The sequence below is a fragment of the Ceratotherium simum genome, chromosome 9 (genome assembly GCF_057802395.1).
Source record: "Ceratotherium simum simum isolate JZ-2026a chromosome 9, ASM5780239v1, whole genome shotgun sequence".
In the NCBI taxonomy this organism is placed as follows: Eukaryota; Metazoa; Chordata; class Mammalia; order Perissodactyla; family Rhinocerotidae; genus Ceratotherium; species Ceratotherium simum.
In genome coordinates, this window is record NC_141908.1 from 5,758,356 (window position 1) to 6,864,771 (window position 1,106,416).

The 1,106,416-nt window shown below is 38.3% G+C and overlaps 1 protein-coding gene across 3 annotated transcripts; it reads right to left on the reverse strand.

Annotated features, from left to right (window-relative positions):
- Window positions 1-145,032: 145,032 nt before the first annotated feature.
- Window positions 145,033-905,067, reverse strand: CNTNAP5 (contactin associated protein family member 5). Of its 3 annotated transcripts, XM_087435029.1 has the most exons (25): window positions 904,921-904,996; window positions 747,157-747,240; window positions 733,248-733,352; window positions 715,651-715,844; window positions 572,668-572,815; window positions 551,669-551,872; window positions 539,423-539,607; window positions 518,855-518,998; window positions 494,840-495,104; window positions 478,250-478,399; window positions 475,444-475,615; window positions 444,225-444,331; window positions 409,003-409,122; window positions 382,430-382,630; window positions 294,023-294,179; window positions 278,018-278,145; window positions 277,665-277,835; window positions 268,112-268,330; window positions 250,974-251,213; window positions 241,085-241,309; window positions 198,208-198,338; window positions 190,694-190,781; window positions 156,419-156,637; window positions 154,853-154,924; window positions 145,033-152,249 (listed from the first exon to the last, which is right to left on the reverse strand). In XM_087435029.1, exons 3-25 carry the CDS (start codon window positions 733,312-733,314, stop codon window positions 152,053-152,055), a joined length of 3,804 nt encoding a protein of 1,267 aa, XP_087291155.1. In that variant the 5' UTR covers window positions 733,315-733,352; window positions 747,157-747,240; window positions 904,921-904,996; the 3' UTR covers window positions 145,033-152,052. The 3 variants fall into 3 exon arrangements, with proteins under 3 accessions (XP_087291155.1, XP_014637982.2, XP_087291156.1); XM_014782496.2 differs by lacking the exon at window positions 747,157-747,240 and having other exon boundaries at window positions 904,921-905,067; XM_087435030.1 differs by lacking the exons at window positions 733,248-733,352; window positions 747,157-747,240; window positions 904,921-904,996 and adding an exon at window positions 705,665-705,748 and having other exon boundaries at window positions 715,651-715,742.
- Between the last annotated feature and the right edge of the window lie 201,349 nt (window positions 905,068-1,106,416).

Here is a 1,106,416-nt window from a genome sequence, read left to right on the forward strand (position 1 = left end):
CAGAACTGAAAACTGGATAAGAGGAACTCCTGCAACAAAGGACAATCCTAATTGAGGTGGAAGAGGCAGAAACTCCCTTCTGGAGAGAAAAAATGCTGCCTTCACAAGCCGCCAGCTTCACGGCCACCCGGGAGTAGCCCAAAGGTATGCAGCCCTCCCTGGAGGAGCAGGACTCTGAGCCAGGGAGCGCCTCTGCTGTAGGCATTTTGTGGACCCAGCACAATCGAGACCAGTGGCATAATATCTACTTTGCCTGCTCCTAAAACACTGGGGAGTACTCCCAGAAAACCTGGTTCACAAAGAAATTAAAACCGGCTCTTAAAGGGCCTGCGCGCAAACACATCCATTTCAGAAAGCATCCTAAAATCACCAGAAAGAAAGGTGCGTAGTGCTTTGGTGAAAAGAGACTCATCTGATAGGCTCTGAATGCATCTCGGTGAGAGGTGAGACCTCTCCAGGGACTGGGACATTGGCGGCGGCCATTGTTGTGGCCTGGTGGGGTGTGCTGACACAGAGACCACTGGAGTTCTCCCTGAGGCCTGCTAGCCCAGGTCTGCGCCCCCAGTAGAGCAGAGATTTAATCCAGCTCAGCCAGTGCGGGCAGCCCACCCTAGAGGTTGGCCCCACCCAACAACAAGCGCTCAGGCAACTTATGGGCCTGCATAGATTGGTGACTGGATTCTCTGCAACCTGGCAACTGAGCTGACTTCAGTGGGGCAGGGCGTGCACAAGCAGCAGGTGGAGAGTATGGGGCGGTGGTGGAGTGTGTGGGGCTCCCACTGTGGAGAGACTGGGTCCGCTTCGGGAGGTTGGGGCGCGCACACGGGGCAGGACTGTGTTGACTGTGTGTGTGGACCTGTGGGCTGCAGGGCTTGTCAGCTGCAGAAGACTTGTGCTTCTCAAAGACCCACATAGGGGGTTTGCCCCACCTTCCAAAGTCTGAAACAATTGGGTGCTCCTGTGCCTGAGGCCAGCCCCACCCAGCTGCAATCCTCAGAGAGCTGACAAGAGACCTAAAAGCTGGAGGCTTATAGCAATTGTAAGGCCCTGAGCCTAAGAACCTGCCATGCTGGGGGCCAACTCACTTAAAAGAAATACTGCAACATAAATGTGGTATTAGAACTTGCAGCCAACTGTGCTGGGGCTCGCCACACCTGATAAAGAGACTGAAGGGCCCACAACAACTACAAACAGCTGAGCATTACAACAGCTGACCAGGAGCATAACTCGGCCTACCTGGGCGCATACAGGGAGAACAAACAGGCCACAACAGAAGGACACACGTAACCAACATAGGGGTCACCCCTGGAACATTGAGAACTGAAAGAAGCACACTGCAGGACTCCTAAGGCATCAGTTGTATAAGGTCACCTATCCAAGAGCAGAAGACGTAGCTGACCTACCTAATACGTAGACACAAGCACAGGGAAAGAGGCAAAATGAGGAGGCAAAGGAATATATTCCAAGTAAGGGAACAGGACAAAACCCCAGAAAAGGAACTAAGTGAAACAGAAATGAGCAACCTACCCGACAGAGAGTTCAAACAAAGAGTGTTAAGGATGCTTACTGATGTGGGGAGAAGAATAGATGAACTCAGTGAGAATGTCAACAAAGAAATGGAAGATATAAAAAAGAACCAATGGGAAATGAAGAATACGATACTGGAAATGAAAAATTTGCTAGAGGAACTCAAAAGCAGAGTAGAGGATACAGAAGAATGGATCTGCGAGCTGGATGAAAGACTAGAAGAAATGACCCAAGCTGAATAGGTAAAAGAGAAAAGAATTAAAAAGTGTGAGGACAGTTTAAGGGACCTCTGGGACAACATCAAGCTCACTAACATCTGTGTTATAGGTGTCCCGGAAGGAGAAGAGCGAGACAAAGGGGCAGAGAATCTATTTCAAGAAATAATAGATGAAAACTTCCCTAACCTAAGGAAGGAAGCAGACATCCAGGTACAGGAAGCACAGAGAGCCTCAAACAAGATAAACCCAACGAGGCCCACATCAAGACACATCATAATCAAAATGTCTAGAATTAAAAATAAAGAGAGAATCCTAAAAGCCGCCAGAGAAAGACAAGTTACATACAAAGGAAACCCCATAAGGCTATCAGCTGACTTCTCAGCAGAAACCTTACAGGCTAGAAGAGAGTGGCACGATATATTTAAAGCGCTAAAAGGAAAAAACTTACAGCCAAGAATACTCTACCCAGCAAGGTTATCATTCAAAATGGAAGGAGAGATCAAAAATTTCCCAGACAAGCAAAAATTAAAGGAGTTTGTCACCAAGAAACCAGTGCTACAAGAAATGTTAAAGGGACTGATTTAAGGGGAAAAGACAAGACCACCAACAGGAAAAATTATCTATTTCCATGATAAGAGGGCAATAGATACAAATGCACAAAAAAAGAGGTTAGATGTGATATCAAAAACATAAAATGAGGGAGGAGGGGAGTTAAAGAGTACAGCTTTCAGACAGAGGTCAAACTAAAGAGAGCATCAATTCTGTATAGAAGGAGAAAGGAACAGAGAAGGACTACTAAAACACTGAGAAAAAAAGTTAAAAAATGGCAGTAAGTACATACTTATCAATAGCTACTTTAAAAGTCAATGGACTGGGCCAGCCCTGTGGCTTGGTGGTTAAGTGCGTGCGCTGCGATGCTAGTGGCCCGGGTTCGGATCCCGGGTGCGCATCGAGGCACCACTTCTCCGTTCATCCTGAGGCCGAGTCCCACATACAGCAACTAGAAGGATGTGCAGCTACGACACACAACTATCCACTGGGAGTTTGGGGGGAAAAAATTAAAATAAACAAAAATCTTTAAAAAAATAAATAAATAAAAATAAATAAATAAATAAATTATAAAAAAAAAATAAATAAAATAAAAGTCAATGGACTAAATGCCCCAATTAGAAGGCATAGGGTGGCTGATTGGATAAAAAAACAAGACCCATATATATGCTGCATACAAGAGACACACTTCAGACCTAAAGACACTCACAAACTGAAAGTGAAGGGATGGAAAAAGATACTCCATGCACATGGCAATGAAAAGAAAGCTGGGGTAGCGGTACTCATATCAGACAAAATAGACTTGAAAACAAAAACTGTAAAAAGAGACAAAGAAGGGCATTACCTAAGGATCAAGGGAACAATCCAACAAGAGGATATAACACTTGTAAATATCTACACACAACATGTAGGTGCACCTAAATATATAAAGCAATTATTAACAGACATAAAAACAGAAATAGATAGTAACACAAAAATAGTAGGGGACTTTAACACTCCACTTACACCAACAGATAGATCATCCAAACAGAAGATCAATAAGGAAACATTGGCCTTAAATGACACAATAGAACAGATGGACCTAGTAGATATATGCAGAGCATTACATCCAAAAACCGAAGAATACACGCTCTTTTCAAATGCACATGGAACATTCTCCAGGATTGATCACATATTAGGCCACAAAACAAGTCTCCATAAATTTAAGAAGATTGAAATAATACCAAGCACCTTTCTGACCACACCAGTATGAAACTAGAAATCAACTATAGGAAGAAAATCAGAAAAGCCACAAATATGTGGAGATTAAACAAAATACTACTGAACAACGACTGGGTTAACGAAGAAATCAAAGAAGAAATCAAAAAATACCTGGAGACAAATGAAAATGAAAATACAACATGCCAGAATGTATGGGATACAGCAAAAGCGGTTCTAAGAGGCAAGTTTATAGCAATACAGGCCTATCTCAACAAACAAGAAAAATCTCAAATAAACAATCTAACAATGCACCTAAAGGAACTGGAAAAAGAAGAACAAACCAAACCCAAAATCAATAGTAGAAGGGAAACAATAAAAATCAGAGAAGAAATAAATGAAATAGCGACTAAAAACCAATAGAAAAAATTAATAAAACCAAGAGCTGGTTCTTTGAAAAGATCAACAAAATAGACAAACCTTTAGCTAGACTCACCAAGAAGAAAGAGAGAAGGCACAAATAAGTAAAATCAGAAATGAAAGAGGAGAAATTACAACAGACACCTCAGAAATACAAAAGATTATAAGAGAATACTATGAAAGCTATATGACAACGAATTCGAAAATCTGGAAGAAATGGATAAATTCTTAGAATCATAAAACCTTCCAAAACTGGATCAAGAAGAAGTAGAGAATTTGAATAGACCAATCACCAGTAAGGAGATCGAAACAGTAATCACAAACCTCCCCAAAAATAAAAGTCCAGGACCAGACGGCTTCCCTGGTGAATTCTACCAAACATTCAAAGAAGACATAATACCTATCCTTCTCAAACTCTTCCAAAAAATTGAGGAGGAGCGGAAGCTCCCTAACTCATTCTACGAAGCCGACATTACCCTGATACTAAAACCAGACAAGGACAACACAAAAAAAGAAAATTGCAGACCAATATCACTGATGAACATCGATGCAAAAATCCTCAACAAAATACTAGCAAATCGCATAGAACAATACATTAAAAAGATTATACGACATGATCAAGTGGGATTTATTCCAGGTATACAGGGATGGTTCAACATTTGCAAATCAATCAACGTAATACACCACATTAATAAAATGAAGAATAAAAATCACATGATCATCTCAGTAGATGTAGAGAAAGCATTTGACAAGATACAGCATCCATTTATGATAAAAACTCTGAATAAAATGGGGATAGAAGGAAAGTACCTCAACATAATAAAGGCCATATATGACAAACCCACAGCTAATATCATCCTCAATGGTGAAAAACTGAAAGCTATCCCTCTAAGAACAGAAACCAGACAAGGATGCCCACTATCACCACTCCTATTGAACAAGTACTAGAAGTCCTAGCCAGAGCAATCAGGCAAGAAAAAGAAATAAAAGGGATCCAAATTGGAAAGGAAGAAGTGAAACTGTCACTATTTGCAGATGACATGATTTTATATATAGAAAACCCTAAAGAATCCACTAGAAAACTTTTAGAAGTAATAAACGAATATGGGAAAGTTGCAGGATACAAAATCAACATACAAAAATCAGTTGCATTTCTGTACACTAACAACGAAGTAGCAGAAAGAGAAATTAAGAATACCATCCCATTTACAATTGCAACAAAAAGAATAAAATACCTAGGAATAAACTTAACCAAAGAGGTGAAAGATCTGTACACCGAAAACTATAAAACATTGCTGAAAGAAATTGAAGAAGACACAAAGAAATGGAAAGATATTCCGTGCCCTTGGATTGGAAGAATTAACATAGTTAAGATATCTATACTTCCTAAAGCCATCTATAGATTCAATGCAATCCCTATCAAAGTTTCAACAACATTTTTCACAGAAATAGAACAAAGAATCCTAAAATTTATATGGAACAACAGAAGACCCCAAATAGCTAAAGGAATCCTCAGAAAAAAGAACAAAGCTAGAGATATCACACTCCCTGATTTCAAAATATACTACAAAGCTATAGTAACCAAAACAGCATGGTACTGGCACAAAAACAGACACACAGATCAATGGAATAGAATCGAAAGCCCAGAAATAAACCCATACATCTATGGACAGCTAATCTTCGATAAAGGAGCCAAGAACATACAATTGAGAAAAGAAAGTCTCTTCAACAAATGATGTTGGGAAAACTGGACAGCCACATGCAAAAAATGAAAGTAGACCCTTACCTTACACCATACACAAAAATTAACTCCAAATGGATTAAAGACTTGAATGTAAGACCTGAAACTGTGAAAGTTCTAGAAGAAAACATAGGCAGTACGCTCTTCGACATCGGTCTTAGCAACATCTTTTCAAGCACCATGTCTGACCAGGCAAGAGAAACAATAGAAAAAATAAACAAATGGGACTACATCAAACTAAAAAGCTTCTGCACAGCAAAGGAAACCATCAACAAAACAAAAAGACAACCTAACAATTGGGAGAAGATATTTGCAAACCATACATCTGATAAGGGCTTAATCTCCAAAATATATAAAGACCTCGTGCATCTCAACAACAAAAAAACTAACAACCTGATTAAAAAGTGGGCAAAAGACCTGAACAGACATTTCTCCAAAGAAGATATACAGATGGCCAACAGATACATGAAAAGGTGTTCAAAATCATTAACTATCAGGGAAATGCAAATCAAAACTACAATGAGATATCACCTCACGCCCGTCAGAATGGCTATAATTAAGAGGACAGGAAACAACATTTGTTGTAGAGGATGTGGAGAGAAGGGAACTCTCATACACTGCGGGTGGGAGTGCAAACTGGTGCAGCCACTATGGAAAACAGTATGGAGATTCCTCAAAAAATCAAGGATAGAACTACCATATGATCCAGCTATTCCACTGCTGGGTATTTATCCAAAGAACTTGAAAACACCAATTTGCAAAGGTACATGCACCCCTGTGTTCATTGCAGCCTTATTCACAATAGCCAAGACGTGGAAGCAACCTAAGTGCCCATCAAGGGACGAATGGATAAAGAAGCTGTGGTATATATACACAATGGAATACTACTCAGCCATAAGAAACGATGAAATCCAGCCATTTGTGACAACATGGATGGACATTGAGGGTATAATGCAAAGTGAAATAAGTCAGAGGGAGAAGGCCAAATACCGTATGATTCCCTTCATTAAGTAGTAGATAATAACAACAATAAACAAACACATAGGGACAGAGATTGGATTGGTGGTTACCAGAGGGAAGGGGGAGGTGGAGGGTGAAAGGGCTAATTCGGTACATGTGTGTGGTGATGGGTTGGAATTAGTATTTTGGTGGTGAACATGATGTAGTCCATGCAGAAATAGAAGTACAATGATGTACACCTGAAATTTTTGCAATGTTATAAACCAATGTTACTGCAATAAAAAAAAAAAAAAAAAAAAAAAACAGGTATTTGAGGGAAAAGAAGAAAACTTAAAAAAAATAAATAGGAGAGAAAAAATATTGTACCCATTTATTAATTAATTTATTAATAAAAAATAAATATTTTCCAGCACGCTGCTATGAGCCAGACACTGTTGTAGCAGAGAGGATACATTGTAGTAAGAAAGTAGATAATGTCTCTTCCTTCATAGCTTTCACATTTTTGTTGAAAATTAGACACTAAAGAAATTAGCAAATAAAATAAAATTTCAGGTAGTAGTTAAGTACTAAAAAGATAATTAAGCAGCTTGAAAAACTAAAGAGCTGCAAGCAACAAAATTGTTGTCTGGCTGCAACAGAGAAAAATTTTATCTAGGATTTCAAGGAGGGCTGGAGAATCAGGTTTTTATGGGTCCAGAGACAAGGACAGTGATCAAAATCAAGCCACAAAACTGGTGCAGTGCAGAAACCAGTGCTCTCACCCCTGGGTACTGTACACATTACCATGCACCTTCATCATGGATACCCCAGAAATCACTGTAACTGTAGCTTTGGGAAAGTCAAGGGAGTTGCTTCCTCTGTCAGGAAATCTAGGGAACCTCACTAGCTTCCAAGATAAAGTCCAAGGTGGGTACATACGATGGCATAGCCTTGGCCTTCCTAATGCCAGGAAGACTCTGGCGTTTTCAGTTCTAGAGTATGAGGCAAACTCTGACTCCTAAATGGGGGATTTCTGAAACATAGGAAAGGGTTTCAGGTAGTGAGCCACCAAAACAAATGACAAACATCCACCACAGGGGATAAAAGAATCAGGCTGCAATTCTAGGACATGTTTCCATCTTCTTCTGCCTGCAATCCCTTCATTTCTTTATCTCAAAAATGAAAAAGCAAGGTTCAATTATTGCTGAAGTTACTCCCATCTTTTACATTTTAAAATTTCCTGGTTCCGAGAGAAATAACAAGATGAGAACAATTCAAACATGATATTCAAAAAGTAGACGGAGCAAAATGAGAAAAGAGTTTTTTGAGTCAAACAACAAATTCGGTGCAGTCTTGTCATTGCAGAATGATGACAGAATGTAGACTTAAGAAACAGAGAGAGAGATTCAGAAAAAGTAGTGTGCAGAGAAGCTGACTCATGCATTTATGAGACAGTTGAATTCTGCTTGGAAACTTAATCAGCCAGAACTGTCTGATATAAGAAGATAACTACAAATATTTTTTAGCCTCACATTCATAGTAGAGTGCACTAGACAAATCTTATAACGCAATGCCTTTCCGGAGTGGGGAAATGTCTAAGAATATAAGAAAGGAATATCACTCATTCATTCAGCAAACATTTTGTTCCACCTTCTACATTTTTAAGAATAAAGCATATGCTCCCAGCTGGCAAGGACTCACATCCTAGAAATTAATGATTGCAATAGTATGGCAAGTGTCAAAAATCAGTAATACATTATGACATCAGAGAATAGCGAAAGGACACTTGACAGCCTGGATGGCACAAAAAATGTTTCCAAGAGGAGATTCAGCTGCATGTTGAAGGAAGAGTAGGAGCTCACCAAGAAGATAAGGAAAGGATAACTGCTTCAGAAAAAAAAGAGAATGTATGATCTGAGAAAAAATAAAAAACTGAAAAAAAGAAGTGTTCAACTTAATTTGGGAATTCAAGGTCAATACAGTTGAGATGGTAGTTACATACAGAGAAAACAGCCTGGAGACCTAGGACATGAGATACATCGCACAAAGCCACTGGGCTTTGTGTTTCTTGCTAAGTATTTGGAGCTAAATTCTGGAAACAGCAAAGTGGCACAAAGGATTTAGGGCAAGGAATTAACGAGGCCAGAGTTGAGGAGGAGTTTAGAGTTTGGAAGCAACAGGACAAATTAGAAGATGATTTTATCATACAGAAAGAAGAAATGATGGTTAGATCCAATGCAGATGGATGGAGATGAAAAAATCATGTGATGGATTCAAGAGAAAATATGGAAGATCAGTTAAGAGGATGCAGGAAACATAGTCCTGAGTGTGGTTTCCTCAAGCCCTAACCTCGAACTACTGTCAATCTAAAAAAAACCAGGAGAAGCGGGCCGGCCCAGGGGCGTAGTGGTTTAATTCGCGCACTCTGCTTTGGCAGACTGGGGTTCGCAGATTTGGATCCTGGGCGCGGACCTAGGCACCACTTATCAAGCCGTGCTGTGGAAGGCATCTCACATATAAAGTAGAGGAAGACAGGCATGGACGTTAGCCCAGGGCCAATCTTCCTCAGCAAAAAGAAGAGGATTGGCAGCAGATGTTAGCTCAGGGCTAATCTTTCTCACCAAAAAAACTAAATAAATAAAATTAAAAAGTAAAAAATAAATAAATAAACAGGAAAAGAAACAATGCGTATGTGTATGTATACACACGTATGTATACATATACAATATATACATGCAAAAATATGGAAAAATCTAAGAAAGTATATTATCACATCAGCGTTATTTTATAATCAATACTCTGCCACGTTTCCTAAATGTTAGCATTTTTTACAAGGCTAATGTATTCAAGAAACACTTGTTTTTTGGAAAAAGTGGAATTTTTCTTGCATCTTTAAAAATAAGTAATATTTGGCTCTCCAGAAAGGAGAAAGGTGGGTTTTCAGCTGTGGGAAACAAATTGATCAGTGTAATGAGGTTGGAAAGAATCTGATTTGGGCTAGGGATGGTAAGATGATGCCAACTAAATAAACCAACTGCACGAACAGGGAACAATGTAGAATGCTAAGGAGGTAAAAATAATCAGCTCCCTCTGGAAAGGAGGGATTTTAGTTTATGGGTGGTAGTAGTAAAAGCAATTGAGAGAAGGTTGGTTTAAGAAGTAATTTGAAGGAAGAATGGGGTTAAGTTAGAGAAGTGGAGAGCTGTGTATGAGAGGAGGCTGGCTGTGAGTGGCTGGAAGGAAATAGAGGGAGAGTCGGGAACTGGGAGGGTTGGGAGGGCTTCTAAGAGTAGGAGAGATGGAACAGATAAATTTTGATAGTTGAGCTGAAGTCCAACAGAGAGACAAAATAGAAAAGGTCATTTCAGACTGTAGGATTACACTGTGTGAAGATAAGTGAGCACACAATGGCAGGGCATGTTTACAGTACAAGTAATTGGCCATGTTGGAATGATGGGGCACAAGTGTATGTGTGTGTGTGTGTGCACAATGTACATTTGAGCTAGGGATGCTAAGAAGATGATATCACTCATGTGTGGGGGAATTGAATGAGTAGAGAGATCATGAAGTTAGAGAAATACAGGAGCCAAACTTAAATGATCTTATATAGAACACCACAGAGTCTGGGCTTTATCTGACAATGTGGTGTCATTAAGAAGATCTATGATTAGATTTGAAGTTTTGAAAGATTTCTCCTTACTGTAGACAACAAAGGGATGTAGGAGAGAGACAGAATCGAGCCATTCTATTTATCTCAGTGGTTCTCAACTTCTTGTGTATACGAATCACCTGAGGAACTTGTTAAAACAGAGATTCTGATTCAGTGGGTCTGTGTGGAGCCTGAGTTTCTGCATTTGTAGCATTCCTAGCAGTCAGAAAATACCAGGCTGCTGGTCCATGGGCAGTACTTTGAGTAGTGAGTGTTACAAGATCATTTTTCTGGCCCTGGTGAAGTGATGAGGGCCTGAACTATAAGACTGTAGCTGTTGCTATACCCCTATTTAGTGTCTTAACTAGGTGATTTCCTGCGTGGTTGTGTTCCTGATGTGTAGCACACGTGAATTTCAATTACCACCTGCTATAGCCACCTAAGAATGTGTGCACAGGCCTGTGACCTTTAGGTTTTCTCTTCTGTATGAATCAAGGGCATGTTCTGTTGACATGCTTCTCTTCCTCATATAAATACCTATTCCATGAAGCTATAGGTCCAACTGATTTTCTCTAATAGAAATATAAAAACAGGTAACAAAATTGTAATGCATTTTTTCCAATACTCACAGGACTAAGTTTTTACTCCAATATGAGAAGTTGTGTAAATTAAACATGTTCCTTTCCAACATATGCCTAACCACTGATGTAAAGAGGCTTCTGTTTCCTCTCCTGTCCAAACTAATTTGAGACTCCCTACTTGTCAGTCAGAGGCGTTTTCTTACATTTCCATCTTCTTCCAGTGACGTGTGCACGTTTTTGAATTTGGTCGTTGGTTTCAGTGTTACTGAGTATTCATTTCCTAAACACAGGAACAAAAGAAAAAAGAAAACCTCTGCAAAACTTTTATTTTTATCAGTTGAGTCAAGCCGTTCCCTAAAATCACCACCATTCCTTCGTTATCTGACACAAATTTTGTATGATTTGCAAGAATAATGGATGTATAGAAGTTTGATTTAGTTGTGAAATATTTTCTTAGATTCACTTGTGGCTTTTATTTCTTCCTACCTCATGTTTATTCTTTCTTATCTTCTGGACCCAATTTCAGTCTTACCTGGGGAATTTGCTTATTCAAAATACCCTGTAAGTTTCCCTTAAAAAATTAGATGCCTATCAAATAAAAGGAATGAAATATTTCTTTACAAATGAAAAACACATAGTAGATTTCTTGTCAAAAACTATGAATTTAGAGGTTTTACTCTATTTGTAATTTAACAAGTTTGCCTGCCGCAGTTTCAGTGTCATGAGAGAAGATACAAGACTCCTAGGTCAGGAACAAAGGACATTTACTCATGGAACAGGAGACAGAGTGAGCTTCATGTTCCGGTTCGTTTTCCTTGTTGCCCCCACCCTAGTTCACAGGGTTGAAACAGAGAGCACCAATGGCCGCTGCCCACGCAGTGAGTTTGTGTCACATCTGAGGAATACTGAGCCTAGGGAATCTGAATCCTTTTTAATGGGCTCCAGCACACCTGCTCAACATTTACCGCAGACGTGATCTTTGTTATACTGGGTAATAAACAAATCTGCCCTCTGCTCTGGAGGGAGACACTATCCCTATCTTAAGATATTCACTATAGAAACATTCTTGAAAAGGCAGTCAAACAGAAAAGCTGTCAGCGCCGCTAGCCGAAAAAGGTGCAGGTATGTGAGAGACCCTTGGACAATTGCTTCCCAACACTTATAAACTGACTTCTATAAGATGTGAAGCATCTGTACCAACTTGACAAACATAAAAGGTTATTTTTAATTTTATTTTAAACAGTTGCCACGATGAAAATCACCATTATATTTCTCAAAGAAGGCAGCTTTGGAGTTTGAAAATCAGGAATTTAATTGTAGCTCAGCTTCACCTAAATGAGTAACTTTGCATAATACAACTTACCTGTCTAAACCTCAGGAGGGTATAATGACATTTCTGTAGTACTAATCTCTTAGCACAATGCCTGGGATATTGAAGGCAATCATTAAGTGTGTTGGCCTCTCACATCCTTTTTTCCTTCTCTCACTCTAAGTTTACTCCTATAAATAAAAGCAGACTAGCCTTCTGACTCAATTCTAAATATTCATGAGAAGAGCTAACCTGTCTGCTATTTACTTTCAATTTATTCTCTGACTAATCAAAGCAGGAAAAGAAAAGGAGATATAATCTGAACAAGTATTTTTAGAGGCACAAAAAGTAGAATGCTGGACTGGAAGCCTTATTGCAAAATAATTTTAAGAAAGCAATTGTTACAATGATGCAACTGGATTGGAGTTATCTTTAGGCACCTTGCATAGCAGCAGTTGGAAAAGAACACAGACTTCAGAGTCATACTCACCTTAAACCCAACTCTGTTGATGAGTTTGTAAACTAGTAAAGTTATCAGAACTGAATGGTTTCAGGTTTCTGTATATAAAATGGAATTTAAAATATGCATCTACCCTGTTGTTGGGCTTAAAGGAGGTAACGTGTGTGAAACACTTAACACACAATATTGTAGGTGCACAAAAAACTTTGTTTCCTTCATCCAAAAATCTTTGTTGCTTTTTCCCTCTAAATTTATATTACAAAGTGTTTTTTTAAAGTAAATATTTGAGGACTTCTTGATCATGTTTGAGAAACATCTCACTTGATCTTGCTCTTCTTGCCAACTATCCTATTTCTTTCTTCCTCTAACTATCAGAATTCTCAAATGAGTGACCAATGTCTGTTGCTTTTTAATGAATTTTCTTAAGCATGAGCCTTCTACCCACCATAATCCTGAAATAAATCCAAATCCAGTGCCAAATCACCCACTTTGGCCATTCTTTTGAACGTATTTCATCCTATACTTTGTGGCAGATTATATTTTCCAAAAATAGCCATAGCAATATTGCTAGTCCTCCATATACTTTGAGAACCATTTCACTCCCCATCAAGATGTAGCCTATTTCCCTTCCCTTTGGGCAGGCCTAGGACTACTCTGACCAATAGAATATGACAGAAACCACGCATCGTGACTTCCAAAACTGGGTCATAAAAAGAATATAGCTTCTTCTCGGCTGTCTCTTGGCATAATTGCCCTTTGAGCCTATGCTGTGAAGAAGCCAGATCATAAAGCAAGGCTGTATGTGGTGTTCCAGCCTAAAAGCCCAGCTAAGGCCACAGCTGACAGCCACATTCAGCTGCCAGAAGTGAGTAAATAGTCTTCAGGTGATTCCAGCTTTTAGCTGTGGAATCCCTCCAGGCTTTGCTTCTTCCCTGTGGAGGCCCCAAACAATGTGACGCAGAGAAAATCTGTCCCGACTGAGCCTTGTCTGAATTCCTGATCCATGAATTCTATAATCTTAATAAATGTCCTACATCACTAAGTTTTGAAGTAGTTCGTTAATCAGACCTGGTAACTGGAACACACTCTTTACCAACTATTCCTTCTGGAAATTGTCTCCTATTCGAGTGCTGAAACACTTTCAGTGCTCTAGACTTGTACCCTAATCCTTTTAGCATTCCAGCTCCCTCTGTTCTGGCTCTTTTTTCTGCCTTGTGTTGATCCCAAGATTTTCTCCCTAGATCTTTCCTCTCTGCCTTAGATTGTCCATTTTGTAGAGCATAAGTCCACGTTAAATGTCTTTAAATCTCTGTGTCAGTACCACAACTTTTTGGGAGCAAGTCTTCTAAGTATCGAAGTTTAAGAAGATGCTTACTCTCAGGATCCTGTAAATGTCTCCTTAAATTTGGGCCATAGGCAACTCACTTGCTTCATCTGAGTCCTGGCCCTTAATCTCTCTCTAGACATATTTTTCTGCTAAAATCCTAGCCCTGTATCTGTAATTCAGTGATAAAATGAGCAGGCTCATGAGTTTGACTCGCATGGGTTTGAATCTCACGTTTGCCACTAACAAGATATTTTATGGTGGGGGACTATTTTAACTCTTAGTACTTAAGTTTTGTCATCTATTAAATGAGGATAGTGGTATTACATACTTCTTAGGGCTAATAGAAAGATTAAATGAATTAATGAAAATAAGGACCTTAAAACAGGACTTGTAATATGAACAATTAATGTTGGCTATTATTATTCTATGTAATTGCTTTCATATTGTTATGTGCCTCCTCATTATAACAATTTCCACATATGGGAAATTGGACTTATGGTTGAAACTTAAAATAACACTTCTTCTGAGTCTATCTGCTCCTGATGATGGTACTAACATTATTTAACTCATTTAGGCCCAAATTTAAAATAATCTTTGAACTACTGTCTTCCTTCAGCCAATTTTGGTGATTTTTTTTTTACCAGTATCCTTTGTACCCTTCTCTCTTTTTTCATCTGGTGTATTGGCCTTCAGACAGTTGATGAAATCCTGATAGTATGAGAATTAGCACCTATGTGTATTTCACCAAAGTCTCAGTGGGATCATCATCGCCACCCAAAAAGTAAAAATAAAAATATGTTCCAAGTAGCATCTCTATGGCCATTTGTGGCCACCCAGGCTGTCATGCATGACTTACACCCAAATTCTTCCAAGCTGACTTATTGTTCTAAACTCGTTTTTCTCCAAGTTTCTCTTATTAAAAATCAGCCTGGGTTCCCTATTTCCTAGCACAACAGTCTACACATCTCAACCTTATCGTCAAGGCTATCCCAAAAGTAAACTTGATGAACTTATCTGACCTCATTTTCCACTAACACACAAAATACATTTTCCCAAGTAGATAGTCTCCTGAATGTACCATACAATGAAATTACTAATTTAAACATGTGCCTTTGTACATTGTAGTTCATTGTAGTTTTTTGTGATATGCATGAAGCTTTTCCAGCTTTGACCTTTCAAATTGGCTATATTTAGTATATAAATATTATTATTGACCAGGGCTTAATATTACATAGTATCGAAGAAAATTTTCTCAGCAAGTCAGTGAATATTTTAAAAGATGTTAGAAAGGGAAAAATCTGTCATGGAAGACTATCATCTTGAGTGATCAAAGAAGAGAAAATAAATAATAAGTTTGCAGGGAGATAGCTCAAAAAGACTACCTCTTGCAAGAGAACCTTTTTTTCTTGTAAGTATTGGACAGTTTATAAATAATTAAGACTCTGTGACTAAATATTGATAAATTTCAGGTAAACTTTCCCTAGTGAGTCGCACAAGAAACAGACAACTGAGTTTCTTGAAAGGCTGTGACTGATGCATTCCTGAAGACACTGTTATTTGCGTCTGGAATGTCTCTAATTTGAAAATGAATAAAAATATGGCATGGAAAGTCTCCTGGCATACCTATTTTCAAGTTGTAGAAATAACATCTGATCCTCACCCTCATCACCTATAATAAAATATCAACCATTAGACCTGTTAACAAAAAATATAAAACCAAATGTATTTTCTTCAAGAAAATTTGCATTTATAATAAAGAAAATACAATTGCTGCAGATCAAACTGCCTCATCCCTGATTTCTTATGGTTAACATTAGGATGAACAAAAAGATCCAAAATGTTTGAATTCTATTACATAATTAGAAACCATGAATTCAGTCTGGCTTATATTTGAAGCGCTGTCTAATGGACTGAAGAATGGCCAACAGGCTAGACTTCAAATTGGATGATAAATAGAAGCTTATTCAGCCAGGAGGCTTTCCTGCATGGTGCTATCTGGATGCGAGTCTGTTGCATTTAATTTGTCAGTGTTATTAATGATATAGAACAGAGAATAAACAGCGGATAAATTAAATGAGCAGGCAATAGAAGATTGGAAAGAGTTGCATGCCAGTGCAATACAATGATGGACCCCAAAGCAAGTTGGAAATCCATAATGCACCCAAGAGATGACAAAGCATTATTTAAACTAGAAAATAACAAAATTCACATAAAAACAAATAAAATAGTTAAATTCAGGGAACGTGAGAAAAAAAAGAACGCATCAAGTTAAAATAGTTAAGACTTGAATGACCCAGAGTAAAGCGTATATATGGTTTTAGTATATTCATGCAGCCAGGAGTCTCTTAACACTATATTTACTTCTCCTTTGTTGTACTTCATTACGATTGTCATGTAGAGTTAGTCTATTGATGCTTATTGTAAATGTTTACTTAAATGGAAATATATAGATTATTAGTGTACCTTCTTCTGGAAATATATAAACCAAAGTAAAAAAGATAGTCACTTAGCAAATATTCAGCTTTTTTATTACTTTTTTTCAGGACGCTACCAGTATAGAAAGTGTGGTAGTGTTGTGCCTCTTGTGGACATGAGTGGCAAGTAAAATGCCTACTGAAATATGCTACATCCACTTTTTCTCTGTAGAGCTTCACTTCCACTTGTTCTATAGTCTTGACTAAATATTGTACATGTGTGTGTGGTCATTTGCCATGAATTCAAAACCTTAAAATGTTGTAGCCCCATTTTGGAATTGCCTTCTACGTGATCTTAATTATCCTTCAACTCTTTGGTCTATACAACAATTTTCATGATTTCACAAAATGTGAGTAGTAAGGGAGAAATAGAAAAAAAAGTCAGAATATGTGCAGAAAAAAAGATTCTTCAAAATAGTGATTGGCCCTCACCTCTATACACCTTATTACTGATTACTCTCTCTTTCTCTCTCTGTGGGAAGAAGGAGGTAAGCTGAGACTAGAACCACCAATCAACATAATAGAGCTGATTTATTGACCCCAATAGCAGTAGACTTCAAAAAGGTATATAACAAATAACAAAATACTAAAAAAAATCAAGAGGCTGCTGAGTTGGTCATAGATCCACCAAATTTTGTTGGCTCAGGCTATAGTAATCACATTAAAACATTCTTGAAACAGAAACAGACAAGTATCGTAGGCTCTTAGAATGGGAAGTGAGATTAGGTCATCTATATTAACCCTCTAACTAAATGCATAAATTCCAAATAAGTGGTCACGTAGCCTCATATTGCACACTTCCAGTGATGGGGAATTCATTGCCTCACCAGGCAGTTCATTCCATTTCAGGACAACTTTAATTATTTGGAAGTCCTTTCTTCCATTAGGCCCAAATTTAGCTCCTAATAATTACGACTTATAGATCTTAGTTCTTCTTTCTGTGGCCACAAAATAAAAAGAGCCCAACAATTCCTCCTTAATACAGGCCACTAAATATTTGAAGATAGCAATCGTGTCAACCTAAGTCTTTGTCACAGGCTAAATACCATCCTTTTGTTCAACCCTTCTCTTGATATGTCCTAAATTGAATACTCACTTCTTTCTTGTCCTCTCTCTATTTCTTCATCTCCAGTTTATCTTGATCATTTAAAAGAATTTTATCCAGGATTTAATATGCCACTACTTTAAATCGTGATGCTATTAGCCTGAGGCAGAGGGGTACCGTCACCATCTGGTGCTGAACACTGAGTTTATTCTACTGCCTAAGGCGACACCAGCTTTTCTAGAACCTCTATTGGCTCACGATGGTTGGGTTGCTGCATGAGATAATTTGTGATCCCTTCTCCTCTCACATCTTCTTTTCTTATTGAGAGATCATTGGTGCCTCAATAATCCTTAAGCAAAATGAATTTTTCATCTCACAATCCCTTGATGGAGGGCATACAATGTTTTAATACAAATTATTTGAATGCACAGATACTTATTATTAGATTATTGGTGAGTGAATGAGGAACCTAACAAAGTAAAGGATAAGTTTGTATAAATAAGGAAAGGGGGCTAGGAGAATGTACATCTGTAACAAAAAATAAATTTTATATGTTCCTCTTAAAATCATTCTTAAAAAATATGTGATGAGATAAAAATGATATCTTTGAAGACAAGTAGACCTGGCCATGAATCTATGTTCATCCACCTATGTGCTATCTGAACTTAAAGAAATTGCAAAATTTCTCTAATACTTTATAATCTTGAGATAATTCTAGTATCTACTTCAAAGGTTTAAAATAAAAATTAAATAAAATAATGTACAAATTTAATGAGCACAATTTACAAGTATGAAGCTCTGCGTTTATGCACAGTAACTTCTACTTCCTTCCTAATACCTAAGATATGACACATGAAAATTTTTAAGTCTACAGATAACTCTAATCACAGTTGTTAAACTGTGATTACTACTCTTAATTCAAACCCCAGCCTAGGAGTAGATGGAAGCCTATGAATCGTGATCTGAGTGGAATTAAAAGTAACATTTGCCTGCAAGCATCTCCTCCACTTAATTGCCATTGTGTCTTGATCCCTTCTGTAATTTCTCAAATTTCTTTTCTCTGTTAGAGCTGAATGACCAGGAAGTGAAGGGAAACGAAAGAAGGTAGATAGGGCTAAGATGAGTGTATGAATCCCTGATCACCAAGAGAAGATCAGCTCAAGAAGGATCCTTCTGCATGCTTGGGAAATGAGAGCGCTACAGATCAAGTGACATGGATAATAACGGGGAAAGGGAACTATTTGGTCCTCTTTTGAAAGTGCCCAGATAACCCTGGAATATTTATGTCATATTCTAGCATGGACTAGACATATACCCAATTGGCATGGGAGGGGCATTCCAAAGCCAGTAGAAGATAGTTGACTCAAAGGGCAAGTAAGACTCATTTTTGAGAAAAACTTCTTTTTTAATTTTACCAGAAGAACAATAACAAGAGTCAAGACATAAGACTCACCGCAGGGCATTGTCTACAATAAGGCAATTAGCCGAGAGCCATTGGATGAGCCAGGAAGCAGAAGTTCATATGAGATGAAGGATTTGGGATACCACATGGGAGAGTAGGGGTGTTAGACTTGTATTGCCAGTGGACGATGGTCTCCCAGGATGGGAATTGGGATTCTCCCAGGGTCCAGAGAGATAGAAAGCAACAAAACAAATGCCCTTTTTAACTCTACCCTGTGTTGTCCATGACTAAAGCAATATACTAGTTCAATTTCTTATATATTTTCTTTGAGACACTTTTTTTTCTATGACCTAGAAACACTGGGAATGTAATAATATGCACGGCTAGGCTAAAAGCCACAACCATAATTATTACAGGCATGTTAACCATAAATAATGAAGTTGTTGGTTAGATCTGAGCCCATAAAACAGAAGGGTAGTGATTAGTGCCTCAGCGCCTGAAGCAGCCACAACTGTGTGTGGCCTTTGTTTTGTTTTGTTTTAATTTTCACTATAAATATTGGTGGTCCCTGTTTACTTGTCTTGCTTTAGAGAAACTCAGTTTTTTGTTGTTACTGTTGTTTCATTGGGGATTTTTTTTTTTTTTTTTTACTTACAAATAGATGTGATTACTGTATTCTTGGCTGATGAATTCTGGTTCATATTCCCTACAAATGAAATAGGTAAGAAAAATATCCTTTTCTTAAATGAGAAGAATTTAAAAAATAATTTTTTTAAAAGAGAAAATCAAATCCATCACTTTAATCATGGTTTGAATAAATCAGATTTAGTTTTTAAGAACTCTTTTTGCTCTAAATAGTGTGTAATTTTAGTTAGGTCTTTAAACACTGTCTTGAAAAGATCAGCTGTGAGTTATGAGTCTTTTGTCAAGACCTCTTATTTCAGATCTATAGGGCAGCATGGAACAAGTGCTTTCATGTGTTCATGCATGCACACACATACACAAACACACGCACGCTGTGTAGCAGAGTGGAATAAGATCATGCTGCAGTATCAGCCTAATCCAGATTCAGTTTGAAGCCACTGAAGGTCACAAGGTGTGTGACCTTGGATGATGCATTTAATGGCTCTGAACCTCAGTTTCCTTGCTTGCAAAACTTTTACGCATTTATTGCACCAATTTGAATAATGCTGGCACCATGTCTAGCAAATAGAAGATAGTTATCATATAGTGGCCAATATTATCTTCATTTATATGTATATATCATATAGTGGCCAATATTATCATCATCCATATGTATAAAGAATTTAGCATAGTACCACATAGATAGATCCTCTTTAATAAATAGTGCCTAGTATTTTAGTTACTACTATTTATCTTCATATTAGGTATAGAACATCAGAGAGAATACTGACACAGAATAAATGATAGCTGCATAGTGTGATATGGATAAACTAAAGACTATTCTTACACAAATAGAGCAGGTGAGTGGCATCTAGGTCAGGATCACATGTGTAGGAGGCTCTTGATAAATGGTACCGATAACAGGGATGATTCATATCACAAATAAAACTCCAAGTGCGAAGCTAAACCCACAGTAGTTGCTTAAAAAATGGTAGCTATTATGTTCTCCATAATCAATATCAGACCTAATAACTTTATCCATTGCCTCAATTGATTCCCATATCAATACTGAATATTTATGCTTCTTAAGTGGATTAACTTTACTTTAGGAGGCCAGCTTTCATTTGCAGTAAGCCCCTTGGTATTTTGTTTTGTTTTCTTTTCCCAAAGTGTTTAGGCGCTTATTGATATAAGGCTTATGTAAAACAAACAACATGGATCTCTACAAAGGAAAGAGTCAAGTGAAAGGAAAGAGATGTCTGTCCCAAAATCACAGCAAATGCGGGCAGATTGGATGTTTGCTGCAGATGCTCCTCTGCTGACGTGGAAAGTCCATACATCATTGTGACAGTGCATGCCGTTTCGGGCTGACGGTCACTAAACAAGTTCACTGCAAAGTGCAGACTGTGGGAGATAAATGTGAAGGGATATTTATGTTAAGGAATTTCCTCCTGACAATTCCCAGAACTAGGACCACAATCTTTTTAATCTAAGAAAGTGGATCTGCCTTGGCCAGCTTTCAATATATACTTCTGAGAAAAATAATTTTAATAAGCCAATAAAGAAAAAAACAATCTAGTTTAAAAGTGTCTTGTTATTGTTGTTTTGCTTGTTTGTTTTTGTAATTGGTCACTGCTCATGCCCACCTAAGCCTAGTATTAGGTTGAGATTCTGATAATCGTACAAATTCACCCAAGATTCACTCTGAAAACACAGATATACACTCCAAACAGAAGAACAAATAAAATTTTTCAAGTACTATTTGACACAAGCTTAAGAATAAATCATATTCCATACACCGTAGATTTAGAAGTCCTCAAGCTGTGTGCCTACTGGAAATCAAGCATAAAGTCTCAAATAAATGAAGTACTTCTGTGTTTCTCTTCTGAATGTTTTTGTTGATTTCGGCTTGTCAGCTCTATGCAGGAGAGCTCTAATATGTTTAATGTTTACAGATATCCTTAGATTTGGAAGAAGGGTGTAGGTCGTGATTATGATTAAGCAGAAAAAACCATGGTCCTCGTAACGGAATTTCAGAGGCATTGTCCCTCTACTTTTTCCTCCATTTCTTTGAAGAAGGCTGAGAGTCTTTTTAAGAGGCAACTACAAACTACAATTCCCTTGAGGAATGTGCACAATGACTTAAGTTTGTTCAATGTATGTGACTATCAACCAACTTTCTTGAAAAAGGATTCAGGTCAAAGGAAAAAGAGAAGAGAGAACAAGATGATGGAGGATAAAGAAAGTATGCCATTGAGAGTCAAAGTGATGATGAGAATTGAAGAAAAACTTCACTACCATCTGTCAGCAAGAAACGTTCCCTAGCTAGAAGTTAGCGGCCAATGTATGTGTGCAAAAACACCAAGAAATGCAGGCATAACTATCGTAAATTTGGGGGTGAAGATCTTTTTCTGGAATATTTAAAAAAAAAAAGGGAAATCTCCAGGCTGATTTCACTTTATTAAAAGGATGGTGGCACTAAAAAAACACCTCATACTTTGCCCATAGGAGATAAGTCAGACTCAGAATGTGGAAACAGAGTCACTTGAGGCATATTCTTTTCAGTAAAAGTTTCTGTTTTACTTTTATGCTTAGTTTTCTTTGATGCTACTGGTTGGGCTTCAGAGTGTGGAATGTAGGGCTTAATGAAAAAACATGGTAAAAGAGAAGGCAAATCCAGCAAATTCAGGAACTATGCTTGAAGACTCAAGGGTCACAAAGGCAGAGCTTGTTTCTGTACTTACCCTTATCCATCTGAAAAACACTTTATAACTTACTCCAGATATCTATGAGGATCTTGAAATTTCTCAAGCATACAGGAACACAATCAGAAGTTTTTTAAGATAAATTAAGTAGAATATTCCTAGACCTGCTTAAAGGAGTAGGCTGAAGATCAAGTCCTTACTACAATTGTGTTTTTCAAGTGAATTCTAAGTCCTTTATACATGCCAGTGGTCTCCAACTGTCCTTCGGCAGAACACACTCTTAACTCAGTAAGGCATTTTGTGGAAATATGAAAAAGTGCTGGCAGTCAATATTCAGTAAGTCCCTGATATTCAAGCCAGCCTGAATATGGTTAAAGATATCTTCAGTATCTCTATCACAGGACTATAGTGACAAGGATCGTAGCTTGGTCCTTCTGCTCAGATGCAGCTGACCTTGGCAGTGGAGGAGTGATTGAGCAACAGTTCTGTAAAGCACAAGCATGGTTGTTGAGTTGTGTTCATATTTGTAGTATCTGAGGTGTAGCAGTGAGGCACTCAGCACCCTCCTTCCGGCAGCTGTACCCCCAAACGCAATCCAAATGTCAAAGCTTTGGATGAGAAAATAATCAGGTGTTAGGTCATCGCCTAATTCTTGTGTATATGAAAATTAAAATTAAAAAATTAGAATACATTACTCCTAATTTGTGTGGCCCTTCTGTGACCTTCTGGAGCCAATCACACCTCTTCACAACACTTAGTGGTTGTGAGCAGAGTTATCCTATTTCTCCTGACTTCTGAACCAACACTCTTTTCATTGTGCATAATCTCTGAAGAAACTGGGTCTAAAATTTTATGGTGTTAAAACCATGATTTGCAATCCAGCTTCGGCATTTTAAGCATCCCTCCACTTTCTTCTCTTCTTTTCCTGAATTTTTCTTCTCCATTACCTTTTGTCCTCCTCCCTTCTAATTCAACCAAATCTATTAGATTACATACATATGCCTTTGTAATGTTATATATTTTTGGACTTTAACTACCAGAGTTGTCAAGAGAAAACTAGAAATCAGGAAATTTTTTTCTTAGACCAGGAGACATTTGAAGATTGTAATGTTGAAAGGTATTCATGAACTTAAAGCACTTACACATGATAAATGGAACAAGTGGCTGATGACACTCTGATATAAAATTTACTGTGGAAATCTTATCTTACCTCCAGAAAAAATTGAGATGCTAAACACCTTAGGTTTCCTGACTTCTTTCTTCCCTAATATTCCTAAAATTATCTCTTCAACTCAGTGTACCCATAGAAGTCTCAAATGCCCATCAACTAATCCTCACTAAACTCTTAATTGGCAGAGCTTTATGGAACTGTCTTGGTTGAAGGTATCACTGATGCCTACTTTATCCCTATAGTATGCCTACTTAATACCTCTTCTTATTTCTAGGGAATCAGAAATGTATAACGATCTTTCCCCTCAAGAAGTTTGTAATCTACCATGGTAGAAACAGGTTAAAATAAAGAATATATTAAATAGGTTGATTTAAAAAAACAAAAATGTGCATAAAAATAAGAGAGGGCATGTTTTCACTTCTCTTGGATATATGTCTAGGAGTGGAATCACTGGGTCATATGGTGATTACATTATTTAACCTTTTGAGGAACTGCCAGACAGCTTTCCAAAGTGACTATACCATTTATATTCCCATCAGTAATGTGTAAGGATACCAGTTTCTTCACCTACTGTTCAACACTTGTTGTTATTTGTGTTCTTGATTATAGCCATTTGAGTAGCTATGAAGTGATATCTCATAGTTTTTTTTTTTTTTAATTTTTTGTTTATTGCAGTAACATTGGTTTATAACATTGTAAAAATTTCAGGTGTACATCATTGTACTTCTATTTCTGCATGGACTACATCATGTTCACCACCAAAATACTAATTACAACCCATCACCACACACATGTACCGAATTATCCCTTTCACCCTCCTCCCTCCCCCCTTCCCCTCTGGTAACCACCAATCCAATCTCTGTCCCTATGTGTTTGTTTATTGTTGTTATTATCTACTACTTAATGAAGGAAATCATACGGTATTTGGCCTTCTCCCTCTGACTTATTTCACTTTGCATTATACCCTCAATGTCCATCCATGTTGTCACAAATGGCTGGATTTCGTCCTTTCTTATGGCTGAGTAGTATTCCATTGTGTATATATACCACAGCTTCTTTATCCATTCGTCCCTTGATGGGCACTTAGGTTGCTTCCAAGTCTTGGCTATCGTGAATAAGGCTGCAATGAACACAGGGGTGCATGTACCTTTGCAAATTGGTGTTTTCAAGTTCTTTGGGTAAATACCCAACAGTGGAATAGCTGGATCATATGGTAGTTCTATCGTTGATTTTTTGAGGAATCTCCATACTGTTTTCCATAGTGGCTGCACCAGTTTGCACTCCCACCAGCAGTGTATGAGAGTTCCCTTCTCTCCACATCCTCTCCAACACATGTTGTTTCCTGTCTTGTTAATTATAGCCATTCTGACGGGCGTGAGGTGATATCTCATTGTAGTTTTGATTTGCATTTCCCTGATAGTTAGTGATTTTGTCTCATAGTTTTGATTTGAATCTTCCTAATGGCTAATGATGGTGAATATCTTTTCATGTGCTTATTGGCCATTTTCATACCTTGATTGCAAAAGTATCTATTCAAATTCTTTGCACATTTTTAGTTGGGTTATCTTTTTATTTTTGCTTTAAAGAGTTCTTTTTTGTTCTAGATACTAGTTCCGTGTCACATACAAGACTGTCATATCTTTTCTCCCATTCTGGTGGCTGTCATTTCACATTCTTGATGATATCACTTACAAAACAAATGTTTAATTTTGAGGTAATCCAAATTATCTATTTCTTTTCTTTTGTTGCTTGTGCTTTTGGTGTCATATCTAAGAAACCAGTGCTCAATCCAAGATCATGACGATTCACTCATATGTTTTCTTCTAAGAGTTGTGTAGTTTTAGGTCTTAAATTTAGATCTATAATCCTTTGTTAATTAATTTTTGTGTAAGATGTGATATCAGGATCCAACTTCTTTCTTTTTCATGTGAATATCTAGTTAACACCAGGCTCATTTGTTGAAAAGACTCTTCTTTCCTCATTTAATTGTCTTGGCACTCTTGTTGAAAATCAGTTGACTATATATGTAAGGGTTTATTTCTGAACTTTTAATTATATTTCATTGAAATATATATACTATCCTTATCCCAGTAACACATTGTTTTGACTATTGCAGCTGTATATGTTTTCAAATCAAAAACAGTAGACGGTGACTACTAAGAGCTACAGGGTTTCTTTTGAGGGTGATGGAAATTTTCTTGAATTATATAGTAGTGATGAGGGCACAACTCTGTAAATATACTAAAACCATTGAATTCTAACTTTAAATATGTGTATTTTATGGTGTGTAAATTATATTTCAATGAAGATGTTTAAAAACTCAGGAAACACTTTCCAGAGAAGCTGAGGTTTGTTATAGGTTTGATATAAGAATCTGGCAGGTGGAGAAGAAAATAAGATTTCAGGCAGATGATCTAGGGGTGCAAATGCAGAGTAATATGAGACTGCATCAAGTGTTCAGGAAACTCAAAACTGTTTTGTATCACTTAAGTGCAAAGTATAATAAAATATGGGTGATGGTATGCAGAAAGAGGAAAGAGTCCATTGAGAATACCTTTCTATGCAACAGAAGGAGTTCAGATTTTGTTTTGTTGACTGAAGAAAATATTTTGACCACGTACCATCTATATATGTACTTATATAGTTACTAATTATAAAATATGTACATATGCTACTGAATTACCAGTTTAGTAGCATATGTATATATTTTGAATCTTTCAAAATTATTTAAATTTTATAACATACAAGAAAAATTATAAAAAATAATTAAAAGTAAAAACAAACATAAACAGAGCTCTAACAACCACTTCTACCATCCAGAGCAATAAAGTTCACCCTTTTTGTAAGACCAAATAAATATGGAACGCTTTGTTGTAACAAAAAAAAAGTGTATTTTAATATAATTTGCCCAGAAAACATTTCCAATTCCAAAGGGGACCCATTTTTAATAATAGAGTTTAGTCAACCTGAGATGTCAATAGAGAAAAACTTAGGGCCCGTTTGGTACACTTTAAATAAAAGTGATTTGATAGCCACACATTTCTTAATCTTAATCCACATGCTTTAATCCTGATATTGCATTAGTCTTCTCCTTTTTTTTTAAGGGCAAAGCTATGGGGAAATAGAAGAACAGGACATGACAAGTCCCCAAAATTATATACATGGCTACTTCTCTGTCTTTAGTAGAAAATAATTTTTATCAACATATTACTTGAAATTGGTCCTTTATGATTGCCTAGTATGAAGAATAATAATAAGATAAAGTTCCATTTTTCCTTGATTGTTAGAAGAAAGGACAGATTCATAAAGGACTGGAAGATGACTCTACCCAGTCTTCTTTTACACTTCATATGTGGGGGAAAAAAGCCTTATACTTCATGAACTAGTATCTTTCATTATTTTATTTGATCATAGCTTCAATTTGTATTATGGTAGAGGGAAAGAGTTAACTTCCATTTTATAACTGAAGAAATTAAAGATAAATAAAAACTAACATTTGTTAGTTACTCTGCACTAGACACACACCTACTTAACATTAACAGTCCTTTTTAATTCCTACAAAAACTGTGGGAATTAAGTATTGTCTCTCCATTTTACAGCTGAAAAAACAAAGTTAAAAAGAAAGTTCACAAAATGGAAAGCAACCAACCAAGATTAAGACCCAAGTTTTTCTTTCCTAGATCAGTGTTTATTTATTCATTAAATAAATGCCTACTGAGCACTATGTGCCATGCACTATTTTAGATATCAGAGATATTGACATGAGGGGGAAATGATATCAGGAAAAGGGCAGAATAGGAGTTTTTGACTGTCTTGCCCCCAAAACACTGATTTTGATAATCACCCATGGATGAGAATGCCTTTGTGGAAGTCAGGGAGTCCAGCACACTGTTGAAGAACAAGAATCCCAAACTGGACACGTTGAAGAGGATGAGAGACACAGTTTCACTTTACCTGTTGTCACCCCTCCCTCAAGATGGCACAGCTTAGTGCCAAGACAGTGCCTGTGATTTCTGCCATGGGTGAAAGCGAGAGTGTGTGAGTGAGCATCCAGCTCCCTCAGCTGTGATTCCAAAGGGACCTACTTCTTTCTTGTCCCATCCAGAATACTGAGGTGTGCTGCATGACTGAGGAGTGGGGAAGGGCAGGAGAACAGCAGCTGGGGCTCTTGGAAGGCATCGGATGGACACAGATCCTACTAACTACTTTGTAGACTCCACCAGGAAGCCTGCCCATGAGTCCCTGGGGATTTCTCAGCTGTGGATCTCCCAAATGGTCCCCATGCTCCACATGCCTCAACCATACACAGCCACTCCGTAGCTGACTTCCTGTGCCATGTCCCCAAGGGTCGTGAGAGTGATCCTTTGCAGACAACTAGAAATCTGGCCTAACTCAGAGGAATTGGGAGAAAGCACCCCAACATGAGAATTCAGCACTGCCCTAGGGAAAGCCAACAGGAAGCTGTCAGCAGGCTGACTTTTTAGCATCAAGAGAAGATATACAATCTTAATAATTATCCCCAACAGGGAGCAAGAAGTGTGGAGAAGGTATACCATAGAAAAAGTCTGAGAAAGGCTCATAAACCCTAGCAGGGCTGACAAACGGTACTTTTCTCCCAGCACCAGTCAAAAAAGACTGAAGGAGGTAAATATTTATTTAAATGCAAAGACAGCAATGTAAGACTTTAAGGAACATGGAAAATCTAGAAAACATGACACTATCAAAGAAACAGTAATTTTCTGGTAACCAATCTCAAAGAAATGGAGATCTGAGATTTGTATGATAAAGAATTTAAAATAGTTGTTTAAGGAAGCTCAGTAAGCTACAAGAAAACATAGACAATTCAATGAAATCAAGAAAACAATAAACAAACAAAACTGGAATTTTAACAAAAAGATAGAATTCCTAACAAAGAGCCAAACAGATATTCTGGATCTGAAGAATACAACGAATAAAATAAAAAATTCAATAGAACATCAAGAGAAGACTTGATCATGCAGGAAAAAAAAAATTGTAAAGTCAAAGACAAGTCATATGAAATTATCCAGTCAGAAGAGAACAAAGAAAAAGAGACTGAAAAAGAGTGAAGAAAGTCTATGTAAATTATGAGATATCACTAAAAGAAACAGCCTATATATTAAAAGAGTTTTAGAAAGAGAAGAAGGGGGAAAAAAAGAAAGAAAGCTTGTTTAAAGAAATGATGGCTGAAAACTTCCTACATCTGGGGAGAGATTTGGAGAAACAAATTCATGAATCTCATAGGTTCCCAAAAAGATTTAACTCAAAAAGATTTTCTCCAAGATATAATAAAACTGTCTAAAATTGAAGACAAAGAGAATTTTAAAAGCAGACAGAGCAAAAGAATTTCTCACATACAAGGGAACTCCCATAAGACTTTAACAAGATTTCTCAGCAGAAACCTTGTAGGCCATGAAGAAGTGGAATAATATATTAAAAAACAAACAAACAAACAAACAAAGGCAACCAAGAATATATACCTGCAATAGCTGTCTCTCAGAAATGAAGGAAAATACGACACTTTCACAGATAAACAAAAGCTGAGGGAGTTCATCATCACTAAACCTGGTTTACAAAATAATGTGAGAGGAGTTCTACAAGTAGAAATAAAAGGATGCTAATTAGTATCATAGAAACATATGAAAACATAAACCACACAGGTAAAGTTAAGTATATAGTCAAAATTAGAATACTATAATACTTTAATATGGTAGTGTGTTAAACACTTTACTCTAGTACAAAGATTAAGGGACAAAAGTATTAAAAATAACTATAGCTACAATAATTTGTTAATGGACACATAATATAAAATGACATAAATTTTTTTGTAACATCAAAAACATAAAATGTGAGGGGCGAATAAAAGGGTAGAATTTTTCTATATGATTGAAGATAAGTTTTTATAAGCCTAAAATAGACTATTATGACTAAAGATGATTTATGTAAGCCTCATGGTAACCACAAAGTAAAAACTTACAGTACATACACAAGATAAAAAGAAGGCAAACAAAACGTACTACTATGGAATATCATCAATTCACAAAAGAAGACAGCAAGAGAAGAAGAAAGCAACAAAAAGACTACAAAACAACCAAAAAAGAATTAATAATATAGCATTAGTAAGTTGATACATATCAATTACTTTAAAAGTGAATGGACTAAAAATCAAAATACATAGAGTGGCTAAATGGATTAAAAACAAACAAACAAACAAATCTGATATCCAACTATATGCTCCCTATGACAGACTCACTTCAGCTTAAAGGACACACATACACTGAAAGTGAAGGGATAGAAAAAGATATTCCATGCAAATAGAAACTTAAAGGAAGCAAGGGTAGTTATACTTATATCAGAGAAATGGTTTTAAGTCAAAAATTGTAACAAGAGACAAAGAAGGTCATTATATAATGATGAAGGGGTCAATTCGTCAAGAGGATATAACAATTGTAAATGTATATGAATCCAATATCAGAGCACCTAAATATGTTAAGAAAATACTAACAGATCTGAAGGGACAAATAGTCAACAATATAATAATCATAAGGGACTTCAATATCCCATTTTCAATAATGGATAGATCATTAATACAGAAAATCAATAAGGAAATAATGGACTGGAATGATGTGTTAGACAAAATAAAGCTAAAAGACATATACAGAACATTCCATTCAACAGCAATAGAATAAACATTCTTCTCAAATGCAGATGGGATATTTTAAGGATAGATGATACATTAGATCACAAAGGAGATCTTAAGAAGCTAAAAAATAATTGAAATCATACCAAGTATCTTTACCAACCACAGTGATATGCAACTAGAAATCAATAGCAGAAGAATTGGAAAACTCACAAATATGTGAAGATTAAACACCATACTAGTAAACAAACAATGGATCGAAGAAGAAATCAAAAGATAAAATAAAAAAATCTTGAAACTAATTCATATAAAAACACAACATAGCAAAACTTATGGAGTGCAGCAAAAGCAGTTCTAAGAGAGACATTCATAGTGATAAAGACCTACCTTAAGAAAAAAGAAAGACTTAAATAAACAACCTAACTTTACACCTCAAGGAAGTAGGAGAAGAAGAGCAAACTTAGGCTCAAAGTTAACAGAGAGAAGGAAATAACAAAGATCAGAGCAGAAATAAATAAAAGAGATCAGCAAAGCAATAGACAAGATCAAAGAAACTAAGAACTAGGTTTATGAAAAGATAAACAAAATTGACAAACTTTTAGCTAGACTAACTAAAAATAAAAAGAGAAAGACACAAATAAAATCATAACTGAAAGAGGAGACATTACAGCTGATAGTCAGAAATACAAAGAATCATAAGAAACTACTATGAATCATTATACAGCAACAAATTGGATAAATTAGAAGAAATAGATAAACTTCTAGAAACATACAACCTGCCAAGACTGAATCAAGAAGAAAAAGAAAATTTGAACTACTAGCAATGGGTAAGGAGTTTAAATCAGTAATCAAAAACATCCCAACTAAGAAAAAGCTAGGAATTGATTGTTTTACTGATGAATTATACAAAACATTGAACAAATAATTAATATCAATCTTCCTCAAACCCTTCCAAAAAACTGAAGAGGATAGAACCTTTCCAAACTCATTTGATGGGGCCAGCATTACCCTGAAACTAAAGCCAGGCAAAAACACAAAAAAAGAAAATTATAGGCCAATATCCTTGATGAATATAGATGCAAAATCCTCAACAGAATACTACAAACTGAACTCCAAAGCACATTAAAAGATCATGCGCCATGATCAAGGTGGATTTCTCCCTGGAATGTAAGGATGGTTCAACATATGTAAATTGATAAATGTGATATACCATATTAACATAATGAAGATAAAAATCATGTGATTATTTCAATAGATGCAGAAAATGCATTTGACAAAATTTAATGTCCTTCCATGATAAAAAGTTTCAATAAATTGGGTGTAGAAACAATGTATCTTTATGTAATAAAGACCAGATATGATAAGCCCACAAATAACTTCACATTCAATGGTGAGAAGGTGAAAGCTTTTCCTCTCAGATCAGGAACAAGACAAAGTGCTCACTCCTCCTACTTCTATTTAACATGGTACTGGAATTCTTAGCCAGAGTAATTGGACAGGAAAAAGAAATAAAATGTATTCAAATTAGAAAGGAAGAAGTAAAGTTGTCTCCTCAGGTAACATGATCTTATATATGGAAAATCTGTTAGAACTAATAAACAAATTCCATAAAGTTTCTGGTTAGAAAATCAATATACAAAAAATCACCTGCTTGTCTATGCAATACAAGGAACTATCAGAAAGAAAAATTAAGAAAACAATCCCATTTATAATAGCATCAAAAAGAATTAGGTACTTAGGAATAAATTCAACCAAGGGGATGAAAGACTTGTATAGCAAAAACTTTAAGACATTGATGAAAGAAATTGAAGAAGACACAAATAAATGACAAGATATCCCAAGTTCATGAATTGAAAGAATTAATATTGTTAAAATGTCCGTACTACCCAAGGCAATCTAAAGATTCAATGCAATCCCTATCAAAATTCTGTTGACATTTTTCACAGAAATAGAAAAAACTATCTTAAAATTTATATGTAACCACTAAAGACACGGAATAGTCAAAGCAATTCTGAAAAGAATAAAGCTGGAGACATCACACTTTCAGATTTGAAACTATATTATAAAGCTATAATAATCAAAACAATATGGTACAGACATCTAGACCAATGTAACAGAAGAGAGAACGTAGATATAAACTCCTACATATTGACATGTATGGTCAACCAACAATGGTGCCAAGAACACACAATGGGGAAAGGATAGTCTCTTCAATAAATGGCATTGGGGAAACTGGGTATACTCATGCAAAAGAATAAAACTGAACCCTTATCTTACACCACTCACATAAATGAACTTGAACTGGATTAAAGAATTAAATTTAAGACTTGTAACCATAAAACTCCTAGAAGAAAACAGGAAAAAGTTCCTTGACATTGGTCTTGGCAAAGATTTTTTGGATATGACACTGAAAGCACAAGCAACAGAAGCAAAAATAAATGAGCAGGACTACATCAAAATAAAAAAAGCTTCTTCACAGCAAGGAAACAATCCACAAAATGAAAAGCCATTTGTGAAAACATGGATAGAACTTGAGGGTATTATGCTAAGCAAAATAAGTTCAGACAGAGAAAAACAAATACCATCTGATTTCACTCATGTGTGGAAGACAAACAAACACATAGATAAGAAGAACAGATAAGTGGTTACCAGAGGAGAAGGGAGTGTGGGGGAGGGCAAAAGGGGTGTAGGTGTACATATGTGTGGTGACGGATAAAAACTAGACTTTTGATGGTGAATACAATGTGGTCTATACTGAAACTGAAATATAATAATGTACACCCAATTACACAATGTCATAAGCCAATATGACACAGAATAATACAAAATAAAATAAATACTGACATTTCCGTCACACACAATAAAAGTCAACCTACGAAATGGGAGAAAATATTTGCAAATCATATATCTGGTAAATGGTTAATATAAAAAAAAATAAAGAACTTACACAACTCAATAGCAAAAAAACAAGCAACCTCATTAAAAATAATTCAAACGACCTGAATAAGCATTATTCCAAAGAAAACATACAAATGGCCAACAGGTACGTGAAAAATTGCTCAACACCACTAAACATCAGGGAAATGCAAATAAAACCCATGGGACATCACTTCATACCTTTTAAGATGGCTTTTATCAGAAAACAAAGAATAACAATGTTAGAGAAGATGTGGAGAAAAGAGAACCATTTTGCACTGTTGGTGGGAATGTAAATTGATATAGCCATTATGGAAAACAGTGTAGAGGTCTGTAATCCCACTTCTAGGTATATATCCAAAGTAAGTGAAATCACTATCTTGAAGAGATATCTGTACTCCCATGTTCATTGCAGCCTTATTCACAATGGCCAAAACATGGAAACAACCTGTGTTTGTTAACAGATGAATTGATAAAGAAGATGTGGTATATATATTCAATAAATATTATTCAGCCATGAGAAAGAAGGAAATCCTGCCATTTGCAACAGCATGGATGAAACTAGAGCACATTATGCTAAGTGAACTTAAATAAACAGAGAAAAACAAATGCACTATGATCTCCTTTATATGTGGATCTAAAATTTAAAAAGAATTTCACTCATAGAAACAGAGAGTAGAATGATAGTGATCAAGGTGGAGAGATGGGAGAGATGGTGAGATGATGATCAAAGGTTACAAAGCCTTCAGTTATAAAATAAATAAGCTCTAACTACCTAATGTGTACAGCATGATGACTACAGTTAATAATACTGTGTTGTGTACTTGAAATTTGCTAAGAGAGTAGATCTTAAGCATTATCAACATGAAGAAAAAAGTAACAATGTGAGATGATGGACGTGTTAATTAACCTGATATGGTAAACATTTCACAAAGTATGTGTGTGTCGTATCATCACATTGTACACTTCATATATATAAATTTTTTCTTATCAATTTTACCTCAATAAAGCTGGGGAAAATATTTAAAAAATAAATAAAAATAGAGATCTGGGTATGAGTAAGACCCTCCAAATCCTTGACTTCATTTTGGCAGCTTACATTCTTGGAGGATAATAAATAAAAGCAGAAATATGTAATAAAATCTTGAGTGAAAATAAGTATTATGCTAGAAGATAAAGCTGGGAAATAAGTCAGAAACTGACTGGAAGATGAGAGCAGTATTTTATGTAATGTGGTCAATAAAAACTTCTCTGATTGAGGGGACAGTTATGCAGAAATTTTAATAAATGTAAAGAGAGCCTTGCCTAAGTGATGTTTTAATAGAGGTAGCAGTAAGTGCAAAGGTCCTAAAGCCTGAAGAAGCAGTTAGCCTGTCATATTTGAACAAGAGCAACAAAGTTGCTGTAACTTTGGTGGAACAGGAAGTGAGATGGGGAGATTGGCTGGTCTAGACCATGTGGGGTTTTGAAGGTCAAGGTAAGGTCTTAAGTTTTAATTAAAAGAGTGGAGTAAACCATTAGAGGGTTGTGAACTGTGGAGGGATATGATCTTACTTAAGATTAAAAAATATCATTCAGGAGTAGAAACAGGGAGAGCCATTGGGAAGCACACTAGGTAACAAATGATGCTGTTGAAAAGAGGGCATCAGAGGACAGGAGGGGGAAGTACACACTGAGATATTTAATGAAGGAAGAACTTACAAGATCTATTGATCGATTCAATTTGTGGTGTGAAAGATAGGAGGAAACCAAAAATACCTCATGCCTACTTAGTTTTTGTTTGTTTGTTTATTTCACCTGAGCACCTGGGTAAATGATATTCCTATTAAGTGATTTAGGGAAAACAGGAAAAGGAGTAGATTTGGCTAGTTAATGAGTTGAGAATTCTGTTTGGAGCATGGTAAGTTTGAGTTGTCTTTTAGTCGTGCAAGTAGGATGTAGAATAGGTAGAGGAATATGCAATATTTCATCAATTCCAAGGCTCTTTTTTTTTCTTTTTTTACATTTTAACATCTTTTTAAAATAGAAATGTCTTACACAGTTGATGTTCTCTTTAATCAATGGTAGTCAGGTGATGGTCATGATGTAGTTGTCTTTGTATGATCTGTGGCAAACTTAGTCACAGCTGTTCATGCTGTTAAGACTGCAATTAAGTGCTATGTAATGTTAGTCCTTTGCTATGTAAATGCCTTGCTGGTTGTTATCAAAACTATCTGAGCCTCTTCAGCATATACACCGCATTTTCAGCCATAAGATTGGATGAGATGTCCCATGGCATCAATATAGATAGAAAGACAATAAGTCTAAACATTAGCCCTGCGGCATGCCAACATTAGAAGTCATAAAGATAGAGTGAAATCATCAAAAGACACCAAAAAGGGTCACCAATAGATAGGAAGAAAAATGGAAGAAGGTGGTATCTTAGAAGCCAGAGAATGTGTTTACAGAAGGATGAAATAACCAACTGGGTTAAATCTCGCTGAAAGCTCAAATAAGGTAAAAGCTGAAGACTGACCATTGAACTTGGCAAAATGTAAACTATTAGTGACCCTGACAAGAGCAGAGACAGTTCCATGGGAGAGGCAGAGACAAAAACCTAAATGGAGTGACTTGGAGAAAATAAGAGATGAGGAAGTAAAGTCACACAGATGAGGGGTGTGTCAAGAGAAAAATTTTGTTTGAAGATAGGCGACCTTACAGCCTATCTATAAGCTGATTACCATAATGTCATAAGAAAAGAGAAAAGCACAGCATATGAAAGAAAGGAGGTACTTATGGGAATAAAGTCCTTAATTAGATGAGAGGGGATGAGTTTCAGCACAGTAGGTTTTGGCTTAAAAAGAAACAGGAACACTATTGCTTTTCCTGCATCAAAGAAATTTATTCACATTGAGTAGAGGGGAGATCATCTGCCTGTGCTCAGAGTAGGCAGAGTAATCTAGAAGACAATGGCTTGGACTAACCACTAAGTACTCCAGGCTCCCAACTGTCAAATGCATGCCATATCATGTGCCTTTGTATAATGTTCATGATACTACAGGGACCCAAGGAAAGTGAGATGCCAAGGTAGTTGGAACATTTCAAAAGAATCTACCCAATGCAAGATGCTACGATTGTTTTCCATTGGACTACTGTCAGCAAAATTTTTTCATTCTTGTGCCAATGTGTCTCTGTACACTGCCCCCACCAGCATCCTAATTTATTTTATTGGCAACATAAGAAGGCTTGCTGGAGGAGAAACCATGTGCTTCACTCCACATGGCTTGCTACATGCCAATAGCTCATATGGCAGGGGAATTTGGAACACAGTTGGTGCCTTGGGTCTCCTGATGTGACTTTCTTCAGAATGTGAAGTCTGTCCCAGTTCCCCTGGCACCCCTGGAAGCCACTAACTCTTGTGCTTTGAAGGAATCCATGAAGACCTGGGACTCAGGAGAAGATGTCAATACCATACTTCCACAAAAAATTAAAAAATGTGAAAGATTACTGGGGTTTGCTAGAACAAAGGATTTGGGATTTCTTTTCTTTCTTGAGTAACGTCAGATGTGTGTTGTATGTGTGTTTCTGTTGATTGCTACTCATTCAGTCCTATAGATACCTATGAAATGCCAATATCTCAGGCATAGCGTCAGCCTTGAGGGGCTTACAACCTAGTGACAACATTGATAAACAAAAACAACTAATTATCTCAGTAGAACAAATTTAGGAGAAAGCTCAAGTTTCAGAGTTCCATAGTGGAATGAATCAACAACTATCTCAAAATCAAGCAGGTGTCCTGGGACCCTGGATTCTATATTTGGTTTTTATCTTTGTATGTTTGTTTGTTTGGTTTGGTTTTGAGGAATATTGGCCCTGAGCTAACATCTGTTGCCAACCCTCCTCTTTTTTTCCTTTTTTCTGCCCAAAACCCCAGTAGATAGTTGCATGTCACAGTTGTACATCCTTCTAGTTGCTCTATGTGGGACTCTGCCTCAGCATGGCTTGATGAGCAGTGAGTAGGTCTGCACCCAGGATCTGAATAAGGGAACTCTAGGCCGCCAAAGTGGAGTGTGCAAACCCAACCACTACACCACCGGGCCGGCCCTATATTTGGTTTTGAAGAAGATGGGAGATGGGCATTTAAAAAATTCCACACAGAATGAACAAAAATTCTAAAAACTCAGAGATATAAAACGACAACATTTTGGAGAATTGTAAACTTTTAAATTCATCACTTATCTGAAGATGATTGGATCCTAAAGTACTGAATTTTCATTTTTATGTAATTGAATCAAGGAAATTGTCAATAAAAGAGGTGTGTGAGGTGTGGTCAACATGAAGATACATTACCTGATCCCCATTCAAGGAAGAGTTTTTGCCCAGCTTCAGAGGTGCCATCAGCAGACAACATCCAGTTGTCAGCCATTCTAAGTGTGCTTCAATTGCAAAGAGTAGCCTCAACTGAAGATATGTTCTTTCTGGCATAGCCCACACATGGTCATTGAGCAAGGTGGGGATATCAAGGCCCAGTACTTTGACCTAACATGAGATAACTCCATCAGCCAATATTCACACCAGAGCTCCTCACTAGTTTGGCTGAGCCTTTGTGAGCCTGCACTACAATTTGACTTGTCCTTTCACAGATGTTAATCCTTATGAACACCTTACATTTCAAACTCTGTGTCAATGCGTACTTCTGGAAAGAATGTGATGTCTTGTAGAAAAAATCTGTTGTTATGTGGTATTGTTTATATTTTCAGTTTTATTCAATTTTCCTTAGAGAATAAAAACTCCTCTCATAATGACTTAAACTGTCTTTTACAATATTTTTTCATTAGCATATCAGGTGATTTTTTATGTGAGAGGCAGCTGTGGGTATTGACGGGCTGGGACAAGAGGGAGATGTTGTTTGAGGAATTAGAAAGCTGTGAAACCAAGGAGGCCTGAAAGGAGTAGAAAGGTCAGAAATCTGGCCACTCTTGAGTGGAGTAAGTGCAGGGTGCCAGAATGAGAGAGATCGGGGGGGAATAGAGTATGCTGCCTTCCGGGAAGAATGGAGCTAATATCATAATATCATAAGAAAGTGCAATGCATACAGTAAAAACTCAATAGATGTGGCTATTTATTGTTCTATTGTTTTCATTATGGTCATTATCTGAAATAGAAGAAAGAGAGAGAGAGTGATAAAGACAAACTTCACCTACTCTGTGAATTTGCCTAGGGCCAGTCTTCTTGCTCATAAAAACTAACAAAGAAATTGCCTAGCATCAGTAGTTAAACAAAAATAAATGAATAAATTGACTATAATTTTCTGCATAGTCTTTACACAAATGCAAAAACAGATAAATAATAAAAATAAATTAAAAATGATAATAAAAATTGAGATAATGAGCATTTGGGAATAAGTGATGATTCATTCTTTTAATTGCAGTACAAATCAGAATTGATTCAGACCATCTGCAGAGGAGGCATGTGAAGAAAAGGAGAAGAGGGGCATGAATATCAAAGTGACTTCAAAGGCATCAAGATAAACTTAGTTAAAAGGCTGATGAAATATTAAATTTAAAATAAATATTCAAAGGATTAAGAAGCCATGGAAAAACTCCTCTTACCTGCGTAGATAACTAGATCTGCTTGAAAAAAAAGTGCTTGCATCAATATAGGCCAATATCTGTTCTCGTAAGAGAAATTAACCAGATTTTTTTCTATTAAATAATTTTGCATGTGTTGTCAGGAAAATAGGCTCCAGAATATATTTCTTCTAAGCCTAAAGCCATAATAAAGAGAACTGGAAGCTTCTAGGACACCATTTAGTCCAATCCCTTCATTTTAAAGCTGATTATACAGAGTCCAAGGAAATAAAGTGGCTTATATTAGGTGACAGAGATAGCAGAACCAGGATAGGAACTCAAGTCCTGAGTCCCAGGCTAGGACAATGTATAATATTCTAAGACGAAAAGTATTATTTGATTGTAACTAAGAAGTACCTCTATTTCTTTATTATAGATAACAAAATTCTCTTTGTCCCAAATAGTGGTATAAAATAATTCAAGAATATGATAAACTGGAGGGTAGGAGAGACAATAGATTTGTAGCTTTGTTGATTTCCATGATGTAAATATACACAAATGTGTTCACCATAAATAATTTCAAGCTACCAAAATGACACCACTGGGCAATGAGTTGAGAAGAGATGTACATAAACAGCTATAGTCAAAATCATCCTGACTATTTAACTTGGACTGTGGCAGTCACCTACATCTCCTCTTGTGTTCTCAGATTCCTTACATGTTAAAAGGAAGCATTCCTCGTTGGATACAAATAAAGTTAACTGGAGAAGAAACAAAGGTCAGCTACTGTAAAGATTCTGTAGAACTGAGCCTGCAATGTGAATTACCTGCTTTTAAGGTCCTTAGTAAACAGGTGAGAAGGACACAATTGTTCCACACTTTCAGGAATTAAGATACAAGGTAATACACTAGAGAATGATGCCTCAACTTGTACTTTAGAGTAGTGGATTTGTGAAAGATGGATCATTTGTTTTCTTAAGCTAAAGGCAATTTTCATCACATAATAAAGCCTTCCTATTCTTCCCCTTAACAGATGAGAACCAGAAGTCTGTGTACAAAGCATATTGGCAAGATGAGAACTAGAATCCCACCTCCTGACTTCCAAACACTCTCAAATCCAATCCTCTTTACTGAACGAAGTAGACTTTTGTTTCTAGGAATAGTACCAATATTCTATGAAACCATTTTTATCTCCCAGAAATCAGAGGTCCTAAAGTTATTTTGCCCAGATCCATAGTGCATGCCTCTATCTCCATCATCTCCCTGTTGAATTCTATCCTCTCAGTGTGGCATTCTTTCCTTCATGTCTCCATCCCTTGACTCACTTATGAAAGTTGTATCATTAAATAACAGAACCTCAAAACTAGCAGTCAGAGTCCTCATATTCTAAAATGGAAGGCAGATAAGTCAAAACAATACCACCCACAACAAAAATAATGCCAGTATAAAAGACTAAATATAACAGTAGATGTAAGCACACATGGGGGAGCATGAAGGAAGTAATCTAATCTTCTGTGGTAAGCAATAAAAGTTTCACATGGTTTTGGATTTTATAGGATGATTAGGAGTTTGCCAAAAAGGTAAGGAAAGTAATTCAAGAAGAGGAAGTTACAGCATGTACGCATGTCCAGATGATTTTTTGAAGATTTAACCAATGGTCATACTCACTCTTGACATATACTCCCTCTGTACGTTTTCCTCTCCCAAACCAGGCTGCTCAGTCCAAGGAGTATCATCACTAAGGAATCAGGGAACAGAGACGTCAAATATTTAGCTTTTACATTAAAAAAAAAAAAATTAAAAGTTTTCCATATATTGGGAAGAAAAGCAAGTGATAGATGGCCTGTGAGAGCAACCAGATATTGAGTTTAACAGAAAAATATTTCAAAGTAGTCATAGTAAATATGTTAACAGCACTAAAAATATCATGATTAAAGAAGAAAAAATCACATCCAATAGAGACTATGGATAAAGAATAGACATTATAAAAAAGAACCAAATAGAAAATTTGGAGTTAAAAAGTGTAATAATTGAAATTTAAAAAAAAATCACTAGATGGCTGGCCCAGTGGTGTAGTGGTTAAGTTCACTCACTCTGCTTCGGCAGCCCAGGGTTCACAAGTTCAGATCCTGGGTGTGGACTTATGCACCACTTATCAAGCCATACTGTAGCAGGTGTCCCACATTTAAAATAGAGAAAGATAGGCACAAATGTTACCCAGGGCCAATCTTCCTCAGCATAAAGAGGAAGATTGGCAACAGATGTTAGCTCAGGGCTTATCTTCCTCACCAAAAAAAGAAAAAATCACTAGAGACTCAACAGTACATTCAAAATGACAAAGATCTTGAACATAGATCTTGAACCACTTGAAAATAGATCAATAGAGATTATGCAAGATGGAAAACTGAGAGAGACAAGGTTGGAGAAAAATGAGCCGAGCTACAGAGAAATGTGAGATACCATTAAGTGCACCAATATAAGCATCATAAGAGTACTAGAAAGAGAGAAGAGAAGGAAGAGAAAAATATTTTTAAAAATAATAACTGAAAACTTCTCAAATTTAAAGAAAAATAGCAACCTACATTCAGGAAGCTTAACACAGCCCAAGTAGAATAAACACAAAGAGATCCACAAACTAACACATCATAGTAAAAGTGTTGAAAATCAAAAGAAATAAAGAAAATCTTGGAAGCAGCAAAAGAAAACTAATGTATCACTTACAAGAGAATCCAATAAAATTAACAGATGGCTTCTCAATGGAAACAATGTAGGCCAGGAAGCAATAGGATAGCATACTCAAAGTACTAAATGGAAAAAACAAAAAAAAAACAAAAAAAAAAACAAAAAACGCTGTCAGCCAAGAATCCAGCAAAGCTATAGTTTAAAAATAAAAGGGGCTCTCTGGTGTCAAGATGGTGGCACAGGCAGACTGTGAACAAACCTCCTCCCCTGGAAACAACATACTTACAACTGCTCTTGGAATAATTACCACTGAGAGAGAACTGAAAACTGGATAAAAAGAACACTTACAAACAAGGGACAGTGTTTACTGAGGTGGAAGAGGCAGAAATTCCTTTCTGGAGAGAAAAAAAGCCACCTTCGAAAACCACGGCACATCATGGCCAGCCAGGAGCAATCCCAAGGTACACAGCCTCCCCTGGAGGAGTAGAGGTTCTGAGCAGGGGAGTGTTACCACTATAAGCAGCTTTTCAACTCAGCACAAGCTAGATGAGTGCCATACTATCTGGCTTTGCTGGCTACTTACAACAACGGGGAATAATCCCAGAAACTATCAGACATAAGGGTGAAAAAGCCTACTCTTAAAGGGATCACAAGCAAATTCACCCACTTCAGAAAGCAACCTAAAATCACAAGAAAGAAAGGTACACAGTCTTTTGGTGAAAAGAGACTCACCTGATAGGCTCTGGGTACATCTTGGTGAGAGGTGAGACCTCTCCAGGGACTAAGACATTGGCAGCAGCCATCATTGTGACCTAGTATAGGCGTGCTGACACAGACGCTGGCAGACGACATTGGAGTTCTTCCCCTGGCCTATTAGACCAGGAACTGTCCCACCCACTAGAGCACCAATTTAATCCAACTCAGCCAGAACTGGCTCCACCCAACAGCAAGCCCTTGGGCAACTTGTGGGTCTGCAGGGCACCTGGATCCACTGTAGCTGGGCAAGTGGGTCCACCTCTGTGGGGAAGTGCATGCACAAGGAGTGGGTGGAGTGTGTGGGACCTCTGCAGTGGGGTGACTGAGTTCATTTCAGGGGATCAGGGTGTGTGCACAGGGCAGGACTGTGCTGATGGTGGCTGTGGCCCTGTGTGTTGTGGGGCTCAGCTGCAGAAGACTTGCACTTCTCAAACAGCCACATAGGGCATCAGTCCCCACCTTTCAAAGCCTGAAAAAATTGGGTACTCCCCTACTTGGGGCAAGCTCCAATCACCTGCAATCCTCAGAAAGCTGACAAGAGTCTTGCAAGCCAGAGGCATATGGCAATTGTAAGCCCCTGAGCCTAGCAACCAGCCATGCTGTGGGCCTACTCACTTAACAGAAAACTTGCAATAAGAACGTGATATTAGACCTTGTAGCCAACTGTGCTGGGGCTCCCCCTGCCCAATAAAGTGACTGAAGAGTCCATAGCGGCCACACGCAGCTGAGCATTACAACCAGCTGGCCAGGGGGATAGCCTAGTCTCCCCAGGCACTGTTGTAAGAGCAGCTGTACCATAACAGAAGGACACACATAGCCCACACAGGGGTCACTCCTGGAACCTTTGGCATGGGTGATGAGAGGGAAGCACATGGCTGGACCCTGTAAGGCATCTCTTACATAAGGCCACCTCTCCAAGATCAGGAAATGTAGCTGACCTACCTAATACATAGAGATAAGCACGGAGAAAGAGGCAAAATGAGGAAGCAAAGGAATATGTTCCAAGTAAGGGAACAGGACAAAACCACAGAAAAAGAACTAAACAAAACAGAAATAAACAAGCTATTTAACAAAGAGTTCAAACAAATAGTCATAAGGATGCTCACTGATTTGGGGAGAAGAATGGATGAACCCAGTGGGAACTTCAACAAAAAAATTGGAAAATATAAAAAAGAACAAATCAGAAATGAAGAATGCAATACTGGAAATGAAAAATTCACTAGAGGCATTCTATAGCAGAGTAGATGATACAGAAGAACAGATCAGCGAGTTGGATGAAAGACTAGAGGAAATCAGCCAGGCTGAACAGATAAAAGAAAAAAAAATTAAAAAGAGTGAGGACAGTGTAAAGGACCTCTGGGACAACATCAAGCACATAACATCTGTGTTATAGGTGTGCCTGAAGGAGAAGAGAGAGACAAAGGGGTAGAGAATCTATCTGAAGAAATAATAGTTGAAAACTTTCCTAACCTATGGAAGGAAACAGATATCCAGGTATAGGAAGCACAGAAAGCACCAAACAAGATAAACCCAAAGAGGGCCACACCAACACACATTATAATGAAAATGTCAAGAATTAAAGAGAGAATCCTAAAAGCTGCAAGAGAAAGGCAACAAGTTACATACAAAGGGAACCCCATAAGGCTATCAGCAGACTTCTCAGTAGAAAGCTTACAGGGTATAAGGAACTGGCAAGATATATCTAAAGTGCTGAAAGGAAAAAATCTACAGTCAAGAATACTCTACCTGGCAAGGTTATCATTCAGAATGGAAGGGGAGATAAAGAGTTTCCCAGACAAGCAAAAATAAAAGGAGTTTATCACCAAGAAACCAGTCTTACAAGAAATACTAAAGGAACTTATTTAAGTAAGAAAAAGAACACAATAAATAGGAATAAGAAAATTATCAAAAAAAAAAAAAAGTAAAAGCAATAAAATCACTGGCAAAGGCAAAAATACTGTAAAGTTAGCAGATCAACCATGTATGAAGATAATATGAAGGTCAAAAGACAAAAGTACTAAAATTACTTATTTCCATGATAAGAGGATAATGGATTAACAAGCAAAAAAAAAGAGTTTAGACATGATATCAAAAACATAAAATGTGAGAGGAGGGGAGTAAGGAGGAAAGCTTTAAGAAAGATGTCAAACTAAACAGACCATCAACTTAATATAGATTGCTATATACATAGATTATTATATATGAACCTCATGGTAATCACAAACCAGAAACCTATAATAAATATACAAAAAATTAAGAGAAAAGAACCCAAACGTAATATTAAAGAAAGCCAACAAACCACAAGGTAAGAGAGCAAGAGAAGAAGAAAGGAACAGAGAAGAAATAATAAAACACCCAGAAAAAAAAATAACAAAATGGCAATAAGTATGTACTTATCAATAGCTACTTTAAATGTCAATGGACTAAATGCTCCAACCAAAAGGCATAGGGTGGCAAATTAGATTAAAAAAAAAAACAAACTGTATATATGCTGCATACAAGAGACACACTTCACGCCTAAAGACACTCACAAACTGAAAGTGAAGGGAGGGGAAAAGATACTCCATGCAAATGGCAATGAAAAGAAAACTGGGGTAGCAATACTTATATCACACAAAATAGAATTTAAAACGAAAACTGGGACAAGAGACAAAGAAAGGCACTACATATGGATCAAAGGAACAATACAACAAGAGGATATAACACTTGTAAATATCTATGCACCCAACATAGGGGCACCTAAATATATAAAGCAATTATTAACTGACATAAAAGGAGAAATAGACAGTAACACAATAATAGTAGGGGACTTTAACAGTCCACTTACACCAATGGATAGATCATCTAAACAGAAGATCAATAAGGAAAAAAATAAAATAAAATAAGGAAACATTGACCTTAAATGACACATTAGACAAGATGGACTTAGTAGATATATACAGAACATTTCATCCAAAAACCACAGAATACATTCTTTTCAAATGCACATTGAACATTCTTTAAGATTGGTCACATATTAGGCCACAAAACATGTGTCAATAAATTTAAGAAGATTGAAATAATACCAAGCATCTTTTCTGACCACAACGGTATGAAACTAGAAATCAACTACAGGAAGAAAATCAGAAAAGCCACAAATATATGGAGATTAAACAAAATATTACTGAACAACTATTGGGTCAATGAAGAAATCAAACGGAGAAATCAAAAAATACCAGGAGACAAATGAAAATGAAAATACAACATGCCAAAATTTACAGGGTACAGCAAATGCGGTTTTAAGAGGGAAGTTTATAGTAATACGGGCCTACCTCAACAAACAAGAAAAATCTCAAATAAACAATCTAACAGTGCACCTAAAGGAATTGGAGAAAGAAGAAGAAAGCTCCAAATCAGAAGGACGGAATTAATAAAAATCAGAGCAGGAATAAATGAAATAGACTAAAAAAATTTTTTTTTAAATCAATGAAACCAAGAGCTGGTTTTTTGAAAAGATAAGCAAAATTGACAAGCCTTTAGCTAGACTCAAGGGAAAAAAAGACAGAAGGCTCAAATAAACAAAATCAGAAATGAAAGAGGAGAAATTACAATGGACACCTCATAAATACAAAAGATTACAAAAGAATACTAAGCAAAGGTATACTCTAAAAAATTGGATAATCTAGAAGAAATGGATAAATTCTTAGAATCATACAACCTTCCAAAATGGAATCAAGAAGAAATAGAAAATTTGAGTAGACCAATCACCAGTAAGGAGGTGGAAACAGTAATCAAAAATCTCCCAAAAAATAAAAGTCCAGGACTAGATGGCTTCCCTGGTGAATTCCCCCAAATATTCAAAGAAGACTTAATACCTATCCTTCTCAAAGTTTTCCAAAAAATTGAAGAGGAGGAGAAGCTTCCTAACTCATTCTATGAAGCCAACATTACCCTGATACCAAAACCAGACAAGGACAACATAAAAAAAGAAAATTAAAGGCCAATATCACCAATAAACATCGATGCAAAAATCCTCAACAAAATACTAGCAAATCGAATACGGCAATATATTGAAAAGATCATGCACCATGATCAAATGGGATTTATTCCAGGGATGCAGTGATGGTTCAACATCAGCAAAGCAATCAACTTGATACACCACATTAACAAAATAAAGAATAAAAATCACATGATCATCTCAATAGAGCAGAGAAAGTATTTGACAAGGTACAGCATCCATTTATGATAAAAACTGAATGAAATGAGTATAGAAGGAAAAAGTGCTCCAACATAATAAAGGCCATGTATGACAAAATAACAGTTTGTCATATGTGACAAAAGGCCATATATGACAAACCACAATATCATTCTCAATGGAGAAAAACTGAAAGCTATCCCTCTAAGAACAGGAACCAGACAAGGATGTCCACTTTCACCACTATTATTTAACATAGTATTGGAAAGCCTAGCCAGAGCAATCAGGCAAGAAAATGAAATAAAGGGGATCCAAACTGGAAAGGAAGAAGTGAAACTGTCACTATTTGCAGATGACATGATTTTATATATAGAAAACCCTAAACAATATACGAAAAAACTTTTAGAAATAATAAATGAATATTATAAAGTTTCAGGATACAAAGTCAATATACAAATATCAGTTGTATTTCTATACACTAGCAACGAAGTAGCAGAAAGAGAAATTAAGAATACAATCCCATTTACAATTGCAACAAAAAGAATAAAATACCTAGAAGTAAACTTAACCAAAGAGGTGAAAGATATGTACACTGAATACTACAAAACATTGTTGAAAGAAATGGAAGAAGACACAAAGAAATGGAAAAATATTCTGTGCACTTGGATTGGAAGAATTAGCATAGTTAAGATGTCCATACTTCCTAAAGCAATCTATAGATTCAATGCAATATTTATGAAAGTTCCAACAACACTTTTCACAGACTAGAGCAAAGAATCCTAAAATTTATATGGAACAACAAAAGACCCTGAATACCCAAAGGAATCCTGAGGAAAAAAAAACAAAGCTGGAGGTATCACACTCCCTGATTTCAAAATATACTACAAAGCTATAGTAACCCAAATAGCATGATATTTGCACAAAAACAGACACAGAGGTCAATGGAACAGTATTAAGAGTCCAGAAATAAACCCACACACCTAGGGATAGGTAATTTTTGACAAGTGAGGCAAGAAAATACAATGGAGAAAGGAAATTCTCTTCAATACATGGTGTTGGGAAAACAGGACAACCACATGCAAAAGAATGAAAGTAGACCTTTATCTTACGCCATACACAAAAATTAACTCAAAATGGATTGAAGACTTAAATGTAAGACCTGAAACTGTAAAAATTCTAGAAGAAAACATAGGCAGTACACTCCTCAACATCGGTCGTAGCAACATAATTTCAAGTACCATGTCTTATCGGACAAGGCAAACAATAGAAAAAATAAACAAAGGGGACAACATCAAACTCAAAAGCTTCTGCATAGCAAATGAAACCATCAATAAAATGAAAAAACCTAATAATTCAGAGAAGATATTTGCAAACCATATATCTGATAAGGTGTTAATCTCCAAAATATAAAAAGAACACTTACATCTCAACAACAAAAAAACTAACAACCCAATTAAAAAATTGGCAAAAGATCTGAACAGACACTTCTCCAACGAAGATATACGAATGGTCGACAGGCATATGAAAAGATGTTCAACATCATTCACTACCAGGGAAATGCAAATCAAAACTACAATGAGATATCACCTCACTCCCATAAGAATGGCTATAATTAACAAGTCAGGAAACAACCAGAGTTGGAGAGGATGTGGAGAGAAGGGAACTCTCATACACTGCTGACAGGAGTGCAAACTGGTGCATCCACTATGGAAAACAGTATGGAGATTCCTCAAAAAATTAAGAGTAGAATTACCATACAATCCAGCTATTCCAATGCTGGGTATTTATCCAAAGAACATGAAACCACAAATGTGTAAAGATACTTGCACCCCTATGTTCATTGCAGCATTATTCACAATAGCCAAGACTTGGAAGTAACTTAGGTGCCAATCAAGTAACAAATGGAAAAGAAGGTGTGTTATATACACACAATGGAATACTACTCAGCCATAAAAAATGATGAAATCCAGCCATTTTTGACAACATGGATGGACCTTGAGGGTATTATGCTAAGAGAAATCAGTTAGAGGGATAAAGCCAAACACCATGTGATCTCACTCGTAAGTAGAAGATAAAAACAACAAGAAACAATCACATAGAGACAGAGATTGGATTGGTGGTTACCAGAGGGAAAGTGGGAGGGTGGAGGGCGAAAGGAGTGATTAGGTGCATGTGTGTGATGATGAATTGTAATTAGTCTTTGAGTGGTAAGCGTGAGGAAATCTACATAGAAATCAAAATATAATGATGTACACCTGAAATTTATATATTGTTATAAACCAATGTTATGGCAATAAAAAGTAAAAAATAAAAGCAATTAAAGACTTCCTCAGATAAACAAAAATTTAGAAAATTTGCTGCTAGCAGCACCAACTTACAAGAAATACTCAAAAGAACTTCAGGCTGATATCAAGTGAACTCAGACGGTAATTTGAAACTATATAAACCAAAACACTGCCTCAATAAAAAGGTAGTTATTAGCTATAAAGATACTGTAAATAATCATTTACCTATTTCCTCTCTTAACTGATTTAAAAATCAATTGTATATAATAATATGTATATAATATATTGTTGTTACTGTAGCATATAGAAATATAACCAGTATAATACATTTGCCAATAATAGCACAAAGTATGTAGGTGACAGCAAAGCTATAATGTGCAAAGTAAATGATGACAGATGCTAAAGTAATAATTATAACAATTTATTGTTAGGTTCATAACATTAATGGATGCAATGTGTATAACAATAATACTATGAAAAGGGGGAAAAGGGAACACAACTACATAGGAACAATGTTTCTATATGTTACTGGAATCAAGCTAGTATATATTCAAAGCTGATTCTGATAAGTTAAGATGCATACAGTAAAACCTACAGCAATTAGTAAAAAAAAAAACTCAAAAAATATAGTGAAACAATTATTAATAAAATTAAAATGCTACAATAAAACATGTTCACTTAATACAAAAGAAAGCATTAAGGTGGAAGAAAGAAACAAAAAAGATATGAGAGATATAGAAAACAAAAATTTAAATGTCACACTTAAATTCAAGTATATCATTAATGTTAAAAGTAAATGTAATGTTAAAAGTAAATGTTAAAAAATTTAATTGAAAAACAGAGATTAGGGGCTGGCCCCATGGCATAGTGGTTAAGTGCGCATGCTCCACTGCTGGTGGCGTGGGTTTAGATCCCAGGCCCGCACCGATGCACCACTTGTAAAGCCATGCTGTGGCAGCATCCCATATAAAGTAGAGGAAGATGAGCACAGATGTTAGCCCAGGGCCAGTCTTCCTCAGCAAAAAGAGGAGGATTGGCATGGATCTTAGTTCAGGGCTGATCTTCCTCACAAAAAAAAAAACAAAAAAAAACAGAGATTGTAAGACTGGGTAAAAACACAGGATCCAACTATATGTTGTCTAAAGAAGACATACTACAGATTGAAAGACACAGGGCTTGAGAATAAAATGATGGAAAAGCACATATCATACAAGCAGCAACAACAGGAAAGCTGGAGTGCCAATGCTGATATTAGCCATAACAGAGTTTAAAACAAAAAATAGTGTTAAAAATATTATTTAAAGTAGAATTTAAAGTAGTTTTTGTTTTAAAACATTGTAAAGAGGGACCTCATAATGATAAAAAGACCAATCCATCAGGAAGATGCAATTATAAACATACATACACCTAAAAAGAGCACTAAGATACACAAAGTGAAAAATAGCATCAATGAAGGGAGAAATAGACAATGCAACAGTAATAATTGGAGTACTCAATACCCCACTTTCAATAATGATGGAACAACTAGACAGAAGATCAACAAGAGAACAGAAGACTTGAACAAGACTATAAAACACCTAGTCCTAATAGACACATATAGAACATTCCACCCAACAGAAAATACATATTTCTCAAGTGCTCATGGAACATTCTCAAGGATAAATAATGTCTTAGGCCATAAAACAAACCTCCATAAATTTAAAAGTATAGAAATAATATAAAATATGTTCTTTAACCACAATGGTATAAAATTAGAAAATTCATCATTTCTTTATGCTGAAAGAAAAGAGGATTAGAGGAGATATTTTAAGTGGTCATATATTCTGCCATAATTAGGAGAATAGATCAGAACAGATTAGATAAGCAATAGGGAGACCAATTAGATGACTTCCTGTTCTTAAAAAGGTTCAGCACTTTTTCTTGAACAAACACTTCTCATATTGTTGCAAGCCTTTGACTAATTTCCAAAGTTTTAAATAACTTGATTTTGACAATTTTTTGTTGCTTTTATGGAGGAGGTCCCCACTTCCTGTTATGGACTAAGTATTTGTGCCCGCCCCCCAATTCATATGTTGAATCCCTAACCCCCAATGTGATGATATTTTGAGGTGGAGTCTTTGGGAGGCAAGTAGGTCGTGAGAGTGGAGCCCTCCTAATGGGATTAGTGTCCTTTTAGAAGAGACACAAGAGAGATCTCTCTTTTTCTCTCTCAGCCACGTGAGGACATGGCAAGAAGATGACCACCTGCAACCCAGGAAGAGGGACTTCACCAGGAACCAAACCAGCTGGCACCTTGATCTTGTACTTCCCAGCCTCCAAAACTGTGAGAAACAAACTTCTGTTGTTTAAGCCATATCCAAGATATGGTATTTTGTTATAGCAGCCCACACTAAGACACACCCCTATTCCAGATTTTATATACAATGTTTAATTTGATCTTCATCTTCTAGTCAGATAGACTAGGTACAATGATCCCCACACTTGATTTTTTAAATAGAAGGATAAGAAAAAGGAAGAGGTAGAAGAGGAGGAAGTGAAGAGGAAGAAAGGGAGGTAAGGAGAAGAGAAGGGAAGAGAAGAGAGAAGAGGAGCAATCAACTGATGCTTAAGTGTTTGACTCGCCTAGAACCAAACATCTAGTCATTGAGCAGCGCTCACATGTGGACTCGCATCCTCTAACTAATAGAACTCTGTCAGTATATTCGAAGAGGAAAAATGCAATTACAAAATTTCTGTTTAAAATTGGAATAATTTAGTTGGAAAGATTTAGAGAATAGGAATAATTGTCAGTTGTCCATAATGGTTAAGATTTGACTTGGCCCAAACAAAGAATCTAATAAAATGATAGGAACAGTGAGTAGATCTCAGAATCAGGAACGTCTCTCTGGGTCCAGATGATCCTTCAATGGGGCATGGTGACCAAAGTTGCACACTTGCCATCTGCCTTAATACTATAAACATGAAGGGTCTTTGAGAAGTGCCATAATCTCTTCCTCTCCTTCACCTTATTGTATATAAAATATAAGATCACTATGATAATGTTTTGTTTTTTCTCTGGACTCACTCCTGATTGTTGGAAAGATCTGGGTTCATGCAGGGGCATTCCTTCCCCATAATTTTTTTCCTAAATTGCCTCAGAGAGAAACCCAAGGACTTCATTTTAGTGATGAGAAGGAGAGGTTAAGTGATTTCTACAAAAACCATATTTCAGTATTCATAAAGACATAGATATGACCCAAGTGTCCAATTCCCAGGCCCAGTGCCCTGTATATTATTCTATCCTTTTAAGAAAACTCTGCTTTTCCAGGATATCACTAGGTCAAGAGGTAAACACCAAAATTTCCCTGGGTAAAGATAGCTCTGATTCAAATTCCAGCTGATCTAGAGCAGCCAAAGCAGCAGTAATAAGATTACGTTGGTTATGTTGGTTAACTATGATACGGGGCAACAATGTTTCAGTGGTCTTTGCCTGCTTCAAACCCTGAAAGTGAAAGTGTCTACATCAGATACCTTCTGAACTGTTTAAAAAGCACAAACTCAGAGAATTAAAATATCACTGAGAAGGTGTGACTTAAGGCCACAAATTTCTTGTGAAACTTACTTGTCCTACCCTCCAATACTTGTTATTAACCTTCTCAGTCAATCAGGTCAGAATAAAATGATAGTTTAGTCAAACAGGATCATTTTAGTCTATGTAGTTTTCCTGCTGGAAGGAAAATCAGGCCTTTGTTTTCTAACCCTGCAAAACCACAGTGAGGCGACAGTCCTGGTCCCTGAAGGCAAATATTCAGAGTGCAATTGAAAGTCCTTTAATCATCTGGAAAGAGGTTTTGAAACCAAACTGAAAATAATCTTTCTTTATGCAGTTATTGTGCATATTAACCTGGAATAGTGTGTGTGGATGTAGTTATTCATTTTTCCCCTGATTATTTTCATTTTAATTTAACAAGGCACTCTGCTAGGACTGGGAACACAAAAATAAATTATGTATATTTTCTGCCCACAAAGAACATATAGATTCATTTACTAAAGGATTCCTTTTCCTATGTCACTGCCATACTAACAGTCATTAAGTCTTACTGTTATGTGCTCTTCAAATTCCTGAGTTTGGTCTGAAGGAGAAAGGGAACAATGCTTCCTTAACAGCTAGTATCTGTTTAGTACCTATTAAATATCAGACACTAAGCTAAGTTGATAGTTGGTTGGTTTGTTCATTTTTTATGTGTTATATTTTGGAATCCCCAAAGAAATCTTTGCGATTAGAATCAGACCACAGTATAGAGGGAAATGCGTGCACTTGGAGGTCAGGTGGTGTGGATTCAAATCCTAGCTCTACTGCTTGATATTTCTGTGATCATGGGAAACCTAGTAAAACTTTCTGAGCCTGTTTCCTTAACAGTAAGAGGGTTGAGAAGATTATAGCAGATAATATATTTAAAGTCTTTAACAAAGTCACAGACTATAAAAAGCATTAAAAAAAGAGTAGTTATTTTCTCTTAGTCTTATTGTATCCATTTTATGCTTAGAAAACTGAGGCTTAGCAATTTGTCAGTAGATACATAGCCAGTAAGTGGAGGGCTAAATTAAAACTCACTTGGTCCAGTCCAAAGTCCTGCTTTTTCCAGGACTCCATATTTCTTCCACATGTAGCCTCCAATTCCTTTTCCAGTTTGTTTTGTCTACCATCCCATTAAAGCAGACTTCCCTAACCTCACTGCATATCAACTTGGCTCCTTAACATCCCTTGGGTTCTAAAGCATCTGCTGTTATAAGATTGCTCAAACTACAGTAATTACTGTATTATAGTAACTTGTGTGCCTGTCTGTCTTCCTGCTAGACTTATTTCCTAGAGGGAAGAATCAAATACTCATGTTTGTATCTCCATTGCTGGATAGGATTCTTAATAGCAGTTTATTGAAGAAATTGTATTTCTATTGCAAAAGAAAACTGAATTGAAAATATAATTGAAGAAAAGATTGATAAATTCTGTAATAAACTTCCCCATCTTCCTTTTAACTTCTTCCTTGCAGATAAAGAATCCTGCATTGTGGTTGAATCCATGGTCTTCCTTTATCTGAATGTACCTTAGGCAAGTTATTTAATCTCTCTCTATTTAATTTTTCTTTTTTCTTGGTTAGACATAGTAATTTCTAATTCATAAGGTTGTTTGAAGATTGAGATATGAAGGCATTTAGCACAATGTCTGGCACAGATTTTTTATTGACATTCTCCTCATCCTTTCTCCTAAAATTCCAACAGCATTTACTCACTAACCCAGAGCTTGTGACTGATAGACAACCTTTAAAATATTTTTATTTTCTCAAATCTCCTTTCATCTTATTTTTTATAGTATCTATAAAAAACAAAACAGAGATAGTCTAGATATTGTATGTTTCCTATAGGTGCTTCAGTATAAACCAGAGACAACATCAGAGTATTTGTTACCTTCTTAACCACAACACTATGATGATTCTCCAAACTAGTATATGATTTTATGTTCCTACATTTTTTGTGGTTGCCCAGAGCATGGGATGGAGCCACATCTGAACTCTCAGAAAGGGTTTCATGGCTGATTATTGAGAACTGTTGTGGCAGGAGGAAGATAGAATAGCAGCATATATACTTGGTACTGTTCATCCCTGGACAGGTTGTGGACCAAATATCTTATGGACATTTTGGACAGGACCAAATGTCCTGCAAGGCATCTGAGACTTAACAGTTATAAATAGAAAGTTTAAAAACATGGAGTGGACACATGAATTCTGAAATGTCTTAACCTCAGTTTCCCTGAAGGCAGAGCTTGAAACAAAGATTTCCATGTAGATAGTTTATTTGAAAATGTAATCACAGGTAGCAAGTGTGAGGGACAAGGAAGGAGGAAAAAAAGCCAAATAATGCATCAGTGAGTTGTCCATTACCACAGCTCCTTCTGAAGAGCCTATGGAATGTTTCACAGAACGAGCTGCCTGGAAGACAAAGGCAGAATCCTTTATCCATTCACTTCTCCTACCAGTTGGTCAAGGTGACCACATGAGTGTTAACTTTGACTTATTGCTGAATTACACAATATGAGTGACAAGCAGGTTCTTTTGGCCATATCATGTTAGAGAGTCAGAGACACTACAGAATGGGAAATGAAAGGTCTATGGAGTAAGTCCCAAGATAAAGCATTAGCACTTGTGTGAATTGGTTAATATCTATGCAGAGCTAGTCACAGTAGTCCTGGTTAGAATAAGAGATGGGTTTAGAAAATACGAAGAGGTGCCCAAGGGGAGCAAGATTGTCCGTTCCTGGTCTTACGTTAAATCCACTCTGTCACAGAGTCTCTTTCAAGTTGGTGGCCAACAACATCTCTGCAAAGGCTTAATACAAAAGGTAAATGGATCCCTATTGCTGCAGCTAGACCTGAGGCAATAATTGATTTTTATCATCCTCCTCTTCTACCCCAAATTCTAGAATACTTTTACTTCAGCTAGACTAGTTTGCTTGCCTGGTGGAGTGACCCAGGCTTTTATCCCCAAGTGTCGTGTTCTCTGGTGCCCTGCCTTTGTTGGTCTGAGGTTAACATAGCCCCTTCACTCTTACTACCTGCACGGAAGCATCAAGAGTGACCCAATTGAATCTCCAGGATTGTAATGCTTCACTGCTCACATTATGAAGCAGCAACTCTACACAATGATAATCAGGGTCAATTATCTTTACTAGTAAGGTAACTCACCCTTTGCTTTCTGGTCCCCTGGAGTAAGGAGCCCAAAGCGACCACATGATAATTGTAGCTTCGATTTCTGTGGAATGTTTTATCTCTGCCCCATGATTATTAGTATTTCCCTATCTCTGACCCAGAAATAAGACTCTTTACTATAGCAGAGCCTAAGTTCAGGGGGAAAAGGAAAAAAAGTTTAATAAACACATCATTGTGAGTGATGGTGAGAGGGGAATCTTACTTCTACCTTCTGTTCCACAGACACTGAAGTCTAGCTTTTGGGGACACAACACCATATGTTGGCCATTTTTTCAGCACAAATACTTGGAAAATAGCTTCCCAGTACTACATAATATTGTCCTTGAGCTGGAACCTCATCTGAGACTTTAATATATCATCCCTTATCCAAGACTTCAATACCTCTAGTTACACAGTTACTAGATGTCTCATTGTCAAGAGCTCAGTCTCTAGTAGGGCCCATAGTATGACAAGAGTTCTTTTCAAACATCACGTAGTTTTCTGCCACCATAGGTATGGACTTGTTCTAGAAATATAAAGGTGTGTCCTGCAAATATTCTGTTGGCGCTTGCCAACTTCACACTACATCTTTATCTATTCTATATACTTGTAGCTCCATTAGATCTGCCAGGTCATATGACTCTAATGACATGATAATTTGCACCATACCTAGACCTACTTTAGACCCCCTTGTTCTAGACCTTACTCAAAACTGCCAACCTTCCAAGTCACTAGATAAGCAAGTTAGAGCAGTATTCCCAAGTACAGTATATGCTGACTGTAAAATCCAATGAGGACCACCAAGTACTATGCCTCTTTCTTGGTGATAGGAGATATGAGAAGCAACAACTTGTCTTTTAACTTTGACACAATGTCCCAGTATGCCCCAAACCACAGGTTTCAAAAAATTCATTCATGTAGCAGAACCTCAAATCCTTGATGAGTTTATCTCCTTCATTCTGGCACATTAGTGTCTTACTAGAGTATTCAGAGTACTTGCTACTCTACTCATCAAATCCTATTAACATTATGTCATCAGTATAGTGGATTAGCAAGATGTTCTAGAGATTGTCAAGATGATTAAAGTCCCTTAGGAATATATTATGAAAGAGAGTAGAAGTAACCATGTCCAGAGACAGTTAACATAGATGGTCTTTTCACATAAATTAAAGCTTCTTTTTGTCAAGATTATCTTTTCAAAAAACCAACTCTTAGTTTTGTTTATCTTTTTTATTGTTTCTCTATTCTTTATTGTATTTATTTCTGCTGTGATCTTTGTTATCTCCTTCCTTCTACTCACTTTGGACTTAGTTTGCTCTTCCTTTCCTATTTCCTTGAGGTGGAAAGTTAGGTTGTTTGAGACCTTTCTTTTTTTCAATGTAGGCATTTATCACTATAAACTTCTCTCTTAGCACCACTTTTGCTGCATCCCATAAGATTTAGTATGTTGTGTTTCCATTTTTGTTTGTTTTGAGATTTTTTTTGTTATTCTTTTGATTTCATCTTTGACCCATTGGTTGTTCAGAAGTGTGTTGTTTAGTTTCCACTTATTTTTGAATTTCCCAGTTTCCCTCCTGTTATCGATTTCTAGTTTTATATCTGTGTGGTCAAAAAAGATATTTGGCATGATTTTAATCTTCTTTAATTTCCTAGACTTGTTTTGTTAACTAACATATGATCTGGAGAATGTTCCATGTACACTTGAGAAGAATCTGTATTTACTGCTGTTAGATGGAATGTACTGTATGTGTTTGTGAGATACATTTGGTCTAAAGTATAGTTCAAGTCCAAAATTTTCTTATTGATTATCTGTCTGGATGATCTATCCATTGTTGAATGTAAGGTATTGATGTCCTCTACTATTATCGTACCACTGTCTATTACTCCCTCCAGATCTGTTAGTATTTGCTTAATCAAGAAAAGAGAGGACTCAAATAAGTAAAATTATAAATGAAAGAAGATATATTACAACTGATATGACACAAATACAAAAGATGACAAGAGACTACTATGAACCATTATATGCCAACAAATTGATCAACCTAGAAAAAATTAAATTCCCAGAAACATACAACCTACCGAGTCTGAATTATGAAGAAATAGAAATCCAAACAAACCAATAACAGGTAAAAATCCCAAGGAGTCTCCTAATTGAATCACTAATCAAAAACCTCCCAAGGAAAGAAAAGCCCAGGACCAGATGGCTTCAGAGGTGAATTCTACAAACATTTAAAGAAGAATTAATACCAATACATCACAAACTCTTTCAAAAAATCAGGGGATGGAACACTCTCAAACTTATTTTATGAGGTCAGCGTTACCCTGATTCTAAAACCAGATAAAGACACAACATAAAAGAAAACTACAGACCAATATCCCTGATGAACATAGATGTAAAAAATCCTCAACAGAATAGTAACAAACAGAATTCAACAGCACATTAAAAGGATCATACACCATGATTAAGAGGAATTTATCCCTGGCATGCAGGAATAATTCAACATTCACAAATCAATCAATGTGATACACCACATGAATAGAATGAAAGACAAAATCATATTATCCTCTCAATAGATGCATAAAAAACATTTTACCCAATTCAACATTCTTTCATGATAATAACTCTCAACAAAGTGGGTATAGAGGAAACATACTTCAGCACAATAAAGGCGATATATAGCAAAGCCACAGCTAACATCATACTCAATAGTGAAAGGTTGAAAGCTTTCCCTCGAAGATCAGGAACAAGACAAGCGTGCTCACTCTCACCACACCTATTCAACATAGCACTGGAATTCCTACCCGGAGAAATTAGACAAGAAAAAGAAATCAAAGGCATAAATATAAAAAAGGAAGAAGTAAAATTATCTCTGTTTTTTGATGACATGATCTTGTATACAAAGAAATCATGAAGATTCTCTCAAAAACTTGTCAGAGCTAATAAATTCCATAAAGTTGCCACATAAAAAGTCTATATAAAAATATTAGTTGAGTTTCTATACAATAACAATGAACTACCTGAAATAGAAATAAAGAAGGAAATCTCATTTGCAATGGTATCAAGCCAATAAAGTAATTAAAAGTAAACTTAACCAAGGAATTGAAAGATCTATACACCAAAAACTATAAGATATTGATGAAAGAAATTGAAGAAGACAGAAATAAATGGAAAGATATCCTCTGTTTGTGGATTGTAAGAATTAATATTGTTAAAATGTCCATATTATCCAAATTATCCATAGATTCAATGAAATCCCTATCAAAATTCCAATGGTATTTTCCCCCAAAATAGAAAAAGCAATGTGAAAATTCGTAAGGAAACACAAAAAACCCCAAATAGCCCTTGTCTTACACCACTCACAAAATTAACTTGAAATGGATTAAGGACTTAAACATAAGATCTGAATCCATAAATATCCTAGAAGAAATGCTCCTTGACATTGGTCTTGGCAATGATTTTTTGGATATGACACCAAAAGCACAAGAAACAAAAGGGAAATTCAACATGTGAGACCATATCAAACTAAAAAGCTTCTGCACAGCAGAAGAAACAATCAACAAAATGAAAAGGCAACCTATGGAATAGCAGAAAATACTTGCAAACAAGATATTTGATGATGGGTTAATTTCCAAAATATATAAGAAACTCATACAATTCAATAGCAAAAAAACAATCTCAGTTAAAAATGGGCAGAGAAACAAAATAGACATTTTTCCAAAGAGGATATACAAATGGCCAAAAAGCACATGAAAATGTGCTCAGCATCATTAATCATCAGGTAAATGCAAATCAACACCACGAGATATCACCTTATACTGTTAGAATGGCTATAATCAAAGAGACAAGAGATAATAAATGCTGGTGAAGATATGGAGAAAAGGGAACCCTGGTGCACTGTTTGTGAGAATATGAACTAGTACAGCCACTATGGAAAACAGTATGGAGGTTTTTCAAAAAACAGAACTACCATATGATCCAGTAATTCTGCTTCCAGGTATATATCTAAAGAAAATGAAATCATGATCTTGAAAGTATATCTACACTCCTATGTTAATTGCAGCATTTCACAATATCCAAGACATGGAAACAACCTAGCTGTCCATTGACTAAGAAATGGATAAAGAAATTGTGCTACATATACATAACGGACTATTATTCAGGCATAAAAAAGAAGAAAATCCTGCCATTTGTGACAACTTGGATGGACCTTGAGGGCATTATGCTAAGTCAGACAGAGAAAGGCAAATATTGTATATTCTCACTTATATATGGAATATAAAAACACCAAACTCATAGAAACAGAGAGTAGCACGGTAGTTGCCAGAAGCTGAGGGGTGAGGGAAAGGGGGAGATGTTTGTCAAAGGGTGCAAATTTTCAGTTATAAAATGAACAAGTTCCGGGGATTTAAGATACAGCATGGTCACTACAGTTAACAATACTGTACTGTGTACTCAAAAGTTGCTATGAGAGTAGAGCTTTAATATTCTCACAGTAACAACAACGAGATGTGAAGTGAAGTACGTGTTAACTAATCTTATTGTGGTAAACCTTCCACAATATATGTGTGTTTCAAATCATCACATTGTACACCTTAAATTTACACAACGTTGTATGTCAATTATATCTCAACAAAACTAGAGGGAGCTTCTTTTTTTCCTCCTACTGACATGTTATGAGAAGAGTTGTTCACTAGATTAATAGCCATTTAGTAAGTGTCAGATGCTGTGTTAATCTGTTCCAGTAGAAATATCACATGTTACATGTAGCTGCAATGTGGCTATCGTTTGGCTAAGTTTTCAGTAGACTACTGTCATTTTCCAAGAGTGATCTTTGTTTGCAGGGGCCATACAAACTAATTAAATATTATTACAATGAGCAGCACCTCTGCAGCATCCTTTAAAGCTTTACATCTTTAAAGATGGCTTTAATCTCTGCAATTCCTATAGGATACATTATTACTTCTGATTTACTACCATTGCTGAGAGGGGAGAGTGTTGCAGAGGGCCATCTCATTGACTTCACTGTGTCCTTACCGTCGTCATGGCACTTATTCCATAGATCAGGGAACCAAGATGAGGTTCTAACAGCTACTAAATATATTTATCCCAATTAAACACCTGGAGACTATGGAAATAATAATGGGGAGGTTCTGCAAAAGCATTGAATCCATTGGGAGACGACTTGGCCTAGAATTCCACTTAATAATTGGCCTCAATATGGCCCTTAGTAGCTGGAGGATTCTGATGGCATCTTGGTGTCTCTGGTATCATTGACATATCAGAACTCACAGCCAACAATTCTTGAAAAGTCTGGGTATTCTTTTTTCTCCAGTCCAATTTTAGTCAGATATATTACAATAGGTTTCTTTCAGAAAGGATCTGGGCAATATTTAGCATAAGTACTTGTGATAGCAGTGCAAAATCCTTCCTTCTTGTGTCCCCTTTGGAGGATGAGTTCTGGTCCTATGAACTGTCTTATATCGGGGGCCACAGTTTTCCATGCAGTGCTGTTTTCGGGGCAGTAGTTTTCTCTCTCTCTCAATAGACTATTGACATATCCTGCCTCATTGAATGCCATGATCTGTTAGCCATCACTACAAGTCCCAGGGGATAAGACATTCTCATTGTCACTCTAGCTTTCCTGTATATTTCAGTAATTACATCTTGCCTCTGACAGTTAAATACCATCAAGTCGCCTCTGCCATTCTAGAATCCCCTCTTTGATAGTATCTGCCCATCATCTGTATTGTTACTAGGGAGCCTGGGTCCATGGTGGCATCTCCTGCTATCAGCTCCAGCCTACTGAGGAGAGCCAGTGCCAATGTTGTTAAGATGCTCTGTCTCTCTCTCTCTCTAATACATACCTTCTTATCTTAGTTAAATGAATGCCTTATTAGCCTACCTAGAAAACATAGTGAAGTGGTGATTTCTCTGGTTTTATGTAATAAATCTATTCCCACTTTCCTACCTTCTGGCCCTTACCTCAATACTCTGGCACTGGAGTCCCACCATCTCTATGGCATTTACTGCTAACTGTCATTGGGTCAGAGTTTCAAGAAGCCATTCGCACAGCACATTGAGGCTACTTCCAGTTGGCCTTCCCAGAATGCTAAACCGCAGGGGCAGGTTACTACTCCCAAGTCAATAAATTCTTGCCTATCCAAATGTATAGTACAGATTCCCACCCCACCTCCTGCTCCAGCTCCTCAAGATCCATTCCCACTCATCTTCCCCTGATTCCTGCTGGTGTCTCATTATGTGGATGTTGATTTTTTTCTCTTTGGAGTTATTTTCTCCTGGATATTAGACGGCATGTCCCTATTTGCACTGTGCTGAGACCCGATCCTGCTAACTAGCCTAAAGATGATAAGGTATGGTGGAGAAGAAACTTTAGGACAAGCATCATCTTGCAAGGCATCTGCTTCAGGTGAGACCCTTAAGGGCCTCACCAAGAAAATGACACTTGAACAAATACATGAAAAAGGTGAGTAAACAAGCCATAATGAAATCCAGAGTAAGAGTGATTCCGGTAAAGACAACTTGAAGAGCAAAACATCAGAACAGAAGAGTGTCCAACAGAACTGGAAGGGAGTAGGGGTCAGGGCAGTGTGCACAGAGAAGTCTGTGAGAAAAAGAGTGCTAGGAAGTGAGATCAGAGAACTCACCAATCTTCCCAAGCACCCTATGAGGCATGATTTATCGTTTTCTTCAACTTACAGCTTAAGGAAATTTACAGCAAGTGTAGATAGTTTGCCTAAGGGGACTCCCCTAAAATAGTCTTCAAACCAAGGAGGGTTATTTCTAAAACATGTGTTCTTAACAACCAAGATGTTGTAGTGAGTGGCGGAAGTAAGAAAGCAGCCTGGTTCTGTGAAGGCCCACCAGTCTGACACTCCTTGTGTGCCACCTCTCACACTCTTCTCCCCAGCTCTTATTCCAATCCCTGCAGCAATGGTGGGTGTCAACTAGATTTACGTAAGTATAAGCTGACACTGCTTCATCCAGGGTGCTGAACTTAATTCCCCTCACTTTAACAGGGAATCCCTCCATCCTATTTTAAATGACACCCCCTCCAGCCCTCTGTTCCCCTCCTCTGATGTACTGCTCTCCATAGCATTTAAATGCTCTAATATCATGCCATAAAATGTAGTCATTTGTTTACTGTCCCTCCAGCTAGAACATGAGCTCTATGAGGGTACCATATTTTGCATCCTACTGTACCCCTAGGGCTTAGAAGAGTGCCTGGTGCATAGCAGGCATGCTATAATATTTATTCAATAAATGAATGATGAATAATACATAAAATCCACTTAAAACAGTATCTGACGTGTCAAAAGCTCAAAAAATAACAGTCATCGTTACTATTACTTGCTATGTGGACTTGTTTAATCACTTCATCTCTCTAATTTTCTACTTCGGCATCTGTAAAATGAAATAATTATCTGTCTCATATGATTGTTGTAAGAGACAAGTGAGATAATATGTGGGAGGTGGCAAATACAAGACTCTGCTCATAGAAGGAAATCAATATATAGTAGCTTTTATTTTTTTATTATTACTTTGCCAATTTGATAAGTACTATATTCTGTATGGTGAGTTTACTTAAATTGAGAGAGACTTGCTCCATTTAATGTAATTGGGCCTGTGTGAATTCACAGATCCTCTCCTTTCGACGTTTTCCTCCTCTATTTATTATTCATTACTCACTAAATGCAAACATCATGGCTTAGCCTCAAGGTCCTGTTTACAAATGGCACCACATGAAAACCAAACACATTTCCTCACACATACATGCAAGCTTTTCAACACAAATAAAGATCATTAAAAAATGTATGAGGAGTTCCAGAATCCTTAAAGAAAGTAAATTATTCTGGGACAACACTCAAGCCAACAATCCTTGCGGCTAAAGAATGAGTGAAGCCACTGCTCCTGTGGGCTATAGGGCACACACTTGGTCTCACTGTCATTATTAGGACCTGATCAAAGTGCTGACGGATTTACGTATCACTTCCATTGGTCGTATCATGTTTAAGTGAAAGAAGTACTTGATTAGACTTGTTTAATTTAAAGAAATGTTTTCCCAACAAGGGTTAAGAGTTTCATTTCTTTTATTATTGAAAATAGAATTTTCTAGAATTATTCCAGTTGGTGTTCAAAATAAAGTACAAACTCTATGTCAGTAAACTCAAAGTAAATTCTGTCTCAGCCACTGCATGTTATGTAACTGAACTCCATTGTGCTTCAGTCTCAGTTTTGTCATGGTAAAATGAATACTAATACTCCACAAGGTCATTGTAAAAATAAAATTAAAGGAAGATAACCAATGTAAAGAGTATGGCTTATACTAGTAATTCAAGAAGTACATTACAAGTGTACCTCTGAGATATTGCAGGTTTGGTTCCAGACCACCACAGTAAAGCAAATATTGTAATAAAGTGAGTCAAATGAACTTTTTTTTGGTTCTCCAGTGCATATAAAAGTTATCTTTTATATATCCTATATATACAACAGTGTATACATACACTATACTAGTCTATTAAATGTGCAATAACATTGCATCTAAAAAACAACATACACACCTATTTAAAAAACACTTTATTTCTGAAAAATGCTGACCATCATCTGAGCCGTCAGTGAGTCATAATCTTTTTGCTGGTGGAGGGTCTTGCTTCGAGTTGGTGGCTGCTGACTGATCAGGATGGTGGATACTGAAAGTTGGAGTGGCTGTGGTAGTTTCTTAAAGTAATACAACAATGAAGTTTTCCACGTCAATTGACTCTTCCTTTCACTAATGATTTCTATGCAGCATGCAATGCTGTTTGATACCATTTTACCAAGAGTAGAACTTCTTTCAAAATTGGAGTCGATCTTCCTAAACCCTGCTGCTGCTTTATCAACTGAGTTTATGCAATATTCTAAATGCTGTGTTGTCATTTCTACAATATTCATAGCATGTTCACCAGGAGTAGGTTCCATCTCAAGAAGCCACTTTCTTTACTTATCCATAAGAAGCCACTCCTCCTCATTCATTAAAGTTTCATCATGATATTGCAGCAATTCAGTCACATCTTTAGCGTCCATTTCTAATTTTAGTTCTTTTGCTATTTCCACCACATCTACAGTCACTTCCTCCACTGAGGTCTTGAATCCCTCAAAGTCATCCATGAGGGTTGAAATCAAACTCCTCCAAACTTCTGTTAATGTTGATATTTTGATCTCTTCCCATGAATCACAAATGTCCTTAATGGCATCTAGAATAGTGAATCCTTTCCAGAAGGTTTTAAATTTACTTTTCCCGGATCCATTAGAGGAATCACTATCTATGACAGTTATAGCCTTACAAAATGTATTTCTTAAATGATAAGACTTGAAAGTCAAAATTACTCCTTGATCCATGGGCTGCATAATGGCTGTTGTGCTGGCAGGCATGAAAAACAATATTAATCTCATTGTACATCTCCATCAGAGCTCTTGGGTAACCAGGTGCATTGTCAATGTGCAGTAATATTTTGAGATGAATCTTTTTTTCTGAGCAGGTGGTCTCAACAGTGGACATAGAATATTCAGTAAACTATGTTGTAAATAGATGTGCTGTCATCGAGGCTTTGTTTTTCCATTTATAGAGCAGAGGCAGAGTTGATTTAGCAAAATTCTTAGGGGCCATAGGATTTTTAGAATGGTAAATGAGCATTGACTTCAACTTAAGGTCACCAGCTGCATTAGCTCCTAACAAGGGAGTCAGCCTGTCCTTTGAAGCTTGGAAGCCAGGCATTGACTTCTCCTCTCCAGCTATGAAAGTCCTAGACAAGATAATGCTGTTTTGTCTGCATTGAAAATCGGTTGTTTAGTGGAGCCATATTAATTAATTATTTTACATAGATGTTCTGGATAACTTGCTGCAGCTTCTCCATCAGCACTTGCTGCTTTCCCTTGCATTTTTATGTTATGGAGACGGCTTCTTTCCTTAAGCCTCATGGACCTCTGCTGGCTTCAAACTTTTCTCCTGCAGCTTCCTCACCTCTCTCAGGCTTCATAGAATTGAAGAGAGTTAGGATCTTGTTTTGGATTAGGCTTTGGCTTAAGGGGATAATGTGGCTTGTTTGATCTTTTTTCCAGACCACTAAAACTTTTTCCGTATCAGCAATAAGGCTGTTTTACTTTCTTATCATTCTTGTGCTCACTGGAGGAGGACTTTTAATTTCCTTCAAGAACTTTTCCTTTCCATTCACGACTTGGCTAACTGTTGGGTACAAGAGGCCTAGCTTTTGTCCCATCTCAGCTTTCAACATACTTTCCTCACTAAGCCATTAGGCTTAGTGCCTAATTTTTAGCTTTTGATTTAAAGTGAGAGATGTGTGACTGTTCCTTTCACTTGAACACTTAGAGGCCATTGTGGGGTTATTAATTGTCCTAATTTCAATAATGTTGTGTCTCAGGGAATAGGGAGGCCCAAGGAAAGGGAGGGATATGGGGGAACAGCCGGTCAGTGGAGCAGTCAGAACATCACAACATTTATCAAATTGTTTGCCATCTTATATGGGAACAGTTCCTCGGGGCCCAAAATAATTACAATGGTAACATCAAAGATCACTGAACGCAGACCACCATAACAAACATAATAATAATGAAAAAATTTGCAACATTGCTGAGAATTATCAAAATGTGATACAGAGACATGTAGTGAGCAAATGCCGTTGGAAAACTGGTGCTGACAGACTTGCTCCATGCAGGATTGCCAGAAAATCTTCAATTTGTAAAGAACACAATATCTGTAAAGTGTGATAAAACAAGGTATGCCTATAGTCCTCCTTTATCCTCAGGAAATATGTTTGAAGACTCCCAGTGGATCCCTGAAACTGTGAATAGTACCAAATCCTGTATATACTAGGTTTTTCCCTATACCTACGTACCTATGATAAAGTTTGATTTACAGGCACAGTAAGGGATTAACAACAATGAGTAATAATAAGATAGAACAGTTATAACAACGTACTGTAATAAAAGTTACCGTGGATCTTGGCAACCTCAGCATACAATTTTTTTCTTTCCTGATTAAGTCAAGAACTTTTACTTTTGGCATATCTGAATTGCCAGCATCACTACTTGTGCTCTTTGGGACCATTACCAAGTAAAATCAGGGTTATTTGAACACAAGTGATGCTGCAACAGTCATCTGATAACCGAGAAGGCTACTAAATAACTAATTGGTGGGTAGTGTATACAGTGTGGATATGCTGGACTAAAGGATGATTCATGTCGCAGGCAGGAGGGTACGAGATTTCATCATGCTACTCAGAACAGCATGAAATTTAAAAATTATGAATTGCTTATTTCTGGACTTTTTCATTTAATATTTTTGGTGCATGGTTAACCATGGGTAACTGAAATCGTGGAAAGTGAAAGTACGGATAAGGGAAGACTACTGTATAATAAATGTGATAATCTAACATTCATTTTGTTTCTAAAAAATATTTATCTAATGCCTGTGATATACTACATATTAACCTAAGTTCTTTGTATATATTAACTTTTTCAATTTCCACAATTCTTTCAAATAAGTGCTATTATTATCTTCATTTTATAGCTATTGGCCTACACACAGAGCTGACAAAACTTGCCCAAAGCCCACAGGTCATTGGCCAGGCACTGTTCTCAGTATTGACCTTATATCATTCAATCTTCATTGCATCCTATGTGGGAGGTACATTTTGGCTAGCATTTCACAGAAAAAGAGATGGTGTTTCAGAGAAGCCAGGTAACATACACACAGTCCCGCAGTTCACCATGACGAAGCATCTGAGTCTGGGAACAGATTTAACCACTGTACTTGGCTGCCCTGTTTGATCTGTGAGCCTAAATAACTAAAGGAAGCAAAGGAAAATGACTCACTCTTGGAAATCACTTTCTGATGTAACACAATTGTTTTCCAGCATAATGCAGTTCATTGACTCCTGGGACCATTGGCAACTCTGGTGAGGACAGGTAATGAGACTGATGCTGTCAGCCTCCTCAACACAAGTAGGGTACCCCCCTCCCCACCACACACACCACCATTCTCAGCATCCTGTTGAGAAGAGAAGTCAGTACCCAGTTGAAAAGCAAAGATAAATAGGGACCTAGCTGGTCTTCTACATCTCAATTGAGATATTTATTCATGTGAAAAAAAAATTCACTGTGTTAAAAGTAATTTGATTTAGAAATATTTTTCCTTGAAAGGGTTCTGCATAATGCCCCCATATTCTATTTAATAAAGGCAGCAGGGAAGATGTTTCCAATTAAACACTTGAAAACATCTTACCCATAAATTATTTTGCTGAATTTCTGGCAATAAATTCCATAGAAGCTAATTTGTGGATTGGGAATAAAGTGTTCGTTTCCAGTGAAACAGTGACAAAGAAAACATATAAAAGTAATCTTAATCTCTTTGTGAGACAATGTCTGAGGATAGGTGGTCTTCACTGTTCTGTGTTTGCTGAAGTAACTGTCCTGCTGAGTATTTGTAAAGGTATTTTATCAGCTTTTTATTTTTCTGATTAACTCAAATATGAGTTGAGTGTTCCTATACCCTTCCACAACACCCTATGATTGAATCTTACTACATCATGTTTCAACAGTCTATCCAACTGTCTTCTCCACTAGAGTGTGTGCATCTTGAGGCCAGAGGCTTTGCATTAGTTATCTTTGTGTCCTCAAATCTTGCCTAAAGCCTGAGAATGAAGCAATTGGGGAAGCTCACGTGTAATAAGTCACAACTACAGAGAGTTTCCTGTACAGGGACAATGAGCCTGTTAGATACCGTGAAGGAAAACGAGGGAGGAGAGATAAAAATAACCAGGAGATATGTGTTCCGCATGCAAGAAACTCACAGTCTATTTCAGTGCTTCTCAACTATTCTTATCCTTGGTTTCTCCAGTCAAGATTTTGAGGGGCTTAATTTCCAAGTTTTTATTATGAAAACAATTCATACTTATTTTCAAAATATGAGGTCATAGAATATATTATTTAACATTCTCTAAGTGCTGTATCACCCCTGGAATGCTGATCTCCTCTGGGGAGGGGTATTTCCTCTTTACTGTTGACAAAAATTGGTGTCAGATAAGTAATATCATACATCCCTATAAACATTTATGCTTAGGCGTATTATACCGTTGTTAAAAGAATGGATTACTAATTCTGCATTGTTTAGCGTGTACTTTATCTGAATATGTATGTTTTAGAGATCCAGGTGATAGTCAAATTTGAAGCAAACATCTTATTTGTATTATTGTCACAGACTAAAATTAACATGTTTACCTATCAAAGCAGAATTTTGTGATATTGAAGAGGCTGGGACAAAGTTGGCCCGTCTCCTCTTTCTCTTTTTGCTGCTGTGACTTTTAGCCTCTAGGAGGGTGACTCCACTTGAAAGTAAGGATGAGAGGATGTTATCTCTATTCCCTGTTTTTGAATGCTTCTACTGCAGCTGCTCCACCTACCAACAATCTGAAACCAATGTGAATGCCTTTAGCTTTATGCCAGTTTCATTTTGCTCTTAAAAAATAAAAAGACAAGTAGACTCCTCCCTAATTTCATAAGTCTCATTTGTACCATTTCTCCCCTTACGCCCTTCTAAGAATCATACCTCTACCCCAAATATCTCCCTCATTCTCCCTTGGAAGTCTATTTTCCCACTGGTCTTTTAAAGACAATTCTTGGTTATCAACTTTTTTTTTTAAAAGTGGAGATTTCCTAATGTAGAGCTAATTTATTTTTGCCTTTCCAACTACAAAAGTTTCCCATCTGTTGGTTGATTCACAGTAACAGCAGTTTTCACCCACTGGTTGGTTGTATCAGGCATGCAATTTTAGTAGAAGTTGTGGAATTTGGAAATTATCCCTTAAATAGCTGGAAAACCAAATAAAATATTCCAGGAAATGTAGTAGCTTCCGGTAAGTGTATTAATGCATAATGTGCTCACTTCCTGAGCATGTGTGCCAGACATTGAGCTAGGCTCTGTGGGTGAGGAAGCAAAGTCCAAGATTGGACTCTGCCTTCCAGAAGGTTACAGCTGATTGAAGAGAGACCTGCACATTGATTCCTGCAGTTCATAGTATGGTAAGTAACCGATTCAGAGTCCAGGCAATAAATACTGCAGTGGTTTAGAAATGGGAAAGATTAATAAAGTCTGAATTGAAAAGATAATTGTATCACCTGCAGCCTCAGTGCCCAGAACTTAATGGACACCAGTCAACTGGCTCCAAACACTCCCTGTTTATCCCGATAGTACTACTCCAACATTGATTGCTCATGGGAAAAGTGCTCTCTTTCTTTTCTTGGAATGCATCTGGGAAAACTAGTTTTAATCTTTCTTTAGTCCTTTCAGCACATCCTCACAAGAAAAGACAGTTTATAGAGCACTAACAAAATCCAAAATAAATAAAAAGGAATCAATGCCTCTGCTATGAGGGCTGGGAATTGTCTCATGACTACCAGATATGGATGGATTTCCAGTTGCAGAGATTTTTCCAGGGTTCCCTTAATGTGGGATAGGCTTTATGCTTGGCACTCTGATCACATTTCCCCATAGAAACAATATATAAATCAGGGTTAGTTCTTAGAACAGGCTAACAAAACTCATATAGTAACTTATATAGTACCAGAAACCTAGCATCACACTATTTTAAAAGCAAAATTCACTACAAAGTAATGTATCCAAAGAAAAATGCAGATGAAGCTCTAATTTGAAATACCAGAAAGTTTGGTATGGAATTCAGGGGAAAAGGTATAATAAAGAATCAAGGATTAGCCATGACTGTCCAACAATGTATCTTCTCCTCCTCCTCACCATTCCCAGGGTCTATTTTCTGTCTTAGAAATGTCTGGTCATCTACACGCTTACTTCTCAAAGCACAGTGGATAGGCCTATTGCTTTATCCTTTCAACCTGTGTTGTCTTTACTTAAACTGTGGATTCCTATAGTCTCAAAGTTTCTCTCTCACCCTCCAGAAGGTAGCCTAATTGAAAAACCTTTCAGGGCTAGAAAAAATATAAAATAGACAAGGGTCTTGATAGCTATCTCTGACATTCCCCATTCCCTTCTCTTTATTCCTGACTATAAACCTTTGATGAGTGTTGGCTCCTGTGAATATTTGAATCACCATGGGTTCCCAAGGGATTTAGGAGAGAGGAGGTGCTTGGTACAATTCCTAGAACATGGTAGGTGCCCTACAAATATTTCTTAAATTGAATAGTTTCCCGAGATTAAAAACAATGTCAATAGTCTTTAGAAAACAATGAGCATACAATTTAGTTTTATAATATTAACTTTTCCTTCTTGAGGTGGATACCTACCATAATGTTGGAAAATTTTCCTTTGTAATAGACATACGATAGAACATGTTAAACACACATACCCTTGTGTTGAATTCACAAGAATAGAAACTCTTTCTCCATCTCTTGGTTAGATTGAGGAGCACCTGGCAGCCATCGTTTTCTGATATAATCCTGCCCACTCTGGTTACAGTTGATTGGTTAATGGGTCAACATCTCCCTGAGGCTGGGCCATTCAGGCGGCCAGGAGGCTTGGTCTGGGAACCTTCATCTTCATTTCCTGTCCACAAGACAAAAATTGTGGTGAACTACCATTATTGAACTTCTATGTTCCTGGTCTGACCTATTTCTTGATCCCAATTTTTACCTCTTGAGAAGAGACCTTGTAGAACATCTGGGTAAAGGAACTGATCACTCCTGTAATTAGAATCTCTTCAGAGTTTAATAATAGAACATTTTGAAAAAAGTGGAATTTTTTTGAGAGACAAAGCATTAGAGTTTTCTTCCCCTTGCTTAAGAAGCTAGGTGAAATCTGGTGATACAAGTTCTACCCAAGGACCAAATCATGGTAATAAATTTTGTCAAATATAGAGAACTAAATAATCTTTCATATGACAGGTTCAATAAAAGCATCTTCTTAGTGGAGACTGAGTAGTTCAAATTCAAGAGTCAGCAGCCAGAGGATCTCAAGTATGAATAGGATCAGAGGAATGGAACCATAATTCATAGCATCAAAGAGTGATCTGGCTTTGCAATGTTCTGATAGCTAAGTCTGGGGTTTGCTGGCATTTATGGTTGGGAACCTCAAGATCAAGATAGCAGAGGGACTAAATCTATTAGTTTATACTGTATTTTCCATGTGAAAACACATAACTTTCAGAACTTTCTGTTACTTTTAGAAAAATGTAGGTGATGGGTTAATCATTCATATCGCACACATTGTGGTGGAATTAAATTAATGTATATTGAAAAACATAATGTGAAGTGCACCACTGAAACATTAGTCAACATGATAATCATCAGTGGCCTCTTGACCTTACCTGCATCTCACCTGAAGCTTTCAGAGGCCATATCTAAAGGCAGAGCTACATTCTTGCACAAGGGATGACTCTTAATCACTATCTGCAGATTCAAATATGAACATCTACAGATCATTTGCACCTGTATGATACGTAAGCTTTTTGAGTTAAAATGACCTCAAAAGAATTCTTATTGTCTTCCATAAAAATCTCATCCTTTTCTGATGTTGTGATTGGCACTGCCAGTAGCTAAACCAGAAAAAAAGAAGCCATCCTTGTCCTGAACAACTAATATACTTGATTTTTCTTATTAGCGTTATATCTGTCTCCTTGCTAGTACCACTGTTATTGTCATTTTCCAAGCCCCTAGGTTGGTGCACTGACCTTTTAATTTGTTTCCCAATTCTTTTCTCACTTGTCTTACACATTCTCTGACATCTATGACAAATTTTTTCATCATTAATAATATTTTATTTTAATTCACAGGGTTCTTCATAATCTCACACTATATGCTGTCAGCAGACTCATCTCCTACACCCTCACCCCCAGCCCACCATTGGTCCCCACCAAAGCCTGAGCTCAAGTCCCCACCATTTCTCAATATCACACAGCAAGTAAGGGGTAAAGCCAGGACATAAACCCAGTTCTGATGACACCAAGACTTCTTATAGCTTCATTCATTTGTTTATGAATTATTGGGAATTTTGTGGTTGCAGTTGTCTTATTCCCCAGGAATTATACTCCAGGACCTTCTCTTTGCCTCTCTCGTCTGTGTCCCATACCATTTTCTCTCAGAAGGTGACTGGATGTGTCTATCGTAAGTCGCACCCTCAGGATAAGTCCATTCTATCTTGTTCACTGAAATGGAAATTGCTACTCCCCACCATTCACCCCATGTCATCTCCTAGTGAGAGCTCTTGTCGTTACAATCACCTTAACATCATTTAAAACCAATCAGGCTATTATATTCTTTAAAGGAGTAAAATTTATGCTATAGCTAAAATAAAATTTAAAAAGTCAATTATCTTAATGACAGGTGGGGAAAAAAAGACATTTGAAAGAGCATACCAAGGTAGTGTGAATGATGGAAACCAGAAAAGTACTGCTTAACTCATACACCAGAGAGAGCAACTGTGTCTGAATTTCTGGAGTGGAACAAACAGCTGTCCTACTAGGTACTGACTGAGTTCTCAGTGAAAGGTTTATGGGGACAGGGGGATAATATATTGGGAAATTGAACACAGTATTGAAAGCTGCATCATGAGAAGATGAGGAACTATTTGAGGGAGAAAAGAGTAGTAGAGCAAAAGATATAGATATAATGAAGAACGTGGTGATCACACACCTCCTGGTCATGTCAGTCTTCGTTCAACAGCTATGGATGCATCCTTTACGTAAAAAAGAGACTTAGAAGGCATCTTAGCCACACTTCTATCCAGTGCTGAATCTCTCTCTCTCAGAGCTGCAATCAGCTTCTGCTTAAACGTATCTAGGCACAGGAAGTCCAGTCCTTTAATTTTTAAGGAGAGCCATTAGTTAGTTTGGTTACTTTTAATCCTTATCCTGACCCTAAATCTTCCTACAGATATTACAAACCAACTGACAAACCCTGTTCTGTACTTTGGGGAAAAACATAAAAAGCCAGAAATTAGAAGAAAGGATATATACACTCTTCTATATGTCACTTCTAAAATGTGGAATTTAAAGGTGATCATGTTCCTCAAAGAGGGACGTGTGTGCCTACACCAGGGGCACATCTGGATATGGAAAAGGGCACACAATGCCACAGGGTAAACATGGTAAGCTTCCTGCACTAATACTTTCATTTGAATAAGACATTGAATGAAACTTCTTTAACTTTGAATTCTAAAATGTTTGTGCTACACATGCACCACCTAATTTAATAGAATTTTCATGTTGGATAATCCCATGGATTTTGTGAAGGCTGGGAGAGTAGGAAATGTATTTGTGCAATAAATGACTGAAAAACGTAGTCTGCGGCATTTTTTGTTGTAATTATTTTCCTGAAGGTAAGTAATTTAATTTTTATTAAAAGAAACATCAATACGTTATTGAATAAAATATTTCATTCTTATATTTATAATAGCATAAAAATCTTAATACAGTATTTTAAGTGTTTTTCAAACCACATTAGGTTATACTCTGAGACCCCTTGAGTAATATACAGAAAAGTTGGAGAAGCATGAAAACGGTCCATCCCTGGTTCTCTAAGCTCAGTATAACTCTCCAATGCCAAATCTCCTACCGTAATAAAATTTATTTATTTTATTACAAAAATAGGCATTCTAGTTACTTGCAATTTAGAAAATGTGGTAAAGTAAAAATCAGAGTTAAGATCATATTGTAAATAAAATTTGCACCTGCTTTTTCTATTTACCAGTATCTCATGGGCATTTTCACATGTATATAAAAATTCTTAATAAACAGTATTAATAATGGCTGCATATTATTCTGTTAGAATCTTACACCATAATTTAATCTTTCCTGTTTGTTGGGAATTTAAATTGTCTCAAGATATTCTCGTTAATAATTCTTTGATAACTACTTTTTATAAATGTATGCTATTTCAAATTATATATTTAGGATAGATTCCTAGAGCAGAAAACAAAAGCAAAAAAGGAAACAGATACAAACTGTTAAGAGTAAATAAATTATTTCCATGGGTTTCCATTGTTTCCTTTGATACAAATGGGCATTTCTATGTAAACAACTCTTGTAGATCAATCAGGTTAATTATGAGTTCCCCATGGTGGGTAATATTCAGACAACTCTTAGCATCATGTTGCCTGGGAGAGCAGTTGTCAGTCTTCTGGAGGGCTCTGTCCCATCTAAGCCTGATACTTGGCAATTCTGAAGACCAAAACCACCTTCAGGTTTGATAATTCACTAGAAGGACTAACAGAACACAATGAAAGCTATTATATTCACAGTTACAGTTTAGTGCAGTGAAAAGATACAGACTAAATCAGCCAGAGGAAGAGACACATAGGGCAGAGTCTGGGTTAATGCTTTGATTCTGACCAATGGAGATAAGTCAGTGTTAATTCTGTGACCAGAAGAGTCCAATGGGCTGCTTTGCATAGGCTCAAAATAATTAGGGTATGCTGTTTTCACCCACAAAGACCTTCTAGAGACAGAGGAAAGTGTTTGAGAAGGAAAACATTTCAAGAAAAGGAGATAAATACAGTAAAAATTACTAACCCTGAAGATACTCATGGGCAGTAATAGACACAGGTGCAGGACAACTAACTCAGTTAGAGGGTGAAGAGACTGGAAGGCTTTGAGTAGGAAGTGGACAGGCATAAGGAATTAATCAGGATTGGAGAGGTCAAAGTTGAAACAAAATATTCTGAAAAAGCACATCTCATCCCTACACACATACACACAACCACAAACAAAAGAACATAAATAAAATAATCACAGATGGGGGCCGGGCCCGTGGCGTAGCGGTTAAGTGTGCGCGCTTCACTGCTGGCTGCCTGGGGTTCGGATCCCGGGCGCGCACGGATGCGCCACTTCTCAGGCCACGCTGTGGCGGCGTACCATATAAAGTGGAGGAAAATAGGCACAGATGTTAGCCCAGGGCCAGTCTTCCTCAGCAAAAAGAAAAGGATTGGCATGGATATTCAGGGCTGATCTTCCACACACAAAAAAATAATAATCACAGATAACAATAGCCAACATTTACTGAACATATAATTATGTGTCAGGTGCTGTCATAAGCTTATTGTGTTTATTAGCTTAGTGTTTCTCAGACAATCAGTCACAAAGAACCATTTTTTTTTTCCTTATTTTTAACTGATCTCAATTTCTCACCCTGCTACTGGAGAGCTACGTGATTTGCACAAATCACTTTGAACTTCAGCTTCCCTATATGTAAAAAGGAATGCTGTTTTGGTAGTTCTGTTTGCCTTGTGCCCCTACTAGGTGTGACTAATGCAAAGTTCATACCACAAGCAATTCACCACATCCAAACCAGTCTCTACCCTACTCAATAAGACATAGCCACTGATCACACACTTAGATATCATGACAATGTCAAATTACCATAAAATTTTTAAATGTCTTCTTTTAATTTCTGCACTTTTTCTGTGCAGTTGCATAGGACATGCTTCAAAGGATCTCACTCTTAGTGTAATGCTCTGTTGTCACCATCTTGAAATTCTTAATAATTATTGAACAAGGGGCCCCTCATTTTCTTTTTTCTTCTTCTTTTTTTTTTTTTTTGGTGAGGAAAATTGGCCCCGAGCTAACATCTGTTGCCAATCTTCCTCTTTTTGCTTGAGGAAGACTGTTGCTGAGCTAACATCTGTGCCAATCTTTCTCTATTTTGTATGTGGGATTCTGACACAGCATGGCTTGATGAGGGATGTGTAGGTCCGCTCTGGGGATCCAAACCCATGAATCCTGGGCATCCAAAGCAGACTGTGCGAACTTAACCACTACACCACTGGGCCAGCCCCTCATTTTCGTTTTGCACTGGGCCCTGCAAACAATGTAGCTGGTGCTATCCACAGAGGACACTCTGAGTAACACTGTATTAACACACTGAATTCTCGTAAACACTCTATGAGATAAGTACTATCATTATCTTCATTTTCAGGAAAAGTATGTGAGGCACAAGATGGTTAAGGTAAATACAACTGGTGAGGGGAGAGACAGATCTGAAGCCAGGCAGTCTTGTTCTAAAGCCCAGATTCTTACCACACGCAAAGTAAGGAAAATTTGGGGAAATTATTAAGTATCCAGTGTTGCCAAAACAGAGGAGAAAAAACGAAAAAAACAATCCCTTAGAGAAAAGGAATTTGCCCTTCACAACCAGAAGGAAGGGCACTGTTAATTTTGAGACACTGCATTGTAGGCAACGGGGCTGCATTATGCTACAACTTGATCAAAACGGCAAGGAAGGAGACTCTACTGGGCATTTGTTATCTTTTGGAGTTCTAACAACTGGAATTCCTGTCTATTTGGAATGAAAACCTGCCAGAGATCTGAGTGGTCCAGAGCTTTCCTTTCAGCCTCCCTTGCATCAAAGCATGAACACATGACTGAGGCTCAATGAGATAGACGGACATGCCACTGCACCAGACCAGGAGCTAGTGACACACAGGAACAACTACAGTAGAGGGTTCTCTCTGCTGGCTGAGGATAGTGGCAGCATATCCAGTCTCTGGGGTCAGCCGCAGGGGCTGGGCCCATGTCCAGTGCAGAAATCTTGTCAGTGCCTTAGGTGGTGGCCTGAATTCAGTGAAGAAGGCAGTGGTGTCCCTCACTCAAACAGTGCTGGGACATGAATGGGGGCCTGGCTGGTGGCCTCTGTTGGCTCCTGTCCATTTACAAACCCAGTTTTCCACCTTTCACTAATCTGTCACTGGCTGACATCTGCTCAATAATTTCTACTTTTGCTCATATCAGCCATAATCTGTGTCTGTGACTTGCTAATAGGAACCCTCACTAAGAAAAGACAAAACGCAAAGGTGACATAAATCTTGACATTTCAAAGCAAATGACAGCCCCAGAAAAGTGAAGTGCTCTGGGTCGGACACAAAATAAAGTAAGAGTTCCAGAAACACCATAAAAAGGTGGAATTAGAATGAGGTTAATTATTCATTTTAAAATTAAATATTAATAATCAAGATTAATAACAATCTTACATTTATGGAATTCCTTTCCCACTTGAAGAACCTCTAAGAACTCATTTGAATTTATAAGCCAAGGTAATACATAGAACATAAAATCATTAATTAAAACATGAAATTCATGAAATATATACATCCTTAACCAGCAAGAAGAAAAGATTGGTGGAAGCCTAATTAGTATCCATCATTAACAGACTTTTAGGGGAGGCACCGGTCATTGGGTTACTTAGTTCTATCTACTGATGACTTTGTGGTGTGCAGTCCATTGCTTCTTTGTCCCAGGTCCCCAGAAACGTCTGTCAAGCCATTTTCCTCCTCTGACATTTGTTCATAGCCCAATATGAGCCCTGCTAGCTACTGTCTCTATAATTATAAAGGCGAGGGGTTTAGAGCTGTGTTTATTTAAGGCAGTGTTTAGAGCTCAGAAAGAGAGTACTTCTCTGGTTCTATAATGATGACCCACAAATCTCGAGGTAAAGATGCTCAAGTAAGGAAAAACTCAAAGAAAATGTACGTGCTGTCACTCATGTGATGTTCCTGAGCAGGGCTGTGGGTAGGGAGCAGCCATTTAGTGTTCCACGTCTCTAGGAACAATGTGGACATTCTAACACATGTGATGTCTAGCACAGGATCTCCTTGTAACTTGTCCCTTACCCAGAAGTAAACAAAGAATATAACAATAGCTACCACCTCATCAGTGCTTATTATATATACACAGCATTGCATGTGTATCCATAACTTCAACAATCTAGCACTTTTAGGTATTAATATCGTATTAGCCAGGATGAAGGAAGAAAGTAATAGCTAGTCAGTACATGTGAAACCAAGAAGAGCTGTATGATGGACAATGTGCAGATGGTGTGGGCAAGGTCAAGGGAGCCCATAAGTGAAGGTGAAGCAACCAGGCTCTGGGACTAGCTGCAGGGAAAAATCTTTAAATCTGGCATGAAGGGAAACATGAAAGAATGTTTCCAGAACCCAGCAAGGATTACAACTGGGAAGGGGACTCTCCAGGAGGAGCTAAGTCCATAGAGATATGCAGCCACTGCCAAGACTCCACAGGCAGGCAGGAGGGAGTGAGTGACATCTTGCAATGTCACTCTTCTCATACCTTGAGCTGCTCTGTTATGGCCTCTCCGGGCATGCAGTCAGCCTTCCAGAACCCAGAGTGCGGCAGAGGTGTGAACATGGATGGAGGCTAGGGGGTGAAGCAAGCAGAACAACCAGCACTGCATTCCTGTCCACATGTAGGAAAGCCAAAGTTCAAAGCGATTTGTGCAAATCATGTAGCTCTTTGGTAGCAGAGTTGGAATTTGAACTAAGATGAAACATTTTCTTTCCCTGCCCACTGGGCCTCTGCCTCTGCCTCTATTCACCTTCCCCAAGGCCTCTCAGACTTTCCCACTTGAACACCCTTAAAGTCAGAGGCAATTGAATATGAACTCAGGTTGGGTGTAGGGTCTTAATCATAAACAACCCACTCCAAGTGTGAAATATATCTGAAGTCTCATATTTTATCTTAAATGTCAATGAAATTCTGTGTGTGTATTTGTGCGTGGGGGGGGGGGAACTATGTAGGTGTGCCAGTGTCAGTTTATTTTAAAGATGAATAACACTGCTAATTTCTCATTAAACTTTGGGTATGTGAAAGCAGGCCACATCTGCCTTTTGCTTTATACCTTTCAAGGCACATGGACACAAACTCCAGGAGAAGTTGTCCTCAGTTTATGAAGCACGGTGGCCTCTTCCCCCCTTCCTCAGCACGCAGGACTTTGAGGAATCAAAATGGCAGCTACAGAGCTCCTGCGTTGAAGCTCCACTCTTGACCCTGGGTGTGAATCTCTTGCAGTGTTTATTCTGGAGTGATTACTCTTTAGTAACAATTCTCACATACTTGATAAACCTGTTTTTAACAGCAAGTTAGCAAGCTGCGAAGGTGGCACAAATGGAGGGAGCAGGGAGAAGCAGGTCAGAAGCAGCCACCACGGCAAGGGTGAGAAATGGCGCGGAGTTGGGCTGGACGCACTGACTGGAGCAAGGGCTATGGGTCTAGTCCTCTCTTTGGGCCGGGACTGAGGTTTGTACATGTCATTCCAGTCCAATGGGAGGCAAGGCCCCAGCACCAGGCAAGCAGGGCAGAATTCTGTGTCTGGAGTGTCCTGTGTAGGTGGTATCTCAGAAATGCAAACCATCTACTCCCCCATCCACCACCATCTATTAGGAATATGTTATGTATTTGCATTTTAATAGACATTTTATATGCTTTCTCCTGTAGTCCTCATTAACAATACTTTAAAAAAAAAATCTCATTGTATAGATGAGCACTAAAGCTTGAAGAGATAAAGAAGAAACTCATTCAAGGTCACACAGTCTAAGTTCGGAGGACTCTGATTCCCAAACCCACACTACTTTATGCTAAGCCCTGCTCTGCCTGGATTCAATCTTTAGCCCCAAAGACATGATCCAGCTGGGATGAGTGACCATGATGGAGAACTACAGGCCTCCCCAGAGTTGGTGTCAGAAGTTTTTGTTGAGTTGGGACTCGAACCTCAACATCAAGAGAAAAACAATGAACAGCTATGGCTGTTACCTTATCCTATGATGTTGCCCTATGGCCATGTCAGACTGTAGTTAAGGCCGTGGTCTTTAATCACACAGACCTGGGCTCATGCCCAGTCTTTGTCACAGACACGCCAAATGAACTTTGCCAAATTACCTAACTTTTCTAAGCTTCTATTTTCCCATCTGTAAAAAAGGAATTTACAGTTTTCTACTTCATAGAATGGTTGTGAGGATTCAGTGAAACCATGCAGGGAAAGCATTTTGTACAGCACCTGGAATCAGGTTTCTGGATCCTAAAGCCTAGTAGCACATGTACACTTGTTAACCTGCCATCATCAGTTACTGTTTGTCATCCATGTCTGTATAATTAAAAGAGTTGATGTGCTTGTATTTAGGAGAACCAAAGAAAGAAAGCAGAAGAGAAAAGGAAGTCCCAAGTTAGAGTAAGTAGAGGCGCTTCCAGGAGGAGAGGAAATCTGGCCAAATCCCTGAGGCTTGGGACAAGAAGGGAGGAAACCAGGCTGAGTGGGGCTCATCCATGGCCTACAACTCTTGAGTGTACATGTTCTCAGCCTTGGCTGCACGTGGGAATCACCTGGGAATACTGAGCACACCTGGGCTGAAGCCCGGAGATTCTGGTTTAATTGGTCTGGGTGCAGCTTGGGTGTCAGGAGTTGTAAAAGTTGCCTGATGACGATTCTACTGTGCAGCAAATTGTCTGCTTTGGTGTCATATTAGCATGTCAGCCTCGTCCTTCTCAGCCATTCCAGGCAACTGTTTTAAAGTCCACTGAACATGCCCTCTTTACTTCCAGTCTTGCACTTCCACTCACATTTTCCAGGGTAAGCACAATATCAGATCTTTCTCACTCTCATCCTCTTGAGTTTGTGACAGAATGTGACTGTCCCAGCTTAGACACGTGTATGGGTCACAGTTGCTTTGACTTCTGTATTCCATCCACTCTGGGCAGGTCAGTGACAATCAAGCAGGAGCAGATCACATGCCCTGTACCCTGCCCAGACCTGTCCTTTTTGTTAATGAAGACTGTGAGTCCCTAGAGACAGAAATGGAGTCCAGGTTATCTTTGCACTCTCAGCACTGAACTAAGGCAGTGGGTGTAATCTGAAGGCAAGTGTGAACTGAAGATGTTTTAGTGACACTTGGAAACGTTTAATTGATCGATTGTGTACACTTAAAATGCCAAAAAATTTGAAAAAACCATGAGCAGGGGCCAGCATGGTGGCGCAGTGGTTAAGTTCACATACTCCACTTCCACGGCCTGGGGTCCATGAGTCTGGATCTCAGGCACGGACCTACACACCACACATCAAGCCATGCTCTGGCAACATCTCACATACAAAATAGAGGAAGATTGGTACAGATGTTAGCTCAGGGACAATCTTTCTCACCAAAAAAAAAAAAAAAAAATGATGGTGAACATGTGCATTGAAAAATTTTTTGTGATTCCCTCCCCCAACCTCCACCATCTCGGCTGGATTCTTCTTTGCCTTGGAGATGCTGTTCTTCAGTATAAACCACTTGAGATACTAACTTCACTCTCGTCTATCCATGTATTACCTCAGATCCTAACAGCACACAATATTAGGGTAAGGGTGACTGTTCCTCAAGATACATAGTACGTTTTATATAGTGAGTGTTCAGTTAATGTGTCAGTGTCACTGACATTCCCCAGTCCTATGAGTGGCTGGCTGGTGGGGCATTTCTAATATTATTGTGCACACAGGATATTATATGCATGGCCTTCTGAAAATAGAAAATGTGTTAAACCAAAAACGAAAACCAAACACCACTGTCACTGCAACACCATAAACTCTCCCTTAGGACGCTATCAGATTTTTCAGACCTGAGAAGTATGACAGCCCCAGGGGTAAACGTTACCTGAAATACTCTGAGTTCTGTTGCCCTCAACATCATCATATATTTTTTAGCCATCTCTCTCCTGCAAAGGCAGGAATGGTAGAGATTAAGGGAAAGGGAAGGAGCCGATCACTTCATGGGAATTGGAAGATAACGTGTATGCTTTCTGTTTAACCTGCTTTACCAGACCCTGTGTTTTACCAGGGAGCAAGACCTCAGGTAGTTTTGCATTCATCTCCCTTACTATCATCAACTGCACTGACTTGACTGGAGCAGTAGCAGAAAAGGTGATCATTTTCCTAAAATAAATTCCCAACCACCGTAAGCCATCCAAATGCAAAGAGAGTTTTGAATGTGACCTTACGGGAAATAAAGAAAAGTCAGCTTAACGGCAGCTGAAATGCCTTGTTCTTTTCCTCCAGCTCTTTTGTTTATTTTTTTCTCCTCTTTGGAACTTTCTGCAAGTAGTTGTGGCAATTCCTTGTTCAACTTCATGATTTTTTCTTAGAATCTATGCAGCAATGAAAGGCCACTTTAGTATTTAAAAACAAAACTAAATTACTTTGTGGGTTTTACAGATTCCCCGGGGAGAGAGGGCCTGAACTGGTCTGGGCATGCAGGACTGACCTTTGCCCAGCAGAGAGCAGGCAGCCACCCTCCAGGAGTGATTAATGGCACTGTGCCTCCAGACGGAATTTGCGTCCTTCTGCTGGTCCAGGACACTAGCCTCGTTTCTGGACTAAGCAACAACAGCCCTCGTTAGTGACAAGTGGACAAGAAAGGAAAGCTCTCCACAGTCCAGAAAATACCTTCTATCTGTACCTTGAACATGCCAGCTTAATCCTGCATCAGGACCTCTGTATTTACTCTTCCTCTCCCTAGAACACAGTCCTCCACATTATATTATGTATGCTTCCTTCTAGCACATAGGCCTTCTTTTAAATGCCTTCTCTTCAACCCAATCTAAATTGCACACCCCAATTACTCTAATACCCATCCTGAACTTATATTCTTCATAACAAAGTTATCTTTCATTATCTATTAATTTCCTTGTTTATTGTCAATCACTCCCCACTCAAGTATCAGGTCAGTGAGAGCAGGGCCTTGGGCTTGTTCCCAGCTCTATTTCTAGCACCTAGAACATAGAGTAAACACCTTGCAAAACTGAACCAGAGTAGGAGGACAGGAAGAGCAGACAGTGTTGTTAAACTGGAGTCTGAAAACCTCAGTTGGAGTCCAGGATCACAGTCAAGCTGTTTGATCCTGAGTAAAATATTTAAATTCTCTAGAGTTCAGTGTTTCCATCTGGGAAAAGAACTCCTACCCTGGAGGGCTAAAGCCTCCATGGGTGGGAGGAGAGTCACAAAAGCAATGTTTGTGACTGTTTTCCTCTTCTGGTGTCTGTCTATCTACAGACATATAGGTGGAGGTTGCATTCAAAAGATGTGTTATCACAAAGCCAGTTGGTGCCTTTGGTGCTGCAAATTAGGTGAGATTATATATGGAAAGATTATAACAGAATACTTGATGAGTTGACACCCAATTAGTATTATTTTCTTTATCCCATAAGTCACTACATAAGATCTACTATTTTCCTGCCTTTTTCTTGGGCCCAAAAAAGAAAATATGATTCTGGCTAGACTTTCTTATAGTTGTCTGTCTGATTCTTCAAATTTAGGTAAATGGGGAAATGGCAAGGGATTCACGCAGAAATGGCTGGAGACCACCTAGACTGGGATATATCATCATGCTTGTGACAGTAAGAATATCTTGTCTAAACATTGAAGACAGAAGTTTACCCCTGCCCTGTGCAATCAGAGCACTCTATGAACAGTGACACATCCAAGTGAAGGATGTTTAATATTGAGAGAAAAAGACAGTGAGGTGGAGGGTGTTTCTGCACAATATATCACCATATGATTAAATTCCCTTCTGTCAGAGAAAATTTAATGCAGTTTCTTAGATGACTCTAGACTATAGTTTCACATTTTCCTATCCTCTGAGAAGATCACCTCAGGTCTATCTCATTTTTGTGATCTTTGATATCCAGGATCTAGTAATTCTATATTGTATTCTTGGCTACAAGAAGGAACTAACCACTATTTTTTCTTCATCCTCAAATGACTTTCTCTCCAACTTATTACAGTGATGTGAATGAATATGCCTTGAATTCACTTAATTCTTCAATGTGGGCACCCTGTGTGAGGGTCCCTTACAACAGAATGTTGCCCAGATTCAAAGAAGAATAACTTCACTGACTATATATCACTATACTGTGGAATAGTGTCGCCCCCCCCAAATTCAACTTCACCAGGAATCTCAGAATGTAACCATATTTGTAAATAGAGTCTTTGCAGATGTAATTAGTTAAGTTAAAATGAAGTCATACTGGATTAGGGTGGGTCCCAATACAACGACTTTTAACATGAAAAATAGAGACACACAGAAACTTAGAGGAGAACATCATGTGAAATTGGAGACAGAGACTGGAGTAATGTGTCTACAAGTTAAGGAATGCCAAGTATGCAGCAACCACCAGAAGCCAGAAGAAGCAATGAAGAATTCTTTCCCAGAGCCTACAGAGGGAGCATGGCTCTGCCAACACTATGATTTTGTACTTCTAGGCTTTAGAATTGTGAAAGAATATATTTCTGAGGTTGTAAGCCACTAAGTGTGTGGTACGTTGTTATGGCAACCACAGAAAACTAACAGTCATCTGTAGGATGAGAGAGAGCAGTCCATAGACAATTAAGCAGTGAAGGATGACGCTTTTATCAATGCTTTTTAATTGCAGACAACAGAATGCCACTGAAACATAGAGAGAGATGGATAAAAAGCAACAATACATAATCTTATGTATACTTATACTAACATAATAAATGAAACATCATATAATGGAAACTCAGAGACCTAGATGTACCCCCCCATCATTCACAGGGGTATATTGCACTGTGTGTCTGCTTCTCTTTGCACAGTGATTTCACTCAATCACTTTTCTCTATAGACCAGCTTTCTCTCCTTACATATATTTTGTCTGCTCCCAGTGACTTCAGTGGGTTTTGCCTTTTGCTTTTCATGGTCTCTGATTCTGGCAAAAAAGAAAAAAAATATGCTTGATTATCATTATCTCACCAATTATATATCATTCTCTGTCCCAATTTCAAATTCCTAGAAATGTAGCCTGATTAGTTCCCCTAGGGTCAGCTCATCATCTAAGTCCATTAAGCTGTGATGATGACATGTCTTTAGGGAGACTGTGTGAGGAAGAGTCACTAAAAAATTGTGAGCAAGGAGGCAATAATTGACATGCCTACCATTGACAAAACTGGCAATACTTATTCTGACATCTGAAGAGAAAGAGATAAACCAGCAGGAATAAGCAACTTAGACCTTACAAGACAGTTTCTTTCAGAGAAGTCAGCACTGGATTACTGAGTCTCACCATCTCTTAAATGGAAGTTCTTAGAACATTTTCTCCCTTTCTATGGTATAATTTTGTATTTAACAAGCCCTAGCGTAGGAGACATAAACACCCTTGTCAATAGAAAGGGCCATTGAGACACTAACAATATATCAATAAACCGACATATCAGTTCTATTTTCTCTGGGTACACATGAAGTCCAGTTTCCAGTCTAGCAAGGGAAAGGACACGATTGTAAATTGTGCATAATTTAACAAGGCACTAGATCCTGTCAAGGCAGGGATTTCCTCTTATTCTAAATAGCGTAAGCACTTTTTTAAATGTTATGAGTTCAATTTCTTCAGCAAATTTTCCATGTCGCCTCACAATATATCCACCTGTAATGCAAATGCCTGAAACTCCTTAACATAATATTTCTTAAATTTGCCTTCACAATGGAATCACCTAGGGAGTTTTAAAAATATTTATACCTGGATTTCATCCTTAGAGATGCTGAAGTGATTGCTGGGCACTGGAATTTTTAAAAGCTCCAGTGTGTGGGGATGGCAGACAAAAAGGAGAGAGAACTGCTGTGACTTCAGAATTCTACCAGAGGTAGGACCTTCATCTGCCCGTGCAGAATTATTGCTCAAACTAAAATTTGGTTTCCGCCTAGATGAATACCTGAATGAGAGATTGCTCACCTTTCAGTCAAGTTTGTTTTCATCAGTAGAGCCAGCCTGCCTCAAAATCCAGTACTGAGTCCATATATATTCTAGAACTTTCTCCTCCCTGCCATACCCCAGGTCTTTCAGCTTGTGAATATTCCTTTGGAGGTAGATAGAGTGGAGCTGACCGAAAGAATCCAAAATGGTACAAGGAGACTCACACACATGATTCACATGAAAGGAGTTTCTACAGGGAGAGAAGAAGAGAGCAAATTAGTACCTCATTTTACCCAAAAGCTGAGCTGAGCTGCAGCTGGCAAGCTGAGAATAGACTGGCTTTGTTCATGTCCAATCTCATTCAATAAGGATAGTCCCATACAGCCGAAATCAGACGGTAATGACAGCATTTGTGGTCTCCTTCTGGGTTTCTGGAATTCTACGGGGCATGTAAAGCTTGCCTTATGTAGTACAAAAAAAGCAAGACTCATCCCATCCCCCAGGAATGCCTGTGGATCACTCCTTCAAACAATAAGATACAATTTTCCACAGACCAAGTACTAAAAAGAAATGAAGAGTTTTATCTCCTGCCTAAGCTGAGTGTAGGTAGGAGGGCAGAGTGTTCTGTGGGGAAGGTAGGCATATAAATAGGATTGGATAGTAATTACCTGAAGTATATTATTTAGGATCTGTCTCCATAGAATGCCAGCTTTTTGGCAATTCAGGTCTAGGGAGAACGGACATTCCTAAAGATTTCTGTAAAATAAAATGAAGATTTCTTAAGATAAAGGAAGGAAAAACAAAAGCACTGCAATCCTATTTTCCCTGCAGCGTCTTAAGTCTTTACACCGTTTTGCCCTTATATGTTTAATTCTTATTTCCACAGGGAGCCTGAGAATGATAGCAGCCCTTCTCTCTCAGAAGGGTTAACAGCTACTGCATTCTGAAACCACGCACAAAAAATGTCGGTTTCCTACAATTGAAGACTTTGTTCTGTGTCTTAGGATATCTGAAGTGACTGGCTAAACATGTGCACATTTGGGGCTTGGAAGGAAGAGAGAAAGAGTCTGGGAGGAGATGGCATTTCTCATTTGTTGTGCATGAAGCACTCAATACATATTTTGGGAGAGGCAGGAGGGAAGAAAGCAAGAAGGGAAAGAAAGGAGAAAGTGAAGGAAAGCAAGGAAGGAGGAAAGCAAGCAAGGATCTTGGGCAACCTGACATTATAAATAGGAAATCTGAGTTAGAACACAGTCAAAAGTTAAGGCAATGAGTACTGCGTATGAGTCACTGAAGGGGCAGCCTTTTCCCACCCTAGAGGCCTCCAGGTACTCCTTCTTCTGGTAGAAGTGGATTTCCAAGCATGGAACAAACAACAGGAATTCAGTGAGGAACCCTCTCTGGAGTGGGGAGTGAGGAAGAAATCTGATGTGTACATCTTCTAACAGAAAGTCCACAATACTCTGTATCTGATGGAATAAGGGGAACATGAAATTCCAAAGGAAAAATTAAGTTGACACTCTCCTCCTCCTTCTTTCTCTTATCAGTTCCAATTGGATAGGTAACCAAGCTTCTTCAAGTTCATCAACATGAAAACCTAAGTCAAGTTAGAATATGATATATGATTTATATACTCATAACTTATCATGTCCCCAGAGAATTTGAAAATTTGAAATCGTTTATTAAAGTCCGTATAAAGTTCATATATTTGATAATAAAATCATGGAACACTGTTAAGAGAAAAGAAGACATGTACTTCTATTTTCATACATACATATAGTTCATCTTATTGCACGTGTGTAAATGATTGCATTTATATATGATTAAAATAAATAGTGTTTCAATCCTGAAATAGGAGGGAAGCTGAAATTCTACTCTTGAGACACTGTTTTATCAGAAGATAAAAAGTAAAGTCTGAAAACCCTACTTATTGGTAACAAGGATTCAAGCTGGGAAGCCAAGCACCTTAATTGAGTTAGTAATCTATATCACATGCTTGGATTTCATTATAAAAGAAAATAAGGACTGTAAGCAGATAATTAACTCTAAGGGGATTTAAGAGAAAAAAAGTGGAAATATTTTCAGCTCCCAAGAGAAACCATATATCTATAAATGGGCACATGGAAAATAGATATTTTCCTCAAAACACATCTGTTTTATGCAAAGAAAATTGCTTGCACACTTATATTTCCATAAATAAAATGTAAACTGCAATATATTACACTCAGGATGACACAAAAAAAATATCTTAAATTACTCTGTGGATGAGGGATAAATTGCTAGTTTTTTAGGCTTATTTCTCCCCAGTTCCAAAGCAATTATAAGTCTGATTCAGTGAGATTACAATAGACAGAGGCAGAAATGAATTATAGAGACTTATACACTACATTTCATAAAAATCTTGTCATCATAATGGAGAACACAGTTCTGCCACCCAACATTCCTCTTCTCATTGACTGAGAGTCATTATCAAACCCTTCTTCCCATGAGAGTGACTCTCTCTCTCTCACACACACACACACACACACACACACACGATGATACAACCCCCACTTATTGAAGCAGTAATTCTGCTCTGTTTCAGCTCGATAAGTCAATCCTGAGGCCCTCTCCTCTTTCATTCCAGAAGAACTAAAGGTAAAGCTGTTATGCACTGTTCTAAATACTTATTTAGCATAGTTTAATCATTTAATATATTATACTTCAAACCATAAAAAAAAATTTGAGGGCCTATATTTCTTGCTTGGAATTATAGTTTAAACTGCTTGTGATGCTTATCTTGAAACAGGAGTGTCCCCAGTCAGTTGCTGTCAAAAGCATGGGGCTGCAGGTACGTGTGACGCTAACACATGAGAACAAAGGAAATGCTGTGGTCTCCATATATCTTTTCATATGGGAATTTGTTTTCAAAATTGACCTAAGGAGGAAGTGCTTACATGAAATAGTGTAAAAATATTTCTTTTGCTACAAGCAGCCAGAAAAGACCTCACACAAAATGCATGCCCACATTAGGGTAAACCAAAGCCACAGAAAATCTTATTGGCAGAAACAGCTTTCCTTAAAAGTTCACATAAAAATCAAGAATGGTGACTAATCGAATAGAAAGAATAAACCTCTTATTAAGAGGTTTAATACAAGAGAGTGAAATATTTATTGCTAACCACTGTGAGACTAAAGTGAAATAAATTGAATATAAGAAAAGGCTTAAGAAAGACCAAAACACAGAATATTTAAGTGGGATTACATGCCGTATCTATTTCTTAGGGAGGAGGCACTAGAAGTTTGTATTAGAACTATGTTTCTTATAGTTTAATGATGATATCTGTGCATAATTTATTCTGAAATGTGAGTTCAGACACTCCCAATAAAACCTTGCTGTCTTTATAAGGTCCTGAGTTTTCTGATATTGTTAGAGATGGATGTTTGGACTTGTAGGGTCACCTCTAACTACCAGAGTAAATGTTCTGCTGCCCAAAGTGGATAAACCAAATAATCCATCCTGTTTGCACAATTATGCTTTAGCAAGTTGTATTTCTATTATGGTATATGAAATGCTTCCATACTCTCTGTAATGAATTTTCTAATCCCTATGTTATCCCTACATTTGTTTCAAAAATTTATCTCCTGGTTGTTTAATGTCCTTAGACCAAGATAATTAATTCTCCAAAGTGTTCTAGAAGTGTGGTGATAGATTTGTATTGTGATATGAATGCAACTTCTCACTTAATGATTGTGGGAAAGTTGTTTAACCTGTAAGCCTCCTTTTCTCTGCATATATAGAAGTATTATTACAGACCTTGTGGAGTTGATAGAAGGATTAAACAAATCACAATATCATCTACCTCTCTATTGGTTTTGTCTTGTCACTACTCTCAGTGAATCATAGTATCTCTGAAACAAAAAGGAAACTCCAACGCTAAAAAAGCCAGAGTCTTGAGTTTGAAGTTTTTCATCTATTTCTGAATACCTATTACCTGGAAATCTGATTTACCACGCAAAATGATTTACCTGTTGGGTATTGGTTTGTCCACCAATGATTCTATTGAAAGTATAACTCCTACCTGCACAGCACTCTTATAACACCTGGAGCTGTGCTCCCTTCATCAGCCTCACCTCTTCTGCTGACCAATGTGGGACTTTGAAGACCTCACATCTTCTCTGGCTGGAATCTCCTTACATGCCATAGAAAGAGATTTTAGAGTGCATATCTCTTTGTCAGAATTGAGCATAAAGCATTATAAAATGATATGCAGGTTTAGGGGAAAATGTTCTATGCAGATTAATGTTATTCATAAGAACTGTAATGTGGTTGCTTCCTTTTTATCCAATGAAAGATGAGAAAATATCCTCTTATTCTAATGTTATTAAAGTGTAGTTCCAGTTTTTAACCCTGACGATGGCTTTTGATGACTGTCAGCTAATAATTATATTATAATTATTTGTTGCAACATATATTTATAATAATTTTAATTAATAAACTAGAATGAGTCAGTGCCTTATCTAATATTATCTGCACAATATCCTGAGCACATGATTACTTATTCTAATTGTTGAAATAAACCTCAAAGGATTGGCGCTATGACCTTGGTATTAACATTTACTCTATCTATCTCCAAGTTATGCAAACTGCTGATTGTTAAAAAAAAATTGAAGGACAGATATCATTTTAAAAACGTGGGAAGAATAAGTAGAAATCAAAATAGAGATTTTCAAAATTGACTATTTTTTCTTTACTTTTAAAAAATAGACAACTGAAAATGAGTCATAATTAACCTTAGGGTGACAATACAAACGAAATAAAAAAATTTGCAAGGAAATGAGGAAGATCCTGTTGATGGAAATCTGAGTACATAGGATTTTTAAAAAATGCTAAGCAGCAAATGTGAATTTTCAAGATCATTAGGCATAAATCAGTTCCCATCAGATAAAAAATGATATTAAAGATGTTGCAATGGATATTCCCTATAATATTTGTGTTAAAGTTGAGGCAAAAAACCTGATTGACAGGTGAGAATGTTTTATTCAGAAGTCTCTCATATTTTATTAACTAATATCCTTGGATGGGAGTCAAGGCTCACCCTTCTTTTATTGCATCCCACATCAACTACAAATTGAAGGCTTTCAGTCCTGACATAGTTTTGAGGTGACTGAGTTTTATAATACACTATGCTGATGCTGTTGTAGCTAGGAATGATATCCAATGAGGATATGGGCTTTATTAGTCAGAGGATGGGCTGTAATATCAACTTTGGGCAAGAGACATGACCTGTATGAAGAAGAGGTTAGAATTAAAGACTCTGCATAAAGGAAACTCTAGGATAGCTAGCTGCCTTTTTGCTGAAAAAGGGACTACTAACACCTCATCTAAAGTCCTATGCAAACGTTGAGTAAAAAGTAACACATCTTGTGAGGTAGTGAAACCCAAATATATGGCACCCATGAATGCAGTGAATACAGAGGCAAGATTAACATGCTATATATTCAATATAAATCTCCAAACTAAGAATTTGATGCAAAAACTGTTCTGTGAGCAATACACCTAGCTTACTAAAAACACCCCCATAAACCTACAATAAAGTAATATTTCAGAAAAAGTAACTCTCAAGTTTTTTGGGCCCACAAAGAAAACTTGCAAATCACACAGATCGTGATACAAAAACAAGCAACCAAACAAACAAAAGAGTCAGAAGGATTAACAATCCCAAGAACCTGTGATGATAAGACAATTTGAAAGCCACTTACAAATGTGTAAAATTATTAAAGGGATAAAAGTAGAAATAGAAATAAAAATAAAAATCAAAGAAAAAGATATTATGAAAATAAAGTGGGACAGCTTTAAAATATACTAACTAGAACTTTTAAGAAGGGAAAATGTTATCATTTCAATTAAAAACTTAATAGGTAAGTTTAACAGTAGATTAGACACGGCTGATAGATGTGATAAAACTTTGAAATGCAGTACTGAGAGATGAAGATGAAAAAGGTAAATAAATAAGCAGTAAGGAAACAAGAATAATAAAATAATAGGATCCATCAAATACCCAGAAGAAGATATACAAGTGAATTGAGAGGATGAAGAGAATGATAGAATGCAATATAAAAGAGAGAATAGTTGAGCATTCTCCAGGTTCAATGAAAGACATGAATCCTTGGATTATAGAAGCATGTCAAGTCCTGAGCAAGATAAATATAATTAAACCTATACTCAGAAATTCTTGATGAAATAATAGAACACCAAATGCTGGGGATAAGAGTAAAAAGAAAAAAAAAACTAGAAAAATGGAATAATATTATTCTCATTGTGCTGATGGAAAATAACTGTCAACCTAGAATTCTCTGCACATCAAACTGTCATTCAAGACTGAGAGTGAATTCAAAGTATTTTCAGTAAAAAAAAAAAAAGTTTACAGTTCACAGATCCTCATGGAAACTTATTCAGGAAAAAGGGATATTGAAACAAGGAGATGCAATCATGACCAAATAAATATATAAACATAAATGAAAAACCTAATTAGGCTTCTACAAGAAAATAAAAAAAAAAAAATGACTAATTTTGGATTTTAAAACAAGGCAGAACTAAAATTCTAGAACACAGTACACAAAACATTATATATTTCCTCTATTTTTAGTGAGGAGGGTGGAATTTTAACTCCAAACATTTTGTGGGTGCATGTTATATTTTAAGGGAAACCATAAGAATAATGCAAATAAAAGAAAAGCTCCAAAGCTGGGGGAAAAGAGAGAAAATGAACAAATAATAAAACTTGATAAGTTTAATGGGAAAATGGAAAGAATGATTTTTTTTAAATAAAGTAACAGTAACAGAGAATAAAACAATTAGATAAGATGTCATCATCATGGCAGCATGAGAGGATTCCTTTTACTCGTGTCTCTCCTATTCAATCTACATAACCTATAACTCAAAAAAAGACTACATTGCCCAACATATCAGGAAACCAGAAAGACCCACATATCAGTACATACAAAGGTGGGTTGATTGGAGCACGTAGAGGAGGCCAACTGGGGGAACAATGAAGACAGTGCCCAGGATCTTGGCATCCCAGCCATGGCTGCTAAGCCAGCCAAACCAAGACCCAGAGAATCCAGTGGGCACAAGCAGAGGTGCACATGCGACTCTAGCCTCCCAGCTATGGCAGCACCTGCAGCCACAAGGAATTAGGCAGCAATGGAGGTGGAGCCCCATGATCCCAGGCCCCTGGTTGTGGCTCAGAGTCTGCTAGCAATAGTGGAGGCATGCATAGTACTCCAATCTTCCAACCACAGCAGCTCTTGGGGCCACAAGAAAATGAGCAATAGTAGAGGCAGAGCCTTGCAAACTCAGCTCGCACTTCACACTCTCCCTTCCCTGCCATGGTGGAGAAGCTTCTGACCCAGGTGATCTCAGACGCAGCAGAGGCATCAGCCATCCCTGTACTCCCAGGGATGAAGTCAATGACCACAGTGATACCAGCAACAGCAAGGCATCAGTGACCCCCAGACATGCAGGTTGCAGTGATGAGAGTATCAGTGACACCCATAATAGCATAGGTGGAGGGTGGAACTTCCAATCTTCAAATATAGCCAGAGGCAGCTCAAGCAAAGAAATCAAAAAACTTGTGCTATATCACCACCTACTGAAAAACAAAAGAGAAGCCTCTTATCTCCAAACACTTGAATAGCTGGAATCAAAACAAACAAGTCTATACATAAATGAGGAAAATGCTCCCTACAACAAATGAACCAGCAAAGGACTAACTCAGCAAACACTACAAAAACCCATGATAACATGGCATCACAAAAAGGAAATAACAATTTTTCATAAACCAAACATGAAGCCGCAGAAGAGTGCGATCTAACTGATAAGTAATTCAGAATAGCTGTTGTGAAGAAACTCAATGAGCTACAAGATAATTCAGAAAGGCGGTTCAGTGAGCTCAGGAATAAAATCAATAAACAGAAAGATTACATTACCAAAAAGGTTGAAACAATAAGGACCAAACAGAAATTCTGGAGCTAAAGAACTCAATAAATGAGATGAAGAATGCATTAGAAAACATTGGAAACAGAACAGACCATATGAGAGAGGGAATTAGTGAGCTCAAAGATAGAAACCTAGAAATGATGTAGGTAAAAAATGTAGAAATTTGAGAATTATCCAACTCTATTAGAAAGGGCAACATAAAGATTATGAGTATCTCAGAAGGAGAAGAGAAAGAGAAGGGAGCAGAGAGTTTATTTTAAGAAATAATAACTTAAAACTTTCCAAACCCGGGGAACAAACGGGATACAAATACTCAATTATCTCAATGCAAAAAGACCTTCTCCAAGACACGATAATAAAACTGTCAAAAGTCAACGACAAAAAAAAAAATTAAGGCAGCCAAGGGGAAAAAAAAAAAACCCAGTAATCTACAAGAGTACCCCCATTATGCTGTCAGCAGATTTCTTAGGAGAAACTCTACAGGCCAGGACAGAGTGGAATGGTATATTAAAAATATTGAAAGATAAAAATGGTCAGCTAATAATACTCTATCCACCAAACTTATCCTTCAGATATGAGGGACAAATAAAGGCTTTCCAAGACAAATAAAAGCTGAAGGCATTCATCACCACTAGACCTTCCTTACAAGAAATAATGAAAGGAGATCTTGTACCTGAAATGAAAAGACAAAGTTATACAAAACTTTGAGCATGGTGATAGACAGGTAGAATCAGAAAAATTACAACTCAGTAGCAGAATAGATTAGTAAACAATTATAAAATTACAGTTAATGGAAAGAAAACATTAAAAATAACTATAATCACTTCAATTTGGTAACAAACTCATAATATAAAAAAGGGATAATTTGTGACAACAAAAGTATAGGAGGAGAAGAGGAAAAGGGTAGAACATGTATGGGCAAATGAAGATAAGAAGCTATCAGCAGAAAAAAGTCTGTTATCTGAGATCGTTTATAGAAACCCCATAGTAACCACAAACAAAAATTCAGGGCAAAAATATGAAATATAAAAAAGAAGAAACTGGGAAAAACATCACAGAAAACCACCAAACTGAAATGGCAGACAGAAATGAAAGTAAAAAGAAACAATGGAAATATAGAACAACCAGAATACAAAATATATAATGGGAGTATTAAATACTCACTTATCAATAATCATCCTAAATACAAATGAATTGAATTTATCAATCAAAACACTCAGAGTGGAGCCCCTATGTGATCACATTCTCACATCTGGTGGGAGAGTCTACAATCCCACCACAGTCCCAGGGAGTGGCTCTGGTTCAGTGTCAGAGGGGAGGTCCCACCCCCTAAGCACAATGGCTGGTGCAACCTACGAGCAGACAGTGGCTAAGCTCTGAGTCCAGGCAAACCAAATGAGCTCCCAGCTGCCATGCATGCCCATAACACCACTGAAGCCCGTAAGTGGGGAGCACTTCTAGTGGGATTGTGGGAGTAGGCGGCAGCAGCCCTAAGCCCCTGCATGACTGCTTTCCCATTCAGTGGGAGACACCACAGGGCCACTGTGATCCCCAGGAGTGGCCCAGGCTCAGACAGGCACAGCTGACAGGGATCACAGCAGAGGCTCAAATTACACATCTCCTGCCTCCCCCTCAGTGGCAGCAGGTGGAAGCTGTGACCAGATACTATCACTATGTGCTGGCACAAATCCACTCCATCAAATGGTATAATTAAATATATTAATACTTCAGACAAGAAGGAAAAAGACAAACACCCAGAAATCAATACTCAAGACAGAGAAATCTACATTCTAAATGACAGAGAATTCAAAATAGCCATCGGAAAAAAAAATTAATGAATTACCAGATAATTCTGAAAGACAGTTCAATGAAATCAAGAACCAAATTACTGAAAAGAGGGAATTCTTCACAAAAGAGATCAAAACTATAAAGAAAAAACAATCAGAATTGTTGGAGATGAAAAACACAATGGATGAGATAAAGAAAAATCTGGAGTCCTTAAATAATAGAGCTGACAAGGTGGAGGATAAAATTAGCAATCTAGAGGATAGGAACACAGAAATGCTTCAGAGAGATGAGAGAGAACTTTCACTAAAAAGAAATGAAGAAATTCTCTGAGAAATATCCGACTCAATAAGGTAATGCAACATGAGGAAGAAGGGAGGGAGAAAGGAGCAGAGAGCTTGTTCAAAGAAATAATAACTGAGAACTTCCCAAGCTTGGAGAAGGAGCTAGAATTACATGTAAAATAAGCTAACAGTACTCGTAATTATATCAATGTAAAAAAACCTTCTCCAAACCATACATTGGTAAAGCTGGCAAAAATTAATGACAAAGAAAAAAATATATATTAAGGGCAGCAAGGCAGAAGAAAATAACCTACAAAGGGACCCCTATCATGCTTTCAGTAGATTTCTGAGCCAAAACCTTACAGGCTAGGCAAGAGTAGAATGATATATTCAACATTCTGAAAGACAAAAACTTTCAGCCAAGAATACTATATCCAGGGAAAATACCCTTCAGATATGATGGACAAATAAAAACTTTCTCAGATAAAAGCTGAGTTCATTGCCACAAGACCCCCCCACACACACAAGATTTGATCAACAAGGCCATCATACTTGAAAAAAAAAGAAGAAAGTGGTTACAAATCCTTCAGCAGGGAGATAAATAGGCAGACAAAGTCAGAAAATTGCAACATTCTATCAAAAACAGATTAGCAAACAATTATAACTCTAAAGATAAAGGAAAATAAAACATCAAAAATAAATATTATCACTTCATTTTAACCACATATTCAGAACATATAATGGAATAAGTTGTGACAACAACTTAGAAAGGAAAGAGGAAAGAGATGAAACCTGCTTAGAGTATGGGAATAAGAGGCTATCACAGAATAGACTATCTCATCAATGACATCTTTTATACAAACCTCACAGTAACCACTACAGAATCTGAACAAAGACTCAAATGATAAATAAATAGATAACTGGGAAAAACATCATATAAGGCCACCACACTGAGTTGGCAGTCCGAAATACACATGACTAGAAATAAGGGAAATACATAACAACTGGAAAACAAGTGATAAAATGGCAATATTAAGCCTTCATATATCAATAATCACTCTAATTGTAAATGAGTTGAATTCCCAATCAAAAGACACAGAGTGGCTGGGTGGATTAAAACACAAAACCCAATAATTTGCTGCCTCCAGGAAACACATCTCAGGTCTAAAGACAAACAGAGGCTTATAGTGAAGGGATGAAAGACAATACTCCAAGCTAATGGCAAACAAAAAAACAAGGTGTTGCCATACTTATATCAGACAAAGTAGACTTCAGGATAAAAAATACAACAAGAGACAAAGAGGGGCAGTATATAATGATAAAAAGGACACTCCACCAAGAGGACATAACACTTATATATGTACCTAACACAGGAGCAACAAAGCACAAAGAGCAACTATAAATTGATCTAAAAGGAGACATTAATAGCAACACAATAATAGTACGGGACCTTAACACCTTACTGTCATCAATGGTTAGATAAATCAGACAGAAAGTCAAGAAGGAAATAGTGGAACTAAATGAAAAACTAGACCAGATGGACTTAAGAGATATATGCAGAACACTTCATTCAAAATCAGCAGAATAAAGATTCTTCTTAAGTGTACATGGAACATTCTCAAAGATAAACCATATGTTGGGAAACAAGGCAAGCCTTTATGAACTTACAAAGATTGAAACCATAACAAGCATCTTTTCTGACCCTAATGCTATGAAACCAGAAATCAACTACAAGAAAAAAACTAGGAAAGTGACAAATGTGGCGATTAAACAGCATGATACTGAACAACGAATGGATCATGGAAGGAATTAAAGGAGAAATCAAAAAATATCTGGAGACAAATGAAAATGAAAATACACCATACCAACTCATATGGGATGCAGCAAAAGTGGTCCTAAGAGGGAAATTCATAGCGATACAAGCCCTGCTTAACAAACAATAAAAATCTCAAAGAAGCAATCTTAAACTTCATCTAACAGAACTAGAGAAAGAAGATCAAACAAAGCCCAAAGTCAGCAGAAGGAGGGAAATAATAAAAATTAGAGTGGAAATAAATGAAATTTAAACAGAAGAAGCAGTAGAAATGATCAATGAAGCTAAGAGCTTGTTCTTTGAGAAGATAAACAAAGTTGACAAAGCCTCAGCCAGACACACTAAAAAGAGAGAAGGCTAAAATAAATAAAATTAGAAATGAAAGAGGAGAAATTACAATGGATACCATAGAAACACAAAGGATTATCAGAGAATACTATGAAAAACTGAATGCCAACAAATTGGACAATCCAGAAGAAATGGATAAGTTCTGGGGCCAGCCCGGTGGCACAAGCAGTTAAGTGCGCACGCTCCACTGCGGTGGCCCGGAGTACACTTGTTCAGATCCCAGGCGCGCACTGATGCACTGCTTGGCAAGCCATGCTGTGGCAGCGTCGCATATAAAGTGGAGGAAGATGGGCATGGATGTTAGCCCAGGGCCAGTCTTCCTCAGCAAAAAACGAGGAGGATCGGTAGATATTAGCACAGGACTGATCTCCTCATGCACACACAAAAAAGAAATGGATAAGGTCTTAGAATCATACAACCTCCCAAAACTGAGCAAAGAAGAAATAGAGAATCTGAATAGACCAATCACAAGTAAAGAGATTGAAAGAGTAATCAAAAACCTCCTAAAAATTAAAAGTTCAGGACCAGATGACTTCTCTGGAGAAGTCTACCAAACATTCAAATAAGATTTAGTACCTATCCACCTCAAACTATTCCAAAAAATTGAAGAAGACAGAATACTTCCTAACATATTTTACAAGGCCAACATCACCCTGGTCCTAAAGCCAGACAAAGACACCACAATGAAGGAAAAGCACAAGCCAACATCACTGATGAACATGGATGCAAATATCCTCAACAAAATGTTGGCAGACTGAATACAGCCATATATCAAAAGGATCATAGAGCATGATCAAGTGGGACTTATAAGGACACAGGGAATGGTTCAACATCCACAAATCAATCAATGTGATACACCACATTAACAAAATGAGGAATAAAAACCCCATGATCATCTCAATAGACGCAGAGAAAGCATTTGACAAGAATAAACATACATTTATGATAAAAAAAAACTCTAATAAAATGGGTATAGAAGTAAAGTACCTCAACATAATAAAGGCCATATATGACAAACCAACAGCCAACTTTATACTCAACACAGAAAAACTGAAAGCCATCCATCTGAGTCCAGAAACAAGACAAGTGTGCCCATTTTCACCTCTCTTATTCAACGTAGCACTGGAGGATTTGACTAGAGCAATTAGGCAGTAAAAATAAATAAAAAGTATCCAAATAGGCAAGGAGGAAGTGAAACTCTCACTGTTTGCAGTCTCACCTCTCTTATTCAACATAGCACTGGAGGTTTTGACTAGAGCAATTAGGCAGGAAAAATAAGTAAAAAGTATCCAAATAGGCAAGGAGGAAGTGAAACTCTCATTGTTTGCATATAATATGATTTTATATACAGAAAACTCTAAAGAATCCACCAGAAAAATATTAGAAATAATCAACAGTTATAGTAAAGCTCCAGGGTACAAAATCAACTAACAAAAATAAGTTGCATTTGTATGTTTGAATACCAAACTAACAGAAAGAGAACTGAGGAATACAAACCCATTTACAATCACAACAAAAAGAATAAAATACCTGGGAACAAATTTAATCAAGGAGGTGAAAGACCTATACAATGAAAGCTATAAGACATTATTGAAAGCAAATGATGATAACATAAAGAAATGGTTAGATGCTACATGTACATGGATGGGAAGAATAAACATACTTAAAATATCCATACTACCTAAAGCAATCTACAGATTCGATGCAATCCCAATCAGACTCCCAATAACATTCTTCATGGAAATAAAACAAAGAATCCTAAAATTCATATGGGACAACAAGAGACCCCAAATAGCTAAAGCAATCCTGAGAAAAATGAACAAAGCTGGAGGCATCACAATCACTGACCTCAAAATATACTACAAAGATATAGTAATCAAAAGAGCATGGTACTGTTACAAAACAGACACACAGAGCAATGGAACAGAACTGAAACCCCAGAAATAAATCCACTCATATATTGACAACTCATTTTTAACAAAGGAGGTAAGAACATCCAATGGAGAAAGGAAAGTCTCTTCAATAAATTATGTTAGGAAACTGGACAGCCACATGCAAAAGAATGAAGGTAGACCATCATTTTTCACCATACACAAAAATTAACTCAAAATGGATTAAAGACTTGAAGGTAAGATGTGAAACCATAAAAATCCTAGAAGAAAATATAGGCGGTACACTCTTTGACATTGGTCTTAGAAGGATCTTTTTAAATACCATATCTACTCTGGCAAAGGAAACAAAAAAAAAAAAAATAAGCAAATGGGACTACATCAGACTAAAGAGCTTCTGCAAGGCAAAGGAAACTATGAACAAAATGAAAAGACAGCCCACCAACTGGGAGAATATATTTGCAAATCATCTAACCAACAAGAGTTAAATCTCCAAAATATATAAATAACTCATACAACTCAACAACAAAAAAAGAAACAACCCGATCAAAAAATGGGCAGAGGATATGAACAAAGTCTTTTCTAAAGAAGATATATGGATGGACAACAGGCACATGAAAAGATGTTCAACCGCATTAATCATCAGGAAAATGCAAATCAAAACTACAGTGAGATATCACCTTACACCTATTAGAATGGCTTTAATTAACAGGACACAAAACAACAATGTTGGAGTGGATGTTGAGAAAAAGGAACCCTCATATACTGTTGGTGGGAGTGCAAACTGGCACAGCCACTGTGAAAAACAGTATGGAGATTTCTCAAAAAACTAAAAATCAAAATACCATATGACCCAGCTGTACCACTACGAGGTATTTATCCAAAGAACTTGAAATCAACAATTCAAAGAGATTTATGCACCTCTATGTTCATTGCAGCATTATTCAGAGTAGACAAGAAGTGGAAGCAACCCAAGTGTCCATCCACTGATGAATGGATAAAGAAGATGTGGTGTATATATACAATGGAATACTACCCAGCCATAAAAAAAGACAAATTCTTACCGTTCACAACAGCATGGATGGAACTTGAGGGTATTATGTTAAGTGAGATAAGCTAGACAGAGAAAGACAAACACTGTATAATTTCACTCATATGTAGAGGATAAACAAATACATGGACAAAGAGAACAGCTTAGTGGTTACCAGATGGCATGGGGGTTGGGGCATGGGCATAAGGGGTAAAGGGGCACATATATATGGTGACTGACAAACAATACTGTTCAGCTGAAATTTCACAATGTTATAAACTGTTATGACACCAATTAAAAAAAGAGATACTACTTATAAAAAAAAAGACTGAGAGTGGCTGGATGGGTTAAAAAACAGGACCCAACAATACACTGCCTCCAGGAGACCCATTGCATATCTAAAGACCAACTTAGGCTCAAAGTGAATAGATGGAAGATGATAATCTAAGCAAATGGCCACCAAAAGAAAATGGGCACAGCTATATTTATAACACACAAAAAAGACTCCAGGCCAAGAAATATAGTAAGAGACGATGATTGACATTATATAATGATAACGGGGACAGTCCATCAAGAAGACATAATATTTGTCAATATATGTGCACCAAACATAGGAGCATCAAAATACATAAAACAATTATTAACAGACCTAAAGGGAGAAATTTACAGCAACGCAAAATGAGTGCAGAATTTTAATAACCCACTTACATCAATGCATAGAACATCCTGACAGAAATTCAACAAGAAAACATCAGTCTTAAGTGAAACATTAGAGCAGATGGACTGAATAGATATGTATATAGAACATTCCAACCAAAAGCAGCAAAATGCATCTTCTTCTCAAGTGCACACGGAACATTCTCAAGGATAGACCATATGCTGGGAAACAAAACAAGTCTCAATAAATTTAAGATTGAAATCATATCAAGCATCTTTTCCAAACACAATAGCATGAAACTAGAAATCAACTACAAACAGAAAACTGGAAATGTCACAAATATGTGGATATTAAACAACAGGGTACTGAATAGCTAATGGATCAACAAAGAAATCAAGAGAAATCAAAAAAATACCTGGAGACAAATAAAAATGAAAACAAGCTATACCAAAGTCTGTGGAATGTAGCAAAAGCAGTACTAGGAGAGAAGTTTATAGCAATACAGGCCTACTGAAAAACAGAAGAAAAATCTCAAATACACAATCTAACATTACACCTAAAGAAACTAGAAAAAGAAGAACAAAGCCCACAGTCAGTAGAAGGAAGGAAATAATAAAAATCAGAGTGCAAATACATGAAATAGAGACAAAAAGACAATAGAAAAGATCAATGAAGCTAACAACTGGTTCTTTGAAAAGATAAAAAAAAAATTGACAAACCTTAAGCTAGACTCACTAAGAAAAAAAAGAAAAAAACTCAAATAAAATCAGAAACAGAAAAGAGAAATTATGACAGAATTGTGAGAATACTATGCAAAGCTATACATAAACAAATTGCATTATCTAGGATAAATGGATAAATTCTTAGAATTATACAACCTTCCAAAATTTAATCAAGAAGAAATAGAGAATCTGAATAAAGCAATCGCTAGTAAGGAGATTGAAACTGTAGTCAAAAACCTCAGAAAAAACAAAAGTCTAGAACCAAATGGCTTCTCTGGCGAATTCTACCAAACCTTCAAAAAGATTGAAAACCTATCTTTCTCAAATTCTTCCAAAAAATTGAAGGCAATCTTCCTAACTCATTTTAGGAGGCCAACATTACCCTGATAACAAAACCAGACAAGGACAACACAAAAATAGAGAATTACAGGCCAATATCACTGATGAACATAGATGCAAAAGTCCTCAACAAAACATTAGCAAACTGAATACAATACATTAAAGGGATCCTGCACCACGGTCAAGTGGGATTTTTTCCGAGGATGCAAGCATGGTTCAACATCCACAAATCAATCAATATAATACATCACAGTAACAAAATGAAAAATAAAAATTTTATGATCATCTCAATAGATGCAGAGAAAGCATTTGACAAGATTCAGCATTCATTTATAATAAAAACTGTTGATAAAATGGGTAAAGAAGGAAAATATCTCAACATAGTAAAGGTTGTATGTGACAAACCCACAGCTAACAAACTCAACAATGAAAAACTGAAAGCTATCTCCCTAAGAACAGGAATGAGACAAGGATGCCAACTCTTATTCGATATGGTATTAGCAGTCTTAGCCAGAGCAATTAGTCAAGAAAAGAAATAGAAATACCCAAATTGGAAAGGAAGAAATAAAACAGTCATTTATTGCAGATGACATGATTTTATATATAGAAAACCCTAAAGAATCTACAAAAAAAAATTAGAAGTAATAAATGAATACAATAAAGTTGCAGGGGGGCCGGCCCCATGGCTTAGCGGTTAAGTGCACGCGCTCTGCTGCTGGCGGCCCGGGTTTGGATCCTGGGCGTGCACCGACGCACCACTTCTCTGGCCATGCTGAGGCCGCGTCCCACGTGCAGCAACTGGAAGGATGTGCAGCTATGACGTACAGCTATCTACTGGGGCTTTGGGGGGGGGGAATAAATAAATAAATAAACATTATAAAAAAAAGAATTTAAAAAAAAATAATAAAGTTGCAGGGTATAAAATCAACATACAAAAATCAGTTGCATTTCTATACACTAAGAATAAACTAGCAGAAAAAGAAATCAAGAAAACATTCACATTTATGATAAAAACGAAAAGAATAAAATATCTATGAATAAATTTAACCAAGGAAGTGAAAGACATGCAGAATGAAAACTATAAGACATTGTTGAAAAAAATTGAAGAAGACACAAAGAAATGGAAAGATATTCCATGCTCATGGATTCAAGAACTGATATCAGTTCTTGAATATAGTTAAAATGTCCCTATTACCTAAAACAATCTACAGATTTAATGCAATCTCTATCAAAATCCTAACAACATTTTTCATGGAAATAGAACAAAGAATCCTAAAATGTATATGGAACAAAAAAAGGACCCTGAATAGCCATAGCTCTCCTGAGAAAAAAGAACAAACCTAGAGGGTATCACACTCCCTGATTTCAAAGTATACTACATAGCTACAGTAATCAACAAAGCATGATATTTGCAAACAAACAAACAAACAAAATCCAGACATACATATAGGTGTAACAGAATTGAGAGCCCACAAATAAGCCCACTCATACACGGACAGCTAATTTTCAATGAAGGAGCCAAGAACATACAACAGAGAAAGCAAAGTCTCTTCCAACAAATGATGTTCAGAAAACTGGACAGCCACATGTGAAGAATGAAAGTAGACCGCTATCTTATACCATATACAAAAATTAACTCAAAAGGGATTAAAGACTTGAATGTAAGACCAGAAATCATACTATTCCTTGAAGAAAACATAGACAGTAAGGTCCTTGACATCAGTCTTAATGATGCTTTTGTGGCCATGACTTCAAAGACAAAGGAAACAAAAGCAAAAGCAAATGGTAATACTTCAAGCGAAAAAACTTCTGTACAGCAAAGGAAACCATCAAAAAAATTCCAAAAAAACAACATACTGACTGGGAGAAGATATTTGCAAATCATACATTTGATAAGAGGTTAATACCCAAAATATATAAAGAACTCATACAACTTAACAAAAACTGAACTAATGACCCAGTTAAAGAAAGGGGCAGAGGATCCAAACAGGCATATTTCCAAAGAAGATGCATAGATGGGCAACAGGGACGTAAAAAGATGTTCGATATCACTAATTATTAGGGAAATGCAAATCAAAACCAAAACGAGATATCACCTCATGCCAGTCAGAATGGCTATTTTTAAAAAGACAGGAGATAACAAGTGTTGGAAAGGATGTGGAGAAAATGGAATGCTTATACACTGCTGGTGAGAATGTAAATTGGTGTAGCCACTGTGGAAAACAGTATGGAGATTCCTTAAAAAATTAAAAATAGAAATACCATATGATCCAGCACTTCCAGTTCTGGGTATTAATCATAATAATACAAAAACACTAATTCAGAAAGATATATGTACCCCTATGTTCATTGCAGCATTATTCACTATAGCCAAGACATGGAAAAAACATAAATGCCCATCAAAGGATGAATGGATAAAAAAGGTGGGTGTATATATACAATGAAATACTACTCAGCCATAAAAAAAGGTAAAATCTTGCCATTTGTGACAACATGGATGAACCTTGAAGGTATTGTGCTGAGTGAAATAAGTTAAACAGAGTAAGATAATTACCAGAAAATTTCACTTATATGTGGAAGACAGAAAAAGCAAAAACCAAAACAACAAGAAACAAACACATAGGTACAGAGAACAGATAGGTGGTTACCAGAGAGGGAGAGCGGTGAGCAGAGTGCCAAAGGGGGCAAAAAGAGACATTTGTACAATGATGGATAGAAACTAGACTTTTGGTGTTGAACAGGATGTAGTGTATGCAAAAGTTGAAATATAATGATGTACACCTGAAATTTATATGTTATAAACCAATATTATCTAAATTAATTAATTAATAAAAGTTAAATGAGGGACAAATCCAATTTATCAATATTTACAATAAATTATAAATAGAGTATATTTGCCTTTTAAGTGATAGAAATTCACAATCTGAGTAAAACATACTATTTTCTTTAATTTAGCCATAAAATTTGTTAGTTGTCTACCCAATAAACATCTAAAACATAATGACCCACAATGTTAAATGGGTTTGATGCTCACCATCACTCCCTTTATTATAACTTCTACAGTTTTGAGATCTTCATTTTGATATATTTATTTTCTCTTTATGACCTGGTTTTATCATCAACTGTTCATAAATGTGGTACTCCTTTATTTTTAAACTTTTTTTTAGATAACTGAAGATCTGCAGACAGTTGTAAGATATAATACAGAGAGATTTTATGTATCCTTTACCCAGTTTCCCCAATAGTACCATCAAACTATAGTACAATATCACACCCAAGATATTGACATTGACATAGTCACCACAGTGAACTGTTCCATCACCAAGAAGATTCACCATACTGCCCTTTTAAAGCTTAAGTCACATTCCTCTCACTTCACTCTTCCATAACCCTCGACAACTGCTAATCTGTTCTCCATTTCCAAAATTTTGATATTTGAAGAATGTTACAACAATGTGCTCAAACAGCATGTAATCTTGAATTGGCTTCTTTCACTCGACATAATCCTCTGGAGATACACCCAAGATGCTATTCTTATCAATAGTTCATTCTTCTTTATTTCTGAGTAGTATTCCCTATATGGATATGTCACAGTATGTTTAACCACTCACTCATTGAAGGACATCTGGATTTTTCCAGCTTTTCGACATTCAAGAAAGGCTGCTATAAACATTTATGTAAAGTTTTTTTGGTTTGTTTTTTTGCTGAGGAAAATTTTCTCTGAGCTAACATTTGTTGCCAATCTTCCTCCTTTTGCTGAGGAAGATTCACTTTGAGCTAACAACTGTTGCCAATCTTCCTCTTCTTGTATGTGAGCCACTGCCACAGCATGGCCACTGACAGACGAATGATGTAGGTCTGTGCCAGGGAACTGAACCCGGGTCACCAAAGTGGAGTGTGCTGAACTTAAGCACTAGGCCACCAGGGCTGGCCCTATGACAGGTTTTTGTGTGCAAATAAATCTATTTCTCTGAGATCAAAGGCAAGAAATGCAATTTCTGGGTCATATAATAGTTGCATGTTTCATTGTTTTTTATTTTTTGGGGGGGTTTTGTTTTGTCATTAAGAAACTCTAAATTTTTTTTCCATAGTGTTTTCACATTTCACTATCCCACCACAATGTATGAGAGATTCAGTTTCTCATCATACTGTACAGCATTGTTCTCCCTATTTTGCAGTTCAGCCATTTTGATACATGTGCAGTGATAGCTCATTGTGGTTTTAGTTTGCAATTATCTAATAGCTAACAATGTACAACATCTTATCATGTATTTATTTGCATTTATACATCTACCATGTCTTTTGCCCATTTTTTAATTGGATTACTTGTTCTTTAACTCTTAAATTTTGAGAATTCTTTATGTAGTCTAGATTCTAGTCATTTGTCAGATATGTGATTTACAAATATTTTCTCCCACTCAGTAACTTATCTTTTTGTTCTCTAACAGAGTCTTCCACAAAGCAAGTTTTAAAAATTTTTTATGAAGTCAGTTTGTAAAATTTTCCTTCCATGGTTGTGCAAAGGGCTCTTTGCCTAGCCCTGAAATCAGAAGGTTTCTTTCTATTTTTTGTTTTATAGCTCTAACTTTTACATTTAAGTCTTTGATTCAAGTTAATTTTTTATGAGATGTAAGACAAGATTCATTGTCTTGCCTATTGATGTCTTAAGGCTTCAGAACCATTTGTTTAAAATTTGTTTACTTAGTTGCTTTTGTACCCTTGTCAAAAACAATTGGGGAATATTTATGAGGGTCTCCCAGATTCTCTATTTGGTTTCATTGATCTATGCATCTATCCCTTTGCCAAAATCACATGGTGTTGATTACTATAGCTCTATGATAAGTCTTGAAACCAAGTAGACCTTACATTTCATTTTATTCTCTTTATTCAAAATTATTTTAGCTCTTCTAGTTCCCTAGTATTTGTGTATAAATTTTTGAATAATTTTGTTTATATCCACAAAAAGATATTATTTGGATTTTGAAAGAAATTGTGTTAAGCCTATCTGTTAATTTGGGGAGAATTAACGTCTTTATCATGATGAGTCTTCCAATCCATGGACATGATAAATCTTTCCATTAATTTAGATCATCTTTGATATATTTTACAGTGTTGTGTAGTTTTCAGTATATAATTCTGTGCATGTTTTGTAAGATTTACACTTACGAATTTTATTTTTTTGAATCATTTTAAATCATAATGAATTTTTAATTTAAATGTCCATGTGTTCAGTGCTGATATGTAGAAATACAATTGGCTTTTTTATGTTGATCTTGTATTCTGCAACCTTAATGAATTTACCTATTAGCTCTAGGAGGATTTTTTGTAAACTCCTTGGTATTCTCTCCATATACAGTTATGTAAACTGCAACTGGGAAAAGCTTTATTTTTTTCTTGCCAATATGTATGTCTTTCATTTCCTTTTCTTCCTTATTACACTGTCTACAACTTTCTGCTCTATGCTGAATAGGAGTAGTGAGAGTAGACATTCTTGCATTTTCCCCTTTCTTAGGGTGAAAACATTTAGTCCTATGTTCAGCTTTTTGAGGAACTGCCAAAATGTTTTCCATAACAGCTATATTATTTTACATTTCCACCAGCTTTCTATGAGAGTTACAATTTTTACGAATCTTCACCAACACTTTTTATTTTCCTTTATATAACTATATTAGTGATCCAAGTAGGTGTGAAGTGGTATCTCATTGTGGTTTTAATTTTCATTTCTCTAATGGTTAATGATGTCGATCATCTTTTCATGAACTTATTGGCCATTTGTATATCCGTATATCTTCTTTGAAGAAATATCTATACAAACCGTAAGCCCATTTTTGACTAAGTTATATGCATTATTGTTGTAGAGTTGTAGGAGTTTCTTTATATATTCTGGATCTTAAAACTTTAGAATGTATATAATTTGCAAATATTTTCTATCAAACTTTAGATTGTCTTTTAACTTTCCTGATAACATCATTTGATGCACAAAAGATTTTAATTTGGGTGAAGTCCAATTTATCTATTTTTTTCTGTTTTTGTTCATGTTTATCATGTCATATCTAAGAATCCATTGCCAAGATCATGAATATTTACCCATATATTTTATTCTAGCAATTCATAATTTTATCATTTTAGAGTTTTGATATATTTTGAGTTAATTTTTGTATGCGGTGTAGGTTGTCTAACTTCATTTCTTTGTATGTGGAAATCCAGTTGTCCCAGTATCGTTTTTTGAAGAAATTGTTTTTGACCACATGGAATATATTTGGCAACCTTCTCAAAAATCAATTGGCCAAAATAAAAAAAAGTTGATGAGCACGCGGAGAAATTGGAAAATTTGTGCACTGCTAGTGGAAATGCCAAATGGTGCAGCAACTATGGAAAACAGTATTGGAGTTTCTCAAAAAATTTGAAATAGAATTACCATATGATCGAGCAATTCCACTTTTGGATATGCACTCCAAAGACTGAAAGCAGGGACTTGAACATTTATTTGTACACCCATATACATTACAGCATTATTCACAATAGTGAAAAAGCTACCCAAGTGTTAATTGATATATAAATGAATAAATAAAATGTGATATACACATACAGTGGAATATTACTGAGCCTTAAAAAGGAAGAACTTTTGACACATGCTACAACATGGGTGAACCTTGAAGACATGCTAAGTAAATAAGACAACGCATTTGTCACACAAGGACAAATACATCATGATTCCACTTACTGAGGTAACTAGAGTAGCCCATTGCATGAATGTACCACAGTGTATTTATTTATTCCCCTACTGAAGGTCATCTTATTTGCTTCTAAGTTTTACGAATTATGAATAAAGCTACTGTAAATATCCATGTGCCAGTTTTTTTAAGGATATAAGTTTTCAAACCGTTTGGGTAAATACCAAGGAATACGATTGCTGTATAGCATGCTGAGTATATTTAGTTTTGTAAGAAACTGTCAAAGTGTCTTTCAAAGTGGCTATACCATTTTGCATTCCCACCGCCAGAAATGAATGAGATTTTCTATTGCTCCTCATCCTCACCAGAATTTGGTAATGTCAATGTTTGGGATTTTTGCCATTCCAATATGTGTGTAGTGGTATCTCATTGTTGTTTTCATTTGCAGTTCTGTAATGACATATGTGAAGCATCTTTTCACACGTTTTTTTCTCATCTATTTATCTTCTTTCGTGCAGAATGTGTTCAGATCTTTTGCCCAGTTTTCATTCTGGTCATTCTTTTTCTTATTGTTGAGTTTTAAAACTTCTTTGTATATTTTGGATATAAGTACTTTACTAAATATGTCTTTTGAAAATATTTTCTCCCAGATTGTGGTATGTCTTTTCATTCCTTTGAAAGTATCTTTAGCATAGCAGAAGCTTTTAATTTTAATGAGGTCCAAATTACCAATAATTTCTTTCATGAATCATGCCTTTGATGTTGTATCTAAAAAGTCATCACCAAACCAAAGTTCATTTAGATTTTCTGCTATGTTATCTACTAGAAGTTTTACAGTTTTGTGTTTTACATTTAGATCTATGTCCCATTTTGAGTTAATTTTTGTGAAGGGTGCAAGGTCTATGTCTAAATTCATTTTTTTCTTGTGGGTGCCCAGTTGTTCCAGAACAATTTGCTGAAAAGACTATCTTTTCTCCATTGTATTACTATTGCTTTTTTGTCAGAGATCAGTTGACTATATTTGTGTGGATCTATTTCTGAGTTCTCTATTCTGTTCCATTGATCTATTTTTTTTTTTTGTCCCTTCTTCAATACCACACTGTCTAGATTACTGTAGCTTTACAATAAGTCTTAAAGTCACGTAGTGCCAGTCTTCCAATTTTCTCCTTCAATATTGTGTTGGCTATTCTGAGTCTTTTGTATCTCCACATAAACTTTAGAATCAGTTTGTCCATAGCCACAAAATAACTTGCTAGGATTTTTTTGGGATTGCATTGAATCTACATATTCTGTTGGGAAGAACTGACATTTTGACAATATTCGGTTTTCCCATTCATGAATGTGGAATTTCTCTCCAGTACTTTAATTATCTTTGATGTGTTTCATGAGAGGTTTGAGATTTTCCTCATATAGATCTTTTACATATTTTGTTAGATTTATATCTAAGTATTTCATTTTAGGGGATGTTAATATAAATGGTATCTTGTTTTAAATGTCAAATTCCAATTTTTCATTGTTTGTATACAGAAAAAATTGACTTTTGTATATAAACCTTATGTCTGTCTCTTTGCTCTAATCACTTATTACGGGAGTTTTTCTTGTTGGTGTTGATTCTTTCTGATTTTATACATAGACAAAAATGTCACCTACAAATGAAGACACTTTTATTTCTTCAACCTGTAAAATCATTATTTCCCTTGTTCATTTTGTTGCTTTAGCTAAGACTTCCAGTATGATGTTGAAAAGGAGTGGTGAGAGGGGACATCATTGCTTTGTTCCTGAACTTAATGGGAAAGCTTCTAGTTTTTCATTATTAAGTATACAGTTATCTGTAGGTTTTTTGTTGATGTTCTTAATCTTAATATTCTTTAATGTCTTTGAGGAAGTTCCCCTCTATTCCTAGTTTCCTGTCAGTTTTTATCTTGAATAGGGATTGAATTTTGTGAAATGATTTTTCTACATCTATTGATGTGATCATATGATGTTTATTCTTTAGCCTGTTTATGTGATAGATTACAGTAATTGATTTTTGAATGTTGAAGCAACCTTGCATACCTGGAATAAATCTCACTTGATTATAATGCATAATTGTTTTTATACATTGTTGAACTTGATTTGCTAGTATTTTGTTGAGGATTTTTGCATCTATGTTCATTATTGGTCTGTAGTTTTTTTTCTTATAATGTCTTCGGTGTTAGAGTAATGCTGGCCTCAGCATGAATTAGAAGTATCCCCTCTGCTTCTATCTTCTGAGCTTGTAGAGAATTAGTACAATTTCTGCCTTAAGTGTTTGGTAGAATTCATCAGTGAACCCATCTGGGCCTGGTGCTTTCTGTTTTGGAAGGTTATTAATTATTGATTCAATTTCTTTAATACATATAAGTTTATTCAGGTCATCTATTTCTTCTTGTGTGAATTTTGCCAGATTGTGTATTATACTTTTAATATACTGTTGGATTTAGTTTGTTAGTATTGTGTTAAAAATTTTCATCTATATTCATAAGAGGTATTGGTCTGTAAGTTTCTTTTCTTGTAATGTGTCTGTCTGGCTTTGGTGCTAGGGTGATGATGGCCTCGTAGAATGCATTAGAAATTGTTTCCTCCTCTGTTTTTTGGAGGAGTTTTAAAAGGATCAGTCTCAATCTTCTTTAAATGTTTGGTAGAATTCTACATTGAAACCATTTGGTTCTGGGTTTTTCTTTGTTAGGGGGTTTTTGATCACTGATTCAATCTCTTTACTTATAGGTCTGTTGAGATTTTCTATTTCATTTTGAGTCAGTTTAAACAATTTGCATGTTTAAAGCAATTTTTCCTGTTCATCTAGGTTATCTAATTTATTGGTTACAATTGTTCAAAATATTCTTTTATAATTTTTTTTGTTTCTGTAGGATGGGTAGAAATGTCTCCATTTTTATTTCGAATTAAATTGGGTCTTCTCTCTACTTTTCTTTGTAAAAGTCTAGCTAAAAGTTTGTCAATTTTGCTGATCTTTTTTCAAAGAACTATCTTTTGGTTTTATTGATTCTATTGTTCTTCTATTCTCTATTTTATTTATCTCTACTCTAATCTTTATTATTTCCTCATTTCTGTTGCCTCTGGGCTTAACTTGGTCTTCTTTTTCTAGTTTCTCAATGTATAAAGTTAGGTTATTAGTTTGACATCTCTTCTCTTTTATATGTTAAGCATTTACAGCTATAAATTTCCCTTTGAGCCTGCCTTCCCTTCATCTCATAAGTTTTGAAATATTATAGTTTTGTTTTCATTTGTCTCCAAGTATTTTTAATTTCCGTTGTGATTTCTTCTTTGACCATTAGTTGTTCATGAATGGATTGTTTAATTTTCACATATTTATGAATTTCCTAGTTTTCCTTCTGTTATTGAATCCTAGTCTCATTCTATTGTGGTGGAAAAAGATATTTTGTCTAATTTTAATATTTTTAAAATTGATTGATAATGGTTTTGTGGTCTAACTTATGGTCTATCCTGTGGAATATTTTATGTGCACTTGAGAAAAATGTGTATTCTGCTTTTGTTGGATGGAATGTTTTATATATTTCTGTTAGGTCTAGATTTCTGTGGGTTTTTGTTTGTTTGTGTGTTTGTTTTATAGTGTTGAATCCCTCAATTTCCTTATTGATTATCTGTCTTAGTGTTGTTAATGTAATAGTAATAAATTATTTTGGATATGAAACACAAATGAATATTTTACTTCTGTCTCTTGGATTTTGTTTGTTTGTTTGGTGAGGAAGATTTGCCTTGAGCTAACATCTGTGCCAATCTTCTTCCACTTTGTATATGGGACACCACCACAACATGGCTTGATGAGCACTGTGTAGGTTAGTACCTGGGATCCAAATTCATGAACCCTAGGCCGTGAACTTAAACCTTACACCACTGGGCTGGCCCTGATTTTGTTTTATTATTAATGGAGGTTTTTGGCTCTGCAGGCTATAATTTCCGCCTTTTTTTATGGTGTCTTTTCTATTTGTCTATTTGACATGTCTTGTGATTTCCCTTCCTTTTGTCTTATTAAATTTATCATGAGCAGCTTTGTTTTGACTCTATTTACTTTGAGAGATTCTAAGGGAATTCTTCTAATTCCCTTTTCTTTTATCTCACACTTGTCTGTTTACCCCTCTCAAAAAGAGTTGAAGACAGTTGTGTTTGATGCACTGTGTTATAACTGAAGAAAGAGAAGACAAATTCAGCTGTAGCTGTGTTTAGAACTTTATTGAAAGAACTAGACTCTACTCTTCATTTACTCTACTAGTAGGGAGGGTGTCCTATTTTATTGGAAAGATACTCATGTGACTGCCTTGTTTTCTCTAGTTAGTTTGGAGCCCATCTTTCTAAGTGAGAAAGATCACCCTCGTTTTTATTTCCTCCACGGCTCTAACTCTGTAGCTTTTTTTTCTATTCTCCATCTCTGCCCCATTCTCCCTCCAGTCAAAAGAGGGAAAATACTCCTTCATCTGATTCTCTCCAAAAGTGGGGAATTGGTGAGAATTCTGGGGACATTAGGAATCACCAATATCATTCCTGTGATTGGGAAGGTCTAGAAATCATTTTCTTCAGCGAGACTTCCTGCTCTGAAGTCATATTGATCTTTGTCTTTTTATTATCTCAGGACACCTAAGGACCACGTGGACTGAAGAGAAGAATCTGGCAAATTAACCTTGACATCTAGTAAAATCCATATCCCAGATCAAACATAATGTTGCCAGACCCCCAAACCCATGCTTTGGTCTCTTGTGCTATGCTTACATTATAAAGTGTAGTTTCCTGACCATAGCGTTTCCTCTTTGGTGTTCATGAATGAATGTTCCATTAAAGTTTGGCCATAGATGCACTGGAACTCTGACAGGTATACACTATGTGCAGTGACACAGAGGAATGAGAAACAGCAAGCCTGGAAGGGAGCAAGTAATTCAGTATGGTTAGAGGATAGAGAATGTGGGTGAGGTAGGAAGACATAAGGCTGAGATATACAAAGAAATCAGAAAATAAAGATTATAGTTGTTAAAGACTTTAGACTTTGTTTTGGAAAAGTGGGTAGCCACTGAAGGAAAGACTTAAAGACTAAGGAGCAACATAATCATATTAGATTTTCAGAAGTCTCTCCCTGGTGGCAATGTGGAAGCTGGATTTAATACTGGAAAAATTGGAAACAAAGGACCTGCTGAGAACATTATTATGTTCTAATCAAGATGTGGATTCTGTTGTGCTCCAGCCAGCCATAGGACCAAGGGAAGATACTGACTACCAAACGAAAGTGGAAGGGGGCCTTCCACTGCCAGTTATAATGCACCTATATTCACATTCTAGGAAAGAGATGTCAAGCTCAAATCTGTCCTTGAGCACCTCAGATCAGATTGTTAAATAGTGCCCATAACTTCTCAAGTGGACTGAAGTCAATGAGTGTTTTCCCAGGTTCTAATATAGGATTTCTCTGACTTTGAACATTTATGTTTCTGCTCATGTTCAGGATTCACCATCAATCTTTTTCTTCTGAAGGTCCACAAGTGCTGAGGCTGCCATGTGTAAAAAGGAAATGACAATGCACACGTATAAGGTAAGTGGTGTTTTTATGAGATATATTAAAATAGAAATAAACACATGGTGGGGAAAAAAAGGCAAGTGAAGGAAGGAGTTCATATACATGACAAATCAAAATTACCCAAATTGTCAGAATGCCAGAGAACCTCTGGTAGATACATTAAATCAAAACAACTGTCACATAACCTTGACACAATGGCAACTGAACTCTTGAGATGATTTGAAGGAATAAGGAGTTAAGGTTTGCAGAGGTTGCTTGGAAAAGCAGACTGGCACCAAATTAGTTTTTGTTTGTTTCTTTGCTTTATTTTTATTTTAATCAATATTTTAATGCCATAAAGATTCAAAGTTATTCTCTATGATTTGTTGTCAAAAAGTGGCATTCCACTGTCCTTGTATCGCCTTCTTCTCCCACCGAAGTAAATTCACTGTCCTTTTTGATCTCTTTTCCTATTTGTCTCAATATCTCCAATAACATACTATTACTGTTACCTCATTTTCACTTTTAAGGGGTAGTTATTGATTTCCTACAGTGGAAGAATACCAGTTTTTGATTCACCTTTCCTCCATTCCCACACCATTTCTACCCTTTACATCCTTCTCTTCCCTCTCCTCCCACCTAGACAACAAAATATTATTGTAACATTGGTTAATTTAATAGACAGTGTCCATATTATTTCTAAAATTTAAATGCTATTCACCACTAAGCCATGTGGTAAACTGATTATTTTTATTTTCCACCACAACTTTTTCTGGAATGAATAATTATTATGTTATTGTGTTGTTTTATTTGTTAGATTTTTCTGTAGACTTATTACTAAGTTTATTCCAAAATATTTTAGGACACTTGACATACTACATATTGTGTCAATGTCATCTTCTTGGAGAAATTGCTCCTGAACCCTCTGGCTAGTTTTAAAATGGACTGAATGCCTCTGATTTTGGTACAAAGCTGTCATACAGGCATTTTCTTTCACCATCACACTGATGGTTTCATTAGGATCTCCTGGTCACCGGACCCTCGCTCTCCTCGTCATTAGTCTACTCTCCCCTTTGGGTGTGGCATATGCTGCCATAGCTTCTTGATAAAAACCTAGCATGCTAGGTAGACTTTTGCAGGTATTGTATCTTATAAAATGTCTTTATCATACCTTGCCATTTGATTACTAATTTAGATTGGAATAGAATTCTAGATCAAAAATAATTTTTCCTTAAAAAATTTAAATCTATTCCTTATTTTGTTTGTTTGGTGTAGAGAAGTCTCAAGCCATTCTGATTGACTCCTGATTTTTTTAAAAGTGTCCTTTGTGTTTTCTTTTTCTCTTCTAGGCTTTTTTTTCTTTGTTCTCAAAATTCAGATTTTTCTAATGATATAACTTGTTATGAATCTATTATCATAGCTCTTTTATTCTCGACACTTTCATCCTGCATATCTGAGGATTTTAATAATTTTGTTGACGATTCTTTTCTCAATCACTATGAAATACATTTTAGGCACATATTATAGCTTCTGGATTTTTTTTTAATTTTGAGTTTATTTTCCTGTTATTCATTTCCTTTTTATTCTGCCTTACTTTCTGAAAGATTTCTGCATCCAGTGGGCATCTAAATATATCTTTCAAACTTCTATTGAGTTTTTTCATGAGTAATTCGTAAATGTTCTTTTGTCTTATGAATATTTCTTTTCCTTCTAAGTTCCTTTCATTGCTTCATATTGCAAAGTTTTTTTTAATTTCTCTAAGGATATTTATTGACAATTATTTATTTGAAGTCTTGTTCTTCTTGAAAAAGCTGTTCTAAGCTACTTGTTTATGATTATTGTATATGAATTCTCTCCCTCATGCTAAAGGCTTTCTTCAGATACCTAATGATCTTAGGCTGTCTATTCATATTTAAATGCGGAAAATTAAAACTTCTGTGTAAACTCAGAGAATGTGAAGTATGTACTTTTCTGATAGGAATTGGATTGATTCATTTGGTTGGGCTGGTCAGAGTCTCCAGAGAAATCATTTCCATGCTCCAGACAAGAGGATTAGGGCTGACTACCAGCATTCAAGAAGCTGAGTGGATATAGTTCAGGCTTCTATCCTCCAGGAGGCATGCATTCACTTAGTGGCTGTGGTTTCAGTGTGATATCCCTGCTCTCAAACATCTTGGCCTCTCCTTGTCTAGAGATATTTTTTTTACCCTCCTCAAAGAATAACATTGAGTATTCTTCTGAAATCAGGAAGGGCACTAGTCCAGGGAAGCAAAAAAAGAGGCAAGGATCTGGGGATCTAAGTGATTCTCAACAACTTCTAACCAATCATCTTTTATTTTACTCATCCAGCCATCCCATTACTTCTATTTCAAGGGATACATTTTACACCAGCCCCTGAGCCTATTGAAGATACTGCATCATAAAACACATTGCTTTTCAGTTCACATCCTTCACACCCACCCACACACCCATCCACCCATATGATTCACGATTCAGCTTTCTCAAGACTACTAAGTGAGTAACTTCTCATTGCTAGTGATATCCAGCTCCCAAAATATTGTCCCTGTGTCTCTCTACCATTATCTCTCTCTTTGTAGGTTTATTAATGACAACAAAAATAGTACTGTACTACTGTTTAATGGGCTTTCAGGAGGGAGTAAAGTTAGATGTATGTGGTCAATCAGCCATATTTACCCATAAGCTACAGCATTAGTTTTTGTTTAAGCATTTATTTTCAATTCTCCTTAGTTCAAGTCATAGTTAATAGCCTAAATATGTCACTTGGGCAAATGCATTCTGTTCATTTTCAGAGAGGCATCTGAATATGCAAATGATCAGGTTTCCTCATATACATAAGAGGATCAGCACACACACACACAGGCACACACACGTATGTATATATTAGTCAGAAACATAGAGAGTGAGAGAGAGAGAGGCAGAGACAGAGTCAGAGGCAGAGACAGAGAAAAAGAGAAAGAGAGAGAGAGCACTTTATTTTAAGGAATTGGCTCATGCAACTGGGGACCCTGGCAAGCCCAAAATCTGTAGGGAGGGCCAGCAGGCTGGAGACCCAGGGAAGAGCTGATGTTGCAGTTCAAGTCCAAAAACCATCTGCTGGCAGAATTCCTTCTAGCTCAGAGGAGGTCAGTTTTTTGTTCTATTAAGGCCTTCAACTAATTGGAAGAGGCCCACCCACATTATTGTGGATAGTCTGCTTTACTCAAAGTCTACCATTTTTAAATGTTAATCTCATCCAAAAACATCCTCACAGAAACATCTGGAGTAATGTTTGACCAAATATCTGGGCATTGTGGCCCAGCCAAATCAATCCATAAAATTAACCAACACACACACACACACAATTTTTATTATATTTATAACTTTTATTATAACATTTATTATATATATAATTTATATTATAACTATATATAATTTTTGTTATTAGAAATTAGTCTCTCCATGAAACATAGTGATAAGGTCTCAGGCCATAGACTCCAGTAGACCAAGATTCAACTTATTTCACCTTAAAACTCACTTTTTCTCCTCCTACTCCTCCTTCTCCTTTTTTCTTCATTTTCTTTTACTGAGGAGGATGACACTATTACACACTTCTAAGGAGAGTGAGTATTTTATAAAGTAGTGTGAAGAATGAATTGATAATGCATGTGGCTCATAGTGAATTCTCCAAAATGTGCTGCATCACTTTTGTTATTACTATAGTGTTTATCTAAATATTAATTCATCAGAGAAACATTTCCTTATCAGATCTACACAGCATTCTTCAAGATCATTAACCCCTTCTTTGCCTTATTTGTCTCCCTCCTGGTACTCTAGGAAGACAGAGATATTTTGGTGTTTTTCATTGCTGTATTCCTACAGAGGACCTGCTATATGAATGTAACTAAAAAAAAAAGAAAAAAAAGTGAATATGTGGATTATCAATATTGTAGAAAGCAGACATCTATGCCAACCACTTTAACTCCTTGTCCTTATATCTGACTATGTCTCAAAAGCGAGTAAGGTAGTTTTCATGACTAAATGCAATATAAGCGTCTATTAAAAATAAAAACAAGAAAAATAGAAAAACATTGGAAACTTTTATCGTTAAATACATCATTAAGAAAATTAATGGCTAAGCCAAACAGTGAGAATATATTTAAAAAAAGAAAACCTATATTTGGCAAAGGACAGGTATTCAGGATTTATAAAGAACTCCTACGTTTCAATAATGAAAAGAAAACCAATGAAAAATGAGAAAATATTTTAACAGACACATCACAAACGAAAATATAAAATGGCCAATAAACACATGAAAAAATTGCTCAAAATTATTAGACAACATAGAAAAAACTATGAAAACTGAAGTGAGATAACTATCCTTCACTAGGATGGCCAAAATTAAAGACTGATAACAACCAATGTTAACAGGTATATGGAATAGAAATGCTGTTACAGTGTTGGTATGAATATAAAATGGTACTAAACACACACCTCCCCAGCAATTCTAAAACTATGTGTTTACCCAAGAGAAAGGAAAATATTTATCCAAAAAAGTACTTAAACTATCTGTTCATAAAAGTTTTCGGCAAGATAGCCAAAATATGCAAACAGCCCAATATACAGGAATAGATAAATAAACTGTGGTATATTCAGACCAAAAAATTATTATTCAGCAATAAAGAGGAAAGAACTATGTACAACATTGGTGAATCTCAAAAATATTATGCTGAGTAAAAAAAACTTTACATGCAAGATTCCATACTGTATGAATTCATTTACTTGAATTTCTAAAATACATGATAAATCTTACCTACAGTTGAAAATAAAATCAGAGTTGTGATTGCCTGGGGTGGTGGTGGAAGGAAATGACTGGGAGAGATCATGAAGAAACGTTCTGGGGTGATGGTAAAGTTTATTATATTGATAGGAGTTTGGTTATATGGTGTATATGTCAAAACTTAGCAAAAAAAAAAAAAAAGATGTATGCAGTTCATCATTTGTAAATGTTACCTCAACAGAGGGAAACACTATTAACAAAACTGAGCTCTAGTTAATGACATATATGGTATTTAGCATGCACGTTTATTTAATTTACTTTGAAATGCATCAAAAAGGATGGATTAATGGATGGAGATAGGTGTGGATAGAAAGATAGACTTGTGATAAAGCAAATATAGTGAAATGGCAGTGATAGACTCTAGAGGGTGTTAACTGTAAAATTCATTCAATTTTGTTGTACATTTGAAAATTTTCGTAATAAAATTTTGGAAATAATAAAATGGGAATAAAAGATAAGTAAAAGAGAGGCTGGCTGGCAGCCTGGTGGTTGGGTTCGCTTGCTCTGCTTTGGTGGCCCGGAGTTCATGGGTTTGGATCATGGGCATGGACCTACACACAGCTTGTCAAGCCATGCTGTGCCAGGCATCCCATATAAAGTGGAGGAAGATGGGCACAGATGTTAGCCCAGGGCCAGTCTTCCTCAGCAAAAAGAGGAGGATTGGCAACAGATGTTAGCTCAGGGCTAATCTTCCTCACAAAAATAAATATAAATAAATAAATAAATATAAATAAATAAATAAAAGACTCAAAGAGATTCTAGGTTTTCGGGCACCTGAGATGTGTTTGTTGCTCTATTTGCACTTCCAAGCTTTAGGCTTTCAAGAAGCCAAGGCAAAAGGACAGATGTGTGGGACTATTGACTCGTGTCCTGGACTTGGATGGCTCCTGGCCACAGCATAGTCTGTGTAGACGCTATATAGGCCTACCTTTCTCTCAAAATATCACTTTAGTTCAGAGACAATTTGACCAAAAAACAAGCACATCACTCTTTCCCTTGTCTTTGAGAGCTACAAAGAAATATATGTTTTTCAAGAAAATTCCATTAAATGTCAAAGATATGAACCTCATTACAACACTATAGGGCACGTGCTGGTGACCTCCAGTGAAGTTGGTACAATTCCTGCCTTGTGAAATTGTTCAGCAACAATCATACTTCCTGTTGTTAAATCAATACCTTCAACTCGATACCTGGAGTTTTGGTGTTTTATCACTACCAGGGATTTCCGAGCATGTTGTTTCACTGAAGTTAGTTCAAACACTATTGTTCTTGAGAGGGCTTGAGAAGGAAAATACAGCTATAACTCTCCTCAAAAATTAATACTCCATGATGCAAATATTGCAAAGTAGAGAGTAAGGATTACATAATGGGCATGCTTTAAGTCTCGTTTTAGGCAGTTTTTTCCATCTGAAGCCTTCCTCGTTTTGCAAAACAGATCTAAATGCTCCAGGTCTAAGTAACATTTGTCTTAACATTTTTTATTTTTTTATATTATAACATTTATCACACTGTATTATAAACCATTTGCATAGAGAACTTCCTACTAGACTATGAACCCTTTGAAGTAAGGTCAATAAACTTTTCATCTCTATATTTCAGCTAGGTGCTAGATATAGTTACAAAGTAGAAGTAAAATTAACTATTTGATAAATAACTGATGAATGAAAGACTGGATATTGTTGGTTAATTGGATTGTGTTTAGAGTTTGATTCTATGTATTATCTGATGCCACATCTTGAGATGATATATTACTTAGGAATCTTTGAGTTGCAAATATACAAGAAAAAACAACCCACGTTGGCTGAAGCAAAAGGACTCATAGGGGCCAGCCCATGGCATAGTGGTTAAATTTGTGCACTCCACTTCAGTGGCCCAAGGTTCGCAGGTTCAGATCCTGGAAGCGGACCTATGCATTGCTTATCAAGCCATGCTGTGGCAGGCGTCCCGCATATAAAGTACAGGAAGATGGGCATGGATGTTATCCCAAAGACAATCTATCTTCCTCAGCAAAAATAGGACGATTGGCAATGGATGTTAGCTCAGGGCTAATCTTCCTCACCAAAAAGAAAAAAAAAAGGACTCATATAATGAAAAGTTCAGGGATAAGACTGGCTTTAGATGTTCATATTCTGAGACTAATGTGGATGTGTTTTCTCTTAATCTCTCTACTCTTCTCTATCCTGCAATCCTCCACATTTCTGTCTTATTCACTGTCAGACTCTCCCTTGAGATCCCAAGGTGGCTACCTGTAGCTCCCAGGGAACATCCTGAGATTCTGATCAAGTGGAGGAAGAGAAAGACTCCTTTTCCTGTATTCACAGCCATAGTTCTGAGAGTTACACTGATGGGTGTAGCTTGTATGTTTCCCCTTCTTGCATGTCAAGTTTTTGTTTCACATGAACTATCAAATTCCATTCAATACACAATGAATAACGTCAAAAATCCATAAAAAATCAAGAATCTACAAACTCTTATTTGAATGACACATATAATAAATTTTTGTCAAGCATTCTTCATACACAATACAGATAAATTGTTTTTATTACATTTTTCTTCATTTTATCTTTCAGCCAGATGATATAGTATATAGAAAATCACTTCCTTAGTGTTTTTCTCTGTCTTGCCGTAAAAACTTAAAAACTGTTCCTGTTGCTAAAGCCATTTCCTTTACCCGTTCGTTGTTTATCTGAATCCCACCTCATCATCTTTCAAGGGCCGGCTCAAACTCTCTCTTTCCTCCAAGTACTTTCTAACTACCTTAAAGGTGAAGATCATGCTTTCCGGAAAATCTCTGAACTGAGACGACATTTGAGGTCCTCACAAATTATTGTGTTTCACTCATAATATACATACTGGCAGTGAATGTGGTCTTTAGTTTATTACAAGAGCTAAAAGCATTCTGTATGGATTTAGTTAGTGAAAATGTCTCTCACCCTCATTTTTTCTTAGCTGAGAAATGACTAGAAAATGTGCACATCATAAGTCTAACCAGGAACAAAGAGATGTCATAAGCAGTGTGTCTAGAACTTGCCTGGCATACAGTAAACATTCCAGAAGTTGTGGCTGCAATTGTCATTACTTATTATCATTGGTTATTTTTAAGCATATATTGTCACTTTAGAAAACTGTGAACTTTTCGAGGACAGATAATACGTACCAAAGTTTTTTTTGTATCCTTAGCATCTATCACAATGCCTTGAAAATCAAAGACATTCAATAAATTTTGATCTAATATCCCAAGTTGCTATTATCTGCTATGGGAGATTTGTACAGTAGAAACTTTCAAGCATAACATACCATATGCTGGTAGAGAGGTATATTTTTAGTAAAATATTTATCACTTTTTTGATGGATTTCTTGTCTTTTCTGAAATTGTTTTGTCCCCAATACATTTTTCAAGGGCCCTTGTCCACAGAAGTCTATCCATGCAGACCGTAGCAGTCTGTATAACATTGAGCTTTTCTTTTTCCTTTTTTATCCTATTGAGATGAAACTCTCATAGTACAACGATTGATCAGGGAAAACAAGTTGCTCTTCATAAGTCATTATTTTAGGGTGGACAAGCTCTCTTTGTTAAGGACATTCCTAGAAAAGGATTTTCAATAAGATTATTTGCCTTTATTTTACATACTTCTGGTAGATCCTCTGAGCTTGATTTTTAGGTATTTCCAAAATGAGTAGCTTGAGTAGGAATGGGGTTTAATTTGAACTGTGATTATGATTTGCTAATATAGTGGTTTTAAAAAATATTTTCAAATCATTTGACACTTTTGCCACCAAAATACAGAGTCGACGTTCCCTCTCCATGAACCTGGATGGCTCTTTGTGACTGCCTCAATGAATAGAAAGTGGCCAAAATTATATGGCATGACTTCCACAGCTAATTTTAAAAAGGACATGCAGCTTATGCTGGTTTCTCTTGGGATACTTGCTCTGGGGCCCTGAGCCAGCACGTAAGCTATCTCACTACCTTGAGACTGCTGTATGGAGAGACAAAGTGGAAAGACCTCACAGAGACAGAGAGGCTCAGGGAGCCCCAGCTCTTCCAGCCTCCAGCTGGTTGAGTCTCCCCAGCCCAGGATCCAGGCATGTGAGAGAAGAGCCTCCAAGATTGCTCCAGCCTCAGTCATCATCTGACTGCACCGGCATGAGAAACCCCAAGTAAGAAGTACTTAGCTGAGCCAGTCCACCTGTAAGTCCGTGAGCAAAATAGATAATTGCTAATGTTTTAAACTGCTGTTTTGGAGTGGTTTCTTATGCAGCAATAGACAGCTGGAACAATTGTGTATCCTTTAGAAAAAACTGTTCTTCAAAGTTAATCTAAGGTTATAATACCAAAGCACTGAGATCATTCAAAGTTACAATATAATATTTTTTGCATCTATATGAGTGGTTTTGCCTGATATGGAAGCAATTGATTAGGTAGGGAAAACTCTCTCTCAATTGTTTTGGGTAGAAGATAACAAGTGGTATATCTGATTGTTTTTCTTTCCCCTATTTTTTTTTTTTTTTTTTGGCTAAGGAAGATTCACCCTGAGCTATCATCTGCTGCCAATCCTCCTCCTCTTGCTTGAAGAAGATTCACCCTGAGCTAACATCTGTGCCAAGGTTTCTCTATTTTGTATGTGGGACACTGCCACAGCACAGCCGCTGACAAGTAGCTTGGGTCGGCACCCGGGAACCAAGCCTAGGCCGTCAAAGTGAAGCACACAAAACTTAACCACTAGGCCAAGAGGCCAGCCCCTCTTTCCCCTAATTTTGAGTAGTATGTTTCACATTTTGTGAATATAATAGGTAGGTAATGTACTTCTGAGGTCTTATATACTTACTAATTTTCTTATGTATTCTTGATATTCTTTATTGTCTTTGTCCCCTGCCCCCACCACATATCCGCTCCGTAGGAACAGACATCTTTCTCTAATTTGTTCACTGAGGAATCCCAGGAGGTAAGAACGGTGATGGATACGGAGCAGGTGGTCAATGCAATGAATTAACTTTACCAGTAACTAGGAAAAAAAAAGCAAATTAAAATATTAAGACTTCATTTCACACCAATCAAGTCACAGGTGTTTCAAAGACCACAAATTCGAAGAGTTGACAAAAATGTAGAGAACAGACATTCTTGTGCTTTGAAGATGTAATAGATTGGTTTGAAGAGTTCCATCATTAGACAAAGAGATAAGTTGTGGCATATACAATAGAATGTTTTATACAACACATTTCAGTAATAAATCTGATCCAAATGGGTTAAATCCGGAAACTTAATGGTGAGTCGAAATAAACAAGTAGTAGAAAGATATGAGCATTATGTTACCACTTATTTTAATTAAAAAAAGAAAAAAGAGATTTAACAATGTATATAAATGCTATCTAATATGTACATATTTATGTAAATTAATATGTACATATAGATGATATATTTTGATGGCCACACACACATATGGAAAATGTATAGTTCATTCAGAAGGATATGTATCAGCTTCAGAATATTGGTTACCTTTACCAATGGATGGATGGGAATGAAAAGAAAAATGGCCTTCAATGGTATATATATTATTTTATGTCCTTAACAATATTAAATATTAATAATAATTAAAAGCTCTAAACCAAAAATGGCAAATTATTACCATTTGTTAAATCTGATTGGTTGGTGCATGAGAATTTGTTATTTTCTCTATACTTTTATCTATATTTGAAATATTCTACAAAAAAAGAGGATATAATTATTAGTCAGGATATATTTGAAATATTGCGTTAAAAATGAGCAAATTATATAAGTGTCAGTAGAGAAGTATTTATGGAGTTCAGTGGGGCTCAATATTCAATGGACTGAACAATATTTCTGGAGCAGTGGCAAGAAAGATTTCATGAAGAAGATAAAAAACTACCTCTGTTCTTTAATGCCTTATGAGGATTTACAAGGGATGCACTTTGGAAATAGAAATTCCAGTTAGAAGAAATTGCGCGACTGGTGGTGTGGAGGTGTGAGGGGAGCTGCTGTGGAAATGCCATGGCTAAAATAAGCTGCTGGCAGAGAGTACAGCAGAGGAGGGGCAAGGCTGGTCCTCGAAGGGGACCGAGGGCAGGATGCTTTCATGAGCTCCTCTGGGGTAGACATCACTGGGTCCTGATGCTAAGTCAGAGACAATGCTATACTTTCCCCCAGTGGCACAACTAGCTTACATTATAGCCACAGCAAGTCATTTCTTTTTTATCAATTCCTTATTTTTTAGGCAAAATTATTTTCAGTATTAATAATTCAATAAAAATAATAATATCAATGGCAAAAAATGGAAATATGGACAGTTCTTTTAATGAACTTTGTCTATATAATCATGTAAATAAAGAAATAAAAAATATGATTTGCAAATATTTTCTCCCAGTTGGTGGGTTCTCTTCGTTTTGTTCATTGTTTCCTTTGTCTTGCAGAAGCTTTTTAGTCTGATTTGTTAATTATTTCTTTTTGTTTCCCATGGCTGAGTAGGTATGGCATTCAAGAAGATACTGCTAAGACCGACGTCAAAGAACGTACTGCCTATAATTTCTTCTAGAGTTTTATGGTTTCAGGTCTTACATTCAAGTCTTCAATCCATTTTGCATTAATTTTTGTGTGTGGTGTAAGATAATGGTCTCGTTTCATTCTGTTGTATGTGGCTGTCCAGTTTCCCCAACACCATTTATTGAAGAGACTCTCCTTTCTTCATTGTATGTTCTTGGCTCCTTTGTTGAAGATTGGCTGTCCATAGACGTGTGGTTTTAGATCTGGGCTTTCATTTCTGTTCCATTGATCTGTGTGTATGTTTTTGTGACAGCAGTGTGCTGATTTGATTACTATAGATTTGTAGCATATTTTGAAGTCAGGAATTGTGATGTCTCCAGCTTTGTTCTTTTTCACAGGATAGCTATGACTATTTGGGGTCTGTTGTTGTTCCATATACTTTAGGATTCTTTGTTTTATTTCCGTGAAATATGTCATTAGGATTCTGATTGGGATTGCATTGAACCTGTAGATTGCTTTAGGTAATATGGACATTTTAACTGTGTTTATTTTTCCAATCTATGTGCATGGAATAACTTTCCATTTCTTTATGTCTTCTTCAATTTCTTTCAATAATATCTTATACTTTTCAGTGTATAGGTCTTTCACTTCCTTGGTTAAATTTACTTCTAGATATTTTACTCTTTTTGTTGCAGCTGTAAATGAGACTGTATTCTTGAGTTTTCTTTCTGCTAGTTCGTTATTAATGTATAGAATTGCAACCAATTTTTGTAAGTTGATTTTGTACCCTGCAACTTTGCTGTAGCTGTTGATTATTTCTAATAGTTTTCTGGTGGATTCTCTAGGGTTTTCTATATATAGAATCATGTCATCTGAAAACAGCGAGAGTTTTGCTTCTTCCTTTCTAATTTGGATAACTTTTATTTCTTTTTCTTGCCTAATTGTTCTGGCCAAAACCTCTAGTAGTATGTTGAGTAGGAGTGGTGAGAGTGGGAATCCTGTCTTGTTCCTGTTCTCAGAGGCATGGCTTTCAGTTTTTCATCATTAAGTATGATGGTAGCAGTGGGTTTGTCATATATGGCCTTTATTGTATAGAGGTATTTTCCTTCCTTACCCATTTTATTGAGAGTTTTAATCATAAGTGGATGTTGGATCTTGTCAAATGCTTTCTCTGCATCTATTGAGATGATCATGTGATTTTTTATTCCATTTTGTTAATGTGATGTATCACATTGATTGATTTGTGGATGTTGTACCATCCCTGTGTCCCTGGTGTAAACTCCCCTTGATCATGGTGTATGATTCTTTTAATGTATTTCCGTATGCTATTTGCCAATATTTTGTTGAAGGTTTTTGCATCTATGTTCATCAGCAATATAGGCCTATAATTTTCCTTCTTTGTGTTATCATTTTCTGGTTTTGGTATCAGGGTAATGTTGGCCTGCTAGAATGACTTAGGAAGTGTTCCACCTTCTTCAATTTTTTGGAATAGTTTGAGAAGGATAGATATTAAATTTTCTTTGAATGATTGGGAGAAAATATTTGCAAATCATATATCCAACAAGGGGTTAATTTCAAAAACATATAAAGAACTCATACAACTCAAAAACAAAAAAACAAACATCCCAACCAAAAAATGGGCAGAGGATATGAACAGACATTTTTCCAAAGATACACAGATGGCCAACAGGCACATGAAAAGATGTTCAACATCACTAATCATCAAGGAAATGCAAACCAAAACTACAATGAGATGTCATCTTACACTTGTCAGAACGGCTATAATTAACAAAACAAAAATTAACAAATGTTGGAGAGGATGTGGAGAAAAGGGAAACCTCATACACTGCTGGTGGGAATGCAGACTGGCACAGCCACTATGGAAAACAGTATGGAGCTTTCTCAAAAAATTAAAAATAGAAATACCATATGATCCAGCTATCCCACTGCTGGGTATTTATCCAAAGAACTTGAAATCAACAATTCAAAGAGATTTATGCACCCCATGTTCATTGCAGCATTATTCACAATAGGCAAGATGTGGAAGCAACCCAACTGCCCATCAACTGATGAGTGGATAAAGAAGATGTGGTGTATACATACAATGGAAATGCTGCTCAGCCGTAAAAAAAGACAAATGTCTCATTACAACAACATGGATGGAGCTTGAGGATACGATGTTAAGCAAAATTAGCTAGCCAGAAAAGGAGAAGCACCACAGAATTTCCCTCATATGTGGAAGATAAACAAACACATGGATAAAAAGAACTGATTAGTGGTTACCAGAGGAGAAGGGGGTTGGGGGTCGAGAAAAGGGGTAACGGGGTACACATATATGGTGATGGATAAAAATTAGGCTATTGGCGCTGATCACAAAGCAGTCTATACAGAAACTGATAAATTATAATGTACACCTGAAATTACACAATGTTATAAACCATTATGACCTCAGTAAAATAATTGAAGACATAAATAAATAAAAAATAAACAAAAGGTAAAATAAAGTAAACATTACAGTACAAAAAAGGCAAATCAATTACAGGAATAAATTTTAATTTCAAAGATATTATTCATGTAGAATTAAATTTTGTACTTAAGAAACAAAAATATTATACCTCACAGTTCTCATTTTTTGATGGATGTGTTAATTAATTTGATTGTGGTAATAATTTCACAATGTATAAATATATTAAATCATCATGTTGTATACCCTAAGTGTATACAATTTTTGTCAATTATGTCTCAATAAACCTGGAAAAAAAATGTTGAACTGAATAAGAATTCTAATTAGTCACATTGAAGTAACTGAGGTTCTATTTCTTCATGTTTTCATCACTATGTGATCATTCTTTTTTTTCCCCCCGGGAATCTGTGGAGTACCACAGGCATTGGAGACACAGTGCCAGAAACAGGCTTGAAGAATTCAAACCAATTGCTAACTTACTCTTCAAGTGAATGTGTGTAGTGAGTCCAGCAGTGCTTTTCGGTCCCTTATCTCTTCTGCCTTCCCCTAGTGGAATCGGAAATGTCAGCTTGTGAGTGCTGCTCACAAATACCTCACAAGGGTGAGGTATTTGACCAAGAAAAAATTTACTTTCCCTACTCCCTCACTGTAAACAGCCCTCTAGCCAGCAGCAGCAGCCCCTGCTTGGGAAGGAGACGAGATTTAAGTTTAAATCTAGTAAAATTTTGATTAATAACTGATTCTGGAGATTTTAAATTACTAAAATGAGACTCTGTTTGAAATCTAAAGTACCTCTAGAATTTGTTATCTAAGATCACCAGAAAGTCATAGAGACAAAGTTTTACACCAAGAGTAGAGATAATTCCTAGAAATTGGTGGTTGGATTCACCCCATCAGACCTAGTATAGAATAGTCATAAAGTAGTTTGTCAAAGTTTTATTTGAGTATTAGATAACTGTATTAGTTGGCTAGTGTTGCCATAACAAAATACCATAGACTGAGTGTCTTAAACAACAGACATTTATTTCTCACAGTTCTGGAGGCTGGATGTCCAAGACCAAGGTGCTGTCAGGGCTGGTGTCTGATGAGAGCTCTCTTCCTGGTCTGCAGTTGGCCACCACCTCCTCCCTGTGTCTTCACATCACCTCTCCTGTGTGCTCACATGAGGAGAGAAAGAGAGAGAGAGCTCTCTGGTGTCTCTTCCTCTTCTTATAAGGACACCACTCCTATTGGATTGAGGACCTACCTTATGACCTCATTTAACCATGACTACTTCTCCCTATCTCCAGATACAATCACATTGAAGGATAGGGCTTCAACACAGGAATTGGGGGGATGGGCACAATTCAGTCCATAAAATAATCCTGGCAGAGAAAAGACTCACTGGCAAGGATTCTTGATGCTGCATTTATTTCAATGGTATGTGACAACAAAACATCAGCTGATGAGACAGGATGAAGTGTAGACAACAGCTCTTTGGGAGGATAAGGCAGTGGAATAGGCCCAGGAAGGGAAGAGAGTTGGTTAGTCCACCTGACCACAGTCCTATTGTTCCCTTATAAATACCCCTGGGGAGGAGCATTTCCTCACACCTCTATCACATATGCATGTTTCAGCAAATCTAGTTTAAACAAAACAATCTGAAAGCAAGTTTCACTCATGAGTTTTTCTCAAAGCTATACTGCAGTTTGAATTTGAGAAAAACTATTAGATTTCCTCAAACTTGTAATGTAGATTTGCTCAAACTCATTTTTTGTAATGTAGTTAATTTTGATAACAAAAGATAGAAAATGAAGAAAAAAAGAACAGGATGCTATAATAAAGGAAACATTAAGATACTATAAAAAGGGCTCTTGAAAAGCAGAATTATGATAGCAGAAATTCAAAGCTCACATAGTAAAAAATAGAGGAAGATTGGCATGGATGTTAGCCCAGGGCAAATCTTCCTCAGCAAAAAAAAACCCAGAGTTGGTAAAATTAAGGAAAATGCTCAGGGAGAAGAGAGAAATGATGGAGGAATAGATAAAAAAAAAAAAAAAGAGAGAGAGAGAGAATTAGACCCAGATGTCCAAAGTCCTTTTGTTCCACGAAGACAGAGAAATCAGAAAGAGGAATTTGTCAAAGAATGCTTGAGCTTTTAAAACTACATACAGCCTAGAGGGGCTTGCTGTGCACGAAGCACAATGAAAGGAAAAGCACTCACACCAAGCGGTATCATCGTGGAATTTAAGAACAGCAACAAAGGGAAAATCCAGAAAGGCTGTAGAAAGTGTAAATAAGCTGTCAGCCTGTAATGAGTGAGGAACTGATATGGTATAAGACTTCTCGGTCCCTGTCTCAGAAGCTAAAATTGCAGTGGAGCAGTGCCTTCAAAACTCTAAGGGAAAATATTTTCAAGCTAAAAATTCTGTACCTAGCTAGTAATCAAGTATGAGAGAAGAGTTAGGACTTGACATAAAAGCAAGGTCTATTTTTTTTTTTTTTTAATTTTCCTATGTGTTTCTCAGGATACACTCTCTCAAAATGAGGGAGAGAACCAAAGAGCAGTGAGTCATGGTCCCCAGGCAAAGGGAATAGGATGCAAAATAAAGCACGTGTATTGTATTTCCTGCATGATGGTGGAGGGAAACCTCAGGAGAATAGCTCAGCAGCAGGCCTGGAGAGCAAAGTCTTGACTGGAGCAGGCAGATCAAAAGCTTCAGGAGGGAAGGAGGAAGTGAAACCGCATACCTGATGTGTTTTAGCATATTGAAAGGGGATTCACACTTCAGACAGTTTAATGATGAACTTGTGATAGGCATATCAAGAAAGTGAAAACATAAGGAAATAAAGATTTATAAGAGAATAAATGCAATTATTGTACAGTAATGCACTTGGGTTGGCTAATATTTATGTACTCATGATGATACAAGCACTGAATATTAATATAACCAATAATCGTGTATTAATTCTTCTAGGTAGAAGGTAGAGGGTGTATAAGAAAGCTAAGTCCTTATTTTCCACAGAAGAAAAATCATAGCGATATCTAAAATTGAAAAGTCAAAGGTTAGCAACATAAGCATGTTATTTAGAAAAATAGAGGATGGTACCAAAAAATCCAACTGAAATATATTAAAGTCTTTTGAGGAGGAGGAATTAAAATCAGTGGAAGAAGTAGGTGGGATGGAGAATTGTTATTTTAATTATAAGACTTATCAAACAATTTTACTTTTCAAAATAGGTGTGAGTTTTAAGTTGATTAAATAATTTTAAAAGTTAACCACTCAATTGAAAGCTAGCTGTGGATACCTACTATGACCTAGGAATTGAAGATGGCACTGTGGGGGCTATGGGAAATACTGGAGAAACTTCAGTATGTATTTGCAGAGAACCTGGAATTGAGAGCCAGTCTTGTACATAAATAAACTACTTAACAGATTGATAATTAAGTGACAAGTTTTCTGGAGTAATAACCAAAGAAGGCAATCCCATGTGGGCTTAAGTAGTCCTGGGACCCTTCACAGAGGAGGTGAGACTTCAAGAGACCTTAGAGGAGAGATTTGATGTGAACTGAGATTTGCCAACACTTACTGAACCCTGTGCCAGGTGCTGTCCTTCATGATTTCTCATCATTCTTTCATTTAATTCTTGATTCAACTCCATGCAGTAGGCTTTATTAGTATTATCCTCCTTTGCAGACGAAACACTTGAGGATCTAGACCAGCTGAGTGTCTTCTCCGAACCCACATAAATTTTAAGTAACAAGTTGGGGGTGAATGAGCAAGTTGCATGATAGCTCGTAATTTTCTCATCTGAAAAATAAATATATTACACTAATTGGACTCCAAGATTTCTTCTGTGGTCTATTCTTCAACCCTATAATACCCAAATTGTGACTTTCTTTGGGTTTTGATTGAGGAGGGGGTGGGGGAAGCAGCAGGCACCCAGCATATTTATATATGTATATTTTTTTTTACAATTTGAATAATGGGTAATTGTACCCATTACTTCCAGGTTAAAAAAAAGAAAGAAAAAGAAAAGTGGATGGTGGTTAGTTCCCCGATGTTCAAAAATTCAATAATGTACCAGTTAGTTTGCTCTTGTGACCACAGGTCCTCTCCACTACTGTTGAAAGGTGGCTACTGCTTAGCTTCTAGATCAGTGACTTCTAGTTTTGGAACAAAGCCCAGTTCACAGGTCCAAGCATCTTCAACCAGCACTCTAATTGAGTTGCGTATTTTGGCTGGATGCTTGACCCAGAGCAAAGCATATAATCTCTTCATGAATTGCCAGACTCACACGTATGCACCTCATACACTGAGGGCACTGGAGTCTGCATGTGCTCACCTGAGTTAAGAGCTAAACCTGATATCACCAGACCTTAGCCCAAGCTTTCTCACTGCATGTATTTTCCTATTGGCTGCTGCAAAGAAATAGAACAGAGTGGTTGAGATCATGGGATTTGGATTCAAATGTCCTCGAGTCCTTGTTCCAAGACCTTGCTGCTTAAACTCTGACTTTGCTTCCTTGTCTGAAAAACTAGGAAAGAAAGAAAAAAAGAACGCATATTCCACAAGGCTGTTGTATTAAAGGAGATAATAGACATAAAGCTTTTAGCACAATATCTATCATTTTCATATTTCAACAAATGTCAAGTGTTGTTTTTTATTTGCTTTGGTCTTAATTTTCTTTCTTTTTTTTTTTTTTACTTTTTCAGGGGATTTATCAGTGTGGGTTTCCATCCTAACCCCCAAAAATTCACTGTTTATTTTAGGACCACTCCTGAGTGTGCTAACTGCAGAATCAACCACCAAATACACATTAACCAGCCACTTTGGACCAACTCACAAACTTACATCTCTGGATTTTGTCCTTTTCTACTCTGGAGACACTCCTTTTAAGACTACACAAGGAGATGATTATAGTTGTGTTGATCACGCTGAAGAACAAGGCATTTGGAATAAAGCCAGCCTGCATCCGATTTCTCCGTCTTCCAAGAATGACTAGAAGAGCAGTAATTGGAGCGGTTATGTGATCTTTTGGAGACTAAATTTCCTCATCAGCAGACTTACTGGAAATGTCAGGACTTACTTTGTAGAGGTATTGTGAGAACGAGAGATCATGCATAACATGCAGTGCATAGAACACAAGCGCCATAGAAGTTATCATCACTGTTAAGGCTGCTAGCTGATCACTATTTTCACTTCAGAATTTGATCACGATAGATGCTAAGATGCCTTTTCATGTTTTTTTTTTTTTATTGGGGAAATGATTACATTTTTATCCTGTAATTTTCCCCAAAGCTTCTGAAAATGTTTCTGAACTCTCAGTGGACTTTTATTTTTCTCAGAATAGAATCATAAAATCATAAAATCAGTGGAGAGGATCTCCAGAACATGTCTTGTCTATTGCCTTTCTTTTAGGGAGAAAAAACTGAGGCCCAGAATGGCAAAAGTTTGGCCTAGACCCACACAGCTCATTAGGCGAAGAATTCTGCCCAGTCAGAGGGATTACACATCTTTATGGCTCAGTGTTCATTGTCTGTTCCTGGCTGAGGTTTAATATCATATTCAGCTTTCAGAAGTCTCTTCAACAATTGAGATTATTGAAATGTGTAAACACTGAAAATTAAATCACAACACTGCCATCCTTCTTGCCCCTTGCTTCTCTCTTCAACCTTAACACAGCATCTGGGCTATCTTCTCTGTGCAGGAATGCCCCCTGATCTTTCGAGTTAATATCTCTAACCTGTTTAAAACCAAGCTTTAGGGACAGATCTTATCAGGTTGTTCCAGTTTCCACGGAGCTATTCAGAAAAGTGTTCCTTAAAACTAACAGTCTAGCTCTCATCAGATTGACACTTTCATATTCAAATTTCTGAAACTGGAAAACAGCACTATATTTATTAAGCCCTTCTCAAACTTTCATCTGAATAATACTAATTCTCCTAACTTCTCCTTGCGATCTACTTTGCCATTCCATTATCTCTTCAGTCTCCCCTTTTTTCGCACCCCCAGAGAGAGGTTCCCAAAGTGTAAGGGCATTTCATTTATTTGAATGGACTCAGTTGGGAACTTCTTCATGACAAAAGAATATGAGAACAGGCTAAGACAATTAGGTATCTTTAGAGTATATTTGTGAGGATGGAAAGAGACAAAAAATCAAGGCAAGAGAGATAATGTAATACCATGATTTGTACAGACATTTTGTAACTAAGAGGATTCCTTGCCTCAAGGTGTGACAAAGAAGGAAGGCAACACTTGAAGAAGGCGTAGTGATGTGCCTGAGCCTTCATTCTCCTCCCTAAGTCACTGTTGTATTTTTCTGCTCATCCCTTCAGACTCACCTGGGTTCAAATTCTGACCCTTTAACAGTGTGACTAAACTTTTGTCTTCATCTCATTTATCTTCAGTTTCTGTATGTGGAAAATGAGGATGAGATCGTCTCAAATTCATTCAGTAAAAATCTGAAATAGTCACTCAACATATGGTAGGGAAGATGCTGCTGCTGCTGTTAATGGGGAATCATGGCAAACAGATAGTGTTCATCCCAAAATACTGAGGAAAATGATGCTTCCTGAATTCTTCAAACTATTGGCTTAGTAAAACAAACAAAAGTATTTTGTTGTGCCATGGAACTCAAACCTATGGAATTAACTACTCAGACAAGTTTTAGTAACTAAATAAAGATATGGGTTGAAGGATAGATTGATTCACAGATAATAGATTCCCGGGAGATTATCAATAGTGATATGGTGGTAAATCGGGATGGGTAGGGGTGTATTTCAGCTTGTGGATGATGTCATGGTAATTAATTAAACCTTTTTACACAAAGTATTTCTTGGTGTCTTCTGCCAAAATGTTATAATCCTGAGCTTGATTTGCCTGAGACTTACATTCCCCTCAATAAGTCATGGTCCTGTTTCCCTGTTAACCTCTTCAGACTCACCTGGGTTAAATTCTTGATCAATTTTAAGATTCTTAATTTTTTTTGCCTATGCTATTTTTTTCAAAGAGGTAGCTAATTTTGTCAGTCCTCACTCTCATCCTCCATTTATATTATTATTATGGGGGCCGGCGCGGTAGCTTAGCAATAAAGTGTGCGCGTTCAGCTTTGGTGGCCCGGGGTTCGGTAAAGTGTGCGCGCTCAGCTTTGGTTGCCCCGGGGTTTGCAGGTTTGGATCCTGGGCACACACCGACTCATCGCTTGTCAAGCCATGCTGTGGCGGAATCTCATATACCGTAAAGGAAGATGGGCACGGGTGTTAGCCAAGGGCCGATCATCCTCAGCAACAGGAGGAAGATTGGCCTCAGATGTTAGCTTAGGGCTGATCTTCCTCACAAAAAAAAATAATAATTATTATTATGTGTTTTTAGGGTTGACCTAGACTCGTGGTGAAAAGTAAATACGGAAGCAACAGTGTCTTCTTTGCTGAGAACTTTGTGAGTATCATCAAGCTTGAGAGCTGTACAGGCTCTGAGATATACATCTGGACCAGCTCTCTCATTTTACGTTAGAGGAAACTGCATTGCTGCGAGTTGAAGTGTCTTCTTCAAGGTCAAACAATGTGTCAGGAATAGATTTGAGGCTAGAATCCAGCCAGGCTCTTCACTCTTGGGACAGTATTCTGTCTACTTTCGTTAACAGAAATGAATTAATGGGGTTTGGGAGAAAATATCCCATGTTCTAAAACACTGGTATGTGTGGGATAAACAAAGTTCCTGTTTCTTTACTGCGGAGATTCTTACAACTTGTCCACATACACCATAAGTGCCAGATTTGGAGAATATGCTTTATGCCTCAAATCTTGTTGACTCATGTAATCTTTTTTATTGTTATAATAATTTAATATTCCATAGAATATATATGCACTTTTTTGGAAGTGCATATATGCACTTTTTGAACTCTTTCGTAGACCACAATTTAAACAGTGTTGCATTAACTAACCATGATCTTAACTCAGCTTAATCTTCATATCCTCACTTGCAGGACCAGCATCAGTCATCTCATATCTCTGACACCATTGTAGACCTGGCATGTAGTGGGTATCATGGGAGTTTTGAATATTATTGTTTATTTTTATTTTCCTCATAATAAAAATGATGCCGATGAGCAGTTAGCCCAATAACTAAAACTAAATGGAAATGGATGTTTCTTGGTAGCCTACCATGCTATAATTGGGATGTATTTTAATAAATTGGTGGAAATCTTGTCTCTCTATTAGCTAGAAATAATAAACTAAAACTTTTTAAATATCTTCCTTAACATGAGGTTTAATATCATGGACATTTATGAAACTCAACATAAGGAAATCCAATAAGTGTTTAATGAGAAGAAACTATGGATAATAGCTAAGTTTTCTGGGATAAACAGATTATTCACTTTCTTCAAGGTTTTCAGGGATTTATGCTTGTCTTCATTTTTGTCTTCATCAAATCTCAAATATTTTGTGGGATATACTTTTAAATACATTATATTATTTTCTGAACACTCATCACAGGCCTTTCTGTCCCACGTTTCTCACTACGGTTATCACAGTATTTTAGTCTGATATTTAACCATTGATCCATTCAACAATACTAACGGAGAGGCCCCAAAGGCTTCTGTGTTTTCAGGAGTGTATAAGTGAGGGTACTAGGCTTGGTCACTGCCATCGAGAAGCTCAGAGACAGACAGGCAAGTATGGAAACAGGTAATTGGCAAGCAAAGTCCTAATAACAGAGGCATACATATGTTGCAATAGGAGAAAATTTGAGGGGAAGGTGTTTATGACGTAATGAATAATACACAATGGAGAGAGTCCTTCATTGTGACCCATTTATATTAAAAGTGTGGTCTTCTTTGACCTCAGTTTATTTTCCCATGTACAAATTCTTCCTCTGTCTGAATATAAGTAAGTGTGTTTACTCTGTTGCCTCATGTTCATCAAATTTTGTCACCTTTTCTTTTTTCAATAAGTATACTTTGGCCGGTGTATAATATCATCTTGAAATATGTTTGTTTCTTTTATATTAATAGTTCTATCCAATGAGGTTTATCTATATATTTGATAAGCATACTCTCAATTTCTCAAGAAGAGTTAACATAAGTTGCAAAATATAACATATTCTAGGACTAATTATTATTAAATAATATTTATGGCCTTAGTTGAGATTAAGTCATAAATAATCACTCTTAAAGTTAGTTATTTTTGTACCAAAATATTATACTCAAGTCTGCACTGTTGTCGCTTATTGAGAAGAATGTCTTTTGAGATAAAATTGATCAAAGCCTTCTTGAAAAGAAGATAGATGACTGTTATTGTTTTCATCTTGTTCCTACATTCTTGTACCTTTTTGTTGAAAGAAATTAAATTGGTCTAGAAAGATTGGTTCTATTCAGAATCTTGTGTTCTAATACCATTACATCTCGTGCCATTTTAGATTACCCCGGATGGTTTGCTAGGATCTTTCTCTTTTTTTTGACTGCCCTGTAACTTCTCAGAATGTTGCCTTTTCTCTCTTAAGGACAGGTACCTGAGGTCAATGCCAGGGATCATGGCCAACCCCATTGAAAGCCTGAAAGGCATAGCATTCAATTCTTCTGATTTAAATATGACACTACTCCTGGTTCTTCTTTCTTTATCTTTCAACATTTAGATTTGACCTTGCAACAATGCTGACAGTTATTCAACTCAAAAATTCACATCTAACTTTGTTAAAAGTGAGAAGTGAAGTCATACAAACCTGCTGAATTTCTGTGGTTTTCTATTAAGAGCTCTGTTTTTCTAGGAAAGCACAAAACTTTTTTGACCAATTGTCTTACATAAATTTTCAATTTTTTAAAAAAAATTTCTTTGGCATTGTCTTGCTAGCGTAGTCTTCTGAAGTTTAGTCTTTAAATAGCCTTTCTTGGGCCGGCCCTGTGGCTTAGCGGTTAAGTGCGCACTCTCCGCTGCTGGCTGCCCGGGTTCGGATCCTGGGCGGGCGCCGATGCACCACTTCTCCGGCCATGCTAAGGCCGCGTCCCACATACAGCAACTAGAAGGATGTGCAGCTATGACATACGGCTATCTACTGGGGCTTTAGGGGGAAAATAAAATAAATTTAAAAAAAAATTATAAAAAAAAATTAGCCTTTCTTTATGCTTTCTGCTTAGCTATTTAGTTTGTATTGTCTATCCCAACATTAAAATCAGGGAGATCTGGGATTACAGAATTTGATCCACTATCCCTGCAATGCCCATTCTAAACACACCATAATTTCAGGAGCCTCAGACAAGGTCACCAGCTTGAGGGTTACACCCAAAGTCTTGCCATTCCTTACTAATGGCTTAGGGAATCAACATCTTACTACCTACCCATTACCCATGCATGGCACACAGGTTTGGAAGCTTAGAATTGTCCTATTGATCTTCCTGTACATTAATGTCACCTATGCTGAGCAAACAAAACTCCCTTTCTCCACAATAATTTTTTTTAAGTGACTCAACCTAATTAACTTAATCATACAATTAAGTGTATAATCCAGTCATGTCCTGTGGCTTCTGCAAAAGTTTCCAACTTACTTTGGGTTTCCAAAACCAACCAAGCAAGATTACAACAAGAAGAGAGTTTATCTCTATCATAACTCACATATATATGTGCTTTATGGATAACAAGTATTTTCAAATTCGCAGCCTCTTCTGTTTTTTATTTCCATGGCAATTCTCTGAGGTAAGCAGGAAACTGAGGTTATTGAGCACATGCCTGTCAAAGCTGTGGCCCAAGGGGCCCCTCTGCTTTACATCCTTCCCCATTCAACCAACTCAAGAGCAGTCTTGATCTCTTTTGAATTCCACACCCCTCAGAGAGCTTTCAGCACTTTTAGCCTTATTCTCTACATTTGTGCACACATTTTAATGGTATTTGTTTCCAAAAGAAAAAAAGCATATATTTTATATCTCTACTTCTCACATTAAGAGAAGTTAGACTTCAAATTCAATGAATATTGTCTAAATAAGGGGTTAGCCTGTGATTTAAATCTGGCCAACTGTCTGTTTTTGTATAGCCTGAGAACTAAGCATGTTTTTTTTGCATTTTTAAAATGTTGAAAAAGGACAAAAGAAGACTTCTTTATTTCATTACATGAAAATTATATGAAATTTAAATTTTAGTTTCCATACATAAAGTTCTGTTGGAACACAGCCATGTTCATTCATTCACATAGTGTCCATGGCTGCTTTCACACGACAAAGGTAGAGTTGAGTAACTGCAACAGAGACTGGCCCTCAAAGCCTAGAATGTTTATCTTGCTCTACTGCAATTGATGAATATTTTCTCCCACTTTAGGCTTACAGGTGTAATAATAACTAATATTTATATTGCTCTGTATAGTTAAAAAATACCTTCTCATTTCTTATTTTATTAATTACTCATAACAACTCAGTAGAGTAAATATTTTCACATTTATACTACAAATTAGACACTGAAACCTCAAAATAGTGATTCAACTGTCCTTGGTCTACATAGCCAGGGAGGAGACAGTTAGGGCAGGATGGAAATCTTCCGACATCAAATCTAATGCTTGCTTGGACATGATGTAACCTAAATGTAATTCCATTTCACTTTGTGCATTTCTCCTATTTGTCATCTTTGCTTTCTGTATCCCAGTGTGGAAACTTTGATGTAAAAAGGTCATTCTCACATCTTTGCTGTGTTGCCTGTCATTTTTGAAAAACAACTTTCTAACCCTATTCCAAGCTGCATTGAGCTATGTACAATTTTCCTGAATTGGCACATTCACTCTTGTCTCTGTGCATTCTTTCAAATGTTTCCTTTCTCTTAAGTCCATTTTCAACCTAACTTCTAATCATCCCTTAGACTTTTGAGACACAACAGAAACAACACCTCCTTTATTGAAGCGCCCGCTCCCTGCTCCAATGTGCCAATTAGAACCCTGGGACAGGGCCGACCCCATGGCTTAGCGGTTAAGTGCGCGCGCTCCGCTACTGGCGGCCCGGGTTCGAATCCCGGGCATGCACCGACGCACCACTTCTCTGGCCATGCTGAGGCCGCGTCCCACATACAGCAACTAGAATGATGTGCAACTATGACATACAACTATCTATTGGGGCTTTGGGGGATAAAAGGAGGAGGATTGGCAATAGATGTTAGCGCAGAGCCGGTCTTCCTCAACACAAAGAGGAGGATTAGCAAGGATGTTAGCTCAGGGCTGATCTTCCTCACAAAAAAAAAAGAACCCTGGGACATTCTCTATAGCGTCTGTTGTACGAGCTAGTTGTTTACCTGCTGGCCTCCCCAACTAGACCGTAGGCCCTTTGCCAGCAGGTGCCACGTCTTACTGTGTGATTATTCCCATCATCTCACTCAAATCCACATCAAAAGGACTGACCAATATATGTTGAATAAATGAATTAGGGAAGAAATTAATGATTACTCTTAGATAATATACAATAAAAGTGGCATTATATACTATAATATTAATACTATAATGTCGTCTTACAAATCCTTAAGAATGACAAATTGAAGAGATTATCTTTCATACAAGATAAAATGCTAAAGAATCTATATACACACACACATTAAGTTGATCCTTGTCTATTTGACTTCTGGCAGCTTGATTTGTAAGTGTGCCTGCCTTTTAAAATTTAACTAGAGAAGGCATAAATGGGAAGGTCAACATCTAGCATACTGCAGGCTCTCAGTTAATGTCACACCATACAGTTTCTTTAATAAGTTTACCAGCTCCTTCATAGAAACCCAAAGGTAAGATTCACAGGAATTGGAATATATTACTATATGAGTGCACCACCAATTTTCCAAGATGGTGCCATAGTGGTGAAAGATCTCTACCTGTTTATTGGAAGGGAGCATTTGACTTTTATTTGGTTGTAAATTTATGTGCTAAAACATGTTTCTTATTGGTCCCAGTTTTAAGTGAGCATTGACTAATTTAAGTGAGCTCTTCTCTTCCAGAAGAGATTCTGCTTCTTTAGACATCCACTAAGAAAACACCAGCTACACTCCCCATTCACAAAGCATTGGCCCTGAGAATAGGTACATGACAGAGGGATTCGTGCAGACACAAAATGATTCTTATAATCCAAAGTCATACTCCATTGGTATCTCAGTTTCAATGTTAGTTCAATGTAACTGCTTATAGCGTAAGGAAGCCTCATTTTGGTATTCATAGCCTTTAACATCGCTCTTTAGCACCTGTTTATCTTTTTACGTGAAGGTTTTCCTCTAGTTTCATTGAGCAGTAGAAGTCAAGGACAAAAAGCTGTTGCATCAGGGCCAAAATACATTATATGAATTAGTCCTAGCAGCAGCTAGGTGTAATTTAAGGCCAAAATGGGTTAAATCTTCACTCCTCCACTAACTAGCTATATGATTCTGGGAAATAGGTGTTAATAATCCTATTTTCCAAGTGGGAAACTGAGTCTCAGATAGGGTAAGAGCCTTGACTAAAGCTACATAGACAACAGAGTGGACATTGAATCCAAGTGTATGTGACATCAAAGACTATGCAGTTCTTTTAGCAAATTAATTTTCTCATGCTAGATATCTTTATCTGCAAAATGCGGAAAAACAATACCTCTAATAGTTTTATTGTGACCACAAGAGGTAACATGTATAAAGCAGTTGACATGCAATAAGTCCACAACAATTGGTAATTATTTTTTATTACATACATTACTTTTGTCTGAGAATATTTGACTCATGCCAATTCTCCTCTTAAAGCCAGTATCTCTTAAATGAGAGCTTCAGAGACAGCAAAGGGCCCTGGGAGACAAGGACAAGTTGTCACACTCTGCAAACCAAAGTGTCAGGGAAGTGAGAGCTGCCGTGCCTGCCCTTTCAGGGGAGCATCCTTCTGCACTCTCAGTTGATGGCATTTCTCCTCCATTCAGTGAAATATATGCTCTAAGACAGGCTTTAATTCTCCAAGGACCGTTTGAACACTTAGAGCTCCTCAGAGGACACAGCTGAACTGGATTTGCCTTTTCAACTAGTCAGCGCTGTCATTAGCATTTGTGCTTCCTTCCCACGGATGGATTTCACATTCCAGACTCCGCTTTCAGCCGCCTGGGTGTGTTGGTGTCGGAACCATGTTCAGCCATAGATCACATGCATTCAAAGTGCTTTTCAGCCTGGTTGAGAGGTGCGGACGCTATGAGATCACTTACCAGATCAAATTTAGTCCCTTGGAAATTTGTTCTTTTTCAACCATCAGGAAAGATAAAATCAATTCATATATAGCTTAAAAATTGTATTATTAAAAATACCAGGAGAGTTTTTTTATACCCCCCCCATATATTATGTGTCTATTTGGACTAAGAGCCATCTCTTTCTCCTCTTTCATTTCATAGGCTTAAGCCAAATACAGACGTGAAAAAAAGGGTAAGATTAAAATAGTCCTTCACTAACTTTTCATTTTACTCTCTGATCATATTATGTAACTAGAAACCAGGTCATGAAAAAGAGGGAGAGTAGACAAATTAATATTTTTTTAGTACGCGAATATTGTTTTAAAATGTATTGAGTGATGTGGCACTGAACCTCAGAGATGAAAAATAACTTATTTATTTATTCTCCTTCAGCTACTAACCAGAATTGTTGAAATTTGAAGCTATGACTGTCTGGCTACAAGCCTGTGAGGTCAAATCTGATATCACAAATCATTCCAAAATTTTCTTTTAGGATAATTGATTTGTTTCATTATTTAGAACTACGTACTCTCTTTTGGGGGTAGGGAGGGCATCTCAAAATTTCTTTTATGGCAGAGTCAGAACTAGAACTCAAGACCTCTTCCTAGTCCAACGTACTTACAAACAACTACTGATCCCCTTGACAAACAAAGCATGACTCTCTTTTCTATGTCACAATTTGTTAAATTCTGTATGATATGTGTCACTTGTTTTCTGTACCTTAGGAAATGATAAAAAAATAAATGAAAGCATTTATGGAGGGCTCCACTGAACACGTACTTGGCTAATTGGTTTGCATGTAGTTTTTAATTTAATAGTCATGATAGCTGAAGTTTTTTTGTTTCTGTTTTTATTTTCCACTTTACATCTGCACAAACTAAAGATCATGGTGATTAATTTATTTCAAGTCATAAAACTAGAGAATGAGATTTTATGGGATTTGAGCCCCGGTTTGCTTGGCTCCAAAGTCCATGTGTCTCTACCATATAATACTGCTTTGAGCTGTATTCCATGTTGCTGCCAAGCTTCACACCCCTTTAGCTGACTCCCAATGGCACGTCCTCCCTACTTCTTCATTAAGTGCCTCTAAAAAGGGTCATTGGTGCCTTACTCTTGAAAAAGCCAATGGTGTTTATCTATTCTCATCTGACTTAGATCCTCAGTAGCACTTAAGGACTGTCAACTTCCTCCTGATTAAGCACTTTGTTTTCTGGGCTCCAACTTACCTAGTTTTCCTTCTTCCTCCTCGGTGTCTGGCTCCTCCTCCTCTAACAGACCACTGTTCTAGGCTCTATTTTCTAGTTACACTCAGGCTCTGGATGATCTCAACCAGTCTCTCTCTTAATATCTCTCTCTCATACACATGTATGTACATACCTATATGTGTACATATATATATGTATCTCCGAAGTGTCTCTCCAGACAAGACCACACTCCTGAGCCGCAGACATATACCCAGATACCTGCTCAACATCTGCACTTGCTTAGTTAGAATCTCAAATTTAACAAAATCCCAAATTGAACTCACTATCCGCTCATCTCACTTCACATAAACCATTCCCTAAAACAAAACTATTTGCTCCCATCCATTCAGTTGCTTAAGCCAAAAATTCTAATCTTTCTTGATCCTTTTCTCCCTGTCGTGCTTTCCTTTCAATTCATCAACAAGTCCTCTTGGTCTGTCTGGACTCAGCTATTATTACAATCTGCTACAACAGCCCTAGTCCAAGCCACCATCAGCCTTTCTCAGGCTTCTGAAATGTCCTAACTTTTCTCTCCTCCCTCTTGTTTCCCTATGGTCCATTTTCCATTCAGCAGTTAGATGATTTTTAAAAGGTAAATCTGATAGTGGCACTCTCCTGTTTAAAGCCTGTGTCAGTTTCTAATTTCTGTATGTTTACCAACTACCTCATATATGGAAGTCTTAATAAATACCATGTGAAGTGAGTCCTATTTCATGATAATGCATATTTAATATCTCAAACACATAGAGTACAGTTGAGGTTAAGACCCTTTGTAAGAAGAAGGGGAAGGCAAGGTAGATCAGAAATGTAACTGCTGTGAGTGAGCACAGATGAAGGTTTAAGAGAGGCCTGGGTTTCATGTGGGCGACTGAAGCCAGGATGGCTCCAGAGCCCTGAAAGTGACTTTTGATCGAGTGCATGAGCTTGCTCTTGTATACGTTCAAGCCAAGTGTGCAGGCCAGTACAATTCAACTGAGCAATGAGAGAGCCCATGACAGCACTTTTAGGCCTGTTGAAATCAATAAACCCAGAGAGTGGGAGTTTCATGTTTCTCCAGAAACCCCATAGGTCATGTTGTATGGGAGTTAATGGTCTAAGGAATGAGAATGGGAGCTAAGGGATTAATTGTTTGATCCTTCATTAACCCAAGAAAACACAGCAAGACACATTTGTCTTCCACACAAAATCATACAAAATGCTCTCTTTATTAAATATACATTATTTACAGTTTAAGTCTTTCTTCTGTACAACAGTAACCATAGAAAACAAAGAAATCTAAGGCTAACTTTTATTTTTCCCCATACAGTGTATTAAGACATGTTACGTGGTCTACAAAACTGATTTGGAACGAGGCAACATCACTTGGGATTCTGTTTTGGGAACAAAAGTGAGAAGGTCAAAGGGAAAAGGTAGACTCTGGCAGATCTACAAAGAGAGGCGACCTGTTTTGTGCTTTTGCCATTATAAAGAGTCTGAAATACATATTTTTTTGGGGGGTAGGTTATTTTGCATTCTATTGTTTAATTGTTAAGAATCTCCCTGCTCTTTCTCATTCCTCAAAAAAAGAGGATCACTACCTGCCAGAGTGAGACTGATTTCCCATCTGAAATGGACACTGTTGTTAATACTTTGTCATAGGGGTCAGCAATCTATAGCCCATGGACGAAATCTCACCTTCTGTTTTTGAAAGCAAAGTTTTACTGAAACACAGCCATGCCTATTCGTCTACGTATGGCTGCCTTCCTGCTGCAACAGCAGAGGTTGCAACAGAAACTATCTGGCTTTCAGAAAAAGTTTGCTGACGCCTTACCTGTCATATCCTGGAGGCAGACCTTTTGTTCCCCCTCAGCCTGAACTCCTATTCCCAATGAAAACTCTGCTCTCCTTTTACCTCTTCCAGTTGACTGAGGGAAGTGACAGCCTAGGACAGCACAGGATATCAGGAGGCTGGTCTACTACCAGATTCAGAAGGAGAAAATTCTTGGTGTTGGACCTCACTAAATAGAAAGTCCCTCTCACAATATATCTATGCTGCTTTAAGCAAGATTTGGTATTTTTTGCATGAGTATTTAAGGCAGGACAAGGTAACACAGATTGACGCTGCCATTCACAGAGAAGAGACTATGAATATTTCATGTAAAAATGGGGTGGAGTTGACTATAATGGAAAAATATGACTAGTCATATGCCCATTAATATTATCCCCTAAATATTAAATATGGGGAGGTCTTCCAAGGAGTCTGCAGGGATACTATGCTCCTGTTGCACACCCTGCACCTTTTTCATGTCCTCTGAGGCTACTACTGGCATCCAAGGTATATGAAGCTAATAAAAATAAGACCGGAATTTAATCACCAAAACAATTAGCTTCACCTTTGGTCATGGCCTAAGACTACTTTCTTGATTTTGTTCTGCTATTTTGTAAAGGTTTCTCTGCGTCACTTGGAAGGACTGAGGAAAACGGTGTTCCCAGATAGTGTTAGATAGTGGGTCCCTGACCGTATTCACCGTCAGGAATGGAGAGTATCAAACCTTCTTATCATTATGGCATGCCTATGGATAGCAGGACCAATGAAGGGGAAAGAAAGATCACTAGACTGATTTCAGGACCTCAGGACTTCCACCCACAGTGGTTCTGATTCAAAACAGTGGACCAGGAGAGCTTTCTGACAGTGTCTTTCCTTAAAGTTGTATCTGGTTGCTCAATCTGAGCAGGTTAAATAATTGTGGTGATAGCTCTAAAGCATCTGGGAAAATCCTGATGAAATAAAAGATTTGAAAAAATATATATGATTCAAGTAGGGCTGTAAAGGCTCAAAAATGTCATGCAAAGGTGAATAAAGAATTCCTCATGCAAAGCCCATGATATTGCCTCTTTCCCTAATGTGTAAGATGGTGATCCAAATGCACTAAAGAGACTCCTGAGTTAGGAGCCAGGAAAGTGGGAAGAGCTGCTGCCACTGATCCTGGTGGAAGCAGTGACCCTCCTCAATGACCTGGGACAGCCACCAGCTGTTGCTATGCATTCCCTCTTCCTCCCCAACATGTTCCCAGCAGGCGTGGTCAAAACACCAAAACCAACTTTTGCCGTAATCCTTTCTTATGTTTGCTCAGCCACTTTGTAGACTACAACATTACAAAAGACAGACAACTAGCTTACAAAGTACAATATTTCACTAAAAAATGTGCTTTCTATTCTTCCTCAAAGTACCTAAGTGCAAAATAAGAAAAAAAAATCACTGAAAAATATCAAAAGAGTTAAATATTAAAACCTTATATGAAGGTTTCAAATACCTGTCAACTCAAAAGGAAATGTATCTCTCCCTACTAAACATATACATATGAAGAATGTCCTGAAGAAAGCTTGAATAACAGCCCTGTTTTTACAAATTGGTCGTGTATGTGTGTGTTTACTCTTTTCTTTTTCTTTTAGGAGGTTCAACTATTTGGAATTTGCAAAAGTAGAAACGAAAACTAGGGACAATCATAATTGCAAACTAGATGGCTTAACAAACAAGAGTGTGGTTGAGGGGCTAGGAGGAGAGGTTAAGACAGACTCAAGAACAGGGTGTGGAAGTAAGTCAATTACACTATATGTCTTTTAAAGAAAGCATTTTCAAACTGCATGAGAGACATGAAATAGCACTCAGTTATCTTCCAAGTATTCTGAAAGATTTGAGTTTGCCTGTACCTTCTTTCATTAACCACTTTTGCATTTGCAGGAACAAGGGAGTCTATTTATTTGGTCTACTTGTGACCTACAGGACAATTGAAGACTAGGTATGTTCAAGCATGTAGGTTAATGAAAATGAGTTTCAAATTCCCCTTGGCAGGCAAGGTGTTACAATATAGTTTTGATGGATTGTAGTGATGGGGGAATTCAAAGGAAGCCAGGGTGTTGGTGGACAAACTGTCAAGTCTTTTTATAAGAAAGAATTCAACAGCCTAATTCCTATCTCCCTGTATATCTTGGAGAAGATGCTCTGCTTGTGGCCTGCCGGTGAGGTGCTGCTAACTGAATGAGATTCCTGCAGAGAAGAGACGTGTGACTCTCAGGATTGGAAAAATTCACACAGGGCACAGAGGTGAGACCTCACTTAGATGGATGACACCTGTTAGTCAATTATTTACTCAAAATATACTTCATCTAGTTCTCAGAGATCTTCCTAAATTGAGTTGAAATTATTCATCAGGACACAGGAGGGTTTTAGGAGGAGCTGGAGTACAAAAGTGACCTTAAGGAATGTCCGGAAGAAAAATGGCATGCGATAGGTCAACAGCAGATGACAAACAAATAACAGAGAAAAGAGGAGGAACAGCAGTGGAGATTGTTGTTTCCTGCCCCAAGAGGGTCCCCAAGTTGTCACTTAGGTTTGACTGATGGGAAGGAGGATTTTCAGAATCCTCTAACCAGAACTGAAGCAAGAATGGAGAGAATTCAGCCTTTCAAAAAGTACTTTAGAAATGGAGACATTTATTCTTGCTGTCCCCAAAGAGTCAATTCATCTCTCTTTACAGAATATATCTGCATAGACAGATATTTGCTTTGATAAGGAGAAATAAAGTAGCCTATTGAAGGTAGGAGTAATGAACAAAACAAAAATTAAAAACAGTTTCCAGAGATTTATCTGTTTCTTTTCTCTTATTTTATCTTGTCTCTAACAAGGGCCTTACAAAAATAATTGAGAAGGACCTTTGCTCTATATTCTATAGCATGTTATGCATACCCCTATTAAACAATATATCCCCTGCTTGCTAGACTTTGAGCTCCCTAAGGGTAAGAACAAAGTGTAATTTATATTTGTAGACCCAATGTCTAGCACAACCCTTGGAGTACTGGGCTTTCGATAAATACTTCATGAATGAATAAAGAAGAAAACAATCTATTCCATTTGTTCTGATCCTGCTCCTGTTACCTTGTGCTAGGCATGGGTCTGACAAAAGGTGGAGGTCAGCTTAGTACCATTTATGTTATTACTAAAGAGAACAAAAACTGTTTTAAAAAATCAGCCCTAGGATCCTTAAAATGAATCTCCCATATGCAGTTGAGAGTGAATAGAAGAGGCTAAGCTATCTATAAAAATATAGAGAGAGAAGTGACAAATGTCTAATTCTTTAGATTAATTCTCAAAAAAAACATGGGAATCTACCCTATTCACACAATGAATGATGCAGTGGGTGTTAAATATATATTAGGGTAAGCAAATATACTGTTGCTTGCATAAATAGATTATCTGCTGGAAATGATATGAAACAGCCCCCTTAGAATGTGAAATTGTACAGAATTTTTTGGTTTTACTGTAAAGTGACCACATTCCATAGAGTCTTTTTGTAAACAGCAGTTATCAAAGACTGCGGGTTAAAGTGGAGGATTATGGTGATCCCATTGGCCAGAGCATGCAGTCAGAAAACCTGATTACTGAAGCAGAAAACGATGATTAAGGAGGGAATAGAATGCTCTCAAAGACTATTTGTTTTAGATTATAATTGTTCAAGGATTGAAACACGCACGTAATTGAACAATTGCACAAAACTACCTGGGTTTTGGTACCACTGAGGAAAGAAAGGCAGAGTTAACACTTATTTCTAACTTAAAATTGTGTTTTCCTTTGGAGGGAGCAGCTTGCTTGCTTTTCATATACATCTAGTGAAAGTCAGAGTGTTCTCTGGGGTTATGAAATAATCTAACCCTGTAAAACTAATTCTGATTTAGCCCTGAGACTCTACTTATAGGAATGACGTGCAGATTGCACTGTCTCAGCACTCATCTTTGGGTCTATGATACCTAGTGTGCATGTATGTATAGTCTACATATGCAGGGAGGTATGCTCGTAGATTCTGTAGTGCAGATGTGGCAAGGATGTAGCTTCACAAATTCTTCACCCTACAGAACTACCTATAAGCGTACATAAGTAGATGAGGAAAGCAAATACTCTCAGTTGGCCTTTGCTAGTCCTCCATTTCTTCCGTCAGCACTATGTCAGCAAAGAATAGTCCTCGCTTCTCAGAGACTTGAATAATGAGCAGATCCAGCTTTATTACTCACACCTTCCTTTTCCTTTCCATTTCTTTATTGGAGATGCTTCAGGCTAAACCCACTACACTTCATAGTGACTTTCATTTCAGGGGACAAAGGTCTATGTAGCCAAGCAAAAGGAGGATTTATACAGCCTTTTTATGGAAATAGAAAACTCAAAAGTGAAAATTGGAGATAGGGGAGGACAGGGCAGGAGAAAATAGTATTTAAAGATCTTTACTCTTATTAATGGATCATTCATCTTATTAGAGCGAGAAGAAGAAAAAAAAGTGACCTTGTAAGAATCACTTTAAAATAAATTTACTAGCAAAATGATATAATGGAAATGATGAAGTGATTAACTAAGAATCCACAGAAAATTTTAAGGAGAGAATGTATATTGAGAACAACATCTTAAAGTAGAGAAATATGATTACAAATGAAATCCTTGCCCCGTGTGCTCTGACACTGAAAGAAAAGCTGAAATACGATGAAGGTAACACGCTCCTTATTGTGAGCCTCCGCATTCAGGAAAGTGTTAATCAGAGGCGATAGGCACACTACAAACAAGATGGAATGTCTGCTAGCTGTCAAGGTTGGCGAACAGCAATGTGGTAATTGTTTTCCGAATCAAATCTGTGCTGTAAAGAGAATCAGTAAGTATTTTCCACATCTGTGAATCATTATATTGGCATTCCCAAAATACTGGAGCATTTACATGGTTTCCTCCTTATCATTTTCTCCAAGATGGCCCAGAGGCAAAGAGTGAGTCATATTGCTATAGCAAAATCATCAGGATTCTTACCCCCTCCTCGTGGATGAGCTCAAAATGACTTCTTGATGGAATGATTGTGTTTCTTTGATGCTTTGTTATCAAAAGGGGCAAAGACCCTGAAATTTGTCATGACCTCATCTGGCAGTTTATGCCTACAAAAAAAAATGCATGTGTGTGTTGGTCTTCATGTACACAGGATGTAGCAGATGTGAAAATGTGTTGTGCCATGGAACCTAAGGCCTCCTCTGAAAATAAGCAGTGGGGGTTCGCTGGAGCTAATCACAATGCCTCATATGTCAGCACATCTTCAACCTCTTAGAGAAACAGCTCGATGCACGGAGACAGAGGTGGATCATTATGTCTGTTCTAAAATGTGAAATCTGCATTCACTTTCTTCACCAGATCTTTAGTGAGTGGACAGAGGGAAGAATTCTGTTTGGTATTTCTCTTCTTTCATGCAGTTTTGTTTTTTGTTTTTTAAAGCTGAGTTAAGATGGTTTCAGCTCTTTCACAGAATCAGGTATTATATTAGACTGTTATTTGAATTTTTTTATGCTGCAGCAACTCATATATATATATTTATATATATATACCTCAGTATAATAATTCCAGGAATAACCTAGCTAACATTTCTTATAAAATTGAAAGAGGCATTTTTGAAGTTATAGAACATCTACTTTCTAGCATCTTTCTTTTCACCACCTAATTTCAAGCTACTATTTTCCATGCTTCCTCTAGGTTTATGCTATTGTGTGCTGTTCTAAAATGTCGGCCCCAGGAGAGAGTGGTAAGAAAGGAGCAAAGTAATAGCTCACTACTCTCAGGAATCCTATATTTTAAAATACTCAGGGGATAAGAGTCATAGTGAAAAAGGGTGATGAGTTAGGCCAATGGACTTCCTATGGTAAGGAAAATTCACACAAAACAAACCTCTCTTGTTCCTTTTAAAGTGCTATAGCAAACCATGCCTCTAGCATCTTTGTTCTCTACCCTGAGTTCCCTTGTAGGAATGGACTTGAGATGGGGGAGGATATCAGAGCTGACCGTATATGCCTAAGTCACAGAGCTCAGGTTCAAAGTAAGCCTGCAAGACTAAAGGGCTGCAGAACTGAAGAGTGCGTCTTAGAAACTGGAAACACAGAATTGAATATGCACATGTGCACACATGGGTTTCTTCCTTGTCAGTCTCTTGAGTGATCATTATCACCACAATAGATTTGTCAAAGAGGAAGGCAGTGGCCATAGCTGCCTGGTCTTCTGGTCTGGGTCAAGGGAATAGATGCTGTGGCGGATGCAAGTGTGTTCCAAAAATAAATGGCAAATAAATAAGAGAAAGAGAATGACCAAAATTAAAAGACAGGAGAAGGACAAAAAATTTAACAACAGAAAAAGTATAGTAGGTGACCCTGCAGTTTTTTAGATGAAATATTCCCGTTTACACTCGCTCACTGTGTTTTGCAAGTCAATGTCATTTCTAAAGGAACTATCCAAATTTTCTGGATATTCCTTCTCCTTCATCTGATTAGTACGATGTGACTGCTTATGGTGGTAAAGGAACCGGGTCATGATGCCGATGACAGAGAAGATGATGAATATCACCACCGCTATTACTCCTGCAGAGAAAGAGGAAAAAAAGAGAGAAGGAAATTATCACAGATCATCTGCTTCACAGAGATGATTCAGTCTAGACAAGAAGGCACTTAGGAGAAACAAAATGAAACAAAACAAACAAACCCTGCCACATACCCAGAAATAAAGCCCAGCTGAAATGCCTTCAGTCTTCAATTATAAAAAAAACATGCTCTTTCAAACTAGCTAAGGAGAAAGCCAATTTACATCAGAGAAGTTTTATTTAATGGACTAAGAATGCCAACAAATAAACATGGAATCAGACTAGCAAAGGATTTCATAGTAAATTTCTTCAAAACCTGCTTTAAAGAATGTGTCAGAATCATTTGTAATTAGCACACTTCTTTGTCACCTTGCAAATAAGTATTTTAGAACTATTTTAGCATCCTAGAAAATTAATATTTAAATATCTCGCATCCCAATACATGCTCTCCTGATGTAAATTTGTTTATGGTATATGTTTGCTTTGCTAAAAATGTTTTATCAATAATGAAATGCTTACCAAACATTTAGGGCATTCCTCTGTACGCTGCTAGACACAGGCTCAGAAGTGGTATGCCTCTGTCCACCCAAAACTCAGAATCAACTAAAATGGCAAACTTCTGCCCAGTTGTGTGTGATCCCCCCCTACTGTGATTGTATGTGATTTTACTGGACCTGCCTGGGAAGTTATCCCCACTAACCCTAAGATAGGTCTAGTCCCTACCTTTGCCAGGAAGGCTCTTGGGATGTGAAGAGCAACATCAGAAAAGGGATGGTGAAAATGTGGATACTGCTGACTTTTGAAAGTGAGAATGAATCTATACATGAAAGTAAATTTTCAACATTAAAATATTTGAAATGTATTTATGATGTTCGAAGATAAGGTTATTCCTAGTAAAGTATATGTTCTGCTGTTTTGTTTTTCTATCTAAGTAGAATGGATATTGAGAAAAATATTTTTCTTATAAAGTTATTTTTGGACACCCTGCATTATGATTTATATAAGCATGGAAATTTAAGAGTTAAATATATTGAATACATATTTTCCACCAATTTGTGTCAGAGTCGAGGCCATTTTTAAGACTGCTTACTTTTTAAAATATTCCTCAACCATTATGTGGCATTTTCCCTAACAATTTCAGAAAAAGGCAGAGTAAACCACCTGAGTTAACAAACCTATGAATAAACTGGGTGATAGTGAGTGACTCCCCAGACAGGGCTGCAGCTTTAAGAGATGAAATACAGAACTAGTTTCTACTTCTCCAGTACATGGAGTATTCAGAGTTGGAGGCTGTATAAATCTCCAAGAATTTTCCCCTGGGGTTAGAATGACTTTCCTGCTCTTAAAGAGACTCACAGAAGCATGTACATGAGTGGGGAAAATGTCAATAGTCACAAAGGTCTTTTCTCCACTTGTCAAATGAGAAATTATAGGAAGAGAAATAGGCACCAAATTCTTTCCTACATTTCTTGACGGCAAACAAAAATCAAATTGGGCTCTGTTCCTGAAGGAGAAATTCAGGTCAGATGTTTTAAGAACTTCCTTAGGGAAAAGTCATGGTTTTCTTTCCTTACAATCATATTGTAATGGTGCACCTCTGTGCTCCCATGGCAACTTGTACTTCCTCCCTCAAACACTACTCACTGGTTCAATTGTTATCTGTTTACCCATCCCCTCCCCCGCCAGGCTGTGAGTTCTTTGAGGGCAGTGTCCTTATCTTTCATCCTCGTATTCCTATACTTAGCACAGGCCCTGACCCATAGCTGGGGCTCATTAAATAGAAGTTAAATGAATGGATACTGCCAACTTTTAAAAGGAGAACTCCATCTGGTGTGCGTCAATTCATCTAGCCTGCCAGAAGGCAGGGATGGGGGCACCTGCTAGGACTATGGTCCTCAGATGGGAATGAATTTAGTCTCTCACAGGCGTCTTACATTAAACAAGCTTTGTGTTGCAAGGCCCAGATGGAAAAATCAAGCTACTGGAGGCAGCAGACAAGCTGAGGTAGAATAAAAAGGAGTGAGGCTGACAGGCAGTGAGAAAATGGAAAAGCAAGAGAGGCAAGAGGGAGAGCTGAGCTCACAGCAGAACAGACAAGATCTGTATCTCTAACCATATGTGCTGCTAGAGTTGAAACTATAGTCTTGTGGGCTTCACCCTGCTCATTAGATCCAGCCCAAATCACTTGGTGGAGAAAACCCAACAGAATGGCAGCTTTGCCCATCTGTCTGCCCCAACATGGCTTCTTCCCCATATGTGGTTGTATTGGTTTTCTTTGTTAGTGCTTTAGGAAAACTGACAACTGGATGAGATGAACAGGATGCACACTGCCTGTCTCTAAGTAAATTATCCGGCTGTTGACTCAGTGTTCAGCTGCCTGATGGATCAGGGGTGAGATGCACACATGGAGCTGCTGGTGCTGGGGAAGAGGGTGCCTTTGATCACACAGCACACATGACTACTCATGAAAAAGCTCACGGTCTTGCAGGTCATGCAGGATTCTGGGTGTTGGGTGGACATAATCAAAGAAGGATTCAGACAAATTTTCTCAAAGTACAAAATCACTTATGTGCTTTCTGCTTTCGGCAACAAAGAATGGTTTACCTCCAATGATGGCTGAGTCACTTCGAACTGCATTGGTGAGTGGTTCCCGCTCATCTGTCTTCCCAAAGGGATCTGAAAGGAGTAAAAGACATGAAACATCACTCCTCACTCAAAGATCTGGAGAGAGGTCTACAATATGGAGTTGAGATGACACATCTATGGATTAGACCAGGTGCTCTCAAATAGTTGTGAGTTGGGACTTTGGAAGGAACCCAAACATACACAAAAAAAGCATTTGAAATACACTACTTATACCCCGTAGTTCCATGACCCTTTTAGCTTCTATATAAGTTGTAAGATAAGGGGTTGAAACAGATGATGGTGGTACCCTGCCCATATCTGCTTTGGCCTACGACTTACCTCTCAGCCTACCCTTCAAGTCCTTCTCTGCTTTGCTGGACAGTTCCAATGCATGACAATGGCTTCTTACCTCAAGCACACATGCTTCCCTGCTTCAGAGGTTTCTTTAGCTGCAAGAGGATTCTGAGTCCATTGACAGGGAAGAACAAAAGTGCTGGAGAATTAACACCCCCAAGAAACTCTCACTGATGAGAGAGGGATTTTACCATATATACATTAACATATATGGTATCAGAAAAAGAGCACAAAGTTTGAAGGTGCATAGATCTGAGTTTGAATCCTTATTCTACCACTTGTTGGCCTGGTGACACTGAACTAGACACCTTTTTAAATAGCAATCTGCAAATACATTAAAAGGGGGTAATGATACCTGTATGTATGCATATAGTGCACATAATATTTTCAGGATCTATAGCACCTATCATTATTATCGTCACTTAATTCTTAGGAAATGACTACAATATGAGTATTATTTTTCCTATTTCACAGATAAGGAAATTATATCAAAGCCATTAAAAAACTTGTCCACATTTCTATAGTTAATTTATGGCAGATTCACGAATTCAAATCGAGGATAGCCAACTGTCACATTCAGCTTGTTTCTATTATACCTCACTACTGCCAGCAAAACACCAAGAGCTGAAACAAGCGGGCAGCAGCAAAATTCCATTCCCTTTCTTTGCTCATAATTAATAACTTATTTCACAATTGATTACCACAACTGATAAAAACAAATCCCAAGAACACTTCAAGACACCCAGGATGATGATGACTAAGAAAAGATAAAAAAGGTATTTTAAGGAGTGGTAAAACAAGAGAAGATATATGGGTGATAGTGCTGTGGGACTTCCTTATTATTAAGGAAGGCTAATTTTAATCACATGAATTATATTAGTTCAGCAACCAGCCTACCTCCTTGACCCGTAAATTCTTCAATCCTCAGACTACAACAATGACTATACATATATTATATATAACATGTACTATATGCAAATATGCATTTACCTCTAACTACTCATTATATTAAAAGTAGGATTGTATTAAATATATGTAGAAATCACCCATGAGAAACCAGTCACAATTCTTAATCACCTGTAATCATACAAGGTGAGAATCGAGTAATATTAGCCTTTAACCTGGAAGCTTCTTGAAGACATCAAAAGTAGTGCTACCGAAGGAAGTTCCATTAAGTATTCTCTTGTGTACCTGATGAAGTATGCACCGTGGTCACTGCATTCATGTCCACATCCATCATGGAGCCACAGCTGGATTCTGTCAAGGTCCCTTGGATAGTCACAGGTGCAATGGTGGCATGACGCAGGGCTGCCTTCAGTGGTGCTATGTGGTTGTACTGGACTGAAGACAAGCATCCAATAAAACCCAGGGTATTTGCTTTAGCAACTTCAGAATCCAATCCAAGATTCTCTGCAACATGAAAGACAGTTTTTTTTTCACTATACTCTACATCCTCTTTAAATAATGTCTAAAATTACAGAAATTACTTTGTTATTCTTTGAATAAGAGAAATTGCCCCCTATCTTTCTTCATTTCCTATTCCCAAACTCTGCCCCCATTACAAGTATCAATATATCAACCACACATCATAGAAAACTGATAAGGCTATCTCTGCTTTGAGATAATGTTTCAAACTTCTAAATTTTCATTTACGTATTTTATGAACTGTAACAGAGACTTAATAAATCTGTTCTAAACCCTAGATGTTTTTTAGAATTTATATCATTATCTCCATCATCATTTATCTGTGGACGCTGGTGATTAGTTCAAGCATACTACAGTGCCCATTACAACATTTCACTCAAAAATGTAGCAAGAAAAAAATGAAAAGAGGAAGACAGAGAGATCAGAAGTCAGAGTAGTCCACCCAGAGGTTTACGATATTCATTGTCATAAGCAGCCTGTATAGACTCATCATCTAGTCAAGATTTTCACCCACTTAGTTCTGTCCATGGCACTGATTGGTGACCATAGATTTTTCTATGACAGCACTCAACCTCCCTAAGTATCTTTGAGTCTTTATAAAAGAAGAAGAGGCAATGATTTATGATTCACAGCAAGATCAAATGTCTCATTTTCCTCAAGATTTGTAGTAAGAGTACTCAGTAGCCCATTTCTTTCTTTTAACAGGGATTATTTGAACAAATTGCTACGATGCAATTACATAAGACTGCAATACGTAATGAATCGTTTTTTTTCTTAAGGTGTAATAATATCAACATACGTAGATGGTTCAAATAGTTATTTTATTATGATTATTTGTTTATTTTCTGGAAGATGGCAGGGGCATTCCTCTATATCAGTGTAGGCTATAATTTATTTTGATTCATAAATGGTCAAAAAATGTCTCCATGTATCTCAAAGCAAGCATTTTGTTGGCAGCATTTAGGAAAATATGCAATGAGAATATGAAAGAAAATGAAAAATCAACATCTTTTAAAAATGCCTTCTCTAGTTTTGCCCTCATTATATTCTCCCCCTTCAACAGCCATGTAAACCTCACTAATTTATTATCCCTCTCTTCTTACAGGAAAAGGAAAGAAAGCATGTGTATTAATACTATGTGGTCATTGCAACAAATTACCACAAACTTAAACAACTTAAATAAACAGCATAAAACAACATCAATTTATTGTCTTACAGTTCTGTAGAAGTCTAACACTAAAATCAAGGGCTAAAATCAAGGAGTTGGCAAGGCTGCATTTCTTCCAGAAGTTCTAAAGGATAATCCATTTATCTGTCTTTTCTTGCTCCTACAAGCCACCCACATTCTTGGCTTACAGCCCCCGTCCTAAGCCAGCAATGTTGCATTCCTTTGTGCCTTTCTTCTACAATCACATCTATTTCTAATTCTCTTATTTTACCTCCTTCTTTCACTTTTAAGGACCCTTGTGATTACACTAGGCTTACCCAAATGTTCCAAGATAATCTCTCTATTTTTAAGGCTAGCTGATTAGCAAGATTAATTTTATCTGCAACTTAACTCTTCTCTGCCACTTAGCCTAACGCATTCACAAGTTCTGAGGATGAGGACTCAGATATCTTTGTCATTATTCTTCCTACCACTCCATGTCTGAAATTTTGTGAGAATTTTCCAAGTAATGGTAATGAAAATCCAATAGATATGTGAAGTAACACTCTCTTTTAAGTGTGAAAGAACATTGGGTTGGGGGAGGAAACTGCTGTCTTCCAAATGTTTCAAAAAATATCCTAAAGTGGCAGTACATATTGCTAATTACTCATGAAAGGATCACATATGTTTATTTCTTATTATAATCTTGAAAAGACTGTGTCTCATAAGAGACTTCTCAAATATTGTTATGCAAAAGTCTTCCAGACCAAAAAGCTTTAATTAAGACTGGGTGCTATTTGCTGAGTGGCACCAGAACTCAATGTTCCCAGCTATAATTGAGAATACATGTTAGCTACTAATTGGTAGTTATCAAGTGGGTAAAGTTAGAGATCAGAAGTATTTAGAGGAAGAGGCAGAAGCAAAGAGAAGGGAAGCATAAACTGGCATGAAGTTTTTGCATTGTAGAATTTCAAAGTAGTGAAAAGTGACATGTCATTGTAGCTATGCCTTAAGGGTCTAAGTCAAAAGTGCCAGATCTCATTCCCAGAACCCAGTTAGAAAGAAGCTTATATTAGTGCCAAGGTCTTTGGAGGACATCACTATATTGATTGCCACGAATATGAGCTCCGGGTACACAAATAGGCACATGGATAAATCAGAGAAATGCTGGAAAAAGACATTTTCTTCTTAAAGGAGGAAAGGTTTTGAATAAAGTATTTTCTGTAGGGAAGCATGTTTATTCTAAATATAATAATAAGGATGGAAACCTTGAGATATTTCTGAAAAGAAATGAAGGGAACAAGAATCCCTGATAGGAGAAAAGACTCTCAGTATGTGACCTAATATAATTGTTTCTCAGATTCTTGCATATATGGAGAGGCAAAAAAAAAAAAAAACTTAGGATGGTGCCAAATTATTTTTCCTTCTTATAACTTTGTTAACTCATATGTGCTAGAAATAATTGTTTGCTAAAAAAATTAAAAGCTGCAAATACTCAATATTTACCACTTATCGAGTGCCTACTATTTGACGACCCAATACTTGTTTCTAAAGTATTATTTCTAGTCCAATCAAAAGTTCTTCCAGGTGTATGCTATTATCATCTAACATTTACAGAGGACGAAACTGGCACTCAGAAAAGTTAAAAAATGTGCAAGAGATCACTTGGCAAAGTTGAGATTTAAACCAAAGTCTTTATGACTTGAAATGCCAACTCTTAATCAAAGCTATGCTGCCTCCCTAAAAAATTCCCCAAAATATCCTAGGTAGAGTAAGATATTTTACATAAATTAGCTAAGAGGAAATAAGTTGCAAAAACTAAAGAAAGCACAAGTCATTTTGGTCGAAGCTTCACAGGATTCGCTGAACTATGTATTATATTAAAGACATGATGCATTTCCTAATTCATTTTATTCAATTTTTCGGTTACAATTGCATTATCTTCATAAGGAACTAGGTGAGGAGACTATTGTACATGCTTAGCTATGCAATGAACATGGAAGACAAACTTCACCATGAACGTGGCTACACAGAACTGGTAGAAGGAGGATGCAAACAAAGGCCTCACCTCTGGAAAATGCTCCTTTTCTCTTCTCACTCTTCCCAAGATTCTCTGCTAACATATGCAAGTCCCTTCCAATCAAGGAGAATTACAAGATTTCTCCTCATAATATATACCACCACCTTGAGAAACCACAGGTATGCTAAAAGAAAAACCTATAAAAACTTCTTATTTGAAATTAACTTGATTTCTCCCTCTTAAAACATTTTAAATATCATTGAAACATAGTTTCTGATTTTTATTAGAGTCTATCCCCCTGCCCTCAAATACCGATGTAGAAGCAGCAGCAGGGTGTGCTGAAAAAGCACAGGTTGGAGGTTAGAGAGACCTGAGTTGATGAGTCATGCCCTTGCACATAAGACTATGTTTTCTCATTTCTAGGCTTCAGTTTTGTCCACTGTAAAATAGTGAGAAATAGTACCAGCCACATGAATTGTAGTGAAAATAAATATAATAATATAAGTATGATTCTTAGTTTAGTGCCCATAAATGCATTTATTATTATTATCTTTACTCTTCCTACTACTCATCAGTTCCAAACTCCTTTGCCTAGATTCGATGGCCTCCAACATGCCTTTATATGAGACAACTAAGATGTAAGTGCTGAAGTGCTTGCTGCAAAGTCTTTCTTCTAAATTTCTACTTCATACTGACTCACAACTGAATAAACATAGTACTAAAACATAGTGTAAAACATGGAACTAAACATAGTACTAAAACTTTGAATGGCTCTATTGGTTAAGCTATTATCAACCAACTTCTTCAAGCATTTTAGAACTTGACTTTCTACATTAATTTGCAAACACTCAATTCTTCAAAGAAAGTTATGCCTCTCCATTAAGCCAAGTGGACTCTGTGATGCCAAGGAAAATAGCTTCAGAACCAATTTTAGCCCCAGAATGTGCACTACACAGTCACAATTGTTTGGCACTAAGAGAGGGATAGACCCAATCCAGGCTAATTTTATGCAGGCAGTTTTTCTGGATATTAAAAAAAAAGGTTAGCAATTTGCTAAAAAGAAACAATGCTCTAGGATATAACATGACATTTGCTATATGTCAAAAGCCATTTATGACATTTGAATCCTGAAGTGTCAAAATACAAGCCATGCAGACCCACACAACCTGGGCTGTTAAGAGTAAAACATTGTACCAACATAAAATATAAATAAATGAAATGGAAGGTATGAGCAGTATATACAAGTAAAGAGTTTTTCCCTCAAAAGTCCATTGTGGCTTTCAGGCAAGAGAGAAACAATCTGAAAATTTAACTACCAGGAGTATCCAAAGTCCAAGAACCATGTCCCTCAGATAAAGATTTTAATCTGAAAGGGGACTGTCAAACTGTATTAAAAAAAATACTTGGCATTTACTTAATGCCTTTATGCTTTTCATTGTATGTTCATTTGTACATCTTATGTAAATATTCATCCTTGTGAAATGAGAAAGGATGAGATAATTATACCCAACGACCACTTAGAAAAACTAAGACTTACAGGTCAATCCAGGTCTGGAACCTAGGTTTCTTGAACCCTATCCTCATTTATTTTTATTATGTCATGCTTAATACCTTTCTTGTAGGTATTGATCATTGATAAGGTGAAAAGAAACCTCACCTCTGTAGCATGACTTACAGCCATTCACTAACTAGCTCCTGCCCACCTCTGTGCTACACACGACTGAACTGTTCACTCTTCCCTGAACAAAAATACTCTTCTCTTTGCCTGGAAGGCCTTTCTTTCCCTTAATTACCTGGAAAACATCTGCCTCCCCTCTGTAAACCTATGACAACCACACTCTGTGTGAGACAGTGGACTCACAATCACCAGCAAGCAGACATTGCCCATCTGTATGAGCTTTCAGTCACTTTGGAGGATTAATTTAACAGACCAGCAATGATTTCATGTGATAAGTCTTATGGTAAGAGGTGATCATTGTGGCTGTGGGAGCACAGAAGAGACCCCTGATACAGTCTAGGACGGTGGTGATCAAGTTGAATATGCAAATGAATTTCCAGGGAAATGTAAGAAAACACATATTTCTAGATCTCTACCCATTCAGTAGGTCTGGTGTGTAGGTACTCAAGAATTTGCATTTTAGAGCACATTCTTAAACACTTATGATATGGATGGTTCATGGATCACACTTTGAGAAACACTGATTTAGGAATGATGGCTTAGCATAAATGTATTTAAAATAAGTGCTTAAGTGATGAATAGACAATAATCACGTACGAGAGGGTGGGCAGAATATTCCAGACAGAAATCAAAGCCCTACAAGGCCTAGAGTGAGAAAGTCTATCATATTTAAAACACTGAAAAATCAAGTTAACTCTGCCTGAAAATAAGGCAAAAGATGACGTTGAAAATACAAACAGGAGCCAGGTAGAGTTAGTAACCTACTTCTCCATATTCTCAGGACACTTTGCTCTATTCTAGTACACTTCATTTAAATCATGATAATGTTTACTAGTTTATTCCCCCCACTACATTGGAAGCTTCTTGCTTTCAGGAAACCTGTCCTGTTCAGATTTCCAACCTTATTAACCAGGAGACAGTGCCTAACACATAGAGTGTAAAAAGTAAAAGGATTTAATGAATGAAAAAATAAATGTCTCCTAATATCAACAGTAATGCAGCCTAATCAGGGATATTTATGTATAGTTCAGACTTCTGCATTCAAGCCATTTATAAGCATATAGTTTACTTATACATTCACACTCACAACATGTTATGCTCTCTTTGATGAGGCAGGCCAAGTTCTGACGAGAACTTCATTAGTGTTTCTTACATCTCTGCCAAGAGGGCACATGGAATATTTCTCTTCATTGTTATCAACATTTTGTTACCTAAAGATAAATGAACTGTTCATATGGAGTCTGAGTGACCATGTAAGTCTGGTTGCTATGCTAAGTGTCTGTTCTGTTCACAATGGCCCTGCAGGCTTTAATAGCTGGGCGTCTGCATTTGCTCTTCACACTGCCAAGGAAGCACCCTCAAATACTGCATGACAGTCTCCTTTCCTTCGGGTCTCAGGCTGAAAGTCCCTTCCTCAGTGAGGGCTTTTTTGGACATCTTACCAATGAGCACATCCTCTCTCCTCCCACTCTAATTTTCTAGCACTGAAACTACTGATTTCCTTTCTAATGCATTTCCTCAAACTTTGTAACTGTGTGTGTGTGTAATTATTCGTCTACCTTTTATGTACCACTCCAGAGCATAAGTTTTATGAAGAAAGTATGTTTATTTGCTTACCACTTCCTATCTATTTCCTAATATAGAATCTTGGACATAAAAATTGCTCAACAAATATTTTTGATAATTGAATGAGTCTGTATTGCACGGGGTCTGGCACATAGTCGGTCTTCCATGACTTTCCTTTAAGTAAAAATATATACATATAGAGAGATAGATGGATAGATGCTGATACAAGAAGTCTAAAAAACAGTCAAGTCAATACAGTAAACAAAAGCTCTACCATTTGCGAATGTAATTCCAACTGAGCTATATTTTTCATTTTTTAATTGGGTTATTTATTTACATGCATTATGTAAAGGCACCTCTCTGAATATAGGACAGTGACTACTGAATCAGTAAAACCCTAGCAACATATCCAAATTAAAAAATTCTAGATATTGTACTCTCAGTGCCAATTCTGCTCATTTTCCATAGAAACATCACTTTTACGACTTTAAGACTGGGATTTGCAAGTTGATGTCTAAACTCAGTCTTTTGGAATTGAAAGAAATAAAAAGAATCCCTCCTAGAGTGCTGATTATTTACCTGATATGGGGTTAGAACCAGACAACTCATGTGTATTGATTTATACCTATGTTGTTTACTCTGTTAAAGGAAATGTGCAAAACTAGGATCCTGCATGTCCCAACAGAGAATCTTTTAATAGAGTCCAAAAATAACCTATAGAAATATATTCTACTCTGATATGGAATTGCTAGTTGTGGAGTTAAAAGCACCAAGAAGAGTAAAAGCCATACTGAGTACCTTCGGTGATTTAATGTTATTTAATTTTTGTGTACAGAGGTAGGTATAATGCAAATTTTGTTAGGAGGCTTTCTACTGCAGCTAACAGAAAATCCAAGTTGCAGAGTTTTAAATGATACAAGGATTAATTATCTCAAATAACAAGGTGTTTAGAGGCAAGGAGAGCGCTGGACATGGAATGTCGGGGCTCCTCCTCTGTGGCTGCCTCATCATCAGGTTGGAGCAAAGTGGTCCTGCAGTCCCAGGCATCACTTCCGGATGTAACAATGTCAGAAGAAAAAGAAAAAAAAGAAAAGGCTGCCTCATCCTGTGTTTCTTTTTAAGAACAGAAAATCCTTTCTCAGAACCACATACAGTCAGCTACCCTTCAGACTTCCTCTGACTGGCCAGGTTGTGTCACATGTTTATGCTCACTCCAATCACTGGCAGTGGAAATGGACCATAGTCATTTGCTTGGACTAGCAGGTCTCAAGACCATTTCCACTCTTAAAAATCCTAAAGAGATTTTTGGGGCCGGCCCCATGGCCTAGTGGTTTAGTTCAGCGTGCTCCGCTTCAGCAGCCTGGGTTTGATTCCCTGATGTGGACCGACACCACTTGTCAGTGGCCATGTGTGGTGGCAATCCACAAACAAAATAGAGGAGGATTGGCACAGATGTTAGCTCAGGGCAACTCTTTCTCAGAAAAAAAAAAAAAATCCTAAGGAGATTTTGGATATTTAAATCTGTTTTGTATCTATCAATATGCACTGTATTAGAAGTTAAAACTGAGAAAATTTTTAAACAAGAACCCACAGCACAGATTCCATTAGCTGTCTGAGTGGTGATATCATCACACATCTTATAGCCTCTGAAAAATTCCATTCTACATGGATAACGAAACATGACAAAGATAAATAATGTCTATTATGAACATGAAGATAGTTTTGACCTTATGGATTCCCAAAAAGGGCCCCCAGATACCCCTCTCCTAATGACCTCTAGACCAAACTTTGAGAACCACTGGCTCAGACCAATTAGGCGGAATCCTCAAGGATTGCAGATGCGAAAAAAACTTCCCATAAGCACATGACTTCATGAAGGAGCAAGAATGCTTGATAAAATTGGAATTTTGTTAGGAAGGGAGAAAGAAGCCAAAATGGATGTTGGGTAGGCACCCAACACTGTGAATTGCATACATGCAAGCCAATCTCTGGAAGTCAAGCAAGAGGTGTAGATAGATATAGACACATCATCAAACATAACTGCCCTTTAAACTGAATGTGTGTGTATGTGTGTGTGTGTGTGTGTGTCCCTCCACATACACAAATACACACACATTCAGTTTAAAAGGCAGTTATTTTTGTTGAATCATATATTGACCTTTTACAAAGACTCAGATATCTAGGTTGAATGACCTAAATTTGGCTGCTCTAAATAAGGATAAATAGAGCTATTCTCTAGGGACTGAATGCAGATGAGCCACAGGCAAAATTACCCCATTGGTGATGATTATATTCAGTGTTGCTTTTTTCTTTTCTTTTCATTTTCTGGCGCCAATGATCCTCTCCTTTGGTGCTAACCTGTATCACATGCCTCACACTACTAGACAATGATAGGTCACTCAGGACGCCCTTTGAAGGACTGCTCCATAATAATACTAGGGGACACTGATTACTGAGCAACTATCAGATTAAGTGGTGAAGAATATAACAACAAATGACACACACTGGCTCTAAGACCTGGAAAAGAGAGTGGCATTCTACCCACTGTGCAGATGAGGAAAAGAAATTCATAGGGATTCAAAGTCACTGTAGCTGGAATACCTAGCTCTCCCACTCCAGTTTCTCCTTATGCATCATACCATGCCATGAACCCAGAGACCAGAGTTTAACAACCAAGCCCCCAGTGCAGTTTGTCTAGCTTTAAAAAATAGCTCATCTTGCAATTTTAGACAGACAACTAGTACAATATAGAAAGATTGTGGTATGGTGGGACTACAGAAAACGTCCTTAAGGAAGAGTGATTCTCAAGTGTCCTGAACAAGGCCTAGGTTTGAAGCTAGAGAGAGCAGCACCTTCGGTATAGGAGTCAGGGCAGGCCTGAACTCTGTCCTAGTAGCCAGGAGTCCATGGGAGTGACCAGATCAGAATAGCCCAATGGCCTGGCAGCTAACATTTGGAGAAACTAATACCATTCATGCTGCTCTCAGGACACTGGGGAGGGAGGGAGGACATACTTGTCTTCGTATCTCTAGACTATCACCCAACATGTACTTGGTGATTTTTGTATTAAATGAACAGAACTAATTAAAATAACAGCTGTAACATGGTAACCATGAAGACAATTCTTCTCTCTAAGCCTGTTTCCTCATAGGTAAAATTGAGCTGATCATAGTATGTACCTTGAGGATTGGTTTTCAAGACACAGGGTGTGGCAGAGAATAATGACCCACCCCCAAAGATGTCCACACCTTAATCCCTAAAACATGTGAATATGTTATTTTACATGGCAAAAGGGACTTTTCTGATATGATTAAGTTAAGGGTCTGGGGATGCAAACAGGATTATCCGGGTAAACTCAGTGTAATCACAAGGGTCCATGTAAGTGGGAGGCAAGAAAGTTAAAGGTAGAAGTAGGAGATGTGATGACAGAAGCAAGAGGTTCTAGTCACATGAGAACAGAGCTACAAGCAAGCCAAAGAATGCAAGTGGTGGCCACTGAAAGTTGGAAAAGGAAAGGAAACAGATTCTCTCCCAAAGCCTCCAGAAGTAACGCACCTCTGCTGACACCTTAATTTTAGCCTCATTTGACTCACTTAATACTTCTAACCTCCAGAACTGTAAGATAATAAATTTATGTTGTTTTAAGCCACCAAGTTTGTGGTAATTTGTCACAGCAGTAACGGGAAAACAATACAGATAGGAACACTGTGAAGGCTAAAGCAGTTCTATGTTTCTACTTTTAAAATGTGCAGATGTTAATATTTTAGTGGCTATAACACAATTATAATTTTTTTGTTTAGATATTTCTATTCAATAAAGTTGGTAATTTACAACAGTATCCGCTTTGCACTTTTACAATATGCATGAATTTCAGTTACCACAATTTCAATAACACTAGTCTCCCAACAACATGGTTCAGGTTTTAGTGACCATGGTGTATTAACTGGGAGAAATTGCATAAAGTACAAACTCTGCTGCTAGTTCTTTTTTTTTTTTTTTTTTTAAAGATTTTATTTATTTTATTTTTTTCCCCCCAAAGCCCCAGTGGATAGTTGTATGTCGTAGCTGCACATCCTTCTAGTTGCTGTATGCGGGACTCGGCCTCAGGATGAACGGAGAAGTGGTGCCTCAATGCGCACCCGGGATCCGAACCCGGGCCACCAGCATCGCAGCGCGCGCACTTAACCACCAAGCCACAGGGCCGGCCCTGCTGCTAGTTCTTTAGTCCACAAATTAATATGTGCATAACTTATGTACAGTATAATTAGTAACCAATCACATCATTTGTTTCAAAGCCTATGGGTGATTGGTCACTGGGCCATCATTTATTCGGTTCACACACAGACAGCAAAGCATATAGTTGTGCTGTTTCTTTGATGTTCAGTAATAAACCCATGTGACATTTTACAAAAATAGATAATCAAAATAGGGAATTGGTCAACAAAAATGAAAATGCAGCAAAGAATCAAAAAATGATAACACTGGGAGTGAAATTCTAATGTAAATGGATTTATAGAAGAAATAGCTGACCATGGAAATGCTGACACTGACACTGTTTGAGAGACGCGAGATCTGCAGCCACAGGAAATTAGTGAAGGTGATATGAATTGACATAAATGAGGTAAGTGGTTCATGATAAAAAGAGTGACAGCATCCTAGAAGAAGTGATGCCAGCAAAAACCTTCCCATTAAAGGAACTTTCTAAGACATTTCACGACATTGAAAGCACAAAGGATAAAATGTTAGAACCTGATCCAAACTTGGAAAAGAGTAAGACAGTTCACCAAGGGATAGAAAAGATGCTCCCTCCCTATTTTATCATCCAATGAGAAGACAAGCACTGCTAAATCTACTCTGTAAGTGTCTCACAAACAAATAAAACACTCTAATTCTCAATGTTTCTAACATTAGATTACAGTGAACTAAAATATTAGTGTTATTATGTTTTTCATTTTCCTTAGAGAGTTTTTAATGTTTTGACAAAAAATTTTTAAAGGTCATAGAACACTCATAATTTTTCTCATGAATGATTAAGATCTCTTTTCCCGGTTTCAGCTTGTGCAGTTGCTTTCCCTGTTCTGCAGTACTGTGTAAAGCAAGGACGGCCTGCATTGTCTCCATCACAAAAGGATTGCTTAATATGTGCCAAATGCTGCTTTAAGTGCCTTATGACACTTAAACATCTTCGGTGTTACTATGTTCATTTTAAAGGTAAGAAAATGGAGACAAAAGAGGTTCAATAATATGCTCAAAGTAACAGCCAGTAAGTGAAAGTGCTGGGATTTGAACCCAGCCTGTGTAAGCTCAGTCCCAGACCGCAGGACACCACACTGGCTTGCTCTCCTAATTGCTGCCCATCAATTATGTTCCAGGCTTTGTGCTACTCAAGTTAAACGAGCAGTTGTGTTGTGACGACCACATCTCAAGAACCTTATAAAATAGGAGCTATGTTAATTTCCATGTCACTGGTGAAAGAAATTAAGGTTTAGAGAAGTGAAGTAACTTGTCCAAAGTCTCACGGTAAATGGGAGCCTGATTCCAGAAAAAGAGCTCAGATATGGCAAATGCAGAGGGATGATATATTTTGTTGAATAAATGTGTTCAGTGATTGGACATTTAAATTCTATTCCATACGTTTTTTCTCAGAATTTGGTAAATATTTTTGCATGACTTAACCTTCTTTAGCAAAGTGTGCTCATCCCAGAGAGCCAAACTCTCTTCCTTTCTTGTTAAAGGAGACATTAACTGACTGGCAACCTAGTGAGATAATAACGTTTGATGATTGCTTACTGAGAATATTCTTTGAGATAGCATATTCATATTTTAAAATGAATCTGGAAAGCTTTCATGAAAAGAAGAAGCATATTTCTGGGATTTCACTACAAGAGGTATTTTGGGACTATTGTGTTTTGTAGCATGCTTCAAATCACACCAAAAATTTAATTCAGTAAATACTAACTGAAGACAAACCGGGCACAAAGCATTGGTTATGTTGTTTGCATAAAGGCTGAGTCTGCTTAGCTTTTAAGAGCAGGTATGTCAGAGTTTCAGTACAGGACCCACCAGCGGGGGGTTGGCCACTGTCCAGGAACCTCCTCCTGCAGGCAGTCTCCCCCTCATGCAGTTTCGAAAGCGTTCCCTCCTCAGCAGCCTACAGAACTCCTCATCTACGGCTCTTGCTTAAGACTTAACCTTACGCTTTCTTGTTTTATCTCTTGAATTGTTTTCTTTGATACACAACAAGGAAGCCTCCAGCATAATGGAGAGATTAAACTGGTTTAATGAGCCAGATGTGAGCAAACCTGTTCATCCACTGACTTCTCTGTGGGGCAAGGAACCCAGGAGGGGCTGCACCAGCCCTCAGTCATCAGTTCTCGGTAATTTGTATCATTGTTCTTCTATTATAGCTTTTAGATTTGGCTAAAATGGTAGCATTTCCTTCCCTCTTTATCCATCCAATTCAGAGCCCAAAATCACAAATCATCCCTGTTAGTTATAATTTATACTTGACTGCATTATCAAAAAAAAAAAAAAGTAAATAACAGTAGCTCAAATAAAGTAATAGTTTATTTTAGTCCCAGTTAGTGAGAAGTCTGATGTTAACCAGTCTAGGGTTGGTATTTTGTCTTCAGATATCATCAGGGATCCAGAATTTTTTCTGGATTTTCACTTCCGTCTCTATAGACTATAGCCTTCGTCTTCTTCCTCATAAGGCAACTTCAGGAGCTCTGTTCACCACCTCCATGTTCCAGGCAGAAGAAAGTAGGGGGAGTAAAGGGCAAAAGGATACATATTTGCTAAGTCAGGCTTTTTGAAAAACTTTAGTGACTTCTACTTGGAGCCCGCTGCCCAGGACAACATTGTTTACACTCACGAAGAAGGCTGGGAATGTACTAAACAATGGGGAACGTTGCTTCCTCAAAGAAAAACAAAAACAAATACAGAAAACACCACTGTGTTCATTAAGAAGAGGATAATGAATATTGAATATCAGATAGGCTGTTAGTCTCTGGTTCAATGCACTTCTGACAAGTAAATTCTTTTCTCTATACCCTCCGTCAATTAAACAGTTAGGCAACTTCACCTCTAGATGTAGGCTTCATCACCACTGAATCAGATTCTCTGGGTTCAACGTTCAACTCTTCCACTTATTAACACTGTATCATATTACAGATAAAGTAAAACAAACAAACAATCCTGACTTTTCAGGATCTGGACCTGCCTGTTTGTCCCATCCTACCCCAACTGCTTCAGTTCCTGGCTGTGCAGAACTACACCTTTACAAAGGGCTCCCCCGCCAGGGAGTAAAGATATGGTAAAAGAGAGAAAGCAAGGAGGCATGGAGTCTCTCATCTGCCAAGTTTTCCTTTTGGCCTGAATTTCACAGGAATTCATTCTACCATTTCCACTTTCATATTCCTCTTCAGTAACTGTGCCTCCATATAGTATCTACATACTAGGCAGTCACTGTGTATGTACAAATATATAATACATACATACTCTTTCCCACACACATACATACACACACTATTATTTAGTTATCAAAACAATCCTGATAGGTAGTAATGATTATTCCTGTTATACAGATAAGAAAACTGAGGCCCAGATAAAAAGAGGAAATTGCCAAATAACCAGCGGCTGAGCCAAGCTTCAGCCTCAGTCTGCTTAATGCCAGAGCTCATGCTCCCGCACTGTACTTTCCTGCCTCTGTAACCTCAGCAACTTTCACTGCACTCAGCTACCCAGATGAGTCCCTAGCTGATGATTAATAAATAAGCGCCTATCTCCCGAATGAGAGGTATAGCTTTGGACACAACAGGTGGGAAGGTGGGACTGCTAACTAAGATATAAAAGTAAGTTAAAGCCATCCCTCATTGTCTAGGGAAGCCCTGGTTAGAAACTGTTCTTACATTCCTTATGACCGCTGAAGATATTTGTCCATGAGCTGAAGGACAACAGTTGAAAATTTGAATTCAGTGCTTTTCAATGTTACTGACGTGTTGAAATGCAAACTGCAATTGCTAATGACCTAGATGTGACTCATAGAATTCTAGACCTTCCAGGAGCAGAGCCCAAGGAAAGATGCATGTTTCATATCTCATTTATATATGAGGGAGACAATTTTTCTGCTTGACATCCAGATGACTAGGGGCAGTTTCAAAACTGGAAACCCCACTGTATTAGTCCTGGTTCTCCAGGGTAACAGAACCAATAGGAAATGTATACAGCAAAAGAGATTTATTATGAGGAATTGGCTCTTGCGATTACAGTGGCTAAGTCCCAAGATCTGCAGTCAGCAAGAATGAGGCCCAGGAGAATCAACGGTGTAGTTCCAGGCCAAAAGTCAGCCTGCTCCACACCCGAGAAGAGCTGACGTTTCAGTGCAAGTTTGAAGACCAGAAAGGATCTACATCTCAGCTCTGCAGTCAGCCATGGGGAGCTCCCTTCTACTCCACATTTTTTATTTATTTATTATTTATTTATTTATTTATTTATTTAGCTGAGGAAGACTTGCCCTGAACTAACATCTGTGCCAATCTTCCTCTATTTTGTATGTGGGTCACTGCCACAGCATGGCTGCCGACGAATGGTGTAGCTCCTCGCCCAGGAACTGAACCTGTGCTGTCAAAGCAAAGTGCACCAAACTTAACCACTAGGCCACGGGGCCAGCCCCCTACTCCCCCTTTTTATTCTATTCAGGCCTTCAACTGATTGTATGAGGCCTACTCACATTAGGGAGGGGGATTTGCTTATACTCAGTCTACCAATTCAAATATTATCTCATCCAAAAACACCCTCACAGACACACTCAGAAAAATGTTTGACAAAATGTGTAGGGATTCTGTGGACCAGTCAAGCTGACACATACAATTAACCATCACACTTTGTACATAGATCAACACCTCTTCCAGCCTCTCTTGATTAAAATTTTCTTTTCCCAACCTCACACAAGGGAATTATTCTCTTATCAAGTATCAAAGTTTCACAATGAGTCAATTACAAGGATACAAGATGGGTATAAATTGCACATGAGAAAGTTCTTGGCCATAGAAAAGATATGTGTGACTCTCTGATAGAATCAGATAGGATGAAGTCCTGAGCAATCTTGAAACACAGAATTTACCATATAGCACAGGGGAGACTGAGAAGCTCTGATTTGAGGTCCTGAGTTTTATTCATTACCTCAGCTCTTTGGATATCCTTCTTCTTACCCTTTTTAAACCTCTTGGCATGTCCAACACTTTGAATCCAAATTCCTTCAATCTGCCACCCCTAAAGTGAAACTAAGGGCTTTATACTTGTAGCTAAAGTACCCGGAATTAGGAATTTTTATCCAAAAGCTTTAAAGATTCCCAAAGCAATTACATTGAAGAATCCAGACGACAGTGGAAGTGGGTGGCATGTGACTCCAAATCCTGTATTCTTTCCACTTTGCCAAGAAAAAGGAAAAAGCTGAAGACTAGACAGATGGCCATATGCAGAAGTAAGGATATACTGAAAATGAGAACGAGAGCCCATGGAAAGTCCAGTGGCCAGGCTCAGGTTGGCAGCGGACAGAGTGAATGAAAGGAGAAATAGCACGGGAAACCCAGATGTACACTCAGAACACACACGGGTACAAGATGTAAAGGTGAGGAGTCATGCTGCCCCGTGAGGGAGGGAGGGAGAGCTTATAATTCCATGGGCTAAAAATGTAAAATACCAGAAAATATCTAAACTTCTGCTTTAATGTAATTATTGAATGTATGTCAGTACTTTAACTCAGAATATCATGAAGCTGAGTTTCCCTTTTTTCAGATATTGAAGAGTATTTTTACTTACAGCCCAGTAGTTCATCAATTTGGGTCAGCAAAATTGGCTTTCGGTCTCCCTTGTTTTGTTTGTTTTGTTTTGGTAGCATGAAAAATGACTTTGGGACCTGCTTTGGATTAGGATTTTCAAAGGCAAAGTTTATAAAATTTCCACATATCACGAAATCATATAATGTTCAAGATTAGAATAAACTCCAAAGATCATCTGGCAGACCCTGACCTTTCAAAGAGGAAGAAGTTGCAGCCAAGAGATTTTAAGCAGCTGCTCTGTCACACAGCCCTTACGAGCACAGACACTCGCCTGCCTCCAATCCTACTACTTGTTCCAGCTCTGGTCGCTACCAAAATCTCCTGGAACCCCATATTACAGAAAGACCAGGAACGTTACCTGGTGACTGCTCTTATTCTAGCTGTTTGGTATATGAGGCTTAGGAATGTTGGAAATGTTTGAAAATGTTTGACACATTTTCCCACACTTTGTGTGAAGACACACAAGTAGTGTCTTCAAAAGAATAAACACAACCGGGAGTCCTCTGTAACGACCTCTTTGTATTGACAGGTAGCGGGGAGGGAGTATGGGGAACACAAGTTACAACGCAGGATTTCCTTAATTGCCACCTCTTGGCTAACCCTTGGATCTGATGGCTTTCCAAAGGCAGAAATTCCGCTCCTATATGTCTAAACTTAGGTAGAATTAAGAATAGGTATTCAAGTAAATACATGTACACACATGTTCATAGCAACACTATTCACAATAGCCAAAAGGTGGAATCAACCCAAATGTGCATCAGCAGATAAATGGATAAACAAAATATGGTATATCTATATAATAGAATATTATTCAATCATAAAAAGGAATGAAGTACTGATACATGCTGCAATATTGCTGGGCCTCAAAACTATGCTAAGTGAAAAAAGCCAGACACAAAAGGTCACAAATTATAGGATTTCATTTATATGAAATATCCTAAATAGGTAAATCAATAGAGACAGAAAGCAGATTGATGGTTGCCAAGAGCTGGGAGGAAGGGGTAACAGAGAGTGACTTCTTTTTGGGTACAGGGTCTCCTTTGTGGGTGAGGTTTCAGAACTAGATAGAAGTAATGGTTGCACAACATTGTGAATGTACTAAATACCACTGAACTGTAGACAGTAAAATGATTAATTTTATGTTCTGTGAATTCTACTTCAATATAAAAATAAAGAGAGGATGGTATGATGGTCTATTAATGTGTCAACTTGACTAGGCTACAAGCCCCTCTTGTTCAAACACTAGTCCAGGTGTTCTGTGAAGGTATGTTCTGGATGTGAATAAAATCCAGTATCAGGTGACTGATTATCCTAGATAATCTGTTGGGTCTGATTCAATCAGTTGCAAAGATTCAAGAGCAGAGTGGCTCTTCAGGCTTCCCTGAAGAAGCAATTCCACCTGTGGACAGCCTATGCATGAGAGTTTCCGCCTGCACTGCTTGATGGCCTGCCCTATGGATTTCAGACACCATACCCGGCCTCCCATAATCACATAAACCAATTCTTTGCAATAAATCTTAACATATTATCTCCTGTTGGTCAGATTCACTGGTTGAATCCTGACTGATATGAATTGGTTCTAAATTTGGAAGATTAGACATCCAAAAGCCTTTTGTTCTCTCTCAGCCAACTCAGCATAATCCCTTCACAAAGATAGAAATCTTAGGAAAGAGAAAATAGTTCCAAACAGTGTTCTTTAGAATCTCAGTTACCCATACTTCTTCAAGAAATGAATAAATAAGTGTTGTGATACTGTGGGATTATGACAGGTAGGTGAGAGAAGTGCCCACAGCTAAGAGCAAGGACGCTCACCGAAATAAAAAGAAAATAAAAGGATTTTTCCCCAGCAGGTAATAAGACCCACCAGCTCTCTTTCCCAGCATGACTTTTAGAACCTCTCACCCTTCAAGCAGGAGATTGGAAAAGTCTTTCCTAGAAAATACACCTATCTCAAGAAGAATGACCTAAAAATAAAGTTCGAGCTTCTCTAATTAAAGGTCCAGCCATATCCTTCAGTGTAGCTCTCAGTCAATGCATTCTAGTCACGCGGTTCTTAAATATGAGCAGATAGCCCAGGATCACTAGAAATCTGACAAAATCTTCTAATAGGAATGAGAAAGATCAAATAATATAACAGAGAAAAAATAATCTGAGAAAAGAAACTATGCAGAAATAAGCAAAACACAGGGACACATACACACAGACCATTAATGTACTCAAAATGATGAGAAAAGATAATTCAAAGATAATTGAAACCCCATATTAAGAGCTAAGCTTGGTTCCCATACATAAGACTTTCCATTCTCCAGCCAGCCCTGATGGTCTCATGGTTAAAGTCTAGCACTCACCACTTTAGCAGCCTGGGGTTCACTTCTGGGTTGCGGAACCATACCACCTGTCTGTAAGTTGCCATGCTGTGGCGGCGGCTCACATAGAAAAAGTAGAGTGGCTTACAACTAGGATATACAACCATGCACTGGGTTTGGGGGAAGAAGATTGGCAACAGGTGTTAACTTAGGGAAACACTTTCCCTGAAAAAAAAAACAAAAAACTTTCATTCTTTAGGGAGAATCACTCTACCAGCACACATAACCAAGCCCCCCCCACCGCCCCCCAACATGGCAAAGTAAGCTGCGCAGGTCCCAAGATAACGTGAGCTCTTGCTGGGATGGAAGATACACATGAGATTTCCTGTTCCGAGATCTGGAGCAGCTGATGCGATGTGCATTTGACACCTATGTATTTGCACTGTGCCTCTCTGATGGAAAGACACCACCACTCAGCATAGCTAGAAATGATGTGTTTGTAAACAAGAGCCTGGCCCTCCAGCCAGGATCAGGGGGAGAACAGTACCCTGATCACAGATGGTTTTCCTTTTGATTTCTCCGTTCTCTGGGCTCTCAATGCCCTTAGAATCCAATTTCCATGAGTTAGAGATCAACTGTTCTGTAATTACAGCTCGTGTGCAGTTTTATATCCCCACTCAGCCCACAAGATTTTTAAGGACAGAAACAACCTCACACTCCAGTCATCTTAGTGTACCTTGCTGTCCTGACTTGCACCCCAGCAGAGGCTCGGTAAGAGTTATTTGATAGGTGGATTGGTTCATTCTCAATCCTTCCCCAGCCTCACCTGGGTCAACCTAGATCACACTTGCTGGGATGGTGGCAGCTGGGCTCAGCTGTGACTGTGAAAAACATGAGACCCAATTGCTCATCTCACATTCAAACCCCTGAGTCTACTTCCATTAAGCTACTCAAAACCCCTAAATTATGTATGGCTTAGAGTGACTGACTGACTGCCCAGTTTTGCCCAGGACTGTTTCAGTTTTAGCACCAATGATCCCATGTCCCTGGAAATCCCTCAGTTTTTGGAAGACCAGAATAGTTGTTCATCCAGGATCATAAAACCAGAAATATAGAACACAGGCATTTTCCTTCTGAATGAAAACAGGCACTTCTCTGTAATACACTAATCAAAAGAACTGCATTGTAAAATACATATGGAGAACAGACACACAAAGCCTTGTGCTGCGAGATGGGAGAGATAAAAAGATGCATAACAAAAAGTCCTTGAAATCCTGAGAAAAAAGAACAAAGCTGGAGGTATCACACTCCCTGATTTCAAAATATACTACAAAGCTATAGTAACCAAAACAGCATGGTACTGGCACAAAAACAGACACACAGATCAATGGAATAGAATCGAAAGCCCAGAAATAAACCCACACATCTATGGACAGCTAATCTTTGACAAAGGAGCCAAGAACATACAATGGGGAAAAGAAAGTCTCTTCAACAAATGGTGTTGGGAAAACTGGATAGCCACATGCAAAAAAATGAAAGTAGACCCTTACCTTACACCATACACAAAAATTAACTCCAAATGGATTAAAGGCTTGAATGTAAGACCTGAAACTGTGAAACTTCCAGAAGAAAACATAGGCAGTACGCTCTTCGACATTGGTCTTAGCAACATCTTTTCAAACACCACGTCTGACCGGGCAAGAGAAACAATAGAAAAAATAAACAAATGGGACTACATCAAACTAAAAAGCTTCTGCATAGCAAAGGAAACCATCAACAAAACGAAAAGACAACTTAACAATTGGGAGAAGATATTTGCAAACCATACTTCTGATAAGGGCTTAATCTCCAAAATAGATAAGAACTCCTGCATCTCACCAACAAAAAAACTACCAACCCAATTAAAAAATGGGCAAAAGACCTGAACAGACATTTCTCCAAAGAAGATGTACAGATGGCCAACAGACACATGAAAAGATGTTCAAAATCACTAACTATCAGGGAAATGCAAATCAAAACTACAATGAGATATCACCTCACGCCCGTCAGAATGGCTATAATTAAGAAGACAGGAAACAACATGTGTTGGAGAGGATGTGGAGAGAAGGGAACTCTCATACACTGCTGGTGGGAGTGCAAACTGGTGCAGCCACTATGGAAAACAGTATGGAGATTCCTCAAAAAATCAAGGATAGAACTACCATATGATCCAGCTACTCCACTGTTGGGTATTTATCCAAAGAACTTGAAAACACCAATTTGTAAAGGTACACGCACCCCTGTGTTCATTGCAGCGTTATTCACAGTAGCCAAGACTTGGAAGCAACCTAAGTGCCCATCAAGGGACGAATGGATAAAGAAGCTGTGGTATATATACACAATGGAATACTACTCAGCCATAAGAAACGATGAAATCCAGCCATTTGTGACAACATGGATGGACATTGAGGGTATTATGCAAAGTGAAATAAGTCAGAGGGAGAAGGTCAAATACCATATGATTTCCTTCATTAAGTAGTAGATAATAACAACAATAAACAAACACATAGAGACAGAGATTGGATTGGTGGTTACCAGAGGGGAAGGGGGGAGGGAGGAGGGTGAAAGGGATAATTTGGTACATGTGTGTGGTGATGGGTTGTAATTAGTATTTTGGTGGTGAACATGATGTAATCTATGCAGAAATAGAAGTACAATGATGTACACCTGAAATTTTTTCAATGTTATAAACAAATGTTACTGCAATAAACAAAAAATTAAAAAAAAAAAAAAACCAGAAATATAGAACACAGGCATTTTCCTTCTGAATGAAAACAGGCACTTCTCTGTAATACACTAATCAAAAGAACTGCATTGTAAAATACACATGGAGAACAGACACACAAAGCCTTGTGCTGCGAGATGGGAGAGATAAGAAGATGCATAACAAAAAGTCCTTGCCTTCAAAGATCACAGTCTTTCCCAGGGAAACAGCTACATACACAGATAAGAAATACAAGTCAGGAAATTGTGAGCAAATTTGGGATAGGGAAAGATATACCCCAGGCAGTGGTGGACTAATGTGGAAATTGCCACCATGAAGGTTCCAGACTGGACTCTCTCCAGTATGGTCTGTGGCTCTTCTCCCTGTCCTTGATGGCAGGGCTTTCACAAACGCGGAAGCAGCTGAGCAGGCCTGGAGTGCTGGCTTAAAGGAGTGGAGTAAGGTATCAGCTTTATAATCCATTGTGATGTGTGCCCCAAGTGTGTAAACATGGGCTCAGGCCTGACCAGAATTGTTTGATTTCCTTCTGCAACGACTGGCCAAAGCTACAACTCTTTTTCTCTTCTCTTGTGCTCCTCTTTCCCGTCCTCCTTACACTTCTACCACCTACCCCGTGAATTGCCCAAATCTTCCAATTCCTATTTCGTAACCTTCACCTGCACCTGCTCCCAAGTCCCATTGCTATCCCCCTGGTCCAGACTCTTTCCTTTCATACCTGAAGGATAAAAATTAGCATAACCTCCACATCAGTTCTCTCTTCCCCGTCCTTTCTGTTCCCCACGAAAGAGACTTACAACAGCAGCTCTGACTATGAGCGTCCTCTTCAGTGGCTTCTCCCATCTACTTAACGAAGACTGGACCTCTTTGCAGAGCACTGGAGGCCCTCTGTAATATGCTCCCAACGGAATGTTCTTGCTTTGCTTACTCCTCTCTACTCCCCTGCATGGATGAGACCAACTGAGGATGCCTGTTTGCTGTTCCTAGCACACTGTCTTTGCCCTCTCACTGGCTTATTTGATTCACACCATTCCTCCTTCCCAGAATGCACTCCATCTCTTGAGACCACACCTGTGCTTCAAGATATCAGAGTGATCTCCCCCATGACACTGTACTGGATCATCTCAGCTGGAAATAGTCTCTCCCTCTTCTGAATCCTAAGCACACTCCATCTGCATAAATAACACTTATCACAATTACTCATATTGTAATTATTAATCGTCTTATCTCCACAGATATGTGTTTTATCACTTTGGGAATAAGGATCCCTAGGCTACACCTCTAAAATTTTCTGAGTTTCATTTAATATCTTGTCTTGTACATAATAGGTACTCAAAAGTTATGCAGTGAATGAATTATCTATGAATAATGCTAAGGAGTAATTTTCCTAATTCCAAACATTTATATAATATTAATCTTTTAAGAGAGACTTGACCTATGAAAAGTTTATATTCTATAGACATATTTTGGAAAAGGTGAGGAAATAAACAGGAAAGATAAAGCACATATCCAAGTTCTGGGGTAGATTAGAATAGGCAGCAATTCTGTCTAAGGGATGAATTCAAACCAGACATTTTCCAGGTATGACAATTTACTTATTCATCCTCCCTACTGGAAAGCAGGAAACATGACTCTTTATCAAGCATAAGGTGGAGAACATTAGTATATTAGCCACAGGTCTCAAGTCCTCACATTGATCACTGGCAATAATCCTCATGGAAATTAAATGGAAAAATCCAGGAATTCAGATCAAATCTCTCCTGGAAGTGGATGTCTTATAATCACTCCTAAGTGGAAATGAGCTTCATGCTGCCTTACCCTGTTTTAATACCCAATTTATTATACTTAATGGCATCTTCCAAAAATAAAATCCCAGTAGACTAAATGAGTAACCAGTGGCCACAGCACCCTCTTTGTGCTTTGATTTCCTCTCCTTCTCTATAGGAAAATATCTAGAGTTCTAATCTGTGCTTGTTCCACCTGTTCCTTTCAGTTTCTGACCAATTAGGTGCTTCTGTTTGCACCAAGCTTGGGAGAGGTACCTAAAAGGCTGCTGCAGAGAGTTCATTACTCTTAGCTCGGATCCTCTTCACTTCATTACCTTGTCAACATTGACATTTTTAACAGTGGCCCAGATTCCCCAGGCAAAGGGTAAACAAATCAATAGCAGTGCCATCGGCAAGGAAAAGGGATATCAGCCAAAGAAATCAATAGGCAGCATGTCTGTATGATCTTATTAACAATAGCTGCTGTTTTCAAATACTACTATGTGCCAGACACTTTACACGCTTTATCTCTCATCTTCATAACAAATCAATAAAGCAACTATTACCATTACCTTACAGATAAGGAAACCAAGGCTCAGAGAGGTGAAGTTAGTAGTATCATAGCTAGTAAAGGTGATCATTATAGGATTTGAGCTCCAACTTGTCTGATTCCAAACCCACTCATTTTCCACTTCACTGCCAGGCACTATCATAAGAAAAACACACAGGGTTCAGGGAACCTGCAGATCCTCATCCACCACGATCTAGCCGCAGCTAATTGCATGACATTGAGCCCATTAACATAATAGGATGAATTTTCAGTTCCTGCAGTTCTAATGTTTATACATTACACTTATTTTTTTATTCAAGAAACATTATGGAGCACTTACTAACTGCCTACCAATATGGTAGCAAGGAGGTAAAACCATAAACAAGACTCAAGTTCTGTCTTTGGAACCTCATGATTACCCCCTGCTGAAAATGGGCGAGGGATGGAAGTGGTGGTCGACATCTTTAAAAATCAGATTAGATCCCATGCTTTTAATCTTGGTTGATCACAAGTATCACATGGTTACAACCCATCGGAGGCAGCTTTACACTTGAGAACATAAATTTAAATAATGTCAGGTAGGTTTGGCCTGGTTTAACTCTTTTAGGATGACTTCATCAGAAACTAAGAATTGGCCACATCTGCACCTTCACTATTTACCAAGCATCAGTGAGATTCAAGATTACATAATGCCTTATTCATTCATCCCACAGAGAAGGAAGGAAGAGTGGAATGTAAGCTTTGCTATGCAAGGAGTGGGCAGCCATCTTCTCTCTTCCCTGCAAACTCCTCTTTTAGGTCTGGAAGGCAGTTAGAATCCAATGTCATTCTCAAAAGAAAAAGAGCTGGGTCAGATGGGATAACTTCTTATATTATTATTATTATTGTTGTTATTGTAAACATTTATTGAGCATTTATTATATGTCAGGCATCATGCTAGCCACTTTATCTTCATTATCACCTACTCTTCCAAATAATAACAAGCATTATAATAATATATGCTTACATTCCAATTGAGAAAAGTGAAACCCAGAGAATTAAGTAACTTGTCCAGGTCAATTAGTCAGTGCTAGCGTTATGATTTGAACCCAGGGTCAATTCCAAAGTCTGACTTATAATAAATATGCTATTCCCCGTCCATAATTAAAGCCTGGTCCTGCATTCTACTTTTAAGCCCACCACATCTGAGGACACAAGGCTTTAATTCAGGAGCCCTCAACAGAAAAAAGAGGGTGTACATTGTCTGCAATATCTCATGTTATTCCTTAAAAATCAAAATATGGAAGGACTGTTGAATCCAGACTCACAGTACCTGACTTCAAATGGCAAGTCTACCACTTGCTAGTTTTGTGATATTGGACAAGTCAATTTAACCTCTGTGACTTAGTTTCCTCATCTATAAAATAGGAATAATAATAGTACTCACTTTCTTGGGTTGTTGAGACAAAAAATGAGTTAACATAAGAGCTTAGATCTAGCACAGAGCAGTATATTATTAAATAATAATGCTAATAATAACTACCAGTTATTATTATACTGTTAACATTAATACCCTATAAATATTATACTATTATTAGTATTACTATTTGATTAGTAAGGAAAATCTAGTATTTAGCATACTCTAAAAGATATACTACAAAATCTTGAAAAATAATACTCCAACCCTCACTTTGATAACTTTCCCTTGAAAGAGGAAGAATTTTACAGTAAACAGAATCTTTAGAAGAGGGACGGTTTGGTTTTGGTATCTATATGGCCTAACACACTGCAAATTCCATAGTAATACTCAATAATTTTTGTGTGAATAGAACTAACGTGAACTTTTTATCAATAACAGTCACGTCTTGTGGCTTCTAGTAGACCACACAAAATATCCTTTCCTGACACAGCCAGGCAAAGATATATCAAGTCTGGCAGCCCCTTGGAAGGCCAGCCCTCTCTGAAATGGTTTAGTAACAGCTCCTCTCAGGTGAAGACGGTCTGTATTTGGAAACAACATAATCATAGCTACCTTTGCTTCATTTATTTATTACCCACTAGTATACACAGAGCAGGCAAGTGACTATATTAATGAGGAACTCAGAGGCATGCTGTTCAAAGGGTGCTTCTGATTTTGCGAAAAACAGACTTGACTTTCACAGAGCAGCCCAGAGCATGGAGTAGGTCTGGGCTCCTGTCGTGAAGTGATTCATTTAAAATACAAAATAAAATTGCATTTTAAATCAGAAAATAACACACATTCCTGTTGCATGAGGTAAAACTAAATCATCTGTTGAATTTCTCCATGGGGAATAATGCAGTTCATTATTTTTAAAAGAAACAGTAACAAATCCCATATAACCCAGTTGCAATTCAACGTCGGTTATCTTCCAAGTAGAAAGTAAAAGACGTGTATTTAGGAATTCGGGATGATGTTTCAGAATGCTGTAAACACATCATTCACTTCATGAGGAGGTCAGATTAGATTAATGAATCTGAAATATTTTATTCCTCAGAGAAACAGTATCATTAAGAAATTTCTGGACACAATATGAGACACACACATTATTAGAATTTGAGTCAGGAAGGGGCTGTGGTTTGGAGATCTCTGTATTTATTAAAAAGCTAGGAATGACCATAAACAAAGTGAGACATTAGTTAAGGAATCTATGCATTCAAAATGAAACAATTCCTCAGAGGAGTTTCTTGGTAAGGTATAAACTTGTTCCAAAGAAGAACATGTGCTTCTTAAAAGAGGGTTCTCAATTATTGACTTTTCCGTTGCAACACACGTGGACTGCTGAGGTACACAAGCACAGCGCAGGTCTAAAATTATGCACAATTCCCAGCCTACCCCCTGTAACTACATCCCCATCTCTCCAGCTCAACAGAGATAGCAGAATGCAAATGAGAGCAAGCAGTGGTATTACTGGATTATCGTTGATTTTTCCTCCTTGCAGCCCATCTCACTCTCTCGTAAGAACACCTCAGCTTCCTTCTGAGAAATAACAATTCCCTATTCTCAGCAGATGTTGTTAATATTGAGCTGACCCTTCCACCCCCTCCAGAGCCACAGCTGGGTGCATAATCCAGGCATGAGCATTCAATGTATTCCCATCATTTGGACATTAAAATTGTCTGGGATTGTCACTTGACACAAATTGGTCCTTTGAGACTCAATCTAGGACTTTTTCTGGAAATTTTAGAAACAAGAAGCTTTCCTTCCACCAGCGTTGCTGAAATGGTAGTATTTAAACATGGAGTTGCTGATTCCACCTTCATTACCTTTGAAATCCTGGCTGGAAATGCATCCCCACAGAGAGGTACAACGAGTCAAAAGGGGAGCAAGAAACAGACGGATTGACCAGGATTGAATCGTGCTCCTATTTGAGCTTCTGAACCCAGCTGTCCCTGAAGCAAAGCCTACATTTTAAACCTTCAATTTCCACAAGCTATTATATTCTCTTTTGTCCTTGCTGTTTAGGCTGCTCTAAGCTTGATACACCCTTGAAACAGCCCTACCTGACAGTGACTCACACTCATGTCTCTAAGACTCACCACATTCGGAACTGCTCCCGTAGAACACATCTGAGTGCCTCTTTGGAAGTTACCTTTACAGTCACCCTTCTAGACTCATTAAAAAAATATACATATGAGGCTGGCCCCATGGCTTAGCGGTTAGGTGCACGCACTCCGCTACTGGCGGCCTGGGTTTGGATCCCGGGCGCGCACCAACACAGTGCTTATCTGGCCATGCTGAGGCGGCGTCCCACATACAGCAACTAGCAGGATGTGCAACTATGACACACAACTATCTACCGGGGCTTTGGGGAGAAAAAAGGTAAAAAAAGGAGGAGGATTGTCAATAAACGTTAGCTCAGGGCTGGTCTTCCTCAGCAAAAAGAGGAGGATTGGCATGGATGTTAGCTCAGGGCTGATCTTCTTCACACACACACGCACAAATATACATACACATATATATTCTTTATGATGTTCCCACACCCTTTAAAAATCAAAAACTGTTTAACATTTATTGAGTGTATGCTAAATACCAAATACTTTACATATAAAGTCCCATGGAATCCTTACACAGCCCTATGAATTAAGTGTTATCATCCTCATTTTACTGATGAGGAACTACAGACAGATTAGAAAACTTCACTATGGCCACACAACAGTAATTACAGGAGAAAGAGCCAAATGTGAGTCCCTTTGTCTCTAAAAGGCTGAGCATCTTTCACTCTATGATTTTGCTTCCCAGTTTAATATCAACTGTACCAGATTTGAATCAAAGGAGGTCCCAACTGTGTACAAAATGAAAAATAGAGTAACAGTCTTCCAAAATGAGTACTTTGAAGTACACACCTTTCATTTATATGCCTAAATTATGCTGTGCTTTTTAAAAATGTCAGCCATAACTCATCATCTACAAGATGCTTGGGAAATGATTTAACATAAAAATAACCAGGGTATTCACTCAACAATGCTCTGATCTACAGAAGACACAGTAGGCCTGAAGTGCAAAACTGAGGGATTGGGGAGAATTAAAGAATTCTGTTCTATAGATGCAGTCAGAACTCGCTTCATCTTAACAGGCCAAAAGAATATGCAAGTGCTCACAGCTAGCCCTGAAATTTCCAGATTAGCTGGGCTTTATGCAGGTTGAGAAAGAATTCTTCCAAGTTCTATATGGCTTTTTGGGGCCAAGTGAACTTTGAAGCTATGCTGGCAAATAGCCATCAGAGCAGAATAATGTCTCTGCCAGGTGTGAGCTTTGGCCTATCAAACTGGCAAGTAGGTAGGGAATTAACAAAGGCTGGCTGCATAAACAAATAATCCTGTAAGCCTGCCCTGAGTACAAATCTCATTTTAATGTCTATACAGAATCTGGTAGCTACAGTTTAAAAGCTATACTACAATTCCTCTCCACCTAAACTTTAACATGTTTCCATATTTTAAAAAGTAATTACTTCCTAAATCTGCAGTATAGTAAGAAGTCTCCTCTCAGGAAAAAAATAATAATAATATTTTAATTCTTAGTTCCACCAAAAAAATAGATTTTTACTTCACAATAAAATTTAATGATATATTCAGGCACAGTAAATTAGGGGAAACAAGGACCAGAAAAAATAAATTAAAACAAAAACACAAAAGGCACAGTTTCTTTTAGAAGTTTCAAGTTTTTTAAATTTCTAAATTTATCTGAATATCCATGCTCTTGTACCAAGGCCAAGTTAGACAGAGAGAGACTTACAAACACACAGATAAGTCACAGTATTTGAATCTAAGGAACATACTTCTATATTTTGTAAAGAATTAAGTAATTTTCCAGAAACAGATTATCTTGTCTAAAAGGGTGTCTTCTCTATATATGCACTTTCTCTCTCCCCATTTTTTTTTTTTTTTTTGCTGAGGACGATTCACCCCAAACTAATATCCCCTGCTAACTCTCCTCGTTTTTTTTTTGCTTGAGGAAGATTAGCGCTGAGCCAACATCTGTGCCAATCTTCCTCTATTATTTTGTATATGGGACACCACCACAGTATGGCTGGTGAGTGGAGTAGGTCTGCACCTGGGATCTGAACCCGTGAACCCAGGCCACCGAAGTGGAGCACTTGGAACTTTAACCACTCAGCCACGGGACCCAGCTCTCTCTCTTTTCCTTTTAATGTTAGTTTCTCTTAAATCCATTGATGCAATACACCAGAACTAAGAAATTTCCCTTAAAAGTCAAGGAATATCAGTAAACCAAGGAATAAAACTAGCAATATCTCACTACTTACCATAGTGAGCACCCACAATGCAATTTTAATGTCAGTGATTGTATCTGCTACTTTCACGGACTAGTCTCTACATCATAGGAATTCTCAGGAAAGAGACTATTTTATTCATCATGGTATGTATGTAACACATACCATGTAGCACCATCATTGGTACTAAATCACTATCTTTAGAATGATGAATTGACTCTTTCTCTTACAGAAAGAAAATGAATAAACTTGTTCTTGCTTTGCAATGGAATGCTATTAGTGGTATTGAAGAAAACTGGGACAACACCTACACTTGTTTGCCTTTGGTATCTACTATGAAAAACACTTACAAATCCTCACTTTAGAGTTGAAAATGCCCAACAGAGTACTAGACTTCTCTAAAATTGTGGAGTAGGGTTGCATTTGTCCATTTCTTATCCATTTCTGCACCATTCTTTCCTGTATCCCCTATCCCTACTCCACATTCTTTCTGATGCATGAGGATTAATTCCAAAGGGTCCCCAGCATTAATCCCTCCTTAATAATCAATCTGACGTTTATATCATCTTTCCTTACCTCTAGCTAGAGACCTTTCACAGGCCAAAAGTGTTGAAGTTAATTGTGATTCCAAATCCTCCTGACTGTTTAACAGCAGTTTGGATGGGAAGGAAGGCCAGTAGGCAGGAGTCCCCCACCCTTAGCACAATGAAATCATTTTATTGGGTACTCTTTCTCAATCTTAACCAAGTTCTTTCCTATCTTTCCTCACAAAGAAGCCAAGACAAAACGACAAGGTATCCCTCAATAATTTAGTACCTTGATTTAAAGTTTTATCCTTTCAGTCTGATGTATTATGGGTTTAATTCAAAAGACAGAAAGACCACAGGAATGCCATACACAGTGGCAAGATTAATGGAGGGAAGTTTTTTAAACAAGAGGATGTTTCTAGAGCTTCCATTGCACAAGGCAGGTGCCATGAAAAAAGCCTGGGCATTGTGGTCATACAGCCCTAACTATCTCTCCTCCCAAGATTCTTCTGATTTTGTTGAAGTAGTGATTAAACGACTCAAGATATACTGAAGTAGCAGAGGACATATAATAGATTAGATACTCTAAAAAGTAATTCTGCTTCATTAAGACCAACAAACATCTTTTTAGTGTGTTGCCAAGATTCAGGAAACAAAGAGGAATCCTAAATTTTGGGGGGATTATTTTGGGAGAGAGCATGAAACCAAGACAGTGAGCAATAAACCAACATTAGGGTTGTATCAAGGGAAAATGCCTGAACCATCTGGAAGAGTAGAAATCCAAGACTTCAGCCTCTGCCAAGTTAAAATGTTGAACCTGAGACTCTCACATTAAGCTTCAGTGAAAGGTGGACTAGAAAAAAAATCACCTAACAGCAAAGAGAATAAACATAAAACCTGTCAACCTCTGATGTGGTTCTGAATTAGAAAAAAAAAAATGTAACAAAAATAATAATAAAATGACATATTATGATATTAATAGTAACAACATTTTCGCTGAGACTTCAACCAGAGGCTTGCTCTCATTCAGGCCTGGAGCTCAAATTCGTATTCAATCTCTGTTCAGAAAAAACCCAAAGTGAGAAACTGAAATAGTCCTAAATTGGTAGCACCTCCTGGCACCTGGCAGAAGTAACACAAATCTTGCCTGGAAGAAAGCTTCACAATTTCTGATCATCAAGTTTCCTATACATTAATTTCAACCAAATATGAGCCCACAGACACACACAGCATAAGAGAACAAGCTGACAGGAAAGAGTTAGAAAACAGAAAATAACAGATTTAGACCCTTACAGACTTCCAACATTGGGATTATCAGAAACAAAATGTTCAATAACTATTAATGAAACGCTTTAAGACATAAAAAGATAAGAACAAAAAACTAAGTGGGAACAACAGACTATCTTAATTAACAGGCATGTTTGAAAAAGAACAAAATATTACTTTTAGAAATAAAAAAATATAATCAATGAAAAATGACTCATTGAATGGGTTTAATGGGATAGTTGGCATAGATGAAGAGAGAATTAGTGAATTTGAAGATAAAACTCAATAAATTGCCCAGAATGCAACATAGTGAGACAAACAATAAAATTTATTATAAAAAATGGTAAGAGACATGAGGATAGAGTTAGAAAGTCTAAGATTTATTTAGAGCAGATCTAAAATAATTGTGTAGAGAGAATAAGAAAGAAGCATTATTTGATATGCTGAGAATTTTAGAGAACTAATGAACAGATACATGTGAATGATACATATGAACTAGATACACAGGAACTAATGAATAGATATAGGAAACAAAAATATCAAATAGGACACTTAAAAAGAAATCTACAAGCAGACATATGGTAACAAAATGCAAAACACCAAATTAAAAGAGATGACCTTACAAGTAGCTTGTGAGGGTGGAGTGTGGGTGTGGTCAGAGCATTTTCAAAGGGAGGACTGATTGACAGCCAGCTTTTCAACAGCAACAGCAGAAGACAGAAGAGAAGAGCCCAGTCATGTGCTGGTGAGGGTTCAAAACTGGCTCTCCAGCAGCAGGGGAGCCCTTGACTTGTAGCATTTCTGATTTCCATAGAGTAAATACTCCTAGTATGGCTGATTTCAAACTACTATTGTGAGACGACTGAATGCAGAATTGGGCAGAGATGTGTACAACAGGTTCTTAGGATCCAGGTGAGCTGGCTCCGTCACACACCTGAATAATTCTTTTAAGATCTGAGGAAAATTTCCTTCAATATTGAATCATGCCTAGCAAAATTATCTTCCAAGAATAAAGTGAAATAAAGAGCTTTTTCAGATAAATGTCCCCTTACACAGAAGAAATTCAAAAGAAGGAAATTAAACCTGGTAGAAAGTAAAAAATACTGAAATATAGGGAGGAATGTGAAATAATTAATTAGACACTGCATTGGTAAATCAAAAATAGCAGTGACTGCATAAAACAATTATTATTAACAGGAAGGGGGAATGGAATAAGAAATAAACATAAAATTAAATCTATAAGAAATAAACAACATAAAATTAAATCTAGAAGTTGGTCACTGTAGATTGGCCATTCAAATGCCATTTTGGAAACTAAAATTGACATTTTCCGGACCTGACTGTGGCTAGGTTTCTGGATGCACATTATGTTCTAGAAGTTAGGTACTTTAGAAATTAGATACGAATCTGGAAGCCTGCAGTGAGACAGGAGTCATTTTCCTGCCTTTCAGCTGTTTCTACTGGCAAGCAAAGTCATGGTAACATGAAATGTTCTCTGTTGCCATTTTGGAGACACCCTCTGCCTCTCGGGAATTGACATGTAGTACTGGAGCCACAGTGATCTCCGGGCTCCAGCCTAGCATTAGTGATGGCCTCAGAGGTAAGCGCTCTCTGTTAGTCAGCTCAGAACTGCTTGGGGGGCCGGCCCCGTGGCTTAGCGGTTAAGTGTGCGCGCTCCGCTGCTGGCAGCCCGGGTTTGGATCCCAGGTGCGCACCGACGCACCGCTTCTCCGGCCATGCTGAGGCCGCGTCCCACATACAGCAACTAGAAGGATGTGCAGCCATGACACACAACTATCTACTGGCGCTTTGGGGGAAAAAAATAAATAAATAAAATTAAAAAAAAAAACAGAACTGCTTGGGGAGTCATTCTGCAAGATTCTAACAAGAATCCACACCCTAAGTGCTGCCACAATAGTATTTTCTGTGTTAAATCTATCCCTGCTGGAAATGCCTCCAGTTATTGTTTTCTGCACTGTACTGGGACTGAGAGAGGAAGAAAGAAGAAGATAGAGTCACAGGAAAAGTTGAACAGATAGAAAATAAGGAGGCAGAAACAAATCCAACGATACAAGTAACCCAAAAATGTAAACGGGCTTACATTCGCCAATTTATAAAATAGAGACGGCCAGATTGGATAAAGCACAAAATTCAGCTGTATGCTTTTCACAAGATCATATACAAGTCTTAATGAAAAAGAAATATTAAAAAGAAAAATATACAGAAAGATAGAGCAAACCGATAATAACTATAACAATACTGAATTAGCTATATTAATAACAGACAAAATAGTTTTGAGCACAGAGACGTTAAAGTTAAAAAAATCACTTTAGTAAAAAATAAAAGTTCAATTCATCAAGAAGATGTAAAAAATTCAATCTTGCCTGGCCCTAATAAATACCTTCATCATATAAAATCCACAGCACTTCTGGCAGAAAAAAAAAGAAAATATATTATTATAGTAGGAGATTTTAATCCTCTTTCAATTGTTGACGAATTAGTAAAGGAATTAAAGATTTGAGCAATCCAATAATTAAGTTTTTCAAATTTTTAATGTTTTTAAGTAAAAATTAAGTAAATTTAAGGGAAAAATTAAGTAAACCTTTTAAATTAATTAATTAGAAGTTTAGTAAAAAATTACTTTACTTAATTTCTTTGTTAATTTACCTTACTCAAGCTTCTATAATGTAGATATAAATGCCAGTTTCCAACTCCGCCACACATACACTTTAGCGTCTCCTACACCAGAAATCTTGGTTCTAGATCTTGGATATTATGGGAGCAAAGGACTCCAGATTTGAATTACTGAACACCCTGATGAAAATTAATTATTCATTTAATTTAACAGAGCCCATTGCATAGGTACGGACTAGAACAACAAACCTGTGACTTTGCCCAAGGTGAGTGACCTTATCGCCCTGAACTCGACTTCTGGGGAGAAGTTGTAACTGAGTTGGAGTTGCTGATCCATCTGCAGGAAAACAGAAAACAAAGCTGCCTCAGCAGAGTTCTGCAGTAAAGGGCATGAAGCGCTCCCACCAGGAAACAGCCAGAGAACACACAGAGCAGACCCGTCTCTGGGATTTTCTCTCCAGAGAGATAAGAAATGTCTCGCTAATTCTCCCACAATGCCGATAAAATACCCCTTTTTTTCCCTCTTGGTGAAATAAAGGCTTTCACACAAGTCTTCTCCCTGGGAAACTCTGTACAGCTTTTGATAGGTATTTATGTCCCTACTGAGATTTTGTCACCAAATTCTTTGCTGCAAACAAGCAAACAAATGAAGCCTTCTCAGACTCATGTTGTGCAGGATTAAACGGAAAGTTGGCACTTGTTCCCCATTTCTCCTCCTTCTCCCCACTTTATCCTTAGAGCCATCACTGTTCCCTTTGCTCCAATAATTCTGACCTGGTCTCATTCAGGTGTGGACACTGTGGGATTTTCCTGAGCAAATATTTCAATTGGACACAAAGTTTGACCCTGGGGAGGAGAGGGTCAGAGTTCAGCAACTAAGTGAACAGTTGGCATCAACATGAACAGCTGATAATCCTACCTCTTAGGGGTGAGCAAAAGCTACCACTGTGATTCTTTAGGACTTTATTTCTAGAATCTTCCTTTAGGAAACCTTCCTTGCCTCATCCATTGCTAATTCCAGTTCCATCTCTTTGTTCCCCTCCTCCCCATTCCAAGGCAGTATTCCCCATCCATCCCCACTTTTTTCAGCCTAGTCAAATGCTACCAGTTTCTTCCAGGCTCTACTCTGAATATTCCTATGGTGTTATCTCTGAAAAGGATCCTCATTATCTTCTAGTTCACCTGTAAGAAGAGGAGACAGACTCCTGCAGCTGTGTGCCTGACCCTGGCTCCCCTCGGGGAGCAGCAGATCCCGGACTAACACCCAGTTCTCCCAGCTCCCACTGCCACGACTTTCCTTCCGCTCAGACTGACCCTCCTCCAAGAACCTCTTGGTCCTGCCGGGGTTTCTGCTGTGAGAGAAGTCACTGGCTATGACTTGTGGTATGTGATCATATGCTTTATTCCTTTTTCATTTATGAAATTAGACTGTAATAATATTTATTATTTATTGAACACTTGGTATATATGAGACACCATACTAGAGCATCTTTCAAAATGTACTCCTCCCCAGAATGCTACAAAATAGGCATTACTATCCCTGTGTTACAGACCTGGGAGCTGATGTCACAGAGATCAACAACTTGGCCAAGGCCACACAGTGTCACAAAGCAGTGTCCCATTATCATGTAGCCCATCCACCATGCAGTACGGTGTTTGCTTTACTTGTCCATACCTCTCTAGATATTTGAGCAAATTGTAGACAATCTCAGTGTGTTTTTATTTCTGAATTTCTGCAAAATTCATTCAACAAACATTTGAGCATCTACTGTGTGCCAGACACTGTTCTAAGTGCTCCCAGAGTCCACTGCCTCCAGGAAGCTTTCCTTGATGCTTTGGTTAGATCTGTTGACCACCCTCTCTGCTCTCATGGCACCTTTTTTCTACTTCTAACCTTGCATCTCAAATGCTGTATTATAATGATCTGCTTTAATTTCTCTCTCTCTCTCTTTTTTTTCCCCACTAAACTATTGGCTTTTTGAGAATAGGGACCACATCTTATCAATATGTGTTTTCTGAAGGGCCTACTACAGAAACTGGCCAAGTACTCCTAACACAGGTTTGCTGAGTGAATAAATAAACACCCTGTACTGATTCCCTTTCTACTTGGTAGGCTATGAAGACAGAGTCCATCACACCACCAGAATGCCTCTGGTTGCCCTGGTGGCCCCCACACCTCTAGGGACAACATAGGGTTTTTGATTCCCATGGTCCCCATTCTATCCACACTTTGTTTAATGCTCATGGGTTCAGATTCAGTCCTCACCCTGAAGGAGTTTTCCTCCTGCCCTACCTCAGAGCTCTCACCTGCCTCTTCTACTCTCTGGAACTGTTCCTCTAGCAGCGGGCAGAGTGCCTCCCCACATGTTTGTTGCCCCAGTTGGAGAGCAGGCTAAAGTGAGTGGAATTTCCTGCTTAGTGTAGAGCAGTGGAAGGATTCTTAGAACTGAAGGTTAAGCTGAAATTGCCCTAGCTTCTGCCCCCACCTCCTCCCCAGGCTCCATAGGGTCAGCTTCCTAAGCAGGTGATCCCCTGAGCCGTGACAGGCCCACGCTCAAATGTCACACACGGAAGAACTAAGTGTTCAAGTACACAAGTCAGACCTGCCCTACTGTCTGCTTTGTGGGAACTGACCTGCTCCTTAGAACTTTAACTAGATGACTAATGAAGGACAGAAGGAGGTAAAGGACATTTAATTAAAGATTTTTATTTTTTAAATGAGTATTTGTAAAAGTTTGGAGAGGAAGGTAGGATGATTTAAAGGAGACTTGAGGCTATTGGTGGACTATGGAAAGTTGAGGGTTGGGTTCCAGCCCTGACATGGAGGGAGGGCACCTGAGCACTAGTACTGGTTCAGGTGCTGGGTTACTAATTGGCAAAACTTTGCAAATGCATAGAGGAAAAGCAAAAAAAAAAAAACAAAAGTGGGGGTGGAGTATCACAAATATTAACTTTTATGACTTCAATATTTGTGATATGTGCTAGGCAATCATTCAAGTATTCAGTGGGAAATACGTTATTTTGTTAGACTTCCATATGCTTGTTTTAGTATTGTTTTTATTTTTAGTTATAATTGGTGAGGTATCAGGGGTGAAGCACCATAGTCCTTTAAACCTTCTGGATGTCTAAAGTTTGTAATCTGGTCTCAAGAATCTGTGTTGATCTCAGAATTTAGGATACTCAGTGGTCTTGTCTAGTCATTAAATGAGATGGAAAAGGGAGGAAAATAGAAGAAAACTTTTTTGAGTAAGCCCATATGCCAGGCTTCCTGCTTGGCCCTTCAGCTATGCTCTTTCATAACCTTTACAAGAACTGACTGAGCTTAGTTGCTTTCACCACCCCCACTTTTATAGATAAGTAGACTGAGCTCAGGAAGGTGAGTAACTGGTCTCAGATCACATAGCTTAAGTGATGGAGCAGGGATTTCACCCAAGTCTGACTTGCCCTAGGGACGCCTCTCTTGGCCTCGGGATCTTCATCTCTCAAAGGAAGTAATTAACTACTTGGTTTAAAAAATGTCTGGCTTCTCCTCCTTTACAGCTGATTGTGCTGGCATTTGGGCAAACTGGCTTAGTGTGTTTAATGTCATTAATGCATTTTAAATAGGGGCACTGAAGTTCACCTCCACCACCAAGGCATTTCTGGGGACACCTAATCCTTAAAAAATACTAGCCAGGGGCCAGCCCCATGGCATAGTGGTTTAGTTCAGGATACTCTGCTTCAGTGGCCCAGGTTCATGGGTTTGAAACCCAGGTGCAGACCTACACCACTTGTCAGCCATGCTGTGGTGGCGACCCACATACAAAATAGAGGAAGAGTGGCACAAATGGTTAGCTCAGGGTGAATCTTTCTCAGCAAAAAAAAAAAATACTAGCCAAATTATAGTTCTCAAATCATCACCAGGAGTTCTTGCTCCTGGCTGCAGGCCTAGGTCCCAAGGTCTCCTTCCCAGGGTCACAAAGAACAGAGAGAAGGAGAAATAGCAACTCAAGGCCTGGGGGTTGTGGGGATCTGTCACTGGTACTCAATGCCTCTGGCGGGCTGAGCATAGTGATAACTGCCTGCTCTCTCTCTCTAACAGGTTCTGGGTGATACCTAAGACCATGCTCCATAGGGCTTTGGGGTGGGGCTGGGCATATAGTAGGAGCCTATTCTTTTCCATTTTCACTGAACAGCTTGTTCAAAGCAGGGCGGAAGGAGAAGAGATCTAGAGAGGGCAAGGGGGTGGGAGTGTCAGAGAGGCAAGTGTGTTGTGTTACTGTGTCAATAAACTGATTTAAAGTTAAAAAACAAAGTCTCTGCCTCCATGTCTTTCTGCTCCCTTCAGTGCTTTGGAAATAGTATGTTCTCAACCAATAGATGCTTATCGGTGACTATTAATTGATTGGTGGAAATCCTTTAGTGGGAGAAGAGAAGGAAATACCTCTTATTGTTCTCTCACTGCCCTGTTTGTGTCTTTCATTTGTGAAAAAGAAGACAGGAAATATAAAGAAGGAGGAAAAATGAGTCATACATAAAAATGCACAGCAGAATGCACCCCAGATATCCCACTGGTACCCCAGGCAAAACATTTTCAAATGAAAAGTCATCATTCCCATCCCTTTCATCCTCCAGTCTGGCTCCAACCCAAACTCACTGCAAAGATTTTCCTCCCTTATTTCAAGAGTAAATTTTAGAGATAAGCCTATTAAATTATAATCTCTCATTGATTGTTAGTTGTATCATGTATTTGACAATTATTTCTGAACTTTCACCCAAACAAGAAAATTAATATTCAATCTTGACTTCTCTCATAGCTCATGTCTAAAAGGTCACCCAATACTATTGACGTTACTTCTATGACATTTCTCAAATCCTCCTCTCCATGGCTCCCCCACTGCCCTAGATGAGGCTCTCACCATCTCTTCCTGACTGGTCTCTGTCTCATCACTCCCAAACGTGTATTTCCATGCAGTGGTCACAATGAGCCCCTGAAAATGAAAATCTACCCATGCTACTTCCCCTGCCTAAAATTCAAAGGTTTCGCTTCACCTGTCCACAAAGCCAATTTAATCTTCTCCACATAGTACATTAAGCACTGTGGAATTAATTCATTTAATTCACAAGTATTTATTGAGTACCTGCTGTATGTTAGGCACTGCTTGACAAAGTAGGGGGTTCCACAGTAATGAAAACAGACAAAAATCCCTGACCTCATGAAGCTTACATTCTAGAGGAGGGTGACAAGACAACAAATTAGATAAATAAATAAATTGTATCAAACGTTAGATAGTGTTTAAGTGCTGTAGGGGTGAAGTCAAGGAGCTACGCTGCTGTATTAAAAAAGTGATGGCCTCATTGAAAATAACTTTTTGAGTGAAGTTCTGAAGGAAGTACAAGTTCAACTAGGAATGCGGATAAATGGACAATAGCATTCTAGGCAAAGCAAAGTCAAGTGTGTTCAAGGGCTCTGGAAATAGCAAGGAGGCCAGAGTGGCATGAGTGGAGTTATAGAGGGAATAATAATAGATGAGATCAGAGAAGTAACAGCAGGAAAGAAGCAGAGGGTGTCGGATCATGGAGATCCTCTTAAGCCACTGCAAGGTCTTTGGCTTTTAGTGCATATGCGAAAGGAAATCATTGATGGGGTTTGGACAGAAGAGTACTATGATCTGACTAATGTTTTAACAGGATCACTCTGGCCGCTGTGTTGAGAATAAGTCAGAGCGAAACAAAAAGAGAAGCGGGGAGATGTCAGTTAAGAGGCAACTGTAAACTGAAATAATCCAAGGAAAGGATGAGCTTGGCTTGGGACAGAGTAGAATCTGTTGATCATCAGAATGTTTCTTGTGAGAGAAAGAGAATTATCAGAGATAACACCACAATTCTAAGATTGAGAAACGGTAAGAATGCAGCTGCCATTAACTGAGAGATGGAAGTTTATCGAGGGGGAGGGTGTTAGGGGGAAGATTCTCAGTAACTCAGGGTTAAATATGTTATATTCAAGATGCCTAATAGGTATCCAAGATGGCACTGTAGACACGTCGAGTAAGCAGTTGATATATAGGTCTGGAATTCAGGGAAAGGACTAGATTTGGATATACATTTTGGATTGATTCACCAGCATATACATGGCATTTAAAGGTGTGAGAGTGAATGAGATTAGCCATGGGATGAGTGTAGATACAAAAGAGAAGGAATCTGAAGATGGAGTTCTGGGATGTTCCAATGGTTAGAGTTTGGAAGATGAGGGGGGACCAACAAAAGAGACAAGAACGAGCAACCAACAGATGCAGAAGGAACAACAGGCGAATGTTGTGTCCTGCAAGCCAAATAAGCATATATTTCAAAAGCAGAGGGCAACCACTGTGTCAAATGACAATGAGAAGACAAATAAGGAAAAACCTATTGGAGTCTGCAAGATAAGGCCGTTAGTGTCTTGAGAAGTATAATTTTGCTGCAGCACAGGGACAAACCTTCATTCATGTGGGTTTAAGAAAATGGAAGGAAAAATTTGGAGACCAAGTTTATAAACAACATTTCCAAGGACTGGGGCAGTAAATTGAAAGAGAAAATGGAGTAGTACACGAAGTCAGATAAGAGAGAGGTCTTCTTCCCTAACCCAGAGAGTTTTTTATTTTTATTTTTTTAATGCTTGTAATATTTGCATGTTTTATGCTTTGGGGAGCCATCTAATAGAGCTGGGAAAATGTTGAAAGGGGAGGGAAGATGATAAGGCTGGAATGATGTTCTTGAGTAGGGTATGAGACCTGGTCCACAAGTGGTGGGTTTAGCCTGAACTAGAATCATTAATTGTTCATATTCAGCAACAGGAGGGAGAGAGAGTGCACAGACACAGATGCAGGTAGGTGTAAATGTGGTGGTGAGAGTGTGTGGATATTCTCTTACGAATGCTATATTTTTCACAAGAAAAAAGAAACCAAAGTCATCTGCCAAGACCGAAGATGGGGTTACAGTTGGTGGTGGTATAAGGAGGGAGGAGGAAGTTTAAAATTGTCATCTAAGAGATCAAGAGAGTGGATGAATTAAAAAAAATAAGAGGTGATTGTTGGGAAGATTTAAGGGCTCACTTGAGGTCACAATTCTAAAAGGCATGATCCGAACTCTGTCACTTCTCCATTGTGATCTGCCATTGCCTGCTCTTTATACCAAGACTGCCGGAATTTCATGGAGTGCCTGCCACACGCTATGCTCTTTCAGACAGCTTTGCTGATGTTCACTTGGACTCTCTGCCTGAGCACTTTCCTCTCTCTTCTTCACCTAGCCAACTCCTATCCACCTTCAAGATTCAGTTTCCTCCTAACTTCCTCTGGAAAGTAGGTACTGATGCCCAGATGAGATCAGTGCCCTCCATGCTCCCATATCACCTGTGCATGCTTCTACCTTAGCCTTTGACAGTCCCTCGTGATGTCTTCTTCTCCTGTGTGTCTTCCTCATTATACTGCAGTTCAGGGGTTATCCAACTGAGCAGGCATCAGAATCACCTGCTAACTTCCCCACAGAAAAGTTTCTGATTAAGTAGATCTGATGTGGGGCCCTAGAATTTGCATTTCTAATAAGGTTGCAGGTGATGGTGATGCTAGTGGGAACGGGGAGCACACACCGAGAACCACTATTCTAGTTCTTCAAAGGCTGGAGCCAAGTGTGGTTCATATCAATCTCCAGAATTTGACTCCACACTTGGTTCATGGTGGAAGCTCAGAAAAGTTTTATTGAGCAGCCAAGGCACATTTGACTGAACGAGTAGAAGGGAAGTAAGGTACCTGAATGGTAAGTTCTCTTCCCTCTCGGCTAATCTTCAAGTGGTGCAGCCTTCTGTTGGCAAAGTTCTCTACATCAATCATAAATACATGGATTTCTTCCTTGCTCAGCTGATAACGAACTTGTAAGCTTCCTTGAAAGAAAAATATTAGAAATTAGAATTAAAAATAGGACCCCAAAAATGCAAAAATATGATCTGTTGTCTTTTAATTGAGCATTACTGTTTTCTAGGGACTCATGTCTCAATCCTTTCATCATTCAAATTTTTAAAAGATATTACAGATGCTGTTTCTATAGCATCTGGGTCTATATAGAAAATCCTGAGTATAGCTGCAAAATTAGTGTGTGTGTGTGTGTGTGTGTGTGTTATCAGAAACAAAAATACCAGCTTGGATAATAAAACAACCACAAGTTTGTTTTGTACTTGGATTGTGAAAATATAAGACAGAATTAAGTCCTTTTACAATTTCTTCAATTTCTACACTTCCTATAACTCCCTTTCTTCCTAATTGCCTTCATGAGATTTCAGAATACATAACGTAAAATAAGATTATAAAATAATCTAAGGCAGGATAGGAGAAAATAGTTTGGGGCTATAAGGCCATTCCCCAATAGAAGAAGCTCTCTCCAGCTAATCTTGGTTCTCCTGATTAATTCTCTCCTTTTGGTTCTGACCATTGCAGATTTCCAAATATTATTGTTTTGGTTATTTTCTCACTTACAGAATGAATATCTCCCTAGCAGTAGCATTTGGTGCTGAGAGGAGTTGGGCAGGGGTGGTGGTGTGGATATGCAGACATGGGGCAAGGGGACCCTGCGCTGCCTGTGGTAGGAAAAGACCCATCTCGTGCATTAGTGGGCTTTTGGGAGGCATGCTCTTCCAGCCTTCTTCTAATTCTAAGAATCTGGGTGTTTTAATACTTAATTCAACCCAATAAATTAAATCAGTGTGTGATAATTATGTGTCAGGCATGGTGGTAAGTACCACATTCCTTGAGGGCATTTGGACCCTTTTACCATCCCACTGTTTGGGTAATTCATATACACATACATTCCATATACATATTCTGTATGTATCCGTCCATTTTAGAAACCACTTCTATTTTATACATCTTTACTAACACCTGCCTCGCAACCATCCATCTTAGATGTCAATAATCTCAACAGGAACTCTGTCTGTTAAAGTATTTTGAAGCTTCCCCAACATTCCAGTTTATGTCTAAAACACTTCAACTAGTTCTTCTAGAGCCACACAAATATTGATCTCACCTTCTTAGGAGTTTTGATGCAATCAATGCCTCCCAAAGTACCCCAACATGATATCCTGAAACCGCTCACTAACTCATTTTCACATAACTCATAGGAGAAAACTCAATCCACGACTTTTCAAAATAAGTCTGACATCTCTAATGGCTAACTTCTAGTCTTCCATGAGGCACTGGGGTGAGATGGAGAAGAGTGCGGGGTCAGGGCCAGATGCTCATGAATCACCTTGTGCCCCAGCATCTTCTTCAGCTGCTTGGTCAGTGAGCTGAGAGGCATTTCTCTCCTTCCAGTGTGTCCTCTGGTGATTCAGCAGATTGCCATCAGCTTCTTGGAGGGCACTGCTGTTCTGCGTGTCTCTGTAGAACCCTAGGCCCTAGAACTGTTCCCTGCCCTCAGGCCCTTTTCTACCACCTCTATGTGCTTCATCTGAATGCTTCCATTTCCTCCCTAGAGTTTCTTATCTGCACCTTCCCTTCCATTAGTGTTTCATATAAGGGTAAACGTAGCAAGTTCATAGTCCCGTAGTCATGAACTGACTGATGGAAGGTGCTGTCTATAAACCTAATAAATGAAAAAATGTATCATCCTAGCTAGGAGTTCACTATGATTTATCTAAGGCAATATAATATACTCTTTCTTATTTGGTATCAATTCTTTTCTGTTAGTATATATCAATATTGCTACATTATAAAGACCACACATCTTTGTGATGTGCATAAGGACTGAGATAAGATGTTCACAAGGTGGAAATTAGAAATGAAATTGATTTGAGACCCAGGTAGGCCCTCTTTTCCAAATATGCTTCTGGAATAAACGTATTTATAATGGAATGATCTTTTGTCATCAGAGAGTACCTGTAAAAGTTCTAACAGATCCTATTAATGTTGGAGCACTCTAGCCTCATTTTTTTTTTTTTAAGTCTTCAGGCAAAATCCATGTCATTATTTTTAGAATTAAACAGCAGGTATTATCAATGTCACTTAAAAAAGAAGGAGGGGAATGTAGGATTACAAAAAAAGTATTTAAACACAATGATAAGGAATCTTCTTCAAATCAAAGAAGAGGTAGTCACATCCTGTTAAACCTCCTTTCTGCCTTCTGGACAAAGTTACAACCACACGGCTTACATCATGCCTGAGTTCCCGCTTATGAGACCACTTGCAACTGAAATACTTCTTTTCCTCCATTTTACGGGTGAAGAAACAGAGGTGCTGAGAGGTGAATAACTTTTAATCATTCATGGTAAGTGATGGACTCAGATTTAGAAACTAAGTCTAGCTACCTCCAAAGAGCATGGTTTCCCCATGGACCACAAAGACCCCATGTGATCATATCAGCCCAGAATGCTCGTCCACTCCAACCTTTCTCATTAAGCTTATTCCTACCCATCCTCCAAAATTCAGCATAAGGTTTCCTCTCCCAGGAAGGCTTCCCTGGCATCTCTAGGGTGTCCTTTTCTGCTCTTATGGGTCCTATGCTCACTTGTATCCTAACATGCACTGGGTTGTGTTCTCTATTTACTTGCCTGTCTCTCACACAAATCTGTAAACTCTTTGGGGATTTGGGCATATCTTATTCATCCTTAGATTCTCAGTGCCTGGCCCATGGTAAATACTCAGTAAATTTGAAAGGAAGGGAGGGAAAAAGGCAAGAGAGGAGGGAGGAAGGAAGGAATGAAGAAAGGAAGGAGGAAAGGAAGGAACAAAAAAATTCAGTGAGGCCTAAAAATTTTTCACATTTAAAGCAACAACTTCTCTGAAACAGTATAAATCTAGATGGTACTTATTCTCAATAAGTCCAGAGACCAATTAGTTGTTCTTAGATACTGCCTCACCCTGGTGTTTATTGACCTGGAGCTGGAAGAACATCTGTCTAGAAAATCCCAAGAATGACATGCCAAAGGAACTGGATAATTCCTGGAAGCCCCATCTGGAATTGAGTAACATACATACTTGTTTACCTTCCTTCTTACTTGCATCTGAGGCCATGATGTTTCAAGAAGTTCATTCAGGTTTGGACTCCCACTAACAGTCTTGAATCTTCTGCCTTTTGTTCGTGTTTAGGGTTCTATCTCCTCTATGCATCTGGATTTGTCTCATATGCCTTGTCCAGTGGTTTTCAAATTGGTTTCAAATTGGTTTCAAATTAGATCACTTTATTCAAATGAAACCTACAGTGAAGGTTCTTATAGAAAACAAAAGAATGTGGAGCTGCTTGAGTTGAAGCAGGAGCGGGAGGCTCTCTCTAGGCTGCCACTGTCACTGCCGTCACCCCCCACCCACAACCTCATGTTGGCCAACAGAACTTCTTGGTTTCCCAGGAGCATAGTGGAAAACCCTTGCTCCTTCAAAGAAACAACTTGGCCTACCAGAATTTGGTCACATCTCCCCTGGACTGTTTCTTGTATCTATGGCCACAGTCCGTAAAGCAGCCCCTTCCTGCAGCTCTGACCCTTGGGACTCCACACTCCAAATGTCTGGAGGTCACATCTGACCAGCTTACCATTGGATTTGGCTAGGGTTTAAATTGATCAATGCTAGACTCTGTGCACACATCTACGTAGATATAACTGGCTCAGGAAAGGGAACTCAAGCACCACGCTCACCTTGGAAGATGTTGGACATATTTTCTTTTCCTTTTTGTTTTTAAAAAAGAGAAATTTATTGTTTTAAGTTCTGGAGGCCAGAAGTCCGAAAAGTTCTCTCAAAGGCTCTAGGCTAGGATCTTTCCTTGCCTCTTAACTTCTAGTGGATGCCTGCAGTCCTTGGCGTTGCTCAGCTTGTAGACACATCATTCCATCTCCTCCTTTGTCTTCACGTGGCCTTCTCCCTGTGTGTCTCTGATGGATCTATATTTAAAGCTACTCTAATACTCAACAAAGGACAACCATGCATGTTTCAGCAAGACATTTTACTATTTATATCCTGCTCGACAATCAACTACTCATGAGAATGTGAAAATTATGGACTAGAAACTCCAGAATTGAAAAGTCCAAATAATATCTAGTACAGCATTTTGAGTTAGGCCTCAGTTGTTCAAGAACATCATTTTGTTTTGTTTTAACTTTTCCCACTTTTCCAGTCTTCCTACTCTAATCTGTCGTCCACACTGCCATTAGTGGAGTATTTTAACACATACGTGGACACATGACTCTAGTTCTTAAAAAATTCCAAGGCTCCCTAATTTTACATGATACATCCCCACTTCTTAGCCTGACACGCAAGGACCTTTTCTTACCTTTCCAACTTTATCACATATATATGTTTTGTATCTTAATCACACATGAACACTCAGTACTCCCCCAAATAATGCACCTTCTTGCCTTTGTGCATTTTTCCCTCTGCTGGAAACACCCCTCTGCCTCCTCCTCTGCCTGGCAGGCTCCTCCTCATTCATTAAGACCCAGCTCATGTGACTCCGGTCTCCACTTGCCCCTAAGACTGATGTAATCTTTCCTCTTACTGTATTTTCACTGTGCTCACTTTTAGTAACAATCTCAAGTTATCAAGATTCTTTTGTCTTTCTCCTTGAATTTAAGCTTCCCTAGGACAAATAGTTGCTTATTCATCTTTTTGTCTACAGAGAATAACATAGGGTCTGTTATCTTAAGTGTCCAGAAGACATTTGTTGAATAAAATAGTCACTCTGGAGAATTTTATTACCACTTCACTAAAATTATAAACTAACAATTATTCAATGCTTACTGTGTGTCAGACCCTACATAAGCAAATAGTTATATTATCATAGTTCTATCTTTAAGGAGTTTATAATCTAGTTGAAGGAGGCAAAAGCAAAGTCATACTTACTGCTATTAAATGCCTACCATGTATTAGTCTTTTAAACTTGTACTAAAGATATTTTTTTCATCAAATTCTCAGATTAGGAAATAGGATTTCAGAGAGGTAAAAAGCTCTACAAGTAAAAAGAAATAATAATAACATTCTTAATGAAATGGGATTCAAACGCAGGAATACAGAACTTTAAAGTATGTGCTCCTTCCACTATACCAGGCTGTCTCCAAAGAGAGGTGTCGTCAGGTAGATGGATGAGTGGATGGATAGAGAAGGGGACGGCTGGGCAAAGGGAAAGGTGGATGATTTGTTAGACAATACAGAATACACGTTTTGGGGATTCAAAGTAATAAGCAGTTACAAGAGTTGAGGCAATAAGAAAGAGTGTTTCAGAGAAAGAGCTTTACTGAAGAAAGGAAGAGCTTAGTTAGGCAAAAGAAATATGTTATGCTCATGTAGCTGTAGAGATGTAAGTAGAGCAACGTGGTTGAGTTTTACCATGCTTGAAGCGGTAGAACTGTAGGCCGGTAGAGCTGATGAGAATTTTAGCAGACATTCACCCAACCAACCTCCTCATTTTGAAAGATGGAAAAACTAAGACTCTGAAACATCCATGTGAACTCGGAAGAGAGTGGTAAAGAGAGAGGCCACGTGGAGAAGGCTTGTTTCAGAATGACAAAGAATTTTGACTTGTTCTTGTAAAAAGGGATCCTATAAAGGGCTTTAAACATATGTGCGACTGGACTGATCCATACAAAGTTATATTTTAAGAAAATTAGCCTGGGTACCCAGGGTGCATGTCAGATCTAAAGGGGAAGACATGAAGCACTACTGGCTCTCACAAACATCAAAGGGAAAACCCACGACAGCACTGGCCCACCACTGTGGAACAGTGCATTCTCATACTTCTATTAAGAGAGCGTTGTCAGTTTCTTGCTTTATCATTTCACTTTGAAAGAAGCTCTTCTACACATTGATTCCTGTCCATTCCGTATCAGTCCATTTCAATCCCAGACTTATACACTTCCTGTGTACCCTTTAATTTCTACTAACCAGATCATCCTCACCAACTTTTCTATGTTTACTGCCTCACTGACCTCTTAATGCTCAAGGTTCGGTCTAGGGACTTCTCTTTTCTATGAACACTCACTGCCTTGACAGTCGCATACTGCACTATGATTCTATATACCATCTCTTTGATTTCCTAGGGCTGCTGTAACACGTAGTTCTGGAGGCTATAACACATATCTGGAGGCTAGAAGTTTGAAATCAAAGGATCAGCACGTCCACATTTCCTCTAAATGCTTAGGGGAAAATATTTTCTTGTCTCTTCCTAGTTTCTTATATCTCCTGGCAATCCATGATATTCCTTGGCTTGTAGCTGCATTCCGATCTCCACCTCTACTGTCATGTCACATAGCCTTCTTCCCTCTGTGTGTCTCTGAATCTCTGTATCTATATCTTCCTCTTCTTATAAGGACACCAGTGATTGGATTTAGAGCCCACTCTAATCGCGGCATGACTATCTCAACTAATTATATCTATTATGACCCTATTTCCAAATAAGGTCACTTTCTGAGGTTCTGAGTAGACATGAGTTTTGGAGAGACACTGCTAAACCCAACGTACTATCTAAATTCAGACCAATTTCCAAAGTTATGTCTCCAGCCTGGTTTTCTCCCCTCAACTCCAGACTCCTCTATTCAATTACCTTCTCTACCTCTCTACTTGGATGCCTAATAGGCACCTCAAACCTAATATGCCCAAGACTCAACTCATTATCTCTTCTAAACCTATTCCTTCTATGACTTTTTCCATCTCAAGCATTGGTAATCCTATACTTCCAGGTGCTCAGACAAAAAAATCTTGGAATCATCCCTGATGTGTTTTCCTCGTACCCTATGTCCAATAGGGTATCATGTAGTTTTATGCCCCCCCCACCCTGCTTCAAAATATAGCCTAGGTCTAACCACTTCTTTCACTTCCCACCAATTCCATTATTACCACCCTCATCCAATCAACCAATATTTCTCATCCAGGCTATATGAATGGTTTCCTAAAAACTCTTCTTCTGCCCTTAACCCCTGATAGAATACTCTTGCCAGAACATCTAGAGCAATTCTGTTGAAGTATAAATCAGATCAATCTCTCCACTGCTCAAAGCCCTTCAATGGGTTCCCATCTCACCCAGAGTAGAAGATAATATCTTTGTTGTTATTATAAGGCCCTAAGGCCTTCATTACCCTTCTCTTCTCATCACCTACTATATTCCTCCTACTCTCTGGGGCCCAAACACAATGCTTTCCTTACCAGTTCTCCAAGAACCAGCAGACATCTGTCTTGGGACTTTGCATTTCCTGTCTTCTCTGTCTGGAATGATCTTCTCTGGATATTCACATGACTCCTCCACCCCATGCCCAACTCCTTCAAGTCTTTGCTTAAATATCACCGCATTTTAGAGTTTGTCTCTGATGATCATGCTAAAAACTGCAAGATCCCCACCCCACTCATACATTCCTAACTCCTTAGAGCTTGTCATCTTGTAACATTTTGCTTATTGTTATATTTATTACTTATTGCCTATTTTCCTCCAGTAGAATATAAGTTCCATAAGATAGCTTCTATCTTAGGCAAGGTGAGGACAGATTAGAACCGAAAAGAATCAGCTACCCTAGAGAAAATCTTCTCAGCTATTGAGAATTTCTCCTGAGTCAGTAACTGCAATGTGCTGAGCATTCCCAGATCCACTCAGCTATGATGGTTTTCTAGGGCTCAATTCATTTCTTATTTGAAAACAACCCTGAAAACTCTCAGAGGAAGGAATAAACAGGTACCAAATCCTCCAGCTTATTCCGTGATGGGTTCTGGTTTACTTCACTCGGTCTTAGTCTAAGCACCTTAATAAGCATCAATTATCTTCTATTTCAGCGCCTCTGTTTACGTTTGCACAAAATCTTCCACAATCTGTCCTACCTTTAACTCAAAATTCATTTGCATAGAAAAAGAGACCCATTACTGGGACTGAATAAATGCAGACAACTGGCCCTCTTCCATGGCACTCTGTCCAGACCTCTTATTTCCCTAGTGCTGTATCATGTAATGGCAGCCTTTCACAACAACAAAAAATACATTAAATTATGAAATTAGGAGTTTCTTTAATTTTTACTTTTCAGTTGAGATGTATGAATGAAACCAAACAGGTTCCTCTGGCTTAGGCTTGTCCTCTGAATTCAGTCTGTACAGTATGTGTAAAAGACACAGTCCACAAACTCCATGGGAGAGGCTGGCTGATGCTTTACTTGCTTAGAGATTTCATTGAGCTACTATAGATCTGTTTTCCTTTCTTCTGAGACCCGATTAGAGTTCACTTACATTTAAAAACTCTCTCCTCTTATTTGTATATGATTTATGGGGTTTGAAGGCAATAGTCATTAGAACTCAACATTGTAATTAGTCTTTAAAGTATTCAAGATGAGGTGGCTTTGTAAATTTTATGTTCACTTTTTATGATCCAATTGCTTTTGAATATAGATGCTTTTGATCATGGCACTTAAAACTTTACAATATTTGGAACTAATGTTAGTTCTGTGTCTGTTTTTGCACATTTTTTTAAAGTTTTGATGACCACAGATACTGACAGTATAAAGCAATGCAAATTCACAGAAATATTGAGTCATGATTTGTGATTTGATACCTGGTTGGCAAAAATGCCACTGAGAGCCACTACTTTTCTCTAGCAAGGAGCTCCTGCTCATTTCCTTATATCTCTCTTGGCGCCCAGTGCAGAGCTCGGCCAGAGCAAGCACACCATCGACACACAGCAGCAGAAGGTCCACACCCGTGATGTGCCAGGAATGGTGTTATGAACACTGGCTTAGAGAAGCAAGACACAGCCTTTCTCCTAAGAAATGCACAGCTTAGTGAGCAACCCAGCGCAATAAGAAACTATTAGAATACCGTGAAGAGAAATGCTGGACAAGGATATGCACAAGGAAGAAAACTGGAAAATCAGGGATGGCTTGCTGGGAGTAATAAACCCCGAATTGGGGTCGTGAAGAACACGTAAAAGTTAGCCATATGGACAAGAGGAAAAAAGAGGAAATAGAGTGTCAAAGGGAGGGAGAAGGAGAAGAGGATGGATTGCATGCCTGTGGTTGGATGGAAGGTAGGTATACAATAAGTAGAAGACAATACTTGATAGAAATTTGGGATGTGAAATAAAACTGTGTTCCTTAAGGAAGCCATCACCTCTATCAAGCCTTGACTTTTTCAACTCATCATTTTGCTTTCTCTAAATATTATTCATGAAGAGAATTTCAAAAGTACTGATCTGGCTGACAGCTCTGATACATTTTCTAATGATGTCATTCCAGGCAGTGGGATGGGTGGTGACTTGACCTACAGTACAAATATATCCGTATAACTAGCTGAGCCATGCTGCATTTGATAATCAGTCAAAGTTATCCTCAGCATCTAATACTGTGTGCACCACCTAACAGAAATGATGAAGAAGTATTATTCAAGAAAATGTTAGTTGAGCATAGAATGATGTTTTTTTTTAAAGTTTAAACATGTGAAAGTTTTAGCATGGTCAGAACAGTGCCCCTACTCCTGGGCCTATGTGTTTTCCTGATGTCTATCAGTCCCATACAGCCTGCCAAGTACAGAGATTGAAAGCAATTAGTGCTGGTTTCAGGCACTTCCATAAATGAAAATATAAATGATGGTCAATTAGAGATGATTTCCTAACAATTTTCTAAAAACATTAACAAATAGTATAACTAGCTCATGAATAACTTCGGGCTCTTTTTACAACGCAAAGTCATCAAGACACAACCATAGGATCCGGTTTAATGGCACAAAGATGATGGGATGGAGATCTTTCCTGAGGGGTGGGGCTCCTCCAGATTCTCTGGTGGAGTCCCACCTCTTCAGAAGTTTAGGGCCCTGTCCAGGACGTTGTTCCTACTGGATCCCTTTTTCTTTCTTATTCCAACATTGGCCTTAAAAGTGGAAATGTTGATTTGCATCTGAAAGATGTACTCAAAGAAGGGGATGGAAGTGAGAGGTGGCTGAGGAGTCAGTGAAGGTTCTAAATGGAGAGAGTTTTGTAAGATATATTTTAGAAAAATTAAAAAGAAAAACTCCAGCCCTCAGTGAAGGGAACGTCCTAGGGTGGCCATGCATGGGAGGCAGGCAAACTATCCAAAGGCCTTTAGGTATAAGTCAGGCAAGATTGGATAAGATAAGAGACAAGATAATTTTGAGAGAGAAACAGACAACAGAATCCAGGGGATTTTGTGGCAGGTTGGATGTATTAAGGCAAAGAGGAGAATAACCCTGGGATTCCAGGTCTCGGGGTAACCTGAGCCCAGCTTACTCTCTAACCTCCTCACATTACTCACCCCCATCTCTGTGGCCAGCTAAACCACCTTTCATTTCCTCCACACACCGTCCTCCCTCCTAAGAGAGCTTCTGCACACACACCATCCTATCTACTAAATTAACGCCGCCTGATTCATTCAGCCCTGCCCACCCTTCTCATCTCAGCACAAATGTCTCTCCCTCAGGGAAGTTCCTGTGTGCTCCCTCCCCCCAGTTTTGATATGAGCTCTCATAGTGCCCTATGTTTTCTCACATGAAACTTTTCACAGTTTGTAATTATATTTCTATTAGCGTGGTTGTTTTATTAATATGTGACTCTTCCAACGGAATGCAAGCTCCAAGAGGACAGGGTCCTGTCTATTTCCCCCACCTCTGTATCTTCAGTACTTATCAAAGGTATCTGGTGTACAGTAGTTAGTAAATAGTCATCTAATGAAGGAAGGAAGGAATTAATTAATAGCTTTAAATAAGACAAGCAATAGAGAAAGGAAAATAAAGCTTTAAAATAGGGGGAAATAGGTTTTAACCACTAAATTTTGTGTGGGATATTAGTTAAGGATGGCAAACAAACAGCAAGAAATGTAGGGACTGGAACTTTGGAAAGAAGTGGAAGCTAGGAATGGAGATCTAAGAGCCACTGACGGGGAGGTTGTGTAGACCGAAGCCCTATTAAATTCACATGCAGCCATGGGTAATAAGACATAGCTGTATAGTAAGTTAGAAGCGTTGCCTTCAGGTTAGTTCTTCTCAGCTCCTCAACTCAAAGACTGGTTATAAGTTATGGGGATAAAAACTATGTTCTTTCATAAGATGCTCCATACCTTTTCCAATGACAGAATCATTGTAAAGTTCCATGACATGGTGGCCCAATTCAAATCTTGAGTCTGTGCACCTATCAACAGTCTCCTGAGAGGTGGGGCAGAGTAGTAGTTATGATTAACCAGTCTGCCTGAGTCAGATTCCAATGTCTCTATGACACCAATGAGGCCTGGGGCAAATCAAATGGACTCTCAGTGCCTCCCCTCCCTTCTGTTCAAAATGGGTATAATCACAATATGTACTTGATAAAATTGTGAGGACTGAAGCCATATTAAGTACTACAAGGGTATCTGGCATATGACATTCATAAATGTTAACTAGTATTATAATTACTATTTTGATTATTATTTAATCTCTCTGAGCTACATTTGCAGGAATCCCATAAGGAATACGGATAAAGAAAGCATCAACATCATCATCATCATCACCACTAGTTGGCTTGGGCTTGATCCTCTGTGTCATCATTTTTGTTGTCGTTAAAATGATTCTGAAAAGAGCTCTATTAATGTAGCACCATATTTAAGAGCTCCATTTACACAACAGGGAATTGGGAAGAAGCAAGAGTGGTGTTGAACACTGAAGCAGCCTCCTGGAGAGCTAGTCTCATTACCAATTGATATCAATTGAATGTGTACAATTTGCTAGGTAGGCAGCAGCCTAGAAGAATTTTGAGACCTAATCCTCATCTCAAGTTCAAATTTCTGCCTAGTGAAAGGGAAATTTTGGAACAGATGATTTCCTGAGCAAAGCAGGTTTATATAGAAAGGAACCAGTGGTTCTTATTTATTTACTGTTTTGTAAACAAAACTGTGCCTAAAATATCACATTTGCTAGATACTAATTCAATTGCAGTTGAATTCTGTGCTAGACCAAAAAAATGGCCTAAATAATTCTCCCAGTGCTTTCCCTGAGTGAGGGACTAAAAATAGAGCAAGCTGTGAAACAAATAGGTCCATATTATCTGCATACATTTCATCTAGATGACTCCCTTCAGTAGGAAAAGAAGCGAGTTATTTTAGCCAAAGAAGAAATTTAGTCACTAAGGCGCTTCGAAGCCAATAATTAACTCGGGATCGTAAAATTGTAGCCCATACTTGTACATTCCCTCTTTCTTCATCATTATTGTTGATTAATGAAAATTTCTGATGGGCCAAAGTTAATGTAAAGCCATGGTTTTCCTTCTAAAGCCACTTAATGTCACCTACCTCGTTTTTAAAACCCAGTTACAAAGTCTTTCTCTCACATATTTAGGTTCCACTTTGGTAAAATCATGTCAGTTAATAGTCCGCAATTCTTTCTTACAGGACAAGATGGGAGGGGGTTATTGTCGCCCTTGGGTTGTGAGGGCTTTGCTCCTGTTAGAATGCTGAGAGAAGCATAAACTTAAATCCTTAGAGCTAGGTGTCTTAGAAATCAGAGGCATTATTTATTGTTTGCAATTCATATTTGCAAAGTGCTTTGAGCTCCCCGGGGAAAAATGGAATACAAACACTAGATGTGTGTATAATTAATAACTCTTCAGTAGGGATTATGGCCTCTTCCAGTAAGAGTGTATTTATACATTGACACTCACAAAATATAGTAAAACAATTTCAAAACTATTCCCCCAGGATGTAGAGAGAATTCTTTTGTAGAATGCTCAAGCACATGGATGGAAGCTATCACACACACAGCACATTTCAATCAGCTCTCATCCCAGGAGACCACGGAACACGTTCTCGTGGGAGATGACTCCACTGGCCTTACTTGAGGACTGGCAGGAAGGAGCAGAGACAGTCATTAAGACCAAATGTGTCCAGTATCCTCTCCCGAAGACTCATAAACCAAAACAGAAAACTGATCACTAGTCCCAATTCTTCCCTCTGTAAACAGTCCACAAAATTGTCATATGTGTTTGACCTGAACATATAGATACAATGAAAACTTGCCAAGAGGGTGAACTGTCTGTGGCAGAAACAATTTCATTTTAGAGGCCACTTTCATTTTTAGATGACATTACAATTTAAATATCTGCCCTAACATATTAACAATATACGCCTGTATTTGTGTGGAGTTCTGCACTTTACACAGCCCTCTGCTAACTGTCCACTGACTCCACAATCTTGCATAAGAGGTCTGAGTTGAATAACTTTCTTAAATCTGCTTCTAGCCATTTTTTTCCCTATAGTCATCCTTTGGAAAATGCTATTTTTTTCCCAATGTCTCTTCATTTTCCTTTCTACCCTCCTTGTCTTTAAATCTTTCTCTGGCTCACCAGGCAATAAAGTTGAAGTGTCTTATCATGGGTTACTAACCTCAGTTCCAACTCCTCTTTCTTCCCTCTGATTTGCTCTCAATCTAGTTCAGAGGAAGGCAAGAAGGTGTCACTTTTCTAACTGGGAGAATGGAAGGGGCAATCTCTTTGCCATGGCATTAATGTCCTCCTTCTCGATGACAATATGTGTGATGTGGGACAACAGACAGCTCACAGTGCATCTGTGCTAGGTCAGTCAGAATAGAAAGAGTTAGGTGGCCTTTCTGCACTGTGTGAGATTTGACAAGTCACTTAACTTCTCTGCTCCCTAGAGCAAAACAAGAATATTAATATCTACCTCACAGATGTTTTGTTAAATTTTGAAAAAAAAATAAGGTATGTTCCAGCCTTGCACAGAACATAACATTCAACAAATACAACTTGTCCAGAAGCCAGACACCTAGCACCACACCTGGGGTCAGGGTAGTGCCAACTGCGGTACCAGGGTTTGACTTTATGACTCAGACCTCATTAGTTCCACGCCACATTCTGGAGTGGACCTGGATGTGGCCACCCCAGAAGGTGCTTACCTCCAGGCAAGCCCTTTGGCATCCTAGGATCTTGGCCAGAGGCACCACGTGGGACCTTCGCCAAGTTCTGCCACAACCCTGGCAATTTGGCAGTGTATATCTAAGGCCTTAAAAAACATGCAAACGTGTAGATCTAGCAATTCCACATCTAGGAATTTACCCAGGGTGACAACTGAGGCCCCAAAGATGCAGCAATAAGTAATTCATCATAACATTAAAAAAAAAAAGCAAAACATTAAAAATCAACCTAACTGTCCAACCATAGGGAAATGTGAACAAACTACATAATACAGTTTATCTGCTGGTATATAACAATATGGAAAGATTCTGCAACATAATATTATATGAAAATAGTTCTAAAACAGTATGCACAATCTGATTACATTTGTATTTAAATAGCAACAGGTAGATACATAAAAGTCACCATTAATTATGCTCACTGGGCACTCCCTAAGGCACTGAGTTAAGTGCTTTTCCTATGTTGCCTTATTTAATCCTCACAATAACCCTTCAGGGTAGATATTAGTTGTGAGTCATTTTAAAGATATCTTGAAAGCAAATACAATAGAGTGAGGCGTTGAGGAGGCACCTGCTGGATATCTAAGTTGCACCTTCAACGCCATGGCACACTTGAAGCCAGGGTTATGGTTTTGCCCAGAGCTTCCTTGACGTGATTTAGGGGAGCCGCTGTCCTGTTACTTACAGATCACGCCGTGCAAGTCCCTGCTTCCAATGCCATTCAACGAGAAATATCTCCTGGCAGTTGCAGAGGCCTTCTGCTGCAACACCTCCCCTTTATAGCCTGGATATTTAAACATGAACTACCTCTCACTGCGTGAAACAGCTGGCTAGGAAGCCTGCGTCTTAATTAGCCGTTTCTCCCTGGGGATTTGTGCTCAATAAATTCACTTTTCAGAGAAAGTACAGCTGGTGAGATGAAACAACGGAGTCAATTGTCTAAAAATTCGTTTTTAAGGGAAACATCATTTGTGAATGTGTGTGTGTGGCGGGGGGAGCCTTTGTTTGTATAAAAACACTAGACCTCAGGCTCTGGACCAAGAGCCACTCAAAGCTAAAATCTGGGCCATCGTGGTCAAGAACACAGATTTCAGAGCAGAACGTCTGGTGCAAATCTTGGATCTGCCACTTTATCAGCAGTTTATTTCAACAGGCTCTGTCTCAGTTTCCTTATTTGTGATTTGTGGTGACACTACAGTATCTACTTCACAGGACTGCACTCAGTGCAGGGCCTGCAATGTGGTAAGTGTTGCACAAGTTTGTCCCCTTTAGATCTTCTTTTATCTCTTGGGTTTGTGTGTAAGGCACATAGTGGGTCTTTGGAAGCATCTGTTAAGCAAATACTTACATTATACTTAACAGAAAGCCATTTCTCAGGCAAATCAATTATATGATCACAGCTGAGAAATGACTGAGAGGAGAACGGAGCTAGCAGTTTTTGAAAACCTACTATGTGGCAGATATAGTTTTAGATCTTCTACATATTTTTCCTTTTTAATAACAAAATTTTTTTAAAACTGAGAAGTAGACCTCATTATCAAATGTTATGGCATGGAAATGGTCTCTGAGAGATTACATCGCTCGTGTAAGGTTATAGCTGTGGTGGCATCAGGACGCCACATGTGATTTGTCAAACCACACCATTCCCCCTGTCACTAAAGCCTGTCCCTACAGCCCACTGTCAGTGCAGCTCAGAGGAAGAGCCACTGGGAGACTGCTTTCCTCAACTTTACATGCACTCCTGATACACAGGGGACACTCCACCCAGACCACAGACAACGGAGACAGCAGGTTGAAGAGCTTCCTGTGCACTAAGACCCTTGATCTGAGACAGCTGACAGCAAGGACGGCAGGAGAAAAACTACCGCACACAGACAAGAGAACGCAGCTGCCTTAAGGATTACACGATTACAGCATACAGTAAGCATTAGTGTCCATTATCCTGACATAGAACTACTTACAAAAGGATACATCACATTTGGTTGATAATTGCAATAAAGAAACAATGTATTACACAAAACAAATGCTGAAATAATGGTGTTTTATTTAAAAATCACAGAAGGATATAAGTGGGCTGTGGTCTCCCTGACTTCCTCCCTTGTCCTCAGATACTGCCCACCTGTGGGAGGCCCAGGGTCCCCACTGAGGCGCTACTGTCCCAGTGGCTTGAGTCGCCCAGGAACCTTATGGGAAAAGGTCTTGGTTACTGTAGGTTATCCTGGGGGATGAAGGGCCTGGTCTGCAAGGCGTCACGACGTCCTCATCGCAGTATCTGTAGAGACCTTGCAGTGCACCAAGTAGGCTGCTCAGAGGTGACCAGTCCAGGGATGTCAGCTGCCCTAGGCCTGTCTGGACACTGTGAGGGTTGAGGGGACTCGTTGCTGAAAACTCCTGTGGCCCGTCAACAGCACACAGTGTGCCATGGAACCTGATGGGGAAGCTTGCCCAGCAGTGCCAGTTTCCTGATGATAAGAATCCTCTTAGAGGGGCCAGCCCCATGCATGGGTTAATTTAGGTGCGTTCTGCCTCCTAGGGCTTGAGGGTTTGGATCCCAGGTGTGCACCTACACCACTTGTCGGCTGTGCTGTGGCAGCGACCCACATATAAAGTAGAGGAAGATTGGCTCAGGGCTAATCTTCCTCAAGAAAAAAACAAGGAAGATTGGCAACAGATGTTAGCTCAGGGCTAATCTTCCTTAACCAAAAAGAAAAAGAATCCTCTTAAATACTCATTAACAATCAACATTTCTGGAGCCTCATCACAGACCCACTTAATCAATTTCTTCAGGAGGAGACCTGGGAAGGTGTACGTTTAACCAACTGCCCAGGTGAGTCATGTTGCAGAGAAGTTTGGGACTTACTGTCTGGTTAAGGTAGCAGTTCTCAGCTGGAGCGTGTATTAGAATCACCTGGACGATGTTAAAGCCCAGATTACTGGGCCCCACCCCAAAGTTTCCAGTTCAGTAGGTCTAGCATGGGGCATCAGAATGTGCATTTCTAACAAATTCCCAAGTGATGCTGATGCTGTGGGTCCAGAGACCACACTTTGAGAACCTCTGGGTTATGATAACATATCTGGTCCCGGGTTGATAGAGGAGGGGAGAAGAGGAAAGCCTGAGTTTTGATCCAGAGTAAAGTGGTCAGATTCTCGAGAGGGGCTGGGAATTTGGCCTGAAAGGTCCATACACCATTTAAGCTCCCCACCTTCTCTCTTTACCTCCTACCACACACATTTCTTGTTTGTTTAACATCCATCAACAAGCCAGTTCCAAGCCTACTCCATCAACAAACTGGAACATCCACGGGGCCCAAACTGACCCTGAGAAAAGGTCGTGCAGCTAACTTAGGATATTTAACTCCACTAGTAACTCAGGAAATGAAATCAAACAAAATTGAATACCTTGGAAAGGTTTTAAACATGGTAGGAATATGGTCATAAAGTTTCTTAAACTAAGTTACCTCTTTCAGGATTTAGTATTTAATGCAGTCATAAATCTCTGGGTAAGGTCTCAAAATCCAAATGATTCAGATTTTTAAAAATACCATTTGAAAATTTTATGTTAACTAAATTAATATAATATACAAGTATTTTTGCTATATTAAAATAGCAAAGTATACTAAAATACAGAACACCCAAAATAGAGGTTTATATCTCTAAGTTCACTATCTTTTATTAAATAAGCCAATGTGATTTAGAAAGACCCCTGAGCCTCCTTACTTTTCTACAAAGACAAGTTTGAGGTTCTAATAAAAGCTATGCATCTTGTCCGCAGGAAAAATCTCACACACATGGATCTAATACTAGAGGTTCCTGGGTGTACTGGAGCGGTTGCCATCATAGCCCGGTTCCAAGAATGCCTAGTGTAGAGACTACAGCAGGTCTTCTGCAGAAAGCATATTTCCTCTCCTCCTCCCCAGATTCCAGAATAAAAGCAGACCTCTGATCAGCAGCCACCCCAGGCCCTAAATTATAACTCTGTCGAGCGTTTCCATCTCAAAAGCTGTTCTGCTTGGGGAGGGGTTCGTATTAGAACAAAAAAGAGCCTGTAGGATACACTCATTTCTCCTCTGAAGGTTCTGCTGCAGTCATGTGACATCCTTACTCTCTCCGCTCTACCCGCAGAGCAGGGGACTGTTCTACGCTCAATATCAACGATCTGTAGTGGCTTCACAGCTTTGTCCTGCTACCTGTAAGAGCTCTTCCTGAGGGAGAGGTGGCTTCAGTGGGATTTTAGATCAGCAATTATATGGAAACATTCCCAATGCTGACATACCTGTCTCCAGACGCAAACACGTATTTGTTGAAGACGAGAAAAATATAGTAAATAACTCCTATTGAAGGCAAATAAATTACTATTTTCCAATTATTTTACATATATAAATTTGCTATCCTGACTATGATTAAGGAGAAGAGATCATACATATCCTCTGCTCTGTGTGAGAGAAAATAGATGATAGATAGACCTTAGCAGAATATAGTATTTTTACTGAGAAATCTAAATATACTTGTTTTAAATAATTATCTTTTTAATTATTTAAATTCTCAGCTTTTGCAATTGTTTTCTTTATCAGCCATTCTCCTATTTTTACAATGGTTAAGAATATTTGAGTAGCTGTAATATTTGCATGAAGTCTAGTTTTCAAGAAAAAAATGGCGTGAGTGGGGAAGAACAACATGAATTTAAATTAATCTGTGTTTCATCTCTGAAATCTTGTAAAAGTAAGCTAAATTCAGGAATACAAGAAGTATTGGAAAATGGATAAATTAATAAATGAAGTGTAAGATCTTTTGCTTGCATGACAGTCCTGTGGGCAGGCAATTAATTCAAGGACTAGGAGGGGTACAGCCATGAGTGAGCCTATCAATACTGGCCCCTCCCATCCCAGGCAGACACCACTAATCACGCCCTCCTTCCAGCCAGGGCCAAGTAGCTTCCCAGCTGCTCCCAGGGCGGCCATTATTAATCAATGGAAGTTGCCATCTCTGGACAAGACAGTATTTAAATAATTGACGAGACACAGGTTTTCTCATGCCAGTGTTCACCAGGTGCCAATACTGAGTGACGCCTTTCCTGACTCTTCTACCTTGGGCACCCTTCAGAGGGAGCTTCCAGCTAATAAGCCCCCTTCCACTGCACACAACGGATAAGACATTCTAGCAAACTGTGTCATCACAGCTTTTTGTTTATTCCTTTCAGTCAAACAGCAAACACCTGCCAGCAAGCATGCTACTTCCTGTTTGGGAATGCAGCAGGGGAATGAGCAGCAAACTGTTTCTGGCATTTTAGCAAGAAAATTGAAAATAACACGCAAAGATGGAAAAAAGGAATGATGACTCCCAGATGGTTCTGGGAAAGGGTATGGTCACTTGCCTAAAAGAACATCAGAATTGTTGCTCATTGCCAGCCCCATGGTGCATCAGCAACCACATCAGTAAAAAGAATGACAGCAACTCATTACCATATTACTGAATACTTACTTCAAGGTAGCCACTCAGCTAGGCACTTCACATACTGTACTCATCATTGCTGTCAGTCCACATAACTGCCCTCTGTGGTTCTATTGTTATTACAAGTGAAAATCTATGGTTCATACGTGCTTATGGACTTATCCAAGGTCACCCAGCTAGTAAGCATCAGAGCTGGGATTTATCCCTAGTCTACCTGTTTCCATCTACTATACCTGATGGGGGCATCAAAGAATAACATGAGCAGGGACATGTTTTCCTTCTTGAGATTGGAGAAGTTCACTGATTTGCAAAGTTGCATGGCTAGTTTGCAATAAAGTCAGAGTTAAAACCCAGATGCTTGTAAACCTTATTCTGTAACTCTTTCTGCATTTAATCTAGAGGGCATGGGGTTAGCGCTGTGAAGGTCTTTGCCCAGGTGAAATGTGTGAAGGCACTGAGGGGAGTTATAGGGATGGGGACTGCTGGTGACTCAGGGAAACTAATCATTTGGTAAGAGATCAGCTTTAGAAGGTGATCCCGACATCCAACCCAATAGCTCACAAATGTGTAATGAGTGGCCTCTAAAGATCAATATGGCAATGAAGCATGCTAGTTCCTTTAGCACTTGATCTGATGTCTTAGGTAGCTTTCCCAGAATCATCCTCTAAGAAGAGCTTGGTTCTAAGCCTACTCCATACCTGTGCTTATCGATCATAGCTAGGGTGACTACATAGCTGGCATGGCAGAAACTGCCAAACTGCCCCAGTTATGAGGGTGAAATTATAATTAGCACGCCCTTTTACTGTCAGAAGTTTCCCTGCTTGGTGATAAATTATTGGTTACACTAATCATAGCATTTATGACAAAGTATTGAATTTTCTTTTTCTATGTTATTTTTTTTCCCCAAAAGCCCCAGTAGATAGTTGTATGTCATAGCTGCACATCCTTCTAGTTGTTGTATGTGGGATGCGGCCATGAGGCCGGAGAAGCCGTGCATCGGTGCGCGCCCGGGATCCGAACCCCGGGCCGCCAGTAGCAGAGCATGCGCACTTAATCCCTAAGCCACAGGGCCGGCCCTTCTATGTTATTTTTATCCTGCAAGACCATGAGCTCCTTGAGGACAGGAAGTGTGCTTTATGCACCTATATATCCCCACATTTCAGCGTGATGCTGAGCACATAGGCACAGCTGAGGCTCAGTAAATATTGACTTATTACTAAATATCATCTTCCTGAAGTTTTTATCTAAGATGCACCCACCTCAATTTCTGCCAAAGATCGATTGATTTATTTATTTAATTTTATTTTATTATTATTATTATTTTTTGTGAGGAAGATCAGCCCTGAGCTAACATCCATGCCAATCCTCCTCTTTTTGCTGATGAAGACCGGCCCTGAGCTAACATCTTATGCCAATTCTCCTCCTTTTTTTTCCCCCTTTTTCTCCCCAAAGCCCCCGTAGATAGTTGTATGTCAAGGTTGCACATCCTTCTAGTTGCTGTATGTGGGATACCTCCTCAGCATGGCCAGACAAGCAGTGCATCAGTGCGCGCCTGGGATCCAAACCCAGACCGCCAGTAGCGGAGCACACACACTTAACCGCTAAGCCACAGGGCTGGTCCCTCTATTTATTTTCATTGAAAATTTTTCTTAGCAGGCAAAACATGCACATTCTAACGTAATATCCCACAAAAGTTTCCCATATAAGCCAAGCCTTTTAGCAAATGCTCTAGAAGTGAGTAAACATAATATCTGCATTTGCTGTATAAACATCACAGTTTTGGAGTGAAATGACTCAGAGCATGCCTAGTAACCATTTCAGATGTTGATCTGTTTCTCTGATTTCACTGTCTGAAGACTTCTTTTTTTTTTTTTAATTTAAAGAAAATACTAAATACCTTGTGGATACAGAAATGCTTTTCAAAAACAGCAATAACACACGTACTTGGAAAGGGCTGCTAATTGCATAATGTTTTTCCATGAACAATTCATTCAAAGGCAGCCACATTGGTTCTTTAGATGATTTGTGTTGCACAAATACACAATAATATGACTATAATTATTTGTTAAATGGATTGGTTAAAACTGCCCATAATGCTTGTCTCAAAGGATGAGAAGAAGAGTTAAATAGGATAATGTTGTAGTGAAGGAAAGGGAAGAATCTTAATGGGAAAATACAGGTAAAGAGACTCAGAGGCTCTCAGTCCAGGACACTCCCCACACCAACCTAGCAGAGAAGAGGGCTGGCAAGCTACACCTGGGCTAAGGTTCTGAGAACCCATATTAGCCAGGAAGATGGGAAGTGATGAGCCCTGAGGCTACAGAACATAGAACCAAGGATCATCCGGGGGTAAAATCATAACTGAAAGTCAAGTAAATAGTCAATGGTAACAGACTAAATGGCTAGATAATAAGATAGAAGCCAGGCCCTCTACAAGGAGGAAAAAAAACCAGGACATGAGATGGAGTCAGTAGGTCTAGGGTGAAGCCTGAGAGCCTGAATTTCTCACAAGGTTCCTGGTGATAAAGATACTGCTGGTCTGTGGAGCACACTTTGAGTAGCAGGAGCACAGTGAACAAGCCCTGAACACCTTCTGCAGGGTGCCGCAGTATAGCCACAGGGGTCTCTGTAGGACCAAACCATGGTTCTCAACATGTAGTGTACATCAAAATCACCTGGATCACTGGTTAAAACACAGAAAGCTCAGCATCCCTAGAAACTGGGAGTTGGTAGGTTTGGGGAAGAGCCAATATTTTGCATTTCCAAGTTCCCAGGCAATGCTAACACTGCTGGTCCAGGGACCACACTTTGAGGACTACTGTTGAAAGGACCCTTCAGCCTCTCCTAAGTTTCAGGGGGGAACTGTTAAAGTTATAGGACCAATTCACCTAATTCACTGTTCACTTTTTCTAAATAAAGCACAAAAAGAAAAGCTAACTTAGGAGTTGTACATTGCACCGTGCTCTGAAGATGGTGTCTTAAGGCAGCGCTTTTCAAACTGTGGTCCCTGGACGAATACCCTCAGCTTCATCTGGGAATTTGTTAAAAATACAATTTTTTAGGCTCTACTCTAGACATAACAAATCAGAAATTCTCAGAGTGGGGCTCACTGATCTGTGTTTCAAGGAGCCCTGCAGGTGATTCTGATGCCCACTAAAGTTTGAGAAGCAGTAGCTTAGGGTGAAAGAAAATGCAGGCGGGAGAAAGAGATGTCGGTGGATGTAAAGGCCAAATCAATGGGCTAGAAATGAGATAACCCAAGATCTAGGCCAACTTCTGTTTCTCCTCAGTTTGATGAGTCTAGGCACACCACTTCAGGTTTCTCTCCCTCAGTTTTTGTGTCTATAAGTGGAGTAGACCCACAAGCCCTATATACTTACTCAGGTGTTAAGGTAGGGGGTATCATTGTCTCCAAGTACATATTTGCATGTCCTGTAAAGGGATTCCTCACTCCTGCTTCTGGCCATGAGATTGGCAGTGCTCTGGGTGGGGTTGGGCTTGATCTGTCTTGCTTTGGCCAAGGGCCTATGAGCAGAAGCTTTAAAGCCCTGTGTGTTTCTGCAGGCGTGTTTTCTCTTTTCCTCTCTCACAAGAATAAAAAGTCCCAAGGAGAACTATTGCTTCAACCTGGGACTCTGAATGAGATGACACTGGGAGCAAAATCATGGAAGCTGACCCCCAGCCAGAGGGATAGAACATGAATATTTGTGGTTGTGAGCCACTGAGATTAGGCTTTGTTAGTTGTGACAGCAAGTCAGACTAACACAGGCACCATATATAGATTAAAAGACATAATGCACATAAAAATTTGTTGAATAAATATGAGGGGCCACCATATTTAAGGAAGGATTACAAAGACTGAAAACTAGAAGCCAGTCAACTTAAGGACTCCACTGATAGGATTTTCCTAATTGTACCTATTCAATAATTTTGTTTCTCTTTAGCTTCCTTTCTTCCTCCTTTCTCCCTTGTGCATTACCCCTTTCCTCCTTCTATCTCTCATTCCTTCTTGGCATTTTTACTTTTCTTCCCTTCCTTCCCCACCTGATATGAGGGGTGGGGCTGGGGATGCAACTGGAGAGGGAGGGCAGACGCTCCCATCATGATTACTAATCAGATCTTGATTTAGATATCATTCCAGAGTAGAAAACCATCATTCTCCTGATCTATGATAAAATGGGCCAAAAGCACTGGAAACTTTATTCTCAATGGATACAATCCCCAATTATTATAATGATGAGACCTCCTAATATTCTGAGACTTTAAAAATGCCTCAACATTTGAAATCGCATCCACCTCCCGGATAAGGAAACAAATGGACTAAAAGCTTAATATAAGTCCCAGTAGACAACAGCTTGACTGTGGGTGTGTAAAAGACAGAGGTAAGGGAAGAAGGTGCAATGCACACCCATGGGGTTCTATGACATTGTCCAGATCTGGCCCATTTCTACAAGGCAGGAAACTTCTCCCTTCCAGGTAGTTCTATCAGTTGTAACACTGTTACAAATCAAACAGTGTTGTTACTCTAAGGCCTTAAGGTAATGTGCAATTGCACCTGCCAGGCTAAAATCCCTACATAGAGAAGCCTAGTAAGTGAGGCAGAGCCTTTATGGGAAAAGCATGGAAACCAGGAAAAGAAGTTTCAAGAGAAAGGACACATGGTAAGTGTGCAGCTGTGTGGGGTGAGTTGGTACTGATAGCATGGTGCTGCAGATGGATATTTCCCTTTGCTTTTCCTCTTCCTCTCTGACTCTCTCTGTTCCTCAATTGCTATTTTTTTCTTACAGTTTTGCTGTGCTGGCTTCCTGTGCTTCCTTTCACTTCTGCTCTTATTTCTTTCCCTTAATTCTGTATTGTCTAATCTGGTTCTTAAATTTAGCCCTGAAGCTAGAGACTTGTATGATTCAAACAACTCTCAGTTCATCAGGTCCCATTGACCAACTGCTACTTTGAGGATAATTTTAATTCCATAATGGGCTGAATGCTGACCTCACTAGGTGCTCCATTAACAGAGTCGCTAATTGTTTACTGATTTTTTAAGAAGAAAATTATGATGAAACTCTGCTGACAGATGATTAAAATTTCCAACAAACCTCTGGTAGGGTCTAACAAACTCATATTGCCATTTTCTTAGCTAGGAAAATTTACCAGTAGGAAACAGGAGCCCCTAGTGGTGATGGTGGGGATTTAATATGACTAAGTGAAAAGATAAACTGAACTATCAACCCACTCAGTCAACTGATATTCAGTGAATGTCTACAATGTGTTGAGCTTCCAATACTAGAGATACAGAAGACAAAATGTGTGACCTCCAGAACTTACATTCTAGTTTCAATGACAGGCAACAAGGAAATAAATGTAAACTATAATGTCAGGGACTTCTTAGCTGATGAAGAAACATGGAGTAGAGTAGAAGGCAGAGAGAGAGGGTAGGGCCTGACTCAGAGATGGTGTTGTCTTTATAAACCCTACTCCTTGGGGTCCTCATACTGTAGCCTGTGGTTGGGGAAGGACTGTCAGACAAGATGACATTTACAGGGGCCTGAGTGAATGGAGCCATGAGGCATCTGACGAAAGAGGGTTGCAGTTAGAGAGGTTAGTGCTAAGCTTAATCTTTGGCCTATTAGCATATTCTAGGAATGGTGAGGAGGCAGGTGAGCCAGGCCTAGGAGAAAAAGTGGGAAAGGTTGAGGATGAAGACAAGGGCCAGATCATATATGGCAGGTTTGGTCCAGGAAGAATCCTGGATTTCCTTCTGAGTGACAAGAAAAATCATTGCACAGTTTTGAGCAGAGGAGTAACATGATCAGCCTCATTTTATGAAAGAATACCTCTGGGTGCTGTGTGGAGAATGAACGGCTACAGGGCAAGAGCAGAGGGAGGGAGACCAGTTAGGAGGTCATAGCAGCTGAGGGGCAAGAGATGGTAGAAGTGAGGATGAGCCTGAAGCAATGGAGGTTGTTAGTGGTGCTTGGATTCAGAACCTCTTCTGAAACTACAGGTGAAGGGATTATTGGAGAATTATTAAACTGAAGATTTATTTCATGAGTTCACTGCCAATTTTAATTTAGGCAAGCATCTCTGGGAGCTAGTTACCTAATAGTTCCAAAGTTCATGGTTGGGCAGTGGGGTTTGGAGGAGGAGACTGAGGGACAAATGAGTCTACAACACATTAAGTGTCCTGCCTTGTTTGAAAATCCAGACCCTGCTTTGAAGGGGGTCTTTGGAGTAGACATTAGTTTTAGCTGTGTGCACATCTGTCTCCTCAGCTTCTTTGTCACATTTTCCAGCATAGAGACTCATATCTTAGCTATTTCTGCAGCCCAGCACTTAGCAGTTTCTGGCAGTGGCATACCAAGTTAGGAACAGTGGTGGAGCCATTGAGGTGGGTGAGTGTTGCATTTCTGGCACCACCTAGAACGGGAGGTTCACGGTGATAATACAAGGCAGACCTATTTTGATTAGGTTTGATCATTGTATTTAAATTCTCTACAATGCACTCCCTCTTTGCCAGCCCCCAGATTAGACCCCTCCCATTGCCTACTCTCCACCCTTGCTACGCCTGCTGGTGCCTGGTCTGAAGAAATTTCCAAATCAATGGGACACAAAGATTTTCTGAGTTGAAAGAGATGTCAAGAAAACATAAGTTTATTGAGATTAATTTGATTTCCCAAGGCCAATACTTCGTAAGTGGAAATATGTGTAGACTGAATGGTGTTCTCCTTCAGTGAGAATCGTATTTGAGACAATACGAATTCTGGGCATTCCACAGTCACCCAATGAGTTTCATAGCCCCTCAATATTACATACAACTCCAACTACATTGTGTTAGAAGGGCCTTAAAAATCATCAAAGCCAACTTCATGGTAACTATTAGAAAACTGAGGCCCATAGAAACTAAGTGACTAGTCTAAGGTTACCCAGGGTTTTTGTTTTAATTTTTATTGAAGTATAATGTATAATTATACTCATGTAGAAAAGTGCACATATCATAAGTACGATGCTCCACACTCTTTAACAAATGGAAAGCATCTAGTTCAGGAGACAATGCTCCAGCACCCCAGAGGCCCACTCACATCCCCTTATTTTCAGCCACCAAGGTGCACCACTATTATGATTTCTAATAGCATAGATTAATTTAACATGTTTTTGAAATTTATAAAAATTGGAATCAAAGAATGTACTTTTTTACGACTTGTTTCTTTCAACATTGTCAGATTTATCAATTTTATTTTATGTATATATAAATCATTCAAGCTTATTACTTTGAGTGAATATATAAGATTACCAAATTTTTAATGACCAAGAAGCATGAGAAATGTAGGTAAGTAGACTCTAGTGTGGGACCCATGTTCATGCCCCATATAAACCCCAACCCTTGTGTGGAGGTGAGACCTGGGACTTGCTTTTAACAAATAGAATATGGCACAGGTGATGGGATGCCACTCCTGTGATTAAATTGCAAGATTCATCCATTTATACATATGCTGGTGCTCCTGCTGGCTTGAAGAAGAAGTGAGGGCCTATGGAGAGTATCATGTGGCCAGGAGCTGTGCGCTGCCTTCAGGACCTAAGAGCAATGCCTGGTTGACAGCCAGCAAAAAACCGGGATCTCAATCCTAAAACCACAAGGAATTGAATTCCGCCAACAACCCAAGGAAGCTTAGAAGCAGATCTTTCCTTCAGCTCTCTGGCTTTCTAGCATAGTGATTTCTTTTCATTTAAGCTGCTAAAGGGGAAACAAATGCCCTGTAAACACCTCAGCATTCTTTCTCTTTGTAATCTATTCTCAACAATAACCAATTTGGCAAACGTAGATTATGAAGTACGTTGGTCCTGGTTTAACAACTTTATAGCGGTCCCTTACCTTTAAAAAGTCATTTATTAATGGGTCAGACAAAAATGAGGAAACAAGTGGAAAAAACTAAAGTTGGGCATCTCAGGACAATTTCCTGGGAAGAATGATTTTAGAGGAGGAAAAGAAAAAAAGAAAAGAAGAAAACTAGAGTTGTATATTTTCATGATGCTATTTTCAGCATGTACTTCCCATAGATGCATCTTAAGCACTTTGGAGTAATGCCAACTGGGGTGCAATGTAGATATAAGTCAACATCATTACAACACAGGCACTTAACAGGGAGACATGACTGATGCAATACACCTGCTCGCAGGAGAGGAAAGCTGGCCTGCTCTGGGGAAATAAGTTTCCGATAGCCCATTTCTATTCCTTTTTCCTTCGTCCTTGATTTATTGCCTTTATCCGGCTTCAGCATGACAAAGGCTTCAGCTTTCAGCACAAAATGATATTCCAGACTCCACTAAATATATTTGTAAGACAAGGGCAGCCAACAAAATTAAACTGCCGGCACAAAGACCGGCTGTTATTTAAAGCTGGAGAGAGATTACAGGGGATTATTACTTTATCAAAAAATATTTCAGCTACAAAACCAGTGCTTATTTCTCCAGTACCTTTGGCTGTGCTAATTTATCTCCCACCTTGCACGGATTTAGTCTTTCATTGGCAATTTATTGAAAAGCCTGACAAATGTCAGTGGCCTATGTTACAGGACACCCAGGCTTACTTAGTTATTGCTACAGGGAGCTGGAAATCAGGACCTTCAAAGAGGATTTACGTGCACTGTTGCTTTGATTTTTATTGTTGTGCTTTCATTTGAACCATCAACCATTTCATCTTGAATCTCGTTTGTCTTTTCAGGGGTCCCACCTAAGGATGGCAACACAAACAACTAAAACTCAACAGTATTACCATTATGGAGCTGAAGGCTTGGTCACATTTTTTTCCCCTATAAAATGCAGTATTTTATCTGTTTTAAGTTGTCTCTCTTTTAAGATATTTTTCTTCAGACCCTCAACATACTTGGAGAGGAAAAATACCTATCAAAATTGAAAATAAGAGGATAAGAGTAATTCATTTTTATTATCTGCTACTTCTTAAAGTTTTTCTTTCATTTTAGCTTCATGCTTTTGAGTAAAGTTGTTATCCAATTTAATTTATTCTCCTTGATTCTTAGCTGTGCTTTAGCACACCACAAAGATATGCCAGTGAACTCTTTTAAAGATGAACCATTAGAATATGCTTCTAAAAAGGCTCTTTTGCTTGAAAAAAAAATGTGTCCTGTTGTCATTAAAAGCTCTTAAGCAATTTCACTAGAAAATGTTGTCTATAATGGTGGAGTATTTATCGTGTGCACTCTGGGCCCTGAATGATGCTAGACCAGTACTGAGTCCTTGAGTTAGTGTCATAGTGGTGGATCCAACAAGTTAACAGAGATTGTGTCAATTTTCATAATAGGTTGCTGCAGAAGCCCTTTAGGACAGCACTTAACACAGCCTTTGGGAGGGAAACAGAAGTGACACTAATCTTAGACTTGAAGAAATAAGAGTTTGCCAGCAAAGAAGGAATGAAGATGGAAAAGGAAAGAATGTTTCAAGAAAAGATAACAATATGTGCAAAGTCCCAGAGGCAAAACAGAGCATGATGCATTCAATGATTGGAACGTAATTCAACATGGGTAGAGGGTATCGCGGGGTGTGAGAGTAATGAGAACTGAAACTTCATAGAAAAGCAAGAAACTAGGATTGGGGAGTTTGGAAATTAGCCTGAGGGCAATGGAAAGCTATTGGAAAATGAGTGACATGAATATATTTGAATTTTAAAAGGATCCCCCTAGTCAGAATAAAGAATGAATTAAAAGGACACAGGCCTAGAGGTTGGGAGACGTTATCTGGACACTGTAGTAACAATGTGATTCTGAGATTAGGGTGGCCAGCACAAAGATAACCACAGTGCAAGCATAAAAAATTGGATAGATGTATAAGAGACTAAGGAAGTTGATACAATGCAATACAAGCAGATTCAATAAAACTTAGTGATTGATGGACTCTGGAGGAGTGAGAAAGAGGAAGACACGAGAGAGAGGTATGTTTCTGTCAGGCATTTGGGTGAACATCAAGCATTTCTGTGAGAAAGGGAAAACTCGAGCAAGAGAAGATCTAACAGGGCCGGCCCAGTGGCGCAGCAGTTAAGTGCAGGCACACTGCTTTGGTGACCCGGGGTTCACAGGTTCGGATCCCAGGCGTGGACCGAAGCACTGCTTATCAAGCCATGCTGTTGTGGCATCCCATATAAAGTAGAGGAAGATGGGCACAGATGTTAGCCCAGGGCCAACCTTCCTCAGTGAAAAAGAGGAGGATTGGCATCAGATGTTAGCTCAGGGCTGGTCTTCCTCACAAAAAAAAAAGAGGAGGATTGGCAACAGATGTTCGCTCAGGGCTAATCTGCCTCACACACACACACAAAAAAAAGATCTAGCTGTATGTGTGTGAGTGAGTGTGTGTGTGTGTGTGTATGTGTGTGTGTGTTAGGAGGCAGGGCTAAGCTTGAGGTCAATCTGGGACACGTGGAGTTTGAGGAGTCTATGAAACAGCCAAGTGAAGTTGTCCCCTCAAGCAGTTGGGACAATTCTCTTAAAGCCACAAAGATCTATATAATCGCCAACTGAATCCATGGGAATGGATGATATATCTCAGTGAGGGTGTATCCTTCCTCCCAAAACAACTGGAACTGCCATAAGAAAGCCAACATTTAAAAGGGCAGGCTGAGGATGCGGTATCCATACAGAAGGCTGAGAAGAACAGTTTAACAACCTCTCTAGCAAGTTCTTGGAAGTTAAGGCCTGAAATCGATCTGGCAGTGGGGAGTTTTTTAGTGGTCTTGGGATGGACTACTCAAATAAAGTGTGCTTAACTGTTAAGGAAGTAGAATCATTTGTTATATTGAATGTTTCAGTTAAATTATGTCATTAATTTACTCTTTCATTCATTCATTGAAGGACTCAATCCACTAACTGAAAACATGGAAATGCGGTGTGCGTGCAACTGTGCAGATAATTACCTAATGTGCCTTCAACCAATATCCTTTATGTATTTAAATGCATTCATCGATGGGGAGAAGAACTAATTTTCTATTAACAAAACTGTACACCTCTTTCTTTATATTCAAACAATGGATTTATTTCATGCATTTTTTAATGAAAATAATACATTTAAAAAGGTCAAATAGTACAGAAAGACTTAACATGAGAAAGCAACTCCTGCCCCACTCCTCCCTACTCCCAATCCCTCCTCCTCACATGCAGATACTTTTAGTTCTATTAGTTTTCTTATTTTTCTTCAACTTTACTTTATTAAATATATTGCTTCTTCTTGATTTATCAATTTTAGATATTATATTTTGCCGTTCCACAATGGTAGAAGAGGAATTTGGACCCAGTCACATATGAGCCCATCCTCCCCATGCCTCCAATACAGATATATCATAATTTTGATTAGGTTGATTTTCAAAGTCCATGTTGTTGTGTCTGATGTAAATTTCACCCTTTATTGCTATCTATCACTTGCATATTTTCTCTTAGAGCATCCCTCCAAAAGTCTTCTGTCAATATGCCTCATTCTAGACCAGGTTTTCTCAACCTCAAAGCTGTTGACATTCTGGGCTAGATAATTCTTTGTGTGGGAGAGTGGTGGGGGGGGGTGTTGTTCTGGGTTTTTAGGATGTTTAGCAGCATCCCTAGCTTCTATCCACTACATACCAGTAGCACTTCTCATCTTGGCAATTGAAAATGTCTCCAGATATTACCAAATGTCCCCTGAGGGGCAACATCATGCCCAGTTGAAAACCATCAGCCTAGACAGGTTGCTCACTAGGATTTCTGAATAGCTGTTATCCTGAAACTACCTTGCCTGTTCTGTGGTGGGTAACCTGTCTCCTGGATCCGAAATCTTTTTTATACACTTTTTCTCTGGGTGAAGCACATTGTGGCAGGCAGCCTCTAAGAGGGCCCCCAGTGGTCCCTGCCTCCTAGCATTCATACCCTTGTGTAATCTCCTTTCGTATCACATTATACTAAGTGTCACTGCTGAGTTGAGGTCCTAAAAGATTCAATTTCTTTTTTAGGTACTTTCTCTTCTGTATTTTCTCTGTCTGTCTGTCTGTCTTTCTCTGTCTCTCCTTCTCTCTCTTCTTTCCTCCTTCCCTCACCACGTTCTCTGGGGGAAGCCGACTGACATGTCTGAGCAGCTCTATTGAAAAGCCAACATGTCACAGAACTGAAAGCTCCTGTCCACAGCCACAGGATGGAGCTTGGAAGCAGATTATCCAGTCCCTTCACATTACTGCAGCCCCGGCCAAGAGTTTTACCTCATGAGAGACGATGAGCCAGAATCATCCAGCTAAACCACTCCCAGATTCCTGACCTCTCTCAGAACTGTGTAAGGTGATAAATGTTTGTTGTTTTAAGGCACTAAGTTTTGGGGTAAGTTTTTACACTGCATTAGGTAACTAATACATGCACATTAAGTAGTGTCTCAGTAAAGGTGCTTAGGAAGTCTTAAACAATGACGTGAGATACCTGTGCCTGTTTATGTATGAAATTGTTTTTATTCCTCCATCACACATGAATGATAATTTGACTAAGCATAGAATTCTAGTTTGCAAACCATTTTCCCCTAGAATTGTGAGATGTTTTTCCATTATCTTCAAACTTCCAGTGTTTCTGTTAAGAAGTTCTGTGCTAGTCTGAGTCCTGATCCTGTTTTAGCAGAGTTAGAATTTTTCCTTTGCTTGGGTCTGTGTCTTCTTTTGCTCACTGTGCTGGATAGGGAGCAAATTTTATATCATATTTACTTTTATTCTATAAAGTATTTTCTATTATATCTTTGCTAATATTCTCTCCTCATCTATTCTCTCTTTCCATAAATCCTATCAGATACGGAACATCATGTTTTGACCCTCTGATTTTCTCTTCTGTTTTCATATTGTGCACTTTCTTTTGTATTTTTGTTCAACTTTCTGGGAGATTTCTGATTTTGTCTTTCAATTTTCTAGATAATTAATAATTTCCTCTACCACGTTTCTAAGAGTTCTTTCTTATTGTTTGCCAGTTTTATTTTAAAGTACCATGTTCTTGTTTCACGGACTTATATATTCTCTCACCTCTCTGAAAATATTGTATTTTTAATGTTGCTTCTGCCTCCTGCATTATCCCTGTTTTCCATAATTATCTTTGATTGTTTATTTGCTTTGATCTTTATCTTCTATGTTGGAGGCTGTGGAAATATCTGATAGCCTTGGCTGCATGTTCACACTGGTGACGGAGGCATGACAAACTGGACTGAAGACTCCACGTGCAGGGTGGACTTTGTCAACAGGTGAGATTCACTGTCAGTGATCATATGGGTAAACTAGTTTTTTCAATGAGGACATCTCTAAAATTCTAGTTATCATATATATTTTTCACGGGGCTGATCAGTTCTTTTATGGAAAAAACCCTCTCATCTCCTGCGTGAAGGAAAAAAGACTCACTTTGAGAGCTCTTAGAAGAAGGTACAAGATAAGGCTGGGCTCCCGCCGCCCAGCATACAGAACAACATTTCATTTCTGTCTTTAGCCCCATATTTCGACCTTGTCCTGTGCTTTGGAAACTCTGGTTCAATTTCTATATGCACAGAACGCACCTCTGGTCTTCTGGAATGGAGGTGGAAAAGAATTTGCTTATCTGCCTGGACAGGGAAAAGTGGGTTTGTGTCGACAGCTCCCTGTGAAAACTTCACCCCACTTCCCCCTGACTTCCTGAGTCATCCCAGCCTCCACGGTGCACAGAACACCCAGGTCTGAGCCTTTCCCAAGATGCCGTCCCCCTAGCATGTCTTCCCAGAGACTTGACCTGACCAGATTTCCTCCTCTGATTTCCAAAAATGTGTTGCTACTTCTTACCCATCCTAAGCTCTGTTCTGTTTTGTCTTTTTGAGTTCCTACCTTTTTTTATTTTTTAATTTCTTTCTGTCATTGTGGAGGAGTTTAAGAAGACAGTGACAATAAATTTGTGCATCTATCCTTCATTTAAATAAGAACATACATTTATTACTTGTGACTTTTCTGAACCAAAAAAATTCTGCTGAGCCCTATTAATAATGTTAACATCACTTGTTCTAAGAAAGTCGCACTTCCCCACGTGCTATTTCACTTCAAACTTTCAATCGACAGTGACCGTCCAATTTAGCTTGCTAGTCTCAGAGCTGGCCTCTTGCTGGCCCCTGCAACTTGCATCACAGAAATTGGTATCAATAAAGAATGTTTTTTTCTTTTTTCACTTGATAGTCCTGTGTGCTTCAGTGGGCACCCAAGTACAATTTGCCAAACATAAGGAGATATCTGGCACCCTTTTCTATTGGCATTGTATTTCTAAATATTCCAACGGGGTTTTAGCAGTTGTTACATATCGCCCCTTCATTCTGTCCGGCTCATCTTTTCAAAAGAGTTCTGTACTCAAGGCACTGTGAGAGACTGCAGGAAGGGATAGGACACTCCCGACAGCACACAACCTGCGGGAAGGTTAAACCACGCTAGCGAGAAGGTGACAGATTCCACGAGAGCAGTACACACAGTGCAACGAGTGGTCAGAGAACAGAGCAGAATAGTTCACAAGTTGAAAGTGAGAATAGTGGGGTTTGATGTTCAGCCTCACTGTCCTTGCTGTGTCTTCTTGGACAACATTTAACCTTTCTGCGCCTGAGTTTCCTCATCTGTAAAATGGGGAAATGTTAGGACTAACTCCATAGCCACTGTGTGAGAATTAAATGAATTAATGTATGCAAAGTGCATACACAAAACTGCATCTTGCACACATTAAGCACTTTATCAGTATTAGCTGCTACTGTCGTCTAGCTGGGAGATCAAGGAAGTTCTCTCGTGGGTGGTCTGAGGAATCTGAACTGGCCTTGTAAGGTTGAAAACCTATTCACCATCTCCTCACTGAAGCTTTAGAGTAGGGAATTCGATTTCTAGAGCCCTCATTTCTAAACTTTGAGAGGTCAAGCTACTTATTAAAGTGGAAACACATCTTTGATAACTTTGAATTAAGAGAAATAATGATAATCTAAGGCCTTCTTGCTACACAAAAGGTAATTAACTGCACAGAGAACTGAACAAGCCCCGAGCTTAGGCTTCCTGCTGGATTTGTTTCACATCTCAAGATGTAAGTATTTACAGGTCAAGTGGTCTAAGAAGAATAAAAACATGCCTTTTATCTGGGAAAAGCTTTCTTTACACAGACTTCAACTACTTTCCTAATCCTTAAACCTCTAATTAAAGTTCTAGTCCAGACACTAAGCATTTAGTCCCCCATTCTCTCCACCTCTGGCTTAAAAAAAAAAAAAATCAAGGTGGTTCAGTCACCATCCAGCTCTTTGGTCTGTTTTGTAATGACCCTTCTTTGTATTTATCCCACATCTTTCATCTGTGTTCCTTCAAACCCTTTACAAACAGGATCTCATTAATCCTCAACAACACTGCTGCGAGACCCTTGACCACGGCTATTATCCCAAATTTACAGATGAAGAATCCAAGGCACCTAGGACAGGCCTTTGCTCTTTTTAGAAACAATGAAGCTTAAGAGTAACTAATAATTCTCTTGATTATCACATTACAGTTGCAAGCAAGCAGGCTTGTTGGAAAAACAAACACTTGTTCAATTCTTGGAAAATTTCTGAAGAGTTATTTAAATTGGGAAAGTAAAAATGAGAAGACCCCGAAAGCCCTCAGAAAGTAAAATCAAAGAATGCCAGCTCCACAGAACCCCTCTGCCCACACAACTCTGCCCCTCACACCTACAACAGGTGACAGAATGGACTCTCAGGAAGAATATTAAGAACATTAATACTCATTTGATATAATTATATTCATGTCTATATTCTCCAAGAAGCCTTTTGTGATGCACTGAAAGGAGCTGCCCTCTCTCCCCAGTATGGCCCCACTGTGATCCTATACATTCTTCTCATGGACTCTATGGGGTGTTCACACACTTGCTAGGTATATGTCTTCTTCTCCTACTAGATTCAAAATACATAATTCAGTCTAAGAATACTGAGGCCAGCTATGTGCTGGGTGCTCTGCTAGATGCTGACACTACGGAGATGAATAGTATATGGAACCCAACCTCAAGAATCTCCCTGAAGCCAACCACAGCATATTCATTTCTCTATTATGGGCACATAGGATAGCACCTAGCACATGGTGGGTGCTATGGACTGAATGCTTGTGTCCCCTCAAATTCACACGTTGAAGCCCTAACCTCCAGTGTGGCTGTATTTGGAGACAGAGCCACTGAGGAACTAATTAAGGCTAAATGAGATTGTAAGAGCGGAGCTCTGATCCAGTAGGAGGAGCGTCCTTTTCAGAAGAGACGCTGCAGAGTGCTTTCTCACTGTCTGCAGGTACAGCCTGAGGAAAGGCCAGGTGAGCACACAGCGAGGAAGCGGCTGTCTGCAGCCCAGGGGAGAGCTCTCCCAGACACCAGCCCTAATGGCACATTGACCTCAGACTCCCAGTCTCCAGAACTGTGAGAAAATGAATTTCTATAGATAAAGCCCAGTCTGTGGTATTTTGTTATGGAAGTCCGTAGCAGATGAATACGGTAGGTACTAAATAGAAGTTTGTAGAGTTAATTGTATTGTATTATTTTTGTTAGCCTTGTTTCCATTCTAGTCTTTGATTACTGCTCTTCACCCAGGGGCTGAGAGCACTGACTCAGTAACTGCTGTTCCTCCACTTTGGTTTCCTTGATGCTGGCACATGCTGCCCAGCCTGTCGGCAGCGAGAGTGGTTGGGCCTAAGTTGCGAGTTTTCTAAGTGTTTGACAGTGTCTCCCCAGCTGTGTCTTGCTGGGCCTGGCCTTGCAGTGAGCAGAGCTCTTCATTAGTCCTGAGCATATACCTTGCTCTTCAGGTTTTTTAAATTATTATTTTACTGAGGTCATATTGGCTTATAACATTGTGTAAATTTCAGGTGTACATTATTATATTTCAGTTTCTGTATAGACTGCATCGTGTTCACCAGCAAGAGTCCAGTTTTTATCTGTCACCACATGTATGTGCCCCTTTACCTCTTTCACCCTCCCCCCACCCCCTTCCCTCCTGGTAACCACTAATCCATTCTCTTCATCTATGTGTTTGTTTATTTTCCACATATGAGTGAAATCATATAGTATTTGTCTTTCTCTGTCTGGCTTATTTCACTTAGCATAATACCCCCCAAGGTCCATCCATGTTGTCACAAATGGCACAATTTTGCCTTTTTTATGACTGAGTAGTATTCCATTATATATAAATATCATATATATATCACATCTTCTTTTATATTTCTCTCTCTCTCTGCCTTTTTTTTTAGAAATATCAGACAAGGTCCCCAAAGGTCTGGTTCAGAGAAAGCCATTCTTAAAGATTTTTGTTTTCATGTTTTGTATATCAAGAGCAGCTGTCTGTGCCTAGTGACAGCAGCTAACGTGCAGGGTGGGCACCCTGCGCCTCAGGTTCTTCTTCCTCAGAGTAATGTCCCACCCACTAGGTGCTCTGCCTCTAGGCACTGGGCAAGTTTCATGTTCTCTTTGTATTAAATTTTTTTTTTTTTTTTAAAGATTTTTTTATTTATTTTATTTTTTCCCCCCAAAGCCCCAGCGGGTAGTTGTACGTCGTAGCTGCACATCCTTCTAGTTGCTGTATGTGGGACTCGGCCTCAGGATGAACGGAGAAGTGGTGCCTCGATGCGCACCCGGGATCCGAACCCGGGCCACCAGCATCGCAGCACGCGCACTTAACCACCAAGCCACAGGGCCGGCCCTCTTTGTATTAAATTTTAATCTTGGTTATCCTGCTCCCTGGCCTTCACATTCCCCCTCTGATAATCTAAGCATTCAGATAATTCCTATTATTACTACTACCAATAAGAAAATATAGTGTGTTTTATACTTTACAGTCTACAAAGTATGACTCCTTGCATTGTCTCATTTGATCTTTGTCTTAGCCTGAGTGAGCTGCTATTACAAAATACTGTAGACTGGGTGGCCCAAACAACAGAAATTTATTTTCTCACACTTCTGGAGGCCAGCAAGATCAAGGAGCCAGCCAATTCAGTCTCTGTGAGGACTCTCCTCCTGGCTTGCAGATGCCCACCTTCTCACTGTGTCCTCGCATGGCAGAGAGAGACAGAGAAAGCTCTGGTGTTTCCTCTTATAAGGACATTAACCCTATCATATCAAGGTTCTCTCCTTATGACCTCGTTCAACCTTAATTACCTTCTTACTCTAAACACAGCCACACTAAGAGTCAGGGCTTCAACATATTAATTTTATGGGGACATAATTCAGTCCATAGTAATCTTCAAGGACCTATGAGCACACCACAAAATAATGAATCCACTACAACACAAAGACGAGAAACAAGAATGATTACCTGGATCCAGTTTTACTCACCACGCTTCCATTGCTCCACTTAGGCCCACCCTCGGCAGGGTGGACTACCCGTATGACTCTGGAGATGCCATTTGTTCCTGCCCATATCATTGTCCTTCCTCTAGGAGGGAGAGGTGAGGAGGCAGGACTCTTGATCACCCTCTCAAGGTCACAGTGTGTCATAACAACACTATTGTGAAATGGAGGAGGGAAGCTCAGCAGGACTTCGTATCCCCCAGATACGAAGAGACTATTGGAAAGCTCCGAAATGTAGGAAATGAACCAACCAATAAAAAGTCCATCTGGGAGATATAAAAAGACACCTGGGAATTTTAAATTCAAAAGTAGCAAACTGTTGCTTGACACAAGCCCAGAGACTGAAGTGGTCAGGGCTTAATAAGGCCAAGGAAACAAGCCTTCTGAGGCATGCTTTTCTCCGGCTGTTTTACCAGGATTCCTGCTGCTCTGAGGAACTCAGGCATCTGCCTGTGTCAGAGAGGTGGTGGGGGCAGCATCAAACTCTCAAGGTCTTCCTTGAGAAAGCAGCAAGGGCAGGGGTGTTCTAGGGTCAACCCAGCCCTGGCGGGCAGCTGTTGAAGCTTGTACTTTGAAGACGCTCCCTTTCTGGTTTCCTCCTTGTCCCTGCCTCCCTTGAATCAGTCTGTGGAAATGTAAAGTGTCTGCATTCATCACTATTCCCTCCAAGGTGTGTGCAATCACAAAGGCAGACAGTGCATCTTATGAATGTATGTGTTAAAAAAAAGATTGATAAAAAGGAAGTGCTGAAGCAAAGTCAGAAGAACCGTTCGGTGCTGGAGGGCAGCTGAACAGCCACCGTGGGAAGGTGACCTGGGAGCCCTGTTTGGATTTTGTACACAGATGATTTCACCTTAGATTGATGACCTTAGAATTAGCACATATACTAAATTTGATTTTTTATTTCTACCCTCGAGAAGCCAAGAAGGACAGATGATGAAAGAATAGAAAAGGGAATTGATTGGTAGAAAAAAATATGTTTCATATGCAGTGGGACTAAAATATAGAAAATGGGGAATAATCAAAGAAATGTCTTATTTTGTTAAAAAAGAAAATAATGTTTGCCTGGAAAACACTGACTTATCTTTCATGGCCCATCTCAAGGCTCACTATCTCCGTGAAGCCTCTTCTGATCCTCCCTCCCAGAAGGAATTGGTCACCCTTTCCTTCTTTGCCTCACTGTACCTGGAACAGACCTCCACGCTAGCATCCATGACACCTTGTTATCCTTATTTGTTATGTCTCTGTCCCCAGACTAGATCTTTAAAGGCAGGACAGGATCCTGTCTATCTCTGTCTCTCTATATGTGAAATAGTGCCTGCCACATGATAGATGCTCTGTGAATACTTGTTAAATGACAAGCTTGAAGGAGAACTCCACGATACTGTGGAGAAGGCAGGGGCATCACTCAATAAAACGCTGTGAAGGTTAGGTGTATGTTTAGAACTCTCATCTCCTTCTCTAGACCCTTTTCCTCCTTCAAACGTCCCTTCTCCGGTTGCCACGTCTCTGAGAAGTTCGCTGTGAGCCAAAGCTCCAGGGGCTTCTTAGGAAAGACAACTGCCTGCTCTTTCCTAAGGACTGAGCCCAAAATGCCTTCCTTTCTGCCTCTATTCTTCCATCCCAGAAATTAAAATCCTTTTCTTCCTTTAGGAAGAAAGACCTGTTTTCATTCGAAAAGACAGCAGCAGCTTAACCTGAATATGTCTCTAGCTGGAGAAAATTCAAGAAAAATGATAAAGGGCAAAGAAGAATTCCAGACCTGCCAAATCAAACCCCTGCCAGGGAGAAACTTGTAAGCATGACTTTGAATCACATTGTTCTTCTCCCCTCTGGCCTGGACAGCCTTATTAAATAAAATTTGCAAGCCAAGAATTTTGTTCAGTATTTACACAGTTCATCCACCTGTCTCCACACCTGGCTTCTTAACCCAGAGTGCTGAAATTGGAGCCATTTGTATGACGTGGCTGGGGGCATTTTCTTCCTCCTGAGTAGAACAGAAAGAACTGCTTTTAAGAGTGACCCTTTCATCATAATTTCCACCAGATTCCCAAAGGTGTCTTAAATCAAAGAAAGGTTTAGTAACCTGTACTAACAGAAGACTCGTAACTCCATCTCACAGAGGTGAGAATCAATCTTATTATAAAATCTCTTCCAAAGAAGGACTTGCCCCAGTTAACCCTTTACTATCCTTTCTCTCGTAATCTTTTTTATAACCTGTAAGTATTCTTAACTTTCATTAGTCTTCTCAGAGGTATATTTACCACTGAAGTATATCAAAGTCACATTAAAAATATTCCTAGCTCCTTACAATGCAGTGTCCCCCATAATATTCACTGGCAATTAGGTCTGAAGCCTAATACTATGAACATACTGGCAACAAGTTGCAAGCATATCAATTCTTAACTCCTCATAGAAGCATTTCAAAGTCTTCAAATAAAGCCCCAGCAGAAAAAAATATAAATGTAAGACTACACAAAAAGGGAATTGAGAATCACAAAATCTAAAACTTGGAAAGAAACTCAGAGATTATTTTTCTCTGCCATCCACTACTGGAATTCTTATTATGGTTTCTCTAATAAATTATCATTTAATTATTATTTGAAGAACTCTAATGACAAGGAATTCACTATCACTCAACGTATTTTACTCTATTATTATAATCCCTGAATACCAGGGAGATTTATCCTTAAAGTTAGGCAAAATCTTACTTCTATTTAGATTGCTTGAGAAATCTGGCTACTTGACTCCCTCGTGTATCTAGATTGTCTTTCAAAGAGTTTAAGGCAGTTTTTGAGTCTCTCTTTTTCCTTATCATGTTTAGACAGCACCCAATCCTGCTTATCTTTGTTGGTCTCCACAGTTCCTGATACTGTGCAGTGGGACTAGGAATTACTCAAAGAGTCAACGGAAGAACAAAATGAATGAGCATATATCTTAGTTGTGTCTAAGTGAAGTGAAGCATCAAAGTCTAAGAAAATAGGGGATAAGGCAGAATTCAAGAATGCCTTCCCAATTAAATGACTCAACTTATTTAAAACACGATGTGTTTCAAAAAATAAACACTCTTAGGTTAGCCCTTCTGGTTAAGAATACAGAAATACACTACCAGACTCAAGGAGGGAGGAGTGAATCCCAGCTCTTGTCCTTACTTGCTGTGGGATTTTTAAGTAAGTTATTTAACATCTACATGCCTTAGTTTCTACAATTATAAGGTACTGGGTATATTAATACCACCAATCACACAGGGTTGCCATGAGAATTAAATGCTGTGTATATTAACTAGAATAGTGCCCAAGGAAAAAAAAATATATGTTTATAATAGAATATATAGAGTAATATATACATAATCTGATATGGTTATGCCTGTTATGCACTGTCTGTATCCATAAGCACAGTATGGTAGGTACAAATGTGCCTGTGGAACCATACTCAAAAGATAATTTGGAGGAAATCTTGCAACTCAGAGCTCTGTAACCATCTTACTATAGTCCAACCATATCATAGCACAATGATCTACTTTAACAGAAAGATTGCTGGGATGCTTATCAGGAGACCTGGATTCTGGTTCCAGCTGTGTCATGGATTAGCTGACTGGCCCACATCAATCAGTTAATCCATGCTTCAGTGTCCTCAGCCAGCCTTATGGACCTCACAGAGACATTATGGGGGCAGGGTTTAAGAACTGACATGTTGATATAATGGTCCTAATCATACAAAGGTCTGCTGATAATAAAGTCAAATAACTAATAACGTTTCCTTATCTCTTATAGAGTCTTCAAGACCAGATCGTCTTGGAATGACCAGTCATTATCCTAGTCTCTCTCTCTCTTTTTTTCTTCCCTTCCATTTTGCTCTGAGATTGAATGAGTCCTGTTGCTTACAGTTAGCCATTATTGTTATTATTGTACTTTAGACCTGATTCAACCCACAAGCCCACCAGTTTTGATCCTTGCTTGAGGCCCAGATATCATTCTTTATTTTCAATGTTGTAAATAGTCAGAAAGCAAGATGACATAAAGAATAAATCCAAGAAAAATTAGAGCAAGAGAAATATCTAGAGTATCTAAAATCTAGAGAGGGCACAGCATGTGCTGCATATCACAGGTTTCCTTTCTCCTAGGCCCCTCCACAGTCCATCTACCCCAGACTCATCTCATTATACTAGCAAGTTACAAGAGGAGGAAAGATATATTCTTGATCACAGGAACATATTCTTTGAGACCAACTACAGGGATGTCCACATCTTTGCCTATTCTAACATTGTTCCATCCTCTAGGATTTTGATCTCATAGTGTCTTGGTCATGACTATATCAACAGTCCTCATCATTTGCAGGGTGAAATTAAGTAGTACGAGAAGAAAACCTGACTTCCCTTAACAGCTGTCAAAACCGACATCCTTCAACATTCCTTGTATGAAGTGGGCCAGCTCCTTTATCACTCTAATCTTCACATATTCCATTCTGTCCATATTCTTTTCAAAATCTGATTCTCAGAACCAAGCCCCATATTCCACAAGGTAATGACTCACATATACTACTTCTCTCCAAGACCTAGGCAATCAACTTTTATTAAAACAGCCTGCATTTATGCTAGTTGTTTTAACAGCCCTCAGTAAAGGAGACTGCAGCAAAGATGACAGGATATATGTGACGAGTGTCCTTCTGAAACTCAGATATGCTTATGATCTTCTCCTTTACACTTAATGGCTTCCAGCACAGAATAAATAATAAAGAATTACTGCTACACAGTTGAGGCAAATTAAAGTCAATGCATTTGAGACTTCAGCAATGATTTGACACTGGCCCTGAACACCAATTGCAAATCATAAAGGTAAAGCACAATCAAGGGTTTGGCTAGAGGTCTGGAAATAAGCTGCCCTGGTGGGACCAAATTTAGGTTGAAATTACGCAGAGTTCTGGAGGGCATGCACTGTCCCTCCTGCCCAGTATGACACTCCATCAGGCTTCATGCCATCAGTACTCACCATTCTTGCAGAGCAGGACAGCCAGGAAGTCCTGAGAAGAAGAATTAATATAGAGCAAGAGGCTGGGTGCCTGGACTGTCACAAAGCTAAATGCAATGTTTTCCTTGGATGGAGCTGAATCTGCATAAATTGCTGAGGATGACAGGCTTGTATTCTTGGTCACTGGGTATGGTTCTTGAAACAGGTAAGTAACCGAAGTGCCAGCCTCAAAAACAGCAGAAACCTCTGCAAAATATAAAAGGAGAAAACACATATTAAAACACTTATTCAGCTATTCAGGATAGCAATAATAGCTTGTTTATTGTTTCCTATGCATCAGGCACTGTGTGAGGGTTTTTACATGAATTGTATAATATGCTTCCCACAATAATTTTGAAGCAGCAGAAGTCACTCTTATTTGCAAATGAGAAACATGAGGCTTACAGAGGTTGAGCACCTTGAACTAGGTTGCATAGCTAGAAGAGAGAGCTCAGATTGGCATTGTGAAGTTTAGGTCCAGTTTAACACGTATTTGCAGAATAACTACCATGTGCCAGGCTAATTTCTTGAGAAGCAAAAATAAAATGTCCCTGCCTCCAACATAGTATAGAGAAATTTTACTGGGACCAACCTATTCAAAACTGAGATTCTAACAGTTTGGGTTTATGTGTCTCTCATGTGTCAAGAAGATTTTGATTGGGATCTAAATTACTGAGAGTACGTCATTGGGAAGGCAGCAGTAATTCTCTGTGATGTTGGGGGAAGTGTGAGGCCTCGTGAGAGAGAGCGGAAATCCATGGAAACAGTAGAAAAGGCATAGGTATCCAAATCATGCACTCAATTTTTTAGATGTCTAGTAATTGGTATTCAATTCCAAAAAGCGAACAAAGACTTGGGCAAATAGGTCTTCCCATGGGAAACAATTCCTATAACACAACACATTGGATAGAGTTCTGTCACCACCGTGAAGAAAGGAGCCATCTATAAACTGATGACATTCAATTAACAGGAACATGCACATCACCCAATCCTCCCTGTATAATGTCCTCTCTCCAACTGTTATCATTTTACTTTAGTGAAACCAGCACAGGTTTTGGCTTCAGCACTGGATCTGAAGCCCCACTTGATTTCATACGAGCTGTGTGGTCCCAGGCAAGTCAGTGAACCCTGTGGAGACTGTTTTCTCATCTGGTGAATGGGAACCATAACACTTACTCCAACAATATTTCTGTATGAATAAATGAGATGATGTGTGTAAAGCACTTAAGAGAGTTACCCACCACAGTTTCAACTGACTCTTCTCCATACTGGAAGAGAATTTAACCTGAACCCATTTCAATTTCCTTCATAAAATATATCTGTTTATTGACTGAATATCTGTCCAAATGCTGAGATACTCTCTTCTTTCAATCAAGCCTGCTCTTAAGTTCACTTTCAATTTTATCTCTATACAGTATCAGGGTACGGAAGAAAGTTTCCTTCATAGAACAACGTAGTTTGGATCCAGCAGCAAACCACCACTATAAAAACAGCACAATCAACATGAACCCATATTGGCATGATTAATTTTTCTTTTTCCTAAGTGATACGTGGAATGTTCCTAGTTCCCCATGATATTCTTTGATTGAACTGGTGGCACCTAGAACATAATCAAACCCGGCTTTTGCTTCTTACTTCTATTACAAACTTGTTCTACCTTTGTGAAAATTCTATAACAGCCTGTAGCAGTGCCAAAAAAATTAAAGTTGCATATTTATGCATATTGCTTAGCAGATTGGGAACACCAGTTCCTTCTTACTAAAGGTTCAGAGAAAGTGTTTTGCATGTACCATACAGGTTACAACATTAGTACTCCTGATCAGAAGACATGCAGCAGAGACTTGTGACAGTGAGGATTTGGTTAACCATCAGCTTGATTCAAGCGCTTTCCTTGAGCAAATTTTCTCAGGGACATTTGATCTGCATTTTGAGCTACCATCTCCTAGTTAACAGAAGAAGGGCTTTTATTTGATATTTGTGTGTATGTTCAAATGTAAGTATAATTCAGAGCATTTCGTTATTAACAGTATATTAGATATGGGCATATATATTACATTTTTTAAATTTATTACATATTTTTCTTAAGACAGGAAATTAAAATGGAAAGCATTTTTTAACTAGAAATTTCCTACCAAATTTCTGTCCTCCCTCCTCCCCTAACTCCAGTTCTAATTATTTTTATTGTCTAGATATTTTCAATTTCAACATAAAACTAAATTCAGCAAAACACCTGGAGTCTATTATTTTCTCAGTTTCTTACATTTTATAATCTAAGAGTTTATGCTCTCTGATCATATTTAAGCTCTCTGATTGATTTGTCTGAACATCCAAAACCATTGGGATATATGGAAGAAAAATCCTAACTTGAAGGTGATTATCAATGACTACCATGCTACCCCAGGACCACAATATCAATATTAGCAGCTTCCTTTGAGCTCTTACTTGGTGGAAGGAACTGTGCTGATTCTACTCTGAGAGGACAGGACACACATTTTAAAAAATTACACCAATGGAAGGTAGCCTAGAGTATAATGTGTGAGTGACAGAGGAAATAATTCTCAAAGTTGGGTATCTCTGTGGGCCATAGTAGCCTAAGAAGGCCTAAAAGAGAAGCTAGGCATTGACTAGGCCTTAAAGTGTGGGGTACACTAAAAGAAGTAGCTAGGGGACAGGGTGATGCTGGAGATGGTATGTGTCTCTGAGCCAGCTGTGGAGTCTCATTGACCCAGAAACTGCAACCTGGCTGTGCCCTTCTCCAGCTTTCTTACAGAATCCCACTCAACCTCAGGTTATTCAAATATAAACAGGGATGAATTCAATCTTGTGGTGGGTAGAAGGATTGGAAGAAATTATCAAAATCATGGCACATAGCAGGAACTCAATAAACAATAGCTGGTCTTAATGATAGTAATATAATCAAATTTAGAATTAGGATAAGCATAAAGACCAGTCCTGGGTAATGAGTAGGCTAGTGGTTACTTAGAAATCAGCCAGGCTGTAATTTATTTAGGAAAACATCAAACAAACTAAAAATAAATGAATCAAATGGCAATTTTAATGCTGAGTAGATACTTCATAATATTAAAATCTTATTATTAAATTTTTCTTATGATAATGGTCCTGTGGATATGCGTTTTTATGAGTTCTCATCTTTTAGCAATACATATTACAATGTTTATAGATGAGATGATGTGATATCTGGAATTTGCTTCAAAACAAAAGAGGAGGAGCAGACTTGAGCATATAGATGAAATAAAAATGGTCACGAGTTGAAAATTGTTGAAACTAGATGATGGATGCATGCGGGTTCTGAAACTCCCTTCTACTACAGTGTACAATTGAGTTTTTCTGTAATAAAAAAGTAAAAAAAATGATATAAGTTGGCAGGAAGGTAAATATTAGGAAATTTTTTCAACAAGTTTTTGGCAATTGGTAAAGAGTACCTAAATATATATGCTATTTTTTCACTGAAATTCCATGACTGAGGAAATAATATGTTTATCAATGTGTTTGTATCACAGTAAACAGTCCTTGAGTAATTAAATTGGGTTTTATTTTTCTAGATTCCCAAATAGTATTCCAAATATATTACTTAATGTTTTTAATACAAAAAGATTTAAATGACAACACCATGACAGTCATACTCAGATTCATCAGATAATGGTGGGTGTGGAGGTGGGCTAAAGACAAGCACACATCAACAAATATGCTGGAATAACTGGATATACACATGCGAAAGAATGAAGTTGGATCCCTACCTCACACAATATACAAAAATTAACTCAAAATGGATCAAAGACTAAATGTAAGAGCTAAAACTATAAAAACTTTAGAAGAAACCATAGACATAAATTTTCATGACCTTTGATTAGACAATACTGTCTTAAATATAACACTAAAAGCATAAACAACAAAAGAAAAAATAGATAAAAGGGACTTCATCAAAATTACAAACTTTGTGCTTCAAAAGATACTGTTAAGAAAGTGAAAAGAGGGGCTGGCCCAGTGGCACAAGCGGTTGGGTGCACGCGCTCCACTGCGGCAGCCTGGGGTTCACCAGTTCAGATCCTGGGCGTGCACCAACACATCGCTTGGCAAACCATGCTGTGGCGGCATCCCATATAAAGTGGAGAAAGATGGGCACAGATGTTAGCCCAGGGCCAGTCTTCCTCAGCAAAAAAAGAGGAGGATTGGTACATGTTAGCACAGGGCTGATCTTCCTCACAAAAAAAAAAAAAAGTGAAAAGAGGAGAAAATATTTGCAAATCATATAACTAATATGGGAATTATATTCAGAATATACAAAGAATTTCTCTAACTGAACAATAAAAAGAAAAACAACCCAATTAAAACACGGGCAAAAGATTTGAACCGATATTTCACCAAAGAAGATGTACACACAGCCAGTAAGAACTTGAAAAGCTGTTCAACATTATTAGGTCATTGGAGAAATGCAAGTCAAAACCACAGATACCATTTCACACATTCACAGTAGGATGTCTATTATCAAAAAGACACACAGAAAAAGGGTTGGCTGGATGTGGAGAAATTGGAATCTTCTTACACTGCTGGTGAGAATGTAAAATAGAGCAGCCACTTTGAAAACATCTGGCAGTTCCTCAAAAAGTTAAACAGGAAAGGAATAAGTAAAACTGTCACTATTTACAAATACAATATGCCTGGAAAACTCTAAATACTCCACTAAAAACCTGATAGAACTAACAAACAAATTCAGTAAAGTTGCAGGATACAAAATCAATATACCAAAATCTGTGGAGTTTCTATTCACTAACAACAAACTATCAGAAAAAGAAATTAAGAAAGCAAATCCCAATCCCATTTCCAATTGAATGAAAAAGAATAAAATACCTAGGGATAAATTTAACCGAGGAAGTGAAAGACCTATACACTGAAAACTATAGGACACTGATGAAAAAAATGAAGAATGGACAAATAAATGAAAAAATATTTTCGGGCCTCCCTGTTGCCTAGCACTTAAGCTCTGTGGATTCCGGTTTGGCATCCAGGATTTGGTTCCCCGCTGCAGGCCTACATCACCCATTGGTGGCCATGCTGTGGCAGCAACCCACATACAAAATAGAGGAAGATGGGCACAGATGTTAGCTCAGGGCCAATCCTCCTCAAGCAAAAAGAGGAAGATTGGCAACAGATGTTAGCTCAGCGAAAAATTGCTCAGCAAAAAAAAAAAAAAATTCAAAATTCAAAATCCTGTGCTCATGGATTGGAAGAACTAATAGTGTTAAAACATCCATATTACTCAAAGCACTATACAGATTCACTGCAATCTCCTAAAACATTCAAATTGCATTTTTCACAGAACTAAAACAAATAACTCTAAAATTTGTATGGAATCACAAAAGATCCTGAATAGCCAAAGCAATTTTTGAGAAAGAAGAACAGAGCTAAAGGTATCATGCTCCCTGATTTCAAACTATACTACAAAGCGATAGTAATGAAAACAGGACAATATTGGCATAAAAACAGACACACAGATCAGTGGAGCAGAATTGAGAGCCCAGAAATAAATTCACACATATATGAACAATTAATTTACATCAAAGGAGCCAAGAACATACAATGGAGAAAGGATAGTCTCTTTAATAAACGGCGTTTGGGAAACTGGACAGCCACATGCAGAAAATAAAACTAGATCACTATCTTACACCATACACAAAAATTAACCCAAAATGGATTAAAGACTTGAATGTAAGACCTGAAATCATAAAATTCCTGGAAGAAAACAGGCAGTAAGATCCTTGACATCAGTCTTACTGATGTTCTTGTGGATCTTACACCAAAGGCCAAGGAACCAAAAGCAAAAATAAACAAATGGGACCACATCAAACTAAAAAGCTTCTGCACAGCAAAGGAAACCATCAACAAAATGAAAAGACAACCTAGTGAATGAGAGAAAATATATGCAAATCTATATCCTACAAGGGGTTAATATCCAAAATATATAAAAAACTCATATAAGTCAATGACAAAAAAGCAAACAACGCAATTAAAAAATGGGCAGAGGGCCCAAATAGACATTTTTCCAAAGAAGACATACAGATGGCCAACAGGAAAATGAAAAGATGTACAGCATCACTAATTATTAGTGAAATGCAAATCAAAACCACAAAGAGATATCACTTCCCACCTCTTAGAGTGACTATTATCAAAAAGAGAAGAAATAAGTGTCAAAGAAGATGTGGAGAAAAAGGAACTCTTGTACATTGTTGGTGGGAATGTAAATTGGTGTAGCCACTATAGAAAACAGTATGAAGAATCCTCAAAAAATTAAGAATAGAACCGCCACATAATCCAGTTATTCCACTTCTGAGTACTTATCTGAAAAATATGAAAACACTAATTCAAAAAAATATATGCACCCCTATGTTCATTGCAGCATTATTTATAATAGCCAAGACATGCAAACAACCAAAGTGTGTATTGATGGATGAATGGATAAAGAAGTGGTATACATATATAATGGAATACTACTCAGCCATAAAAAAGAACAAAATCTTGCCATTTGCAACAATCTGGACGAAACTTGAGGGTATTATTCTAAGTGAAATAAGTCAAACTGAGAAAGCCAAATACCGTATGATTTCACTCATATGTGGACTCTAAAAAAAAATGAACAAACAAAACAAAGTAAAAACAAATGCATAGATACAGAAAATAGATTGGGGAAGTGGCAAGGGGGTTGGGGGTGGGCAAAATGGCAGAAGGTGGTCAATTGTATGGTGATGGATGGTAACCAGACTTTTGGTGGTGATCACTTTGTAGTGTATACAGATGTCAAATTATAATGTTATACACCTGAAACATATATAATGTTACATACCAATTTTACCTCAATTAAAAAAGAAAAGGAAAACAAACAAAAAAAAAGTTACACTTATAGTTACTATATGACCTAGCAATCCCACATCCAGGTATATACCCAAGGAAATAGAAAACATAAGTCCATACAAAACATGTACATGAATGTTAATAGCAGCGTTTTTCATAATAGCCAAAAAATTGGAATCCCAATGTCCATCAACTGATGAATGGATAAACAAAATGTGGTGCATCCATACAGTGGAATACTCTTTTGGAAATAAAATGGAATTCAGTACTGAAAATTCCACAACATACATGAACCTTGAAAACATTATACTAAGTTAAAGAAACCAGATACAAGAAGACCACATACTGTATGATTCTATTTATATGAAATATCCAGATAGGCAAATCCATAGTGACAGAAAATAGATTAGTGATTTCCCGGGACTGGGAGAGAGGTGAATGGGGAGTATCTGCCAATGGATATAAGATTTCTTTCGGAGATGATGAAGAAATTCTGAAACTAGGTAGTGGTAATGGTTGTGCAACTTTGTGAATATGCTAAAATCTCCTGAATTGTCCATTTTAAAAGGGTGGATTTTATGGTATGTAAATTAAATCTCAATAATAAAGAGAGAGAAACACACAAAACAAAAAACTACATATTTAAATCCTATTACCACATTCTTGTACAGAATGAAATCAGGGTTGTAAAGGGAAAAAAGGAACCAAAAAGATGCTGGATGGACCTCCAACTATGATTTTTATTAGCAAGTCACCAAACCTCTGTGACCATTAATGTTCTTATATGTTAAACGCAGATAATACTATCTTCCCTCCTAGATTGGGGATAGGAATAAATGTTGTAGTCAATAATTACTAGCTAATTTTATGATTATTATTCCTTTGTACCGTAATCAGAAACAAAAAGTGGGTCAAAGGATCATGGTTCTATCTCAGGCATGGATCATGGACAAAAGTCTCTAGTTCCACCCCCAGATATTTCCAGTATTTGCATACCCTAAAGTATACAGGCCATAGTAAGTTAGCATTAAAATCTACCCCTATAGAGAGCACCCTTATTCAGGACTATCTTGTAGCTAAAGTCTCCCATTTCAGTTCCAAGCGACATTTCCCAGAGGCAACTGGCATGGCTAAAAAGCTTTGTTAAAAGCTTCATCGTACATACTTTGCAACTGCTGAATATAAGGAGAATCATTTCCTTGGATTTATGAGATAGGGGAAAAAGTTTGGAAACAATGAAATATGAAGCAAGCTGAAAAGGCTAAGCATATATTTATCTATTTTACTTATAGATCAAAGTAAAAAGTAGGAAGAGAGCACCGAGCATATTTCAACAAATGCAGTCAAAAGACACAGTGGCATGGACAGAAGATAATTAATAGGAGTTGTTTCAGAGAAAGGAGTCAATGAAAAATTAGGCTAAATTTGGAACAATATGATCTATGAGATATTTGAGCAATGTCTCTGAAGAAATGCAGAGAGGTCTAATGCTCCTTTTTTTTTTCCCAAATAGAAGATCTGGGCATAGATCCTGTGAAACAATGCGAGTGTACTTCAGTGACTGGGCCTGGTAGCGTTTATTCTATATCTGCTTCTTCTAGCATGTGGGCCCAGTCTAATGGTAGCATTCAAATTTTTCAGGGGAAGTTATTCACAGACCTCCCCTAGTGTGAAAATCCAGTAGCACGTTTCTTGCTTAGCTCCCATTAAAAGCCTCCTGGGATGGGACCTGCTTTATTTCAAGCTCCCATGCAGGGCCCAACACTCTGTTGGTCCTAAAATTTGACCATTAATTTTCCCCAAAGGAGCACAATGCTTCCCAGGAATAACAAGTAATTCACACTAATTGGGGAGAAGGCCAGTATAAATGAATGAAAAGCTTAAATTACAGAGTCCTTCAAAGAGAAGAACACTAGGTGCTTTTTTTCCCTATTGTTTTTAAGTTCCAACAGTAAGTTGGACTAAATAAAGCATTGTTTGGTAGAGGTGCTTGGGAAATGTGCTTTAATGAATTGACAAAATTATTTATAATTGCCACCATTGTTTGTATGTGAATGGTGTTTCAAAGAGATTAAAATATTTTATTTTTAAATATTTAAACATTTAAACTAATGCTGTTCTTAAAATATGTTTACATTATTTGCTCAATAAACTTTTTTTCCATCACTAAAATAAACTTAAAAATTCTGCCAAGATTGCTGGGAGACCAAATCTTTTCTGCCTCTATTTGAAAAATACTACTTATTTACACTGAATAGTGAGATTTTATAGTTTATAGAGTTATTTTGAATTTACCTAGAGAATTTACACTATGACCATCATTCTTTGTACAAGGTATGTATCCATCATTGTTAGCTTTTGTGAATGCAATGAATTCATAAGCTTAGGAGGGGATGTGGAAAGGCCCTGGGGCCAGAATTTTGACTCCTGTGTTCCATTCTCAGCCCCCTGATGAACTAAATGTGAATCTTCAGGCAGGGTGTTTAAAGCCACAGACCCCACTCATGTCACCTGCAGAATAGAAAAATTTTACAAGATATACGATATTGATTTTACTAACTTATCTATACTCTCCCTATTGTAAAAATGGTTTAAGATGGCTTAAGGGTTTCTAAGGTTCCTCCAGGGCTGGATTCTACGATTCTTTGATTATATTTGTGGACTGAGGTATTCGAGCTGGAAAGTTTAGTGTGCCCTCATGATCTGTCTGATACAACAGAAACGAGTTCACCTTTGCCAGTGTTCAGCTGGCTCCTGGCCATGAGACCACGTTGCCCTGTTACCATCCACCCAGGTGAACTGTTACTGCAAGTGTCCACACACAGTGATAATGAGTATGTAGAATTATGTCAAGGAGCCATGCAAAGTCTCTAGACAGGGGGGAACTGAGGGAGAGTAAGTGATTATTTGAGGACTGTCTCAGGGCATGGGTATCCTACGACTTGACCATAGCCTGTAGGCGCCACAACACAGCACATGGGAAAAACAGAAGTGCCTACTGTACCTTTTTTGCAAAAGGGCCCTTCGTATGGTGAGTTGGTGCAATCGCAGAAGTATCCACTGTGCTTCTCCACACACTGGCCCCCATTGTGGCAGATGCTGCCGTAACTGCTGCAATGGCCTGGGCATCCTGGCCGGACTCCAGACGTGACCTTTGCCCTCTCCTCCAGGTCCAATTTCTGCCCATTCAAGTGTAAAGAGCGTATGCATCCTAGGAAGCCCTTCTGTCTTGATGATGTTCCTCCTACGAGGTGAAAAATAAAATAATAAAATATAAGATATCATAGGATTTACCTTTTTTAGGTTTAATATCAGCATTAGTAATAGTTAACTATTGTTCTGTTGTCATGCTGTGTTAAATTTTTCCATTAAATTTTCCAATAAGAATTAGCAATTCAAAGAGACTGGGAAAAATGCATATCTTTCCATGCTGGAAAACCTCCTCATTCAAAAAAAAGACTATAGTTTATGTAGAACCCTGCACATTACATGTTTAAGATACAAACTTTAGATGGCCATGTTCCTTGAAAATGAAATAAAACATGTTCTTAGTCTACAGCAGACCATTTATCTGAAGTAGAATGCACAGAGCTAGATTGTCCCTTCTGGCAAAGTTAGAAGCAAGCTGTTATGCACTCCGAGTTAGAAAAGTGCAATAAGCTTTGTAACGTTTATGCAGCACAGTGCAATGTACTAGAAAGAGGGTGGACTTTGGGACCAGACAGACATGGAGTCAAACTCCACTTCATGAGCTGATTAGCCATATTGACCACTGAATCACCTAAGCATCAGCTACTTATCTGTAAAATAAGAGTAAAAGTCTGTTTCATGTGTTTATGGTAAGGCTTAGTGAGGACTATGGAATACAGTACATCCTCAATCATTGCTCTTTGCTATCCCTTCTCTTGAGCCTTCACAATTGCTAGAACCAGTACTTTGTTAATATATGTATACGTATGCTGATTGATTCTAGAGATTACCTTCACATTACTACTTGGAAGTCAAATTTCTCCTTCTGGAATACAGAATAGGATGGTAACCCAACTTTCTGCTGAGGGTACATCTTGAAGGTTTCAGAGAGATTTGCAGTGCTCATTGCAAATTATTCAAGAACAGAGTAGATTCAAAGTGGCAGAGTGTTTTGTTACTATTGGAAATCCAGCATTCCACCAGCCTAAACCTCTGTTATCAGAAAAATGTGTACTGAGAGACAACAAGCCAAGAAATTAAGCTAAATCTCATCAGCAGATATTTATTTGGTGTTGGGAATTCTGGGAGATTCCAGAGAAGACACAAATCCAGCCTGCCCTTAAAGAACTCAAGTTCTGGGGCCTGCCTGGTGACGTAGTGGTTAAGTTTGCCCATTCAGAGGCCCTGGGTTCGCCGGTTCGGATCCTGGGCGTAGACCTGCTCACCGCTCATCAGGCCATGCTGAGGCAGCATCCCATATAGAAGAGCTACAACTCTACAACTATGATACATAACCATGTACTGGGGCTTTGAGGAGAAAAAAGAAAAAGAAGAAGATTGGCAACACATGTTAATGCAGGGCCAATCTTCCTCAAAACAAAACAAAACAAAACAAACAAAAAGAACAAAAATTCTGCTTCAAATCTGAAGCTTTGGGCTCAAGTCCATATGCACAGATAAATGGAGGACATGCGCAGGTCTTCAAGGTCTGCAGGTGTACTAGTAGAGAGGAGGCGAAGGTGTGTTGGAAAACAAGAGCAGGAATGACTTGTCACATACTGTCTGTATATGTCAGCTCTCCTTTCTGAGCCTCATTCATTTCTAGTCCCTGATGCTACAACTTTATTAAATCTCAGTCCAGCAAATGACCAGAAAAAAATAAATTCTCATCAAGGTGGATACAGATGTTAATTTCAAATGTGTTATCTCAGGTCAAGAATACAGATGTTAAACAAGAAACAAAGCTGTGAGTTAAAGAAATAAATATTGAACCTAAAAAATTTCTGGCATCAGCCAGCTTGGCAGGGTGGATAAGAAAATAATTGGATATGGGGATGGTGGGAGTACAGGGTGGGAGTAGGGAGGATTCTGCCTCCCCTGAATCACACCAGGTCATCAGACCCACAAATATATGTATGGTAGACACTGGCAGCATCTAAAGACAGAGAATGTTCCTAAAGGATTAATTTAGTCTCTTATTCTGAAGTAACGATAAAACTCCATTGTATTTTCAGTTCTGATAAGTGACACCCAGGCAGGCCAGGAGGTCAAAGCAAAATTGCATTCTCCTGTCTGTCTCAATTTTAGTGAGTAAATCTCCTGTTAACCACAAGACAAATCAATTATAAATACAAGCAGATCATAGAGGAAGGTTCATTATTTCTTTCCTAGAGATTGCATAGAATAAAGAGGGGAGGATTTATGTAGTCAAATGTTTTGTTTTATTTTTTTCCCTTATTTTGTAGTCACTCCCTGCGGTGGATTTGAATAACTCTTCAGCTATCTTTTTAGTGGCATTTTTCTTATAGTAGAGGTGGAATGCAAGATATATTGCACATTTTCTTGTGTGTGACTTACTTAGTCAACAAGTTTATAAATGGAGAAGAAGGTGGCTGGGGTGGTTTTTCTGGCAGAAATGCATCCTTGAGGTTTGAGACATATAGAGTGTGGTGAGAATGACCCCAAACAGGGGGATCATTTCAAGTCCCAGATTCTGACAAAACACAATGGCACAACGAACTATGAACTAAATTGCATAATGAACTAAATTTCATTTTTCACCTGACTGCTTTTTATTCTTTACAAGGGAGAAAAACTAGAGGTTAGGCTTCTTTTTCTTTATGGAGAGGTGATGTGTAGATTAAGGATAGAATAATTCGAAAAAGATGCTACCTGCCCACACACTCACCCCCCAATCAGGTAATTAGCGCTTTCCATTTCCTGACAACCTTACCTACTATGTGTTGAGTGTTGTTGGAGGTGTGAATCTTTGGTGAAACCTGAATACTATACAGAAATGCAGCCACAATCTTCCCTCCTCCTTCTAGCCCACAGCCCTTCTCCTCCAACTCAGCCCTGTGGATTTGCTCTCCCAGATATTCCTGAACCTACCTGCTTCTTTCCACACCCAGAACCACCGGTCTTATGGCAACCCCCCTCATCCCAACTTGAATCCCTGCAACAACCTTCTAAATGATCTTCCTATCCTCAGCCCTGACTCTTTCCATCTGTTCACCATTTTGCAATCAGAGAGATCAAGCAAATGTGAAAATTTGATTCTGCCATTCCTGTTTGATGCCCTTCAGAGACCAGTCATTGTCATGACTAGTGTCAAATCCTTAGCACAGCTGGCATAACACGAAAGATCTGGCCTCCACTTCTCTCTCCATCTTCCTCTTCCCACACTCCCTACTGTGATGTCAGTGCACCAGGCATTCTGAACTATTAATAGCTCCTCATTGCCTCATTGTCCATCTTGACTTTGGAACTCTTCATGTGCTTCGTACTTATGTGGTATGTTAGCTTCCCCCATGCACCCCACTGCTCACCCTACTCCATGCCTACAATCACACACACACACACACACACACACACACACACGCTTGCACTCATATACATACATTCCTTACTCACATATTTTCTGCCCATCCAGTATTTATTTTAATTAGTTGCCAATTTTTTAAAAACAGGAAATATTTTAAAAATTCTACTAAGTCTTCCACTGAAAAATCAGAATGTCCATTAACGATGAACCTGCTTTCCTGCATGACACAGCTCAGCTGCATGGGGGTCAGTTCCTTTAAGAGGACATGCACTCTCCACTGGACTACATTCTCCACCAGGACCACTTCATTCATTCATATTGCCTTCCTGGCCCTTGCAGGTACTTGATTTTCAACTGCAGCTCTAATATACTTTTCTCCTTACTTATCGGCGTCTTGTCTAGAGTTGACTGTAAGTTTGGAAAAACAACAACAACAAAAATGTAGCATTATTCTTAAAGCAGCTGGAAGTAATTTTTTTTTTGAGACTTGCACTTAATCTGCAAGCTGTTTGAGAATCAGATCAATGTCTCTAATTCTAAAAAAAAAAAAATATTTCAAAATACTTGTGGTGACAGATGGTACTAGACTTTTCATGGTGACCATTTTGCAGTGTAGATAAATGTTGAATCACTATGTTGTACACCTGAAACTAATATAATGTATGTCAACTATTCTTCAATTAAAAACAATACCGGTGTGCTACAAACTTTATAATTAACTCATTGACTCCTCAACAAGAAAGAAGGTATTCTTCACATTATTCACTTTACATAGTTGAGGAAACTTAGTGTCAGAGACATTACTTTGGCCAGAGTCAAAAATCAAACAGATTTTATGTGGCAGAGCCAGGAGTCAGACTGGGATCTCTTGACCTTCAAAGTCTGCATGCATTCAAAGCCCTAAAATCCTAAAACGAACTATTTGAGTAGTCAGTTACTGTTACTACAAGTAAGTGATTTTTCTACTTTCTTCCTCTGGTTTCTTACATGGTTTCTTCCACCAACTAACATGCACGTGTGAATTTATCCTCTTGGCATCCGTATCACTCTTCTTGACAACTTACACCATTAGTTGGCTGGCCTAGCTAGAAGCAATTTTGCATGAAACTCTTCAGTTGGCCTTTGATATCAAGCATGTTCATTATGATGATGTTTCCTTCAACTGAGTATGAATCAACTCTTAAAAACATTACTATCATTATTCTAAGCTTGTCTTAGAAAACCTCCATGTGTCAGCTCGACAAATGATCATTGCTTCCAGAGAAACATCTCAATTCCTTGTGCCTTTTCTGAGCTCAAGTGCAAGAGAATCTATTTCTCTCGTGTGCGCCTGCTGTCTTTCCTGCACATACTCAAGGAAAACTCCTTTGTGGAGTACCCTTTTCTTGGAAAAACACTGAATGTGCCAGATCGGACTGCTATTTCACAAAAATAAGCAGTGTAGCACTACCTCTCTCTCTCTCTTTTTTTTGTGAACTTGGAGTAAATGTTTTCTATATGAACTAGTTTGCCTAAAGTCAATAGCCAACTGAAGTACAGGTGCATTTACCACCTAGATTTCAAATTCTAAAGTGGTAGCAGGTTTAGCACACACATGATGAATAAAAACAAATACGCTAACCATCAGTTATCTTCTGTTTTTATTCTGCCTGGTCAACTGACAGAATCTTGGTACCAGAAGGAAATCTCAGTGGAGACTTTAATTCCAAAACGTGATTTCCTTTAAGACAAGGCATGCATCTGGTTAAGTTTTGCCAGAAAGAGTGATCTCTTGCTTATGAATCAATAAGCACACATTATGTCATAACATATTAACTGGTACTAACTGGATGTCTAAAAGGTAAAATAATGCTAGTAATAGTCAATTTGAACTCAAAGTTTACTTTTTATTAAGTGCCTTCTACATGTTGTGCTTCACAGGTTTTTCCGATTTAACCTTCACTACAAATTGTGGTACCCCAAACAGAACATCAAACCTCAAAAAATTGGACAAGAGCTTGTTGATAACTTGGAATCAGTTAACAACAGATTGAAATCATTTCCTTGTTTGGTAAAAAAAAATTCTGTGAAAAATTTTTGAAGAACAATTAAGCAACATGTATCAAGAGCCATTAAAGCATTATTATCATCGGCCGTACTCTACATTTTTAAGAAAATATCCCATATGGAGCAGAGGGAGAATTTTACCCAGAAATATTTAATTTAGCTTTATAGCTAGTCCTTACAAATACTTCATTATTTGCACACATAGTATAGTTGTATACCTATAAGATTTCCCCCCAAAATAATAATGACAAATTATTACAATTAAAATGAAAGTATAAGAATGTGGATGGATATAAACAACAATACATAAAATCAATAATGGTCCTATATAGCAATAATAACCAATTAGAACATGTAATAGCAAGGAAAAAAATCCTACTTAACAACAAAACATCTAGAAATTAACTTATCGAGATCTGCATCTGAATAAAGGAAACACAATTTTACCTTGGATCCTAAAGAATGAATAGATAGAACATGTTTTTGTATGATTTAGTAACGTATAGTTATTCTTTTTAATGCAATAAAATCTTTAATATTACAATATACTCTGTAAGTGTGATGTTGATGCAATACTTGAAAAAAAAACTATGTAAATAAAACAGAGTGGGAAATCCAGAAACACACTCTTTATAAAGACAGATTTTATACATTATAATATGTACCGGAGTTATAAGTAACTAGGTAAAAAGAGGAACCATACAATCCTACCTGAAAACCTTAAGCAAATTCCAGACTCATTAAAGACATAAAGGTAACAACAAACAAAACAACAAAACAAACAAAACTAAAAATATTAGGTAAAACACTATATAGCAGTTTAAAATAACATGCTATTCATATTGACGTGCTAAGGTTATTATGGCATATGTTAAGTAAAAAAGCAAACAAAAACAAACAATAAAACAGCAAGCAAGGTGTAGTATAATACATACAAGTATGTTGTTTTTGTAAATATGCCCACAAATAATAATATTGTACGGTGTTTCCTAAGGAGACTTCGATGTATGTAAGTACCTCGAATGATGTCTGGAAAGTCTCATACTGTGCTAATAATGGCTACCCCTGAGAAGAGTACCAGGATGTATTATTGAATAATTTTACAGTGAACACATATTTGTGTATTGATTATATAATTAAAATAAATCTTTTCACTATGTGTATTGTGTATAATGTTGTTGGTCTCCTTTTTCTAAAAGTAACTTAAGAAATAATTTATTATATCAAATTTCAAAAGAAGTTCCTCACTCTAGAATTGTGTATATCTCTAAAAACCCTTTATGAATCCATACCATATTTGAATATTAGGGAACACCTTTCCAAGGATCAGCAGGTTTCTGCCTGGGTGTGGGATGGAGTGTGCATGGAATGTTCATCTTGCTGGGTTCATCTTACTTGGGTTTTCTGCAAAGAGAGGTTTTTTTTTAAGACTATAGGCCAAAAACAAATATTTGCCTTCTTTTTAGCAGAATGGTGTCAGGGCACAACATTTTGCCCAGACAGAGTGCTATATGTGCATTCTATGGAAATTTCTATTTGGTTATTATTAACAATTCATGAGGAGAGGAAAGATAACAGCAAGCACTTGAATTGTGCCTCTGTTTCTGTGGCTAATGTGGAGCAACAGGGAACCAATCCCACTGCAGTTCAAGGGCACTGATTTAGTGATCCAACAGTCTCACCAAAGAATCCTCTGAATTATTGCTTGGCATATCATTTGGACATACTCCTGAGAGAACACCAAGATGATGGGGCAGGAGAGTTCCCCCTGCTCCTAACCACAGAGTCTGGAATAGCCACAAGAGCCATTTGAATAAAAGGACCATCTCCCATCTCACAAAGATGAGAGCCAAGTCACACCTCATTATGCTCCTTCTGCCAATGTTTTTGAAGATGAAAAACCACTGATAAAATCACTATCAAAAACAGCCTTAAACGAGAAGAGTTATAGAAGACTCTTGTGAAAGAGAAGAGATCGCCGCCCTCTGTATGAGGAATTGGATAAGAAATACCATATAGGCTTCTTCTCTAGGATCAGCTGGAAGATCTACCTTCTTCTTCTGGGCTGGCTGCCTGGCCAAGGCATTGCTCAGTTGGCAGCAGTGTCAGGATTTAATGGATGCCTGGAACCCTGGCAATCACTCTGATTAGTTTTCTCTGGGGTGGCATCGACGAGAACAGATATTCCCCCAGAAGCTGAACCACACACTCATTCAAAAAAATAAGTAGTAGAATAAAAAGCTATATTTATATTCTTTAAGAATATTCCTTAACAGTCTCACCTGACCCAGAGTGATTTTATGGGTGAACCCAAGAGACTCGGAAATACAAAGGAGCCTACAATTCACTAAAAGGATAGCAGCAATGGCAGTTCAGGGCCAACTAGTTCTCACAATCCAATCCATTAACATTGTCATGACATTTTGATGCATTCGTGGAGTAAGTGCTTTGGGACTCTTTCTCATTCCAGCTCCCTTTGTGGACGTGATGCTGCAATGTGACTAGAGACACATCATCAAATGTCAGTAGCAACTCTCTCTCATCAGAAAAATTAGCTGAAACTTGGGAATAAAGCAAAAAACATGGATGATGTTTCACCCATAGAGATGCAAATAATTTCTTTCCAGTATAACAGATAACTCCAAAGATGGCCCATTGAACAACAAATTTTTTATTTAACCCAATTTTATCCTAACTTTTTTGTTGTTATTGAATTTCCTATACATATCCTAGCTTTTCAGATGCTCTCTGAACTGGTCGTAGCATCTCACTGGCTTCCTCATTAAATAATGAGTTAAATTAAATCTCTGATTCATGTTCATTTTCTATTGGCCCAAGACTCATGATTTTATCTCCTTGAAGATTATATTTTAACACATACTACTAGTATTAGTTAAAATGGTGGTACTTATTATTAGAAAGTATAAAACTGTGATGGAAAGGTCTTGATCCCACAATGCACACTGACTGGGATATAGTAATATTAATAATAATAATAATAAAATATTTAGAGGGTTTTCAGTCTTTTGTAAACAGGAAGCAAGCTGGACACAGTAACATCTACATATGCCTGCTGAGAACGCAGGCACTCACAGAAGTTAAATGGCCTTCAGGAATAAGAGGAAGGAAGCAAGGAAGCTTTGCTAAAGAGAAGGGAGGAGAAAAAATGAGGGTGAATAGACAAAGGGACAAAAAATAATGGAACCAGAGCTAACACATTAGCATGCTCTGGAAAAAAGGGAACGCTATAGACATCACAGATCCCAGAATACTGGAGGTATTGTAAAAAGAATGGAAACTCACATATATTTAACCCATCCACTGCCCTCCACTATAGCTTCTAGAGTGGGGCTCCTATAGGGCAAGAACTATTTCTTATTCAAGGTCGTGTAAGGGGGCAACCAGTGAGCCTACACCTAAATCTGGCCTTCAGGGAAACAATCTCACCCTAACAGTAGTCCCAATCCCCAGATGTTTGATGAATGAATTTCTCTGGGAAGGGATATGGGGATGAAAGGAGGGAGGGAAGGATCCCTGAGAAAAAAGAATTTTGAGGATAGGCTGGGGAATGGAAAGCAGAAAGACATGTGTCCCCATTGTTGAGAGGAGCACCATCTCACTATTTTAAGACACACCCAAGCTCAAAGCAGGGCTCTGTTGCAATGTAGATGGTGGCAGGGAATGTAAGGTTCTGAGGCTTCTATAGGAAGTGGCCACTTGTAGGCACACGAATAGGCAACAAAGCAGGAAAGTACTGGTCTCCCTGAGCTTCTGGACATTTGGGCTTCAGTTGTACTCTGAGAAACCTGAATAAGTGAGTGATTGGCTAAACCAAAGTGAGAGAGAGGCTTTCTATACACCAAGCGTGTGCACACATCCCAGGCTGCCTTCTAAGGATGTATTCCCTTAGAGAGAGTACTAAGACTCATGTTAACCTCATTTTCCCAATATAAGAAAAGAGATCATCACACAATGTATAGAGCATAGAGTCTGGAACTTGCCTCTAGGTAGACTTAGGAGTGGCATCCCCTTTTCCCTGCTCTTCTCTCTTGGATATACACCCCATATACCACAGTATAAAGGGCCTGTCTTAAAACCTCTCTTCCTCATAGCCTGTACTCCTTAAATAGTGAATGGATCTTATTCATTTTCATGTCCCCGTCACCTAGCCCAGGGCTGATAACAGAGTATGAATGACCTTATATTTGTTAAATAAATTATGTTAAAAAAAAATGTGAGAAAAAAGAGAAAGAAGGACAGAGCAGCAATTGGAAGGGCTGGATCAGACACCCTGCAACACTTCCTCCCAAATCCAGCAGAATGATGCAAACGCCAGTCTCAGAACCTCTTGGCCTTTAACGAGCCTTTTGGACAAGGAAGTAGGAGAGGAGGAGGCTGATAACTGGGAGAATAAAGAATAAAGTTCACTTAAGAAAATTATTTCAATTAAAAAACATGGAACATGGTTTGGCTTTTTGCTGCTGCTTTATTCAGAGCACAGGCCAAGATGAGGGCAGTAGCTGAGGATCATGACTGCTCAGCTGGCCCTGTAAATGTGTGATGGATGTTGCTGGCTTTCAGTTTATTTCATGAGACTTATAGTATCACTGAATCACAAATGGAGGGTCCACCTCTGGTCTGAGGACATACCCTCACTACCAGATCTTATGGGATTCTCCAAAAGAAAGTTTGTCTTCATCAACCAGAGCAGAGGGAAAATAATAGCAACTACAATACGAATCCAGCAATAACACCTCCAAAGCAAGCTTGTGTGCACCATACAACAATTTGAAAACGTGGTTTTGAAAATTCCTTTACCTTTGGAGTTGGTTGCAAAGACAATGGCAGTTGTAACTTCCCATTTTATGAAGGCCTTACTCCAACTTTTGAGGCATTCATACATCAGATAGACTACCATATGGGGACAATTTTGCTGATTTGTGCAAAGAAGGGATAAAACCCAGTGTGCGGCAGTCTCCCTCTCCTGGGAGCTATTTCACCAATTGAATGTGTCCTGTAAATGTCAAACCTCCCAAATTTCCAGGCAAAGGAGTACCTCATTATCCTATTGAGGCGAGGACACAAACCATTTCCCATTTGAAATGGTCTTTTGCTTGCAACTTTCATTTAATAAACTTTAATAGGGAATTCCAGGTGGGAGAAGGAAATGTCCATTACCACATTCAGTTTTCTCAACTGATTTGTGAGTTATTGATTATTAAGTTCATTGGGCAGATGGAATAACTGAGGCTCAGAAATAACTTTCCTAAAACCATAAAGCTAGTGGTGGAAGGGCCAGCATTTAGAACTCTGCATTCATTCACTTTCATTAATTCATTAGACATTTATTGAATGCTAAGTATATGAGAGAACCTACACTAGGCTCAAGGATGTAAAGATAAATTAGATGCTATATCTGCCACAAGAAACCACTAGAGGGGAGAGAGGCAATAATCAGGTCATTATGACCCAGCATGATGGGTCTGCTCATAGAGGTAGAGGGAGGGGTGGGGAGTACACTCTCTGTGAGAAGATAGTTCATCTGAGTCATCAAAAATCTCTACCTTCAATGAAGAGGAGTCTGCCAGGTAGATCAGGGGTGGGAGTGTCCATCCTAGCTTGACAGAAAGGATCATCAAAAGGCTGTGAATCAAACAATGCAAACTCTATTTAGCTTTAAAGAGTTTTTTGGAGAAGAAGGTAGAAAAAGAAGAGGAATTATTTTATGGATAATCCTCGGGATTACCCTTGGGAAGAATAAAAAATAAATTTTGCTTAAGAAAATTACTTTGATTAAAAAAAGTGTGTATGTGTGTGTTGCACAAGAAATCTATACGTTTCTGCCTCTGGTTGGGTTCTAGAGCAAGCAGGCTGTGCGATGGAGGTAAAAGGGCAGGACGTCTTTTAGGGGGAGCTCTTGGGAACCTGACCTGTGAGCGGGAGGGGAAGGAAGCAGGAGTGGGCGGAGGAGAAGTGAGCTTCGGTGCAGGCCTGACAACAGTCTAAAACAGCCCCATGGAGAGGGCTGGAGCTAGAAAAACCCATCAGAGACGTACTTCCTTGTGCCAAAATGGCTCAGCCTTTACACCTTGGACTCAACTGGTCATTGCCTGTGGACCCCTCTGGGAAGGATGTGACCTCGTCCAGGCGGTTTTTTGCAGCTGAGGCAGCCCCGAAGGGGCAGACAGATGGAGACCCTCTGGCAACAGCACTCCCAGTGGCAGGGCGATAAGTCCTTCTTGAAGGGGGACCTGGGCAGTACATCCCAGCATCTACTACAGGTTCCCAAAGCACTCTACACACCGTGGACAGGGCCTGAGATGACTGTCACTCGTTATCCTGAGACCTGGATGATGAAGCAGGAAGCCAAATTAAAACTTGGCACTTCTCACTCCTTCTACAAAATTGCTTTCCTCTATTCAAGTGGCTTTGAAGCCAAATCCCTTTCTCCCTGGATCAAAAGAAACTTGGTAACAAAATGAGAACAGAGTGTAAATCTGCCAATAACACTCTGTAGAAGGTTTTGACTACATCTTCTTCCCTCCATCACTCTGCTCAAGGGCTTTCCCACCTCCATGTCTGAGCCGTCAGCTTTGCCACTAAAGCCTTGGAGAAATGGAAACAGGCTCACTAGGCTGCAGGCAGCATGGCAGCATCAGCATCCCTCTCTGAGTCTGCTCTTTTCTAACCTGGAGTTTCCCTCGTAGTCCTGTTCACATCAGCTCAACGGCACCTTGGCTTTAGAAAAGGCACAAACAACTTCTCACCTCCTGACTGTGTCTCAGATTGGGCCCTTGAACGTCCAGGGAGTATGGTTTTATTTTCCAGAAAGATATGGCTCAAGTTTATTTTTATAATTATCACCCTAGCTCCACATAAACAGTGCTGTCCTAATTTTTTCTTTCTTCACTGAGTTATAAAGTTTGATGACCAGCAATGCCAGAGGAATCAGAATGACTGCTTCTAACACTGAGTGTTTGTGTGGTCTAAATTGCATTGCTTCCCTCCCTGGGCTGCATAAGAACATGATATCATATTGCACTCTCCTTTAAAAAAGACAGTATGACTCTTGATATGTCTTGCCAAAGGCAAAAAGAAAAAAAACAGAAATCAAACCAAACAAGAAAACTCTGCATTCTCCTTCAATTGCCCATTATCAATCCAATGCAGACCAGTATATGATTAAATGAGCTTCATTTAAAGCATAAGAGGTTGTAGATAAATATTTCAAAAAAGTTTCTGGAATATTAGGGGCCAGAGAACACTAAAATGGGCTATTGGGATAGGTTAAATGTTTTCAACTCTCAACTACTTCCAGGAGAGAGAACATTTTGCTGAAGGGGAGATTTAATTCTTCATTTCTCTGAATACAAATATAGAACCTATGTTCTTTCAAAACACTTTCAAACTATAAGAATCTGATTTGGCAGAGCAGTAGTGTTGGGGGAGAAAAATGCATGACAAACCAGGTGATTCTTCTTCATTGTTTTTTTCATTGTAGAAGCAATTATTGAGTGGCTAATGGATGCTCCTCTAGGTACTCGCCAGTCAGCAACGAAGCAAAGCATTCATGTGACTTGCCTGCTAGCGTTCTGAGGTCTCTTACTAACTTCTTAAACTAATCAGAACAATTTCTCTTATTTAATTATTATGGGGAATATCAGAAATCATGTATTAATTCTTTTACTAAGAAAATGATTCAAGTATATTTGACATTATTTAACTTGGAAAAAATAAACATTTTTGGTAAATTAGATGTTATAATCAGGAATTTCTATGATGTTGAAAAGACAATTATTACTTCACTTTTTGTTTCACTATTGACATAATGATAAGTATCATCCTCCATGTGCAATGGCTTTATGTAATACATATGCCTGCCAAAATGTGATTTTCCAGTTATTTCTTAACGTGAAAATGATGTATACCTCCTCCTGTGCCATAAGATACATTATATCTTCTCAAGTAGAAAACTCTGCTGGCCTGCATCAGGAAAGCCATTCTCATGTGGCACTCACATGGATAAATATAAGTGACTATTCCACAGAGAGACTCTGTGGTAGCTAGCTCATCTGTGAGGTCGCTTTTTGCCACAGAGCACCAGTTTATGAGGTGCTGGAGCACAAAGTTAATGTGGGCTGCCTTGCCTGGCTTCATCACTGACCTCATCAAGTTTGACATGCTTCACCTGAAAATAGGAATAATGATTCCTCACCAGCATGGAAGCAGGAGCAGCATTTTGGGGGATATCTTCAACTTTATGATTTACCAAGTCAGTGTAGTATTTTCCCCAAGGAGCTGTAAGTTGGTAGTAACTTCAGCCTATTTTGACACAAATAAAGCATCAGGGCCAAGAAAAAGGTCCAAGACAAAAAAAGTAGAAGGAAGTAAAGTCACACAAAAATGAGACTCACTGGCCCACTTCTTTACAAAATTTCCACTCTATAATTGCAGCGTATTTGGAAAAATGCAACCTCAATTTTGGGAAGAATGAGACATTTTCCTTGCTGTTACATACACATGAGCGTGAGGATAAGGATGACTGTCACACCTAATATATACATGGAGATAGCAGATCCTCAAGGTGTGAAAGATCAGTCACCAGACTCTTCCTTTTCATTCTGAAGATAAAGACAATGAGTACACTTAGGCTAGTTGTTTTTCGACCAAGGTCCCAGGGCCTGTTGGCAGTTGACCTGGAATACATACCCAGATCTCTTCATTTCACTTTCAGCAATGGATGCTGGTTCTTGGATTTCTCCTGCCTCATCCTCATATCGACTGGCACATTAGCAGAACAAAGCAGAGGAGTGATACCTCCAAGAGTTTCAAAGACGAGACAACCACAAGCTTGCAGCATACATTTCAGAAGCTGCGTGTTATTAAATTTCTCCTACTCTGCTAAAGAAATGTGACCAGTGAGATGGCATGGCTGCAAATGTCCCTAACTATCATGGTAATAAAAGCCTAAAGTTAAAGTATTGATTCTGGGAATCCAGCATGCATTGACTCACGTATCAGCACTTCAACTCGTCACATTTCAGTGACAGGGGCAGGGCTAAGAGGTACATGGTCTAAAATTCAACTCGTTTCTGGCACTCAGGAAGCATTCACGAGCACAGCAGCAGTGCCAGTGATTACAATGCTGAACAATGCTCTGTTTTGATTGAAAGATCCTTCAGTGGCTAAAGGTATCTAGACAGACATATCCAAATTAATATTTAAGTACTGCCACATTCAATCTATCCCCGTAAAGAAGTGCACACCAGTGATAGCTTTTTCTGCCTCACAAATATAAATATCCAGTGTCCCTAAATTTCTAAATGATAGAGAATGTAATTCTTCATTTTGGCGGCTATAGCTCAGCAGAGAGTTTTTTTTAACCGCTGAATTATACAAAATGGAAACATTGGGACTTCAGCTTTTTTTGGCCGCCTGACATTTCTAAATCGGCAAATTGCTGAACACTAAACAACAAAATTCAAACCAACAGACTAAAATGACCTCCAACATCAGTTTTTCTTCTTCAAGTACATTAAGACAAATTCAACAAAGCACAGTAACATCTGACATGGAACTTATCGGAGAGAAACATAAGAGAAGCAGGTGCTCTCGCCGCAGCTGACCTTGGCTCCAGCTCGAGCAGGACACCCCTCCCAGACCCATCGACATGCGCTTACAACTCATTGCATTTGTGATCAATGTGACCGAAACGTCTGGAGATAAAAACCTGCCGTGAAACACAGCTGCCTCTTCTCCCTTCTGACTTGCACAAAATTGATCACATATTCAGGCCAGATGATAACTTCATAGCTACGTGAAATTTGTATGAAAGGAAAAAAAAGTTATTCCATCTTTATATACACCTTTCAGCCAGAAAGATTCATAAGTACTGCCTGAAGATAAATTAAACTTTGGCATGGAATATAATTTATGAAAATTGCAAACTACTTGAATCAATTCCACCAAAAAAGATACTAAATCTTGATGACTAGCAAACTTCTTCAGAGAAATAAAATGTGATGTTTAAATAGAAGTAAAACAGCAATATAAATTTAAAAAAAATATTTTTAATAGTAAATCATGTCACTTATGTAGGTTATTAATTAAGTAAATGCCTTGTCATCATAAAATTGCTTTTAATCACTTATATATCAGCTTCTGCTGGATATGTAAAACATGACAGATGAGGAAAGAAATGTGCTTCCTGCTGAGAAGAGAGACTATAACATGCTCTGTTACTTCTTTTCTTCTAGCTGGTGGACTCTTAGTGACTGCTTTCTTTCCTCAGAGGTAAAAATTGCACAAACCCAAATTTAAAGAAGCAGGTAAGAAACCCACTTTCTTTAGAAATTGATGGCTGATAACATTCCATGACTAGCAGCAAAGTTATTTAGTGAGAGAGTTGGTAAAATAAATAAATAAATAAGGAAGGAAAATTAAATCCGGGTTGACTGGCAAATTTTGGCACTTATTTATATCACTGTTCTAAGCATCTGAACTTGAAGTTTTATATAAGAGAAGCCTCTTTACTTTGATAATATTAGAATATCCCTAACATTTATAGCTCTATTTTGTACTTGAAAGCTTTACAAGCCCTGCTCAACCCAGTTTCAAAAAACCCTTTCTGAATTATAGCTATAAGGCTGATCTTTCCTACCCGGACTAATGTGGCTAAATTCATTCTCTCTCTCTCTCTCTCACACACACACACACATACACACACAACACACACATGACTGTGAGCTCCTTGAAAAGCAGTGACATTGCATAATTCATCTTTCAATCCCCAGCATTCAACAAGGTGTCTGACTTATTTTAGGTACTTAGCGACTATTTATGGAATTAATTAATTAATTAATGGCTCAGTGAAAGACATCTGAGCCTTTCCAGTCTCCACTACCAGCAGTAGCAGCCAGTTTAGAAGAACAACTTGTCTAAAGGTTGATTCTGAGTGTCACAGAGGGAGTGACCAGTGGGGAGATATCTCAAGATCCGGGCTGCCTTTCTGGGCAACTGTAAGGCAGTCACTAAGTGAAGTGATTTCAGGGAATATCAAAGAAGCCCCCAGTTTAAAAAATAGTAGTTCTTTCCCCTACCATATTACTGATGACTGGAATTCCTTTGAGATGGTGCAACATATTTCGTTCCACTGTTATTGATAATTACCAGGAGTCAGATATCACTAGGAAGAGGGAAGGGCGGCCCGCTGACTTAGAGTCGACACCTACTATGATGTAAATAGCTCATATATCCTTTTGCTAAGAGTAGATTTTGATTATAAGCATGAAAAATAAAAGAGGTCTCTGGACATCTGAAGATCATATGTGCAAGGATAAAATATACAAAAAGAGTCTAAGACCACTTCAAAATTTGCTAAGGAGTGGCATAATCTTTTATTGCTGTGGCTGATGAAGCTAGAAAGGAAGAATTTGCAAAATTAAATGTATAACTATAAATGCCTTATGATATATTTTAATCATTTCCCAGGTCTACAATAAAATAGCAGTTTTCCTTGGGCCTGGTCACATAGTGGTATTGTAGGATTTTTAGCACAAAGGGCACCTTAAGATATCCCCTACCTACAAACAACTGGCTATTCAGCTGCAATCGGAAATGTCCCTCCTCCGAAGTCTCCCTCGTCATCCTCGGGAGGCTGTCCACCTGGAGTGAGGTCTCCTTCAGGTTCCTCTCAGCCCGGACGTAATGCCATTGGTTGTCATTCAGAAGAGACGGAGACTGGACTACAAGCTCTACAGGGCCATTCCCAACATCAATGGCAAAAGTGATCTCAGAAGGAGCTGAAACCAAAAAGGGAAAGAGGAAGAAGGATGAAGGGAGCTGTCAGTGTGTTTAGGGCAAAAGCATATCCTGAATGAATAGTATAAATGATTGCAAGTCAATAGTTAGGTGGAGAGGACTTCTATTGAAATCCCTGCAGTACTGCAATTACCATTAATGGTGACAACTACCAAATCCTAAGTCTGAAGCTCTTTCATTTTGCCCAGTTGGTCCTCATTGTGAGAATTCTGGAAATAAGATAGGAACCAGGGCCACAAATGCTGATCTGTTAAACATGCATCAGTGCCAAGGTTCTGGGTTTTCTGGGTCTATTCCGTCTTCAACTGTGTCCTCCTAGATATCCATAGGTACTGAGTTTGCGAGGCAGCTCTACCCCTACAGGGAAAAGACCTACATCCTGGAAAGTCCAGTGTTGTTCTCCTCTTCTCCATGTTATTTCCTTAACACATGTGATACAAACATTCACGCAATTACTATGACTCAACAAAAAAGGAGGCTCAAAAGTTTAAGCGTCTTGTCCAAGGAGACATCATTGCAACTGGCAGTGCCTAGAATCAAACCTAAGCCCCCCATCCCACATTGGGCTGCTTCCGTGACTCTATATACCCCTCTATAATAATCTGCAGATCACAGAAGCCAGGTCGCAGCCAGTCAGGGGTAATAATACCTCTGATGATGATGGTGGTGGTGGTGGTGGTGATGGTGATGGTGATGGTGATGGTAGTGATGGTGGTGGTGGTGGTGGATGATGGTGATGGTGGTGGTGGTGGTGGTGGTGGTAGTGATGGTGATGGTGATGGTAGTGTTGCTGGTGGTCACTGTGGTGGTGATGGTGGTGATGGTGATGGTAGTGATGATGGTGATAGTGGTGGTGATGGTGGTGGTAGTGATGATAGTGACGATGGTGATGGTGATGGTAGTGATGGTGGTGGTGGTGGCGGGTGATGGTGGTGGTGGTGGTGGTGGTGGTAGTGATGGTGATGGTGATGGTAGTGGTGCTGGTGGTCACGGTGGTGGTGATGGTGGTGATGGTGACGGTAGTGATGATGGTGGTAGTGGTGGTGATGGTGGTGGTAGTGATGATAGTGACGATGGTGATGGTGATGGGTGTGGTGGTGGTGGCAGTGTTGATATAACCATTCATAGAAAGAGAGAAGTAGCAGCAGCCCAGTAGGTACAATGAACTGTACATACTCTGCCAGACACTGTACTAAGCACTACCGTGGATTTTCTCATTTTAATCTTCAAAACAACCCTATGAGAAAGATGTCATTTTTATTCTCATTTCATGGATGAGAAAATTAAAGTTCAGAGAAATAGAACTAATTGGTCAAAGTTTCCCAGATAGCAAATAGAATCTGACTCCAAAAGTAGAATTCTTCACCATCTTTCTTTATTGAGAAGAGGAAAGTTGAATTTGTCATTTTTACAGAAGCGTGTTCTAAACCTGAAGGAAGTGGAGAGGTAAATTATACGTTGAGGTTCAAGAGAAGACAGTCCCCTTTCAGTAACTGGAGCCTTCCTATGCCAGACCTTCCCTTCCCTCTCAGCACCTTGTGCTGGCCACCTCTCCTTTACCCCCAGAGCAGGACATGGTTATTTATTTGACAAAGTCATCAACTGCTAGATCTGAATTATCAGCAATACCAAAAGTCACTCTGGACCTTTCCCAACCCAGCCTTTAAGCCCTAACAGAAAGCCAGCCTCAGTATACGAAACCCCTAATATGTGGAATTTCAAGTAACTCTGAGAGCTTGAATGGTTTTGCATTCTGCTGAATGTGAGCCCTGACCTTAAGGAGAGGCAATAAAGTAGAGGCCTTAAAAACGGAATCTGAGAGCACGGACTCTGGAGCCACTGTGACCTAAGGCAAGTTTTCTCTCTCGTCACGCCTCAGTTTTCTCATTTGCAAAATGAGAATAAAAACAGTACCTAATTGTCACGTTGTTTATAAATAAATCCTGATGAAGTTCTTAGAACTGTGCCTGGTGCATAGGATGTGCTAAGTCATGGCTATTGTTATTATTACCATAGTGGCATGGTTCACCAACCCAGGTAAATTGGTTTTAGCTCATAAACCTGTGCATTAAAGGAAGCAGAATTAAGGGAACAAATTGGGTTCAATAATTAAAAAATTGAATAAGAGCGAAGGTGGCCCTTTGAGCCTTTCCTTGTTTCTTATTTAGGCCACTGATGCCATTTCAAAACCTCCCACACCTTAAGATCAAAAAAACACTTGCTGATAGATGACTGGGTCCTAGATTTATCTCTCTCAACAGAACAGTGGTAAAGATTGGTGAGAATTGGAGGGAAGGAACGTTAAAGATTTTGCTAAAAGACTTCTTGCAACATTGGTCTTGTGGATATCAAAGAGGGTGGAGGGTTTGCTGCACCACCATCGGCCCACTACCCCCTGCCACCCCCACCTCCATGCTAGGTTTCCTGTCTGTGCTTTGCTCTGCTCCAAGATTTATCCCCCTGTTGTATAATGATCTGTTTACGGTCTGTCTCCCCCACCAGTCTGCAAACTCTTGATGAACACCTCATTTATTGGACACCCAGCACCTAGCACCAGGCCTTGTATACAGGAACCTCTCATCAAACTAAAGGTTCATTCATTAAAACATTGTTACACTGCACATACAAATGTGATTTTGCAATTTTAGATTTTTTTTTTTTTTAGTTTTATACCAAGGTATTCGGTTTCTTGGAAAATCTTTTAAAATTATTATTGTTCAATTTATTTGTCACTATTAAAGACCTACTATGTTCAACCCACTCCTCTTAGAACTGGGAGAGAATCAGTGAAATGCAATAATAATAAGTATATTTATTGAGTGCTTACCATCAGCCAGGCATTCTGCTAAGCATTTTTCATGAATCAATTCACTTAAGTCTCAGTACAACCTTATGAGACAGGTAATATTTCACAGATGAGGAAACTGAGCCATAGAGAGCTGATAAGTTGCTCCAACCCAGATGGGACAGAGTCAGGATTTTAAATCCAGGTGATGTATCTCTGGAGCTCACTTTTTTTGTTGTTTTTTGGCGAGGAAGATGGGCCCTGAGCTAACATCTGCCAATCCTCCTCTTTTTGCTGAGGAAGACTGGCCCTAGGCTAACATCCATACCCATCTTCCTCCACTTTATATGGGACGCCACCACAGCATGGCTTGCCAAGCAGAGCGTTGGTGCGCGCCCGGGATCCGAACCGGCGAACCCCGGGCCACCGTAGTGGAGCGCGTGCACTTAACCACTTGCACCACCGGGCCAGCACCTGGAGCTCACTTTTTAACCCACTTTTCCTGTGACTAAACCTCCAACCTTGAAACCTATGCAGTTCCCTTGGGCGGTCAAAGCTAGAATATACAATATAGGCGCCTGGATACAATTGAATGAAAAAAATGTAAGTAAATGGATGATATATCCAACACTGGCTAGTGACTTTGTGGACAGAACATCTGAGGCAAACACAAGCTACCTCTCACTTGCTGAAGGGAGGGACACAACTCAATGACACCGGATGGGAAGGCCGGAGGGCCTGTGGCATCATTAGCGCTATCGTGAATCTATCTTCTGACCTCTTCTTCCCCCAACCGTCTGAAAAATACCTTCCCTCGTTATCTACTCTCCTACGGTTCAAGACAAAGCTAAGGAGTCACTTTAGCCTTTCAGTGGGTTTTTACCAAGCCAGGCACTGTGCTAGGCACTGAGAACGCAAGGATGAATGAAACAAAATGACCTCACAGGGTACTTTTGAGAAGACTGACGAAGAGCAGGAACGTTAAGTGGAGGAAAACGCCACAAGCATCAGAGAGTGTCTACCAAGTACTCCTAGGAGGTGAGAAGAAGCCTTCTAAGGAAAGTCTCCTGTATAATGTTCTTCCTGACTTTGGCAGGAAGAACTGACCACTGTGCCCCTTAGAGAATTCTCCATAGGGTCTGCACAGCACTATTGCCTGCAGCACTCAGCCCTGAGCTTCATGAAGATGAACTGAGACTCCATTTCTGTGCTCTTGACCCCTACTCCTTGCCAGGTGTGCAAGAGATCTCAGTGACCATCTATGGAACAAAGAAGAAGTTGCAAGGCCTTAATGTAGTCATTTAACCTCTCCGACTTTCCATGTATTCATCTGTAAAATGAGAAATATGCACTAAACGAAATGTCATTGAACTTTTTACAAGACATGAACTCTTTGAGGATCTAATGGCAGCTGTGGTTCCTGTCTCCAAAAAAAGGCACATACAGTTTTCCATAAAATTTCGAGGACTTTCTGAATGTCCTATGCTTTAAATCACTGAGAAAAAAAATTCCATTTTCTCTTGAGTCCTAACATACTTGGTTCTTGAGGCAGTTTCGCAAAGCAGAGTAGGTAGTTGCTCTAAGGAACAGAGACGCCTGGTTGAAACCTGGATTCTGACTTTCTTACTAGCTGTGTGACTCTGAGCGCACATCATTTACCTTCTCTAGGCTCACCTTCATCATCTGCATATTGGACTATGAGTTAAAAAATGAAAATCATAGTACAATAGCTTGATGATCACAGATAGGATTTTTTGAAAACACAATGAAATAATGAATGTAAAGCATTTAGTAGAGTGTCTAATCAGTGTTTAACGTGACAATTTAGTATAAATGGAATTATTAGTAGGATTAATTTTTACTATTCCTGAGCATCTGAGAATTGTATCTCTAATTTAATATCACATTTGGTAATATTCTTTTTTTTTTTTTTTTTTGTGACAAAGGTCAGCCCTGTGCTAACATCCATGCTAATCCTCCTCTTTTTGCTGAGGAAGACCGGCTCTGAGCTAACATCTATTGCCAATCCTCCTCCTTCCCCCACCCCAAAGCCCCAGTAGATAGTTGTACATCATAGTTGCACGTCCTTCTAGTTGCTGTATGTGGGACATGGGCTCAGCATGGCCGGAGAAGCGGTGCCTCGGTGCGCGCTCGGGATCCGAACCCGGGCCGCCAGTAGTGGAGCGCGCGCACTTAACCGCTAAGCCACGGGGCCGGCCCGGTAATATTCTTGATGTGATACCTCTGAAAACCAGAACTCAAATCAATCTCTCTCTCTCTCTCTCTATATATATATATATACACACATATATATATAACATACATATACATATGCATATGTGTATATGTATGTTATATATATATTCTTCACTTTTCCCAAGGGCTTGAAGGCTAGTACAATACGCCACCCCAAAATAGGCCACTTTAGCATAAGGATTATTTTGAGCTAAAGACAATTGAGAAGTAGCAGAGATAAGGAAAGCTCTCTGCCATCCTCCTATTTGTGTAAAAGCAGGACTCACATTCTCAGAGAAGTCCCTTCTCCCCTCTCTACCAAGAGAAGGAAAGTTAATTGCCTGAAGACAACTGTAGATCCTATCAGCCTGGAGATGGCACCAGAGAAATCTACATAACAAACTTTACTAACTAGCATTTTCTCTGCCATTAGAAGCCTAAAACTGCCTTCCATTGTCCTATCATTCCTCTATACATTTATTGTTCTTTGTTGAAGATGCTATATAAGCTGGAGTTCTAAGTCATCTCTTTGAGTTACTCATTTTTCTCTGGGTATCTCCCATGTATACATGTTAATAAACTTTTGTTTGTTTTTCTCTTCTCAATCGGTCATTTATTACAGGGTCTCAGTCAAGAACTCCGAAGTTTAGAGGGAAAATTATCTCTTCTCCCTACAGGCTTTAGGGAAAGCTACCTCCCTGCCAAGTATAAGGGTGGGCCCTGGAAAACCCAAGCTGCAATCTTTACTTTCCTGGCCAGAGGCACTGGTTCATAGGTGGTCAGATGAGTTGCCTATCAGGAGGATTTCATGGACAGATGGTAAAGAAGTGATTTCCCACCAGCTATAATGTAGCTCTCCCTTGAGAGAGAGCTAACCTTAGACTGAAGTAAATATTCAGAAGTCAGAGCAGAGAGAGAAATAAACTAGAACACTGATAACTCTGTTAAACTGCTGAATCCAACCAGAAATAGTGTCCCACCAATTCTGAACTTAGTCACATATCCCAGTACCAGTGAATTCCTATCCTTGTGTCTACCAGTACAGATTGAGTTTTCTTTTAATTGCAGCCAAATACATCTGGTTGGCATATGGGTGTCACCAATCCCATTTTGCATAAACAAGCACTGAGGGGGTGAAGAATTTGCTCACAATTAGACTCAGAAGAACAGAAATTTGCATCTGCATTGAACTCTTTCCTCTATGCCATGCTGACTCTACAGAGCCATTTCCTTCTGCTTCCCATCATCCACGCCAAAATATCTATTTCTATCTGCACAGCCATTGTGAGATAATTGTCAAAATAGCTAATGTATTTTTCTCAGTCTCATTTGAAACACATCCACTAAGACTTGAGGACATAGTGAAATATTTTGCTTTTCATAGAACACAGACTAATCTCAAGGCTAAAAAATTCAAATGTCTTAGTTGGAAGTGACCCAGAAGGAAATGGATTGAAAATTTCACTGAAACTTCTTGTTCCCTGTCCAACAGTTTGCATATACCAAACTTTGGAAGCTTCTGCTCACATAGTTATAGAGAAACACTCCTTGGGGATGGGAGAGAAATCTACTCTGAGCCACCACATCTGTTTAAAGGCCATTTCCTTTCTAAGTAGCTGATGTGTAGAGATACCTTGCTATGAACGCTTTAGGGTGAAAATTCCATCTGCATAAAAGGCATAGGATGAGTGTTATTACTAATAAGAAATGCAAGATCCCTCCCATTTGTTTATTTTTTTCTTTTAAATAATAATAATAAAACAAAATATTTTGGAAAATATGAGGCCTTGTACTTTAAAATTTTTTATATAACACCCTCTTGTTTTGAAAAGTATATGTTCTCCAATCTGGTGAAATAGGGTACACCGAACAATTACATCTACGAATTTTAAATTTTCATCAAGTTTAATACTACCTGCACTTAAAACATTTTTGTACAACTCAAAGGACAAAATATAGTACCAGGAAGTACAAACAAATTGGACATTGAAATGTAATTAACACTAAATCTTCACTCATTATCTTGTGATAATATGCCATGACATTTGCTGCTGTTTTAATGAATCAAAAGGCCTTGGGGCCTGATTTTTATTAAATTTACACTGAGGTTATTATACCCATATTATGAAATGGTTGGCACTCAACTGCACATTTTCAGAGCCCAGCCAAGTTAGGTATAAGGGATCTTATTTCACACTAAAGCCACAAGAGCTTCCTCCCATTAATAGACTAAATTGTTGTGGAGTAAAAGGAGGTGAAGACTACCGATTAAAGAGAGCTCTTTCCTTGTATGTCTTGTGCTGTAACTGCAAAAGAAACACTTAGCTGCTTGGGGATTGGCAGGAAACTTGTACCATCTCCTGCCACCAGCGCTTTTGTCTCTTTTTCTGGACTCTCAAATTGCTAAGTTTCTTTTGACAAGATATTACCTGTGCTTTCAAGGGTATTTCATGCAGTCACATCATTATTGTAATATGGTCAATTGCTTCAATCAAACTATAGAAAACATCCATTTAGACACAGATAAATGAGACACCTAATGACAAGCACGAGTCCTCAGGGCCATGGGTATAACAAGGTCAAGACAGTGGGAACGGTCCACCGGGTGTATAAGAAATAAGGGGGTACACTGAGTGTGGAGAATCAGAAAACTAGCAAAAGCAACTAAAAGTAGATCTGTTTTTTTATTATTGCCATGAACCAGTAATTCTAAACATCAGTGATAAAACATTCCTCCACTAAAAATAACTTTTATTGGTCTAAGTTCTACCAAATGCTGATGTTAGTATGAATTTTTAATAATGTATATGTAAGCTTCAAATAGTACATTTTATTACTTACCACTTAATAAATATTATATTCAAGAGGGAAGTTAATACAGCGAGTCCAGATATACCATTGTCTCCTAAACATGCAGACTCAAATATACGTGTGTTTTTTAAGAGTAAGAACTCAAGTTCTAATTTTTAATTTTTACAATTACTGTGCTATCATTGTTTAACTCAAATCTACCATTGAAATGCATGGATGTACAGTTCCACAGGGGTTGTGGACACAAATTGCATCCAAAGAGACCTCAAGCAACTTCAAACCCTCAGGAACTCTGTAATTTTCACCAGATAGAATAGTAATCATTGATGAATTTTCTGGTGAAAATATTTTAGTGATTTTTTTGATCACAGAAATATTTGAAAACAGCTAGAATTGATCCTGAAAAAAAAACACATGGATAGTGTTGCAATTTCTTGAATTTATTGTAAAATGGAATTTTTATGAATCTCCACCAGACTTATCCCTGTATTTAAAATCTTTTCCAAAATTTGTATATCTGTTGCTTTATGTGAAAAATATTTTAAATTTAAAATTAATAAAAAGTATCCTTTGATCAATATGAGAGAAGATAGATGCACAAGTCTGATTATATTCTCTTTTGAACACAAACATGCAAAGAAAATCAATTTTGATGAAATCATTGACAAATTTGCAGAAGTCAAGTCTAAGGAATAAATATTTTAATGTTATTACTATTACTGGAACAAATCAATATGTAGGTATGTTTAGTCCCTTTTTATAAAAAATGAATTAATGTAATTAAAAAGTATTTATTATATTTTCTTTTTTGCACTGGACTATTTTTTATTGGCATAATTGCATATAAAAGTTCAATAATGGAAAATTTCACCATCTGCATTTCTACTATTTTTCATTTAACTTTACGATTATTACTGAATATAACTTGTATATAGGAGATGGGATGTTGAAAAATGATCCACATCCTGGCATGAAATTCACTAGATACACTGTTCATGGCGAAGTGGTAGAGAAACAATGGGAATTCTTATTGGTCATCACAGGCTCCTTGTGGTGGGGAGAAAGTTAGGAAATTACTTTCAGAGCAAAAGTACAACAAAAAGGAAGACCCCAAATATGAATGGAGTGTATAATAATAATACTTTCAGCTTTCTATGGAAATTGTAACGAAAAAGGTCTGTGGTGTGGAAGCTTAAAGTCACAAGTAAGAAATACCCAGGGATCAGATAAAGGACATTGTAATAGGTATCTCTGGGATTTAGGGGAAAGCACTATTTTGAAAAGAAAATGACTGACTAAATACTGAGAGGAAATAATAAAACAAAAAACATTAGAAAGAACTAGAAATTATCATTGCTAATTTTACAGATGTCCAGTGAGATTAATTTGATAGTACAAACATGCACTAGTTGTTGGTGGCAAAGATCAGAGGAAAACTTCTTCTGTTGACCAGTTACATTAAATTCATAAATGAGGGCACTTACAGCTTATTTCAAGTCGGATGAAGTCTTTAATGCCAAGGTTTTCCAGGAAAACTCCAGATAAAGCCGTGGTTTTAAAAAAGAAGGAAATATCAGCACTGAATTCCGCATGGAAGGTAGGAAAGTGGAGGTAAGAGGCTTCTGTATAAAATGAGACCGCATTCCAGAAGTGTCCTGCAAATGAGAAAATCCTTAAGCATGAGAGTTCATTGTTTTGGCATGGGGTATAGGAAAGCATTGGGCATGTGGGTAATTTTCAAGACTGGGAGAACACTGCAGGGAAAAGGAATCGGAGAATAAAAACATCTCGTGCTTATGTAATGCAGAGAGAAAGCTTCTTTCCATTTAGTACTCACGGTCACCATAGCAACGCAAGGGACCAATTCTCCAGGCAGCTTCTGAGTTTGATCTGTTGGTATCAGTGATAACTATCTGAGTGACAGGCAAGTGGTCTTTGAAGGAAAGAAAGCCAGTATCATTTGTCCTGCAAAACATAAATTTAAGAAAAAGTGGAGCAAATGTGGATAATCTAGTGTCTTTTTACCAAGACTCCCTTTTCAACAGTGATTTGGGTGGTTGCAGCAGGGTGGGGGCAGGGAAAGGGATAACAGAAGGCCTTTCATCTCATAAGTATGTGTGAAAGGCTGGTATGCCAATTACAAAACTCATGGCCAGCTTCCAAAAACAAGTGGATTTTACATCTTCTCTAAGTGTTTCCAGAAACAGATAGTTTACACAGCTTGCTGCTTCTGCTTGTAGCTGAGAGCACCCCACCTGCCCAATGCTGTGCTGATGTAACATTAAACCTCTCCTCTCTTTCCATAGAGAGATCGGCTATCTCAGTAACTAACTGGAAATGAGCATCATAAATCCCACTTGAAATCACTCCAAGGAATTGTTTCAGCCACCTGCCAATAGGTTTTAATCAGCTTAGGATGTTTCTTATCACCTTTTAACTCTAGGTAAAAATAGTCTTACAGTCTTTACAATTACTGGTTGTTGCTTTTCATTTTGTTCTACGTTTTAAAGATCTTGGTAGTTAATGACTCTGGCTTCGTCCAGAAACTGACTAGTCACCCTTTGACAAGAAAGTTAAAAATGAATAGGGTTAAGCTATTTTTTCCCTCTTTTTAAGTTGTGTTCCACAACTTATGGTAAGGACCATACCATTTAAATGAGAGTAAAAAAATGTAGGTAAGAAACTGGCCTTGAATGAATAACTCTTTTGAGCCAAAAATATACTAGGGGATAAGTATATTTTTCCCACATAACACCCCTCTGCAGTAGGTGCCATTATTGCCATTCACAAATGAAGAAACTGAGGCTAAGACATTAGATAATTTGCATAAGGTCACACAGCAGAAGAGGCAGAGGCCAAGTCACATTCTTGGAATCCATCCCACGCCTAAATTTTACATGTATGCGATGGATACATGTTAATCTCAGCTGAATTGAATCAATACAAGGCAGTCTGAGAACTGCACACAAATGTGCTGGACTCCTCAACCACAGAGCCTCAGTTAAGCACAGGATGGATCATTTTCCCTGTACTTGGGAATTGGATGACACAGCACCAATATTCATGGCAAAGTATATGATGTAGCAATTTGATAACAAGAACACAAAGGAGCAGATACATATTGGCGCTCTCTGTCTAGCCACAAAGAAGTCACTTAAAACACTTACAATCAATGTGATATATATATATATATAGTGTTATATATATATAATGTAATGAAATACATCATTTACATATCATTTACAGTTCCTAGTTTAGAGACAAGAAAAATAATATCACAAATTATTAATTGGGGAGGCATGGCAAGGACCAAGTAGTGTGATGAAGTGCTTTAAGGACATAGCTTTAGAAACACACAGATTTGTTCTGGAATCCTAGTTCCTAGCTGTGTTAGCTTGAGTAAATCATTTCATTTCTGAGATTCCTCAGTGTTCTCAATTTTAAAATTAAGATAACGTCTACATCACAGAGCTATTGAGAGGATTAAATGAGATTATACGGTCATTTAGCATGGTGCCTGATCTATGGTAAATGTTCAAAAGTGGTAGTGGCCATACTATTTTAGTTCTCATCTTTGTCGCTGAACCACTCTGCAGCCTCAGGCAAGCCAATTCATCTTTTTATGCATCAGCACTGATTCTGTGTTGGAGATCTTATACTACACAGCACATTGTGGGAAATTGAATGTTTCAAGATGTGGCATCTAACTCATGACATTTGGAGGAAAACATATCAATTCATCTTGGTTATAAATAAATCAAATATTCACCTGTACACATACCCCTACAGGTCTATTAACCAAAAATGTAAAGAAATGCACTATCCATTATCTAAAATTTGAGTACCTGTATTCAGAGGCCATTCAAACTACCTAGAACAAGACTTTTGTTTCTATTTGCAAGCATATCTATGAATGATACATAGCCACAGAACAAAATTTGAGTTTTCTCATTCCAAAATCTTTTCGAGCAGAGATTTCAAACTAAATTCCAAGTAGCAAAGTGAAATAAAGACCAAACCCAGGTCCTCTCCTGAAGGCACTCTATATTGGTATAGGATTTTATTTCTCTCCATTTTCATTTTTAAGGTGAAAATGGTAGGTTCTGAAGGGTGTCCATCAATGCTAATTACCACCTTCCTCACACACTATGGCCTCTTGTCTACATCAATTTGATGTCCTTGTGTCAAAGTGTTGGAATATACAAATAGCATTCCAAGAATGAAAATCTCTTCCAAATAATAGAGAAAAAAACTTCATACTTAGTTTTGTGACACAAGGCACATTACCAAAAACACTTTTTATCTGAAAATTTAAAAAACAAGGAAACTTTCTCCAAAGTTGTTTAGTGCTATAGAAACAGATACAAACTCAAATGCCTACAGGGTCCAGGCAAGTAATAAAAATGAATGAAGCCAGCTTTATCTCAGATGATAAATGTAACCTGACACACAGCTTCAGTGTCAGAGAAAAAAAAAGAGAGAGAGAAAGACTGGTAGAAAGTAGATGTCTCGTCTAAGGAGGACAGTGATATCCATTAGTAACAGGTAATTATGCTACTCACGAGTGTAAGACCAGGGGCCAGACTGGAATATTAATGTAAAAGTTCTCAATTTTTAAATCTTGGCAATGAATTTAAAATTCTTAAAAAAAAAAGTGGTGAGAACCAACTCTGCATTGGCCAATCAAACTCAGGTAAGGGCTCTATTCAGCCTACAAGCAGCCTAGGCATCATAAGGACTTTGTATATTTATTCATGCTCTTAGGGTCACATTCAGAAAAAAATTGGATTTAATTTAATTTATGAGTCATAGGTATGACTCAAACATTTCAAAACATTAACGGGTAGAACATTTCTGGAGTGGAGGATGGTAGCGAATTTTAGCCATAAGAAAATGATACAAATTATGGTGCTACCTATGGATAGGCAAGGAGTCTACAGTTGTCGATTTGACTTTCGACACACTAATTTATTTTTCTTTCTATTTTATGTGAACTTGCCTTCTCAAAGGCAAGCACTTTATAGACTTTGTCTTCCTTTGGAGTGATATGTGAAGCCCTTCATAAGGATACAGGGTACTTATGTCCTTTGTAAGCACACAGGTGATAAAGTTGTAGTAGGACAGCATTGCCATTCATATCAGACTGACATGGGCTGAATACATGTGCCTCAACACACTAGCTGTATGATGTCAGTGAGGTCACTCTTGGCCTCAGTTTTCTTATCTCTTAAGTGGGGATAATGATACTAATTTTATATTGTTGTATAAATCAAAGTAGATAATGCATATAAAACAGTTAACACAGTGACTATCACATAGTAGAGACTCAATAGTTGTTGAAATTCCCAGTAAAGATTGAAATAAAAATGTGAAATACAAAGAATATTTAAAAGAATAATCAGGAAAGGGAGCCCCACTGTTGGCATGAATGAGCAAACCAGCCAGGGGTTCCAGCTTATGGAGGCTCTGAGGGCACAAGGAACAGACACGTGGTGCTCAAGAAGCACACGTGACCTAAAGGAAACAGATCTGTGTTAAGAAAAAGACTCAGATATTCTCGAGAGCTAAAGTATGGTTTGGAACTAGTCCATGTGTCTCCTTTCAGACTACCTGAATCTCGGGATTTCCCCACATTCAGCATTGCAGAGTAGAACAGGGGCCTGATTTCTTAGTGTATCATTAGAGTAAAGCGTGCTGAAAAGCCACATGTTGCCACTTGGTTTCACCAATCAGTTTTGGTTAACTGCTGCTCTGTAAGCTTCTTTCAGTAGAGTCATTTGGGTGACTGAGCCTCTTAAGAGGGTTTCTTTTTCCTTTTTATATCCTTCTCTTTTTCAGTCATGCAAAAGTAACAAAGTATTATGCATAAGGTAGACAAACCCAGAAAATTATTCTAAGAACTCAAGACGTCAGCTCCCTTTGAAGCCCTTGTGTGAATCTGAGTGAATTAGTCTCAAGAGACTCTGCACACCCTTCCCTTGAGTGGGTGACATGATGCCCTCCATTCCCTGTGGCTGCAAAAGAGGACTGCCTAGGAAGGTGCCCACAAGCAACTCTGAAGCCTAAAGTACTGTATGCATGCTTGCCAGTAATTCTATCTCAACTTTGGTTAAGGCAATTATTTCTTTGCTGTCTTCTTTCTTAAGATGTCCAGATAAAAATGACATAGGGGATTAGAAGACAAAAAGCTCAAAATGAGCTTAAGGTCACTTGGTTGCCAACAAAAGCAAATGCAAGCATTGACTGTGGTCACATATACAAGTCCACACCAGGAGATAATATCTATCCAGCTGTGTCACACACTGACCAGATCATATCTGGAGTCCTGTTTTCAGTTCCTAGCATAAAAACATGGGAGGAAAAACAAGACAATTTTGGCACACATATTTTTTTGTGTGTGTGAGGAAGATCAGCCCTGAGCTAACATCCATGTCAATTCTCTTCTTTTTGCTGAGGAAGGCTGGCCCTGGGCTAACATCTGTGCCTATCTTCCTCCACTTTATATGGGATGCCGCCACAGCATGGCCTGACAAGCGGTGGTGCCTCGGTGCGCGCCCGGGATCGGAACCTGGGCCGCCAGCAGCAGAGCACACGCCCTTAACCGCTACGCCACGGGGCCGGCCCCTTGGCACATATTTTAAAATTTCAGAAACTATATTTTTCCTATAAATACTCTAGTAATCTGAAACCATAGGACTCCTCTCAAGTATGTGTAAGAAAACAAAATCAGATCTTGGTATATGAACCCAGCCAAAGTTTACCCAATGTCACTTTGCTGGTAAGAACTTAAAATGGTCCTCAAGACTTTATGGGTGTAAAACTGATTTAAAAAAAATACTACCACAGATGTAGACTTTTGGAGGCATAATGATGAGCATGCTTTGCATATGAAAGAAAGAAACATTCAGGAGTGCCCTAAAAGTTACCCATCTAGATTGTGATCTGCAAAGATGTAGGATTCAGGAAGCAAGTACAAGATTAAAAGTCAAAATTATTGGACTGTATAGCACACACTTGTGATTCAAGGCCACTTGGGTACTGATGACTCCCATATATATATATATCTAAGTTTCTAGAACACATCAACTGTGTTCTCCAAACTCTTCAAATTTCACCAAAATTAAATCCAGTTCCTCTTCAAAAATGTCCCCAAACGTTCTAAGTCCTTCTTTCTTTCTCTGAACTTCTGTCATAACATATTTTTGCATAATTCTTTCTGACATTTATTCACATATTGACTTGTGTGTGTAATTCTTGTTCGCTCCATTGGAGAACAGGTAGATGTTTGTAGACAATAATCTTGACATTAATCAGCAATATGTCTAAAACATGGGCCCATCTGTACACACCGTGACTTGCCTCCTCTTTGTCCATGGCTAACATTTTATCCTGCATTTTCAATACCATTTTTTCTGCCTTCTCAAAGCACTTTCCCTTTCAGGTAAGCTCTCCTTTTATCCTGCACCTTCCACTTCTCCTGCTCTCCTGGCTATTTCTGCTTGCTAGATTAGCATGCTTAAGCCTTCCTCAGCCCTACCTCTCAATATAGTTACTTCTCTTTCTCCTTCTCTATTCACAGCCAAACTTCTTCACAGAATTGTCTGCATTCTCTCTCTCATCTCATCTTCCCCCTCTCCTTCTTCCTCATCAAACTACCACAATCAGTCTTGTCTCCTTTCCCTCTACTGAAAATTCTCTCACTGAGTTGCTAATTTCCGTGGAAGAGTCAGCCCCTAACTTATTCCACTTTGTTGCAGCATTTCACAGTGTTGCCTTCTCTCCTGCTACACATACACATTTTTTCATGAACATATATTCACAAACTGCCTACTAAACATTACCATTTCATTTCAATAGTCATCTCTTACTAATATGCCCAAATCTCCTCCACTTGTCACTTTTCCAGGGACCAGCTTCTCCTACTTGTCTGTGTTAATTCTGTGAATGACTTCCCCCCAGGCTCCCAGTTACTGAGGCCACACACATGCAGGTCTTCACTTCCCCTCTTTCCCTCATCTCCTCCCTCATTCTTGACCAACAACTTTCACTCATCTCACATTCTTTATACCTCTCCATTCAACTGCCTTATCCTCATCCTCCTGGCCTCAGTTTTATTTTGAGGCCCCAGAACCTCTGCCTAGGCCTTGGCAGTGGTTACTAAACTGGCTCCCTGCTGCTAATCTCTCTCTTCTCTTCCTACCTCTCATTCTTCTCCATACTACTCCCAGGAACATACTTACAAATGTGAACTATGATTCATGCTTTATTGCCTAAAACCTTTTAAGTCTCTATCTCTTACAGGTAGAGTCCAAATTCCAAAATATTTAACATAATAGAGTGGACAATAAAATGCTATTTAAAACCACAATTGCCTTTTACAGAGAGGAGTTCTCTCTAAAGAAAATGATCCATAAATTAGAGGTATTGCTTGAGTTTGGGGCTGCTATTCTTAGCACCTACTGATGGTTCTGGGGTTCAGCTGAGCACCTCACATGGCTGGAACTGAGTCTGGGAGCTGCCTCTTGCCTTTCCTGGTCATGAGAGCACTAAAACAGAGTTTTGCACACGATCTTATTTAATCCTTGGAACAACTCTATGATGATGTCATAATCATTACTTGCTTTGTACAGGAGAGAAAACTGAGGTTCAGAGAGGTGACAAAACCTCAGGGTGCATCACTTGAAAATGGAGAGGCAAGGATTTGAGCCTGGATTTGAACGGCAAAGCCTTTGCTGTATGTAACCACCATGCTCTCCTGTTCTCCAGGCCTAGTCTCGCTGCTACGGAGAGTGGCTCTCTCATGAGTAGAAGCCGTTTCCCACATTTAGTCTACATCTTCTCTGGGCAGTGCTGGAATAACAGTGCCAGGCCCTGACTCCTTGAGCTGTCTTCGTGTGTCCCGGGCTGACCATCCCCATTCCTTTCATACAGGCTTTCTCTACACAAGATACAATTCAATTGATTAGGTTTCAGTTTACTAATTTGCAATCATTCTCCAGCCCTGCATTCCCTGAGATTACACATGGGTCACCTTGACAGGAATTGTGGGAGTCCGCAAACTCTTTAGTTACACATTTACAAGCAATCTCTTGGTTTATTTCTATTGCAGGCAGATCCATCCATTACATGATGATTTTTACTAGTGAATGTTCAGAGGGCAGCCCCATTTTTTGGAGAAGGGTCTTCAGTGTTTTTTCCTTATTCCACCTAGAGTTCGATGGCTGAATGATATCTTTGATTGTTCTGGCGTGCTATTTAATTCTCATATCTATTTGATTACATATATGTATGTATACTTTTATTAGAAATTAGTTTCACTTTTATAAATCAATGTTGCCTCAGTTTATTTAAGATATTGTAAAAATAGAGAGAATAATAATAAAAATGGTGACTAACAAATTTTGAGAACCAACTATATGGCACATCTGCTAGATGCACAAATGATTGCTAACTCAGCCAGTACTTCCCAGAGATAGATTTGTTTTTTTTTAATAAAATAGAAACCTGAAGCTCAGAGGAGCTAAATGATTTAGGCTCTATAGTTAATAAGTGACAAATCCAGGATTTGATTGTCCTATTACATAATAAAATATTACTTACAGATAAATTACATTTTACATCCAGAAAACGAGGATGCTGCAAGCAAAAGTAGCTACATTGTATGTTTCTAAGTGTATTACATGTATTAGTTCATGATATTTTCAGTAAACACCTACAAGGCAGATTTGCAAAGGAGATAGAACTATTTCTTCTCCTTCTTCCTCCTCTTCCTCTACCTCCTCCTCCTCTTTCTTCTTACTGATGAAGACTCTATGCTTTGAAAAAAATGCAGAGACATTAGGATTCGTCTGTAGTTGGCCGAAAGTGTTGCCATGCACCTTGGAGGCAGCACTAGGCAGGGTAGAAACAACAAACACAGCAAGAAGGAGCTGAGGGGGAGCCAAGCATCACAAGGGTCCTGTCAGAGCTGTCCCCTGAAGCCACATGCTGCTAAGGGTCCAATCAAATTCTGAGCAAAAAAGGTTGTAACTAACGTTTCTCTGTGTGGCCGTGTTTTGATTCTAGCGAGTTCTGCATATTCCTCTGGTAAAGCTACCTCCTCAGGGAGAGGATTATTTCACCTCACAGAATCAGCGGGACCAGTGCTGATTCCTTGTGGACTGCTGCAGCCCTAAGTCCCTGCAGCAATTTGGCCATACCTATCAAAATAGAAAAGTGGATAATTAATTCTAAGTTATGATTCTATTCAGTAAAATAATATATATTTTTTTCTTGGTAAGGAAGATTGGCCATGAGCTAACATCTGTTGCCAATCTTCTTCTTTTTGCTGAGGAAGATTGGTCCTGAGTTAACATCTGTTCCCATCTTCCTCTATTTTGTATATGGGACACTGCCACAGCATGGCTTGATGAGCAGTGTGTAGGTCTGTGCCCAGGATCCGAACCCGGGAACCCCATGCCACTGAAGCAGAGTGCGTGAACGTAACCACTATGCCAGCCCCTAGAACTAATAATATATATTTTTTTGGGCGGGGAGGAAGATCAGCCCTGAGCTAATATCCATGCCAATACTCTTCTTTTTGCTGAGGAAGACCGGCCCTGAGCTAACATCTATTGCCAATCCTCCTCCTAGAAATAATAATTTTAAAAATGGAAAAAAGTATAAATCAAGACTCAAAAATATTCATTGCAGCGTTTTTTTCTAATACTGAAAAATCATTTACAAATAAAATGTTTATCATAAAGGAATGGTAAAACAAGTTGTGATATAGCTACACTATGGAATACTTTGCTGCCATTGAAATGGACCTGATTGATTCATTTTCAGGCTTATTTCATGATGCCAAGTATAAGATCTCCAAGACATATTTTATGTGGAAAAAACAAGTTGAACAATAATATTTTTAACCTAATCTCACATTTAGTAAAAAATGAACAAACATATCTTAATAAATATTATATATGCATAGAAAGTATATATATGTAGTATACATATGTAGAAGTATCCTACTTACCCAACTATTATCTCTAGGAGTAATATTTTACATATGGGGTAGAAGTAAGAGAATTCCAAGTGGTAGTGATGGAGGAGCTTCTACTTTTTAATTTAAATATTTATTAATATTTATTTAATATTTCTGAAATCTTTGAATTTTTAAAAATAAAGATAAAATATATTTATTCTGTAATAAAAACTCTTAAAATTAAAAAATCAAGAAAAATAATCCCTTTTATGCACTATTAAATATAGACACCTAAATTTGGTGGATCAGAATTGACCATTGTAAGCAAACTTGCAGAACAGACAAAAGAGCAGCTCATCTAAGTAATTTGGATCTTAGTAAGAGCTACTGTTAGGTGAGAAATGCCATACACTTAGTGACAAGCAGGCAAATTAAAATAGAAGCCAAAGTCTCATTGCATTTTTAAATGGAATTTTGATATTTTGGTATACAATAATAGTCCACATCAAAATATTGTACAAAATGTATTATATAAATGTAAACTCTTAACCTTGATACTGATTTTGAGTTCTGTTTCTGATACTCACCATTTTGCAATTACTCAAATAATGCAACTCTGCAGACAACTCAGAGACAACATATTTGTACAGCTTGACAGATACCTGAAGTAATAGAAGCCTCGTTCTACAACTTTAATTATTTCCTACAAGCATAAAACACAGTATTTTACAGCTATGTTTTGTTTTCCAGAGCCAACAGGTCTTAAGTTGCTTAGATTAGAGATTTTCCCAATAGATAATAGGACGCGAGCATCATTGAATAAAAAATAAATAAAACTCCTTAATACTACCCTTGGCAAAATATCAACTATTTTACTCCATCTGGAATTCTACAGTTCTCAAATGATATGATATGTCGGTCTTGAATTTTCAACCTCTGGTTATAAGTTCTTTTTCCCCATTTTTGTATTGTTCCTTCTTCTCTTCAATGTGTGATGCCTTCTATTCTCTCCAATCAGACATACCACAAACACTGCCTAAAAACAATATGAAAGCTAGTGATGGGATCCTTAATGTAAAAAAGCCACTATCATGTTGCCCCAGGGTACATACTTTAAGTGAAAATTTAATGAATAAAACAGCAGACTATAACTACCAAGTGGAGGGCATATTTGTTTAGCAAGAGAGAATGGGGAGAAAGGAAAAAAACCCATTTATTCATTCTTTCATTCACTCATTCACTGAGCAGTTAATGCACGAAGAACCTACCATGTGCCAAGCTTCTCTCCCATGCAAGGTGCTGTCCCTGATTATATGGCTAGATGCACGTGGGAATTCAGGGACTGAGTGAGTAAGAACCCAGATAAACTCTTCATAATTTCTGCCTACTTGGGGCAAAGGAGCTTCAAAAACTCAATAAGCAGTGAAATAGCTCATTAACAGATTAATGAATAATACAATTCAGCCAGCAGAGATTGCACAATATTATTTTCTTAATAAGAGATGGATCCTTAATATGTCCTGAGGTGATCCTTCGCTTTCTCTCAGGCTTCAGGATTCCAGCCCTGCCTTAGGATACCACCCTTACTGCACCAAGTCTGGGAATCTCAGAGGTGGAGGTTTTGAAGAAATCAAAGGAGATCTGAGAGATCAAAGAACAGCCTATATGAGGAAACAGCAAAACCCTAAACCCCTTGGATATATCCAGAAGCATCCTCCTAAAGGTAATTGTCTCATTAAATCTCATGGGAAAGGAATGAAGGGCCTTTGTGAAGGACAAGGTCCTCGGACTGGAGTAGAAATCAATTTACTAAAGACAAAAGTTGAAGGCAAAAGTATAAAAAGATAACTTTTGGAGCAGAGTGATCAATTCTAACTTCTTTTTAATAGCCAGGAGAAAATTAATCTGCAGCAAAAAGTTTAGGTTAAACTTTGGGTAAATATTTCCTATGAGATCATAAAAGGTGGGTAACAGCTAAGAATAAAGTGAATATCAGTTAATCCCAGAATAACTGTGGCCTGACCTGCCAAAAGAAAGAGAGATAAAAATATGTCCAATAGAAGTCATTCACCCATTGTTCATTCATGGATTCAGCACCGTTTATTCAATAATTTCTCTGGGGCAGAGAAGTGGAATCAAGGGCTAAAGAGTGGTTTGAAGCTCCAGGATTCCACCTACTAAAAAAAAAAAAAAAACCCTAAAAATATCCTGTTCTTTAAGAAAAAGAATAGTATCCCTTTTTTGGAAGATCAGATGACTAGAATTTAAACCTTACACCATTTTCTCTTCTTATTTTGTGCAATGTAACTTTATACAGGGTGCATTAAGGGCAAGAGTTAAAGAACAGAGTTACTAAAGATCAAATAAAAATGTCTGCTGTTTCTTATGAATAAATAAAAGAATGTTCTGCTGTTAAGCAAGAGAGCTTCACTTTAGTTCTACCTGGTTGTTTGGATGAGAAAGCTCTTCATTGGGGTCAAGGGCCATCACCAAGAGGCATGCTTTGAACAATCCCCCTGCTTTCTCCAACTTGCCACTCCAACCATTCTTCTACCCTCTACACAGACAACTGTTTTTCTACCTCCCACACAGCCCACCACTCTCCTGTGCTATCTCCAGGGGCTGTAGGCTGGAGCTATCACCAGAGTTTTTTTTCCTACTCTCAATAGTCTATCAGTCTAAAGTAGCTGGATCAAAAAAACTCCTGGTTGGGAGGATTTCTACAGGGTGAATCATTAAATTGAAGAGAAGTTCCTCTACAAACAATCATTAACTATGAAACTTATTCATTACACGTTTCTTCATTTCTTTTTTTTTCTTCCTGTTTAGTTGTTTGGCTTGGATAGAAACTCCTGAGAAGTCAGCTCCATAGTACCCCTGATTCAGACGTCCAGTTGAGGCTTCCCTTTAGTCTAAGAGGGAGTTGTGCTTTTGGCAATAATTGAGTTTCTTCTCTTTTCTCTCTCTACCCACCTCCATCTTCTGAGCTGCCTCACTTTTACCCACCCCCACAACATACACTCAGTTTCCTCATTTACTTAGATCTCACTGAAATATATGACAGCAAGTTACTCAGTTATAGAGATTTATTAAGACTGAATAAAGTATTATCAATTACCAGAGGCTTGGAAGATGGCTGAGGTTCCCTGAACAGCCTGACTTAGCAGAAAGAAACATATACATCGCCATGATGTGATTTGAAAGGCCCTGGGAGAAGTCTCTCTGGCATCTTCACTGGCTGCCATGACTCAAAATCCCAACTTAGCAGTTCCTTTGATGTAGTCAACAAGACCATCCTTGGATTCAGCTGGAATCCCAAGTCTGCTCTCTTAACCAGGTGACCTTACTTAAGCCACTTATCATCTCAGAGCCTCTATTTCCTTTTCTGGGAAAGGAGATAATAAAACCAACCTCAAGTGTTGTTGGGATAATGATATGAGATATATAAAATACTAAGAACACTTCAGTATATGATAGGTAATATTTTCAAATGACAATCTCATTTAGTAGTTGTAATATATTAAACTGCTATCCACTAGATGCTATACCAGCTCAAATCAGTTTTCTGATTAACTTTACCCAAGAGCAGAAACTTGAGAGAGTTTCACAAGGTAAAGACATCCGAGGATTCTTAGAAGCAGCCACAACATCAGTGATACTAGAAGTGACATGCAGTCTGAAACAAAACTTTGAAATGTGTGGAAAGCCAGATTGACAACATGTTAGCCAAGAATGAGGTTGGAAGAACGTTGAAAAACATGATTAACTATCTCATTGTGTTAGCTTTTGTACTTTCTTTCTTCAGTAAATAATAGAGTTGAATAGAAAAATAATGAATGCATTTTCACAAGGCTCTGCCAGGTCTCATGTCTGAATGTACATTCTACGTCCACAATTCTTGTACAGACAAAGCTACTTCACATACAAAGAGCTTCATGACCTGAATTCTACCTTCCTCCCTGCCTTCATCTCCTGTAAATTCCACAGAAGAAAACTGTGTAACAACCACACTAATATAGTTGTGTTTTGGGGAAGTGGTGATTTTTATACTATTCCACATTTCCATGTTTGAGCACATGGAAGTCTCCCCTACCTGTACTACACTAGCTTTGGCTAACTTCTTCTGGTCCTTCAAAACTTAACTGCCACTTTTCCTTGAAATCTAACTATCCCAGTCCATACCCACCCCAGGTCCGGGCACATCTGTGCTCACTCATCTCTATTAGCAAATTCATCACACTGATCCATTTATTGAAAACTACCTTTTTCTTTTCTACTGTTCTGTGAGTTCCTCGAGGGCAGAGGCTATAAGGCCCTTGACTTTCTCTGTATAGCAGACTTCCGAGCCTGGCACAGAGTAAGCACTTGATAAACATGTAATAAATGAATAAATGTCAGATGGAGTAATATGTACAGTTGCTTCTGTAACAAATTATTTTCCAGAGTCATTTATCACAGGATATGACTTGTCCTAAGACAATGAATGAAACCCAGAAGAGTTAAATCAGAATCTCAGCCTCTGCTCCCTCATGAGAATGATAGAAGGAACTTCCTGATCTTGTCTGGATTTTGCCCCGCGATGCTCAACCTGTTACTCTGGGACACCCACAGGCGAAGAAGGCATCCTAACGAAGAAAAGTTTGGTTCATTTCTTTTGATCCTTGGTAGGTTGGTTGTTGAACAAAATCTAAATCTAAAATCAAATGCCAATGTACTGATAGAGGGCACTTTGCTACAGAAAGTGGCAGAAGATGGAGCTTTTTCTCTGGCTCTAAAGGAAATGGAAAGGGTTGTGAAATATTCAATAACTTCTATGCTAATACTGGTATGGTGGCACCAGAATTGAGGGAAGGGATGTTTTGAAGAGTTCCTCTGAGTGCAGCCTAGATGATTAAGTTAAGTCAACATAAAATGGGTTCAAAAGTTAGCGAACTAGTGAGTGGGTCAAAGGAGGGAGAGGCTAGAATTTAAGTAGAAGAGATGATCAGTGAAAGTTCTGGAGAAGAGGGTATGGAGGCACTTCGACACGATGGTCTCATTTTCCATGTTCAAATGATGTGGTGCCCTTCTCTACCACTCCCCTCAGTGTTCAGTAAATGAAGCCCTGGTCAGTTATTCCCTAGGAGGGAAGGCACTGAAGCAGTGCTTATTAGGGAAATGGCTACACCATAGGAAGTGAAACGGTGAGCAAAGGTCACGAATTCAGCCACAAAGGGAGTGAGAGTGGAAGGTAACGAGGAGAAACACTCCCCTTCTCAATGACTCTATATTCTACCTCCCATATCAGCTTCTCTGATTATACACAATGAAATGAAGGTGTTTCCATTCAAGTTTATAAAGTGAAAAATTTCAGATCCTGCACAGTGAAGGGGAATTCATGAATCCAAAAAGATAAGTGAATCTAAGCTGCTGGTTGCAGAAGATTTTGAATATGTTTCCTGGCAACACACCCATTTAACCCTTCCACATATATTTCTCAAGCTTGTATATGCCACTTTGTGATCACCTCTCCTCCTCAGAGATCTTCTGAATTCATCTATTCAGCTAACTACCACCAAGTTCCTACTGTACAAGGAGTAGGTCTTAAAGGATATAATGTTAAAAGAGGCATGGTCTCCATCTGCGACATGAGTTATATTTGATTTGCTGTCATCCATGATGCTGTGATAGAGGTCACTGCAGGGTAAACTGGGGCCTGTGGAATGGAGAAGTCCATCCTACCTCCAGTCACCTTCATCTGATTTTACCCAGGTGAAGATGTTGAGGTTAGGAGAAGGCACCCAAGTAACTTGCTCTGGGGCCCAAGCAGTCCCACAGCATTCTGAAGAGGTGAGCCTTCTAGGAGGACTTGATGGAGCCAAATGTTTGGTCCTTTCCTCACTGAACTGAGGATTTGACTCAACCTTAAATTTCTTTCGAAACAGTCCTTTGCTGTTATGAATTTGAGCACTGAAGGAAAAGTACTTAAAAGAAATTTCAATTGGGTTGAGAGCAGCTTGACATAGGAATTCTTAATTGTATTTGAGCAGCATTTGATGAAGCAAGCAAAACTACAAAAGCCAAAACCAAAGAAAGACTTAAATTAAGTCAAAACAAAGGTGGGTTTGGAAACGTTCTGTGCACATTTTCATAATCAATTCAGTGAAAAATAAGCATTCCACCTGAAAGACAAAGGAAAAGTAAATGTAATGGACACGGGAACTTTAAACTTTATTTTACAAAAGTGACTTGGTGTGGGAGAGTAAGAGAGACTCTGACCTCAGATATAGCTGAGTTCAAATTTGGGATCTATCACTTAATAGATATGTGTGACCTTGGGAAAATTATTTAACTTCTCTGTAATCTACATTCCTTAACCTTAATATGTAAAAATGAGAAAATATACAGAATTAATAGATTGTTGTAAGGATTAAATAGATGCTTAATAAATATAAATTTTCTTTCCTATATTTTTATTAGCCATAAAAGGGTAGGCTGATGACTGAAACATCGATGGGGAAATGGGACAATGAAGAAACAGTCTGTATAATTACACATCTGTATCTCCCTCACTCTCTCTCCCAAAACTTATATTCCACACATTATAGAAGCACTGACTAAATTACAAAGCTAAATATTATATTCCATTCCTTTGTTTACAGTGGAATATTCAGAATATAAGAAGGTGGTGATGTGACAACATGTTTTCTGTTACAAACCTCAGCAATAGCCCTAAAAGCACTAGAACTGGCCATTTTCAAAGTTAAAAACAACCACAATCATCAGGGAGCCCTAGTTCATATTGAATTTCTCATCTGTGTCCTTCTCTCTTGAGGGAAATTTTATGCATCAACTAATGTGATTCCTCCACAGCTGCAGAAAGATCATGATTCCCATTACCATTCATCCCTGTCAGCGTCACAGTTACAAAAGTGTCGAACATCCAGGCAACTCTCGTCCAGGCCACAATCACACTGCTGAACTCCAGGAGGAGCACCTCCCCAGTAAGGGTGCCTTTCATTGGACCGCCCAATCCACCAGGTAAACGGTGTTCCATCTGAAAGACAAGACATTCCACAAGTCAGAGCAGCCTGAAATAGCACACAGGGCATCACAGAAACTGACATGAAAATGTCTTAAAGAATATATATTATATGTATTCTCCCTTGCTTTCCTCTCTTCCCTTCTCTCTTTTCTTTCTCTCCTTCTCTTTCTTTGTCTTTCTCTCTGTTTTTATAAGTATTTATGTATCTATACATATATACGTATTTGCATATATACATATCTGTACACATATATCTATGTCTGTACATACTCTCATGTAAGCAACACTTTCGCAAAAACTATTAATATAGCAGGATACTGATTAACCACAATGTTCAGAGGCAGGGTCACAAACTCAAATGCTTACAAATCAGGCAGGTGTCACAACTGAGTAAATTAGGCCAGATTTTATACCAAATAAATTTCATAGATAGATAAAAAATTAATTTCCTGTTAATGATTTGCCTGACCTTAGTCCTCCGTTTCTGGTAGAATATGAGGAGGGGTGGACACCAAGGCGAGGGGAAAGTGTTGGCCCAGAGAAGAAGGTTGCCCTGTCCTACCTCCCACTGATTTCTGTCATGGCAGAGACCAGCCCCAGTGCTACCATATCTTCTGAATTTGTTTTAAGAGAAGTCATAAGTTTCAAATTCAAAGATCTGGATGAAAAAAATAAAACTGTGAAGGTTAATACTGCGTGGGCCAAAGTCCTTCTGAAAATGACATGTAACCCATACAAAGCTGGTATGCAACCTCCAATTTCTGATTTATATAATTGACAGAAGAATATTTTTGAGTTTTGTCCATGTCAGTTTCTTTCTTTGCAAAGTTTAGTTTACTAAAATCTGTTGGAGTTTTCTTTCGTGATTGAGAATATTTCAGTAAATTAGAATTATTATTCAAAAGACAATAATGTATCTAAAAAAAAAGATGTAGGTAGAGAGGGAGGTGTTATACATGATTAGGCTTATTGGGGTTAGGCCTAGGTTCCCTTTAGAAATTTCTGTTGTGTTTCTGTTTGGCACATAACAGGCACTTAATATGTGTTTATTTAAAAAAAATATTTATTGGGAACCATTTTTCATGATTTACCATTTTAAAGCAGAAAAATATTTGTCTGAGGATGCTACTAGGTTGGAAATTTGCCTAGTCAAGATTTAATTTTGCATGCAACTCCTGATTTACAAACGTATAATTTACAAATTACCCATGTATACAAATAGCAACAACTTTTTCTGAATTGCTTTCACGGCTATAGTCCTCAGGGAAGTCACTGAGGCAAGTAGAAAGAAAAAAGACAATCTGGAGCTTCTGAGAATCTGTAGGTCATGAAGAAAAAAGTTAAGGAAGATATTAAGAAAAGCAGAAGGATCTTAGGGGGTGGTGATTCAGGGGGTAGACAGCCTGAAGGACTATTCTCACCCTAAAATATCACTCTTCACTCTGCCTAAAATATTTTAAGCCCCTTTATTATGTTTTAAGCTAGAATTCCAGTTAGAGATGTCTGTTAACCAGTGTCTTCTTTTTGAAGAATAATTTTCAATGGTATAAATCCATTTTCTTCAGTTTCAAACTGCTATAAATCATTGTAACCTAGTTCAAATGAATTGTTTTCTTTCTCAATTCTAGCTCAGATAAGCCATAGTCAAGTGGCTTAGAGGGCTGGTAGGTGTATGTAGAGCATAAAGCACTTTTAAGACTGGGGTAAGCGTAGGTGGATCATCCCAGTGTGTGAGGCCAGGCAACACAAGAGGGAAACATTGTGTATTTAAATATGTTTTCCAATGTTGGCTTTGGGTCCAAGAAATCTCTTTACCTCTCCCCCTCCTCCCGGCACTGCCCAGGCCTCTCCTTCCCTAATCTACAATCTAGATCACATAGTAAAGTTCAATGGCATCATGGATTATTTTTGTTTATAGGCTAAGCCAAGGTTGTAGCCATATTAATAGCATCATTACTAATGAGATGGTTTCTGAACAACCAATTTGTGCAGAGCTTCTGGTGTATATGTTGCCATCTAGTAGTTTCACCAAATCTTACTGAGTGTCTTAAGACCCTGGAAGTTCCAATAGCAGCACAAGACTTGGTTTTGAATCCACCACTGTCTTATACCACTGAGGCTTGGGGTCCCCTCCTCCTATTGGCAATTACTATAAAAGTTGCAATTTATTTTAACTGATTGACTATCAAGGAACAAGGAGAAAGGACGGGAAAGAGAAAAAAAATATACACACACACACATATGAAAACAGGAGGGTTATTGCTAAATTTTCCTCTCAGCTGTCCCATCTTTGTGTTTCCTTCCCTGGGGAGGACTAGATAGAGCACAACAAATGAGGAAACTGAGGATCAAAAAAGGTGACAGATTTGCCTTAATTCATGACTCTAGTGATATAGTCAGGAAGAGAATCTACACCCTAGCTGCAAATTTTGGCCATTGGAGAAATTAGATTTTTTTTTTCTCCTGTCAGAAAATACTTTCAAAAGTGAAAGAACAAAGCATAACTATAAATATATATTTTTAAATATATGCATTCATCCAACAAATATTTACTGAGGATCTATAGTATTCCAGGCACTATTCTAGGCACTTGGGATAAATCACTTAAAACAAATCAAAACAAATAAACAAAACATGGCCTCAAAAGCTTACACTATAATTATGGGAAATAGACAATAATAATAACTAAATGATTTAGTATTTAGTAAGGGCTAAGAGTTATGGAAACAATATAGCAGGCTGAGGGGATCCAGCTGCTGCAAAGAAGGCATGTTGCAATCCTAAATAGAGTGGTCAGGGTAGAACTCGACAAAAAGATCAACTCTGGGCAAAACTTGAAGGCAGGAAGCAAGTTGCACACGCTGGCTACCTGGAGAAGAGTGTAGCAAGCAAAGGAAATGGTAGATGCGAAGGTCTAGGTGTAAATCAGGGCCTTTCCTCAAATCTACTACCAGGTTCTTAAACTAGGATTTCCAAAATTTTGAGGAAACTCTAGTAGGAAGATTTAACAGAAAAAAGGGGAGCAGAAAACAGGCAAAATAGAACTCATGAACTCATATTAATCAGGTTCTTGGTTAGAAGCTAAGAATTCTCTCTGATAGTTCCAAGCCAAAAGATATTTATTAGGAAGTTACCAGGCTGTCACAGAATCATGACCACAGAAGAAACGGGCTTTAGGCTAATGGGCTGACCATGCCGCAGACCCAGCCCGATGCGGAAACCCTGCCCAGTTCGCTGCCCCTGAACAACGACTGTCAGGAGACACACTCAGCTGAGGCTGACATGCTGCCAGCATCACAGCCACTTCTTTCTAAAGGTCTCTGGCCAGCAGGCCCTGCCTTCCCAAAGAGAGGAGTTTCTGTGGCCCCTGCACCCACAGAGCAGAAGCTCCACGCAGAGCCTGCTTCCGCAGGGCTCACCTTCTGGTCAGAGGTTCACACAGGTGGTCTGATTGGTGAAGCACAAGGCCCTCACCTGGGCGCCCACTCAGAGGGAGATTGGGGATTTGAACTCTGACTTCACTGCAGAGGCAGGATTCAAAACGTGAATTTCCACTAACACAGAAATGCTACTCAAAAGATGATAGGAGGCATGAATAAGACAAACATCCATTACGGAGCTAAAAAGACACTGAAATAGTTTTTTTTTTTTTAATTTTATTTATTTATTATTTATTTTTCCCCCAAAGCCCCAGTAGATAGTTGTATGTCATAGCTGCACGTCCTTCTAGTTGCTGTATGTGGGATGCGGCCTCAGCATGGCCGGCAAAGCAGTGCATCGGTGCGCGCCTGGGATCCGAACCTGGGCCGCCAGCAGCAGAGCACGCGCACTTAACCGCTAAGCCATGGGGCCGGCCCAAGACACTTAGTATCACTTAATGGATCAGTACTTTAAACTTCTGAAATCTCGCTTTCTTCTATAAAATGGGGTTATTAATTCAAATATTGACCTCTTTTGAGATGCTTCTGATAAACAAAGGATTCTGAGATGTGCGTACGTGTGTTGGGTGTGGAGGAGACAACAGTTTTGCTCTGACAGCCAGGTAAACACAGAGCAGAATGGGGAAAGCTGCCTCGCACCCTGGGTCTGCCCACTGTGAAAGGAATACCCACACGCTGCTTTGTGCTTCTGGGGCCGGAGGCTTGGGGATTGTAGAGGCCTGTGCCTTGGCAAGGAAGCAGTGTTTTCATGCACAGCCCCTGCAGCAGTACACAGCACAAGGACTTCCACAAGAGAACCAAGGAGAAGAAGGTGGAAGAACTGGGGCCCCTGGGAGACCCCACCAGGAATGCTGCAGTACCCACTGAGACCTCAAGGAGGTGGTGAGGTGCTCAGAATGCAGGATATAAAAAAGATGACTAAAGTGTTGCATTAATTTGCATTACTTCTACGCATTTGGAATTATTATTGTCATGTGACCTCATGTGTACAAAAGTCTGGGAAAAAATCAGCTTACATATATGCTAAAAAAAAAAGTCCTCTAAGAAAGTATGTGACAGTAAGTGCCCACAGAAAGTGATCATGTGCCCTTTGTTAATACTAAATAGAATATCACCAGACAAACATCAATCATACTTACCATGCAGCAGACTTATAAAAGTGACAACAGGAAACATTATCTATACGAGCATGTCCTAGGTTACAGACGGATTCTCAAGTGCTCTACGTTACGTTAACCCATTTAATCATCACAACAACCCTATGAGTTAGGTATTATTATTATCCTCTACTTTACAAATAAAGAGACTGAGGCAGAGATAGATTAAATACCTGCCTGGAGGCCATACAACTAGAAAGTTCAGAGTCAGGACTTGAATCCAAGCATTCTCGCCCAAGAATCTGTGGGCTTACCCCCTGTGTTATGTCACTGTGCTCTGATACGTGGGAAAATAATTCATAGCTGAAAACTTATGGCCTTTCAGCAAAATATGTATGAGTGATTTAAGTGATAAGAGAGAACTAAAAAAATTATAACTGATGGATAATTTCTTACATTCACTAAAATAAAGACAACACAATAAATAAACATCTATAACTTCTCATACATTTAGACACAGTAACAATGGCACAATAGAATTTAATGTTAGCGTTGCTTGCTAGAACCTTCTCAGGATTTCTCCACCCCAAGTTTCAAGGAGATAATCACAGGTGTGTTTGGCTTTGTTGCTGACATGCAAACTGTTTACACTAGGACTTCCTTTCAAACATTCAGTGTCTTTCTCAGTTTCTTTTTTTTTTTTTGTGAGGAAGATCAGCCCTGAGCTAACATCCATGCTAATCCTCCTCTTTTTGCTGAGGAAGACCGGCTCTGAGTTAACATCTATTGCCAATCCTCCTCCCTTTCCACCACCCCCCCCCAAAGCCCCAGTAGATAGTTGTATGTCATAGTTGCACATCATTCTAGTTGCTGTATGTGGGACGCGGCCTCAGCATGGCCTGACAAGCGGTGCATTGGTGCGCGCCCGGGATCGGAACCCGGGCCGCCAGTAGTGGAGCGCACGCACTTAATTGCTAAGCCACCGGGCCAGCCCTCTTTCTCAGTTTTTATTCACAGTTTTTTATGTTCTTTTCCTAGGACTCGAATTGGTCCCCAAGTTTGAAAATGGTTAGGATATTTGACAAACAAGTGAAAATAGAAAATTGCATCATTTATCATTTAATCCACTTGGCATAGTGGACTACACAGGGCTTTATGGCCTTAAGTTTGTCCACAACAACTCCTTACCAGACAACCTTTCTCAGCTCGTTTCAACACAGTGAGCCTCTTTACTGCTTAATCGGAATGGGGTGAACCTCAAGACTCTGCACCCTTTCTCCAGACCTGGGCTCCACTGTAGAAACTGCTGGTTGTACTTTACCTCCCATGTAGATTGCCAGCCCACAGGTTCCTATTTTTTCTAATTATCCTCAAGAAGATAACGCAACACAAATTTGGAAAGGAATTCTCACAATTGAGTCAAAGGAAAATGGAAATGAAACTGCGTGTTCTAGAATATCTTATAAAGGGAATTAAAGTTTGGGGAGAAAGTGTGTGTGTGCGCGCATGCATGTGTGTGATGAGAAAGAGACAGAGAGAGAAGAGAAGTAAGAGAAGGAGGAAGAAGAACAATATCTTCATCCTTCCTTTTGACCTCAGAAATCTGAGTCCATATAAACTCCTTCAGGAATAGTTTCAGGAAAGTATTATATCCGAATTTAAACATTACAGAAGGTCAAATCTAGAAGTTTTGCAAATGAGTGCATAAGCATACCATCCTGTCCCTAAGGTTTCCTCACGTGGAACATTTATGTGATATATACACTGGGAAATGGTTCAGGGAGAGAAAAATCACAACAAGTTTTATAGAAGACTTAAGCATAAACCCAACCTGTATATGCTTAGCTCAAATTATGATTTTCCTCATGTAAGAAATTTAGGAGAAATCATGAAGCAGATTAGTTGCATGATTTTATGGCTTAACCACTATGAGCTGTTGAACAGAATGCAAATTGGAGATCCCTCTTTAATTTTGCAACTGTTTAAATTAAAGTCTTGACAACCTGGGAAACAGGCACAACAACCTCCCAGTGACAACTACTGCTACAGCCAAAAAGAATTTGGCCTGTTCCCACTGCTATGAACAGTCCAAGTACAACTCCAAACAATACCAGAATGAAGACAGAAAGTTCTGCAAATGCATAAAGACAGTGCTACCCTGTGGAGCTGTTGTTGTCATTGTTGTTATTGTCTTTATTTTATTTCTAAGTTTAGAAGTAGTATGCTCATAGCCTTAGAGTCTGGTAAACTCAATATGCCAAAAGGAAGAGTTGACCTCATATTTCTTTTACAACTTCAAAAACGTCTACACTGATCAGCACATATATGTTATAGTGAGTTCAGGGGAGGAGTAGACATTGAGCACTATTGATGTTCGACTTGATCTCGCTATTTACTTTTCCCCATGGAATGTGGACAGAAATGACAATCGGTTCGGTTCAAAGTCTAGACCTTAAGAGGCCTGCATGCTTGCACTTGCTTCTAGGGAGTTTCTCTGACCATGACCATGAGAACATGTCTCCAGATATTCATGGCCTCTCCACCTTGGGCCCCAGAATGTGGGACATGAAGCAGAGATGTGTGAGCATGAGAATAAGTACTGAATACTGTATGCTGCTGAGCTTTGGCAACTGGCTTATAGCACTATTGTGACAATAACTGATAAAATATGACTTAGATATCAACCACATAAAATAAAATTCTGCAGAGATTATAAGGAAGTAAATTGAATGATCAATGATGGCCCTGCTTTCAAAGCATTTGCAATTTGGTTAGAAGCATAAACAGACATATAGGGCGGATGAGCAAAATAAAGAGAAATATTAATTCTGTTTTGGCCCAACTAATTATCTACTTTCTGGTCCGTAATGTCAGTAGTTATACCAGGCACTTTAGCCGTCGCTCACGAAGTCACTCCTAGTACCCTTCTCCAGCTGCCCTTCTTCCCTCCCACCTAGTCCTCACTTGAACCCAATCTGGGTTCACTCTGAGCCTGTCCCAACTCAGTTCCAATCATTGGCAGTGTAATCCTGACTTCTTGCCTGTCTTCACCTCCTTCAAACACGGTGCTTGGATCTTCCTGCAATTTAGATAGCAGTTGTCCCCGGTGGTGATAGTCCTGGCTCATCTCTTCTGGGCTTAGTGCCTCCCATCCATGCACTCAGAAACTCTGCATGGAACGTTGGAGAAACTATTCCTACGGCTGGATCGCTTGACTGGCGATCAGCTGCCACCCATAGGGTGATGCAAGAGTTAAAGTGTATATATATATTTTATGTATACATGATACATATATGTATGATTTCTAAAACAATGCAATCAAATATACTGATATAAATTATTTTGTGTGTGTGCATATACACACACACATATATAAACATTCCATTCAATTATGTCTTAATTCTATGCTGTGTGAAGGTCATGGTGTGAAATACAGTGATATAAATTTTATTAGACTATCACTGCCCCAAAAGGAGCTCAGAACATTTAGAGAAAGAAGGACATGTACACAGCTAAGAGAAATGCAAGTCAGAATGGAATTAGGGCCAAAAAAGAGCAGTTAAAATGCTAGGGTAGCCCAGAAGAGGAAACTATGAATTTTGTCCAGCAGTCCTAAGAAAGGTTTCACGGAAATGGTTTCGTTTCATGGAAATGGTGGCTTGGTGGTGAGGAGGACTTCAGCAAATGTTGCGACTGGGGAAGAGTTTGTGCAGGTAGGAGTCACAAAGGAAAGGGAATCCGATTTTCACTGCAGCATCGTTAGGAAGCAACTGTTAGATTTCTGCACATAGGAAAGCTATTTTAGTTCATTGACTGTAGTTCAGTATTGTGGGCTTAAAAAATAAGAGAGGAGGGAGATGCTACCAAAATTGTAAGGCCAAATAATTAAGGGTTATTGCACCAAAATGTTTCACTGTCTGACCAAAATATAAAGTCTCAAAACACTGATTTAGGAAAGCAGATTCTGGCGACCAAAGAAAGTATTTATATTCTTTTTCTTTCTAAATAGAATACCATTTCTGAGGAAACGTTTAGTCAGAGAGAAAAACAACCTCCTCCATATCAGAAAATAACGGTAGACATTCATCAAAGTCAGTCTTGGTCTTACAGCTTGTCGGCCAGGATCATTAAATCAGAGCATGTGTCTAATAGTGTGATTAAGAGCTAGTCAGTGACATTAGGAATTAACATTTTTATAATGTTGTTCAATGTTCTCTTCTCCCTGCCTATTTAATTGAAGGGAGCTCAAAAGGCGAGGGGGGGGGGGGCAGAAAAGATTAATGATACCGCCTTTCAAAACAAATGATAAAAGTCACTTTGATGGGGTCATTTAAAGCTGGACTAGACAAACCTCTCTACAGTGTACCACAGGGATCCTTCATGGGTAGGCACAGAGGTGGACAAAATGATTAACTTAAATGATCCTATTTGCATTAAGTTTTTGTGGGAAAATATCACAACACTTTGCGTGTTGATAGCATATTTTATCTGAAGAGCCATAACGAAGAATCTTAGCAAGGTTAAATGACTTGTTCGAAGTCACATGGCAAATGAGGGCAAAGCTGGGCTTGAGGCTGTGGGCCCCTAAGGCCCATCACCTCACGGTTCATTCCCCAAACACTCACCTTCACCAAGGCTCATACACTTCCTCACTTTTCAATGTGCTAAAAACATGTGGAGATAATGCGAGCCTGGTCAGTGAAAAGGCCCAGCTAGTATAATTTGTGGGAACTGATAACAATAATAAAGGGACAACGTAGTATTTGAGTAAGATCTTTAGTTCAACACGCAATTTCTCTGATATGACAAACTTGGAAGCAGTAGTTTCCAGATGTGGGGTGACAAGAGTGTAGGAGGACTCTCAAATCCACATCAAATTGTAATGTGAGAAGAAAGTAACCTTCATTGTGTTAAGTCACAGAGACTTGGGGTGGGACATATTTATTAATAGCATAGCTTAATCTATACTAATTAATGTAGTAAAAAAACTAATGAATGTGAAACAGAGTTAGAAAAGCAAAATACCTAATGTCTACACACAGTCATAGAAATTGAGAACTGTAGTAGGTCTGGGTACTAAAGCTAAAGTGTATATTTATACTTTATAAATATAAATATGAAAAAGAAAATCCAGCATTTACTGAGCACTTAAAATATTCCAGGCAGTTTTACGTACTTTATATATCCTGGTTCATTCAATCTCCTCAACAACCTATGAAGCAAAGACTTTTATCCCATTTTACAGATGAGGAAACAAAAGCATTAACTAGAAGATAGATTACTTGCCTAAGGTAACTCAGCTAGTAAATGACAGGACCGAGCCAAAGCCATAGTGATCTCTTACAGGTGATTACCACAAACTCAAAAGTAAAATCATTGCCTCCACTATTGTTCCATTCCCCAAAAGTTATCCTTACAGCAGACAATGAGACTTTTAAAGTCTGTATCAGATGATTTATCTCTCAGATCTCTCTGATTAAAATCTTCTAATAGTACCTCATCACAAGAGTAGAATCCAAACTCCTCACCACGGCCAATAAGACCCTACACATCTGATTCCTGCAGATTCCCAGCCTTACTTCATTCTACACTCCAACCCAGTCACCGCCCTCCGCTGCACTGACCTTCCCACAGCCCTGGCATCAGCTCTTCTACGTTTGCTGCTGTCTCTGCCTGGATCCCTCTCCTCATGGGTTTTTACAATAGCCAGTTGTATTGCAACATTAGATCCTGAAATGAAATCTCACCTCTTCCCCCTTGACCCTATTTAAAGTACTCTAAAATCACTTTATTATTTTCTTAGGAGTACCTACGACCACCTGAAACCATACTTTTGTTTGTTTTTCTTTGTTTGTTTAACATGTTCCTCATATGTCACCCTCATTAGAATGAGAGCAAAGGCTTATTAAGTCTTGTTCATGACTGTATCCCCAGCATATAGAAAGTGTCTTGTTTGTGCTAGGAACTAAACGCATATTTGCTGAATAAACAAATGACTAGAAGCCAAGAAAAAGAAATATCAGCACAGTGGGACTTCCCATAGATCACATTAAAAAATAACTTGTTGCAGGAACGTATATGATTACAATACCTTTAGTCTCTACATAGGTATATTCATCTTTGGCATTTTACATCATCATCGAAGACATTAAGTATTTCTGTCATCTTAGTGATAGGCCCAGAGAATGACACCTATCAAGTACTTGAATAAGTACTTACTATAATTGTGGCATAGAGTGAGATCACCATACATAAAGATGGTCACATACCAGTTCATTTGTGTATTTAACAAATAAAACATTTACAGTGGACAAGGCACTTGTCTGGTTAGAGTGTAAAAATATAAAATAGATATTAGCTCTGCCATTAGGACTCTCACAATGGAGTAGATGAGAAAAAAATGTTAAACATTACCTTTAATGCAAGTTATAATGAAATAAATTTGAAGTAGAATTTCAAGCAACATGTGGAAAGTCAAGGGGGAAAAAGTCTAAAGTTTAGTGGCGAGTACATTTCTGGGGGAGAACTCTAAAGTCATTTCTATTTTGAATACACCTACCATTTCTGTTTTCCAACCAGTGAAATAAAATTACATTTCCATACCATTAGCATTCAAGACACAGTTGACAAAATTTATGCCATTCAACCCTCCCAACAACTCTGTGAAGATTTTCATTCTCATTTTATAGATAAATTGAAGCTAATAAAGGATTAGTAAATTTCCCAAGATGACACAGATCAGAAGACTTTAATTTAGATCTTTTGGCTCCAAACCCCAATAATATTTTTACTAAATCATATGAAACCTGGGCCTATTACAGACATAAATAAAAGAGTATCATAGGTCTTAACAGCAATTGGTCTTGAGTCAAATTATAATAGTACAACATAAGTATTTTTTTGGTAAAACTCCAGGGCTTTATTAAGTATGTATCTCCAACTCTCTTGGGGATATTCCCAACTATATTGACTCCTCAACTATGCTAATCTATCAATTGATTTATATAACAAACAAACAAAAGTGAGCTGCAGAAATAAATGTTCTAATAAGTCCATTGTTTCTAAGAAGGCCAATTTGCCTGAACTCCTATAACTTTGCTCAAAAGCCACCTAAAGGAGTGACAGGCTCATCGTATAACAAGAAACCAACGGAAATTTCTCTCTAGAAATCTTAGATCAATGTTTCTCAAAATGTAGTTTCTGTTTAACTTGAATCAGAAAGATCTGGTGTGCTCATAAGAACACGGATTCACAGAGCCTTTTCCCAGACACTCAGGGAGTGGAGCCCAAGAGTCTCCATTTCTGTTGTACTCACCAAGTAACACTAAAATTTTACACAATAAATTTTAGAATCACTGGTTAGAAGGTTTGAACTTCATTTAAAATGTTCAAACAACCCCCTTTTATTTTTAAAGAATTCCTACGATTATTAAGTACTAATGAGCTACTTAGTTTTAGGTTTAATTCCATTATCAAAACACATGCGTTACTTATATTAGTTCCAGCTAAAGAAGGATATGATGATAGGAGGAGACGAATAAAATATAGTAAAAATAAAGTTTAACTAGTAACTGAGAAAAAGTTCACTGAAATATATATTAACTAATTTCTTTTTTGTCTTGCTCCAATGTACATGCAGTTAGTAGGTATTTGATGCTGCTAATCTTCTCATGAATTCCCTAAGAGATTCCCCAGAGAACAATCTCCCACAGTTTTCCATCCTCTCTAGCCCTCATCCCCATCCCGCTTCAGTTCATTTTCTTTAGCTAACTCTGTGCCATACTTCGGAAAGATTAGGGAGGTCCACTTCAAGTTCTTTTAATTTTCTTCTATTCTGTTCAAGAAAAAAAAGAAGTTGCCATGCCCACTTCCTGTGTCAATGGCTCTCCCGTGCTCACTCTTCATTTGTGTCCATGGGAAGACAATGAAGTTGTTCCTTTATCCACTCAGTTCCTCTATCTGTCTATTCATTAGCCAATTCACTCATCCATCGACTTAGCTGTTTCTACCAGTCTCCTCCCACCTCACAACCCTCTAGTGGACGTGGCCCTTGGAGATACGGGGTATTTTTCTTTGCCCTTATTCATACATATTTCATCTATTACTTATACAAAAATGCCTAAAAAGCCTAGATTTCCCAGCCCTGCATTCTTTCCTGAGTTGTTTGGTGGACCTGACGGTTCCATCAGTATTTTCCAATACTTGCTCACAGAGCCTGAAGAATATTTATTACTCATTATCCGATATGTATGTATATAAAATGTACACAAAGGTGTTCACACCTACAAATTCCCCAATAGCTCCTAATCATTTACTAAATAAGGCACTCAATAAATCAATAATTGTGTGTTAAATGAAGTGAGAAAGGAGTAAATGTGGCATTGCTAATCAAAATGCCATTGTGATCATTCATGTTAATAGATCCACCTCTAAGTCATTGTTACTATTTATCAATACAACAACTAACCCACAATGGCTTATAGCATGAGTCTCTCAACCATATTGTAAATTTCTCCTGATGACTGCATAATTTGTGGGACTTTCTGTGTTGAAAAACATGTAACAGAGAGTGAGAATGCTTATGTAAGCACTCAATATTTCCTGTAGTTTGATCAACTAATTCAGATTCACTATAAATTGTAGAAAGTTAGAAATAAACACACACACACCTCCACACCCTTTCTTATCTGAGTGATTGTTTTAATTCCTCTGTCCTCCTCTCCCTGGTTCTCCTTTTTTTTTCATTCTCTCACTCCCTCTTTCTCTTTCATCCCTCTCCCTTCCCATCTTCCCTCCCTCCTTTCTTCTCCTTCCTTAGGTCCTGCCCTCCCGTCCCAAAATTGTTTTTACTTCTCTTGTTCCTTCTTCTATCCTCCATCCCTTTTTTTGATCCACCCCCAACAACCACTCTTAATTTCTTCTTTTTTAAACACACAAACACAATCACAGATACAAGAAAAATTGATCACAATTTTATCTACAATACTCTATCACCAATGGTTAATAGACATTACCTGGCTATGGTCAAAAAAAAGAAAGAAAGAAAGAAAAAAAAAAAACCACCAAAGAAAGAGCTAACAGGAGTCCTTTATGTAAATACCCACATGAATCAAGTTTTCCTTCAAAGTAGTTATAATAAGTGAGCAAATTCATCAAAGAGAGCATGAAGGTGACAAAGTGAGTTAGCCTTTCATAGCACTAATGAACAAACAAAAACCCCCTATTCATTTATTTCTGTACTTGAAACATAACTGACGGCTGTAAGTCTAATATTCATTAAAGGCCTGAACAAGGCATAGACAGAAAGTTGATGGAGCCCACAGATCACACCCATTAGGAAGTGCTAGAAACAGCACAAGGCAGCAACACAAGAAGAATGGGCACAGAGCAGCTCTTGTGATGAATAAAATATGAAGAACTTTGCAATTACACAGACCAGAGAGAAGTGGCCAGAGAATCATCAGCATAATGCTAGTAATAAAAATAGGATTTCATGCCTGTATCTCCTATTTCACATCCCCAAATCTGAATAATATTTATTAACCACTCTCCTGTTTATGGTTATATGCAGGGTACATGACAAAAAATAAAACAAGGTTATGAGTTTCCTGCCTTCAAGGATTTTCTGTTCCATGATAGCCCACAAAGGTCATTTAATTATTCTGAAAGATATTCTACAATCAGAAAATATACAAAAGTGGTAATTTTGTTTCTGAGCAGGAATACGTCATTTAAAAGAGTACTTTATATTTTTAAAAAATTAGATAAAATGACCAATTTAAATAACTGATTAATAATGTGTGTCAATATAAAGTAATTTTCTAAATAAAAATTGAAAACATTGGCTAGTGTTTACACAGGACTTATAATGTACTAGTTACTATGTTTCCACATTATAAAAGGTGGAGAGCAAGAAATGAGGTTATGAGAGGTTGCAGGCATCTGCCTAAGGGCAGGGATGATTGTAATAATTACACACCCAGCATATTAGACACTCAGTAATTCTTTAAATAACAATTGAATAAATAAATAATGTGTGTGTGTTTAGATATACACGTCTATATACATACACATATGTCTAGTGCAGTTACCAGATACTCAGCAGTTCTTTAAATAGCAAGCGAATGAATAAATACATATGTGTTTGTAGATAAATATGTCTGTACACACACACACACAATGTCTAGTGTACAACACACAACACTACACTGTTTAAAAGGTATATCAGTACAATCTTAATAATAATTCCAATATGATTCCCCAAAAGATGAATTATTTTACCTAAGATTTGAGACAGTATCATTATCAAGAAATTTGTAGCTATATTGCTCACAACCAGGTGTGTATTTTATCAGATAACATGATGCAGGTCTTCGTCCTCCAGGAGGTCATGTTGTTGCTATCACACGATTGGAATATAACATGATATACTACATCTAGCACTCAACTCCAGTGCTGGCAAACCTACGCCTTGTCTCCCATCAGAATACACCATTAACATAGGCTGCCTTCTAGGATCTCAGTCAATAGGAACAAGTCAATTAAGGGGCCTTTCAGTTGACAGAGACAGCTAATGCATTGTTGGCTGCTCTTAGAAGTCTAGAATCAAATTAGAGAAATAAGCGCATTATCAAAGGGAAAAAATACCTCTGAGGGGTAACAGTTTTCTAGGACAGTGCAATTCAAGCAACATCTAAGATCTAGGACTCATTTCTGGCTATATGGAAAATCTCTCAAAAGAGAGGGTATGATTCTATCCTTATCTCCAGTTATTCTGGAATTGTGATAACTACCATCATATTTCATCAAACATTAGTTGCCATAGATAATAAGTTGTACCATTATTTTATGTACCACTAAGAAAGAAAAACTGCTACCAGTTTAACTAAAATACACCATTGATTGTAAGATTCATTCCAATTTCAAAGGTATTAAAAATGAAAAAAGAAAATTAGTTCCAACTATGTTTACATATATAGTCAAGCTTCCCATGACTCATTCCATCTGCAATTAATGATCTTTTTTATCTAGTCAGGAAAATTGCTTAGTATTGGTTTTTTTGTTGTTGTTGTGTATATGACAAGGATAAAGAATAATCTGGACAACAGAAAACAATAACAGCAACTCCATCAAGATTCTAACAGCTTTCTCATGAACAATAACTACTGTTTGGCTTAAATTAGACATTTAACACAAGTATTTTATAAAAATGTTTGAAGACTAGAGTTTTCAAATAAGAAACGAATATACAGGTGATGATTTCAAAAGAGGGCCCCAAATTCTCTGACACTCCCCTTTTTCTAAATCTAAGTGGGCTTGTGACTGCTTCAACAAACAGAGGAGGGCAGAAGTGACACTAGATGACTTGGAAGGCAAGGTCATAAAAGGCTATGTCCAATAGTTCCTGGATTGTGATTTCATGACAGACCCTTACTGATTACATCTTGGGAGCCTGAAATGCTCTCTTCCTGTATTTCAGCCAAAGAAATGAAGATGCCTATACAGGAATCTAAGAATGCCTTTGCTATTTGGAATTTGACATAGGATAACAGAAAATAGCTTAGCTTACAAATTGGATTATACATTATCATTTAGTTTAGTTTAAAAACTGGATTTAGTTTAAAAACTGGATCACGTATAAAGAACCATTAAACTCTCTTTGTATGGAGTTACCAGATTTCAGAAAAGATTATTAAGATTCAAAGGGATTTAGAATTATCCTAAGGTTTTTAATCCAGTATGTCTGTCCCTCAAATTTTACTACAAATGTTACCTTTTCCATCAAGCTTTCTTTGATCAATTCAGCTATAGATAGCTACCAATCATTTGGAACTTTTGTGGGAAGAAAAATTATGTATGTAATAAACTTCTGTATTCTAAAGATATTTCAAGTTCCCTGAGGGAAGGAATAATACTATTTCTATCTATTCATTTCTTTGATTTCAGATGGTTTTCAAAAAGAACATGATCAATAAAATCATGATAAAGTATAGACTAGGATTATTCTAGTAAGAACAGAAACTGAAATTATGGAAATAAATTATTTTTTTGAAAATTCTATTTTGGTAGTAAAAGAGAAAAGAAAGATACCATCAGTTACACATTTCTTACAAAAAGAAGGAATCACCAGTCCTCAAGGGAGGTAAAGTTTTTGAAAATCGAGTTTGGAAAGAAAGTTTCCATATGAGATCCTTTAGAGGTGGACAAAAAGGAATCTGCTGAAAAATGTCCTCAATAGCATGCCCACCACAAAGGGAATACAATGATTTTTACACAGAAGAATTTTTTGGAGGACTTTATATGGAGGAATTTCTTGGCGGTCTTTCAGAAAAAGCTAAGGGACTAATGTTGGTAAGGCAATGTATTACAGTCAAGGATTGGCTTTCAAATTACTGGTTCAATCTAAAGAGTGAAATTAAGGAACAGATTGACTGCATGTCCTTCCCATGACCCGTTCCTCCCCCAGTACTAGTTTTCTGAGCTGGGCTTTGGGTAAGTGCTTGATAGAAGACACTTTGAGAATATACTCTCTGATAGGAGTCTGTGATCTGTGATGCCGCTTTGAATTAGGCCCAAATGCTTTAGAGAACAGATGAGACAGTGAAGCCGCCCATCCATCCTGTGTGTTCAAGCTGGGGAAGGGAGGGAGGAAGAAAGTTGGACTCTTCAGCTATAGCCCCATACCCTACATCCCCACACACATTACTGTCCAGGTCATTTGAGCATACTAGGCTCTCAGACAATACTGTTAACTGATTGACGACATGTGTAATTATTTTCAGCTCCTTGTACCTGTTTGTTATATGCTGAATCATTTCCTCCTAAAATTCATATGTTGAAGTGCCAACTTCAAGTACCTCAGAATGTCTTCATATTTGGAGTAAGGTCTTTTAAAGAGGTGATTATGTTAAAATGAGGCTGTTAGGGTGGGGTCCTAATCCAGCATGACTGTGATCCTCATAAGATCTCTTCCTCTGAAGAGGCGCCAGAATGCACGTGCACAGAGGAAAGACTGTATGAGAACCCAGGAAGAAAGGTGGCCATCTGCAAGCCAAGGAGAGGCCTCAGAATCAAAAAACAACCCTGCCTACATCTTAATCTTGGACTTCTAAGTCTTGAGAACTGTAAGAGAAAAAAATTCTGTTTTCAAGACCCAATCTATGGCATTTTGTCATAGCAGCCCCAGCAAATGAGATCAGTACCACTTAGGATTCTCCCTGATTTTTGAGTTTTAAAATCCCTAACACATTGAAGAAGACTATCCTAGACCTTACTTATTAAAGGGGATGATATTCATGAGAGGAAATAGCACAAGACAAATTTAGTTTGCCAGTTTGTTTTAATTTTTTTTAATTTTATTTATTTTTTTTGTGAGGAAGACCAGCCCTGAGCTAACATCCGATGCCAATCCTCCTCTTTTTTGCTGAGGAAGACTGGCCATGGGCTAACATCCGTGCCCGTCTTCCTCTACTTTATATGGGACGCTGTCACAGCATGGCTTAACAAGTGGTGCGACAGTGCGTGCCTGGGATCCGAACCGGTGGACCCCGGGCCGCCACAGTGGAGCGCATGCACTTAACCACTTGCCCCACCAGGCTGGCCCTCCGTTTGTTTTTAAAAGCTGCTAACTTTGATGTCTTCTGTGATTTTTGTTTTTTGTCTTTACTTTTGTTTGGCTTGTCTGTCTGCTTCCAGCACCCTTCATTTGATTCTTACAGATAAACAAAGCAGAAATCTTTCAGGCAATTCTGAGTCCTGAGATCTGCCTACTACCCAGTGTGAAGAGAGAGTGGGCAGGGGCAAAGATGAGCGCTAGAATACATTCTCTTCTTCCATCCATTTCACAGGATTTTCCATTTTCATGCCTTAGAAAGTATGTTAGTGTTGGGAAAAGATGGAAACGGAAGCAGACAAATGTTCCACAGAGTGTGGAACAGCATTATTTACGTTGGTAGTAATGAAAACAATTTTTCCCACCTTAAAATATATCAAAGAAGAAAAAAAAAATAAAGGTTCAGAAATTACATCCCCAATATGATCTAGTAAAATGTAAACTTATTATTAGCCTTCAAAAACATTTAGCATTCTACTTTCATAGCTAAAGGGATATAGGCACAAAAATGATATATTTTGTCATTTTGGAAAATAAAATACAACAAATGTATTTTGCTATAGCAAATTGATTTAAAGTTGACATTTTACCTTCTGAATATTGTTGTGTTTTGTATTTTTAAAGTTCCCAGCAAAGCTTGTTCTGAGAAAATGAAATTTCTGGCTCTACCTTTTCTCTCTCCATGTCTCATGATCTGATCTGTACTAAAAGGAATTTCTAAAAGTAATAAAGTCATCTGAAAATTTAAAATAAGTTTTAAAAATTCGTTTTCTGAGTCATTTAAGAATTTGGAATTGAAAAATAAAAAGTTGTTTCCTGAAATACCTTCAGCTGCTAAGTTATTTCCGGTTTCATCAAGTGTACACTCTACACTCATCAGAGTCGAATGGGAACTGGGAGAAACAACCAGATATAACTTCAGCTTCAACTGGGGAAATGGGAACACATGTTTTCAGAGAATATTCAAAGGAGGAAACCACTAGGTTTTTCAACAGCTTCAGTGACAATATTTAGCAGTTAAAATGCTTTGGAAATACACTCTGAAAACAAGTAATAAATTAGTCAACAGAAGACATCCAGGCAGCACAAAGTCCCTTCTCACAGATGAAGGAATCAAAGCCCAGTTTTGGAGATTTGTCTCCAGGTGTGGAGTCAACACGAGATTCCAGAAACCTTGGGATCATGAGGGACAGAGGCAACACTAGATTCACAGATAATTCAAACGTGCCTTTGAGCTAGGAACCTCACTCCCATTTCACCCCCACTGGCAGGTTTGGCTATCCATAATTTTTAATTCATCCCTGAGACAATCTCACTCATCTAAGAATTCACCCTTTCCTTCTTTCTCCATGACTCTCCCCAAAGAAATCACTTATTTCAGGCAAAGAAAACTACAAACAGTTCCCCACCAAAATTTTGACCACTGGGCCTTTACTTCAAAGACCAGCCTCATTTTTTGCCTATGAAAATCTGAGCCACACACTCTCCTCAACTGTTGACAGAAATTTCAAGTAAGATAAACTTTCTAGAGGAACTTTGGCAACATCTTTAAAAGTTTTACAAATTCACTTCTAAAGATCTTTTAAAAATTTTTTTGATAAAAATATTCATCATGATATTATTCAAAGTAAAAAAAAAAGGGATATAGTCGAAGTTCCTTCAATAGAAGAATGATTAAATAAATTGCCACATAATCACATGAGGAACTATTACGCAGCCACTGAAAATCACCTTATTCATGAAGTTCTCCAAATTTCTGCTCTGAAATGGCAATTTGGAAAGAAAATTAAAAGTAAATGTCATTTAAAAATCCCTTTTTAATAAGCAGATATCAGAACAAATGATATTCCCTCCATTTCCAATCCCCTGCTGAACTTACTACTCAGTCAGGCCCCTCTTTAGGTGTGTGCTCTATATTTCTTCGCAGATTGCATGAACTCAGAGACAGGAACTTTGATTTTATTCATTTGTCCAACATTTCTTTGTGTCAAGCACAGTATTAAAGACCTTTGTATCCTATATGAAGCATGCACATTACAGGAGACAATAAGGAATTAAACATTTCTTAAACATGCATTATTTGCTACTAATTATAGGAGGTAATTTAGATATGTCATTCTATTTAATCCTTTTAATACTGTATAAGGGGAATTTTATTATACCCATTTTATAGCTGGAGAGACTGAGACTCAGGGAAGTTAAACAATTTACCCAAGGCACAAGGAAAAGAACCTGAATTTCAACCTGGCCTTGTCAGAGTCTACCTATGCTCTTATCCATGACAGGGCTCTGTCTCCCCTTCTGTTGAGGGGCACTCAGTGACATGTTCAGTACAGGCACTGGCTTGACCTTCAATGAGTCCATGCCTTTCCTTTAAGTCATTGACTAGACATCACTTCCTTAATGTTTTCAGGGTCTAGCAAATTTATATATTCAGTCCCAAAGGAAGTCGAGTATGAAAACCCATCCCACACAACAGGCTCATGCTCAGCACACAGAATCGCCTGCACTGCTTCGGCAGCGGCAGCAGCGTATTTAAAGACAATGGTTGGGGATTTTTTTGTCTATTTTCCAAGAAACGGACAGTTTGCATTGTTTTGTTTTTCCCTTCCACGATTTATACCCTGACACATTATGACACGGTCGGAAAATGCCACAAAAGAGAAACGGAAAAAATCAGGCTCAGGGAAATTCATTAATTGTAGCTTCTACCGAAACATGCAGAGCTTTTGGATTGATTTATACACTTTCTTTTCTTGGTGGAAGGTGGGCTTATGAAGTGAAATTGGAAAAGGCATTTTTCTCCATTACCAAACTCAGATAGAATAGCTTTTTAGGCGTAAAAGAGGAGCTTAATGAATAACAATTTATCACTGTATTTTTCTAAAGTTTTTATGTTCCACATCTCCTCTGGTCAGAATGAGGGGGACTGGGGAGTTTGAGCAAATTAAGTGAGACCAATCAAACAGTTGTCCCCTTTGCACCTGTTAGTCTTCTAATTTATTTGGTACAAAGATGCAAAACAACTGGTGTGATAGACTGTAATAACACCACATAATTAGTGTTGTCATGTACATGTGGATAAATCTGCATTCACATTTGAACATTGTTTTCAGAAGTGGGCAAGCAATTTGAACTGTGAGTAGCCCAAGCCATAAGGAATGTCTAACTTTTACTGTGGAACAGTCCACCCCTGTTTACTCCTGTAAACCTTGTAATTAACATATTTGTATTTGTATCCATCAGTCAAACAGACTAATTTAAAAAGGAACACATCAACTACCTCTGTTGAAGGTAGGAGTAAGCTGTGAAAATTCCATCTCCTTTCCCCTTAAGTATCACGGTTCATTTAGGCCAGTATGGCTTACATTGTTGATGTCAGATTTCCCAATATTCTGCAAAGGTTGGTACCTATGTACGAGCTGCAACAGAATCATGGATAGTATGTCTTTCAATTATTTAATTTGCAGATTTATATCACAGGGCCTTATATCACATTGACTGAATCAGAATTTCTGGGGATAATGCTAGAGATAGCATTTTAGCATGCTCCCCAGATGACTTTTATACACCTCATGGTTTGGGAGACACTATGTCAAGTCAATGCTTTATTTAGCATTGTCTGTGTTATCATCTATTTAAACAAGTATTTATTGAGTGCCTCTAGGCAGGTGCTACTATTCTACACACTAATGTGCAACATTCAACACTACTCAAGTATCCCCTAAATGTTAAAATGATACGAATTCCACCATTCCATTCTGAAATGAATACCTTTCATAGGGTAGAAATTATGCCAATCTGGCAGCATGCAACCTCTGAGCTTCGTTATGGCAAATAGAGCATACACTCCCCCTCTCCTCCATCCCCTTTGGATCACAATCATACAGCAAATCAAATTGGATTCTACCCATTTTAATTTCCCACCCTACTCTGGAAATGGCATCATTTACTATTGTGGTTAAAGGCGATAGTGCTCCTGATTAAAATAATTATATAGTGGGAACTTGGCCAAATGAAAATAAAGTGTGGAGGATGATCATCGAGAGATTTAGAACTGTGTTGAAGAGGATAAGCACCCAGGGTATTTAGGCAGGCGGTGATTACGAGTAGCAGGAAGAAATTAGACAAAGGAACACTTACGCTGAATACCGCAGAAGTTTTGCCAGACCAGCCCTGTTTCAGAGCATGATGATTTCCCAAGAGACGAATATTTATTCACAGGTTGTTGGAAATTGCAAAGAGACTAACAGTCTAATTTTATTTCCTCTCATCCTAACTAGGTACACTGCCAGAAAAATCTATCAGCTAATCAATACCTATTTACTCTTCATCTAGTAGCTTATTCTAAAAAATGTGTGTGTGTTTGTATTTCTATTCACTTATGCATTTCCAGTGTCTAGCATGGGTCATTACCAAATAGCAGGTGTTTGTTGCTGTTTAAGTATGGAAAGAGTATGGGAAATATAAGATTTTTCATTTAAGTAGTTTATAGCCTAATGTAATTAAAAAAACAAACACTCGTTGATAAGATGACAGTCTTTCGAAGACACAGAGTTTTTAGGCATTGTGTAAGTAGCTTCTACTACTGCTACTGTGACTCCTAAGCCTAATTTGCCCAGCAATCTGAGAGAGAGAGGGATTCCATAAGTGAATTTTCCAAATGATAAACGTGGATTTTTTATCATGCAATTTTTTTTAAATTTTTTTTTAAAGATTTTATTTATTTATTTCCCTCCCAAAGCCCCAGGAGATAGTTGTATGTCATAGCTGCACATCCTTCTAGTTGCTGTATGTGGGACACGGCCTCAGCATGGCCCGAGAAGCAGTGCATCGGTGCGCGCCCGGGATCCGAACCCGGGCCGCCAGCAGCAGAGCGAGCGCACTTAACCGCTAAGCCACGGGGCCGGCCCCTATCATGCAATTTTAAGAAAAAAATAATTATGGTAATATTTGTATAGCAATTTTTAAACTGTCCCAAGCTCTCCTAAGTAGAATATGGCCCAAAACATTCAAAGTCATTATTATGATCAAGAACTGTATGTTCCAGGGTTTGTTTAAATATTTAGACCTACTTGAATTTTTTTCACTTTTTTTGATCATTTTCCTTTTGGTGGTGGTCTTATAGGGGGCTCGGCAGGAATATGTGGATAATTTGAAAACAAAGAACTGCCTATTGGGGAGAAAAAAAGGAGAGAATAAATGGAAGAGTACAGATAATTATGCAACCTTAAAAAGTTAAGAAATAAAAGAGGAAGTAAATTAAAGTACACCTGAGCTTGAAACTATAACTGCTCACAAGAGTTACATAAACATATATCTCAGTAGGACTGGTTTTAGATGAGTCATAAACACGTATTTTTTATTGGTTCTGGTATATTTCAATAGGAGGTCATCTTGGGTAGAATTAAGCTGATAGCATCTGTATTTTGAGAAGAGACCTTGGAAGTCATTTTACGTGTCTTCTTATTTATTCACATGTCCATCTTCCTCTATCAGACAAGTAACAGAGACTGGCAGCTGTTCCCATATCCATTCTTCCTCTTTCTAGCAATGGAATTTTTAGGAGAGGATGGTCATTCAGATACAGAATGTATTTCCAATGCTTCTTTGCAGCAAGGTAAAGCCATGTGATTGTGTTCGGGTCAGTGGTACATGAGTAAATGATGTGTGTCCTGGAAAAGAAGGGCCCACCTCCTTGCTTCTTCTTACTGCAGCCTCTACGGGAACATGGTGGTGAGATATCCAGGATTATGCAGAGAAGTTTAGCTTCTTGGAGATGGCAAAGCAATGAGGAAGAAGAAGCCTGAACTAAAATAACCTAGGATCATTATGTGAGAGACATAAATGTATCTCATGCTCAACACATTGCTATTTTGATTCTTTATTTCAGCAATCAAATGTGTTTTTTAAGTAATAGGATCCAAATGTCAGGAAAGCCATGTCCAACGTCTTACTCATTTTTGTATCCTCCGTGGCCAGCCCAATGCCTCACACCCAGTAAGTGCTTGAAGAATTGAGGCAGAGCGCTCAGTATTAGATGGCATCCTCCTCAGTGAAATACCCACTAAGTTCAGCTGTCATGTGTATCTGACCAAATATTGAACATGCGTATGTACTCTGCATTTATGGGGCCAATAATGAGAACATTTTTTGCCTGTTATTACAATTTTCTATGGTTATGTTACCTTGTTTCTAGTAGTCCTGTCTTTCTTCATCTCTTCTGTGAAATTATATTTTGTAAGTTGTCTTAAAAGTTATGCCTTTTAAGGCATAATGTGCTGGAATTATGCCTAAAGGGTCAATGGGGTATTTTCTACAAGTCAAGAACGTGCCTTTGTGAATCTTCACAGATAAGAGATTTTTCCAGATTGTCTCTGGATTCTAGATTCTTAGCTGTGCTTAGAGAGTTAAAAATCTATGTATATGTGGTTCTAGTAAAATATAATTGTATATTCAATGTATAAGTGGCCCCATATAAATATAACCATATATTTAATTATACAATATATAATATAATGTATAATATATAATACACACATTATAAATTATATTATATATTGTATACCATATCTATATTTCTTAAACTCACAAGCAATATTGTATTCAGAATTCCCCAAAACAGGTAGTTATTCTGGACTTACTTTGAAGAAATAGGAGCTTCTTATAAATATCCAGTAACAGTGAATCCTGGATACCAACTTGAAGGTAATATTTTTGTCTTTGAAATAACACCATGTCTGAAACTTGACCTCACCTAAACCTCACAACACTCAGAACTGAAGTTCTGGTTTCCACTATAACAATCTGAGCCTTCTTTAGACTATACTTTCCAAAAGATTTCTGTTTTCCACTCAAAATCTAGTCAGTCCTTGTATGTGGTCATGTTGGCCTAAAATGAAGAAAAGAATCAGAGGAGATGCCCAAGCAAGAAGGTGAAACATTTCACGTTTCCCTTGATGGCAGGAGTAGGGGGCAGAGGGGGTCAACAAAATTGATTTCTTAATTTCTGACACCTCTTCCTCCCCAGCATTTGAGAAGTGGAGGCCAGGCTGACAAAAGATGTCAATTATCAGTAGTTTTACATCAAAATTGGTGTTTTTACTAGTTTCACTCTACTTAAAACTGAAATTGGATCAATTAGATTCATAAATGCATATTGAATCATTTAAAGGTGTTTAACAAGGTTTGTAAGTGGAGTCAAATTATACTCAAAGTTCACGTAAGCGTGATTGTTAAAATCTTTTAGACTTATAAGTGGAATAAGATTTTTATCTAAACTTAAAAGCATAAAAAAACTGTTTTAAAAGTCTATTTAACTGTAATATATTGAACATCAATTGTTTAAACTAAAAATAAATTTTAATAGTTATTTCTAGATGTAAAAACAATGTACTAAAGTATCAAAAACATGTCACATCATCACCATCATTCTCATTTCAAAATTGCAAGTAATTGAGAGACAATGAAAGGTGGACACTAGCCCCCTCTCACTGATGGAAAATAATGCTACAAGCCCAGTGAGGACCCAATGTCAGGCACAGAAAGAGGGTGGGTGAATTACACAAAGCCACTCATTTTGGCCCATTTTCTCCCCTATCAGTGTTGGCTACACATACATAATTGGAGTCTACACTGTCTGCTTGGTGTAGCTCATGGACATAAATTTTATGTTATCAGTGATTAGCATGATCCCTCCAGTGTGCCTTGGACCCCAAGTATCACGGAACTGGCATGTACTCATTGCACGAATCAAGGCTCAACATCTCCCAATACTTTCTGAAATATCTTCACACAATGAAGCACTGAAGTACTAAAGGCCATAATCAGAAAACCACTCAGTAGGAAATCTTTGTGGGTTGTTTAATGAGAATGCAGCAGCTGTTGGTATCCAAAGGGTACATGAACCTCTCAGGGTGACAACAGTTAAAAACACCTAGAGCTGAGTTGTTTATTAGCAGAGGGCTAAGGTCATCTATGGGAACACAAGAGATATAAATGGTGATGGAAAGGGAGGCATGCTGATACACACCCTTATCCACCCCCCGCCCCCAGAATGCCCTTCTGGATAGCTAGCTCATAGACACATTTTATCATTAAGCTTGACTTCTCTGGTAAATATCACACAAGCCTTCTCTCATTCTCCAGATAGACTAGAGACCCCTCCTCTGGGCTCCTGTACGACCCTGGATTTATGTCACTGACAGAATGGATCAAACCTTACTACTACTACTACTACTAGTAGTTATTTGCTTGTTTCTCTGTCCCTCTAGGCAGAGTGAATCACAAGGACAACCATAATGCTTTTGGTGTTTTCTTTTGTTTTGTTTGTTTTTTAATTTCTGTGTCTCAAGCACCTAGCCCATGATTTGTGGTCAATTGAGGGTCATTGAGTAAAATAATGAATAAATCTATCTATCCCTTCTTCTATTCCATGTGGAGCCCTTACATTTCACCAACTGTGTGTAACAACTCATCAAGGAGATGGATTATTAGATATTAATAATGGATTATTAATCCATTAAACATGAAGATATTAATCCATTAAACAAAAAGATATTAAAACATAAAGATATTAAACATGGATTATTAGATATTAATTAAATTAAGTGACTGTATTCAGCTGTGATGGGGTTCTGTTTTTGAGCAAACGGTTTATTATAATATTTCTTCTACTATATAAATACCTAATTCAAATTTCTGTCTTAACTCACTAATTTCTGAACTTCTTGAGGGTAGCTCTGTGCATTTGTTCAGTGAAAATGTATTAAGTGTTTACTCTACACCTAGATGCACTGTGGATATAAAGATGAATTAAGCGTGGTGACTCCCTCAAGGAACTTACACTGCCCTGGAAGAGAGGGACAATTGAGAAGACAAATAAAATATATCATAATACTTGGAGTGCTATGAAAGCAAAAATGAGGCTCATCAAACTCTGAATGGAAATGATGTCAGAGAAGAAAACCTAGAGGAGGGGACATATTAATCTTGGAAGAGTCCAAGGATATTCTGAGCTAAAAATAAATAAATAAGTAAAGAGAGAAAGAGAGAAATAATATACACAAAGTCAAGAGAATGTGAGAGAACATGGTGTGATCTCCAAGCTGTAATTACTTCATCAACTTAAACCACAGAGTACAAGGAGGGAAGTTTTCCTGATTTAAAATGGAGAGATAGGGAGTCAGGCAGTCATGGGCCTTTTATGCACCTGATACAGAAATTGGGATTTCTCTTAAAGGTAATAGTGAGGCATTGTAAGATTTGTATACCAGAGGAGTAACATGACCAGTTGTATGTTTTAGAAAGGACCCTCTGGTAACAGAATGGAAGTTAGTTTGAGAGGGACGTGAGAAGAAGAACAAGACTGGAAATAAGAAACATTATTAGAATGTCATCGAGATAGAAATATAGCGGATACTGTTGCTAGCCAATCCAGCAACTCTTTGTCCCACAGACCCTTCTCTCGTGCTAATAAAACCTATATTTGGTGGAATATAAGTGGATAAAGAGAAAACTCTGGATCAGGCAGCTTGGGTATAAATCCTGGTAATTATGTAATCTTCCTCAAAACACTTAAACTTTTTAAGCTTTAGTTTTCACTTCTGTAATATGGAGATAACATTATCTACAAACATGATTGTTGTGAGGATTAAATGAGGTATATGAGTAATCGCTTAGAACAGCACCTGGCATGCTCAAGTTTAGCTATCAATATTATTGTTGTTGTTATTATTTGGTTCATGTATGTACCCTACATGAGCCTTAAAGGAGGCAAGTCCCAGAAGAAAAGTAAATCGTAACTGGTCTAAACTGATCTATGTAATTCCATTTCTTTTTCAGTAATTGTTTTAGACAGAGACATATTATACAAATCTGACCAATAGGATGTAGAAGGATACCAGGCCAGGGGCTTAAAATGAGTTGTGAGGAAGACCTTCTTCTGCTAATGGATGTTATTCTTTCTATTGAGATGCTGGAACTTCATACATCTGGGGATCATGAGGGTGAGGCTTGAGGAAAATATTGAAATATTGAAAGAAACTTATCTGTGATGAGATGCTGAATTAAACAATCCTAGAACTGTCCAAATATATAACTTTCTGTAAATGACATAGTAAGTCTCCTTACCATGTTAACCATTTTTGCACTGAGTTTTCTATTACTTGTGGCCACAAGCATCTTGACTGTTACAATTCTTACGAAATGAGAGGAGCCTGAACTAAAGCAGATAGAGACGGGGGAAAGGAGGCGATTTGGAGAATAAAAGGATATAAAACATAAAGGCCCCAGTGACGGTTCGGATGTTGAGGGTAAGAAGGGAAGAAGCAGTGTCTGCTGGTGCCACTCTGATGAGGCTCACAGGAAAAAGGGAAATTGCAATATGAAGGGATGATAAGCTCAAAGGACTTGGGAAGGAAAGAAAGAGGGATTCTCCAGGAGACAAATGTGCAGTAGCAGCAAGAAGAAATGCAGCAGAGAACACTTTCCTGGACCAAAAGAAACATTTTCAAAGAGATCAGAATAGGCTCAGATGCACAGAAAACTTAGGTTGGATAAGCACTAAGAAATGTTTGCTCTATTTAACAATGACTTGGTTCCCAATTTCCCTGAAAAGAATAGTTTTAGAGAAGCGCTAAAAAGAGGAACCATTGTACAGTAGATCAAGGAGGCAACCGGGGGTCAAAAGTTGGAGACTGGGAACTCTGGCTACAAAGATTCAAAGAGAGATGGAATCATATTCATCTTCACATCTTCAGCACAGCACTTGGCATATGATCTATACTCAACAGACATTTGCTGGATGGATAGATGGACAGATGGATGGACAGACAATGAATATTAAATTCTCTTGTTGAACTGAGAAGACTTAAGCAATCTAGGCTGAAAGTTCCAAATTTACATAGGGTAAATCCACTGGTTTTCTATCATAGGTCATGTACAAAGGCATCTAACAAACTAAAATTTCCCTACCAAAGCTTGTTCTATTTATCTTAAGGAAGAAGTCGCAAGATGGAGGCTCCCTGAGCAGACATAGGCTGAAACTGTTGACCCATAGAGTGTTTTTAACTTTTCAAATTCATTTCCCAATGTTTAAAAATCAAGAGATTTAACATACAAAGTCTGGATTTCAGTGCCTTCTTGGAAAATCAGAAGACCTAACAGCACTGGGTCCACATTCCCACAAACCAATAAGGATGGACCTGGGCTTCCAATTCCTGTTCACCTCATCTCCAGCACACCAACCACATCATCTTCAGCACTGAGGTCAAGCATCAGCTACCATCTATTCATTCACCATGGATGGCAAAAAAATGGGACCAGGATTCATTTTTTTTGTGTGTGTGATTTTATAGAATTAAAAGGAAACTGTTTATTTTATTTTCACATCTATCAAAATTGGGAAACCAAAGAAAATCAGGGTGGATTTGTGGTTTAAGGAAAATAGAAGACAGTATATTCCTTTGTTAAGAAAAGTTATTTGCAACTTGGAAATAAGACAAGAGGATGACTGATACCTTATCAAGGTCATATTGAAGCATTGTTTAACAAGCCCATCCAATAATTAATTTAATTCTCTAGAAGATTATTTAATTATCTAGGGGATTAATTATTTCTTTAAGGGATTTATCTTTGTTTGACTTGCTTTCTACTATTGATTAAGACCACAATACATGTTAACTTGCAGATTTTTGTCCAGTAGAGATAAAAATGATCTCTAACTCCAAAAGTTACGGTTTTATTGCCCTATAAGACATTAACGAGTTTTGTCTCTAACAAAGTCAGCTTATTTTAGCATGTTCTCCTGACTAACGATGTAAATCTGTGTTCCTTAAGTGTTCTTTGAATTAACTTTGCCACCCGCTTGTTCCCTCATTAACGACTTGGATAAATCTTCAACATGTGTTCAGTCTATATTTGTATGCGAGTCATGTTTTTAATTTCATGAAAATTGTAACTTGACATCTTTGAGAAAGAACTTTTCCATTTTGTTTACACAAAATGGATCTTTGTAGAAATACTGCTTTCGTTTACGTTAGCTGCTTGGCCTCTGCGGACATTTTCTTTTTTTTCTTTTTTTAAATATTGAAAGTATAATCATTGTACACCCCTTGTCTCAGTACTAAACAATATGTACATAGACATGATGATGTATACATGATTTAACCAAAAACTGTGATTAACTCTAATGGGAGGATGGAGGTGGTGGATAAATGTTTTTTCCTTTTTGCAGACACTTTCCTCTGTGATCCCTGTTGAAATGAACACAACCCCCCCCATGAAGCTAGCAGTGCTTCTTTAAGCTGTTACCTCCACTTACCTCTCAGTGTGAAAGATTGCAAGAGGGATTTCCCAAGTAAACTTGCTACTTTTAGAAGGGCCTGGGGCAGAAGAGGTGTTGAATAAGAGTGATGCTAGATATTGGCCACTTCACAGTTCTGCCCAGGAGAGACTCTGCTTCACACTCTGTCGAAGTGAACACAGGACGTGGTGAGCGAATTATCACTACAATTTAGTGTTCAGAGAAGGATGCCACAAACTGGGCTGTGTGTGCAGGGTGCAGAACAGAAAGAAACCATTTCTGAAACTTCTCTGTAGTCAGTTAAGACTACATTAAAGAGAAATTGTACCTAAATAATTACTGATTCACCATAGTTTGTCAACTGCTGAGTAATTCTGGCTTAGAGAACTCGGCAATTAATGCCAATAGTTAATGATCACGAAGAGATAGTGCAAGAATCCACTGCAACCATAAACAAAGTCACGCTCATTCTTAAAAATAAGGTAGTAGCAAGGAAACTATTTGTAGCACCCTTCCTTTTTTTTTTTGTGAGGAAGATCAGCCTAGAGCTAACATCCATGCCAATCCTCCTCTTTTTTGCTGAGGAACACTGGCCGTGGGCTAACATCTGTGCCCATCTTCCTCCACTTTATATGGGACGCCGCCATAGCATGGCCTGACAAGCAGTGCACCGGTGTGCGCCCAGGATCCAAACCCCGGCCGCCAGCAGCAGAGCGTGCGCACTTAACCGCTATGCCACGGGGCCGGCCACATGTAGCATCCTTACTTTAAGGATGTTAAAAAGCTTACTTTAAGCTTTAAGGAAGCTATTTTGCAAAAGCAGTTCCAGTAAAGGCACATGCCAGTTTCTGACATAATAATAAACAGCAATGTAATTTACATCCCTCTCGTGCTAGTTATTCTCCTTGTACCTCCAATCCCCAGGATCCATTCTCTGCCTTTTCTTGCCCTTCTTTGTGCCCTTGGAGGCATCCCCTGCAGACTGCACCCCTAGATCCCCACATCTGCTGGCCAATGGAAGCACCAGCAGGAAGTTGAGAGGAGAGGGATGTCAGGATATTTCTTTCTGGCTTCCTCTCTGCTTTGGTAGCACTACCAATGGTTGAGCTTCTTAACTGAATCCAGCTTTGATCTGATAGCCTCTCCCTCCTCAGCTCCAGCGGTAGTGATGACCCCCCGCTTTTGCTAGTGTCTGGGTGCTTTCACTTTGCATGTTGGAATTTCCATTCCTGCTGTCACCTCCATAAGCAGTTCCTTCATTAAAGCCTCTTCATTTGAGTGAGATGACGTCTAGACCATACAGTAACAAATATGGGGAAAAAAAGTCCACTTGATTTTCCAATTTATTAACTATTAACTCAAAGAATATTATAAGCTCAATTATAAATACTCAGGTGATTTAGAAAACAACAGACAACCAAAACACCATGTGGACCCAACTAGTTACTTGACATATTAATTCCCTTTATTCAATTGAGTAGTTTCTATTTACATCATTATTGATATAATTTTTATATTGAATTTTATCCTTTCAGCATTAGCTACTCTATAAAAAGTTATTTATCCTCACTTATACTTTTAGATAGCCAAATTGGAATAATAATTTTTTGTAATCTTGCTTGCATAGAAAAGAAATTTACAATACTTGAGACTGATGAGAAAACTCTTTCTTTTATAACTGAAGTAAAAGCAAAAATCCAGAAAGATAAAGGAAGAGATGTTCATTTTACAGAAATAGCAAGTGAAACAGAGAGGTGTTAGGAAACCTCAGTCCTGTGGGCTGAACCACTGCAGAACTGGAATCCAGTGTTTCCATCTCTATTACCTTGCCCCATCCCTGAACACACCAGCAATTCCTGGCCATGGTCTAAATGTGACTATCTTGTTTGGATTGTCAGTTGCCTAAATCGTTGAGAGAGAGCAAGGATGAGGTGGGTGGATGGAGTCAGAGAGTTTTTTCTTCAAACTTATTTACATTTATTGCACCCTGGATTTATTTAGACAATATGATACGATGTGTGTGACACAGCTCAATAAATGAGCAATTCTTCTGAGAAAGAAATCTACTTACTTGAGAAAATGGCATTTGTCCATATCAAAAATGAAACTTTATTTCAAATTTTGATGAGATTGTTGGAGGGATCAAACCCTTTCCTCGACCTCTGTACATTGCCCCCATCACCTGGCCACCTGTCAGGGTCACCATTGGGTAGAGATGATCACCCGTCTCTCCTCAGGGTCATTGAGTGATTGTAAGTCTCTTCTTCTACACTAGGATATTTTAACCCCTTAAAAATCATGACAAATAAGCAATGGACTAACAAACGATGCTTTGGGAGAAAATACACATATTATCAGATTTTCATACAAATGTAAATTCTCCCAAAATAAAATTACCCTGAAATTATTAATTAGCATTGGATTTTGTTTGAGGCTAAGAGGAACAAAAGAGTTGAAACCACATAAAATAAATTCTATCCTTTCCTTTCTTTCTAAGCTGATGGACATTGACCCCAAGTTACACAAAACCAATTATTTCTAGCATTTGGAAAGGGAACTCTTGCTATTTTGGCAATTCTGTTTGCTACCAGTGATGAAATCTCACATGATGTGGAGCAGTAACCTAGAATCAGAGCGGCCACCTCACAATTTGCAAGTTTTCAGGCTAAACCTACAAAGACTCATTATTGTCTCCGGGGCCCAGCACCTGCTATGCAGGTAGGAGGGACAAGATCTGGGCAGAATGATCTGTTAAATTTTCCCTTCAACAGGGAAACCAGAGGCCTGGAGGGAAAGAGCCATAATGAAAGTCCACAGTATTCTTAAACTAAAAACTATCATGAAAGGTGACAGGGTAGCAAGCATGTTTTACTAAAAATTAATTTATTAATTACAAAGCCAGTCTGTTTCTAGGTGTTTGAACATCTTGAAACTTTGCTCTTATTTTTATGCTACTCATTTTTTATACAGTATATCCTCTCCATTTTTGTGTGTGTATGTGTCTGAGGAAGACTAGCCCTGAGCTAACATTCGATGCCAATCCTCCTCTTTTTTGCTGAGGAAGATTGACCCTGAGCTAACATCTGTACCCATCTTCCTCTACTTTACACGGGACGCCGCCACAGCATGGCTTGACAAGCGGTGCGTCGGTGTGCGTCCGGGATCCGAACCTGCAAACCCCAGGCCGCCGAAACAAAGCACGTGCACTTAAGCACGCTGCGCCACTGGGCCGGCCCCTATCCTCTCCGTTTTTAAAGAATCATTATTTTATCAAGTTGTATTACTCTATTCTTATTACAAATCATCCATAATGCCAATCCCTATTCATTCACCAAATATTTAGAGGGTGTCTACTATAAGCCAGACATTGCTCAAGGCACACGAGATACAGATTTAAACAGAGTAAACATAACCTGCCCTAAAGAAATTTATGCTCTGAAAAGGGGAATTATGCATACGCATATGCACACACATGTACACCACTCTATAAAATAGATATGTGTGTGTGCGTAACACATAACCATGTATATTACATCAAATAATTACATAGCATACAATTAAGTGAAGAGTACTAAAAGCAAAAAAAGCAAAAGTAGAAGATACTAAGAGGGATTGGATATGGGGAGAAAAAGAAACTGGGGCAATGCTAAATAGGAAGCTCTCCATGAGGACAGACCTCCTGGAAAAAGTGTGTTTTAGACAGTTCAGGCTGCTCTAACAAAAATGCCCTAGGCTGGGTGGCTTAAACAACAAACATATATTTCTCACAGTTCTTGAGGCTGGAAAAGTCCAAGATCAAGGAGTCGGGAGATCCAACGTCTGGCTGTGTCCTCACATGGCCAAGAAGGACATCATTTCTCTCATGTCTCTTCCTATAAGGGCACTAATCCCACTCATGAGTGCTCCACCTTCATGACCTAATCACCTCCAAAAGGGCCATCCTCCAAATACCATCACATTAGAGGTTTAGGGTTCAATGTGAATTTTGAGGGACACAAATATTCAGTCCATAGCTAAGCAGTATTTGAGTCAAACTCGAAGGAGTTACACTAAGCAGCGACATGCAGGGAGAAGGTTTCAGGCAGGAGACCAGCTGGTACAAAGATGTTAAGTTGAGAGCTGGAGGAATGACAACGTGCTGGCTTAGCTGGGGAGCAAGGAGGAGTGGGACGGGCTAGTGGGAATTGGGATGGGGGTGGGGAGGAGGCAGCCAGATCATGCAGGTATTTGTAGGCCAGGGCAAGGAACACTGGAATCAGAAGACAACTGTAATCATTTGGGTAGTTTTCCTCCTGTCTTTTTTTTTTTCCATGTTTACACATAGACAGACATTTAAAATGGTTTGAAAAAACATTAAAAATAAAAGTACTCTGCCCTATCAATTAATGATACTTTAAAATTACTTCACCATGATATAAAAACATTCTGTATGATCATATTTAAGGACTGTATAATATTCTATTTATCCTTCCAATGGACAGGTTTAGGAAAACAGATATAGCTCCTGGCATATTCCTGGAATAATGATATAATGAGTTTCACACTTTATGCCCAAGCACTCCCTTGTTATGTTTATTTAATGCTTTGAGGAAATCAGGAAAAAAGAAAATGTAAAATCCCTTCACTTGGGCATTCATGATCTTTTCAATGTGGATCTTCCACTTTTCCAGGTAGAGAGGCCCCTCGGAGGGCCCCCCCGGGGTGGAATACTAGTACTTACACCCACTCAGCTGACTCTGGGGCCGCCAGCTCTGCCTCCGTGAACCCAATTCTCCCTGTGCGCTTCTTAGGGTAGAAGCTGAAATCCCTCATGTTATTATCTTAATAAAGAGCACAGAACTGAAGCAATTTCACAGGGAGAATCCTTGCTCTTCCGCTTTTCCTCTTCTGGTGTGTTTCCACAAAGAGAAAAAAAACAGGCCCATAGGCAATGCTATTCAAATGGTAACAGCTATCAAAAGTCATCAACATTTGCCCACAGGGGTGTAATCAGCCTCTCACAGCTGTGGATGGAAGCCTAGGAACTGAAACCTTGGGGCTGACCCAGTGGCATAGGACTAAGTTCCAACGCTCCCCTTCAGTGGCCAGGGGGAAGACCTACACACCTCTCATCAGGCCATGCTGTGGCGGCGTCCCACGTAAAGTGGAGGAAGATGGGCACGGATGTTAGCCCAGGGCCAATCTTCCTCAGCAAAAAGAGGAGCATTGGCAACAGATGTTAGCTCAGGGCTAATCTTCCTCACCAAAAAAAAATACTCAAACCTAAATCTGGGACAAATTCCTTAAACTTGACTTTGTCCCACGAACAATAAGAGCATGGCATTCAGTGACTTACCTGACACCATCTGGTACTGATCTTTTATGATACATCCAGAAATAGCAAATATTGTTCCAAGAAACCTTGAGTTTTTCAAAAGAAAAGAGAAAAGAAGGAAAGAAGAGGGGCCAGCCCAGTGGCGCAAGTGGTTAGGTGCATGCGCTCCGCTGCGGCGGCCCGAGGTTCGCCAGGTCGGACCCCGGGCACGCACCCATGCACCACTTGTCAAGCCATGCTGTGGTGGCGTTGCATATAAAGTGGAGGAAGATGGGCACTGATGTTAGCCCAGGGCCAGTCTTCCTCAGTAAAAAGAGGAGGATTGGCAGATGCTGGCTCAGGGCCGATCTTCCTCACAAAAAAAAAAAAAGGAGGAAAGAAGAAAAGAAGTAAGGGAGGAAAGTGCCATTTATATGGATGTTTGAGAGCAAAGAGGTTTAAAAGCTTTGTTTTACTTTTAAACAAAATGCATAGATGCTTATTCCAACATGAGAACAGCTGGCACATTTAACATTATAATGTAAACATCTGTTCATGTTCATATGTCGAAATAAGCACATCAGACAGTAACGTTCAAAATTCAGATTGGTCTTACAATAGTGCTTTTTGATAGCCTCTGAAGTAAATGACAAAATTAGGAAGAGAGAATGGGGGAAAGGGGCAAATAAATCCTTTAACTGTGCCCCCACCTCTCCTTAATGCTGTGTCCCATTGCTTTGCCAATCATCTTAAATTCAGTTGCATCTTTTTAATAGCTGCCTTTACATAATGGAAAATTTCGTTTCAATTCTCTTTCCCCAGTGCTGTGCAAAATCGATATAGGGCAGACGTTGCTTGACGTGCAATTCTCCAGTCTCTTCTGAAATTCTGCTGAACTTTCTCTTTAGCAAAAATAAAGCAGGTAAACTCAATGGCCCTGGAATTCACACTATTAAATTAAGGGACATAAAATAAGGCAGTAGAAGAGATAACTTCCCACTCACAAAGACCTTAGAAAAAAGTCCACATCCCCAAGCACCTACCTTAGCCGTTGGAGCACACACAAAGTTGAAGGTGGCGTTAAGGGTCCTTTTTACCTGAGAAGTCCCTCACTAGCAAAAGAAAAGGAATTGCTAATAGGTCCACAAATGGGCATCACAATTTGGAATTCTAAATGATTTGAAAGACGGAAGTGCTCATGCTAAATGTAATTTTTATGACAACTGATTGGACCCCTTAAGAGTTCAGATCTTCAAAGTAAATATCTTCTTTTTGAGCAGAACAATTTGGTTTTGTTGTTGTTGTTGCTGTTGTTCTTTTTCCCCTAGTCTTGAATGGATTAATGCCTTGGTGAATGTTAAGAAAAACAAGTATTAGAGTTTAGGAAGGAGGAGAAGGGTTGTAACAAGAATAGCCAGAAAGGCTGAAGAAAAATAAAAATAATATCAGCAGATCATAGAAATGTGATAAAGCAAAAAGAGTAAAATATTAATTGTAGAAGTGAGGTAATAAGTATGAGTGTTCATTATGCAATTTTTAAATTTTTTATTTATATTTTAAAAGTTTACAATAGGATGTGGAAAAAAATTGGATCATAAACTCGCTTTGATTTAATCATACAAGAATGTAAAAAGACAACCTATAGAATGGGAGAAAATATTTTCAAATAATATATCTGTCAAGGGTTTAGTATCCACAATATATAAAGCACTCTTACAACTCAACGATGCAAAGAAAAATAACCCAACTAAAAAATGGCAAATCCTTTGCCATGAAAAGATGTTCAACATCATTAGTCATTAGGAAAATGCAAATCAAAACCACAATGAGATTCCAGTTCATGCTCACTAGAATGCCTATAACAAAAAAGATAAGTACTAACAAGTGTTGGCAAAAACATGAAGAAATTGGACTCTTCAAATACTGCTGATAAAAACATAAAATGATGCAGCATCTGTGGAAGACAGTTTGGCGATACCTAAAATAGTTAAATAAAATTACCATATGATCTAGCCATTTCTCTACTAGATATACACCCAAGATAATGGAAAACATGTTTATGTAAAAACTTGTTCATAATGTTCACAGCAGAGTTATTCATAATAGCCAAAAAGTGGAAATAACCTAAATGTTCATTAACTAATGAATGGATAAACAAAATGTGGTATGTACATACAATGGAATATTATTTTGTCATAAAAAAGAATGAAATACTGATACATGCTACAACATAAATGAATCACGGAAACGTTATGATAAGTGAGAAAATCCAGAAACAAAATGCAGTATATCACCTGTTTTTATTTGTATGAAATGTCCAGAGTAAGAAAATCCATAGAGAAAGAAAGTAGACTAATTGTTGTGAGGGGCTGAGAGGAAAGGGGAATGGAGAGAGATTGCTAACAGGCATAGGGTTTCATTTTGAGCTGTGCTGGGATTATATGGTGGTGATGGTGATGCAGCCTTGTGAATATACTAAGAATGTACACTTTAAAATTGTAAATTTTATGGTATGGAGTTACATTGCAATAATAAAAAAAAAAGAGAAAAAAAAATCAATCAATCACAGGAATCTGAAATTGAGAAGTATATAGAGAGCCTGTAAGTGACTTCATAGGCACGACCATAAAGATGGCCTCTTTGCCTTGGGTATCTCATCCAACTAATCTTATAGGCCTGCTAAGGATGGTCAATATGCATTTTAAGCAAGTTTGTGAGAAGCAGTGAGAGATACCACAAGAGAGGGATTGTGAGTGATGAAGGGAGGCCAGTGGCTGGCACAGGTGGCACAGCCTGTGGGAATTTGAAGAATCCCTTTTCACAGCACAGCCTGCTCACCTGACTCTGTGGAGTGAAGTGATGCTAAGGCTCACGTGGCCCACCTTTGAAAGTCCTGAACCTCTGCATCACAAGGGCCAGGCTTCCAGTGGGTGGGCCATGGGGTGGGAAAGGAAGGAAGCACACTGCCTGGAGAGAGCCTATCAGTGTGGCTTCAATTATTAATCTGAGCTCCTCCACCCAACACGTAGGTAGGTGCTGCCTCCAAACCATATAAGATTGGAAGAGAATCCTTTGTCAAGGTGACTTATTGAGACAACATATTGAGATAACAATTTGTATATATTACCCTCCCTTTTCTAAGAGGCGACGATGCCTCTGTACTCCCAGTCTTGGGGGTGACTTGCATGGCAAGGCAGAAAGCATACATAGCTTAAAACAACCTCCTTCCCGGCTTTTCCCTGTCTTGCACTCTCCAAAATTGTAGCTAATAGCCATGTGAGGCTATTTAAACTTCAATGTGAGTTAATTAAAATTAAATATTCAGTCCCTCATTGGCACTGGTCACATTTCAAGTGATCAATAGTCACGCGTGGTCAGTGGCTACAACGTTGGGTAGTGCAGAATAGAACATGTCCACCATCACTCCACCGTCACACAATGTTCCGTTGGACACACTGTCTGCAGCCCCTTTGGAGGGACAGAGGCAGAAACACTGAGAGAAAGAGAGGAGATGTTGGTCCATGGGAAGAGGACAGAATGGATCTCTTATGCAGGCTAAATGATGGTCTGAGGATCAGAAAGTCCTCAGAGAGAAAAGCTCCTAGTGGATCTCAGATAGCTGGATTGTGGGCCTCAGCACTTCTGGCAGAGACAAATATTTTGGCTCACATCACCCAGAAGTCAGCACTGGAAGCAAGTATCTGCACAATGGGAATATTAGTCATGACCATGATAAAGAGAAGTTTAGAAGCCCTTCCTCCATTATGGAGTAGTGCATGAGCTTTCCTAATTCCTGGTACCCAGGATAGATTACCCAATAATCACCAAGATTGCATCTTGTCAGACCAGCTCAGATTCAGCTTCAATTTGAAATGAAGAAAATACAAAAATGTTCTATTTATGTTTGTCAAAGTTTATGAAAAATGATTCATATTTGCTGCCAATGAAGTAAGCTATAACAGATGAATATACATACATATATGTATATATGCATATTTATACACATATATTATTCTTAGAAATATTTAATCTATGAGTTTCCATTTGCAACTCCAAGAGCATCTGTAGAGAATGAGCGTGATTGAGGCCTGCTCAAAGCAAAATTTCCAAGGAATGGAAATGTTCCCATTTCTCTTACCTTCATGCAGATCACCATCTCTCTTACCTATATTACCTAACAGCCTCCCTGCTCTATTCTTGTCTACCTCAAACCCACTCTGCACACTGCAGGAAAAGGGATTGCCTTAAAAAATAAATCTGAGCATGTCACACCCCTTTTTATTACCCTTCCATTATTACCTATTTCCTCAGGAAAAGATCCAAGGCCTTAGCATGGCTAAAAAGGGTCTGTAGGATGTGGCCCTGGCTCATCCTGTTAACCCCATCATTCACGACTCACTGTTGTTTAGGCTTCACACATGCTGAAATGCTTCCTACTTTTCAAAGAGTCCATCCCCTGTCTCCCTTCTGGTCTTGGTGTATGTTGTATCCTAGTATGTCCCTTGGTTTCCTTATGTAAAAGGATGGTAGAGGATACTAAAAGAAACTTTCTTGTAAGGTTGTTGGAATGATTAATTAACACAAGTGCATTGAACAGTATGTGGTATATAGTAGGGAGAGTAAAAAAAAAATTACAAAGCAATTGAGAGTAAAAAACAATTACAAAGCAATGACAGAGGGCAATGTGCTGCCTCTGCTGGGGAAGCACCTGCCCTCCAGAGGGCACTCCCCCATGAGGAACCTGTTGGAGGATAAGCAGGGCTAGGTAGGCTTCTGGAAGGATAAGTTGTTTTCTCTTCTCTTTCTCTTTCTTTTTTTTTCTCTTCAGATCTATCCATCAAATTACTCATTAGCATTGCTCACTTAAGATAAGATAAGCATTGTTGAAGTTGCCAGAAAAAAAAGAAACTCGGTATTGAATGAATGGAGAGATAACATTGGATTCAAAATCAGGGCATCATGCTACAAAACACCTGACCAGCATTCCTCAAAACTGCCAAGGTCATCAAAACCAAGGAACATCTGAAACTGTCACAGACCAAAGGAGCCTAAGGAGACATGACGAATAAATGTAACATGGTGTCCTGGATGGGATCCTGGGACAGAAAAAGAATTAGGAAAAACTAAGGAAATCTGAATAAACTACGGACATTAGTTAATGATAATGTATCAATGTGGGTTCATTAATTATAACAAATGTATTATACTAATGTAAAATGTTAATAATAGGGGAAACTGGGTTCAGGGGATATGGAAACTCTCTGTTTTAATTTTCTGAAAATCTAAAACTGTTCTAAAAAATAAAGACTATTTTAAGACATCAGCTATTCATAATTGCCAAAACTTGGAAGCAACCAAGATGTCCTTCAGTAGGTGAATGGATAAACAAACTGTGATTCATCCATAAAATGGAATATTATTCAGCACTAAAAATAAATGTGCTATCAAGCCATGAAAAGATATAGAAGAATGTAAGTGCATATTACTAAGTGAAAGAAGCCAATCAGAAAAGTCTACAAACTGTATGATTCCAACTATATGACATTTTGGAAAAGGAAAAACTATGGAAATGGTAAAAAGACCAGTGGTTGCCAGAGGTTGGCAGTAGGGGAGGGATGAATATGCAGAGCACAGAGGATTTTTAGTGCTATGAATCTATTCTATAGGATATAGCAATGGTGGATATATGGCATTATACATTTGTCAAAATTCATAGAATGTACAATACCAAGAGTGAAACCTAATTTAAAGTTTGGACTTTGGGCGACTATCACATGTCAATGTAAGTTCATCAATTTCAACAAATGTACTGCTCTGGTGAGGAATGTTGATAATAAGGGAGGCTACGCATGTGCAGGGGCAGAAGGTATGCAGGAAATTTTTGCAACTTTCTCTCAATTTTGCTGTGAACCTAAAGCTGTTCTAAAAAATAGTCTTTTTTTTTTAATTTATTGTTTATTGCAGTAACATTGGTTTATAACAGTGTATAAATTTCAGGTGTACATCATTATACTTCTATTTCTGCATAGATTACATCATGTTCACCACCAAAATACTAATTACAACCCATCACCACACACGTGTACCGAATTATCCCTTTCACCCTCCTCCCTCCCCCCTTCCCATCTGGTAACCAGCAATCCAATCTCTGTCTCTATGTGTTTATTTATTGTTGTTATTATCTACTAATTAATGAAGGAAATCATATGGTATTTGACCTTCTCCCTCTGACTTATTTCACTTTGCATAATACACTCAATGTCCATCCATGTTGTCACAAATGGCTGGATTTCATCGTTTCTTATGGCTGAGTAGTATTCCATTGTGTATATATACCACATCTTCTTTATCCATTCGTCCCTTGATGGGCACTTAGGTTGCTTCCAAGTCTTGGCTATTGTGAATGACGCTGCAATGAACACAGGGGTGCATGTATCTTTATGCATTGGCGTTTTCAAGTTCTTTGGATAAATACCCAGCAGTGGAATAGCTGGATCATATGGTAGTTCTATCCTTGATTTTTTGAGGAATCTCCATACTGTTTTCCATAGTGGCTGCACCAGTTTGCACTCTCACCAGCAGTGTATGAGAGTTCCCTTCTCTCCACATCCTCTCCAACACATGTTGTTTGCTGTCTTGTTAATTATAGCCATTCTGACGGGTGTGAGGTGATATCTGATTGTAGTTTTGATTTGCATTTCCCTGATAGTTAATGATTTTGAACATCTTTTCATGTGTCTGTTGGCCATCTGTATATCTTCTTTGGAGAAATGTCTGTTCAGGTCTTTTGCCCATTTTGTAATTGGGCTGTTAGTTTTTTTGTTGTTGAGATGCATGAGTTCTTTATATATTTTGGAGATTAAGCCCTTATCAGATGTATGGTTTGCAAATATCTTCTCCCAATTGTTAGGTTGTCTTTTCGTTTTGTTGATGGTTTCCTTTGCTGTGCAGAAGCTTTTTAGTTTGATGTAGTCCCATTTGTTTATTTAAAAAAATAGTCTTTAAAGAAAAGTTAGGGCATTTGAATTGTATAAACAGACCCACCACCGAGTAGATGCATGACTCTGGTTTAGATTAAGTTAATTAACCTTTCTGAGATGTTATTTCCTCAAGCAGTGAGATGGTTGAAAGGAACAAAATTTACTTCCTCAGAAGTTCTAAAATTCCATGAATTTCAATAAAGAAAAGACTCAATTCATAAATGATGAACTAGCTATATCAAGAACCATTTTGTTGAACCAAACCTTAATCTGGAAATTAAAAGAAAACTGTACTTGTGATTATGTATTTGTGTGTGTGTTTAATGATGCGATTCTGTCAGGGATGGGGGTAGGTTTGAGAATTGAAGAATGTCACTTACTCCTTGCCTCTTTCCTTTAGGACACTTCAAAAGTCAAACGGACTGACTGCAAGTCAGCCTGAGATATGCTTGTCTTCATCAGTTCAATGATTTATGGATGAAGGAAATATTTTAGGGAATTTTTAAGTGAACTGAACTTCCTTGCTCTCCTTCAAGAACATACAAATCAATCATTTAGACGAGGACAGATTACCTCAAGAGAGGTTAGGCAGAGATGACTATGGTTGCCAGGGAGGAATCAGCTTTTTACTAGTCAAAGACCACTTTTCACTGAGAGGCAGGAGGAAAAAAAGACAAAATAAGTGAATTTAAGATGAGATGGGAGATTAAAGGAGTTATTTCTCTAAGAGAGAAAAGATTCAATAGGATAGAAAAGATTCCAAGACCTTTTATTTGAGTTGAAGTTCTAGGGTAAAAGAGCAAGAGGAAGAGGTGATTCATAATCATGATATTAATTCATAATTTCCTGCTTTTTTGCCTTATCTGCAAAGTAATCCTTGTTATTGGGCAAAGGCATGAGAAAACTTTGAAAAGCTTTCTTCCACAACCAGAACCTCAAAAGCAAATTCTCCCAAATATACCAAACTTTTGACTAAGAACATTTCCTTACTTTTGATAGGAATCATGCTGGACATCCCTCTCTGGACCATCTGAACAGGCCCCAGTGAATCAAAACATGTGTTTACATTCCAGGGTGACTAAGTATTTTTGCTCCATCTAAATCTTCAGGATAAAAAAGTTAAGACTTTGGACTTCCTCTCCAGGTTCACATTCTGGCCTAACTCATAAGAGGTAAGTGATTTTGAGCAATTTACTTTACCTTTCTTCAACCTCAGTTTCATCATTTAAAAAATGGGAGCAATACTTTACCTAGGAAATTTGCTTTAACAAGTAAAAGCAAAATCTACACAAAGAACTTAATACAGATAGTACCCAGCACTCCCCACTCCCCTGCAATGGTATTTTCTACTCCTCTGCAATGGTACTCTCTACTCCCCTGCAATGCTCACCCCAAAGACAGCTGAGTATGTGAGCTTCTATCCCTCTGCTCCATAAGGATGGCCTTGGCAATGGGGACATTAGCATTAGCAGTGTGTTGGGGCAGTCTCCCTCTATCTGGAACTAATGTGGATTTCTGGATTCTAGGCTGACTGGCTCCCTTTTGATTAATACATTCTTTCTTTAGATATGATAGTATACCCTTTACATCCACTTAGTTTGGGAGATGCTTGGGCTCTTTTAGATGATTTGAAAAATGTCTTATAGTTTAGGTTTATATTTTAAAGTCTAACTAAAAATTGAGGTTGTATTTTTCCTGTATTCAAATTCTTCATCCAGGGGTGTTCTGCAGTCAGCTTGTACTGGCTCAAGAGAGCGGATTGCTGAATATTCAGAAATTTTGTGAGCTGGTTGTGAAATATAGTCATTATTAAAAATTAAATTGTATCAACTTACGAATAATAAGTTGTATTAAAAACAAAGGGAACACTCAAAACTATTCATTTTTTAAATTATTTTACTGCATTTCACAACTATTCGTGCTATTATTTTTGTATCCTGTAACTGTGTTATACCAGAGAAAGCTGTGTTACTGCGCATCTCTTCCCAGCTCCACTTCCAGTGTTGTCACGATGGTAGCATGAAATCAGCCACAGTGAGTGTACTCACACCAAGGCAATTGATAGGCAGTGCAAATCAGGGCTTGATTTATTGTTTCATTGATTGTCTAGACTTCAGAAAGTATTGGAGAAAATACAATAATATAAATTAATCTGAAAAGTGTGTCACGTTGCATCTACTACATTTAAATAATACACAAAACATGGAGAAAATATTCCACTAGTATTTGAAAACTATTACGTAATTCACTGAAGAAGATGCTCACATCATTGACAAACAAGTGAAGTCTCAATATCTGTCTTCTTTGTTTCACTTTTGTCTTACTCATTAACATAAATGAAAATATCAACTAATATTCATGTGAAAGCTACACTCTTTCATCAATTCTAATAGGTTGACTATGAATACCAGAACCAGGAAAAAAATCAACAAAGACATTCTGTGAGAATAAGATGGCTACATGAAATTTACAATAAGAGTAATATATATTTTTACTATTATTTATACATTGTATGCTATGCATCCTTTATATAAATAAATTAATAATAAACTTATACACACAAATACACTTTTTCTGCAGAGCTTGTTGTTAAATATTTACCATTACACTACTAGGGACACCAAAAAATTGTGTCTAATTGTTGTTTACATGCATCATATAATGAATGAATCATATCTCTTCATATATGAAGGTCTTCACCAATGTTCCTGCCAAGCCATACAAGTATGAGATCATTCCAAACTGTGTTCAAGTGCTTGGCATTTCACTACAGTAAAGAACTTGTTGTTCAGTGTTTGACTACATGCAGGCAAGCACAGTGAGGCACCAGGAGTGTATATTCTAGAGCCAGACTGCTGGGTTCAAATCCCAGCCCTGCCCCTTACAAGCTAATATCTGCAGGCAAATTACTTATACACTTAATGCCTCATCAAAAATAACAAAAACTACTGGAACTTAAAAATAAAACAAAACACAAAATCAAGAAAAAAATTACAGGGGCCAGCCCAGTGGTGTAGTGGTTAAGTTCCTACGCTCCACTTTGGCGGCGTGGGGTTCGCAGGTTCAGATCCCGGGTGCGGACCTATGCACCACTCATCAAGCCATGCTATGGTGGCGTCCCACATACAAAATAGAGGAAGAGTTGCATAGATGTTAGCTCAGGGACAATCTTCCTCAAGCAAAAAGAGGAAGATTGGTAACAGACGTTACCTCTGGGCCAATCCTCCTCACAAAAAAAGAAAAAAAAAAGAAAAAAATTACAACGCTGACTCTATTTACTTGCTAGGCCAGGTAACATTCATTTGTGAAGAAATTCACTGACTAGTTCACTAAGGAGGGAAAGTCAGGGTTTTTTCAAGGCTAGAAAGGAGATGTCGGAAAGTTGTGCCAACTCAGTGATGAAAACTAGCACTCAGATAGAATGGAGTGAGCCCATCAGTCTGTATACAGTTGGTTATAAGAAATCCCATTTGTTCGTGGGTCAGGCAAGTATTTTCAGCTAAGTCCAGTAATAGCCATTCCAAGTCCATCATCCCTTATCAGCTTCAGCTGGTTATAGCTAGTTACAGTGAAACATAATAGTGAAGTTCCTTGGTTTTGGTTTCTTTTGTTTGCCATATAACATCATTTAAAATGATATATTAGATTCAAATATTTTAAAATATCCAGAAGGGAAAAATGGTTTCATTCTACTGAAAACAGATTGACCTAAGCCAGGGAGGTGACAGTAGGGCAATGATTCTCAGTGGCAGAAGTACAGCCCACTATGGCACATTTATGTCACAGCCATGGATACCGGAGGAGTATCAGGAATAAAGTGATTAATGTATGTAAAGTGCTTAGAATTTGGCATATGATCAGCACTTGATGGATGTTAGTTGTTTACATTCTTGTTTCAGAAAATATTGAATCAAATCTAGCCTTGCCCTATATCTCAGTATATCTGACAGTTAACATCTCTGATTCTTCATATGAAAGACATTGCCATCGTTTATTATATTTATCTTTGTAATTTCAGAGTGTGGCACAATGTCTTGGATGCATTATGTTTTCAACAAATGGTTATCACTATTAAACTGTTCTGGGTAAGCAGCGATATTCCTGGAATTTTTATTTTGAACATTGAATAAGATCATCTCTGAGCACAGTAAAAGAACACATTTTCATTATAAAAAGAACAAAGACACATTAATATAGGCCAAGTATGTTTCCATTTTTGTCCAAACTTTATAATAAAGTGATGCACAAAAAGGTTAAAGCTCCTTGTCCATTTCCAAACAGCAAGTAGGTGGTGAAGCCAGGATTTGAACCTATAACTATGTAACTTCAAAAGTCCTTAACAATATGGCTTGCTGCCTTCTTTCCATAAACTAAAATTTGTCTGTAAAAAATTTCAGACTTCATGAGAAAAGATTTATGTGTCATAGGAAAAAAAAAATTCTCTATTTGATTTCAAAAGAACAGATGGATGTTTCCTTTGGGGAATCACCAGGCAGAGCTGAGAGCAAGTAAAAGAATAAACTCAGAAGAGACCCATGTATCAGCCACGATGTTCCCCAGAGACCACTAGAGCTGACTCCCTTGGCTTCTGGGCAATTCATTCTTGGATTCCATTTGGGAACGACAGAAGATAATACCTTAAGCAACTCTAATCTCATCACCTGCACGTAAATGGGGACTATTTTTTACTTACTTTCTCTTATGCTGTGTTAACGTTTTCTTTTCCATTAGTAATAAAGGAGAAAAGAAAAAGATTTGGAGCAAAAAAGGTATTGATTTTTCCTTGTATCAACCTCCACATACTGAACTTTCATTAACACTTGTACATCAAGGCCTTACCTCTAATTCATATCACCTGTGACATCTTTCTTTCCCCCTGCCCCTCGACAGATAAGCTGATATCTGAGAGCATTTGTTTCAGTGACTTATTACTGCTTAGTAAACTAAGCCAAACTTAGTGCCTTAAGACAGGGATCCACACATTTTCCTGTAAAGGATCAGACAGTATATATTTTAGACTTTGAAAGCCATATGGTCTCAGTCACAACTACTTAACTCTGCCCTGCTTTAGTGCAAAAGCAGAGAGAGTCAATATATAAACAAATAAATGTGTTTGTATCCCAATAAACCTTTATTTACAAAGGAATAAGCATTGGGCCACATGGGCTGTAGTTTGCTGACCCTTTGTTGAAAATAATAATATATTATTTCTTAAAATTTTCTGGGCTGTTCTTCTCTACACGTGATATTGGCTATGACCACTTTAATCAGGGAGCTTGGCTTAAGCTGGAATATTCCAATAAGCTTCACTCACATGTCTGGCACCTCAGCTGGGGTAGTTGGAACAGCTGGGTATTTCCTGATCCCATTTCTTCATGTGGTCTCCTATCATTCAACAGTCCAGCTCACACTTCTTTGCATGGCAGTTGGACACATCCCAAGTGCACAAAAGTAAAAGCTGTTAGGCCTCTTGATGCCTAGACAGAGAACTGGTACAGAATTACCTGGTCAAAGCAAGTCATATTGACAAGGCAGCCGAGACTAGTGGGGAAGGGAAATTAGATTCTGTCTCCTTATAGGAAGAGCAGCATACACACCTGGGAATGGATGGAATTGTCTGTGGCCACCTTTACAAACAACCTACCATAGCACATCACATATATCACATAATTTATCGTAAGATAACGGCGTATGCAGAGGTACCCCAGGTCACTGAAGTTCATGGTCTAATTGAAGAAAAATGGGACAACTGAGTGTATGGAAAGAACAGCTCATCCCTCAAGTACTGATTAAGTTTTCAGAAGTGCCAGTCTCTGTGCTAGAATGCCAGGGACACAAACACAGACAGACACATCTCCCTCTGTGAGTCCACATGACATGAGAAAGAAAGGGCTGAAAGAAAATTTCAGCAACATGATACGTTCTATACTAGGCATTTGAATAATCAAAGAACCATGAGAGCACACTGAGGGGGATTCTGCCTGAAGACATTAAGGAAGTCTTTGGGGAAGACATGATATTGGAACAGAATCTTAATGAATAAGGAGGATTTGACATGATGAACCAGACATGGACGTGTTCCATGCAGAAGGAACAGTGTGGAAATGTGAAGAGGTTAGAAGAGCTTAGCTGTTCAGGGGACCTGTAGACGAAAGTGGAAAACCAGTCGGAAACAGAGTCTCGAGTAACATGCACAAATGTCCCACATTCACCCTACAGGCAAAAGTGATCTGATGCACGATTTCAGAATGGTGAGAATTTTATGCAACAATGTGGAACAGAAATCAGTGAAACAAGAGACAAGATATAGGGATATCTATTAGAAGGCTATCACAGTATTGCAGGCAAGAATTGATGACGATGCAGGAAAAAAAGAACACATTTCGACATTTTTTGTTTATTCCTGCTGCTCAGTGAGGGGAAACTACTTCAGCAGACTTTGGTTCAGAGTAAGAACAATGCAAGAGGAGGAATGCATAAAGAAATAACAAACACTGACGAGAAATGCTGTTTTGTAGCAAGACTGCCTGAATAAAACTTCATTGTAAATGAATCCGAAGAATCAACTTGACCTTCAAGAATTAAATCATTTCTAACTCCAATAAAGGACCTTGTACTGACACTTTTCTTAACCGATATAGAGTGTCTTTCTTTTTTTTTACTTCAAGCAAGAATTCATATTAGTGCTGAATATAGGGTTTTTAAACATGTTTTTAAAGCATCTCTTGTTTCTTCTCACATTATATAAGTAATATTCATATATTCATTCACTATAGAAAATTTTTCCCATGAGTGAAGAAAAAGTATTAAAAAAAGGGAGTGAGAGAGGGCAGAAGAGAACTTCCCCTTTGAGCCTCTTTTACATTTTCCTCCTTCACTCCCTTCTTCCTTTCTTCTAAAAAGTGTGAAGCTTCATTGTCCTCTATTGGGCACAAGTAGGCAAAATGGAAAAAAGAAGTAATAATGTTAATTTTACTTCTTACAGAAGTCTCTAGTTTAGTGCTCAGAGCAAAACCAATTGAACTAAGAATAAAAACACCGTGGACACTGTAAACCGAGATTGAGGTGCCTTTTGACCTAGACTCTAGAGACAGTCTGCTACCTCTGGTCTCACTGACCTCCCCCAAGTCACACAAACACACACACACGCGCGCGCACGCATGCACACACACATACATATACATGTATGCACACACATACACATCCATACACACACACACACACATACCTATACACACAATGCTGTTTCAGATTGCAGAGCCTCTGCTGATGGCCCAGCCTCACTCCCCGGCCACATGCATCCTCTGTGCTCATCTTAGCTGGGCTCATTCTCACTCATCCTTCAAGACTTGCTTGGATCTAATCTCACTCAACAATCTATTCCCAGGGCCTGGCCTCTGTAAATACCTCCATCCCAACAATGGTTATTTTGTTTGAAATTATTTGTTTACCGATGTATCCCCTCCATTAAACTGTGAGCTCCTGAGGAGCAGTGCTCTTGTCTTACTTCCCATTATATGCCCTGGAGTTCACATCAAGCTGGACAAAGAGTGAACGCTTGATAAATGGTTACTGAGCTGGGTGGTGGAATGCAAAGTGGAAACAGTGATGGTACTAAGAACAATAATATCACAGCTCCCGGGAGCAGGATAGTGGCAGGGGTTGATGTGTTCATTTATGAAAACCAATCTAACAGGTAATTCTTGATATCCTAAGTGTGAACATTATCCCTGTATAATTATCTGCCTACTATTATCAAAATATATTACCACTGAATTCAATGTTTTCCTCACCTTTTATTTTTTAACATGCTTTACAGCTAACTTTTACCTGTGAATTATTCATAGTACATTTTAAATGGATATAAGATAATTGACCTTGCCTGTATGAGGCACACATATTCTCACCCTGTAAGAATTAACTCTCAGATGTGGACCATTATTTAAGGGTAATGACTTTTCATCAGTTTGGCAATACATTATTGCTTAACAAGTCCATCTGATTCTATATTTCACACCTTCGCTTTTTAATTTCCCCTTAAGATGTAACAATTGCTAGCTAACTGCATGTCCCGAAATGAGCTCAGGGCATTTCCAACCACACCAGGGAATCTTCCTCCCCACTGAATTAGTTGCCTTATTATTCACCTCTTTCTTGAAGCCAAAATTCTAGAAGTTATCCTAGAGCTCCAGACTATTCTGTCTACCTCACTTCCCTGCACTCTCCTATTTCTTAAATAGTCATCAAGGCCTACTGACTTTTTTCTTGAAATTTGTCCCATTTTCTCTCTCAGCTACTGACAGTGCCCTGGGTCAGACCTCAATATCTCTGACTGAGACTGCAGAACCAGGCTCCTAACCCATCTCCCCTCCTCACCTCTCCCCTCAAATTCATTCTGCTGAAAATTCTAAAACACAAACCAGACCATGTCACATGCCTACTTAAACTGTTCCAGACACTCCCCCCGCAAATGCCCTCAGGATTCTGCTTGCTTAAAAAAAAAATTAGGTAATATAGACATTTTAACTATGTTTATTCTTCCAATCCATGGGCATGTAATATCTTTCCATTTCTTTATGTCTTCTTCAATTTCTTTCAATAACGTCAATGTTGGTGCAAATGCAAACTGGTGCAGCCACTATGAAAACAATATGGAGATTTCTCAAAAAATTAAAAATATAAATACCACATGATCCAGCTATTCCACTGCTGAGTACTTATCCAAAGAACATGAAATCAACAATTCAAAAAGATTTATGCACCCCTATGTTCATCACAGAATTATTCACAACAGCCAAGATGTGGAAGCAACTCAAGCACCCATCAACAGATGAATGGATAAAGAAGATGCAGTATATATATACAATGGAATGCTACTCAGCCATAAAAAAGACAAAATCATGCAATTTGCAACAACATGGATGGAATTTGAGGGTATTATACTAAGTGAAATAAGTCAGACAGAGAAAGACAAATACTGTATTATTTCACTCATATGTAGAAGATAAACAAACACACACGTAGATAAGGAGAACAAATTAGTGGGTACCTGAGCAGAAGGGGGTAGGGGGAGGGCAAAAGGGGAGGGCACACATGTATGGGGACAGATAAAAACTAGACTACTGGTGGTGAACAAAATGCAGTCTATACAAAAGCTGAACTATAATGATATACACCTGAAATTTATACAATGTTATAAGCCAATATGATCTCAATAAAATAATAGTAATAAAAAAAATTAAACCATCAGTTCCAAAAATATCATTGCCAAAAGGCTTGATCATGATTGCATTTCAAAAAACAAAGAATAATTAGATAATTTTTTTGTTGGCAACCAATATAGAGCTTAGTGATAGCGTGGGATTTGGGGTAGAGATTGATAGATAGATCCCAGCAATGAGTATCTTATAGATAGCAATGTTTCCTCCAATACACACAAGAAAAAACTGAGGTCTAGAGAGCATATGGTGCTTGGAATCCAGTATGCTTTTCATGAATATAGCAGTTTTATATATTTGGGCCCCATTAGTTCAGAATTAGTGCTGATAAAATGTACTTGAACAAATTCCTCAATTTTTGAATAAATGTTTTGATAAGTAAATGTCTAACTCAGTATAAGCACACAGGGCAAAATTAACTTACTAAGGAGACACAGTATTTCCTGACATTTTAATACTCTAATTGTATGTACATGATTACTAATAGCTACAAATGATTCTCTGTATTCATTAAAATCAGGAGTAGATTTGCAGAAGAGAATATATGCTTTAAAGGAAAATAGCTATTTTTCACGACAGACTTTTTGTAATTCAATTGGATCTTCCTGTCTGCCACTTACAGGTTTCTCTGTAGTTTCCATGCACAGGAAGTACCATCTTTTCTGAATATAGAAATTGCTTCCTGTGATTACCAACCACCTTTCACATCAATATTCTCTAAGCACTTGAGAGAGGAACTTAAGAAAAACATAATTCTAGTTGAAAAGGAAACCCATGAACCATAATGAAATTTCCAGAGCAGTGCATTTCATATATCAAAAAAAAAAAAAAAAGACAATATTTAAAGGGTCCTAGGGGCCGGCTCCGTGGCTTAGTGGTTAAGTGCGCACGCTCTGATGCTGGCGGCCCGGGTTCGGATCCCGGGAGTGCCCCGAGGCACCACTTCTCCGTCCAGCGCGAGGCCGAGTCCCACGTACAGCAACTAGAAGGATGTGAACCTATGACATACAACTATCTACTGGGGCTTTGGGGGGGAAAAAAAAAAAAATAAAAATAAAGGGTCCTGAAGAGTGTTAAACATATTTAATGAAATGCTTAATAACTGTTTAGAACAGCCTAACTTTTAACACCCCCCACAGACATCTAGGTAAATTAAATGATCGTTAAAAGGAGAGCTGTGTTCAGGAATTACATCAGTACCCATATCAGCCAGGGTCCTTCTCAGGATGCAGTGCTCAAACCCTTCACACAGAAGAACTGGGGTGGGGCACTGTTAATGAGCATCCCAATGTTAAGGACGACAATTTGAGATACCCCAATATAGAGTCTTTTCTTGGTAACTATACCGCTCCTCCCCACTCCCACCCCAGCCCTAGTCATTCAACTAGTCACACACCAAACCTAGAAGGAACATAGCCACCAAGTCAGCTAATCTCTAGCCTATCAACTCAACTTCTGGATTTCCAAAGCCAGGAATTACGTTATTCACCACTCAAATTTATCCACTTCCAAAACTTCAGAGCTATATTGTCCAATATAGTAGCCACATGTGGTTATACATTTGTTTAAATTTAAATTAATTAAAATTAAATAAAATTCAGAATTCAATCCCTCATTCACAATGACTACATTTCAAGTGCTCCATAGCCATATGTGGCAAGAGGCCACCATACCAGACAGTGTAGCTTAGAACATTTTCACCATTGCAATAAGTTCTATTAGACAGTGCTGATTTAGAGAATTTGTTTAGAATCTTAAATAATTCAATAAGGAATTAATAAGAAATCAATAAATATGAAATTATTTCTCATCACTTCTAGTACTTATAATTTCTACCTATTTATACAAATCTTATCCAAGCTTCAAAGTTCCACCCTTTCACTTATCCATTGCTGCATAATCAGCTACCTCCAAATTTTGTGACTTTAAAGAAGTATTTTATTATTTCTCACAATTCTGTGGGTTGACTAGGTCTCAGCTGAACAATGCTTCTTCTAATCTCACCTGGAGTTTCTCAGACTTGTGATGAGATGGCAGCTGAAGCTGGAATGCCCAAGATGACTGCACTCCCAGGACTGGCATGTTGGAAGGGACTGTGGACTTGACCTCTGTGACTGGCATACCAGCATGTCAGACAGCTGAGCTTGTCTGGAGCATGGGGAAAGCAGGACTCTCCCTCTCTCTCTACCCATGTACTCCCAGGTCCTCTCTGTCCGTAAGTGGGCCATCTTTGGAGAACATTTAACACATCCACTGAACGACAGTCCTCCACAAAGTGTTCTACTGCTTCAGTTCACAGGTCCACAAATTTCCACAGGACTGCTTTGCTTCTGGCCTTCCGCTGTTCACATAAGTATCAAGTTGTCCTTCAAATCTTTCTCAAGCTCATGCCTCCTTCTCCACCCCACTCCACCAAAATATATGTTTAGTTTCTTAAGTAAAGGTATTGGGTACTAAGTATCTAGTTTCCGTGTACCTCTCCCAGACTGCCAGCACTTAGCTGAGTGTTGTGCAGGAATCAAGCCATTAGTAAATAAAAGATTGAATTGAATCCACCCTCCACTGCCACCTGTCCCAGGCACTACTGTCTCTGTTCAAAAGCAAGAAAGGGACCATCAAGTTCTATGCAGGGTAGTATGACAAAAAATTTTGAGTTAGATGGACCAAGATTTTTTTTTGAAGAAGACCAGCCCTGAGCTAACATCCGATGCTAACCCTCCTCTTTTTTGCTGAGGAAAATTGGCCCTGGGCTAACATCCGTGCCCATCTTCCTCCACTTTATATGGGATGCCGCCACAGCATGGCTTAACAAGAGGTGCGCGCCCAGGTTCCAAACCGGCGAACCCCGGGCCGCCGCAGCGGAGCACATGCACTTAACCACTTGCACCACCGGGCCGGCCCCATGGACCAAGGTTTAAATCCCAGATCCAACATTCTATTACATCGTATTGCTTCAAAAACAACTGTAAGGTCTTCATAATATAACCGTGGAGAAGACGTAAATCTATGAAAAGTTAACTGTAGAGTAAGAAGTAAAAAACAGTCCAAGGCAACAATAGCAAAAATGAGAACTCTTAAAGGAACAGTAACATGAGGCTTCTGGATCTTATATTGCTTAGGAGCCCAGCATTTTCGCTTCTATGCCCTTCTCTCTTTCTCATAGCAACACTCAATAACATACACACACACACTTATTTTAGGTGTTGAGTGTCTCTAGACTCTTTAAAGGCATTAACCATATAGACAAACTTGCCAATGAAGGCCGCCTAGATAATAAATTGCACTCGTTTTAAAAAACCCCAGTTGTAAGCAGTGCAATTTGCTCTACTGAAAATCCAGATTTTAGTGATTCAGAATTGAACACCATAAAACTGCTTTTGTTGGCAGTAAAAATATTTTCACTACCTCAAGTCATCACAAACACCGAATGTAACTATTTTTCTTTCAGTGCAGAGATGCTGGGATACTCAGACTCATAACCTACAAGGAAAAAATTTTATCAGCTGCCTTAGCCTTTGACACAAATATTCCTATAGGTGATTGAGATGATCTATGTGGGTACTAAGAAACAAAGTGTAAGCAGAAATGAGCCATTTTACAGTATTTATTCTGCACAGCCTCCAAAATATTGAAGAAGATGAGATCTGAGACAGGAAAATGGAAATAATGTGTCTTCTTTAATTTATATGAGAGGCAAAAGGGAAATGAACTCCTTGCACTTTGGCAGTTGGAATTAAAAGAAGCATCCAACGGGATTTTCATCCAGGTGCAACTCTACTCTCAAGTAATTTACATTTTGAAGATCAAGAGGCTTTATTAACCAATTTGAAGTCTGTGTACCTCAGAGGTTAGCTAGAAAAGTACTCAAATAGAGTTTTAATCCCTATGGCAGATATGAAGGGTGGAGGTGGTAACAGAGCATAGGAAGGAAGTGGCAATGGTTGAGTGCTCCCGTTTACAAATGCTGTAACGTCTGGTGGTTAAGAGTCAAGGCTCATCAAGGCTCTGGGGCCAGACATCACAGATTTGAAGTCCAACTCCACCACTCACCTGCTGAGTGACCTTGGACAAGTTGTTTGCCCTCTCAAACCTCAGTTTCTCCAAACGTAAGATGTGCATAAGACTAGTTCCCACCTTACAGGTTTGTTGTGACAGTTAAATGACATAATGCATGTAAATCTCTTAATATACTAAGGGTTCAGTAAGAGTCATCGGTGATTATTATTGGCATAAATTCTTTCATTTAATCACTATAACTAAAACCACCCCACAAGTTGATATTATCCTCACTTTACATCTAATGAAAGTAAGCTTCAAAGAAGAGGCAAAAAAATTCCCCAAAGTCACACAGCAATCAGTCTATTTGACTGCAAAGTTCATCCTTTCAGCCAGTATGGTCAACAGTCTTTTGGCTAGGAAGGCAATAGTTTCCACTCTACATAAGAGAGTTAGTTCTCCAACTGGAAAATGATGACCATATCCAGGCCTTGGTATAGAGCAAGGGGTATTAAAATTTCAACACTGCAAGTATTCAATAGTTACTTTTTGAAAAGAAGAAATGGTTAGTAGAAAAAGGCTCTGGCACTTTTGCTGTAATATAATGCTTTTAGCACACACTTAGTAACTAAGATTGCTAGCTCCTCTTACAGCCCCAGAGTTTGGCCCCCCACTGAGTGTGTATTGAGACAAGGAGGGGACCATACGTTAACAGCAGTTTGTGGGCTTCGTTTGAGTGGCCACAACTCTCCACCACAGACAGATAGTTCCTGTCATTTCAGGGAGCTTCTGTTTATACATTTAGCTTTTGCTTCCTTTCCCCAACCCATATTCTCAACTATGACAGTGGGTCTAATGGGCTGTTACACTTTTCTAATTTACCTATTAATTTTGCAAATGGTCTGTTTCACGGAAGATAAACCTTATCCTCTGGAAACATGACATTCTTCAATACAATCTGGCTAGAAGGATCCCCAGGCCTTGTACAGAGAAAGAAAACGAATTGTCCAAGGTGGCAGTTCACAACTCACTCCCTCCCCAGTGGCATCGTGTGGATAAAATGATTATTCACTCAATAAAGTAAGATGATTAGTAAGTTAATAAATGTTAGTTGCCTAACATTTTTGAGGATTGACTAAAGGACTATTGCTTTTTCTTTTCTATCGTGAACATGGCAGAAAATGAATGCAGTACATATATAACTTAATGTGCCAGAATTCAATGGGAGGCAGAATTTAAGATGAGCAAAGCCACAAATACAGTCATGCGTTGCTTGAATGGCAACGCATTCTAAGAAATGGGTCGTAGGTGATTTTGTTGTTGTGTGAACATCACAGAGTGTACTTACACAAATCTAGATGGTATAGCCTACTATACATCTAGGCTATCTGGTACGAACCTTATGGGGCCTCCGTCCTATATGCAGTCCTTCATTGACCTAAAAGTCGTTTGTGGTGCTTGACTGTATTCTGTTATGACTGGTGATTAATGGAACAGAAGACTAAACACCAATGAAATTATTGCAAGATGCTTCATAGGCTTCTTTGCTTAAAGAGCCCACATGGACTAACCAAGCAGTCTACAACCAAGCAGTCTAAAGTGCCTACGGACACAGTGTTCAGGAAAGAGTGGGGCACACTGGTCCCCCAGAAGCTAATATTCACAACTCAGCCATACTCTGATTACAGACTCCTCAGTAATTTACATTAACTGGAGGAAATATCCATATTATTGCTCTCAATTTTGAAAAATAGTTGATTTTACCCCAATAAAGTGTTTTCAGGTTAAAACAAATACCCCAAACATACACACCTATATATATACACATGCTACCACTACCACTACCACCAATTGCAATAACAAAACCCGTAAAATCATTTTAAATAGATAAGAATGTTTATGATGATCACTGTAGTTGTTTGCCTGTAAGTAAATCTTTACAGAATGATTGAAATAATTTGTTTTGTTAAGTACTTAAATGGCGTCTATCCTACTTTTGCATCACTAATTAGGCAACATCCTTCTCTGTAGCTGATAAGGTGCAATTCATTCCAAACCCAGACTACACTCTCTCAAGCTCAAAATGATAAAATCAGCACCTCTTCTGAAATGGCAGACTTAGGACCTTGGTAAACTCACTCTCCCTCTATAATAACAAAAATACAGGCAAAACACCATTTCAGAACTCTAGTAATTAACCACAGAATCAATTAAAAATTTCCTTTCCTGGTGAAAATACTGAAGCTCAGGAAGACAGTGGGTATGTGATGCTCCCATTTCTCTCCTTCCTCTGCTCAGGGGCCTGATAGCCAAGAGCTCCATTAAAAGCACCATCATCAGAGCACAGTCAACATTTTGTCCAAACTCATATTTCCTTGGGAAATCTCTATTTTCACAGTGAGGTTGTGATTCCAGTTGGAACAAACAAGACTTTAATGTGAAATTTAATAGGAAATCTTGGAGAACTATAAGACCACAGAGACTCTGAAAAGCTCCCACATGTTCCTGGTGATCTCAAAGGATGTTCTCATGTGCAAGAATAGGGATATCCCAGAAAAGACATGGGGAAGGAGAAGGCACCAGTTGCTCACTTCCGGCTGACCTTGAGGCCCTGCACAAGCAGGAAGGGATGGCCAAGCCTGTCTTGTAAGATGCCTGAAGTTCAGAGGTGTACTTTTTCACACAGATGCCCTTGGCAGAGTGGAAGACATATAGGCGAGGCATTTAAGGAAATCTTCTGACTAGTCATTGGCTGATCATGAAATTATACTGCCCCAGATGTGACTCCTAGGAAATCAGGTTTAAAAAAAAAAAAAAACAAGAACTGAAAAAGAAAAAAAAAACAAAACCCAGCAGAGAACTCAGGTTCTACACACTGTAGGGAATAAAGAATATACAGAATTAGTCTAGGAAAGTCACTAAATGAATAAGAAGCAACAAGCAAAACAACAAAAATCCAGCAACAACAACAAACCTCGGAGTGCAGAGAAATAGGATGAGTTTAAAATGTCCAATTTTCAACAAAAAATTATGAGACATGCAAAGAAAGAGGAAAGTCTGCCACACACACAGGAAGAAAAGCAGCCAGGAGAAAATGTTCCTGAGGGTATCTAGATTTTGAACTTGGTAGATATGAAGCTACAAGCCAAGAGAATCCCTGACAAAAGAGGCACTTCTAGGGCCTGTGTCGAATAACCGGGAAGATCAGCATCAGTCATTTGGAAGATGCTTGCAGGAGCCCACTACATGTCAGGGTTTGTGGGAGGTGCAGGAGTATGGCTGGGAACAAGAAGTTATTCTTGGCTTTTCTACACATCCTATCCTTGCAGCTGACTCCGACCAGACGTGAAGGTGAAAATACAATGTTACAAGGAGTTACAGCACTCCTTGGGTGCTGTTTCTGCAGAGAAAAGTCCAGGATGCCGTGGAGGCTGAGGAAGGAAGACCCTAACCTAGTGTGAGAGTCCAAAACAAACCCAGAGGATACAACATCTCAGCCGAATGTTGAAAGACAAAGAGGAGTTAGGCTGACCCTTATACAAATGAGAAATTTGACAAAGAATCTTGAGGGAACCTGACTAGAAATGATACATTTTTTTCCTGGATGCCCATTTGAGGATCAGATAAAATTTCTACTCCGTCAAAACTTGGAAGTTAGACACTGTAAAACTAGTGTGTTCATAGACTAAAGAGAGGATGCAGAGAGGGAGAGCCAGCTGCAGAGTTGGATGGATATTGAACCACTTGATAAGGTAAACAGCGAAGTACACAGAAGAATTAGCAAAGAAATGCATAATGCTTTGAACTCAAGAGAAACAATAAAAAGAAATGGGACTGTTATCCAGAAACCTGGGATCCCAGGCTCAGCTATGTCACTTGTCTTGACTAATGATTTGGGGAAAGTGCCTTCACTTCAGTTTTCTCACCTCTAAAATGGAGATTAAAAAGTACTTGTCTTTTTTCCCTCGTGGGGCTGCTCTGAGGATCACCATAGGTGATTGCTTTGTAAACCTTGAAGAACTGTAGAATCAAAAGGGATGAGGTGATAATAGTGGTAGTGATTATTTTCAATAGCAATAGAAAACTGAGGTATCATGTCAAGCTCTTTCCATTAGGAAAGAATGACTCCTAGGTCTTAGACATCACTTTTCCCAATGTGTGCGCTGGCTGGTAGGGCCAGGTCTTAGCTTAGCTCAGCAATTTGAGGAGATCTGTCATTAACCAGATTTATTTGTCTTGCTTACCACAGAGGTGTCTCTCAAACCAGAAGGTGATACATCCTGCTGTGCCTTGCCAATGCCTGCCTATTTTTTGTAGCTTTGCCTATAGACATTCATCCCTCTAATAAGAACGATGTGGGTGCTATAGACAATTCTCCTTTCTTTGCTTTCTTGTCTGAAATGAGTTTGCAGCAGAGATTTTAATATGCCCTGCATGTCATATATTTGGGATTCTGAAAGGTTTATGCAGTTCACTTTATTTCATAAACATTTGCTGAGTACCTACTGTGTACCAAGCACTGTGCTAAGCCATGGGAGTGCAAAGAGATGATCAGACATTCATTGTGCCTGCCCTTGAGGGAGCTCATTTTCCAGTTAAAGGATAGAGAAGCAACAGTTAAGGTACTGGGTAGTCAAAGCTGGAGTAAAGATAAGCATGAGCATAAAAGGAGCCCAGAGAAGCCAAATATCTAGCTCAGAGCAGTCAGATGGGGAGGCCATGACAAGATCAGGGACATTCCCTTCCTAGTTTCTACTTTGCTGAGCAGAGAGTTCATTTTGCTATAATTTCTACTTCTAGCTTCTCATTGGGAGTCTTTGTTGGACCAGGCAGCTTCCATCACAGGAAATCACATTTAACAAGGCTAAGCATCAAGTCTCACACTAGATCCAAAACCACCACTGTTGGGAGCACTTCCAGAATGGTGGAGTAACGATCTCTAAAAACTTGCTCTTCCATAGAAGCAATGAGAAACACTGTCAAAAATCAACTTTTCAGAACTGTGGAAATTAACCAAAGGCTTGCAACAAACTGAGAAACATTTATTTAAGAAAAATAGCTAAATCTTGATAAAAAGAAAGCTTTATGGTGTTTTAACTAGCCCTAATCCCATCCCCTTCTCCCCAGCACCACGGGAGCCTTGAAAACTAACAGCTTCACAACTACAGCAGCCCAACAAGACAGTAGTATGAGTTTGTTACTTCCCAGAAGCTCCACCCCAGAGAATTGACACTATTTGATCTGTCTGAAAGCTTTCTGAAAAACTCCGTTGTCAGAGCCTATTTCTATATGACCAGACTCAGTGCTCACTTTGTGTGAACATCACTATCCCGAGGGCATTTGTTGAATGCAATCAATGGCAATTGTTTAATATTGCAGCTGCCTGAAGCAGAGATGCCAAGTGGGACTAACAAGTGGATGACTAAAAATGAAAAGGAAAAATTAGGGAATGAGATAGGCGGCTTTGAAAAGCAGCAGCATATTTCTGGGAATCTAGAAGGATATGCACATATGCAGGGCTGAGCACATGCTCAGAAAAGACCTAAAAAAGTCCTAATTTCTCACGTCTCGCTGACCTTAAGGATTTGCAGAAGCAGGATATGAAGGCTAAGGCAAAGTTGTAAACTGCCTACATTGAAGTAGCATATACTCAGAGCCCTTCAGCAAAGCTTGGAAGACTCATTAGTTTGGAGCACTTACGGAAAGCCATCCAATCATTAGACAAAGACTTTAATTAGAATTAAATTAGAGAAAGACTTTAAATCAACTTTTATAAATATATTCAAATAAATAAATATATGTCTAAAGAATTAAAGCAAAGTATGACAACATCTCAATAAAGCAATAAATATAAAACTGTAATAATGGGCTTATAACATGTAAAGATTAAATTTGGATCACAATGATAATACAAAGGAAAGAAAAGAGAATAAAGGAACATTGTAGAAAAGTTTTTGTATACTATTGAAATTGTTAGTATTAAGCCAAACTAGATCATTTTAAATTAAGATTCTAATTGTAATTCCCTGAATAACCAGTAAGAAAATGACTCAAATAATAAAGCAAGAGAAATATCACAGGAATATTAAAAGATACACTAGAAAATACTTATTTAAACAAAAGAGGACATGAATTCAAAATTGGGGGAAAAAGTCATAAGACATATAGAAACAAAAAATGGCAGATGTATATTCTATCATATCCATAATTACATTAAATATAGGTTAAATAACCCACTTGAAAGGCAGAAATAGATACCAAAAAGGGAGAATATACATAAAAAAGCATGATCCGAATATATGCTGTCTATAAGACACACATATATTGAAAATAAATGGATGAGAAATGTTATACCATGCAATCATAACTAATAGAGAGCTAGAGTAGCTATATTAATCTCAGATAAAATAAAATTTAAGAAATAAATTATTACTACAGACAAAAAAGGACATTTTATGATCATATGAGGGTCAAATAATCTGCAAGATATAACAACAATTATAAACATATATACAACTAACAACAAAGCCCCAAAATAATGAGCAAGAAGAGAAAAAGTTGAAGAGACAGACAACAATAGTAGTTGAAGAATTCAATACCTTAGTGTTAATAATGGATAGAACTAGGTAGAAGAGTAACAAGAAAACAGAAGACTTAACAACACTATACATCAACTAGACCTAACAGACAGCAATAGAACACTTTGAACAGCAATGGCAGAATACATAATCTTCTCAAATACACAGGGAACATTCTCCAGGACAGACCACATGCTAGGAAATGAACAAGACTCAATAAATTTAAAATTACTGAAATCATACAAAGTATGTTATCCAAAGATCTTGGATTTAAATTAAAAATCAACAATGAAATTTGTGATAGTTGCAAATAAGTGAGATTAAATAAGACACTCTTAAATAACCAAAGAGACGAAAAAGAAATCACAAGGGAAATAAGAAAAGATTTGAGGCAAATGAAAACAAAAGTACAAAACACGAGAGCTGAAGGGGTGCAGCTAAAGCAAGCTTAGAGGGAAATCTATAGCGATGAATGCCTTTATTAAAAAAAGAAAAATCTCAAATGGACAACTTTACCTTCTACCTTAAGATACTAGAAAAAGAACAAACCAAACCAAAATCAACAAAAAAAAAAGTAATAGAGATTAGAGCATAAATGAGTAGAAATAGATAATAGCAAAATGATAGAGAAAAATCAAAGAAACAAAAAGATTCTTTGAAAACATTAACAATTTTGACAAATCTTTAGCTTGACTAAGCAAAAAAAAAAAGAGAGAAAACTAAAATTACTTTAATTAGGAATGCAAGAGGAAATATAAGATGATAATGGAATACTATGAACAATTATATAGAAACAAACAAGATAACTTGGATGAGATGGAAAAATTTCTATAAACAAGCAAGCTACTGAAACTGACTCAAGAAGAAATATAAAATTTGAATAAACCTGTAACAAGTAAAGAGATTGAATTACCAATGAAAAGCAATCCCTCCCATACACACACACAAACTCAGGTCCAGATGGCTTCACTGATGAATTCTACCAAACCTTTAAAGAGTTAACGCCAATCCTTCCCAAACTTTTCTAAAAGATAGAGAAGGAACACACTCCAATCCATTCTATGAGGCCAGCATTATCCTGATATTGAAACCAAATAAAGATATCACGAGGAAAAAATCTATACATCAATATCACTGATGAATATCTATGAAAAACATTCAACGAAATACTAGCAAACCAAATTTAATAACATGTAAAAAAGATTATATGACACGACCAATTGGTCGGTGCAATAAATGAAAATCAATCAGTACAACAGACAATAACAATAAAATAAAGTACAAAACTATATGATCATTTCAATAAATTTAGAAAAAGCATTTTGCAAAATGCAACACCCTTTTATGATTTAAAAAACAATAACAACCCTAAGATTAGAAGGAAGTTTTCTGAACTTGATAGAGGTTATCTGTGATACACCTAGAGCTACCATTATACATATCGATAAAAGACTGAATACTTTCCTCCTAAGATCAGGAACAAGTTAAGGATGCTCACTCTTGCTGCTTCTAGTCAACACTGTACTGGAAGTTCTTGCCAGGGCAATTAGGCAGGGAGAAGAAATAAAAGCCATCCAAGTTGGAAAGGAAGAAGTGAAACTCTCACTATCTACAGATGAAACAATTTTGTTTATAGAAAATTCTAAGGAATCTCATAAAAATCTGTAGAATTAATAAATGATTCAAGAATGTGGCAGGATACAAGATCAATATACAAAATTTAATCATCATTTTACATATAAGCAATGAATAACCCAAAAATAAAATTTAAAAAAATATATAATAAAAATAGATATATATAAAAATAAAAAAATAAAATAAGAAAACATTTATAATAGTATCAAAAAGAAGAAAATAACCTAGGAATAAATTTAACAAAAGAATTATAAGACTTATACACTAGAAAACATTGTTGAAATAAATTTTAAAAGATCCAAATAAATGGAAAGACATCCATGTTTATCGATAGAAAACTTAACATTGTTAAGATGGCAATACTCTCCAATTGATCTACAGATCAACACAATCTTTATAAAAATCTCAGCTTTTTTTTTACAGAAATTGACATGCCATATGAATCCCAATGTTCACATGGAAATGCAAGGGACCCAGAATAGTCAACACAATTTTGAAAAAGATTAATAAATTTTGACAACTCATACTTCCCAATTTCACAATCTAATACAGCACCATAGGAATTTAGTAATTGAGACAGTGTGATATTGGAATAAGGATAGACAGCTCAATAAAATATAGTTGAGAGTCCAGAAATAAACCTTCACGTTTATGATCAAGTGACTTTTGACAAGGGTGACAAGATCATTCAATGGGAAAGATTAGTCTTTTAAATAAATGATGCTGGGTCAATTGTATATTACATGCAAACAATAGGGTTGAACTCTTACTTCATAACGTAAACAAAAATTAACTCAAATTGAATCATAGAACTAAATTTAAAAGCTAAAACTATAAAAATCCTAGAAGAAAACATGGGAGAAAATCTTCGTGACCTTCATAATGGTTTCCTATATATGACATGGTTTCCTGTATATGACACAAAAGCACAAGTGACAAAAGAAAAAAAAATAGGTAAATTAGACTTCATCAAAATTTAAAAATGAAGCATCAATGCACACCATCAATAAAGTGAAAAGTCCTATAGAATGGGAGAAAATATTTTCAAATTATATATCTGGTAAGAGAGTATTATCTAGAATATATGAAGAACTCTTACAGTCAATAATAAAAAGATAAATAATCCAATTTAAAAACGGGTAAATAATTTGAATAGACATTTCTCTAAAGAAGATAAAGAAATTCCTAATAAGCACATGAAAAGGCAATCAACAACATTAGTGATTAGGAAAATGACAACCAAAGCCGCAATGAGATAACAAGTCACACCCAGTGAAAAGGCTAAAATAAGAAAGACAGACAATAACAAATGTTGACAAGAATGTGTTGAAATTGGGACCCTCATAAACTGCTGATGAGAATGTAAAATAGTACAGCCACTTCAGAAAAAGGTTTAGCCATTTCTCAAAATGCTTAACATAGAGTTTCCATATGACCCAGTTATTCCACTCCCAGGCATATATCTAAGAGAAAGAAAAACCTATTTCCACATAAAAATTGTCCATTAATGTTTATAGCAGCATTATTCATAATAGCCAAAAATGTGGGAGCAACTTAAAATGCTCATAAACTGATGAATGGAAAACAAATGTGATATATCCATACAATGTTGGAATATTAATTGGCAATAGAAATGAATTAATACTGATACATGCTAAAACACGCTAAATCCTGATACATGCTAAACACATTTTTAAAACATTATGTTAAGTAAAAATATCCAGTTACGAAAGACCACATATTGTGTGATTACACTCATGTGAAATCTCTAGAATAGGAAAATCCATAAATACAGAAAGTAAATTAGTATTTGCCTGGGGTTGGTGCATTGTAGGAGACGAGGCAGGTTGGGAGCTGGAATGCGGAATGGCTGCTAATATGTAGAGGGTATTATTTGGGGATGTTAAAAATGTTCTAAAATTAGACTATGGTGATGTTTCTAACTCTGTGAATATACTAAAAACCACACTTTGAATGGGCACATTTTACAGCATATAAAATATATTTTAATTAAGCTATAAAAAAATCAGCACCTCATCATTATGAAAATATTTTAGGACTTTGAAGTCAGAAAAAAAAATTTGGTTGAAATCTCCACGTTTCCCTTTGTAGTTGTGTGACTGCAGTAATTCCTTTTTCATTCTGTGCCTCAGGTAATTCTCTACAAAATCGGAAAAATAATTATGTGTGATGATTAAATTGTCTAATGCACAAAGTAATTAGCCTGGTTTCCTAGCACAGAATAGGTGATCAATAAATGGATGCTGCTTTTATTATCCTGGCAGATACTTTATTTTGTATACAAGCAGGTCCCAACAAACAAAGCCTATCAGAAATATTAACATGTACCCTCACACTTGAGGCCTTAAAGAAACATAGGTTAGCTGAAACATTAAGGAAATCAGGCTAAAAGGCAGAAAAAAAAAGTAACTCACAAATACCTCGACATTGTTTATGACATGGCATTACTACCACCCAATCAGTAATTGTGAGTTCTTAATTCAGTATTGTTCATTTTAATCATCATTATCAGTACCATCACCACTATTGTAATCACTAAATTAAATCCATTAAGAAAGCACACTCTGAGCACATGTTCATTTTTTTTAAGATGATATGGTGGTTTAGGACTGAGTACTCCAATTCTTCAAGTAAGACAGCAAAGTTATTATTGCTAATAAACTCAGTACTCCTTATAATAGCTACACTTTAAAGTATTCTCTGCCCAGCTTACCAGCAAATGAAATTGAGCACACAGTTCACACTGTGAGTGGACACTCAGGAATGATTTTCTTTAACCTCACAACCCCCTCATTTTAGAGATGAGGAAACTGTGGTTCAGAGAAGTCATGACATTGATGTAAGCTCATAAACTCAACTAATAAGCAGTGATGCAGAATTGCTGTTTCTCACGCCCATGATTTCTGAGACAAAAATTGGGTTACATTGTTCTAATAAACTTATTTTTAAATCAAGATTGTCCTGGAAAATGTCAGATGTGTGCTTCTAGAGGTGTACTTAGTTTAGCACTATAAGGAGATGGAAGCTTTGTAAATATTGCTTGATAGTGATGATTATGATGATAATCATACTAATAACGAAGTAACAGTTGACATTAAGGATAGGTGAGGAAAGGGACATAAAACTGCTTTGACACAGGAAGAATCAGGCTTCTGGTGACAGGCTGAACTCCTCGGCCAATCAGGTATATTGAACACCTCCTCTGTAGCAGGCTCTTCTCCAGGCCTGCGGAATACAAGAGTATATTAACAGCCACCAATCCCTACTTTATGAAGCTTAAGTCTGGAAACATGCATACATAACTAAATTATATCGCATGAAAATAAGTGCTAAAGAAAGATATCACAGGAAAAAGGGGCTAGGGAGTGTGGGGGCCAGGAAGAGTTGCAATTTTAAATAGGATGAACAGTGAAGGCCTTGCTAAGAAGGTTATATTTAAGTAAAGTTCTGAAAGAGGTAAAGAGCAAGGCATGCGGTAAAGTGGAAAAGAGCTTTGCATGCAGGGGAACAACAGTGCAAAAGCTCTAGGATGGATTTTAGATTTGACACCAACAGCACAAACAACAATGACAAAAATAGATTAAATTGGACTTCATTAAAAACTTTATATCAAAGGACACTATCAAGAAAGTGAAAAGACAACCTAAAGAATGAGAGAAAATATCTGCAAATATTTGATAAGAGCCAAGTGTCCAGGATATACAAAGAACTCTTACAACTCAAGTACAAAAAGACAAACACCCAATTAAAAAATGGGCAAAGGATTTGGGTAGACATTTCTCCAAAGAAGATAAATCAATGGCCAATAAGCACATGAAAAGATGTTTGATGTCATTAATTATTAAAGAAATGCAAATCAAAACCATAATGAGATATCACTTCACGTCTGCTATGATGGCTGTAGTTGAAAAAGGGAAAATAACAAGTGTTGGTGAGATCAAGTGGGTCCAGAATACGGAAGGCCTGAGAAGTCACTGGTCTTACTTTAAGGAGACATAGGATTGTTGTGGTCAGGAAGAAACACACACTGGCTTCTATGTTGAGAATAAACCGAAGAGTGCGATGAGAAAAAGCAAGAAAATCCATTTAGGAGGCAATCCTAATAATCCAAATGAGATATGATGAATCTTTGGCCTAGAAAGTGACCAAGGTGGTGATGAGAGTGGTTAAATTCTGGATATATTTTGATCGCAGCAGCAAGACTAGGGAAGTTATCAGAAGGCAAGGGAAAAAGAGAAGAATCGAGAATAGTCCAAGGTTTCTTGCCCTGAGTATCTGACAGAATGAGTTGCCATTTACAAACTTGGGAAAGAATGCTGGAGGAGCAGATATGGAGGAAGACGATCAGGAAATTATTTTTGGACATTGTAAGACCAGTAGGCAATTGAGTACATGAATCTTGGATTCAAAAAAGGAATCTTAGGGGCTGGCCCCATGGCATAGTGGTTAAGCATGTGTGCTATGCTTTGATGGCCCGGAGTTCGTGGGTTCGGATCCCAGGCGCAGACCGACGCACCATTTATCAAGCCATGCTGTGGTGGCATCCCATATAAAGTAGAGGAAGATGGGCATGGATGTTAGCCCAGGGCCAATCTTCCTCAGCAGAAAAGAGGAGGATTGGCAAAGAATGTTAGCTCAAGGCTAATCTTCCTCACAAAAAAAAAAAAAAGAAGAAGAAGAAAGAAAAAGTAAAAAAACAAGGAATCTTAGCTAGAGATCTAAATTTGAGAATCTCCTGGATGTGACTGAATTGTAGCTCCAAAGGAGAATGCATAGATGAAGAAGAGAGTCCCAAAGCCTGAGCCCCAGGGCTGACTCCTCATTTTAAGTGTGAGGAGAAAAGAATGAACCAATGAAGGAGATAGTGAAAGAACAGGCAGGTCAGAAAGCATAGACCAGAGAGTGTTGTGTCTTTGAAGTCAAGCAAAGCATGTATTTCAATGAGGAGGAAGTGATCGACTGTGCCAAATGCTGCTAAAACATGACATGATTTATCTCGGTCTTTCTGTAGGATTTGACAACTGTGGAGCTCGCTGGTGACATTCCTAAGAGAAGTTCTGGAGAAACTGTATATTCAAAACCAATTATCTAGTGTCTTTGAAATACAGGTCTAAGTACTGAAAATATGAAAATGAATACCATTTGTATACCAGTTCTACGTATGCAGCTGGTTACAATAAAAGTGGATAAATAATACAATGAAAATGTGAACCAGGTGAAAGGGAATAGAGAGAACAGATACTAACTCAGCCTGCATGAATCAGAGCGGGCTTCACGGAAGAGGCAGACTTGGCAGAGAAAGAAAGAAATGTTACCAGCAGCAATGCATGAGGAAGTCACCTCTGGAAGTGGGACCAGGCGTGAGTTAGACATGGAGGTATAACAGAGTCTACACATCTGGGGAAGGAAAAGAGCATCCTAGAACTTCCTAACCTTCTGTCATAGCAGAACCAGCTTGGAGTTTGTTACGTTTCTTACTGCACTACTACTTACTTCATATCTTTCTTTTAAATTTAATTGACCTTAAATTTACTAACTTCTTTTTAACTTACACTACTCTCTTAGTAACAGATTTGAAATCATGGGTTTGATGTGCCCATTGCATATATTTTTTCTAACACTATTAAAATAAAAATACAAATATTGTATTTACAAGTCCATCCTTGTACCACATAAACCTTTTTGTGTTTCATGCCTTGGGAATTCCTGAGCTTGAGCAAACAATATCAGGGAGGACCCGCGGAGGGAAATAACAAAATAAATGACGAATATTTAAATAATAAATTATTTAATAAATAATATATAAGGATAATAAATTAGGAATAATAAATAAGAAAATAAGGGATCCATGGAGGGAAGATAAGTCAGAACCCGCCAAGTCTTGGTAAATAAAGTATTTTTGAAGGTGTCACTACACACATCCCAGTTTCCTGGGCAATTTCTCCCTTTCTCATAATAATTCCCTGTGTTCAATTTGCTCTATTCCCCTCAGTGCCTCTGGAACACGTCATGCTAAACAATTGCACCTAAACCTTTCAGTAAGTTGCTTAAGATCTCTCAGACCCTTGCCCCTCTGTCAGGGAGCCCTTGAGTAAAAATCCAAAGGCAAATCCACAACATAGCGTGACTTCTAGGCTTGCTCACTGTGAAAACTCTTGATGCCAGAGGATTTTTCTGGGCAAACGCATGACCAAAGCATGCCTTCACTGATGAGGTGGAGGCCCTAATGGTTGTATATAAATTGAATCAGGGCAAGAGAGCCTGATACAAGCAGTCTTACAAGGCCAGGGAATTCCTGATACATCTCCATCAGTCACTTATTTTTAACCTTTATAAAATTCACTATCTACCGTAATGACCTTTCAATTCCAAGATGAAAGAAAAGTTCACATTTTATCATTTGATGAACGAGTTCCATCATATTTGTCTGCAGCTGAGCTGTCTTGACAAATCCCCATCCTTTAGGCCTCTTCTCCCATGACTGCCTTTGATCAGTAAAGCAACCCTGTCTCAAGGATGCTGCCCTTAGCAGTGGGGAAATGAGAAAGAGATGAGCAGGAACAATTATCACCTTTTCTCTTTCATCAACATAGGTGCCATTGCTACCATTAGATTTTCATTAAGTGGTACAGGCAGAAAAAAATAGGAGAGAACAGACATGGAAATGGCTACCGCTTAAAAAACGAAGCCATGGGGAGTGCTTTCCATGCACTATTAATGTTAATGTAGTGGAATTGCTCCATCCTCCTAATTAGAGTCATAATTCTTAACCTTTAGGTAAACTGTGTATTCAGGCATGATGAAGGACGTGAAATGAAATTAGCATTGCTCTGAGGCAGGAAAGAACACATCCACCAAAGCCCCAAGGGCACTGATGAATAACTGGAGGAGGCATCATACTCACCTTAACCAAAACAGCACCTCAGAGCAGGTGCAATGGAGCAGCTTATGTACACGAACACGCTGCTGCTCAGTGACAAAGATACCCTGGTATTTAAACTGTGAAATGCATGGTAGCACTAAGACACCAGAGACCTGAGTTATCAAATCAAGGACATAGGATTCTGAAGCACCCAGATCACACGTGTAGATTAAGGAATCCTCGGAGACAGCACAGAGCCTGTGTCCTTCATTTAGCAGGAGGTAGGATTGCTTTTCTGGTGCTGATCAATCAGCACTGTGATGTTCTTAGCAGACCCTATAGACATGCATTCAAATTGCCTGCAGCATGAACTGCCTCAGGCCATCTTTTCTTCTAGCAATCTTCATTCATTTATCGGTTAATCTTCTCTAGCTGCCAGAGTGTTTAAAGCCCTTCATAATATCAAAGGATTTTTACCAATCTCTAACTGCCCAGTCATTTCTAATGGCTGCCCAGTCATTTTTACATTTCCCACATCTTTTTCAAGAAGCACCTCTAGCTGCTATAAAATGTATATTTTAACCTCCAGAGTAATAATCTCTCTTTGCTTCATACACCACCACCTGAACGCCTTTGAAAGTTTTGAAGGATCAAAACAACTTCTCCATACATAAAATATGGAGCAGCAGAGGAAGCCACTGTGGGAAAGTAACTCAAGCTACTGGAAGGCACTCAGAGCAAGATGGCCCAGTGGCGCGCTCATGGCCTTGGGGCACTTGCAGTAGGGTGCACCAGCCCTCACTGGCCAAGAGTGGCCATTACCGACTGTTTTGCCAGCTCTCCAGCTGCTAGATTGAGTAGGCCAGCATTCAGAGCATGAGGGAAAATATGTCAACAGTGTACTGTGGTACACTGTTTTACACATATACACAAGTACACACACATATGGACAATATTTCTGAGCAACAATTCATAAAAGCAGCAGTAAATGTGATGTTTGTGTGAATCAAAAACTATATAATATTTTTTAGCTGTATACCAACACATGCATACAAGACAGTTTTATTCACATATATGCTAAGCCTTTGTGCCTAATTATAAAACTAATTTTGAAAATTTGCTTTGAGTTTCCAGAAAAAAAGAGGACTAAAATAATACTTCCCAAATATTAGTTCTCAAATTTATGTTGACATTAGCATGAACTAACACTGATACTGTAATATTAACTAAATAGTAAAGCTAATCTTGATATTAAGAAAGTATTTGATTTTAGCTAAAACTGAAATTCAGGCTATATATTCATACTTACATGAGGATTTATAAATAGACTTACAGGTTTAAAAATAGCCTGTAGTATTTTAGAAGTCTCATATATTTATCTTTGGTGTGTCCCACATTTTAAAAAAATGATACGCCTCATAGTAGATGAGAAGGGAAAAGCAATATTGCAAGCATGGTCTTTTATTTCAATTCTTATTTGGGCATTACTTTTTTTGTTGTTCTTTTTTTTTTCCTGTTTCTCATTTTTTTTTCTGCTGTGTGATGGGAGTTGAGGTTATGCACCAATTATTTCTGTTTCTTCACCTTCCAGGCTTATGGTGGGATTATACTTCCTGGTTCCTTTGGGGTTGTAGTTATTTGAAGGGTAGCAGAATATGCCACCTCAAAATATGTGGCATAAAGATTATTTTGAGCTGAAGGCAACAGAGAAGAAGCAGACAAAAGAAAACCTCCCCACCCCCCGTAATTTGCCTAAAAGCAGGACATACATTTTCAAAGGTGTCCCTCCACCCCTCTCTACCAAGAAAGACAAAAGTTAATCACTGAGAGACAACTTGAGATCCTACCAGCCTGGAGATGGCACCAGAGTAATCTATATAACAAACTTCACTAACTAGCCTTTATCTCCATATTTGGAAGCTAAAACTGCTTTCCTTTGTTCTATCATTTCTCCACAAATTTATTGTTCGTAATTGAAGAGTTATATAAGCTGGAGTTCTAAGCTCCCTCTTTGAATTACTCATTTTCCCTGGTATACTACCAGTATACATGAGGTATATGTATTAATAAACTTCTCTTTGTTTTTCGCTTGTTAATTTGCCTTTTATTACATGGGTCTCAGCCAATAACTTGAAAGTTTAGAGAGAAAATTATTTTTCTCCCCTTCATATTTCGTTCCGGGCAATGAGTTGTAAGCAGAAGTGACATATGTCACTCCCAGGCTGCAGCAGGTTTGCGGCACTCCAGAGCCCTCTTTTCCTCTTCCAAGATGGCCAGTAACACTTGAGAGAGGAGCTCCTCCATCCCTCTGAATCCTGGAGGCAGAAGAGATACAGCAGAGCCCCGAGCCAATCCATGACGAATATCTGGCCTGCTTGAAAAATGAAAGCTTGTTGTTTTAAGTCTTTGAGATGTTCTGGTTTTTATTTTGTTGTTGTTATTGCAGAAGAATTTAGCCTATCCTATCTAATATAGAAATGGCAACTATTGTTTTTCAAAATACTTTTTCTGACCAGACTCTCACATAATTTTCACATACAAGAAAGATTTTTTGAGCACTTACTTTGTATCACGTGCCAAGCTAGGCTCTAGAAGTATTTGGAAATTAGTAAGACTCGGTGGTTATTCTTGAAGAATTCACAGAGTTGGAAAAGTCTCACTTAGAAAAGAAAGGTTTATTTCAATTTTACCACTAAGGAAACTCATGTCCTCTGTGCCTTTTAGCTGCCAACAAATTGCCAACCCGGCACTCCTCCTGCCACCATATCCCCATTTCCTTTTAAGAAGCTTATTGCAGGATGGCATTGCTTTGAACAGTTATGTCCAATGTCTTGGACTCTGGTTTTTCAACATCATAACGTGTTGGCATTGAGAAGATTACACAGGGTTATTTGCCTAAGATCATGTCTCCATGTTGAGAATCTGTTCAACTTTATTCAAGATACAAAATGAGACAAAATACAGAATCCTAATTCAGAGACAATTCCCCAAAAGGTTGTTTTTTTTTGTCTTTCTTTCCTTCCTTCCTTTCTTCCTTCCTTCCATCCTTCCTCCCTCCCTCCCTCCCTCTCTCTCTCTTTCTCCCTCCCTCCCTCTCTTTGTCTCTTCCTCTTTCTTTCTGTCTTTCCTCCCTTCCTCTCTCTCTCTCTCACATAATATTCCCAAGGTAGTTTCTGCAACTACTCCAATATTCTCACATCTTATCCTTTCTAAACTCAATCCAAAAATTCTGCTGAATATACAGATGGATTGTGAGAGTGTCAGCAACTTCATTTCTGATTTTCTCCTCATCTGACTTCTTTTCCTTGTCCGTGTTGTGTTCACAGAGAGAATTAGTCTTCTATTCTTGGGGGCATCTTATGAAATGATTACCCAGATAGATTTTGGAGTGATTTCTGACTCTATCTATATAATGGTTTACTAGGCAAAATCCAGTCTTGGCTTGATTCAGTCTAAGGGAATGGTATATAACTGGCATCTGGGTAGCTGGTGGGCTGGCAGAGTCAAGCCAGGATTGTTTTTGCTTGTCAATAAAACTGAATTTAATCATAACAGGTTTTACTAGATTCAGGTGTATTTTTACAGGTATGGATAGGGTCATGCGATTCTTACTTTACTTAACATCTTTGAACCTCAGTTTGTTCTTCGGTAATAACCTATATCTCATGAGATTGTAAGGATTAGTGAGGTGATTTTACAGTTCATCTGTACTAGCAACTGAAAATACTTATTAAAAAGCCTGGCACATTGCAAGTACTAGATTCAAAAACTAGGCTTAACGTTAATATCTTTCCTTTCCCTTTTTCCCCAATTTTAAGTGCCTCCTACACAGGAATTATCATGAATATGAAAAGAAAAAAAAATAATACATAAAATGCATATATACATAATATATATGTGCGTATATATCATAAGCAGGCATACATAAGTAAGGGTTTGTTTTATATATGTATATACATATGACATATTATAACCAGCTACATGTATCGCATATAAATATGCTCTCTTCAGTGAACACATCTCATTTGGCAGAACCATCACACAGAACAAGGTGTCCAGTCTCAGGATCTCGACTCTGCTTTTCCTTCTTCGTCTCTTGACATCTGTCGCTGATTTTTGAGAGCGTGGCCTTTGAAGTTAGATCTACTTGGATTCAGATCCTCCCTATAAAACCTAGGACAAGTTACTTTACCTCTAAGTCTCCATTTCCCATTTATATAACTGGAATAACAGGATCTTATTCAATGGTAGATGTAAGAATATAAAATTGTGTGTGTAATTTTTTTTATGTTTATAATGTAGCTCCCAGAAAATTTTAAATTGCTCACATAGCTCACATTATATTTCCTTTGGACTATTGTTTTAGAGTCTACTTTGTTCATCAAAACCAATGACTATTTTATTTTCCTTTCTATTTCTATGACCCCATGCTTCTTACCTTTTTCCTTGACCACTGAGATAGATACCTAACTAGTCTCCTTGTCTGTAGTCTCCTTCTGACCCAATCAGTTCTCTCTACAACCACGTGGTTAATCTTCCTATTAGGTCACTCTCCAGCTCAAGCATCTTCTTCATGCAGTGAAAGTAGTACAGAATCATGCTGCCCAGTATCTGAAACATGGAAGGCCCTCTCTCCTGCCTGCCCTTTTTCCTTCCCATCCTCTTTGCCTCCTCATCTGAAACAAGCAGCAACCATCTCAACTGCTTCATTCCTAAATATAATCTCTCCCTTAGTCCCTGAGGGTGAGTCACACTACCCTTCTTCCATGCCTTTCCCATCACAATGACTCCTGCGGATGCTGTGTCTAAAAAGAAGCGACATCATTCCATAGAAAATCTCTGGCATTTACCTAAGTAGAAGTAATTTCTTATTTCCAGAGCACTTTACATCTCACTAACGTATACATATTGTCTCTAGTCTTCCCACAAGGGTATAGCCATCTTAAATGGTAGTAGCCATTATGGCCAGCCCCCTTACATGTGCATTCGCAATCCCTGAAAAAGCCTGCAAGTTAGGTTAAAATGTTACCTATTTTGCAGATGAGAAAACATGACTCAGAGACTCAAGTTATATGACCTGAAAATGGCCACTCAGCAAATAAGTGGCAGAGCAGGGGAATTCAGTAATTTTTTGCTTCAGAGCCTAAAACATTTCTACTATGCTGAACTGAAATTATGACTCAACAATCTCTGTAACACCTAGCACACTGCTTGGTATTTCTCATCAGATGCCTACAGACACACACACACACACACACTACATACACACAGCAGAAAGCATGGAGGAGTAAAAACACCATAATGCACTCAATCCCTCCTCTTAGCAAAAGTGAGAGGACAGTGAAAATTATGTTTAGAAAGGCACCTCTGTCATTTCAAAAGAACTTAGGTAAATTGAAAACTTAAATTAAAAAGAGTGCTAGTTCCCAACCATTTTTTATCCTTCCAACGATGTGGGTACAATTAATGTTGTTTTTGCCATCCTCATTCTTAGAGATGGAGAAACCAACGCTCACAGTTGTTGCGTACCTTATGGAAAGTCAGATGACTTAAGCTAGTGGACCAAGTGCTTGGACCAAGGCAAGTGAGGCCCCCCCTGGGCTCTTCACTGGCACTCTGCTGCCTTCCCTTTGGCATGGTTATGGCAAAGACTCAGGCAGGAAGGAAGTCAGCATCAGTCCCAACTCCTAATAACAAGCTGTGAGGTGCCATTAAATCACAGTCTGTGTAGACGGATGGGCCTCATCTGTGCAGCTGGTATAACTGCATTTCCATAACTACCTAAGAACCTACTGAATATGTTTATAAAGTAAATACCATAACAGATGCATAAATACTCTAAGGTAAGAAATCATTATTCTTGCTGTTCTTGACTTGCTATGACCTTGGAGAAGCTTCATACCTTCTTTGCCTGATCAGTATTACCATATGGAAAGTATGTGCTGAGAAGATCAGGTGCATGAAGGTGTCAAAAAATATCACCTACTACATAAATAAATTATCATATTTCATGGCCTTAAGAGTCTCAGAAAAGTTCTTCCTTTTTTTTCTTGATTTGTTTGTTTTATCAACCCCTCTAGTTCCTTACTGTGACAAGAAAGTAATAAACTGTGACATGTATTTTAACTCACTTTGTGTTGGTTAGTATAGAGTCATGAAGTGTCAGGGCAGAAAGGACACTAGGAGAACATCAAATATAACCTGCTAGGATTAAAGATGAGAAACTTGAGGCCCATAAAATGTAAGTACCTTGCTCAAGGTCACAGAGAGTCAATGGTGGAGCCAGGAGTGGGACGGCAGCTCCCACCTCCCAGTCCAGCCCTTTCCACTCGATGAAGCCGCTTTCTGCCTGTGAGAGTCTCTGCAGCAGGCTTGTTTTATCTTGTGTCCTCTGACTTAATAGAAATACTAGTCACACTTAATATTAATTAAGGAGGAATTTTCTATTTATTCAAGAACTACTTACTAAATGTTTTCTAGGTGCCTTGTACTATTCTAGGCATTCTGGGGATACAGAGGTGAATGAGACAAAGAAGTTCTCTCTTTCTTGGAGCTCACATTCTATTGACAGAGGCAGACAGTAAATAAACAAATAAATAGGAAGAAAATACCGGTTGTAATAACCTCTATGCAGAATATTAAAATAGGATGAGGTGATAAAGAGTGATGGAGTTATATGTAGGATTCAGTTATATGTAGAATTTAGGTTGAGCACTAAGCATGGAAGAGGAATGAAGCTTCTGAGTAGAGAGAACGGCTAGTGCATCAGGACTAGGAAGTGGGGGGCTAAACAGGATAAAGGGAAATAGGGCCTAGTTTATTTGGCGAGGGGGAAAACAGGAGCTAGGGAGGGGCCTCAGCCTGAAGAGCTCTGTAGCCACAGTAAGGAGTCTGAGTTCTATTTCAAGGGCACGAGGAAGGGTTTGAAGCCAGGTTATATCATCTCATTTTGGAAAGATCATCTTTTAGGCTATTATGTGAGATATAAACAGTAGGGAGGTGGGATAGGAGAGGAAGTATGGATCCGATGCACTTGTCTAGTCTGTAGATGATGGGGGTTTGAATTTTCAGGTGGTAGCCGTGGAACTGGACGGAAGAGGCTGGAGGCAAAGTCAGCTGTGACTGATGAGTTTGAGTATTTGTTGGTGTACTGAGGAGAATGGCGATGGTGAAGAGGGAATGAGTCCTAGGTTTTGGCCTTAAGGATCTAGGTAGATGATGGTACCATTTATTAAGATGAGAAAGACAGACAGATGAGTTGATCTGAGTGGTTGGCAGAGGTAGGGAGGGGACATAGACTTAATTCTAACACTCAAAAGTGCTAATAGGTAGGTAAATACCATATTTACAAACAAGTGAACTGCAGTTTAGAAAGTAAGTATGCCCACAAGCCAGCAAAAGGCAAATCCCAAAATTGAACTCTGTCACCAGACATAGCATGGGATTCTGAGACCTTCTCCTGGTAGCAAGGGGAGCTATTATTTCTCTTGCTCTTTGAAAAGTGTGATAAAATACTGGTTAAAATAACATCAGTACCCTGAAAGTCTACTATATGGGAAACATAGCATCGGTCTAATTAAATTTTACGGATAAGCAAACTGAGGCTCAGAAAGCCCACGTAACTTGCTCAAGATCTCACAGTTAATAAGTGGAGAAAGTGAAATTTAAGACTAAGTTTTATGATTCCAAAATTCATGCTTCTTTTCACGTTGCTGCCACTGTACTACATCTGAAGATTAGAAAATGGGACTCTTCTTCCTGCAAGCACATTTGAGATAAAGTAAGTGAAGATGGTCTTTCATAAAGTAGAGAGAAAAATAAAAACTTTATCTTATACAGGGTTCACATGTTGATTCCTCGGCAACCCACATTGATTATTTAAGGAATTAATGGTCTGAACAGAAATTCATTTGCAGCCAGGTACTTACCATGTCTTGAATTAACGTGGGATAGTTTTTATTTTCCTCAGATACACACCCACATCTCTAGCTCCATTAAAATGTATGTCTTCTTTGTAAAATCCACCCACCTCTAATTTTGACTTTATGTCTCCAGTGAAACACCAAGAGTGAGTTATTACGACATTAGGAAAGGTGGCTTTCACGCACAGTAAAATGCACTGACTTGATTCATGTGATGCTCTCTTTATGTTTTTTAAAACCTGTGGCAAACTCTTATAAACACATTCTAGCAGCATTGCTTTAAGGGTGATAAACGTCCCTAAGAGGGAAAAATGGAGAGTCAGACACATTTCCATCCTGAATTAGAACTGAGTAATCAATAGTTGGCAGGACCCCGGAGTGAAGAGCCTACACTGAGTTAGAGAGACCTGGATTTGAGTCTTGATTCTGCCCTGCATTTGCTATATTTCCTTAGGCTAGCTGACTATTCATGCAAAATTTTGAAGAAGACATAGCAGTTCTAAAACATGTTTATACACTCACCCCATTAAAAGCTAGAATCAAATTTCCCTTCCTTTGAATGTAGGTCAGACTAAGTGACTGTCTTCTAATAATTAGAAAGCAGCAGAAGTAATACTGCATGATTCCTGACGCTAGGTAATAAAATGCAACATTGCTTCCACCTGGCTCTCTCCCTCTCTTGGGACGTTTGTCCCTGAAACCCAGACACCATGTTACGAGAAAGTCAAGTAGCCACATGGAAAGAACGCACGTCCAACTGAGGTTCCAGCCACATGCTTAATTGAGGACCCCAGCCAACATCCAGCACCCATTGAGTGAGTGAGACCCCAGCCCCAGCCCCAGGCAATGTGGAGTGGAGCAGAGAGGCTCAGGTCTTTTTTTTTTTTTTTTTGAGGAAGATCAGCACTGAGCTAACATCTGATGCCAATCCTCCTCTTTTCTTGCTGAGGAAGATTGGCCCCAAGCTAACATCCGTGCCCATCTTCCTCTACTTTATATGGGACGCTGCCACAGCATGGCTCTACCAGCAGTGCATCAGTGCACGCCTGGGATCTGAACCGGTGAACCCCGGGCCACCGCAGCAGAGCGCACGCACTTAACGGCTTGCACCACTGGGCCAGCTCCGAGAGGCACAAGTCTTGCTGGACCCTGCCCAAAATGCAGATGCATGAGCAAAATGAAGGTTACCGTTATTTTAAACCACTAAATTTTGTGGCAGTTTGTTAAATAACAGTTCATAATCAGAACAGAAGATGAACCTTTTCTTTGGTTACCTGAATCCTCCTTTCACTATTTTCCTTCCCTCTGTGAGACCTTTCTTCTTTTTCTGTATGTTAATTTGGAATGCAGGTGGAGGTTAAAGCCACAGAGACATTTATTTGAAACTGGTCTCTAGCACTTAGCAATTATAAGACTTTGGGCAAACCACCTAATGTCTTAGACACTCCCCTTTCATCCATAACTCAGAAAGATAGTACAAACTTCACAAGACCATTGAGAGGATTAAGTGAAATAATGTGTTTCAAATGCCTGGCAGAGTAAAGGTCTCGGTAGCCAAGAGCCAATATCAGTAGCAGCAGTGGTAGTATCAAAGAGCATGCATTAGAGGAACCATGAGTTTCTCTATAGATTCCCACTGCACATGAGGTAAAAATAGACTTTTATTAAAGAGATTTCAAATACTTCCCTAGTATTTTGTCTTCCAGATGTCATGGCATAGTTTTGTGTTCTAGGTTATGGTGCTCCTGTGACAAAAACTGTTCTTAGTAGTATGGTGACAACCTGGTGTAGTGAAAGGGCCATGGACTTTGGGATCAGTTCTATACATGTAATGTGTGTGTCTGTGTGTGTGTGTCTGTGTGCATGTGTGTATCTGGAGAGAGAGAAAGATGGAGGGACAGAAGGAGTGAAGGAAGGAAGGAAGACAATGTAGGTATTTGGGAGGGGTGTGCTCTCAGGGACAAGGATTTCAGCTCTGATGGAGACCTCTAAGACTTGTGAGTGTGGTGGGTAGGCTGGCAGTAGGAAAGTGGTGAGTCAAGTGGCCAAAGCAAGGTCAACTCCGTTTAGTTGGGGGAGCAAGTACACAAGCACTGCCATGAGTCAGAAGCGATCAGAGATGGTCTCTTAGCCTTTTGCTGACAGCATTGAGCTAGACTGTGGGGATCAGAGCTGTTAAGACATGGTTTCTGTACTCAGGGAGCTTGTAGCTGTTTCTAGTTCACCAGACATAGGAAGTGACCTAAAATCTCTATGGGCTTAGCAAATTATGGATACCTGGTTTAACCTGACTTAAATAAACTGACATTAGCCTTTGGATTTGAAATAGGAAGAGAAATCCCTTGCTTAAATGTACCCCGTGACTTCCCTGCATACTTAAAATAAACTCCATAGACTTGGCCTTGCGTGATCTGGTCTCTGGACACCCCCAACTTTGTTTCCCTATCACCCTCGCTCCCTCTTCTCTCTCCACTATCCACATTGGCCTTCTTGTTGTTCCTCAGCCTGGAATCTTCTGTCCCAGATACGCACATGCCCCACACCCTCCCTGCACCCAGGACTCTGGTGGCGTGTACGCTCCTGGCCAAGGGCCTTTCCTACCACCCCATCCGAAATAGAACTCCTCATGCCTGGTCAGTCTCAGGCTCCTTACTCTTTTCGACTTTTCTTCCTCACATTTTTCATGAATTGATTCTGTGTGTGTGTGTGTATGTGTGTGGGTGTGTGTGTGTGTGTGTGTGTGTATGCATGCATGTGTATTTGGTTTGTTTCTGTCATCCCTACCACAATCACGTGGGCAGGAACTCTATTTTTTCAGTGTTCCATTCCCACAGGCCAGAAAAGTATGTGGCACATAATGGATAATCAATAAATACTTATTGTATGAAAGAAAATATACTCATCTGTTAATTGATCTTGTTTGGTACAAATGTTGGGGACAAAGAGTTTCAAGTTTAGTAAACCCCAGAGTACACTGAAGTGCTATTTCTTTTCTATCAATAATTTGGCTTTTCTGCATCACAATTCCTTACCTACATTTCTAAACCTCATCATTAGTTCTGTACGCCTTTGAGGTCGAATATTACAAATGGACATGAGGGTTTATACACACAAGCACATTTATAGATCTATTTGGATACACAAAGAGTATACGATGAGCCCATATCATTACATAAAACATATTATATAGCATATACTCTATAGTGTATAAAGTGTGTGTGTACATATATAGTCCTACATATTAGTATATATTTATATACATACATAGTCTAAACTATATATCACATATTATATATATAGCCAGTTAGCTGTATGCTCACTAAAATATCATTAATTAAGGGAAAAGAAGAAAATTGAGAATTTTAGAACACTTTAAAAGAAATAGTATTTTATCAGTTTCAAATCCATTGGAACATAACTAGGTAAAGCAATTATTTCCAGGTAGAAACCACTCACATGCCTGCATGAATGAATGAACGAGAATGACTTTAGCCCATTACTGGTAGAGAAAATAGGGACTCTGAAGTGCTATGGGGCTCTGAGTCATCAGTTCTACTGAGGAACTTAAACAATCTTCATGACAAACTTGTTTGCATGAGGATTTACTTGACAAATGCTTTCTGTTCAGAACCAAAGTAAACTCCAGCCCAAGCTGTCCTACAGCAATTAGGTTACAAAGTAGAGGAGTCTGAACTTCCAGTGGTTTCATGTGTCTCAATACTGACTTCTTCCTCAGCCTTAGAGAGCTCACAGCTTTATCGAGGAGGGTATTCCCAAGTGGACTTTCACTACACAAAGTAGTAAGTGCAAAAACATGCATACACCAGATACTTAAACTCCAATGAGTAAATCCATTGAGAGAATTCCAGGCACCATGGATACTATGGAAGAGAATTTTGAGATAGGCAGGACTTTCCATCCCCATTCCCAGCAGGGACCTGGGCACTGGGCTTTCCCAGGTGACTACCTTCCTATACGCCTCTCAATCTTGATTTCCTTCCAGGGGGAGGTGTGGGCTATGGAGCTAATTGGCCATGTGATTTTTTTGTGTGTGTGTGAGGAAGATCAGCCCTGAGCTAACATCCATGCCAATCCTCCTCTTTTTTGCTGAGGAAGACCGGCCCTGAGCTAACATCTATTGCCAACCCTTCTCCTTTTTTTCCCTTTTTCTCCCCAAAGCCCAAGGAGATAGTTGTATATCATAGTTGCACATCCTTCTAGTTGCTGTATGTGGGACGCTGCCTCAGCATGGCCTGACAAGCGGTGCGTCGGTGCGCACCCGGGATCCGAACCCGGGCCGCCAGCAGCAGAACGCGTGCACTTAACCTCTAAGCCACGGGGCCAGCCCCCATGCCACGTGATTCTAAAGCATCTTCCAGACTGTGGCCTCAATATTCCCTTTTATGTTCTCTGTGTGAGTGTTTCCTAAACTGGGTTCTGTTTCATTTCATATGCTCATCACATGTTCCCTTCAGGAGCCTAGCCTCAGGCAAAATTCCTATGGAGGTGCTGACAGTGAGAAAAGGCCTGGGCTCAACCAGGATAGCCCTTATCCCTGGGGACACAGTAGCCACCTCCTCCCCAATGTCAAGTTGCCCTGAGCATTGGTGGGCTGATGATTCCTGTCTTGGAAGCTGCTCTGTGGTACAGGGCCTCAGGCCCTGCATAAAGCTCAGGGCAGGAAACAGCAAGCACAGTGAAAAGAACTACAAAGTTGCATGGGAATAGCAAAAACACCTTTCCCATGGACCCCATGGCTAGAATTCCCATCCTTCCACGAGTTTCTAGTATAAACTTTCAGTTAAAGAGACAGATGACACATTCCCTTGGCTGGTACTTACCAGCAGCTCTGGGGAAGAATATCAGAGGAAACTGTCAGAAAATGACAGTGTCACGGTCCAGTCACTAACTGAATGAAAAAGGCACAGTGGTAATCCAGGCCTCAACTTATCCTGCCTGTCTTCCCTCTCTACCTCCCTCTGCTGCTGCTAAATAAATGGCACCAACGCCAGAGCCAGGAGCAGACAGAAGGAGGCTCTGGGGACGCCTATGTGCGCATCCACAGGATGGGCCTGTGAAGGAGTGCGTGAGCCACGGCAGCTGCTGCACTAGGCTAGGACGCTGCAAACTCTTTGAAGCTGCCTGGGAATTTGCCCAATTCAAGCCACCCTGACAACCACATGGTATTAGCAGAGGTGACTGTGGCTGCTCTTCTCTCTCTTCACCTACATTTTCTTACAAAATAAGGAAAATTATATAAAATCACGTTTTCCCTGACTATTCCATTTCCTTGTAAGTTTTGGCTCTTGGGGGTTTGCACGGTGTATTAGAAACAGCATCCTCGCTTTGACTTCAGGCGACACTAGGTGCAGACACTAGATCTGTCCCTGCCCAGCTGTGTGGCATTAGTCAAGCATCTTACTCTCTCTCAGGTTCTGTTTCCTGAAAAGCCAGATGGGGATAGTAACCCTGACTGTGCAGATCTGTTGTTTGGATTAGAGATAAGGCTTGTACAGCACCCCACACGTGTCCTCACATAGGAAATATTAGTCATTGGTGGCCGTTTGAACAGTTATTTATTTGTCTCTCATCTTGCCTTCTTTTATTTCTTCCCTATTGTATATAGTACTGAGGAGATCATATAGCAAGAAGGTATCCTCCACATTCTCTTCTTATTGACTTGAGTCCATTGTAGCCACAATTTACAATATTTTATAGCTTCTACTAACTCTAGTTACCAGTAGTATCTCCCTCCAATAAGCTATGAGAATCAGCCTATACATTTTTTTTAATTGACAAAAAATACGTATAATTGTTTTTGACTCCTCTTTGTATTTATCTGATTGCCAAAGTTGAAATAAGATAGTAGTACCAATTGCTGGGAAATGATGGAACGCAATACCACAGTGTTGCTGGGAGTATAAATTGGTAAATCCTTGATACATTGCAGGAGTCAATATGGCAAAAACCTTAAAAATATGCACACTCTTTGCCCTGGAAATGGCACCTCAAGGAATTTATCCTAGGGATATAAACAGTTTTGTTCACAAAGATCTATGTGCCCAAATGTTCCTGCAGCATTTGTAATAGTGAAAATATGGGAACAATCTAAATGTCCTAAATAGGAGATTTGTTAATTTTGTATATCCACTGTGGTACATTTGCATAATGGAAGACTCTGTTGTTAATAAACATTATGGTATAAAGTCATATTTATTGATACGGCAAGATATTTGTACATTGTGTGTGTGTGTGACAAATACAGGTAGTAAAACAGTATCTCAGGTGGGCCCGGCTTCAGCAGATAAGAGAGAAACTTGCACAGTTCTTCCAGACAGGCAGGTAGATAAGGACGTGGTCTCCATCCCTCTCCCCTACTCTCCCTGGCCTTCTCTGGGGGAAAGGGGTTGGCTCAATAATTAGGGAGATTAGGAAAACATCCCTGCAGATGTGTGCTTGTTATGAACTGACTGCTTGTGTTCCTCCAAAATTCATATGTTGAAATCCTAACCCCCAATGTAGAGGTATTAGGAGGTGGGGCCTTTGGGAGGTGATTAGGTCATGAGGGTGGAGCCCTCATGAATGGGATTAGTGAGGGTTCTCTCACTCTCTTTCTGCCATGTAAGGATACAAGGAAAAGTGAGTTGTCTGTGACCCAGAAGAAGCCCTGACCAGAATCTGGCCATGCTGGCACCCTGGTCATGGACTTCTCCAAAACTGTGAGAAATAAATTTCCATCTTTCATAAGCCAGCCAGTCTGTTACTTTGTTATAAGAGCCCCTATTAAGACAGTGCCCTGGGCATGGGCTCTCAGATTCATGTGCCTACAATGGTGCACACTCATGTCTCCACCCACCTCGCTTCCATGAGGTGAGCACTCCTGAGCCCAGGGGCTCTGTCCCCACACTGAGGAGTGTGAGGCTGGGGCCACATCTCTATGGGGCTTCTGTCTGCAGTCCCACCTCACCCACTAGCAGAGCCTGGTCTGCAAGTGGAGGCTGAGGGGCAAGCAGGTCCCCTTGGTCTCTGGTCTGAGCTGCGTTCTCCAACCCAGCTCACAAGAAGAAAGTAGATACTGTACGTACACACCCATTGTCCTCCTTCATCTACTGCATTTGACTCAGAACTCACAGGGGAAAAGAGGATTAATGAGTATCCTCAAACCCCAACATACAGATAGTATGTTCTCACTGTGCTTCTGTAAATATCACGTGGGAAAACATCTGGAAGGATACACACCTAAATGCAACATTGGTCTTTTCTGGGTGGTGAGATTATCTGCACGCATGCTTTATAATTATTCTGTTTACACTGTTGAAATAAAATAAAATGCTCCTTTGAGCTTCCATTACAGTACAAATTTTAGACCTTGCCTACTGGGATGGAGGCTGTGAGCAAGGAAAGAAACACGACACTAGCGTTTGTTGTACCAGGCCTATTACATACCAGGCCTGGTACAAGGAGCAGTGCAGACTACAAGTTTCCTTCAGTCCTCACATGAGCTTTAATTCAAGATTTTCATCTCTATTTTTCAGATGGTAAAATTTTTCGGGCTGTAGAAATTTAGCACCTTGCACAAGGTCACATGACTAGTAAGAGGCAGAGTCAAGACGTCACTCTCAATATGGTCTGTCCCCAAATCCATGCCCTTCCCACTTGAATATGCTCAGGGAATTAAAGACAGTTGAGTTTGAAATAATAGCATGCACAAAGGCAATGGTGTAGCCAAATGGATATCACAGAATGCCAACACTAAAGAAAATCCCATAGTCAGAATGAGCATACTCCCATTTTTCCTAAAATTCCACCGAACCCAATCCTTAGAAAACTAGAAGCAACACAATGAAAAGAGGGCAGGATGGTTTTCAGAGACAGGCACTCCGTGAACAGTGCTGAGAGCGACACGTGCAGGCTTGACAGCCAAGGGAAAGAAGCAGGAACAAATATAAACCCTGGATCTCTCACGGCAGCACCTCCTGAGGATGCCGGAAAAAGGGACACCAGCCGTGCCTCCCATCTAATCAGCCCAGCGAGCATGGCTGACTCCAGGGAGAGTACAATAACTGATTTTCACAATGACGATCCTGAGTTATCAAGAAAAGGTTACATATTATGTTCAGAATTCTCTGTTTAAGAAGGCAAGGAAGCATGTAATCCATTCGAGAAAGATTTTCATTTCAAATAGTTAAAAAGTTTTTGAAAAGATTTTTGGTGCTTAAAGGGATAAGTGACAGTTATCTGGAAAATTCACTTACGTGGAACAATGTCTTCCCTCAAGATTCTAGATCAGTGAGGCGGTGTGTTATATTTAGCTAGGCTTCAATCACTTCTCTTTTGTTGACATTTCCTTGTCTAACACTCTCAAGCCTCTCAAAATTCCTAATTTCCAAGCATTGGATTGTAAGTTTCCTAAGGCTAGAGATTCTGACACCCTTTCTTGGATATTCCACATCCCTGTGGTACTCAGGCTTTTTTTCCTGCCGTGAAACAAATGACGAACTGATATTCACAAAAACAACTGACTCCCAAGGCACGCACAAACGTTGACAAAGCCTTCCTGACATTTTGTAAAATCCTTTTTGGGTTTTGGTAAGCAGTCTTAGAAGTATTTTTTTGCAAGCATGTTAATAACAAAATCGACAATTCACTCTAAAAAATAACCATAGGAAAAGTAAATAAATGGGATTAACCCAATTTTTTTCTAAAAGTAAACTTTATTTTAAAAAAAGAGTCATCTCCACTAAGGCCTGCACTTTTCAGGTGACATTGGTGCTGCAAACACACAGGACCGTGCCTGCCTGCCCTGCTGGCCTCCCTGTCTAACAATGCCTGCTTATGCACCTTTCACCTTGGACATGACTCAATGCTCTTTGGTGAATCTGCCAAGATCCTTGGTGCTTTCTCATATGCTATTCCCTCTGCCAGAAACATCATTTCCTGCCTCTGCACTTCTTTGTCTAGCTCAAATGCTCCCACAAGTGCCATTGCTCTCAAGAAACTTCTCATTCTCACAACTGTTGCAGGATGGGTGTTGCCATCATTCCCTTTTTGAATATGAGGAGAAAATCTTGAAAGGCCCCAGACTCTCTATAGGTCAGACCCTGGGTATCAGAGCCAGAACACGTACGTCACAAGTGCTCTTCTGGGTGCGTTTCTCTCCACTGCACATTGAGCACTGTAACTTTAGCCCCCTTGCTGGCAAATACCCCTCTCCTCAATATTCTGGGTTTGCAGGGCCCATTCGTCACACTGTGGTCACCCTGTGTGGCCAATGCAGAGGGGCAGGGGCAGGGGTGAGCCTTACCTGGCGTGTTGAGCAGGCGGGACCTCCTGCAGTGGTAGGCCACCTCCTGCTCACAGTGCTCTGAGCCATCAATCACAGCCTCCAGCTGCTCCAGGCTGCTACCATAGTCCAAGGTCATGGTGTAGGGCTTCTCAGGGTCGGTGCCCCGCACACGAGTCAGCTCTGTGTTGTTGTGCTGCACTGATGTCCAGACCTTGTCCTCTGCTCAGACAACACAACCCAAAGAAGGAGATGTTAGAAGGAAGGTCGAAAGAGGATCATACTTACATATCTCAATAAAGCTGAAAAAAAGGGAAAATAAGATCAAACAAATTGTGTGTTGGGTGGCTCAACATGCAACCATTAATTGCCACCTGAACACTCTACTCATGCAAAGAATTTGACCAGGGAATTTTTGTTCCTCATAAAGCTCCACCCACAGTTACTATGAAGAGTTAACAATCTTAAGAGCTAAATGTGTGGAGCCTTCACTTCACAGGCTTTATGCTAAGCATTTAATGCCCATTGTCTCATTTTAAATTGACATTACCTAAATCAGAATGGAGTCAATACTGCCATGTCAGAAATGAGGGAAAAGTGAATGAGGAAAATTAGGCTGCTTACCCAAGGTTACATAGTAAATGACTAAGAACTGGAATCCAGGATGTCTGACTCCAAAACCCATACTTCCAGCTATTGACACACACTCCCTCACAAGAGAAACACCAGCCTAAATAATTGTCTCAGAGAACCATAAGTACCACGTTGAAAACAAGACCTATAGACAGACAGTATCTGTAAAATATATATCATTAACAAGGATGACATAGTGTAATGCACACTGTGCATTAAGGCACTTAATTGCAGTTTTTTAGTATTTATTTTCCATGCTACCTCTATTTGCAAAAAGGATTTTAAGAGGTTTACAATAAAAGAACACAGAGAGACAAAGACCTTTAAATCAGGTTGGGAAAACATGTTTTACCTACTACAGGTAAGAATGGAAGGTGTGGAGAAAGGAGAGGAATTTGAGTTTTAGAGCTTGAGACATCTGTATTGAAACCTATTTCTGACAACAAGAAGCTTGGACAAGTTACTTCATTTTTCTGGGGCTCAGTTGTATCATAAGTGGAAAAAAAAAGCAATACCAGCAGGACTGTTAGCATGGAATAGTAACCAAAAATACAAAGTTGCAAAGCACTATCTAGGATGTATGTGTCAGGGGAAGAGGGAGAATCTCCCTCTGCCCTTTCCCTTAAGGTTCTTCTGGCTGGCCAAATAATTATCAAGACAGGTTAGCAGGAGAAAATAATACCAAGTTTAATAACATGTATATATGGGAGAAAGCAGGGACACTGCGTTTCTCAACACAATAGCAGAAATTCTCGTCTTAAATACCATGTTCAGCCAATGACAAAGGAGGATTTTGGGGGTTGGGGGAGTCAGTTACAGGAGATTACCACTAAAGCACAGTAAACAAGAGTAAGGTTTATTATGCAGCCCCAAGGCCACACCTTCCACATTGATAAGTCACTAGAAATGAGCTCATCCCCCTCTCTTCTCCAAACAGAGAGGGAGATACCTTTACAAATGGAGATTTCCCTTATAAATGTAAATGATTGTCTGGCAACTCCTCGCAGGGCCATCCAAAGAATGTGGCCAGAGAGACAGAACTTCTGATAAAAGGGGCTTGTTGGTGCCTTTCCTATTGTAACATTTACCCTACAGTTATCTTTACAGCCATCATGATAGATCTGTTCCTGGAAGGAGCCACCATGTCAAATTCTTTAGGCAGTTAGTGGGGGAGGTCAAATGTCCCTAGAGAAAACAACCAAGGTAAAGAGATAGATTTCAGGGTGGCCAAATCTTGATCTCTCACATATGTATCAGACATTCTGTTATAATAATCTAGACTAAAACATTTACTCCAATTGGACATAGAATTTAATTCTGAACATGCTCACAAATAAAGCAAAAGAGGAAATAGGAAGAATTGAAAAGCTTTTGTCATCTGAGAATCTTGCCCACATAATAACATCATTACTCTTCATAAATTCTCAGAACTGGAAAAGAACCTAGCACAGAGATCAAGTGGTTTCCTTCCTCCCTCGCCCTTAGTTTTACAAATGAGGAAACTGAGGTCTAGGAAGTAATCAAATGACTCAAGGCATATCTATTAGACAATAATGATGAGCACATATACTGAAAGTAACCACTGTTATTAATTGGTACTACTAAGAAACAGGATCATGGCTGTCAGCATGATTTAACTGAAAAAGAACTGGCAACCAGGGCGCCCAGTTTTAATATTTTCTCTATGCTAACTCTGTATATGATCTGGAATAAGTAACTTCATTGCCCTGCACTTCAATTTTACTATATTAGAAGGAAGAGGAAGAGAAAAAGAGTTTGGTTTCAACTATCTCTATAGTATTTTCCAACTCTAAAAAAGGAAATATTTCTTGCAGTATAAAATTAAACTCCACTCATATATTCTGATTCATCTTAAGACTGTTTCCTAAAACCAGCCCACTGATAAACCCACATGTCAAATCCACATGTCTCCAATGTTTAATTGAGGCAGAATTACATTTTCTATAAAGTCTAAAAAACAAATGAGAATGAAGGTTATTGGATTTTGACTTTGATAGCAAAAATAGAACATGATTCACATTGGTAAAAATAATGTTACACAAATAGTTAACCCAAAACTCTAAAAATGTTGATGCCAATGTAGACAAAAACTGATAAAATAACCAAAGAAAATTAATTGTTCAATAATGCAGTACTGTAGTGGGAGAAACAAAGACAGTTTTGAAATGTCCATGGTGCTTAGAAGAAGAAAAGGAAAATGCAGTCTAATCTAAATTATAGATGTTACATTCACACTAGGAAATTTTACATACATTATGTCCAGCACTCATAAGAATCTACCATGGTAGACATCAATCTAGATATAGATAAAGATACAGATATAGATATAGATATAGATATAGATATAGATATAGATATAGATATAGATATATAGGTATATGAAGGCTCAAGGAGAGAAAGTAAATTTGTCCCTAGTCTCAGTGTATTCAATCTGATTCCAAAAGTGGTCCACATAGCACCCTTAAATCATAGGAATTTGGATTTCCCTCTGAATGTAGACAGATTTTCATATCCATATATGCATTCATCTGATTGTTCATACATTCATTAATTGATTTTCTTATTCATTTACTCATCGACTCATTTTGCAAAAATCATATTCTATCTTTGGCAAGATGGAAAAGGAAGCTGTGTCAGAAAGACAATCTTTCATTTAAAGCCACTAATATTGCCAACTCCACCTTCTGGACCTTGAGGGTGAACTGAAGATTTAATAACTTAACCACTGGCACTTTTTGATATATGCGATATACGGAAGATACAAAGGAATAATTAAGAGCTCCAAAGTGCTCCCCACAATTCACTTAACAGACATTACAAGCCCTCGCTGCAAACACAGTATGAGCGACAGGAGGAGAGATGATTACTTGAAACCCAGAGCCTCTTAGCTGGCTTTCATTTCAAAGATGCCCTTTGTCCTCTGATTATATTTCTCCTAGGAGATAGCAGCATAAACACTAAAAACAGGGAAGTAATTGGATATTATTTTTTTCTATTTTTTTTCTTCCGCTTCATGGGTGTCAGTGCAGATTAAGACCCAAGCCCTGACAAATATTCACGGGCAGGGGTCAATGCCACTCACTAGAATCAGCTTTGGGGGCTAATGCTCCTGATGACTGGCCTAGGATGAAGACGAGTGGTTTTAGCTAGGGAAGGTCTATGTGAAGTTTAGCTCTGAAGGATTTTTAAATAAGTAAGACTTATTTTGAACAGTCTTTTAGGTGGATCGGGGGAGATCCATCCAAGAACCCACACGTGCTTTAACTAAAACTGGACCCAGGAAGCCAAATGTTCAAGATGGTCAATTTAGTCAATGGGCAGTGGAGATTAGTGGACACAGCTTGGGCTCTGGAGTCAGAAGATCTGGATTTCTGTGCCAGTTCAATACTTACTGGGTAAGCAACTTTGGTCAAATTATTACTTCTCTAAAGTTCAGTTTCCTCATCAGTAATATCTGAAAGGCACTAATGATACCAACTGTACAGGATGGTTGTAAAGATTAAGTAAAGGGATTTGTGTCAGAAGGTCCATTATTAGCCAAATTACTAAACATTTCATGGAAATCTGTGTGTACCTATTATATAAACAAATATGTCATCTCCGTCTCAAGGAGTTCACAGATATCAGATGCCAATACAGTAGTCTTCTTTATCTGTGGTTTCACTTTCTATGGTTTTAGTTACCTGCAGTCAACCACAATCCAAAAATATTAAATGGAATATTACAGAAATAAGCAATGTATAAATTTTAAATTGCATCCCATTCTGGGTAGTGTGATGAAATCCCACAATGTCCTAGTTTGTTACACCCAGTAAGTGAATCACCCCTTTGTCCACGCTGGATATGCTACCTGACCATGAGTCATTTAGTAGCTGTCTCAGTTATCATATCAACTGTTGTGGTATCGCAGAGCTTGCGCTCAAGTCACCCTTATTTTACTAGTTGATGGCCCCAAAGCACAAGAGCAGTGATGCTGGCAATTTGGACATGCCAAAGAGGAGCCGTGAAGTGCTTCCTTTAAGTGAAAAGGTGGAAGTTCTCGACTTAATGAAGAAAGAAAAAAAATCATATGCTGAGGTTGCTAAGATCTATGGAAAGAAGGAATCTTTCATCTGTAAAATTGTGAAGAAAGAAAAAGAAACTCATGCTAGTTTTGTACTCGTGCCTCACAAACGTATGTATAGGAAAAAACATAGTATATATAGGGTTCAGTACTATCTGTGGTTTCAGGCATCTAATGGGGGTGTTGAAACATATCCCCTCGAATAAGGGGGGACTACTGTATTATTAATAACAGCATCAAGGAGAAGGAGAAGCTGCAACTGGCCTCTGGTAGTTCTCACAATAGCCTGTATTCACAGGGTTCTTTCTCAGAGCATAAAGTAAGACCCGCAAGACACCTAAAGGGGGAGACAAACTGAGCCTGGCCCTCCCCCGGCATATCCATGGGGAAAAAACAGCAGTTTCAAAAGACCCAGAACAGGAAATGCTCCCCTCTTGTAGTTCTGTGAACTTCAACTCCCACTCAAGTAAACCTATAGAGCTTTCCCTATAACTCAGGTAGGTCCAGTTTCATGCAGGGACTGAGAAGTTACTCATCTAAATGCTATGATCAGAAGAGCATCAAAAAATCCACTAGGCTCCAAACACCCCTCTCTGCTGGCCTGCTCTAGCACCAGACCGTCCACCACAGGACACATGTTCTAGGTTCTAGTCTCTCGAGGTGCATCTAGGGCTCCAAGGCGCCACAAGACAGCCCGGCTTTAGAAACAAGCCTACGTGACTGGCATTGGCATTCTGCTGCGTGTCAGCTGTGAGACTTTGGGCAAGTTATATAACATCTCTGAAGTTTTCTTGTTGAAAAATTGGGATAATAATCCATGACAACATTATAATGATTCGGCATCATGTTTTACATGAACACAGAACAGGTTGTCTGACATGCAAACAAGTAAAGAATCTACACATCAGAACTTTTCTCTAACGTTAAAATGAGGACTGGGACTTCATTCCTTAGAGAACGGGGTTGGGGGGGGATGTGGAGCGCATCCGGCAAATGAGGTTAACAAGCAGGATGGACTGCACTTTCTTGTAATAGAGTTGCTACTCTAGATAATAAATTACTACCCTTTTATTCAATTATCTTTTCACTCTAGAATAGCCTCATGTGTCTCTATATTTATTTGCGTCCCTTGCATTTCCTGAAATTTCTTCAACAGAATTTGTGGTTTAGTCCTCGTGGACTCAGAAACCTGGAAAACCATTGCCTTTGATACTACCATTTGCTACCCAGTTCATTTTCTATTATTTCTTCTACTGTATACCACCGTTCAGTCCCACGACGAGAAATGCAGCCCCATCTAACTTGCTCAAAGGAATACATGTATGGAGTTAGCCAAGACAAATTCTCTGCTTAAGAGAGGACTGCATTTGGAGATTTTTGAACTGGCAGGAATCTATTCAATACACTAAGGATCCCAAAATAACAGTTTTGTTGTTAGTGCCCTCACGTCGATTCTGACTCCTAGCAAGCCTGTGTACAGCAGAGTGGAACCTTGCCTGGTCTTTCTGCGCCAAGGTCTCACCTTCTGGCACTGTATCAGACAATGCTCTGCTGCTTTTCCTAGGGGTTTCACAGCCAGTTTTTCAGAAGTGGGTGGCCAGGCCCTGCTTCCTAGTCTGCCTTAGTCTGGAAGCTCTGGTGAAACCTGTCCACCATGGGTGACCCTGCTGGTATTTGAAATACCAGTGGCATAGCTTTCAGCATCACAGCAACATGAAGCCCACACAGTATGACAACCCACAGACTGGTGGTGTGGTTCCCAAGACCAGGAAATGAACCCGGGCTGTGCTGGTGAGAGTGCCGAATCTTAACCACTAGACCACCAGGGCTGGCTAAAGTAACAGTTATTAGATATTTAAAATATTTGCTTTTTTATCTGATATATGGTTTGCAAATATTTTCTCCTATTCTGTAGATTGCCTTTTCATTTTGTTGATTGTCTATTTTGTTGTGCAAAAGCTTTTTACTTTGATGTAGATCCATTTGTTGATTTTCACTTTTGTTCCTTTCGTTTTTGGTGTCATAGCCAAAAGATCATTGCCAAGACCAATGTCAAAGAGTTTCTTCCCCATGTTTTCTTCTAGATTTTTATAGTATCAGGTCTTATGTTTAAGTCGTTAATCTATTTAGAGTTAATTTTTATGAGTGGTGCAAGACAGAGCTCCAGTTTCATTTTTCTGCATGTGGTTATCCAGTTTTCTCAGCACTATTTGCTGAAGAGTCTATCCTTTACCCATTGAGTGTTCTTGGCTCCCTTGTCAGATACCAATTGACCATATACGTGGTGGGTTGTTTCCGAGCTCTCTATTCTGTTACATTGGCATATGTGGCTATTTTTATGTCAGTACCATACCATTTTAATTACTATAGCAGTGGGGAAATGGAGAGATGTTGTTTAAGGGTATAAATTTGTAATTGGTAGATAAATAAGCTCTTGAGATCTAATCCACAGCATAGTGATTATAGTCAACAATACCATATTATAAACTTCAAAGTTGTTAAGAGACTAGATCTTAAATTGTTGTCACCACACACACACAAAAAGATAAGTATATGACGTGATAGAGGTGTTAGCTAATACTACCATGGTAATCATATTGCAATCTATAAATGTATAAATCAATATGCTGCACACCTTAAACTTGCACAATGTTATATATCAATAAAAAATAAAATATTTGCTTTTTAAAAGCAGCATTCAACCCAGTGCACTGGTGTGAGTGTGAATGATCTCATGACCCAGATCCACACCAAGTATTATGCCATCTCTAAGCGTAAAGGAATTACAGGCCATAGGCCATTAAATAGCATGTGTGATAAAGTTCCAAAATATCATTTCAAAGACATAACATTGTATTGTCATGTAGACTAGCAAAGCATTGCCCAAACTGCATCGTTAATTTAGCTTTCAAGTCTATCTCCCCATAAAGCTATGAGATCTCCCAGGATGTGAAATGTATCATTCATTCTTGGGTTCAACTATGTGCCCACTTGTGCTGTGCTAGCCACCAGAGTGCATACACAGGAGGATAACGCACTGTCTAACTCCTCCAAGAGTGTACCATGGTTCTGGGGAAAAGGTTGTGTACACAACATGACAAATGTCTCACGCTGATAGAAGTGTTCTTGAGATTACGAGTAAGTGGGGCTGCCCAGAGGTCTGTTGGGGGCAGGGTTGGGGGTGGTGTTGGAGAAGCTTGCCTAGTGTTGACTGTGCATGGTTTTTCTTGAGAATGGACAGGTCAACAGAGGTCTTTCATCCTTAGACCACCAGAGCCTAGGCTAGCATTGTATACCTTGAAGGACTTCAGGAAATCTTTGTCAAGTGAGGAGATTAGTTAACCACCAGCACTTGTATTCCGTCAGGTTCTCTGTTGTAGCATTTCAAAAGCAACTCTTCTATGCATGTGTTATGTAATGGCCAAAATTTAAAAGAAGTTTCAAGTTATAAGATCAACACACACACACACACTCAACACTTAACAACTTCAACACAAAGAAAAGAAAAAAGGTATCACAAAGTGCCAGCAGAGTAGTAATGGTGGGATATTCTGGAACATTCTATATCATCATCTCTGTTGTGAAATCTTTCCCTGGTCGTCACCCCAGGAAAGCTCTCTGTGAACCCTCGTCCTGGGTCTTTAGGTGATCCACCTGGTTCCTCTTGCTCTCATTTCAGAAACTGTAAATTGTTTATATACAGAGTCACAATTTGATTTTCTTTCATATTTTTTCTCTCATTGTATCTGATTGGTATTATTATTGTGATTATCATTATTATTATTAATAATAGTAATTACAGATGCTGTAAGCTGTTCCATCTGTTACCATGGAAATCACCACACAAAAGAAAGAACAAACAAAAGGAAAGTGAAAAAAGAGAGACAAGAAATAAGTCTGATTAATAAGACCTCATTCTACACACATATCTGTCTCTTTACAGAGCCAGAAACAACTGCAATTTTTCTATCACAATGCTTGGAAAGAAGGGAAGTCTACAGATTGTCAATACCCAGCTTAATTGAACTTAAATCACTGTGGGGAGCTGGTTATAGTCCTTTGAAAAGTGTGCCAATTCACTTATACTCCTATTGTAATAAAGCAAGTCTATATTAAGGTCCCTGGGGTCACTTCTGGTACAGTTATCTATGTTGACAAAGTGAATTTTCTATGCCAAGGGTAAAGACAGCTTAAATAATCCTCAAAGCACTGTCTCTGCTGCTCATTTGCCATCTTTGCATGTACAGCCCAGTGACATCTCTTGTCATTTTTCATTGATAGCTATTTAATTTTTCATGTTTGTACCTTATCTCCCTATTTAAATCTTGGGCAATGGCTGCTGAGTAAATGTCGGCTTGGAAAGGCTTCTGTGGTTAATGGAGAGCAGTCAGAAGTCCTGACTCCAGTGCCAGCTATGCCACTGACTAGATTCCGGAAGATGGTAGACACACACAACCTCCCCAAGCCTCAGTCTCCTCACCTGTAAAGTGGGTGTAATCCACTGTGCAGTGACGTTGAGCCGAGCATACAGCCTGGCTCAGGGTATCTGACTCCAATCACAGTGGAACTGCTACAATCCGTTCTGATGAAGGGGTTCAGGGAGGATCAGAAGGGATTATTTGGTTATTAGAAATAATTACGGCAACCTGTGCTGAGGGGGGAGGGTCCATGCCACCTTCCCCTAAACCTTTAAAGGGAAGGAGGACAACTGGTGTAAAAGGATGGTTTTCTATTCCTTTAAAAGGCTTCAGAATTCCCGCAGGAGCTGCTTTCCCTCCCTGAGGATCAGCTCAGCTGCCTGTAGGAGAACCATCCGGGCCTGCTGAAACCGCTGCAGACGCGGCTGCTTTTAGCGTCTGGCCTCTGCTCTTGGGGAAGGGCGCATTACCGGTTTAGGGCTTGGGATGGCCACCGTGCACTGTGCATCAGCCGCAGCGCAGACGCCGCAGCGCGGGGGCGCGGGGGCGCGGGGAGCCGGTTCCAGGCCATTACCGCTCTCCCACCTGCCTGCGTGGGCCACACTTGACGACTTCCAGACTACACACTTGACTGTGATTTCTTCTCCTACTTCACTCCAGCCTTTACTTTTTATGTACCTTTGTGGGGGGTTATTTTTCTCTTTTCTTGCTTTTAGAGAGGTGGCATGATCAAAGACACCTGGGAAAGCTGTTTTATGGTCTTGGAGGGAGTGGTTTTGAACGGACTCCGTGTACAGTTATCATACTTGTTTGTCGTTCCCTGGCTTATTCAAGGAAAACTTATTAAACGTCTAGTGTGTGCAGAACACTATGTTAGGGCCTGAGAAGGTGGCAGGATGAGGCTGGATGACGCTCTGGACCCCCGGCTCAAGGCTTCACTGCTGGTTCTGGGAAGGAGTTCGCACGGAAGCTGGAGGCCCGGCAGCAGCGAATGCGGGGCGGAGGGCAGGGCGCTCAGCCCGCGGCTTTCCGGGCAGGGGAAGAGCAGCCAGGAGCCCCCACGGCAAAAGCGCCTGATGGGAAGAGGACGGTGAGGCTGGTGGGCGGGGCTCTCGTTGCTGTTAGAAGTTTTGGGAGGTCTTGAGGAGTATCTCCGGCAGGCCCTATTTTGGTACATTCTGAGGAAAAAGCTAGGCACTCACACAATCTAAATTCAATTGTTCCCTCTGTAGCTTCCTAGCCGAGTGGTGCCAGACATGCTCTTCAACCTGTTTTCTCCAAATGCAAGTGAGAAATATCTCTAACTCACACTTTATCATGCAGATTAAATGAGATAAACTCTAAGACGATGTGACCCAGTACCTGGGCCACAAGTACACAATAAATAGTAGTTCCCATTCCTTTGTTTAGAAGAGCTAAGGTAGCCAAAATTGAACGCAGAGGAGTCCATAAAGTGGTGAGCTGACTGTGAAGGGCCTGCCTTTAGTCCTAGGAAGAGCTATCCAAGGGCAGCATTTACATCTCCTTTTATCAGGTCAAGAAAGAAGACAAGCCTTCTGTAAATGTAAGAGTGTCTTCTTACTCTGCTTAATGAACCTTATATTCTGGTTCTGGAGGTGACTGACAACAAGAAACCTCAGAGGAGAATGAAATTGCTCATCTTTCTTTCAATTGACATCTCTGCTCAGGAGTTCATCACAATATAAATGAAGCTTTTTCTCACTCCACCAGCATCCTGTGCTTGTCTTCCTCCAGCACTATTACAACAACTTGTGTACTCAGCACCCCCTGCTAAACTGTAAGCCCCACAAGGGAAAAGACTGTCTCATAAGTCCTTGTATGGCTAACACCTGGCCCACAGTAGGTATTCACTTACCACTAAACTAAGCATTCAATAGACCACCAAGATATTGCTTTACTGGCTTCAATGACAGCTCTTGAAATCAGCAGGAAAGTGACATACGATAGGAATGTTTGTTTAGATATGTACTTGCAATTCTACTGTGCAGCCCAGGATAATATTGCAAATAGCAGAATAGTGGAAAAAAGTAAAATATCCATAAATAGGTGTCTGATTGAATACAGTACAGTTAATTCACACAGTGAAATACTATGCGGCCATAATTGAGACCACATAAGGTCTCTCTAAACTGATCTAGAATGATTTCCAGGATAGATTGTAGAGTGACAAAATCAAGGTATCAAGGTGCAAAAGACTATGCTACATTTTGTGCAAGAATAAAGGAGAAATAGGAATACACCCAGGAAGGATAAACTAATATAAATGGTTATCTAGAAGAGATGACTAGGAACAGAGTGAAGGCATTATGAGCGAGAGCAAGACATCTCTGGTTCATCATTGTGTGTATGTGTGTGTGTGTGTGTGTGTATATATATATAAAATAGTATATAGCATATATCTATTTAATTTTTGTAATATACAAATGTCTTACATAGTCAAAACATATAATCAAATCAAAAGGATGAAAAGAGGCAAACCCTAAAATGGAATATCAAACAGAAATACAAAAGCCTAGCTGTATATTACATGGATAAAATAACTGCAAATAAGAAAATATTAATTCAAGTAACTTTTCAATATAGTATTCTGTCTAGCTATACACCTTTGGTAGGATATATTCTAAGAATAAAAAATAAAATTCAAAGAAATCTTGTACTTTACTTTGTTATTGGTAGTGATATTGATGATGTGATTCTGAACATATTTTGTGTATGTTGTAGGATAGAACAAATGAGTAAATACATTGGCGTTGTTAGGACAAGTTCTCAGGGTAAGAGACAAGAGATATATATGGAAGAAAGAATGATGAGGAAATATTTAATGGTGCTGGATTTGCATTAGAGAAACCATATGAACTCATAATTTAAACACACACATATTTTCTAGCTCTGGCCATGGAAAGGGCCTAGAAGCAATAAGCAAAGTTAACACCCAGATCTTAATTTCCAAATATCATTTGCTACAGAAAGGAACTACACTTCTTTGGGAAAATAGCTGAGTCTGAGTCTAGGCAGGCAAAGTTCAAGGTAACATCTTAGAATGTCTTGTCCTAGAAAGCAAGGAAGTGCTTTAATGGGGACATGTGAGAAAGACATAGGACCAGAATTAAATGGACCATGACTAGCTTTATTTGGGACAATCTGAACATCAAAAAATATAATGATAATAGTAATAACATTTTAAAATGAAATATTTTATGAGTCTGTAGTGAAACAAAGAGAGGTGGAGGCAGGGTGATAAATAAAAAGCTCTTCTGTGGAGAAGAATGCAGAAGGACAGCTATAAATGTAGATAGAATTATAGAATCAGAAAAGCAGCATTTTACAAATTCTAGTATAATCACTCATATAGGTCAGAATCATGAATGGATTGAGAGTAAAGGTAGAGAAGCAGGATAATTCACACAGTGTCCGCATATAACCCCATAGAAAACTTGCTGATGATCAGTCACCTTCACCATGCAGAGATCTGGCAGAACTGCTTCAGCCAAGTGATGGAACAGAGCATCCCCAAAGACGGGACAAACTGCACCATGTGCCTCCTGATGGGATGCACTGGGGAGGACAGCCATCACCCATGAGGTGTTCTTGCCAAAGTATTCTAACAATAAAGAAAGAATCAGAAAAAAATCCAAAATACGGAGCATTTTCCTTAACGACAGGCTTGTACTCTTCAAAAAAATTAATGCCATGAAAAGCAAACAAAAAAAGACGGATTAGGGCAAGGGGTCTTCTGGTTAAAAGAGACTAAAAGGATAATTCAACCAACATGGGGACACTGTCCGAATCCTAAAAAAAAAGTATAAAAACAGCCGCTGCTGTAAAATATATTGTAGGCACAAGATGGATTAGATATTGGATAATAGTAATTGAATTAATGTTTATTTTCTTAAGTATGGTTTTAGTATTGTGGTTACATAGGATATTATCTCAGGAGAATACTAAGATAGTATTCTTAGGAGATACAAGCTGAAGTCTTTAGATTTAAAATAGCAGTATTTCTACAACTCACTTTCAAATAGTTCACGGAGAAAAAAGCATTTTATATGAGGAGGAAGGGGAGAGAGGAGAGAGAGAAAGAGAGAGAGGAAGAGAGGGAGAAGGAACGAGAGAGAGATGAGGGTAGCACAAATATACAAATGTGGCAAAATGTTAACATTTGGAGAATTTAGGTTGAAGGTGTATGGATGCTCATTTTAGTATTCTTTCAACTTTTCTGTAAGTTTGGACATTTTAGAATAGAAACTTTAGGGAAAACAAGATAGTGCTTTGCACAGTACTTCACATGTAGTAAGTGTTCAAAACTATTCTACTATGCTCCACAAGTTCATGTGCATGTGCTCTTATACCAACACACACACACACACACACACACACACACACACACAGCTAAGGACTAATTGGCCAAATAAGTATCAAATAACAAAAATTATTATCAAATTCAACCATTCACACCATGGTAGCACATCCATTTTCAAGTGTAAGTATTTATTAATAATGTTGAATTAATTTTCATGAGTGTTCTCAGTATGTCAGGTGTTGTGCACTCATGAAAGTTATTAGCTATTATTTTCATTACTGCATCCCCAGAAACCCTGACTCTGGTTCCTGGGGTTAGAGCAATGAACATAATAACAGTTACCATGTATTGGGTCTACAATACCAGACATGTTTTCTTATGAGTTACATCGATTATCTCATATAAAATTCACAACAACCTTAAAAACAGGTTCTATTGTTAATTACAGAAGAGGAAACTGAGGAACAGGGAAGCCAGGTAACTCACCTTAGTCACATAACTTGACAAAACTAAATGTCAGCTCTGGTATTCAAACCAGGCTCAAGCTTTCAATGACTATGCTAGATTTGGTAGATATTTGTTGATTACATGAATTGAAAGAAGTGTAACAGGCAAAGGAGTTTCAAAGGAGAAAAGAAAGAGGGCTTGGTCTAAAGAAGGAGGTGAGGAATGATATTCCAGAAGAGCAAAACTGGATACAAGGCATGAGGGCTGGACAGAATACTCAGAGCTACCACTGGAAACCCACTGCGGAAACTGGCCCCACGGACAGTCTAACCAGTCAATGTTTCTTACCAGCTTCTCTTTACAAATAGATATAAATAGAATATATTCAAACACTTGTATACTGAGAATGCAAGGCTGATTAGTGGTCCTGTGACTTAAGTCCACATGAGGGGAAGGGAAATAGGAAAAAGGCTCACAGACAAATGGCTCCTCTGTTTCCCCTACTTCACAGAATATGGCATCACAAGCTGCTAGCACATCTTGGCTCTTTTATTCTTTGGAATGTCTAGACTGACTTTGATTCATCATCTTTCCCTGGAATCCTGGGCCTAGAGCAAAAGTGAGCAAGAACAAGCAAGCTTCCTGGGAGACACCTTTGACTCCCACTTTTATTTCACTCTTCTGAACAAGAAAATTCTTCAGCCAAACGATAGCACTGCATCAGGATACACAGGTGAGCCAGGGGCCCTAGAACAATGCAAAGGGCCTGTGGGCACCTGCTCATTGCATCTCCACATTGGTGATCCTGCCAAGCTCAACAGGGTTGATTTTCCTCTTTTCTCCTCTCTGCCTAGCCCTGAGACACCTATCTTTCAAGGTCGAACCCAAGCCCTCTGTCTCCCAGGGCCTTTCTTGATCACTCCTGTCTCTGAATTCCTTCAGCATCTAGTCCTCTTATGATGATGGTGCTGGATGATGGTGACTCCATTTCAGGAGCTCTTAGAGAATGCCAGATAGTGTTCTGTGTGCACTAGGTACATCACTCATTTAATTTTTTAAATCCTCACATCAACTCACTGAGGTTAGAGTAACTGATCGTTCTTATTATACAGATGAGGAAATTGAGCCTCATAGAAGTTAACTTGCCCAGGATTCCACGGCTGTCAAGTATCCACAGGATAATTGTATGAATTAAATAGAATGGCCTAGATGAGAGTGCTTTAAGAGCTGGAAGTTAAATATGAAGCCCTTGGGCATAGAGGTCAGTGGTTTACAGTAGCGTGTACAGCGCTGAGCACAGGCAGCCTCAATAAACAACTGTTTGAATGGACTGGGTCCTGATCCCCACGGCAGCAAAAGGAGGGGTTCGCCAGATATCTGCAATAAAATGTGCTGTGAAAGGTCCATCAGGATGGCATCAGGATAAGTCTTGTATTCAGGTCTTAAGAAGAGCAACTCTTCTAGTCACTGATCAGGTTCCTCTTAGAAGTGGGGAGATGAATAAGGAAAGAGACTTATTAAGTGCTAGGCATTGTGCTCATCACCTTAGATAGATATTTCCCAAAGTCCAGTGTCATAAGGTGATTGTTAAAATGCTACTGTCTGATCACTGTCCTAAACTTACTCAATAAACATTGCTGGAAATAGCCTAGAAAATGGCATTTTAAACATTCATCCCAGGTCATTCTTTGGAGAAATAAAATTTAAGAATCTTTGCTTTATATAATTTTCATCTAATATTCAGGAAAATCTTGAAAGGTGGGTATGATTATTCTCATTTTACGATGAGATGAGGAAAGTGACAATTAGGGAGGTGCATAATGATCAGGCAGGGTATAATAGAGACCTCCTTCCTTCAGGGTCACTTCCTTGAGGAGCTTTCCATTGTGGCACTGACGGATGGATGGGGGCAGCACAGGCCAGAGGAAGGGTCTATTTGGAATCATAGGTCTTTCTTTGCCTCAGACCTCTGTGTCATCCAGCCTAGGAACCCAGGGATGGGAATCATAGACCCATCCCAACTTCTAGTCAACGTTGTCAACTTGTGAGACCTTGGACAAGTTACTCAGCCTCTCAAGACGTCAGTGCCCTTCCCTGTAAAATGGAAAGAATGGTACATTCTTCACACGATTTCTAGGAAAACTGAATGATATCATGAATGCAAAGTGCCAAGCATTGCATCTCATACTAGTAGACATTCAATTAAATGTTAGCTGTTTCTACTATAAAATTCAGCTCAGAGGGCAGCACTTTAAGGATATCTTCTCTGACCACCATCCCTGTCTCCTTGTAACCCTTGATTCAACCACTGTCTCCTTTGTAATATTTCTGTACCATCTACTGGCTTCTATTTTATTTTCCACACCATGTGGAACATATCTATTTACAATGTCTGTCTCCCTCTCTGAACTATGAGTTCCTTGAGGATAAGGACAGACATTCATTTTGTAACCTGGGGGCCTTGCTCAGTCAGTCTCAAAATTTTATTTTAATGGCTTAATTTCTTAATGATCAACTGAATAATATAGTGAGTGACTGATTCAATGAATGAATAAATAATGTATAATTAACACTTGAAAAAATAAATGCGGAAATAAATGAGAATTAATGAATGACTAAATAAATGAAAGACTAATTAAGGAATTCAAGATATCAGTGAGTGAGTTAGTAAAGGGGGGATGAATGAATGAATAAGCAAATAAATGAATGAAAATCACATTGCAATCACCCTCCCCATATTTGTCCGGAGCCTTCTGCTCTCATCTACGCAGTTGGAGTATACTGGCTCTGCTAAACCCACGTGTGAAAGGAATTTCTCTAAGTGCTTGTTAAAATTCTTGGCAATTCAAAGGTGACAATGCTTTAATTTCAGGGTAATGCTACAGCTTTATGACTTAGCAGTTTTATTTAATGGCCCAATTTAGCAGGAGATTATGCCGTCTGCCGCTAGCCCGGAGAGACCACTTTAAAGCTCAGGCCTCCGACACAAGCAGATCCGCTCCCCAGCTTGGCTTGAGAGACCAGTCTTCAGGAAGCCCTATGCAGTCACCACGCCTTGGCTGACAGCATAAGATATTAAACAGAGAGTGAGACACTTAAAAAAAGCTTTCCTCCTCTAAGCTGTTGAATTACCATTCTTCTTTAGCCTAAAAGAGTCCTCTGGAAAACACTTCATTTACAGAAAGCAGATTGTCCCTCTGAAATATGAGCAACAATACAAGTATTATTCCAACTGATTAAACTGCTAGTGAGCCACGGCACATACGTCACCCATGAGTGAGTCTCAACCAGGAAACGATGCTGGGGCTACCAGGGGACACAGCTTGTGGGCTCCTCCCTGGGATGAGCTGAGCCTACTGCCCGTAAAGACAGTGGATACGTTTCCAAGGGAGGGGTAAAGAGAAGGAGAAAGACCTAAGTTTCTTTCATCACCTGCTCTGTGTCAGTCACTCTCTGACACTGTTTAAATGTTAACTCATTTAATTGACTACAAACCAATCATAAAAATCTGTTATCATCACTCTCCATTTACAGAGAGAGAAACTGAGATACAATGGTCAAGGGCCTTGCTTGCGGTCCCACCGACAATAATTATTATAGATACTAGTGATAATAATTCAGAGGATGTAATTATACATCAATACCAGGCATTGTTCTAAGACAATTAATGCCTATGAACTCATATTTCCTCACAACCATGCCCTTCAAAAATTGTAAGCCATGAATAGGAGCTTGGAATTTGTGTAAGTAGAAGGAGAAGAGGGTGGGGAGGCCCAGGCAGACCTGCGTTTTTAAAAGATCACTCTGGTTGTTGTGTGAATTATGAATCAGAGCGGGAAAGACTGGACACTTGGGTGTTTTTTTACCACGAAGACATGAGATAACTTGGGGGACTGTATTTCAATTATTTCTATGTTCTCACTGCCTCATCAGTGCCTGGCCAGAGCAGACAACCAATGCATACGGATTCAAAGCAATAGAGGAAAGATTGCCTCCCAGGCCTTAGGCGCCTTTGCTAAGAAGCACTGCATACTGCACAGAGCAAAAGCCTTAGATCTGATCGCTATCTCTATAACTTACTAGCCTCATTAACACATTTGTAAAATAAAAATTATTCCAGCTACTTCACAGGGATGCATTTAGAACTAACCTGGCGCCCAGTAGATATTAGGCATACTTGTATACAGTCTGTAATCTAGTGACAATTTTTTGGCAAAAGTACTTCTGCCATGATGGCTATCCAACTTATGATAAAAAGAAACTTGAGAACTTGAGCCCAGCTTGTTCTTGTAGAAGACTTTGGCAGGGCAATGGGAGTTAATTCTTCCTTTCTGGGGTGTATGTGTGTGTTAGAAGTGGAGTGTTTGGGGTAGAAATCAGCAGGGAGATGCCACTAGAAGGCACCAGGACAGAACTTTATTACAGGTGTACGTGACACCAACAGCTGAATTCTACTTCTCTTTGGTACAAAATACAAAGAAGCTCCGGGAGAAATAAATGTGCCATAAGTTGGCTCCGTCCTATGTCATGGGTAACTCTTGTGTCCTCTACTCTGACAGACCATTGTGCAGCCTGTATGGAAACTGTAAACTCACTGACATTGCTCCAACTTTGGGAAGCAAGACGGACAACTGTTAGAACTAACTGAATGGACACATTTCTTTCTTTCTGTCAATAGTTTGGATGATAATCTATTACCTGCAATCACCCTGCACAATTATGTGCAGGAATATTAGAGAAACTTCAATTGCAGCTTCTCTACCTACTCTATTATGCATGCTTTGATGAGTTTTAATGAAAGCAGAGCCTGCTGCCAAAGGAGTGAGAAACAGAGCATCAGAATAGCAAGAGTGATAAGATATGGAGACTTGTAAGGTGGTTTACAAATGGATTATGAGCTGTTTGAGAATGGAAAACAAGTTTTGCTTTAGAGATTTGACTAAACATTCCTTGCAAACTCCTTGCAATGCCCTTATGATTCCTGAACAGGTCTAGATGCATGAAATTGGCATTGTATCCATCAAGATATGAAATAAATGTATTTTTGTTAGTGATTCTAGATAAATAATTTTGCATATCAATATGCAATTGTACTGTACAGAGGAAAACTGTGTGTGTCTGGGAAACATCTTTTAACGTGTTGACAAGGTATCCTGTTAACATTAAAAATGGCAAAATGTAAACTGAGTAGAATGAGTTTAAATGTCAAGTTCTAAAGAAAATCTTGTCAGAGTGCCTCACTCTTCTAATTCTGCTTTATTGATACTGGGAACTTCCCCTCAGAAATGCTCCCTCTAGGCTCCTAGAGCCCCAGAAATCTCATGGCACCTGCAGAAGGAGTAACGATTTTACTACTGGCAGGAAGAGAGAGCTATCTTCTACGTCTGGGACGACCGTACAGATATCATCTACCCTAGGCAAGCCGTGAAAGTGAAAGAGGGCATGGTTAATAATTACACAGTGATATTTGCTTACCCTATTTCATGACCATCTACTTTTGGAGGCTAGAAACTTTGCATATATATTCTAATCTTCACGTCAATCTTGAAAGGCAGCCATTTTTATCAAGTCCATTGTACTGATAAGAGAACCAAGACCCAGAAATGCTAAATGACTTGTCCAAGGTCATGCAGCTAGAATATGCCAGTACTAGAATTTGAATTCCAATGTGACTCCAAAACATGTGCTACTCCCCCCACTGATGATTCCTATGTGTGAAGGAAAGAGGGTTTTGGGGAGGCTGGATAGCAATGGAAGGTCTTGGAGGCAATGAGGAGCAGATGGAAACTTCTCTCTTAGATTTGTAGAAGAGGTTGTCAATGGTAGGAATGGCTCAAGCCCAGTTAAGATTGGACATTGAGGCAGTAGCCACAGTTCCAAACTGTTATTGATTTAATGGGACAGGGCCTTAGTCTAAGATAGATTATTATGGGAAGTGGGAAGAAAAAAGGACAAAAATGGAGAAAGGTAGAAATTAATCTTCGGTTTGGCTGTGATTTCTCAGTGTTCCATTTACAGTGGATTCATTAGAGTATGTGTAAAAGCAGATCTGGGATTCATCACACCCAGTCTCTCATTTTCTGTCAAGAAGCTCACAAGCCCCATGGGAGCACACAAGTAAACATTGACAGTTATAATGCAGTGTGATTAGTGTGGGGATATACACAGGAAGTTAGAGGAAAGCACAGAGCAGAGGCATCCAAACTGCAGGTACCCCAAGTTCATTAGGCAGGGCTGTCCAGAGAAACAGAACAAATGGATGTGAATATATATGTTAATTTTAAAGAATCTGCTCACATGATTATGGAGGCTTGGTAAATTCAAAATCTGCAGAGCAGACCTGCAGGCTGGGACCCAGAAAAGAGTTGCAGTTCTAGTCGGAAGGCCATCTGCTGGCAGAATTTCTTTTTGCTTGGGGAAGGTCAGTCTTTGTTCTATTAAGGCCTTGAACTAATTGGAGGAGGCCCATCAATATTTTGGAGGGTAATCTGGTTTATTCAAAGTCCACTGATTTAAATATTCATCTCATCTAAAAAACATCTTTACAGAAACATTAATGATGATGTTTGACCAAATGTCTGGGCACTGTGGCTCAGCCAAATTGAAACATAAAATTAACCATTGTACCAAGGAAAGCAGGAAACAACTGAGAAGCCCCATTCTCCTGTCTTGTCAACCCAAGCTTCCTGCACAGGAACCTCAGGTGTTTGCTAATTTCAACTACTTACTGTGCTCTTTTCTTTCTCCACTCTTGTTTCCTTTGTATTGATCCCAGTGACCAGAACTCCCTCACTTCCTGACAGCATCTAACCCATTCTGTGAGCCACCTTATGTGCATTTTCATTCAGCAACACAATTCTGAGTCCCCTTTGGATTCCTGTTGTCTAAAATGCATCTTTCTCTACTTGCCAAATTAGATCGGCATAGCCAAGAACAATCACAAACTTCACATCACTGGCTGAAATTGACCTCTCCAGGCAGGCCCGGAGATCTTTACCACCAGGTAGTGGCACGGGTCCTAGATGTCCCTTTTAATACAACATTGCATTTTAGTATGTCACAGTTGCTCTTAGTTGTCTACTTGCCCCTCAGTTATTCATCAATTGAATGACTTTTTAACTTTTAGAGTCGGTTAGCTCTCTAAGTCTCTTATTCAGTGTGTGTTTCTTGCATTCATCCTCGTCTCACTCCCATTTAACACGCAAAGGGAGGTTCTTCCTGCTTCAGGTTAGAATCTGTTGAACAGTCCGTACCTCATATATTTGCATGGTCTGTAGCCTTCACTCACAGCCTCTGCCTCACTACCATCTTTGATCCTTGCTGAATTCTAATCACTTCTGAGGACAGCTCTTTAAACAGGCTAACAGGAATATTTTCCATTTGCGCCACCAGATGCATTTTCTACCCTTCTGCAGCCTTCCCTGTGCTCAGGAAGGCTGACTAAAAGCATTATGTTGATAAGTGCTCTTGCCTTCTGAATTCTAGCTGGGTTTGCTCAATGGAGACATAGGAAGGGGACCGCAAGCGGCAAAGAGAGATTGGGGTCATCTGCCAGCTTCTTGCTGGCTGTTCCCACACAGGAGGTCACAGTTCTCTCAAGGCACAGCTTCTCCACGCTGCCCTCCTTTTCACACTGGCAACACTTTCTCCTCTCCCCTCTGTGGGCCTGATGGAGGAAACAGTTCCTCTGTTACTAGCACTGTAGTATGGTCCCCTTCCCATAATTTCTTCTTGTTTGCTCATACCTTTGTAAACAGTCCCTAATTTGAGCAAGCCATCTGACAGATCCACTGTCCTCAAGATAAGGGAACTGTGCTAAAGTGCATGTTTGATCTGAGGATGGTGTCTTGTTGCTGGTGCTCAGAAAGCTATTCATCTTTCATTCAGGGACAGCTAAATAGTCTGGCATGCTCCAGAACTGTCGATGGTAAAACTATTCCTTCTTTTCCCTGGAACTGAGACAACAGATTTCCTTGCTGGGAAACTATAGCTCGGATTATGGACCTTCAACAGCTTTTGCTTGCATCTACTCAAGTCACTTTGATCCTTTTCTTTTCGATGCATTCAGTTTCATGAGTTTTTCAGTGTTCTAAACTAGTGACTCATCTTGGTGAGTTTGGTGGCTCCCACAAATATGCAGGCTCGAGGAACTCTGGAATTTCGTTCCTGACATTTGTTTGCTCTTCCTGGAAATGCCTTCCTTTGCCTCTTCCTCTGGCCAGCTGCTACTCTCTGTCCAGGTCTTAGAGACACAACCTGTCTGCCCAATAGTCCTTCCATGCCACAAAGGCTGGATTAGGTATCCCTCCCGTGGGCTCCCAAGCACACACACTATGCATACCCTGTCACTGTCCTTATATTATATTTTAATTGTTGCTGTGTCTTCTCCATGATTAGCCTGTGAAGGAGACTGAAATGATACTGTTATGGGTTGAATTGTGTCCCCTAAAAAGATATGTTGAAGTCCTAACCTTTGGTACCTGTGAATGTGACCTTAATTGGAAATAGATTCTTTGCAAATGTAATCAAATTAAGATGAGGTCATGCTCCATTAGGGTGGGCCCTAATCCGATATGACTGGTGTCCTTATAAGAAGAGAAGGAACAGATGCACAGAAACATGAGAGGAGAAGGTCACTTGTGAGTACAAGCAGGGTGACAATCTCTGGGAGGCAGAGATTGAAGTATGCTGCTACAAGCCTAGGAACAACCAAGGATTAGGTGAACCACAGGAGCTAGGAAAACCAAGGAAGGATTTTCTCCTACAGGTTTCAGAGGGAGTGTGGCCCTGCTGGTACCATGATTTTGGACTTCTAGCCTCCAGAATTGTGAGACAATAGACTTCTGGTATTATTTTTTAAGCCACTCAATTTGTAGAATTTCGGTATAGCAGCCTGTAGAAACTAATGCAGACACAATTTTGTATTCTTAGCAGTTTGCACAGTGCCTGAAATGGGCAAATTTATATTGAGCTGAACTGAATTGTAAATCATTTATAGAGATGTTAAAAGTAGGTCAAATGTGTACTCCTGCAGAAACTTACTCTTTATATTCTTCATCTATAACATCACTCAATCCTCCATGTAAACACTGGGCCTTCCTTCTCTCCCACCCACTGATTCCATGGTGAAGTGACTTAGAACACAGCCTTGGGTACGGCACACTGTCAAAATCTGTAGTGGCCTAGACTCAGTCCACTTTATCAATAAACCTAATCCCCCCTTAGGTCTCTCCCATAAACTGGCCTTCTCTTCCCGTGCAGAGATCATGCTGCCCTGCACTGAATGGGACAGTTGCTGCTTGAGCATCCAGGAATCTCACCTCCCTGAGACCACCCTGTGGGAGGCGAGATGCACAGACTTAAATCTCTAAGGAGGGGTAACGTGCCACTTAGGAATGGGCCCATAGGAATGGGGAACTAATGTTTTCCCAGGGTACATTGTAGAGAGAGATGCGGGTGGGATTCAAATGTACTGTTCTCCACAACTAAAACTGTCCTTCCTCACCCTCATGACATCTATGTGCAAATATCTGCAGACTTCTTACGAGAAACTCCCCCTTTCTGTTGAACCTCAAATGACCTCTCAGGGAATTCTAAATGAGGAAGGCCCGTGAGTGCCCCTGCTCCAGATCCTTATCTCAGAGGTGAGCAAGTAGGCCAGGAGCACTCAGCTGACTGGCACAAGGTGCAGAAAGAGAACACCGGTTCCCAGCCTCCCAGCACTGTTAACACTCTCTGTGTTAGTACCCCAGTGATGCTACTGGAAAGTGCAGACAACAGCCACTTTGTGTTTTCAGAAAAACGGAGCTCAACACTGAACACGTCTTCCTCTCCCCATACCCCTGTTCCTTGTTCCATTCTCTCCATCCATTTCCTCTCTCCCTCTCCCTCCCTTCCTTCCTTCTTCTCTCACTCTCTTCCTGGACCACTCTGTCACACATTTACTAGTGTCATTAGTCACTCATATTTAAGAATATTTAATATTTACAAATAGAAAAATATGTATTTGGTTATCATTATATTTATGTATTAAAAATACTCATCAGTTAAATATCAGAATTACATATTTCAGCCTACAGAGAAGTTTGATTTTATTTCTATTGGTATCTTAGAAAAAAATATAAAAAAACTCAAAAACCTATATATTTTACAACTGCATGTGACCAAAAAAGCTTATTTATAAGAAATGTCCTCTACACAGAAATTAAAATATAATGAGGTACACCTGAAATTTATATAATGTTATAAAACAATACTACTGCAATAAAAAATAGTAATAAATAAAAAATAAAGAAAAAGAAATGCCCAATCACGCATGATCAAGCCTATCAACTCTAGGACACAACTCAGAGGTCCTGAGTCCTTCAGGATCACACCAGCAAGAGAAGGACCACACCAGCAAGACAGCAACCTTTAAATACAAGGAAACATTCCCCTTTAGCCATTCCTGGTCAACACAGCAAACATAAACCCTGAGAGGAATCTTTCTAAAGAGAGGCAGAGAGTTCCATGTCGATGAGACTCTGAATCAATCATTCCCTCTGTGTCATGGTACTCACATTATTTTGGAGAGTTTAAAAATTTTAAACTATATTTAATGTATTTTAATTTCAATATTTTGAAATTAAATTATATAAGGACAAGTGTATGCTTGTCTATTAAATTCACAATTTTAAAATATATATTTAAAAAATATATGCTTCATAGAAAAAACACACATATGCATTCATAGACTAAATTCCCAAGGAAATTCTAACACTAAAATAACAACGGCAGTCTCTGGATTGTGGTTTATAGGTCACTTTAACGTTTTCTTCATACTTTTCTTTTTTTCCTTAACTTTTCTGTAATTAATATTGATTTCTTTTATAACAAAAATAAAAGTACTGTTTAAAGCAAAACATAAGCAATACAAAGTATCCAATTAGTTTTAGTGATACAGATGATTACTGCATCGGAGGTTTTGTTTGCTTCCTGAATCTTGACTGTTAGTCCCAGTATTTATTACCTCGAGCAAGCCATGAAAGTCTCATGTTCTCTTTCCTTCTATGTAAGATAGAGATAGAAATATCTACCTCAGATTTTTGTTGTGAGGATCATAAGAGATGATATTGTAAACTCTCGGTTCAGTTCCCAAAGTTGGTGGGAGCTGTGACCAAGCCCAAGCACTTCACAGCAAGCATTGATCTCCTTTGCCTTACTCTGCACCCAAATCACTTTCTCTGTTTTTTGGTAAAGTGAGACCAGGGATAATTTGCACCAAAATCATCTGGAGAGTTCAGTAAAAGGGCATTTACTGAATTAGAACTTCTGGGGCTAGAAAGTCTGCATTTTTAGCAAGAATCCCTGGAGATCTTTATGTTAATCATCTTTTGAAAATAACCAAGATCCACTGAGAAGCCCAGTTCTTGACCAGGTCGTTAAACACTAAAGGTTACCGCAACTGTGAAAAGAACACAGTAACACAATTTCTAATTACGTTATAGGGCTGTTGAGAAGCAGCTAGCGTAGGTGCATTTTGAAGAGATGAAGTATTACGGAAACACAATGAAATGGCATCCAATTTCATGTAAATAGTATTTTCTAAAGAAAAAGTGTAGCCCTTTGTATTCAGATGGGGAAATTGCTAAGTGTCCTAAATCATCGTTTGTGCAATGGTTTGCTTGCCTTTCTACCTGTGATATTACATGGTATTTTCCCCTATTTTACGGCCTCATTAATGACAGGGACTATGTCTCATTTCTCTGCATGTGCCCAAGACAGTGTCTGGCTATAGAAAGAGCTCCATAAATGTGGTTGTCTCGTTTTAGAGAAGCCTGGGGCCTGAGGACTCAATGAGCCTTAATAGGCCCCTACTTTTCTGCTTCATTACATTATTCTGCTGACATCTCTGAAGACAGTGCTTAAGACAAACAAAAAATGTGTATGTGCCAATTAATGACACTCACAATGGAGGGAGTAGTCATATTGCTGTATCTTTAAATAACTATTACACTAGTTTTTGGCTTTTCAGAATTATTTTTCACAATAAATTAGTGACCGTATGCTCTTTCTAAACCCATGTAATAATTGACTCTCACTATGTCCTCCACATTGAAAGAAGTAGCAAGATATGATGAGCCTGCCAGGGAAAACGGAAATAGCTTGCTTTTTTTTGTTAGGCATCTACTGGATAACTAGCCTGGCTAGTTGCTTCAATACACATGATAGTTTCTAACCCTCATAACTCTAGGAGGTAGGAACCACTATTCCCACATCACTGATGAACAACTGAAGCTCAGAGAATACAGGATTCACACAGCTCTCAGGGTCAGACATATATCAAGCTCTCCACTTCCTGAGTCAGGCCTTCCTATTGATTTTGAGTTTCATTTTTTGTTGGTTTGGTTGTTTTCCTTTTCTTTCTGTTTTTGAGATTTAAGAGAGAAAATGTCCTTGATAAGCTCTACAGAAAATGCTTGATAATTAATTCTTGGTTTGGTGGAACATTATCAAGACCACTAACAAGTTTTCTTCTCTCATGAAAATAATCTAGCTGCTAATTTCTATTATTTACTAAAATACCGTATCCCCCCAGAGGTTGGCTCTTTAAATTTTTATTTATGCAAGTGTCCCCTTCCCGTGGACTCCCTTTTGCTGGATACCATCACGTAGCTGGGTGAAGCATGAATGGGACACCCTGCACCCTTACCTGTGATATTGCAGTACACTTGGAGAGGTGCCAATGGCCCGCTGCCATCCGAGTCGATGTAGAAGAAACCAGCCGTGTTCCCTTGGTGCCTGTAGACTTCGCAGGATTGCTCATAGAGGGCTGAAAAGACACAAAGGCAGCAGAGAGGAAACTTTGCTTGGCTCTGCATATCTCTTTGGAGGGATAAGTAACTCCTATTTATATTTACTTTTAATGTTGATTTCTTTCCCTTCTCCTATAGCCTCGACTTTCCCCCTAAGCCTTAACAAACCAGTGTCCCAATACACTGGAGTCACATCCTCCATTCATCTCAACATCTGTTCTTCTAAATGGCTCAGAGGTTACATACTCCAAAAAGTCTCCCCTTACCTTTTACATGGCCCTTCTCTAAACTAAAGCATATGCCCTCCTCCGTGACCACAGAGTGTATTCAGCTAGGATCATCACACACTGTTCTGTCTCCCCCAGTGGCTACAGAATCTGTGAGAGCGATGGCTGTGTGTTGTTTGAGACTGGGTTCCAGCATCTTAGCAGAGTGCCACACTCACAACAAGAGTTCAAAAATGTTTGATTAATGAATGAAAAACTGAATGACTATATACAGTCATGCCTTTTTATTAATAAAATGACACTATTTTATTTCTATCTACCCAGAGCTCAGCACAGTAACTAACATATAATAGGTGCCCAATCATGTTTAGACCATTTTGACTTAACAAGCATTTCCTGAGCTCCTAATGTGTCAACAGTGTGGTTACTACCAGATGACAGACCATGAATGAGGCAATCAGTCTGTGCCTTAGGAAGTGCACAGCCTGGTTGCAGACACAAAGGTCTTTATGTGCTCAGAGAGAGGCAGACACAAGTGCCCTGAGATGGGGTACTTTGATCAGTCTGCAGGTATGAGAGACATATAAATCTCATTACACCAACATGAATGAATCCAGGGGGATGTAAAGGAGGCATCTGCCGTGTCATGCATGAGAATGTAGAATGTCATCTGAGGCCTCAGACAAAATGGTGTAGCTCAGAGCAGCAGGTACACATCCTATTATGTCACTCTTTCAAGCTTAAAACACTTCAGTGGCTCCCAACAGCTTTAAGATATAGCACCAACTCCTCACCTTTGCCAACATGTCCCTGTGACTAATGCTCCATCCCAGGAATATGAAGCTGCAGTTTGTCATGATCAAGTGTGAGGGGTGTCTCAAATAATTCATTACCAATAAAGTTCTAAAGCTTGAGAGGGTTTGAGTTTTTATAAATTAGAGTGAATTCAAGGTTATCCTTGTGCTCGTGTAATTCTCTCTTGCAGTCACACACTTTCTGAAGCAGGAGGTAAATGGAAAGGTCATAGTTTGCACCCTCCATACTGAGCATAACATAGAGCTTATTTCTGTTTGCTCAGACCTGATAACACACCTGGGTGTGTGTCACACACATGAAAGTCAGCTCTGATGTGTGTTGCCCTCCCCAACTGCTCCCACACTGCCAAGATGACAACCATGTGAAAGGAGTTGTGCTCTCCCGTGCAGGGTAAATAGCACCAGACAACACGTGGGGGGTTACATAGTGGTTAAGAATGTGAGCCCTGGAATCTAACTGGGTGGTTTTGCATCACTTGGATAAGCTACTTCACCTGTGGTAGGTGACCTCTAAAGTAACTCACCTTATCCACACTTCTTGGTATTCATGTCCTGTTCATGAATTCATGCCCTCCCCTTGAGTGTGGGCTGGACTTAGGCACTTGCTTCTAACAGAATATGACAAAAGTGATAAATGTCATTTCCAAGGCTAGATTATAAAAAGAGAGTGGCTTCCATCTTGGGTGCTCCTGGATCACTTGTTCTTAGAGAAGCCAACTGCTACATCCTGAGGCAGCCCTGTGAAGAGGCCCAAATGAGTGAGCTTGGAAGCTTCTGAGCGATGCCATGTGAGTGAGCTCTGAAGCAGATCTCCCCAGTTAAACATTGATTGAGATGACTGCAGCCCTGGCTGACACCTTAATTGCAGCCTCGTGCGAGACCGAGCCAGAACGACCCAGCTAAGCTGCTCAAGGACCCAGAGAAACTATGAGGTGATAATGTCTGCTGTTTCCAGATGCTAAGTTTTGCTGTAATTCATTACGCAGCAATAAATAGCTAATAAACTCTCAAAGCATTAGTTTTCTCATGTGGCTCTAGGTATAAAAAGAGCCTACCTCATACAATTGTGCTAAGGATTCAAAGAGACAATCCACATATAGCACTTAGCAGAGTGCTTGGCACATAGGAAGTGCTGGATAAATATGAGCTATTACTATTATTATTATTGCATTGTTTCATGCCATGTTGCCTCTTCTTTTTTTGTCAGTTTTTACTTGATTTTCTTTTCAGTTTTTTTTTTTTTTTTTTGTGAGGAAGATCAGCCCTGAGCTAAAGTCCATGCTAATCCTCCTCTTTTTGCTGAGGAAGACCGGCTCTGAGCTAACATCTATTGCCAATCCTCCTCCTTTTTTTCCCCAAAGCCCCAGTAGAGAGTTGTACGTCATAGTTGCATATCCTTCTAGTTGCTGTATGTGGGACGTGGCCTCAGCATGGCTGGAGAAGCGGTGCGTCGGTGCGCACCCGGGATCCGAACCCGGGTCCCCACTAGCGGAGTGGGCGCACTTAACCGCTAAGCCACGGGGCTGGCCCCTTTTTTTTCAGTTTTTACCAAGAATCACCAGGCTTGTTACGAAAAACCAGTAGACCCTACCTCCCTTCTGTGCAGAGATGATGACTTTCCTTAGTTCATTCTTTTGGTATTAGCTATTGTATCTATAAATAGCACATCAAAATTGCTACTTCTTGATTTTTCATTTTTACGGGTTATCTATTCACTTACTAAAATGGAAGATGAGGATTATCTTTTTCATCACTCCCTCCATATTCAAAGCACTTTCTATGCCCCCAAACTTCCAATATAGTTGTATTGTTATTGCAGTTAGATCAATGGTTACTATTTGCAGTGATATGCTAATATACATGCTATTCACAAATAGCAAATATTGTAATATAATTACTTTTCCTTTCCTGAATAAAATTTAGTTTTTCTTAAATTAATAATATCTTATTCTCTCATTTGCCTTGTTTTCTATGTATATATCACAAATTTAACTCAAAATTCACTAACAAATCTCTAAAATGCCTCCCAAAATATTCAGGTAAAGACTAATATAAATGGATACCTGTGGGGAGAGAGAAAAAGAATGAGAGAGAGGGGACAGGGATGAAAGCTAGACCTTTCTAGATCGTTTATATTTTTAACTTCAAAACCATACAAATATTTTAAATAATTAGAAAACAAAATTAAATATAATAGGAAAAAAAGAGCAATTCCTAAACATTGAAGGGAAATTAAAACAAATCACTTTAAATAGGAATTCTTTAAACTGATATTAATATTCAGTATTTTCTTTTTAACTTTTGATTACAGAAACTTTCAAATACATGCAAAGACTACAGAGGAATAAAATGAACCTGATATTATTACAACCAACTTCAACAAATTACCAATATTTGGCTAATCTTGTTTTATCTATATTCTCACTGTATTAGTTATCCATTGCTAGGTAAAAAACCACTCCAAAATTGACTTAAGACAATAGTCATTCCATGAGTTTGCAGGTCAGCAATTTAGGCTGGGCTTAGCTGGGCAGTTCTTGGCCACTCAGATGGTCTTGTGAGGTGCCCATTCATCTGCAGTCAGCTGCTGGGTCAATGGGGCTTACTGACACCATGCCGGTGTGCTTTGATTCTCCCCCATGTGGTCTCGCATACTCCAGCAGGCAAATTTCCATGATAAGGGCTCCAAGATCAGTGAGAAGGCAAGTGCCTGTCAGGCCTCTAACTGCACAATGTTTGCTGATGCCCCTTTGACCAAAGCAGGTCACCTAGCCAACCAAAATCCAAATGGAGCATCCCAAGGACCTAAAAGGAAATGGAGCTATGGGATAGAAGTGGACTGTGTCAGTGTTTGACTTCATGGAGCAGGGTCACACTGCAGTGCAACGTGAGCATAAAGGAAACTTTTATTTTGCCAAGGCATTGAGGTTTTGGAATCGGTTACAACCTTAGTTAGCCTAACATTCCCAATATACTTTCTCCTTGAACTTTGGTTCAGTTACTGGGAGATCTCTGACAGTAAAGCCTGGTAACAAGCTTTCCTATTTGTGGATACTGTAAATGAGCTCATAAAACCTAAGGACTTTGCCTAAAGACACACCAGCTGTTAAGTGGTTGATCTATTTCTATCATTCCTTCTTGATTTATTAGTAAGAATACTTTATAAAAATTAAACATCTCTTATCAATTATTTGGTTTCCTTAAACTACAAGATTGTACGGGAAAAGCAAGATCAATGTTTGATGCTTCCCTTTTAATTCATCAGTTTCAAAATACTGAAGTGGTTCCCTAGTATCCTCCAAAAGTGACCAATGAGAATATTTTTAGTTTTATTACGAACCATAGATTTAAACATATTTGAAGTTAAAACAGTAATTTGACAAATGGGAAACAGTAGGATATACCAGAAAAAAAATAAAACATAATAAAAATCTTAAAATTTGTTAAATAGCCTTATTGTTAAATAATACTGCTATTAATTTATTAAACTATTATACATATATTGCCAAAAAGCTTATTGTGTTATTAACAAGAGAAACTAAAATTTTTACATTGAAAGACAAAATATAAAATGCAAAAATATATAAAATTCTGCAATCTTAACATGAGTTGGTAATATCAGTATGAACTCATTATTTATTTATTTATTTATTTATTTATTTTTGGTGAGGAAGATCGGCCCTGAGTTAACATCTGTTTCCAATCTTCCTCTTTTTGCTGAGGAAGATTAGCCCTGAGCTCATATCTGTGCCCATCTTCCTCTATTTTGTATATGCAACACCACCGCAGCATGGCTTGATGAGCAGTGCGTAGGTCTACGCCCAGGATGTGAACCTGTGAACCCTGGGCCACCAAAGCAGAGCATGTGAACTTAACCACTATGTCACTGGGCCAGCCCCATTATTTAATGTTTTTAATGATGTATTTTCATGTTTGGACCACTGAAAGAACTAGAAGCACAGACTGTGGTCTCTAAATACCATTTCCCACTAAAAGGAAGAAGAATTTTACCGAGTGCATGTTTAGAACAGGATGAGATTGGGATACCTTTTTGTGCATGAAGATAAGAAAGCTATCAAAAATTGGAATTATGTCAAAGATAGCACAGTATCCAATTTGATGGAACAATTTGGGTATAAAAAAGGAATAGTCACTGCACTTGTCATGGTAATCATTTTGTAATGTATATAAATGTCAAATCACTATGTTGTACATGTGAAACTAATATAATATTGTATGTCAATCATTTTACAATAAAAAAAGAATAATCACTGCATTTATATATTTAAATACATATAATCTACTAATTCATTACCTATCATCTATCTATCATTTATCTATTTATCTATCTATCTATCTATCTATCTATCTATCTATCTATCTATTATCTATCATTTATCTATCTAAGTCCATTGGTCATCTCTGGAAGTTGCTAAAGAACAAAGTCCTATTCTGAAAATTGGGAACAACACAGATTATGTCCTGCTTTTCTTATATGGACTGTATTTGATGGTAACTTAGTATTCCATGAGAAATATTATTAGAGAATAACCAAAGCCAGAAAGTGCAAAAGACATAATAGAATTTTAAATTCATCTTTTTATAATTACCAATGAAATAAAAAATTAGACAATGATCATCAAAGACTGCTAAAATCATTAGGTCAAAAGTTGATGGGGGACTTTTTAGTGGATGGATTAAATTAATAATACTCAAACTCACCGATCAATTTCAACATCCCCAAAAGTGATTATTAAAGTGCCTGCAATGTGATGCAATAAGAAATACACAGCACTACCTAAGCCTTGCCAAAAAATTTGAAGCTGAATCTAATTAAGCCCTGAGATTTAAACATTAATTTATAATAAGAGATAAAGAAACATGCTCACCCACACTATAAGGACATGATTAGTTAAATCCAGAGTGTGGGAACAAGTGACTCAGTTTCTTCAACAAATGAATGGCAAAACAGGGATAGAGATGCAAGAGACATATCAATCAAACAGTATGTGTAGACTTGGTTTGGATCCTAATTCATATAAGCCAAAGGAAAAAAAATTAAGACAACCAGAAAAATTAAAATCAGATTTAGGATCAGATGATATTATGAAAGTATTTTTAGTTTTGGTTGAGTATGATGATAAGGTTGGGTAGTGTGATTTGTTTCAAAAGATAAAAAGTTCTTTTTTGTTAGAGATACATACTGAGGAATTTGTAGTGAAATGATACGACCACAATTTGTTTTTAAAGTGCTCCGTCAAAAAAAAAAAAAAGAGGGGCATAGTAGCAACAACAGCAGCATATTGATAAATGCTGAACTTGAGGGAAGGGTACATGGGGGTCAGTTGTACTATTCTATCTTTTGGTGTATGTTTGAAAATGTCTCTAAGAAGAAATATTTTGTTTTAATATTTAGGCATTTCAGGTATTCTATGGATTTCAGCTTCTTTGAAAATTTATCTTCTGGATCTTTCTGACCTGCTGCAATATGGATGGTGTGCTTCCCATCCGGTGCACAGCTGACTCCCTGGGCCTCCCCTCACCGTCGTGCTGGGCATTCCCTTTCAAAACCGGCTTTTTCCATGAACATAATACCCTTGAAATCTGTACAAGTTGTTTCACCTATCAATGGTTTATTCCTGTTTAATTGCTGCATAAAATTCCATGGAATGGATATACCAGTTTGTTTGATCATCACCCAAATATCCTTCAATGGCTATTTCAGTGGTAGCATTTTAAAATTCTCTAGAGTGGTTTTTTTTTTCTCCCTTTGAATATTCTTTTTTTAAATAGCATGCAATTCTTGATTCATTGATGCAATATATCTCTTATCTCTCAGAATGTTAATTATAATATGGTTTCTTTGACATTTTCTTCTCTCTCTATACACTATTTCCTCCAAGTTGTGTGTGTGTGTGTGTGCGCGTGCGCGTGCGTGTGTGTTTAGTTAGTTTATTTGTTTTGTGCTTTGTTTTGGTTTCTATCTAGTCTTTCATATTATACTCTTTTCTAGGATGCCAGGTAATCTTTTGTAGTCCTCTCATATTTAATGGTGGTCTCTAAAATACCGATTGCTCTAAGCAAATATCTGTGGTTTGCCCTCCAAAGACATTTATCTGGCTGGACCATGTCGTGGGAAATCCCCATGTTAGTGTCTTTAGGTATTTTCTCTTGGTCTTGTTAGAGTCTATGATTTAGAGAGATATTTTACATGAGATTTAGAAGGCATAAGTGACACAGCACACACATTTTATGCTTGTAATGTCAGGGCAGGGCATGGGGTGCTATTGTAGATCATACATGCTGTCACTTATCTTCTGGCTTAAGTCGTTAATGTGGGGCAGCCAAGCCAAGCCAGCTGCTACTCCAGATGGGCTATCTCCTCCTTCAGCTTCCCTAACTCCCACCCAGATGCGTTCTTAGATCTCTTATGATCACTCTCTCATGAAAGTTGGAGATTTGGGGATGACAAGAGTCAAGGTGCTTCTTTGACCAGCTGCTGACTGAGCCATTAAAAAATATATATATATCATTTACTATTGTTTATATGAAGTTTTAGGAGGAAGTGAAGGTAAATATATATGTCAAATCCAACAACTCTTCCAGGAAGTACACCATGCTACTTGTTTACTGAATTGTTCTTCCTATGCAAACAAGTCCTCCATGCACATTTATCAAGAACCTATTAATTGTTCAGTAACTCTAGGCTAGGCTCTCAGAAAACTGAATGCAAAAGACATGTTCTAGATCTCAAGTAATTTAGGGTCTTAAACTTACCAAAGTAAACCTAATACAAACAGAAAATTTTAAAGACCAATTCTTAAAAGAAAAAGAAAAGGTATTTAAAGAGCTCCCCTAGGAAAAAACAGCAGGATTATATGGTTTCTCAAGAAAATCCATTAAAGAGTAGATAATCCTAATGCTACTTATATTCTCCAAAGCACAGAAAAAGAAAGAAATCTTCCAAATTTGTTGTACAAAGTAAGAATAAAGTTGATCCCCAAATCCAACAAAGATCACATCCAAAAAGAAAACTACAGGCTCACTTATGAAGATCAATACAAAATGTTTACAAAAAATATTAGTAAATAGAACCCAATAGCATATTTTAAAGGCCCTAATGGCCAAGTGAGGACTTAATCCAAAAATGCAAGAATGGTTCAATATTAGGAAATTTATTAGCATATATATGTTTATATATACATATCATAATAACAATAGGGCTAAAGAGAAAAATTATATGACCATCCCTCTATGCATTTAAAAAAACTTAATATGAATTATGCCAGTTATAAATTGCCTTTGGAGGTCATCTATAGGCGAACCATCACATTTCCTGTTGGGAAGAAGATGGGAAAATGAAGGAAAAACAAAAGAAGCTCTATCAGTGGCAAGATTTGTCTCCATTAAAAACAGCAACAAGTAAATGCTGGGGCTACATTTGAGGGTCTGATACTATGAGTACACACAAAGATATGTGCTCTGCCATGAAAAGGACAATGATGGATATATTAAGACTCTAGAATAAATTTTCATATTAATATGAACAGAGGTACAATGTAGCTGGACAGAGCAGATGGATCAGTGTTTTCATATTTAAGGAAAACAGTCTGAATCTAGTTCTGGCAGATAATTTATTGCCTAAAGTACAATTTGAAATGTCCTTGTGATACCCACTTTCATTAAAGATGATGATAGTATTCAGACAGCAAAATAGTTTTATTTACACTTCACCTTTTCAAGTACCAAGGTCAGAGCTGTAGTTTTTCTGCCCCACCATTTATATTCCTATTGTAAAATTATAGAAATAGATAAGAAACTTACTTACAAGAGAAGTACATATTTTTAAGGCCTTAAAAATGTTTCAGACCTATTTCTTTCCTTTCCCTTCCACAATCTAATATTTACCACAAGATTGCATATTTAGTTACAGATCTACATACACAGCCTACAGACATAAATAAGATCAAATTAATTCTAATAATTAAATAAATGCTTATGAAGCATTTTGCATTTGACAGCCATTTATTTAATTAAGTTTATCAAACTCCTTGTGCAGTAGGTTTGCAGGACTTTGCCTTGGTCTGGTTTCGGTGAAAAAAAGAAAAAAATAACATGTTGAAACTGATAAGATTGCCGAAATTAGTTCAAAAAAATGTGTCAGGGGATTAAATTAGAAAATAGATTTTTTGATGTCTCAGTCTGCACATCGCTGGTACAGGGTGAAAACAGACATAGATTTGGTAACATTTTCATTACTTAAAAGGAGGTTAGTGGAGATAGAAACAGATTAGTGGTTACTAAAGGTTAGGAGTGGGGGGGTTGGGAGAGAGTAGGTGTGGCTAAAAAAGGGGTAGCATGAGGGGGTTCTCGTGATGAAACTATTCTGCAACTTGATTATGGTGGTGATTGCACAAATCTATATATGTGATAAAATTGCACAAAACTACACATACACACATTTGAGTGCATGCCAAAACGGAGCAATCTGAATAAACTGTGTGTTTTACCAATGTCATTTTCCAGGTTTTGATACTATACCACAATTATGCAAGATGTTACCACTGGGGGAAACTGGGTAAAGGATATATAGGGCCTCCTGGTATTTTTTTGTTTGTTTGTAATTTACTGTGAATTATTTCAAAATAAAAGCTTACAAAGAGGGATATAACCCAATAATTCCACTCCTAGGTATATAGTCTATAGAAATGAAAACGTATAACCACATAAAAACTCGTGCATGAATGTTCATAGGAGCATTATTCATAATGGCCAAAAAATGGAAACAACCCAGATGCCCATCGACTGACAACTGGGTAAACAAATGTGGTATATGCATACAGTGAAATATTATTAGGGAATGGGAAGGAATGAAGCACTGATACATGCTACGACATGGATGAACGTTGAACCTTGAAAACATTATCTTAAGTGAAAGAAGCCAGTCATAAAAGGTCACATACTGTATGATTCCATTTATGTGAAATGTCCAAATAAGGCAAGTCTACATAGACAGAAAGTGTGTTAGTGACTGCCAAGGGCTGGGGATAGAGGGCGGGAGGTGGGCATCGGGAATGGGGGATGACTGCTAATGTGTACAGATTTCTTTTTGGGGTGCTGAAATGTTCTATAATTAGGTAGTGATGATGGTTGTACAATTGTGTGAATATATCAAAAACTACTGAACTGTACACTTTAAATAGGTGAAATTTATGATGTAAAAATATACGCCAAAAAAACCTTAAAAAAACATCAAGGGGCAGGGTGTTAGGTCACAGGACAGGTCCCAGAAGGTGTTTTAGGTTCCTGCAGGACACACTGCACCCGAGGGAGCCCTGGTATCCCTTACATTTGCCCACAGTGTCTGAATAGAGCAGCATGCCAGTCAGACGACCTCTGCAAGTTCCAAAGACAGAGGAGTGGCCTGCATCCAGCCTCACCTCCACCCAAGATGACACCGCTATTGCACTTTCTCCTTAGAAACCACAACGTATTTCATTAAAATAAGGATATTAAATATTAAAATATTTATAAAATATTATATATATTATTTCTATTTATATAATATTTATTATATTATATATAATAAAATATTAAAATAAGGATAAAATGAAGCAACAGTTGCTAAATACAGACTGGGAATCTTGTGTCTAGCACATCTGTTATATATCACGTCATGCTGACCCTCTGTGAGCCAGTAAATTAATTTATAAATCTTACAGGAATTATCCTTAATAATGTGCTCTATTTAAAATATAAACATGTAAACATGCCCAACATCAACCTTCCTAGTAATCCACATCTGAATTAAGCCCAGCTCGTCGGGTGCATGGAAGCACAGCGGTGGGAATCTCGAGGCATGTATGGGCATGAACCACAGAGGGCATACACAGCTTCTAAAGCAGCGATTCTCTGAGTGTGGTCCTCAAACAGGCGGCAGTTGGCATCACTCCCAGCTTCCTGGACATGCAAATTGATGGACTCCATCTTGAATCAGAATCTCTGGGCATAGTGTTGTGGAAACTGTGTTTTAACAAGATCTCTAGGTGATTCTTTTGCAAGTTAAAACTTGAGAAGCCTTGTTATAAAAAACTTTGAAAGCCACACTTATTAAGTAGTGGTATATAGCATGAGTTTTTCACAATTCTGTCCATTTGCCGAAAACTCGTTTATAATAAATATTGGCATACCCATAGTCAAATAATAATTTCAACTTTGCCCATACTGCTAAGTCTCTGCATATTTTTCCTCTTCCCTTCTGCTTTCCCTTGTGATACTGTATGTCCTTGGGGGAGTAATATTCATCATGCATCTGTGTAAATCAAGTGCGATTATCAACTCACCCATTAGATGACCCTACTCTTGGTTAATAATTTTATCATTTTACCATTTGATGTCCTTCTAGAAAGCTTTTGGAAGCTGATAGCTCTGAATTCAAACACCACTGATGATTCACAAAGACTTTGACAAGTTGCTTAATCTCTTGAGTTTTATTTTCCTTGCAAGAATTTTATGAGAATTAGATGAGGTAATGTATGGAAATCAGCTGCCACAGTGCTTCTCCCACAGTAGGGATTCAATGAATGGGAGCTATCCAGTGTTATCTTTTATAAATCTCCTAAAACAAAAAAGGATTGAGTCCATTTACACAGTCCTTCAGGGAATTTATCAAATATGTACTGTACCCTAACCATGTGTTAGGCATAGAGTTAGGTGCTGAGGATACAAAGATGGATAAGGTATTGTCCTGTCCTCAAATTTTAAGTCAAGTGAGGGAATAGGTTAAATTAATTTGATAATTTATTGGAATTAGATTCCAATTTATATGATAAATTTTTTTGGAATTAGACCTTGTATATCTCTGTATTTCAGAGGCTAGGCTGGTTCACAGTAGGTGTCCAACAAATGACTGTTGGTTAGTTTAGAAAGATATCAATAAACAGGCTAGGAGAGCCCCCTTTGGGGACCTGTGAGGACCACTCATGTCTTTAGCAGATGTGCCCTTCTGAGAGATCTCTCTGGAAGCTGGACCAGAACTAAATAGACTGAGGGCAGGAAGACAAGTGAGAAGAGCACTGCAATAATCCCCCTGGGGAAGAATGAAGACTTGAGCAAGGGAGAGGCAATCATAGGTCTTTTCAAAAAGAGGCCTAAGCGTGGCCCATGGACATTTTTATGCATGTTTGAATTTGAAGATAGCTATTCTACAGCTTATCCAGAACTCCATACATCTAGGCATCTCATATGGAAAGAATTAGTCAGACTTCTTTTAAAGAGAAATAGGAAAAAGTATTCTTTTCTTCCGGAGAAAAAAATTGTTTATAAGTTGATTTAGTCCAATGGTGAGACTAAGCCTTAAATGTACCTGTCATTGTAATCCAAAAATCCATTTCAAAGTACACAAACATTCAGTAGTAAGTCCAGGCTTACTAATAGGGAAGCATAAAATTCCATGGGAGAAATGTATCCAGAACAAGGCGAGGGAACAGATCACGAGATCACATAATGACAATAGTTTGATACTATATGATGTTTACTGAGTGCCAGGCACAATCTTAGACACACTACATACAGGATTGCTAGCCTCATACAGCAATATCAAGCCTTGGTTTCACAGAGAAGCGAAGGGAGGCTCAGAACAGCACCCTGGCTTGTCTGAGCTCATCCACCCGCTGGCATGGGAGGTGGCATCCAACCCCAGGCGTGGCTGTGCTCTGCATATTTTGTCCTTCACGGAGAGAGGTTCTGGCATCTTATTCAGATATGTTTAATATGAAAAATCATATATGATATTCAGAGACTTATTTAAATTTCAGTCTCCAGCAAACATTCACAAACTTTCCAGTGTCCCTCCAGGTTAGCTTTGCAAACACAGCTGCCCTTAGCTCTGGAAGTTCTCCAAGGTCTCTGGAAGGACCTATCCACCTAATTGTGACATTCTAGCTCCACTCATGACAAAGAAAGCCTTTAGATTGTGGTAATACTTAACTCTGGAAAAGCATCCATAAATAATATCTGTGCTTGCATTTGCTTGGGGCTTCTGACCTGATCACATCACTTTACTTCCCCCTAAGCTAAAAAGGTGAAGAAGTGAAGCTTTTAAGAACATATAAAGGGGAGAATAGTATTTTACTCTTCATTGTACACATAGAAACAAAACAAAATAAAACAAAAACACAACCAAACCCGAGGCCTGGAGAGGCGAACTCGTGAGGCCTGCAGACTGGCCAGTGCCCACTGCAGGCTCGGCTCCACTGGAGCTAAGCTGGCCTTTCCTTATCTCACAGCGTTCGGAACCCCTGATTCAGGTCATTCTTGTCATCTCACATGGAACAAAACTTCACTAATGCAGAAGGCTTGGATGTTGTGACAGATCAGGTAAGGAGTACAAACTGCCGGTTGATTCACACTACTGGAAAACCATCTCAAAAGATAAGATAGCACAGCTCACGCAGTGACCTTGCTTTGGTATTGAAATTGCCATCCGGAGAGTGGGGAGTCCAAGTGAGGATCTCCAACCTCTTTCCCCAGCAGGAAATAGTACAAGAATCCCTGCCACATCTGGTCCTCCAGGCCCTGATTCCAGGCACACGGTCTCTAAACTGCCTGCTCCTGGTAGGGGTCCCACACTGGAAGTAGATTCATGTCATGTTTGGAGTGGTTCACTGCTTGTATCATGTGAGCGAGCCTTGACTTGGTAATTTCCATGAGAGTGGAGTTCATGGGATGCAGCGAAAAAGAGAGATGTTTTTAAGCCAAGGAGTTTTGCATTAAAATCCTAGCTTTGCTGCCTGTGAGTTTTATAAACAGAGCCCCTTACTGCTCTGTTTCCTTTTTCTTAAACATAAAACGCTGCTATTAGACCCATTTCAGAAGGTTTGTAATGAATTTCCAAGCAAATACATAATTAGTGCTCAAAAGTAGTCTGTTCCTACTACTCTTCCTACCTCTGCCAAACAGAAAGTTTACTTCACATGCATTCATCAAGTGTTTATTGAAAACATTCCAGCCCAGAGTAGATGCAGAATAGTATTTGCTAAGCCACTGGGTTCTGGGGATTGTTTATCACTGTAGTTAGCCTACCTTATCTTTGCTCCTTAAACTTTAGCTCAATTACTGGGAGATTTCTGAGTGCCAAGCTTGGTAAAAAGCATTGCTCCTTATGGATAATGCAGATGAGCTCATACAATGTGAGAGCTTTGCCCAAAGCCATCCCAGCTGGTAAAGGGTGGATCTGGGAATCTGACATTGGTTCCTTGACTCTGAACTCCTTGCTTTCTCCTCTAAATGTTGAAAACAAACAAAAACTCATAAGATAGTTATATTGTGGTCATAAGTTTCTAAAACTGGTCTCAGACAGAAAGAATAATAAAGGCAATCCTTGTGAAAGTTCCTTGAAGGCATCCTTGGAAATAATTACACAATATTTATCTGCCTATATTTTACCATCGTTGTTAACGAGTCCAGAATCCTCTGTGCAGAGGCCACAATGGTAAAATAAATTAATATTTTGCATTTTCACACTGTAAAGAATGTGTCTTCCTGTATGAATTAGTGAATGCCTATTTTTTAAGTGTGAGAAAGACATTGTAAAATAAAAAAATGTGTGTCTTTTAGGATGTGTAGTCCACACTATATTTGACACAAAAAGAGTAACAAAAATGCCCTAAGCTCCTCTTACAAGAGGATATTTCATTTTGTTACTCAGGACATCTCGTGTTGGTGCAACATGGGATGCCCATTTCCACCCAGATTACAGTCAAAACATGCTGTAATTCTCCTACCAGATTATGCTTACAGATTCCTTCTCATCATCACAGTGTTCACAGAATACTAATTATCATGAAACAACATGACCACCAAAAGGGAATCGAGACACAAATCTCTGGGCTAGAGGTGAATTTACTGTAAAGCCAAAGAAGTTGAAGCTTCAGGAACCCCTTGAAGCCCTAAATGATGTCCTAGCAATTACATGGTTACATATTTTTGTAAACATTGTGTGTCATTTGGGGTTCAATCAGGGAAGCAGACCATTGGGAGATATACATGGATCTGGTGGGGGGGGAATCTGTCGCAGGGATTTGTGGGAGCTGAAGAAGCAGTCTCTCTGAGGCTGCTGTCTTCACGTCAGATGCTGCAGCTTGAAGGCCACAGTTGAGAAGGGAAGATGGATGTGAACTGGGGGAGCGAGGACAAACCAGAACATTTAAACACAGTCTGGAGTCCAGCAGGACAGACTGAAACCCATGAGATTTCTTGTTGTCTGTGACTTGAGCAGTCTGAGTATCGTGCGAAAGCTGGAGCAAACGCACACACCTGGCCCAGGAGTCAGAGAGGCTGGCGCAGGATCCAGAGGAAGGTGGATCAGGTGCAGGCCCAGCCACTGCCCACGCCAGCAAGAGAGGCACCAAATCCGCAACAGTTAGGGTGACTACAGAACAGCTGCTGCTTCCCGTCCACCTTTCGAACCTCCTACAAGTGTCTCTCTTGTGGTATCTCCTAAGTAGAAATACGTAGAAAAGAAACTTCTGGGGAATGTAGTTCAGCCAAACCAAGCTGACACATTATAAAGTTATCAAATTTTGCACAAGTAAGATATTTTAATTACAATCAGTTAAAATAAAATGTTTAACTGCAACTGTTTAATACTACTCTCTTTCCCCTGTCCTTCCCATTGTCATACTTCTCATGCCAGGTAGCATTGGAGAAGCCACAGAAACTTTTAAGATCCAGTTAAGGCGGAGGTATGCTGTTGATACGCTATTAGTTTGGATTAGTGGGATATAACCACATGGTTTGCAACCACACACGTGTATAGTTATTGCTAGCTGTTGTGATGTAGGAGCAGCTTCCGTGAATACTCCTGCTGCCCCTTGTCCACACTCAGGCAGCATCACGACCAAATGGTGCAGGGTCAGAGGTCAGACCCCAACAGAAACACCGCCGCCGGCATCCAGCACCGGAAGTGTGTGTGTCGTGGAGGAGAAGCCAGGTTTGAAGTACACACAGCCAGAAGCTAGTGTGTGGGAAATTCTTCTAAATCTTACATCTAATTTGTGAAACTTGACAGGAATTTTCCCAATTTTAACCTCATTCATAAAAGTTTATACAGCACAGGAAAAGGGGGTTGCGGATAGAAGTTATTTTTTATCGTGAAGGTACAGAGTTTCAGTTTTATAAGATGAAAAGAGGTCTGGAGATGGGTGGTGGTGGTGGTAGCACATTATGAATATATTTAATACCACTGAACTGTACTTAAAAATGACTAAGATACTAAAGTTTAAATTATGTGTATTTTACCATAATGAAAAAAACAAAAAACGTTTGAATGTTTGCCTCTAAACATCTGCAGATATTCCTAAAAACAGATATATTTAGTACTAGGCATGCCTAAAAAATGTTAATATTAACACCCATTATATTGTTTTGTTTATTAGGTAACCAGATACGAAAATGGGATATTTTAAAATTTTAAATTATATTGTCACATTGTTTTACATTTAAGTAAATAAGCAATGGATATTTTGAAAGTTTATGTGTTATTACCAATAATAAAATGTGAAGCTGAAAAAAGTCATTCTCTAAAAAATTGATGCAATTAAAAAAATTATTTTGATTAACTATACTAGAAGAAAAGCTGTTATCATTTTATTCTCTCTAAAAAAAAATTTATAAAGGCATTGTGTAAGAAGGCAAAGAGAAACCCAAAAGATATAACAAAATAAAAGTACTATAAAATTGTCTCAGGAAGTTAATAAAATTATTATGATTTTTTTTTAATTTGGAAATGTCTGTGATACTTGTCACTTTTTTTTTAATTTGTATTTTGTAGTGATTTATTTCTCATTCTGAAAATAATTTAGAAAAAAAATTTTAAATTTTTTCAGAATTGTATAAGTTCTGGGCCTTTTGAAACTTCAATCTGCCCCAGCTCAGAGCACGGAGACCGAGCACAGTGTCAGCAGTCGGCAGTTTCCGAGGTCTTCAAGCAGAGCTGGCAACCTGTCTTTTGCAGGGATGTGTCTGAGCTCCTCTCTCAAGTAGACAGGAGCCTGGACTCTTGACTTAGGCTTTGCTTGGTGTCCAAGGATCTTCATCCTGCCTTTGACTTCACTCCTAAGTAGAGCAATGTGTGCGGTAGTGTCTTAGAAAAGTGAAAACCAGATAGATCACCAGAGCCAGGCAAAGAGGGAGAAGCTAACCTTATTACTGCTGCTCTGAAATTCCCTTTTCTGTAAAATATAATAATAATATTTACCTCATGGACTTGTTTTGAAGATTAAATGGGATAATGGGAAAGTACATGCAAACTGTCTGATGCACTATAGGTGCCTGATAAATGTTAACTTTATCTGGAGGAGAGGCAAACTGAGAGGAAGGAAACAGAAACTGAAATGCACAGAAGCTATAAAGCAGAATTGGAAATACCCAGGGGAGAATTCTTCAAGATTCCCAAACATGGTCTGAGATGGTTTTTAGAAGGAGGCATGGACTGGAGAGGAGAGGAGAGGACGGGGGCGTTCGGGGCAGTGAACAAGCAGGGACAACAACATGGCCCTCCACCGAGACAAGCAATAGAGCCTTGCTGCAGAAGGAATCTTTTTTGAGCACTTGCATAAACCCAAGCAGGAACTCTGTACAAAGGTTTCTAGAGAAAGGAGACGCCATCCCTGACCAGACAGTGAGAGATAGACAGGGTGCGGGGCAGAGAGATAGCCATGAGACCTCACAGAAGAAGGCTCCAGGAGAAATCTTTTCTTTATTAGTTAAGTGGTGTACACAGCTTCCCAGCAAGGGAGTCCTGGAACCTAATCTCATCAGCACTGAATCTATTTTCATTTTTTATAAACATACATATTAAATTGAATTTAATTCCTGTTCCAGACTGGATTGAGTCTTCAGTTATCCTTTTGTCCCTGTCTGACATTTTGAGTTAAAGCCTTTGATGGGAAATTGTTATAAATGTATGGCTCGATTGGGGAATGTCAAACACTGGTTCCCAGAGTGGGGGAAGCCGGGTAAGTAGCAATGGCCCCCACCAGAATGCTGTTGTCATGAGGCTGCTCCCCATCTACATGTGCTACCTGTTCCTTAATGACATGCCTGCAAACCCACAGACAAGGCACAGCCACCGAGGCCTTCTGACCCAAAGAAAAGAAGCTCATTCTGGATGGCACGTAACTCCGTGACACTGAAAACCACACCAGATTTATACAGCAACTTCAATTTATAGTCTTCTCAGATCACTTGCATGTCAATCTTTCAAGATTCATTTTAAGGCAGATTTCAAGCAGAGAAAGATTTCATCATCGGTTTCAATAAGAAATTTAAAAACCTCCTCTAAACCCCTGCTTCTCTGTCTGTAAAAGAGCCCCAGCTTAAGAATGGGCCTCTTTCTTGGACTTGGGACTGGGTGCCCTGTAGTACTATTTATACTGCACCACGACTGTCACCTTTGGGGAGGATGGCCTCTGCTGCAGTGGAGAGAGTCTTTGTCTTTCTGGAGATCCATTATGTATACACAGAGCGGAATCTTCCTTTCCTCAGCGGGCCGGGACCTCCACACGCACCGCCTCACATTTCTGCCTATTAAGCATCTCAGGGCGTCCGTTCGCCTCTCTGTGCCTCCGAGGTCTTCGGGTTTGAGAGGATGTCTCTTGACTGATCATTACCTGCGAGCTTTCCCTTTTTGTTGGTTTCAGCTTCCTGAAAACTTAAATCAGAAGTTCTCCAATTTTTGCCCAAACTCTCAAACACTTTTTCTCAGTCACTGCTGCCTGAACTCTGCCTAACCTTTACCAATATTCCACAAAGCCCTTAATGAGATTGTTTTATGTTGTCATGCTAGAAAATTGAAAAGGAAAGAGCTTTGATTTCTTAGAGGAATCACATACGGGAGTCTGTGCACTCATTTTTATTCTTTATCTTCTAATTAGAAGATTGGAGTCTTTTAAGCAGGAAGGATGAAGAGACTAGAAAGACTATCACAAAGGCATTATTTCAACCTTCACTTTTTTCCCTCTTTCATTTTTATTCCCACCTTAACATGATTTTAATTTACAATTAAGAAACCTGAAATGATCTCTACTAATAAAGAAATAAAAAGATCCATATTGTTGAAAGAAGAATTTTTGAGGAATTGGAAAGTGTAAAAGAGGATATTCCCACCACAAATTGCTAGTGACGTCCAGCCTGGTTGCCCATTGCCTCCTATGCAGTCCATCCAATCCAGCTGATCTCCTCAGTGGCCCTAAGACAGCTATCTGTGCTCCCCCCATCATCTCCATCAACATCCCATGATGCTTTAGCGAGAGCCTTCGAGGAGCCAGACAGTTCTTCTGCCACCAATGACTCCCATTCCCTAAGTCCTCCCCATTTGTGCGAATACCTGCCTCCTGGAAGGACTGGCTCCTCCTCACTCCTTATATAAAGATGCCCCAACTTTAAGGCGTCCGTATGGTTTTGAATTCTAGAATCTCACCTATTCCCCTTATTTAACGAAGAATCAAGTGCTGCCTTGTAAATCACTCCACATGCATAGATTTGTCCCGTAAACGTCTTAAAGGCAGACACTATATATATAGCATATATAATATATGTGTATGTATAATATACACGCATATATATACACACAGATATATAGATATAGGGATAGATAGACATAGATAGCTGATATAGATATAGATACAGATTGTATCCTTTCTAGCATCATGAACAAATGAAACTATTAGGCGTATTGAAGGCTGTGAGGAGGAGGAGCTCTCCTATCATTTGCTAAATATCACAAGACTGTTAAAAATGTTATTTCTATTTCCTAAAGAAATAATTATCAGGCTGGAAAAAATCAAAACTTTTGACAACACTCTTTGTTGGTGCCTGTGTGGGGAAACTGGCACTCTCATGTTTGCTAGTGGGAGTGAAAGTTGGCTCAACGTCCGTGAAGTCAATTTGACAATAGGCAGCAAAATCGCATATATCCTTTGACCCAGCAATCTCTCTTCTGGGAATTTAACCTACAGATATACTTGCAAGTATGTGAAATGGCATATGTTCAATTTTATTCTTTGTGGTTTTATTTGCATGGAATTAGAAAAAAATCTTAAAAAGCCTATCAATTTGGGCCGTATGAAATGAATTATGGCACAACTCTACAACTGAATTCCAAGCAACTGAAAAAAGAATGATGGAACTCTTTACGTGCTGATATGAAAAGATGAGCTCTAACATAGATCATTATTTCAAAAAAGTAAAGTGCAAAACAGTGTATATACCATGCATTTGTATTTGCTGGTATTCCTATAAAGAAACTCAGGTAGAAGACACAGGTTGCCTATTACAGCCTAAAGGCAAGTCTAGATGGACAGAAAATAGGAATGGAAATCGGGGTTTCACTGCATATCTTTTCATATGGATTGATTTATGCTCCTTGTGAACATATTACCTACTCAAAATTTAAATTAAAAATTCAAGCATTGTTCGTATATATTTAAAATCACATTATTAAAATCTGTGGAGGAACTTCCAGTTGAGAAAAGATGGCTTAGACTCTGAAATGTGGAAAGAGGAAGGTGACATGGTTTGAGACCTCAAGACTGAGGAGATAACACAGCAGCAGTGCTTCTACACCCGCTTCCTGGCCCAAGAAGGTGACCAAGTCCAGCATTTTTTGCCCCTAATCTAGCACAGAAGGCAGCCCAGGTGGGATCATCCCCCCTACACACACACTGAATCAAAAGGGAATACCTCTGATGGCACCAGGTGAACCTGGTAGTAACAGCAAGGGGGTCTTCGGAGCCCCACTACTGATAAGTGGCCAGGGAAGGGATCTCTTTCACCAGTGGGGCGGCCATTTGTCTCCTGCACCAAGAGAAACTGGGGGATCCAGGCAACGCCTACAGGACAGATCCTGTCAAAAAAGCGAGCAGCCTGATGGGAAGCCTAAGGATCACCTGCTCTATCCAAAAACACAAACTGTGGTACATATCATGGAATACTACTGAGCAAAGTAAAAGGCAACAACCTGGATGAATCTTCAGGGAATTAAGTTGAGTGAAAACAGTTAATTCCACCCACACATTCCTTCCCCTCTCACAGGTCCTTACCTGCCACTAGCCTTTTAAGATCTCATCTTTGAATAAAGATTGAAGTACTCACGCCTATCTTAAACTGGGTTTTTTTAATTCTTGCATTGGGTTTATATTCTGTGATATAAAGGAACCATAAGAATATCTATCACCTAAAAATGAGAAGAAAATCCCTGAGTCTTGCCCAAGATGGTATCCAAAGGCAAGAGAAAATTATTTTTATTAAATAAAATTTACAGCAAGAGTAGGAGACAAATATAGAGTTGTGTTTTGATTGCATAAAACATCCCTTCTTCAGCACCTTAATCACAGTAGGGCCAATGGGGATGACATTGTGACTAGTGTTATCATGAGGGGGCTACACGAACCTAAGCATTACTATGAAGGCATTTTGTAGATGTCGTTCAAGTCCATAATTAGTTGACTTTAAGTAACAGAGATTATCCTGAAAAATCTGGGTAGGCCTGCTTCAATCAGGTGAAAGGCCTTAAGGGCAGAGCTTCTTCCCAGAAGAAGAAGAAATTGCACCTGCGGACTATAGCTTCAGCTTACGCCTTCGATTTCCAGCCTGCCCTTCCTGATTGCCTGCCCTACAGACTTCAGACTTGCCTGGCCAGCTTCTACAATTGCAGAAGCCAATTTTTTGCAATAAATATCTTTATATTTCCTCCTCATTGTTTCTCTGCTTGCCCCTGCTTGACTGATACTGATTTTGTTTATTATCATTGTTCCTCTCCACTAATAACAGCTCCAGTCTATACAAGTCAGTCTCCTCACTTACCTCAACTCCAGCCAAGTTAATGTCACCCTGGATTCTTGACCCTCCCCTACTCTCTCTGGCTGTGCAGATCACACTTAGGTACCAGGCTTAGCTTAAGTCCAGAATTACTGAGCATCCCCTCCCTTCATGTCTCATCTCATCCTCCATGCTTGGTGCCTATATCTTTATCTTTACCTATATTCAATTTACTCTTTGACCATGTACAATGTTGTATTATTTTCTGAGTATACAATGTATGTTCCCCCACCACTCTTGCTAATTTTAAAGTCCTTGAGAACAGGAATAAGACCTTCAATTGCTCAGGTATCACACACAGTGCTCACTGTTGGACCCAGAGTAGACATTTATTTATTTATGGCTGATGTAAACGTATATTGTACGGAAGAGTGATCTGAAAAGAGAAGAGATTTACAAAGAATCGATGCCAAATAAAAATAAACATCTCAATTAAATCCTAACATAACAACAGCCAAAATAAAAGGCGTAATCATCTATGTTCACTTATTTGGAAATCAATGGTAATTATTATAATATGATGATAAGCACACTATATATTAATTAAAATAAGTAAAAGAAATTTCTGCCCTTATTATTATTACCTAAGTACTTTCTGAATCCAGTGATTTCAAGAACTATGGAGCCCACCAACATCATGTTTCATTCCAGGTGACTGAGATGTGATAGTGGTGGGAGAAAATGACGGAGAGTCCTATTCTTTGAGGGACTCCTCAAAACTCTGCAAGGAGAGCTTAAATGGCAGGTTGTCCATGGTAGGCTCACAACAAAGACTAACCAGAGAAAGTTAGAAGAAGGTAGATTTCAGCTTCTAAGAGAAACAAACCTTCTAGCCACCAGAGAAGCACAATAATAGCGGGAAGTATTGATCAACCTGTTTCTAGAGCATCAACTTGATGCAAACAACATAACTGTAGCAAAAGGTCCCTTTCACACACAGAAATCAGCAGTTGTTACTAATCTAAAAGTTATCCACAGAAGCCCAGGAAAAGTAAAAGTGTAGAGAGCTGATGAAGCAGAGTAAGTAAATTGAGTGCCTCCTAATAGGAACTACACCTGATGCTCTACGTGTGACCTCTTATTGAATCATCAAAAAATCCTAAGACATAGATACTATTATTCCTATACTTAGAGGTGAGAAAGCCAAGTTCAGAGAAGTTGAGTAATTTTTCCCTTGTTACTCAATTAGTAATTGTTAGAGCCTGGAATTGAACCCTAGGCAGCCTAATTTTCAAAAACAATTCTCTTTTCATGCTTCATCTCCATAAAATAACAAAACGAAACAAAATTTTAAGAACACATTTATTTTCTACTTCTTATGACAATGCCTTGGTGATGTCATTGGTACGAAGAGTCCTCTTAAGTAGAAGCTAGTGAGCACAGGTCCTTACTTGGACAACCTTGAGCTCCAAGCATTCCCCCTTCAAGTTATAGAACAGCTGCTCCATTGAATGCCCATTTAGACAACGTGCATCAACGAAACCAAATGTTAGCAGACAGATTCACTCGCTTCCTCTTCCAGTCACACGACAGCGTGATCAGGGAGACAAGAGCAAGGGAACGATTGCCAAGGTCTTCATCATCACATTAGCTGCCAGTGGGAAATCTGTGCTGCTGAAAACTGACTGTGACAAATCCTGTGTTGACAGACTAATAAACTCAGTTACATGTCCTGCTATGATGGACAGCTTTATTTCCTTTTTATGTTTTCTACATATATTTACTTATCCAAAAGTCCTATTTATGCTAGTATCTTAAAATTGTGCATTACAACTGTGCCAACTGAAAATGATTTACAAGCCAGTTCGAGAGTTAATGGGGGACTTGATGTGGGGATCTTTAAGAAATATGCTTTGAATTCAAAGCCAGAGCCTCAGTTCTTTCATCCAAGTGAAAACAGGAAGTTTCTCTTCATGGTGGCCAAGGAGAAAGCCTAACAGCTGCTGTGGGGTATCATATGATCTGTTGTCTTTTACTTTCTCTCAGTGGAGAAGACATACAAATACACTTCAGGGAAGTGCAAACAAGCTGAAAATTGGATCTCCATTCTCTCCACACTTCCTTTGCGTGTGCAGTACTCCAGATCTGGTGCTCGCTATTGGGAACACATGCAGGAAAAGCCAAAGTGCCTGACCTGGAGGAGCTCAAACTAATGCCAAAGAAAGATCAAAAGATCAATTATTGCAATCACTTTGCACATGAAGATGATGCTTGAGCAGAGTATTGAGGTAGAATAGTGAATTATCTGGAAGAAAAGCCAAGAAGAACAATCAAGGCCAAAAGAACAGAGTGATAAAAAGAATTTGACGTGTTTAAGGAATGAAAAGTCAATCAGAGCCAATATAATATGGATGCATATGGGGCCATGACTGAAATCGTGATTTAGGAGGGCTCCAAGTAATGAAGAGCCACACTTACTGGGCTGAGAAGCGGGGATTTTATCATTAAGATAATGGAGAGCCACTGAAGGATTTGAAGATGAGCAGTAATATACTCAGAGTTTCTTTTAGAAAACATGTAACAAAAACTATATTTTAAAATAGCCATAGAATTTCACTAACAACAACTCACCTTGCCTATAGCCCGATAGAGCTGAAGAATCTTTTGCAGGATACTCACGCTGAAAGTCAGAGACAACAAAAATATCCAGGTTTTAGTCCTACTTGGGTCTTGTAACTGAATGTCCTTGGGCTCTCCATTCTAAACTGTTCTGAATCTTGAGTTCTTCCTCTGAATAATCGTCTTGCCCCTCACCAAGGTTGCAGTGGGAACAAATGATGCAAACATATAAGAAGAAGGAATCTATAAGGAAGGGTTAGAATCATACTTGTCAAAGAGATTTCACGCCCATTGATTCATGAATTTATCCCAGTAGCAATAAGGGACAGATTCAATTATTTTCTCTTGATATATGACACAAGTGAGACTCAAATTGGTGAAATAACTGGCCATATGTCACAGTGTTATTGTTATAGAATTTTAACGAATGAAGAAATATTTTCTGAATTTTTATCTCTGAATTTTTATCTCTGAATAACATAGTCAAAATATTTTTGCAAGATTCAAACTTAGAACACTGGGAATTCCTTTATTTCATGACAATTTACATAGTCAAGTCTCACTCTATTGTTTCAAATAAAATTGATAAACTATACTGAGCAATCATACTGTCTCTCTCATTCTCTTATTGCTTAGTACTCCTATTACTCTTTGAGTTGATCTATTCCAAATGAAAACCACACTGCTTCAGCTCAACCAAATGTTTCAAGGGCAGGATGGAAGAGCTTTAAATATTTGTGACACTTACATCCCTCCATGTTTTAACTTGTTTTACTTTTAAAGATTATTTGAGGAAACAGTGTGAAAGAGCAGTCAGTGTTTTCTAACCTATAGTCAAGAGATGGGGTATATGAACTATGCAAACACTATTCTGAGCTAGAACATCAGAAAATGGCTAAGATGAGAAACAGCAACTGTACAGTATAATTACAATACACTACAGTGAGTCAACATGCTTATTCTGAGTCATACTACCGGAGAAAATCAAAATAATCTTTCTTAGTGACCATGTGTAATCCATGTATGACCCACATTGTTCCCTTGAGGAATATGGGTTACAGGAGACACTTGACTCGCCTAAGGTCATTTGTGGCAGAGATAGATCTGACTCAGGCCTCTTGAACCCCAGTCTGGGCTTCTTTCAGTGACATTGTACCTCAAGTTCTTCCACTAATGGCAACACCTATGCCAGAACCTAGTATCTGTTTAGTAATCTACAGTGTAAAAAGTTTTCCTACAGCCATATGATTTGGTAGCGTAGGAAGGTAAGTTATTGAATGTCTCTTACATGAAAAATATACCAAAACTTTCATAAACATTTTACATATATAATAGATACAGTTTAACATGGAAATGCCAAATCCCCAATAGTGTGTCAATGTTTTTCATTCCTTACCTCAAATCCACGCAATAACTGTTTAAATGAGTTATTATTATTTCAGATATCAAGCAACCAAGACTAAAAAATGTTAAGTAATTTGTCCAAGACCAGAGAGCTATAAATATAACCTAGATCTGTCTGGATCCAAAGCTCAGGCACAGATGGAAAATGTGTCTTCATATATCGAGTTTAATATGTATGTATCCAGTCCGGATTACTTCTAACTCATGGGACTTACCAGAGCTTTGTATTTCCATGGCAGTTAGTCTTCTCTTGATTGAAATACATTAGAAATAAATGCTCATTGTTCCTGCTCAGTGTTCAAAGTAAATATCAATGATTCTCCAAAGAAAGGCAACATCAACAATTAGATAATCTCCAGTTAATGATCTTCTTTCATAGTTTGGGATCTTTTGTTGCTTCTAAGGACTTGGAATAAAGCCAAAATTTGTGATCACATTTCTGGCACATTTTCAATCCAATGTTAAGTATTTGAAGTTAGCTTTACTGTAGCCTCAATTTTTTTTGTTTTTAGGAAGATCAGCCCTGAGCTAACACGCACACCAATCCTCCTCTTTTTGCTGAGGAAGACTGGCCCTGAGCTAACATCTATTGCCAATCCTCCTCCTTTTTTTTTCCCTTTTCCTCCCAAAAGCCCCAGCAGAGAGTTGTATGTCATAGTTGCACATCCTTCTAGTTGCTGTATGTGGGACGCCGCCTCAGCATGGCCGGACAAGTGGTGCGTCGGTGCGCGCCTGGATCTGAACCCGGGATGCCAGTAGCGGAGCATGCACACACTTAACTGCTAAGCCACGGGGCCGGCCCCTACTGTAGACTCAATTAATGAGGGAAAGGGGAGATGGAGGGAAAGAAGAAGGAAAGAATAAATAGAACAAATTAACAGGTAGGAAATAACTGTGGGAAACTTAAATCATTGAGGTGTGTTCAAAAGGAAGAAAATCGACCTGAAGTGAACATACACCCTTCATTCCTCTCCCTTTCTGATGAGAAGTCTTTGTATCAGCTTTGTTTTTAAATTCTGCCATGTTTCATAAAATATTTAAGAGCACTATTCTTTCCACTTAGACATGTTGTAGTATGAAGAGAAAGTGCTTTCAAGGCATATAGAACTTAGTTCAAATCTCACTTCCACCAGCTCTGTGGCTTTAAGCATTTTGTTCATAAAAGGAGATTTATATTCACTGATCCTCTACTATGTGTCGGTAGGCATCAGACATACAAAGAAGAATGCACAGAAAATTGGTAGTTCGGGAAAGAAAATAAGAACCAAATATTCAATTTTAATATGGTGGAATAAGTTCTATGTGAGTGGATGCTGAAGGAGAAAAAGAAGCAATATCTAGAAAGGTCTGGGTAGGCTTCTTGTAGAAGTTGACAGAGGTTACTCAGGCAAAGAAAATGATAAGTCTTTCTGGTCAAGAGATATGTATATGTGAAGACACCTCCTCCCCAAAAAAACACACACCAGTTGTTTGAAGAAGTGCCACAATCTAACAAGGCCAGAGCTGGGAATGTGGGGGGCCTCAGAAAGTGAGATGACATGTATAAACTACTGAGTACAGTGCACGGCACTTGCAAGGAGCTCTACATGTGTTCGTGCCCTTCTCCTTAGGCTAGTGCCTTGAGAGAAACCCAGACATTCTCCACGTTCATCCTCATTGCAAGTCGTTCATCTGATTCTCACCCTTGAATAATACTCTCCTGAGATTTCTCTGCCTACCCAAGCCTGGCCCTTGTGTACAGGCCCGACCAGTCTTTAAGCTTTCACAGCCAGTTCAGCCTTCTCTGACCTCTCTCTTCACAGAGCAGCAACCACCTTGCAGCCAGTCTTATGCACAAAATTACACACTGCCTTGCATTATGTGTTTATTAATGGATGCAAAGATATTGGTCTTCTCTTCTAAAGGAGAGTAAAATCACCTCAATGGCAGGTGATGCTTTTGAATCACCTGGATCCTGACAACACTTATGATAGTCATGAGTGAAAAAACTCTCTTGGAAGAGCAAATTCCGATACATTCCAATACTGCCATAGTCACAGTCTGCCTAAAGAAAAACGATTTCTTTTCCTTTTTCTTTTTCTTTTGCTTATTGTGCCTTTCTCCAAGTTCTATTTTAAAGATCTGTCCAGTCATTCAACAATTACCAACCACTACGATGAAGAAGTAATCTGGGGTTACTTGGACATTTCCATTTATAATCTATTCTTGGAACACTTCTCTTCCGCCTTTTAGGTTACCACTTTTTCTTAGTTCTTCCTCTTTCTTTCCTCATCATTTCCTCTTAGTTGTGTCTCAGTGTATCTCTTCTTGAGTTCTTTAAAATGTTTTACTTCGCAGTTTCCACCCTTGGCCTACACATCTGACTACCTTCATCTACTTAAAAAGCTTCAGCAACTATATATCCAGTGATTCTGATCCTCCCCCCTGGACCTCACTCAGGGGGGTTCCAGCTGCTTCTGCACAGCGCATCTGTCCAGGCAAACACCATGCCCCAAACTGAACGCATGACAGGATCCACTAAATCTCCTCCTCTGTCTACACATCCTTTATCTGTTCACAGAGAAGCTAACATAGAAGAGAGGCTTTGCATTTGCCAAACACTAGGCTAAACACTTTGTAGGGATTATTTTGTTTAGTCCTCATGATATTTCCATTAGGTGGCTGCTATTATTAGCCCCATATCACAAATAAGGAAGTGAAAGCACATAGAGTTCATATAACTTGTCCTAGGTTGTATATCTTATAAGTTCTAGGACCTGGATTTGACATGAGGCTATCAGGCCCAAACAGAACTGAGGACTTAGTCACTACATTCTCCATTCACAAAGTCTTCTAAGCTAAAAATCTAAAAGTCATCCTTCTCTCTGCTGTATTTGATTTGAGGTCAAGTCTTCTTGATCATTTTTAAGATACACCTTTCAAGTCAGGTCCCTTCTTTCTAGCTTGCTCTGACTCTCATCATTTGCTGCCCACAACAACTGCAAACAGCATCCAGTTCTTCCAACTTGTACCCAGGTCTTCTAACTTCAGTACACACTCTATGATACCATCACAGTTATATTTCCAAAAAGAAACCAATAAACCAAAAAGCACAGAACAGCAAAATAAATATTAGCAAGTCAATTGCCAGCATTAAAATAAAACCAACAAAATGTGACTGGCTTCTAGATGCTCATCAGAGAAGTAAGCTCCTTCTCAACTTATCATCCATCTTCTACTCTGGCTGTATTTCCTGCCTTTCCTTCTTCCTCCATTTCACCTTAGATTCCAGCTACGCCACACATCTCCTAGTCTTCTCTTGTTGCATGACCCTTCACATCTTTCTGCCTTTGCACATGTTGCTCACTCTTCCTTCTCTTTGCTCTTGTCCTTTCTCATCCTTTAAGCCTCTGCTTAAAGGTCAATTATTCTGAAAACCTTCTCATCTTCCCCAGAAAGTGACAATACCCTCACCCAATAATTCAACATTGCTATGTGAACATACCTCATTTATCTATTTGTGTATACAGCGAACAGTAGATATCTACTATGTGTCAGAGATTAGACAAGGGGCTGGAGACAAGGAAGATTCAGATACCATCACCATCCTTCCTTTTAGAGTCCCCATCTAATGGCATATTGAATTATCTTTTTCTGCTTAATTGTCTGTCTCACGAATTACATGATATGCCCTTTATGTCACCAATTCCTTGGATATGGTTAGTACAAAAATACATAGGGCAGTTCTTTCCCTAAAGGAGTTTATAGTCTCAGTAGGGGAGTTAACATGAATAAAAATAGTGATGACACAAAAGACTGGCTAGTGTCATAAAACAAAGCAGGGTGTGGATTCAACAATTCATTACTATATTTTTCTTCTCCTTTAGATGTCTACTTGTAGCTGAAAACATCTGCTGATGGCATTCAAGATTAAGCATGAAGATGAATTTTCTTTAGGTCTTAATAGGAAACCCATAGAATAATATTAGGATATGTGTTGACCTGAGCTATGCTTTTAAATAAACCTCGTGTTACCAGAATCCCCCACCCTCTCCAACCTTTCCTTCCAACCATGAAATGTCATGCAGTTAGAGGACCATTTACCTACTGTTAAAATAGCAAAGCATTGTCCCTCAGTGATAACTATTGTAGAGTCTGATAGCCAGACAACTTGATATGGTCCCAATCAATACCTGGTTATTGACTGCCCAGTGGGAGAAGCACTATATCAGGCTTGGGAGAGGAAGAAATCTGACATCCTTTGCCACACCGAAAAGTGAGCTAACAGGTGGTGTTAGGATGTCAGAGGGGCTACACTGTGAAAAGAGATTAGCAAAGGCTGAGAAATAGTGAAGAGACCCTGAAAAGGGCTCATGTGAATGTCATCAGACATAGATATTGAGAAGATCAAGGACAGTCCCACTCAATAGGAGACATAGAAAAGATGATAAGTACTTGTATTGCTTACCGAGATGGCTCAATGTGAGAGAAATAATCAAATGCACAGTTATTGACACCAGATGCTTTCAAATGGTACTTGCTGAGGGATAAAATAAAATTCTGTGGAGACAATCTTATTCCTACTGTATAAGTCTTCTAAAAAAAAAAAACTTTATCTTCATCTGGAACTCACTATGAAGGTCAATAATAATTTCTATTTCAATATGCAAATGCTTTAGTAAAAATACAAGTCAAAAAGATTTATAAATTATAGTAAACAATTCTGGCAGAGAAGGTGAAACAAGATCTCAGAAAATAGTGATCAAAGTACAAACTGTAGCAAGACTTTAAGAAAGCAAGGTGGAAATATGAATCAAGATCCTTAAAACTATTCATAATCTTTGACTCAATAATGCCATTTCTAAGGCTAGTTCAAGAAAACAATAGAACATGTGGGGTTAAAAAATTATTTAAGCACAGAGATGCTCACTGTATTGTTGGTTACAATAAAAAATATTTGGAAACAACACAGGGCCCTGCCCTCTCCTCAAAATAAAAAAAAAAAGATTAAACAGTAGAAAAAATCATTAAATAGAATATTTATTATGTAGTCATTAAATAGTATTTATAGCTATTGCAATAGCACATGAAAATGAGAAGTGAACTCAGATTTCCCCTGTGGGAAAGTGCTTTATAGGAATACTGTTTGGGCTTCAGGAATGAATGAATAGAGCTATTTATTCTTCCTTTCTTGAGCCAGACAAACATCTATGTTGTCCCAAAACATAGCATATATATTCCTACCATCATGTCTTGGCTCTTGCCAGTCTCTCTGTTTTCAATAGGCTTCCCTATTCCTTGTATTTATTTTAATTTTAGTTGTCATTCACATGCTAACTCATCCTGCTTCCTTCCATAATGATTTCATGATTATTCTAGAACACAAAAGTTTTCTCATCTCTCAGTCTTCTAGAACTGCATTTTCAATTATAGTATCACAATACCTTAGTGTGTCTCAGGCAATATGAAGAATGTCATGAATGTCCCACACTAAGTTCATATACAGAGGTTTGCAAATGTCTTGTTCGAGAAAGGAAATAAAACACAAGGATTAAGTATCTGGGATCTAATGCCAGATTCCCTCCGTTCAAGTCCCAGCTCCACAATTTACTAGCTGTGCAAACTTGAGGAAGATGTGTAGCCTTTCTGGGCCTCAATGTGCTCGTCTAAATGGAGATAAAAATACCTGTCTCACTTCATCATTAGTTTGCAGACTAATCTATGCATTAGTGCGCAGAGTCAAAACCTCTTCCTTTCAATCTTAACTTGAATTCATGATATGCCATGACCAAGATATACCCTGAATATTTAGAAGTTGCTTCAGTTACACAACCTTCTACACTTGCACATTGTATAAAACCAATAACCATGGTAACTGTCTCTGGTGGTCTGAAGGCCCTCATCGTTGGTTGGGTTGCCATGGCTTGATCTGGACTGCAAATGTTGTTTTACCTTCAATTATTCCTCTGGAGAACAGGATACAACTTAGAGGAGAAAATTCCTAACCAAACAGTTTACAGACATGATATAACAGTGTTCGATGGCAGATTATGGAAGAAGTGATAGTCTCACATTTCCTCCTCAGATTGGCTAGGAATTGCCCACGCATTCATCCCCTCCTTCTTAAAGAGGTGGTTTTGAACAAAGTGTGTTTGAAAAGTAACCTAACTTGCACACCAAAGTTCTTTATGTGTCTTCAGGTAAGGAGGAAATAAAACTGAAATGGCATGATGATATATCTACTTCAACAGCAAACTGCTGTGTCTAAAGACTTTGGGAATTCCCATTTGTCATTTCTTAGAGAGTCTACCGTACTCTCTCCCTCACCCAGACACCCCTCTTATCCACAAAGGCTGGACAGAAAGAAATTAATCCTATCATTCCTAAGTCAGCCTTATGCGTCCACATTTGCTACAAAGCACCAATAGTGAATAACAAAACTAACACTGAAGAGCTTGAAAAGAAAAATGACTAAGAGAATACTCAAGAAATTATCAGTTTTATGTATTATTATAAATATCTTGTGAATCTGAAGACCTTGCATTTACTGTTCTGATCGTGGGTGATTGCTTTAAGAAAATGTGCCCCAGCACACCATGGACATTGTCGTTTCCCCAAGAGCAGGATTGTGAACTTGCATCTTTTGTTTTTACATGAGGGTATCCCTGTATACTGTCTTCTGTATCATGGCAGCTCTCATCTCTGATGCCCCACGTGGGCACATGCTTGTTGAAGGCATGAAAACATGGCTTGATTCATTCAGTTTACAAAGTGACTCAAAACAATGATCCTCACCCAATTGGGGGGCGAGGAGGGATTAGCTATCGGGAGGACAGATTCTTGAATGGCACAGGCATCCACAGTGTGCTTGCCAAACCTCCCAGCCACCCAAGTGCCTCTGATTTGTCCTGGCTGGGTGCCCAGAAAGGAAGAAGGGGGTTAACAATGTTGGAGCCCGCAGTGTAGGCACTGAGAAATTTCACAGAAAGGGGAAAAAGAAGGTGTTAAAAAAGAAGAATGGTATTTTTAAGACTTGGTATGCTGAGTCTCCTGCTCATCAGTTTTGACAGTGTTCCTTTAAAAACCAGCACCTCACTTCCATCGATTTTCAACTTCACACTTTTTCAAAGTTGAAAATCTTCTATTTTTAGGCTGATGGATGGATAAAATTAAAGGAAAAGAGCTTATGTAGAAATGAACTCCTCAAAATATCATTAAATTACTTTAGGAGAGGGTGAACGGAATAAGCTTTAAAAGTCATAGGAATGTTGTCATGTGATTTGGCTGAAATTTGGTTAGCTTTGACTTAATCTTCTTCAGGCTTCTCTTGTCTCACTATTAAATTGATGGCCATTCTGTTTAATTCTGAGCTTCTTACAAGAACATTGACATTACAATTCAGACAGTTCTATACATGTCCTGCAACGTTTCTGTACAAACATACATTGTTCTTGGCTATTTAGGGATAATATTCCTGGAACCAGACTCAATACTTTATGGATGGGTATTTATTGGGAGTGTTAAATAAAAACATGTAATTTTAACCTTAAAAGGGCCCACAAGATTTCATTAGTTTTCCCTTATAGGATCTGTGAAGAAACTGAGCTCTGGAGTGCTAAAATTATGTACTTGTTCAAGTATAAGAGCTAGGTAAAATTTAAATCTAATCTCTCTCAGTTCAGTGTTCTGCCACTGTTCCAAATTTCTAAATAGAAAAATTTAAATAAGATATTTCATTATAAAGCCAGACAGTGTTTTTCATTTCCCCAGGCAACTAACAGCAATAACAACATCATCCCATGATGACCATGGGGCTATTTCTTCTCTGATTTGATTAGACTCCTCTATGGACATCCTTGACAAATGCTACATTCCAGGGCATAGAAGAGGTCATAGAACGGCTGAGAAGTCTTCAGTGATGTGAGTGCCGACACTGCTCATCCTGGATCAGAGTCTGATTTCAACCCAGCTGGCATCTGCTATTCCTTTTCTGCATCCCTGAGTGCCATCCCAGCAACAGTGGGAACTTAAGAAAAACTTGTAAGATCTGCCCCTTTGGGATAGACTCACTGTAGTCTTCAGAACAGCTCCAGCCTTGGCTTGGCTCTTACATCTTTCTAGAAGGTCCTTCTCCCATCCCTCTACCTTCTAAGTCAATTCCAAATTTCACATTTTCCGTGAAATCTCCTATACCTGCAGCCAGTACCTTCAGATTACGTCTTTCTCGATTATACTCATAGTTCATTTCACACAATTTGACGTGCAATTCTCTAAATGGAAAACGTTCTCTAATTTGTCATGTGTTTTTGTTTGCTGACCCTGACAAGACTATAAAATTATAGACATCAGGGCTCATGTTATTCATTTATGTTTTATTCCTCACCCCTTATTCCCTGTGAGCTACAGCCTGCCTCCCTGCTTCCTCTCTTACCACGTCTCCTCACTGTCAGCACTCTCTAGTCACGTGAAACTACCTGTAGATTCAGTTTCCTTCTGTTTTTTTTTCCTGCTGTGTTCCCACCATGAGATCAGCTCAACCCTTCTACTTGAAGCCTCCCTAACATTGACAGGCAGTCATGGCTACTTATCAACAATATGCTGGTTCTGTCGTCTCAGATCCCATGGTAAGAATGCACTTCCTCCCCTCTTAAGTTTAGGTGTGCCCAGGTGACTTTATTTGGTCAATGGAATGTGAGTGGAAGTCATGTTTGCCACTTCCAGGTAGAAGCTTTTAAAAGCTAGCACATGCTTTCTTGTGCTTCCTTCTCCTTGTTATGGCAACATTCCAGATGATGGAGCCTCTGTCAGAATCCTAGAATGAGGACAAAGTGGAAGAGGGTCCCCTGCCAACGTATGATGAGCATGTAACATAGACATGACACAACTACTTGTTACTTAGGCCACTGAGATGTTAGGTTATTTATTACAGAGGCATAACTTAGCCCATCTTGACAATGAAGTTGACTTAACAGCTCCCCTTTGTTTGCCTGCACCATCGTGTCTTGGTTCTACCTCAATACTTATCCCATTTCCTGTCTGTCTTCCTTGTAGACCATAAACTCCATGAGGATATGGCTTACACCCATGTATCCTCCATGCCCCTCACAGTGTTTGACATATAGTATTCTCTCAAGAAACACATGTTGAGTGAATGAATAAAAGGTGCCCACCACATGTCGAATACATCCTGAAGTTAACATTGGTATTCCTGGATTTTTGCCCATTCTGCTGTGAGTAAACCATGAAACTACTCACAGTTATGGCAGGTGGCGCCAATGTAACCTGTGTCACTGCAGTTACAGTAGAAGGTAGTCCAGGACTGGGAGCAGCTTCCTCCATGTTCACAGTAGTTTGGCAAACACCTAATGGAAGATAAAGCAAAAGCAAACAAAATAAATCAAATCAGTTGAAATAAAGGGAAAATAAAAAATGTCTTATATCCAATTGCATGAATTCATAGTAGAAATTGGTCTGCAACACTCCTATACCTAAGTTAAACTTGAATGACATCAAACAATACTATGGTTTTACCACAAGAGGTGGGTCCACCTAGCACTACTGGGCAATGAAAGGCTCGGAGCTGATTTAGGCAATTAAGTTAAGAATTTCAATATTGGGGCAAAATCTCATTGACTTAAAGTTAATTTGAAGTGGTCAGAATCTGTAAGGTTTTTCATTTACCATAGAACAAAATGTACAAAAATTCTAATTTTACATTTTGGAAAGATTTTGCATTTTTAAAAGAAAGGGGAAAGGGGCAGATAATTGAAGTCACTGTCCTCATGCTTCTCTTTTGAGTGACTGCCAAGAATCTATTTTAAATTACACATGAAATTTCAAAAGATGATACCTGATCATTTAACATGCAAGGAAATTCTAACATTTTTAGAAGTGCCAATGCCATCCTTAAAACGAGGCCTTTAGTACTTTGAGTAGAAACAGTACGACTATTCCGAAAAATATTTTCACCATGCAAGTTAAAAACTCTCTAAAAAATCATATAATTTGACCCAGCAATCACACTTAGACAGCTCTGTTTTAAGGATATATTTCAAAATGTGAAAACTATGTATGCTAATTATCGTTATTCATAATGATGTCGTTCATAATGGTGAATCATTGTAAGTGTCCAACATTAGAAAATTTCTTAGCAAAGCTGTAGTACATAAAATTAATGAGCTATCGTAAAGCTACTACACATGATGTTCACAAAAAGGATTATAACAGACTGGGACTGGATTAGGTGAAAATTCAAGATATGAAGCAGAGCCACAACAAAATAAAACGAACACTTTATATTGCAAAAATGATAGGAAGGAAAAATGTTCGATGTCACTTAGGCAAATAGGAGTGAAGGCAATGTTCATTTTTTCTGGACAGAGATCATGGACTTTGGGGTCACATATATCTGAATTGAAATCCCATCTCAGCCATTTACTCCATGGTGTCTTTGGGTAATTCACTTCATCTCTTACATCCACGATTTAAAATCTCTACCCTGCAGGCACTGTTGCCACTAGGAGATAACCTGGCAAGTGCTCAATATTTGTAGTGAATAAAATTAAGAGTAAAAGCAATGATGAATGCTGGAATTCTTGAAAACAATCTTTACAGGAAAAAACATCCCATGATTTTAAAAGAGAAGACGGTATAAGCAATGAAGTTATAGATGTGGTATAATAGAATAAAAGTGCTCATTGTGGAGCCGTTGAGAATGTGAGACAAGCAAAAGGAAGAGGATTTACTCCAAATGTCCCATATAGGTAGGAAACCCTCCAGCAAGGACTGTTTCAGAGCCCAGAAGCTAATATTCCTGCATATGCTCAGATGTATTATTAGAAATTTTCTGCTCAGCATAGCAAACGTACAATTGTGCTGACAAGGCTGATGTTTGGGAAAAGCTTATTGGTACTCCATGGTATCCAACTATGGCTTAGAGAACAGAAAAAAAAAAAAAAAAGGAGCCAGTAATTCTGCTATGGAACATGTTCACAAAAACCAACCCATGAATAAATTAACAAACAAGGTGGTCCCTTTCCTACTTCAAATTCTATCCTTCCTCTTGATTCCCACTCCCAGCTCCTGATCTTGCTGAGAAGGAAAAGAAATAGGCTTGTCACTCAGATGAACCACAGTCCTTGCCCCCGCCAACCTTGTGCTGTGGAGAAATTGCATAAAATTGAAGCATCCTCAATGCTTCGTGTCCTCATCTACAAATCCAAGCAAGGACCACTGCCTCTGGGTGTGTCCGGACAGAGAGCCTTGGAGCTAGCCTGTGAATGCCCACCTGCCCCCACACCTTTTTTCTTTTCCATCCCAGCACCTCCCTGCTTCTGAATACTGCTTCTTCTGCAGTTGACTTTTCAGCATACTTTTCCCCTTTGAAACTATCAAGTCCTTACATAACCTCTTCACACCCCCATCCCACACCATCCCACTCCCCTCCTCCCACCACCAGACACACACACACATTCCATGCTTGGCAAATAAGGGTATTATTGCTCCCCTCCCTCCCCCAACAGAAAATGAATTGCTTAAGGATGGAAAGCTGAGCAAAGCCAGGTCAGTAGGTAGTTACCCAATAGTTCTTTGGTTTTGGCATCAAGAAAGTTCAGATCACACTCTTCTTGGTGGATGAAGGTATAAAATATTAAACTCAGAAGTTCTCAGTGGCTATGTTTTCAGCCATGAGAAGAAAGTTTCTCTGCAGTGAATGTGAGTATGGAAAAAAATACTGAGGTGCAGCATGCAGCAGAAGACAGAGACGGAGTGGGTGCCAACGATATTTATGTGGCTGGTTCCTATTTTTCCCTAGATTTGGTTACACCTCTGAACATCCTGAGGGCTGGCTGTTTTAATCTATGTTAGATTCTGTGAGATAACCCAAGATCTTTCTTGGAAACCCCCATTTCACTCAGGCTAACTCGAGTTGGGATTCTGTTACTTTCAACCAACAGAATTCTAACTTTTCATAAAGCGGCAGTCTATAAATAGCAAAAATAAATGAAAACACATTTTTCCATAAAATCTACACTTTAAAATATTTTTAAAACTCAAGATTGCCAAATTCAGTAGGGGGAAGGATCTTGGGGGAAAACTATAAGAAATATCTGGGCACTTTGAACACATCTTTAATAAGCCTCACACAAATCTTGCATTGCAGTGTTAACAAACTAAATTTAGCAATGAAATTGTAGGCTAGAAATTCATTTGTTTATGGTCAATCAAAAAAACCAATGATGTATTTCTAAGAGGGAAAAAGAGTACTTGGGTAAGAAAAAATCTAATATTTCTATAATAAGGGAAAAAAATGCTTATAAGGCTGCCTTCGAGCTTGGTTCATTTTGGTTCAACACATACTGTGATTAGAAAAACTCATCTGTAAAGTAGACACTCAAAATAAAAGATGCATGACCCCAATTTGCTTATTTAAAAAGGGTAATTTTATGAGCATAATTTCCATATTCTTTAATGAGTTCATTTTAACTGGTGTTTTGTTTTTTTCTCTCTACTTGGCATAAACTGAGCACTTAAAACATGAACCCAGAAAGAAAACAGCTTGAGGTACCGAAGCGAAAGGAGCCAGGAAGTGTGAGGGCAGCTGCTGTCTTAGGTGTGAGGCCCTTAATCAAATTGCTAAGAGATGATGACTCAGCATTACAGTCTGAGTACTCCGTATATAGGCGCATCTGGGGTCTGTCCTTTCCTTTGGTGCACAGTGATTAACGAAGAAAGCTTTCAGCATGAGCACAACAGTTTTCTTCCTACTATTCAGGTGCCCAAATAAGGTAGTACATGATGTGTGTCAGCGAAGACTCAGAAAGAAAGGCAGACACACTGGAAGCTCTTTGCTTCTTTACAGAAGCAGAGTGTGCATGGTCTGAAGGGAGGTGAAAGCAAGTGTTGAAGCAAAGACAGAGAAGATTTAGCAATGGAAGGAGAAAATAATTAACAGGGACAAAACTTATATACCAATTTCATATGAGAATTTATCATTTTTACCCAAATCAAAACTTCTTCTAAAAAGGAAAGATTGTTGCTAGCTGTGGCTGTGGACCACCTAGGTGAGAGACGAACTGGGAAGAAGAGTCATCTAGAGGGGTCCATGGAGCTCATTAGCGGTCACCGCCCGGTCTGTAGAGGTACATGGTTTTGGCTTCACTGTTGTTGTTTTGTAGTGTGTCAGGTTGTTCACAAGGAGATATGAAAGAAAAAAATGTTTCTCTTTAAAGGCTGATGCACAGCAAGAGAGACAGCCAAAGAAGCTGCTTCAAAGAAGGGAAAGGATTTTACAAGATGCTGGGAGATTGAGCCACTTGGATGACCAGTGGCAGAAATTTCTGGAAATTTAAAACAGAGTCCAGTTTCAAGCATCCTGGCAAGCACGTTTTCTACAAAACACACTTTGTCTCCATGGACATTAATAAGAACAAAAGGACTCCTGCAGTTTTCCTTGAGAAAGAACAGAGTGGTTATTTCCCCAACTTAGCTTTAACTGAGGCCAAGCACAAGTTTCCAGCTGGAGTGGATAAGGCCTGGGAAAAGCATTGCAGTGGGATTCCCGATAGTTCTGGAAAATATAATCTGCTGTTTGTTTATAAATTTAGTAAGTTTCATAGAAGAAATATGAATTTTTGCCTTTTCTTAAACAAAAATCAGATTATTGAGCAATAGTCATAGTGAATCTCATGACTTTATAGGCCAGTGACTTTCAAGTTTACATTTTGAGTTCAACTTCCTCTCCTGAATTCCAGCCTGATAAATCCAGCTATCTGCTTCACAGTTCCACTTGGGTGACTATCTCAAATTTTGCATGTCCACACCTGAATTTCTGATCTCCAGCCTTGCCCCTGCCTCTACCTTCTCCACCCATATCCTTCAGTATAAGATGATGGCAACTCCATACTTACCACTGTCTAAACCCTGAAATTTGAAGGTCCTCCCATTCTCTCACTGCCCACATGTGAGGTAAATCCTCAGAGCAAATCCCCCTGGCTCTGCCTTTAGAATCTGTCCTGCATCTGACCACTTCTCATCACTTCTACGGCTGCCACTCTGGTCTCAGCCACCAGCATTTCTCGCCTGAACAACTGTAATTATAAGCTAACTGATATCTCCCAGCTCCCACCCTTGATCCCTTCAGTTAATTCCCAGCACAAGAGCAAGAGAGAAACTTTCAACACCTAAGGCAGATCATATTGGAATTATCCAATGGCTTCCTGTTTTATTCAGGGTAAAAGCAACATTCTTAAAATGATCTACCAGTTCCTGCTGATCTGCACCCCCATTAATTCTCTGAATTCATCCCTACTCTTCTCTTTTCTACATCTGCTTCAGCCACATTGACCTTTTCATTGTCTCTACAGCACACCAGGGATGCTCCTTTGTCAGAGTCTTTGCCCTGAAGTTCTCTCTACCCAGAATGCTTTTCCCCAGAGGTCCACATGGTCTACTCCTCACCTTCTCCTTGTCTTTGCTCAAATGGCACCTTCTCAAGGAAGCCTGCCACCATCATACTACTTAAAGTTGCAACTCTTCTTCACTCTGTACTTCCAATCCCCTTTCCCAGCTCCCCTTTTTTTTTTGTCCCTAGCACTTACTATCTTCTAACACATTGTACACTCTGCGTATGCATTAAGTTTATCATTTGCTATCTGTCACTCCACAAAAGAATGTAAGCTCCATCCTTGTGGAGGTTGTTGTCCATTGTTTGTGGTCTGTTTGGTTCACTGAGTACCAGTGTAGTAAACAAGTAGGCACTCAATAAATGGTTGTTGATTGAATGAATAAATGAATGATCATTTCTGGGATGCAATAGCCAGCTGAAGCTGCCCTCTTTTAGCTAAGCCTCTTCAGTTAACCACCGTCTAGCTGGCCTTCAGTCATTTACTATTAGCTGCGTGCTACTGAGCAGCATAATGAACGGTGAGTGGGGAAGCAGGGACACAAAACAGCCTCATTTTTTTTTTTAAAGTGGTGAAGAGGTCCGGCCCCATGGCTTAGCGGTTAAATGCGTGTGCTCCACTATTGGCGGCCCGGGTTCAGATCCCGGGCGCGTACTGACGCACCGCTTCTCCGGCCATGCTGAGGCCGCGTCCCACATACAGCAACTAGAAGGATGTGCAACTATGACATACAACTGTCTACTGGGGCTTTGGGGAAAAAAAAAAGGAGGAGGATTGGCAATAGATGTTAGCTCAGAGCCGGTCTTCCTCAGCAAAAAGAGGAGGATTAGCATGGATGTTAGCTGAGGGCTGATCTTCCTCACAAAAAAAATAAAGAAAGAAAGAAAATAAATAAATAAAATATAAAGTGGTGAAGAAATAGTGAGAGAAGCAGAGAGTCTTCTGTGCAGCCATAGGCAAGGAGTAATTTAGAGAGGGGAGAGGAATTCAGGTGAGGGAGTGGAGAAGACGGACACTGTGAATGAGATCCTATGTAGTGTCCTCTAAGGATGCAAGTAAATGATGCAATTTCTTTTGATTACTCGTGGCTATTGGGCTGTATTGTTGGGCCCTAACAGCTTTATCTCCAAAGTATTTACAGAGATCATTGTCTCCAAATTGGTCAGAAGCAGAACTCCTTTGAGGAAGTATCTAGCATTCCCTATAAGTTTGGGTACAATTTTTGATTGATTTTAATGAGATAAAAAAGTCTGTTTGGGAAATTTAATTTACCTATCTAGCTTACATTGATTCTTGTTACCTTTAACTAGATATTCAAAACTGTAATGACTTTTAACCAGCCTTGTGACTACTCTAATAATGTTTAACCAAACATTCTTTTCGTGGTTAGTCTCCTACAAAATATCTGCATCAAGCAGCAATCTGGATTTGGCTTTCTTGAAGGTTTTCCCGTTGCCAACAAGCTTGAAATGAAACTTTGACATGTACTCACAATCACATCTGAGATGTTGTTTTTAACAGCATTATTTCCCCTGTTTCACAGATGAAGAAATTAAGACAGGATGAGGGTAAATAAAGCGTCCAAGTATGAAGTGACAGAGCCAGGAACATGAGCCATGCTACCTATCCCTGAAGCCTGAATTCTCGGGCACTGTGCAGTCCTTCCTCTACCAGATGCCATTTGATCCATCTCCTTAAAAGTCAACTCTAAGCATGCATCTTAGGGCATCACTTCTGCAAAGGGTGGGAAGGAGAGGGCTTCACATAGTTGCCCACTGATTCCAGCAATGCATCAGCAAACTGACAGTTTAGAGTTCCTAAAGATATTTTTGGTGGGAAAAGAAGTCTTAACAACAATGATAATTGGGTTAACTGGGAATAAATAAAGCCACACTACAGAATAAAGTATATATTTATTATATAATCAGTATAGTATATAATTCATTCTATAAATTCTCCACAGTGGTGAAGGGTGGGGAAAGAAGGTTTGATTCTATTTTCAATCCCTCTTTACTACTAATTTGTGAAATCCTTAAAATAAGTCGCTAAGAAGATAGCCCCTGTCCCTGCTCTGCTCTTGCTTCATTTTATTTTTTTCAGATGACAGAGACTTTTTGTACTTTTCCTAAGCCTATCTGAGTTACTGTGATTGCTTCTAGACTGCCTGTTTTTGGTAGAAGGGCTTTATCAGCTATTATTGCAAGCCAGACAAAGCCATTTAACTTGTCCAAAAATTGATGGCATATTATTTAAAATAAACTTAAGAATTATATAATCCTACAAATATAGAAAATGCAGAAGTCCGTCGAGGACTATTAAGCAATGTGGAAAATACATTCAGGATCCATCTTTGGTCTTTGAATGCAGGGATACAGGCTTCGTGAATGTTATAGAGCCCTTGACTGAGCATCCACACATAGGGGCCAGGGTGCTCCATGAGCATCATAACAATGATCGTGCCCAAATCTTCATCACTTAGTATGTTAGGTGTCTTCTTTAGGCATGAAATGTTTAATCCCAGAAATTTCTGAATTCAGTATCAAAAATTTAAGATAATCAAAACTTTAACATTAATATTGTTAGGTAAAGAAGGAATATGGTACTGAAAGAGAAAAATGGTCCCAAAGCTGATCTCAGCCAGAAACTTCTGTAGGATGTAATTTGCATCTTTCAGAGAAGAAACTAGCATTCTTGATTTTGAAAAAATGCTTAGGCCTATTTATAATGGATTTTAGTAGGATTAAGATCCAATGTCAGCTGACTGTCAACCTTAGAAGAAACCTTATTTAGGACCTGAAACAGTCTTGAATCAAGTCAAGGAAACTGATAAGTATTAATTGGACTTTTTTCTTTTTTAGTGGGGGAGAGGGTCAGTCTAACAAGGAATATCTAATTCTTTCTTTCTAAAAAAGGCCCCTGCCAAAAGTAAATCTTTAAATTGGCCTGAGATAGATCTTTTCCCTTGTAGGAAGATTGTAATAAACTTTGAAAAGATTTTTTTGATAGTTCTTTGGTACTTGTAATTTTTAAGGGAATTTGGCCTATTTGAGTATGAGCCTTGTAAACTCCAATTTAAAAATTATAAGATAACTGATTTAGACCTTAAAAATCTGCCTTAGTAGTACATCTAAGATAAATTAAGTTCACCAAAGTTAAATGTTCATTTTCTGGATATTTAAATTTTACAAGTATTTGTGACATTCTGGGTTTTTTTATTTTTTTTTATTTTTTGTTTATTCCAGTAACACTGGTTTATAACATTGTAAAAATTTCAGGTGTACATCATTATACTTCTATTTCTGCATAGATTACATCATGTTCACCACCCAAATACTAATTACAACCCATCACCACACACATGTACCGAATTATCCCTTTCACCCTCCTCCCCTTCCCTTCTGGTAACCACCAATCCAATCTCTGTCCCTATGTGTTTGTTTATTGTTGTTATTATCTACTGCAGTAAATTGAACTACTTGGAAAGCATATAAAACATATCATACTCGTAGTTTAAAATATCTGAAGGTATTTAAATAACTCAATCCATTAATGGGATTAAGCTTTATTCAAATGCCTTGAGATATGATTGCTAATACTTGCTAGACTTATAAATAGAATACAATTTCATGAGCTAAATTAAAAAAATAAGAAAGAAAACTTAATAAAACAGAATTTTGAGCTTGTAATTTTAAAAAATTCAATATCACTCTTCGAAACCAAAAATAAACCCTGCGAACCATCTTTCTTGCATACAAAAACCCTCCTTTGTGGGTGCCACAATGATACTGGCTCAACACAAGGTTGACATGAGGGAAGCCATATTGTAGAAAAGAAACCCTATTGTAACATTGAATGACCTCTGATTAACTAACCCAGACATGCTCTGTGGATTTTATGGCCCCTCCCAGCTACTATAAGTCCATGGCTTTCTTCTGAGTTCCTTAGGAATGTGATGACCCTTGGGCAGAAGATCTATGCTGATAGCCATCATCAATGACAACTGAAAGATCAGGGTTAGAGCATTGCTCTGATCTCTGATGCATATCCAGTAAAACAAAAGACTATCAGGAACTAAGAACAGGTGGATGCCCCCACCAGGAGATCAGATGGATGCCCCCACCGTGAGACCAGATGCCTCCCCCACCCAGAGACCAGCCCCCTATATAACAGGCCTGTAGTCTTTGTTCTGTAAGAAGGTTCTTTCAGACATTAGTCCGCCATACTCCCCCTTGCCAGCAAGCTGTACTAAACTGCCCTTTCTCTGCCATCATCTTGCCTCTTGATGATTGGCTTTAGTCTGGCAGGGAGCAGATCCTGCCCTTTGTGTGGTAACAACACTTTCATCAGCACCTGTGTTGGTTCATAATTCGGGTCTTAAATCCCGTCTTTGCCGCCCACGTTAGCAGGGAGCACCGTGCTCTTCCATCAGGCTCTGCACATGTGCCCGAGCCTCCTCCGGGAGCAACTTCCGTTTGTTGAGTCAGAAGCGCTGAATTCTGTCTATAGTTCCCTGTTTCTGTATGTCCCTTTGTCACCTTAGTGGGTACTTTTGGTGAAAATAATAGATTTCAGTTTTAATCTGTTAGCTAAATTTTCCTCCAAAATGCTCTAAACTCCCCTAAACAGTATTTAAGTGGATCTGTTTCTTCAAAACTGGCCATCCTTGGATTTTATTTTACTTTTCTTAATTTGTAAGTGTCATGGAAAAAGCATTACATCATTTTATTTGCATTATTTTTATAAATTTTGGATAGTGGCTCTTTTTATTTTCTTTGTGTTTTCTGAGTATTTCTTCTTGTTTTGCACATTGCCCCACTATGGCCTTTGTCAGTGTTTCCTTGTTTTGCTCCTTCTTGCTCATGCAATGTGTGAGGTCCATTGCTGTGGACTAGCGGCATTTCCAAAACTTAAATCACGTATCTGTTTTGACCTAGCAATTCCACTACTTGAATAATGCCCTGGAAGTACTTTCTTAGATGCACAAAGATATATATAAAATTATTATCATTATTAACAGTTAAAAAAATGGAAACATATTCCACCATTTTGGGAATGGTTAAATAAATGGTGGTACATCCATACTATGGAATGCTATGAGGCAATTAAAACGAATATGTATGTCTATATGTAAGGATTTTGCAAAGTTCTCCATGTATAATATACTAGTACAAGAAGTACTAGAACAAGTACTAGTACAAAGTACAAGAAGCACATTGCAGAGTAACATGTGCAGTTTCTGCTCTTATTTTCTTTGTTGTTAAACAGAAAGAATAAGGTCTGGAAGGAAATCGACCAAACTGGTACTCCGTTAATAGTGGCTAACTATGGGAATAAAAGTACCATCTCACTCTTTATATTATATATTTCTGAGTTGGTCATGGTTTTACAATGAAACTGGAAGAAAATATATACACGAGCTTATACTCATATTTCATTTCGCTATTAGACAAGAACAAAGAGAAACTCATTCCACTTAGGAAAAGGTCTCTAAGAAGAGAGACTCAAGACGTCCCAAGACACATTCTTAGGGATGAGACCAGCTGGACAAGAGTCAGAGGTGCAGTGATGAGTCTCATTTGATGCGTAAAGCTAGCGAGGCTCAGTTAGCTCTCAGCTTACCAGCTAGAGCAGAGCAGGCATTGCAATCCAGTTCTAACCAACCGCCCTCCACCTCCTTGATTAAACTTGGGAAATAAAATTCAATGGGTGAGGCCTCTGCTCCTTTAGAACAAAGCCCATGTGGTAATACACTCCTAATGATCACATTCATTACGGCCCTCTATCGATCCAAGTAAATTTTAAAAGTCACTTATAACAATTAAAAGAAAAGCGTTTTTTGTCTAAGAAATAAAGCACAATGGTTAACTGAGTGTCCATCCTTCTATTGCACTCATTTAAACATATGTACTGTTTAGACACATGCACATCCCCTAAAAACCCCCAACCTAAACTCATCTAGTGGAAGTCATCTGTTAAAAGATAAATCAGCCTCAAAAAATATTCAGTGTATTTACATAAACACCTATAGAAATATTTTTTCCTCATTATTACTGTTAAATTTCCCTCCTCTCCATTTCCCATAACTGATTGAAATGAATAGGACATCTATTGACAGGCCTTTCAAATTCCCAAATGTTCAGATAAACAGTTATCTATAAATGAGTCTGAATGTATTTATGCTCCATGGAATTACTTCCCTTTTTAAGAATTCTCATCTCTTCTTTTACAGTTGAAAGTCAATTTCAATTTCTATATGCTTTCCTTAGAGACAATAGAACAAAACATTTCAATAGGCCTCAAAATGCAAGCTGACTAATGTAAGCCGTTTAATGAAGCTCATACATTAAAAATCAGCTAGGTTGTGTTCCTTTGTTTGCTTTAATTACCAGCGGACTGCATTGATCTTGTTTTGGTCAGATAGCTTTTCTGAAAGCTTTTGAAACCTATTTCTATGCCTCTCCATTCTAATGATTACCATAATCCCATTTTACCCCCACAGTTGGATCTTCATTATAATTGAAATTTGTTGTAATTACAGCAGATGCAGACATTAAGGAATTAAGTGGATGAAAAGAAGAGTGTCAGAAGTCAGTTTCCTAAATTTTCCAGGGTCTAGTTCATAGCAGGGAGTCAATCGTCAATTGTTGATGAGAAGATCCCCAGATAATGGACAAAGCAAGGATGGTCAAATAAGTTTGCAGTGTACATCAGTGATCCCAGTAGTACCACTGGGGTCCAAGACAGAGCCCGCCACACATAGTGGGCACTTCTCCTTCCTGCACTAGCCTTTGATGGCAAATGAACAGCAAAATGGGAAGGTCCTCTCTCCACTCTTCTGCAAACCTAATGTTTATGACCAAGAGATGCTCAGCATTCTTCAAAGGCCATTTCTTCAAAGCACAGGATGTTCTGAATCAAGAAGAATTTATCAATGTTATTTATTCCAAAACTGTTAATGTGAATAACCACATAAAATGGATGCTGAGGTTAACGTATGACAGTAATCTGTGACCCCTGAGTCAAGTCATTGTTTTCATAGACCAAGTTTAGAAATATTTAATTTGATCTTCAAATATTGCTTTCATCTGTTATGGAGTTCTACGATTTTACTTGGCAGAATAAAAGGATTTCATTGCAAAAAGAAAAAAGAAAATCACTCACATAACACATGCCAAGAAGGACACAGTTCATCAATCTCTCTCTGGGTTTTATTACCCAGACTCCTCCAAGGTTTTATTTTCCAATGGAGACTAGTACTGTCCAGGCTGGCCCCGGCTACTGTGGTCACTCTCATGACCTCTAGAACCCACAAATAGTGTGAACACACATGATATCAGCAGGGCCTGGATTATCCAGGATGCTGATCCATTTGGACATGTTTGAAAGGTTCTTTTATTTTCACTTTAAAGGTCATGTGATAAAATTAAGCTTGAGCTGGTGTTTGAGAACCAGAGAATTATAGGCTGCACCAGAGGCTCTTGTTTCTGAGCACAGAGACTGTGCTATGACAGAATGAGGGCCCGTCTGGGACTGTTCCCTTGTGCCCTAATTGAGGAAGAGTGTAGGCTCCTTCACAGAGGTGACAGGGTGCACTCAAACGACCCACTCTTCAGATTGGAGAGATGCAAGTTCAAATCCCAGTTTTGTCACTTTCTAGTTTGCATGATATTTGAAATTTATGCCTTTCAGAGCTTTAATTTCCTCTTTAGTAAAATCAAGACAAAACCAGTCTCTGAGTTGTTTTGGGAATTAAATAAGGTCTTGTAGAACACGAATAAGTGTTAACTCATTATTATTTTTATCTATACTTGCAGGTGGCTTGTGACACAGATACAGACTATGTTTTCTTTTCCTTTTTGTAACAGATATGTTTTTCCCAGTTTATGGAGGGAGAAATTTGGTCTGCACGTTGCTAAGCTCAGTTTGCCACTCAGACTGTCTATGCAGATCTGGCATTTCCATTCTCAGTTGCTAAGATCAGGAGCTGCTAAGACAGGTCACACTTCATCTTTGCTCATTTAAGTTTCATCACTGCCCTGTCCACTTGAGCAGCAAACCTGGCTTCCTGGCGGGAACTGAGCAGCTACCACTCTGTTTTAGTTAAGATCTGCATCTGGGTTTGAGAGGTGAGGCAGCAGAGACCTGAACCAAACCCCGCGGCCACTCACTGCCTAGCGATAAAACTGCAGATCGCAGATAGCCGCAGGTTGTGGCTACTGATTCCGACCACAGCCAGTCAACAACTTCATTGGCCCTGGACTTTGTGTCTGGTCTAGGAATAGGCTCTGAATCCAATTTACACTAAAATGCTATGACCCTTGCACATGGAGATTATGGAGAACAAAAACAAGAAAGAAAATACTAAACACTTCCTCCCATAATTATATTTTTTCCCTTTCAACTTGCTTAGATTCTTCATTATCTAACTTAAAAGTGTGAAAAATGTGGTCTAAAAAGTCTTATATTAATAAGAACCTTAGCTAGAAATGTTCAAAATCCAATTAAAGCCATGTTGGGTAAAGGAGGGGTCACGGGCTCAGAGAACCCAAAGAAGAACTGAACACCTCTCAACATCATCTCTCGCTCCTTTGCAGGGAGAACAGGGATGCAGCTGGGCCTCAGAAAAAGCTGGGCCTGGGTGTTTGAATGCAACCAGGGGTCTCACTCCTCCCTGGCCTTTGCTTTGCTCTGTGGATTGACTTCACTCACTCTGCCTGTATGCCATCCTCCTTCCTGTGACAGGGCTGCCGATTGCTGAGATCTGCAAGCTAAGGCTTCCTGTATTAGAAAAGAAGCTTCCTCTCTAATCTCAAGTTTAGGACTCCCTGGAAGGAGCTAGTTTGGCTTGGCTTGATGGATCAGTCCACCCTGGCCAAGGGCCAGGAGTTCTGTATGAATACAGAAGTCCCACAGAAACATGTGGTGGGAAAAGGAGGATGAGGAAGAGCAACCCCAGATAACCACAGACAGAGGTCCTGGATAGACAGAATTACAGATGGCTTCTAAAGGACTTCCCATGGTTCCTGTTTTAACCCACTAATCCACACACTCACTGCCTTCGTGGTCTCTTACCATTGTATAATAATCCCCCCTGCCATTTTAGGCTCAGCTTAAGTTATATCCCCAAAATGAATACTTGTTCCAAACCTACACCAAGCTTTCTCTTCTCAAAATTAATAATCCAAGCCATAAAGTTCAGTCACTAATACTGTTCATTAGTTGTATTTTTATGCAGTTGGAATTGAACGACATGTTGACAGTCAGTTCTCAGATGACAGAGACCACCTCTCATTTTGTTTTTAACTTTTCCTGCATGGATAAGAAAAAAGTTGGAACTCATCCTGCTTTCACCCCCACCTACGGCAGATATGGCTAGTCGTTCTCCGCAGTCTTGCTCCACTGAGCCTGAACTCTACCTTGGAATCCCTCAGAATACTGTCTGAAGCCACCGTCGGGAGAATCATGGCGGTCAAACAATTGCAGCCTGTTTGCCAGCCCTAGGGTTTTAGGAAATAAATCATACATTGTATTCCATCTCTTTTCTTCCTGAATTTCCCCCAAAATATTTGTATATGTAAAATAATACATATTCCCTACCATTTGTTAAATGCCACACTTAGTGTGCTTGACTCAGTGCTAGGCTATCAGAATAATTATTTCAGCTAATCAATAACACAATCCTGTAAGATGGTTATCACTACCTCTAGGAGAGTGAGGATCACAAATAAAGCAGCTTATTTAAGATCACAGAAGTTTAAAAGACAGCCTGTATATCCAGGTATGTACCAATCAAAAGCAGGAGTCCTGGACATCAGAATTAGAAGGAAAAAAGAGGCACAAGAATTACCTGAATGGGTAAATGTTGGTGCTGTTGAGAAGAGGGAAGGGGAAGGCAAATGTCTGCCTATGACCCTCTAGTTCTCTTTAATGCCTGCGGTTGAAGCCACTTTGTCTACACTACTGACCATCTCCTAGTGTTTACTCCTATTTTATTATACTCCAGGGCAGCATTTCCAAAAGTATGTTATGTGAGGAAGTAGTCCGTGGAAAGAAGGATTTCATGGTCAAATATATTTGTGAAATTGTGAACTGCTTCTAAATGATTCCCCTCTTGCACAGTTTATAAGTGCATGGGCGCACATGTGCACAATCACACACACAGAAATCCTGCAGTAAAGAAATCCATTTAACTTTATTTGCTCTAGCATTTCTCAATTTATTTGAACAAAGAAATCATTTTCTACAGAATACCATAACATTAGGCACAACTAGGAGTCTAGTTCCCCATTGTGTGAGAAAATTTGGATGGGACTGTATTACGGTAAGCCCAATAAGGAAATTTCTTTGTTTAATCTGCTGACACAATATTTCTGAAAGACCCATCCACACACATCCTGTGGTGTTTGATAAAATTCTGATTTCAAGTCTCCTTCTCAGGTAGACTTCCTCAGAATCTCTGGGGTTGCAGGGCCCAGAAATCTACATTTTAAAACAGCTTTCCAAGTGAGTTTTATGTATTCTAAAACTTGAAGCTCCTATCCAATAGGGTTGAGGTCAAATCTTAAGATTACTTTTAACCTATTGGCAGCATTGAAAAGTGTGCTAGGTTAACATCCACAGTCTGGTGTCTGTCTTTATTTGAGGCTATTTCTGCTAGTACAGACTCAGGTGAAGTCAACTAGCTGGCTACAGAGACCCCATTAGGCAGCCTCTACCTTGGAAAGCATCCCATCCAAAGATTGGGCTCTCAACCTGGCAAGCACTGAAATCCAATCTTGAGAGTTTTCCAGGACTATTAGTCACCAGGACTGTGACTCATGCAAGCAAACCTGTCAAGAGACTGGTGTGTAATACTAGAATTCCAGTGCATGAATTTACATTGAAAGCTCTAATTTACAAAGAGCCCCATATTTCCACCTGATTGACCAATATGTTTTCCTTTAGGTAAGCTTCACGGAGCTGCAAAATATTGGAAGGCTGTCAGTTAAACTTGAAATCAGAACAAGGAAATTTCCGGGATTTCTGGGTTCAGTGCCACTAGTTGCTGACTGACTGGTCCAAACCCACACTAGTGAGGGAACTCACACAGGTTTTGTTGGCCGGACAGGGTTCCCTCACACTCCACATTGCTTGGCTTTGGGCAGGCCATTTTTAGAGATCTATCAATAATCCTAGCATGTACTATGATACTTGGGATGGAAAAAAAGTGAAGAAATTTCTCTTCTTTAAATTAGAAACCAAAGCCTTATTGATAGTCTATAATTAGATTATATGTATATATTTGCTCAAAAAATATCCCTATTTAGAAGGTGACTTTGAATTGGTCAACAGATACAGCAAAAGAATACTTGAAGTAGAAAAGTTATCTTCTTAAGTAATAAAGTTTTTGACATTTTGAAATATTAATAGTTAAACCATTTGTCTGCCAGGATCTTGGGAGAAATTAAGTCAAGCAGTGATAAGCCTTTCTCTTATGATGTACATGTCTTTGGAGAAAGAGCACCAAGAAATATATAGACCATGGTTATGCCCAGCCTGGGCTGGTAGGGTTGGCATTATATCCACCCACCAGGTCTTAATTCTGAGGCCAAAACCTAATCTTCAGAATTACCCCAGGTGCAGCTCTATGTTGCTTAACTAGAAGATAAATGTAAGCTCCATGAAGACTGGCACAAGCAGAATGTCTATTCTTGAACTATTCAATATGGTAGTCACTAGCCACACATGGCCATCTGCATCTAAATTTATGAAAATTAAATTAAATGAAAAATTCAGTTCCTCAGTCATAATATCCACATTTCAAGTTCTCAATTACTGCTAGTGACTAGGTGTTGGACAGCATAAAAGAGATCATTTCCATCATTGCACAATGTTCTATTGGACAGTGCTGGTCTAGTCCAACTAGTATTTGATCCATTAAAGCAATTTACATTACAACCCCATAGGCTTCATCCATTTCCAGGGAGGAATATGACGATCCTACACTCTGAGATCAGGAGTACAGGAATGCAGGGGTGTGCAATTGACGGCATTTCTATCTCTTTCCAGTTGATGTTGCACTGGAGAAATGGGCTGCTTTATTTTTTAAGTGTCTGAGGTTAAAGAAGTCTTAATTTAGCTCTTCAGCTACAATTAGCTTTGTCTATTTGATTTTCCTTGTTTGTGACTTTGTTTCTTACTGACCTACCTTTATTTGACACACTTTTCCTTTAGAAATATTAGCATTAATCCAGGCATAGTCCAGCCTGGCATCGAGACTATATGTATCTTCAAGATAATCCATAAAGATCTATTAGATGTTTAGCTTAACTTTCAAAGGGCAATATTATTTCTTTTATTGACAAGTTGTTTGGAAGCCCACTGACTTCGAATGAAAACACTTGCTAACCATATAATCTTGGAAAAGTCATTTAACACCCACATACCTCAGACCCTGCCTTTGCAAAATAGAGAATAGTTTATTTTAAACATTTTAATATAGCTCTCCATAGATTTGAACAAGATAATTAGTAGAAGAAAAAAATCTAATATGCCACCTGTCCTATCGCTGAATTCTACTAAATTTAGGTGACTTTAGTTAGAAGAGAGGTTAGAAATAAGTAAGGGGAAAACCTGATAGGGAAGAACAAATACACCTTCTATATACTTTTTTTTTTTTTTACAAAGAGGCTTTAGATGGAATTTGGCAAAAGTTGGAAGTAGCCCTCTATGTTAGGAGTCACTAGAGAATTTGACATAGCGAAATGAATAATAACAATGTTGTTTAAGTCTCTACCAGGCACTTTTGAAAAAGAAAGAAAGAAAAAATAACGACAGTGACAGAGTACGGATTGTATGTGATTCCAGTGCTGCTCTGTGGGCTCATGAGAAACCTTTATTCTTCTTCAATAACTTCACTTTCAGATAAACATCTGACATGGTTACAGACACACTGGCATCCTTCAGTAGCATTTTTTTATCCCACTCCTAATAGGTAAACAATGCCAGTTTCTCAACCTTTCCCAACGCAAGCTCCAGGAGCTGCTTAGAGCTCCCTGACTCCAGAGGGTGCACTCCCCAGATCCTATTACCAGAAGACTGGGGACATCCTTTGTCAATTCCCAAAGATACTTTGTATGTTTCTCTAGAGTTGCCTGTTATTCAGACTTGCTTTCTCTTACAGAGCTAACCCACTTTTTTCCTTAAAGCCTAAGATTGTAATAAGGATAATGTGCTTGTATGCTTCCTTCTACTGTAATATTTATAGATTACATTGCTCAAATACATTGCTATGGTTTGCTTGTCTAATTTTATGATGGCCTCACTAAAAAATACTCTTGCTCGCTAGCGCTCACAGAAGGAGCACTTAACGCCACGTGAATGATGACAGCTGGCACCAGCTGCTTTTATTAGGCACTCTAGCTATTCAAATAGAGTGATATTTGGTGTGAACCACATTGGGAAGTTTTCAAGATGAGAAAGAGGTAAAGTGCTTTAACTCTCAAATCTTGGACAGTCTCCAGAGTTTGGGATATGCAAAGATATTAAAGATAATCAAGTTCATTCCATGTTTTGAGGCAGTACTGTATCCAACTCCAAGAGGCACGTTGAGTTTCATAAGTTTCAGATGCAGTTCATCCCTTGCTACTATGAGCAAAAGCTGTTAAGATTTAAATTAGCCAACTAATAATTGCAAAGCCCATGCTCTCAGCTGAATGCATCGGTAAGCATTAAGAAATTTCTCTGGGAAGGCAAAATACAGATATAAACAGGTAATGGTCATGATTGGGAGCTAAATGAAATAGAGAAGGAAATTGCCAGAGGCATTCAAATAAGGAAAGATCATCGTGAACATCAGGAAGACTTCATGGAGTAGGTAGGATTTGAACTAGCCTTTGAAAGATGGTCAGAATTTGGGCAAAAAGATCTGGGAAGGGAACTGCAGACCAGTGATTTAGCAGCAAGTGCCTAGAGGCTGGAATGAGACTGTCTGCTCTGGGGCAGGGTGTTGGCCCCTTTGGAAATGCCCTTCCCACTCCTATTTCCATTTCTACTGGCCTGTCAAAATGCAGCTCAGATGTGCTTCATGCCCCTCGGTGCCATGAGCTTTCCTGTGGAAAATTCCCATGATTTTGTCTAGCTTTCTTGCCCTTGAGCTTCTCGTAGGCAGAGATTTTATATATATATCCATACTCTGGAATGTAGCAGATGCTCAGTAAATGCATACAGATGGAACAATGATTTAATATAGTGGGAGATAAAGGTGGATAGGAAGGAAAGGGGGACGTCATGGGAGACCTCAAAAGGCAAGCTGGGGGATTTGGATCCTTCTGTTTAGTGCTTCCTGCTCCATCTATGTGCTGGAGAGCATGTGAAATGAATTCAGCAAATTCAGAAAACAGAATCTGAATTTCAAGATAGCTAGATTTATATATATTTGGGGAAGTGGAAGAGAGGTATGAGGCTAGTTGCCACTGAGAATAGTTCTCAGTTACTCTCCTATCTAAAAAGTGGTTCTACATTTAGGATAATTCTATCAAGAAAAGTTGTGTTATGAATTTACTATGACGTAGAGAATGAAATGGTTGCAAATGGAAATTTTAATTCAGTCAGGAGCTCATCCTAGGGACCTCTTCTTATGGGTTCCCATGTGATGGTGCAAAATGTGGATTGGAAGACAATACATGACAGAATCAGTTTTTAGAGCTACGAGGATTTGCTCTTTATCAATGCTCGGCTTTCCTTTACTTCTCAGGTGTCTCCGATGTTGAAGAATTATTTAATATCACTGAAAACAATTGTAATTTGTATTACTCTCCCGACTATTTGCTCAAGTCCCTGCCAACCACATGTTCTCATTTTTCCCCCAGTGTGTGGGTCTTTTCACATAAACTCCAGAACTGCAGCTTAACATGAGTAGGCATGGTAATTGGAATGACCTTTAAAATGCACATTCCTCCTGTCACTTTCAGATTCTTGGGCTTTACCAACCTGCCAGCTGAAATATCATCCCACCTTCACACTGGTGTTTATTTTGAGCGGGCAGACATGTACATTTTTTTTCCTATTTTGTTAAATGTTGGTGTAGCGTGTATGATATTAGGAATGAATTACTAGAAGGTAAACCCTTTAACCACGGCAGCCAGGATGGTGGTGTGCATGTGGGGTGGAGGGAGTAGGGGGATGTTATTAATGGCAGATAGAGGAATTCCCAGCACACTCATGTTCTGGGAAAATGTGGAGAATTTGTTTTCAGCTAAAACTCCAATTGTAAAGTCCCTTCTCACTAAAGAAAGCAGAATTTTGCAATTCTTATCTATCCTCTTAGCCCCACAGCAAAGAGTGATTTCAGCAAGGACCCCCACAGGCAGGAGGCTGCATCAGAATCGCCAGCCAGAGGTTTGTAGGAGGCAGGGAACAGTGCAAACCACTGAGAAATTCAATGATGGAGATTGGCAGTGACCTCAGAACACTTTCATCTGCAGAGTATGAGGATAGTAACGCCCATATCTCCCTTTCCAGGCACACTGCCCCTGCCCCTGTAAAAACCAGCCTTCCTCTCAGATTCTCCTCGTACTCTCTTTATTTGCTTCATGCCACTCATCCTACTTTGGAATGTATATATTTATTTCCATGATTATTTGGTCAAAATATGTGTCCCTCCACGGAGCTTTCCGAAGTCAGGGATGATGTGCCATGTTCACTCAGCTGTATCCTCAGCTCCTACCCAGCACCTGACCCAGCAGAGATGTTCCAAATACAAGAGATGGATGAATGAATGGATGAATGAATGAATGGCCCATAACAGTAAAGAACAGGACCCCGATCCAACGACACAAGGGAGAGCAGAGCAGGGAAAACCAGCGACTCTGTCTTGTTCTCCTGGGTCCCCAGGGCAAAGAAATGTGCCTGGCACATAGTGGGTCCTCAGAAAAGATTTGCTGAGTGAATGGTTGGGTCACAGAGGAAGATCAGCAGAACATGGGCAGTCTCTCAGCAAGTAGGAATGAGCAGTGCAACAGGACTGCCTGGATAGTGTCATATTGTGTGTACTGTGTGTGTGAATATCTACACACGTATGTGCACGCACAAAGGCTGAAGTTAATGCCTCTGATTCTCATTTCAGACTGTGAGGTTCTGTAATTCTCTATAAAATTATTTGGTCAAATCTATAAACCTCAAGTTGTTTCAGAACCATGTCTAGGATTATTTTGATATTTAAAGCAGGGATAGCCCCCTACCTAATTATCTCAGAGAAAATTACGTTTTTCAGCATAGGTAAAAGCAGGTAGTAAGGTGATGATAATACTTTGTCACGATAAAGTTAATGGTGTTCTGGCTGCGCTAGGCAGCCCATGAGTTCAGAGACTGTAAAGTATGATATTTTAAATTCTCTTCAGTGACTCTCTGCTTTAGGTTTGTTTGTTTCCCTTTGCATTTTCCAGGTGTTGAGATGTCTCCTGCCTGGTCCACCGTATATCCCAATGTTAGGAGAGAAAGGCCCTACCGTTGGCCTAGTAAATCACGTTGAAGCGATCTTTTCAAGATGAAGCTAAACCTACAGAGAAGATTTCAAATTTGTAACTGAAACCAAGTGAAAACATTAATCATTTGTCCAAAAAATAAAATAGGTTATGTATGCAGGTAAATTATTCGAAAAGTGTCATCCTATTCTGCCTGGGTATGGGTTTTCTAAAACCTCGCCTGTTGAGATATGTAGCGCCCCATCCATATCTGTCTCTCCTGCTTTTAACTTTAAGAACTTTCATCTTCCTGCTTGCAGTCAATCCTTGCCACAACTCCGAGAGGGAGGCAGTAATAACAGCACCTTGCTCTTGTTTAACACTTTACAGTCATAAAATGTATACATTGTCCCTGTTTGATGACTGAGGGAGCTGAGATATGGGGAAGTTAAGTGACTGGTTGTGTTCAAAGTCAGGCTAAAATGTAAACAGCAGGGACTTCACCACCTCAAAATCTAAGTTTGATTTCATTTTGAGGTAAATTATTAAATTTACGTTAAAGTTGGTTTCCTCATCTGCCAACCAGGGAGGCCGATGTTCCCTTTGGGCCTTGCGAGAGTTCAAGTGAGTGGTGCATCATCGTGCCGACCAGGCCTGTGAAGCAGGAGCAGGTGGTCTAACTCAGCATTCAGGAGTCCACGTCACAGGAAAACCCAGGAGGCCGGATTCTAGTTCTGTGAACTTCCTATGAGATATCTTCATTCAAGATAAAAATAACATAGAGCTAATTTTAAATCCAGGTTTCACTGCAGAAACAACAAGGGAGGACATTTTATCACAGGTCAGACCTCCTTTTTCCCCAAGTCAAAACATTTTAAGCTCCTTTTTTCTTCCAATTTTGTCTATAAATGGTGCTTACAATGGGCCACCAATGAATGCTTTTGGACTAGAGAAAAACAGTGTTAAAAGCTACAGGTGCTTTGCCTCAGCAGCCCTATGGGTGGACATCAATGTAGATGAGAAAAAAAACAAAAGTGACATTGGCCATGTAGGAGGGAGCACTCTTTGGAGAATGTGAAAAATGATGGAAAGCCCTTATCAGGGTGTTGGATGCAGGCTTATTGAGATGTTGATTGTGTGAAAGGAGCAATAAAGGAAGAGCCTCTTTCTTATTATTATTAATTTAAAAATGTTTTCTGCAGAGTTAAATATAAGCACTGCCTCACAGAAGTGACTTAAGAATCTAAAATAAACTGTTTTCATGTTTCGATCCAGATCAAAAGTTTTCCTTGGCTTCCATGTCGTCTGAAACATCTAAATTTCTTAGGCAGTATTTCTCAGGAGAGATGATCCAAGGACCTACTGATTTTGACAGACATTTTCTTACTGCTATCTGAGCATGCACATCTCACCTCAACCTCATAACTATAGCTGTTGGAATGAATCCCTCATCTGTGGAAGTGCTTGTGATAACTCACCCAGCTCATTGTTCTGGCTTTGTTTTCAGCATCAATATTTCAGATTACCAGTTGGTGGGGAAGAGCCTCACCATCTTCTGACGGGACAGAATGAAGTGCCACCCTTGGCTTTGTTGACGCTCTGTGTTTTCCATGAATCAAAGGTGCCTTTGTGCCCTTCCTCATGCACAAGTAGAGAAGTAACATTTCATCAAGATAATGATCCACTTTTCTTGTGAAAACAAGTGATGAGAGAGATGAAGCTAGTAACATAACACAGATGCACTCATTCAAGGTCACTTATTCAAATCAAACCCTGGTTTCATATTCCTCCAAAGTCACTCTTCTCTACTGACATTCAAAGAGGTATAAGATGAGTGGTGGGCAGTAACCCTCATTTAAGAAGCAGACAAATAAGTCAGTACTTTTTCTGTTAGTTCCAGATGAAAGGCAGCAAATCAGCTCAAAATCTACCTCCTCAAGACAATCAGTCATTCAGTTAGTTCTGAGGCTCCTCTGTTCTCTAATCAGCCCAAAGAAATAGATAAGCGTGTGTCTTTTGGTGGAAGCTTTAGGTCTCTGAGTCTCTCTCAGTGTGTTTGTCACAGTTTGTGACAATGAGATGCATGAGTGATAACTCCTCAGGCATCTGTGGTGGTCCATCCATTGCGGCCCATATCCCTTCTCTTCTTGTGTTAATACAACCTGCTTCGTAATTTGAACACAAGATGAAAACGCATCATTTTCTACTTTGCAATCCTACTGAAGAATGTAGGATGCTTCCTAACTGCAAAGTTAGAAGTGGCACAGTCCAAGGACAGGCCTAACTAATCTATTCAACCAGACTCCTTGGTTTGTAGCCAGGCTCTGCCACATACCTGCTGTGAGAGCTTGGGCAAGTTACTTAGTGCCACTGTGCCTCAATCTCATTCTGTAAAATGGAGCTAATGATATTACTTGTTGTGAAGATTGCTGTGAGGATCTATATATATATATACATATTACACACACACACACACACACACACAAACACTTATAAGATGAGCTGGCATACAGTAAGCATTATTTCAGGATTAGCTATAGTATGGCCTGTTACTCAGATTTTAAACTGTCTGGCATCCTGTCAATTTCCCTATGGCCTTGAGTTTAAGTTCTCTTTCACCCACTGATGCCAATGCAAGCTTTCCCATCCAGGAAAACAAATGTCCAGCACCTCACCCATTCTCATTCCTAGCCTTATTCTCCCCACCCCACCAGGAATACCCTTGCTTGACCTCCCTAAACCTAGTCCACTCTTCAAGTACCTCTTGACATCTCATCTCCTCAGTGACACTCCCTTGGCCTGCCCTGGCCACCCAAGCTCATCTCTCCTCTTTCTCTGGTCTTTAGGCAATAGGCCTTCCCCATTTATATGAATTGAGGAATGAGCAAAGTCTGGATTTGAGCCCTGGCTCCATCAATTTCTAAAAATGCGGCCTTAGGCGGCTTACTGAACCTCCCATAAGCATTGGTGTTCTTATCTCTAAAATAACAATAATGGAGCAAACCAAGGCCTCTCAAGTCTGAGTGTGCATGAGAACCACCTGGGGGACTTGTTAAAACTCAGATTGCTCCTGTCCCCAAGTTTCTGATCCAGTAGGTATGGGTTGGGGCCTGAAAATATGCATTTCTAACAGGTTGCCAGGTGATACTGGTGTTGCTGGCCTGGGAGCCACACTTTGAGAACCACTTTGTGGATCTTGCGGGACTACAGAGAGAATTAAATGAAATGATATTTAGAACATGTTTGCTCAGTAACTGTTACATAAAATTAACCTTTCCTTTTCCTCCATGAAATAGACTAAAAATGATAAATAAAAACAGCAGAAGTGCTCTTGTTTTGTTTTTGGCCCCATCCCATGAGCTAAAGGAGAACACCATATGCAGCATTTCTCACTTTAGAGTTAGAAGCTCAGATTGTGTGGGCATTGCCCTTACAATAACTTTTCCGGCACCCAGTATAAAGGTTTCAAGTTTAGAGAAGAACTAAAACATATGCATTACCCTGCAATGTAATTGTTTTTTATATAACCTACTGTTTTTAACAAACTTCCACACACGGGGTGGGTTTTTAGCAGAAGTCTGTTTATGGGAGTTCGTCCAACAGAATGCTTCCCCGCTTCCAGTGTTTACGTCACTCTGAACCAAGAAGGTAAGAATCTTGACCAGAGAGTTTAGCAGATGTTTTTCTTAAAAGAATATGTGTTGGGGGAAAGGGAAGTGATTATGGAGTGAGAAACTACATTTCATAACTTATTTGGCTGTAAGAAATTTAAAGCAGTGTTCTATATGTGATTCACACATTGGAACAAGCAAACTGTTTAATTTTAGAAAGGATCAGGAAAAAAAAGGCTCCACAGGATGCAATAGCAAAGACCCCAAGAGCAGAGCCCCTGCTTCCATATCTGCCTTTGCCATACTCTGCGAGACTTCCATTTCCTTCTAAGCAAAACCAGAGCTGGATGATCTCCAAGAACCTTCTCTTATATCATCAGTCTATGAGGAAAGGACTCAAGAACGGAACATGTGACCACAGAAACCCTTTGCTAGCACCAGAAGACCAGATGAAATCAGTCTCTATCAATCTTTATGAAGGTTTGTAGCAATATCTTTTGGTGGATGGAGTCACTCACACGATAAGGGCACCACCACTACCCCCAGGATGTGAGGCTTATCTAGAAGGAAATATCAACCTATGACTTTCATTAGGGCCAGCAAGTCAACTGTCCTCAAAATACAAAAAGACAATTTATGTTTGTTAGCAGCTGCAGCTATTCTAAGACTACATTCCCTTCCAACCAAAACATCCCTTCATTCACACTCATATGTGGATCTGACTGTTTTCATCTATATTCGCAAAGGTTTTCTAGTGGGAATCAGGGGAGGAGCTGAGTGACAAAGACCAGGGAAGTCTGTAGGGAGATGGAATTCAGTTGCCCTCCACAGTATCTCTTGGACTGAGTTCAATATCCATTTGGAAAGGGACATTGAGACAGAGCTGCTGGAAATTTTCAGAGAGCCTGTGACACTATGATCAGGAGGACAGCTGCGTGGGGGCCCAGTTGGAGCAGATCCGTCCCTCTCCCCCCATCTACACCACTTTTATACAGAATTCACACAATCTGATGGTCTCCAGGATTGAAAATTTTAGGGCAGTGATTCTCAAAGTCTGGTCCCAGGACCAGCCCAGCAGCACCAGCAGCACCCTGGAATTTGTTAGAAATGCAAATTCTCTAGCCCACCACAGTAAAATCAGAGATTCCAAGGGCAGGGCCTAGTAATTTTAGTTTTAACAACCTTCCCTGGTGATTCTATTGCAAACATGCTGGAATTTGCCTGCAAAATTTAAGGAGGCACTCACTCTCAGGTTCATGTAAATTCAGAGTCTGCACATGCATGAACTTGAAAATAACAACCACCTTAAATTTGGTGCCCCAGGCTCATCACATGCTTTCCTTACCCTATGCAGGCCCTGAAAACCAATGCTTTAGGAGAATCCAAAGACCACAATTTTGGCGCCCAAATTAACGGGCATTTTCCTAATGGGCAGTGGTTGGTGGCCCAGAGGGGCAGCTCCTCTGAATAAGTGGAAGTCAAAGCCTAAAGGGAGACACAGAGCAGACTGATTTGAGGGCATATGTGAGATACATCTATGGGGATCCACCCCGGAAACTACTGGAAGTCACTTGGCCATGGTGGGGGTTGGGAAAACTTCAGAGAAAGACCTGAGCTTCTCCTCCCCATGGAATCTAGAGAGTTAGCAAACCTTTGGCTATGGGTAATTAACATGGCAGACATTTACTGAGTATTTATTATTTACTAGACGTGCAACTGAGAACCTGACTTCTCACACTCTCTCATCTAACAATCAATGCAAAGGTAGGTTTTATGATCCTGGTTTTGCAAAAGAGAAAACATAGACAGAAAGGTTTAATAATATGTGTCCTATCTCAAGCTGATAAGTAGTGGACTGAGAATTAAACACTCTCTAGTACCTCTCAAATTTGCTGCCACTGCACTGGGATTAATGAATTTCCCCAGATATGACTTCCACTTGCTCCCACCTCAGACAGCTGACTCACCAGTATCCCTGTTTGCTCCTCCAAGTGTGGCTTCACACTTGGAGCCTATCTCCACTTCAAATTCTTAGATAGCACTTGGTGATTTGTTTCTTCTGCCCTAGACTTTGAAGCCTGTAGGACTGGACATGGTTCCTGGAATTGATTTGTTGGATCCTTTGACAAAAGTCCTAGGAAGAGGCACTTCTTTAGGTGGGACACTGAGACTGGGCCACCCTTACTTCATTCAGACGCTGCCTGACACGGCACACCACTTTGAACCTCCCTTTTTTAAATGGAATCTCATTAGCACCTAAAGTTTACAAAGAATTTGATACATTGCATATCCCTGAAAAATTTTTATATGGTTAGGCAGAAGATGGGTTTGTATATAGAGAGCCACAGACACACAATGACTGGCATGTCCAAGTCAGTGCCTTTTGGGTAGATAGCACAAGGGAGTATAAGAACTGGCAGTGCTCAACTCTGGACTGCAACTTCAATCCTGTGACCACGGTACAGTTGACACACATCTCCAGATTTTAGTTTACCCCCTTTAAAAAACGGGGATTTTAATGCCCTTGTACTCCCATGGCTTCTACAGCTTTACCACATCTTATCCTACTCAAGTATATACACAAGACTGCCTCACTCATTCACTCAATGCCTATCTATGACATTGACTGCCTATCTATGACATTGAATAACCAAGGGTGTGATGAACAGTTGTTCAGGGAATGAAGCATTTATGGAGGGTGACTTTGCTCTATGATAGTTTAGAATATCATGTCTTGCCTACTTCAAGTTCAAGGGGGTGCAAGAGATAAACGTAGCTCATGAAGAACAGGGACTTGCAGTGTGGAAAGCATGGGATTGGAGATTCAGCCTGCAGAGGATGGCTGGTGGCTACACATTGATTCTAGAGATTTAGAGAGACTATTTGTAAGTGCATGGAGTCTGTTTGGAATGATCTGTTCTGTTCCCAACTGTGATTCCTACAAGGATGGTTTGCTGCTTTCTCCCAACCCGTCCTTGGACTGTCAGTCAAGGAGGAGTCCTGCTGATGAAGCCTCGTAAAGCCAACACTTTCCCAGCTGCCAGAGCTGTAGGCCAGGCCAGTTACTTCACCTCCTTTCTTCCTGAGGCCAGAAGATTTGGTAATTTGTCCATCACTGAGATGCAAATTATTATTTTATTTACCTTTGTCCCTGAGAAGGGACCCTCTCAGCTTTTACTCAAGACATTGACTCAAGGGTGGCTTGTAAACTTGTACTGACTGGGCTGCAGCCCCAGGCAAGTTCAAAGGGAACTTGCTTAAATGACCTGCCTGGAGGAAGCTCTTAAGATTTTGGAAGATTTGTACCTCTTCTGTGAATACTACCTTTGTTTTCCCATATCTGGTTTCCCAAAGTGACTAGCACTAAGAGTCTTTAAGTCTTTAAGATGCCCAGTGGGGTCCAGCAAGGAAGGGAAGCTGGGAAGGCTGACTCCCCTGCACAGCCAGGGCTGCTTACTCTGAGGGAAAAGAGGGAGGGGTGCGGCTGGCAATCACTGAGAGGGCAGGAAGGAGGACTGGGTCTCTATAGCCTATAAGGAAGGGGCAGAGAAAGGGTCTGGGAGAGAAGAGACTCTTAGGTCAGATCAAAGGCTGTCCCCATGGACTTTCCAGACAGGAGCACAGGTAAGAAAAACCACAGCCAGACTGTTCTTCACCACCACCTCTCCCCTCATATCCTGCCGCCACCCCTAAGTGGCCAGCTTCTTGAAGGCAAAGACTAACTTGCTCTTAAATCAGGTTCACATTGGTTAACACATTAAAAATAAAACGCAAAACTCAGAAACCACCCACTTTTCTAACCCCTGCCCCTCTCCAACAAATGTTAAATGTAAGTTCAAGAAATAATTAATTAACCAAAGCCTTTTACCACAGTTTTCCCTTCTGTTATAGACACTGTCTGGTAAATCAAGAAAAACGTACCATTTACCTACTAAACTAAACACAATCCCTTATTATATAATTAACCAAAACACAATTGTATGTAATACAATTATACTGACTGCAATTACACAAAAGTAATGATGCAGTGTAGATGGCAATGAGTTTCACGTAATCGAAAATAATGAGAGCTTCCTTGATTAGAAATTAACTTATCATAAGAGATCCTCATTGATAAATGTTCCTTCTATTGATCTACACTTTGCAAAAGGCCCTGCTGGCTGGTGAAGTCAGTTGCTTCCCCCTCATCATTAATAAAGACAATAGGGGTGGCTACCATTCTGTGTAGTATCTTTTATTCTGAGGTCTCTAAACTAGCACATTCTAATTAAGCACACATTTTATTACCCACTTTTCCAGCTGGTCAAATAGAAAAAAATGAAGCAGAAGAGCCAGGAAGTCTCTGAGATTTGTTGACGATCCCATGTGTAGTGGTATTAACAGAAAAACATGCACATAAAGTTCCACCAAATAATATTGGTCATTCTGAGCATTAGAGGAGACTATGATCTGCATAGCTGATTTCTGTGCCGCTCAGAAGAGGCATCTGCTACCTCTCATCGTTGCTCCCCTGGACTGCGACAGTCGCCTCTCTAGCTCTGGGCTGGTTCTCTTTGAACCCATCCTTCTCACTTTTTCCTTAGTACTCTTTCTACTAAGCAAATCTGACTACTTTGTTTCTTGATTCTCACCTAGAACGTGAAGCCAATTTCTGCAGGCACAGTTCCTCGTAATTGGTACTGGCCCACATCTGTAGCCATATTCCCATCATGTGCTCCACCACAATGACCTGCCATCCCCACTGAGCTACATTTTATTGAATCTAAGACACCATTAATTGTAAGACATACCATTATTTTATATGTCACTAAGAAAAATAAATGTTGCCAATTAAACTGTTACACACCATCAACTATAAAATGCACCCAAATATTAGAGATTTTAAAATGAAAAGTAGGTGTTTTGAGTTGATGACATACTTGCGAGTGATGATCCCTCTGATTTCTATGCCCTTTCAAGTGCTACATCCTGCCAACTCATTCTACACCAACACCCCCCCTCCTCAGCCAAGTCTGCCTGTCCTTAAAGATTCAGCTCAGCACAACTTCCTGAAAACCTCCTTGACCTCACTCTGCCGAGGCTGGACTAAGTTGCAGCTGTCATATGTCCCACAAATAAGGGTGCGCTTCTTGGTCATTTATCACACTTTATTGTAATGACTAATTTATTCTCTGAAGAAACACGTGCAGAGACTCTATATCATCAACACAGAGCCAAGCACTTAACACATACTATTCACCCATTTAATAAACGATATTTTGACCAGGGTGAGTAGAATGGGAAGAATGAAGGAGGCAAGTGCTAGAGAAGAAACATGGTAAACATGATAAACCTTGCTGAAAACTCAGAAGTGATCCACTTTAATTTTCTGCAGCATGCCTTCGAATCCAGAAACTTCAAACATAAGAGCCACAGCCCAGGAGAAATGAAGAGAGAAACTGAGCTTTTACTGGATTTGTAGGCTGCAGAGTAAAAGTGCTGATTCTCTCTGTCCAGCATCTAGTCTCTTCTGGGCCAGAGAAGCAGTGGGTTAGGGGCAATGCGACAAAGATCAGCCCCCGCAGAGAGCTGCTGTGTATGATTGGGCAGTGCCCACACCTCTGGTGTGGGATTCCCAGAGGGCCTATTGCTCACCTGCCTCTGTTAGCAAGGACTCTCCCTGCAGTGAAGAATGAAATGGTTGAGGAGAGAAGTAATTCCTCCCTCTTTTTGCTTTACTCTTAACTTCAAAGTAATCAAATGTTTATGCATAAAATTTTAATCCTTTCACAAATTTGTATTTTGATTTAATTTGCATATCCCATTTACTGCAAGTCAACATGAAGAGAGACTCAACTAATTTAAACCATTTTTCTCTGGGCCTGAAATCCTTTCAGAAATATTTTCCATTAGGCAACTCAATTATGTCTAATATGGCTAATGTCAGTGGATTATAATTTTGCTTAAAGAAACTCATATTTAGAACAGTGAGAATGGGAAGGGGGTGTGAGAACAGAGGAGAAGAGACAATAATTACCTGTCTTTGATGCTACACAGATCAATGTGTAAATCACTAAAATTCCCCAGGGAACCTTGCTGAACTGAAATGAGGTCCTTGGGCTGGTTATCAATAAAGATGAGCCTCATGCAGCCTTGGAAAGCCTTAATGGGATTTAAACATTGGGAATCGGTGAGATTGTCAGGGCACCCTGTGGGACAGAGAAAAAAATGAAGAAGAATGCTGAAATGATCAGTCATTGCTTTGGCAACCTATTGATGGAAAACCTTGAGGTCTAATTATTTTGGTGCTTTTTCATTCACAGCAGTGCACGCATTTTTGTTGTAAATCCTAGCATTCTCAGATGGAGACAGAATTCTACAAAATGGGGCATACTCAATCACAGTATAGAACACAAAACAAAATGTGTTAAAGGGAATACCAACACTACAGCATTTATCTCATTCTTACTGCTTTTTTCCCATTGGTAAGCTATTTGCCATTCTTGCACACGGCATACTTCGCTCATCCCAAGGAAGCAACATATTATAACTACTTAGGAATTTCAGTTCTGTCTTGAAACACACTTCTAAATGCACAATTCAATTCTGAATTACATTTTCAAAGGAAATTATGCTCTAGGTAAGGATGGCAGCAGAGTAATTGTCTGGTTAATTGTTAGCATTAAGGGGCTTAGTTCCTGAGAAAGGTACACACAGGATCATAACTGGAATTTTGAAGTGATGTGCAAAGCAAATCCAAACACTAAAGGAACTAAGAGTTTAAATGCACATAGTTATAGGGCTGTAATAGCATACGTAAAAAGGTTAACACCATACCTTTCTAAAGGGTATTCTTTTAAAAAAATGCATTGTGCTGATTTAGCATAGCTGGCAAGCAGGGCCTATCTACTTCTCATTAGGCCAAGTATAGAGCAACGTAGGTATAGGAGTGCTTGTGCTCTTTATAAACTCCATCCTGATGGTTTTAATAGGTTCAGAGCATATGGGAATGCAAGCTTGAAAACATGGCAATAACCCATAAATAATTGGGAATTATTTCAGCCATCTCTAATAGACAGTCACTGCTGGGCTGAAGCCCAGCAGCTGGTTAACAGCTCGCAGGCACACTATAAAATGAAGAGAGATGCTACAACTTCTAATTGAAGCTGTAGAGAGAATTTATGCAAGTTGACTATTATTGCTCAAACTCATTTTTCACTTTCCTTAAGTTTACAGTCTACGTGTGGGGCATTTGTTTAAACACTGTTCAAATCACAGATAAATCATCACTTCCTAAGCCCAGTGCCCCTTAAGACCCACCTCTAACTTCAACTAGGGGAGGGGAGCCATTTTGCCTTTGAGGCATTTCGGACGCTTACATACTATAATTAATTCAACATCGTTTTCCCCAGAAATAAACACAAGATTGCTTTTCTCTCTCAGTTGATGAAACACGCATATGATGCAAAATTACACAGTCTGTGACATATATTTTTGGGGCCCCCAAGGCCCTTCTCCTGCAGCCTTTGTGCTACATTTGCTAGCATCCCTCTGCTGTCACTCGTGGGTCATGGGGAACATAGATCTGGGATTTAATCCTGGTTCTACTTACTTGTGAAGGTCACAGGCCATTCCTGAGGCCTTAAAATCAAACCACACAGATATGGCTCCACACTGCTTCCCTCCCAGGATACCCCAGTATGTACACTGCATCTGTGCAAAGTCCTTTTTGTATTTCAAAGCTTAACCACATGTCATCGGCATGACAAAAGTGATTTGTAAATTCTATTTAAGAGATTGCATCTTATCATTTTACACAATACTCCTCTTCAGTTTCCTGATGGAAAAAAAATTGAAAACTGTAACCAGGCCCAGCCCATGCCCATACTCACAAAAGGTGAAACCCGTATGTCCACTCCCTGCCATGTAGGAAGCACTGTGCTATACATTTAAACCTTGACCTGACTGAACTCGCCCAGCAATTCTGCTTTGTCTCCCCGTGTCCTTGGTAAGGAAGTTCAGGGACCATTAAGTGTCTTGCTTAAGGTCAGACAGCTATAGAGATTAATTAATTTTTAGAAATTATTTCTATATTACAAACAGCTGACAACGAAATTAGATACTAATATTTTTAACTGATATTTTTATTGAGAAAACTAAATAAAAATATACATGCATCTATAAAAATAAGTGGATGCCTAATCATGTGTTTTTCATTTTACCAGTTTGCCCTTGTGTTTTGGTCATTGGAAAGGTTCCCAGGATTCACCTAGCACTGGAGAGGGCAGGAGCTGTCCTGGCTGCTCCTGTGGAGCTGCAAGACCATGGGCCTTCTAGGTCTTCCCCATTTTTAGCTGCCCCACTTCGTGGGCATGGCCTCCAGAAATGTGGAGAAGGAACGGATAGAGGATTAAGAAATATATAGACGGCTGAGCGTGCTGGCTGCGCCTTCCCACCTCAGTGTTTCCTCCCACAGGCACTGCTGACTGTTGGTACACTTTCTCCAAGTTTTCAGCTGAGTTTCTCCTTTCGAGTGTGATCACAGAGCTTGGCATGGCTACAAAAATCTCCTTTGGACGTGTTATGTAACGCCAGCTCTTATAGCTGAAGTTCTTTTTTCCTCAGCACTGACCCAGATAATTTATATTTGCACAGCTGTTAGAGAGTTTGCTTGTTATTATTTTGGGCTTGGGGGTTGATGTTTGTGTGTGTGTGCACGCGCGTGTGCGTTTGCATTGGGAGAATTGTCTAATTGACAAAGAAGGAATCATCAAAGTGAAATAATTGTCCACTGAATTCTCCCTCCCTCCTTTATGTTCGATCTCAAAATCTGGGGAATTTACCTCCAAAGTAGTAGCTATTTCCAGAATAAATCTGCACCCTGGTAGTGTCCTGAGCCGGGAACGCTGCATCGGTATCCAGAGTGAGAGTGATGCGGTTCCTTCTGGCGGTGATGCTAACTGAATGCCACAAGCCATCATTCAAGTTGCTGCCTGCAAAAGAAACAGGAAGGATAGGCGTAGGGATGATTGATGTGGGGAGGTCTGGAGAGAGTGGGCTCGTTTTCCTCCCCTGCTACGGCCCACGTGCTTTCTCAGAGTAGTCCCCACTCTTCATTTTGCTCAAACTAAATACCCAGCTGCTTCACAAGAGTTATTTTTCTTCCTCTTTTTACCACTGAATTTTATTCCTTTCTTTTTTAGAAGTGGCTGAACAACTTCTGATATGTTTGGTTTAAAAACAAAAGGGAAAATCACAAATTTGTATGTATACTGCAACCAAAGGGAAGTAACAAATTAATTGACATACTGATATGTAAATGCAGAGTAAAAGGTTGGAAAAAAAAAATCTCAAAATGTTCCCAGTGATTTTATCTCTGGGTGGTGAGGTTATAGGCAATTTTAGTTTTCTCACATTTTTCTACAAATGGCTTATATTTCTTTTTTAGTAAAAAATATTTTTAAAGGCCAAAGTAGAAGAGGAAAGCTAGACTCCAGTGATGTGCCAGGCAGAGGCAGTCTCCCGTCAGCGAGAGGTAACACACTAGTTCAATCCCAACCTTTTTCCTTAACTAATTATGTGACACTGGCTGAGTTACCCATCCTCACTCTGCTTTCATCATCTGTGAATATCATCATTCCTACGCTGTATCATTGTTCATGGGGTCAATTGAGATCAGGCAGGAAAGCTCCAAGGGCAGTAGGGAGCAGAGTGGGTGTTTATTAATAGTTAATCCCTCTCTTGTTCTTTTGCCCAGATGTCTTTGGTGCACACTATGCTGCTGACCTGCCTTATTGAGGAAATTGTATTGGAATTAGTCATGAGGGTTTCAACTACTTCCTCCAAAAAATCTATCCTCTGTTAAGGCTTTGTTGGTGCAAAGTGCTTACTGAAGTTGTATGAACCAGTCCAGTCACAGAGAGTTGTCTGTGACGAGAGTACACAGCCACGCACTCCTTCACTCAAAGACATTTCTTGCACCCTGCTTTGTGTTGAGTTGCCTTCCTCCTCTCTGCACAGTGGGGACAGTGATGGTACTTATAGGCTATTGTGAGAATTATGCCAGTAAACACGTAGTGTATGTAGAACAGTTCATGACACATCCTAAGTAGACAACAACGTTAGCTAAAACAGATGGACAGAACAGCAGCTACAAAATGGTCCTCTGCATTTGGGAGTAAGGATATTAACATCATTTGGTCTTTATCCCAGCCGGTCTTTATTCCGAGTTAAGTGAAAGAGACGTATGCAAAGAAGATTAAAATGCTGTCCTTTGAGTATTTCAGTCTAGTGGAACAGACAGAGAAGCAAGCAAACAGCAACACCACTTGCAATTCCAGGTGAACAGTAATATGGGGGCAGAGAAGAAAAAGGCATAACTAGGAGGATCCACGTGAGGATCCCAAAAAGCCTTCGCAGAAGAAGTGGTGACAGTTTAGGGAAATTTTGAAAAATGAGCAAGAGTGTGCCACTCATAGAGAAAGAGTTCCAGGAGACAGAGAACCTGTACGAAGAAGGAAAGGTCCGGAATGAGAAGCAGGAGAAAACAACAGGAAGGCAGGTGGGAAGAGGATCAGTCACCCAGGGGCCTCACATGGCAGGCTAAAGAAGGGGGTCTCCACAACGTCCTTTGAGAATGATTCTGGAGGGCATTTTACCCAAGCCAGTTCTATCAGAATCTCTGGAGACAGGGCCCGAGGCATCTGCATTTTTAAAAGCTTCCTGCGTGACTCTAAGGTGCAGACAGGAACAAAAATCCCTGCTTTGGAATATGGGAGTCCCTGAGGGGTCTTTACCATGGGAATGACCTGGCTGGGGGTGCATACTCAAAGACTCTGGTGCCAGACCATGGGAGCTGATGGGAGTCACGGCTGGAAACAGAACCAGTGGGGCCTACTGCATGCACAGGCCCCAGAAGACAGAATGATGAGAATCTCAGCCAAAGTAGTGGCAGTGAAAATGGAGCACAGGGACAGATGAAGAGCTTTTTCTGAAGGTAAGAGATCAGACTTGGTAAAGCCTACTGGAGCAGTCCCTAAGACAGCAGCTGTGAAGAACCCATTGAAAATCAGAGCAGAGGTCTGCAGGGCTTCTCAGAAGAGCTCCTGAAGAGCTCTGCCCCTGAGCCCTCAGATGGCTGGAGAAGCTGCCCAGGGAGAAGCACAGCCCAGGCTGGGGGCCCAGCTGCATTGCACGGGGGCAGCCATGCTCCAGCTGCTCCGAACAGCTCAGATGTGAGGAACTCTCCTGCATTTTCAGCCAGCTCCCTCACAGTCAGTCTTCTCTGCAGCTCTGAACATCTGCTTGGGGTAGAGAGAACCCAGAGGCTACTCAGCCGGGCAGCTCTACTTTCCCCCAAAGGCCAGGGTTTGAGTCACAACAACAGAGATTCTGCCAATGAAGTCAAGGCTCTGTTAGGTGTTTCCAGCTGGTGAACATTGGACTTCTGTCGGGGGCATTTAGGGGGCATAGCCAGCTGTAGGTCTTCACTTCTTTTACTTTCATTTGCATACTAAATTAAACATATCTGCATAACATATGAGATTGCATCTGTAGATAAACTATAGACTGGATTGGAAGGAATCAGTAACTAGTTCAACAGATAGGGTGTAAATAGCCTCTAAGGGCCCAGTGGCCTGCTAGGCATCAGGGATACAGTAGGGAAGAAAGTACACACAGGGGCCACAGGGAGTGTCCCGTCTAGTTAGAGATATATCATCTAGTCACTTTACAATGAAACTGGCCTGAAGGCAACTGTCTGCTCAGTACGAGGCGGCAGGGCTAGCTTGCGTGTCCTGATGTGGGTGCCCTCTCCTTCCCACGTCATTATCCATGTTTCTGTCTTTAAAATAAACACTTAATGAATTTTGCTTGTTTGTTTTGTTTTTTTCTGTCTGCTTTTCCTTTTGATTTGATCTCTTTTGATCTTTTCCTATGTGGTCCCTAGTCCCTGCAGGGGGACCCTGTGTGAAATCTTAGCTCTTTAGAGGAGAATCATTAGAACAGGAGTTCTAGACGCTGGGAAAAAAAGGGATCACCTGGGAGCTTTTGAAAAGACAGGTCCCTGGGCCGCACACCAGGTTAATTAAGGCGGATTTCTGAGGGTGGCCGCAGGCCTTGGAAGTTTCAAAGATCCCCAGAGATTAAATTGTACAGCCTGGGTTGAGAACGACTCCATCAGAGGTTTCAGAAGAGGAAAGAAGGCCGGCCCCGTGGCTTAGCGGTTAAGTGCACGCGCTCCGCTGCTGGCAGCCTGGGTTTGGATCCCGGGCGCGCACCAACGCACCGCTTCTCCTGCCATGCTGAGGCTGCGTCCCACGTACAGCAGCTGGAAGGATGTGCAGCTGTGACATACAACTATCTACTGGGGCTTTGGGGGAAGAAATAGATAAATAAATAAAATTATAAAAAAAAAAAAAAAAAAAGAAGAGGAAAGAAAGAAGCGAGGAGGAGCAGATCTGGGAATAGATTCCAAGGCAAGGAAAGCAACACGTTCTCTTAAAAAACTTGGCTTCTACCTGAGCCCTCCTTTCCACTTCACTCTGATAATGGACCCAAAATAACACCCCTAGAGGTTCTTCAGGGTTTCGTTTGTAAGAACACTCTTTTAAAGGTACAAGTTTAAGTGCTATTAGTTATTCACAAATTAGGGAAAATCAATTCTCTCAGGTCGCTTTCCTCCCCAAACCTCCCTGAGACAAACAGCTCTGGTAACAGTTTTCAGTGGGGAGAACAGGAAAGCAATCCCTTTGATGCCAGGAGCATTGTGATGGGAAAAAGCCTCTGGGGGTAGGGAAACAGGGTATTTAAGACCACTGTGGGGTGCTAAGCTTTCATATGATTTAGAAGCCAAGGCTTAAAAGGTGGGGTTTGAGTTCTGGAATGATTGTTGGATGATGACAACCATACAATTTTTGAACTTTACAGTGATGTCAAACAATATTTGCCATCTCCCAGAGAGTCAAAGAATAAAAACCAATTAGACTCCACGTTAGTGGGCATAGTGGGAAAGAGGCAATTTCACATATTGCTGGTGGCAGCGTAAGTTTGTACATTCTTTCTGGAAGGCAGTATACCCATAAGTATCAAAAATCCTAAAAATGTCATACCTCATTTCCCATGAATTTTATTCTGAAGAATTAATCCTACAATGGTAACAGCTGCAGCCAAGATTTACGGTGAAGAGATTTCATGACACCATTATTTATAATAGCAAAAATTCACAACTACCACTATTTTCAATAATAATAGTTTAGCTAAATCAAATATGGTAATTTAATAATATGGAATATAATGTAATCATTAAAATCATAGTGTCCAAGAACGCTGGTGATTTCCTGATAAGTGAAAAAGTCTGGCTAAATAGTATGTGTTGTATGGTTCCCATTTTGTTAAATAAAAATTACTACACAGAGAAAGTACTAGAATGATGTTGAATAACGGAATCACAGATTATTTTTGTTTTTTCTTATACAGAGTACTTGAATTTTCACAATTTCTAAAAAGAACATGTACAATCTTTATAATTATTTTTTAATACTAACAAACTGTTTCAGCTGAGATGAAGGATAGGAAACGTTTTCATTCTTTTCCACTTCTTCCCCTCCTTGCTTGAAGCAGCTGCTCTCAGGTCCCAGAATTTAGACTTTAAGGCATTAGTATGAAATGTCCCTTACAGAGAGGGTTAAATTGGCTGCTCTGTGCTTGCTCAGGAAACAAACCAAGACTTTAAAGGTTTTTTCCATGAAGGAAAAAAAGACAGTTTCCATCCTTTCAAACAAATTTTTGAAACACAGCCCAACTGTAAAAATAGCTAATAATACACACTCCCAGTGCTGAATATCTACAATGTTCCAGGCACTATAAATATATAATTCCTAATTCTCACAATAATCTTGGAGGCCAGGTTTTATTGTCCTCGTGTTATAGATGCTAAAACAGAAAGTTGGAGAGGCTGCCCAGGGTCATCTGACCATTCAGAGGCAGAGCCAGAATTCAGAGAGGTGTCAGGCTCCCGGGGCCGAGCTCCCTCTGCTCGCCACACCAAACCAGACCTGCCCGGTTCCAGGAATAGCTTTGACGGCCAATTACCTCTACAAAGTTCTATTTTCTGCTGTTGAATTCACCTTTGCTTTTATTTATTTACATTTTTGGAACAGCTTTATTGAGACAAAATTCATATACCATATGATTCATCTATTTAAAAAGTACAACTCAATGTTTTTTAGTATATTCAGAGAGTTAGACAAGTATCACTGGAATTATTTTTTAAATATTTCATAACTTCAAAAAGAAATGCTGTAACATGTAGCTATCGTCCTCCAATTTCCTCATCCCCCAACCTCCAGCCCTAGTCAACCAGTAATCTACTTTCTGCCTCTATGGATGTGCCTATTCCGGACACTTCACATAAATGAAATAATACATTATGTTTCTTTTTGTGACTGGCTTCTTTTGCTTAGCACAACGTTTTCAAGGTTTGTCTTATGTTGTAACTTGTATCAGTATTTTTTTATAGGTGACTGATATTCCATTGTGTAGATATATCAGATTTTGTTATCCACGCACCTGTTGATGGACATTTGGGTTGCTTCCACTTTGGAGTGTTATGAATAATGCTGCTACGAGCATTGGTGTACAAGTTTCTGTGTGGACCTGTGTTTTTAATTCCCTGAGATGTGAACCTAGGAGTGGAATTGCCAGGTCATATAGTAACCCCCTATTTAACCTTTTGAGGTACTGTCAGAATGTTTCCAAAGTGGTTGCACCAGTTTATATTTTCACAAGGCAACTTCCTTTTTGACAATTCTGAGTTCAAGCTTTGGTCCTGTTCTTTGGTGGATCTTATAGCTTCTAAGAAGAATTGAAATACAATTCAACTTTTGTTTCTCAGAACGTCTACTTAGGTCTGACCTTGGAGTTCTAGATAATTGTAATGACTTTGATTTTATTTTTTTAAATAAATAATATCATGCAGCATCTAACATGTCTTTTTTATACTTTGGTAATGAGACCTTCACAGCAACTTACAGTTCATATTTGATGGAACTGAGACTTAGAGGGGTTAAGTAACATTCTGAAGGCCTAAACTTTTTTTTATAAGAGTGAAGTTTCCCCTTAAAGCAGAGTTTCTCAACTCTGGCAGTGGATATTTTGGACCAGATAATTCTTTGTTGGGGGTGGGGTGTCTGTAGTGTGCCTCTTGTGAAGGATGTTTAGTACCACCCCTGACTCACTAGATGCCAATAATAGCCCCCCACTCCCAGCACCAAAAACGTCTCCAGACGTTGCCCAAAGTCCCCTGGGTGCGGGTGAGGGGATGGGAGGCTGGGGTGGGAAGGAGTGGGGAATCTCCCTTGGTTGAGAACCACTGGAATAATTTTGAGGTTGCAGAGCCTTGGCTTGGTCTCTCCCTCTTGTTCTCAATCAAATTCCTAACAGATCTTTGCATTTAAGATTTCATCCTATTTCAATGTCTCTCTTTATAGTTTGAAGACAGAACCTTTGAAACCGAGTGGCTGTCCCAGGACCTCTAAGCATCAGCCACTACAGCCACATGAGGACTCACAGAGCTATAGCCCAGGCCCAAGCAGAGTCCCTGAAAATTCTATTTCCAACCCTGGAAATAACTTACAGATTTCCTTGATGCCCTTATTCACCCATTACCCCTTGCTCAAGGTAATACCATTTATAATTTCTAGCCATTTAGACAGATTTCTTAATCTTTCTAAACCTGCTTTCTCATCTGTAACATAGAGACAGTATTGCCTGGCTTGACTTGGAAGGTTCTAAGCTTTATCTTCCCAGGAAAACCCAATTCACCTGTTTTTCCATATCCTATCATACCTACCTTTACTTAATAGTTCAAAGGTAGTTTCAATTTTTGAGAGAACAAAGTAGGGAATATATAAATAATTGAATAAGGCAGTCTTAAAATGTCAATCACATTGTAAAAGAGCATATTACAATTATTAGTACCATTATGCTACAATTTAGATCCTGAGTTCTGTTTTCCTTGGATACTATTTATCCATCAATTATCAAATTCTATTAACCCTTCCCTACATACAGTAGATGGAATTCACATATTTCTTCAAAATCTCTCTCCAACATTTATTCTATCCCTTATCACTGCAGCTGGGAATTTTTCTAAAGGCCCCCCTCTTTTTCCAGCCTCAGACCTCTTTCTGGTACAGAACACCTGGCTGGATTGAACTATCTGAAGAACAAAGTTATTATTGACCTCACAGCAGAGATCCCTCCAGTGGGTCATGCAACCCAGAGAATGAAACTCAAACTGCTTATCGTCTTGACAATCTATGTCTTCTGCAATCAAGTCTCCATCTGTACTCTCAATCTTTTTCCCAATATTCCTTCACAAATTCTCTACTGCAGCTAGACTAGTGTATTCATTATGCTCCAAGTGAATGCACTTAACTAACTGGTGCTTCTACTCCCAGCCTCTACTCCACCTGAAGGTTGCCCTCCCAGTTCTCCCGCTATCCAAATTCATCCCCATATCCTCCAATGTCCAGTTTTTGTCCTAGTGCTTCCTTTCCTAAACTATAGGCACAAGAAGCGTACATTTTTCTACTTTCTATCACTGTCACCTAGCACAGGACAGGGCACATAAAAAGTGCTGAATGATTGAATGAAGAAGTTAATAAACCAGGAAATGAATGAAGCAGGCTTTCCTTGACCAGACCAAACATAGCAATTTCTCCCTCTAAATTCTTGTAACATTGCTGCCTGATCTATTCCTTTACTGCTTATGATTTACTGCCTGTACTATTAATTAACAATTCATCTATGTAAGTCTTATCTCCACAATGAGGTTACAAGTTCCCAGGGGGTCAGAGTCTGAGTCATGTTTTGGTATCCCCCTCAGCATCAACAGGGCAACATCCTGCCCTCTCCAAATGCTCATTGATTGATTGAGCATCAGATTAGCTGAATCTCCACTGCCAAGTGTCAGCAGCAGGGACCTCTCTGGTACATGGGCCATAAATCACAGGTTAAACCTTTCCTAGTTGTTAAAGCCTGGCTCATATGTCAGGGTAACCTGGATCTTCAAAATCCTTGGTCAGCATATGAGAAGAAAACATCTGGGCTTACCATCCACTAGAGTCAGATAGGAAATACAAAAATGTTTGTGGTTGATGGTGAAGGTGTTGTTTCTCTAGCATAGACTTGAATGCTCAGCTCAAACATCTACATGATAAAAATTAAGCTCAACTCCAGAGACAGATATTTCTCCATCACCTTCAGAATACGGCCCAAACTCTGATATCTTTGACCAAAATGCTGCTTCGTCTTTTGTCTGTCCTCCTTTGCCCTCTGTGACCCAGGCATCCTAAGCCACCTGTGAGCCATCTAAGCCATGACTTCTAGATCTCCTCCTTTTTCTCCTCTCTGATTGGAGTATCCTTTCCTTCCCTTTTTGAAGAATGAATGGTACTTCATTCCTTCTTCAAAACCAAGCTGTGTTACCCCTGCCCTTAGGAATCCTTCCCTTTCTCACTCATCCCGGTGCCTCTCCTCTGTGCTCCCCCAGTATCCCAGGCATGTGTCTTATTGCATTATAAACGCCTCAATATCATCCCTTCTAAAAGTGTCTATGAGCTTCTGGAGGGCAACACCTCCAATCTCAGGTTAGAGTGTCATACCAGCAGAGTAGAAACTTCAAAAGCTTCCTGAATTAAATGGAGGCATGGTGGTTATATAAGAGAATTATTAAAGTATAAAATATGAAAGAGCAAAGGAAGCGATAGCAAGTTTGACTATTAGATTATTCTGCTGTAATAATAAAAATCTAGCTCTCTCAGTTCCTCTTTTGAGTGACTGGTGAAGAAGAACGTGTAAATAAAGAAATAAAATCCTTCTATCATCATTACTCAGACCTGAAAAAGCTGCAGATGCCCAAGAGATCACTGCTTTGGTAAACATTCTCAACCTTTGCTTGATATCTTGAAGCCAAGGCAATTGCAATTCTGTTTCCTATAAAATGGAATGCCCTATCATATTTCTGTCTTCTGAAACTCGAACTCTGTGCCCAGCCAGACAGCTTGTTGTGACAGTCATGGCCTTGTGGCTATCTATTTATTTGCCCTTGCTAATGGGATTTTCTCACCAACATTATCTTAGCTAAAACACAGAGGCATTAATGACAACTCAATTGAAGAAGAGGATGAAGTTCATGAAGTCATCATGTTTATTTGAAGTGCAGATGGTGACTAGATACAAATGGCTTATATGAAAAAGGGCAATATTTGGGGATCATCTCTGTTAATTGTAGGGCTGTAGCCTAAAACCATCTGGCCACAAGTATTAATCAGGGTGAGCAATTCTATCCTTGACGATGCAGCTCTCCCAGCCATCTCCCCACCTCTGGGAGCTCCACTGGCCTTTACCTAATTAGTACTTCCCCTGAGTATAGCTTATTCCTGGGTTTGACACATTCTGCAGCATATAATTGTTGAAACATGAATGTTTGTTAAAAATCACTATTAATTCTTCTTTCACTATTAAAACTATATCCTTAAGAAATATTTTGGACATAAATTCTACCAGTTCATTCAATTAGACAGTTGCTCATACATGAGGCAAATAGCTATTGAGGACCTGTTATAAGCAAGGCATTATACTAGGCCTTGGGCAAATAGTGGTGAGCAAGGCAGACAGTGTTCTTATTCTCATGGATCCTTACATTCTAGTGGTGAGAGCAGCATTTAACAAACAATTATGTAGACTTATGATTAATATACATTGTTATAGGCTCAATTTTGCCCCCACCCCCAAAATTCATATAGTGAAGTCCTAACTCCCAGTTTCTGAGAATGTGTCTGTATTTGGAGATAGGGCCTTTAAAGAGGTAATTAAGGTAAAATGAGGTCAATGACTGGGCCCATATCCAATATGACTGGTGTTCTTATCAGAAGAGGATACTAGGACACAGAGGGGCACAGAGGGAAGACCATATGAAGACACAGGGAGAAGACGGCCAGCTGTAAGCAAGAGAAAGGCCCTCAGATGAAACCAACCCTGCTGACACCTTGATCTTGAACTTCTAGCCTCAAGAACTATGAGAAAACAAATTTTTCTTGAGTCACCTAATCTGTGGTATTTTGCTATGCAGTCCTAGCAAACTAATACATACATACATACATGTGTACATATACTTAGGGCCAAGGCTACAAAGGGCAAGAACTAGAAGACTGGATAAGGGGCATCTGGCCTACTTTGGGAAGTCTCCTAAGAAAATATCAAGTGACATAAATTCCAAAAGATAAGCAGGATGGTGTTTACCATAACTCGAGGATGACTTATTTAATTTAAACATAGTCAAGGTTAAATAATCATCAAATAAATATCCATTATGGCTGTTGATTAAAGGTTATGTTGCTAGAATTTCATCATATCTCCAGCTAGAGAAAGATTGTCAGTCATAGCTGTCTACTAAGTATAGAAAATTAATGACCGATTGCTTAATTGGTAATTAAGCTTTCTTCTCTAAATCTTTTGGAAAGCCTTCTCTCACTCTTACTTTTGAAGGAACTATAAAAATACTAAAAAATTATAAGATGATTGAGGAAATGTGATGAACACTATTGTTTGTACCTAGGAATTAAATGAGATGAGCTGAGACGGCCTCTTTAATAAGCCATTTGCCTCAACTGAGCACTTTTCTATGACATCTCATTGATTTCTGGATCTTTGCTAGTCATGTTTCCTTTTGCCCAGGAATTCTGTTTTGTGCCTGGTCAGTGACTTTCACCTTCTGTCTCTCCAGTGCCCAGACACCAAGTTGAGATCTCTCAGTTTGCAGACTTCCTCCTCCATCTTCCGGTTTTCATGTAGTTGTGCTGAGACTCAGTCCCTAATCCTGAAAATGCCGCTCTGAATTTGATGCCTCTAGTGATATCGAAGCAGTACACTGTAGAGCTGAAAGGCTCAGGATATTCTTTAATGAAAAACCAAAAGTAGTCTCTCTGCCCTTTGACCTTACTGGTGCTTGTTCTACTTTCTGCAGTGACATAAACATATAAAAACCCTCATCTATGAGAAAGCCTGTCCCATATTTGAAGACCCTTAGCGTGTCTCTGTCTTGTTTTCTCTCCACATGAAATAGCTTCAGTACCTACAACTCTTCCTCTTTTAACACAGTTTGAAGACCCTATATATTCTGATAACCCCCTTGCCAACACACACACACTCACACACACACTCAAAGCATTCTAGTGTGACTGAAAGAAAGTTACCAAAACAACTTCTCAGATATGGGTCTTTGGCTTCTAACTGCACACAGGTCACTGAGAGTCATGTGCATGATGTTTCTGGGATATCCAAGCATCTCATTCACAAAAAATATTGTTTGAAAGAGGCCAAGTTCACCTTTTTTACTCTACAAAATGCATCACAATTTTTGGAGTTGAAATACATAACCTCTGGCAGGGGGCTTGGTGTTGCATATCTCCCAATCAAGGCCACTTACCCCCTTTTCTAAAGAAGACCCTTAGGTTGATGAGTTGTTTGAAGATAATAAGGGACAGGGTTGACTTACTGTTTTCCTGCAAGAACTCATGTAAAGGGCTAGAAGGGACGTGAGTAATTCTAGACCAAGTCTCTCCTTTAGCAAAAGAGGACAGTGAGATCTGCTAGAACAAGACTCACTCACACCCTGCCTCTATGCAGAGCACATCTAGACTGGAGCCCTGAACGCTAACGCCTGAGTTTAGGCTCTTTGCCCAGACTCGCTCTTGAGTGAGTGACATTTGAGAAGCGCTACACCAGAAAAAAAGACTTCAAATTTTAGTGACTGAAGCCCCCAGACCTCTTTCTTCCTATTCTCATTCCTAGCATTGTCCCATTAGAAAAACAAAAATAACATTGAAATGTCAGCTCACTTTCAAAACAATTATAGTGGTGCCAGCTTTTTCTTTAGATTATTTAATGTTTCACATAAAATCCAAAATGCTCCACTCTGATTCTCCAAAGAAATGAATGAGGTGGTCTCCTTCACCTTTATACAATTTCTTGTTTTCTCAGTAGTCATTTCAGATTGGTTCGGACAATATCCATCTCCACTCGAAGCTTCTCTATAAGAGTATTTAAGACGGCAGCCATATTCTTCATTAAAAAATAGAACATAGTTTCTAATGCTCAACAAACAGGTGTGGCCTTGAGAGACAAAGTGGTCCCCGTGACATGTGGGACCTCACGAGAAATGGGGAAGAATCAAGAGTTTAAAATGCAGAAGGTAGGAATTCCAGGTGTCTCTTCATTTATTTAAGATCTGCCTAAATGGCTATTCTGATTCCTGAAGGGGAAATGTCAAGGCTCACTGTGCAGCAGGACCCCTTGAAAGTGTTTCCTTGCACCTGTGCAGCCCCCAGATTTCCAGGTAAGGTTTGGGGCACAGGGGTGACTAGAATGGGAAACCTGTGCAACACACGGCAAAGTCTTTGAAAACAGATAGACACTTAGTAGCACCTCATGTCACTTAGTACCTTTAGTGCTTAGATGATAATCTTACAGAGGAATCTGCACTGAGCATTAAAAAAGGTCTGGAAAAATTATTTCACATATACTCAGTGAATATTGGTGTGTGTGCGTGTGTTGACATATAGATATGCATGTTTTACTTTCTAATATTATACAGGCGACCTCAGTTAAAGTGGACTGGAAGTCTATAAAGACAATGATTCACCATCTTGTGTCAATCCACCCAACCCAAGAATCTGTCAGTACCAGAGCCACCAATGTTTTGGGAAGATCCACCTTTAGATCCCAAATAGCCTACTTTTCTTAATAGCCTATTGTACATTTGTCTGCAGATCTTTCATCGAAAGCAGAGTTTCTTTACATTTGAACTATTTAAACAACTGACAGTATAAAAAATGAATGTGGGTGGCAGCAATATACACTGTGAAGACCATGAACTTGGGAATCCAAAGGAAAGGCCTGGGTCGGAGCACCATCTTGGTCACTTTAACTTAATTTCTGATTCTCACTTTCCTCCTGTGCATGTTGGTATAATTATAATCACATTAAAAGTTTCATGAGTTTTTTCCTGCAGTATTATATAACAAGGTCCTAGCACAATGCCTGAACTGAAAGAGACCTGCAATGATTGTTGATTCTTCTCTAACATCGCTTACAGTGAAAGGATGTCCTCAACTTGTCCTCATAACCACATGTATGAGGCTTTCAAGAAAGGAGATAGAAGAAATAGAAAATAAAGAAAAATACAAGGAAAGGGTTACACTGTTGTCCTTCATCTTCCTGAAACTTCATCCTAGAACAACTAAATTCAGATGCCTTCTATTTGGAGGATGCATTTAGTTTGCACTTCTCTCCCTGATCTCCAATGCCAAAAGCTCAAAATAACCCCCCCAAAAAGCTATGCACACTGCACGAAGCTCTTGAAACAAGAGTGAATGTGCCACGCATCTATGTGCCTCCCTTTCCATGGGGTTACCTTCTGTTTCAGATCTAGGATATGAGAAACACCTGAACTAGTCTCAAATCTTTAAATATTTGGATTCTCTGTTCCATTAATGAAATGTGGTGTTACTTTCTGTTTTCTGTGATGTACCATGTGACGAGGGTAACCCCATTGGCCCTGAAAATTATTGAGACAAGGGTCATTACTTTCAAGTTTCTCATATGAGATTTTCATCTCTTATAAAGCCAATATAATCTCAAGTACTTTGAAAATAAGCTTTCTCAGAAACGTAAGAGAGGAGAAAACTGTTTTAGTTTGTTTCATTTTTTGTTTGTTTTTCTGTCTTTCTGCCCCAGGTACAAAAATGCCAGCAGACATTGATCAGTCCAAAGAAAAATAGAAGTCACATTTTCCAAAATTCAGGAAATTCTTCTTGGGGAAAGAATCAAGCAAGGGTTTTCTGAGGCAGACTTCAGGAACACAGTCAGCACATTTTTAGAACTTCCTTTTACTTCTTTCGTTTTTTGAGAGACAGTTCTGAAATAACCGATGATTTTCTCTCATTCTGTAGCTGGGTAACGTGGCAGCTTTTACCAGCCTCTCTCTCAGTCATAAATGCATTTTAATGGACTGACATGTGCTTAATAATACAGGCAGCACCTGGATGCTTTAGAGCAAAGTGCCACCAGGGCCTGTACTAGATTAAAACTGCATTTTTGACCTGAGGCCTACAAGTCTCTGTACTCAAACATCTCACCGATTAGAGAAAAGCAGCCCAGTGCCAGCAACATTTTTCTCCATCAAATAAGGAGAATTGAGGTTTAACTTTTACAACTCTGAATATGAAAAATATTATGTTTATAAATGATTAACTCACCTCCATTACTGGAAATCTTATACATTTTATAAAAGTCCTGTGACTGCACAAATTCACTTTTATGACTCGACAGAGCAAGGCCCCTTCTAGCTATATATCTTGAGTCAGTATGGAAGGAAAGAAAATTTGCTAAATAGTTTCTCAACTCTGCACTAAGGATTTTAGATACACTATCTAATTTAATCGCCATCACAGTTTTGTGATGTAAGAATTTTTTTTTTTTTTTAATCTCATATTATAAGCAGACTCTAAGATGGTCCCAAATGATCCATGTCTCCTAACATCCATGCCCTTGTATAATCCCTTTGGCTTGAGCAAGGGCTAAATTTATTTACTTATTTTTAATGAACAGAATACAGCAAAAGTGACGGGATGCCATTTTCTGTATTAGGTTATAAAAAGACTGTGGCTTTTGTCTTGAGCATTCTTTCTCACTCTCTTGGATCACTCACTCTGGGGTAACAGTCCTGTCATCTCATGAGGCAGCCTTCTGGAGAGGCCATGGGGATAGGTTTGGAAGAGGATCTTCTGAGGGCTGACCACAGCCTCATGAGTCAGCTTGGAAGCAGACCTACCCCCATTTGAACCTTGAGATGACTGTAGCTCCTGCCAACAACTTGATTGGACCCTTATGAGAGACCTTGAGCCAGAATCACCCAGCCAAGGTGCACCTGGATTCCTGACCCACAGAAACTGAAACATAGTACATGTTGTTTTCAACCACTAAATTGTGGTATAATTTGTTATGCAGTTATAGATAACTAATACACTCACATTTACATATGAGACAAAGTTAAGAAGTTTATCTAGGGCCACAGAATAGTAAGGAGAAGAGGTACCTTTTGAACCTGTCCATCTGACTCCCAGACCCAGACCTTCTTGCTGTTCCCAGGGATTCAATGGGCCTTTTTTTTCACTTATTGGCATTTGAGGCAGTCCTATTGTCTGACCTCATCTTGACTATTAAGTTATTTCTTTTACTATTTAACTCAATTTTCTCTAATTTATTTGGATAACAATACTCACAGTCAGTGGGGGAAAAAAGACATTTAAATTAAAGAAAAATGCAATGTTGTGTAATCCATGACAGATATTGGCCCAGTGTGCACAGAGGAGGAGTCTGATTCAGGCTGTAGAGCCAGGGAGGCTTCTCCAAGGATTCGTTTACCCAGCAGCACGCCTCAGCCTGGCACATGATTTGACCTCAATAAGTACTTGTCAACTAAGTGAACACTCTGCTTCTGGAAGGACAGGGGACATTAGTAAGATAACAAATGGAGGAGGAGGGAGAAAGTTCCACTGTTCTATGTTGAATAAACAGGAGACGAAGAGCCAGAATATTGAAAAACATGACTTGTTCATAGATCTGACCCGTATTGCTTTACATTAGAATCTATGCCATATTGCTATAAAAGTGACTGCTTTCCAAACTTCAGCTAACTGAGGACCATTTTAAAAAGGTTTGCCATACCCAGATGCCATAGTACTTGTACTTACTTAATGTCTTAAAAACATATTTTAAAAAATATTTTTTAAAAAGTCACTAATCTTTGCTTGAAATAGAATTTGACATCTGTAACAAGTGCTGTGGTCGTGTGGTATTCTGGGAAACTATAGACTTTGAAGTCAGAGAAATTCAGGATGAAATTGTAATTCCATCATTTATCACCACGTGATTTTGGAAGATATTTAGCCTCCATGAGTCTTCATTTTCTCATCTATAAAGTGGAAAAGCATACCTTCCACAACTAAGCATGTGAATATTCTGTATAACACATGACATTTCTGTAAAGAACCTAGTGAAGTGGGGTGTAAGTGGACTCTGTTATGCCCAGTAGTGTTAGGTAGGAATTCTTCTTCCCAGTTCTCAGATGAGACAGCCGAGGGACAAAGAAATTAAGGGACTTGCCACAGTTTACATAGTTAAATCTGCATTCAGTGTGTTTTCTAATAAGAAAAAATAATGGTGCCTTTTCAGACTTGGAGAAATTTGTGAATACTGGGTCATTCTGCATCCCTGGGAGCTGGATCGTTTAGGTTTTGGTCAGAATCTCAAACATCTGTTGACTTGGCTAACAAGAAACCGACCTAGAAGGTGTCAGCAGACAGTACCTGTGAGGATTTCAGCTGCGCGTTCTGTGGCTTTCTGAATCACCAATCTCAGGGTTCCACCCTCCAGGCTTAGCAGCAGGGTCCCCGAGCCCTCAGACAGCTCTGTGGACAGAAGCAGACCATCCTTGTTCCATGTTCGAAACTGGAAACTCACTGAGAGTCCATCAATTTGGGGGGTGCCGGGCAGCAGCAAATAACTGCTGCTGGAGTTGACAAATGTGATGGGAACAATTTGTGGTTCGGAGCAGGAAAAAGTGACATTGCCCTGGAAAACAATAAAAATCAAACATATAAAAGCCATTTTTTATTCTGCAATCTGACAGCTGATATAAACAACCACCTGGAGCTGACCTTAATTTCAAGATCATTCCACATTCAGCTGCAAGATCTTAAAGGGAAAAATATGTCAGCTTTGTTCACATACACCCACATGATTGTTTTCCATTCCTGTTTTAAGGATCACAGTGCTATCTGCAAGGAGGGCCATGGGAAACATCAACATTTTCTAGGGAAGATATAAAATATCAAATATATAAAAATAATTACATTCACTTATTGAATAAATATGTACTGTGAAGTCAATTATATGCCACGCACTAGGATAACTTTTAAAGTGACACACACAAAAAAACTTTGTTACAATGCAGAATGGGCTAAAGGAGAGAGAGAGAGAGAGACCTCAGCTTCCATGGGAGCCTGGTAGAAGAAATAACCAAGCAAGCAAAGGTTTCACAAGGGAGGTGATGCTTTCCTGGAAATAAGTGGGGAAGGAGAGTGTTGATCATGCCCTGGCTAGCCTTTTCAGCAAAGGGCACTGTGTATGCAAAGGCTTAGAGAAATCAGCAAAATGGCATCCCCCGGGGAATTACAGGGATCTCATCATTTCTGAACGCTAAGTGGGGCAGGGAGGGCTGGGGACCATGAAGCAGATGAGGCTAGAAAGATGAGTAGGTGCAGAGTTTAAAAGCCCTTTCATAGTTGCTAAAGTTAGCATTCAAATTTAGAAGCAGTAAAGTGACATTGACCAGATTTTTAATTTATTAAGACTATTTTCAGTAACACGGAGGTGGATGAGAGGACTAGATGTGAGGAATGTTAAGTGTGCATAGACTAGAACCAGAAAGAAGAGGAAGATTATTTTTTGCATAAGTGAGGGAAAAACTGGTCCAAGTTTATTTAAGAATGACTAAGTAAGGTTCTACCTCAGGAGGTTAACAGGAAAATAAAGAAATGTATGTCTGTGTCCAACTGAGCCATGTGCTGTATCACTTCTACTAGATGAAGGAAAAAAAAGCCTGAAATGCCTTATAAATTGTGAATAGATGTTATATTATGAAAGCCACTGGGAATTTTTATCACGAACCCAGTAACAAACTACATCCCATTTTCCATCCCTACAATTTGTCTCTTTTACACTCCAAACTAATCTCCACAACAATGCAGTGGGTTTATTCAGGTGAGCATATACCATATTCTCGTCTGAATAGTCATAGATACATCAGATTCTCTCTATATCTTTCCTTTCAAGGCCACTGAATGGCTGCCTTTACATGATGCTGTGGCTCAGCTTTTAGAATCACTCCCGTAGCCAGTGCCACATAGACAAAAAAGACAGGGATTTGTGAAATGGAAACACCCTGGCTTGACTGGCTGCCTGAATCCAGCTTCCCACTGAGGTGGCCAGGTAGTGGGTTAGATACCTAGTACTGCTCTTAGTTCTAGACCAGGTAAATCACTCAGCTCCAGAAACCTCATAGTCTGGAAAAACATCCCTAGGTCCCAACCATGTTTGTTTCTGATAATCTTGTATTTCTGAAAACAAGTAACAGTCCCCAAATAAACTTCTACCAATAGTACACTCATCAAGCACCCTGCTATGAGCATATTCATGCATTAATCATTTGTTCTAGTTGTTTAGACATTTTCTTCTCTTTAGGCTACATCCCTGGGAGTTATCTATTGTGTCAAAGGGTAAGGCCTTGATATGCATCAAGAAATTGCCCCCGTTTATAGTGCCTCATGGCACCTGTAGGCTAAGCAATTACACACATGTCTCATGCATTCTGCACAATAACGCTACGTCCATTTAAGGAATGCACAGACTAGGCTTGGAGAAGGTAAGCTATTTAACAAAAGCCATATGACTCCTTAGCAGTGACAATGGGAGACAAACTTATGTTTGTTTGACACAGAAGACTTTGCTTTTAGCCACCATCTGATACCTTCCTCCCCTGCACCGGGTACCAGCACCTAAAAAAAAATCTACAAACTTGCTCATGATATCTCACTGTTGTCTTATCTTGCTTTTTTTTTTTTTTTATTTCTGGTGGATTTCTTTACAAGAATGAAAATATCCTAACTGATGGCAAATTAGTTGAGGCAGAGCTGTCTTCTGGAAGAAGCAAAATCACAAATGCTCCTACAGCAAAGTTGGGAGACAGTACTAACTTTTCTTCCCCTTTTCTTTTCCTGAGGTCAGTATCACCTCCTTTGGTAACAAATTTGCCAGAGGAAAGGTGTATCCAAAGTTTGAGGCTGTGTAGAAGTGGGAATGGTTGGGAGGCTGAAGGCAGAAGCCTAAGAGGTTGTAAAAATGCCCCTACCCCCTATTGATTTAAAATCCAATGTTTAGCTCAGCCCAAGCCATTTTCTGAGTGTTCTCTGGATGAACAGCAATGGAAGGTGGGCCTCATCACAGTGGGGGTCTAGAGGAGCTGAGGTTCTTCCCTTAGTTGATCAGTTCTCTCACCTCTGACAAGAGCTCCCTTCCTCAGACTCGCTCCATTCCCCTGAATGTCTAATGGGCCCAAAGTGCTTGTGAAACAGGCAAGGGAACTCAGAATCCCATGATGGACACTCAGGGGATACTCAAGTATCTGGTGGGAAGAACTTCAAAGAAATGCCTCAGGGATTCTCACTGCTTAAGGTAAGGCCAGGGAGCAGAAAAACTTTGAAATGCATTGGGTTATGTACTGTCTTTGGATGGTATTCCTGGTTCATTGCAAGCCATGTTCCTCCACTCCCTTCCCCACATTCCCTTCACGCTATTCTATGTTGTCCTTGCCCCCAGGCAGCTGCCTGAGCTGTCCAACACTTCTGTTTTCAGAGCATGCCTCTGCTATGTTCTCCAATGGTAAGTACAAAAGCAAGTAGGAGAGAAGAGATGAGAGTCGATGGCAAATGCCTTCTACACGAAATCTGACCAAACTCTCCCAGTGAATGCGTGTGTTTCCACCTCAGCTCTCCAACACCCAGCTGCCGCTCTGCCACCTCTGCTTATGCTCCCATCTCAGCTGTGCTTGTTGCCGGTAGAAATGCCGTAGCATTGAGGAGCATCGATACCCACCCCCAAGCACTAAAGTAGGGAGAAAGAAGAAAAAATTAGCTAAATGAAAAAGTGCTACTTTTGAAATCAACACGGGCTATTTAATCTTTTCCAATAATGCCATTTGTGACTTCATAATCCTTCTCAAGACAGCATTTGAGGGAGTTCCCATCAATGATTTAGAAACAGCACGCAAGAAGACAATTTACTTTAGAATAGTATCAAAACAGAGTGGCAAAAAGTCTACAGACTATATTCTACTCTATATACCTCTTTAATCTATTAATTCAACTTTCATCCCATACCCCACAAGAAGGGAGCTCCATTCCTCAGACTCTCTCCATTCCACTGTACATTTAATTCATTAGGAATTTCAACATCCATTCAAGATTTCTTAAGCATTGTAAAACAATGTGCTAAGCACAGAGGTTTATAAGTTATACATATAAATGTGATCCTGACCTTTTGCATTCTATAGTCATTAAATGTACATTTTGACTGCAGTTGGTACAAAGTATGCCATGACCCAGGAGTGCACCCAGGGTGGTCAAATATCCAAAGTAAATCGACAAGTGTTGGCCCCGTGGATGAGATTGAAAGAAGTCAATATTACTGCCATGGGTCCCTTTTCCTCTTTCTGTCTTACAAGACCTTCAAGATGTTCCACTGTCCAAAAAGGAGGTAACTCTACATTGAAGAGGCCCAAATCTTGGTATCTGATGTGCCTCTCCTGACAATATCACCACGACCTGGTTGAATGGTGACCTTCCACGGTCTGACTGAGGCTGCCAGTCAAGGCTGTGGTGAGGCCTCCCAAGGCAACAACTGCCACCTGTCGCTAGTACCCCTAACTGGGGACCTCCCTTTGTCCCCAAGATGGCAGTTCTTAGTGCCCTGTGATGTCATGCTCATACATGCCCATCCTTCTCCAAAAGGCAAGGTACCCAGACGTGCTGGTCTAAAAATAGAGAATAGCCAGAGTGCTGGTCTAAAAACACTTTGTTTTGTAACATAAACAACAAGCGCTTATACTGTCCCTTATTTGACTTACGAAGCTTGACGGCCTCCTAAGGTTGGTAAGGACCTTGAAAAACAAGAACCAAATTTGTTTCAGTGGAGGAAGCAAACTCCTTTCATTGGTTCATCCTCCCCAAGGAGGACCTCCCTTCAGAAGGCAGAGAAAAACCCTATTTCATTGAATGCTATGAAAGAGCAGTACATGAGGTCATACACAAAGGAAGTCTGTCCTAATCCGGAGGGTTACAAAAGGCTTCCTTAGGGAGGTGACATTGGAATTGAGATTTTACAGAAGAAGAGGAGTAGCTAATTGGAGAGTGAGAAGTGTTACCTGGGCAGAGAGGAAAAGCATTTGCTAAGGCCAGAGACAAGAAGGTGTGAGGCATATTCAAGGACTTGACAGAAGGTTAGCTGACTGCAGTTCAGAAGGCAGCACAACAGCAGGCTAGATAAAGTGGGAGAGGCAGAAAGGGATGCAACCATGTGAGCCTTCATATTGAGGTTCTAGAACTTGACCCTATGGGAAAATGAGAATGGGAAGGAGTGAAGAGGGAACTGATGTAGAGACTAGGAAATACAATCTTTTTGTGCTTCAGATGCAACCCCCGGGGGGGTGTAGTTAGGGAGTAGACAGTGTATTTTGTGCCCAAAAGAGTGGCCAAGGGTCACGCTTCAGGCAGCTATTGTAGTAATGTAGACAAGAGCAGTTAAGGGCTTATGGAGGGCTCTATCGAGAATGCCAAAGGGGCAAGAGGGAGAAAAGTAAACAGATATTTTGCAGTAAAATTGGTAGGAGGTGCAGGGCAAAGGGCGGGAAGATCAAACACAGCTTCTACTCTCTTCTGCTTGCACAAGAGACTTCACACAGGAAAGAGCAGAAATGGCTCTTGACTGCTGATAGACTGTCATTTGCCACGGCTGGCATCCACTCCCACTAGGGTGTGAAGACACATTAACAACAAACAGAAGTTCTTAAACTCACTCAACTGACCAACTTGTTACTTGTTAGTTACTCTGGTAACCTGTCCCCTAAACACACTCCCCACCTTTCTCCCTCCACCAGGAGTAAACTACTTCAGGCCTCTGCACTCATCCTCACACTCCTTCCCTCCAAGGCTGGGTGGACTTTCCTCCTAGTCCATGCTTGAGGCCTTTCCAGACCCCTCCATCCCAAGGTGGCTGCCTCCTCCACCGGCTTTCAATGCTTTGTGTTACCATACCATTTATTCATATGTCCATACATGTGTTACCATACATTTGTCATATTTCTTATACTGCCTTGTGATAATTAGCTACTTTTTAATACTTGTATAGGCTTTACATAATAATACATTTGTAACTGAATATAGAGCATCTTACTTTGAATCTGAGAAGAAAGGGAAATTGTTCAATAATGTAGAACTGGATTCTTATCATGAGTATTTACTGGGAAAACCATATATTCTCTCTGATCCTTATTTCTTGCTACTATAGTTGGGAAAATAATGGTAGAAGGTTGATTTAGGATCAAATAAGAACATGTGCAATATGTCTAGCATTGTGTCTGACTAGTTGTTTTTTTCTGTTTTCCCAGGCCTGCCACTTTTTTGGGTGACCTGAGGCAAGTCACTTCTAGAGCCTTCGTTTCCTCTTTTGTAACCTGAGGCTGTTGGACTGGATGGTTCTAAGGTTCCCACCAGTTCCCACATTCTTTGGGTATCTGAGACTGAACACCCATAGCCTTATCATCTATCTTCTCTTTGGAGGGGATCGGCATCATCTGAATGATTTCTATTGTTGGCAGGAGAAGTGTAACCAAGTATTTACATTCTAGAAGACTTTTCTTTATAATGATTCAGGGCATAAGGAAGGAAACCTAGCCCTTTTCCCTACCAATCCCTTTCTAATTGCAGGGAACAGAGCAAAAGTCTCCATAGATGATGATAAAAAAAAAAAAAAAAAAAAAAAAGTAAGCCGAAGATGATACTGTTTCATATTTTTAAAAAAGAAGCCCAATTTCTAAAACATGCTTACCAGAGTATAACAACCAGTCAGCTCACTATCCCTCCTCCTGTCCTCCTCTCCCAAAATACTTTACAAAAGAATGCTAGGTTAATCTTGAACTATACCAGGAATTACCGTAGTTAAAACTTTCTTGGAGACAGTAAAATGGGACAAATTATATGTAAGCTGCTTAGTTGCATGCTGGTCCAAGGGCCATGCAATGACAATTAGAAGAAAATAATGAGAGAGAACACAGGTTCTGAGCAGCAGCCTCCTTTCAAACATATCCAGATCATTCTGCCACTAAATCAGAAGTTTGTCAGATGCTGACTGAAATCCAATAAAATCCATCCAACTAAAACCTTTCCTCCATGGTGGAGGGGCTCATCAAAAAGGAGACCTTATAGTAATAGCATAATTACCGTGGTCTCCTGATGACTTCTGGATGAAGAGTATCTGTCAGAGAACTCGGTACCATTTACATCTTTGCCACGTGACTACAGAATGAATCAGATGAACTGTCACAAACAGGGCTATCTTCATACAGAGGGACCAACTTCAGAAGATGCTGTTCTGCTTACGGACACAACGGGGAAAACACTATCATGGTCTAATGTGAGTATATGATAGATGGAACAGCCTGAAATGTATGAAACAGTGAGCTAAAGGTCTCTGTGTTTGTCAAACATTCCTAAACATGGAATCCATCATCACTTGTTCATTGGCCACCGGGCATTTTAGCCAGGCCTCAGATAGTGCAAGGCAAAAGTGCCATAATTTACTAGGCTAGAATAACGAGCTAGCAGAACTGAGAAGAAAGGCATTAACAAATGGCTTAATTTGTGCCTATTTCACAGCTTTGTGATTGAACACAATCTTTTGCTTATTTCAGTTGAGGTCATGGATGTATATGACAAACTTTAGATCTTAGCAGCAAAAGCTAATTGTGCCTGGATTTCTACTTAGGTGTTGCCTTTGCGTTATCTCTCTGCTAAGGAATCCACCCTCATTAGAGATTGTTACTTACTTGCCGACCTTTCGGTAGCTGCATAGACCATATGTTGGCTGATGGCTGAAGGGGCCATTACTGATGAATTGCTCATAAGTATTCTTCATTTGTGGGCATTTTCCCCCAGTCGAACTTTGGGCAGTGATGATAGCTACCATCTTTTTCTAGTTATCTGAGTTTGGCAAGTGCATTCCTCTGGATTCATTTCACTATCCAAAGACATCTATTACTGCCTGTGATAGTGATTCGAGACATTTAGCTATTTTGTGGAAGACACCCGAAAGTTATCCTCTGCTCTGCTTTAAATGATAATCTGAAAATAAATGTTATAGATAAAAGACACCTGAGGAGCATGCAAGGTCAATGGCCTCTAACTCATTCTCAATTAGGCCATTCACCACCACTCCTGACTCTCTTCTCCTAGGACTTCACTTTACCCACCAAACACCGCTCACCAGCTCGGCAATAAGACCCTGGTCTGGGCTTGAGTCATTTGGGAAGAGTCACAGGGATAAGGCAGCTGCCCGGCTCTAGCCTGAGGACTACTGGCTGCCAGGATGTGCAATGGAAATGATGCAATTGGCATGCTGAGGCCTTGGACCTTGGCAGATGGTCAGATTGGCTCTCCAGGGGCATGGGGGGAAACTGCCCCAGGGCCCTGAGCCTCCTGGCAGCCAATAGCCTCATGGCAGGCACATGTGAAATCACAGTTCACTCTCCCAAAAGGGGCAAGCCCACCCCCTCACTGTGCCTCTGTTGTGGGGGTGGGGCGGCGATGGGGAATGAGGCAGAAGAGTGGCGTGAACCAGAAATCCATCTACGGGATCTGGAACTGGGGGCCTCTGGCACCTGTGACACTCAGCTGTCTCTTATCTGAGAACAACTCTGTCCGCCCCCACAGAAAGAAACAAAGAAAAAAAAAGATTCGAAGAGTAGATCACTATTTGTCTGTTGAAAAAGGACATGAGGTCATAGATTGGGGTAGGCCTGAAATAGACCTTGACCAAAGGTAAGATAAGTCTAAATCAAGGCTGGGGACCAAGGCAGAAGCTGAAGCAAGGGCCTGCGGAGGTGAGGGAGGGAGGTGGAAGCTCGGTGGCTCGTCTCCTGCCACTGGCACTCCTCAAATGTTGTCACAGCCAAGTCCTTCCTTGGGGCCTGAGTAGAGATGATGTCAGGTATGGCCGTCCTGCTGCATCAGAAAACCAATTTTTAAGACCTCAAAGGAATACAGCAGACCCAGCTTGAAGTTCTGCTTACCTTGGCTGGTTTTAGAGTTTCCTAATGTACCATTTCCAAGGGTTATATTACTGTGCTGAGCTGTTATTTACAAAGCATTTTTATTGTGGGTGTTTGTTTTGTTTTTAATCATCATCCAGACATCACAACACCCTGGTGAGTAAAAAATAAAGCTAGCAGTTCAAGGCTGAGTTTCAATCACGAGGCATCAAACAAAGCCAATCAAGCATTTATAAGCTGGGGGAAAATGATCTTGATTCAATCTAATTTGTGGGGAAAGATTTCGAAGCCAGTTCTTGATTTTCCAAATGACTACAACCATTTCTAATTTGATTTGTCTGAAAACTCCCAGGACTGACTGGCTTGCTATAAGCAAATGTAGGGGAAATGCTGCCCTGTGGGCTAAAGCTGTCTTCCCTATTCTCACTCTTAGAGGGAGCAGGGGAACAGTGAAGGCTGTTTTTCATATTTGGAAAGAGATAGGCTCCTTCATTCTTTTATTTGTTTATTCAACTGATATTGATTAAGCAGCTCATATTGGCCAGGCTCAGTCCTAATGGCAAGGACACAGCCCAGGAGACAGGCAGGCAGAGACTTTGCCCACCTGGGGCTCGCACTGCGTTGGGATGAGAGACATGAAACTTGTCATCACAGCTGTGATTAAGTGCCATGAGGGAGAAGTCTACGTTGCTGAAACAGCATGTAATGAGGTTCATGATTTGAGCTTTGGAGGATAAGTAGGAAGGAGCAGGGCTGGGAACAGGATTGGGGTGGAGGGTGAGAAAGCAGAGGAGGACAACCATCAAGAAGAAAGGCATGATACATTTTTGGAATTTAAGGGAGACTAGACCCTTGCCATTAGTCTACACAGGAAACATTTTGCTTCTGCCAAAGGAAGTCTCCAAAGATAGAGATCATGTTCCTTGAGGTTTCATTTGAGGGACACCCAGAAGAGAAGCATCTTTAATATTGGAAGGAGTGCCCCACTTATGGCTGAGAGCATGAGCAGGCTGCAGGTGATCCCCCACATGGCCCTCTCCTCTGGCTTCCCACAAGCTAGCTGCCTGTAGGCACCAGGAAACAGGGACCCACTGAGAGCCACATACTTCCTTTGGCCCCCGAGAATCTCTTGACATTCCCTGTCTTTTCTCTTCCAAGCCTACTAGCTCCCAATTTCAGCTCCTTGGCTGTGGTTTTGGCTCCCTGCACGTGTACCTCTGTTTCTGGCCCTGTATGTTGTGCTTATTCCCTGTACATCAAAGATGAACACTTTCACCTGAGTTTTGGCTTTTGCAAATAGTGATGTCTTTCACCTAGAAAAGAAGCCCAGAGCAGGTCCTCGGGAGTTGGGGGGTGGAAAGGAATGAAAAGCAGACCCATGATTAAATTGATAAATTCTTAGTTGTAAGGCAGAAGAGAAAGCTGTAACTCTATCCTGAATACTCTTTAATTTCTGTTTCCAAATATTGTGTAAAACTATTTGGAAATATAAACCAGGGAGCTTAGGAATATTAATAACCCTTTTTGACACTTTACTTTCACTTCTAGAATCTATTTTCAGGAAATAATCTGAAATTGAACCAAGATTTGTACACTAAGCACTATTTTTTGTAATAATACAAACCTGGGTCTAAAATTAAATAGTTAAGTAAATTATGGTATAGCCATTTGACATGTTACTTTGCACCGCTAATAGCAATATTTGTGGTAAGCATGAAAATTCCTTATAATATTAAATGAAATCAACAGAATACAAATTTGCACATATGAATCAGATAAAATACACCTACATAAATGTGTAGGTATAGACTAATTTGCTAAATAGTGGCTCTCTCTGGGTATGGAATTATGGTGATTTTTATTTACATAATTTTTTCTCTATTTCCCATTTATTTAAAATGAAGAGATATAACTTTTATAATAGAAGTTTTAGTTAAATAATTTTCCAGGTGTTATTTTATTTAAAAGTTTTCATGACAACAATATTCACGGTTAGTAATTGCTATCAAGGGCATTAGGGTGGATTATTGAGAGAAAGAATGAATAGCAGTTAATCCACATAGAGGTAGAAACAGCTGGATATAAAACCCAATGACTACCATGTTTCAAATGGTTTCCACCCCCGAATAATTTCAGAATTGCTTGTCCCCTCTACTGCAACCTTTAGTCGTGTCTATTTCACTCAAGTAGGCAGAGGTAACAAGACATTGTGGTGGTAAGGCCGAAAGAAGGTGGTATGTGCCTGCGTGCGTGTGTGTGCACGTGTGTTTAGTTTTTCCTTTTGAGTAAACTTTCTTGTCCAAACTACTTGGCCCACAAACAAAGCGACTTTCCACTCTACATGCACGCCTATGATGGTTTTTTAGACTAAATTCACTTTAGGGAGGAACAGATGTTTTTAGCTCTGAAAATATAATATGAGCTTCTTGGTTCCTGAGTAGAGACTGGAAAAGTAGCAAGTGTGTGTGAAGGGCAAGTACCACCAACCAGCCTGGAAAATTAAACAAATTTACAGCTCAATAATGAATGAACTATAAAAGTCAGCTTCTCGAATTCATCAATAACGACTTATGAGAAGAAATATATATAATTCTAATTACTGCTACTATCTTTAAATAAATGTTTCAAATGTTTTCCTAATAAAAGTAATAAAAAAATAGACGCTGAAACTGGAATACTTATATTTGGGGTGATAGATACTCTAGAACAACACTGTGTAATAGAAATATAATGTGAGCCACACATGTAATTTAAAATTTTCTGGTAGCCATATTAAAAAAATTAAAATGAAAGAGATTAACTTAATTTTAATTTGAATATTGGATTATTTAATTCAATACATACAAATGTTATTTAAACATATAATCAATATTAAAATTATCGAGATTTTTTTTTTTTAACCTTTCCAGCACACCTTAATTTGACCTAGCCACATTTCAAATGCTCAAGGTCCACATATAGCTAGTGGCTACCATATTGGATGAGCAGCACATATAGCACACATCGTCAAAGTAGTGACATAACACAAGTCTAGAGTGTTGTTATAATGGTGATAGTAGAATTGGGCTTTCCTACTTTGACACTGAAATAGAAATTGTTTCTCCTCTTACATGAGAACACTTATATACTGATATTATTGCTCAAGGATAATTTGGCAGAGATCCCTAGTTGCCTACTCGAAATCCATTCTCCTTGCCCTTCTTGGTAGTGGAACTCCAATTTATTTGAGGCAACAATACGCTCAACTGGATGACTACATTTCCCCACTTGCCCTGCTGATATGTGTGGCCAGGTGACTAAGCCTGGACCAGGAGGCATGGTATGGCAGGAGTATTGGGTGGGACTTCCTGGAAGGTTCCTTAAAGAGAGCTGACTCAGCTGGCAGGGATGCTCCTTTTGCCTCCCCTTTTTCCTGTCTCCGCAGCTTTGTATGTGGATACGATACCTCAAGTTCCAGAAGCCTACTGAGACCTTCAAGATGGAAGCCACAGAGTAAGAATGGCCAACCATAAGGACGGAAGGATCAGGGTCCCTAAGAGCTGCAAGGGGCTGCCAGTCCCTATGTTTTTGTGAGAGAAGGGTTTTATAGATAGCTGATAAAAGTACTTTCAGTGGTCTCCAGATAATAAAATCTTAAGTGATTGTTATGGCTGAATTGTTTCCCCAAAATTCATTTGTTGAAGTTCTAACCACCAATAGCTCAGAATGGGGCTGTATTTGAAGATAGGGCCTTTAAAGAGGTGATTAAGTTAAAACGAGGCCATTAGAGTGGACTCACTTCCAGATGTTCAGGGCCTCTCATTTTTAACCTAGATTTTAAAAGGAAGGAAAGAGATTAGAGATTGTGCTAGTTATCCATTTCTGAGTTTCAGCTCCAAAGCCGTCCTTCTTTGCCCTGCTTTTAATAGTGGAGTCGGACCCTGTTAACATTTCTCTTTTGTCAGGGGCCAAATGTTAGGCTTTGTCAGTAGAGGGCACTAGAGGACCACTGCCAGGTGGTAGCATTTGGAAGACACTTCTATATTCCAGTCTCCCATTGTTGTTAGTCACTGAGGACCCAGTGGCTCTGCACAGGTGAGTTCAGGCTGTGCATTGAGCCCACACTCTCCCGACTGGCAGCAGCATCTGCAGGCAGCTCAGACCTATGTTGTCTGGCAAACTTTACTGCTACCTGCAGACTGTATGTTCCCCTGGTATCACACTCCCTTTGAAGAGGTCTGAATCTCACCCTGGGAGGCGGGTGGGGGAGCTCTCCCAGTCCCAAGTTTTCACTGTCCATTCTCTCTCAGCCGAGAGGAAGTACCTGATTTTTTGCACTTGCTATTTGTGGACCCCTTATAGTCGTCTTTTACTCATTTTAGTAGTTAAGCGCCTTCTGCTAGCTAACAACTTTTATATTAAATTTTTCCTGTTCAAACAACCTGGACCCTGACAGATAGACATGTCTTCTAAATCTTGTGACAAAAAGTGAAGAGTTTCTAAGAACCCAGCCTAGCTGTCCCACATGCAACAAATTCAATATCAAGTCCCTACTTATTCAGGGTCCTGGTGATTCAACAAGGAACATTTACATAAGATTATTAGGAATTTAAAAAGACAGAGAAAAGGTTTCTAATCTAAAATGTAATCTGGAGCTTTTGACTTGCTGTCCGTGGCTGGACTTCAGGGGCATCTTTGTCCCTCAAAAATGTTATGCAAAATAAAATGTCTTTATAGTTTTCATTATATTATTAAAGGGACATGTGTCTCTTAAAATATTAATAATCACTGATCTAAAATCTTTAGTTTTGTACTTGTAGAAGGCCATTTTCAGAACAGGATAAAACTCTGGTCTTCATGGGGAACATACAACTAGAAACAGTGAGCAAAGTGAGACAATAAAAATAATTATGACAATATCATTAGCTATGAGTGATACAATGCCTATGATATCTCAGAAGACACTGTACGCATGTAAAGTGGGTATTATTAGCTCTGCCTTGTAGATGAAGACACTGAAACATGGCAAGTTTCAGTAACTTTGTCCGGATGCTATAGCTGTTATGTGGTAATGCTGGGATTTCATCTTACTGCCCTCAAAGATCATACTCTTCCTCATCACATAGTGTCTTCATCTCTATACATTTCCTGACTATCACATTCAACACTATGAGTGACACAGAAAAATATGTTAGTTTGCGAAACTTACAAAATACTTAAAGTGATAGGAAAAACTCTCACAAAGAACTAGACTAGAATAAAACATTGTTCCCCAGAAATACTCTATCTTCACATTAAGCTTCTGCACACACCATGCCCCTGCTTGGAATGCCTTCCTGTCACCTTGGAATTGTCTAAGAGATATCTGTCTTCCAAGTCCCAGTCAAATTCCCACACTTCCATGAAGTTTTTCCTGAACCTACTACCGTGTAATTTCCCCTCCTTTACTCGTAAACTATGTTTGAGTCTTGCCAATAGTGTGCAGAAGCCGGGGATGTGGCAGTTAGATGAACTGCTGGCCTTGCAGGATGGAGGGCAGGGGTGTAGTCAAAGTAAGGAGGCAGGAAGCTGTAAAACCAAATGGAAAACCAGAATCATTGAGAGTAGTCAAGGTGGTAAAACAAAGAAAAAGTGTATGTCAAACTGTAATGGCAAGTGAGATGAGAAGAGGAGGGGTGGCCATCAAAACCATGGCCAGGAGAGCAGACAGCACCTATGAAGAGAAGGCCAAGGTAAGGGCATAAGTTAAATTCTGAGTTCTGAAATGGTGACCCAGTGCCCAGTATGTGCATGCTGGGGCAGAAAGAGGTTTGAAGTTTCCCACTCACTGAAGGCAAGGATCATTTGCTGTGAACACGGTAGATACTCAATAACTATGTGTGGATGAGGATAATGAATCAAATGCTAAGTTGTGCCAAGTTGTAAAGTGTGAGGTTCACAGCAAAGAAAGCATAATGGACCTGGGAGTTTGAAAGGTGCTCTGAAGAGAAGGTGGGATCTGGAATGCACCTAGACAGGGCCAGCAGGCATAGCACACTTGACACTACTCCTTTCCCACACCCATGGTGGATTCTGTTTATGGATCATGGTGGCCATGTCTATCCAGTCTGCACCTGGCTCCATGATTCTTCTTAGGACTGTGCTCCAGGAAGCCCGTGACAATCCACTCAAGTGGACACAGGCAGGGCAGGAATGAAGCAGGTCCACACCAGTACACTTTAACGGTGGTTCTATTTTTATAATTTTGAAGCTTCCTAATTATTTGCTATGTAGCCACTGCTCCAATGCTCCTAAGGGGCTCCCTGAAACCGAGGCTTGCCTGCCTGTCTTCCAGTTCCCCCTGGGCCTCCCCATAGGCAGCAACTCAAGAGTCTGTGGTTGGCACAGCCTAGGGGTTCCAGGACCCTGCTCCACCTCTGAGAATCAGTTAAATATTTGGAGGGTCACCTGATTCAGGATGTCAGCTGTACTTGTGAGCTTAGAGAAGAATGGCTAGTTTGGGGTTAGGTGAGAAAAGAGGTGAAGAAGAAAGGCAGTTCAGCTGGTATGGGAGAAGCATGGAATGAAAAGGTCTAGAGGAGGATATGCCTAGAGTGAACTCCAGAAACAGGGAATAGTTCTGGCCTGGCTAGAAAAGATCAAGCACTGGCAAGAAACTGTGGAAAATAAACTTCTGTACATTGATAGAGCTGATTATGAAGGATTCAAAATCCAAGCACAAAAGTTTCCACTTCCCTTGTAAAGATACAAGAGCCACTGGTTGCCGAGGGCTGAGTTTCTGGGGAGACACTTAATCTCTATGCAGGACTCTTAGCCATCTCCTTAAACCCAGGAGGAAGAGCCTAGCAGCCAGATGCCAGCGAATGGACATGGTGAGAGCTGTGGGGCCAGTTATGAGCTCCTGCCAAGATCACAGCCACCTGGGGGTAAGGGGAATAGGCTCTTCCCAGACACTCCAGCCCCTGTTGCCATCTTTTTTCCTCTTGCCAAAAACAAGGATTCTGCCCCAAAGCTTGTACGTGCAGAAGATACCCAAGAGAGATTTATTTGGCAATTAGAAAACTACATAGGGGACATTTCTGAAACACTTCATTGGTCTTCAATTCCCAGGTAAGTGGTGCTATTCACAGACCTGCCCAACCTTGTATTTTTTTTTTTTTTTCACATTGACATGAAAGTCATTCACGGCCCTAGGAAAAAATAAATGTATAATAAAAATGAATAAAAGCTGACGGTGTAGTGCTTTCTAGAAGAGGAGGAAGAAGACTGTGAATGACACAGCCATTGACTATATATCGTTGATTTTCCCTAGTCCTGAGCATAAAGTATCCTTTAGTATAAAGTGTGGATAATAATGTCTGCCCCTGTCTGCCTCTCACAGATGTTTCAGGGACAGAGGAACTAATACAACCACAGGTCCATCTGTCATCCCTCCATTTACTGCCCTTCTGACATTAGCATCATGATTTGTGGCATTGTCTATGAGACAGTGCTCTGAAACAAGATGTCTTCAAATAAAGGGACAATCATTGCTGTTATTATTGAAAAAAAGAGCATAAAAAGAAAATGCTCAGCTCATTAATTAGAAGTTTTGCATAGAAGAAAAGCACCTGAGTTTACTTCAACTTTCATTTAGCCCCATTCTTTTAAAAGGTATTTAAATATTCAAATGACGGGAAAGCAAGAGGTGAAACTGGCAGGATAAGCAGATTCCTTTGTATACTGTGTGTGGGTTTGGAAGTTGGTACAGACTTTAAACAATATGATTGAGTCAAAAATCCCTAATCTTTAACCCAATAATCTTCATTTCCAGTCATCTATTCTAAATTTCAGAAAATTATTTTTGCATTATACTTGGTATCTCAATATTATTTTTAGAAGTAAAAATGCAAACAACTCAAATTTTAACACGGTAAAATCTTAAATGAACTATGGTGAATTGATTTAATGTTTATAAATAAAGAGATTAAAATTTTTTAATAAAAATTTTAAGGACATAGAAAATGCATTAATAAAAATATTAACTATAAAAAGCAAGATATAAAATTCTCACTAAAATGTGGTCATGTTATATAAAATACACATGTAAAACATGAAAACGTAATAGATAGAGATGAGAACAGTATCTTCCTCTCTGGCTGGTTGGGTGTTCTATTCTGTATATTCCAAACGTCATCAAGAAATAAGAAATATATATTATTAACATTCTAAAGAAGTTTTCTTTAATAACTTCAAGTAATGATTTCATCAGATGAGCTAATGAAACTGGACACCTTAGAAAAGAAAGTCCTAACACCGATTTAAAGTAGAACAATTTTCAGAGATGGTGACCATCTCATTGTTACTTTTTTTTTTTAACTTTAAGTCATATCATTCCTCATATGACCTTGAAACTATTTAATTTCAATTTGCCCAAGAAAGAAAAAAAGTAACTTCTCTGGAAGCTAACAATTTGAAATAATCTGGGTAGAAGGAACATACAGCATAGAGGCAGGTGATGTGAATGTCAGAATGGTCCAATGACAGTGGGAGACAGCAGGGACGTAGAGAGGGAAGACATGATGTGTTAGCTGCTTTTCAAGTTAGTGCTTTCCATCAAGGGAAGGTATCATTTATCACAGAGCATACTCACAGAGATGAAACATGATCCCGGGGACAAGCTGAAGAGATTATAGGCTTCACTAGACACTAAAGAGTTTTCTCTGAGCAATTTTCATAAGCTTCTGGGTCACAGGAAGGTAAGACAAAGGCTGCTGCCACTATATGTTTGTGCGTGTGTGTGTGCATATGCAGATGTGAATGTGTGTGATCTCATTTGTACACATATCTCTGAGTGTGTTTTCTTGGCTTTGGAGCTTCAAGAAATAAACAACCACACACCAATGAGTTGCATGGCAGCAGAGATGTAAACAAAAGGTGATAAACTTCACAAAAGTCCACTATTGCTACTTATTAGTATGCCTGTTACACCCAAGTTCACTGAGCGACATCTTTTTTAAATGTCTTATTTTAAAGGAATCCACCATTTTATCAAATCTGGACCAAAGCTGGTCATTACATTTCCTCGAATGAATGAGATGGATAAGTTTGTAATATATTTACCCAAAACTCACTTCATGATTTATACAGTTTGGGAGTAAACTAAACCTCAGATTCAGGAAGAAGAATACAAGCTACCTCCAATCTACTTTCATTATTTGTTGGGACCATAGAATGCAAAAACTCTATGTGATTCATTAATTATCTACCTAAGATGGCAAATAAATATCGGTTTGCATGCCCACATCAGTTTAATGGACTGGTAGAAATTTTACTTAACAGCTCCAACTTATTGGGTGCTTAAAATGGACCTTACATTGTGCTAAACTTGAATTTAATCTTCACAATAACATTTTGAGGTAGGTACTGTAATTGTCCCATTTTACTTACACATGTACTGAGGTTTGCTAACTTGCCGTGGAGTGGGGATGAGGCACCCTAATAGTCTATCAAGCATTGTGTTAGCACTAGCGCTGCTAGGAAAAGTGGATTGAGATGATCACGAGGCTGAGGGAAAATGCCTTTTGTGATTGTTTAGCAGTTTCAGCCAAGAGGTTGGGAGTCTCATTATGCATGCTTAGTATTGGCCATCACCCATCCAATTCCTTGATTTCAATTATTCGGAGACAAAGGCACAGAAGTGAATTTACATGGTCAATTAGCTCCAAAGCCAGTTCTATAACCGTAGATCTGCTATTAGCTATTTGCTTTTTTCTCTCTTTCTACTGAAGACAAAGTAAAGTAAAATGAGCATTTCTACTATGCTCTTCTTTTAAATGAAAAAAATCATTTTAAGTCCTGCAGTGAAGTGGGTGAGACCTCAGGCAACTCCCAGACAACTCTCCTGGCCTCAGCGAGAAGGGATGTAACACTCAGAGAGGAGAACTCAAAGAAAGCATAATTTCTTATTAAGTGGAAGGTAGGAAATTAATCATTTTCAGGAAACTAGCATGGCAATATATTTCTCATATTATGTATATAATAATCCACATTACAGGTACTGTATACACACTTCAATGGGCCATTTACTTTCTGATTGTTCATTATACGGTGCTGTATTAGCATAGGATGGAAGATTTGAGGAAGAACAGTGAGGTATTTTTTATGTCTACTTTAAGCTGTTAGTTTTACTGCATTTTGGGATGTGGAGGATCGTCTTGTAGTCAAATCGAGCTATAAAGACTCAATTGAATTATCCCCATGGAACAGCTGTTAAATCTCCAGGGAGTGGGCAGGTCCCACAAGAAAGGAATGACAAAGTACAATGAGGATGCTGCCTGAATGCAGCCTGCTAGAGACGTTTGTGCTGGGTGAGGCCAAGGCTGGTGCTGCCTTGAGCCTTGAACCACATTTTGTAATTTATGGATATTACCCTACACTTGCTGCCTGATTTGTTGACTCCTTGTGTCTGCTGCTAAACTCTGAACTTCCCAAGATTCGATAACTGTGACAGAGTCTGTGAACACTAGAAAGGACAAAAGCACCATCCCTTTCAAAAGCCCTTACTTAGCACACCGGTGACTTAGGGACTTGGAACAAGGCTGATTTTGTAGCTGATACTGTGTCTTTGGGGGAAACTTTACACCTGAGTAGAGGAATAAAAGAGTTTGTACTTGTAATTAACAGTACAAACCATTCCTTCCCACACGGAATTCCTAAAGGAAAAAGAGAAGGTATATAAATGTGTGTGTGTGGTGATATGAATTCTCACTTAAGCGAGGTGATGGAAGCAATTTGGGAAAAAAATGTTTTTTTCCTTTAAATTGTGAAGGTTAAAATGAAAGGTTGGTTACCTGCAAAGTAAAACTGTTTTCTTGGGGTTTTTTCCCAAGTATATTAGTGCTAAATGAATTCTTTGTGCTTCATGTTAACAATAGTACCAATTAAACTCTGAGGAATAAAGTATGCTAGTAAAGTTTTAGGCAACTTGGTAAGTGCTACAGTAGTTTAAAATCAACAAAAAATTTATTGAAGTTTTAGTTAATGATTCTCTCAGAAAAGGAGATGATGGAGGGGGCCAATATTCAGAAATTTGTATTTTCCCTTCTTGTTTTCCTTTATTTCCCCTTTCTTACTCTGCATATTCTGTGTCTGTATTTAATATATCTCATCATTAAAGATATTTTCTAACATATAATATGTATGGAGATTTCCTTTATGAATGTTGCCATAGAGATCTTAGTTATTTATATCTAATGCTCAGGCTCTCCTGCTTTTGAGTTCCAGTTTATGAACAATGGATGTGAGCAATGTATTCGTAAGCTCCTTGTGTTTTAACTTGCTCTGCCAACTTTTAGCACAATGAGCTAATGTGTTAATGTTCATGACATGATAAGTAAATTCCTAGTACTGTATGATCCAACTGTGTGGGCAGATTAAACTCAATGAAACTAGTATATTGTGAAATATTTTGCGGGAATAATATTGGGGAAATGATGGGCATAATGTACTTTACATGGCTCAAGTCTCCTGACCTAGTCAAAAAAATGTCATTAGCAGGCTAGTGCTTAGGGTAATCAGAAAATGGACAACCTAAACATACATGGCTTGGAGAATTGTCAACAGCAGTGAATATGAGCCAGGGATAGGTAAATAATGACACTGGATCTCCCAGAACCAGAGTCAGGGGATTAACCTCTTCTTAGCACCATCCTTACTCTTCTAAACTAAACAAGTCAGAAATTTGGCACAAATGTTTTAAAACATTTACAGCCTTTAACCCAAGTGTGATTTCTCTCAGGCAAGCCTGTCCCACACTCTGGAATCCAATGGGAAATTTAAAAAAAAATGTTAATATACAGAAGCTCAAAACATAAAATATTCATTATAGGTCATACTTATCAAGGGAAAATATAAACATCAAAGTCATTTAAATTCCATAGTTTGCCCAGATAGTCCAATGATCAGACAGCAAAGAGAATCATGCTTTGTCAATGACAGGGTGGCCATTTCTTGTCATGGGTTTTTAAAAAATGTCAGCTTAAGGGACTTCTGCTCCTAGGAAAACGGAATAGTATGATTTTCTCTACTTCTCCAACTAGGTACAACTAAAAAATCCTGGACATTATGTATAAAAGAAGACTCTGAATGGTGGAGAGAAAAAAACGAAAGCATGTATAACATCCTGAGACCCAAAGAACAACAATGAAGAGTACCCTAGATTTTCTTTTTGACTTATAAATCCTAGCCTTGTTGCTGAAGAAGCCAGGAACCCAGAGAGATCGACGGGTGCAGACAAAAAAAAGTCACCATTAGAAGACTGATTTCTCTAATCAAAAGACCAGGAATGGGGCATCACAGTAAGACAGGATACCTTTGGACAGTAGCTGCTCTTTGCCAGCCAAACAACTTAGAAAAAACTATGACCCCACTACAATCCAGCCATACTATAACAAGGTGCCCAAAATCTCCAGCCAGGGTGATGTCAGGGAGGACCAAGTATGGACCCCAGACTTTAATCCTTGTCAAATAGTAGCAAGGATTTCATTGATACTACCTATCCCTGTAGTATCAATGGAGACCACATGTCTAGTGGGGCCTGGATTTCTACCCACACTCAGCAGTAATGAGGAACCTCACCCTCTCCCTATAGGGATAGTGTCAGAGATGGCTTAATGGAGAGTCAGGACTTTTATCACAGTACAGTGATAACAAGGGCATTTCACACATAGACACTGTGATGTCACTGGAGGTCACATGAGGAGCACTAATGAGGCTTTCTTACCCCTCCCAGTCAGGGAGGTATCGGTGAAGAGCAAGTAGGGGGCTGGAACTCTCTCCTGCTATATCTAGTAGTAAGAAGGAGCTTCTCTACCCTTGGGTGTCAATGGAGGCTGAGTAGGAAACCCGGATGCTACCTCTACCTGTCAGTATTGAGGCAAAATCCTCCTTTCCCCTACTAGAACAATGCTAGAGGAAAACAGAATAACTGAAGGTTTAAATAAGAGTGTTCATAACATAATATTTAAAATGTCCAGGTTACAATAAAGAATCTCTTGTCATACCAAGCAACAGCAAGATCTCAAATTGAATGAAGAAAGACAATAGATTCCAACACTGAGATGAGAGAGATGTTAAGAATTATCTGACAAATATTTTTAAGAAACCATTATAATAAAAGTCCTTCAAAGAGCAATTACACATTTGAGACAAATAAGAAAATAGAACATCTCAGTAAAAAACAGAAAGTCTTAGCAAGAAAAGAGAAGATGTAAAGAATAACCAAATAAAGTTTTTAGAACTGAAAAATACAATATCAGACATAAAAAATATATGGAAGTGCACAACAACAGAATGAAGGAAATAAGAAAAGAATTCATGAACGTGAAGCTCTAACAATAGAAATTACCCAATTTGAACAACAGACAAAATAGCCCAAGAAAAAAAATGAACAGAAGATCAGGGATCTGTGGCATTATAACGAAAGATCTAGCATTCATATCTGTGGAATTCAGGAAGGAGATGAGAAAGAGACAAGGACTGAAAAATACTCAAATAAATGGCAGAATACTTTCCAAGTTTGGTAAAAGACATAAGTCCACAGATTCAAGAAACTAAGTGAAACCCAAGAGGATAAACCCAAAGAAATCCACACTATGGCACATCATAGGCAAACTTCTGAAAACTAAACAGATAGAAAAGATATTGAAAGTAGTGAGAGAGACATGACGTCTTATCTATAGGGGAAAGAATTCAAGTAACAATGGATTTTTCAACAGAAACCAAGTGAGGCCAGAAGGAAGTGGCCCCACATTTTTCAAGTGTTAAAAGAAAACAACTAACTGTCAACTAGAATCGTATGTCCAGGTAACATATCCTTAAAGAATAAAAGAAATATCAAGATGGTATAAGATGAAGAAAAAAGTAACAGAATTTGTCACCAGGACACACACTCTAAAAGAATGGATAAAGGAAGTTCTTTAAACAGAAAGGAAATAATAAAAGAAGGAATCTAGGAAAAGCAGGAAGGAAGAAAGAACAACAGTAAGCAAAAATATTAGTAAATATAATACACTTTCCTTCTCTTGACTTTTCTAAATTATGTTTGACAGTTGAAGTAAAAATAACACTGATATGATTTTAAATATATATAGAGAAAATAATAATTAAAACAATTATATAATAAACAGGAGAAGGGAAGGGAACAGAAAAGGATATAAGATTTCTACGCTTCACTAAAATTGGTGAAATAGCAGTAAACTGTGATAAGTTATGTATGTATAATATAATACCTAAAGAAACCACTATCGATAGCTATACACAGAGATACCTTCAAACACTAGATAAATCAAAAGAATTTTAAAAACATTCCGGAAACACACAGGAGGGTGTAGAAAAGAGAGAATAGAAAAACAGAGAGAACAAACAGAAAACAATTCGAGCCCTAACACATCAATAACTTTAAGTTTAACATAAATGAAAATGGTTTAAATACACCAATTAAAAGACACAGATTGACAGAGTGGATTAAAAAACATGACTACTGTTTACTGTCTACAAGAAACTCACTTCAAATATGATATAGGCAGGTTAAAAGGAAAAGAATAGAAAAAGATATATCATTCAAACACTAATCAAAAAAAAGCAGGAGTATTTATATTAATATTAGATAAAGTAGACTTCAGAGCAAAGGAAGTTATAAAAGGCAGAGAACATCACATAGTGACAGAAAGGCCAATCCACCAGGAAGACATAGAAATCTACTGTGTGTGTACCAAACAACAGAACTGTAAAATATGTGAAGCAAAACCTGATAGAACTGGAAGGAGAAATAGACAAATCCACATTTATAGTTGGAAACATCAACACCATCATTGAGCATCTCCTACATGCAAGGCACTCTGCTAGGTATTGTGAATACAGTAGTGAAAAAGAAAAAGACAGTCCTGGCCCTCATGAAACTCATGATCTGTTGGGGAAGACAAATATTAATTAATTAGAAAATTATTTAACTTGCCAGCATAATAAACGTTACAAAGAGAATCTCAAAAACACCAAAAGTTTAACCTCTCTTGTTTAAAATGCCCTATTTTTAATATCAATGAGAAGGAGACAAATATATAATTATCAAGCTATGGAATTTAATGGTATCTGTGGTTCTATTGCTGCACTTCCCAGAGATAATAAAGAGATTCACATTAGCCCAGTGTAGACTGCAAACCCTACCCACAGCTGGCACACAACTCACAGCCAAGAACACGGAATTCTCTGGGTGCCTCTAAAGCATTTGTTTCTCCCAATAACACAATTCACACTGACTCCGTCCCTGCTTTTCCTCTTGCTTTTCAATTTCAGCTGGGAGGCTAATGACACCTCCAAGAGTGTAATATAAACATATTATGAAGAGCTACCAGGGTGGGATGGGGAAAGCAAGACTTACCCCAAAGTGTTAGAAACCATCAAGCAGAAAAAGATGTTGACTTACCACGGTGTAGATCTGATGTTTTCGTCTTTTAGCCAGATCAATTATGTTTACTCCATTGTAGTAAAGGTTTTCAATACATCCATGGAAGTTTTTCTTTAAAAAGGTCCCAGGTTTGCCTGGTACTGGAATTCCTCCGAAACTAAGCTTTATAAGGAGAAAAAAAAAAAAAAATCTACTCAGTTATAAGCTTGAAGGAATAGGAAAGGAAAGCAAGCAAGTGAATTGCAGTAGATTCAATTGTATGCATGAGCCAAGTGGCTCAAATAATTATAGATGCCACTTGATTATGCATTTAAAAGGATACTGATTAGCTCACGTAAAAATAACTATAATTGCTTGCTTTTTAAGAGCTTATTTTACAAAACTATTTTACTTCCTTTCTGAACCTTTTTAATACTAAATAAAACAATAATTTACAGAAGGGAAAAAAGAAAAGAAAATCAACATCTTTATATTTATCTCTTATGCAGACATCTGAGAGAACATGGCCAAACTAACGCCAAGGGACAAACAGAATATACTTCTGTTCAGCTACAGAGAGACCTAGTTTAAAAGCCTACATTAGACCAAAAAAGCCTTATGTATACAGTTGGCCCTAAATTATCTTCTGTAAAGATGAAAAATAGGAAAAAATTCAAATAACCCATACAGGTTTTTAAAGGAAATAATCGAGAACCAATATGATGAAATCTTACCCAGTTATCAATAGTGGGGCTTATTAAACATTTGTGATAAAATGGGAAGTAAGTATAATGTTGATTGAAAAATGCAAGAGTTATAAAAGCATGTAAAGTATGATGTCAACAATAAAAAATTGTGCTTACAATATAGACTTGGAGGAAATACACTGAACCGTAAATGGTGGGAAGGATATGGGGTACTAGTTTTCTTTACCACTTTTATTTTCAGTAAAAATTACTACAAATTACTTTTGTAATGGAAATATTATTTAAAAAACAAACGTGATCAGTTATGAATATTTTTCCTGTTATACAAGAGAAGCAGAATAGTTTCTATAATCACGTTTATCCCAACACCATTTAATGAGTAACCCAGTTTTTCCGCATTCTTTGAAATATTATCTTCAGCATGTACTTAAACTATATTGATGCTCAGGTGTGTTTCAGGATGATGTGTTCTCCCAATCAGAATGTTTTCTTATATGAATAGCTACTGATATACCAAGGCTACTTCTAGATGCCTTTTTTTTTTTTCCTGAGGAAGATTAGCCCTGAGCTAGCATCTGTTGCCAATCCTCCTCTTTTTGCTGAGGAAGATTGGCCCTGGGCTAACGTCCATGCCCATCTTCCTCTACTTTATATGGGATGCTGCCACAGCATGGCTCGATAAACAATGCATAGGTCCTCAACCAGGATCAGAACCTGTGAACCCCAGGCCGCTGAAGCAGAGCATGCGAACTTAACTGCCACGCCACCGGGCCGGCCCCTAGATGCCTATTTTTTTGCCACAGGTTCCACATTATTTTAAAAAATTGTTTCCTTATACATTATAATATATAATAAGGATTATTAATCCTGCTGCCCACTTTTACTTACCATTGCTTTATTCATTTAAGAGAATTATTTGATATCTTTACTTATTTTATTTTAAAGTTTAATTTTAGAAGAATTTTATTTCAAATAGCCTGTTGGAAATTTTGATTGATAATTCGTTATTTCCATTAACACATTTACTTGGAGAAGAATGGATATTCTGGAAACATTTTATTTTCGTATACAAGAACCCAGTGTCTTTTTCTATTTTCAAAATATTTTTGGTATTGTCTTTCACCTAAGGTTATCATTTTCTTCTCCTAATTCATATATGCATCATTAAATTAATTCCTAGGAATTTCATGCCTTTAAAAATTTAGATTGTAAACGAATTGTTTTCATTAATTAAATATTTTATCACATAAATTATATACCTATCCTATAGTTTTCTCTATCAAGATACTTTTATATTAAATAATATACTTTTTAGCTAATTCATTGAATTTGTAAAGAGAATAATCATATGACATATGTACTATATTCTTTTTCAAATCAATTTTTATACATTTTTTTTTTCTTGTTTCATTGTCCTGGTCAAAACTTCCTAAAATCTAGCCATTTTTTTGAATGCAGTTTCTCCCACTTACTCTTATGTTTATTGATATAATTTTCTATATATAGATTAAGCAATATTAAATAATAATCACGGTATAAAACTTTGAAAAAAAAAAGACAGCAGTTTTGATGTATTTCTCAAGTACACCTAACATTGATTCTGACTCCACATCACATTAAAGAGATATCCTTCTGCTCCCATTTTACACAAAAATCATTTATTTGCTTATTTATTTATTTATTTGAAATGACAAATAATGTTCAGTTTTATCCACGGATTTTTCAAAAATCCATGTGACAGAATACATGGTATTTTATGTTTAAGCTACTGATGGGTTGAATTATTTTAATAGATCATAAATTAATAGCTTCTTTTGATTGAACCACAGTTTTATTCCATTTGCCTTGAAACAAATGTGCTCATGTTTTAAGTAGGAAATGAGTTTGAGCTCTCGTTTTCTTCTTTTTTCAAGTATTTATATCAAGTCTAGATTGAGAAAAATTAAGAGAGATTTATCTTTGACTCTATTTGAGGATGACTCATACATCTTCAGAAATACTGTGGAAAAAAACATCAAGGAATTTGTTACTTCCACAAATATTTTATAAAAATATTTCTTCAATAACTTACAAAATCTTCCTTGTTGACTTATTGCAATATTCAAATATTTTCAATTTGAGTTATTTACATTAAAAAGATCCATTTCTGTTTTGTAAATTATTTGCATAAATCAAATTTGTAATATAAAAATATAAATAAATATTTGTTACTTTTATTTATTATTTTTTAAAGACTCTACTTTTCTAGAGCAGTTTTAGGTTCACAGCAAAATTGAGGAGAAGGTACATAGGTTTCCAATATACCCTCTGCCCTCACACATGCATTGCATCTTGCATTATTGATATCCCTCACCAGAGTTGTACATTTGTTACAATTGGTGAACATACACTGATACATCATAATCACTCAAAGCTCATAGTTTACACTAGGGTTCACTCTTGGTGTTGTACATTCCATGGGTTTGGACAAATGTATAACGCCATGTATCCACCATTACTGCATCCTATAGAATAGTTTCACTGCACGAAAAATATCCTCTGTGCCCTGCCAATTCATCCCTCCCTGCCAACCCCAACCCCTGGCAACCATTAATCTTTTTACTGTCTCCATAGTTTTGCCTTTTCCAGAATGTCATACAGTTGGAATCATACAGTATGTAGCCTTTTTGGATTGGCATCCTTCACTTAATAATACAAATTTAAGAGTTTTAAGCCATGTCTTTTCAAGGCTTGATAGCTCATTTCTTTTTAGGACTGAATAATATTCCACTGTCTAGATGAACCAAAGTTTATTTATCCATTCACCTGCAGAAGGACATCTTGGTTGCTTTCAAGTTTTGGCAACTATGAATAAAGCTGCATAAACATCCATGTGCAATTTTTTGTGTGGACATAAGTTCTTATTCATTTTTATAATATTAAATATATAATGATAATTTTATTCTTTCCACTTTTATGTTGCCCACCTTCCTCAATTTGTAAAACTGTTTTGTTTTTCTTTTTCAGGGAAGATTTGCCCTGACCTAACATCTGTTGCCAATCTTCCTCTTTATTATTTTTGTCCCCAAAGCCCCAGTGCGTGGTTGTATATCCTAGTTGTAAGTCCTTCTAGTTCTTCCATGTGAGCTGCCACCACAGCATGGCAACTGATAAACAGTGGTGTGGTTCCACTTCAGGGAAGCGAACCTGGACAGCCGAAGCGCTGAGAGCACCAAACTTTAACCACTAGGCCATCAGGGCTGGCTTGTAAAAATGTTTTTAATGCTCTACTTCACTCAATTGTGATTTAGGAAAATATTAATTATAAGACAATATTTGAAAAAGAGAGAAAGGAAAAAACATTTTCTTTTAAATAGTAAAAATTAGTATTTGAGGGACGTGGGGTAGAGATTTTTGTAGAAGTCAAATAGTATAGAGGATACTGTATAGTATGAAATTGTAATATTCCCATCACATTAAGTAGAGCAAAAGCTCTTTCTGGTCTGGGTAGAGAATGTTTGGAGAAATTTGGTGGAAACAAGAGTAGAGTTAGATAGTAGTGTGGGACCTGCTCTTTGTTCTCTCCGGAAGATTGAAACTTGATGAGATTTGGGTGGATGTGGAGAGAGGTCATAGAGATTTCGAAAAACACAGAGTAATTTCTCCTTTGATTCCCATAGCAGTGATGGCTACAAGCCCATTAAAGATGCCTTAGGTTCAGCATGGCCCCAGAGCAAAACTTACCTGGAAAGGAGACAGATTAGCAATGGCTGAGGGAAGTGGCAACATGGAAGGGTCTGAGGGCTGCTTCAGAATGACCTGGTCACTAGCATAATGTGAGGTAGGCTGCTGAAGGTCCCCCAGCCTAGGAGAGCAGGATGGGGGAGGATAGATGAACTGAGGCTCTGAGTAAATGTATAAAATGCTGGTTGCTGGATTTGGAGATCTAAGAGGGTCCAGGTGACCAGACCTCACAGCCTGAGGTCATGGCAGGTATCAGGACAGCAGCTGCTGAAGCTGACAATTTATTCCCGTGCTTCCCCTGATGCAGGACAATACCCAAGCCTCTCAGCCAGTGATCTGCCCAGGGAAAAGGAAAGAAGAAGGGGAAAAAGGAATCCTCAATATAACCCAATATTTACACAATAGTGCCCTAAGTTTTACATAGGCATTAACTAGTTATCATTCATTATCACAGTTGGATTTTTCCACCAGCAGAGGAAGCAGGAGCTGATGAGCACATCAAATTCAGTTGGGAGAAGAAGCAAACTTGTTACTTCTGCACATTTGACCGTGAGTGCAAATTTTTAACCTGCTTTATATTTTTAAATTTTATAAGTAGTTGAGAATTTGAGGTTATAATTGTACTACTGAATTACAGATTTAGTTCATTATCAGATAAGTTAAAATGGAAAAATTTGCTTCATATAGTGATGTTTTTCTTTCCTACATATACAGTATTGATTTTTCTAAATACTTCATAAACAATTGTAGGCTATACTTGGTATATACCTATTAATTCTACATTAATAATGATATCTCTCAGATCATTTGGATTCATATTTTTATCTGATTTATCAAAATTATGAGATTCAAAATTAAAATCTTTCTCTAAACTATGTTTCTATCAAACAACCCATACTAGAGTCACTGTTCTGCATGACCTGGGATGGCCGAATTATTGTAGCTATTATTTGCAAAAATTGAATATTGATCATTCTCAAGCTATTCTCCTGCTTAGTTTAGCTGGTGTCTGATTGACTCTCTCCCAAGTTCCAACATTGGCTTTTCTCCTTGTACTCTGCCTTCTAGTTCATTCTTCTGGCAGCATAACGGGAAAACCAGTGGCCACTTCCTTTAGCCAAGCTCCTGGGCCTCTGCATCATGGAACTGCCACACAGGCAGCTCACGTCAGAGGAATGTTAACCGACATCTAAATACTAGAAACGGCTAGTTTTTGATTGATATTTCATTTGATATATACATCTATTTAGTATAAGTGTTTTTAATTAGGAACCCCAATGATTATTATTTTACAATGGCCTTGATCTTTTCTTTTCCTTTTTTTTTTTTTTTAGTGAAGAAGATTGGCCCTGAGCTAACATCTGTGCCCATCTTCCTCTATTTTGTATGTGGGTCACCACCACAGCACAGCTTGATGAGTGGTGTGTAGGTCCGCATCCAGCATGCGAACCCATGAACCCTGGGCTGCTGAAGCAGAGCAGGCGAAATTAACCACGACACCACCAGGCCAGCCCCCTCAATGCCCTTGATCTTTTGATCTTAATTATTATTTTCAGTGGTACTAATTTTTCTAGTTTTGCTTTCCTTTTGTATAAATTTAATTGGTGTATCTTTGTCCTCAATTTCAACTTTTTTAAAAAAAGTAATTTTTGGTTATTTCTGCTATTGGTGTATTTATTGTAAACCACGTATGTCTGGTGTTTATTTATTAATGCAATATGAGACTATCTCCACCTGAAGGAATTTAGACAATTTTTAAGTTTGTTGCTATAATTATAAATATGATCAATATTGCTTTATTCTATTTTGTTTTCCAATTTTTTATTGTTATCTCTTTAATGTTTTTTGCTATGTAGACTGTGTAATGTTTACTATTTTGGAAATTTGACTTGGAAGATAATCACTATGATTATCCAGCTTCTCAAATTACAGCTTTAGATTACTTTCTATAAAGCGCAGGTTTGTTTTCTTCTGCTCCAATTTGTTCTTGAATTTTTCTTTGACTCTAACTTGTTCTGAATTTTAGTTACTTAATCTATTATTATTATTAATCAATCTGACCACTTTTTTTTTCCATTTTGAAATCCTTTTTAAGAAATTCTATTATGTGACAATTTGTTACAAAATTACATAAATTTGTGAGGTACATCAGCATCTATCTTCCTCCTGTTCACAGCCAAATGTTAAAAGCACCATCTCAGGATCTTCTCAGGCTGGATTCAAACCCAGATCTTCTTTGTACTTTCTATGGGATACTGGGCAAAATACCTAACTCTGTATGATTCATTCTCGTCATACATAAAATGGAATTAATGATAATACTTATCTCAATAGCTCAACTTGACTGGGTTAATATGAGAATTAAAAGATTTCCTAAACACAAAAAAGAATTTAGAACGAATCATGGGACATAGTTTTTGCTGTTGGTAGGATTGTTCTAATTGGCAGCAACTTCTCAGTTAAGAGGTTCTTCCAAGATGGTGTTTTATGGCATTATTTTCAACAATTTCTGAATAAAAACTATAGAGATAGTAACTTTTCTACTATTTTTCAGTCTGGAGGTTGCAATATTTTATATTCATATTTTATATCAATAGCAATTAAACTAAGTAAAGTTTTTGTTTTTGAATTAATAATCAAATAGACTCTTCTGTTAAGTTCCTAAAGAAGTTTTCTTCTGGTTTTCAGAAAGCTGGAACTAAATGTGCTATGTGCTCCTTTAAAAAGGCCCATTCATCATTTCTAGCTTCATATATGTATTGAGAGAGAAAGAAAAAGAAAGAGAAGGCCTTGATATAATTTTATGATCACTGTTAATTTTCAATGATTTTTCTTTCAAATTTAGGAAAAATAGTAATTATACAATGGAGTGTAAAATTCTGTATCATTTGTTCTTCAAGGAGGTGGAATATCTTCTCAGGTTCATGTCCTTCTGCATTCTTCTCATTCAGTCATCAGTCTAAGCATTGGTTATTTTTTTGTTTAATTTCCTAAATTTCTATCCTAAAATGGGAGTTTTCTCAGTTACTTCAATTGCTGTGTTGTATAAACTATTATTTTTGTTGCCTCACATATCACTATCATGTTTATAATTGCCCATGTACTTCCTTTAAGCTTTAATGAGTCTTCTTGAATTAATCTTTATTTTTAAGCCATAAGGCTGCATTCGACAAACCTCTTCATTCACTAATTTCATTGTCTAGGAGACTGGTGATGATTTTTGCCTCTCTATTTGGACTCTTGCATATTTCACCATGGGGCAAATATTGATAATATTGAGTAGAGACTATGATCTGCATGAAGTAGCCCAAAGGCCTTCAGTATATGGCTCACAGAACTGGAAACCCAGCTTCCATTAGATCATGGGCTCATCCATTGATTGGCAGCTTAAAGTTGCCAAACACTTTCCAACAAAAATCTATCCTATCCAACCAGTGATTTTCAGTTAATATTAATCAAACACTCTAATTTTTATTCTGTTATCAACTCTCAGAAAAACTTGAAAAAGCCAATTCTGATTTTTTGATACAAATCCAGCTCATTAAGTGGTTGTTGAGTCCCCACTTTCTGTGAGGCAAGACTCAAGGCCCTGTGGTGAAATTAAGAATAAATCACACACCATTTCTCTCTTCTAGAAATGTGGCACCAGTCACTGAAGACAAATACATCTTCTGTGATATTGGTCTTTGTCCATGGTTTCTCACTTATAGCTCCCAAAACCCTTGGAATTTCCTGAGTGATAAGAGCAATGGGAATATCTTTTGCTATGATATTTGGTCTCTTGTCCGCTGCTCCTGAAAATGATTTAGAGCCATAAAGATAAAATAGATGTCTTGTAATTCATAAAACGCTCCTTTCCACCACAACTGGCTTTATGTTAATGAGGTGACTTTTGGAAAGTACCTAAGGATGGGGGCTGATTGCCAGAGCAGCAACCTTGAATAGAGGCTTGCAACTGTCAAATCTACCTCCTGATTTCCAGGGAAGGACGAGGAGCTGGAGGTTGAATCAATCATCAATGGCTAATGATTTAATCAATAATCTTTATACAATGCAGCTGCCATAAAAATTCAAAAGGATGGGGTCCAGAAAGCTCCCCAGTTGGTGACCCAGAACACTTCCATGTGCCACAGTGCCGGAACCCAAACTCCGCAGGAACAGAAGCTCCTTTGTTTGAGACTTTGCCCTATATATTTCTTCAGCTCACTGTTGATTTGTATATTTTAATATCCTTTGTAATAAACTGGTAATATAGTGGGTAAACTGGTTTCCTGAGTCCTGTGAGCTGCTCTAGCAAATTAGTTAAACCCAAGGAGGGGGTTGTTGGAACCTCTGATTTATAGCCCGTCGGTCAGAAGCACAGGTAACAACCTGGGCTTGAATTGGCATCTGAAATGGAGGGCAGTCTTGTGGGACTGTGCCCTCAACCTGTGAAATGTGATGGCATCTCTGGGTACTTTGTGTCAGATTGAGTTGAATGGTAGGACACCCAGCCGGTGTCTGACAATTGCTCGGTGGTGTGGGGAGGTCCTCGCTCCACATTGGAACTTGGTGGCCAGAACCCTTTTATCCTCTATCAAACTGGTGTAAGGCAAAGTATGGTAAACACAAAGAGACAGACTGTGCTGTACAAGCAAATAGAAAGGAGCTAGTGATTTTGACTGGAGGAATTTTAGAAATATCTTGAGAAAGTAAACATTGAATTGGAGTTTGAAGAAATAACAGAATTTGAGGCATGCAGTTGGGAATATAGACATTACAGAAAAGTGTATGAGGAAAAATATGGAGGGCAATATAAAGGACAACTTTTTATAGGAAACAAAATGTAGTTTGTTCGATGATGTCTATACTAGTAACACAAAGAATAGGAAGCCAAAGAGTTTTAAGTTATAAATAAAATTAGCAAGGTAAGTTGGACCATATGAAAAGGACTTTGAATGCTGGACTGAAAAAAATTTGAATTATCAGGGACTTTCAGCAGGGAAATAGTAAAAATCAACAAGAAGATATCACTAATTAAACTGAGAGGGTAGAGGTTAGATTTAGGGGGCTCAGTTCAACCTCAGCTAAGAGGTAATGGAAGCCTGAAACATACAGGACACTTGTTACAGTGTCAGGAAGCCAGATGCCCTGAGCCATTCTCTCCGGACAGTAGTATGATAAACTTACTTGTTTTAAGTCTTTGCTCAGATGACACCATCTCAGTGATGCCTACCCTGATCAACATATCTAAACTTGCAATGTGTTTCCCTCCATCTTTGAACTCCCAATCCCATTACCTTGATCTATTTTTGTTCTTCTTTCCACAGCATTTGCCATCTTTTTATTTACTATGTAAATTACTTACTTGTTGTGTAAGTAAAGTACAGTTTGTCTCTCCTGCCACAATACAAGCATCGAGAGGGGAAGTGTCTTTGTTCTTTCACTACATATCCCATGCACGAAAAAGGATGCCTGATACATAATAGATACCGAATAAATATTTGTTGAACGTTTTGGAATATCTCTCCAAAAAAATGTTTCCCAAGGACACAGAAAATATCTTATTCATTTTTGAATATTTAATGAAAGAGATATGATTCAAACATAATAGATTCAACAAATATTTGTTGAATTGGATCAAAAAAGAACACCAGCAATTTTCTTCTAAAACTGCTTTTGCCTTATTGTCCTTCTTTTTGTCAATTCCGCTGCTTTCTTCTCTTACCCTCTTGTTTGTTTGCTCTTGGAAACTGCATGGCATGCCTTTCATTGATCTTAGTGGTCAAGAAACCCAGGTGTTAGATTGCAAAGTTTCACTCACAGTCTGGGTGTCTTGGGCAACATTGTCCATCTGGAAACCTAATGGGTTTGCTGGTGTCACAGGTGAGCTCGAACTGGTTGAATCCCAGAGGACAGCCTGCTTTGATGTTAAATGTATGAGGGCCCAGAACCTGCCACTCTCTCTTCCTTTGATCTCATTCCTCCTTTGTCTGGCATTTGCTTGTCTCTTTTTCAATCTGTGATGTTACATTCGTGACAATGAGTTCACTCCTCCTTATTGGCTTTTTCTTTGGCTCCATTGAAATTTAGGAGCCTTCCTGTTCTGAAAATTCCTTTTTCTGTCGAACTTGGATTCCTGATACTTTTGAAGTTTCTCAGGTGTAAATATTTGTCTCGTTTTTGCTCTGATAGTCCACATTGTAATGGAAGGTGTATGAAAAAGGATCTGAATGGCTGTCTTCCTTTTCAACCTTTAAACTTGCACTGGCTTGGTGTTTGTTGAGCCATGTGGAGTCTTCATGGTCCTTCTGCAGGAGCAGCCCACCATTGGCCTTTGGAACGATTTCAAAATTTGATGAATTTCTACTATTTCAAATGAAACCAGAAATATCAATTTTCTTGTGAAATCTCTTGATGTTTAAATATTACCCTGAATTCAAATATTTACAAAAAAGAAAATCATCATATAGTCCAAATGAGACGATGGCAGTCAAAATCTTTCCTAGGGTCACCATTTTATGGCTTCTGCCCCACTGTTTGACTTGATAATAACTCACTCCGTAACTTCTTTGGAATGTCTGCTCTCTTTAACTTTAAAAGGCTTATAGTGCATATGATGTCTTATTTTTTTTTCCTACTCTGAGGTCACATATTGCAGGGAGGTAATTGGTTAGCTTTTCATCAAAAGTTACCTCTTCTTTATTGCTTCTCTAATCTATTCTTTCACAAACTCCCAGTGTCCCCTTATTTCAGCATGAGAATTATCCTCTTTCTGTTTTGCTGGAGACAGAGAGTGAGCAATATCTGACCCAGACACAGCCCACCTTGTTTATAGAAAGTGCCTCATTCGTGGTCATGCTCCCTGCCCGACACTGCAGGTCCACATCTACACCATCCACTCTGGTTTTGTCTTATGACCCAAGCCCAACTGTTGCCCCTTACCCTTCAGTTGGATGTGGCTTCACTAGTTCAACCCTCAGCATCGTCTCTTGGACAAGGTTTTGATTCAGTAATAACAATAGTGGCATTTCTTGATTAGATTTATACATCGGGCACTGTGCTTAGAGCTTACATTCACTATTTTTTCTCTAAATTTTGAGTCGGATATTATTATTTGCTCCACTTTGAAGCTGAAGAAAACAATGGGATGCAGAGGTTTAGCAGCTTGACTGAGGCCTCATAGCCAAGAGGTGGAGTTGCTGGAATTTCAAGCCGTTCAATCCAGAGCCCTATTTCTTAACCACCAAACATTTCGTCCCCTCTGTCTCCCAGTTCTGGTTCCATAGAGTAACCCCCTCAGGGCATCAGGACCCAGGCTAAGATGAACAATTAGGCCTGGTTTACCTGAAACTTTCTCCTTTTTAAAACTGAAGGTCCCACATCCCCACTTAGTCCTGGGCAAACTGTGCCACACACTATTTGGTGAGCCTTCTGCAGTCACCTTGAGGGGAAGAAAAGGAACGGTGATGTACAATTATAGGAGAAACCAACAACATTTTCTCAACAACATAACTCAGCTCCTCCTATTTTCTCTGCCATTGAGAACCCTATGTTCTCAATCTACTACTAGCTTTTGCACCAGGGGCTGTATTCAGACCACATTTTTTATTATTGTTAGTCTTGCTCCTGGCCCAAATCTGGCCAATTTTTAGCCTATGGTTCCTGTCTCTAAATGGGTATCTTTTTACAGACTCACAGACATCAAGTGCTGACATAGCCCAATTGATTCAACACATATTAATAATTATTTTTTTCTGAATGAATTTATAATATTTTTACCTTAGTTTTCTTGGACAATGGGTTAAATCATGTATGTTTCAGTATTCAAGCAAGGAGTTCCTTGGAAATCCTGTCTTCAGTCCATCAAGTGTGGACACCCAGGCAAGTAGGGCTCCTGCTGTGGAGCTGGCACTCTGGAGGGCCCCACTCTGGCCCTCCTCCAGTCACATCCTGCCCCACTGGGGAAGGTGTATGTGAGCCAACAGGAAAGGACTATAGGAAGCTGCCGGCACCCTTCTACCATGATCCTCCTACACAGCATCCTGGAGTTTCCTGCCTACACAGTTCTGAAGCTGCTCTGAGGGCCTGAACTGTTCTCTCCCCTGTCTGTCCTCCTGAGGGCGAACCATGGACCCATAGGTTTGAGGAGTGTCCAAGGAGTAGCTGCTTATGGTGTGGTCTGGGCTTGGACATGTGGGATGTTGTTGTGAAGGGACAATTGTCAAAGTAGGAGAGTAAAGCATATTTTATTCAAGTTTGTTAGCTTATTGATAACTCTTTAAATATTTAGACTTGTAGTGTGTGGGCCTCTACTTGTACTCTTGCCTCAGGCCCTACAAATATTTGAGTGGGGCCTGGCTAACTTTATAATATTTTATTAATAATTACAATAATTTAGCCAAATTCAGCCAGTCACAAAATGTTTTATTAGGTAATTAAAACCTACTACCAGTCCCCCTAATAGCAGCTGAGATAAAATAAAAAGGAATTTTATCATGTGTTCTTTTAGGTCACGTTAATAAAAACAACGATTTTTGGGGGGTATAATTCTAGTATTGAAATATTCCCTCTGTCCTGTTCAACACAACTAGTTTACTTTTAGTCTACATTTAAGGGAAGTCTTTCTATTCCATTTCACTGTTACAAAACTTGGGGAAACATAAAATTAGCAAGTCCACACGTCACAACAACGTTAAATCTAAAACCAGGAAGAAAAATGGCACCAAGTAGTGTGGTTTCAAGCCTTTTGTACATGCGGAGGCCAGGATGAGGACCCCAGCCTGTGCTTGTGTCTTGAGGGATTATCCCTGCTTCACAGAGAACAGCCGGTCACCAGAAGGACCTCTGGGTGAACGGCTACACAGACCTGGGCTCAGATCCTGCTTCTGTTGCTCAGTGCCTATCAGAGAATGGAGATGAGGAGTCCTCAGTCTCTCTTGTCTTGGTTTTATGTTTGTGATAGAGGGTGGAATAATCTCCCTGACTAGGCTTTTTTAAGGGTAAAACAAAATCACAAAATATCACACAAAACAGAAGCCCCTTTTTTCCCATTTTTTCCTTATTTCCAGTTTGCATCTATTTATTTTTTTCTTTATTTTATTTTCTTACGTTAATTTTCCTCCATCTAAGCCTTCTACTTTAGTCTTGCAATTGAATTTCCAAAGAAAAAAAGGATCGATAACAATTATACTACCACATGATCTGGAAAACAGTTTCCCTAGTGATCTGCAGTTATTTTGATCCTCAAATAAATAGTTGTTGTTATGTCTGGCCAGTCCTTTAGTCATGTCTGAGTTCTAAGAGAAGTGTCCATTAGGCAACGTCAAGCTAAAGGAAGGCGGCAGCAGGGGGTGGCCCTGGAGCAAGTGGACCTCTTAGGAACTTCTCAAAGGAAGAAAAGTAGGGTGTGAATTGTAGGCTTTTATAATTCACAGAAAGAAACTTCCTTTATAGTACTTACATATTCATCGAGTGTGTATTGTGTACCAGACACAATTCTATAGAAATAAATGAAAGTAAAAAATAAAATCTTGACTCTTATTATGAGTTTAAATTCTGTGGCTAGGGTGGGGATGATGAAGGAGATAATTTAAAATAAGTAAATTTAGGGGGTGCCCCGTGGGGCAGTGGTTAAGTTCATGCACTCCGCTTTGGCAGCCTGGGTTCCCAGGTTTGGATCCCGGGTGCAGACATACACCACTCATCAGCCATGCTGTGTCAGCAACCCACATATAAACTGGAGGAAGACTGGTTCAGATGTTATTTCAGGGCTAATCTCTCTCAGCAAAAATCAATAAATAAGTAAATTTAAAAACAAATTATACAGTGATGTGTTTTTTTTTAAATTATGAATAAAAATAAATCAGGATGCAATTTTAGAAGCAAATATAAGAAATATCTTTTAAGTTATGTATGTGGTATAAAATTTAAAAAGTTTAAAAAGAGTATACAGCAAAACATAAGGCTTCCTTCTTTGTTCATCCCACTCTCATTATCTGCCTTATCTGTCTATTTAATGTCCTTCCAGAGATTTCTGTGCTTACACATGGTTTCAAGTCTATGTATTCTTTTCTATTTTTTAAAGACAGATACTATTTATACTATAGTGCACATTGATTTTTCTTTTCATCTAACAATTCATATTGGAGATGGTTCCACATCAGAACACATAGGGCTGCCTCATGCTTTTTAATGGGTGCATAATACTTTTCTGTGGGTTTGTCAGGCACACACACAAAACAAGGAAGAGCCCGAGGCCAAGGCCTGACTGATCAGCTGGTAAAGGTAAAGGAGCCGCTTTTAGAATCAGCTGGTTTGTGACTTGCATAGACAGCACAGGGAAGAACAGCCAAATGCTGCAGCTCCCCTACAGCTCACACATCAAAAGAGATGATACCAAAATAAATGGGTCAGATGACCACAACGCGAGCTGTGGGATACCGCATTGCTACAGATCTAATTCTAGACTTCCCCTAAGCAATTCTGTGTGATGCAGCTCTATTCTGGGAGGGCAGGCCAGAAAACCACATGCGCCATCAGAACCTAGGCGGCGCCGAGGAATGTGTCATGACAGCCCCCCATGGGCAGGGAGGCGAGAGGGAGATGGCCAGCTCCTTGCAGGTCTCCATCCCCTTGTCTATCAGGAGGACCACGAGGTGTCCCGCCTAGACTCAGATCAGCTGTGCAGCAAGCCTTTGGCAGCGTGGCCTGAGTGGACCATGAGAGGTCACCAGGGCACCCTGCTAGAGCTGTTTCCCTAGGGGGCTTACCATAATTTTTAATTAACCCCTTTTTGATGGATTCTTGGGGAATTTTTAATCTTTGATTATGCCTAACATATAGCCCATTGCACACTTTTGCTTACAACTGTAGGATAAATTGCTAGAAACAGAATTGTTCTGTTGAAGAGCACATGTTTCCAATTTTTTTTTTTTTTTTAAAGATTTTATTTATTTTATTTTTTCCCCCCAAAGCCCCAGTGGGTAGTTGTATGTCGTAGCTGCACATCCTTCTAGTTGCTGTATGCGGGACTCCGCCTCAGGATGAACGGAGAAGTGGTGCCTCGATGCGCACCCGGGATCCGAACCCGGGCCACCAGCATCGCAGCGCGTGCACTTAACCACCAAGCCACAGGGCCGGGGCCATGTTTCCAATTTTGAAGATGTTGCCCTTCCTTGTATTAATTACAGTCCCACTACCAATGTATGAAATATTTCTGGTTTCTTCATATCCATGCAAACATTAAAGTTTTTATCTTTGCAATCTAAGTTAAAAATACCATTGTAGCATGAATTTGCATTCTGATTTTTATGAGTAAGGTTGAGCATCTTTTCATATATTTGAGAACAATTTGTGTTTTTTAATATTCATGTTCTCTTATATTGAGTTTTTCCATTGAGTTATCTTTAAAAAAATTTGTAGGAGTTTTTATTTATTAATTTAATTTGAAGTACTTTTCCAAATTATTTGGGAGGGTGACATCATTATATATGTATTTTTTGTGGAAAGTCACATGGAATCTTTTGAATTTTATATGGACAAAATTTTTGATCTTTTATTTCCAGGTTTCTGAAATTTATGTCTTACTTAAAAGGACCTCCCACAATCTTCAATTATAAAAATATTATCTTATGTTTTCTTTGAAACTTTAAGAAAACTTATTTTTGAAGACGTGAACACACATGTATTTTTAAATGCTTAGAGGGTTTAGTTTAACCTAGTTGTGCTTTTTTTTTTACTATGAATTCTTATTAAGATATATATATTTTTGTAAAATACCTTTTCAGTATTTATGACATGATAGCATATATATCATATAATTTTTTAAGTAGTTTTGGTGCTTTTAAGACAGCTATGTAAAACAGGATCACTGAGTGCTCTTGATAAGACTTCTTGGATCACAAGGATCTCAAAGAAATAGGATCTCACTAAAATCCTAAAAATATCTCTTTTCTAAAAGCTTTCTGCTCCAGGCCGGAAGTGAAGGGAACTGCTTTAGTCTCTCCTTCAAGCATTTGGAGAAAATCATATGGGCTGAGTGATACGAACTGAGAAGACATTCAATGAGAAGTAAAGGATCTACATTCTTTCTACTTCTTATTTTTTTGACAGAAGATTCCATGAGCCCTTGCCTGTGTTTGCCTTCTAGGTGGGAGGAGAAGCAGAAAACTGTGTACATCTCAGTGTGGCAAATTTCCTATTAGATGCATCATAGAAATACATTATATCACTTTGATTGATATCCTTAAGGTCGTCTAAGATGGAGGGATGAAAGCTACCATATTTTCTTGCCAAATATTACCACATCATGCTAAAATTTGACGAGGAATGTAGATTTGCATAATAGAATTAGCTCTGATATAGAATTTGATAGAGTACAACTCTAGAGCAGCAGTACATGCTCTGACACTGGGTCATTGGAACCCAGGGACCTGGATTCAGTCATCCTTCCAGCTGGAAGGATGCAGGCCTCATATGTGCACACATGGTCTCATGGCAGAAATTAAATCAATAACCTAGATTCTGATTAATAGACAACATTGTTATAAAATAGACCTTAGATTTAGATATCTCATTTAGCTCCATTCCTTCCAATAAATGTGCTCATATCGCTTCTGGGTAACTGAAGTTAAGAGTTTTCATTTCCCAGATTTACACAACTAGTTAGTGGTAAAGCGGTGATTAGAACAAGACTCCTGGCCCCAGTGCTCTTTCTTCTCCGCATAGCCTTTACGGTGACTCTTCAAAGGCTGGAGAGCTCCAGTTGTTCTGGAGACTTCTCCCAACACATAACTCTTGTGTTCTAGTACAGCCAACGTCAACGTCACTGTTACAGCCAATCTGTCTCTTTATGATCACTGGAGCAAGCTGGCTGCACACTCTGGAAGGGGCTCGCATTCTCAGAAGCAGAGGTTGCTTCAGAGGAACATTTCAAGGTGTTTCTTTCCTAGGAAATACTTTTTATACGGCACCATGAAATTCAGGCATTTCCTGAAGAAATCTGTCCCAATTTCACAAATTGAGTGACGTCATTGGATTTCATTTCCCTAAATGCTGACATTCACTTCCATGCCATTCAGCTGTATCCCATATAGGTTCTATACACAGGAGACCATAGCTAGGTAGACACAGGCTTGAAAATAAATGTTAAATCAGGCAACTGAGTGAATTTTAGATCCATCTGCTAGACCACTAGAAGTAAAGTATTTGGGGAAATAGTAAGACTTAAAGAAGATTTTATGTTTTTTGCTTTCCTCAAGTTTGTAAAAGATATCTCTTTGCTTTAAGATAATTCCAATATTGTGTGTGTTCTTTTCCAATCACTTAAACAAAGTTGACAAAGGAGAATGATTGATTTTCATGGATGAACAGTTATCAGCAACTCAAAAAAATCTACAGGGTATCTTGCATTCTGAGTCAAAGAGTGACAAATTCTCTTTTGAAGTTAATGAATGGCATATCTTATTAACAGTATGCTACTCTAAGGTTAAGATCAAAAGAGGAGATCTTAGGGCCGGCTCAGTGGTGTACTGGTTAAGTTCGCGCTCTCTGCTTTGGTGTCCCGGGGTTCACAGGCTTGGGTTCTGGGCACAGACCTATGCACACTTATCAAGCCATGCTGTGGCAGGCATCCCACATACAAAGTAGAGGAAGATGGGCACGGATGTTAGCCCAGGGCCAATCTTCCTCAGCAGAAAAAAAAAAAAAAAAAGAGGAGGATTGGCAACAGATGTTAGATCAGGGCTAATCTTCCTCACAAAAAAAAAAAAAAAAGAGGAGATTTTTCTTACAGCTCCTGATAGTGATTGGAAAAAGAATGTCAGATTCTAATTTTTCAATTATTCATCTCCACCTCCACTGTACTATTATCTGTACCACTAGCGACTGAAATTGTCTCCGAACTGGGTTTCCTACCATCTGTCCAGCAGCCCCCTCCTCCACCTACCCACAAGTCTAAGCTTCAGAATAATTGCTTCAGAGTAACTGCTCCAAAACAGTGGTTCTCAAACCTTAAGGCGCATCAGAGCCGGCTGGAGGATTTCTAAAAACGGATTTCTGAGCCCCTCTCCCAGAGTTTTTCATTTAGTAGGTCCGGGTGGAACCTGAGTATTTTCATTTTTAGCAAATCTCCAGCAGATGCCAACTGGGCTGGCTCCTGAAACCCGCATTCAGAATTACTAGTCTAAAACATAAACCTGGCCACACCACCCTCCTGCAGAAAGTCCTTGAGTGGCTCCTCATCCCCCAAGGTCTAAGTTCCTTCACATGGCTCACAGGGCCCATCCTCACCTGGGTCTTCCCTAATTATTATGTTTTATCTCTCACTGTCCCGGGACTCAAGTGGTATATTGACAAAAGTTTAAAATCTGACTCTTCAGGGTGTGACACAGACACAGCCATGTATGTACATGTGTATGTATGCATGTGTGTGTGCCTGTACACAAACATAAGATTATTTTACTGATATAAGCAGTGTGGAGACACAATTTACAAATAATAATAAAAATATACAGTGATCTTTATTGTAAATTCCATATAACCAATTGATTCAATCATTATAGAATGCTTTTGTTGATTTTTCACTGAACTCTTTTACCTGTAATCACATACAGTCTCTGTCACATATTCTTTTTTTAAATTCCTTAGTTTTTTAAACAACTCTTGACAAACATAAAAATTATTCTTAACACACAGGCTGGAGAAAAACAAGCTTCAAGCCAGACTTGCCCTACAGGCTATAGTTTGCCCATCCCTGGTCTAGACAATCAATAAAACAATAAATCAAACTGTGATTTATAGTATTTGCCAATATCCATTGTATAAATATTCCCACCATGGTGGATTTCAAGCTATCAAAGAGATGAAACTGAACATGGAATTGGGAAGAGACGTACTGTGGTAGACCAATACATATAGAGTATTTCCGCCACACAGCTACAGCAGTAGTGAAAAACCTCCAGAGTACATATAGATAGATGCATAGATAGATAGGATACAGCAAAGTAATTAGGAATCAATGAATGTATTATCTTTTAAAAATTCTTTATTGTATTATAAGTTTATATATCTTAATTTTTAGTAATGGTTGTGTTTACCAGCCAGTTGACAAAATTCCTGAAAATCTATCAGTTGGCCCCCATGAGTCGGTACCAGCTGGCTCCAGCACACCACTGCCTACCCATTGTTTCAAACAGCATAGATATTGGACTGTGACATTTCATGTCCTGTGCCCCGCACACCACGCTCTCTGGACCTGACCTCCTTTTCTAACCTTCCTCATCAGGCTAACCTGACTCCCCCGTCAAGATGTTAGCAGCATCTCCTGCTGGAAGCCTTCCACACTCTTTCTAGGTAGAGCTGCGTGCTCTCACCCCGGTCTTCCCGCGGTGCCTGGTGCTGCGCTCTGCTGTAGCTCTCCCCTCTTTGTTCCACAGTGGCATATCTCCAGGTCTGACTCTGCTATTGACTGTAAGCTTCTCCACCTCAAGGACTCTGCCTCAGTCAGCTCTGTGTTTTTATTGCCTAGAACAGAGCCTGATATATAGTAGGGGTGCAATATATACATCTGGAACTGAACTACTAGCAAAGATGGATAACTCTTGGCTGCCAGCTTGCAGAACTTTGTGCAACTTTCTTTGTACTATAGACTTGAAACAACGGTCCATACGTATTAGTCAAAAGTTTGCATAGGAATGAAGGTTAAAAACAAGTGCCTATAGTGCAGATTTTAGGTTACTTTGGATTTTGTTTGTAATTTCTTTTTTTAATTGAGGTATAATCGACACATAAAATTATATTAGTATAATTTCTATATCTTCCATTACCCCAGCTAATTGAAGTGATTTTTGAAACAAGAACAACTGAGTGTAACCAAGAGACTAGATGGTGATACATGGAGGCTACAAGCAGAAAAAAATTTTAAAGTAAAAGGGAGACTGCGATTTTAAAATGCACACTATTAGCTGACACCTTGTGGGCTACCACCATTATTGCCAAGGCATTTTCCGCAGAATCACTGCTCAGATTCTCTGCTTGGACTCCTCCACTGTAGTCTGACTGGGATTCGATGGAGGAGGAGATAAGCCCAGGGTAAGATTTTGTCAGGGCCCCACATCTCCTCTCAATTGCTCTTTTGTTTACTGATCTTACTGATCCTGAGCAAGGGGGCTGGGACCTGCAGGGAGAGTCAACTCACCTCATAGTCGATGTCTAAGGCATCCGCTTCGCCCTTGGTCCGGAAGTGCTGTGTGTGTTTGTCCACAGTGAAGTTCACCTGCTTGCCGACACGCTCGATGAGGACTGAGTGCCAGTGCTGGTCGTCCAGGAGGCTGCCCAGGGTGGCTGAGGGTGGGCTGCTGCTGAGCCGAGGTTTGCTGTCATCTGTGAAGGGGAGAGGAAGACACGATGATGTCTGTGCCCAAGGGAGCCTTGAGTACTAGAATGTCCCGCAAGCAAGGCCAGCTGTCTCTATCCTAAAGGTAAGGAATGATTCTTTCTCCACAGGCCCAGAACTGTGCTGGCCTTCTAAAGGAAAACAAGCTTTACCCTCAGATTTCAGGACCAAATTCTAGGTCAATTGATAATACATACCCCTTCTAGACATGAAATGACATGTTTTCAGCACTTGAACAATTAAATAATAAAAGGAACTATACCCTAATGGCTATATGAATAATATTGAATATAGGACTTATCACACTTAGAAATAATACACATTCTTTGCATTTGAATGGCTCTTGAGTGGAGAAAGTGGATCTTGAGTTGTGCTTTGGAGTGAACTATGGATGAGAAAGGGAAGACGGTGGGCACACTGAGTTAGGTAAGTCTCTGGGCAAAGGCAAAGATGAGGGAAGGATCATTTTAGCTGCCATTTTCAACAGCCTGCTATATGAATAGCACTTTGGTAGGGATTTTTTAACCTCAATCTTGAATCCTCTGAGGGAAAATGATTCTCTGCATTTCACAAATAAGGAAGCCGAGGCTCAGTGAGGCTGAGCGTGCATGCCCCAGAGGTGCAGCTGGGATTTGAATCCAGGTCTGCTTGACACTTTTTCCTCTGACCACCACAGGGGTCACATGTGTGGACTCAGCCTAGGTTGAGTTTGGGAGACACCCCTTGGGAGGATATGAGAGATTCAGGTGGAGAGGTACATTTTTCAGTCTAGTCTGCCTGGTTCTCCGCCCCCCCTCCACCCCTCCCACAATTTTATGTAAGTTCTTGCTGGTACCCTTTTGTCAAAAAAATTACAGATTTTTTTATTTTTTCCTGCAGAATGTCTCAGACTTAGCAAAATGAAGAATTAAATGCAACTAATTGTTACTTATATGTAAACTTTCAATCTTTTGAATAGTTTATTATTCAGTCCCCTCAGTAACTGAAAGCTAAATGTGTCTCTCCTCTCCTAAGACGTGTTTTACCAGAACAGCTGCAACAGCCTGCTCAGCAGTGTGGCATTAAGGGGGCAGGAGCTGCCATTTCCCCTGGAGGCTGCTCACTCCCACCTCCATTATGGTCCTAAGTCACTGCTTCCTTCACTGAAGAACACTTTGTTGCTTCCTGTGGAGGTGGGGGTGGGGCCTCAAACATTATAATTAAAAAATGAGAGCTAGTGAGTTCATAGCTGACTTTATTTCACTGATTTATTCATTGGTTATTTGTTCCACAACTTTTGAGTTCTCACAATTTGTCAACTTATGCTAGTGAGTTAGTAGATATTTCTGTTTTTTGTCTCCCTCCTTCTCTTTCTTCCTCCTTCCCTTCTTCCCTCTCTTTCTTCTCTTCCTCCTTCCTTCCCTCCTTCCCACTTTCTTCTCTCCTTTCCTTCTTCCTCTTCCTTTCCTCCTTTCCTTCCTTAAAAGGTGTTGATATCCACCTACGCTGGTTACAGAGACAAATGATGTACAAAGGAGATACCGAGTTAAAAGGCACACTCCCCTTCCTGAAGGTCTTAATGTAGAGACTCTCAATAAGTAAATCAATAAAAAATATGGTGGTGGTGTACAGTGGTTACAGCTGGGAGCCAAGGAAATGCAGAGTCAGGAGCTGTGGAGCCTCCAATAGAGCAATGATGGGCCTGAGATTTGGCCCAAAGAAGGAGCACACAGCCAGGAGAAACAGGTGCCAAGGCTCAGAGGCACAAGGGAACATGGTAGAGGGATTCCACACAGCAGAGTCCCATGGCCACGCCAGCGTGGCTTATCTCATGCAGGACTAGAGTGCTAGTGTAAGCAAGGTTAGATTTACAGCTTATATTTACCTTTAAAGAATGGGAATCAATGGTGAATTAGTAAATCAGAGATTACTGACTCAGATTAACATTTAAGAAAGGTTATTAAGAACTCTTAAATCTAACTGAGGGTAAGAGAGGAGATTGACTTTTTTGTTGTTGTTTGCCTACTTCTATAAAAAAAAAAAAGAAAGATTATTTTGGTAGCTGTATGAGAATTTGATTAGAAGACAAGACTGGCAGTAAGGTTGGCAGTAATCTAGATGGGAGACAGAGGAGCTTTAAAGAGAGCACAGGAAGAAGGGATTGCCATGTGATGGTAAGGTGTTGCGCGTGGTAGCCTCATGTGTCACGTGGATATTGGAGGTAGAGAAGATAAAGGAAAAGGCTCACCTAAAGATGACCTGTAGGTTTTTTGCTTGAGCAGGTGGGTGAAAAGTGGTACCAGTCATGAGATAAGAAAGACAGAACAAAGAATACGTCTCTCTCTCTCTCCAGACATGCGCACATACACACACACCCCTTTTATTTATAAAATAAAACTTGTCAAGGAGCTAATGATTGATTGAAGGAAACTTAGTGTGCCTTATAAACTTAAAATTACCTAGAACTGTTTGTTCTAGGTAATAAGTCAAATAGAATTAATATTAGAATTAATATTTTTATTTGTTGTGCATCTAACTTTTTTTTTAAAAGGGGGAAAGGCACATTTCTGAATAATAATATAAAATAATAATATAAAATAAAAACAGATTTCTTAATAATAAGCCCAAAACATTAAACATTTGAAAATTTACAGCCACTATAAGTCACAAAAAGAGAAAAAAGGGAAAGGAATCACAGCCTTTCCCTCAAGTATTCTATGTGTTGTTTGGGTGGGTTTTAGTGATATACTGAGTTCTTTAATAGAGCCAGTGATAATAATGATTAAAATAAAATATTTTACTATTTTTCTACACTATTATCCCTGCTTTAAAAGATGAATTTAATTATGAATAGGTCAAACTGACAATAATTTTTATTTAACTATTCAGATACGGTAACAAATCTTCTTCTCATCCCTATGTTCATCTGCTAATCTTCCATATACCTTATAGGTAATCACTGTTATTAATGTCTTGTTTCTCCTTCCAGAAAAAATTCTAGGCATATGCAAGCCAGCAAAGATACATATTCTTTCTTTCTCCTCATTTAATGTGTTTTTTTACTCTAATCGTGAAACACAATGAAAATTTTTCTGCACTTTTTCATTTTCACTTAATCTACCCTGCAAAGTTTCTTATATAAGTATATAAAAAGCTTTTTGACCTTTTTTTACAGCTGCATGGTATTCCATTGAATGATATATATGATGTATTTTTTAACAAGTTTCCTACTGAAAGATATTTAGGTTTTCCCTCTAGTGTTAATACTTAAAACTGCTGAAATGCCTCATATGTAGAGGTCATTTTGCGTATGTGCAAGCATTTCTGTAGCATGCACTCTTAGATGAGAAATTAGTGTTCAAAGTTTTCAAGTTTGCAATTTTGACAGGCATTGCCAAATTGTCCTCTATAAAAGCTGTACCTATTTAACTCCTACTAGCAATTTATGAGAGTGCCTTTTGTCCACAGGCTTGTCAAGAAAATATGTTCAAACTTTTGGAATTTTGCCTGTCTGACAGGCAAAAAAAATATATCTCTGAGTAATTTTAATATACATTTTTCTTTATATGAATGAGTTTGAAAATCTTTTCATTTTTTATTTTCCATTTTGTGAACTATCTCCTCATATCTCTTGCCTATTTTTTCTATCAATTTTCTTATCAATTCATGTATAGTCCATTGTCTGTAATATGGATTTTGGAAATATCTTTTTTGCTGTTCTTTACTTGCCTTTTGATTTTGCTTTTCTTGGTTTTTTAAATTTTTTATTTGCCATTAAGACATTTTTGTGTTGAAAAATTCACCAATTTCTTCTTCATTTATGGCTTATGGATTTGTGTTATAATTTAACAGATCCTCCCATTTTGAGATCATTAAAGAATTCCCCCAATTTCTTCTAGCTCATTTCATTTGGAATTTATTCCGGTGTGTGATATGAGGTACAGTTCTACCTTTATTTTATATTTTTAAGTGGTTACCTACTTGCCCTAAGTCCATTATTTTTAAATCCTTGGGTAATTTTTTTAAGTAAATCATGTGTATAACTTTCAAATGTAAAGAAAAATACTACTACATGGAATGAGTGGATTTGTTACATTGATCAGATTAGGGTTCTCCCAGCACATAGATTGAGATTTTTACATTTTGGAACTTCACGTAGTAAATTTCAAGTTGGTTACTGCCAGCACACTCTACTTTCATCCACTGCTACCATCAGCACCACCTTCTTAATAGGTCAGAAATTCTGGACAGTGGGAAGCAGAGCCCTCATCGTTAACCCCATCCTTACTCTCACCAGGCTTTAAAGTCAGCCCTTCCTCTCCCGGTCCTAACTTTGGTTCAGAGAGATTGCTACTATCATTCCAGCCAATAATTCCACTCATAATTTTAAGACTGCAGAGGAAGAAAAGTATACATCTTTTTTAAATAAAATGCTGTTACTTCTCTCACTGCATTTAATGAAGTCATAAACATTAATTAACACACTTATCTTCTCATGCAAAATAGCTTATGAAGTTTTCATGAATATGTAAAGCAATTTGTTGACCTTTCCTCAAAAGTAGATTAATATTGCTCCTTCTTTACATTGTTCATTTACTTAGTCAATTCTTTTTCATTGCCTAAAGATAAAGCAAAATTAAATCCCACCAATCATTTGAATAAACATATGTCAATAAGTATTGAGGAACTTCAGAAATGTTGGTAACTTTTTACCTAGTAACCTACTGTCTGGAAATCTATCCTAAGAAAACAGACTGAAATATGGTGAATTTTTTTTTCAAAATGTCTACTAATTTAAAAATTGGAAATAACATCTAATCATTTGGAAAGACAGAAAAAAAAACTTTGAATAAACACAGGTAGAATCACCAGGTGGAATATATATATAGGCATTTAAATGATATTTAAGAAGTACCTATATCATTTTAAAAGTATACTCGGTAGTGACTGTCATTTTTTGATAACATTAAAAAGTAACATTTAATAAAAGAGATATTCAATAATTTATACATTACTGATTTAAAATATGTAAAAGAAAGCAAGAAAAGTATAAATATAGACTAAACCACAACTATGGAAGAGAAACAGATAATCACTGTGTGAAAAGAAAATCAAAGAATGCATTTACTAAAATATTAACAGAGGTTTTGATTTTTTTCTTTTTTTTCTGTATTTTAGAGTGAGCATAACTAACTTTGATGATGGGAAAAATAAATAAACTTCATTAAATACATAATCCTTATCCTGCATAGCTGGTTCATGGAAAACTGTATATGAGTGATGGGTAAATTATTGAATACCTCCTGCATTACAAGTTATTATTTAATTAACCAATAAATGGCAGACATGAGTGAATTTCACCTACTGGTCCATTAATTATTCCATGCTAACACTCAGAAATCTTGTATTAAAACAAACTGAGTGAAAGTTAGTTTATTTAAACAATTGGGGAAACAAGGAAGTTCTGCTATTCATCAAGTAGAAGATTTGAATTGTGTCTCTGCCAGGTGTTACCATGAAGAAAGAAGAATGTTAGTCCTAGGAAATGTTCCATCTTATCTAGAAATGTTCACTATTAGAAATTACAATAAAATCTTAATTCTCCAGAGATTATCAAATTCTTTATCCTGGAATATATATTTCTAGTTTTATCTCAGTGGCAATTGGGGTTCAACTACTTATTTTAACTAGCTTCCAACTTATTAAGGCCAGATAAAAATTCCCATGGGCAATTGTGGAGGACAAAGACAATAACCATACGCAGAAGCTATCTTTTAGGCCAGAAACATATTAGGGAAAAACTTTATTACTAATTAAATAAAAATTTGTTTTCATTTGGTTTGAGATGGAGTTAAAATGAAACAATGTAAATAATACTCAAGACTCTAAAGCATATAACAATTCTCATAGAAAGCTTGAAATGTTTGCAAAATATTTCTAACTTTTTCTTTTCATCCTCTTCCTACCCACCACCCCCAGCCCAAAATACTGTGAATAAACATGTCAATTTCTTCACCTTTGGAACTAACATTTTCTGGCTAAGCGCATGAATATCACATCATTTTGAGTGTCTATATATCATTATTTTGAGTGTTTAATATCACATCACAGTGTTTTCACTCAAAAGTCTTCTTTGATTAAATCCTCTGCTTGGTATTATCTTAAAAGTTCAAACATGGATGCTGCTTTAACTTTCAGAATCTGAGAATTTCAGAGAACCTGAGCAAAAAAGAATGAAGACTTTCTTGTTTAAGATGGTATATCAGCAAAAAGTCACTCTTGGAAAGAGTTTGATTTACCGTTGATGAAATAAGTTGCCACTCATATGATAGTCCCCGATACTTGCTTCCATCTGAACTTCAGAAATGACCTCCTCACCTTTAACCTTTCAGATTATCAATATTGATATTCTTCTGTATTTGTTAATCTTTTCACATGAGGTAAGCACTTTACATATGTTGTTTCGATTATTTCTGAACACAACTCTGCAAAAAGCTCTATCTCAAAGAAGCCAAGTGACTTACCCAAGGACACAAAGATTTAAGAGATACAATCTAGCTGTATCTGACTCCAAAGCTAGTATTCTCACCACTACCCCTATTGGATAAAAATGATACTTTACCCTATTCTCCCTTATGTCTTCTGTTTTGACCAGATGCATCCCATGGTAGACACATGTAAGCTACGTAGCTTAGTAGGAATGGAGGGTCTCAGAAGAGAATTTGATGGATTGGAAAGCAAAGAGTTGAGGAAAAGAAAAATGGGGCAACACTAGGGGTAAGGACATGACATAGAATGAGAAGGCAAATTTCACTTCCATAGGCTACTTAGTATCATAAAGACCCTTGTTTGGCAAAATTCAGGGCTAATGAATATTCTCCTAAGTACCCAAGTGAGAACTTCTAAAGAAAATAAGAAACTAACAGGATGACATGTGATTCCGGTAGGTTTGACTCTCAAACCAGAGCAAATCTTTATGTATCACTAAAGCAAAGCAATATGTCTTCACCTGTTAGGAAATTTCTAAATTGTATTCAATAATACTCTCTCCAGATTTAGGGGTCATTGCTCAAGTCTGGTCCCTAATTTGTATCCATCTTCTGTGACTTTGCTGTCTTAGAAAATGCTGTCTTAACACATTTATGATATATGGTTTTGGTTATACATACTTATATATTTTTAATTAGTATTATAAAGTTAGAAAGTAAATAGAAATAATTATTTTATCAGACTGGGAGCTCCATGAAAATAGGGACAGGTAAATCCAACTTTTAACCCCCGGCACCTACCTCAGTGCCTGACTTCATGTACGTGAGCAAAAAATTCTTATTATGTGAATGACAAAACTTATTAAAAATGTGGTGCATCTTATCCGACTGACACTTTGTCTGAAATGCCTGTCTTCCTCTCCTTTTTATAATAAAATTTCAAGGTTAATCCATGAAGCCTTTCTGCACTCCTCTCCCACCCTGATCTCTTTATTCTCACCATTTAATACATGAATATTGACTTCCTGATATTTAATGAGCAATTGTTTCCTGATGGTTTATAACATTTTAATTATTAATGTCAGACATTGAGGTAGGATTGGCTAGGGTTCCAATCCCAGGTCTACAGTTATGCAGTATGTGACCTTGGGCAACTGACTAGGCATCACTGACCATCAGTTTCTTCATCTGAAAATGGGTTTGCATGTAGTTTGTAGGATTGTCATGTGATTTCAATGAAATATACATTAAAAATGTCTAGTCAGTGCTTAAGTGCAGGCTGTCAAAAAATGGCAACTTTAAAAAATCTTACATAATGTTTAACATGAGATTAGAAATACAATAAATATTCTATAAATACATGTGAGTTGGCTTATTAAATGCCTGAATTTCAAGAGCTAAAGTAAATGTCATTTGACTCTTTGGAGAATGTGCAGAACCTTCACCGGTTATCTCAAGGTATCTCAATGAGTGGATTATGCAGTAAAGTGCTTTGGCCTCTGAACTCTATGCTGGGCTCCCAAGGACACTCTGCTCTGCACCTGTTTATGTATTGCAGGTCCTCCCTTTACTATAGCTGTGCTTATTGCGGATTGCACAAACATTCTGCCTCTGTTAAAGACACTGAACTCTTTTAAGAATGAGTGACCTGCATGTACTATTGATGTCTTGTTTAGTTCTTACAACAGTTCCCTAGTCACGTAATACCACTGCTCTTTGATTCTCCCACCTGCATGTGTGGGTTTGTGCTGCTGGAATGCTAGAGGGCCAACTGCCACAGGTGATCTGAATGAGATGTGTAAAATGTGAGAAGAGGGATTGCACTAATCTCCTTAAGGATTGAGAGAAGAAATTTCTTTCCCATTAGTAGTTCTAGAAAAATCATGGCTCTATCCTAAGAAAGTCATCAAAGAGGAACCACCTACTCCAATTTCACCATGGAACTGACCTGTTCAAGTCAGCTACCGTCAGGGTAACAGGTAATGTGAATCAGACAGTCAGCAAAGAGCATCACTTGAAAAGAACCACAGCGTGTATGTCTCCAAGGGCCATCCTCAGCATCTGGCCATGTTACTGAGCCCCTCCACTCTGATCCTCAATTTCTGAATTGTACAGTCACAGATGAGGTAAGAAACAGACCCTGGAGAACTGTCACTAAAGAAAACACAGCTAGAGTGTCCATGTGAGCCAGGAAGGGAAAACTTCCTCCTTCATTGGCCCAGCACCATTCGTTAGTCCATTATCTGGGATTCTTGGATTCTTCTTGTCTCTCTCCCCTCTCCCTCATCTTTCTTCCTTCCTTCCTCCCTCCCTCCCTCCCTCCCTTCCTTCCTCCCTTCCTCCCTTCCTCCCTATTCTTTTCTTAAAAAAAACCAAACATGATCATGGATGGCATGAACTTTTTCTACTTTGGAGGCTGTGTGACAACATGGAAAGAACATGAATTTTATATAATATGTAAAAATTTCACATAAATAATTAAGAAAAACACTTGAAAATATACCAAAATGTTAATAGGAGGGATGGCTGATTTGTAGGATTTTGAGTAATTTTTTTCCTTCCGTTCTTTATACTTGTTTTTGGTTTTTTCTTCAAGTGCTTTAAAACGGACGTATTTTATCTGAAAATAATAGTAAAAATAATAATAGCAAAAAAACTGGTTAGACGTAACTAGATTTTAACTGTTGCTATACCTAATAGCTAACTGTGTAAATTAAACAAGTAATTTATCCTCTTGCAGCCTAATATTCCATATGGGTAATTTGGGGCTAGTATTTACTTACCTAATAGGGCTGCTTTGAGGATCGGTAGGATACTAGCATATTGTGGGTATTCTGTGAATATCAGGGCCCCATAGTAGGAAAGAGACTGGCTCATGGGGGAGTCAGGAGTATAGGCCTGGGGGTGAGCAAGCCCAATGGGGATAATGTGTATTTGTGTCAGGTTCTAATATTTAAGATGGGAACTCCTTTTTCAAATATACTCAATTTGCCTCTAGTACCTACTTGAGGCAGGTGCTTTCCTAGGCTCTGAAGCTACAGCAATGAACAGTGCTGTCTTGCCCTTGTAGAATCTACATTACAGATTTTCCATTATGTGCAAATCAAAGTGATTCTCATTGCCCCTTTCCCCTTAACTCAGTGCTTCCAGAGACCTGCTGGCTATAACTGAGGCATGAATGGCTGAAGTACTGATATATGGCAGTGTATCTCTAGAGAAGGAGCATGGAAATCTGTGCTACTTAACAAGTATCCTAGGTGACTGCTTAAAATGAGTAAGTCCAGGGAACACTTAAATATGGTAAACTGATGAAAATGGGGGAAATCCATAAGCAGATGAAAACGATGAAGAAATTCCCAAACTATGCAGAATACTCACAGAACATATTCTTACGAGTGAATCATTCACTAGATGAGGTTTGACTTTGTCACTACCATGGTTAGAAATATAAAGGAAATGGAATCTGGAAAAAAAAGACCTACTTTGTCTTCTATGTATCACAGCAAGGAGCAGATCCTATTCATCTTAATATATCATTTTCTTTTCAGGAAGACTGTCAGAGCATAGGATATGGGACGATCAGATATTGTTTGTTGAATAAATGAGTAATATTAAGAGCTTCTGTTTTTGATACTTCACTGAGTTTATTTATTGACATAGAAAATTCATTTATAACATTTTTGATTTTCATATCCATGCTCTGCAAGATAGTATTAGCCCCGGATTAGAAATAAGTAAATGGAGGCTTGTAGGTTATGTAACTTTCCTCATAATAAATAGCTAGCACATGTTTGCAATTAAAATAAGATCTGTTGCATGACTACATCTATTCCTTTCCATCATGCTGTACTGTGAGTGAAGCTGGTTTACAACATTGGATTATGCATATCGGAGCAGAGCTTCGGGGGGGCGGGGCATGGCATATCTCAATTGGGAATCTAAAGGGCAGTAACTGGCAGATTCAATGTTAGCAGTTGAAGACACCTGCTCTACTATTGACAAGTAATATTACTTCAGTTACAACCCACAATGCTCTCTGAGGGCTCTGCTCCCTTCAACTGTACTCCTTTCCTGAAAACTGAAGGCCAGTTAAAGAACCGATGTATTTCTGCTGAATATTTGTAGGCCCACCCTTCAGATAGTTCATCGATAAATTGCTTCTGTAGGTGTGTTAATACAACCAATTAGGTTACTAGCAAACCCTCTTACTGCTCTCTTCTGGGTGAGACTCTGCTTCTAAAGATTCCTTTGTTGTATAATTAATCTAATGCCTTAGGTGTCAATTTTATGAGTTAAACTTAGGATTCCAGAAGTTCTCCCTTATGTCCCTGCCAATATTCACCACGGAGGCTAAACAGATATTCAGAAATGCCTCAAAATAAAGACTTACATTGTTTGGCTTTTGGGGTGAGTCTGCACTAATCTTCATTCTTATGTTTCTTCTACTAATTGCTAAAATATAGCATTTATCTGTGATTTTTTCCAGTCTTCCATGCAACTTGAACTTATAAACTAAATTCTGCCAGACTTTCCTTCTCTACTGTTTGACAGGAAATATTTAGTGATAATTTCTCTTCCATACGTATAATATCTACCCCTTTCCTAATATTAATAAGTATCAAACAGGGGGGAGGGAGTCATTCTCATAAAAAACAGTCACTTCCTTTTTTCTCAGCTTGGCTCCTTTTCTGGTTTCTTTTACCACAGAACAGCGTTTTTGGTTTGCTGTTGCAGCTTTGGGAACTCTGCTCCCTGCTCACCCTTCCTTCTAAAGTACCTTTGATCATATAAAAGAGGCTGAGCTCCTCTGTCTCTTTCCCTGGGATAGGAAGTCCATTACAATGAGATACAGACCTGCCTGTGGTGAGGCAGGCCATGATGATGCAGTCCACAGCGGGAGGCCTGTGTCCTAAACCCACAGGAGGCAGGAGGGCATTCTGTAGTAAATTAGCCAGAGTTGGCAAGTCTAGGGCTCACCCTGGCATAGCCAGGGCACTTACAGAAAACAGTGTTTCCATTAACAAGACATGGAATGCTCAGGAACTTAGACCCCGCCCCCCCAACAATATGACCCCTTCTCCCTCCACCAAAATAAAAAAAAGAACTTAAAGAAATTAAAATGTTTTTCTCCATTTTTTCCTGTGGAACTTAACTTTCATAAATGTACCAAATAGAATAGATTGCAAGCAAGCCTCATTATAATATGTGTGCATGCATGTCTGTGTGTGTGTGAGTGTTTAAACTTGCTCAAGTTACTTTAAAGTTTGTTACTAAAAGAAATAAACAGATAAATAGGTAGATAGATAAATAGGAAGATAGACAAATAATAAATAAATAAACAGCAATTAGCTTGTAGCTCTCCCTACCTACCAACATGATCTAGTTTAAAAAAAAATGCTATCTATGGCTTAACCATTTCAAAATATGGTATTTTTCTTCTCCAACCTGGATAAGTGAAATATGTCACTTATATTGTGTTCCAGTGACTTCCACCTGACACACTAGGAGGATAAGGAATTGTGACCTACAAAAACTAGTTCCGCATAGCCTGACATGGGAAAGGGGCAAAGCTTGACCCTACCCAAGTTGAGATGCAGGGCAAGCCTTCCCTCTTGGAGCTCCAGGGTGATGTGGTCTCCACGTTGACCTTCTCCATGGAACAGGACTCCATCTCCTTGCATGCTCTTGAACTTCAGAGAGATCACATCTTTGAGAGTGCTCATCAGCTTCTGATTGAACCTGTACAGAAGGGAGCTTCGGCCATCAAAGTCAGCGACATCTGATTCTGGACACAGAGAAAGAGAGAGAGAGAGAGAGATCAGTGCATATCCTCATAATTGCCCTTCCTGCTTCCCATCTTAGCTGTTGTCCAATTCATAGGAACGTTCTTGAAATCTGAAAGGTCCCATCTCAATGGGAAGCATAGAGACTAGACGCAATATAATTAGACTTGAGGGAATTATTTATTTACAGGCAACCACCACCACTCAGTCAAATTGAACCGATCATCAGCCTAGAAGTAAAACCTCTCGTTAGTGATATGTCAGCTTTTGCTTGAGGGGACAGGAGGAGAATACCACAAGCACCTATGCCAGGCTCCACTGCGTTAGATGCCTGGTTGTAATAATCTCTCATGATTTATCTTCTGTATTAATTTGTTTCTCATAGTTGGAGCCACTTGATCCCCTCATTTCAGGCTCAAGGATAGAGATGGAAAATATAGTTTATTATTACAACTCTGATTGAATAGTACCATCTTCCTAGAACCCAGTGTTGAGAAGGATTCTGAGGTTTCCTCTGGGTTCAGTGGAAAAGAATATGCAGTGAAGGAAGATTTGGTATTTGAACAGAGCCAAGTATATTGCATCCCCACCATCCCTGCCTTATCTTGTGCTGGTGATATGCGTCCTTTCACAAAAATACAAAATACAAAAATGTTCATTCATTATCGTTAAAGCAAAAAAGAGAAGATTAAGTAATTATGATTTGGATAAACTTATGCAGTAGATGTATATAAACATATCTGAAAATTGTATGCCAAAAAGTTAATAGGAATTCTCACCTCACCATGGAATATGTACAAATGGCAAATAAGTATAAGAAAAGATGCTCCACATCATATGGCATCAGGGAAATGCAAATTAAAACAACAATGAGATAATACTGCACACCTAATAGAATGGGCTAAATCTGGAACATTGAAAACACCAAATGCTGGTGAGGATGTGGAGCAACAGGAACCCTCATCCATTGCTGGTGGGAATGCAAAAACGGTACAGCCACTTTGGAAGACACTTAGTAGTTTCCTACAAAACTAAACAAAATCTTACCATACTATCCAGCAACCTTGCTCCTTGGTATTTACCCAAAGGAGTTGAAAATTTATGTCCATGCAACAACCTGTGCACAGATGCTTATAGCAGCTTTATTCATAGTTGCTAAAACTTGAAAGCAACCAAGATGTCTCTCAGTAGGTGAATGGATGAATAAACTGTGGCACATCCAGACAATGGAGTATTATTCAGCACTAAAAAGAAATGAGCTATCAAGCTGTGAAAAGACATGGAGAAAATTTAAATGCATATTAGTAAGTGAAAGAAGCCAAACCGAAAAGGCTATATACTGTATGATTCCAACTATACGACATTCTGGAAAACGTAAAACTATGAAAACAGTAAAAAGATCAATGGCTGCCAGGGGTTGGCAGCAGGGAGAGGGCAGAGCACAGAGAATTTTCAGGGCAGTGAAAATACTCTGTATGATGATATAATGATGGATAAATGTCATTCTAAATTTGTCTAAACCCATAGAATGTACAACACCAAGAGTGAACCATAATGTAAACTATGGACTTTGGGTGATTATGATGTGTCAGTATGGGTTCACCAACTGTAATAAATGTACCACTCTGGTGGAGGATGCTGATGGATGGGGAGACTATACACGCGTGGGTGCAGGAAGTATATGGGAAATCTCTGCACCTTCCTCTTAATTTTGCCGTGAACCTAAAACTGCTCTAAAAAGTAAAGTCTTAAAGATAAATTAATAGGGACTCTATCTGGGAGGTGATGATATAGATTATTTTCACATTATTTTTCCTATTTTTAATTATAAAAACCTTTACAGAGAACTTTTATTACTTTTATAATAGGCAAAAATCTAAAACTACTTAATTATAACTTGAGACATTCATTATATACCATTTTATGTGGGTGGGATGGTGGTGAATGGGCGTATGGAGAGAGTGGGATTAGTCTTATTTGAAATCAAGTACTAAGGAAAACTCAATGTTTCATTATTTACCAAGCAATTAAAATCCTCAGCTTGAGCCTACACAATGATAAATTAAGTTTTCTTTTTTTTTTTCCACCAAGGATCTAGAAACATCCTTTGTAAAGCTAAAATTCTGAAATGAAAATAAAAATGAAATCATATTTTTACTATAACTAGTTTTAAAATGCAATTTCACCATTTAGTCCTATGGAATAAAGTGGTTCTAACCAAAAGGTTGTTGATGACTCCTTAGACACCAAAAAGCATAAGTCCAGATATAGAGATCTTCACAAACCTGCACCTCTCTCAGAGCCTGCTCACACCACCCCATCACTCCCCTACAACTGTCTCCTGAACTGGACTCTACCCAAACTACCTGGAGGCTACTCAGCAAGCTATCATCAGTCATGGAACAATGAAGAGCATAGTGTAGATAAGATCAGGGATTTTAAACTGATAGCCAGAGCTTGTTAGCTGGGTCACTTTGGGCAGCTCTACCTCTCTAAGACTTGATTTCCTCCTCCATAAAATGGGATAATTAATATCCTTCAGAGAAGACTGCTGTGAGAATGAAATGGCTAATACATATGAAGTGATCGTACTCACAAGGTGACAACATTGTGTCTGGCACGTTATTGTGTTAAATTAATAATAGGTTGTAGGAGTGTTCACAGTGACCGAGCTAACCAAAGGGCTTTGAGTTCCTAACACGTCCAAGCTTGTGGCTGACACTCCACCTTCTCACCTAGAACAACGTTATTTCACTTGTTGATTTGACGGATTACTGCTTAGGAGATGCCAAGTTGGCTCCAAGTTTCCTGTTCTGCCATATTTCAGCTTCTCAAACTCTAGTTGAAACTCTTCATGTGTGCAGGGTGTGTACATTGTGTCCCCATGCTCTCTTCTGACTGCTTCTCCCTGCCACTGCACCAGACTCTGGGTTAGGAGCTGGGTCTTTAGGAGCTTTAGTGCTGAGTAAGTGGACATGAGACATATGATTTGTGGACAGTGATGCTAATATAACATGTTATGAGCTAAAATAGAGGTGTGCACCCGGTGCTATGAGAATACAAAGTTCAAACACTATATCTGCCTATGGGAATGGGACAAATGCTTCCATGAATAGACATGGAATTCGCTACTGCTAAAGAGACACTTTGTGCCATGTGTCTCAGTCTGCAGTGCCCAGACTCTTCCTTTCCCTACTCCTCTACACTATTCCCCCTCTCTTTCAATCCATCACAACATTTATGATCTATATTCCATTCCTTCCAACGTCTAGCCAATCTAGTGATTTAATGATGATAGAAGTGTTTGTGACAGGCTACCTCTAAGAAAACGCATCTCCATGTCGCCATGAGACCTAAAGGAAATTGAGCCCATTGACAGAACAGGAACAAAAAAATACTGTTGAAGTCTAACTGATCTGAGTTTCAATTCTGGTTTTACTGCTTACCAGCTGGGGGACTTGAGTCAACTTTCTTGACTTCTCTGAGCTTTAAGTATTCCTATCTGTGCAACAGGGCTAAGAGAAACCTACCCTACAAAGTCATTGTCAGAATTACATAAATTCATACCTGAAAATGAATAATCACTCAGTGACATTTCGTTCCATCATTCCATCATTAATCCAAAGGAATTACTGCAGTGGTGAAGATTTGAAACACTGTATAAAGATGGTATGAAGAACATGGTATGAAGAAATTCTGTTTGAGTTTAGGATTCAGTACCCTTCATATCACATTGAGCCGGCATCGTTCAAGCCCTTATCATCACCTTCCATATTCTTAAAATAGCCTCATAACTGTCCTCCCTGATTCAACTTTTGCCACCTCCCCCAAAGTCATTCTCTTACTTTCACGTCACCTTTGCTCAAGTCCTTTGGTGAACTCCCTTTGCACTAAGAATTAAATTCAGTCTCCAAAACCCCACTTGATCTGGCTCTGTTCTCCTTTCCCACCTCATCCTCTACTTCTCTCCCCAACCCTGACTCCACTCCAAGCACACTGTAGTTTCAATGTGTGTGTGTGTGTGTGTGTGCGTGTTATGTGCATGTTTGTGTGCACAGGGGGGAGGTAGTATATTACATAAGGAGCACACACCATGAGCCCTGTAATGCTCTAAATGTTTTTTGGTGCATGAACTTGTTAATCTTTTTAATCACCCTATGAGGAACAGACTGTTTTTATTCCTATTTTACAAATGAGGAAACTATGGCACAAAAAGGTGAAGTATGTAGTTATTGAGTGGCAGAGCCACACTTACCACCTGCCCCACCTGACTTAACCCTGCTCTGAGTGTGCTGAATCCTTGCCCAAGAGCTGCCCCTCTCTCGGATGCTCTCACGCTCAGCTGTCAGTCAGGTGCTTGGCTCTTTCCCTAACAGTTTCCTCCAGTTAGTTAGTCTCCCTCTAAGCACACTGGTACTCCCTTCATAATTCACCTCCCAACTGGAATCTGGTTATTGTTGTTTCCTGATTTGTCTGTAGTGCAGCTCTCCAGCATGAGGATGCATCACATGAGGGTGGGGCCAGATGTGTATTAACCACTTCACTGATTCAGAGCCCAGCACTGGGCCCAGAACTTGACGCTATCCAGAACACCTGTGAAATGACTTAGTGACCTAATGGACCCAATGACCCAAGCTACCAATGCTGGAGGGGGAGGCTGCTGATTGTCCCCTGACTTCCTGTCACATCACCTGCCCCCACCCTGTAAGCCCAACGGCCCATTCACACTCAGAGGGGTCATTTTCCTGGAGGCCCACACTCAGCCACTGGGATGTGATGCTGTGTTACTCCTGGGTGCAGACATGAGAGGCCCCAGAGCCTGGAATGAACCTGCAGAGAGTGGACGCCGATAGCTGTCCACCGATAGCTATATGAGAAAAACTTTGCCAGTCTAAGAGAACTCAGGCAAACACCCTGGACCTTTGTAATGTTAATTAAGCCACACATCAGCCATTCCACAGATGGAGAAATGGTAAAAAAACAATGAGTTTTTAAGAAGGACTAAAGTTTTCCTCAACTGAATACTTACTATTTCCCCCAGGCACAGGAGCTGTGTGAAGTTCTCAACATTCCCAACTTCACTTGGAGAAAACAGATTTAAAATGACAACAAAGGCCCATATTTTTATAGTGTTGCTATGAGATAAACAATTCTATGATATGCTGGGTTTTTCTCCTAAGATATTATTGTGACCACTTTCTCCTGATCCTCTGTTTTGGTACTCCTCTTGTGGCATGGGGTGTGGTTATGGACATCAACATCTTCATTCATGTGTTACAAGCAACCTGACAGAGGAGTCTCTTCAACAATACAAAAAAAGGAAAAAAATGAAGGAAAAGAAAGTATGTTGCAAGGTGTGTAAAGGGTAGAAGACAGGCTCCTCTTGGAGGATGGGGAAGTGTGTCATCACCTCAGAACGTAGTTTACGGACACGGAGAAAATAACCGACAAAACTAAATATACCTCTGTATTCTCTATTGATCCTCTCTAAGCCACTCATAGAGAATTCCTACTCTGGATGAGGTAACCCATTCTCTAGGGAAAGGGAACTAATTAGCACATACTGCCTAATTTAATGTTCTTAACAGCCCTGCAAGGTCCATATTGGGAAATTAAAGCTCAGAAAGATTATGTACCTTGCCCAAAGGCATACACGTAGTAATGAGCTGTTAGACCCCGAAGCCATAAGTGTTTCCTCATAAAAAATGGGGGGTTGGTATGAGGATTATGTGAAATTTGTGTCTCATGTACAGTGAGACTAACATGACATTGTACAGTGAGAATCACGCATGTACCAGGGAGTGTGCGTATAAGGAGATGCCAATTCAAAGGGAAGAGAATGTTAAATAAGAAGTTTTCTTTTCCTTAAAAGTTGGGATGAATTTCCCTGGGGCCCTGCTCTTCTGCGCCTTCTCCTTCACTCCCAGACCAAGTTCCTCAGAGCAGCGGCTCTTCCAGGGAGGGCCGGGAACCCACACAGATGTCTGAGAGGCATTTCTAGGATAGACATGCAGTGCCCTCTGTGTCCACACTATCTCCGCTAAGCTCGAACCCCCACCCTAGTCAATTTTTTGGTCTCACTTCACTCAGACATTCTTGCATTCAAACCTTCATGGGGCCCCCTCAACACGGCAGGGCCTGTGTTCAGCGCAGGTGGACAATGATAAACTCCACAGAGGCCCCGCTCTCAAGGGCTAAGCTGAAGGCAGCAACCACACCACCTCACATCCGAGGGGAGGAGATGAGCGCTGGAAAGCCCAAAGGAGGGTCACTTAAGCCTCTCCAGGAGGAGACAATGCTTCTCCTGAGTCCTGAGGGATGAGTGAGAGGTAGGCAGGTGAGGTGTGGGGAAAGGGCATTGCCAGGAGAGGAAGGAGCTGCCTCCTCAAGGCATGGAGGTCAGATCTCACATCTGCCAGGATTCAGACCCTCTGGAGCAGTGGCTCTACAGAGTGCTTTCTGCACCAGCAGTCTTCGTATCCCCAGGGAACTTGTTAGAAGTATTGGTTTTCAGACCTCACCACAGACCATCGGAATCAGAAACTCTGGCTTGGGACACAAACTTCTGTGTTATTGAGTCCTGTAGGTGATTGTGGTACGTGCTGAGGTGTGAGAACCTCTTGCTGAAGCATAGGATGCTGGGCAGTGGAGAATCAAAAGGTTGGGGACAATCAAAAGGTTGGAGTTTTATGATGGAGGGTCCTATGAAAAATAAAATAATATGTATTTCAGTGTGACCCTGAAGTCAATGGAGAAATAATTGTCAAAATATTTCATTCATGTTTTACAAGCATCTTAGGGAAAGTGCATGATCAGTTTGGGTTTTTCCGATGAACTCTCCGGTTTTTAGACGGTTCACCTCTATTACTTACGTGTTCAGCCTGAATTCCAATCCTGGCTCCCCACTGCACCCCTTCTCAGTGGAATTATCCAATTTTATTGTCTTGTACCAAGGTGGAAAAGCTCTAATGTGGTTCTTCTAGTGTTTGTTTGTTTGTTTGTTTCCTTTTTCCTGCCATTAATACATGGTGACCACTCATTAGAGTTCCTTGTTTCATCAACAATGCTGGTTAGAAACATCTGTTAGACATTTACTTCCTGGGGTGGACAATTTCTCCCTCTTTCTCAAACTCAGTTTTTAAGATCTCATTATTTTGAACTCAATTCAATTCAATTTGTGGTTTGTTAAGATGGTCATACTTTGGTAGATTTTCTAGAATATGAAGGGTAGGCCATTTTGTGGACCCAAGGAGACTTCAGGACAAGAGCAGGTCCTATAGCTCACTAAGCTCTCCTTTTAGGTCAAGATAAAACCAGCACGCACTTCCCTCTGTGCCAGCGGTACTGAGAGCGCCGGTGCTGGCCGACTTCCCAATGGGCCCATAATTGCTGACCCAGCTGTCACAGTTTGTTTTCTGAGAAGGACAGAGTGCTGGAGGCATATTCTGGCAGATTTGATGGATGTTGGTAGCTTGTCAACAAACAAGCTAAAAAAAGGGCTCCACTGAATAAAAGATTCCAAGCTCGAATCCCCAAGTGAGCTGAGAAGGGTTCTTGTGTGGGTCGGTGACAGAGTCTGTTTTCTCACAGGCTGGAAAGCTGAAGCTCAAAGTTGACGGGAGAAACTATCGATTCACCTTAAACAACTTGTCCCACTCACACTCTTCAGCTATTCACTGCAAACATGATTTTCAACACAATTACAGTTTGAAGTTTATCTCATGATACATTGTATAAGAAAGATGATTATTATTCAGACCGTACATTTGCACTGAAGACCCAAGGGCTTCGGCTAGCAATCCACAAACCACAAAGGTTTCCACAGTCCACTCAAATTTGCACATATCCTCTACCAATTCTGTGACTTTTCCAGGCCTTGTCAGAAGCTGGTGATAACCTCAGATGAACTATGAAAACAATGTAAGTTTCCAAAGCTAACTGTGACAACTCCTAAGAATAATTTTTTTACAGAATTTCTGACATTTCTGTGTATGATAGCAGGTGAAAAACAGGATAGGTCTCAAGAAAACAACATAAAAAACAGTCATAGTACAAAAAAAAAATAAAAACTCTGCATTCCAACCCTAACTTTAGCAGATAGACTTTTGAACTCTTACAGTCAGACTTGCCTTCTTATATTGCCTAGGTTTTTTTTTAATATCTTAGACTTGTAGACATCTCTGCACACACTTAAAATTGTTTGCTACCTACAAAGATTATAGCAAAATAATGTATTCATTTTAGGGAACTTTCAAAGTAGTAGAGATCCTTTCATTTGTTTATTAAATTCACGGACAGATGTTGGGCATATTCTGTCCTCTTTTTGGTCACTCTGCTGAGCTGTGAGATGCAAAGATGATTGAGACATGGACAGTTCCATTCAGGGACTCAGATACAATAACATTAAAACCTGGCAAATGAATCAGTTTGATGATGTAGGCTGTGATAAGGGAAAACATAATGATAGTCCCTACAACTTATTACCCACATAGGGACTTGTGAGAGTGAAAAGGGGAGCTAGAGATAACTAAACTGGGATGATAAGCATAGTCTAGGACTATATGGACAAAGTGGACCTATGGTCACCCCAAGTAAAAGGTGTAGAGCAGGCAGTAAGTGAGAAATGGCTGGTCACCCCACTAAGGGAAAAATAGGTTAACAGAAGGTTTCATTAAGGGGATAATGTTTCACAAATCTCATTTACAAGTTCACGGAAAGAATAATCAAGGCAAAGGATGATACTGAGCAGCCAACCCCTGTTGTGAAAACAGCATAATGCGATCATGTACTGCTCCCTTGCTTCATACGACCATCAATGATCTTCAGCCACAACACACAAATGCTCCCTGAAAGGGTGTTTGCACAGAGAGAGACATTTAAATAGTAGTGTCAAAACTGGAGACGAGAGCTGCTATTTCTCCCTCCTAAAACTAGTTGGCATTTTTTCTAAAAAAAGATTTACCATGGTTTTATTTTGGAGGGAAATTGAACACTCTTTGTTAATAATTCTACCTGGGCACAGTCTGTGGAATTTAGTGTTAGGAGGCCAGTGGGGGAATAACAGTAAGTCACCCCAGTGACCATTTCAACAGGGAGTAAATGTAAAACAAACTGTGGGAGGCAAGGCCTTGACATTTGTGTGGACGCCCACTGCTGCTTAAAGTGATTGATCTCACATTAGGTCATTTTCCCTTTTAAGCTTCCCTTTAAAATCACCACCATTAGCATACGGGTCATGAGAATCAGAGCTATACAGTCAGTCCAATCACACACCAGGCAGCAGGATGTTAATTCATCAGGAAAAATTGTTAACCCTGGAATTTCCCCTCCTTTACTGGCCTTACAAAAGACTTTGTTTTCTTGACCTCCGCATTTACAAGCATATCTTTGTCTGTCTTTCCTAGCTACTAAAAACCCTTGAGTTCCTAAAGGGCAAGATTGTCTTATTTATGTCTAGAGCTCCAAAGCTCTATAGGAGAGGTAATGTTTATTGTCCATTGAAGGAGTTTTAAAATCCTCAATCAGAAAAGTTATTTAGGATAGATCAGAAAAGTTGACTTAATCACAGTGTTTTTTACTTAATGTGCTTTTATTGCACATGTATATGTATATTTGTCTCTTCATAGAAGAGATTTTTCAGTTAGTCCTATATGAACCAAGAGAAAGAAGAGTGGGCAAATTCCATTCTTTGACCAACTTAATTTTAAGACATATGTGGGCCTCAATTTCCTTATCTATAGAATGAAGGAATTGCAACAAATGATCTTGGAGATTTTTCCAGCTATAAAATGCTATGATTTCCAAAGCTGGATTCAAAGCCCACATTGGGGTCTCCAAGTCCCCAGGTCTGACTGCTGCCATCCTGTCCCTTCACTTCTCCAGGGTTTGCGAAACTATAAACTTGGTCTTTTGAGTGTCCCTGTGATAGAACCATATGGGCCTTAGGTGCCAACGATGAAATTTACAACTTCGAGGCCTCTACCATGTATGATAAATAGCTCCAACTGATGGAACAACAACAAAGAGGACAGCTGAAGCAAGGATGACAAAGAGATTTATTTGGGGAAAGAGAATATGACTTCAGCTCTGAGGCTGATGGATTTTGGATGACACCACTTGGCAATAATTAACCAAATAGGAGCAAAATCTTTTCTTTGTGTTGAAAGGAGGCAACTTGAGGTATAAAATGATGGTTGCAATTTTTAATGAGATTGGGAAGCCTGACAGATCATTATACCTTATCAGAATTTATAATGCTTTTTAAAATTAATTAGCTTCCCATATTTAAAGAAATTCAAATAGAAGCCCCAGACAGAAGTCAACCGGGTTTAAAGTCTCCAGATGGCCTGATAAAGGTGTAGGAACCCTCCAGACCTGGTGTGTAAAAAAGTTTACCTCGTTCCTTTGAGGTACAGGTGAGATGAGGTCCTGAATAAGAAGGAAACAGAAAAATGGAGAGAAGTTTGATGACCAGCTTAAATACCAGATGAAGGTAATTATGATCAGAGCTAACACTTTTTGAATGCATATCATATGCCAAGCACTATTTCAAGCAATTTGCAAATATGAAATGAGCACTATTATTACCTCTCCTTTCATAGAAAAGGAAAATATGTCCACAGATGACCCAAGATTGCCCAAGATTACACAACTAGTAGGTGATACAGCTAGCTTTGCATCTCTGCTGGTTGGAGTGTAGAGCCCATGTGTTTAATGGTACTGTATACTGTCTTTAAAGGTGTTTACGTTTAATTGAAAATCCTTAAGATTAGCAATCACAGACATGAAAGTGACAATGCAGTAAGAATGAAGTGGCTCTCAGAGTTAGAAGAAGGGTTTGAGAAGATGATTTTAAATTCTGGCTCCATATAACAATCACTTAGGAACTACAAAAAATACTTGTGCTGGGGACCCTAGCCAGAGATTGTGACTTAGTTGGAGTGTGGCCAGAGTAGGTATTTAAAAATAGTACATACTCAGGTGATTCTTTGCAGACATAGGTTTGATAATGCAGGTAAAGAATAAAGGAGTAGAGGTGTGTTAGCCCAGGGGGTCCTGGACTGAGCAGTAGTTTAACTTTGTCCCTGGGCGTCTTAGCTACATATGCTCAGGAATTGTAGGTTGCTCATTTTGGTCTTCTGAATAAAGCAATAATATGAGGATTAGAAGATAATGATGTTTTCCCTCGAATAAAATTTCTCCATGTTATATAACTAAACACTTCCAGACACATAGTGGAAAGCTCCAAAATATAGAACCAGTACAGAACTGCATTCAAATCCTGCCTCAGAATACTACTGGTTGTGCCACTTTGAGGAAGTTGTTCATTCAACAAATTTAATTGCTATAATTGAAATGAACCTCATTCTGTGCTGACAACTGGGTATCTAATTATGTAGGATCTTTGACCTTATGGAGCTCATAAACCGGTAGGTGAGACAAGTAATTCACAATGAAATGCACAAGTAAATAGCCAGTAAATTATCTATTTATCTAATCTCTATCTATTTAGCTATACATAGATATATATGTTTCTCTCTAGCTCTGTCTCCATCTCTCCATATATCTATCTGTCTATCTATATCTCAATTGTTGTACACTGAATATTTGTATGCCCCCAAAATTCATATGTTGAAACTTAATCCCTAGTGTGATGGTATTTGGAGCTGAGCTCTTTGGGAGGTAATTAGATCATGAGGGTGGAGCCCTCACGAATGGGATTAGTGCCCTTATGAAAGAGACCCCAGAGAGCTCTCTTGCCCCTTCTGCCAGGTGAGGACACAGTGGGAAGATGGCCATCTATGAACCAGAAAGTGAGCCCTCACCAGACACCAAACACCAGATAGTTGCTGTACCTTGATCTTGGACTTTCTAACCTCCAAAACTGTGAGAAATAAATTTCTGTTGTTTATAAGACACTCAGTCTATGGTGTTCCATTATAACAGCTCAAACAGATTAAGACAGTGATCAATGCTTTGAAAGAAAAGAATGGTGTATTTTAAGACAGAAAAATAGAGTAAACTTATTTAAATTGGGAATCAATTGGCACCTCTTTGAGAAAATGATAATAAAGCTAAGACCAATTAAGAGTTGAGCTAAAGAAGGCAGAGGGAGTGGGGAGCATTCCAGACAGAGGGATCAGCATATCCCTGAGATAGAAGAGAGCATGGCATGGTAGAAGGCAGAAGAAAAGCCACCATGGCTTGAGCCCAGATAAGGAGGAGATCTTGCTGGATGATAAGACCAGTGAAGTAGGCAAAGGCCAGATCCTAGAGAGCCTGTTATTTATACACAAGACTTTGGTTTTATTCCTAAGTACATGCAGCACTTTAAAAGGTTTTCGGGAAAAAGTGGCTCAACGCTGTATTTTATGATTTTCCCACTGGCTGTAGCAGAGATAATGGACTAAAAGAAAAGACGAGTGAAAGCAGGTTGCTGCATTAAAAATTTAGATGATAGAAGATGTAACTGAAGTAGGCTGGTGACTATGAAGATGAAGAGGAATGGATGTATTGTGATGATTTTTGGAAGTAATACTGATAGAGATTGCTGATGGATTTACTGTGGGAAGTAAGGGAGAGAAAAGATCTCAAGAAAGATTCTCAGGTCTGCTTTGGGCATCTGGCAGTATTTATTGAAAGGAGGAAGACCAGGAGAAGAAGACATTGAGCATGGTTGGAGGGTACAAGTTGATTAAGAGTTCCCTTTGGGATATGTTAAATTTGAGCTATTTATGACTTAACCAAATTGAAATATCAATCAGGCAAATGAATGTATATTTTTAGAGCTCAGAAGAAATATTTGGCCTAAGATGCAAATTACCTAACTTTTCAAAAAGTGAATTCACCTTTATAAATTTCAGTTTCCTTTTCTGTAGTACATAGGAATAGCAATTCTTATCTTGAGAGACTATTGTGAGGTTTAGAGTGGGTGTCACACCATATTGTGCACAGTAAATGACAGTAGGGGAGGGAGACGATGATGGTGGTGGTGGCACTTCTAATGGCAATTGCTAACTTAATGGAAAAGCTGCCACCAACAAGAAAGATCCTGGTCCTCTTTCCCTGAAAACGCCTCCATTCGTCACAGCTTAGGATGGTTGTCCTCATTTCCGCACCTCTTCCTCTCTTGCAGTCTCCACAAGAGATGAATTAGTTTACACTATTCTATGTTAACATCTCTATTTCAAGTGTGCATTTTTCATTCAGCGACTCAGCGAGGTAGCAGGACCCGTGTCCTTTATTTACTCGGTTCACCAGCATGAACATGTTTGGACAAAGACTAATCAATCTGAAAATTGATAAGAAAGAGAAAACATCCATATAAAACTTAAAAATCAGATACCCCAGTTGACAACAGAGGTGACAGGAGGAAAAATGGTAATGGAGGAGGTATTCAATAATTCTTATGAGAAACAATGTAGCCAGCTTGGTTGCCAGATACCCACAGGGAGAAGATGTGTCATAGCCAAATGAACTCAACATACAGCAAGAAGAGGTGTAACTTCTTCAGAATGAATATCTGTAAGGATTTTAAAATTATTTTTTATATATATATATATATTTTTTGTGAGGATATCAGCCCTGTGCTAACATCTGCCAATCCTCCTCTTGTTTTTGCCGAGGAAGACTGGCCCTGGGCTAACATCCGTGCCCATCTTCGTCCACTTTATATGGGACGCCGCCACAGCATGGCCTGCCAAGCAGTGTGTCGGTGTGCGCCCCGGATTCGAACCGGCGAACCCCAGGCCACTGCAGCAGAGCGTGCGCACTTAACCACTTGCGCCACTGGGCCGGCCCCAAAATTATTTTAAATTTTACCATGAAATTATTTACTCCATGGAATTATTTAGCAGTAGTAATCATAATAGGAAAAGATCCCGTGCTGTGGTCTTTGTAAAACGCAGTGGGAGATGGCATTTTATCCTACGTTTAGGCATAAAGAGAGAACCTAGGGCTGGCAGGAAACTGAGATTCCAGAGCCTATAATAATGGTAGCAAAGACAACCACAGACACAGATCTGAATCCGAAAGACAGCCCTTGCCTGATGGAGAATACGGTTAATGATTCCAAAAAGGCATCACGTACTGGCAATACAGGCATTTCTCCGTGAATATACACCTATGTGAGTGCCAACTGTCACTTGCTAAGCACAGACTGTTTGCTGGATACTCTGCTCTATACTTTATACATAATAACTCAAGGATGATATAGTCTTTAAAGTAATTACCACTGTCATTTACAGATGAGGAAACAGAGGTTCAAAGAAGTCAAGGGTGTTTGCTGGAAGGTTCATTTTTTTAAAAGCAGACCATTAGTTCAATTGTTCCTAACCAAGCACACAAAAGGAATCTGTTGCTCTGAACATCATTGTGACCACGGCAAGAAGACAGCCCTGGTGACCTGAAAGCAACAGGAACCTCAGTAAAGTAGAACAGTCACCCTGGCATTTATAAGAGGGAATGAAGGTGATCAAAGGAAAAAGATTTTAAAAATAATAAATATTTAGGGAAATAGAGACATGCTTTTACTTCTAGAAATTTCAAAACAGAATATATCAGAATAGGCTTAGGAGCCTCCAAACACCTTCACTTTGGGAACTGCAACCATGGATAATCTCAGTTATCCCAATGACAACAAGTGTGAAATATTAAAGAAACCCATCTATACGGAAGATTCTAATAAGCTTATGATCTTTAGAACCTATAAATTGTATATATGCATACAGAGAAAGGAGACCCCCCCCCATTAGAAAGAATACTGTAACTTTTAGAAATACAATAAAAACTTTAAATAATGAGTAAGGATGGCTAGCCTCCAAGTCCAAAACATTAAATACACATTAAATATTCGTGGAGCATAAGGCAAGCGTCAGACACTGATCTAAGTCCCAGAGAGCAGACAGGTAGGACACGATCCCCTCTTATAGAGTAGACTGGCTAGGCAGGGAAGCACCAGGTAATTTTAATTACAAGATAAGACCTAGAATTGAAGCATAAAACATAAAAGGTGGTCACACGACAAGGTCTGGGAGACAGAGAGTCTTGAAAAGCAGGTGATATGTGATCTAGGTGGTGACTGGCAACCGGGAGTCATCCTGGTGAGGTAGGAGGAGGAGATTTCAGAAAAAAACATCTGCAAATATGAAAAGGTGGAGTCAGGAGAGAAGCTCATGTCTGTGCAGAGAAGCGGAGACGTACACTGAGCGGAAGCTGAATATGAGGGACGTTGCAAATGAAAGAGGGCGGAGGACCAAAGGACTTGGGAAGTGCAGACTCGTGCAGAGGCTACGAGGAGCCCATGGAGGGGACGAGTCAATGCTCATTTCAGAACCGTCCTGGAAGCAGGAGGCCATCAGAGCAGCTCCAGAGTGTTGGGTGAGGAAAGATGAGGGACAAGCTTGGCTGGTGATAGGCAGGCTGTAGAACCCACAGAATGGAGTGACTAAAGCTTGCAAAAGAAATCTACAAGCATAGGACTTTTAAGCCAGATTTGGAGAAAGAAAAAGAAAAAGGGACAAACAAAATAAAATAAAATGCAACAAAACAAAACAAAAGCCTCCTTTTGGGGCAGACCCTGTGGTGTTGACAGATGAAAGACAATGAAACGCCTCAGTTCCCAGTCTGCTTTGACTTCTCCAACAAGGAGAATGCTTTTCAAATCAGAAAGGGTAGTCTTTCTTAGGAGGGAATTGAGCCTAAGAGAGGTTAGAAAAGAGCAGGGGCTATCTCCTACTGTGAATGCCTTTCCTCCTGCAGGCCAGAGGAATTCTATTTTAAGCTTCTGAAAGGAGGTACAGACAGCATGAGAAACAGAAGAGCAGAGAGAGGCAAATATCTTCATTTCACACCTTCTCTTTCCTTGCCTCTTTTGCACTAAGCATAACAAAACCATGCAGATTTCCCCTGCTTCCCTTTGTGCCAGCCCCTCCTGCGGCCTGGGACTCCTTTCTGCCAGGGAAGTGACTGCTCAACTGTTGAGCCTCAGCTGAGATCGAAGATGTCACCTGACTCTTTCTGACACCAACAGTAACACTTGCTGACTTTCTCCTCTTTGCCCCCTTGGCCCCTTTGCAGATTTCTATCAGGCACATACAATCCCTTATTGCACGTTTCTGTTTACATGCTTGTTACCCCATCTCTGACTATCAGCAATGTCAATCATTCAACAAATACTCACTGAAAGTGTAATGTGTATTCAACATTGTGAGGGGCATGGGGACACATGACAGGCACAGTTACCGTCTTTTTAAGGCTTAGAGTTGAGTTGGAGGAGACAGATGTCAAAAAAAAACAATTACACAATTAATTAACGAAATGCAATCATAAAAAGTGCTTCAAAGGGAAAATGCAGGACTTAAAAACATCCAGAAAAGTTCTTATTTTTCCTCATATCCCTAAAGTTTTGCGTGATCCTTGGTATATCTTAAGTGCTAAATAAATGTTGTCAACTGAATGAATAAACGAGTAAATGAATGAATATGCAAATATTTCCAAAATGGTAAAAGTTTAAGTCTTAAGAAATTATAGAGCTATAAGATTTATACCAATCTTTAGCAATATACTCAAATGGAATTTTGAGAAAAATGTTATAAGCCCATAGAAAAAAATGAGTTATCTAGAAACTACAATGGTTGTATTAATAGCAAGGAATTCCAGATAAATTACGTGGTTTCCCATAGTGAGACAAGGAGACTGGACTGATACATGTATCCATCCATTCCACAAATATTCATTAAATACCTATTTGTGTCTATTAGGTGCTGGCACTTAATAGGCAAGGTACCTGCTTTCCTGGCACTTACATTCTGGTGCAGGAACTTGGAGAAGCAAACAACAAACAAGTAAGCCAAAACAAACAAACAAGATTCTGGTTTGTGGAAGGCACCACAAAGAAAACAAAAGCACATCATATAACCGTGGGTGAACGGTTGGTGCACAGGAAGTGGGGTAGGTGACTTGAGAGCGGAGATCAGAGAGGACTTCTCTGAAGAGATGGCATTAGAACTGGCAATCACATTGGCCAAAGGAGCTAACCATGTAAATTTTGGGGAAAATTGTTTTGTGCCTAGGGATCAGAAAGTGCAAAGGCCCTGAGGTAGAAAAAGTCTGCCATGTTTCAGAAACATGAAGAAGGCCTTTACGGACAGAGAAGTAAAAAGAAGTTGAATAAGTAGGCATGGAACACTCAATAAGGAATTTTACTTGCCAGTAAGGAGTTTCAATTTTATTTTAAGTGAAGCAGTCAGGAGAATGATATAATTATATTTTTTATTTATAAAGATCACTTTGGCTACTGCACAGAAAATGAATTTGGGGAGATAGTGTCATGGAGCAGGAACTCTAGGTAGGAAGCTATTGAAATACTCTAGGTGAGTACTGACAGAGGTGTCTACTCAGGAAGGCAGGAGAAGTACCTGAATTTAAGATGTGTTTTGGAGCCAGGAACTGGTAGAGCAACTATGAACTATAGATAAATTGATTAGGAGTAGAGGTTCTGGGAAAGAAGGAATCAAGGCTGCTCCCTAGGTTTTTGCTCTAGGAAGTAGATGAATAGCAGTGCCATTTACTGAGATAGGGGACATGTGCATGAGTAGGTATTCAAGAGTTCTGCTTTTGCTATATTAAACTTTAGATGTTTATTATAGTTTCAAGTGGAGATACCAAGGATATTGTATATATAATTCTAGAAGTCAGGCCAGGAGGTACAGATATGGAGGTGATCAGCATACACATGATATTTAAATTTGTGGAATGCTATAAATTCAGCTAGGCATAGAGTACAGATGGAAAGTAGAAGTCCTGAGACCAAGCCCTGAGAATGAGGAGAGGTAACAAGTGAGACAGAAGGGAAAGCCAGGGTTTTATAAAGTGGAAACAGCTAATTGAACCAAATACTACTGAGAGGCTGAGGGAAGAGAGAAAAATGAAGTAACCATTTGATTTGGCTACATGGGGATCACTGGTGGTCTTGATGGAGGTAGTTTCTATAGAGCATTCTGCATTACTGAGGGCTTCCCTGAAGAAATAGAACCAGCAGGTTGTATATATATATAGAGAGAGATTTATTGCAACAAATTGGCTTATGGGATTGTAGGGGTTGGCCAGGCAAGTTTGAAATCCGTAGGGCAGGCTGTCAGGAGGAGCAAGCTGGAAACTCTCTGTCAAGAGCCAAGGCTGCAGTGCACAGGTAGAATTACTTCTTCCTTGGGGAAACCTCAGTTCTGCTCTTAAACCTTTCGACTGAATCAGGCCAACCCAGATTATCAAGGATAATCTCCTTCACTTGAAGTCAAATGGTCACAGCTGTTAACCACATCACAGCAACACCTAGATTAGTGTTGGGTTAGATAACTGGGGACTATAGCCTAGCCGGCTGACACAGTAAACTGATCACCACATGTCAGGGAGGTGAGCTGGGAGAGACAGGAACTAAAGCCACGTTTTGGAGAGAAGCTAATCCGGGAAGAGGAGGGCAGAGGAGAAGAGGAGATAGCTGCTAAACAGGGCCATAGGGCTTTTGGGTTGTTGCTTTGTTTAATAGCTTATACAGCAAAATTTTATGTTTATAGGCATGACTCAGTAAAAATGGAGATAAGATGATGTTGAGAGAGTTTGGGGTCCAGATGACATGCTCAGGCATTGGTTTTAGATAGAAACTGAGAGACCTGTTCTTTTTTGCCTAAGGGAAAAAGCACCAAGGCCCCAGGACTGCTACTGAAGATGACAGACTGCCAGCTGAGGATCATTACAGAGAAGGATGTTCTGTGTCCAACAGCTCCCCAAGGTGGTTCACTTCCCACCACTCGCATTATTTACCTGAGGCTTATTTTCCCCTTAGAGGATGCACTCACTAGATGTGGAAGTTTCCTGGAGAGGACGCCACATAGGACTGGGCTACCTCAAAGGCAAGAGCTCTCAGGTGGGCCTAGAATTGCGCTATAGCAGATCTGTGAACTTCCTAATATTATAGATGAATTTGCATGGTACTGTGGGCACTTTTCTTAAGAGGTTCCCTTGCTGCCATCAGATTCTCAAAGGGGTCCATCACCAGAAAGAGATAAACATGTTGCTCAAAAGTCTCTTTGAACCCTACAGTCTATTATTTAACTTGATGCTACGAGTTTTTCTGTGCAAGCATAAGAACAATGGGCATTAAAAACAAGGATAATACTGGCCCAGTGGTGTAGTGGTTAAGTGCAGTGCACTCTGCTTTGGCAGCCTGGGTTCAAGGGTTCAGATCCCAGTCACGGACCTACACCACTCATCAAGCCATGCTGTGGCAGTGACTCACATACAAAATAGAGGAAGGCTGGCACAGATGTTAGCTCAGGGACAATCTTCCTCAAGCAAAAAGAAGAGGATTGGCAACAGGTGTTAGCTCAGGGCTAATCTTCCTCACCAAAACAAACCAAGGATAACTGACAGGATTGAGAGAAAACAAAAGTATAAGGACATGTTAAAGAGTAACAGGATTATTACAACAAAATAGATGGCTGAAGTAATAATATAAACAAACTTTTTATTTCAGCAGGAAAGCTTCATGTTGTACTTAAAAATAAACCTCCTAGTTGTGACAACTATTACCAAGAGAAGAGGTAACCGGAGAACCTAGACCCCCCAGAGATCCTGGGATGGGAAGCATATACCCTTGTAGGTGTTCTTTGCTTTGTGATGTAAGGGCCAGAGTGGAGGGCAGTGTCCCCTTAGCCTACTGGTTTGATGATGCATCTGTTCTAAAGCACATTCTTTCTGAAAGTTCCTGTTCAAGATAAAGACAGTGGTTTCACAGGTAAATCTCCTCTGTGCAGGACTTTATTTTTAGTAGACACTCTATGTCCATAGTTTCCCTGGGAACCTTGTTACCACTTAGTTCTCTGGGTCCCTATCCCCAGAAATCATAATCTAGTATGTATGGGACAGGGCTAGGGAAATGCATTTTTAAGGAGCAGTCCAGATGATTCTGATATAGGCATTCACTTGATCACACTATGAAAAACAGTGCAGGCATGTGGTCCCTGAGGCATTCCTGTGTCCAAATCATTGACCTAATTTATATTAAAGTGATAGTGATCAAATTTGTTCATTCATTAGGGGTCATTAGGTTTTAGAATATAAGTAGGATATGTCACTGCTAAGGCAGAAAAACACTTTATTATGATGCAATTTTATATTCAAATATAAAACCTTCAGGGGAGAATTACAGGGATGGGAACCTTTCCTGCATAATTCTCACCATATTCTAGAATGATTGCCAGTTCTACCATGTCTACAACCTTCCTTGTATGCAAGATGGAGCTTTTAAATTCAGTACAAACAACTCACAAATGAATGGATGGCTAGCATAATTCCAGCAGAGAAGCATTCCATGAGTTACATGGGGTGGAAATGCTCCTTCTCCTCCTCTTGTACAGCAAGTAAACAGGGAGAACTTTTTCCCTTCATGGTTCTAAGGGAGGGGAGAATATTATAATACCTCAGCTCACTTCTACGAAAGAACTGAGCTTAAATTATTCTTTTACAAGGACAAATGGTAGCTCAAACTCGAAGAACTCTTAATTTTGAACTTTTTTAAAGTTTTCTTCATCTTATCACCTCCAAGCTCTTTCATCTCTAAATAAGAGTTTTTATACCTCCGGGTTGAATTTCACGTTTTCAAATATGCATAAGTTGTTAAAGTCTAGAAAGAACTTTAAAATAATCGAGATCTCCATTCTCAATGCAGATCAACTGACAGAGTGTGGATAGTGCCACTCACAATCGCACACCAGTGTTGATGGTTCGTGTGGGTACTTACTATAGGAGCATCCGTAGACTTCAACTCTCATGCCAATCTTCCCACTTGGATTCCATTCCAGGGGCACAAAGCGAACAAACCGGGCTCTCACTGAGTGCAGCAGCTTGTGGTGCATTACGCTGTCAGCATTCATGTTTCCTGCAAAGGTCTGCGGAGAGACGAGGAGGCCCAGTGAGGTCTGTGATACCATGGCATCTCCCTCACTTGCCAGAGCTCAAGGAACACCAATGGAAATTCACATTTGTTACTCACAAAGTCTTTCAGAGAAAAGCCTCAATTTCTCAGATATTTCAAATGAAATTTAACTCGTGAAAATTTTGCCTTATGTGTTATATTTTTTCAGAAATACTGTACATTATTCCTTAAGAATCTCCCCCCTCCCCATTTTATGAATAAGTCAATCTTAGGAGGTCATAAGACAAGACACCTAAGAACTTCACAAAGTAAATAATACAGTGAAGTTCTGACATTCCTAATGTTCATAATGACTGTGGTATGGGAGATAACTGACAATCTCCTCTAGAAGGAAAGGCTTTTATTGAAGTAATTGTACCATTAATTGAGGCCAGTCACTACTCTAAGCACTTTTTATTATCACATCACCATTTTACAGATAAAAAACTGAAGCCAAGAGAGGGAGGGAGAGAAAAAAATCTTCAAATTACCCAATTGGTTAGTAATTGGTCTGAGATTCAATTCCAAGGTTGTCCTATTCCAAAGCCCGTGGTTTTTCTATAGCCCCACACTCTCCAACTATTCCACTGTTGTTATAAGAGGGAGAATAGGAGGCTCCAATTTTTATGTAATTCATTTTCACATTTCCTTGTGAAGTTTAAACAAAGGAACACACAGCACGGGAGCTATTTGGCACATTAAAATTATGCCTCCTAGCCTTCATTCAAGTGAATGATTTCTGGAGTAGAAATTTTCCTGCAGATGGAATGCAAAATCTCATACCTAGTCTCTTTTTTTTTCCATTGGGGTGAAATATGCATAACATAAAATTAACCATTTTAACCATTTTATATAGTTCAGTGGCATTATGTATATTCACATTGTTGTGTACCCATCACCACTACCCATCCCCAGAACTTTCTCATCATCTCAATCGTACCTAATCTTTAAGATAGGATGTCAACTATCAAGCTGATTTGCTTGCTTTATTGTGAGTCATCATTTGTCTTCTTTTCTGACTCAAGTGTTCATAGATAAAGCCTGCTTGCTAATGTGTTATCAATGCCAACCAATAAAAAGAAGATCCATTGGTTTCTCAAATGGCCAAAGTGAACACCAAGTAAAGGATTTTATCTCTTTAGTAGAATCCATTTTCAAAGATGCAAACCTCAACTTTGATTGTATCCCCACAATACCTGTGAATCTAGGGTATCTTGAACAATCTGACATTTCTGCTGCACACAAAACACCCACTGGCTAATAACTCTGACATTAGGCAATTGATATCCTCACTATTATGTATTGTAAAATGCCTTATGAAGAAGGAAGAAGCTTACTTCCAACTTTGCAGCTACATTTGCAGCAAAACTCTTGGGTAAGAGAAAGACTTGGTGGAGAGGAATTCCTCAAGATTCAAATTTAGCATTCCAGTCCGCAGATTTGTCAAAGGTTTGGTTATTTTCTCTTCACCCATAAGAGAACAACTTTATTTGGCAGGCTTGTTATTCCACATGTCCTCTTCCCAACTTTAGCAACTGACACAGGTGTAAAACTTCCTCAATCCCTTGCTTACTTAGGAAGGACTCTTATCTGCGGAGTTTAGTTCTTTGTAAAAGTTACTTGTGTCCATACTTCTTTGATATACGTGTGCATGAGTGTTTATGTGTGTGAGTGTGTGTGTATGGAGGAGGTTCTGGTGCTTTCTCATTGTTTTGGATGGAGTGAAGGCATTTCGTGTTTTTCTACAACCTAACTGGGGAGCCTTCCATTCATTAGTCTGGATTCCCTCCTAATCATGTGTGCTAGCACCCACCTCCCCAGGCATGTGAAGTCCCTGGGTCTGTAGCATCACTCATCTAACTGAACTTTTAACAGGACCATACTCACAATGAGGGAGATGAGATGTCCTCTCCTGTTGTCCATGTAATTTGTAGACTGAGTATATTATAAACTGATATTGAAATCCTCACTGTAAAATTTCAGATAAAAGGTTTATGTTGTGATCTTGGAATCCTTTATAGGATCCCTTAACTCATGTATTGTGTACTGTGATGAGAGAATCCTGGATTCTCATCAAAGGGGGCAGCATCCTGGCATGATTATGTGACACTTGGCAAGCAACTTAATCTTTCTGAGTCTCACTATCTTGCAGTCTTGTGATCTCAAAGTCTCACAGTCCCAAAGTTCTGCTATCCCAGAGTCATAACATTTGCAATTTCATAGTCTCACAGGCTCACGTTTGAGCAGACCCAAGGTCTCAAAGTTTTGAGATCTCAAAGGGCCCATGGAGCGAGCTGACTAAAATCACCTTAGAAACACTTAAAGCTATAGGCAGACTGAGTCTAAAGGAAGCTGCAATCAAATTCTCACCAAGTTGACCAGTTCCTCTTCTCACAAGATCAAAGACAATCATCCCCTAGCAATGCAGGAAGTTATAGGCTGGGATGAAAGAGAGGAAAGATCTCCTAACTCTCTAAGTGCTTGAATTTTGAGGCCCTATTAGGTGCATTTAAGTTACCACCACCCAACGCCAGCTCAATTGTTGAAGATAAAAATTAAATGGTAATGATAACGACAGCTGACTTCTCACAAGAAACAATAGAGACCAAAAACAAAAAAAAAAATGCTGAAAGTAGGAAATTGTCAACCTAGGAAAAAAAAACCTAGCATTCTATAGCAAGCAAAAATAGCTTTCAAATCTGAAAGAATAATAAACACAGTTTCATTTAAACAAAAGTTGAGGTAATTTATTACCTACAGACCCTCATTGTTAAGAATTGCAAAATAAGTCCAACAATCTGAAGAAATTGATGACAGAGAATTTTCAGTGTACAGGAAGAAATCAAGAACACTCAAAATGGTAAATATGTGGATAAATATAAAAGACTATTTTTCTTTCTTTTCTTAAACATTTAAAAAGTAAATTCATAGCCTAAAGGAAAAATAATAGTGTATTGTGATGTTTTTGACATATGTAGAAGTAAACAGGTAACATTAAAACCACAAAAGCTGGGATATAGGATAAATAGAATTATACTGTTATAAGGCCCTGACATTATATATAAAGTGATATCAATTTGAGATAAACTTCAATAAGTTAAGGATATAAAAAAATAAACAAAAGAAGTATAGCCACAAAGCCAAATAAAAGATAAAAGATGGAATAATAAAAAACAACAATAACAAAAAAAACCCAGCAACAACAATCCTGGTTTAATACAAAATAAGACAGGAAATGATAAACAAAAGAATAAATAACAGAGGAGAAAAATAAAAAATAAATTTCAAAATAGTAGACTTAAACTTACCCAACTGATAATTACGTTAAAAGAAAATTAAGTAAAAACTCCAATTAAAAGGCAGAAATTGTCAGCCTTGACAAAAAAAGCAAGGCCTGTCTATATGCTTTTTATATGATACTGTTTTTCAATGCTAAAGATGTTGACAGGTTGAAAGCAAAAGGATGGGAAAGATATTTCATGCAAACAGTAGGCATCACAAACCTGCACTTCCTCTATTAATGTCAAAGTAGGCTGTATTACAAGATATGAGAGAATTTTAAAAATTATAAAGTGTCAATTCATCATGAAGACATAAAAAAAAACCCCTGTATATATGCACCTACAACAGAGATTCAAAATACAAGAAAGAAAATGTGACAGAAGCAAAAAGAGAAAAAGAAACAAATCCTCAATTGTAGTTGGTTTTTAATATCTTCCCTCAGTAATTGATTGAATAAGTGGAAAAAAGTCAGTAAGAATATAGAAGATTCAAACAACATTCTCAGGGAAATTGGCCTAATTAATGTTCATAGAATACATCACTGAACAACTGCACATTATACATTGTTTTCAAGAGCTAGTGGAATATTCACTAAGAGACCATATCCTAAACGATAAAGTAAGTCTCAATGAAACCATTCAGTTTATTTTCTAACCACAATCAAATTGAATTAGTAATTAATAATAATATGTTATTTAGAAAACCCTCAGATATTTGTTAATAAACACACTTCTCAATAATCCACAGGTCAAAGAAGAAATCACAATGGAAACTAGAAAATAGTTTGAGTTGAATGATGATAAAAATACTGTATCAAAATTTGCAGAATACAGCCAAAGCAGTCCTTAGAAGAAAATTTATGACTTTAAATGCTTTTTTTTACATAAGAGGAAAGATATAAAATTAAAAATCTAAGCTTCCACCCCAAGAAGATAGAAAAAGTGAAAATTGAACTCAGAATATTAGTAGATTGGAATATTACTCAGCAATAAAAAATAAGAATCTACTGACACCTGCAGCAAACATTATGTTAAGCAAAAGAAGCCAGCCATAAAGAGTACATACTGTATGATTCTATGCATATGAAGTTCTAGAAGAGGCAGAACGAAGTTCTGATGATAGAAATCAGATCAGTAATTTTCTTGATGATGGAAGGCAAAAAATGACTGCAAAGAATGTTCCTTCAGTTCATTTGATCATAATATCCTTTTGAGGTAGGAAATCTGTATTATCTTCATTCTAAAGATGAGAAAACTAAATTTTGGAGCATTTAAGTGGGGTCATAAGTCATAAATCAAAAATTATCAAATGGGACTACATTATAGAAATTCTGATTAAAGTCCAGTGACCCTTTTATTTCACTCTCATTATCACCCTCAAATGTCAGGTTTCTGAAACCAAATAATTGCTGTAGCACAATAATAGCCACCATTTTTGAGAGTCCCTTCCACACCAGACACTTGCTAGGCTCTCTGCGTATTTTAGTTCACGTCACTCCATTGATCATCAGAAAGGTTTTAGCCAACTTCCTCACTAAAGGAAGCACCCCCACCCACACACCCACACATGTATATTTAACCTTTCTGAATTTGCAATACATCTTACAATGGTGTGCCCAGTTAACATAGTGTTCCCCACTATAGTGTTCATTGGGAGACCCTGGGAATCAGAGAAGTTAATTCTGAACAATATTATATACAGTACTTCTCAGAAGTTTGTTTTGTTTCCTCACCCCAACACAAGCAGTATTGTCCTCAACTTGGGCACAAACTTTGTACTGTTGTCATGAGATAAATGTTACCATTATTATTTCAAAATATCATGGACATGTTTCTTGACAAAGCTTTTCATTGATTTTGTCCTTAGGCAGGAACACAGTGCAGAAGTTAGTCTTTCATCCCCCATATATTCTTCTGTAGTTAAAGAAACTTGAGGATCAGAGGAGTTAACTTTCTATGTGCTTATAAAAGAGAAGAAGCATATAGAAGGGGGCTCACAGGGGAAGCTTCCTCATCCTTGAGCATGGAGGAGGACACACAAGTAAATGAAAGGAGAGTGCCAGAGGCAGCATTCAGCTCCTTCCCCTTGGACACTCATTTCTTGACAATAAACAACATTTTGGTTTATGAATGGAAGAACCTGTGCTCATCATGAAGGTGCTGATGTTCTTCTCCCACTTTATTAGGCAGCTAATGGAGTAGGCATAAACTGTGAGGCTAAGAAGGGACCGTCGCTGGCACTTATCAGTGGAGAGTGGACGGGTCTGGGTTAGCTGCCACCAGAGTAACTCATTTGGATTCAACAAATACACCACATTGAGCTAACCGATACTGATGACTTTGACTGGCAGCAAGATTGAAAGCATCCAGGTGCCACAGAGAAGATGTTATTAATTTGCCTAATCGCAATCTGGGCAAGAAATAATAGGTACAACAACCAAATTCTGCCTCAGTAACCTTGACAAGAAATATCAAGTCTTCTCAGGGAGACTTCTATTTCAAGTCTGGTGCTCTGCCAAACACACATGCTGCCTAAGGGGAGGTCTTAAGAGAAGCAGCAGAGTAGGAGAGAATGATGAGCTGTGGGTGCCCATCCTAACCACTCTGCTGATTTGCTCTGTCATCCTCAGACAGGCATTGGACTGTAATTCCCTTGGGGATATAGGCTATATCTTATTTTAAACTGGAATGTCTAGCCTAGAGCATGGAACACAGTATTTCTTAAAGGTATGCTGAAATGGTATTTAGTAATTCAAACCAAATCTGCATAGTTGTTTCAAAATCAGTGAATTACAAACAGTATCTTAACATGGCTCACACTGCTGTTAATGAGTTGCTGAATGACCGAGTGAATAAATAAACACAGGAACATAACTTTTCTTAATCTTGGTTTTCTCATCAGGAAAACAGTGAAAATAAAATCTGCAGGGCAGTCGTGAATCTTATATTAAATACTATATGCAAATGACATTGCACACAGTAGATTCTCACCAATACACACAATTCTCTTGCAGAGAGAGAGAAATTCCAGTAGCTAATTCTTATGTAAAAATATCTTTGTGTGAGAGTACATTCTGAAACAGTAGCTTATTAATACTCTTAAGCCCCCTACAAGACATTTGTCAATCATTCTTAAATTTTCTGAATGACATTCAAAGTGCTTTCCCTAAAAAAGAGTACAAACTAAAGCTAAGGAAGATCTAGCAGCCCAGAGCTAATTAGAAATACATTTTCTCCTATTTAATAAGATACATTAAATAAGGCAGAGGGTAATTAACATGCAAACCACAGAGTTAAAACTAAAATTGATAAACCCATTCAGGCTTCAGTGTTGCAAACTGCTGTTCAGGGGTACGTGCCGAAATGGGTTTCAGACAGGCCCTTATAGAAAAGAAAATGGGAGAGGTAGGGGTTAGGCACTGGCCACTACTGATGCCTGACAGGAATTCTAAAATGATAGATTTTAGGGGTGGGGGTAAGAGGAGAATTAAACTGCTGAATTCCCCTTTTTTTCTACTCTTACTTGTTTGAAGTGCAGTTCCCGTTATGTCATTATTAGTGCATATGCAGTATATCTACTTATGATTTCATGGGGGCAGTTATTTAATTAGGCTAGAAGTCTACGAAGAATGTGATTGTGGTATAAGGATGGTCCCACCTCTCTAGTTTGATCCTAACAGTTGGCAAAGAAGATGACTGATCCATGCCACTCCCCACCCTGGCTAAGGCTTCCAGCATAGAGGAACAACTCAAGGGTTCAAGATAACAGTGGAGAAAAACTGTCACGCCCACTTGATCCTGACCACAGTTGAGTGGGGCTCTCAGGTGAAGATGTGCTAGCTACTATCATGCACTCTTGTCCCGTCCCCTTCTCTTAGGAACTCTGTGCTCTTACACTTGCCAGGTTGTGTAACTGTGTCGATGAAGAGATGTTTGTTTCCTACTCTGTCCCTGGCAGTAGAAATGCCCTCCAGTGGGTATGAGTGGGTTCTCATTCCCATCCCAGCCCTGACACAACATTTATCACACATGTGCTCTTGTGCAGTCAGTGGCCAAGTTGTCATTTTACTCCTGTTCTCCCTGTCCTGACCTTAGCTTAAGGTCAGCAAACTTAGTTGCTGTCTGGCCAGTTCAGAAAATGGAATCCTAAGTGAAGTCCTAAGATTAGCCACTTTATTATTAATTTACTGATATTAAAGTTATTTGCAATGAAAATCTCATCAGATATAAAGTCTCCAAACACACTACTGAGACCCCATCCTAACACATCACACACATTCCTGCTTATTCCCAGTGAAGGGGTATTGTAAGACTTGCCAGCAGAAGTTACTGAGTAACCTACAAAGATAGTGGGTAATGTCTTAAATTAAATGTCTCTCCCACTGGAAGCACCTTCAGTGACCAGCACCCAGCCTCAGGCAGAAACAGCTGGCTTCTTCTGGGTGCAGCACACCATGGCCAAGGAATCAGGATCTCTACCTCTACTTCTCCCATCAAAAGAGATTAATTCTAGGGTTTGGCCCTCTGGCCTAGTGGTTGACTTTGGCGCACTCTGCTTCAGTGGCCCAAGTTCAGTTCCGTGGTGTGGACCTACACCACTCGTCCGTGGCCATGTTGTGGTGGTGACCCACATACAAAATAGAGGAAGACTGGCACAGATGTTAGGTCAGGGTGAATCTTCCTCAGGAAAAAAAAAAGTGATTAATTCTATATCGCATTTCCTCACCATTCTCCTCGTCTGATGAACCAATGTGTTCCTCTGTAATCTATTTGCATTAAAACTATTCAATCAATAACTCAAGCACAAATAGAGAGTTCATTGAATGTCAAGAGTTATAAGCACCAGAAAAGGGCATTGGTAAAACAATTTTAAAGTAGAAGTTGAAGGAATCTCAAATCACCATTGACTCCTGCCCATTTGAAGCTTTAACAAGTAATCGTCATTGATTTGAAGGAAGTTTCTGGATTAAGTTGCTCAAAACTCTTCCTAGACCAATAGGAACCTTATGTATACAATTAGGCTATCAGGTTCCCTATGACAATCATTGTGTCTGAGTCACTTTTTACTAAAAAATAAAATACAATCAACTAACAATGTAGAAATCATGTATATCAACCCACAGCTAAACAGAAATGTGGCTTTACTGTCCACTGACTTGAAAGACCCACTAATTACTCTTGAGGACACCATGCATATGAAGACAAATATTTGTTAAAATGAGTAAATGTGTATGATACCAAACTCCTCCATTGCCGTTGCTGTGTTTGTGCTGAGGTTCTGATTTTTGTGTGACTTCTACTGTGTAAGTATAAGGGGGAATAAAGTGACTGTTGATGACAGTGTCACATTTATGTTTCCATCTCTGTGCTGAAAGCTATACCACCAACATGTATGACAGCTTGACCATATGGTACATGACTGGAAAAGACTGAAAAACCCACTTAGCAAAATCAGACTTTTCGCACTCCACTAAAGCAAAGATAAACAATGACTTTGCCCTTCTTCAATTTTTGGAAAAGAAATAGAAAGCTTTCAGAACTTCCTCTTCGATGAAATGGGGAACTGAGCATGAGAGTTGACAGGAAGGCCTGGCCTTTTATTACAGGACCTGGAGTTAAGGAGAGACACTGCAGCAAGGGCTAGGCCCGAGCGAGAAAGAGACTAACCAGTGTGTCCAGGGCAAAGCCATGGGGCAAAGGGAAAAATAAAATCCCAAACAGAAAGACTGCTGAGCCCGTCGGCCTCTGTATGCACTGTGATGGGTTTAGTAGGTGATCTTGCCAACTCTTTTTCCCCTCCCCAGCACAACCTGTCCTCCTTTCTTGCTTTATTTTCCTTCCTAAACTCATCACCATCTGAAAACCTAAATATATATATTTATTTACTTGTCCGTCTCTCCCCATGGCACTGCAAGCTCCAGGAAAGCAGGGGCTTCTCCTAGAATCACAGGTGAGGCCCATGAAGATTTGTTGAATGAAGGAATGATACACAGTATTTGTTCCCCTAACTTGTTTTCATTATAGAACTGTGTTATTTTTTCATGGGGCATCTTAAAGAAATTGTGCTGCAGAGAAATGGGAAAATAATGTCATTATGAGGGAACTCCATGTTCACCAATTTGGACAAACCAAAGATAGGAGTTTTAAGACATTTTCTCAATGAATACAATTAGTTGAAGAGGGAATCGAAACAATTACGTATTAGAGTTCCTTCTACTACCACCGCTGATTTTAATGCTCTTAATTCCTAGCTAGAGCACTTCAGAAAGGCAAACAGAGAGTGAAGTTGCAATGTATATAGTTAAGAAACCCTGTACTATGCAGCCTATCAGAAGCTATCTGAGGGAGAAGTATCAAAAGGTGTTAGTGGGAAGCACATACTGTCCATATTTCTTCCTTGATGGCATTTTGTGCCTATGAGGGTCCAGTTGTTGACCCCACAAGCTACCCGCAGACTGTGGGTCTGGCTTCTACCATCCTTTACATTAAGCTGGCCAGAGAACAGGCTAACTCTGGTGCTAGTCCCGTAAGGACCAAGTGATGACTGAAAGGTTCTAGGATGCTCTTACCCTGATTTCCTCCTGAGAGCTTTTCCAGCTCACTTCTACACTTCCAAATATCAATGTCTACACCAGCAGATAAGCCCCAATTCACCTGTCATGTAGTTGATTTTCTCCTCAGATAATTTAATTTCCCTGAATGGGAACCTTTGAGGAGATAGCAGATTCTCACTGGAAATAGGAACACAAAAGCAGACATCATGTGTCTTTTTTTTTCCCATTCATTTCACTGAGATTTGGATCTCAAGCCGGCACTCTGCAAGGAAGATGTAAGCTCAGTGTCAGACTTTGGCAAAGCCCTATAATAGGCCAAGTTTATCATGATCTCCTTCTCTTCTCCCTTGCTCCTTTTCTCCATTTCCGCTCTTAGCTGACTTGCAACTTTTTTCTGTTAAATTGTTAGTAGCTCAAGCAATGATGCTTCCTAGGGAAAATCAGCATATACATTTTTAAAAGGGACACTTGAAACACAAAGGAACAAAGAAGAAAGGAAGGAAGGAAGAAAAATTTTTACATGCTAAAAGAATTAACTTCTGATGCTATTTGGCTAATAAATTGAAACAAAATACCTGAATATTTGCTACAAGCTCTGAGGTCAAGCCCTGAGTAAATCAGAACCTAAGTAAATATCTGGCATACGGCTTACCTGCCTCCAGCTCCACCAGCACCTTCATCCCCTCATTCCTGGATGACTGCATTAGCCTCCAGATTGTCTTTCTCCCTCCAGGGTTACTTCCATCTAACCAATTTGACAAGAGAGTTCATTACCTTTAATGCCAAGAACAAATTTCTCAGTATGCCCTATAAAGCCCTCTGTTTTCCAAACCATCTCCTGCTTCTTCTCTGCTCTCCATGCTCTCCTTCTGCCACATCAGACTCCTAGAGCTTCCCTCAGACACAGCAGCAAACCTTCTTCAAGCATCTTCTCTGCTGTGCTCTTCCCCGTTGCCTTGAGCTGGTGACACTCTCCTTGTTCATCCCTATTGTCTCTTCCGTCATCGCAACCATCAGCAGAAAGACTCAAATTTATGTATTTATGGTGGTCTCTTCCTCTAGACAGCACTTGCCCTGAGGACCTGTGCCCTGACTCATTTTGTGTCTCTGGAACCTGAGACTGTAACATGTAGGAGGTGAGAAATGCATGACATTTTCAATCTTCGTTTCATTTATTATCCCTGATCCCCCTGAAGAAATGTGACTGGGTCCTTGGCTGCATGATGCAGTATGAAGATGCGGGGCTTTGGAGGGAGGTACCCTTTCAAATCACCTCCTACCATTGTTTCATGTATAACCAAAGGCCATTCATATAATTTTTCAGAATCTTGGTTTCTTCATCTATTAAACGAAGATAATGATATATATGAAAGGAATTATATATTAAAGCTTCTCTTATCCAAAAAAAGACCCCCCAGAACTATAAATTGATTAGCCTTTCTCCAGTAGTTTACAACAGTGGCTTCCACTGCTGACATTAATCATCCTTCCAGCAGCTCCTGCACATAAACACTAGGAAGGTCTGCATGCTCCGAATTGAATGCAGAGGATTAAGGGTAGACAAGTGTGTTTGTACTTTGCTGTGTTGAGGAACACTCAGGCCTTGTTCATACTTTGCTTCATTACCAAATTTAAATAGTGATTTTCAAACTATCCAACTTGATAATGCCATACTTGGTCTGACTTCATGGTTGACAGTGTTTGAACCAAGTCAAACAGGCATTCTGAGTACCTTAGCTTGATATTCAAGGTCCTCTAAGCTGGTCTTATTCTATTCCATGAGTCTTATTTCTCACAATCCCCGCATGCACTGTAAACCCCCAAAACTAGGCTATTCACTGTCATTGGCCACAGATATTACATGCAATTTTGTTTCAGTACCTGTGTTCTATGCCTTTGCAGCATTTCAGTATAGAGTCAGGAGGATGGACTCTGGAGCATGCTGTCAAGGTTCAGACCCTTGCTCTATCACTTACTGGATGTGAGAACTTGGGCAATTACTTAACAAAAAAGTTTTTATTATTAATAATAATTATTTGCCCAATTTTAAAATGAGGATGAGTATATTCCTCTGGGGATTGTTGAGAGGAGTATGTGTGTGTGTGTGTGTGTAGGTGCAGGAATATCTGCATGAGTGTATTTGTTAACATGTATATGTCTCATACTTCATGGCAGAATTATTCTAAGTAATATATACATTCATATATGTTGCTTGGATATTGCTTAGAATAGTTCTTGCATGAAGTATGAGGTTCTGGCACAATGCACGCCCTATACAAACGTTAAATATTTTTACTGTTAGTTCCACATGTTTGGTTAAATCATAATTATTTTTCAAGCCCATGTTAATTGTCGACTCCTTTATTAAACAAACCCTAATTCTACAGACAAAAGAGGGAGGGGCACTAACATTTATTGGGTGTAGATTATGATCCATGTCCATGTTCTCACATCAGTTCTTGTCACGTCTTGTGTTGTTTTTGGGTATTTTAGAAAGAGGAGACTGAGACTTAGAGGTCCAGTAAGTTACCCATGGTGGAGATGGGATTTGAGCCCAGGTCTGTCCGTCTCTTCAAACCTCCATTCTCTCTGCTCGACACTGTTGCTTCTCGGGAGCCATAATCTCCCTGTCCTCTGAACTGCCATTGTACATTATTTCTAACTCTTTCAAGGCACTTAATACTTTCTATTTTGTACTATAGTGATGTGTATATACTTGATCTTCACTAAGAAAGAATAACCTTTTTCAGAGCAGTATCATAAACATATATTTCCATCTGATAATCTCACCCTTGCCTAGCATCATGTATTAAACATGTGCTTAAACCTTGACCTTACACAGCCCACGCCAGCCCTCCCTATTTCCATCTTTGTTCATCCTTTGCTTTATCAATGAGCATGTTTGCTTTCTCTATACATTTCTACATTTCTTCAGTAAATTTAATTTTTGGAATATTCTTTTGCCTCAGCATATATCATGAGGTAAGATCCAAAATATTTTAATAAGTATTTTGCTGACTTTTTAAAAAAGTAAATAAAGTACTGCCATGACAGGAGGCCTTGACACTTTCACAGAAGATTGAGCCTAAATTTGAGCTTGGTAACGTTCCTTTTGAGTGCAAGCAGAATATATGATCTCAGAAGCAGTGCAGTCAAAATGAAGAGTGCAATTCAACCAAATGGGCTGCAATCTTGTCTCCATCATGATGGGAGCTGGGTAAGTTATTTTATCTCTCTGCGCCTTTGTTTTCTCCTCTGTACAATGAGGATAATGACACTGTGTATCTCAGAGGGCTGTTATAAGGATGAAAGACGACGGTACATGTAAGACACTCAGCAATCCCTGCCTGCAGCAAATGGTCACCCCAGGATCACCATTCATCTTCTCCTTCTCATTGTTAACATGCCACCTGTCGGGATAGGGTCAGGAGGGGCTCAAACCACCCACAGGAGTCTAAGCCCCTCTCTGACAGGAACTGTGTTTGTGGTGCTGGTCCGGTTATGTATCATTCCTGTCTCTCCTGTTTCCATGCTCTCTATTCTCTTCGTATCAACAGCTAGAGAAAGCATATGATGGCTGTAACGATTAAGTATTAGAAATGTATAAAATATGACTGACATCTCACACAGAGGGTTCTCTAATTTACTCTGAACACTTGAAAATCTTGGTGGCTAGAAGCCAGGACAAACTGCTAGTTTCAAGCTGACTACGTTTTTTTTTTTTCTTTAATTTTTTGTTTATTGCAGTAACATTGGTTTATAACATTGTATAAATTTCAGGTGTACATCATTATACTTCTATTTCTGCATAGATTACATCATGTTCACCACCCAAATACTAATTACAACCCATCACCACACACATGTACCGGATTATCCCTTTCACCCTCCTCCCTTCCCCCTTCCCCTCTGGTAACCACCAATCCAATCTCTGTCCCTATGTTTTTGTTTATTGTTGTTATTATCTACTACTTAATGAAGGAAATCATACGGTATTTGACCTTCTCCCTCTGACTTATTTCACTTTGTATTATACCCTCAATGTCCATCCATGTTGTCATTTCTCCAAAGAAGATATACAGATGGCCAACAGACACATGAAAAGATGTTCAAAATCATTAACTATCAGGGAAATGCAAATCAAAACTACAATGAGATATCACCTCACGCCCGTCAGAATGGCTATAATTAACAAGACAGGAAACAACATGTGTTGAAGAGGATGTGGAGAGAAGGGAACTCTCATACACTGCTGGTGGGAGTCAAACTGGTGCAGTCACTATGGAAAACAGTATGGAGATTCCTCAAAAAATCAAGGATAGAACTACCATATGATCCAGCTATTCCACTGTTGGGTATTTATCCAAAGAACTTGAAAACACCAATTTGTAAAGGTACCTGCACCCCTGTGTTCATTGCAGCGTTATTCACAATAGCCAAGACTTGGAAGCAACCTAAGTGCCCATCAAGGGACGAATGGATAAAGAAGATGTGGTATATATACACAATGGAATACTACTCAGCCATAAGAAACGATGAAATCCAGCCATTTGTAACTACGTTTTTTTATTGATATAGAGGGAGAAATTGCACATTTGTTTTGTAGAAAACAAAACACAGTGCTTCGTTGGGCCCCTTGGTTTTGCCAAAGTAAAGCCACAATCCTGTGTGGGTGAGGTGAAATGGGACAATGGGATATGGAGCTGTTCTGCAATGTGGACTGTGCCCAGAGCAAGCCTGAGCCTGGGTGGGGGAGAGTGCACCCTGCACCCCTTTCACCAGGCCCCTAGAGTAGCTGGGAGAGGCATGCACCCCTGGTTTGGGATCACAAGCGGTCTCGTCAAAGGCACCCTGTAGGGGTGGCTACATGAGTTTCTACAACAGAGTGACGTGCCAGGGGTGAAGGAGAGAGGTGCCTGGCTGGGTAGTCTGCTAAGAGGTGCCGAACTATGCGTAAGTCTAGGATCTTTAACAGGTCATATGTAGGAGATTTTCTATGATTTTGTTTGTTTGTTTACTTATTCTCAAGCCTTTTTCTTATCTCCAGACCCTGCAGTTAAGTTTTACCTGGTCTTTAGAGAACTGTGAGAGGGAGCTCTGTCTTTACTTGGGGAATCTGGAAATGGAGATCCTGCTACAGCAAAAGGCCGTGAGTCCTGGATGAGATGAGTAATACCAGCATGGATGTGAAGAACATGTCAGAATTCCTCAGCATTTCAGAAATATTGAGAGGTCAGAGCAGTCATGGAAAATGGTGGCTTGGCTAATGTCATTTGGGAATTACAGGGAAGTGTGACATCTGAAGACCAGAGGGCTCAGGGAGACCACATTACAGTCTCCACACCTTACTCTACACTATGCAACAGTAAACGGCATGGATTCAAATCTAACAGAAGCCATGCACACTTAACTAAATTCTCCCATTCCTATGCCAGGATTAAATGATTGGGAGAAAAATTAACAAAAAATAAAATAAGCTGGTATTTAGAAATCAGTTACAAAGCAAACTAAAAAGCCAAACAACTTTTAGGAGTGTGCTGGAGTCAGTCTAGTCTCAACTGTCTGTACGTTCTTCAATATATTTAAGGAAGAGTTCTGAAAAATGTTAAGTGAATGTGATTCTTTATAATTTCTCAGTTAACCTGAGACCTAAATTGCCAAAATAAACTGACCAAAGCATGTTTTTTGTTTTTGTTCTCCCTTCCTTACTTTCTTTCTTCCTTCCTTCCTTCCCACTTCCCTCCCTCCCTTTCTTCGTTCCTCCCTCCCTCCCTCCCTTCCTTCCTTCTTTCCTTCCTTCCTTCCTTCCTTTTGGCAAAGAACAACAAATTATAAATCAAAAGTCAGAGTTATTCAAATATCATACTTAGGAAACATATCTAAACAAATTATTCAGAGCAGGAGCGAGGGATTCTGAGAGAGATGTCAGGATTACATGAATAAATTTCAATATGTCTTTACTTCTTTATGATATAATCTCAGTCTTAATTTCCAACGTTGCTGGCAAAATGCATTAAAGCTCTGTCTCCATTAAAGAGATTTTGGTTTTGTGAACTTACTTCCTGAGCTATTTAGAGATTTCATTTTACTAACCCATTCCTAGAGACTTGTAAAGACAACTGGCTTAAAGGATTAGCATTCTTTTACTGTTGTCCTTTTAAAGGCAATCACAGCCATTTCTTTCCATCATCAGGGGTAATTGTTGAGTATACACCACTTTATCCTGTTTAGATTATTTGACCCTTTTCTTGTCAGCTTTTATAGTTCTTCATTCCTGCTAACATTTCTTCACAGTAAGCAATCTTGGTGGATAGTAAATGCTAATTGGCCCTTTAAAAGGTTCCCGTGATAAATATCTTGATGTCTCAATTTAAATTTTCTGGGCACAAAGCAGAGATGGAAGAAGTCACTTTGCTCTGTGTCCTTCATCAGGGTTCCTGTCCTCTCTCGTCTTTCTCATTCTGAGCAACGTCTAATCACTTGCTCCTTGCCTTTTTCACTTATCCCCATGCCTGGTCTCTCTTCTCTTTTTGGTAAGAACAGCAAGTACTCTGTTGTACTTGTTGTACCAGGGACAAGACTGTCCCTGGTCCTGTTTGAGTTTTCTACACAAGAGCTAGAACAATAAACACAGATTACAAAGAAAAGTGCTGAGGTGGACTGCCAAATAACCATCTGCCCAGTGCAAGTGGCAATTTACTGAGGGCAATGAGGGAAGGAGGCTGCTTTCTTCTATTTTTATTGCCTGAGTTACACCAGGTACAGAGTGATGTTAGCAGGTCAATAAGTTGAACTCAACAGATGACTTTATCAATTCCATCCATTTCTATGATCAAGCTGTGTCTTCTTTCAGTTTAAATTTTCTATATTTTCTATTCTTGCTAACGTACCTACACATGTTAATAGCTTAAAATTTAAAATATCCTAAGTACATAAAATATCTTACTCCTTATACATTCTTCTTAACAAATATTGTACATATATTATGTAACAGTTTTTTTTCACACACTAGAAATTTGTTATTTTAGTTAATTCCCTAAACAATCTCTGTGAGATAGATTTTGTCTATCTGTCTCTAGATGAAGACACAGACACAGAGAATTCAAATAACTTGGCCAAGGTATACCTCCGGTAACTTGTAGAATCAAGATTTAAACTCATGCTGGTTGGCTTCAAAATTTAGCATTTCTACTAGACAATGCACAATAATATGAGAACCCACAGACCTCCGAACTGATGTCTAGCACAAGTACTTGTTATCCCCCTTGCAGAAATACCTTTACAGAATTGCCTCAATTCTGGTCCTCTGCCTTTATAGAGGGTGCATATGCTTTTCTGATCTTGTGCAAAGGTATTGGTGAACTGTATTTTTGTCACATCTTTTAGGAATCTCATGTAAAATACTATTTAATATATTGCCCATGATGACACTCAATGTATTTATATGCGGGTTTACCAAATAATTTTCTCTTGAGTTTAATCATAATAGTAAATTGTAAATAATTAATTAATAGTAAATAATAATAATTAATAGTAAATAATTAATTTACTATAAAGCTGAATGTGTATTTTCTATTAGTATAGGTGCAGAGTATGCAACACAACATGTTGCCATTTTTGCCTTTCGACTCATTGAAACAAGTCTTTCCCAGGTGTTTTAGTTTATTCAATTAGGTGCCTCATCTATATTCTGCTTTTGCATTCTTCAGTATGTTCACTTCTGGTCGTCTTTGCCCTCTGTGGTTTTCTTTCTCATAAGTCGATTGGGGCCCACAGATGCGGCCAAGGAAATGAAGCAGGGACTGTTGGGCTGCTCTGGCTTTTCAGTAGAGAATCCTATGCTGGAAGGCAAACTCTTCTGCATTGTGGGAACAGAAGTAAGCAAATTCGGGAAGTCAGAAGTCACTCACTGGGGCTGGCTACCAAGCTGTTAGGTAGACAGGTGAATCAGAGGATGAGGATGAGAAGCTAAAATCACACACACAAAGACACACAATAAAGACAAAGAGGAAGGCTAGACAAGCATCTAGGAGTTGACCTGGTCAGTAGCTGGATTATCTGGAGCCAAGGGAAGGGACTAGCACATCGTTTGTCAACAGAGAGACTGAATCAAATTCACCTCCCTTTGGTTATGTTTACTGTTTTTGGAGCACTTAGAACTCTGAATTTTTACCTGGGAGAGACTCTAGGGCTGGCCTTCACATTTGTGACCAATCAATGTTTTTGTTGTTGTTGTTTAGATACTTTTTTTTTAATCAAGGGTACACAGATCCTTCTTTGCATTTGTTTGCATCTCTATTCTCTCTCTAAGGCAGAAATGCCTTTTTTTTTGGCCCAAAGCAACTTATCCCAGAATCTCTATTATGTGAATAATTAATTCATTTGTTAAGTGTATGTGTGCCTTTTGCGTGTCAAAGATAAAACTAGTCCTGGTGTGAAAAACGTGGAAGCAAAAACATATTTTAGAAGGCAAGAAACATAATCTATGGTCTAATTAACCATACCGGGGACTATGTGAAAAGTATCAAATAAGTAAAAAAGACACTAAGTGCTATGTTCTTATTACCGTAAACAATAAACATTAAAAAAAATCCATAATTTTATTTTTGAGTAGGATTTGGAAAGGGAGACAGTGAATTATATTACTATTTCCAGCAGACAGACTTTTCTCCTAAATTGTAGAGACATATACACTTTTTTTAAGCAAAGCATTTTATTAGATTTTCATACTTCTTGATTGCACTTCTTATCTGTACCTAAACATTACAGCACAGAAAAGTATTGTCTTTTTTTTTTTCTTTCCAGCTCTATTTCCTTTAATTTGTCCATATTGAGTTTGGCTTTACTGGATCAAGGTTTTGGAAAAGAGGTGCACGTGGGAAATATGAGACTCCTTTAGTCTCTCAGGTCCCATCGACATAGTTCAGCTACTTTCGTGAATGAATGAACACTGGGCCCTCTGTGTACCTGGCATTCTGTGAGGCACTGGAGATAATGGTGAGCACAAAAATAAGCCCTGTGCTGGGAGCTTGAAGTCGGGCCTGGACAGACATTAATCAAATACTCATACAAATGAACGCATGATTACGAATGGGAAGGAACGAGAGCATATATGTGCTTTGATAGCATATGATCTTGGTACCAGGCCTAGAGCGAAGGCTCAGGGAATGTTTTCCCAGGGAATTGATGCTTGAGTGGAGGCTGACTCTCTAAGCTCCTTAAAAGCCAAGGCTATTGCTAAACACAGGAAGGACATGATCCCCACGAGGTGGGATGGGTTGCATTCAGAAGTCCCTGCAGAGCCCCGCCCTTGCTGTGCTAGAATGGCCCCAGCAGAGCTTTGTACTGCTCCCATGGTTCTGGTTGCTGCAGTGACTGCTGCCACTGTGGGGCAGGATCCCTCCCGCAGCAGTGGCCCTCTCAGCCCCAGGCTGAGAGCACCTCGGCTCAGGCCCAAGCCACATGTCTCCACTCCTGCTCCAGAAGTACGGTTTCTTGGTATACAGTCAGTGCTCACAAATGCTCAATGGAAAGTGTGAGGAGGTAACATGTGGAGGAATCTAACTGATCAGTGACAGACAGAGTTAATGGATAAATACCCCCCTTGGTCCTCTGGGCACACTGTTGTTAGTAGGTTCAGCAGCTTCATAAGGCTACTATAAAGCCTAGAGGAGAACTGGCCAGCTTGGAATCTCATTCCTCTTAATGGTATTCCTCTTTTCCCTCCTCCCTCCCCTGTTCCCTCACTCTTGCTTCCCTGGAATTGCATTCCTCAAAACAGCTTTGGCCTCAGGCTTTGTTTTCTAAGGAAACACTGGCTAAGATAGGAAGGCTATGGACTGAACTTAAAATTGGCCTCCATTCTACTTGTTTTGATCTCAGAGTACAAACACAGAGATTAAAAAAAAAAAAAAATCCCTTTCTTAAAAATAATGGATTCTAAGAAAAATAGCAGTGGGACATAGTAGCCCAAACAACCAATGCCTGGCTGTGCTGTCTCCAGGGGAGGGATGACATTCCAACTGGGCTCTAATCATCAGGCTACATCTGGAGTATAAGTGTATGTGGGGGAGGCGGCTGGTGCATTTTTAGGGGAACATCTCCTGAGCATGACCAGAATAGGAGACAAGACTGGGAAGACATTTGGAAATGATCACGTAAGGAACACTGAAGCCACTGAGGCATGTTATATTGACATAAACACACTAGGTGTGGAAAGAGGGATGGTGAAAGGGAGATTAAAATTACCATCAGATAGTTACTGAAGAAAGATGCAACTTCTTTTGAATGGTTTTAAACTACAGAAGTAGAACAAATTGGAAGAAGCTATTAGGAGTAATGCTGCTCAAGACTGGAAGAGACTGCTGATGAGGTAGCAATATCACCATCCCTGAAAGTTGTCAAGTCTGCAGGGAGGTTCCAGAAGAGGGGATTCTGCAGAGGGTGAGAACTGGGTTGGATGATTGCCAACGTCACTTACAAGATGAAGAGTCTGATTCTGTGTTTCAACCAAGGTTCGTAAAATGTGTCTATCACTTATTCACTGCATTCGCCCCAGGAAGTCCATTTAATCACTCATTCATTCAACAAACATGAATGCTGTCTACGTGCTGGACAGTATGGAGATACAAGGTGATCCATAGCCAAAAGGAAGAAAACAGGCAGGAAAGAGCACATTGTCCCCAAGCATGATAAAAAAGAAAGTGGAGATGGGGGAGGGTACTGTGACCCCATCCAGGGCTAGAGTGCTTGGAGGACACTTCCCACTCCCTGGGAAAGGGACACTTTACTTGCCTTGAGGGATCCATATGACTGCTCTTGCTCAAGAAGGAAGCACAGATTTGTTTAATGTAGCACATAAGATGCTCACGCGGGCTTGGAATTGTATCCTGATTCTGCCACTTACTTGCTACTTAAGCATCAGTAAAAGCAGATTCATTTATCCAAAAGAAAAATAGTTTTGAGTGCCTATTCATGTGGCAAACATTGTGCAAAGCACTGAAAATAGAGTTATGAGAAGAAAGACACAGACCCTGTCCCCACAGGGGATATAGTCTTACAGAAAGGTAGTCAATAATGGCACATTAATTTCCTTAAATACTTATATAGCACCACTGTGGTAACTGAGAGGAACGGGGCCTGGTTTGGCCATGGTGCCAGGGAAAATAGCATGCTTATCTCTAGGGAATGATACGGGGTAAAGGGAAATGATGCATGCAAAGTGCTTAGCATGGTGGCTGGCACAATGTGTTATGGAAACATGTTCACTATTTACATAATGTCAATAATGATGATGCTTATTCCTCTCCCATTAGTGCCCCTGGTGAAAACAAACACAACCACCAACCTCATCCACTAACAGGCCTTTTTTTCCTGATTTTCAAGCTGAACTTTCCTGTTCATCTACAAAACTAATTTACATCTTCAATTCATGTTCAAATAAAATGTCTTTTATATCAAAAAGTGAGGTATGGTAGGGCACCTCTTGCTCAATGGCTGGGTACCTGCCATCGCAAAGTGACCTCTAATCATTTGCTGAGTACCAGCTGCTTCTGCGGAAATACTCAAGCCAGCAAGGCACGCGTGCCATATTTGAATCCATATGGCGTCCCTATCTTCTTCTGGATTCTTCAACCTGTCTCTGTCTCACCCGTCAGGGGTGGAGTCCCAGATGGGAAAGGCAGGCAAAGTGGAGGGAGCAGAAATACATGGGTTTGAGCACCGTTGCCCCTGAGAGTATATCTGCTTCTTTTCCTTTGTAGGTTATAAGACTGAGGAAATTAAATAACAGAGAAAAACAAAACAAATCCACAGCTCATTTAGCATGTCTATTTTTCTACTTAATCAGAGGAAGGATGTAGGCTTTGCATTCAGATGAAATTGGATAGAAATTTTCTTAGCTTTTCTAAGTTTCTTTAGCTTTAAAATGAAGCTAATGTGCCTTTCCCAAATGAGGATTAAGATGCAACAGATATAAAGGACCTTATTCATAATAGTTACTCCTTGAATGCCTTCTCCTTCCTTAGTGCCCAAAGTTTATCTCCTTTCTCTATCCTTTATCCTACATTGGATATTAAAACAAATCTCTCCAAAATAACGAAAGTGTTGGGGGAAGAGGGAGAATCTCCCTCTGCCCTTTCCCTTAAGGTTCTTATGGCTGGCCAAATAATTAACAAGACAGGTTAGCAGGTGAAAATAATACCAAGTTTAATAACGTGTATACATGGGAGAAAGCAGGGACACTGCGTTTCTCAACACAATAGCAGAAATTCTCTTCTTAAAGACCAAGTTCAGCCAACGACAAAGGAGGATGTTGGGGGTGGGGGGAGTCAGTTACAGGAGATGACCACTAAAGCACAGTAAACAAGAGTAAGGTTATTATGCAGATTTAAGGCCTCACCTTCCACATTGATAAGTCTCTAGAAATGAGGCCATCCCCTGCTCTTCCCAAAACAGAGAGGGAGATACCTTTACAAATGGAGATTTCCCTTATAAATGTAAATGTTTGTCTGGCAACTCCTTGCAGGGCCATCCAGAGAATGTGGCCAGAGAGACAGAACTTCAGATAAGATGAGCTTGTTGGTGCCTTTCTTATTGTAACATTTATCCTACATTATCTTTACAGCCATCATGATAGAAGATCTGTTCCAGGAAGGAGTTACTATGTCAAATTCTTTAGGCAGTTAGTGGGGGAGGTCAAATGTCCCTCAGAGAAAACAATCAAGGTAAAGAGATATATTTTAGGATGGCCAAATCTTGATCTCCCACAAAAGCAAACTTCCAAATTTCCCACTACAACACATAAATGTATATTTCCATATAAGAAAGAGAAGAGAGATGAAGTGCTGAGTTTTATACATGGGTGAGATTTTATACAATGTAACCATGTAAACTCAGTATAGCCAAGAATACCCATTCTTGCACCCAAGTCTCTAGCACACTTGAATATTTATAAAACTCTACCCTACGTGATGTTACCAAAGAGATCTCAATCAATTCCCAAGAATTAGCCATATAGAGACATATGTTCTCTGATCACAAAGAAACCAATAAAAAATATAATAAAAGAATAAATTTTTAAAATTGTACATCTGGAAACTCAATAACCCACTAATAATAAATCATGGATTAAAGGGGCAAGACTAAGAGAAACTGTAATACATTTAGAGCCAAGAAACAAGTAAAAGACTCCACATCAAAGCTAAAGCATTATCTAGAGGGAAATGTGTAGCTTGTCTACGTTGATTAGAAAATGTGACAAATGAAGGTAAGTGAATTAAGCCAAACCTAAGAATTCAATTCTTATAATGTGATATCAGTCATATCCTGCAGGATCTCATTATTATCAAGGAGAGAAAAGCATATGTATGTGAAACAATTAGCAAATGATAAAATATATGTTGATTATAACTCATGAGTTATAATTCGTTGAGTGCCAATCATGGTAGGAAATGTGCTAGTGAAGTACTCTGCATAAATTAGTCTTGACCTTCATAATAGCCCTGCAATTTGTACAGATAAAGGAACAGAGGCTGGAGAGTTTAAATAACAGCTAGCAAACGGTGGGTTAGTGGAAGCCCGAGTTCTGTTCTGGTGTGTGTTCTTCCCATTCTACCACACCACGGTGCCTCCCACCGGACTGCATACTAAGCATACGGGGCTGTCAGCACAGGGATGGAAGCAGTTACAGAGCAGAATCAATCATTGCTGCGGTGATTAGGGAAGGTTTCATGGTGCAGAGAGGCTGCAATGGGCCTCAAAAGACTGCTAGAAGCTGCAGAGTTAAGAAAAAGGACATTAAAAGCAAATGATATAGCTGTGCCTGTAAACTTTCAAGACCTCAGTTTCTCTGTCCATAAGTCCAACACTAACATTTGCTTCAGGATGGTGATGGGAGAGTCAATCAGGTAATATGAATGCAGATAGTAGGCTCCAGGGAAGGCCAGAGCTCTGCAAACAAAGAATGTTATGCATTCTTATGCATAACATAAGAACTGTTATGATTACTCCAGAGCTAATGTTTGCCAAGTGCTTTAAACTCCTTGAAAGAAAGGTGACATGGAAATACACAGGGCCCTTGTGGGCCTTGGCACAGGCACATGGAGCTGAAGCTGGGGCGCCTGGCACCAGAATGAGGGTGGGTGTGCAGAAGGTAGCAAAGCAAAGGGAACAACTTTGCTCCTGGTCTGCAGGAGTATATATGAAAACTTGGCATTTAAAAATACATACCTAATTTTATATTAAGAAAATGCCAGAATCTGAGGAATGTTAAGAACACTTTAAAAGGAAAAAAAAACAAAAACAAAAAAACACGACAGTCTTTCCTGTGTTAAATATCTTGCTTTGCTTTTAAAAAAACACAGGCTCAATTTCCAAAGTTCAGTTATAGGAATTAAACCAGAAGGAATCTTTAGACTCAATCAAGCACTAAATAGTTTGACTTAGGATTTGTGGGTAAGGAAAACGGCAGCAAAGTATTTTAAGTGCTTAAGTTTTCACAGTTTTCAAAGCTCTTTCATATATATGTGTGTGTATATATATATGCACACACACAAATGCCCTTCATAAATATATATATATATATGTATATATATTCTCCAAATAATCTCTCTTCTAGTAGGTGTCATTATCTTCATTTACAGATTATATGGGAGGGTATATATGCATGAAGGTGCCTAATATCTCATGGCTCTTATGCAAAGGTCCTCGATAATTATTATTTTAATTGTATTGATGGGGAAACTAGGTTAAAGGATTTAAGCAGTTTGATAAGATCATGAAGCTGGAGAGAGGAATAAATTGAGACTCAAATCTGTTGTTCAGATTTTTAAAAACACCCAGTTATGCTTCCCTAGGTGAATTCACTCTCACACTCTCCAAGAGAATGACTTCATGCAGTTTTCTCTCTTCTCAAATCTCAAATATTCCCTCCTCACTCCCACACTTCGCTGATGACTCCTTCATATTTTTAGAACAAAACAGAAGCAGACTAGAACTAGCGCATCTACCCAACCCAAAGCCATACTCTGCCCGAATCGCACATATGTGCTACCTGTCCTCCAGCACAGCAAGCAGCCAAGTGTTCGCCCTAGTATGTAGGGCCAACCTTCCCACTTCTATGGCTTATCTTCACCCTCCCGCCTACTCTTCCCTTATGCAATTATCCTTTTTATCATCAGTTTTCTCTTTCTACTGGATCATTGATTTGGGCACGCAAATATGCTGTAATAACCCTCATCTTACAAAAGAAATAACAAACAAAAATAAAGCCAACAATAAAACTGACCTAGATTCCACTTCATCTTGTTGCTGCCACCCTGTTTCTCTGTTTCTCTGTTTCCCTTCATTGCTCCCTTTGTACCAGTCTCTTCTTGTTTTCCTGAACTTTCACTCTCTCTCTCTCAATTTGCTCCCTGGTTCTCTATTCCTGTTTCTAATTGTTGGAGGCCCCGGGGCTCTGTGGTCCAGTGTCCCATTCTCTTCATAATCCAGAGGAAGATATTTATCTAAATGATTTCACTCAAACCCCTGGTGGTAACCACCATTGATATGCTCAATGACTCCACGTCTGTGTGTCTAATCCTGTAGCAAATATGCTCGCAGGTCCTGTTCCACATCTCCTGAGCTGTCTAATAGGTGGCTCTAAATTTATAGAGCTGAAACAAAACCTTCCATCCTTACTCCACTCCCCCAAAAATCATCTTTCACTCAACACTTACTGGTCTTAGTAATGACACCCATGTGACGATCTCCCCAAGATGCTCAGTCTTGAGAGTCAGAGGGTCATCCTATTCCCAACTTTCCCTCATATTCCAGAGATAATCCATCAGCCTTTACCATTGGCTCTATCCAAATATGATAACTTTTTAATTTCTTCACTGTTCTATTCTTATCCAAGCCATAATTATTTCTTTCTTGAGCTACAGCAATGACTTCCTAACTGGTCTCACTTCTTCCACTCCTGTTGTCTGCTGTCCTCGACTCTGTTTTGATTGCTGCTCTATCCCCAGAATCTACAACAGTGCCTTACATTTAGCAGATTTCCAAAGAATATTTGTGTTACTGACTGGCTGTCAGCGCAAAAACTGCTTCAGAGGGGAGAAAAAAAGATTTATTTGATACAGTCTTTATTATAAACTTGGAAAGAGATGACATAAACTTATGAAAAGTAAAAGAGTGAGCAGTATAAAATATACTAAATAACTAAGTGTTAAAATACATGATATGTATGGCAAGTTCTACAAGGAACATGCTTATTTAATGAAGATGGAAATAGACTAAAGTCTAGGCTTCAATGGTCTCAGAGAATTACAGCAATTATCTGTCTCCCTCTTCCATAGTACGGAGATATTATACTTCCCAGGGCTCCCGAGGAGAAATTCAGTACAAAGTGGTCAGTATACTGACAAAGGGTGAGGATTGCAGCAAGAGAACCCCAACTTTGAACCTCAGCTCCGTTACGTACCAGCTCTGGCAATTTTCCTTATTTCTTGGATCCTCAGTTTTCTTATCTTACAAGATTGTTTTTAGATTAAATGAGATGGTGTACAAAATGCACTTCTTGCCATATGGTTAGTCTCAATAAACTTTAGCTATTAATATCTGGAATAATATCTTCAAATATTAAAATTTAAGACTTCTGGATATACAAAACAAATAAACTGTACTCAGAATGACAGAAAACCAATTTTAAGAAAACCAATAAAACAAACACAAGACAAACAAATGTGTTAACCCAGGTTCTAATTCCAATTCTGATTTATGCGTAGTCTTAAGGAGAAGTGTTTCCACAACCAAAGTATGAGGAACAATGTGTTTAAATTTTAACACCCTTGACGACCGCTGTCCCTGAGGGTATCCTATTCCATAGGATACACTATGCCCTCTCCGTTTGGGCCAACGATGGATCCATTTTCAGGAAAGACTCCACTCAGGAAGCTGTGTTTACCACCTTCAGCAGCAGAATCCCAGGGCTGGATGCAAGACACTGTCTCAAGTGTCAAGTTCTCAGGGAAGTCAGCACCAGCGTGCTGCTGGATCTCACAAAGATAATAAAAAATTAGCGGTAGCTATTTTTCATAGGGGGTTGGAGGAAGCAAGCCTCCTATGCAAGACAATTCATATGCAAAGTGAGCTTGTTCCCTGGCATTCTGAGATGGAACATCCTTTTCCTCTATCAAGACCTAAACAGAGACTAACAAATGTCCACAAATGTCAATAATAACGGAGATCAACAATACCTCAGCACAAGGTAACATCCAACAATAATAGATACACAAATGCATACATCCTGTGCCTTAACAGTTCTACTCCTGGGAAATGACCTTGTAGCTATTCTCATACAAGTAAGCCAAGACAAATTCACAAGGACTGTGTCAGAACTACTTTTGAAACACAGAAACCTAACTGATATCAACCTAATTGTCACCAAATCAGGAAAATACTTGTAAGACCATATAATTGAATTTTAAACAGTTACTAAAGAAAAATAAGGCAAATGTACATGTGATGATAGGAAAACTTTTTTAAATGTGTATTCTTTTACATTTATATGGTGTATGATTATACTTGTATATTTAGAGAAATATCTGGAATATAACACAAAAATGGCCACCTCTTTTTTATTTTATTTATTTATTTTTATTTTTTTGTGAGGAAGACTAGCCCTGAGCTAACATCCAATGCCAATCCTCCCCTTTTTTTCTGAGGGAAGACTGGCCCTGGGCTAACACCCGTGCCCATCCTCCTCTACTTTATATGGGATGCCGCCACACCATGGCCTAGCAAGCAGTGCGCTAGTGCGCACCCGGGATCCGAACCTGCGAACCCCGGGCCACCACAGCGGAGCACATGCACTTAACCGCTGTGCCACTGGGCTGGCCCCTTCACCTCTTTTTTATGTATAAATATATACAAACTTGTGTAAATACATTATATATAGTATATTCCAGAGTGAGTTCAGCCTTTCTCAGTCTTTTTTGTTGTCCTCATGAAGTCCTTAACTTAAAGGATTAAAAGGTTTTTTGTTGAATACATATACTTAGACCAGTTCGGTCCTCTCAGATTCGCCAATAAAAATTCTAAGTAAGCATTGGTCCCATTTACAAAATCCTGTAAGAAAATGGCATGGGATGCTGCCAAAATCGGTGCAGTACGAGTAGAAATCCTGAAACAGCACTCCCAGGAATTAGCATCAGCTCCTAGAATCAGTAGTGGCAAAGAGCATGGACTCAAAGGCTGGCTGTTGACTGACTCAGCCAAGAGCCCCACCTGAATCAAGACAGTAATTAAGATTTGCACATAACGTGGATATGAAAGTTTTCCTTTCAACATCGCTCACATTTTTAGCTCAGAAACTCCTATATTTCCTGGACCTAAAAAGAAAGTTTTTGCCATAGGAACTACATTCTCTTAAACCATAATATTTTCCGTAATCAATTTCCTTTTTTTCCAGTGACTTCCATTATTATTCTTAAGATGCATTATCCCCATTTTTGTTGGCAGAAATTACTGGTGGCTCCTACTACGATTTTTCTCTACAATTCTTTAGTTTCTGCACCTACTACACTCCTCATTTTTTCTCTCAAGTAAAGAGTGACCCATATGCTAACGTTTAAATACATGGGATGAGATCCTTTTTGAAGAATAAGTCCTTCTACTAAAGCAAATAATTATTCCTAAAGTGAAAGAAGAGGCCATAATGTAAATAACCACCTCCTTCGTTACCTACTTGGTGACCTTGAGTTTTGTCTACCACATTATCACTGAAAGTTGGTAGAAACTGCCTTTGAGCCTGGTTTAGGGCTATTAGCAAAGATTTCTCCAGCTTCTCTATCCCCAGGGACTTTTTTTATTTTAATCCCTCACATTTCTTACTTTAGTGCTATAAAATCTAAATCTTACTTTGATTCAAATACAAGACAGAGCCTAACATCCCCAAAACCTCAGGAGAAACATGTTTACAGGTATCAATATTTCCATTTAAATACAGGAAATGAGGTGAAGAAAATAAATCAATAGTGCCTTCCCCAGCACTTCTCTGGAGGCTTGAAGCCTGACTCATCGAAGAACTCTAATTCATTTCTCATTACTTTCTTTAGCTTGAGAGAAAAAAGGTTGGACCATCTGGACCCTTTGTGGAAGCTCACACCAAAGTAAATATCTTCTTAAAAATAGGAGAAATTGGATATTAACATGGAATGGCACACTCACAAGAAGGCATTTATGCAACCACAAACTGCCACCCACTCCAAATGTCAAACTTTGTGATAATAATATTGCTTGCACATTTAACTTTTTGTTACACACACACACAAAGTGCATACTCTCATGTCACAGCATCCTGGCGTTTTAGTTTAGACAGACTCTTAGAGATGATGAAAAACTCTTATCCTAGCACAGAGGATCTTGACTCCATCAGCTCGAAAATGATCATCTCTATCTTCCAGAACACCTCCATTTACCTGGGATAGAATGCCTCATAAGTAAACATTGCCAGGGTTGTCCTTATAAGAGCCAACATTTACTTCCCAGTAACTTTTATTATTGTCCCTACTTATGCCTTTGGGAATAATATATTTAAAAAAAAACACTTTATATTCTTATTTAAAGATTTTCAATAAAAAGAGCTCAATTTGGTTAAGTCAATGGCAGCTGTCACTCACTCATTTTACTTCACTTGAATTGGTGATAGGCAGCATCTTTCTATTTCCATACTGGTCTGGATGGTTATTTTGAAACTAAGGGTATATTTTCCCCTTATTACTCTTAAAATTAACTCTTTTTCAAAGCAATTTTTCCGTTAATTAATTTTGGGACCCAGGTTCTATCATCCAATATATTCTTCCTCCTTCTCAGTTTCATATCTTATGAAAAATTTAGAAGTTTGATACTCATCCCAACCTGATTACAATACAGTGTGGCAAGCCAAAGGTCTGGAATGACCTTGTGATTCTTTATTGAGGACACTCTTCAGTGTGATCTCTCACAAAGCATTTGGAGTATTATGTGGTCAACAGTTTTGAATTCATCAGTGTTACTATTTACTCATTTTATCTCCACAAATAAATGAGAACACGTTAATCTAAATTGATCTATTTTTTCCCTAAACTTTTTATTTTGAAATAATTTTAAAAATATTGCAAAAACAATACAGAGAGTACCCGTATACTACTCAGCCAGATTCCCCTAATGTGGACAACTTTACATAATCACAGCACAATTACCAAAACCAGTAAGTGATATTGGGGTAATTCTATTACCTCTATTACAGTCTTCACTTGCATTTTACCAGCTCCGCCACTACTGTCCCTTTTCCCTTCCAAGATCCAATCCTGGATCCCACATGGCATTTAGCTGTCATGTCTCCTTAGTGTCTTCCAATCTGTGACAGTCTCTCAGTCTTTCTTTGTGTTTCATTACCCTCAGACTTAGAGTGCTTACTGGTCAGTTATTTCGGAGAATGTCCCTCAATTGGCTCCTAAATGTGGGTCTGACTGAGTTTTTCAATGACGATATTGAGGTTATGAATTTTGGCAAGAAGACCACAGAAGTGACATTGCGCCCTGGCCAGTGCCTCATGTTGGTGGATGGTGATGTTTGTATGATTTACTACTGGCGATGTTAATCTTGATCACTCAGTTATGCTGGAGTCTGTAGATTTCTTTATTGTGAAGTTATTACTTTTCCTTTTGTAATTAATAAATATTTTTGGAGAAATACTTTGAAACTATGCAGATATGTTATCTCTTGAACTCTTACCTGCTAATTTTAGCATCAATGGATGATTCTTGTCTACTTATTACTGTGGTGGTCTCATCGTGATTTTTTATTTTGCTCACTCATTCTACTTTTGTTAATTAGAATTCTTCTGTAAGGAACAGCTGTCCCTTCTCTCACTTTTTATTTATTTGTTCAATTGTTTATTTATATGAGGATGGACTTATGTATAGTTAGTTTAGTCTGTGGGTTATAATCAAATATAGCCATGATTTATTTTATTTCTCAAATTGTTCCAGCTTTGGGAGCTCTTTTAGGTTGACTCCTATGTCCCTGTGACATTTCCTCATCCTTTCTTCAGTACTTTCCTACTTCCAGAAGCATCATAGGATGCTCCAGCTCCATCTTGTATTCTCCCTGCCCCAGCTTCTCCAAGAATCTCTAGCTCTGTTTTTAGGAGAAGGGTGTTTAGGAAACAAGATCTTGCCACCAGGTGTGCTCATTCCTATTGGAGTAGGTCTGACTTATTCTTAATGACCTCTTACCAGATTCCAGTGATCAGCATTTCACTTGCTAGGCACTCACACATCATTTATTAATTAAGTCATTCTATAATTTTGCCTAGGATAAATATTTCATTCACTAGTATATATTTTATAGACTCTATTATCTTGACTTTCCTGGAAATGAGGATTATTTGGGACCATTCCCAGTATTCCAGCACATGTGTTCTCCATAATTCCTGAAAGGAACAAGTACTGACTTCTTCTGTAAGTGCACTCGATACTCAGAGATGTAACATGTGTGGAGAACAGGACCCAGGAGATGTGAACTCATGTAGAGCAACTAGAATCTCTTTTATGATCTCTCTACTAGTTGGAATGTGATTTGCTACATATCATGTTGGTTCAATTCTTTCCAATCTGAAGAAAATTATATTTGATTAAAAAACTGCACAACTTTCACTTTCTGTTGAGTTACCAGAACATATTCTTCCTCTTTATATAAGCTTATTTTCTCTAACATAATTATTTCTTAATAAATCTAATTTTAATCTCATTTTATAATTAAAATTAACAATGTATCTTTACTTAAAAATAATACCAAGTCACTGCAAGGTCACTGTAAAATAAAAAATCCCATAACATCACCTGCTTGCACACATATACATATATACACATACATGCACAAAAGTGAGATTACATTAAATATATATATCATGTATATGATATGAATATATGCATCAAATGATATCATAGGAGAAATTTCATATGTAAAATTATTCATAATTATAATTTTAGTAATAGCATAGTAGATCATTTTATGTATTCATTAGAATTAATTGAACTAAATCTCTATTATTAGATCTTTAGTTTTCTTTCAATAGTGTACCATTACAAGTAACACTATAATAAATATCTTTATAAATAAATATTTGCCACATTTATAATCACATCTTTAAGAGACATCCTTACAAGTAAAATCACATTACTCCTAATATCACTGAAAATGTATTTAACGTAATTGGAAATGTTAGTTTTATTTTATTTTTCTTTGCACTTTTTTTTTTTTTTAAGATTTTATTTTTATTTTATTTTTTCCCCCCAGAGCCCCAGTAGATAGTTGTATGTCATAGCTGCACATCCTTCTAGTTGCTGTATGTGGGACTCAGCCTCAGGATGGACGGAGAAGTGGTGCCTTGATGCGCACCCGGGATCCGAACCCGGGCCACCAGCATTGCAGAGCGCACACTTAACCACCAAGCCATAGGGCCGGCCCGTCTTTGCACTTTTTTGAAAGCCTCAATTATTCTAGGCTTCAGGCTTCTCATAGTGTTTTTATAATCCTGTGCCATGCTTTCATATTTATCCTTAATGACATGTCTTTCTTTACATAATTTGTAGACATCTTGCTAAAATCTGAATTTATCAGTCAACTCCTCATGCAATCATTTCACTATCCAAATATTCAAATATAACTCCTTGTCAATTCATTTGTCATGATCATTGCTTGTTCTTTTTTTTTTAATCACAATTTCATTTAGGACTTTTGCCCAGCTTTCTTGATATATTTATTTTATAATTCTCCCTTCTGGGAATCATGATTTTGGTCACCACTGAATGAGTGTGCTCGGATCCTTTATATGGATGAGATTCAATGCTTTCCTGAGTCTTCTATTGTTTCCAAGTTATAAAGGAACATCTCCTCATGGATAGGAAGCAATGGTTCTCTTTAGCCTATCTTAAGCCTTCCAAGAGTTTCAAGTAGCCTGTAAAGGAAATAAAAAATTTGTCAAATGTTCCTCTCTATGCTGAGACCCCACGTTAACGTCAAGAAGGGTGATGCTCCTTTAGTTGAGTGGCAAACTTCATCTGTGACTGTCCTGTCATCTGTCTTTGGACTGCCATATCCTTGACTCTAGTTTGAATGATAATATATCCTCTCAAGGATATTATTTCTGCTGCCTTTGTCTTTTGCAGGTTTTTATAGTTCCTCAAAGTTCCTCAAACCTGATGGTTTAAGGAATTCTAGATAGTATCATATTTTTCTCACATGCGTATTTGATTCCATCTTCCTTTTTCTAAAAATTCTAATTCATTTGGGCATAGTTTCTCTTCCATTTTGTGTTTAAAAGTGCCATATTATTAATTCTTTGTGGATGTGCCACATAGCACAATTTTATCTGCAATAGCACAAACTCTGAGTCAATTGGTTTAAATAAAAGAGAATTTAGTACTTCACACATTAGTAAATCCAGGCGTAGGGAAAACTTAAGAGCTTCCCTACTACTTAAGTGAGTAATTCTATGAAATCTTTAGGAACTTAAGTTCTGTACAACTGTCCTTGCTACCATCCATAGGGCCAGCTTCATTCTAAGGTTGATTCACTTCATTGTCAGAAGTTGGCTGCTAATAAGTACAAGGAAATTTGTTTACTATGTCTCTTAAATAGGGAAAAAAATTATATCCCTCCAACAATAAAATATAAATCTTTCTTTGCAATCTGATTTGAAAACTTAGGACATGTGGGTGTCCCCAATGCAGCAGAGTCCCTATACTTTTGGAACCATCCCTGAAACTGGGGATGGTGTAGACACATTCCATCTATTCCTTCTTTGCCCATAGGTTGAGTATTTACACATAGTATTTATATATAGGAAGTTAAAATCACATATATGATTCCGTATATCTTTCCATATCTTCCTCCACATCTACTATTACTCAACTTTATTCTTATCAGCTACTGCAACATTTCTCAAAGAGTGTTTTAGTTGCATGAGTCCCACAAATTTATGAAATCTATGTATTACGGCTGTCAGAGGGAAGTCATAATGCATATTAGCATGCTTAATTCTATGAGAAGCCCTGTGATTAATAATAAAAGTGTCTTCCAACATATGTAATCCAGCATTTTCCAAACTTACTCAATCATGGAACTCTGATTTTGCATATCTGACGCTTGATATTATAGTTACAATGTTTCCAAAGAGGACGCTTTGGGAAAAACTCCTCTATGGTACATAATTCTTATTTTAGTTAGACATTTTACCTCTTATTCCATACTTTGGTAGACTAAGACACTTCTGGTAAGATTTCAGATGTCAGAGCACACATGTTCTTTTTTTTTTTTTTAGCTTTTATAATTTTATTTATTTATTTAATTTTTTGTTTATTGCAGAAACATTGCTTTATAACATTGTAAAAATTTCAGGTGTACATCATTATACTTCTATTTCTGCATAGATTACATCACGTTCACCACCAAAATACTAATTACAACCCATCACCACACACATGTGCTGAATTATCCCTTTCACCCTCCTCCCTCCCCCCTTCCCCTCTGGTAACCACCAATCCAATCTCTGTCTCTATGTGTTTGTTTATTGTTGTTATTATCTACTACTTAATGAAGGAAATCATACGGTATTTGACCTTCTCCCTCTGACTTATTTCACTTTGCATTATACCCTCAATGTCCATCCATGTTGTCACAAATGCCTGGATTTCATCATTTCTTATGGCTGAGTAGTATTCCATTGTGTATATATACCACAGCTTCTTTATCCATTCGTCCCTTGATGGGCACTTAGGTTGCTTCCAAGTCTTGGCTATTGTGAATAACGCTGCAATGAACACAGGGGTGCAGGTACCTTTACAAATTGGTGTTTTCAAGTTCTTTGGATAAATACCCAACAGTGGAATAGCTGGATCATATGGTAGTTCTATCGTTGGTTTTTTGAGGAATCTCCATACTGTTTTCCATAGTGGCTGCACCAGTTTGCACTCCCACCAGCAGTGTATGAGAGTTCCCTTCTCTCCACATCCTCTTCAACACATGTTGTTTCCTGTCTTGTTAATTATAGCCATTCTGACGGGCGTGAGGTGATATCTCGTAGTTTTGATTTGCATTTCCCTGATAGTGATTTTGAACATCTTTTCATGTGTCTGTTGGCCATCTGCATATCTTCTTTGGAGAAATGTCTGTTCAGGTCTTTTGCCCATCTTTTAATTGGGTTGGTAGTTTTTTTGTTGTTGAGATGCATGAGTTCTTTATATATTTTGGGGATTAAGCCCTTATCAGATGTATGGTTTGCAAATATCTTCTCCCAATTGTTAGGTTGTCTTTTCGTTTTGTTGATGGTTTCCTTTGCTGTGCAGAAGATTTTTAGTTTGATGTAGTCCCATTTGTTTATTTTTTCTATTGTTTCTCTTGCCCAGTCAGACATGGTGCTTGAAAAGATGTTGCTAAGACCGATGTCGAAGAGCGTACTGCCTATGTTTTCTTCTGGAAGTTTCATAGTTTCAGGTCTTACATTCAAGTCTTTAATCCATTTGGAGTTAATTTTTGTGTATGGTGTAAGGTAAGGGTCTACTTTCATTTTTTTGCATGTGGCTATCCAGTTTTCCCAACACCATTTGTTGAAGAGACTTTCTTTTCCCCATTGGATGTTCTTGGCTCCTTTGTCAAAGATTGGCTGTCCATAGATGTGTGGGTTTATTTCTGGGCTTTCGATTCTATTCCATTGATCTGTGTGTCTGTTTTTGTGCCAGTACCATGCTGTTTTGGTTACTATAGCTTTGTAGTATATTTTGAAATCAGGGAGTGTGATACCTCCCGCTTTGTTCTTTTTTCTCAGGATTCCTTTAGCTATTCGGGGTCTTTTGTTGATCCATATAAATTTTAGGATTCTTTGTTCTATTTCTGTGAAAAATGTTGTTGGAACTTTGATAGGGATTGCATTGAATCTATAGATTGCTTTAGGAAGTATGGACATCTTAACTATGTTAATTCCTCCAGTCCAAGAGCATGGAATATCTTTCCATTTCTTTGTGTCGTCTTCAATTTCTTTCAGAAATGGTTTATAGTTTTCGGTGTACAGATCTTTCACCTCTTTGGTTAAGTTTATTCCTAGGTATTTTATTCTTTTTGTTTCAATTGTAAATGGGATGGTATTCTTAATTTTTCTTTCTGCTACTTCGTTGTTAGTGTACAGAAATGCAACTGATTTTTGTATGTTGATTTTGTACCCTGCAACTTTACCATATTCGTTTAGTACTTCTAAAAGTTTTCTGGTGGATTCTTTAGGGTTTTCTATATATAAAATCATGTCATCTGCACATAGTGACAGTTTCACTTCTTCCTTTCCAATTTGGATCCCTTTTATTTCTTTCTCTTGCCTGATTGCTCTAGCTAGGACTTCCAGTACTATGTTAAATAGGAGTGGTGACAGTGGGCATCCTTGTCTGGTTCCTGTTCTTAGAGGGATAGCTTTCAGTTTTTCACCATTGAGGATGATATTAGCTGTGGGTTTGTCACATATGGTCTTTATTATGTTGAGGTACTTTCCTTCTATACCCATTTTATTCAGAGTTTTTATCATGAATGGATGCTGTATCTTGTCAAATGCTTTCTCTGGATCTATTGAGATGATCATGTGATTTTTATTCTTCATTTTATTAATGTGGTGTATTACGTTGATTGATTTGCTAATTTTAAACCATCCCTGCATCCCTGGAATAAATCCCACTTGATCATGGTGTATAATCTTTTTAACGTATTGTTGTATGCGATTTGCTAGTATTTTGCTGAGGATTTTTGCATCGATGTTCATCAGTGATATTGGCCTGTAATTTTCTTTTTTTTGTGTTGTCCTTGTCTGGTTTTGGTATCGGGGTAATGTCAGCTTCATAGAATGAGTTAGGGAGCTTCCCCCGCTCCTCAATTTTTTGGAAGAGTTTGAGAAGGATAGGTATTAAGTCTTCTTTGAATGCTTGGTAGAATTCACCAGGGAAGCCATCTGGTCCTGGACTTTTATTTTTGGGGAGGTTTTTGATTACTGTTTCGATCTCCTTACTGGTGATTGGTCTATTCAAATTCTCTACTTCTTCTTGATCCAGTTTTGGAAGGTTGTATGATTCTAAGAATTTATCCATTTCTTCCAGATTGTCAAATTGGTTGGCATAGAGCAAACATATTCTTCCCTATGAGTACACTCACTTTCCAGCCAAGGGCATCTAAACCATGATTCTGAAAAACAAATTGTGATATCAAATATCAAATCCATAACCAGGAGTTTGTACTCCACATCCAACTTTATTTCCCTAATTCCCTCTCCCTTGATTTGGAGTGGGAAGTAGGAAATTAAAATGTCCCAATTCTCCAAGAGTTCAGCCTTCTGTCAAGGACTTCACGGTCTCAAGAGTTGCTGTCCAGGATCCTTCTGTCATTTCTTTTTGTCCTCCCTGTGATCTGAAAAGAGGCTGGCAGCCACTGTGTTTGGGAACTTCTAGAAGCAAGCTCCCAGGGGACAGGGCCTGGAATATTTAAGTTACGTATATGACTACCTCTTTCTCAGGGCACCACACAATCACTGTGCTTCACTTATTTTTCTTTCAGCCATTACAGCCCTTTCTTTTGTTAACGGTGTACTGCCTTAATTCTACACAGAGCACAAAGTCTACAGCAGAGGGTCAGGATTTGGCCCCTCCAAACCATACCATTCACATATGTAGCTTCAATTTTACAGTCTCTTTTCCTTTATAGAGTATTTTCTCACTTGATAATTGCTAGAATCCCTTTTTTTCTCAACTCTTTATATACTTTTCTTTTCTCAAGGTATTTATTTTAGCCTTTCCAGGATTATTTATATACTCATTATACATCGACTTGCTTTAATTGTAGTGAGCATTGATTATTTAAAAACCTTCTAGGGGTAACTGCATTGTCTCTAGTTTTTCTAACAACCTTGCAAGGTAAGTATTGTTTTGGCCACCTTGTATTAGAGGAAACTAGAGCTGAACTGAAATGTGCTCACAGCCACACAGCAGGGAACTAGTGCAACTGAACCCAGAGAGTGGCTTTTAATTTGGTGTTCTTTCCACTAAGCCAGAGGGAAACACCCTCACTGGATTTTAATGTGCAGATAGCGTAATCATTACAGGTATAATTAGGACCTCCTTATATTTGTCTCATGGAGATTGTTAAAACACATACGTGATATATATATACATCCCGTTTGTTGGACACTTTTCATGTACTGAAAACTACAGCAAGCTCTTTAAAAGTTTCTCTTTGTTCTTAGAACATTTTCTGGGGTGAAAATGTGTCATTGTCCATTTATTATGTCATTTGATGCTTATAAATCACAATTTGACAAATTATAAAACTGAAGCAAAAGTAAAAATAAAGAAAAAATGTTTTTAACCCCCACCGCAATTTGGAATCACCTGGGACGCTTTTGAAAAATATCCATGCCTACATCCCTTCTTTAGAGATTCCATTTTAATTGGTCTGCAGTGAGGCCCTCTACATGAGTACATTTGTTAAAACCTCCCTGGTTATATCCAATCCGTAGCAAGGGTTAAGAACCACAAGATTAAGTGATTTAACTAAAACTACATAATTGTTTGCAGTTCCTACCCAAGGTATTTTCCTTTTATGCTCAGTAGCTTCTAAGATTTTTTTCTATGCAAATATACAAAGTCATTTAAAGACACTGAGATTATGAGTCCCTGACTCCTGAAACAATTGGATGATGGATACATTTCTCTTACTCCCTGTCGCCTAGAATCATCTTCTCTCCCACAGTCCCCACTGCCCAGAGAAAGCCCTGAGACCTAATGGAACCCGGGGGGGGGGGGGTGGTCACCCAGGCAGGGGCCACCATGTTTTCCACCAGCCCATTTCTTCTCCTTCTCTTTTCCCTTTTCTATTTAAATCATCTTTTTCAAACTACCAAATATCAAGCTGTTAAAGAAAATTGCATTTATTTTAAACAGACAACTTTACATGACTAAAAAATGAATGGGTATTCAGTCAAGATTTCCCTCCCAACCCTATACCCCCAGTCATTCAGCTTCTCTCCCACATCTGACAATTTCCAGTTTCTTCTGTGTCTTTCAAGAGATATCCTATGCCTATCCAAAAAAACACGTACACAAATGATAGTACACTATATACACTGTTTTACATCTTGCTTTTTTCACTGAATAATGTATTTTGGATATCTTTCTATGTCAGTATACGAGGTACTTCCTCGTTCTGTTTTATGTCTGTGTATCCAGTTATAATCTCACTCTTCTTCTGATGTTTCCAATCTTTTGTTATTACAGACAAGGTTCTAAAATAATTTATTCCATTAGTTTGCCTATATGAAGTATATTTCTAAGATACATTTCTAGAGAGAAACTGCTGGGTCAGAGTACGCACATTTGTAACTGTGATAGATGCTGCCAAATTGATTTCTTTAGCAGTTGCACCAATTTTCACTCTGACCAGCATATCTGAGAATGTGGATCTCCTCATATCCTCACCAATGAAGTGTGTTATAAAATGTTTTGATCTGTATTACAATCAGACAGGTGAAAATGGCTTGTCAGCATAGTTTTATTTTGCATATCTCTCATCATGATCAAGTTTTAGTAGCTAATTCTTAAAGCTATATTTTTGTGTGTTTCTCATATTAATTCTCAGTGTTGCACTAATGAAACTTGCTGTTTATTATAGCAATTGTTTGTTTCAATATCAGTTTAAAAGGCTAATACACGGGCTAGCCAGGGAACCTAGTCAGTACTTACAACACTTTTTTTATGGAAAAAAAATCAACTCTCACTCTCTATAACTGAATTACAAACACACACTTGAAAGCGTGCAGTGTAGAGCACGGGCACACCCTGTGCGTCACACTGTGCCTGTGCTACATATTTGAAGGGAAGTAAATATCTGCTCAGATGCACAGTGCTGAGCAGCAAGTGCATTCAGAAACTACCTGAGAGTCCCCTTCCAAGAATTGATTTCTTTCCCTAAGTAATTGCTCTTTGAATGAAGGTCATTAAACGACCATAATAAAAGAGTTAGCATTTTAGAAAGTTTCGTGAATTTTATAATTTTCCATCACATCAGGGAGCCAAATCCTTTCTGTGGTTCAGATGGAGTACAGTTTGACACGCAGGGCCCTCAGAAATCAATTTATACCAACACACAGCTTTCAGATGTGAAATGGAGGCCAGAGGGGTAGCAGCATGCGTAGGATCACACTGCAGGTGGCCGTCTAGAATCAGAAACCAGGCCTCCAGTCCCAGCATAAAGGTTTTTTATTATCCCTCTCTGCATTCACCAGTTCAAACACACATGTCTCTGTTTGGGAATCAACAGTCCCAAAATTAAACTAATAAGTACCCTGATGGGTCATTCTGAAATTGTAATTACCTTTTTCTTTCCTCTGACTTTGTATCTAGTGTATACTTTAACATGACATGGACTTAGTTACCATGCACGGATGTGATGGGTTCCAGGCTGCATGGCCAGATCCCCCTCAGGACTGAGGCTCTCATTCGCTCAGCTGAGGGGCATAGCTGAGTCCCTCTCTGAGAATTGCCTTCAGTGGAAGAGAACTTCCTTGCCCAAGGTCATGTCTCCTCTCTCTGGTGTGCAACCTAAGACTGGTCCGCGTGTGGGGGAGACTGGAATAAGGCTCAGCCCCTTCTTCTCAATTTGGACAACTTTGAAGGGCTCTCCCAGCTCCAGAGCTTCCCATGTGATTGGCTAGACCTTTGCCATGATTGCATAACAGCCCCAACTTTGCCTCTGCCTAGCCATGCTGCCTTCTCCTGCCTTCAGCTGTTATTGACTTCCAGAAGACCTTCCAATCATCCTCCTACACTCTAATCTCTGTCCCAGAATCTGTTTCCCAGGCAACATGACCAATGCTCAGTCTACCTGTGTAATTTGGAGCTCTAGTTTTCTGGTATGCGCAGACATTTGCTGATTATATTAATTGACCCATTCATCATCAAGTGTTTATCAAGAACCTATCATGGGTCACGTACTGACTAGGTGTTGAGAGTAAAGGGATTAACAACAGACAATGTAGCAAGTAAAATATCCCTGTGCCTCAAGGTTGGATATGTTTTGCCTGGTAAAGAGGAAACTTATTGAGCACATGGTCACTGCCTTTAAATATGTCACTCTGTCTTGTTTTCTGCAACCCCAGAATATCTTCTCTGTGCTGGTTCTACATACATACATCAGGTATAGCAATTATCATACTGCATATTACACTGATTCTCTCTGCCAGCACTTTCATAATTTCAGAATTAATCATAGTGAGAATGAAACACCAGAGACATTCCACTCCCTTTTTAGTGCTGTAATGAGAGGAGATGTATGCAGCCTCTTGGTGCTGCAGGATACATCTGAAGGATACAATGTGTGACTGTTAGTCTAGTGATATCATCTAGAATCTTCTGTTCTCTGTAGGCATAGAGGTTTCAACATCATATTTTGTTCCATCCTCCTCAGCTTTACTCTGGGCCTCCAGTTGGACATGGTGGGAGCTAAGAAATTTTAAGAAGCGTCAGATCAGGTTTGTCATTGACTATAACAATCTAAAGAATATGAACTTTGGAGGCAGAATGATGAAGGATCAAATTCTGGCTCAGCCACTGACCACTTGGATGACCTAAGACTAATTCACTAGTTGTCTTTAAGCCTCAATTTCTGCATTTAGAAAATGGGGCAATGTTGTCTACCTTACAATGTTTCCAAAGACAGAGGATTAGAGAGCATCCTAGAGTGCTCAGAAAGTGAATGGCTTTAAATCAATAATCTTGAATAAAATATTCTATCAGTTACAATAAATATATTCCCCACTAGGCTTGTAATTGGAGTACATCCTTGTTATCGTGGAGGAAGAAAAGGCTGGTAAATATGCCACTGTGAATTTTCTTTAGGATAATACCTGAGAAGTAGGACTGGGCAGAGCTGCTATTTCTCTTTAGAGAAAGTTCCTCCAGAACCAGGGCTTCAGTCCAGAGTTGGTTTCCTTTTCCCGGGGCTGCCACCGACTTTGTAGTGTAAAGGACACTCACTCGCATTCTTTTTCCTATGGATGCCACAGGGTGGCCACTGTTAGTTTTGTCCTAGGAATTTCAATGTAGATTGGAAAGGAGTGTGATTGTGTCTCCACCTTTTTAAATTTAATACATTTGACTAAAGAAAATACCTGTTTAAAAAGGAGGAGGAGGAGGAAGAGAAGCACCATTAATTGACCCATATAATCCTCACAATGTGGTGAAGTTCATTATCAATCTCATGTTACAGATGAATAAGGTAAGCCTCACAAAGTATAAAGGACTTTCCCAAGGAACTTTACTAAGAAGTAGTAAGCTGGAGCTCAAATTCAGGTCTTAGGACTGAAAGTCTAGCTTTTGTTCTGCTTCCCTTAGTGTTACTATTGGAAGTGACCATTCATGACCATCCACTTCAGTGTTTCCAACACTGTGTCCTCCATAGCACCAAGGTTTTGTGAGATATTTGGAAAATTCTTGGCTAAACTTTGCTAAATTAGTTTCCTTATTGTGGCAAAGAAATATATTCCTAAACCCTAACATATTCATGGGGATGGTGCAGTTCTGACAAGTGGCAAAGTATGCAAAGATTCTCCAGAGTAGTTTTCCCACAGATTCCCTATTAACATTCCTCCTATCTTACGGAATATCTATTGGCATTTCTAATATTTCTTGGGAAAACCAATTCAAGAACCACTAAGTTGAGCTGTATCAACTTTGTGGCCACTAGATTATTGGTGCTTAATTCATATCTCTTCTAGAGTTCAGTTTCGTTCAGCAAACATTTATTGTGTGCCTACCATGTGCCATGTACCATGTGAGAAAGAAGGAGGGAAACAAGGAAAACCATAAGAAGACAACTTCTTTGTCTCACAACTCTTAGAATTAAAGTTCTACTGCATATTCTTCCATTAATTTCCTTTCTCACCTCTTGTACATTTTTTGTCTTTCTAATATTCCACCTCATGCAGTCACAGTCTGAATCCAGAAGACTGTAAAGACCTTAACTTGGGAAATTAATCAGCATTATGGCATCATTTTCCTCCTTTAGAAAGAAAGAATCACTAAGTGTATTCATTCTTTCATTTATTCTCCCAATGTTCCTTGAGCATCTACTCTACGCCAGATATTCTTCAAGGCTCTTTGGGTACATCAATATACAAATCGGAAAAAGCTTTATGCCTCCATAGAGCTTATACTTTAGTAGAAGGATAGACAGAAACATAACCAGTAAGTAAGTGATATAGTGTGATAGAAAGTTATGGGTGTTATGGACAGAATAAAAAAGGTGAGCAGGGCAAGGAGAGCTAGAGCGCAGAGGTGAAAGGTGGGGGCAGTTTGTAGCATTCATCACAGGTTCACCTCCCAAGTAGTTACTGAAGGGATCTGAGCAAAGAATTAAAGGAGTAGGGAGTGAGCCATATGTTATCAGAGGAGCAATCAAGAGATAGGGAATAGCTAGAGCAAAGGCCCTGCTGTGTTCAAGCAAGAGTAAGGCAGCCAATGTGGCTGGAGAGAGTAAAAGCATAGAAAGAGATCAGAGAGCTCTCAGGAAGTTGCGTGTATCACGTACGACTTGGTGGACTACTTGAAGGACTTTGTCTTTTACTGTTCTGAGTTCAATAGGGAGCCACCACCTGGGACTGAGCAGAGGAGAGACATAATCTCATTTAAGCTTTAAAATGATCCTCTGACTTCTGTGTTGAGAATAAATTCCAGGGAAATAAGGGGTAGAGGCAAGGAAACTGTTTGGGAAAAAAGGTGACAGTGGCTTCTAGAGTAGGAGGTAGTGGTGCAGTGGTGAAATTGGTGGGATTCCATATATATTTTTGAAGGAAGAGCTGATGGATTGTCTCGAGGTGTGAGAGAAAGAAAAGCTGTAGGGATATATCTAAGGTTTAGGGGCTTTGGAAGGATTAAATTGCCATCCACTAAGATTTCACAGGCCGAAGGTGGGGCAAGTTTGGAGAGAAAGTCATTTTGTTTGGGGCATGTTGAGTTGGTGTTGAGAATGCAGGTGGATCTGGGGGTTTAGAGGTCATGATGGGGGTATATTTGGAGATATACATTTGGGGACATGAGAATAGATGAGGTCAAGTCAGAGAAAAGAGAATTATCCTATCATCAAATCTTATAAGAGTCTACCACTGATGTAAGAGGAAAATCTAGAGTGAGGTGTCTATGGAGCCATTGAAGAAAGAAGTGATAAGATATGATTTACGGGGGAATTACAGTTGTACATGTTCTGATTAAAAGCCAGCAGCAGAACTACTAATACGAGACATTACAATCATAGTGACTTCATAACAGTTACAAAATTGAATGAGTAAAACTTATTTGTGTATTACTTGTTTAATGTTTGTCTGCGCCACCATATCATAAGCTACATTCTTTGATTGTTTTCCGCTGTATCTGGAGCTCCTAGAAGAGACTGACTGACACACAGTAGGTGTGGTCACAAATATTTATTGAACAGTGACTGAATGTGTACAGAAAAATCATATGTAGTCAATTACTTATTGACAGTGTGGAGGTATGTGCTCACTTGGCATAAAATCCATTGCTAAGCAGTGGAGTATAGACTGGATTGTGAACATACAGAATGCATTCTCAATAACATTAAATCTAAGGCTGAACCTGGAAGGTTGAAAACAATTAAAATTGACAGCCAGGTGAAGGCAGAGTTATCCAGCCAGCAGGCTATCATGTTTATTTCCTCACAGACCAGTGGACAACAGTTTCTTTTTCTAACTTTATGCACTGCAATCATCCATGGCAGAGAAGCTAAAAGATGTGCCCAAAGTTGCTGAGGTAAACAATGATTAAAGAATCAGAATGGGCGCCTAGATTTTGGCATGATAGTGAGTGATATAAAAATAAGCCAAACTATTTGTTGAATTTATGATAAGACACTAAACAGAGAGATAAGATTCTGGAAAATAACAGTACTTAGTAAACACATCATGCTTCTTGCTTTCAGTAGTACTTAGCTGTTTCTTGTTAATGATACTTAAGGTGTTGGGATTCTACAGGCCAACGTCTGTCAAAGCACACTTCTAAAGAGAAGTGCTAAAATAATTCAGTGTGTGCATATTTTAGTGGAAACAATATATTATCTTTAATTTTTTATATCTTCTAAAGAATTTGTTATGATTTTATGATATTTTTGTAATGGTTTTACTAAAGATAGTTTTCAAATCATGAAACAATCTTGACTGTCATTTGGTCATAATATATTTACCATACTGCCTAGGCTTAGAGAGAGGAAATGTTGTTTATGTTTCAGCTACAAGCACTGTTTATCATGCACTCTGAACAGTCACAGAAGTATAAAATTCATGAAGGAAAGGTAGGGCCCCTTCCAGTTCATTTGCACATGTGTTATCCTGACCTTACATTTGCCCTGTTGACACTGCATACGCCGAATGCTAAATGAAGCTCACAGAGTCAGTCTCTCCAACCACGGAAGTGCCCTCCTTTCTCCTCAATATCTATGACTTTTTATCATGTCCAGCAAAGACAAATTAGAAATATCCAAGCTTCACTTCTATGCTTGGATCTCTTAAGTTAGAATAATAAAAACGGACCTGGCTGTAAACCCCACAAATTTATGAAGTCATTTTGCCCGCCGTGACGTTGAGCCCACTCTTGACAGCAGAAATAGGAGCATCTTATGTACCAAGAGGGTGATTGAGACAGATCCTCTGGGTTCACCCGTGAGATGCACTACAGGAAAGTCACTCAACTTTCCTACATTTTCTACCAAAAATAGCTCATGCAGCACAAAGGGTTGACATGGAAAAGTTGGGTCAGTGAGATGGATATGGTGCCTGCTGCTGCCGGGGCTGTTTGCTATCACATTGACAAGCTCTGCTTGATACCACAAGCACACTCCCCCACACACTAACTGGACACTCGCAAAAGTTAAGGGCAGGAAAAGAGGGCCTGAAAGCTCGCACATCTTATCTTATATTTTTTGTAAAATTAAAATGAGGTTTCCACCTATGGTAAAAATCATACCTATTCCTTAAAGGGATATGGAAAATGAGAATAGTAGATTTTAAAAGTTCACCTAGTTGGCCCATTTTTCAGAAAAACAGACTTTGTAAAGACTTGAGAGCATTTATCTTCAGATCCTTTTTTTTTTTTTTTTTTGGTGAGGAAGATCAGCCCTGAGCTAACATCTGTTGCCAATCCTCCTTTTTTTGCTGAGGAAGTTTGGCCCTGGGCTAACATCCGTGCCCATCTTCCTCTACTTTATATGTGGGACGCCACCACAGCATGGCTTGACAAGCAATGTGTATATCCGTGCCCGGCATCTGCACCTGTTAACCCCAGGCCACTGAAGTGGAGCATGTGAACTTAACGTCTACGCCACCGGGCCAGCCCCTCTTCAGATCCTTTTTTTGCACACATATATTTAAATGTCTATTTTTAATTTTTGAAAGTATCATTCACTTCTTTTAGAAAACATAAATTACACAGAAAATCAAAAGTGATAAGGAAAAAGATTATAGATATGGAGTGTAAAGAACATGGGCCCAATTTACGAAGAACTGTTCCTAAAGAAGAAAGAACTCATGCATCGGACAACAGTTATCTCTGAGACACAACTGAAGTGAACCGTCCTAAATTGATGTTGAATTTCATTGTGGTTAGCAAAAGGCAGGACTACATTCATGAGAAATTAATGACAAAAACTCTACATATGACAAAATCAGCTAACATTTTTTTTAAAAAATAGAAGAATAAAAGGAAAACAGTATCCTGTCAGAAATAAAACTAGATTATCTATTGAGAACTAAAACCAACTTAATGTTCTGTCCCTGTATTAAACAATACCTAGAATAAGCAAACGTGACTTACCCTTTGCCCTGGGAAACACTTATTTCCTGAGATAAAACTGTGAACCAAGTAAAACAGCTATCTGATCAAGACTAACAGCTTGCTCAAAAAGACTCACTTCGGAGTTCTTGATTCTCTGTGCCCATCAGTCCAAAGGTATCAGCTATACTGCCCAGTCTCAACCAATTCCCCATCTTGTAAGATCAGCCTTAAAATAACCCAGCTCAGGTCCTTAACCACTAAAAATATTCTCCTCTGCCTTTCCTCTTCTAGTAAGAATTCCTCTTCTACTTTCCTCTGCTGCTAAGACTCTGACAAAGTGTACTCTCTCTCATTATAGCAGGTCTAATACATTTAGCTTTCCTTGAGCAGTGTGTTTTTCTGGTTGTCTTTTGAGGGGTTGTCAGTAGACACTGCTAAAGAACCAAAATCACTCTCTCTCTCCGGATCCTCCATGCTCTGGTCTAGTTTTTCAAGTTTGTTTTTTTTTTTTTTCCTTTCACCTTTATTTTTTTTTTTTGAGGAAGATCAGCCCTGAGCTAACATCCGTGCCAATCCTCCTCTTTTTGCTGAGGAAGATCGGCTCTGAGCTAACGTCCACTGTCAATCCTCCTCCTTTTTTTTCCTCAAAGCCCCAGCAGATAGTTGTACGTCATAGTTGCACATCCTTCCAGTTGCTGTAGGTGGGACGTGGCCTCAGCATGGCCAGAGACGCAGTGCATTGGTGCGCGCCGGGGACCCGAACCCAGGCCGCCAGCAGCGGAGCACGCGCACTTAACCGCTAAGCCACGGTGCTGGCCCTCTTCACCTTTGTTTTAAACACCTACAAGGTTATTTATGTTCTTTACTGCCTCCAGGAAAGGAGATAATAAATTCTACGTGGCCATTTGCAATTTTCTTTCAATCTTTTCTTATTTAATCCATTTTATTTCATCTTACCTTGATGTCTTTTCAACCCCATTTATTCCTTTTTTTTTTTTTTTTTTTATAATTTTATTTATTTATTTTTCCCCCAAAGCCCCAGTAGATAGTTGTATGTCATAGCTGCACATCCTTCTAGTTGCTGTATGTGGGACGCGGCCTCAGCATGGCCGGAGAAGCGGTGCGTCGGTGCGCGCCCGGGATCCGAACCCGGGCCGCCAGCAGCGGAGCGCACGCACTTAACCACTAAGCCACGGGGCCGGCCCCCCATTTATTCCTTATATATTCATTTTCTTGTTTCATTGTAGTCACATTTTCTTAAATCCAGTTGAATTTTTATTAATCATTCCTCTTGTTCAAGTAGTAGATGATTTCCATCTGCCTGATGGGTGGCATATTGTCAGTTTATAACAGACTTTTATCCAGTGCATCCCTCTCTAACTGAAATGGGATCCACCCTGTCCTCACTACTTATGGCTGTGATATACTGAGACAAGATGAATCACGAGGAAAACTGCAGTCCCTTGAAAGCCCTGCTACGAGTATTCTCGTCTCCAACCCTATTGACAGTGTTAGCTTTTGTAGACTACCATTCCCTGATATGAGTTTCCATCTCTGGATTCTTCCTCTCGTTCCAAGCTTGCACAGATATCACTACTTCTGTTCTGCATTCTGTGGGAGTGGGAAAATTCACGTAAGAATTTGAAGCACTGTGTTATGGAGATGTGGGGGGAGGACGGTATATGCTTCGATTGCCTCAAAGCAGACCAGTGTGGGAGATCAAAATTGGCCACCCTGAAATATATCTCTTTACCTTGATTATTTTCTCTGACAGATATTTGACCTCCCCCAAAGTGCCTAAAGGAATTTAACTCTGGGTGTAGACAGACTGGCAGGGTCCTCCCTAAGCCCATTCTTAGCAAAGTTCTGTTTACCAAATATTTACATTTGTAAAGGTATCTCCCTCTGTGTAGTGGGAAGAGGGGGAGATGACCTTTTCTGTGAAAACTCTTCTCGGGACAGAAGAAGAAGACTTAAATCTACATACTCTTGATTACTATAATTCCTGTCTCTCCGGCCACATTCTCTATAGGTGGCCCTGCAAAGCATTGTCTGACAAACATTTACATTTCCCTCTTCAGGTAAATTGTCTTCTTCCCCTCTGAAATCCCAAAACACCACCCACCCCCAACATCCTCCTTTGTCTTTAGCTGAAGATGGTATTTAAGATGAGAATCTCTGCTATTGTGTTGAGAAACTCAGTTTCCCTGGTTTCTGCCATGTATATATCTTATTAAACTTGGTATTATTTTCTCCTGCTAACCTGTCTTTTAATTATTTGGCCAGCCAGAAGAACCTTAAGGGAAAGAGCAGAGGGGGATTCTCCCTCTTCCCCAACACCTGCAATAGAGCAGTTGCCTAGGTTTCTGTTTGACACACACTTTGCATTTCTGACTCTAGGACATGCTACTTTCAGTGATGTAAGTGGCTGTTTGCAGAGTATGCATGGTTCTGTAATTTCACTTCATACTCCCGTTCCACCAGACTCCTAATCTGCAAAAATATCTCCTGGTTCAGGGCATTAGTTTAACGTCACACTGTCTTCTTATGGTGCTATTATGGCTTTCATCTTTTTTCTCTCTCTGTTCTTTTTGTGAGAAATTGGGAAAGACAGAGTCAAAGATTGATCTTAGATTCACATCAATACCCTAAACCCCCAGGAGTGAGGCAGAGCACAATTAACTCATTGTATTGATTCATAGTGGTAGTCATTTACATGGAAAATATGCTTCCTCTGTCTGTCATCTATTGCAATTTTTGCAGCATTTTGCAAGATGTCAGGTCTTTTCCCTGGAGACCTAGCTCAATGTGGCCCGACTCCAGTTCTGTGGTCCTGCCAAGGGACCAGCATTTCTTCCTCATGCATTTCTCTTTGTCTAAGTTCCATGCCTGCACATCCAGCTTCGGTTCTACCCCACCTTGACCCAGGCCTGAAACCTGGCCACTTTATTGGTTCTTCCCTTCTGTTAAAAACAAAATAAGACAAAACAAAACCTTTACCCACGTATTTTATGAGTATAATAACTCTACCAAAGATTTGTGGAATTGAAAGGAGGGGTCAATTCATGGATTTCCAACTTTCAATTACCCTGCTGTCTCTATTCATACTCTGAATCAAGCCCAAATGATTTTTTTCTTTCAAAAGCAGAGCAATTTTACCCATATTCAGGCCCTGAAGCCTAAACTTCCATCCAGAAATGTGCTTACCAAATTACACTTTTCACTACAGATGCTAAAAAATAAAGCAAAACTTTCTCTATATCTCTATATTTACAGAACCTTTGGGTTGATGTCTTTGTTTTACAAAGCAGTTGCAGAGGCTCAGAGAAAGCAATTGACTTTCTTTTATTTTTTTTTTTGCTGAGGAAGAATTGCCCTAAACTAACATCTGTTGCCAATCCTCCTCTTTTTTATTTTCTGCTTGAAGAAGATTGGCCCTAAGCTAACATCTGTGCAAATATTCCTGTATTTTGTAGGTGGGTTTCCACCACAGCATGGCTGATGAGTGGTGTAGGTCTGCGCCTGGGATACAAACCTGTAAACCCAGGCTGCCGAAGTGGAGTGTACCGAACTTAACCACTATACCATGGGGCTGGCCCCTCAAGTGACTTTCACAACTTGCACAACTGGTTAGTGGCAGATATCTCAAACAGTGGTTGAAGGACCAGCACTCTTTCTCCAGACATGGCATTTCTCTGTTTCTAAGGCACTAGAAGCACAGAGAGCTCCAGCCCTCACCTGTAATACGTACCCTTGGTAAGCTGCTTGACTAAAGTGAGGCTCCATTCTTCATGTGCAAAATGGATGTAAAGTTCATGTGGACAATAGTCAGGTGATTGAGACTCCCTATGGGTAAGGCAGCACTGGACATGTAATAAATGCTTAATATTAATTCCCTTCTTTCTCCCCTGATCATTCTCTTCTCAACATGGTGACCGGTATATAACTTCACGTGTCACAGAAAAATGGATATTCATAACAATGTTTATTTCAGATGGATTTGGTGAAATGAGGCAAGACTATTGTAGCAGATGATTATCTTGTATGACTCTCCTATTTGTGTATCAAAAGGCAAAAGTACACTGGCATTCTCCAGGAATTTTCTCTAGAGTGAGAGCTCCACCCTACTAATACTAGCTTAGCTGTTGCCTACTCTTGGAATTCTTCCCTGACTCCCAAGATTATACTCAGCATCCTTCCTCTGTGTTTCTTCCCTAGCTCTATCATTGCTATTACTATGTTAAATTGTTTACCTGTTTACTCTTCCATGTAAATATCAGCTCTTAGAGCTGTGTCTTTATCATTTCACTTCAGTAATGTAATTACAGAAATTAAATTATAAGTAATATAAAAGACATTTGATGAATGAATGACTGTCAGTTTCCTTTAATTCCAAAGTAAAATATTATTTGGTGCTACCAATTGTTATACAATTTGCCCCAGATTCTTTAACTACACATCTCCAGATTACTCAGTAGATATAAGGAAACTCTTCTTATTCTGCCCTTCTGCTTCCCTTCTTATTCTCTACTTTTTGATTCCTTTGTTCTATTATCTCCCTCCAACCCCCAACCTTCAACATGCACTTCCTTCTTTGAAAGTCCATTCAGATGAGCTTCTTCAATATACTGTCTTGAACTCACTCTTTGCACCTTCCATTGGCTCTCCCTGTCCGTGGCTGAAGTTAGAGATGAGACCATGGTGGTTGTGTTATACCAGTAAAGTACTGCCAGATTGACTGGGCTGCCTTCCAGAGAAAGTGAACTTGACAAATGGTGGACAGCCAGTAAAGGCTGGATGTATAATCACAGAATGGAAAGAGCTTCTCCAGTACGGGGCCTCTGTCTTGGCTTAAACCCTGGCATTGGGGTGAAAGAAAGAGGTTACCCTAAAAGGAATCACCTCAGAAACCAGGACACTTTCAGGGATCTGCAAAGTGCTAGGGAAAGAAGGTAAAGAATATCTTTGGATTCAGGAAGCATCTTTTCCATTACATTTCTGCAAATACTTCCCTCAACCCCGGAAAGGAATGAGTTTCTTGGTTTGATGTTCAAAACTTGTTCTCTTCTCAAGAGAAATGTAACTTTCAAAGACATTATCTGCCGTGTACAGATAAGGTGATATATGGGGATGGTACAGAAGAGCGTAAGCGAGTGTAAGTTAAGTCTTTGGAAAAATGAAAAGTTTAAAGGGAAACATTCTAATGATGTTTAGGGCAGTAGCTTCTTTGGGGAAACACACAAAAGCCTGGCTTATCCATATTTTTAAAATATCACGGAAAGTGCTAAAACAGAGGCTTTAAAGGAGAGGACCAGAAGGCAACCAGTCCCAGCTACTCTCTTAGGATACACAAATGTCATTATGTGTGTTCTGGGGGCCCAAGAATTTTCCTCTTAATCATCTGTATTTGGGTAGGAATGTACAGAATCCTACATGCGATATACTCTCAACAAAGTTCTGTTAATTTGATTGAGAAATTGTAGATAAGATAAACTAGCAAACAAAATTTTATACATTAGTTTTTCTTTTAAAAAGTTATTGGTCATGTCTCCTCATAAACTTTAGATACTGAAGTTTATTCTTTAAGAGTTGCAAACAAAGTTGGTAACTTTGTGTAAATTTGTTGAAGAAATTAAAAAAAAAATAGTACATTTCATGAGTGTGGAGGTGAAGAAGATAAAGAAATGAAGGATTAAAAAAAAAGCAGCAAACTATTTGTATTTCCGTAAATTACTCTGCCTGTGTTTACAAACATATTTCAATGCATCAGAAAATATAATGGCTATTTTAGCATTTCAAGCAGTCATAGTTGGGAGGAGATTAAATTTTCTTGATAATGACAAGTTCCCTTACAAGAATTTATAACTCTTTCTTTCTAACAAATTTATTTTAAAACTAAGATCTCATCCTTTTGATACTATCAATAGCAGCAAAGTCCATCCTTTTAAGGTTGATTTACATTTAGAATAGCCAGAAGTCATTTCAAAATCAAGTCTGGGGAACAGGTGAGAGAGCAAGCTGGCTGCAGTGAATTGGGTTTACAATGATGAAAGAAGGCTGGGTTAATTCTATGATTTGCATTAGAGATCTTAAGATCATTCCAGAATAAAAATGTCTCACAGTGTTATAATAAATGGAAATACAATGGAAATAACTGTAATTCCCCATTGTAACTATTTTGAAGGAAATGTTACTCAATTGGAAGTATAATTTCTAATACATTAAAAAGAATCAGTCTTATTATAGATGTGATATACAAAGGATTAGAGCTTTTACTAGATACAAGACTCAAACAATTTAAGAGACAACACTAACAACCTAATACATAGATGTGTAAAGGACATTAACAGCAATTCACAGAGGAAGGAAATCAAATGGCTCACACAAATGGGAAAACATGTAGTTCAAAGTAATATTTTAAGCTAGAAATGTCAAATTAAAGCAACAATTCTATATAACCCCTACTCGTTAAAATAGCACATTATTTTTTAAAAAAAGACAACACCAAAAGTTAGTAAGATAATAAAAATGAAAATACTCACTTCTTGGAGGAGTTTAGATTGAAATGAGAAGTCCTGAAAATAAATTTTAATTTTTTATGTGTATTACATACATAAATATATAGAGAGAATTATATGCAGATAGATAGATATCTAGATACATAGTTGAGAAAGGATAGATGATAGATAGTTGGATGATAGATAGATAGATGATAGATAAATAGATGATAGGTAGATAAGAAAGATTGAAAAGAACACACAATGTTTATGTCCTTTGAAGTTATTACACCATTTCTATAAATCATTCAGGAAATAATTCATAATAATGGGAAAAAAAGGAATTTACATCAATATATTAATCACAACATTATCTACAAAAGTGTAAACTAGGGAAAAATCCATGAAGTCTAGTATTTTCCCCATGGTGTGTACTAGATTGAATACTAGTGATGGTTTTGTTTAGGCAGTGTGTTTGTGGATGATTTAAAAATTTCTTCTTTCTAAATGTCTGTGTTTTCTAAATTTAATTTAATGATTAGAAAATGAAAGATTTATTATTAGAAAGTACCTTTAAAAATTTCTCAAATCTCCTCAAATTGATAAAGAGCATCTACAAAAACCCACAACTAACATTATATCTAGTAGTGAAAGACTGAATACTTTCCTTCAACATTTAGGAACAAGATAAGGATACCACTCTCACCATTTATATTCAACATTGCACATGGAGGTTCTAGCCAAAGCAACTAGGCAAGAAAATGAAATAAAATGTTTTCAGATTGGAAAGAAGGAAGTAAAACTATCTCTGTTTGTAGTTGATTCTTATATATAGAAAACTCTAAGGAATACATACACACACACATTTGAGATAATGATTTAGTTTAGCAAGGCTGCAATATCCAAAATTAAAATATAAAAATTCAATTTTATTTTTATACATTAGAAATGAATAATCTGAAAACAAAATTAAGAAAATGATTTACAAAACTATACAGGTGGTCCCTGACTTACAATGGCTAGACTTATAATTTTGACCTTATAATAGTGTAAAGTGATATGCATTCAGTAGAAACCATACTTAGAATTCTGAATTTTGCTCTTTTCCTAGATCAGCAATATGCAGTACAATACTCTCTCAGATGCTAAGCAGCAACAACGAGCCTCAGCTCCCAGTCAGCCATGCAGTCATGAGGATAAACAACTGATACACTTACAACCATTCTGTATTCATAAAATCATTCTGTTTTTCACTTTCAGTTTGGTATTTAATAAGTCACATGAGACACTAAAGCCTTTATTATAAAATAGGCTTTGTGTTTGATGATTTTGCCCAACTGTACGCTAATGTAAGTATTCTCAGCATGTTTACGTTGTCTAGGATAAGCTACGATGTTCAGTAGGTTAGGTGTAATAAGTGCATTATCAACTTATGATATATTCAATGTATGATGGGTTTATCAGGACATAACCTCATCATAAGTCAAGGAAAATCTGTAGCTCAAAAAGAAAAAAATAAGTAGGAAAAATGTTAAACTAAAAAACATTGTTGAAAAAATTAAAGAAGACCTAAACTAATGGAAAGATATGTTCATAGATTGGAAGTATTAATATTGTTGCTATGACAATACTACCTGAGTTGATCAAGAGATTCAATGCAATCCTCATCAAAGTCCAAAATTTTTTTCTTGCAGAAATTTATAACCATATCCTAACATTTATATTAAAATGCAAGAGACCCAGAACACAGAAGAGTCAAAACAATAGTGAAAAAGAAAAGCAAAATGAGAGAACTTACACTTCTCAATTTTTGAACTACAGGCATACCTTGGATATATTGCAGGTTCAGTTCCAGACCACCACAATAAAGTGAATATTGCAATAAAGCAAGTAACGTGAATTTTTTGGTTTCCCAGTGCATAGAAAAGTTATGTTTAGTGTTGGCCCCATGGCCTAGTGGTTAAGTTCTGTGAGCTCTGCTTTGGTGGCCCAGGTTCAGTTCCTGGGCACAGACTTACACCACTCGTTGGCAGCCATGCTGTGTTGGCGACCCACATACAAAATAGAGGAAGATTGGCACAGATGTTAGCTCAGGGTGAATCTTCCTCAAGCAAAAAGAGAAAGATCAGCAACAGATGTTAACTCAGGGTTAATCTTCCTCAGCAAAAAAAAAAAAAAAAAAAAGAAAAAAGGTATGCTTACAGTATACTGTAGTCTATTAAGAGCAATAGTATATGTCTAAAAAAACAACGTACATACCTTAATTAAAAAATACTTTATTGCCAAAAAATACTGTCATCTGAGCCTTCAGCAAGTTGTAATCTTTTTGCTGGTGGAGGGTCTTGCCTTGACACTGACTGATCGGGGTGATGGTTGCTAAAGGTTGTGATGACTATGGCAATTTCTTAAAGTAAGATAACAATGAAGTTGCCACATTAATTGACTCTCCTTTCATAAATGATTTCTGTGTAGCATGCAATGCTGTTTGACAGCATTTTACCCACAGTAGACTTCTTTCACAACTGGAACAAGTATTCTCAGATCCTGTCACTGCTTTATCAATTAAGTTTATGTAATATTCTAAATTCCCTGCAGTCATTTCAATAATCTTCACAGCATCTTCACCAGTAGAAGATTCCATCTCAAGAAACCACTTTCTTTGCTCATCCATAAGAAGCAACTCCTCATCCATTGAAGTTTTATCATGAGATTGCAACAATTCAGTCAAATCTTTAGGCTCCACTTCTAATTCTAGTTCTCTTGCTATTTTCACCGCATCTGCAGTTACTTCCTCCACTGAAGCCTTGAACCCCTCAAAGTCACTGGTGAGGGTTTGAATCAACTTCTTCCAAATTCCTGTTAATGTTGATATTTTGACCTCTTCCCATGAATCACGAATGTTCTTAGTGGCATCTAGAATGGTGAATACATTTGAGAAAGTTTTCAATTGACTTTGCCCACATCTATCAGAGAATCATTATCTATGACAGCTATAGCATTACAAAATGTATTTCTTAAATAATAAGACTTGAAAGTTTAAATTACTTCTGGATTCATGGGCCACAGAGTGGCTGTTGTGTTAGCAGGCATTAAAACAATATTCATCTCATTGTACATCTCCATCAGAGCTCTTGGATTACCAGATGCATTGTCAGTGAGCATCAATATTCTAAAAAGAATCTTTTTTTCTGAGCAGTAGATCTCAACAGTGTTCTTAAAATATTCAGTACACCATGTTGTAAAGGGATGTGCTGTCATCCAGGCTTTGTTGTTCCATTTATAGAGCACAGGCAGAGTAGATTTAGCATAATTCTTAAGGGCCCAAGGATTTTCAGAATGGTAAATGAGCAATGGCTTCAACTCAAAGTGACAAGCTGCTTTAGCACCTAACAAAAGAGTCAGCCTGTCCTTTGAAGATTATAAGCCAGGAATTGATTTCTCCTTTCTAGCTTGAAAGTCCTAGATGGAATCTTCTTCCAAGTAAAGCTGTTTTGTCACATTGACAATCCGTTGTTTAGTGCAGCCACTTTCATGAATGATCTTGGCTAGATCTTCTGGAGAACCTGCTGCAGCTTCTGCATCAGCACTAGCTTCACCTTGCCCTTCCACGTTATGGAGAAGGCTTCTTTCCTTAAACCTCATGCACAAATCTCTGCTAGCTTCAAACTTTTCTTCTGCAGCTTCCTCACCTTTCTCAGCCTTCATAGAATTGAAGAAATTCGGGGCTTTGCTCTGGATTAGGCTTTGGCTTCAGGAAATATTGTGGCTGGTTTGATCTTCTATCCAGACAGATAAAATTTCCTCCATATCAGGAACAGGCTGTTTTGCTTTCTTATCATTCATGTGCTAAATGGAGTAGCACTTTTAATTTCTTTTAAGAATATTTCCTTTGAATTCACAACTTGGCTAACTGTTTGATGCAAGAGGCCTAGCTTTTGGCCTACCAGCTTTCAACATGTCTTCCCCACTAAGCTTAGTCATTGCTAGCTTTTGATTTAAAGTCAACGACATGAGACTCTTCCTTACACTTGAACATTTAGAGGCCATTGTAGGACTATTAATTGGCCTAATTTAAATTAATTGGCCTAATTGTGTCTCAGGGAGTAGGGAGGCTCGAGGAGAAGGAGAGAAACAGGGGAATGGCTGGTCAGTGGAGCAGTCAGAACATCCACAACATTTATTGATCAACTTCATTGTGCAGTTTGTGGAACCCCAAAACAATTACAATAGTAACATCAAAGATCACTGATATAGATCACCATAACAAATATAATAATAATGAAAATGTTTAAATATTGCAAGAATTACCAAAATGTGACACAGAGACACAAAGTGAGCAAATGCTGTTGGAAAACTGGCGCTGATAGACTTGCTTGAGGCAGGGTTGCCACAAAACTTAAATTTACAAAAAATGCAATATAGACAAAGCACAATAGTGCAAAGCACAATAAAACAAATATGACTGTACTACAAACTTATGGTAAACATGACAGTGTGAGCCTGGAATACAGACAGAAATATAGATAAATGAAATAGAATTGAGAGTCCTGTAATAAACGCTTCACTGATTTTGACAAAGATGCTAAGACAGTTCAATGGAGAAACTCTTTGCAACAAACGGTGCTAGGACAACTGGATATCCATATGCAAAAGAATGCATTTGGATTCCTATCTTATACCTTTTTAATGAAACATAATAGCAAAAACTATAAAACTGTCAGAAGAACATATAGGTGTAAATCTTCACAACCTTGGATTAGACACCACTTTCTTATACATGACACCAAAAGCACAAGTGACCAAAAAAAGAAAGAGAAACTGGACTTTATCAAAATTAAAAAAAAAAATTATGGATTAAAAAGCATTAATAAGAAAGTGAAAAGACAACCTACAGAATGAAAGAAAATATTTACAAATCATATATCAGATGTGGGTTCAGTACCCAGAATATATAAAGAAAACTTATAGCTCAATAATAAAAAGACAAACAGCCAAGTTAAAAAATGAGCAAAAGATTTGAATAGACATTTCTCCAAAGAAGATACACAAATAGCCCGTAAGCATATGAAAAAATGCTCAACATCAATAGTCATTAGGGAAATCCATATCAAAACCACACTGATGTACAACTTCACACCCACTAGGATGACTAAAAGCTAAAAACAAAAAAAGAAATGGGCAATAACAAATGTTAGCGAGGATGTAGAGAAATTGGAACTCCCATACATTGATAGTGGGAATGTAAAATGGTGAAGCCACTGAGAAAAGAGTTTGGCAGTTCCTAAAAAATGAAATACAGAGTTACCATATAACCCAGCAATTATCCTTCTAGGTAATTGCATTCAAGAGAATTGAAAACATACGTTCATGCAAAAACTTATACGTGGATGGTCTTAGCCACATTATTCACAATAGCCAAAATGTGGAAAGAACATGATTGTCCATCAACTGATGAATGGATAAACAAAATGTGGTATATCCATACAATGGAATGTTCTTTAGCCATAAAAAGAAATGAAGTTCTGATATATGCTATAGCATGCATGAATCTTGATAACATTATGATGAGTGAAATAAGCTATGCACAAAAGGAAAATATTGTATGACTCCATTAATACGAAATGCCCCAAATAAGCAAATCCATAGAGAAAGAAAGCTGATTAGTGCTTTCCAGGAGCTAGGGGTGTGGGGAATGGAGAGTGACTGCTAACAGGTATGGGGTTTGTTTTGAGAGATGACAATTTCTGAAATTAGGTAGTAGTGATGGTTGCACAACTTTGTAAGTATACTAAAAAACATTGAACTGTAGCTTTAAAATGGTGAATTTTATTATATGTGAATCATACCTCAATAAACAAAAATATATTTCCATTTCAAAAAAAAGTTCTCCTGTATTCACAGACACACACACACACACATTTCTACTTAAATGCAGTCTCAAGCCCTTGGGGGGATAAAATAAATCAAAGAATCATCTGCTAGATGATGAGCACATTTGGAAAATGAATAGGTCATGAATTCTGGAAGTCACAATTATATGCTTCTTTTTCACTCTCTATTTTCCCTCCTATAAAGAACTATGTGAAAATAGTATGTGGACTATTCTGGGTAGCAATTTTACAGGAGATGAATTACATGTGTGTGAGTGTATTTGTGTCTGTGTGGGTGTATATATAAACACATACACTGACATATTCACCTTTCTAACTATCTAAGGTGCTGGCATCAAAGGGCATTATTTACATTAGTTTTAAATTCGCAGCTGATAAAGAGCCTGGATTAAATGATATGTAATATCAAATGGAAATGTCAGTCAAGGTAGGAAACCCTGAGTACAAAGAAAGTGTGTGAGCACGAGGGCGGCACTTGACCCTACTAGGGACAGTGGCACAAACGCTGGGAGCTGTGGTCCAGCCTCTGGCCCTCTCTGCTCACTTGTTGCACACAAAGTTAATTTACAGAAAACTGCTGAAGGGAATCACTTCCACGTGGGGCAGTTTCACAGCTTTCTTCTGTGCCTTTGTGTCAGCCTCCCTCTGCTTTCCCTCATCCGCCTGTTAGGCTAGAAGTGCTCTTGGACCTGACCTCTTGTACAAAGAGGATCCCTCCTGAGTCAGTGATGGATACTGGATACTCTATCGTTAGCATCCAAGAAGCTTTTTGCCGCCTTCTTTCACTATTCCAGACTCATTTGTGTTCTCCAGTTAAGAAGAGGTAGCAAGGAAGAGAAATGGTAAACACCATTGAAGAAGGCCTTAGCCTGTCTTCTGCCAGGTGCCCCCCTAAAGAGCTGGCGGTGTGTTGGGAGAAGGTTAAGGAACCATTCAGCCTCTGTTGTCTATATTAGTTTCCTATTGCTGCTGTAAGCAATTACCACAATTTAGTGGCTTAAAATTTGTTATCTTATAGTACTATATTTTAGTGATGCTATACTCAAAGTAATTTACAAGCATCCCAGTAGTGAAAGCAGCAATAAAATAACTCCAAAATTTGTCATTTAATAAATAAATATAATTTTAGTTATTAAAAACAAGTTTTGATATTTTTCCCCAGTTTCCTACTTTATCTAATATTACTTAGGAGAGCAAATATTGAAGAATACTCATTTATAGTTTATTTTTAAAATTAGAATCAGTAGAATGCACATATTTTAACAAGTTATTAACTAGACAGTACTTTTAAAATTTTCGTCTACATCACCCTTTGCATTTCATTTAGAAGTCATAGGTGCTAGTTGTTGCTAATTAACATATTCATAGTGTTTGTACTCATATTTCATACAAATGCATTATTTTCTTTTCATCATCCACTTACTTTCTTTCGGATTAAAAAATCTATCTATGGTTAAAATGGAAAAGAAACCAAAGTAAATCATGACAGTCACAACTCACAATCCTGCTAATGATTTTGAACTTCACGACTCCTACTGTTACCTCAGTGACAGTTACTTACCCAGTGCTAGGGGTTATGTATTTCCCTGTTTTGCTCACTGTCGTGCCATGTTCACTCCCCACCCAAGAAAACAAATTGAAATTCAAGTAAGCGAGTGAGAGTAGTCTTTATTCTAGGGATACCACTGGGATAACCTTGAATGCACCTTAGTTTATTTTAAAAAGTAAACCTTCACAAACTTTAACACTTTATTATGATAGAAAAATATTTGCAGTATACTTTAGAATTGATCTCAATTCACTGGGGTGGCAAACTGTTGATTTAAAACCAACACTTAGATTCATGTGTTGGGAACCTGTCTTATGCTCAGTAATTTTCAGATACTGCAAGGTCAAACAACTTGGTATTTTTCTTATTGTTATTTCTCAATTTTAGCAAGTACTTCAAGCTGATTGGAATTTTGGGTAAATGTAAGTGAGTGGGAGGAAAAAAGGCTAGAAATAGAAGAGGAATGGATAATTTTACTGAATATAGTAAGAAAAGGAGGCCATAGTGAAGCGTGAAGAGAGTTAGCTGTGTCTTGGCAAAGTCAATTCAACTCTTGGCCCTCACTTTCTCCTCTGCTCTATTCCCATTAGTGGTGATGGATAAATGAGACGGTGGGTATGAAAAACACTGAAAAATAATGGCTACCCATAAATGTAAGGACGTACGAAGAGAGTTATATCTGTATTGTTAATACGTCCACTACATTACTTTACTTACGAATGCTGACATTTTCATAGGCACTTCTTTCCATTTCTGTTCAGTTATAAAACCCTGTTCAATTTTGCTGTATAATTCCTCTTTGGGAAAGTCAGAATTTTAGCATCTGTCCTCCCCTATGCTAATGACAGCAGGTCTCCACCTCCACACAACTGATAATGAGCTTGCTATGATGTTGCCCTGGTTTCCACTGAGTTTTTATTTGGGCCACAGTAATAGAGGAAAATACAAACAAAAGGCAATTATTTCTTGGAAGCCTGCCTGACTATCCCATGATGGAGGGGACTAAAATGCATATTCTTACATAGTTGAAGTATTTTAGAAAAATAAGTGCATTCAAACTCTACTATTTATAAGAAAACCTTCCATGGCTTTAAGTCCGAGGACTTTATTGCCTTAGATTCAAAGGTCTTTTTAACTACAATGTCTTTCACAATAATCCTCTACTTTCCTTTCCCACAAGTATTAAGGTAGTTCAGGCCCAAGTTGCCGTGTCCTTATATGACCACATTACTCGTCACATTGGTCTCTGCTTCTTCTCTGTCTCTTCTCCAACCTGGTCAACCAACTTCTACAGAATTTATCTTCATGTACAACTTGAAGCACATTACATTCTTGTATAAAAGTTGTCAGAGTCCTATCATGACTTATTGAATAAAGTACAACAATCTTTCTGGTCATTCAGGGTAGGATGGGAGGGAGCCAAAGAGTTCTATCACGTTCTAGCTGAGCAATCTTTGGCAAGATTTCCAACACTCCAAGGATTTCCTTCATGTAAAATGGATGTAAAATTTACCTCTTAAAGTTATGGCATAATTGGATAACACTGAATAAATATAAAGCATTCAGCAAGATGATAGTCCTCTTCCCTTTCTCTCTAGCCGCATCTAATTTTGTCCCTCCACATGCACCCAGTCTCAGACAGACAGGGTTAGTGGCTCTTCTGTGAATAGGTCCCCTATGACCATCTGCCCCTCTTCTAGCCTTGCTTGCTTTCACCCACTTGGAGACTCCTCCCCCCCACCACATCCATAGGACCAAATCACACCCATCCTCAGGGCACAGTTTCAACACTACCTTTTGCATGAAAATTTTTATTCTCACATGATTTAAATGAAAAGTTTCTTCCTTTGGATTTCCCTAGCATTTCTCTTGTATTTCTGTTATAGAAATATTTGCCTCAGCCAGTCCTATTGGAAGTTTTCAGCAAAAATCTTATTGTCTCAATGATATTGCATACTTCATTCTTCTCTTTACTCTCTGCAGGAAGAGAATCATTGCTTTACTATTTGCATTTCTTTGAGGTGAGGTCTTGCAAAATAATGCTTATAAGCATTTAAAAGGACTGATAAAAAGAAGAGATCTCTAAATCCCTTAATGTAAAGGGAGAGAAATATAAAATCCACAATTTAGAAACTATCATTTCCCCTAAGGAATTTCTACTGTAAAGACCTAGACCTCATTCATCTTATATATGATATAAGAATATTGAGAGCAATATTTGTCCTTCAAAATATAGGACCTGAAATTAAGCATAACTGAAAAAAAAACCACTTTGTTCTCCCTGTAACTCTGCTTTTTATATGTTTTTAAAACTTCCTTTCCGTAAAAGCTTTCAGCAGTTTTGAACACAAATTTATGCCCTGCTCTATTTTTTTTTTTAACACAGAATACTTAATTCTCACAATAATCTTAGGAGGTAGGTATTTTCATAATGTTCATTTTATGGTTGAAGAAAGTGAGGCAGAGAAAAACTAAGTAACATGTGCTATGTCACACAGTTAATAATAAATTTCAGAGGAGGGCTTTCAGCCCAAGGAATCTGCCTCCACAGCCTGTGATTTTAACTGCTTTAATAAACTTCCTTTCAAATATCGTATTATTCTTATTGATTCTCCTCTGTCAAGCAAAGGTTTTATATTCATAGTTGGGGCCACATATAAAAAGACTTAATGCTTTACTTTAGGAGTTTCTGCTCACCACCATCAGATGTGTCATATGCAGACACAAACACACGCCACTAGTTCTTGGTTGAAAAGCAAGTTTGTTTTAAAAATCATTCTGAAAACATCATAATTATAGCATAACTTCGAGGAGGAAGTGTATTTTGTGCAGGCCGTGCACATAGCTCATCAGGAATTTTAAGCCTCATGAACAGGCTCCCCGGGGATGAATTCTTCACTATGAGCCTTCTACAAAGAAACATCATCCTCACCTACCCTCCTGTGTCTAAACTTAATGTTCTCTTGCCTCTTTCCCATGACTGCACTCCACTCTGGTACATTCTGCAAACATTTAATCCTATTTATTACTTGTTTGTTATCTGCATTTATCCTCCTTCTACTTATTTCATGTTTTCATTGTTGGAGCCAGCGTGGCTGTGCTTAGATCTTAAGCCCCCGGCTGGTGTGGCTCATGCTCATTCTCTCTCTACAAAGCCCTGAACTGTCCCACTCACTTTAGAGGGATGTGAGAAAAATGGGGTCCAGCCAGGGTGGCTTACCCTCCCAGCAGAGAGTTACAGTCACAATTTCTTCTATCTCACTACATAAATTTCAGTGAAGCCCGCTGGATTCCTAGTCATGAATCCTTATCCTTATTTTCAGTATGTGAATAGTTAGAATATAAAATATTCATTTGAGAAGGAAGCTTGAAAATGACCTCATCTCACTGACTCATTTTAGAGATGGAGAAGTGAAGGCCCAGGCAGGAGCAGTGACAGATGGATGTGTTTAATTATGTCAATGTGTGCCAGAGTTGGAGCTCGCAGCCAAGGTTTTCACTCCAAGATTAACACTGTTTAACCAGCTTCACTATAGGCCAGAAAACACCCCAAACACTTCATGGAGACACGTTGTATCACAGATACACCATTGATGAGATAAAATTTTCATAAGATCCCACCATTTGATTGTGAATTGCTGCTTCTTTTCCCCATTAGTGGTCATGATACTGGTTCAATTTCTCACCACCTACTCCTGGAAACCCTGTTACAGAATGAATGGTTCTGTCACTATTTTCATTTACTTTCAAACTATCCTACTTAGAGCTGGAATAAAACAGCATTTCATAAACTGTGTGTTAATGTCATTCCCATTCAAAGGATTTCTATTAAGATCTCTTTAGTTGCCTTCAAAATCACAGAACTATAAAAACCTTGAGGTTAATGGGAACTTATTTACAAAATAGCCCTTTCCATTGTGAAAAGCCAAATTCCCCTTTTTCCCATTTGAGGTCTCCTCCAGGAAGCCCTCTTTCCGGCTGCCTCTATCTGGTCAATGATCCTACCTGCATTCTCTCTCTTCTATCACATGCAACACATTGTTTTAAGGTTGTCAGTTTACAGGACTGTCTCACTCACAGGACCACAAACTCCTTAAAGGAAGTAACTCATTCACTCTCGAGCCCCCACTGATTAGTACTAATCTAATTGGCTCACAACCTTTAACCCACACCTCACACTTCAGGGACCCAATGAATAGTCTGTTACACAGGAGCACTTCAGGTATTCTCTCTGGGTCCTGCCTTCCATTTACCACAGACCTGCTCACTCCCTTTGCTATCTTTGTTCCAGCCCATTTCCTCTGACTTTGTTTTGACTTCCCATAGACCCATTTGGATCAGACATATATGCTTATGTGCCTAGAAATTTAATTACTAAGGCTCTGTCCCCTATAACAAATGCCAGACCAGGCTTACGTCCACTCTGGCTTGGCAACTCCCACTGTGTCAGAGCCCTGGGCTCCCAGCCTGCCCAGGAAGTTGGTTCAGTTCTCCAGGGTGAAAGAGCATTGCTGCCAGAATACATCAAGAAAGCATCAGCTTGTTATTGATCAAGTGGTTCTCTAGAGAGTACGGCTCCATGGACTTGGGCCATATGTTTTGTTCACCCTTCATCCTCACTCTCCCTCATAGTGCTTGACACATATTACATGATCAATTTTAAAAAAACAAAAGACAGACAGGTTAATAAATGTCAATGAATGTATCCATTTCTGGCTCTGTCTTTTTTTTTTCAGACTCTATCTACTTTTCCCAAATTGGACTTCCAGGTCCTGAAGTCCTTGAATCTCGCTCTTCTCTAGCTCTCTCTTTCTCACATATGGATACACACATACACATTTAGACACACACACAAGGCCTTAATTTTTTTCCTTTACTTTGACTTCCAATTTGTGTAATTGAAGGAATGTCAAATGAGCCAGTGCAAGGATGAGGTAATGCTTTCCTGCCTAAGCTATCAGAATCTTGACAGGCATTGTCTAGTTAATTCTCAAAGCCTCCACAGGAGGCTGGGTTGGCAGGCCTGATTTAGCTTGTAATTTCCTTATGATCTCAGGGTGCTGTGGAGGTCATGTTACATCTATACACAGACGCTGCTCCAGTCTCCTCCTCCTAGATGCCAGGGGCTAGGCCCACAGGTGCTGTCTCCTCCTGTAGATGGAACCCTTGCCCCTGGCTCCTTTGCTATTCCTGATTCTCTTGCATAGCTTAGTTGATGCAAGAGATATACTGCTGAATGATATGGCTCATAGGACACTAAGGATTTCCACACTTGTACCAAGACTTTATTCATATTTGTTTATAAGGTTAGGTACTGGCTTAAGTCGATGGAATTCTGTTTTGGGGTTTCCCTATAGCCTTAGGATCAAGTCAGGCATCTAGAAGTGCTAAGAATTGAGGACCTGGCATGTCTGTTTTGTAAATTCCTCACTTCCATCAGAACTTCAGTGCCCAGATCAAGTACCTCCCCTGGGAAGGTGTCTATGACCCACCTGGGCATATATGGTAAACCTCTCCTGTGTGCCTTGTGCAATAACTTCTACAATATCACAAATTTATGGGATTATTTGTTTGTAAAATCATGGTCTCCTCCCCAGAAGAGGCATAGTCTCATCCATCTTCATATTTATATATTGTAGCACCTGTGCAGTGTGAGTCTCATATTAGATGCTCAGTTAATGTTTATTGAAAGAGTCATTTTGAGTGCCTGGAATTTTAGAAAGGCAGCACAAGGGTGCAAGGGGACGGCAGTTCTACAGGCAAGGTTTTGTGATCCAGGAGGAAGTGTCACTTTTATCAGCTGAGGCCATATTACATATTACTCCATGGACACATATTACACGGAAAATTCCAACTGTGCAGGGAGGTCACTGCAAAGCAGCTAATCCAATGCCTTATCTCTCAGTAGATTTTTCAGCTGAGGCTCCTCAAACAGGATCAAACCAGCTCTAGTAAGTAATCATTTTACACACATATTCAGTATCCTGATTATTATTAACATTGTCTTAATACCTGTTGTCAGAAACCTTTAATTACCTCTTTATTCCTTTATCTGTTTACATTACCTGCCTGTCCTACCTGGTATTTGGCTGTAGTGAAATTTCTTAGGTTAACCTGAGTCACTACAGATGGTAAGCTCTCAAGTTATAATAGACTGGCACTAGCTAGTGACTGACTTGCCTGACTTCTGAGGGAGCTAGAAATGAAGGCAATGATTAACCGGTGTAGTATGTGGCCAGCCCTGACAAGTTCTCAGTGTGTCATCTATCAAATAAGAATAACTTGTTGCCTTTACAGCTTTGTTTTGAAAAATAAATCAACAGGAAAATAGCTGATAAAAGCAATATAAGAATTTTAAATTTAAATTTAGACCCTCAAATTCAGGACTCTCTAATAGGATCTGCCTCAGCTTCGTGTTTTTTATATTTTAAAAGATCAAGAATACATCAAAAATCATACTAAAAATTGGGACTGACAATCAACTCAATACCAGAATTTGGGAGGCATGTCCACTAACTTCCAATCAAACTTGCTTGAAAAACCCAATCTCCAGACCACCACTTCTGGATGTCTAGTAAAAATTATTTTGCAAATTCTCTCTAATGATCGTGAGTTATTTTATAATGGAAAAAAAATCTTTTCAAAAAATTCCAAGTGGAATTAATATTTTTTCCCTTTGGTTAGATGATAAAATTACAAGGTAAAAAAAAAAGTTCTAATCCTTTCCTTTATTTTTAGCTCCAACAGTGAATATCTCCCACACACTTCTCACTGCATTGTGAACCTGTTTTCTCCAGCTCATTCTCTGTGGAGCTGTATTGCGGTAGCTGCTTTAAAGACTACAAGAACTCCAGAAAGACTGCTTATCTGGGTCCCAGAATATAGCGACTCCAACCTCCCTCATAGAGCATTCCATTTTCCTTTAAACTAAAACCAGCAGCCATTCATTTCACAATTGATCTTATTTCCCATTGTGGCACACTCCTAAAAACTGAGAATAATTAATGTGGCATCAGAAATGCACAGTCCGCCAGTGAACATGGCTCCAATTTTCTGTTTGGAGGGCACATACACACACTACACGTAAATCCTCCCAAATATAGAATGAGAGAAACTCTCAAAAAATGGTTCAATTATGAGCAAAGTCTTTTTTTCTTTGAATGATGCTGAACAAAATATCCAAATCCTTACGTATTTTTTTTGGTACAAGGAGAGGTTATTTAACGATGAAGTTGAAGCCCTATAGCTTAGCACGTCATCTCAACGCATGTGAGATGAGGTGAGTCCGTGCTTGCACTGAAGTGTCCAAGGCAGCTGCTCCAGAAATTAAAGGTGGGCAGTGGAGTAGTGACGCAGGCCCCCGCAGGCGTCTGATGCCACGCTATTCTAGTCAGATACTTCATTAAACCAGCTCTTCAGCATCACTCCTAGTCAGGGAAATGCAAATTATGGTGACAATGGGACAGCATTTTAGACCTATTAGACTGGAAAAGAGCAGAGCCTTGCCGGCTAGTGCTGATTGGTGGGCGGGCAGAAAGAAGCGGGGATACTCTCTGGCACTGTTGGAGAACATGTGTGCATATTGTTTCAGTCTTTCAGGAAATCAATCGATCAACATCCATTTCCATTAAATATACACATCCTTAACAGTGTAGAAAGCTCACTCCAGGGAAGGTAAACCACAGAAATAAAAGCGGCCGCACGTATGGATGTAACTGCAAAGGTGCTTATCGCAGCCTTGTATGTTTGGACCTAAACAGAAACAGAGTGAACGTTCAATAGGACATGATGGCGAAAAAGACTAAAACATCTATACCATGGAAGATTGTCCGGACGTTAAAAAAGAGCAAATTGGTGCCTTATCTCTTGGCTTGAAGGAAGCAGAGAAGAGGATACAGTAGGCTCTCGATATATAAATCAAGGAGTAACTAAAAATCCTATGAATGCCTTTTAATATATCATTATAAGATTATTCAATTAGTTATAAAAAGATGTCCATCAGACTCAGCATTGGCTGTCTCAAGTAGTGGTTTTCACTCGAGGGCATCTCCCCACCCAGGGACATCTGATAATACCTGGGAGACAATTTTGGTTGCCAGAGACAATTTTGTTTTTTGGGGAGGAGCTACCAGCATCTAGTAGGCAGAGGCCAGGCATACTGCTAAACATCCTACAATGCACAGGACAGCCCCCCACAACAAGGAAGGAGCTGGATCAAAAATCAATAGTACCAAGGATGAGAAATGCTGACCTGGAGAATGAAGATGGAAGGGGGAAGAAAAATATGAGAAGGAGATGAGTAAAGGGAAAAAAGAAAAATGACTGTATGTTTATTTAAAAGAGTCTATGCCAACACACACAAACACACACACACACACACACACATACACACACTCCCCAAACAAACACAACATTACCAAAATGAAGAAGAGTCAGGTATATGCAAGTCTAAACTGAAACATGAGATCGTGCCCCTGTCTTCAAGGGTCCCAGTTCAGAGTTTCCCTTTTCTTCATGTAGCCAGGAGGCAGAGTCCTGACAGGAAGGAGTCTGATATACTTCACAGGGAACCTATGAGACCTCTTCATTTTTTTGATGTCATGTTGAAAATTAGTTGTTTGTACACATTTTTGCCATTTACCATATCCACATCCTAAAAATCCCAAGAGCAAAGAAGTGCCATCTGCTTTAGCCTTGTGTATTAATGATCATGTTAATTAATATGAAAAACCACTTACAGAAATGAAGGAACAGAAGTACCGGGCAGGAAAACATTTATGGATGTCTTGTCACTCACTCAACAAGTGCTGGCTGATCATTCACTGTGTCGGACTTGTGCCACATGCCAAATGCAAGGATGAAAAAGTGCAGGCAGCACCATCTCTGCTTTCAAATAGCAGGTCATACACAGCCCAGGAGGGAAGATAGACATGAAGTGAAAAACAGCCCAAAACTGCTCTGGGAGGTTCAGGTATGAGTGATCAGTTCTGCCCCAGTAGAGGAGCAGGTGTTAGGAAAGCTTCACGGGGAGCTGAGGCTTGATGGACAGCTCGGCCAGGAGGATTCTGCCATCACAGCAGAGGCAACAGGCTTGAGAGAAATGGAGGGAGACACATATAAGAGAGAGAAATGACAAATGGATTGGAAGTGGGGGATGATGGATGAGGGTGAAGGAGACTCTTAGGTTTCTAGCTTAGGGAGCAGAGTGGTGATGTGGCCAGCGATTAATACTGGAATAAAATGAACTACTACAAAAATATCGTCCCAGGATTTTATAAAGATCCTTTTTCTATTTTCAGACATGATCTGAATCACCAAAGTAAAACTGTAAGTGCTGTTTTCCAAACTCTTCTCCTGGTTTATTAATAGCTGCAACAATTAAACTTAATAGAATTTTAGACATCCTTTAAAAATGATACAGCCTGACTGTGGAGCATAAAGTAATATAATTATCTCATTATTTCCTGATCACAAGTCTATGCACTGTACCTGGAATATAAGACAGATTCATCTACACCTTGAGGAATTACCGATTATATATGTCACACTTTTAGCACAAGGCTTTATAAAAATGGGTGGTATAAATATATATTTTGTTTGAACTGAAGGCATATTTTAACAGTGATTTCTATTTAACATTATTTAAGGTTTAGATATTAACTTTAACATAAAAATATTGGGCTCTTCTTTGTAGCAAAGGAGCCTTTATGATTTGGCCCCTGTTTGCTTCTCCTTGTCATCTCAGCCCTGTCAACAGCCACCCCCCTCACCTCCCTGCTGCTCTGTGGTCAGCAACACTGAGCAGGATACACCTGTGTGTGCTATTCCCACCGACTGCCACTCCCTTCCTCTGCTTCACCTTCGCCAGAGACGTCTCAGCTCTTCTCACTAGTCTTGCTGCATTGCTGTGTCTTCTGGAAGCATGAACTGGGGAAATTTGCCTCTTCATTTCTCCAATGAAGCCTGGCACACATTCCACGCTAGAACTTACCACACATACTGCAGTTTAAAAAATAAATGTGTGAGTGTTGTCCGTGCTTATCTGTCTCCATCATATGCCAGTTTTCCTATCTCTAGCACAGGTTTTGGTACATAATAGCTAACACACACACACACAGAGGCACACACGTGTCCTAAAATATAAAGATGTGTGTGTGTATATATATATATGTATGTGTGTGTGTGTATTTTAAATCAGTGACTTCAGTGATCACCAAATGGACACTTGCGCTTGTGTCTGTGCTTGTAATCTCTCTGAGACTTTAATAAGTGTCTAACTTCTTTTTAGATCAGAAACGTACAGAAATTATGGAAGCAGAAAAAGCATAAAAATGCATTTGTTTATTCTTCTACTCCAAACACTAATTACTGAGATTTGTTTAACATTATTTTGATGTCCTAAAAATCTTCTTAAAAAAATAACGCAGACCACTACACTAATTGTGAGGCTGGAGACAGAGGAGCCTATCGGGCAGCCTTGTTAACAGTGGTTTGCAGAGTGGTTAAGAGCTTGGCTCCTGAGCTGACAGCCTGCATTTAATCTTAGCTTCTCCACTTAAAAGCTGTGCGATATGAGGAAATTTGCTTAACATTTGTATGCTTTAGTTTTTCATCTGTAAAATGAGATAAGTATAGCACAGTCTACAATTCTGATTTCCAAAAAGGTTTGAAAATTTTTGTGATTATTATCATTATGATTAGTATTCTTATTAACTCATTTGCTTGCAAAATCTGATCTGAACTTAACCTGCAGGTAAAGTCTGTCCTGTAATGATGCGAGGTCTTAATGGAAGCCATTTAATGTAAACAGTCATATGTTCTTTGGCAGAAATATGAATGTGTTTGAATACGGTGTGCTGCCCAGATCCCAGAGGAGATGGTACATTATATACAGCACATGCTTCATGTGACCTTTCTAAAACCCAAAACATTTTGGATTCTGAAACACATCTGATCCTAAGAGTTTCAGATATAAAATTGAGGACCTCTATCTACCACATAAGATTTTGTGAGTGTGAGAATAAAGTATTGAGTGCAGATCCTGGCATATCGTGAAGACTCCCTAAGTGAGAGCTGTTATTAGTGCTCTCGCTATCACGGACGTGAGCATGCCACCTTACAATTTGTATGATACATTACATGCTTTCATGGGAACTTTTGCAATCCTGTGACTTAGGCATAATATAGATATGTATCAGCAATTCACTAATGTGACAATTGAGATATAGAAGGATTAGGCAACTTTCACATGAAGAAAAATGAGGTGATTTCACTTGTAATCATATCTGAGTCCTCTGTCCCCAACCCAGTTCTCTTTGGCAACAACCAGCAGGTTACTAAGCTTGTCCAGGAATGTTGGCTCTGCAGGCACGGTGAGGACGGCATTTTATATCAGCGGATATGTAGCAGAACACATAACTTCCACTTACCTCATTCATTATGATAATACAACAAAATAGTGGGGAGCTGAGAGCGGGATGCAGAAGGATGGGGAGTAGGTGAGATTCAGTTGGGTGTCTATCTCCACGTCTCTGTTGTTCTCTGAGCTCTGTCTTCCTCTGTACGTGGGCCCATCCTCAGGCTGGTCCTGGGAGCTATGGAAGTTGTTCCAGGCCTCACATCTGAGGCTAAAAAGAGAGCCCATGTTTTCTGCTGTTTTTTCTCAAGAATTAGGAGACTTTTTTCTCAGAAGCTCCCAGCAAAATTCTTCTCATGCTGTTCGTGCATTTGACACACAAGGGAATACACATCTGAAATCCTGAAGTAGGATCACTGGCATGAGGAGGTGGATTTTTCTTAATCATTCAGGCCTCCATCTTGGAGAGAGGGCTTTTGTGCTGGCATGCTTAGCTGAAAATCACTGGGGGAGTGTAGCGTCTAAACAGCCATCTTACAGGCCTGCTGCAGGAGGGACAGCCACCTTGAGCGCAAAGTTGTACAAGAATAGCAGTTTTCAAAGGTTTTTTTAAAGCAGAAGAGACATTTATACACACACACACACACACAGATTTAAATAAATCACCTTATGAAACAACAGTATTTATAAAACAGAGAAGTAGAGCAGCTCTGACAATAGGAGGTAAAGCCGTGGTGTCCAAGGCAACCTCTGAGGCACTTTTTTGGAACCCTTGAGATTTGAAATCCACACAGCCATGTGGTCTCAGAGTTCACTTTCAACCTCAAAATTATATACTCTACATAATCACATTTTCCTCTAACTGGAGGAAGGCTACCACAGGCAAAGCAGAATCCAAAAGCAACCAATCAAACAGAAAGACTTATTTGCCTGTGGTATGCATTATGCTTGTCATTTACACTAATATACATATAATATATACATATTCTGGTACATTTCCCTTTAATTTTTTTTTTATATTTTCAAAGTAAAAATTGTCACAGACATGAAAAATCATTTTTTGATGTGTATTTTAATAATTTGATGGGGAAATTTTTATAATGGAAACTGTCAAATGCATTCCTTTTGTTGTTGTTGTTAGAAAGTGACCTTTATTTTTTTTTTTCTTTATATTATAGTAACATTGGTTTACAACATTATATAAATTTCAGGTGTACATCATTATATTTCGATTTCTGTATAGATTACATCATGTTCACCACCCAAAAACTAATTACAATCCATCATGCCACACATGTCCCTAATCATCCCTTTCACCCTGCTCCTTCCCGCCTTCCTCTCTGGTAACCACCAACCCCACCTCTGTCTCTATGTGATTGCTTATTGTTGTTTTTATGTTCTAGTTATGGGTGAGATCATATGGTATTTGACCTTCTCCCTCTGATTTATTTTGCTTAGCATGATACCCTCAAGGTCCATCCATGTTGTCACAAATGGCTGGATTTCATAATTTCTTATGACTGAGTAGTATTCCATTGTGTATATATACCACATCTTCTTTACCCATTCATCCTTTGATGGGCACCTAGGTTGCTTCCAAACCTTGGCTATTGTGAATAACGCTGCAATGAATATAGGGGTGCATGTACCTTTATGCATTCATGTTTTCATGTTCTTTGGATAAATACCCAGCAATGGAATAGCTGGATGGCTGTCTGATTGGGAAAGGGAAAAATAGAAAAAATAAACAAATGGGACTACATCAAATGAAAAAGCTTCTGCACAGCAAAGGAAACCATCAACAAAACAAAAAGACAACCTAACAACAGGGAGAAGATATTTGCAAACCATATATCTGATGAGGGGTTAATATCCAAAACATATAAAGAACTCATATATCTCAACAACAAAAAAAACTAACAATCCAATTAAAAAATAGGCAAAAGATCTGAATAGACATTTCTCCAAAGAAGATACATAGATGGCCAACAGACACATGAGAAGACGTTCAACATCATTAACTATCAGGGAAATGCAAATCAAAACTACAATGAGATATCACCTCATGCCCCTCAGAATGGCTATAATTAACATGACAGGAAACAACAAGTGTTGGAGAGGATGTGGAGAGAAGGGAACTCTCATACACTGCTGGTGGAAGTGCAAACTGGTGCAGCAATTATGGAAAACAGTATGAAGATTCTTTAAACACATTCTTAAACAAAGCTGGATATGCACGAGAGGATGGATAGATGGATGGATGGATAAATGAATGAATAAATGGATGGTTGGATAAATACGTATATGGGTGGTCTTCAAAACACCAAAATAACAGTGAGATTATGAGAGATTTTTATTTTCTTCTCTATGTATTGTATTTATGAAATGAGCATGCGTTACTTTTATAAATGGAAAAGCAAACCCCTAAATATTATTAATTTAAAAAAACAAAACGAGACTCTTGACTCAGACTTGGAGAAGCTGGATCTGATTAAGTGGAAGCCCCTAAATACGTTATCCACATAAAAGTAATTCAGTCAATTGGTGCCTCAATGTGTCCCCTCAGCTAAAATCATGAATCAACTCTGCGCTGTGCCTGCTCCCAAAGACAAAATATGGGTCTCTCAGGCCCCACTGTGGAGATTCAAACAAGTCACTGCAAATCAAGGAGAAAGGGCTGTTCTCGTGGGGTTTGGCGACACACTTTCTCATCTGAGCTATGCTTCCTTCACCCACGAAGACTAGGAAACTACAGGTTGTGAAACCTGAAAATCAGTAATAGAACGCAGACAGAAATTCCCCATTTAAGTAATTCAGATGAAGTAGCAAGAGATTGCATGTTGCCAGCTCCAGACCCGCACGGCTGAAAGCTTGAGAAAACAAGGCATCATTATCACATTATTCTTTGTGAATCCCCTACAGTGCTTGGAAAACATAAAGCATCTTGGCTTTTCCTACAAATAACACATCCGCAGTATTTCTGAAAAGATCCATTGGGGCAATAAATCAAAGGCTACTTTGAAGGACAAGGAATACAATATAGTATATTTTCAGTTATTAAGAAAAGCAATTGAAGTCTTCAATTTAGCCTTATCACTGAAGACGACAAAATGAAGGAAACTGCTAAATTCATCTGAAAGTATAATTTTGGTGTCCCAGGCAAACCATCAACAATTGAATGGAGAACAGGGATGACCTGGATTTAAGATTTCTGGTATTCCCCTCACCCCAAACCACCATCACCCATGGTGCCGGCCCCGTGGTGTAGCGCTTAAGTGCGTGCCTGCTCTACTGGCAGCGCAGGTTCGGATCCCCGGCGCGCACCGAAGCACCGCGTCTCCAGCCACGCTGAGGCTGCATCCCACATACAGCAACTAGAAGGATGTGCATCTATGACATACAACTATCTACTGGGGCTTTGGGGAGAAAAAGGGAAAAAAAGGAGGAGGATTGGCAGTAGATGTTAGCTCAGGGCCGATCTTCCTCAGCAAAAGGAGGAGGATTGACATGGATGTTAGCTCAGGGCTGATCTTCCTCACAAAAAAAAAAAAAAAAAACACCACCACTCACTCCCCCTGCCTGTCCCATAGCTTTGCGGGATTCCAAATTATTCTCTTGGGCCAGCTTGCCTGGGGTGTATGTAGCATCCCCAATGAGTCACATGGATGTGAACAGGATGACCCAGACAACAGCATAAACCCAAATTCTTGCCAAGTGCACAGGTTTGAAAGAGTGTGAAATCAGAGCCAGAAATTTTTGTTTGTTTGTTTTTTCATTTTTAAATTAAGAGACAAAAATAAATACATTAAGATAGAGATATGGAGAACAGAAACTAAATTTTGGGTTTCTAAGGAATTCTGTGAACAAAAATAAGAGTACTTGAAGCTTCATTTTGTTTTGGCTGCTGTTAACATCTTTCTCGGTTGGTTTCTGGCCTGATGTACCAACCCAATGTCAGGTCTGGGGGTTGACGATGTCTGATGAATTCCAGCGGTCTTAAAATTACTGACTACATCTTGAACAATTTCCTAAACATGGTAAGAGAGCATCTAGAATTTTTGCCTCTTCTGTTACAAATATATTTAATAATCTGATTCCTAAAAGTAACTTAAAATAATTTTTTTTCCAACCACTCCAGACTGGTGATTAATCATCTAATAATTGAGAGTAGTTACCTCATAGACTATTTTCAGTATGAATTGAATGTGCAAGCCTGAGTGACTCTTAAATATCGATGATGGCACAAGGTTAATTGAGAAACAATGACAAATGTTCTTGATACAATGGTACAAAAGAATACACTGTAATTTCCAGCCCATTCAGAGCCCTGAGTCCTATTCATTCAATAGTCCCCTGATGAAAGGACTAACCACTAGCAATTATAATGCTAAATTCTTACTCAATAGCAAAATCCACTCTTGCCCCAATCCCACATATCTCCAACCCAATTTTTATTTCAAGCACTGTACTTTATTGTTAAAATATATTTAATGCCTTCAAGGACAAAGAAGTTGCTCTTCAGCAAGACATACAAGGTCTTCCATAAACCATTCCCTATATGGAATGCTGGCTTTATGGCTCACTGAGTCACCCACTTCCAATCCAGCTTCTAGATCCTCCAAACTGTCTGCAGGTTGTTTATTGCCTTCCCTGCACCAGGCTGCGCCTCACCTTCCATTTCCTCTTGTCGGGGAAGAGGGTGAATCCCCCTCTGCCCTTTCCCTTCAGGTTCTTATGGCTGACCAAATAATTAAAAGACAGGTTAGCAGGAGAAAATAATACCAAGTTTAATAACATGTATACATAGGAGAAACCAGAGAAACTAAGTTTCTCAACACAATAGTGGTGATTCTCATTTTAAATACCATCTTCAGCTAAAGACAAAGGATGATGTTGGGTGTGGTAGTGGTTTGGGATTTCAGAGAGGAAGAAGACAATTCACATGGAGAGGGAAATGTAAATGTTTGTCAGACAATTCTTTACAGTGCCACCTATAGAGAATGTGGCTGGAGAGACAGAAATCACAGTAATCAAGAGTATGTAGACTTAAACCCTCTCCTTCCGTACTGATAAGAGTTTCCAGAGATAAGGCCATTCCCCCCCTTCCCAATGCAGAGAGGGAGATATCTTTACATATGTAAACATTTGGTAAACAGAACTTTGAAAAGAATGGGTTTAGCGAGGACCCTGCCAGTCTGTCCAGAACCAGAGTTAAATTCCTTTAGGCAGTTAGTGGGGGAGGTCAAATGTCCCTTAGAGAAAATAATCAAGGTACAGAGACATATTTCAGGATGGCCGATTTTGATCTCCCACACTCTCCACATTCTTTTCTACTAATATCAAGACTCCATGGAATCTTCATTTACAGCCATAAGCAAGGGCTCTCTTCTTTGTACCCCACAGTACTATGAACCTATTTCTATGATCACATCAGTAATATTCTATTGCTCATATTTTTTCAAGTGTTTCTCTCTCCCTATCAGAATTTATAAGGGTGGGGATCATGTCTTTTTAATTAAGGTAATCCAGATCCTAGTGTAGAGACTAACATAGAGTAGGTTATTAACTGTTTTTTTTTTTTTTTGAATGAATATACATATCACCATCAGATGACTTGTACAAGTGATCTACTTTTTCCTGTTGTAACATTAGAAAATTGAAGAACTTGAGGACTGTGGTTTAGGAGTTATGTAGCGCCGTGGTTTATGAGTTGTGTCCTCCAAAAATTCATATGTTGAACCCCTAACCCCAATGAGACTGTATGTAGAGATAGGGCTTTTAAGAGATAACTAAGGGTAGATGAGGTCATAAGGGTGGGGTCCTAATCTGATAGGATTGATAGCCCTATAAGAGGAAGAGACATGGCACTCTCTTTCTCCACCAGCAGGCACCAAAGAAGGGCCATGTGTGCAACCATCAAGAAGGCAGCTGTCTACATTCAGGAAGAGGGCTCTCGCCAGGAGCTGAATCTGCTGGCACCTTGATCTTAGACTTCCCAGCCTCCAGAACTGTGAGAAATAAATTTCTGTTATTTAAGCCACCCAATCTATGGTATTTTGTTACTGCAGGCTGAGCTGATTAATAAAGTAGCAAGGAAAAATGATTGTTTATTAGATATAGTCTAAGAAAAAAAAGATGAAAAGAAGCTCATCTGAAGGAACTCTAAGGAGAAGTAAAATAATAAGACTTGAAGTTCTCAAACGCTCTCAGAGTAAAAGAACTCACTGCTTGGTGCATGCCTTTCTAACTACTAGGGGGAATATACCGAGTTTTATTTACAGATATAGTTTCACTTCAATTCAAAATTTTAAAAAATAGTAAAGAAACTGTCAAAAAAGTGGCTCTGTCCTCAGGGTACTTAGGCACCTGCATAAGGGCATGGGCCAGTAAGTGTGAGGGTTCAAACCTAAGCCTGTCTCAGTTGGCCACGCTCCTGCCAACCTACAACGCCCGCTGCGAATTTGGTTAACTATTTAATGAAACTTCATCTATTTATCTATAACTTTAAAAATAGCTCTTTTAATGACATTTGACACTGCCCTTGAAATCATTGCCTATTTTTCTTAATGAAAGTTTCTATAAATCCCATGGGGCCTTTGACAACCCTCTAATAGGAATGTTGTTTGAAAAGACCTAAAAATAAAAAGTTAAAGGCTTTTTGAAAGAGTCATTAGGGAAATTGATGAGGCCTGTTTTCTTTTCTCATTCCCTCCAAGGGCTCATTATGGGAGGGGTTGAGTACAGTAAAGGGGGCAGTGGAGGAAGGAAGGGGATTAAATTATAGTGGGAAGTTATGATTCTAGCCACTCTTGACCTCTCCTTCTGAAGGGACGTAAAGATAAAGGTTATTATTAATAGAGGGGAAAGAGTTTACCAACCCACTAAGTAGGAAATTTCACACATTTGCATATTTTCTTTATCACTTGGCACCTTCTTCCTCCCTCCTTCCCCACCTACCAAAACACACAGACACACAATCACAAGTGTCCATGCATGCACAAACAGACACACATATACATATACCTTCACCTACAATCTAACTCAGGGATCTTAATGTACAGCTCACATGTACCTGCATTAATAACAACACAGTCCTGGGAACCCCCTTGCCCAGCTGACTTAGAGTGACTACAGTTTCCACAAGCACCTCAGGGGATTCTTATGTATAAACTAATATTTGAAAACTACTCATCTATCTGCACTTAATGCTCATAAGAGGTAACAGATTCTGATCCCTTGCAGATGAAAATTGCCTCGAGTTGCTGACTGTGTAGGCTACCCACATTTCCCTTGTAATATAAAAACCTGTGCTTACTGATTATCCCAACAAATATTTCCGATGCCTACTATGTGGGAGACATTGTCCCAGGTACTTGGGATAATTCTGTCAGATAGAAAAGAATGCCTGCTTTGTGGAGCCAGCATTCTGTCGATTGTACACAGAGCTCCTTTTCTATTCCATCTCTCAACTACCTTGGTGGGAAACTTGGCTGGCGAGGAGCGTGGGCAATGGACACAGCCCTAATGGACTCCTGCTGCAGAGCAGTGAAGCCCAAGGAGGCACAGCTCTAGTTACAGGCCCCAGACTGTCAATGATTGCTATGGACCAGCTGGGAGCCTTCAGTCAGTCACCTAACCCCATTGCTCCTTGTGTTGCGTCTGCATCTATTAAGTTAGAATAATATCTATCTTCTCTCCTCAAAGCCTGTCTGTGAGGCTCAAATATGAAAATAGGGTTTTTTTTTTTTTAAATTTAAGTGGATTGATAAATGTTCCCAAGCATCATACAGTGTCTTACTCCTGCCATTACTTCTCTACCAACTTTTTCTCCCAATATTACTAGCTCCCTTTTACTGAATATCCATAGTATATGCTGGGCTCTATAAACAAATAATCTCATTTAATCTGTACAACAGCTTTTTACAGATTTTACTACTATTTCCATTGTATAGATAAGAAGCCCAACTCAGAGAGTTGAAGCAACTTTCCCAGGTGCATGATTCATGGGGATTTGATGCCAACTCTGTCTCATCCACAGACATACGCCTTTTCCCTAATTCACAGTCTCTGTTTTCAAATTCCACAAATCTACAAAATGATTATTGAGTACACTATGTGGGAAGTTTGCCAATTCAGTGCTTTTATAGTTAAATATTAGTTCATCTTTAATTCCCCAACAGTAAAACAGCTGATACTCCCTTTAGGAGATAAATCTGTAGGTCAAGAGGCAGGTTTTCGTTCCCTGATTCAGCTTAAATTCTTATTTTATCACTCAAACAAACTGATCCTGTACTTTTCCTGTGGTAACCTTTTAAGCCTTTTTAAATAGTTTCTGGCTTAAACCTGCTATGCTTTAATTTTCCATGAATTTGGTTTGAGCTTTCTGGTAATCCAAGTTTTTACAGAAAATAGTCAATAAAATTCTTAACACACCTGGTTTGATTTTAGTTAGCAGTTTTGGGATTGGCCATCCATGCCAAAGGAATGGAAACTGAATAAATTCAGTCCCCTAGCTGACGTTAGAGACAAGGGTGGAGGCTGGGGAAAGGGTTTGGGAGCAGAGTCAGAAACTTGGCCAAGTTGCCAAGACTGGCATCAGGCTTGTGAGGTCATAACTAACGTTCATCTGTATATGAGAAAATGTGACTTTCTTTTTTAAAAAAAGTCTTCCAATATTGGCAATGAAGGGAGAGTTTTCATGTAGGAAAAGGACATTCATGTAGGCCCAAAGTTTTTCCCTTGAAATTCACTTCACTACGGGGAAAGCTTGTTAAATACTTATGCCCCATTAATATTATGGTCAAATGTAGAGTCTCAGATCTCTCCCTATACCCTGAAGCACAGAGTACTTGCAAATAAAACTTGCAGAGCAATGTTTATTTAACTGTAATGTGCGCACAAATCACCCGGCAGCCCGGTTATATATTGCAGGTTCTGATTTAGTAGGCTTGGGATGGGTTTGAAATTCTGCATTTCTAACCAGCTCCCAGCAAAGTTTTAGAGAAGACTAATAGAGAAGACTCTATTAAAACTGTGGAGAACTAATGGGGAAAAAAGTAATGTATATCAGGAAACTATGTGATTTGGTTGCTAAAGCATCATTTACTTCCCTACTCCTTCCTTGCTTGAGATTTGGAAATACCAATGGAGCATTCGTTTTCCTTTAGCAGACACCTACCCATCTTCAGTTTTTGTCATTTCAGCCCAAGAAAGCAGGTCCCTGCCCTCCTACCTTCTGAGTCCTTAGTTTCTGAACATGCAGTTATTCTTTTCAGAATGATTCCAAAGAGCAATGGCCACTTTCTCTAGGGATGACCAGAACATCCCATAATATATTTAGAACACAACCAATAGAAAAATAATGGCTGGGGTTAAAGCCAAAAGCCCTTAAGTCTACAGATTTTTGGTCCAAAATAAAATCCTGGTGCCAAAAATCAACGGTGGAATCATTGCCCAGAAAGACGAGTTCCAACAGTAACAAATGTAGGTGATTTCAGTGAGCAGAGTTTCTTCATCCCTGCCTCCATTGGAAGAAAAGACTGTTGAGAAACCAAGTTAGCAAAAATGGAAGATCAGAGTGAGCTCTTCTGGGAGAAGTGTAGCAGACACTGCCTTGCATTATTCCCCATTCTGGTGTGGACTCTTCAGTATTCTCCTGGAGAACCTGCACCATGTCCACTGTTATCCCACTCCATCTGTATGGAGTAGATGCCACCCACGTTCCTCCTCTTTCAGGGATGCATGTACGGCTGAGATCTGGCCAGCTAACATAGGTCATATTCCCGCTATGGTCATTAATTCTCTGACCAGGATGTGACCAAATGGAGTCCACTTCAAGGCTTTGGTAGAACTACAGGGAAAGACAAGACTTTCTCCTGTTTGACACACTGTCAGGCTATAACCTTGGGACTGCTTGCGGCTGTTTTGCTTCCATGTGGAAAGGTCTGCTTGGTAGTGAAGCAGAAGTGGGAGCTAGAGAAAGTGACTAGGAGTGAGGGAGTGAGAGAGACTGAGCACTATTGGGGAGGGAGAGAGAGACACCAAGTCTCCAGGACACTATTTGATTTCTGCATGCAAGGTTGCCTGGAACTGGTGTAGTCCTAAATTATCAGCTAGGTAAACCAATCTTGTGCCTTCTTTTATTAAGCCACTTCAGTTGAAGTTCTGTCAAATGCAATCTCATATTCTCTGACTAATAAAAGGTATTAAGGAGACAAAGCTAAACACCATTGGCCCTCCATATCTGCGGGTTCTGCATCTGCGGATACAGAGGCCCAACTAAGGGACTCAAGCATCTGTGGATTTTGGTATTTGCAGGGACTCCTGGAACTAATTCACTGTGCATCTGGGGGGATGACTGTACAAAACAGAGGAGAGGCTAAAAGGAGTGGAAAATGAGTTGGGTAGGAAAAATGAGGCCTGATTAAAACAACATATGGGAACTTCAGCAAAGGCATATATAGGTTATTAATATGGTGAGCAATAAGGAACATGGCCAAAAACATGACATCCTTTTTTTAAAACCCTATAAAATGGTGTAATTTTAAAAAATAGTGTTTAGGAGTTTTGTCTTCAATTCTCCTAAGTCCCAAACAATTTATAGGAAACATTATACCCACCAGAGATACCTAGTTAATTTTTGTTCTTCCTTCAATTCTGTGCATCTGCAGCATTACTTTTCTAGATCAATACCTGGTTAGGTGCCTTTTCCAATGTAACTCTTGTTCTCCTGCCTATGCCTGTGACAGCACCCGTCATCCTATGATTCACTTGCCTGCCTCTCCCAGAGTGCTCCTTGGGGGCCAGGGTGGTACATTCCCTCCCCGAACCCCAGTGCCTCACACAGGGTCAGTCACAATAAAAGGAGGCTGAATGAGTGAATGAATGACTGAGGTCATCTTCAAAGAAACACCTTGAATGTTTACTCATTCATGACTCATGAATACTTTTGGAAACACAGAAAGCAAATTAAGACAAATCTCTTAATTTGTCTCCAGAATCTCTGGACATACTTATATGGAAGCATGGACTGAGAGACGCCCCTGTCACTTCTTGACTGATAATAGTAGTTTGCTCCCTTATTTTCTCATACCTGCTCTTGCCTCCCTTGAATTTATTCTCCACACTGCAGCCAGAGTTTTATTTATTTATTTATTTATTTATTTAGCAAATCAGGAAGATTCACCCTGAGCTAACATCCATGCCAATCCTCCCCTATTTTGTATGTGGGTTGCTGCCACAGTGTGGCCGCTAAAGAGTGGTGTAGGTCTGTGCCTGGGAACCTAACCTGGGCTGCTGAAGCAGAGCACATTGAACTTAACCACTAGGCTGTGGGGCCAGCCCCTAGAATGTTATTTTTAAATGGGGGGTTCTATCATACTACTCTCCACTTAAGATTCTTTGACAGCTGTCCAATTGTCTCAGAACTTATCACTGTCATCAGGAAGTAGCTCCTTCCTACCTGGCTCCTCTAACTTCTGCAATTTTAATGAGCTCCTCTTGGTTCAGGGTTTTCACATAGTCTGTTCCCTCTTTGGGTCTACTCTTCCACTTTTTTCCACATGGTTATTCTTTCTTATATGTCAGATGTTGGCTTAAATGTCACTGCTTCACAGAAGCCTTTCTTTGTCCTTCAGCTGAGGTCAAGCGCTCAAGTTATGAATTCTCTCTGCACAAAGTACTTCCCTTTCTTGGATAGTAATTAAAATTATTTATGTTTCTAATTATTTGCTTAATTATTTCCTTAAGTATCCCTGTTGCTAGAACATATAATTTATAAAACTAGGCTTTTGTCTTTTTTCTATCACCATTTATTTCCAGCACTTAGCATAGTTCCCAGACAAACAGAACTGATGATCATGATGATGGTAATGATGATGATGATGATGGTGATGATCCAGAGAGGTGAGTTAGGTCGTGCCTCATTGTGTCAAAACAATTGAGCCCAAAAAAGATTCACAACTATTCTCAATTCTTTCAGATAATCCACATATTTAATGCCATGAATAGCTGGAAACTATAATCCACTTTAATGTGTTGATATTTTATAGCAACAGGCAGAAGTAGTATTTTTGGCAATTATTTGTTCCTAAATTGAACACCTGCCTTGATTGTGTGACCTACATCAACAGCTGCTTTTAGCCTCAGAGGAGGGGTCGGACATTTCTGTGACTGTGTCATGGGTGAACAGCTGCTTCCTCTGTCCGCTATAAACATCTGCATGAGAGTTTGCAAAGTGGAAGCATCTAGTTTTGAAAATCACCATTTAGAAAACGTGTGCCACGACGGAACACGCAGATTTACGTGTGTGTATTGTCCAGACCATCTGGCCGTTGTCCAAACAAGCCCTGCCCTGTTGGAGCCAATTCTGGAAGTGATGTTAGGTTTCTGCCTCCCTCTTCCTCACACACTTGCTGGTAAATGATCCAGCAGGCCTTAGAAAGAATGACAAAATAGACCTCCCAAATGCTCACGAGAGGGAGTGAGGGTGTTTTAGCAAACACAGGGGAAGCTGGTAGAAAACATAACTCATGGTGAACTACAGTCAAATGCAAGAACACAGATTCACCGAAGAAGGAACAACAAGTAGGTGGGTATTTGTAGCGTTACGTAGGCAAAGATCAAATATATATAGTCAGAACAGAAAACAAAGAGCAACAAAGGATTCAATTCCTAGGCAGAAGCTCTGAGCCCTGGAGGACACGGTCTAGGCCAAAGATCTGAAGACGAGGTCCATTTCACAAGGGAAAAAAAGTACTTGATACTGAGTTAACTGCTTTCTAAACTAAGTATTGCTTACATCATACTTAGCTTTTTCAGGCCTAGAACTGCTTTGGTGGAAGGGAGGGGCCAAATCGACAGATGGAGAAAATGGGCACTTAAATGCAAAACAGAGCAAAGAGTTAGAGAATCCATGCTTTTACTATTATTATTATTTTTTCCTTAAGAGTAAATAGTCTACTCCAGTAAAGTTTTCTCTTGGTGGGTATCCTTCCCAAATAATCTGAAATGGAGTATTAAGGTAGACCCACAAATTAGTCCCCAGATAGCTCAGAGACAAAATGATAAGAGCAAAGAGTCAGCAGTATCACCATAGGACTGATAACATACCAAGTACCAGGACAGGCTGGAAAATGGAGCTCCTGGGAATGAGCCTTTAGGATGGTCATAATGAATGGGATATGAGTGGATGTTATGCTTGCTTTCACTGAGTAGTGTGTGGGTGGGTGTCAGGTAGAACTAAAGGTAATAAGCCAAGCTGAGCAGTATAATCTAGTAAGACAATACATGCAACAAATGAAAGGTCATTTTTCAAAATAATATGAATAAAACTTAACAGTAGGAGAGCCAATAATACCACACTATGCATAAATCCTTCATTAATGATTTCTCTTTATATATCTGGGTGGGGGGAGGATGAAGGCAAGAACCAACTGTGATGGCTAAGGGCAAAATGGATAGCGCGATGTTAGTTCACAAGTGGCAAAAGCATGATAGTTTAAAAGGGTGATCGATACTACACTTTATTTAGCAAGTACAGCTGTCCAGTTTTTGGAGATTACATACCACTTCTGCAAAGAAAATAAAGATTCAGAGACTATCAATTGCAAGTGTTATGTAGTCCATCATCAAAGCAAAAGAGCAAGTGGCTGTAGCAATTACAGACCAACGTCCTTATAAAACACGCAATGCCTAATCCCATAACTGCCAAACTGCAAGCTGGAGAGGAAACAAGCGTGCCCTTAGATACCGCAACTTCCTCAGTGGAGCTCATTTTGTTTATGAAGATGCAACGTTTTTTACTTTCACTTTTACACTTTTCTATACCAAGGAATTTGAGGGTACATTTGTCTCTAAAACAGAAATACATTCTGGAATGCCTGGGTTCTACAGTTTCTGTAACTCGATCTGATGGTTGAGTATACTTCCTCAAGTTTTTCAAGGTTAAAACTGCAGGAGAGTCAAGCCCTTTGGCCCTCTGATTACCTTTGTAGAACTGGCTGGAGAACCTGCCTCCTGAAAAGCTGCTGTCAGCCCTCAGGCCAAACATGTTTCTAAGTCCTGGCAACTGGCAGTGCATTAGAGGAAGGCAGAAGAATTGAAATTTCCGGCAGAAGGTTGCTTAAATCTTCTGTCCTCAGGATAAACTCTGAAATACTTAATGCAGCCTACCAAACCTTTTGTTTCTGCTGTCTGTTCATTTTCCCTTCCCAATGCTACCTCTTCTGCCTCCCACTTGCAGCCCTGCTGACCTTCTTTCCTTATACTGAGAATCCATGCTTCTCCCTCCTTGCCTGCTCTGCTCTCTGCTCTATAACTGGACCACTCTCCTCCTCTCAGATCTTCACATGGCTCATTTTACCCATCCCTAACACATCAACTTAAATGTCTCTTGTTCCAGCAGATCTTTCCTAGCCTGCAGGCCAGGTGAGGGGACTCTGCTATGGGTTCTCTTAGCACTTGTCATAGTTTATTAGAATTATTTGCCTTTCTTGTGATTATGTGCCTTCAGGATGGCGGGAATTTCTGGGCCTGATGATATGGTTTGGAGAATAAGAAAACAGATTTCTGTGTATACCAAACCTAAGATAAGATGAAACACTACAAAAACTACTGCAGTTATGCCCACGTGGCTTTTCTCATCCATAAAGCTGGAATTAATCGTGACTTTCCTACCTCACTTCTAAGAGAAAGTTGAAATTAATATTAAATCATGGATGTGAAAGTGGTTTTAAAAGGGTAAACTGGTTTGCAATAATGTGACACAGAGAGTTAATCCTCACCAAATATTACACGTTTCCCTCAATTTCCCAGCCACTCTTAAATTTAGATTGGGGCCATCAAACTAGTTCCAACAAATAGACACAAGAGAAAGTGGTGTGTATCACCTATGGAGCAAGACGCCATGCCAAAATATCCCACAATAATATATTGATCATTTTGAATTAAAGTTATTTGAGAAGTAGCTGCTGCAAAACGTGCATTTTGACCCTCTCTGTTCCCCCTGAGAGCAGGAAATAAATCTTCCATATAAAAGGTACCATCCCCGCACCAGGAGATAGGCAGAAATCCTTTTCACCAAAGATGGGGAATTAAGGGCCAAGAAGCCTGTATAAATAAACTTCATTATTTTTTTACTAATTTACTGCCACAAGCTCAAACTCTGCTTGATTTCTTACTAATTAAGCACCCAAACCTAAGTTTCTTTGTCCTGTCAAATCCTCACAAATTTAATGTTTCTTTATGTAAAAAGTATAAAATCTGCCCACTTTGGTTACTTCTCTGAGCATCATTTTTATGATATTTTGTACATATGTATTAAATTAGTTTTTCTCCTGTTAATCTGTATTGTGTTAATTTTATTGTTAGTCTAGCCATAAGAACTAAAGAGAGGTACGGGGGAAATTTCTCCCTCCCCAACAGCTTTGTTTGTTAAGGTTTAGAAGAAAGAGATAAGCTCAAAAAAGAATTTACCAGTTTACACACAGAAATAAAAGGACTTGAGAGATTACAGAAATTTTGGGTCTTCCTGATTGGAAAAAATTGAATACCTCTAGATGTACCACAGAAATGTTGGATTTTTAACAAAGACTTTGAGACACAAAGGTCTGGTAAGACATCTCAGTTAGAAAAAGCAACTCAAGGCAAAGAACAGATTAAGACTGTCCATACCAGCTCTATATGTTTTTCCAGATAGGTATTTGTCATTGAGCTGAAGGAGAAAGACTTGAAGAATAGGGCTACTCAGACAGAAGATAAACATTTCAGCAAGAACTCTGCGTATTGTTACTGGCACATGGAACTAAGCAGAAGCATATTAGTCAGAAGTCTTCTAGTTACATATAAACATATCATGAATTTGGAGCAAAAAAAGCCTTTTAGTGTTTGACCCTTAAAACTTGCCTTGTGGCTCCAACTTTCTGTGAACAGGAAGTGAGATGAGAAAGCCATAAATCCCCCAAAGTGTGCATATTTTCTGATGTTCATTTTTTCTGATGCCAGGGAAGATCATGGGAAAGGAAGACCTTCCTAGAGAGGAGTCTAAGAACCCAAACAATGATTTACAAAATATCTGCTCCGGAGAGCAAATCCAGCCTCCATCCTCCAGGGTAGGAGGACTTTGCAGCATTTGCTGAGCAAAATTACAGGATGGCTACAAGCCAGTGACTGCTGTGTAGAATTTGTCCCCTTCCCCAGTCTTCCCCTCTTTGAAAGGCAGCGTCTATTACTATTATTTTGTTCCTGTTCCACCTTTGCATATTGGATATATATGTGTGTATGTGTACAGAGTATGGGGGGCGATGATGAGGAGAGGAGATGATATTAGTTGTTTTTTTTTTTTTCTTAAATTCAAGATCTTTGTACCAAGAGAAGTCACGTCCAGACTTTATGGAGATACTGACACCTGGACTTGGAAGTAGATGCAGTGACTGGATGAGGCTCTGGATTGTCTTCCTTCAGGATGGGTACAAGAAGTCCAGTGTGTGGGGAGAGAGGAGAAGGTGGGAGTGTACGTGTGTGAGAGGATGGCAGATAATTGGCGACTGAAGGGCAGCTGGTGACAAAGACAGTGTTCATCAAACATCCCATGTCCTCCTTTGTATTTAACCATGAAACCAGATCTGCCCAATGAACTGTTAGGATATGTGTTTTGTGCCATTCCCAGGCAATTAAGAACCAGTGTGCATGAACTCTCCATTTTGTTTTCCTGCCTTTGCAACTTTGCAGGGTGCAAAGTGCAAGATGGTTGATATGGCCACCCAGTCACTTCTGAGGTGACTTGAGAAATAAATCTTTGTGGCACAGTACAAGTTGGTAGATGGCTACCCAATCACTTCTGAGGTGACTTGGTATAGTACAAGATGGTGGATGGCCACCCAATCACTTCTAAGGTAACTTGAGAAATAAATCTTTGTGGCATTAAACCACTGAGATTTCAAGGGTATTTTTCTGTTGTGGGCAGCTAGTATTAATTACTTTGACAAATGACATGAAAAAAATGAGCACTAGCATTATAATCAAGTGAATAGCAGCCTGTATGATATGAACAAAACTATATAAAACAGAGAGAAAAGACAGAAAGAGAATAGACCAAAATATTAATAGAAGGGAAAGGAGTGATAGAAACATGTATAATTCTTTTTTAAGACTTTCTGTTTTGAATATACAAACACAATATAATATTTAGAAGAAGGTTATCCACAAATTTTAGGTACTTTTCAATCTCCTACAGGATTCCTTTAATTACTCATTTCTTTCAGATGATTATTGCCTCAAAAGAAGTTGAGTCAAAAATCAATCAAAGTGAAAATGGTAGTAACCACTGACATAGGACAATGAGAAGGAAATTTAACTCGTTTCTGAAATAATAATATACTTGAAGAAAAATTGTCAGAAAGGCTCCATTATACATTCAAGTTTACAAGGCAGAAACCAAGGCCTCACATGGTAGACCTGTGTTCTCTTCTTCACACCACACCATCTGTCCCACATCGTTGACTCATTCCACCTCTGCTCAGGACGAGCCCCAGAGTTCACAACTTGAAAGAGAATAGTATTCTTTTCAATAAAAAGCAATCCAGAATGATCTGCACAGTTACTCAAAAAAAAAAAAAAAAAATTGGTTTGAGAACTATGTTCAAGCTCTACTTTCTAGTTTTATACGAAGCTATATCTTCAAATATTAAATATAATCAAGGGATGCATTATTCTGAAACACAAACATGTAGCATATACTCCCTTCCACATTAGAGCAACAGGATGAGAAAACTTTTGTATCATAAGAAAATAAATAGCCTTTTATGATCATATTATTTCACTCTAGAAAATTCCAGTAGCTGCCCATGGCACTTAGAATAAAACCCTTCACCAAGATCTATAAGCTTTAGAGACATTTTTATCCTCTAGCTCTACGTCTTCTTTTTGTACCTCTCTCATTCTTATTTTGCTCCCAAACTTAAATCACTGGCTTTCTTCCAGTCCTTCAAACAACATGCCAGGCCTGATCCGTCCCTGGGCATTTGTCCTTGCCATTTTGTCATTCCTTCTGCCTGGACTAATTTTCCTCTGGTACTAAGGATGGCTAAATCCTACTTATTAGCATTATGCTATAGTCCGCGTGTCATCTTTTCAGAGAGGCCTTCCCTGACCTCTTAATCCAGAATATTTCCACATCTAGCTCAAGTCTGAGCATTCTTTAAAATTCTACCCTGTTTTCCTAACACTTGCCATTATTTTAAACTGTCATATTATTTTACTTGTTTATTGCCTTTGTGCTTATCTGTCGTGCCCAACACTGTGTTTCTGGGGATTAGCATTGTGTCAGCACACAGAAAATAAGGTATCAACAAATATATCTTCAATGAAGATGTTATGTAGAATAGTCGCACAGGTGGTAGTCTCAGCTACAAAAGTGTGAGTTAACACAATGAGAGTATCCATACCAGGCAAAATAAAACTCATCCCAGTTTAATACCAGACACCCTCCCCCATCCTACCCCATCTTCTCTTCCAGCCCCAAGCATGCTAGGCTCAACTTCACAACCATCTCTTTGTTGCTCAAATACGCCATGGTTTTCCTAATCTGAGGCCTTTGTGCATGTGTTCCTCTATATTTATACTCTCTCTCTTTCCTGTCAAATTGCTCAGACTTCTAGACTCATCTCCATTGTCATGGTTCTTATGAAATCTGCCCAGTGCATGCTCCATCCCCAGCCCCACTTAAATTCATTGCCCTCAGGTGCTCTACTGTAACAATTGCAAGTGTTTGTGGTAATTATCTCTGTTGTTTGCATTTTAGCCACTACCAGAAGAATCCCTTAAGGACACAGTCTCTGTCTTATTTACTCTGACATCTACAGCATTACCCATAATGGCTGAAACATGGCAAATGCTCAATAACTCCCTTGGATTTAAAAATATAATTGATTGAACAAAAATAAAATTATTTAAAAATAATTTTCAAAAGTACCATTCACATTATTTGCTTAACATTATCTTTCTACAAAGTGCTATTGATATGCTTTTAGTTATTTTAAATAATTTCTTTTTTTGATTATGCATTGGATTTTTATTACTATTATTTCCTGACATTCAGAGAACATATAAAATCTTTCAAAAGACTTCAATGCAATTTAATTTAAATATGTTCATATTTTAACATTTAGAAATTCCACTACTTGGAATCTAATCTAACAAATGATTGGAATTGCAGATTGAGAGATATCCATTTAATATGTTTAATAACAAGTACAATAGGGGAAATAGCAACATCCAAAATGCTCTACAGTAGAGGAAGGGTTAAATATCTTATTACACATCATAAGAGAGATTATTTTATGGTGTAACAATTAAAAATATTTTTAAAATATTATTACTTAATATTTATTAAATCTATTATTAATAATATATTATTTATTAAAAATAAATTATTAAAATATTTACTTACTGAATAACAAATTAATGTATAATAATATATAATATAGTATATAAAATATAATATACGAGTATAATACATATAATAATATATATAATAATTGGTGAGCTTTTTAAAATTAAGAAAATAAACTATTTTTGCTAATAAAATTAGTTCTAAAAGATAAAAATAACAATTATCCGGTAAATTTAAATAATTTTTTAAAAGTTTGATATGGATGATTTGATGATTAAAAGCAAAATAAACAAAATAAGTATTCTTGTTACATAGTCATATACTTGACTCATTGCTTTAGCCCAATCTATCTATTATACCTTATTATTCCATTTTTCTGAAACATTTGTTTTTTTCAGTATGGTCATATTACATTATTTTTAAAAATAAAATTGCTTAGAGTTTTCTTCATAATTATGGTTTATATATCAGAAATTGTTGACATCCAGTTGACTCTTCAATATGTTACCACCCAACGTGGGGTCTTCTGCTCGACGCAAGACATGCCTATAGTCATGAGGCAAGGTGGTAGGAGAAAAAGGACTTTTTTATTACAGCTTGCTAGCAAGAGGGAAGATGGCCGACTAATGTCTGAAAAAAACCATCTTAAGGGGCACAAAATCTTACAGCAGTTATATAGGCCAGTGGGTTATGGAGGAGGGGGTTAGGAATGTTGAGCTTCTGGTGTTACAGACTGGGAGTGCCACAGCAGATCTTTCAGTTTTCATTGATGATGGCTATAGGCATAGACTCTCTGTTTGGAAGTCATCACATTGCTAAGGAACTCAAAAGAACAAAGTTATCATCTTATCGCAGCTGGGAGGTATATGCACAGGCAGGGGTTGTAAAATCAACATAGCAGTTACATCTCCTGGAGGGTGCATATCCAGTTGGGTTAGTTTGTCAGTGGTCATTCAAAGTGACAATAGGGTTTCTTTTCTACAACACGGCTTCTCTTATGTCAACCTTGTCTTGAGCCAGTATCAAATAGATAATTGTAATTGTGAAAATTCTCTATAGATGCTGAGATTTCTGGCACATTCAGAGCAAACTTGCTAAATAGAGAATATTCTCTTTTCTAATATTTTTTTGTATAGAAATGCCCAATATTTCAGCCCAAATATTTTATATATGCAGTATCTTTGCCTCCTTTCATAGTATCTTCCTCTGATAGATATTTTTACACTACAAAACTTGTCAAATAAATTGCCTCTATAGTTTTCTTGAATGTTTTATCAGATTTAGATTTATGTGAAATGATAGGCTTTCTCAATTTCATTCCCTTCTCATACAGAATATGAATTTATCTAATTAAAAATAGGAGCTTCATCAAAACATTCTTCCCAGAAGTCAAGATATTCCAACATGTAATTATAGATTTTAAAATTAAATTTTGTACACATTTGAATGTTCATCATTTAATTTGTTCAGTTCCTCCCTTGCTTGTGTAGGAATCATTTTTAACATATTCCTGTTTGCAAGTTTTGTTTTCAATAACGGTAATTTTCTAAAAGCCTTAAAAGGTAAGGGTTTTTGGTGCTACATTTGTTGAACGCTTTGAAAGACATGATTTGTTGAAGAGTTTTAAAGATACTGGGAAATGTTCCCAATTTAATGTTGAACGGTAATTTTAAAAAAAGGATAAAACTAAATAAAGCACCCTAAGAGAAAAATTATGTAAAATATCCCTTTTTCACTAGTTCTAAGATGTATGTTTTGTTCACCCTGCAGCATGCCTGAAATCAGGGTGCTTCTTCCCATCAATGGCTCATGGTTAGCCATCCTGTGATTGTGCCGGCCACATGAAAATTTTGTGGACTTGGGCAGAGCTGGGGCCTATCTTTGTCACTGCATGAGCTATAGCCATTGTTGGTGCTAAAATGGTGTTAGAATATTACACTAGGATTCAGCACTGAAAACACACTGTTTTCATGGAGGAGCGACAGCACAGAGGATGACATGGTGTAGACACACAGATATGGATGTGTCCAAGGTGACTCACGACAGACTGACTATGAATGCGGAAGAGTGTTAGGAATATCTTGTTTTGCATATATTTTCTTTTTATATATGCACAGGAATGATACTATGATAAAAACCTCTGCCTATATAATATAAGAGGGCCATTTCAAGACATACAAGATAAAAGTTCTAAGTGATAAAAAAAAGCATTGTGTCAATGTTTATTTGGTAGCATTTTTTTTTCTTCCTTAGGAAATAATGGTAGGTCTTTTAATCTCTGGTATCTTAGAGTAAATCATAGATGTATGCATATTAAAAAAGGCCAGAAGAAAATATCTTAAAATGTTAATAGTGGCTATTTCTGGCCTATGGAATTACAGATAATTATAATTTTCTTAATTTACTATCTGTAGTTTCTAAATAAAAAATATATGTGCTAATTACTTATATAATGAAAATATTAATTTAAAAATTGCCAGTATTTGTAATAACAAGATTAAGTACTATGAAATGTGAAACAAAATGGGGTCACTTATGTCTAAGGGCTTTAAAATGGAGCCAGGAGGTCATTAAGGAAATGGAGCTTATGCACGTGCTCATCAGGCACAACGTGAACTTTTGAACCTAGTCAAGACACAAATATTCTTTTTTTCTTTTCTTTTTTTTTTTTTTTGTGAGAAAGGTCAGCCCTGAGCTATCCATGCCAATCCTCCTCTTTTTGCTGAGGAAGACCGGCCCTGAGCTAACATCTATTGCCAATCCTCCTCTTTTTTTTCCCTTTTTCTCCCCAAAGCCCCCGTAGGTAGTTGTATGTCATAGCTGCACATCAAGACACAAATATTCTAAGAACACTGCAAGAAACCTGCAGCTTGTCACAGTGACGAGCTTTTGCCTCCCTCTAGCTATAGCCTTAGCAATCAATTATGACCACCCAAGGGGACACTATTTGGGTTGCTACCCAATCCGTGTCTCCCGAATTGCAATTCTTTAATCCCAAATAAACAGCTCTCTGCCTCTCATTTTGGCTTCTTATTTTTAGGTTAACAGTACTCGTGTTTTGTTACTGAATGAAGGTGTCATAAAACTTGTATAAATACATATGACTACATCTATGAAAATACTTATAGAACTAATAAAATGAAAAATAAAACCAAAATGTGCTTCAATAATGAGTACATACATACATACACACACACACATATGTGTATGCAATTTTTATCCTATCAATCAATAGAAAACAAACGATAACAAAATAGAAACACAAGAATCAACATTCAAAATGATTTGTGTCTGTATCTTGAGACAGCTGCATTTACCATCCATGGAGAACTCTCTGTGATTGATTGTCATTTTGCCAAGTTCTTTACACATATTATTCTATTTCCTATCCACAACAACTTGAAGGGATGTATATAATCATCCCTACTTTAAGAATAGGGAAACCGAGGCTTAGGGAGGTCCCGGGGCTCACCAACACCTGCAGTGAGTAAGAAGCGGAGCCAGAAGGCGGGCCCGTTCTGTGACTTAGATAACCTTGCTATTCAAGACTCATAGGTTCCCCTAATACCAACATGACCAACAGCGATCACAAAATGCCTGTTGAATGACGGCAGATGTGACAGCTCCCATTTTACACAATTAGAAACTAGGACAGAGAGGCCAAGTGACCTACGGAAAATGACAGAGCTATTTGGTGAGACCATTAGGTCTAGAAGCTGCCTAAACAAAGGTGAAGAGCTGTGAGTAATGGAAATTGAAATGGAGGCCCCCAAATCATGTTTCAAATAGTCCTGGGGCCTGCCTGGCAGTTGAAGATCACTTTTCTAAAATTTATGTTGCATCACTGGGTCTAATTTCAAAGATCCATGTACAGAGTAGGTGCAGACAATGGATCTTTTATATCAGCCTTGCAGCCAAGATGTGGACTAAATTGATTTCCCTTTCTTTTGGCAGATGAAAGTGGAAAATAAGTAGTAATAACTTACAGAGTGATTTCCAAACTCAACACACAGGGAAAAACACATTAAATAGCTCAATGTTATTTGAATATGGCATTCTATTAGCCATTGAGTTGCAGTGCTACAAAAGTAGAAGGCACATTGGATCTGCCTTGATGAGTGGTTTATCTTCAGATACGTGATGCTGAGGCACACCAGTGCCCCATCAGGCTAATAGTCTGCTTCTTGAAGCAGTTCCAAGGCACAGCTGAGGTGAGCAAGGTTAGCATCCTTTGAAATCAGTCTTCAAAGATTTATAGATGCCCTCCAAAAAGCCCAATGGGTATTTTTTTTAAAAATTTAAAAAGTAACATATTCTTTGTGGAAATATTAAACAACAAATATAAATTTAAAAATTTATAATTTTTTAATTATAATAATAATCTACTACCAGAATATATAAATTTCATCTTTTATGTATAATATATAATCTTTTCTATATAATATTATATACATATATCTCTCTTAGTAGACCTTCCTAACAGACACAGTGTGGGGTAAAAGGATATACATCTTTTAACTTTTATACCGTGTGTAATTTCAGCCTAGACCACAAGAGGCAGTGTTGCAGTGTGCAACGTGCATAGTACCGTGAGCACATCTGGTTCAAAATCCAGATTCAGTTTCTCATTAGCTCTTTAATCTCTCTGGCCCTCAGTTTCTGCATCTGTGAAATGATAATGATATATCTACCTCAGAGAACTATAGTCAAGTTTAAAGGAAATAACATACATTTAGTGCCTGGTCCACTTGGTTCACTGTCTAGCTACAGAGTGGGTATCCATAAATGGTAATTGCTAAAAATTGCACAGATTTTGCTTCCTTTTATTTCTTCTGAAACCAAACCAGTTTGCTTATGCTTCAAGTGTCAGGCCCTTGTTTTACTATTATGGTTACTGACGACAAGTTTATATACACAAATTCATATTTTTTCATACTCTTTAAATGTACTCCTTTAAATGGCCATACATTTAAGCCGTGTGAAGCCAATTTAACGCCTATTATCACTTACTCTTAAGACAGCTGAAAACTCGCCATACATTCATTCCTCCAGTTTGTTGTTAACAATAATCTAGTCACCAACTTCCTTAAAAACAATCTTTATTAAAGCAATTCAGGGAATGTTAATTTTGGGTCCCTGGCAAAAACGGAAGGTGTCTGTAAATAGCGAAGGTCTTCAGAAGGTTCAAAAGAAAAAATAATTGTTTTACACCAGATCTTTGAAGACTTAGCACAACACAATACACAAATGTCAATATGGAGTGTTATTTTTATATGACTACAGTGTCCTTAGATCACCACAAAATCGCTCTGATCATATACTACAGGCTCAATAAATGAAGACTGCTAATGGTAATCAGAAAACTCAATTGTAAAATCCCCAAATCTTATGGTTAGACAGAAGAGCTTAACAAGCCATCTTTGTTTAATCTCTCATCCAGTGTAGAATTCTCTTCTACTGAATCCATGGCTAATTAATATTCATTCATTCATTCATCCATCCATTCAAGGAACATCTGTTGAGTGCCTCCTATTCTCTAGGTCATGCTCCTGGTCCTAGGTCTGATGGCATACCACCGAACTAGACAAAAACTTCTGTGGCCATATTGCTTACATCCAGTGCAGGAAAGACAGGCAGGATGTATAAAGGTATAAATAAATAATTTCAGAGAATGACAAAATGTCAGTAAGTAAATAAAGGGAGGAGGAGCTGGAGAATCGCTTGGGAGAGAGAGGTTTAGGGAGGTTTGGGGAGACATTTTAGTTTCAACAGAAGGGATCCATGAGTTTGATTTTTTTCACCATCACCTGAAGCACCTTGAAAAATGGTAACACAAAAGCAAAGTATTTATCAGAATTTATAGGTCCTCCACTAAAACAAGAGACAAGACTCTCTAGGAATAGCAAACAAACATTCAATTTAAAAAAAAAAAAAAAGATAAATATCCATTTATAAGAAAGGACAAAATCTCTATGTGGGCAGGCCTTATGTCTGACTGACTCAATTCCCAGGGCTGAAGACAGTTCTCAGTACACAGAGTTGTCAACAAAGATTTGTGGACTGACTGGCTGGATTTAGAGTGAGACGGTAAGTGATGGACAGAACAGGGAGAGCTGATGCGGAATACCTCCAAAAAGCTGTGCTCTCTGGTACTTAATTTTTAACAATTTGTCTTTAGTACTAAATTATACAGTCTTTAGATCTTACTGGAATCATGATTTATTTTTCCATTTTTTAATATTCAAAATTCAATACAAATTTCAAAAATTTATATTTCTGAACTCTAAAGGAAAACAGATGTAGTTTCCTCTTGAATTTCTTGCTTAAAAACAAAACATCTATGTCCACATTAGTGTTTCCTTAACTGACGGAAATAAAGCAGACCTCACAAGTCGGATACATCAGAATCAAACCTAAAGTTAAGTGGAGAAGTTCCTAGGCTCCTAGCCTAGAAGAATTTCCTTGTAAACTAATGACAATCAGAAGGGTCTAAGATGGGTACATCAGGAGGACCAGGGCCCTTATTACGGTGGTTAAATCTTTAGACACGCTTGCTGCTCGTCCTGGACGTAGCTAAAATACTCCCAATGTTATATAATTGATCAGTTTGGTTTTTTAAAATATAGGGATGTTCTGATTCACGCTTCTCCACAAACACAATGAATCAGTTAGGCAGTCATCATCATTATAAGTTGAGGGGATGATATGGAGAATCAAGGAGCAAGATAGAGCTTAGAAGAATGTATTTTTAACTTTCCAACCCTAAAAGGCTGCAAATCATTTGTCGCTCCCCTAATTTATGCTCTTTATCGTGTAGCATACTAGCCTAAGTCCTTGCATTCTAGATTGCTTACAGGCTGTGTGTTGTCAGAAAATGTAAACCATGAGCCCAGTGTCCTCATCTATAAATGGGGTAACAAGACTACATACTTCCTATAATGTTGTAGAGATTCTAAAGTGTTGAGCACAGTGCCTAGAACATGCAAGCACCCAGTTATAGCTAATATTGTTGAATGTTTATTTGCTATCAAGAGGATGCTATTGACCTCTTCGTGAGTAGGAATCAGACAGTGGCTGCTTTTCTGGTGAGTATTTTGTGCATGATGGATGAAGCATCCATCCCTCAGGGCCAATCACGCACATCTGTGGGATGGCCAGCCTGGAAACTGTGGCTAGGAGTGGAGACAAGCTAACTGATCCCTGTGGGCATTAAACTCGGGCACTGAACTTGTGACCTGGACTTCTTTACACGCCACCCTCTATTCTACTCAGCTAACAGGGTGTCTTAGTGGAAACCAGAGCTTTCACGGGACTTACTGGCCCTGCTGAGAGAGAGCCGCTGAGAGCGCAGTGCAGACCCCTGGCTGAAGAATTTCTTCCAGGAGGAGAGCAAACTGGAGGAAAGGAGGCTTGTTCTGCTGGCAGAGAACAGCGGAAGCTCTGGGGCCTTGCTAGCGACATGTTGGTCTGTGGGCCACCAGCATTGGTGTCACAGGGCTTTTTGGAAACGTAGAAACTCAGGCCCAACCCCAGTTCTGCAGAATCAGGATCTTCTGTAACAAACCCCCAAGGGATTCATATGCAAGTTAAATTTGGGGGCAATGCTCTAGAACAGTGGTTCTAACTCTGCTGCACTTTCGAATTACCAGAAAACTTAAAAAATCCAGATGCCCAAGCCCACTTCAGACCAATTAAGGCAGAATATCTGTAAGTGGGACCTGGACGTCCATAATTTTTGCAGCTCCCCAAGTAGTTTTAAGGTTCCCAGAATTTGAGACCCACTGCTCCAGACATAACTGAGAGGAAGGCATGCCTGCTTCCAAGGTCGAGTGTGTGTTGGGCAGAAGAAGGAGGCCGTCCCCAAGCAGGCATTAGTTAGTGGGGAGTGAGAGAGACCTGGCACCACCAGAGGAAAGGCCTTTGTGAGCTGGAGCCAGGCAGACTGGAGGTGAATCCCAGAACCACCAATTAGTAGCTGGATGGCCTCTGGGAAATTATTTTACCTCTCTGGCTTTTGGTTTTCTCCCAGGTAACAAAAAGATAAGAATACCTATTTTGGAGTGTTCTCATCAAAATATAAGGCAATTTATTTCAAGCACCTGACATATGGTGAGAGATCAATAAATAAAAAGTATTGACTAAATAAAAAATAGTATTAATAACAATATATTTCATTATTCCAGAAGAAAAGGTACCCAAATGACTAAACTCCTTGCATTTAATGATGCTCTTGGAAAAGTGTGAATGTTTCAAGCAGTTTTAACAAGCTCTACACATCCAGGATTCCATTTATGAGCACGTGGAAGGACACGAAGTCCGAAACTGAAGGTGAGATGAAAGCCAACATGTAACAGTTGGTCAGAAATATTAAATGACTCTCTATAATCTAGCCTCCTACTGTTTAATGTATACATTACATAGTGTATAGTAATTTCACTTCTTAGGATAACTCTATGAAAAGAGAGCTTGTGCCATGTCCCAGATATTCCCAGGAGTGCCGGGAGAGAGGGCTCTTGCCCTCAGGAAGTTTATAATCTAGCAGAGGAACCAGATAAGTCAAAGCAACTTCATTAGTGTGGTTAATCGTCCCAGGATAGTATTTAAAATATTTAATAAATTCTTGCCCATCAGGGTTCTGGTATCACAATAGGGGAACTAGTTTCTAGAGGGGTCATGGAGGCCCCCAACTGTACCTTTCAGATACCAGATTAGAGAAGACTGGGGGGTTCCTGGAGAGGGGACAGGATGGCCACAAAGTTATGGGGGCTATTTGGATAGCTCAGGTATTTTACAATTGGTGAGGAAATATTTCAATATTTCTACCAGTTCAGCTAAACTGGTATATCCTAGACTTGAATAGAGGTTAAGTACAGGTACTGGGATAGCCTAGAAAAAGCCCCCCTTCTGTTCTCTGTAGACTAGGCAAAGCTTCCTAGCAAAAATTAATATTGCCAAGACAGAGGAGGTTTCCTGTTGTCTCCTGAATTTACTTCACTGGGCAGGCTGAAAAAGTTATACCTCACATGCTTGACTGAAGCCTGCCTCCCTGCCTGGCTTATAAGAGGCCACGGTTCACAGAGTCCACACCTGGGCTCCAAAGGCACTTGTGCCAGGATCTTTCCAGCTGTGGCACTCACATGTGTGCCCCAGCAGATCCTACTGGCAGACTGGTCACTCTTCTGCTCCTGAGCTGGTAAATCTTGCAACTTCTTTTACTGAACCTCGCAATAGCATCACACCCCCACACTCCATTGTGGTGGATTCTGAGGCACTTCCACATAAGAAAAAGTCCTGGCTGCCTATTAGAAACATTCAGGGAAAATGCTCTCCAGCAAAAACTAAAACTGGCAAGCAGGTGACAGCTGAAGACTACCTCCCCAGCAAGTGCCAATCCAAGACTCTGGTAGGACTGACTCCTCAGGTTACTGGGGGAAAAAAGAATTTCTCCCCCTGAGCCAAACAAAGCCTGGGCAGCCAGCAGAGAAGACAGTTAAGACTCTAGGAATATCCTGAGAATGGTTCCCATGGTGAACAGAAAACAGGTTATAGGGAAGGAGCTCTGGACATCTAATTGGAGACCTGGGTTTGAGCCCCAGCTCCGCAAGCATCTGCCTGGGAAGGTTAACATCCTCTAAGTGTCTGTTTATTCATCCCTGAAAAAGAGGATGATAATAAGATACTGTCTATCATAACAGAAACTGTATTGGCACTAGAGAATCACTTTTGGGTACGAATCTCAAGCCCTCCATCTATTACCCGTTACTTTAAGAAAATTGTTCTTTCAGAGCCTCAGCCTTCTCACCTGTGAAATTGAAAACCATTATTTTTGCAAGGTTTTAAAACTTCATTTGATCAATATGTGTATGCGCCAATCATGGGCTAGATATCTTTGTATGTCCTGGGGATGCTAATGACAATGTAAAAACAACACCAAAAAAATGGTGCTTGCCCTGAAGGAGCTTACAATCTGGTAGAGACACATTTTAACTATATACAGGAATAAATAGAAAATTTCAACTGTGATAAATTGAGGAGTGGTGCTTGATTCTATAGACTTATATGCTGGAGAGCTCCGAACCCAGCAGAGAGGGCTGGCTGTGAACACTCTCTTGCATGCTTGACATACACTATCCACTATAGACAATTCCAGTGACGAATGAAGGGACAATAACTCCTGGTTGCTGTATCACTTTTATTTCAACCACATGGCCACAGCTTATTGAGCACCTGATTCTTTATACCCATCCATTCTAAACCTCAGAACCTACTATTATTCCCATTTTAGAAGTAAGTATCCTGGGGCTCATAGTGGCCATCCATTAGACCCAAATTACTCAGCTAGTTTACTGAAAAGCTGTGATTCAAACACAAGTGTGTCTGATTTCAAAGCTCTTTGTTTTGCCTCCAATAATATGTTTTGCCCTTGAGTGCCTATACTTGTTAGAATGTCTATATAAGTGATTCGTTTAAGCTTTAAAACATCTCTGTTTTGAAAGCCTGAAAACCAGACTGCCTTGAATCTTTGCATCTCAAATGTGGTGGGCTGCTGATTTACCCTCAGAAAAAAGGAAAGGATAAGGACACAGTTTTTGAATGAGAGTGAAGGTGTAACCTGCCTTCAGACAAATGCCAGGAGGCTCGTGAGAGGAATTACACTCTAGTGTGAAGGAAGTGCTTGGGTTAGTTACCGAAGGAGCCAGCTGTTCTGCGTGAGCCTGGGGAAGTAGAGCTGTAAAAGACCTTTTTCACTTTCTTGCTTAAAAGGTCCCATCCGGCCTCCATACTTGGTCAACAACAACCCTGCAGTGAGTTTGTGAAACCATCACAGAAGACAGAAAGCAAAAGCTCCTTTCTCCTATTCTTATTTAATTGGTCCCAGGAGAATCCACCTTTGCCAAGTTTCCTCAATTAGCTGGCTTTTCCTTGGGGTTGATCTACAGAATGACACTACTTTTATAGAGATGGTAGTCTTTTAAATACCTCCATGTGTAAAAACAAAACAAAACAATACCTCTTTTTGAGAAGAAATTATTCAATTTAATCTTTCCATGGAAAGTGTTTTTCATTAGTCTGTGTTTTCTACTTTGGCCATGCTCAATAACATATTTCACAAAATAACAATTTAAAAATTCTTTTTACAAAATCTCTGGGTGCCATCACTTACTCAAGGGATGGGGGTCTGGTAAATCAGTAAGCACTAAATTAATTTCAATTAATTTACTTAATTAGAAAAAAACCAGTATATTTCTTTCCATAGACACTTTCCTTTTAATCTTCAAAGCAGTTTTGTCTCCCTGGGTAGGAGAAAGGAGTGTGGAAGAAACACCTAGCCTTTTTACCCTCTTCTCCTTTTTATCTGTTCTTTCAGAATTCGCTCTCTTCAACTGACTTGAAAGCTCCTTAAGGAGCCATGTAGTATGCTGCTTTAAAGCCCTGGAATCTTCCTCACATTGCTGGAGCATCACAGGTGCTCAATAAATACATTTTTAGTGATTAAGTAATTATATTTCATTTCTATCATTAGAAGAAAATTGCTAGTTTAAAAGCTGATTCAGCGTTTCCTTGTTCTAGAGTGGTAGAAGGAAGAGAACTTGCTGTTCTGTTTAGGAAAACAGCTTAATGACTGTTGGTTATGGGAAGGTCTAGACAAAGGTAGTTAAATGGCAGGATGCAATAACAGGAAAATGTACCTCCTTCTTTGGGTGAAGTGGTTGTTCTGATGTAGAGGATTGTTTGTTGTTTTTAGAATTGTTTTATAACTGTAGGTAAAATCAAAATCTGTTTTTCTTCTGGGACCTGGCGCCATGTAAAAAGATGGGATAGAGAAGGGACTAGATTTGAAGATGCTGTTTCCAGGAGACTGGGGTTTATGAAGGGAGAGCCCAGTTAGATATCCAGGGAGAGGGACGCCCAATCTTCAATGTTTTGTTGCCTCCTTTTGATGCTATGACCACTCTACGTTGTCACCAAAGTTTCACTAAAAGTCCACTCTACAATAAACAGCCTGTTCAAGTGGTGTTGTAGGAAACTTGTAGCAAGCAATGATTGGCAGAGAAGGTGGCTGAAACATTTAAAAGAGAGTGGGACTTGAAAGTTAAGAGAGTCAATCTTAAATGTTCTCACCACAGAAGAGAAATGGTAATTATGTGATATAAAAGAGGTGTTATGTAATGCTATAGTGGTAATCATTTTGCAATATAGAAGTGCATCGAGTTAACACGTTGTGTACCTTAAACTTACACAATGTCATATGTCAATTATATCTCAATAAAGCTGGGAATAAAAGAAGTTTTAAAAAGAGAGTGAGAGGTTAAGGATAACAATCAGGTCTTGAAAGCCATGCAATAGGAATTCTCTGATATGGGTGGGAAACACTAAATTTTCTACAAGCAAATGCCAGACAGATGTTTAAACTATATGGGTATTAAGTGAAGGATAATGCTAGAAGGCCGAAAGGTATGGGACAAAGGTTAAATACAAATTATTTTTTGGTGACGAGTAATATGTATCTATAGGAATGAGGAGAGTGGGGGTAAGGAGGTTGGAGTATGGATGGTAAGAGAGAATGATGAGTCCCTGAGTCTAACAGACTCCACCAGAGTGGAGGACACATGAACCCATTAAATGCAATAGTTGTGATTCCTCCCCCATCCCTCTGTCCCACCTCATTGACCCCACCATATTCATAGCCAGGTGAGAACAGGTTCTGTGTAGTTTGTGAGTATAACTCTTTTAATACACTGAATCCTAATACATCATCCCCTAGTTGAGTTCCAGTGAGGTTACAGTTAGGTCCCCTGGGCATTTCACTTCACTTATCAGAACCTCAGTGTCCTCAATAAGAAAATGGAAATAAACATTCCCAATCCTATATAGGATTGTTGCTGAGGGTTAGATGGTGACTGAGGGCCTTTAGCACAGCCTAGTACATAGTATATAGTCAATAAACGTTAGCTATTATTACCTCTATTATACAAGCTAATACTACAGAGAGCATTTCAAGTGGTTACTCTGTTTTCCGGTAGGTGTTAGAGCTCTATTCCATGTGTGAATAATAGCACTAGCTTATTAAATCATGTGATCTGAGTTTTTTTTCTTTTTTTTCCCACACCCACCCCACTTCTCTGGCAACCACCAATCTGTTCTCTGTATCTCTAAGGCTATTTGTTCTGTTTCTCTTTTTTTAAGATTCCATATAAGAGAGATCATATGATTTTTGTCTTTCTCTGTCTGACTTATTTTACTTAGCATAATATCCTCTAGGGCCATCCGTGTTGTCACAAATGACAATATTTTATTATTTTTTATGGCTGAGTAATATTCCATTGTATATTTGTATATATATTCCATATATATGTGTATATATATACACATATATATATGTGGGTGTGTATATACACATATATCTATATACACATATATATGTGTGTGTGTATATACACACATATATATATATATATACACACACACCACATTTTCTTTATCCATTCATCCATTGATGGAGACTTAGGTTGTTTCCATATATTGGCTGTTGTAAATAATGCTTCAGTGAACATGGGGGTGCATATATCTCTTCAAGTTAGTGTTTTTGTTTTTTTCAGATAAATACCCAGAAGTGGAATTGCTGGATTATACAGTAGTCCTATGTTTACGTGGAATTGCTGGATTATACAGTAGTCCTATGTTTAAGTTTTTGAGAGACCTCTATACTGTTTTCCATAGTGGCTGTACCAATTTACATTCCCACCAACAGTGCACAAGGGTTCCAGTTTCTCCATATCCTCTCCAACACTGATAATTTCTTGTCTTTTTGATAATAGCTATTCTAACAGGTGTGAGGTGATATCTCATCATGGTTTTGATTTGCATTTCCTTGATGATTAAAAGTGTTGAGCATCTTTTCATGTACCTGTTGGCCATCTGCATGTATTCTTTAGGAGAATGTCCAGTCAGATATTCTGTCCATTTTTTAATTGGATTGTTCCTTTTTCTGTTATTGAGTTGTATGAGTTCTTTATATATTTTGAATATTAGCCCCTCATCAGATATATGATTTGCAAACATTTTCTCCCATTCAGTAGGTTGCCTTTTCTTTCTGGTGGTTTCTTTCGCTGTGCAGAAGACTTTTAGTTTGATATAGTCTCACTATATTTTTGCTCTTGGTGTCAGATTCATAAAATTATGGCCAAGACCTATGTCAAGGAGCTTCCTGCCTGTGTTTTTTTCTAGGGGTTTTATGGTTTCAGGTCTTATGTTCAAGTCTTTAATCCATGTTGAGTTAATTTTTGTGTGTGGTGTAAGATAGTGGTCAGTTTTCATTCTTTTGCATGTGGCTGTCCAGCTTTCCCAGCACCATTGATCACAGATACTTTGGGGCAGCAAACAATGGCACTTTCAGAACCTGTCCTTTTTGTTCTCCAGAGAGAATGATGCCAAACTGTTGACACCTAATGAGTGTTCAGTAAATATTGGATATAACGGTGAAGGAATGAATAGAAACAAACTTTTTACAAATCATAACCTGAGGCATAAAACAGACCCATGGTAAATTATGGTAGAGGCATTCTTTAAGGAGATATATGCTTCCTCATACAGAACTTAGGACACAATTAAACAGGGAAAAATGGGAAAAGAATAAGAGGATTGGAAGAAGGAGGGAAGAAAGAAAGATTCATTTAAAACTCTGGCAAAATCAAAGGATCAGAACAACTGTAATTCAAGCTGAGTACATATCTCTCTAATTTAGTTCGAGCTGTTTGTTCTGGTCAGAAATCACAGTGTGGAATGACACGACTGGAGGAAACCATCCCACATCATCTTAAACTTCTGATCACTCAGGGAAAGTATTGTACTGTCCACTAGAGGCCTGTTTGTTCAAAATTTCTTCCAATTTGTGGAAAATGTTGAAGTCATTGCCTGTCTAGGGCTTTGTTTTGATTGTGGACAGATAAGTGAACACATGAGTGGCCATCTGGGTATTAAGATTCAGTCATTTCCATATAAACTTCACTATAATGAATAATTAGGGAAAGGTAAATGTTTTCTAAAGTCTGTTTGGATTACTTCTCTGTAGGAGTAAATGCCTTACTTTTTTATTGAATTATCACATTTTTTCAGTATTTTTTCTTTTGAAAATAATTTGTGCTTCCTTTGGTGCAAATTAATTAAATGAGTAGAATCTGCTTATACCTTATTATGAACATGGTATTTTCAATATCTTTCCTTAAATATAGCATTGGGTCTATTAGGTCTGATGATCTCGGATATTTTGGGCAAATCCAATGATCTTATTATCCCATCTAATTTAAGGCTTAGCTTCATCTGTATTTGTGAAATATGCCATCTCAGCCCTAAAATTTTGTTTATCTTTCTTAGCATTAATCACATCTAGTGAAGATGCAGCAAATATTCACTAGAGGATGAACTGGCACTGGCAGCTTAACACAACAAGAAGACGGCTGTCCCATCTACTGGGAATATAGGGAACTTGGCAGGAAGGTAACAAGTTATGGGATGACCTGTTTCCTGAGGCTGGCCCCTTCTGTATATCAACATGTTGATGATTGCAAATGCATGGGCCCTGACCTCAGACAAACCCGGATTCAAATCCTAGCTCCCACACTTACTAGTTACTTGACTTTACTCTACCAGCCCTGAATTGCCTGCCACGGTCTTTCTGATTGCAAAAGACAAATAATCACACAAACACACTCACACACACATACACACACTCTCCTCACCCCCATCCCCCCATCAAAACTGTTCTTGCTAGCAGATAAACTATTCCTAATTGATGTGTTAAGGTCACTGTTGATAACAATAATAATATAAAAAATAATAATGAAAAAGGAATGACTGGCTTAATACTTATTTTAATGTAACTCAGTGGTACATATAAACCTTTTTGGGGCTGAAAGTTAATGAAGATTGGTTTTACTCAATCACTTATATAAAAAATAAATATTGGGATTTCCTGGAGACAGGAATAAGGATGTAGACTGTTTAGGTTTCTGCATAGCTCCTGTGTGTTGTATCCATTTTGAAAATATGGCAAATGCAAGACTAGGACTTGTAGTTTATAGGAGTCCTCTGGTTTCTCTTCTTCGCCTGCAGATTACTCACGACAAGTGCAATCAATAAAAGCTTCCTTGCCCAAGGCCAAAGAGGCCCTGGGTGTTCCACTCTTCATCTAATGAGATGAGGCCAGGAAAATATGCTGGGGCCAACCCTGCCTTGCATGGCAATGTGAATTATTGACTATTTATGGAGAAACCGCCCAAGGTCAAAGTACTAACACCTTACTAACAGGAATCCCCTCTTCTGACATGGTTAAAAGCAGTCTATTCTTGATTATGTTTCAGGAAGAAACATTTATATTTTACATGTAGTTATGGGAAAGGAATATGTTATGATAGAATCTCAAGGCTGGATCGGCCCTTAAGGTCATTAACTTCAACCCCCGCATCTTATGCCTGCATCATCACCTGTAGGAGGTGGTCCAGTTGGCTGATGTCTCCTGAGTCCCCTTTTCCTTATGCCTATGTTCTTGTCATGGGAGCCACATGTCATCTACCCCCAATCCTGCCAAAATAACAGCCTTTAGTCTGGACATCTGTAATGTTTTTTACCTTTTCCATGTGACTTGGTTTTAATGTGTTTATGGCCCTGGTGTTTCTGCCCTGGGGGCACATTCATTTGTCTGTATTATTCTTTACATGTGTAACACTTAAAAATAATCCCCCAATTAAGATATTTTTTTCTTACCAGCCTAGAGAAGAATAGTACTAAAGCCCTTCTCATGGATAAATTTGAGAGGAAAGAGAATGTCACATGTTTAACTAATATCAACTATAGACTTGATTAAAATTGTTAAATTCCCCAAATAGGAGAGTAGTTTTTACAAAGACTGAACTTGGAATGTTGGAAGTTTGGGCCCAAATGCCCTCTCCTTGGAGTGGGCCCATCATCTGAACATGTAGAGATTTTGATGGATCTGTATTTTGACATTTAATAGATGTTTATATAATTTAAATAAATTGAGGGGCATATTTTCATAAATGGCAACTGGGAGATAGATTGATCCATTTTTTTCTTTATGCCATTTTTAATTGGATCAGTCAAATCTTTCTTTAAGTTAAAATTAGAGATAAAATCTTGCCTGTTAAGGTCTTTTGTTTTTAATTCATTTCATATCAGACGCATGCCTAACTTGCCCAAAGGCATGTAATATTAGTTTTCCTTCCTACTTTCCTGTAGTTAACTTCAGAACTACATTCTATCACACACGGTAAATCTAAATTCATGGAGAATCTCTTGTTTAAGAAGTTGTTCTCATATACCTTTGGCTTTTGTGGCTCTTAAAATATTTCCCAGGAGTAAAGAATATCTCAGTGTGAAGTTTGCTGAATAAGGATGCTAGGCTTATTTCTGAGAAATCTCATAACACTTGAAATAAGGGGGAAAAAAATCAAACAAATCTTTCCACTTGGCAGACATTAGACAGTTCCATTGGCAGCAAAGCTTGGTAAGACAACAAAGAGTCACATGAGGAATCCAAGTGAGAAGCAAGCCTGGCAACGGGTGCAAAGCAGGAGTCTCTGATAGGCCAATGGGGAAGGCATCTAATGACAGATCACACAGGGTGTGGAAGCCTAAATCTCTGTGAGCAAGCAACAACCGCCAGGTATCTAGAGCTGATGGGTAAAACTAGAGCATAGTCCCATGAGTCAAGCAAGTTGTCTGATGTCATATTGTAAAAATCATGGTAAAGAGGTACTTCTCTCAGAAGATAAGAGAAACAATGGGTCAAGAGTCAAGGCAACGCAGGAGGAGGGATTATGGGTTACAAAGTTACCAGAAATTAGGATGAAAACAATGGGTCAGAAATTCAAATGGACAAAAATATGTCAATATGAGGTATCAACAGCCAGGAGATGGTAGAGCCATGGAGATAAAGAGGCAGGATCTGGGCCCAGGCTTGGGCTCCGTGTGTGCTGTATTTGAAAGTAGGAACTCAGGTCAGAGTGAGCATGCTGGGATCTATGGTTCATAAGCAGGCATGCCGTTTTGACTGATTAGACTGAGCATGTAAGATAGTGGTCATAGGATGCATATTCTGACGATGATATTTAGAAACTCAATGTTGGGGGAAAACCCAGGGAAAGAAGATTTTTTTTCTTTCACTTTTGGTCCCTTTCAAGCCTCCACAAGCATCAGAAAACTAAAGTGTAGTATGTAACTTGTATGCTTCATGCAGAATGTGTTAAAGGAGGGGAGAAGGCTAGAGAGGTAACACAGTATAAGTATCTACCTGGCTGGCTATTCCATATGTGGTTATTGAGCAACTGACATATTGCTGGTCTAAGTTAAGATGTGCTCTTGAGGTATGGCATGAGATAAGAGGCCAATCTAATTCTTTTGCTTCTGGATGTCCAATTTTCCCAACTCTATTTGCTGAAAAGATTATCTTTTCGCCATTGTGGTTTCTTGGCACCCTTGTTGAAGATCAGTTGACCGTGGATTTATTTCTGGGCTGTCTATTCTGTGCCATTGGTCTATATGTCTGTTTTTATGCCATTATCAAACTGTTTTGATTACTGCAGCTTTGTAACATATTTTGAAATCAGGAAGTGTGTTGCCTCTAATTTTGTTCCTCTTGTTCAAAACTGCTTTAGCTAATTAGGATCTTTTATGGTTCCACATAAATTTTAGGATTTTTTTTCTATTTCTGTAAAAAATGGCATTGGGATTTTGATAGGTATTGCATTAAATCTTTCAATCACTTTGCCTCAAAGTGGATTAAAGATTTAAATGTAAAACCTGAAACCATAAAACTACTAAAAGAACACATAGGGGAAAATCTTCTTGACATTAGTCTTGTCAATGATTTCTTGGATGTGACAACAAAAGCACAGGAAACAAAATAAAAAAATAGACAAGTGGGACTACATCAAACTAAAAAGCTTCTGCACAACAAAGGAAACAATCAACAAAATGAAAAGGCAACCTATAGAATAGGAGAAAATATTTACAAACCATGTATCTGATAAAGGATTAATATCCAAAATATATAGGAAATTCCTATAACTCAATAGCAAAAAACAAATAAACTGATTAAAAATTGAGCAAAGGAATTAAATAGACATTTTTCCAAAGAAGACATACAAATGGCCAACAGGTACATGAAAAGGTGCTCAACATCACTAATCGCCAGGGAAATATAAATCAAAACCATGAGATATCACCTCACCAGTTAGGATGGCTATTATCAAAAACACAAAATATACATGATAAACCCTTTGAATGTCTTCTTGTAAAGTTTTTTCTTGTTGTTGTTCACATCTTGCTTCACCCAAGTTCAGATGGACAGATAGACCAGAATAATTCTTCGGATTTAGTGAGAATCTGGACGATCCCTGTGACTTTGTTGCTGGAGGTAGCACACAGAGGAAAAGATGTCACATGTTCATATCTCTGTTCCTGCAAAGACTGTGGGGTGTCTCAGTTGGTGTAATAGGCAGAAATACAGTAATGCATAACCTCGCTCAAAGCAGTTTTTATTTTCAATCAGCAGCATCTTATATAAAATAAGAGGAGGCAAGAGAAAAAGGATTAATTTTGCTTCCCTTATAAATATTGGCCCTAGAGCAACCTGGAGTTGGAAAAGAGGTCGTGGGATGCTTAGAGGAGAGTGAAGAGTCTCAAAGGACAGCTCTGAGCATCTCTTATCCCTAAGGTATTGCACTTTCTGTTCATGCAATGAAAGACCCACTTGTGCTATCTGATTCTCTAACTACTTCTAGCTGTTATTGGAGCAACCATTTTGGTCAGCCGATTAACCATTCAGGCAAACAATCAGTCTGGATAATTTTGGTTCACTTAATTGACTCACTGTATCACCAAACTTGGATAAATCTGGTGGATATCTTGTGCTTGAAGACAAACTTTGAATAAGGATGAAGTTGCACCGTATAGGAAAAAAACCCCACACAATATAATAAGTGGTGGTGAGGATGTGGGGAAAAGGGAACTTTTGTGCACTGTTGGAGGGAATGTGCATTTGTGCAGCTACTATGGAAAATAGCATGGAGGTTTCTCAAAAATTAAAAATAAAACTACCATATGATCCAGCAATGCCACTTCTGGGTATATATTCAAACGAATTGAAACCAGGATCTCAAAGAGATATTTGTATTTCCATGTTCATTTCAGCATTATTCACAAAATCAAGACAAGGAAGCAACCTAAATGTCCATTGACAGATGACTGAATAAAAAAATGTGGCATATACATATGATGTAATATTACTGAACTTTAAAAAAGAAAGAAATCCTGTCATTTGCGACAACATGGACAAATCTAAAGGACATTACTCTAGGTGAAATAAGCCAGATAGAGAATAATAAATATTACATGATACAACTTGTATAAGGAATCTAAAACAGTCAGACTCATAGAAGCAGAGAGTAAAATGGTGGTTTCCAGGGGCTGAGGCGGGTCTTAGTTCAACAGTACAAAGTTTTGATTATGCAAGATGAATAAGTCCTAGAGATTTACTGTACAGCATAGTGCTTTTAGTTTATAAAACTGTATACTTAAAATTTGTTAAGACAGTAGATCTTATGTTAAGTGTTTTTATCCCCTCCTCAAAAAATAATAATAAATAAAGAGGGTGGGAGGAAACTTTTGGAGGTGATGGATATTTTTATAGCATAGATTGTGGTGATAGTTTTATGGATGTATTCTTATCTCCAAACTCATCAAGTTCTATACATTAAATATGTACAACTTTTTCTATGTCAAGCATACCTCAAAAAAGTGCTTAAAAAAAAGATGTGCTCTTGGTATAACATACACAATGAGTTTTAAAGACAATGAAAAAGAAGCTAAATATCTGATTAATAATTTTACATTATTATATATTGAAATAATATTTGGGGTAGATTGGGTTAAATAAAATATAGTATATTAAAAGTAATGTCAGCTGTTTTTTTTTTCTTTTTTTTTTTTTTGTGAGGAAGATGGGTCCTGAGCTAACATCTGCCAATCCTCCTCTTTTTTTGCTGAGGAAGACTGGCCCTGGGCTAACATCCATGCCCATCTTCCTGTACTTCATATGGGACACCGACACAGCATGACTTGACAAGCGGTGCGTCGGTGGGCGCCCAGGATCCGAACTGGCGAACCCCGGGCCCCTGCAGCGGAGCACGCGCACTTAACTACTTGGGCCACCGGCTGGGCCCCTTTTTTTTTCTTTTTTAATGAGGCTACTAGAAAGTGTAAAATTGCATATGTAGCTTGCTTTCTATTTCTTTTGGGCAGCACTGGCCTATATATACACTTTGAATCGCACGGATCTATGCATCTACACCAGCTCTTCTGCCATGTATATTTGGTCAAGTTACTTACACGTTTTGAGCTTCAGTGTCAACATCAAAAATATTGGTATAATTAATGTTTGTTTCAAAGTTAAAGATAAAAAGTCACTTACAAAGGGCACAGGTTTTTATTATGAAGGAAATTTTACAAGTGGCACCCCCACTGGTCTCCCATTGGGGTTCTTTGGTGAGAACACAGCACTGAGCTCCAGTCACGGGAAGGTGAACTAGGGTTCACAGCCTGGCAGGCAGGAATTAGAGGGGTATTCCTCTTGGTCCTTTCTAGGGCCAGAAAGAAAATGTGGCGTCCAATCTGGAAGCACATTTAAACCTGTTCTATGCGTGGGAAACAGAAATTTGGGTGGTTCTGTCCAACAATTTTAATGATCAGGGCCGAGGAAAGCTCTTTAAGTCTCAGGCCCTGACACAGACAGATTAAAGAAGCAGAGAATATATTCAATATGGGGGAATCTGGAAGTTTCTCTCTCTCTTCAAGCTATCAGGGTATCCATTGCTCTTCCATTGTTCCATATCAGGACACTGATTTCTGATAACTGTTTTTAATTTTAGTTCACAGATGTATAGTCATACACTATATATTGCTATATTACCCATTATATCTTCTGAACACAAAATAACCCAGGAAATCAGGAAAGTTTGATAGCATGCTAATGTTACAGGCAAGATGCTGAGGATAGGGCAACAATGTTTATAGAACACTTGATATGTAAGAGGCATTATACTGGGTACACTGCACAATATATCATATTTAATAATCATAGATCTCTTAGCTAGAAAATTTAAATGGCTTTCTTAAGGCTACACAGTTAGTACGTATCAGAATCAAGACTATGACCACACTTTCTATGTTTTAGCATTTCCTTTGGAGAACAAGGTCAACAGCTAAGGATCATGAGGAAATGACCTTCAGGGTCATATACTTGCTCATCCAATGCCTAGAGATAGTCTTTGCAGATTCATGCACTGAATTCTTTACTTCTCCAAACAAAACATAAAAATCTTTGCAGTCATGTTCCACATTTATTTTTATAAAAATAATATTAATAAAATAATAGTGTATGGGTATGTTTTATTGAACACTTGCTTTGTAAGTGTTTTTTTTTTTTTTACATACACTATGCCATTTAATCATTCCAACAGTCTTGCAAGGTAGATATTACTATCTAATTTTACAGAGGAGAAAATAGGCTCAGAAAACTCAAGTAATTTGAAAATCAAGACACAGCTAATAAATGGCAAGAAAGCTGTATTAAAATTTATTTAATTTACCCACTCCTTCCTCTTCTGTACAATGATAAAGCTAGATTTATATAGTTTTCTTTAAAATTTTATGATTTAACACACTGTTTCTCTTTTTCCTTTCTGTCCTCCTCTGAAGAGGTGGGGGACAGAGCAGATGGTTTCTGGAAAGTTTTCAAGCTTCAGATTCCCTTTTCTGTAAGAACATTTTGTATAAAAATCTCTGTACATATCTTACAGCTAGTTCCTATTAAATGCCATTTCAATTCACTTTCACAACATATTTAAAAGTAAAGTTTATTGTTAGAGAAAGTACCTACTTCATAAGCCAAAGCAAACTGTGTTATCTGAACTAAAGAAAATAAATGAAAACTAGAAGTCTAAATCAGGGATTTGGAAAACTAATAATATTTTAGAAATAAGCTCCTTCTCTACTTAATTTTTGGTGATAGCTATCTATAGCAAAGTCTCAAGTGTATAGGGACAAAAAAATAAGTTTATATCACAGGCACACACAATTAAGCCCTAAAGGCAAAAAATAAAAACAAATTTAAAAAAGTGCCCTGAGGGTAGGCTGCGGTGGATGCAGCTGTGATTATCACCATTGCCATCGTCACTGGTAACCCTTTACAAGCATCCACTACGTACCGGGTGAGGTATTTTTGGCCATAGTGAGCATGGTGGCCAACATCTATACTGGATCCCTACCTTGTTTGTTATGCCAAAAATTCCAGAAGGACTAAGGATTTACATGTGCTGTAATGTAACTTATGTTGAGATTTAGGGACAAGGATACACTTTATAGCCCTGTGAATAATAGTAAAGACAGGAAACCACCTAAATGTCCATCAACAGGGGATGATAAAATAGTTCTAGCATATCCATTTATGGAATACTATGTATCTGTTAAAAAGAATAGGGTTAGGTCTGTAACTACTGGTAACGGAACAATCTCCAAAATGTAAGTTAAGAGGGAAAAAAGCAAGGTGAAAAACATTGTATAGAGCGTGTTACATGTGTGTGGGAAAAGCAGATCTAGAGAGGAGTATACGCATAGACTGTTTTTAGGAGGAAAAAGGAAGTTGACAGCAGTGAGTAGTTCTGAGAGAGGGACTGTTGATTTGGGTAGGAGGAGCACTTACTTTTTATCCTTCAATGGAGTTTGGATTCTTTTATTCATTACCATGTGAAGATATTATTTTTGAATTTAAAATGTTTAAGAAGTGAGCAGCTGTGGAATCAGGCAGACTTGGATTTAAGTCCAATTTCTATCCATGTGGCCTTGAGTAAGTTACTTATCGTCTTCTAGTCTCCTCCTCTGTAGGATGGGGAATAACAGCACTACCTCCTGGGTTGTGAGGATTAAGGGGGATAGGGCCCTTGAAGTTTTCAGCACGATGCCTGGCACAAAGCAAACCATCAGTTGTTAGGTGCTTGACATAATTACCTCTAATTATCTCTCCGGGTGGAGTACCATTCAACTAAGCTATGTTCTGGGCATCAGGCACCCAGTGATGTCTGGTGATACAAAAACAGGGGGAGAGTCAGACAGTGGACAACAACCACAACAATCCCGGAATTAAGTGCTCTAGGATCCCAAGGACAGCGCATGTAACTTTGCCAGCGGGGTATAGGGTAGGGGTCCAGGAGGTGTTCACTCAAGAAGCGATATTTGAGATGTGTGTTTCACAGGACTAGAAGCGGCAGCTCCAGGAAAAAAAAAAAAAGAAACCTAAAAACAAAACTAAGATGAATTTCTCAATCAGAAAACTATTTTTTTTTAATACATAAAGTCAATTTGAAAAGAAGAACGCTAAAGCTATATCATTTTGATGCCAACACTTCAGATGAAAACTGGAAAATTATAGATTCAGAGACTCTTATCAAATTTCCTGGACTCCATTTTCTTCTCTTCTCATCAGTCCTGCATGAATGCAGTTAAATAATGCATTTTTCTGAACCCCACCTTCGTCATGTCACATCTTTGCTCCAGACCTCCTTTTCCTCTTGCCATCCAGCCACATCTCACCCCCAGACTTTTCGGACCACAGAGCTGGCCTCGGCACTTGTCTCATAGCCTGAAAGTGTCCCTGCAGAATGTCAACCCCCTACTATTTCCTTCATGCCTTCTAATTGTGCTCTCCTAATTGTGTTTCTTGTTATTCTCTTTTGTAGAATCTATTCTCTTCCCTCTGTGATTTTAAATTCAGTGCTCTTCCCTAGTATATACATGTAAAACCTACCTCCTCCATAAATTTTCTCTGATTTATTCAACCCAATTTCTTCTTTTACCTTTCTACACTTGTCTGTCAGTGTTCTCGAAACTTTTTCAAATCACAACACTCAATAATTATGTTTGTAGAATGCTGGGAGGCTGCTCAGTCACTGGGACAAGGGCTACCCACACCCCACCCAGCAGCTCCAACGGCTGAGAGAATCTACGGCTATCTACAAAAATAACCCATTCCTTGCTGTAACCCGGCAGCCAGGAAGCTCTGTTTTATGGGATTGATAACCATAACTTTGGAACCAAAGCCTGGGAAGTATATAGTGTGATACGCTAAACTATTCTAATAGTGGGAGAACTGGGGTAGAAGAAAGGAGGGTCTAACATTTTGATTCAGTCATTTTGTTATGGCCACTTAAATACCTTTTGGAATACGAACATTTAACGTAGTTTTTTTAATAGGGAATTTTGAAAAGGACATTTTGGCTTGGTCTAAAAAGACAGAGAATCATTAAATTTACAAACTTAATAATTACCAAATCCCACACTCAATAGGCATTCTCATTGCCCTCCTTCAAAATTTGCAGAGCACACGTGTCCTGCTTGTTTGGGCAGACGTGAGCCTGGGCTGAGAGTGGAGAGTCCTCCGCACTCCCCTCTGACGGCCCCGGACCTGGAGCTTTCTACCTTTGTCGTTTCATCCTCACCACAATCTTGGAAAAGAAGGGTGAGCCTGGGACCTGCAACTCATGGTCGTCATGCAGTATCTCCATCCTGCTCCCTCCTCAGTGATCCGCCATCTCATTTTTAAAATTATTTCGAGATGTTTAGTCCTACTTGTGAATGTTTCAATGTAAGGATTGCTGTGCTTTCTCCGCTCGGGCACCTCTTTGTCTTCATTAACACCCAGAGACGTGACTTCAGTAAGTAGGCTCTCTGTATGACCAGACAATGCCTTCCGTTTTCTAATTGTTGCCTTATTTTCTTTCAATCTGATTGGATGTTTTGACCCATTTTAATAGTGGAGACCTTGAGACTTTTTTTGAAATTATATATATTTTTTGCTCCAGTGTATGCTGTGGGATAAGGTTGTGACTTGAATGGATGGATATCTTGCAGCCAGTTACCAATTGCGCTACTACCTTATCTTCTTGTATTCAGGGCTCCCTTTTGTTCAGCTTGTATTGGCTTTGGGGTCAGTCTGCAGCGGCCTTCGTCTCTTATCACTTTCTGTGTTCAGATTACGGGTGAGAAAAATCCCTCTCCCTGGTGCTGTGGCCTCTCTTTCCCAGTGATTGCAGACACAAAGCATCCCAAATCTCCCATCGCTCACTGGAAGCACAGCTGGGAAATCTGCAGAGCCCTGAATATCTTATCTTGGGCACCACGAGCAGATAAGTGGTCCTGGGGTGCTCCTAAGGCCCAATTCAAAAAGACCCCAAAGAAGGAAACCTAGCTCAGCTTAATGGAGCCCTGATCCGGGGCCTGTGGCCACTGCTCAAGGGCACACAGGGACCGAGGGCTCTGCACTGAGGCCTGACTCTTAAAGTCTTTTATTTTGTTCATGTGAAAAGGATTCCTCACATTGTCTGGTATCCAGATTCACATTTTTAGTTTTTATTTTTTCATTTAAAGCACTAGGAAGTCAGCAAGGTAGAATTTTTAAAATACCAGTTTCTGAGTCACATGATCTTAGTTTGAATCAATCATTTCACCATTAGTTCCAGGTTGTAGTATCCCCCCTAAATCAGGGTGGGAGGTGTTCCTGTCCTGGGCTCCTTGCTTTAAAGGGACCCTGCTCTGGTCCTCTTTCTCTTGAGTTTCTGCCTATAGGTGAGGACTCTGTGGGGCCTGGCAGGCGACAAGCTCATTTGGAGCCTGCGTTCCTCCCCTTCCATCCCAGGCTAGACCATGATTCTGTCGGGTATCCAGACCTCAGCATCCCCTGACCAAATGGCCCTGAGCCCACTTGCTGGGCCTATGCAGGCATCTCCCAGGTTCATCCTCCTCAGGGAAGATGGGCCAGGCCACAAGACTAGTGTGGGCACCCATGCAACCAAGTCACGGGCAAGGGTCAGCTGAGTGTCGGGGGAACATGGGCAGAGTCTGGAAATGTGAGCTGCCCCTCACGATGTGCTCATGGAATCAGGTTGGAAGGGAAGAGGGTGGGGTGTATCCCATGTTCTGATGTGAACCTAGATTTCCATGTTTTTATGAAAGTATATTTGTTAACAAAGGAGGAGAGAACGAAAGTTATTTTACAATTTATTGGTGTGATTTATAGCTTTCATATATGTAGGCATATGGTACTATATGATATCCATTTATAATATTGCCCTAAGCCCCACCATTGTCAGGGAGAGTACTGCCTCACTGTGTGACATGGAGTGAATTATTAATCTCTTTGAATCACAGCTCTGTCATCTCTAAAATGGGACAACAATACTTATCTTTTGCATGAAGTTAATTTTCTAGTATTTATAACAACACAGAGCTACACTAACTGGTTAGTAAATAAAATTTATTAATCTTCTACCCCAGACTGATACTCTGAGGGAAAGAAAAAACAACAAGAAAAAACCTTCAGTACTTGGGTTTTAATAATATTCAGTTTTAACCACTTACACATTTCTTATTACTCTTTTTAAAAGGTAGTCCTCTTTCTTGACTGTTTCATAGTCAAGACAGTATCCCCAGATACAAAGCACTGACGTTTCCGTCTTTGCCAATATCTATCGTTCCAAAGACAGAGGACTTCAGCCAGCGCAGGGAGCACCGAGGCGGATGTCCGTTCCCAAATTCAACCTGTTCTTTAAACAGGCTGATCTCCCTTTAAATGATATTCATTTGTACTGGACTGAGAGTATTGTTTTGAAGAATTAAGCTTGATTTTGACGTAACCAGAAGCTTTCTCACTCAGTCTATGTATCCCTTCTCTCTGCATACCCAGATCTTCCTGAGAGAGACCTCACTTGGATTACGAGTCAGCGTTAGAAGCTGCATATTTTAAAGTGTGAGAAACTAAGTTGCATTACATTTTCCCTCTGCTCCTGCGTTTTCTACTTTTTCTTCTTAAAAACAGTTTGCTTGCCAGGAGCATTTTCCCCAAATTCTCCCAAGCTGTGAACATAATCTTATATACAGAACATTTTATATTATCCAAAGCCTCATATTAGAAAAGTATGTATTTCTCCCTAGATACTTAGGCTGTATAAACAATGCAAGTCATTCTCCTGGAGAACGACATAAATTTTATATATTTTTGTATCAAAATGCTTTCCTTTAATTTAATCAAAATTGAAAAATGAGTGCAGAAACAGGAGCTGAAGCCCTAAAGACTAATATATTTAGTCTTCCTGATGTGCCATATGCATATTTACACTTCACAATTAAATGACATACAGGGAGACGTGCAATATTCCAAAGAAATCCTGACAGCTTTATTAATTCTGCCAACAGCTCACGGGGTTGTTGGCCACAGGGGAATACTTACTGAATTTCCTGCTTATAAGAAGAGTTACATTTGGAATGGAAATTAATCACCATGACCCCAAAGGTGAGGATTTGAATTTTTACTTTAAATCTTCACACTACAGAAATTCAGCAGCCATTCCCTTCCAAATATTCTTCTGAGCAGTATCCACTCTGTGTAGGACTCAATTTTCACATCGTGTTAGAAAATATTTTCTCAACTTTTCAAATATGCTTTTGAGAAGGCAATTGGACATCCGTGAGACATCACTCTTCTCCACGCAGTGTGCGTGTTCCGTTCAGGAGCAGGCGATGCTTAAGAATTATGAATCTTAAAATAGCGTTTCACCATAAAAAACTGGAGAGATAGATCTGATAACGTCTGCTTCCTAATGATAACGAGGACAGTAAATAATTTTAAAGCCTTCGCAGCATATAAAAAAAAAACAACTCTCATCTATCTTCCCTATATAATAAATCCATATTATGCTTAAGCCAGCAAAAAGCGTATGTAATTTCTATTCTATGGGGGTGTATTTTTGGAAAGGCAAACAAGATGCTGTCTTTTCACCGTTCCTGGGTTAGCACACAAAAGACAAAGTGTCGCTTGTCAGATGAATCCTAATTGGCTGAAGGGACTGAATTTTATGGCTTCACTTCATCTGCACGTGAAGACTGAGCATTAATATGCAGGGAAGTAAAACATGATATAAAGTTCATAGTGCAGGAGTTAAAGGAAGAACACCAACGCATCAGTCAAATATGATCATCCCAAGAACTGTCAAGAGGAAGTTTCAGCAAAAATACGCCTCCTGCATGGGAGGCTGAGGGGATTACACCAACCAAGTCCTATACGAGACACATATAGAAAAATCTTTTGACAAATGCACTGAAGAAAATGAGATTTTATGCATCAGAGACCTATTCATAAATCATTCTGAGGGCTGCCCAACTTTTTTTTTTGGAAGGCAAAATTTAACTCTCTCCCAGAGTCAAATCAAGCCAAATCAATTTCCAAAGTCTGCAAAGAAATTGATATCGTATCCATAAATGTCAAGTGGTGGATTTCATCCAGTGTAATAACATGTTGATTCAGTTTTAGAAATGGTATTTCTAATCATGTAGACTAGAAAACTCTAACTGGTTAGCAGGCATGGTCATGCTGGGCCATCACAGTGTAAGATACCTCAAACTTTCATCCAGTTTTATAGATAGAAGTACTATCAACAGCCACTGGTTGAGCCCTTACCACATACAAAGCTCAGGAGATAAGACTTAATAATCACATCCATCTTATGGAGTCAGTAATTTTCTTCATTGTTTTTTTTTTTTTATTGATGAGGAAACTAAGGTTTGGAGAGATTAAGCAACTTGCTCAAAGTCACACAGCTAATAAGGGTTGGAGCCTGCCCCTGGGATCCCAGAGGCTGAATTCAAAAGCATAGGCAGTATGATGGAAGCAGAGAGAAGGTGGTCAACACGGGACACATTTGAGACCCTGTGGTTTGTCTCCTTGTGGCTGTGGGATCATCTGCTTGGATGTTTGACTTTTCGCTGACCCAAATCCTTACTGACTATTCTTTTTACCGTTCTCAGGCTGCAAATGGAAACGTGAAGGCCCATTAATTTTGTGTAGTCCAGCCAGAGTTGCTGGAGCAGAAGACATGTCCCAGGCTCCCAGACCAGCCCTCTGCCACCTAGATAACCCAGACTGTACACACGTACTGCACCAGCTACAATTTCATGTCAGGATCCTTTACCCGTGAATTAGTTTCATTCGCTTCATCTAAAAACCTTATCAGAGGGCCTTCTGTCTTCCCTAACTTGCTGTAATCTCTCTCACACATGTTGCCCTCAGTACCCTCATTCTTTCATGTCTGAATGCTTCCAGGAAGCACAGGCACAAAGCCTCCTTTTTAGGTAGAATTTCTTAGGTTCTAAGAGTGGCTGGTATGAAGGGGAGTGATCAATGAGGACAGAAGCGACGGATGTTAAAGTGGCAATTTGCACCCCATGAACATGAGAAGGGATGATGACCCCATTAACATAGCCAGCAAGCGTTATTAGCATAGTTGGAGTGTGCAGAGCCGTCCTGCTGTCCATTCTGACCTGATTGGATGCGGAAAGTGAAACTGACACTAAGGGGTGAGGCAAACAAACATTGATGAGTGGCACTAGAATGACACAGTTCTCCCTTAAAGGGTTCCAGATGACAAAGTGTGTACAATGGGAGCTTTATTCATGGTCCTCCTCTCTGTGCCTAGGTGGGGACAGGGCAACTGTGCAACTCCACAACTGTGAGAGAGGCTGGAAGTATTCATCATAGCCTTTGTCTTAAAACCTACATCCCCAAAACAGTGAATTTACACGTTCCCACCTAAACACCTTGAGCGAGAAGGCCCACTGGATCCTCTAGCAACACCATTTATGGGTAACAACGGTGACTCTGGGCCCTCTTGTGATGTCTGTGTTACTGACACTCCATGTGGCCTTCATCATAAAGTAAACTCTTTCATGGAGAGGAATTGTTGAAGCCTCAAATACACATCCAGACACACAGACATAGACTCAAACACACATTCTATGCACACACTCACAAACATTCACACACACACACAGACACCAGTATTATAGAGAGATTCCAGTATAGTGAAGAACGTAAACAAAATAACAAGAATGTCTAGGGCAGCCTTTGGCTCCTTAATTGTCTGATCTGCCTCTGCCCTTTGAGCAAGTTCATAAGGCCATCAGAGATAATTGGAGGTGATCATTCAGGACCCCACCTTGGACTTGGTCTGGTTTCATTCCATTCCACCCTCCATGAGCCTGAGTCTCCATCTGACAACCTAAATTCAGTCTTGCTTCTGGCCTTTTGGCCTTGGTGTTGATGCTGTATCTCTGAGATACCTGATTCCAGAGTTTCTCCAGGGAACTTAGACGGGGCTGACCCTCCGGCTGTCCACATCCATGCTGCCCTATAAAGGATCAATAGTTCTAGTTCTGGTGTCTAATATTGATCATTGGCCATGGTGACTGGTGTGTGTATACGTGTGTGTGTGTGTGTGTGTGTGTGTGTGTGTGTGTGTGTGTACAGATTTGGGCATCACTTAGTTTACTCAAAGACTGTCAAACAGAGGATCATTTCTGTGTTGTTTTGTAGAAAGAGTCCAATTTAGGCAGTTACTCACAAGAATAGGATCAAACATTTACAAGGTTAAAATGAATTCATTTTGTCAATCAACTCAGAAGTCTCTTATCAGCGCCCATGGTTTGAGTATCCAGATAGTTGCTGAGGGCAGCCTGGTTTCCATTACTCTGACATTTAGGGAGTGAAAACATTTTCCTCCTGTATATGGCAAAATGGGTTAGCGTAAAGCAAAATGGGCTAATAATGACAACCATCTGTTGATCACCTACTTTAGCAACAGACACTATATACATTACCCCAATAATCTGACATGGGGGACAATGTTATTTCATTTCATAGAAAAGGAGATTGGGTACGGAAGAAGTGCAATAACGGGTGTAAGGGCACAGGAAAGTTGGTGGTGGTGGAGCTGAGATTCAAAGTCAGGGCTTGGTGGATGTGTACTCCATGCTCTTTCTGGCATCACTACATCTCCTTCAGTAAAACTTTGGGAACACTTTTCATATACAAGACGTTGTCAGTGGAGAGCAATGAGCCTCCAAATCATGTATGACCTTTGAAAAATTGGTCAGGATCACCAAGATGGGTTGGTCATGAAGCCAATTAATTTCTTTGGCAGGGAGTAGGGGAGGGGTGGTCTTTGGATTTTGCTATAGGGACACTGGAGCACATATCCACTAGTGGTGAATGAGATGAATACATGTGGTTCATGTTCTGTGTATTTAAAAAACAAGGGTTTCTGTCCAAATGGAATTTCTTAAAGAAGGGCACTGTCTCTCATGACCTACTATTGTCCATCTGGCCCCCTCCAGTTCCTGCCTGCCCTGGCATGGGTATTCTAGGCCACCCACTGACAGATGAAGCCTTCCCACTTGTTGCTGCTTACCAGAAGGCTTTTGGGAAAATCCCATGCTATCCTCCATCAAAAAAAACCCTAGACTTTTTTCACTGGACTGCAAAATGTCTAGCTGGTTTGCTGGAAGTAGAAGGGGAACTGGGAATAAATTGCTAATATTTATATCTTAATTTCTTTAATTTGCAGAGTGATGTCATTTCACGTGCAATAGCAATGTTAGCAAAGATGATACTCATCATAGGAAACCTGCTATGTATTTAATCTGATTTGTTGTATTAGCCTTACACTAGATCATTTTGTTTTTGTACAATTATTTCTTCTTTTCCATGATTCCCTCAATGATTTATTTCATACTTTCCTATTATCCACCTTTTCACAAGCTGTTTTACCCCTGCTTAGAATGAGTGGATTATAAATGACTAATAAGCAGCTACAATAATCACAATGAAACTGAGAACTATATTTGTCCAATCTTCCCATGTGTCCCTGACCCTCTCAGTTAGAAAATCCTACTTGGGTCAAACCTGCACCCCTCCAACTACACATACAGCATTTTTTCTGTTATTCGAGAGTCTGAGGACTGGTACCTGAACAGATTCTGCTTTTGACAGCCAAGAAGGAAGGGAATGTCACTGCAGAAATAGCATCTTGCCTGCAGCTCCCAAGCACAGAGTGGCCTGGTTACAAGGCGAACGCTGCGGCAGACAGCAGGCAGGGGGAACATCCTCTGGGGAGGAGCGCTCCCACTGCCCAGATCTGGACTCCGGGAGCTCTGGAAGTTCAGAGGCGGAGTTGTGTATGGGGCAAGGGTAGGGGAATGGAGAAACACTATTACTGCCACTGCTGCTGCTGCTATTTACTATTATTATCATGATAATCAACCATCACTGATGTTCTTTCCAAAGTTGCAGTTCTCGCCTCCTCTCAAAACTCACTCTCTTTTGGGGAGAGAAATATAAGAAAAGATTATTTGAATAGAGTGTGATATGTCCTCTTCAAGAGGCAGTAGTCAGAAAATCAGAAGGTGCTTAACTCTGATGGGAAGATATCTGTATTTTAATGATCTCTATATTCAAATGAGACCCAACACAGGAAGCTGACTACCTCTTCAGTTACTAGATTAACTGAATCATCCAATAAATGTGGCCCTCATGGATCTCAGTATAGATGTACATCACTCCAGACTGGCTATTTCATGTCTTAAACTGCCGTAAAGGAATTTCTGATACTTTGAACCCCTTACGCTCTCTAATTTTACTATAAAATTATACTTTTATATAAATTATATCAAATAAAGTAAGAAATAAAATTAAAGATGTATTCTCACAGAAGAAGTAAATAAAAAGATAGAACTATGTCTTTTAAGATGTTTTAAAATTATGTTGTGAAAGGGAACAATTTTTTAGTAAATATAGTAATTTGTCAAAATTATTTAAGATGTGAAAATTGTCCTCCATTTCTTTGTGTGTGTGTATGTGTGTGTGTGCATGTGTGTGTGTGCATGTGTGTGTGTGTGTGCGTGCAGGTATGAAATGTGTTATATTTACCTGGATTCAGATCTGCAGGAAAGGGATTCAATTATACGTTGCGTGGTGTTTTAATTTCAGTATATAGCTCTTTCTCTATTCATGGAAGAATAAACATTTCCTTTTAAACTCTAAGAATTTACCTGTCTTACCCAAAGTGTTTTGTATTATGGAACATATTAAGCAATGCTGGTTGAGAATATTACTGGTTATTGATATATGCCTCTAAAATTATTCCATATTGTTTAATGTCAAATGACCACTGATGAATATTTGCATTATTGCATGAAGATATACAAGTCTTAGAAAGCAAGTGTCATAAAATTCTCTTTGCCGTAACGTTAATTTTTGTTTAGCGGAGTCCTTTTAAGTGGAGCACTGTTACAGCATAGTCACAAATTCGTATTTTCCTGGAATTATTGTGTATCAACCAGAGGACAAAGTTCTTCCTGTAGCACATCACACAGCTGGCCCCAATGTGAACTTCTACTTTTAAACATGCAGTATTGTTTCATATCCTGTAAATAATGAATGGTGAGAGAAGGTCCTGTATATCTAAGACATTCAATAGGCACTGTAGTGTCATCTTGCATTTTCTCATCCCTTTTGCCTAAAAGCCACCTTGTAAGCCATCTATGCAACATATTCACTATCTTCCAAATTGGATATAATGAGTCTTCTTTCTGCGGCGTGTCGTTAATCCCACAATTACAATTTTGCAATGCCTGTCGTATCATCTTTGGTCATTCAAAAAGAGCATTTTCTAGGAGCATTACTATGTGGTTAATCCTTGAAAATTGTTTGCTGGGAACAAATTAATGAGGTATTGCACCCTCTTCTTTCCCCTGACAGCTCTAGCTGCCTTCCCCAAGTTACATCATTCATGGCCCACACCTCAGATCTGCAGCCACTCAGCAGAATCATTACATGATCTGCATTGCTGTGGGTGTTTTCCTCATTCCAGGCCATTTGCATGGGTCACATTTTCGCTTGGGGGCTAAGGTTTAGCTGTTCTTATGAATATGTGTGCTATATGAAGACAGCTTTAATGAGCTATGGGCAAAAGATAATCCCCAGCAAATGCATCAATTGCATGGCTTTCACGTCAAATTTATAATGATGGAAAAGTAATTTTAGAGAACATTTCAGTTTTATCACTGTGGAATGAGGCAGACAGGGCAAATAGTTGACATATTACTATTGAACATTTACTTTGTGCAAGTACAGAGATGGAGGTTGAAATCAGACTGAGCTCTGTCTTCTGAAATCACCCTGTTCAGTTTCTTGGACAAGACGAGCTCACGTGGAGCAACACTTGGACGGATTATAACAAAACATAGAGAAGAATTGCTACCAGTCCTAAGAGAGGACCCAACAAAGTGGAAAGGGAACACAGATGTGCAAGAGATCACTGCTACCTGAAGTGACTGAATTAGAAGAAGTGTCATTGTGGGCCTGGGATTAGATTCGTACTAGATCTTAAAAGATGAGAGAGAATTTCCAGAAGTGGAGCTGTATGTATTGAGGGGACATGGGGGGGATTGAGGAGATTTCCAGGTGATCGTGTTACTATGAGTAAAGGCTTAAAGATGGAAAAGCATTCAAATGCATAGCAAGTTATGGCTGTACTGAACCAGTGGTAGCATTGTGCTAGGTGCTTTGGAGGAATATGAGAGATTCTTAGACAAGAGTTGCTATCCACAGTGTCCACACTGAAGCAGAGGAGCTCAGAGTTACACGTGTGGAACCACAGCAGATTCCACAAACTCATACATGAAGTGGAGAAGTTTCCTAGGGCTGCCATACAAATTAGCCCAAAGTGAGTGGCTTAAAACAAGAGAAAATTATTCTCTCCTAGTTCTAAAGGCCAGACGTCAAAAATCAAAGTGTCAGCATGGCCATGCTCTCTCTGAAAGCTCTAGTGAAGATGCTTTCCTTGTCTCTTCCTAGCTTCTGGTATCTTCTGGCAATTCTTCATGCTCCTCAGCTTGTAGCTACATCACTCCAGTCTCTGCATCCGTGTTTATCTGATCTTCCTTGTGTCTCTTCCTTGTGTCCTCTCCTCTTTTTATAAGGACCCCAGTCATTGGCTTTAGAGTTCTCCTTAATTCCAGGATGATCTCCCCTTGAGATCCTTAACTACTTACATCCACAAAGACCCTGTTTCCAAACAAAAGGTCACATTCTGAGGTTCCAGGTGAACATGAATTTAGGGAGGGGGACACTATTCAACACAGTACAATAAGTCTATTTGTACACAAGTTAAAAAGTAACCAAAAGAAGATGGTTTAATATTGTAGCCCCTATATATACTTCCATTGAATAGAAGAGTGACTTGGTTCCTCTGAAGCTTTAAGTCCAAGTACATTCTTCTCTTATTTGCTGATCCACATTCTATTGGGCTTCCTTCTCCCAAACAAACTAATTTTGTCTTAAATAAAAATTGATAGAGGGACCAGCCCAGTGGTGTAGTGGTTAAGTTGGCGCACTCTGCTTCAGTGGCCCAGGGTTGACAGGTTCAGATCCCAGATGCGGACCTACGCACCGCTTATCAAGCCATGCTGTGGCAGCATCCCATATAAAGTAGAGGAAGATGGGCATGGACGTTAGCCCAGGGCCAATCTCCCTCAGCAAAAAGAGGAGGATTGGCAACAGATGTTAGCTCAGAGCTAATCTTCCTCAAAAAAAAAAAAAATTGATAGAGGCAGGTAGGCCCCCTCTTTGATTATCTTCACAGGTCTCCTGCAAGAACTCCTTAGAAATTAGGGTTTCTATACTTACTGTACTATTGTTCATTCTGATGTCACATAGATTCCTAAAGAACTTGAACTTGTAAAACCATTGGAAGCTTACAACCAAAGTTTCATCCATTGGTAGCCCTTTCATTGTGCTTTAATTTTCACCTCTTAAAAAATATTTCTGGCCGTCTCTTGAATTAACACTTGGGTAAGGATCATCCAATATCAGTTAATGTTATTACCCGTCCTCTAGTCATGCATGCTCAAAAGGTACTACATTTCCTTAATCTTCTCTTCTCCTGAGTTAATTATAATTTGCTTACTCTGAATTAATAGGCCCTAGAATTACATTGACCATATAATTTATCATCCAAACCAAGACATTTTTGAAAGTGAAAAGTCACTTAATTTCAATTAAAAATTACACTGGAACAACAGGTGTAAACAAGCAATTCATCTGAGCAAACCCAGAAGATGCATCAGCCAATATACTTGTCCAGCCCTATCTCTTATGTCCCCAACACAAGTCATGTATTTCAGCCAAACTAATGGCGTTTCTGTTATTTTTTGGACAGTTAAAGATATTATACGTATTTTTTTTCCAAAACTCAATCTTGTGGCTTGTCACAATACATATTCAGCTAATGTTTGTTAAAAATGCTATCACATTTACTTACTGACAGCCAGCATTTATTGAATACCTACTATGTACCTAGACAGGGTGCACACATTTGAATAAGATACATCCTTAGAGGCTCAGAGAGGTTGAGGGGCCCTGAAGATGCACAAAACAATTAGAGACAGGGTCAGGACTATGCCTTATTAGCTATGCCTTAATTCCAAATCCTGTGTTAATTCTACTTGGTACCTCTCTTAAAAGATTTTTTAAGTCATACCAGATAAGGATGAGTCTGAATTTGGTGCCTATTTCCTATCCCCTTCTAGGTGCAGAATCTGTTACTTCCCAGATGTGTCCTTGTCTTCTTTCTCTAGGTCTTACCTCTTACATCTTTGTCTACAACTGCTAGTTGAGCCTTTGGGTAACAACATGCTTGCTTACATGGAAATCTTTGTTAGAAAATATCTTTATTTAGTGGAAGGAGGTTCAGGAATCTATGTTGGCAGTAAAACAAATTGCAAAACAAGCTTGTGCTTCTGGAAATCAGTCAGAAGTCAGTATTTTGATTGACTCATTTTGGCTGGCTGGCCAGTCCATTCTGAAATGAACAATCAATGCTCTATTACCTAGTATTACGAGACTAGATGTTGATAAATGGTTCCTGAGATGATGGGCCTCCAGCAAGAGGTCCAACAAAGGATTACATCTTCAACCAAGGCCCCAGTTTTTATTTTCAAACTATGCTCAAATGATTTTCTTGGTAACTGATTTAAACAAAATGTCAGTGGTCAAAAACCTGCTCATGTTAAACTCCTGGCCCCCCCGGTGGTTTATCTTGTTTCCAGACCCAGGTACATTTTCTGTCATATTACTTAGTAACCTGTATCTACTCACAAGAACGGCAGACTCTTCATCTATCCTGGGCGCAAGTTGAGCAGCATCATCTCCAACAGAGGAAATGCTCAACTGTTCAGAGGCACAGAGGCCCCACACTCCTTCACTTACCAGTAGGCACCTAGCATGTCATGGCCTCTGGAACTGGCAAATGCCACTGGCCTAGAAAATAAACTGGGAGCATGAGCAGGGCTATTTTGATGGTACTTATCATCTTACATTTGAAGGAACAAAGGTGCCTTTTAGGATTCTGACAAAGTCTTGGTCAGCATTCAAATTTGCTTCAAATAAGAATTCAGGGAGGCGGGGAGGGAGGGGGTGAAGGGAATGGTTCGGTACATGTGTGTGGTGATGGGTTGTAGTTGGTGTTTTGGTGGTGAACATGATGTAATCTGTGCAGAAGTGGAGGTGTAGTGATGTACACCTTAAATTTTTACAATGTTGTAAACCAATGTTACTGCAATAAACAAAAAATTAAAAAAAAAAAAAGAATTCAAAGATTGCAAATTTGACTACTTCTTATATATCAGGGACATTGTAGGTCTACACAGACTGATACCTCAATGAATTCGTGCAGCACTCTGATGTAAGTTTTATAAACTTTTACAGATGTGAACTTTAAGGCTCATAGAGATAAATGCTGCTCAGGGTGACAGCATTAGTAAGTAGCAAGAATTCAAAATTAGATTTGCCTAAATCCCAAGTCATACTCCAAATCTGTTCATAAAGGAGAGTTTTATTATGTACTCTTAAATTAAAAAAGACTCAAATGAAACAATATAATCCTGATTCAGTTAGAATCAAAAATCCTCCTTCCCTCATCATTTTCTTATCTAAATCCATGGACTACAGTCCCAGGTTACTGAGAGCCCTGTATCTACTGTTGTATAAGCAAAGGTAGTTCTACCTGAAAAACAATTAATTCAGAGTCCACTCTGTTTATTAGCATACAGTTTGAGACAACTTTGATAAATAGTGCCCAATTACTTCCAAAATGCATTAATTTATTTTCTTTGGCTTCTTTTTCTTGTTTAAAAAAGAATCACACAAGTCATTGAACAGCAGAGCAACATACTCAACAAATCCTTAATATGTCCCTTCATCAGGGGTCATCCTGATGAGAGAAAGCAAAGAATCATGATTGTCTCAACAAATTGTGACTGCTAGTCTTTTAAAGTAAGGCAGCTGGCACAATCTGTATTAGCAAGCAGGCGGTGTTTTTGTTGATTATGAATGAGTGGTGTAGTGGGAAGGACACGGGCTTTGGGTTCAGACGGCCCCTTTTCAAATCGCAGCCCTGCTACTCATATGGAGCGGGGTTCTTGATTAACTTCATGAGCCCTATAGTCTCATCTTTAGGTGGCAATAAACTCTCCTTTGCAGGGTATATAAAAGCAGCCAGCACAAATGTGGCTCATAGGAGACACTCAATATGTGTTGACAGTACCATTGTTTCTGATATGCTTGAAAGGTGGATTCAGGCAAACAAAAAAATAAAACGCTGCAATTCCATCAAATAGTGCTTCTCATTGAAAGGTAACTTCTATTAAAAAATGTTAGAGTCCAGCTTGGTCATTCTGTCATTAAGATACTATGTTGTCTCTGTTTTCTGAACTTCAAGAAGACTTTGGCAGTTAGTAACAAAACCTTACAATAACTTGGCATAATACATTTATTACTACGGTTGTGACATCTAATTCCAATATCAAGATTTTAATACAAAATAAATGGAACAAAAATCTTCTAAATCCTCTAAAAACTGTCAGAAAGATAAATAATTTGAAGGATCAGAATTTTTAATTAAGGAGAAGTCAAGGTGAAACATGCTAAGATTTAAAGATATATGTGCATATATATATCATATATATTTATTTGAATTTATTTAAAGTGTACGTATATATTTAAATCTATAAATATATACATATGTACATATATATCTTTAAATACTAATATGTATGCATATGTATGTGTACATATATATGTATATTTTAATGTAATTTATCAACTCTAGCTTAAATAATAGGAGCAATTTCTAAAAATAGAGTCTTCATTCACATCTCTACATTTAAATAAGGTCATCTGTAAGCTTTCAAGTTTCCAGAAAAAAAGGTTTACAAAGTATTCTTATTGATTTTGCAAACTTAAATGCCTCAAAAAGTTTTTGTAATTGTGCTGTTATTTATAAAACCTCTCTACAATGTTAGAAGAAGAAAGATTTTGCATTTTCTTACATGAATATTTGGCTTCTCATTACACAAAATTGACAAAGCCATTTATTAAGTTGTCATTTAATTGTTTCAGAAATTATTCCTTAAATGACAAATCCATATCAAAAAGAAAAGCCCAACACATAATGTGGAATGAAGGAAAGGTGTAGAGGAATCATTAGTAACAGATTATAATTCCCAGCAAAGAAGAAGAAACAGAACATAAGGGCTTCCTGAGCAGCTGCCTCTCCCAGAGATGTTCAGGGAGAAGATGACCTGGGCTCCGCTGGGCAGGGTGGTTGGTCATCACCCGTGAATCATCTGAGGTGCACTTGCCTCCACCACATATAGCAGCAGTGGCAACTCTGGTATTTCTGCCTATGAGTGGCTTGATGGAATGGGGACTGAGGGACTGGCCTTGAAGCAGAGTTTGGCTGGCAAGCACAGGATCTTCTCTCAAATTATCTGTTTATTCAGGTGGCTTAGGATGTCCCTCCCAGGCTATGACTTTGTGCTGCCTCTGCGCGCACACATGCATTCTTAAATTCTCACATACTTATAACACTCACATAAACACAATGTCTAAAACACAACATAACATGTCACAGAAATATGCACTGGGTGGGGAAGGCAGGAGGGAGGCCCAGGCATAGAAACATGAGGCAGAATGGATCCACCCCCTCAGAGTAAATGTGGACATGTAACATGGACCTCTCCACCTACACAGTGCTCTCCTTTCTCTCACCTATACTCAGATTCCTTCAGATTCACCGAAGCTACCACACACAGGCAGCTGAGTTGTTGAGAACATAGCACTCACTTGTTCACGCTTCTCTGTTTGGTCCTTATCTCATCAGTTCCTTCTATTTTGTTTCTATTAATGGGACTCTGGCCCTCAATTATTGCAGTGTGTCATAAATGGGAACAGATAGGACAACATTGTGGATGAACCATTGCAAGATCAAACTAGCTACTGGGAGAAAATTCATAGCACTTATTCTACTGACAAATCAGAAACTTCGTGCTCTCATCTATATGCCCACCCGTGCATATCCTTTCATTGTGTACCCTTCCACGCATTTATCTTACCTCTGACCGGGGATTTCTACATTCTACTCTTGAAATCTCCTTAATTTATTGCATGCAGAATGTGCAGAACAGATGCTTGATATCCTAAGTTACAATCAGATAAGACAGGATGTTAGGCGTCCATGATTCTCTGGTACAGATTTTTTTGCAAATCCATCTCCCTTCCCACACAACAAAGCACTATGACATTCAGGTCAAAATAATTCCAGCTTGATTTTTATGACTCCCTCTTTCTACTTCCAATACTTAAAAACAAAACAAAACAAAAAAAACACTGTGCATTTTTTCTATGTGATTGTGAATTAATTTCCAAAAAATTCTTGAGTCACTAATTTAGAGAATTACTTTCAAAGCTAGAGTTTAAACAAATTTTGTGGTATCATTCAGCTCCTCTCTCCAAATCAGAGGGCCACCACAGCAGCAGTGGTGTCGTTTAGTTACAAGGCAATGGGCAGGATGCGCTCCCACATGAACAATTATAAACGGTAAGAGATTTGAAACTCAAGGTCAACTCCTGCTCACCCTCTTCTTTTGCTTGTGCTGTCTCCTTTTATGAACATTAAGGCAAACAAAACTGAAAACCATACTAACAGAAAGAGAAACCTGTTGCTATATCATGTTTTTCTCCTTATTATCAACTGCTATCATTGTAACAATAAACGTAACGAAGCCTACTTTCTTGTGGACTTTTGTTTTTTAAACACTTGAGAGATTCTGCCCCTCTTTGAGGTCCCTGCCAGGCCTGGAATCTTTCCATATGGCTAGAGCTGTGCAGATGCCCAGAGCTTCAGACCTTGGCCTGGAGCCCTTCTCTTTAGGCATCAGTGACTCACTCCCCTAGGCTCTTCCTCGAGCTCTTCTGTCTGCTACCAGGACTCTCGACTGATTGTCTTTAATGAGCCTGCGTGGGTAACAAACTCTGCCTGTAACCACAAGGAGATCTTACTTTCTCCACTGAGCATTTAGTTTATTAAAAAAAAAAAAAAAGGCTGACATTAAGCTTGCTTTCCATTTTGTATATAAAGCTCAAAAGAAAGAAAACTGCGAGCTAGAGTCCTCTGGGTATCTTCAGCAGGTGTATCCCATGCACCTACTTTTAATAGTGATAGTAATTATATCCCTCATTTACTTAGCGCTGTGTAAAGCTTACACACACTAACCCATTTATAGCTTACAAAGAGGTTCTCAAAGTGAAGTCCCCCACCAGCAGCACCAGCATTACTCGGGATTTGGTAATAATTGTTATAAACGCAAATCCTCAGCCCCACCCCAGACCTACTGTTCCAGAGCTTTGCAGGTAGGGTCCAGCAGTCCATCTTAACAAGCCCTGTGGGACATTTTGATGTATACATTCATTTTTGAGAATCTCTCCCTTACAGACCACATGAGGTAAGTACACTCGTTGTGCCCCCTTTACAAAGGAGGAAACTGAGCCTCCTAGGGTTTTAGTCATTTATCAAAGTCACAGAATCTCTAGCTGTTAGACTTCAAAGCCTGAGATAATCTACATTAAAAAAAAAAAAACATGGTAGTTAAAGACTAAATGAATTAAGAGTAGTTAGTAATATTTCTTCCTCTCTGTCATTATATCTAGCTAATATAATTCAATAAATTTACATTGAAAAATCTAATGCTTTTCTACGTGTTAGAGTTGAGATATTAACTCCAATTTCCCCTAATCTAAGGTGGATATCTCCAAAACCTAACTGGTTTATACACATTGGAAATACAATTATCAGTCAAGTTTCCTGTGAAACGCTAAGTACTTTAACAATAAGATTAATTTAATAGCAGTGGATTTAGAAGAATTAATTTTAAGCAGATCATCCCCCTTACTTTGATATCAGCCGCTGGATCCTATCCTATTACAAATGCAACCAGTTTGTAGGAGACTGCAAACATCTGCTCTCCCCTAGAATGTGTCCATATGAATATTAATCTTGAAGACTACATGTTGACTCTCTGTCCATGTGATGTGTTAAATGCCACATGTGTAAACGCGTGAAAGTATTTACTCCTTAAAGAGGCTAGACGTCATGTTGGGAAGTTCTCTGATACATCTGAGCAAATTCTAGCATTAAGAAGGGAAAACAGATGGGCACCAGTGAGGAACTTTCAAGGGCTAAGTGTGGAGCCAGAGGGCTGAAGGGAAGCCTGCTGATTCCGGGGTAAAGACCATCTGTTGCTTCCACAATGCTGACCAGCAAGTTGTTCCCTCTCCTCTTTTCTGCTGAGCCCCATCCAGAGATAAGAAAATCCAAGGTCAGCAAAAGTGCTTAGGACAGAACCATGGGGACGATTCAAGAGAGATTTTAGGTTTTAAGGGCCTTTACATGTTTGTTCTAACCTGGATCCATAGGGAAGCTCAGGCTTTATTTCCATGTATTTCCCATGTAACCCACAGGGCAGCCCATAAACCAAAGAGTCTCAGCAGGCAAGTGTAGCAGAATGGATGCAAAAGGCATGGAAGCTTCCAAATATATGCCTACCATGGGTAGGGAGAATGACCACCACAATGAGGTTAAGTGACATTGTCAAGGTCATCCAAGCAACCAGTGGCACAACTAGAACCTGACCCTAATCAAAAGCTTATGAATTTTCCTTCACTCCTTGTTTCTGTTGGTCTGGTACACGGTGATAACTTGCTTTTGCATTGCTGGTCTCCATTAGATCAGGGGCAAGATTCTTAACATGACAAGTTGTTAACTGAGTTTTTAATAACGTCCAACTATGACATGAAGATCTCTATTAAAAGCTTATATGTACATGTGTGTGAGAGAGCACAAAAGAGAAAACTATTAACAAAATCTTGAAAAATATATGCGATGGTATTCTCCTATATGTAGTCTTTGTTATTTAATAAAAGATTGTCGAAACAAAGTGATTAACACATAATGACCTACTTGCTTTGGTCTGCAGTTAAAGAAAATATCGGGGTGTGAGTAGTCTGCAATCTCTAGTCGGCCTCACTCTTCAGGTTTATCTTATATAACTGACAATGGAAATCTTGTATCTAAATTTATTAATTCTGTGCGTCTCAGATACATCTTATACACCTCTCTTTAAGATTTTGCTTATAGCATTTCTTCTGCTGTGAATGCTCCTCCCTTCCTACGATTTTCTCTCTCTATCTTCCTACATTTATTGAGTTTGTATCAGGCACACAACACTTTGTAGTTGCTGGGAAGCCAAAGTAACTTAAACATGGTCCCTGCCCTTTCAACTCATCTAAGTCCCTGCCACTCATATACTCCCAAGCACACCTTCTCGACAGCGTCATGCAACTGAATTGCCATCAGCGACACTTATAGACATATGCTGTGTTGTAGTGTCATTTATTTGTCTCCTTAATGGTTCTGCACATTCACAGAAGGGATTAACCACATCGTAAAGCCCTTTTTTATGCCCAACACCTAGCACAGTGTTTGAAGTATAATGAGAGTTTAAAAGATATATGTTGATGGTAATGAGATTCTCGCCCTCAAATTGTTTTCTGAAATTGGTAGGCTTAAAATCCTATATCAAACAGTGATCAATACTCAGGATGTTCTAGGCCAAATTGGCAGAATAAATGTGTATAAATCATGAAGATCAGAGAGCGTCTCTCAGAGAGTTTGGTAGTCAGTCAAGGGTGAAATCGAGGAACTGATGGCCTAAATGTATACTCTATTGTTTCAATTGACCTGTGTGTGAGAAAAGTGCTGGGTAACACATGCAAGCCCTTCGTATTAAGACCGACTCCAGAAAGCTACAGGAAATCTCAGACCATCATATTGTACAGGCCAAAGGATTCTATCATAAAGGACTATATGGCTGATGCATTTGGGAAGAGGCAACGTGATTTCTATAAGAGAAAACTGTAACCTGAATATTAATAAAACATAGTATATTCATAGGGGAGTGATAGGTTAGTGAGGGGGCTTGAATCAGCCACGTGAAGAATAGCTGAGTATGTGGAGATATTGGATTATCAGTAAGCAGGCTAACCGGCAGTATGGAAATAGTGTCAGTGAAGGAAAGGGATCAACAGTTCTAGTTGTGGTAAAAGATTTGAAGAATCATTCTGCAGGAGAGGAGGTAGGTATTTTTATGTCCATGTTGCGTGAGCAAACAACTGGGGTTCAATGTGTAAACATGGAGAGAGACGAGAGACAGATGTCTCTTCCAACTCTAGTCCTGATGAACTGTTTTACAGAATCATCGAAAGAAGCCCTGGACCAGAAGGCTAGTTCTATTTGTGAAACAATTATGAGCATATCGCTAACCTCCGAGTCACCAGCTGGAAGAGTCTGAAGCTCATTGACAAGGATATAATGTGTTAGGAATATATTCTGGGCATGTCCATGCCTACCAACATTTCCCATGAGGCTCACCCTACTGGTTTAGCCCAGATGGGACTCAAATTTCCATTTTGGTTTAACTTAGCAGGATACTTCCCCACTAGACCAGAATGTGTCCTGAATCCCAGCCTGCATTGTACCAGCCCTTTGTCTGAGAATATTGAGTCTTAATTCTCATGCCGTCAACCACTGGCTCAGATATTATCTATCTTAGTTTTAGTCTTTATGGACAGACAGAGCTGAGTTTGTATCTGGGCCCATCACTTTGCTACTTGTGTGATATGGCTAGGTTCCTTGGTCTTTCTAAACCTAATTTCTTCTTCTATAAAATAGAAACAACTCACTAGGATTATTCAGAAGATATTAAATAATATCTTTGGTAATCTTAGCAGAGTGCCTACTCATATCGAGTGCCAGATAAAGAGTAGCTGATCCATTTCATTGGGCATTCTGGGATATAGATACCAAAGAAATCAACCAAATTCTCTACAACCCTCTGGATGCTGTATTCTGAACTGCTATCATTTCATTTGTAAGTGCCAGCCTTGCAAAATTCCTCACTCTAATCCTGGCCTCAGCTCTCTAAGCTTCTTTGTTTTTCCCTAGCAGTCCATATCACCATGGGCCTTCCATCCCTCATGAGTAAGCCTGCCTATGTTATGACATAAGGAATGATTATGGCACATATGACCTCCATCAAGCAGAGACTGATTGTGAATGCCTAACGAAAGGGAGATTTGGAAGAAGTAAGTGAACATGTAGGTAAAGCAGACCACTAACATCTTCGTGGTCAATACTGAGGAATCCACCAACAACAAATACCTGTCTGAAACCAGTACTTGAGAGGGTCTCATTAGATTATCTTTGCAAAAGACAAGTAAAATAAGTTATCCTACAAAGATGGATATGGCTTTATCCTTGATAATACAAGGATTGTACTTAAAAAGGAAAGGCATATGATTAGGAGAAAGAAATTGAAATATCCAGGATTCTTACAGATTGCTGCTAGTTCTTATTTTCTGCCATCTTTATAAATAAAATGCAGAAGAAGGAGTGCAAAAATCATCAAAGTTTTTAGTGACATTAAAGTCTCTGAGTAGGAAATACTTGGAGTTGGATTACAGAAGGAGTTTGTATGAATGCTTTCCTATATGTGTAAAAGTGGCAGGAAACGCAAATATTTTATCCAATATACCTCAATAAAGACCTAAAAGCTAAACTTGATTGAGAATGGAGATCTGTAGATCAGGTATAAAATGACTTTGGGGACTTAGGGAAGACTCCACTTTGGTTTTTCCCACACTGTGGGTTTCTTGTGGGGAAGTTCTAGGATATAAAAGGGTAAGAGAATTACGATATATGTCATTTTTCACAACCAAGAAACATCGTGAAGGGTGATGGAATTGGAGGGCTATGACAATGGAAATTAACCTGGAGATGAGTGAAGCACACTTTTAACATCTACTGGTAGAGCCCATTTTATGGGTTGAAAATCTTTGTAGCTGCTTCTTGCCCAGTCATAGCAAGAACTTATTAAATACCTGTGAATCCATTGACTAGAAACACTATCCTACTATACTGTTATAGCCAAAATGGCTATGAAACTTGACATTAGGAAAGATATTGGAAATAAAACAGATAATATTGTTGAATCCTTATAGAAGGCTTTTGTGTCCATACCTAATATACTTGGCATAGTTGATTTTCCCAGAAAGATGGGGGAAAAAGAAAAAAGCTCAAGGGAAAGACAACTGAAATTGTCCCTGAAATTTTATAATAGATTGAAAAGAGGAGTTACTTCAGTCTGATATGAGAAGAGGAAAAGGATCCAGACTGACTTGTACAAGCTCATGAGCAATGTGGATAAGCTGATTTTTGACAAGGACACCATATATTAAAATACAAGCACAAGCGGCTGTCTTTGAAATTCAGTGATAGATATCAGAAAATAAAGGAAAGTGCCAATGCACGTAGAGAGGAATGCATTTTTAAAACATTTACACATCACTGTCTATATGAAACAGATGTATTCATGAAGGATTTGAACACTCACACACATGGCACTCAGGACTGACAAGGTAACTCATAGATATTACGGGGACATTAAGTGTTTCTCCTGGCATATTTTTTAAAATGACTGGTAACAAGACACTGGTCTGGATAGATTTAATTAGAGAATTAGAGACTGTTTTGTTCCAAATAAATGTATCCACTTTACCAAACATTGGCTAATGTTGCTGCTCAGAGATAGAATCTTAATATTTGTGTTGTTTCAGCATGTCTACAAATCAATCAGGAAGAGATTTTGGATCTTCTAAGATTCTAAAATTGTTGCTAACTTTGTCCCTGAGACACCTTCATGCCTGTTTAGTTAGTGAAGTGGGGACCCTGGCTTGTTCATAAATCATGATGCATTGCTAAGTGACTGCTTGGTGGCCTCATTCGTGAACATTCCATTCAGTGCCAGATGAGAAACTCTACAAATCAGATTTTTAGAGCATGAACATTTGCTATTGTACATTGGTCAGGTACATTTTCAGGATTCTTGTTCTGAAGTGAACTTTGTAAAATAAAATAAATCTCTTGAGTACTAGTAAATTGATATCCCATCCATGGCATGCACGATATTTGTGTTGTTTGGTAAATCAACTTTAAAAAGCATCACAAACTCCATATCATCTAAAAGTTGAAGATTGTCAAAAGACCTTATGAAAGTCTCATTCAAGAGATTCCCTACTTCCTTGACACACCATCCTTAAATAAGTCAATACTTGATGATTTTGCGTATTAACTTTTCCTGAAAAGTTAAACAGAACAATTTAGACAGTTTTATAAAAAATCTCTAGTTTGGCTATTGCTCTCAGCTTGTTTATCAGGCTTAAGTCTGGTGAATCCATAGTTTTACTTCTAATTTTAAATTTAAAATAAAAACTAAAAAGAGAAACTCTCAAAATGATCTATTCATCCAACAGCATAATCTGGTGAAAGTACCAAGGAATATTAGCCACAAGTCAGATTTTATATATGTCCCTGAAGGGTTTGGTAAAATACTCTGAGTCTCTGTTTGATGGGTGCTCTTGAAGGCCTAGACAGTTTCAGAGAGTTTGAGCACTACGTATAATATAGAGAAATACAGTTATATATTATTGATGCTTTCTCACTTTTATATTTTAGCAATATGTGAATTAAACAATAGGGTTTAATCTTATTCTTACAGAATGAGTCTGACAAAATTTAAGGTGAGAAAAGTAAATCAATTTTGTGAAAAAAAAGCAACTTTCAAGTATAGTAAAAGAGAAATAGAAAGCACAGTTTTGCAATCAAGTATATTTAGGAATAAGTCCTAATTGTTTATTCTGCCACCACTAGTGTCTGGTTACATGAGCTTAGGGTTGGTATTTGTGAGCCTCATGCCTCTCATTCAAGGAGATGTGAATGTTGCATCTCCAGAGAGAATGTTTTTTTTAAAATATATCTAGAATTACATTTGCTGACAAATGTGAGGGATAATTGGTGTTCAGTAGCTGTCAGCTTCCACGATATTGATATAAGTGGACACACATATTTCCAGATATAAGCCTTGTGACTATGCCTGACTTATCCTGGTGTTCCTGCCCAATGTCACTGTATTTTACTTTTTAAACTAGAAGCTGTGATTACCCCTCCACAAGTCTTTTCTCTGCCCAGTGTCGGCACCTGACAGGTTGATCCTGAAGCTGCCACCTCTCCCAAGTGCCCTGCAGTCATCGTAAGTATCTCTGGGGAAGCCACAGCTACTTCCGCCTTGCTGTGCACACAGTTCCCTGCTTTTCCTCCTCTGCCCACTCAGCATCTTTTACCTCTCTGGAAATACCAAGGCTATTGTGAGGATGAAGAAGGGACGGGGATATTCTCCGCCCCTCCGACTCTGGAACCCCCAGTAATTCTGTAGTTCTTTTAATAACCATCCAAAAATTAGTTCCTGCTATGTGTCCAGCAATAATGGGCATAGAGGCGACAAGAACCTATAAGACAGGCACTTGCCTTTAAGGAGCTTGGAGGTATTTGAAAACACAGGTAAACCAACAGAGGCAAGGAAGTGAAATAGACCTTATGTCAGCTGTTCACTTATGCCAAAGAAATTGTCAATCCTTGAAATACACTCTGATCCAGAGGGTAGACTGAAAGCAGGTCATTTGGTTTTAAAGAAAATGAAGCTAAGGCTTTTAAAAAATTTTAGACAAAATAACTCAAAACTGCAATTCAATCTGAAAAACAACCAGTTCTGATTGGAAATGCCAAAGAAAATAAATAATCCCACATCTATTTGTCTCTCTCAAGTTAACATAAAACCTTAAAATTGTTCCTCAAAATGAAGGTGTATTTATCTCTCATTTCAAACTAAAAATAAAACAAAATAAAAACCTGTGAAAATTTATGGAGGCTTCAAAATTCAGAAAAAAAAACTAGAAGTCCCCAAAACACTATTTTTAAGACGAAAATCCACGCTCTCCGTGAATATTACAACCTAACATTACAAGCGACCCAGAATAAAATGACGATAATAACATTCCCAAGATTCAATCTGCCATAACTAATCTTAATCCTCAGTTTACTATTGTTTTCAATTAGCAGTAGTGATGGGTTGGCAATTAACAAATAACAATGCATATAAAATAGAATTTTTTTTCCAACGAAGTGGGAGCAACACAGAAAAATGCATGGTCGAACAACAATAATTTGAAATCATACTGGCATTGATTTAAGGGAGAAAACAACTAGGGAAATTATGAGAAGGAAAGATCATGCTATCAATTGCTAAATTTTCACATTTTATGTACATATAGAAAAAAATAAATATTTGGCGATTTTTTTCCCTAGACTACACATGACATAAACAAACTACTTCACGTAGTGCATGAGTTTCTGAAGCCTCCTCCCGGTGCCTCTGGCTCTCCGCCTCTGCCACCCTTTCCTCACCTCACAGTTTGGGGACAGCTTTGCCCTTACACTGTGAGGTCGAGAACTGGGGCTTACGGGTGGAGAAGGGAAGTACTTTTTTTTTTTACAACTTGGAGCAAACTGTCCTTCACTTCCAAGCTGAAGATTGTTCATAATAACAGAAAAATTCTAAGTTGTATATTTGTTTTGTATTTTTAAGCTTTTAATTATTTTCAAATCTTAAATAGAGGCTGTTGAGCACAGTGGCTTTAAAGTCAGACCAGACTACAGATTCCCATGCCAAGATTCACAAATTGGGCAACTTTGGTCAAGTTACATAACTGAGCTAGTTGGGTCATTATAAGATATGTAAAGTGCCTGGTACATAATAAACAAATAAGTAAGGAAATTAATACATTTTCATTAACAAGCAGACTCTGCAGTATATTTCTGTTTTTATAGATGAAGAACTTCTGGCTCAGTCAGTGAATTACCCAAGTTACCAGAAAAGGAGGAAAACTAAACTTTTTGCAACAGACGCCCAATTTCCCTAGAAACTGGAGCCATGCTGGAGATGGGACTTATAGGTGGTCTCATTATTTCTGAATGGGCACTCAGCAGTTATCAAGCCACCAACAATCTGGGTATAGGAAAATGACAGAAATGTTCCCTGGTTACCATTACCACATCTCAGTTATATTCATCTGAAGAGAAAAGATGTCCTACCCAGATGCTGTCTTCTTGCTTGTACTGTTTCCAGTTGCGTCCTGTGTCACTGAACATCAGGCTGTAACTCGTCACCCAGTCAGAGCTCCCGTATCTTCCCTGCGTGGCCACTGCTGTAATCTCCACTCTGTTTCCCAGGTCCATCTGGAGCCACTGTTGAGCATTGGAATCTGCTGGGGACCAACCGCCAGTTCCTGGAAGAGGATCAGAGAGAGTTGTAGGAACATCTCACATAGCCACCACTTTCAACTCTCAAGGAGAAATTAAACAGTGTTCAACTAAGACGCCTTTACCCCAAAATATGTCCTGCCTCTGTTCTTAAACCCCTGGTACTTTCTCGGCCCAATTTCCATTCTCCTCCTCCATCTAATTCCCTTTTGTGGGTTAAGAGTCATCTCAAATGCTGTTTCCTCCATGATTCTTCCTCTCTTTCCCCAATCATTACAGTGTCCGTCTTATGGATTCCTCCTAAAATTTGCTTTATATTTTATTTTCTTACAACCTTAACCTTTAACATGCCTTACATCCTCTGCCTGCTGATACCTCCTTCCTTCCATCTTTTCTTCTTTCTTTCATCCGTCCTTCTCTTTTCTCTGCTCCTGATCTCTCTCCAAATCCATGCTATGAAACTACCAGGGGCCAGACATTTTGCTGTGGATACAAAGATGAAAGATCACTGACTATGCTTTTGAGAGGTTAGCATTCATTCATTCAACAGCTGTTCATTGAGCACCAGGAGCATGCTAGGTACTGAAGAAAGAGAGACATGCAAAGAAAAATGTGTAATGTGATGTGAAAGGAAGCCTTACGAGAGGTAAGCACAAGGGACAATAGGAGCACGGAGGACAGAATGCCTCAGAGCACAGAGGCTCAGAAAGGCCTTCTAAAGACAGTGACAGTAGCGCTGCAAGCTGAAGCAAGTATGGCCATTTCCCTGGCAAACGAGGTTGGACAGAGATCCACCAGGGGTGAGAGATGCAAAATCTCAGAGAGACACAAGAGACTGTGCCACACTCTAGGATCTACACGTCACTCAGTATACCTGACACCGGAAAGGGGCATTCCACATGCAACGAAAGCCATTGGGCCTCAGAATTTCACTAAATAGTGAAACTGTGGAACTTTGCAGAAGATCAATATTAGCTCTTGCTTAGTTAGAAACTTGTGGCCTAAGTTTCCGTTTTTGTTTCACATAGGAATAAAGACGTCGGTATTCATTTTTACCGACTCTAGAGTTTACAAGTCCTCTGAATCATGAGTGGGAGCTATTGCAGAATGTCCTATGCCATGGGTGGGGACGGAATGAAAGCAACCCCTCTGTTAAGCACCTTGCTCAGGGCATTGGGTTAGGGAGTTAGTTGCATTTTGAACTTAGAAGGGTTAATCAATAAATTTCTTTTTATTTCAACCTATGTCATTAAAAATAATTTTTTTAATGACAGTCTACTTTCTCACCATCTCAGGAGGAGTCAGTTGGACCTTTCTTGGGAACTGAGAACCTTTCTGAGCCTCGACCCCCCAAATGCACAGATAGCCTCTCATCACTCAGGAGTGGACATGTGGACACAGAAAACAGAGAACAGGAGCTGGATCCTACTCTGGCCATAAAGAACATCTTATAAGTTTTGTGTTGATTTTCTCCCAATAAATATCTAGTCCTTAATAGCTTTTGTTTTAGGAAGTTTTTTTTCACTCCCCTGAGAAGATTCAAATGCAGGGAAAGGAAGAGAAGGAATGTTCTCAGCACCTACTGTGGAATGTATTTTATTAAGTATTCTGCAAGACATGAATAAAGTGGCAGATATTGCTGATATTCACTAATATTCATTCTCTCTTCCTTCTGTGGTAATAGGACTGCAGTGGGTGCATGTCTTAGTTGCATTTTTCACCTCTCCATACTCTTATAGTTATGACAAGTGTGCTCCAATAAAAATGTGACTGGGGGGGCCGACCCGGTGGCGCAAGCGGTTAAATGCACGCACTCTGCCTTGGTGGCCCGGGGTTCGCCAGTTCGGATCCCGGGCACGCACCGACGCACTGCTTGGCAAGCCATGCTGTGGTGGCATCCCACATAAAGTGGAGGAAGATGGGTGCGGATGTTAGCCCAGGGCCAATCTTCCTCGGCAAAAAAAGAGGAGGCTTGGCAGATGTTAGCACAGGGCTGATCTCCTCACAAAAAAAAAAAAAAAAATAGTGACTGGGAAAAAGATGTGCCACTTGCAGGCCATCATGTCTCTTCTCCACTTGCTTTCCCCTTCCTCTACTGATGGATGCAGTTGACAACAAGACCCTAGACGACGGCAGAACCATAGCATGGAAAGATCCTGAATCCCTGCATCATCACGTAGAGGAAAGCACCTGCTTACTTGAACACCTGCTCTAAACCGTAGTCTGAACAAGAACTAAACATCTATTGTGTTTAAGCCACTGCACATTGGAATCTATTTGATACTGCAGTTTAGCCTACTTTAATGCATATACAATATCCTGTGAAGTAAATAGGAAAATTCCTATAATATAGTTGAGGAAACTGAGATTCAGCAAGTTTAGAACACCTGGCACTCAGGATTCAAGCATAGCTATTTGAGACTATTATATAACAGAAAATGTGGTCTCTAAAAACCCAGAAAATCAGTAAGAAGGGAAGGCCCTGGGAGGAGGCATTTGAGCAGATTCCGAGATGCCAGATCCAGAAGTAAATTTTTATCAGTCAGCTGTCTTCTCCAACATGTCCATAATTCCCAAGCCGTTCTACTTTCTCCCAATTTCTCAAAACTAGAAGGAGATTTTACATTTCAAAGAAATCTAAATTATTCTGAACCTACTCTTTGTTTCCACTCAATTTCTCCTTCTGCCCATTTCATGAGGCCTCTTTATTCTTAACTGAAAAAGTAAAGTTGTATAAAGTATATGATCTCAACAATATTAAAACATGATAGAAAAGAAATATGCAAGATGATTTCTTCTGAGTGGTGAAACTGAGTGATTTTATCCTTTTATGATTTTGGCATGTAACATATTGTCTATTATCAGCAGCATGCCTTTCTTCATAAACTGAAAATCTCATTATTTATACTTATGTGGTTTATTGCATAAATAATATACATATCAATTTGAGCTGGTGGTATAATATAGAACTCATGGCTTTTTGTGTGAACATCACTATTTTTGAAATTAAAATCTGTAAATCGTTTTTATCCCCAATAGTCCACAATTAGACTTCCTAGTCATGCTTTAGAGTTTTTCTTTCATTTATTCTAAAAATTCTTATCATATTTATATATGATAATTTATATTGATGATGGAAGAAAGAAAGGAAAATGACAAGGAATCTCCCCCACCATCTTTCAAAGAATAAAAATCATAAAAGACTAACCAAAAACCAACTCAAACCAAACCAAAACAGAAAAAGAGGGAGAATTAATGCTAAAAAGATTTCTTCAAATTTATCTAAAAAAAAAAAATCACATCTCTCTTTTGTCCACAGTAAAAACCTTAGTTTATTAATCCCCCTGAAATTAATCACAATAGAATTGTTGCTATTAGCATTCATTAACACATCAAGTTAAGAATTTTCCAAACCCAGGAGCGTCAGCCTAAGCTCTTAAAATGGAGGGACACTATCTGGGTGATAATTGCCAAGGACTCTTTCCCTGCTGTTGCAGATGCTCCCTGCATTACAGCTAATAGGCAAGGCACCCAGGGTTGCCATGGTTGCTATGGCAAACATTTTGTTCCTTCCACCAAACAATAAATGTTTTTCTGCAAATGATGAGAATAGCCTGAAGATACTATTTGCAGTTGCCCTGAAGACACATCGTACCCATACTAGCTTTCTATTTCTGAATTATTCTCTAAATTGGGGGTGTAACACACACAGAGATACCTGCGTTTGGCAAGTGGAAGGTGCTAACTAAGGCAGTGTCATCTGTAATTGTGGGTGCAGTATCAACGATTATTGATTGCAATTCCCATAAATCCTGGAGCTTAAATTTAAAGGAATTTAATGGAAACCTAAAGGAAAAATAATCTTGTGTTAGATTTGCATTGCATCTAGAATTTTTCCTTAGTTTTTCAAACATGGGATCCTGAATGATTTTGAGGCTATATCTTAGTTTATTCCTAGCACACTCCAAGTCTCATACTCTGCATACTGCATTATTTGACTTTTGGGGAGAAGACAGAATAAGGAGATGCTGGACAAAAAGCCAAGACACCTGGTTTAAGATCCAGTACTGCTCCTGACCTTAGATTAGACGAGAGAGTCTCAATGTGCTCAATTGTCAGAAACACCTGGAGAGCTTGTGATGAAGACAAACACAAATTCCTGGGCCCACTCCTTGATAACTTATCCAGGGGCCTAACCTGGGAATCTGTGTTTTTACAAAGGTGCTCATGACACCCTGAGTGGTTTGGGAAATGCTGGATGAGATGGTTTCTAAGGTCTCAGCCCTAATGTTTTACTGATAACAGTTGCATTATTTATCTATTTAATGGTTCAAATTAGGTTAAATTCAGCATGCTATTTTTTATTATTAAATATAAAAAAAGTGAGTCCAGCCCAGGAGCCTAGTGGTTAAGTTTGGCTTCAGTGGCCTGGGTTTGGTTCCCAGGTGTGGGCTTACACCACTCACCAACGGCCATGCTGTGGTAGCAGTTCACATACAAAATAGAGGAAGATTGGCAACAGACCTTAGCTCAGGGCAAATCTTCCTCAGCAAAAAACAAACAAACAAATAAACAAACAAAAGCAACAACATGAAATTGCCTCTGGATCTAAAGATGGACACCTTCCCCAGTTTGATCCCCAATCCCCCACACCCAACCATGGATGGATATTAAAAGCCAGACTTAACGTTTGCCAAGGAAATCTGAAAATTTGTGAATTCAGAAATATTCATCTTTGCTCTCATTTGGACAGTTCTTTTCACTCCTAGATAGCCCTTTGCTCCTTCTCATCACCCGCATTCACACGCCCCTGCTGGAGTGTTCATTCAGACACAACATTAGCTAACAATTATACAGCACTTGCTCAGTGCTCGGCTCTGCCTTAAGCACTTGGCAGACAGACTCATTCATCATCACAGGGGCTCTGCGTGATAGGTATTATTATTATCCCCGTTTTATAGGTGGGGAAACTGAGGCCAGAATGGTTGGGCAGTTTTTCCAAGATTACACATCTAATAAGTAGCAGAGCAGAGGATTCAAACCCAGAAAACTGGGACACGGCGCCCAAGCTCTTAATCACTCAGCTACGCTGCCTCTCAACAGCATGGACACAGCACTCGTGTCCTATTCCTCCTCCTTATTCTTCATAGCAATTCTCACTGGAAACATAATTCACACTTCAAATTTTTTTCAGTATCTTACTTGATTCTCATAGCAATAAGCATAGTATTTTTAATTTCCACTTACTAGAGAATAAAGCAGCCTCAAAGGGCCATCTACTTTATCCAGGTTATATGGTGAGAGACTGCTCTCAAACCCAATTCTTCTGATTACTAGTCCCTGCCTGAGGTATTAACGAATGTCTTAAGCCAGCAGGAAATGACACTTATGGGGAATTCTATGCAAGGTTTAAAGTAAGACAAGAGACTCAGCTCTCCTGACTCCTGCTCAGTTCCCTGCTCATCGTTCTCCACCAGGATACTGATTCCTAACTTCACACGCTAGAGAAGGCTCTAAGCATGAAACAGAGCAACTGGTAGAAAGCATAGAAATTCCTCAGTTTCCACTTCTTACTCAGAAAAGGAAATGAGAATCGATTGATGTCACGCACTGGAAATGGGCAAAAAATGGATTACATACAGATCTCTGCTAAGTGATATTTCACAACTATCATTCAAAATAAGAAAGTCCACGTAGTACAAGGCCAACATGAGCTAAAATAGTCACACACGCATAGCGTTTTCACATCAAATCTATTTTAAGCACATAGCCTAGCCATTTTAAAAAAACCTAAAATAAACCTGTAGAGAACAGGTTTCCTAGGCATGTGCTTCCCCCCAGATTTATACAAGGCCATAAGAAGCTACAAGCACATTCTCACAAATGACTGGGAGGTTTGCTTGGATTATTAGCTGCATCATTAATTATAAACATTTGGTGCCTCTATAAGCAAAGGTTTGAGATTTTTCAGGGACAAAGCTTCGTAATGATGGTGATGAGTAAGGCAGAGAGACTTTCCCACAAATATTTAACATTATATAGTATGGGCAAGAGTAATAACAACATTCACAAAGATGTTTGTAGTGCTCAGGAGGGCTTCCTGCACCTCCACTCACAGCGTTGTTATCCTCCTTTTGTAATAGGACCTGAGGCTGGGCAAGGGCTTCTGAGGCTGGGAGGTTGCTGGCTGGAACAGTGGGCATCATTTCTGCTGCTGGGCAGGTGTGGTAGGACCTGGGCATTACAGACTAGCCCTGGCCAGGACTCCTACATTTCTCTCTGCACATTTATTTAGGGACTATGGAGCCTCCAGGGGGAAAAGAAAGTGGAAATTTGACCAAACACCCTATGGGGCTCAAAACAGATAAAAATCTGTAGGAATATCTGGAGTGGTCCTATTGAGGCTAGTTTTCATGAAAGAACAAAGGAGATCATAAGAGGAGATTCATGTAAAGGAGGGTAGAGTTTGGATCCAAATCAGACCCAGATATCATAATTGAGGCTTCCTCAAGAGCAATGCCTGAGGGGAGTGGCTGTCTGTGTGTGACTTAGTTTGAGTTCCCCAGAAGTCAGTTATGAGTCATGGATTTGAGTGTAAGTAGTTCATTTGGAAGTTGACACCAGGAAGCTGGGTGAGGGTGATGGAGATGAGATAGAGAAGAAAGGAGAGCTACTGCATGGCTCAACAGCAAGCCGGCGATTCCTGTGGGTGAGCTTAATCCCACCAGTGCAGGATGCTCCTTCGAGTTATACCACCAGAGCAGGAGAAAAACTGGGGGTTTTTATAGGCCAACTCTGTCAGGTTTTGATTGAAGGCTGCTGGAGCGCAGTATGGTATTTAAAGCACAGAGAGAAAGGCCATGGGCAGAGAAGGGAAGGTGTAGTTATTGGAGTTGGAAGTGGTTCTGTTGGGGATGTTCTCAGGGCTCCATTCTGATCTTCTTTAGCAGATGGATTCATCCCCCAGCTGCAGGTGTCGGCTGACAACTAGAACAGTCTGTCCCCTTCTCCAGAGATTTGCCCTTGGCCAAACAGAAGCCTTCTTGCCTGGGAAGCTACCACTTCCCTGTCCTCATCTCAGCCAGTGACTGACTGATACAAGGTTCAGAAGGTCGATCCGATTCTCTGAAGGCATGACTGATATTTATGGCATGACTGTGGTGCAGAACTTCCTCTTGGCATCTGAAGGAAGTTGGACTTCAGTTGAGACCACATTTCTTGCTAGCTTTCCCCCTGCCTCCCCTCACAACCTGTCTCCAGAGATGACTCCCCAGCAGATAATTTGAACAGGATTAGCTTAGCTCAGCTTGGCTTCTAAGATGTTGTCCTTGTACTGAAGTGTGAAGTCCAAGGGATGTGGTCATAGACGGCCTCCGCAACAGTGTGTGTGCTTGGCCACACAACAGTGTGTGTGTGTGTGTGTGTGTGTGTGTGTGTGTGTATAGGAGAGAGCTGTATTACTACTCTGAAGGGCTCTGATGCTCACCGCTCAGACAGTTTTGCTGTGACGTTCTACAATAAGTACCTTCCCTTGTGAGGAGTGCAGCCATTAAGGCCCTCGTGGATCAGAGAAGTATATCTGGCTGCACATTTCACAGTTCAGAAGTTACACAAGAAGTGAGTGAGATCAGCAGGAGGGCATTTGGGGCTTGGAAAATTTGGAGTTCAGTCACAAGGAGGATATCTCACATTTATGCCCCTAGCAGGCCAAGGACTGATTCACACACGCATAAAAAAAGCCAGGCATTTTTAGAAACTTAGGTGAGAGGGTCATGTATATAAAGCTTGAAAAGACTCTAGAAATACATTGTTCAATTGAGTAGCTACTAGTCGCATGTGGCTACTAAATTAAATTGAATTCAAATTAAAAATTCAGTTTCTAAGTAGCATTAGTCACATTTCAATAGCCATGTGTAGGTAGTGGTTACTTTGTTAGACAGCATAGCTATAGAATATTCCATCTTTGCAAAAATTTCTATTGGATAGCATTGCTCTGGAATTTGTCTTAAAAAATGGTAAAAGCTGAGCTCTATTTTCATTTGGCAAATCAATACAATTTAACTCTACCCATGTGCTGCTCAGGCCTAGGGGATTTTTAATGTATTATTTATTCCTCATTTAATGCCTATATGATTACCGAGTTCTACCCATGAGTAAAGCAGTGTGAAAGACTGAGCAGCAAGATAAGACATTTCCTGTTTTTAGTCATAGGGAGAAACAAAAGGACTCTCCCAAGATCTTTGAAGTAAAAATGGAGAAGTGGAATTGGAAGTCACATGTCATATTGTTGGCATTACCACTTAAAACTTTTCTCTCATGAGCAGCATACTTTTTGCACAGTTGAGCATACTACATTTTACTTGGTTTCCTGGGGGTAATTTTTTTTGAAAGACAGTGCCCTGTCTAAGTCTGGTGTTTGAGTTGAAAGAGTCACTATGTTCTCTGCGACTTTGTGCAAGTAATTTCTCTACTTCTATAAAAATAATATAGTGTCTATTTTAGCAAGGATCAAGGATCAAGATAATATATGTCTATTCATAGGTTTCATGGCTACAGGCACAAAATGGTTAAATACAAGCATGCTTCATTGTTATCCCAAAAGCTTCATCTTGTGTTCAAAAAAAAGAACTCTGGCATCAGTTCAAACCTCCATCAGGAAGTTACTCTTTTGACTGGAACATGTGCAATATAACCCAACAAAATGGCAGGAGATGCAGCTCAAGAGAGAGAGAGAAGAGACATAATTGATTATTCTTTTACTCCATATCAGAATATTAGTCTAAAGTCAGTCAAGGTAATTCCACCACCCTTGACTGTGACTGAATTCAGGAGTGGACATGTGACCAAACTATGGCTAATTGGATGTGAAAGAAAATCTGCTGGTGACGCAGGAGAAGAGGGGTTGGGGAGGTGTCGGTCCTGGAAGAGGTTCACTGCTCCAAGCAGCAGTTCTCAGGCTTTAGGACATCAGAATCACTTGGGGAGCTTGGAAAAACAGGGGTTTCTAGGTCCCATTGTCAGAATTTCTAGTTCTGGGGTCTGGGATAAGTCCAGACAATCTGCATTTTCTAACAAGTTCCTAGGTGATGCTCATCACACTGCCGAGGAGTCACATTTTGATGGCTTAAAAGCAAGCCATGGGAGACGAGGGTCTGTTTGTTTCCCAGAATATTGTGGTATCTAGCTGAGATGTTGGGCTGGCTTATTAGCTCCAGATGATGCCAACACTGAGGATGGCATTGTTAACTTATCCACCAGCTCTGGAGCCTGTCCTCAATGAGGATTTCCTTTTATGTAGGATAATAAATTGTTTTTGATTCTTTTTTAAAAATATAAAATAAAACACAGATACAGAAAAATCTCCCCAAACAAATATTTAGCTTAAAAAATTATTACAGGGGGAACACTCATGTAACTACCACACTGTTCAAGAAATAGAAGTATGGACACCTCTCAGTCTCCATGTACTTAGTCTTAATAATTTAATAGTTTTTCAAGCTAGTGAATTATTTTCAAGCTAGTGAGTTTTCTTTTAGTTGCACACATAATTACCCTAACAAAGATATCTCAGCAATAACAACTGATGCTCTGGGTAATTTTGTGGAAGAGATTCATTAGAAGCAAGTCCTTAGCAAAACGAATGATAAGGATTCTTTCATGAAATTTGGATTTTTATCAAACATGTACATTAATTAGAAAAATAAAGTCCAGACGTAAGCAACTAATTGTATAGGTAAGTATAAGTAAGATAAACGTGGTTTGAAACACTCAAAAGGGGCCCTAGGGAAGGGCCCACCATGGGAAAAAAGTACTCAAACTGGAATCCTGGAGAAAGATGAACCGCATGTTTAGATCCCCTCCTGTTTCCTGATTCCTTAGAGTTGGTTATACATTACCATTTAACTCCACATGGTGGATTCAATAATCCTTAGCTCATCTTTTCAATGTCATTTTCACAATGTCTTAATTCAGTAAATGGATTGAGTAGATCCTACCTAACTACTCCAGGTTAGACAAAGCAAAAGTATCCACCGTACAACATACTATCCAAATAGAACTTATTTCCTACTAGTGAGAAACTCATTGCAAATATAGCGATAAAATTCCAATCTCTAGACAAATATATGTCGTTCATTATTCAGGTCTTAATCACATTACTGTATTTTAAGTTACAATGTTTTAAGTTAAATGTAGTCAACTGATAAATTGAAGAAGATCTTGTCTCTTTGCAAAGTATTAGCAACATCAGATTGATGATTCAGTGAGCTAGCATTTTGAAGAGTGCTATTTAGAAATAATCTCAGCTTGGCCTTTCAAAGGAAGTGACTGGCTATCAGGAGAAAAAGTAAAAGGTGAATTACATGGGTTTATCTATCACTTTTGTTGTGTCAAGTGTTGATGTTTAGAATCTTTGAAGAACTATACTATTAGTGAGAAAAAGTATTCATAGGATTCCTCTTGCACTCTTAACTTCATTTTGTTTTGCAATTATCCTGGCTGAGCAGAGAGAGGGTCATCATATTGGATTTGTCTATATCTGAGGCAGGGTCCCAAGGCTCACATTAAGTAGCAGAAGATTTCTATTCTTTATCTCTCAATGTTCTATACCTGTCCTAGTGAGAGAACAGGCCCAGGGCACTGTTTAAGTATCTAGGTCAAAGTTAGTTTTGCCCACAGGCATATTAGGCCACAGTGAGATTTTTAGGAGTATTGAGGAAGCAGAGGTGTCAATGTCACTCTTTCTCACTTGATACCTGAAAATCCAGTCTTTGTGGTTAAAACACTGGCAACCCTAGTTGAAATGCCAAAATTACCTGAAAGGGGTGACTATTATGCCAACATCTTTACTCAGATTAAGATCTCAGATCTACGTGAATAAAGATGGGAGTTAACATGGGGTAGACAGAATTAGATTCAAATCCAAGTCATACCAATAATTAGCTGTGTATCCTTAGGTCAGTGACTTGACCTCTCTGAGTGTATTTCCTCATCTTTAAAAATGTGAATACCAACTATCTTAGAGTATTGACATGATGATAAAGATAAAGCTTAGGTTTCTAGTTTCTCGCACAACTCCTTATTCATGATAACTTAGCCAACTTTGATTTCCTACAGTTTTCCCTTACTCCTGAGATCCAGAGTGAAAAAGGCATGGAGGTGAGGAGTGAAGGAGCAGAAGACTCAGCGATGCTCTAGAATAGTGCCTCTCAAATTTGAATGTGCAATGTGACAGTTGTTACAACACAGGTTCTAATCTGGAAGTTTCGCGGCAGAGGCTGAGGTTCTGCATTTCTAGCAAGCTCCCAGGTGATGACCATGCTTCCACCCAGAGTCTACACCTCTAGTAGTGAGGGGCAGTATAAGGTAACAAAGGGAAGCATAGGACCTGATGCCTGCCATGCCTGAATAGCTAGGACAGGACAAAAGAAAGAAAAGGTGCTGAAAAGGACAGAGCCCTTCAAGGGGACAAGAGGGAATCCAGTGACAGATTTCTGTACCGCTCACTGTCTTTTTAAAACAGATAAGATTATATCCACATCACATCTGGCTCAATCAATCCAGATGGGAGACTGGCGCTACCTTTTGCAAGCAGGCATTGTAGCGCAGCCTGTGAAATTAGATCCTCAGGATTGTCACCTAGCTATCTGGAACAAGTCCCTAGACAGCTGATATCATGCTAATTGTGAGAACCCTGATTCCTGAACTGTTTCCAATCCACATCTCCTCATGGAGGGACCAATGACACCGAACTGAAAACCAACTTCCAAAGACCTTTGTGGGTCCTTAGCTTTTTGCAACCAGTGCTGCCCAAGGGGGGAGAAAGTGTGCATGGATTCTGTGCCAAAGGGAGGCAGGGGTTTTAAGCTTCTTCATTCCTTCATGAGCCCAGACGCTGAAAATGTCTTGACATAAAAAAATCAAATTCTCCATGGCAACAAAACCATCATGCTAGAAACACACAATCTCAACATACACAGGCAAGCAACTCAAAAATATATTGTGTGAGAAAGAAGGATTAAAATTTCAAGGAACAAATGGTAAATTTAATTGTTTGCAAAACTGTATTTGGGGAAAAAAATGATGGGAAAAACAATTACAAACCTCTCCTCTCATGGGGCCAAAGATGTCTGTTCCTATTTGACTTTTAATCAGATAAAGTAACTTATAATCTTCCCCTCACTTTTGAGCAGGTCTAACCCACAGCTCCGTGGCTTCACGCTGTGCCACCAGCTCCCAGACTTCCTGCTGACAGTAAGTGCTTCTCACAGCCCAGTAGACTTTAATGCCCAGATCAAAAGCTTTCGAGCCACAAAACAAATCACATTTGACAAAATCAGATCCCTCCTAAGCCACACTTATATGGATTTAGTTAGCAACCTAAGTTAATGCTGATCTGACGCCCCGTTTAAGGTATTTTGTCATTTTTTTCAAAAGTAATTCGTTCTCTTCCTTGCTTTTTATTTCTTTGTGTGTGGATGAAATGGGGACTGAGGAGTGTGTGGAAGTGAGAGAACAAAATTTCCATATGGCAAATCCCTTCCATAGATGAGGGAGCAGGGTGAGGACTCTACATGAGCTTTGACAATCTAGTCCTCACCTTGTTCGGTGGATCACCCAGACCTTGGCTGCCACAGCAGTGCCTCAGGTCAAAGGTTGTTTCCAAGGGAGTGTTTTCTCTCAGAAAGATGAGTTTGTCACTGACAGAACTCATCACACTTGCTTTACTCAGAGTCTGAGAGTGCTCGTCAGCACACCTTTCCTATATTCTTTTCAACTTTTGAATTGACCCCTGCTTCTGACAGCACAAACTCACCAGCTGTGCACCCTTCCTTCCTGGGTGTGGGAGAGAGAGGTGTACATTTGAGTTCTGAGCACACTGGAGGTAAAGTGGTCCTTAATTACCTGTGTTCAACGTATGTCAAAGATCTAAGTGATTCCCAGGGGAGTCAGCAAATTTAAATGGTGCGCAAGGACTTGCAGGGAAGCTCATCCTTGTGAACCAGTTCAGCAGTGATGAGCCGCAAGAAGGCCATTGAGCACATTCAATTTAGTGAGGGGTACTTAGTTTTATGGAAGTCAAGGGTTTTACAATTTGGCTTTCATCTTGGGTGGAGTACCAGGAAATTTCTTAACAAGTGTGTAGAAGGCTAAGTAATGCAGAGTAGAAGAAATTCATGAGACACTGTAATAAGTGAATGAATGAATGAACAGGTCGTGTTGAGAAAAAACTATCCAAAATTTGGAAATCAAAACAGGCTACTGTATGTCCTTTCAACATCATCCTGGGGCAATTTTTAACAAGTCCACTCAATGATTATTTAATTCTCTAGAAGAATGTACCTGCCATTTGGTTATGCTATTCAGTGTTTGATTAGACCTTAGGTATTGTGGAGTTATATGTTAACTTATAAATTTTTGTCCAATAGAGAAGTTATAATCCTCAAATTTTATTATCCTGTAGGACATTAACTAGTTTTGTATCTACCTAGAAATTTTATTCTAATATTCTTTCCTTTCCTCTCTGTGCCACGGCATTTTTTACCTATGAAACAGAGACACCAATAATACCTACATGGAGGGTAATTGTGAGGATTGAGTTGATGTGCCTTAAGGCTTACAACAGTGAGGGCTCTTAGTAAGCGCTAAGTATTTTGTTGTGATGATTTTTAGTCCCATGTTGGTGGCCATAAATTGATAACAGGAACAGCATAAACTCCTAGACACACAATGCCACCATTCAGGGAGGAGCCGAACCTGATAATGACAGTGCTGAGTACCAATTATTTAGCATCTGGCTGTGAACTTGCTATTTAAAACACTATATGGAGAATTCAAATTAAAACCAAGATGTTCTTTGAAATCTCCGTGCGCATCTGAGAGTATCCTAGATTTCAACCACGTGGAACAGTTTGCTCTTTTTTGGTATATTTGACGTCTTTCCTCTTTTAAAATAAAAGAGAACTTTTAAAGGAAGACTCATAGAAAATGAATGTTCATTAGACAGGGCTATAATTATTTCTAGGCCATTTAAGTGAGGGGGACTTAGTTTTATGGACGGCCAGGATTTTACAATTTGGATTTTATCCAAATTGACATGACATAAGCTCAATTTTAGAAGAAGAAAAATAAATCATTACTTTATACTGATATTTCTAATGAAATGAAAAATTTCAGTTTTCTCCTTAACTTTCTAAATTTTATGTATTTGTGTATCCACTCATTTGACAAAATCTGTTTTTAATTACATTAAATGATAATATTTTTTATTAAAATATATACCATATATGTATATATTCTGTATATATATTAAATATGTATGTATATGTACACATATATATTACTGCATACATCCATATATATATATATGTCTGTGTGTGTGTGTATCCTATTACATATGGATGTGCATATATATCTAACCCTGTATATATCCACCTCCATATATATACTACTCTGACTCTGTATATATCCAACCATATGTATATATTTGACTATCTCTTATATCCTACTATATATATATACAAATACACATTCACATTATTTATATTGTATATATATAAAACAAAATCATATTAAAATAGTCACTAAACAAATGTTAGCTAATAATTAATTATATGGTAATTTGCATTATCCATGTAAACTCTTTATGAATAGGGTGTGTGCCTATTTTTACCAACCATGTGCCAGGGTTCTAGCACAGTGCCTGGCATATAGTGCTCAATAAATATTAGTGGAAGAATTTGTTATTCGTGAATTCATCCAATTGAGTGGTTTGCAATTCTTGTGCGTTTTAGAATCACCTGGAAAGCTTGTATTTCTTTACTTCATCAATATCCTTACGTGGGTCCCATTTCAGACAATTCAGAATATCTGGGAGATGGGCTCAGGCATTGTTACTTGTAAAGCTTTCCAGGTGATTCAAATGTAGAGCACTGGGTTGAGAACTAGTGATTTAATATCTCCTTGAGCCTGTGTTTGATTCCTCCCAAGGGCAATGGTTGGGCCCGGTGAATGAAGGGGAGGCTGTCAGCCTTGGGAGCTGTACTAGAGAATGAGTTCTAGGCTGAAGCATCCCAACTTTGTGACTGTATCTCCTGCATGGCCTTCCTCATCTAAACTCTAGCTGGAAGAAGGAAGAGAAGTCGACCTTCTCTCTGCATACACTCATGCTAGCCTTGGGCTCAGGTACCCAGAGTCCTCAATGAGAGGGACAACTATAATAAATCGGAGCACAAACATCTGTGCCCTGTCAATATCTGTGCATTAGAGGAGGAGCTGGCCTCTGATCAGACTCACAGCTTCCCCAGAAACTGCCGAGGAGCCACTAGGTACTAACGACTTTCTGCCCCCACACAATTGGATAGGATTGACAAAAACTCTGGCTCTGGATGCTCTGTTGGAGACCGTATTAAAATCTGCCAACCTGTGTTTCTTCCTGAAATGACAAGTGGACACCCCTGCTCCAGTCTAATTCTCTACCCTGCGGTGAGAAGAATCTTTTGAACATGCAACTCTGGTCTCAGTCTGCACGTAATGCTGCAAGGGAGGCATTACTGGTTAACTTTACAGATAAACATAGAGGTTGGGAGCAGATAAGTGACTTGCAGACACTCACAGAGCTTGCAGGTAAATGCTGTAGCCAGTGTTTGAACTCTGGCTGATTAATTTCCAAGCCTCTTTTCTTTGTAATATACCCCTCTTCAACCTGTGTTAGTGAATGAACTTGCTGATGCGGTGGTTAGGAGCAAAACCTGAATTCAGATGACTTAGATTTGAATCCAAGCATTTCCACCTTCTTAACTGTGTGATTTTAGGCAAGTTATGCAACTTCTCTAAGCCTCAGGAGCCCTACTTGAAAGTAAAAGGTAATAATGCTTACCTTAGAGTATCTTTTTGAAGACTAAATATCATAAAATAGGTAAAATGCTTTATAAAATTTTTGGCACAGAGTATTCAGCAAAGGACAGTGTTAGTACAAAATTGTTATTAATATTTTCCTGCTGGTCTTTGATCACTCTTTTTCCTGAGAATAATGTTCTAAACTTCTGTCTCAACAAAACCCTAGAATTGCTAACTTTTAAATTACTGATCCCATTATAATAGGAAAACTGTGAAATGTAGTATTAAATAAACAACAAACATACAAACAAAAATTACAAATCAATCTCACTATTAATGGAGAATCAAAACTATAAATTAAAATGTTAACAAATTAATCATTCTGCACTTTATAAAAACAATATAAATATTGTAACAACCAATTGGAACTTATTCCAGAATGCAAAGATAGTTCTATATCGGAAAACTTACTAATGTGACTGGCCTCATATGTATGGAAAAATATAATCAAGAGTAATTAATATGACCTCTAATAGATCAGTGTACCGCTTGAAATTGCATACAAAATTCTTTTTCTGAACTTGAGTTTATAACATTCATTAGATACACAAATACACAATCATCATCAGATATTTAAATACACTTTAAAAATTTTTTTAAATCAACTATACACCTATATATAATATGTGTGTGTATATATATATATATATAATAAAAGTCGACATCCAAATCTGATTAAAAATATATCTATTTAGATATCCAACATCATATTTGTTAAAGGCATTTCACATAAGAGTTTAGTTAAGGGTGTCTGTCCTCACCTCTATCACATGTTGTAAAGATACACACCTGACATTTAACCATGATCTCTCTAGCTTGTTAGATTACACATTATTTGTATTTTCTTATTTTTACTTAATAGTATTTTATATATTGTTTTAAATTAGCAACAGCTATTTTATTGTAAAAAAGTTATTAAAGGAAAATCTTGGTAGATTTCATTCACGCTTATTATAAACACACTATAATAATAATATATTTTGATAGCTATTTATATTAGATATATGAAATATAAAAATAATGCAAATATTGGGGCCACCCAGTGGCACAAGCAGTTAAGTGCGCGCGCTCCGCTGCAGCAGCCCGGAGTTTGCCGGTTCGGATCCCGGGTGCGCTCTGACACACCACTTGTCAGGGCATGCTGTGGCGGCGTCCTATATAAAGTGGAGGAAGATGGGCGCAGATGTTAGCCCAGGGCCAGTCTTCCTCAGCAGAAAAAGAGGAGGATTGGCAGATGTTAGCACAGGGCTGGTCTCCTCACACACACAAAAAATAATAATGCAAATATTTTTAAAAACTGTTTTCACAAAGGCATCTTATGATCATCAAGAAGAGTCAGGTGCGTTGGAGGAACAAGACTCAGCACGATGTAAATATCCATTATGTGCTGCGAAATATGGTTTCATTCCATTGTGACTTCCCTCTCCCCATCTTGAATAGGATCCCAGTGCATGGAGTTGCTCGCTTTCTTCCTCATATCCACTGCATGCTTATACAGCACTTGACCTTAGAATTTTGTTCATCCTACTCACCAACTTTTCGGTTGAGTTGAGCGGGGCTGTGAGTACCAGTGAGGTCTGAGGAACTGGAAAAAGCCATTGGAGAGAGCAGGGATGCTAACGGGTCATCACAGTTGTCTAAAATGATAGGAGAGAGAGAGAGCAAATTCTATCAGCAAGAGATATTCCATAAAGAGAGGGATCATGGCATTAACCACCATCATTTATTAACTACCTGCTCTAAACAAGGCCAGTACCACTTGTTTCCATGTGATATTTCATCTACTCCTCACAACACCCTGAAAGACAGGTATAAGTTTCTTTCCCAGTTGTAGAAACTGAAGTTCAGAGATGTTAAGTAGTTTGCCCAAAGTCACCACACTAGAAAATAGTGTGGCCAGAATTCTCACCCAGATTTGCCTAACTCAAATGCCCAGCTACCCATCCTTTCCTTTAATCAATCACTTTTAATCAAAGCTTCAAGTTATGGCTTTTGAACTTATTCTATAAGAAAGGAGATTATTAAAGGGGAAATATTGTTTAACTACTCTCCCATTTTCAGTCCTCGGGACTCTTGTATAGTTGTGCTAGAGGGATAGAATAATTCAGAATGTCTCCTTTCAATTGTGTAAAAGTCTGGAAAATGAGTTACTAGTTCTAATAACTCATTTCTATTCCATGAAGTAATAGAAAATAGTCCTCGATCTTGTACAATCTTGAATATGACATTCACTTCAGTAGCTACCCTTCCAGCTGTCTCTAATGTGGTAGGTATGCTTTCTCAAGCTTCTTTGGAGTTGTCCAAATGTGGAACAAGGTGGGGCCATGGGCAGAGGTGTGGTCTTGACAACATAGATATGTTCCTCCAGATTACACTGATGCCCTAACCATCCAATCTCATGTTGAGGAGCCTGCTCTTCAGATAACGTATTGGTCATCTAAACGTTCTGTAATCATTCATTTATTTGTTTGCATCTTCTACTAAGTGACACACTCTCTGTGGGACCTTAGCAATGAATCTGCTACATAATAGGCCTTCAATAAAGTTTGTTGGAAAAATGGCATGATGAGAAAAGGAATGAAGGAGGGAGGAAAAGAAGGAAACAGGGAAGAAAGGAAGGAATCAATTAGTCTACATAACAGTACCAACACTTTTCTTATTTTTCCATTTTGTACACAATTGATCTTGTAGGACATTGCAAAATGACTTCATGAAATCAAGACATGTCTCACTCAAAACAAAATTGAAATGCGTCATTCAGTTTGAAGGTAAACTTCATGGTATTAAGGGCTCTCAGGAAGGGTTGATTTGACATTTTTTAAAAGACAATGTACATAGGATTACGAGGCTGCTTGTTTATCCAGCAAATTCTTAGAGAGCAGTATTTCATCTAATTGCAGGAAAATTAATGAGAAACATAAGGATTAAATTTTTGTTTGTTAATTGTGTTAAAAAAAATCAACTGGCAAAGCGTATTTCGCGTTTTTCCCAAACACAAACGTTTGAAAAATATTTTGAGGTATTTGACAAACACAAAACAGACCCAGTTCTTCGCTGAAAAGAAATAACATAAAAATCACAGCACGGGCACCTCAGCAGTTATGGTCATTCCGCAAATAGAAAGCAGAGCTCAGGGCCACTTTACTCCTGGAATAAGATGCAGGGGAGAAGAGGTACACAGACACTGTCAACCGCTTTCTTGGAAATGCAAACTTGTTATGATATTTATATATTAGGAAGCAATTTGAACATAATGCAAATCTTACATTAGCTTATACCTGTTTTATCATCAGGACATATCAGATGAATGCAGAAAATTGAACCCAATTGAATTGAGCCCCACAGGAATAAGCCATACACATATACAGACACACACATCAAACACCACATACTATCACACTTCACAGCTATGAGCTTACCTATCCACGTCTGTGGTTACAACTATCCTCCAATTTCAGAAAATAGTCCTTCCAACACGTCCCAGTAACTCACAACCCTTCTGACACTCACTTCTCCAAGCAAACTGAAGATCTTTTTGAAAGTAAAGTACCATATTTATTATAGTATTTGTGTATTTCTTAAATATATAACATGTATAAGACTATGCTACCATTTTTATTAGGTTCTTCTCATGTGTCACTGATGACATTTTTGAATACTGTGTCCCTAACCCTATTTTTTCCTTAAGTAGAAATAGAAGTAACCTAATCATTTCAATTTAATTCACTCCAATAAATATTTATAAGGTCCTACTTGACCTTGGATAGGCATTGGGGATAGATTTGAGTAAAATTGAGTCTCAGACCTCAAGGAGCTGAGATCATTGAAAATATAAAGACATAAACAAATAAATAAACTGATGAGGAAGTTTAGGAGAGTTTCACTAAGGTCACATCCAAGCCAATAAAATGGCTACCTAACTGTCCAGAGGTCCAGGCAAGTGACCTTTTCATCTCCTCCAGCCCTATGCAGTCCCCTTCTTCATAAGGCACTGGCCTCAGGGAGAAGCAAGCCTCTAAGGCCCAGTGGCCTCATGACACCAGCTGCCGTTTCACCCACTGCCCATTTCCTCTTCTGAAATGTGCCTTCCTTGCATCTCAGTTTGTGAGATCAATGCTCCCACTTTGGAAACTGGTAAATTTATTAAAAACAATCTGTGCTAATGGAAAGGTCCTAGGAGATTCTTCAGACCCTTTTCTTTATGGGTCCACTGTAAATCGTACATTGTCCACTGTACACTGTAACTGTGGCTTTTAGAGAACATGTCTGAATTTTGCTCGCCTATCCCTGAAAGTGATAAGAATGGGGAAATTTCAAATCGGAAAGGAGGAAAGACTGCTCTCCTTCCCAGCAACAGGTAGTTTCCTCTGTCATCTCTTTATCACATGAACAAACCTAACAACATCACTTAAATTGAGAATAGACCAAGCATCTAATCAAATTACCCCTAGTCATTGTGAATTAAGAATTTGTCCATATAACCATTTTAAACCCAAAATGTGTGTAATTTTTAGACATGTGTCCTATTCTTAAAGCAGAGGAGAAATGATCTTGCATAAATGAGAACAATAATTGTTTTGTTTTGTTTTGTTTTGTTTTTTAATTCATGATTTGCAACAGCCTGGGATAGTGGAAAGCGTTGGGAGGCCTAGAGCTAGGAGATCCCCATTCTAGATTGGTTTCTTCTCTTGCCATGGTGACAACAGATAGCACATCCAAATGCACTAAGCTTTGTCTCCATTATCTGCAAAATAGAGTCATCTCTGCCATATCTAGCTATAGAATCATTTTAAAGGTGGAGTGAGAATAGACGGAAAGAGTCCTCCTTTAAACGATAAAGCACAGAATGAGAACAGGAAGCAGAATAAGAATTGTCTGTAATATCTGCTGCAACTGAGAGCAATCATTTCAACAATTTTTTTCTGTGGTCTCATTTCTATGTCACAAAACCTGTGCAACAATTGGTGTCACTGATAGCTCTTTTGCACCAAAGGTTTACAATTGACCGGCTGAGAAGGAGCACATGAAGTGGAGGGGAAACAAAGGAGTCAAGACATGGGAGAGTGAGGACAACATCTCACCGGGCAGTCCTCCCGCTCTGCACACTGGCAGCCTTGGGAGACTGGGCCCACATCACACCAAACACATGGATGGGAAGGAAAGAAACGAAGCACCATCTGCTCCACCATTCCTGTAGGCTTTAAATAAGCAAACCCATGTTGTTGTTAAATTTTAGGCTCCCACTCACATCACAGCCTTCTGACAGCGCGTCTGCACAACGCTAAATCCATCAGTGGATTCCTCCAAAAGTGTGTGTGGATGTTTATCTGTATTTACATAAGGAAAGAGGAAAGAGTGAAGAAACTCGGGTAGGGGGAGGGACGTTTGAAGTTTAGGAAAAAATTATTGAGGGATTAAAAGTTAGGCTTCCAAAGGGACACACAACTTGAGAGAGACTATAATGATTTTCCCAAGAATCATTCTTCCAGAAAAAACTGTGCTTATGGATGCATTGGCATAGTAACATATTTTCAAAATATCTTCTTAAAAGCTTATTCATGGGCATTTTCTCTAAAAGATTTGCTGCAAAAATCAGATGAAATTAAAAGGCTATTTAAAAAAATGGAAATCCCTATTCACGTGTGATTTATTATTCTCCATTCTCTTCAACAAATAGCTTTACTGCCATCTTTGCTGTTTTCCTTTATAACATAAAGACCACCTCCTACCCCACCTCACCCACAGGCAGAGAAAAAACCACACCTATGGATACAACGAAAAGCACCTCTGTTCTTTCCACGCAGTTCTGTTGAACAACCCAGTCCTACATGCAAACGACTTAGCCTACACTCATAGACTAAGACGATATCAAAACCAGGAGGAGACTCTGAAATTGTACAATTCAAGCTCTTCACTTTACAGATGAGGACCTCAGGGTTTAGGGAGAGGACAGGACTGCCCAGGATTATTCAGTTAATTAGTGGACTAGCCTGGACTGAAACTCAGGTTTCTTCACTCCCTAATGGTGACTAGTAGGTCATTTACCTGCCACCTGTGAGTAAGTCTGGTAACCATGAATTATGTTATTCTTCACAGTATTTGTTTTAATGGATAAACTTTTTTCTACAAAAGGAAGGGCATAGTTTCATTTTTTAGGTAACAGGAAAACATTAAAGAAGAGCAGTCGATAATTTTCAAAAAGCTTTGAATTTCTTTATTTTTCTTGCCTTCCTTATCTCTTAACACTCTCTCCTACCTACCAAAAAAAAAAAAAAAAAAAAAACAGAAAAGAAAAAAATAAAAGAAGGATGAAATAGAAGAGATAAAGAAAAAAGAAAACATTTGTTTCCTTACTAATATTTGTATGGATACTCAAGTTAGGCATTTTATTTTATATTTTCAATCTGAAGAAGTGGAGATAATTTGTTTCTCAATATATATGTGCAGTTAAATACTAAAGGTCTTCTTTCACATTAATTAAAAGGTAAAGGCACAAAAGAGAATTCTGAGTAAATATGATATTTACACAGATTCTTAGAAATTATCATTGACTCTTTAAGATGATTCTACTTTAAGTAACATTTTTTGTTGCCAACATATATTTTTATTCATTAGTATTAAAATACCAATAGAGTTACAGATGGTCCTGAAGTTAAATTGTGAGTATCATCTCGATTACCACAGTAAATTGTCTATGGGGATTTGGAGCTTAAAAGATTCACTTGTATTTATAGGTGAGATAAAATTCCTCTTAGCATTGCGCATTTAATGGCCTACTTTGTTTAAAAGACATAAAGCATGCATTTTGTGTAGTGCCAACAACAGTGCTTAGAAGTGACAACTCATGCTTTTAGCTTCATTTATCTTTCCCCTTGTTACCTATAATTTCACTTAGGTAACAACAAAAATAAATACTCTAATATTACTCTTGAATCTGACCCCGTCCCTGTTTTCCACTATGGAATCCTAAAAGATAAATTACTTCATAATGAGCAGATCAAGAAACATAGCTCTCCAAAATGAGTCATGAAAAGAAGGTTAAACCTTCTCTATCCTGATATTCATCTCCAACTTAATGCAGTGCTTCATTTTTGATCAGCTGCTAGATACACATGGTTGTGCCCTTTGCTGTGGGAAGACAGAATTCAAGTCAAAGACATAGACTCTGAGCTCAAGAAGCCAAGATCCACTTTGGGTTGAAAGATAATTCATATATATATATATTTTTAAAAGCTCCTAACATTTATAACCAATTACATGCAGCAGACATTTTGCTTGGGATCCAGGCATCCTGGACCTTCTTCTACCTTCGCTGTGAGTGTGTTCTCATTTTACCTTTCTGTGTTTCAGATTCCTCAGCTGTAAATGGCAGGGGTTATTGTTCATTGTTCAATCAACAAACTTTAATGGAGCACATTCTAGATGTAAGAGTTCCTATCAGGCTTTAAAGATAGTAAAGCGATTCCTCAAACATGGTGGAGATGCACACCCTACTCCTTGTACTGCAGGAGTGACTGGCGATGGACAAATGAGGGTGCGGCAGACTGCAAGAACATCCAGAAGAGGGGCTTGTCCCAACTAGGGATTAACAAATGGGCTGGGATTCCTTCCAGGCTTTTTCAACACTTCTATTCAAGATTTTAGGAAAGATTTGATTTGGAGGCACTGACCTTCACTTATAAGTGGCTTGCTAGGACTACATCGCAATCAAACCCAGTAAGCACAATAACGAGGCAGCAGCCGCAGCCATAATTCTTTGAGCATCTCTGCTGTCTAGGTTGTCAGCAGTCACTGCAGCACAGCAAGGGGGAGACCATCATCCATATTGTATGGATGAGGAAACTACAAGTGTCTTCGTCCATTTCACACTCTATCAGTGCCTAAACTGGGCTTCGAACCAAGGTCAATGTGACTCTTTGTACATCGTCTGTCTGAAAACCTACTTCCAATCCCTGAAATGGTGGCAGGAATGCATCATAGACTGCCAAGGCCAGACTCCCACTTGATTATCTTATGTGAGTTTAGCTCTTTCCTTCTCGGACTTTTAAGAATATCTGTGCATAGATGTCCCACAATTTAGCCCAAACTCAATGGCTCCAAAATATGCTTCCGTAAATTACTTTCCTCTCAGATTACCCCTCTTTCTCCCCATAATGTCACTGATGATTTTTTTTTTTTATTCTCAAGTTAGGAATTTGGGTTCACAATTGACTGTTTTATTATTTTTTTTGTTTCTACCCTTAAATTTATCAGTGATTTAATCTCATTTAGCAAAAGTTTCTTAAGCCCCTCATATGTGAGGCATATGATGTACTAATTATGTGGGAATATAAAGCATCATGTTGAGGAAGGATTTGTTTTTAATCATAGTACTTAGTATGTGTGATTATGTATATGTTCAAGAAATCTTTCTTGAGTTACAGAATGAAAGATACGAGTCATATCATTTTATTGATATTGTTTAGAAAGATCTCTCAGATTCATAGCCACTTTTTTTTTCTCTCCGTTGCTCACTACTTGATCCTAATTCAGGCTTTTCAAATATCATGTTATGATTTTTACAACAGTCTTCTCCATTTATCACTGGGCTCTGTTCTCGTTAAACCATCCTTTCTAAAACCCTGCTTTCAACATGTGTCCTTACCAAGACTTACGAGATACGTCAGCCTTAAATTTGGCTTCCAGAGGCAGCATCATGAAGACAAAAGAACAAAGAGTTCTTAGCATATAGCAGGTCTAAGGTGAGCATGAGGCCAGGGTGTCATTGATGGGGTCACGGGCTGGTCAAAGAGTCAGAAAGTGGGGTCCAACAAGCAGAGGGCAGGAGTAAGGGGCCGGTTGTCGGGATCAGCTTCAGTCAGAGGCCTAGGACTATGCTCTCCAAAAGCATCATTCTGACAGTGTCTCAATTCAAGAATGCTAAAGCTATTAAACCCTTAGGATGATGAATGGTCCCTCACAGCTTAACTGGATTGTCTAGAAGGCACGAAATCTTTGATGAGTAGAAAAGGTAAGATTCACAGATGAAAAAGATTAGAAATTTCTGAAATATGAGAAGCTGAGAGTGGTGGTTGGATTACTTTGGAGGGTTTTAGAAGAGACTAATAAGAAAAAAAGCAAATCTTTGAAAAAATAAAATTATACCTATCTTAAAAATTTCCCTAAATCTGTTTCTATACACCCCCATACTCCTCTTCCCATGCCCACTTATCAACACTTCTCACAATATGCACCCGCACACACACGCATTACAAAGTACAGTGCCAAATAAGTTTCACAATTCATTGGGTTTTTAAACAAAGCTAAATAAATGAATGAATGTGATGTACATAATAATAAGATTGGGAAAATGGGAAAAATACTATAAAAGCATTAAAAAGTTAAAAGTAGAGATGATGTATTTTTACTTAAAAAGTGTATTGTTTAAATGATTATGCATGAAATATTAAAATGAAGGAAAGGAGACAACTGAAGAATTGTAAAGATAGTGTTTCTGTCAATTCAGTGCTCATTAGAATTGAGAATTTCTTTTCTAGAGCTGTGCCTTTCTCCGTAGATATCTATTCTTTTTTTAATACAATGGAGCTAAAATTCCAATAGCTAATCATGTTCCTGCATTCAGTGGCTCTCAATTTCACTGAAAATCCTGGTTACTCAGGAGACCATGATCTTAAAGTGTAGCTCAATCAATCTGTACACATTAGTAAAACGCTCATCTTTAATGGGTCTAGGCATAGAGTTCCTAAAGGAAACTCTAAAATCTCTTTGTGTCATCAGTCTTCTCACTGGAATTTGGGAAAAATGCCTGATTAAAAAGATGATAGGTTTGAGTTGGGGACTGGCCAGCTGGCTGATAGCACAATCCAATGAGGTCAACACTAAATATTTATGAGTGGATGGGGTAAACTTGTATTGATAATTTGAACCAATATTGACATTTACTGGTCTTTGTAGATAAGAAAATAATGCCACCCTAGACACAGAAGCAGGAGTCCTTCAAGATCAGAATCTAGCTGTGTGTGTGTGTGCGTGTGTTTGTGTTTCTTTCTGGACCAGTTGGAGACTGTAGTATATTTGGAAAGAGCCCAGACATTGGATTCTAGCCCAGTCTGAATTCAGATCCTGACTCTATCGCTTACTAATTATATGTCCTTTGGGAAGTTATTTAATCTCAGTATTCTCTATGTATAATGGGGATAATAACTATATCCAGGCTTGTTATGAGAACAAAAAGAGCCAATTCATGTAAAATATTTAACCCACTGATTGGCACATAACTGAATACATGTGAGTTCCCTTCATTTTCTATCATTCTTTCTTCCTTAGATTCAAGCTTATCATGTCCAGTTCCAGCCATTGCTTTTGAAAATGACATTTCTTATACGCTCTACTGTATCTTTCACATTTTTCCCATCCAGATGGTTTTAACACTGCTTCTTTATCAGCTCTTCAGAGTTCACAGGATAATTCTGTAGCAAGAGCTATTTTGTTTATGCATTACTTATACTCCAAGACCAAACACAGTATACTTTCTAAGTTTTATCACATTCTTTTCTTGTATTCAGTAAATAGTTATTAAGCACAGTGTGCCAGGCATCATGCCATCTGGTTTATAGACTGGTGAGTCTTAAGGGATCAGGAAGCACAGCTCTTATATAGTATTACAAGGGACAGGGCTATATAGAAAATGTTTGGATTTCTTTCTAGTTCTTATATTTGATTATATTTTAAAATTTTTGACATTTTAAAATAAGACCTGACACATTTGTGTTTTTAGATCATTTGCTTAAAAAGCTGAGAAACACTGCTTTGGGTGAGAAAGTTACATCAATTTATATTTTAGAAAGTTTGCTCTGTTTCAGTGTGGAGAATGGAGCATGTGTTTGTGTGCATACATGTCTGCGGTAATGATGGGGATCGGGTAGTGAGGGTAGAAGACTGGTGACAGGAAGACCCAATTAAGGCCTAGAGAAAATACGAAGAGATAGCAAAGGCCTGAACTAAAACAATGGTATTTGGAATGGAGAGAAGGTAAGGAAATTTAGTTATATTGTATAAGAATCATCATTGCTTGGTGAATTGACAGGGAGGTAAGAATAAAGAACAATTTCAAGATTTTTGGTTTCCATGATTTTCTATTTTGTTATCATAGAGACCTGGGAAGCTCACAAACCAGTTTCTAAAATTAACAAATTTCAATCAAGCAAAACAGAGATGATGAATGGTTACATATTAAAATGATTTCCAAATGACAGTTAATACTCCTCATCTTTCTTTTAGATAAATATAATAAGTAGTGTCATGGGAGTAAAAACCATATGTATATAATGGCAAGTCATAAGATGTTATAAAGTGATACCTTCTTAATTGCCCAAAGAGAGATGAGAAATGAGGACTCCATTCAGGAAAAAAGACACATCACATTGACCTGAGGTAGGTAGTTCCTATGCCTTCAGAATAAAATTCTAGTTCCTTGTCTCTCTATATCCCTTCACGATCAGACTCTTGGTTATTTTATTTTATGACACTATTTATTTCTCAGTCTGTGCTCAAACTTGCCAATTTATTGACAGCTTCAATGGCTTGCTGTGCCTCCTTATTTTTGACTTTGTCCTGAATGCCCCCGACATCACTCTCTTCTTGCCCACCCATCAACTCCTACTCACTACACAGGACGTAAATGCTTCCAGAGGCATGCCTTGATCTCTCCAGGCCAGGAGAACCACTTCCTCCTTTGAGGTCTTTCTGTCTTATATTCTACTCCAGGAGGAAGACCCAGCACTGTGATGGGCTTTTGTTTTGATGAAGTTGTTGCACATCAGACCTCAGGCTCTTTGAAGACAGTGATCATGTCTCATTTATCTTCTTATCTTCATTGCCTTTCACAGTGGTGATCACAGATCAGTTGCTCAACAATTATCTGTTAAGTAGGATTTTAGATAAATGGAGGACAGTCTTCAATTGGGATTAAAAATCTGGGTATGAACTGGAAGCTTTCTAAAATGGGAAATGTCTGGGCAACAGTAAAGAGACTTGTTTGCCCAAGTCACATAGGCGAATAAAATCATGACTGTTAGAGCTTGAGGAAAATTTCGATGACATCATCATTATTATTTCTATATGTGTGTGATTTCCAAATACCTTCTTTATTTATCTTTGAAAAAAAACATCTCAGGTAGGTAGGACAGCCATAATATTGACCATCCAACGGACGAGGACCACAGTTATCAACATCATACAGGTATTACCTGGGAAGGCAAAGCCATCTTCTCTCCAAAGTACTTTTTCTAGCCTCAAACACCCCCTCATTGTGGGAGTGAAGAAACCAAGTCTCTAAGAATGTTAGGGATAAACCCAGAAAAATGGAGGGGAGCCTGACTATGTAAATCCCATGAGTGTGCAAGCGAGGACAAGTGTGAAAGTGGGAAGTGGGATGAAGAAATCACAGCTGTGGGTCCCATCACTCTGCTGGAACATTTGTATGTTCTACTGACTGACTTGATAAATTCAGGCAAATCCATTCCCTCTCTGCGCTGCTCCTCGAAAATAGAGACGATGATGTCTGCTCTCCACAGGGGGATTGTGACAAACGAGGATTGTTACAACCCACCCACAGAGAGAACAGTACTGGGCACATAAAAAGTGCTCAATTAATGGTAACTGTAGCATTATAATTATAATTCTTCTGTAGGCCTCTGAAAAGATTTTTGAGTGAGGAAATACTGCTTAGAGAGTGCATATATTTGAATTCTAAAATTGTGAAGGGAAAACTTTCAGCTCCCAGTGGCCATCCCCTTTAATTTATCACTAGGCCTCTCTGGGCCTGGCTTTCCATATTTTGGGGATGGGAACTGGACAGGGGATGCCAATAAACTGGCGTGGGTGGTCCCCACTTACCAGCTGGTTCCCTTTAATCGATGATGGATGGCTCTGGCTTAGGCGTTTATTCTCTTCTAAAAAGACTTTTCTCACTGGAAGAGAGGGAACCAGGCAGAGTTCAGGGCTAAGTCCTAAATCTGACCCTTCTTGTTTTTGGCATTCTTTTGTACACTATTACTCAAACAAAATTTATCCAAGCTAAGGCACTAGAGAGAAGACCTTAATTTATTACATGCAGATAAATATTAATTATTCTGAGATCCTCAGATTATCAGATTTCAATTTTGGAAACGCTACCTTTTATATAACTCAATAAAAATCCTGGATATAATTTCTTGGATCAAACTGCAGTGTGCCATTTGTTAAAACTCTGTACTCTAGAGAATATTCGCTTATCACAAGAGAGAGGAAGGGGTAGGGTCCATCAGACAATGCACTCCACCAATTGTTTCTGTGGTCCAGAGAGCTTACCCATCTGACATCAAATATGATCCTGCAGGACCCTATGAAATGACCTACCAGGCACTCAAATATAATGATTTTTTTTAGACATTTCAGGCCTCTAGATAATGATTTTTTGGGGACAAGCTAAAAATAAAAGCTTGTTCCAAGCAAAATGCTTCAGCACGTTCTACTTTTCCTTGTAAAATGCTCTTCTCGCTCATCCTGAATTACAGTTGTGATTCTTAAGAAAATGTTGGCTGTAGCTATGAAGACATAAAATGCTATAAATGTTATATGGACATGTCCAGGTATTTTGTGCTGTAATTTAAAAGCATCAATAAAGTTTGAGTTGTATTCAGAGTTTGCAAATCTGTCACGGTCAGATGAATTCAATTTCCATTTTTCCCATACCCAACCCTTGAAATTATGCATGAACAGATTAAAAATAGCAGGAAAATACATTGTATTGTGTTGACTACATATCTCCCATTTTGGAGGAAATCTTTAGCAATAAAATAACATGAGAAAAGACACACTGGAAAGCAATTATAACCCTGGGAAAATTTCATTTTATTGCTGAAGACAGAAAGTGGTGTATTTCAAAAGTGTGAGCAAAGATTAATGGAGATGAAGGGAGTAGTAAGTGCCCATGAACCAAGACATTTCACTTTAATGTCTTTGCAAAATATGAGAAGTCATCATTTCAAGTCTCAATAACCTCAAACTGAAATGTATTCATTGCTTTTTTTAATTCCTTCCCCCCACCCTCCAAGATTGTGCTTTGCAAGTTGAATGGGCCTGACAAGGAGTTGGTTTGAAAGTTAAGGGTTCTTTTCCTGAACAAGGTTAAGTTTAGATTTGATGACAGCACAGCTTGGAAATCTCCTGCCAAGCATTTCCTCCGGGCAAGAAGGCAGAGGATTTTCACTTTCTCTGTCAGCTTTAGCACTATCTCAAGTGGTCATGAGTCAACCTCGGAAGAGAAAGGACAGAAGGAAGAAAATAAAACCCTTAATGCATAGCATTGATCTGAGAGTTCCAGACAGAATTTTTCAAGTGCATTTTGATGAATTGGGTCACAGAATCTAGTTCCTTAGAGTCAGTATAATGTGTTAAGCAGGCATTCTGATTTGTTTAAATGGAATTTTAATTGGGAAATAAATTTAGTGTAGTAAGAAGATGTGAATGCATGCCATTTGATACTAAATATTATACTTGTCACATAGGCTTGGACTGAATCTATATGAATACTTACAAGTTGAAAATGTTTAGTTGTTTGCTCATGTTTCATATCTATTGATGTTTGAACTAGACAGTATTTTTTTTTTTTCTCCTGCTGTACCTATGCCTTCAAAGGAGGTGGACCCTGATGAATGTCCTACTTTGGTCATTTCCCTGTAATACTTCAGCCCATTCCAACATCCTGGTGGCTTGTGTCGCCTATTATGGTCCAGGCATCTGCTTTTGATTTCCTGGGGTACTTTTGGAACAGTGCTTCTCAAACTTACTGAAAGTATGAATTACAAGACTTTGATAAAATGCAGATTCTGATTCAGGATCAAGCTCCTGGATCTCTGATGCTGCTGGTTTGTGAGCCACACTTGGATCAGCAAAGCCCTGAACACTGGTGGCCTCTCTCTTCTAGTTTTCTCTTATTTTACTATTTCATGTAACTGCCTTCACCGGCCCAACTCAGAGCTCTGGAATCTAACTCTCTCTTGTAGTAGCAGACAGAGACTTTGGTAAATTTGTCCCAGCCTCATGGTGGAGGAAAAAGGGTTGGTAGATGAAGAGAAGGGGAGATTATCAGTGTGGGCATTGTTTAGACAAAGTTGCCTGTCCTTTCACAAGTGTATTGCAATGTATGCCATATGTATACTGTTCTAGTTGCTATAACTACTGTCATTACAGTAGTACACACCATTTATTGAATTTAGACAATGGGCCACTGTGACAGATGATTTACATAAATTAACTCATTGACTCTTCCTAATAATAATTATGCGTTATTGTCCTGGTTTTATAAGGAAACAGATTCAGAGCATTTAAACCACTTGCCCAAGGTCACAGAGCTGGGATTGGCACTAAATTTGTCCAACACCTGTTACCATTAATTACCTTATTACCATCCTTCAGAATTGACCCAGGATACTTCAGTCCATTCGATTCATTTGCTGTCAGTCTCTTGGCCAATCTTGCAATCTTGGAACATTTAGAAAAAACATGAATGATTTCTACATGCATTCTGCCAAGCATTGTTACAATATCTATCAGAGTATATCCAAACCAAAGTTTAAGTTAATTGCCAAGTACTCCAGAATGGTGAGCGGCATAGGGGGCTGGTATAGTGTAAAAGGAGCAGGGTTTCAGATGCATGCCCTTGAGTAATCGATTTAACCTCTCTGAACTTTGTTTTCTTTGACATAAAATGAGACAATTACCCTTTTTGAGTGTGACTGTTTTGAGGAAAATTAACTGTGGTAACATATATAAGACCTGGCTTATTGTCAAGATTCAGTAATTGGCTCATTCTTTTTCTTTTTCAAAAGTCAGTGATGGTTAAATATCTTCTGATTAGCTGATTGATTAATATAATTTCCATAATTATTGTAAATTGTTACACCTTAATCTTGTTTTTGTCCTTTTGGCTAGGTTTATAAGCAGTGCACATACTCAAGAAAGGGCTTTGGCAGGTTCTCCCCGAGGATTTTAATCTGTCACTCCAATTTAGTTGTCTTTAAGAACAATTATAGCAGACACTGTTTTGCACCAATGTCACATAGAAGGATGAAATATGAGTCTTCATTTCTCCAGGCTGCCAACCCATGGAAGGCATGTGCCTAGACTCTTTCCTCCATGACTAACGAAAAAGATTCAATACGGTCCCCTCTGGAGGTGAAATGGGCTGAAAGATGTTTCCAGAAATATGTAGACCTAAAGTATTCATTGGAAGAGGAGAAAACTTAAATATTGACCAAGCTAAATTGTTTCACATAAAATTAAGCAAATATCATTGGATTTTTATCAAAATTTGGTCTTGCTCCTTTTTTTCTTTTAATTCTCATAAACTTAAGAAAAAGCTATTTCTTGATTTGCCTAGCACTGCAACTAACATTAAACAATTTTATGTTAAAGAGCTGGCTTTTAAAAGAAAATAAAAAGTAGTAATGCAAATGACTTTTTTGACATGATTGCTAGGGAAAAGAAGGGAGGGAGGAGAAGAGGAAAGAATAAAAGAAAAAGAAGCACATTTTCCAAATTTAAATTTTCTCAGAAATTTCTGAATTCCAGGGTCATTTGGAGTTTTATAAAATAAAATGAAGCTTAACTCTACAAAACTAGAAGTCAGTGTTAAAAGTTATGTGAACAGCAATTAGAAGGATGTGCAACTATGACATACAACTATCTGCTAGGGCCTTGGGGAGAAAAAGGGAAAAATAAAAAAAGGAGGAGGATTGGCATGGATGTTAACTCAGGGCTGATCTTCCTCACAAAAAAAAAAAAAAAAGGAAGAAAAGAAAAGTTACGTGAAATACAGCAAAGAAAGCAGCATCTTTCGTTGTCTCGCTCTCCAAGTGATGGCTCCTGATGTAACAAGCACTAAAAACTGGATTATGTCATTTCCATATTTAAAAGTAGCCAATGGCCCCCATTACCTTTGGGGTAAAATCACAATTCCTAAGTATGGCCCACTGGACTCTTCACCATCCCCTCATATGCCTCTCTGACCTCATTTCCCTAAGCTCACACTGACTTGCCAGCTAAGCAAAACATGCTGGGCTTCATCTAAAATTTTGATTTTCAACTCTTTTCTTCTCTTCTTTTATTCCTTCCTTCATATCATTTTATAAGCCAGAAACCAGAAAAGAACAGAGAATAATATAATAAACACTAAATTCTCACCACCCCAAATTAGTAAATATTTACTACTCTTCATATTTGCTTCTGTTTTATATTTTTATGAAGGAAGACATTACTGATATCAGAAAGGAGCCTTTTACCACCATCCAGAGTATAAGCATGAATTTGGTGTGCTTATTTCCAGTAAATTTTATGTTTTAGCCATGAAATATATTATTTTTAATGTATTTAAAGTTTAAATTAATGGTACAACATGCACATCATTCTGCAACTTGTTTTTTCCAGTCAAAATTGATATTTAGATCTGCCCACACTCATACATCTACTTCTAACCCATTCTTTCAAAGCTCTGTTTTAGTTTTTCATCATGTGACTATGCCACATTTTAGTTATCCACTTTCTCATTGAATTTAAGTTGTGTTTATTGTTTTGCTTTCACAAATAATATTTCAGTAAACATCCCTGTGAGTGTATCCAGAAGTAAGGTTTCTGGGTTGAAATATATGTGTATTTTTATTTTTATCAGAACTTGTTATATTATTCTTCAAAGTGGTTGTATCAAGTTACACCCACCCCCAGAAATATGAGAACTTCAATTTCTTCCACATATTTCTCGACATTTGATATGGTAGATGTTTTATCTTTGCCAATCCGTCAGATAAACAATGTTTCCCAGATTACTAGTAGGAGAACATATCTTTTTAATATTGTAGTGGCCTTTAAACTTTCTTTTGAATGAATTACCTGTTTATACTCTTTATCAATTTTTTAAAAATGGTGTTGCTTGTTTTTTCTTATTGGTTTTTAGGAGTTTATCATATATTCTGGATACTAATTTGTTTGCATATTATATAGTTAAAGCATCTTTTTCCAGTCTTTGCTAGCCTTTAACTTTTCATTAGCCCAAAATTCCTCTCAGGTTTCAGGATAATTCTGATTCTCCCCTGAGTTTCTCACCGTAAACGTGAGGGAATGTTATGTGAATATCCTGCTCTCTATCATCTTGTTTCTCATTTCAGTCTCATTTCAGACCGTATTTTCAGTCTCACCCTGACCTCATTTGATGTGAAATCTTCTCGTCACTCTCCTCCTCCCTCTAGGCTGCTCTTCTTTTCCATTGTCCTCACACACACTGCTACTCATGCTACGGGAGATGACTGTGGACTTGTCTGTCTCCACACCCACATGCTGAACTTCCTGAAGGGTTCAACTCTCTTTTTCATCTGTGTATCTCTAGTGCTTAACACAGAGCTGGGCACATTGTAGGTGCTTAATAAACATGTCTTGAGTAAGTATCAACCTGAGCAATAGCAACATAAACATTAATGGAAGTGAAAAAGTGACCATGGAGTGTTCATAGCGTCTTAAGATGTCTAGCTTGGCTGGAAAACTGGAGAGGAATACAAGAAGAAAGTTTGGTGGGGATGGAAGGCCCCAATTACATAGAGTCTTAGCGTCTTAAGATGTCTAGCTTGGCTGGAAAACTGGAGAGGAATACAAGAAGAAAGTTTGGTGGGGATGGAAGGCCCCAATTACATAGAGTCTTAGTACACTTAGAAGAACCTGGGATAAGGGAGGAAGACTCCATTGAAGAAGTAGAGTCCTGGAACGTAGAATGATTTCAGTCACTCAGTTGAAAATAGATCCTCCTGAGGGAAAATTAAAAAGACAGGGGAGAAAGACGGCCTTCAAGGAGGGCTCATTTCCCTGATGAGTATGACCAAGACAGTGGAGCAGAAAACAGAAGAGATAAGACTAAGGCAATTCCAGCCTTGGAATTCAGTGCTACTGCTGAACTCTGCTGGAGAGAAGCTCTCTCACCTGGATGAGGAAAGGAGCCACAAGGCATCCTCAGATATTTCTTGGGTACTCAAGACTTACAGGCCAGGATGGGCAGAGGAGGCCGGGCATTGGACCAATACAGCTTCCAGACAAGATAACACTGCTGGCACTATGAGAAAGCAGAGTGGTCCAGGCTGAGACGGAAGCAGGAGATGAGGTGACTTGTAGGTGGGGCAGCTCTACAAGCCTCAGGGTTCCATACCTGGTACTAGCCATTTGAGTGAATCTCAGAAAGTGAATAGTAGCTGGATTGATTTTATGTCTAAGCCACACTTGTCTACTCTTAGCACTCGTGATGGGGGCAGCCCAGGAAAGGGAGAAGATGAAACATAGCATGTTACTACCTATTCCCGTGGATGAAATAGATGCTGAGAGAGGGGGACTCAGAGGACTCGTGGATCTCAGAGGTGATTCAGCCTGAAGATGGCCCTGCTCCCGGGGATGGATGAGAAGGCGCACCATGGGAGGGGGTGGCAAAGCTGCAGGGAATCCAAGTTTCAGTCAACATTTAGATGTCAGACAAGCAGATTGGAAGCAGTCCAAGTGTGGACAATTTGTGTCTCTGGACAAAGAGTTCAGGATCTAGGTAGAGAGGTAAGAAATATAAGACAGGACAGAAGTGCCTTCAGCCTCTGAATAAAGCTAGGGCTTGAAAATTGAGTGTAACTGAAAATGCAGTAGGTATTTTAAAGTTATTAAGAGGATATTCTGCAAAACTTTATGCCAATAAATTTCAAAACCTAGATAAAACGGAAATATTTGCGAAAATTTTAACCAATCAGTGGTCTCTCCAGAAGAAACATATATGTGTGTGTGTGTGCACGTGTGTCTGTGTCAGGACCAGTGAGTTTCACAGAGAAATTCTACTGAACTTTCAAGGAACAATCCTTCTAGCATTCCATAAATGTGTCCAGAGCTTAAATGAGGAAGTAACCCCACAACTAATACTCTGAGACTAACAGAAACTACTAAAACTCAATGAGGACAAGGAAAGAAAGTTCCAGGTCACTCTCACTGCCATGGACACAAGAATCCCTAACAGATCCAGCAATGTATTGAAGATAATCAGTATGACCAAGTCAGGTAAGTCCTCAAGAGAGCTTAGTAATGTATCAAACAGAGTAAATCCTGAAGAGAATCAGCAATAGTTAACATGACAGAATGGTTTCACATTAGATATGTATTTAAGATTATTCACCAAATTAAGATATAAAAGACGGAAATAATATAATTCATTCAATAGATACAAAATATCAAAATTCATTATCTGATAAAAATATCTGAACATTTTTGACAAAAACTTTTAGCAAATTAGTTTAGAAGGCTATCTATGCCAAACCTAGAGCAAACATAATCCTTAATGGTGAACTGCTGAAAGCATTCTTCTAGGATCATGAGAAAAAGAAATACGCCCATCATGAACAATTCTTACTCCACACAGACCCTAGGGAACATAGTGTGGCAAGAAAAAGAGAGAAAATTTCTGATCATTGGAAAGGAGAAAGGATAACTCTCGTTATCTGCTGGTAATATGATTGTATGCTTAGAAAATCCTAAACAATCTATATAGAAACTATTAGAATTAATAAGAGCATTCATCAAGTTGCTAGAAATAAAATCAATGTACAAAAATCAATAATGGTTATATGCACCAGCTGCAAATAATTGAAAATATGATTTTAAAAACAGAAAATTTATAGCAGTTTTTAGAATCTTAGAATAAATCTAATAAAATATGTGAGAAAATTATAAAATATATGTTTGAAAGACATTTTAAAAGACCCAAATAATGGAGAAAAATTCATTATTTCTGAATAGGAGGACTCAATGTTGTAAAATTGGTGTTTGTAATTCTCCCTAAATAGATATATAAATTTATGGAAACATTAATCCAAACCCCACGTCTGAATTCCTTTCCCTTCTGTCCGTCTTCCTTTCTTCCTTCCTTTTTTGACTATGACAAGCTGACACTGAAGTTATTTAGAATAATAAAGACCCAAGAATATGCAAGATATTCCCAAAGAAGAAAAATAAAATAATGAGTGGAATAGTCGTGGTATATATAAAGAATTACTAAAAATCTGTAGTAATTAAGGGAGTGTACTGGTATGACCTAGAATATTCCAATGCAAAAATAAATAAATAAATAATCAATCAATCAATCATTCAATCACCCTGAAACAGCTCCAGAAATATATGGAAACTTGATTTGTTATGGAATTGGTGCTATGGATCATTAGGGAAAGAATACACTTTAACAACTAATGGTGCTGTAAAATATCCACGTGGAAATACACAAAATTGGACACACGTCTACTCACTCCATACACAAAAAATACATTCCAAAAACATTAAAGCCTTAATTTAAAAGGCAAAACTAAAAAATTTTTAGAAAACAATATAAGAGAATATCTTTATGACTTTGAGCTAGAAAACTTTCTTAAATAAAATACAGAAAATTCAGATTATCAAGGAAATAAAGGATTAATTCAATTCCCCTACATAAAAATTAAGAATGTCTATTTATTGAAAAAAAAAGTAAAATTTCAAGCTACAGATTGGGAGATAATTTTGGCAACCATATAACTGACAAAATATGAGAATTCAGAATATATAAATAAATTCTACAAATAAACTTTGAAAAGGCAGATGACCCAATAGAAAAATATTCAAAATATCTGAAGAGCAACTTAAAAAAACAAAATGAAAGTTAGAAACTCAAATGGCTCATAAATTTAACAACAAAAATATCTCATTAGTATTTAGGAAAATGAAAATGGAAATGAAATACCATTTCACTGCCTCCATTTTGAGACAAAACAAAATTTTTACAATAAGAAGTCTTGGTGAGGATAAATAGCAACTGGAATGCCTACAAATTGCTTGTGAATTGGTGGAAATATTTTGGACAATGTTTTGATACTATTAATAAAGTTAAAGAGATACGCAGTTGATGAACAGGAAATCCCATTGCTCAGTGCTTACTCTAAACAAATGTTTTCCCAAGTGCACTAAGATATGTGTAAAATTATCCATGATGGCACAGCAGAAAACTGAAAGCAATACAAGTATCAACTACAAGTAGAATGAATGAATAGACCGTTGTATATTATACAAAGGAAAATCATTCTTCACTGAAAGTAAACTGAAGGTGCATGCAAAAACATCTATAAGACTTAAAAAAAAAAAATATTGAGTGGAAAAGTCAAGTCCTAGAAGAAGATACAGTGAGTTAATCTATTTATATGAATCTATTTATATCTATTTATATAATCTATTTATATCTATTTTATATATCTAATTATATAATCTATTTATATCTATTTTACAATCACAAAAAAACTACATATAGAACTGTAGGTGGTAAAACCTTCTTAAAGGAAAGCAAGTAAACAATAAACAGGGCCGGCCCCATGGCTTAGCGGTTAAGTGTGTGCGCTCCGCTGCTGGCGGCCCGGGGTTCAGATCCCGGGCGCGCACCGACGCATCGCTTCTCTGGCCATGCTGAGGCCGCGTCCCACATACAGCAACTAGAAAGATGTGCAGCTATGACATACAATGATCTACTGGGGCTTTGGGGGAAAAAAATAAATAAATAATAACAATAAACAAAATTTGTCAGGATATGGGCTACCTGCAAAAATCAAGGGGAAGAGGAAAAGATTGGAGAGGGGCCCACAGGCAGATTCTCACAAGAATATAACATTATTTTCCATAAATTGAGATGTTGGGTATACAGATATGGTTTCATTATTATTCATGTCTTTTACAAATATTATTTTTATAAACTTTCAATTTAACAAAAAATAATTGTAGAGGAACGAAATAAATATTTAATGTACAAATGAAAGTATATAGATTATTTAGAACTGATTTAGGAACACGAGACACTACATACATGCCATTTATCCAGACAATCTACCATTTCACCTGGAGGCTTTGCAAGTGTGTGTGTACTGCCTGTCTCACTGCCAAAGATGCTGGGAAATGGACTGGGGCCAAATCTTTAAGCAAAGCCAACATTGTCCCCAAAGTTTGGGACATGGGAAGAACTAAAGCAGATGACAGAGTCTGAAGCTTGTTATAGGAGTTTTGAGACCAAGGCATCATGTATGATCCTGGGTGACCTTTGGCCATCATAGTGTGTTTCCTTTGAATTTTATTAATTTCCTAATTAATTAATTACTTTACTAATATTACCTTTTCTTTAAGTTAATCTCTTTTAAAAAATGTTTTGTTAAGGAAAGTCTCTTCAATAAATGGTGTTGGGAAAACTGTACAGCCACATGCAAAAGAATGGAAGTAGACCATTATCTGACACCATATGCAAAAATTAACTCAAAATGGATTAAATATTTGAATGTAAGACCTGAAACCATGAAACTTCTAGAAGAAAACATAGGCAGTACACTCTTTGACATCCATCTTAGCAGCATAATTTCAAGTACCATGTCTGACCCAGCAAGGGAAAGAATAGAAAAAATAAACAAATGGGACTATATCAAACTAAAAACCTTCTGCACAGCAAAGGAAACCAACAACAAAACGAAAAGACAACCTAACAATTGGAAGAAGATATTTGCAAATCATATACCTAGTAAGGGGTTAATATCTAAAATATATAGAGAACCCATACATCTCAGCAACAAAAAAAACTAACAACCCAATAAAAAAGTGGGCAAAAGACCTGAACAGACATTTCTCCAAATAGATATACAGATGGCCACAGGCACATGAAAAGATATTCAACATCACTAATTATCAGGGAAATGCAAACAAAACAACGAGATATCACCTCATGCCCATCAGAATGGCTATAACTAACAAGACAGAAAATAACAAGTGTCAGAGAGGATATGGTGAGAAGGGAACTCTCATACATTTCTGGTGGGAGTGCAAACTGGTGTAGTCACTATGGAAAGCAGTATGGAGATTCCTCAAAAAATTAAGAATAGAACTACCATACGATCCAGCTATTCCACTGCTGAGTATTTATCCAAAGAACATGAAAACATGAATGCACAAAGATATATGCACCTCTATGTTTACTGCAGCATTATTCACAATAACCAAGAGTTGGAAACAATGTAGGTGCCCATAAAGGGATGAATGCATAAAGATGTGGTATATATACACAATGGAATACTACTCAACCATAAAAAGCATGAAATCTGGCCATTTGTGACAACATGGATTGACCTGGAGGGTATTATGCTAAGTGAAATAAGTCAGAAGGAGAAAGTCAAATACTGTATGATCTCACTCATAAATAAAAGATAAAAACAATAACAAACAAACACATAGAGATGGAGATTGGATTGGTGGCTACCAGAGGGGAAGGGGGAAGGGGTCATTAGGCACATGTGTGATAGACTGTAATTACTCTTTGGGTGGTGAACATGATGCAATCTACACAGAAATAGAAATATAATGATGTTCACCCAAAATTTATATAATGTTATAAACCAATGTTACCGTAATAAAAAAAATGTTTTGTGAGTATTTTACAGTGGGAACCAGGATGCTTTCTAGATACTTTTGGGTTCAAGAAAATACATTGGAAGTACTTCCACAAAATATGCTATACTTATGTGGCAATGGGCATCTCTCTGTTAATGAGTATGGGTTAATGAAAATGTGGAGAACAATAGAAATGACAATTGCTACGCATACAACTATTAATGTCTTTCATGATAAGAGTATTGCTTTCATTCCTGTGTACCCATACTATTTTTTAAATTAAGCTCCTTACTCTCAAAACAATCATTCAAGGTATCTTTAGTTAACATAAAGAAACTGAGGCTGACAAAGTTTCAATAATTTTACCATGAAGTGGAAGAGATGAGATATGAATCCCAAACTGACTCCAATCCCTTGCTTTTAACAATTGTAGCCAGCTTACCCCTTACTACATCTCAAATATGGACAGGGTTTTCTTGTGAGATAGAGCTCTATTTCTTCTTTGTCAGAGGTAATATCTTGAACAATGTAAGCCACTGTATGTGTAGCTTGACAATTTTCTTCTCCCCTTGGGCATGTTTCAAATCATTATTTTCTGATAAGAAAAATGCTGCTATTTTTATCTAGTGCCATTTATTTTTCAAAAGAAGGGCACTAAAAATGACTGCACAAAGCACCCTGATTCCCTGCCACAATTAGGTCCATCATCCAACCAGAGGCCCACAGTTTATTTTAACTCACAGTGGGCAACTTGGCTGCACTTTACACAGTACCTCAGTTTTTGAAGAGTCGTGACAAATTAAAATTCCTTATTGAAAACCAAAGCTTGTGTGACCTTAGTTAGGAAAAAAGAAATTGGACCAAGGAACAGAATCTTGAGTTAACGATATTCCTTATTTCTTGATTCATTTTCATCATTTCCTCTCTCCCATCTCTTATTCTCTTTATGTCACTTCCCAACCCTTCTCCATTTCCCACATGCAATCGTTCATATATGATTAATGTGTATATTTTGTTATATTTAGTCTTGCTAAATGTTTTTCTTCTTTATTACTATGTGTGCAATTTTTTTAAAATTTTTGTAAACAGAATTACGTTATATAAGAATGGATAAACTACAGCTCAGGCCAAATCCAGCCCACTGCCATTTTGTTGCGTCACAGCCACATCCATTCAATTGGGTCACGTCTACGGGGCTGCTTTCATGCTACAATGGCAGTGTTGAGCAATGGCAAGAGGGATTCTCTGGCTCACAAAGCCGGAAATATTTTCTCTCAGGCCATTTGTAGAACAAGTTGGCCGACCCCTGTCCTAGGGTATTCATTGACCATATTCTGCTCATCCACTCTGGCAGTGAGGGGTGCCAAGCCTCCCACATGATCCCTAACACCCTAAAAAGCACTAAAATGAGCACTTTCAGGAGCGTCCCTCCAGGGACCCGAGAATCTCTCTAGAACACATGCTCAGGACAGGAATGCAGCATCACAATAGAGTGTCCATGTCAGCCGCTCTCCAGCATGGCCACTCCAGCCTGCACTGCCATAGCCACCTCGTCCACTCCAACCCTTGGCCTTGCTTCGCTGTCTACTTCTTGCCAGAGTGATAGGTGTTGAGTGACATTTCATGGTTTAAATTTGCATTATTGATTTTTAATAAGATAAAGCTTCTCTTCAGATGCTTTTTACATTTTTTGAATCTTTTCTTCTGAAAATGGCTACGATCTGTATTTGGCCTATTTCTATTGGAGTTGTTGTCCTTTTAATCATTATTTTTGATGTGCAGGATCCCCTACATATTTTAACGACAATCCTTTACTGAATTGGGACACTTCAAATAACTTCTGCTATCCTGTCATCCATCTATTAATTTTTCCCATTGTGTCCAATGTTGAAAAGAAATCCTTTTTTGGAGGATTAATGCTGAATTAATAGAGCTATCATTATTATTGTTAAAATATTATTATATTGTATGCATATTATATATAATTATATACAATTGCACTGCGTATATTATTATATTATGTATAATGTTATATATAATATATAATGCATATGTTACATGTTATATATTATTTTATTGTTATAAAGTAATAAACACATTATTCTAAGTAAATATTTTTTTCATGGATACGCTTTTATTTTCAAATACTATAGATTTGTAACTGGCTTAATAATTGTATGTAAATTACTTTCAAATACTTGAGATTATATTCTAAGTAAATATTTTTTTCATGGATACGCTTTTATTTTCAAATACTATAGATTTGTAACTGGCTTAATAATTGTATGTAAATTACTTTCAAATACTTGAGATTACTTGCTAACCTCTAAAGGAAGCATATAGAGGGCAAGGGGATGCATCCTTGTCAAATGACCTCAAGTTCTAAACTGGAGAAACCAAGCATCCTTGGGCTATGTGATGACATGGCACACCTGTATATGGAGGACCTAGATTACATCTGTAATAGGAGCAATTTGGGTTTCATTAACATATATGACAGCTGATTGTTCCCGTTGTGCTCCTCCATAGCTGGCTGAAGCATTTGGGGACAGTGTGAAGGGTGTGCTGATGTACCAAGTGCTGGAAAGGCTCAGTAGCCCAGAGGAGAACAAAAATGGGGGAGGGGTTGGGAGGCAATTTGAAATGAAGAGATGTTGCAATAACTATGTCCTGGAACCCATAAAGGGATCTGGACCTGGACATGCCCGCAGGCCCAAGAGGAGTCAGAGGTGGCGCCCTGTGCAGTGAACAGGGACAAAGCTATAGCCAGAGAGATGCGGGGCTAAGGTTGATTAGGCCACTTATGACCCAGAGCTGGAGGACAGCAGTAAGGCCAGCTCCACACGCAGTCCTGCTGGGCTCGCTTCTGTTTATTGCTGAAGTCTGCTCAGGACTGAGGTCTGGCAGCACTTCTCATACCTCCCCTCTCCATCTCTTCCCTCCCCACCCCCTCTTCCTCCCCAAGGTACATTTCAACCATCTGCTGAAGAGTCAAACCCCAGGTCTGAAATTCAGAAGATTTAACAGGGACTGGTTTAAAAATAAGTGTTTCAAATTTCATGAACAGGCTGTGCAATAGACAAAAGAAATCATTAAGGTAGAATGTGGAGCCCCACGTGTCCGGTGAGGTATGGTTTTCCAAATGAAAGGTTAGTGGTTTGGTGTCTTTTAAAATCTTAACAAAGTGTTTGCTTTTCAAAACTAAAGTTACCAAACCAGAGCTTCAGAGACCTTTCTTTTTCCATGCTAAGTGAAATTCCATTCACATTCCTCCTTAAAAGAGCCTGTTCTTCAGACTTTTCCTTCATTCAACAAATATCTCTTGAATACCCACTATGTGCCCACACAGCCTTAGATGCCTGGGATACTACATTGAACGAAGAGACCCAGACCCCTGCCCTGGAAAATCCTAGCTCTCGTCTGCTGGAGACAGATAATAAGCAATGGACATAATAAATAAGTAAACCACGTGTTATAGGTTGAACTTTTTCCCCTCCAAAAAAAGATATATTGAAGTCCTAACCCCAGCACCTGTGATTGTGGATTTATTCAGAAACAGAGTCTTTGCAGATTTGATTTAATCAGGTTAAGATGAGGTCATTAGGGAGGGTAGACCTTAATCCAATATGACTGGTGTCCTTATAAAAAGAGGGAAATTTAGACACACAGACACACAGGAAGAATGCAATGTGATGACACAGAGACACAAAGACGCACACAGAGAAGACGGCCATGTGAAGACACAGACAGTCCAGTTATGCTTCCACAAGCCAAGGAAGGCCTGGGGCTGCCAGACACTGGAAGAGGCAAGGAAGGAGGTTCCTTTAGAGACTTCAGAGGCAGCATGGTGCTTGCTGACACCTTGATTTTGAACTTTTAGCCTCCAGAGCTGTAAGACAATAAAATTGTGTTGTTTTAAGCAGCCCAGTTTTTGGTAATTTTTTATGGTAGCTCTAGGGAACTAATACACCATGTGTGCTTGAAAATGATAAATGCTACAAAACAAAGGAAAAATAGAGCAACACAAGGAGGAGAGGATGTTGGGGGAAGCAGGAGAGCGGGTGCAATATTAAATAGGTGGTCAAGCTAAAACTCCTCTGACCATAAGATTTACCAAGAGTGGAGGGTGGTAGCCCAAAGGACATCTAAGGGAAGGACACGCAGGCACAGGAACTGATGGACAAAGTCCAGCAACTTGTAGCTGATGGGGCTAACATAGAGTAAGGGAGGAGGGGGGTCTTGGCCAGATCATGAGGGCTTGTTGGTGACTGTAGGGGCAGGGCTTTTACTCTGAGTGAGAGGGGAGTCAGGGGTTGGAGGTTGTGAGTAGTGACATGATCTATTTCATATTTGAACACAGTTGCAGAAGTGCTGCACTGGGCCTAGCTATCGGGGGGCAACAGTAGCCTCAAGGAGACCTTGTAAGGCACTAATGTACAAATCTGGACAAGGCACAATGATTGCTTGAACCTGAGTGCCAGCCAAGGGGCTGGTGAGAAGACAAGGTCCTGGATGCATTTTGAAGGTAGAGCCAATGTGCTATCCTAACAAATTGTACGTGGCACATAGGAGAGAAAAGGTAGTCAGGGGTGCTCAGAGGTTTTCAGTTTGACAACTGACAGGATGGAGTTGCCACAACTGAAATGATGCAGAAGCTTACAGGTAGAGAGTGTCGTGGAGTTCAGTTTTGACATGTTAGACATCTGAAATGTCTGCTAGACCTCAGTCTCAGTCTGGGTGCCGGTAGGAAGCAGATGGCACTCTCAAACATATGGAGGAGACTGTAACAAAAACACAATACTCATAGTGTGGGGAGGGTGAAGGGAAACTCATACAGGATGGCGGAGCACCCTGGGTCAGTCACAGTGGGCAGAGGTCAGCTTCGATGGTCTGCAGGGATAGGCAAGGAGTCAGGGGTGCAAAGGGCAGCTGGAGGTGAGGGAGAGGGCAGGAGGGACAGCCTTCTCGAGGGACAAGCAGCTAACTGTAGTAGCAGGAGGCAGGAACGGAATGTGGAGCAAATACTCTGACCTCACTCACCCCCAGCCCTTGTATCTCCTCCTCATGCCTCCCATGGATAGAACCCAGTGGAAGTCAAAGAGATAGAAAACCAATTGGTGGGGCCGGCCCCGTGGCTTGGTGGTTAAGTGAGCGCGCTCCACTGCTGGCGACCCGAGTTCGGATCCCGGGCTCCCACCGGCACGCTGCTTCTCTGGCCATGCTGGGGCCGCGTCCCACGTACAGCAACTAGAAGGATGTGCAGCTATGACACGCAACTATCTACTGGGGCTTTGGGGGGAAAAAATAAATAAAATAAAATCTTTAAAAAAAAAAAAAAAGAAAACCAATTGGTGAAGCCTAAGCTCCCAGGACCAACCAGGGGAAGGACGGAGAGTAAGTGTGCAGGACCAAAGGAAAGTGTCCCACTCAGCCCTTAAGCTACCGTCATGGCAATGAAAGAACACCACAGATTTCACATCGCAGGTCATCTATACAATCCCTGAAGCTACCTAAAGACCGTGGCTCCTTAAAACAACCCAAGGAAGCAGGTTTTCTAATCTCCCTATGTGACAAGATAGCAGTTCATTCTTTATGTCTCTTCATGTAGCTCACGTTAAAATTCATCAATGACTCCTCATAGCTTAAAAAAAATAGTTCAAATCTTTAGCATATCAGCTATGGTCCTGCTACCTCTTTGGCCTGACCTCTCCATTTTTTCCATTTTTACATCAGTCACATCAAATAACTTTCAGTTATCTGAATGGGCCACTCTTTCATACTTCCCTGGCCTTGGAATGCTGTTTTTTCTTACTGGAAGTCCCTGCCATGCTCTCCACGTGAGTTATCTCCACAATATCCCAAGTAGGTAGGTACTGTCTTCTCCAAGAGTCTTTCCTTATGACATCTCTCCCCCGGAGAGAAGGCAGGAGCAGGGAGAGGGGCATCAGTGGAAGTTAACTGGGGTCGGTGGGACTGGGAGGTGCCTACCAAAACCACCTCTGCACATTTATTGAAGGGTCTTCCTTTCCCCTCCCTCCCCACACCTCCCTCACCCACCAACCACAAAAAGGCTCAAGCCCTCTGCTACAAAGCAGTCAGTTCTAGGTGTTCTTCCTCTGTGACCCTCTAATGCTCTATGATTGCCTATGCCACCTAACCCGTTACACTGTCACATTTGGACATTATTTGTCTATATCTACATCTTGACCGTAAATTCATGCAGGCAGAACTCAATTCTCTTCACCTTGGGGACTCTTTGTTGAATGACTGTATCAATTTTGAATCTGCACCCTTCTGCCTTGCGTTTAGTTCATCTTCTAGTTCCCCCCATTATCTTGTATGTTCTGTCCCTTGGAGTACCCAAAGACAATGTAAACCTTCTCTCTTCCAGAGAACATCATCTGAAGCACCTTCAACTAATATTTCCTCAAACATCAAGACATCCAAGGAAATTATGCAATACTGGCAAAAGTTTTTTTCTTTTTTTCTTTTATTTTCCATTCCTCATATAAATATTAGGATGTGACTCCAATTGGGAAGTTTTACTTTCCAATTGTAAATGTGATATTTACAAAAATATCACATTTCCTCTGCTTATTTCAAAATAATTCATTTCAATTATAAGTCAGTCACTCCTGCTTCAACATAGTAAGAAAGAGAGATACATGCATTCACACCTAGAAATAAAGTCTCTTTTGTTAAATATCAACACTGTTTCAAATATGAGATATGACTTGGATAATTTTATTTACAGATGGTTAAAATTATTCCTTGGGAACATGCAGATGTTAGAGGGTTAAGATATAAAACAAGTTCTGTGTCTAGTATGACTCTACAAAAGTTTAGTGATTTAACAGTAAACATGACCTTACAGAAGATATCTGAATAAATCAAAAATTTTTATTTTGAATAAAAGATAGAGTTAATGTTATTAACTTAGAAGTACTAATTAACACTCTCTTTCTTATTTATTTTGCTTCAGGAAAAAAAAATCAGAGATGTTAATACTGTAAGATGAAATAAAAGAAAAAAATACATATTTTTTTTGCCTTTACAAGTTTAGTTAATATCCTTTAAATCAGTCATGTTATCTATGTTCATCACCAATTTTAACTTGAAAAAGCAATCTAGGCAAATAACTACTTTCAGAGCAGTGGTTAATATTAAGAATACTGACTCAAATTAACCATATTTCAATAAGGCCAGAAACTCTAGTTTCTCAATAATGACTAACCTTCAGATTCTAATAACATCAAGACACTTCATACCAAAGGGAGAGCATCTGTTCTTCAGGCTGAATACAAGTATCATTCACATTAATAATTACGCTCGCCCATTACTAACTTGTTAAGCCAGATTTCCCCCAAGACATTTATTTCAGTCAACATGCACATTTGTCGAAAAATATGGTTTTCATAAACAGGACACTGATACAACTTTCCTTCGGAGTATTCAGCCTCTTTTTAAGAAAAAGGAAATGAAGAATAAATATATATATATAACCAGATCTGTGTCATACATATTTTTTGGTCTGAGGAAAGGAATAGAATAAAGTAGTCACTCAGAGTCTTTCTCAGGTCTTTAGTCAGAAAACCCAGATGCACTTTGTAGTTTTCTCTTGAATACACTATTTCTTTGAAGATACATACAAAAATAAAACACAATCTGCAAAAAGTATAAGTATGTATTCAACCTTTTGAGTTCTAATAAAATATGTTAAAAAAAGTCAAGCTTGGGGCTGGCCCAGTAGCATAGTGGTTAAGTTTGAGCACTCCGCTTCAGCGGCCCAGGGATCACCGGTTTGAATCCCGGATATGGACCTACACACCGCTCATCAAGCCATGCTGTGGCAGGCGTCCCACATATAAAGTAGAGGAAGACGGGCACAGATATTAGCTCATGGCTAATCTTCCTCAGCAAAAAGAGGAAGATTGGCAATAAATGTTAGCTCAGGGCCAATCTTCCTCACCAAAAAAAAAAAAAATTCAAGTTTGTACCATTATCATCCAATAGACGAAAAGATGTCTACATTTGCAGATAAAAAATAAACACCTTGAGTGGTATCCTCCCAGAGCATGAGAAGAGTTGAAAAATTGATGCCAGGAGAAATAACACATAGTCAATAGTTTCTATAAACAAGGAAAACTAGAGAAAATACTTAGAACAAATTACCTACAGACAGGGAATTTACATATATATATATATATATATATACATAAATATACAGATATGTAAAATTTATATGTTATCAACAACTATATTAATTATTAGATATCATATGATCTTTTTAAGGAAACGGACATCTGTTTTTACACCTTTATTCCTGCTTTAATGAAGAAAAGGCAGCTAGCTTCAGAGAAGCAGATATTATGTGAGGAATTTCCAATTTTACGCCCCTTTTCTAAGAGCAAAATTACCTCGATTGAGCTTTTTTTCTCTTGCTACATACATTTTTGATTAATTGACATACTAGGAAGTAGTTATTTGCAAGGCTGGGATATGTCTGATTTTAAGGTTAGAATACTTGATCCAATAAGTGTCCCACAGGGCCACCTTGGAAAATCTGGGAATTGAGTCCTCAGCTCACAAGTGAGGAAAGTATGTTATTTGAAACTACACTCATCCCCTCCTCTGTAATAGCGCCTTTAGTGATGGTTACCACCCACCGTCATGTCTAACTCATAACAGTTACTGTTAGGCTTCTCCAACCACCCATGAAGTTTGCTTGTAAAGATCATTGCTACCAATTGTTAGCTAATAGTGGCTCGGATCACATCCTTGTTCAGACCACCAAAGCAATCAGTTCTTTACATAACATACACATTATGGAACAAAGAGAGAGAAAGCTTACCCTTAAGGTTACTTAAGAAAAGTGGTCTGGCAAAACATATGAAGGTTGTAATTTTTAATTCAAGCATGAAGGTTTTGTATCTTCTTTTCTCTTTGGAGAGAGGCCTCAATTCTAAGGTCCCACAAATAGTCAGGCAAATTGGTATTTTTTGTAATTTTCCACATGCAGAAAACTTCAGTGAGTTTAAAAGACTTGTTCAAAGCTTGCACTGGAGACAGATGAAAGTCAGGTGTGGGAGTGGTATCCGTTCTACTCTGTAGCACTAACTTCCAGAGGGCATGGTCTGAGGGCAGCTCAGTCTCCTCTTCCTCATCCCCTGTGTCCTTTAGATGAACACATTATCACTTATATATTTAGAATAACAATCTTGTGACTCTTAAAGGTGTTTTGGAATTTATTAGCAATCTAATGAAAAATGTCCTGCCAATTCTTAAGATGTAGATCTCTGTCCAGTCCATTAAATACAAACAAAACAATACATCGTAAAACTAAAACAGTCTCTCTATATAAAAGGGATTTTTCTCCTTGGTTAATCTGAGTTAATTATGTTGATAAAGATCACCCAGGGCTCTCGTCATCACTAGTTTCATTCACACTCTTTCACATACATTATCTCCTATGAAACTATCAATAATTTTCAAGATAAATATGATAACCGCAATACTGGCGCTACAATAATTGAGGCTCAGGGTAGTTCAGCGACCTGCCCAGGGTCAAGGAAGTAGTAAATTGCAGAGCAGATGTGTGAGGACCACTCCAGGCTACACGGCCTCCACTCCCCACAGGGTCAGCAATGGCTCCTGGGCGACCCTGACTAACAAGGCCTGGGAGGAGACTTTATGAAGGTTTTCAACAACATCAAGTCAGACTATCACATATTTTACTGATTTATTTTGTTTACCTCCCTTCACTAGAATATAAGTTCAACAAGGTCAGAGGTTTCTGCTTCATTTACTGCTGTATCTCCAGCACCTAAGCGTACCTGACACAGGTGCTCAACAAATACTTTTGGCATGAACAACAGGAATTAAAATTAAAAATAAAAATTCCTAATTATCTAGAGGATGCATATGATTAGAATGTGCATTTCCTAAACATTTTGGTTAATTTCAGTTTGACTGCTTTATGGAAGTAAACACTGAAGAACTCACTGAAGGCTTAATCTTCAGAACACTGAAATCCCATTATACGTGGTCTTGAGTTCCATCATCTAGGCCAGACTTAAGACATCCAGATGTAAGATCCCTTAGGCCATAATTAACTTCATTCTTCACGACAGCAGCAGCTCCAAAGCACAGCAGATGCCACTCTTTAATTCCGGCTGGTGCTGAAATAACACTTTCTCTCTTTCTCTTTCTCTCGCTCTCTCTTTTTCTCTCTTTCTTCCTTTCCTTTCTTTTCTAAATAGATCTTTCAATTAGTTAGTTTAATTTTAAGAATCACTCTGGATTTTGCTAGAGGATTTGATTTCCGAACTTCCCCAGGGGTCATTGAAAACACTGATTTAGCCAACTCATAAAGCTCTTTACCATTGTTCTTCCTTCCTTCCTTCAGGATTTCTTGTTTTCTGCACTGGATCCATGATAGATAGCCTTTCTGCTCAAGTGAAAAGAGTCTAAAAGCAACACACCTGGAAAGGGAGGTTACCAGGAATGCTTCTGTGCATAGGGTCTCCTAGCTCCAAAAGCCACCCCTCACCTTTCCTCTGTTGAAAGTCAGCTCAAAAGATCAGATACCAGGAAACTAGTGAGATCAGAACATTGTACCCGACACTACTTGCTTCTCTCACTTCTGTGCCCATCTCCAATCCCAGATCAGACACTCAGTGACCTTCTCCACCTCTCTAAAAATTCATAATCTCAAAAGATGATCTGCCATTGATTATTTATACTTTCAGGTGCTGAGTCAATATGTTTTTCCTCTCTCTGCATTATTTGCATTTAACCTGGCTCATTTTATGAAATAAAACCTTATCCCCTATTACAAGAATTTCAGGCATTAGAGAACAGGGAGGGAAAGACTAATTTTAAGCAGGGCCAACTCAAATTGGGTAATTAATTCAATTATTGTTGTTCCCACAGGACAAACACTCTAATAAAAGCTATGGACATAAAAGTACACGAGCCTCAGACTTTACACCAAGGAGGTTCCTGGCTGGGCAACTCACCACTCTATATTTGATAAATGTTGGTGTTGACAGCCCACCACACATTCCTCCCGTCTCATCACTCATATCCCAAATTGATTTTACTGCTTTAAAATGCACAATACCGCTAGGTCTTTTCCTACTGCTCCTCTCATCCCCATTGGGACATGCACACTTGGATCAATTTCCAGGAATTTTGATTTGTTAGCTAATTCTCTCTTGCAGGTCATTTTAGGAAAACACTGATCTAAATTTCTGAATCTAAGCTTTAGAATCAGGCACATCTTAATTCAAATTCTGCCTCTTCTATTTTTTTTTCTTTATTGTGGTAACAGTGGTTTATAACATTGTATAAATTTCAGGTGTACATCATTATACTTCTATTTCTGCATGGATGACATCATGTTCTCATGTTCACCACCCAAATACTAATTACAATCCATCACCACACACATGTGCCTAATTATTCCTTTCGCCCTCCTTCCTCCTCCCTTCTCGTCTGGTAACCACCAATTTGAGAGTTCTTGAGCAGGCTACTAAAAGACTCTGAACCTCAGCTAATATAGTTACGCATTAAGGGTAACATTTATTGCAATAGGTTGTCGTAAGTGTCATGGTGATATGTGGTGTCCATCATGAGATATAAAGAGAACGTCATGATATTTGTGAAACACGGTGGCTACTAATAAATATCAACCCCTTTCCTCTACCTTTTCTCCTTCTTCCAGGTTACTCTTCTCTCACTCCCAGTATGTTTGAAGAACTTTGGATCAGGGAGGAGAGTGATAGAGGGAAGAGAGAAGCTATTATTATACTGAGTGTCCCATGAAACCTGGTAAACCTGGTACTTGCATTCCTTTTTCTTCTACCTCTGCCCTTTTAAGTGTCAAACCCAAACTCATGGTTCTCATTTCCTCCTCCTCCAAAGACAATGTTTGCGTTTGACAAAAACAGGCACTTCCAGCAGAGGGAGGAGCTATGACCCAGGAGCACATAACACTGAGTTTGTACTGCATATCCATTAATTTTGTCAGTTAAATGCCAGAAAGATTGCACTATCGCTTGAGAGGAAGGCAAAGAAGTGAAATGATTGAGATTTGACTTCACAGGAGGACAGCGGTAGTTCTGAAATAACATGGAGCTTGTTTAATTCAGCACTTCCATATGTGACATGGCATATATGTAAGAGACTCCAGAGAAACTGAAAAGATCATCCACTAATAAAGCTTAATAGGACCAGCATGAAGACATCTCTGCCCTTAGGTTGGACCACTTAACCACTGCTTCTCATGATGAGTTTAACATAAAACATGGAGTTTGATGTTTGACTTAATAAGAGCTTTATTGTAAAAGGGAAAGACACATTGATAATATACATATGTACATACATAGTATAAGCATCACCTACAAATATGCTTATAACTATATTTCTATATACAAATATGCATGTGTGTATGTGTGTGCATGCGTGTTTGTATACATACAATTATATATTTGAGTTTATAACTTTTCATATGCATTTATATACATTTATAGTCATATATAAACAGCTTTCATGAATATGCATATTGTATGTATATGTGTGTGTATCTAAATATACAGATAATCATATGTACACTAATATGTCTCTAAACATAATACACAACTGTAGAATAGATTCATGATTATGGAAACCAATGAGTTCAGACACACGCACAGACAAATATAAGACTTATCTACAGATCTCAAAATGTGGTTCTGGAATAGGACTATCAGCATCACCCGGCAACCTATTAAAACGGCAGATTCTCAGACCCCACCAGGACTAACTGAATCAGAAACACTGAGACCCAGCCAGCTGTGTTTTAACAAGTCCTCCAGGAGACTCTGATTTACACTTTAGGATGAGCATGACCGTATTATACAATATGTAGTAAATGTACTTTGAATGTATTTTATTTACAGGAGTATACATATATGCCCTTAGGCTAACAAATAATAAAATAAATACTTGCATATATTGATAAATGTAAAGCAACTGCCCTTAGTTAGGGGAGATACACTACTTGGATTAATCCCTTTGGCCTGCAGAAGGGACCTGCTCACACCTCCCCTCCCAGCACAGCATCTCCACAACCTAGGCAGTGACTGAGGAGGTCTAAACTCACACCCCAGCACGGGTGGACAGAGCCAAGAAGTGGAGGGTATCTTAGGAGGGTGAGTGAGCATCAGGTGCAGATCCCTCACTCTGCCACATGTTAAACTGCATGTTGGTATGGTTTATACAGACACTGTCTCTTTAGCGTGCACTAGCCCCAACCCTGCACTAAGTTTGGGCCATGAAGGGAGCATCTTCTGAATAGGACTAAGGCCTACAGTTTTTGGGTTTGCTCTGCTCCCAAATGTACCTCTGACTGGGTCCACAAGGGACAGAATAAAAAGGGTATGAGGATAACCCGAGAGAGCAGAAGGCTGCGTGCCAAGAAACTCCTGTTTACTTTTGGCTCTGCCGCTGCTAGTCTGATAATCATACATTTGTTAAGAGCCTTTTATATGTCCAACACTCACTAAGATACTATGGAAGTTTCCAGAAAAATGCAAGAACTTGCCCTTGCCCTTTGGCAGCTTACAGTCTAGTGTCTGACAATATCAATGCATAAAATCAAATCAAATGAGATCTGAAAGAGCAGCCTTGTGCTGGACTGAACAATGCTGACATTATAAGTGGCAGGAAGAATAAATTATGAACAACGAAAATTTTGGTAGGAGATGTGAAGTTTCAACTGGGATTTGAAGAGCAAAGAATAGTTGAATAGGGGAGCTAAAGCAAAATCCTTTTATTTGTGCAGACTTCCTACTCTGTCAATTTGGGTTAGTAATGACTGACCCCTGACTCTAAGACTATTGGGGTATAGATGTGAGATGATAAGTCTGAGAGGAATATGAAGTTTAAAACTTAAAACAAACACCAATATAGTGCACGTTTGAGAACTTCTCCCTGACACCAAGACAAACACATTGGGTGTTTGCATCTCTAGGTTTCATTATAACAGCATCTATGTCACCCCACAGTCTTCAGGGCAGACACGCATACATGCTATCCTCTTCCCAGTTTAACATATGTAGACCCTGGTCAGTAAAGTCGTCTATTCATTCCAAAATATCCACTAACTTCTGAATAAGGTCTAAAGGTCTAAAGACAGCCTTTCTCCTCAAGCTGTGCCTTTCAGACTCCCAGCAACCACAACAAAGTGGTCCACATTCTGAAATCCAGCACGGTGCAGCCCCACTGCCACTGTGGCTCAAAGGCTGAATCTAGATTTTAATAACTTGTCCCCCAAGTTTGCCTTTCTGCCTTGTCTTTTCTTTGCCAATTCATTCTCCACACTGCCACCGGAACAAGATTGTCAGATTTAACACATAAAAATACAGGGTGCCCAGTTACAAGTTGAATTTTAGGTCAGCAATGAATAACTTTTTTAGTGTGTGTCCCACACAATACTTGGAATGTGCTTATACCAAATAATTATTCATTATTTACCTGAAATTTAGCTGTATTTTATCTGACAACTGCACACTAGAGTGCTGCTTCCAAGTGCTAATCTGATCACACTGCTCCTCTGTTGAACTCCACCCCTCTTCAAAAGCTGGGGAGGGCATACAGGGCCCTTTCTGAAGTAGTTCCTCATGTGTTTCCAGCTTTATCTCCTTCCCTTCACTCAGATATGCAAATCCAATGTTCCTATAATCCACCCAATCTATTTTCAGTCCCAAACATGTCTCTGTCATTCCTGTCTATTTGTCTTTGCTATGCTGCTCTCCCTCCCTCAAATGCCTCCTCAACCTCTCCCCCATCCTGCTACCCTACCAGCATCTCCTCACCCTTTAGCAAATGTATAACTTCCTTTGGAATCCTCAAAATTCCTGGATCTGAGTCGTATCCCTTCTGCCCTTTGTAATAAAATCCTGGGTAACTATCTATCTTAGACCTAATAACATAATCTGTTATAATTATCTACTTATCTACCTCCTCACCTTGATAGTGAACATCTGAGGGGGTGGATGTTATCTTTTATCTCTTTCCTCTCTGCCTTTGAGAAATTCCTTGTACTTTACACTAAAAAATGGGTTTTGAATGAATGTATGAATAAATCAGTCAATCTCATCATAACCTTCCATAAAAAAAAAATTAGAAAGAGACCACGTGGGGGTTTCCAGAAAATACACTAACTGTGTTTTATACATTTGTCAAGTGAGAAAGGATTGACCAGGATTTACTCTTTGATTAGATTGATTAATGCAATGGATGATGGTTTCTGAAAGGAAACTATTCAACCCAGCAGAAGCACAGTGACATAAATTCAATATCAATTGATTCCACTGGATTACAACACATTGAATGTACATTTCATTTTCAACTTTTCATAAGACTTGAACGTATTTCAAAGGAAATAGATATTTTTGCTATTTATTGAAAATAGTTAAGGACGAAAACTTTTCAAGGGTTTCAAGGTTACCATAAAATAATTAGCAGAGAATGTGACATTACAAATTGGATCAGAGAAAATTTTAAAGCAACCTCTCATTTATAGACATATATTTCATTCATTTATTAAAGTGTTCACTTATTCTTTCATTGATGGATGTTTATTAAATGCCAATCACTATGTCCAGTGTTAGGGATACAGAAATAAATGGTCATAGAGAAGAAGAATCTACATCATATTGATGTGTCAGATAGACTTCCTGGTAGAAGTGATATCTAAGCCAAATATTGAAGAACTAGTACAAATCACAAAAATGAATAAGCTAAAGATGGAAGGTCTTCCATGTTGAGGGATTTCTTTGCTACTTTTTTGCTACCTATGAGAATGAAAAACAAGAATTCTACACCCAATATGCAGAAGGTAAGGAAGACAAAATTTAAGCACAAAAAATTTGGAAGTGTAAAAGTGAAATAACTTGGCTGGTATGGAACAAAATGGAAGAAAGCTTCTGACTGAAATGACAGAAGACAGTACATCCAAGGTTGCTTTATTGCTACTAAAGATATAGGCAGAAGGTAAGTGGAGAGAAAATGTAATACCTTAGAGAAAAAAAATGACATAAAGGCAAGAATGTGAAGGTAATGTTACATGGCAGATGTTTGGTATTTATGAAAGCACTAGAGAATTTTGGTGGACATGCTTTTAAGTAACTGACAAATAATTAAAAAAATATGGTTAAGGAACAGGAGGGATAAGACTAAAGGATTAATTCCTGGATTTGTCAGTGATTAAGTAGGTTCTAGAACTTTGTTGTATCAAGGTCAACACACTTGAATGACTGATAGAAGCTTTAATTAAGTTTTCTAGAGATAATAGAAGCAAAGATGCATGGGTTCTGCAGTCAAAGAAACCTGGGGTCAAATCTGATTTTCCTGAAAGCTGTAGGAACTTCAGCAAGTTACCTCACCCTTTTGAGTCAGTTTTTTCATCAGTAAATTGGGGTAATCAATCCCCCTGTTAGAAATATTTTGGGACTTAAATGAGATACTGTCTATAATTTCACCTACCATTACATATAATGGGAAACACATAACCTGTTTAGGATAATTGCCTTTCCATGATTCCTTTGAAGAGAACATGAGGGTGATTACCAGTGTTGATAAACAATACCCTTAAAAATAAAAAATACTATGTTGGCAGATAAGGAACAAACACATACCTATTTTTACACCATGATAGAAGAATTAGATTAATGTAATGACTAAAACTGTGCTCCCAAGTCTGATTCTTTTGGGAAGAAATCATATTTAGAAAGACTTAATCTTAAATCTACTTTCCCTAAATTATAGATGATTAAACCTATGTAAGTCAAGTCAAAACTATATTTAGCTGTTTGAATGACTTCTTTTCTAATACATTTTAGAATCATGACATGTCTTTCTGTCCCATTGCCAACTTTGAATCTCAAACTATTGTAGAGCCAAGAATAGTTACTGATTAAATCAAGACTAAAGGGGTAGAAGAGAGAATCCTACTCCGTTTATTAGGTATAGGTCTACCACATAATTAATACTATTATCACTATATAAATAATACCATCTTATAAATATACAGCATTTTCTACATCTTAGAATGCATTGATGACCTTTTCTCATCCTCACCACAAACTTGTAATGCAGGATAGAGATATACGCCTTTCATTAGCTAAGGAAGGAATAGAACACATAACACAAAGTAACTTGACCAAGTATAGCACATAGTGTTGATCAGAGCCAGGGCTGGAACTAAGGCCCCTCCTACTTTGTCTAGGATGATTTTCATATAATTCACTGGGCTCCTTTCCCTACCTGAACAGATCGCTAGATCAGAGAGCTGCATTGCTTCTAGAATAAAAATATATTGGGAGATAGGTAGTAGCTAGAAATAAAGAACAAAAGAATGAAGAAAAAAAAAGAGAAACCTGGATATAGATTTATTTGCATACAGGTAACACATACTCCTGGAATATCTTCATGATGCTTAATATACTAAATTGAATACTACATTGCCACAGCTTGATTATGTACAAGGGAAGGAAATTCCTACATAATATAATTTTGACTCAGAACCATAATAAAATCACTCTTAGGAACACAGAAATTCTTATACACTTTACCTTTATTCATTTTACAGTTATTCATTGACCTTCCAAAGCAAGGTATTGTACTAATTGCTACGGTTATTCAAAGAAATAAAAAGAGTTTTATAAAAGACATATCACATATAAAATATAACATAAAAAGGAAATTAATATTTAAATGAAATTAAATGTAAAATTACATTAACTTTTTAAAAAAGATCTGTTTTTGTTTTCTGTTAATGTATTAGTATAAATGAGTAGACTTTGCTAGATGAAAATTTCTGGCTTCCCTAAAACTCCCCTGCACTTTCTCTTTCAGAGAGAAATTCATAGCGCTCTCCGGTGTCTCTGACCCAGCTCTTTTCCTGTGGAAGCTGCTGGGTTTCACCAGGCTCAATACATCTGAAGGGAGAGGGAGGCACAAAAATGTAGCTGAGGGGCCCATTCAAAGTGAACAATAAGAGGAAATTAGCTGGCAGAGGAGGGCATTTCCTGTTACTTACAGAGCAGAACTTGAATTATCAGGCAGGCGGTTTTCATTTCCTGAAATCCAGAGCTGAGGAAATGGAAACATTTTCTAACTACTAAAGTTTTCATGTAACATACTATCAAACAGTATCATAATCGTTTAAATGATTTCTATCAATTGTTGGAATTAGTGATAATAAAACATCTTGAATTTATGCACAATTTTAACCTTATCTAAATATTTCTAAACCTCACATTTTATTCACAATTTGTATAGCTTTAGGCTTTGGGTTCCTGCCAACCAGAGGCTTGGAGGGGGTCAATTGGGAGTTATTACTGAACATTTATCTTTTTTCATCTCTCACTAGCATTTAGGTTCAGATTGGAAACAGGGAATACCCAACATTAATTTTTTTCACTGTACTGAATACTTTGTGGAAGAAAACTGAGTCTAAAAATGTACACAAAATATTAACTTTGGTATCACCAATGATGATGGAAAGAAAGAAGAAAAATTAAGTGATGGTACAAAATATCTATTTCAAATTTCCATTGAGTGCTTCCAGAAAACAAGCAGAAAATAGACTCTCGAGAATCATATCTGATGTTGGCCTAAAATCTTTGCTTCTTCACCATTTACAGGAAATTGATTTTCTGTGATGGAAATCATCAGCTCTGCAGGCTCTTTGAAGTCCTGTCAAAGACCACTGTGCTTTTTCAAGCATTGTTTGTAAACTATCAGAATATTCTCTCACGAAATTAATCATCAGATAAGAGACCAGAAGCCAAATATTTTTTGTCCATATTGACAGTCTCAATGTTTCTCAAATCATATCTTTTCATCTCTTTCATTTACTGTGGAATCCTCCAAATTGCATAGGTATGGGAAAAAAAAAGTACCACAGGTTTATTTTTCAGAGGTGCCCTCCCTGGTTTTGATGGCAATACAAAATGTGTATCTGAAATAGCCTTGTCCTCGGGGAGCAGGAGTAAGCAGAGGGGCAGCGTCAAGCACAGGCATAGGGCCAAGAATTGAAATCTGAAAGTCAAACCTATCAGGAATGCATCAAAATCCTATTAATTCTGCTAAAGTCACAGGGTTTGATTTTAACAGTCTGGCGCTGGAAGCGCATTTGTCTTCGGGTGAGTTGGAGTAAAGCCCCCCTTCCACTATGTCTGACTCGCAGACTGACATTTTATGTAATTAAAGGAAGCATCTTCATCTTGAATGTTGATCATTCCCGGATTTGTAGAAAGCAGCATCTGACAGTAATGTGACCACTCTAAGAAACACTTTTAACGTCATTGTTTTGTGATTAAAAAAAAAAAAAAGACATAAGCACGTGCACACATTCCCCTAGGTGAAATTGATCCTGTGGTGTATACAGTACCAATACCTGATGGATGTTCTAGAGTCAGCACAGGGCATGTGTGTACAAGGCCAGGGGCGGGATGGGGGTGAGCGGGGATTTGGGTGGAGGGGGATGGATAGGGGACTAGTTTTGACACAGTATTTCTTGGAAGAGCTTTGAAATTCAGAGATACAGACTTTTCATACATACTTTCTTCTTGTTCAAACTACTGCCTCTGCCATCTTTTTAGAAGTTATATCAATACTATGATAATGAGCAAACTACTGAGAATTTAAGAAGGAAAAATGTGGGAACCTTAGAAGTCTGCCTTAAGCCCTCTGGGCCCCAGGGCCGAAGCCACGCGCTCCGGTGGCCTTCTCAGTAGTGACCCTCCATTTGGAGCTCCATCTTTGTCAACTGTTTTCACGTGGTCCCAAATTCAGGAGGAGAAGAGGGGTTCCCTCGGACACCTCAGCGTGTGCTAAGCTCCTTTACCCTCATACTAGCACCCCCCATACTAGGTATTATTATTAGTCATATTTTACACGAGGGAATTAAGCCCTTTGGTGTTAACGACTACCGAAAAGCTCTCAACACCACACAGCACTCAGGGCTTGTCCACCACCGTGGAAGCTGACGGCACTTCCATCCGTATCTGACTCTTGACTCCCAGGCTCGGAGGCCAGTGGCCATCCCCACTCCCCCCATCCTGTAAGGCTTGACAAATTGATATTCACTTCAAACCAACACCCCACACCCTTTTGAAAATAAGAAGCCTCAATATGATCCCAAGTTCATAGAATACATTTTTGTTTAAATACGTATAGTAAGGTTCTTGATAGCTTTATTGTATAAGTGTGTTCTTTCTTTCTTGAGCATAAAAATACTATGGGCTCACTGCAGAAGATTCAGAAAAGAGGGAAAAGTAAAAAAGTAAAGGTCTGTAATCTGATCTATATAATTGTTAAGTGTATATTTAAATATATTCATCTACTTATCTGCCTTGTTGACTATAGTCATGGGGGAGGGGAGAGGAAAAAAAGCCTGTCTTAATCTCAGGTGTTAAACAAACAAACAAACAAAAAAAAACAACTACCACCACAACTACCAGCATAACAAAAACATTTCAAACCTAAGGCAGAGAATGAGTACTGCCTCTCAGGGACTGAGACCAAAGTAGACTCAGTGGTCTTAGTGTAACACAAGCTAGATAGTGATATACAAGGTCATACTAAAACTATAACATTAAATAAGATGTTAGTATAACTATAGGATATCTCAGTATGTGGGAAATATGAATTAATACCTAAATTTTGGTCAGATTGGTCACACTATAAGTAGAGTGCTAGTCCAATTTGTAGTCTCAGCAATTGAGTGATAATATCAAGAATGTGGATAAGGTGTATTGGAAAGCAACACTCAGTCATATTTAAAAGATAAAGAAATTAGACACTAAAAACTAGTAAATGAATTGATTTTAAGCCAAGCAAATGCCTAGGTTGGGTGAAGATGTTAATTTTTACGCATATAATGGGTTCAACTGCAAGGAAATAACATTCAAGGAGAGGTAGTTGCTCAGTATACCCAATAACCAAGGTGTGACAGGTATGGATGCCAAAGAAGAGCAACAAGAAGGAAAAAGTAAATCGTTAAAAAAAACAAAAAGCTGATGTAAAAAGTAGGAAAAGTTTTTAGTCCAATCACTGAAGAGACATTATAGCACTTACCTTAATTTCTCCTTGCTGTGAGGTTCTAGAGGAAAGTGTGTGTTTGTGTGTGTACATGCATGCACAGAACGAACCTTGATCATGCATCTCCCACATGCCAGACACTGTTTATACATTCAGTGTCTATTCTTCCCAAACACCAAAATAAATATAGGTTTTGCCACTTTTTTACATAAGAGGAAAATGACACAAAGGAAGAAATAACACGTATAGATGGGCACCTTTCAGGCAGAAGAGGCACGTTTGAGTGCAGACCTGTGTGACTTCAGAGCCTCTATTTTCCCAGCAGTCATTACTGAAGAAAACAGATCATTATCTGTCTCCCTAAACATGAGTGTTGTCTGACACAGAGGCCACAAAACTCCTAAGGGGAAGGCCTCTTCAGCTCTGCGCTTTCTATTTTCAGTTATTTCATCATTAAGCTCAATAAGTGGTATTTCCTTCCTTAATTCAGCCACACGAATTAATTCTAGTCTCACAATGATGAGGTGTGAAACAAGGGGTATTGTCTCTCACTCTGACCGTTTGTCGTGTTTCAGGGAACTGAAGTCTAGAGGAGCATGCGCTGGCCGGGGCCGTCATCCTTTTAGACCAGGGATGTGGGGAGCAATGCAGAGATTAGAAAGGGGAGAGGTTCTGCGAATGAAATGGGAAGGAAACGGTAAACCCTCCTGTGGGCACAGCATTTTCAGGCTCAAGGACTCAAGTGTGTGAGTTTTCATTATTATAAATTAAAAACATTTTAAAATCATAGTTTTGGAGACCATTTAATGACATGGGAAAGATCACAATCTAAGGTAAAGTACAAAAATTCAGGATACTAAATTTTAAATGTGTAAGATTTTATGCACACACAGGTACATATAGTTTCCATTTGTGTGATACATATACAAGTATATAGTCATATGCTAATAATTAATGAGCACATATAAAGAGAGAGAGCATTTAAAAACACAGCAAAATAAAGACTATGATATCAAAATATTAAAAGTCATTATTACTCAGCAATTCAATTACAAGTGTTTCATATTTTCTCACTTTTTGTAATTTATAAACTTTCTAAACTGAGCATGCTCTTTTATAATCAGAAAAATATATAAACATAGTAGCTATTTAATAATTTCTCCCAAATTAGTAATAATAATCATGCCCATCTTAATGTGTATGTATTTCTCACTACTCTCAAGAATTCCTACTACTTTCACTGTTGTTTTGAGAAGGAAAATGCAGCCTCCTTCTAGATAATTTTTTAATGTGAGCACTTGGGACATAGAAATTTTGAGAGCTTAAAAAGATGTGAATTATATTTAATCAGATCTTGATAGAGAAAAGTAAATAGGCCTGTTAACCATTAGCTACTCAACCATTAAACATTTTGGTGTCATGAATGGTAGATGCCGTGGCCAGGTTTTGAGCATACAACGACAGATGAGCAATAGCCGCTGTGGCTTGCCAGTAGGTGGGGGAGGTCTTTGTGTTGCTCTTTGCTGATAAAGAACGTGTACAACCACCAAGTTTGGCTGACAGAAAACCCTTCTGGACCATTTTCCTTAGAAAGCTCTGTTTTAGCATTTACCACATGTACCAGAAAAACTTGACCTTTACTCTACTGAATGCCCAGCATGGTGAGGACACCTCGTCTTTCGCTCTAGCAGACAGGCCTTGACTTCAGGGAAACAGTAAATTCCCTACACCAGAAATAGAAGGTCAAGAGTCTGAGATCAAAGCAGAACCTGTATGTGTCACATGGCCTCTGAGGACATCGCCAGCCAGCACAATGGTCCCAACATCTCTAGTGAGGCCTGCTTAGGCCAGACAGCCTATGGCATCATTCCTCTCCCTTCCGATGACCCTTGGTGTCCAGTCAGGAGCTGTCGTCACAAGTGTTTCACTTTTTTCATATCTAGAGAATAGCTCAAAATAGTGTGTACTGAGGGTTTGTGGTGATCTTGTTATGTTAGCCACTCAATGATCAAAAACTACACAACGACATTTTGCAGCTGTCAGATCGAAATACCATGATTTGTGTGTTCGATAAATAATAGAAATTAAACTTCATCTCCTTTATCCGAACTTGCTCAAGGAGAAGAGGTAGCTTCAGGCCAGTGGGCAGGAAAACAGAGCATTTGTGGAGGGCAGAGGAGCCAAGAGGACATCTGAAATTACTCGACGAAAGCCAACATTTTATGTCCCTGCTGTAACTCTATCCTGTTTTGAAAAAGCAATAACCTTCTTTCTATCTGAGTGACAGCTATGTGGGGGTGTTGCTATAGTTCTCAGCAAATTAGAAATGGAAAAATCAACCTACGTGGTAGGGTAGGGGAGGTGCAAAAGGAAGTAAGGGGCTTCTGTAATGGCTAATGGATCAGAACACGGTCACAAGAGCCTGTCAGGTTTCCTACCTAAAAGCCATGAGACTAACACTCAGCAACGTCAGGGTAACTGATTCAAGGTCACTCAACCGAAAGGGTAGGCCGCAGGGTCCATGAGCACTTTCTTCCCACTCTTTTCATCTATATGCTCTTCCCTGATTACCTGTTGCACTGGGCACTTCCTGCTTTTTCTCCTGCTCTTACAGTCTTCTTACCGATCATTTGTCTGTTTCAACCCACAATTGCCCTTTGCCATGGAGATATGATGTCCATGTGTGGAAGGAGAGGCTGACATAGCTCACCATGGCCCACAGCAGCCACCCCGACTGTGACCCTGCTTTGTCTCTACCACACTCTCACCCTACAGCACCTCACCACTGCAGACACTGCATGAAAAACTTCCACATTTTACCCAGAGAAGGGCATCTGGAAGCTGCTGCACCATTGCCCGCCTTTCATAGAGCGGCAGAGGACACTGCTGTGTGATTTAATAGCACCATCTCTGCTAGTGTCCCAGGGCGCCTTTCATTTGAGAAGCGTCTGCACACAATGCTAATATTGGCAAGATTTCTGAAAAGCTAACTCAGGTACTAAATCATGCCAAATGAACAAGTCAAATCCGCATTGGGCTTCTCCCAAGGTAACTCTGGGAGAGAAAAGTAAAGGTTATGTCAGTGACTGAAACAGAAGTCAACCCAATGCCCTTTCAGGGGAAAAAAAATTTAAGACCATATAGTCTTAAAGTGGATTTCTTCATAACTACCTCCACACGCCGCCTGCCTCTCTTTCTGCTCTCCGTTCTAGTCCTAAGTTTCACACTTTCGTGTCACTGTCCCTAGTTTGTACCCTGCTTTTCTAAGTCTTCCTGTCTCTTCTCCCTCCAAAATTGGAATATATCCCTGCTCCCTTAAATGCATGGTTGTGTCAGTCTGGCCTTGGCTATAGATCGATTTTACACTGATGCTTCTCCCAACCAGGCTTTTGCCCATTATCTTTTCCCACATGAAGAAAAGAGCAAGACAGATCTATGTGATGTAGCAAGTGTTGGAGCTCAGCTCAGGTGACCCTGACACAGGGAAGCAGGGGCTGTCGCCTTCACAGGGCTGTCCTTCAATCAGCTGCAGAGTCTAAGCCTGAGTAAGGGCTCTAAGTACACTGTTGTTTTGCTCTGCACCTTAAACAAAACAGGAATTAATAATTGGGCATTATATTTAAATTGTTAAAGCTTTGTAATTCTAATCGGCCAGGGTTCTCAGATCTTAGAAATGGAGTTTTCCAGTGGGTTTTGCTGGAAATACACCATTGCATTACCAGTTATTATTTTTCTAAAAATAAATCACTACATTTTGTCCAGTGTTCCTTGAAAGTTCACAACAAATGTCAAGTCTTTGTAGTTTCTATTCATAACTCAAGCGTCTTTACATAAACTTTGCCCATATTGAAGTTTTCTTTCAAAAAGAAACCTTTTCTTTATTGTGTTTTTCTATCATCCTCACAGTTAATTTTCCCTTATGGATGAATTGGATTCTTCCTTTGTGATATGTTCATTTGTCCTTTCTGTGAGTGGATAGCTGCTCTGTGCATCACCGTGGCCTTCATTGCCACCTTCCCTGTGCCAGTGCAAAACTCAGCCCCTCAGAACACCAACCACCACAGCCAATACTGAAAGAAAGAGCAGCTGCCAATTCCTCCTTGGTTTTCCACATGCTATCCTCTCACTGTGCATGCAGAAGAATAGGTATCTGAAGGATGCGATCAATAATGTCCGGCCTAAGCCCTCAAGGAAGCTTACAGTCTGGTGGGAAAGAAGACATGAATGTAAATCAAACAGAGGAGACGACCAAGAAGAAACAAGCTAAGGAGGCAATGCTGAGTACAGAAGTAGCCTACTGATTCCAAAGTGGGCATTGTGATCAGGAGAGGGGGCCCCTTTGGACCCCACCTGAGGAGTGTGGTGGCTGTCGGGCCTGCTATTTGGGTGGCAGGGAACGTCTGATGGAACCTTTTTAAGTTTGCATCAACTTCAAAGCAGTAAATAGTTTGTATCTCCAATTCACAGTCTCTATTAACATATAAATGCTCATCTTGGTGTTTGGTGAGGAATAAACATCACTAGATGGTAGTGATAATAACCATTACTATTTTTATTTATTTATACTCTATCTTTTCACACAGAGGATTTGAGGCAGCTGGTGATCTATGTCAATGTTCCCACAACACAGACGATGCTAAACAATTCCAGTTGCTTCTTCCTTCCTTGCTCTTCCCTCTATTCAGGTGAAGCCTGATTCCTCACACGACATTCTTGCAGATATCTGAAAAAATCAAGGGAACATTTCCTAACTTCCCCTTTCCTTCCAACCACATCAGGACAGATTTGCTCTAAGTTCCCTCTCAACAGTAATCTGAAAGATTAATGGGAAAAGGACTTTCTGCTCAATAAACTGAGCTATTTGAGTGCAGGTGACTAGGCTTGTTTGTCATGACTACTACCAAACCGAACCTACACTAAAAAAAATCCTGCAAGTTGGGAGCTATTTTAGCAGTCTAGAGCTTTCCCTTCTGCTCGCCAAGAGCCCAGGCTTGTACACCCTTTTTCTTTGGCTTGCTCACCCTTCTAATATAAAGCTTTAGGAAAGAATCAGAGGCCCATCTACACCAAACGTGAACTGTGAACACAAAGCCCCAGCTTTCTGCCCCCGATAGGATTAGTAATTCATAGCGAGTAGACTTCTTCCGGGAGAGGAGAAGAACACCAGTGACCACGTGCTGACTAACAGAGAGAAGTGCAGGACCTTGTTTAACCCTCACACGGTTTGTGAAGCTCGTGTAGTCCTGCCTGTTCAATACCATGGAGCTGGCCTCCCCAGGTCACACACCCAGAAAAGGCTGAAAAGAATTGGAATGTTTCTAATTTCCTCTTCCTTCCCAGCTCTCTTTTCTCTCTTCCTCCTGATTTTGACATTTCCTCCCTTCTCCCTTGCTCCCTTTCTTTCATCCTTTTTGCTATTAATGTGTTTTGACTCCCTGCTTTGGCCTTGCACCACTCGATCTTCCTTTTCCTTCTTCAACAGATCTCAGGTGTCCACAGTCAGCATACAGAAGGGGAAAGTAGTACAAATGTATATGACCTTTCTGGACTCCTGAAATCATACCAGGCTGGCCCTCATGCACTGCGGAACAACTCTGACCCTGCAGGAGGCAGCTCAGCTGTCCTCGAGATGCCTTCTAGACAGGCTCTCTGCCACCCACCCGACAGGAGATGGGAGGAGACATCTGCTAGCTAGTGCCCTGCAATTGTTTCTCGAATCCCAGGAAACTACACAGTAACGAAATCAATTTCTCCACATAAAACCTGCTACCTTGTTTTTATGCTTTAAAAAAAAAAAAAGAAAGTGAGAAAAGTTTTGTTTTGTTTTTTTAGGAATTTTTATACAGTGTTGACAGAAGTGAGAACCTTTAAAAAAATCGTTTTGTTTTTAACTTGACAACTCAAGCGATAAGTAGAGTTGAAACTGTGGAGTAAAAATAGACTCTAGAATGTAAGAGAAACTTTTAAAATCTCTTATGATTTTCCCTCTGCAGTCACATGTGGAAATACATTAAATAGGGACTAGGTCTCAAATTTTTTTTGAAGAGCAGAAGCAACATGTTTTTTAATTAGGTATGGTTTCCCCACACTGTAGGATTTCACTTAAAAGTGATGTCTCCAGGGGCCGGCCTGGTGGTGTAGTGGTTAAGTTTGTGAGCTCTGTTTCAGGGGACCGGGGTTCGCAGGTTCAGATCCCGGGCACGGACCTACGCACCGCTCATCAAGCCGTGCTGTGGCAGTGTCCCATATGCAAAATAGAGAAAGATGGGCATAGATGTTAGCTCATGGCCAATCTTCCTCAGTAATAAGAGGAAGATTGGAAACAGATGTTAGCTCAGGGCTGCACTTCCTCACCAAAAAGAAAAAAAAAAGTGATGTCTTTGGATAGGAGCAGAAGCTAAGAGGATGTTCTTGAGTATTGACTAGAAATCTTTATTTTGAAAGACAGAGAGAGATGAGGCATAGATTACAAAGTAGATGTGTTAAGTTAGAGAATTTAGGAGAGATAGCAGGACAAAAAGATAATATAATAAGGAGAAGAGTGAAGAGTTTTTATCTTCATAAATACAAGAGGCAAGGTAAGTAAAAAGTCCATCAATATCCCACCACGTGTAGCAGAGGCCTTAGATAGAATTGAACTTCCCAGGGCCATGGGCCTGCTTCCTTGGTTATAGGCCGTCTCCATATGCAAATGACTCTAATGAGAAAAGCAAATAAAGGAACAGGAACTAGGAACTCAGCAGTACTTGACTTGCCCACCCCAACTCAGTGGAAGGTTTGGAGAGGAAATTGAGAAAGTTTTGTCAAAGTACAAAGGAGTGGCTGAGTCTCTAGCTTGGGAACTCCTTGGATTCTGTAGACCCCTCATCTCTCCCAATGACACAGTCTTTGTAGGTGTAAATATTCTAATTGTAAATCCCAGTTGTCCCATTTACTCCTCTTGGTGGCCAATACTGCATGGCAAGAAACCCCAGGGATTGGAAATGGTAGAGTTCTTTCTTTTGGTGGCTTCCATTAATTAGTCTGGATTACTGGTACAATATCAGAGCTGCCACCACCATTTAGAATAAGTAGAAGTGGAAGCCAATAAGAGAGCAAGAGAAAACTGGCAACAACTAGATAAATGATCTACCAGATAAAGCTTCAGTATCAACTAGTCTAAGCTGACCTGCCTGTTCCAGACCTGATCAAGTCTGGAGGACGTGATGTCCATTTCCTCATCCTCAGGCTCCCTGTACTGAAATCCAGAGGTAAGTAAGTGTAACAAGTTCTAAGCTTTAGATTATTAAACATGATTTAGGTTCTTACTGGCTCTAATGAGAACTGGATGTAATTATTTTTATAAAATCTCCCACATGATGCTTTAATCAGGATTATGGCACATCGGTTTTAAACAAAACAACAGTCCGTGTAATTCAATCCATGTCCTGTTTACAAACTCACAGATGTTAAGCCACAGGAGCGATAGATGATAAAACAAAGCAGGCAAATCACAGCCCAAACAATTGGCTGTTCGAAGACTTCTGTTTGGATTATTAGCATTCAGGTTTCAATTAGAAAAATGAATTCTGTGATCTGGATATTTGGTATCTCCATGTCTGGACCATACTCCTTCTCATAGTCAACCAAAGCTTCACATGTTACCCACCAGGTAACATGGATGAATGAACTAATGAGTGGGCCGAGTGTGAAAGCAACAGGGAGTTTGGGGGTTGTGTCTAAATGAAGAGCACATGCCTCATGGAGAGAGCCAGCTGCTATGCTGCTCCATATAATTGTTGTAAAATATTCATATTTTTACAAAGAAAAGTTAATCTGGGACTTTTAGTGTAAAAAGAATTCTTATTTTAAATACGGGAAATAATAATAAAAAATTTTTACTCGTGGACCACCCATGGGCCATCAGTTTCAGACTTCTACTCTGAACTGTGTGTATTTCCAGGGTAGACATCCCTGATTTTTAATTTTTTGGGGGGTATATTTTTCAGTGTCTAGTGCCCTGAAACAGAAAGGAGCCTTGAATGTGTGTGGAATGAATTAATGGAGGATACCAAAGGGTTTAATAGTACCAAGAGGGAAAGGGATTCATCCGTGGGCAGGTAGCTAGTGCCAGGGGCAGGAAAAGTTCATTTCAGACTCTGTCTAGTGTCCTTGACTCTATAATATGCCACCCCTCCAAGTTTAGTGATGCAAAGGCAGGAAAGAGGATTGTAGACATTCATTAGGCTAAGTATCTAAAGCCATTCATGAACTAGATTTTTAATGTGAAAACTTGTTTCTATGCATGCAGCGGGGGAGGTGAGAGAAAGGTGCTGAAGATGATAATTATTATATTACCTCACATTTTTTTAACACAAACTATATGCCAAATTTTCTTGTAAAAACTACAGATATATTTTCTTAGTTGATCCTAACAAACATATCAGGCATTTCCATTTCCTAGAAGAAGAAACTGTGGCAAAGAGAAATTAAGGAAGTAGTTCAAAATCACGCAGCTGCTAAATCACATCCACTATATGTTAGGTGCTTCCACATATGGTTTTAATTCTCAAAACAACCGTGTGAGATGGATATCATTACACACATTTTGCAGAGAACCTCAAAGGGCTTACCTAGCGTACAACATCATAGACTGAGCAAGTGACTCAGTAATCGAGATTCAAATCCTGGTCTGCTGACTCAAAAGAACACGTCTCTTACATTAATCACAATAATCGTTCTGCGAGACATTCTGTTTATATTGTCTCATGATGGCTCATCACACTCCTGCAGCGTAGGCAGCAGTATCCATGCTTCACAGTTGAGGTCAATCTCTTCATCCAAATGTGTGTAGATATTAAGTCAGCCCAAACGCAGACTACAATCTGAGGTTCAAGCCCAATTCCGTCTGTCTGACTCCAGTGCCTGTGTTCTACCTGCTCCCCGACACTGCATGTCGGAAAGCCCACCTGTTCCCTTCTCCCTGCACAAACTTGCTACCCTTCCCTCCCACCCACCCACCAGGTAGCTGAGGACAAAACCTGCAGCCTCTCTCTTCTCTCGCTAAGGTCTCCCTTCCTAGGAGAGTTTAAGAATATTCAAAATGCATCATTTAAACCCCTGCTGAAAAGCCTCCAGTAGCTTCTCATCACACTTGGAATAAAATCCAAATCTTTTCATGTGATCTATGTGGCCCTATATAATCTCTCCTTGTCCACCCCTCTTCTCCCCCACTACCTGGTCCTTCTACCCTTCCAACCACCTTGGCATTGTTGGAATTCCTCCAAAAAACCAAAGCTGTCTTAGTCTCATGGACATCCCCCTCACTGAGAATTTTCCTCTTCCAAACCTTGCTTCTTAGTTTATGTACTTGTCAAATATCACTTCCTTAAAGAGACATTAAAAATATTATCTAAAATAGAGTCCCTGCCCTAACTGGGGTTTATTTCTCTTTTTACTGCTTAAAGCTATCTGAAATGATATTATATTATTATCTCTGTATCTGCTTATTGCCTATATCCCTCACTGGAATGTAAGTTCCATAAGGGCAGAGGTTTTGCCATGTCTCTGCTGTGTCTAAGCTCTTAGAACAGTGTCTGAATAAGTGTGAACTGAATACATCTCTTTACACGAATGGCTGAATGACTTCAAGGATGCAGGTACATTCTTTAACATTTGGCATGCATTTTAATGTTTTCACAGCTAAAACACAAGGACAATAGTCATGTTTTGAAATCCATTGAAAAAAATATACTATTGATAAACACAGATGTAAGAAAGGAATGTTTGGCTAGATTCCAGCTAAATAAGTGAGGTGAAGAACAGAGCCTCAGACCTTAGAACACAGAACTAAAATGATTAAGCTGTGACTGTTGTTAGAAGAGATTTTAATTCCTTAAAAAATGCATGCAGAGAAAATAACTTGAAGTTAAAAGAAAGAGATTTGTTCATCATGGAAAAAGAGAAAATGATATTTTTTTTCTCTTTTCCTTGGTTAGAAAAATGAGATGAAAGGCAGAGAGGAGACATGAAGGTGAGAATGGGGAGAGGCATGTAATGGTGAAGGCTGTCACAGGAGGCAGGAGCTTTTCTGTAGTGCAGATGTAAAGGAGGAAACCACATTGCTTTCAAAATGGGAGCTTCAAGCAAAGTCAATGTTGCTTTTATTGACCTTTAAGGGAGGAAGGTGGATAGAGTTTGCTTGTTTAATTTCATGTAGAATGACGGGCCCTGACAGCCAGCATTTCTGTCCTGAAGTGTCTTCATGGAAATCAGATTCAGACCCCCATGCCTGACTCCTCAAGGCATGCTAATCCCATCTTGACATTTTCAGTGAACGAAAACTCTCTGTGGATAGACAGATAAGATGGTTTTCTTCTAAGAGTTTCCTATGACAATAACTTGATATAAACGAAGTAACTACTTCCGTGCTTCTTAGGTCTGGAGATAGCATGTTGCTGTCCCTGCAACGCAGGGGGCAGTGTGGTGAGGTTGAAATAGCAAACATGGGGGTCAGGTATGCTAGTTCTGATGTGGTTCTGCCATTAGTTCCTCTTGCTCCCATTGCAAGGCTTCAGTTTCCCCATTTGTGAAATGAGAGGCTGGATGGGACTAAATAAGCCCTATAGTCTGTTCCCAGATTTAAAATTCCATAATTCTAAATTTATAATGGTCATAGAAGTAGTTGAAGAATGTGCCAATTAAATAATACTTTGGAGGTACACCGTTGCTCGTAACTTGAGCTCATCATTTTTATTTTCAATTCTGAAGGGTAACATTTACCTTAGAGAAACTTTAGTTTCCAAGTGCCCTGCCTATATTTGGGATTTCTACCTGATTAGTGATGTTTAGGAATGTGAGGAGGTACAGAGAGTATCAGAAGTCATGGTGGCATGCAGAAGAAGCATGCTTTGAAATATATTCTATATTTGCTATTATCATGATTATAATAGTTAATAATCCATATAGTCATATAGTAACTAAATAATTCCTGCTTAGTTTTCAAAATGGAAATAGTTTGTGTTTTTTCCTCTTTTCTTAATTTTAGATGAAATCCTGGTTAGAAAAAAAATCATTGTCTTACCCTTATTTTGATTTCTACTTTTCTCTTTTCATTTCAAACTATGGATGAGGGTAGGGTGGTAATAAAGACAGAGAATCATGTTTCTTCAATTTTAATAGCAGTGCCAACATTCCCATTAATGGTGAGAGGTTTATCTGCCTAGTGTGAACAACTTGAGAAAACCAGCCAATATTCAAACCAGCGACATTGCACTGTATGGGTGCAGAGCCCAGCCCTGCTGCCTTTACCTGGGCAGCATCACTTAACCTCTCTGTGTCTTGATTTACTGTCTGTAAAATGCAGATGATAAGAGGACCTGTCTCATAATTTTGTTATACAGCTTAAATGAAGCAATGTCGAGAAAGTACTTAGTACAATGCCTGGCATAAATTAAATATGCAATATGGGCTAACTACTCAATGTAGGTTTAAGCATTCTTTTTTGTTGTTATTCAAAAATAATCCCTTTATAAGGAGGGGGATCAACATCAACTAAAATTTTATCTGCAAAAAGTACTCTTTAATGACATATTTACATGTCCCTACTCCTATTACTCATGTAAACATGTCCTTCACTTCATTCAATAATTGTAATAAAAATATCCAACATTTATTGAGCTCTTATTGTGTGCTAGGCTCGGTGCCATGAACTTCAAATGCACTATGTTATGTCATCTTTACCCTGTGGAGTTTTTACAGAGTGGAGTATGCATAGAGAGGAGAGTAAATAACCTGCCCAAAGCCATTGGAGACAATGGCACAGGACTCCAGCCTAACTCTAGGGAGGTGAGCTTCTGTCAGTGTCCACACGCGCTGTGTTCATCTGCTAGCTTTTGTTTCTTTTTTTTTTTTTTTTTATCATTTTCCCTTGTTCGCTTTGTTTTCTTAACTCTTGAAATCTGAAGACATAATTAAGGATATATTTTAAATATCATCTCACCACGAGACACTTTCCAATCACCCACAATCATCTGTTGAATTACTGGATGAATTTTGAAAAGATTTCCAACATTTAATTATCAACATCTGTTTAATGTTTTTCATATTTTAATTTGAGGATAGTCATAGGCCATTACATTATTAGCTTTTGTGGACCTAGGGCAGTTACCACTGCATTTGCAATGAGCTCAGAAATCATTTATCCAGATTTTTTTTTTCTTTGAAGTATGGAATTCTCTTTAAAGTAAGGAGGGGTCCAAACTAAAATGAACATATAATAATGTCAGTGTATTGACACTCACATACTTAACACCTTTTTGAATTTATTGACATCTACTCCTGTCAATAAATCATTAAATAAATGCTGAGTGCTTACTAAGGGCTGGTGGTCTCTAGGAAGGGTCTTCCGTGGTTCCTGTTAGTGTGGATGTTTGCATGGGCCATGTAAGGCTTCCAACTTCTGTCCTCTCTGTCTACCTCACTAGTCTAGATGCTGGGATTCAAAGTTTATTTTCTCCAAATCCCAGCCCCACCATCGCCCTCATCTTTGTCGTATCTCAAGTCCTCTCCTACCCAGCCTAGTGGACTATGAGTTTGAAGCCATGCAGACTGAGTTTTAATCTCAGTTCTATTCATTAACTAGCTGAATGAACTTAGTAAACATACTTTCATCTCTCTGACCTATGTGTAAAATGGGAATTAGAATATCTACTTTGCAGAATTGTTAAGATAATTAGAAATAAATTGATGTCCTAGGCACTCAGTACACAGAAGTTATTATCATCTCAACATTGCTCCAAGAAACAATATCAACTTTAAGCCTGTTTTATGGTCTAAACCTCCTTTTCGCATTGACATTTCCTCTGGTCCTGCTGTTTTGTTTATCATTGTATATGTATATTTTCCTATTGCATTCTATATGGTTATTGCGGGTGATCTACAAAGCCTTTGTGAAATTGGCAGGGTATAGCATAAACAAACAATATAGGCAAACAAATAAAATTAAATATACAAATATAGCCTTTTGGCCACAAATTCCCAAAGCCATGCATTCTCCAGTTATAAAATCTGTCAACAATGATGATAATTTATAAATCCCAAAGAACCAACAAAGTGAGAAATGTAAAATTTAATGTAAGGTCTGCCTGTGCAAAAGCAATACTAATTGCAGTCATTTATGTCAACAGCTTACCATTTATACCTAATTACCACATCTTAAAATTGCATTATGTATATCATTAGGTGTGTGTCAAATTAAATCTGTTGTAAGTTTTATTTGATTATGCCACTATTCACTACACCTGCATGCTCAGTTTTTATAGTTTGTTTCTTATGTACCACGGCCAATTGCTCTCAATCTAAAAAAAAAACAAAAACAAAAAACAAAAAGGCAAAGACAGCAAACACTGGGGAGAAGAGGAATAAAATATGTGGCATCTACCATTGCAGAGTTTATTGTTGGGAAAAGAGGGACTAGACTGTTAATTCGATGACCCTAACATTGACCTGCTCCTTCCCACTGTAGCTTTGTGTTTTTATTCCCATGGTGGGAATATCAATCTTTTTCTTCATTAGCTTGCGAGAGTCTAACATGGCAGAAACAGAATGGCTTTGGGAATTAGTAGATGTGGATTCAAAGCTCTGCCGTTTACTTGGTGCGTGATCTTGAGAGCATTTCTTAATGGCTCACAATCTCAGCTTCCCCAAATAGGAATACTAATATCTACTTCATAGGCCACTTGTAAGGATAAACAATATCTGTGAAGAATAAGAATATTGCCTAGTGTTTAGGAAGCTCAAAAGTAGGTGTAGTCTTAGTAAATTCGCTCATCTTCCTCCTTCAAATGTATTTATCCCTGAAGATAAATATCCCTCAAGTCCTTGATATCCCTCAAGTCCTTCAAAACCTGGACGGACTCTTTTTTTCTTGTGGATTCCTTAGAATCTGTGATTCTTTCACACAGGTGGACATGCTGTTTGTTTGATATTTGACAATGAGCTCAAAGTGAGTGTTTGCTTTCAAAATAAGACCATAACCTTCTTATCCTCTTTTGCTAAGCGTTTAGCTAGACCTTTGAATGGTCACATGAAACCACAGGACATCATATATCAGTTGTAGAAGAAAACCTAGAGGTCACCTTGTCCAGTGCCTTCATTTTCCAGATGAGGGAAACCAGGACCCTGAAAGGCTAAATGACATCTATGGTCACACAGTTGCTTGGTGACAAAAGTGGGATAAAATGTTCAAAATGATCTTTTCACTGATTAAGTACAGGCGTTGGCAAACTACAACCCACACTTTATCTGGCCTGCCACCTATTTTTGTAAATAGAATTTTACTGGAACACAGTCACACTCTCATTCATTTGCATATTGTCTATGGCTTTCCTGCTATAACAGTAGAGTTGAGTAGTTGTGACAGAGACCATATGGTCTGCAAAGACTAAAATATTTACTATCTGGCACTTTAGAGAAAGTTTGTGGACTCCTGATTAAGAATAGTTCCAAAACTCCGACTCATGTAGTGAGTTATCACTCAATTTTTTTTTTACCTGAGTGAAAAAACCAACCAACCAACAATGTTGGATGTTTTTACCCTAAACGGGTTTCATATCCCAAGGGACACACAATGCGGCAAATGCACCGTCAATGTTACAGACAGTTGTTCCTGTTAGGGGACATGACTGTGGAGAGCAAGTGGTGAAACCACTTGAAATACAAGCGTCTCTGAAAGCTACTTTACGTACATTTTCTCCCTTAGGTTTGCACTGACCATGAAGCGGTTCTTACTTAAAGAAAACTTGTTGGGAGTTGAACTGTAAGATTCCTGTGGGCACTGAAGGTAACTCACTGTTTCATTAATCGACATAAAAGCAGTCTACTGGGCATAAGCAACATACCTCCAGTACATATGCTCCACACCTGCAAGGGGCTATTCAGTTTCACACTATCAATAGAAAGAAACACCAAATGACTACGCTGGTGAGATGCCTTGATAAGATTAATTGCATTTGGCTGCCTGATGACTAAAACACCAACAACCTATGTCTGGAACAGTCACATAAACATGAAGTAAGACAGAAGTAAGTGAAATGTCCTGTAATAGCAAGCAAAAAAAAATAGCTATCACAAAGCCATCAACATTTGTTGAACATGTTAACATGCCTGTCATAAATATGTAAATACTAGGCATTGTATGTTATCTCATCAAGTCCTTTAATCACTCTATGGCATAAATGATTCTCTAAGTGGGGTGCTTTGGATTGTTAGTAGCAGAAAAAGCCAAATTGATTGGTTTAAACCAACAGGAAAATTTGTCATCTCGTGCAACAAGAGAAGGGCCAGTGGCTCCAGGATTGTTTAATTCAGAGGCCCAACAACATTATCAAGAACCCATGTTCTTTCTATATTTTCCTTCAGCCATCATCAGCATGATATTTTCATTTTCAAAGTTGCCAAAACTAGTGTAGTTATGACAACAGCCAATGGAAGAAAATGAGCTATTTCTTTCCAAGAACCTCCTTTTGAAGCAAAGAAATCCCTCACTTTGCTAGAATTTTGTCGTGTATCCCTGCCAGAGGCAATTCCTGGTAGAGGTATCAGACCTCCATGATTGTCTTAGACTATGGAACTAGGGGTTGGGATGGGGTCTGTCTCTCCATTAGCACACAGACAACTCGGTGGAAGAGAGTGAATGCTTGAACAAAACTGGAGTTTAGGCAGGAAGGAAGAAGGGATAAAAAGAGACTTTAGGGCAGGTTACTAACAGCACCTCCTACAGATCCCATTTAGCAAATGAATAATGAGGCTCAGAGAAGTTACATAATTTACTCCAAATTATAAAACTCGTATCTTCTACCTATTGGTACTTATACCCTTCTTTCTTCTAAAAGGAATTTCAGTGGATTAGAATTTTATCTGCAGTATAAAAAGATAAAAAGGAAGTAAGTAGGGAAACCTCAGTAAAGGGACCATAAGGACAGAATAACTGGGAAAGAAAAATAAGGTACGAAAACTGGGAAACAGAAGAGTTAGAATTTGTCTCTCAGTTTCCCGACTCCAAGAGCCTGACACAGCCGCCTTTCCACAGAGCAGTAGAGAAGCCAAGCCCTCACTGCACGGGGACAGGTGTTAATGAATTTTCATATGCAGTACTTCATTCATTCATTCAAAAACATTTACTGAATACAATCTAAGGACCAAAAGGACTGGAAAGTTAAGACCCAGGCTGTGGGTAGAGAGCAGCTGAGAGGGAGACAGATACACAACCAGATTCCCAGTGTGAACTGGCTAAATGCTGCAATAAATAAAGAATCACCAAAAATAAGAGCCAGGATCTTCAATAACTCTAACATCTCTCCTCTGTTTTACACTTGAAAAAAGTGAACCCCAAAGGTTTTCGAACTAATGGGAAACAGTTAGGGATGGCTCCTTAAATACTAGCTAACTCATTTGCTTGCTTATCAAGTACCAGGTCCTGCTCCATGAGCTTTGCATATATATGAGATCATTCATCCTCACAATAACCCCACCAGGTAGGTATTCTTATGATTCCATTTTGCAGAAGATGTAGTTAAGGCACAGGGAGGATAAGGCACTTGCCTGGGTCAAATTACTGAGTGTGTGATGGAGCAAGCATTTGACTCAGACCTTCTAGGTCTATGAACTCTTAACAATTAGGCAAAACGCTCACATTCAGTGGGTCCTCATTCTGGGCCTGATACAGACATTAGTTCATGCCATTCCTACAGCAGTTCTTTGGCTGCGGTTGGGCACTGACCTGATAATGATTATTTTCATTTATTTCACAGATGCATGAACTGACGCTTGAGAAGCAAAGATCCCTCTCACAAGGTCACTCTGATGATCAGTGGTGGATCTGGGGTCACAGTGCCATCTCTGATTCAAGTCTCTCCTCTTGTCCTCAAGTCATCTTTACTGTCTCTCCTACTGCCTCACCCTTGGCCTTGACAGTACACCAGACTGTCTCCTTACATTTTTTTTAAACTTGACCACGACAGTCTTAAAGTCTTAATCCTGTTTCCAGATCAAGATAACTGATTGCAGAATCTGTCAATTCTATTTGTCCATGTTTTCTGAGATCTTGTTATATTAACTGGCACAAATCTACCTCCTCCCCAAACCAACTTTTAGAAGCACTTTACAAAGCCAGCTGGTCCTGTTTTGTGTTGGGGCGGGGCGGCCAGGCACACTCACTGTCTCTAGGGCAGCAAAGGCTTGTTCCACTGCGCTTGCCCAGAAGAGGCCCGGCTGCTCTTCCTCCAAGGCCTGTAGTAGACTTAGTCATGGAGCTAAAAATTTCCTTCCCTGGAGTACCACAGCAATTTAGTCCTTTTTTCTCAAAAGTGAATTTATTGTTTTTACTGTTTTGTTTTTGAGTTCATGAATCCTGTGGCTCAGTGCTTGCGGAAAGGACTGGTGACAGACCTCAGTATAAACCCTTCCTCTCCCACCCTCCAAGTTATGTATGTTAAAAATATATCTGCATTGCCCTGAAAAGCAATGCAAGGATTAAGGTGTTCAAACAAACTAACCAAGAGAAAAAAATAAACATGGTTAGAAAAGGCAAATTCTAAGAGATGGGAAAGAAAAAGTAAAAATCTTATTTTTTCCTAATAAGCCAGTTAAAGTGGATATACTTTACGTGAGTCCATCACTAATAACATTTTAGACACACACACACACACTTCATTTAACACGTGGTTGGTCCTCTTTGTATTTCCATGTGCAGATATAGACCATAGGTTCAACTGAGAATTCCACAGGATAAAAGTGTATTTGGCAAACTCAAATATGATTAAAGGAAGTTGAATAGCAGTTGTTGAAAGAGCTAGGAGTGTTAAGAGTGTAAAAACGAAGGTCAAGTTGGGGCATTATCATCGCCTTAGAATATCTAAAGGGCAGTCATGTAGAAAATGGAATAGATTCATTTTGCATTGTTCCAAAGTGCAGAGCTAGGATGACTGATGGAAGGTTCAGAGGCAAGTTTTGGCTCACTGTAAAGGCAAAAAATTGGAACAATTAGTGCTGTCAAAAAAGGGAATGGTTTGCTTCTGAGAATAGCAAAGACCCTCCCCATGAAGTGTTCAAAATGAGGCTTGTATGGCCATCTGTCAAGGATTTTACAGAAAGAATTCACACATTAGTTGAACAAGAGAAGTGGTTCTAAGCCCTGGCTATTAAAAATTCTGGCATTCAGGCCGCACCCAAGAGACTCTGATTTAATTGACCCGCAGGGGAGCCTGTACACCAGGATTAAAAACTCTTCATCTGATTCTAATGTGCAACCAGATAAAGAACCACGGGGCTAGAGGATGCGTTCATCCTATCTGTCTTTCACTTGATGGATATTTAGGGAGCAAATACTGAAGGCCCGATGCTTTGCTCTGAGCTAGGGAGAGTAAAGCAGATGCTAGTGGTGCCCACCCATATTCCCTCACCCTTAACACTTCAGGGCACCAGACTTCCCACTGCAGCATCTGCTTTTCTTCATCTGAACCCTTTCTTTTTCCATGGGAGACCTCTTTGACCATCACATGGCAGGACAGAAGTGCCAAAGAATTATTGCTCCTTGGCAATATCCCTCAACCCAGGATTGATGGGAGCTCACTCACTCATAGAGGCATAAATCTGAGATGTGTATTCTACACTGGCCCTCAGAGTTTCTCCTGTGGAATTAGCTCCAATCCCACCTCTCCCCATCTCCATTAGCTGATAACACCCATTTTGTGATACCCTCCTTCTCTTCCCTGCCTCACTTCCTGGCTCCCTATTGACGTTCCCTTTATCTTCCAAGCTCCTTGCAGTTGAATGCTTGTCTCCGAGTCTGCTCGGGGGGGAATCCAAACTATGCAAGTAGAGAATAACTAGGCTCATTTAGGCTTGAAGGAGCCCACACTGTAAGGGGGAAAGCCAACAAGTAAGCAAAACTTACAACGAAACAGGACCAGATCTCAAATCTTCACTGAGATTGAAGGTTAGAGAGTGTAGGTATCTGCCCCATTGACCTAAGTTATCAGGCGGCCAAATCAGGGTCTGAATCCAGCCTGGTTTGATGCCAGGGGTCGCATTTACACCAGCATTCCCTGTCCTCTCTAGATGATAGAAACTATCATTTTAAATATTCATTAAGCAGTGTTTTTTGTACATGGCCTCCCCACATTTTATCTCCACATTTTTTCTAGTTTTCTATTTTTCTTCTATTTTTTGATCAATGTCATAGTCATAATCCTTTCTGCTTTCTTCAGAAAATCAATGGGTGATATGAATTATTTAAATCATGTCATTATGTTATGAAGGGTTAAGTTTTTCTATATCTACTGTCACTAATCCTGATCTCACCTTCTAGCCTTAGCCTAAGGGTAGTTTTAGGTTGGCTAATCACTCCTGGAATATTCTAAGCAGAACTAATCCCAGGGATGGTCTAGATGACCTTGATTCGTGGATTCTGCATGGGACTCACCAATAGTTTCTATAGCAACCAAAGTTGATGAATGAGGATAATTTTCATTTGCTTGTCTCTGAGTTACAACTTTCTTTTAATAGGAAACTAGAGGAGAAATGTGATTACCAAGCAGAGGGGTATATGCTGTAACAGGATATGATTACCAGCTATTTTCTTCAGAATTAAAATTTAGATTCTGGTTTGTCTGTTCTCTTCATTGTCCCTCAAATCTGTCATGTTCCTCTCCAACACCCTGGCATGCTCACAATACTGCCTTGCTTGGAATGCCCTCCATTTCTTTCTCCACCTTCCTGGATTCTCTCCAGCTACTAGTCCCATGCCTGCTGCTTTCGCTCTTTTTCTCCCCAAAACCCTCTCCAATCCACGTTAACTGGTATCAACTCAGAATAATGTATCAATTCTAATTTTATACGATGTATATGATGATTACATTATTGTGTGTAAGTGAAATGGTTAAGAACAAAGGCATTGGCAAAAGGCAGATAGATCTATGATTCCAGCTCTGCTACTTATTAACTCTGAGGCCTTGGGCTATTTGCTTCATGGTCCAGAGTCTCAGTTTTTTCATCTGCAAAATCTGAATAATAATAGAACCTACTGAATAATTATAGAACACACGGATTTATGTAAAGGATTCAACGGGATAATGGATGTAATATACTTAGCATGGTGCCTAGGATGTAGTATGTATTCAGTAAATAATAGCTAAATCAGTATCAACTTTTATTGTTGTGTCCCTTCATGGGGGAACACTCGCATCAGGAGCATGGATGGGACAGTCAGACAAGCCCTGTTTCACAACTCTCCTATATGTGCACTGGGATACACAAGCTAGAGCACATTCTGCAAGCTGCCTTACCTCTCTCAGGCTCCACTTTCTTACCTGTGAAATGCATCTGTCACCATCTACTTCGCATAGTTTTGGTCGTGTAATTTAATGAGTCACCACATGGAAAGCATTCATCATTGTGCTTTTAGTGGATGCCCAATAAGTTTATTTCCCTTGTCCCACTCATTCTCACCTGCCCTTTAAGAAGTTGTAATGTCCTTAATAACGGCAAGTGTCTTGTGTTCACCATAGTTAATGCATTGTTATATGACTAAGGACACGTGCATTTGGTACAAACTCATGCAGTGTATGTCCAGTGTAGGAGCTGTTACTGATTCCTGGGTCTGAGACCTTTGCCCGCCTAGGCAGAAGGATAAACAGGGATTATTTAGGCTGAGGAGACAAGGGAGCATCACCATCATCATGAGGTGACTTCGGAGAGCAAGGTCCTGCGTGAGCTCTCAGACAAGCAGTCTTGAAAGGCGTATTTATTTATTTTTTAATGAATTCATCATGGCAATCCGCTTAAGGGCCTAAGGCTAGTGAGTTAAGACATTTAATTGAAATTCATATGACAACGACAACAGAGGAGAACATGTTTAAACTGTTGAAACATAGACCTAATTAGTAGCCCATTAGGAGGTCCAATTAAGGAAGAACATCTTAGAAATGCAACGTCTAAAATCACACAACCAGTAAGTGGTGGAGCAGATTTTTAAACTTCCAAATCCTCCTGGCAAGGACTCACCAAGTCCTAAAGAATGCTCAGGAGGATGGTCAGAGAAGGGACAGTTACCACGGTGAGCCAGCAGAGCAAGACATGCCTGGAAGACACAGAAAGGTGAATGTGTTTCTGTCACTCCTCTGTTTAGAATCCGTGGCTTGGCCTTGTTTTTAGGATACGGCCCAAATTTCTCATGCCAGCAACAAGGGTTCCCATCATGAGTTCCAGACCAATTCACTCTGTATCGTGGATTGCTTTCCCCCTATATTCAAGTATCCATCACCCAGGATTTCTTTCAATAGCAAGCTCTCTCTTCCATGGACCCTTGACAACGGCAGTGCTCTTCCTACTTCCTGGAACCTTCCATTCTTTGCCCCACCCTGGGGTCTTAGCTAGGACATCACATCCCAGACGAAGTTGGTCCTCTACTTAGAACACCCTGTGTGCTGTCCTGAGTCTCTGTTACTCCCATGTGTATCTCTAGCACAGAGCTTAGTACCTGGACATGTAGTAGGTGTTAAACAGGCATTTTAAAAAATGACTGAATAGGGGCTGGCCCGGCAGCGCAGGCGGTTAAGTGCGCGCGCTCCACTGTGGCGGCCCAGGGTTTGCCAGTTCGGATCCCGGGAGCGCACTGACGCACTGCTTGGCAAGCCATGCTGTGGCAGCGTCCCATATAAAGTGGAGGAAGATGGGCACGGATGTTAGCCCAGGGCCAGTCTTCCTCAGCTAAAAAAGAGGAGGATTGGCAGATGTTAGCACAGGGCTGATCTCCTCACACACAAAAAAAGACTGAATAGACTTGGGTCTGTCAAAAGAAGGATGGAGAGCTCTCCAGAAGGGGAGGAGAGGGCACTGAATAACAACTACCCACTATCCGTTATCCTATATCTCTAGATTATTTGCTCTCATTACCCATATCTATAGTCAATTTATAAATTACCAGCAGAGACCCTGGCTTGTAACTATAACCTCCATTGGGTGAGTAAATGAATGCACAAAATTAATAAATGGAAGCTGAGATACGTCTTGGGCATGTTTAGAACAATGTGTCACTGCACTTCAAATCTCAGTGACTTAACACACTGACTTAAATGTAACAGATGCCAGTAATTTAAATGTTTTGATATAACAGCAAACATTTATTTTCTAGCTTTGTTCTTTTTTAAATCAGAAATAAATTTCACAGGCCCTTGTAGAAAAACATTAGATACTCTGATTGAGAATTAAGTCCTTTACTTTTCATACTATTTTTTAAAAAGTAGACAAAATTAAAGACTTTCTTTCCCACTCCACCATTCCCAAGATTTTTTGGAGTAATACAGAAGTATCACAAGAGACGGAAGCTCAGATTCTCAACTTCCAGGACAGAGGTTACGGAACAGCAGCGGTGCCTGCCTGCAAGTCAAAGACGGGCCTGCTCATCGCCGGCAGGACTGGGCTGGGCGGGTCGAGAAGCTGCCCCTGTGCTGCTCACGGATGCCAAGGGGATTGTTTTGGCAGCAACAAAAGGCACACAGGTGGCCTGGCCAGATGTGAGTTGTCCAGTGTCTGTCGGCTCCGTAAAAGTTCTAGCATTTTATTTTACAGTCAGGGCCATAGTCCATGCCTGCTCTCAGAACTCACAACGACCCTTAAAAAGGATTTAGTTTTTTGTTTTTTTCCTTCTGTCTGAAGAAAATTTCTTAGCCAAGGGGAAGTAATGCAGAAACTCATACTATCTGCCTTGGTTACACATCTTAAAGAGAGTCTGAATCCGGAAATGCAACCGTCAAGCAGCTTGTTGTGATATTAACCTCCATTTCCACTGGCATCGGAATCAAGTTAATTTTTTTCTGGGCTCTTTTCCTCTGTGATAGACACTACCTTGGATGCCATGGTAGCAAACTCCTGTTTCCTCCCAGTCCTCTGTTCAATTCTTCTTTGTAATGACAAGCATCAAGATTCAATGTCTGAACAGGCTGCATTCTCTCCTTACCTGTTTATCAAAATTAAATGTAATATATAAGGACCCCAAGTAATGTAATGACCAGAAGAAGAGGGTGGAGAGGAGCGAGAGATATGAGCAGACTGACTAGAGGGGGTTTGGATAGTCTGGCTGGAAATAAAGAAGAATTTAAAGGAACACTTGCAACCTTGAAGTGTTCCAAGGAAACGTGTATATATATATATGATTAACCTGGAATACAAAAAATTGAAAAGGCATATTTGTTCTCAATTTTATAGAAATTAAATATGTTCAAAGAAAACTTGATAATATTCATTCATTCCATATATATATGAGTATGCATGTATGTGCATGTATATATATATATATATATATATATATATATATATATATATATATATATATAACTCCTACTTTTTTATAGGAACAATTCAAAGACCTAAGGATATAGCAGGGAACAAAAACCACACAAATCCCTGTCTCATGGCAATAAGGCATTTCCATGGTAAAATATTTTCTGAATTAGCTTCTGGGATATGTAAACTAAAGCTAAATGATAATATTTAAAATCATGCAATGTCCTAGAAATTTTGGAAAGTATGCTTACCAGAATGATTTAGTTAAATAATAAATAGTATAATAAAGTAGCTTATAACCCTTAAAAACGTGAGATAGTTAACCCGGGAGACCTTGGGGTGGGGCAAGGCATGAGAAGCACGGGTGGAAGTGCATGCAGCCTGCATCTTCATTTATTCAAACATTCCTTCAACTCATGTTTATTGAATCCCTCACATGTACCAGCATCATGTTCACAAATGCAAATGGCTACTTTTACTCGACATCTTGCATGCATATCTGTGTCAGAATATTCCCTTTGAAATAGTCACTGTTTAAGATAACCATCGAGAGATTATGCAACATATTTATGCCTTTGTAGACTAGTATTTTCTTAGAGTGGAGGAACACTCACAAGTAACTTAGCCCAAGCCTCTTTGCAGAGCAGGAATTCCCTCTGGCATGAAACTGGGCCATTTGGTTCTTCGGCGATAGGAAGCTCACCAGCACACTCCATCTACTAACATCTGAACTGCTGCGAGTCTCCCCAAGGGGTACAGAACAAGTCTACCCCAACATCTCAGCAAGTCTACCCAGGGCTGCAGTATTGTCAGAAAGGCATCTGAGCAAACTGGGTACACTTGTATGGCAATGAATATGAAGGGTTATTTCAGATTGCAGAGCTTCACCAAAATTCTATGTATTACAGTTCTACAGCCCCTTATCTGCATTTCTGAAATCCAAAAAGATCTGAAATTAAACAACTTTTTCCTATAACTCATTTGCTGGAGAAACCGAACCTAAACTAATTTGGGCTAATACACTCTTTATTCCACTTTGTGTGCATATTCATGTTTCCCTCCAGAAGTATTAATGTGTTTGATTGCCATACTGCCTCAGACCCCACTGGGGTGTTAGTTAATATACAGTACATGCAAGTATTAATGTGTTTGATTGCCATACTGCCTCAGACCCCACTGGGGTGTTAGTTAATATACAGTACATGCATTGATTCACTTCTCTAAATTTTGAAAAATTCTGAAAACAAACCTGCCCCAAAATTTCAAATAATGGGTTATGTTTTGGCTCAGGCTCTCATCTCTTCCATGTCTTTGGTCAGATGCTGCCCTCTTGATGGTGAGCCCTACTCTAATCACCTTATTTAAGATTGCAGCTCTCCCATCTCCTAAAAGCTCTGTATCCTGTACCTTTTTCAGTCTCTTTTTCATTTAACCTTCTGATCAGTTAGAGTAGCACCTGGCACAGAGAAAGTATTATATAGTTTGTTAAATAAATAAATGCTATGTCATTTATTTGGTACGTTTATTGTTTATTATCTGTCTTGTGGCCTCCTCATCCTCCCATCCACCCAAATGTGAGCTCTACAGGGCAGGACTGGTGTATTCTAGTCCCTTAGAAGAGCATCTGGCTATAAGAGAAGCTTAATAAATCACATTGAATGAAAGATACTTTAATTTATTGTTTTTACAAATAGAACTTAAAATGTTTTTTTCTTATTACTCAAATAACATTTATTTTAAAATGTTATAACTAAAACAAAGAAAGAAGAGAATAAAATATCACCCATAGGTCTAGGATACAAGACACCTATTAATAACAATTTGATATATCTTTTTATTCTTATTTATTTTTGATTAAGTCACAAGCATTCCCCATCTTGTGAAATATTCTAAGTATGAATTTTAACAGCTTCATAAGATTCCAGCATATGGATACAATATGAATTCTTTAAGTATTCTTCTATTGTTGGAGTTCATTTTCTAATATTTGCTTTCATAATTCTGAGATCAACATCAAAATATGTGCATGTCTCTTCATCTATTTAGAGTAAATTTCTAGGAGAACTCCTAGGTGAAAGGGCTAGGGTGTTAAGGTCCCTAGCATTGAAAGAAATTGAATTTGACTTGAAAAATTTCTAATATTCCTGTGTTCCTCTCTCTCTTTCAGGGAACATCAGGAGAGGAGGGTTTTGTGTGAGTGTGTGTGTGTGCCCATGTTTTGGAACAAAACATAGCAGTGTGAGTGATTTTGGCACATTAGGCATCTGGGCATTTAGCAACTAGGATCCAAACCAAAGTGGCAGCTTCATGTGGAAAGTACACTTGCCCAGGTGTCAAGGGAGCTGGCACCAGTTTCCTGGCTTCAAATACCTGCCTGTTCCTCTCTGTGCTTAGATTTCCCTTTCTCTTTGTTAATGGGTATGGTGGCCTCTGCCCTACCTGCTTTAAACAGGCTGTTCTGAAGATAAAACAAAATATTGCTCATGAAAGGCCTTTTAAAGTAAAAATTGCCATACAACTGCAAGGTGTTATTAATTCAACACACCAGCAATGGAAATTTTTGTCAGCTGCGTACTATTTACAGTTACTATCAACACGTATCAAATTTCAATTCTTCCCATGAAATTCAAAGCTCAAAATCCCATTAAATATACTTTAAAACATCAGATCTTCCCTATAATTAATAACAATGATCGGGCAGAATTCTCAAAAATAGACTCATCTCTATGCAGCAACAGCTCATACTAATGAGAAACCAAAAGAAGTAGATAATTATAGACCAGAGTCTCCTTTGCCACTCTCTGGAGAGCACTGAATATGAGCAAATTGAAGCCTTCCTCGCGTGACAAGTACATTATCTCCAAGTGTTAACACTGAGACTCCATCTTTCTACCTCTGAGGAGATGAACGGTGGTCCAAAGAAGGCTACACCAAAAGAGGTAATGTCACAATGCAAACCACTCCACTGTTTTTTCAGAGGCTGGACCTACTTTAGGAGATTCTCTTAACTTCTCTTGTCTTTAGCATCATTCAAAAGGGAATAATTCTTTGTTCAATGGTATGAAGGTGACCAGATGGCATTTTGAGGATTTTTTTGACTCAAGATAAAAATCATGGCCTTTGCCCAGGAGTGACTCATAGTCTTATACAAAAAAATAAAGCAAGTAAATGGATAATTACCATACTGTTTCATTTCCAGGATAAAAGGAATTCTGAACCGCTGAAAGGATGAAGTGGAAGGGAACAGTCTCAGGACACAATATACAGCACTCTAGTGGAGACTTGAAGGGCTAATAAGAGTTAGGCAAAGAGTGCTCTAGAGAGGAAAGGTTTCCTATGCAAAGGCTGATGGTGGTGGGCAGAGCACAGCTTCTTCTAGATTCATGAGTAACCCTAGAGGGCAGACACACAGCTGTGTGTAGGTGTGTACAAGAGAAAGAGAGAGGGCAGAGAGACAGCAAGAGAGAGAAAAAGAAAGAAAGAAGGAAAGGGAGAGAGAGATGAAAGGGATGTAGCTGGAGAGGCTCACATCATGCAGGTTCTTATACACCATAGTAAGGAGATTAGCTACAAGTAATAGAGCCACTTATTCTTCTGTCAATAATCAAATGAAATAGGTTTCCTTTCAACCTCAGGGACTAATTCTTCAATTTTGTTTTGGGAACAAAGCACAGACTTTCCCTCCAGGTCCAGATGCTCTGACAATGCCACAACAGTGGAAGCTTCAGTATATGGCAGTTCAGGGATAAAATGATGACTCTTAGAGAAACCCTTAGGTGAAAAAATGAAGTTTAAGGTCTTTATGAAAAGGCATGTATACTTTACCTTAAGAATCACAGTCTTTTAACATTTGTGTTAGGCTTTATATCAAAACTTCTTTCAGTACTGCTCCACTAAGAATGCAAGATCCTCTAGCACAGTAGTGTGTCTTTTTAAGTACTCTGAATAAAAACAAGGTATGGATAATTGCTCCGAATGGAATCATGACCCGACCGTGTTTAAGAACCAGTAGACCTTGTCATATGCTCACCCCTCTCCTCTTGTTGCCTTGTTGTTGTTAGTCTCTAGGTCAGTATCTGGCTTTCATCCAACTGATCACAAACTCCAGTGAGGTGCTGCCATAGAGAAGGAGGTGGGTTTTGGCCTCCACTCCACCAGCTTTTTGCTCCAAGCTTCCTCAACTGTAATGGATAATCGCCAACTTTCCTCTTTAATCTAACAATTCTTCAGTTCTTCATTTTTCATTGAGGAAATCTGTGCTGTTGAAATCTTCCATGAAATCCAGCACAACTGAATTGTGCCCCAATATGGATCAAATGGGGTAGAGAAGGCTGTGGCGGAGCATCCCCTTGGTTTACCTTCTGGTTTATACCCCAATACCCTTCTCCTCATGCTGTTTACTTTAGCAAAACAATGTTGGTTACCAGGCTCAGAATCCTCTGGTTACCATGATCCTGTCATTTCTTTCACCCATAATGGCCACCGACTTCTCCACATGTCCAAATCTTGCCATCTCTTCAACGGGAAGTACAAATTCATCCTGATCTCTATAGCTTCTGACACTGTCTCTGTACCTGGCAATAGCATTTATAAACACACATATCATACTCTCCTTACTAGAATGTAAGCTCCTTAAAGTTAGAGACTGGTTTTATTCCCTCCTTTATTCTCTTAAAGCTTCCAAAAGAGCAATGTCTTGTGTGTGTTCAACGCATGAGTATTGATGAATGAAAAGTTTCTCTAGAATTGGACTTCACTCATGTAATTTACTTCTGAGATATTAAACCTGAGAATAATTAGTGAATGAGCTCAGAGCTTATATTAGATTACCATTCAAGGTCAAAACACTTCACTGGGGTTTTCTCTACACCAAGCCCTGTGCAGATCCAGCTGAAGTGAGCTTTTCCCTTCTTTCCTCTCCTTTTTCATTTATATATAAATAAAATATGGTTAAAGTTAACATGGAGAGAAAATTTGAAAAATATAACAAAGGAAAAGAGACATCATCAAAGAGTAATATGCAACATTATTTATTCATGTATTCATTCACTCATACATTCAAAAAACACTGATGGAATGTAAATGCTGAGTCAGAGCCTGTTCTAGGCAGTGGGCTGTGGAGATGGAAAGGGCCATCTAGCCCTTGAGGAATTCATGGCCTGGTGAAGAGGACAGATGGGTACACCAAACACAACATAATATGAGTCATGATAAAGGAAAAAGTGAGAGACAAGATAACCCAGGGGAGGGACATCTCATCCAGCCTAGATTAGAAGGAACCACCCCTCTTAGAGGTTGTTATGCCTAAGTCTCTAAAGAAGTTGGAATAGGACAAAATAGCATATACAATGGCAAAAGAGCATAGAGCTTGTTCAAAGAAGAGCATGTTATTTACAATGGCCAGAGTTTTTCTGATGAAGGAACACTTCCTAGAGGACGGGACAATTAATCTAAGCAATGTGTATAGAAGAGGTCCATTGCTCCCACCCAACCAGTTCCAGTGTAAACTTGACTTTATGTGTTTTACACACACATACACAGAAACACGCACACCTTAGTCCTATGGCTAGCACTAGTTGTTTCACTTTTTTTTTCTATTGTTAGTTCCTCTTCCCATTCTAGTCACCCTATGGCTGCAGTAATAGGAAAGCTCAAAGCATGAGGTTCTGGGACCATTTTTTAGGCTTCTCTGATTCAGCTACAGCTCTGGGGCTATATATGTAGGAAATGTCATGACCCCTGTCCTTGAGAGCCTCAGATGATTGTAAGACAAGACTACACCCTTAGAAAAAAATGAGGAACTGTAATTGAAAATTGGGTATCACAGCCTTTAAGGATGAAGACCACACACCCTAGATTATCTAAATGACACAATTTCAACACTCCTCATCTAATGTTATACAGTTCATATAGATTTAGGCTTCACTGTTGCCACAATAATACATTATGCAGGAGTTCAGAAAATTGCATGATGAATAAAGATCAAGGCCATCAATAAGTCTTCATGAAGGAGGTTGTGCTTGTCCTAGCTTTAGAGGATGAAATAGGAATAAACAAAGTTTATATGGCAAAGAGCAGCATGAATTACAAGACACAGACAAGAATCATGGTCTGTGTAAACACTCTAGAAATAAAACAAACCAAAAAAAATGAACAAACAAAGCCTAAGTCTCCATATCTAATTTTTGGTGGAGAGCAAGATGGTGACATGGGTAGAGGTGTAGATCTAGATGTAAATTTCGGCAAATAGCAGGTGTAGAGAAAGGAATAGGAGGGGAAATAGATAGATGGTGAGACACACTTAAAGTCTCCACGAGGAGAAATACCATTTGCAACTTCAGAGGGAAACAGACACTCCTTTGGTAAACTTAAGTCCTTCTTATGACCATGTGAGCTGTCTATTTTTTTTTTTTTTCTTGTCTCTCTCCAAGCCCATCCTTACCAATCCCAGGCAGACATGTATAATAGAAACACAGAGGAAATGAGGCAATCAAGCTTACACCCTCCTGGTACAGACACGAAGACTGAGGCCCAAAGAAGTATAAGTCTGCCCAGGGTTCCTCCCTGTGACTGACCTTTGGTGGGAAGCTGGGTCATCAGCCACCAATGCTCTTGTTGCTTTCTAGATATACATCTGGCCCTCAACTAGAGCTGGCTTGGGAAATGCCCTGGTGTCCAGCACATGTGAATTCTCAGAAACATGGCAATTATAAGACTTCAGAAAAGGTTAAAAATCTGGCTATTCATTAGCTTATGTAGAGAACAATTATACAATTTTTTAGCTTTTCGGACTATCTTACTTCTTGTCCCTCTTAGCCTGTCTATTGAGGACCTCACTGCTTCTTAGGAAAAGGAGTGGAAATTAACAAGGACCTGTGCCAGTCGTGTTGGCATACCCCGTCCCTTTCAATTTAATTTAATTCTCCCAATTACCTGTATAGTAGATATTTTTATCCCAAATATACCACTGAGGAATCTGGAATGCTGGCATAAAATCCCAGGTCACAAAACCAGGAAGAGATAGAATCACAATTTGAAGCCTAGCATATCTGATTATAAAGCTTGTGATCTTTCTACAATATAATTTTTCTTCTGGGAACGTAGAGTTTTGGGGTAACATCAGGTCAGGGGCAGTATTAAGGAAAAGTGGCTGCTAAGACTGGGAAAGAGTTCTGATAAAACCAGGTATATCTAAAAAGCTAGGTGGGAAAGATCATTAGGACTATTGACTACAGCCAATTATTTGTATTTCTGTGTCTTTCATTTCAATTATCCACATGATTTCCGGGCTCCAGGACCATGCACAATTGAGTTCTATTAGATAGTATGTTTTATTGACTAGAATTAGACAATATGGGCTTTACGAGATAGAAATAGCATTGTGCCAGACCCCTTGCTGGGGGTATTTTACTAATAGCAAGCTTTCTGAAGAAGAGATTGCCATATCAAAGAACCCACTGCAATGTTGCTTCAAACTAATTTTTATTAATAGACCCCATAGTTTCTGTCTGGAACCCAAGTTCATTAATGTAAATATCAAGCAAGGCTTACCAATCTTTTTTTTTTCTCTTTTCCATGGGCTAATTAGTCTGGGGAGTATTTCTTAATTGTCTCACCCCTCTTTCCTGTTAATAGAGACAGTCATATTGTCCTTTTAATTTTTTTTCCTTGTACTCCAAGAAGAGAATGAAAGTGAGATTAGGTAACTAATGGCCCCATGGAATGAACCCCAGAGAAACCCACTGGTGCATGAAGGTGAGACTTTCACAACACCTCAACTTTGGCCTTTACAAATGAGTAAAACCAGAATTAGGCACGACACACATTTGAAAATGTGTTCTGGTGACACATCAGAAGAATTAGCACATTACACTGGTAATGTTGCAGGAAAGAACAGCAATTAAGGACCCACGAAAAAAGAGGCGGCTGCTTTAGTCACTTCAACTTCCATCAGAGCACAGCTGCTCTATAGCTGTGACAGACACTCTGCCCCTTAACAGAGGCAACAGGTTCTATTTATTTTTCTATTCATTCATTCAAAAATTTACTGTAGGTTTACCATCTACTGTGCTAGGATAGGGACACAGAGACGTGACCAACGTTTGGTTCTGGCTCTTAAGGATCCCACACGCTCCTGGGAGGAGATCTGTGACTATATGGGGAAAGAAAGCATTGCCTATGCTTCACGGAAGTCAGTACTGGGTAGAGGAGGGACCCAAAGAGAGCAGAGCTCAATGAAGCTGTAGGCAAAGGCTTCACAGGAGAGGATACACCTGAACTGAATCTTCTAATACTCCAGCAAGATAAGCTGTGAACAAGTATTTCCTGTCGAGAGAGCAGCATGACCCCTTGACCCTCATCTGTGTGACCAGGTCCTCCAGAGAGAAATAGAACTAGAAATGATCCTTGCAGGAGAACCTCCTTCAGACTGTACAGGAGCTCAGACTACCCTGGAGCAGCAAGCAGCACTGCAGAAGCTGCTGATGTAAGAAGATTTGAAGAAGGCATAGGGACTCTATTCTAGGCATTTTTTAGGACAAAATGTGCTTAGAAGGGAGAGGGACACTCCTTTGAAATGGAGGCAGCTGTGGAATAGAATAAGAAAATCTGGGTGTGAGTTTCACTTTGCTATTGGGATGAGTTAGAAAAGTCAGTCTGTCTGAATCTCAACTACCCTTCTGAAAAATGAGAATCATGATATCTGATCTAACCTCTTCACAGGGATGTTTTGCAGACCAAATATATAAAATGCTTTGTAACCCAGACAGGCTTCTACAATGGAAAAAAGTCACTATTATTATCATTCTTCTTATTATTGCTGTTATTGGTATTGTTATCAAGGGATTAAAGAAAGAAATGTGAGTAGAGGTGCCTGAGCAAAGTAGAACAGAAAGGGATGCCAGATGTGGGTGTTTCAATGAGCTCTAGAGAGGAATTTATTTGTACAGTTGATAGGCTGATAAATGAACACTTACTCTTGAATAGTATTTAACATGCCAAAGCACTGTGCCATGCATTATTGCATATAACTCTTCAATGACCCAGTGAAGTTGATGGGACAGTAATTATATCTCCAATTCATAGGTGAGAAATTGAGATAATTGTTAATTGAGTGCCTAACACTTAGTGAGTGCTCATTAACTATTAGTTATTGGTAATATTGTTATATTAGGATTATTACTATTTTATCGCAATTATTTAATTCTCAGATAGCTTGACTATTAGAATAGCCCCAGGAGCAATAATAATTAACAGAGTTGCTGATGTACAAAATAGGGTTAATAAGGTTTATTCTATTTACCTCACAGAATTAGTCTAATGGTAAAGTGAGATGATCCATTTGGAAGGTATATTATGTAATATGGCCAGATAAATGCAAGTCACAGTAAGACAATATTCCGTAGAGAATATTTGTTTATCTGTGCAAGAAAATCTTAACTCTAGCAGCTGAGCATTGTTCACCACACTCAAATAGCTAAGTACCATAATACAAGCCATTAACTCTGCACTGCACAAAGCCGACAGAAGGATTTGTGGAGAATCACCATGCCCGTTCACTATAGTGAGCACTGCCTGCAATGCAGTGGGTTCTTATAATCAGAAAACCGTAAGGGAGAAGCAATGGGTTCTGCCCAGATCGCCAGCCCTTGCCCCTAGGGAACAAGATAACTATTATGCAGTCTGAGCAAGGACACATTTGAGGTCCAGTCTGTGGCCTCTTCCGAGTTAGGACACCTGCCTCTTTCTTCAGGTCCTGATTGTTGATCACAGATAGTTCTTGAGTCCTTCTTGGCTGACCACGGGAAGGGCTGCTGCTGCTCTGTGTCTCTCTAGCTTCCCCTTCCTATTTTTGTGTTCTCTGAGATGCTAGCTCTGTGGCAGCATCTTCTCTGAGTATAACCAGAGGTTTGAATGCCCCTTTGGTGTACAGACATCTTTCCTGCTCAGGAATGCAGGAAAAACCTAATGGCACTGCCTGTACAGCACATTTAAACATTCTCCTTTAACCTACCAAGGTAGAGCAGGACATCCCTGTGTAATCCTTTTTCTCTATACAATGTGAACACATTCAGTAGACTAAACAGATGTTCATTAATACACTTCTGCTCATGCCTTTTTGAGGGTCCTACCTGGAGAAGACCAAGCACTTGGTTTTCATCCATTCTTTACACACAACCATGACATGCTTATGCATGAGGCACAGTGCCAAGACAGAAAGCCAAACGAAACATTGTCCGTGTCTTTGCTAATCTAAAAAGAGGGGTTCATAAGAGAAGGAGTCTATTTCTTTATAAAACTTGTGTCAAGGGAAGGAAAAATATGTAAATAAGGGAACGCTTATAACATACCTGTGGGGCTTTTTTTCCTATAAAAGTCTTTCATTTGGCTCCTGCATGGAAACCACCCACTTGTCTTAATGGAGAAATAAAATCAATGTCTTGCAGCTGCACTACCAAAACACATTTGGATTGAATCTGCATGGAGCCACTGAAGCTAAATGAATCCTGAGATCAATTCCCAATCTATTGCCTTCTAATCACTTACCCATCAGGAAATAATTTGATTTGCTGAAGCTATGACACAATTCAATTCCTGATTGCAGAGTCAGATGAACCTGAGATTGAATCCCAGCTCTGGCACTTACTAACTTGGTCAAATTATTTAACCCTTCTTTATCTCCATTTCCTCATCTGCAAGTGGGGTTAGTAACACTTATGACATAAGGTTGTTGAGAGGACTTAATGATCCTGATGGGAAGCACTTTATGACATTCCTATATAAAATGAACAATAGGCACCTCCCAGACAGAATGTGATCTTAATGAGGTCATGGTTTCAGATGCATCATCACAGAATGGCTGTGAGGTAGAGAAAAAAATATGCTTTATTAGCCCAATATACAAATCAGAAAAGTGGGGCCCCATCAACTGTAAATAACACACTTAAGATCACTCAGCTATTCCATCAGAGCCAGGACTATAACCCAAGTCAACTAACGTTCTTAGGCCAATGCTCCTCCCACTAAAACACAACCACTCATATTAATGAAAAACTTGCTAATTGTCGTACCCTGCTCTTTAAATTTTTCTAAAAAATCAAACTTTGAAAGCAGCTGCTGTTACTAATGTTTATGGGAATATTACTCTTGGAATTTTTATACTTCTGGGGATTGCTGCTAATATAATAATATCATCTTTATTCTTTCCCATTTACAAAAGGGAGGAAACTATCCAATAGTTTTAATTGGTGTGTATTCTCTATTTACTCACTCAGTGTTTGAAGGTCTGCTTTGACCATGCCATTGCACATTACTAGGCACTAAGGGAGGAGAGTCTTTATGCTGAGGTTACAAACCTAGGTGGTGAGATAAGGCATATATTCAAAGTATGTAAAAACAAAATCATACAAAAAAGATGACGGGATTAAATATCAAAAAGAATCTGGGGCTCAAAATTAGTGCTGGAGGAGCTTAGAGGGTACTGGAGGGGAGGTTTGCATAGGTCGGGTGACCAGATGTCCTGGCTGGGTCTCAGTTTATGCACCATTTTCAGGCATAATAATTCACTGTGTTCCTTTCACTCTCAAAATTTCTATGGTCACTCCATGGATAGGCCAAAGGGCAGTCATTCCAAGTGAAGGAATCAGCTTGGTGAAAGGAGGGGGCAGATGTGGTTGGATGGAAGACTGAACAGCAGAACTGTGGAGTTGAGGCTAAGAGTCAAGTGGGCCCAAAGATATGGCCGTGCAGTGTTGAGCTTGGGAACCACTCTGGCAGCCAAAGGACTGACGAGTCTGCACTTCTTGCTTGTTTCCTATCCTGTTCACTCATATCAGACTCAGTACTCTAAAGCCATGCAAATTCAACACTGAAAACAAAGCCAATTTCTTGGAGCTTAAGGAGGAAATGAAAGAAGATCAGATAGAGATCCTGGCAATATATTCAAAGTTTATAATTTTAGGTAGCAAATCCTTGTCATAAAAAAGGAGAAATCAGAAAAAGGTTTTCAAAGTCTAATTACAAGGATAGATAGTAGCCTTCAATTTGGCTAGTCAACAATCCCTATGGAATGAAGATGAGGTATCAGACTGGGATTTAATGCCAAAAGACCTTTCTTTACCTCTGTGCATGCAATTTTCTGTGATTCTGCGGCACTCTCAAGATTAGAAACAGTACCTGTTTATTCATTTGCAACAGTGACAGAAAGCCTGTTAGAATGTAAGATAGGTCAGCTGGGGCCATCCTCCCCTCCACGATCAGATAGGAAAATACCAAACCAAGATAAAGTGATTTTAAAGCAATCATTTTTGGAGCTTCAATTAAGGCTTCCTTCTCCTATTTAGCATGATTTTCAAGCCTTTCATCTCAAACCACGGTTTTATTATGCTCAATCTACTACCTTGTGCTGGAGCAGGATGTGCCTATTATGTTTGCCAAAATTTGTACAATATGCAATATTTAAGGCCATCTTAGAGAATAAGTAAATACTTGAATACAATTCTGAAAATGTTGGGGATGTCCCTCTCGCCCCTCCCTCTCTTTCTCTTTGTCTTCTTGTAGATATCTTAAAATTATTCCCATTTCATCTTCTTAAACGCTGTCAAAGTGGGTATCATAATCCCATTGTAGAGAAGGGGGTGAGGATACCTGGAGTTCAGGAGTAGCATGTTTGTCATCACTCAGTGCTCTGTCTGACCTGCCAGTGGGACAAAAGATCTGTTTGACCCCAAAGCCTACCGAGTTCTCTTCACTCTTCACTAGCTTCAGAGAGTTATCCCTGAAAAGGATTTAACTCATGAATATGACCACCTCTGGAGATGAACCACACCTTCATCTACTCCTTAATGTGAGAGAGTTTTTTCTTAGCCTTTCCTATTATCAAACTTAAGGGTTTTAATAGATATAAATGAAGAGAGCCTGGGAGACACAGACGCCTCAGAGGAAGCAAAATTGGCCACTAGAAGGAGCATCGACATTGGCATCAGGGGGTCCTCAGTTCAAAATGTGATAGCTTGGTAGCTGGGCTATAACGGCAAAGTTTGTTTTGTTTTGTTTTTTCTTTTCACATCTCTGAGTTGTGGTTTTCTTATCTGTGAAATGGTACTGGTAAAGTTACTAGTCTATGGATGAACCTGGCACAAATTAGGCATTCAGTACATTGTAGCTGTTACTTCTATCTTTTCCTTCTTCCTTACCTCCCCACAGACTTTGGCTTCCAGAAATTGTAAAGTTTTAAATTTGCTAATTCTAAAATTGAGCGAAGCTCAGATTCATAGAAGGACTACAGAGAAAGGGAGAATGTGAGATGAAGGAGAAATTGCTGTCTTGGACCTGGATTTATCTTAGATTGCTTGTTATGCTTGCAGATACCACGGAGATGAGCACTTTATATTTGGTCTGATAAATAGAAACAATTTTACCAGAATCATTCAATATGCAAACACTTTAAAAATAAGCAAGAGCTGTTACGACTTTAAATATATCTGTGCTTGACAGCCTGCCTAATGTTTCACAATTTAATTAGTAATATCATTTCCCTGGACTTAAGGTTATCAATCATGTTACAGTTATTTCATTTCTGGCGGTCTAAATATAGCTGGATAGAGTTCTGGCATTGTTCCCTCTGCAGGATGAGTGAGAATTTTCAAGGAGAAAATGGCGGCAGGAAGAAATGAGACTACTGTATATAACAAGCCAGACTACTGTATTTAACAAGCCAGGCCCACCAAGTAGTTCCATCTTTAATAAATCCACAGCTATTTAGCATCTCCTCTCTTTCCATCATGAATTAGCTGATATGGAACCTCCAGTAGAAAGCTTACAAAAGAGCTGAGGAGAAAAAATGAACATACAAAAGCCAATTAATCTAATTAATGGTGGTAATAGTACCATGCATCTGTCTCGTACAGTTCACAGCAGGCACTTTTACAGAAGTGATTTTATTTAACCTCATTTAATTAGCGCTAAGTGCTAAATTGTTTGGTACACACTATAAAACTCAGCTGATGTTCATATAAGGGAAAGATCAACATGGCTTGCAGTGGTGGGGAAAGCTTCAGGTCTTGATACGGGTTGTAAACGTCAGGGGCATTGGATAATTCAGGCAGGTTGGGGGACAGGACAATGAACTCCTTAGCTTATTTCCTATGGTACATCTCATGACTCAAAATATGTCAAAATTTTCCCAACTGTAGACTCTTTTAAAGCCTAATTCAGCATTTGACCACAAAGGCATGTGCTTTTAGTTTTGCATCTCTCCTCAATGATGATAAAAGTCCTGGAAGCCAGACATAAGCAGTAATTGTGTTGACTGTGCAGACTTCAATGAAACCAAAATACAGAGAAAGGAGAAAGCCTCGGAAATATTTCAGGGATGAAAATAAGTATGGAAAGCAGAAAAGGAAAATGTAAAAACATGTGCTAGAAGACCAGCTGGGGAGGAAGTGTTGTGCTTTTTTGTCAATGGTTTACATTGATGAAATGTGCTTTACATGGTCAGTTTGTGCCTAAAGCAGACTGAGTTAAGACCATCACAGAAGGCTTATGAAAGATTTTAACTCTTAATTCAAAGCAAAGGCCACTGATGTGTGCACACACCTCTGTGTGTATGTGTGTGTGTGTGTGTGTGTGTGTGTGTGTGGTGGGGGAGCACTAACACCAAAAGCTTCCATCCTTTCAAGATAAAGAAACGCTGCTAGTAAGGTAGAGGTGGCCAAGACTGGAAACACATTGGATGGCCTAAATAACCTAACCGTTATGGCACTATGATTAATTTCCCTAACTTTCTTACTCCAAAATTTACCCACTTATAATGCACCGCAGACACAGTGAGTAGATTCAACACATGGACCTCCCACATATGCCTATCTTAAAAAGAAGAGCATCTTTGGAAACAAGACTAGAGTGTGGTGACGGCATGCCCAGGGGCATCTTTGAGGTCATATAACAAGATAAATGGCACATTTGTCTCCTTTCAGCTGGTGCCTACGGTTTTCTCATGTCAAACCAGTATTCTGACTCTTTCAAACACACAAGGCTCATTTTGCTTTCATTAATGTAATTTTCCTGACTGCACTGCAGTGGTTGAAACTCACCTGGAAGTTTCCAGACCTATATTGCAGTCTAGGCTCTGTCCTGACATGATATGGTTGTTGGTTTGGGGCAGGTTGAGTAACTGTTCTGCACCTCAGTTTCCTCACCTGTAAAATTAGCTGGTTAGATCAGACAATTCCTAAACTCTTTATAGCTCTAGTTTTCCCTAAGACAAACCTCTTTTTCCCTAGTCTATCCATCTTTTAAGATGCAGCTTATGTCTCAAGTCCTTCAAGGATATTTGTCCAGACCTGCTTTTTTCCCTTCCCTCACCTGTCACTTCCCCATGCTCTAAGGATGCTGAACCAGTTCTCTCTAGCTCACCTTTGTTCCTTTCCATTTGACATTTCCTCTGTTTCCTCCTCACATGTCCTTTCTCCCTCTTTGCCTCTCTGTTCTTTGTAACTCTGATTAGGTTCTGGGAAGTGATGAGCCGCCTGCTTGAGGAGCACCTATTCTGTGCTCCAATAGTACCTTCAAGCCACCATTATTATTGGCCAACACTTCTTGCGCTATACCATAATAGCTGTATCTGTCACTTTCATCAGACTCTGACATCTACTAAGGCTGGTGGTCTATCCCCAGAGCAGTGGTTCTGAAACCTGGCTGCATAGTACAGTGATCTGGGGAGGCTTACAATATCCCAATGCCCATGTTGCCCCACAGAACAATTAAGTCAGAAACTATGGGGTGGACCCTGGCTGTGAGTGTTTTTTAAGCTCCTCATGTGGTTCCAAGTTTGAGAACCACTACCTTAGAGTGTCTAACACCAAAGTATCCAGTAATGGTTTGTTAATGAATGACTCCATTTACTAGATATATGATCTTGGACAAATTACATGGCCTCTCTAAACTTCAGTTTCCTTCTCCAAAATAGAGATGTAATTTTAGAATGTGGGTTATTATGAAGATTAAGTGAGATATGCATGTAAACGCCCAGTCCATAGTGGACACTTAGCAAATGTTGGTTCTCTGCGTCTCACTTATCTCCCCTAAGTATCACATACCAGGTTTCCACAAGTCCTAAAGCAGGGAGCTTGGATTAAGAAGCATGAGCTGCTATCAGAGAGCTATTTTTCCTTGACCTTCCACTGTTGTTATTCCCATCCAAAATGCTCTTTCCATGTTCTCTGTAAAGCACAGAATTCCCACAAGCAGATTGGGTCATGATGGTTTTAGAAGTGAGCTGGCTTACTGTCATGTCACTTCCTTACTGGAAAATGTCTCACTATTTTTGCATCCTCTGTACTATTCATTCAATCGGCCCAGTGACAGAGGTGTCCTCTAGAAGGGACAAGTCTGAGAATGACTTGTCAACTCTTCTAAATTGAATCTAAGACAGGTGGCTTACACAAATGAAAATCTGAGGCAAGTATTGTGGCTTTTAAGGCTCTTCAACTATCAAAACATCGAAGGATGTACATTTGGCTTTTAAATGTTTGTGTGTTTTTGTGTACAATGTGTATATACACATACACATTACGTATATACACACATTCCACACACACACACATAAGAGAGAGATTTTGAATTATTTGTTGCATAATCATGATCTTCATCTTTTCATCTTATCTCAGAACTGAAAAAGAATGATTTTAAGATAAAACAGTGGTTTTCTTTTTAAAAGAAGACATAGACCAATGGTTTTCAAAGTTGACCATGCATCAGAATCTGTTGGAGCGCTTGTTAAAACTCATGTTACTGAGTCGCACTCCCAGAGTTTCTGATTTAGTCGCCCTGGGGTGGGGACTCAGAATTTGCATTTAAGAACCACTGTTTTAAGTGATTTAGATAGTTCTGTGCTTGAGTGCAGAACAGGAGAGTAGATCAGTAAGAGTTTGTGGAGGAACAGGTATTACAGAAGGAATTCCACTTTTCGACGACAAGTCCTTTGGTATGAAAGTACTATTTTATTAGAAAATGCATTAAGTACTCATTGAATTAGTATACTTCATTACAGACTGTTTTAAAATTTCTTTTCCTCATTCTTCAACCTAACTCCTTACCCTAAACTAGCCTGGATAATTTAGAATTCAAAGCATTTTGTTATAAGTTGAAATAATTGTTTTGACAAAAATTTATTGAGCACATGCTATATTCCATGCACTGTTCTAGGCACTGGGTATACATATAGTCAAATCTCTGTCTCTGTGGAGTTACATTCTGGTAAGGGAGACAAAAAAGAGACAAAGTAATTAAATAAAATATATAGCATGTTAAATAGTGGTAAAAAAATATCAAGTGGGGAAGCGGAATGAGGAAGTTTTGAGGAGAGAAGTTTTAGATAGGGTGGCCAGGGCAGACCTCAGCTCTCTGTCCTAGAAGCCAGAAATTGTTGATTTGATTTGCATCATCTGAAAAACAAGACAGAAAATGAAATGAAAATAAGGAAAATTTAAGCTGAAGTAGCACTTGGAGAATTATGTTGACACTATTCATTTGTAGCACTCTTTGGGGAAGGCGGTAGGAGAGAAAGTAATTCAAGTCTCTCTTCATGTTTTAAGGACAATAAAATGGAAACATTGGCAAAACATGCCAAAGACCTGTATTTAAAATTGGAACCATGTTTCATTTTCTCAAAAGTCCTGGCTTGCCTTATTTTACCCTCAATTCTAGTCCAATTGCAGTAAGCTGTATTGGAGTTAAGGACCAAGTTTGACTGTGAAATGTATGCAACTCTGAAATACATGACTAAGCAAGGTGATATAGAAAGAATGTCACAGAGGGCAATGGTCATGAAGGATATCCATTTTTTTAAAGGAGTTTTAACAGAAACTCTGATATCTGAAAGTTATTAATAGACAAATACAAAATTCTTAATCGAAACATTTCAAAATGTCTAGGTATTCTGGGCTACACATTTAAATTCATGTAAAAAAGGAACAGTTCATCTTCTAGGAGTAGCACAATCACCACAAGATAACTCAAAGTGTTTGTGTTGCTCCCTGAGAGCTAGAGTTGAACCACCAGAGTGGAGTGAAACAACAGAGCTGACCTCAGGGGGCTGAATGCATGGATACAAGTAAACTATGGATGTCCAGCTACTAGCACAGTTCCTGTCACCCTCCCTTTTCTCTGATTCTTTTGTGTCAATAACTGGGCAAAAGAGAACTTCACTCACTGTCCTTCTTCACACCCCAAGGAAATAACAGGTCATCTACTCGTGCTGTGGGAACTGAGGAAGTAGGACTCTCATCCTTGTAGGCAGTGCCTGCTGGCTCACATTTTCTAGTTTGAACAGCTGGTGCCCACTTTATCCCTGCACTAAATGCAGAGGAACCACAATCTGAACTATGATCTGATCTAGACTTTCCTTTGGAAGTAACTGCTGTCACATTTTCCTTCTTATTAATTCTTTGCTTATATCTAAAAACACTGGTCCTTTAAATCATTTAATATTTTTTCTTCATTGTTTTGGGTCTATGTTAACTGAAGACAGATATAGAGAGAAGGAAATCAACATTTATTGAGCACCTACTGTGTGCCAAGCATTGTGCTTTACAAACTAGCACAGTTTAGTTGCTTAAGACTCTTGTAAGGAAGGTAATAATTTCTTGCTTTTGTCAATGAGGAATTCAAGTTTTAGAGAAGGTAAATAAAATGTCCAAGGTGACACAATTAGTAAATAATAGCAGTGTCATGTTAAGCCCAGGCCTGTCTGATTTCAGGGTCCTTGATCTTTTCCCACCTTAAGGATCGCATATGGCCCTGCCAGGATCTCACTCTATTTTGTTTTCAAAATGTATTTGTCTTTTCAGTTTCATCCAAAAGCTGAGACCCTGGCTAGCTCTTAGTTGCCTATAATGGCAATAATCTTTATGCCAATAATCTTTACTCCCAATCCCCGACTTTAAATTCCAGATTTCTAAGCATGGTGGTTTTTGAAAATTACTTAACTCTTCATGTGTCCCTGATTTAACAGATTGCTATATGTTCACGAACTTAGTAAAATCTGAAAAAAAGTATTAGCAAACTTAGTTATGCAGGAGCGTGAATTCTGTGATGATTCATTGAGTTGCAAATCTATGATTTTTGCATTTTTCTGTGTATTTGTCATGCTTCAAAAAAACACTAAAATGTATTAACAACTGAACCTAGTAATATATAAAAAGGATATATAAAATCTTTGATTTCATATATCATGACATGATAACAGAATGATAATCATATACTATTATCATAATATCATGCTATTCCATTATATATATTTCTTATGAACAATTTTGGTTTATTTTAAAATGTAAGGTTGGTTTAACATTTAAAAGTTAATCAGTGTAATTAATTATATTAACGAAATAAAAATATCTTAGATGCAGTAAAGCATTTGAGTTACATATATATGTATATATAGTGAGAGAGAGAGAAAATATTGCATATATGAAACGAAATTCTTTATCTTTTAATAAAAGGAACCTACAAACATATCTAAAACTGATATCATATTTATTGATGACATTTTGAAAGATATTATTTTGAGATCAGGAATGAACAAGGTTTTCTATTATCCTCACTTCTACTGGACGTTGTACTAAAGGATCTATCCAAGGCAGTAAGGCAAAGAATGATTTAAATATTAGGATCAGAAAGGCAAATATATAACTGCTGTTAATCATGAATGCTATTATTACATACATAGAAAATAAGAAAAAATCCATAGATAAATTCTTAGCATTAATGAGATTAACAAGGTTGGTGGATTCAAGGTCAACTTACTAAAATAAATTTACTTCTGTATACTGGCAACAAACAATTAAGAGATTATATTTGAAAATTAGATACAATTCATAATAGCCTCAAAAATCTAAAATACCTAAGAATAAATCTAACAAAAGAAGTTTAGTCTTCTATGTAGAAAACTCTAAAACATTATTGAAATACACAATAAGACTTAAATAAATGAAGAGAGAGAGATAAACTAGGTTCATTGACCCATGACTTAATGTTGTAAAGATGTCAGTTATTCCCAAACTGGTCTATTGGTTCAATGCAATCTTGGCCAATATCCCAACTCATTCTCTTTGGAACTTGACAAGCTGATTCTAAAATTTATATGGAAATTTAAAACAAAACACAATAAGAGCTAATGGTGCTCTTGAGTAAGGTGGGAGGCCTTGTTCTCTCATCATCAAGAATTATTCTAACTACAGTAATTAGGATCATGAGATATCGGCTCAAGGTTAGACAAACAGACCAATGGAATAGAATCGGAAACCTAGAAACAGACCTATATATATAGACACTTGACTTATAGCAAAAGTGACCCTGTAGAGCAGTGGGAACATGATGATTTTTTCAATGGTGTTGGGACAATTGGAAAAAATGAAATAAAATGTGACCTTACTCCACATCATCCACAAAAATAAATTCCAGAAGGATTATAGATATAAATGTTAAAGGTAAAACAATAATGCTTCTAGATGATAGAATATCTTATAATTTCTTAAATAAGATACAGGGTGCTATAAAGAAAAACATTGCCTAATTAGATCATTAAAATTAAGAACTTCTGTTTGAACTTAATTAGAAGAGGGAACAAACAAACAATAGAATAGAAGGAGACATTTCCAGCACATAATAGACCAAGGACTCCAGTCTAGAATATAAAAAGAATTCCCACAAATAAAAACAAATTATATAATCCAATAGAAAAATGGGCAAAAGATTCGAACCGACCTAGTAGTTCATTTATGCAGCATGGAGGCACAGAGTATTCCTCCTATTTAAATTTGTTAAACAAAGGATTTTTTTTTTTACCTTTTTTTTGAGTGAAAAATAGAACACATCTACAGAAAAGGGCATAAAAAACTGTAAACTCAAAGATTTATCACATATAATTTATTGTATGAATATGATAATTTATCTTTTTACCATTGATACTTATTTGGAGTGTTTCTAATTTTTAGATACTGTGAACAATGCTGCTATGATCACTCTTGTATATGTCTCTTGGTATAACTTGGGCCTGCATTTCTGAGAGATATGTATCTAGGGGTGGCATTGCTGAGTCACAGGACATGAGTGTGCACATCTTATATTTTAGTAAATAATAGCAAACTGGCTTCCAAAATGTCTGTATATATTTACTTTCCCACCAGCAGTCTATTGGCTCCTTGCTAACATCTGATATTATCGGCCTTGATATTGTCAGGATTTTTAAATTTTAGGCATTTTGTCGGTTGTGTAGGGAATCTTGTAGTTCAGTGTGTATTCCTCTAATTACTAATGGAAATTAATGAACTATTGTTACAAATAACAACTTGAAAGAATCTCAAAGGAACATAATATTGAGCAAAAGAAGCCAAACATAAAATAATAATTCTATTTATAGAGTAAAAAATCTCTGTTTAGGCATGCTTGCTGCAGAGGTAAAACTACAAAGAGGAGCATGAAAATGGTTAGTGAAACAGTATGGGAGGTGGTTATCTTTTAGAGGGAGGCAGAAGGTAGTTATGGGATCCAGTCAGGGGCTGGGTGCTGGCAATGTTTTTTTCTTGATGTGAATGGTGCCTACACAGGTAATCGCTTTGTAATCCATCATTAAACTAAGCAATTTTGATTTGTGAAGGAGGGTGATATCTAACTGTGATAAGTAAACTGAAAAGTAAACAGAGGAATATCATTTAATTGTCTTCCTCTCTAACTGGGGTGTGACAAGCTGGCTCAGCTGACATGGGTCTTCGGAGCAAGGCAGGTGGTCAGAACACTTAGATGAAATTTTGAAGCTTCCGCTCAGAGGAAGAACAATGTTCCGTGTTTGAGACAGAGCCCTGGGTCTGAGCTGGACACCCATGTCCAAATAGACAGTGGACTCAAGGAAAACCTAAGGCGGGTATTAGGAGCTCCAGTGGGAAATCGATGTCTTTGAGAACTAGAGAAAATAATATCAAGGAACGACAAACCAAAATGAGGAGACTGGGGGATGATCTTTGTGAATATTAAAGAAGCCAGCCAGTGACAGGCATTGGTTTGTTCTTCTAGCTTGACAACTGGGTAAGCCAGGTTTATGTACAAAAACTTGAAAGGAAAAGAAATGTTCTCTGTTAGCTTTCAAGGAGTTTAAAATTTTCTTGGGAAAAAACATTACACCGTTGCCAAATTGAGGGCAGCACAGAATTCTAGCAAACTCTTGTGGGTGGGACTCTGAGGTCTGGTGAGGGATAAATCACTGCAGGTGTTGTCCATCAGGGATGTCTCTGGGGATGGGACCAGGGTGGGAAGGGCCTGACCAGCACTGTAGCAGTGGGTGTGCTGAACCGTGGAGTGATGACAACCCTGAACTGTCTAGTGACTCAGAACTTGGGGTTTGGAGAAATTTGGAGAAGTCAGAAATGAAAGCTGTTATTTGGAAGGGAGACCCACTCTATGATTAATGTGGAGAAGGACTGGGAAGAAGACAACACGGTGTTATAGAAACTTTTATGACACCCTCAATGTATCATCAGCCCAGGGCCTTGGAGTTTTGAACGCTTGGTGTTTCTTATGTGTGGCTGCCCTTCTGGTTTTGTTTCAGCAATCTTGCAGTTTCTTCATGAGGGCTGTTTTCAGTTATCCACATCAATCATGGAGCCTGAGGTGGGGATGCACTGATTTGAGTTTCTAGGAGAGATCAATAATTTTATGTTTCACGAATTGTCAAATATACACTGTAACAGACTCATATTTATCAGCGTACAAGTGATACTGAGCCCACTAACGATGTCTGAATCGGTCACTACAGGCTGAAAATGTATGAAACACCCAACCCCATATCACAGCCAGAAAGGAGACTCCAGTTTATCTGTAATCACAGTCACTACATATAATTTCACTCTAAGATATGCAGTGATGCTTTAGGCTGTTTTCATAATGGGCTTCCAGCAGTCTCAAAAATTCACATTCAGTCTAAACTCTCAATAGTTCTCTCTCTTTTTTTGTGTTCTTCCTTTGCTCTCTGTGGCCCTTCCCAAGTGTGTATGGAATTTGCCCAAATTTCATTTCATTTTTTGATTGTCTGCCAGCCAGATAATAACAGGCATCTGATCAAGGGTTTAGTTAAGTGCTCCATCCAGCAGTATTTATGCTACATAAATTATTCATGCAGTACCACGCTGGACAAATCGCACTTTGATTATACAGTCATTTTTCACTCCATTCACTTACCAGACAAATAGAGATCATGGGAGATCAGAGCAGCCACACTTGTGCATGGATAATGAACTTGGGCTCTTCACCCACTGTGTGTCCTCGGCTCCCCTTTCTGGTGGTGAGCTCTCTTTCAAGGGACTTTGTGAAGATCAAATGAGGTAATAGATGTGAAAGTTCTTTGAATGGTAAACGTACTGAATAAATAGCGTCGGTTGTCCTTGGGAAGTACATTTTTAAAGTGGAATGCTTTGGGGTCACATAGATCTACCTTTGAATGCCAACCATTTGTGACACTAGGGAACAACCTGAGCTATCTGAGACTCAGTTTCATTGTCTGTAAAGTGAGGATACCAATAACTATCTTTCAGGATGAGGAAGGAAAGAATGAAATCACGTGTAAAATGCTAGCACCGTGCCTTGTCTACGCCGGTATTCCAGTAAACAGTCTTCTCTTTCCTATGGCTCTTTGATGGCATTGTTCATTTTGCAGCATCATGAATAGCATTACTATTTTTTGTTTGTTTGTTTTCCTTTAATGTGCATATATGCTTGGCTGCCAATTCGACTCTAAGTTCCTGAAAGACAACAAAGTTCTTTACTGTCTTAACCTCCTCCTCTCCCAGGGCCAAACATAGTGCCAATATATTCATGTGAATTCATTGACTGTAAGAGTCCAAGATAGCTTTAAAAGTGGAATCTCTATTCAGTGTATTATTTATCTCTGCATATATACCCCCCACTCCTAGGAAGTCAGAATCCCTGCTTAGTGTAAAGGAAGCAGTCCATGCATATGTATGGACGATTTAATGGGAAGATGCCACAGATAGGAATATAGATGCTTCCACTGAGCTGACAGCAAAACAATCAAAACCTAGAGAGGTATTCTGCAAATGACTGGACCTGCTGAAGCAAGTAAACAACAAAAAAGGTGATTCCTACATCTTCCACATGTTCACCTTAACTGCGTATAACCTGCAATTGTACCTTTGAACACTAGTTATAATTTCACGCAATTATACACAAAAAGTTGGAGCCATTAGTAAGGTTGTTTGTTTTGTAGCTAAATTACTTGCAGGGCTGACTACACGATTCGAGGAGCCCAGTACAAAGTAAAAATCTGGGTCCCTTGTTTAAGAAAACTGAAAAAAGCCCCAGTAAACGTGTTAAAATACATATACATATTCTCATTCTCATTTGATTCACATATTCTCTACATTTTCTTTTCTTCCTGGTGTCTTTGACCAGTTATGGTGTTTTTTATTTAATGTCACACTCTGTCGGGCAAGGGGATACTTGCCAGGTGAGTGCAGACTCTCAATGCCTGTGGGTCCTCCTTGTGACTCACCAGCTGTCAGTTCACTTCTCCTGCCAGCTGTCTGACAGAAAAACCATGCCCAGGCCTCAGTGGAGAGGTCGGTCTCCTCTTCCCATGGGCCTGCAGCTCAGTTGTGGAGGCTGGGCGACCCCTAAGGGACTGCAACGTCTGTTCCAGGACATACCTGGTATCTGCATTGGGAGTGAGCAGGAGGCTTGCCTCCACTGAATCGCCTGTCTAATGCGCCCTGGTGTTGCCCACCTGGGGCAGGACAACTCTGTCATGTCCTGCCTTGAGATGCCATGAAGTGTGTGTCCATCCCCAACTCTCTCCTGCATGTGCCCAGGTCCCTGCTGTGAGTGAAGGGTGGCAGCTGCCCTTGTGTGGGTGCCAGGAGGGGGATCCTGGGGCATCAGTAGGTGGGGAAGCTGGCAGCCTAAAATCCACCTGAGCCCGGACTTTAAACCCTTTGCATGTGCTTCTTTGTCCCACTGGACATCACTTACAAAGCACACATTCAAAGATAAAATTATTAATAATCTCAAGGGTGCCCAAGTAGGGACCCCTCTGAGCCTGGGGCCCTGTGTGAATGTACTGGTTGCACGCTCATGAAGCTGGCCCTGATTACCTTCTATTGCTGTGCTTTCTGGGATCTCCTTGCCTGCTGCCAAGAGATAAGCTACTACTTAATATTTCTCTCAAAAGTTCTGATTTTGTGCTTTTAATGTGATAGTGGCTTGGTAATAATCTGTTTGTTAGAATTGTGAGTATACAAAGAGGGCACTGGAGTATCCTCTTGAGTTAGAGCCTAAGGAAATCTCCGGTAAGGAACATGCCTGAGCTTTATGACCTCAACTTGCAAAAAACATCTTCTGATGGCTTTTTGGCTCTGAAATGTATTAGGAAATTGCTGTTATGTCTCTCCTGGAGAGCTGATTTACCACTGTAGGGTTTCCACAAATGACTGTGACTGAAAGCAGCATGTTATGTGGCAAATAAACCATTTTTAGTATCATCTAAAGGATTAAATTTGGGAATAATTCATTTTGAACACATTAAAATTATCCATATATTTCTAATGTGTGTATGACAGAGTAAAGTAGGCATTTCCTTTCTTTTCTTAGAAATGACACAAAAGTATAAGGAGCGAGAGTATCAGAAATGCAAACTATTTTACAAACACTAACAATATAGAGATGATGTAAAAGAGAAAGGTTGAGAGGGCAAAGGGACTAGAAGGTAAGAGAAAGTCATCTTCTGAGCTCCCCACTCTTTTATAGATAGTTGTCAAACACTAACATGTAAGTAATAGAAGAATAATTACAAAGGGAAATACTAAGAAAGAGGACATCATAAATTAAGATCAGGTGGTGACAAGTAAGTGCAAGTTAAAGGAAAGATATTCATTTAATGATCGGTCATAACCACAGGTCATAATCACAGATCTTTCTTTAACGAAAGAGAGGATTAAGGGTATTATATAAAGTTATAGCTCTAAAATTAACCACTAGAATAAAAATACTAGCCTTCCAAATTATTTGAAATAAATAAAACCCACACACACACAGCTATACATCACTAAAACAAAACCAAGAAAATACTGACTACTTGGAGAAATATTTTTATGAAGCCACAAGAAAGAAAATTACAACAAAATATTTAAAAGACTAAGAAAAAAAAATTCTCCCATGCAATAAATCTAAATAGCTAAACTCACCTATTAAAAGAAGAAAAATATTCCAAGATTGGACTAACCAAACCCCAACTCGATATTGTATATGAGAGGCACATCTATAACAAATAAAACAGAAAGTTTGAAACTAAGAAAATGAGAAGAGGAGAGCTGGATTGTACTGAGTCAACTTTGTTATGGTAAAAAGGATATTTTCCAAATTTCCCTTTCCTGTATGGCTCTGAGTGACAAAGGGTCATTTGAGGCAGATTTGGGAGATGGACTGGACACCTCTGGAAGGTCTTCATGATCGATATGAAGACAGACAGATGCTATGGGTTCCAGCTGTTTTCACTGTCCACTGCTGGTCCAGTCCTTCTTCCTCAATGCTGGCCCTGCTAACCATCAGCGGTCCCAAGCTCATCACCAGAGGCTGGCTACGGACTCACAGGGTCTCTCGCCACACAGGGCACTTGCTTCCTTTCTCCATGAGCTCTCATTTCACAGTTCCCTTTCAGTGACTCAATAAGCTGGCTTCCCAGAGGTGTCTGAAAGTTCCCACTGTCCACTGCAATGGTATTTCATGGGGGCTGCCTAGTGGGGACACTTGTGACCCTCCTACTCCTGCTTGTAGACCCTTACTTCTCCAGCTTCTCCTACATCTGTGTAGGCCTAGTTCCTGTAACAGTAACATGTAGAAAGAAAAGAAAAGGAAGCCATATGGAAGAATACACAGAAACAAATTAATAACAGACTGTAATTCCCTTCTTTCATTCCATGAAAGATCAAGTGGACAAAAAAAAGAGATATAGATGACCTAGGTAATATAATTTTAAAAAGTAGAGGTAATAGATGTATTTTAACCTTTGTAGTCTGATAACTGAGAGTAAACATTTTTTAGATGATCCATAGAACATTCTAAATAAATGACGACTAGGAAAGGATCAATATGTTCTCAAACATAGAAATAATGCAGAAATGCAGATAATATTATCTGATCATGGTGGGGTAAAACTGGAATCAATATAAAAGCCAGAAAATAAATTGACTCTACCACTTGGAAATTAAATAACAATAACAAAAAAACAACATGTTAAAACAACTCCTAGGTTAAAGAGTAAATGATAAATACTAAAAATGCAGAATATCAAGAAAATGACAATGATGAACACAAAACATATTAAAATATAAAGGATCCATATAAAGCAAAGCTGACAGAAAATGCTAATTAATTAGACCAAGATATCATTTTTCACTAATTAGACTTGAACAGATCAGAAAGATTAATAAAACAATTTTCATGAGAGTGCTTGGGAAAAGCCACTCTTTTAAATGCTGATTGGAGTATATATTGGTAAAATTCTCCAGAGGACAATTTGGCACTCTCTCTAAAAATAACAAGTGTTCATATATTTTGACTCAGGAATCTCACTTCTATAAATTTCTTATACACATACTCAAACATTTGCAAACTATCAAGTACACAAAGTTATTTACTGCAACATTGTTTTTAATGGTAGTGATTACCCACAATCTAAATGTCCATTACTCAAAGATGGATTAAAGAAATTATGATACACCCACACAATGTAATATTGTACATTTTAAAAAGGAATGAACAAGTTCTTTATGCACTGATCTAAAGAGGTCACCAAGACATGTTGTTAAGTAAAAGAAGCTAGGTGCAGAACAGTGCATTTGAATGGCAATATGTGTGTATTTAAAAATGAGGAAATGTCTACATATACGTGTATATTTGTAGAACATCTCTGAAGGATACACGTTAGACTGTAAATTGGTGGCTCCCAGGGAGAGGACCTGGTTTTCTAACGGAAAGATGTCAGGAGACGTTTATCTGCATATCTTTAAGTACATTTCTCACTGTGTACAATGTAGATGTATTAATATTTAAAAAATAGATAAAAATAAGGACAACAGCAACCCTGCTCCCAACAAAAGAAAGCTATCAGTGCCATAAGCAACTATGCTTTTTTGTATGAGAAAGTAATGAACTAGAATTAATATCAGGCCTTGGGAATTGTGTATAACTTCTAAAGCCTCTCTTATTTATACCAACTATCGGAGCCCACCAATGGGAGGATATTCTGCCTGTGTTGGGGCTGGGGTGGGGAGAATAAAAAAATAATCATAGAAAACTGCTGTAGATTGCCATAAATGTGACTATATACCATAGAGTAAAGAATTCTGATATATATATTTTTTTCCTAAAGCTAATAAACCATTATTAATTTTGTACATTTATACGCATACAATGCATACACAATATTCTTACATCCTATCAGTCACATTTCCACCCAAACATGACATTGAAATTCCATTGTCCTCCAAGTTCCATGTGGTCATGTGGTCTTCAAGATCATCTGCAGCCTGGATAACCTCTGCATCTGGACTCAACAACCACATATTCCACATGGATCCTCGACTCCATACAGAAATGCCCACCTGCTGTCAAACACACATTACCTCCTTGAATCCACTACTTTCTCATGCTCTTGCCCACATGTGGAGTCTTCTATTACTCCCACCTTGTCCATTTCTGCATGTTGATATCCCTTCTAACTCTGAAGGCCATTTCATATATGCTCTGCCAAACCTCCCCTCATTTCTACACCTGGTAACTCTGGCTACTCCCGGAAAACTCCTGTCACTCTTTGTTTTCACCTCAAGGCACTTCTCACATATAGTCTCATTTACATGTATATCTCCTTTCTCCTTTGAGTTTATAAATCCTTCAGGCAGGGAAGAAAATTTCATTAACATTTTTCATAGCAATTAATGTTTTCCTATACAAAGTAGAGGTTTTTTTCTCAGTTCTCCTTTTTATTTATATTTTTTTTAATTTTTTTTTTTCATGAGGAAGGTCAGCCCTGAGCTAACATCCGATGCCAATCTTCCTCCTTTTTTTTTTTTTTTTTTTTGCCGAGTATGATTGGCCCTGGGCTAACATCTGTGCCTATCTTCCTCTACTTTATATGGGTCGCTGCCACACCATGGTGTGACAAGCGGTGCATTGGTGCACGCCCAGGATCCGAACCTGCGAACCCTTGGGCCACCGCACCAGAGCGCAAGCACGAAACGGCTACGCCACCGGATCAGCCCCTCCTTTTATTTATTTTTTAACAGCTTTATTGAGGTATAATTGATATGCAAAGAGCTGTACATATTTCACGTGTACAATTTGATGAATTTGAATCTATGTAATTTAATAAATTTTATGAGCGAATAAAGGAGAAAATGAGTACATATATATGTATATATATATTCTGTTCATCTAAGGTTGGTGATGATGATGATGGTAAAACTGTTGTTACTCTTTTTTTAACCAAATTAAATTCATCTAGCCCTATCTCTTGTGACTTTTATCTTGAAAGTGGGATTAATCCAGGCACTCACAAGTGCTTTGTGCAGCTATAAAAGCAACAAGAACAAGACTCTGCCATCGTCTCCCCACATGGTGTCTCAACTTCAAACAACAGTATCAAACATCATCCAATGTGGGCATCAATTTACTGCTGTGTACCAGGCTCTGAGCTAGACACTGGGGTTACTGAAACAAAACATAAAGACTTATTTCCTGGAGAAGGAGCTGAGAGTCTACGGGATGTCCAAACAAATGCACAGTGACAGCTGAGCATAAACAGTGCTCGTATGGTGGGTGAAGGATTAAAAATGCAGTGTAAAAATACCTTGTGCTTTTTTTTTTTTTCTTTTGGGTGAGGAAGATTGGCCCTGAGCTAACAGCTGTTGCCAATCTTCCTCTCTTTTGTATGTGGGACACCACCACAGCATGGCTTGATGAGCAGTGCATGGGTCTGAGCCTGGGATTCCAACCTGCGAACCCTGGGCCGCCAAAGAGAGGTGCACTAACTTAACCACTACGCCACCAGGACAGCCCCGACCTTGTGCTATCTTACTAGCTATTCATTTGCAAGAGAATCAAAGCAGTATTTTTTCTGTAATATCTCCATTCCTCAGGTGTAGCCCTTCTGCTAACAAAAAATAATGTTGTATGTGTGTGTCTCAGCAATGTTATTTACCATGTTACTGAGGTAAGTGAGATAATTTATAGAAGAACATTTTGGGGTGAAAGGTGACAAATTTTACTTGAACATGTTTAATCTGGGCGCTTGTGAGGTTACCCAAATGGAAATGCCCATGGGCAGTGGATGAAGGAGGATCTGGCCTAAGAGAACTGGGCCATACATATGGACATGGGAGATGAGCAACGACCATGTGTGAGCTCTCCCATGACAATTATATAAAATGCCAAGAAATAAGGCCCAGGTCCAAATGCTTGAATATATCAACCTTTAAGAAACTGTAGCTGAGAAAAGTGAGTTGAAGTTACGATGGGTAGGAAGTAAACAAAGATGGCAAGGTATCACGGAAGCCAAATGAGAAACTAAGTATTAATAACATTAACTATCACTCACATAGTAACTACTTATGCCAAGAACCATGCTTATATGCTTTGCAATATAACTTTCCCCATTTTAAAAGAGTTAAAAAAGTAACAGTTAACAAGACTAGGTAACTTATCTCAGATCTTAATATTAGTTCAGATCTATTTCACTGTCAAGTATCAAAAGGCCTCAGAAAATCAAGCACAATTAGGACTGGAAAATGCCCACTGGATTTGACAATGTAGAGGTCATTTGCTACCCAACCAAAAAAAAACAAAAACTTTTAAGAAGATAGGGAGAGAGAGACAGATTGGTTAAATCACACTTCTGAGAAAGGTAGGCTGTGCAATACCTTGCAACACTTCCCAGAGAATCGAGAAAGAACTGCCAATCTGATCATCACATCCGTGTCTGAAATGAACAAGTGTTCCCTTGTCAAGGAGTGCATGGAAACTCAAAAAGTAGAAACAAAACTCCTTTCAATGATACATACTGATATTTATGGACAAATTATATGATGTCAGTAATTTGCTTCAAATAATGTAGAAGACAGAAAGTTGCTGAGGTAGATGAAACATGAGTTGATAACTGATAACGTTGAGTGATAATTACATGGAGTTCATATATTTTTATTTCTCTTTAAAAAAACAGAAAAAGAAATGAACATTGTAAATGTTGATAACTTGGTCAAGAAGTATGGCTGTTTAGGGAGTTCAGAAATAAGGCAGTTAACAGCTAGAGAAGTATAAGTGTTTGAAGAAGTTAAGATATATATACTGCATATTTACTATAATTTACTGTATTTTTTCTTTAGTTTTATTGTGATGTAATTGACATATAGCACTGTATAAGTTTAAGGTGTACAGCATAATGACTTGACATACATACATTGCAAAATACCACTTCACAGTAAGTTATGCTAAGTGAAATAAGTCAGACGAAGAAAGACAAATACTGTGTGATCTCACTTATATGTGGAATCTAAAAAAAACCTCACACTCATAGATTAACTATATTTTAATTATAACATTATATATAATAGTTAAATTATATATAAAATATACTATGATTTACGAATATTTAAAGATGACAGGCACTTGGAAATTTCTCATATGTGAAGAAATAAGAGCTGCAGATAATCAGAGTTAACATTTATTGTGTACTTTGAATGTGCCAAGCACTGTCTTAAGTGCTTTACCTGATTTACCTTGTTTATCATCACGACAGCCTTGTGAAGTAAGTGATGTTTTTAATCCAAATTCATAGATGATTCCTCTGAAGCTCAGAGGTTCAGTCATTTTCCCAGCTAGATTTCCCCAAGGGAATGGGAGGCAGTTTCCAGAGCACACATGGAGAGAATGATCAGCTTTCACCAGAAGACCCCTTTCTTAGAACTGGAGAGTGGGGCTTGGTTCCCATTTGAATTAACGTAAGAAAGGAGAGAAAAAGACAGATAGAATGGGTAGCTTTCTCCTTGCTTTCATGTCCATCTCTGTGACTTCTGTTGGTGTTATCATTTCTCTATAGGAGAAGAGCTAACTGAACCTCAAAAAGATTAAGTGGTTGCCTGAGGTGCAGCTACAAAGCCAGTGAATGGGCAGAGTCGGGATGAAGACCCTGGTCACCTAACTTCTTGCCCTGTGCTCCTTTCATCTGCAAAATCAGCCAGAGTCTGGGATATAATTATCCCCCGAGGATGATTTAAATTTCTTTATTTTGTTACTCAGCAATTTTCGCTGGTAGTTTCTTCATTTGTTTCATGTAGAGGTTTACTTAATTGTTTTATATTTCTTTGAAAATTAGCCCAAGGGACTTGGATTAGTGCCTGTGGCATTGCTTTCAATATTCGCAAAAGAGAACTCAAAGATTACTTTTTTATTTTAATAAAATGTATTTTACTTCCTTGATATTTAGTTCTGGTTTAGGTGGTGGTGGAGGGGATCTGGAAGCCTCAGTGTTTAGGAGTTCAGTTTATGGGGAGGTCATGTTGTCTTTCACATCGCAGTGGGTCCTAGAAGACTTGTAAGCAAGCGTTTCTGAGGCTGGCAGTCGCCTGTCAGTGGTAAGTTGTCAGGGGCCCCTCAGCTTGAGAGAGAGACAAGGCATAAGGAAGCTATGGTTGGTTTGAGACAAAGCGACTGCTCCATGTTAAAAAGAACACATGTCTAATAAAATCAACCTAATTTTATTTAGAAAATGGCCTGAAAGAAGTGATCAGTGTGGGGTGGCCATTTAAGTACTCCATACTGATAAAATTGACTTACTGTTTCTGCCTTAGTCCAGACTTCAGGAGTATATTGGCACAGTCTCCAGACATTCTGGTCCCTGAGTTTATTAGGACTGGCACGAATGAGTTGCTAAATTAAATAAACTTTCTAACCAAACTTTGGGATCTATTCTATAATCAGAGAAATGGCTTATCTGGATTTACTCTTTAGCACCCACTCCTGAGCCAAGTCCTGTGTTAAATGGAGGCTGCAATAGGTGCTTGGGATTCCCAGCGCAAATTCCTCATCCACTGCAGATGCATCCCACCTGTCTGGTTGCACCATCCCTTGTCCACTGGTGCCTGGGGATCCTTTTGCTCCTTTCCAGTTTTGTTCCTTCAGGTTGACATACCTTGGAGTCAACACCCCACTGGAAGTCAACACTAGAGAGGCAGTGTAGGATTCTTATTATGAGTGTGGGATCTGAAGTCAGCGAGTCTGAATTTGAGTTTGGAGTCTGGTTCTTTTACTTAGTTTATGTAAATTTGAGCAAGTTACTTAATTTCTCTTAGTTTTCTCATTTAATAAATGATGATGGTACCTGCTTTTATAAGAAAAAGATAATATACATGTAAAGTAGTTAAAACCATTGATGTCTTATAGTAAGTGATCAAAAATGTTAGCTATGATTATTTTCATTACCCTGAGCAACATCATTATTGTGACTCATCCCAGGACTCTCTAACCTTCCTAATACCTGTGATCTAGGCTTGGCCAAGTGCTGTGGGCTCTGTCCCTTTCTAGCTACACAACAGGTGATAAGAAGGGAATGCCTAAGTCATTTTCAAAAGCTGTTCTCATTCTGTTTTTCAGCTTCATTGATTCTCATGATTTTCAGTTCTTCTGCTCAGTTTCCCAAACTTCAACTGTCTTCTCACTTGTGGGGAGAAAGTCAACGTGGTACAGTGTACAGACCCGGGAACCAACACCAAACTCTGAACAGTGCTAGGTTTGAATCTACCACTTACTTATTATACTAATTGCTTATTATATGCAATTTTGAATATGTTACTTTATTTCCCTGAGCTTAAGTTTCTTCATCTATAAAGTAGGCTTGGTAATGTCAAACTTATGAAGTTACATTAAGATTAGAGCTGGATTCAAAGTACCACACCAGGTCTGATACACATTTCAATCCCTAACTTTTTGACACTTAACATGTGTCAGGTGCTGTGCTAGACAAGAGGACACAAAAGTGAATATGACAGACTTCGCCCTCAAGCCTCTTGCAACTTGGTGAATGATAGATATACAAACTGAGGTGGTCATTATAATCAGTAAATATCCAGACATATGTAAGTATTTGGTGCTCTAGAGGCCCAGAAGAGAGATCTCTCACCTAAACTCCTAAGAGAGGAATCTTTCTGGATTGGCGAATAGTTGAATTGAGGCTGAAAGAATTGTTCAGGCACATAGAGTATGAAGAGATTCCAGGCAGAAGAGCATAAGTAAAGCCATCAAACTTAAGAGTGTAAAGGGAGCAATAAACCCATTGATATTATCAGAGCTTACAATATGAGGAGGGCCGTGGTGGGAGACGAGTCTGAAGAGATAAGCAGGACCTAACTTGTCGAGGTTCTTGAGTGCTGTGCAAAGGAGCTGGGGCTTTATTCATAGATAATAGGGAGACATTGAAAGTATAGGAATTAGTCAATAAATGATAGCTGGTATCACTATGACTGTCATTAATGGGGTGACTGGTGCAGAGTGTCCCCAGGCTGGTAAGGGATGTTGCTGACACGAGCTTGATTCCCTCGTACACATGATACCGCTGCAGCACAGCCCCTGACACTTCATATCCCTTCCTGACTTTTCTCAGAGGAATCAAGTCAGTTTGTCTAAGGCTCTAAGCTGTTCCTCAAGCTGACATCTTTCCAGTGTTTTTCCCAAGTCTAACTTATCCTAGGCACAGATCGTGTCATAAAGCACAGACTCCAGGGTAGGATTGTCTGGACATACACCTGAAATCTAACACTAGCTTTGCCTCTGGACAAGTGTTTTACTTGTGCTTCAGTCTCCTCATTTGTAAAATGGGGATAACAATAGTACATCACTTCTTGGGATTAAATGACTCAATACACATATCATTAGAACCACCTCTAGCATATATTAAGTTGTCAATAAATTTAATTGCTGTTAATACCCTACATTGTGCAGCTCCTCCCCCCAGCCCCATCTTGGGATATGTGCTTCAGATGTTGTCTCCACTGTTCTTCAGGCACAGCACAGAGAAAGCAATGGGGAAGGACCAGATCATTCACTACAAGGTGAATGTTAAGTGTCACTGGCACAGGAAGCCACCACAGACTCGGGTGGTGCCAGAATGTCTTTAAAGGGGGCTTGACCAAAAGGTGAAGGTGGGAGGAAATACAAAAGATTGGACCTTGTTTTTTAATCTGTGTTTGCCTAACATGCAGACTGTTTTCTTTGGGTGTCTATTTGTTTGTTAATATGATGACGATGAAAGACCGAGAAAGACACCTCTCTCTTTGTCATCAAAGGATATAGAAGTTGAGAAGAGCGGATGGTCACAAAGCAAAGACCTTGTGGCGGAGGTGGAACTGTGGTGAGGCAGCCCAGACTTTAGATCAGAGTATTGGCGTCAGAATCCCAACAACAAGAGCCTTCATTAGTTTGGCATTCCCTGGGCAAGTTCTATATGTCTCATGTAAAAAATAAGAATGCTTAATATATTTTTCTTACAGGGATATTGTGAGAATGTGATGAGATAATATATGTGAACATGCTTCATATGCTCTAAAAGAACACCCAAATTCTAGTTATTTTTAGGAACGGGTCATGTTTGGATGACAGAGAACTATAATGACAGTCCAGTCAGAGAAATAATGTGGATAAATGAAAATATTTGGCTTATTTGGGGCATAGAGAGGAAATGCCCAGTCTAGTGAAGACAGTTCACCAAATAATTTCAATGGAAGGAATAAGACATGCTTCTATCGTTGAAGAGGGTATAGGCTAATCAAGGAGACAGACATGTGAGGGCCATGCAAGAGAGTTTCTGTTGGGGAGTATGAAAGAAATATGCTTGGAAATTGGTGTGTAGACCCCCAAAGGAATTTTGTAAGCAACAAAATTGATTAAATGAGCAAGAAGAAGAATTGGAAATCTTTGCATGAGAATGATGAAATCAAACAATTTTCTCATGCATACCTCTTGCCCAAAGGGATTTCCCTGTAATTCTTTTAACAGGATCCCTATGTGGCCCACATGAATGTGTTTTGATGGGTAGATATATAAATGGGACAAAGTTAAGGCTGATGGGGTAGGTTATTCATCTAAACACAAACGAAAACCAAAGAAAATTAGTGAAAGTTGAATTACTCACGCGGCAAGGATACTGGATTTGTTTGGGAGTTATAAGACTAGAACAAAAGGTACAAATACTTCAAGCGTGTGTACGTCAAGGAAAATATCAGCATAACCTCTGAGAGAAGGCTAGGGGAGAATGCTCAGGGCAGTACTGTGAAGAATCCAGGACTTAAGAGAAGTTTGAAGACAGGTGGATTTAGCTTTGAATCTCTGCTCTGATATCTGCTTGCTGTGCAACCTTGAGCAGTTACTATTTTCCTATCTTCACCTCAATTCCTTTATCTGGAGAATGGGGCTAATGGTGTTGATCTCGTATGGTTGTTTTAAAGATTAAATAAAATAAAGGCTGAAAAGTGTTTACCACAATGACTGTCACTTAGTGTGCATTCAATAAATGCTGACTGACAAAAACAAAAAAAATAAAGAGAAGAAAAAAAAGTGCATAAGAAAATTAAAAAGAATAATAATAACAAGTTAAAAGAACTAACTCTAGAAATATGACATTATCCTCAATGGAAGGCAGTAGAAGAGAGATTCATCCATGCCTCATTCAGAAACAATGTGCCAAGTACCTAATATGCTCAGGCATTTTCCAGTGGAAACAGGGACTTTCAAATTTGCTATTAGCCTTGCGAGGAGCTCACATTCCAGGGAAAGAGTCAGATAAGTAAACTGACAATTGAAGCGCAGCATGTTAAAAGTAGGATTCTGTAAGAAAAGGGCTGTATCCACCCTGGTTGACTCTTCCTGTGGCCCTCAATGGGATAATTTACCCTGTAATATTCTGTAGCCTCACACTGATCCCTGGTGAGGCCACCGTCTTAGTGGGCAATGTCAGTCCTAAGGGAGTTGCCCTCAGAGCTTCTGCCCATATCCCAGCCCCAAACTGGCCCTCACTGTGCACCTCCTGTGTTCCAGACATCTGCACGCCTTGAATCATGCAATCTGCGGGTCCCTCATCAGTTCCTATGGTGGCTTTGGCAATTCGGGAAGAAAGTGCCGCTTCTCAACATACTTTACCTCCATTTATTGGTAGTGCTTTGTAATACATTGATTTTTTAAAAAAACAAAAACAACATAAAGCTTTGAGGCCATCTACAGAAACATTGTTGTAATAAATGTACAAATCTATGATGTCTCCAGTGTGGGCAATGCCCCCTCAGCTGAGGCATCCTGCACAGTGTTCAAATGACACCATATCAACAGCCTTGGCAGACAGTGTACGATTCCTATTTTCAGATGAAGGAAATATGGTTCAGCTAGATGAATAGAATTATCCCAAATCATATGACTTTGGAAAATGACAGAGCAGAAATTAATCTCATGTAGGCCTGACTCTTAAGTCCCTGGTCTTTCTGCTCGCTGCAATGCAGATTACTCAAAACTATTAGTTCCTTCTGGTGACCACTACTACCCTCCTCTGCAAAGAAGAAACGATTTGAGTTTTCATGTTCAGATCATCCCCTCTAATAACTCACCAACCTTCCTTGATTCATTGTACTAAAGCACTTCCAATTCATTAGGCATTCCTTCTCTTTAGTCTGTGTTTCAAAACTCATTATTCAACATTTACCTATACCAAAGTGTATTTGCCATCCATTAGCTCTCTATTAGCCTCAGGTGCCCAAACGAGCAAATTGCTCCTCCATCAGAATGCATTGTGCCTCGTTATAGGTTGTGTCCCATAATTTAGCAGCATCTGCAAATTTCCAAGCTTGGTTTTGAACACTGAGGCTGTGATATCAGTAATACAAATCATGCAAGATAATGTTGAGTTGAAATAAACATCTTTATTTTCACCCCCATCAAGCTGACATGCAAATGCACTGCTATTATCATTGTAGTCCATATTCCATGAGCTATTTCCCCTATTTTACAGCAGAGGATGGAGATTAGAGAAAGCATGAAAACAATAAGTTCAAACTAGAGATTTGCAAGATGAAATATCAACTGTGGATTTGGTGTGCTTTACCTTTACAATGTCAGATGTGCTTTAATTTTTAATGTGACTATGGGTGCACATTCCCCCTAAAGAAAAAGGACCCTGTCATATCCTATACTAACCTAAAACATCTAGTGTCTAATTATTCATATTCAGGCATTTACAACAAATCATCAAGCATTCATCCAATACCAAAATCAGTATTGAGCTGCTGATGCGTAAAGAATCATCACTCCTTCAAAATACAAGTCAAAAGTCTCCAGTGGGTACCATAATAGGTACTGTTTACTGAACACTGATCTCATGCTAGCCTTAACTAGAGGCTTCACATGTATTTACTATTCCTCCCCATAAGCCCTCAGGTAGCTCTTCTTATGTCCCATTTCACAGGTAAGGACATGGAGGATGAAACAGGTCAAGGAACTTGTCAAAACCACATTACAAGAATATACCAGAATGAGATTCCAACACAAGCTTGCCTAGTTCTACAGGCCATGGTCTGGCCAATACAAAATTCAACCTCTTATGTGATAATAATTATAAAATAAAAAACATGAACAAAACAAAGAAGACCTTGTAAAATCCAGCAATTTACATAAGCTGGATTTGTGCTGTGCTGAAAATCCTCCTTTCCCTAATCGTATTCCCACTTGCTGACAAGGATTATGTTGGCAAGAGATGAGGCTTTTCATTCTATGAGGGGAGATCAAGTTACACCACAAATATCCCTGGAATATAAGGAAAGACCCTTGGAAGACCAGGTGTTCAATGGGAACAGAGGGAAACTGGCTAACCAAGAAGTCAGTGCAAGCTGTTGAAATGGCAAGTGAAAGTCAAACGCCCATTATTTCACTACTTTAATAGGGTGGATAATTAAACGAACAGGCTTGAAAACACTTCAATGGATAGTGCTCTCTATGATTAGAAGAGGATCACTGGTTCTTGTCGTGTTTGCCACTTTATTCCCAGAACCCCAAATGTGCTCACTAAATATTCACTGAAGCAATGACTGCTCCCTGTTACCATACCCAGCCCATTTGAAGAGCATAGCTTGAGGTGTAGCTCTTAGAGAAAGCTGTGAGATATCCAGATGGAGAAAGCAAAACAAGGACTATGGTTCTGAGAAGGAGCAGATGCAGTAAAAGGCAGTCGCGGAAAATGAGGGCTCAGAGGGCAGACAGGCTCTGAATGGTTAGTGTCATGGGTTAGGAGGAGCGATCATGCATGCACCTAGTTTGAGAAAGCAGAACAAAGAAGGAAGGTCTGGCTCATAAAGCCTTCAGACCAGAGGCAGGATGAGACAGGCATAGGTCACACCACTAGAGGGGCGGGTATGTGCTCTTGCTGCTACGACCTGACCTGTCCCAGCTCCTTCTTCATTATCAAACCTGAGAGACACAGTGAGGCTAGAGGTCAGAGGGCGGGAAGTCCTATTTCCTGTAGCCATCAGGCCTAGAAGTTAGGTCTGACATTGATGTCTGGTAAGACTAGAGAAAATAAGTCTTCTTAAAATGCTTGTCAAAGTATGAGAATGCTCACTTCCAAATCTGGAGACAAAAGAACTGAGGTTCCCCAGAACTGAGCCACCCCCAGGTTCCTGCCATCATCTCCAGCTTAGTGTGCAGCCTGGGTCACTTTGTCATATAGTGCACTGTTCATGTGGAGCTCCTGGGGAAACAGTCTCAGGTCTCCAAACTAGGAAAATGTGTGTTGCAATAAACACTGATTTGTTTTAATCTTCTGTATACTGGCTTTTGTGACTAACCATGAATCTCTCTCCTTGTACTGGGCATTCGGAAGCTCAAGGCAAAATTTACTACCTATTGCTAATCTTTTTCTTGGCGTTGTTTCCCTATTTTATTTTGTGCATCTGTGATTGTCTCAGTTATTTAATTATTGTAGGTTATTTGTACCTCTGTACATGAACTCAAACACTCTGTGGACTAAGGCAATGTATAATTGTATAAATAAGTGAGTGATGAGGACAGGCACAGAGGGGAAGAAACAAGGCCTAGTGTCCCAATCTCCATGGCCCTTCAAATGGCCCTATTTGGACTTTAAATGGGTAAATAACTACTTCCATGATTGGCAAGTATCCAAAAGATTGAACATTGGTGAGGAGGAAAATGTTGCTGAGGAACCCTGAGGTCTAGTACAGCTCTGTCACTCTCTAGCTGACCCCTGGGAACCTCACTGTCACGTCTGTCTCTGTCACATCACCTATAAAATGAAAGGATTGAACTAGTTCAGAGATGGCAAACTACAGCTTTTGAGCCAAATTTGGTTCATGGCCTGTTTGTACAGGCTGTAAGCTGAGAATTACTTTTAAGTTTTTAAAGAATTATTAAAGAAGAGAAAGAAGGAGGAAGTAAAGGAGTAGGAGAAGGAGATGAACAATCGACAGAGGTGGCACACAGCCTACAAAGCCTAGAACATCTACTCTCCAGCCCTCACAAAGTTTGCCAATGCCCAGACTAGGTGAAGGCTGTAGTCTCCTCAAGCCCCCAGTTTCCTCCAGTTTCTGCCATAACACTGGCTTTACTCCAATGAGCTCTTGACCCAAATAAGTTCCTTATTCCTGTATCTTAGTTTGTCCCCCTGTGTAACAGATATAATATAACCTAACATTGTAATAGGACAATGGTAAAGCCCAGAAAAAGATCCTCTACAAAAATAGGAGGAGGTGCTGAGCAAGTATAATACGATAAAAATGTAAGACAGCATCAGAAGTGATGTAGGAAATATTACCCATCTAAGTTCAAAGGGCACCAACTGAGATTGACACAAAGAAGGCACAGAAGCCAAGGACACGCCATCTGTAAAATAGAAGGTTCCACATTCCGCAGGAATTTCAGGTAGTGTGTACTTGACCTACTTTGGGTTTTCAGCAGAAGCCATCTGCAGTATTACAGGCATAGACAGCTCTCTGCTATTTTCACCTGAGGATCTCAGGGCACAAACGTTGTTATCCAACGTCATGAAGTGGGGACTCTTGATTGATCTTAGGGTCCAGCTCAAGTATCTTCCTCCAAATATGTGTAGGATCCCTGCACAAACACATATCAGGGCTCCCAAGTCAAACACATCTTCTTTATACTCCTCTGTGCTTTCTTCTCCCTTGGAAAGTCACTGCCATTCATCCAAGGATATAAACTTACAGTTGTTGGGAGCCTGATAACGACTAGGCGTTTTAAATATTTTATTTCATTTAATTTTCCTAGCAAACCTGTGGAGAGGGTCTTATATTCTCATTTTAATGATGAAGAACTGATAAAGAAACTGAGGCTCAGAGTGGTAGAACAACATTCCCAGATCACAAGCTAGTAGAAACATTTGCTTCTTCTCCACCACGTTGCTTCCTGTGCTCTAACAATCATGCAGTTTTGATCTATGCAAGTCGTTCTCCTTCCCTCACCTTCAGTCCATCACTCAGATCTAGGGAGCAATCCCTCCTGGGGTCAATCCCTCCTTTCCTACTCCTCTATCTAAATCTAGGCCTGGACAAACTGCCTCTGCCCCTAGTTGCTCTCCATCACTGAAACTATGTCTTTACTCTGATCCATTCTGCACCACCTGCAGTCTCTGAACCCTACCACCGCACTACGCCTCTGTTCAAAAGTCTCCAGTGTTCTTTCAGTTCCTCTCCCATCCAGTCCAACTTACACTCCTCTGTTCTTTCCTTCCCCTTTCTGTGTGAAGCCTCCTTCGCTTCCCATTGTCTCTCCATCCTGATCAGACTGGTCTGCTCTTCTTGTCTGGGGACTTGTGCGCCTCAGCCAGGCCGCGTGTCCTCTCCTCCCCCGCATCCAAAGCTTACACATCTTTAATCTTCACACTCCTCCCTATAGACTTCTTCTCTGCCCTCTCACTCTTATTCGTCTCTTCTTAATTTCTAACCATGTATTATTTATTAAACTTTTACTGGCTATTCAGCAAAATTGGCTTGATACATTTTACAGAGCACAGATTTTGTTTTCAACTTTACTTGAATCCTAGCTCTTTCAGTTAATGTGTACCATTAAGCGAGTTTTCAGCCTCTCAAAGTCTCAGATTTCTCATATGTAAAAAAGGAGACAGATAATATCTATTTTGAAAGGTTTTTATGAGGACAACATATGAAAGTGTCTTGTATAATGGCTGATACGCAGTAGGCAATCAATGCGTATTTCCTTTTTTCTTTTCCAAGCTACCATTGTGTTCATATAATACACCCTACACAACCCACTGCTCCATTTCCACAGTCTTGTATTGCTTTCTCACTATTTCTTCTACAGAAACTCTGTATTTCAACCACAATGTGAATAAGACAAAAGAAGGAACCATGTATTATATTTCTTTTCTACTTACATTACCCTTTAGGATTTTGTTAAACATATAAGAACTAATCAATAAATATCAAATATTGATTGATTAGAGCCTCATAGATAATGGGGGAAATCAATGGCTTTACCTTCAACCCCAGCTGAAGTAATCAATATAATCCCATGGGAAAGTTCACCATCAGGCAGTGCTTTACAAGTTTTCTTACTCATAATTTTACCAGAGGAAAACAAATATTCTCATCAGAAGTAATTGGTTCCTTTTTTTTTTTTTTTGAGAAAGATCAGATAAAAATTAAAGCATGATGGGACTGATAATTTGTGTAATTTTATAATCATCCCAATTCTTTGTTCAATGTAGGCAGTATGTTTTTGCTAAATAAAGCACTGCTCAATCAGGAAATGCCTTCTCACAAATATGATTTTTTTGGGCTTTTTTTTGGATTTTTTTTTTTGTTGCTTTTTCCTTATCCATACAGTCACTCAATATTGTTTCTTGAGGCCCTACTATGTAATGGCCAGTAGAGGTGTTAGGATTGTGAAGATGAAAAGATTTAGTTTTTTCTCTCAATGATCCCACTCTCAGGGGGAAGGACAGACTTACAGAGAAGCCAAGTGGTACGAGGTGACTGTCATAACGACATATGTGGAAAGCTAGCTCTGGGAATGCTTTACAGCCCAGAGGAAGCTGAGATTTGAAGGAAGACCATGAATGGATTAGGAAGGCTGGGATAACCATGGGGCCAGGGCATTCTAAGCATCCACTAACCTTGTAAACACTATTATCTCTTTTGAGCTGTCCCAAACTAAACTGTACTCATTTCAATAATAAATGGATTAGTTCACTGCCACTTTATTGTAGCAGAAGGTGCACCACGGAGCAAGGAGATCTGGCCTAGGAGACTTACATTTTAAACCCAATTACCTTTTTGGGTAATCAAATAACCTTTTAGCTTCCTTTATCCTCAAATTTTATAATTTTGGTAAATAATCCCTCTTCTAACTGACTTCACACAATTGTTACACTACTTGAGAATGATTTTCATTAAACTGCTTTGCTAAGCTTTTGCTACTCTGAAAATATTGGAGAAGATGGAAGAGGGCACAAAACATAATGGGAAAAGCATGGGTTGGTTAGTTAGCCACATGAGGGCCCCAAATCCAGCTATTTCGTGTTCCACCTGTGCTGATCTAGAGCCAGTTTCTTAAGCTGTCTGGAACCTGAATACTTCATAAGTATAATTGGAAAAACGTGAGGAGAGTAGGGAAAAGATGAAATAAGATGCTGCAAGTCAAATGCCTGGTGCGTAGTAATCCAACAAAACGTTTGTCTTGTCCTTGTGTACTGAAAAAAAGACTGGGGTCTTCAGCTTCCTAGTAGAGTAGACATACTATTTACTACTTTTCCCACTAAGCACAACTGAAAATTCTGGCCATTATAATTAAAGCAAGCACAAGAAGACTCTGAAAGTTAGAGAGAAAAAAGCAGGCTGGCTAGTAAACTTGGGACCCGAGGAATGACACCGTGGTGAGTGCCTGAGTTCTGTTTTTGCCTCACATATCTCAAACACGGAGCTGAAGAAGCTGGCAAGCTGGAAACGCCACAGCAGGTGGACAAAGCAGTGCCCCAACAGCAGCTTGTTCTTCTAGGCAAAGGACTACGAAAACTGCAATCTAGCAAGTCAGAAAACTTGTAGACAATAACTGCTTCGTTCCAGCCAAACACCACAGAAAAAATTGTGGCCCAATCTCTACTTATTCAAAGGCTGAGTAGGGAACCTTGATTTCTACATCCACATGAAGTGTTGTTCCTCCCTTTGACTGAACAGTATCAAAAAAGCCAGTTAAAACAGAAGACTTAAATAAGACCCAGAATCTTATACCATAATATGAACACAACCAAGTTTGAATTGAAAATTGCTCTTCATACCAAGAACTAAGATGTTTAACTTAATAAAAAAAAATTAATAGATGCCAACACCAAGATGAGATATATTAGAATTATCTGACAAAGATTTAAGAGCAACTGTGATAAAAATGCTTACATGATTAATTATGAACACACTTAAAACAAATGAAAAAGTAGAAAGCCTCTCCAAAGGAACAGTATCACCAAATATATAGAAGACATAAAGAAGAAGCAAATGAAATATTAAAACTGAAAAATACAATAACTGAAATAAAAATCTCAGTGGAAAAGCTCAACAGTGAAAGAGAAGAGACAAAGGAAAGAATCAGAAAATTGTAAGATAGAATGGTAAAAATCACCCAATCTGAAAAACAGATAGAAAATAAACTGAATAAAAATGAACAGAGCTTCAGTGACCCAGAGTCTATGAATAAACACTTAACATTTGTGTCATCAGAGTCTCAGAAGAAGAAGAGAAAATGGGTGGGGCTGAAAAAGAACTCAAAATCATAATGGATGAAAAATTACCAAGTTGAGGAGACATAAACCTACAGATCCAAGAAGCTGAGTAAACCCCAGATAAGATAGACCCAAGGAAATCCATATCAAGACACATCATAATTAAACTTCTGAAAACTAAAGACAGAGAAAAACTATTGAAAGCAGCCAGAAAAGAATGATACCTTACCCATTAAAAAAAAAAAAAAAAAACAATTTAAATGACAGCACTTTTCACATCAGAAACCATGGAGGCCAGAAAATAAGTGGCACAATATTTTTCATGTGCTTAAGAAAAGAACTGTCAATCACAACCTTTACAATGCAAAAATACCCTTCAAGAATGAAGAGCAAATAAAGAATAAAGGAAAACTAAAAAAATCGTCACCAGTAGACCTACCCAAAAGAATGGCTGAACTATTTTACCTAAAAAGAAAAAAATGATAAAAGAAGAAACCTTCGAACAAAAGGAAGGAAAAAAAACAGTAAGCAAAAATGTGTGTCAATTTAATTGGCTTTCCTTCTCCTCTTGAATTTTCTAAATTATGCTTGACAGTTGAAGCAAAAGTCATAACATTGTCTCATGTGGTTCCAAGTGCATGTAAAAGGAAATATTTAAAACAGTTATATTATATATGGGGGAGGGTGAAGGGACATAAAAGGCAGTAAGCTTTCTGTACTTGAATTAAACTGGTAAAATGATGGCAACAGTAGACTCTGATAAATTACTTATATAGAAGGTAATACCTAGAGCAACCACTAATACAGCTATATAAAGAAATACACTCAAAAGCACTACAGATAAATAAAAATGGAATTCTACAAAATATTCAAGTAATCTACAGAAAGACAAGAAAAAAAAAACAGAAAAGTAAAAAACAGAGATAACACACTGAAAACAAAATATTAAATGTTAAACCATAATATATCAATATGAAAATCAAATATAGATGGTTTAAGTACACCAATTAAAAGAAAGATTATCAGGGTGGATTATAAACCATCACCAAATTATATGCTGTTTACAAAACTTACTACAACTATAACAGTATAGACAGGTTGAAGGTAAGAAGCAATAAAAAGATATGTCATGAACACATTAATGAAAGGAAAACAGGAGTGTTTATATTAATATCTAATAAAGTACACTTCAAAACAAAGAGAATTACCACAACCAGAGAGGGATAGTATATAATGATAAAAGAGTCATGAGCCAAGAAGACATAGCATCATAAAAGTGTGTGCACCAAACAACACAAAATACATTAACAAAATACTATTAGAACTGAAAAAAGAAACAGACAAATCCAGAATTATAGTTGGGAACTTTAACACCGTTCTCTAAACAATTAATATAATAACTAGACAGAATATCCACAAGGTTATAGAAGAACTCAACAATGCCATCAACAAACAACAACAGCCAACTATATATTCTTTTCAAGTCCCACTAAGTCCGATCATGTACTGGGCCATAAAACAGACTTCAACAAATTTAAAATAAATGAAATCAAAGAATGTATGTTCTCTGACAACGGTGGAACAAAACTAGTTGTCAATAACAGAAAGAAACTGGAAAATCTCCAAACACATGAAAACTAAACAACATACTTCTAAATAATCTATTGGGTCAAAGAGGAAGTTTCAAAGACATCTAATTGAACGGAAATGACAACACAACATATCAAAATTTGTGGCTAAAATAGTGCTAAGAGAGAAATTTATAGGACTCAACTGCATGCACTAGAAAAGAGTTCAAATCAATAATATGAGCTCCAACCTCAAGAATTTAGAAAAAGAAGAGCAAAGGAAGCACAGAAAGGAAAAAAATAAAGATCAGGAATCAATGAAAGTGAAAAAAAATACAATAGAAAAAATCAATGAAGCAAAGAGATAGTTCTTTGGACAGATCAATAAAATTGACAAAATTCTAGCAAACTGACAAAAGAAAGAGAGAAAAACCAATATCAGGAATGAAACAGGGTCTATCACTAAAGACATTAAAAGCATAAAAGGGAATAATTAAAAAAAAATCTCTATCTCATAAATTTGAAACTTTTATGAAATGGTCAATTTCTCAAAAAACAGAAACTACCACAACTCAACAAACATGAAATATATCATTTGGATAGTCCTATAATTATTAAGGAACTTGAATTCATAATTTTTAAAATTCTCCCAAAGAAGAAATCTCTAAACACAGACAGTTTCACTGGGGAATTCTACTAAAGAATTAAAGATGAATCAATATCAATTCTAAATAGTTGCTTCTGAAAAATAGAGGAGAGGGAACCTCTTCATTATTCATTTTATATGACTATACAGATATATGTATACACACACACACACACACACACACACACACTTCCTTGTGAGTACAGATGCAAAAATCTTTAAGAAAATATTTGCAAGAAGAATTCAGCAATTTATACAAAAAAATTGTACTATTACCAATTGGAGATTCTCCACACACCTCCCTCTGCCAGGACGTTAAGCTGGTTAAATATTTGAAAATCAATCAAAATAAACTACCTTATTAACAGCCTAAAGAAGAAAAGTCACATGATAATATCAATCAATGAAGTAAAAGCATTCGATAAAATTCAACACACATTCATGACAAAAACTCTCAGAACATAAAAATAGAGGAAGAACTTTCTCAACTTAATACAAAGCATCTATAAAAATCTACAGCTAACATTATAGTCAAACATTAAAAATCTGAATGCTTTCTCCCTAAGATGGGCAACAAAGCAAAACTGTCTGCCCGCCTCCTCCTGCTCAACATGGTGCTGTAGGAACATGGGAAGTTGTAGCCAGGGCAATAAGGCAAGAATCTATAAAAAGACTCATAGAATTAATAAATGAGCTCAAAGAGGTTGCAGAATAAACAAAAAAATATCAATTGTATTTCTATATATTAGCAGTGAACACATGAACTCATATAAAAATAAAAATATGATACCATTTACAATCACTGAAAAAATTAGTAGTTACATCTAAATCTAACAAAACATGGACAGGACTTATATGCTGATAAGAGAGATCTACAGTGTTCATGGATTGAAAGACTCCACATAGTACAGATGCCAATTCTCCCCAAATTGATACACAGATTTAACATGATTTCTATCAAATTCCTGGCAAGATTTTTTTTTTGTATATAGACAAGATTATTCTAAAACTTATATAGAAAAGCAAAGGAATCAGAATAGCCAGAACGATTTTGGGGGGGAAAAAAAAGAAAGAACAAAGTGGGAGGAATCGGTCTACCTGATTTTAAGACTTGCTACATAGCTATTAAGATTGGGTGAGTTTGGTGGAGGGATAGACATGTAGATCAATGGAATAAAAAGAGAACTCAGAAACAGACCCACACAAATATGCCCAACTGATTTTGACAAAGGCTCAAAAGTAATTCAATGGAGGAAAAATAATCCTTTAAACAAATGGTGCCGGAGAAATTGGACATCCATAAAAAAAAAGAACACTTTGGCTATTCTCACACCTTATACAAAAATTAACTCAAAATGGATCATAAATAAATTTAAATGTAAACATAAAACTTTTAGAAAAAACATAGCAGAAAAATCATTGGCATTGAAGACTAAGAGCTCTTAGATTTGACATCAAAAGCATAATTCAGAAAGATAAATTTTACTTCATCCAAATTAAAAACTTCTGCTTTATGAAATACCCTGTTCATGGGATTGCGAAACAAGTTACTGAGTAGGAGAAAATATTTTCAAATCACACATTCAACAAAGAAATAGTATCTAGAATATATAAATAACTTTCAAAACGCAACAGTAAGTAAACAATCCAATTATAATTGGGCAAATACATAAAGAGAAAATTCACCAAACAAGATATTCAGCTGGCAAATAAGCACATGAAAGATGCTCAATATCGTTAGGCACTAGGGAAATGCAGATTAAAACCACAGTGAGATGTTCACTATTCACTATGCAGCTATTAGAATGTCTAAGATAATAAATAGTGACAACACCAAATGCTGTCAAGGATGTGAGGAAACTGAATCACTCACACACGGCTGGTGGGAATGTAAAATGGTACAGACATGTGGAATAAAGTTTGGCAGGATTAAAAAAAAATAAATATGCCACTACCATATGGCCCACCAATTACACTTTTGGGCATTTATCTCAGAAAAATGAAATATTATGTTCACACAAAAACATGTACATGAATTTCATATCATCTTTATTTGTAATAGCTAAAAACTGGAAATAACCTAATTCTCCTTTGATAGGTGAATGGTTAAACAATCTGTGGTACATCCAAACCATGGAAGACTACTCAGTAATAAAAAGGAAAGAATTATTGACACATGCAACAACCTGGATGAATCTCCAGAGAATTATGCTAAGTGATAAAAGCCAATCCCAAAACGTTGAATACTGTATCATTCCATTTATATAATACTGTTGGTATACCAAAAATTATGGGAATGGAGAACATTTTAGTGGTTGCCAGGGGTTAAGGAGCAATTGAGGTTGGGAAGGGCCTGACTATAAAAGGGCAATATGGAGGATCCTTGTGGTGACAGAAATTTTCTATATTTTGACTGTATTAATGTCATTATCCTGGTTGTGATGTCGTACTATAATTTTGCAAGATGTTACCATTGGGGGAGCATGGTAAAAGGTATACAGGATCTTTCTGTATATTTCTTACGACTGCATATGAATCTACAATTATCTCAAAATACATGGGGGAAGGGGGTGGAGGGAAGGTGAATGGGGTAAAGGGGTACATATGTATGGTGACAGAAACTAGACTATTGGTGGTAAACATGATGCAGTCTCTACAGAAACTGATATATAATAATGTACACCTGAAATTTACACAAACTTATAAGCCAATATGACCTCAATAAAATAGTCTAAAAAATAAATGAAAATAAAAAGTTTAATTAAAATAGGGGATGGCCGGGACATTTGCCTTATGCTAGACCTCCTTGGAAAAAAGTGTGTTTCATATTTTGCCCAATGTCCTCATATAAAGGCAAGCTCTCACTATCCAATCTCTATCAAAGAAACACAAAGAGAACTTTAACGCACTGTACAAAATTCCCCATCTTACAGCTGATTCATTTACACTTTCCAGAAGAGAGTCCCTTAGGTTTGTGGCTCAGGAAAGCAAGCTATAGTGGAATGCTTACATTTTCCAGAAACAAGTCATAAATTAACACCTTAGAGAAGCTTCTACATTTTAAAAGCCACTTTGACAAGCCAGAGAGTATCTAAAAGAAGGTTGCTAGGATGGAGAGCAGTCAGGAAATCATTTCACATGAGGAATAGTTAAGGAAGTTATAGAAATTTAGCCTGGAGAAAAGAAATGTTAGCAGGTACAAGAGCTGTGAGATGAGACAAATAGGAGCTTACTTCCTCTGACTCATAGAGTGTCTCCCAAAGGATAGTTCATATAGATGATTTTACGGGGTATAAGAACATATTTCGTGTTAATTATGTTCTTATTTAAATGTGTATTAGAAAAATAAAACTAGTCCATCCAGTAATACGAAATTTTCACTTAGGATATACATATTCTCTATGAAAAATATACCTAATTTTTAAAGAAAACTGTATGTAAATAAGAGTACAGTATAGGTGGTTCGTGATTACAACAATTTTGAAGGCTGTTTATGAATGCGACTGTGGGTTTTCACTAGAAGCAAATGCCTATTTATCACTGGAAGTGTTGAATCAAATCTAACAAAATGCATCAAAGATGCTGGGAAAAGAGTTTTTATCACAGTTGATGCTCTGGAAAAAGTGATTCTTAGATTCTTTCCTGACGTTTCAGAATCTTAGGGTCCATGATTTTCTGAGGTTGGTTTTGGAGGAGTGGTGAAAATCAACTTACTGTTGATGTATATTTGTTGCAGATGATCTAAAAATAATTATAATGGCATTATTTCAAACTAAGAAAGAGTAGTCAGCAAATTCTAAATCAGGTATTCTCAAAATCGCTTATCTTTTGATCCATTGTCACTTTCCAGGAACACTTTTTACAGAACGAATTTGGAGACACTCTCAAGGTTTCCTCTGCAATTGGTCCAACGCAATTAGAAAACAACTTTCAATATTTGCCCAGATGAATTTGATGTGCCCCTATTCAGGAATAGCTACTCTGGAGTATAAAAACAGAACACATCCACACTCATTCAGCGTTTCAAGGTCATTGCCACAGTCAAGAAGCCCAGATCACAGTGTTCTTTCTGAGCTAGAAATTATGATGTCTGTTTTAGTTTATGGCAATTTGTGAGTCATTTGTTTAGATTGCAAGATTATTTATGGCATAGATCACATTATACAGATCATTTATCCTCCAGGATTCTGGACAAAATACATATTTTTGAATGGAGTTTAGCTTACCAATGTAAAATGTTTATAATAATTTTCCTAGGGTATTCATGATTTAAATTAATAAATACTGCGCACATAGAGCTAGAACATTTCCTAATGAGGAGCAGTTGAGAGATAACACAAAGAAAATTGCAGGAAAATTTTACTTTAATTCAATCCTAATAATAAGTCTTTCCAAACACCTGAGAATGTTGGTGATTTTCTTCTCCCTTGTACCATATTGAACAAAGAGTACACATAAACTTTATACTTTATGAATTGATTATACATTTGCAATAATAATTAGTAACATTTATTGAGTGATCTTAATGTTCCAGACACTGTTCTCAACATTTTATTTGTAGTAATCCATTTATTTTTCTCAACAGCCCTTGACGTTAGTTATATTTACTGATAGAAAGACTAAGACAGGATATTAGTTATCCAGCTAATGTATAATGGAGCTGGGATTTGAACCCAGGTATTTTGAACATTAGTGAGTACTTACAAATAAGTGACTTCCAAAATTTCTTATCCAAGACCAATCATATGAAATAAGCTCTTCAGAGATACTCAACACACACACACACACACGCACAATGGAAACATTTTTTGAACGATAGAAGCCATGCACTTGGGGTATTTGTCTCCTCTATTTCATTTCTAAAATTCTAGTCAAGACCCACTACACTGATTTTACATGTTGCAATTCACTGAAACAAAAGGTAAAAGTGTACTATCTTTGCTAAGTGGGAAATTACAGGTTGCAGAAGAAAAAAGGACGCAGCCCCTATGTCCATGTCCGAGTACTGAGTTATAGGACTCTTCAAGGTTGACGGGTGGTGCACAAGAGGGAAAGCCACTATGGTATGCCCAAGCAGCTACCAGGAGAGCAGAGTGCCTGGAGCTCCCATACAAGCATAAAGAGCTTGTGCCTTTTGGAAGCAGTGGTGTGATGAGAAGAACGTGTGTGTTGGAACAGAGAACCAGAGTCTGGACCCTGGATCTGCCAATTACTGACCGAGTGTTCTTTCTGAGATTAATTAATCTCTCTGAGATTAAATTTCTTGCCTGTTATATTGAAATAATGTAGCACCTGTTTTTGCTGCTGAAAAATCACACACCCTTGTCCTGCTTATGAGTTCATCCACGACTGTAATGGACAGATTCATCTAAGCTCAGACTCACTGATGGAATCCCATCTCTAGGTTCAGTCCTGTGTCTTTTCCAGAGCTTTTGGGTTTCCTAGATCCAATCACATATTCAGAGGAATTAACACCCAAGAAGGCAATTTTCTACCAGTGAGTAAATCCCCAACTTCCTGTCCTTGGAGCAGACAAATTGGAAACTGTTCTCTACCCTTCCCGGAGATCCCACAGAATTGAGTTCCCAGTGCCTGTGAAGCTACCAGGCTACTGCTCTTTATAGCGACTTTCCCACCTCCTCTGTATTACTCTCCTCATTTCTTTACTTATAGTTCCTCACAAATAAACTACCTGCACCCAATTCCTGTCTCAGCCTCTGCTGTCAGAGTAACATGGATTAAAAGAAACAAAACTGATTTAATAGTGATTTTGATGATTAAGTGACAGAGATATATTCTATCTCTAGTGGAATGCCTAGTACCTAAGAGATGATCAAAAATTGTAAATTTTTCCTAATCGAAGATTCTATCATAGTATGAAAATTATCTTTCGGAGAGTAAAAAATAACTTTTTTGGACCAAAAAAAAATTGAAATTTAGAACTAATATCATAGTGCTAGTAAGCGGGGAGATTGAAATTTGAACCCATCCCAGTCCACAGATATCTGCAGCTTAGAATACTTTTATAGGAGTTAACCCAGAAATTTTTTTCCTAGGATTTTATCTGAAGGTTATAATTAAGGATGTGTACAAACAAAATCATTGTATCTAAATACAATAAACTGTCAGAAACTCATTAAAAATATGTTTACAGATGTAGAGATGTTCACAACATATTGTTGAATAAAATCAACAAGCTGCAGTTCAATATGTAAACCATGATCCTATTCGTAAACACGTTATCCACAGGAATAAATGTATATATAATCGTAAGAAAATAAAACTTGATGGCTAGATACTACAATTTGAAGAGTAGTTGCCCTTTCAAGGGGAGAATTCTGAGTTTTGCTTGGCATTTTCTTTTTTTTTTTTTTTTTTTGTGAGGAAGGTCAGCCCTGAGCTAACATTCGTGCTAATCCTCCTCTTTTTGCTGAGGAAGACCGGCTCTGAGCTAACATCTATTGGCAATCCTCCTCCTTTTTTTTTTTTTTTCCCCCAAAGCCCCAGTAGATAGTTGTATGTCATAGTTGCACTTCTTTCTAGTTGCTGTATGTGGGACGCAGCCTCAGCATGGCGGGAGAAGCGGTGCATTGGTGCGCGCCCGGGATCCGAACCGGGCTGCCAGTAGCGGAGCACGTGCACTTAACCGCTAAGCCACGGGGCCGGCCCTGGCATTTTCTTTACTTTTTCTTTATATTTTCTAATATTTTGGGGGGAGTCAACATATATTGCTTGAATTAAGTCAGCAAATACATTTGACTCCATTGACATTGCTCCTTCGACTTCACCATGCAATCTTGCAGTAACTTTTGTAAGAAAATTGAGAACCACGACCAAATACCCTCATTGTGTTCTGTGGTGCTTACAGCAATGTAGCCCAAAGGAACAGCTTCCAGTTTGAATCCTTTTAGAGCAGTGTCAAACCCCTAACTCCTAAGAGTGGATTCAAGTCAAATTGTATTAAAAGCCGGAGAAAATCTGGCCTGACTCTACCTACTTCCTCTAAAGCTGATATCGGAGACTTAAATCTCATTTATCCATCTGTTTAATCAGAGACAAAGAGTCAGGAAGACCAGTCCAAACCCTAGGCAGGAGGACACTGAGAGAACACTAAACACAGATGCAAAGCTCAAAGAATAAGGAGAAGGGCTTCAAGGTCTGACCCTGGATGACAAAAGGTCAGGGCTCCTGTAGTGAATATTTTTAGATGATAGAGCGTAGGTCAACATACCCTTGCCTATGTGCTTACTTCATCAAACACTGTTATGGGGCCATAGTTACATAAAGAATCCTCAAGCAAGATTTTCTAATAATTTATGACAACACATATGTCAGGAAACTAGAGCTAGATTGTGAATTTCGGAGATTACCTTGGGTTTGCCATATAGCTTGGCTTAGGAGAACAACCTATTGCCAAGGACCTCTTCCCAAACAAAGTTTTCAATTCTGATTACAATTCTCTGGGTAAACCTGTCAAATTGAAGGGAATATATTGAGATTTATTTGGAAGCATGCTACCTAGGATATAGTTAATAAATTGGTCTGTTGCCTTGCTCACAATAATGATTAGAGCACAGATATTGGGGGATATTATAAAAGATTTCTAAATAAATAAATGAATAGAAAAGAAAAAAAACTTTGGGTATAATGACATACGCCACTGTATCCCACTCCTCCAAGTCCAACAATAAGACTTGACTTTTGCTTGACCCCTATACACGTCACCCACTTTTCATAAACTATCTTTTAATCCTTACTGATACTAATAATAAGTATTTGAGCTTTTATTTATTTTATAGAAGAATACACTGAGATTCTGAAATGCTCAACATTTCCCTAAGACACAGAGATGGTAGGTGATAGAGCTGGCCTTCACAGGCAGGTCTATGGATTTCATACCTGGAACTGTTTCTTCTACATTATGCTGGCTCCAACTCCAGCATCACCATTTTGGAACAATCGATAACTCCTTTCTAAGCCCTAATCCTGTTAATTTGTTATTCCTTCTGAAAAACGGTAATGAAAGCAGAGAAGACAGTGGCATTATGAAGAAAAGAGATGCTAGCTGTCTGGACAGACGAGATAGCATTATCCCCTTCAGTCTTCTCAACAATTGCGTGCTATTTTGATCTCTTCCATCCCCAAACACTTAGACTCATCCCATCCCTTAGTTAGAGAATGAGAGTCGGTACCGAAATTCTCCTGAAAATGCAAAAATGCAAAAGAACCACTTGGCAGGAAAAGAGGGTTGCGTCTAGTCATCTTCTGCTGGCAGAAATTAGTGAGAGAAAACTTCAAAGGCACCAAGAAGGTGTTTGTGGAACAAAACAAGAGCAGAAGAGGAGTTGACAGAGGGTTCAATATGGCCCATTGAAGGAGGAAAAAGAAGGGCAAGCTTGAAGTTCTCAACCCAGTGGGCACAATCAGGGGGTTGAAGGTACAAGAAAAAGCATCAAATGTGAACATGCTCTACCGTTGCTCCAAAGTCTTCCACACAGTCTCAAGAAAATGGAGAAGCTAGAGGCTCTGATATTAGCAGAAAGTAGGGTCCTTGCTGGACTAGAGCTGCAGGAGAATGAACCATCCTCCTTCAAAAGAAGAGTTCACTGACATCAGCAATCATAGTTTGTCTGCTTGTTGAAAGGGCTGTAGATATGGGACTCGGGCTGAAGCCAAAGAGTTTGAAGGTTAAGCTCTGGTAATTGGACTGAGGCTGCCTGAATTTTAATTCTAGCTTCACCAGCTATTATCTTGGGTAAATCATTTAATCTTTCTCTGCCTCAGTTTCCTGTTCCATAAAATGGGCAAAATAATAGTCTCTACTTCATAGTTCAGGCAGCCCTCACTTTGCACATTTTTGATACGCACACATTTTACTTACCACTGTTTAGTTAAATAAAAAAGTCTTCCAACAACATGGTTCAAGTTTCAGTTTCCATGATACATTAACTGTGAGTAATTGCATAAAGTACAAACTTGGCTGCTAGCTCTTCAGTCCACAAGTTATCATGCAAATACCATATGAGCAGCATGGTCAGTGGTCAACAGCATCACTCTCAAAGTCTGTTGGTGATTGGTCACTATGCACCTGTTATTCAGTTCAGGCACAGACAGTAAAGTGTGTAGTTGTGATGCTTTCGTCTTCCCAGTGATACAAATGTGACATTTTACAAAAGTGGATATTTGAAAGAGGGAATTGGGTGACAAAGATGAAAGTGCAGTAAAGAAATGAAAACACTGGAAATGAAATTGAGATTGAATGTGAATGGAGTTATAGAACAATCAGCTGACCTTGGGAATGTTGACACTGCTGCCCTTCCAGAGATTAGACTCGAAGCCAGAGGAACTTAGTGAAGGCAAATTGGTCAACATAAATGAGAAAAGTGGTTGTGACAAACGAGACGAGGATGTCCCAGAGGAAATGATAACAAAAAAACCCCTCTACGTTAAAGAGACCCTCAGCGATACTTTATGACATTGAAAGTGCAAAAGACAAAATGTTAGAACCTGATCCAAACTGAGGAAGGGGTATGACAATTCACCAATGCTTAGAATAGATGCTGGCTCCACACTGTAAGCCACACAATGGGAAGAAGGCAAGAACTCTCCAACTATTCTTGATCAGTTTTTGCAGAGAAATAAAACACTTTAGTTCTCAGTATGTCTACTATTTCAAATTAAAGTGTACTAAATAAATACTAGTTTTACTATTTTCTATATCCCTGTACATTTAAAACCAGCCATATGAATGGTTTTAATGTTTAAAGTCATTTTTGCAGCGTTATTCACAATAGCCAAGACTTGGAAGCAACCTAAGTGCCCATCAAGGGACGAATGGATAAAGAAGATGTGGTATATATACACAATGGAATACTACTCAGCCATAAGAAATGATGAAATCCAGCCATTTGTGACAACATGGATGGACATTGAGGGTATAATGTAAAGTGAAATAAGTCAGAGGGAGAAGGTCAAATACTGTATGATTTCCTTCATTAAGTAGTAGATAATAACAACAATAAACAAACACATAGGGACAGAGATTGGATTGGTGGTTACCAGAGGGGAAGGGGGGAGGGAGGAGGGTGAAAGGGATAATTCGGTACATGTGTATGGTGATGTGTTGTAATTAGTATTTTGGTGGTGAACATGATGTAATCTATGCAGAAATAGAAGTACGAAGTACATTGATGTACACCAGAAATTTTTACAATGTTATAAACCAATAAAAAAAAAATAAATAAAAAATAAAAGTCACAAAACAATTGTATTTTTCCCCATTGATTTTTGAGTCTGCTCTGCACAGTCTCAACTTGCAAAGAGAAAGGGAGAATGGCCTGTACTGCTGTGAAGATTAAATGAGATAAACCATGTAAAGTCGATAGCACATAGTGAATGAGGATTAGGAGAAATAATAATAACAGAAATACTAAAAACTGCATAAAATAATAATAATGATGGCAATAAGTTACTGTTATTGATAGATCTGATGTCAAGGTAATTGTTGGAGACAGTAAACATGAGATGATGGGACTTATAGATCCTGCTTTATCCATCCTTCTCACCCGTCATTCTTTACTCAGAAATATAGACCACAGGCTAGCAAGCCCTGTTGAAAAGTCCGGGGGATCCGTTCCCAGGAGAGTGGCTGAATGAAAAGGTACTGGGATGGGAGCGTCCTCATGGCACCATCCTGTGTGTCTGCCCTGCTCTCTCTGCACAGCCCGCCTCTCCTCAGCTTTCCTCTGCTTGCTCTCACTTGATCCTTTTGCTTGGTTTTGTTTTTCACTTATTTCACTTAGGACTCCTTGTCTATGTCCAGGGTATACCCACCAAGTTTATTTATAAATAAAAGTAAACATAAGGCCTTCATTTCAAATCATGAATTTGAATAATATTGAGTCACTGAGATTTTAAATTAGTCTACTTATAGAAAAATAATAGCCCTCATTTCAACAAACAGCAAGAAAAGGATATTTTGAACCACAGTCTCTAACCCTCCCACACACTCTTCTCACTCAATGTTTTCTAAAAAGCACAATCTGATTGAAAGTTGTAGCTGAATTTATGTACTATTGGTGGTGAGCTGAAAAACATCCCTCCCCCCACCAAAAAAAACGATATCCATGTATCCATGTCCTAATTTCTGGAACTTGTAAATTTTCCTTATATGGCAAAAAAAACCAAACACAGAAAAATGGGGCAGGGGTTGGCAGACGTGATTAAATTAATAATGGTGAGATGGAGAAATTATCCTGGATTATCTGGATGGGACCTAAATGCAACCCCATTCATCCCTATAAGAGAGGCCGAGGGAGATTTTACACACAGAAGAGGAGACGACAATGTGACAGGAGGGATGCGGCCACAGTCAAGGAATGCTGGCAGCCACAGGAGCTGCAAGAGGCGAAACTCAGATCCTGCCCTAGAGCTCCAGCAGGAGCTTGCCCTGCCGACGTCTCATTTTTGGCCTGGTGATGCTGATTTCAGACTTCTGAACTCCAAAACTCTAAGAGAATAAATTTCTTTTTTTTTAAGAAATGAAGTTTGTGGTAACTTTTTACAGCAGCCACAGGAAACTCATATGCTTTCTTCCCAGATTTTACATATTATCCCAAGTATGTTTTTGTTTGTAGGTTTTTTTTCAAATCCAGAAACATTTATTGAGTACCTACCAAGTACAAGGCATCTGGAATACAAATTTGAATAAGACAAGGCTCCTGTCTTATAGGGGCTCAGGCTAAACAAACAGGTGAATAGAACAGTCACAATATAGTGTAGTCACTCAAATTCTAGAACTTGGTTACAAATGGTAGCATATTTGCAAAGTGGAATACTATTTGGCCATTTAAAATGAAGTTGTAAGCAAATGTATTGACCAAGAAGTATGTTCACATATATTGATATATTAAGAAGACAGTACCATTAAATAATTTTGACAGTGCATAAAAAATGTTCAGGAAGTATATGGTCCAAGGCATGATTCATAGTTTTCTCTGGGTCGTGGGTTTATGGTGTTTATTTTCAATGTCCTGATATTTTTAATAATTATAAGACAAGAAAAATAATTTTTATTAAAAATTGTCTGGGTTCAGTGACACTTAGAAGCACTTTCAGGATGAAAAAGTCATACAGAGGAGGGATATAAGAACACTGATCTGGTGACATGCCTCCTCATCAAAGGTCCCAAGCATAATAGGACTATATCTTCTCCTAGTGATGGGGGACTTGGCCACCTAGAAGAGTATATGCCATATTTATTCAGTCCTCAGATGCTATGGATCAAATGGGGCATAATTAATTTAATAATAGTTTTCAGAGAGATAAAACTCATCACTAGGTTAAATATGGATACCGTAATTTCCAAATTTTACAATGAAATAAAGTATATCTCAGATTTCAGAAAATGTGATAATTTTCATAAAGAACCTGGGCTTATGCTGTATTCAAGGTTATAGTGACATCATTCAGATTAAACAGAAGCATTCCAGGGGTTTAGTGTGCCTGTCCACTGTCTATAACCCTCTTCAAGGTGTGGGAAGAAAAGATATGCTTTCTCTCTCATGCTGCACCCCACCTGCCAGCTGTCCCCCCAGCCCCAGTCACAGATGCCGCCACAACAATACCCGTGGTGGCTGAGTAGAGATTTTCCGAATCTAAGCACTGAGGCGGCAACAGGGAGATATTCCTCTGATTGTTGCAATGGGTGCTTTGATATTCTACCTCGAGAGCATATCCACTTACTGTTAATAGCTTCAGAAAGTATTTCTCAATTTGAAACCAAAATCAGACTGTGAACACATCATCCTTTTTTAGCTTTATAAAGCAGATGGACTTTAAGCTGATAAACCTCCAGACGGAGACTAACATTAGTATCAATACTGTGAACTAAATTGGATTTTTTACTTTTGCTTCTGAGTCATCTAGTTTGTGGATTGTAGCTCAACCATGTTAAACTGAGAACACCAACCATGAGAGGAAGTGGCTGTTGCTCAGCACTTGAGTGCCTATTTCTGTTGGTTGCCATTCTTCCAGTGTTCTGAATTTGGACCCTTTGTGTTATTATAATGACCAGTTTCATTTTTCTGAGCCTTATAGTTTCTGTTACGCATACAAAGTCTGCGTCTGTACAACTCTTTAAAGAAATAATATTGGTTCCACTTTCAAGATGCGGAAACAGACACACAGGGGGATTTAGAAACTTTACCAAAGTAACCAAGCTTGAAATTAGTAGAGGCGGCTTCTGACCCCGGCTCTTTTTGACTCATTCATTTCAATACTGACACACTGGCTCACCTTTGACTGTGGGCAGATCTCCTGTTCTTCACACTCACATAATTAGGTTGATTTATTACCTCTGCAGCACATAGGGACCAGGCTGAACCAATTAAAGTGGAATTGGCCAGGAGGAACCACATGGCTCAAGGTCTGAATGAGAGAACCTACCAGTGTTGTGTGTGTATTCTTTCAAATGCTAGTCATTTGTTCAATCTTAGGACAAAACTATTGAATGATTAATTGATATTCTTTTGCCAGAATTCTAACAACTTTTACTTATTATCAGCGTCTGTTGTGCCCTAACCTGACTGCCTTGTTAAGGATTGCCTGTCTGATTATCCATGGCCTCGTATCATTCATCTCTTCAATAAGTATGGGTGGGCAGGAGGGATGACAACAGTGAACAAGACAGACTAGAACCTGCAAGAATGAAGAGAAATAATTAAACAAACAATTATACTAGAATAGGATGAAGTGAGTACAGAAGGATTATGGTAGTGTCTAGCAGAAGGGAGGAATCTAAACTAGGGTCAAAAGAGCAATTTTACAAGAAGTGACATTGCAGCCAAAACCTGAAGAATGATAGGAGTCTGAGTGGCATGAGGGAATGGCATTCCTGGCTGTGTGAAAAGCATGTCTGAAGGACTAATGGCATGTGAGGACATGCATGCATAGTAGGATTTCAAAGAGATACAGAATGGCTGAAACCCAGAGTCTGGTCATAGAGGGTGGAGGAATGCTGAATAACAATGTGGGATAGGTAGACAGAAACCTTATTACTGACATCTTCTTAAGCTATTTTGAAGAGTTTTCACTTTACCAAAGAGCAATGAGTTACCACTGAAAATGTTCTTTAAGCCAGGAAATGATAATATCAGATTTGTATGGTAGAGAATTTGTATGGTATGAAAATTGGATGGATGTAGGAGACCAGTAAGAAGCCTGCGGTAGTGATGCTGGTATGCAAAGATGGCAGCTTGGACTGGGTCAGTGTCATTAGAAATGGAGCAAAGTACGTAAGACATGAAAGTCATAGGACTGACAGGATTGGTGATTGATTAGACATGTTGAATGAGGGAAAAGAAGGCTTATGGACCCACGCCTCTATCCTTCCTACCATACCTGAAAAATAAATTACAGTAACCCTACACCTATAGAACCCCAGAAGATAGTGCTTTTAATTCTTGGCCTTAAATATTGATTTGGGGCCCATTCACAGTATCAGTTGTATTCTTTCTGACCTAAGTAGTAGAAACCCCAGTTCAGACGTGCTTAAACAATGCAGGAGGATTTTATCTTAGATATCCAGAAGTCCAAAGGGAGAGGAGACTGAGGGTTAATCGATTTAGCCACTCCATTATATCATCAGGTGTATAGTTTCTTTCTACACTTCTTCTCTTCTTTCTATAAACATCAGCTTAATCCTAATCTAGTTTTGTAGGTGTTCATAAGATCGTTTCCTGGAGCAGTAGGAGCAACATGTTTTCTTATCATTTCCAGCAAGAGAAAGAGCCTGGCTTCTCTTTCCCAGAAAATACAGCAGATTTCACTTAGCATCGCATTGGCCCAATGGGCATAGGCCTACCCATCCCTGAACAAATCTCTAACACTTTGTATGGAAATACTTCTCTTGCCTTAAACTAATCACCCAGGGTGGAATGTTCTATGGCCAGATTTATCCCATTACTTTGACAGCATTACTTCTATCTTGGGATCTGAACCTGATTCCAGCTCCATGTCCATTATTATGCCTGGAAATGAAGGATTCCCCACACTTTCTGAACCTAGACCTCTCTGGGTCCACTTACGTCTGATTCTTTCTTGAAGCAGAATGTGCATCTTGACCTTACTGGTGGCTTTTGTATTAACAAAGGCCCTCATCTCTCAGCTAGATGATTTTTGTAGCTCCCTAACTGGTATGCTGTCCTCAGACTCACTCCTCTGCACCTTTCCCACCTCTACCCACTACTGTATTTAGCCAATGAGTCCTGCATAGATCTGCCAAATTTACCTGTGGTTTTAATTATGGGACCCCCAGGCTAAGACCATTCTATGTCAGAGTGAGATAATTGATACCCATGCCGCCCAATCCTCTAATAGATTTCTGATACTTTTCATCTGGTCACATGGCTTACACAACTAAAGTCTACATTTCCTATACTTTCTTACAGCTATAAGTGAGCATGAGACCAAGTTCCAGCCAACAAAATTGAAGCATAAATTGATTTTTTTGCAATTTTTAGTTCATCTTCTTGAAGAGAAGCCATCCCATTTCACAGGATACAACAGGGGCAACCTTGAAAGCCTACTCCTTTATAATCTTGTTTTGTCTTATTATGAATATTATATATTTAAATGGCTTAAATTGAAATTAGCAATTATTTAAATAAATGGCTGTTTGCCTTACTAGACTCTAGGCAAAGACTTTGCCTTATTTTTTCTTTGTATTCCAGGCACTTATTGTAGTGCCTGGCATATAAAGGGACTTAGAAACTGTTTGCTGAACGTAAGAAATATGTATTGAGTACTATACGTCAAACCGAGTCTAAGTGCTTTCATAATTATCATCTAATGTTTCCTGTACTTTAAACTTTTCTTTCCAGATAACATCTCAGTAAGAACAAGGACCAAACCTTCCTATTTTATGGCTGGTTTTGCTAAGCATAGAAGTTTTAGTAAATACTTTTAGATTCACTTAAACTGGAATCTTATAATTTAGAATCATGGAATACCAAAGTTGTAAGGAATCTTAGAAATTATCTAAATCAAAATTCTCATTTTATGAAAGAGGAAAGTTATACTTGGAGATCTGTACTAATTAGCCTAAGATGACATAACTGGATGTGACAGAGCTAGAAAATATAACTTGATCTTCTAACTCCAAGTTCAGTGTAAAATGACTCTTTGCTATGTGTTGTGATTTCTACCTCATAAATTAGTACTTCTGAGCTCATAATTTGGCTGTATCATTTTTCTACGCCCTATGTGAAATTAAAAAAAAAAATATTACTGATCCCAAGATTCTCTTGATCTTTTTGCTACAAGACAACCATCAAGAGAAAATCATTAGAAGCCAGACAAATAAACAAAAACATAACAAAACAAAAAAACCCAATAACAACCTGCATCTCTTATCACTAAGATTAGAGCACTTTCTAGTCATTAATTAGATGAATTCACAAATGAAATGTGATACATCTGCCCAGAAACCTTCCTACTAATAAGGAGATATAAATATGAACGCTGGCTCCTCCATGGAAGAATCTGGGCTCCTCTACGGAAAAATGCCAGAAGAACCCTCTGTGTCTTTCTTAAAAAAACAAAAACGAAAACCTCTGCAGAAGAAAGGGGACTCCATCTTTTTGTGTCCTACTTGGCCCTGATTAAGCAATAGGACTTCCCCACACAGACAATCTAGGACTTTCCCCACCTCTAGCTCTAAATCTGTGGCCACTACCCTGTCTTTAGTCATGTCACATGCCATGAGAAGTCTTTCAATTGTGTCTGAAAGCATTTATTGAGCATCTACCACGTTCTGGAGACTGTAGTAGGTACTTCACTGAAAAAAATGATTAAAATGGGGTCCCAGTTTTCAGTGAGGTGATGGTTTAATAGGGACTTACATAGAAGGCGGGTCATTTCCATACATTATACACACAGTTCTAGAGAATCACAGAGGAGAAGGATATAGTCCATCCTGGAATCAGAGACAGAGACAGCTTCTTGGAAGAAAAAACTTCTGAACCTAATTATAGGAAGTACATGAACTGGGGTCAGGCAAAGATGGAGAATGGAATTCCAAGCTAAGGGAAATGGCAGAGCAAAGTAGATTTTGGGAGTGAGAGGAAAGCAGGGAGGAATGCATGGGAAGGGTGGTTATAATAAAAGTGAGAAGGGTAGGTATGAGCCAAATCATGAAGAATCTTGTGTGCTAGAATGTGGGGCTTAAGATATAACCTATAACAGTTGGACAGATTTACAGGTGCTAAGCAAATAAACATAATCAAATTTGCAGTCAAAAACAGTATTGGACAACGTGGTGGCTGGATTAGGTAACGGGGTAATGGTAACCTTGAAGGCAGTAGGTCATCTAGGAAGCTGTGGTAACAGCCCAAACAAGAGATGAAAAAGTCCTGGACTAGGTAGGAGCACGTAGAGCAGAGTATGGATGTGAGGGGTATTTAGGACGTCAATCAACCAGATCCATGTTAACTGGATATGAGGATGGTGTAGAGAGAAGGGGAAAGGATGGCTTTGAACTTTTCCATTTGCTTGTTCTGAGAATAGTGCTAGTCATTAAAGTAGCAACTCAGGAAGAGAAATAGTAGTTTTGAAGAGAAGGTATTAAGTTAAATTTGGACGTATTGGAGAGACTGGAATTAGGGATTCGTTACTAAACCCAATCTGATATTATTTAGCTGAGTAACCTTGAGATAGCTTTTGAACTCTCCTAGTCTTATCTTTCTTATTTGTCAAATGGTATGTTTATTCTTAGATTTATAACCTAATTTCAAACTTATAGCCATGGAATTACACCTTTTTTTATTTTTTATTTTTGTATTATCACCTGGAAGAGGAAAGTACCCAGTAGAACATCCTCCTCCAGGGTCTTCTTTGAGTAAAGTGACCAGCAATATGTCTTGCAGATATGGGGATTAACAAGCCTTTCCAAAGCCCATGTCTTCCTCATTCGCCTTTTCTCATAGCTTTAGGGTCAGAGTAGCTGCTACTGGAAAAACTGAAATGATAAATATCACTAGAGAGAGACCAAATATAAGCTAAAAGGATTACCAACCCTTCAGTCAAAGACAAAATCAAATTTTGAATGATTTGTGTAGGCAAAAAAACAATATTAAGTGATGGTTTAAAGACAGTAGTTAAGCTTCTGCACTTTAGATAATGTTTTTTTCATCTTTGGAGGGGAAATACAATAATGAAGCAAACACTAAAGCTTTGTTCAAGAGGACACTGTCAGGAAGGATTTCAGGGTGAGTCACAGTGGAGAGTGTTCCACTTCAAGCTTCCAGGGCCTGTGAGAGCATGTGTTCCTAATGGAGACAGCACATGATTTCCAAGAAAAAACTAAAAAGGAAAGGTGCCCAGATCCTGGTGAAACCAGCAAAATGGAATGGCACTGGCCACGCCAGACCTCTCTTGGGGCCCCTCAGACAAGGCTGAACTGACATGGCTGAGCCCATCCACTGATGAGGCAACTCTATCTGCGTGTCTGTCCTGGCATTGGACTTCCAGTCAAAAAACACCATGAAAAATTGAACTCAGTTGTCCACTTAGTTTGACGTTCAGGTGAGAAATCATAGCTTTGAGAGACTGACATACTTCCTGGTCATTTGAGGGAGTTTGATTGGAAAGTCCCATTTTATCTGAAATGTATTTCTGAATCTCCAGGTATGGACTGTTTTCTTCTGTAAGAAATGCCTGTTTTTGCCTATAATGCAAACATGCTTGGAAGTGTTCAGGCTTGATCTTGATCATCACTTACTAGAGAAAGACAATGATATTACTTTGGGGGTAGGCCACTTAGCAAACACAATTCCTTCTCTGCGTTCATTTATTCCTGCATCCATTTACTCATTCATTCAATTGTTTTTAAGAGACAATCTGCACTGGGTGGAAATCAGGTATGAAACTTTGGTTAAATTACTTAACCTCATTGTGCCTCTTCTTTTTCATCTGCTATATGGGAGTAATAATATTACCTATGTCATGGAACTGTTGTGAGGATTAGAAGAGTTAATAAATATACAGTGCTTAAAACAGTGCCTAGAAAATGAAAGCACTCAGTACACCTCAGTGATTATTGTTAACATTACAAGTCTCCTTGTTCTGTTGCATCTCACTTCACTCTCAATGACTACCTTATGCCCTGGAGGTGGTAGCAGGACCCCTGCTACACTTTTGCTTGTAATGCAAAATCTGAATATGATTAATGAAAGACAATCACATTAATAATAATAAAACTATATTTACTAAATACTTATTATTTACTATGCACTGTATTGAGACTTTTGCATATATCATTTAATCAGTTGATCCCAATATATTTTGGGGCAGGCCAAATATATCCTGTGGTAGGCAGAATAATGACCCCAATATATCTTGTGGTAGGCAGAATAATGACCCCCCGAATTTCCCATGCTCTATTCCCCAGAACCTGTGAATAGATTAGGCTACATGGCAAATGCAAATTAAGGATGCTGATGGAACTAAGGCTGCTAATCAGGTGACCTTGAGATGGGGAGATTATCCTGAGCTATCTGGGTGGGCCCAATACAATCACAAGGGTTCTTATAAGTGGGAGAGAGAGGCAGAAGAGAGAGAATCAGAGAGATGGCAGTGTAAAAGGACTCAGCCAGATGTTGCTGGCCTTGAAGCTGGGGGAAGTAGCCACTAGCAAGGAAAAGCAGTCAGCCTCTAGAAGGTAGAAGACGCAAGGAAGCAGATTCTCTCCTAGAGCCTCCTGAAAGAGATGCAGTCCTGCTGACACCTTGCTTTTAGCCCTGAGAGACCCATTTCAGATTTCCGAACAGTAGAACTGAAACAAAATTAATTTGTACTGTTTCAAGCCACCAAGTTTGTGATAATTGTTACAACAGCAATAGAAAACTAATACAATGTGTGTTGTGCTCATTAACTGTGATTAATCAGGGGTTACTGCAGTGCCGAATACACTCCTGGACAATATAGCAAGTGCTTACCTTTAAAACTTTGCTCTCTGGTTGAGAAGATGAGAAAGCAGTATGCATAGTGAACAAGAGGAGAATGAGCCAGGGAGTTGAGAGGTCTGAAAACGAATTTTAAAAGGTGTGGGTAAGGTAGCTGTGGGATTCTGGAGTAACTGTGGGGTTCCAGAGTATCTATGGGATTCTGGAGTAACTGGAGTTCTGGAGTGGCTGTGGCATTCTGGAGTAACTGTGTGGTTCCAGAGTATCTGCGGGATTCTGGAGTAACTGTGGAGTCCTGGAGTAGCTATGGGATACTAGAGTGGCTGTGGGTTTCTGGAGTAACTGTGGGGTGTCAAACTGCAGAAGAAGGAGGAGATGAGCACCTTGAGAGACTCCCATTTGTTTTTAATGTTGAGAATATTTTTCACTAAGAGGAAGGGTTTAAACTTAATTTCTACAATTGTTTTAGAAAGGCAAAATAAGGACTCATTGATCACACAGGAAATTCCAATTCAACTTAAGGTAAAAGTCAGCATTCTCAATAGCAGAGTTCTTTGGCAATGAGGTACTGCTGTCAGCCGTTGAGATGCTCAAGCAGTCAATGTGCCACCAATGGGTCACAGAGGGACCAAGGCGTTGATACTTTTAGCTCTTGAATAGAAAAGCAGACCCTGGGTGGACCTGATGGACCAAGTCAGTTGCTCATAACCAGAAGCTGCCTTTACCCTTTACCTAGGGGCTGTACTGGTATTTTCATTTTCTATGATGTGAAACATTGTGTGAAGCACTGGTGCAGAACATACTTCTTGATATACATTGAAATAAATGATTTCCAAAGTCCAGATTATTTTAAGACTTTATGTGAAGAGTTAAGGAAGGGAAAGAAAGAGAGAGAGCGTAACTCATATTTATTGAGTTAATCTTTGTCTCATTCATTACCTCACTTAATCTTCACCACAGTTCCACAGGTAGGCATTATTTCTTTCCAATGTACTTGGAGGGGTACAGCCACTGAGAACAAATCAATTAGAGAACAATCAATTAGGAAAATGTGACATGGCATGGGGCTGGTTAAGTGCAGGAGAACAGAGAAGACAGACAGCTGTGTTGGCTGCTGTGCCATAAGGAAGCTGTTCCCTGAAGGAACTGAGATTGTAATTGTGGCTGATGGGAGGATCTGTCAAGGCTGGGCAGGAGTGGGGGAAGGAGGCCATTCTGGACAAAGGAGGAACCTGGGCAAAGACATGAACTGTGGGAACATGAGAGCAACGGGAGATGAGGACACTAGGATGACTGGAAGAAAGCGTGGCAGGCAGAGCTGTCTAAGGAGGAGAGCGTTGGATTTAAAAGGCCTTGAGTTCCAACAGGAAAAGTTTGGACCTTAAGCCACTGGCATTGGGTAACATCTGTGACAATAGTATCATACAAAACCAGACTATAAAAGAATCAGAAAAACACAGTCCATGAGTTTCCAGATGAGAACCTATTGCTACAATCTCCTAGGAATACTACGCTCAGTTGTGATTTCATTTTCTAAAGTAAATCAAGGACCTTGCATCTCTGCCAGAATCTTATTCTATACAAAGTCTCATTTTGACCTAATTTAATGAATATTTGATAACTTACTCTGGGCCCGGCCCTATTCTAGGCACTGCTAATACAAAGACAAAGAGGAAATTTTTCATTTTCTTGATGAACTCATAATCTGGAGGTGTGGAGAGCAGCATACAACATACACACAAGCAACACTTCCAATGAGGCTAGTTAAATCTCATTACCCCCACTGCCTTGGATGACAAATATCTCCAGATTTGGGGGGCCTCAAATTTGAGGGCAGCATCCAGAGAATCCCCTAAATTACTAACGTGTCCCCACTTCTCCCATCACCAGACTTTCCTTTCTCAGTGGTCAATTCTTTGAGGAGCCCACTAGGTGTCTGGATGACCATTTACAGAAAGAAAACATAGTGCCTGACACATAGGAGGTGTCCCCCAAAATATTTATCTGAATTTAATTCTTATGATGCTATAATATGTCACCTCTCCCTTGAAAGCAGTGTTGCATTTTAACAATGAGCCTCCTTGTTGTAACCAGAGGAGCAAAATGACCATGGTGAAAATTTCTAGCACTTTGTAAGATTATAAGGGAAATAATTTTGTGAAGAACTTTTAGATGTTTATCAAGTCATATTACCTAAGTACTTAGCAATAGGAGGGGGAAGGGTGATGACTTTTCTTTTTAGCCCCTACGTGTGGAAGAATTTGGTTTCATGTAATCCTTACAATAACCCTGTGAAGTATGGCTTATTGTTTCTATTTTACAGATGTAGATACTGCAATTACACGACTTGCAAAAGCTCACACAGGCAGGAAGTGGCAGAGCCAGGATTCAAACTAAAGTCTGCCCAATGCCAAATTTCATGCTCTTTTTCAACCCACTGGCAGGCGCTTCCACACCTGTAGGCCCATAAAGCGGGCATGCACACAGGTGTCCCATAAATAGGCTACTTGCAATTCACGCCTTTGACTACCTGAGGTTATAATTTCTGACAGGACTTTTCTGTAATTCTGCTTCTCAGGTGTAAGCATAGGCTTTCCTGTGGATTACAGGAGGAGTTTCCCAGGAGCGTCTGAATAATTTCATAGGTCCCCCAATCTGTTTTCCCCTGGTAAGTTGCCACCTCCAGCTGCCTCCCAAATTAATGTGATCAGGGTAGGTCTCTGCAGCAAAACAAACTCATGCATGCTTTCCTGATTGAGAATTGCTTAGCCTGATTAGTCATGACAGATGTCTTCATAGCAGATGGGTTTCTGGTACAACTAGTGGTTACAGGCGTCTCTCAGCATTTAATTCCACTTTACGCTCAAATCCTTTCCTGGATTTGAGCGTAATTCTACAAAGTAAAATAAAATTCTCCTAATATCCTCATATGTGTTGAGCCATGAGGTAATGGACATCAGTTAACCACGAGAAAAGTCTTACAAGTCAGTGACTGTTAGAAAAGACAGAAAGATTTGAAGGATTTTCATTTTTAACTTCATTTTAAGGAAACACTGTGAGAAAGAGAATTATTTTTCCAAGCATAATGTTGCTTCCCTTACATAATGCTATTCCTGCATTTTTTATTGTATCTATCAGCTATTTTTATTTAGTGAGCACACACTCTGAGTTGGCATTCATAGGTCCTTGCTCTTGAGGAACTTGCCATTTTGTTGAGAGGCCAGAGACACACAAAAACATGGAAAATTTTACAGCAATGTCAGGCAGAAGACAATCAAGGCTGAAAAAAATGCCAGACATCAGAATAGTGGTTTCTCAACTCCTTAATGGCTCTATGAAAAACAAATCTGCTTCCTACCATATAGAAAACATATAAAAAGACAGGAAATTGATTTGAGTGCCTAATATGTGTCAGGTATCACAATAGACACGCCAAGTTAATTTTACCCCATCCACCACAGCCCTACAAGGTTCATATCATTATCTCCATTTCACAGGAGGAAAACCCGAGAATCCTGCTAATGGCTTCCGGAGCCAGGACCCAGACTTGCTCAGTCTGACTTGAAAGGCTGTGCTCATTCCACCCTTTGGGGAGAAAAAGCAAAAGCACAATTTTCTAAGGACATCCATACGATTACAGGCTTTCAGTTATTTTACTCATTGCTCACAGGAATGTGATGTATATACATCATTTTAATAAACAGTGAATCTATTTTATAGTTACCACTTTAAAATACAAAAAACAAATCTAATGAGTCCATTAGTTTTTGAGAATTTTGATAACATTGCTACAAGCAACTTCTGCTGCTTAAGGTAAGAGTAAAGAATAAATATAATAAATAAAAAAATATAATAAAAGCACTAGTGTTATTGAAAATACATTTTATTCCCATGACTTATAACATAAACAAGGAACAATAAATACATTAGTAGCTAAAATTTCAAAAACATTGGTGGCAATAATATTGTTGATAATAATTTTACTTCTATAACCTAAAAAAAACTGCAAGATAAGAAATAATTCTCTCACCAGAATAGGTGAGACAATAATTTACCTTACAGAATATCAGGGAAATGGGCACAAGGCCAACTAAATATTCCTGGCAGATTGGATCAGCGGGAAGCAGCTTGCAAAAGCACTTGCTTAGAAGTAGCAGGACTGGACAGGAGGACGAAAACCTTCCATACAAGATTACTACTTGAATTTCAGAAGGTCATCGATAGACAGGATTTAGCCCATAGGACTGGTAGGAGACAGCCGGCAGACAGCGATTTATTCTATCTTATTTAATTTTTTTTCAAATTTAAATTGATTTTTGATCATATCTATTTTTGTAAAAGTCAAATCTCATTGTTTTAATTTCTCTTAACACTAGTGAAGCTGAGCAAATTTTAACTTGTTTATTATTTGTTTTATTCAAGTATAATCGACATACAATATTATATTAGTTTCAGGTATACAACACAGTGATTCAATTTTTTTAGACATAATGAAATGACCACCTTGATATGTCTAGTTACCATCTGTCACCATACAAAGCTATTACAATATTATTGACTATATTGTGTATGCTGTACATTACGTCCCCGTGACTTATTTCTTTTATGACTAGAAGGTTGTACCCTTCACTTATTTTACCTGCCCCCCAATCTGCCTCCCCTCTGGTGACCACCAGTTTGTTTTCTATATCTATGATCTGTTTCTGTTTTGTTTTGTTTGTTGATTTGTTTTGCTTTTTAGATTCCATATATAAGTGAAATCATGTGGCATTTGTCTTTCTCTATGTGACTTATTTCACTTAGTATAATACCCTCTAGGTCTATCCATGTTGTCTCAAATGGAAGGATTTCATTCCTTTTTATGGCTGAGTAATATTCCATTTACATACACCACATCTTCTTTATTTATTCATCCATCGATGGACACTTAGGTTGCTTCCATATCTTGGTTATTGTAAATAACGCTGCAGTGAACATAGGGGTGCATATATCTCTTCAAATTAGTGTTTTTATTTTTTAGACATTTATCTCTTCTGAGATGAATACCCAGAAGTGGAATTGCTGGATCATATGATAGTTCTATATTTTAATTTTTTGAGGAACCTCCACACTGTTTTCTATAGTGGGTGTACAAATTTATATTCTCACCAACAGTGCACTAGAGTGCCCTTTTCTCCACATCCTCACCAACATTTGTTATTTCTTATCTTTTTGATAATAGCTACTCTGACAGGTGTGCAGATGGCATGATACTATATATAGAAAACCCTAAAGATTCCCTCAAAACACTATTAGAACTAATACATGAATTAAGTAAAGTTGTAGGATACAAAATTAATAGACATAGGGATTTAGAGACATAATTCTTCAACTAACAAATAATTTTTTAGCTCCTAATACATGTCATGTATCATTTTTAAGTCCTAGGAAGCTTCTAGGTTGGTGAGGAAGACCAACAAATAAACAAACAGTTAAAGACAGTGAACAATGTACAATATACTTGACTTTGCAATAGCACAGGGAGGAAAGAGATTATGACCTATGGATGCTCTTGGATTTATAAAAGCACAGAATATGAACATTTATTTCAGATTGAATGAGTGCTGAGTTAAGAGTCTCTGGGAAGCCTTCCTAGGGGTGAGATGATTGATGTGAGCTGATCTTAGAAGGATGAACAAGTGTGGTAGGTGAACCAGGAGTGGAAGGACTTTGACACTATGCAAAGACGCAGTGGTATGAAGGATCAGACCATGTAATGGGCATGTAAGTTGTATGGCAGGAAGGTTGACAATGAGGTTGTAGATGCAGTCAGAAGCTAGATTATGAAAAGCCTTATACAACATTCACTGGAATTGGGTCTTTCTTCTGGAGTTAGATGTTCCCATATTTTAGTGTGCATAAGCATCACCCAGCCAGGAGACTCTGATTCAAGGAGTCTGAATTAAAGTCTAGGAATCAGCATTTTAAACAATATTTCCAGGCTATTTTACTTCTGGTGCTTCTGGAACGTCTGGCACTTCCAGGGTCACAATCCTAAAAGACACTGTTGAGCAGCAACTACTCAAAAGTTTTAACTGGGTGAGTTGGCCGTGTTTGTCCCTTTAAAGGTTGATTCCGGTCAGGTAGAGTATAGATTGGATTGGAAGCTCAAAAAGTGGAGGCAGAGTGACTCCTTAGTAGGTTATTGCCATAATCCAGGTAAGAAGTGATACGTGAATGAATTGAGGCTGAACTTGTTAATTTATTGGACATAAGAGACAAGGAAGAAGAAAAAATCAAAGATGACTCCTGAAAACTGGTGCTGTTATTCAGTGAGGTAAGGTGTGGGCTTGATTGGGGAAAGAAATGAGCTCAGAATAGGCTTTCTTTCTCTGTGCTCCTTCCAAATTGTGATGTCGTTTCATGTGATAGAGCTCAGGAAATCAGTACTGGACATGGGAATTTGGTGATTTTCAAGCTATTAATGTTAGATAAGTCAGAGTCCGAATGAGTAAAGAACACAAAAAAGCAAAGAAAAAAAGACAATCATAGAATTTTGGAGAACATAGCATTTGATAGAAGATAGAAATTTGAAAAAAAAAAAAAAATTGAGAAGGGATAACCAGAAATAGACAGGGTGAAAATTAGGAGACAGATGTATCACTGAAGCCAAAGTAAAGTGAATTCCAAGAAAGAGAGACGTGTCTGTAGAGTGAGAGCACCATTGAGATGTCAGACCATGAAGAGTCCAAGTGCCCAACGGCCTCATGTTCCATTTGCTGTATGTTATCACTCTGCAGTCTCACCACAGTTACATGCAAGGACAGTTACTCCAGTTTTACAGAGGAGGATGCTGAGACACAGAATTGTTAAATCGTCCAAGTTCACATGGCTAGTGAGGGGAGAAGGTCATTTTCAGCCCCACTTATGCCCAGTCAAGAAGCCTGTGCCCCTTCCTCTATTACATGCTGTCTTCCTAGGAACTTGAATGGAAGAAATTTCAGGGGACTAATGTTCATTAAGTGGAAGAGTGAACAACAGGTGATAGACTAGAGGTACTACACGTCAATGATTCTTTCTAAAACCTGGTGTCTGAAAACAAAGGAAAAGTAACATGAGTTGAAGAGCTGTGAAACTGAAAGAGAAAAAAAAAAGCAGATTTAAATTCAAAGTGGAAAGAGCCAGCAGACACGGATAAGATGAAGGCGCAAGAGAGACAGGTAGAGGAGTTTTATTTTTAGTCACGGGGGAGTTGAATTCAGAGCCATGGCAGTACACATTGAGTGGTGAAGGAGAAGGAATAAAAGATAGAAATAAGTGTGTTATGGGATGGGACAAGGAAGAGTTCAGGAAGGTCTTGCCTGACAGATGGTTTCTATTTTTCTGTTTTCTCGATTTGGAGAAAATAGAGACATTTGCTGAAAATAATAAAGTCTGGTGGTAAAAATAGGGCTTGAATAAAAAGAAATGAAAATGGGAATAATTCCTTGGAGGATGGGGAGTGGTGGGAGATCAAGAACGTGGCCAGGCAGTTTAAATGGTCCAGCTGAGGAGGGACTAAAGACTTGCAGTGCTCTCATTTTCCATGGCCAGGTAACTCTCAGTAACTGATGGGAAAACCTGATGTCTACTCCAGACAAGCTCTTCCACCAGGAGGATCACACAGTTTTGGTTAGGAATAGCTGTGTTAGAACATTCTGGGAAGAATTCATTAAAATATGAGGCTTGAGGTGAACTGTGAAAGTTGAACATAATGCGGACTGGTGGAGAGGAGGGAGAAAGAACATTCCAAGATGAATGAGCAGCCAGAAAACACGGAAAAGCATTATCTTAAGGCTGTAAATTGACATGGGAGTGTTGAAGGAGATGAGGAGGAGGAGATGGGTACTGTTGGGGGATGTTGGAAAGTGGAGTTAGATGAGTCTTAGTCTCTGAAGAGTCTCCACTCTAGCTAAAGAAGTTGGACTTCATCCTTTGCCAAGTGTTTTCAAAGCAGAAAATCACCACTGGCTTCACTAATCGTCCTTCCTTAGGCTTACAGATGTTCATATTCAGCTGTATCTCATGATGTCAGGGGAAGGGGAAGAAAGTTTATTGGCTCCTTCTCTGTGTTGGAAAGAGACTTTACATACACTATGTCTAATCCTCACACACCCTAAAGGTGGATACTATGTCCATTTTGGCCAAGATCACACAGGTAGGAAGCAGAGGCGTCTGAGTCCACTCTCTTACCTATTTGGTTCCAGTCCCTAAACTCTCTGAGGTACGCAGTTAGCGGGAATGCATCAACATGCACTTGCTAATGAGAGCCCCTCTGTGTACAGTAAGAAGAGCTTCTCTGTCCTGGTGACAGGAATGATTTTTGGAAATCAAGGGATAAGTTCTGGGGCTGTTGCTATGTGTTATGTAGTTTCCATAGCCCTGGGAGCTATGAAAAGAGTAGTCATGGACTACCAAGGGAGCAGGGCCCAAGATCTGCTGCAGTAAATGTGGGATTTGAGCAACAATGAGACCCCAAGGAACTTAAATCTCCTTCCTTCCTCATGCTTTCTGCCCCCTTCTCGTTTCACAAGTCTTGCCTCCAGCAACTCTCAGCCAGGCTACTGGAGGTGGAGTGGTGACACAGCCAGCTGCTCTAGGTGGACAGGTTACTGTGGCCCTTGCTCCTTTGAAGCATGATCTAGGTTTACCTTTGTCAGGGGCGGGAGAACAGGGTCCTGGCAGCTCAAGGACCCTAGTGCATCAGCTATAATGGGTTCTTTAATCTTTGTAACACTGCTTAATATTTTTCCCCATCACATTTCTGGGAAAACTAAAAGCATTTTCCTACTGCCCAAATGTCCGTATCCCTCCTACCTCAGATATATAGCTTAAGAAGAAAACCACTCCAACATCTGGACAAAAAGCCGAGAGCAAAACAGTTTCTGGAGAGATGGCAAAGGGCACAAGTCTCCTTTTATGCTCAAATGGAGGAATTCCTTTGGCCCTCTGCTTTGCTTCTTTTGTGGTCCCCTAAGCTAGCTGAAGTATCTGTGTCTGTAACCACGCTAAGTGTGTCCCTATATAATCTACACTGCTCTCTAATGCCAATATGAAGTCATTTTCCCTCACTAAGTCATTTTGACATCTTCCCATGCCTTCATTTTGTTTCATGCTAGGTCATCAGCATGAGTTCCAGGATTTGAAAAAACCAAAATTTTCCAACATCTGTATGATAGGGGAAAGGCTAAGAAACACTTCCTTAGATCAGATGTTTCTTATAACTTCTAGGGAAGGTTCTCAGATGAGTAAAGGCTTCTTTGATGGACCTTCAGAGTTTATTCACCCCAAACTTTATTTCCTGGTAGTGCAACATTAGGCTGTGACAAACTACATAGCAAAGTAACATAAAGTAAGCCCTTAAATAGAATATAAATAGCTGCCTTTAATAATAATAGCTATCATGTATTGTGCCTGACACTGTACGAGGTGTTTATGTAAATCATACCATATAATCCTCAAACTAACCCTATGATATAGGTTATTACTGTGTTTTTTGAGTTGAGGAAACAGAGATCCAGAAGGGTCAACAGCTTGTTGAGCTTGTAAGTCTCAAGGACAAAATTCCAATCAAAACCCAGTGCTCTGTCCATTATTCTAAACCAGGCCTCACATCCCTCATGCTCTTTGCTACCCCAAAGTGGAGACTTTTTTCCTGATGGCTGATGGTGCTCAATTGATCAGACTTAAAATGTACGTGTAAGTATTTATTTTATATCAAAGGGGAACCAGGGCAGAGAAAGAGAAGAGCTGCACACAGAGATTACCTTAATTGTGTATTTCTCATTTAACTGATGGGATGGATAATCTGATGATCTTTGGTTCTGCTTTGCACCAGCCAAATTTGTACAATAAATTTTGGTTTTTTGCTTATCAGTATGCAGGTCTATTCTTGTGTGCCTCTCAACATGGCCATGACAGCTACCTCAGTTACAGTCAGTTCTCAAATATTTATTGGGCATTTGCTGATGAATAAGAAATGAGGACAAACAGATGGTTTCAGAATAATGTGGTTGGTTCTGCGGTCAAGGTATATACAGGGAAGTGTGGGCCCACAGAGTGGGGACATCTAGCCAGACTGGGGAAGGAGAGTCAGGGAAGACTTTCTGGAGGACATCTGAAGTACTTCTTGAAGGATAACTAGAAGTCAGCCGGCAAGGAGGGGTCGATGCTGGGCTAAACAGAGGATGACACATGATCACAAGAAGGCACAAAGAATGAGAAAGTGAGGTGTAGACAGGGACCTGCCAAGAGTTCGTAACAATTAGAATATTAAATGCAAGGCTAATTGCAGACATGGGAAGGAGAGCTGAGTTTGAGAGAGGCCCGACAGAGTCTTGTAGCTCTGTGAAGTGGACGGATGTAGACAGTTATGCATTTTATATAGATCATTTTAATTAAAGTGGAAGATACAATGAAAGAGGTAGGAGGTAGAAGCTCACACCACAGGCCCAATGATCTCCACTCTCTCAAGAAAGCAAAAGGATTATTAATAATTATTGAATGGAAACTCTGGAATGGTAATTTATAAAACACTAAAAGTTCTACACTGCAAAATGCATGCATTAATTTCCACTTCCTCTCTGCTATGGATACTGGGTCCCTTGCTTGAGACAGACTAAGCCGAATGTCCAGGCTGCCTCTAATTCCTTCAGCTCTTGAGCTATGCATTCTTAACTCTCCTCTGAGTATTTCCCTGCTCATGTCCTTGATGTCTGTGTACGCACGATTACTTCTGTGGGTCAGTTTTTTTTATTAGCACTTGCAAAGGAAGGTTGGTCTTTCTGTAGACAATGGCATGAAGTAAAGGCTTCCAACAGAGTAACTCAGTGATTTCCACTCTTAATCAGATTAAATTTAAGGACCATATCACTGTCTTTCAGTTGTGCTACTTGAAGTGTGATCTGCAGACCACACTGCAGACCAGTTCAGGCCCAGGGACCCTTTGTCACCAGTTCAGGATAAGTTAGGTAAGAACTTCAAAGTGAGCATTTAGAAACCTATAGTAATCTGGCTGCAAAATTTTATCTATGTGGACTGTAATAGCAAAAACTGGGCTTGTATTTTCAGTATTTTCTTCATTCTACTTTTCTAGTAGTTCATTTTGTTATGTTATGATGGATGGGGTCAGAGAGAGGGGTGTGGAAGGGACTGGCCCTGCAGCACAGACAGTTTGAGAAACCTTGTTCTACTTCATGTTGCAAAATGAATGCCATAAGAGAATAAAATAAAGCAAACAGGCCTAGCAACTCTGAGCGACTTGTGTGTGTCAGACAGGTAAACTGGATGTCTCACTTGGCCTTTCCCAAAGCTCTGTGAGATGGACATTATTATAGCCATTTTGCAAATGAAAAAACTGGAGCTGGGAGCAGTTATATAGGTTATGTGGGTTGCAATGCAACCTCAAATCTTTGTAATCCGCAAATTAATACATTTTTTAATATCCCCCGCTCTCCTGTTACAAAGCATATAATTTATTGCTAAAATTAGGCTTAGCTTCTTCAAGAGATGGAAAGTTCATTAAGATCAGGGTCCACCTCGTATGCCATTTTAAATGTCCATAATGCATAGCATAGCACTAAAGGCAGCACTGATTTTTAATATGTTCTGGATAATTAGTACCACCCTAGATTTGCCCCTCTCATCAGCAGGCCAAGGCTTCCACGAGGAAGGGTCTTTGCATCAGATCCCTATCCAGAAACTATTAAACTTCAGACTGCCTCTTTGTGCCTAATGGGACAATTCATTTCTATCTATGAGAACTGCGCTTGGGGCTGTTTGTTGTTTTGAGGAGAAGAGGAAAGAGATGGAAAGAAAACGGTTTTTAATTGTTAAGGTCTCAAATTATTGTAGATGTGCACATAAGCTGTAACATCATCAGGAAACACTGTGTCACATGTCTACTCCTATGCCACCTCAGCTCTCTGTAATGTTAGATTACCTGAAGAATTGTGGACACTTCTTTTTCAGGTTCTAACCATGGACATTTAACATGCCACAGTCCAGGAGAACTTTCTACATGCTTAAGATGAAGCACTGTTGATGTTCTCCTGGTGCCTGTTTCATTCAGAAATAACGCACTTTGAAGAGAGCTTGTTTCTCTGCGCTGGTTCCTACTATAAATTTTACTTCAGCCCTTGCCAGTGCCCTGAACAGAGTGTGCCAAGTGTAACCAAGGCTGCAGATGGTTTGTGAAATTGATATTTCAGAGAAATTGAAACTCAGTCAGAAGTATTCTTCATCAAAGTGCAGAGCTATGCCCTGAAATCTGAAAGAAACCAGGTGTCTGAAACTGATCCATGTGTCAAAGGCCCCACGTCAGGGGAAGGGGCGGCACACACAAGCAGGAATAGATGGAAAATGACCACATGCACTAGGGAATTTGATGTCACGACAGCCCCGGAAAATCCAGAAGCATAGTCACCTGTCACTGATACCCCCAACCCACCTTCCTTTCTAAGATCTTGCTAACAAAATCTAGTTATTTCTTTATTCTTAATCACAATTGTATTACGAATATCTATCAAAGCAAGGCAGTGTATCCTGGTGGTTAAACCCACAGACTTTAGGCCAAGAATATCTATTACTGAGTGAGCACCAGTTGGATGTTAAGCACTATATAAATATATAATGTAAAAGGTAGCTCCTTTAACCCTCTCCTTAATCATAAGGGGTAGATATTATTATTATTGTTTCACAGATGGGGAAACTAAAGCTCAGGGAGGCCCCAGGCTAGGGAGCATGACAGAGCCTGTATTTAAACTCAGATTCAACTCATCTGTAAGCCAGTATTTTTTATTATGTGCGCCTCTAACAGGAAGTACAGTATCCCCAACAATTTTATTTTGGCTTGAAAAATACAGGACTGTACATTGAAAAGTGCAAGTTACACACCAAACTTTTGACTGTTCAGGTTGAAAAGAAACACCAGAATCATCTTTGGAAGAACATTAGCTTTAAGACTTATACATGAACACCACCCCCTCTGCTTGTCTCATGAGATGCAAATAAAGCACCACGTCTTCCTGAATCTTTGGCATCCTTTGCCTCCAAAGACCGAAGAGCGAGGTGAGGGTTCCTTGACGGCAATAAGAGTTCTACTACATTCCCTTCCACGTCACTGCAGGACATCCCAAGGGAATGAGAAGACAGAAATGCAGAGGCTCACAGTGGCACCAGAGAAAGGAGATCACAGGGACAGTGATAGTGAGAAATCAAAAAGCCCTCAAATCAGTGTTTCCCCAAGTGACCTGTGCAGAGCAGCAATCCTGGTAAATGAGATGTTTGGGGTAAATGAGATATGGGGTAAACACTGCCCTATCTCTGCTTTAGAGATTCTCCCTTGCACATTAGTATATCAAAAGCTTGGAGAGGCATATATATACAAGGGAATATTATTCAGCCACAAAAAAGAAAGAAATCTTGCCACTTGTGACATGACGGAACTTGAGGCTGAACAGTATTCCTTATAACTTAGCATTATGCCAAGTTATATAAGTCAGACAGAGAAAGAAAAATACCATATGATCTCACCTATATATAGAATATAAACAACACAAAACAAAAAAATGAACTCATAGATACAGAGAACAGATTGGTGGTTGCCAGATGCAGCGGGTGGGGGGTGGATGAAATGGGTGAACGGGGTCAAAAGATACAAACTTCCAGTTATAAAATAAAATAAGTCATGGAGATACAATGTACAGCATGGTGACTATAGTTAATAATACAGTATTGCACATTTAAAAGTTGCTAAGAGAGTAGATCTTAAAAGTTCTCATCACAAGAAAAAAAATTTGTAACTCGTGTAAGGTGATGGATGTTAACCAGACTTATCGTGATAATCATTTTGCAATGTATATAAATATCGAATTGTTATGCTGTACAGCTGAAACTAATATGTCAATTATACCTCAATTTAAAAAAAAAAGCTTGAAGAAATACTGCCATTAAAGAAAAAAACAAATTTTTATTTGATGTAACCCAACATTTTGCATAATGTCCATAACAATAAATATGCATAAATATTTTCCTTAGTGACATGCTCTAAGAACACTATGTTCAATTTCTGCTGCAGGCTTATTAGGCCATGCAAAATGGTTCAGGTTCTTGGGGAACCCAAATAACCGTGACTTTGCAATTCATCACCATCTCTCTGTCTGGATATGTTATTGCCAACTCTTCTATCCAAGTGAATCAGGTTAAAGGGGAATAAAAAGCTGTCTAAAAGCAGAACATATTATTAAACAAAAATGATAAAGTCTTATCAACCCTGTCATTTTTGAACTTGCACCCCTTTGAAAGTATGACGAATGCAACAGGACACTCAATTTTGCAAATAATTTAAGAAAGTTTATAGTTACCCCCTAGATGTCAACAGACCCCTCCCACCCAGCTAACAAACCCCTAAATAGAAACTAGAGGTAAACAAGAATATTACGATTTTAATTCTCAGTTAATACCTTAGGAAGAACCAATAAAACTCTTTACTGAGCACTTACCAGATACGCCATTAAACGCCATACGAGTACTGTATTTGACAAGAATATACTCAATGAATATGAGGGAAAATAAAGAACTTTCATTTTACTCATAGGGGAAGGGGCGGTTAAGAGGTGTCCCGAGGTTACATTTCTAGGGTTAGAGCTAGGATTTGATCCCAGTTCTGTCTGACACTCTAAAGCATGCCTTCACTATACCATGCTGCCAGTTTAATGGGAACAAAGTACTACTACCACAAAGATGGGTAAGAAGTGGCTCTAGCTTCAAGGAACAATCTGTTGAGGGAAGACTGGCAATATGCATGACAAGAAAACTAATAATACAGACAGAAGAATGCAATGAAAGAGAGAAATGAAGGTTTTAGCATAGGCTTGGGAATGGCAGTGGTTGAGAAACGCAAAGGAGTCCTGTGTGTGTGTGCGCGCGCGTGCGCGCGCGTGCACGCACGCACACATACACTAGACAGATGCAGGGACAGGGAACAGTATGAAAACAATGACAGCACCAGAAAAAATGCTCTATGGGCTCTCTGATCCTGGCCTCTAAGTGTTGAGGGGGAGCAGAGTGTGCCACCCCAAAATATGCCTCTCGCATAAGGATTATCATGAACTGGTTAACTTTAAGAAACAGCAGACACAGGAGAAGTTGTGAAAACAGAGCAGAAGCTACCCTCTTGTAAGAGACATTTACATTCACAAGAGAAATCTCCATTTGTAAGAGTGATAAGACATTCTTATCAATAGAGAAGGCAAGGACTTAAATCTGCATAATCAAGTTACCCTTCTTTACCACTTTTCCTGGTAACCTCCCATAACTGGCCTCCTCCCACCTCCAATATCTTTCTTTTGTCTTTAGCTGAAGAAATTATTTAAGGTGAAGGCTTGGGCCATTTTGGGGAGTTTCTCAGTTGTCCTGGGTATCTCCCATGTATACAGGAGGTATCCATGTTATTAAACTTCTGTTTCTTTTTCTCCTGTTAATCTGTCTTTTATTACAGGGAGGTCTCAGCTAAGAACCTAGAAGGATAGAGGGAAATTATTTTTCCTCCCGTTACAGCATCATAAGGCAAGGGCTGGCTCTTTAGCACTACTGCATACCAACTGCACATGATAGGTACTCAGTAAATAGACACTGAGTGCACAGGAAGATACCGCTGAAAAGGGAGAGAGAGGTTGGCTTGTGGAAGACTTCATATTTCTAAGTAAGGAGTCTATATCTTAAACGTTTTATAGGTGATTCATTGACTGCACTTGCATGTACCAGGGACCCAGGAGAAAACTTGATAATAGTGAGGCTGAGGGCAATGGAATGAGGCATGGGGAGTTGATAAATAAATGGCAAGCAATAGGATATATTGGAACATATGAGGAAGCCATTTGGTGTAAAACTAATTCAGCCTGACCTGGTTTTTCCAAAAGGGGCCTGTGGCCTTTGAACATGCATTATATATCTGCTTTAAGCAATTAACATGTCCCAAAGACAAGAACAAATACCCTAAAGATATGGATGCAACTTCCTCCATATTAGCATTTCCTTAAGGATAAGCATTTCTCCCTAGGCTAGGATTTGATTGCTGTGCTCATCCTGTGACCACCCAACTTGAGACAACAGACCTGCCACCTGCCATGCCCATCAAGACAGTAGACCTGCTACCCGCTGTGTCCATCAATTGTTATGCTGACAGGGCAATCTGACAGGGCAAACTCATGACTACTGTAAAAGGGACATTGCAATCATATGTGATACATGCTCTTTGACAGCATATAACCACTCTGTACACCCCACTTCTTTGGTGCCCATCCTTCCTTAGGGAAAGAAGGTCCCGGGCTATATGGTCCTCAAATTTGGCACATAATAACTCACCCCAATTTTGATTTATAGATTTATTATTGATTATTTGCGTCAACAGAGTGTTCCAGAGTGATAGGCTTAATAAAGTCCATTTGAGCTACAGCCTTTCTACTTGATAGGGTTCAGGCACCAGAGTTAGGGAGCAGTATCCCTTCTAGGGTGAATTCCAATATAATGATGTGTAAGATGCAGGTTATATGAAGAGAGTTTGAAGGTGAAAAGGCATGTGCAGTCAGATAGACCTAGATCAAAGCCAAGCTCTGTGTGCACCAGTGATAAAGCCTGGGTAAGTTTCTTCACCTGACCCAGTCACATTTTCGCCTTTGTCAAATGAGGAGCATAATGCCAACCTCTGACATGAAGATTGTGGGCCCTGAAGCCAGATTGCTTGAGCTGAGATTTCCACTTTCCAGCTGTGTGACCTTAGGCAAGTGATTTTACCTCTCTGTGACTCTGTTTCCTTATCTGTAAACTAGGGTTCAACATATACTTACCATGCAGAGTTATTATGAAGATTAATTGTGCTAGTAGATGTAAATAAAAGAACTGTTTCTGGTCTGTAGTAAGTGACCCATAAAGGTTAGGCCTTCCTCCTCACTTTTCTTCTTATTATTATTGCTGTCACATAGTAAGCACTCAATTCTTAGGCCATGGTAGATAGTGAGGAAAGACAATTTGAACAAGCTGCCCACCCAAGCTCAGTGTTAGGGATTTTTGAGATGTCAGTATCAAAGAAATCGCTCACACTGGAGATTTTAAATGCCATTCCAGTATTAACCTAGTAAAAAATGTGTGCCCAAAGCTAGAGCTCCCTCCCCAGCCCAACCTCACCCTAATTCCCTGGCTTCCTCTGCACAAGGTACAAGATTACTCAGGGGATGTCAAGGCACTCCCATGGAGCCTTTGCCTATTGTAAAATCTTTTTTCATCTCTCTCTAGAAAGTCCCCTTAGCATTAACAACCCAATTGTCTTCTTTTCTTATATGAAATGTACCTCATCCTGTAACTTGACCCGGTAGGAGTGTGATTAGTTAATTGCTGTAGGCACCTGACATTTGAAGGAAAAATGGATACCTCAGCCATCTTTCTTCTGATGCAATGGAAAATGATTAAGGTTCAGTGGTTTCTCAGTGGGGGGCAGCTGTTTTCAGGTGGATATTCAGAGACTTGCAAATTCTAGATATTAAGCTGTTCTTGTCTGTCTTTTTCTCTTTTGTGAAGGGACCGCAGGGGAGGGATTGGAAAGGACAAAGGGACAGGCTCTGAATAATTTTTTTAAAATCTCTATTCTTTGTAATAAAAATGTTCATCTGTATTAATTCCAGCTTGTTTGCGATGTGCATATTGGCCACTGGCAAAATTGTGAAATCTCCAAAGTTTCCCTTTCCTGTCCTGTCTTTTACATTCTAGATGACTTTTCTCTTTTGAGGGGCTTTTTCTCACTCCTCTCGGTTCCCCAGAGCTCACACCCACCCTGTCAGGAGCTGGGAAAGAACATGCCACTCAGGCACACAGGTAAAAATCACTATCGCTCCCATCAGGAATAAGAACTCCCCCTCCTCCCTCCCTGAGGCTATGCAGGGTAATGAGGCTCTCAGTGCCTTTCTCTCTTCATCTTTTCTGGGTCATGGACATGTTTTGAAAATCAGGTGAAATATAAGACCTTTATCCAAGAAAAATGCACAGATGCATATACATACATAGCGATTTGTGCACAATTTCAGGAGATTCACAGCACCTCTTAAACACAAAATTAAATCACGAAGAGTCCTAAAGCAGAGTCCATGCAGGACTTTCTGTGGGAAGGCTGATATAAGTCGGGGACGGGGCAGAGGTTTGGGCCTTCTGTCAATATCACTTCATTCATTCTTTCTTTCCCAACACATGAAGCCAGAGTCACTGCCTAATTGTCCGGAGGAACTCAAGGGTGGGTTTGCAAGCATTTAAGAGTTTAAGAGCTGCAATCACCAACCACCCTGAACCAGACCAAGCCCCACCATATGAACGAGGCCTAGGACCTTTGCCTCATCTTTAATGCTAAGATCTCCTCTCTGGGAGGAGCTTAGGCCTCATAACCATAACATGCGACGTATGTGGAAGCATGTTTTCCAACTGAGCCTGCGCAAGTGAATGCCCACCTCTCCCTTTTGAATATTCATTCCCCATCCGAAATAAAGATCCCTGCTTCCCTTTGTTCGGGGACAGCCACTACTTTGGAAATGATTCCTCATGGCCTCCTATTTGCTGCAAAAAAAAGTTCTCCTTTGTGTGATAACTACTTCTGGTCGAGACTCTGATTTTAACTTTGCCGGGAGGTGAACCCACTTTTGGTTCAGTAACATCAGTAGTGGAGTATGTCTAAAAATTAGTATCAAAATAAAAATAGTATTAATATTATCATTGCCCACACAGTGCCTTTTTATCAAGGAGTGTTGAGAAATAAGACACACACTTCTATAATATCATTTTGAGTTATAACATGATCTAGTAACTGTCTGGAAGAAAAAAAAAATTGTTTGGAGAAAGAGCTTTTCAACTGGAGGCCAAGCTGAAAGGCTCAATGTGGGCCCACAGAAACTGATTCAGGGATACTCTGTACAAAGTTTTTTCCTGAGGAATCCCTAAATCAGAGAAGAGTGATCCCATTAACCTTGAACTTCTGGGTACACACTTTGAAGCCAGAGGCATGTTTGAAATCTCATGTTTCATTTGAAAATTCCATGAGATTTTATACTCTACTCCAGAACATAGCTGTATTTTCTTTAATATTAAAATAATGTGTATTTCTTAACTGAATGAAATTGGTGCTCCAGGAAGAAGGGCTTTTTTTCATTTATGTGTGTGTGTGTATGTGTGTGCACGTCTGTGTTTCCTCATTGTCATTGCTTCCTTCTATGGTGGGGATAGTTCTAAAGTTACAATTGAAAAGCGTGGGTTCAGAGATGAGGTTACCCAGAATGATGTGCCCCTAAACATGCTGTGATCATTTCACAGCATCTATCATCTTGACAGTTGAGAAGATATGAGCAAACATACGGGTTTATGAAAAATTTAAGCAAGAGTAAAAGCACAGAGAAGGACTACTGACTAGGGGCCACTATAAGCCACCATATCCATAAGGATGGCTTTGGGAAGGTGGAACCCCAGGCTGGTGGGGCTGTTTCCACTAAGAAAGTAGCCATGGCTTATATTCAGAAGCTGAGTGTGTTTCTTCACCAAAAGCTAAACTCAGTTCCTAGTTTGAAACTGGTACTCACAAAATATTTGTAAAATATGTGATTTCCTGCAATCAACCAGAATGATAAACTGAGAAACTATTAGGAGCTCAGCATCCAGCCAGTGTCTAAAATTCTTTCCTCAGTGGAAAGAACATAGTGCTTGGAAACAGAGACCAAGGTTGGATCTCAGGTCAACTGCTTAATAGTTGTATGGACTTGGCCAAGTTACTGAGCCTCTCTAAACCTAAGTTTCTTAAGAAATATTAACCACATATGGTTGAGGGCAGATTAGTAGTAACGCATGTTAATGACAAGGCCTGGCACACAGTAGGCAGTCAATAATGGTAGCTACTATTACTATAAACAGAGACTATATAAAATGTAATTCCTCCCATTAAATTGCAATTGGACAAATTCTGAATGAAAAGAAAAATAGAGGCCAATAAAAGGCAGTATATAATTAAGAGTGTAAAGATGTAATACATATTGTATAGGCTTTAAGGGTGCTTTAAGGGTTTAGAGAAAAGCAATAGTATGATGAGAGAAGAAAGAACTAGAACTGGACCATGGGGAAGATCTGTGTAGACAGAGGCAAGATAAGGGTTCATAGTTCACTCAATTTACGAAAAAAACACCAAGATAAAATTTTGCAAAATATCCTTGAGCAAAGCAAGGAGAACCATTTATATCAGTTGAGGGTTAATTAAGTGAAAGCAGTGAGTGGGAGAAAGGAGAGCCAAAATGGCCTTTAGATGATACAGCTTTTGGTGCTTTCTAGCTTTATTCATTTATACTTGAAGGTTTATCTTGTTGTAAAACCTCCCTGAATCTCCTCTGTAGCCCCGGTTTCCTTATGCCATCACATTGTGGACCCCACAGGTCAGTAAGAACAAATCTAGAGGAATGACTGCACTCTATCGGACGTTATATTTTAAATACAGCAGTGACAAAGTAGAACATGTATAGAATAGGAAACACAATGGTGGGAAGTGCAAGGAGCGAGAACCAAGTCGTAGGAAAAATAAAGGAAAAGAAGAGATAAAGAAACCAAGAGAAATGAGGTTGCTATCCTTAGGTATCTGCAGAAAAATCATGATGAGGAGGGAAGATCTTTGGTTTAAGATGTCCAGTAAGCAGAGCTTAAGGGAGTAGTTTGGTGGTACTTGACAGCAGATGGGTACAGTGGAAGGAAAGATGGCTTATTAATTTTAATTTTTGTGAAGGAAAGTAAGCTGTCCTATGAAGTCATATTTCTACACTTATAAGAAATAGGATGGAGTAGCCAACTGTCTGGAATGCTTTCAGGGAATGTGGAGATCTACATAGGTTATATGGACAACGGCAGGACTACCTGACTTCAAAGGTCCCTTTTCTACCTCTTCAGCCTCTGACTTTTATAACTTGCTTTTTTCAAAAAGCAGAAATCCAGTATAAGCCAAGGCCAACCATCTCATTTCCATTGAAAAGACAAATGAAAGGCTGTATTTCTGCTCTAACTGATTTTAAAAATTGAAGATTAAATTGGAGCAGATACATGATCAAAGCCTATATGATCTTTACCTAACTGATCTTTGAGCTGCAAAATGAGGTAGAAAATGTCATCTAAAGAGATTGGTCCATGGCCTTTCCTGAGCCATGTGGCTATGTCACCTCAGAAGCACTTGCACAGGCCACTTTGGCACCTTTAGTTTCATCCCAGAAGTTCTCAAATATATATGTATGCTAGAGGGGGCCTATAGAAAGAGAAAAAAATGACAAATAGTTAGAAAATGCTTTACTAAAATACAGACCTTAGCTGTTGTACGACAGCACATGGCACTCTGCCAAAAGTGGCCTGCTCGGATGATTTTCAAGATAAGACTGAAAGTTGAACCAACTGAAAAATGTGTGAAATTTACCTTTGCAGCTCCCAGTCTAGGATATGTCCCCTTGTTCCTCCTCACATGGTGCCCACATCACCCCTGTTATCCCTTGTTTGTCTAAAGTCTACGGGGAGAGGACAGCCAGCCCATGACTCCCACAAATAATAAAAATTATAATAAATACCAATATATCAAAAATACATGTACAGCTTCTCCAAAGACACTCCTCAACTCATTTGTTATTCACAATAGCAGATAGTCAGGGCATCACCCTTATTTGAGAAAATGTGGAATGATGAGCACAAAGTCACACAGCCAGTAAGTGGCAAAATCAAGGATCAGGATTTATTTCTTCTTCTATTCTAAGGATCTTTCTACAGGACTAGATGTTAGAAGAAAGGCTTTTTTTGTGTGTTTGTTTGTTTGTTTGGTTTTTGTTTTCAATTAAGACATGATGATCCATAAATGACTGACAGATCTAAACAGAGTTCTCAAGCTTTGGCCATCTTGACATTCTGTGCTAGATAATTATCTGGTGTGGAGTGCATTCCTGTGCATTGTTGGAAGCCTATGCCATCCCTGGCCTCTACCCACCAGATGCCAGGAGCAAGCCCCTAGTTGTGACAACTGAAAATGTCTCCACACGTTGCCAAATGTCCCCTGGGGCAAAATCACTTCCAGTTGAGAACTATTAATCCAATACTATCAGGCTTGATTTCTTTAAAATGAGAAGCACAAACTAAATTAATTTACAGTGAGTGTATATGTGTGCTGTGTAGGCATGTGTGCACATGCACATGTGAATGATGGACAAAGAAACCTCCCAATGTCTTTGGCTTCTAGGAATCAAACCTCCCTAGCACAAAAAAACAGAGGTGCCATCTTGTCTTTAGTTTCTAATATGGGATGTGAATTGGATGGTGTGTGAAATGAGACTTGCATTGGCCATCAAGTGAGGTATTTTAATTTCCCCATACACAAAATGACATCATTTGCACAATGAAGCCACAAAACACTTAGCTATAGGAACTCTATAAGTCAAATTGAATTTACCAACAAAAATTGATATTTATGCAGAAAACACAGAAATCTTTACCCCAAACAATGTATCAACAAGGGTGAGAACATCAATAGAGTTATACATTCTCCCCTTGAATTGATTTTGTTTCACTTGCTCAGATGTTTCTTGGATTAACTTTACTAATGAATTTTCACAGTGGTTTATTCCCTTGACTACTAAGCCACAGTCTGTGCTTAATTATGATATTCTTTCCTAAGTCCAGGTCTTTTATCAGACCATTAATGGCTGGAAAAGATCTGCTGACATGACAGCTAAACGAATCCATCTTATTTATAAAGGACAAAATCAAGAATGCCATGTGTGTGAATATTCGTATAGAAAAGCATGTATACATTCCATACATATATAACAGCACATAGCACCTATCACAATTATATACATTGATAGTCAGTACCCAAAATTAACAAAAAAGTGATGATAAGAATTACAAGAAATATTTCTATTGTATATTCACAATTTTAGAAAGAATTTCAACCTGGTTTGGTATATTAAAAGATGCCTAAACATGTAGTACTGACTTTTGTTAATCAAGAAGTAAGCACTGGTATAAATACACACACACAGGCACACACAGACATACATATCATGTCTCCAAAACACATGACATGCCATAAGGTTATTTCAAAACAAGTCAATACCTCAACCAAAGGAACGACTTTGTAATTTTATGTCTCTTCCTGTAGTTTTCACTTAATTAGATCATTGTTGAAGGAGCTTTGTGTTTCTCAGGTAACAGTATCTTGGCCTAAATAAATTCCAGGCCAAGGTGCTCACTAATCCCATGTATACTTATTATCCATATGCTCAAGTATAATTATCTCCTGATTATGTTACTGAAATGTCAAGCTGAATATACTTGAAGATTTGCATTCTGTCCATTAGGTAAAAGAACCACGTGAAAAAACAACAACAACAAAAAATAGCCACAGTAAATCAGAACACACAAGATGCTACTGAACACCACCCTGAAACAGAGCAGCCACAGTGGAACACGTCTGCACACCTCCCACAGCATTTCTCCATCCTCCTGGCAAAACACATTCAATTTCAGAAAATAAATAGATACTAATTTCCGTCCAAATGCTCGCTTCAATTTATTATCTTGAGAGGTAAATATTCACAAAGGTGACACCCAAGTCAATACTGACCTTGGGGGATAATAAATTTTGACATTTACTGGAATAAGCAGTTCACACAGAGTGTATACACACGTAAAATTCTACCTGGTATATTAACCACGAAAAAAATCGATAATAACTCAAATATATAATATATACATATATGTGTATGTATATATATTATCTTAAATTATTTATTATATTAAATTCTATTAAGAATGAAAAGCAAGGGCACTTGGAGTTCATGCAGGGGTTTATTTTCTTATATGAGTGCAGTGTAGATTTAAATGCAATGTGATTTTCTAAGGATGGTTCTCTAAGCAAACACTCAAGCTTGTGATTACAATTAACAGTCCAACCAGAATCTGAAACCAAGACTGAATCCAATATTCAACAATTTTTTTAATTTGTATACTTTCACCACTTCTAGTCACACTCATTATCATTAGGGAGCATGAGAGGGCCTCACCGATGGAGGCCAAAGGTGCATTTCTCTCACAAAAGTCAGGAGATAGAGGCATGAGATATGGAGGGAGCATTGAAGTGTGTGCCAACATTCAGGGTTTGCCTCTATCCTGTCCCTAATCCAGGCTTTCTGTCTGTACTTGGGTTTCACTTAAACTGTCTATAGTTTAACTCAATTATCAAGTAGTTATTTTGCCATTCACTGAGTGGCTACCATGAAATTCCTTCGTTTGAGGAGGTCCCAAGGCATTATCTGGGATGGAGGTGGATAATTCAAGGGCCTTCACAAGGTAATTTTTCTTCAAGATAAGAACAGCTATTGACTATTAACTAACGAGATCAAAATGGGGAGAACTTCCTTTGACAAGCTACTATCTTCTCAAATCAGTATGCCAATAAGATTCTCTTGCCCTGAGACTTATATAAAATAGCAACAAGAAAAAATTTTCAAAGGGTTAAAAATAGGAATCTGGGCAGAAGTAATATTTAAAATATTTTATAACCTCAACAGCAGGTCATTGACTGATGCGAACAGATGCAGGTGGTGAGCACCCAGGTTGGCCTTGCTGCTACACGCCAGCCAAGTGTTGGCCACCATTCAGGGCACCACCCCCACCCATCCTCAAAACCTTCATATGTCTAATCACATTTGCATAAAATTATAAACTTAAAGATTCCTGCAATTAAAGATAAGGCAAAAGTCTTCACCTGGTACTTCATCAAGAAGCAGAGAGAAAAGAGCAGGCTGAGTGGTGGGACTCCACATCTCCTCTCCCTATATTCCCCAAAGCAGCAATCTTGTAATTTACTTAAAATTCTATATAAAATTTCATTTTGGAAACCAAAAAGTTCTGCATCTAAAATAAGTTTAAATATTTAAGGCTTATTCCTTGAAACACTAATACTTTTTGAGAGCTAGAACACAGCATGCATCAATTGCCTCAGTGTGAACTACTTCAGGATTTTCTGTGTAATTTCCTGATAGCAGCCACTGATAGAGGAAGAGAGGCAGGATTGAGAGGGTGCTGGACATCAGACAAGTTACCTAGCCTCTCAAACCCAGGCAAGGATGTCCACTGAAAATAACTGAAAAACAGGACAAAGACAGACCTCACAACTAAGCCAAGCAATAGCCCAGGTTGAAGGGACAAACCCAAGAGAGCTGGAGAATAAAGCAAAGAATTCCCTGGTCTGGCTTTCCGTGCAGCATGCAATGAAAGGAAGTTCACACATGTGCTAGTCGTCCTGTCAAGCAGACACTCTGAGGCTGGCAAGACAGGTGCTCATTGTTGCACGTGGTCTGCAGTGAAGAACAATGGTATTGGGTATGCACTTGTTAAAGCCATCCTCCCATCTATCCCCACTGGATAAAAGGAGGTTATAGGCTGGGTTGGGATGAATTCTGCAGCTGAAGATGGAGAACAGATACAAATGCCATCCAATCCTTGCCTTGTTTGAACCTGTGATCTAAGTATCACAAATAGTGTTTTTCTTATTAGCACCAACTTAAACAAATAAACAAAAAACCCAGAACATCTATCCAACAAACTCTAGGAGTGGTGCACTATGACACAGTGATGAAAATACTGCATTTAGTGAGGAAAGTCTCTAGGGAGCATGAAATAGGAACAGACACCAACAGTGGGCACTGACCGTGGAATCCACAAGGTCATTAGTAATAGGCATAGAGCGCTGCCATGAAGACTTCATGGCACAGGCTTTAATGAGTAATACAATCAACTTTTACAAATGGTTACTTATAGGAACTGTTTGTCATAGAGACTTCTAGATATGGCAAAGGACTGCCTGCACGGTTAGAATAGGATGCCCTGCACAGTGGGCGAATCTGTGGGTCTAGACTGATGAGGTTTTTCTCACCCTGGATCAGGGAGAGGACTGGCTCTGCAAGGTTGAACATCTCCTCAAGTTTAAGAATAACCCAGCCTTAGCTTTGGGTTCAACAAAGCAGCAGGTAGAGTGAAAAGTAAGTATGAACCTTGGAGTCAGGGAAATGTGGATTATAATCCCAGTGTAATCACCTACTAGCTATTTGATCTTGGGTAAATCACCTAACCATCCAAGCCAGCACGTGCTCACTCTAGAAGCGGGGAGAACAACGGTTCCATAGGACTGTGGCAAGGAACAGAATGAGACCTCACCAGGCACACCCCTGGCATGCAGTGGAGGTTTGAAGCCCTGCCAATGAAGAAACACATCACATAATTTTATCTCTCACCTTCAATGTTCCAACATTCCAATCTGCTGGCTTCACTTCTGATTGTGTCGGAAGGTTCTTGATTATTGTAGAATGAGAGGCATTAATCTCTCTTTTAATATCCTGGTTAGCTCAGCCTGTCTATAATCAGAAAGAATCTGCCCTCGTTGACCCCACTTCTGTAGCCCCGCGGAGCTCATTCACTCAAAGGTAAACTCCACGGACGTGGCAGCAAGTGGTCAGATGATTGCAGTGAGGTGCCCCACAGACCTGGAGGGGTCTGAGTAGGTTTCTTACCCACAGCCAGCCAAAAAGCTCCATCTCTGTTCAGTAGGCTCCTGGGTTTCCTTTCCTCCTGTGAATTGATAAGCCCCTCTCACCTCCCATTATTAATTAATCATAATCTGCAGCTCACAGACCAGTCACAGCTGATGAGAAATGAAGCTACCTGTTGTTCCAAGACAAGAGGAGAGACAGGGCAGTTGTTCTCCTTCAGATGGGAATCCTGGAAGGCATAAACAGGGAGAAAGAGGCAAAAAGCTTAGGCCTGTGCCCCTGTGTGTACGTGGGCTTCTGCCATGGGTTCAGTGATTCAAATTTGCTCATCAATTTTTAATTGGAGATTTTGGGCAAATATTTTTTTATCGTAATATAAACACAGATGTAATATGGAGAAGAATGAAAATTTGCCTTAGTGTTTAAGACAACATTCAAGAAATTACATGCTTCAGGGGCCACTTGAAGCTGAGCTCTCAGAATCCCCCGGGTTCTCACGCACTCTTTCTTTCGGGTGAGCAGCACTTCAATGGAAAAGTTCGAAAAGCATTAGCTTCAGCCATAACACATAAAAACAAGCCATTTAGTGAATGTTAGTTGAAATAGGCAGAGTGAAGGAAGGGAGATAGAAGGGAGAGAGAGAGATGGGGAGGAGAGAAAGGAAGAGGAAAGAGGAGAAGGACACGGGAAGGGAGGGAGGGAGGGGGGAAGAGGAAAGCAAAGGAGGGAGCATCAGCAAGAAGGCAAATTGGAGCAACGCTAAGGATAAGGAGGCAGAGAGAAAAGGCAGGAAAAGGGAAGAGGTGCTTAATAAATTCAGCAAGAATAGAGCAGAGGGGCCACAGTGCCATGGCTTTGTTTTGAAGAGATACTGTTATCTTTTGTTGTTGTTGCTTCTGGAGCTATATGGTCACCAATCCTAATCCTTCCCCTCATCAACTTTTTTCATTGTTTCAATGAATAGGCTTTCATGAATGCACAGTAGGCATTTCATAAATAGGTTCTGAATCAATGAATGAATGAATGATGCACTTGAAGGTAGAATAAGCATTTATAATTCATCAATCATTTTAACAGCACCTGATTCTTACCCCAACATTAACAAGAACAAAAGAAGACTTCTTTATCCACCAAAAGTAGGCTTCAGCAGCACACAGAGGGAAAGGGCAGCTCTCCCAACATTCTGATTTTACCTCCATCTGCGTGAGTCTCCTGCAACGGGAGGGCTTAGGATATTGAGAACACTGGACCTATACTCCTGCCCAGGTTCACTGATCTTTCTCAAGGTCTATTCAAGCATACTTCCCCATAATGCTGACGTCTCTGCAACGGCCTGCTCAGTTTTCTGGAGCGGATGTGCTCCTTACTGTTCTAGATTAAGCTCTTTTCTCTACTCTCTTCTGAGGCTCCCTTTGTGAGTTTTTCAGCAAGCAGTTTCACTGGCCAAGGCCCAGAAGCAGTTATCACACTATGACAGAGCCCGGGAATCAAGTGAGCCAACCAGTCACGCTTCTCTGTCAAGTGGAGACCGATTCTGCCCACTGTCCCTTTGACAGAGAAGTCAAAATGAGAACACATTTCTATTTGCCTTGGCAATCAATCAGCTCTCTGATTACGCAGATAAAGGGAAAGGGAGCCCTGCTATCTTTGCTTGAGAAAAATGGAAACGTAGTCGTCTTTGCCCTAATTTGCATTAAAACTGATTTTGTGAGAATCCTTGTTCAGGTTCATTAGTTATTACAATAACAGGTATGATTACTGAAGGCTCACATCATGTACATTTTATACAGAGTTTGCTGTTGTTAGTGCCTTCAAGTTGATTCTGACTTTTAGCCCCACTGTGCATAGCACAGCAGAATCCTGCCCAGTCTTTTTTGCACCATCCTCTCACCTTCTGGCACGGTATCAGACAATGCTCCACTGCTATCCATAGGTTTTCCATGGCTAAAGTTTTCAGAAGTGGTTGGCTACCTCCCTCTTCCTAGTCTGTCTTAGTCTGGAAGCTCTGCTGAAACCTGTCCACCATGGGTGACCCTGCTGGTATGTGAAATACCGGCGGCATAGCTTTCAGCATCACAGCAACAAGCAGCTATGACAGGTGGTGTGGTTCCCTGACCAGGAAAAGAAGCTGAGCCTTGGTGCTAATCTTAACCACTGGACCACCAGAGCTGGCTTCCTACAAAGTAACTCATGTCATACTTATATGACTCTACAAGATTAGTATGTTAGTATGCATAGGAAATACTCGCTGAGTGAAAATTAAATCAACCAGGACTGTACGACGCATGCCCTTTCCACTGCCCTTTATAGCCTCCTCATTGTCCACCTGCTGCACTCTCAGCCTAGTAATATGGACGGTTGGCCTGGGCAAAGTCAGGAAGTTGGCAACACTTGTCTTGAACATCCTGAACTTTTCTATTCTTTGCCCCTCCCCAACTCAGAACATTCTCTTCCCCCTCTTCAGATACCCAGTACTATCTCTTCTATAAACTTTTCTTCTGGAGAAGGTCTGTTTCTCTCAGTGAAGTATAGTTCAGTATAGATTTACATGTCTATATTTTCTCTCCCAGTGGGGCTCTGTGTCTTTAGGCTTATCTCTATGAATAGAGAGGCGTGTTCCCATATTTACAGATTCGGGGGACTAATGGAGTTAGCACAGTTGTTTGGGGACAGATGGGTGGGGGTGTTGGAATCGAGTGGGCTTTCCCAAGTGCCCTGCGGGCGGCAGATCCCTGTCAGGCCTGCCCTCAGAATAGGCCTCATTGAGAGGTTTCACATTTGGGGATCGTGCCCACGTAGTTTAGCAAGATAAACTCCCTTCCTCTCACATCTTCACACAATCATGAGCTCAGGGAAAAGCCAATGAGAATACCCAAAATACATGGCCACAGGATACAGAGAAGGAGTGGGAAAGAGAGAAAGGACAAGTGAGAGAAAGGGAGGCGGGGAGGGAGGGAGAGAACTGAACATATAGATTCAGCAAACAGTGGCCTAGACTAACACCTACAAGCATCTGTCTGTTAGGCAAATTTCTTTAGATTACTATTTGCCTGGGACTGTCTTCAGAGGGATATTTTTGCTTCCAAAGGTGGAGAGTTAAAAATAATATACATCACGAGCAGTGTTTTGGCATTTCCCTTCACTTTCTTTCTATCTTCAACATTACCGTTGTCATCCTTTAAACTCAATCAATTCAACTGATCCAGTGAACAGATGGCATTAATCAACCCCCACGAATATGCACAAAAGCTATTAGAAATGTAGAGACATGGAATTTATGCCAGCAGATCAATTACCAATGATAGCAAATCAACATGGCATACCCGATTTCCCCTTGTTTCTATTTCCACTGAGCAACCACCGATAGTAGTAATGATCCCTGGTTTACCTCCCTGCCAGAGGGGACATGAGAACGAGGATGTTGAGGTTTAATTACTCCTTCCTTAATGACTAGTTCTCAGTCTGCTGACAAAAATCAGCATAATTTACAGACTAGAAGATGCATCAGGATGATGGATACTGACAGCATGTGCTATATGTTGTCATGCAAATATGAAATATACTGCACTGAGAATATGGTTGTTTGGTATTCCCAGAGAAGAACTCCATTTCAGAGAACAGAGCACCTTTTCCAGCATCTATAGCTCTCATTTGTCAAAAACAATGGGAACAGCTATAGAATGCATTTTAACCCCAAATCCGTGCCTTCTGTGAGTTTACTAGCTCATATATTCCTGTTTTGAACTTACTTGGCCATTATTTTCTTTCTAATTCTTGTAATCTTTGCAAATTCTGAAACATCCTTCTTTAGACCCTTATTAATTATCACCTGAGTTATTGTAATAATCTCTTAATTAGTTTTCTCACTAACAGTCTTGGCCCATTCTTGTCTATCCTTCATACAATGATTTTTTTAAAAAACAAAAATCTGATGATGTATCATCTAATTACACATACATAATCCTTCAATGACTCTGCATAGCTTTAGCAGTAAAAATAAAAGATTCCCATGCTTACTTCCTTCTCTAGTTTCTTCTATCCCTATGCCTATGAACCACTACTACAAGTAGTCACCACAACATCCCTCAGTCTCACGCCTTCACACGGAAAGCCTGTAACAGCCTCCCTCCATTTCTCCAGCTAGTGATCTGACTTCGTTTAAGGCTTAGCTTACTTTCATTTCCCTCAGAGTCTGCCTTGATGTTTGAGATGCTCACTTTGTGCCTTACGTTACACCTGCCACTTACCTTTGTTATAACATTTATCACTTTGACCTAATTAAAGATTTATTTTCCTGGCTGCCTGTGTTCAAAGTTCCTTAAGGTCATGGACAATATCTTCTTACTCATCTTTATTTCTCCAGCTTCACAAAGAAAACTTCAGTTTAGAAAAGAGAACCATTAGTTGGGACTCATTTCTTCAATTAAGTTTTCAAATGAGTAACACACACAAACTATTAAAACTTAAATCTTCTCCCAACCACAGCTTAAAAAGACGACATTGGGAACTCAGATAAATGTTATCAGGGTAATGTAGATTTGCAATAAAATATTTCCAGTAATTTACTGCTAAAATGCCATTAAATAGAATCCAAACTTTTCCTTTTTATAGTAAACTCTGGGCTATGAAGAAGGATTTTTACAGCAATGTACTTGTATATTTTCAGACTACCTAGGAAACCCTCATTAAAATTGCAAAAGCAAGTTAATAAAATTAGCTCAAAATTGGTACTGAGGTCACATGGATGGCTTTCTCTTTTAGGAACAAATGGCCACTTGACACAAATAAGATCATGTAAATTGGCATACTTTATACCAGTGAAGTCAAGGAAATGTGCAGGCTTGTATAAGGGCAGGGGCCCATTCTTCAGCTCCCATAGGCAATTGAATGATACGAACTTCTGCTCTTTCACTTAACAGCCCCACATGCTAACATCTTGTAATTTCCAAAACAATAATAATACTTGTTAATTAAACAAATAAACATAAAACAAATAAATTTAAAAAGACTAGCAACAGGACCATAGAAGAATTTTAGTTTAGAAATGAAAATTCTTAGTTGGAAATCATTCATTTATTCTCTCATCCATTCATTTGCCCAGTGTTTTAGGTATTGAATATAGACATTCAAATAAAATATGATAATCAAGGAACTTTGCATCTACTTGAAGAGAGAAGGATTATAAGGAGTGCTATGAAAATATCAGAGTAATATATAGGAGCACTTGATCCAGCCTGGGGAAAGTGTGTGTGTGTGTGGAGTTGGGAGAAAGTGAGGGAAGATAAAAAATGAGAAAGGCTATTCTAGACCCAGCAGACAGCATATGCAAATAAACACAGGGAGATATGTGACAACATGGATTGTTTGTGCAGTGTGAAGGAGTTCCATAAAGTTGGAAATGAGGGGATGTAGGAGGAATGGTGGACAGGAAATTTAGAGACCAGGCAGAGCTGGATCGGGACAAGCCCTGTGCTGGGAAAGGAGATCATACCTGCTATTTAATTAATATGTTTGGTCTGACATCTATCAACTTATAAGACATGGTGCCAACAGAGGTAGATTTCATGGTATTGTTATGTGTTTATATGTTTGTGTGTGCAGTCACAAGACTTCATCAAGGCTATGCCTTTTCCTTATCAAGTTTTATATCAAAACTTGTAAAAAAAAAAAAAAATGAAGCCCCTGGTGCTCATCCAGATATGAGGCCTCTTATCTTTGACTATGGTGATGCTTGGCATCTTGCATCACATCTAAATTCCAAATGTTTAGTTTTGTTTTTTTTGTTTTCTAAGGTATGACTCAAAAGTTGGCTCTGCTGAAAACTGCTACTCCGTGCCCTTTGCTACGGCTAGAGCTACAGAGACTAACCATAGGGATCCCAAGGCAACCTTCCACAGATGCTCACACACAGACCCTAACTGGAGGCATGGGAATTAATTTCACATCATGCAAACAGTCTGGTCTTTGGAGAAAGATAGATATAGGTCCAATTTCTGATTTTTTTCATTGCTTGGCTTTATGATCCTGTGAAAATTATTAACTTCTATTAACCTTAAATTTACTCATCTGTAACCTGGATTTAATAAAGTCTACCTAGCTGTGCTGCCTTGCAAAATTATGTGGACACAGTATATGAAGTGAGAGATACAAAGTGCATAGCAGTTAGTAGGAATTAAAACCCTACTATGTTGTTATTCTAAATATAATTGCTTAACAATTTTGAGTACAATCATCCCAGAAGTATCCAAATGAAAAAACCAGTAGGCAACATCATCAGTTAAAGACAAAAATACATTAGGACTAGATAGGAACTTAATAATTATTTGATCAAACTCCTTCATTTAATACACCAAGATCATTAGGATAAGTCAATAACCTTTATAAGGACACCCCCCCAGAAAGTGTCAGAGTTTTGATGAATGAAGACAGCTTCCCTTATGAATTAAAAATGTCATTATTGGCTCCAAATGAGTACACTGAAGCTTTAAAATAAAGTCTGATTGAGTGAATGACTATTCTATTCTGGCCTTTCAGGTAACTAGACCCTTTCCCCCATGGCAAGGATAATTAGCTTTGCATATGTAGGCCATATTTCAGCAGAGTTCTGGCATATAAATTAATGGGCTTTGGATCACCGATTAAAGGTTTTAGGAACATTTCAAAGAATATCACATTACTCTGTTTCATAACAAATTGGCATTGAAAAGTAAAGCAATGTACTAAAAGAAAACTGAGTCCCACTGAAGAAAAAGCAATTGGGAAGAAGAGCAGGGGAAAAAGAAAACTGTAATTTAGAGGACAGTCATGCATTAGAATGAGAATAAATGGGTAGAGTGAGGTTATTCTCATGGCAACTAATTTTCTCATAGTTCTATACCCCTGTGTGGAAATTGCTAGTCTAGTTTTTCATTTACATTTTCCAGTTGTGGAAATATGACTCTAGTTTGGAGATGGGGGCTTTGTGAAAAGAAAGGGAAGAGAGTTCACATGGATTGTCAAAGATAAACCCATTTAACCATAGGAAAATCTTTAGGACTCTTCCAAAGGAGCATTATAGTGCTTCCTTCACTTCTGCTGACTGTAAATGCCACACAAAGTATACCGCAAACACTCTCCCGCTGAAAAAATCAGCCTGATCTTTGTTTATTTATAATATTACCTATTGATTGGGTTTGTGCATAAACTTCAGATAACTCAAGGTATGATGCAGCTCTTTAGCTGAAGATTTTTATGAATATGGTTGACATCTTGTATATTTTAGATGAAATTCTGTCTTGAGGAAAGGGCTAGAATAAAGAGTTTTTGATTTCTCGCTCAAGGCTATTATCTGGGTGAACCTAATATGTAACAACAAACAGATAAGATGCTTGAAGATCATTCAAAGTGACTTATTGGTCAAAATCAAGGCTCTTCATAATCATGAAACATCCGATTGTTGTTAAAAATAAAGCGAATCGTGACCCTATAAGTGTTCCATGCATTCCTCTTATCTTCTGAATGCAAGTTCTCCCATTACAATAGCCTTTCAACATACCTCATATCCAAGAACCCCCTCAGTAAAATATTGAGTTGCTGTTCTGTTTGGGAGTAGATCCATATCTCAATTGCTGTTTTATACCCAAGCCTGTGAGCACAGGAAGGTTGCATAACCTGACGGGCATTTGACCTCTTAGCTGTTGCATAACTAGGGCTAGCACTCCACAGCACTTCAAACTCCTGGTTTCATTTTAACCAAGTATCAAGTCACACAGTTTCTTCTCGTGTCAAAGGAGTTGGTATTACATGTAAAATGGTTTTTCATTTAACACAGGCCTATTATAGCTACATTTGAAATTAACTAATTCCCTCAGGGTAAACCCAAAGGAAGTGTTATAGCTATTTAATATCCTGAAAATCCGGAATAGGGGAATTTCCGGAGTTTTTATTACTTGTCAGTAATTATGTTCTCTACACAGATTCATAATATCTATACTGCAGCTGGCCTTCTAACCTGACTTTATTTTAATTTTGTTTAATTAGAAACTTATAAAATCTATAATTGGGTTAGCATTTATGTTTCCCTTGCAGATAAATGCCCAAGTTTTGGTCAGATTATGAGAAAATTAAACACACACACACAAACATTCTATATACAACAACAACAAATTATTTTTAGAAGAATGGAAACAATTAAAAGTTGTTTTTACTTGAACAAAGTTCACAGGTATACCTAGATATCATGGACCATCTTGCATAAATAATACATTTTCAAGGCTACTGTCACAAATGATGTAAAATGTTATTTCAAAATATAGAAAGATTAGTTTTGAAAAAAAATCTCCAAATAATCTATAAACATACAAATTGACTATTTGAAAGGAGACTTCTCTTCCTCAGTGTAGGCATATAAATGTTAATGGATTGTAGATAAATGGTAAATCAAAGCCGTATATTTAATGGATAAATTGTGTGGACAATGGAAGTCTGGAAGAATTGTGGAACATTAATGTTTTTTCTCAGAGGTTCTGCATCACAGGTTCTGAAGACCACCAAGATTTACTGAGTTCAAAAGTAATTTTCTGCTGCTATTCTATTGTTCACTGAATTATTACATTTTGTTCAGTGTAATAAAAACATTTATCATTATAACTTAAGAACATTGAACCCAAAATATTTAGCAAGCAGCATGCATTCAATTGAAATGCTGATTGGAAATAGGGAAATTAAACTGTCACTGATGAAATACTAAAGCTCATTATCACAAAGTTTCATTTTAAATGTTGAAAATTAGCTTTATTGTTGCACCAGTAATGATAAGCATGAGCCTTAAATCCATGCCATTTAGGTTTTATGAGCATTATTATAACATATCAACTATAACAATTAATTTACAGAAAATGCCATTCTACAATTCATTTTTTTCTTTGCTCTTAAGAAAAGGTGCTACAAAAGAAAGCACAAACCATATTCCTATAGAATATGTTCTATCTATTTCACCCTTATTCCTCACCCCACCTTTGTGGATCTTCAAAATATTCACTATTTTCAGGTAGGTAAATGTGCTAAGGGAAAAACACAGCTATTTCGCTGCCACACCTTTCCAACATTAGGACAATACTGACCTCTAGTGTTCTAGGAGGTAGACAGACCAGCTCAGCATCATGCCTGACTTCCTCTTATTAATCCACTTAGATGTTTTTCTAAAGCACCATGGGAACAATTTCACTTAAATGAAGAATAAGAAGGAGGTGGGGGGGGGGGAGAAGAAGAGAAATATCAGATTCTAACTCTTCCCTACCTATTCTCTGAAATAATTTCTAAACTAAGGCTCTTGGGCTCCTCCGTTTTAGAGAGGTTGACCTCTTCAGTATGCCTTTAGAATACAAACTTAAATAAAATCTTTATATGGCATTACCACTAACTATAGATTCTGGATCTCCAAAACTTCCAATCACAGATAGAAACACTGGCTCTGCTTTGGACCATTTTCAGTAAATAACATTTATCTAACTGTCTTCCCTGTGTAGACTCTCTCTTACTCAAGGTCCTCTTGGACCTGAGAGAGTGGGCAGTGAGGTAGAGGGATTCATAACTAGTAAGTAGTCTTCCTACCTTTCTCTAGCAGTCATGGTTCAGACTACAAAAAATAGCATCAGAACTATTCCAATATAGTTAAACATTTCTGAGGTTCGTGGTGGGTTAGCAGATAGAGGAGCAAGCCCAGAAACTTGAGGGACCTTGATAAACCATCTTTGGAAACAACACACATGGCTTAATGGCCTTCTTTCTCATTTAAGAGTTTCCAGAGCCGGAAAAACTTCCCTTTCTCTGCCCAGAGAGGCAGCTGAGCAATTGAACTTGAACCTCTGATGGCTCTAGCAATTTATTGAAGTTTGACGAACTGGGTTCTTTAAATACACAGTGCAGGTGGCAGATCCCCAGGTGTCCAGCCTTCCTGCCTATTAAATTAAATGCCCCGCACTTGCCCAGGTTAGAGCTTGGACGACAGAGTGTACACTTAGTGCATACTCATTATGTGTTCTTTGGCACAAAGATTTTGGGGATGGAGTGTGCATCGAAGCTCTGCCTCCTGTAACAGGGGCAGCCATTGATCTTGTGGTTTGACTACATTGGGCCATGACTCTTAGGCCAGAACTCCTAATCCTGTTAAACCGATGCCCATTGGTTGCAAGAAACCCCAACTGGAGCCTTCTGCCTAGGGGAGAGCTGAAAGCCCTCTATTGTGAAGCACTGAGCATACTGCATATCCGAGGCAGCCGCATTCAGAAGTGAGCCGCTGTCACCGAGTGCAGTGGCTGGGAGCATCTCTATCCCTGGAAGCTCAGCCCCTGGTGCATACAATCTGAACAGGGGGCCCTTCTCGGGAAAAGCCCTGGCTGAAATCAGGCAGGCACAGAACGCGGAGGCGGCAGGAGGCTAAGGGAAGAGAACCTTCCCTTCTCCCCCCAACTTTGCCATTCGGGGAGAAGGGCAGGAAATCCAGAGGGGCTGGCTTATCCGAGCTCTGCTAACTTTTGGGATGGTTAGAGTGATGGAACCACACCAATCAGTATTTTTTTTCCTTTTCCTCTGCTTAGAGCAGACATAATTGAACACGTTTGGATAGTTGAGTGTCTTTCCAAATGCTAGCATTTCCCACCTCACCTACCCGCCCCCAGCTCCTGGTACTCACAATTTGTCGCTGTTAATCCTAAATGCCACAAACCGGAGAACAGCAAAGTGAAAACGCTGGTCAGCCGTGGTACAGAATCCATTTCCCCCGAGTAAGCGGTGCCTCCCAATCGAATCCCAAATTCGCAGGCGCCAGTCGCGGCTTCTTTCTCTCTCTCTCTTTCTCCGCTGCACCGCCTGACCCCCTCCCACCCCACCTTGGAGAGCACTCGCTGCTTCACTCCATCCCGTGCCCAGACGCTCTATCGAAACCGTAGCGGCGTCTTCTCTGGAGCTGCCGCCGAAGCTACAGTCCCTGCAACTGTCGCTTGCTGTACTCGCCTTCCTCGCCCTCCTCTTCCTCCTCGCCCCCCCTCCTTAAAGGTGCAAATCCAGACCCAATTGTAACAACAGGCGCCAAGCTCGGCGGACAGCCGAATCCGCCTCGTCGGACGCTGGAGCTGGAACCGGTGCGCGCGCGGCGCACAGCCCCTTATAGGCGAGCGGGCGCGCGGCGCCGCCCCCGGCCAGGCCCGCCCCGCGCCCTCCTATAAGAGCGGCCTGGGCGGGTCTCCGCCCCGCGCCGGCCGGTCCTCGCCGCCGCCGCGCCGCTGCGGTGCGCTCGGGCTACCTGCGAGGGAAAGGGAACGGGAAGGGAGACGTCTGTCTCTGTCTCTCCGTCTCTCTTCCCCTCCTTCCTCCTCGCCCGCTTAGAGGATGAGTAAAGGTACTGAAATTTAAACCGGGTTTTCGAAGAACGCTGCTGAAGGGATACTAAAGGGAGTTGGAAGGCAGAACGCATTAGCAAGAGAGAATTTACCGTGGAAAGCTTTGACACGAGCTAACCAGATGCTTTTTTTTTTTTTGTTTTTTTGAGAGGAGAGGGAAGACGAATTATGCGATTTAATTTCGCCTGTGTTTGTTCCGTAGTATAGAAGGCTGATGGATATTGATAATATTGGGATTTCTGATTTAGCGTTTAACATGATGTCCTCTCCCCTGCATTGCCGACCCCGCACCCTCTCCTATCGCTGCTCCTTTCACCGGCGACCGCGTCTGCGTCTCCTTCCTCGCTGTTGGCACGCAGCTTTGGGCAAGCACCGCGAGGTGCTGGGTGCTGTAGATGCCGGAGCCCAGGCGGTTCGCTGGCGCCTGAGAGACGGGAGAGACAAATTGGGTGTGGCAGTGATGAAAGTCAGCGAGGGGGGCCTGGTGGCTCATAAGATTCCAGATCTGAGGGCTCCGCTGGAAAGATTTAAATTTAAAGAGGGAAAAGAGTAGTTTTGGTTTCTCCCTAGAGGCTCCCTGTTAGAAGCCCTGGTTCTGTCTTTGGCTTCTATTTTACATCTGGGTCTCTCCTTCTTTGCTGTAAATCAACTTACTGGTTTTTTTTTATTGGAAGCTGTCAGAAAGCTGTCAAACCTTGAAATGAGGGACCATAATGATTCCTCCTGTGTGAAGCGTTCAAGCGAGTTAGGGGTAGAGTCACTTCAGAGGAAGTTGATGTCTCCCTTTCCCGCCCCCTCCCCCCGCAGGTAGCAAACACGCAGACTTATTTTACACTGTGGATTCCTGACACCCTTGGTCTTCAGCTGCCAGCTGCACAGCAACAGCAGGTTGAGCTGGGTTTCAAGCAGTTTCTGCGTGAATCCTGAGGTTAACTCTGCGGTTTGGGTTAGAGCTGGACTCACATCATTGGAATACTAAAAAGTAGTTGAATGACAATTGGATTAGTGACGCCGTTATTTTATTACAGTGAAAGACTTCTGAAGGTCCTCACACTTGTGAGTAAATGACTCTCTTGTCTATAAGCTTCTAACTGAAAATAATTGTTAGTTGCTAGATTCTTAGGCAACCAGAAGACTTCTCCAGCACAGGCTTTAGTTGTTGGAGAAAGGCCATGCTCAGGAGCTGCTAAATTACAAAATATAAAGCTGAAGTGATCTAGGAAGCTGCCCTGTCACAGGGGCCTGAGTGGGGAGGGGCTGGGGTTCAAAGTCCAGCTGCTTGGCCCGGGTGTGGCTGCCACTCAACCCCTGGCCTTTTAGGATCCCCAGTTTAAAAAGAAAAATTAAAAAAAAAAAAAAAACCCAAGTGGCTAGTTTAATTATACTAGAGAGTCTAGAAAAAATATGAACCGTTATCCAGTTTGTATGTTCAACTTTTAGATGTTTTTTAAAAATAATAAAATATTACTTTTGCATTCTTGCCTGACCCCATTCATTTCCCACCATATAGAAATAAATATTCTTTTTCATTCCTATACATCATGTTTTTATACTTTTACCATGCATATTTACATCCCTAAACAATATGTATGTTGGTTTGTCTTTAACCAATATATAAATGGTATTATACTGTTTCATTTTGCACCTTGCAATTTACTCAACATTATATTTTTGGAATTTATGCATTTGGATACATGTAGTCCTAAGTCTTTCATTTTAACTGCTGCATTGTATTTCATTTTATCAATATGCCACAATTTATTCATTAATTCTTCTGTTTATGAATCTACAGATTATTTCCAGGTTTTTTCCCTCCATAAAAGCTAAACAATTTTGTACCTATCTCTTAGTTTTTTTCAAATATGTGTTTAGAAGTACAATTTCTGATTATAGGAAATGCTTACCTTCAGCTTGAGTAGGTATTGCCAGTTTCTTTACAAAATGATGTTGCCAATTCATACCTGCCTCTCCCACCAGCAGTGTGTGAGGTTTCCCCTAGCTTCACATCCTTACCCACACTACAAGGCCTCCCTTTTTTACAAACAGGAAAATGATACTCAGAGAACACAGGTCTTTAGTCATTGAGTTTACTGTTCCACTATATCATCCCACCTTCTACACTTCTCCAAAAATTGTTTAGTTAAATAAAATATTTCAAAAATTATGGAAGATGTTGCCTTCATTTTCTGACAGAATGACTTAAAATGAATCTATCTCTGTCAGTAAAATGTGCTTGGAATATATGCTAAAAGGCAATCGGGGAAATTTGTTATGTGAAGCCCCCAAACTGTGAATGATCTTCAAGTTATAGCAAATATTGGAACTCTGCATTTAGACGTCCATATGCAGACCTAGTGTATAGTATATAAATTGCACCTAATTTAAAGTCCTATTTACAGTTGAAGCTTTTTTTCTCGCTCTCAAACACACCTGTTCTCACAGCAACTTTGAGCCTTAAACAGCAGACATTTGTCTAAGATTTGTTAACATTTCAGTAAGAATACTGCAGCTCTGACTGTAGCAAGGGGTAAACAGCTGTTCCTCTTAGACAATAGTGTAAACAATGCCATCTTCTGGGGGCATTTTGCCAGCAAGTTTTTATTAGCTGTAGAATATTAATCACTATTAAACTGTTTTCAGCCAGGTTGATATTTACCTATTGAAATTCTTTTGTAAACCTTTTAATCTGATAAATCTACCTTTCGAATAATGGAGTAGAAGCTGAATAATCTCCCCTTTTCCCCCATGCTGGTTGATATAGACAAATAACTCATATTTGCAGAGCATCTTGTTTTGAAGAAGCTTAAAAATTCTGCATTGATAGAGCATATTGATTGCTAATAGAGAATGGGGAAAAAATGGATAACTGAAATCCTCAAATGTCTACATTTTAAAATTATAAATCTGAACACATTCTCAAGACAAACTTATATATGAAACCTTTTAAAAAAAGAATGAAGTGGAGATTGCATTTTCATGTCCCTTTAATTTTCCCCTGAGTATTCCCACTTCTTTCCCCTTAATAGGACAGAAGGGAAAGAACCATTCATCACCTGGAATCCTAGCCTTCAAATATTCAACACGTGGTTTGCCTCATTGATTTTATCATCCTCCTGTGAGGCATATAGAAGGTATGTTTGGTCATCTCCATTTTATAGATGGGATCCTAGGAGGAGACAGATATTGACATGTTAAATGTCATACAGAATTAATGGGTCCAACCTATAGGAAAATGAAAACCTCCCATCCTATTTCCTTTATCTTTAGAAAGCTAGATAAAAGTCACTATGACGTATGGGAACCTGGTATGTATGGGAGAAGAGTCTGCATTGGTCACAGTAGGATCCTCTGTTTTGAGTATCAGTTTTTTTGGATTATTTCAACTTCACATATTATGGTTTGTTGCAAATATTGAAGGATGACTTTTCTTGCCACCAATATATTCAAAATAGAGTTTTTAAAAATATTGATGGGCAAAAAGTTAACTTATTTTTTCTTTCATCCTTTCTTCCTTTTTTAAATGTTTTAATTTTCTTCTTTTTTTGTTTCCCCTCTTTATAGAATGTGGCCAGTAATATGCTACACCTGTAGGGTATAGGGGATGGAAAAAAACTTCCTGCTATCATGGAGCTAAAAATGATTTGGGAAAGTATGATGTAAACATATTAAACAGTTAAGATAACAATAAAAGTTAGCATGTAATTAAATGTCAAATAGCTCAGATAATAAGTGCTATCAGAGTTTTTAAGTTGACCAAGATTGCTTCCTCTGGGAAGGAAAACTTTGTCTCTTTAAGAGTAAGGGATTTGAGTCACCCTGGGCCATAAATCTTGTTATTCAAGTCAGGTTAGGTCAAACGTATTTGCCTTAACAGGAAAGTCAAATCTTAGGGTAATGAAGGCAGAACTCTACTTTTGCAGAAAAGTGGACTTTTCTATTAAGGCAAATGGACTTCAGCCAAATGTTAAGAAAATTCACTCGAGCCTCACCACTACTTCTATCTCCTAGTTCTACCTCAGACTCAATCTTGTCACCACAGTACTCATCCTCTACATCAAAACTAGTCATCTTCTATCATCTGTTTGCTGCAAATAGACAACACCTTGAACACCTTTACCTGAAGTGTATGTTTCTCAGCTGGTAATACACCATGCTGTTTATACATACTACTCTTTCTTCCTTCCATGGACATCTCCTTCCCAATTGGCTAATTTTCACTCATCGTTCAAGTCCAAATTCAGCTAACACCTCTCTCTTGAGGTCTTCATGGATTACTGTGTAATATTTCTGTTCACATGTTTTCCTAACTCTGAGTAGTTTCTCAAGAGTAATTTATCAATTAGTATTTAACTTTGAGTCTTCAGCATGAATGTAGTATTTCAAGAAATATTTGATGAATGAATATTAGATATGAAAAGACTTTATCAACTTTATTAGAAGTCACCCACCCACCATCCTCACCCCCATTCACCCACTGCACCAGAATTCAGGGGCTCATTTGAGGGCATTTAGTCTTATGTACCTTGGAAATCAAGACGTCAATTATATGGAAAATCAGTGAGAATGCAGTTTAGGATAATATCTTCATAGTTCATTCTCTTAGCCATATATTTCTCAAATATTTGGATTCATTTTTTGAGAGGAGTTCACCCACCAAAGTATCTATATAATTATATTTGTACAAACCCAGCCATGCTTGCATCCAGAAACATATGTCAACAAATAATCTCTTCCCACTTATTTCTGACTCTCTCTGAAGGAAGTCCTTTCTACAATCACTAAGAAGTCATTTGTGATATATATCATGTTTCAGAAGAAACCTGTTTGGAGTGGTTTAATGGAAAGTGTTCTGAGCTTCGAATCAGAAACCCTGAGTATTAGCCTTGACTTTACAGCTTACTAGGCATGAGACCTTGAGTATATAATTTGGTTTCTTTAAGATTTAGTTTCCACATCTGTAAATTGTGAATTGTGATAATTCCTGGCTTAGGTATTTTTGCATAGTGAATAAAATCATACATGTAAAAATAGTTTTGTAATATAGACACAATTTATAAATATTATGTCCTACCCCAAAGAAGACAATTTATTCAAACCCTAACCACTGGATTTCTCATACATTTCATCTGTCAATTCATCCCTGGAGTGAAAATACATTCAAATATCTAAAAAGATTACCCATTCTGTGGGAAATATGCATAATTCATTACTCAAAGTCATCACAATAATTCAGTCAACTAACACTAATTTATTGAACAACACTAATGTGCCTAGATTTGTATCATTTACTTTTAGTAAAATAAGTGCCATAGATGAGATGACCTGGTCCTATCTTCAAGGTTCTTACACTCCCCACAATTTTCAGGTGGGGAGATAACAAACACAAACCTACATAATGAATGCTTGTAGGAGAAAAACAACTAAATCTGTTTTTCAAGTACATCAAAGCGGCAGACATTATTGGTTTCTTGATCAACAGCCATTTCCAACTTCTTCCTTGATTGCAAAACAGACTGGTGAAGGAATTATGATTTGACTCAGCCCACTACAGCAATTACATTCTCCTTTGAAAGTGGTTATCTGGTGCTTGCCTTGTGGCCCATTTCTGACCAATAAGACTCAAGGGGAAGGAGAAATTTTCTTTGAGAAAAGAGAGAAGAGTCTGAATAAAAATCCAGTGGTCCCTGTAGTTCCCCCATCACATGGTCAATATCTCATGAGGGCTTGAGGTTTATAACTACGGTAGCCAACTTGAGAACATGAAGAGATGGCCAAGACAATGACATAGCAAAAAGCAAAGACAGAAATTTTGTGGGTCTTAATTACAATATTGAGTTACTTCTACTCTGGATCAATAAATGTCTGTGCTGTTTAAGCCACTGCTAGTTAGGTTCTCTAGAGGAATATAGAACATTTATTAAATATCAACCTGCAATAGGCATTTTGATATTGTTTTCTCTTTTAGAATTCATGGCAAAATTCTGAGGAAAGTATTATTAGCTACATTTGGCAGATATGGATACTGAGACTCGTGAAATTTAAATAACATTGCCCAAAGCACAAAGCTATTAAATAGGAGTACAGAGGTTCTCATTACAGAATCTTGGCTTATCATGCCATTGCTCAGTGCCACAAATGCTCAGAAATGAAATAAATCTACTAAATCTTGTGTGCATGTTTAACCTGCTCATTTGTGCTCAAATATGACTGATAACAATTTGATTTCTACTATAAAAAAATTCTCTTTAGGGTTACTGTTGCCCTGCTTCCGTCTCTCAGGGAATAGCTGTCTCTAAAGACAAGCTGCTGTTACTAAGTTTGTTAAGATTGGTGAAGAGCATCCGGCGTCTGTCCAGTTGCAGGTGCACACCGGGTCTTTAAGTCAGGCTGACATCTGAACATCAGATCTATGATAACCACTACTATGAAAACTCTTCTATAAAATTTTAACATTTTCCAAAGGTATGTTTTTCAGGAAATAAATTATTTGGAAGGAGAAAGAGCTGATTTCAAAGGATTATTTCTTTATGTAACCTAATCCCTAGCATTTATGTCCTTTTATCACTTTTGCATTTAAATCAGCATAGAAAACACAACGAAAAACATCTGTAATTTGCTTTTTATTGGCATTTTTAATAAGGTGGGATGAATGTTAGCCTGGAGACAGCAGGGGGTGTGTTGACTAGTAGGAAGAAAAAACCCAGCAGATTTGAAGCAGCAGTGCGGGACACTTTGTAGGTTGCTGAATTATTGTTCATTTGGGAGAAGGTGGAGAGAGGATGAAAGAGAAGGTAACGAAATGAAAAACAAATCTGTTGATGACTTATTTTAAATTATTCCTGACAATTCTGATATTACATCTATTAAGAAATCCTGCAAGACGAAGAATAGTGTTTATAATCTAATATATTGAATAAAATCCATTATTTTAATTATTCTTATTTTTATTAAATAATATGACACCTATCTCTTCCAATGGAAAACTTAGAGTTCTTTAATCACTTGAGGCTATACAATTTAGAAAAAAATATTTTTGTGTTTGTATATATATATAATGATGTGGACATTTTGACTATATATAGTTTCTGTATAGACGCACTTTTATTTCCATTTTCTTTATAAGTTACTTCAATCACTATTTACTAAGTACCTTCTCTGTGCTGGTGCTTTGTGAGGCACTGCAGATACTAGCTTAATTGAGTATAATCTGTGGCTTTGAGGAGAGCATGGCGCAGTATTGAAGACAAAATGCCTTCAAAAAGCAGGGAAGCTATATGACAAATACACTGTTTCCTAGTTTTAGCACGAAAGAAACTATTTTAAAGGTCAAAATAATATGTAAATAGGACATGAAATTTTCCATTCAAAATTTTTAAAATAGCGAAATTTGCAATAAGAGTTAGGTATGTGAATTCATTTAAGTGGAATGTGTCTTGATTCAATTCACACAAGATTTCTCTACTTGGGATCCTATTATAAATCTGCTGACATATAACTAGACACGAGGGGTCCACAGACAGTGACTCCTCTGAAGTGTCATACAGTTTAAGAAAGAGGATTTGTATATAAGCCAAAAAAGCCCAAAAATGGTATGGATAGGTGTTGACAAACCTTGGCTCGTGGGTCAAATATGTCCCACTGCTTGTTTTTGAACAGCACACGAGCTATGAAGGGGTTTACATTTTTTAGTGGCTGAAAAGAATCAAACAAAGAATGGTATCTTGTGACACGTGCAAATTACATGAAATTCAAATCTCAGTGTCTATAAACAAAGTTGTTTTTAAGTGTTCTTTTTTTTTTTTTTTTGTGAGGAAGATCAGCCCTGAGCTAACTTCCATGCTAATCCTCCTCTTTTTGCTGAGGAAGACCGGCTCTGAGCTAACATCTATTGCCAATCCTCCTCCCCTACCCCTCCCCAAAGCCCCAGTAGATAGTTGTACGTCATAGTTGCACGTCCTTCTAGTTGCTGTATGTGGGACGCTGCCTCAGCATGGCCGGAGAAGCAATGCCTTGGTGCACGCCCGGGATCCGAACCCGGGCCGCCAGTAGCAGAGCGTGTGCACTTAACTGCTAAGCCACGGGGCCGGCCCTCAAAGTTGTTTTTTTTTAAACATAGCTATGCTAATTTGTTTACCTGTTGCCCGTGGCTGCCTTTGCATTCCAATTGTGGAGTTGAGAAGTTTCCACAGAAACTTTGCAGAAACCTGCAAAGCCTAAATTATTTACTAGAAGACCCTTTACTGACTCCTGATATAGTCTAATAAGTGCACCAATAGAACAGAATACAAGGTGCACAAGTATTATACAATAGCGGACACAATATGGCTCATTCATCCATTCAGTATTTTTTTCTCAAGAACATTTGATATACTAGATACTGTGGGATAACTCGATTAACAAAATAATCTCTCCAGTCTTGGAAAATATAGACTGGATATGTGGATTTGTTGGTGCTAATTAGAGTGGGTTAAAACCATTCCTGCTTAATGAGTTGAGTTTGAATCTTCACATTGTTACCCATTTCACTTCCCCTAAAAATATAAAATATCATTGAGTGGTTTTCATTCCTCTGATCTTTGCAGATTATTCAACAGTTTTTATTACCTTCCAATAAACTCCTGTTGCTCAGTATTGACAGCATGTTTTCATGCCTGCTTACATTTTAGTACTTATTGTGGCATACTTTCAAACTTATAGAAAAATTGCCAAAATGATAAAAAGAATTCCCGTATATATTTTATTTTTAGCATTTTGTTTAACATTTTGCTGCATTTATTTAATAATTTAGCCTCTCTCTCTCTCCTCTTTCTTTCTATGGCCATAACCCACTACAGTTTCTTCAGTTCTCTGAGTCACTCAACACCTGTATCAACATAAGGAAAGGTCCAGAAACTGGGCAGGCAGAGAAGGAGAACAACAGCGAAGGCTCATGAATGCTTGTGATTTAATATATTTTGTCACTGTCTGGCAACTAATTACAATTGCATTACATGCTAGGGAGATCAACTCCAGGACACTGGGAACTCACACCTGGAAGAGGATCCGAGCTTACCTTGAGGCCAGGAAAGGTTCCTATGGAAAGTAACCTATTTAGCGAGCTGAGAGAGATGGGAGGAGGAGGATGTGTTGAAGAAACTTGGGGGAGGGGAGCAGAATAGCCAGAAGGAAGACAACCAGAACTACTAGTGGCCTCTAAATGGAAAGTTGATTTACCTGAAAGTCAGACTATACAAAAATTTTTAAGGATTTGATATTTATTATAAGAGAAAGTAAAAGGTACTGTAGGGATTTTTTAATTAATTTTTTAAGGAGGAGAGTGACTATTGGTTTCATATTTTGTAGTTCTTTAGCTCCACATCAGTCAGGTCAGGCTCTTAGATGCATTAGTCATTATGAGGTAATGTGTTACTCCTCCATTCAACACGTTTTCACTTTAGGTGTCTCTAACACCTCACTCAAAAAAAAATAACAGCTTATGGACTTGAGATTCGGTGTTTGGAGTATTGGGTGTATATTAAGTTTTCATCTCATTTAGGCATATGATACAAAGGGCAAATTATTTAAATTATTTTTATCTGTAAAATGGATGACACCAAATAACAAGGTTGTTGTGAAAATCAGAGTAAGAAAAATAAAATGCAGTGCTTAGTGCTGGAAGCACTTATTAAATGGTTATTGTTATTCATAATTTTCTGTCATTAAAAATGACACTTTAACTTCCAGCAAGTCTTGGTTGAAACCATTTAATGTCTCTCACATAGCAAAGCTTCATAGATGTAGCAAAATCATAGTTATTGTCTTTATCAAAGATAATCATATTCCTTGGGGAAACAAGACATTTAGAATGTGACCAATGCAAATTTTCTAAGTGTTTGACGTTTTTCTGGCAATTTGTTTATGGTGGACCGTGATTTATTTTCTGAAAAATTAATAGCAAGTTTCAGAACCTAAATGACGATACCTCACGCTGGAAGAGAATTTGTTTTCAACACACCTAACAGGAATCAGCATAATAAAGCCTGTCTTAAAAGTTTATAACAGGAAAATGACAGATGGAAAACAACTAATTTAAAGAGAACTTTAGAATAAAAGCAAAAGTTGTAGTTCAGTGATTTTTTTGTTAAAATGATTAGAGATTGGGGTAGATCAGATTTGTAGATGTTGAAATTCAAAAGTTTGGTGCTAAATTTACTAGACAAATACTTCTTAAGAAAATCTCATCGCTCCACATTTACCAACTCCATCCCTCTCTACCAGTGCACAACTCTTTTTCTTCGGTATGATGTTATTTTCTAGTTTAGGAAGTAGTCATCTGACCTTTATCACTCCAGGAAGCATTTGTCTGTAGCACTACTGAGAATGGAGAAACTTCAGTTGGTTTCTTAGGAATGTCCTTGCTGTATTCCTGGAATTCTAAATAAAATGCATTTCCATTTTTTTCCTTATTTGTCAGAAAACCTGATTAATGAATTTCAAAATCCACATCTCAGTTTTCTAGCAATTTTTCATTGGATGAAAATGGAAACTAGATTCAGCACATCTATGAATTACCAGTGTGCAATTTTAGATTTATAGGATTGGATGGAATTTAATTAGATTTTGGGAAAAGGGTATGTATGAATAAAGTATGTATCCAGCTTAATTTTGATCAAGCTTTTCATATGGGGGATTTTAATTATTTCAACTCACCATCTTTGAACCATTTGCATAGCTCCGTAGTGATATTTGTTCTGCTGTTAAACAGAAAATAAAGCAAGCCCAGACCAGGAGTGTTAGAAGGAAACAGGAGAAGATGATAACATCACTTAATAATGTGTTGTAACTGAGAAGAAAATTAAAGACATTGATAACTTTGATTTAACTCACAAAAAGATCACATTTCTCTACTTGGACTGATTTAGGAATGCAGGTTATTGGGCTACTATTGTCAAGACTTTCAATCATGGCATGCAATTACACCCTTTTTGGCCTACATGGGTTAATTCTGCACAGCAGTAGATCATGGGGATATTGATAAAAGCATTATCATATTTTTTTGAGCAATTTCCATAAACATGTTTAATGCTCTTGATGTATCATCAGAATCCTGAGGACTCTATTACTGATGTACTTCTAAACCTTTTGCTGTGGGGTTTAGTTTGTGGATAGGAAGACTCAAAGAATTTGGAGTTTATACATTCAACAAACATTTTGAACACCTACCAAGTGCAAGGTCTTATGATAGTTGTACTAACTATATGATGAATAAGACATGTTCCCTGTCCTCAAAATGTTCCCACATGTGGATGGTAAGGCAGACGTCAAATCCACTAAATATATACAAAATGATGATGAACTAAGGAAAGCTAGAGCAGGAAGAAGTGGACTCTACCCTCCTGGGTCTTAGTAAGGCTAAGATTTTTTTGAATCCAGAGCTGATGGATAAGAGTTCATCTGTTATGGAAGCAAAGGAGGGAATTCCAGGGGAAGGCAAGGGCCTGAAGTTATAAGTCAGTGTGCCACGTGCTGGGGAAAATTTGAACTTTTCCAGCAAACTAAAATTAATGTTGTGTGCCTGAGATGCATAGAGACACAATGAGAGGAATATATAGTGACTGTGTCGATACTGTCTATATTTTAGGTTAGTCAGAAAGAAGATTTGAGTGCAGAAGACAAAATGTTCATCTGAAGTTGTGCCATTGTCATGTTTAGGTTTGGAAAGACTATAGATATTACTATTAGAATGTAGGAATATAGGATATGACAGTATTTTTAAATTTATTAGATTTTATTTTATTTTATTGTGGTAAAAACATTCAGCATGAGATCTACCCTCTTAATAAAATTTTAAATGTAAAACACAGTGTTGTTAACTACAGGCACAATGTTATGCAGCAGATCTCTAGAACTTATTCATTTTGCGTAACTGAAACCTAATGCTCATTGACTAGCAACTCCCCATTTCCCCCTCCTCCTAGCTCCTAGTAACCATCATGGCTTATTTTATTTGGCATAATATCTCAAGGTTCATCCATGTTTTCACATACTGCAAAGTTTACTTCTTTTTTAAGGCTGAATAATATTCCATTTTGTGTATATATCACATTTTCTTTGTCTATTGATTCATCGATGGACAATTAGTTTATTCCCACACCTTGACTATTTTGAATAGTGCTGCAATGAACATGGGAGTTCTCATATTTCTTCAAGATCCTGATTTTAATTATTTTGGATAAATACCCAGAAGTGGGATTGCTAGATCATAAGGTAGTTCTATTTTTACCTTTTTGAGGAATCTCTATACTGTTTTCCATAGATGCTGCATCATTTTACATTTCCACTAACAGTATACAAGGGTTCCAGTTTCTCTATATCCTCACCAATACTTATTGTCTTTTGAGGTTTTTTGATAGCAGCCATCCTAACAAATGTGAGGTGATGATATCTCGTAGTTTTGATTTGAATTTCCCTGATGATTAGTGACATTGAGCATCTTTTCATATATTTCATATATTTGTATGTCTTCTTTGGAGAAATGTATACTCAAGTTGTAGCCTGCTTTTTTAATTGGGTTATTAGATTTTTTGCTATTGAGCTGTAGAAATTACTTACATATTTTGGAAATTAACCTATTATCAGATTTGCGGTATACAAATATTTTCTGGTTTACCCATTCTATGGGTAGCCTTTTAATTCTGTCAACTGTTATCTTTGCTATGCAGAAGCTTTTTAGTTTGATTTAGCTCCACTTTATTTTTGCTTTTGTTGGCTGTTCTTTTGGTGTCATATCCATTGCCAAGGCCAATGTCATGAAGATTTACCCGCATGTTTTCTTCCAGGAGTTTTACCGTTTCTTCTGGGAGTCTGACATTTAGGTCTTTAATCTATTTTGAGTTGAATTTTGTGTATGGTGTGAAATGATCCAATTTAATTCTCTTGCATTTGGACATCCAGTTTTCCCAACACCATTTATTGAAGAGATTTTCTTTTCCCCATTGTGTAGTCGTGGCCCCCTTGTCGAAGATCAGTTGACCGTTTATGTATAGATTTATTTCCGGGCTCTCTATTCTGTTCCTTTGTTCTATATGTCTGTCATTATGCCAGAACCATATTGTTTCAATTACTGTGGCTTTGTAATATATTTTGAAATCAGGAAGTGTGACGCCTTCAGTTTAGTTTTTTCTCAAGTTGATTTGGCTATTTGGGGTCTTTTGGTTTCCATATGAATTTTCAAATTGTAGAAGGAAGGAAATAATAAAGATTAGAGCAGAAATAAACAAAATAGAGAATAGAAAATTAATAGGAAAAATCAGTAAAACTAAGAGTTGGTTTTCTGAAAACATAAATAAAATTGACAAACCCTTAGCTAGGCTGAGAAAAATAAGAGAGAAGACTCAAATAAATACAATCAGAAATGAGAGAGGAGACATTAAATCTGATGATACAGAAATAGAAATGATTATAAGAGATTGTTATGAACAGTTATATACCAAAAATCTGGATAACCTAAAAGAAATGGATAAAGTCCTAGAAACATAAAACCTACCAAGATGGAATCATGAAGCAACAGAAAATCTAAACAGGCCTATAACTAGTACAAAGATTGAATGAGTAATCAAAAACTCTCCATAAAGAAATGCCCAGGACTGGATGGCTTCACTGGTGAATTCTACCAAACATTTAAAGAACTGACACCATTTTTTCTCAAATTCATCCAGCAAATTGAAGAGGAGGGAACACTTCCAAACTCATTTTAGGAGGCTAGCATTACCATGATACCAAAGCCAAAGAAAGACATCACAAGAAAGGAAAACTACAGGCCAATATTCCTAATGAATATAGATGAAAAAATCTTCAACAGAATACTGGCAAGCTGAATTCAACAGAAGAATGAAAGGATCATACACCATGGCCAATTAGAATTTATCTCTGGGATGCAAAGACAGTTCAACATACAAATACCTATTCATGTAATGCACCACATTAGCAGAATAAAGGATAAAACTCACATGATCATCTAAATAGATGAAGAAAAAGCACTTGACAAAATTAAACATCCTTCTGTGATGAAACTGTCAATAGTCTAGGAATAGAAGGAAATAACCTCAATATAATAAAGGCCATATATGAAAACCCACAGCTAACATCATACTCAACAAAGAAAAACTGAAATAAAATGAAATGAAAAAGGTTTTTCTCTAAGTTCTGGAAACAGATAGGGATGCCCACTCTCGCCATGTCTGTTTAACAAAGTACTGGAAGTCCTAGCCAGAGCAATTAGGCAAGAAAAACAAATAAAAGTCATTCAAATGAGAAAGGAAGACATAAAATTGTCCCTGTTTGCAGATGACATAATCTTATATATAGAAAACCCTAAAGACTACACAGAAACAAAACAAAAACTGTTAGAACTAATAAACGAATTCAGGATGTTGCAGGATACAAAATACAAAAATCAGTTGCTTTTCTACACACTAACAATGGATTATCTGAAAAGGAAATTAGGAAATCAACCCCATTTACAACAGCACCAAAAAGAATAAAATACATAGGAATAAACTTAACTAAGGAGATGAAATATTGTCCACTGAAATCCACAAAACATTGACTAAACATTAAATAAAACACCAACAAATATAATGACGTCCTATTTTTATGGATTGGAAGACTTAATATTATTAAAATGTCCATACTACTCAAAGCAATCTGCAGATTCAATTCAATCTCTACCAAAATTCCAGTGGCATTTTTTACAGAAATAGAAAAAACAATTTTAAAATGTCTTAACTTCTCATTATTCTCAATAACATTTTTGGTTTCCTCCCTTTCAAATGTGCTTATAGTAAGTAGTTTTAGCCTAGAAGAGAACAGAGGCACCAATATTTGGGTAGTTCAGCAAGTTACTTAGAAGAGAAAGTAACTCCAACCATGTTTTCACTAACTTCTTAACTTCTCAAAGCAACAGAAGTAGAGATACCTGCAATATGAAAACAGTTTTGCAAATAATCAATTCACTTCTTTGAGGATGTTTTAAACTCGAAAGAACAACCTACAGATCTTTTCACTTTGTTTACAACTACATGACACGTTCTTTTGAAATGAAGTGACTTAGGACTTGATCTTTTACACAAGAACCAATCAAACGCTTATTGTCCCTAAAGTCCCATGATGGTTATCATATTTGAAGAATTCTAAATAGACTGAGTACAGAAATGTTAAAGGATTATGTGAATGGAACCATATCCACAGAAATGTCTCCTTCAAAACTCATTACCAGGAATAATGGACTGTGCATATAGTTGTGAACAAACTGGCAAAATCTGAGGTTTGCTCTAGATTCTAGTATCTTCATAAAGAGAGTGTTTATTGTTTCATAAAGGCATTCACATACTTATCAGGCATTCTCCATTCTCATTGTGCTCAGAATATGAGAGGCTAGGGAAACACACGATTTGAGATGGTTTCTCTTCTGAGTCACAACTAGCCTGGGAGATCAGTCTAGTGAAAGTGGGGAAAGGAGAGAACCAGGGACCTCTTTGAAGCTCTGACCTGACTTAAAGCTCCTGTCTAGTCTGATCCTTTCCCACTTTGTCATTAGATGTGGAAAAAGGAAACCAAATGTTGGCTTATCTTCTTTCCTTAAGAACTTCTTGGTGAGAGGAATTACGTGCTGTCCTATTTCCCCCAAACCATATCCCAGCACAAGGACTTGTGTTCCACTAGTACTTATCTAAATTGGCTTTCCTTATTATGCTAGAAAGCTCACAACTTTAAAATCTATAACAAAATGGACTAACCATGATCCACAATTTCAGACATCTTTATAATAATCAAAGTAAATAACACTGTCCTCTGGGAAGGTAATTATGATATACATATCAAGAATTGCCAAAATGCTCATACTTTGTTATCCTGTGATGTCACTATTGTGAAGTGACCATAGGGAGATTCTTCTAAATATAGAACTTATCATAAGGAAGTTTTCCTAAATATAGAATCATAAAAATTTACAAGGACATTCATTGCAGTTCTCTTTTTAAGAGTACAAAGTTATAAATAGTCTGCCTATTCAATATGATAGGCTGACAAATAAATTCTATATATACATACAATGAAATCTTACATAACCATTACAAATCATAATTATTGAGAAAATGAAGACTCAAAATCACATGACATACTAAGGAAAAATTAGCATTCAATGTGGATTTAAAATTTAATAAAAAAAATATATATATGGGCAAATAATAGAATAAGCAAACATTTAAATAGATATGCTAGAAGGGAAACATTGTTTTCCTTTTAGAAAATTTTCTTTGGTGTTGTTATATCCACCAATGATCTAAAAAGGTAATTTCGAAATGTAGCAATGGACATCACAGAACCAAAGCAAACCACTGATGATGGCTAAATTAATTAAAATGTTAGTATTCTAATTATCACTGGTTAATGATATAAAATCCATCTAGGGCTGGCCCGGTGGCTTAGCAGTTAAGTGCACGCGCTCCGCTGCTGGCGGCCCGGGTTCAGATCCCGGGCGCGTGCCGATGCACCGCTTCTCCGGCCATGCTGGGACCACGTCCCACATGGAGCAACTAGAAGGATGTGCAGCTATGACATACAACTATCTACTGGGGCTTTGGGGAAGGAAAAAAGGAGGAGGATTGGCAATAGATGGTAGCTCAGAGACGGTCTTCCTTAGCAAAAAGAGGAGGATTAGCATGGATGTTAGCTCAGGGCTGATCTCCCTCACAACAACAACAACAACAAAAAATCAGTCTACAAATTAGATAACATCTTGTGAGAAGTGAAAGGTAGAAGTGAGATTTCATTGCATGTTTTCAGTGAAGAATCTCACAGTAACAATGTGTGGCCAAGGAAGACAGAATATGAGAGAGGAAAACTAAGAAAACCAATACAATTGGCTTTCTGCTGTGGGTTTGTGCTGTACTTTCTTCACAGACACCCTAGGTTTCCCAGAGGTAAGGAATATGAACGCCTTTACTGAGTGATCATGAATCTGTCCAATAGCCTTCCTCAGTTTCCTCCTTCTGCAAAATGAAGGAATTGGCCCAACAATTTAAAGGAGTATCTCAGGTCTTAGCAGTATTTTATATCAGTATTCAGTGGGACCCATCATAATGGATGTGTTTTACAGAAAAAATCGTAACTAAATGGAGGCCATGGACTTGTCCCAGTGCTGTATGGGCGTGTGAATGTGTCTGCACGAGTGTACAGAGGAGCGCGTCAATCACACAAGGCTGGATAGGACAGAGGGAGGAGGACCAGCCTGAGGGTGGCAGGATGTGACCTGTAGTCTCCGCTCCTCCACTGAGTGACCTCAGGCAACTTATTTGACTGTCATTGGCCTCAAATTCTCCACCTCTAAAAAAATCTAATAATAGCTTCTCTACCTTTTTTGCAAGGCTTCCTGAATGAAACATTGTACCTGTAAGCACTTTAAAAAATACCAGCAGTTAATGAAGTGCTAAATACGCAACAGGTGCTTAACATAAACTGGTTATCAATGAAAGATATTTGCTCTAAGCAGTCCCAACATTTGTTAGTGTGAGATGACTACTGGTCATTCACTGTTGAAATACTAAAATTGTACACTCATTTTGGAAAATAATCTCACAATATGTACTTGGAGGCTGAAAATATCACTAAACTTTTACTCAGCAATCCCAATTTGGGGGATCAATTCTAAGGAAATAACACTAGAAAGAGATCCATGGCAGAGTCATATTTCCCCAAAAGAATTTAAAAAGCAGATAAATGCTTAACCACAGCAGATTGATTAAGTAAATTAAGGCATGATGGATTAGAATATGATAGTCATTAACAATATTTACAAGGATATTAGAAATGCCTCTTGGTATTGTTAAGAAGAAGATCAAGATACATCATACACATGGTATATATGAACAGCTCTGTAAAATATATGAATAAAAAATTTGGAACAATTTGTCTTTGGTGATGAGATTCTTCTAGTTTTTCAATGTTCCACATTATCTCTAATTATATATTTTATAACTGGAAAAAAATTTTTTTAAACCAATCTGCAATGATTGATTGCCTCTAGTTGCAAAAAAAGGCTGAAGGACAAGGATGTGATCACTAAGAAAATCATAGCTCATATTATTTTATTGTTCCATTTATAAAATTGCATGTGCCTACTATATTTAATAGACTGAGCACAGATTGATTATTTTTTATTTTTATTTTGGAGTATTTCCTTTTTAAGAAAGATAGCCAGTAAAAGATTAAAAATCAGAAGATAAGATGCATACATTAAGATCTAAGACATTTATATATATATCTATATATGGGACATATATATATAATGGCAGTTTTAAGCAATGTTTTTCTGGAAGTGTGAAAGAACTGGAAAAGAGAGAGTGTGAATTGAGTGTTCCAAACAACAGCATTGCCAGTTAAAAAAAATATCTAAAAGTATCAGTGTGAATTAAGAAATGAGAAAAGAAGTGAGACAAGATTGCTGCATTAAAAAATAAATAAATAAATCCTAGTGCTATTTCTACCAGTTCCTCAAATTAAGTCTTTTGATAATGTGGTCACCAAATTGTAGTTTGAGGTGTGGTGTCCGTGTCATTTTTGCACTTGAAGGAGGTTTCCTTAATTTCACCCACATTTATTCTTGCCAGATTTCTATTAAGGAGAAAATGAAAAAAAAGATAGCAAAAAAAAAAAGCATACAATTCAACATTCTAAATATATCTAGAAAATGTGTTAAATTGCAGTGACTTCTTGAGGATATTAAGGTGCCTGGGATTCAGACACTTTAATTCAGACAAACCTTATCTGCAGTGTGTAAAATCTGAATCATTCACAGGACTCAAGCTGATTTAATTGCTTAGAATTTACAGATTGCATCCATCATTTTACCCATCATCCTTTATCAGTAAGAACGGGAGGGAATGAGATGTAATGGTTTGGAATCAAGGCAGTCCATATCCAAAAGTCTAGCTCTACCAGTTAATACTATCTAACTTGGAAAAAGTTGCTTAAACTCTCTATGTTTGAGATGCTTGTGAGTTGAATGGGTGATTATTTATCACACTGCTGCAAGGATTACATGAGATAACGCATGAAACCACGTCTGGCACAGAATGGGTACTCAACACATATGTGCTCCTGTTGTATATGAAGATACTTGAAAAAATAAATGGGATCAGAATTGTGCTTTCATAATCTTAATCTGGTAGGAAAATGGAAGCTGTATTATAATAGGAGAGATTATTTGCTGGGAGAGAAGTTAAGAGGCATTTTCAATGATCCATATATGAGCTAATAAATACTAGAGGGGAACTAGTATTTACAGAGTGCATTTGGGTATGTATTACAAGAAAGACATAAGCCCAGGAAAGAATTGGTCAGGTGTCAAGCAGACATGACAGAGAATAGAGTGATTCCAGAGACTCAGCCTTGCAATATTTGAAGAGCAAATATCTGTGTGATCCTAAAGACTGGGAAATAAAATTGAGGAATCTTTGAGAGACAGAGATTAATTTAAACTCAGCTTCTTGACAAATAATAGGTAGGTATGGCATTCACACCTGTGGCTACAACTTCTCAAGTGATAAAGATACTGCAGGGCAGAGCAGGGCAAAAAGCAGGTTAAGGATATGCCACATAGTAAAATTTTCCGTTGAATTAACTGACACAAGCAAGGGTCATTAAAGCTATAGCGTTTCAATAAATTATCTTGAGTCTCGAGATGGCCCTTTCAAATGGAAATGGGAATTGGGGATAAGAAAGCAAGTATAAGCATTGACTTTAAACAAATTGATATTAAATAGGCAAGAAACATACTAACTTTTTTGAGACAATTTTATTGCTAAGAAACTGGGAGCTTGAGCTAAATTATAAACTCTTTAAGACTCATAACAAATTTTAGGCCTTTCAACTTTCTCCAAGAGCTGTATAGCTCTCAAGAAAGAGGAGATATTTCTCAATAGTATCAACTTTAGATGTATCCAAGAAGGATAATGGAAAAACAAGAACACTCCAGAGGGTAGAACCAGGAGCCTTGAGTTTTTGGAAACAGAATCAGGTTTAGCCAAAAAATGTTCTCTGAATCAGAGCAGAAGGCCTTCACAATATTCATTCAATGAGAGTTCAGGTTTCTATGGATCTCTGCCAGCTGGCTATCTCTTTCTTTCCCTTTCTGAATAAGATAAGGGGGCTTATTGTGGTTATCTTGTCTTTGTTCCACATTATTATTCGAGTACGAGTGGTGTAAACTTTTCTTTTTGGTTCATAGGCCTCTGGTCTAAGACAAGTCATGTTTGGAACCAATAAAAACATGGTAAAATGGGTGCCCGCCCCGTGGCATAGTGGTTAGAGTCCGGGCTGTTCTGCTTTGGCGGCCCAGAGTTCCCAGGTTTGCAGTCTGGGGGAGGACCTACACCACTTGTCAGCCATGCTGTGGCAGTGACTTACATACAAAATAGAGGAAGATTGGTACAGATGTTAGCTCAGTGTGAATCTTCCTCACCAAAAAAAGAAAAAATATTACCCTGAGATCTCACACTTCGAGCTTAATGTCCTGAATGGATGGGACTTTGGGTTGTTTCACTTGCTGAGGAGTAGAGTGTGTTATATGTATGGAAAAAAGAGAATAAAGAAATGTTCATGACCAGAAGAGTGGATTGTGGCAAAGACAGTGGTGCTCACCCAGAATTCCACATTACTCCACAGTCCCCAGCCCTCCTATACTTAGGCAGGGCCATGTGACGTGGTCCAACCATTAGAGCTGTGGGAGGAAATAACAGGTTTCCCTTCTGAACTGAAGCATGCAAAAGCAGATATACTAGTTTTCACCTTTGTCTCTCTCCTACTCCATAAACTGGTTGTGGTTTTTGAAGGTACAGCTAATAAGACAGTGGATCATCCATTAGCCTGGAACTCCTTTCCTCCTTACAACCTGGACTAGATCTATAACAAAAGCAAGAAATAAACTTTGGAAATTGTTTGTTTTTGTAGCACAAGCCTAGTCTATCCTGATTATCACTGAGATTATCTGGTACAAGGGTTAATAAATAGAGGATGTTATTTTCAGAAATTCTTTCTCTTGATGCTATTTTCCAGAAGAAAACACACTCAGATCTTCAATAAGTGAAAAAACTCAGACTACATCCAGTCAGAGCATCCAGGTCAAACTCTGGGGTCTCAGGGTGATGTGAGGTTGTCTCCACATTGGTTCTAGACATAGATTATCTTGTTTCAGAGACCAATGAAGGAAAAAGACAAGTCACCTGCTCCAGACTTAAATTACAACAGTGGAACTAGGAGTAGGAAACCTGGAAGAAATGATCCAAACACTTTTTACTAGGACTTTCATGTATTTGTATGTTCTCCTGTCCTGGTAAATCGAGTGATTTGAGGATGATATGTTTCTCTCCAATTTAAAACCAATACTTCCACTTCTTCTCTGGTTCATTTTACTTTCTCAGGAATTCTGAGATTAACCTGTTTCTTTTCCCTTTATACTAGATCTTCTCCTTCAGTTTTTAAATAAGGTCAAATCTTTACAATCTTATACATGAATTACCTTGACCTTAATTCTCCATCAAACTATCATGCTCTTTCTCTTTCCTTGACAGGACATGAAAAATTCCCCAGATTTACCATCAACGTCTCTTTATTTCTCAATCACATGCCAACTATATCAAGCCATCAAAATGGCTCTAGGTATGATCTCTAATGACCTCATGATGGTAGAAGCCTTGAACACCGCTACTCCTCAGCATTCTTGGACTATCATAAGCATTTCACACTCTACCATCATCTTGTTTTGAAGCACTCTTCCCTCATAGCTTCTACAGAGTATTCATTGTCTCCTGCTTCACTGATAGCTCCTTTTTAGAGTTTATTTTCTTTTATTGAGTCTTTAAAGTTTGGAGCTTCTCAAGGCTCAATTTTAGATTGTTTTATTTTTTCACCATATATTCTTTCCCTAGCTGAATTCTTATATTCCCGAGGTTTTAATGCTGAAAATTATATCCAAGCAAGACCACTCCTCTAAGCTCCAGATCTACGTATTCAGCTACCTTCCTGACATCTCCACTTAGATGCCTTAGAGAGCCCTCAAACTCAGCATGTCCTAATTATCTTACTTTGGTGTTGTCCGCTGCAGGAAACAATACCTTTTATTGAGTTTTTCAATCCAGAATCTGCTCTACCTCCCCTTTCTAACACACATCCCATCAATTCTGATCCCTATATATTTCCAGAAACTACCAACTTTTTTAATCTCCTCTTATACCCCTTGGTCTGACCCACCACCATATTTTACACGTTCTACTTAAGTAACCTCCTAAATAAAGTCACTTGCATCTACTTAGCCCTTCGCTAGTAACTTCTCTATATTGCAGCCAGAGTGATCTCTTAAAAAAATTTTTGAACTTTTAATTACTCTAGTAAAAACTTTTCAATGATTTTCCATTGCTGTCATAAAATATTCACATCTTTAACATAGTCTCCAGGCCATAAACAAGCTGGTCCTGCTTCTCTCTGTTATCTTTTTGCTTCATGCTCAGTTCCTTTTATGCACCAGGCTTTTGCTTGTTACCTCCGTCTTCATACAGCCTTCTTACATACTCTTCTCTTCTGAATAGAATGTCTTTTCTCTGTATTTTAATCTGTCTAACTGCAATTCATCTTTCCAATTATATATCTTTTTCCCAACCTCCTTGACTACATTAGACCCCCTTTACTTTTCTTTCTTGGCACTTATCATACTTGCACTTATTTGGTTATTTGCATTTTTTTTTGAAAAATATATATTTTCTCTGTTGTATATAAGGGTCATGTGAGTGAGAACCCTATTTGTCTTTTTCATCAATATATCTTCAGTCCCTAGGATAGTGCTTGCCACAAAGTTCGCTCTCAATCAATAGTTATTGACTTATTGAGGCAGACACTAGTTTACTAACATTAAAATCAATAAGTAATAAATTAAAATGGACACATGGAAAAAAAGTCATAATTATACCACCAGTGAATATGTCTGTCCATCCTTTTTATTGGTGGAAACTGTGGTGGACAAGGAGATAGAGTTTTCTTGCTCTTCTCCTGAGGTTTCTCCTCTCACCTCACAGGAGGCTAGTGAAGGAAGATCAGGAAGGATCCTGCCAGCCTGGCTAAGACTGAGGGAAAGGAAGTCTGGAGCAGGTGGCTCAGGATAAGACTCTGGACAGGTCTAATTCTCAGGCATGAAAAGAACCCCTGAGACATCCTTTATTATTTAGCTTTTTTATAAGGAAGTTGATCATGATTTGGACCAAGAGCTTGGATTTGCAAAGACTGTCCTCAGTTAATAACCCCTCTGAGTAAGAAGCCTATTGGGTGACAATAACAACACTTGTCACTAACATTACGTGATAACTGGGTGCCAGGACACTATTCTAAGCTTGTTGTATGCATGATCTTATTTATTCCTCACAGAAATCCTATTGAATACGTAATATTTTAATACTTACTTTATAACTGAGGAAACTAAAGCATAGAGAATTAATTCACTGGCCCAGGGACTCCCAGTTTAAAGGTGGTAGGGCCACCATTCCAGTCCAGCAAGTCTGCCTGCAGAACCCCAGGCACTGAGCCACTATGCATCTCTTTATAGAACCAAAAAACTCTGCTTGGCCTTCACAGGTTTTATGTGAACTTAGTAAGACAAATACTGGTGAAAGTATTTTCCTTTAAATTTTGTCTCTTCCAGTAATATTATCCTCCAATTGTTTTCTATTTGGCACACAGGAAAATCCTCAGGCATTTAGTTCTAATGTTGCAAACATTATTTATAAAATCAAGGGTGTCCATTCAGCTTTATGGAAAAAAAGTGCACTACATTATTTTCAAATGCAGTTACCTGTGGTTTTGACACTTACAATCATATTTCCTTTCTAAACCTTTCAAAGATGCACATATTTCATAAGGTTGTAATTTATTCTTAGACCTGTATTGGGGGAAATCAGACTTCATTGTCAGTAAAAGCTAAGGTGCAGGGATGCTTCTAGCTGGGGGAGAAGAATAACTTTGTTGGTAACATCAGAAAGCGCAATGGATTTTTGATTAAATTTTCAAAATTCCTTTTCATGTTGATGAGGCAGAGAGATTTTTAGCCTAGTAAGTAAATCTTCTATACACATCAAAGTGTTAAAAAATAAAGCCCCATTAATGCACCTTCTTCCATGATGTTATGATGTGATTTAGTATGTCAGTAGCAACCCTTTGGCCCCTAATATCTCCACCCTAGACTGCGCATGATGTTCAAAATTCCAGTAGAAAATCATTCTTTCAAATTTAGGTGATATCTCTAGTTAAAATGCAAATACTCTGTCTGAGGATATATATTTATGCCCTAAGTAGTTATTAGCACATTAATATCAATTGGTTCTCGGACGCTGTCTAGTGAGACAGAGTGAGAATAGTTTTGTAGGAGACAGACAAGGATAGGTAGATGAGAGAATAGGGTAGCAGTGCTTTGAGCAGACATGATGAGCAGTCTACATAAGGGAGAGACCGGCACTGGGCCAAAGAAAACCTTGAGAAAGGAGGAGAGGAAAAGAGACCGAGCGGGAACATATAAAGGGGTGTTTGGGTGGGATATAGAATAAGCTTGCTTGGCTTCTGAATTTATGTAGGGCTGACCCTGAACTGGTTAAGCATTCTGACTGTTATATTTTAGCACCTTCAAAGGAGTTTGGAGAAATTCTGAACCATTGATTTTGTTTCTGTCTATAATCCAAACTTAATGGTGCCCTCGACTCACAGATGTGGACAAGATGTCAGAGATGGACAAGACTGCAGGGCCCATTTCCCCAGAGTGTTTCAAGCTTGTCTGGCCAGAAGCAACATCTGGGGTGACCTCTTCCTCTTTGAAGATTCAGATTTAGTCCTATCTGAGGTGGGTCCTGGAAATCTGTATTTTTGACAAGTATCTCATGTGATTCTTATCATTAGCCAAGTTTGGAATACCCCAGTCATTTAACAGATCAGAAAACTGAGCCATAGAAGGAGCTAGTGATGAGAGCCTTGCTGTTAAAAATCTAAAATCTCAATTCAAAATGCAGTGTTCTATTCACTACACTAAGCCCTCCCCAGCTGTCCTTTGACTTATTTAGTTATAAATCTGGCCTGATGCTTTAATCCCTCTTTCCTTCTTTGTGATTTCTAATGTATGCTACAACCCCAGATAAATCAGATGAGGAGGGTGGGGAGTGAAGATTAGATTGCTCTGGTGTCAACCTTCTAATTAAATCAATTGCATGTGCCTCTAATAAAGGGAGTGTTTAAATGGAAAACAGAAGGGAACTAAGATGACATGTTAAATGCCCTCATTATGAGGAACACAGAAGAGAAGAATAGCCAAGAAGCCAGAATTTTTCCGTATGGATGGAGGAGTCTTCCAGAGGTCAGAACTCTGTCGGGTCCTGTTGGAAACAATAGTTCAAGTCTGTAAATGCCTCTGCAGTGGCTCCGCTCAGCTGGAGAAGGAGGGATAAGACCGTCCCCAGAAAGTACCTATTAGCAGGTTGGAGCGGGCCCAGGAAAGCAGGCTGTCTTGTTATTAATGGCAAATGAACTGTGGATGATACTGTCAGATAACCTCTCTCCATCAGGCCCAATTTCTCCACTCCACATCATTCCCCTTATGGTGTTGTTTTTGGAATTATGCTCAGGCTGGGTCTGAAGTCTGCTTCCCTGGTTCTAGAAATGGCTGATAGCCAAAGTGCTTTTGTATTGAGAACTAATTGGAGGTGAGGCGAGGTGATGTGGTCAGCTCCTGGAGCTAGAGCAAAGGAAAATGTCTAGAGAACCTATTTTTAACTACCTTGGCGCCTAAATTGGCTGCTCAGAGGGGGAGCAGCTGCTCAGAGTGGTCAATAAGTAGATCCCTAATGTATCACACCTGAAACCAAATCGGTGCTTGCTATTATGCACCTTATTATAGAAAGGCATGTTTCTCGTCGTCGTTCAGTTCAGCTCCCTTTATCTACCCACAACTTCCTGTTTATTGAAGACTACATTGTGCAGTAGAAAAGATAAACAGATTCAGGGTCGGACTTTTTGGGTTTGAATACCAGATCAACCCCTTTTAGATATGTAATTTATTAATCAACCTGAGTCTTAGTGTTCTCACCTATCAGTTGAAGATAATACTTCTCTTCTTCATTTTTTTAAATAGGAATTCATTTAAATTAATATGTCATTGTCTGTCAGATACAATTGTCAGATTGTATGTTCCAGAGGATATGTTCTTGTCCTCAAGAGCCTCCCTTATTCATTGCTATAACCCCAGGATTCACTATGAAACATGGTACAGAAAAGAAACTCAATATATACGTTTGAAGCGAATGGGTGAATTAAGAATTAAAAATGAAACTCAAAATGCCTTTTAAACTTAAAATGGATAATTATAAATTCCTCACAAATCCTTAATAGCCAATCTATTCTCACCTCCTTCATGTAACCTTTCTAATATCCCACACTCATTACCTTGTCCTCAGAATTTTATGAGTAGTTAATGTCTCTAACATTTAGTCAACGTTGAGTGTATTTTTTACTTATATTTCTTGAGCACAATCTATATGTCAAATCCAGTGTGATTTGCTGAGGGAGACTTCAGATGAACAAAACACAACCATGTTCTCAAAGTGTCTGTATAGATTTGCACTAAAATAAATAATTATTTAGATATTATGTCTTGTTTTTGAAAGGAGAAGGCATAGAATGCTAGGGAAGCACTGGAATAGAAATACTTAGCTCACCTGGGAGACTCAGGGGGGTTTCTAGAGATGAATCTAATATCACCATAATACCCTACATGTAAGATTTTCAAACACATTTCTGTGTAAATGTGTGAGTATATGTGCATATGTATGTGTGTATGCGTGTATGTGAGTGTGTGTGTACATGTCTTCTGTGTTGGAATTCTGGGAATAAATGTCTATATTTTTGTATAAACTCAGTGCATTCTGGGAGAGAGAGAGATTATGTAGCTCTAATTAATGATTTCCTCAGTTGTCTATTTGTGAAGTATTCTTAAACTCATCAAAAGATTGACTCAGAAGCTGGAAATTTCTTTTAGTAAATCTTAAAAATGTATTTTTTCCAATGGCAGTGATAACCAAATCCTATAGAAGTTAGGAAACACGTTTTGCTAGTAGACTATTGATTTCATTAGTATAACTGATGATGGAAAAGAATGTATCTGCATTACTACATGGCTATCCTCCTAGAATGATGATTGTAGTAGACAACCCCAAGGAGGCAAATACCCCAAATGGGCCTAAATAGAAGTTATGCATGGAGCTGCCGTTTTCAGTTGTGTTGTGAAATGGAGGCAGCTCGGCAGACACATTATTGGACTTAACTACATCCCCATCATGCCTCCTTAGCAACTGCACATAGTGCAGGCCACAAATAATTTTTGATTAACTTGTATTTGATTTTGAGGTGGAACAGGATATTATGAGCTCTGAGCTCAAGCTCTGGCCAAACGAAACTCCATCAGCAGATTTCTTAAGAAAAAGCAAGGCCCCTGCAGGATCTCCATGCTTCAGCCTTACATCCAGCAGTCGTAATTCAACCTCTGAGACATTTCTTTCCTGCGAATTGATGTCAGGGTTTCTTGGAATATAGTCTACCTCTTTCGGGCAATAGATATATCCCTGTGATGAGGCTGCACATACTGTTTAAGTGTATTCAGAACTTAAATTAGGTGAGATTGAAAGGTATTGTAGAAAAACAGTATAATTTTTAACTGTTAACTTCCATCCCTGTAATGATAAATGATAACAAAGCAGCTCTGAACCTTGTACACAGAGGACACCCAATAAGTGTGAAATATACTAAACTTCCCATGCATATATTTAGGCAGACATTTTAGTTGGCAAAGTAAATGGTTTTCAAAATTCAAATAATAAGGAAATGCTCCTGATTCTTTGCCCCAGAACACAGTGAACAACCCACCTACATGCTTTCTCAAAAATCCACTCGCAATCTTGTGTTACTTGGGAAAGTTGAGAGTAATTTGCTCAACACTTTGACGGGAATAGCATTGAAAAGTTACAGTGATTAAATGCATGAAGCACACACAGGGAATGGACATTGGCATTTGTTGTTGGCAAGAAGTTGGACAAAATATTGGATAGATTGCTGACACATCATGGACATCTTTGAGCACAGGGCAGAAGGGATTTATATTGTACCACTTATGGAGCTCCTACTATGACTCCAGCATCAGGTAAGGCATGCAACATGTATGTATCATACCCCTAAGTACTCCTACAAGATACACATTTTTCCCCCTTTTTCTGTTATGAAAGATGAAGCTCAGAGAGTATAAATAACTTTCCATCAGTCACAGAGTTGAGAATGGAAGAAGTTGGATTTGAATTCAGATCTAACTGAATCAATGTCTGTATTTTAACAAAAGATCCATTTTAGGTCTTTGAGCAGGAGGTGGATCTATTGATGGGCAAAGCTATAATATTAGAAGTACTTGTTTTTACTCCTTTCCTACTTTTGCCTATATTTGCATATCCTGTTTTCTCCAAGACATTCTGGTCCTTCCTCCTCATAGTGTTTTGTTCCCAAAGGACCTTACCTTCAGCTGGCTATCACTGTTGATAAGCACATTTAGCAATAACTAATGTCTTGAAAAACCCCCCATCCCAAAGAGGTTGGAATTTTAATGGGGTGTGGCAAAAATGCGTTAAAGATATATTATAAAATAAAGTCTCAAAAGTCTACTCTCAATAAATGTGATAGATGGAGTAAGATAGAGTTTCAGATGGGGGCAAGGCAGAAATATTTTCTCCCCAGCAATGTGAACCCAAATCACATCCAGTTGGGCACTTTTTAGTGACTAGTACCTTATTTAGGCCTATTAAAAGAGATACACATTCATTCAACAAATGGTAATTAGCACAGCTCTGTGCCAGGAATGACCATGGCATTGGGGATGCCGAGAAGGAAATCGAGTCTGTGCCTCAAGGAGTGCACCATCAATTGTGAAAGACTGACATGCAAACAAGCCATTAGAGCACAGGGCCATCGAATCCGGTGATAATACATGATAGCGTGGAGGCCTCAGCGGGCTTTCTAGACCAGATTGTGAGATCAGGGGCTGCTTTCTGTTTCCCTCCAAAAGCAAAATTGGAGCTAAGTGGAAAAACTCATAGAAAATAGCTAGATATAAAAGTAAGGGATTTAAGGAGGAAAAAGATATTATCTCAACTCTGGGGGGTCCCTCTCAGTCTACGACGGTCAAATCCATCAAGGCTTAAATTGAATAAGATCATTCTTTTGACACTGAAACAAATATTGCCAACTTCTTTATGACAATGCTCATCTTTGTTGAAGTGATGACTGTGACAAGGTGAATTTGTCCAGGATCCTATAGAGCTGTGATGTCCAGTATGGTAGCCTTTAGCTACGTATGGCTATTGAGCATTTGAAATGTGGCTGATAAGACTGAGAAACTAAATTTTAATTGAACTGGAATGTTCTGTAAGTGTAAAATATACATGAGTTTTGAAAACTTAGTTTGAAAAAGCAAATGCAAAATATCTCATTAATTTTTTTTGTCTATTGATTACATGTTGAAGGATATATTTAGCTAAATGAAATATGACATTTAAAAAAGTAGGGGAAAGGGCGTCCCGTGAAGAGGGAACAGCACATGCAAAGGAAAGAAGTATGAGAGAGCATGGCACATGCAGATGCTGTCTCCGTCAGCCGGGGCTGCAGTAACAATACCACAGACTGGATGGCTTAAAACACAGAAATGTATTCCTCATAGTTCTGGAGGCTGGGAAGTCCAAGACAAAGGTGCTGGCTGATTCAGTTCCTGGTGAGGCCCTCTTCCTGGTTTGAGATGGCCACGTTGCTGTATTCTCACGCGGCAGAGAGAGAGAGAGAGAAAGAAAGCAAGCTGTCTCATGTTTCCTCTTGTAAGGGCACAAATCCCATTATGAGGGCTTCACTCTCATGACCTAGTGATGTCCCAAAGGCCCCATTTCCAAATACCATCACGTTAGGGATTAGATTTCAACATATGAATTTTGGGGGAACACAAATATTCACTTCGTAGCAGGTAATTACAAATTGTATAGTATGGCTAGAGTGAAGGGTGCATGTAATGGACGATGAGAAAATGATCAAAGTGAGGATGGAGGCGTAAAGAGGAGCTGGGCCAGGGGGCCTGTTTGTATCTGTTAAGGAAATTGAAATACAGAGACCCTGAAGGCTGTGACACCACTGGAGGATATGAAACAGTTTTTGAAAGAAACCCTCAACAGGCAACATTTCCATTTAAGGTCACGAGAAATGGAGGTTTCAGTGACAGTGATCCATTGGGTGGTGTGTAGGGTCTCTCTTTGAGAACACCTAATACATTGTAACTGCTAGGCAACTAATTGCTTACTAAATGTAGATCGTTTTTTCTTTCAAAGTGAGGATAATGCAGTACACTTAAAGCTGCCCTCCTATCAGTAGATCTCTACTCACTGGCAGAAAACAACAAAGGAGCTAAAGTTATTGATCAGAGATGCTTTTAAAAACAGATTTAAAATTATTTTGCAGTGAGAGCGAATGTCCACCAGGTGGCAAACAGCAGTGCATCCTGGGCTGCCCGTTCATTCCACTGCCTCATCAGGGAGAAAGGTCTAGGGAAGCACAACTTCATACCTGGAGGGTTATTATGTTGTCATTTGACATTTGACTCATTTTACTTCAGAAAAAGACATTTGAAGGGGAAGAAAATAGGAGACCTTTGTTTTAGAAGTGTAAAGGAAGACAGCTTTACCTGGAGCTGACTTTTAATTGAGATTTAAAAAGGGTACTTTGAAAAGAATGCTTTATCGTATGATAGAGAAGATTGGAAAAAGGTAATATGAATTTTCAATGAGAGCCCAAAACAAGCATTTCTACAAGAAGACATTTAGGATCCATAGTCCTCTAGCCTAAACCTCTGCTTCCCTCCTTAAAGTTTCCTAGAAGAAAAACAAAGTAAGTTAAAGATATTCAGAAACAGTCAACTCCATGAGGAGCTTGCAGTTGTCTTAAAGCAAAAAAATGTGTCCTAGTCCTGCAGATGCTAGGAATTGGCTGTGTGACTTGGTCAAGTCTTCTGCCTTCTCTGGGCTTCAGTTTTCTCATCTGGAAAGTGAGGATGTTGGATAACTACTAAGATTAATAATTCTCATCAATGACCACTAATTAAGAGCTAGATTCTGTGCTAAACAATTTGTGACAATATCTCACTTACTTTTCGCAACAACGCTGTAGGCAAGCAATAGTTTAATCCCTGTATTGGTTACGAGGAAACAGGCACAGAAAGTTAGGAAACACATCGAAGGCACGGGGCTGGTAAAGGTTGGAGTCGGGATTTTAATTCAGGTAGGGCCAACTTCAAGTCTGAGTTTCAATCTACCACACAGAATGCATTTATGGATGATCTCTAACATCTATTTTCTGTAAGAAAAATAGTAGAGAATTTGAAAGAGTTTTTGCAAAGTGTTAGAAAAGAAGTTTTATAAGTTGAAATAAAACTAGGAAAACGTATTTGCTTTGAGTAATTGTATGAGTTTCCTATTTATGCTGCAACAAATTACCACAAATAGTGGCTTAAAACAACACAAATTTATTATTTTACGGTTCTGACATTCAGAAGTCTCAAGTGGATCTCAATTGGCTAAAATCAAGGTGTCGACTATGCTCTGCTCCTTCTGGAGGCTTGAGGGGAAATCCCATTTCCTTGCCTTTTCCAGCTTCTAGAGGCCACCTGCACTCCTTTGCTCTGGCCTCTTCCTTCATTCTCAAAGTCAACAGCATAGCGTCTTCCCAACTCGCTGACTCTGACACTGACTCTCATGCCTCCCTCTTTTGCTTATGTGGAAGGACACTTATTACCTTGGGCCCATCTGGGTAACTCAGGATACTCTCACGATCCTTAGTCACATCTGCAAAGTCCCTTTTGCCATGTATGGTAGCATATTCATAGATACTGGAGATTAGGATGTAGACATATTGGATAGGGCGTTATTCAGCTTTCCATAACAGCTAACATGTATTGAGTTCTTACTATGTTTTAGGCACTGTTCCTAAGCACTTTACATAGATTTAATTTTCTCTTTTGTACAGCTCAGTGAGGTAGTTACTACTACTAGCACCTTTTTAAAATGAAGCAGCTAAGGCTCAGGGATTTTATACACAAGATCATAATAAGCTAGTAAGTAGTACAGCTGTTTTCTCCAGAACCTTCCTTCTTATTATTTTACACATAAACAAGGTCTTTGCAGAGAGAATTATGGGTGCTTTCACAGTTTGTTCAATGCACCAATATCTTTTTGATTAGCATTGCCTTTTTCAGTTTATGTTAGGTCTTCAGGACCTCTTGTTACTGGCTAAAGCTGCGTTATACCACTGGAAGAACTGCTTCTTTGGCAATCTCCAGCAGGTTGATATCTTTATACTGTCCTCTAAAGAGACTCAAAATTCCATACAAGATGATTTGGCTACTAGCTAAAAATAAATTTGTCAATAATGAATATATTTTTGCCTATTTGTCTACAACAACTTAGTTTTGTGTTTTTTAACCTTTTCATTATACATTTTTAAATTTATATACGACTAAATTGATTCTCTTTTTTGGTGTGTAGTTCCATGAGTTTTACCATATGTATTGAGTGGCGTAACCACTGCCTCAGTTGTGATACAGAATAGTTCCATCTTCCCAAATGGCTCTCTCACACTGCTCGTTGTAGTCACATCCTCCCCCTAATTCTTCCTCTGACTGATGGATTATTCAGAAGTGTGTTGTTTCATTTCCAAATATTTGGAGATTTTTCTGTATTTTTTCCTGTTATTAATTTTTAGCTTGGTTTTATTATAATTGGGCAATATACTTGAAATATGATTTTAAATATTTTAAATTTATTAAGGATAGTTTTATAGCCCAGGATATAATTTATCTTTGTGAAAGTTTTATGTACACTTGAAAAGAAAGTGTGTTTTGCTATTGTTATATGGCATGTTCCATGAATGTCAATTGGATTCCATTTGGCTGAGAATGTCTTTCAGTTCTTATATATCCTTCTGATATTTTATCTACTTGTTCTATCTATTAATGAGGGAAGAATATTGATGTCTCCAACTACACTTATAGATTCATCTATTTTCCCTTTTAGTTTTATCAGTTTTTGCTCATGTATTTTGAGGCTCTGTTATTTACTATCTAGTCATTTAGGATTGGTATGTTCTTTTGGTGAATTAAGATTTTTGTCATTATGTAATATCCCTGGTAATTTTCTTTGCTCTGTAGTATACTCTATTTAATACTAATGTAGCCACTCCTTTTCAAGATCTGTGAGAATCTGAGATTTTATTCTACTTGCAATCTAACAGTTAGCCTACCAAAGGTCCATGGATGTTAATGCAGGACACAAAAATCTTGGGTAAGAGACAAAAGACAATTTATATCTCACATAAATAGCACTGTCCAATCTATTAGCATTTTTGCATCAGGTTCCTAAGCTCCAATTCCTACATGGGAAACATGGAGGGCAGATGACTTACGCATAAGCAGTAGGTTGTGCTATAGTGAGGAAGTCTGAGCTTAGGTCCCCCACATCTTTCAAAATGGGCTGTAATAAGCCTGCCTTTTGGTCCAGAGTAAGACACTGTGTCTATCTTCCAAGGCCATTCACTAAAGAAATATTCCTGGAAAGATTGCTTGGAACAAAGGTCAGTCAGTGCCTAGCTTGCAAGAGGTGCAGACATGCAGGATCCGGGGAGAATTGTCTCCCATCATTTCCATTTTCTTTTGATTAGCATTTTCATGGTATGTCATTTTCCATCCTTTCACTTCTATTATATTTATAGTGAGTTTCTTGAAGACGGTATATAATTTCATATTTTTTTTGTCCATTCTGACATTTTATTTGGTGTTTAGACCATTTATATTTAATACAATAGTTGATGTATTTAGATTTAAGTCTATAATGTCATTATTGTTTTCTCTTTGTTTCCTCTGTTTTTTGTTTCTCTGATTTCCATTTATATCTTATTTTGTATTATTTTAACATTATTTAATATTCTTTTTTAATTTAACTATTATGTTTTTAATTTAATCTTTTTGTGTAGTTTTTTAGTGGTTGTTTTTGAGACTACAATACACATACTTAATGTTTTACAGTCCACTGTGGATTAATATTTTATTACCTCAAGTGAAATGTGGAAACCTTACCATCACAGAGACACTATCCTCTCTTTATGTTGTAGTTGTCATTTGTATTATGTTTACATATAGAAAACTTCATCAGCTAATGTTATAATTTTTGCTTTCAACTGCCATATATATTTTTTTAAAAAAGAGGAAAAACCTAGTTTATTTGTATTAACCAGTTGTTTAACATTTCTGTTATTCTTCCTTCAGTTTGAAACTTACAAGTTTCCATCTGGTATAATTTCCCTTCTATCTGAATGACTTTCTTTAGCATTTCTTTTAAAGGAAGTCTGCTGCTGACAAATTTTATCGATTTCCCTTCATCTAAGAACTTCTTTATTATACCTTTATCCTTTAAGGATATTTTTGATGGATATAGATTCTGAGTTCACAATTCTTTACTTTCACCACTATAAAAATGTTGTTTCACTATTTTCCACCCTCCTTGGCTGTTTGTGTGTGTGTGTGAAATATACAATCATTTGAATTATTGTTCCCCTATGTGACGCTTTGTTTTTCTCTAGCTGCTTTCAATATTTTTTTAAATCTCTTCTTTTTTTTAAGTTTTTGGGCATTTTATTAAGATGTACCTGAGCATGAATATTTTTTATTTATCCTCTTTGGGTTCACTGAAATTTTGCATTTATTAATTTATTCATTTTGCCAACTTTTTTCAATCTTTTTCCTTTAATTTTTTTTTCTCCTGTGCCATGCTTTCTCCCCTCCTTCTGGGACTCTGATGACAGGAATGTTAGGTCTTTGGTTCTATCTGACAGGTCCCTAAGCTTCTGTTAATTTTTTCACTCTTTTTTTCCCCTTTGTTTTTCATATTAGATAATTTACATTGATGTATCTTCAAATTTATAATTCTTTTCTTTGTTATCTCCATCTGCTATTGAACCCATCTGGTGATTTTTTTCAAAATTTGTTATTATGTTTTTCATTTGTAAATTTTCCTTTTTTAAAAAATATTTTCTATCTTTTCTTCTGAGACCTTCTATCTTTTCGGTTGCTTCAAAAATATTCAACCTTACTTCTTGCATCATGTTAATAATAACTACTTCAAAATCTTTATTTGATAATTCCAACATCTATGTCATCTCAGAGTTGACATCAATTGATTCATTTTCTCCTTGTAAAATGTCATGATTCCCTATTCCATCATATGTTGAGAAGTTACAGATTATATCTGTGAATTTTGGATATTATGTTATGAGTCTCAGAGTCCTATTGATACAGTTGATCTTTATGTTTCAGCAGGCAATTGACCATGTTATGTTCAACAGCCAAGTTCCTACACACCTGAGGACTCTGGTTCTAAGGTCAAGTCAGTTTTCAGAGCCTTTGCAGTTCTGTTCAGATCTTTTCCATGTGCACCACTCAATGGGCAGTCTAAGAACTGAGTGGTGGTCAATGCTTTATTTCAGTTCTCAAAGTATTTGGCATGCTGTATAGATTGATGAATACACAGATTTGGGCTGAGTTCAGAAGTTCATACACAATTTTGGGGATCATTTTCTTGAGGTTTCTCCCCTCTATGATCTCCCTGAAACTTTCTTGCACTGGGGGATCCTTATTCTGATCTTCTGACAACAAAATCAGAACTTAATCTCCCTTTTCTGTCATGAGCTTTCTGTGATTATATCTGTCCCTAGGGCCAAGAAACAAAAAGTTAAGAGAAAAAGAAAACAGTTGGGATTCCCCAACACTTTTGAGACCACAGTTGCTTCTCCCTTGGAATTTTTACATGTCTTCCCAGTTGCTACTGTTTCTGTGCTACTGTGAGATCGCTTAGGGGCCAGGTTAGGGGAGAACAACAACAGAAAAAAATTGTGGGCTTTCTCCTATTATATCTGTCCCATAAAGTCTCCTTGTCCCACTACTTGTACCAGAAACAAAGAGATTCTTTTAAAGTTCTTTCTCTCCATTTGTGGTACACACTCTAAATATCCTGGTATCTTTGAATCTAGGCTAGAAAAAAACAAAGGAAAAAAAAAGGAAACTTACTGCCAGTTCAGTAGTAGTTCAAAAATCTCATTTTCTACCCCAATCTTTCTGCTGTCATTTCAGAGTCCTCAGAGAGTTTCTTGATGCAGTGTGTCAAGGTTTTTGGCTGCATTTAGTGGAAGACACATTGGCATCTCATTTTATCTTTATTGGAACTGGAACCTCTTAACTTACTATTAACTGTTTTTAAACTATAACTGAAACGAGCTTCAATACAGCTTAGAAATTCTGCACAGAAAAAACAGAAATATTCATGCCGTTATATACATTTCTTCGTTTTTGTTTTTGCCTTTTTTCTCTATGGGTTATGATGTTTCAAGATCATCAACATGAGAAGTAAAAATTTGATATGACAATTTGGGAATGCCTTATCATTGTTGTAGTCCAGAAATGAGGATCTAGAAGATCAACATTCAACTAACTCAGCATGTTAAAACTAGCTCATAATAGTCACACCCACTGAAGACTTAATTTTTTCATTAAGCCACAGGGGGCAGCAAGAAAAAGCAAAAGACCATTGGGCTTGCAGAAAAAGAGAGCAATTTGATTATTTAATAAACTGTAAAGCCTTGGGTAAGTTATTTAACTTATGTGGGCCTCCATAAGTGATTTTGTAAAATGGGCTATAAGAAAATTCACCTAGATTTGCCCTTGATACACTGAGACAAGGCAAATGGAAGTGCCCAGTAAAGAGAGGCACTCCAAAAGGCAAGTTAATGATATATGTTACAAAATATACATGTTTTTTAAAAGAAACCACATTGAGCACAGAAAAGTAGAAAAGTAAATGTGAGATCAGAAGAAGAGATACTTTATATAAGTTTAGGGATAGTTATAGCTATCTTGAGAGATCATAAAAAGAATTAGAAGTAATGTATGTATGTGCTCACAAATAATAATAACAGTAATTCTTAATATATGTATAATGCTTAGTGTATTTCAAATATAGTTCTCCATCCTTTACACATGTTACTGCAGTCGATCCATACCTTCTGAAATAGGTACTATTATTCTTCTTATCTGACAGATGATAAAACTAAAGCAGAACATGTTCACATGGCTAGAAAGTGACAGAGTTGAGAGTCTAACCAAGCCTTTTGGGTCCAGATCCCATTCTATTAACCACTATGTTATGCTACTTGCCTCAATAAATTATAACTTGCATCTTTATTGTTATTATTATATGATTTTATTATCATATTATTCCTGTTATTTCTAACCAACCTCTCCCTTTCGAATAATAGTACTCACTCTTCTGTGTTTTTTAATTTATAGCCAAGCCTGAATAGCTAAATCACTCATCATGGGACTCATATCTTTCTTAATGCCCTTTAGCTGCCAATTATCTTTAGGTAAGAACAACATTCTGCCACATTTTAAAGAATCTGTAAGAACAAGAGAGTTGGCAGAAATTACATCTTTGAGAGGTACGCAAATTTTTGTTTTCATAAAATGTAGCTGATAAAAACTTTCCTGGGAATCACATGCTAAAGCCAAATCATCAAAAAATAATGTATTTGCAAAGCCACTGTGCTGTAGGAAGAGAGATTAAGCTATAATTGATAATGTCATATAACTCCAGGTAAAGGATAAAATAGTTCACCAAACATGTGCAAGAATATTTATAGCAGCACTAATCATGATAGCCAAGAAGAAAAAAGAGAACAGCTTAAATGTCTGTTAACAGTAAACTGGATTAATAAATTTTATATTTTTGAAGCAGCCTGTTATAATGAAAATAAATGAACTACAGTCATACTTTACAACACACATGAATCTCATGAAAAGAATTCTGAATGAAGAGATATATCATATGATTTTATTTTTTTAAGTTCAAAAGCAGGCAAGATATATGGTTTTAGAAGACTGGAGAGAGTGGCTGTTACTTTGAAAGGAATATAGTCATCAGGAGGCAGGATGAGGGGACTTCTGAAGTACTATTGGTATTCTCATCTGGGTGCTGATTACACGAGTGTGAGCATATTGTGGACATCACCTAGCTCTACACTTAGGATTTGTGTATGTCACTGTGTGCATGTTACCTAGTAAAAGTTTACATTTATAAAATTGAAAGGAGCATACAAGATTCAGGGGAGCTATGTTCGCCTCTCTGAACTTTAGTTTCTATATCTGTAAAACAAAGGGGCACAAGTAATTTCTATGTTCCACTCTTTTTTTGATATTCTGTGATTTTTGTACTTTGTGTTGGATTTTAAATCTCGCCTCCTCAGTTAACACAGGATCAAGATGTACATATGAATCTGAGGTAGAGGAGGCTCAGCCCTTGCTTCTCCTCTCTGCTCAGCGCACACACCTCCCTTTGCTTCAACTCCACATGCAGTCCATCAGATGTCCTGTTGCTTCTATCTTTAAAACATATCCAGATTCCGGCCACTTTGTGCCACATCCATTGCTACCCTCTTGTTCTAAGCCACTCTAATCTGGACTATCACAAAATCTTCTTAATTGGAATCAATTCTTCTATCCTTGTTGCCCTTTCACACAGCCGTCAAAGCCTTTGAGAACAGAAGTTAGGTAGTGCTCCTCTTCTGCTGAAATAGGGTCCCATGTCACTCAGAATACAACGAAATTCCTTACAACGGCCTTCAATGTTATGCAGTCTCTGGTGTCCTGGAATATTTCTGACACCTCTCCTGCTGCTGGCCCTCTGGCTCATCCTACTTCAGCCACACTCACCTCCCTGCTGTTCCCGGGGGGGCGCAGGGGCGGGGGGTCAAGCTTGCTAATGCATCAAGGCCTGTGCACATGTACTTTGCTCTGCCTAGAATGTTCTTTCTCTAGTATTCACAAAACTAGCTCCTTCTCCACTTGCATGTCTTTGCTCAAACATCACCTTCTAAAAGACACTTTCCCTGACCATTGTCTATAAATTTGCAAACTACCTCACCCCCTAAAACCCTATATTCTTCTAATTGCTATTTCTCTCCTTAGCACTTCTAATATGCTGTATAATTTACTGATTTATTTTGTTTATTATTTCTGTCCTCAGTCGGCTATTGCCCTCTCACCTCAGAAAGATTGGTCCTTGGGGAAAAGCCTGCTAATGTGAAAGTAAGCCATCCTCAAAATTATGAGAAATTTCCTGTATAGTTTATTTTTTTTACAACTAAGAAATAGTTGCAGAAGAATAATTGCACGCTGTTTTGAGAAGAATGGATTTGAGCCAGATTTAACACACCAAAAACAACCTAAAGTTTTTAAACAACTTTTTCACTTGAACTTTTATTAAAGTTTTAAGAGCTTTTAAAGTTCCCTTACAAGAACAACTTTTCCATCAAATGAGTACAACAATCCATGAAAGCAGATGACTTCAATGATTGAACTACATTCACGCACCACATAATGACATTTTGATCAAGACAGACAGCATATACGAGAGTGGTCCCATAAGATTAGTAGGATGTAGCCTAGATGTGTAGCAGGTTATATCATCTAGGTTTGTGTAAGTACATCTGTGATGTTTGCATGATGACGAAATCCCCCAACAACACATTTCTCAGAACAGAATTTATCCCCATTATTAAGTGACCCACTACTGTATTTAACATGTATTATGCAAAGGAGAAAGAGAGAGAGACAGAGTGACAGAGGCAGAGACAGAGGAGAGAAAGGAGAGAGAATATGTTGAAAGATTATAAAAGCATATTATGAATTAGGAGGATAAGATGATCAAAATCTATTTATCAAACCTTTCAATATTGTCTTTCCCCACCCCAACATATCCATTGTCCACTTGAATCTTGAAAGTCAAGTAAGTAATCCTGATAAAGGGAAGCTGAGTGATAGTGCAGAATAGGTGTCATAGGTGAAAAATATGCATCCTTTCAAAGAGGGTTGAGAAAAGTATTTCATGTGACCCAGTTTTATAAAACAAAATATAAAATATATCACTATAGAACTCAATAGCTATACCCTGAAATATCTATATATTCTTTCTTTATTAGAGCAGTCTTTTTTCTCATTGTTTCTTATCAACAATTTCAAATTCTTCTAAAGAAATATATCTTACTCATAGATTAAGAGAACAGAGTGTTTTAAAATAAGACAGAGTGAAAAAGATGGTAAGTTAAGTTAAAGGTCAATACTTTCTTATTAACTGGCTACAAAGGAAATCTGGAGATGTGTGTGGAGCTCACAATCCCTTATGCCTAAGTCTTTGTTTCTGATACACGCTCTTGCTTTGATGCCTCTCATCTTAGTGACTTAAAAAATCTTATTATAACCATAATGCTTATCTATTGAGAACACGAAAAAGCTTAACATACCCAAAATTTATCCCAGAAAATAGAAAAGGAACAGAGCTAAAGATATTTTTAACCAAAGAAGGAAAAGCTTAAGGAGTATTGTCATGTGAAAAAAAAAGAGGGGACAGACCTTCCTTGTTTTTCTGGGGCCAAAATCCCTGGGTGGAAATTTTAGGGAGACGTACAGTATGGAACAAGCATGTTCTTTCTAATGATTGGAGCTATCTAATAATGTTTTGGTCTGCCTCCAAACATAACACAAGTCCTGTCTGTAGATTCTTGAGGGAAGGTGGCCACTGGTCAGATGCCATAGAAACAATCACTGCTGCCTCCAGAGGGAGTAAACCCAAGCCTTCCTAACATCTTTGCCAATTTCAAAAAGTAAGGATTTGGGAATGAAGGTTAGATGTCACTTGTCTAAAAGATCCATTTCAGTTCTTTGTATGATCTTGATAAAAGGTGTGCTAACTATATAATTCTAAAAAAAATTTACTATATTATGATGTTATATATTGTTAGTTTACATGTATGTGCTATATATGTATACATACACACATATGTAAACAGATGTACCCAGCGTTTACACTGGCAAAATGAATAAAGTCTTTAAACTTTGTCAAATAAAAAAAATTCTCAATAATCTGAATGTTTTCAGAAATCTGGATGTTTTATAGTGAGTAGAGCATGGCAGCCTAACACAGTCTTTACTAATTCCACTTCTAACATTGAAAGGACTTTTTGGCTGTGGTGTTATCTTTCTGCCTTTCTCTCCTTCCCTCTCCCCCTCCCTTCTTTCTTCCCTTCTTCCTTCCTACCTTCCTTCCTTCCTTCCTTCCTTCCTTCCTTCCCTCCTTCTTCTTTACTCCCTTCTCTCCTTCCTTCTTCCTTCCTTCTTTCTTTCTTTTTTCTCTCATTATCAAAATATGGTACTTGAAGCCCCATGCTACTACAATAATACAATTATTTTCCAGAATACAAACAGCCAAAGTTAAACTTTTGTCAAGCTGGCCACAGAGATGGAAGGGAAAGGTGAGTACAAAGAAATTAACGTGGGTATATTTCCCAACTTACTTGTTTCTAAAAAGGAAAAAAAAAAAAAAAGATTTCCAAGTTGCTTTCCTTTCTCATTATGTTTAGCTTCGTCTTGGTAAGAAAGCCTTAGCCACCTTGGATACCTGGAGAACCCAGGGGGCACTGATCCTCTTAGGCTGGTGAATGTGACTAAACCTCATCTCTCTTATCAAAGTGAGTGATTCAAGTTGTGCTTTTAAGGTTTTCATTTTTTAAAATTCCTTTTTAGATTATCTTAAGATGTAGTTGGTAAATAGTGAATGGAGTTTGGGACAGACACACTTAGATTCAAAATTTGTGTTTATCTTCCAATAACTGAGCCACTCTGCCAACTGCTCCACTGTACTGAGCCCCAAAGTGCTGGAAACAGGCAACCACTGCTGAGATTTCTATCAGATAAGGTGTGTAAAGGAACTAGCACAGTGCCCGGAAGACAGTAAATGCACTACAAATATTACTAGTTATTATTAGGAAGTAACATAATTTGAGTCTCATTTATACAAAGATACTCTATTTTAAGGCTTACTTTAGCTCATAAAGTATGAGCAGAGCAAATACGTAGAGATAGAAATTCCATGCGTATGACTAAAAATATTCACCAACAATCAGCATATTGATAGAGAATGCTTAAGTTGCACTTTTTTTCCAATGGGGTTTCACTGCAGTCAGCATTTCACATGAACAACAAAGTGCATAAATACGGTGTGTCTCTCTCAAGCCCTGAACACCCTATTTTGGTGTGTTACTCATCTCAGTATGATCTGGGAAATAGGACAAATAAATGTAAACATTCATGGAAACAGCATTAATTTTAATTCATTTGTAAGGCAGAGATCATTCTGGGTGTCCTAGTGCTTTGAGAACTAAATAGAATCAAGTGGATCAATTCCAAGCTTAAAGAAGTCTATATTTCTCCAAAATTTGTTAGAATTCCAGTTAGCATCATAACATGGCCTCCTGGGCCTTCCCTACTTCCTCCTAATTAAATATCTTCATGTCCTGCTCTCTCGTATGTGCTGTTTCTTTCCCACACCAGCTCACTCCAGGCAGGCAACTGCCCCTTTCCGTGTTGCATAAAAGATGAAACAAAAGCAAAAATGAATCCTCAATATGGCCTATGTGTTTGTAGTGGACTTTGTTGGAATTGAGGCGGAGTGGAGGAATGGGCAGAGATCACATCACGGCTGCACAAAACCCTCCAAATTGCATGTTAAACGTTCTCTGGTTTAAAGTGTCCTTTGGCCAGCCTCCCACTTGGCTCTTTCCCGCTTGCTTCCCCCTATGGGGCACCCCAGCTTCAGGTTCCCATATTTCTCACCGCTGCACAGATGCTTCTTCTCAGCCTTACCCACTCTGTCCTTTCTCTTTCCCTCACTGAGCACAAAACAAGTCTGCCAATGTTGTCGAGCAGGAGCAGAACTCTTGGGCGTTTTCTAGTCTTACTTGTTTCCTGCCAACATGCACTCCTTCAGGATTCTCCTTTTCTCCCCAAACAGCTTATCAAGATATTTTCGCAAACAAAACCATTTCCTTTTTTAAGATAAATTATATTTCCTGCAGGTAAGAGAACTTTTCAAAATTTCCTCCCCATCTTTTATACTCTACTGTCTCTGGCAGAAGCAAGGGTCACTAACTTCCATGATAATTCATTGATTAAAAAAATTAAAAATAAAAAGGAAGAAGAAGCAAGTCTGGCTTTAGTGTCTAATCTGTGGCATTAGGGGACTAGCAGAGCTGCATGAGGGCCGTTTCTCCCAGTGGGATCAAGTGGGCATCTCGTGGAATATCTCTTCTCTCCTGCCCTGCAAGCCACGGGATGATATAAAATCCTCAATCTAGAAGCTGACAATGATGGTGGTGGGCAATGTTAAGGGACTGAAGTCTCATAAAACTTTTAGTATCTCCAGCATCAAAGCAAGAGATTGCAGAAGCTTGCCTCCCTTGCTCTCCCCTCCCCAAAATGGAGTGTTGCAGCCCTGGCTTTCTCATGGACTTTGTCCCCAGATTCAGGTGGTTGTAGAGTACTGTTTCCACAAGTGAATTCTTTGTCAAGACTTTCCAGGACATGGGCTTCCAATTTTCTGATCCAAATCCCTTCCTTCCCCTCTCAGTGAAGGCTCTGAAAGAGTTAAGTAAATTAGAACAGTGTGAGAGTCAAAGAGATGTATGTCCAGACTGGGAAAAAGAGAGCCAGAACTCTAGTTCTCTCACGGTATTGGGTTTTTATTACTGTTAGTTACTGAGAATTAGAAAAGCTTGGTAGGTAAGCACTTTTATTCTGTGGTCAAGCTGTCAATATTCCAATCCCAGCTCTGCTGCTTGTTAATAAGCTGTGTCACCTTGAACAAGTCACTTGACCTCTTCTTGCCTGTCTTTTTTCGTAATAATTGTCACTAAACTATTATATAGTAAGTACCAAGGATATTTTACCGATTATTAATATTAGTTGAAAAATTCACATACCCATTTGCAGACATTTATTAAATACTTCATACACAGAATCACTATACCATGCCTGGAAAGACAAAACAGACAAGTTCTCTGTTTTCATAGAGCTTTCCTTCCAGTGGGGAAATGAGACATCACAACTACTATATAATTACAATTCTCATCAACTTCCTTATGGAAGAGGGAAGCAAAAAAAAAAGAGTTCAGTGTTAACACACACTAGACAGACTTAACCTAGGCCGAAGAGAGAGAGGCACTTTTTAAAGATGGGAATCTGAGACCTCAAAGATGAGCGAGGTGAGGGTGAAGTCAGGGGAGGATAAGGCAAAGTATGGAGCAAGGAGTGTTTTAAGCAGAGAAAGATACATGTGCAAAGATCCAGGGCAGGGAAGGTGTTCGACTTGGACAACCAGTGAGAGAGGGAGAGGTGAGCATGGTGTGAATATTCTGAGCTGATAGGTAGTGTGGCAGAGGAGAGTCTGGATTTGGGGGCAAGGACTAACCATGTGAGGCCTTTTGAGTCCTTAGAACTTTTGAACTTGATTCTAAGAGCCAGTGAGAAGTCACTGAAGAATTTTCATTTCTTGTTTTTAAATGAAATATTTTGACATATTTATCTTCCTAAATATGGTTACAGAGATATTGAGTGAACCTGAAAGGTTGGGCACATTTGAAGAAATTGTGTTTGTTTAACCCTAACGAATACTCGAAGAGTGATTCAAATATTTGCAATCTTGCAATGTGTGAGAAGGGTTAGAACATTTTGTGAGTCCTATTGAGGACCTCAGCTGGCCCTGACCTCCCTTTCCACACCCCTCATATCCATTCTCCTTTCTAGAACATATCCTGATATTTGTTCAGAGAATTCACTCTTTCCTAATTGGCAATCATGTAATTTAGGTGGGAGTCAATGGAGACACAGCTCTGGGAGTAGAATGTGAGGAGCTCTAATAGTGTGAATATTCCACAATGCCCTGTCATTGTGACTAGATTATGGAAATGGAGCCAATTAAACAAAGGAGAAATTGGCTAGGGATTCTAGGATTGGAAAATATTGCCCTTTTTGTGATACTTGAAACAATTCTCTTCCCTTTTTTTTAAAGTTAATTTGATTTGAGATTCCTTCCTTCTTTCCTTCCTTTCTTCTTTCCTTCCTCCCTTCCTCCCCCTCCTCCTCCCACTTCTCCTCCTCCTCCTCCTCCTCCTTCTTCTTCTTCTCCTTCTTCTCCTTCTCCTGGTCCTTCTCCTTCTTCCTCTTCTTCTTCCTCCTCCTCCTCCTCCTCTTCCTCTTCCTCTGTCTCTCTTTCTCTGCCATTAGTGATGATAAAGTCCCTATCTGATATTGGTCCCCACAGGCATATACCTAGGACCAGTGACTAGAAGCTCCAGAGAAACCAATATGGTTCTATATCAGATGGAAAGAAGAAAGAGAGAGAGAGCACGCTTTAAGCTTTTGTACACCAAACTGCTCATAGTTTTTTGAGCACTCATTCACATTTTCATATATTTAATCACGGTGTTTGCTCTGTTCAAAATAGTCTTCTTCTACCACATCTGATTAATTCCTATTCTTTCCTCAAGACTCTGCTCTGGATCTTCTCTTCTGAAAGCCTTCACTTAGCCCCCAACTTTCTGGGCTGGGCTGAGAGCCCCTCCATACACAGATCCTAGCTTAATTATCTTTGTATTTCTATCACCTGGCTGAACGCCTGACTCACTGTTTTCACTCTCTCTGTATGCAGAAAATGCAATCAAATTGTCTCATGACACAATGATCTTTGTAGTAATGCTAGAAGTGTTCAAATATAGGTTAGACTAGTACTGTAACATTTTTATTGCAAGTCCAAGATGAGATAAGTTGAGAAAATAAGAGAAGTGTTTAGAAATTTTTATAAAAATTAAAATTAACACATGATCCAGATTGTTTTATATTTTACAAAAATATCAATCCACAAGGGATTGAAAATGTTGTTGATTTTAAAAACACATACAATTTGATAGTTGGTTTGGGATAATGTGGTAGAATAAATTCAAACATCATTTGAGGAATCACGTGAGGTGACCTGTTGAGTCTCTCTTGTTTTATTGCGAAGAGAAAAAAGGAAATAGAAAAGTCTGTTCTTAATATTTGAAATATTATGGAATATATATGTCTTTCTTCCTGTCCTTCCCCCTATCCTATCTCTTACCCCATTCTTGCCAGATGGTGCTCGTGCTGCCTTGAGTTCGCTGTGACTGAAGCACCATCTCATCTCAGGGTCAATGTGTAACTCAGGAGAGGAAGCCACTATAGGTGGTCCTTTATACTTTAGTGACGGGTCAGAGGGAAACAAGTGCATGAAGCTGGAGTCCCTCTCTTTGCTTATCTTCATAAGTGAGTGCTTCCCATGTCAGTGTGGGAGCCAGGCCCTAGAAGCAGCTCTTAGCTTAGAGGTGTGGACAAAGTACAGAACTATATCTATTTGCTATTCTCCACCTCAATACTTTGCCTCTCTTCTACTTCCACCCTACTCCTTTTCTTTTTTGTTTTTTAAAGGGGGATTAGAAAACTTGCTTTCTTTTTTTTTTTTTTTTCAGGAAGATTGGCCCTGCACTAACATCCGTTGCCAATCTTCCTCTTTTTCTTTTTTTATCCCCAAAGCCCCCATACATGTTGTATATCATGGTCGTAGAGTTGTAACTCTTCTATGTGGGATGCGCCTCAGCGTGGCTTGATGAGCAATGAGTACGTGTGCACCCAGGATCCGAACTGGCAAACCCTGGGCCGCAGAAGCGGATCAGCCTGAACTTAACTGCTACACCACCGGGCTGGCCGCCACCCTACTCCTTCTTACTAATGTTGAATTTTTGTTACATCTTTCCCATTTGGCTTTTGGAGATCGGGGATGAAATATCTTTATATTTCAGTGGCTGTGAGTTAGTTTTATGTGGGGAGTGTGTGTGTGTGTGTGTGTGTGTGTACTTAATCCAAGATTGGTACAGTTCTACTGAAGAAAAAGAAAAAATAAATCTACTCTGTGTATTTATCATGGCATTAAACTTGCTGCGTTAAGTAAATTGTGCAGTTCTTTCCCTTTTTATTAAAACTCGCACAGTCCTATTGAGCTACAATATCACCACTGTGCGAGGATCACAGTTCTGATGACAGTGTTGAGTTTTATAAAAATGCTTTAAAACAGCAGTTGTGCAAAACATCTTCAAAGTTAACTGCCTAAGCGAGTCTGCATTCTCACTTCAAGAAGAATCTAGTCATCCTCACAGGCAGGCATGAGCAGTTCTGGATACAATGTGGAAGCTCTTTTTTTATTTCTCTGTGAACTGCTTCCACTGAGAATTCCTGCACACTCGTGAATACATTGTTCATCCCCTGGAGAAGACACAACCTTGTCATGTTTTTAACAGTGCTTGTCTAGGCTTTCAATCTCGGCAAGTTAGTGTTGGGCTTCTGTCTCCAACACTGAGTAGCTCATGAATTTTGGTTTATTAATTTAACCTCCTTAAGCCAGTTTTTCTAACAAGTCAGAAGATGACTTGTAATGCAGGTCACAACCAATTAGAGGTTATAAAATCAATTTAATGTTCACAATGACATATGAAATAGAATAGAAAATATCGGAGTTCATCATATGTTTTAAGAATTAAATTTTCTTTCCTTTCTACACAATATGATATATTCCTTTGTGTTTCTCAATTTTTTTAAAAAACAGTACCCCAAGCCTCAGTTGCATTATCTCCAGTCACAATTAACTATCTAAAATCTACACAAAATCAACGTTGACTATATCTCCTTCTCTTTGCTAGGGCAAGAGGTAATTCCTTTCCAAGAATTTGGTTCTTTGTTTCGGAAAATACTGTAAGAAGCTCTGTAATGAATGGAAGGTGGAGATTCATTAGCATATGGTCTGGGTAGACACCCTGAAACCAAGATGAAGCTCAATTTTTCCACTTCAGAAACAGGGTTTAGAAAGGACAGAGATAGATAAAGACTGATAGCTGGACTGGGAGGAGAGAAACGGAGAAGGAGCCCAGCGATGTAGTGAGAATCAGGGCTATGCATGCATAGAAGACTAGTAAGGAATTCCCAATAGTAAAAATGGCCAAAAGATTGTCAAGAACACTAATGTCTAAGATTTAGTTTTAAGTATTATTTGCTTATGAGCTCTGTTCACAGTGCCAAAAACAAAAATAAAAACAAGAAATAATCCAATGAAAATAAAACTATAGTTTTCTGATGTGCCACAGTGTACTGACTGTTTATTTTTACCACATATTTTCAGTAGAAGTATACAATACTCCAGAGTCTTATGTAGCAATATGTTATGAACTGAATTGTGTCCTCTCTAAAATTCATATGTTGAAGCCCTAACCTCAGTGTGACTGTATTTGGAGATAGGACCTTTAAGGAGGTAAGTAAGGTTAAATGAGGTCCTAAGAGTGGGGTCCTAATCCAATAGGCCTGGTGTCCTTAGAAGAAGAGGAAGAAGTTTAGGGATGTGTTTTCACAGACAAAAGGCCGTGTGAGGAGACAGCTGTCTGTAAGCCAGGAGACATGCCAGCACCCTGAATTTGGGCTTCCAGGCTTCAGAACTGTGAGAAAATAAATTTCTTTTATTTAAGCCACCCACTCTGTGGTATTTTGTTATGGCAGCCCAAACCGACTAATACATGATATTTGCAGGTGATTATAGAAAAAGGGCTGGTTACCGTGTTTGCACTTGAAGGCATTATCTGCATGAAGTGAAACAAAAGAAAGAATAAAGAAAAATATAATGTAGAAAATTGGAATAAGAAGGCCCCTGGTAGATTATAAGTATTCATCCCTCCACCAAATCCTCAGAAATATTTGGTGGTTTGCTGGATTTACCTCATCATAGAGCCTAAGACGAGACACTCCTTAAATGTTAAAAGACAGTCTGGAAACTTGGAGCTGTCAGGCAATTGATATCTGGTTTACATGAGGATGATGTATAATAAAAATTAAGTATAAATATATGTGTTTGGTAAATAACCAAGAAGAAAATGAGGCTAATATTCCTATGTGGGTGAAAATTAGACAAATGTATCCAATTATTTTAATATGTTTGAATATCCGTAGACCAACTATTGACAAATCAATTTATAACGCTCCTTAACAGGATGTAGCTAACAGGTCACAGACTAATTTGAATATTAGAGTTTGATGTTAGAGATATTCTACTTCAGATTGTAGAGATTTGACCTGTTGCATGTCCAAATTCAGATTTTTTTTAAAAAGACATCCTGCATCAGCAGTTTACCATATAGTCCTCTGAGTAACTAGGACAAATGATCCTCAATAAATATCAATCCGTTGAAAGAAAGGAAGAGAGAGAGAAAGAAAAGAAAGAAATAAAGGAAGGAAGGAAGAAAAAGGAATTAGGGTTGATTAAAATTTTCAACCTGCTTCTATATATAGGCATAATATATAATGCCTTTACATTGGGTTTGTGTGGCTGCATACATTTCATGCAAGTATGTTTGTGTATGTGTGTGTGTGTTTGATGCCTAGTTTTGAAGTCAGTAGGGTTCTTCACCAGTATTCCAGTTATTTTTATTCCTTAGACATGGTGAATTTGTATTTGCCACTGCCTTAAAGTTGAGCATGTCCATATGTTGACTTGATCTGGTTAGTGAAATGTGAGCTGACATGATATGTGTCACTTCTGGATGGCATTAAAATATTTATCACACACCCGTCTCATTTTCATGGCAACCAATTCAAGATGGTGGAGGCCATGAGTGAGACAATTGTGGAGAAGATCCCCTCTGTGCCCTGAAATGGACACGTATGAGCGAGAAATAATACTTTTTGCTTTAATCCACTAAGATTTGGAGACTATTGTTATTGAAGCGTAACTTAATCTATCCTGATTGACACAGATGGCAAGGTGGGTAAGAGGATGTAGTTTAAAGTTTGACTGCCTGAGTTATAATTCTGGTTCTGCCACCAAGTGATGTTGAGCAAATAACTTAACCTGTATGTGCTAAGACTTTCTCATCTGAAAAATGAGGGTAAGGATTATATCTGCCTCTTAGGGTCGTTGGGTTGTTATGAACATTAATTGTGTTAATAAACGTAAAACACTTAAAGCAATGTCTAGCATCTAGTATGTATTCAAAAATTTTATTATTGGGGCTGGCCTGGTGGCATAGTGGTTAAATTCACTTGCTCCACTTTGGCAGCCCGGGGTTCACAGGTTCGGATCCCAGGTGCAGACCTATGTACCTCTTATCAAGCCATGCTGTGGCAGGCATCCTACATATAAAGTAGAGGAAGATGGGCACGGATGTTAGCCCAGGGCCAATCTTCCTCAGCAAATAGAGGAGGATTGGCAACAGTTGTTTGCTCAGGGCTAATCTTCCTCATACACACACACAAAAATATTATTATTAATATAGTTTCAAATGAAATCAATTTGGCTTCAAGGTATAAAAACAATTTCTTCTTCAGGTTTTGAAAAATATTTTTTATTTCCCCAAAGGAATTTACTTGGCACTTTTAATCTTTTTTATTATGCACAGTACATCAGGAATGTTTATATAATACATTTGATTTAACTTTTGCAGCCATCCGGGGGCGGGGGGTGATTGTGTTTTTCTTTTATTGGTTGACAAAACTTATGTTCATTCAGCATGTGATCACACAGCCAGGTGATATCACAGTCCATGCCATCTCCATCCCACCCCATGTCCAGAGACAGAATGATAAAGCTGTGACATTAACATGACTTTTATGGCCATTCTGATAAGAATTGCACTTTAAACTGAACTAATGTCTTAATTCAATCAAATAGTAGTAAGTAGAAAATTATGACTTGTTGGGAAAAAATGAAACCTGAGATGAATGGACATTGGTGGGTATTGTGGAGTGTCCCACTCAGACACCTTCCTTCTGCAGCTAAAGTTCTGCAGAACTTTAATTTGGTCTTCCAAGGTGGCTTGTTTTCCAGACAGAAGCCAACTAATCAACATGTGGCCTTTGCAGGAATCCTCATCATTGAAAAGTGTTAGATAAACGTCTGACACTGACCAGTCCACCTTGAGCCTGAGTCTGCTTTCCAGGACCTGATTTCTTTTCCCTGGATTCCTTGTCTTCACTCCACATCTCTGGTCCTGGGGGATTTACCAGCTCTTTCGAGGACTTTCCTAATCATATACTGCCATTCTGGCTGCTAAGCAAACAAAAATTGATCATTTTAGTTGTAAATCCAGATTAACTGACTTGTCTTTTCACTAAATTGAACAGACGTTTGACTGGAAATATAAAAACTAAATGAATGGGTTAGATTCCTAGACTTAATTCTCTCTGTCTTCTCTCCCCTATTTCACCATGAATTCCTTCTTTTCCTCATTGACTTAACTCAGACTTTTGTTCTCTGCTATTATTGGACCCTATAACAAAACAAAGCAAAAAAAGTCATATCCCACTGACTAGGAGTAGGAATGGCAGCTCATCATTAGTAGTAATGCATTTTCCCTAAAATCTCAACACTTAAGGTATTTCTACTCTGAATGGAGTTGACAAGAGTTTCCATTAGTCACTCAATTATGTGGGTGTGATGTATTTGTGTGCATGTATGAATACATTTTCCTCAAACTGAATTTCTTTGGTTCCTTTGAGTCATATGGGAAGATATGAAAAATCTTCTGCCTTTCTGCAGGGGGTATACAGAATGAGTTTAATGGAATAATCCAAGAAATGGAAGCTGAGAGGCCTGGGTTCTAGACCACATCTTATCACTCCTGTGTGTCACGCTGGCTATGTGACTCTGAGAATAAAACCACCTATTTGTCTGGTCTTTGCTTCCTCATCTGTAAAATGACAGCCTGACAAATGCACAATGTGAATTAGAGTTTTGAAAAATTCTTGTGTCCTTAAAAATAGCCTAATTATAAAAAGACCTCACAGGCAAAGATATTTTGCTAATCATATTGCTAAATAAATAATGCAAAAGTCCAGGGAGGGGAAGAGGAGGCAATGAATGTGTGAGATAAAGCGTGGTTATTTAAATCATGATAATAATTATAATGACTGCTATTTATTGAAACTGTCCCATGTATCAGGTATCGTGCTAAATGCTTTAAATCCACTATTTCATTTAAATCTTCCATGAATCCTACAAATTTAGGATTATACATTATGCACATTGCAATCTGAGAGGTAAAAATAACACATCTTCATTCATAGAAAGTTAGAGTCAGGATTTGACCCCAGGTCAAATGCCTGCCTCTAAAGGTAGGAATGTCTGATTCTAAAGTCAGGATCCTTAATCATCCTGCTCTCCCACCCTTTTTAATTACAAGCAGTAGTTAAACACAACTTTTGTGAAGAGTTTGCAAAAATCTCAAGAAATTAACTGAAAAACACAGGATAAAAAATTCATTAGGAAGTGTGATCAAAACTATAAAACATCCACATCATATATCATCAGGGAAATGTAAATGAAAATGACAATGAAATACCACTACACACCTATTTAGAACGGCTAAAATCCAGAACGCTGACAACAGGCGATGATATGGAGCAACAGGAACACTCATTCATTGCTGGTAGGAATGCAAAATGGTACAGCCAGTTTGGAAGACAGTGTGACGGTTTGTTACAAAACTAAGCCTACTCTTACCATATTCACGTCCACACAAAATCCTGAAAATGGATGTTTACAGCAGATTTATTCATAACTGCCAAAACTTGGAAGCAACCAAGATGTTCTTCAGTAGGCGAATGGATAAACTGTGGTTCATCCAGACAATGGAATATTATACAGCGCGAAGGAGAAATGAGCTATCAAGCCATGAAATGACCTTAAATGCATTTTATTAAGTGAAGAAGCCAATGTAAAAAGGCTACATACTGTGTGCTTACAACTGTATGACATTCTGGAAAGGGTGAAATTATTAAGATAGTAAAAGTATTAGTGGTTGCCAGAGGTTGGGGACTGGGAGGGCTGAGTAGACAGAGCACAGACGATATTTAAAGCAGTGGAAATACTCTGTATGATACCATAATGACGGATATATGTCATTATACATTTGTCCAAACCCGTAGAATGTGCAACGCCAAGAGCAAACCTTAGTGTAAACTACGGACCTTGGATGATTATGATTATTATGATTATGATTATGATTATCAGTGTAAGTTCATCAATTGTAATACGTGTACCTCCCTGGTGAGTGATGTTGATAATGGGGGAGGCTATGCATGTGTGGGGGCAGAGGATACATGGAAATCTCTGTACCTTCCTCTCAATTTGCTGTGAATTTAAAACTGCTCTAACAAGAAGGTCTTAAAAAAAAAGGCAAAGAAATGCACACACACACACACGTACACATAGAAAGAGGCTGAAAGGAATTATATACAAAATATTAACAGTGTTAATTCAAGTTGTAGGACTTCGTTTCTTTAATTGTTTTTCTTCATTTGTATGTTAAGAAATTTATGAAAAATGAATATGTTTCATAATCAAAATTTTTATTTAATAGCTAAATAATAATGCTCAGGCAAAGTGCTCTCTCATGGCCTACCACTTCTCACAATCTATGATAGTTGTGTGAATGACATTTTATGTACTAAGTAGAAAACTCTTTTTGGCATTTTCCCGAGGAATGATAATAATGACAGCTGATGTTTAACGAGTGCTTTACTTGTGCCAGGGATGGTGCTAAATGCTTTACGTTTATTCTCCCTTGAAGTCACACAAATACTTTACGAAGAGGGTTCTATTCATCCTTCCATATTACAGATTTAAGTAACTGAGATCCAGAAAAGTTAGATAATTTCTGAAGTTCACTCAGAAAGTTAGTAGGAGAGCCAGGACTCCATTCAAAATGTATCTAACTCTAGAGCAGGCACTCTTTACTATTAAATAGCACAGCCTGTCCCGCCACAGAGTCATAGAGACCTGGAAGGCCACAGCTTAGAGGAGGTAATTTTAATCATCCTTACTATATTAGAGCTGAGAAAATAGACTGTGAGCATTTGAATTCCTAGACACAGGAACATTTGGAATTTTAGAGCTGACTCTTAATTAATTACTTTATCAATTTCTCATTTATACTAATTTATTTGGTGGAAAAAAAGCAATCCATGTGCCAGTTTACCCCACAAGCTATTTTCTTAGTTTGGAAATATTTGACACAAAACACATGTCCTTTAATTATAAAAGGAATTTTGGTTAAAAAATGTCAGCATTTTTATTCATTGATGGATTGATTTTTAGAATGCCTATGGTTATGAAATCCAAAATTCCACAATATGAAAAGAAATTAACATTCAGAAACAACACAAAGTAAAATGTCTCATATATAGATTCTGCCTATAGTAAATCCAATGTTTCAGAAAAAATGAACACTGTAAGCAGATTAGCATGGGAGTTGTTTTGTAATTATATTCAGGGTACCACAGTCAGGTTCATCTATTGATGTAATGATGCAGCTGTGATGTGATGCTGGAGCATCCCGTCCTCACTTGCCCGACTTGCCCCAAGACAGTTGTCTCACTCTTGTCAAGTATTCATACTATCTCAGTTCTGTTCATCACACATTCATCAAGAGCCTGCCATGAGCCAAGAATTCTCTTGAGCCCTGCAGAGGCAATCACTAAGGTAAAGTCTCTGTCCTTCAGGCCCATTGGCTCCCACTGATAGACTGCTTTGTATCTCAGAGATCGGTTAAAGCATCTCAGAATGTATTTAATGCACAGTTAGGTTTCTGGAAGGAAGCCACTGCCCAAATATTACTAAATTGGAGGAAAATTTAAGCCTAGAGCAAAGCAGTTGATGTTTAATAGTCAAAGTTAATGGAAATGTCCAGCAGAGTGGAGACACAAATAGGGAAGAGAAGCAAAGTTGACAGTTTTGTTTATCTAACTCTCAGGGAGAAGTAAGACTCAACTCACAGGACCTCACAAATATTTCAGTCTATTAAAACTTGACAGGGAGGTAACTACAGAGAAAGGCAGTGGTGATTCTCTGACTAAAAGGTAAAGATGAGGAACAGGATCCAGCATGCCCTGTGGCAGTTTGTAGAGCCTTCTGCTCAGTCCTCTGGGAAGAGCTCCCAATCCTGCAGGTCTCTGAAGCCCACGTAAACAACCCACGATTTCCACATTTCATGCTACAGAACCAAGAGGCCCATGCTATCAGCTGTTTTAAGTGCCAAAAGTTAAAAAGCAGGTATTCCTGTCCCCAACCGCTGCCCCTATCAGCCACCAAGAAGATCAGCTACCCCTTAGGTGGATCAAAATGACACCTCCTAGAAACCTGCCACCCCTTCCCCCTTTGATTCTCGGAACTACTAAAGTCGTCTGAATTCAAAGACTACACTAACCACATCAGCTAACTGAACATGCAATGATTTGAGATAACTCCATTTTCTTAGGCCTCTGCCTAGCTTCCCATGACACCTAATTTTTTTACAACTTTATCAAGATATAATTCACATGCCATATAATATATGCATTTTCACTGTACAATTCAATGGTTTTTAGTATATTCACAGAGATGTTCAACTATCATCACAATTTTAGAACATTTTCATCACCTCAATAAAGAAACCCCATACCCTTTAGCTATCACCCCTCCTTACCTCACCCCACTCTAGCCCTAAATAACCATTAATGTACTGTCTTTATCCATAAATTTGCCTATTCTGGACATTCCATATAAATTGGATCATATATTATGTGGTCTTTTGTGACCGGCTTCTTTCACTTAGCATGGTGCTTTCAAGGTTCATCCATGTGTAGGAGGTGTCAGTACTTCATTCCTTTTTATGACCAAATAATATTATTTCATGTGGATATACCACATTTTAAAAAAAATTCATTCATTAGTTAATGGACATTTGCGTTGTTTCCAACTTTTGGATATTATTTATGATACTGCTGTGATCATTTGTTTAAAACTTTTTGTGTGGACATATTTCACTTTCTCTGGAAGTAGAGTTCCCTAGGAGTGGAATTGCTGGGTCATATGGTAAGCCTATGTTTAATATTTTGAGGAAATGCCAAGTACTTGTAAAAGTGGCTGCATCATTTTTCATTTTCACCAACAGCGAGTGAAAGTTTTGATTTTTCCCACATTCTTGCAAATGCTTGTTATTATCTAACTTTTTGATTCTAGTCAATCTAGTGAGTGTGGAGTGGTATCTTATCGTGATTCTGATTTGCACTTCCCTGATGACTAATAACGTCAAACCTCTTTTTATGTGCTTCATTGCCATCTTCTTTGTATGTCTCTTCTTTGGAGAAATATTTATTCAGATCTTTTGCATATTTTTTAAAATTGGATTTTAAATTTCTCTTTATTATTGAATTGTATGAGTTCTTTACATATTCTAGAAACAAGTCCCTTATACGATACACGATGTAAATATTTTCTTCCATTCTGTGGGTTTTTTTTTTTTTACTTTCTTGATAGTGTCCTTTGAAATACAAAGTTTTTAATTTCAATGAAGTTCAATTTATTTATCTTTCCTTTTCTTGCTCCTGCTTTTGGTGTCATATCTAAAAATTCATTACCTAATCCAAGTCATGCTGATTAACCATTATGATTTCTTCTAAAAGTTTTATAATTTCAGCTCTTACATTTTGGCCTTTGATCTATTTTAGTTCATTTTTTATGAGGTGTGAAGTAAGGGTCCAATTTCATTCTTTTACATGTGGCTATCCAGTTGTCTCAGCACTATTTGTTAAAAAGATTATTCTTTCCCCTTTGAAACTTCTTGGCAACCTTGTCAAAAATAAGTTGACCATAGTGGCAAGGGTTAGAATTGGGCTTTCAATTCTATTCCATTGTTCTATATGTCTTTCTTTATGCCAGAATCATACTGTTTTGATTACTGCAGCTTTGTAGTAAGTTTTAAAGTTGGAAACTGTGAGTCATCTAAATTTTTTTTTTATATTTTATTTTTAAATGTTGTTTTGGCTATCCTAGAGCCCTTGGAATTCCATCTGAATTTAAGAATCAGCTTGTCAATTTCTACAAAAAAGGCAGTGGGGGAGTATTGCCATCTTAACAATGTTAAATCTTCTGACTCATGAATGTGGGATAATTTTTCATTTATTTAGATATTTTAAAAATATCTTTAAACAAAGTTGTATAGTTTTCCGAGTATAAGTTTTGCTTTTAAAATAAAATTTACTCCTAATTATTTTATTCTCTTTAATATTATTGTAAATAGAATTGTTTTCTTAATTTTCCTTTCAGATTGTTTGTTACAGATACGGTTGATTTTTACATATTGCTCTTGTCTCCTTCAACCTTGTTGAACTCATTTATTAGTTCTAATGGTGTTTTGGTGATGCCTTAGGTTTTTCTGCTCACAAGATTCTATCATCTGCAGATAGAGATAGTTTTACTTCTTTTCCAATCTGGATGCCTTTTAGTCCTTTTGATTACCTAATTTCCTTAGCTAAAACCTCCAGTAGAACATTGAATAGACATGGTGACAGCAAACATCCTTATCTTGTTTCTAAACTTATGAGAAAGAGCATCCAGTCTTACACCATTAAGCATGATTTTTGCTATGGATTCTTTTTTGTTCATGCCCTTTTTCAAGTTATGGAAGTTTCCTTCTTCTAGTTTGCTGAGAGTTTTTATCATAAAAGCATGTTGACTTTGTCAAATGGCTTTTCTGTATCTGTTGAGATGATCATGTGGCTTTTGTTTTATATTCTATTGATATGGTATATTACATTTACTGATTTTCAGATATTAAAGCAATCGTGCATTCCTGGAATAAATCCTAGTTAGTTATGGTGTATAATTCTTTTTACATGCTACTAGGTTTGGCTAAATATTTTGTTGAGAATTTTACATCCAAAGGCACAAGTGATAGTGAAGTCATTTTCTGTTCTTGTCATGTCCTTGTCTGGTTTTGGTATCAAGGTAATACTAGCCTCCTTGAATGACTTGTAAAGTGTTTGCTCCTCTTCTATTTTTTGGAAGAGATTTTGAGGAACTGGTATTAATTCTTCCTTAAATGTTTAGAAGAATTTAGCAGTGAAGCCATTTGGGGGGCTTTTTTATGTGTGGGGACATAGTATTTTTTTTTTTAATACTAATCAATCTGTTTCTAAAATCAGTCTTTTAAGATTGTCTACTTCTTCTTGAGTCAGTTTCTGTAGTTTCTGTAATTCTAGGAATTTGTCCATTTCATTTAAATTATCTGAATTATAGCCATACAATTGTATAGAGTATTCCTTTATAATTCTTTTTATTTCTGTAAGATCATTAGTAATGCCCCCTCTTTCATTTCTGATTCTAATTATTTGAGTCTTCTCTATTTTTTTCTAGGTCAGTATAGCTAAAAGTTTGTCAGTTTTATTGATCTTTTCAAAGAACCAGCTTTTATTTCATTGATTTTTCTCTATTATTTTTCTATTCTCTGTTTTATTAATTTTTGCTCTAATTTTCATTATTTTTCCTTCTACTTTCTTTAGGTTTAATTTGCTCTTCTTTTTTCCAGTGTCCAAATGTGGAGTATTAGGTTAGTAATTTGAGATCTTCTTTATTCAATGGAGATTTACAACTACAAATTTCTCTCTAAATACTGATTTAGCTACATTTCATAAGTTTTAGAAGGTTGTGTCTTCATTTTCACTTATCTCAAATTATTTTTTTAATTTCCATTTTGATTTCTTCTTTGACTTATTGGTTATTTAGGACTGTGCTCTTCAATTTCCACATATTTGCTGGTTTCCCAAATTTTCCCTTGTTGCCTTGGTTCAAATACCAGAGACTTTTGCTGTTCTTACTGAATTTTAGTACATTCTCTTGAAAATATATATTTTTCACTTATGTATCCACTTAGGACCATTTACAGAGACCTTAAATTGTTGCTTTTCTATGATTTTGTCCTTAGGACCATTTACAGAGACCTTAAACTGTTGCTTTTCTGTGATTTTGTCCAGTTTCACTGGGTAGCAAGTCAGTGGAGCACCTCGCACTGTCATTCTGCAAATCAATTGCTACAGCTGTTTTTTGTGCCAAATTCTACTCACAAATATACAAGTTAAATGAACAATCCTTAGAGTCATAGAAATACAGAGACTGGGAAGAGCTTTGAGATATTCTATCCCAAAGGACTTGCTTTTGACAGGAGGAACTTGAGGTAAGGGGCCGGTAGGTAGCTTCTCCGTAGACAGAGAACTTGTTTGCAGCCAGACCAGGCCTGGAACTCCTGTCTCCAGAATCCACTCTAGATCTCTTTCTATTAGCCAGAGTTTTCCAGATAATAGTCTATGGGCCAAGTCTGGCAACACCCACTTGTTTAGGTATTGCATAGTACTTCTTTCAAGTGATAACAACAGAACTGAGTTGTTGTGACTGTGATTTTATGGCCCATAAGGCCAAAAATCTTTATCTAACTCCTTACAGAAAAGTTTACCTAGCTCTGCATTTAACCAATCCCCGAATATCATTTTGTGGGCCTGTTTCCTTGGACTACTGATACCAATTTCCGTATCAAGTAGGGTCTAGGAAGGAGACAGAAACCCTATTAGATATGTAAGCAGAGAAAAAAAGTGAATATACAGAATTGTTAACTAGATATAAAGAATTAAAAATGTAGAAAGAGAACACTAAAATATCAATGAGGCAGCAGCCACCTCTAGGTCTGGCTAAACGAAGTGGGTGAAGCTGGGATTATTTAAATTTAGAAGCCTGGAGTAAGAGCCCCACAGTGCTGAAACTCACATTTCTAAGAATGGATTAGGCTGGAGCTGGTGTCTGAAGGTTCCCATGGGGGTGAGACCTCTCAGGAGGGGGGATCTGTGAGGGGTCACAGTGACTCTAGTACTGCAAATGTTGGAAAAACAGCAAATTGAGTTAAAATACTGTTCCTGGTGTGAACTACAGCCACTAAAGTGAAGAAGCAAGGCTGGCGTGATCCTCACAGGAACAGGAAGCAGACAGAAGGAACGAGTCCCTTCTCCCCACTCCACCTTGCAGGCTCCTCTACATCCAATCTTGGCAGAGCCACACAGGGGGCAGCTGGCAAAGCAGAAATGTAGTTTTGAGTCTCAGCTTCAGCGTCACACAGCAGAGGATGAAAGGGCAGTTTTGAAGCTGAGAGACAAGAGCTTAACAGCTAGCACAACCCTTTTTTTTTGGATAGACAATAAGGTAAGCTTGAGACGGGTGCCAATGAGAGAAAAAGGAGCAACTTGAAGGAAGGCACAGCCTGTGCAGAAGGGCTTCAGTGAAGAGGAAACACATATTTCAAAGCCATAATCAATAAAAAATAAAATTTAAACTCATATGGAATGAAAAGCAGACATTGGGAAAATGAGGTGTGACTGGAGGGAGAGAGGTTGTTGGCAGAAAAACTGATTGAAAAATTGCAAGCACTCAAAACCTGGTCCAGCTATAAAATTAGATGAGGCAAATGTGGGCTTCAGATATTTCTCTCGAAAGCCCACAACAAGAGGTAGTTGTGTAGCTTGTGACTTTAAAAGTTTTTTCTCTTCTTTTTTTTTTCTGTTTTAGTTTTTGGTAATTAATAAGGATAATATGGGAATACCACAAGATTTACAACCAATCAGAAGTGAGAAGTAATAATTGATCATGATTATTATTCCAAATTAGCTTATAATTCCCTACTTCCAGTCATTTTTATTCTAGACAAAAAGTTGAATGTTCCAGGAAATAGCAAGGATATTGTCCTATAGTGGGGGAAGTTCTTCACCCCTGAGCAAAAGATGTCAAGGACAAGAGAAAGGAGGGCCTCATGTGCCCAGAGGGTCCAAGAGCAGCACATAGTTCCTCTGGCAGTCAACTCTTATGGGAAATTTACAGCACTCAACCATCCTGGTTAAACCCTGAACTGGGCATGAGAAAATGGATCTCCCAGGTTTGAAGAGAATATTGTAGCTACTGTATTAGCCAGGGTCCTTCAGAAAAACAAAACCAATAGGCTGCATATACGCATTGGAGATATTGTGAGTTCAGTTCCAGACCACCACGATAAAGCGAATATTGCAAGTCACACAATATTTTTGGTTTCCCAGCGCATATAAAAGTTATGTTTAGGGCCGGCCTCGTGGCTTAGTGGTTAAGCGTGCGCGCTCCGCTGCTGGCGGCCTGGGTTCGGATCCGCTTCTCTGGCCATCCTGAGGCCGCGTCCCACATACAGCACCTATAAGGATGTGCAACTATGACATACAACTATCTACTGGGGCTTTGGGGAAGGAAAGAAAAAGGAGGAGGATTGGCAATAGATGTTAGCTCAGAGCTGGTCTTCCTCAGCAAAAAGAGGAGGATTAGCACGGATGTTAGCTCAGGGCTGATCTCCCTCACAAGAAAAAAAAAACTTATGTTTACACTATACTGGAGTCTATTAAGTATGCAATAACATGTCTAAAAAAATTGGTACATACTTTAATTTAAAAATACTTTATTGCTTAAAAGATGTCAACCATCATCTGAGCCTTCAGCAAGTTGTAATCTTTTTGCTGCTGACAGGTCTTGTGAAAAATGCAATATCTGCAAAGTGCAATAAAAACGAAGTATGCCTGTATATACATACAGTGTGTCTAGTGTGTACACTAGTGTGTCTGTGTGTACAAAGACATTTATTATAAGGAATTGACTCAGGATTATGGAGGCTGGTAAGTCCCAAGATCCGCAGAGTGGGTCAGCAAGCTGGAGGCCGAGGAGACTTGATGGTGTCATTCCAGTCTGAAGGCACAGTGTCCAGATCCAGAAACAGCTCATAGATCAGTTTGAATCTGAAGGCAGGAAAAAAGCAGATGTACCAGTGAAGGCGCTTAGGCAGGAAGAATTCTGTTACTCAGGAGAGGGGTCAGCCTTTTTTTTCTTTTAAGCCTTCAACTGATTGTTTGAGGACCACTCATGTTGGGGAGGGCAATCTGCCTTATTTAGTCTACTGATTTAAACGTTAATCTCATCTAAAAACACCCTCACAGACACACCTCGAATAACATTTGACCAGATATCTGGGCCCATCATAGCCCAGTCCAGTTGACACATAAAATTCACCATCACAGCTACTTAGATCCTACTTATCTCCCTATCTTAAAAACTAGCACATCACTTGGCACAGTAGATACTTATTAGATACCTAGTAAAAGCTCAATGAAATGGAATGAGTTAATTACAGCCTGTTGCTACCTTGTAATGCCTATAACTTTAAAGTAACTGCAATACTTTTGGCTTCAGTTCTTTTCTTAATACAATGAGGGATAATAATGACTCACATTATTTTTTAAATTAAACTATTTATTTTGAGATTATTATAGATTCACATACAGGTATGAGAAATAATACAGGAAATAATTCATAAAAATACCTGTAGCCTTAACCCAATGTTATGGGCTGAATTATGTCCCCCAAACTTCATATCTTGAAGTTGTAACCCTCAGTAACTCAAAATGTGTCTGTATTTGGAGATAGGGCCTTTAAATAGGTAACTAAGATAAAATGATGTCATTAAGATGAACCCTAATCTAATCTGACTGGTGTCTTGATAAGAACAGGACATTAGTACGTAGACACAGAGGAAAGATCATGTGAAGGCAGAGGGAGAAGGCAGCCATCTGCAAGCCAAGGAGAGAGGCCTCAGGTGAAACCAAACCTGCTGACGCCTTGATCGCAAACTTCTAGCCTCCAGAACTGTGGGGAAATAAATTTCTTTTGTTTAAGCTATCCAGTCTATGGTATTTTGTTGTGGCAGCCTTAGCAAATTAACATACCCAGTTTCCTCCAAGGGTAATATCTTGCAAAACTGTAGCAAAATATCACAACTGGGATATTGACATTGATACAGTCAAGACACAGAACAGATCCATTAGCACAAGGATTTTTCCTGTTGCTTTTTTAGCACTACATCCATCTTCCCCCAACCTCCCTCCTCTGGTCCCTGAATGCTAGCAACCACTAATCTGTTCATCATTTCTATTATTTCATCATTTCAAGACTGTCACACATATGAATCATGCAATATAACTTTTTAGGATTGCCTTTTCTTTTTTTCTGGGAAAGATTTGCCCTGAGCTAACATCTGTCTGTTGCCAATCTTCCTCTTTTTTTTCCTCTCCCCAAAGCCCCGGTTCATAGTTGTATGTTCTAGTCGTAAGTCTTTCTATCTCTTCTATGTGAGCCATCACCACAGCACGGCTACTCACAGACGAGTGGTGTGGTTCCATAACTGGGAACCGAACTCAGGCTACCGAAGCAGTGAGAGCACCAAACTTTAACCACTAGGCCATCAGGGATGGCTCTGGGATTGCCTTTTATCACTCAGAATAATTATACAGAAATTTATCCAACTGGTTACATGCATCAATATGTTGTTAATAAGTAGTATTCCATGGTATGGTTGAACCCCAGGGTATTTAACTAATCACCCATTAAAGAATATCTGTATTGTTTCCAGTTTTTGGCAATTATGAATAAATGTTCTATGAATAATTGTGTACAGGTTTTTAGGTGAACATGTTTTCATTTCTTGAGGATAAATGCCCAAGTGTGCAATTGTTGGGTAATATAGTAGCTACATGTTTAGTTTTATAAGAAACTATCAAATAGTGTTCCAGAATGGCTATAGCATTGTATAATTCCACCAACAACATATAAATGACCAGTTTTCCTGCATCCTTACCAGCATTTGGTGTTGCCACTATTATTTTTAGTTTCAGCCGTTGTGATAAGTTTGTAGTGACAATTCATTGTGATTTTAATTTACACTTCCCTGATTGGTAATGATGTTGAATATTTTTCATGTGCTTATTTTATATTTGTATACCTTCTTTGGTGAAATGTCTATGAATGTCTTTTGCCCATTTTCTAATTGGATTGTGTGTTTCCAGATTGTTGAGTTTCGAAAATTCTTTGTATATTTTGGACACAAGTCTTTTGTCAGATATGTGATTTGCAAATATTTTATCCCACTCTGTAACTTTTCTCTTTTTCCCTCTCAGCACATTCTTTCACAGAGCAAATGTTTTTAATTTTGATGAAGTACATTGATCAATACTTAGTTTATGGATCATGCTTTTGATGTCAAGTCTAAGAAATCTTTGCCTAGAACTTGGATCCTTAGGTAATTTTCTAATAGTTTTGTCATTTTATGTTTTACATTTAAATTTGGATATGTTTTGAGTTAAATTTTTTTTAATTTTTTGTTTATTGCAGTAACATTGGTTTATAACATTGTATAAATTTCAGGTGTACATCATTATACTTCTATTTCTGCATAGATTACATCATGTTCACCACCCAAATACTAATTACAACCCATCACCACACACATGTACCGAATTATCCCTTTCACCCTCCTCCCTCCCCCCTTCCCCTCTGGTAACCACCAATCCAATCTCTGTCCCTATGTGTTTGTTTATTGTTGTTATTATCTACTACTTAATGAGTGAGATCATACGGTATTTGACCTTCTCCCTCTGACTTATTTCACTTTGCATTATACCTTCAATGTCCATCCATATTGTCAGAAATGGCTGGATTTCATCGTTTCTTATGGCTGAGTAGTATTCCATTGTGTATATATACCACATCTTCTTTATCCATTCGTCCCTTGATGAGCACTTAGGTTGCTTCCAAGTCTTGGCTATTGTGAATAACGCTGCAATGAACACAGGGGTGCATGTACCTTTACAAATTGGTGTTTTCAAGTTCTTTGGATAAATACCCAGCAGTGGAATAGCTGGATCATATGGTAGTTCTATCCTTGATTTTTTGAGGAATCTCCATACTGTTTGCCATAGTGGCTGCACCACTTTGCACTCCCACCAGCAGTGGATGAGAGTTCCCTTCTCTCCACATCCTCTCCAACACATGTTGTTTCCTGTCTTGTTAATTATAGCCATTCTGACGGGCGTGAGGTGATATCTCATTGTAGTTTTGATTTGCATTTCCCTGATAGCTAGTGATTTTGAACATCTTTTCATGTGTCTGTTGGCCATCTGTATATCTTCTTTGGAGAAATGTCTGTTCAGGTCTTTTGCCCATCTTTTAATTGGGTTGGTAGTTTTTTTGTTGTTGAGATGCATGAGTTCTTTATATATTTTGGAGATTAAGCCCTTATCAGATGTATGGTTTGCAAATATCTTCTCCCAATTGTTAGGTTGTCTTTTCGTTTTGTTGATGGTTTCCTTTGCTGTACAGAAGCTTTTTAGTTTGATGTAGTCCCATTTGTTTATTTTTTCTATTGTTTCTCTTGCCCGGTCAGACATGGTGTTTGAAAAGATGTTGCTAAGACTGATGCCTATGTTTTCTTCTAGAAGTTTCACAGTTTCAGTTCTTACATTCAACTCTTTAATCCATTTGGAGTTAATTTTTGTGTATGGTGTAAGGTAAGGGTCTACTTTCATTTTTTTGCATGTGGTTATCCAGTTTTCCCAACACGATTTGTTGAAGAGACTTTCTTTTCCCCAATGAGTTAATTTTTGTACAATGTGTGAGGTTTAGCTTGAGGTTCTTTTATAAATTTTGCTTATGGATGTCCCACTGCTCCAGTATCATTTGATGAAAAGGCTCTCCTTCATTGAATTGCTTTTGCATTTTTGACAACAAATCATTTGGGCATATTTGTGTGGGTCTGTTTCTGGGACATCTATTTTGTTTCATTGATCTATGTGTCTGTTGTTTTCCCAACATGACACTACCTTGACTATAGATATGTATCAGGCCTTAATATTGAGTACAGTGATTCCTCCCACTTTATTCTTACTGTTGTTTGTTTTAGCTATTTTAGGATGCTTGCCTTTCCATGTAAATTTTATTATGAGCTTACTTCTGCAAAAGTATCTGCTGGGATTTTGATAAGAATTACATCAAACCTAATGATCAATTTGGGGAGAATTGACAGGTCATCGAATCTTGGATATGTATTTATTTAGGTTTATTTTGTTCTTTTTTCATCAATACTTTGTAATATTTAACATACACATCCTATACATATTTTGTCAAGTTTATACCTAAATACTTAATTTTTTTTTTTGTGAGGAAGATTAGCCCTGAGCTAACATCCATGCCAATCCTCCTCTTTTTGCTGAGAAAGACCAGCTCTGAGCTAACATCTGTTGCCAATCCTCCTCCATTTTGTCCCCAAACCCCCAGTAGATGGTTGTATGTCATAGTTGCACATCCTTCTAGTTGCTGTATGTGGGATGCTGCCTCAGCATGGCCAGAGAAGTGGTGTGTCGGTGCGCACCCAGGATCTGAACCCGGGCCACCAGTAGCGGAATGCACACACTTAACCGCTAAGCCATGGGGCCGGCCCCCTAAATACTTATTTTCTATGCAGTAATTATAAATGGTATGATGTTTTTAATTTTGATTTCCACATGTTTTAGTATACAGAAATGTGATTGATTTTTTGTGTTAGTTTTATATTCTGTGGCCTTGCTGAACTCACTAATTAGTTCTAGAATTTTTTACTGTTAATGTTGTTAGTTTCCTTTGGATTTTTAAAAGACAATCATACCATCTGCAGATAGTGGCAATTTTATTTATTTATTTTCAATCTATATATTTTTTTATTTCTTTCTTCTCTTATTGCAATGGCTAGAAATTCTATACTTTGTTGGATAAGAGCGGGGAAAGTGGATCCTTGCCATGTTCCCAATCTTAGAGAGAAAGTACTCAGTCTTCCAGTATTAAGTACAATGTTAGCTGTAGGGGATTTTTGTATATGCTCTTTATCAAGTTGAAGAAGTTCCTCTTTATGACTAGTTTGGTAAGGGTTAATGCACATGAATGGATTTTGGATTTTGTAAAATACTTCTTTTGCCTCCTTTGATATCATTATATAATTTCTCTTCTTCATTCTGTTCTTATGGTGGATTACATTGATCAGTATTTGAATGTTAAACCACTTTAGCATAACTGGAATAAGTCTGGCTTGGTAATGGTATATAATTCATATAATTGTTTTTAGATATTGCTGGACTGAGTTTGCTATATTTTATCGAAGAATTCTGCATCAAAGTTCATGAGAGATATTATCTGTAGGGTTTATTTATTTATTTTTTTAGGGTCTTAGTCTGGTTTTGGAATCAAAATAATACTAGCCTCATAAAATGACTTGGGAAGTGTTTCTTCCTCTTCTATTTTCTGGAAGAGATTGTGTAAAATGGCTATTAATTTTTCTTCAAACAATGGTATAAGTATCCAGGGACACAATCTGGGCCTGAAGATTTCTTTTTCAGGAGCTTTAAATTACAGATCAATTCCTTAAATGTGCATAACAGTATTCAGGTTGTCTATTGCATTTTTGTTTGAGTTTTGGTTGTTTGTAGTTTTTTAAGAATTGGTTCATTTCTTCTAAGTTGTTGAATTTATGAGCATGCAGTTGTTAATAATATGCTGTTATTTCATTTTAATGGCTGCAAGATCTGTACTGATATCCCGTTTCATTTCTGATATTGGTGATTTGTGTTTTCTCTCTTTTTTTCTGTCAGTTTTTCTGAAAGTTTATCAATTCTATTTATTTATTTACTTTTTGCTGAGGAAGATTCGCCCTGAGCTGATGTCTGCTGCCAGTCTTCCTCTTTTTGTACGTGAGCCGCCACCACAGGAGGGCCACTGACAGATGAGTGGCGTAGGTCCGTGCCGAGGATCTGGCCAACAAAGTGGAGAGTGCCAAACTTAACCACTAGGCCACTGCGACTGGCCCTGACATTTTTTTAAGAACCAGTTTTTTGTTACAATTTTCACCGCTTTTGTCTTTTTTCAATGTTATTGATTTTGGGTCTTATCTTTATTACTTCATGTTTATGATTGCTTTGGGTTTATTTTTCTATTCTTTTTCTAGTTTCTTGAGGTAGAAACATAGACTATTAATTTGAGAACTTTCAATCATCTAATGTGACTATTTAGTGCTATAAAATTTTCTCTCAGTGCTTTCTAGCTAATAAAACATATTTTGATATGTTGTGTTTTCATTTTACATTCAGTTCTATGTATTTTTTAATTGCTTTGAGACTTCATCTTTGATATATGGATTATTCAGAAATGTGTTGCTTAATCTTCACATGTTTAGATATTTTCCTGTTGTCTGTCTTGTATACATTTCTAGTTTGGTTTTATTCTGGCCAGAGAACATACTCTGTGTAATTTCAATCAATTTAAATTTGTTGAGGTTTATTTTGTGGCCCAGGATATGGTCTATCTTGGTGAATGGCCCCTTGAAAGAAAATGTGATGTGTATCCTGTCTTGTTGGATCGAGTGTTACATATATATAAATTAGATCCATTGTTTTTACTGTGTTGTTCAGTTCTTCTATACCCTTGCTAATTTTCTGTCTAGCTTTTTATCAGTTACTCAGATTAGGATGTTGAAGTCTCCAACCATGATTGTAGATTTGTTTACTTCTTTCATCTCTTTTAATTTCTATTTAATGTATTTTGAGGCTCTTACATAGTTTTGGTGGGTACACATTTAGGATGTCTTTGTCTCCCTCATGGATTGATACTTTTATCTTTATGTAATATCTCTCTTTATAGTAATTTTCCTTGCTCTGAAATCTGCTTTAACTGAAGTTAATATATAGCACTACTGCTTTTTTTTTAATTAAAGTTTGCATGGTACATCATTTTCCCTCCTTTTATTTTCACCCTACTTACACCCTTTATTTGAAGTGAATTTCTTATAGACAATATATCATTGAATCATTTTTTTAATCCACTGCCAATCTGTTTCTTTTGATTGGTTTGTGTGTGTGTGTGTGTCTGTTTAAAGGTAATTACTTGATATACTCAGGCTTAATTTAGCCTTTTATTATTTGTTTTTGGATCATTTCCTCTATTTTTCCTTCTGTTTCTTTTTTCTTACCTTTCTGTGGGTTATATGAACATTTTTCTTTAGGATTCTATCTTGATGTATTTGCAATTTTTATGAGTATATTGCTTTGTATAACATGTGTGTGTGTGTATATATGTATGTGTGTGTGTGTTAGACTTATAAAAGTCTACTGGTATTGATGTTTTTGAAACTTCAAGTATAGAAAGCTTATTTTCATTTAAGTATCTTTATTCTCTACACTTTCAAATATAAATGTCTTAAGTATTTTTTCTACATCCATTGAGCTTCACATCAAATGGGCTTATAATTTTTCTTTCAACTATCAAATATGATTTAAGAAATTCATGAGAAGGAACATAGTCTTTTTTTTTTTTTTTTTGTGAGGACATCAGCCCTGTGCTAACATCTGCCAATCCTCCTCTTTTTTTTTTTTTTTTTTGCTGAGGAAGACTGGCCCTGGGCTAACCTCTATGCCCATCTTCCTCCACTTTATATGGGACACTGCCACAGCATGGCTTGCCCAGCAGTGCGTCGGTGCACGCCCGGGATGCGAACTGGCGAACCCCGGGCCGCCGCAGTGGAATGTGCGCACTTAACCACTTGCACTACCGGGCCGGCCCAGAACATAGTCTTTTATTGACCCTTATTTTTACCCATTTCCATATTCTTCTTTCCTTTCTTAAGCTCCAACTCTTTTGTTATTGTTTTGTTGTTGTTTGTTTAGAAAATATTCTCCCGGAATTCTTTAAGTGTAGGTTTCACAAGGAATAAAATCTCATAGTTCTCCTTTGTCTGAGAATGTCTTTATTTTCCCTTCATTCATGAAAAAATATTTTTGCTGCATATAGAATTCTTCCTTCTGGCCTTCCTGGATTCAGATGAAAAACCCACTCTCATTCAATTAGCTATTCTCTTAGAAGTTGTGTGTGATTTCTCTCTGGCTGCTTTCAAGATTTTTTCTTTGTCCTTAATTTTCAAAAATTTAATTATAACATGTCTTCATGTAGATTTGTTTGGGTTTAGCTTATTTGTGGTTCTCTCAGTTTCTTGAATCTCTTTTGCCATATTTGAAAACTGCAGGCATTATTTCTTTGAATATTTTTTTGTTCCCATTCTCTCCCTCCTTTCTTTCTGGGGCTCCAATGATATGCGTATTAGCTTTTTTAAAAATGGTCTCACAGGTTCTTGTCTATTTATTTTCTAGTCTATTTTCTCAGGGTTGTCCAGATTTTGTAAATTCTATCACTTTCAGTTTGCTGAGTCTATCCTGCCATCTCCACTCTACTATTGAGCACATCCAACAGTTTTGTTTTATTGTTAACTTGTATTTTTCAGTTCTATAATTTCCATTTGGTTCTTTCTTATACATGTTATTTTTTTGTTGAGATTTCATATTTTTTTACTTGTTTTATTTGTAATTGCCTGATGAAGCATTTTCATGATGGAATCCTTAAAAATTCTTATCACGTAATTCCCATGTCTGATAAATCTCAGTGTTGGCATCTGTTGATGTTCTCTTCTCATTCATGTCGTGTTTCTCCTGGTCCTTGGTATGAGGAGTGATTTTTCATTGTATCCTGGACATTTTGGATATTATATTATGAAACTCTGGATCCTATTTATATTCTAGTTTTTTTGGTAGTCTCACTGGGTAGGTGTGGCTGCAAGGGTCAAATTGGTGTGTTTGTTCAGTATTCTGCTGACAGCATCCTGGCAAAGTGGGGAACTAACTATCACTATCTCATTGCAGAGGAGTGCGCTGGAAATCAGCTACCTCCTCACACTACTGTCACCATCCCCAACAAAGTGGGGCAAGGACTCTCATCTGTCATTGCCTCCAAGTAAAGCTGGAAGATCAGCTCCCTGCTGGGTCCTGCTGCCACTAGGGAGGGGAAAAGAAGGGCTGATTTATACTGCTTTGCTGCTGCAGATTTGGGGGGTGGGGCAGGAGTTCAGCTCTCCTCTGTTCCCTTCTCACATCAGGGAGGTAGGAGTGGAACACCATCTACCCCCACCTCTCACGTCTCATTCCCTCTAGTTCGTGCTGAATGAGGTAGAAATATAGCTCTCCACAGGTCTCTCTTGTCATAGGGAAGAGAAATAAAAAGCTTACTAGCCTCGTCTTGCACCAACTTTTTCTGGCTCCTTAAGGGGAGTTGGTGAAGCCCAGTGGCGATAGCTTTGTCTTACCCTGTCTGGTTAAGTCTCCTTGCTGCTGGGTGGAGTGCAGTCTCAGCTCCCTGAGGACATGATCCAGGCGGGGCATGGAAGATATACTCCCTGCTCACCTCCTCCTGGGGTTAGTCTGAGAACACTCTGCCTGTTTGGAAGAGTCGGAGAAAGGGAGGGAGGTGAGAGGATAAGGTGAAACACCAAGCATTAGCTTCCTGCTCAGTCCCAGTGAAACCACAGTGGGGAGTGAGCAACACACTTTTTTTTCTGTTGGAATTTAGCTGCAGTAGAAAGTATATTGCCAAAAAAGTTTTTCTAGTGTTAGGCTATTCTGTCCCTGGCTGTTCAGCCAGGGGTAACAGGCTTTTTTGGAGCTTTTTTGGTTTGTGCCTTTTGGTGGTTCAGGAGTGGAGGCTTCTGCAGGGCCCCGTGGGGCAATAAAGAATGCAGGGAACCCACTGCCATGTCATTCCTCAAGTCCTGAGGTCTCCAAGCAGTGTGCCTTCCTCTTCCCACCTTTCGGAAACTTCCTATACTTGGTTGTGGTTTCAGGTTCAGGGCTCTGTAGCTGTCCCAGAGAAGACTTGGGAGGAATGGCATGACTACGCCTTGGCAGAACTGGAAACCCACCTGCTTCACCACGTTTTTGTGAGAATAAAATGAGATAATGTTTGTGAGGGTTAAATGATGTAGTGCTCAACTCAATACCTGGCGTATTATAAGCATATAGTAAATATAGGCTATTACGGGTCTCCTAAGGCCTTCAGTAGGAAACAGCTTCAGAAGCAAGAAAGATGGGGGAAGAAATGGGAGAAGTGGAGTACAAGGCAGCCACCGTGAGCAGGGCAGGTTAAAGCTGTGAGGGAGTGAGGTAACGGAGGCCTCCTTATTGTGGTACCAGACCCACAGTACAAGAGCAGATCGGGAGACTTGAAGATGCTAGGCAGGACCTGACAATATTGGTCTCGTATTTTACAGTTAATACACTAATACACCCTGACTTTAGACATTTCACAATAGAAAAGAGATGTTGGTATAACGAATGGGGAGAAAATGATGATTAATTTTTATTTTCATCTGAAGGTGGATAAAAATGCATTATTTTAATCATCCACACTTTTTTCTTGGCCTTGATAGAAACTCACATTTCTAATAGCTACTAAAATTTATCAGTGAAAAATTCAACTGTAAAGCTATGTCAACAACCATCCAATAAATCATAGAGGTAGGAAAAAAAACAAAACCTGAGACTTGAAAATAAAATACTAATGTTTGCTGATTCAGAAACATCACTAATAATAGGTAAAATGAAGCAAAGTCAGGAAATATAAACATAATCTCTACATCAATATTTAATCAATATTATCATTTCATAACTTTTTTCATTTATCTTGAATTTTGATTGAAGTTCATCAAAATCACAAAATCATCATCCATCTTTTATAAACTCCATTAATGTAAGTAAATAAATTCAAATAGAGATAGGAGAATTAATTCTGTAAATCCATCAGATAAATATCAATGTGTTGCTTTCTTTTTTTCTAAAGAATAGTGGGAATCTTTTGTTTCCATAGCTAATCTGACATGTTATAAATTCACTGTTAATAGCAGGCTGGGAAAACTTAAAACAACCTCAAAGAATCATTGAATTTAACTTCTCTTTTTAGAAAAGATCATATCCATATGCTGCTAGATAGATTGGGTTTTCTTTTTCTTTTTTTCTTCCACCTGTTTTTTGACTTTATGGCAAGCATTTTTATTTTGAAACAATTATGAACTTACATAAAAATGACAAGAAAAGTACCAAGAATTTCCCTATGCCACATTTGATTTATTACTCTTTCTTTCTGAAGCATTGGAGAGCAAGCAGCAATCATTGGACCACTTGCCCATTGAGGACTTCAGTGCAACTCCTCAAATTATCACAAAACAGGAAATTTAACATTGATTCAATACTATTGTCTAAAGAACAGATTTCACTCAAGTTTTGCCAATTGCCTCAATAATATCCTTTACAGCAACTTGTATTTCTGCTCCAGGATCCAATCTAGGATAGTACTTCACATTTAGATTTGGCATCTTTTTTTTATTGATGTGTAATTCATATATCATTACATTCACCGTTCTAAAGTGTATATTTTTATACTTTTTAGGTTTTTAGTATATTCACAAGGTTGTATAACCATCACCACTATCTAGTGCTCAGAATATTTACATCACTCCCAAAGAGAAACCCCCTATCTTCTAGCAGTTATTCCTCATTCACGCGTCTCCCAGACCTGACAACCACGAGTCTGATTTCAGCTTCTTAGATCTACTTTTTCTGGACATTCATGGAAACTAAATTATACCATATGTGGCCTTTTTGTCTGGCTTCTTTCACTAAGCATAATGTTTAAAAATGGATCCATATCGTAATTCATATTAATATTTCATTTCTTTTAATGGCCAAATAGTCTTCCATTGTATGGATATACCACAATTTGTGTATCCATTCCTTAGTTTATGGACATTTGAGTTATTTCCATTTTTGGCTATTATGAATAATGCTGCTTTGAACATTCATATACAAGTTTTTGTGTGAACACATGTTTTCAGTTCTCATGTATATATATCTAGGAGTAGAATTGTTAGATCGTATGATAACTCTATATCTAAATTTTTAAGGAACTCACAGATTGTTTTACAAAAGAGCTGCACCATTTTACATTCCAACAAGCAATAGATGAGCTTTCCAATTTCTCTAGAGACTTGTCAACACTTGTTATTATCTGACTTATTGATTATAGCCATCTTAATGGATATGAAGTGGTATCTTGTGGTTTTGACTTGTGAGGTTAAGCATGTTTGCATGTGTTTGTTGGCCATTTGTATATCTTCTTTGGAGAAATGTCTATTCAAGTCCTTTGCTCATTTTTTAATTGGGTTATTTGTCTCTTTGTTTGTAAGAATTCTTAATGTATTCCAGATACTAGACTCTTACCAGATATATGAATTGCAAATATTTTCACCCTTTCTGTGGGTTGTTTTTCATTTTCTTGATAGTATCCTTTGATGCACAAACATTTTTAATTTTGATGATATCCAATTTATATTTTTATATATATATGTATAATATGCTTGGGTTTTAGGAATCATATCTAAGAAACGATTACCCAACTCAAGTTCACAAATATTTACACATATGTTTTATTCTAAGAGTTTTATAGTTCCAGTTTTTACAGGTTTTTGATACTTTTTGTGTTAATTTTTGTATATGGTATGAGGTAGGAGTCAAAATTCATTCTTTCACATGAGGATATCCAGATGTCCCAGCATAATTTGTTGAAAAGACTATTCTTTCTCCCACTGAATTGTCTTGACACCCTTGTCAAAAATCAGTTGCCTCAAAATGTATGGTTTTATTTCTGAACACTCATTTCCATTCCATTACTCGGTTTGTCTATTCTTATTCCAATAACACACAGCATTGATTATTGTAGCTTTGTTGAATTTTGAATTCAGAAAGTGAATTCAGAAGTCTTCCAATTTTGTTCTTTTTTATCATTGTTTTGGCTATTCTGGGTCTCTTGCATTTCCATATAAATTTTAGGACTAGCTTGTCAAATTCTAAAAAAAAAAAGAAAATCCAGCTGGTTTTGATAGAATTGTGTTGTATCTGTAGATCAATTTGGACAGGACTGCCATTTTAACAATGTTAAATCTTCCAACCACGAATATGATAGATCTGTCCATTTGTTTAGTACATCTTTAATTTCTTTCAGTGATGTTTTGTAGGTTTCATGGTACAAGTCTTACACTTCTTTTTTTTATTGATATCATAATAGCTTATAACATTGTGAGATTCCAGTTGTACATTATTATTTGTCAGTCACCATATAGATGTGCCCCTTTACCCCTTGTGCCCACCCCCCAACCCCCTTCCCACTGGTAACCACCAAACTATTCTCTCTGTCCGTGTGTTAGTTTATATTCCACATGTGAGTGAACTCATACAGTGTTTGTTTTTCTCTGTCTGGCTTATTTCACTTAACATAATACCCTCCAAGTCCATCCATGTTGTTGCAAAAGGGACTATTTTGTCTTTTTTATGGTTGAGTAGTATTCCATTCTATATATATACCACATCTTATTTATCCAATTGTCTGTCAATGGACACTTGGGTTGCTTCTACTACATGGCTATAATGAGTAATGCTGCAATGAACGTAGGGTTGCATAAGCCTCTTTGAATTGTTGATTTCAAGTTCTTTGGATAAATACCCAGGAGTGGGATAGCTGAATCATAAGGTATTTCCGTTTTTAACTTTTTGAGGAATCTCCATACTGTTGTCCATAGAGGCTGCACCAATTTGCATACCCACCAGCAGTGAATGAGGGTTCCCTTTTCTCCACATCCTTTCCAACATTTGTTATTTTTTGTCTTGGTGATTATAGCCATTCTCACGGGTATAAGGTGATATCTTAGTGTAGTTTTGATTTGCATTTCCCTGATGATTAGTGATGTTGAACATCTTTTCATATGCCTATTGGCCATCTGTATATCTTCCTAGGGAAAATGTCTGTTCATATCCTCTGCCCATTTTTTTGATCAGGTTATTTGTATTTTTGTTGCTCAGTTGTGTGAGTTCTTTATATATTATGGAGACTAACCCCTTGTTGGATGTATGATTTGAAAACATTTTCTCCCAGTTGGTGGGTTGTCTTTTCATTTTGACCATGGTTTCATTTGCCTTGCAGAAGCTCTTTAGTCTCATGAAGTCCCACTTGTTTATTTTTTCTTTTGTTTCCCTTATCTGAGTATACATGGGATTTGAAAATATCCCTTTAAGACTGATGTCAAAGAGTGTTCTGCCTATATTTTCTTCTAGGAGTTTTATAGTTTCAGGTGTTACCTTCAAGTCTTTAATCCATTTTGGGTTAATTTTTGTGTACAGTGGAAGAAAATGATCTACTTTCATTCTTTTGCCTGTGGCTGTCCCGTTTTACTAACACCATTTATTGAAGAGACTTTCCTTTCTCCATTCTGTGTTCTTAGCTCCTTTGTTGAAGATTAGCTGTTCATAGATGTGTGGTTTTATTTCTGGATTTTCAATTCTGTTCCATTGATGTGTCTGTTTTTGCACCAGTACCATGCTGTTTTGATTACTGTCACTTTGTAGTATGTTTTGAAGTCAGGGATTGTGATGCCTCCAGCTTTGTTGTTTTTTCTCAGGATTGCTTTAGCTATTCAGGGTCTTTTGTTGCCCCATATGAATTTTACTATTCTTTGTTCTATTTCCGTGAAGAATGACATTGGGATTCTGATTGGGATTGCATTGAATCTGTAGATTGCTTTAGGTAGTATGGATATTTTAAATATGTTTATTCTTCCAATCCATGTGCATGGGATATCTTTCCATTTCTTTATGTCATCATCGATTTCTTTCAATAATGTCTTATAGTTTTCATTGTTTATGTCTTTCACCTCCTTGGTTAAATTTATTCCTAGATATTTCATTCTTTTTCTTGTGATTGTAAATGGGATTGTATTCTTGAGTTCTCTTTCTGTTAGTTCGTCCTTAGAATATAGAAATGTAACTGATTTTTTAAGTTGATTTTGTACCCTGCAACTTTGCTGTAGTTGTTGATTATTTCTAATAGTTTTCTGATAGATTCTTTAGTGTTTTCTATATATAAAATCATGTCGTCTGCAAACAGCAAGAGTTTCACTTCTTCACTGCCTATTTGGATTCCTTTTCCTTGCCTAATTGTTCTGGCCAGAACTTCCAGTATTATGTTGAATAAGAGTGGTGAGAGTGGGCACCCTTGTCTTTTTCCTCTTCTCAGAGGGATGGCTTTCAGTTTTTCCCCATTGAGTATGATGTTAGCTGTGGGTTTGTCATATATGGCCTTTATGATATTGAGGTACTTTCCTTCTATCCCAATTTTGTTGAGAGTTTTTGTCATAAATGGATGTTGGATCTTATCAAATGCTTTCTCTGCATCTACTGAGATGATCATGTGGTTTTTATTCCTCGTTTTATTAATGTGTTGTATCACATTGATTGACTTGCGGATAGTGAAGCATCCCTGTGTCCCTGCTATAAATCCCACTTGATCATGATGTATGATCTTTCTAATGTGTTGCTGTATTTGGTTTGCCAATATCTTGTTGAGGAATTTTGCATCTATGTTCATCAGCAATATTGGCCTGTAATTTTCCTTCTTTGTATTGTCCTTGTCTGGCTTTGGGATCAGGGTGATGTTGGCCTTGTAGAAATTGTTAGGAAGTGTTCCACCTTCCTCTATTTTTTGGAATAGTTTGAGAAGGATGGGTGTTAGATCTTCTTTGAATGTTTGGTAAAATTCTCCAGAAAAGCCATCTGGTACTGGACTTCTATTTTTTGGGAGGTTTTTGATTACTGTTTCAATTTCTTTACTTGTGATTGGTCTATTCAGATTCTCTATTTCTTCTTTATTCAGTTTTGGGAGGTTGTATGAGTCTAAGAATTTATCCATTTCTTCTAGATTGTCCAATTTGTTGGCATATAGTTTTTCATAGTATTCTCTTATAATCCTTTGTATTTCTGTGGCATCCGTTGTGATTTCCCTTCTTTCATGTCTAATTTTATTTATTTGAGCCTTCTCTTTTTTTTTTCTTGGTGAGTTTGGCTAAGGGTTTGTCAATTTTGTTTATCTTCTACAAGAACCAGCTTTTTGTTTCATTGATTCTTTCTACTGTTTTATTTTTGTTTCAATTTCTTTTATTTCTGCTCTAATTTTTATTATTTCCCTCCTTCTGCTGACTTTGGGGGCTTTGTTTGTTCTTCTTTTTCTAATTCTGTTAGGTGTAGTTTAAGATTGCTTATCTGGGATTTTTCTTATTTGTTAAGGTGGACCTGTATTGTTATGAATTTCCCTCTCAGAACCACTTTTGCTGCATCCCATATCAGTTGGTATGGTGTATTTTTATTTTCATTTGTTGCCAGATATTCCTTGATTTGTCCTTTAATTTTTTCAATGGTCCATTTGTTGTTCGGTAGCGTGTTGTTTAGTTTCCACATCTTTGTCACTTTCCTGGCTGTTTTCTTGTAGTTGATTTCTTGTTTCATAGAATTGTGGTTGGAAAAGATGATTGTTATGATTTCAGTCTTAAATTTACAGAGGTTTGCCGTGTTTCCCAGTATATGGTCTATCCTTGAGAATGTTCCACGCGTGCTTGATAAGAATGTGTAATCTGCTCTTTTTGGATGGAGTGCTCTCTATATAGCTATTAAGTCCATCTTGTATAGTTTTTCATTTAAGTCCACTATTTCCTTTTTGACTTTGTGTCTGGAGGATTTATCCATTGATGTAAGTGGAATGTTAGGTCCCCTACTACTATTGTGTTGTTGTTGATATCTCCTTTTAGGTTTGTTAAAAGTTGCTTTATGTACTTTGGTGCTTCTGTTTTGGGTGCATATATGTTTATAAGTGTTATGTCTTCTTTGTTGAGTGTCCCTTTTATCATTATATGTTGCTCCTCTCTGTCACTTTTTACCATTTTTATCTTGAAGTCTACTTTGTCTGATATAAGTATGGCAACACCTGCTTTCTTTTGTTTGCTATTAGCTTGGAGAGTCATCTTCTATCCCTTCACTCTGAGCCTGTGTTTGTGTTTAGAGCTGAGATGTGTTTGCTGGAGGCAGCAAATTGTTGGGTCTTGCTTGTTAATCTATCCAGCCACTCTGTGTCTTTTGATTGGGGAATTCAATCCATTTACATTTAGAGTGATTATTGATATATGAGGGCTTAATACTGCCATTTTCTCTCTTGTTTTTCAGTTGTTATGTATTTCCCTTGTTTCTCATCCCATGCATTTTGGACTGCTAATTCAGTTTGGTGGCTCTCTATGATGGTTTTCTCTTTATTTATCATTTGTGTCTTTGTTCTGATTTTTTGTTTAGTGGTTACTGTGTGGTTTCTATAAAAGATCTTATAGATGAGATAGTCCATTCCCTGATAGCCTCTTGTACTCTTAGTCTAAGCAGGTTTCATCCCTTTTCCTCTCCTGTTCTAAGTTGTAGTTATCACAACTTATTCCAGTATGTGTTGTGAATATGTGGTTGAAATGAAGTGATAATATTTATTTTCAATGTTTTCCTTCCATTTATCTTGAGTTATAATTAAGTATTTGCTAATCTGTTCTGATAGAGAGTTGCAATTTTCATATGCCTATTTATCTGCTTGTTCAAGGCTTTGTAAACCCTTTCTTTCTTTCTTTTTTCAGGTATGAGGGCTTTCTTGGTCAAATCTTGTAGGGGGATGGTCTTGTGGCAATTAACTCCCTCAGCTTTTGTTTATCTGGGAAAGTTTTTATTTCTCCATCATATCTGAGGGATATTTTCACTGGATATAGTATTCTTGGCTGAAAGATTTTTTCTTTCAGTATTTTGAATATATCATTCCACTCTCTCCTAGCCTGTAAGGTTTCTGCTGAAAAAATCTGCTGAAAGCCTGATAGGGCTTTCTTTGTAGGTTAGTCTCTTCTGCCTTGCTGCCCTTAATATTTTTTCTTTATTGTTGACTTTTGCCAGCTTTACTAATATATGCCTTGGAGAAGGTCTTTTTACATTGATGTAATTAGGAGTCCTGTTGGCTTCTTTAATATGTAATTCAAGCTCCTTCTCCAGGTTTGGGAAGTTGTCAGTTATTATTTCCTTGAACAAGTTCTCTGCTCCTTTTTCCCTCTTTTCTCCCTCTAGAATAACTATAATCCTTATGTTGCATTTCCTAATTGAGTCAGATATTTCTCAGAGAATTTCTTGATTTCTTTTTAGTCTAAGTTCTCTGTCTTCCTCCACCTGAAGCATTTCTGTGTTCCTATCCTCCAGATTGCTAATTCTATCCTTCGTATTGTCAGTTCTGTTGTTTAAGGACTCCAGATTTTTCTTTATCTCATCCATTGTGTTTTTCATCTCTAAAAACACTGTGTAATCTGAGCCCACTGCTGCGATCCTTGTCAGCTGTGCCTGTCCAAGCCTGGGCCACTCCTTGGGGTTGCAGCAGCCCTCTGGGGTCTCCCACCAAATGGAAAAGTAGTCATGTGGGGGTCTCAGGATTACTACTGCCTGCTCCCACAGACCTACCAAGTTGTGCTCCCTGCTGCAGGGCTACAGCGGCACTATGTGCATTCACAGCAGCCAGGAGCTTATTCACCCAGACTGGTATCTCAGCTGCCCTCTGCTCCTAGGTCACACCAGCCATTGTGCTTAGTGGGTGGGACCTCCCCTCTGGGACTGAGCCAAAGCCACTCCCTGGGACCTCAGTGGGATTGTGGTTTCTCCCACTAGACAAAAGGGTGATTACATGGGGGCTCAGGGCTACTGCTGCCTGCTCCCACAGTCCCACTGAGACATGCTTCCCCCCTTTGGGGCCACAGCAGTACTATGGGCATTTGTGGCAGCCGGGAGATTGTTCACCTGAACGGCAAATCAGCGACCCTCTGCTCCTAGGTAGCACCAGCCTTTGTGCTTGGTAGGCGGGGCTTCCCCACTGGATCCAATCCTGTGCCACTATCTGTGGGCTGCGTGGCCCTGAGGGCTCTCCCACTAGACGGGAAAGTGATCACATGCAGGGCTCAGGGCTGTCATCACCTGTTTCCACAGTCACATTGAGGCATGCTCTCACCCTCGGGGCCACAGTGGTGCTATGATCACTCCAGCCAGGAAAGTAGTCACACGTGTGCACTGGGCTTCCTGAGGTCCAGAGGGTGCTCACCTATCTCTACCACCTCCTCGGGGGGTTAGTCCATCCACCTTCAGATATATAGCTGCTCAAGCCTCTCAGGCATCCTGATGTGCTGTGTGGGTATCCTCTGCTGATCAGTGAATGTCCGTTTAGTTGTAGTTCAAAGGGGGAGAGACACAGAGAACAGCTCACTCTGCCATGTTGCTGATGTCAATCCTCTGTTGCACTTTTATGTTTATTTCTATTTATTTATTTTTTTGCTATTGTAAATGGAATTGTTTTCTTAATTTTATTTACAGATTGTTCATTGGTAGTGTATAGCATTCAAATTGATTTTTGTATATTGATCTTGTATCTGGAAACCTTGCTGAACTTATTTATTTGCTCTAAATTTTCTTACATATTTCTAAGGATTACCTATAGATAAGATCATATAATATAAAAATAGAGATAGCTTTATTTCTTTCTTTTCAATCTCAATGCCTTTTTTCTTTTTGTTGCATAATTTCCTTGGCTAGACTCTTCAGTAAAATATTAAATAGAACTGGTGAGAGTGGCCAGCCTAGTGCGTTCTTCACTTTAGGGGGAAAAGTTTTAGGCTTTCACCGTTAAATGTGATGTTAGCTGTGGGTTTTATCAAATGGTTTATTTCCATGTATTGATACAATTCCATTTTGTCCTTTAATATATTAATAATATGTATGACATTAATAGATTACCTTTTCTTGAAATATAATGTATACTTGGGATAAACTCTATTTGGCCATAGAAGACTTTTTTCTAAATATATTATTGCATGTGATTCACCATATTTTATTTAATACAGAGGTGAAATATGCTGGATGAGTGAGAACACAGCTACTTTTGACTTGACCACCTTGTTCTGTCACAAGTATTTGGGACCATGAACAAAAGTATATTTAATCTCCTTGTAACTCAGGTCTCTCCTTTATAAAATGTAAAATATGACACCTAACTCATAGCCGGTTTTTGATGATTAAATAAATTAATATATGTGAAATGGTATGTGCTTCCTATTATTATAATTCATTTATTAATTCATATTTTTCAGGAAGAGAGTTGACATAAAGTTTATATTTTTGATCTCTTCTTATTCTGTTTGGTTTCAACATTATTCTGTCTTTATAAAGTTTGTGAACTATTTCTTTTCATTTATTAAACAAATACTCATACTTTGTTTCTCTGAAAAAATTTGTGTAATGTAGGAATTGTTACTTCCTTGAAGGTTTACTAATACTTGCTTAGAAAACATTCTTGAACTAATAATATTTTTTGGTGGCCGGGCCCGGTGGCGTAGTGGTTAAGTTCGTGTGCTCTGCTCTGGAGGCCCAGGGTTCGCTGGTTCGAATCTCGGGTGTGGACTTAACGCACCACTCATCAAGCCATGCTGAGGCCACGTCCCACATACAGCAACTAGAAGGATGTACAACTATGACATACAACTATCTACTGGGGCTTCAGGGAGAAAAAAGAAGGAAGATTGGTAACAGATGTTAGCTCAGGGCCAATCTTCCTCAAAAAATAAAAAGATTTGTTAAAAAAATAATAATATTTTGTGGTGACTTTTACCTGCTGATAATTTCTCTGATGGTTTTGGACATATTCAGATTTTATCTTTTTTTGTGTAGTTATTTATTATCTTATATATTGTTAGAAAATGTCATTTTCATTTTTTTCTTATGTATTGATTTAAAATTTTTCATATTTCTTCTTTTGATTTTTAAATCTCAATTATATATATAATTATTTTCAAATTTTCAAACCCAAAATTCAAAGTTTATTTACGCTTTTTCTTTAATCAGTTGTGATTGAGGTTTGCCTCTGTCTGTGCCTTTAGCCTTCTTCCTTGTTTTTCATCTTTATTCTATCTTGTGTCCAAATAACAGTTTATGTTTATATTCTTTATACTTATATTGAATACACATGTGTGTGTGTGTGTGTGTGTATAATTTCTATGGAGTTTTAACAAAAGGTGAGTGTTAAATTTTAAACCTACTGCTCCTTATTAACTATAAATCCATATTATCTTGTTAAATGACAAAACATTTTTAAAATATTAAGCACAATGTGACACCATTTTATAATATATACACTTATATGCATGGAATGAATCTAGATTTAAATACACTAAAGCATTAGTAATCATTACCTCTGTGTAGTTGAATTAGAGGTGATTTTATTTACCTTGTCTGGAATTTTGCATTCCTCTATAACAACCATGTATTACTGGTTTCCATTTTAAGTGGAAAAAAATCCTTTGCATTGTACTGGTATTTTCCAAAATGATTCCTTTTAATTATACCAATCATTTTATCGAAATGCTGTAATGATTTGCTGTTGCCTAAAGGATCGAGTTTAAATTCTTTAGTTTAATATTCAACGCCCTCTGTCAGCTGGCACCAAGTTGCATTTTCACTCTTATATCCTAATTCTCACTCTCAAAACATCAGTTCCAACCAAATGCTTTTACCAGCTGTTCCCACAAATTTCCCTCTCCCATCTTCATACTTTTGTTCAACCTGTTTCAGCTACCCCACTGAAGATATCTCTATGATTGTCTCCACCTATGCAAATCCTACCTATTCTTCAAAATACAATTACTCTTTCTTCACCTTTCATAAAGCTTTCCTGGAAAAAAAAAAAACTCAAAAAAAAAAAAAAAAGCCTAAAGAGAGCTTTTCTTCTTTGAATATCTTAAAGGCAATATTGCTTTACTAATTTTCTAATTAATCTTTTACTGCTCTCGCATTCATTCTAGTGGCACTAACACAGGATTGCACCTACTCCCCTGTGTTTTGGGACCTGACCAAAGCTGGCTGGCTGTGGGGGTGAGTGGGAGCTGATATTCAGCACATGTTGGCTACAAGCTGTGTTCCCTGGTAGGAGACTGCATCTGCCTAGAGGAAGGAGGACTATTTTAAAAAGTTTCCATCCATAGAGGAAGTAATGTTGCAATTATAGTCTGCCCAGACAGTGCATTCTTTTGCATTCCACACAATGTTCCAATAAATGAATAAATTTATAGTTCCTCATAATTAACTCTATCTGTTCTACCAAATTAGGATATGGATTATGTTCTGTAATTATTTGTGTATATCAGATCACCTACCACAATTCTACATGAATTTTTTATGAACAAATATGCACTACTCAGCTATATCTTACCAGGAAATGTAATCTCTGGGGCTTCCCTCAGACACATTGCTACATTTCAAGCAAATTGTAGCTGTAGCGACTTTGCCATCTAGTCTTCTAAACACCAGCGAGCAGATGAGAAGAGTTTGGAAGACAAAGGAGACATTGCATTAGTAATCACCATAACTGTTACTCATACTCAGACCTAATATCTCCTATATTCCTTTTTTAGTTAAAACAGAAGCACTGTCTCTGAGCAATAACAACAATAAATAATATTTAAAGGTTATTTTACAGGTTTCGTATACATTATCACTAGATAATAACCATGTTCTTCCATTTCTGATTTGATGTCTAGATTGGTGCCTGAAATAGTAGCCATCCTGTAAATACTTCTAAAATGGATAAAATAAATTTAATATTAATCATCACTACACATACAAGTCAGATACCATTAACTTTTTCATACAGATGAGCATATGAGATTGGAGCAGGAAAGATCAGAGCCACAAGCGCAGCAGGTGGAGTGTTCTTTCTACTGCAGTATCGCTACTAAAACAGGGAGTGGGGAAAGCACATTTCCTACTGAGCGTGGGTAGTCAAGAGTATGCTAAGCTATAAAAGTCACTTAAGGGTATTCTCTTAAGTGTAGTTAATGGTATTTCAAATCAAGTAATTTGTTTTCCTCCAAATCAGAAACTTTTTGCTGGTAGAGGCTATACTGTCTCCATTATTTGAGCAACAAACACTAGTTAATATTCTTGGAGTTAGAGAGTCCGAGTCACTGACATGATACCCAGAAAAATCACAGTGACTAAAAATAGACTTAATTTTGATAGATGTTATTAGAAATAGCCATTTTGAAAGTCTTGTTTCTAGTATATTAATTGTGGAGACGTCATCGAAGATGCTACTTATATTTATGATGGTTGTAAAAGAACACAGGTAGGAGAGCTGCTCACACAGGTGTAATGCAGGATCATGCTCCACATTCCTGCTGTTACCAGGACAATACGTGTAGCCCCTCACAGGGAGGTCACGTCGGGTTTATTCCACATGTTGTCACCAAAAATGCCTTTCTGCTTCTAAGCACCTGAAAGTAGTGTTTTTTCACAATATGAAACTTCTAACCTCCAGTTTTTCTCATTTGGCATTAGCTTCTAGGATACTCTAAACTCAACTAATAGCCCATCTTTGAGAATTGTGCAAGTCCTTGCTGCATGCATGACTTCTATGTGCTCACTTTGTGATCTCATCTTAATACTTTATCTTGATTATTCTTTGATTTCTAGAATTTATTTTATCTTAATTATCCACATTTTTGGTAACTTTCTTCGGAAGGAACCAGGTTATGTGTGTAGAATAAGAAGTTCTCTAGCACAAACTATAAAGTTAAAAGTAGAATCAGAAAAACGTGGGAACCCAGTTTACAGATAAAGAAACTGAGGCACTGAGATGTAAGTGCCTTGTCCAAGGACAAAATCAGTATTCTAAAGCCATAGCTGCATATTTTTTCACATTCCAATTCATTTTCCTCTTCTCATATAGATATATGTCTAGTGTGCACATCAACTTGGCACAGCCTTCTTTCCCATTTCACTACTTTCTACTCTCTCCTCAGGTGTGCCCTCCTCCCTATCTGTCAGACAGATTAGAGCCATTTTGATGTGTTTTGATGTTTCCTATTCATTTGAATATCTAGAGTAGGAGGATGCATGGAATCACACTCAGAATCTGACCTGGCTGTCTCATCTGCAGAAGAGGCTGCAAGGGTAAAGAAGACTTAGCAAACTTGAGACTGTGCCCCCAAACATCCTGTATGTTCTCAATTAAAAAGCAAGCTGACTTATTTTTGAGCTCAACTTTTCTATTTTAAAATTTCAACTGAGAATCTTAAAACATGCTAAATATTAAATCTTTACTTTGAAACCTTTTCTTAAGACTCCTTATTGATAAAAAATACTTGAAAAAAATACTTGAGGCAAGGTTTACTTAATGGAAAATATTTTGCTATAATACCATAAGCCTGCAAGTTAAAGTTCCCTAGTTGGAAGGAAAAATTTCTGAAGAAAACCAAAAATGACATCTGCATCAGGACTATGTCAGAAATTGTGCCAAGGAAGAGCTCAAGCTAATGAAGACATGACCAGGATCCACAAAGCTAATTAGTGTGCTGAATCTAAGAAGGAAATTTGCTGACATCACCCCTGAGTCCTAATTTGAGAATGACATCAAGTCACACTTCCCAAGGTAGTATTAAAGGAAAACCATATCAAGGGCTCTCGATAGATGCGCAAAGGAAAATATATTATCTCCACACATGGGTAAGTTTGTTTCTTTAGCTGTTAAATGGTTTATTTTAACTACGGGTTTCTCAGAGCCTTAGTATGTTAATAAACAGTGTCAGTCTCAAAGAAAGGAATGTGATGGTCACACACATAAGAGTAGATACACCACTTTAGTCATTCATATTCTAAAGGATAAAAATATAAGCTTGTAGATTGTCTTAAATGCATATTTTGGTCCTTAAGTGTGCCGAGTCATGCTTCTTGGATGTGTAACTGGCTGCACCACTTACTAGCTGTGTGAACTGGGGCAAATAATTTAACCTTTTTGTTCCTTGGTTTCCTCATATGTGAAATAAGGATAAGGATAGAATCCATACCAGGAGCTTGTTACAAAGGCAACTTGCAGTGATAAATGTATTTGGAAGCCATAGATGCATATTTTTTCACATTCTAATTCATTTTCCCTCTTCTCACATGGACATATGTCTAGTGTACACATTAACTTGGCACAGCCTCCTTTCCCTCTTCGCTGCTTTCTGCTGCTTCTTCAGAGTGTGCTCTCCTCCTCTTTCCTTAGGCAGAATTGGGCTGTTGTTATGTGTTTTGATGTTTCCTATTCATTTGGATACATAGAAGAGCCTAGAAAAACCCAGCAAATGTTAGCTAATGTACATGATTTCTTTTTTTTATGTATTATATATGTCATACATAAATATTTTTATAATCATAAATAAAATAACTTATTTGAAATCATCATATTTAAAAACATGTCCAAATTGTTAGTTCATGTTTTCATTGTTGTAACAATATACATTAAGTATTCTGTATCTTCAGTCCTGTAAATCTCTCTAGCACTCCCCCAAAGCTCAGAAGTCCTTCAAAATTTACAGAAATCTTGCAGACAGAGTCTTTGCATATTCAGCCTCCATGAACTGTTCTGAGATGAAGTCCAAGCACTTGTCTCCTTAGGAAGCATTTAGCACAGGGTTCTCTACCATCAGCTGAGTCCCTGTTATGTGTGTGATTCTTTACACCTGCTATTTCTAATCTTCATATTAGTCACATGAGGTCAATAATCTCGCTTTCAGATATAAGAAAACAGGCTTGAGGAAGTTCCGCAGCTAGTAATATATGGAACTTGGGTCATTAACCAGGACTTACTGAAGTCAAAGCCCATCTCTTTGAGCTCCACCCTGTAGCTATGTGAGATCTGAAATCAGATTGAGCAATCATCTCTCACATGGAGACGCTGGGTGACTAGGCCACCGAGGCACAGCCAATTACATTAAAGGCAGCAATTTATCCTATTGAATCCCAATAGTTCATGTTGTCCTGTAGATTTAATGTTGTGAAATTTGGGAAAAATTACTAAGGTATTTTCCTACTTTTCTATTTTTCTACTCACTAGATTCTTTTAAAAGTCTCTTTAAGTTCTCCCCATAAATCAATTGTATGCCTTGGTTTGACCATATGAGTCTTGCTTACCTGGATTCATTACTTGTTATGTAAGTGAGGTTTCACAGACGTATGTGTAGCTCATTTTCTTAAGAGGAAATAAAATACTTCATACTTTACCTCATTAATCTCCTTAGTACTCCTAGAATTTCTAAGGAAGTATCTGGCTATACGTATAAATCAGGAAGATCGGGTTCAATAAGAATGATATTAGTAAAAGGTTTAATTTGTCAAGTTGACAAGGTACTTCTTCGTTCATGACGCCTAATCTAAAACTCAGGCATTCCTCAGTGGTCACAAGTCACTAAGCAGATTATAATGAATAAGGTATGGATGTGAAAAAGGCTATCATGTTTTCAAACTTTGTGTTACTTAGTTACTCATTTTGCAATATATGTCAAACATTTAATTGTACAAGCATTATTTGAAGTGTTGCAAATACAACAGTGGACAAAACGGACAAAAATCCCTGCAGATATGAAGCTTACATTCAACTGGGGAGAAGAAGATGATAAACCAGTAAATTACACACACACGAACACACTCCACACACACCACACCACCTTGTGTGCAGGTGATAAATGCTATGGAGAAGATGAAAGCAGGGGAGAGGGAGAGCAAATATATTTCAAAGAGAGGGAGGTACAATTTTAAATAGCGTGGCCAGGAAAAGTCACTGGAAGAAGGCTCTTGCTTTTTTTTTTTTTCCTGTGAGGAAGATTAGCCCTGAGCTAACATCTGCTGCCAATCCTCCTCTTTTTGCTGAGGAAGACTGGCCCTGGGCTAACATCCGTGCCCATCTTCCTCCACTTTATGTGGGACGCCACCACAGCATGGCCTGACAAGCGGTGCATCAGCACACCCGAGATCAGAACCTGGGCCACCAGCAGCGGAGCACGCACACTTAACCACTACGCCATGGGGCCAGCCCTGTCTTGCATTTTTTTTTAAATTCATTTCCTTTTTCTTTGCTGTTGCTGTTCTGTTTTGTTCAAGTCTTTGTTTTTGTGTTTTTAAGATTTGAAAGAGGCAACGGTATCGGGGATACCCGATATCCAACGGGGATACCCTGTTGGTATCGGGGAGGAGTATCCTCAAAAGAAGAAACACCAAGTGCGAAGGTGGCTTGTGCCTCAGGTGTCAGAGGAATAGCAAGGACATCAGTGGGGCAGAATGAATAAGTAGACAGGAGAACAGGAACAAATGATAGAAGATAGTTAATAGAAGGCCAGCTCTTATTGGTCTTCAAGGCTATTCTAAAGATTTTAGCTTTGGCTTAGAGACAATAAGCTAGTAGAAGACTTTGAGAATAATAATGTGATGAGAGTTTTATTTAAAAAGATAGCACTGCACTTTTCTTCTTCTAATTAGATAGTAAGAAGTTGCAAAAGATTGGCACACTGATTTTATAATAACAAAAAGATACCCAATCAGAAAGTATAAGACAAAAAGAAACATAAATGAGCTAAATTCCTGAAAGAATAGGCGTTCCTAGGAGTCTAGAGACCCATGGATGCTTTTATCCCTGGATCCAGAGCGAGAAGAAACTATCATAAAAGAGTTTATGGAAGAAACTGCCTAACTTTAAATCAAACTTAGGTATCCTGTGAAGATGTGTAGCCTGGTGTGAGGAATCAGAGTTCCTAGGCATCTTGATCACAGAATGCATCCACAAGCATCAAGATTTTCTTTTTCATGGGCCATTTGCTGCAGGCAGCAGCACGGTAAAGACTCAGGGGTAAGCAAATAAAATAGGTGGAAGTCTTCCCAAAGCATCTAAGACCATCACTTAGTGCAAGGCAGCAGCTTGATGAAGGATTTTTAAATAACTGTGATAAATATATAAATGAACCAAGTGGAAAAGGGAAAGGAAGGTGGCATATATGATTAGATGAGGAGTTTCAGTAACACAAGGGAAACTACAAAAAGGAAGCAGTGGAAATTCTAGAATTAAAAACATCAGACATGAAGTTATTCGATAGACTTCATAATAGACTAGACACAGCAAAAGAAAGGATCAGGGAACTAACATGACAAGACAAAATTAAATTTAAAAATAAACTGAAAAGGCCATCGGAGACTGTAGGATAATATTAAATTGTCTAACACACATGTAATTGGAGTCCTAGTAGGAGATGAGAGAGGGATATAGATAGAATTATTTTTTTAATGATGAAGAAAATCAAGAAACACAACAAACCCCAAACAAGATAAATACAATTAAAACCATGCTTAGGCACATCAGAGATTAACTTCTGAAAATCTAAGATAATAAGAAAATGTAAAAATCAGCAAAGGGTTTGGACACATTACGTTCAGGAGAACAAAAATAAAGATATCTGATTTCTAATCAGAATGAGTGGAAGACAAAAGACAATGGAATGGAATTTTTACTTAAAGAAAGAAACAATCAATATGTAATTTTATAGCCAGTGCAAGTATTTTTCAAAAATTAAGGTGATATAAAATCATTTTATGACAGACAAAAGCCAAGGAAACTAATTTTCAAACTAAAGAAGAAAAATCATATGATCATATCAATTAATGCAGAAAAAACGTTTGACAAAATTCAAAATCTATTAATAATTTTAAAATCTCCACAAATTAGGAATAGGGAGAAATTATCTCAACTTGCTGAAGAGTGTCTACAAAAATCCTAAAGGATAGCTTCCTACTTAATGACAAAAGACCCAGTGCTTTCCCTCTAAGATCAGGAACATGGCAAGGATGTCTGCCTCACCGTTTTTATTCAACATAGTACTGGAATTTCTAGCCACCACATTAAGGTAATACAAAATAAATAAAAGCATATAGATTGGAAAGCAAGAGATAAAACTATCTCTATTTACAGATAACAAGAATGTCTACATGGAAAATAAAAAGAATCTATAAAACAAACAAACAAAAAACCCCTAGAATTAATAAGTGAGCTTAGCTAGATCACACAATCCAGGATCAGCACACAAAAATCAGTCACATTTCTATATATTAAAAATAAACATGTGGAAATCAAAATTAAAAACACAATACCATTTACAGTCATTTGAAAGGAAATGGAATAGCTAGATATACACTTAACAAAACATGTATAGGATACGTATGCTGAAAATTACAAAATGCTGATGAAAGAAATAAAAGAAGACCTAAGTAAATGGAGAGATATCATGTCATGGATTGAAAGATTAAACATAGTAAAGATGCCAATTCTCCCCAACATTATCTATGAGTTTAACATAATGCCTACTAAAACCAAGCAAGATATTTTTCTTTTGTACACAAAAACAAGTTCATTCTAAAATTTATATTGGAAAGCCACTAGAGTAAATAAAACAATCTTGTAAAAGTCAAATAAAGTGGGAAAAATCACTCTACTCTTACGTAAGACCTAGTATTTATTTAGACTAATCCAGACAGTGTTGTATTGGTAGGTCAATGAAACAGAACAGAGAACCCAGAAATAGACCCACATAAACATGCTCAACTGATTTTTGACAAAGGTACAAAAACTATTCAATGGGAGAAAGATAGCCTTTCAAGAAATAGTGCTGGGGCAATTGAAGGTCCATATGAAAAAGAGAAACAGAGAGAAAAGCAGCTTGTTATGTAGATAGATTTGGCCAAAGCCTAATTGTAGAAAGTGCAGAGGAGAACAGGAGGAAAGCATTTGAAAACTATGAGTACAGAATATTGTTTAGATCAGTTTTATTATAAGAGCCAAAAAAAGTTGTGAGTGGCAGGAAAAGTTAAGTATGTAGGATCAAGTGTAATGCTAACAAAAGGAAAAAAAACCTTAGCTTTTTCCTCACTTAGAAAATGGAAAATATAGATATCATGCTATCATATATATTAGAGGTAATGCTTATAATCTATTTAATTAATAGGACTTATTTTTTCCTACAAATTTCTGTTATTGTACATTGTTATTGTTATTGGATTTTAACTGCTCTTAGGTGATTGTGTCATCTGATATACTGAAATATTATTCAACATCTGTTGACATGGTTTAGCCTCTTCATAGCTCCAATATCTAGTATTGCCAAGCACATAGCTGAAATTTGAGAAATATTTATTAAATGCAATGAAATTGAATGAAGTCAAGTTACCAAATGGCTTGATTTTAGTTTTAAGGCCATTGCTCTTGTGCCTTTTACCCTTGACAACTTTGCTTAAGCAATTTTTCCCAGGACTCTTTCTTCAACCCCACCCAAATCCAGCCACAGTTCTTACACCTTCTTTGCTATCTAAAGACAAGTTCAACTTAACTCTCCTTCAGATTCATCTCCCTTAATTACTAACAGAGTTCACTGCATTGTTTTTCTCTGTGAAATCTAGTACTTACCATTTCCAACTTATATAGCACCTCTGGAACTGCGAGAGAGTTCTCATAGCTCTCTCATATTTTGTTTTCTGAGCTGGATTATATCTTCTCAGAGATGGAAAATGTATCTTTTGTTTCTTCTGTTCCTTTATATTTGTCCCAATTCCTAGAATTTCATCAACATTACAGTTATTCCACTCACACAGCAGATCATATTTGACTCTGTGGTGGAATATTGGGAGAACATAAATTCCAAGCCTTGAGTCTAATGAAATAGATTTCCTTCTTGGATAATTTATCTTAGCAATAATCTTTTTACTTTAAGCTTCTATAGCTTATATTCATTAGACCACTCACTTAATATTTACATGACACTTGTAACAGTTACTTATACTCTGGTTAAGATATGTAAGCTCCGATATAGTTTTTTCTCTTCCTTATGCCTAGCCATATGACTCTGGCTGAGTAGAGATAGCTAATGGTTGTTTGAGCCTATTGCTCTACAATGGCACAGAATTCTTTTTAGGGAGAGAATATCTCAATGAATGTTTATGTTGTTTATAGATGAGCTTTTGTTTATTATTCATAGACAAGAGAAACAAAATAAGAGCTCATTAGGTCTACATAATAAGTAATGGGAATTTATGAGTTATATCTGTATTTTGAGATGGTAGATGAGAATATAGAAGTGAAATGTAGAGAGTACTTCAAGAAAGGGGGAGAGCAAGACTCATAAAAGAGAAACATAATAAATTATACCTCATACAAATTAAAAACTTTTGCTCTGTGAAAGATCCCATTAAATGGACAAAGGCGAGTTTATAGACTGGATGAAAATATTTGCAAACTACATATTCAGCAAAAAACTAGTTCTTAGAATTTATAAAGAACTATCAACACTCAACAGTTAAAAAAAAAAGAAAGGAAAAAAAGGAAAGGAAAAGAAAACAAAAACAATCCAAATAGGAAATGAGCAAAAGACATGAACAGACATTTCGTTGAAGAGGATACACAACTGGTAAATAAACACATGAAGAGGTGTTCAACCTTGTTGGCCATTAGGGGAATGCAAATTCAAAATGCAATGCAATATCACTACACATCTATCAAAATGGCTTTAAAGAAATAGTGATAACCCTACATGTTGGCAAGAGTGAGGGGGAACTGGATCACTCATACATTGCTTAGATGCACCAAAATAAATTCTAAATGGATCAAAGATTTGCATGAAAAAGATAATATATCCTGTGTAAAGTTATTAGAAGAAAAATTCTAATTATTTTGTTCCCTTGGGATCAGGAAGCAAGAGACGAAACCAAAATGTATAAAGCACAAACTATCAGAGTTGACTATATTAAAATAACATGAGAGACAAAGGGATCATATCACTGGTCTACAAAAGGCCTCCTAAAATTGTGAATGGACAAGACAAGCAATTCAGCTGGAAAAGCAAGCACATTAGATAAATAAGGAAATAGCCAATAAATATAAGAAAATATGATTCACTTCACTGGAAGTCTTGGAAATATAAGTTGAAATGATTAGGCATCAATATTTGCTCTTCAGTTCTTTTTCTTTTCATCCTATAGATTCTCTGATTTAGCCACACAGAAAGCCTATAGGCATCCACTGTTTCTTGGTATATGTGAAAAATGGAAGTATAAGGAAGTTAGTAGGCATGTAATGGACCCTTGAGCATGGGCAATAGGAAACAGTAAATAAATAACCCCCTTTCTCTTCACTGGGTAGGCAATTCTCAGCTGCATTCTCTATAGGTGCCTTCTTTATGGTCCCTAGTAGGATTCAGCCATAGTCACCCATGGTGGTAATCAGCTAGATAATATATCCTTGGATAAACTTCCTGCACATAAGCCTTTTTCTCAGTCTCTGCTTTTTCAGGAAATTTAGCTAAAACATCTGTCTTTATTGCAAAGCAACATACATTAATTTTATATTTACAAAGTCATTTAATCAGCCTTAAAAACCTATATATATACCTTCATTCAACATGAAATATTTATTGAATGCCTATAATAAGTCCAGAATTATGCTAGTCATGGATCTAATAGTGAACAAAACTAAAAATCAGCAACAAAAAAACTTTGCTCCCAAAGAGTTTACAGTCTAGTGGAGAAAATGCACATTTAACAAAGAATCACAAAAAACAAATGAATTAAATGTTAAAGCAAGTATAAGGACAGTGTAGACTGGTAAAATAAGGATAATCTAGTCATAAAGACTAGGGAAGGTTTCTCTGAGGAAGTGATGATTGGACTGAAACCTGAGGAAGAGCAGAGGTTACCTAGGCAATGAGTATAGGGTTAAGGGAAGAAAAGGAATACTAGAGAGAATGACAAGTGCAAAGACTGGGAGGCTGAAGGATTCAGGACACACATACACGTATCATGAACAAACAGGAAACAAAACAAACAAATTAAGTATCTGGAGCAGGTGTCAGGAGGAGTTTTCTGCAACATACGGCCAGGAAGATGAGTAGGGACAATGCCAGGCAATCCTTGTGGGCCACACTAATTTTCTTTTTCTTTATCTTCAGAGCTATGAAATTGATTGAAGCGTATTTTTAAACAGAGTTGGCCTTATAAGATTTCTGTTTTCAAAAATCCGTTCTGTCTCCTATAGCTAATACTCATTGAGAGTTTACCCTGTGCCAGGCATTGTTCTGAGCACTAGGCATGTGTTACACATTGGATGCTCACAACAGGCCTATCAGGTTTGTATTGTCATCCCAATTTAAGAGTCAGGAGACTGGGGAACAGAGTAATTATCTTGTCCAAGTGCACATGGTGAATATGTGGCAGAGCAGGTCCCGGGTGACTGACTTCAGCCCTCGCACTATTAATCCCCAAGCTAAACTGCCCCCACAGTGTAAGAAGAGGGAGGGAGTAGCAGAGTAGATGTAGGTGCCCGGTTAGAAGGCTATTTCAGCCATCCAGGAGAGGGGAGAGGCAAGCTTGGTCTCGATGACCAAGATGAGATGGACAGAAATGGATGGATGGATTATGATTCTCCATGGTGAGCAATTTTGCTCTCTAATCCCACCCCAGGACATTTGGCAACATCTGGAGTAATTTTTGGTTTTCAGAACTTGGAAGGAGAACTAGGTGAGTAGAGGCCAGGGATGCTGACAATGCATAGGACAGCCTCCCACAACAAATAATTATCCACCCAAAATGTCAGTGGAGTCAAGGTTGAAAAAACCTGGTGCAAAGAAACAATTTAGGAGGAAAATTGATAAAACTTGATGGTGGATAGGGTATGTGGGATGAGAGAGTAGAAGGTGTCAGGGATATTGTATAACAGAAAAGAACTTGACAACACCATAGGAAATGTACTAGGTTTGGGAGATTAACTGGCAGATTAGTCATCTAAATAGAGTTATCATATAGTCACTAGTTTTAGTTAGTTCTAGAGCACAAAAGAGAATTCCACATTAGAGACATATATTGTGAGTCATCCAGGTATAGATGATATTTGAAATCATGAGCATAACTAGTATCTCCTAGGGTTAGATCATAGGGTAAAAGAAAATAATGCCTTAGGAAGAGCCTTAAAGGCATCCAGCGTTTAATGGCTTTTTATCAAAGGGAAAAAAAAAAAAGAGAGAGAAAGAGAGGGAGTGAGAGAGAGATCAGAGAAGTAGGAATAAAAACAAAAGAATGTGGTGTTCAAGAAGCCAAGGCAGGAGAATTTTAAAAATACAGAGTAGTGCTGAGAAGTTAAGTAAGGTAAAAAATGAAAAAAAAAAAAAATTATGTTTCAGGGACATGGAAGTCACAGGGCTCTAATCAAGAGCGAATTTGGGATGATGAGAATTTTTTGGATTAGAGTGGGGTTAGGCATGCGTGTGTGTGGGCACACACACACACACACACACACACAGAGACATCATTCCAAAAATAATTACTGAATATATTATTGAGTACTACATAGCTTACCATGCAAAATGATTAATGTTCATCCCAATACCACAAGGCATATGTTATTATCCTCATTTCACAAAAATGAAATGAAGGCTCAAAGATGTTAAGTTATTTGATGCAGGCCACATAAAAAGCATATTTTAGAACCTGGTTTCTAACCCAAGACATACAGGCTCCAATGCCCACATTTTTTCTCTTACACAGCACAGTAAGAAAAGCTCTGAACTAAATTGCATCTGCTTCTGTTGACTTCAATCTTATTTGCAAAATCTGGATTCATCTCACTCAGATACAAAATTGTTTTCACATGTTTTCTCTCTTTTTGTAAGCAAAGTAGACTATGGGGCTATTAATCATTGCTGTAACAGATAAAGCTGACTTGTAAAAACCAACCTCCATTATTCACTTGGAACCACATTGTGGACTGAGATAGTGTATCACTAAAGGGAACAGATGGCCTATGTTCCTCATCAAAATGCTTTACAAACGCATTCCTATCTGCGGTTCACAGGTTCTGAATCCATTCCTATCAAACGTGATACTCACAAGATCATCATATACAGTTGACCTTTAATTACTTTGCAATGGGAAATATAGTATATTTGTAAAGGACTTTAGAAAAAACACAATAAGCTTAGTATAGATACATAATTTAATTAAATATTATGTATTCTGATTTCAGATCTAACAATGAGAAAAAGCTAACTAAATGAATGAAATTGTCCTATAATTCCTCTTAACTGCCCTCTCTTTATCCCATTGGACTGCTCTGGTCTAAGTTCTACCCTTTAGTTAGAAAGACCTTTCTAAAATGCAAATCAGATTACTACGCCCTCCTGTTTAAATGACTCTCCATCACCTGCCGGGGAATGATCTTGAGCAAGCTGCCTCAACTCTCTCTAACTAGTTCAAGATTACAAAGTAAATAAAGTGGTTGAGTTGGGAGTAAATTCCATACTATCAGACTCCTGCTCTAGCTTTCAACCACTAAGATGTAATGATTTTCTAAAGCGGGTTGGTAAACTATGTTCTGGGGGCCAAATCCAGCTTGCTGCTGGTTTTCATATAGCCTGCAAGCTACCAAAGGTTTCTACATTTTTAAATAATTGAAAAAAATTCAAAAGAAAAATAGAATTTCATAATACATGGAAATTACATGAAATTCAAATGTCGGTGTCCCTGAAAGAAGTTTTTTTGGAACACGGCCAGGCCCATGTGTTCATGTGTCACCCATGGTTGCATTCAGGCACCAACAGAGTAGTCACAACAGAGGCTGGTTGGCCCACAAAACCTAAAATATTTACTATCTGACTTTTTATGGAAAAAATATACCAACACCTAAATTAAGGACTGTCGTTAGGAAAGAGGGACGTATGAAGCTAGAGAGGTAAGCGGAGTCAAGTTATAAAAGGTCAAATTGCTTCATCAAGAAATTTGGGCTTTATGCATCAAAATATATTCTTTTGAAGCTTAACCTCTTGTAAACAGAATTGTATAAAATATATGGATAGATGTGTATCATAATGTTGTATATTACAGTTAAACGTGTCTGAAATATGTATGTTAACATCACTTGGGTGCATTTTGCAGTTTTGTATCTTTTGCCTTTAAAACACTATTCTTTCTTAACACTTCTCGTTTAGTATCTCATTAACACTGACATCTTTTCAAAAAGGCCACCACCTCTTCTAGGAATGTGTTCCTGAACTCCTCCTTCCCCTACTGTCAGATGCCCCTTTTCTGTGCTCTCATAGCTTATGCTTCTCTGCATGGTGGACATTTTCAAATTGTTTTGTCATGATTGATTTTCGTAACTAAGCTCTTGAAAGCCTGGGATTCTTTCTTATCTTTTTATCCCTGGTACCTAAGAAATTGCCCAACATATAGTAGACAATTACTAATACAAGTTTATGAATTAATATTCAAGAAATGCCACACGCATCTTCAACCTAGTTGATCCTTGTTTTACTCAGAAGCAAAGACTGGGATCTTTTTTTGATAAAAGTCCTCAGATGTCAGAAACCTTCTCGCACCTTTGGAAAAACTAGGAGCCTGTTGGGAGACTTACATAGATAATCTTCATAAGGGACCTGAGCCTTGTTTAAATTAAAGTACCTCTACACGTGATGGGAAAAAAGTTGTTAATCATAGTTCTGCACTCATTCACTGTTCTTTCCTGAGACTAGAGAGATTTTAAAAAATACAGTCACCAAAAACTTACTACATAGAGGGGAAACAAATGCCAAGATGAATGTTTGGGATATCATGAGCACCTTATATGTATGTGGCAAATAGATTTTCTGAATGAATAGATCAGTAAATCTTTAACTAGGCCTACCGTAGAGTGTCAGAGTATCATGGAAGTTCAGGCACAGAGTTAGGGCATCTTCACGGAACTCTATGTAGTTTTGTTATTCTAAATAAAAAATATAATAAGATTATTATTCTAGACATTTTCTGACTGCTTCCTTGGAACCAGGCACTGTTCTAAGTGTTTTACACGCACTTCTTTAACTTTTTTGCAACAATCCTATGAGGCAGGTACACACTGCAGATGATTTCTCTTAATTCATGGCACATGTACTGCCTTTTCTCCACGTGTCTTTGTGGCTTCTGCCTCCAACACCCAGCGCTTACTTTCCCTGTGCATCTTACACCCAGCCTCCTGACAGACAACTTTTATTTCATTTAAATATGACCCTCTAGGTCTACCTCTACTGTGCCAACCTCTTCATGCAGAGCCTCTTCATAAACTCCTGCTCATCCTAAAGATTAGCTAGAGAGGTCCCTATTGAAGACATCAATGAATGTGTTCTTTTATTTACCCATTTTTTCACTCACTTACCATATATTTAGCTCTTGTAAGGCAGACAGTGGGAATTCAGAAATAAAAAATATGGTCCCTGACAGCCATGGTCCTCCTAAGCTTATGGGCAGTCACTGTGATGATAGGCGCTCTGAATGAAGCACCATGGATCACCTGTCACAGGAGAAACTGTGTCTAGACCAGCCTGGAGGGGCCAGAAGCAACAGCATCTAAGTAGAGAAGCCACAGAGGAAATGAAGTGTTGCTGGGAAGAGTGTTCTGAATAGGGACAGCAGCACAGGCAGAAGCACGGAGGCATGAGCCAGCATATCACTTTGAGAAAGTTCTGGTTGTCTGTTGGCTATGGAATGAGGAAGAAAGGGCAGTGGGGAGGAGAATGAGGGGAAAGGGTGTGGTGACAGATGGGGTTGGGCTGATGGATAGATTTGGGTGCCACAGCAAGGAAACAAACAGTGTGGGAGAGAGAGTGTGGGATGGGATAGGATAAGCGTGATCCTGGGATCATAGTACTGTGAGGAAAACCATCTTCTGTGGTTTTGTATTTCACTGCTTGGTAAACAGTCAGGGCTATAGTCCCTGCAGGGAGTAAGAGTTCTGACTGACGTGGTAGGTGGTAAAATAGCATGACCAAAGGTACAGTGAGATTATAGAAACGGGATTTGAAAGGTGAGTCATTATTCTGGGATTTGGTAAGCAGTTTACTTAAAAGAATATATTGTTTCACTGCAAAGTTCTTTTTTAATCGTGTGTATATGTGTTTGTGTGTGCCAACTTGCTACCAGTTTTGCACAGTTTTCGACTTTTTCTCTTTTTCTCATGTGGTATATTACTATAAACTGAGAAGATATTTCAAATTGTGGGTGGAAGATAGGTAGACTGATAATAAAAGGAAAAATTAAAAGATACTCTATCTTATAAGCATGTGTTTTTAAATACTGAATTAAGAAAAAAGAACTCATTTTAGTTAATCTAAGCAAAATGCTCTCCTTTGTAACAATTTTCTATTATTTTTAAATGAAAAAGAGAGCATTCTTATGAATAAATGAATGAATGAAATGTAATGAATGAATGAATCTTTTAAAAATATACCCTATATTTCTTTTACTGTGGAGTTCCCTGTAAAGAACAGCACATAAGAAGGGAGTGCAATGGATAAGGTTTTCCAACCTCAACTTGGAAAACAAATTAAAATGAAGAGTTAAGAGAACATTTTTTACTATGTCATTTAATTCTTATAACAAACTTATAAGGTAGAACTTACATCTATTTCATATATTGAGTTACTGAGGGAGGCCCAGAGAAGTTAAACGTCCTACCCAAGGTCAAATAATGTCTAACTCCAAAGTCCGGGGTTGTTCCTGTGTTATCTAACGTGCACAAAAATTGGTTCTAGGCAGGGACACCCTGTTTTTCACAGGCATATCTTGAATGCAAGTACCATAACATGAGAGATTTTTGAGACAGAGAAAAAGGTTCTCTTTAATGCTAGAAATAATCTTCAGCTCTCAGAGGGTGCTTATGTGTGTGTAAAGGAGCATTGCCTGCACCCTGCACATGGATTATCAGTAGCAGAATGCAAGAACTGTATGGAATTGAAGCCCGTTTAAGAGACAGCTGTTAGACCTGAGCACTGTTTTAAGGTGAACCTCAGTGATTTTTTCAAAGCTTCCAATCTATAAAATCATATCATCTTAAAGCCAGAGAAGACCTCTGAAGTCATCTATTCCTAATCCTATCATTTTTTTCTACTGATGAAACCAAGGTCCAGAGAAAAGAAGAAATTATGTAGAATATTTGACACTAGTCTGATAAAAATGTGTACTAACAATTTGCTAAGTCTTCTATGAATAGCATTTATAATGGCACTACATGCCAAGATTGATGTTAATATCTTTATAATAGAGACAAAGACCCTGAAGCTGGGAGACTTTGGGTGGCTTTCTCAGGGTTACATATCTACTGTAGTGACAAGACTAGTATTTGAGCTGACTTTGTTTGGTTCTAATTTCTGCATCACTTCAGCACTCCTCTCCCTCTCCTGAGATTACCCACTCATCCAAGTAGAACGAGGACTGGAACACAGGTAGTGTCAGGTTCTGCAGTAAAAGGTCTTCACCTTCTGCATCAGCTGTCATGTGACCATCCTGCCTACGTGAGATTGCTCCAGGATGGGGCAGGAGAGAGGAGCAGGAGCAGGGAAAGAAGGACATAAAGAATAATTCCAGTTCATCGTAATTATGATTTCCTTCTTTGTAAAAGCCTCTAGCAAATTCCGTCCCTCGTGACATCCCCCATGCCTAAGTGCACAGCACTGCACTGCTCTCCAGCTGTAAGTTCTGTACTCAGCTTCTCCAGTGATTTATTCGGTGACCTTGATCAAACCACTAAGCCTTTCTTTATCTCAGTTTCTCCATCCATAATGTGATTATAAATAATACATGCCCCCTAGCTACTTCATGGGGGTCACAAAGGCATTAATAACGTAATTATTTCTAAAGTACTTTGAAATCCTTGAGTGAAATATGATATTAAAAATATCACTGCACTCAAAATATTCCCTGACAGGCAGACTTAAATGAGAAAACTATTGCTCTCTGAGTGAAAAATATGTCTGATGGGGTACATAATTTTCCTTGAGAAAAATGCCTTTCATACAAGGGGCTCAAAACCTCATTAGTTTTGTTTAAGGTGCTGAGATTCTGTGGTGTGTAGACCATGGGTAAGAGCCTCAGGAGGCTCTGCTCTTTTCTCTACACATTTACAACTTTATTAAAACTGGAAGAGGGAATGAGATTATAAGAGCCCCCAAACTAGAGTCGCCAGATAAAATACAGAACACACAGCTACATTTGAATTCCAAACAAACAAAAATAATATTTTATATAAGTACATCCCAAGTATTGCATGGGGCATACTTACACTAATAAAATTCATTATTTATGTGAAATTCAAATTGCATGCTTCTTAATTTTATTTACTAAGCCTGGCAACTCTATCTTAAAACCACTAATTTAACTAACTTAATTATTTGTCAGTCTGAACTGGTGAAAACCTTTTGTGGAATGATTGTAAAGATAGACAATTGTATTAGTTTCAGATAATATAAAAATTAAATAAATTTTATCAGTAGTCTTACCAAGTTCCGATTCCTCCAAGGCAAATACTATGTTTGATTGTTCTTGATATCTTCTGGATTCAGCATGATTTTTGTAATATTGTAAGCATTAGATAAATGTTTGTTGAATAAATGAATCAATAAATGGCAAAGTGAATGAACAGCTGGAATTAAACTGAAGGAATTTAAAGCACTTCGGGAACTTATTTAAAAAATATATTTGGGTTATAATAAGTTACCATAATAATTCTGTATGGTAGGTTCTTCTAAGATGACTAAATTAGTTTATTAACTTTCTTTCCTTATAAGTTTTATTAAATTCAACAAACATTTATTGAAGGCCTTTTTATGTGTAAAGTGCTTATCTTGGTGCTGGACTACATTATTTATTACTTATTAGGTTATTTGTTATTAATTCTGGAGCAAATTCTACCTTCTTCAATTACAGAAATAATCACATTATAATAACTGCTTACTTGTAATTCATTGCAGAGTGAGAATATCTTAAACAAAAGCAGGAGTGGTGAGAATGGAGAACATGGAAAGATTTTGAAAAACTATTTTTTCCAGCTTTAGTGAGAAATAACTGACAAGAATTGTATGTATTTACTATGTAAAATGTGATGTTTTGATATACATATACATTGTGAATTGATTACCACAATCAAGCTAATTAACATATCTATGACTTCACATAGTTATCATTTTTTTGTTTGTGGTGAGAACATTTAAGTTCTACTCTGTTAGTAAATGTCAAGTATACAATATAGTGTTATTAAACTATAGTCATCATGCTGTACACTAGATCTCCAGAATTTATTCATCCTGCACAACTGAAACTTTGTATCTTTGACCACCATTTCCCATTTCCTCCACCTACAACCCCTGACAACAACCATTCTACTCTCTTCTTCAAGATTGAGTTTTTTAAATTGCACATATGAGTGAGATCATGAAGGTAATTTTTTTCTGTGCCTGGTTATTGCATTTAGCATAATGTCTTCAAGGTTCATCCATATTATTGCAAATGTGATGGACACTTAGGTTGATTTGATGTCTTAGCTATTGTGTATAATGCTGCAATGAACATGTGCAGATATCTCTTCAAGATACTGATTTAATTTCCTTTGGATATTACCCAGAAGTGGGATTGCTAGATCATAAAAGTTTGGTTTTTAATTTTGTGAGGAACCTCTATATTGTTGTTCATAATAGCTGTACCAATTTACATTCTCACCAACAGTGGACAAGTGTTTCCCTTTCTTCATATCCTTGCCAATACTTATCTTTTACCAATTATAGTAGCCAATCTAACAGGTGTGAGGTCATATCTTATTGTGGTTTTGATTTACATTTCCCTGAATATTAGTGATGTTGAGGATTTTTTCATATACCTGTTGTCCATTTGTATGTCTTTTTTGGGGAAATGCTTATTCAGGTCCTTTGCCTATTTTTTTTTTGGTGAGGAAGATTAGCCCTGAGCTAACATCTGCTGCCAATCCTCCTCTTTTTGCTGAGGAAGATTGGCCCTGAGCCAATCTGTGCCCATCTGTGCCCATCTTCCTCTATTTTATATGTGGGATGCCTGCCACAGCATGGCTTGATAAGTGGTGCGTAGGTCCGTGCCTGGGATCCGAACCCATGAACACCTGGCCGCCGAAGCAGAGCATGCAAATTTAACTACTACACCACTGGGCTAGCCCCCTTTTGCCTATTTTTAAATTGGGTTATTTGTTTTATTGCTATTGAGTAGTATGTGTTCCTTATATATTTTGGTTATTAACCTCTTATCAGATGTACGGTTTGCAATTATTTTCTCCCATTCTGTAGGTTGTCTCTTCACTCTGTTCATTGTTTCCTTTGCTGTGCAGAAACTTTTTAGTTTGATGCAATCCCATTCATCTATTTTACTTTTGTTGCCTGTGCTTTTAGAGTCATATCCATAAAATCATTGCCCATATCAAAGTCAAGAATGTTTTTCCCTGTTTTTTTCCTAATAGTTTTACTGTTTCAGGTCTTACAGTTAAGGTTTTAATCCATTTTGAGTTGATTTTGTATATGGTATGAGATAAGGGTTCAATTTCATTCTTCTGCATGTGGCTGTCCAGTTTTCCCAAAACCATGTATTGAAGAGACTTTCCTTTCCCCATTGTGTGGTCTTGGCACCTTTATGGAAGATCAATTGACAATAAATGCGTGGGTTTATTTCTGAGTTCTCTATTCTGTCCTTTGGTTTATATGCGTGTTTGTATGTCAGTACCGTACTATTTTTTTTTTTTTTTTTTTATTGCAGTAACATTGGTTTATAACATTGCAAAAATTTCAGGTGTACATCATTGTACTTCTATTTCTGCATGGACTACATCATGTTCACCACCAAAATACTAATTACAACCCATCACTACACACATGTACCGAATTATCCCTTTCACCCTCCACCCTCCCCCCTTCCCCTCTGGTAACCACCAATCCAATCTCTGTCCCTATGTGTTGGTTTATTGTTGTTATTATCTACTACTTAATGAAGGAAATCATACGGTATTTGGCCTTCTCCCTCTGACTTATTTCACTTTGCATTATACCTTCAATGTCCATCCATGTTGTCACAAATGGCTGGATTTCGTCGTTTCTTATGGCTGAGTAGTATTCCATTGTGTATATATACCACAGCTTCTTTATCCATTCGTCCCTTGATGGGCACTTAGGTTGCTTCCAAGTCTTGGCTATTGTGAATAAGGCTGCAATGAACACAGGGGTGCATGTACCTTTGCAAATTGGTGTTTTCAAGTTCTTTGGATAAATACCCAACAGTGGAATAGCTGGATCATATGGTAGTTCTATCCTTGATTTTTTGAGGAATCTCCATACTGTTTTCCATAGTGGCTGCACCAGTTTGCACTCCCACCAGCAGTGTATGAGAGTTCCCTTCTCTCCACATCCTCTCCAACACATGTTGTTTCCTGTCTTGTTAATTATAGCCATTCTGACAGGCGTGAGGTGATATCTCATTGTAGTTTTGATTTGCATTTCCCTGATAGTTAGTGATTTTGAACATCTTTTCATGTGTCTGTTGGCCATCTGTATATCTTCTTTGGAGAAATGTCTGTTCAGGTCTTTTGCCCATTGTGGTTCTTTGAAAAGATCAACAAAATAGACAAACCTTTAGCTAGACTCACCAAGAAAAAAAGAGAGAAGGCACAAATAAGTAAAATCAGAAATGAAAGAGGAGAGGTTACAACAGACACCTCAGAAATACAAAAGATTATAAGAGAATACTATGAAAAACTATATGCCAACCAATTCGACAATCTGGAAGAAATGGATAAATTCTTAGAATCATACAACCTTCCAAAACTGGATCAAGAAGAAGTACCGTACTATTTTGATTACTTATAGCTTTGTGGTATATTTTGAAATCAGATAGTGTGATGCTTCCAGGTTTGTTCTTTTTGCTTGGGATTGCCTTGGCTATTTAGAGTCTTTTATGGTTCCATATGACTTTTAGGTTGTTTTTTCTATTTATGTAAAAAAATGCCATTGGAAATTTGATAGAGATTGCATTGAGTCTGTAGATTGCTTTGGGTAATATGACATTTTAACATTATTCTGTCAATCCATGAACACAGGATATCTTTCCATTTATTTGTGTCATCTTCAATTTCTTTCATCAATGTTTTATAGTCTTCAGTGTACAAACTTTTTACCTCCTTGGTTAAATTTTTTCCTATTTTATTGTTTTTGATGCTATTGTAAATGAGATTATTTTCTAAATTTCTTTTTCAGATACTTTGTTGTTAGTGTATAGAAATGCAACTGATTTTTGCTGTTGATTCTGTACCCTACAACTCTCCTGAAATTATTAGTGCTAACAGTTCTTTGGTGGAGTCTTTAGGATTATCTATCTATCTATCTATCTATCTATCTATCTATCTATCTATCTATCAGATCATATCATCTACAACAGGGACAATTTCATTTCTTCCTTTCCAATTTGAATGCCTTTTATTTCTTTTTCTTGCTTAATTGCTCTGGCTAGAACTTCCAGTACTATGTTTAATAGAAGTGATGAGCATGAGCATCCTTGTCTTTTTCCTGATCTTAGAGGAAAAGCTTTGAGCTTTTCACCTTTGTTATGATGTTAGCTGTGGGCTTGTCAAGTATGGCCTTCATTATATTGAGGTATGTTTCTTCTATATTGACATTGTTGAAAGTTTTTGTCATGAAAGGGTGTGGAATTTTGTCAATTGTTTTTTTTTTTTTTTTTTACTTATCTATTGAGATGATCATGTGGTTTTTATCTTTCATTCTATTAATGTAGTGTATCATATTTATTGATTTGTGTGTGGTGAACCATCTTTGCATCCCAGGGATAAATCTCACTTGATCACAGTGTATGATCCTTTTAATGTGTGGTTAAATTCAGTTTGTTAGTACTCTATTGAGGATTTTTGTATCCATATTCATCAGGGATATTGAAATGTAGTTTTCTTTTCTCTTTATGTCCTTATCTGGCTTTGTTATGAGGGCAATTCTGGCCTCATAAAATAAGTTTGGGAGTATTCCCTGCTCTTAATTTTTTAGAATAATTTTAGAAGGATTTGTGTTAATTCTTTTTTAAATGTTTGGTAGAATTCACTAATGAAGCTATCTGGTCCTGGACTTTTGTTTGTTGGGAGGTTTTTATTAGAGATTTAATTTCCTTACTAGTAATCAATCTGTTCAGGTGTTCTGTTTCTTCATGATTAAGTCTTCTTTTGTTGTTAGTGTCATTGAGTCAATTCTAACTCCTAGTGACCCTGTGTACAGCTTAACAGAATCCTGCCCATCTTTTTTGCACCACCTTGTCATCTTCCAGTGCTGTATCAGACAATGCTCCACTGCTATTCACAGGGTTTTCATGGCCAATTTTTTTGGAAGTGGATGCCACATCCTTCTTCCTAGTCCATCTTAGTCTGGAAACTCTGCTGAAACCTGTCCAGCATGAGTGATCCTGCTGTTATTTGAAATACTAGTGGCATAGCTTTCAGCATCACAGCAACACCAGCCACCACAGTATGCAACCAACAGACAGGTTGTGTGGTTCCCTGACCAAGAAAAGAAACCCAGGCTACAACAGTGAAAGTGTCAAATCTTAACCACTAAGACCACTAGGGCTGGCTCAGTCTTGGTAGGTTGTGTGTTTCTAGGAATGTATCCGTTTCTTCTAGCTTTTCCAATTTGTTGGCATATAATTATTCATAGTAGTCTCTTATCCTTTGTATTTCTTTGGTATCAACTGTAATGTCTCTTCTTTCAGTTATAATTTTGTTTGAGCCTTCTCTCTTTTTTTCTTAATTAGTCTAGCTAAAAGTTTGCTAATTTTCTTTATTTGTTCAAAAAATTGGAACATTCACAAATATTTGGAAATTAAACAACACTCTTTTTGAAATAAAAAACATATTTTGAGACAGATGAAAATGGAAAGACAACATACCAAAATTTATGGGGTACAGAAAAAGTAGTTCTAGGAAGGAAGTTTATAGCTGTAAACACCTACATTAAGAAAAAACAAAAGTCTCAAATAAACAACCTAACTTTACACCTCAAGAAACTAGAAAAAGAAGAACAACCTAAGCCCAACGTTAACACAAGGAAGGAAATAGCAAAGATAGAACAGAAATAAATGAAATAGAGACTAGAAAAACAATTGAAAAACTATTCAGAAGTCAAGTTAGAAATAAACATATGTAGGTGAAGAAAGAAATTAACAGAGAATAAAACCTCCACTGAGATGTGAAATAGAGCCTGGAATCTGAGGGCAGACAACCTGGGTTCAAATTTTGACCCCTTTCAAGCTCCGTAATCTTGAGACATTTACTTAACCTCTCAAAGCACAGTCTTTTTAATTATATAGTGGGAATAATAGTAGAACCTATCACATGAGGTCATTGGGAATGCTGTACAAGATAATGCAACTGAAGCACTTAACCTAGTCCCTGGCAGGAAAGACACACTCTGCTCTCCAGTTAGCTTCTGTTACCATTCATTGTATTATTATTGAAGCAATTAGGATGTATTATTATTGAACCACATCTCTGATTACTTATTTATCTGAAATAAGTAATTTAAAAAATATATTTTATATAAAATCAATTATAATTATATTCCAGAGTTACATTTATAATTCACATAAGAATGAACATAGAATACACAGATTCACATAAACTTAAAGTTTTGCAGGCCACATGGGACTCTGTGCCCAGACTGTTGTGACATCATTTACTTTTCTCTGTTATTAAAATTATTACAGTGGTAATGTTTGAGAAGCTCGAGGGTAAAAAATAAAAAATAGTTTCAGTATATGTTGATGTAGAGTACATGCTCAATAAAAGCTAGTATTATGTTCTAGGCTTTTTATATTTGTTATCATGTTTAATTCCCACAAGTAACAGTTACTTTAAGATTCATTATTTCCAATGTACATATGAGAATGGAGAGGCTTAAAAGGTTTAGAAACTTTTCCAGGGCAGTCTAATTCATAAATGAGTTGAAGGGCTATGTTTGCCTGATACCAAATCTCTTGCTTTTTCATTTCACATCACCTCTCCAGTGGACAAGTGTGGCCAGGGCCCGTATTGTGGGGGAAGCAGCCCCATAGAAACGTAGAGAAAGGGTTCCACGGTAGAGCTCTACGTTTACTGTGCTTCATAATGATCTAGGCCATTCAGACATGGTTCCTTTCCTAAAACTAACCTCACTAACCAGCAAAATAAACTCATAAACTGAAAAATGGTCATTATAGACCTTGATGACTAGCAAATAATAAAAATGATAATGACCCTAGGAACCTAATTGTTTCTGAGTCTATCATACAGCTACTGTGGGAGTATCACCACTGAGAGAAGAGCATGAGGAAACTCCATCTGCAAGAGGACATTTCCTGCCAGGGCTAGAGGTAACATCAGTGAGTCTCAGTCTGGTGATGGTGTTAATTTCAAGCTCTGTCAAATACATGAAATAATAAGGCTACAATATCTTATTCAGAACAAAATTATAACATTAACTGCTTCACTAACAGTGAATAAATGACCCTTTGACACATACTTTGTATTGATGAAGCAAAAAGAAGGTGCTAGAAGAAAAAAGACTGATCTGCCTCCAACTATTTTCCCTAGGCCTCTCTTGCTTTTCTGTCTGTTTCTCGTTTTTCTTTCCTGCAGCTCCGAGTTTTAGACTGCCTTGCTCTCTGCACCTTGCCCGCTTATTCAAGCCAGTTAATCACTAATTACCTCATTTATGACCTCACTCATGTATTTCCTCAGAGGCCCATTTTGTCTCCAGTCCAGTGGTTTAACTTTAGTGTGCGTCTCCATCACCTGGAGAGTTTGCTAAGGTAAAGATTGCTCAGCCCCACTAGAGCTTCTGATTCTTGGAATCAGAATTTGCATGTGTAACAAATCTCTAAGTGATGCTGCTGGTCCAGGGCACACTTTGAAAATCACTGCTCCCGCCAGAGAGACCCTGGCTCAGATAGGCTTTTGGTTCAGTATCCAGCTGTTTGCTGTGGGTAACCTATTCTAATCTTTTGGCTCAGTATCTAGCTGTTTCCTATTAAATGACCAGTTCTAATTGAACCTGTTGTCAGAATCTAAAATCCTTGCAGCCCCGCCTTTTTTAACTCCTTGCCTAACCTCTATTACCTATTCACAGAGCATACACACCTTGCCTGATTGTGTATCCAATACCTGTCCTCCCCTTATATTCATACCCGATATCTACAGTGCCTATTGGCAAACAGCTCTGAAAAATTCAGACAAGAAGCAGGTTCTGAAGTCAGACAGATCTGGTGTGAACATCAGCCCCAGTGCTTCCATTTCACATGTTCCATAATCTCACCGGGTTTGCTTCATCACCTGAAAAGTCAGCTTAAACAATACTCAGCTTGCAGAGCTGCTGTGAAGATTACAGAAATTAACACCGAGGTTCTCAAATTTAGGGGCACATCAGAATCTCCTCAGGATTTGTTGAAGCACAGATTTCCAGACCTCAGCTCCAGAGGCTCTGAGTCTAGATGTGAGGTGGAGCTCGAGAAGTTGCACTTATGTTAAGTACCCAGGTGATGCTGATATGGCTGGTCCAGTGACCATATTTTGAGAGCCACTGAACTGATAAAATCAAAGGGCTTAGCATAGTGTCTAGTCATCTGTATGGAGTCAAAATGCCATTTTCCTCTCTTCCTTTTTATTTTGATTGATCCTTGCGGTCTTCATTATTTGAATAGATCCATAGAAACTTCCTTGTCTTAATGTCTGCCTAACCTTATTTCTCTAAATTTGACATCCCCATTTAATAGTTCAAAGTCCATACCTTTTTTATTCTTTACCTTCATGACCAATCTGGTCCTATTGCAGTCCATTTCATTAGTAATAGGGCATTTTTATCCAGATTTAAGGCTCTTAATATCTTCTCTGTTTCTCTACATTTTCAGCTACATGTGGCCTCTCCTCAGAAACTCTCTCCCGTAATTAGTCATAACTTTGGCAGCAGTGGAGGTATGAGACCTGATTATTTTCTGCTCCAGGTGAAGGCAGAAGATCATCTGAACTCTCGCTGTTGGAGAGGCTTTGAATGCACCATTCTGTTAAAACAAACAGACTGTCTCAATGCAAACAGCTGTGTCTGCCCCAAACACTTTCAACTTTTGAAAAGCAACAGCAAGATAAAAGAGAATCAAATCTATTTGGAAATTTGTCCGCTGGCAGTAAGCCTCTTGTTTCTCACTCTAAAAAGAAGCTTTTGAGCCTCCACTTTTCTTTTCATCTCCCTATGACCACTTCTCTTCCCCACACTTGTGTGCCTATGCCCTCCCACACTCCCTTCTCCATCCAGTTGTGCCCTGCTGAAGGGATGCAAAAGGCAAAGAGCAGACTGTGCTTTTAAGAGATAAAAGCTAACATGCTCCATTTATAATGCCTTGCTCTTCCACTACATCTCTCATCTAGGCATCTCCAGCCACTACATAAATGCTCTACAGGACTTACTATTGTCCTGAATTCCCAAAAGTGAAGTTGAATGTAAGCCACTCTCTTTATGATATTGCATCTCATCAACACCAATGGAGTGTAGACTAATTTAAACAGTCCGTGTGCTTTCTGTAGCAGCTCCTGTTTCTCTAAAATGTATTAATTGTTTAAAGAGCATTGTAGATAAATATTAGAATGTAGTTTCTGTGTAAAAGTGTTCTCTCGGAATGAATTTTGAAAAATTAACTTTAGGACCAACTACATATGATAAATGACATATGAAAGATCGAGTGATTTAAAAAACCAATTCTAAAATAGCACACTATAACAGAATCCATATGAGGGAGTCAGTCTAAACCTGATTATAAAGTTAAATAGAGGGCTGGACTTTAAATGTGTCCCCATCCCCCCCTACACACACTGGGCACTTTAGAGAATGAAGAACAACTTCAAGAATGTCATTCTTCTTGCGCAGAGTTTCAAAGAGTGTTAGACATCCAGCGTGAAATTCAAGTTGCTCCACCTTCTGAAGACTGACAAAATGCTACAGAATTAATCTGGGAGCAAAGAGCTAACCCCAGTGCCCAAAAAGTTTCCTCAGTCTTCTTTATTGCTAAATATTTTCTCTAACTAATCTTTTTTTCTCTTTTGCATTAATACAAACTAAAGTTTCTAAAGCAGATTTTACTTTAAAATCTGTAATTAGTTAGAAGTTAATCCACAGAAGTTTGTACTTGCGGAGATGAAGCCATGCAAAACATAATCCCTACAGTCAGAGACATGAGGTTCATTTGCAGCAACAATTATCCATCATTGAAAGTACACTGACATTCCTTGACTATCCGCTCTGGGGCATGGTGATGCATATATTATTTTATTGGTACTAAATAACAATGCTGTGTAACAAATATCAACAACCAAGTGTTTCAAGTAGTGTTAGAAGCTTAGGGAGGATGTGTAACTTGATTGAGTTTATATCCTAGAGAGAGCATCAGGAGTAAAGTCCAAACCTGACTAGATCTAAAACCCATATTCTGTGTTCTTGACAATTATTGCTTCTACCACAGATGATGAAAGAAACAGCAACCTTGGCTTCATCAAGTTTAGTTGTTTTTTCCTATACATACAACATGATTTTATGTGTGTGATTTAATTAAACTAAGCAATTAGACATTGGTATTTGCTTAGCTTGAACAGTAACTGGTTAGCCACTTGTTAGGTTAAGGAGATTTAACCACACTTAAAACAGTAATAACATGTTTAGATTTGGTTTCAAGGATCGTTTACCAAACCAGTAGTTTTCCACATCCTGGGAATGTTGTGGTTGTTCAAGGGCTGCTGCTGGTGTTTTGTGGGTAGAGACAAACGTAGTAGAGCATGGGAGTGTCCCCCAAAATGAATTGCCCTGCATTCTGCATCATTTTCAAATATCTTAATGGACATTAATGCCGGGGGGAAAAACTTGTTTAAAATTTTTGAGCCTGAAACTTAACTTCATTTTACATTAAAAAAAATTGTTTTTTTTGCATGGTTTTAATATTACTGAATTTTCCAGGAATGTAACTAAACTGTAAATTGAGGCAAGGTTTTACTTTTTTTGTTAAGAACGTTGCCAAGAATTGTTCACTCTTTTGGAAAAGCACATCATGAGCAACAATGCTGTAATATCTGAATTGCTAAAAAAATACACCTGTTTCAGGCAGTTTCTATACTGTTGCTTTCATTGTGATTCTATGTACAGATGCAAGTGTTTATTTCTTTGTGTCTTCTTAATAGAACTTCCTGGTCATTTGCATATTGAAAAGCATATTATTTCATTACGAATTACTCTCTTTTTGTTTCTCCTTTATATTAGTCTTAGAACAATGTATTTTTTAAACATTGTGTTGGTAAGTTACATTATCTATAAATTCCATTTCAAAATAGTAAAGGGCATTATTAAACATTTATTACAAAATGGTGTATTGGTTATTATAGGGTTGAAAGCCACTCAGCTAAGCTCTCAATTGCCTCCACGAGTTCTTTGACTTTAACCTTCTTTTTATCTTTCAAACAAAAACAAGTTAAATGCAGACTTCTACCTTCCCCTTGACTGGCATAGTCTTTATTTATTTTACTCTGAATGGAAAGTATAGGTCTGTAGTACTTACAAAGCTGTAACTCAAATAATTTGGTTGAAAAGTATCAAGACAGTTAAAATAATAGTCTAGAATTAAAATACCTATTAAAACACCAGGTTACATGCATTAATCTGACAAGGATTGGAAAGACAGTGAAGCCCAGTGTTTGCAGTGATGGAGGAGACGGTGCTGCAAGGAGCGTCAGCTGGAGCAGCGGTCCTGGATGGGCACTGACAGGCACGTTAAATATATGCATATATTTTGACTTAGCAATTCTGTTCCTGGGTATGTATCGCAAACGTATCCCTGTATACGTACCTCAAACAAATTCTCACACAAGTCCATAGAGAAATATATACAAAAATGTTAATTACAGTATTGTGTATGGTGATTGAGAATGGGGGCAACCTGTGTGGCCAGCACCAGGAGAGGGACAGGAAAACATGTAGAGTTTTATGCAGCAATTGAAAGCATTACATTAGGTGTACACATAGGAAGGTGATGAATCTTAGAATGTAAATGATAAATAAAAACATTTAAAGGAGCCCGCCCAGTGGCATAGTGGTTAAGTTCACATGCTCTGTTTCAGCAGCCCAGGGTTCACAGGTTCAGATCCCTGGTGCGGACCTACACACCACTCATCAAAGCCATGCTGTGGCAGTGTCCCACGTATAAAGTAGAGGAAGATGGGCACAGACGTTAGCTCAGGGCTAATCTTCCTCACCAAAAAAAAAAAGAAAGAAAGAAAGAAAGAAAGAAAATCTAAGAAAAAAATGTGCTATATAATAATATACTACTTACATAAATTAAAAATAGGCAAACAATATGTGCATTTTGCAACAATATGTAACAACAAAAATACATATTAAACACATTGAAAAAGTGGCCTGTAGTTGGGCAGATGCAATGATAATGTAATATTGGGCTAAAAGGTAATAAAGTATTAATTTTTAATTTTGTTACAGTCTATACAATCAAATGAAATTTCAAAATTATGTTTTATTTGTATTGCTTCATTGAAAAGATGCATAATGTTATAACCAATAAAGCTCTTTTTTATAAACCAGATTACTTTTCCCTTGATATAAAGCTGATGCATGCTAAACGCGAAGTCAGGGGTTCTTACAGGGCGCATACAATTTCACCTGGGCCGCCTTCCTCCAAGTTCCTGTAAAACTCCCTTCCAGCCCTGGCTCCCGCACCCTCACTGCCATGCTTCCTTCCACATTTTCACTCTATTCTCCAATGCAAAAGTTCAAGAGCCAGTTTAACAATTGAGGAGTCACCATGGAGGATGGGGCTGGGGAGAGACTGCTGCAGGACGCGCCAGGATTCTCCTCGGTGGGCCCAAGCAGGAGAGGAGAGGGCCGGGGAGGCTTCCCTGTAAACACTCGTGCCAGCACCACGTCCAGCAGGGCGGCTTCGTGGACTCCCACCAACTCTGCTCACAGAGAACGACGTTCGTTCACTCGCAGAAGTAATCTGGAAAGGAAGGCGCAAACCAGCCAGGTCTGTTTCTCAAATCGGGCTTTGAAAGAATGTTTAAAAAAAAAAAAAACAATAGTAAAACAGTTCTAAAATCGTGTTATCATTACAGAGATAATTATTTATTTTAAAAAAAGGACTTGTTCTGGCCTGGGTATTCTGATCTCGATGGTGGTATATACTCCACCAAACTTTTTCACCAAAGCTTACCTCAGATTCAATAAGCAATCTAAAGACTATCCATTCTCCTTTGCTTCAACATTTTGATTGTGAATTCAATTTTCAGAGTTCCAGACTTCAAAATGGAAGGACCCTGAATATGGTGACAGGTATTTCAGTTACAAGAAAGGAAAAGCCTCAATTATAAAAGATGCCCTGGTATGCAGTTTGCACAGGAGAGTCAAGTAGATTTAGTTTACCTTTACCCTTGAATTCAATCATTAGCTGCTCTAAGTGAGTTTATGAAACTATAAAATTGAAAGCCATAATTGGAATGTGGCGATCCAACCAGATGTTGACCAGAAGTGAGTCTATGCCTGTGTGGTCAGTTTGCCTTTCTCGATGCCATCTCTCTCTTTCTGATTCCTTTCATTGTAGCTTAATGGATCATCTAGCACCAAGCATGATAACTTATGCACATAGGTGAATATATTTTATATGTCTAAATAGTGACATTTCTTGTGTATCCCATTCTTTAAGTAAAAGGGACTACTTAATTTAACCATGCACTGTACCTAACCTAGAATACAACTATACTATGTACTCAATAAAAATTTGAAATTAATCAAAACTATTAAGGTGCAAAGATTATGTTTTCTACGTTGTATCGTGTTCCATATAAAGAAAACCCCCTGTCTATTGTAGAGGAAAAGAACATTGAAAGGACTCATCTGAAGAAGAAAAAAAAGGAAATATAGTAGTTATAGGGTGTTCTAAAGATGTTCTTCTTAATAATTTCTTCCTACCATTTTCTGTAGTTCTTCACTTCCTTTTGTGAAACCATCTGAGTCATCTTCTCTTGGGATGGATTTGATTTACACGTTTCTCTCCTGAGCAGTCTGAGAACACCAGGTGCCCACTCGAGTGACTGACACAGGCTTGCTGGAATGCAGGTTGCCCTCATGCCATAGCAGGCAATTAAGCTGAACCAAAGTGTGAGTTAAGATTATGAATGATCTAAACATGTGACCTTTACCTAGAAGGCAGTGGGGAGTCGGTGAAGGGTATTTGATGGGGAAATTATCCGGGGAAAAACAACAACGTTTTAGTAACCATAATCTTGCAGTGCTATGTACTATAAAACCTCTGGGTCAGGAGTCAGGAAGACCTGAACTTAAAGTCTAGCTCAGCCAGTTTCTAGCTGTGCAATATCTGAAAAAATTATATAAACTCCTTTGAGCTTCAATTTTCTCATTTTAAAATAGACATAAACTTTCAAGGTTGTTTTAAGGATTTAATATGTCAATGTGTATAAATCATTTAATGCATTGCCTCACACATGGGTATTTTTTAAAATTTTCAGCTATTACTGAATAGAAGCATCGGTGTTCAAGGTGTAAACTGAGTTACGGTGAGGGAGAAATCGCAAGCGGGGAGAAGACATGGTCCGACCCACGCTGCACTCTTTATCCTAATTGTTTCAAGGCTTTGGGCTTGAAATGGACATTGGTCTAGTGGAATGTGATCCAGTATCCAGAATTTATTTGGAGTAGATGAGTAAATTGTATTGATGACTGTTTTATGTCAGCAACAACTGTGCAATCATATTCATGTCTGTTTTGTGCAAAAAAAAACTGAGTGTGCTTTTGAGTGCTTGGTGCTTCAGGGACAGAATGTGAGATCATAGTTAGTTAGGATATAATTGGGAATGTCAGCCAAATGAGCTGAAAGCAAATGTTCCTACCTAAGAAATAGCAGCATGTGCCAATAACAGTACATCTGCTAATGAAATGAGGGTGCTAATAAAAAAATGTTAAAATTGGTAAGAATTTTGGAATGTCAAATTATGCATCCCTTAAAGAGGTAAAACTTTCAAAATATAATTTTTCTGCAGTCTATTGCAACAGTAGCTGCCACTTTTCAAGACCTAACTATATCCCGAGCTCTGCATCCATTGTCCCATTTCATCCTCACAGCCACTCTCTGTGATAGGCATATCCCCATTTTGCTACATAGGAAGCTGTAACACAAAAGGTATGTTTCTTGCCCAAGGTCACTCAGCCATTAAATGGTGGAACTGGTATTTGAATCCAGTTCAGTTTATTTTTCCCCCACAGTCCATGTTTACTCCACCAAATGGTGCTGTCATGCTGCCATTATGTGGAGGGCTCTAATTGCTAAACACCGTGAAATATAGCAAAACGTTAAGCTGGAGTGATAACAGAAGAAACGCAAACAAAACCAGTAAATTCTTTTAATACTTATTTTTAATAACATTAATGGCTATAAGAGCATCATCTAGGAAACTTTTTGCTTCACCAATTCTGATTCTATCATCCTGATTTCCTAGCAAATATGAACTTTCAGTCAATATTCAAGAATGCCTGAGACACCTATATATGTGATATTTAATGGAATTAAATATATATTCATACCTTTTTCTTTGATTATACTGACACAGATCTACAAAGCTTAGAAGAAATATTAAAACTATTAGACACACAACCACAACAAGAATAGTCACCTAATATTTAAAATTTCTGGTAAAAATACAACAGCTTTCCACTAATGTTTATATGTGGTAATTGTACACATCTATTCCATATTGTCTGAAAGACTGCAAATCACTGTCTCGATCAGATCCTCTCTAGCAGGCACACATGGTGCAGACCTCTAATGACTGTCGGAGAGAAGCTATTAACAGGAAATAATTAACCCTGTGATACCTGCCCCTGCTGATGGCCTTTGGAGGCTCCCCCCACCCCACTGACCCCACACACCACTTGAACACCTTTGGAGAGTCCACTGCTCTCACAGTTTCTAATTTACAGTGCCAGCCCTGAGCTCCCACCCAATCTTGCACAATCTATTGCCCACATGACATCCATTTACTTCTTTACGTTAAGTTTACTGGATCAGAAGTTCACAGTATCCTTCTTTCTTCTCTGCCAATGAGAGCTCATCTCCTGAATAACTGACTTATGTCAGTGGCATCTCCATTTTGTTTTAAAGAAATGAATGGAAGAGAGTTTGTAGCGATACACTCACATGAAAAAATACATGCTAATTTTACCAATGCAGTGCAGATTGACACATTTCAGCACCAGGGGAGACAAAGTGGGTTTGACAGCCTTGCCTTTGACTTGGAGGGTCACCCCTCCATACTGAGGATGGTGGAGGGAAGCTAAGAGTTTGCTAGGAAAGTAAATCGGGTGCCAGGTGGAATGAAAATAAAAGGCCTGTATTCTCTTCTTTGTGTTTTCAAAATTTATTTTATAATAAATGTATTATTTTTAATAAAAATTAAGATACTAAAGTTTTATTAAGGTGACTCCTGCTCCTTATTAACAACAGCAAAAAAATATCAATGGTATTAAAAAGTACAAAAAGGAAAAAAGTGAGGATAAAAATATCATCATCTAGTATAAATCATATTAACATCCTTGAAATCTTTTTATGGGTATATACTGAAAGAGACTTATAATTATACATAAATACCTGAATATGTATTTTGAAAAAATTTTATAAAATGGAATAAAATTATATCGCATAGTATAAATCATCACATTTATTTTAGCTTAAAAATATCAAAAGATAAACAAAGGTAAAATTCAAAAAGTTGACAAACATAAAATATTTAATCAAAACAAGAAATATTGATTTCTAAAATGTCCCTTGGATTAAAAAAACTATTACGAAAATCATTAACATTTTACATTCGCAACGATTTCACATTAACTATGTGTTTCAGTTTTACATGTAGCAATTTTCTCCCTACTTCAAAACTGAAACAGCATCACAAGCTTTCACACCTCTTCCATCCTCTGACCTCCATATTTTTTTAGTTAATGAAAAAAATTTTAACCCTGTTAGAGTTCAGGATATTTGCATTCTTTCCTATAAGTGTAATTACCAGATGGCTTTAATCTTATTTCAATGTCTCAGAGAATTCAATATTTACCACCAGTTTTTTGTCATAGCTTTTCCATTCCTTAGTCCTTTATTTTGTTTTATACGTTTCCTAGCTCAGTTCATCACAATATAGCTATCATAAAAATGGGTCATATCTGGGATGTTCTTATTTCTTGCAGTATTGGGATTTTCTCCGTGTTTTTCTATTTAAAGAAAAACTTGGTTAAGTATAAATTTCTTGGGTCATTTAAAATTGCGTAGATACTTGGAGGCATGCCTTCAAGTCTTCTGGCGTTAAAACAGCACTTTCACCACAGCTGTTTAGGTTGTTTGGATTTTGCCAATTTTTTTTTTTATAGAAAGTGGCATGCATACAGCTTTTATTTCCAAGTTCTTACACATTAGATTATATCTTTCATGTCCTTTATCAATCGATAGAAGATTGACTGGAAGTACTATTTGCCCAGTTATTTTCCTTCCTTTCAAGTCATTCCACTTCCTTCTAGCAGACTACACTTGTGTTTTCCCTTATAAGTGAGTTGAGTTTTATGACTGAATAAGAAACGTTTTTTCCATTACTTTGGAAGTTCAAAACAGCTCATACAAGTTGCCTGTCCTTGCTGTCTCCACTTGTCTTCTCCCTCCATGACTGCTGCGCAGTCTGGCATCCTTTGCACCCACCTCTAGAGGAAGAGCTCTGACCACTGGGCAGCCCACCCCTTCTCACCCCTCAGGGATGATTCTCAGTGCTCTGTGTATTTGAAGTGCCAGCAGTGGGGACACAGTTGATTATTTGTTTTTCCTTGTCCTCCACATCTATTACATTCTATTTCCATTAATCTCTCTGTCTTTTTCCTCTGCCTTTACTGTAATCATTTCAAGCCTCTTTTCTACTTCAGCATTTCCATTTTTAGCACACCCATTTCTCCCTTACTGTTTTAACTTTTATTCTTCTTATAATAATAATGTGTTTTATTTTTTTTTGCTTTCTATCACCTCCACCAAAAAGAAACTCCACTTTTTTGTTACTTAGTATGCAATTTTTTGATTTTTTGCTCTTGTTACTGAATTCATGCTACCAATTTCTTCTAAAGCACACACCCGAAAGTAAAAGATGAAAGAAATATGGCTGGCCAATAATAACCAAGATAATATTAGTATAGTTATATTAATAATAATAAGGGGAAAATACATTTACAGATGAAGAGGGGTATATATATGGTAAATAACAGAAAAATGAAAAATGTAACAATAAAATATAAAAATTCTAAACTTGTACATACACAATCATATAGCATCAAAACATTCCAAGCAAAGTGCCAGAACTTGAAGTAGAAATTAACAAATCCCCAATTGATCTAATACTGTCAGAAATATTAATTTACATATGACAAGAACCTAGTAAGGCCATAGAAGATTCACAATAACCCTATCATCAAGCTCAATATATCATAGATAGAGACCAATAACCAACAATTTTACAATATACATTCTTTTCAAGCACAAAAGGAACAATGATCGTTGTACTAGAAAATATCAAAAACTAACAAAAAATCAATATCATACAGATCTTGTTTTCTGATCACAATTAAATAAAATTAGAAACCAATAAAACTGCAAATATTTAGAAACTTAAAGTCATTCTAAATACTTATGGAGAAAAATAAAAATCGATATTTCTTTTAATAATTTCAATCAATGGTATAAATTTTCTTATAAGTGCTATTTTAGTTGTCATAAACATTGTTTGTAGTGTGTGCCTTATTATTGAGCTCTGTGAATGTTCTCTAAATGTCCATTAGGAGAACTAGAAAGTGGTATTTTAGTTTGACAACCAAATTAAGGTTTCTAATCTCATAAGGAAAACAATTCAAGAGCAATGGTTCTCAAACATTAGCATGCAGTGGTATCACTGGGAGGACTTGTCAAAACATAGATGGTTGAGCCCCACTCTTGAGTTTCTGATCCATTAGTTCTTGGATAAGGACCAAGAATTTGCATTTGTAACAAGTTCAGAGGGGATGCCAATGATGCCCATCTGGGAACCACATTTTAGAAACCACTGGAGTAGAATGGTAAATTAGAGGTGATAAATTGGAGGCAACAAATACAAATTATTTTCCCAAGGAATGAAAGACATTTTGAGTTATTAGGAAGGTAGGAAATGTCTTTTTTAAAGGGGAAGATGAAACACATATGTGAGCTAAAAGAAAGAAGATGGTAGGAAGATGTTCATTCAGCAAGTCATGAACAAGCATTGAGAGGGATTAGAAATACATATTTTTTGTTTGTGTGTGTAACTTTTAGTGATCCAATAAATAGTTATTGGGAGCTGACTTTGTGCCTACTGCGCCGGGAAGCACAGGAATGACCACAGGCAGCCATTTTTTTCCGAGTGATTGCGGATGAGTGGAGCCAGCAGCAGAACAGCAGATGGTAATTACAGCACGTGGTCTCTGATTGCACCAAAAGGGAGAACCCAAGTCAGCCCAGGGAGTTCAGAGAACATTTCCCAGGAGAAATTACATCTGATTTGAGTCTTTAAGTCTCATTTTAGGAAGAAGAGGGGGCACTTCCTCTGAGACAGAAGGGAATTTGCATTACATTAGAAATCCCTGGATTAATAAGTAGGTGCTTATTAAATTTAAATTAAAAATAGAAAGAAGCATAAAGGAAAAACAGAGAGTAAAGGATTGAAGAAAGAATAAAATGGATAAAGGCAATCATTTCAAAGTAGGAACGTTATGTAGAAAGGCTAGGTAGTGTTAGGGAAGTGCTAGTAAATCATCATCTGCAGACAGTGCAAGGATCTGCGCGTTGAGACAGTGATACGCCTTTGCCAGCAGTACGTGAAGAAGCCAACTAGAAATGAATAAAAGGGATGCTGAGGCTCAGTGGGGCCCAGCTGTGGTTAATGCAATTTTATGGTGTTACCAGTTGTGGATGACATTTCCAGCATAATCCAATAGCCTGAGGTTCTCAGTGAACTTCTCATGGCAATCAACCTTGCTTAGGGGTTGAAAAATGAAAGCCTAATGATGTTGGATGCTTTTATGAGGTCAGTGGGCCGTGTACGATGTTGCCTGTTAAACTTCTGTATTTAAAATGGAACAAGCCTCTAGTCTGCTGATAGATTTGGCAGCCCCGACTGCACTGGGAATCTGAGCATCTATAATGTTGTTTAAAAGCTAGAGGATTTTGGCCGCTGAAGACAATATCTGGGGATGAAAGTGGGTGCTTTCCAATCTCTTGGAGGTAAAGGAAATGTTGTTGCCATTTTGCGCAATAAATTCCTAATACCTAGGAAGAGTCGGAGCATTCCCTAAATGAACAGAAACAGCTATTTGGCTGTAGTTTAAACAATGACCTTAACATAGCTAAATAAAGAATGTAACAGGTAGGGGCGTGAAATATTAAGAACAAATAAACAAAGACACCAAGAGCAGCAGTCCTATATGGTGCAAGAGAAATGCTAATTCTGGCAGATATGAGCATTCAAGTCAACAAACAGTTGTTCTCTAGGGAGTTGATATGTTCCCTGAGACAATATCTTGTATGAAATTCTCCTTATGACTAACCATTCCTTCCTCTTTCAGAAGGTACAGCCTCAAAGATAGAATAATTTAGAAACTCATTATAGATACGCAGTGTAAATTTATATCTTTCTTTGGCTTGTATTACTTGCAAAGTCACACTAAGCATAGATTCAGAGCAGCAATCTTGTGCCCCTATCTGACATACAGGGTTACCTGGCCTCTCCTCCCTCCCAGATGACCTCCCCAGCGCACAAAAGTGCAGAAAGCACACTCTCTCTTGACTACATCCCTTGCACTAACCTGGTCAGCCTCCTGCCCTCTATTAGCAGCACAGGTTTACGTGTAAGCTTCTTTCATCTATCCCAAGCCTGCCTTACAAAAACATAGTTTCCTACTCTGCTGTCCACTTCAACGCCTTTCCCTTAATCTCCAGTACGCTCAGTGACAGCCCAAAGAATTAGACTTTGATTCAGCTTCGGTGATGTGGAGGCACAGTCCTGACTCTGACCTAACTCTAACTCTGATCCTCTATTAAAGATCCAGCACACACATGCACACTCACGCTTAAATTAGCAAGAAGATAACTGATTTAGTTGGTTCCTTTTTTAGCAAAGCAACTGAACCTTTGGGAAGATAGAGAATTACACTAGATAATATGGGACAATAAAATTTGCAGGAATGTTTCTGTTTTGAGTATCAAAATTGAATTTGCTGCAGGAATTATAATGTGTGTGAAGCCAACTGCATTTAAGAAAGGGAAAATATATGCCATACTAAGATATCCATTTACAGGAAAACTAGTTATAACTTTATGTGTTGCTCTGTTTAATTTCAGCAACTTCTATCCTCAAATAAAGCAAAACATTTTATGGATAATGAACAAGAGATTTAATATTGTATGGGTGACTAATTTGGTTACTTAAGAAAAAAATTGGAAATGAACCGGATATTCTAAACTTGATTAGTGTTTCTGTCATAAGGATTCGACATTAGCTTGACAACGATTGAAACTCATAGCTCATTATTTTTGTATGGCTTCACCATTAGCTATACTTCTTAGAGTTTCACTGTCTATTGAAATTGTTAATTTTTGCTTCTTGCAGAAGTTTTTCTTGGTAAAGCCAGTTATGAGAAGCCCAAATAAAACAGAATTGAAACAATTATATAAATCATTCTGGACCCAAATTCTATTCTCTCTCTTCCTTTAGAGTTAGTTCAAATTTCATATCAGCTGTGAATCCTAGACTAAAGATGAACACTTTTTTTAAGTAGAGTTCATTAATATACTTTAGAAAATTCTAGATGGGTACTTTCTGCTCCCTTCTCATATGAAATTCTTTACTTGCACTATCATTACCAGAAAGGTGTTCATTAAGATGCAAATATCTATTGGCGCACCAAACAAGTTGAGTCATTCACACCTTAACACAAACTAGTTTGATCAACCATATTTCTTTATAACACATTACCAAAGAAATGAGCATTTGCAACAGAGGAAAAGGGGAAGACAGTTTTTAAAAAGGACATATCAATAAAGATAAGATGCCTAAGTAGACTGCTAAAGCAGAGGGATTTAGGGAGCTGAGGGTAGCTAGACACCCTGGTTCCCAACCTGAGCTGGGGATTTAGCAACCGGAAGAGAAAATAATAGAAATGTATCAATGTCAAATGACATTTATTTTGCTAACCTAGCAAACAGAGTTATCTGCTAGCCACTTTTGGTTGAAATAGTAACATATTCTGAAGAAAAAGAAAATGAGAAATACGTGGAAAGATCTGTCTGGTCCCCTGCTTTGGTGGAAGCAGAACTATTTGCCAAAAATCCATTGGTTGAAAAAGAGTTCTTCACATGACTAAGTCATCTTATAACCCCTTCACTGGACACTGTATCTAGAGCAGATTGGAATAGCTTGCTCAGAGGCTGTCTTGGGAGTCTAGCCAAAGGAACAGCAACAGGTTCCTGGTTTGGTTTCACAATATGTGTTTGATTGAGTGTGTATATGTGTGTGTTTGTGTGCCCAGGACCTCTGGGGAGAAAGAGCAGAGACCAGCCCCAGGTGGCTGACCCAAGGTACTACAATACCCTGCTTTCATTCCTGACTCCTCCTCATAGCCTTCAATACCCCTACTTCAGGCTTAGAGTCTAAAAGGTTAGAGCCCATTGTTCTGGACTCAGTTTGACTTACCTTTTCCCCTGACAGGTTGACAGGCATAGATCTTGAAGCCAATTGATATGTTTGGCAAATCAATATCAGCAAATTGGCCTTGGAAGAATTGACCTTAAAAGAATTGACCTAGAGTCTTCTGGGTTTTCTTTGTTCTCCTTGGAGTTCTGTCCCAGGTATGAGGTTGATCTGACTCCTGGGTAGGAGTCCTTTAGGAAATGGTAAGTCAGTACCCAGGGTCTCCATATCAGGTCAGGATATGCTGATAATACACTGATCATCTTCTCTCACTTCAGTAAATGAAAGATTGCCTTTCCTGGATCATAAACCCATGAATATTGCCATAGTTTTACAAAATTATTTCTCTTTTTCACTTACTAAATTCTTTGACTAGGAGTCTCATTTTTCTAATACTGGGGCATGGGGGATGGGGAAGACGGGCATCTTTCCTGCTCCCAAACTGCTGCCCCAGTCCTCTTTGGGACTACATCTTCCTGCTTATGTCTTTGCTCTTGAGTCTACTAATCATCCACCTTATGTCCACCTCTGACTCGTGACGTTCACCTCTTCACGCACTGCTACTTCTCAATATTGAGTGCAAAAGAAAGGGGAGAAAATGTGGAGTATATGCCAATTGCCAGGCACTGACCTGCGGCCTTCACATGCATTAAAGTAAAACTTATCACAACTTTCGTTGTTGTTTATGCCCCTGCTGAGAGATTATATTCTCTACTGCATCCCCAGTGCCTACCAAAGTGGCTGGAACATAGTGGGATAAGTGAGTACAGGCAGTGGGATAAACTTACAGAACCAATAGTCTTGAGAATAAGTACTTGGGGAACTCCTGGAATTGTGAATTGATACTGCGGTTGTATATCCTCCAGCATACTGCTGACACTCATGGTCAGAGTTACCTATAAATTAATCCAAGAACAGCAGTGCTCCCCAAGCGTGTTTCATGGCACTCAGTTTCACTGCAGTATTCAGTGAAAAATGGTTCCATGATACAATAAGATTGGTAACATTGGGTTAAACAAAATCGAACATATTCTTCATTTACTGCTGGATGTCTCAGACCTTTTATTTTGCTGAAGTGTATAACATACTCTAGGAGAAAACAGATTTCCTATGTTCTCTTGACCTTAGGGCATTATCTGGAACTAGTCCCTTAGAACACAAATTAGAAAAGTCTTTTGTAGTAAATAAACGAAAGTCTAGCTCAGTGGAATCTATAATGTTGAGAGAAGGATCTAGATCATTGTTGAAGCTTGATCCGGCTCTAGAAGAAGGGGTCACAAGCACAAACTGTACTCAATCTTTTAATATTAGACTGCCATCGGTGCACATAATAGAAAGATTTTCATTAAACTCCTAACTTTATCAAACCTGTCTGGATTGTTTGCAGAGCTAAATCTGCAACCAGGGGAGGTTTATGGTTTTCTGATTCAAACAATGAGTGAGCATGGTGGGTGGTAGACAGGGAGTGATTAACAAAGCAGTCTGAATAACAAAACTAAATATAGTTCCTCTATTTTTATTTTATTTATGTAATGATTATCTTCTGTTTCTTTATCATGAATTCTTTTTTTTTTTTTTTTTACCAAAAGTTAATCCTTAATTCTGATGTTTTTAAAAAGAAAATATATGCCTGCTCTTGGGTTGAAACTAGTCAGAAGTCTTGGTTATTAAAAAAAACAAAAAAACCTATTAATGTTACCATATTAAACACAGATTATTATAGAATGGTATCAAGAACAGATAGCACTTGTGGGTTTAAGTGTTTTTCCTCCAAAAGAAGAACATGTTATATCTGGTAAGCCAATTACTTTTTTTTACCTGTATATAGACACTTTTCATATAATCCTTTTAACACATCTAGGATTGTACTATTCTTCCTTATTTGGGGAGAGATTGTGACTTACCTATATCGATACAATTTTTTAGTAGTGAAGTGAGGAGCAATGTGTAGATATATTCTATAGACTTCCATATTTAAATATTTGAAATACAAATAGAACAATGTCTAGAACCATAGCAATAATGGAGTGCAATTACAGTGTCTACTCTATCATCTTATTCCTTTTCAATTATCAGTAAGCCAGTTAAGCTTTGGAATAGTGATTCTAACATTTCAGTGTGTATTAGAATCGTTATATGTCCTTGTTAAAAATTCAGATTCCCAACACTCAAAATAAGAAATTCTGATTCTATAGATCTGGGGTGCATTTTAATAATAACATCATATGCTTCAAATGACAGAGGTCACAGACAGTTTAAGTAGAAAGTGTAGACAGACCACTCAGAGTCTCAAGTTTTACTTAATAACAAAACAATATCATAAACCTTTCAAACATTAAATGAAATAACATATATGAAGTGCTTAACATAGTATGGTGACATAGAGAGTCCATAATAAAGTTAATTCATTTTCTGTTCAAGTATTTATTGACCACTGGCTACATGAGACCAAAGTTTTTTCTGGACCTGTTAGAGATACAAGTGGAATATAAACATGGTGTGGCCTTTGTTTTCTTGGGGAAGGATGGGGGCTGTAGAAGGACATGATTACTCCCTCCACAGTCTTCTATACACCCTTACAGCAACTCCGTTCTTCTACTGGGTTAGGCCAAAGACCTTGCCATCCTTTTTGATACTGTTCTTTCTTTCACACTCTGCATCTAATATATCTGCACTGTATCCAATGTCTGGCCGCCTTCAGTCCTACTGCTGCCCCCACTCTGATCCTAACTAGTTGTTTTTATTCCTATACAGTCTATTTTCACAGGGCAGCCAGAACTAGCTGATTAAAACATGCCAGCTGTCAGATCGTGCTACCTCTCTACTCAATTCCCTCCCTTCTTCTCAAGTCACTCAGAAATAAAGCCAAAATTATTATTTTTTTTAATGGTTGGCCCCACTCACTCTCTGAATTCATCTTCAGCTTTCCTTAGCTCCCTCTGCTCCAACCAAGCCATTTTCCTTACTGTCCTTAGATTAGGGCTAGCCAACTCCACCTCAAGGCTGTAGCGTTTGCTCTTTTCTTTGACTAGTATGCTCTCTCCCATACACCTGAAGACTCACTCCTTCATCCTCTTAAAAGTCTGGCTCAGGGACCAGCCCCGTGGCTTAGCGGTTAAGTGCGCGCGCTCTGCTACTGGCGGCCCAGGTTCAGATCCCGGGCGCGCACCGATGCACCGCTTGTCCGGCCATGCTGAGGCCGCATCCCACATACAGCAACTAGAGGGATGTGCAACTATGACATACAACTATCTACTGGGGCTTTGGGGAGAAAAGGGGGAACAAAAAGGAGGAGGATTGGAAACAGATGTTAGCTCAGGGCCGGTCTTCCTCAGCAAAAAGAGGAGGATTGGCATGGATGTTAGCTCAGGGCTGATCTTCCTCAGGAAAAAAAAAAAAAGTCACCTTTTAGTGAGTTCCTCCCTGACTACTTTATTTAAAACTGTAATCCTCTACTTCTGACACTCTATCCCTTTCCCTGCCTCATCTCCCTTCCTCAGTAGTAGTCACTTATATTAGATAGTATGTAGTTTACTTCTTTGTTTAACTAACTGTTATTTCCTCTCCCTCTCCCCAAGAGAGTATAAGCAAAGCAGAGTAAGGATTCTTTTTCATCTGTTTAATTCACTGATGTATAACTGGCACATACAATAGAACCAAATACATATAGTTATCACTCAATAAATATATGAATAGACAAATAAATAGATGAATGGCAATAAACACTGAATTATAATACATAAAATAAATGAATTATAAAAAATAATAGCATTTATTGGTGTTCAGTATATTCCAGATGCTGTATTCAACACTACATAAATTATTTCTTTTACTCTTAACAGCAATACTTTGAGGTAAGTATTGCAAGGTAGGCATTTACAGAGGAAAATCAGGCTCAGAAACGTTAAATATATTTTATGATAGTGAGTGGTAAAGAAGGCATTTGAAAGAAGACCCTTCTGGTTCCAATGCATTTGCTGGCTCTTCCAGAGGAAGAGCTTCCAGAGATAGCCTAGTCAGATAGTATAGTAGTCATGGATAGACCAGGTCTAGATCTTCTAGTATGATAAGTTTCTTTAATTGACTTTAACAGAGGTTACATGTTTGGGCTAAAATGTCAGTGTCTGATTAAGTCATGTTCATGAAATCTCATGTATTTTTAGATAATATTGCCAAAGAAATTTTATTAACTGCTAATTTTGCATATCACCACATCTTGTGGAGTGTGAAAACTCTACATTAACAAATCTGTATCTCCATTTAGCATTAATTAGGAGAGCAAAGCATTAATGTCATCTGAAGACTTGTAGAAACCCATCCTTGCTTCACTAGGCAATAACTGTGCTTGATTGACTAAAGTTGGAGCATTAATCATATTTATTTAATATTTCTTCTCATATACCTTCAAGGACCTATAAGTTATGGCTGTGAATCTTGCATAGGTTTGACAGACCGGAATTGCTCACCCTTATGCCAATATTCTAATTGACCTGTCTTCAAACATGCTAGGTTCCTTCTCACTAATATGTCATTATATAAGGTATCTCCTATTTGAAGTTCCTGCCCTCTTCCTCTATCTCCATCCAAAATTTAGAATCTCCCAAAGCCCAGTTCACTTATTGAGTTTCTACTCCATGTCAAGCTCAGAATTTTCTCAGACACAAACATGAATATGACATGATTCCCACCCATATGAAATGTACAGCTGCTTGACATATGTTTTATTTTATTCACTTAAACATTGCTTGGACATCTATAACACTCTATGTTATTATATACACAATGTAATGATGATTAAATGTAGTCCTTGATCTTCAAGAGTTCGCAAACTGTTAAGGGAGAAAGACACCAAAGATCACAGTATGTTGTGGTCAGTACTGTAATTGAAATAAGTACAGAGTGATGTCAGAGCAAAGAGGAAGAAGACATGATCCATCTGGGAAAGGTCAGGCCAAGAAAAGAAAGAGGACATGATACTTGGGCTGAACCTTAAAGGACTCATTAGGGTAAGTCTACCCAGGTAACACCAGAGTTGGGATGGTTTCACAGGCTGAGAGACAGGTTGGTTTTTGTTTTTTTTTCCTCTCCAACCTTAAGCTCTCAATGGTTCTGAACCATGAACAAGAACCATGGTCTATCTCAGACGGTAGCACAATGTAAGACAACAGTAGGTACTCAATTACTACTTTCTGAGTGAATGCATTAACCGATTAACACAAGTGCTCTCTAGGTAAGGAACAACTACACACTATTCAAGGCATTTGCCTTCACTCTTTTGAAGACACCGCTAACAAAACTGAGGCTGTGCTTCCAGTCCCTACATGGGCCCCTTAGGCAAAAACAGAAAAAAATGTCCTGTTCCTCTATTGTGCTAACATATGCCATGGAAAGAATGACAGAAGAAACTTAACGAGTCAGTATAATATTTGTCGTCTAAGATTCTGACCATTTAAAAAATTCTTCCAACCTTTTCTAAAGTTTTGTTTTCTCTATTTAGTAACCCCTTAGATGAGCTGATTTCTTTGCAGTGATGCTTTCCTGCCATCTGTGGGTTTTCCTAGTGGGGTCAATTGCAGTGTAACCCCCTCAGGGTATGTGGGGAGAGAGAAACAAATCTATTCCCAAAATATTCGGCAGCACAAAACTTTGAAAAAGACTCCAAGAGGAGTACGTGGCCCTAAAATACCTCACCATTATGTTACAGCCCTTTCAATTTTCACATATGGCTTCAGTTCCTGCCACATGCTGTGGAGTCGGGAGGCAGGAAGTCTGGTTCTGACTAAGCTAATTAGTTGTGTAGCCCTGAGCAAGTCACTTGACCCTTCCAGGTCTCTGCAAATCCTTATCTATAATATGAAGAACGAGTTGCTGAGATTCTGATTATGAAATGAAAATTTCTTTAAAAGAGATTCCTAGTCTCCTCATTTCCTTATGTTCTCAGCCTGTCTCCTTTGCCCAGATGTTAGGTGTGACAAGAATCTCAGGGTTAATACTTTGAGGCTCCTTTCAAGTGTCTTTTTCTTTAGAAAGCCCATTAGGACTCTCTGCTATAATTTCCCTCCTTGGTGTCTCCTCAAGGACACTTTATGTACAGCTATTTTTGTGTTGTAATCATGTGTCTCTTTGTCTGTACCCTCAGCTCTGTTGTCAATGCTTTAGCACAGGAAATCTCACTCTTCATCACATCCTATATATCTATAACTTAGTAGCTGCTCGATAAATATTCCATAGATAAACAAATGAATGAATATGGTATTACCTGCACATTGAACATATGTTACACGCATTGTAATGTCTTTCCAGTACATTATAAGAAGAAATATTTTATTATATTTCCAGTTAGTTCCATTTTCAACTTTAGTATTATAATATTGTATTAGTGCTCATTTAGATAGTTATTTTTAATTCAGAATATACTTAACATGGGCCATTGGTCACTAATCAGTATAAATGTGTGTTTATTATCGAATTTCATATCAAAACTACCAATTGAGCTAAGTTTTGTGTATTTTAAAATATATATACATGTTCTATTGCTTTCCATGTTTTGTTGTTGTTTGTTTGTTTTCTTTTGCGGAAGACCCTGTGGGTGAGGAGGGAGAAGCAGCAAGGCTCTTATTTTGCCCCTCTCCAGTCTGTCATGTCCCTGGAGAAGGGAGACTTCTCTTTCCTTGCCACTTGACTCCTACTCACTCTTCAGATCTCAGCTCAAGTGTCACTTCCACAAGGTCTTTACTTGACCTGACAAACTGGGTCAAAAACCCTCATACATCACATCACTCTTCATTGTAGAAATTTTCACAAAGGTTAGTTTACATATATTTGTCTGATTATTGATTTTTCTGTCTCTCCTATTGATTTTTGAGTTCCATGAGAGTATGTGTGTTCATTTTATATTCAAAAATAATAAAAATAACAATATTAATGTCCAAAAAGAAACCAAATAATGACAGTTCTTTCTTAAATGAAATAAATTATATAGCTATAGACCAATCTAATTCATTTTCAGAAATTGAGCTAAGAGAAAAAGTTAACTTGGATCAATTGGCTCAATGACACAACAAGAATCAGATGTTACCACTGACATTTCACTGAATTATGCTGTTTTAAAATAAAGTATATCACTAGAAAATTTGAGGTATAGTAAAGACAACATATCAGGAGATGATTGTTATTGAAAAGATAGCTTGCTATACTCACAGATCTCAAGAGAAGGAGTACACATCATGCCATGGTGGGGGGAGGGGCAAATGGGGACTCTCCAGGATCAGTCATGAGGCAGAGGGAGAGGGGAGAACCGTGGGCAAGAGACTTTATTGTGATTTCCACAAGAAAGAATGGGTGAGGCAGGGTAAGCAGGCTTAGAACCTGCTAATTTGAATAATTTCAACAGGCTCTGGGGCATAGGGGCTGTCCCTCGTTATCTGGTACCCGGCTCTGAGGTGATTAGTACAGGTGTATAGTGGCTGGAGTTTGAGAGCCTGATAAAGGAGGTGGTTCTGGTTGTGGACTCTGGATTGATTGTTTTGTATTTGAAAATCATGCCTTTGAGAGATGGGCTCCTCCTGAAGAGGAAGGGAGGAGGAAGAGGATAAGGGAGGCAGGAGGCCAAGACCAAGTGACTCAGGCATATTATCAGATTATCCCAGAACAAGTGTGCCCAGCATGTGCTTGCAGGGCAGATGTTAAAACATCAAGTTACAGAAACTAGACACATGGTTAATACACTGTTGTCCACTAGAAATGAAGCCAAGTTGGTTGAAGGGCAACTGAGACATAACACCCAGATTCTCAATCAAAGGAAAGTTTCCCTTCACATTTGCATGATAGGCATGCAGAGCATTTAAAACCTTTCATTTTATACTTTTTCTTTGATTCAAAAAACTGCATACTATAAAGACAAGAAAGAAACATAATTATATGTTTCTTTCTTACCTTATTTAATTCTTAAACATTACCGTGACATATGAAATCAACTGGCAAATGAAGACATTGAAGCTCAGAATAGTTAAATGATTTACCCCAAATTCATATAGTAAGAAGCTAATAGAGCTTAGCTACAAAGCCTGTTTTCCCATAGCATTCTACCTCCTACATTCTGCTATTGCAGCCAAAAGGACAACATATGCTCTCTTAGCATGCAGAACATCCTCTGCCTTCCATGAGCAGTGTGTTTAGAGTACTACATTAAATAAAATAGAGGATTCAAAGGAGTTTAAAATATGAATCTCATTCGCAAAGAATGTAGAGTCCATCTGGGAACCAGGGTATATATGTGACTTTTATTGTTAAATCATCTGTTTATTCACATATTGTAGAAGAGCAAAACCATATATCATCTTGAAATTAGTGCCTAGAATTTCTCTTTCTTTAAGAAAGATCATTAAATGATGCTTGGGGGAGGAAGTGCAACTCTAGGTGCCTAAATTATCTCTAGTCTAGACAAAGGAACAAACAAAGATTAATATATGAATAAATCATCTGCATTAGAAATGAACAGATAGCAGGACCATGGGGTTACGAGAGAAGATTAAAACCTGGAAGGAGAGAAGAGGACATGCAAGAATCTGGAGTCTGAATCTGGGAAATGAGAGTCAATTTTTAACTATAGAAATGTCTAATATTGAATTTAAAGTTTTTGCATTGCTGCAATATGATCTTTCCACATCCCCAAATTTTCCTTAGAGTTTGGTGGCAGTCAAGAGAAAGAGCCTAAAAACAGGGCTGATTGGAAGGGGGCCACTGAGAATGTAACCTTGAGCTGATACAGAAGTTACAAATGCAGCAGAACTCAGAACTAGGATAAATGTAGAACCATAACATTGCTGAGAATATATAGAAATTAGGAACTTTTCTACAAAGGATGGAATGGGAGCATGAACAACGCTCTGTAGACTATAATAATGGAGACATTGACATCAGAGTTACCATCTTTCATTATAACCTTGGCAGTATGTTCCATAAATTCTGTAATGAATTTTAAAGGCTTATTGGATGAACTAAATTCTTTAGTTGTCCTCTTCCCTGCCAAGTTTCACCAAGACCTAAGCACTAAACAAAAGTGAATATTAATAGTACAATATGGAATTCTAGTTCGTCTCAGCAGCCTATCCTGATTCTAGAATTTGTCTATGAATATTTCGATTCCTCCTTCACTAAAGCAAATAAGTGGGAAGGAAAATCTTCACACTTATGTCTACCAGACTAGAGGTTCTGCCAGGCCAGGCTGTCGGCTTCCGGAGGATAAGTACAATATCATAATCATTGCTAAATTCTCACTGCCAAGCAGAATGGCAGGTGCCTGGCAGAAGAGCCAACACTGAATGGTGGTTGAAGTGAATAATGCTGGGGTTGGGTAGACTTGACCAAGAGACCAAATTTAAAGTGTGTGGCCAGAGGCAGAATTAAATTCCTTCTGATTTAGCTAATATAAACACCCCAAATTTGATCTTCTTCTTTGGCACTTTTATTTGAAGGACTATTTTGAAGCTTATTCAAAGACAGGTCAGATTCTTTCTTCCTCAAAGCTGGCTTTTGTTGTTGATTTTTTATGTTTTTTTGCTGAGGAGGATTTGTCCTGAGCTAACACCATTGCCAATCTTCCTTTGTTTTGTATGTGAGCCACCACCACAGCACGGCCACTGATGGATGAGTGGTGTAGGTCTGTGCCTGGGAACCAAACCCAGGCCCCTGAAGTGGAGCACACTGAGCTTAACTACTAGGCCACCGGGGCTGGCCCTCTTGTTGTTTTTTAATTTAATTATAATAAAAGATTATAATTGTTTTCAGGTATCATTTATAACTATAATATAAAAATTTTACAACATAGTCCTTCTTAGTATATGAAGGGGGCTGTCAGTAATCTATATACTATTCACTCCGTCAATAGGTCTCAGTATTAGAAAGAAGAAGACAGTATACACGTGGTGCTATTTTCTCTCAGCCCTCAGACATTCCAAACAGTGGAAAGGCCCAGTCCAGGGATCTCTTTTAACTGTTCAACAGGTGTGATTTTCTTTGAGCTGGCCATCATTTTATAATTTACAGCCAGTCGGTTTACTTAAAGAAAGCTGATGGTTCTAGAGATAATTACCAGCCCAGGCTGCTTCTGTGATCCTTTCTCAGTCACTATTTCATTAAATAGGCTCACATGCTTCCTAGATATTTGCTTATATTTCAGAATGGAATTAGTCTCCACTTCTATTTTTACAGTCTCACCATTTGGGAATCATTTATAGAAAGAGGCTGTGGGGCCTGAAAATGAATATTGGTTTTATAAAAATCCAAATCTATAACATTTAAAGAGGCCATTTACTTTAGTTTTGAGGCAGGTGTCACAAAGAGTGTGGATTCTGCTGCTTTCAAAGTCGCTTTCTGCTGTGCACTAGCTGCGATGCCTGTGTATGGGTTGGTTCACTGTCTGAGCCTTGGTTTATCCATCAAAAAGCAGGTGTAATAATTACATAATAACAAGTTTCTAAGACTCTACAAAGCATCAAGATGATGTGCAAAGCAGTAAGAGTATGATCAGTAAATGGTGACTATTATGGTCATTAATTTCAAACATAGGTTGATATTGCAGTACAAAATATACATATATAAAATAGCTAATCTGGGTCAAGTGATTGGTTTTTGCTTCTATCTGCTGCATCTTTTACATTGACAGAGTAGGAGATTAGAATATCAGAGACAGAAAACTAATATTATTCAGTACTGACTTCATACCAACCTCTTATTTTAAGTGCATTATCTTCATGTTTATCAAAAAGTATTAAATATTGGAAGTCCACCATTGTAACAAGATTTTTTGTCCATTATCTCACTGACTCCTTATATAATGTAGTTTTTTTTTCCTTGAGGAAGATTCACCCTGAGCTAACATCTGTGCCAATCTTCCTCTATTTTGTATGTGGGTCAATGCCACAGCATGGCCGCCAATGAGTGGTGTAGGTCCACACTCGTGAACCTAACCCAGGCAGCCAAAGCAGAGCATGCCGAACTAAACCACTAGGCGATGGGGCTGGCCCCACTTATGTAAGCTTTTTGTCTCTGTTTTGCAGATGAAGAAACTAAGGCTCTATGCAGTTGCATCAGTAGGAAGTAGATTTGGGATCTGAACCAAGTTTGCCTGATTCCAAAATAGGTATAATCACTGCAGCTAAAAATTGACTGAGTACTCTTTTCGGTCAAACACCTTTCTAAGTATTATATGTGAATTACTAATTGGGCCCTTGTAACAAATCATTTGATACAATTATTATTGTTGTGAGTCTAATTCATAGATGAAGAAAATAAGGCACAGAGACGGCAAGCAACATTTCCAAAGTCACACAACTAGAAATGTTAACTTAGGGAGTTAATCTCAAACAATCTGACTCCAAAACTAATAATCAGGCTACATTGACTTCTGGGGAAAAGAGGGTGGCATTAATATATTAGCTTGTGAAGGCTTTTCTGCCCCTAAATTTCTCCAAATCTATGCTGTCTCTAATCCCAAACCCTCAGTGATTAGATTCCTGTGCTTTTTCTCTTCTTAAAATATGAATATAGCAACCTAAGTGCCCATCAAGGGACAAATGGATAAAGAAGGTGTGGTATATATACACAATAGAATACAACTCAGCCATAAGAAACAATGAAATCCAGCCATTTGTGACAACATGGATGGACATTGAGGGTATTATGCAAAGTGAAATAAGTCAGAGGGAGAAGATCAAATACCCCATGATTTCCTTCATTAAGTAGTAGATAATAACAACAATAAACAAACACATAGAGACAGAGATTGGATTGGTGGTTACCAGAGGGGAAGGGGGGAGGGAGGAGGGTGAAAGGGATAATTCGGCACATGTGTGTGGTGATGGGTTGTAATTAGTATTTGGGTGGTGAGCATGATGTAATCTATGCAGAAATAGAAGTATAATGATGTACACCTGAAACTTATACAGTGTTATAGACCAATGTCACTGCAATAAACAAAAAAATTTAAAAAAATATGAATATATTTTCAAGAGCTATATATTGGTAAGAACTGTATTTCTATGAATTAGAAATTAGACCTCAAGAGTATAAGAAGGATGGCAGATGATTCTGTAAAACCTGTCCAAGAACTCAGTGCAAAGCAAAGCAGTGTCTACAAGCTCAAACTACCTCTTATGTGCATCAGAATTTTGGCACATGTGATGGGGGTGATCATGTATAGTGTCGAGAGAAGAGAGACTTTGTCTCGGAAGGAGTCATCCAAAAGACCCCAGAGAGATGTGGATCCAATCAAAAACTACATTTTACATTAATTCTGATGGGCAAGGTGGGAGGGGAAGGATTGGTGAGTGTGTCGTTTTTCTAAAAGTTTGTCTAAAATGAAAATAAATAAGAGGAAGGGGCAGAAGGCTATTACGTGTGCTTACTGGAAATCACTTCAAACAGCCCGACTGGCAGCCTTGATTTTTTTTTCCTGAAGCAGACAGGAAGCAGGATTGCTAAGGTCCTTTCCACAATGGCCTAATCAATACATTTCAAGTGTCACTGTAGTTAAGTATCAACTGTAGAGGGAATTCTATAATTTTCTTTATTAACAGACAAAGAAATAGGCAGAGTGAGTCTAAAATCTCTGCTTAAAGGACAGTAAAACGGAATGAATGATGGTATAGCTCTGTTCATGTCTGAATTTTACCCCTGTGAATTTAATTTCACTGCTTCTACACAATCACCCTTTAAACAATAGACACTAGAAAAAATGTCTCATGTCACATTATTAACCCCACAGAGCTGCCCATGTGAGCACAGAATGGAGCAAGAGAGAGCAGGGTTTATGTTGAGCCTTTTTCACATTAAAGGATTTCAGAATGATTTCGGAAATTGTCAATTTAGATCTTAGATCTTTAGCTGCTGAGAAGCAGGATGAGCTGTCAAGGAATTGAATCAGGCATGGATGCCAAGAAGTGATCGTACAGATGGAATTTGATATATACAATCCAATACATATTACCTGACCATATAGCCAAACATTGCTCTGTACTGCATCAGATACAAGGAAGCAGGATTAGACAAGCCAGTAGGACACAGTGGTGGAGCCCAGCCTGGCCAGAAAATCTTGCTCCCCAACCTGGAGTAAGCTCTCTTTCCTCCTCTGAATGCATTCAGCATTGTATCCCTACAGTTTTTCTTCTGCAACTAATCACATACACACTTTTCATAACTCCTTTTTTTCTGTCTTTTTTCCATGTAAATATTACATTACTGGGGGTTTAAATTTAAGGCTTGTGAGTTAAATATAACCCACTGACTTATTTTGTTTAGCTGATACAGTGTTTGTTCAATTTGAGTGCTGTTAGGTGGGAAACCCATTCTTTATTTATAACATCATCCTTACTATTCCATTGTCTTCCATCACCCAGTCCCTGAAGAATGTCTGTGAATTTGCAACTCCTTATGGATTATAAACTCCTTTATAGTAGTCACATTTTTGGATTGTAATTTTAATTGTACCATTTTAACTGTTGTTAAATGCACTATTCAGTGGTATTAAGTACATTCACATTGCTGTGCAAACATCACCACCATCCATCTCCAGAACTTTTCATCTTCCTAAACTGAAACTCTGTCCCCATTAAACAGTAACAACTCATTTCTCCTTTTTTCAGCACTCATACAATATTTGTACCTTTGTGATTACATTATTTCACTTAGCATAATGTCCTTAAAGTTCATTGATGTTATAGAATATATCAGAATTTTATTACATTTTAAGGCTGAATAAAATTCCATTGTTTCATATACCACATTTTATTTATCCATTCATCTATTGATGGACTCTTGGGTTGCTTCTACCTTTTGGCTATTGAGAATAATGCTGCTATAAATACGGATGTAGAAATATTGGTTTGAGTCCTTACTTTTAATTCTTTTGGGTATATACCCAGAAATGAAATTAATGGATAATATGGTAACACTATGTTTAATTTTATAAGGAACCACCATACAGTTTTTCATGGCAGGTGTACCATTTCACATTCCCACCATCAGCATGCAAGGCTTCCAATTACTCCACAGCCTTGCCAAAGCTTATTTCCTGTTGTTTTTTGTTTTTATAATAGCCATCCATCCCAGTGGGTGTGAAGTGGTATCTCATTGTGGTTTTGATTTACATTTCCCTAATGATTAATGTTGTTGAGCATCTTTTCATGTGTTTATAAGTCATTCATATATATTCTTTGGAGAAATGGCTATTCAAGTTTTTTGCCCACTTTTGAATTGGGTTATTTGTTTTTTGTTGCTGTTGAGTTTTAGGCGTTCTCTATATATTCTGGATATTGATCTCTAACAGATCTGTGATTTGTAAATATTTTCTCAAATTCTGTGGTTTGCTTTTTTAATCTGTTTAAAGTTTCTTTTGATGTGCAAAAGTTTTAAATTTTAATCAAATCCAATTGTCTCTTTTCATTGGTGTTGTCTCTGCCATTCTTGTCATATCCAAGAACTCATTACCAAATCCAATGTCATGAAACTTTTCTCCTTTGTTTTAGTCTAAGAGTTTTATAGTTTTAACTCTTACACTTAGGTTTTTAATCCATTTTGAGTTAATTTTTGTATATAGTATAAGGTAAGGATCCAACTTAATTCTTTTGCATGTGGATATCCAGTTTTCCCAGCACCATTTATTAAAAATATGTTCTTTCCCAATTGAATAGTCTTGGGACTCTTGATGAGAATCATTTGTTCATAAATGTGAGGTATTATTTCTGGGCTCTCTATTCTATTCCATTGGTCTATATGTCTTTTTATATGCCTGCACCACACTGTTTAGATGACTATAGCTTTATATAATAAGTTTAGAAAGCAGGAGGTGTGAGACCTCCAACTTTGTTCTTTTTCAAGGTTGTTTTGGCTATTCAGAGTTCCTTGAAACTCCACATGAATTTTAGAATGGAAATTTCTATTTTTGCAAAAAGTATTATAATTTTGAGAGGTTTAGCACTGAATCTGTACATCATTTGGGTACTATTGACACTTTAGCAACTTTGTCTTCCAACACATAATCACAGGATGTCTTTCCATTTATTGGCATCTTTTAAAAAATTTCTTTCGACAGCATTTTGTAGTTTTCAGTGTAGAAGTCTGCCTTCTTGGTTAAGTTTACTCCTAAGTATTTTATTCCTGTTGATGTTGTTGTAATGGAATTGTTTTCTTAATTTCGTTTTCGTATTGTTCATTGTTATTATATAGAAAGACAACTGAATTTTGTGTGTTGATTTTGCAACTTGTCAGTTTGCAAAATTCATTATTACTTCTAACATTTGTGTGTGTGTGTAGAATTTTTAGAGTTTCTACATATAAGAGCATGTAGTTTGCAAACAGAGATAATTTTACTTCTTCCTTTCCAATTTGAATTATTTTTATTTCTTTTTCTTGCCTAAATGATCTGGCTGGGATTCTAGTACCCTGTTGAATAGAAACGAAAAGCAGGCACTCTTACCTTGTTCTTGATCTTAGGGAAATCATTTTTCAACCTTGAGTTTAATGATGGTTGTGCATTTTTCAAAAATTCCCTTTATTGTGTTGAGGAACTTTCTTTTTATTCCAGCTATATTGAGTGTTTTTATCAGAAGAGAGTGTTGAATTTTGTCAAATGCTATTAGGTCCCAATGGTTATAGTGTTGTTCAAATCCTCTATATCCTCCTTGATGTTCTGCCTGCTTCATCTATCCGTTATTGAAAGTAGGGTATTGAGTCCCCTTCTATTACTGTAGAGCTATCTATTTATCCCTTCAATTCTATCAGTGTTTACTTCATATATTTTAGAACTCTAATGTTTGGTACACATATGTTTTTAATTGTTATATATTCTTGGTGAACTTACCCTTAATCATTATACAGGCATACTTCATTTTATTGTGCTTTACTTTATTGTACTTTGCAGACACTGCATTTTTTACAAGACCCTCCACTAGCAAAAAGATTATAACTTGCTGAGGGCTCCGATGACGGTTAGCATTTTTTAGCAATAAAGTATTGTTTAATTAAGGTATGTACATTTTTTATACATAATCTTATTGCACACTTAATAGACTATAGTACAGTGTCAACATAACTTTCATACGCACTAGGAAACCAAAAAATTTGTGTGATTCACTTTATTGAAATATTCAGTTTAAAGTGGTGGTCTGGAACCAAACCCACAATATCTCTGAGGTATGCCTGTATAATGTCCTTCTCTGTGTCCTAGTACAGTTTTCAACTTAAAGTCTATTTTGTTTGACATTAGTATAGCAATCCTCACTCTCTTTTGATTAATATTTTCATGGAATATATTTTTTCACTTTTTCAATTTCAACCTATATATGTCCTTAGACTTAAAGTGAGTCTCTTGCAGATAGCTTGTAGTTGGATTCTGTTTTGTTATTCACTCCTCTAGTTATGTCTTTTGATTGGAGAATTTTTTTTTTTTCTTTTTGGTGAGGAAGATTGGCCCTGAGCTAACATCTATTGCCACTCTTTCTCTTTTTGCTGAGGAAGATTGTCCCTAAGCTAACATCAGTGCCCATCTTCCTATATTTTGTATATGGGGTGCTGCCACAGCATGGCTTGGTGAGCAGTGCATAAAACCACACCTGGGATCTAAACTTGCAAACCCTGGGACACTGAAGTGGAGTGCACAAACTTAACCACTATGCCACTGGGCTTGCCCCTGATTGGAGAATTTAATTCATTTATATTTAAAGTAATTGCTGATAGGAAATGACTGACTTTTGCTAATTTTATATTTGTTCTGTACATATTTTTTAGCTTTATTGCCATTCATTTCCTCTATTACTGCTTTCCTATTTGTTTAAAAAAATTTTTTGTAGGGACATTTTGATTCCCTTTTCATTTCCTTTGCATATGTTCTATAGATATATTCTTTATAGTTACCATAGAAATTTCATATAACATCCTAAAGTTTTAAATATCTATCTTAAATTGATACCAATTTAACTTCAATTGCCTACACAAATTACATACTTACAGCTCAACCTCTCCCCCACCTTATGTTATTGATATTACAAATTACATCTTTGTACATTATGTACCCATTAACATAGATTTTAAATTATTTTCTATGCATTTGTCTTTAGAATTATGTAGAAAATAAAAAGTGGAGTTACAAATCAAAATTACAATTATATTGATTTTTATATTTGCCCATGTATGTACCTTTAACAGAGAACCATATATTTTCATATGTCTTTGAGTAACAGTCTAGTGTCCTTTCTCTAAAGTTGACTTGAAGGACTGCACTTAGCATTTCTAGTAGGCCAGGTGTAGTGGTAATGAACACCTCAACTTTTGTTTATTTTGGAATGCCTAATTTCTCCCTCATGTTTGAAGGAGAGTTTCCCAGATACAGAATTTTTGGATTAGTTTTTTTCTTTAGCCATTTTACATATATCATCTCACTATCTTTGGCCTCCAAGATTTCTGCTCAGAATTCTGCTGATAATCTTCTTGAAGATCCTTTTGTAAGTGACAAGTTACTATTCTCTTGCTGCTTTCAAGATTCTCTCTTTGTCTTTCCAATTATTTGATTTTAATATGTCTCCGTATTGGTCTCTTTGAGTTTATTCTACTTGGATTTTATTGAGCTTCTTATGTTTACAGATTCACATCTTCCTCCAAATTTGGGATGTTTGCTGCTATTACTTCTTCAAATAATCTTTGCCCTCCTTTTTCTCCTTCTATGACTCCCATAATGCATATATTTGTTGACATACAATCCCTTAGGCTTCAATTATTGTTCTTTATTCTTTCATCTTTTTTTGTTCTCAGACTCAATAATTTCACTTGTCCTATTCTCAGGTTTGCTGATTCTTTTTTCTGACTATTTGAGTCCTCTCTTGTAAATTTTTCATTTCAGTTATTATATTTTTTGGCTGCAAAATTTCTGTTTGGCTTTCTTTAAAATAATATTTGTCTCTTTTTTGATATTCTTTTTTTTTTTTTAATTTTTTGTTTATTGCAGTAACATTGGTTTATAACATTGTAAAAATTTCAGGTGTACATCATTGTACTTCTATTTCTGCATGGACTACATCATGTTCATCACCAAAATACTAATTACAACCCATCACCACACACATGTACCGAATTATCCCTTTCACCCTCCTCCCTCCCCCCTTCCCCTCTGGTAACCACCAATCCAATCTCTGTCCCTATGTGTTTGTTTATTGTTGTTATTATCTACTACTTAATGAAGGAAATCATACGGTATTTGACCTTCTCCCTCTGACTTATTTCACTTTGCATTATACCCTCAATGTCCATCCATGTTGTCACAAATGGCTGGATTTCGTCGTTTCTTATGGCTGAGTAGTATTCCATTGTGCATATATACCACAGCTTCTTTATCCATTTGTCCCTTGATGGGCACTTAGGTTGCTTCCAAGTCTTGGCTATCGTGAATAAGGCTGCAATGAACACAGGGGTGCATGTACCTTTGCAAATTGGTGTTTTCAAGTTCTTTGGATAAATACCCAACAGTGGAATAGCTGGATCATATGGTAGTTCTATCGTTGATTTTTTGAGGAATCTCCATACTGTTTTCCATAGTGGCTGCACCAGTTTGCACTCCCACCAGCAGTGTATGAGAGTTCCCTTCTCTCCACAACCTCTCCAACACATGTTGTTTCCTGTCTTGTTAATTATAGCCGTTCTGACGGGCGTGAGGTGATATCTCATTGTAGTTTTGATTTGCATTTCCCTGATAGTTAGTGATTTTGAACATCTTTTCATGTGTCTGTTGGCCATCTGTATATCTTCTTTGGAGAAATGTCTGTTCAGGTCTTTTGCCCATTTTTTAATTGGGTTGGTAGTTTTTTTGTTGTTGAGATGCATGAGTTCTTTATATATTTTGGAGATTAAGCCCTTATCAGATGTATGTCTTTTTGTACGTCTTTTTTGATATTCTCATTGACTTTATATATAATTTTCATTATTTTCTTTAGTTCTTTGTCCGTGCTTTCCTTTAGCTTTTTAAGCTTATTAGGACAGTTGTTTTATAGTCTTAGTCTAGTAAGTCTGATGCCTGTATTTATTCAAGGATTATTTCTGGAGATTTATTTTGTCCTTTTTGAATGGGCTATATTTTCCTGCTTCATTTTATGCCTAAAGATGTTTTGTTGCAAAATTGAGAAAACAGCCACCTCTCCCAGTCTTTGCAGACTGACAGGGAAGAACTTCATTAATTAAAAAGGCATGTTCTGAACTTTGGGTTCAGCCCAGGGTGAAGGCTTAATGTTTTCTGAGACTGTTTTTTAGGTGTATGTCCTGCTTGTACTGCGCATATGCTTTTAAAAAAAATTTCCCTCATATACACAGTGGCTTTTAAAGATCTTAATTTCCCAAAGAGCCTAACTCCAGTTTATTCTCAGTGCCTTAGATGTTTGATTGTATTTCTCTAGCCATAATCTCCTGCCCCAGGTTTCTGCAGTCTCCCTGAAGCTTTCACAAATGGCAGGAGCAACCACTTCCTTCTGTGGCCTTTCCCGTCTAAGCTCCCCATCAGGCAAAACAGAAACCAGTCCCTAGGGGCACCCCACAGAAAGCTTAGACTTTTGCAAATAAGTTCTGCTCTGTTCCTTCCTAAGGGAGGGAACCAGGAACTGGGCTGCTTCTTCCTTATCATGCCACACCAGGGAGGACATAATGCAAGGGTAAGTAAGAATGCCATAAAATTTCCCATCATTTGAATGTAGCTTTTTCTTCATTGAGCATTTGTGTGGTTGTTGTAATCTTTAACTGATTTCCAGAGCCACTATAAAGTTATTTTAGCCAGTCTCTAGCTGTTTTTCTTTCTTGTTTATTTGTTTTTATGTTTCCTTTGGGCATTGAGGGCCTAGATCTTCCTAGTCTGCCATCTTGCTGATGTCCCATTGTAGTTATCTTTTTAAAAGTTATTTATCTGTACAGCAAAAGTATAGTGCCTGTAAAAATCAGGTCTCAATTAATTAAGAACTGTTTTTAAAAAGTCAGTAAATGAAAGGCAAGAGCAATACTGTGAGAAAGGCAAATATTGTTGAAGTCTTAAATAAGAGAGAAATTAGGATTGGTAGATAGATCAGGACTTCAATAAGGGACCAGGAAAGGCTTCATGGAGGAGCCTTGAAGAGTGAAGACGATTTTTATTGGCAGAGATGTCAGAGGAGGTCTTCAGTTTAAAAAAGTGCAAGAAAAGAAAGAGGTTGGGGAAAATCTAATTTTTTTAAAGAGTGAATTTGGGTAAAAGCATAAATATATAATGAATATGCAGATATAAACATTATTACGTACTCTAGGAGGCTTAAAAACTTTTAACTGATTTAATCCTTATAAGAAAACTATGAAGTAGGTACTTTGCCCATTTAACACTTAAAACACTGAGGCACAAAGAGGTTAAGTAACTGGCCAAAATTACACAGTAAATGTAAAGAGGCTGAGATTTGAACGCAGGGAGCCAGTTACTTTATAGCATATAATCATTGCAACAACTCTATAACATTGGTATTCCTCTTAAATACATTTCTCCCATGTGAAAGTTGAGGCACAGAACACATAATTAATTTGCCCAAAACCACTTGGCCTCAGAGTGGGATTTCTTTGTTCTATGTCCAGAGCCCACATGCTTTACCGTTATTGGTAAGAAATCAACTAGAAGGGCTAATAGGCCATTTTAGGAGAGAATTTATTTGAATGTGAGGATAATAGATTCAACCTTGTTCTGTATATAATTGAGGACTTTTAAATTGTTGTTTTTATTTTTTTTTTTTGAGTGGGCATGAATTGATTTGTGTTTTAGGAAGATTAATCTGTTAGGATTTTGAGAAAGAAGGGGTGCTTCTCAGAAGGCTATCTCTCTAGGGCTGACCCTGTGCAAAGAGGGCCAGAAGAAGATTATAGCGAAAGAATTGGAGAGCAACGGGAAAAGACATCCTAGTGTTGAAGAGCCTTGAAGGGTGGAACAAGTTGAATATAGAATACCGGGAGAAATGGGATGCAAGATATTGAAGTTTTGCTTTCAGGTTATTGGCCTATGTATGAAAGAAACTATGTTAAACACTGTGCTAGGAATTACCAAGTGTACAAAGAAGTAAAAGACGCTCAAGATTTTTGCCTTCCTCCCCTCTCTCTTTTCCTTACGTCTGTCTTTTTCTTCCTTCAATCTTTCCTTTCACCTTTCCATTCTTTCTTTTTCTTCTAATTTTCATCCTTGCCTCTTTTTGCCTTTCTTTCTTTCTCTCTCTTTCTTTCTTTCTCTCTCTCCCTCCCTTCCTTCCTTTCTCTCTCTCTCTCTTTTTTCTCTTTCATCTTTCCTGCTATATATTATACACATCCCATATATAGGATATACATCTTGCTATATAGAAATAAAATATATATACTTTTATTATAAAATAATTACATATACATATATGTATTTATTTCCTATCATGTGCTAGTCACTGTTCTAGACAGTGGAAATTTAGTGGTAAACAAGATAAGAAAAGGTATTGCTATCATTATACAATTTACCTTCTTGAACAAGATGACAGATAATAAATGAGTAAATTAATTTAAAAATGAAATAACCAAATTTCAGGCACTGACACATACTTTGCAGAAAAATAAAGAAGGGTAAAACCATAGATGGTGACAGAAGAGATAGGTGCGGCTATTTTAAATAAGACAGTTAAGAATGAGCTCCATGAATTTCAGAAATAACCCCCCAGAGCTGCTAACATATAGCCATATATGTGGCAAGTGTGAATATGTGGTTCTTGACCAGTTTCTTCTTTTTCTATGGCAACCCTCATAAGGCCCGGGAAAAGACTCTAGTCCATTTATTCCTCTCCTCACATATTTTAGGGAAGTAAGAATCAGTTGATGCCAGAGAATTAAAGAGAAATCTAAATATTTACAGGTAGCATTATATTGGACCAGCAATAAGAAAGCTAATTGCACAAAAATATTTGAAAATACGTTTACATATAGCTCCCACAATTGATAACCTTAACCACCTTAAACCACACTAACAATGTGTATTTTCATAAATTGCAGTCATTTTATTTATCTATAAGTGTGCACACACAAGAGGAGGCATGCAACTTATGCAAAAATCAAGATTCTTAGTAAAATACATAATTCAAGCCCTCATTAAATGCTAGAAATATATGGGTTTCAGTTAACAAATACCAAATTTTAGAAAAATTAACTTAAGAAGTTAATGTTGGTCACAGGGTATAAAACTTCCAGTTATAAGAGGAATAAGTTCTGGGGAACTAATGTACAGCATGGTGATCATAGTTAACAATACTGTATTATATACTTGAAAGTTGCTAAGAGAACAGCAACTTAAATGCTCTCATCACAAAAAAGGTAATTATGTGAGGTGATGGAGGTGTTAATAATTCTACTGTGGTAATCATTTTGCAGTATATAAATGTATGAAATCAATACATTGTACACCTTAAACTTACGTAATGTTATGTGTTAACTATATCTCAATGAAGCTGGAAAAAAAAGAAGTTAACGTAAATAGTTCTGAGGAACCTCTTCCAAGGGAATCCTCATCCTTTTTGAGGATAGAGAGGGTAAAACTAGCCCTCTATTTCTAGAAAAACACCAGTCCAAAATTTCTCAAACTTGGCATTGTAGATACTACCTTCAAGAGGTGCTCACGAATACTCCAAGTAAAACAGAATGATGTTCATTTTTATCAGCGAAAATGCTGAGTGCTGTATCCCAACTTGCATATTCACGTGGACTATTAGCAAAATTATCTAAATCTCTGAAAATTATCTTCAACAAGAAATAAAATAAAGAAACCTGCATAACTATTTTATCCAGAATGTCTCAAACGGGCTTGAACATGTTTTTAAATTTTTTTCATATACATTTTTAATATTCTCTTGAACAGTATTCCTAGGGACATCAGCTTGGGCCAGCAGTTTTAGGTTAATCCCTCTTTCTCCTCTAGCAGGCATTCCCTGTTCCTTCTAACTGGTGTTCTAAGGAGTGTATTACCTTCTCTTTATATTCTTCAAGACCATTTTATTCCAAACACAGGTCTTGTCCATTCTGTGTTATCACTCAAATCTACTGCTACTATGCCCCAATTATTGTTGCCATATTGGACCAATGGAAGAACTAAACATGTTACAAGTGCTAAAAAAAATTGATATCCTACACCCCCACCCCCCAAAATACCCAAATAAATAGAAATAAAACGAATTCAAATTAAAATGATATTTTCCCCTGGATGATCTAATAACAAAATTCTCACTTCTTTTGGTGCTCTTGCTCAGCAGGTATCCTGCGTGCTTGGTCTTCCAATTGAAAATCTACACTGCTCTATATCTCAAGTCCTTGGAATTTCTCATTTAGATTCTCAATAAAACAAATAGACTTCAATCTAAGAGAAATTTAGTGAGTGGCAATCTAGTTGGATGGTGCAGATATTTTCTTTGAAGCTAAATTTATAAAGCAGAAACACTATTATTACTTAAAGTTTCATCTTGATAAGAGTTTTTTTTTTTTTATAGGAAGATTGGCCCTAAGCTAACATCTATGGCCAATCTTCCTCATTTTTCCCTTTTTTTCTCCCCAAAGCCCCAGAACATAGTTGTATGTCCTTCTAGTTATTCTATATGGGACGCCACCTCAACATGGCTTGATGAGCAGTGGGTAGGTCCGCACCCAGGACCTGAACCGGCGAACCCTGTGCTGCCGAAACTCAGCACACGAACTTGACCACTACATCACCAGGCTGGCCCTGATAAGAGAGAGTTTTGGAATACTCTTAGAGATTTTGGCAAGATAAAGCTCTACTCTCAAGCCGTCTTTCAGTGTTGTCACTTTGTGTGGGTACACATATATACACATATGTATGTATAGATGTGTGTGTGTATATAAATATCAATATGAATATCATGAATATCAATATAGATAAAAATATGTATTATATATATTACATTATATACCATACAGGTGTGTATGTGTGAGTGTGTAGACACACACACACCTTGCTGGCTGATCTGCTTGCTCCCAGCTCTCCTCTTTCCACTTGATATTTCTAAGCATAAAACATACCATGTGAATTTTTCCAAGTAAAATTCAGAATGACTACCAGCTACTCAGTCTTTGCTATGTGGGCTCTATCTAACTCTCCACTCCTTTACTCTCATCACCAATTCCCCATTTCACTCTGCACTACTATGGCACTACTTTCAGACTTACAATTAAAAAGCCTCACCGTGGCCAACAAGGTGCCACATGATTTGCCTATCTCAGTGACCTCATTTTCTCCCACTTTTCTCACTATTTTAGGCCCACTAGAATTTATGTTGTTCCTGGAATGAGGCTAGTATACCTCACCTACAAAACTGCTACAGTTTAACGTTGCTCTCAGTTAGTGTTAATCTTCCCCCAGATATTCACACAGCTTACTTTTTCACTTTTTGCAAGACATTTTTCAATATTACTTCCTCAGCAAAGCCTTTCCTGACCATCAAAGGAGAATCTCATTAATATCTTTGATCTCCTATTCAAATAGAGTTTAAATTTTATAAGTTTGGGTGCTTTGTTTTTTCTACTGCTCCCTTACCAATACCTAAAGCAGTGCCTGAAACCTAGTAGCCACTCAATAAACACTTGTCGAATGAATGAATGAATGTATCCCCTCAAATTCAACAAAGATGTCACACAAATAATCTTTGCAGTGCTGTTTTCTTGTCTGCAGATCCCGTATCTATTCTCTGCTGAAAAAACAAAGATTTATATTCCAAACCAGGCTCAGCTATTGATTTTCTGGAAATCTTTCCTGACATCACTAAAACAGATATAATGGCTTCCTCCATCCCCCCTTACCCCCATTTTCTGTATATTTTTCTTATATGGCAACTTTCAAACTATAATAAAATGTGTTCAACTGCCTGTAAAACCTTCAAATGTGAATTTTAAACTGTGAAACTCTTTAGATGCTAATTTTATCCTATTTTCTTTTACATACTTAGTCTTCAGCACAACGCATGGCCACTTCTCTGGTACTCAAAAAACGGTTGTTGACTTGAACCAATCCATCTCATATTACGAGAAAAAGAAGTACAAAAAGATCACATGCCTTTCCATTCATAAGTATAATTTAGTCAAACTATATATATGCTTTTAATGGAAATGCAGACACATGCAAACACACAAATACACCCCCCCACCCCACCAGCAACAGTAGCAACATATTTTTGGCAAATGCCTTCCTTGTAATTATTTCAGAAAAGGCACATGTTTGGGCTAACTGTGGGAGTAATGTCAGCAAAGTGGCAGACAACGAAGCTCTAAGCCTTTGTTCCCCCATGAAAACATCAAAAAACAACCAGAAACTGACTGAACTAAACTGACAAGAGGTCTGGCAAACAGTCAAAGGTCTATAGCAACTAAGTGAACGCTCAGTGAAGAACAGACCACTGTAAAAATAATAGGAAAATTTGTGGCATCTCTACTCACTTTTGCCCTACCTTTCCTCAGTGTAGTGAGGCATGTCCTTGATCTGGAGAAGGTGATAGCCCAGTTCCGAGTTCTCTTTCTTGCACTATAGTGAGTGGATCAGATGCTATTTTCAACCTTCTAGCCTGTCTGGGGGCTTATTGAAAGACCAGTCTCTGTCATGCCTAACTCAGATCTCAGGCAGGGAAAAGAACTGGCCCCTGGTCATGAAAGCTGTAGGGGCACTACAGATCCACAGACACCTGGAGCAAGAGATAATAGGTGGATGCATACAATTGACCATCCAGGGCCCTGAGATTCTGGAGTGAGACTTTCGAAAATTATGACATTCAAAAGCAGTCATGTATATTGTGGAATTGAGAAAGTTACACACAGACCTAGTCAAGAAATATGCTCAGAACATTTCTGAAAATGCTTCAAACTCTTAGCTTGGATTGATCCCCAGGCTCAGAGCATGCCCAGCCAATCAGTGATAGACTACCCTGGCACAGAGCCAGTCTGCAAAAACTGGGAGAGGTGGTGTTGTTTTCTTAAATCACCAATTTTTATTAAAACACACATACACACACACACACAGACAAGGGATATAAAGAAACAGGAAAACATGATCCATTCAAAAGAACAAAATAAATTGGCAGAAATCATCTCTGAGGAAGCACAGACATTAAACTTATTAGGCAAAGACTTTAAAACAATTATCTTAAATGCATTTAAATAGCTAAAGGAAAACATTGGAAAAAACTATAGGAAATCAGGAAAACAATGTATGAACAAAATGACAAGATCAACAAAGAGATAGAAATGATAAAAAGGAAGCAAACAGAAAATATGGAGCTAAAATGGTATAATAACTGAACTGAAAAATTCACTAGAGGGGTTCAAGAGCATATTGGAGAAGTCAGAAAAAAAGGATTAGTGAACCTGAGGATGCAAAAATTGAAATTACTGAGGCTAAGCAGAGAAAGAAAATAGAATAAAGAAAAGTGAACAGAATCTAAGGGACTTATGGTGTACTATCAAGTAGATCAATATATGCCTTTTAGAAGTCTCAGAAGAAGAAAAGAGAGAGAGGAGCAGAGAGATTATTTGAAGAAATAACGGCTGAAAACATCCCCAAATTAAAGGAAGATAAGAGTCTACAAATCGAAGAAACTCAATGAAATCCAAGTTGGATAAACCCAAAATTACCCACACCAAGACAAATTATAATCAAACTTTCAAAAGACAAAGAGAGAATCTCGAAAGCAGCAAGAAAATAGTGACTTGCTACTTAAAAAGGAATCTTCAAGAAGGTCACCAGCAGATTTCTCAGCAAACCTTGGAGGCCTGAAGGCAGTGTGATGATATATTTAACATATTGAAAGAAAAAAAAAGCACTATCACTGAGAATTATATATCTGGGAAAACTGTTTTTCAAAAATATGAAGAACTCAAGACATTTCTAGATAAAGAAAAGCTGTGTCACTACAAAAAAATCAACTATACACAAAAGAAGAAAGTAATGGAGTCAATGAGGGACAAGAACAACTATAAGACGAACAAACAAAAAATAATAAAATGGCAAAAGTAATCTTCCTTACTAGTAATTTCTTTAAATATAAATGGATTAAATTTCCATTATATGGAACTCTATGATGCTTACAAGAGATTCATTTTATATCTAAAGAACCAAGTAGGTTGAAACTGAAAGAATGGAAAAAGACATTCCATGCAAATAGTAAGAAAGAGAGCTGGGTGTCTCTACTACTACCAGACAAGATAGACTTTAAGTCAAAAACTATTACAAGAGACAAAGAAGGACACTGAATAGTGGCCAAAGGGTCATTAGCCAAGAAGATATAAAAATTATAAAGATATATGCACCCAATATTAGAGTACGAAAAAATATGAAGCAAAGATGGACAGACTAAAGTGAGAAACAGATATTTCTCCTAAAGGGAGAAACAGATATTTCTACAATAATAGTTGAAGACTTCAATACTCACTCCACTTTCAAAATCGATAGAATTACCAGATAGAAGGTCAATAAGGAAATAGAGGACTTGAGCCACATTGTAACTAACTGGATCTGACAGACACATACAGAATACTCCATCAAACAACAGCAGAAAGCACGATTTTCTCATGTGCACATGCATCATTGTTCCAAATAGACCATATGTTATGCCACAAAACCAGTCTTAATAAGTTTGAAAAGACTGATATTTTACAAAATATCTTTCCACATCACAATGACATAAAACTCGAAGTCAATAACAGTAGAAATACTGGAAAAATTACAAATATGTGGAAATTATACAAGACACTCAAACAACCAATGAATCAAAGAAAAAATTACAAGAGGAATTAGAAAATACCTTGAGATAAATAAAAATAAAACACAACATACCAACTTATTGGATTCAGTGGAAGTAGCTCTAAGAAGGAAATGTATAGCTCTAATCTTTTACATTTAAAAAGGAAGAAATACCTCAATTTAGAAACCTACCTTTACATTCTCAGGAAGTAGAAAAATAGCAGAAAACTAAACCCAAAGAAGCAGAAGGGAGGAAATAATAAAGATTACAGCAGAGGTAAATAAAATGTAAGAATAGAAAAACAATAAAGTCAAGGAAACCAAAAGTTGGTTCTTTGAAAAGAATAAAAGAATTGACAAAGTTAAATTAGATCTATTAAGAGAAAAAGAGAAAACTCAAATTACTAAAATCAAAAGTGAAAGTAGGGATATTCCTATCAATTTTACAGAAATAAAAAAATAATTATAGGAGAGTACTAGGAAGAATTATATGCCAACACATTGGATAACCTATATGAAATGGATAAATTTCTAGAACCATAAAACCTACCAAGACTGAATCATGAAGAAATAGAAAATCCAAATGTACATACATCTATTAACGAGATTGAATCAGTAATCAAAAACCTGTGGACAAAGAAAAGCCCTGGATCGGATGGCTTCACTGGCGAATTCTACCAAACATTAAAAGAAGAATTAACACCAGTTTTTCTCAAACTCTTCGGGAAAATTGAGGAGGAGAAACACCTCCTATCTCATTCTGTGAGGCCACCACTGTCCTGATGTTAAAGCCAAGCAAAAACATTACAGGAAAAGAAAACTGCAGATCACTATCTCTTATGAATGCTGACACAAAAATTCCCAACAAGATGCTACTAAACCATATTTAGCAGTATACTGAAAGGATTATATACCATGACCAAGTGGCATTTATTTCTATAATGCAAAATGTTTCAACATATGAAAATCTATTGATAGATTTAATATCTTAATAGATCACCACATCTTAATAGATCAGAAAAAGGATAGCTCAGTATAGATTAGAAAAAGCAGTTGACAAAATTCAACATCCTTTAATGATGGTCACACTCACTGTTACTACAAAATTGACCTATTTATTTTCCTTCTTGCTAAAGAGCTTACGTTAATATTTCTTGTAGGCCAGGTCTTCTAGTGATGAATTTGCTCAGTTTTTGTTTGTCTGAGAACATTTTTACTTCCCTTTCCTCTTTTTCATTTTTTTAAATATATTTTTTTTTATTTTAGAACAGTTTTAAATTTACAGAAAAATTGAGAAGATAGTATAGAGTTCCTATATACAGGTTTTCCTATTATTAACTTCTTATGCTAGTATGCATTTGTTACCATCAATGAACTGATATAGATACATTATTGTTAAAGTCATACTTTATTCAGATTAATTCTGTTTTTTTTTTTTCTTTTTTACCTAATGTATTTTTTCTGTTCCAGGATCCCATCCAGAATACAACATTACATTTAATCTTTTTATCTCCTTAGACTTCTTCTGGCTGTGAGCATTTCTCAGACTTTCCTTGTTTTTGATGACCTTGAAATTTTTAGGAGTCAGGTATGTTGTAGAATGTCTCTCATTTGGGATTCGTCTGATGCTTTTCTTGTGCTTAGAGTGGGGTTTTGTAGTTTTGGGAAGAAGACTACAGAGGTAAAGTGCCGTTTTCATTGCATATCAGGGGTACATACTATCAACATGACTTATCATTGTTTAAGTTTTATCACCTGGATGGGGCCGTATTGTCAGGTTTCTCGATTGCAAAGTTTCTAATTTTTCCACTTTCCATACTGTACTCTTTGGAACGAAGTCAGAATGCACAGCCCACACTTAATGAACAGAGAGACATGCTCCACCTCCTTGAGAGTGGAGTATCTGCATAAATTGCTTGGGATTTTTCTGCATGGGAGACTTGGCTCTTCTCTCTCATATGTTAATTTATTCAATCATTTGTTTATATCAGTATGGATTCATGGATATTTCTTTCATACTTTGGGTTATAATCCTATACCACATTGCTTATTTTGTTGCTCAAGTTACTTCAGCTTTGGTCACTGGGAGTTTTTTCAGTTGGGCCCTTTGTCCATTGGGCATACCCTCATCACTGTGGTTTTGTTTATGTTTGTTTGTTTTCTGAGCACTTCTTTACTTTCCAGTAGTACAAGACTGTTTAGGCTCATTCTCTACATTTCCTGCCCCAGTCCAAGAACTAGCCATTTCTCCAAGGAGCCAATGGTTCCTTTGGTTGGAGAATGGTAAAAAGATCTGAGCACTAAGTGTACCCCTTGCTACTGGAATGCCATTGCTTCTAGGCCCTCTCAGATGACAGAGCAAGGAAATATATGTGTGCTTACTAGCCCATGTATATACACATACCTATAAATATTTCTATATGTAACAATCTGCATCTATATTAAGTTAAACATGAGTTAATACTGACGTCTCCAATTCTAATCCATTACCTCATGATGGCTCATTCTGGTCTTCATCCTTATTTACCTGTAACCTCTTACCCCAATGGTGAGAAACCTTGCTTGACTGTCTGTCATCTATTTACTTAATTACTTAATTCATTAATATGTATAGCAGTATTGGAATTTTTATCCTGTGTTCCCACGGGCAACGACTTTATCAAGTAGAATAAAGGGTTTATGTTGACAGGTCCTTTTACTTTTATCCTTACAGACTCCATTCATTTCCAAAATTTTGCATGTCCACACCATTTTTACCCATCCTCCACAATGAGGTTGTTTCATACATTTGTAATGTTACTTCATATTTATTTCACACACATGTTATTTCATTTATATGTAATATAGGTAGCTTTGTCACATTCTACATTCAATCCTGGAATCCCTTGATCTCTTAATTTTTTTTATTTTCATACATTACAGTTAACTATTTGTGCTATAAAATTCTATGGGTTTAGATGAATGTGTAGTGTCTATTTCACCATTATAGCATCATGAGAATAGTTTCTCTGCCCTAAAAAATCCCCTGTGCTTCATCTATTCAAACCATTCCACTATTCCTGAACTCCTGGCAACCACTGATCTTTTTACTGTCTCTGCAGTTTTTCTTCCCCAGAATGTCATAATTAGAATCATACAGTATGTAACATTTTCGGACTGGCTTCTTTTGCTTAGCGATACACATTTAAGATTCATCTATGCCTTTTCATGGTTTGATAGCTCATTTCTTGTTATCATTGAATAGTGTTCCATTGTATGAATACATGACAGTGATTTTATCCATTTAATTTTTGAAGAACACCTTAGGACCTTCTAGTTTGGGGTAATAATAAAGTTACGATATACATTTGCATGCAGTTTTTTGTACGGACATAACATTTCGAATCAGATGAGGAAAAATCAATAAAAAGACAATTGCTGGATCGTATGGTATGTCTATATTTAGCTTTGTAAGAAAGTGCCAAAATGTCTTCCAAAATGGTTGTGCTACTTTTCATTTTCATTCTTACCAGCAATGAATGAGAGTTACTGTTGCTCCTCATCTTTGCCAACAATTAGTATTGCCAGTTTTTTGTTTGTTTGTTTGTTTTAGCCATTCTAATGGATGTGTAGTGGTTTCTCATTGTTTTAATTTGCAATTACCTAATGGCTAGTGATACTGAACATCTCGTCTTATACTTATTTCCCTTCTGTATATCACCCTGGGTGAAGTATCTCTTCATGTTTTTTGCTCACTTTGTAATGGAATTGTTTGATTTCTTATTGTTGAGTTATAAGAATTATTTGTATATTTTGGGAAAAAATCCTTTATCAAATATGTATTTGCAAACAATTTCTCTGATTCTGTGGCTTGTCCTTTCATTCTCTTAATAATATTCTTTCTTAGAGCAGAAGATTTAAATTTTGAAAATTAAAAAGTCTGAATTATCAATCTTTTTCTTTCAAGAATTATGTTTCTGGTATCCTACCTAAAATCTCATCAACAAACCCAAGGAAACCCAAGGTAAACAGACTTTCTCTATTTCTAATTTCTTCCAATGGATCATTATGAGTTAAATTTTGTGAAATATGTAAGGCCTGTGCCTATGTTCCTTTTTTTGTTTTGTTTTGCATATGGACCTCTTCACCATTTGCTGAAAAGATTATTCTTTCTCCATGGAACTGCCTTGTACGCTTGTGAAAAGTCAGTTGATTATATCCAAGTGGGTCTATTTCTGGTTCCTCTCTTCTGTTCTGCTTATCGGTTTTTTATACTTTTGATAGTAATATGCTGTCTTGATTACTGTAGATTTATAGTAAATCTTGGAATCAGGTAGAGTGTGTCCTCTAACTATAGTCTCCTTTAGTATTGTGTTGGCTATTCTAGTACTTTCGTCTTTCCACATAAATTTTAGAATCAGTTGGCCAATATATACAAAATAGATTTCTGAGATTTTGATTGGAATTGTGTTGAATCCATATATTAATTTGGGAAGAATTGAAATGTTAACAATAGCAAATCATCCAATATATGACCACAAAATATCTTTCCATTTAATTATATCTTCTTTAATTTCTTTCATCAGAAATGTTTGTAGTTTTATGCACACTGATTCTATAGTTATTTTGTTAGATGTATATCAAATATTAAATTTATTTGCTGCTATCGTAGTCTTTTTAACCTTAAATACTAATTGTTCATTGCTATTATATAGGAAAACAACTGGCTTTGGGATATTAACCTTGTATATTGTGTGACCTTACTATACTCTCTTATTAGTTTCAGGCAAAATTTTTGTTGATTCTTTGGGATTTTCCACATAGAAAATCATGTCATCTGTGAATAAAGACATTATTTCTAACTTCTATACCATTTGTATATAAATATATATATTTTTATTATTAGAAAAATATATATTTTTAAGATAAGTCCTTTTCTTATCTTATTGTCCTTGCTAGGACTTCCAGTATGACGTTGACTAAGAGTGATGAGAGAGGACACCCTTGCCTTAGTTCCAATCTTAACGGTAAGGAATCTAGTTTCTCAATATTAATTATGGCTTTAACTGTAGGATTTTTGTTTGTTTGTTTGTTTTAATAGATGTTATTTATCAAGTGGAGGAATTTCTCCTCTAATCCTAGCTTTCTGGTTTTTTTTTAATCATAAATGGGTGTTGGGTTTTGTCAAATGCTTTTTCTGCTTCTATCGATATGATCATACGGTTTTTCTTCCTTCATCTGTTGATGTGGTGGGTTAAATTATTTTCAAATGTTGAACCAGCCTTGAATATCTGGAATAAGTCTCAATTGGTTTTGGTGTATAATTCTTTTTATACATTGTCGGATTTGATTTGCTAATATTTTATTTATGATATTTGCATCTATGTGCACGAGAGACATTGGTTTGTAGTTTTTCTTTTTAGTAATGTCTTTGTCTGCTTTTGGTATTAGGGTAATGCTGTCTGCATAGAATGAGTAGGAAGTGTTTCTCTTGCTTTTATTTTCTGGAAGACATTGCAGAAAACTGGTGTCATTATTTTCTTAAATGTTTGGTAGAATACAACAGTGAGCCATCTTTGTGTAGTGCTCTTCTTTTTTCATACTATTAACTATTGATTTAGTTTCTTTAATAAATGTAGGCCTATTGAGACTAACCATTTCCTCTTATGTGAGCTTTGGTAGTTTGTGACTTTCAAAGAATTTGTCCATTTTGCCTAAGTTATGAAATTTGGGGTCATAAATTTTTTCATAGTATAGCTTTTTTATCCTTTTACTTTCCATGGGAGGTAGTGATTACTTCTCTTCCACTTCTGATACTGGTAATTTGTGTCTTCTCTCTCTTTTTTCCCTCCTTTTTTATCTTGTGTAGAGGTTTACAAATTTTAATGATCTTTGCAAAGAACCAACTTTTAGTTTTATTGATTTCCAATATTGTTTCCAATTTCATTGATTTCTGCTCTAATTTTTCATTTATTTTCTTCTGTTTGCTTTCAGCTTAAATTCCTCTTCTATTTCTAGTTTTCCAAAGCAGAAACTTAGATTCTGGATTTTAGATTTTCTACTTTCTTAACATCTACAGTTCATGATGTAAATTTCCTTCGAAGCACTACTTTCACTGAATTCCACAAGTTTTCATAAGTTATATTTTTATGTTCATTTAGCTCAAAATATTTTTACTTTCTCTTGAGACTCTGTTTTTGACCTGTATGTTATTGTGAAGTGTGTTGTTTAATCTCCAGATATTTAGAAGAGATTTTGCAGCTATTTCACAGTTACTAATTTCCAGTTAATTCCATTGTGGTCTGGGAATGCACTGTATATGATTCTTATTATTTTAAATTTTCAAGTGTGTTTTATGGTCCAGAATGTGGGCTATCTTTCTGTATGTTTCCTTGAGTTGAGAAGAATGTGTATGTTGCTTTTTTTGAATGAATGTTCTATAATCCCAATTAGATCAAGTTGATCTGTAATGCTGTTCATGTCAGCTATATCCTTACTGATATTCTGCATTCTTGGTCTATCAATTACTGAAAAAGGGGTGTTGAAGCCTTCAACAGTAATAGTGGATTTTTCTATTTCTCCTTGCAGTTTTCTCAGTTTTTGCCTCATGTATTTTAACTGTCTGTTATTAGGTAAAAACATATTCAGGATTGTCATTTCTTCTTAGAGTTGACTCCTTTATGTAATACTCTTTTTATCCCTGATAATATTTCTTGGTCTCAACTCTGCTTTATCTGAAATTAATGTAGATAACCGATGTTCTTTTGATTAATGTTATCATGTATGTTTCTTGATCCCTTTACTTTTAATATATATGTGTCTTTAGATTTAAGTAGATATATTTAAGTCTTATTTTTTAATCCATTCTGAAAATCTCTGTCTTTTACATGGTATATTTAGAGCCTTCATATTTAAAGCAATATTGATGTGGTTAGATTAATACCTAACATTTTTTTATAGTTTCCTATGTGTAGCATGTTTCTTTTTTCCATTTTTTGCTTTCTTTCATTTTTATTGAGCATTTATATGGTTTCATTTTTATCTCTTCTCTTAAATATCAACTATACATCTTTTTTTGTGTGTGTGAAGAAGATCAGCCCTGAGCTAACATCTGCCAATCCTCCTCTTTTTCCTGAGGAAGATTGGCCCTGGGCTAACATCCATGCCCATCCCCTCCACTTTATATGGGATGCCACCACAGCATGGCCTGACAAGCAGTGCGTCAGTGCGCGCCAGGGACCCAAACTGGCAAACCCTGGGCCTCCGCAGAGGAGCGCGCGCACTTAATCGCTTGTGCCACTGGGGCGGCCCCTCAACTATACATCTTTCAAAAGTTTAATTTTAAAAAAATTACTGTTTTCCCTAGAATGTGTAATATACATTGTTTCCTAATGCAAATCTATCTTCAAACAACACAAAACCACTTCACATGTAGTGCAAATATCTTATAATGGAGTATTATCAATCCCTCTCTCCCATCTTTTATTACTGTTATTAATTTCTCTTATTCTACATATCTATTATGGATTGAGTAGTATTTTTTCTAAAATTAATAAATCAAAGGCCTCATCCTCAGTACCTCAGAATGTGACTATATTTGGGGATAAGGCCTTTAAAGAGGAAATTAAATTAAAATGAGGTTGTTAGGGTGGGCCATAATCCAATCTGACTGGTGTCCTTATAGAAGAGGAAATAGAAAATTTGGGCACACAGACACCAGGTGTGCATGTGTACAGTGGGATGACCATGTGAGGACACAGGGAGAAAGTGGACATGTGCAAGCCAAAAAGAGAGGCTTCCACAGAAACTAAACCTTGGACATCTTGATCTTGGACTTCCAGCCTCCAGAACTGTGAGAAGATGAATTTCTGTTGGTTAAGCCACGCACTCTGTGGGATTTTGTTATGACAGCCCTAGCAAACTAATACAATATCAGATGATAGCTGTAATCATTTGATATATTTTTCTATTTTTTAAAATTTTGAAATCAGTTGATATGAAAAATGAAAGATTTCTTTTCTCTTCACTTATTCATTCTCTGATACTCTTCTTTATTTTATGTAGATATGAGTTTCTAACATAATCATTTTTCTTCTGACTTAAGAAAATCCGTTAACATTTTTTGAAAGGAAAGTCTAGTGTTGAGGAATTTCCTCAGGGTACCTGTGTGTGTGAGCGAGAAAGAGAGACAGTCTTTATTTCTTTATTTCTCCTTCACTTTTGCAGGATATTTTTACTGGATATAGAATAATAGGTTGTCATTGTTGTTTTTCTTCAATACTTCAACATTTCACTCTCCTTTCTTCTAACTTGCAGGGTTTCTGATGAAAAGTTTGCTGTAATCCTTATCACTTTTCCTATGTAAGTAAGGTGTTGTTCCCTCGGGCTTCATTCAAGATTTTCTCTTTTTGTTTTTCTCTGAAATTTCTGGATCCAGTGGTTTGGTGTCTGTCATTAATTTTGGAAAATTTTCAATTAATATTAATTTAAATATTTCTCCTGTTTTGTTTTCTCTTTCTCTTTCTTATCTTTCTGGCATCCAATTACACTTTTATTACACTTTTTGAAATTACAACAGAGTTCTTAGATGTTCTCTTTTGTTTTATTCCATTCTTCTTTGGTTTATTTATTTGCATTTTACTTTGACAATTTTCTTTCTTTTTTTTTTGTTTGTTTATTGTAGTAACATGGGTTTATAACATTGTTTAAATTTCAGGTGTACATCGTTATACTTCTATTTCTGCATGGATTACATCATGTTCTAATGTTCACCACCCAAATACTAACTACATTACAACCCATCACCACAATATGTACCTAATTATCCCCCTCACACTACGCCTTCCCTCCTCTCCTCTGGTAAGCACCAACCCAATCTCTGTCTCTATGTTTTTGTTTGTTGTTGTTATTATGTAATACTTAATGAGTGAGATCATACGGTATTTGACCTTTTCCCTCTGACTTATTTCACTTTGCATAATACCCTCAATGTCCTAGCTTCAAGTTTACTGTGTCTTTCCTTTGCCGTGGTAAACCCATCAAAGGCATTTTTTATTTCTGTTGCAATGTTTTCAATTTCTTTTTGTTTCTTTCTTAAAGTTTCCATCTCTCTGCTTCTGTTAACCATGTATTATTGTTGTTGTCTACTTCTTTTATTGTAGCCCATAGGATATTTTTTTTTTTTTGTGAGGAAGGTCAGCCCTGAGCTAACATCCATGCCATTCCTCCTCTTTTTGTTGAGGAAGACTGGCCCTGAGGTAACATCTATTGCTAATCTTCCTCCTTTTTTTGGTTCCCTTTTTCTCCCCAAAGCCCCAGTAGACAGTTGTATGTCATAGTTGCACATCCTTCTAGTTGCTGTATGTGGGATGCCACCTCAGCATGGCTGGACAAGCGGTGCATCAGTAAGCGCCCATGATCTGAACCCAGGCTGCCAGTAGCGGAACGCGCACACTTAGCCACTAAGCCACAGGGCCAGCCCCCACCCATAGCATATTAATCATAGTTATTTTAAATTCTGTGCTTGATAATTCCAACATATGTCATATATATCATTCTAATAGTTGCTTTTTCTCTTTACATTATATTTTTCTTGTTTTTTGACATGCCTTGATATTTTTCATTAAAAGCCAGTCATACTGTACCATATAATCTTAACAAAAGCAAACTGAGGCATTTAGTGGGAGGATATATGCTAATCTGGCTAGGAGTTGGGCTGTTTTTAATATTTGCTAGAGTTGTAACTGCCAGAGGCTTCAAATTCTTCCAGTGTTTTTGACTTTATCTCTTCTCTTTACTAAGGTCTTCCTTAAGCACCCTTTCTCACAGAGATTCTGCATTTTGCATCACTTTCTGCTGTAATCCATTGTTATTTTCCTGGAGCTCCCTTGCTGTGGTAGTAAGGTTTGAAGGAGGAAAAGAATTGTATAAGTTTAGATTAAATCTTAGTCTTTTAGTAGGCTTGTGTCTAAAAGCTGTAAATGTCTCAAGTTTTTCTTAGTTATAAAGCATTTCTCCCTCTTCCCTGTACTCTTTTAGCTGATAGCACCATCTCCAATCTATTTTCATAAATCTCTAACCTCTGTTGGTTATGTTCTCCCACCATTTTTGGTAAGACAGGAAGACTAGAGGAGGCTGGCAGGGGATTCATGGCCTTCAGCTAAGTAGGATATGGGTCTGACAATGTTTTTTCAACTGGAGAGTATGCCTTAATTATGGAGAAGGCTATGTATGTGTATTGCAATGATTATCCCTCCTCCTCTGCCCACTGTTTAGATGCATCTTTCTTAGACTTTCATTGTGGGAACATGCTGGGGTGTCTGGAGGTAAAACATATGAAAGTGTAGGGTCCCCCTAAGACTGCAGGTCCCAGGAGTTTCTCATTCTCACACTAGTCCACATTCAGTCTCCACCAATTTATCAGAATTACCGTCAAAGTGTTCCTATCAGTTTATGGCTCCTTGGCAGCTTCTGTTCCAAGTAAGCAGTTCTTAGCTGTGACTCTTTGGATGTGGGAGTTTGCCCTGTAACTATAGTTTTCTGATGGGTCCAAGAAATGTCAGAGATTTTCAGCTTCTGCAGCGTTTTCTTGTAAGCACAGGAGTGATGACCTCTATGCCTTTTATTTGTCAGAGCTGAAGTTCTCAGACTTTAAACATCATGAAAACAAAGATGATGTTTCTTAATTACTGCTGCATTTCCAGTGGCTAGCACATGCCTGGCACATAGCAGATATTTAATAAATATGTAAGGAAATTATATACAAAGGAGAAAGAAAAATGGGGAGTTATTTTTTATTAGGTATAGAGTTTCAGTTTTACAAGATGAAAAGAGTTATGAGGATGGATGTTGGTGAAGGTTGCACAACAATGTGAGTCTATTTAATACCACTGAACTATACACTTAAAAATGGTTAAGATGGTAAAATTAATGTTATGAGTATTTTACCACAATAAAAAAAGAAGAAAAAATCAATAAACATCTCCTCCTCATCTTTACTTCAATTTATATAGGATTTTAAAAACTGAATATATGTATTTTGTTAATTATAAGAAAGGATATAAATTCATTGCAGAAAAATTAGAAAACACTGTTGATAAAGTAAAAAAAGTATAAGAGACTTTTCAAATCTATGTTATTTTAAAGAGGTACAAAAATCAATCAATTTTAAAACATTCTAAAATTGATCGCTAAAGCATATATGACACATCTTTTTCTTATAATCTCATCGACGTTGAGTATTGTCCTTTGAAAAAAATGCCCATTTGATAAAGAGAAAGAGAAGCCCATTGTTATTTTAATTTGCATGTCTTCTATCACTGCTAAGGTTTTATGGTTTTTCATGTTTTTGGCCTCTTTTACTTTGTATGTGCATGATACACACTGATATCTTGTCCTTATTTTATGTCGGAATGTGTTTCTTACTGATTTGTAAAATTGTCTTAAGAATATTATCTTTGTCTATTACATGTCAGCAAACATTTTTCCTAATTTCTCTTGTTTTGTTTGTAGTACATTTTGACACAAAGAAGCTTTTCATTTTTACGTTAAAAAAAGGAACAATAAATAGAATTCTTTGTAAAAAACAATAATAATGTATTGACAGTGAATGAACAGAAATGCTTAAGCCTTCTTGAAAATGTAAAATCCATCCATTTATCAACAGAAGAAAAGCCTAACTTCTGAAATCATCCACTTCTGTGTAAGATAATAGCCAATCACCCACAAAATATGTTATTTATATTTATTTATTTATTTTTTTGGTGAGGAATATTAGCCCTGAGCTAATATCTGTTGCCAATCCTTCTCTTTTTACTGAGGAAGATTGGCCCTGGGCTAACATCCATGCCCATCTTCCACTACTTTTTATATGTGGGACGCCTGCTACAACATGGCTTGATGAGCAGTGAGTAGGTCCATGCCCGGGATCCCAACCCGTGAAACCCCAGGCTGCCGAAGTGGAGTGCTGAACTTAATCACTACGCCACTGGGCCAATCCCACAAAATATATTACTAAACACTAATATGGGGACCATAAGAAATGCAATTCTTCTCTCCTACCAGAACTAATGGAAAGAGGTACTTTTATTTTCATGAAACTTATCTTCTAAATTAACTTTTGACCAGCACAGCTCCCAGGGTTAGGGCCAACCTCGATACAAGCAATGTAGCCACACTAAGCCCCTGGACAGGGTGCCATCCCTAAATTAGGAGACAGTTATGCATATTTGTGGAACGTTAAATCTAGGAGCGCGTGTGAGTTGTAGACAGAACTCCCATTTCAGAGCTCCACAGGACAAAACTGGATTAGGAACACTAACTCAAGTGTAATATTTTGGAATCATTTGTATGAAAGCATCATGATGTGGCCTTTTCCTGCCGCTTCCCTATATACTGCAAGATCAACAATAGCAGAGAATTTACCTGTGTCTATTATACAGCAAACAACAACAAAAAAAATCACAGAATGCACAGTTTTTTTTTTTTTTTAATTGCAGGTATGTTGTATATTTTACTACCCTAGTTCTGTAGGGGCGAGGCATTTTAGACAAGAAAGAAAGCCAGGTTTTTCTCTTCCAGAAGGCTGGCATTAAGATTAATTACTTATACACATCTAAATTAAGGAAAGTAAATAGTGACTGAAACCCTAAATCCCTGAGAAGCTAAGGTTCAATCTAGAAAACCATGGGTTTTAGAGTTAGGAGGATGTAAGTTCCAGTCATGGTTATGTGTGACATCAGACAAGTTGCTTTTTTTTCTTAACAAGAAAATGAGGTATGTCTCAAAGATGCTTTAAAAATTAAAAAGCATGGATGTTTTTCAAGTACTCAGTAGAGTATTTGGCATTCGGTGATTGGTGGTTGAATAATAATCCCATTCAAATGCAGGGTGGGACTGGATCAGAAAAGGAAAAAATAAAATAAAATAAAATAGAAGTAAAGTAACAAGCGTCCAGAGCAAATAACCTGTATGGAAATGTGTCCTCTTCAGCACTATTGCTGTTCAATCATATTTCTTGTAGACGGCTAGACAAGATGAATGCTGGCCATCAACCCCGAATTATTTAAACTGATGTGGTCCTAGAAAGCTATGTTTCAGTCAGATATCAAGTACACATATGGAGCTTTATATTTCAATAAAAATTTAATGAATATTTTTGTAAAATGAGTATTTTCCCCAATTACTGCTTAACTTCTTTGGATTGTTATACAGTGGGGTTTTATAAAGAAATGGACACACACATGCACACATGAACACATATATGTGTGGACACAAATGTCCACACGTATTTGCCCATAGTAATGAGATTCTGAAAAAACATTGTTTTTTGCCTGCTTCTCTGGAAACTTTGATCTAACTTCTATGAAATTTATGTTATCTATCACCAGGAATGCCCAATGATTCAAAAGAATAATTTTGGACAACTTATCTTGCATCTAACTAAGCTACTTTGCCTTAAAGTTGGAGAAAAACATTATGAAAATCTTAGCTCTCATCTTACAGACATCATATGAAAGAATTTCAGGCATAGAGTCCACAATCCTGGCTGTGTGGTGATGGTGTTGCTGCATTACTCTGACTGGCCGGTAGAAGATGGGGTTTCTGCCACTGACGAGTCTTTTCTACAGAACAAAATTATCTGGATTTAGAACAGGGTTTATTCACAGTCGGCTTCTAAATTTGAGGCTTCTTAATGTATTCTTTTAAATCACTTGAGGAATGCCTTCCAACTGAGTTCATTTCCGGAACAATTTGAGAAACCTAGTGCTGAAAGGGCAACCTATTGTTATTGGTCATTTACAGTAGAAGCTCTCTGAACTGACTTCCCCTGAATAATGCACTGAATTAATCTACACTCCATAAACCTTACAGAACGAAGCTAATGGAATCCCGAATACTCCCTGCTAGTAAGTTCTTGTCTAATATAGTTGAAACATTCTCCTCCCACTGGATGTGCTTGTTCCCAAAATTTTTGTGCTTTCCATAATTTAATTAAATATTACATGAGCAAATTTCAAATGCGAGTAATAAAGAACAGAGATCTTCCCTTCCGTATTTCTCACTCTTTTTTCTCTCTCTTTCTCTCTCTCTTTCTTTTTTTTACTTTTTTTGTGTTATAAAAACAAAGTTGAATTATTTGGGAAGGCTTGACGATGTTAATTTGACAGAACATTGCTGTCTGTCATCCTAGCTGGGGTGGAGTGTATCTTGGTCTTACTCTTGTGTTCTTTTGGTATCTCCTCCATCCTGCATAGTAGGTCTTCAATACAGTTTTCTGAACTGAATTATAGATTAAAGAATGATGCCCGACCCTTTTATATTCTATCCATTATTGTAACAGCACCTTGTGGGACATCAAGATTTGGTCACCCTGAAATCTATCTCTTTACCTTGATTGTTTTCTCTGAGGGACATTTGACCTCCCCCACTAACTGCCTAAAGAATTTGACATGGTGGCTCCTTCCTGGAACAGATCTTCTATCATGATGGCTGTAAAGATAATGTAGGATAAATGTTACAATAGGAAAGGCACCAACAAGCCCATCTTATCGGAAGTTCTGTCTCTCTGGCCACATTCTCTGGATGGCCCTGCAAGGAGTTGCCAGACAAACATTTACATTTATAAGGGAAATCTCCATTTGTAAAGGTTATCTCCCTCTCTGTTTTGGGAAGAGGGGGGGATGGCCTCATTTCTAGAGGCTTATCAATGTGGAAGGTGAGGCCTTAAATCTGCATAATAACCTTACTCTTGTTTACTGTGCTTTAGTGGTAATCTCCTGTAACTGACTCCCCCCACCCCCAACGTCCTCCTTTGTCGTTGGCTGAACATGGTATTTAAGATGAGAATTTCTGCTATTGTGTTGAGAAACTCAGTGTCCCTGCTTTCTCCCATGTATACATGTTATTAAACTTGCTATTATTTTCTCCTGATAACCTGTCTTGTTAATTATTTGGCCAGCCATAAGAACCTTAAGGAAAAGGGCAGAGGGAGATTCTCCCTCTTCCCCCACAACCTAATAATGGATTTATTTCATTTTGATTTCAATTTTTTCTCTTATTTTCGGTCTCATTTTCTCTTTTCCTCTTTATGCCCACTTCCCTCCTTTGTTTCCTTCTTCTCAGTTCATTTCTTTGTTTTATACAAAAATCTTCTTCTTTTTTTCCCCGTTTCTCAATGGTTTCTGGACCTGACATTTCATTATGATAAACTAGTGGGTTCCAAAGAAAGCCCTGGACTGTGAGACAAAACTTTCTGAGTCCTAGTCCCGGTTCCTCCACCCATTGGCTATGACTCTAGGCAAGCCACACAACCTCCAACATGTGCCAGTGTCCCCACCTCTAAAATATGGAAAATAATTTATTAATCTTTCCAATTGGTGCATAGATTTGATATGCTAGCACTTTGAGAAATATTTAACTAAAAAGGAGCCACCATAACCAACTACTTTTCTAGCCATAGAGAAGCAATTTTGGTTAGAAATTGGATTTAAGAGATAGATAGCAGTTCTAGGCCAGATCTATTTGAAATAAATGAAAAACCTTGTATATTCAGCTATCTCCAGAGCCATAGAGCTTTGAACATGCCTTTGGCGATTGGCAAAATGAACAGATGTTGTCTAAGACAATAGTGTTCTGAGGCTCCCTGCTTCCCCGTTTGCATGAATTTTTAGATTTATTGAGTTCAAATTTCTGTATGGCCGCCTGCCACACACCTACCTGATGATTCAAGTAGTATTTTCCTTGGCTTGTAAGGTCTGCATTTCATTGTTTCATCAACACTGAGAAGACTGAAATGGAGCCAGGATTCAAATTTAAGGCCCATGAAAAACATTTCCAGGGATGACAGGATCAGGCTGGTTCTATCTATATTTTATTATCTCTTGCCATTCTTCACAATTACGACATTTCTGGCAACAAAATGAAACTACTAAATTCAATAAATACACCTAGGTAGAGCTGTTGGTAGTCAGTCTTACAACTACATAGTAAAAGGCCTTAGAGGAAAAAGAATATACACATTTAATGGAGATAGAAGAATTTCAGTTTTTCCAAAATGAATCAAAAGCTGCTTTTGCAATTGCTACATATCTAGGGGAATCATCATTCCTTTGTTGTTTTATATCCATAATTTATGTTGCAAATAAATATCACCAGGACTCAAGCAACAGTAAGATGCAGAGACACAGGTTGAAGAGTCAATGCTTTGAGGTTCTGCCTAATTGGTACCTTAAAACAGTAAGTGATAAACAAGCAATATATCTTTTTATGTCTCTAATTCTTAAATTCATGAACACACATACACACACTCACAGACAAATTCTGGACTGTCACATATAAATTTCTGTTAAAGTGCAAGGATACAGGCAAGTAGGAGCTTAGGATATGCTCCTCTACAGGTATTTAGTAACCACAGTAATCAAGAATGCCTGCAGACTGCAGAGCAGAGGCCTTCCAGAAACGTCCCCCTGCTCCTGACCTTTAGACTATTTCCCTGGGAACTTCTTTTCTACTAGTTTGAGCTCTCCTCTGTCCTTTCGTAATATTCAGCCATGCCTATCATTGGGTAATATTGTTTTATAATTATTAAACTTTTTTATTTTAATCACAGAACCAATATGTTTATGGTAAGAATGACACAGAAAAATGTGGAGGAAAATTCATAATTTCCCTTCAGCCCTTTTCTGTTGTCTCATGCTCATTCCCTCTCTTCAAACGGTAATTTTAGAGGGAACTACTGTTAATAGGACTATATCTTTTCTAACTTTTTATTCTAGGTACATACAGGATCTTGGTATTTGTATTACACTAACACTCTGCTTTTTTTCTTTAACATAAAGCTTACCTAATTTTCTGTGTCAATAAATATAGACAATACATTCTTTTTAATGACTCCATATTATTGCTAACAGTAGCTATATTATAATTTATTTTACTCTGCTCAGTTTGTTCTCACTTAGATTATTTGCAATTTCACTGTTACAAACAGTGCTGCAACATACACATATATTCATATTCACTTGTATACATATTTCCCCAGAATGAACTCCAAAAAATACAATTTCTGAGTCAAAGGCTATGCACATTTAAAGTCCAAAGTGGCTGAAATAATTTTTTCTCCATATCTACAATTTATGAAAATTGCCAATCTCTCTCCACATCCCCATGGCAACCCTCAATATTATCAAACTCTGAAGAATTTTACCAATCTGTGTAGATTTTGTTATTTTAGTTTGCTTTTCTTTAATTGCTAGTAAAATTGGGCATCTTTTCACATATTCATTGGCCACATGTGTATCTTATTTTGTAAATTGTAAGTTTTTATCATTTGTTGATTTATCTTTTGGGTTATTTGTATTTATTCTTTTTTATTTATAGAACTCTTCTATAAATTTTAGATGTTAATCCTAATATCTGTTAGCTGTACAGGAAGAAAATATTTTCTCCCTGTATATGGCTTGTCTTTTTATTTTATTTGTGGTAACTTTTGCTGTTTAGCTTTCTTAGTTTTTTATATAGTCCAATCTCTTAATCCTTTTTTATGGCTTCTGAGTTTTTGTCTTGCTTGCTAAAGCCTTACTCATCCTCAACCTCAATGCAATTTACTAAATTTTTCTTGATGCTTTTATAATGCTGTTTTTCACATTAGATTTTTAATCCACCCACCATTTATTTTGAGTATAGGTAAAGTAGGGATTAAAAATTTTTTTTTCTAAATATTTAGCTAAACATCCAAGGACATATATAGAAAAGTCCATCTATTTACTATTAATTAGAAATATCATCATTAAAGTGTAACTACCTCTACATTTTTTAGATTCTCTAATCTGTTCTATTGATACATTTGTTAATTTTTGAGACATATCCCACAATTTTAATTAACATAGATTTATGTTGTGTGTTAATATTTGGAAGAACAATTCTCTTTATAATTCTTCTGTTAAGAAAACTTAAATATTCTTACAAAAATAATCATACAAAGTTCATAAACGAATACTACAAAGATTTTAATGTGAATTGCATAAATTTATAGATTATTTTGGAATATTTAACATATTTTTACACTGAGTTTTTCATATAGAAACATGATTATTTTTCCATTTATTAAGTTATTTTTTCCTTTATGGTGTTCAGAAGTTCCTTAGATTTTCTTTCAATTTTATTTTTAGGCAATTTGGAACATTTGTTAACACTGCTAATTTTTAAATTTACTCTTGTCGAAATTAAAAGTTCTAATTGATTATTTCAATAAAAGAGCTTTTGATTTTCACATGATTTATTTTATATCCTGGTGATTTACTAAATACTCATTAATTCCATTAGATTACAGTTTATTTTCTTAAATATTTATAGATGGCTATTAATAATGGTAGCCTGCTCTTGCCAATATTTAAACCTCATTTCCTTTTTATCTAATTATATTGGCTAATGCTGCCAAACAATATTGAAAATTTACCTTAATAAACAGATCCTTTCTTATCTTTTTCTTGAGTTCCTAGTGTGTTTTGATTTAGTATAAATTTAATATGAGTTTGAGGATGATACGTTTTGCCAAGCCAAATGAAGTTGAAAATATCAACTTGCTTATCACTGATGAGCAAGCAATCAATAACTCTCACAAAATTAAATTTAAAAATGCAGCTTAAACTCTGCCTCCAATACCCCTGAATTAAATTTACCTGTCAATGCATAGGTGAAGCAATTGAAATAGAAAGAGTGATAAATGGTGTCTATCAAATGGAGAAACAAAAGAGAAAAGAACTTATTTTAGTTGAGTACATGCAGTTCAAAAAAAGGCAAGGGTATGTGTCACATGTGAACAGTGACAGGCACTCCTCTGGGCTTTGAGTTATGGTGTTCAAAGAAAGAGAGGATGGTCTGCTCCTGTCTGCGTGAAACTTTCATTTTAGAGAAGATTGCAACAATAAACACATAAACAAATAAATACACAAAGGAGGACAAATGTGAGAAAACACAAAAATAAAACAACATAAGAGTGTACATATCAAATGTGAATATTATTATTTTATAGAAAATTTTCAGGGAAGATCTATCTAATAAGGTGACATTTAAGCAGGGATCTGAATAAATTCAAATGTGAGCAAAGAGCAAAATGGCAGACTAGGAATCTCCAAGTTCTCATTCCCATACAGAAACATTGAGAAGACATCAACTATACAGGCAGAGTTTGTCCAAAGTGACTGTTTGGTACTCTGGAGTTTATCTGAACACCTGCAGCTTCTAAAGGAAAAGCTTGGATGGGAAATTGTGGCTGATATTAGTCAATTTCAGCCTTCAGAAGGATAGCAGTTACCCATCCCCTTCCCCACAGCCCTGTGGCAGACAGCTATGGGAATGTGAATCATGTTTCTGGTGTGGCTTGCTGGAGCCAGCACGGGAAATAAGGACCTTGTCCTCCAAATATTGCAGTTCTGTGTTCTGATTGCAGATTCTTGCTTTTGATCATGGAGGTTCAGATACAGAGACTGGCTGCCACTGTGTCAACCTACAACAACTGAAGTGGCTTCCAGGGGATTTTAAGGAGCCATACCTGTTTTAGTGGACATTCAAAAATGACAACCATGTACATAGGGGTTTTAGAAAGGCACTGCATGTGCTGAGGAAGAGACACAGCCTCAGAAAAACCTGAGAAGACCTTAAGATTTCGCCTCAGGCTGATCTGTACTACAATCAACAAAACAGCAAACCTTTGGTAACGGAGAATCTGAGATCTAGATTTACCACATTATAAGACTCTAATGCCAAGTTATCAACATAAAATCACAATACATACAAAGAAACAAGAAAGATTGGCTCATTCAAAGGAACAGAAGAAATCAACAGAAAATGTACTGAGGAAACTGAGATATTGGACTCACTGGACAAAGACTTTAAAACAACTGTCGTAAAGATGTTCAAAGAGCTAAAGGAAGATTTGTCAGCTTGAAATGAAAGCTCAAACCCATATAAAGATATAAAGATCTGTGGTAAAGGTAAATATGTGGGCAAATAAAAAAGTGAATATTATTGCAGTTTTGTTTTGTAACTCTACTTTTTATTTACTATAGAATTTAAAAAATGAATATATAAAATAATCATAAATCAATATTATTGGGCACCTAATGACACCAATAACACAAATCGGTGGGGGACATAACTGAATAGGAGTAGTTTTTTATATGCAATTGAAATTCAGTTGGCATCAATTCAAAATAGGTTGTTGTAACTTTAAGATGTTATATATAATCCCCTTAGTAGCCAGAACGAAAATATCCATAAAATATCCCTAGAATGAAATGAGAAGGAAATCAAAATGTGTCAATGTAAAAAAAGAAAAAGAAAGCTAATGGTGAAAAGGTAGTAATGAAGTTAATGAATGACAAAAACTATAAAATATACATAAAACAAATAGCAAAATGACAGAAATAATTCCTTCTGTATTAGTAATTACTTGACATGTAAATGTATTTTTTTGCAATTAAAATGAAAAGATTGCTAGAATAGACAAATTTCCATGATCCAACTTTCTACTGACTACAAGAGACTGCTTTAGGTCTAAATAAATCAAATAGGCTGAAGGTGAGAGGACAAAAAAGAATATTCAGTGCAAATAGTAACCAAAAGACAGCTATGGTGGCTATCAGACAAAATAGATTTTGCATCAAATATGTTTAAAAGAGACAAAAACAGATGTCATATATTGATAAAAGGGTCAATTCACCAAGAAGGTATAACAGTTATAAGCATATATGCATCAGACATCAGAGCCCCAAAATACATGTAGCAAACATTGACAAATTTGAAGAGAGAAATAGACAGTTCTACAGTAATAGACACTTCAATACACCACTTTCAATAACTAATAGAACATCTTGACAGAAGATCAATAAGGAAATAGAGAACTAAATAAGACTCTGAACAAAGTAGACATAGCAGACATATATAGAACATTTCGACCAACAAGAGAATATATATATTTTTTCAAGTGCTCTATGAACATTCTCCAGATAGACCATGTTAGGCCACAAAACAAGTCTCAAAAATTTTTAAAAGATTGAAATCTTACAAGATATCTTTTGTGACCATGATGCAATGAAGCTATAGCTCAATAACAGAAGGAAACAAACCAAGTAACACATATGTGGAAATTCAACAACTCACCATAAACAACCAGTTGGTCAAAGCAGAAATCACAAGGAAAATTAGAATACACCTGTAGACAAATGAAAGTGAAAACACAACATACCAAAATTTATGGAATGCAGTGGGAGTAGTGATAAGAATAAAATTTTTATCTGTAAATGCATACAATAAGCCTAAATTTACAACTTAATGAACTAGGAAAAGAAGAGCAAACTAAACTGAAAGCTAGCAGGAGAAAGAAACAATAAAGCTTAGACCAAAGATAAATAAGTAGAGATTAGAAAAACAGTAGAGAAAAATCAATTAAACCAAAGTTGTATCTTTGGAGAGATCAACAATATTTAAAAAATATTAGCTATATTGACTAAAAAAAGTAGAGAAGACTCAAATTTTTAAAACCAGAAATGAAAGTGAGTACATTACTACTGAATTTACAGGAAAAAAAGGATTATAAGAACACACGATACAAATATTTACCCCAACAAATTGGATAACCAAGATGAAATGAACAAATTCTTAGAAAAACACAATCTATTATAACTCAAACATGAAGAAATAGACAATCTTAAATGATTTGTAACTAGTAAGGAGAAATTGAATGGATAATCAAAAAATTCTCAACAAAGAAAACCTTTGGACCAAATGGTTTCACTGTGAGTTCCATCAAACATTTAAAGAAGAACTAACACCAATCCTTCTCAAATTCTTCTGAAGTATTGAATAGAATGGAACACTTTATAACTCATTCTATGAGGACAACATTACCCTGATTCCAAAGCTAGACAAAGATATTTCATGAAAAGTAAACAAACAAAAAATCTATAGACCAATATCCCATAAGAATATTGATGAAAAAATTCTTAATAAAATGTTAGTATACCCAATTCAGCAGTGTATTACAAAGATTATACTTCATGACCAAGTTGTATTTATTCCTGTAATGCAGGGATGGTTCAACATATGAAAATCAATAGACATAATGCACTATATTAATGGAATGATGAAAAAAGTCCTGCTTGACATTCTCAATTGATGCTTAAAAAGCATTTGACTGGGGCTGGCCAGGTGGCGTAGTGGTTAAGTTCACGCACTCCACTTTGGCAGCCAGGGTTTGCCAGTTCAGATCCCGGGCGTGGACCTACACACTGCTCATCAAGCCATGCTGAGGCAGCATCCCACATAGAGAAACTAGAAGAATGTACAAGTATGACATAGAACTATCTACCCAGGGTTTGGGGAGAAAAAAGGAAAAAAAAGAAGGAGGAGGATTGGCAACAGATGTTAGCTCAGGGCCAATCTCCGTCAAAAAAAAAAAAAAAAAAAACAGAAAGAAAGAAAAATAAAAAAATAAATAAATAGAAAGCATTTGACAAAATTCAACACCTTTTATTAACAAAAACACTCAACAAACTGAGAATAGAAGGAAACCACCTAAACATGATAAAGATCACATATGAAAATTCAACAGCTAAGATCATGTACAATGGTGAAGAAGTGGAAGCTTTCCCCAACTGCATGAACAAGACACAGATGCCCACTTTGACCCCTTGTGTTCAAAATAGTATTAGAACTTTTAGCCATAGAAATTAGCTAAAAAAGAGAAAAAGGAAAGAAGTAAAGAAAGAAGGAAGGAAGGGAGGGAGGCAGGGAGGAAAGAAAGAGACAGAGAGAGAGAGGAAAGAAAGAAACGAAAGAGAGAGCTAAAGAAAAAAAGAAAGAGAGAGAGAGAGGTAGGGAGGGAGGGACAGAGGAAGAAAGGAAGAAAGAAAGAAAGAAAAAGAACAAACCAGAGAAGGCAAACACTTGTAAACTGAAAACTATAAACTATTGTCAAAAGAACTATAGAAATCGATTTATATTTTATATAAATTTATATTATATATTATATATATATATATTTATATAAATAAATGGAAAGATATCCTGTGTTCATGGATTGGAAGATTTAATACCATTACAGTGAAATTGCTTCCCTGAGTGTCTACAGAGTCAATGCAATCTTTATCAAAATCCCAGTGGTAATTTTTTGTAGAAATTGAAAAATCTTTCCTAATATTCATATAAATCTCAAGGGACCTGTAGTAGCCAAAATAATCTGGAAAAAGAAGATCAAATTGGGAAGACTCACACTTTCTAATTTCAAAACTTACTGAAAAGGTACAGTAATCAATACAGTATGATATTGGGTTAAGGAAATAAATATACTAAAGAAATAGAATAGGGAGCCCAGAAATAAACCTGCACATATGTGGTCAAATGATTTCCAGCAAAGATGCCAAGACCATTTGATGGGGTAAAGACGATGTTCAACAAAGAGTGCTTAGAAAACTTGATATCCACATGTAAAAAAATGAATTTGAACCTTTACATGATAGCACACACAAATCTTAACGGAAAATAGATCAGAGCCCAAAGTGAACTAAAACTATAAAACTCTTACACACAAACACAGGAAAAAATGTTCATGACATTAGACTTGGCAATGATTTCTTGGATATAACACCAAAAGCACAGGCAACAAAAGAAAAACTGGATCGCATCAAAATTAAAAACTTTTGTGCATAAAAGACACTATCAACATTGGGACAAGACAACCTATGGAATGGGAGAAAATATTTTCAAATCATGTATATGATAAAGGTTATTATCCAGACTATATAAAAACTCCTAAAACTCAACAACAAAAAACAAAGAACTCAAATTAAAAATGAACAAAAGCCTTAAATAGATATTTCCCCAAAGAAGATATGCAAATGACCAAGAAGCTCATGAAAAGATGCTCAATATCACTGGTCATTAGATAAATGCAAATAAAGATCACAATATGATACCCTGTCATATCCATTAGGATGGCTATTATCAACAAAATGGAAAATAACAACAGTTAGTGAGGATATGGAAAAATTGGAACACTTGTGCAGACACAGTTTAGTTTAGCTGTTTGTCAAAAAGTTAAACATGAAATTACCATATGATTCAGCAATTTCACTTCTTGGTATATACCCCAAGGAATTGAAAGCAGAGACTTGGTGAGATACTTGTATGCCAATGTTCACAGCAGCATTATTCACAATAGCCAAAGTTGAAAACAACCCAAATGCCCATCAACAGATGAGTGAAGGAACAAGATGTGATATATATATACAACAGAGTATGTTCAGCATTAAAAATGTATAAAATTCTGATGCATGCAACAGCATGTATGAATCTTGAAAACATTTACTACGTAAAATAAGCTAGACACAAAAGGATGAATGTTATGTGATTCCACTTATATGAGATACCTAGAAGAGGTAAATTTATAGAGACAGAAGGTAGAATAAAGGCTGTGACATCCTGGGAAGAGGAAGAGAGTGGGATGGTATCATTTAATTGGTATATAGTTTTTGCTGGGTATGGTGAAAACGTTCTCAAAGTAGATAATAGTCATGGATGCACAACACTGTGAATGTGTAGATACCCCTTGCAGAAGATTTCCAGATAGAAAAAGTCAAATACAAACAAGCCCTGAGGTGGGAGAGTACACAGGACAAGAGGCCAGTCTGAGTAGGATGACGAGGAGGAGTAAGGGCACATAAGTGAAGTCCGAAAGGTAGACAGGGGCCAGATCCTTCAGGGTCTCTTAGACCATGATAGGGTCTTTGTGTTTACTCTAAATGAGATCAAAGTTTTTAAAGGGTTTTGAGCAATTGGATCACATAATGCAATTCATGTTTTAAAAGATGCTAGATCATATGTCGAGAATAGAGTGTAGAGTGGCCATGTTGGAAACTGATAAGTTTGAATGTTATTGCCAACAGTCCAGCCAAGGGATGAGAGAGGCTTGAATTAGACTGGTAGCAGAAAAGACAGGGAGAAGTAGGTGGATGGAGGGCACATTTTGAAGATAAAGCTGGCAGGATTTGCTGATGGTTTTGATATACGGTGGGAGAGGAAATGAATCAAAATGATTCCAGAGCTTTTGACTTCAAACAGCTGGTAAAATAGAGTTTTCTTTTACCAAAATGGGGGACATTGGTAAAGGATAACTTTTGGAGAATGCCACAGCTTATAAAATATTATGTACTGATGCTTCTGTATTCCAAACAATCATCTTAGTCACAGCTCCTTCTGTTGTGAAGCTTGAGTAAATGGTAGACCAAGAGGCAGGACATGGTCATTATCATACTTCCCAGTTAGCCTCTCTGTAGTTCACACTGGCCTCCACAGCTTTGTAATTCTGGATAAACTTCTCAGGAGCCTATAAGAGCTATCTAGGCAGGAACCTGGTTCCTTTTCTGGAAAAAAGAAAAATATATATATATCATTCAGAAGGTAGAACACATTCTCTGGAAGCTGCGGCAATTGACAACAGCAGGTAGGACAGATAAGCTTTCTATAGCGTACAAGGTGCTAATTTAAGTCCTGAAGATGCTCTGTATGCAACTGGAACGTGAGAATGTTACTGTCTATGCTTCTTAGAGACAGAAACCCAGGCAGGCTGTCAGTGTTAGGACCCACTGAATTCTGACTATAGGTAACTAGAGCTCAATCAATCAGGTAGAGGTTTAGAGACAGGACTCAAAATTGGAACGGATTCTGAATGGAGTATGGCAGGCATCACTACAAAGAAGGGTATGGAAAATACAACCCAGAACAAGGACAAGGTTTTCGAATCCCTGACTTTCCAAGGATTTCTAATCCCACATAAGAAGGGAATCCAATGTTGCTCCCCATTATGCTTTCCCTTAGCCTCATTGCTCAGGAGTTATGAAACTCTGTGATTAAATAAAGCTGATAGTTGACCTGAGAGGAAAAACATATGAGATGTTCATCCATGGGAGAGGAATTACAGTTTTCTTTGGCTGAAAGAGAGTATAAGGGAGATCTTGGAGATGGAAAATGAGGGAGCAAAATAATCCTTGCATCCCCCAGAAGCAAAGAATTCAAAGGTGCAAATAATAGATGGCCTTGTGTATTAATTCATCCTTATGTATTTTATATTTACCTAAGAATAATTCTGGTCATAAATCACAGGCTCTTTATCTAGTTGACCCATTGATAGAGGTAAGTCCCTTCTTAAATATTCATTGCCATTTAGACTTCTCAATTATAATGGTTAATGTTTTGTGCCTTTGTATGTGTGGTGTGCATGTGATCTGACCACCTTCATTTGTTTTATTTATGTTTTATTTATAATTGGGTGTTTATACTCTTATCTGAAGAATGAGGATGGTGTGCGGTGGCTCATGAACTTTCTCCATTGCAGATGCATCTTAACTCCTTTCCCTAGAAATAAACAGCACAGTGTTATTAATGACAACAGCATGCACTTGCCATTTTCCGCAGGGATCCCAGCGTCTAGGAGAAGGAGTGCTACCTTGCAGTGGCTGATGGGGCTTAAGCCCAGGGTCACCATGCAACTAACCCCCAGGGAAGCCTGCTGTGTCAAAGGCAAGCGTGTCTGTGAAAATGCCATAGCTGATCCTTCAAATGACAAGGGAAATAAGCCAGTGGGAACAGCAGTTGGGGTTATTCAGCTGTTTCTGATATTACATGGCTTTGAACTGCTGTCTCTCATGTGATGCCTGGCTGTGTCCCTGTATTAACCAATGAAAGATCAACTGATTCAATTTTACATATCCCACTGCTGAGTTTGTTTCCATCTCATTTGCCTCAGCAATATTTCTCTTTCCACCAACCACGAAGTTAGTCAGCACCATTTATTGAATTTCCACAGTACGTATAGACACTTGAAGTGATGTATGAGTATTAATCGCAGCACGCTTCTTTGAAGGAGGTACTGAAAAAATTATTATTTAATTAAAGCTCAAATCAAGGATGATAATAAAATAAATGTCTGAGCAGTTGGACGGTCCCGCCTGAACAAATTGGACTATAATTATATACGGCCATGGACAAATCACTTCACTGGGACATTGATGCCTGTAAAAGTGACTAGCCCCAACTAATGGCTATTGTAAATCAAGAGATGGTGATGGCTAATCAGATGGAGGCCTTCCCACAGTGGGGAGTTAAAGTTTTGTGAAAACAACTCTCAACACTAGCCAAAGTGAAGATAGATCGTCTTCTTTCTAAAAGCATCGTGAATGAAGGCTTGAGCAATGTCACCTTGAGTTTCCTCATTGTTTCCATGAAGATACTGGCTTATGAATAAACAGTGAATCAATGGTTGCAGGTGGAGAAGGAAGTGAACTTGGAGTCACACAGATATAGATTTGGATCCAGGCTGTGCTATTTACTTGCAGCATGATCTTGGGTAAGTTACTTAAGTTTTCCAAACCTTAGTTTCCACGTTTGTAAAGAACAAATAATAACGTATATCGGCATGAGTTTCTGAAATTGGAGATAGAATATGTAAAGCACTTATAATACTCTAGAATAAATACGCGATGGTATTGATTGCTACTAGTCTCATAAATGATATTATTTATTGCTAAAAATAGTCTAAAATTGCTCCAAATTCTATTATATTAAACTCTAGGGTTTGAGGGCTTATTTGGAACAGAACCTAGAGTTATTACTTTAACTAATGTGTTTTAGTGAAACCCATATTAACATTTGGTATGTTTGTTTTTTTTTTCAATTAAGACTTTATTTTTTTAGGGCTGTTTTAGGTTCACAGCAAAATTGAGGGGAAGATATAGAGATTTCCCATATAACCCCTGCCTCCACACATGCATAGTCTCCCCCGTTATCAACATACCCCACCAGAGTAGTATATTTGTTACAACTGATGAACCTACAATGACACATCATAATCACCTAAAGTCCATAATTTAGATTATGGTTCACTTTTTGTTGTATATTCTCTGGGTCTGGACAAATGTATAATGACATGTATCCATCATTATGGTGTCATACAGAATGTTTTCATTGCCCTAAAAATCCTCCATGCTCCACCTATTCATCCCTCCCTTCCCACCTCCTCACCAACCCCTGGCAACCACTGATCATTTTACTGTCTCCATAGTTTTGCCTTTTTCGGAATGTCATATTGTTGGAATTATACAGTATGTAGCCTTTTCAGATTGGCTTCTTTCACTTAGTAATATGCATTCAATGTGTTATGTTGTTTTTATTGCTACCAAATACTTTATTAAATATTTTTTAAAATCATTGGATAAGTACCCTCAAACCAAAAAAAAAAAAACAAAAACAAAGATCATAATTTTATATCCAAACACAACCACTTTAACGTTGTAATTATACATCATATTTATTGTCACATATACTTATCAGGTGTGAACAATCATTTGAATCAACAGCCTAGTAACTCATTGAGTGTATATGGTGTAATATATTTTTATTGTTACACGTTTAGTTCATTTCTAATTTTGTACTATTATCAACAGTACTTGTGAGATTTTTACAAAAATTAAATAAATATTTGTTGATATAAATAAATGTATATTTGTGTATATGGAAAAGAACCATAAAATTAACCCCCCCCCCCCCCCACTTTCTGGGGATGTGTTAGCTTAGGTTGCAGACTCTTACTGTTGGGACCAGTGAAAATACTGAAGTTGGGACTCCCGTCTCCTTCAGAGCTACTTCCCTGCTGCTTCTGTCATTCTCTCCACACCTTCTCCATCTCTACGTGAGATGTCCACTCTCCCAAATTCTGATTTTCTGCCCCTTCTTCGCATCTAATCCGCAGCTATGTTCCCAGTGATGTGTTTAACCTAATGACTGTGGTTGACTCCAAAGACATTTTTAACTTTGTTTTTTTAATGGTCAGAATTTTAGCAATGGTTTAGATGGTTTTTGTATATTTGATAATTTTTTCGACATTTGATATTTTAAGTATTTTGTCTAGATCCTTAAGTTTTTGTTAATTACATGTTAAATCTCTTTAGTTTGTAAAATCAAGAACATATACTCCTGTTTATCCTCTATCTCAAAAAGGGATATAGTAGCCACAGAGCACGTACATTTTCTCAAATATGATAAAATGTTCAATTTTGTACAAGAATGAGAAGGTGAGACAGGCCTCACTCCTTTGTGTGCTTTAGTAAACCACAATCTTAGTTTGGGAACATTGCAGAGAACAGGACATGTTTTCTTTAAATTGAGCTGGAGGTGTATAGTGCTGGGCAGCCTGCCTGTGGTGGCTGCTTGTGGTCGTGCCTGTTTCCAGGCTCTCTTTCGCCGAAAATATAATGAAAATAATTTTCAAAACGCCACATTCCACAGAGTTTAGTGAAGTTTGCCTGTGGTTTATAATAAACCTCATATTAATTTACCTGGCCAGGTTAAGTAAGAGTAACAATCAACCAAATGAGTAAGGTATAAACTTATTTTTCCTTAAATCCTAAAAATGGCACCTTTCTTAAACTACCTTCTCCAGTCATCATGTTTCTCCACCTTCTTCCCAATGTGACCTAGGATTAAAAATAGATTTTTTCAAAGGATTAATTCTTCAGAATGCCTCTGTTCATGGGAGGAGCTTTCTGCCAAAATAGAAATGATGCTTTGGATCTCAGGGATAGGAGGTTATTAGAATAAGAACATCTTGTACATTTTCTAAAATGTCAAAAGGTTCTGAACTGATCTCTCATTGTGCAATTATGTTCAGAGTGGTCAGGCCAAAATATGGAATCACTGGAATTTACCCCATTTTGTCATGAAAAGCAATTATGATCTTGCTTCTTCATCATCATTATTGTGTTCTATCAGGAAATAATGTTTATTTCTAGGTGAAGTAATTTTTGTTCAGAGAATATTTTGTTCAGTCAAAAACCAGCCAACTCCTAGCCTTGAGATAATCCAGAAATTATATTGCAACAGTTTCAACATACGAACCTGTTTTTTGTACCAATTTACTTTAAATAAGGTTACAGCACAAGGCAATGAATGTATTATAGGCTTGGTCTCTTAAGAAATCACAAATGATGTAGAGCATCTTTTCATGAGTCTGTTGGCTATCTGTATGTCTTCTTTGGAAAAATGTCTATTCAAGTCCTTTGCCCATTTTTTAATTGAGTTGCTTGCTTTTTTGATACTAAGTTAAGGTCTTCATATTTTGGATATTAACACCTTATTAAATGTATGATTTGCAAATATCTTCTCCCATGTTGACTTTTTGTTTTGTTGATGGTTTCCTTCACTGTGCAAAAGCTGTTTAGTTTTATGTAATCCCATTTGTTTATTTTTGCTTTTGTTGTCCTTTCCTGAGGAGACTGGTTCAAAAAAGTATTGCTAAGACTGATGTCAAAGAGCTGACTGGCTATGTTTTCTTCTAGGAGTTTTATGGTTTCCAGTCTTATATTCAAGTCTTTAATCCATTTTGATTTTATTTTTGGATACGGTGTAAGATAGTGGTCCAGTTTTATTCTTTTGCATGCAGCTGTCCCGTTTTCCAAACACTACATATCGAAGAGACTTTCTTTTCCCCATTCTGTAGTCTTGCCTCCTTTGCAATAGATTAATTGACCATATGGGCTTATTTCTGGACTGTCTATTCTATTCCATTGATCTATGTGTCTGTTTCAGTGCCAGTAGCATACTGTTTTGATTACTATAGCTTTGTAGTATAGTTTGAAATCAGACAGTGTGATACTTCCAACTTTATTCTTCATTCTCAAAATTGCTTTGGCTATTCAAGGTCTTTTGTGGTTCCATACAAATTTTAGGATTCTTTGTACTAGTTCTGTGAAAAACACCTTTGTTATTTTCATGGCGATTGCATTGAATATGTAAGCTGCTTTGGGTAATATGGACATTTTAACAATATTAATTCTTCCAATCCATGAGCACATTATATCTTTTCATTCATGTCATCCTCAGTTTCTTTCATCAATGTCTTATAGTTTTTAGAGTACAGGTTTTTCACCTCGTTGGTTAAATTTATTCCTAAGTATTTTATTATTTTTGATAAAATTGTAAATGGGATTGTTATCTTAATTTCTCTTTCTGGTAGCTTGTTATTAGTGTACAGAAATGCAACTGATTTCTGTATATTGATTTTTTGTCCTACATATTTACTGAATTCATTTACTAGTTCTAATATTTTTTTTTGGTGGAGTCTTTAGGGTTTTGTATATGTAGTATCATATCATCTGCAAATAGTGACAGTTTTACTTCTTCCAATTTAGATGCCTTTTATTTCTTTTCCTTGCCTACTTGTTCTGGCTAAAACTTCCAATAATGTGTTGAATAAAAGTAGAGAAAACGGGCATTCCTGTCTTGTTGCTTATCCTAGAGGAAAAGCTTTTCACTATTGAGTATGATGTTAGCTGTGGGTTTTCATATATGGTCTTTATTATGTTGAGGTATGTTCCTTCTATACCCACTTTACTGAGAGTTTTTACCAGAAGTGGATGTTGAATTTCCTCAAATGCTTTTTCTGCATCTTTAGAGATGGTCAACATCACTAATCATCAGGGAAATGCAAATAAAAACTATAACAAGATACCACCTCTCACCTGTCAGAATGGATCTTATCCAAAAAAATAAAAATAACAAGTGTTAGTCAGAATATGGAAAAAAGAGAATCCTTGTACACTGTTGATAGAATGTAAATTGGTGCAGTCACTATGGAAAATAGTATGGAGGTTCCTCAAAAAATTAAAAATAGAGCTACATACACTCCAGCAATTCCATTCTGGGTATTTATTTGAAGAAAATGAAAACACTAATTAGAAGAGATATATGTATCCATATGTTCACTGAAGCATTATTTACAATAGCCAAGATATGGAAGCAACGTAAGTGTCCATCAATAAATGAATGGATAAATAAGATGTGGTATACATACACACACACACACACACACACACACACACACACACACGAGTAACGAAATATTACTCAACCATAAAAAAGAATGAAATCATGCCGTTTTCAACAACATAGATGGACCTAGAGGATATTATGCTAAGTGGAATAAGTCAGAAAGAGAAAGACAAATACTTCATGATTTCCCTTGTATGTGGAATCTAAAAATCAAAACAAGCAAATAAACAAAACAAAACAGACACAGACTCATAGATACAGGAAACAAACTGGTGGTTACCAGAGTGGGGAGAGGTTTGGGGCAGGCAAAATAGGTGAAAGGGATTAAGAGGTACAAACTTCCAGTTATAAAATATGTAAGTTATGAAGATATAATGTACAGTATAGGGAATGTAGTTAATAATATAATACATGTATGGTGAAGATATAACTAGACTTATCATGGTGATCATTTTGTAATATATATAAATATCGAATCACTATGGTGTACACATGAAAATAATAGGATATTTTATGTCAATTATACTTTAATAAAATTTAAAAAATCATGATAAAAGTGATATGTATAGGAACACATGGCAAAAATTAGAATCCAGAAAAAATAGTTCTAGAACAAATTTTTGATACTGGATTTTATGCACACTAATAAAAGAAAGTTATGCTCACTAAGGAATATCATAGAATCATTAAAATATTTTCTTTCTAATGAGATACTTTAATTTAGAGTAGGGAGATTTTTGGAAAATTCTATCATACTTTAACCAAAGTTGTTAATAACCAAAATCTATCACTTCACAAAGCACTCTTAGAAAGAAGGTGAGGAAAACGTGGTGACAGCAATAAATGGATAGGTAATGTATGGAAGACGGGCTCCTATGACATGGCCTGTCCTTTGTCTTTATCACCTTCATATTTAGCATTTTTCATCAAGAGCTAGAACGAGGTACAGAAAGCCTAAAAAGCAAAACCCAGGGGTAAATGTTGTTTAAAAAATTATCCTAACAATCAAAATAAAGACCAAAAATTATTGCAATGGGCCGTATAAGTGAGCTAAGTCAACTCAATGAATTACTTTGAATTACAATCAAATCCAATAGTAAGAAAGTATTTCTTTGTGTTAGTGTAAAAAGTGGAGTAGAAATAAAAAAATAAAAAATTTTAAAAACATAAAACTGGTGAAGTTGGGAAACAAAGGCCTGGAAATTGCAATTTATTTACAAGTAAGGAAATAGATTGGTATGAGATCCAATGAGAATGCTGAAATGTTCATACAGATCCAGACTTGAGGAAAGCTTGGGTACAAGTAGATGACTCTTCTTCCTTCCATCTCTGCAGCAACAAAAAAGAGAATGTGAAAATAGAGAACCCTGCTCTCATTTGGAAGCTAGGGAAGGGTGATATGCCACCAGCTTTGAGGAAGGACAGAACTCAAACTTCCATTCTATGAAGACAGCTTAGTGTTTGTGGGAAGTAACTGAAAAAAAAAATCTTGGATTCCTTGAGTTCTCTAGAGTTTGGAATGGATAAAAAAGATTGAGCTATCTGAAGAATGTGCCACTTGGATCCAGTAAATGAGAGACATGGGAGTGGTGGGCTACGGAACCAGGGGAGGGTTTTCCCCACAGTAGACATGTACCGTCCTGGGGAGCAGGCAGCAGCACTGGGACCAATGCCAGTCAGATTCGAGAGGGCTGTTCCCTGGAGGTCCAAGGAATGGGTGGCTATGCCTAAAAGGAAGATACCAGCTATGGCTCTTGATGGAAAAAAAGTGAGACGTCCTTGTCCTTTACATGTCAGGGCACAGTATCAGACATGGGGCTAGGAAAATGTGTGCAAAATAATCCAGTAGATCCAGAATTCAGTAATTGTACGATGGATTGCCCCCCCATGGCATCTTTGGAGGCATAACTGTTTTCCCTTGTTGAGACTGATGTTAGCACAGGGAGGAAGTGACCAAACAAAGTGGATGATGGAGGCGGAGAAATGACAGGAGTTTCTTCATAAGGAGTACATGTTATTCCTGGACACTGAAGGAGACAGTAGCAAGAAAGCATATAAGCCTCATGAGATTTGGTGCCTGGCAAGGGTCTTGAAGTCCCTGCTTCTCAATTCCTTTATTCCCTGTCACCCTGGCCCTTTGCACATGCCCTGGGCTGCTGAATCAGCTCTCTAGCTACAGATTCAAGAAGAGACATCTAAATGTAAATGTGAGGTGTCAAAGACAATTATCCTTACTTTGTTTTAGGAACAGACACTAAATCTTACAGTTATCTCATTTTAAAAGGATGAATAAATATGGAAAAAAATAATATTAAACCCAGGGAAACCTCCTATAATGTCAAAGAAGCAAAATATAACAATAAAAGGCAGAGTACATATTTTTCAGCAGATTCACTATAGGGAAGAGGAGTAAACTTTAAACAGCATCTGCCATTATCTTAGTAAAATTTATGGAGCATGGATTCTATAAAATGAGAGATAAGATAGGATAACAGTGTGAGGGGAAAAGTTAATTGAAAGGCAAGCAGAAATTTAAAACAAAGGAGCTAGATAATATAAAGGAAGAATGCTATAACATCAAATATGCAGCAACATAATTATAAACAATACACATTAAACATAAAGAAAAAGGATAATTCAAAAAGCAAATTAGTGATATAATGGACATTTGCTTGTGTGTGTGCATTTGGTTGCCTAGCTAAAAAATATCCTTTAAATTTGGGGATATCTCAAAATGAGAGGGAAGCGAAGTCTTGCTCCCCTTGAAGAACAGTATTTCCCGCTTTGTCTCTCTGATGCTTAATAGGGTCATGTGGCCAAAGGTTGGCCAAGTAGATAGCACAGCTCAGGAATGTGAATGAGATACTGTTCTGCAGAAAAGTCAGGGAATTTTGGAGAGATTTCTAGTCAATCCAGCATTCAGCAACACGACAGCAGGGGTCCTGGAGAGCAGAGCCCCAGTAGAGTCTCCAGGAGCAGTGGCAACAGTGACACAGTTGAGTTTCCAGTGTAGTGGTGCCCATGCAGTGTCTGAGGTAGACAGCTCCTGGTGACACTCTTGTCTGTGCCTCACCACCATCTGTTCCTGCCGACTCTTTGAACCTAGTTCTGCAGCCTTCTCACTGCTTCTGGGAGCGATTTGAGTATCTGAATATGCTTTCTACAACTGCCTTTTCTGCTGAATTCTGTGAAAATTCATTTCTGCTCTCTAAAACCAAGAAATTTGACTGATTCATGTGATTTTGGAGACAAACTTCCTCAGAAGGTTATGGAAAAGTACAAGAAAGAAATGATGGAAATAAAAGGAAGGAAATGGATATCAAATGTTTGTGAAGCATTAAGAAAAACCAAAATAGAAGCAATAATTGATAATGCAATACAACAAAGCTTTTCTAGAGCTAATATGAGAATTTATATACTGAAAAAATTCACAAGACACCGGAAAAAATTACTTAGAAGGTACCAAGATTTATAAAACATTTCCTTAAGTAATGATTTGTTCATGGATGTGGCTAAAAGTGACAGGAAACAAGTGTTTAAATATTCAAATGAGTCTGGAGCGCTTTGGATAGAGCAGAATTCAACAGGTTTCTTGACTGTCTGCAGGGCTTCTCAGAGCCTTGAAATGTGCTAGCATGCACCGTGGTTATTTAGGGAAGATGATACAGTATATTCCATTTAACAAGTTATTGGACTATGAAGACTCTTTTCAAATATATTTCTTGGGTATATTCTTTCACTGCATATGTCAGCAAATGCTAAAACAGACATATCTTGATGAAAACCATGAACTTCAAGGTTAAGTAATGAGTTCTTTAAGCACCAGACATAAAAAAAGCTCAGAGAGGAAAAACCACAGTGACATTAGATTTCTCTCTAGCATCATGTCCAGGAAAGCAGTAAATCCACTTCTAAATTTTAAGAGGAAAATGTGTCAGAAATATGCTCTACCTAACCAAGCTCTCATTCATATGGGAAAGTTATATAAGGAGATTCTCAGATTTGAATGGTCTCTGATCATATAACATCCAACTACCGTCCCACATTTTTGCCTATCTGTGAAAGATATATACAACTCATTCTAGACAATCAAAGAAAGAGTTCATGTGATTAAATTAAATCACAGTACGTTATGGGACTCAATATACGCTGTAGTGATAGGGAAATAGTTAAAGTTTTGGTACATCGAGAGATATCCATGAACACCATACATTTCGTGTGGACTTAAAAATACTGGACAACAGTGTGCTCATGTGGTCATGGCTAACTAAGAGATGAGTATTGTGAACGTCACATGTTATTAATAGTTAACAGCCTATGTGTGACTTTAATGAGCCCTAGAAGGCCTAGAAAGGCTCAGGATTAATGCAGCCAATAGAGGTTTGCTGATGCCAAACTTGTAAGTAATACTGTGCTGGGTGCTATGGAAAACATAAAATAGATTGAAGGCAATTCAGGTCCATCTCCTGAGATGTTTTAAATTTTGGAAGAGTCAGAGACTGCATACAATCATTGCAAATGCTTTCCTATATTAATGACATTTTAACTCTTTTAAGTGATATGAAAATACATAAGGATCTTTCTAAATTAATAAAATAATGAGCTTGCAAGTACTGGAGTGCCACTTTGTAAGCAGATGGTTCGAGCATAATGCTGTGAGCTGTTCTTCTCATTTCTAGTTAGCACTCACTTTTATACTCTCCTGACCGTATGCAATGGTCTCCCCCAGCTCTCTGTTTTTATTTTTTTTTTAACAAGACATGACAGTCATAACAGACTTGTTTATTCAAACTGTTTTATCAGAGTCGTGATTGAATGTAACAAGGTTAGGCAGAATTTGGTGTTGTCAACCAGATAGGAAGTTAACAATGTCTGGCTCTAGATGACATAAAGTATATAGAAACAATTTCTTTTCTCCATTTAAAATGCATTTAATTAGAAACTTTGACTACTTTCCTTGCTCTGACTTGTATAATAACGCTATTAAATTCTTGTAATTATATAGTACAGAGATGTAATCTTTTATCTGAAACTCCTTGGACCCAGTATTTCAGACTTGGTCTGAATACCTGGGATGAAGTATTTCAGGATTATTTCTGAAGTATTTCAGTGTGTATATAAATATGTTTTAGAATGCTAAACATATATATATATGATATATTTTATAATATACCCAGCCTGTATTAAAAAATAAATTGCAAAAAGTATAAATATTACCCAAGCAGGAAAACTTAAGTTAATAAACACTTCATAAGACTTCCTGTCAATTTTGCCACAAATGCATCTAAGTAGGGTGAACTTCTGATGCTAAAAAAAAAAGGTTTTGTTTTCTGAGTTTTATGGGTTTCAGAATTTTGTAGAAATGATTGTAGGTCTATGTTACCTTTTAGAAAACTCTTTCATATTCATGAATGTACACTTACACTTCATTTTATGCAGCAGCTGTGATACAAGAAATGGTATGTATATACAAATCTTTTCTTATACATTAAAATGTCAACTCTTTCTTCTCAGTTACAACCAGCACCATCCAACCTGGCGCCAGGTTGTAGGGATTCTGTCTCTCTAAGGGTCTGCTAAAACTTTTTTCACTTTGCTGACAGAGTGTTCTTTTAAAATACAAATATATGCATAGAAGTACTCTGCTTAAAATATATCCATAGCTCCCCATAAATTCCAGTAGGGGTGCCCCACACCCCACCCAGAGCACAAGACCCTTTTGGCCCTTACTTTTGTCTCCAATCCTCTCCTGCTTCTGGACCATGACCGTCCCCGCTCAGTTTCCCCTGCCATGCCCTTCCACAAGCTTGACTTTCTCCTGGATTCTACAATACCACTTCTCCTTCCATTTTTTCCTACTCGTATTTTCAGAGTCATTTTCTCAATTTTGTTTGCATGTCCCACTTCTGAGTTTCCCTAGGATCTTGAGAATACGCTTGTAAAAACTGTTGAACACTCAGCTACAATTTTGTTGTTGCTCTTTTTCATCTACCTCGAATAATATTCATATTATTATACATATACAACTAATGAAGGATATTATATGCCAGAAACTATGCTACAAACTTTTTCATTTAATTTATGAGGAAGTTACTATTGTTAGCTTCCCCATCCTATTGTGTAGATGAAAAAATTGAGACTCAAAGAGCAATACTCATAATCATGTAGCAAACAAGTAGCCAACTCAGGATGTGAATCTAGATATTCTGTCTCTAAAGCTTGTGACTTTAACCACTATGCTATGATTCTCCACAAATATTTGATTACTTAGTTAATATTATTGACGAGAGTATGTGGGAATTGGTTATAATGGAATTCTCCCTATTTATGTAAGCTCAAGAAGGATATTTAAAACTATATATACATTTAGATATATCTCCTAAAGAGCTAAAAATGTCCCTTGTTCTAGAGTGATATGATGGATTGTTATTAAACTGTCATCAATGAATCACATCTTGCTGAATTCGCTCCCTTTTGTAGTCCCCTTTCACATTAAGCCCATCTTACTCTATGGCTTATTTTGATTGTAGAATGTAACAATATCATTGTGAGAATTCTGAGCCTAGGCCTTAAGAGGAGTTGCACCTTCTGCTTTTGCACTCTTGCTGCTTTGAGATTCCATTTAAAGGAGTTTCCTTGAGGATGAGAGGCTGCGTAGAGAGAGAGGCCCTGGAGAGTAAAAAGGCTCAAGAATAGAGAGAGAAACAGCCAGATCCTAACCATGCCAGTCATCCCAGCTGAGATAGTGGAGATGTGAGTGATGCCATCTTGGATGCTCCAGTAGTCACTAGAAACACATGAATGAACCAAAAGGAACAGAAATAAGACACCCAGATAAGCCTAAGACTGAATGGAAAATTGTGAAGACATAAATGGTAGTTGTTGTTTTAAGCCACTGAGTTTTGAGGTGTCTTTATGTACAGTTACTGTAGTTGGTCTCAGGAAATGGGGTGCTACCTTAACAAAAACCTAAGATGTGGCATTGGCTTTGAGAACAGAAAGTGGGTAAAACCTGGAAGATCCGGGAGAAGACTGCTATCTGAGATTGGGAAAAGGGCAACTGATGTTAAACAGCACAGAACAGTTGGCAAAATGTCTTCTGTGGTAGCTCAGAAAATTGAACATGTATTTAATGAACATGTTAAACTAGCTAAAGAGATTTCCAGGCAGACTATTGAAAGTGGCAGTTGACTCTTTTTGGATGCCTATTATAAGGCATGTGAAGCAGAAATGAATTTATGAAGGAAATGTTTAGTTATCAAGCAGAATATAGAAAAAAAAATCAAGAAGATGCAGCATATATTTGAGTTAGAAATACAGCTGTTTCTCATCTCCAGTTGGCCCAGAAGAAATTCCCAAAGTAAGAATTAGCACTGAGGCAACAAGAAAAAAAGCAGAAAACTCTTTGTTATGAAAGACTTAAAAAATGCCAGTAAACACTTAGAGCAAAAAAAAAAAAAAAACATATAAATAAGGGCCAGCCCCAGTGGCCTAGTGGTTAAGTTCAGTGCACTCCACTTTAGCATCCGGGTTCAGTTCCCAGGCACAGACCTACACTGCTCTGTTAGTGGCTATGCTGTGCTGGTGCCCCCCATGCTAAAAATAGAGGAAGCCTGGCACAGGTGTTAGCTCAGAGTGAATCTTCCTCAGCAAAAATAAATAAATAAGGCTTAAAAGAATAGAATAGAAACATAATGTGTCACCCTACACCAACATCACACCTTATCCAAAGTAGAAAGATAAATTGTTTCCAAAACAATTGTGGTTAGGTATACTGAGGAATGAGGAAACTATAATCAGATTCCTAGGAAACTCACATTCTTCAAAATAGAATTTTATTAGTGAAAACAGTGTCAATTTAGATTAAAAGAAACTGAGATAGTTCAAAACAAAAAGACACCCTTTTTCACCAAATGTATATCTTTAGAAAGCAGGCTGAGAGAACAATGCAGGAATTAACTTAGGCTATTTTTCTTGTAAAAAATAAAAGTGTCTTAGAAGATAGAACCAAGATTCAAGAGGGCAGAGCCAAGAGCTGTTTGGAAAAATTGACTAGAAAAGCACTCACGGGGACCAAAACTTAGGTCTTTATTGAGGACCATACCATTCTCCCAGAGTAGGGGAAACCGGGAATACGTGCCTGGCTGAATTTCAGAATTGCTACAGATTAGTTGTTGCTATGTTTTCCTCCTCTTCCCCTTTTTGAATGTGAGTGTCTGTTGATGATCCTGTCACCACCCCATAATTGTGTTTCGGGAAGAGGAGTGGTGTAGGCAACTTTCTTTTCTAATTTATAGGGCCTCTGGATAAAGAGGAGCTATACCTAAGAAGCCTCATCTGTATAAGGACCAGATTCATTTCATGAGATAGTGGATTTTGAGCCTGATGCCATAATTAGATGAAACTTTTGGGGTCCTGTGAGTGGATCAGTAAATTTTTAATGAAGGAGGAATATAAATAATTGTGGTCAGAGAGGGTCTAAGGTAGATTGCAAATCTGGCTACAAACCCCTCCCAATTAGGTACAGATGACCACTTCAATGTGACCTTGCTGCTCCTCCAATCCAGAGGTGGAATCTGTTTCCCCACTCTTTGAACGTGGGCTGGCTTTGTGACTTACTGTGATTGACCAATATAATTTAGCAAAAATGATATTACACAAATTCTGAGACTAGATCTTAAAAGGCCTTGCATCATCTGTTGTCAATTTTTTGGAATGCTGTCCTAAGACCGCCATGAACAGAACGCAATCAGCCTATTGAGTATGAGAGGACACATGGAAAAGAAACCAAGACTTCCTGACCAACAGCTAGTACCAACTTTCAAATATGTGAGTAAGGTCATCTTTCCAGACTGATCCTCCAACAGCTGCATGAGTAAGCCAGGAGAAACCTACAGAGGATCCACCCAGCCAACAGACAGAATTATAAGAGTTTGTTTTACGTTTTGTGTTTTATTGGCTGGAGGAATATTATGCAGCAAAGTTTACTGCAGAAGGTGGTGTCATTCCATGGCTGCGAAACACTGAGGGTTACAAGAGATGTTGCTAGGGAGAGAAGGACAGGCATGTGAGCCAACTGTGGAGGTAGAGAAAGAAATTGACGACTTCTACACTATACCGTGGCCATTAAATGTTAGTATCTGTGTCAAAGCATCATATATAGTAGCTGAACTAATACTATTTCAAAGCTATTTTAAAACTTAAACGTGATAACTTTTGCCAAGTACTTGACAAATGGGTATTCACCAAACTCAATGTCATTACCATGCATCCTACATTTTTTCAGGACTCAGCTATTCTTATATAGGATTTCATATAGGAAGTATTGGCATCTATAAATATCAGAAATGTCAGAAAATTTGCCTACATGTGAGGAAACAAAACAAATACCTAATTTAATAAGTACTAGTTTTATTTTCCTGATTACTTCTCAGGAAGAAAATAAAAATATCAGTAAGAAGATTAAAGAATAGATATGAAATAATCTCCCAAATAAGAAGACAGATGGGAACTTTCAGAGACAGACAATTGCAATGTCACATGATAGAAAGTTCTAACATCAGATGTTTAGAATGATACTAGGCTCAAGTGATATCACAAAGTTAACAATATCAGTCCAAGCAGGTGGATATTAAGAACACGCTTTGGTGCTGGTGATGGTTTCATTAAAAGGACACCATCATAACTCTTGTTGAGATGAAAAATTATTTTAGAAAACAATTGTCAATACATGTCAAGGCCTAAAAAGTTCTTAATATATAATTTTGAAATGTGACATTTAAAAATCTGTTTTTACCTAATATAAATTTAAAGGGACCATTTTTTTCTTTTGCTTTATTTGTAAACATTTCTGTAACAAAGGTAAGTATAACTGGGAAGAAAATAGATCCAACACAAATTCTAAAAGTAGTAGAGTGATAACTTCAAATATGGTATACCAATGTTAGTAAGTGCTATGCAAACATTACAAACTCTTTCACAAAGATTCAATATTATATCCTGCTTTAAAAAGAATAAACTTTATTTTTTGCATTAATGGTAGATCCTTCTGAATTATAAGATCATTGAGGATTGCTTTTCTTCTTTACACAAATTAAAACGTCTTCTTTAACAACAATTAATACATGTCTCTTCCATAATCAGCTTTTCATTAAGTTAACTTAATTGAAAATAAGTAAATAATTCCTAGCAATGATATTAATGACAAAAACTGACTTTTAAAACAGCAACCCCCAAGAATCTGAATACATGACCAAACATAAGGAAGAATAGAACCAAAATTTTATTAGGAATACAATTCCTCTTCTTAAAAGGGAGTATATTATGCAGGAAGTATAGGGATTTAAGAAAAATAACTAATATCCCCAGTTTGGAAGTACAAGAATTGGAGTCAAGTACGGTACATGGAAAAATCCAGTGTCAATGCGGAAATCTTGTAGATTCAGAAAATAATTTAGCAGGAACCACTTTCAGAACTGTAGACTAAAAGCAACAGAGATTACTACATGTCAGACAGTATATGCCATCCTCAAATCAGAAAGACCGAAGATTCTGATATTTTCCTCTCTCAACTTCTCACTAACATGATTAGCTCACTCAAAAGCAGAGAATCGATACCAGTGGGATTTCAATTCTCCTTAATATCAGCAAAGCTGACCCACAGTTGATTTAACATATATTGCAATAGAGTGAACACATAGACGTGTAAGTCTCAGATTCCTCTCAATTTCCAAACAAGCTGATGAATGTATAGATAATGTGAATTGTAGTAGAAATGATTGCTTCCACCAAAATTCCATCTCTCAGTCTCATGGCATAGCATTTACTGAGAAATGGCTTGCCATCTAGGAACTACATTTTACTGGCCCCTTCCTGCCTGAGTGTCGCCGTGTGACTAGTTTTTGCAAGTGTTACATGAACGTGATGCTGTGTTACTACCAGCTGTGCCAATCATCAGTTTATTGCCTCTCAACTATAAATTCACACTTTTGCCTGCTTTATCATATTAGACCTGGGTCCTGCAAATATTTCTCCTTGCCAGTGGCACAATGTCAAGCCTTGTAATAGAAAGCACAAGAGGAATACCAGAAGAGGGAAAGGTTTTCTCTTCATGGTTCTAGAATAGCTCACACACTAGGCTGCTGCAGAGCACACTTTTTCTCCACTGCATGACCCCCTTCAGTTCTAGGCTCCTGCAGGCCATGGCTTTCTCTGGCTTTTGGATACTACACACTTTTTCTACCTCTTGACTCGTGGTGACAATATGGCCAGGAGCCCTAGGTAATGGAAGTGTATGTCCCAAAGTCACTGTTCCTCATACCTTCTCCTCGGGCAGGGAGAAAAGAATCTTGGATGTTAAAGTTAGAGGCCTGTTATATTAAAGAGGCAAAATATTTGGTAAAACATTTGCTTGCCATAACTTGGAGGGCAGATTAGACTAAGGATATTGCCTTCTCGTTATGGCCTCTTTTAGAAGACCCTATGATAGCACTTGGTAAATTTATTAAACCCCACAGAGGAGGAAGCAAACATTTTTGAGAACTTTGTTTAGGTCTAAATGGTAACTTTTTTTTAAATTTTTTAAATTTTTTTATTTTTTATTTTTTTCGGCATTACGTGTTTTGTTTATTGCAGTAACATTGGTTTATAACATTGTATAAATTTCAGGTGTACATCATTATACTTCTATTTCTGTATAGATTACATCATGTTCACCACCCAAATACTAATTACAACCCATCACCACACACATGTGCCTAATTATCTCTTTCGCCCTCCATCCTCCCCCCTGCCCCTCTGGTAACCACAAATCCAATCTCTGTCTCTATGCGTTTGTTTGTTGTCGTTAGTATCTACTACTTAATGAGAGAGATCATACGGTATTTGACCTCCTCTCTCTGTGAGTGGTAACTTTTAATGTGGTTCCTGGGACTTTGAATGGTTTGGATGCAACTCGATCAGAAGCCTACATTGTTCCTGAGGTAAATAGATTATCAAAGAGAACATGAGCCTGGTGTGAAAATCCTGTGATTTAGTGGGAATGTCTTGTCATCTTCTAAGAATGGCCATTCCAAGTACACATTCAGTAAGTGGGGAAATAACCACAGAAGGGATATGCAGACCTACTAGGCACGCTCTTATTTGAACTTGTGTCAAAACTCCACCATAAGCCCCATTTTATTTTATTTTATTTTATTTTTTTTTTTAAATTTTTTGTTTATTGCAGTAACATTGGTTTATAACATTGTAAAAATTTCAGGTGTACATCATTGTACTTCTACTTCTGCATAGATTACATCATGTTCACCACCAAAATACTAATTACAACCCATCACCACACACATGAACCCAATTATCCCTTTCACCCTCCTCCCTCCCCCCTTCCCCTCTGGTAACCACCAATCCAATCTCTGTCCCTATGTGTTTGTTTATTGTTGTTATTATCTACTACTTAATGAAGGAAATCATACGGTATTTGACCTTCTCCCTCTGACTTATTTCACTTTGCATCATGCCCTCAATGTCCATCCATGTTGTCACAAATGGCTGGATTTCATCGTTTCTTATGGCTGAGTAGTATTCCATTGTGTATATATACCACAGCTTTTTATCCATTCGTCCCTTGATGGGCACTTAGGTTGCTTCCAAGTCTTGGCTATCGTGAATAAGGCTGCAATGAACACAGGGGTGCATGTACCTTTGCAAATTGGTGTTTTCAAGTTCTTTGGATAAATACCCAACAGTGGAATAGCTGGATCATATGGTAGTTTTATCGTTGATTTTTTGAGGAATCTCCATACTGTTTTCCATAGTGGCTGCACCAGTTTGCACTCCCACCAGCAGTGTATGAGAGTTCCCTTCTCTCCACAACCTCTCCAACACATGTTGTTTCCTGTCTTGTTAATTATAGCCATTCTGACGGGCGTCAGGTGATATCTCATTGTAGTTTTGATTTGCATTTCCCTGATAGTTAGTGATTTTGAACATCTTTTCATGTGTCTGTTGGCCATCTGTATATCTTCTTTGGAGAAATGTCTGTTCAGGTCTTTTGCCCATTTTTAGTTGGGTTGGTAGTTTTTTTGTTGTTGAGATGAATGAGTCCTTTATATATTTTGGAGATTAAGCCGTTATCAGATGTATGGTTTGCAAATATCTTCTCCCAATTGTTAGGTTGTCTTTTCGTTTTGTTGATGGTTTCCTTTGCTGTGCAGAAGTTTTTAGTTTGATGTAGTCCCATTTGTTTATTTTTTCTATTGTTTCTCTTGCCCGGTCAGATGTGGTGTTTGAAAAGATGTTGCTAAGACTGATGTCGAAGAGCGTACTGCCTATGTTTTCTTCTAGAACTTTCAAAGTTTCAGGTCTTACATTCAAGTCTTTAATCCATTTGGAGTTAATTTTTGTGTATGGTGTAAGGTAAGAGTCTACTTTCATTTTTTTGCATATGGCTATCCAGTTTTCCCAACACCATTTGTTGAAGAGACTTTCTTTTCCCCATTGTATGTTCTTGGCTCCTTTGTCAAAGATTAGCTGTCCATAGATGTGTGGGTTTATTTCTGGGCTTTCGATTCTATTCCATTGATCTGTGTGTCTGTTTTTGTGCCAGTACCATGCTGTTTTGGTTACTATAGCTTTGTAGTATATTTTGAAATCAGGGAGTGTGATACCTCCAGCTTTGTTCTTTTTTCTCAGGATTCCTTTAGCTATTCGGGGTCTTTTGTTGTTCCATACAAATTTTAGGATTCTTTGTTCTATTTCTGTGAAAAATGTTGTTGGAACTTTGATAGGGATTGCATTGAATCTATAGATGGCTTTAGGAAGTATGGACATCTTAACTATGTTAATTCTTCCAATCCAAGAGCACAGAATATCTTTCCATTTCTTTGTGTCTTCTTCAATTTCTTTCAGAAATGTTTTATAGTTTTGGGTGTACAGATCTTTCACCTCTTTGGTTAAGTTTATTCCTAGGTATTTTATTCTTTTTGTTGCAATTGTAAATGGGATGGTATTCTTAATTTCTCTTTCTGCTACTTCGTTGTTAGTGTACAGAAATGCAACTGATTTTTGTATGTTGATTTTGTATCCTGCAACTTTACCATATTCGTTTATTACTTCTAAAAGTTTTCTGGTGGATTCTTTAGGGTTTTCTATATATAAAATCATGTCATCTGCAAATAGTGACAGTTTCACTTCTTCCTTTCCAATGTGGATCCCTTTTATTTCTTTCTCTTGCCTGATTGCTCTGGCTAGGACTTCCAATACTATGTTAAATAGGAGTGGTGACAGTGGGCATCCTTGTCTGGTTCCTGTTCTTAGAGGGATAGCTTTCAGTTTTTCACCATTGAGGATGATATTAGCTGTGGGTTTCTCATATATGGTCTTTATTATGTTGAGGTACTTTCCTTCTATACCCATTTTATTCAGAGTTTTTATCATAAATGGATGCTGGATCTTGTCAAATGCTTTCTCTGCATCTATTGAGATGATCATGTGATTTTTGTTCTTCATTTTATTAATGTGGTGTATTACGTTGATTGATTTGCGAATGTTAAACCATCCCTGCATACCTGGAATAAATCCCACTTGATCATGGTGTATAATCTTTTTAACGTATTGTTGTATGCGATTTGCTAGTATTTTGTTGAGGATTTTCGCATCGATGTTCATCAGTGATATCGGCCTGTAATTTTCTTTTTTTGTGTTGTCATTGTCTGGTTTTGGTATCAGGGTAATGTCAGCTTCGTAGAATGAGTTAGGGAGCTTCCCCCCCTCCTCAATTTTTTGGAAGAGTTTGAGAAGGATAGGTATTAAGTCTTCTTTGAATGTTTGGTAGAATTCACCAGGGAAGCCGTCTGGTCCTGGACTTTTATTTTTGGGGAGGTTTTTGATTACTGTTTCGATCTCCTTACTGGTGGTTGGTCTATTCAACTTCTCTACTTCTTCTTGATCCAGTTTTGGAAGGTTGTATGATTCTAAGAATTTATCCATTTCTTCCAGATTGTCGAATTGGTTGGCATATAGTTTTTCATAGTATTCTCTTATAATCTTTTGTATTTCTGAGGTGTCTGTTGTAACCTCTCCTCTTTCATTTCTGATTTTACTTATTTGCGCCTTCTCTCTTTTTTTCTTGGTGAGTCTAGCTAAAGGTTTGTCTATTTTGTTGATCTTTTCAAAGAACCAGCTCTTGGTTTTATTAATTTTTTCTATTGTTTTTTTGGTCTCTATTTCATTTATTTCTGCTCTGATTTTTATTATTTCCCTTCTTCTACTGATTTTGGGCTTTGTTTGTTCTTCTTTTTCCAGTTCCTTTAGGTGCATTGTTAGATTGTTTATTTGAGATTTTTCTTGTTTGTTGAGATAGGCCTGTATTGCTATAAACTTCCCTCTTAGAACCGCTTTTGCTGTATCCCATAAATTCTGGCATGTCGTATTTTCATTTTCATTTGTCTCCAGGTATTTTTTGATTTCTTCTTTGATTTCTTCATTAACCCAGTCGTTGTTCAGTAGCATTTTGTCTAATCTCCATGTATTTGTGGCTTTTCTGATTTTCTTCCTATAGTTGATTTCTAGTTTCATACCTTTGTGGTCAGAAAAGATGCTTGGTATTATTTCAATCTTCTTAAATTTATGGAGACTTGTTTTGTGGCCTAATATGTGATCAATCCTGGAGAACGTTCCATGTGCATTTGAAAAGAACGTGTATTCTTCGGTTTTTGGATGGAATGCTCTGTATATATCTACTAGGTCCATCTGTTCTAGTGTGTCGTTTAAGGCCAATGTTTCCTTATTGATCTTCTGTTTGGATGATCTATCCGTTGGTGTAAGTGGAGTGTTAAAGTCCCCTACTATTATTGTGTTACTGTCTATTTCTGTTTTTATGTCTGTTAATAATTGCTTTATATATTTAGGTGCACCTACATTGGGTGCGTAGATATTTACAAGTGTTATATCCTCTTGTTGGATTGTTCCCTTGATCATTATGTAATGCCCTTCTTTGTCTCGTTTTATAGTTTTTGTTTTAAAGTCTATTTTGTCTGATATGAGTACTGCTACCCCAGCTTTCTTTTCATTGCCATTTGAATGGAGTATCTTTTTCCATCCCTTCACTTTCAGTTTGTGAGCGTCTTTAGGTCTGAAGTGTGTCTCTTGTATGCAGCATATATATGGGTCTTGTTTTTTTATCCAGTCAGCCACCCTATGCCTTTTAATTGGAGCATTTAGTCCATTGACGTTTAAAGTAGCTATTGATAAGTATGTACTTACTGCCATTTTGTAACCTTTTTTTTTTTTTTTCCTCAGTGTTTTAGTAGTCCTTCTCTGTTCCTTACTTCTTCTATACAGAATTGATGGTCACTTTAGTTTGACCTCTGTCTGAAAGCTGTACTCTTTAACTACCCTCCTCCCTCCTTTTATGTTTTTCATTTCATATCCCACCTCTTTTTGTGCATTTGTATCCATTACGTTCTAATCGTGGAAATAGATAATTTTTCCTATTTGTGGTCTTCTCTTTTCCCCTTAAATCAGTCCCTTTAACATTTCTTGTAACACTGGTTTCTTGGTGACAAACTCCTTTAATTTTTGCTTATCTGGGAAAATTTTGATCTCTCCTTCCATTTTGAACGATAACCTTGCTGGGTAGAGTATTCTTGGCTGTAAGTTTTTTCCTTTTAGCACTTTAAATATATCATGCCATTCTCTTCTAGCCTGTAAGGTTTCTGCTGAGAAGTCAGCTGATAGCCTTATGGGGTTTCCTTTGTATGTAACTTGACATTCTCTTGCGGCTTTTAGGATTCTCTCTTTATCTTTAATTCTGGACATTTTGATTATGATGTGTCTTGGTGTGGGCCTCTTTGGGTTTATCTTGTTTGGGGCTCTCTGTGCCTCCTGTACCTGGATGTCTGTTTCCTTCCTTAGGTTAGGGATGTTTTCATCTATTATTTC

Excerpts from the sequence above, each read along its gene's own strand:
- CNTNAP5 (XM_014782496.2), bottom strand. The coding sequence starts at position 905,002 with ATGGATTCTGTACCACGGCTGACCAGCGTTTTCACTTTGCTGTTCTCC. Across the intron at positions 572,816-715,650 it reads AGCAAGAAGACAGCATCTGG|ACCTTTGCAGGAAACATGAA; the intron begins GTAGGACATCTT and ends GTCTCTCCGCAG. Across the intron at positions 251,214-268,111 it reads GAATAGCCAGTTGTTTGTAG|GAGGAACATCATCAAGACAG; the intron begins GTAGGGGATATC and ends TTCACCTCGTAG.